The sequence below is a fragment of the Apis cerana genome, linkage group LG6 (genome assembly GCF_029169275.1).
Source record: "Apis cerana isolate GH-2021 linkage group LG6, AcerK_1.0, whole genome shotgun sequence".
Taxonomy (NCBI): Eukaryota; Metazoa; Arthropoda; class Insecta; order Hymenoptera; family Apidae; genus Apis; species Apis cerana.
Window position 1 is genome coordinate 5,923,055 of NC_083857.1, and position 1,153,433 is coordinate 7,076,487.

Genomic DNA, 1,153,433 nt, shown 5'->3' on the forward strand with positions numbered 1-1,153,433 from the left:
ATATTGTATTATATTTTCACCCTATCAATTATGCATTTTTATATAATTAGAACATGAGAAGGATAACAATAAGAAAAATCAATAAGATATCAAAGAAAAATTCCTAATTCAACTAGCACAAATATATATAAAGATGTCAAATCTATCTTTTAAAATCGTTACAGGAAATCATTAATTAAAATATCTTCTCCAATCACGTGTAAACACTCTTGCTAACAGCTGACGAGCAAAAAACTTCTCTCTTTTACGACCCTGATCAACCGGCGCACTTTTTGCTCGCTTCTATCACCGAGTCGATCGGCATTGTCTTCTTCAAACAGTCGCTCTATATTTAATCTTCTTCGTAAAGAGCCATCAGATGCGCTTTCTCACGACCTTTTCATCGCGCGTACTAAATGCACACGTACTAGTTATGAAACACGATGAACTTTGCCGCGAAACTTGAATGATCGATGAATGACACTGATCGCGTCAATAAGTTTCCAGAATGACGTCACGATGGAGAAACGATTCCACGTAACGAGGATGACGTCGTGGAATCTGGAAGAGTAAATGTTATCCAGAAAATGATGGCAAACGAACGAGAAAGTACGAAGCGCGTAAATCTATATTGAATGGGTTGAAATCATTCGTGAGAAGAATACTCGCGATTCTAAAACTACTTTAATTCTATGAAAATTAGAAAGAACTTCGAAGATAATGACTTCCGGTTTACAAATATTTCTCGATATTGTTTAAAGATATTAAATGTGCTTTTGATAAAATATTGTGTAAGAATCATTCTTCTTAACTTAATAAGATGGAGAATAATTCAATATTTTTATACGTATCATTTATTATACAAATGATAAGGAACTTGTCACACGGGTATATGAAATAAATAGCACATACGAATCCATCGTTTATTAAAGCAAAACTTTATTATAGCAATAGTGAACAATGGATAACTATTAAAGATTTTTAACATGTTTTTTTTTTTTTTTTGATAAAAATAGCGATTGGATGTTTAGGTTTAGGTATTAGGTGAATATCTAAAGGGTCTCTTACCGTACGAAGTTGTTTCCAACTAAAAAAGAGTGTCTACAGTCGTGTGTTCAACTTGATGATAATCGCGCGGACGCGTAGATACGTGTGAATTATTCATAGGTGGCGCAAGTGCAGCGTGAATCCAAAGAAAATAAGAAAATTAGAAAAAAGAATCAACAAATTCAAATAAACTATCCTAATAAAATCATAAGGGAGCGACGTCGATTAATAAAAGATTATCCAAATCGATACAATTAAAATTAGCGTAAAAATTCGGGGGAAGGGGGAAAAAAAATGAACGAAAAGGGATAAAATTCCTCGATACTCGCTCGCACGTGAAATTTTCCTCGTTTCCGAGCGCGTCAATTCGACTGAATTGGCACGAAAACGGTAGCAAATTTAATCGATAACAGAGCGCGTGTAACGTTTCTTTTTCTCCAACGAGAAAAAGAAGGAGGGGGAGGGAAAAAAACGAATATAAGCTTAATCGCGTTACATGCATCATTGCCATTCGAACAGAACGTTTCGAGCGAGTATCAACGGAAGAATACTCGTACTCCGACGATCGGAGGAGAAGGCGAAAGAAGTTTCGAAACGAGCCACGCCTCTTTTGATTTGAAATAAATTTCTTCCTCTCGTGAAAATAAAAAGGGAATTCTCGGATTCACGATGTACTTTCGTCCAACTCTATTTTCTACCCTTGATCGCTGTAGTCGAGAGGGACGAGTACAATATAAAAAAGTACGAAAAAAAGGGGAAAAAAGACAAACAAAAGGCAAAGGAGAGGATAAAAGACGAAACTGAATATGGCAAGGACGGTAAAAATAATAACTCGATGATGACGTGAAACGAATTCTATGGAATACGAAAATGATTAATCTCACGCAGCATTCTCTTTCTCTCTCTCACTCTTGTTCGTTCTCTCGCGGAATTTCTCTATCATGATCGATGGAGATTGTCGTTACGAAACGACGTTAAAATCGAAATGTATTTTTTTTTTACAGAGAAGACAGTATTAATATTGCGCAAAATATAAAAAAAAAACGTAATGTGAAAAGAAAAGGAGAAGAAAAGAACACTAAAATTCAACGAGGTGAATTCAACGTGGTCACGTTTACAAAAGATGGCGGAGAGACGACGAAAGAAGCGTGTTTTAAAAAGAAAAAACAAAAATTCGGTAAATCACCCTCCCATCCCCTCCCACGTTCACCAGAAAATAAAAATCGATTCCGTACAGAAATCTAGAGAACCTAAGACAGTCGTCGGCTAGTCCTAATGATATATTTGAATTAGTCGTTACCGGCTACCCTACTCTCCTCCTTGTATCGTAGTAATAAGTCATCATAGTTAAGTGTTTCATTTAGAGCATTCTCGCTTTTCTTTCTTTCTCTCTCTCTCTCTCACTCTCCCTATATATATATATTTTTTATTCTCTCGCACTTTCTTACTCTCTTTCATATATCTCAAGTAACTGTCGTCACAAAGACGCCATTTTTTTTCGCACAGCGTACACTAAATCGAGCTATTACCTATCTTCGTGTTGGCACGAACGTGACTGTTAGATCGAATCGAGAGAGTTCCTCAAACGCGATGGTCCCCAAGCCGGTTTTCAGATGTTCACTCTCACACCTTACGTAGCCTAACTTCGCCTCTACTTGTAATCATCTTTCATCCGAATCTATTTACGAGAATTCTCGTCATTCTAACTCCCTCCGTGATCCAACAGCAACGATCCTGTCCACGCAATATACAGTACTCCGATAATATTACAAATAATATATCTAACAACGTTAAGTTCATCTTAGATTGCTTTCCGTGATCACGCCGACTCGTAATCCAGAGTCTGAACGCGCATTCGTCGAGATCCGCGTCATTTTCAATTGTTCGATTTGCTTTTAATCCCCTTTGCCATTCGAATATTTGTCATTTGATCGTATTTCCCCCATCAATCTTCGACGAATACACGCGAGATTCTTGGTATAAGATATATACATTGTATATCTTAGTAATTCTCTGCGTTTATTTATTTTTTTCTTTTTGTTTCTCGTTCTCGCTATTTACTTTTTCTCACCGGCTCTCTCTATCATTCATCTTCCATATCCTCCCTTCTCTTCGTATAATTTTCCACAGACGATACGACACATCGCTATTATATACGTATATCGCTTCGTCACGACACACTCTATACAGCCTCATTCCCTTTCATTCTCTCTTCGTCATTTAGATTCTCGTTATTCGCATCCACGTCACGCTGATTGCTCCGTGTGCTCGAACGCATATAACAAATCCCCTCCCCCCCTCCCCTCCCCTAGAACACGTTTCTGTGTGGATCGAAACCAAAGGAAAAGAAACTGTTTTCTCTCCGATCGTCTTGAAGGCAACTCTTGAACTTATCGATCATAGGACACACAGTCTAAAGTATTCCCCTTCAAGATTCATCTTCTTATTTCGCTCGAAAATTACTCCTTAATCTTACGACATAATACTATCCAATACTTGTTTGAAGCTCATAATAAGTACATATTCGAGGATTAATTTACCGATTATTGTGTTTAACCTTACGTCCCTACGATCTTTCATTTCTCTTTTTTCCTTTTCATATATATATATATATATTTATATATCTCTTCATTCTTTCTCTCTCTCTCTCTCTCTCGCGCGTCAAGCTATCGTTCACTCTATCTCTTTCATCTCTTACTATCTGACAGTGTATCTTTGTATGCCGGCGACGAGATGATAGATACAGAACAGAAAATCGTCGAACGCGGCGGTTCCAAATCTCTGTACAAGAATAACTAAATGGTTCGCTCGCATTCCACGGTCTCGATTAGTCCACGGTCCTCGTACTTCCGGTCCGAACAGAGGAAGGAGGACTGACTCGCGGACCTCTGGCGGCCGCGACGCGAACCACGCAACAATACGAACGAGTTTTATGTACAAACTTAAGGGCAAGAGCGAAACTATCACCGACGACACCGTGCCGTCGGTGTTTTCCTTTTTTATTATTATTATTATTATTAATATTATTATTCGTTTATCTCTTTCTCTTTATTCACCTTATTATATTTACCTCTTCTTTTTTCTCTCTCTTTTCCTTTTATATTTTCGTCGTATCTCGTTTTGCTTCATCCTGATCGTCGTTCTTCGCCTTTGAGGGAACTTAAATCCGTACGTACACGCACACAAGTAATACACTCATGTCCACGCACACGCATACACACACACACACACACACACACACAAAACCAAAGATGCGTCATCACCTTGCTACGGTCTATGTTTTATAGCCTACACGTATGTATACTAACGATGGCGAACTGGGTCTTCAGGAAACAGCGACCGTTCCACGAATTGTTTAATACAGCACCGGTTAGCATCCATCTCTGTTGGTAGAGGCGATCGTGCGAGGGGATATATATTATATCCCCCCGACGATCCCCGTGTCCCTATGTTTAAAATATAAGGTATAAACTAATTCTACGTGTAAATATACGATACGATTTCGTAAAAAAGATTTAAAATACTAAAAGTGTCGTTTTGGGAAAAGAGTGGGGGAAGGAAGAGGGAGACGGAGGGGGGAGGGGAGGGGGGTCTGTGATAAGATAAAAAATAGAGAAGGTGAAAGGAAATTATCTCGCGCGAAGAATGGGGAACGCTAATATATTCCTCGCGGTCTACGATTGCGTCGTTCCGATCAGAATTTTTATAAAAATACCATACGCTATTATGACGATCCTATGTACACACAGACGTCCTCGGGCCGGAAGAGAAACGACTCTAATACGTTTAATCGAGCGTTGGAAACGCTGATACGCGTTATTATAGATATACAAAGGGAGAATAAGATCGGTGGATCGTGTTATTTCAACCCTTTGCGATTCGTTTTCGAACCGAATTCGATAGATTTTGGGTACACATGGGCCCAATTTGTTATTTTAAAAAATGTCTTAAAAGAAAAAAAATTCGTTATAAACTTTTATAAATTTTGTATCATTTCATTATAAAATATAATTGCTTGTTTATTTATTTATTTGCGATTAATTAGAGAATCAAGTTCACTACGATACAAGAGATTAATATTCAAGAGAAAATGATGTAAAAAAACGTATCTCGATTATGGATAACTTTCAAACGAAGAATTTTATCCTATTAGCGTGAAAATATTGAAATCTCAAAGGGTTAATCGAACGACACGATCGAATAAAGGAACGAAAAGAAACGTGTGCCCGCCGACATTTTTCATCTTGTCGAAGCTGCACATTGCTCGAGACGAGACATCCGAGCATCGATCCGCGATGATTTCGAAACTGTCTCGAATTTGTTTAACGATTTCTTGCTCGATCGAGATCCGATTCGATCTGGCAAAAATCGTCGAGCAGGATTACTCTATTCTCTAGGCTCAGAGGTATATACGAAGATATTTTTCTTTTTTTCTTTTTCTTCATTCGAATCTTTGGCATCCGAGACGACACTCGTGCAAAAACTCGAGCAAATGTAAAAATCGGATGCTGAATAGATTCGTACGAGAAATTTGTGTATATTTCTTCTATTTGTATTCTAAATGTATAAGAGTATTTTTTTTTTCTTTTTCTTTTTTTGTATATACGTGTTTGTGTTCTATGTATCTCTGTATAAGTTTCGATGAGTGTATAAAGGATATAAGGATGACAGGCCTTAAAGATCTCCATCACGCACCTGCGTAGCACCTTTAGAATTCTCGATGATGATTATGGTAACAGTTGGTATCGTTGGATGATCTAGTAAATGTCTGTAAATTCGAGTTTTATTATAGCGATTCTGGTGAAATTGAATCTTGTCCAGTTTCTAAAATTATCTAAATATTTAAAATAATTATTCGTAAATAAAATAATCAAATTTTGTTACATATTCATAAATATTCCTAATTTTCTAAGTTTTCCAATATTCTTGCAGGTGTTTAGAAACGAAATAAAAGAAAATGTTTAAAAAAATTTACCACTTACCATTTTATAAACCAGAATCAAGAAATTCTCTCTATATCATCCTCGAAAAATAATAACGACGTCCAATAATAAAACTAAATTCAACGTTAAACTTTCGAGACATTCCATCAGAGTCGCTGAAATATAACTGCAATTCTATAATCTATGGAGCGAGGAACAAAAGCGCATCGATCGATCGACGCATTTATCCTAAAGAAAAAAAAATGATAAAAATAAGATAAAATAATAATAATAATAAAAAGAGGAAACACAGAAAACACAGTTGACGAGGTTAAAAAAAAACGAAGTCACGTCGAGTCAAGGCGAAGAAAGGAATCGTGCGGATCCGAAGACAGAGACGGCGGTGCACAACGCGAATTTGTTGATATGAAAAGCTGACAAGCTAATCCAGCAGCAGCCGTTAAATAATCTCATGTGTAACCTGCGTGACGTTTTTCTTCAAAAAAAAAAAAACGCGTCCCACTCTCTCTCTCTCTCTCTCTCCTCTCTCAACTCTTTCTCTCCTTCTCCATCATATCGAATCGATACAACATAACTCGCACAATACAAGATCTTATCAATCTTGACTCGGTTAAAACTACGTTGAAGCTCGAGCTTACGGTATATCTTATCCCTCTTCTCGTCGCCTCTTGTATTTCGCTCCTGTATTAGTAACCTCGCAAGTTAACCCGGCAAAGCGACCAACCGAACCCGTTCGCTCGTTCGAGAAGCCTCTCCTCTCTTTCTCTCGTTTCGTCTCGTTCGTATCACAGATCTAAGGAAACAGGAGGATTGATTTCCGGTTTCTAAACGGGTTACTTTGCGGACGGACGCCACGATTCGAGCCTTATTTCAACCGAACAGCCTTCCGATCACCACGGCCGATCTCTTAATTTTCTTCCCCGATCTCTCGTTCTTCCCTCTTCATCTCGGACAATCTTACACGAAATCACGTGAGAAACGAAACTTTTAGGAACCGTGTGTGTATAATATACATATATATATATATATATATGCATGTGTGTATTATGGGCGAGCACAGTCCACGATTGTTTCCTCTTCCGGTCCGAGGCGCGTCTCCATTCCTTCGTTCGCACTTTAAGCGCACTTCTCTCGAGACGATCCACGTCCTGGAATCGTATTCTCACTTCCTTTCACCGTGTCTTTCTATTTACACACGAATGAGGAGAAAATGTTCGATCCATCCGAAAAAAGAAAACGGAAAAACGGATTTTATCCAGGAATGCTCGGCCCTGCATGGGTATGTATTACACCGGGATTGTTTAATAATGGGTTTTCGTGAATACCGCGCGTTTGGACAAAACAACCTCGTTGTACTGACAGAATTCAGATTGCGAGTAATCTCTGTTGTGAGTATTCTCGGGTAATCCGGTTCGATTGGGTCGAAAAGGAGTGTCCATCGAAAGAAACGTTCCAGGTGAGGGGATGTGAACAGTTGGAACGAGGCTCGTCCAACCGATCGAGGATGGACGTCGCAGTGATCGAGCTGTTTTCGGACATTCGACTGCTTGATTCTCTTTTTTTTTTCTTTTTTTCTTTTTTCTGTCTTCTTCACGACATTTCATTGGGACGAAAAATCGTCAGCGGCAAAAAGTACAAAGGCAGTGGTGTAACCGGTCAGAAGGAGAGTGAGGCTCGTCCAACTGATCGTGGATGGACCGCGATTCCTCGGCAGGACGCTCGTGCGTGGCAGTGTGTCCGGATCTCGGCTCGAAGAGGGCTCCAACGATCGGCTCCATCAGACCAAGGGGGTGCCGTACACCTCGTTCGTGTGGAGATTTTGATTGCTGTCGTTTTGCCTCGATGCGCATTGCTGGAACAGAGAAATGGACGGTGGTTCCTCAAGCAGGCGATCGAGGACGTAATTTTTGGAGCAATTTAAAAATGCTTTTGATTTAAGGTATTTTTAAAATTCTTCTCCCTTCAGTGAACTATTGTATATATGATTCTTAATAATTTACAAATTGAGAATTTTAGAGAGGAACAAAATATTTTTACGGATTTAAGGAAATTTATTTAACATCGACGATATTCGGCTAATTCGATTTTAATTCGATTGCACGAGAGCTTGTTTTATTCTATCAAAATTTACATGGTTGTTTGTGTATAAATATTGACTTCCACTTGATTCGTTACAATCACCTGTTGAGCTATAAATATATGGACATTTGATAAAATTGATAGAGAATATTTCATACAATATTTTGACGATATCGAATGATTAATAACCAGCGATACTAATAGCGATTATATCTGTATGTAATTTCATTGAAGGAAAACGATGCACGTGTTTTTCGCGTACAATCTGAAAAGTTTATTTTTGAAAAATAAATAAACTACTCTCAAAAGAAATTTTTATTTCCTTTAACTGCAATAATAATTAAAAGTTTTTCAATTGCTCATTTTATTTAAAATGAATACTTACACATACTTAATGCTACTTTCTCATACGTGATTCATACGTTTAATTAATAGATTGAATAAACTATATAATAAGCTATTTCGCTTTAGATATGATTATGCTCCACGTATGGTATCTGAGTTCATATTTATGCAGAAACATAGAAGAAACTCGATTATTATATCTCTTTTTTAAATGGAAAAGATATACAGAATGGTGGGGATCTTTGACGGCTTTTATTTTCAATTTATATTTCGTTATATTAATCCTTTTGGATCGTAACCATCTGTAGTAAGGGAAAAGAATTTTTCATGTAGGAAGTAAATATTAGCTAGCTACGAAGCTTTTGTATTTTTATAAACATAAAGGATGAATTCAATTTTGAAAGGTACGTTGCATTCAGAGTCAAATTACGTATTTACCAACGTTTATTTCTTCCTCAAACGAGTTTCCATCTTTTCTCGTGGTGCCTTCTTTTATAGGTTCTTTTTTTCTTTCAAAATCTTTAATAAAAAAAAGGAAATCGCAGGAAGAAAATCGAACCATTATTTTAAACGCTAACGCGACATTTGCTTTAAACAAAATTGATAGATATCGAAAAAGAAAAAAACGAGATTTTATTTTCCACCGAATAAAAACAGATCAATAAACTGAGGTTATATTTAATTTAACTGTAAATAATATTAAATGTACATGAAAATAAAAACGAGATCGATGATTATATTCGACACGTTTTAACGAATCGAGCAAATTTGATTTTCCAAACTATTGAAATGTTTATCCCGAAAAATAATATCTTCCCTTAAATTAATAAAACAAATTCGAAAAACCTGTTCATTTCGTTTTCGAAAAATCAAAATCACACGCTTCTAAAAATATTTACAAACGAAGGGAAACGTGTACTCACCGCTTGCTTCCTCTCCCAACTCTTCATTGCCGACTTGTATTTCTCGAACTCGTGGCACCAATCCGAGTATATCTTCTGATAGTCGTTAGACTTTGCTGGCGCCGAGCACCTATGCGCGTCCACGGTGATGTTGTAAGAGCACAGTAGCGAACCACCTAGCCAACAATCGTATCTTCCGGCGTCCTGTTCGTTCACGCCGACGATCACCAGGCCCTTCTCGGACGTCTCGATGAACTTGTCCCCTCCGGCACCGTACTTGTAAGCTATCTGATACCTCCCTTTCTCCTTGCTGTAGTGGTACCATCTGACTTCCTGATTCGCCAACACTTCCGGCATCTTCACGAAGCAACCGAGATGCACCGACTGGCCCCAGGTGACTACCAGCTTCCGTTTGCCCACGCTACTGTCGCAAACGTCCGCCGTGCTGTTCGACACGTCTTGAAGGAGCCTGAAAGAAAGAATAGAGGCAACATTTAAGTGAGTATGATTCTTCTTGGTATTTTTTGTTTGAATATAATCGATGATTTTTTTGTTGATTAGTAATAATAATTAACGATTACTATGGATTTGAATAATTTCATTAGGTGTTTTAATTCGAAGATACCAAAAGTTCTTGATTGGGTTCTTTCAGAATTAAAATCCATGTTTTATCATTATTATTGAGTGATTTTATTGTACTGCATATGTATATCGACGAAACGAAAAATTACAATTCTTTTTTTTCATTCATAATTATATGTTATTTTATTAACTTTAATTCTATTAAATTTCCTCAAAAAGTTTTAATAATAAAAATTCGAGGAATATTCATTTAAAGCGGTAATGGAATAAATTGAATCTTTGATTATTTGCAAGCACAGCACGTATAAATCCAGGCCATTCGTTGGACTATGGAATAGATATAATTATAGAAGAGAAATTTGTCTTTTGTATTATATCAGGAGGATGAATTGAATTGAATTAAATGAATATGTATTTAAATATTCTATAAATAATACGTAATATAATTGGATAAATGAAATACAGATATATTCGAAAGAATTTTAAGCGATTTATGAAAATTTGAAGAAGAAGAACAGAAATAGATACCTCGAGTAAATCTCTCGAATTAAATCGGATTAACCTAAGTGGGCCATTCGAGGCATTAAATTTCATCCAATGTGAAATATGAAATATTAAAAAAGAAGATAATATTAAATTTATAAAAGTTTTAATTGTATTAAATTTTATTCATTAACGTTTTATCATTCTATCATTCGGAATGTATAAATGAAGTAATAATTTCAGGGGAGGAGGGGAAATATATAAAAGATTCTTAAGATAATAAACTCGACAAATAAAATTTCGTAATATTCTTCGTGAGCATTCATGAAGAGCTAAGCCTCTCGTAATTCATACAATTTTCACGTAAAAAAAACGAGCATTATCATTGAGCTTAATACTTTAATTCTAGAAGAATTACGACCTTCTCCAGATTCTTATTTTTACGTTATAATATTGGACGATTTTTCCTTTGTACGACAATTCAACGCATCATGATTACTTATTATTACTTAAATTGATCCAATTACCATTATCAAAAAAGAATTAATTTCCAATTTTAATTTAATGATTAAACTTTAAAATTAAATTAACCCAATTTGCAAATGATCCAAATTACTTAATTGAGAGTTAATTTCTCTGATAGCTTTTTAACCTAACGTTGTATGAATGGAATTATTGATCGTTGAAGTTAAAAGTATCATCACATTTTGAATATTATATTTATGTACACATTATAATAGTGTTTTAAGGAAGAGGAAAAAAGGAAAAATGAAAATGTATAACTTACCCAGGCTCGTAAGGTTTACACGTGTTCGTGTCCTTGTCCCATCCACAGTAAGGATCGTGAACGCAACGAAGGCAATTGTCGTATCTTCGTGTGCACATCACCAAGTCTATCTGCTTTATTCGATGGTCAGAAGCTACGTAAAGAGCCTTGTGCTCCTTCGAGATTTCCATCGCCTGGATCGGCTCGCCTGGTGTCACGTCAAAAACGTCCAACAAGATAGACTGGGACTCCCCATTATTGTCTATCCATTGAACAACTTTGTGCACGCGTCCATCACCTGCAACACACAAAAGAAATGGATTTAATTTAAATAGAGACAATTTATTTGTTATTAGATTCATTCGTGGAAATTAAGCTTAATAGAAAATTGTTCTATTAATAGAATTAAGAGAATAATTGACAGATAACGCAAAACTTTTATTTTTAAATGAAATTACTTTGTATTTCATGTTGATATAATTTAAGAATTAATTTTATGCAAATTAATAATTTTGGGAATGTATTTGAAAAAAAGAAGATCCATATTTTCTAATGGATTCCATAAAAAATTCATTATTTAAGCAAGATGAATTTAAAAGAAGATGAAAGTGTTAAAAATTAGATATAATCCTTATTTTTTCGTAATTAAGTATGCCAACGAAACTTTTTCTTTTCGTTATAAAGTTCCATTAAAATTCAATCTTCGTACGAAACGTGTTAAATAGTTTGACGTAACTTTTTCACTCGGAAGTAAAACTAAAAACTGAATACTTTATCTTTTCCCTTAACACTGTATCAAGATAATTTTTTACAGATTTTTTTCATACCATTGTACAGATTTTTCCGTACAAATTTTTCTTAATGATAAATAAAATAAAATTAAGGCTAAAATGTCATTTCATATCGGGGAAACAAGCGTCATTCGCAACCAGAAAAGAACAAAACATATATTTTTAAGATGTAAGATGTTGCAAAATTCTATCATATACATTTTCATAAATTTTATATTTTTTCTATGAAGCATTTATTGACTTCTCATCGAACTACATTTTTAATTTTATTTTCACCTGTAAAACTTAACTTCGCAAAGTTTTCAAGGGAAAAAATTGAGATACCCTGAAAATAAAAGAGAGCGATTACGCACAGTTCGTACAATTAGAAGATTGTATCTGCTATTGATCGATAACGAAAGTTTCAAAGTGTAGTTAGTCTCAGAGTTGTGACGTGTTTTCGCAACTCATTTCTTGTAGCTCATAGTTGTACAGGGGACTTCTGATTATATTAGTTTTTAGCGGTAATAGACACTCGACAGTTGGCCGGGAGACGAAAGCAGCGATTGCAATAGCAGATTGTACGAGTCAACTGCAAGAACTTTGAAATTCGCCCGTGATTATCTTGCCAAGTTTCACGACGACAAATCGACTGGCGGAGCGCAAAACGCATTCCAACATTGGTACGCGTCCCGAATTAAATTTCTTATCATAATTTCCCGGCTTAACGTGTACTTCTAACGTAATATTATCGAGTCAGTCTCAAAAAAAAAGAAAAATTAAAAAGTTGTACAAGGCAAGAAGTAAAAATAATCTACAATAACTGGAAAAACGAATCTTCTTGCGAGTGAAAAATTTAAATTACAGTAATAAAATTAATTCAATAGTTGGCAATAGTTCTTTCCACGTTTTTTTCCTTTTTCAAATTTAAAAATCATCTCTATTATTTTCTAGCTCAACTTACTTGATCCAGCATAGTAGACAGTGTAATCCAAATCGAGGCCGACGAAATCGATACGCAGTTTATCCACGACCAATCGTGTGAGCATCACGTCCCGTTTATAAAAGACGGGTTTTTCATTCTCGTGCGATATCGCCGAATCCATGAGGGGATGGGATCGAATGAAGTTGAGGACCGTGTCCGGGAACGTTTCAGTGTCGTTCACACATTGACCGGGCCGCGGTTCAGGAACTTTGTTGGAGAGCACCGGAAGCCAGGCGCTGCTGCTCGTCGCCTGTTCTTTGAATTTTCCACGGAACGCCTCTTGAATCGCGTCGATATGGAACGAGCAAATCGCCGAGCCCATCAATCCGTTCGTCGACGTGGTAAAAGTACCGTAAAAGTGAGTGTCATCGCCTGGCACCTTGTAAATACTCTCTGAAAATAGACGTACACTCATTTGTCTTTCGAAAGCCGAAATTCGAAGTAAGGAAATTAGATATTGAGATATTAAAAAAAAAAATAGAATCGAAATAAAGATACGATTATTGAAAAATCGAGATTTAGATATTTTAATTCGATTAGACTTACGTATTTCGTTGAAGTAGAATGGAAATTCGCCTGGTATCGAGCAATTCAACCTTGCCTTCAGATAAGTCGACCAATTTTGCGAGAGAATATTTTTGCCGCCTGTGTCCCTTTTGCAAACTCTCGCCACGCGGGAATACACACTTTTCCCGCAATTTATGTATTCCACGGCCGTCTCGCGGAAAAAGAAGAATACGTGGCTGCCGATGTCGTAAGATCCCACGAAATTAGGTTCTGAAACAGTCACAAAGAATAAGAGTTATTCGATCAAGGAAACACTGTTATCCGAGAATTCTCGGGGAAAGTTCAACCAAGTGATATCGAAGAGACGACGTTCCAAAATTGAATTGCAATTTCTTCATTATTCCTTATACGAAAATCTTTATTGTATTTCCATTTATTTTGTCTCAATTCTTTGAATTTTTAAGAAAAACGATTCTCGTGTCGTTATGTCAATATATCACAAGAATATTATAGATATACCGTGAAAATTTTAGGCACGATATGTAGTATTTATCGATATAAAATAAAATAATTAATTTAAAAAATATGATTTACGGACAAGTCATTTCAAATAAATCAAGATACTTTTAAAAATTATAATCAGCTTCAAGAATCTAACTACATCAAAATATGTTAACAGAGGAAGGAAATATAAAAGAAAGATACTTGTTGTTAATTTATATTAAAATCAAGTGCATAAAATAGTGAAATAAATATATATTTATAACGTTGAAATATAAGGATGAACGCGAAATTATGTTTAACGTTCGGTAAGTATATCTTGACAAATCTAATTCGAGTTTGAACATCGGTTTCCGGTCGGGGAAATTTATGGAAATACCAAGCGGGGCGTAAAAACGAAACTGAATTCCGTGTCAGATCCAGAGAAACAGTAATTTCGACGGAGACTACCGCTGCTAGGATTCTACCCTTGATGAAATTCCGCGAGAAGATTTCCTTCGAACGATTTCCTCTTTAAACACCGGCCAAATAAGGATACAGATATTCAACGATGATCATCCCTTTGATTTTGCTAACAAATCAACATCAACGTATCGTTGAAAATCAAGAGAAAATTTTTCATCGGTTTGAAAATAAAGAAAAATTATCCGTATAATTTGAATAGAAATATTAATTAGAATTTTAAAAATGAATAAATAAATGAAACTCAAATAGAAATTTGTTGTTTCATCTATCAGTATTATTAATAGAATATTCAGATATATTTCTTTTAATTATTTTATATATTTAATAATACGCGAAACTTTTTATTTTCTAGATCCATAAATTTGTATAAATAAAAGAAACCGCAAATTTGGTCATATAAGTGGAAAATATGAAATATTCCAAAAGAGGAAAAAGAAACTGATTCATTATGTAGTATTTCATATATACATTAACAAGTGACATACCACACGTTTTTTTTTTCCCGTGAATTTTCATTCAATCTACATGTATCATCGGTGGAACATGCCATCGCTTGTTTTACATCCGCTGGAAATTTCAATAGTTTGAATAGAAATTTCAACATTCACTGGAAACGGTACACGTTGTTGAATAAAGTCAATCATCTCGCTTAAACTATTGAATTTCGGCTCATGACAGATCGAAAGATATTTTGCAATAAAATAGAAATTGAAAATTTTTAAAATAACATAAAAAAAAAATCGAAAGATGTATAAAAATAAAATAGAGAACGTAATGGAAGGTAAATTGAAAATAGTCATCATCCTGTTTCAACCGTTGAATTTCAATTTGTCATATTATTTTCCATCCACAGATTAAATGATATTTCGTATGAAATAATAAAATGAAAATTCTTAACTTGCATACATTTTCCAAAGAAGCGTATAATACATAATATGTACTTAAGCGTCAATGTTTAGTTTCGATATTTTTACACGAGATGGCGCGTCGAGTATCTTATGTCGATGCCCCATTCGAGATCGAGGCGCTGGTTAGAGAAACAAAAGTTCAACAGCCGAAGAAATTATTGCGAAAGGGTTACGATACGGCCAGAGCTCTCGAAGAACTTTGAAATTTCGAGGAACCAACGAAGAGAAAAACTATAAAACAGACGTACGAATGAAAAAGTTACGACGCGGCAAGTTTTACATTCGAAGAGGGAACGAGTTTTCTAGTTTTCACTTAACATTTCGTGACGAAGCTCTTCCAACTCATTTTTAACGAGCATCCATTTGTCGCTTTTATAATTTGTTACCGTAAAAAAATCCCTTAACGATTCGCTCGTTACTGTTGGAGTATCGATAATTTTATAGATTATGCTGGTTAATGAAGATTAAAATAGAGGAAACAAGATTTCTTTGTAACTTAGAGAATAGTTAAATCATTTTAAATATTCTGACGAAAAAAAGAACAACTAAACACTATCGTATTACACATCAAATATAAGATTTAATTTTCTCCTCCAACCCCTTCACTTAGCATAACATCTATTCCTCCTCCTCCCCACCAAAAAGAACGTCCAACGTGAAATACCTGGCCATAAATCCCCTGAAAAATATCCGCCCACGCGTCCGATTTTTATTCCTCCGATCAATTAGCCATGCATTCGAGTCACGCCTTCCTAATTGCCCCGTTCACGATCCCGATACGCCGAGCAAGTAGTTTACCACGGACGTTTTTCGTCTAAAAACAACGATGCTCCCTTGCCGGAAATCGAATTTTTCCTTCCCCTCCGTGCTTAAATCGCGCCGCTCTCTTCCTCTCTCTCTCTCTCTTTCCCGTCGATTTTACATTATGCGACCGTGAGGGGGTGGAGGCCACAATCTCTTTCACAGTTCACCGATTAAATCGATTGTCTGACGCTTCGCCCGCTCCAAGTTTGATATATCGAGGAAGTCGAAAGAGGGGGAGAGAGGGGCAGGGTGGAAGAGAAACGAAGCAGAGAAGGAAAAAGGAAATGTCTGGATTCAGAGAGAAACACGAGCGAGTTTTGATTGGACTACTCACCTCGTGGAGAGGGTGTATTGTACGGTGAGAGCGGAAACGGAACGCTGTTCCGGCGGCGTTCTCACTCTCGATTTCGCGCGCCGCGCGAGGAATAATGAAATCACCCTTGGGGCCAGTTTCATAAAGTTTACAAGTGGCGAGGAGACGCGCGGGCAAATACGAAATTCTATTTTCCGCGGGTCTCTCGCTACCCATTAAGGACGACGCCTCGTTAATAAATATGCCAAATTACCCGCGACCGGTTAATTTTCGGAAATGCTCGCTATCTCCGTCCTATTTTCAATCCTAGCCCGAAGACGGAAAATCTACTTTACGCGGACGTTTATATAGGGAAAATTTGGTAAGTTTTCACTTCCTGCGACTCGTTTTGACAATCCGTGTTCCCAAGTTTCGGGACAAGTTTGTGGTAGTTGGACAGGTTTCGACGAAGACAAATGGGAAAGGGGGAAGAGAATTTGATAGGGTTAATTGGACGTGATATTTCGTCTCGATTTGATTGATAAGAATGATGAGATTTTGTGAGATTTCTTTCCTCTAATCGTCCGCGTAATCCTATTTACCGCGCTACGATCAAGGAAAATATTAAACACTCGCGAAATACTCGTACTAAAACGCAAATCCACCTCGTTCATTTTACATCGTGCATCTAAAACCCAGCAAACCAAATGGCGGCTCTCAAACACTTTATACAACGAATTAAACGAACGGTATAAAACCGCTGATCGCCGATTAAGCTGAATTTATCGCATAATTTGAAATTACGAATGAGAGCCAACCTACCGTTTCCATTTAATTGTAAACAATCCTCGCGTAACGATCGGATTAACAAATCCAACGAACTAATCTTCTCGGGATAAACAAACAAGGAACCGAAAGGAACTCTTCTCAGAATTGTTGAAGCACAACGAAAGCAAAACAAACGATCGACGAGCATCGTCGTTCGTGAAACTGGTCCGCTTATTCAAAAGCCTCGTTTAAAGGTCTCCGTCCACACTTTTTCCTTCGATCCCTGTTTACGTTCTCCACGCGATTTCCTTCATCTCCCCGACCGCGAATCGCATCGATCTTCATTCCGCACACTTTGCTGCGTACGCGTGGAACGAGAGACGCTCGAGAGGGAATCGAGAGAGAGAGAAAGGATTACTGGAAACAGAGAGGAACAACGAGCACGTGAACCTATCCGTCTCTCTGCTCTCTCTCCTGCATTTAATCAACGCCTCTGTTAATAGACAAACTCGATGCGGGGAAATGGCTCTTGATGGCAGCGTCCCGCCCTTGGAAGCGGTGGTAAAAGAGCGCGAGGGGGCGAGGGAAGAGGCTGAAAGGGGTGGCTGGTTCAAATTAAACGATGAAACAAACGGCTAATCATGCATCTCGCCTCAGCTGATGGGGAAGTTCTCCTTCACCTTGTTTCACTTCCCCTTCTCGAGACCTTGAGCGACCTTGGAGATGGGGAAAGGTCGAATTTTACTCGCTGCCACCCTTGGCAAGATGGGGGCGGGAGGCAGGCGTCTCTAATGAGAAATATAAGGCAACTAGCAACTAGCCGAGATGCTATTATTTCCCGGCTCGCCGCGAGAGACAAGATACACGGGGGTTGAAGTTGAAATTAATTGATAAGTTCGCGCGGGGATTTATGATTCGAGTCAACCGCGGCAAGGAGCGACACTCGGCGCAAATGAAATTGTTTCCGAATAATACGTGACTGAATTATTCTTAGCGGAACAATTGTTCGCTTTCACTTTCGAGCGAATGCATCCTTTGCAGATTGAATGCACAACGATTTCGTGAAAATATTTGAATAATTATGTCAAACTATATATATATAATACGATTTTATAACGTTCATGAATATTTGTTCGTATTTTATTAATATTCATTGACGATGTTAATCGTATCTCACTCGGAAATAATTATTAAAATGAAAGTTAAAGTTGATTCTGTAGATACATTTGTCGATTGAAGTAACCCTTGATATTTAAGTTATTAATTGCTTTTTAAAAAATATTCCCTTCCCAGAATTACTAATAAATTGCCTATTTCCTTCCTTTGTAGTATTATATCAGTTTAAAAATATAGAATGAAACGGGGAAAAAATTAAATCAAGAGGTTAATGACGAGAACATACGCGTCAATGGAGAGGTTGACGACAGCTTAAAACCAGTATCGAGTAACCCTTGGAGGGGAGGATGAGTCCAAATTGAGGCGAAGTATTTCGCCATACCTTTGTACCTTTGCACGAGCCCCATACCTTCGTTAAATATAACGTCGTCATTACTACACACTTTCACGATTACCCCGTGGTGGTGTTCCCCGGCATTGGAGAAACGTAATTCACAATCAAACGAGGCAAACAAACGTAATCCAAACAAATCAAAGCTGTTCAGACGCGTTTGAATCTGATTACCGCATTCCACGATCCGATACACGGAACACGTTCTAATCTACATTTTCCAATTTCCCCCGCCCGCTTTCGAATTCCAGCCGGTGTTCCGTTCGGTAACGAAAAAATCCAACGAATCGCAATAATCCACCCTCGCCGATCCAACGACCTGGCTGAAAACTGATTAAAGATCGGAATACACACAGGGCCGCGTAAAGGGTCGTTCCATCCGGCCAACAGTGCTCCTCTTTTCGTTCCACCCTGGGTAAAAGACGGCCACGAACGAGAATTTTTCTCGGGTCGGGTGTTATTTTATCGCTATCTCGATTCTTAGAACCGAGACACCCTTGAACCCACACCACCGATCGTGTTACCCTTCGAATCCGTATCCTTCATCCCGTATAACCCGTCCTCTTTATCACGTGAGCGGTATGAAAAGACCGTTTCCGGAGAACAGAGACGCCGTATCGGCTGGCTTTATACGCTTACTATTTAACCGAGGTACACGTGTATTGCACGCGTTTCTTGCAACGTTCTTGAGTCTCAAAGAGTCATCTCCCTGTAACGAAGCCACTCTCTCTCTTCTTCCTTCTTCGTGCATTTCCAACACGGGAAATCCGTATTCAGATTTTAATGAAAGTTTCTTTGTTGATGGGGCGAGCTGTAACAAGCGGCTTTAAGCGGTGAACGCTGACTTCTTTGCCGTCACACGATCGATGAATATTCAACACGGGTGAGGAAGAATCGGTGGTGTTTTCAATTTTACGGTTTTGTGCAGTTGATGGAATTTAAGAGAGATTTGCTGGTAAGATCGGTTGAAGGTAAGAATTTTAAACGGGAATTATAGATCGTAATGAAGATTGTATTTACGATGAATCAATCGATTTCGATTTTTCTTCTTCCTCGTCAAAAAAATATACTTTCTATACGATAGACGCATATATAGAAATTAATTCAACGAGTTAAAAAGGAAAAGAAACTCAAAATTCGTATCATAATATTATGTAATACTTTAAAAATTCAAATAATAATAATTAGAATGGACCTGTTGCTTGTTACGTAAGTAACAATTTTTCGAGACAGATATAAAAGTTGCTCTCCCAATTGCGATATTTCAGAGTCTCGCGCAGAAGTGAACCTACTTACTGCTAAGCTAAATATGGCTCCGCCAACTTTTCTCAATAACATTTTCCCCTAACCACCTCTACTCCAAAGAAAATCTCGTTCTTCCTCAACTTCGCAACCTTTCTCGCGAAAATACCAATACCTTCGAATATCGTAGCCGGATGGAAAACACGGTCAAATTTAAAGCGTTGTTACAACGATTCCGTCTAGTTAGGTCGGTATAAAAAGTTTCCAAGTGGACGAAGCACTAATTCTCCGGGGATATTGCCCCTCAGACTTAAAGTAGAGGAAGAAAGGGAAAGAAATTGCCGTGCACTTACTGTCCAACCATTTCGAGTCGTACTTCAACGTCCTCTTGAAGCTGAACGCCTTCCGACCGGTCGTTAAATTGTACAGATCCGTGCGGAAGATTACGGTATCGGCTTTCGTGAATTCGGCGTTGGTTCCGGAATAAAGAGCTGGCAGGTCCCCAGGATTTCCCTTTTCCACCCACACGGCCGTCGAATTGTCCGCAGGATCGTAAGGACACTTAGCTATGCCCATTCCCACGCCTGGGACGAACTCGTGGCGAGGTAAATGGGTCAGATTGCTCTGTAACCAAGGTTCGATAAACATATAAAGGCTCGTAAACGATCACAGTTCGGTTATTTTTATTATTCGCCGTGTCGATTGGAACTTTAAAAGTGTTTCGTGGGATCCGTAAAATGATAACAGTGTGAATTCAACGATTTTATTTTCTTTCGTTTTGTTTCTTCTTGGATATTATCAACTCGTAACTTGGTGGTGTGTATATATTTTTCGTAATTTTCTATCTTCTTGTTAAAATATTTTCAAGTTTAGTTCAGAAAAATTATCAATAACATTTGAATATATTGAATAAAATTAAATAAAACACAAATTTAATTCAGACTATTGTGATCTCTTATAACTGAATAATAATAAGTTATAAATTAAATTATAAATCACGTTGAAAAATAAATATAGTTATATAATTTGGATAATTGTGGAAAATTAAAATTACATTAAATTTTGTCATACTGTCCTTTCGTGATAAAAATTGTAAAAAAAAATTTGTACAACATTAAATTCTAAAATTAAAAATTTAATATGCTTATAAAAAGGACACGTTGCTTGCACATGCATGGCAGGAAATTTGAGGTTAGAGTAGCACGTTTCTACGCAAAAGCTACACATTACCGAAACTCTATTACACGCACGGGAGTCGTAATCTTCGACAAAGCGAGACCAATATATTCTTTGACTTCATTACACGGGTACTTGAACGCACGATTCATTTACCTTGTTGCGTAACTGCACCACCGGTAAAATTGTGTTAGATTTCACGAGAGGAATTGATACCTAAATTGCACGAAGCACCAACGATACGGAGATTAAAGGCATTAAATGTTATTATCTACTTTGTACAATTTTGTCTTTCGACTTTTTATCTATAAATTTATAAATTTATTTCTTACATGAAATTTAATGAAAAGAGTCCGTAAACATTTTTAAAATTACATTTCAATTTTGTGTATCCATCATTTTTTCTCTCTCAAATTAGCTGAAACAATCGAAAAAAACATTGGAAATTTCGAAAACTCGCTTATGCAAAGATTGGACGAGCCCTTCCAAAGTTTCCCTCGTGTGTTTACCAAAGGGCATACGGATTCGAAACACTAAAAAAATCCCTCGACACGGAAACCAGCGAGGTTCGATTCGTGAAACAAACGGGGGAAATGAAGAACAAACACACGGATACTTACATAAATCACCCAATCCTTAGGCGAGTGGGCGTTCGTGCCGCACATGTACAGCCGATTTCCATCCCCCATTGGCTGGATCACCCTTATGTGATTCCGGCAGTCGAAGTGCTGCGAAAGAAGGGGAAAGAAAATTGAATTTCCCACGGATACGTGCGAAGAAACGTGGCCACGGTCGCGTGGAAGGGAGAAGGGCAAGTGTTCCGATGCGTGGACACGGATTTTTCAGAAAATTATACAGAACGGGATCGCGAGGCAAAGGGTTCCACCGTGGCCGATCACGTCGCGCCTCGCGTATTTCGCTGCGAATTGGCGCGCGGGAAATAAATTGGTTTTGTCGTCACGTAGAGAGTATTTGCGTGGACCTTACACCTCGCCGATGCGTGCGCGATGAATACCGAATGAAGCCGCGATAAACGGCGGCGAATTGTCCGCCTTAAAATGCGATCGTTACGTCTGCAAGATGAAGCGATAAAATGTGAAGGAATATTATCGAATTAGGGATTCGAATTTCCGATAATTCCTTCCGCTTATCATTTTTAAGAAAGAGAGGAAAAGAGCGTAATAACTCTTTCGAATTATTATCCTTTATTTAATTATTTATTATATAAGAATGATTTTGAGTAGAAGGAAATAACTTGTAAATGATGTACGCACGAGAAACGTATACAAGACTTTATGAAACGGAGCATGGAAAGAAAAAATAAAAACAAACAGAAGATGATCGATATTTTAGCTTATGGTTTCTAAGAGATGTCGCCACCGTTAACAAACGACGGCTAAACGGTGAATTTGCCGCAGTTTATCTTTCGAACTTTCTCGTCCGCATTACGAATTGTATAAAATAAACGATGTCATGCGCGTAAATATCGCGCGAAAAATTGCCAATTAGCGGGAGTGGGTGTTTCCCTCCCCAGCTTGAAAATTATCGCTATATGGAAACATTATCACCGCCAAATTGGAAACGTCATCAGACGAACGAATCCGTTCTCAATTAAGGGAACGTCAACGCGGCCCGATCGATACTCCATAAAACGAATTCCTCTCGCGTGTGGAAATATTTTGATCTAAAGTTGTTTCCCATTATTATTCCGTTATGGTAAAAGTTGCGCAACGTCGTTGACAGGTTTTAACGAATTTGTTCGATATCAAGTTTCGTTTAGATACGATTCCATAGAATTGAAACCCGATTAAACCCGGGATTTCTACCTCCATTCATTCCTCTTCATTTTATTTAACCGCAATCCATTTATTTTTACACGCAATAAGGACGAGAATACTCGAGTAACTCGTGTGCGAGATCATTCTTTTATTTTTCTACTCTGTGTATTATTTTTTATTCTTTTTTTTTTTTTTTTTTTTTTTAATCTAAGGAAAGCTTAATTTGCTTCCGTTTTTTCCGGATCGAGGCCGTTTTATCATAACGAAATTTTATTCTTTCTCTCCCTATATGACGTCCCTATACTTGAGGTAATTACCATCTCCGCAGTTCCATTTTAAGTGACGCTTTAATTAGATTGCGCCGTTATTAAAATTCCGTTGAAAAGCGGCGCGAACCCGGCCCGGTAAATGCGATAATGAAATAAAGAAGTAATTCACCTCTGATTTCCCTTTGGACACACAATTTGCCACGTTGCTCGGCTCCAGATGAAGCGCGTCCCTCTGCAAAAAAAAAAGGAAAGGGTTATTTCTTGCAATGCGCCTCAACGTGTCAAGTATTGTAGACAAATTAACAAATTTGCGTAATTGTGAATTATACACTTTGTTCTATTTTTTTTTAAGCTTAGATCAAAATATTAATTGTTACGTTACGTTGTATTACATTAAATCGAAAATCATTCGAGACGTTGAAATTGTTGGAAACCTCGTGTCGATAAAAAGTTTAGAATACTTTTTAAAATATTCAGATCAACAATTAAACGTTGCAACATTTAATTTGAATGATTAAAATCATACCAGATTAAAACTCGCGATGTGGTGGAAAATGGGACACGATCATTAAGAAACACAAACGACTCTCGTGAAGTACGATTAACAACGAATATTCGATGTTTCTTCCTTCATTTTCGATCAAGAAACAGATGAAACAACTTTTCCAAAGCTTAATTTCAATAGGAGCAAAGCTTCAAAAGTTATCTAAACTTCAACGATATATTTCATTTCTATAAAAAAATAATGAAAACGAAATATAACTATCCCTATTAGAAGAATGATCGATAATGGAGCTGGAATCATTTTCACGATTCCTTTTTTTTATTTACACTACTTACAAACTTACATCCAACAAATTGAAAATCTCAAGGAAGAAACACGATCGATAAGATATTCACTGATTGGAATATAGATCGAAATTAATCCTTCTGAATGACTCGTCATCGTCGCGAGAGAATTCTATTTCGAAGACGGCCGCCATAATTACGAGTCATTCTGGGACTGGGGCTCGAGATCTCTTTGGGTGGTGGCTCGAGTTCGTTCGTTTCACGTTCATTCGCCCTCAGCCACCGTCTCTCCTACTTTCCATACCTTTTCCTCACCTACGACGTTCTTGGTCCCGACCTTACACAACATGGAGAGGCGTTACGAGTGCATGCTCGACGTTTCGCGAGCGTGAAGAAGAGGCTGCACACTCGTGTCATTGTGCGGGTCGCGACGCCATGGCAGACGAACGCCTCGAGCTTTTCCAAAGCTCAACCCTTGCGAATGTGTCGGCCGGAATGGGGTCAACAGACGGAATTGAAAAAAAAGGGGAGGGAGCACGGTATCAAGTCTCGTGTCTTCACTTTTGAGAAGAGGGTGGTGGCGCTCTTTGATGACTCGGCCGATGGATGGCAACGTTTCTTCACTCGTTTCTGATTGAATACGGTAATACAGGTTCAAACAGTGATTCTGATTCGTCGACCCAGTTTTGTAATAAGTGGTCTCGGAGAGGAAAAAGTAAAAGGATTATCCAGTTTACGTATAATCGAGGTTTCGATATCGTGAGTTTGAGTAAAATTCATCTCTTGAAAAATATTGGGATAAGGTAAGGTGTTTATTTATAATTAATTTTTAATTATTGAATGAAAAGAAGCTATTGACAATTTGAAGAAAATTGAAAACTAATTATTGGTTTCATTCCGTGTTAAAAAAAGAAAGTCAGTAATTGAAATTTTTGTTAATGAGAAATAATGTAACGTATAATTTAATTTATTTTGTCGATTAAAAATGTTTTCTGCGTGTGAAAGAAGATAGGATCAAATTTGCATAAATTATATGCATAAACTATATTTCCCTTTTACTATCTCTTGTACAATTATAAATTATATTTAATTTTTTCATTGGACAAACAAATAATTTAAATATAATTTGTTGAACGAGATTTTCATTTCTCTAATTCACTTTATCGTAAGAATAGTAATAGCAGATATAGAAAGTAATATAATATAGATTAATCAGATTTATATCTCTACGTAACCAAAATTCTAACTTATTAAATTTTAAAATTGGATTTCGAAATTAAGTCTTGAAACAAAATTATTAACACATTCCGTTTGCACAATTTATTATAGCTAATGAATATCTAATAATAATTAAATAAGGCAAGATAATCCAGACACTTGGCAATTAGAGTAATTAGGTATCACGAAGATATGGAAGAGACCTTTAAGAACATCGCATTATCTTTGAAAGGTTGAGATTTTAGATGTCTATGTGTACATTGGAAAGACTAAGTACTGTCTGCGAATTTCTATGTGTGCGCGTGTCGGTGACGATGAATCTTCTTCAAGACGAAAAGTACATAGTCTACCGAGTTTAGAAAGAGCAAGTTTTAGCAAAGATCTTTTTCAAATTATTCTTACGTTCGTCCACCCCCACCAATTCCCTCTTTGCAATGATGAGCCATAGACGAATTATTTATTTCTATATTTTAATACCCATACCGCGAAAGAGTTACGTCAAATAATTATAAACATATGATTTAACGTGCAATCAAGTAAAAGTAAAGTAATAAAAAAGAACGAAACATCGAAATATTCGATATTCTTTCGCGATCGGAACGTTTTTCATGAAAGAAAGAGAAAAACGGATAAATCGTGATCCCTCCGCCATAGATTTCGACGCCTTGAAGGAATACAACCCCTATTGAACTGAAGCTGGTTCGTGCGCCAGAGGTCGTAGACACGATCCGGAAAAGGAAGTGGTTCGTTTGCACGGTCAATCGTCCGAAACGCGTTGCCCTTAACGATCGATCTCCTGCGGACGTCGCGTGCCGTTCCCCGCTCCGGTGTCACGGCCAGAAACCGCGTTGATCCTCGAAATTGTCCTGGCCCAGGGACCCGGGGAGGGGGGAAAGCCGAAACGCCGGCCGGCTGACAGTGATCTACGGCTAATAAATTAACGAAAGAATTGTTTTTGCTCGCGCACGCGACTGACCGTGCCGTGATATTTATTCGGACAATGCGGAGGACAGTAGCGGGGGCGTACTCTCGAAAATCGGGGAAATTATACGCCTGATATTTTTAAAATCGCGGATGATCAATTTTTTCCCCAGATATTTTGCATCGATCCTTCCTTTGGATCAACGATGTAAATATATATATATAAGAGAGGAGAGAGTATTGAGGGGATTGATTGTCTAGAGAAATACAACATCATTTTCAGTCACTGAATAATTCTAAAATCTAAAAAAAAAGGGGGAAAATTCTCTTCCATTAACGTTGGTTTAATATTATACGGAGGAAACTAAACGGTGGTGCATTGAAAGCAGGGAAAGCGTGGGAAAGAAAATTATTTCGGTCAGAAAAATTACACGTTCCCGAAGTACACGCGATAAATTGCGTTTTTGCGAGCTCACATATGTTAGAGACAATATGTGGTATTTGATCTCGCGATAGGTTTTCGGCGAGCGTGGAAAATTATTTGTTCGGGGCGAAGGTAGAATGAATCGCCTCGAACCGAATCGAATCGTCTGGCTCGCGGCAATGCCCGCGTAAAATGGAATTCCTGCGAGGAATTCTATTCTATGAGCTTTTGACCCCTCCAACTTTACGTATCCCGCGAGCGGGGCAGCGCGAATCTCGATTTTACGCGTCTCGATTCTCGAACCTCTCGATATTCACCGCGATTGCAAGCGATAGCGGGAGCATGGCTGGGGAAAATTTTCGAAGCGAAGACCAACTTGACGTTCTTCCGATCAAAAGTAAAGGAAAATAATCTGGGAAAATTTATCTCGTTCGATTCATCGTGCAATTTTCCCATTGATGAATTTGCATTTGTCTGAAATCTTGTTTAAGGGGTTTGATATATACGTACTTTTTAATTTTTCTTTTCTTTTTTTATCTTTAATTTTTTAATTCTCGTAATATCCTTTGATCTTTGAGCTTAGCTTTTTTAATAAGGGGATAATGGGTGAAAGTGTAATAGGTGTATAACCATTAACTGCTACGTTAGCTTTATTATTGAACTTTCCGCGAATGAAACGAGGTCGATTCAGGGTAGTTGAAAAAGCAAATTTACTTTTGATTTATGGGTGAGCTTTTTATATTCATGGCGTAATTTGGCGATTATTACGTTCGCGGAAATGAGGTGAATTAAATATCTTTTAGCTTCCTATTTTTACAAGATCTTTGAATTTTTTTACACGCCCTTCGCGTGGAATTTACGCTTCAATATCAAAAAAAAAATATCGTTCCTCGCGTAACTGAATTTGAATTGTGAAAAAATAAATTTCTTAAAGTGAAAATAAAAGTTTATGGATAATTAATACTCTCTCTCCGTTTTCCTTGACCAGCAATTGTTAAACGTACAATTCCTAAATATATCGTGAACATGCAATGCTTTCTGTCATATTTCTATTACTATAGAATGGAATACATTAATTGAAACAGAGAACTTTTACCGTGTAATTTTTATTTTCATGTCTGATAAAACCGTCCCTCTTTCCACTTAATTGTAAAGATTTTATCGTAGCGTCTTTGTAATAATTGTTTTGAAAAGAGGTTACAAAAGTAGTTCAAATTGTATCGTTTGAAAAATAATAATTAACAAATATTCGAATAAAAGAGGAACGAGCACGATAATTGAATGCTTTGACAAGAAAATACTTCTTTTAAAGAAAAAACGTATAAAACTATTAAAATTAACTCCCTCGATTATCGTTCGATCGTGATAAATTATCAAATGGATTAAACTAATATCAAACGTGTATATATTACGTATCATAAAGGGACCAATTCCTATCAACAATCACCGATCCAGCATATTCGTACAATCACGAGAACGTTCGATCTCAGCCGAACATCCACGACATCGAGTAATCACACGCGTACGTCCACAAACACGTTTGTCTGCAAATATTCGCACGCGTCTCTGTAACATATACACGTGGTATCCTCACGCGTATGCGTGTGAATATATAATCGTGCACAAATACGAGCGTGCCATTATGCTAGGGATCACGCACGTGCATGTGGAACAAGACTCATGAACGAGCACGCACACGAATGCTTAATTAACCTGCAAACCTGTCCTGTTTAAATAGAGGAGCAAGAAGGAGGATTGAGCTACGAACGAGTGTGGAATAGTTGGATGATCTTTGTCTTCGAATTTCGAATCGATAATTAACGAAATATGTTTGTAGAAAGATGTGTAACAATTCGAATATTTCGAATAAGTGGAAAAGTGGAATTAGTTAATGGTCACGTGGCGCTAGTGTCGCGTCGTTGATCGCCATAGTGTTCACAATTAGGCGGCACTTTTGAATTTTTTCCAGATGGAATGCAGACGATGATCGTTTCCTATAATTCTAACGAATTATTTGCAATAATAGAGATAGGAATCGAAAGATAAGTCCACTGGCTTTGATCGTGGCTCATTGATTAGAATGTTGATTGCATTTAAACGCGACTTGATATGAAAATGATAGTAGATATATGCTTATAATTGGTTTTTATGGAGTTGGATTAATGATAAAAGGTGTATAATACTCAGTGTTTTAATATTTTTTTTCTTCTTCTACTTTTTTTATATCGATAATTTATTTTTATATAATTAGCAAACAATAACTTAATCAATTTGTGTTATAGAAAAACTGTTAATTCTTCGTGCAATATCGATTTATCAACGACGATTCGGCAGGTTTATATTTCTAATGATGAAATGCATATGAACGTGTAATAACTGAATCGCATAGTATTCATTGCATCATTAGAAATCTATATAAACCTTCCAAATCATGCAATATTACTGGATTTGCAACAGCACTGATCTTCTATTCGATCATTAATCAATGTTACCGAAATTATAAGAAATAAATGATCGAACATCTTGCATTTCTATATTCATTCTCTGTACAATCATCTCGTCAAAGACATTCCAAATTTATTTCTACTAATTTTAATCACCTCATTTCTTTGATAAACTTTCTAATCTAAATCTTTTGATTTCATTGATACATTTTTCATTTGCAAAGAATAATTACAGAAAATTGAAAGAAAGAAATCGAATAATTCTTCTTTCTATAAAATAACTAAAAGACAAACTATGAGACTGGAAAAAATAATAAAAATAAGCATGAAAATTTTATTACAGATGAAATTTCCTGAAAATTTATACTGCAAAACAGTAACATTAAACGAAGATAAGGAAGACTAATCTACACAGCTTCGAGAAACTTAACGTTTACGAAAATATTTGTTAAAGGAGGAACGTTAGCAAGATGATAATTTTCAGATCTGACCACGTATAAAGATAATCTACTTGCGAACTATGTACATATATATATATATATGTATACGTAACATTCCCTCGCTCTGTACAATTATTCTCGAAATACCAAGCACGTGGTTTGAGAACTAGTTCATCTCAAAGTCGGTGATATACGCCTCGCATTTCCTATGCAAAGCGACCGCTAAGTAATAACCGAATAGACATTGTCTTCTCGTTTGACATTTTCAAGTTTCCCTCAATTTAAATACTGTTCCCAACATTGATTTTCATCTACTATCCATTATGCTCTCGTTCGATATTCATCCTCAACATTTTTTTTCCAGATTCTTAAAAATCGATTTCATCGCGTGAATTCGAAAAATACGTTTCAAAAATTCAATACCCCTCGCAAGAAAAATATACTAACCATAAATATAATTAATTTTCAGGACCAACACAGGACCCTTCTTTACCTCCCCTCGCGAGATGTGTACACCCACGTTCCTCGAGGGATGAAAATCGTTTGCCTGCGTAAATCCACCTTAGTGTCTCGTGAGCGTAACTATAACCGCACACCCGCTCTCCTAACTCCTAAAATATCCGTCTTTACCCCGGTGTCATCCACCTGCAAGTGAAGTTAAGCGTGTGCCTAGCCGATCAGAAGGAGGGAGAGGGGGATGGAAACGAAAATCGTTTGCCTCGCGTAAATTCCACCGGTTTGCCCCCGTTAAAATAATTTAACGATCCCAGCTTCGCAGGGGTACAGCTGCGCGTAGCCATTGATAACGACGTATTACTCGTTAAGCAGACGGGTACATTAAGGCCGCGATGTATACACACACACACACGTACACGCACACAGGCCCGTCTGTAATTAAAAGCGGAGCCATTCCCAGTATCCGCACTTAACTACAACTTAGCCAAGGATCTCCTCGTTACACTAATCATTACTATCCGTACCTGTGTACGCGAGTTAGAAATACCGATGGGCTGTTGGAAAATGGAGGCAAGGGATCGAGGGATATGGAAGTATCTTTGAAAGGAAGAAGATAGAGAGGTTGGAGAGGTTCTTCCTCCATTGCCCCTCTTTTTCTTCTTTCTTTCCTTCTTGCTTCCTTTTTTCTTCTTCTTTCTTTCTTTCTTCTCTTTTTTTATACACGGCGAAGGGTCGGGTGAAGCGAAACATGTTAATGGTATTGGCTACATGGAAGGGGCGCGACTAAGGGGAGTCCATGCACCTAGTCCGGGCCAAGGAAGCCTGAATTAAAGTCATTAATCCATCGAAGGGTTCATTTTGTAGACTGTTTGTGTTTCTTCTTTCGGATGAGGATGAGAAAAATCTCTTTGTAATTAATATTGTGTATAATGGATTAATGAACGTGATTTGAAAGTATTCCCTGATCGATCTATAATAAGTAATTAGATTCGTCGAATGTAATGTGAGTTTAATACCGGATCTGATAATCTTCCCTCAATGAAGAATTCTAGAAAGCTATCAAAATTGAAGAGAAGAATCACTCTTAGTTAGCAATGATAAGTCAATAGATATCTTCGAATGGATTACCGTTCTTTGAGCTATAATTAAGGTATAATTTAAGTGAATTAAAGTGAAATAGGAATAGGGGATAAAAATCAATGACGGGAATTAGTATTCGTTCGGTATCGATCTCGATCCTGGTGGTCACGTAAGCAGAGAAAAAAGTCCACGCAAGCGAGGCCGACGATTCGTCTAACGGTTCAATTTCAGATTACAACCCCGATATCAGACCTCCTTCTACGTCGTTTTTCTAACGAACCTCTCGTATTACCACGGACCCGTTAACGAGCTCGCGAAATGGGAACGCACCTTAATCTCGCTCGGTTTCTGATTAAAGGCTATGTTCTCCAGTCCTTAATTCACTAAAGAGCAGCAGAAAGTTCTCGAGCAAGCAGACGGAGACCAGGAGACGCGGAGAACTTCAGACTAAGAAAGAGGAAGGGAAACAGGAAAGATAGAGATAAAGAGAGGGAGGGGATGGAGAGAACAGGTGCAAGTTACCAGGATAGTACGTATTACGGCTGTCTGTATGTCCGACCTAAAATGTATAGTTGCCTGGATCGGAAAAGGGAATGCGATAGTGGAATTAATGTTTTTGTCCTTTTTAAAATGTTGCTTTCAACGATTTTAAATAATTCCCTTAATAATTTTCATAACGCGTGACAGCAGGATATACGAATTTTTGTCTACCAAGAACGCAAATTACAGTTTACTCGCGCAATAATATTAAAGATGATCAGAAATTTGTAAAGATCTAGAAACGATCTAATTTATTCATTCCTAAGAAGAATGATGGAACAAAGGATATTATATTTTTTTCGTAAGGTTAAGTCGTAATTAAGCCTATCTCAAGGAGCAGCGCATGCGCAACAACAATATCAACCGGTCAGATTGCATCGTTTTATAGCATTGGGTACGATGTCATTAACTTGGCAGCACCGGTGTGCCTGGCGGCGTGCAAACGTCTCGACTTCCATTACCGGCCACGATTATTAAACAGAAATATCTGCCGTCTCTCCGCGCGTCTGACCCAACCCTAAACTCTACAGAGGGTACCCAGTTTTCGCGAATTCGCTGCAGGCAGGAAAGTCGATGGGGATCGAGAGCTGAGCCACGGGGGTTCCCCAGCCACGTTTACACGCTCGGTAAGCAGTCTGCGAGGAAGCAGTCTGCCTGCCAGTCATCTTACAGACGATGAAAGTCGTTGACGCTTGCATTTTGAGTCGGCGCAACCACCCTCCATCGTGGCTCTATGCCGAAATGATGCGACACAGGCAAACGATTTGCAAAGGCGCCAAATCTCGAGTTTAGGGATTTACGAGTGGAGGATATTCAGGCGAAAGATTCAAAGAATATTTGGTTGAGAATCGCATGGATTGTTACTAGAAGGTAAATAAATGAGGATTCGAGTTTTATTAAATGTTTTGTTAAAAGGTTGATGTAGAATTGTGCTCTAATACATAGATAAATTAATAATTAAGCTTCGAATTTCATGTAATTGTAAAACTGTAGATTGTAGAATTCTTAGGTATTTTTAAAAAAGAAATCCAAAAATTATTCGTTTGTTAATGTTTAATTATTTCGAATGATGATGCAAGGAACTAATAATATTCCTTTGGGTGAAAAAAGTAGCAAGAGAAATACATCCAGATATAAAAGTCAGAAATATCCTTTTAGAAGAAATAGAATTTCCATGTAAAAAAAAAACCATTACGTTGTCATTAAAAATGGAATTAAGTAACAAATCCTCAAATACCAGAAATAAAATTAAAAAAAAAGAACATTGAAACAAAATCATTCATCAAAAAACCATTTGTTCAACAAAACCACCTTTTAAAAATCAAATAACCCAAATTCAAACCCTATCTATTCAAATCGACAATGCTCCAAAAACGAGTCAATCCTATATTTCCAACTCTCAACGATTCATCGTCAGCCAAATTTAAAAAAAAAAAAAGAATCTCTCTTGAATCTGGGGGAAACCAAGTCACACTGGCGTCGAAGGCGATCGAAAAATCGGTCGTGGAATTTCGTTTCGTTGGACTAGTTTTCGCGCAATCACGATCAGAATGGCGGATTGCGTCTTCTCTGGCCGTGTGTGGAGAGGATTGTCTCCAAAAAGATGCAAGAAAAGCGGTCTGATTATGTAACAAAGACATGCGACGAGTTCGAAAGAATGTCCACACGACCGCCCCAATTCGGACCGAAATCTCGCTGCTTCCAAAGTCTTCGAATCAACCTTCGAATCGTTTCTTCTATTCAAGGGATGGGCGCATCACAGGCTGGCTTTAGACTTTCGGCATCCGGCTTGATTAAGCTCCTGGCGAGGCGATGATGTCGCAGAGCAGAATCCAGAAGTTGTCATCTCGTCGTTAAACTACGAGGAACTCGTTTCTGCTCGTCTTCTTCGCCCTCTGCTTTCTCTTTCTCTTTCTCTTTCTCTTGTTTCGACGGTTTAATCATCGTCGCGACAGTGTCGTGTCGTGTCGCGCATCTGCAAATTTCAGCAGGCCTAATAGAGAGTCGAGAATCGTTGGTGAAAATCCTAAGACGCGTGGTGGCTTTTTGATTAATCTCGGTGAAACCGGGTTCAGGTTGGTCTCTTTACCAGCCGAAATATCCCTTGATTGGCTTCCTTTTCAGAGAGGAAATTGATCGTAACGAGATCATCGCTCGAGAGACTGTTTTGCGTTTTGAAGTTTTGATGAGAGAGCGAATAATGGGTTGGTTGGACGGTAACGAGTGGATTAAATTTTCAGACGGTTTGGGGTTTATAGTTGCGACGTTTTCTGTTTTTGAGAGTGTTGGATAAGGAGATGGCGAATGAAAGTTGAACGCATTGATCTTACATTTATGATCTCAATGCTTTGTACATTATTTTTGTCATAACAATTTTGAAAAAATCTGACTTCTCGTAGAGAAATTTATCTAATACTAAATTTCAGAATTTCGTTAGGATTTTGCTTTCCTAATACTGTGATTTAATATAAATTTATCATCGTGAATTGCTCGATTTATATCACGTATATGTATGAGCTAATTAAAAATCAAACTGATGATTCTTAAAAAATTTGCAATTCTGTTAAAAAAAGTGTACGATATTGATACTCTCTGCGTGTTTCTCTTTTCGTTGAATTTACACCGGAGAGAATGGAAAATTGAAGATAAATTCATCGATAAAATTCAACCCCAACTATATATATATATATATCGAAAAAAACCAGAATTCAATTCTGTTCACGAAGAAGTGTGGCCGTCGTGAAATCGTAATGCCCTTTCCCTCGTCTTGATAAATCATTCCACGGTTCGGGACGAGGTCATTTACACTCGAAACAGGTTACGATTCCATATAAAAGTGAAATCGAACTACATTTATGGTCAAGGATGGGATGAAATATTTACGGTGGGCCGTCGCCTTTTACGAAATGACATTTCGAACGGAAGTAAAAGAAAGTGGAGCATCAGTCTGTATACGGGGACCGGTACAATTTACCGTGTTAAATTATTGAAACGGCCAAGACCTCGTCGGTATCCTCAGGGGTATCGACACCCCCTAACCTTCGAAATTCGAGGCCTGTAATGGTACCTGGGAGGCATGGTTAAAAATTCATCGGGCCGAGCCACCGCGCCGCTTTTTATCTCATCAAATATTAATACGCGGCAGTGAGCCGTTAGAAGATAGAATCGTTCCTTGCTCCCACGTACATATCCTATATATGCTAATAACCATTTCCGTGGGGAGATGGTAGTTAATACCGGGTGGTTCCAACAATTTTTCGACTATTCCTTTATTCTTGACATTCGTCTTCTCAATTGCGAGCGTGATCTTTATAAGTGAGAGCGAAGAAATGCGATATTATTTCAATATTTTCCTCGTGAAAGAATGAATATCAGAGAAATTGATAAGTAAAAGTACCTATTTATTTTTCCTCTTTCTCGAGAGAACGTCTATCATGAAACATCCGTTAACAGAAATCGTTAATCGTTATTCTATCTCTCTCCTTTGTCAATATAAAAATAAAATTTTGAAATTAAATAATCTCCTGGGCATTTTCTTTCATCCTCGGGCAAACAATACTCGTATATATCCTATAACTAAACATTCCCTGGATCCCGTCATACGTAACTAGATCATAGAATCTGGAAGAATTTTTACGAGCACGACGAAACCGAAAAGTGCCTTTCGTTGTCGATCAACGCCGTAAGTCACTTTTTCTTAATGGAACCCGTCAAACTCGCGCGCCCCCCTGCCGCTGATCCAGCGCGAAAGATAGAGATAGAAAGGAAGTGTATCAGGAAGAGGTGGAAAATGGAGAAACAGAGTGGATGAGTACACGCACATCGTGTGCGCACACCGAAGGGAGAAACAGGATAAGAGAATGGGTGTGATGGCAAGGGGGAGGGGATGGTGGTAAAAGGAGCGAAAAACCGGGATTCAATCTGCATTCAATATTGATTTCAATCCGATATCGTGGATTCCAATTTTTGTGATTTACTTCTTACAACGCAGGAGCGAAAACTATCTGCGTACGTGAAAAAGGACGAGGCTTTTCGAAAGTCAACCCCAATGCATACCGATGTCATCCCCGTCATCGATCAAACGCTGATCCGTGAATAGATTCGGAGCATCGTGAGGGAATAGAATAGGGATGTTAGTTAACGATCGCATTGAGTATGAACCAAGTCGGTGGATAATTTTTTGCGAAAAGATAAAGCAAAATTAAGGATATGTCCGTGATGCAATAGTGAAATAGATATATATTTTTAAAGATATTAGAATAAATATAGGAAAAATTAAGATGTAGTAAGAATTATTGTTTGTATACGATCATTTCAATTGATGAAATTTTATTTCGTTGATACATAAATTGATACTATCGAAGAGATTACGATTTTAATAGTTTTAGTATATACGGTATGGATTAAATTTATATTAAGATGAAAATGAAGTTTAAGGAATATAGGAAATGGCATACTAAATTATTTATATTCATTAATAAAAAGAGAAATAAAAATTGCACTTAACAAAAATACTTATTCTACGTTCTACATTCATTGTGCAAATATTAAGACTTTATATTTTATGATGATGGAATTAAGAAGATTGTAAGTTCAGATTATAAGTAATAAAATTAAAAAAAATTCAATTTTATCAAATTATTAAATCGACTTTCCAAGTCTGAAACTGAAAAGAAAATTGTAATTTCTTCAACGAGATTCCCTTTATCGTTATAGTTCAACAATCTATGAAGCATATTTCAACTTCGTAATTTTGTTCTTATAAAACTACGTACTTTTCAAGCCAAACCGAATAATCTCGTGCAAGAGTTTTTCAATAGGATCTTTAGAATATGCTTTTCCCTCCGTTGAAATCCACGTCACTGTTACCATTCATCTAGTGTGATAATTTATCGAGATATATCGCGCGGACGGGTTCGTCATTGGCAAAATCAAGCTCGATAATTCGTTATCTATCTCCCCTCCACGAACTTTAATGTTCTGGAACTTTGGTCGTTAGACGTTTCTTCTACCTCATTGACTTCCTATAATTGGTAGATGACACGAAGAATTCATCCGCCTTTTGCGCCTTTCGATCACGAAACATCAATCCTGAGAATGGTCATACGCCGGATAACAAAGATTAAAATCTCATAAAAATAATTATAATTCAACCGCGAATAAGACAACTCCAATCTCGATAAGATAATACAATCAGGCGACGTAACATCGTAAACGTAGATCCCCGTTTTAAAATTCTAAAAAGAAATTTAACGAGAAACAGATCGAAATATTATTATTCCCTCGAAATTCCATCACACTCTTCCATCTCCTTATCATATACGTGAAAAATATTAAATATCGAGACGGTGTGAATTTCCCAGAGAGCTCGATCCCGCCCGTCAATAACCGCGGAACAATTACGGATTATCACGCTTCGGATGGCGCTTAAGCGGGCCGCTGTCGTATGCGTCTTTTTTCCCCCTTCTCCTTCCCTTCCACCCCCTCCCCCTGCGACTTTCGCGGTTTAGTAGCGGTCTGAAGCGGTGGCATTTTGCGCGGCGACGAGAGCGACAGCGGGGCGACGTCGAGGAGGAAAAGGACGGAGGCAGGTTGCGACGCGAGCAAGGGGTTGTATGGCTATTTGAACACTTTCGCCATAAATTCGCGCGAGAGGGTACTCGAGGCTCGTTCGCGGCCGCGCAATGCACCGATCCTTCTACCTTTCCTATTCTCGTTTTGTCCTCGCCTCTCCTCTCCCTCTCCTCCTCGCGCTGACTGTTTGTACTTATGGTGGCGTGTCGCGCCTTTCGGCCGATTCGAGGCTCGTTAGCACGGCTCGAGTGCCCGTGGAGTTTGCTGCCGGTCTTCGAAAACGCGACGGAGCAATAATCTGGTGAACGGCGGCGACCGAGACGGGAAGAGAGAGAGAGAGAAAGAGAAAGAAATCGAGATGGAAGGAGAGGACGAGAGACGAGATAAACGAGAGAAATAGAGGAGGGTGGAGGGGGGAGGTTGACGGTGGTAATTAAAAAAGTTAAGCTGTTAAGTAGCGATAGAATCGGGAAGTAGTGGCGCAAAGTGAAGGGCAAACACGGAAGGAGAAGGAAGTTGACTCGAGAAATAGCTGTAGATGTTGGACCAGAATGGAACAATTGCGGGGGCATGGGGATATAAGGAGCGTGGAGCTGGAGGGAGAAAAAGATGGACAAACTTGACAATCACTTGTTGGGATAATAGAACCGTTTTCATAAGCTCCAATTACCGACACCGTGGAGAACTATCTTAACGCGAGCTTCAGCTAGACTAGTAGTATCACCACCACCACCACCATCTGGCATTCTTTCTTTCTGTTTACAATTTCTATGTTTGCCAGGGAAGAAGGATTTTGCTTGCCGCAAACTCGGCGTTCGTAGAAGAAATCTTGCTATTCTGCCCAGTCTTACATGCCCCTTCTCCCCCTCTTTCTTTATCTATCTCTACGATGTTTTCTCTTCCCCTTTATCTCATCTCTTTTCTTTTTTATCGTCCTGGTCGAGACCGGCAGCCGCTACTAGGATCTCAGAAAACTTTCTAGACTTCCGATTTCTCGGTGTAGCGCGCGAAGCGAGAAGAAAAATCTCCGCGAGAAAGGCAAACTGGGCGACGATCAAACGAACCTCGCCATGATTCCGTGTTTATCTTATATTTTTCCTTCCAAGAGATAGATAATATAATGAACGCGAAGAATAAAACTGTCTTGGTAAAATTTTCTTTCAATTCGAGAATACTAGAATGATGTTATAAAGGCATCTCTGCTACGAGTTTAAAAAAATTTTTATCGAATAATTATTCTATTTGTCATTTACGAATAAATTTCTCCTAATACACAGATTATTTTTGCGATACATTGAGAAATTTGAAACCACGTAAGATCGTTGCTCAAAGGATAAGGAATTAATTTCTGCGTGGAAACGAAAACAAAAAAACGGGAAATGAGAAGTGTAAATAAGTTCGTTTAAGAAAAAAGAGGGAAGCCAGGATAAAGAGGATTCCGGGAACGAAATCGTGAGAATTTTTCATCGCAACTTTCGCGAAATTTTGTTTGTCTTTTCTCTTTCGCAATGCGGCCCAGTTGCCGCTGGCTTCGCCGTGATTATCCGCGGAACGGATTTAAAACTGCGTTAGCGCCGGCTCTACGAGCACTCGTGCACCACCGTAATCCATTTATTTACAAGTTTCCGAGAACAGCGTCGCAAGCGTGTCTAAATACCGGCAAGGTAAAAGAGAGGAAAGGAAGGTTAGCGTAGGAAATCCTTCGAGGCTTCTTCTTTTTTCGAATTTATCGCTCGTGCATCTACGCGCAACACGAATGAAACGTATATCGTTGAAACTGAGACTCGTAAAGTTGAAAAGTATTTGTATACTCTAAAGATTTAGAGGTTTCAATGTTTACTACAAGTATACAGTTTTTGAGAAGAAAAAAATTCATGTTACGTGCTATATTTTCACTAATGAATAATTATTATTTATCAATTCATTATTCTTAACAAAAAATTAAATCTTTTTTGTTGTGAATTTATATTCACTATATGATTATGATTAGTAATATTAATTTAACAAATTAATTAAATTATATAAAAATTGTAAATATTTCAAATAAAGTAAATAAATAAAAATAAGAAGTAAATATTATTATTCTTGTCATTATGTTGTATTATAATTTATAGCCATATTATATATGTATATATTTAAGATGGATCAATTCAATTTGATCCATATAAATTAAATCCCTTATTAGGGATTTGTCCATAGTAACAACACAATTATAAGTCAATTGAAATTCCAACACAATTTAAAGAAAATAATATCAAATAATAATTTCCATTTAACAGAAATTATATAAGAGAGTTGCAACAATTCAATAAAAATTTCAGTGCATTTAATGCACTTTAAATATTTAGAAATTAAAACAGACTCACGTATCTCGATGGGATGATGAAGCAGGGAACCAAAAACACACAACAGATCTTTCCATTACTCACTCTCACACACGTACCAAAAATTGTTAATTTTTACTTAAATTTGTCCTCCCGATCGGCAGTTATTATATATACATGGTATCAAAATCGACAGCGAGAACCGATTACCGCCCTGCGCCACTTAGCGGTATTCGCGAGTACTACTTTTCTATCATTCATCGATTCAAAGAAAAAATTAATTTTAAAAATTTCCAATTAAATGATATCTTGAACAAATATTTATTTAAAAGAATATATAAATATATTCTTTCTAAAAACAAGAATTTTACTAAAGCTGGAAAAATAAATAAAAATTTTTTATACATGTAAGTACTATGAAGCTATTTATATTATAATTTACATGCAGAATATAAATAAAACTTTTTTATTAAAACGTATCATTACTATGTTTTATTTTTCCTTTTTTATTCTTTAGATATTGAGAATAAATTTTTTACATTTATATAATATAAAGTATTTTTTTTTACATTTTAATAAAATAATTGTATTACTATTTTCTTAACTATTTCAAAAAAATATTATTTACAAAATCCTCTAAAGGAAATTCCTGAATTTATGAAATCAATAAATGCCTGAAATCAATAAATTTCAGAAAATAAGACATAAATTCAACGAATTCGAAAGGAGAATGGACTTTTCCATCCTCGTTCGCATATTCGACAAGCAAAAGTGTCACGAAAAAGAAGAAAAAGGGAGAAGAAAAGGGACGACGTCTCGAATGCGATGACTAACGGCGGAGAAAAATCTCATCAAACTGAAATTTTGCCAGGATCTTATCCCAAATTCATCGTTGCAATAAACTCCGCGTTACACGGGCTTGTACATGACTACTTCTCCGCCAAAAGAGGGGGTTGGTCGAAAAGGTGGCAGGCGAGAAAAGGGAAAGGAGGAAAGTAGCAGGAGGGTGAGCACGAGCCGTTAGGGATAAAAATTCCGAAGGCAAAGCAGGAGTCTCGAAGTTATACAGAGTGGCCCCGGCGCGAAATGTATATTTAATGCCATCATTCTAGAAAGTAACAGACCTACCCGTTTATATTTCAGTGCTTGGCAGAATTGTTTGCTACTTCTTCTTCCTCTGCCAACCCCTCGATATATTGCTATTTCATCTTGTACACGTACGAATGTAAAGGAAAGAGGAAAGGAAAAAAAGAAAAAAAAAAAGAAAAGGAAAATATTCGCATGTATTCTTCTACGTCGATTGTATTTTTTTTTCTCTTGAATTTTTCTTTTTCTTTCTTCTTCCAATTTCTCGTATAATTACAAAAGATTTCTTTTTTTTTTTTTTGATAGTCTACACAGGCTTTTGACCTGTTGAAGAAAATTGACACTGTCCCAAAAGATCTTCGTTCTATATATTTTCCTCTTCTGGGCACGATTGAAAGAAGAGTACACGGGATGAAAAGTATGGAAGATAGTTGGGTAAGACCTCTTAATTCTGCATCGAGATAACGCTCTCGTCCTGCATCGTAATAAGGGCGGAGTAAAAATAAGAGAGGGTGAATGAGAAGTTTTTAATCATACCCCCGTATTCCCTAGTCGTTGCTCTTTCTGAACGTTATATTTCTAGGTCAACGCGAAACTCGAGGAAAGAAAATGATTATTTTGCAAACTCGTTGCCACGGTTTTCTCTTGGAAACATCGTGCCTAGAACAACTTGAACCATTTCCCTTGATTAATGCAATACCAAAACACGTTCGATGTAATCTAGTTTAGTTCATTGTAACGTTTAACTCGAAGATTTAATAAAAGACAAAGGTGCGTTGTAATGTAAAAAGGTATAAGGAAAAGAATATAAGAATATAAGAAATTAAAAATGTTGGAAGAATTAATATCGCTAAAATTGCTATAGAATATGCTATAGAAGAGATTCTTTACTGTTTCACGTGAACTCGTCAGATAAATCACGATTAACGCGTCTGGTGCCGATGATACGCGATATTCATCAGAGACACAATTTTCATTAAACGAACAAGTGTACTCTTTAGCTTAAATCTGATATAAAATCATAGAGAGAACGTAACGAACGCGAGGAGTGACGTTAAATGTAGAGGATGGACCAACTTAATTATATTCGTCATTAGTGAATCCATGAAAATTTAGTTTATCACGAATGTGTCCTTTTGTCGCTTCACAGATGAAGTTCCAAATGAATTTATATTTAAAAAAAAAAATTGTGAATCATTCTATGCAAAATGATTTTTTCATTTCTCATTTTTTAAAAATCAAAAAGAGAGAAGATTTTCATTTTACAAATTTCTCATTGAAAATTGAGATTAAATCCTCAAACTTTTAAAATTTTCGCTACAAAAAGAATCTTGTTTCAAAAAAATCAACGCAGCAATAAATTGACTTTGTTCTAAAATAAATGTACGGTTCTGAATCATGCATTGTCATTTCCACAATAAAAATAATTTTATTCTTTTAATTCCCAATAAAGATCACATATTAAATAACCATTTCGAATTTCACATTTTTCCTTACTTCAAATTTCCAATTAAACACATTTCGCAAAAATTTCATCATTAAAAAACAATCATTAAGATCGATCGATACACCCTTCTTACCCCCTTCGCTCTCTTCCATCGGCAAAATAAGTTTCGCCCGGAAACGATCCTCTTGTTGCCACGAGGAAATGAACAAATCAAATAATAGAAGACGATGAGATCGAAATAAACTCGAACCATTATTACCCGCGTTCCAGGGGCATAAAGGACGCATAAATCTGTCAGACGTGGCCAATACAATCCGGAGCCAGCGCCGGAAGCCGTACGCGGGCGCAGCATCGACAAACCGGTATCTCATCCGCGGCTTTACAACCGTGTAAATCCCACGGAGGGCTTCTTAATACTTTACTGCCGTCATGTAAACATAAAACCGCCCCCGCGTCCAATCTTCCGGAGTTGCAGTCGTCCTCGGCTGTGCACCAGTTTCCTGTGAGCTGACGCGATGCGGTTTTCACGGAACACGTTTGCCTCGATCCATCCCGATCTCCACTCGGGATTGGACGCTGTTTTATTGGGCGTACGGGTGTTTTATAGATCCCGATTTTCTCCGAATCCACTCGATCTTTCCCTTTTTTCCGTTTCCATCTGTTTTCTGGTTTTTTGTTTTTTTTTTTTTTTTGACCATCAGCACAGCTTCGCTATTTTTCGATCAACGATCGAATCTCGATCGTTTCTTCTTGAAAAGGCAGGTTTCGATAAAGGATACGATTGGCTGATTTTATCGTTCGATGTGCGTGTACGTCCGGAAACGACGATAAAGATACAAGGAGTTATCGAATCATTGGGAGCTTCCTTTGATGCATCCTCTAAATCGCGCCCACTCGATTCGTTTCAGAGAGCGAGATAAGTTTCAAAAGGTTTTCTCGATTGATTAGAGAGAGAGTCGATATTGGGAATGGTATATTTGATTTTAGAAATGATGACGTTACGATATTATTGAATAATATTATTGTTGTATATTGTTACGATAATATCAATAAATTGATATCTAATTTATATATGTATCCGGCTGTTCTTCGTGTTAAATTGTATTGGATGTTTGATGATGAAATCATAATAACATTAGAATTATTATTCAAAATATTATACGTGATACAAAATTAATTCAAAGATACGTAGTATAAAAATATCAAATATTTAAAAAAACAAAAACTATATCGTTATGAATCTCTGATACAACAGAAATAACTACCTTTCGACATCTCATAAAAAATTTACCACTCAATCTCGCACTTCACCAACACCTAAAATCGATAAGAAAAAAAGAAAAAAAGATATAAAACTTAGAGGCGAACCGTCATTATTCCACAATCACTGAAGAAAGAGGAGAGAGAGAGAGAAAGAGAAAAAAGTAAAACAACGAAAGATCGAAACTTGGACGATTCCTTTCCCAGACAATGACCCTACATCAATCTAATACCTCAATCGATTCGGTTTCCACAACACCGAACTTCAGAGTTCAGTTGTGCGCTAATGGAAAGTCCACGGCAGTACGGCCGAGTGGAGTAAGAAAATTGCCGGTTGCGGTTGATTTGTTCCACGTGTGTGTTTTTCGTAAGAGTGGCGCCAACGCTTGTGCAAGATGCACGAGCTCGAACCGGGGGTGTCCCCTGCCGTCCATTCCGAGCACCACGTGTTATAACTCGCCGTGGAACGTATGGGTCTGGCTCTCCCTCAGGACTGACGCACGGCCTCGAAACTTTTCTTCCCCCTTATGAAATTGTAACGCAGACACGGATTAGCATGGAGCCATTGTCTGGCCTTAGGGTGGAACGCGCACGTTGTTCGCGTGACGTGTCGCGGCTACGACACCATCGAATCGATCCGCGAGATGGACTCTAGCATCGAAGGTATATATATTTCCATTTACGTCATATGTAAAAGGTTTAAACAGTTTCGATCAAATCCTTCCTCGATAATTCTATTTCTACTTTGAAAGAGAAATTAATTAAATTCTATTTCCTGTAGAAATTAATTTCTACATTTCAACGTTATCCAAACAAATCGTCCCCGAGGAGCGATCAACGTCCCCAACGAAAACAAGACATCCACCCCTCATCTTCCAAACACCAATAATAAGACGTCCTACTTCAAATAGACGGGGAAACGGAAGCGGGAACTGAGAGGAGACGTCTTTGATCAATTTTCCCCGAGCAGGACGCATACTGGATCCTTCTTCCAAGACCGCGATCGCTATGCATGTATGCAAAATTGCGAAATCGCATCAGACCTTCTTATACACCCCCACGTTCCCTTTTCCCCCTTTTCTTTTTCCTTTTTTCTCGTTTCACCAGCACGGTAACGGCCCCCTTCCCTTGGTCGGCTAGCGCGAAACACCCCTGGGGGTTTTGTCACAGGGGGATGGGCCAGGTTCTGCGGCCTGGCCGAGCCTGCGCTAACGTTTTACGGCCACGTTACCACGCCACCACCGCGCGGGCAAAATCGAAATCCCATTCCCGTTAATTCTCCATGGAATCGAACTCTGCGGTGGCGACACCGGCCCCGCAATGGGATTTCATTGTAACCGGTGCCCGCCTGTTACAGCGCCTGGCCAACTTTCGCGAATTTTTCACGTTCACCCGATCCATGCCCTCGGCCAACCCTTCGGGATCGAGTTAGTTAACCCCCCTCCTTTTTACTTTCTCGTCCGAGTGTGGCGGCGAACCGTGCAAAGTAAGTTTTCGGATGGAGAGTTTCGATCTCCTCCTCCTCCTCCTCCTCCTCCGTTGTTTCGCTTCCTCCTTCGCCTCGGATCTAAGTTCGTAATGGCACAAGGGAACACGGAAGTTTCGCGGAACGGATGGACCAAAACCTCCACGGGACGGGGTAGTTTGCATTTATTAACGGGTAAAATTGAAATCGGAAATGGGAATTGGTGTAGAGCTATTCTATTGTTCGCTCGTTCTTACGTGGGGCTCGATATTGCTCGAGGAATATATATTTTTGTAATTGAACGTATCGCGCGAGGCGATGCTATGAGATGGGGAAGTTAATAAAAATTCGGGAGGATAAATGTATCTGTTATTCGCTCACGATGATTCGTGTTATTATTTCTCTATATCACGATTGAGAAATTGGATCAATTTGGGTCAAAATACTTAAAAAAAAATTGCAAAAAAGTTTGTATTATTGGATGAAAGTGAAATGGGTTTTTCGATGACATGGATCATTTCTTCGAACGAGTTTGAAGATGAAAAAAGGAAAGAGAAATAGCGTTAATGTTTGGTCACGGTGAACAAACCACATTCGCTGGGAATTCTCCATGGAGCTAAACTTTGCGGCAATGTCAACCTCCGCGATGGAATTTTATTGTTACCGGTAACAATTCACGTTCAACTTTAAACACATCACGTTCTGGTTAAAGCAAGGATCATCTTAAACATCGAGTTATCCATAACTTGTTTTTAATCGATAAATAATTCGTCATTAAAATATTTGTATCGTTAAATCGAGCTTACTCGGATCGTTCGAAGAGTCCGAATCTCTTGTATCTCAAAATTATTTTAAAATTCCGTATCAAGATCGTACAAATCGTCGTAAACTCGTTATGAAATACGAGGGTTTATCGATCACGGAGGATAAAGCGAGGGGAGGAAAATAATTTCGGTATGGCGTTATTCTTCCGCGCAATATCGCGCGAACACGCCACAATGGTGGCAAAGTGTCGGCCGGGTATCCAGACGACAAAGTGTGCAAAGGAACAAGAGGAGAAGAGCCGCAGTTATTGATGATAACTGAGAGCATGGAGCGTTATTAAATTTTGAGTGGATTGTAACCCCATAAATTGGAAAAACACCGACGAGAAAGAGAGGTGGAACGAAAAATTCTTCAAGATCGTAAAGGATTTTCGAATTCCTTGAAATTCATTGTCGCGCAAAAAAAGAAAGGGGGAAGAAGAGAAGAGAAGAGAAACTGGCTCCGATATCGAAGAAAAAAGAAAAGAGAAAGGAAAAACCGAAACGCAAAGAGGAAACGGAAATAAGGAGAGGAAAGGGGAGAAGAAAAATGAGGTAGAGGCGGAGGCGGAGGGGAGCGTTGGAGAAAACAATTTTCGAGATATCGGACTCGTAGCCTCGAGTAGTAGCTTTTCACGTATCTTTACCTTCCACAGTCCATTGAAATCGGCCATTGAATTCCACCACCGGATTCCTCCTCCTCCTCCGGGGGAGAGGAAAAGAAAAAGTCTCCTTTCTCGATACTGGTTTCCACGGGCACAAAGAACGGTGAAACGACGCTCCTCCTTCCTCTATAGGGGAGGAAACGACAATTCGAAAACGCAATTATTCGGCTAGAACGTATCGTTGCCCGTGCCACCTGTCGCGAAACCGAAAACCACCCCAAATAGAGAATCAGAAAAGAGAGAGAGGAGGGGGGAAGAAAGGAAGAAAGAAATAACGTTAAAGGATAGAAGAGAAAAAGAAAGGGAGAGAGAGGGAACCCTCCATTTTTCCCGTTCGCCTGCACGGCCAGATGTGACGATTGCGAGGACACGAAAAAATAATTTAAAAGCGGAGAACATCGGCCGATCACTGGACGGTATATACTAGGCGGAAAAAGGGTTCATCGCTCGAGTTTCGTTCTTTCGATGGAGCTGCGTGGCCATTGCCATCGCGGATCGTGTTTCCGGCACTGCCTTTTTTCTTTAATTATGATCGGCTGGCGGCCGGCCTGGTCCGCGAATGGTAAATTGAATCCACGTAAAACAGCCGCGTATCGTGTTTCTCGCGCCTGTCACACGCCGATGGTTCTTAATCCCAGCCCGCTTTGTGCGGGACGGGTTTGGAAATTGAAATTTTTCCAGGGGAAAATTGACGTGACGATTGGAACGGCGAGTGACGGGGGAAATATTGTTTTACAAGATGATTATGTTACGATGGATATATCGATCGTGGCTCGGGTGTATTTGTATTTCAATCCCGAAATGGCGGATAGAGATCTTTTCATCGGCTATAAAAGTTGTTTAACTTTTTTTCGGATACCCAACTTGGCACCTTTGATATATATGTATACACGTTCGATGAAATATCGATGAATTTTCCATTTTAGAAAATCGCGATGCTTGTATTACTGTAAGATTTAATTTAAAATCGTAGATAGAAGATGTAACGTTAACGATGCTTGCAAAGGAGCAGATAAATTATCCACGAAATCTTATTCATTTTTCCAAGAATAATTTTCAAATAATTTTTAAAATATCAAGAAGAACAGTGATACATCACGATGATAATACCGTTCACGAGATAACAATTCGACGCAACAATGGAACGAGACGCTCTTCCAAGATAATTCAATAACAGTAAACAGTCCAATATCAATAACAATCGAGATGAAACGTCGTTTTGTGAGAAATCTATTCTCGGATTTCCCATCCCTAGTCGAATCGAAAGTGAAACCGTTTGGTCGTTCGAGATAGACCCGATCCGAGTAGATGGACAAAAGGACAGGCGGAAACAGAGGAAGAGGTCGAGAAACGAGCGGAATGAGAGTTAATGGGAATCTCGATCGAGACGTTTCGACGACGGAAAGAAGGCAAAAAGACGCGCGAACGAGATTTCGGCCTTTCTAAAAACCATTGCACCCAGTGGCGCCATCTCGAGACTCGCGATCGGTTGGACAGGGTTAAAAAGCAATTTTCCTTCCCCCGGCCGACGGGATCGGACTGCAGGTGACCACGGTTACCTACCGCCTACCTCGGTTTCGACAAAGCAATTCCGATCCAATCTTCGTTGAACGGACCGACGATCGTGCTCGTGGAAAACGAGCGGCGAGGCTTGGCCGCCGCTCAACAGGAAGCGCACCTGAGCGCGCGAAAAATTGAACGAGATGCGAACGGTTCCAGCCGAACGAACGGCCGTGGACCCGATTTCAAAGCGTGTAAAGGAGATTGCGACTGTTTCATTGGTGCAATTATGCTGGTTTAGGGCGCATTATTGCATGCACTCTTCTTTATTCTTGGGCGGAGATGGGAAAATTTCAATTTCGTTAAATAGCAAGTTGGTTATTTGGAATTTATTAGTTTCAGCGAGGGAAATTTGTGAACTGGAGAAAATTTGGATTATTATGGATACGTATGGAATATGAAGATGGTAATTTCTATTTCAACAAGAGTTTATAATACAACCGCTTACGGTTAAAAAGATATTAAAAATCTTGTTTGTTTATTTACGATCTATGTCGAACACAAATACGATCCAACAACACTCAACCGAATCAACTTTGCCAAAGTATCAAAATTCCCCTAAAAAAAAATCCCTCTTCTCCCCAAACACACTAAACTTCCCTCTCATCGCACGTGATATCGGATATACAATGCAAAATCGAAAAAAAAAAAAAGAAAAAATCACGATCTCTCTGGAAAAATAAAAAAAAATTTTACAAAAATTTCATTCCATGACGTCCATTTTCCAAGCTGGCGTACATTAAACTGAATGTCGATTGTTTCGAACGTTTCGTTCGGAGACTCGCGTGTATTTATCCAACCGGAATGGAAGAAAAGAGTGGTGAAAGAGTGCGTGGAAAAATCGGGACACGCACCGTTCGTCTACAATGGATCGCTTAGAGGAGAGCGGAGTCGTCAGCTGTCGCGATGATGTAGGCGACGTTTCGACCGTTATGATTGACAGTTTTATGGGGAACACCGAAGAACGTTTTTCGGATTTACGAGCAGAACGAAGTTTTATCGTCGTACACGGGGGAGAGGAAGGGGTCAAGCGTTACACGACGTTTTTTTGATGCTAATCGAAGCGTGATGCCGCGTCAGAAGGTGGTTTCGGTACGCTTGTTCGTTGTTTGTTCGAATTAGGTAGAAATTTGATACAGGATGAATATTTTTTTAAAGAAAATAACGGAATTTTAAGTATGAATTCCAATAATGAACTTTTATCGAACGTTTGAAATAAAAATCTCTGTCTGATTCTTCTCCTCGAATAAAGTAGGAATCAAAAGATTTTTGTAATTATCGTTAAATTAATCGATAAATATAATCTTGATAAATATAAGAGATTCTAATCGAAACAGCTCTATTAGATTTGCAACAATATAAAGAGACGAATTATTAAAAAGTGTCTGAAAATACATATTCCAAAAGTATTAAAATTTATTCCTTCGAGGGGAGGCATGGTCGATTCGCGCAAAATGGCGCACGAAGAATGTTTCGAGTAAGATCCTACATGTAGATTCACTTTTATTGCGCCAACTTGAATTCGAGGCGGACGAAGGTTATAAATGTAAATTACTACTTTTGTTGCCAGCTGTGCGATCCCTGCGTGTATCCATCAGGAACAACAGGGGGTAAAATGATGAGCAGTACAAAGGGATGAAGAGTTTCGTGAAAACGAAGTTGATATCGTATTTGTTTTGAAAAATGGCGCTATTCTTTCTTTGATTGATTTTAAAAATCAATTAAATAGGATCGGTTACTTTCAATTTTTTATATCAGCATTATCAATCAATTGTATTTTTGAGATTCGTTATTTGAAAAATTTAAAGTAACGCGATATATGATAAAGTGATTATATGTTAATTATTTTTGTAAGATCATTTAATCTTCATTAATAATTGTGGTATTTAAGTATACCTTTTTGTCGAAGGGTATCATTTTCGTTCATAAGAAGAATTTTTTATAGGGATCTTTTCATTTTCATAGCTACTATAGATAATACTTGATCACTCTAAGAGTGTTTTAAAGTTTGCAACTTACTTCCTTCCATCATGAAACTTTTGAAACTGACTTTAAAAGTTATTAGACACTATGATCAGAAACTTTAATATCATATAAAATTCCAGAAATTGTCAATTATATTACCGGTAATAAACTATTCCAACGGAGGAGAGAGGATAATATTACAGTAAAAATGATCCATTTAAAAAATAATTCAACCATGAATGAATCATTTACCAATGTTATAAAAAGTAAGCAATCTTTGTGATCTATCTACTATCAAAATATGCATTAAAAATTAAATATTAATAATTTAATAAATTTAAAATTATCAATTAATATATTCACGAAATGAAAATTATGCAATGAAAATCGTAATTCATTGCATAAAAAATATGCAATGAAAATTCGTGTTCGTATAGGATAAATACATAGAGCAATTTATTTTCAACGAAAGATCTCTTTGTGGTGGTGAAATCTATCCTCAGAGTTTCAGCAGTTTTTCACGTTTTTAAATACAATTTCGCCTGAAAATATTTTTTTACAACAGAATAATAAAGAACGTTAAATTTGAACATTTTATACATTTAAAGTTTTGCTCTATTTCATACCATCATAAAGTTTATTTAATACGCATTTAAAAAACGATGAAAACCATTAAAACTTTAAATATTCATTTCGCCCTCTCAAAGTGAACAAAAATTTGCATACATAATCTCCCGTTATAATATTTTAAACAATGCTTTTAAAACTTTAATCTAATACAGATATTTTTATTGACAATTCTTTCATTCACTTTCATAATACCCTTCTTAATCAAATGTAACATTTTTTTCCAAGATTTTCCATATTGCAATATTAAAAATTCTTGTATCCTTTGAATAAAATTAATAATTCATCCTCAAATATATAAACGAAACGCAAAAACTTGTTTCAAAACAAACAGATATTATTAAAGATTCTAAGAAGAGCAGCTACAAATCAACACACATATACATATAATTACTCACCTCGCAGTTAGAATGACTGATGTTGCTCAAATTCAGCCTGAACACTTTGTCCCTGTAACAAAGAGAAAAGAAAAAAGAATGAAAATCGAACGTAAATACAAGAATTTAATTCGAAAGCCACTTATGTGGCATAAATTTTCATTCCACGAGTGAGGATACATTACACTTTACGCTCTACACTCTTATCTACACTCACGGTTATGTACGGGTTGTGCGGGGGCGTGTGCCACTTTGCTTACGGCGTTTTGCCCCATGGTGGAACGCCACGGAATTTCTACGAGCATCGAAAAAAGGGTGGAGGAACATCCTTCCCCCCCAACTCACCGATCCTTCTCCTCGTCTTACTCCCTCTCCAAGGACCCCTAACTTTCTTTCGTTCGTTTCCGTTCCATCGCTTGCTTTTTATTAGGATTTCCTCCTTTGAGGCACGATCCGGCTTGTTCGGAGGATATCGAAGGAAAAAAAAAGAAAAATACGCGTGCACGGCCGTGTAATAAAGAACGAAGGTAACGAGGGATTTCCTTGGCAACTTTTTCCCCTGTTCAGCGAATACGACTCGCCCCCTCGGCGAGATTGTGGAGTAGGGTTAGAAAGAGAGACAGAGAGAGAGAGAAGGAGAGAGAGAATCATTTCGTCGTTAGTTAGAATGTTTTGCTGATGGTATGCAACAGGCTGACGTCTGTTGAAATAGAGTGTCATAGAGTTTCGTTACTATGGATGGTTAATTATTTATTCCATTAATAATTGTGTCAATTTGTAGTAGTTTTATTTTTATCTTTAAATAACGAAACGAAATTGTTATTATATATTTCTGAAAAGCCACAATATTTATCTCCTTAGTTCTCTTCTCTTTTCAGATACTATTTGATAAATGATATTTTGCAAACTGAAGAAAGAAAAATATCAATGAAATAATGTATATTTATTTTCGTCCACAGTGCGAATTATGACATTTGTATTTCGTTCGAATTGATGAAGTAGCGGATAAATGACATTATTTTCCTCATTTCCCCTTATAGAAGGGAATAAAAATGTCACGATCTAGGATAATGACAATAAAAAAAAAAAAAAGAAAGAAAGAAACTCGTCGTCGATGATCTCACACTAACCTTTTCACATTTGTATGGGTGTGAACGATGTGTTCCTTTGAACGACTCATCGCCAGGGAATTTAGAACGATCGAAGAGCAAGCTGGTTCGATTACACAGAGCTCGTAGGCGTGTTTAATCTTCCACCACGTTTTCCTAAAGATCTTCTTCCTAAAGATCCTACGAATCATTCGAAACGAGGAAACTCTCAACCGGCTGACCCAGAAATTGAAAACACGGAAAAGCTTTGAATTTCCATGCTTCCTTTTCTCCATAACCACGATATTTCAGGGAAAAGGTTATCTCAGGAGATCGATAGTTTATCAATTTCAAAGACGAAATAATTGATAATGTAAATTGATCGATACGCTCGATCATCAAAAACGATTCCAATTTTGTTATTCAAAAATTAATATTTTTCTCATTTAAATAAAACTATATAACAAATCCTAGCAACAATCGAGGAATAAATAATTTTTTCGTCTCATATTAAAGCCATAATTCTTTTTTGAGATTAACTTGCATAAAATAACCTTACAATCGAAAAAGATACACTAAGAATATTTCATCGAAACCAACTAATCTTCACAAATGTTACACTTCGTCGAAAAGTCTCGATTCGAAACCAATACCTGTACTATTCCTGCTACATTTCCTGCTACATTTAATCGACCACGGTGAAAACAAAAGTGTTTTCGAATGGAATAGCGATGGCGGAAATCTATATTCACCCAGTTTCGAAACGTTTCGCAACATTAGCACTGGCATAACTTTATTCCAATAACCATTCATCATTGGGCTTCGATCGGAAAAGGAACGCGCGCATTCGAATGGAATGCGAGGCGAGGGGAGGGGAGGGAAAGGAAAATAAAAAAGAAAAAGGAGAAGAGAAAGGAAGAAAGGGAGAAGTAAGGGTGAGAAAGGCGAGTCGTCGGTTCACCCTTCGAGCTTTCCTTCCTCATTCATCCTGTGCACGCCGGCGTGAAAAAGTAAATAGCGACGTGGAAAAACAAATCCGCAGTTTGGAATCCCGGCCGCGTCGACTTCTTCCAGAATGGGGAGGAGAGGAAAGGAGAGGAGGAAGCTTCTCGAAGGGCTGAGGAGGAGTGGAGCAGGTGAATGGGAAAGGCGGGTCGTGAGCTCGTTGTACGTGCGAGCTCGAGGAAGGAAGGGTGGGAAAAAAATTTGTACGGGGAGCAATTTGCGGGGTTGATCGATGGCGGTGGGTGCGCGAGCGTGAAGTCATCGTGTTCTCGATTTAAAAAAAAAACCGCCCAGTCAGCTTCGAAATGCCGGACATCCACCGATCTCTTCCTCTCTCGAACAATTTCTAACTTTCCCTCCCTCTAAATTCGTCCGATTGCCGAGTTATTTTCAAGAATTTCGTAGTTGGATACGATCTTTTCGCTGGTTGAATTCTTTTTTTGGAGGGAAGGAGAAGGGGAAAGTTGTTATAGATTCATACGATTGAGTTGAATTGCACAGATGCGTACAATTAATACAATTAATTGAGATTGTTAAGAGAAATGTCAAGAGAATGTGATGGAAACATTGGTATGCATGAAATTTGTACGTCTATTTGTTGTAGGTAGCAAATATTTTCATAAGTTGTTGATTTTTAATTTTTCGAAACTGAATGGTTGGAAATAAATATCGAGAATTTTTAGAATAACGGAATAATAAAGAATTTTCTCTGGTTTTTAATGCTAAGCGAACGAAAATACGGTAGAAATGATAATTTTTAATTCGCTCGCCGCATTAGGCCGAAGCGATGGACGATAAAGGAATAAATATTTCAAGGTAGTTGGAACAGGAGGGGTAAGCAACTCGACAAACTTGGAAATCTGCTAGATAGTAAATCAGAAAAGCGTCGCTGTCTGACTTGGTGTTGCGCGTGATAGACAGCACCGAGCCACGATGCATTATCCGACGCGTCGAGATCCACTTCCCATCTTCTCCCTTAAATTTTCGATGGTGAAACGCGTGTCAAGAAAGAGGGATCGTTGCTATTAACACCGAAAATTCTGCCAAGAATAATAACGTATAATGGGTAGATTTTAATCATTTTTACGACACGAATCAGGGAAGTGTAATCGTATATCTTATGATGATGATCGTACATAGAAATGACACCAAGAATTAAGTTTTTAAGCTTTCGACGATATGTTATGTATTTTTTTTTTATATGGATTATACTTTGATAATTGTTTATTTTAATAATAAATTGAATACAAATTTAAGATTGAAGAAAGAGTTTTATTATAGAAAGGATAACAGTATGAAAATTTAAACGTAAGTTACAAGAATCTTTTAAATTTAAGAAAGAAAAAATTAAATGATAATATTTTTAGAAATGTTGCAATTTCAATTTCAGAATAAATCGTATTACGCTTCGAATCGATTGATTTCAAACAAAACTTATAAAATTGTCGTTAATTAAAGATGAAGCAAACTCTTTATTGAATTCCCCTCCATGACATTTTCCCTTTTTTTCTCCTTCCCTTTTCAAGTATACACATTGATTAATCTAATAACTTTTACTTGCTTAAAATAAGAAAGAAAAAAAGAACTTGGAATTCTCTGTTCATGACTTAAACGATCCAATATCCTTCGTAATAACTTAAAATCTATGGCGTATTAAAAGCCTCGAACTGAAAGAGTTTTATCTCACGCAATCTGTATATATACGAAAAATTTAATAAAACGAAAATCAAGTACGGAAATAAATTGATTCCGTTTCAAGTTATGAAGAATCGATAAATGTATCCATGACACGTGCGAATATTTTAAAATTTTTGTGAGTAAGTACAAAAAAGAATTTATTACAGAAGTATCATAGAAGATCCACGTTGTCTAATCAACAATGTGAAGTATCTGGAAGAAACGAAGAATATTTAATAGTTCATCAGAAACGATCATCCCTGACGTGCAACGATATATCGATTCAAATCGATTCGTAGGTGTATTACGATGTATCAATTGCTGAAACGCTCGACTCCGATCATGCATGAAATCTAATCACATCCGTCGGATTTCGATTGATTCACTAAATGCGTTTGCCGTGTTTCCAGAATCGCGCCGCGCCGTTGCCCGTTTAATTATGTAAAATATAGCAGCATCGCTTAACGTTATGTACTTCGACGACGAGAATTTTAAATCGATTAAAACGATTCTATTTATGCTCAGGTGTGCAAATATAATTAATTGTCATTTTTCTTATTAGAATTTTCATCTTCGTGATCAACTTATCCTTATAAAAAAATATATATACAATTAGTATAAATTGCAATTGAAAAATTTTTAGGAATAAAGTTTCCAAAGTATTATTTTGTTTATTGTGAAAATTGTTAAATCATTCCCCCGATGATTCTACACTATTTCGCGATAATAGACATTTTTAAAACGATCTAAGAGGATCAGAATAAATTTCCATTGTTTCAAATGTAAAATTAATTTCTACAATATTATCAAGTCTTACTTTCTATTAAGAGGTGTTCCTCGTGTACTTCTAACTCGATACACTAATAAGATATGTTGAATTAGAATAGACGAACCGTGACGAGCCGGGGTGAATTGGACTCTATTCGATGAACGAAGCGCAATGCATCTCATTATTCGAACGACAAAGGAGTTTCAAATTAGCTGTGCGAAACGGAGTTACGCGATCGTCTCACGAAGTTTTATGAACAGAATACTCGTATAAATATGTTCCTCGTTCTTAGCAATTTTTGATAATAAAATATATTTGCAACGCGTTATGCTGAATTTATAATATCGCTTGATAAATCAGAATTCCTCTCTCTTTGAACTTTAGATCCAGAAAATTAATCAACATCACTCTCTATCGATCATCTAATTTTTACGATTTCGATCTTCTAATAATGAAAATTTGCAATTATGGTAAAACGATTGTAAGCAAAATGATCTTTGAAGTGCATTAGCACCGCACCCAATGTAGAAATATCATTAGCTATCATTAACGTTTATCGTCAAGAAAAATGGAACTAATCGATATCATCTTTCCACGGCACTCCAATATCGATAGTAGAAGCACGCATATTCGCATAATTTCAACGCTATCCAATATCATCGTGTTGATGATATGCAAGAAGAACATTTAAATCTATCGCGAAATATATCTTAAAGGCGGGAAAAAGAAAATCAAAAACAAGAAATAATCAGAGACCTCGACTTTTTGCGTGTAATTAAACTCTGTTAAAAATATAATTTATATAACTTCTCATAATTTATAAATTTAAAATTTACTAACAATTCATCTTTATTTTATTAATAATAATCCAGTTAAATTTATATTTAGACTTTTGATTTATTTTATCTTTTGTACGATATGGTGATCCTTAGAAAAAATGTAAAATAAATAAAGGTGTAAAAATAAGTATTGTTATTGAAAAAAAATAAACATTGGTTCAGATTCAAGCAAGAAATAAAAAAAAAAGCAAGTGAAGAAAATCCCCAGATAATTTCCATAAAATCTCACGAAAAGTAGGTTAAGGATCCACAAGTTCTACAGGTTGCCAACACGAAAGTGATTCAAAGATTTCCGTGTCACGGCACCGTTCCGCGAAGATAAGATTCGAGTGTTTTGGATCGCGATATCCAAACCGATACTCGTCCATCTCTTCTTTTTTCTCTTCTCGGTTATCATAACTCGGCCAGAAGTCTGATAATTGGAAGCGTTCAATTAGCGTGCTTTAATTGTGGAGCGAACCTCAATGTAGACGTCGATTCTCCAACTACAATTAATGGGTATCACCTTTCTAATTAACGAGGAACGATGGCTCGAACATGATATCGATCCTGTGTCGACGATACAACCGGGCAAAAAGGGATTCATAAAGGACAAAGGGTGGGAGAAGAAACCACGATGGGATTAGAAACATGTAGCGGAGGACAACGATCCGAGCAATTTGAAGTCAATACACATTTTTCTTTTTTCATTTATCTTTTTCTTTTCTTTCCTTTCCTCTCTCTTTTTTTTTAAGCATTTTCAGCTTTATCCATTCTTCTTTGTTTATTCTTATTTTCCCTCCACATGCACGTATTACTAAAAAACTTGGATTAAAAAACTCGAGTATATATTATTCTAAAATTTTCATTATTTTTATTATTTATTAGAAGCAATGAACAATTATCAAGTTTGAAGAAAATTAAATAAATATTGGTTACTGGTTATATTATTTGCATAAAAAAGCGAAATGCTTGTGGTTCTTGCACTAGTAAGGAAAAATTTATTATCGTGGACAACCAGAAAGGGCCAGAAAGATCGAAGGCATTATCGAGCAATTTATTTTGACGTATTGATTTAACTCTATCACCCTTTAGCTCCATTATTCGGAGCGGAAATGTTTATCTCTTTTATTTTTCATTCCATCGACACGTTATGTTGCCTTGTGTTTTTACGAAATTTTGTTTTCCTTCTTCGTTTCGACCCTGAAAAGCTGATCACCTGTCATAATTCATGGAGAAAAAATTCTTCGATGGCGTCACAAAGAATTAATTGTTAGAATGATATATATATATAAAATCAATTTAAGATTTCCTTGTATATTCATTTTAATCTATCGATATAAATTAATTAATCACTTTATATTATATTAATCATTCACCTCAACATCAATAGAAACAATATTTTCTTAAATTCCAAACCGTGAAGAATTAAAAGATTCTTCAGATTCCTTCAGATCACGGTAAATCGAGTAAAAATACTCGCGATATTTAACAATAGAAGAATAATCAAAAAATGAATTTAACAACAATTTCACGACAATCTCAATTATATGAATTATAAAATAACGACCCATCGATCCAGCCCTTCGATCTATCCCCCGAAATCCAATTAACCAGCTGGCGGACGATTAACAGTATCGCTCGATCGAAACTGCGCTCAATTCACGTTTACAAAGCACGCTCTTGATTCGAATTCGCCAGGTAACGCGCCGCGTTTTATCCATGGCCTTTTAATTAAACTACTGCCTCCCTCCCCCCGGCAGGAGAGGGGGCGATCGAGCCTTCCGTCTGAAATCGAGAGTCACATCATCGAAACGGCGCGTTCTCGAGGATTATAGAGCTTAATCGTTTCGCATCATTGGAAAAGGAATGTCGGGATCGTTTTCCTTTTGCGCGAGAATTCTTATCGGAATTCGATATTGCGGAAGGGCGTTTGACTGCGTGTGCAGGTGGATATAGAAGAGAAACGGGGCCGTGGAACGTAGCCAGGAAACAGGGAAACGAATTCGAATAGAACCGTTTCGTTCCATCTTGCTCTCCCCTCGTTAGAAAATACAATTTATCGTAAGTAGCGTTTCTTTTTTTTTTATTCGTTTCTTCGTACTCTCGTTACGAAGAAATGAACGGAGGATTCGTTGTTTTAAGATTATATGACCTCTTATCCGATTTTCTCTCACCCTTATCCGATTCGTTCATACGATACGATGAATCGTAATTTTGTAATCCCCTTTCGCAATTCTGTGTGTGAAATTATTATTGCGCTCGTTTAGAGATGTTTGAATCTTTGAATTTATCGTGTTTGATCGTGGGTCATGCGTTAAATAAATAGCGTGTTATTTTTTATTACGAATTTTAAATATAAAGATCGTTTAAATAATAAGAAAAATTATGATAAAATAATAATAAAATTATAATATTATTTATTTATTCCTTTATTTTCTTCTTTCGTTAAATAAATGTAACCTTACGTATCTAATTTTTTATAATATAAAGTAGAATAGTTATATAGTTATCAGTATTCTGACAATATCATTCGCGTAAAGAAGGATTTATTGTGACATTAAATTTGATAATTCGTTCGTCAATGCGTTTTGGAATTCAATATCTACCAGTTGTCCCGGAATTACCTATTAGATTAGCATAATGCTATTTTATTGAGCATTGCCAGGATTAAACTTTCATTATCCGGACTGTTTAGCAAATGAACCACGCAAGTATCGATAAATACCTTAAATATAAACAAAATAAATTGTCTCTATCCCAACGTTTACAATTCGTATTTGTAATCCGAAACGTAACACGAATCCGATAAAATGGTTCTAATAATCATAAAATAGCAAATCCAAATCGAGAATCTTATCGATCTGTTATTGTAAAGTGAATGTCTGCCTGTTAATAAAAAAATAATAGGGTATATCATAATTATCGCATATAAAATAAATTTCAAATTATTTCTTAAAATAATTTGTCATTGATATAATTAATACAAAATAATGAATTAAAAGAAGAAATATTCTCACTAATTTTATGTAAAATATGAAAAAAACACAATCTAGGATATATTCTTGCTTTGTATGCTTTGATATCTTCACCCTTTACTTGCTATTGTAAGCTGGATAAATGTATTTTGCAATTTGTAAATTAAAAAACGAGTATTTTTCTCAAGTATTGATCTATTGCTCTTGCTTCATGCAACTTTCTATATGCATATGTATATTTATTTATATTTTTGATCACTTAAAACTTTTTCTTTAATACATCTTTTTTAAAATTAAAGCAATAAAATCATTTTTAATATGTAATTCCAAATATAATCCAGTATATTTATGCACATATATTTCATATTTTTATGAATATAAATGTAATAAGCGGATTTATACATTTATAGAAAATTTAAATGTACAAAATGTACATATCAAAAAATACAAAATATTTTCCATCAAATTCCATTTCTCTAACTATATTCATAAAACTCTTAATCTCTGCATAAATATTCTAATAATTAAAAAAAAAAAAAAATCGCAGAGTAGAGATTTTATTCAATTTTACTTTGGATATTTTTATTTCGTATTTTTAATATATATCCATTATTTCCTTCAGTATGTACAAGTAAAAGTATAGCTTACAGATACATAAATATATCCACAATCTGGAAATGACTACAATGTTTCATCCAATTGTCAGAACACAATTCACAGATATAATTTTTTCTGTCACGATAAATACGTTACACAATTCCTTACACTGTCGTCTCGTACGAAACACTCTCCTTCTCTCTCTCTTTCTCTCTCCTGTACCCAGAAACATCTCTCAGACGTTGCCCTCGTGGCCCTCTCCATTACCGGAGCCGCGTAGCATTTTGCTGGCATTTACCAAATTAAGAAGGGAGGCGCACAAAAGAAAACGTGAGTGAATAGCCGACAGGATAGTAAAGCAGGGGGGAAGAAAAGGTTGGAACCGAATCAAGAAATAATACTTGCGTAGTAATGATGCAACGTTCCCTGTCAAAACTTCTCTATCCACTGCCGAGAAAACAACCCTCTGCTCCACCCTCTCCACGATGACCTTCATTGTAAAGGAGAAACGACAGCTCACTACAAGAATATTAGATTACCACCCTAATGGGAGGGGATAATGCAAGACATTTTTATTTTGCTATTTAAATTGGCGACGAGGAAAGAGATTATGGCTGAACCAATAATAGATTTTTTTTCAAACACGTAATTTTATAACGATATCGTTTTAATATTTTCTTTTTTATTTCTTTAATCAAAATGATATAATAAGAATACTAGTTTAATTGAACAATGGTAACAGAGAGTGAAGATTAATATACAACGATATTTGATTAATGATATGATATAATGCTCATAAACCTCGAAGGATTAATCAAATAATGAAATCTCGTTGAATTAATCAATAGATGTATTAAGAGGTATCGTTCGAAGAAACAATATCTCGATTACACGTTTTTTTTTTTCATTCTCTCGATTGTCAGGATTAATCGAGAGCGTTCTTTAAAAAATTCCAAAGGAATTTAATTCGCTCCTTCGTCTCTCGTCCCATCGTTTCTATCGTGCCCCGAAGGTTTCAGTAAATTACCTTTCTGCAAATTGAAACGTTTAGCAAACGAAACCTGGTCATCCCCTTCGTGTACAGAGGAACGATTCGGTACATAAACGTGGATGTATATATATATATGTATATATGTATCATTTCAGTGCTCGAGCTAAGAGTGCATGCAAATATAACTGGTCTGATTAGCAGTACACGTGGGTGGAACTTATGCAAATATATCGTAGCAATGATACACGAAAGAAATAATTGATTAATATTTGTTTAAACAGAAATGTCTTTTCGATCGATCGAATTTTTGACGTGTTAATTAAATAATAGTAATAAGAGAAATTACGTTAGTGATGATAAAAATGTAAAAAATCGATTTATCCAATCCTTCGGATTTCACAATGAGAAATTAGAATTAATCTATATCTGTTTCTCGTTTATTATTCATTCTTTCAGTCTTTAAAAAAATCAATTTTATTCTTACTTTATTCTCATATCTTTCTTTATAAGATCCTTATAATTATTATTCCTTATTATAATTAATTCAAAAGATTTCATGATATTAATTTTTATAATTCACTAATACAACTTTTTTTTATCTCTTCATTTCAGTTAATCTTTTAATGGGAATAATATTACTAATTAATTAAAATGGAACACGTTCGTTCCGTAAAATTTTACAAAAAAAAACTCACACAGAAAAACCAAAAATTTGAAATATCTCGCCACTAATACCAAAAAAAAAAAAAATACGTACATATACACAAAAAAGACGGGCGCAATACGGGGACACGTATTTCATCCAGACAAAAATTTTTACACGATCGCAAACAACAGCCTACTTTTTCCTACCGAAAACGAGCAAACTTTGGATGAAAATAATCTAAAACAGGACACAGCCCACCCCTTCTATTATTCCTAACTCACACAGAGACAGTTGGAGCTCACGAAACATTTCACGCGTGACCCAGTTACCCCCTCGAACGTAACGTTACTTTTCATTTCAATCCAGGGATAAATAACGACGAAATTGCGCGTCGTTCCGTCCATACGTTTCCATATAGGGCCACGAATAAAAATCGATCCGATGAAATAAGAAATAAATACACGTGCAAAAGGAAATACACGAAATAGGGCGATGGTACGGAATGATAATTCGTCTGCAATCAGCGGGGACGATAATTATCATCGCGAATCTCTGTGTAATACACAGAGTGTATTTCAAAACACGGATTATCCGATCGTTCGACGTCACACCGAGAAATTTAATCAATCGACACCCTTCCACCGACCCCTCTCCCTTTCTCTCTCTCTCTCTTTCTCGCCGCGCACCGTGTAGAATTTTAATCACGAGAATCATAAAAATCCGTTTCGTGGCACGTACACACTTCGTTCCACGAGTTCCGCTTCCGCCCCCGCTTTGATGAAGCGCAACTTTTTATCGCGAGGATTTTCATCGTGCGACATTTTATTATATGAGAGAAGTGGAGGGAGAGAGAGAGAGAGAGAAAAGGGAAGAAAACGACGAATAAGAAGGAATGATACTTACATCGCGCCCACGTATAGAGCGTCCCTCTTGCTGTCCAGGTACAGGGTCCTGTAATACAGCATCCCGCAGCTGAACTCCCTCACGTGTTCTGCAAGCAAATGTAAACAAAAGGATTAAACGAAGAACGAGGAGGGGGAGGAATTCATTTCTCTTCCTGGTAGCTTGACGTGGATCGTTAGATTTTCATTATGACTTTTATAATAACGGGTGGGGCCGTTTTGCGGTTGAGGGAACAAGGGGTTCGTTTCTCTGGCAAAACCAACAGGCGACTTATATCGCCGTCGTAAAACTCGTTAGAATTACGGGACACGTAACAACGATGGGTGACGTTTCATCGGTCGGGTGCCGTTTTTATTACAGGGATCGTGTGAGCATCGACGTTCGAATGGATCTCATTGGCCGGGAGATATTACCTTCATTAGGATTATTGATCGATGATATTATCACATCAGGGAGATTATTATTTAATCTCAAAATTCGTATGTTTTAGTGATGGATCGAGAAACTTCTTTTATTGGTAAGGTTCTTGGTTGAGATATTTTCTTGGTGATGCTTCCTACGTTTATGTTTCAGAAAATATATAATGTTTTTACGATTTCTAAGGTATTTTTCTTTGTCTCGAAATAATTAAATTTTAAACTTTCGAAAAGCATGGAAGACAAGTATCGCAAAACGCGTTAATAATTAAAAAATGTTAAATATATATCCCCTTTCTTAAATAAATAAATAAAACTATTCGAAGAGGGAGCATCGCATTTTGATTTATAACAGCAAGAACCGAGAGATATTTATTCTTTTCTTACTTCAAAGAGCAATGTTACGAGACACTCGGCTCGCCCATTCCGTGATCGTAAAATCAAGACAGCATTAATTCACGAGCGGTGCAGTGTTCACCGCGCAGTGAAACTAAAAATTTCACAGGAATCCAAAAGCGAACAGCTGGAGAAGAAATCGTTTCGACCGTAAATACATCTGGGTTCAATATTTAAATACGCGTATAAATATTGAACTAATCTCGAGCGATGTAAATACATCGCGAAGAGGGGAAAAAAAATGTCTCCTTTCTTGAAACCAAGAATAGATCCCGAGACGAATAATAAATCGTGGAGAATCGCAGCCACGATTCAACCACGCGGAAAGCTTCGAATTATACGATGCTGAAAAATTGGATTCATCACTTTCCTCTCCCTCTTCTTTTTATAAAGAAAAATACCTGTAAGATTGGGCGGGAGTGCACGGCCATTTTTCACAACATTAAGTCAAGCCGGCAATCATTTAGGAGCTGCGCGCAGCGCACGATTCCAAGAGGAGGAGGGGAAATAGAAGTCGTTCGCGCCATCCTCTCCTTCTTCTCGACACCCTTTTCAACCCTCTATCTCGTAGCCAGACACTGATCTGCTTAACATATGAAAGAGAGCCGCCCTTTCCTAAATATACTCGTTCTCCACTCTAGACTAACAGAGAGCGAACAATACTATATTTTATGCGGTATCAGAAGGGGGCTGACGTCGAGCGAAAGGGGTCCAACTGTCGTTGTTGTGCACCGCGCGGCTTCTCATCTTTCTTCCGCCTGTTTGCATCGCTCTCCCGCCCTTTATCTATCTCCCTCGACGAAATACTGGCGTAACGACGCAGGCCCCCGATTAATACGAGGCTAACTCGAATCGATGTCCCATTGCTGGTCACAACGGTAACAATGGCACTTTTAATACCAGAGTAATAGGTCGCGTTATCGCGTGTCCACCACTTGCTCGATTACGATTTTTAATTCGAATCGTGAACATTCGGTTGTCACGGGGATTTGAGAGTGAATATATTGGAAATTGTACGGTTTGAAATGTTTTCATATTCGGATGATGGTTGTGTATCGATCGTATTATGAACGTAGAATTAAATCGATGAATAGAAAATTTCTCTAATTATTAATATTCTTACCTCCAATTAAAATTCATCGATCTAATTTATCACATCACATCAAGAATCGATGCTAGATAGTCCATGCGTAACAATAACAGTGATAAAATAAATAACCGCCCCTATAAAATTCTGCAAAAAAAAAAAAAAAGAACGATTCGAATCATTCGATGCAACGTTATTTGCAGTCTACGTTCGAAACGCAACATTCGAGCCAGCCCAGTTCGTTAGATCGGGAAGCGGATAAACCGCGTGGCCCAGGAGCAGACTGTCCCCCAGGGAAGACTGAAAATTTATATTCCCTCGCAAATACGGCGGTTCGTTTTTCCGGCTCGTCAGCGCGGCCCGGCGCGTTCGTCGCGCGCATTATTCTGATTTTATTGCCGCAATAAAATCGTATCGCCTCGCCCGTGTACGGAAGATGATGGCTGCACCTGCACCTCGTTCGATCAGTTGACATAACTGGCCGAGTTCGTTCGGGTGCTTACTATTTTCGGCGCGACCGTAAAATTCGTATAATCGGTGATCTTCTGCGGTGGGTCGGCAAAACTTTTCGTCGAGTTTGTCGAAGTTTCAGGTACGTGTCGTGGGTAATTGCGGTTCACTCGGAACGTGCATCGCTGTGGAAAATTAATTTTGCTCGCGCCGTGGACGGATAAGGAGAGGAGTCACGGCGGAGGACATCTATTTCCGTTCTCTCGTTCAGAAACTTTATGGACTTTATGGTCGAATGGAAAGCAGCAGAAAAATCCGAGTATTTCGTGTATTTCATTGTGATTGTGAGAGTATTGGGTGGAAATATTTGAACATATTTCAAGTCAAGGAACGTGTAAGTTATTTTTGTAATATTGGCCTCTTCGTTATTATTGTAATTTTAATACTTTCATAATGGTTTTTATGTATACAAATTTTATTTCGTAGATCATATAGTTTTTATTAAACAGTTTCTATGCTTCTCTGAAATTCACTTAACACTTTATGAAATTATTTTGAAAGTTAAAGTTATTTGTATCGATTAAATATAATCTATAATGTATGATATATGTGATGGGAAATAATATTTATTGTTCGAGAATAAAATATTCTTTTCAAAAAATTGCATTATTTTGTTAAAATCGACAATTTATATTTGTAGATGATCTCTTAGAGGTTAAATATGATCTATTCGTCGAAATAATTTAATTTTGTTAATCACGTGTCTCTTTCTCTCTCTTGAATCTTTCGTTGTTTGCGTATTTATCGAGACAATAATGCATTAAAGCGACAAATCGTTAAATCACTAATTGCCAAATATTTGCGAACGCCTTTGGTTGTTGAAATTTCTATGACTATTTAGTAGGTTAATTCACTGAATATCTCTAATCATGCAATTATAATCCAAATTCAAAGCTTTAATGATTCTGCTGTTCATTGTATACAAGTACAGTGTACAAATTGAAACAAAGCTATATTATATAGATATAGTGACAATTCAGAGAAAAATTAAAGAGAAAAAGAAAAAAAGGAAGAAAAATATCGTTCTAACTAATTGGCACCGTAAAATATAAAATGAATTTTAAAAATTCGTGGAAAATATTATTTCAAATAATTGAAATCAAAACGAGAAACTAAAATAAATGTTTGAAATTTTACCGTTTTATCTATAAAAATTATGAATTTATGAAAAAAATGAAATGAAAAATAATTCCAATCATAAAAGTCATAATTTTATAATTTAATTAGATGCAATTTTTAATTTCTGATGAAATTGTTAGAAAAAATTCAAACTTATTAAATAAGAAATTACAAATATCTTTCTTATAGGAAGAAAGCTAATAAGAATTAAAAAAAAAAAATTATTTTATTTCGACATTAAACGTAAAAATTGAATTAACCAAATATTTAATTACCCTTCTTCAAAAAATATCTTAACTAACTTTAACTGTCCACAGCTGTTGATTTATTCCTAATAAAAACCATCACTCGAGAATATAAACCGAAGTTATTAAAATATTCGCTTGCTACTTTCTCTTTCCTTTCATTGGTTCCATGCTATTTTAAGATACCAACCATCCCATTATATTTTCCAATAAACGTTCATCTTCCATAAAAGAGCAAAAATCATGAACGACAAGGGTAATTCTTTTCCTCCTCGTTTTAAATTCTCATTAATTTAATTCTCCAAGTTGCAGTTGACGATATAACCTTTTTAACCTCCTCCCAAAAAAATAACGACCAACCGTCTATACCACCACTACCTGCACAATTCCCCATTAAAAACACCGTGGACGCGATTATTTACTGTAAATTGCCTTCGAACCAGTCGAAAAAGTGCCTTTAGATATCGCGCCCAGGATAACATCGTCCCTCCTCCTGGGTTGTTAACGCGTGGAGATAACGCTAAACGAGGCCGGGGACCGGAAGCTATCCATTTGAATTCGGTGGTTCCGGCACCGGGTTAATTCGCTTAAGCTGTATTTCTCAATTAACCGAGTCGATGCCGAGTCTTCCATCCCCTACGCTTCTCTCCTCGTGTTCATTCAACCGACTCGAAAGAAAGGCTGCTCGTGTTAACCACGACAAACGAGATGGTATCGCTGGAACAATTCATCCCTCCTCGACCTCGAAACGTCGACTCGTGTAATTTTTTATCATTACTCGATCCGTTTGGACGTTCGTTACGTCCGTTGCGTACAAGAGTTCGCGTGGAGAGGGATGATAGATGCTTCTAACGAATTGTTTCCCGACGCAATGTTCCTCAACAACTACCCTCGACGGGAAAATTTTACGAGAGGTTTTATCACAAGAAATATTTATTACCGTTTGCGTTGTTAATGTTAATTAGGAATACGTGATATTTTATTATCGAATTTATTGTTCGATTTGCCATCCTTTTCGAGAAAAGTCTCTTTACTCGACGATATCTTCTTTGTACGGTTCTAATATTAATACGCTAAAATACTATTAAAATTTTCCACGATAAATTCTTCAGATTTTTGAAAAAGTTCAAAATAGTCGGGATTTATTCGAACGAAAATTTAACCGGTTGAAAAAGAAAGAAGGGGAAGGGAAAAAAAAGAAGAAGAGCGTCGAATGCAGAAGCATTCATATCCGAATGATTTCGCGCGTCAAAAAGATGGAAACTATTAAAGTCACTCGGACGTGGGGAAAAAAATTGTTTCATCGATTCATCTCTCTCTTTTCTCATCGTTAACAATACAAAAGAAAGGAAAAAAAAAGAAAAAAAGAGAGAGAGAGAGGAGTCCACGCGTGTGCGAAATTTAAACGAAAAATTAAAAAGAAAAATTGGTGCCCAGGCTGTCTGAATTCCTTTCGAAGCTTTATTTTGGTACAGACTGGTCAGACGGAACAGAGAAATCCAAGTATGAACAATCAATATCCGCGAAAGGATGGGGGGATAAGCTTTTTTTTCCATCCCCACCATTTCTCTTCAATTTCAAAAAACTCGATCCTCATGAGACGTCATCGCGCATATTTTACTTAACAATATTCAATGCGTTCGATATTGTGTGATTTGCTCGAATATCTCGAAAAAAAGATTTCAAACAATGATTTTGTTTAACGTAAAGAAATGTATATTACGAGTAATATTTTATAAATTTTAATTTTTTGAACGGAACTGCATAACTTTTATCGTATCTCGTTATTTTCTATAAAATTGCTTGTCGATCGAGAAATCTTTAGTTTGGAAGAGTTTCTATTGTAACTTTTATAAAATTTAAACTGCATAAAAGACAAGAAACACGCGATATTCCATTGTTTATGCTTTTTTTTTTCACAGATATTTGAGCGAGTCATAATAAACAGTATATATTTTCAATACAGTAGCACATGAGCACAATCGGAACAGTTTATAAATAGAGACTGATCATTGCTTGTTATCGTACAGAAATTCGAGTATTTCCTGCTTTAATTAAGAAAATCTCGGTCCTGCTTTCGATTCGAACGATTTTTCTTTATTTACAAACGAGAGAGAATTCTGTATCGAATTGTTTTCTTTTTTTTTTTTTTTTTTATCAATTCATAGTATAGATTTTATTATCGATACACACGTATTTTGATTTGTTATTCTCACAGCACTTTGATTGAAAATGGGGCATCGATAAGGAATAATCAATCACCTATATATTGCGGTTTCGTTGGTATAATTACTTAAATTTGTATTAATTATTCCATGTGGAATATTGTGCTTTCCAATCAATATGTTTTTGTTTATGAAAATAATATCAAATAAATATTTAATAAATTAAATATTGCTCTTACATATTTTTATACTTATTTAGTGATCTTTTTAAGAAACATTTTAATAATTAATAAATTATAACAATATATCAGTATACAAACTTAGTTAAAATGATCATTAATTCTTAATATATAAATTTATAGACACAGGAGATAAAATTATTGCACAACTGTCTTGAATTCTGCTTCATTTTTTTACGAATTATCCTATTCCATTCACTTCCAATTTCCTCGTATCCCATCTTTACATTTTTAAACTCAAATATAAATGAATGTGAAACAACGGGAGAAAAAATTTAGAATCGTTAAAGAATAAAACAAATCGAGCTTACGAAACAGTTTGAAGATCGTTGAAAAAAAAAAAAAAACAAAAAAAAACGCTTGATCCACTTTCGAAAACATTTTTCGAAGGAGAAAAATTATCAGCGTTTCGTGGAAAAAAGTTGTTAACGGGTGGAACGCGATCATGCGTTCGAAACGAAGTTACCACGATTTCACAGGGTGAATCTGGGTCATGCTCTTCCTTACGCGGCAGACCACGATATCGCGTTTAATTCCCGGAAGCGTCTATAAATTTCCCTCTGCACAATCTGCTGTTGCGCGCGACGCGCGCGCATTCTGGCGGCCGAAACGATTTCCGGAAAGCTTTCCTCGTGAATGATGGAAGCGAGATTGAATCTGGCAGAATTGTGGATTTTTTTTCTTTTCTGTTTTGAATGTATATCTGTACACATTTTAAATATATTAGACGCGGGGAAATTAACTCGTTTTTTAGAATTTTATTTACGAATCGGATTACGTTTAAATTTGTCCATCGTTAAGTCGTTCAAAACTTGTGAACATCGAGGATGTTTCTTTAAAATGCTGTAACAACAAACTTTCATTTTATTAAAATTTTCAATAGTTAATTATAATACTCATATCTATTTTTTATCCAATAAAAAAAAATTGAACAATAAAATTATTCAAAGTCATTATCATAGACAAGGATACATTAAAAGAGGAAATTTAAAATATCTTATCGTTCATTGAAATGTGTTACAATATTTTTAAAAAAATTGTCACTTTCGAGTATTTCTAAATGAAATATAAAATATAAATAATTATATTATATATATATGTATAATAAACAATTCTTCTTTTCCTACTTTAAAATTTTAGTTTTGTCAGGCGCATATGTATAGGCGCGGTATTAGAATAAAGGTACGATAAATCAGGAAAAAGTGAATGTGGAATTATACGTAATTCGTGAAACAATGTCGCATACCGAATTGAATTCGATGAAACGAGGGGTTGGTGATGATAAAAAAAGATAGTCTCGAGGGGTAGGTGAACCGAAGATTTTCATAAGTTTCATTTCTCCATCTAGAAACGTCGCGACGTTTCGGAACGCCTCATTTCTTCGCGAACCGTTTTGGAATAAACGTCCCCCGGGGAGTGCTTCGAATTTAATAAATCGATTCTCGTAGCCCTCGAGTTATGGTCCGCATGATATTAAAATCGGTGGGGCGATACTTCCGTTAATAACCACTGCGGCCAGAAGCCAATGGAGAACGATTTATTTCCTTAATCCGCGTAGAAATAACTCTCTCCATCGTTCAAACGTAATTAGCTTCTGTTACCACGATCGATATCGAATTATACTGTTACGAATTTGAAAATAATGCGGTTGTCTCGTGACTGAAAAATTCTAATTTAAATGAAAAGAAAGTCTCAGAGAGATCTCGATTAAGATCATTTAGCGATTACAATATTAATTTAATTAATAATATTAGATGAGGTTTAATTTGGATTTTATTACCATATTTATTGCGAAAGAAAATTGATTAGTGGTTTGTAATTTGTAATTTGTGACATTTAATGATATTAATTAAAGATTGAATTAATAATATTACCTCGTTTATACAAGAAAGTTCAAGAAAAGGATCAATTCTTAATAGTAATTTTTTTACACGATGTCTTTTATTTTTTTTACTAGTAAGACTCATAACTTGTTAAATTGAAGAATATTAGAGTAAAAAAGAATTTCAAATCAAAAAAACATACGCATGTGTTATTATTGTGATATTACTTTTCCAAAATCACCCCTGTTATTCATAAAACATTAAATCCTCTCCAACGGAATTTTAAAAAAATCTACCGCCAAAAAAAGTCGAACATATTCCCCATGATATAACCCATATTTCTCCTCGTGCTCACATTTTCCCACTGTTATAGCCACACTAACAATCATCCACTCGTTTTCACCGCGTAACCATCAAATTCCTCGACTTATACACTCCGCCAACGATATATTATTATTTCACGTTTATTCCGCTTTATTACGTTGCTTCGCCTCGAATTTCGCGGAGAAAAATTGAAACTAATGCACCTTTAAAAGCGGGCGCACATGGAAACCATGGCCTTTCACGCATGCTCGCTAGATCCCCGTCATAGAGATGCGAATGTCTGGGATACCAGAGCCCCTCTCACGTACATTATTGCTCAAAAGTATTCGAATACTCCCTTATTCTATACGAAATGTAATTTGAATTTTATATAAAAAAAAGGAGGACAATAATTTTCTTTTTTTACAATTGTTAATATTATTTATATAAAAATATCACATAAAAATTTAATCTAATTTCACAAGATGGAAGCTTTTGTGCACGAGAAAACGTGTAGAGGAATTTTTACTGTACAATAAAAAAATTGTATTTAATTACTATAATAAAAATGCATTTAGAAACGCGTATTTAATTAAATTTAATATTGGTAAATGAATAAATTGGTAATTTAAATAAATAATTTAATAAATTTTAATATAAAACTTCATCCTTAAAAAACGATTCTTTTTATATAAAAATTCTTTTTATTATTTTCTATTGAATATCGTTATATAGTTAGATATTGGATAAGTAAATGTTATATCGAAATTTTGTAAATATACTTTTGTACAATAACGTACGCGCGCGCTCCATCGTCCGTGTTTATATACACGACGCCTTATCGGCACGGAGACAGATCGCGTGTGGCGTGCGGCGAGAACGGTCGCGACGCGAAATTTCTCTCGTTCGGCACTTTGACGAGCAAAATTCGCGTGCGATTCAATACCTTTGGATATTCGATCGATATTTTCGGTGAATTAACGAACGATGGAACGGCACGACGCGTTATTTAGCCGCTGCTCTTGGTAAATGAACGTTTATTCGATTTTTTATCGTACGTGTCGATTTTGTACGCGTGGTTTAAAAATACAAAATATATTTGGAAATTACCAAGGCACGTGTAACGCTATATTTAGGTAAAATGGAATACTTTTTCCCTTATTATAGTGGAAAATTTGAATAATGGAAAGTGATTGAGATTATGGAGTGGATATCGTAAATGTTGTAGCTTCGGTTCAATGTAACGTATAAATCGATAGCATATAGCACAAATATCCGTTCTTTTTTATATGAAATTTGAATTATTCATTTCTTCGTACTGTATAAAAATTACACTCGTATCTGTCTACTTTATAAATTTGTTAAACACAAATATTGATATTTCCAAATTAATCGTAATAGATTTTAAACCCTTCTTAAAAATATCAAAAATGAATGTGCTAAAAGCTATCGATATTCATTGAATAATTAACATTATCCATTTTGAGATTATACCGGAAATTATCATTCTTTTTTTATATATTAAATACTACGCGCATCTAGTTTCATCATACGCTACGTACATACGAGCTCCACATTCATAATTAATTCCTCGACACATACACCATTAAATTCCATTAAATTCACTTTTAAAATGCAAAATTACTCTTTTCCATCGAGACCTCCTCGAATATATACCGACGAATGTATAATCGAATGCATTATCCTAAATATAAAGAAATATAATCTGATTACAATGTTTTAAATTGTAATAATTCATCGAGCGTGCCAATTGTTACGAAATAACGAACGACTTGATCATTCGTTGGCATCGAATCCACAAGAAGGAAAGTAAAAATAACATCGTAATAGAATATAAATCTCAAGATTCGTTACGGTTACACGATTACACACATCGCTTATTGTGTTGGACCCACTCGACGGCCTTTATCACCGCCATCTTATCGAGGAGTAACCGGATTTCGCGACACGTGCGTCAAGAATAACCTAACCCCATTCGAGCACCCTTCCCATTCGTCTTTCTTCAAAATTCGAGACCATAACGAACTACAGTCGCGATTGAATAAAGTTAGGCGCCCTAACCCGATCCCATAATGCCAGATTAGGTATGCGATCGTTTTTTCTTTTCCTCCTTTCTTTCTCCTTCTTTCTCGTTCGCCTGGCTTCGTTCCAGCCGGCATATGGCCACCGAAGATTACGAGGGTACCGCCGCCGTGTCCAATTTCCAACGTTATTATTATTTTAATCCCCAGAGTTCGGCAAGGTGTCTCCGTCCGATATATCTCGATATAAAAATATTATTCGAATGTACGTGTATGTAAAAATAATACTTTGAATTTTTCCAGATCAAACAAGGAATAACTTTGCGTGTTTGCGTTTGAAAAAACGATGGAAAACAAGGGAGGAACGGGTGTTAACCCGTGTTTCATTCATGCTCGTTAATAAACCAACCAATCTGGTATTATGTGTCGATGAATGATTGAAAGGTATATATTGAATTTTTTCTTGTGTATATCGGAAAAACGAACAATGGAACGTCCATCGTTGAATAATTTTATATTCGATTGTATTAGAAGGGAAATAATAAATCGTGGGTGATATTTGCTTGATTGTTGTTTAATCTTTAGTTTCTTAGCTCAATGAAATTGAGAGATTTTAAAAATATTACATTTTTACGATAACTTGGATCTATACTAATACTATTTTTTTGCTTCTTTCAGTCTTAATATTTATACGACGAGCAACGTTACTCAACTTGAAAGTACTCTTGCAATACTATTTGCAATCAGTCGCTCAGACGAATGGCCTCGTTCTTAATTCATTTTATCCGTATTTTGATAATAAATAATACAGCACGACGGAACGAGAAGAGGCAAATAAGAAAATAGGAAATAAGAATAAATTGCTCGAAAAGTTGAATGAATAATTCCAAGTTGTTTAATCCACGATACACGTATTGCAATTTCCTCTTGTTGTAAAAAAAAACTCGCACGAAATTTCGATCTATCTTTAATTTTATTCCTCTTGGAAAATGACGAGCAAGGATAGATGAGGCGCGGGTAGTTTGCGCCAAGTTCAAATTAACTGAAATCGGATGGATCGCAGGAGAACGATAAAAGATAAGGAGGAGGGGGAGAGCGGAGAAGTTCGGGCCTTCCGGTTATCTCGATCGTTCGCGTCTGAGTTTGCAAACGTTCACGGCACTGCGACACTTCCTTCTGCAACGTGTGTTCGAGATCGTATCGGTGTAAATTATTCCGACGGTCGACGGTTGGAAAAGGATCGATTGAAAGTTTCTTAAGCGAGAAACGTGGATTTTCCCTGGAAATTTCACGCCTGATTCCGATCGAATTCACTTCGAGCATAATTATTGGAATTTAAGTATGGTGCGTTATAAGAATATTTTTTTAAAAAAAGTTTCTTCGTAAATTTAGAAATCCAATTGAGAATTTATATAACATCGTATGGTAAGTATGAAAATTACCATAGTTTTCATATTTCCAATTTTTAATCAATGGCGTTCGTTTCTTTCGTCAGAGGAAAAAATTGTAAGCAATTATATGGATACTATTATTACGTACCTTTTATTATTTCGATATAGTATCTTAAAGTTTGAAAGTTTGCCCCTTAAAAGTTTGACGAAGAAATAATATCCATAAAATTCTATAAAATTCATTTCTTTTAAAAATTCCAAATAAATTCATTCCACCAATATTCCTACAATTGTACCATATATATTGCTTCGATGTAAATATTAAACTAAGTTAAATTCACCAAATTTCCATCACTCCCGATAATTAATTCTTCCAACGATCCAACTCCATTCGTTCTTCCATTCTTTATTATGAAAAGAACTCTCCATTATGAAAAGAATCTCGCACAACGTTGTCAAATAGCATCCCCCTTCGCTTTAATGAACAATCTCAGAGGCGTCCTCCATATAAGCCGATTTAAATGAAACACCATATCACTTTTTGATCGGTGATAGTTCGATTCGTGGGATCTGGCCCTGCTGACGCGTTTCTAGGAGCTTTTATCCGGTCTGAAACGCAGCCCTCCTCCTCCTCCTTTCCTATCCATCAGCAGTTCAGGATCGAGGGTGTAGATCGCCGGCCAGATGTGAATGCGTACACCCTCGCCGTCTCTCCTCTATTCACGCCTCCTCACGGAATCGACATGTTTCCAAGTTGGCTACGTTGATTGCGGATCGGCCCGACCTCGACACGACAAAACACTCTTCATCGACGTACGACGGTGGTGGTGCGCATCCTCGGGCGAAGTTTCGAGTGCTCCCGGGAATCGAGGAGGAGGAGGAGGATTTTCCTCTTTCGATTCGAATTTAAAAAAAGAAAAAGAAAAGGTAAAAAAAGTTTTAATTGGCGATGATTTATTTCGATACATTTATCCGCCGGTGGTGGAAGACGAATACAAAGCAACCGTTTCTCTTCTACGTTCGTTCGAGGAAACGAATGCATTGAATGCGCTCCATCTTCGGGACCTCGACGTTCGAGTGTCTCTAATGAGAGGGAAAGTTATTTGATTACGAATGTCTGGGGTGTACTCGAAACGATGGTGGATCGAGAGGTAAAATATCGATCCCTTCGCCCAGAGAGTTGGTGGAAACAATTTTATTGAGTTCGAATGGATGGAATTTCCAATTTTGCCATTCGTCTTCGTGGTGTTTGCTTGGTGGTGAAATATCAATCGCGCAAGATTGTTTGATCGTGCATATTCGTGGATGCGTTATATGTACAAAGATTGGAGAAAAATCGACAGTCCGTTCTTCCTCGAAATTATCAGTCGGATTTAAAAATGGGACTGGCATAATTTTAGAAACGATTATGCCTTATATTTGCCACAAGAGAACCTTAATTTGCAATTGCAATAACCATTTAACGAAATTGAAAGGTCTGGCGATTACTTTCGAGACTTGGCCATCGAGTTGATCCGATTACCTAAAGGGGAGTCTTTAAATAAATAGAAAAAAACCTCCCCAAGGATCACACCTTGGTGGAATAAATCGAGATAAGAGTAGCCCTTCGACGTATCCCTACAATAAATTCCAAGGACAAACGTTGAAAGGGGGACGCGCAATCTCGTTTTTTTTCCAAGAAAACTGGAATAAAAACAAGAATGAAACTTGCGTGGACAAGGATGTATCGATAATGACAAGTTAATTTTCAACTTGGTTTGCCTATCTGCATACGATTATTATATTGCAACACGTAAATTTCACTAAAGAGAGGAATTAAAAAAAAAAAAGGAGGAACAAAAATTTGTGAAAAAGCTTCGTTATTACAATTTGTTCTCTATGATGACGGGTCTTTCTTGACCTTAATAACAACGTTTTTATTTCTGGCTACAAAAATACTCGATGGGATTATTTTTATTTGGTGCGCTACAGGATATATGCAATTCTGCTAAAAGGTCTCACGTTTGCTCTTTAACAGCAGTTTGTCATTGATTTGCAGATCCATGATAAAAAAAGAAGCGATACACAGATACGATAGATGGATTTCTTTTTTCTTGTTATTTAGGACAAACCGTAGTTGCATGCAATTTTCTTCGTCAAATATTTTGAGAAAGTGAATGCTTGGAGCGTGTACTACTGACAATCGATAAAATTATTATAAAATGAAGATAAATCAACCAAATAACTACGTCTCCATTCTTAAATTACCATAAGATAAATTAAACTTCTGTATATGAAGAACTTTTCCAAGTCTTCCCAAAATTCATAAAAACGACGTTTCCCTAAAATTCCACTATCACGTTTATCGTACTGGTAACGGGTAACGTTTCTCGTGAAACTTAGTTGCGAATCGATACTTCCGTTATTTACACACCGACAAAAATGTTCCAGGGGGAGGAAGGAAAAAAAGCGGCACGCAGACGAAGGCGCCACGATGCCAGGCGGCGAACGGGCCGCCTTGAACAAAGGAGTCACGAAGTTAAGCGAAAAAAAGAGGGAAAGAAAAGAAAGAAAAAGGAGAAAAAGACGGAAACCTTTCGAGATAGGACGGAATTAAACAAAAGGAAAGAGAGGAAAAGCGGGGAGGGGAGGAAACAAGCTGGCAGGGTGGAGAAGAGGGAGAACGAAACAGGGTGGAAAGCAGAGATGAAATGGGGCGAAGCGTGGCTGGTGCGCGGCGTACCGCCACGTCACTCCCTTCTCATTAATCAACCCCCTACCACCCTTCACCGTTAAACTATCTTTCTCTTGCGGAACCCCCGCCCCCTTTCCCTCTTCCTTCCTCCTCTCTTTCCCTCCCCCCTCTCGGTTGCACTCTTGTTTTTCCGTCTCTCGGTTACCCTGTCGTTATCCTACCCGGATGAATTCGATTATTGGATATTTTAATCAAGGTAATAGGCTTACATCGGCCACGGGACACGGTTAAAGATTAATGGGGGAACACCTTTTTTCGCGGGGCATGTACGTACGTACGGGGCTGAACGGGGTACTGGAACTTGAACCTGTAATCTAACTACTTTCCATTAAAGTAGCGTGCAGTTTATGGCACTTGTTACTTGTGACAGAAATGAGATATCGATGGAAATGAAATCTTGTAAGTACGATTATTATCGCTGGTTTCGATAGGGGACAAATAGTTGATGAAAATTTGTATATTTTTGTTTTTGGAAATTTTAAGCAATTGTTATATTTTGAAGATTGGGGGAAGATTCTTTTCTAATTTCAATTAGAATTTGAATTATGAAAAAGTGGTATATGGAAAATCAAATATATGTGTCGTATTGTTATTTAGCATATTTTATTTGAAATTGTTTAGGGATTCTTTTACATAAAATTTATTACTTACGTTAAACTCTTCCCCCAGTCAAATTAAATTACTTTTGATCCACGTTTTAACGTTGAAAATATTTGGTGTCAAATATACGGATCAAAAGTGACCATTGTTCGGCTATTTTTCGATTCGAGAGTTCAAAACATCGCGATACATTTTCTATTTCTTTTTTTTCCAATCAAATGTTCGAAACTTTTCGAAACGAATCAAAGAAAAATTCGTTGTATTAGCCGAAGAATGCACTGTTCAACATTTCATGTTACTCGCCTCAGTTCTGTCCTACTTTCGACTTGTTCCCTCCGTTTCTAATTGTATTAGGGACTCGTTAAGTTAATGACGTGGCCACGCAAGATTTGGATCGAATTCGAATCCCTTTCTGTCGAACTTTCCCAACGAAGAAACGTTGGTTTCGGCTTCCAGTCGCCGCTGTCGACGCTGTAAACACGAGCAAACCCTTTCATAGTTTCCCACGAGCAACTATGAAACCACGGGCAAACTATTTAAGCCGGTGTCTATTATAATTTGCGAGAGCCTCGATGCGTCTAACTTTCAACAGAAAATTCATTTAGCTTTTGTTGAAAAGAGTTTGAGTCGATAATTAGAAAATCTAATAACAATCTAATAATAACGTCTGGATACTGTCCTTTTTAGGATTAAGTCTAAACGTGACGACATAGGCATTCTAGAAAATTGGTAATTGGTTTTTTTCTATATTTATGTAAATCTTTTTTACAGATATTTATACAGAATTCGAATAAACAAGGCATATGAAAAGACAATTTTCTATCGACAAATGTTTTTCTCTACTTTTAATTACATTTCTATAAATTTGATTTCCCATACAAATGTGGGAAAAGATAGAAATGAGACAGGAAGTGTACTTATGAATGAGAAGGAAATATTCGTTTTAGGATGTGCATCTCACGTTTCTAAGGGGCATGTGCACAGCTCAAAAACTGGAAGTTCCAGTTCAGGAATTGGAGATAACTCTGCAACAGTTAAACAGGCAGAAAGCGCGACAGTTAACCGGCCACTGCTGTAATTGACTGACGTGTACGCGAAGTGAGGATCATTATGGGATACAATGCACACTGTTACAGAAACTGGGTCAGACATGTACAATTAAAAGCGGTGCTAAGCACGTTCTTGAAGAACTGGCATCAAACTGGCAAGCAGAATGCTCGTGACATTTTGTTAAGCCTTCCAGAAAGTTGGTTTAACGTTGGTCCAATCTGGAATGCTGTTTGCACATCATTCTTGGACAATTTACTAATGTCGAGTATTTCGCATGATGAAAAGAAACGATCATAGTCGAGACACGAGTGCGTCGAGCATTTTGGAACGTTAGGCTGAAGATCTTGCAAATACAAAAAGTATAATGAGCTAAATACTTAATCGACAATTGTAACCTAAAAGCAATGAGACTCTTTTAAAAAATGATTTTTTAATTCGTTTCAAATTGATATTGATGCTTAACAAACGACGTTAATAAATATGTAACAATAAATAATATCAATTATTGCATTCATGTAGCGAAGAAAAGGAAGAAAAATAAGGAGCCTTCCCTCTATCCTTAAAATTCGATTCAGAATTTATATCAAAGAATTATCTAATTAAAAAAAGGGAGCAATCCTAGATAATTTTCGATGAAGCACCGTGTAATAATTCAATCGCTTTCAAAAATAATCGCGCAGTTTATGCAAATTTAATTTAACGAACTGGATCGTCAAGAAAGAGAAAAAAATTCTCAAGAAACAAAACGTGATACGAGATATCACAAATTATAAAATATTCTCGTTGCAAAGAAAAATTACAATTACATACAATGAAAAAGAAAGGGAAAAATTGATTTCGCGGTACCCGGGAAGATTTTCGAGAATAAATTTTCTTGCAAGCTGACTTGCATGAATAATTTTGCGTCCGACTGTATATGTACATTGATTCGTAACGGAACTTAGACACGCACATACATATATATATATACGGTTCCAGAAGGCAGTCAGCCCGATGACCCAAATTGCCTTCGGTTGATGCATGCGTTCCGTACACGAGGAGTTTGAACGGGTCGTGCAACTCAGACGATCTGATCCGAATAACGGGGCAACTTCTGGTATGTTAATCGTATCGCGCCCACCCTCTTGGAAAAGCGGCGAGGATAACGATGAATCGCGTGCATCGCGACACGCCAGAATTCCGGAAATGAGAACCGTGCGAATTTGGATTAGGCGCGATCGAGTTGAATTAGTCGGCCGATTTTACAGAGCGGACAACGAATGAAATTTCCGCCACTCGTCAATCTCAAAATTCGTCTTAATGGGAGGAACGATGGAGCAAGATTTCCAAGTCGGAAAGGAGAATGTAATCTTGGAACACTTTGGAACAATTTTCTTTTTCCTTTCTTAAAGAGGAATAAATTTGATTACTTTTGATTTGTATAGTCTAGAATAAATTACTAACTTTACAATTTTTGGGACAGTGACTCATACACAAAGGAAAGACTTCTGCAAAGATTTTGAAATGAGATAACGATCATACAAGGTGCTTTAAAAGCTGCCCTCTTCAAAAAAAAATCCGCGAAAAGAATCAAGAATTTAAGATCTTATCGCAGTGGTGTAGAATGGCGCGTTTAAATCCTCTACCCTATAATAATAATAAGAGTGGATCTTAAACAGTGGGGCAGGTGAGGATTAAGAGAAGGAAGCGAAAGGAGAGGAGAGAAAAAAAGTGTTCGGCTACGTTTATACATCAGTCGGCTGGTACACACGAGCCTGAAAAGGGGGAAACGAAAAGAGGATGAATAAAGGGTGAAATAAATTGCGTTATCTTTTCGTTCCACGCGTATAGCTTCCATCATAGCGTAACACGTATATAACCATGGAATCTCGACCTACCATCGCTAATACCTCGGCTGCGTGCGCTACCGCGAAAGGTGCAGTCATTTTTAGAGAGCTCTCCAACTTCTTTCCATGGCAGCATTCTTGTCGAGATCTTATATTATATATATATATATAATACACACACGAAAATACGAAATCCGCTCGGGGGATGTTCTCTCTTTCTCCTCGACTCATCCTTAAGGACCCTTCTTCCTGATTGACCCTTGGCATCTTCCTTTTTACCTTTCCTTCCCTCCCCCCATCTTTTCTCATCCTTTCTCATATTTTCAAACTTTCCAACCCTCCCCGTTCGATCCGCGTCCCTCATTTCCTGATCTCTGTTTCCTTCGCCGGCAATTTTCCACGTGTACTTTTTACACGGATATCTCTCTAACGAGCACGAGACAGGGATTGCCTTCTCGATTGCAATCGTTCGAAAGATGGCCGTCGTTGTTGCGAGAAGATCGTCGCGATGATATTTCTCCTCCTATTTGATTTATTCCCGATTTACGACCACTTTCGCGTGCAGGATGGGCGAATTTTAATGTAGCTCAACGTCACTTTCCGTTTCATTTAAGCTTCCTTCGGTAATACACAATCTTACTTTTGATACCGGCTTCCAATAAAACGATTCACACTTCTCTTCGAGCGAAACACGCAACGAAATGGTACATTTCAAGTGCCTTTATCTAGATCGTCGAAAGGAAGTCGGTGGAAGAGGGGTTATTTTCCTCGAGTCGGTGTTAAATCGTAGATCGACGTTTTCTGAGGAGACGAGCAAAAAGAGACAAGAGTCAAGGAGGAGATATAGACAAACGGAAAACGGAGAAAGAGGAATAGAGATAGGAAGAAGGGAGAGAGAGAGAGAGAGAGAGTCGAAGGGCATGATCTGCGGACCGGCGTTTATCATCGCTGGGGAATCTACTACTTCGGGGCTGTAATCACCACCTGCCCCTCTCTATCGTCTCTGTTCCTCGCTAATAACGAGTTACAACCCTTCCGCAGTCGAGAACGACGCGGAGAATGCAGGGGTGGAAGGAGGCCAGTGGCCTATCCGGGGCCCAGGGTGGGAGTAATTGCCAACGTAATCACACACGTTGCACAAACCAGCCCCTGTTTCACCCTTTCCTACGTCCACGCTGACCGAGGGTGCGGGCCACGCATCATCCCCCTTCGTTTTCGAGGATGATCGAGGATAGAACGATAGGAAATGTCCCGCGAATTCCACCCTTCTCTCATTTCTGCATATCGATATATAAAGATCATTCCAGTAATTTGTAAAGATGCAAAATATATCTGTTTCGATATTAGAATTGGTATATTTTCAAAGATGCCTCTTCGAATATATTTACATCGTAAATAGTTTAACTTTGATTTTAGTTCGGTTTGAGTTGAATTTGAAGTTCATGTATAGCGCCTAAGGGATGTGATATTGACTTAGTTCAGCGTGTACAGCGTGTTAATAAGTTATTCGAAGTTGTAATCCATCAAAGATATAAATCTATAAGTTAAATAATTTCCAATTTTGAATTAATTACGATCAATCTTTTCGTAGACCGATATTAATTATCAGATCAAATAAAAATACGATTATTCTATCTTCAGAATCGGAAATTAATATCGAAACATTTATACAATATTTCAAAAACCACTTTTGGAACACATATAAAGATCAAAATATATATATATTTCAGAAAAATCAACGAGAGGTGCGTTCTCATCAAATACAATTACCATATTCGTCTCTGGAAGGGAGAGGGGGGCGAGCAACATCGTATCGCCAGAGATATTCGCAGTTTGCCGCCCGGTATTTTTTAATGGGAATCACGGGGCGTTTTTTTTGCGTATCCCCGAGCGACGCCGTAAATCCCCGATTCCTTTCCCCTTCCCCCCAGCTGGAGCAGCTCGTCACCCCAGCCCCGTCTAGGGGGCGAGGCACTCGTTGTCGGGCATAAATTATCGTCCCATTGTAAATTCCATTCGAATACACGAACGTGGTACATGCACGGAGAGATTTCGACGGCCATATTCCGTTGCGGACCCTTCGAGCGTCGCGCGACGTTCCACGATCGACGGAGTGGCGTGCAGAAGAGAAGGAGAGAACGGAGAGGTGTCTCGCGAGGATGGTAATTAAAGATTTCGGGGGAAATTACAGGCTGGGCAGACACGATACGCGCAGCTAAGGTCTGGCTAATGCGGTCGCTTTCCACTGCCGCCCACTCACCTTATAATAAGAAGGCGTTAACGTATTACAGCTTCGGTCACGCTGCGTGTGTACGTGTATACATATCTGCCGTGTTCATAAGTCAAACTATAGGATTCGGACGGTGGTGATTGATGTATGACGAGATACCGTTGTTGTGCTCCGTGTTATGGACGCTTCGAGGCGAATTAAATCAATTTTGTCCCTGATAGGAGGAGGTGAATGTTGCGAACGAAGACGGGGCAAGAGATTTCAAGGCAATTCCCTCCTCCACGATTTTAATTGATCTTTGTGCATTGAAATTAGAAATCTACGAGAAATTATCTTACCTCGATGGTAGTTTCAAATCGATCAAAGAGCGAGATCGATTACATAAATATAGCGCTGGTAAAAAAAAATCATAACACGAGAATAGCCGAACTACTATCGCGCAAAGTCCAATTATACGAACTGTTTACCTCCCGACGGGATTCAGATAAACAGAATTCAACTATACACACACACAGGTGACATCGTGAAACGATTCAACAGCGGTCCAACACACGAATGCTCGGCGCACGTTCACCTCGACTCCTTTCCCCGTCCCCGCCGGGCAAACACGCGCGTCTCGCTACCCGGTGCGTGTGCAGCCATTACGGTATTAAATTACATTGGCACTTGCGGGACAGATCCGGTGAACTTTGTGTGTAATCGCGTCGCGGAATTGGCCCATCGACGGTTAATAGCTTTCCCTATAAAGCATATCGCGATATGATTGCCGTGGATCGGGGGAGGGGAGGGAGGAGAAGAGGGAGGGCATCGAAGTGGCGTCCCGCCAGGTGGCACTCGCGTGTTGACATGGCCGCTCGCTCGCTCTAACTAACTCGCACACGCCTGGAAAGGTAATCAAACAGTGGATGATTGTAATCCCTTTATAAAGCGGAAGCGATTCGGCCTCGGTTGATGAGAACGAGGCGATCGGTTTTGCGGCCAAGGGCCACTGGACAAACGCGGTGATTGACAATGTAATGAAACATCGGCGGGATAATACGCCTCCCGTGGTGGGGGCGATCGTACTTGTCATTTACGCTGCAATTGACAAAGCAATCTGGCTCGTGCTTGAAACGAATTTCGCCGCTTTCCTTTCTTTTTCTCGTACCTCTCTCTCGGTTCTTCGCTCGTGGATCATCTTCAAAGTATTATCTTAATTAAAAGCGTTGTTAGATGGAGTTAGATGGAGTGTGAATAGGATGGTCCGTGTTTCTTTAATTTTTTCGACGAATATTTTCATCGGATCTTAAACGGTCTTGAAATGAGTATTAGTTCAGTCTTCGAATAAGATCAAAGTATCTTTAATTCTCTTGCTTTTGCGGAACTCTTTGCATTAATTTACACCCGCTCTATTAACTGGATAATCGTTCCCTTTTATGGTAGGCAACGCCATGCTTGAATGAACGCTCTCTGCCATACGATTATTTCTGTTTCCTTTACGAACACCGCGTAATTTAACTTCATAAAAGCGCCGACGTTCGGTGTTAATTTAATTACGCTTTACAAGAGTGTTCAGACATCCACGGCACGGTGAATCATCGGGAAAGATTCGACAAAGGGTTTCGTGAACCTTGACCGCGTGCACGCGACGTCCTCGTAATCCGGATCGAGGGAATTTTAAGCGACAAAGGGTGATCGAATAATTTTAATCCCTTTCGAAAACGATCGATTTCCAGCTAATCTCTTTTGCTAGCAAAAGAAATTAATTTTAAGCCTTTGCATTTGAAATCGATCATTGTTTCTTTCCTATAAAATTAAACTACATTATTTCGCGAAACGATATTTTATCCGACTAAAGTAAAAACTTAAATTTTATTTCGAAACCGTTATCGAGCTTTCTTCGAAAGACAATTTTTGTAAATACCCCAAATGATTATCGACCAATTCCATAGCTCTAATAGAAGCAATTCTCATCGACGAATTTGCGACACGTCATCGACGAGATCGAACGCATTCCTCTCTTCACTTTTCCCACTCCCCAACCAAATTCTTCGCGGTGCTCCACGTAACGCTCGAAACAACCGATGCTTGTAATTGGCCCGAAACTTACATAATCTGGATCGTTGAAATGAAATCGCGCACAATTGTTTGCAACACGACACATAACAATCGACCACCCCCGTCGCCACACTGCGGTTCGAATTTGCGTTTCGGTCCATCACCGGTCCAGCCGCCGGCATAACTCTAAATTCGCAGTGTAAACTCGAAGAGGGGAGGGATCGACCGCGGAAATAATTGTGATCCTCTTTACAAATTGATTTCGGTGGAAGGTTTCCATTTATTTCTGAAATCTATTTAAATCTCGCCTCTGTCCAGGCCAGGAAACGATCACGTCGAGACGCGATTTAAAATGGTCAGGGGTCGGAATCGATGTGGCGATAAGTAGCGGGTGTGATCGAATATCGATTATATATACGAACGAGTTAAATTTTTGAGCGAAATTGATCTGTCTTATAATCGTGAAAATGTAAAAATAATTAATACGACCACCGACTAATTTAAAGATGATTTTCTCCGAATATTATAGAGATAAATAATTTCGAAAATAAGAGAAACACTCAATAAGTGAATAAACAAATATATGTATTTAAACTTATAATAATGAATTAATAAAATATTTTGGTTTCATAAAATGCATACGAAAATTATGGGAATATATAAATATACGTGGTCTTTCAGTTGTTTCCCCTCTCCAAAAAAAAAGAAATTTCTCAAGTAACAATAAAAACAAAGAGAAGAAAAGAAAGAAAAAAAAACAATCACGGAATGAATCGTGAATCCTGATCGGTTCTGAAAAGAATCGGCCCTTAAAACAATGAATCTCTCGAATACCATCAATCCTCAACCCTTACAACGCGTCTTCTCTTTTCGCGAGCCCACATTCACCAACCTCCTCCCGCGCAATTAAGCCCTCGAGTGCGCCCAAACCGGGAAACGGATCAACGGAGGTAATCGCGACGATCGTCGTCGTCGCCGTCCCCACGGCGAAAAGTCACCAACCCGATCAACCTAACCTAACCAAGTACCAACAAGTAGCGAACCCACACGAGTAAATCGATCCTTTCATCCCTGAACGTAGAACAAACGCGAGCCTTCACGATGCTGTGCCACTGTTCCTTGCCCTTCTCTCCTCATTACAGGAACGAGAGAGAGAGAGAGAGAGGGAGAGAAGAAGGGAGGGAGAGAAACATCGTGCATTACCTACTGCACGTAAATGCGTCTAAACAGATTGCAACCACGGAAGGGGTAATCAAACATCGGATAATTGTAATCCCCTTATAAAGCGATCCTAACAGGCCGATACTGCGGCCGGGATCGGGACGGACGTCTGGTGAAACTGAGGAGGCAGCCGCAGGCTGGAGGACTTGATTGACGGCCAGGGAGAAGCATGAACAGTCGGCTAATGAAACATCAGTATGCGCACACAATACCGTTGGAGCGGCAGGGTCGCTGCTCGCTATTACGCCACCGTGTTTACACGTTGCAGAGCAGTGGACCCGGTTTCCAAGCAAGAAGGGTTGGAAGGCCAGTGACGAATGTGACTGCCGGGACACGATTCCAGAATTCGCCATCGTCGGAAAAATTGATTTCGAGCGGTGTTACTTCGGGCAAAGCGATGCTTTAAACATTTACATTCGTTTAAATCAAGCATATGAACGAATCATTTGAATCTTTAAAAATTTTTTATCAAAATCAATCCTCCTATTCGTCATTAAATATTATTACCATTAGTAGACGCGTAACAACGTGATGCTTTTCTTTTGAATTATATCAGAATGCTTCGAGCAACAAGGAAGATGTTCCGTCTGGAATATCCCAAGATATTCGTTGTTATATTTGGCGAGGAGAGAAAGAGAGAGAGGAGGAGGTGGTCTTTTGTTGGTGGGATTGTAGAACGCGGTCTGACCGATGAAACGAAGGAATGCTTTGATTCGGGAACAGTTTCATTCGACGGCTATACAATTATAGTTCCGGTCCGGGAAACTTGGAGTTTTCGAGATAGGATTAGCGGTGGCGAGCATCGATACATACATCGGAGAGGCCTGCGGCTTCCGCGTAATTGGATTCTAGGACGAATAATAAGATCCTTGGCAGATTTCGATTTTGATAGTTTCGATATATTGTTGATCCTTGAGGAAGTAACGTAATTCAAATAGCAGAGCAACGCAAAATATCAATTTGTTCTCTATGATCGCTCATTTCCTCAGAATTTCATAGTTTCATGGAATAATTGAAATCGTTCTTTCTAATTATAAAAGGATAGTACGTGTTTCCAGAGGATTCGAGTTAAAATTTCAATTTTGACAATCGCACGAAAGCTTTATGAATAAGCTGATAAAGTTTGTCGTAGCACAATATTAGTGGCACGTACGATACTTTATTTTTCAGCTTCAATTTTCTCCAACATTTTAAAGAACGCAGTAAACAAAGGCAAATCGATTATTCAATATTTTCAATTCAACCCCGGTTACGATATCATCTCGCAATTTGTAACAAATCCTCTTGCTTTTCCAGGGATCACCAACATCGTAGCATTGACTTGATCGTCCCGCCAGGAATCGGAAGTGGTCGGTTTCGGAATTATTATCACCATTATCATATATATTGGGTGGCACGGTGCTAACGCATTTGATTTAGCGCTAATAAATAACCATTATTGTACAAGCTCGGAGTGGCGAGTGCCGTATACCGTTGCCAGCTTCCCCGGGGGAGAGAAAATAGAATCGACAACGTAGTTTCCATTATTGAGCCTGATAAGGGGATGAGCACCGCGAGGGTCGCCACGCTACGCGCGGATAGGGTTGATTGCATCGTTATAACATCCAAGTCGAAACTTGGATCCCTCTGAATTCCCCGATATGACGAATAATCAATTGATATCCCCTAGATTGTCCTCGAGAAACTTAATCGACGAAAGAGATTGGTAAAAATGCATAAATACTCCCATTCTCGATTTGAAACGGAAAAAAGAAATTGTAATAATAGTCTAATAATCGAGAAATATAATCAATCTTGCCATCCCCTTCTATCCTTCGATAAATAAAAAACAACATCCTTTCTCGATCCAAACGATGAGATTACGATGAAAACTTCCATGAATTGTTCAACCAAAACGTTGCCGATAATTAGGAAGTTGGCACGTTTCGCGGTTCCGCAGCCGCCGCAAGATGTGACGGTTAATAATCATTGACCGAGAATCTCAGGTTGGTACGACAGGTAGCCTGTCCCGTTCTTGTCAAAACCACGAATAGCCAAGCTCGTGGTGGTTCGTTCCCTGTATACTCTATATAATATGTATATATATATATATACTCGTAGAAGGCGAGTGCGGCTTTCGCCACATCTGCGGATACCCCAAAGGATCCACCGTCACGGCGGAGATGTCCCGCCACCAACTGCTGATACAATATACCACATCTGTCCTCCTGTTCTGCGGAATGTTTGCGGCGGATACGTTCGAACGCCACCACTTGGAACACCGGCCCCTTTGACCCCGTATTCCAGGACCCCTGCGAATCTCCCTTCCCATCAAACCAGACTGTTCTACGATGATGTCTCCAGTTAACCTCTCGAAAGTTACTAATCTCACGTAACCTACGTGTTTCGAACTTAAAATCGTATAAAATTCGACGAATTACTTTCTCCTTCCTCTTCCTCGAACGAAAACTTCGTCGAAATTCGTCGAAATCTGCGCCTCCAACAGCAATAATACTTGGACGGACGCGGAGAGAGCAGCAGAGGGATGATTTAAGAAGACGCCAGAGTCCGGCCGCTAGTTTTCTTTTGTTCCCCGAGCAATATCCGCCTGAGAATTTTCCTCCTTTCGGGGTTATATGATTAGTGGCCGCTCGCTTTTCTCCGACTTTCTCCGAGCATCGTGATAGCCGAGGTCAAACGCCCCTCCCGACGGCGGATAATTCAATCTGGGGACCTTCCTGCGGCTCGAAAGACCCCTATGACCGCCGCCGACCCTATATAATCCTGTCGACGTGTCGCCCTCCTTTGTCTCTCTTTCCCCGGCCCGGGCTGGGACAAGGTAGTACAGGGCCGAACGAGGTTATCGAAGGTAACCATGCAGACCAGGAGGTAACGGGACACCACGATCAGCCTGGCAGATTTCGCATCGGATGCAATATCGTGCTTGGGTTAGTAGGTGGACGCACAATGTGACCGGGGCGGGTAATGGCGGCGGAGGCCTGCCAACAAGATTGCCCCACGGGACGGTGGACAGAGGCCTGTCCGGAACACGCGTCGCTCGTGGAGAAGATGCTGCGACCGAGGCAGCGTTGCTCGTTTCAAACGGCCATTCGATAATCGACCGGTGGGTGGCGTGGGGTTAAGGGTATCCCCGTATCGGTCGTAAAACGTTCTGGGATATTCCTCCTTCCGATCGGCATCAATTCCTTATGAAGGAATATATGGAGGGAAGGAGAATAGAGGGTGTGTTTAGGGAGGAACGAATTGAAATGAGAATACGAGTCTTTATTTTTTAAAAAGTGATTAATATAAGTGATTTATTTCCTGTTTGCTTTTGCAGAGACGTGATTAGAAATTTTCACGTAGAAGAAAGAAGATGCATTGGCTTTTATTTGATATTAATTTCGGTAAGAAAATTTCGAAGGGAAGAATTGTGGCGTCTTAATTATTTGACATTAAACGTTTTCGTCTCGATAATGCGTCAATGTACAATATGAGGATATCACGAATGTTGTTCTTCCAATTGAAAAAAGGAAATGAAAAGGGGAGATTGCTTCGTTACGGGCACGACAGAGTTGATTTATTCCGGAATAAAGTCGAGGATTGTCCAGGTGGACGTCGTCGATATCACTGCAATGCCGGAATTTACGAGGCTGAGTTTCGTAGCGAGGTAAAAACTCCACGACGTTTTATGCAAAGACGTATTTTACATGCATCGTCGCGCATCGACGTATAATAAAGGTAAATCTTCGTGGATACTTTCGACAAACCTGCGCTACCCCTACCTTTTTTTTTTTTTTACGATTCCTTTCCCGTACAACCTTTACGTCGAACTCGCGCGAAACTACACGTCCATCTTCCACACGAATCGAATGAATTAAACATGAACGATGAGTTCGGAACCGAATTACCCGCTCGAACATCTCTCCTAACCCCTTTTCTCTTTAAACGTTGCACGAAACGTTGAACTTGGATCCTTGGACGATGAAACGATTCACGTGAAATTCGAATTAGATCTGAATTAAACATGATCGACTGGCATGAATTAGGGCAGGCATCTCTTAGGAAAGCAGTCTTCGCGTCGCGGCGTATCGTTCGAACTGCGAACTCTCTGGTCTGCGGTCGAATCGATTATCCCTCCGATATCAGCCACTGGAACTTGTCGATTCCAGATATGGGCAGGAAATCTATTCACCGAGAATCGCGACTGTCTGACGTGGGTCAAATGCACGAGAAAAATTACGTCGAGTTTTTGATGTCGGAAGGGAAAGATGATGGGTCTGATTAGAAATGTGTATTAATTCTTAGATAGTTCTTTCTTGAGAAGTTGTGGATGGAAGTCCTTATTTCTTGCCAGAATTATTCTAAAATGATTTTTGAAGGGAGAAAAACACGGATTTAAATTTGGAGAATTACTGTGGGATTACATTCGATCAAATTTAATTGGATAAATTATACGGAATTGTTTATGAAAGTTTTGTCGAGTTTTTATAAACGAAGAAATTTTGGTTAAATGCTGGCGAATAGAAAATTTTGATACGTTTGAGCGAAATCAGAATTACTGTTTCAACAGAATAAAAAAGAAATTAGACAGATAGATCGTCAGACTATTTAACACATATTTTAAAATACTTTCTTACCTTTTTTAGTCACCTAATTGTATATGTTCTGCTAATTAAAATTGGTCAATTTATGGTTAAAGATGTCTTATCAACTTCACTGTCTCCTTTATAGTTTTAATATCTGTCAGAAACTTTACAAACTACACGTAATTCCATCATCTTCCCGATTTAAGCATCTAAAGATAAGCACATAAATTCAGAAATCTTCTCCTAAGTTAATTGTATCCAAAGAAATGTATTAAAAGATAATAAAATACAAATTAAAGAAAAAGAATCTTCTTCTTTCAGAAATTTTGTATTGCGATATTTATTTAATATACATAACGCAGAAAATAAATAATCCTGTCCAGAAAGTGAAGAAAATGGATGAACTGGCGAAGAATAGAATTTTCTTGAAAGAAGGAAAAAGAGATATTGGAGCAGAAAGATTATTCGTATCGTGATTCGGGATGTATAGAAAACGTTTGGCGCACAGGATTTGTGGCCTTGCAAGCTTTGCAAATAATATATCGCGCCACGAATTGAAATAAAAATCCACCGGTTGCTTTCGGTTTCTCAAAAGAAACTTACGATCTATCCTATGTTCCTATGGTTTTTCGAAGAGACAGAAAACCTATGCCAAATCTTCCTTCCGATTTTCTCCTATCTCTAAGCCTGTCGTTTCATGTTTTCAATCTTTTCGAGGAATCATTTCAGAGCTGTGAGAGAATGAGTAATATTTATTTATGAATTGCGAAGAATATTATGTTTATATACGTGGGACAGTTTTTGTTCCGTGTTTGGATCGGGGAACAGATAAAACCTAAATTCTAAGAAAAACTAATTCATGGAAGTATGAAATCACGAATGAGATAACAACATATCCAGAGATAAACAAATTGTCAAGGATAATTCTACATATCTTGAATATTATACATAACGTGGTTATTAAAATTTATACGAGAGATTGAACAAAGATATAATTACCTTCTACGATGTGTGATCAAAAAACTAAAAAAGTTCTTCCACTCATCTCGTACACACCAATTCCATCTCACCATAAATTACAACAAACTCGTACACCGCACACACACAATCGACGACAAAAGAAATTTTCCACTCCCGAAATCCCATCCAATCCGACAATCGTCTTCCTTATTAATCCATCGATAACATCACACATCATATCACAATTTGTTCCCAGCATACTCCGGACGCCAATTCGATCCTTCCATCAAACAGTTTACTACATTCTTATCCATTTTCCCATTTCCAGAGGCACTCGTGAAAGGTGTGTGTGTACGAACTCCACGAATCCAATGCATTTTTATGGGATCAGGGGCACAAGTTTATTAGAGTAACAGCCGTTCGTCGGTCTCACGATGTTATCTGTAACGCGAGTGTCGCTTTACTCGGCTTCCCCGTCTAATATCTTGGCGATGCCAGTTGACGAAAAGGAGGGGGAGAACGGAGGGAGAAGAAAAAGGAAATAAAAGGAGAGCGAGAATATCAAAACACGCATAAATTGCCGAGTTTCGCGACGACTGTACGCGAGGAGTATGATGAATAGTTGGCGTATAACGTGCACGCGTTCCACGTCGCCAGATCGAGGAACGAAGCGGGACGAAGCGGAAACGTAAATCAGCCCCCTTTCGTTCCATTCCTTTCTCCTTTTTTTTCCCCTTTCCTTTCCTTTTTTTTCTTTTTCCTCGTTCTTATCGCGATGCCGTATGTTTCGGGGTCGATTGTATATGTAAATAGAAGGGTAAGTATCCGTTGAATAAATACAACGGTTCACGTGAGGGGGGTGGATTTGTTTCGAAGCATTTTGGGAAGAATTTTGGGATAATTGAAAGAGTAATAATTTTTCTGGACGAATAATTTTAAAATAGGGGGAAAAATATTCTAATTCCAATTTCATTTTAATAATTGTTTTCATTCAAACAAACTTACTTTTACCTTTTCAATTAGGAAAAATATCAATTGCATAGCTGTGCACGATCTAGACATTCTTGCACTTGAAAAGAAATTATTTTTCTATTATAAACTTACGATAATTTTGTTTTAACAGCTTACAACAAGAATGTATTGCTTATGAAACTTTGTATTTTCTATTTTGCAGAAGCGTCTTATTAAATCGAAACGAGTAAGGGACGAAATGGCACAGAAACGTTGACCGTTGTATTAAAAATATCTCGAATCTCCATGCCCGGTTTCATTCGAAACAGCGTCGTCGGCGTAGCTATCGCGTAGACATGATCTCGTAAAAACGAAACTAAAAACTTGAAGGGGGAAAAAAAGTAATACGAGGGATAATATCATTCTGACAGTCGTGAACAAGAATTTTGTTTTCTGCCACCCCTGGCTCCTCTTCATCCCCTTGATTCGCCGAACTGGATGTTCCTTGCACGCTCTATTAAGACGGTACACGTTGAAAAAGACTATCGCAGAAGCTGGTTTGCCCTTTCGAGCTCATCTTCTCCGCTTCAGCACCGAAATTCGCAACGCTTTACGCCCTGTTCGCAAAATGTAACATGGGTATAACCGTTTCTAATTCTTTTTTTCTTTGCAGTGAAATTCTTTTGAGTGACAAAGAATTCAGTATTCTTTATAATTTATTGCAAAGTTAATTTTAGAATATTTCCTTTATATTTTATTCCCATTTCGTATCCTATCCAATATTATTAAAATAAAATAATAAAACGAAAGACTTTGCGATACGTAAGTTTTAAATTTCAAATTCATGGCAATAATCTAATAATTCACACGTATACTTTCAGAACCACGGAGGTGGAAAAGTGCAAAACTTGTGTTTCACCTTATGAAATTTAAAAAAAAAACATATCTACAATTTTAAAATTTGTACGGTGCACGACAGACTCCAAAAAAGAAGAAAAGAACAAGAAAAAAAAGGTAGAATAAATCCCAAAGAGAGATTCGGTACAAATGACATCAAAACCAAACATTCTGCAACCCCCTCCCAAAATTACAACGTCCAACACTTTCATAAATACCATCCCCCCCGCCCATCATCCGCCAACTTTTCTAATAACCCGCTCGAATACATTACCTAAACAACGGTGGAGGAAAAAATTTGGCTTGGATATTGTTTCGCATAATTCACCCGTTCCTCCCTGCTCGCCCAGGGAAACGCGAATCCATCGGGACAAAACGAATCCGTGTCCGGATAAATGGCGTCTTGCGGGGACCGTTTTAAAGGGTCGCGAATTCGAGACGACGATAAATCCCGGGCAACGATTAATTAACCGGAGGCCGAAGCCCTTGGCGCGTCGCGCCCGTTAAAGTACGCTCCGTCCCACTTTTCGTAATGCCGGAAATAATTCACGGAAGGAACGGTTTGGGATTTAGTCCAAGGTATATCGGATGGATGGCGCATCGAAGAACGCCCCCGTACAATACCCGCACGTTTCGTGTATGCCCTTTTCCACTCTCTCTCTCTATCGTCTCCCTCTCTCTTTGTCTCTCCTCCACTGTTTATTCGGTTTTTAGCCAGCCATGGCTGCGAAGAGAGCCGTGGGAGAGACTGCGGATGCAGCTGCAACGGGCCACCCTCTGTCGTATATTTCAAGCTGATTCGCGCGGCCGACCGGGGACGTCGCTATTTCCCGGAGTACAAAACACAATGCAGTCGAAGACCTGCCTAATATTTCGCCAGGAGAGGCTGCTCTCTCCCCCTGTCCCTCTTCTTTTTTTATTTTTTGTTCGTTTGTTCCGTTTGCTCTCGGTAACGGGCACACACCATGCCCCTCGTTCGATACCACGTTTCGATACAACGAAATGGAGAAACAAATTTAGGAGGGTTCCATAAAGGGAATGGATGCTTCTTGGGTAATGCTCGATCGATTTATTTTGGTGTTGAATGGAGTTTTTGGAGATCGAGGTTTGATTTGGTACGGTATGAATTATAGGTTTGGAAAAAAAGGATGATTTTGTAGTACAAATTTAAAAATTGGTAACAAATTTTTATGTAGATCTCTAAATACCAAAGATTCTCCTTCCAATATATATTTCCATTTTCAAGACATTAACTTCCATTTAATTAAAATTCATCCTCTGTGTTAAAGAGAGAGAGAGAGAGAAAAAGATGTAATTTTACTTTGGATCGTGTTTCCCTCTCCCCTCCAAGAAATATCCAATATCGAGGTTGGAGAAGTGAGTGTACAAGCTCGAAGGAATAAACAGTAATTTAACCCCTTATTAAATTCAAATTAGACCGACACAGGGGCGAGGTGTAACACCGGCGGGGGTGGTTCGGTCTTCGGTTAACCCGCTTTCTCCCGGCAACGCAATCCATCAACTTCTGGCAGGTTTACGTCGCGCGTCAAGATTCCCTGGCGGCGGCTGCCAGCGTCGATCAGATAAAACGTAAGCGGCGCCCTGAATATGCATGCCCTTTTCGGCCCTTTTAATATCGTTAACCGATATATCACAAGATTGCCGGTTATCTAACTCGACCTCGAAATTTCCTATCGGACCACGACCTGTCGAAAGATCATCGATCACGCAAATCCAAATTCGATCGCGCTAGTCGAAAAATAATAAATTTAATTTTCGATCGTGAAAATATACAGCAAGATTGGGAAAGTAATCGTGATTCGAGATTGCGTTTTTTGCAAGGAAAATTGCACGTAAATCGAAGGAATTAAGAAAATTTGAATGGATTCTGAAGAATTTTTAACTTTGATTCATATAGAGCTGACCTCTCTCGAGTTTTTCTTAATTGCGTGAATTTTTACGACGAGTTGAAAAAAATATATTTTTTAAAATATCGACAGGGTGCATCCGTGTACGTATTTTGCACTCACGCGGAAAACACACCTTTGAAATTTAAGCTCCTAATTGGAAACAGAAGAATGTATTAAAGGGTTAAGATTATTTTCTATTTTTATGTTCGATTGAAAACCGTAATAGGATTAATCTTTGCATACAAAAGTTTCTTTATTACCAAAATATTATTAAGGAAAAAGTATCCATTTCTCGCGTTGGAAAAAATCGAAAAAGAATTTTCTGGATAAAAACCTACTCGATCTACCCAATCCTTGATTCTGTTCACAGAAAACTTTCCAACAACCATGGAACAAACTTCTCAAATCATAGTATCGTTTACGGGGGAATGGAGAGACGCGACACGGGCCAATAGAGTCGTGAAGTATTATCGTAAAGGAGGTTGATTGATTACACGCGACAAGGGGGCGATAATTTCGCGATAAATCTGAAATTAATCACGGTTACCAGCCGCGCATGCAACCCCGCGGAACGTATAATAATTATGTCCCGAACACGGTAATAGAATTAGCGGCGTGACTCGCGATCGTCGCGATACCAGCCTCTCTCCTCCGCGTAAGAATACCTCGCCACACTGTCAACAATCCGCTTAATCAATTACAAAACCACCATCTATACCCCCATCGTATCTGACCACTGTCAACAAAAGACTCGTTCAAACCAACCAACGAATCCACGCGGAAATACCTCCTGAAAACCTCCACCGAGCTCCGAATCCGCGAAACATCAATTTAAATAATCATCAACGCCCTCAATCTCAATAATTGCCCTAATCGTCATCATCCAACCCGATCCCCTCCTCCCTGTAAATTTTCTTCCTTCCTCCGAGCAGAATTTACATCTCGTCGTCAAGTCTGTCGAGGTTGCATCGAGCGAAAAGCCTCCCCTCCCGATTCGTACACGCACGCACGCACACCCCCGTGCAATCCCACGAGGATAACCCAGGCGCGGATGCTGCTGCAACCCTCGGCCATCTTTATTCCAGGACGGACAGGTCGAGAGGGTAGGCATCGGACCGTGGTAACTGGCAGCCCTAGAGGGAGCCGTTAAACCTCGTCCCCGGCCGGTCTACCTAGCCCACGTTTTCTCTTCTGATATACAACCAGCTCGACCGCTCCGCCGAGTTCCGACACGGAGGAGTTCGCCGGAGGAGGTGGAACGCTTGTCTCGCCGCCCCTCTCGCCTCCCCGGAAACGCGGGCGAAAACTCGAATGGGAAGTAAAGGTCGACGCAGGGGGAAGAAACTCCACCACCTGTCTTCGACGGTGAAATACGCCCGAAAATCTACTACTTTTCCAACGCGATACCTTCCAACTCGGAGGGGAGGAGATGTTCGAGGCAGAACGAACGAACGGTTTAGAGGAGCAACTGGTCTCGCTTCTCGTTTTTATTAGGCCATTTTCGGGAGACGTCGCGCGATTAATTTGGTCGTCATATTTTTCTTCTTCTCTCTCTTTTTTTCTTTCCGGCTAACAGAATTGTTTCATGCATAACTTGCGTCGATTTTTTCTGAAAAATCGTATGAATATACGAGGTGTAAGAAGCTAGAATGAGCAAGAAGTTTTTAGAAGTAAAAAGGAGTTAAAAAATGTCAGTTTTCTTTTTTTACAAAAAGAAGATAGAGATAACGATGGTCGAAAAGATTCGATCATCTGAATTCTTCGTTTTTGGACGGAGGAGGGAGTGTTGGATGTAATTTTTCTGAATAAGTCAACGTGCGGATCCAAAGTTATCCGAGCTGGCTGCCACCGTATTCGGCATTCCGTTCACAGAATCCAATAGCAGACACCTGGCTGACTCCCGAATATTCTGCGCCCGTGCACGTCCATCTAGTAGGTGAAGCCTAGATCGACCCAACTGGGACATAAATCATGGGTCAATGAACAAATATGTATGCAACACGTTCGCGTAAAAAGGAAACAGGAACAGGTGCATCACGCGCGGGGAATAGATCCAAGCGTTTCACTGTTATCGAACTATCCAAGATCCAAGTCTTTACTGAATGGTATTTAAATATATGCGCTTACTTCGAGCACGTAGAGATCGATTTAAAGCCGTGACTCGTTCAATCAATCATATCGATATTCGATTGTATCACTGATATAATTTACACAATTGTAAGATGTAATCTACGAGTTTACAATTCTCACTAGTTTACAATTCTATACGTCACTTTATTGTCACATTTTTCCAGATCTCTAGCCGTTATTAATCCTCCAATTTCCACAATACCATCTCCAAATTCAACCTCAAATAAATTCGAAAAGAATCGAATGAACCAGGGTCCAGTCGAACGTAGCATAGGAGATAAAGAGGTATGCATAGGCGAGTGGACAGATAAACGAGCGGACGGGGGTTAAAGGGGGGCTTATCTATCGAGGCAAGGATGATCTCCGGTATCCTGAAGGAAATTCGCTTCTCCTCGTCCCTCCACGACTCTCCTTAAGATCGGCCTCCCCACCGCTCGCGATATATCAAGACAGTTATCACCGAAATGAGATCATTTATTGCATTAAGACGACGTCGAGGCGTCGAGGACGAAAACGGAAAACTGGGGTCGTGGCTCGGCTATATTGGAACTCGCAGATAAGAAGAGAAAGGCCTTAGCTCCTCCTCTTTCCTCGACTACGATCGTCCACCACTTCCTCGCGACTTCATCCTCCTTCCGCTCTCACGGTTTCTTCCACCCTCTTCGAGAATCTTACGCGAAACGTCCGCGCAATTTTCGACATCCTCCCCCTTTCTTTTTTCTTTTTTTCTTTCCTCCCTCTCCATCTCTCTCGAGGCCGCGCTCTTTAAGCTTAATTGCCGGTATTTATCAAACGACGAAATAAATAAGCTGCTTACGTTTCCTTTGACGCCGAGGAGAGCTCGGCTTATTTAGACGAGGGCGATAAGTACATTAGACTTTCGTCGTTTATTAAGGATGAAGAGTGGATGGGGAGGTTAATCCGCTCCAACACCTACCTACACGAGACGCATGAGACACCCCTTGGAGGGTGGGGAGGAGGGTGGAGCGCGCGCGATACGACCGGATTTTTCTACGGTGGTTTTCGTCTTTGTGACGGTTTACGGATTATCGGAAAATTGTTAGACACGGGTGCTCGTGTTTTCCGCTGTCTTTAACGTGCTTTTTTGATGCGGTTCGGGGTGTGATCTCCGCGCAAAAAGGAGAGAGAGAGAAAAATTGAAAGGGAGTCGATAAAAGAGGCGCAAAAACGAGACGGGTTTCGAAATTTATATATATAAATTTTATCGGATAATAATAAATAATAAAATAATAAACGTCGAGAAACGATTATTATTAAACACATTAGGGATAACTTTACGATTAACGGTAAATACGAATATTCCTATCACAATTTCAATGGTAAAAATAATCTCTTCTCTGTTCATCCAAGGATCCCACCAGGATACCATGGCTTTCGCGCGCATGGTAATCGGCGCATTAAATCGCGGGGAACCGAAGAGCCGGGGTCGGTTTTCACAAAAGTCATCCCATTCGTCGAATCCCGGAGATCGAACTTTCAACCTGTTCGCGCGCCGCGAAACTTCCCCACGAGAGGAAGTTCTTGTAGACACTGGCACGCACACACGCGCGAGGAAAATCGAGCATTGTGCGCCGTAAGAAGCGGAGGATCCCAAGCATGTCCCCGTCCAATGTCCCGAAGCTGCCCCCTCCCCCTTTCCTCGAAGCAGCCGGCCCGTGAACCAACTGCAAGGGTGTAAATCTGAAAGTTGGCTAAACTGTCTACTCTCCCGGGTCGAGTCGGGTTTTGCACCCTCGTCTCTTCCTTCCTCTATTCACCACCGTTCGCCCCCGAGGCGCGATGTTTCTGCGACCACCCCTCAGCCCACTCCTCCCCCTCCCCCTCAAAGTGTGCGCAAGGATGCGAGAGAAACAACGCGAGAGTCAACCTCTCCCTTTGTCGGGGTTGGAGGGGAAATTGGAACTTTTTATTACCGGTTCGTTTCCAATTTTACACGGGATCGCGTCCGCCAAGGGTGAAACACGTGCCATTCATCGTCGTTACCTCCGTGGGGAGGAGAGGAGGGAGCCACGTAGTCGTGCATCGATGACTCGGCGTCGACCGAGCGAAATAAGCCGCGACTGGCGAGGAGAGATTGCCGGCCAGATCGGCTGGGCTCCTGGGATAACCGTTATGCGTTCTCGAGCGATCGTTTTCGAGTACGGGGATGGAGTGAGGGGAGAAATGGTTTTCAGAGACGTGGATGGAGGTTAGGTAATTGACGTTGAAATTGCGTTTCCTCGGCCTCGAGTCTTTTTGTACGTGCGACTTGGTGGTGGTAGAGAGGTATCTAAGGTGTGTTCGTAAGTGAATGTTTTCCTTTTGGGTGAAAGCGAGGATAAATGGAAATGGTATGCATTTTGTGTAATTTTATTGTGGGTAAAAATATCTTGTTTTCGATGATATCTTGTATCAAACAGTGTTCGAGATCGAGAAGTTGATTTATTTAATTTAAGAGTTACGATTCTTTCTTTTTTTTAGTCCTCTTGTCAAAATGTTGTTAAATCCAATTGATTTGTTGTTATACGTGATATTTATTAAATTTAGAAAAGAATTTGAAAGTAATAAGAGATGTTTGTCTCTACGCAAGCACAGATTCTACTTGGAAGGATTTTCTAGAGAAGAATTTTAATTAAAATTATCCTTTTGTCGTCGTTAAACGAGAGGCGAGAGTTGATATGAAATTAACATCGATATGTAATATTAATTGGATCATTTTGCGTAACAACATTACAACGGAACGAACAAGTACTCTGTTTGCAGTGTAAATATATACGATTACCGATCGATTCATTTTAATATAAAACGATTTTCATTCGTGTAATATTGCAGAAACGATAATGATATGCGTGAGCGGAATTTTCTATGGTGGCGGGAATATCATTCACAAATGGCATTATTAAAAATATCCATTTTATTTTTCTCTCACGAATTCATAATATAACGGCAAAACACGAGTTAGTTAAACATTTGAAATATCTCGTTCTCTACGACGCAATTGTACTTTCACATTATTCATTTCCAAAACTTCAAAACTGAAATTATATAGATTTATATAATACAAATCTCGATTTAATATATCTTGCATCTATCTGAATTTCTATCTTCAATTTATTTATTTTAAATTTTACCTGCAGATTTATTCGTTTCGTTTATTTTGCAATATAATCTGCAAAACGTGAATGAATTTTTCCTCTCATCTCAGAAAAGCACATATTTATATTCATTAATCCCACTAAATTAATAATATTACCAAGATATTGAAATAAATTAGCAAACGTTCTTATAATAAATATAACACAGAAGGGTTAACACACATTTCCTTTAAGTAATCTTTTCTTCAACAATTTCAAAAAAGACAATCCCACTTAACTTAATAACGCTTGTACCAACTCAAAATTTTTCAAATCGTTCTAGTATTCCCTTCACTTCCCCCCTTCGATCACGTCTATCGAAGAGAATCACGACTTCTACTTCTCCATCGCATCAGGGAAACGGAGGGGGCTGTAATGCGCCGCCGCCACGTCTGCGAAGTTTAATTATCCTGGCCGCAGGTGAGGGGTACCATGGATCCACTTACAGCACTGGCCAGGTTACGATTCAGCAATTATACTTCTCCTCTTGCGAGACGTATATCCAACCGCGCACGAAATCCAAGGGCTTCCCCTCCCCTTCATCCACACATCTACGTCATTACAGAAAATGAAAATCACGAACTGCATCGCTTTTGGAGGACGAAGACTTCGAGAGGAGGGTGGATCGTTTCCTCTCCCCCAAGGTTCGCCACCAATTCGCTTGAATTTTGATTTTCAATCAAGAGGGGAAACAGAGACCACAGAAGGTGTACGTATACATATATATATATATGTCTATCTCTCTATAGTTATGCATAGACGCGCGGGATACGCAACGGTGGCCGTCTCGCGGAAGGAGAGGGGTTGGAGGAGCGGAGACGCGCGTTGGGATTTAGCTTCCGTGTACAGCTGTACCGTGCCAGGGAGGGGGAGGGAGAAGGTTTGAATATGCATGATGCATGGGCATTAAAGCCTGCCTTCCTGCGCGTCGTCCACCACCCCCGCGCGCCACGTATGCAAATAGCGGGCCACCGACGGTACCGGTTCCGCCACCTCGAACGCCGCAGCCTGCCGATACCCGCGAAATTGCGTGCGCGTGAATTTTTTTCTCTGATTTTTCTTCCTCTCCTTTTTTTCCATTCTTTTTTTTTTTTAATTGTTGTTCTCTATCTATCCATCTATCCTTTTTTTTTCAGTCGCTTTTCCGTCGTTCAATTCTGTCCCGCGCATCGTATTCTGGCCGCGAACGCGAAGCGTGTTCGGGTGGAACAGCGATTTGGGGGGATAAGGGGTTGGGTTTTTTTCGAGCTTTCGAAAAATCCATGGGGATTGCGCGGGAAAAAAAGGGGATGCAAATTAATATTAGCATGAATTACTATACGAATTGTTCTCGTGTGAATTTCGTGCGGGTTGAACTGTAGATGGGATGTTGGCGCTGGTCGAGCAATGCACGGTTTCTACGATTTGCGGAAATGTTTGCGAAAAAATTGGAAATGTCGGGCAATGAGGAGTATATTGAAAGAAAGTTGTATCGATGATAAAGTTACGTCGATACTCGTTGCATTTTGTTGGAATTGTATTTCTTACGAGGAAATATATAATGCGTTTGGAAAAGATTATATCTCATCGATTAGAACAATTTTTCGAACTCGATGTAAAATATCTTTGTTACTTTGCTTGTTTGAATAAATAAAAGACAGTATCCTTTGCTATTCCGTTTTTCGATCGGATTGAACACTTCCCGGAGATAATAGGGAATTTATTGCAAGGGGAAACACGAATCAATAATAATTTCGCGGCATAGATGTTATTATCCGCCTTGACCAGAATTTCGTGCTAATAGATCTCCGTTAACTCGACGATCAACGTTTTCTGGGATTATACTTGAACCTGTCAAACTTTTATTGCTGATCGTCTAAGTATTTCTCATAATCAAAATATACAAGATTCAACAAAGAACGAAAGAAAAATCAAAGAGTTGAGCAGAGTGTGATTTGCAGTAATCGTACAATTTAAATTTCAAAAATAATAAAAAACTAGACAGAGAAAATTCATAAATCACAACGATATTTTATTCAATCTTTCTTTCAATACTCTCCATCTTTTAAATTTCGTATTGGAAATCTCTCAATTTCACTCACGGTTAACAAAAATGAAAAATGTTCGACCTACAACCAGATAAATGGCCGATCACTCGTGACTCAATACACTATTAAAGAAAAATGAAAAGGATCGGTTAAAAGCAATACCTTTTAATAATATTCCAATTCACATCTGGATCGGCCATCTTAGTGAGTCCTTCGTGAGTTAATTTCGGCAAAAGCAAATAAAGGGCCACGTAAGAAACGTAATTGCTTGCAATCACGCCAACTGGCCTGAGGAATTCGAATCAGTCTTTGATATATATATTGAAGTTCGAGAACCCGAAAAAGAAATCAAGAAGAGAGAAATAAAGGCAGCCAAGAATATATATATATATATATATCTCATTTGCTGGCCGGTAATTGAACAGAAGAAAGAAGAAATGGCGATCGACGTGCATCGAAACGTGCTTCCTGAAATTAATTGACGCCCACCTAAGCCTCGATAAAATAACGCCGGCCGCGGTATAATTGGAAGACTCTTTCTCTCTCTCTCTCTCTCGTTCGATTATTAATTCCGCGGCCACGGGACGGAAATGAAAACACAACTCGCGGGATACCGCGACGAATTCAAACTCTGCCATCTTTCGAAACGATCATCATGGCGGCCAGCCGGAAACGGTTGTATCGTTATGCGGCGACACGCGTTAATTGGCTCGTTACCGACATTCGCCGGCCAGAGCAAATAATTTATTACGCGTGTATGATGCGACCGTGATTGGAATATAATGTTGATAATGGACGGCCGATTATACCTATCGCGGCCGGAGGTGGTTTCGTGATTTCAAGGAGCAAATTTCGATCCGTTTTCTTGTTTACCTAGATTCCTCGTTTTTATCGTGCCTGAACTATTACTTTTCTCGAGCTATTGGAAAATAAGCTAGTAAGATAATTCCAATCGCATCCAATTTGCGTTCACTTTTATAATAATTTTTCGTTCGAAACGATCGAGATTATATAAAAGAATTATATATAAAAGAAGCCGATCGAATAGCCACGAATAAATATTATTTTAATAATTACTCGAGGTTAACTTTATTCGAAACTTTTTCCAACTTCGTATCAACGTATACACGACATCATATAATCGAAACGTGAATTAAAAAGATCCGTAGAAATTGAAGAGAGTCTTTCACGGGCGGAAACAACATTGCAAGCAGAAGTCGTGTCGTCGTTGTAAATCGTTACGCGTATAATTATCCACGTCTCCACGCGTACAGAGATTACAAAGGAGAAAAAACACCGGCGCTCTCAACGGACACGTACGCCGATCACGTACAAAACCCGGTGTTTTCTCGCGTTCTCACACCGCCCCTCGTAATATCCTCCCGGGTGGTGTACGATTATTGTTCTTCCACCGATGATGCAACGGCCGTATAGCGAAACGTCCGGCGGGAATGGGCACGCGTGTATGGATATCAGACGCACGTGTTTACCAGGGCGGCGTTTGTAATTACATTTCGGTTACACGTAGCTCGCTGATTTTCCGCTGACGCCGAACAGGCATGAACATAATTCGACAAAACGGATATTGATATCGCCGTACCACCGCTGTTCCGGACAAATGGCCGTGCCCTCGTGTTGCCCGGACGCGAGATAAATTTTCAACCCCTCCCCTCCTCCACCCCGATCCGACCAAATTGCCCTGTAACGAGCCCTGGTTGCTCGGTTTCGAGATCGAAATTTTTCTTGCACCAATTTTTTCCCCCCTCCCCCTTGGAATAATTATATCACAGTGACGAATAGGAGGGCAAAAGTTTTCGTTATTACTCGTTTAATAAGCGATCACGCGACACGCTTGTTCCTTATTTTTATCAGATTTCCGGACTTGGATTGTTAAGATTTCTTATTAAGAATTCTCATTTTCAGAGAATGGGAGAATCAATCAAATGATAAGCCTGGGTTCCGTTCACCTCTGAGTCACGAAACAGTTCGACGAATAAATTATTCGTCGGGGGGGAAGGTTGGATCGAACGAGATCACAAGGCATCGGCGATCTGGGAAAAAATTACAGGTATATATACGAGACGAGGATATTTTCCTGATTAGAGAGCGGCAGTTCGATTCGAAGAAGAAGAAGAAAAATAATAATAATCGATAGATACAAGGAAATCGTCTAATTTCACATTTAATGAAACGTGACCCCGTCTAGCGTTTCGAAAACAAAGCTGGTGGTTCCGAGCCACGCGTACAAAATATGAGTAATAGGAGAGAGAGAAAACGGGCGGTTGGGGGTGATTTAGTATTAGGATTTATTAGGGCCGCTCGCCCTCGCGGATACCCAGCGAGGGTAAGACCTTATGATTTCTCCAGGGGACCCATACACACGACTTCGACTAATGCACCTGGCTATCTTTACTTTCTAGCAATTCTTCCCTCTCCGAGTGTTGCGAGAAAAGACGTTCGTATATTTATATTTAACGGCCCCCGAACTGTTATTGAAACGGAAACAGGGAGAGTTGAAACATTTTACAGATGGCGCCGAATCTAAACGGATGTTCGTTCTTATTTCAGATACTCCTCCGTCACAATTGTTTCGCAGTTAAAGAGTTTATAGAAAATGGAAACGTGTCAAATTAAAATTGCAATACGAAGCAGTATGCATTTTAATTACCGACAAGGGGAGTCCCTTCTCTTTCTGGCCAACCATAGGACCAAAGGCAGCCGCTGTCAGGAATTGCAAACTTACCTGAAAAAAAAGAAAAATAAATAAATAAAAGATAGTTAATAATGGGATCGACGCGACAAATTCGCGTTGAACGGCAATACGAGATAAGACTGGCTGTTATCATCCGAGGATATCGTAAACAGGGGTGTTTGCCGAAGGCTCGGCGGAAAGTGATACGTGACACGCATGCCAGTGAGGAGGTAAAGGCTGGATTCACGGACGGGCTTAAATTTCCATTAGTTACACGACAATGCCGGGCCCGACTACTCCGGACACATAAATGGGATCTAATGCGCTCACTGGAATTACCAAAAATGCAATGTCGACAAGGTTATGCGCGAACATTTCACACCATTGCCATTATTCAACGACACGGAGTGTACGTGGACGAGGAGGAGAGTAGGGGGAGGGGACAGAGAGGGGAAAAAAAAGAAGTTTGATACGTATACGCGAAATTTAAATTTCGCTTTTGAAGTGATATCGAGGAAGGAAACCAGGGTGAAAAAAAAACTATTTTTCTAGTGCTTTGTTCGGTGAATAAAAGTTTTTTTTCTCTTTTTTAAAATATTTTCAGCATGAAAAAGTAGAAGTTATTTACTTGTGTATGTAGGTTTCAAATATTGAAAAAAATATAGAAAATACAGTATCGATTTTTTCTCGAGCCATCAATTTCCAATTTCTCTGGTTAATCTTTATATAAGCAAGCCTATTTCCGTTGTAATGATTCTTCGTATTCTTTACAAAAGAATATCGCGAAACTGTTCCTGGTTTAATTTTATAACAATTAATTCGTGTTACGTGATTTGTACAGATATTGTATTCGAAATTACTGGATTGCCCAAAGAGTGAATGAGTTAAAACAAAAGTATCTTGTGACGGGATATTATTCACCCGACGATCCTTTTCATTTATTCTTCGAATGTTGAATACAAAATATTCTTAATAAATTTATCAATGTTTTTTGATATATTTAATTGTAGCAAAGCTACCAGTAAACGATAGTAAGTGTCGTATATCAAGTTGCACGACTTCAAGAGTCATATTGGTTCCCATAACAACAGAGTCGTCATAATCTACCCCTACAATCCAACTGACATCGGCATTGAATTACATCGGAAGCCGTTCTATTGATTTACATCGACTTGTAGTTATCGATATTGTATCGTGCAAACATCTAGTAGCACAATCAAGTCAATAGTCAATAAGTCTTGCTACCTGTCGCATATTAATATTCAAATTTTCGTACTACCGATGATGGACACTCTTTATTCAAGAGAATTATCATATTATCAAGAAATTCATAATGTTAATATAAAGTTATATGAATTATAGAATTATTGGAATTAGTTCTTACAATATTGAGCAATGTTGAAGAATAAAGACATGTAAAAATGATATTCCAATAATAAAATATTCAATAAAATAACCATTGTTATAATATTTAAGAGATGAAAAATATATTTATTTAAATTCCGCTTCGTCAAAAGATGAAATCAATTTCTTTCTTTACGTCTCAAGATTCCAACAGCCTACGACGTTTAAAAATAATCCGTTAAAATTACCAATAAAAGAGGATATAAAAAATTCTAAGATTTCCATTTCTACGAATTAATCTCCTATAACATCCATATTTCTTATCTCGCCTCTATCGAGTAATTAAAATTTTCTATCCATCTGTTTTTAATATTTGCCAGTAATATAACTCGTATAAACGTAAAACGAGCTCGCTCGATGGAAAGCGTTACGATACGTCTCTCGGAGACCGAATAAGGAGTAACGAGTCGTTAAGTTTAATTAAAAAGAGAAATGGCGGGATAATGCGGCAAAGTGTCGCCAACGAAATGTGGCCAGTTTACGAGGTGGTTATAGCCTCAGAGATTTCATCGTGTGAACGCTTCAACCGTATACCTTCCGTATCCAGGCGACATTAATTTCGTGTATACCTTGGCCGTGTCGACTTGTTTCGAAAGTTTACATCGAGTATTACTTGTTATTACTTGTCATCGAGGCGAGCTTGACTTTGTTCAATTTCTCTGATCGGCTAACCCGCTCCTCGTTTCTAGTTACCTGCTACTACAACTTCCCGTAAAACACGACGAAAACTGGCAAAACTTTCGATTAAAACGACACGAATCGTATTGAAGAGGAGGAATAATAGGGATGATTTTTTTACACGGATTGTTGATTTTCTTTTCCTCTTTTACATTTAATCTTTTATTTTTCAGTTGACGAGTGGATTCTATTTCTGCAAAAGAAGTAACGCGTATTGATCGACGTTATTTTGGAAGATATGGAAATAAACGGGAATGAAAAAATTGTAACTCTAAATATACGAAACGGGTATAAAAGAAGAAATAACATATCTATTAGAAGAACAAATTTACTCAAATTTTTCCAAGGAATGAAAATTAATTTTCATCGAGATTCAGAGGACGTTTTCTTTTCCAACACTTCATTAGAATTGAAAGACACATACACGTAAATTATATATTTTTTAAACAAATTTAAATAACTCGAGAAATATTATATAAGTTTTTCTTTTTCTACTAAAAGTCCATTCCAGACAATGGACACGAGAAAAAGAAAACGGTCGATAGAGAATCAGAATCTCTTCAGCCGAAGGGTAGTCAAAGTCTAAGGGTCACTTACTATCGGGACCCATCAATTTTCTTCCAGAGAAAACTTCTATAACTCATCATCGACCGATGCTTCTCTCTCTCCCTTACCCTCGACAAGGCTATAAGGTATTGTTCGCCTTTTATTTCCCATAAAACTTCAAAACTCCATCCAAACATTACGACGTACGAAGAATTCGTTAGTATCCATCACTGTAGAGAGACAGAGTCTGTAAATGGCAGTCGCGCAATATCGTTCGGAAAATATCGCATGTTGAAATCGTGTGTGAACGATATTCGATCGCCAACACGTGTCGTTATGCACGAACATTATCACGCCAAGATGCAAGCACACGGTTTTGGTTGTTGCAGTCGTACATAAAGTCTTTGGAGAACCGTTCTTGCTGCAAACAGAATATCAGGGTAGCACGTGGCGAGGCACGCAACAAATAGCCTCGAAAGCACGCATCCCCCAGTTACGCCTCGAGTGTGTATTCAACCCCTCCCCAGTTGCCCTTCCATCACGAGTTGGACGTATGTTTTTGCTCTAAGAAGTAAGTTTTCCTACGATAGATAATAATAATAATAGGATTCGATATGAATATCTCTTGATCGTTTTTGAATCACGATCTTTTGTAATATTTAAGTTAATTTAAACTTTCCGTGAGATAAGGATTTAAGAAAAATTATATATAAAATTGTAGGAGTTGAAAATATAGTATACGTTTTTTAAAGAAATAGATATAGTTTAGGAATTATGATTATTTTTTTTTTCTGAATAATACATTGGATTCGAACTTAGATACGATATTCCCTTATTATATTCTAATATTGTCTTTTAAATGGAAGTAAAATTCCGTCACGAACAGGATTCCGTGTTTTATTTAAACGAGTATCTAAGGTTTATCGTTTGTCGAGTGTATCGATCCATTTGTCGAGGAGGATGATACTTTACCCCAATGTTATCGTATCTCTGTCGTTCTTTTTCATTCTCCTTTTGTCTATCTTGCTCTCTGTTCTTAGTGGAACGAAGTTAGCGATTGTTCGTTGTTGTTCTTTGATTGTAAGTTTGTTTTCCTTTTGCTGATTCGATGGAACACACGTACGTGTCCACAGAGAGAAAGAGAGAGAGAGGGAGAGATATCTTTGATACAATTTCTTCTTTTTTTTTTTGTTTTATATTTTCGTTTTGAAACGAATATTGTGTGCAGAATACATGTGTCTGTTTTCTTTTGTAATTTCAACTCGTAGCGGCTGGTAATGACTGGAAATGGAATCGGTGATTGCGTTTTGGACGTCCGTTACATTTGCCTTTACGATTGGAAAAAATCGATGATTGTTCCAGTGAACACGTTCGACGCCCCTAGGCGACTTCGTAACTGGCCAATCGAATTCGTTTGAAATAAACCTGACCTGGTTTCAAAAAACCACGTTCTTCAAAATAGTACAGGGTAAAATTTATACGAGGAAAAGGCACGAAATCATTTCTAGTACATTCGGGTCATTTAAATAATTCATTATAAAAAAAGGAAACTTCTTTAACTAATCAGTATCTTATCCTATTTTCTTCTTTCGTTCTATCCAGATTAAAAATATATACGATAACTTGAAACTTTCAAACTTATTTACTTTATCTACCTAAATCGATTTAAAATCATTAATAAACTCGTTACAAGCACTATTGTTTCAAAAATAAATATATTTATCGTAGAATGTACTTTAAAACTTAAACTCCTATTAATTAAATCCTATTAAAATTAAGAAAAATTTAAAGCGCTATAACTTCGAAGATAGTAACTTCCGGTCAATGGGTGAAGGATGGTTAGAAGCGCGGAACCTTCCTCTTTAAAACGCGCTTTCATTGATCCCGATACGATTTCCGGTTCCCGAGATATCACCGTGTAAAGAAAAGGTAATTTTTAATCATTTATTTTAAACCTAATCAAACTCTATTAAAATTAGAAAAATTTTAAAGCGCTATAACTTCCAAGATAGTAACTTCCGGTCAACGGGTGAAGAATGGTTAGAAGCGCGGAATCTTCCTCTTTAAAACGCGCTTTCATTTATCCCGATACGACTTCCGGTTCCCGAGATATCATCGTGTAAAGAAAAGGTAATTTTTAATCATTTATTTTAAACCTAATTAAACTCTATTAAAATTAGAAAAATTTTAAAGCGCTATAACTTCGAAGATAGTAACTTCCGGTCCATGGGTGAAGGATGGTTAGAAGCGCGGAATCTTCCTCTTTAAAACGCGCTTTCATTTATCCCGATACGACTTCCGGTTCCCGAGATATCGTCGTGTAAAGGAAAGGGTAATTTTTGATCGTTTATTATCTCTGTCCTTGTCACTTACTCGGATCTCTCGCTCGCGCCTCGTCTCACTGACCTATCCCAAACTCCAGACAAGCGACAGACGCGATTCTTGGAAATAGTACACACTTCCAGGAAAAAAATGTAGGTCACTGGGTCGCGGGCCCATTCATAATTTCTTTCTAATGCGTCATACTTTGACTCCTTGTATCTCGGCAACGGATCGAGATATCGCGATAAAACAAAGAGGAATTTCAATGGTATGATTTTCTCTACTTTCTAAGTGGATTGTGGTGACAAAATGTTTAATCTTTTTTTAGATTTTTTTATATGAAAAATTGAAGTTTCATTTATGACTTTGCGGGAATATAGTGATTTTATATTTGTGATATAAAGTATATAACACGAGTGAGCTTGAATACACGTTTAAACTAAATAAAAATAAAAATCTACAGTCTATTGATATAAATACTTTTAATTAAATAAAATCGATTGATTTTCTATAGCCGATATTAAATTTATTTCATCTAATTAATTTCCGACTGTGTAATAATATATCGAAATCCTTCTTTTAATTTATCAATTAAAAGAAAAAAAAATGGAAAAAAGAAACGGAACAAACCGTCATCGATATAGCTCGTTTCACATGATGTAAACCGTGAAAAATCCGTGTCCAACCTGTTCGACCTATTTCCGAGGGAATAAATTGCCGCTTTGGCGGTACACAGAGAGCTCGTTTCGAGCATTTTTCGCCAGAAAACCTGTTTATCGATTTATGCGCGCAAACGTGGCTATTAGAAATGTATTACGAGCCGGTGTTTGCAATTTTATGGCAATCAGCGATGCTACAGATCTAGGATATATTTTCCTCCCATTTATCCTCTCCCCTGTCTTCTTTTTTCTTTTTTTCTTTTTTTTCTCTCCCCGTTATACAAGATATCCGCCACCTTTTCACCAAGGCAATAAGTTTTCTCGTTGATGCATTTATGTTCGCGTGTAATACCTTAACGTTTTCTCCAACAATATCGTTCCTACTACTGGCTTCCAGTACTAATAGGAGTACAATTTCAGTGTTTCTGTGCCTGGTTATGCCAGGACTCGGTACTGGGTCGCGTTAACGAGGGTCGAAAACATGGGGATTTGGTTGCGTGGTGTCGCCCTTATCTCTCGGTCGTTGCCCTAATTTTCATGGATTAGAATAAAAAAAAATGGAGGAGAAGGACAAAGGAAGGGGAAGGAACGCGAGAGAGAAGAATGGAACAGGAAAGGAGGGTGGCTTACGTGTAACTGCACGACGTCCACGTGCTCTTTTCATCCCTTCCTTTCGGCTCGCGAGGCTTGCGAGCACAAAGGCTGCTTTCGAGGAAAAAAGCAATTTCAATATTTGGCACAAAAGAATTTTTTTTTTCCGGGAAAGGGGAATATCGATTCTTGAATATGTATTGGGAACGAGTCGAATGGGAATAAATTGGAAGACCAGCTATCCGCGGTGGAAAATAATTTTCATGAAACTCTCGAGGATAATTCTATGAGGATGAACTTCATCGAAACGTTTCGTTACGATCACGAAGAAGTAGAAAGATAGACAAATTTCAATTCTGTTTCCAAAGTTTACAACGGATTTCTAATCACGAAAATATTTTTAAATAGTTGTATTATATTACAATAATATTGTTTATTAAATTTAAATTTGTCTTGTTTATTTATAACTCTGAAAAGAGTTAGATATGTATGTGGTGATGAAAAAAATTAATAAAAAAGAATGAACATCGTCGTAACTGGGATTTGAACAGAAGAGAAAAAATTGTTTCATAACAAATTGATTTAATATATCCATTATTTTATTAATAAGAGTAAATATAATTATTATACGTATAACATTAAAGTTTCTTGCACAAGAAGGACGAATTGCACGAAGATAAACAAGAAATTGAAACGTGGTTCGTAACAAAAAGACAGGAGGAGCGAAAAACTGAAATGACGAGTACGAAACTGGGCAAAACGACAAAAGTTTACATATCTTTTTCCCGCCCGTCGAAGTCTCCCTATTTAAATAAAGTTTATTGTCAGAAAAAATTAGAATTTACATCCTAGTTTCAGTTTATAACGAAGTTATAAACTAATAAAAGCGAAGTCATGGAGATGTCCAGAAAATGGGAAAACTTTCTCGCCGAAAAATGAAATGGAAAAATTCCTTTTAGAAATGTACGATGTCCCCCCGCTCCCTTTTTTCATAACAAAAGAAAAAAAATATACACGCATCTCGAATCGAATAAAATAAAAATTTAATCGAGACGCAATTTCTCGATCTCTTCTTTCTGCCCGCAAAAAGGAAAAAAAACAATCAACACAGGAAAAAAACAAAGGTTCTCTCTTCTAGATTCCTTCAGAATTCCAGGGTAAAAAAGAATTTCATAAATTATCCAATTCCCGAGCGTAATTTCCACCGCATTCTATTACCCCGCCTTTCGCGGTAATAAAACTCGCGTTATCGAGCACACGCTTCCCGCTCCCCCTCCCTTTTTTCCCCCTTTTTAATCTCCTCTCAATAACTCTCCTCGCTACGCAGCCAGGGCAAACTTTAAAACCAATATATCGAGCGCAAGTTTTCGGAATTCCCGATCGTATCGTCGCCTTCTTCGAGTGGCCCAATTTCTCCCCGTGGAACTTTAATGAAAAGAGTTCCACTCGCTCGACAAGGAGGAAGATCTTCGACGTCAATCGAATTCTTGGCCGGATCGATATACCCGGCGATAAACCGTCGCGGTTCCCTCTCTCTCTCTCTCCCTCTCCTTGGGGATCATCGTGCAACGTGTCACGAAAGGGGTGCGCGCAACCCCTGGCAGCGGCAAGACGATGGAAGAGGTTTATCGGATGGCCGACACGCGAGGGATCCTATATCGTCCTCCTATAACGCCTTCGTATCGGTTATCGCGTTGTAAACCTTATCTACAGCGCAACAGAGTATTACTCGTACGATTGAACGCGTGAAACGCGGTATTGTTGTTGTTGTTGAGGGGTGATTGTTCGGCGAGGTGAATGGTGCAACAGCTTGTTAAGTCTGCTAGGTGAATGGGATTGAAACTGGGAAGGATGGATCCATGGTGTGTAATACAGTGTGCAAGATGGCGTATAATGGGATGATATTGGGAGGGAAGGGTTCGAAGGAATTGAGAAGCAACCTTTTTTCTTCTGTTTCAGTTCGATGGGAATTGGTATGATTCCCTCTCCAGATATATGTATCGAATAGAATCGTTCTGATGAGTAACGATCCTTCTTTGCGATATAATTGGAAATTTATTTCTCGTGAAATCTTTCCAAACCCACGGGGAAAATTAAGTTTTATTTATACAAGCGATTCGATTCACCTCCTGCTACATTCCTCGGCATTAATGCAAATCGAAGAAAGAAAACCGGCTAATTCAATAGTAGAATCGAAAAACCATTGGCGCGACATCCATCCTCTCCCTCTTTCCTGGTTTTTCGAAGTCAAGGGATTTTTCGAACAGCTTCCTGGCCCGATTACGTATCCTCTGGCCGCCGAAAATGTAAAAGTTTCGAAACGACATAAAACCGGATGGCGACAGGTTTGTAAAAACGTTCGAATGGCGTCCTCGATAAATTCTTTTTCGAAAATGTCGAATTTCGTTCGACGTTGTTCGACACGCAAATTTTTCCACGCTTGGAGCACGTGATGCTACGTGTTTACGCAAATATCCAATCCCACGTAATTTCTAACTGTATCGTATATAATGTTCGTCTATAGTTCTAGAATCTAAATTGTAAATGAGTAGAGAGAGAGGAATAAATTTCAAGAGATTTGGAAAAAATTTAAAGATATAACGACGAATTTCTGTATAGATTTCTTATAGAAGATTACATATACATATATATATGTATAACTACGCGTATAACGCACGAGTGGAAGAGGAAGAGGATTAATATTTGTCACACGAAGAAAGAGTCGATTTACTCGAAAGGTTTAATCAACCGTATGGCGTTAAATCTATCGATGAATCTGGATGCAGAAAAAAAGAAGGACGTCATCTTGCACATATGCACGCCCAGCCAGTGCAACCAGTGATTATCGTAATTATGGAACGTTTGAACAGCCGTGAGTAACGTTACCTTCATTCGCGTCGTATTCAGAATAATCGAGGTTCCCTGTTAACTGTCAACATCGTGCACACCGGTTGCACACCCGTTTCGAATAATTAGGATCCGTCTAATTAGCACTTTTCCCTTTCTTTTAACCTAAGAAATTCACTTTCCACCTCACCGCGTGTTAAGCTGTTCGAAATAATCGTCGAGATAATTGGTCAAAGACGCTTGGGTTGAGAGAGAATTTCGATATCCACGAGCTCTTGATTCGATAGCTTATAATTTTAAAATTCTTGTGCAAGAAAAATCATCGGGTTTTTAAATTGGTTCTTAAAAAATTTTTCATTTTTCTAAGTAAAATAAATATATATATATATATGTACTTGTGTTTTTGACAAATATCTTAACACGCACCAACGAGCGTGGATCGATTCGAGGCGCGTAAATCTAACACGAAAATGATCGTCTCTGTGAAAGATCTTTAATTAAACGTTTCATAAATCACGGCAGACCGCGAGGGGGCGGGGACCGTTGAAACGCGGGGACAAATTAATAAGATTAATTGGTTGCCAGTTTGGGAAATGTTCGACGCGATCCCGCTTATTTGGACGTGCAATCGTTGGAGGGATGATATTACCCGGCGAAGAATATTAATTTTTAGCCGGAGGCCCTTTGGAAAATATGTTTTCTTTTGAGCCGAACGGGGCGGACCTTGGAACGATCGGGAGGGATAAACGTCGCAGATGGGAAACACGAGAAGAGATTGATGGATTCGACCGATTTTAACGAGCGTTACGCGACGATTAAGCCCCTGTCTCCGCTTTCGAAACCGTTATATCGGATATTTGCATAGGGCGGCGTGGGTCACGAGGCACTCGTTGCTCCGAGTATTGGATTAATTAAAGATCGAGGCCGAAGCGTGCCATTACTCGGCCCATTTTCGAATGCGACGTTATTGTAAAAATTAGAAATATTTTAAATTTGGAAACAGGCTGATCAAAGAGGCTTGATGGTATTGTTTCAAAGTGACGTATGGCTTAATTATTATTTGAAAAAAACATTGTTCTCGGCCTGATATTAAATTTATCCATCAAGTTTATGTATCGAGTAATGAGTTATAGTATTAATTAATAGACGAGCATCTGAATTGGAAAAAGTGAATTCTATTTCTCTTTCAGTCGCATCGATTACAGAAGAATTACAAAACAACAATTAATTCTCTAGGAGTAGCCAATCAATTAAAAAGGAAAAAACATAAACGCTTCAATGTGAATTCACATTTATTCAAAGAATTTATGATCAAGTGAAAGGGAAACTTGAAAGAGAAACTTCTTTTCGTGTACGTGTTCCTTTTAGGCTCGATAGAAACTTAGGGTGTCGTATCTCGAGCAGTATCCTCTTATCGATCAACGACCCCATATATTCCACAGATAACGTCCCCGTATTACGACGGATGTCATTCTAAGCGTTAAACGAGTGCACGACGATTAGTAATCAGAGACAAATGATAGTTGCCCCCGGAGCTTAGATACCGATCTATCTCAGGCCGAGTCAGCTGAAACAATAATTTTCTTCTGTTTGAAGAAGAAATTTTGATTAACAGGTAACTACGCGTTTCTCGTCGAAAGATCATTTATCACTTATCTCAACCATGAAAACATTCTTACGTATTCTTGCTGTAAGAACGTTTCTTATAAAATTATTGTTTTAGTGAATATTAGTAGCTGCATCTTCAGAATCGAGTACACTTGCTTAAACACTTAAGATGCTAAACAATAACGAAAGGAAACAACTGCAAGAATAATCTGTCATCTCTTGATTAATCCTCGTGGAAAACTTAATACCATCTTTCGACCCATTATTATTACGAGAAAGGAAAAGAAATAGCCCCGAAAATTTCCATCGACGAACGAATCGACCGTTTAAAACGTAAACGATTACGAGGAAGAACAATTACGAGAAATCAAAGGGGCGGGAAAGGAAAAGCGGTCACAATAAACGATATACAGTGCATCGATTCACCAGCCCGCATGCACCGTCTCTCGCTCGATCTCTCTTCATTGTTCCTCAAAACCCGCCAACACTTTTGTCGGTCGATGTACCTTTTTAACAGGGACACGCTACAATGTGACGCGTTCAGCCCGATATGCTCCAAACAATCTATTTGCCGGACCATTGTGATCGAGCCCTCATTGTTCCTTGCAAACAGTGTTTTTCTGTACGCGCAAACGCGCCAGAAAGTCGAGGCAACAACACGCAGGATATACACAGGGATTTACACCGATCGTCCCAGCCAAAAGTGCTCCCCGATATTTCCGGTTTGTATTTCCGCTACGGATCGACACGTCACGGATCGACGATCCTTCTCTTTCTCTCTCTCTCTCGTATTTCCACTCACGCGCGGGTATAAAGGCCCGTCAAAGTCAAAACACAATTAACGTTGGAATTGAATAAAGCTTACTTAAACGAACGACACAATCGACCGTTCTATTTCGCGTAATTGGATCGATAATTGTATATCGAGCGCGAAAAAGCGGGCTCGCAACTCGTAATTATTCGCGTTCTCGAATCTCTGTGTTGTCTTGTTACGGGTTCTACCTCAAACGTGGTATCCGGACGACACCGTCCTTTAATCGAATTTTCTCACGGCTTGCGCGCAGTTACGCGCGCCTCTCGATGGCCACGCTCGCTCGCTGGAGGAGTGGATAGACGAGTGTTAATTGGTCGAATTCGAGAGGGATTCTTTTTTTTTTTTTTCAGAAATCGCCTCGTTCGAGTTTTGTGATTGACTTGATTGACGGCGAGAATCGGGAATCATTGAATAATTGACGCGAAGAAAATGTGTATCTGTTAACGGCAAGGAATAATATTCAATTGGATAATGAAAAAAATTGTAGAAAAAGAAAAGAAGAACGTGAAACAAGAGCGGAGGATGATAATAATGATTGAAAGGAATATAAATATTCTTTTTTTTTTTAGATCTCAATCAATGAGGTTTCGATGAAGTTTCGATTTTTGAATCGAACGATAACGTTGAAAAAAAAATTCCAATTTGAAATGAACGTATTAATAATGATATTTTTTAATTTAAGAACACGATTAAGAACGAAATCGAAAAAATGCAAAAGATTCGACCCTTTTGATCTAACGGTTGACAAGATTACTACGAGGATCAAAGTACCATCGTACTTTCTGCATAAATTATGCCGCATAAATGTTCTTATTATGCTCAGGAATCGGGCAATAATCGCGAATTTTGAATTGCAAACGCGAGACTCGGCGAAATTCAATTTCAAGTTGACTTCGCGAATGAATCTATAAAAAGTTTCACTCTTCTTAAAGAAACTTATCTACTCTCTTTCAAGCGTCGAGCAATAATGTCGAGAGTATGACAATTGCTGTTATTTCACCAATCTTTTCTTCTTTTTCAATAATTAATCATAATTATTTCGATTTACTTTGTTCTCTCTTAAATTTGATTAAAAAAGATATATTAATCATTTTCTATTTTTCAGGTGTATTTACTTGTAAATTCAAATCGTACCAAATTAAATAATTCATTTATATTATAAATATATCTGTCTTCTATTGTTCTAATTTATCATCTACGTGTACGAATATTTACACAATTTATATATATACCAGAGATCGGTATTCCCACTTCTAAAATATGCAGCACACATTATATTTAAGCAGCCTCTATTATTGGCTGTTCTACACGAACCATATATATTTAGTTCGTTAACATTAGCAGACGGTTATAAAGTGTACGATCTGGCGTTAGCAACAACTTGGCACATTTTCAATTTGGCAACTCGTCAAAGATATAGATTAACCATTTCCCGCAATTTATATTAATTCAGGAAAATGTTGAAATATTATTGGAGATATTGTCGTTGCCTTGAAACTTGAAACTCAACGCATATTAAACGATAAGTAAAATGCTAGGAAATGCTTGTTATTATGCCATGTCACGACAACATCATTTTTTTTTTCAAGTATGTACACCGTGTAATACTTTTTTAAATTTAAGGGAATACCGGATACGAAACCAACGCGAAGTTGCTTAAGATTTCCGACGAAATGGTGGACTTACATCTAAAAAGTTTTCAAAGCACACTTCCCAACTTTTCAGCCGTCGTATAATCGTTTCTTGTACCATAATCGTAAAAGTATGTTACATCCGCGAAAAATTCCAAACCACTTCCACCTTGTAACGTATCGTTCCCTTTTTTTTTCTTTTTGATTTATCAAAATTTTTTCGTTTGTCGAATCTTTGACTAATTGACATGATATTTATTTTTTCTTGGTTATAAATTGGCAAGTACATTTTGATATAAAATTTATTAATTGAGATTAAGAGATTCTTTAATGGCATTTTAAATATAATGTTTATTATTATGAATCTTTAATTAATTATTGAGTATTAATATTGATTAATGGATTACCATTATTGAGTATTAATATTGGACGTTTAAATTAAGCTTTGGAGCTTAAAAAACGGTTCTCTATATGACGAGGAAATTAATATTTCATTCTATATGAAAAAAAAAAAAACATAATTCATATTATGTAAATACGTTAAATATATAATACTGATAATGTTAATAAATTACAATGTTATGATATATTTTTACTCGATCTTTCCAGAGATACATACACGATTAATATTATCAATTTCGATAAGCATTGATATATAGACAAGTCCCTTAACATTGGCTATAAAAAAGATATAGTTACATCTTCTCTCAAGGTTTCTCTTTTCATCGTTGAAGAGAGATAAGATAAAAAGCAAGCCCGTGTAAATAGTCATGCTACATAATCCTCGACAGGTCAAAGTACTGAACTTACGTAGAAAGGAATGCATACAAGGCAGTAGGAATATTGGTCGTGTGCAAGCGGTTTTAATAATTCAAAGAAGCCGCGGTTAATACCTACATGACGTCACTTGGAAATCGATTCGATGAAACATGCATTACCCATGGGAGTGACGTCTGTTCAAATGAAACTTATGATAGGGCAGCGATGGCGGTCGCGCGTCGAACGGAAACACGTTCGTTAAACTGTCACCCGATCGAAATCGCGACCTAAAATAAAACTTTTACGAATGATTCGAGGAATTCTGACGGTAACGGATTGACACTCGTGGAGAAAATCGATGCAACAGTGAAATAATCATCAATCATTCGTCAAGATGGCTAACGCAAACGGTAGAAGAAAGAAGCGCGATTTAATTTTATGGAAAACATTTGATTAATTAGCATCGTTGTATTGTTCCAGAAATAAAATCCAAAATTAAAATTAAGAAAAATTCGAAGCGCTATAACTTGGAAGATAGCAACTTCCGGTCAACGAGCGAAGAATGGTTAGAAGCGCGGAACCTTGCCCTTTGAAACGCTCTTTCACTTATCTCGATACGACTTCCGGTTCCCGAGATATCGTCGTGTAAAGAAAAGGTAATTTTTAATCATTTATTTTAGATCTAATTAAACTCTATTAAAATTAGAAAAACTTTAAAGCGCTATAACTTCCAAGATAATAACTTCCGGTCAACGAGTAAAAGATCGTTAGAAGCGCGGAACCTTGCCCTTTGAAACGCTCTTTCATTCATCCCGATACGACTTCCGGTTCCCGAGATATCATCGTGTAAAGAAAAGGGTAATTTTTGATCGTTTATTATCGCCCTCTTTGTCTTTTACTCGGATCTCTCGCTCGCACCTCATCTCACTGACCTATTCCAAATTGCAGACAAGCGACAGACGCGATTCCTGGAAAAACGCAGTACACATTTCTAGGAAAAAAAGGTAGGTCATGGACTCGTTCATAATATCTGCGCCTATGTTAAGCGCTATGGAAACTTTGAATCCTTATATCTCGGCAACGGATTGAGATATCGGATTAAAACAAAAAGGGATTTCAATGGCATGGTTTTCTCTATTTTCTGAGAGAATTTTGATAACAAATTTTTTATTTTCTTTGGTATATTTTTTATAAGAAAATCGGAGATTTTGTTGCGTGAACATAATCTACTGTTGTAGGTATATAATTTAGCATGCTTTACATAATGCAATATTTTCTATATATTTATTTACTTCTTTCAGTAATGTGATGCCACTTAGGAATCCAATTTAGGAATTCAATCATTAATATATATATATATATATTTGAATAAATTATTAATTGACGCATCTATAGTTTTAAATTGCGTTAAATGTCACGTAATACGGGAGTAAATTGTTTTCAAAATTCTTAATAGCACAGCAATAATCGAATTGTAAGTTTTCGTTTTATAATACGCTAAGCCAGGAACTATCTCGTCAAACTTCAGCCTTGCTATCAAGAATGTCGAAAATTACACGGGGAACTTTCTTGGCGAACGTGTTAGACAACAAGATATTACGTGGGAGGAGCGAAGAGTAGAGGAACTAGGTGGCGAGAGAGAGCCAATTAATATGCACTGCTATTATGCTCCGGTTGTTTCGAGTATTACTCCGTTACTCGAAAATAAACGGTGGAACGCGATTGTAATTAAGAGTAAAAGTGGATAGGATTGTTGGCACCGATTAAAAGTACGAATTGGAGCTTTACGAGTACTTAAAAACTAAAGTTAGATTCATTTTAACATTGACAAACTGGGTGAAAGCCATTCATGTTTTTTTTACGTTATAGAACTTTCATCGAAATACAATATTGTAAAATTGGATCTCTCTTCATGACTTTTACCGATGTGTAAAAATTTTACTTCAAACTGTAAATTCGATATAATAATAATTGGATTGAAAAATATATATATATATATTTAACGTTTAATTGATTCCAATAAACCAAATGTGATTTATATTGGTTTATACTTAGCGAACATGATAAATTTAATTATACTTGTACAGTTACATTAATTTGTTTAGTGCATAATTTTTGTCTTACAAAAAATTATAATTAAATTTAAATCATGTAATTAAGAATAACAATCACTTTCTTAAATTAATTGTACCAAATTAAATTGTAATTTTCAATTAGTATTCAGCTTCGTCTTCGTATCGTATTTACTAAATTGGCTATTATATCCAGCAAGCGTGTTGAAAAAAGAAAAAAAAAAATCATAGCACGTCAAAACATAATGAAAAGCCAAACACGAAGATGATGTCGTAATATATAAGACAAGCCGACAGGTAAGCTTTAATCGTGGAGGCAAACATAATAAAGCCATCATAACAGGCGAAACATAAAATTGGCGGCGGCTGTAGGACGTGCAAAATATCGAGACCGGAGAAATTTATAACCGCAAAACGAACAACGTCTATTCTTCTCTTCCCCTCTCTCTCTCTAACCGTCTGTGGGTTCGTGGCCTATAGAAAATCGTTAATTGTCCGCGCGAACGCCAGCGTTAATTTGCTTTGATATACGAGCCAATTTATTTCCCGTAGACGAAAACGCAGATTTTTATGGCATTTTCTGCCCACGGTCGAGACACGTCTCCCCCTTCTCGCTTCGGGCAATTTGACGAAAATGTGTGGAAGGTATCGAAATGCTTTTAATTATATTTGCGATATAGAATGACAATTGATTTGATATTTATATCCTCTTTGCAAAAACATGGCAAAAAAGAAAATATTCTCTTGACAAACGATACAAAATAATTATAAACAACTCGGAGAGAAAGAGAGAGAGAGAATACAAATTGATTCTCCGTTACATTTATCAAAAGATCAACCACAATCATCACGAGTCGTGAATAAAGTTAGAAACGATTTACGAAAAGCATCATGGAAGGATCGTGAAAGAAAATTTCTAGCGACAGATACATACAGCGGGCGAAAACGAGCAATCCTATAAAACTGAGAAAACAAAATCAGTAACACGTGACGCGACTTTCACGTCTCAGAATTTCCACCCCCTTTTTCACAACCTCGCTTTTAAACACGTAAGGATTTATTTCCGTCGCAATGCCTTCCGTTTCCCCGGCGTAAATTTAATACACGGCCAATGGGCCGACGTAAGGCTATTATATAACGTTTCTCTAATTACTAGCATAAATCCAACGAAAGAATTTATCCCCTCCTTGTCTATATATCGGCGGGGATATAGCCGGTATATTCGGGGGTATCGCCGAGGAGAAAGTTGGTTCGATATTTTCCACGCACATGCACGAAATATTTGTGCAGGTATGCGAATTTCATCCCCTCGCCGCAACCGGCGCGCCCCTACCCTCTCTCGTTCCCCTCTCAAATCACCCCGTCTCTCTCTCTCTTTCCCTCTCACGCACTCCAGATTAACGTCGATGTTCCAGGAACGAAGTTCCAACGCGTGGTATTATCGGTTGTGCAACATGAACAATACGTAAAAGAACAAAAATAAAACAAACAAAGAGAGAGAGAGAGAGAGAGAAAAAGTGGAAAAAACTATGGAAAAAGCAAAAATTGTGCTCGATGCTTTACAAGGGGTAAAAAGTAATGGCGTGTGACGGGATTATGAGAGCGACGACGGTTTGGATTATCGACGTTTCAACTGGAAAGATTTGATATTTTTCGTGCGTTTGGAACGGTGGAATAACGCGAAACGATGGGGAAATAATAATCTTCTGGTCGGGTATCGATAATTTGGGTCTCAGACAGTGAGGCATTTCAAGTGGGCAGCCGGTCTCTGAAATTCTTCCCCCTCTGCAGACCTGCAGGGGTGGAAGCTGTCCCCCTCCCCCGTTGAGAGACACTCACCCTCGCGAGCAGGACTCTTTAAACGGAAATAATATTGCCTCGAAAGGGCGGATTTCATCGCGATTGTCTCGTGATATTGCTAATTAAACGAAAACGTGGGCATTGAAATTCGTTTATTCGCGATGATACGGAGGGAGAAGGCTGGTAGGAATTAGGAAAGAATTTCTCAAGGAACTCCGCGTTCCTGCGCTCCCTTCATTCTCGTAATTGTGAGAAGCAAGAAGTGTTTTTGGAACGTTTGAAATTTGTGATACGTATTTTTCATATCGCGATACAATATCTGTACAACGTCGTGAAGATTCTAACTGAATGAGATACGAAAGATGATATAAAAAGTGTTTTAAATGTGGATATATTTGATAGAGCGTTTGTACATTCCAGCATGAACTGCAATTGCGAAGAAATTCCACTGTTTTTCGAGATATACAGGAAACTGGGTTATGGAACAAGCTCGGTTCAACCCGAGCATAATTAGACCGGCTATTACCCCTAAATGATCATGAGATTATTTAGCCGAGAACGTTGCATGCTGAGAGAGAGCTGGAGAAGGAGAGAAAGAGGAATAGATAAGGGGAAAGAAGCGAAATGCAAAAGTTTAAAGATAATTTAAAGATAATTCTGCGTGTATTAAGGGTATATAAATATAATAATAGAGTTCAATTTTTTAAAAAATTGAAAGAATCGACACGAAATATCTAAAATTCAAGAGGAGACGTTTAATAAATTGTTTAATAATTGCAAAAAACTTTACTCGAGTTCTCGATTCAGAGAGAATCTTTCTTTAACTGCTTGGCTTGCGAAAAATGTATTAATACATCCAATATATGTGGAATATTAAAAATATTGAAAATATAAAATAGAAAAATTTTTGTTTAAATTCTATTTTATTTTAATCATACACACCATCGTGAAAGAATCAAATTATTTCTCTTTTAACAAAGATAATTCATTTATAATTAACACGTAGATAGTTCTAAATACGAAAAGGAAAGGGAAAAATCGGGAATAATCTAGCACCCAGTGAGCTTTGTAGTTAGCTAACTGTAGCCAGATATATCTGGCGGAATCAGCGGACGCAGGAAGGAAAAATATTCGCGAATCAGAGCGAATTTACAATTTTAATCAGGACGGAAGGTAAGTGAGTTTCCACCACTGGCAAAGAATGGAAACGAAATTATATTATACGAATTTGTTAACTCCTCTAGAACGAAATTATTTAATAATTAATTAATCAGGTAATTAAACTATAGCATAACTCGGAAAAATAACGCTTCGATTGAAGTGTTCGATTCTGTTTCAAATATTTCGAATTCCCATATTAATCAATCGATCCGTATTCCATTAATTCTCTTACATTCATATTTTTTTATATTCACGATTTAATTGCTTAATCTTTTATATACAACGTGAACTTTTTTTTAAATAATATTCGTAGACTTATATTTGAAAATATTAATTTATTTCCCATATTATATAATTCACTGGTGGGAATTAAGTCAATTAGCATTAGTATCAATGCTGATATATAAAAGACTGATTGATTGATATTTTATTTGTTGTGTAAGAATTTCTTGATACGTATAATTGATTTAATACCGTTAATATTTTTTCAGAACCGGGAGGACACGACCAAAAAAAATCTCAGAATCCCACGAATGCATATGTAATTAAGAGGGCATGTTTAAACCGATTCCAAGTTATTCAAGGGTACACCGACGTGTGAGAGATTGTTGCCTTTCCAAATAAGTAGAAGAGATATTCCATCCCTCTTTTGAATATAGCGGAATATAGTGGAAGATTCGAAGATTCGTGAACGTATTTGCGACATCTTTGTTCAATAAATCAGTTATCGATGGTTCACCGATATTCGACTCCTCCTTTCGATAATTCATTCGCCGGATATGGAATAAGGAAACGGAATAAAAGAAACGAAGAACGATGGAAATGATTGATCCTCGCGTTTGAAACTTATTTTTTTTCCTCTCAAATATTTTTACGCGATGAACGAAAGATTTTTTTTTAAAGAAAATTTTCACGAGATAAAAGTTTCCTCCTTTCCTTTTCCCCTGTCCCTCATTTTCATACTCGTTTCATATTCTGGACGATGGCTCGCCATCGTTGCCGAGGCTTCAAACGAAACGTTGTTAATTGATTTATTATTTAGCACAGGGATATAATACAGAGACGAGTTTAACAAACGCACATCATAATGAGGAAGTGATACATTTATTATTTACGTAGCGTGTTACGTATCGAATTACGTGAGTTACGAAATAATCGACTGATTGTAAGTTGTCGATTTAATTCATACTGTAATTGTTGTTTAAATATTTGTTTATTTTTGTTTATTATAATTTACGATTGGAGCGTTCAAATTCATCCTCGGCAAAATACGGGGAATGGAAACTAATTAAACGTGATGTTTGATTCGTTTTTTAAATATCATAGTGATTATTTTCGTGCATGATAAGTGTTCTTCAGATTTTTTTTTTTTTTAAATATCTCATATAAATGAACGTTCGCGAAGCCTGTATTATTTATATACCTCTACGATATTTTCTCAACATATTTTTTTTATTCGAAAACACGTTTCTAAATACAGAGTAATATTTCTGGAATTTTAAAACCAATCGTAAACGAATCATACTCGATCAAAAATTGTTTGTCGGGAATGTTCAATTTTAAATGATCGTTTTATTAAATCGATTTATTCTTTATTCTCGTCGATGTTTCTTTTCATTTTGCCCGACATAATATAAGTGGTAAAATATTAAAATACAAATATCAAAATATGATTAACGGTGAATTATCGAATGATTTTATAATTAACGCGTGTTAAATGTTTTCGATAAACCTCGTATCAAAATTTATAAGAATTATCCAATTTCAGGAAAAGATCGAGAGGAGAGGCTGTAATGAGTGCACAACGGTTGATAAACAAAAAAGAGCTCGTAACAATTTATCGCGGGGCATGGTAAACGCCGGTTTTATCGATGCTCACGTTCACGATGATCTTCGAGTATGGTTATACGAGTTTCCAGCTGGTGGAAAATATGATACTAATAAAAATAATGGAACGAAGGTATCGCGATCAAGAGGGAAGGAGATAAATACTTTGTCTACGAAACTGTGCGCGAACGAGAAACTGAAGCTTCCTTTTTATACATAACAATCAACAAGAAGGATACTGTTAAACGATTATTATACAGCGTGTGATATTTCAATTTTCAACATTGTCGTCAATCGATAAATTACCGAAAGAAAAAATACATTTTCGAGAAGAAACAAAAGGAATAAAAAATTACACGCGATATATTGTATCAACGAAAAGAAAATTAATTTTCCCTGCAAATACTATAATTCGCGTACAATTCAAGATGGAATTTTTTTTTAAATGAAAAATTTCCAATCAACGATTCAATCGGCAAAATACGAAGCGTTCGATGCATAAAATTAAATCCCGAAGAAGATGGATATATTAAAAACACGGAACCGGAAATTCTGTAAATTAATTGAACCGCGAATATCGAATTACAAATATCGGGATTATAAACGATATATGTAGTCGAAAGTCGGAGAAAAAAATTGTCGAATTGGCTCAGAATTCTCATAAACGGGGGACGAAATTTTTTAATTACAATCGAAACAGCGAGGGAAAGGGGAAAAATTGAATTAGCCCCCTCAGCGACCCCTCTGGTATTTGTCTCGTTTCACGAAGTCGACTCGTCGCCTGTAAAAATCCATCGTGAATACGTTAATCACGTATTCGAACATAAATCAGATTGATTGAACGCTTTCGACGCAAGCGTTTACGTGACTTCATTAATCGCTTGAACGAAACTCGAATCCTGTCTTCCTCTCCCATTTTCGAAACCCTTGCACGATAGAAAAATATTACCGAGAAATGGTCGAATTAAATTGGAGAATCAAATCGAAGGATAATTTTGAAATTGTATCAGAAGAGATTTTGATTTTCTTATAGTATAATTGATCTTTCGAGTTTTGTGAGGCAAGATGCAAGAGAAAATGTTAAAGAATTGTGTCACAGTGGGAGTTCTAGATACAACTACGACACAAGTATCGAACGAAATTCTCTTTAGTCGTTCAAGTAATAAGAATCGATCCTGGTATTCGAATATTCTCGCATATTGGACGGAAAAATATCCAGTTTTATTAGCAAAGAGAATGAAATCGGATAGAAAATTTGTGATGGAAGGAACCAAGTTCTGGGAGGGAATGAAAACTTTTCTGTGAAAAGCAAAGAAAATTTTCTAGACCCTCGTTCCATTACGAATTGTTTTTTCATTCAAAATGATATTTCCTCGATAAATTGCCTCGATTCTTGAAACGATACGTTTAGTCTCGATACGTTTAACAAACACTTGGGGAGCAGATACTTTGGAGTAGCGCAAGAGGTACGATGTTGCAAGTTTCTATAGTTTCCGTGTCGCGCAACGTATACAAGCAATGAATGTACTTATATGCAAACAAGTTTCTATGCAAAATTATAGCTTAACGAATAAGTACGTATCACCACCGATGAACATCTCGAATTGTCTAGTTACGTATAAATATGCCTCTACTTTCTTTATCCCTCCGTGGAAATCTTTCATCGATAACTCGCATGCTCGAGAATACCGCAGTCACTTTTCAAAAAAACCTGTCGTACGAAGCCATGTAACAGATAAATTGTTATAAAAAAAATGCCTCCAAAATCCAGGAAAAGGGAGATGGAAACACAACAGATCTCCTTTCCACGATAATTTTTAGACCGCGTTCGTTCCAAGATTTTTATCGAGAGAGAGGAACGATCGAGCACGAAGCAACCCCCATCTCCTCCCTCAAATGGCACAATGGCTCAATGACACGCGCGAGAGGACGATGAAAAATCGGGAAAATTTTTCGGCGCTCGATCGCCATCAAAGGGAGATCGGCACGCGAAACGGACAAGATTTCTGCGGATATCCGCCTCGACACGGATTACGCAACCGGGTTGCGCGGATCCATCCGCGCATATATCAGCCATTGTGCATAGCTGCCCTCACCTCAGTTATCTTAATTACATCTGTAATGCACACCGCATAACAGCGGCCGCCAACGCGGTTCTCGCCCTCGCGTGTTCGCCGTGGCTTATTTGCCAACGCGCCCCCGTTAATTTCGGGAGGGGAGGAGGAGGAGGAGGTCGTTGAGGATACGCTGCAACGAAATGGAAATTTCCCAACCGATTTGACGAACGCATTGCGAGAGAAGTAAGAAAGTAAGAGTAGCGAAGGAGGAAAGAATCTGGCAATCTGGTTGAGGAGAGAATTGGAATTTGGATCGACTCGATTGGAGAAGCGTTCGTGAACAGCAGAATGAACGGAATTTGGACGAGTTAACATTAATGGGATCGTTTGAAACCTAATCTGAAAGAGAAGCAAACAAATGTCCAACAATTTGGCGATCAATAGCCTCCTATTGACACTCTCCCGATCGACATTTCGATTCCCTCACTGTTCTCTTCGATCCGTTGGCCCCATCCTCGTAATTCGCAGCATTCTTTAAAATCTTAATTTGTCTTTCGTCTCTCTATTCATTGAATCCTTCATATATCATCCAATATTCTTATGGAATCGTATCGACGGATTCGAATTAAAAATCTTGCGTTCATCCTGTTGATTCATCTTCATTCGTTCCAAGAACTTGGATCTGCTTCGCGAACGATGGACAAGTATTGGAAAAGTAACGTGGATCGATCGACAGAGAAAAGTTAACAAGCGATTTCGCGCTGCGACGCGTGTCGATCGACCGTTCGCATTTTTTTTCGCGTTCTTTCCCTTGCCACCTCGAATACTGGTGGTTCTGATAAAAAAAAGAAGAGAGAGAGAGAGAGAGGGGGAGAAAAATAGAAACAGAAAGGTGTACCTCGCTCGTTATACGCTACACTTGCTCGTTTTTGTCGGACACCGCCGCGACACGTTGCAGAGAGGGCGAGAAAAAAAAGGATTTCGATGAGCAAAACAAGTCGATGCCATAGTTGAATTGGATTCATTCCATCTCTGTTCTTTCCGCGAACACGTCGGATAGATCCTGTGAAGCCTAGTTCCAAAATATCGTGTTCGAAGTTTCTTTCTTCTCTCTTCCTTTTACGGATTCGTGTAACGAGTTTGATTTATTAAATCGATTAGGAACGATCGTGGAACAAGATTTTTGAAGATGATTGGACAGTTTACGAATACAAGTTGCAATAACTTGATTATAATATAATAGACATCTGATAGGTTTTCTTTCAAAAAATTTAATTTTTTGAGGATACAGGTAAATATGAAAAGTAAGAATACGAACGATTTTTTATTCAATCTCCATATTTTCATCCTTTTCGAATATATAATATATAAGATAGAGTCACAATTAATCCAAAAAACCATCCCTGTCGATTTTTCCCTGAAACGTTTAGTTTCCAAAATCAATAAATTTACCCTCATTATAGATGCTGCCCATAAATAAATTATGGATTCGATTATTTCACGCATCAAACGATAATATATATTTTTACGAACGTGGCAAGGTTCTTAAGCTTGATCTACGACTCCCTAAATTTTATTTTCGAAACAAACATTTCGAAATCAGATAAACGAGCTCGTAGTGTACTTTCGGTCTGAATTGTCATTGTAATACGGGGGACAAAAGCGATTGTTCAACCGCATAAATTTTATCAGAACGAATGCGGCTAAAAATGATGAGAGTAGGGATAACTGGGACTGGAGAACACACCCGATTTACAAATGAAAACCTATTCCGCCTGTACTGAATTTTCAATGAACATTTATTTTCACCACGGCAGCTACGGCTCACCAGTTGTAAATACATACGTATTTTTTAATTTCGTTTACTTCTCCCGCCTGCCAATGTAAAAGTCGATACATACTCGCGCGCGAACACGCGGCAGGTTTAATTGGATATATAATTAAAAATATCGGTTACCCCGGAAAATTTGTCGGAACACGAATAAATGAATAGATTAATTTACAAACGAGAGGATTTCCCGATTTATTGTTACTTTTTTTCTTTTTTTTTTTACACGTTTTCTTTGAAACGACGAGAAGAATTAATGAAAGGAAGATTTCGAAATTGTCGTTAATTCAGTTATTATATTTCATTAAATTAATTGAAAAAACGAAAAAACTTCCTGATCTATTTTTCGCGCAATATATTATCACCCTTTGGAACTATGAATATCAACGAAAGGAAAGATTTCAAAGCAATAATTGTGACAATTAAATTTTATAAATTAATTTTACAAAATGAAATGAATTTCTCGAGAGGTATGCTCCTTTGAATCATTATAACAATTGTATAATTATTTGAAAATTTGCAATGAAAATTTAAAAAATTCTACCAAATCTTTAGAAAACCGTGTTTCATGTATATGTATACATGTAAATAGAAAAATGTCTCTAAATTTCGAATTCCAACCGCGTCAATGATTTCCGCGATATTTATTCTCGAATCGATTAAAATGATATTCTCGCCACGATATTAAACCGCACGTATTGAGAACAGTTCTCTGTCCATTATTACTTCTCTGCCGCGAAACGAGACCTCCATTCCACGCATATGTTATCGATATAATTTCTTGCAATGCGACCCGACGCAATTTCGGAAATAGAGTGCATTGCATTTGCTTCCGTAAATGTACGGAAATGCACCGTTTAGTACGAATACCTGCAGGCTGTCTGTTGTAGTCATTACAGTAGCCACTGTTTCCAAAACACAACGCGATATTATAATTGCAAAGGGAGAGGGGGAGAGAGAGAGAGAGAGAGAGAGGGGGCACGAAATACCTATGTGATTCACTACCAAAGACACCACTTCATTTAATGGAACGCGAAATTTCATCTTCCATCGATTAACTTTATGGAGAGATCGTAGGAAATTAAACAGAATTAAATGAAAAATTATTCGAGCAAAATTGGAAGCGACACGGGGGAATGGCGAGACTTTGAGAATAGAACGAGATTTTCAAGTTAAATAATATAAATTTTCTTTGTAGAGTACTTTCGTGAGTTACTTTTACTTTTATTTCTTTTTATTTCGTTCAGTTTCGCGCCAGATAATAAATAAATAAATAATAAGGAGATACAATTTTTCAAATCTTACGACTTCAAACTCGACCCTTCACGAAGACTAAATAAATCTCTGTCAAGAGAGGAGAAATAATTTAGATTCTCGTTAAAACTATATACAATTCGGTTGAACTAGTTAAAACCTTATTAGAATCGTTTCCAACAGTCAATTTTGCGATATTTTGGATATAACGACTTCCAAATTGTACGTATCTAGGAAATTAGTAATTATCAATTCGCTTATTCATCGTACGTTAAGTTTAAATCCAACTTCAGGATTTCTGAAATATGCACTCGTAGTACGAAGTAGTCCAAATAGTTATTTCAACGTTTAACTTTTCACGTTTTCGCATGTTCTACAATGTTCGAGAACAAAATTTGAAATATGGGTTAAAATTAAAGAAGAAGGAAGAAGTAATAATGATTGAGAAATTGGACGATGATAATAAAAATATTATTAACGTAGAAATTCATCTTTAAAATCTGGTATATTAATTGTAAAAAATATCATTAGACTTTTTTAACATTTTCCTCGGTTTAATTTGCATAAATATATACTTTAAAAACATTTTCTTTTTGTTTAGAACAAATAAAAGATTGGACGATTTTTCTTCCTCGTAAACAAGAAATACAGAAAATTGTACAACAACAGGATGCTCCAATATTCCAGAACTATTGGAAATCGGCCATTTGTTTTTGAACAATTAATACAACCACCGATGTCGGTTCGATTAACCAACCAGAGGTAATTATAGAGCAAAATTAATGGTAAACAAGAGTTGAATTTGTTGAGATAATCGGTATCAAAATTGTAACTCGATGGGAATATCGTTTACTCTACCAAACACTATCTATAATAACATCTAATTTCACGAAAAATTCCTCGTTATCCGAATCGCTATAATAATTTTTAATCTAATTATATTCTTCTACCTTGCTCCTATCTTTAAAATTTGAACACGACTTTCGCATTATCGCATCTCTCATCCGGAAATATCCGAGGATTAAGTAAGTATTACATTAATTAACACACAAATGAATTAAATGCCACTGTAATTGATCCCATAATCACAATCTTCGATATTTTTCTTCACGATTGTCGAGCAATATCGGCCTATTATTTCTCTTATTTGAAATGTTTAATACCAGTTCTCGCAATTTCGTGTAATTGTTCAAGGGGCGCAAGCGAAATTTGTTAGTTCACTTTCTTCTTTTCTTTTTCTTTTCTTTTTTTTTATCGAAGCTCCATTTCCTTCTTTGTACTCTCTTTAGAAGTGGAATTACGGAAGAATCAGAAGTACAGGGATGAGGATAAATTATATGCAAATAGATGGAACGGGAGCCGAAGAAGGGCTGTTTAGTTACAGTGAATATTTTACGTTTTCGTTATCACATACTCACTTTCCACTTTCTCGAGCTGCTATCTCTCAGGGCGAAAACTTACCTGAAAGAAGAGGAAAAACATTTTAATTCCTTCGTATATAATTCTAGGATTATTCTCGAGTTAAAGCAGTTTCAATTCATTCCTTTTTGCGTGTACTTTTATTTAAAAGTCTTGAGATCCTTTTAATTGCAATTATTGGAAGAATCTTTAATCTCTCTTTCTTTTTTTATTCCACGATATATAAAATACAAATCGCGGATTAATATAATTGAAAGAAAAAGGATTTCATTTTATTTATTAAATATCTTGTATTATTCCACTCAATTTTAATATATCGAATATTTATAGCTTAATTATAATCGTCATTGGAGAAATTTCTTTAAGACAATATAAATATAATTCTATTGTTCTATCTGTTGATAACTCTTTCGTTTTTTAAGTAAACAAAAAATTTTCTTATATATATATATACGTCAAATCTAGCTTATTAACGATTTCAAAACAAGTCTACGATATTTGTATATACGTTCAGCTTTAAAACGAAACGTTCTCACGGTGATATTGCAAATCGTTCCATTATAATGGAACCAAACGCAATTACCGTTATTGCCACTGTCAGATCGTGCAGAGAGAAAGATCAATGCTTCGAGAATCGTTCGAGACATGTGGCGGGGGATAATTGTCGAAAAGAGTCGGACGGATCCTGTTTCTTATATCGACCCTCCCTCTGCAAGGGACAAGCTCTGTTTAAACGATGATTAATCACTCCCAACTCAAAAGGTATTAAAATACAGACACGACGATATATTTCAATACGGAATTTATTTAAAATTACAAAATAGACAATTGAAAATTGACTGCGAAGTTTCAAGTGCAATTTTAAAGTAAAATCGATCGAGAAATTGGATTTTCTTCTTCGAGCTTGGTTCCTCACTTTTATTTATTTATTTACTTTTTTACAATCATCCCCTTTCAGCTTGCACTAACGACTTCCATTCCAACAAACGTATTCGAATGGTCGAAAATGAATGGCAGTAAATATAGTATAGTTTTCAGCTATAATACGTATTTCGTTTTCATCGCGCAGCAGCGAAACCCCATTAAAGTGAAACAAACGATAAAATCTACCTATCTGTCCGTAATGAACCCGGTATCCTGGTCATCGTTGCAGCTATTTCCCCTTCGATTACGGCCGGCTGTGACCCGTATTCAGAGTTTTGATTGCATCTCTCCAAATTACTTTTTACAACCATCACGCGATCCATCAAATTTTTAATTATCGCCTCCCCCTCTCCTTCCCCTCAACACAGCTCGTTACCGTGAAAGCGGCACACAAAGGGGGAGGGGGGTGGATGGATGAGCGACAGGGAGACGTATTAGAGGAATGGAAACAAAAACGATGCGGGGGGGGAAAAAAAGTGGAACACATCCGGAGGAAAAATTTCGGTCGGATAGGGAAGGGGGGAAAAACGAACGGATAAAAAAAAAAGGAGGGAAAAAAAGAGGACGAGCTCCATGTTATAAATGTTAATCTCACGATCCTTCAATTTCCACGGTTGATGGAACCGAAACGATAATCGGCGGGGAATCACAGTGCACGAAAACGTCGTTTCACCGCAATTACGCCGGATCGAAACCTCGTTTTGCATTAAATACCATTTTCAATGGGCCGTTGATGGATGCCACGGGTAAACACGAATTCCGCGAGCGTTTTAAATTTCGTGCCCGATTATTTTATAACCGTGGTGGCCCCGTGCATCACCGCAGAACAATTTCCATTGAAAGTTTCGTGACGGAGCGGGAATGTATCGAATTTTCCACGGAATTTTCAAGTTTCCTCGAGTATCGCGAGTAGCGTTTTCCACGAGGATTTCCACTGGTGATAATTGGTTTCATTTATCGTTTAACAACAAACAGAATTATATCTTTCTAAATGATAGACAGATCTCATTGTATGATATCTTCCAATTTTTTAAATGTTTCAATATATATTAAATAATTAAATTATTTATAATACTTTATCTATTATACATTTCACTTCAATCTATCTATTCGAGAAATATAATATTCATAGAATTTATTTTCTATTTATTATTTTCCAGTTACCGTGAGAATAAACTCCATTCGCAGAAAGTTACACAAAAAGATCCCTTTTGTGCAGGAATCCTGATCCCATCGTTCGTGAACGTGTTCCACATCCGTGGAATTGTCAAGACTGCATTCCAAATATATCCAGACCGTACAATACGTTAATAAAAGTGGCCGGTGACCGCAAGATATTTCAAAGAAATAACTGGAACGTAAGATTCCTTGGAGGTAATTTCGAACAACCTTAAATTTGATACAACATCCATTAATCATCCATCGAAATCATCCCCTCTTCTGATTCACACGCGCCACACCCGATGATATTTATAATCGACCTTGTGCGAGACGACCACTTTAACTACGAGGCAAACGGGACAATGAGGCGTTGCATAAAGGAGGTAAAAGCGCGGGAACGCTGCAATTGAAGTGAATGCGCGGCTGCATGAGATATGCGGGAGTGCGCGAGGCATCCGCACTCTAAAATATATACCGCGCCAACGATATCGAATTATATATAATTCGAATGATCCTTGTGCAAGTTTCGTCGTGCTGGCGGTTTGTCGAAATTGGAAATCGAAATTAGAGGAGGATTTGATTGGATTTGTTTACGGTTTCGAAACGGAGGATGGAAACTTGTTCCGGTAAATTTGATAATATTTGGAAAATTGCGAGAGACATTGGAATTAAATTGTCGGTCGGGCATATTTATTAAACATCGGATATAATCCGTTTTATTCGATATTATTTCGATTGTTTTAGATGTAAATATAAATCCCGTGGATTTTGTTTGTTTGAATAAAAAATTTCCGTTTAAATTTAATTGCATCGAGCCAAATTTAACTCGCATTCCAACAAATTTCTTTTTACGATTAACGTGATTTCGTGGTCGAGATATTTGCCTTTAAAGGGATTAGTCCAGATTGATAAATCGCACAAAATAAACTTGCCATCGGGATCTCTTTCGGATAAATTTCTCTTAGTTAATTATGAGAAAGTTCTCGTTTAAAGGGAAATTGTAAGATTCTTGTATATGATATAAATTGTTGAAAATTATTTACTTTGCACATTTGCAGAATTTTTAATGGAGGATAAGATGATTCTAAGAAGAATTTAAAATATTTCCCCTACGAGCGAGACACGCCTATCTATCTACATACTTCCAACGAAGTATAGCATTTCTAATGCAATTCGCATCTATGGTTTCTATCTGCTTATCAATAGCGACGTGTCTGCAACTCAAATAGTAGTTCTCATCTGAATACAATACAAAGGAATGGGATTGAATCGATCATCCGGAATTATTGATAATGCATTTAAAACAGAACGACATCGTGTTGGAACGCTTTGAATTTCATTAATTTTTCGAATCCAAAAATCATGCAGGTATGTTATTCCACTCGAAGCGTAGATACAAATTTTCCAATCCGTTTATCTCAAAAAAAAAAATAATAATAATAAATAAATAAAAATAAAAGAAAAAAATCCAAACTGTTACGGACGAAAAATATTAATCACGATTAATCGCTCCATTACACACCGAAATGATTTCAGGGTGTGAAATCACGCATTCCAGGAGGAACAGCTACAACTGCTATAAACCGACGGTAGAGTCATCGTGACGCAATTACATGTTCCTAGGCGTGGATACGGTCATTATCGCGCCCCACTTCGTCCTAAAGGAAAAGTTTAATTTCGAGTTTGCCCCGCGCCACGTGACAATGATGCATCTAATGTGCGGGCATATTGCTCTCGTTAAGTTGATACGCCCTAGAAAACGGGGCCACCGATGAAAATTGAAACGCACTCGTGGATAAAATTATTTCTGGGAACCAGGGTGTACGTGTGGCGCGAGGTCGGTATCGAATAATTGATGCTTCGTTCCTATCGTTCGAATCTATTTCCGAATGGAAACCGTGTTTTCCATACACGATTGAAACCTGTTCAAGCAACCCTTTTCTCTGAGATAAAACAACCTGTTAAATTTCTGCTTGTTAATTTTTGAGAATCTCCAGAGAGATTTATTTAAACAAGATATTAGATCTATTTTAATAGAATTGAAAAAGCAATGATGACGTCGAGTCGATGAATTTCACGTTTAAACGATCAAGTGATGATACAAATATTTTTGGCGAAATATATATTACAAGAATATCCAATGTGGAACAACTCAGAATGATTTAGAATTTTAGAATTATCCCCAATTCGTGAAAAAAATAAAGACCCATTCGACAAGATCCAGGGACTCGAAACCGTCTCCTCCACAGGCGAAAGCCTTTAATCCCGTGGAAGGGCGCGTCAGGGTGGTTGTTCCTTGAAATTTCGAACGCCGCCGTGCCTTTCCTTAATGCCGGAAGCCCGTGGCGGGCCGCTTCCTTTCACGCTCACGGGAACAATATGTAGGCAAAGTTTGGCCCAAAGTTGGACGATGCTCGGGCGTTTCTAAACAGGTGGGGGAGGAACCGAAAGAGGGCGGCTCGAGGGTACACGGCGCGGGTTTCAAGTTCTTGCCGCGGTTTAAGCAAGGCGTTAAATAGCTCGCAAGTTTGCCGCGAGCGGCAAAACAATGTGGCTCGAGAGTGTGAACCTGGCAGCCGTGCCTCGTCGAAAGTTGCTCACCTACGCGCCTCTCCTACCTACGCCAGCCTCCTCTCGAGTTCTGTCTCGTCCTCTGCGCCGTGCATATTCCAGCCGCGTAGAACGGTTGTAAAATCGGTTAACAGCTGAGATAAAGTGTGCCTTCTACTGCCTGGACGATGATGGAAGTACATTGGGAGGTAAAGTGTTGGAAAATCAATGTTGGAAAACGAGATGTTTTTGTTTTTTGTGAGTACGCTGAATTGTTTGGAAATATTAAGAGAAACAGTCTTCTGTAATGTTAGTTGTACCGATAATTTTTTAATATAATTTTCGAGGGAACTTTGCATTTATAAAAAAGAAAATATTAAAAAGTTTAACCTTACAGTTACAGTATATTTTATATTCTTCCTTAAAAATCTACAAATACTTAAAGCGGAAAACTTTGACCTATACACTTACTTCTGACTTATTGCCTTACGTAAAATCACTTTTCCTTTAGTTCTCACAGGGCACGCGAAACTCTGGATGCCTCTAGTTACGTCAACGATGACGCCATTCATATTACGTTATACCATCAGCGCAAGGCATCAACGTTTTTTTCCAAGAAAGAAGTTTCATTCGATGTATACGGATATATCGCTCGCGTGCCAGCCGCTCTTTCCTCGAACGTCGGCTCGATCGAACTACCTCGTAGTTCCATAGCCGGAAGCCGTGCCCCTTTGATTTCCCGCCGTTTTTATCCAACTCGATAGCGGATACATCGAGCTGCTCTCGATATTTCGCTTCCTCCCACGAAGTTTTCAGAAAAAGAGGCCGAAGAGTCGTTTCGAGTGGGTTTCTATACACTCGGAGATACATATCTCGAGAGCCGGGTCTTAAACGTGGTGATCGTTCCCGAAGGAAACGTAGATAAGTTTTTTCTTCCGGTTGTGTTTGATGCGGCGCGCGTGCCTCGAATTCGAATTCGAGAGATTTCGTGGTACAAGTGCCGTGGAAGATAACTGTTGCTCGGGAAAAGAGGCGCGACTGTGAGCAACGCAAGGGTGGGGGATGCATGTAATTGCAGATGGAAACTGGTTTGTATCTCGAACATCGTCCGAGTTCCGTAGGAAAACGTGATAAATTGCCACGTTTTAGCAAGTATTCTAGACGAAGGTTAATTCCTGGGCCGGAGTGATTTATAATTTGAGAAGTTTCGCGAAACTTTCGTGGCGGAAAGGACTCTAAAATCTTGGTGAAATGGATTCTAGAGACGGTTAGATTGAATGTTGAAACTGCAACTGTAATAAACTGCTTATGTTTCCGAGTATACCTCACCGAGTTTCGCGTATTTACAGACGTGTGCAGTATTTCAAGCTTCTGATAATTACATAAGAAAAAAGGTATCCAATTTAATTTTTCCATCTTTCTATCTCCAACCCCTCGCTCATTCTCGACATCTTCGAACACCCACGACGTCTCCACTGCGTCCAAGCGCGCGCATCATGTGCGATCGATCGTTTCGATCGAGCCGAAAATTCCAACGATCGCCGCCGAGTGGCGCACCCGTCGCCCCGCCTGCACACGAGCAACCCGCGCGGCGGTCGCATACGTTACGTGCGTCAAAGGAAACAGGACACTTGGCGCGTCAGCGGCACAGTCGCCGCGGCATTGCCGGCTTCTCGACAAAATTATGATCCCGTTCGGTTTGCCCCGCGGCCGTGATTGCATAACAATGAGGAGGATTCCGGGAATTGCTTTTACGTGTCTGGAATTACTGAGGGGGCCACAATAGTCCGCGAGGCTGCATACCTGTTCCAGGTTCCACGACGATGGCGGTGGGTGAAAGGATGCGCAGAGAACTGCACAGGGGGGAGAGAACGAGGATGAGGAGCTCGTGTGGCCCAAGTGCGTGTATGTGTGTCTACGTGGGGCAGCGCGAGCGGGCATTATGCGTCATTGGGTAATCTGGCGAACGATTCAATTGAAACGGGCGGCATGTCGAGCATGTGGACATAATGGAGCATCCGTCTCTGTACGATAAGCGCGTATCGAGCGTTGAAGCTCGGAGCCCTCGAGGTTCCGGCGAGAGCGTGCATATCGCGAAACCGATGATTTCGAGATCTGAGCATTTGCCGCCGATCATCATCGATCAGCCCCTTTATCCTTTCGGCTCGTTCGTGGAGCCAAATAGCTCGCGGGGTTACTTATCTCGGTCGACGGTTGACGTGAATGTGATATCGCGTGGCAATTTTAACCGAGTTATTAAGATTCTAGTTTGACGTATATTATATCTCGGGCAATTAGGTAGCTATTTCCTGGCGACTGTGCGGATAGGGATTACATTGTTTTGCTCGTGGTATGGTAATAATTAAATATGGTAATGATTCGTGTGGAAGTTGTCACCAGTAATTTTGAATTTTACCGTGTAGTTGAATATATTTTAGTTGAAATTAGAATCGATAGAATTTTGAATAGTAAAGTTTTGTAAGCAAGTGTTTCGGGTTATTCGGTTCTAGATTTATTCTTTTCAAAAGGCTGATTTCAGATTGAAAGTGCTTTCAGAGAAAATGTTTAAAAAGAAAAGCATTTGCCGGACGATTAGCTCGCTCAATGAGGGGCTAATTCCTAAGCGTAATAATTCAACGCTTGCTGCCTACAAAAACAATGTCCCATGTATGATTCAGTATGTCTCGTGATCGGTCACGAACGTAATTCGCATTGTTCAAACTCAAGCAGTCAATCTAGAGGCTTGTTTGACTAACAGATTACTGTTCTAGCTGTTCTCTATATCAATCACAGCGCAACAACTACTTATTCCAAATTATCATGACGATATACCGTTGGTGATTCTTCGAACGAATTTTTCTGAGAAAAATTAATTAAATTGGAAAAAAATTAAAAAGTTTCAAATATTCGTTCGAATAAAGTTGGAAACAATTTCTTGCAGAAAATTATAACGTAAAGACAAGTATAAGTAATTTGTTATTTTTTTATTTATTACGGAGATTTAAGATCTGCATCTAAATAAAATATGTAAATATTTTAAAAATTTTTCAATATTCAAGAAGTACTACAAGTTAATTTATTGATCTATCTCATGATTAATTCATGGATTTTATCGCGATAAAAAAACACGATAGTACTATAAAATATATTCTTCTATTCTTCCTATCTCCATTGACTTATTCCATAAAATACACAAAGAATTTATTTCTCTCTTTTCCGCTCTTCATTCTTCCGCTTTCTACATTTTTTCTATTTTTAATTCTTCAATTTCCTTTTTTATACGTTCGAAAATACACTTCTTTCAAATTTAAACTCTGAAAAATTCAAGATGTAACGGATTTCCATTCAAGAATAGATCATTTTACTTATACTCCAGAACGGTTTAAACATAGATTTTCGATTTTAAGTCTTTCTCACTTTCTCCTCTGCAACAATGTACGTTAAATTTATCGAAGAAATCGAACATCTTTGGCCTTTATACTTTATCCCTCCCTAATCAACCTATAAACCTGAAATATCCAAGACAAGGATTTAAACGCAAAATCCAAAACCACACGTTTTTCAATTTAACTCGGAGATCAAGATCTAAGAATCGACAGTCGAAATTAATTACGATTTTTCTTCGAAGTTCGATAATATTATCGCGAAACCAGTTTCCATTTTCGCAACAATCGGTCGAGCAGAGAAATAGCCGCTCGCCTGGCCAACATTTCCGGTTAAAGAAGTTCGAGAATTGGTCCAGCGATCGCTCGATTCTTGGGAACCGAGATGCGATTCGAATACATTCGTCTCGATATGGCGAATCATAAAACTTGGAGGGAAGGAGGGGGCTACTTTGGTATTCGACAAGTTGTTTCTCCTCCCGTTGGCACGTCGGCTCGATCGTAGATTTTGGCACGTCGAATATCTTGTCCATGCTTTCGCCACGGCTACGTAACGAATTTCAATTTTACTTGGAACCGCTTTATATGTCGCCAGATACGAATTTATTGCGCCAAGTGGGACGTGAATTTTCTTGTTTTTCTTGGAACGAAAACAGGAATTTTAAGCGAAATTTAATTCGCGAGTTTTGCTTAATGGACGCGGATTAATGTGGATAAAAATCGGATGTAAATCGTACCCTTTCTACATCCACAATAGAAAATCCTGAGCGAATGTACAAGATGAAAAATTCATTTATTAACAATTGAGATATCAGTAACGTTACCATCATTTATTTATTAACCAGAATAAACGATATAATAATACCATAATCGAGAAATTTGAATTTCTTCAAAGATCGTTTCACTAAAATACTTGGCTAAAACTAATTGCCAGACTTGACTTGCAATTGTCCGCGTAAAATTTCATTTTTTTTCTCCCTCGCGAGCGTGAGACGTGAAAAGTTGGAAAATTCGAGGCCGAATAAAGAGGCAGCCCCCCGAAGGTGCTCGTCGGCACGGAGTTGCGCCGTTGAAATTGAACTTCGCCGACCCTTTGGAGTGGCCGTAGTAACTATCGGAAATTGAACACGCATAGCGGCGCGTTGGTGGTGCACGTGCACGCACACACGTCGCGGGGAGAAATGACGGAAGCCCCGCCGCTGCCCACTCGTATCTAGCCGGCGGAAACGCAATTCTGCCGCGGCGTCCAGCCCGAATTCACGGCCGATCAGGCCGTTTCGTGAAATCAATAACGCTTTAAATCGCGGCGATTAAAATCTTAGCGGGGGAGAGGGGTGGGATTGGTTCCTTTCACGACGATTTTCCACCGGATGGAACTCCTCCCCCGAGAGGAAAGGGTTGTTTAATCGGTCCTTTTTCTCATCGGATCGAAATGGTTATTCGATGAAATTTATTAAACTCGGGTAAGTTTTATCACGATCTCTTTCCCTTCCTTCAGCAATTTTCCCGCTGGGATGTGTAATTGCTATTTTTGATCCTTTCTCTTTTTTCAGTCAGCTTGGAATCGTTTTCGAATCTGTGTTTTTTCGTTTGCTTTTTATATCGCTTTCTCTGATAAACTCTTTCGAAACCTTTTTGATTTCGACTTTTATAACGAGCAAGCTTTTCATAATTTCACGATGAAAGTGACAACACGAGTGAAATATATCGAAATGAAAATTTATTAAAAGTCACAGATTTCGATCTCACAAATCTTCCTGATAACCGGCCCGTCCATAAAAAAAGCAGGAAATAGTCTTGGATAAAATATGACGGATCAATAATTCTGCTATCCTGTTGCAGGAAGGTCAGAAATCAGCAAGATTTCAATCAAGAACCATTAGGGGTGGCCGGTTATGCCGGTAGGTCGAGGGGTTCGATGGGGTCAATAAAAACGAACGTCGCCCGATCTGCGACAACGTGGCCATAGGGTATGGCATATTGCCGTTGTTACTCACCGTTTCGAGGCCTGGGCAAACAGATATTTTCAAGCATTTTCGACGATCCGCGAAGAGCGGTCTTCTCAAAACAAAGATCAGTACCTCAGCGTGGAAACGTACACTTACGATGGATCGTTTCGAACCTTGGAATTCGAGTAATTTAGACGATTCGAGACTCGTTCCATTCTTAACGGAAGAATGATTCTGAGTGTTGAATGCTGCGCGATCCACGACACCTTCCCTCAAGTGCTTGTCAGAAATTTCTCACGAAGCCGTTCCTCGAGATCAATCGAAGAAAATTAGAAGAAATTTCGGTTTTAAATAAATTTCGTCGCCTAATTTTCAACACTTAATCATTGAATATTTTTGGAAAAAATTTTAAGCCTGAATCTCTACGAGGATTCTTTTGGAGAAATGAAATTTTTAACCCTTTGAATATGTTCGTATTTTCAATCACCTTCTCGTCGCACAGTACAAAATGAAATTTGAAATGAAAATGAAATATTTAGGAAATTTAAATTCGTATATATTTATTTTAAAATATTTAGTGAGCGCGTAAATATATATATATATATACGTATTTGCATATTCATTGCAACGAAACGTGAAACATTTAATTGCAAGAAAAAAAGAATACAAATACATTTACAATAATTTGTATACTATAAATAAACAATGTGCAATAATAAAATATGCAAAAGAAAATCATATTTAATTATCGTCACTGGGAAATATTCTTTAACAGAATCATTTAGAAACAGAGGAATCTTAACAACAATTTCACAAACTGAAATGAAAGAAAAAAAAAGAAGAAGTGAAAAGAATCCTTGGAATCTTATTCAACGAGAGATCAAAGGTTCCAATTCAAACTGTTTTAAAAGGAGAGCCACTTCCAGTATCCATTACAGTAAGCGGATATCGTTTGAAGGGAAGTACCGCGAGGGGACAAAACTATCAGAGGAAAAAACTCCCCAAATAATGTCCAGAGGAAGAGAAACAGAGTTCACGGTGACAAACATCTCGAAACAGTCCTATCCCGCGCCATTTTCACGATTTATGGCCAATTGAAACGTGGATCTTGGCGAATATCAGGCAAAACTGGCTGGGAATCTCGGGAGACCAGTTTACATTCTTCGTAGGAGCGTCCCTTCCTCACAATTCTGTCAAGAAACGGACACCCCCGAAGGGTGAAGTCTGACAGCCACGCACACGACACGTATCGGCCGATGTATCTATGTCGCCATTCCCTCGAGAACTAGAGCAGAATTTCTAAAAACTCTCACGTAATCGAATCGTTCAAAACATTCGAAACAATTTATTTTCGGAATATCTTTCCGGAATATGAAACTGAAGATTGAATTAAACGTGAGAATTAGAATATTCCCAGTCAGATTCGCCATAATTGTTTACCAGTGAACAAATTAATTTCCCACGTAAATCCGTACATCGTTATTCATAAATTCGCTATTTCCTATATGTTGGAGTCAATCGACAAGTTTCTTGCCCTCCCTCCATTGAAAACTCGCGCTCGAAAACAATACGCCAGAACCCGTGTGTCGATACTCCATAGTTTTAATCATTTACAGGCCAAAGAGCAGAGATAACGTTATTTCCCTTGTTAAAAAAAGGACACAAAATTTCTCCGTCAAAGCAACCTCATTTTTATACCTCTGACCTGCAAAAGATACAACAGATATTACAATTTACAACGAACGCCGGCCCATAATATGTTTCAATTTTACAAACGCGCGCCTGCTTTACGCGTTTATTTCTATTTAATCGAACGGATGGGAGCAACAAATTTGCCCGGGGGCCGATACAATTCGGGAAAAATTCGAACGAACCCTGCCGGCTATCCGTGAACGCGCGTGGGAGAGCGATTATTACAACCGATTACGAGCCGTAAGAAGAATTCTATATGTCCGGAACGAAATTAAATTACGTTTCCATTCGCGTGCCAGTCAGCACAGACTCGTTTCCACCGCCCTTCCAAGATCCCTCGAGGGGGGTGCAGCACGCTCCCTCGTTCCGCGATGCTGGTCAAAAGGTTCTGAACACGGGACAGTGGCCATAAGTCATCCACCTTCGATATTAGCGAGAAGGCGTAACCTTACGAGACCTGGTCGCTCCCCGATGTCCAGTTTCCCTATATTGATATCGACTGACCTATCCACCCTTATAGACACACACGTATACATATATATGCTTTCCCCACGATGGCAAGGGAACACGAGGCGGGGTATTAGTTGGTGTCGTCGAGGCCCTGGAGAGCCATTTATCTGGCATTTGCGAGAGACAACAACGCGAGAAGAACGTCCGGCCATTGACTTTTATGGATAGCGCGTTTACCGGATACACACCGCGTATGGACTCTCGCAGGACACCTTCCGGTGAGAATGGCCGACCAGGTAGAAAATTGCGGCCCGCTCTTTGTTTACAGTGGCGGTGTCGTTGCGCGGGGCCCGAGGGGATCGTTTCGAACACCCTTGAGGGATTTTTATCCATCGGTCTTTGCGCGCGGGGGATGAGTATTTTGGACACGATACCGGACACTGATAATTCCTTGTGCTTTCTTCGACGAGAAAGGCTCGTAAAGGTTCGGATGAGAGAATTTATGATCGGTGGATTTTGATTGGTTGGGATTTTTTTAATGAAAATCGGAAATATATCATCGTTAAATAATTATTGTGCTCGTTTCCTTAAAAAACAATTCTTTTGTACGAATTCATTTTTTAATAGTGAGCGAAAAAAAAGATTATAGTTTGTATAAATTAATAGAATATATAATATAAATTAATAGATTTATGTTATATGTGATTAATTTGATTCTTGTATCGTTTTTTTTTTTTTTTATTGTTCAGATCACGCAGAACTTTATTATTGACCTGTTGCTTTTGACCACACTTTTTAACTTGATTCAGAAGGGATCGTAAATGTTTAAAAGTATATAATATTATTACGACACCACAGTGCGAAAGGTTATACGCAACGCGGCACGAGAAATAATAATAATTAATCGACATTGGTATTCAAAATATTGATTCAACGCAATCGTTTTCCGGACACGGAGCAGAACGGACGCGTTGCTCGACGCTCCTCGCAAGAATATTATATTATTTTTAATATTATATAATATTACATATTTAATATAATATATTAATATATTAATATTATATAATATTATACAATATTACATATTTAATATAACATATTAATATATTAATATTATATAATATTATATAATATTTAATATAATATACTATAATATTACTATAATATTATATTACAATACTGCATTGTGTATTATATACCATTATATCGTTGTCCAATTGCAATATCATTATCAATATTGAATATTGTACTATTATGCAATATTACTATTATGACAGGCTATTCTATTATTGTATTATCACACGTAAACATATTGCGTGCTCTCAAATTTTTCTACGATATTTTCTACGAAAAGAAAATCGAAAGGAACAAGAAAAAGAGAGAATTAATGGTAGGACAAATTAGATTAACAAAAACACGAAATAGAAGCGGATAAATATCATTTCTCATTATTCAGGATATGAAGTTTCTCGTTGAACAAACCTCCTCCACGCGATTTGATCAATATCGACAGCCTCTCCTTTGAGAAAAGTTTTCGAGTTCGCAGAATAGACTTATGAATAATTCCACGAAAAATCTATAAACGTCCGAGTAAAAAGTTTGAAGCAGGAGGCGAATGGATAACAAGGATCGTCCATCGAGAAGTACATTGAACAGCGATTTTTAACCCTGCTATCAATACGAAAAAAAAGGAAAAAAAAAAGAAAGAAAGAAAAGAAATCATCATCAAGCTCTTGGAATAATAACCAATATGAAAAATCCTTTCAATTATCGAAATCCCGTGTATAAACTTATATTAAACGGAAGATTTCGTTCGTGTTCGAAACGATCGATCGAAAGATCGAGGTTTATTGGAAGACCATCCAACGGAAATCCAATCTTTCTATCTCTCTACTACTAGGAGAAACAGAGGTAAAAGGGGTTATTTGCTCTATAGAGATACTGTTCTCGTTCTGGGAGACTATAAAACCTAAACAGAGATTTGAAGTTTGCGCAATGCCAATAATATCAGTAAGCTTGGAACGCGGCCATTTCTCTGTTTCTCGTGTTTAACGATCTAATTTCTTTTCGTTCCGAGAATTGACGAAAAATTGAGGAGGAAGCAACGAGAATATCGAGCATGTGGATAAAAAAGTAAAACGTAATAAATATTAAAAATATTATAAAAATCCGCATGATATACATAAAGTATATATATTATTCCATTTCATTTTTTGATTCGTTAAAAATCACAAGAACCAACAATCCAATTGTTGTATAAAAATAAAAAATACTCGAAATCTTAAACGGATTTCCCAATTCGACAAATCCACAAACAAACGGAATAATCAGCAATAAAGAAAAAAGAAAAAAAATACCATCACGCGAAGATGGGTTCAATCTCGTCGACCTCGCGAAAGATATCGAGGAATCGATAATCCTTTCATGCACCGACCATGTAAACTTGTAGTTCTTCCCGTAGGAACGCGTCAAAGCGGAATTCCGGGAGGAAAACTGGCGCGTGCCGTGTCTTTGCTGGTTGAGCAAAGTCCGAGACGTGGATCCGCACACGCGGGGAAGCGCGACACGACGTCGCTTTACTCGTTCTACCGTAATAAGCTGACGGATTACGACCAGGTTTCCTTGGCACGATACCATGCCAGCTCTCGATCCCATTAATTTCACTTCGCATTAACCTGTAATGGTCTATCCACCGTCTATTCAGAACGATGGGTGATTAACTTTCGAGATAACGAGCGGTGACGTTTCGACGATCATCGCTTGCCGGGTTTGAGATAAGAAGGACAAGGGATGAATACAAAAGAAACGAGCAATTCTTGGGAGATCTTCCGGGGGAGTAAGAATCGCTCGAGGTGAGTTAAGAGTTTAAGTAATTTATGATAGGAAGATTCGTGGAATTTTGTTATTTCTTTTTTGATAGCATCTTTTCTTCGTGACAATTGGTATAGGATAGGTAGAGGATCGAAGATAATATATAATATGTTTGAAATTAATTTTGGAATATAAATATACAATCAAATACGGTTAAATTGACAGTAGCTGGTCATTCGTTTCAGTTTAAATTACCGCGATCTAGCTTACACTTGATCCTCGATCTCTCATTAATAATCATTAATAAACATCTTGGTATCTCGATATGGATCTCGAATATCTCCAATAAATCGAACTCTGAATTCAGCCTCTAAACGACGATCGTAAATAATATCCAAGAGATCAGCATTCACCAAAATAATAATAAGAAAAAAAAATAATATATAATACGCACGAAAGAATTCTAATTCGAAGAGGGAGGCATGGAGTATCGTAAATCCGCGGTTGAAATTGTACACCGGCATGGCGTAATGCGACGAAAATTAATGGTTTCTATATCTCGCTATTAAGGGAGGCACACTCTTTCCAGAGTTGTTCGTACTATCCACTCTTAATTATTGCATCCGTTCACGAAGAGAAGCTACGCTCCCTTTTCGTTGGCGCAAAAGCGAACCTCTCCCCTTTCCCTCCCTTTCCCCCATCGAGGATACGACGAGCGGATGAAAACGGATTGCCTTTCGTCCGACCAGACTCACCAAAGTGATATTAATGGACCGTAAACGGCCAAGCTCGCGAGACGTTTCCACTTCCTCGTTGCGTGCACTTGGGATGAACCGAATTTTAGAAAACGGAGTACTACTTACTCCTCGAGATTCTTGGAGTAGTAATAGGGAACACCTTTTTCTCTCCTCTCGATGGGGTTTAATATCGATTTATATCAGAAATATATAAAGCGCGATTACGAAGCCAATTTATTGTTCGAAAATACAAATATATTCCCCGACACGAGCAGAACCGATCCTCAAACTTCGAGGTGCCGGTTTCTCTGTGCGCGTGCCACACACAGAAGCCACGAAACGACAGGGAAGTGCACGGTAGTAGAACAGGAACCGACGAGTATTTCATCGTTCGCTCGAGAAATGGCGTGATAACGTTCCTATGATTTCTCTTCCTCCCTTTACATGTGTCTGCCGTCATCGTGCATGCACCTCTCTTCGTTATTTGTAGATTTCGTACGCAATACACGTCACTGTTGCTGTTACTACGCTCGATCTTATCGTTGCATTCACACGAGCGCAATATTCGAAGGAAAAGGCGCGATACGCGGCGAATGGTTGCTAACTTTCGTAATCTCGTACCCGTAAGACCTCGTTTTCGATTCTTTTCGATGGGGGATGGGGAGGAGTTGAGGGGTTGTCGAGGGGGGCGTTTGAAAGGGGACGATGGGAGAACCTTTCGAATGCACGGGCGCAAAGTCTCGACGAAACTCTTTGATCGTAACTCGACGGTTTGTGGAGGTGGAGGGATATTAGGCGCAATTTGAAGGGTCGAACGGTAATTTTAGCAACTTGGACGCGCTTGCTCTCGGGGAAAGGTAGTTTTGGAGGAGAGATAAAGCTTTCCGGGTGATTTTGTCGCGAAGGCGCGAAATTGTAGGATGAATGGCGCGTCTCTGGTTTCCCAAATGCGTGAAATTTTCGCTTTATGGTTCCTTTTGTCGAGACACTTTCAGCCACTTAAAACTGAGAAAAGTTTTCTCGGGAATGGTCCTCCGTACTTTGGTTCAAATTTGAGATTAATTTTTATGGCTCGATGTGTAAACTCTTTTTAATAAAAGATATTTATTATGAAAAATAGTGTGTCATGAGAAGAAAGGAATATTCGGGAAAAGAGTATTATAATAATTTATATTAAAATAATTTTATCCGAAAAGTATAAATTCAACTTCGAGGAGGAGCAGAGAAGTATCCTTGAAAAATCCTCCAAAAGTATTGCTCCAAGAGAAGAAAATGTCAGATAGTTTAAATTGTCCGTGACGAGGAATTATCAAAAATTAATAAAATAAAAGAAAAAAAAATAAAAAAATGAAGAATCGGGAGCCGGTTTGTTAAACTTTTCCGTGTCCGCTTCTTCTGAAACTTATTGCAAGAAAAATCAGGATTCGAGCTCTACTTTTAGTTTCGTAGAGTTATACTTTCAGGATTAATAAAGAAAAGATCCGTAGCTTCGTATAATGAGGAAACTTTCCTTTCTAAAACCTGGAATCGTCAATTTCGGAATGGAACAAGTTAACTCTATTCTTCGGGTTCGACGAAACGCTGAATTTTCGAAAGCCAAGGGATACGTAGTCACAGACAGTCCAGTTTCGAAAAGACCATGGGAAAGTTCAACTTTCCACGTTACTTTCATCTCTTTCTCCCTTTTTTCCCCCTACTCGAAAGAATCAAGATTACTTTACCTCCAACTTTCCTATTTCGGATGATAATTCAAGCGAAATGAAAAAGTTCCCGCGTGAATTTATACACCACGTGCATCTAAAATGCATCTCAATCCCTCCTTGTCCCTAATCTTTCCAAAAAATTCAAACGAATCGAGATTACCTTTCTTAATTAATTCCTTTCTTAATTAAAAATTAAGACAAATAGGACCAAATGAAACTATCTATTAAAAAGTATCATAATCGAAATTCAATTTTCAATTTAATTCAAGAGAAAAAGATCTCCCAAGCCCACCCCCTTTCGTTTAAAAATAGCAAAGCAAAGTTCCAACCGAAATCTCTCACTCCCTCCCTCTCTCTGTCCGTCTCCTACTCCTAAGACTCGAGGAAAGAAAGAAAAAATGTCCGCGCGAATCCATATTCACGCCTCTTTCTCCGCTCGATGGAGCGTGCACGGCCGGCCCATTGTCGTCCGGACACAAAAGTTAGGATCGATCGGTTCCCGATGCATGCACGCGCGCACAGACACACCGTCCAGGCACAAAAGTGGGACAATATTGGCAAATGAGACGGTACATTTGCCGGGCATTGTCGGCAGGCGTCGGGGTGACCCACGGCCGCGCCGTAATTGCGAGCATTGTTTGATGCGCGCCGGACCCGTTTCCAATCCAATCGTCTTCTTCGCGGCCCTGGAAATTCATCCACAATGTCCGACACGACACGGTTCCATCCGAAAACTCTGCGAAGCAGAGTGCATGTGCAAGAATTTTGTCGTCCAAGGGGATGGAATGGAGGGGGTAAAAGTAAGAACGAATTTATTATACATGACCACAAAATATAATTTTTAGAAGGATCGAATAAATATATGAGGTTCTAATTTAATATTCGATATATAGAATTTTAACGTTACGTTTTATTTTCGCTTTCGTTAATTTTAACAGGCTCGATTTGATAAGGTAATAAGGCTGATTGAATATAATTTGATAATCTCACATCCCCGCGTCAAAATTTTCAACGTTATTGAATATTTTAGTAATCTTCTAATAATAAAACTCGAAATTTTGAATCAATAAAAAGTTAATAGAAAGTAGAGATCTGAAAATTTCTTATTTATATAAAATAATAACGAGTTAAATTTGTAATTAAAGTTAGATTGTTTTAAAATTAATCTCAACAAGTCCCTATTTTATCGAACGATTAATTGTTGCATCTCAATGAAGCTATATCCTCCACTCAACTAGGAGCCATCAAAAAAAAGAAAAGAAAAGAAAAGAAAAACAATTGGAAGGGACGAAAGGTAAAAATAGCCATGGTCATCTAGCGAAGACAAAATTCAGGGAGTCAGGATGCAAGGCTGCTATTGTAGCATCCCATAAGCGGGGGAGGAACGATGATTTAGCTCGCTCGACGATCCGCGACGGATGAGTCACCTCGGTGGTAATGGGCTGTGAACGATTATTAGTAAGAGGCAATCTCTTCGATCCCTTCTTTCTCTCTTTTTTTCTTCTTCCTCTTCATCTTCTCCCTCTCCCTTCTTTTTCATCTTCCCCGTTCCTCGTCCCCGTCCTTTCCTTTCAACGTTACCCTTCGTCCTCTTGCTCGCGCGAGCACGTACCGGCGATTCGAGCCGGTGGAAGGAGGAACAAGGGAATTAATCTTGCTCGAATAAGATTTGCTCTGGAAGCGTCGGGAAGAGCTCTATACCAAGCGTCTCGGGACTCCCAAGTAGAGGAGCCATCACTCGGAACCCACAGACTTTATTTTTCTTTTCTTTTTTTCCCCCCTTCCCTCCACGGATCGCTCATTTTCTTTCTGTCACGTCGACGTACGCCCGATTCGTCATAATTAGCCGATCATTTTCCGAGTGTGACCGCTTTGTTCTCTCTCCGAGGGAAGGGAGATCCCTTGTATCCGTGACGATTCCGTTGGATTTGATGAGAGGAGAGATAGTTTGGAGCAGAGGAAATGAAATTTTGACAAGGATAACGTAATGGTGTGGTTGTATAATTTATAAAGAAAGGAAGAATTGAATATTCGAGCTATCGTTCAATTATTTTTTAATTTCTATTCAGATTTAGATTATAAATTTGGAATGGGATTAATATTATCTTCGACAAATTCATCGACGCGTTAAATCTTGTTTAATAACAATTTTGGTTAAAGTTTTCGTTACGAAAGAATTTCCATATGCCGAAAATAAATTTCCATGCGTCGGGGAATATTCCTTCGATCCAACGGTACAATTTATATAGCAATATCTTGAACCGTATTTTGCCACGCTCTATGTAAATTGCAAGTTTTGTTCCCTTGGATTTATCTTTTCGTGTATTATTATGTTGGCGTCACACTGTGTTTTCACGGATTAAGAATGAAACTCTTATCCTGTATACAAATAAACCCATTAAAAACAGCTGCACGATGCTCGTATTATAAGATAAAGATCAACTATAAAACTTTATTTATAAAAATACGTAAACAGAGACTTATTCTCATCTCGGAATAACAAGTATCCGATTAACAACAAACGTTATTAATTCAGCAACAAAACAGCGAGCGAAAAGAAATCAGTAAAAATGAATTAAAATTTCAAGCAAAAGTATATCGTTAATTTATTACCGAACTCTTCTTACTTAAAATACCAGAATTGTAAATTAAATCTAATTCCATTCCTATACTCATCCATCTATCATTATTCAATCACAATATCACATCGAATTCAAAAGGATTCATAGATTAATTCATATTCGAATTGGTTATCAACTTCCAAAAAATAATCGATCCTTTGAATTATAAAAAGATCCAAATTCAAGATACTCGAATAAGCCACGCTTACTATATACTTCAAACTATTTGTTCCAGATACTCGAATTCGGGTTAAAAAATTTTCCATCTTGTCGCGGCAAGGATTGCTCGACTGGAACGTTCCCCGTTCCTTTTCCCGCAACAGGAGGGCCGTGATTAACTTCGACCGTTCCTCCTGCCCGAGGTGATATAAACGCCGCGACGATATCGCACCGAGAAATGGAATTCCACGCCGCTAACCCTTTTCGACGTCATACTCGCTTGATTTACTCGCGTGGTCCGTGGTTATCAGTTTCGCCTTCTGCCATCGGAGGCCGCATTCGGCAGATTTACACGTTCAACCGAGATCACACGTGTCTCAGGATCTACCGCGCCCTAGATATCCTGATCTGGAGAGTCGATCGCGTGACTCGCCGATCTAAATCCCCATTGTGACCAGCCCCGATGCGATCCTCTGTCAGGATACAGTGACGATAGATCGGTGAATATAAAAAATATAGATACCGAAGGTATTGTCGAGCTGAAATTTTCTTGATTTCTTTTGTAATTATAAGTAAATTTATTTAAAAAGAGCACTTTTCCATCACGCTGTGTCTAACGTGACAATCGAGATGATTCTAAAGTTATTACAATCTTTTCATTCGTCCTCCTTGCCATTTTAAAATCGACAATTTCAACTGTTCTCATCTACAAATTAACGTGTATATCGTATAACGTGACAGCCTTCTACCTTTCTTCCCAATCTCGTTCATCCCAATCCTCAATAATGATTTCTGCAATAACTAAACTAACGTTTCGAACTGTGTAGTTGGGGTGCTACGCAAGGAAAAAACCGGAAGAGGACATGGTCGTGCCGAGTCACGTAGAGCAACAGAGGACCCCCTCTTATCGGACCAAGCCGTTATCACGAGGTTGTTGCTGCATTCACCGAAAGTGGAGTATATCGTAAACAGGGTCGACGGGCAAAAGCGAAGCAACCAGTGACGCGTCGTCGTGACAACGCGATACGAAGGAGGCATCCAAGGGTTCAGGCTTTCTAAAGCAAACGAGACAGACTTGTATCGGCCAGTCCATCTGTATTCACGACATTTCTGACCTTATCTCGCGTTTTCTCGGTCTTTCTTAAACGAAGGACGAAGCTTCTTCTTTTTTCCCTTCCCCCCTCTCCTCGGGAGAAGATCACTTTCCTATTCCGCTCTGCGACTGCGGCTGGCCGCACTCGGCATCTCTGTTTTCCACTCTATCACTTCGTCACATCCCTCTCTCTTTCTCTCTCGACCCTTTTATCTTTTTATCCCCTCGCTCTGTCTCCTCCTTCGCACAGACGCATCCGTCCACACTTTTACTCCCTATGGTCTCTATGGTCCGTGTGTACGCCGGGGAAAAAGAAGAAAAACGAGCACGGGATGGAAAGTCTTGCCACTCATCCACGGCTAATCCTCCTTTTCTTTCTTTCTCTCTCTCTCTCTAGGAAGTCATCGTTTGCCCTGAATCTTCTCTCGCGAATCCCAGTTTCCAAGAGAACGCGACTGGATTAAGCTCGAACTGAAGGGATAGAAGGTTTCTTTCTCTCTCTCTTCTCGAGAGTGTAGTGAAATTCGTGAGTCTTGACCAGTCACGAGATGTGACTTTTGTTCTTGTTATTCTCTTGTGTGGAAATTCTTTTTGATAATTTTGGACAACGTTCTTCAAGAGATCAAATTAATCAAATCTCTTTGGTATGGAATTTTTATCTTCTAATAAAATGTAGATAATTATATTTTTCTCTTTTTAAAAGGTGTTTGGTTAAATTAGAATTTGATATTTTTATTTTATTAATACCAAGCGTATAGGTTCAAAATTTGTATACTTTTACTTTTTATAGATTTATTTAGATGAAAGATACGAAAAAAAATTCATAAGCTAATTTTCGTTTCTACTTTCTTGTCATTTAGTAATTAAAAGAGAATTTGATAATTCAAAGTTAGGTTAGGTTAAATTTGTCTCTTTTAAATATAAATTATCTCTTTTTTATATACAAATAAGTATTCATATCACTTCACGGAATAAAAATTTGTGAAAGCGTTTATTTAGCGTCGAATTAGGTCGATTTTTTTTCCAGAAAAATTAAGTTAAAATTTCCACGAAGGCAGGAAGGGAAAAAACCAACTACTCCCTGGTTGAACGTTCTCAGAACGGTACAAGAATATTCCTACAACTTATGTAGGACAATCTGGAATATTCAGCAGCGACTGACGAGGAGTTTATTAGAGGTATACAGAAGGCGCAAGCGTCGAGCATCCTCCTTTATGGAACCAGGATTACGAGAGATTACCAGGTGGATATAATCGCTTATGTTTTTCCCGGAGACTTAAATAATACTAAGCCACCGGTTACCATCCTGAGCTTTTTAAAAATTTATCTCCGCCGGAACTTTTAGCCGACGAACAGCGCATGCAAATATTACACGATAATGGGAAAATTTTGATTTGAACAAAGTTGTTCGATCATCGTGTTAGAATTGGAAATTTTTAATGATTTACTTTGGCAAAATTTTAAGAAGAAATTGCGAGATCGGAATATAACGAAACGGATGATAACGTAAAACTTTATTCGTTTTCACGTGTAATACGCAATAATAATATGATAATATTTTTTTTTATAGAATGTAATTAAAAAGTTACGACTGAATGACAAAGGATCGTATAAAATATTACATATTGCGGAATATATCTCATTTTTGTCTCTTTTTTCACCGTTTCGAAATGTTGGTATATAGATAAATTTACTCGCCAGACTCGATAGTTAAAAATTTTAAATGACGAAAAATAGTGACGGAGAGTAAATCCAATATGAATCGCTAACGCTCCAATAATTTTCCATAAACAATTTTTCAACTCGCACATCGTCTGTCCAATTTTTTCCACATTTATTTTTTTTTTTTCAGATATCTATTTAATCCGAGCCGAAACTAATATTTTCCAATATTTCATAAAGCCATGAAAACAAACCCTCCCAAAAACAGTTAAAAAATACTCGTTACGAAAAAGAACTCAACGACCACCCTTCAATTCAAAAATTGCCACGGAGAATCCATTCTTCCCCGAAAACCCACCCCCATGATCACGAATCATCGATAGTAGACGGAACAAGAGGATCGCGAAAAGCGTTGGAATATCGAAGGGGCACGAAATTCGACCACGAACCAGGCCAATTCACCACTTGGCCAAATCTTGGTGAACGGGATGGACCACTCGTGGGATCGCGCCTCTTGGAGGATGGAAGCGAAAATCTGTTGCCCTACTTTCGCGACCGAACGCTCTCTTAGGAGGTCGAGGGACGAAATTGCCTGTTCGAATTCCGCGATTAGCCGGTTTACAGGGTTGGCCGATTCGATCCTTCTCCTCGCCGATGCTGACGATGCGACGATGCTTGAGAACCCGATCTCTTTGTTCTCGTTTCGCTTCCCCGTGGAGAGAGAAACGCGAGGCGAGCAGTGGATTCGATGGGCAACGGTGGGATAAAGGAGGGTGAGGAGGAGGGTGGGTAACGTGTACCTGTGCTCCAGACCTCCCGTAAGCGGAGGAGAGATCCGGTCTGACCGGTACGTGTATTCTTAGTCGACCACATTGTCGAATCTGGCCATCGTCTTCTCGCTGCTCGAAGAAACGGTGAATTCTCGCTACGTGATGCTCGCTGGTCTCGATCCTTTTTTTACTTTTCTCCTTTGGTTTCTTTCGAGAAAAGTTCAAAAATAATTTCGAGATTATACGTGATTTCACGTTTGTTTCGATAAATGAGTATGCAGGGTTATGTTAATAGATCCGATATTTGATTCAGAATAGTAGGAAATTTGAAAAAGACGAAGTTGATGTAGCACGTTATAGGATTATGTTGGCGAGATATTTTTCGAGGATCCATTCGAAAAATTTTATGTGATTCATTCATTTCCTTCTTTCGAAAATCGGTGTAAGATTAATACATTTTTGGGGATATTTTTGGAGCAGAAAGTTCTTTCCTTTTCTTTTCTTTTTTTTTTATAAAGGATAGAAAAACATATAATCGAGGTAAAAAATTATGGGATGCTGTTACAACGGCTGCAAATTATTTTCGAAACTTAAAATTAGGTAGTGGATTACGTATAATGGTATATTTTAGTCAGAGAAAAGTAGAAAAGAACTGGGAGAATATCCTGTATATTGCATGTTTGAAATGGAAGTTGAAAATGGAAGATAAAACTTGTAGGATATGAGCTGGTTATTTTCAAAAGAACACGGTTTTTTAAAAATTCACTTTGATAATATAAATGTCACGAAAGAGAAGATGTCATGAAGCGATAGATTATAAATAATTTAATTTTTAATACCTTTTATGATTATAAAAAATCCTCGATATTCTCGTATAAAATTGCAATCGAAAAATTAACATTTAAATTCTATTCTACGTTATATATTTTTTTCATATAAAATATATAACGCAGTTTTATAAATATATAAACTAACAATTGGAATTATTTCAAATTCCTATTTATCACTTACGCACAACCAACACCAAGTCCAAGGACAGAAACATCTCAACTTACCTGAAACAAAAAGATAAATAAAATACAATTAGTATTATCGATAAATGTCGAATAACAACGATACACTTTCGCAGAAATACGGAAAAAAAAATTTCCGTTGTGCAATTTTTCTAACAACTTATTCGTCGTATACGTCGTCGTTCAAAAGAGAACAATTTATTATATCCAAGAAGCAAAGGAAACATGTAAATTTTGTCCAAGAATTATCGTGCCTTTGCTATTAATGAATATACAACTTCGATTTGCATATCATTATCCGCCAGAAATTTCACGATCAGCATAATGCGAAGGATGTTTCTCAAAGGCGGTGATTGAGACATTTAGTCGAAAATTGGCCGGTTTCGCAATGACAATCGTGAGACGAAGATGGCGAGCGGGATAACTGGTTTTATCATTTTCTTAGACGAACACGGACGTGTCATTTTAACCGGTTATACCACTCGATATCTTTATCCGATCGCTCGATAAATGTCCTTTTTCCTTTCTCTCTCTCTCTCTCTCGCTCTTCGTCATACTAATTTTAATGCACGATTGCGAGATACACGGCGTTAAAATGCAATGGTGACATTGAATTAATTAATAACAGCTTCGTGTGAGCGTGTCAAAACGATAAATATCAGGTGTGAACTACACGTATAAGCAGCCGACCAAATGTCCATTAAATGTCTCGTTTATTACGTTTAAAGAACTTTCTAATATCGCAATAGAGCGCATAACGATTTCGCGACAAATTAAATCATCTTTAATCGGAATAGCTCGAGGATTAACGATAATGCTGCGACTCGGTTATAAAATCCTCTGTGTACTTACTAATAGCGGATAATGGTTTCGAGGAAAATAGCGGAAATAAATATTGTCCAAGTAATCTTGTTACGATGAAATAACAAATGGCGTATCCGCGCATCTCGAATCGTAAATTTAGGATCATCAAATTTAAGTTGAAACTTGTTTCTTCGCGTTCAAAATTGTTTCAATATTTTTCAAATCGTGTCTCTTATCAATATAATATAATTAATTAATTTTCTCTAATTAACAAGACATTCTCATTTTCGTCCGCATTTCCATATTCTCTTCTACGTGTCTGCATATCTTTCTACGGGCCAACTTTATTCAGGATCGTTTTCCGGCTTGAATAAATAAACCGAAATGGATCATTCATTCCAGTTATCCGTTCGACGTGTTCTCTATCGATGGCTGCATTATGAACGACCGGAGTCACGCCACTCGTCGGTTAGTAACAGATTTTACCCTCGTGCATTATCGAGTGAATACCGTTCGTGGAGGAAAGCGGAAGCGAAAAAGGGATGAGCATTGGCACAAGACACGCGGACGGTGAAAAAGATTGGGGGTTAACCTCGCGGTTGGCTTAATTATTCAGGCGAAGCATGCGGTTCGTCGATGCATCGATTCTCAACCAGATTTCGAGCCGATTTCCATTTCCTCGAACCGGTCAACGACCAGCCATATTGGAGAATGTCGTTTGAACGACAGAAAGCAAAGGTTAACGAAACGAGTCGAGGGCTGTCATTCGACTGTGCCTACCTATTTCAAGATGCCTCGCGATCGATTACGAGAGAAACGCGACAAGCTTCTGCCATTCTATTGAAATTCGTAAACGATGAAATTCGACCATTGTTTCAGATCGAATTATGGCGAAAGATTGGTTGAATGGTTTGCATTCAATGTATTTGTTCCAGAATTGGTCCCCAAAACACGTATATACATATATCAAAATAAATACACTGCTAATCGAGAATACGATATTTATTCATCAACGATCTGATCAACTTCCAGGAATTATCCACGCGAGATTAAAAGGCCAATCGTTTACCTGCCCTGGCAATACTTACACGCGACGAACAATCGATTTTCGAACGCTTGATGGGGAGGGAGGGTTGAAAGGCATCATCAGCGGTCAGAACTCGTCGCGCTTTGACGAGTTTCGAAGGAACGGAAGACGAGAGGTCGGCAATTTCGCCGCGCAAGAACGCAATTACGGATCACCCGACGAAACGTGGCTCGCAATCGGGCTGAGCTCGTACCCCGACCTGCGTCGAGCCCCACCAATTTTAACAGAGGCGCGGCCTCTCTTTTCGCCGGGTCGTAGACGACATGCGGCTGCCTCCAACGGCCTGGCGGGAGGATTTAATTAAGGCGTTAATTGGAAAATGGCGAGACTTAATCGCCCTCCCCCCACTTCCTCTTCGTGAAAAGCTACGACGATAACGACCAACTTTCCACCCGCAACTTCTGACTCCGTTCCTGATATCGCGCGTGTTATCTTTCCTATATCTTTGGCAATCTCATCTGTTCCCGCTGGTGCTAACGTATTTCGTCTGGTTTCTTTCCTTCTTTTATTAATTATATTATCGTTATCACTTTGTTAGGTAACGTCGGAATACAAATTTTCTTGCAGCATTAAGGAGAATTTATCCATTGATGGGTTCGAATAGATCGATTACGTATATAACAGATATATGTTCGAGAAAAGAATTGAGAATTTTCAAAATTTGGATACTTTGGTTTGGATCGAAATGTCGTGTATCAAGATGCACGCAACAATCGTGACTTTTTCCCCGCCCATTCCCTCTTTCAAAGCGAGAATTTTTCACGATCCTCGGGGTTTATGCTCTGCCGAATCGAGCGCGCGCACCTTTTAATCCTGCTCGAGGATTTCCTCCCCCAAAGTCGTAACCCTTGCGAGCCCTTATCTCAGTCATCCTCGTTTATATATGTATATATATCTTTTTCCAATGAGTCTGGCTGGCTCAGCTTGCGATATTTTTTTCTTTTTTTTAATCCCATTTCCTGGCAGCCAAACTGATACACCAGCATCGAAATTAATTTCCGAATTTCTTTCAGCACTTCGAAATTCAACACAGCATACTTCCATTGCTGAATTTTATTACCATCACACAATTACATATCTAAAATGCTTCCCCCTTTAACGATATATTAAGAAAGAATAAATAATAAAATCGTATCATCCCCAATTATAACCACCAAGATACACAATTTTTCCGAATCAAAAAAGAAAAAGGAAGAGAGAAGAGTAAATCCCACGAATCTCCGCCCATTCGACCCTCGGCTCCACTCGATATTCCCCGCGTATTCTCATCCCCTGTACACACGAACAGATTGGGCGAGCCTCGAACAAGATATCATATTCCGGGTGTGTACACTCGGTGATCAACGTCGCGACGCCAGGGATATATTCTATTTCTGCCTGCCGGACGAGGATTTCGCCCCTTTCTTATCTCCGATTGATAGGGTTTCCGCCGACAAAAAGGTTCGCGAGCAACCAGACACACAGTGGATATCGCCGCCACCCGATAACGTCGCCCCCTGTGATTGATACACGCGTGTTGAACGCGTCGCGTGATTGATGCCACCAATCGACGTCAATACGCTGTCGAGTTATCTCCGTTCGGCATCGTGCATCAAACTGCAGATCTACTTAGCTCGCGAGAAGAATCGAACGCTCGAGTTGCCTCCGAATCAAGGGTTTCTCGCGCCTTAAGCTTAACTTATCTGCACCGCTTTTCTTTTCTATTACCTGTGTATCGTCGAGGAAATGGGGGGAAAAAAGAAATTGGATGGCGAAGGATGCAAGAAAATGAAAGGTTAACAGGTCTTTTACACCGCGAGCGAGGTGTGCTAAGCGTTTTGACATCCAATATTTCGTGTAAACGATGGGGGCGATGAGTTTGTTGGACGATCTGACGGGAGGGTGGTTTCATCGAAATGTTTAGATACTATGTGTTGCGTGGTTTTTTTGATAATTTATATTTTTACGTAGATAAATTAGAAAATAGAAAAATATTCGTAGAGCACAATCTTTGATATTTGAGAATTAATAATAACGATATATATTTTTAAAAGTTTATTTAGCTTTATAGATTAAAGTAGAAATAATAATTCACAAACCAAGCGAGTCATTTTTAAATAATTGCATGGTCTTTGAATTCTTCTATCTATGTGCATCGATTTTTCTACGCGTTCATCGGCATTTATATTTGGTCCACGTTTCCCAACTTCATAGGTATTATATCTAAGTTGGAAGGGTTAGAAGTTAGAATATTAATTAACAATCCTAACGCGTGTAGCATAGACTATGGGCACCAACGTGACACAGTCGAATTCAGTAAGGTCTAGACATCTGTTGCCACAGAGTTTAACACGATTTATGTATTTAAAACTTTCCTCGTAACCCTGAACTTACACCCCTTTTATATCCCTCGTTTGTAATTCCACGTCAATGTAAAACGTTAGATTAAAAAATCGATTTAATTAATCGATGTTAAAGAATAAGATATTAGAATTTTTTAATATTCCAAAAACAGTGAATTTTAAATTATTCTAAAAAAAATTCGATTCTGCACAAATTGGAAAAATCATAAAACATTTACATATGCTATATAGCATATTTTATGCTATAACATTTCCTCGTGCATTCCATTTAAACTGAACAAAAAATATTTGAAAAGATGACAACCGATGAAAGCTTCCAAATAAAAAGATATGTATATCTTTCCATACATTAAATCCTCATACAATTTTTATTCTTTAGATTAATATGAATGATTGCTGTGCTTGTCTTTTCGAAAAAAATTGCACATTTATTCACAAAATATACTTTTTGAGTAGAAAAATTATTAGAATCGATACGTTAATTTACGCAATTTGATATATAACGAAATTATAAGAAACTCTTACTTCAACCTTAACGTTTCGATTTTCTTTAATCAGATTCTCTTATGACATGAAAACAATTTATATCACGTGTTTAAACTCAGTTTAATCGGTAAAATCAACAATCCATTAGCACATGAAGTGAGAATATAAATATTTATATATTCAATCTGATAAAAAAAACCGATAAAATATTATAACCACTTACCACACACAAATATTAACAAATTATCAGAATCAAAAGTTACAATTACATTCAGAAGTAAGCAATCAACGCACATAACCCGTCGCGTTACCATTCTCCCATAAACCAATCAATTCCGCCATTCAGTCACTCGAACAACTGATCACGAACTTCCTCCACCTAACTCGTTTCCTTATTTTCTTTCGAATCGTTCCCACAGGATCTCGACAGAACCTCGAACGTGTACTTCGTATCCTTGGCACGCATTTAATTGCCAATTATAATCCCCATTAATTAACCGAGTCTCGAAATGGATCCCTTCTCCCCTCTCCTCTAGTAACGAGGGCCCAATAACGGGGACTTGATTCATTTTATCCGACTGGCTACGCAATAATTCGGCCTCAGCCGCAGCAAGATTATCGCGACACGGCTATTTTCGCCTATAAACATCCTTTCCTTGGTAATTGCTTCTCTGCCTCGGAGGAACAGCTGCGCTTCCGGGGAGGAATCGACTTACGAATAGGCGCCCCTCGAAAACTCACCCCCTTTTTCGGTAAGCCTTTCGGTAAACGCGTTTGCTTTCTTTGGGACACTTCTGGCGAAGTGTTCTCGTTGTTTGGATTAATTAAAAGAGATGGAGAGTGGGGGAAGGAGGGCTTGATTTTTACGAAGATCGAATTTCGAGAGAAATTTTGAGATCTCGAAACTTATTTTTGTTGATTTTCTTCTTCTTCTTCTTGTTTTTAAGAAGGGGAGAGCCATGCTAAGAATTGGAATCTTAACAAATTTTGATTGCGTGAATATATATTCGTCATTTTATATCCGGATTCCAAAGAAATCATCTCGAAAATACTTTGATATTGCATCTATCTCGTGCTTTGTACAAACTTTTTATTCTAATTAAACGAACAGGATGATTTTATCGTTCAATTTTGAGGCAAAAGAAACAATATTCACAGACGGGGAAAAAAATGAAAATAGTCAATGTTATCCCGGAAATTTTAAAATATTTAAACACTTTAACAATATATCGTTATCAAATATTACTCAAACATCGTCGAGGCCAATGCGAATCCCTTTCGAAATAATTAAAAAGCTATCACTCGAAAAATTTCGATTTTCATTCAGCCCCCATACACGCGATATAATCCTTCTTTACCCGTTCAACAACGCACCATTTTCGATATTCGAGGGCGTTATGAGAGTGAATTTTACACAGGCATTAAAGGTTCTCAACAACATCAACATTGTTTACTTGTTGTAAACAGTCAAGCGCGTGTATATTTTTCCTCGAAAAAGATTTGAACGAAAAAAAGGGGGGATTGGATAATTCGCGCGGGCGGATCGTTGGGATTTATTAGCGTTTACCAATCTCGATCATGACACGTATTTCATTCCCTGACGGATTATCGCGCGACTTTAAATCACCAACTTAGCAGTCGGATTACATTTACGAAAGACTAATTTATCTGACTAATATAATATAGTTCCGGATTAATCATCGAATTCGAAACATTCCACTATTAATAATTGTTTAGAAAACGAACGATTCGGATTGGATTGAGTTGCAAATCATATTCAATGATGATCGAATTTAAGATTTATTAAGTTATAGGTTCATACGAATTTGTATCTTTGTATGAATGTTGATTGCGATGAAAAATTAAATACATACTATTAGATACTATTAGAATTATAAAAATGAATTGGATCAGAGGAATAATGAATACGAATTTGTTTAAGATTAAAACCATCATCTAGTGTATATGGCTTGGTTTTCATAGAATGATGTGGATTATGAATGTAACTGCAGCAAAACAAATTGCATGATTTTAAAAAGCAAAGAAACCTAACACAATAATCGTTTCTTAAAAATTAATAAACACGGAATGTTAAGCTATCGTCGCAATGCCTTACATATTTTAATATAATTCATTCGACATCCCTGAAATTTCTTCCCCCTTCGATTTCCCTCCTCCTGATAAAGGACGACGTCCATTGGAACCGGTCGATAGTCGAATTATCAAAGAAAAGGGACGAGCGAAAGACAAACGTTTCGCTCTTTCCAATTCGAATCTGCTCGCCATCGAAGATTTCAACAATTGCAGACAAAAGGGGCAACGCGATCGCCACTCTGGAAATGGGACCTTTCACGAATTTTCACGAGCGATTGATCGTTTTTATAATACGTAATCATATGGAATGCGGGGGCCTCTGGTCGTCGATGAAGCAGAACGGGGTTCGTTATCGATTCGTCTCGTCTGATGCACGGCCAACACTTTGAACCTTGCTAAAAGCGTCTCTATTAAAATACGGTGGAATTTTTTCTCTCTCAGAGGCTGCTTCAAATAAGACTATCAATTCGTTTATTTAGAACGATGCAATTTCTTGAAGAAAAAAAAAAAAATTGACGGAAAAGTAGTGCATCTATCCGATTAAGAAAAATTATGAGTATCTCTCTACTCTTTATTTTAAATTATTTAAATATTTGCAATTAGGGTATTCAATAACAAATGCAACGATGCGTTTTCCTTCATTTCTCTTATACTTTAAATAAAATATGTGAGGAGACTGAACGTAATAAGATGATCGATTAATTTTTCAACTATGGAATTACGATCGAATTATCGCTCAGTTTTAATTGCGGGAAACAATCGGACGATAACAACGTTCAAAATTGGCGCGCATGCGCGCGCATCGAGGTGGACACGTAACGGTGTAACGCGGGCGCGACGAAATTCCCCGACGATAAAAGCGAGCCGCGAAGCATCGATTTTCAAAGGCAAATTGAGCTTTGTGCAGTGCCAGTGAATCGCGCCAACGGGACAAGGGATGGAAAAACAACACGTTCTTGCGCTCTAACGAGATTTCTCGACGCGTTGTTTCAATTTTAAAATGGGAGGTTCTTTTTTTTCCTTTGTTTGTTTGCTTTTTTAAACGACGCGACTTTGATTCCTATTATTTTCTTCTTCTGTTTTTAGATTGATTGATATTTATGAGATCTTCGAAGGTAGATAACATCGATAGAGCATTTTAACGATTTTGCATCCCGATCAATTTCCACTTCTTAACGCTCTTCCAGTTCACCCTTCATCAAAAAAAAAAAAAAGGAAAAAGAAGAAGAAAAAAACAAATTCTAACCAGGGTACAGGATGATACATAGCCAAACGTCCAACCAAACGAAATCATCTTCCGCCCATAGCAGTTTTATCAGCTCGACGAACAGGAAATTTTCGATCGCTTTGTGCCCGCGTCGAACGCCGAAAGCTTCTAGAGAGTTTGCCACGTGAAAACTGACCGAACCGTTATGTGTTTAAAATAAAAATGAAAAAAAAAAAGAAGAAAAAAGAAAAAAGGAGGGGGGAATCAGAGAAGAAGAGGGGGGGAGAAAAAAAACAAACGAAAATCCCGCGATTTGTAGCGCGGCTAGTTCCGTAAAAAAAAAAAAAAAAAAAAGGTACACGCTGATCCTACAACCCCGTGTTTATCGACACCGTACAGCAGCAGAGCGCGTAACCGTTGTATAAAATGGAACACTATCAATTCGGGTATCAAGCGGCGCGATCGGCGATGACAGTGCAAATATTTAATTACACGGCCGTGTGGAGCCGCATCCTCGTCCAACCTTGTTTCAAATAACCGGCCATTCATCTCACGCCGGTCGAGATTCTCCTCTCTCTCACGGCATTCTAATGGAATATGCGAAAGTTTGTCCTCGCGCCTTTCGTTTCGCGAGTGGATTCGTCGTAAGTGGATTTCGAAACGAGTGAGAATGGTAACGGCGTTGAAAAAGCGCGGCTGAACATTTGTATCGTGGTATCCGGGAAAGTGATAATTAAATTGCTCAGCTTTTATGGCAGTTGATGGAGTATTAATTCCAGAGAAAGATTACACGATCGAGATTGTCTAGAGAGAATGCACAAAGTTGTCAAATCGAGATGAATTTTTCCATTGATCATACAATCAACAACGTCGGACGACTGGGTTAAATTAAGAACGATCAAACGATTGTTTGAATGAAAGTGAAAATGAATATTTTCGATTAAGTATTGAAAAAAAAGTGTAAGTAATTAAAATGGATTGTTTAAATTTTTGTAATTTTCTGAACCGATGATTTTTTTCTTTTAAATTAGCAAATAGTCCGTTCGTACAGAAGGATTGAATACAATATTTGCTTTTATAAATACGTAATAACGTATGAAATGCACGTATTATTAATCGATCGATGCTTCATAAATTTATTCATCGTTTATTTTATATCAACCGTTCAAAATATGTATATCGCATATTATAAGAACGTTCACATAACCGAATCGCCAATTTATAATTATTCAAACACATAATACCTGGAATTTAATTAACCAGACATTTCTAAAATTTTCTTCTGTATAAACATATTCCACCGTATCGCACGTATCATTCCTTCCTGCTTTCCACGTTAAAAAGCCCCTCTCCCTCTCTCTTTCTCTCTCCTCAATAATATTAACACGTTAATAATTTCAGGTATCGTCGATAAAGAACTCACTAGCGAAGGACGACTCGTATTAACAGCCCTACCAGCCCCACCAACCGTGCGCACGCATAGTGAATATTCGCGAATTTATGACACACATCATAAACAAAGCCGAGCTCACGACCAAACACGGACAATCGTACGCCAGACAGACGGATGGCGCACACGCGTAGATTCGTAAACCTCGAAACCAACAACTGTTGGTTCAATAAACTTCTAACAGACAATTCTGATCCCACTCGTCTCGATACAGGTAAATCTGGCTTCCGTTGATATAGAAGACCAGGGGCCCCATCAAACCCGTACAGATGACCCCGCAAGTACCCGTCAAGCGCGGGTAAGCTCGGATCCGTGTCAGTTCGGACAAAGACAACATCGAAATCTATGACGAGCGCGGTTCCATTGCTGCTCGACGCAGACGATCGTGGAACAATTCGATACGGATAACTCCGCATGTCCGTTTCGTTGAACGTACTCGATTTTTGAATCGGATAGTCTCGAGCCCATCGCGTAGTTTCGTCTAAATCTACTCCGCGAATTTAATAAGTAATTTAAAAGAAGTTTGAATACGATTGAAACTTGTTCGATATTTTTATTCAAATGTCAAACAAATAATCAATTGTTCTTCTTTGGTCGAGCGATTTTTAAGATTATTAAGTATATGTTTTATCAGAGTACGATCGAGATATTCATGATTAGAGTTTGTACTGTTATTGTTAATTCTCAAGAGTAATTTTTTAAGACTAAAGTTTTTCAAATATTTTGCTTTTAACGAGATTGGAAGTTACAACTCTATTTTTATTTTATATTGCACAACACTTTAGAATTATACTTGTTACACTTGAGAATTCTTCGACTACTGAAAATTAATTCCAAGCAACAAAATTTCAATATTTACGAAGATTAGCATAGCAGTTGAGTTTATTATTCGAAGGAGTATTCTTGTTATTTTGAAACGATTCATAAAATTGTACTTCTACTTATTATAATTCCGAGTAAAAATTCGTCCAGCTATAAATAATGAAAATGATCAATCGTTGGATTGGGCACGCAACAGGAAAGGATAGAATCTGAAAGAGCGATATGAAACATTTTCATTCGAGGTTTCGTTTTCGAGAAAATCTATCTCGAAAATTGGTGAGATACGTTTGCGGCTGACAACAACAAGTACGACTTGTCACGTCGCTCCGCCACTGATTGTTTCTGTCCAGGCTAGTGGTTGCGAACAAATTGACAGTACCATGATATTTCGAATACTTGTACGGTGTATTTAACAACTGAAAAAAGGGGGGAAAGAAAAAATAGAAAATATTGAATTTATGGAAACCGTATTCCGTTCCACGTCATTGGAAATATCACTGGAATCGAAGTAAGAAGCTATTAGCTAACAGTAAACTACATTAGAAGTAGCTTAAAAATAACTTTATCGAGTAATTCGAATCGAGATGTATTTCCAAAGATAAAAAAAAAAAACGATTGGATATCTACGTCGAAGGCAGAAATTTCGAGGTGGATTATCATTTTTGCCTGTGATGGAGTGATCGACACGATGTTTCGTACAGTTTAAAGTGGTTTGGAAACTGTGATATTTTAAGTGGAATGATAAATCGAAACAGAAAGGAATAGAGGATAGCTTGATAGATTTGATCGTATCGAGAAAGCTTTTAATGCTAAATCAGATCAAGTTTCAAACGCAAGGGAAGGTATAATCGAAATAACCTTAATATTTGATTCTATTAATATTTTCGTTCCGCTTTTTCTTATGCTTCTTCTTTTACTTTTGCGGAAAATTTTCAGAGAATTCCCTTTTTCCACGATCCATTAGGAGAGCTTGCGTGACAAGCAAGCGAAGCCCGCTACATATGTTCCTTGAACGGTATGAATATTTATATTTACAGCGCTTTTGTTGAATCGCTATAAATATTCAAGCTCGCAACCTATCGAACCCCGAAAAGCGTCCAAATGACGAATGGGACAGGAATAGCGTAATTAAAAATCAATACCGTATTACCGCCATTTCTTTTCCTACAAATATTTTCCAAAAATTACATCTTACAGGTTTAAACGAAGGTTTCGTTTAACAAATTCGATACTTTCCTCCGATAAACGAAGAACTGTTACACGTATATATCATTATCTTTCGATTAAAAAATATTCTTCGATAACGGATCGAGTTTAAATTTTTGTTCCATCATAATTGGCAAAAGTTTGCCATAATTTAAAGGTGCTTTTCACGACTCTTTAAAAAAAGAAAAGGTAAACGTCAGACGGAACAATGGGATCAAGGAAAAGCAAGGGCGGCCTATCAGCAGTGTCCAGAAGCACGGTGTCCAGGGGCGATAATATCTCGCGAGAGGGGGCAACATTTGCGCGAGATTATGACGAATTGTCGGAATTTCATCGTTGGCCCGCTCGGCGAACGATAACTAATAGGTTGTTGGCCGCGCGGCCGAACGGAATTGAAATTAATGATTTAATAATGCCGGCCGATGTAATTATTTATATGAATGCACTTTGATGGAGTGCTTGTCAGCCGGAGCTGAATAATTCGCGATTGAAATGTGGTCGGGCGGCACGGTCGCATAAATTGTCGCGGAATCAACAATATATTCATCGGAACCCGGCGCAGCTGTACTGTTTGCGCAATAACGTCAATATGTGCTCGCTAGTGAGAACTCTGTGTGCGAAGGATTGAGCGTAACAAAGAAAGGGGAGGGGGAAAAAAGAGAGGGAGGAACGTGGAAAACAGCAAAAAAAAAAATAAAAAATAAAAAGAAAGGGACAGGACAGTTGGAGAAAGAAGAGAGGAGAAGGAGAAAGTAAAGCACCAAGCCTACCAAGATCGGTATAAAGTTTTATTTACCGCATAAAACTGGTAAAATGAGAAGTTGCCCGGATGCTCTGTTCCTGCGCATTGAAATGTTTGCTCAACTTTACCGCGACAATAATTTTTCTTCCTCCTCCCCTTCCTTCGTGTTTTGCTCGTTTCCTTTTCTTTTCTACCTTCCTCCTTCTCTCTCTCCCCCTCCATCCGGCGAGGTACGTTTTTCGCGTTCGAGTTATTTGCTGCAACAACAGCTCGGGGATAGGGAATTAACTTGTTTGGGAATATTCGGCTAGTGATAGATGGAAGTGTGCAAAACGTCAATTATGGATTGTCGAATTGTTTCGAATTCGACAAACGATTCGATTAATCATCCCCCCCGTGTGATGATCCCCCGGATCGTAATGCTTCTAACGACGGATAGAATCAAGCAGATCGATGCGAAAGTTTTTTCCCTCTTCCTCTCTCTCTTTAATTTCATTTTCCCCTCTATAGTTTCATCTTATCGATTCACGATAATTGCGACTGAAATTACGATTATTTATCGAGTCAATGTATAGAAATTAATTCGTTTTATTATTCGAAAACGGGTTAAAGAAATAAATATCGCATCGCCCCTTAACTTCGTCCGCCCGATTAATAATCGCCCCCTCTCCGCCTCGCGTAACACTCGCCTGCATCCAATAAATTCAAGCCTCGAGAGGTCGACGAGGTGTATAGCTCTCGGTTGACCGATCTCGGCATAAAATCTTCGTCGAATTTGCAAGCAGTCGGCGCATCGTTGCGAGCAGGCACGAGGGGGGGACAGGTTTCCCTTAATTAATGAAATTAATGACCGTAACCGTTGCCGGCGCGTATGCACGTTGGACGTAGACTAATCTACCGGGTGGAGTACACGGGTCCGTTGATCTAGTGCGAGAGAAACCTAAGGCGTATCTGTAAGACGGACAATGAATAGACGCGGCCACGATTCGATAGCTCGACAGAGAGAGAGAGAGAGATGGTTTACGTAACTAAGGGAGTAGTCGAAGCGGTTCGATCACGTTAAGTACCGTGGATCCTGGCAACTGACGTAATAGTCACCGGAACGTTGTTACGATCTGGGTCGTTAAGATCGACGTTTCGAACCTCCTCACGACTAATCTAAGTACGATATCCACATCGGGATTAGACGGATTCGGACCGCTTTGGAATTCCCGTGCACCCTTCTTGTTGTCGTTCTTATGATTTATTTCAAGCGATAAAACGAAAGAAATTGGAATTTCTTGGAATTTCAAATTTCTTGAAATTGGATATTGGAAGATACTGTTCGCGAGTTGGACAGTTTTTTGAAGCGAGATTGGCGCTTCAATTTCCAAAAATTTCACTGTCCTTTTCACTCCTCGCTCAAGAATTGAATTTGTCAGGAATTTGTCCTTCTCGTTCCTTTTTGCGATCATTCAAATTTTCGAATAATATCAGTGAATCCCTGATATTAGCCCCTTCTCCCCGAAAACGAAATACTTGTTGACAACAGAGGGCAGAAGGTTGACCGGCAGTAACCTGGATTTGCGAAAAGATCGCGAAAAGATTGCACGGTCCACCGATCCGGAAAGAACAAACGGTGTTCGGTGAACCGTGCTTCAAACCCTTCTCTCGCGGCGCCATCTTTCCTCCTTCTTTTTTTCTCCTTCCCTCTCCCCCTTTTTCCACGATTCTCTCTCACAGAATTCTTTTTTCTCCGTTCCACGACTCGCGCTTCCAGGAAACGCGGCTCGAGAACGCAAGAACCGACTATGCCAGAGATGGATAGATGGATAGATAGAGAGAGAGAGAGCCGGGAGAGGAAGCCAGAGGGGGGGATCTGTCTGATAGCGTCGATACAATTATCGCGGTATGCACCGCCGACTACGCCACGGCCACCCCTCCACGTCCCGACGAATACGCGCTAATGACGCAATGATGATGCAAATCTCGGGAGATACGGGAGCGTGCACGGCCAAAAGCCATTGGAATCGGGTTCGTTAACGCGTCGATACGCGCGACGTTCAAGTTAATGCTATATGGTTGATAATAGTTGGGCGGGAAGTTACACCGGTTAAAGACGCTTGTGGCTCGATTGATCGCCAGAGTGTCGCTTAGAGCTGTTTCATCTTCTTAAATCTCAAGTTTATCCTCTTTATTGTAAAGGGGGATGTTCGTTGTTTCAAATATATATTTGTAGATAAATGATAGAAATATTGATTAGGTGTGTCGAAATTTGATTGGGATTAACTGTGATCATCAATTCTGGCTTCGTATCTCGTTGGAAGAAAATTAAAGTGTGATGATTGATCGTTTAATGGGATGGTATTCTATCATAGAATCGGACAAATCGATGAATTCGCAATATTATCTGTCTGTTGTTTAATGACATTTAATCTACATTGGAAATGTAACTCTCGAAAGTATTCGTCTAGTTTTTCTTTTGTTTTTTTAGAAATGAATGACGGTATTATAAACACGAATAATATTATGCTATTATCTACTGTTTCTCTTTCTCTCTCATTTTTTTCCTCGATTAAATCTATTATCGCCATAGTTATGTTTTCCATCCATTTATTTATTAGGAAAGTTATATCAAAATCGAAAGAAAATGATGATTGATCCATCATCGTACGCTATTGACAAGTAAAATCTATTACAGAGCATGACTATAAATTTAACAAATATGATTTATCAGTTGTTTGATAAATCATCCCTCTTTTTTTACCAATATTATATAATTCTTTTAATAATCAATTTTAACTAACAAATCCTCAAGCTTATCTCCTCCAATATATCTTTAAATTAATCATTAAAAACTTGTCTATATATAAGTAGAAAGTAAAACAAACAATCAAATTAAATTCATTTATTGGTCAACAAACAAGCCTCAATTTTTATATTCGTTTCAACTACTCCAGAACTCTTGGAAGGAACAAGAATTTAATTTCCCAGACGAACGCGAATTAAAAACGAGTGTGAAACGTATATAACACGTTACGTGCTTCTCATTGTTCGTAACAGTTGTGCACAGCATGTTTTTTGGAAACTGCGGAGGATGCATGTGATCGTGGCGTGGCGAACGAATATTCCCGGAGGAGTCCTTCGTCAGGACTTTCCTCTTTCGCGGTAAACCAGAGGGCTCCCTGCACGATTCCCAGATCGCATTTCAGAGGGATCCGAACGGGGCTAAGCGTAATCGATCACCGTGAGAATTCACGTTCTGTTGACCTCCCCCCCCGACGTTGAATCCACGGAATCTAAAGCTACAGAAATGCTCTGGCGTCGTACCTCCCCCCCTCGCCCGGGTGTATCGCGCGCGAAAAAGTTAAAAGCTATCCGTCAGGATACACAGGGATCGCAGACAGGCGATAAAGCCTTCGATTAACCCGGCTAATAGAAGTTTTACCCGTGTTAAGTGCAATTGGATTGCCGCGAGAACAGTCTTTTTTGCTCTTCGCTTCTTGCTTTTCGAGCAATCAGCCGAATCTAAGGTAATTAACGCGCGGATGCTCGTTGATTTCGTCGATGAGACGAATGAGTCTTGCAAGAAGCATGAAGGGAAAATGTGAAAGTGATATGATTGTCAAAATTGTTCTCGATTCTCGAAAGAAATAATATAATTCGTGCGATCTTGGGCATCGTGTAAATTCATAAAAATAGTATAATAGTAACGCCATTCGTTCCCAATTCATTTCCATCGCGTGTTTTTACGATCTCTTAAAACCGCATCGAGATGATGATTCCACGACCCTAAACCTCATAATTCATTCGTAATTCGCAACAATCCTCGAAACGGTTTACACAGAATTATGCCTGGCAAATTTCTGCCAAGCAAAAGAAAAAAAAAGGGGGGAGACTTCCATGCCTGTACACATATTTGCAAAGTGGAGCACGGCACGCGAGGTGGCCACTTCCGGTCGATGGTATCGAGAAAAGTGTTACATCGCCGAGAGAGTGATTTCCTTATCCAATCTCGTTGTTTAACGAGCATGATGCGAGAGTACTGTTAAAAAAAAATTAAAAAATACGTATATAATCTTGTCTATGTTCGAAAGAATTTCCTGTTGTAAAGAGGATCGATCGTGTAACTTGATAAAAAATATCGCGCAAAGCTTGATCGGCACGGTTTTTCAACTGCACACGCCTTTCAACCGCTTCCCTCCAACTGTTTATGCTCATTGCAAACATTTTTTACATCGTTTGCTTGCTTGTAATCACGCCACGATGAAAGAACAAGGTTTTCTTTCTTTCGCTCGTTCGCGCGTAATTATCGTCCGTTTTTATCGAGAGAAGAAAATTAAGTGTAAAAAACTGGCGAATAACTAGAGCTAAAGTAGTTTGTAGAATGATACGAGATATTAAAAACACTGTTTAATACTTCTTTCTTTAATTCGCCCAGTTCTAAGATATATTGTAATTTAAAATAATGGAGATAAATGGAGATAAACCATTTTGCTTCCGAGGAAGGTATTATTCTCTTCGTTTTATGAATATTTCTTGGGAGATTATTATTTGCGAGGGGGAAATTAAAAAGTACATTCTGATTATTCGAAACATTTTCTACAAGTATATTCCTCAGCCAATTTATTACAATACCAATAATATTCGTCCTTATTTTTTATTTAATCATCTTCGCTTAAAACAAAGATACAATCCTTCTGATTGCACATCGACGAACAAAAATATACACCGTGTGTAACGGATAGAAGCCAAGCGCGCAAGTGGCAAAAGGGCTCGAAACAACCATAAGCCTCTGTCGAAAGAGAAAAGGAGTGGGGAAAGGATAGAGAATACGGCATAAAAATCTCTAGAAAATAAAAATCGGCCCGCGTATCGAATTTTTCCTGCAAACAGGAGGGAGCAATGGCACGGAAAAGGTAATGCAATCGAAATACGCTGCAAACAGCGGCATATACACATAGACATACATACACACGGCGAGGGAGGGTTGGCATGAACCGAGAATTGGCATGGAGAGAAAGAGGGATAGGCGATCGGCCGCGCGTCGAATACAAAATCGCTATCCGCGCATACGTTATACGCACGAGTGGGTATATTTATCGCGCTACCGATCGTATGCTCGTGCAAGCTTTTCGAGATTTTCGAAAATCCCGACAACATCTACCCGCCACTCGCCTCCGATACGGCGAATTGTTCAAACGCCCAGGGCCAATCTCGATAAATGTTGTTCCACCGATTCTCGACTCGTCCAAAATCCTCTTCGTTTCTATATAAGCGAGAGGAGGAGAGGGAGAGGGAGAGAGGAGGAGAGGGAGAGGGAGAGAGGAGGAGAGAGAGGAAAAAGGGCAAACCAGGCGGGGCAAACAAAGTCGAGCTTGTCCCATTATCCGCGTGATGTATTCATTCGAAATGAACGAAATTGGAAGCGACAGCATGATCGTGTAAAAGAAATTTGATATCTTTGGAGTGGAGGAATCGTTTGCCCGCGATAAGATGGGTAAAAGTAAAGTGTTTTTTTCCTCGTTAGTTGATATACGCGCGTGCGAAGAAGATGCGAGAAGAGAAATGTTATGTACGTTATATTTTGAACAAATTAAAAATGAATATTCTTCTCTGCGCTCGGTAAATAAAGATATGGAGTTTTCCTCCCTCGTCACAATTTTTGACCTCGATTTAAAGAATCTGTTTTACATAATAACGAGCACCGTGTCCAACTTTTCGCTTCGTGAATCACGTCGGGGAAGAGAAAAAAAGGAGGAAAAAAGGAAAAGAGAAGAATCCCCGCAGAAGGATTTTCCAGTTGATCTCGATTTAGCCATTCCGAACGGGTAGAACCGCACAATCACAGGAGTCAACCTGCATTATTATTACTCGACGAATTACGAGGCATTATTTTTGGACCCGCTAAGATTCTTTCGTTGAACTTTTTCACGATCCTTCCTTTTCACCAACAGGCGAGGACGTTTTCTGGCGCTGATCCAAAAATGCTTGCCCATCCTCTAAGACCTCTGCCTTTCCTCCCCCCCTCCTTTAACTTCTCTTCACCGATCCAGGGTTTGGTTTCCTTCCTTCCTTCCCTCGTCGAGGGAGAGAAAGAGAGAGAGAGAGGAAAATAAAAAAGAAAAAGAATAGGAGAAAAAAAAAAGAAAAATCCGAGCAAGACCGAGATTCTGAAATTCGTTCGTCCATACAAACGCATCGTGGAATTCATCTTTTGAAAAGTTGCAAAGAAAAATTCCGCCCCGAGCGATGTATCGCTCGGACTGAGGCGAATAGAGAGAGGAAAAGAAGAGAGAGAGATTGCCGCTCGATTCAGAACCGCGATACGGTTCCACTCTAATCAGGATTTATTCGCAAATGAGGGCAAACACAATACGACGAGCGTGCTAAAGGAGCGCTTTCTTTCTTTCTCTCTCTTTCTTTTTTTCTTCGCGAACGCGCATTACCGCGAATGAAAAAGAGTCTCCGCGTTAATTAAGTGAATGGGGCCTGTATTAGACGAATCTCGAGGAAGCCTTTCGATTCTTTGCGATGATCGTGAGTTGATTTGCGGGCAATTTATTATTCATCTTTCTATTCCCTCCTCTTCTCTATTTTCTCTGTGCACAGTTATGCGCATAATGGTGCGGGTACGAGGGAGAAGATACCAGCATCCGGGAACGTGGTAAATTGGATTTCTGGAATAACTGTGCGTCACGCGATTTTAAACGTCGATAATCTTCCATTGAAGTCTAGATCGCGGTTTCCAATGGAAAATTATATATATATATATTTTTTTTGTCGAGAATATTAATTAAACGTGCATGATATCGATTTCGTTTAAATTTGGTTGTTAAAATTTCAATTATTCGCTTTATTGGCTATATATATATATTATTTCTGAATTATTCTCAATAATATTTACGTACGTTAAAATAAGCGTAGGTTGAAATAATAAAATATATGTCTATGTAATAATAAAACGAAAATATTATCGAGGTAATGAAAATATTATTAAATATGAATATTACGAGGTAATGAAAATATTATTTCCCCTAATGAAATATCAGAAAAGTTTAAAGGTTAAATAAAAGTTAAAAAAAAAAAAAAAAATACGCGTGTTTGACTATCGATAAGATTATTTTCAAAGATACGTAATTTATTATAATTTTAAAAGTCAAAGTGTTTAAACAATTTCAACAACTGAATTACGTATTAATAGGAATGAAAAATTTATCCCTATTAAAAGTTAGGAATAAAAAAAAAAAGAATTTCGCCTCCACGTTTCATTTACATCAACGCGAAGGATATTCAAACCCAACAAACTATCCCCCTCGCGTTATCGATCTTTAACATTGCTTTCACGCGACCATCATCTCCTAATCCCATCACTTAAAACCATTTTACCCATGAAATCGATTCGAAAACATCGTTTCGCCTCGAATCGATGGGGATACTCCATTAAAAACGTTGAAATCGCTGAACCGGAGCGGAGAACTCCGCTCTGCCCTCTGTCGGTGTAATTCCGCCTCGGATTCGGCCGGCAAATCCGTACGTGTCAATTACAAAGGGTGGAACGGGGATCGATTCCATCCTTGGAGGCGTGGAATCAAAAAAAAGATGGACGACGGTGTCAAAGAACCGTCGTTACCCTCGTTAACGGGTTAAGGAAAATTTATCCTGAGAAAATCAGCCGAAAAGGGACGAGGAACGTACTTATAACGGGACACAAAGTGGAGACCAGGTATATAAAGACTGATATCGACGGTCAGACAACGTCCACACGTTGCTGCCCGTTCTGTAACGTGTATACCCCGTTACGATATCTAATACTGGCTGGTCGACCAGTAGTCGTCAACCGTATCTCGTTTCTCGCCCCATTGCATGGAGCACGAATGTCTATGTAGAACGGTGAAAAGAGACGTGGCGCGGCAACGTGTCGTAGGTTGTCGATAACGTTGCGGGAAGAGACGAGCTGAGAATCGAGAGGAGGAAAAAAAGAAGCATTCGAAGGAGTATCTATAAACGTCCAACACATTTTTGGAAGGTATTCGACGTCTTGGTCGAAAATGTTCAAAGGGATGCTGGGAATGATTGGATGGTGTTGTTGAAAATAATATCGATATTGTTAGAAATGTGATCGATGAGGGATAAATTATTGCGGCTCTTTTTTTTTTCGACGCATGGATTCGAGGCGCAAAATACGGTTTTAATACAACTGTTGTATGCAATAACTCTTTCGAATAGATTTATGCAAATTTTAAAATTATTTGTTTTTTCACATCACGGAGAGGAAAAGTGAAACCATCGAAACTATTTATATTATTTATTCCAAACACGATGTTAATATATATGTATGCATGAATATTCATGCAGATTCGTATTATAAATTTCAATTTAGTTAAAAATATGAAATCAAAAAATAATATGACTTTTAGAAAGGTATCGGATAACAAAATTTTCACGAGATAAAATTCTACTAACCTCGAAACAAGGACAGCGTGTAATATCTCGTCTCATCGATATTATTAATAATGATATTAATAATTTAATTTAATTAATAATCATCTGAAAAAATCTTCAAGCTATCAATCCAAGTATCGAAATACTTGTAAAGGAAAATTCGATGGATACAATCTCCAACGCGCCGCACAATCACTTAACAATCCCTCTGTCTGTCTTCGATGAAACTTCATACAAATATAAATCTCCTTCTTCGGGTAAAATCATTTAATAAAGGTATCGTCGCGAATCATAAAGAGAAGAAGAAGAAAAAGAAGAAGAAGGAGAAAAAAGAAAAACAACTTTACAGTGCTGCGACGAGAAAGAGAGAGAGAGAGAAGGAACTTATCGTCCTCAAAGAGGCGAGACTCGGCTTTCTTTCACGGTAAATCACGGTACCGCGCTTTTCATCGTGTTTCCAGCACCACCACGGTAGAATAGTTAAGATTCGAAGCTCGGTTCGATGGCGAATTCATAAATCCCCGTAAATTCTCTTCGTTTCGAGTCTGCAAAAACAGGAGGATCCTCCTCTTCTCGAGACCTGGCGAAGAAGCGAGCGAGAGATGAGACGGGGAGAGATATTCCGGCGACAAATTGCGATGGGAAAAACGTGAAAGAAAATGGGAAAGGACGGAAGACGACGCGGCAGCCAACTTTTTATACGTAAACGCTCGTCCTCCTGTTATTACGTCTCCAACTTTGTGTCGCCCCACCGCAATATACAATTATACAAATAATTTGAAAGCAAAGGCCGCGTTCGGGCGTATTTCATTCTCCATGCCACTCGTCGTGGACGCGTTCCTCCCTTCCAACCCTCTTATTCTTCTCGAGGGCCTCGGTGGTCTCTCTCGAAACGAGATCCATATCTTTCTTCGAATTCCAGGAGATAAAAAAAATAGCAAGAAGCGAGGAAAGTTGGAAGGGGCGAAGCCGATGCTCTTTTATCGGACGTTGGCAACGGTTATGCAACGTTTTCGTGCCATTTCCTCGCTTCTCGCGCTCCTTAACGGCCGCAATTAGCGATATCGCTTTCCGTTTCCGTCCTTCCGCCGCCAAGTAGACGCTGGCACGCTCTTTCGACCTGGTTCTCGAGGAGCAGGAGTTAATGATCGATCGAGATCGATGAAAACGATTGGTTCAACGTGGAAAAAGAATGGAAGGGTTGAACAAGATTGGAAATCGCTCGTGTCATTTATATTCGTTTTCGTTCAAATAAAAATTTTGCAAATTTCTTTTCGTACCTAAACATCACTAAAGTTTCATTTTTTACGATCGAAATTATACTAATCCAAACGAGTCAAATTCTTGAAATGTTTGCTAACAGTATTTGAAAGAAATTTTGCAGCGATAATTGACCCGTGCATCACCAAATGCACCCCCTATACGATTCCTTTCCAAGTTAGAGATTTGGAAATTGTGCAGGAGAGAGGATAAATAGGAAAACGAAGTGTAAACACGGGATTACAATGCTGTGTATTTATCTTTCCTAGGAAAACTATCGATCCCCCTACGAAGCTGGCACACGGTCTCTTTCAATGGCAGCTCGTATCGACATCTCTGCTCCCCTGACGATGGACTCGAAACCCCCGAGTTCTACGCCATAGAAACGCAGATTAAGTATCTTCGATAAGAGGACATCGAGGGTAAAATCCGAGTATACGGGACACGTGTACAAGTGTTCTCTGTTCTGTACTGTCAATATGTAGCTTTGAAAGCTTGGTATCATATTTTATATCTTGGACGTTCCTTCCCATAAAGTTACGGTGTGAATCTGAGCGAGGTAAAATCTCTCGAGAATCCTAGTATACAGTATCCAATTGCGAAAAAATATTCTGAAGGTAGGTATTTTATTTTTTATTCCACGTTTTTTCTCACTTTTCTACGTATTATACATTTTGCAGAGATGAATCAAATGATTTGAAAATTTATCAGATGTTATTGAGATGTTCCATTGTAGGTAGGAAGATGGTCATCTATTAATGTGAAAATAAAAATAATTTTTATCATGTATCATATTCGTAAGATATAATCGATCCATAATACTCGATAAGATTTATCAATTTTTCTGATATATCCATGTATATTACGAAATAACCAGATTGTTTTTTTTTTTTTTGAAAACAACAGCCAACAGCGCAAAACGAGTTATAACTCCGAAAAACCATATCGAATATATACATTTGTTCAAAATGTTACAATTTGTTGGAAAACCCTCCCTCTATTATTTCCGCGTTCTACATTCCCTACTTTCCATGTACAATCTACAATCTAGATACGTGAGATCAAAGTTTATACGTAAAAAAAGGAGGGGAAAAAAAATGTTCACTAATCAAAATCGAACGAAAAACATATCAAATACACGGACACACACTTGTACAAACGTTCTCCATTATTTGTACGTCCTACATTTTCATACGTGCACGCTCTCCATGTGCCCAAACGAGATCAAAGTTTATAACGTAAACACATCTCTAATCGAAATCTAATGGAAAATCCTAATCGAAACAACAGATCCTTCGACCAAACAGCGATGCTCACTTTCAACTATTTTACTCCCCCTCCCAAAGTTTTCCCTTACCAACTATTTTTCCACGAAAATTTCTAACTTTACAGGTAATACTACGAGTTCCTAAACTAACTACTGCACATTTGAGAGCGAGTCGAGCGTTAAACAATACGCCACGGAAAAACGATTATCGATCGGGAAGGGGTGGAAAGGGGATGGCCGAGGAGAACGAGTGTGCCGAGTGGACCTCGAGCGAAAGGAAAGAAAATAGGTAGGAAAGGAGGCTAGCTGGAAGGCAAGGAGTACGAAGGAAGTACAAGGGAATCGTTAACCGGCGTATAATCGTTAGCTTTGAGTCGGTTCGAGTCGGTTCGGAACCGGGGTGGGTTAAAAAAGAGATTGCAGTCGGATGGTCTCTCCTGTGCGAGGCTTTCACAAAGCCTCGATACACACGATCGGCCGGCTTATCCGCAGCGTATCGATGCACCTGCAGAGGGAGAAAAATTCAATAAAGGGAGTGCAGACCATCGACCGAGGGGAGGGACGATCGAGAAGGGCGAGAAGAACGGCCGCCGAGTCGATTGGGTGCAGTTTCCGGTCGTCTTGGAGCGAGATGGGCGAGCAAAGATGGAAGATTAATGGGGGTCGTAAATGTTACGACCGATTGGAGAAAGGTGATGCGATATTAACGAGAAGATTTTTAATCGAAGAGCCAGTGGAGGACACGTTCGGATCGCTTACATTGTTAAGTAAAAGTTTGAGCGACCTACTCGAAAGAGACTCCTTTTTTCTTTTTTTATCAAATCTTAAACGAATTCACGATCGAACGGACAAAAATGACGAAAATCAGATATAATTTTACCGACAAATTAACGTCATCTCGCTTCCCTCGTATGCGTCGCAACGCGTTCAAGGGCTGAATCGATACGTGGATAAAATAACTGGATCCTTTGTCTGCCGCGCGACACGTGGGCCAGTCATTAATCGGCACGTTACTGGAACACAGTCGTGGTAATCTGTGTATTTTCTTGCTCGCAGCCACATGCCGGGCCAACACAAGCTTTAGGGGGTGTCACGCGTACGAGGTTACCCCGCAGTGACGATAATTGGCGGGGTTTGATCAGAAAAACGAAGCGCCACATCAGCCCTCCTTTGACGTGGACATATGGTTTCGGGTTTAGGAACAATAGCTCGAACGGCAATTAACGTTATTAAGGGTTACCGGAACGCAGTTGGAACGCAGAGTGCTTTGTTTCTTTTTTCTTCCCTTTTTTCTTTTTCCGTCCGTTCTTTTTGCTTCGTTCGAACGATGATCAAACAGGTTGACAGGTTTCGAAAACAGTGCAAGTATTTCAATTAAGACGCGCGCTTCGTTTCGATCGTGTTCGGATGAGATGAGATTCTTGGTGGAAGAGGATGTTCATTGTTAATTCGTTATTTAATTTTTTGCGTTTAAAAACACGTGTTATTGTTGCATTTGTTACGGGCAGGTATCGAAATTAATGGATGCAAATCAAATAAGCAGCTTTGCGCTTATTTAAAAAAAAAATATTACGGTTATTACATCTCTCAATTCGTAAAGCATTTTTGTATTTATAATTTATCTCTCTCTTCTTTCGTGATCTCATTTTACTACAAAGCGTTTATTTTTCGCTTTTTATTAAATTTATCAAATTCAGCCGCGAATATTTTTTAAAACTGGATAATAAAACATTCGAATTTATATACAATCCATTTCCCTTCCCAGGGACGGTATTTCGTTTAAAAAAATCTCGGCAAACACGTTAATATAAAAAAAATGTTCCTCTCTAGGAGGGAAAAGACGCGGTCGAACTCGAAATGGGCATCGACCCTCTTACGTACCGCCATTTCCAAGAGTCCAGAGATCTTTCCCCCGCGACTACAAAGGAAAATCTCTGAAAAGGGTTGAAATATCGCGGGCGCATACGCCATTCAAGCTGACGTAAATCCAAACGGTTTACCTTCTCCCGTGTAATGCCACCTATCGATACACGCCACTTTCGCGTGAACAGAGGGCGAGAATCAAGAGCTATGTACTCTGCCTCTTCTCTTCGAAATCTGAACAAATTGACGCGGACGCTTATTGAACTCGACCGCAGAATTGCTCGATCGCAGCTCGAAGCAACGAAAATACGCCGTCGTCGCGCACCGTCCAGTGTGTTTCTCTCTTGTCGCTACGCGTTAATTAATAAACTGACCTTTCGTTTCTAGTCGACGAGCGCTGATTGACGTTGAATAATCGCGAAACGTAATTTTTTTTTAAAAGCTTCCTCTACAGAGGAACGGGAAAGAAATTTTTTTAAAAAGATGACGAGGAATTGGATAATATTTCGAGAGTTTTATTCCGGGAGTTGATCCTACGCAAATGCAAACAAAGTGATTTTTCTATCGTCCATCATACCTTCTTAATACTTCATTGGAATCAGAGATTTGGTCTTCGAATTCTCTTGCCTAATCTAACGTGTACAAAACATCGATGATTAATGCCTTCCACGCAGAATCAGATTCTCGAAACGACGATTTCTCTGAATGAAAGAAAAAAAGGGAAGGAAGGAAGGAAGAAATACAAACAGGCACAGCGATATCTCAAACCTAGAGAGACGAGACTCTTGGATTCATTTGGAACTCGTAAATAATCCTGTCGCGGTTTAGCAACATTCTCTCGAGATCAAAGAACCTGTGCCCGTGTAACGCGAAACACGTGTTCGTAGCAGTTAACGAAGCGGCCGTGGATCGCTCGTTATTTTCTCGATCGAAGGAACACGGTTAAAAATATACAGGATGACTAGATCCTCGCGTGGGGTTTCCAAAAATTGATTGAAACTTTTAATTTCCCAGCGAATTTCCATGTGACGCGGATTTTCCACAAATTCCCCATAAACGGGCTCGATTTTAATTTGCCGATTTTCGCCGAATCGAAATCCTTTCTAGCGTGTAATAGAGTTTGGAGTATTCGCTGCTGCAGATTTCGATGGAGCGATACACGCGGATTAATTGATGTTTAAAACCGTTTCGACCGTGTCTAATAAATTGTAATAATTAAGTTTGGTATTGCACGAAACGACGTCAAACACAATCCCGCGAAATTAATAAATAACGTAAAAGCAAAGTAAACGTTCGTGTCCACTTTTCGATAAATAATGTTTATCTAAATGATAAATTTTATTTTCCAAATCGTGTAAGTAATCTATCCATCGATCGAAAAGATTTATCGCTTTTTCATTATTTTTGTCTTTGTTAAAAAAAAAAATAGAGAATTTATATTAATAAAATATTCTTTTTTTAATCAATATAGAATTTGAATATATTTCTCTCGATAAAAATTTTACGAAGATTTGAACAATATCTAAAAAAAAAAAAAAAAAAAAAACAAAAATAATACGAAAAACTTATCTCTGTTTCAAATTTCACAGAATATTCATTCAATCGAACGAATTTTCAGTAAAATTCTCACCAGCAATAATAATTTTCACGGTACATGATTGTTCCGCATAGTTTCAATTTTATTTTTGATTCAAAGAAAATTTAGCAATAAAAAAAAAATAATAAATGAAATCTCCGTTTAAATTAAAAAAAAAAAAATGTTAACAATACAAAAATTTCTAATCCAACTTCCATTCCCATCTCTAATCATACCTTGCAACGAACTCGATCAATTTCACCGACAAAAACAATTTTAATTTTTTCGATTTTCGAAAAGTGATCGAAAAATCATCCCCCCCCCCCCTCCGAATCGAGCAAATTCCTAACTCCTTTTCATCGATTCGTCAGACCACTATTATAATTAATATGCATTTTCAGAGCCACGAAGTTCAAACAAAGAGAGAGAGAGAGAGAGAGGAGGGGGTTTCCCGTCGAGCGGAAATATCGATATGACGAAGAATCTCGGATGATCGAGCAACGTAATTAAGGATTAATTGGAGTTGTTCGATATGCGATTATCCCTCGATCTTCTTAATAAACGTCATACACGTCGCGCCTTTGGCGACTTTGCAAGTTTCCCGTTGATCGGTTTTCAAGAAGTTCCGGGAACTTCTCTATTATTCACGTTCCCGCGATCCGGAAGACGAGGCGAGAATACAGGCCTCGACGTCTGTCGGCGAGTGTGTGACGCGGGCGGCATTGGGAATTAGTCGAAAATGATGACGGGCTGTTTAATTGAAATTAGAAGTATTTCGAGAGGAAGCTTAATCGAGAGATTTTTCCCCGATCCCAATTCCCAATCGCAATTTTGACATTTCTATGGACGGAACCTGGGAGAGGAATATAATTAATAAATTTGATCGTAGAGGGATTTCTTTCGTTAAAATTGAAATATCGAGGAATTATTAAGATCGCAACGGTAATATTTAACGGAACATTCTATTTCTGTAAATATCACGGAGAAAAGTTGATCGTGTAATTTTGACATTTTTACGAGATCCAAAGTAAAAGAAATTTAATATTGTAAATTTGATCGTGGATGATTCTATTGTTGGATTTGAAAGAGGCCAGAAATTAAAATGTGGCAAATTATATTCCACGAAAAAAGAAAAGAGAAAAGGAAAAGGATGCTGATATCTCGTAGGACAAATTTAATCTCAGAAATTCAAACTTATAAATTTATGAATGATTCTGTATCAAACATTTCATACCGATATCGATGGATTGAAATTCGCAATCGCAAATTCGTAACGAAATGTACTGCCCAGTATCGTCTGAAATAATAAAAATTAATTTCATTTTTCTGAAAATTAATCGAGGAACAATTTCTTCCAGAAGATAACTCCGATCGAAAGGTTGCCTAATAAATAAGCCACCGATAAATTAACCGGCGTCGCCGAATTGCCTTTCTTCCTTTCTTCCTTTCGACGAGGACCAGAGAATTTCTGATCGTAACACACGCCCTTCTCACTTTCGCGCCCCGATTGCACGCAATATTTATAGCACGCGTTCGTAATCGAGCGTTCTCGTACCGAATCCCGTGGCCTTATATTGCCGTTCGCTGATTTGTGACAGCCACGATTCTTCCGGCCAATCCGCCTCCAATATTGTGCCGGCGCCCTCTTAAATCAGACCAACTTCCCGGATATTTCGAGTGCTCTTGCTAATCATCGTCAACGACCCTTCTCGCGCGACCATTCCCCGGCGTAGGGGAAGCAATTTTTAAGGATTTTTCACGGATTTTGATTTTCACTTGGGCAGCTCATAAAGGTTGAAAAATAGAGACAATTTAAAGCTATAGTTGTGCAGAAAAATTGTATTGGAATGGTATTAAAATGTAAGGAAATTTTAGAATAATAAGAAGAAGGAGAGATGTGCATCTTTGTACGAAGCTTTCTCCGAATGATTGTACGATCTTTCAGATTTATAACGTGTGACTCATATATCTGACTAATGATTCGACTTGATAAATAATAAATAATAATCTATCGATAGCGTTCCAAGAAAATGATTTAACTTTATAAGAAGAAGCATGAATTAGTAAGAGCATAAAGTTTAAAATCGCTTCGACTCGTTTTTGATATCGTTTTCTCGATTTAATATCATATTGAAAAAAATATACGATCGATGTTAAATTATTCCAAGAGATAATTAAAACTTTTCTCTCTCCGATTTATTATTTATAAAATTAAAAAACTCTCTTTTTAATCGCTTCCTCCTTATTAGTCGTCTCTTGTTTTCTCGTTTATCCACGTTGCAAGAAGCGAAGCAATGAGATCATTAAGGCTGCGCCTCATTTTCTAGATAACTTTTTTAGGCAATCAAGCTTAACGATCCTCCAAGGCACGATTCTAAATAGAGGAAATCTATTTCCACTGGTTTTATCACGCGATTAATTGATCGGCACAGCCTCCATCTGTCCAGCATTCTGTTTGTGGCGTGCTTGATGGCAACTCTCAACACAATACAGATGACCCAATGTCTTCCCCTCAGGCTGATTCATTTGCAGCTCGAATCGTCCCTCTCCTTTCTCTTTCTTACCCATACGCATGCACACCAATTCTCCTTCCACCGTTTCATTGAATTATACTTGTTCAGATATACCGTTTGATATGCAAATTATCATCGAGATGAAGATTTGCATACGTTTAAGGAACAAGATATTGATTTTGTAGAGGAACAAAAAATGTTTTCGCTCGCTTTTAATTGGCTTTACATTAAAATCACATTCGTTCGTATCAATATTTCAACTTTTCCAAAATTCCATTTCACCTATAACCTATTTGCGAAAATTCTCAACTTTCATTTCCAATGAAAATTTCCAACTTCTATAGAAAAGAAAGAAACGATCCTCTCTTCCTCTTTCTTTTTCCCTTCGAACGCTCGAATTTAATTAACCAAGCAAACTAAACACGAACTATCAAAACATAGAAGAAAAAGAAATGGCCGGCCCCAAAAATTTTCCCCGAACTCGACGAGAGAGAGAGAAAGAGAGAAAAGAAAGGAATACAATTTCGAAACAGGAGGGAAACAGTTTCCACGCTCGCAGTGTTAATTGCGAGCGTAAATAAACTATATCAGCCGGGTCGAGGCCAGCTCCCTCCCTCGCTAGTTAACAAAAATGCAAGGCCAGCTGGTGGCGGGAGTTGAAAGAACGATGTCGAACGAACGAACCCCAACACACGGGTTGCGTGCGCGAGGTGGATCGTCGCGGGGGATAAAAGGGTATCCTCGTTACGGAAAAAACCGTGGGCGCAACCCTTCCCCATCAGAAAATTCGACGGCCCTACGGGGGTGTCGGCTACTAATTATGCGTGCGCCGATACGCGCTGTTTACTCACTGAAAATGCGGACGGGCTCGGGACGCGTGCACGATTCGCTTTGAAACTGTCTGGAGGGGTGGGCTTACCTGAAACAAAAGGAGAACAGTTTGTTAGTCAAACAGCATAATTACTAATCGAGTTCGGTGCTAAATAAAGGAGCCATGAATCTTTCAGGACACGCAAATATCCTTTCATTTCAGCTCTCTTTCTTTCTCTCTCTCTCTCTGTCTTTGGCTATTCTTTTTTTTTATTCTCGGTGCAGTATAATTCGGGGAAAGAGTTGGCGATTCAATTTTGAATCGAGATGATGGGTTTATTTTTTTAAATATGGTAATGGTGTGTGTGTGTGTGCGTGGAGGGATGAGTTTTGAAAGAAATGTGATACGTGTGTGTAACTGCACTTTTTCATCGTTCTGAATTTCTTCAGTTCTTTAAACTGGTTTCTTTTTCGAGTGAAGTGAAGTGATGATTTTTGTACGTAAATAAGTCTGCACATTTGCAACGATGCGTTCTTGCTGATTATGTAAATTGTGTTTTATCTGGTGAATGGAGACTCGTGTTTCGGAATTTGGATTGTAATCACTCGTATAAAAAAGAATAATTTTACTTTCGTGAAAAAGAATGGAAGAAAGGAATGAATGAAAGAAGATGAAAAAAAACGTTTAACGCATTCTACGTGAAAAAGTAAATTTTCAAAAATTTACTGCTTAACGCAATGACAGCGACACATTACAAACACGAACAATCAAATATTCTTTAATCAGTCACACTTATTTCACGGCAAATTGTTCCATTAACATTCAAACGAGAAATTTGAATTGCAAAATCGGCGACATCCCGCAAATCACCATACTTTAACCGACTCAAAGAGTGTAAAAATTAAAAAAAAGAGAGAGAGAGGGGGAAAAAGGAAGCTCCATTGTGGCGGACAAATAGCAGGCCTGAAAATGAAATACGTTGGATTCGGTGGATGAGGAGAAAGTCAATGCGTGTTGATTATAGTAATGGCGTGGGTGGGGGATTACACGGCGCCCAGTTATCCGGAAACGTTGGCAACCGGCTGGATCCGCGCGATTTCCGTCCCATCGTCCGTGTACGCGCAATTATGTTCATATAAATTTTAAATCAGATGCGTAACACGCCGGCTCGTGCTCCGTTATTAGGAGTCAATTTTCATGGACGCGGGCATAAATCGTGTTCACGGAGCCAGGCTGCATTCCCGATAAAAACCAAATGGAACGTCGAATCGATCGCTCCGCCTGTCTGGAACGGTTTAAACGTGCCCCTTTTACACCGATTCCTTTGTCGATGAAACGTAAAACGATCTCGACTCGGTCCATCGAGTCGAGGAGAAGTTAAATTGCGCTCGGTTATGATGATTGAAAAAAATGGGTATGTAATTTTCGAATTCTTCCTTCCTTCCGCGGATTCCATTCCGTTCCCGTTGATTTGTTTCGAACAGAAAAAATAAAGGAACTTTTCGTTTCGTTATTTTTCTTTTTCTTTTTCGAGAATTTGTACATCAAGCTAAATTGCAACGATGATAAAATTGGAAGATATCCAGCATGCTCTTTATCCAACAAAACATATCGATCGAGGGAGGATTTTTATTTTTATTAAGTAGAAAAAATAAAGGAACTTTTTCCTTATTTCCTTTTTTTTCGAAAATTTATATATCAAGGTAAGTTGAAACGATGATAAAATTGGAAGATATCCAGCATGCTCTTTATCCAACAAAACATATCGATCGAGGGAGGATTTTTATTTTTATTAAGTAAGAAAAACGATAATAATCTGAATGATCTGAAAGTACATGGATTAATTAAAAAATTGATACGTCACATATGTATATATTTCAATTTTTACTTTATTCGTTTTATCAAATTTCTCAAATAATCCCTAAATCTTCAAAAAGACTATCCTTGAACATTCGTGAAAATACGTGTTCGCTTCTTCTTCTTTTTTTTTTTTAAACTCATTTCGATTAAAATGGACTTCGATCAGAGGCAAACTCGAGTGTAATGCGGTGCAAATCTGGCGAGATAAAATGGAAGCCGAGAGTAGGTTGATGAGTTGTCGTATTAGGTCGAACGATCGCGGTTCAATCGAGAGATCTTCTTTCCATTCGCGTCCCCAGTCGTCGAGTATTAACCGAGATTGCAAAAAGAAGCAGGGCCCCGGTTCTGCCATCGACAGCAGCCATCCGTTTTAATTTTCTTTCTTAAGCAACCAGGGGGTGAACGAGGGTGAACGATCGCTCGCCACCATGCTGTATACGATGCCTTTAATTATCTTATCAATTTGTCGTGGAGGATTTTCACCGAAGCCTGCGATTTGTAATTTCTTTTTCATCCAGATGACATCAAACTTCACTTTCGTGATAATTCGATATTGCTGAACGTATGTATTTTTCGCGCATCAGTGCTTTTTCTTTTAGAAAAACTTTCTTCGGAATCAGTTTCTCCAATTTTTCTACAAAAATTCCTCGTCTAAACTTTGCCTTTAATCGAAAGGCTCTCAAACTAAGTTCCTCAACGGAATTTGTTGGCATTGGCGAGTAACAAAGTTACAAGTTATTGGTTAATTTGTCATTATTATTGCGGTCATTAGCGAAGGAGTTGTAACTAGAGATTACAAGATTTATCGAAACTATCGTAACTACAGCATCAACTATAGCATAAATAATAAGCGATAAATCTTTGGAAGAAGAAGAAGAAGAAAGGTTCGATCGATATTCAGAAGTTTGCATTAATAGTCGAATCGTGACACGCTATCCTTCCTGATTTCTTCCCTTCTCGGATATTCTGTTGTTCTTCTTCCTCCTTTCCCCTCCTCGCATCTCCTTCCAATATGCAATAATGCACGAGGAACAATTTTAATTCGCTCGTAAAGTAAACGCAACTATTTATGATTCTACGCTTTTCTCAAAAAAAAAAAAAAGAAAAGAGAGAAAAAAGAGGCGCAAGTAAAAGGTTTAATATCTCAAAATGTATTTACACCGATACACCGTGGATTGTGTGTGCGGGAAAGCGATAAAAAGCATAACAGCATCGTTCATTATAACAATCGCCTCGTGGCGATGATAATGGAAAAGCCGCGTTATTTAATTAGGTTAATGGGCACAATAGAAATAAAAAGTATCGAAATGATACCTCAACGATAAAATCCAAAATAAAAATTACGAGTCGGTCGAATAATTAATTTCTCCCCCCTCTTTTCCCGTTCTCTTTTTTAACCCTTTTTTTCTTACAACGAGACGCGTTCCTCGTACGATGTTGAAAAATGTTTCAATTTTGAATCGGTCGATCATTGAATTTTCTTCACCTCTGTGTCTACTTCCCAAATTTTCCTTCGTCATTGTACATCAGAGACAGTGGAGCAATTTTTACTTGTATCACGTTATATCGTATTCCCCCTCTCTCCCCCCAATTAAATTACAAGGGGGAGAAAGAAATTAAAAATCCCCGTTGAAAATGTAATAGAACGAACTTCGTAACTTCACAGGTGTAAATTAAACAGCATCGCACTTTAATTCCCGAAGTGTCCATTAATGTTTCATCGACGCCTCCTCTTCAGCTTTCTCTAATAATTAAACTCGTACGAAAACATTTAAGCGAATTATTCATTCGTGAAACTCGGTCCTCGGTTCAAAAACAGCGGATGACTGTTCGACTTGTTCCCTTGTTGTGTCTAGAGAGAGAGAGGGGAAAGTCTCGTTTAATTAGGTTAACACGGTGAATAATAGAACAGCTTGACTCGTCTCAAAGGATCATAAACGTTCGACGGTCGGTTGATTCGGCCAATTTATTTTCGACTTCGAACGCCCTAGTTTGCCTAGGTCCGCTTCCGCCATCGTTGTTTACCAAAGTAATCAACGGTGGCACACACAGGAGAAATTAATTTCGTGGGATTGAATCTCATATCCGTTTGGATTGTAACTTTTTTCCCGTTCTTCCTCTTTTTCTTCTTTTTAGGCAGTTAAGGAAATTGAGCGTAATTTTGCGGAAAAATTTTAATCGCGATCGAATCTTTATTTATTTTTTTCACGATATATTTTTCTTCTTAAGATTTTTAACAATAAGGAAGTTAATTTTGATTTTGAAAGCAGGGAAATTTTTAAATTAGAGGAAACTAAAGTCAAATACGTGAAAATATTATAAATAACACAATTTTGAATGGTGAAAATTTATCAAATTCGTCGTGTTTGTTAAATTTATAAACAACTTGAAAATGAAAAATGGAAAAAAGAAAAAATAAGCTTTTTATAGCACTAAAATAAATACAGTATTTAATAAATGTAGATACGAAATAAAATAAATAAAATAAAATTGTTACAGCATTTAATTACTTTTACTTTTTAATAAATATTTTTTTCAACTCGTAACTTATAAAAAAAAAAAATTGTAAAATAATCTGCATGGAATTATACGAATCAACGGAATCTGTACCATAAAAATATAATGGTATTATATCAATATTTCAAAAAAAAAAAAATATATATGAATTTACAATATAAAAACTCTTAATCGAAAATTAAATTAAATAAAAATTTTAATCGATTTAACTATCTATTTACCGATGTTTAAAAATCTACATTAATATAAAATAAATAATCGCGTGCTTTTTTAAATTTTTCCAATTTTTCTTTTTTAATTCAATTTTAATCCAATGAAAAATTGAAAGAAATTCTACACATTCTAGAACGATACGAATACAATACAAATTATCTTATGAAATCGCTGTAACACGATTACATTATACAGAATCTGAATAATCATTTTATAAGAGAAGCAAGATCATTTTATAAGAGACTCGAAACCAATCTAACTCTCCACGATATTGATAAATTTCGACATAAACGTCGATTCTCAATCTGAAATCAGTGTTGGAAAGCATGTCGCACGCGAAATTATCGTGGATCGGAGCAAAGGCAGCTAACTTGAGACTTATCCAAGGATTTCCTAGTTTACCACATACATTCGGGATCGATGCTCATGGAGCAGAACGCGCGATGTGTGTCACTGTTTCGACAACGGCGAACTAGTTAACAGCTGCGCCACGAGTATAAACATAAACCCTAGTTAACGCTCGTGCATAAGCTCTGGTTAAGCCATGGGTTGATCGTTTGTTTAGCTATGCGCAGTCTATATTTAATGCTTTGCCTTGGCGTGTCGCTCGTACGAAAACACCTCGGCATAATCAAAATGTTGGGCACCTGACCCTTACCCTACACCCCTCCTCCGTCTTGTCAGATCGGGTGAAGACGTGACATTTTCGTTCATTCGTTCGCGATTATTGCTTTTAATGAAATAAGATAAATATACGATTAAGTATAATTAAAATAATTAAAATAACATATATTATACCATCTTTCCATATTCCAACTTGATTTCGTCCTGTTTGCAAACATTTAACCCTTTAATAAACCCTTCCTTTCGATATATTTTTATCCAACTTTATCCACACACGGCCAATTTAGCGAAGAAGACACGATCGAAAGCGTAGCTGATCGAATACGTCGTTAACCGGGTACCCCGTTAACGAAGCCCGGCGGACACGAAAGAAGTCGGCTAACTAGCCGAAGAAGAGCGAACGGGGGAAGGGAAGAAAGCGCAAAACAAACTTGAAGGGAAACGACGAGCGTTGCATTTCTTCCGCGTCGAAACAATTCCTGGATTCGGTCGGACGATTGAAATCCACCGGACCGAAGATCCTTCCCTCCCCCCGGGGGAAGAAGATTTATGGATCCTGATTTCCAGCGTGACGGGCGAGAGTTGGAGCGAGAAAAATTGTCGAGATAAAAAAAAGAATAAGACACCAATGTTTAATACCTCGTTATTTAATTTCTCGTAATTAATGATTCAATTTGGAAATTGTATTTTCGAATCGATCTTGCAACCGAATTAAATTTTCCTCGAGCAAAGGAATGCGGCAAAGAAAAATTTGTCCGCGAAAACGAATCTGAAAAGGAGGCGAAGGAGACGCTAGGGCCGTGATAAGAGCCGAATATCGGCGCGTGAACATTGCTAGATGGCCCGTGAGCCATCGTGATACATACGAGCCGGGGCATACAACTACTATCGGCCCACTCCAGCCCCCTTTGCAGCGCATGCGAGCCCTCCATAAATATCCTGTTAAACGGCCTCGATTTACTGTTCAATAATGGTCGAATACCAGTCGGCTGCATGTTCGTTCGTTGATAGTCGCGCCATTATACACGCAGACCGGCCTGTTCCGCGTAAGAAGACCCTCATTGTTGGGCGCAGATAGCCGCAGCTTTACGACGTTGGAACGCGGATGTAGACGTGTCACCGGAAATGGACTCCTCGCCGTAAGCCATTTGATGGCCGGCCAAGAAACGGGGATTACTTTTCGAGATTTTAATCTGATCGTATTTGATTGATGTTGCAGTCTCGTTTTTTAGATAATATTCTTGCGAAGCTAAATTGTTGAATAATTGATAGGGCGAAGATGTTTTTCGAGGTGAGAGAAATTTCAAAGATATCGATGAATTTAATATTTTTAATTTTTTTTATAAAAAGATACCTTTATGTTCTTCGCAGTAGAGACTTGTATCCCGTTCAAGTAAATCGCGAAATAATTTGAAGTTTTTTTTTTGCAGGGGAGAAGAAAAAATTGATCGTTTGATCTAAGTAATTGAAGTACAGGAATATCGAAGAAATCTTTCGATACAATTGAACATCTAACCAACTATTGGAAAGCAATCCCAGACGCAGATATTAAACGACGATACTACTTTGGAATATATTACAATCCAGATATTTGAATAATTAGAATAGCAACTGCGTGGAAGGAATTAAATAACAATTACAAATATTCTTCGATGATTCCGCTTAAGAAATTCGCCATCACAACTTATCGAAAAATTTGAAATTCTAAGAAACCTCTCACGACTCTCTTCGAGAAGGATTAAAAATTAAAACTAAGCTGAGCTAACTAAATAATGCACAAATAACTATATAAAATACATAACGCTTCAACGTTAACTCAAATTGACTACCTAGTTCCATAAATTGTAACGAAACTTTTTCTCGATACACATATCAACTATAATCCAATTATCATTAACCGGGTAATGACAACTTTCTAAAAAAAACTCTGCTTCGCCATTCTTCTCGCGTCGATTCGAAAGAACCTGGATCATCGATACTCGTCCAACAATAAACTCCAGCTTTCTCTCGCGGTGAGAAAACCTCTTTGGGACCGCAAATAAAACCGTGTTAGCCTCACGAATAAATAAGACGTCAAACGATTCAGAGATCGGTCGTCAACAACGAGTTCCACGCTCGACCGCAACGAGATTGACGAGGCTGACGAGGTTGCGGGCGAATGCGGACGAGGCCTGGTCGTAGCCATCGACTACGGCGAGTAGGAGAGAGGCGGTTACGAGGCTTGGCAATCCGGATAAGGTAGGGAGAAGTGGCGAGAGACAGAGGAGGAGAGGAAGAGAAAGGGCCAAAGCCACCGCAGCTCACCTTGTTTTCCAAGAAGACAACAACTTAATTAGGCCGATACTCTCCGCCTGTTTCGACTCTCTATTCCACCTTCATGAATATGAATGGCGACCGCCGCGCATCTATATATATATATGTGTGGACGCCTTTCGTCATCCCTAGCGAAACATCTTCCAAAAGGGCGAGACAAAACGTGGTGGATATATAGACTGGTGATCGAATTATCGGTTAGGCCAATCCGATATTGCATGAGAAATGTGAGGAATATTTATTTCGTTTCGCAAATTCCTTTGTTGAAAGAGGCTCCAGAGTATTGGCTGGATTGTCGATGATAAATGGAAGAGGAATATTTATTTGCATCTGGTATGCACGTTTTGTTTTTCAATGTTGCGGTACATGTAAGATATTTTGAAGTATGTTTCTTTTTTCAAGATGCTTTTCAAAGATGCTGCAGTTCAAATATTATCATGTTCTCAATGATCCGAATATATCTGAAGTAGATCGGATCTAGCAGAATCTAAATACTATTGGAATTTACGTCACGTTAGATAGAATAAAATTTTTATATCCGCATAATGCATAGAAAAATTACTTTTATTTTTATTCTAAATACGCGAATATACGCATAGATTCGAAGGAATATCGAAAAATTTAATATCGACGATTCATTGACAGTCATCTGGCGGGCGAAAGATCCTCTGATCAAGCGATACAGCAACACTTTGCAAGTAAAATTACACGCATTCCCCGTTTTTCGGCGGGCTAAAAATTTACAGACGCGCAGACTTGGAAATTTTCACGATAGATTTGACGAAATAAAAAGAATTATATTTACGCAGAAACATACGTATAACGTTGAAAGAGAAAACGGGCGTTTCGACAAAAAAAAACGTAAATGCCTCGATTTCAATGGACCAACCAGGTTGCTTTTATCCATGTCAGTTTTGTATTTCCACCCGCGAGAAATGTAATCCGTGAGAACGATGTGTTGAAAACCGATTGTACACGCGAGGCACGCCATTCCACACGCGGGATTGGATGTTAATCGAGCAACAACTCGTGCATCGAAAAATTAAATTGTATATCGCGAGCAATTTTAATATCCGCGGATCTTAAAATTCTCGATTTAATGAATACACGCTTTGTACCTATCTCCGTATATACGCCTCATTTTTCCGATACTAATTACAGAGATACCGATTCGAATATACAGATTTTTTCGTCCGAAATAGAATAATTGCTTCTTTTCTTTTTTTCTGCTCCCTTTACCCTCTTATCGAGGCAAACAAGTAGTTTCTCTCGTTGTTTTAAGAAGAAGATGCAACTTGTTGTAAGTTGTCCCGTACACTTTCAATATTCACTTTTAAAATAACGCTAAACCCGTGGAGGAAGCAGTTTCGCTCTCGTTCGAGACATTGCGTCTTTTCTTTTGCCCGCATTTTCAATGATCGATGTCTGAATACCCTCTTCGCGAGAACGAGAGGGAAACAGAGAGCATTGGGAGCGTGCAGCAAGAAGACGAGAATCGATAGAGGAGTCGATAAACTCGCAGTCGAGTAACCCGTGTACCCGTGAAATCCGTGGCCCAATCGACTTGCAGAAAATTATGTTTCGCAAACTTTGCACTCAATCGATAAGCCAGAATGCTTCTAAACTAAATTCGGAATTCGAAATGCACCTCTTTCTCTCTTCTTGTCTCTCTATCGCCCTCTTTCTCTCTCCATAGATATGTGTACATATATATACACCCTCTGAGAAAGCAGGGAGTTTCTCGAAATCGTTTCTAGAGATCTATCGGCTAATCGTACTGCGATCCGTTCGTGTCACGGCTGTCTCTTCGATTCGATAAGAAACTCGGGTAAAGAGCTCTGGGCGAAATCTATCAGGATCGTTGACAGCTCTCGATTGACCCACATTCTTCCCGAGAGAAAAAAAAAGAAAAGAAAAGGCGGTGCAACACGGCGCAGCTGTGAGTATCTCCTTCCGCGTTGTGCCAACGTTTTCGATTCGATCTTGGCTTCATCGATATTGAACCCGTTGTTTCCATTGTCATCGAAAGAATTTTGGATCTTGGAACAATCGTGGTGGTGAGTTTGTGGCGAATTCCGATTATTTTATTAAGGGAAACTTTGAGATTCATTTTTAATCTCGATCCCCTTAAGAATAAGGATCGGTCCGCCGATTTGTTGAAGTTTTTCATAATTGATCGAGGAAAGAAGAATTCTTTTCCTTTCAGAGAAGTTGAGAATCGAAGGTTCCTTCGAGTTTTTTAACCCGGTGATTAATAGCTCGGCTAAGAAGTCAAGGTAACGGGGCGAACTTTGATTTCGAAAAAGCTTTCGTCTTTCACTTTGGGAGAGAAATGCGCCGTGATCTTATTATTCCCGGAAATGAAACTCGAGTTTAATCGAACTGCGCTCCAATTCTCTTTTTTAAATATTAATGCCTCGTCAATGTAACACTCAGAATAATATCAGGATTAAAAAGAAAATTCTTCTTCGTGCAATTATCAAAACGAAATAAAGTTGTGATTCTATGGACACCTAATCCTCCAAATCCAAATATAATTTTTTAACTTGAAATAAAATACAAGATTGTCTTTAGAAAAGATACTAAATTGATAAATCAAATAACGTAATCATTGCTCTACGATGTCGCTGATAAATCCTAGAAGTTGATGCCATTTTTATTAATCGAATTAATAAAAATAAAGTCGCCAATAGAATATAAGGACGCGAAACAGTGGCTACGGAACAGACTTTGTTAAGAGGACGGAAAATTTAGGCCATCGTTCGATTGGACCGCGTTTCGTAATCACGGAATTACCGATATTCCGTGGAATATCGGATCCAGGTGACTACGTTTAACGACCAAAGCCGTTACGAAGGGCAAACGGATGATAGATCGGTAGCATGTGAAGTCCATTATTCAAGAATGGAGTTTTCGACGGGGGCATTTTTGTCCCGGGGTGAAAGCTACGAGGTCTTATCGAGGGGTTCCCTAGAATTATGATCGTGCTATTATCGGGAAAATTATATGGACCGATTAAAGTCAGAATGATGTAAGTCGTGTTCCCGGAATATTTCCAGAATGGCCAACTCCTTCCTTTCTTTTCTTTTCTTTTTTTTTTTTCACGGGAAAAAAGAAATCTCGAGGAACGAATTTTTAGGTCACTCGGATCGCATCGACTCGAGAGACGAATAACGAGGTAAAAAGGTTAACCCTCCGTGCACGTGTGAATCTTCCGATGGAACAGGGATTCTCGATCTGACGATACGCGAATGATTTAAACAATGCAAACAAGAAAAGAATTCTCTATATCGATTTTTAGTTTTATTAATGCTTTCAAATCGTGAGAGCTGAGATTCGATATCTGTTGTGTTTACGTAACAATGTTGACGCGAGGATATTAAAAATATGTTTCAAGAGCGAAAAAAGGTGAACTAAATTTCGCTTTCCTTAGACTTCCATATTTTCTATTTTACTTAAAAAAGAAAGAAAGAAAGAAAAGAATCTTCGAAAAATAACACCCTTCCCTCGTTACAGAATTTCACCAAAATTTATCGCCACTAATCCAGAAATTCGAAATAACGAAGCAAGTTTACTTAAATATATTTTCGAAGGATTCGTAAACTTAAGAAATTTCATAGTTTCTCGCGAACAAATGAAATTCTCTTGAAAATCCAGCGATAAGGAGAGGCAGCTAGTAGTCCAGGACTTCCGGTAACGCTTTCGACATTACCCGTGCGAGGTTCTGTCTCGTAAAAGGATTGTTTGTAGTCGGTTGAAAGCTTTTGCATTATTATGTGAGCAAACTTAGTCGAGAGCAAGAACGTGTTTCGTTTCGAACTTCGAGTCGCGTGAACGAGAGACTTTGTGCCGTGACCGCAAAAGGGAGATTGGCTCTTAGTCTCTCTCTCTCTCTCTCTCTTTTTCTCTCTTTCTCGCTTCCGCTCGACTTCAGAAAATCGTGGCGGCTTTTGCGCCTGTATACATGCACACACACACATATATATATATATATACACGGTCCAGGAACAGATTGGAAATCTGTTAAGTGGCGAGTTTGCTTTAGAAATTAGTGGCCCATTCGTCGAGTGGAAGTCTAACGGAACCGAGTCTCCTGGCTATGGAGACTGGCAATATCAATACTTGTCGATAAACTGGATTTATGTCAGCTACGTGGAAAAAGGGGTAGAATTAACGGTCCAATCAGACTTTTACATCGTTTAAATTAAAAAAGAAAGAAGTTTTTTAGATTAAGATCAAGATTCCTCCCACGTAAACGTTCGTTCAGTTCCTTCTCATCCTCATCAACCACCGCGTGCTACTATTCATCCTCGAGTGCTCTTACTTTCGCGTACGTACTTCTCAACCACCACTCATAACAGGTATATTCCTAGAATCCTTCTTTACAGTCGCAATGTAATCGAAAAACAACTCCATTACTCGAGGTAATGTCGAGAATCTCGGTGTGTCTTTGAAAAACTGTACAACTGACTACTCGGATCGCTTTTTCAGGATTCCTCGTGGATCTGACGACGAAATGTGGATGATACTATAATTATAAAAAAAAAATAATTACAGCTTCTGTAATTTGTCTTTTTTTTCTTTTTAGTAATAACATTGGGAGAAAATGGTACGTCTTTAATATCAGATTATATACGAGGAAAATATGTAGGATTATCGGCGCTTCTCATTCGCGAGATATATTCCCAAGAAAATATCCGAAACGAAAAGACGTTCGATCGTTCGCGCTCGATATTTTCCATTCCAGGAAGGGAACTGGAAAACATCCTATTTCCGAGGATGGATACCAGACGAGTTATTATTAAAAGGGCTGCCGTTAGTATCTATCCGACGTGTGCAAGGCTATTTCTGTAAGGGAGGAGGAGGGAGTCTGGTCCTCCCCAAGAGCGAATAAACGGAAACGCCATCGGCGCATGGGATCGGTTTAAAACGAAGGAGGAGCTACGCTTTAGAAGCGCACCGTTTCGAAAAGCAAAATAGCAAGAACGAGAAGAAAGGAAAGAAAACTTCGTTGAGATTTGTATCGGACGATAATTATCTTTTTTCAATCTTGTTTCGAACAAAATTGAAAAACTTTTTTGCAACCAATCGTTTTGCAACGCGTAAAAAAATCTGCTTGCGAACAAATTTCTGCAAACAGTTGTGATCAGCGTGGGCGCTCGCCCATTACACGCCTCCGCGCCGTTCAATCTGCTCTTCCTTTTCTCCTCGCCACGGAGAATTACGGTTCGTAAATTAACGCGCCACGGGATGCCATCTCGAGGATCGATGCTAATCTTTGTCGGCGCGTTTTCACGCTCTTGATACGGCGAGAAACGTGAGAACGATTAACTGGTCGCGATTTATTCCACGTCAAACCCTTCGAGCAATGGATTTCTCTCGTTCGAGCGCGTGTATATTTTGTATCGAGAGGATTAAACGGATGGAAAAGGGCGAGAGAAACGGTGAATTTGGTAAATGATTGAATATGAGATTTGATAAGTTTCGATTCCAAAGTTAGAAATATAAGTCGATTTAATTTGGAAATCTTTTGAACGAAAGATAAATTTTTAATTTCGTGCTAATTAAAAGGCAGATCTTAATTAATTTGATAAATCAATTCTGTTCTTTTTTTGCAGAAATTTTCGCGAATTGTCGAGTATGACTAATCGAATTCTCTCCTGATACGAAATTACAAGATCTAACCGAGCGCTAACTAATTTCTTCTTCTTTCATTCTTCACTCCATAAATTTCCTTGGTAATTAAAAACGATAAGATCTGTTAGTAAAGATCTTATGGCTAGAACTCGATAAAAAAAAAAGTTCAGTTTCAGTTTCAGTTTCGGAAAGAAAACCATAAATTTCTTCCCTCTGAATCCTCGCTCGAAAAAACACGCGAATTTCTGCCTGGGCGCGATGCCAGTCGTCCCAATTTTTTTCAAAAGAAACAACCAGATTTGCAACCTACCCTCTCGTAAGAAGAACGAGAAGAGGTTCGTTTTCACCGAATTCTCGAAGGACTCACATTCATCCCTGCTAAATGCCTGCGATGCAACAACGAAAGAGGGGTTGTTTCGGGATTTAACGACGATCGCGAGGAGGAGGAGAGACTGGGTTAGCGTTGGAGGACACGAAACGTGCAAGTAATCGAAAAAAAAAAAAAAGAAAAGAAAAGAAAAGGAGAAAAAAAGGGGGAGAAAGAGAGGAAAATAGGTCGCTTTGTAGTGGGTACTTCATGTACGAGGCCAGCCATTTCAAGTGGCCGGAACGCGTTTAAAGCTTTTTACCATGTTGTTACTCGATCCCCTCTCCCTCCCCCTGTTTTTCCATAGGCAGCAACGCGAACAAGAGAAATGATTCCGCGGTATTAAAACGGTCGCCGAAAAAAAAAAAGGAGGACGAGAAGGTGTGCGCCGCTTGCCTCGACGAAATGCGCCCGTATGAGTTGGCCGAAATGATAGGCGGCCGAGGGAAATTTCGTTCGTTTCCGTCGTCGAAACGCGCGACAGAGAAAGAACGGAGGGAGAAGGACGGGAAAGAATCTCCGTATATGCCGTACAGTCGGCCGCAAAAGTTTTCGGTACACGAGTTTCGAGCACGACTCGAACGGATCCTGTCTCCAAAACGCATATTATCGTTTCGAATGTGATGTGTTCGAATCTGTTGTGTGGACGATTATTGCAATTATGTTCTTCCATTCGATGGATATATTTCGATTTTAAATTAAAAATTAAGTTAAAAAGATGATTTTATATTTGGTGCGGGAGTACGTGATGTTAAATGACGAGGAAATGGAAGAAATCATTTTATTAATAGAATATCGCAGTTTAAGAGAACGTTATGTAACTTCTTTCTTTTTAAAGAGTAATCGTTCCACGATTACAACTCTATTAATCTCGCGTGAAATTTTGTATCCGACTGTGCGTACTCGTACACCGTCTATGCATCGCATCCCTGTGCCCGGTGTCCTCTTTATATCCGTCGGTACAGTGTTAAATACGTCTATTTAATGGAATTTTAATGTTACTCGCTTTGAAGGATCCGACCACATCCGACGACGAATCGTCTATTCTATTCCTCTGTGCTCGCGGATTTTCCTTAGGCGATTGTCGCTCGCCTAAACCGAGATTTTTATTAATTAATTTTGAAAGGAAGTTTATTTGCGTGGAATATTCGTTAACGATTCGTTGGTTCTTCCTATTCTCCTCCCTTCTTCTATTTTATTATTACCACCTCCGTGTTGGATGTGTTTCAACGTTTTTAGAACTCTTTGTATTTTTTTCTTTTCCTTTTTGCTCCCTTTCTTCTTCTTCTTCTTTTTTTCTTTTAATTTTTTCGCGTGTTTGATTTTTTGCACTGTTTCCAGAGAGACGCGTAAAGGCCTTTGTAAATATAATTAATTTATATGCGTGGATGTTTCATTGTTTTTGCACGCCAACCACCGCAAGACCGATTTAATTCAAGTCCCGCGTTGTTTAGAGCCCTGTTGAATTTAATCACGCTGACGTCAACTACCTTCTTTCATTATTCCATTTTTCGGGAAATAACGCATAGGGGATCCTGCGGGAATTTCGACTCGTGTCGACCACGAATTCGTTCGAAATCCTTCTCATCGAGGAAAATTGGAATTAAAAGCCCTTTTACTTTCACGCGCGGAACACGCGATAATTATTCTTACAAAGGTATATTAAAGTGTTCTCCATTACGGTAGAATACTCGTTTTTGTTATTAGGTATAAGAGGTACACCGAGAGATATGTAATGAAATGCAAATTACGTTGTCCCTCGATGGATCGAAATAATACGTCGTAATTTTAAAAAATTAAGAAAAAAAATAGCGATATTATAATATACTTTGTATTTAATTGTGTTCATAAATTCGAAACGATTTTTTATTCCACCGATAATTTTTGAAAACGTTCATCATTTGTTTCTCCCATTACAATCCAATTTTTTAATCAGCAATAACAAAATATCCTCTTCTAAATTCTTCCATTTCACGAAACGAACGAATCGAGACAGAGTTCTAGTTCGATCCAACTTGTTTTTCAAGCTCTAAGAATAATCTACAGCCTCCAATAATTTTTACGAGCTCCCTAAATATCTCCTCTCCTCGACAACAAATTTTAATCGTATCCATTCGAGGGCAAGGTTGACGCGGAACGTCTCAATCCCCGAATATGCGCATCACTAAATTACCAGAGTCTCAGAGCCGTTTTCTTGCGGCCGTTCTTAGCGCTCGGTGGTCGTAAATCCGGGGCCGTGTCGACGATTTCGCGCTTTGCCGCAGAACGGAGGATAAAACGTTTGTAACCGTGTCTCCGCAGGGCTGACACACGGCTGCCAACATTTTCAGCCCGGCTTACACGTACTCGAGAAAACGTTATGGCAATCGCATGTAACTTGTAGCCAAGTTACACGGTTCATATATTATACGGCGGAACGGCTCACGCTCACCGTGTCACACTGGTAATTTCGCGATGTGAAAGAAAATAAAGGACGAGGATCGTATCAAACTTGTGCGGTTTTAAAGAAGAGTTTAAGATTTTTAGGGATCTCCCTTGCCCAGTTTCTCATAATTTGAAAAATAAATTTATCAAATAGCACACTTCCGTGGTTGATACAAGAAAATTATAAATCTCGAAAACAATACCCGTTTCTAAAAATAATTCTGATTTCTCAGCAAACAAACGAACGGTAAATTAAAAAAAAAATCTAATATATTTATTCACTCGGATAAATTTTTTCCAATTTATCGCTATTTTGGAAGACAATCCAAAGTCACGGGAAATTTATCGAAAAGTGCGTATATCTGGCAATGCACGGATTTGCAGCGTCGCGACGCCTCATTTGAATACGCTCGCCGGATTTCGAAACGGTTCGACTGTGTCGTACGTGCGTGGAACGGTTGCGAGCTACACGGAATATCGAGAGAAACGTCTCGAAACGGAAGCCAGCCGCCAGTCGCGATGGTTAGAGAGGGATGGAATACGATGCTCGTCACCGTTCAATGCGATATCAGGACGCCAATTCGTTTTCGAAGGTAATTTAATCCCTCGTCAATTAACTGGATATTACTCGAAAGCGTTGATTTTGCCGCTATCCCTTCCCGCTTGACGTTAATGCGAGCTCGTCATTGAGAAATTTTGGAAGTTATTATACACAGTAAAATATCTTTGTCTAATTACGCGTGAATTTTTGAACCTGTTTTGAAAAGTCTTGCAGTTTCTTGTAATCGTGTCGACTAATAATAAATATATACTCTTCTATTTATCATAGCTAACGTATTTTATCCTATATATAAATATATATAAAACCGAAGAGATCATTCACAACATCGTTAAAACGTGTGTTTTTCTCCGTAGAATAAATACGCACTTGAAATATTAAGACCGTCTTTAAACCTTTAAACGAGGATAAAACACTCGAAATTGCGCATTAACGATCTCGGATAAAATTAACATACACGGCTCTCTAACCGATTCTCATCGAACTTTCTCTTTAAAGACGATAATTATCCAAATTAATAAATATACATCGATTCTTTTAGCCTAGATATATAATCCTTGGAAAGGTTGGAAACACCTGGGAAACGAACACTCTTTTTTCTCCCCCTGTTGAGACGCGATTGTTGTTTCAAAAACTAGGCGCGCAATGATTTCTCGCGGAAAACAACGGGGCCATTGTTGAAGCCGTCGAGGCGAAACGGAATTACACCGCGGGGAAATCGATTGGAACGAAATCGAGATGGAAGCGTGCATCTTCCAGGATCGTTAAAATAATCGAACGGAGGAGGAGGAGGATCTTCCTTTCGATCGGGTTCGATAATCGCCGACCGGCCGGAAGGAAGTTATTCCTCGACCAGAGCAAAGTTTAACGAGCAATTGCTCGTTTTCACGCCTGCCAACTGCATCGGGAATTTCGCTTTTTTTTCTTTACCTGAGCTCGCGTCTTGCAATTCTGAGATAGCGATTACTATCTGCCCCTTCTCCGTAGAGAAAGGCGTTACTCTGTTTTTCCAGATCCTTAAATAACAGCCTTCCAGCAACAACAAATGAGGGAAGATAACTTGAAAATTTATAATTTTTACTCTGAAAGTGTTATTACGATCTACATCCTGGTCTATTATACGCGTATCTTTAAAAAATTGGATTAGAAATATGTCAGACGAATGATTCCAAAATCAAAGTTTTTGAGAGTTTGCGACTGTTAAATTCTAATTAAAGAATTCGATTCTTCGAAATGAAATTATCTTTTAACATATTTCATTTTTATATCATTTTGGATTGGATTGAAAAAATAGGAAACGAACCATATGCTGAGATGGTAAGAAAGTTTTCTCTCATAAATTCTTTATCTGTTATTCTTTAAATAATTTGGATTTTTATTCTAGCGCGAAGAGAAACAAGGAAGTTAATACTTGTCTTCAGGTATCCGACAAATTCGGCAAAATTGTAAATAAATCGGAACGGATTGAAGAAGTTTAAAATAAATTAAGCGGATCGGGTATAAATATTTTCATCATATTCAGGATTTTGTTACGTTTAATACAAGTTTCGTATACATATATATATACGTATTGTAGAAGGAAAAAGAGCAAAGCAGATTCGGAAACGAGTAACAACTTTTCACGGGTGGAAATGTGTGAAACAAACGTCGCGTTTGATTTTACACGGGGCCGACAAAACGGTTTCGAGATTGTGTCAGTATTTTTCGCGATATTCACAACGCCCGACTTTTGCGGAATCTGATACACAGCCACAGGAAAATGATTCGAAATTTAATTAAAACCGCTATTTACTCGCTGCATCAAGCATGAAAGGGAGAAGCGGCAGGCGGAAACGGTGAATATTGCAATAAAATTTCATCTCCTTCCTCAATTTCCTCTCTTTATCATTAGCCAAAATTAAGACTTTTAATACGTCCACCATTCTTACGTTCAATTGAATTCTTCTTATTACTATATATCAACAATTAAAGACATACTTTTAAAAATTTAAATGCTTTTCTTCTTCCGAGAGAAAATCATTATTTTCTCGAAGAAAAATTGAACAACTATTACTAACGACTATGTATCAAAAAATAGGTTGATTTTGTTAAAAATTGTATTTGATAAAAATTCAATAGCCGCTAATTTTATTCGAAAATTAGAAGATTTTTGAATGGAAGTGTACGTGAAATTTATACGAATATCTCTACGACATTGAGATTGATAATTGACAATTCTCTGTAGCGTTGTTCATTCTATGATACTCGAGTAGCATTCGTAACAGGAAATACGAGATTAACGCAACACGCTCCCCGTTTATTCGCGATGATAATCAATCTGATTGCATTAATCTATTAACCGTTTCGACGTGCGCAAATTACATGCAAACGCTTAATGCTCGCGCGAATAATGCGTTAAATTATCATAAATAAACGACCACATTTTAACGCCAGACGGCTGGCAATTTGTATCCCCCGGACAGAGAGTTTACGTGTTACAAATGTTTCGCGTAATTCCCCGCACAACGTTTTATAATTTACACGTTCCAATTTTTCCTCCGTTCGAGATTAATCTCGCCAAAAATGCTAACCTTTCGGCTCGCGTATCAGTGGATTTGGAAAAATGTTAAAAGTCATTTTATAAATTTTAGTTACCTCGAATTTATCACGCAGTCGGTCAAGTATCTATCAGGAATTCCTCGATAAGATTGTTATTTTTATTTCTTTGAAAAGAAATTGTACGATATATGTGTATTCTTTTGTTAAAATTTTATCTTGGAAGGAATGGAAGGATGAGAAAATGTCAACATGATGTTTTGCATAATCCATATCGCAATTTTTTTTTCTTTCTTTTTTTGATATCCATTTTTCATTTCAGTTGACATACTGAAAATATCATCCACCGGAATGAATGAATCGCGTTGCATTCGTGTTTAAACGGTTTAAAACGCCACACACCGCGCCAAATGGCAATACCTGTTTGTTTACTGTGCACATACCGCTCGTATAAACAGAAACATCTAAAAAATGTTACAATTTTTCCCTCGAAAGAATACCAGTGGACGCGGCTTTCATTCTCCTTCAAAAAATTGATCGCGTTTTCAATCATCGCTTGTCAATTTTATTCCAGATTCTCTTCAATAAACTTTTCCTCCCTGACGCGAATATTATCATTAACCTCTGAAAACCACGAAAAATCGTAAAAGTCATATAAACCGTCCATTTCCCTCTTAATTCCTGAATCCTCGGCCGAACCGTATATATAAAAATTCCAAGTCATAATCCCCGCCGAAATAATTAATCCACGTCTCGAAGTCCGTGAAATTTTTTCCACCATCAAATAAAAAAACCTACTCCCCTGGAACAAACTCCTCTCCCGTTATTCTCCCGTTAAACCGCTTGAACGGGCCGGCCACACAACCAACTGTTCCGTAATAACGAAACAGTTCTCATTCCCGCGGTGATATCGTTTCCAACTTGCCTTAAAACGGAGAACAAAAGAAGAATAGCGCCGATTAACACATCCACCGTTTCCAAACACCGACCACTATCCCCGGCCGAAACGAAACGAAAAGGCCGGAATAGATTCGGCCATTAAGGCCCTTTCGTCCCTTTTACCCCTTCGCTGCAGGTACGTGCCTTTTCCAGAGAAGGCGTTCCACTATACGATATAAACCCGTTTTATTCCTATGGAGTTTCGCCTATTGTGTTCGCCATCGAAGTTCACGAACGAGTGGAAAGAGAGGCAGTGGAAATCGATGGAGAGAGTAACGAAGAAATGTATATATATATGTAGAGAGAGAGTAAAAGAGGGTGGTTTAACGCGACACCACCCCCAAACAATTAAATACCAACTTGGTAGCTGCTTACCGGCCAAATTTATTTCCGTCCGTGGTGCCAGCCTGCTAATTATCCGCTGGCCTATTTCGTTTCGCGAAACGAACATCCTCCGATGCCGGATGCAATCGCTCCGAGAAAGTTTAAAACCGCTGCGTTCACGGTTTCGCTCCCTCGAAATTGTCGCCTTCCCCCTTCTTCTCCTTCTTCTCCCGCTTCTTCGTTCCCTCCGCTCTTTACTTGCGTCGACAAAAATTAATAGCGAGGATCTCTCTCTCTTTCTGTTTCTTTTCTTTCTGTTTCGAAGCAACCCTTTCGATGCTTATTTTTTTCTGGGTTTTTAAGAGAAAGGTGATAATTTTGATATTTTAGATAAGATAAGGGAAGAGAAGTGCTGAGAAGGGAAGTATTTATTAAAAGAGGGAGGAGGAACTCGCTTCGAGTAAGCTGATGAAACTTTCCTCGTTGCTTCTTTTTTTCAACCGTTTCGAGATGGAGAAAAAAAGAAGAAGGGAGAAGTGGATCTTGTTCGTTAATGATATTTCCACTCCTCCCTCGTCAATTCTAAGAATAATTACTCGTTATCTTGGAATCGTTTAACGAAGCATTTTTATCCCCAGCCAGATCAGATGCCTGGTTAATTCCATCGAAGATACAGTTTCTGTACAAATGTAAGCACTCGTAATATCCCTTCGATGCAAGAAAGGTAATAATAATTTCACTCCCTTTAGATGCATAAAATATATGTGCGTATTAAGAATATCTGTTTTCACAGAGAAAATTAACAAACGTTAGAATGCAAACGATTCCTTAAACGATTGCCCAGAATCACGATCCACGTATAAACGATTCCAACGATATCATCGCCACGTACGTTCCATCCAGAGTTAATCTACACGTAGTTTTGAATCGTTTTCATGTCTTGTTTCACAGTTCCGAAAGCAACGGTCGATCGAAATATAACCAAGAATTCCAGCTGCACGGAGGTGGAATTATTCCCACGAGTGTGTCCTATCTGGTGGATAATAGGACACCTCGTAGAAACGCTAGTTGCCAACCCGATAAAATCGTATCTATATTTGGCCTGTTGCTCATTTCCAAAGAATTTATCTATAACTATAACTCCAAGAGGCGGTAAAATTCGAGAAGATATTTTATAAGTGGAAAATCATCCCTCTTGATATTTCCTAAAATAATTTCCAATTTTAAATATTTGATGATGTTACACTAATGGAAAAATTTTATTAGGTTTTCCTTTTGACGATTCTTCCCGAAAAAGGACGTGCGATTGTTATCTAAATTCTCCGTAAATAGGACTCGATTCTTTTTTAACCCTCGACTAGATACTTTTCCAAAATTTTATCGAAATAATTTTCTCCGAGAGAAAACGTTGAAACGTTTAAACGAGGTAATCGTTTAAACATACCTCTTTGTTGCAAAACACCCGTGATCGTATCGATTTTCAACGGTGCAGAATTTTCGACCGAAATATGAATCGCGCGGAAACGATCGCTGGCAAAAATACCGTCAGAAATTTTATCATCCCGGAAAAGTGTAACGAAATTTCGTGTATATATACATAAACACGTGGCTGTAATATCGGAACGAGAGAGGAGAAATTCGAGACGCAAAATGAATACGCAACATTCGCGTCCGGCGTGGAACACATGTTTCGAGCGTGCGTAACGTGGCTAGCGATCATTAAAAAATTAATTTTTCCTGGGCCGAACTGGCAGAGCGAGGAGAATGCGAGGCACGCAGTCTCCGGGGATCCAATCTCACGGCCAATGACAGCTGCGCTCGTAGGAAGAGCGGTGTGCACATCCGGCGCGCGCTACAAACTCCATCCATTCTTTTTCTTTCTCCCTTTTTTTTTTCCGTTCGAAAAATGAATTCTCATCCTTCGTTAATTTGATCTTATCGCGAAAAAGAGAAGGAAAGCTATCGAAGGAGGAAAGGGATCGAGGATGATTACAGAGGGAGAGAAATGTTCTTGCGTTTAAGGAAACTACGATATCGTGAAAGTAACTGCAATTACTTTTTCGATATATTTATAGAATTCGCGTTAATAGCGAAATTTATTAATACAAGTATTGGAGAAATGACTCCGGCAATGAAATTATGACGTCATGTAATTAGAAAGTTCGTTTTGAAGTTTATCAAAGCAGGTTGGATTATGTATAAAGGCCTTATAAGAATTTCTGGGATATGTACGTGTTTCGTTGGTGAAATTATACAAATGCGTGTACGTCAAATATACGTGAATATACGTACGCTTGGGAAATTTCTTGCTCAAACAAGTTTCCTTCTGTACGTGTATCTAAACGTGGATCTAGAATCTATTTGAAATTGAAATGAACTCATTACAACTGTATTTTACACCGATCAATGTGACGTAACGTGTTAATAAGTTGATCAAACCTTCGCTAAGCCAATCTTACGTAATCTTACATTGATTTTTATTAAACTATTGGCTAGTGAAATAAAGTGATTGAAAAATAATAATTCTTAATTTTGAGCTCGAAGCGTACAACGTAGACGGAGACACTTCGAATCTAAGCAAGTGTAAACGATTAACATGAAGAAAACCAGGTTACGTTTAATTAAAACTAATTAAAAGTACTTTACTTTAATCTTGAATGCTCGTCTAATGTAAGTTTTCACGAAATAAAAGAAAGTCAGAGCAGGAAGCGACCGCCTGGATCGTTTCGCCGTCGTGTTTAAACGATGGCTGGCGAAATTACACGAGTAAGCAGGAAAAAATAAATAAATAAAATACGGCGAACGGGGAGCGGACAAGTGGCGCAGAGAGTAAAATTTTAAAATCGGAATTGATCAGTTTTGATATCGCTTTTCCGCGCGAACGTTGCGAAATTAACGAAATTATCGTTTCTCGGAACAATGGAATGACCGAATTAATTAATCAAATTGAATCGTTGGCGCAAACAATTAATAAATTTATCGATCGCTCGAGCCATTTACATTCGGCCTCCTACCCTTTGAATCATTCATACGGCGGAACCGTGTCCTCGCCGCAGAGCCTGCCGCGCCACGTGCGCGCGATACGCCTGTATAAATAACATCGCGAGCGTAGAAATAATTTAGCCTAAACTGCGTCGACTATTAGAGGCGCGTGTGAACGGGGGAAGGTGAGCTGTGCGTGAACAACTTTTGCACGCGCCGTTAACTCCTAATGAAATTGCAACAGTCTCCAAGAACGGTCGTCGAAAAACGCGTGACGGCACAAAGATCTTGATCAGACCGTCATTGGATGGCATTCACACATTCGAAACATCCCGCATTTGATCTTCTGCGTCGAGAAAGATTATACGTTATCGATATCAAACATGAGAACTAAATTTAAAGAGATTCTCTATTTCAATGTAAAGACCAACTTTCCCTAAATTCTGCTCCAAATCTGCCAACAGTGGACGCGATCCAAAGTGTCCAAGTATTAACGACACAATCGTTGCTCGACTAATCGCTTTGTAACGCGTTCGTAACGTCGAGGAAGCGGAAATAGGAGAACAGGCGAGGGGAAGGAAGAGATTGGTTCGTACGAGGTTTGGCCAAGGTGCGGGCGGAGGAAGAAGCGCCCTGGCGTCCCAGTGGGTCGAGAGCTCTGGAAAGAGGTGAGGCAGGCCAACAAACGGTGCCAAGTGCCAACTCCTCTTGTTAGGGAACAATTAAGAAATGCAGCACGCTGCAACTAGCGTCGCGCGAACGGTGAAAGAGGAGCAGCGAGTTTTCACGCGAGTTTCGCGCACGTACCAAGCTGCTCCCCCTTCCCTCCACCTTCTCCCACGTATTCCACGGCTCGTTCCGTTAAAAGCTGCCGGCAATTAGAACTATTAGCAGCGGGGAAGATAATGAACCGGCGGTTTTGCGGCCGAGCCGTTCCTTTCCTCCGTAAAAATTATATTCTTCCTGCGTCGCCCGATTCTATGATATTTCTATCAGTTTTAATAATCTCCCCTTCCGCACGTAACGCGAGGAGAAACGAAATTTGATCCGTCCTCGTTTATCCAGTTAGCAAACGTTTAAGGGATTCTAAGAATTTCTCTTCACAAAAATAAATACTTGGCGAATCTAATTTTTCTCTAGCAGCGTTAATCCAAGAATACAGGATCCCCTATAATATATTCTTATTCCCGACCTAATTGCCAACACGTTATTTCTGCCGATCCCCCTCGAGCTCGGCCGCCAAACACATTGTTATTATCTCCCTCCAACCCCAGCTTCGTCCCAAATTCAAGCGCCCACTTCTTCTCTCTCCTTCCCTCTCTCTATCATTAACCTCAAGTACAAATTACCTATCCTCCTGCGATATGCGCACGAAAGCAATCTGCGATGCCCGTAAAGTTTCGCACGAAGCCCCCAGAACGTGTTGTACACATTTTTTCCCCCGACTATCCAACCAGGGTTCCGGGGAGGGGGTGTCTCGACCGCGGCAAACATGTTTCCAACACGTTTCCCGCGCCGATATCAGATTTGATGGGGCCATGCGGTCGTGTTACACCGGTACACAGGTCGTTGCCGTGGGGCGATCCTGGCCCTCTTTCGTTACACCCATTACGAGGCATTAACTGGCCCTGTCCACTATTACCCCCGTTATGATGCACTTCTCCTCCGCCGATTTTTCCCGTCGATTTCTCATCTTCGAAACGAAATTTCGTTCCTGGACCTCGTACGATGAACACAACGCAAGAGCCTGGTTGTGCAACGAAATTAATCGAAGAGGGAGTGAGTTTAAACGAGGCACCCATTCGAGTAGAATCCTCGATGTTCCTCGATGTAATTTGATAAAAGAATGCACGTCGGGGAAAGGAATTGAATAACGTGTTCCAAGCGAATATATGATAAGCGTTAGGGGTCGAGGGATGACGGACACGCGGAGAAGGACGTGCCTGGAACCGGAATAATTAACCTACCACGAGTGTTTCGTGCTTAAGGAACGAGGCACCCTCCCTTTCGACGACTTCATTCCTCCATGCAGTAATAATCGACTGGAAAGTTAATATCGAGGCACGATTACAGCTTATACTAAGAGAGAATTACACCCGTTCGAGATCTTGGCGAAACTTTTCTCCCTTTCCTTTTCCTTCTCGCGCGCCAAGGGTTGAACGAACTTGTTGGAAAAACGCGAGATAGTTTCCCTTCTCCGCACACTCCATATGATTACAGCTGTCGGTACATTAAGATGTTAATAACACGTGTTACGCCCCTTTTTACGATCTCTTCTTCGTCGGGACTCGAACACGTTGTATGTTTATGTCGGAGTGAGATAATCAAAGGGATCGAGCGAGCGAGATTTAAATTCGCGATATAATTACGTGAGTTATTTCGATGGATATTTTCTTTTCTTATGCAATTGAAATAAATGTATTTTCGATTTTCTTCGTGAAAAGCGCGTATAACGGGATAATATTTGTTTCTTCTAAATCCTTTTAAAAGATCCATCCTTGAAATGAAATTTAAAGAAAGCTAACGATTTTCTCTCAAAGTTGTACAATATTACATAATTAAGCATGTCGAAAATCTCCTCTCCTCTCATTCAAAAGATATTCGATCAAGAGATATTTCGTTATTCCACGCAGCTATTAACCTTTCCAAACTCTATTAGCATGCATGCTTCTAAATCAACCTTTCACAATTTACCAGATCAAAATCTGCATAAGCTAATTGTAAGAGATGAGAAGGAAATGATACTTTCTCTTCGTAATTTTTATCAATTACATATAAAAACACGTAACAAAGAAACTGGATAGCATTGGAATATCAGCCTCGTGATTCCATATCCACATTCCTCGCAATTATCTCATCCATTATTACGCAATATGATTAAAAGTTTGAAAGAGAATTTCTCATCTTGGAATTCTCTCACACTTGGATCCACAGGAAGGCGACTCAACACCCTTTAACAAACACGCTCTCTAATCCAACCCAATTTCAAGATAAAACTCATCGATACAGCCCCTCCTCTCCCTCCTCTCCTTAGTGCCTCCTAATCGGCGCAATTTGAACGTCCAGCACGAGTAAACACGTCGTCGAAACGCACGCGATTCCCGGATAAACGCGCACGCGATTACTTAGGAATCGGTTAAACAGCTATGACGAGAACAGAAGGGTGGGAAGGAGTTGCTAGAGTGGCCGCTGAGTGTACGCGATACTTAAACTCCACCACCCTCCTTCTCTTTCTCTCGCCGATTCTGCGATAATTGCGCGCGAATTCCGCGACGTCGCCGCGTCTGCTTGCTTTTTATTGCCGGTCGTTAGTGTAATTAGGTCCCGGGCTCGTGAGCCGCCGTACGTAATCAGGGACAGACGTATACGGGAAACGGAAGCACACCCGTCGCGACAGAACGGTGAGAACGGTATATATACGTGTATATGTGTGTACACGTTCGTTACGTAAAGTTAATTTATACGAGCGCGCTGCGTGCGCTTGAAATTTTTCTGATAAGGGAAAAACCGGGAGGCCCTTTTTAATTGGCTTCTTCAGAGGCGGTGGAAATTAAGAAAGCGAATGGGGGAGTCTGGCTTCTAGAGATACACTTTTCCTTGCTCGTCGTTTAACGTACGTTGCATTATGTGAAGATTTTTTGGATGTTTGTAAACAAGTAAAAATGAATAATGAAATTTGGAAAGAAAGTATTTGGTTAGTTTTACAAAAACGAATTAAAGATCAAAAATATCGTATGTAAAGTAGTGATAACGATGATCAAATTATTGCAAAATATGTATAGAAATAGAAAAGAGAAGCTTACTTAATTCGATCTTAAATTCAATCCAGAAGGATATCCACGCAAATCTCACACTCGAAACGCTCGAACCCTCGAATGGAAACCGGCGGGCCAAAATGGAGACGAGTGGATGAACGTGTGTCGATCGAATCGGATGTGTCGATCTGAAAATACCGAGTGCGGGGACAGCCGGCAGGGGTGAGAACCGTCCGTATCGCGTGTTGATAGCGGTTGTAACAATTTATTCAGTCGAGCGACAAGCGCACGAAGGGAGCACCTGATCCCTTGCGAGGAAACCCCGCCTTCGCTCCAATATCTCCGCTCGAGATAAAGCGCAAGATTCAATTTTACCTTTCTCTTGTATTAACGCCGCGCCACGCGAGGCGAGGAAGGGCGGACAGCAAGATCTGAGATCCCTGCACCCGGCCTGATATCGGCTGTCGGAGGAAACGGAGGGACGAAACGGAGGACGCGAGATAATTTCGAATACGTGGAAAGATTTTTAAAGAGGTTTTTCGAGAAGAATTCGAAGGCAGCTGCGTGGTGATTGACTCTTTATTAAGAACGTTTCGACGTTAATCGATGATTTGAATCGTCGAGGGTTAACGCGACTCGATAAACGAAAATTGAATGGCTTTTGGTTGATGTTAAGCAGACGATGGGATCTTTATATACTGGAACATTGCTTATAACGATGTTTGAAAATTCCGTAGAAGTATACAAGTGATAATTTTCCTTTCTTGCGGAAAAGAGGGAAGAAGGAGAATTTTTTCTTCTATCGCCAAAACTGAAATATAGATTATTCGAGGTTGATTCGATTTAAATTAACCGTGCGATTTCGACGGTATCCGAAAAACTGACCGGCTTCTCCAACAGCTTCGACGAGGGAGAGCACACAATCGAAATAACGTTTCATTATTTTCCAGATCGACGAAGCCTCTATCTCCCTTCCTCCTCTCCTTTTTTCCTCGCGAAATAATAAACAGATGTGATTTGCATCGGGGAAAACTGTGTCGAGCACACCCCTCCCATTACCTATTTTCCACGGCCACGGTTCATCGAGGAACTGCGAATACAACCGGCCGATGGAATCAAAGCCCTCTCTGTGAATCGTTTCGAGAGCGAGGAGAAAGAGAAAGAGAGAGAGACAAAGAGAGAGGGATCTTCTCCCTCTTTCCCCGAGATAGCCGATGGCAGAGGCAAAAATTTCATTAAAATTCCACTCGTCCGTGGATCCTCGATGCGCGTTTTCCCTTCCGTAAAAGCCCAACTGTGGGATAGGAGGAGGAGGCAGCGAGTTACGCAATCTCCTCTTTTTTCCCCTCCCTCCCTTCCCGTCCTTTCTGCACGCTCATTACACCTTATACACCAACTGAAGTGCGATAACGCGCGTTCCGCCTAAACATCCGGAACACTAGCTCGCCACATTATATCCTCGTTATCCTTTTTATCGCCGGGACACCGCTTCTCTCGTTTCCTTTCCTTCGAGTGGCTCCTTGGCCGGGCCACTTTCGCACGTTTAATACACGCGAAAAATGTTTGCCATCGGAACAGAAGTAGGAAAAGGACGGTCGTTTCACGCGGCGAAGCGAGAAGAGAAGCTTAATCGCGGCTCGAAACGAAGGAGGAAGAAGCAAGCTGTCGTGTTCTCGGCACCGTTGTTTGGCGTTGGACGAGGTTAAGGGAGAATCGAAAGGTTTAATTCGACGGCGGCGAATACTTTAACAAAAGGGGGCGAGGTTTCTTTGTGGGTTAATTAAAATTCTCGTGCCGCTCGGTCCGGTTGAATGTTAATTAGGGGAAATTATTTTTTAATTGCGGGCCCGGCTCGAATTAGGAGGATTGCCCCGAGCAAATCTCCCGTTTAATTTATCCGGATGGTTTTTGAAACCACCGCGGCGTGAACTTTGTTTTCCACTTCGGGGGTTGTGTTTAAAATCGTTGTGGAAACGGGTGCATGTAATTTTAAGCGATATTTTCACTTTCGCATCGTTTCTACGCGGAATCTTTCCTTTTTTTCTTTCCACAAGATGAAGGAATTCGATCGTTTCTTTAAAATGTTATTTTCGATCGTATAGTTATTCGATTATCTTTCTGTTTGAAGAAGAAACGAACGCTTATTTTTCTCAAGCAAATACGAAAATAGAATAAAGATACACCACCCCCTTCTTGTCCCCGCGGATTTCGAGAACTTCCGAGAGGAACTTCGCTCGCCGCGAAAAATCGCTGCGCTGCGCGGCTAAATACGCCAAACAACCATCTATCCATCCACCCTCCGCCCTTTTTCGCCCCGTTTCTCGCTAAAACTAAAAATCTTCCTCCTCATCAACCGACCGAACGGGTCGGACGAGGAGCAAGAAAAGTTGGCTAATGATTTCTCGGATGAATACGTGTGGCCGGGCAGCCGGGTAACTCTTTCAATGGATATCTCGAAGGAGGCGGTGGCTGGAACAGGGTTTCAAAGGGGATAATTCGACCGCGATAGGGGCGGGCGGCGCCCAAAAGCTTCGACGAGGAGCCGTGTTCCAACTTCCGGCCTGCAAAGTCAATGTCTCGGCATTGACGGGGGGAGGAGAGGGAGGATCGGGGCGAGAGACCGCAGGAATGCGCGGTCTTTCGAATACCACCGCATGGCGGATGAGTCCCTGCTATCATCCTTCATTAGCAAGTCGGTCTTGAGCATTCGAGAGGGTTACGAAGACGAAGGGGATGAAGAAGGAGGGAGGGAAGGACACGGCCGATGTGCTAGCTTTTAATCTTGGAAATCTTTAGGACGTTTGACGACGGCCAAAGGGAAACTCTCTCGTCGCTCGGTTTCCCTCTTCCCAGACCTCCCCCTCCCTCCGATAATTCCGTTTCTCTCTCCTCACTCCTTGTCTCACCCTTTCTCTCTTTGCCCGGCTACTTACGCAAACATCATTCGTAGATTTCTAGGCGGAGGAAAAGAAAATATCCCGGCGAGCTCCTCGAGTTTACGGTCGAATTAAGGATTTACGCGGGGTAAAATTCAACGGTCGGGGCAAATCTTGCGCGAGTGTCGGATGAAAAGGGAGAGGAATAGAGAAGGAGAATAGGGGAGAGGGAGAAAGAGAGAGCGGCTCTCTTGCGTGGGGAGCAATTATCGAAGTCGGGGTCAGTTTTTCCGTTTATAAAATTTTTCGGGACGCCAAAGTTCGCGACACGGTTCGTTAAATGGAACGATTATGAAAATTTTCGTTCGGTCTAGCAAGTTGGCGCGGGGCGGGCTCGTTCGGATCGTTCGATTCGACGATCGAATTTATTTTCGAAAACTAAAAAACTCGAGTTTGCTTCGCAAGAATTCCACGTTGATTATAAACTAATTATAATTAGATCTGATAAATTGGTTCCATGAGTAAATTCTATTTACTCGTTTAAATTTCCTTTTGTCAAATTTGGATGAGATGAGGTAAGATAAATTTATTCGGCTTTTTCTAAATATCCTACGTACAAATACACAGATATAAAGTTTCTCATACAGTTAAAAGTCGTATCGTTCGATTACACGCATACATATTATAAATAATATTTAATCGAAAAGATAATATTGGAAAACTGGAACGATATTCTGCATTTTCTCGTCGTAGAAATAAATAAATAAATATATATATATTTCTTAACGAAAATGCTAATCAAAGAGAGAAAGGAAAAATCTTGTTCCCCGAAGTTAGACGCGTGAATTTCATTACATCTTACGTACATACATAGAACCCGTTACACGTCAAATGTGCGTGCAAATTAGATCAATGGATCAGTTTGAGAAGCTCGTCGAAATTAATATCCGTTCTGTTAGTTACCAGAGAGACACGATACCGGCGGCTTACGATTCATGATCCGTATCGTGGCGTACAGTCGCAGCCACAAGTGCGGATTAAATTAACGTACACTGGTTGGATAACGGAGAGCCGTGACCTGCGGTTTCGCGATACAGTTCCAGTTTTTCCTCGATTAAGAAAAAGTGCCGCGAATCGCCAATTTTCTGCTTAAAAAACGCTCGCGTGGGGCGCTCATAATTGTAAAAAAAAAAAAAAAACGAGGTTACGGTTTAAAAATAACTCCCCCCTACGTGTAAATTACGCGTTCCTGGCCGAACGAAAATTCTCGATACTCGTTGCGTCGCTTTTACGCACATTTCGTTATAAAATTTCGCCGATCGATCGACGCAAGCAAGTATTCGAAAAATAAAATTCGTCAAACGTTTCGAAAATACGATATATCCGCAGAGGTATACACGATATGTGCAACTGTTAACGTTATCATTATCGATTCGTCTGCGAAAATCGGCACGTAACGCTCCCCTTATCCCCTATCTCGCGTTACAATAACTCGTGTTCAGCAATACGCTTCCACGGTATTTACGCTATCTTCGGTTACGGTTTAGCAGCACGCAGCGTGTGTAACGTCATACTTCGAACGCAGGTTTCGTTCTGATTAGACTAGAAGCGTAAGTATACACGCATATATACGAGCCGCGAATCGAGCGAGAATACATCGTTGCGAGGAATGAACCTGACGTCCATTTCCTGCCTGTGTGCACCGATAATGAAACAAACCCTCCCGCGCGAGAAACAACCGTCGGCGATAAACCAAGCAGCGTGGAATCAACACAGAACAAATGGGGAACAAATGGAGGGGAGGGAGAATTTTCGTTTCGCCGGCCGTACGAACTCGCACGCGAGGGGAGGGTGCAGAGGGGCCAGAAACTCGACGAGGTTTCCCCCCCTCCTCGGCCCCGACATCAGCAATTTCCCGTGGAAACGAGATGAAAAAATGGCGCGCGAACTCGCATAACAAGGCAGACAACCGCGCAATTAAAATTACGTTCGCGCGACCAAAGAAAGCGAAACGTAACCAAAAAAGGGAGGGAAAAAAGGAGAATTTCGTGTCCCATCCTCCCCCCTTCTACGGTCACTTGGGAGCGCGCGTTGAAAAATTTCTTCTTTGCGGAAACCACCTTCGTTTCGCCGCTCCTCCCCGCCGTCTAAACCACGCATTTTCCAAACACGAGTTGTGCGTATACACGCACAAAGAGTGATATACGCACGAGGAAGAAAGAGAGAGAGAGAGAGAGAAGAAGAGTGGATCGGCGTTGGTCGGTTCTCGGAGAGGCAGCCAAGCAACCAGCTAGCCAGCCAGCCGGCTGGCCGACCAACCAACCATTCCACATTCCATTCGACGGTTCTCTCTTTCCCTCCCTGCTACGTAATGAAGTCAGTCCCGGCGTTCTAAGCCCCGGTAATATCGTGTGGCAGGGCCCTCCCCGAGATAATATTAGTGATGTATGCTAACGGGCTTTTCGGTACCGGGCTACGTCGTTTTTACGTCCCTTTCGTACCTCGGTGTCCTCCTAAATGATTTACCGCGAAAAAGAGAGCGTACGAAGGTCGGTCACTATCTCTCTTCCCCCCTCCTCTTCTTCCCACCCCCTTCCGGTTAAAAGGAAAAACTTGGTTCGCCTTTTTTAATCCCCCGTTCCGTGCGCCCCATGTGTACCGGTGGCGAAAACTGTTCCCTTTCTCTCTCCTCCCCCCATTTTTTTATCCCTTTTTTCACGCGCGAGACCACCGAGAATTCCATGAGTAAACCACCACCACTAGCTGCGGGGACTTCGTTAACCTTCAGCCACCAAGGGTGTCTGCGAGGTGGCCTTTTACAGGCGAGGGGACTCCAACCGGACTCCAACGAGGAATGTTTGAAAGTTGGCGATTTATACGGGTTGCGGGCCATATTGTTCCGCGAACCGTTGGGGCGGTTGGTATTTAGAACGGCCGACAGAGGCGAAACTCGTAATATTAATTAATGAAAGGGGTATTTACGCGGCATTTACGACACATTGTTCCGGGGAGATTTCCTCCTGACGAGTGGACCAAATCGTCGTCCCACGGTAATTAATGAAAAGTGCGTTTACGAATCGGATTTTGTTAAAATGTGAAATTAACGCTCGCCGCCGTTGAATTCTTCGACCAATTTTCGAGGCGCGTCGACGATTTTTCGAAATTCGATTTTACAGGAATTGTGGTCCTGTGGATTTGAAGGGAGGAATCGAGAAACTGTGTAGCTTACTGATGAATTCTGAACACGAGTCGGTAAACAGTGGTGCTCGAACTGAAACTTTAACTCTACTTTCTGTAGAGCCAAGGGATTTTTCCAACTTGGTGGAAAAATTACGGGTATTACGTTTCACGTTGGCGTCAAATACGACGTCGCTACGATTTTTATTATTGTACACCTCGATTGTTCCTCAAATTCAATTTTTCGTCTGTTTGCAAGGTTCCGTTTTCAAGAATCTACTTCTTCAAGGGTGGTTTAACGCGATTTAACACGTTCGACGAAGTCATAGGAAATCACGTACTATCGGTGAAGGAAGTTTCCGTCACGTGCCGATAAATTCGTTAAAACAAAGATTTGGAATTTCCAAGCCAATTGTTGGCTACGAGTTAAACATTTTTTCGAATCGATAGAAGGACTTTTTCCCAACTTTAACACGAATTGATTATTTCAGATTGAATTACGCGAGTTTTACGTCTTACGTCTTAGAGGAGAATTTAATTTTTTGTATAGTTAATTATACTGTTTTTTTATTATTATGATAGTAACCTTATTTTTAATCTTATTGTTAATCTACGACCCGCTGCGTTAGATCGTTGCATAATAAATGGCCTTTTCGAGGCCTTGTTTCAGCCATTATCAATCATAAAATACATTCAACGATTCTCTTTATAACTTTGATAATATTCTTTGAGCAACTACTTTTACTTACTTTTTTAACAAAAATGCAAATGCCAGACCATTTTTCTTTATGAATAAATTTAAAGCCAGAAATAACAGAATAAATAAAACGATGCGTCTTTACATGATTGAAATAAAAAAAAACTTAATAAGATAGAAAGCAAAGATGCATCATTTTATTTAAATTTTAATATTTTAATTATACTTAATAATAAATATAATCTATACCATCTAATAAATCTAATAAATCAATTGTATATACGATATTGTAATACGTAATATTTTAAACTATAAACGATAAACATAAGAAACGAATTCCAAGAAACTCTCCTTCTAAATATCTCGCTACACACGTGGCGAAAATTCTCAGAATTTTATGTACAAAAACGCTAAGCCTCGCAATAATATTATTCTCGCAAAACAGCTCAATACGTATTCGTTGAACTTATCGTCGTACGGGTCGCAATATACGTTTTATCCGTGTAAACACAGGATCATTTCTTCGAAAATAACTTAACCGTTATCTGAGCTAACACAAATCCTATCTCTATCTACAGGCGGCCGATAAAATGGTATGAAAAGCCATCATGGAGGATTCCTACCTTTATGATGCCTGAGGTGAGAGCGTCCGCAGCAAGGTTGCTCGTAGTACGCGTGGCCGGGATGCGCACCGGCAGGCCGACTTGCATGGCTCGATCCCAGGAACAATCCCAAGACAGCTGCTAGAACAGCTGCTCTGACCAGCACCAACATGGCATCCGGTAATCTTCGTCGTTCCATCCTCGGACACGATTCACGGTAAAGGGCACACGCAAACTCGGCACGGATCGAACGAGCTAACGCTAATCAACCAGAAACATTACACCGAAACGCGCACGTGTATCGGTTGAAAATTCTCGTGGATCGCGGGAGAGAAGCAAACAAGGTCAATGTCGATTGAAAATGTACGATTCGACCTGGCCTTGGCTAACAGCACGCCATACTCTGTGTTCACGGTGTGGTTGTTGCCCTTTGCCGTTGGCAACGCGCTGACGTTCACCGATGCTACGAGTCTCGTTTTCACTATCCGTCTCACTCTTACGCACGCCAGATATAACACGTCCGACAAGGTAGAATCTCGACCGCGTGCTGTGCTCCCTTCTCTCTTTCTCTCTTTCTCTTCCAACCACACGGTCGTTTCGTTCGCCGGTTCTCGTCCACTAGCTTCACCACTCTGCCTTTCGAGGACAAAGGAATTCTTCCTGTGCTTCTCTTTTCTTCAAAAAATAAAAAAGGCGCTCGTGTCCTTATAGTCCTCCCAGTCGCAGGTAGAGGGCCTTGAGATAGGCTCGTTCGGCAAGCACCAAATATGGCTAACAATGTCGTTAAATATAATTGCGCGATTCTTCACTTTCGCTTTTTTGTATTTTCTGTTTTTTCCTCTTCACTTTTGTGACACATACGAGCGAGATCGCGTCATAAAGGAACGAATAAAGGTCGCGAATGAAAACAGAATATAACCGAATCGACTTTCAAGGCTTTTATCTATGGCAAACGTTTAAAAATTCAACAATCCCTCTATGTCACTGACGTCCATGATACATTTTCGTTCGCGCCATATTACGTCACCGAATATACAATCGTGGCGATCGTTGAACCGACAAGAATATAAGAACGAAATACATGTACGTGAGTTACGAAGAAACAACCGAGGAAATCGTGGGCAACTAAATATAAAGAGCACGTCTCGCGACGTCACATCTGTTGCTCGGCCCACGATCGAGTTGCGAGATTTTACTCCACATTCAAGGCAATTTTTCGTTAATCCCGTGACATCACGATTGTCTGAGCAAGTATCACAACATCGTTTCGTATTCCACTGTTGAGACAAGACAGAACACGCGGTTCACAACTTTCTTATAAACGGAGCGTCGCGAAAGACACGGACTGTATAAACCTCCCTCTATGGAGGCCGCGGCACGACTGTACTCTCGTATACGAGTTGCCGCGTTCACAGGCGTCGGCAGCGCTCGGCAAACTTCGGCAATGTTCGACTGCTCGTGCTCCGCGACTCTATGATCCACGCCAGTTTCTTCCAATCGGAGTCACTCATCGTTTACTGGTTTGAACGAATGTCCGAAGAAGCGTCACCCCTGATATTTCTCTTAACCCTCACCCTAGGGATTCTTTTTATAGCTCGTATGAAAAATTTTCTACATGGAGTCAATATGGACAATGAAACGGCTGTTCAGAGTTGGATTCTCTGGAGTAGCGATTTTCACTATGAAAATTTGAATTATGAAGTGTTCCCTAGTTACTTTGGTTATCTACCTTCTGTTAGGGAATTTTTCTGTGTTAAAGATTCCGAGTCCTTGACATTCGTATTTTTAATTTTTCCTTTTCTTTTACATTCGAATAATTTGTTCAAAGGCTGAAACCATCGGACATTTGCTTACGATTAATGGTCGGTATGTAAAGACGATTGTAATCTATCGATCGTATTTTATAATATAACATGACGCAAACGCTATTATAAAGTTATTTTTATTTCTATGAAATTTGAATACTTATATAACCTTCGCTACAACAACGAAATTTATTCGTGCTATTTCTAAAGTACCTTAAAGTTTAAAGTTTAGACTGTTGACATACAATTGGAAATCACTTTATAGATAAACGAAACTTCTAGCGAGTAAAGTTTTAGGAGAATAATTAAAACTCGCTTAATTATTGACAGCATTACAATTAAATATATAAAATATACACAGTATATTCTTAGACATAGAAGTTTCCTAAAGTTAAATAAAACGTTGGTAAGTTTAAGATTAAGTTAAATAGGACGTTTTCGTGTACAATAAATTAACAATCTGTGTATTTCTTCGAATCGATTTCACTATGTTTTAGAATCATCTTATGTTTATTATTATTCAAATATTCTAATTAAGAAAGACAAAATATATATAATTGACTGAATATTAAATAAAGAATAATAAAGAAGAAGAAGAAAAGAGAATGTTTTAATTTTATTGTATAATATATTTCGTTGGTAGCAAGTGAAAAGCATTAAGAATGATACAAATAAATTCATGTAGATTTCATTTTTCTTTATTTATCAAATAATGAAATTTTGAAAGTGGAGCATAGACTGTGTAAAGGAAAGAAGAGATAATCTTGATGGTAACAAAGGAAAAGGTTTTGAATAATGCTGCTTTGTGGTTTTCTTGGAATTCTTCTGTTACGTCCATTTAAATTTCTCTAAGAAGAAAAATCTTTCGACAGACTTATTTAAAACATTAATATGCATCAATTTTTCTAATTAACACAATAAAGTTTATAAAAATTAGTAAAATCAGATCGAATACTTTTTCTACGACTCAAAATAAGACGAAAATCAAGAGTGATGAAATTGAATAACGGAATCATATTTCCGATAAACTATATTTAAACTCCACGCTATTTCAAACAATATCTTGAACAAACAAATTTTATTCTACACGTTATCTTGACATCCCGCTGATTATCTATGATTGTCAAACAATCTAAAATAATTCAACCTATAGGATCGCAAATATTAGGTCACGATAAATTTTTAATACATCGAGCAAAGAGAGCCGAATAACCGGAAATATAACTTGCCCAAATATACATAATTTCGTTCCTTAATATTACACAGTAATAACATCACAAAACCAAGATTTTTATTCATCGTAACAATTGAAATAAAATATATACATATGCAAATATATATATATAGAAGAAAAATTGAATAACGCTTTGTTTTATGTATAAAAAAAAAAAAAATATCTGATTCTCTGAACTTTGAATCAAAAATCAAAATCCTTTTGCCTCGCTCATGCCACGAACTACGCTACTGCATTGAAAACTTTAGGCTCGGGGCCGGGACTCGAGTTTAACGAAATCAATGTATCGAAACACGTCGTATTTCCCGGAGGGTCGAACAACGAAACTCAAAGCCCTTCAAAAAGCTTGGTACGCCATCGACGTCGTCATCATCGACGGCCCCGAACATATAGCCGGAAGGAGATCTCGGATTGGCGCGCGCGTGTGTTCATCCGTCACGAACGAAGAAGTAGCGGATTGTATGAATAAGTCGATATGCTAATGTAAAAACCCTCGAAGTTAGCTGAGCCAAGGCTGAGCTGACGGGGGAGGAAGAAAGTCGCAAGGCGTATCCGCTTCAGTACATGCAAAAGCGTAGCCTGCCCAAGCCAAGCGCGAAAGAGGAGACAATTTCGTATCGTCCACGGTGCCGCCATTACCGTCATACTCGATACAAGGACGCCGCTCCCTTTGTTGTTTTCGCGGAGGAGAAGAGAGCTGGCAAGGGAAGTCGTAAGAATTTTAGAACAAAGGAAGAGAGACGAGTCTCCTTGCGAGAACTCCTTGCCTTTTCTTAATTCATCTCCCTTCCCTCTTTGCCCTCTTGTCTTTTTTGGCCACGAGCGAGGAGCCCCGCACGACCAACAAATCTGCCCATCCCGTTTCATTGAAATAGTTTAGAATTGCATGAGCCACCCCTTTATCGTTTCTTACCAACGGACCAACGAATCTCACTCCTTGTACGTGGTCTCTAAACGCGAACCTTTTCGAAAGAAGCGGCAAATCGTTGGAAAAACTATAAATTGTTCGTATATATTTGGTTAGCATCTGAAATATAAATCCGTCGACATACGACACAAGCAGAATCTTGGAAAAATCGTGGCATCCTGAGTGGAATCGTGAGAAATCGTATCCAGGAAGAAACGAAAAATTTGTCTGTGAATCTTCCAAATTTTAAAGGATCGGATCAAACGTAAGAGTTTCGAAATTTTTATAACATTCCTTAATATAACATTCCTGTTATGTATATATATATATCGTCAATCGTAATATCTTTCCCTTCTCCCTTTTAATAAATCTATATAAATTTATTTTATTTATATTCTTCGTATAAAATGATATTTAATAATAAAATTCATTGTGAAATTTCGTAGGAAATTTCAACGAGATTACAAATAAAGTGACGAGCATTGTGTACAGAAACGGAATGTGAGAATACGTATGTATAATAGGTCCTGTCACGTTTACATGAGTGGCATATCCGAGATGAAAGGCATTCTAACTTGGGAACTTCTTAGAAATGGTGGAATAAGAAAGAAGGCATTATTATGTCGGCTGTTTCGCGGCATTCATTGCTGGACAGTGTTTCGTGATCGTCTGACGGGGAGAGGCCTTCGTGAATTTCCTGGCGCCTGGTTAAATTTCACCAAGTTCCCATAGAAGTTCTGACTTATGGAACGGTCTGAATGGACCTCCGTGCAAGGCAGAAACACGCGATACGGGGAATGAGGAGCTGATAAGTTTCGGTAAAGTTAAGTTACCGTTTAATGTTTCGTGTTTGATTTATAGACGTGTGAAATCCAGTTAATAGGATTTCGTCCCTATGACCGAAGAACGACATTTCATCCTTTGTACACGAGTGGGAGTATATTTACCTTTATGCCAAAGTTTTCCATATTATTCAACATCTGACTTTAGTGTTTTTCCGCAGATACAATTTTCTAAATTTGGAAAATGTGGATCGATAACGAATATATCGAGCAACGATGATTTTGTTGGATTTGAGAATAATTTGAATGTGAATTTTTAATTTTATGAAAAGATATTTTGGTATGTGGATATATTATAGAAGAATCCGTATTTAATTATTAATTAAATTTCATATTTTGTATTTTCGAATGCTAAATATTCTGATTATTTCAATGATTTTATTATAATTTTTGTTAAATATCCGTAAGCGAAGATCGACATATTGATTTATGTATTAAATTTCCTTTATTATTATCCAATTTTATATCCGAAAGCAGATTATACAAGTGAGCACAATAGACGATATTAGCACGGACAAAATTTCACGTGTACCTGTAATACGAAGTCCTGTGACACAAACTAGAAAGTACGAAATTGTGTGAAAAACTTTCATAATAAATACAAAGCAAATATACATATATACGCATGAAATTATACACGTCGAATGAAAATTATTTCTTGCTTCGTAGGAAATATGCGAAAAAGCCAATACGCAAAGTTAAACAAATTTCCATTGGGAAAAAAGAAAAACTGATACCGAGTTCATAAGTGATCGGATGAAATAATAACGGTATTACGATATTGACTTAAAAATCATAAACACACGGTTTTTAATCGAAAACCATTTTCGAAAGCAGTACAAGTAACAAGAATCACCGTTTGTGTTTGCATTTCAATTCCATCCGAGAGATTAAACGTCAAGTTTCGAGAAGAACACGAGTGAAAAGTTAACCGCGTACTCGTATAATCGTGCTCGAATAAAACGATCTCGTCCCACGGTTCGAGTCCGTATTTTCAGTGGAAATATTTTTACGTTATTTCCATATTCTTTCCCGCTCCCGTTTTCTCTCTTTTTCTTTTCTTCCTTTCTTTCTTTTTTCCTTTTTTTTTTACGATTCTTTGACAGTCGGAAGACCATAAAATCCGAGGGTATTAAACGACTTCTCGAGCATCGTGAGGACAGATCAATCGAAAGAGGAGGGTGGCCGATCGGTCGCTTATGCTTCTACGTGTTCTTCCGCGTTCGCCACAACATCCCTTCGTTTATTTCCGCTTCGACAGGAGTAAATGGTCGGTTTGTCGTAAAAAAAAGGGTGTTCGCCGCGATGAGACGATTCCTCGCGAGATATTAAATATTCAAGAACGTTAAATCGTCCAACGTTATCCTCTTATTCCTTACATTTGGCCGCGCCACGCCTCGTTGCTTTCGAAACGCGGAATCCCTTTTCAGTGCCTACGATTCGGTGACAATATTTGTCACCGTCGAAGATCAACAAAATCCAAGGCGGGAGTAAAGGGATGGAAAAATAGAAGAAGTAGATTTCTTCCTTTTAAATAATAGTAGACAGCCGAAATTTTCATACTTTCACGCTTGTTTTAAAATGCATGCTCCATCCCTTAAATGCTGGAACGTCCCCTCGTGACGCTCTAATTTCACCGGTTCCCTCAGTCCTGGGGGTGTAATATTTTTCAATGAAAATAAAAATGATTTAGCTGGGACCCGGGAAACGGATCTCTTGCCCTAATTGAACAAACAGCACGCGCAGCAGTAAAAGAGTGCGAAAAATAGAGAGAGAAAGAGAAGCGTGAGACTGTTGACTTCAAAAAATCCAACAATTACCCCCTTATTTCCTCCTCCTTTTAATCGTTGGACGTTGTTACCCGTCACGGGGATGAAATATTAACCACGTTCTCGCTCTTTCAACCGGCGCTAAGAAACGCAATTCACGGGGATCATTAGATCGTCATTACGAGAGTCTAATTGCGACAAACTAACCGTCCCAATTGCTTCTCGACATCGATCTCGACGATGGACTCGAAAGTTCCGTGCGTGCACGCTACCCATGCGACTCGCCAACTTAATTGCCCTTCGCCTCTTGCTTTTTATTATTCCTCGGATCCTCGGCCGGGAATGTATTCGCGTTTTATTCCCGGAATAATCGAGGCCCGTGATACACCTGTCACGATAACCACGAGTTTCTTTCCTTTCCCCTCCTCGAAACATCAAGAGAAGGCCCAACCCGCTAAATTATACCCAATATCCGTGTAACCCTCACTTATCCAGCAACCAGGCGAAAACACATGGTGCACGACAGCATCTCGATCTCATCATTCGAAGGAAGTCGAAGGAACAGAGAGAATTCCGACCGATTCCTCGCCTACTGGTTCCGGATAATGTCTTACTTTGCGAGGCCCGGCGCCGTGGTGTTCTTTTATTCGGCCAAATCCACTTAGATCCCCGCGCCTCCTTTCTGGTGGCGGATCAAATTAGAACATCAAAGCGAGGGACGCAATTTCGAAAAGGTACACCGAAAGGATGATCTCATTTAATTTCCTCCCTTCGAACACAACGGCTGCAAACAGAATGATATTTCCGCCCTCGCGTTTCCCCGTTTTTCTTTCTCGGATATTATCGGATCGGAAGATTTACGAGGGAGGATCGGAGGGAGGAGTGCGAATAATCTTTCGCCAGGATAATTTTGAATAATTTTCGGGCACATTTTGTTTTTAAATTGCTCCAGATTTATTTCAAATCATCTACGTGAGGGTGTATAGGAAATGAACTTTAAATTATTTTGAAGTTTGGTTTATTATTTTCTTGGAAGTTAAATTTATAGATTTCAAATAACGTAAATTTAATTAATAATTTTAGTTAATGAGTTAACAATCGATAAATCATTGACCAAAGTTACATTTACTTTACGAATTCTCACAATTATTGTAACAATCTGACTTGACATCATGTTTCAAATTACTTTAAGTGCTCTTACATAAGAAATAACCTCGAAAGTAAAGACTTTAATGACCATATATTTGTGATTCATTCTCATCCCATTCTCGTCCCATTCTCCGGACGGCCTTGAAGAGAAGCACCTTTAAAAACCTGAAGCTATTTTCAAAAGAAAAATTACGCCCGTCGCATTGAATCGTATTACAATCATATTCCTTTGTAGCAATAAAAAAAACAAAAATCGAGACTTTCAGAATGACTCAAAGAAAACGAAAACGTAAAAATCGACTCTCCCCAACATGGCCATGCCACCGAATCCATTAAATTTAAATAAACTCCGAATTCCGTTTTCCCGGACGGTGTTGCGCATCATTCAAAAGAGGAAACGTCCGATTGCCGATACATAATTGACTTTATCCTGGGGAAAAATACATTTGCCGGTTTGAATAATCGCTCCTTCCCTCTAACAGGCTGTGGCCGCCTGATATTCAAAAATCCGCGAATAATCAATCGATCAAACGATCGATCGATACCGCGAGGGAAATTACTTTCCGATACAGAGGAGGAGCCTCCCCCTCCCTCTCTCCCCATAAACGAATCACGATCAAAGGGAAGCAGTCAACAGAGGCGCACGAAATTGTGCCAAGGCTCGATGAACGAACGAGCGAGTACAGGTCCGTCGTCCAATAACGACAAAAGGATCCGCTATATCCTTCCTCGAGCACTCTCTCCGGAATCGTATCGCGTTGCGGCTTAATCCGGCGTGGAGGGCCTCGATAGTTAAGACGTCGTTGGTCGCGATCCGTGGAAGGATTCGAGGGGTGTACTGTTCGTTAGGTCGAAGAGGGCCGAAGGCGGAGCGCGGGAAGGAAAGGAGGCCGAGGGGAAGGGAGGGAGGCGCGGGAGGGGTCTGTAATCATCAAAGTGACCCACACCCCGTTAAACGGCTCACGCCTCGATCACAGACGAGGCTGTAGCCGCCGAGTGATACCAAGGCTGCCGGCCTAGGGTGTCACGGTGGATTTAATTAATGCAATTTAGCATCCATCCATCATCTCCCGCGTTTTTGCGTTAACGAGGGCTCCGCCGGTGTCGCCGTCCCGCTCCCGCCACCAATGGGAGAGCCACGGTGGGGCACTTTGACGACGGCCAAGCCTCTCGATTGTATCGACACCTGGACCACCCTCTTCTCTTCCTCCTACGCTCTCCTCCAGCGGTTACCTTCCTCCGGGGGGGCTTTACGGTCACCCGCCCGTATTAAACGTCTCTCTCTCTTTCTCTCTCTCCACGACGCAAGGCGTACGTTAACCTAGTCTCTTCTCCACGACGGCGTTTCATTGCCTCTGCAACGAGTGTGTGTATGTGTGCGTGCGCGTTAAGGAAGGAGGGGGCGACAGCTGCCGATACATCCTCTATCGACGAGATAGACGTGCAGGGATAATAAGAAAAATATCAGAAACAAGGCTTTTCCCTCTGTTCTTGCACGGATTCACGATCAGGCGCGGTCAGGATATTCGTTTATACAGGCGGATGCGGGGTGGAGAAGGGGTCTAAAGGAGATGGATCACGCGCCAACTCTCGATAAAATGAAGGACGATGAAGGGAGGGGGTTTCCCCCAGTTTTCAACAACGTTCCTTCCTGTTTGGAACGTTGTTCTCCTTCCCGGATAGCGGTTTCATAAAGCCGAGGCTCGTGTGAAAGTTTTCGCTGTGAATTTAGACGCCGGGACCGGTGTCTTGAGCGCAAAATCTGATTTATGAACGAGTTTATTGGAAAATGTAATCGATGCCGGCGACGAGGTGGCGTTTAGACCGGGCATGGATTTTTGCAGTTTCTTTAGTGGGACGTTATCGGGTTGTTGAGAAATTGATTGGAGTTTATGTGGTAGTTTTTGAAAAATTGAAAGGGATAAAGAATTATCTTCGATTTTTTTCTTTATTAGAAAAGACGTTGTCGTTTTAACAAAAATTCCTGGACGATAATTAATCTTTGATGATGAAATAAGTATTAAATTTTTGAAGATACTGAAAATAAAATGTTTTTTATTGGATAGAAGATTATAGAATGTATTTGTTATCGATCTAAAACTAAGAAAGTACTATTTTATTTGTCCCAATACTGATATAAAATAATTGTTAATTTGGATCCGGATATGTATAAAGTTTCACAACGATTCAATTTATAATTGAAAATATAATTTAAAATAAGCCACAAATGTTGAAATCTTAATCATGACGAAGTAAATAGTAAAACGATGTTCCAATATCGTTTTGATTGTTTCTTACAGACAATTAAAAAATACATAATCTCAATCTCGTAAGTATTGATTAGAATAAAAGAAATACGAATACCGTAACGTCAATCTTTCGATCGAATCCTATTTTCCTAACATAAGAAATTCAATTTCTAGAACCCAATACATTCGCGATACGAGACATGCATGTTACTCGAGCAACTACACGCTTACTATCGATCTCGAAAACAATTCGTCCAAGCGCATTTACTTTCTCCTTTCCGGAATGCCAGAAGGCAACGCAAAACGTTCAATCCGACTCATTTTGTAACCACGTCAAGAAGGAATCCTGCACGAGGCGAAGATCGATCAAAAGGCAAAACTGGGACGTAAAGCGTGGATGGATCCGCGATCCAACGATCCTATTTGTTCTTCACGGCATCGAAAAGAGTGAAATGGAAACTGAAACGATGTAATCGCAAGAAGTGGGCAGAATCGTTCTGGATAAGGCGAACGAGAGGGAATCTTCTTCTTCTCTTCTGGATCCGGCAAACCTTGGAAATGACCGCGATCTCGTGCAATAAGAGAGCTTCCAAGCTTGTGAATTACAGCAGATGAGATGTAGTTACCGTGCTCCGAAATAACGTCGACGAGGGATAGTTAATGTCATACGTTTCAACTGCAGAAACCGCGAGTTTGAAGTGATAAAGTGCAGTTTCATCCAAGAGAAATCCAATTATTTTCATCGAGTTTCTTTTCTGTTTGTAAGTTGAGATTGATAAAAATTTCGATTCCTTTTCGACTGATAACTCTCGATATTTGAGAAGTTCAAGCTAAAAATTAAAAATATAGAAATTAAATTAAAATATTCATTTCATCTCGGTTAGAGATTTAGATATAATTTGATATTATTGTAATTATTTTATCAAGAATATCAGACACACTGTTAATTTAAACATTTTTTTTCACCCAAATTTAGATTATAATTCAGAAGGAATTTATCATCATATATGCGAAGATACAAAATATTAAAACTTAACCAACATTAAAACTTTGGTTATTCGTCCGTTTACTGACACTCGTGTAATATGCTCGTAACTAAAACGAAAACCAAAACTGAACTCGGATGAAAAATTTCCATCTCGAGATTCGTAATCCGAGGATTGACAGAGGGCAAATTAACTATCCCCGTTTCATGCTGCCACAATTTCCACAGAAAATAGCTGTCACGGAATAAGTAGCGGTTGCACAGAAATCGATAATATCGCATTGAATGACAGGCTAATCGAGATTGCCTGACAAGAACGAAGAATAATCATAAATTGTTATTTTGAGAAAGATAATCATAGATTATTTTTAATGTAATTTCATGGTTAAAATTAAGAATTATTTCAAGGTTAGGATCTCGAAAAAACACATTTTTATTCTTTTTCTAGAAAAGAAAGAAAGAATTATATTATAATATAATATAAATCAATCGATATTGATTTAAATCTACACTTTGAAGCATTTATCATAATGTCGTAATAAATGATAATATTCCTTACCATAGGCAAAACAAACAAAACTCGAGTCCAGCATCGAACACCATTAAACATGCATTCAAGTTTTTTCTCTAGAAAAATTCTATTTGATGAAAACGATGTTTCATAAGAACCAGCCAAATTATTATAATTACGATCTTCGTAAAAACGAGTAGATTTACGAACGCGTCGTAGCTATCGTGACGTTTTTACCCCCACCATTTTTATCCCAATCGATAATCGCATCGATATCGACCGAATCGATACTGTCATTTTTCACGAGAATCGAATCAGTAATGGCGTCAACGACAGTGTTAAGTAACGTTTAGTGAACGTGGTGTGTACATTTTTCATGGCAATATGCTTACCGCGATGGGTTAACGATCGGTTGGAATGAATGCGGCTTAATTGGTGGGCGAGGCCTCGCTAATTATATAGCTGATTGTCGATGCGCCCATCGGCAGACCGCCATCTGCATTACCAGTGATTACAGTGAAATGTCCATTCGAAACGATCAAGCCGTTCTCCCCACCGTGTATTTCGTCTCTACCCTTGATCGTGCGAGCAATCCGGATTGATTATACATTCTGTTTCAACGGATTCGGCCAGTAGTGCATTTTTCACGAGCAGTTAACCGAAGTAATTAGTCACCGGGCCGGCAAGCAACCGGAATAAACGGCCTAACCTAAAAAGCGTTTTGCGCTGACGGGACGGATCGATGCGTGCCACTGTGATAACCACCAGGCTTTTCCGGCTCTCCAGACATCAATTACTCGAGTTTAACGAGAAAACGAAAAATCGTGAGTATAACAAAGATCGAAGAAAAGATTTATCTTATTTTTCTTTTTCTTTTCGATATATTGGGAATATGCAATAGTATATATGTAATGGCACGTATGTTTTTCGATTATAAGTAAGGAAAGGAATGAAGTGAGGTTAGAAGTGAAGTTGTTCCGTATTTCGAAATCAATTATATCGAAAGATATTCAATAAAGCTAATTATAATATAAATACGTGGAGATAATTTTCCGCTCGATGCTGTTACATCTCTGAATATCTTCAAACAAAACAAACGAAAACATTCGATTGTACGATAATCAATTTATTTACGTATCGATGACTAACGAACGGATAAAAATTAAATTTTCGTAGATAAAGTTGTTATTGAAATCCTGCAAGTCTGGGTCGTACGATCCGTTTGTTCTAATGCAGGAACATTAATTCCCAGTCGCATTGTCGCAGCCGCACGCACACACACGCTCGTAACAATTGCTTTTAATTGCATCGACCGTCCGGTTAATTGTCTAGACAACGGAGCTTGATTGAAGGCGGTACGGTAAAACGAACAGAGACGGTAATGATTCTCAAACTTTCCTTCACTCTCCACGTCCGCTGTAATATCATTAAGGACATCGATATTGAATAATTTATAACGAAAAAAATTTTTTCTTTCGTTTCCATCAATATTTCGTCGAAATAGTTCCGTTTCGTTCATTTCGTATTTTCATCCGACATACACTCAAGCTCAAAAGTCTTGAGATATCTTTTTCAAAAAAACTTTTATATATCATTATTAGATATTTTATGTAAGTTTTTATAGTATATAATTATTGTTAGATATATATTTTTTAAATTATGAATATTAAATTAGATAGAAAAAAAAATAATTATGGTATTTTGGTACATGGTATTTTTAATTAATTAAGATTAGATAATTTTTTCCAAATTTTTTCTCTTTATTAAAAGAGAAACAGTTTGTTTCAAATAGATATTCAACTAAAAATGATTACTTTTTTTTTTTAACAATTCAATCGATAAATATTCTTCCACGAAAGTTTCGTTCAATTCAACGCTTCACCGAAATCAATTTAGCTGGAGATATTCGGTATAAAATGTCTCCACCCCTCGAATCCGGAACAATAACTCGACATTATACAAATCAAACGGTGATATTCATGAGCCAGAAAGTCAGAGGGTTGAGATATAATTGCATTAGCCGTACATCCCGAACTACATCAAGGCCTTCTCCACCGAAACCCTTCGCCGTTTCGATTCCTGCCGGATAATCAGTCGCGTTTTACGCGTTTCCACCCCGGTGGCTGACGAAATTGCGTTACCTCGCGCGTCTACGGCTGAAAATTCCGCAGTAAGATGCGAAAGCGCCCCGATGTAAAACAAAAATATCGGCGGAAAGTGCTGTAAACTTCAATTTAAGTAAGCTCTCACCCCCGGTGACAAATTGAATTTCGACGGTAAAAGAGAAACTGAGTGACAGAAAAATCGATAAGTGGAAATGGAACGCGTTACCTGAAAAATGTAAGCGGAAAAATATGTAAACGTACATACGTACACAAAGAAATATCACGCAAGTTCGAAGTTATTCTCCTCTCTCTCTCTCTCTCTTTTTCTCTCTTCACTTACTTTTCGATTATCGCCAACCAATCGCTGGTTGAAATGATATTTTCCACTTGAAGTTTGCCAACGAAACTTTATATCATCGAGGAAACTATAAAAAAGTAAGTTTTTAAAAGGAACCTAACGTGAGAGGTTTCTAAAAATGGCAAAGCGATTCATAGGGAGTTCTGTCGAATCAACTGGCCATTACTTCAGCCAGACGATCGTTCCACGGGTTTCCTAGTCGAATTGCCCCTAAGCACGAACCGATAAACAGGACAGAATGCTGAAAGTCGTTCGAAATTCTTGGAAAACCGTCGACAATCGGCGAACAATCGTTCTGTACAATGAGCAAGCTCGATCAACTTGCCAAACGTATATCAACAACGCGGATATAAGCTTACAGTCGAGTCTCACGGTAATTCGGATCTCAAGCAAATCTTCGACCCGTGAATAGTTAAAGCGTTCGAATTATACAAATTTTTCTTATAATTAACATTTTTGGGATTATTAAACATACCTATAAAAGAAGCTTGGACATGGAATGAAATGATTGATAAAAGTGTATAGATTAAGAGTAACACGTATATTAGAAACACGAATGGAGGGATCGAATTTAGACTTGAAGATATCGACATATACTTTTTAACAAGTCATTTTAAACAAACACTTTACATATCACATTTTTTCGCTCGTTATTTAATCGTGCTAAGAATCAAATATTATTTACAGGAATACTTGCTTGTACATTTTCTCGTTTACTTGTCTATCGGACTATGGAAACGTTTTACGAGGGGGGTCGCGGATAGAAGATCGGATTGAGCTGGAGTTAGGGAGAGCGAAAAGTGGAAGCGTCGTGGCGGGATAGGACACGGCGGATGACGGGCACGCCTTTCAGTTTTGCGAGGCGAGGGGAAATTGAAACAGCTAACCGCGTTCGTGTCGAGGGTGGAAACAAGAGGAAGAGGGGAGGGAGGCCTGTATCGAAGAGAGACGGAGGGGAAGGATAATAGAACGGGAGGGAGGATAAAGAGACGGACAGGGTGGAAATCTGGGCGAGAAGGAGAAAGGAAACGACGCGGAGGGGGAGAGAGATTCAATCAAACGAACGCATATAAATGAGTCGTTTCAGGGTAAAACTGAATTATACGCCTACGTTGGTATAACCAACGTGCACACAATCCGTGGACGTGTACGTACAGGCAAAAGGAAGGATCGCGAGGCGACTTGTATATATATATAAAATATATATATATATATCCGCCTCTCCTGGACCCCTTACGACGAAAGATTCGTTTGGATAGCGCGTTTGAATGGGTTGACGAGAAAGAGGCGAAAAGGGGGCAGGCACGATTCTATAAAGTGGGCAAAGGGAGATCCTTATCCTTGCGTACAGAGTCGAAGAGAAGAAGCTGTTCCCCGTCCATCCGAGCGGCGCGAGTTTCGAAACGGCAAGGACTCCCCCAAGACCGGATGTATCGGTTTTTTTCTTCTTCTTCCTCTTTTTCTTCCTTTCGTATCGTCGTTTGCATGATAACGAGCGTTCAAAGGAACCGGGGCCGGTGGAAAGGGACCAGTTCCGGGAAATCGTTGCCGGCCGACTTCGGTCGCGTGCGAGCTCGCGTAATCGCGAGAAGCTGTGCGTGACGACGCGTTATTTTTTCGTAGGGTGTGTATATATATATATACATATCGTCCGATGTCGGTATCGACGTCCACCTTTTCAAACGCTATCTAGAGCCTCGTTCCAGCTGAAATATTTCTGGACGGAATTTGGAATGTGTTACTTTTCGAGGAACGTAACGCGATAACCGCCATATTTTAGTCTAATAGATCCTCACCCCTAAGATAGGATATAAAAAATCTTATCCTATTTTGTCTACAGCTAATTGGATATTTTTAATGTTCACTATTCTAATCAAAATATGAATACCTCGTACCTTAAACGATTATACTTGAACAAACAAACTTTCCGTAATATCAGAGCGAAGTGAAACGGCCGAGTTATCGATAACAAAAATTCCTCGAAATGGAAAAGTTTGAGGTGAACGATAGCGTCCCCCTCTCGAGCTGATCAATCAGCTCGCCGGTAATCTGTTCGCGGGAAGCAAAGCTCGACAGTCATCAGCGTCACGCGATAAGAGGGTTGACAAGGGAGGAAAAAAATGTTCATCCGAGATGGACGTTTCCTCGACGCGAATAAGGGGGCGGAATTCTCTGGCAGACCGCTGCTAGGAAATTAAATAACCAAACTTTTCCAGAAAAATTCCCCGACCGAGAGAACTTACCCCTCCCGTAGAGGGTAAGAGAGAGGTGGTAGAAGGTAGAGGAAAGGGGGGAAAGTGGACGACGGTGGCGGTGAAGTGACTGGAAAGAATCAAAAGAACAAACGGTGGCAACTGGGGGGGAGGAGAGGGGATGAAGCGGCATTAAGCCTCGCAAGAACTCTAAGACAAACGCGACCATGTCCGCCATTTTCTACTCTCTCGTATACGACGTCGGAGTTGGCCTCGCTTCAACGAATTTTCGAACTTTCCACGGAACGGCGTCTTTCCGTTCAACGCTCGCCATTCTTCTCCTTCTGGCGGCCTCCATCCTGAATAGTTGGGAAGAATTTTTTCCTTCCTCGCCCCTTCTCCCCTTATCCTCCCCCCCTGGAACTCGATTCTTTGTCGGCCAAGTTTCCTTCTCGTTATGCCAATGACCGGATATCGTCGCGTAGGGAAATTTAAAAGTTGCTTGGCTGACCTGGTAACGCGGTCAGTCGGGTACAACTTGGAGCGGAAATAAGATGAAAATGTGATCGAACTGGTCGATAGTCGAGTGAAATATGAATTTTTGCCGATAGGTTTTCGTTGTACTTTTTTTTTTCCCCACTGATTTCGTTGCATAGTTGAACATCGTTTAAATTTCTGGCTATGTAATTTTTACGATGCGTGTATTCAACTTGACTTGGAAAGTCAAATCGAAAATTTACGCGTATGACGGGTGTTTAACTTTTCAAAAAACGAATGATTAGTCATGGCGGAGTTTTTCGACTTCTGTTTGACCTGTGAAAAATTGTAGCATGCGTCGTTAAAAAATCAGAAGAACGGTTTTCATCAATTTTAGAATATCGATTAACTCGTCGTTGCCTTTCATTTCAAGGATCACGGGTTTCTGTCAAATGGAAATTTGAAACAGAATCCGAATTAATGAATTAAAGTTAACGATACTAGATTTGGAATACATTTATAGATTTTCATTTCTTTATATATTGCGATCTATCAGAAAGTTTGAAACTATGGTAGGATAGCATCTATAATTAAATTTGAAAATTTTTTTCTTCTACAAATTCTTTTACCATTATAAAATAACCATACATTTTTGACTCCCCATTTTAATATCAAATTCTTACGAATATAAAACGAGAGTGATCTCAAACTTAAAATTTCCAAATCCATTTACCTATCCGAAAATTCTCTTGAAAATAATTTTATTTACAACAGAAAGAAGCAGTGGCCGAGCCACGAAAGTTTTGCACGAATACATATATAACTTCGCGAGGGGTTAAACGGAATTTTGGTATTAATACAAGCAAACGGTTGTTTCTGAACAGAGGGAGGAAATTCAGATATGTTTGGATATCGAGTGCTTCCGTATAAGCGAAGCTACCTTCAGGAGCGTCGTCAGCAATCAGTAAACACAATAAAGGAACAACTGCTTTGAGCCCTGTAGACGCTGATAATTGGACGAGGCTTTTGCAATACAGGCTTTAACGGATCCCTCCTCGTTCGTTCCCCGTGTCGGCGTTGTCCGAGGTGTCCAGAATAGCTCGAGGTAACGAGGCAATCTAGAAATGCGATTTGGCTTAACGACAAAAGCGATTTCCAATCACCAGGAACAACAGGAGGGAAGGCAACTTGCATAACCTCGCACCTGGCACGATTTCCACGAATTCAGGGAAAGAGGGAGGGGAAAAAAATACACGGGAACTTCTAATCCACCAATTGAAACGCGAAACCAAATTGATTTCTTTTTTCCTCCGATAGGGGGAAGGCTCGGTTAGCCTTTGGATCGTGCGGGTCCCAGCTAGACGACTTTCTTGTTAGATAGATGGAATTTCTAGTTTCAATTCTGATCGAAAGTATCTTCGATTTCAATAATTCTTCTACGATTTTTCTCTAATAAAATTGCACGTTAAATCAATGATTCGAGTTGAGCAATTTCCTATTCTCAAGTATATATAACGATCTCGTCGCGTTGCTCTCTCCTCTCGTAAGAATTCGTACGCAATTTATTTAAATATCAGCAACAGCAAAAGATATTGCATTTCTTAATGGACCCATTTACTGGCGGAGTAGACGGTAATAAAGGAATTCCTTCGCCCTTGTATTTCTCGTGTATCGCAAAGTGCGTTATTGCGATAATTCGAGACTCTCGAGCCTTTCGTTACGTCGTATTATTATCAAGAACGAATGCACTTTACGACTGCGCCGATAAGAAGCGAGAGACCGGCGTTGGCAAGAGGATGCCCTGGCTTCTTGCCTCGCTGGCAAAAAACGACTCGGAGGACATGCACCTTGCATTTGCGCATACAATCCGCAGTTGGTTTTACGGTGTGCACTGGCCCCGTCGAATTTATGGAACTCTCCACGTCGAAATTCCCTTCCCACTGTCCTCTAACTGCACCCTCTCCCCCCTTATCTTCCTTATCGACGATAATCTATTACTATCCAACAACAATTCACGAATCCATGAAAATATATAGATGCTAATTATCATTATTTCCTTTCAATTCAGAGAAATTAAATTTTAGAAACGAATAATTAGAATGATTAAATAAATTTCACATAAGTTAATCATCGTTAGATAAATTCAAACGATTCTTCAGATAGAGAAACATGCGCATATATACAAAAGAATGGAGGACAACAATGGAACCTAGTTCTAACTTAACTTCCATTTTCCCGCTACCGGTTTAAAGCTTGCCATTAAAATTATCTTCCATCTTCGCAACTGTCTCTCCTCTCTGAATGCATCGTTCAAGCAGATATAGAGTACAAGTATCGCGGGACAAGGGTTGCTGAGATTCAGTTTTTCCGGATGATGGATGTCGATGCTTCCTGCGTGTCGAGGATTCCAAAAAGAAAAAAAAAAAAGAAAGACGAATGAAAAGACTGGGAACGAGGATAGCGGAAATACTGGTACTGGATCATGTGTTGATCGGACGCGAGGAAGAAAAGTGGCAGCGAGCGAGAAATGGGAAATGGGAACGCGAATAAGAAGCGAGATTTCATCGTGCGCTTGCATCATCGGGCGGCGTAACGCGCTTCGGCAAGCAGAGGCGGACGAGACGGCAATTTTTCACGGACGGGGCCGGCGGAAACCGGAAACGGGATTGGCCGAACACGTGGAGCGAAGCTGTACACGGACGATTGTCTCCAGAACGCGCAAAAAATTATCGGGTTAGGGACAGAAAGTGATTAGATTCGTCCCCTGTTTATATTTCGTTTCTTTTCTCTCTCTCTCTCTCTTTGTTGTCATTTTTCATTTTTAATTACGCCTCTGTCTGGGAAGATACGTTCGAGGAATCGTCGATGGAGAATTAAGACGCTAATCAAGACGTTACGATATGTACGAAGTTATGAAAAAGGTAGTTAAAATTTGACGATGAGAGAATTGATAAAAATGCACTAGGATGCAAGAGTTATTAGCAAAAATTGTTATAACGTGTAATTACATGTTGGTAGATTTTTTAAATCGAAGAAAAAATAATCAAAACGATACTCGTTTCATCTTTTGTCTAAATTGAAAGTTAAGAAAGGATGGAGTCAGTCGAAAGATCGGTAAATGTCGATATCACAATATTATGAATTCGTCATAGTGATATAATAATGGCGTCGATTTTTCTTGATCTCGTTCTTCGTGTCCACGATTAATTCCACGGAACGGTATTAAATTGTTCCGACAAGATCGAGCGAGCGATCTTCACGACAGATATCGAAAACAGGAAGGAGATTCAATTTTGAGCCATGGAAAGTTTTAATAACGCGACAACACGGAACTTCCGTGGGAAGTTTGTCTTTGATGGAGTAGAAAACAAGAGGTTCGGTATTTGTATTCCGCGAGAACCATAAGCAATGTTTCTTCTTGACACGGTAGAATTTCTATTTTCTAGTCGAGGATTGAAAGCAAATTGGTGTTTCGCGTTGAATTAAATTAACATTTTCGCGATATGTACAGCGAACTTTGATGCTTGCAATGCGCATTTTCTCACAGAAAATGGATGAAACGAGACATCTTTATTTGCTGTTCATAATTCAGTTTAGAGAATCATTAACTCTGGTAACTTGGCTCAGTAACGTCGAGTAGAATGAAGTCCATTGCTAGAAATAACATGTCGTACGTATTTCGTCGAATACGTCAAGACGAAGTTTATTATTTATAAATGCAAAATACGAAAATCGAGATTTATAATTGAACTTTCCTAAAATAAATAGAAAGTAAAAGAAATTTAGAATAATGTCGAATGATAAACAATTAAATTACCAAACTATACGTTTTGCTAAACAAATTGATTGGATCAAAAAATTTAATTTTCCATAATGACGAATCGCAGTAATCATCATCGTCTAAAGTTGATCTAAAATCTAAAATGGAATAACGAAAGGAAAAAAAAAACACATGGAAATGAAAAATTTCCATTAAAACGCACCTCCTCGTAAACTCTATCCGTTCCATTTCGAGTAATGAATCTGAAGAGTGTCGACACAATGACGATACGATAAAAAAAAACTACCATCCTTTAATTAATTTCTCCAATCCGAGATTCCTCGCGTAAAGCGGTAGTATCAAAGAGCAAAGCGTTATAAACGTCCTGTGTTTCGAAAACGAATAAAACATTAAAGAAATATCAAGGAACTATATTCACACAGGAAAGAATAAGAAGCGCACTCGACAAGCGTAACGACAAAGCGATTAACTCGCTCGATTCTCGCGGAAAAGAGTAAAAAGAAGAAAAAAAAATAAGTAAATAAAGTCAAAGGGATATCGGTTTAAGAGAAAACGCAACGTGAAAAGTTCGATGAAAGGAATATAGAGGTATTAAAAGAAGAGGATGGAGGAGGAAGAGGATGCGGCAATAATGGTAACACCGCAAAGAATAGTTTCTCTGGATCCATAAAGAAATGCAGAAGCGGGACCGGAAGAGAAAGGGAAGTATCAAAAAGGAAGTAGATATGGATGCTTGGTAACCGAGAAAAAGAGGATAGGAGAGGGAGAGAGAGAGAGAGATCGGGAGAAAGAGTGGGGAGAGCGTACGTATTACGTCAAAGGCTACATCGTCGGAAACGGAAGTGAGGTGATGCTTATTCAGTCGGAAGTTGCAACGGAGCTTGCTGGCTTTCACAGAGAGGAGGGGCTCCGCTGTGGAGAGGAGCAAAGAGACAGGAAGGAAAAGAGACGGGGGGGTATAGAGGAGGACCTATCGGCCGGAAGGCGTAGATACTCTATCTATCGTGGTCGCGATAGATAATTCTCTGGAAAACTCGATAAAACGAGTTTCGACTGTCGTTGTTCATCGAACACGAACATCGAAAACCCTCGTGTCCATGTCACACGATCCTCCTCCCAGATTTTTCTAATTATAATTGGCTACTTAACTATGTCGAGTCTCGATTTTTCAGATTCTTCATTCGATTGTATAGAAACGCTTTTATTCCAGTCTTTGATTAATCGAATTCAGTATGCAAGAATATATATAATGTTTGATTTAAGGGAGAGAGAAGATACAGTTATATAAAGTTTCAAAGATTCGCTGGGAGTGGTATCTATATTCCAATTTTGTTAGCTTTATTTAAACGACGAAAATCGGGCATCGCAAAAGGATTTTAATGCTACTATATTGGACGTGATTGACACTCCACGAATAAATATATAGTTTGTCAACATTCGACCGCCACTCGTCTCGTCGACGATTTTTATTTCTCGAGTCGATCGAATCTACACATTCGAATATACAAATAATAATTAAAAGTGGTAAGTAAATATAACTCTGAGGCTGTCTATTTCAACGATTCGTGCTCCAAATATCGACGATACTCGAATATGTTGGCTACCAACGTATGTACAGATAGATAGCATAACGTTAAACATCTCAACGGACAGACGAGCAGAGATTGAAATTTCCGATAGTCATGGAACGAAACGAGTAGACGGCGCGAAAGAGACGTTTCACTGGCTGATGGAGGCGCCAAACTTGTGTGGCGTGGCGAAGCGTGATTAATATCGAGATACGATTTATTCATGAGGGATCGTTTTGTTATGCCGATCCAATTTATGGTTAAATCGTGTCCCTCGCCGATCTCGTTGAAATCGAGAGAATATAGCTTAAAGATCGTATTGCAAACGTGAGCTTCACTTATCGCGAGAAGATAAATGTTTTATCGTGTTTTTCTTGTTTTATACATATATATTTATACATTCGATGTCTTCTTGATAATATAATTTTAGAGAACTCACGATATGAGAGTCTTGGCACGATTCATGGATTGGAAATCTGAATTTAAATGTATGTATGTACATACATTGTTTCAAAGATAACATGGTGAAAACTTTTATTGGAAAATTGTTGCAAAAAATTTTTAAAGGGAATTTGAAAATTCGTGTAACGTTTGTTGGAAAGATGTTATCGATAAAGAGTGATTTCCAGCTATTGTAGATGTAATAAATCTCACGGGTGTTCAATATATTAAACAGAAATTTATCATCGTCACTGGAACACTGTCAGTGACGCCGCCCAAAGGTACGCGTCAGAGACAGGAATGATAATGATTTTTCGCTCTATACTTTTCAGACAGGGATAATGGCGTTTCCCCGATTGTGCGATAAAAATTACGTAAATCGAGATTGTTCGAGTGTTGGGATTACATCAAATCTTTTTTAAATTAATTACGAAGTGAATATATTTTAATTGTACGCGTACAAAATAAACGAGGAGAGGAATTTGAATAAAAATTGGAAACGACTTACCTTCGTGTAATTTCTCCAGAGTTCCAGCCGAAACACCGACAAATAGGAAGACGAGCCAGAGCAGACTAGCCATTCTTCTCAGCCACGTTCGATTCCTTGACGTATCCATCGTGCTAACACTCAAACACTGAAACAGAATTGAATTTTTCCATGTAGAAAGGGGGGGATCTGATCCTTGAATCCAGTAGACATCGATAAAAAAAATTTTTCTTTAATTCGAATACTATCATCAATTTTTTAATAATAATACATCTAACGACCAAAATTCCGAGAATTCGAAGAATCGAAAAGAAGAAGAGAAAATGAAAAGTCGGCAATCGGCCAAGACCCACCCTCCTCCCCTCGAACCAGTTAAGACACTATCCGAAGGAATCACAATTCATCGGTTCCAAACGGTGTCAAAACTTACCCCTCCCCTCCCTCTTGCTCGAAACTTTTCCCTCCAGATCGAGGTAACGGCAATAATGACAAACGATACGAGCGCGAGGTTGTTAACATCGCTTGGTCCCCCGGCAAAATATGTTTTTATCGATGCCCACCACCCAACACCGGAAGGGATGCACGGGCAAACTTTCCCCTCTCCCTCTTCTTCGAACGAGTTGCGGTATCAATAACCAGTTTTCGTTTCGGCGAAAAAGCGAGCCGAGTGTCTCTCTTGAACCGCGAACCGGATATTCTTCGGGGAGGGGAGGGGAGATCCGAAGGATATTTCTTATTGGCCAACTTGCGGATGTTTCTTGCGCCGGCCACCGAAAGAAAATAACGAATGGTACTAATAGAGCCGTTCTTGGTCGCCGGCAAACTTTTCCCGCCCCGACGAACTCTCGTATCGTGGGGACGAACCGCCCCTCGTAAATCAAAACTTTCTCACCTAAACGCCGCGCCCCGCCAAAGGGGATTATTCGTGCTCGTCGAACCCAGGGGAGGAGGGTATATTTACCCCACCAACCTGAGTCCTCCTCTCTTTCTCGCTTTTATTTCCTTCGTTTTATTATTCATTCGATGAGCAGCACTTTCTTCTCAAGTTTTTTTTTCTCTTTCTTTCTTTCTTTATTTTTCCTTTTTTTCTTAATCGACAGGGCAGTTGATTGAAAATGATGACGACGATGATGATGGAAATCTGTTAGGATTCTGCGACACTTTACAGGAGAGCGGCGGTATTTATTTAATGAGCAGGGAAATTGAAGGATCGTTTCTAATTTTTATTGGTAGGGGAATGGTATGTGTGATAAATTTCTATTTTTTGGAAAATTGCATTGGTGTATAGAATGTAATGTATGTAATTATTATTTTGAAGAGAAACTTTCTGTTATTGAAGAAATATCGAATGAGAGCGAAAAAAATTGGGAAAGAAGTCAATCAATTTAATTTTATCGTAGAAATTCATAATTTATATCGATATTTTGTTAAAAATTCTCGTCGAAACAATTGTTAAAGATATTTTTAGTTGGAATATTTATTATTTCGTTGTTTCGTCGAAGCTACAAGCATGACAAAATTACGAGTTCAAACTTGGCGCGACAATGAAGCTCGTTTTTAGTCGCTCATCAGGTCTGATTCAGGTCTGAATCAGAAATCCTCTTTTCCGCCACTGGCGTTTACCTCAATTTCAAAATACACCGCTACTCGACGTGCAGTCTAAGAAGCGTCTACAGGCAAAATTCGCACGTGTAACTTGAAGGCGAGAAAATGCGCCACTTGCAAATTTTTTTACCTTCTTTACGTAGAAATAACTTTTTTTTTCAATATCAGTAATATCTTTAGATTTCACGAAATTTCGAATATCGAATAATGCAAAGCTGGATCGACGACTTGTTCGGTCAAAAAGTAGAGTAAATTAGGAGAGATTAAAGATGTTGGAGAGATAAAATTCGATTATCTTGTTCAAGGATTTTAAAAAGAAATGTTATCACAGATGAGGGCGAATAAAATTTAAAGATAAGAATAATTAAATTTTCCATTCTAAATATAACATCATTAGCAGAACCACCATTTTTTAATGTCAAAAAGTAGACGATGTCGACGACTAATGAACGTAGAAATATGGAAGAAGGGAGGAGACGGGAGTACGCATCGAATTCATTATTATTAATTATAACTGGCCCGGAGATGGTAATTACTCGTTCCTGAAGGTGAAATCGGAGTAATTGCATGCGGCGAGAGAAGAAGGTGAGTGGTGAGATAGGGGGGATAGAGGAGGGTGAAGAGAATGTCCACAGCATCGCTGAATAGATGAAGTAACGTTTCACACTCTCTCAGAATCGGCAAACTCGATTGCACTTTGGAATCCTGATGCAGACTCAGCGTGCTAAAACGATCCACGCGATCGATTCAACATCATTTATGGAATTTCTAGAACTTCGATCATTCTTACAACTGGGTTTTTGCTAACTTTCGTGAAACACCGTGTATTTTTACCGTGACAGTCATAACACTAATCTGGAGAATGAAAGAATCTTTATGTGATCTAATAAGATCGATTGATTAAGACACATTTTAAAGATTTGTTTAAAATCGTATATTATATGTATTCGTAAATTATTTCAAACGATTTATGGAAAATATAAATAATTTAATTAAACTTAATATTTTCTTATAAAAAAAAGTAAGAATTCTTTACAAGGAATTAAAATGGAGATGATTTCATTGTCGAAAATGAAAATTGAATTCTTCTCTTTACAGCAACTCCTGAAATGTCGGTATATCTTGTCGTCGTTTTATTGCATTCCAATGAGAAATATGCCATGAGTATTACATTTCTATATTTCTAATTCTATTAAAATTCTATTTAAATTCTTCTCTCAAATTTCTATAATATCCGAAAGGAATAATAAGAAGTAATATTTCTATTAGAAGAATCGATAAAATTGTTTTCTTTGTAAATGGTAAATTTTTGATAGCTTACTTTAACCGATAATTTATTACCGTATATATAAATTACAAATTTAAAGAGAAAATTTAGAAATTATTGATTACTTCGATAAATAAAGAAGTAAATTAATAATAATTGTTCTTGTAATATTTTACAAAAATTTTTATAAAAATTTCCAAGGACTATAAAGCAAAAAATTATTTTCGAATTTTTCAAGAAAGTCAGTGTCATAACGAAAAGCTGTACCGGTCACTCTGCCCTGGACTGAAAGCACATCTCTGTCGGAATGAACTTACGTTAATTGATTAATCGAATCAGTACTTTGGCGGTAGCAAAGTAATTGGAAAAGGATGCGAGCCTCGAAGGCAGAGTAGCTCGAGGCAGCAGCCACTTAGCTACATTGCAACAGGCATTAACGATAACTAAGTTAACGAGAGCTCGATTAAACCGATTTAGAGACGAAAGGACGAACGGCCTAACGTCCGCTGATCTTCGAGATCTTCTGCCTTTAATCTTGGCCTTCGCGTATAATCTCATTGCTTAATTTTTATTTGCCTCGTGAGTATTTAAAAGATAGTTGACAAAATAATACTGCTAAAAATTTCAATATATTATAGATACATCTGAATACATATATTATCTTACAGTTCTCAATCTCCTATCCTATAAATATTTACACGTTTAAATCGACTAAAACAATTGTCACATTTATACCACGATATACGATGAACGTAAACCATCGATACAATAACTGAACGTACGTATATTTACAAGATGTGTTACTTACAAGATGAAATCTATCTATATATATTTAAATTCAATTTTTAGTATATTTAGTATACCAAAGTAGATCGATCGCATCTCCCAGCGGTCCTTTTTCCGCCCTTTAACGCATCTCTTCCCCCTATAAAGAAATGCCACCCCTGGCGATTCTTCCTTATAACGTAGGACTAGATGATCCGTGACCGTTGGCACGGCCATCAAAGGCCAGTTGTCCACGGGCATGCCCTACAATTTTAATTTGCCCGAGCGACTTTGACTCTCTTTCTGGCGGAAGGAACGGGCAAGAGGGACCTCTCGGATTTCAATTTCGCCACGAAGAATCCCCCTCGACCCTCTACCGGCCCGGGATAGTATAGAAATGCGGGACAAGAGGGACTCCTCGAGTGCACTCAAAGTTGAAGGACGCTCAGGATCAATATTTATAATCTCGATTCTGGACCGGCCCAGGATCCGTGTCTGAGAAGACGAGATTCATTCGTCTCCTTCTGGCCAACGTTTTAGCTCTGTCCATCCAACGGTTAAATTATTGCATGGAAAAACTATTTATTACCCGCGACAGTCTCCCTTTTGTGGCTAATGAAGAGATTTGCAGGGGGGGAAATGGTTAATTACCGTTTTATCAAAGAAACAGTTTTCATTTCGTGATTTTCCAACCAGGGTTTAAAATGGGGAGGATTTCTGCTGATATTTAAGAAATTAATTAGCGGAAAAATGCTAGCTTCGTCGACGAATTCTTAAATTAATATCTGGCGCGAATTTTAGTTGAGGAATTTTTTAGAGGGGGAGTTTTTATGATGTTTGTTTAATCCATGATGCTTAGTATCTCGTGTCAAAGAAATAAAGAAGTTGTGCGATGCTCTTTGTTGAATTAAAAACGCGTCTTTAGAGGTAAAACTTTTAATATTTAAATTATTTTTGCAACATACGAGAGCGACATACGAAATATGATAATCGTAATGCTCGTTAAATAGAGAATTATGGTTACTTTATACCATAAACGACGTTATAATCTTTTCTATTTTTGTTGTTCTATTCTTTGTTCCAACCATCGATAATTGTTCTCGTTGAAGTCTAATAAAAAAAAAAGCGCTGCATTTCTTCAACCGCTCGTGTTACAATTTAATTTAGAGGCGTGCAAGAAATTTCTACATCGATCAAATAAATAGCTTCGTTTTAATAAATTTTCCGTAAGAATAAAATTTCCATTCACAATAAAAAAGAATTTGGTACAACCCGATTACTTCAACTTTTGCAAACACGAAAAATTACCAACAACGATGAAATTTATTAAAAAGATAAATTCACTCGCGAAATTCCTCTCTATCCTATATTATTCCAACTATTTATTCCAGCAAAATGCCATTTCCATCCTGGCTTATTAACCCCAACATCCAAATTCTGTTTTTCGCATCAAGGTCCCGCCTCGTTAGCGCAATTGCATCAAGTGGCCGGGGCTGGGGAGCGTCAGAAATCAACGTCTCCACGGCCGAATTCGTCCTTTGTGCAATTCTCCGATTGTCGAGTAAGACGTTCTAGCCCAATCGGTGGATTGCAATCAGTATGTTGGACGGGTTGCGGTTCCAGCGGTTCCACCTTGGACCCACGTAGTACTCGGTTGGAAGTGGAGGTAGCAGCGCGCGCGCCACGTTTAAAAGAACGTAAAAGGACAAGGCTGGCAGTTGAGTGACTCTTTGAAGTTTCTGAAAGCTGTGCGGTTACGCTCGACGTACACGGACTTTCATGGGGCGTGAGGTGAAAAGTGCATAAAAAGCAAAGTGGAAAAGCATCTCCTTGAGGATAGACAATTTGCCGTCCTGTTACGATTTTATCGTGCATCGAAGCCAGCAACCATTTTGTACAGGTATTGTGTCTTTCGGAATTTTTGTCTCTCTTTCCTTCGATGGAAATTTCCTCGAGGTGAATTCTTTTTTATCGTACCTCATCATTCTTGCTTGCGATCAACTCGATGAGGAAATTCATTTATTCGAATTATTTTATCAAGCTTTTTTTTTTTGAAATGAAATTATTTTATTCATATTTCGTTTGAAACGAACGAAATGGAATGGAAATTTTATTTTATATATATATAGGCGGATATAGTATTTATTTTTTATTTTCTGTTACTGATAATTGGAAAACTTTTCGTGTAATGATATTATTTTATTGTATCGAATCTTTGAAACGAATCTATAATAATTTTCTTTCGTAGGTAAATATCTTTCGGTTTGAATTTTTGTCGGTAAATAATGATTAGCGTGTCTTGGGTTAATTAACTGTTAATGACGAGTATGACGGGCGCAAACATAACTGTGGGGATGCACGTATATAACGTAAACATGCCGCAAAGGATGAAATACAGTTATGTTGAAATAAATTATTTATCTGCAGCCTGGCTGAGGTTTATTAGCTTAATACAAGATTAATGAAAGTTATCTATACGTGCTATTAATAATATCCCGAATTTATTGCTAATGATTGCTAATCTTCATTATGGTTATCGTGCATAAACTAAATATATATGTAAATATAATAATATATACTATATTATTACGGTAAAAAAACACAGAGAAAAAAATATTAAAATAACAAGACATTTACTTTAATCTAATTTCGAACCACTCGTCTTAAATTCGTTAAATTCAATCACTAGATAAGAGCAATTAAGATCTTCCTAAAAAGGAAGAGAGGAAAAAGAAAAAGAGAAAGAGAAATTACATCGAGAGATTTGATACAATACCGAGATTTTATCTTCTAAGTATTGTCCCATGTCATTATCGAATCTCTTTACAAGGGATTTCTTACGAAGCGGGAGCATCGAGGAAAGGTCTCGGATTTCGAGCAAACAAAAAAGAACTTTGTTTGTAAGGATTTTGAAGCACGTGATTCGTCATTAAATGGGAACGAAGGGTCTTTTTTCCTGAAATCACAACGAAGCAGCTCTCTTTATTATAACGATTCGAGGGTGCGGTTGAAATCTCGAGGAACACAAGGGTTCCTTTCTTCGATCTGTCCCTTGACTTCGACGCAGACAAATACAGGATCTCGCTGACACGTTCAAATGCAAATTATTTCCCTGCAACAAGAACCCTATATAACAAATTCAACAAATACAATCATTTACCAAACTCGTTTACCCGATTTGAAGAAACGAACGGTAGAAAGAAACACAAAACCGATGTAATAATATCTAACCTCGCTCGACGAGCTAAAATTCATTACCAAAAACAGGCGTAACAGGTGAGAAACGATCTCTGCCTCCTCCTCGAAACGTGGAGGATCGATCAGGACCCCCTCCCCTCCCCCACGGCTACGGGACAACTCGCGCTGGCTTCGACAAGTTGGGGGTAAGGCTGTTAGCGGTGAATTTTCACTCGGCGTGGCTAATGCCGGGTACGGCGGTGCTCTTACACTGTCAAAGGCCCACGGCATTTTCAGTTTTCAGCCACGCGCGACGACGTGATAATCGAGTGTGCTACGCTTTTAGCCATAATGGGCAGGTACACGCGCCCCCAGCACCGCGCTGCAAAGAGAGCGGCGGCCCTCGAGAGAGGGAGAGAGGGGAGGGAGAGGGTGGAGGCGCGTTGGTGGGACGAGGAAGCGGCGATGGGGAGCCGAGGTTGGTGTACAAGTGCGCGGTAACCGAGTTAGTTACTCGGTAGATTGCGTTCACCGGTTTGGTGACGAGATTTTATGACGATCCAACGTGGCAACCGTCACCTTCGAGACGCCGCCACGACGCCTCGAGGCCGCGCGAGCCTCGCGCTTGAGTCGATGGTGGCGGAGGGATGGAATTAATTTTGGAATGGGATCGATCTGTCTGGCTGATTATTCCTTGCGGATAATGCGATCGGTGTTTTATATTGGATCGCGGCGGAGGAGAGTTTGCAGTTGGGGAACTTAATTTTAACGGTCCACGGCGATAATGCAAAAGCGTAAGCGATAATTGCGCGGAACGAGTTGGGGGAGTTGTTCTGTTGTAACTAAAATAGTTTCGAGAGGAACATTTTATGCGTTGTGAATATTTCGCGAAAGTTGACGATGTCAAAGTAATGTAGTTCCGGTGACGTGGCAAATTTTAAGTAGTTGTCGTTATAATATTCTGCTCCGATATTTTGGTTATCAGGTATTTTATTAAGTGTAGATATACTGCGTTAAGCGTCTTTCTGAGATATAGACTTTTAAATTACCAACACATTTTCAGATAGCTAGGTTGAAATGTACTTATTGGATAAAATAATCGATCTAATTATGCTAATATTCGTGAATATATTCTCGATTTAAACCTTCTTTCGAACAACTTTTTTAATAACCTTTGATTTACAGTAAATTTGACACGTTAGAAATCAAGTTAATCTTTCTCTAAATTGCAATTCTCTTCTCATTTCCTCAATCGTTTACGATACTATTATTAGAAAAAAAAAATACTAATTTCCATCCATGAAAGTTGAGAAACACGAGAACTATCGAAAACGCGGACGAGCAACGCGTATTTATCCACGTCGTAACTTCACAATCCATTTATATAACGAACATGGCCAATTTAATGACTCGCAGCGACGTTTACGTTTATTAAAAGCCAGAGAAGAGATGATAAACCATTAATTTCAATTTATAGGAAGTTTCGCTTCCATTTGTCTGGTAACATCTGTCGTTTCTCTCGAAAATACTACTAATCCGCAGACATTTCTGAACATCTGCTACGGACACGAAGACTTTTGAACTATTGAAAATGCTCTTCAACTTGCAATCGTTAATCTCCACTCTATCATCGTACCTAAATGGCGCGAACTTTAAACTCGATGTCGCTCCACTGTTTTGTTATTGTGTTGGAAAAAGTACATGGCGAGGTCGAAAGGGATTCGAGGAGAGGAATATTTGGGAGAAAAAGGCGTCCATTCGTAATGATTTATGATATCAGGAAGATGGCAAAAGAGAAGAGAGATTTCCTCCGCCAACTTTGCACGCAGTTGTTTCTTAACTCTGACTTGTTATGATATTAATAACAATTCTAAATTGTAATCATGAGCAATATTTAGAGACGTAGATCTTTTGAATTACTTTTCTATTGGTAATACTTGCACAAGTATAATATCAACAAGCGTAATATAAATGAAAAAAATAATGTTTTCATAAAAATTTCGTTCAACCGTATCCACTTTGCCCGATAAGAAATGAAACAGAAGGATCGGTTCTTTTCATTAAATCAACGAGGAATCTGAAGGAGACGGGCAATATAAAAAATAATTATACTCGTAATCCTTCCCTCCCTCCCCCATTCCTCAAGAAATGCAGGAGAAGAAAGAAGGAACAGAGATATCGTATTTCATCAACAAACAATTAAAGAATTTAATATCGAGAATGGTGGATGACCGATCGAGGGAGATCGCAAATGAGTTTCCGCTCCTTCGAGTGGTTTCTCCCCTGGAACGAGGCAACGAAATTACAATACGCAAATAGTCACGCGTAATTGCCAATACCGGCCAGCCAGCCCCGGTATTTTTTAAATGGAAAAATATTACGATAGCCTTTTATAATTGAATATCCCGCGATGTTCGAGAATCAATCGATGGAATACATTTTCGAGCAACGAGTAACAATTGAATTTAGAATTTTCCCTCTCCTCCGTTTCCTTTCCTCTTCCACTCGTACGCGTCAACGATTATTAAATTCTCTTAAACAATTCTCGGATTCCCTCGAATATTCACAACGCACACACACATACACGTGCGTTCTTTTCTTTTTCGTACCATTCGTTTTATTTTCTTTTCTTCTTCTTCTTTTTCGTTTCCTGTCGACTCTCCCTTTTTCTTTTTCCTTTTTTTTTCGTCAGACTGATTTCACTGACAATATAATTTGATTGCTTCCGCGCAAAAGGGTTAATCCTCGCGGGTTAATGAAAAAGTATTATTGGCTGTACTTATTCGAGCGGTTTAATCCGCTGGTGTCCAAAATTGCACGATAAAGATACAACGGAGGAGGGAGAATGAAAGGGGAGAAAAGGGAGAGGGATGATGGACAATGCTGATCGAGAGCGAATCCCAAGCTGGTGTTTCAAAAATCCTGAAACCTGATGGGATGTATTATTCGATTTGAGAAAACAGAGAACATTTTCGTGGCAAACAGTGAGAGAAGCAAGATCCAATGAAATAAATTTCCGTCAGATTTTTATCGTATTGTTTATCCCTTTCTTAAAAAAAGAAAGAAATCGTTTGTATTGCTATAACGTTTAAGGAAAAAATTTTCTATGAAATTTTAATAAGAAGTCTCTCGATTTATATGATAAATTTTTAGTCACTATCTAAATAAATAAATTTTATTCGATTAACAATATCTTCATACCTCGAAATTATCATCACTTTGTATGATACGATCCTGCATTAAACTGTTACTCTTAATTCTATCATAATCTCGCCTGCAACTTTACATAATTCAATCATCGTGTTCTAAATAAATCAACTTGGAAAGTCATACGCACTATATAATCTGATACGTGCATTAACCCGATTTACACGTCTCACGTGCGATTTATAGTAGCCAGTAGTTTTACTCCCAACAACGCGAGCCGGTTCGCGTGATCTAATTATGCAATCATCACCTATAAACAAATTTCTCGAGCGAGCCGTTCCACTCGGGGCAATACGCGCAACAAGGCGAAACTTCATCCCGATAACTCACTTATGGAAACGGACAGCAACGTTATTAAAAGTTCGGACGAGTTGTCGGAAGTCGCGAATAAACGCGACCACGCTCGTCCCAGGATTTATTATTATTCGAAATCTATTCCAACCCCGAATCACGAACGAAGAAATGTTTAAATGATAGAAAGAGAGAAGAGAAAATTTATTTTGATCCTCTTATCCGAGAAGAAGCTTTTTCTTTCGGCTAGTCTATTAGAAACAGTTCATTTATAACTATTAATTAAGGAAAATTTTTAAGTTAACACGGTTTCTTGTACTCTTGTAAAATATTTATATATATATATATGAACAAAATTTGTCTCTCGACCCAATAAGTGTACCGGTGTAATCCTCAGAGATAATAAAACAAAAAGAAGAAAATCCATCTCGTCACAAGAATCTCCATGGAAAATGGACGGAGGGGGGGACAAAGGGTGTTCGAACGATGGTGAACCTTCTCAAAGGAGCGAGACCCATCTCTCAAAGGGTTGTTCGGGATAACAGGATAACGGAGTAAAGGTATGTATCGAGGTAAAGGCGTCGTAGGTTCCAGCCTAGTAGGTACCCTCCCCTCCCCGATTACGATGTCAGACGGTGCATTAACGCGATTAATTTGCAAAAACTCGATTCCTTCGATTCCTTTTCCTCCCCCGCGATCCAACCCCGAAGACTCTCTTCTTTCAGTTTCTACCTTGCCTTACGACCTACCCTCTTTCTTCGCAACCCCTTCCATTTTCCGGCTCGTCGCTTCGATTCTGCTTCGTTAGCGGAAGACCCTTCATAGAGGATCGAACGTACTTTAAAAATATTAAAAGTGCACGCTCGCTGCTTGAACGGCCTGCTTGTCCTTTGTTGCTCGCTGATAAGCAGCTCTTCCATCCCTGGGAGTTTTCCTCCTCTTTCCCTTCTTTTTCGTTTCGTTCCTTTTTCTTTTAACGATCGAACTGTACATCTTCGTAGCCCCCTCGAATCTTTCCTTTTAATTCATTCGGAAAAAATATTATTTTTAAATGGCTACGATTAAAAAATTGTTAATTAATCTGGCATTGCCTGAGATGATCGATGATCAGGAACATGGGATACGATATCATTTCGGCTCGAGATCATTTCTGGGTTGAATTGGAACAGGGGGAGAAAAAATACATTGGTCGAATATTGGAGATTGATTATCACGGACAATCGAACAGCGCGCGCCGATCGAATTAGCTTCTTCGGGTTGCCGCTTGGGATTAGGGCAGGGAGGCGTTTTGCCTCGTGGCCACGGTGGAGGATATTCGTTTATCATTCATGGAAGGCCTCCCGACCCGTGTACATATTTGATCGGGTCGAAGAACGCCCGTCAAAATTGCCGTCTAATTTCGGTCGGTTAGCTAATAGGTGTTTAAACATTCATGGAGGAATTTTGATGCGGCATTTCGGTTGTTACACGAAACATATCCCAGGGTTTTCAACGTGGAATTGCCAGGTGAAATTGAATTTCAATATTCTATGAAACCGATCGCGCAGAGATCGGTTGAATAATACCTGGGACCGTTTATCGCCAGCTCGATCGACTGCTGATGATTATTTTCCAAAACGTTCCACCACGATGCGTGACAAGTTTTAGAGTTGCGAGTTAATTGATCGCTTGGATTGGGCAGAGATAGGGGATGGTTGGAGAATCGGGTCAATATTGTGACTAACAATCAGGCTTGAAATTGTTAAGAAGGTTAACGCGCCAGCAAAGGAGATTAACTATTAAAAGCATAATTGGTAATTATTAGTAAGGTTGTTATTAGTAAGGCTTGGTAATATGAATTAACGATGGATGTTTGTTTTAACAGGAAAATTAGGATTATCGTTTATCCTAATGCGCATAAAGTTGGAATATTATTAAATTATCGTGCTCTAAAGTTTTCTTAATCCGAGCTTAATCTATAATGCATTCTGCCATATTATAATGCAATATTAATTCTTACGATGCGTATTATTTCTTCCATTCTCCGCTAATAATTCTTTCTATGCGCCACGCTGCATTTTAAAATAACGTCGAGCAAACCGTTTTATCATCGAAAATTATTTCCACGCGACAAGAAACTTCTACATTGAAATCGAATTACCTTAAATTACCTCAAAAAACTTGTATAGGATACCGGAAAGAATTTGTTTAATTTAACAAATCCAAAGATATTTCGATACCTCGAATCTCTTTCACCGGATCACCTTATCCTGATTAATAACTTGCATTTTTCTCCAAAGGAAAAAGAAGAAGAAGGAAAAAAAAGAAATTCAACGCGTTACCACGCCTAAATTATATTCAACGCGGAGGGTGGCGATCCCTCGTCGGAAAAATAATACGGACGGCACAAAAGCTGCGGAGGACCAGAGCCGAACGAGAGCGCATAAAAAAAAAGGAAAAAAGAACGAACGAACGAACGAGGCGGATCTCGATTCGACCCCGTCGTGTCATCCCCATTATTCCTTTCCGGCGGGAAAATAATTCCGCATTAATTTATGAAAACGAGTCGACGCGCGTCAGTCCGCCGACACCCAATATTCCTCTCTCGCGCCCTCTCCCATTTTATCTCCAATTTCACTCCGGCTTCGAGTGGGCGGCTTCGTATCGCGGCTTCAACGTCGACGCCTCCGCCTGTTCACAAAAAGGTGAAGCAACCGAGGACGATTCCGGTAACTGGGTCGTTACCGCGGCATCTCCGCGCCCGATTTATGCCCTGTTACGTTTAAACTTTATGCCGGCGATAACGTTGCTACGTGGAGAGCGGAAGTAGGGCGATACCGGAAACGATCTCGGGAGGGAAGGGAGGCGGCGAGCAGCGCGATGCCGCGGTGATGCGCTTTTGAAAATTGGATTCTATCGGTATGAATTGTAACGACGCTTTTCGTCGGCGTTACAGTGAAGTGAAAAGGAAAAAAAAGAAAGCAGTTTTACGTAAGCTGAAGAATTTTATTCCACCAAGTGAAAAATAATTTTTTTCTTTTGAATGAACGATGAGAACGAAATATATTTTTGTTTATTTATTTAATTTAGTTTTCTTGAGGAATGAGAAGGAATAAATTGCGAGATTGTGATATGATTTTTTTTAAATTTTAGATTTCATAAAATGGTTTAATAATTTTTAATCTATATTTCGTGCCATTAAACATCTTTATGAATTTCCATAACGATGTAAAACTTAATGGCGTCGTACATACAGCATATAAAGTTCAAACACGATTTCGAACCGTCTCTGCACCTCCACCCTCTTTCTCTCAAACAGCCCAAACGCTTTGCACCACGCAATTCCGCGACATCTGTAACACTCGTTGTGCTGCAGTCTCGAGCGGCTATTGTCGCCAATAGTCGGATAATACCGCAACGACGTCATCGCGAGCGTTTCGTGTATACGAGAAAAGAAATCCTTCGGATTTTAAACGGCGCGATAACGGAAGGGAACGACGATCTCTGGAAAGTTTACGTCTGGGATGGTAACGTGGACGGTTTCGTTCCGGAAGTCGGTGGAAAGAGGGGCGCGCAGTCAACAGGGCTGTAAACTTGGCGTTGTTGTCTGACCGAAAAATTACATTTCTCCTTAAGAGTTTATTGAAAATTTATTTAACAGGGAAAGAATTATTTATCGAATAATCCAAAGAAAATAATATGACTTTTGTAATAAATTTTATAGTACAGGCATCATATAATTTATAAATGTTAATATCATCGTTGATGGGAAGAGAAATTCAATCGTAAATTTTATAAATTTGATTAAATATAATTCTTTATAATAATTATTAATTTATCGATGAAGAATTGAATTGATTCTACGATATTTTCTTTTAAAAAAGGGAAATTGATGGTTCTCGTTTCGATATAAATAATATAATAATTTTTTAATTATTTGAAGATAATGAAAAGTCAAATTTCTCCTTTCACTTCCGGCCACCCAATCCCGTCCGCGCATAGTACAACACGCGCAAGCCTCGTAAATCTTTTTACACCGGTAAGCTTTATTTCGCATTTATCCTTGCCTCGTATAATTCGTCAATGATGCAGTAAACTGAGAACGAAATAAAATGGCCAGCCACTTCTTTCTATCGTCGTTCGAAACTATCGAACATTTTCGATATGTCGATTGTAGAGTTACGTACAGGATGGCTTGAAAATATAAGATTCATGAATTATTTTTTTCATTTCAAAGAAAAAGACAAGCAAAAACTAATATTTCAAACTGCTTTTTCAGAAGTAAAATACAATCGAACGTTCCTCCACTTATCAAAAATCGTTCAAATATCACTGCAAACACCCTAAAGTGATACACGAAACTCCCTCCTCAAAAGATATCCACCCCTTAAAGCAGAAAAACGTTTCGTACATATAAATATGCAACTATAACTGACTGATGGTAGAAAAATCTCTTTCATAAAATATCCATCGTGTCCATTCGCTGTTGATCGGTTCAGGGTTTCTGAATAGCCCAACCCCTCACGTGCCCAGCGGCAGTCAAATCTGATGGCATGATTCATCCCTCGACTTGTTATTTTCGCATTACTTTGTCGTCCCATCCTTCAGATTTCTTCTCGTATTGTATGATACGACGAATAAATGGAATATCAAGATATTCGCGTGATAATGTCTTGTTTATGAACGACCAGAAAACTATCGATCAATTTGTGTGGTGACTTAATTTGACGGAGTGCTATCCAACGAATTTTTGCATTTCTCTCGTAAACAAGCTAGTGATAGATAGACTTGACGATATTGTTTCGCCCTGAAATTTTCGCCGCCGACTCTTGTTCGATTCATCATTTAATCGCGTGCGTCACCGTGTGTTTCGTTTTCTCTTCAGTAGATTGTATCGTTTCGACTGTGTACGTTTCGAGATATCAGTTTTATAAATTTTCTACGGAATGGAAAATCTTCCGCTTTTTAAAATTTCATGTATCTGATACGTGATTTATAATATTTGAAAATTATAAATGGAGAATAAAATAAAATACTCGACAATTTATGAAGCATAAAAGTAAAATGTTATAAAATTTTGGAATTTTTATCGAACTGATCTCTCGAAAATTAAAAATTTCAAATATATATTTATCAACGTTTAGAATTACAAATTCAATACGATTTCTTCATAGGAGTTTTGTTTGCACAAAGTTTTTTTTTAATGATTTTTAAATTTTGTAGTAAATAAAAGAAATGGAACGGAATATAATCTCAAATTCAGAGGAAAGAAGGAATAAAATTATTAAAAATTTACACATAGTTAAAAGCGTATTATTAAATGGATAGAAATTTTTCTTATCGCACAATCTGGAAAGAGTAACAGATTAAAATATAATTTCCAACGTTGTCAATCGAACGTCAACTGACATCCAAGAATTTTTCTCTTTCTATTAAAACGATCCATTGCACGCGCGCATAATGGATGCTTCTCAAAAGGATCATCCTCGAGCTAGGATCGAGATAGTGATAAAAACTTGAGGGAAAAGTCTTTTGTAAACCAAGCCCGCCTCTTTTTCGCGATTAAAAGAAACAATGAAACGATTGAAGGGAAGGAAACCACCCTGTCCCTTTCACGGGAGACATTTCAAACGAAAGGTAAATCGACCTCTTCTTTCCCCCCACTCTTTTCGAAAAAAAAACTCTTCTCTTTCGCACATCTCATTTCCCTCGCGTCGACTTTTACACGCGTCACCCCCTAATTGCGCCATCCTATCCTATCCTCCCTCAAATTACCCCTCCTCACCAAATCCATTAGACGATAAAACGGACAATACATTTTTAATTAGCCGGCCCATCCTTGTCCAACTTCTATCCCTCTTGGATCTTATTATTCAATGAATTGTTAATTCGACGTCTGTTACGTCGAAAGAATAATTCGTTAAGGGCGGCGGGAATCACGAGCGTCCTCCTCCAAAGTTCGAGGAGGAGGGAGGGAAGCGCGGAAAATAGTTCTTCCCGGGGTGAAAATGAAGTTCAAAGGCTTTAACGCCAGCCCTCCGGAACTTCTTCCCTTCCGCGAGTTTTCGTTTTGTCTTCGTTTCCTTTCGTCGGGATACTTCTTCTCCCAACCTCAACTTCGCCCGTCGTTACGAACTTTTTCCTTACGATCTTCTCCCCAAAAAATGGGAAACGCGAAACGTGCGTTCTTCCATCGATGAAATATGCACTCCCCTTAACCCCGAGCCGAGGTAAGAAAAGGTATTCTTTTATGTCTCCGAGTGTCGAGTACGGCAGGTGTTCGATCCAAGTTATCCAAAGTTAATTACGTTGGTGAAATTGAAGTTTCTTAAAGATATGTTGAAGAAAAAAATATCCTTCTTTCCGAAATTTCTCTTCTACACTCTTTGATGTATTGCACGTACAATCTTTGTTTATTTTAAATTATCATCGTCACACTGCACTCCATCCGATCTCATCGTAACGAAGAGAAGATCGGCGCGAATCCATTATCGATTTCTCGCGTCGAGAAAGCAGCACGGAGGATTCCCGTGGATCGCAATCTCGTCTTATTTCTCCATGGAGAAGAAGAGTTGGAAGAAGAGGGAGAAGACGCCCGCTGGAGGGTCCAATAAAAGCGCATAATTTTCAGAATAATTGAAAATACGGGGGCAGGCCTGATCGCAAACAGGATTCGAAGCCTGATTCGAAGGCATAAGTTTCTCCATTTCCGTTTTATCGGCGCGTGTGCGACAGAGAGAGCGAAGTGACAGCGGATCGAGTTATGGATTTTGATTTCGATGTTGGGTAATCGCAAACACGATTTCTCCTCGAGGATAACGCGTCACTCGACCGGCTGGTGATCCGTGTAAACTGTTTAGATAAACGTTAGAGCTGGCCACTATCGATTCTTGCGCCGTAATTCGTATCGTATTTGGAATGCTCGTGGAATGGGATTGTGGAATGGCGAGAAAAATGAAAGGTACGATTCTCTCTACTCTTTTTCTTTTTTTAACTTAAACGTGGAAATTTGAATGCGAATGGATGTTGCAGTAATTTGTATCCCTGTCGTTTGGAATTTGCAAAAGCGAGATGTTAAAGAGACGTAAAAGTGTTTTAACTTCTTTTAAATCAAGCAAGAGAAGAATTTTATCAAAGACAAATATAATATATCGAAGTTTAATTGCTCTCTATAACAGATCTAAGCTATCCAACGAGTCACAGCGAGGGGAATAATTCATTCTTTGATCGAAAATTCCTGAATTCCGACATTTCAAATTTATGCTGTTCATCAGTATAAGAGCGGAGTTTAATAACCAGCCAGTAATTCACGATAATTTTCAGTTCACCTCGGATGAAGTTTAACCGAGACTCCGCGCTCGAATTTTCTCTCCTTCCTGCGGCCAGAGATAACAATCGGGTCATTACACGGTGTAAGATCCTTCTCTAAGAGAGTCTCGGAAACCTTAACCGCGGAAAAATTCTCGGGACGATTGCTAATCAGGAAGCAGAAGGGTGGAAAGCGGACAAGGAGAGGAGGAGGAGCAGCTTGCTCGCTTAGATACCCCCGTGAAATCCCAACGGGGCGTAAAGTAAGCCGGAACAGCGCGCAGCTTCCCAAGATCTCACCTAGAATCGCCCCTTGGACGCTTGCTTTGCTTATTAATTGTAATTAAATTCAGAGAACCGTGCTAGCGCGGCTTTGATTATTTCTTTAAATAATATTCATCCAGAAATTTTGAGGTTCGAGACAGTGGTGCTGATGAAGCAAACACACTGTTGGAGATCGAGTGAAAATTAATTATTTAGCAAATTTCCTCGATCGTCGAAGGTTAAGTGAAAAATTTTCTATTTTAAAGAAAATAAGAAAAATTAATTTGATTTTTTTGCAGTCGAAAAATTGTCTCCCCTCTCCTGAAATTAGAAATCTGATTCAAATTACTCTAATAAATTAACTTGATGGCGAATCGTTTCATCGAATCATCGAGTTCAAGAGGTTTTTTCCTCTCGCCATTTCCCCCTTCCAGTCTCGCCAATTTCGTAGCGACCGCGATACGCAGGTAGCCTAAACCCATCCAAAACAAGCGGCAATCACGATTGCGGTTAATAATTCGAGGCCGCAAACGGTGGAAGCGAGATCGAGGCGAGCGTGGTCGCGACGTAAAACCGCGGACCCGGTAAAATCCGGACGTTTCCAACCAGCGAAATATCTTCCAGTGAAATGGCTCACGTGAAAATAACTTTCGACGAATTAATTCTGTTCTCGGCTCGATCGAAGTTCCTTTCTTTCTTTTTTTCCTCCCGCAGATCTTGATCCCTCATCTCTTAAGGGACTGAGAATTACGATTATTTCGATTCGTGGTAATATTGGAGAGGATAATTATTTTCGATAAATATCAAAATATTTATCGTAGATAAATACATTCGAAGAAGAAATTTTAATTATATCTAAAAAATAATAAATCGGTGGTGGTATTAAATCTGATTTAATCGGTCAGAGAGTTGAATATCGTTGACTGGGCGGTGCAGCGTATCGTAATAAAAAATTTCGAGAGGAAGATAAATTCTCGTTGTCTGTCGATAGTTGAAAGTTGAAATTCGTTCCCGATAAAGGAAACAAATGTGGCAATCTGGAAATGCAAGCCCCCATTTGTATTATTTAAAGGGATGAATTTTTCATCCGCAAAGAAATATGGACGTTTAAGCAACTTTATCGAACGGATATTATTAAGTTCAATGTTGAATCGATTTTCGTGCTTCTCCCAACCAAAACTTTCACCGTTATAGCAGAGTTATAGTCAATTCCATTATTGCTGTTATATTATTCAGCCGGTGAACGTTTCCCCGATACTTCGATACATTAGTAACTTCTTCTCACGGGATATTATATTTATTAAAGCAACTAAAACTGTTAGATTTTTTTTTCCTTTTTTTTTTTGTAAGAAGAAATCTTATTGATTTTAAACAATTCGAAACGTGCAGGATAAAATGAATCGTACAGATAATATTAACTCAAATTTGAATCCTCGGACAAATGAATCCTGCAATCGATCTCAGAAACGTGTGAATCGGAAATAATCATTTTTTCTCCTCGCCTAAATACTTCAATCAGAAGCATTGAGCGCGGTTTGAAATTCCTCTCTCGAGAAAAGTCTGGTTGTAATATAACGAGGAGCGAGGAGGGGAAGGAATTGAACACGGAGCGCGCAAACGCCGTCTCTCCAACGGGCTTACGATAATGCACGATTCGTATAAATAAAAGTTTGAATTAAAACTTGGGCGGGCAAGTTTTGGGGCGCGGGTGTGAAGCACGCGAGCCGACCCTCGTCCTCCTGGCTTCGGTTTGCGGTTTCATACTCCGCGGCCGCTGGCTGGATTATCGTGAGTAATGTACCAGACACACGGACGCTTTATGAAAATTCGAGATTGTCCCGGCCGAGGGACCCATCCCCCCGTTCGAAACTTGTTCCACGGTCGCTTTCTTCTCGCTAAATAACAGCCGCGTGGCTTCGGCTACGTTGATTGTTTTTCACGATTACGTTTTCGCCGATTCGAAAAAAATTCGAGATTAATATTTGCTCGCGTTGTTTCGGCTATCGTTAATTCTAGCAGATGATTCTATAGTTGAAATATTTCTCTGTGCTGGCATTAAGAAATGGGCACGAAGAATGGAGAATTTAATTGATTTATTTCCAAGAAACACGACGGGATCGGAGAAGATGTCGCTCCTTATTCCTCTTCAATTAAAACCCTTCTGCTATCCCGAAGATAGTGTTATCCAGGCTTGAAAAAAGAAACACGATAAGAAGGAAAGGTGCATCAAATGGCGGAGGCACGAAAATCGGATTTGAGATTCGCTTAGTGCCAGTGTTCAAAATCATTGAACGTAATTAACAGGGCGGTCGAAGAGAAGCGGCCGCCTGAGTGGTACAGGATTCTCTCCCGGCCTGCTCCGTTGCTCTGTCTGCACCTCTCAATGGGGTGGCAGAAAGGTTAATGCAGTTACCCGGTCCCCCTTTTGGTGGCCCTTGGTTTCGCACGGGAGGACGTTAGCGCTCCTCCTCCCGACGAGACAGGCGCCAGGGCCGAGCGTTTTAGTAAAATGGCCTGAAAATGCAATTATCGGCTATAGGTGCGCGGTAATGAATTGCCGACGTTATCCATATAGACGCCTCCTCCTCCTGGAAAGGCTGGAAAGGCGGGCTGATCGCGATCGAAGGAGGTGCCAATCGTTTCTCCCAGTTTGGGATTCTTTCGTGGCGAGTGGACGGCCTGAAAATGTATTTCTGATCGATCGAAATCGCGAATGCTTCTAAATCATGGATTACTTCTTACCGTTTTATACGTGAAGAAATGACGTTGGATACGATTATTGTATCTTGTTGCTTGTTTGGAATTTATTTCGAAGTGTCTGTGAGTGAATTTCATTGAAAGACACTTCATCTTTTTTATTTTATTCGTATAAAAGATTACGAATTAAAAAGAAGGTATTATTAGATTAGGAAGAGGAAAATAGATTTTGTGAAATTATATGAAATCGTTAGTGATGACGAGGAATTTATTCAGAATTGAAATAAAAAGGTTCAACCGGATGGATCCGGTAGATTTCATTCTGAATTTCCAATATTAGATAAAAAAGGATCCAGGCGGTGATAGGATATTAGATTCGTCAGAGATGATCCAGAATTTGTGAAATTCTATAGAGATAACTTCGGTCTCGAGGAATTCGATAGAGATTATTCTGAACTCTTGAAACTCGAAAGAGACTAGTCCGAATTCGAGGAACTTGATAGAAGTGACTTTGATCCCACACAATTGAACAGAAATCATCTTGGACGCGAGGAATTCGATAGAGAAGACTTTGAGCGTGCAAGATGTGATAGATTTGATCTTGAACTCGGTACTCGATTCAGAGAATCCTGAATCGGATCACAGAATCCTGTGAAACTTAGATTTTTAAAATCAAACTTTTAAACTTTATATTCACGTTCGAAAATTTTTAATTTTTTCGAAACTCAAAATATCAAGGATATTAGATTCGGGATACTAGAATATTCCAATGGGTTTCAAAAAATTCTAAAAAAAAAAAAAACAATTATTTGAAAAGAATCGAGATATATTTAAATATTGAATATGAATCTTTGATATTCTTGAAAAATTCAAACCGTTATAACTCCGAAGATATTAATTTCCTATCAACGAATCGAAGACTGTTGGAAGCACAAAATCCTGTCCTTTAAAACATGCTTTTATCTATCTCGATACGACTTCCGGTTTCCGAGATATCATCGTCTAAAGAAAAGAGTAATTTTTTAATCATTTACCTTAACCTAATCAAACTCTATTGAAATTAGAAAAACTTTGAACCGTTATAACTCCCATAATAGTTACTTCCGGTTAACGAGCAAGGATCGTTAGAAGCGCGAGACCTTGCCCTTTAAAACGCGCTTTCATTTATCCCGATACGACTTCCGGTTCCCGAGATATCGTCGTGTAAAGGAAAAGGTAATTTTTCATCGTTTATTATTTGCGTCCTTGTCACTTACTCGGATCTCTCTCTCGCGCTCGTCTCACTGACCTATCCCAAATTGCAGACAAGCGACAGACGCGATTCCTGGAAAAACTCAGTACGCATTTCCAGGAAAAAAAGGTAGGTCATGGACTCGTTCATATCTGCGCAATGTTAAGCGCTATTGAAACTTTGAATCCTTATATCTCGGCAACGGATTGAGATATCGAAATAAAACAAAAAGGGATTTCAATGGCATGGTTTTCTCTATTTTCTGAGAGGGTTTCGATGACAATATTTTTAATTTCTTTGCATGTTTTTTTACATGAGAAATCGGAGTTTTATTCGTGATTTTACGCGAGTAAATGATTCGTTCCTGTTTTAGGGTATGTTTTACATATTATGACATATATTCTGTAAATATTGTTTGGAATTTTCCATTCGTGTTACGTTACTTTATAAATCCCTTATGCTTTCGTAACTTTTATACATATAATTTATATCGGAGAATTTACGTGAAAAATTTCGACAACGCGAAAGAACGTTCAAGATTGATGAGTTCCCTCGAAAATTGTGTTTGGCCCGCTTAATAAGCGAAAATGTGAAATCGCAAGGGGTACCACGGGCGACGAGGCAAGCGGTTATAATACTGTGTAGTTTCGGGGAATTAATTTACGGATTAATAAGGAACTCCAGGGACGTTAGGCATTTACGTTGATAATTTGGGTAGCATCTGGCTCCGACAACTCCAAGAATTCTGGACTTCGCCTCCCTAAAGGCATCGCTGATACTTTCGGATTAAAAAGATCTTTTCCTGCTTTCCCTTTGCTGTTAATCGACCCATCTGAATTGTTTAATAAGCCCAAAATGTTCGCAATTATATTTATTCTTCTGTGTACTCAGAAAACGCGTTTGAATCGTCAAACAGATTTCTGAAGAAGTTGGAACCTAAATTGTCTACATAAATTTATAACTTTACGATTTTTCGTGACATTGAATTATGATTTGAGATACTTTCGCTCACTCAATTTATAATTCTTTTTTGAGAAGATGTTTATTAACAGAACAGAAACAGAATAACATCTTTAATATGAGAAATATCGTTAAATCGTTATAATGAAAATCAATTAACAAAATTAAATTATGAATCATTACGATTCATCATCTCTCATGGAAAAATTCAAAACTTTTTTTCACTTCAAAGCATCCAAACGTTACGAAACTCGATTTTCATTCACTATATGTTGGACGTTTCATTTTCTTTCTTTCCACAACTTTCTTTTCATTGTATAAATCAACGAAAACTTTCGTCTTTAACGAATCATCAATCAAGCGAATATTTATTGCAACAATTAGAAAAGTCGAAGCGGAAACGAATAAAGTTAACAAGAAGAACAAATCGAAGAACGAACTCTGGGAGAGAGAAACTGACTTAATATCAACAAATCTCTCGTTTCCCGAGAAGCCCACAACGAAACGATTCTCGTCACAGAGAGCGAGTTGGTTGAATCCACATCCGATCTTGACGGCCGTTTCCGTTCGTGTAAATGGAGAGCACTGTTTACGTTTCGACGTTTTCATAATAATCCATCATGCAACGTCTTAACGAACTAACGAGGGTACAAAAGCTCGGGTATCCGACCTCGTTTACCCGGATTTGTTGCTTGATCTCCGTATCTCTCCCGGCCTCTCTTGCGGAATCACAGCGTGAAAGCTCGGTGAATAGAAGGAGCATCTCCTATACCCGAGGCAGAGGATGAAATTTGAATAGGGGGAGGAAGGTGAAGACTTGTTGAGAGATTTCTGGCATGGTCTGCTACTTGCTTTGTTACTTTGGATATAGAGATAGGATTCTCTTGCGCAATTGAATTAATATTATTATTGAATGTCGTGAGTTTGAAATGCACACCACGGTTTCTTTTCATCAATTAATTTTGCAAAATACACCTTCGTCAATTCTCGACACGATTAATATTTTATTGGCCAATCTTGAGAGGGCAAAAAGCGTCTCTTCCTCGATCCAATCCACTTTTCGAGTTATCTCCCCTCGTCATCCCTTAATTTCACGTTATATCATCGTGTCACGCGTTCGATAACTGCGTATGACCGAACACGGTGCCATATTATCTCTCCTATATTTCACCCTTGTTATCCAGGAACGGTATCGCGCCATTGGCCCTTGAAATATTTCGTCCACGCTCGTAATCTCCTCCTCGAAGTAAAGACTCTCTCCTCTCTTTCATAGGTACCCTTTAATTAAACCATCCCAACCGAAGCATCCTGTTTATACCTCGAGCTTAAAGACTCGGGAAATCACGTTATAAGAATTCATAGGGCAATCGCGGTTTCGTCGATCGAGTTATCAGGGAAAGTTTCGGTCCACGTGTAATCGGCGAAGAAAATGTTGCCAGGTCCACGGAGAGAAATGAATTTGTCCCCTCCCTACTCCCCGCTAATAACGCAGATTTACGGGATAGAAACTTCGTCGATAACTTTACGCGGTTGGAATAAATTCTCGCGTGTCCTCGTGATTCACGGCACGATTCTCAATCGGGATTAACTTTGCAAATGTTCACGACTATTGCCGGCCGAATTTTTACAACTTTCCATCCAGATATTTGCCGATGGAAGATCGTCCGATGAAACGGAGGATGTTCTTGACGGAACTAGGCGATTCCGACTGGCTCGTTTATTATTTAAATCGAGGCTGTTACATCGGATGAAATTATGAATTCCATGTGCATTCGAATATATTGGATTTTTGCTTCGACGCTATGAAATTAATAATTCCCTTCGATCCTTTTTTATACCGTTGAGTGGAGAATAAGAATAAAAGTCACCCTGTAAAAGAAAAATATGATGTCTGCGAGATTAGATGATCTAATAATCACAATGTGAATAATAACCAAAACCTTTCTAAGATTAATCGAGATAATACAATGCTAATAACCATTAATTACTTTTTAGGTGTCTATCTATCGATGTGACCTACGAGATCCGCCATTTTCTTCAACGTAAATTCGAAAACGTACATCGCGCGCCATCTAGCGTCGAATCTGTGGTCAGGAGTCACGTGATCCCTAATGACGCCCGATTCACGGCACGGTTAAATCGTTTAACGCGGCTTTACATCATAATGGTGGGATAACTGGCGGCACAGTTGCGCGACAACCGTCCCGGGGATTAAAACAGCGTGATATCCGCGGAAATCAACAAGCTGTCGGGCACAGGTGACAATACGAGTGGCTCGTTCATTGTTAGAACTGAACACGATAAAAATCGTGCCGGCAAAAAACGCGGGCACGGCGAGACAATAGCACGAAAATTCAGCTTCCCTCCTGTGTAATAAACCCGGTTACAATTCTGCGTGAACTCGTGACTTTTTCCACCGCCTGTGTTGACCATCTAGCGCGATCATTTTTATGCCTGTTCAAATTGCATTTTTTATCCTAGCTCGTGAAGGGAACCACGTGGCCGTGTAACAATTTTGCCGGAAATTTCAATCGGCGAAAACAACCAGTTTTTGGGAAGAATTGGGAAGAATTTCGAAATTACGCTGGTTAAATTATTTATCTTCTATTTTCACGTTTATCACGTGGAGATTGCGGCCGCTTGTTCCAACATGTTTTTTTTTCTTTTTTTATATTAATTTGCAATTTCGTGGAAATTTATTGGAACACAACGTTGATTTTAATGGCACGATTATAGCGTGGAAATGCGCAATTTCTTTTGGATTTTTTTATTTAATTCTTTCGCAAAATTGCGTCAAGTACAAATTGCTCGCTGATTGAAAACATTTTATGATTTTGATCGTGGTCACAGATTACACAATATCGATAATGATCGATCGTTCGAACAAGTGAAATTAAATTTAAAAAATCCTAGATCGCGCGAAAAGATCAATTACTATAATAATCGACACTCGACTATGACAATTTATTTTATAAATAATAAGAAATTTGAAAAACCAAACGAAGAGACGAGATCTTCCAGATTCAATGTGAATTGAGGAAAAAAAGGAGGGGGTTTATCGTTCCTGAGATTAAAATAAACTTTATTTAACGTTATGTTATATCCATTCACGGGGAAGCGGGCTTACACCGGAACTGTCTTCGCGTTGGATAAAACTTGTTAGAAGGGAATGAAAGAGCGACAAAATAAAACCAATTATTTTGAAAATGCGCCAGCCTCGTTGGGACACTGTTATTTCGCTCGGAGCGTATCTGCATAAATGCATAATGATTCTATTATTTTATAATTTCCCGGTCCTCGGCCTGCTGCACAGCGAGAAACTCAATTTGTAGAATTATATGTAAATTGCGTATGAAGTTATATTGTTCGCGCATTCGCAAGTCGAAGCATGATTACTTTTAACTTTGGCGTTCCTTCCTGCACGATGGGGAACGTTAAGTACAAAGTGTTATATATACGTCGTTCACTGCGAGTTGAAAAGTATGATCGGTTCTAAATGATCTATTTAAATTGGTGAAATTGATCAGTGTCAGTTTTTGATAGGATAAGCTAAGAGTTATTCGACGAAAGAATAGACAAGGGATATTATTTTGTATTTTTGGTTTGTTTTTCTTCGCATTATTTATCGTGATATTAAATTAAACATAGAAAAGAAATGTAATAATGTTAAAATGGAATTGTATATACATTAGGGTTGGAAAAACTTGGTATTCAAATTTTTAAATTTTCTAGATATGATTTAATTCTACATCTTTTACAGTTAGATTTATCTTGCCTCTTTCACGACTATATTCTTTTAATTTATCGTCTTCCTAAAATAAAATATGTTAATCAATGGAAGTAAAGCTTTCTTCCAATTTTCAAAATAATCCCAATTTTTGTCATAGAACAATTAGCTGGAATATAACAATATACAAACTGACGTCGACGAAAGATTCATAGCCGTATCTTTGCACCTTACATTGTTTTCCTCAACCTGTCGCAGTAAACGTCACTCTCTATTTCAGTCAAAACAATGAATCGTGCCCATAGAACAAAAACACACGGCCCATTGAACACGTCCTAGTACTGTCGGCGAATACGAATTCTAGAAGGAAAAAATGGCGGTTGGGGGCACGGTTGTACATTTTACTGCGGTCAAGTCAGTCATTCATTCATTTGCACCCCTCGAGTTTCCATCCCTTCGTCGACCCCCATTCATCTTTCGCAACCACGCGTCTATGCACACTGTCCTCGGTTCCTTCCTCCATCTTAATTTCCTTCCATTATCCTCTCGAGTATTTCAATTTATTTTTTTCTCCTCTTCGCAATTTCTTTCAAAGAATGAAGGATGCGACGAAAAAACGCGGAACATAGATTCTTTTCGAGTGATATATCAAATTGTGTTATTTTTTAATAGGCTGTTCCACGTAATTTTTCGAGTGACTTTCTTCATAAATTTATCAAAAGAGGAAATTTCAAAAAAATGAAACGAAATATTTCAAATGTTAAACAGAGCGCGCAACAAGATAGATCTACTTTCGTGAAAAGGATACAGAAACGGTTTCTCGATAATTCGATCCTGCCTTGGTATAATAAATTTAACCAAACACCATGCAAAACTGTGCCCATTTCCCAGTCGTGCCGTGTATCATTTCGCTGTACCTTTCCTTTCCCCACGCGCAATTTGCATTCGACGGTTCCCTCTTTTTTCGAATTCTTATTCGCGACGAATGGACCCCCAGATCTCTTCGAGATCCTTATCGACCCCTTTGTCCGTTCGAAGATGTCTGTAGTTGCTCTTATATAAATTCTGCGCTAATGGTCGAACCTTTCTGTTCCTTCAAGGTATGTTGAAGCAACCGATTGTCAAAGTGCGAGCTAACAAGACTCCTTAACCATAATTTCGAATAATAGGGGCGAATGTGTAAGATAGGTTTCTCGAGAATTTTAATAAAGACTTGAGATAACAGTGTCTTTCTGATATAGGATAATAATTATAATACGATAAAAATTATTCTAATGCTCTCAGTTTTCGGATCTTTTTTCTCGCTATTAGGAAACAATCGTGATTTCTATTAACTCTCACGCGGTGTATCTTCAATTTTAATTTTTCACAGTGTCCTCGGTATTAAAGATGAAATAAAGCCGTTCTACACGCGTCAGGTTTGAAATCTTCTTCCGTTAAATCCTGTTGGATCCGTTCCAATCCCCAGCGACCCTCTTCAACCCAGCCTCCAATCCTGGTCCTATTATTAATAAAACATCGACACACGTTTTGCTTCTTCACGCGTTAGCACTCGTAGAAATTCACGATCCGATCGAATCGGAACGATGAACGAGGATGGGCAACGTTTAATCATTGGATTGTTAAAATTATCTCGAGCTCCCGTTCCAACGGCCCTTTCAAGCTGTTTCAAGCGGTCGAGATCTCTCGTCCGGGGATAGTTTCTCTGATTTTAATTCGATATCGATACAACACTCGATGATAATTGATAACTACTGAGGTATCCTGGAGAAGTGGTCTTCGCCCGATTTGTTTCGTTTCAAGATTTGTTTTGGTTGTTTATTTCAACTCCTTCCCTTCTGAACTTCGCTCGTTCCTCGTAACTTAATTGTTGTCCGCGGAAGAGGGAACTACTTCTCGAGAATGGATGTTCGATTCTTTTCTTCTTGTTTTCCTGGAGATGAAATTCGATCCGAGAACGAATCTATGAATATCTGTATGGGTAATTAACCGGTTATCGTTCTGTATCGATAATAGATGTCCATGTTTTGAATAATAAATTGAGAAGGAAAAAAAAGAGGCTTGAAGATTGTTGTCTTGTTATTCGAAAAACGGATTCAATAGATTACTTTCTTGATATAATTGAATGGGGATTAATTAATATCAGAGTTAAATTGAAATTCTGATTTCGAAGAATTTTTGTTTCCACAATTGGCACAAAATTCTGTGAAAATTCTGGCGCGGAAAGTTTTTATTTTTGCAGTTGTAGGTAGAAGGAGCTTTTAAAAAAAATTAATATTGATATTTATTCAGACATAAACGTAATCATACGCATTTTCGGTCTGAAAAAAAGTCTCAACTAACTAATTGTACAATTAAAGTCAACAAAAATTCCATTTTTAATTAAATTTTCTGAGTATGTACAGTATACGTATGGAACAATTTTTTTTAACGGAATATCATTTCGAGGAGATGAAATGAATGTTTAAAATTTCAGTATTTTTTTCTTTTCGTTTTTTAAAACTGTAACTTTGTAATGATACGAGATAGAGAAAAATTTTAAATATAATCAAATGCTCTCTCTGTCATCTTGTTATAAAAAATATTTCCAGATAAAAATAAATATTTATTTAAAGCACGAAAGAAACATCGAAGGTGGATTTCACCCTCTCAAAGAGTTCTCTGAAAAAAAAAAAATTTTTCTTCACATATATTCCATTATACTTTATATACAGGGAAACTTTTATTAAAATCAGAATTTTCGGGTTAAGTGAATTTCCTTGTAAGATAATGTACGAAGACTTTTATAACTGATAAAGGAAATGCCTTAACTCGTAAAAATTACGAAACTTTGAGAATATAAAGGAAGGTATATAACATAATTTTTATCCAAATTCAAGATATGGATCCTTGAAAATTTTATTACCTTCCAATTATATTTTTAAATTACGCCCACCAAATCATAAAAGATTTAAAAAATTTTTAAAAATTTCTTCTTTAAATTTCAAACGATTCCTCTTGCGACTGTATTTAAATATTTTCACAATTACTTTCATTCCAGTTATTAATATATTCCATTTCTCTCGAAAAATCACTTCTCCATCCGTTCATTTAACAAGAAAAATCCAAAGCATCCGAAATTTTAAGCAAATTTTCAATTAATACAAATCGCACGCGTACAAGAACAACGCGTAGCGAAAGCCAAGACACGAAACTCCAACAAAGAGCAGACAAGTCAATTATAACAAATCTCCAAATCTCGCCACCAGTCCCGATACGTACACCACGTTTAAGACAATCCGCGCATCGTGGCACGAAGTTCGTCGTGTCTGCTGCTAATTGGCATAATTCCGCGCCGACGTCGATGAATCATGTTCGCGAGGGGGTGACGACTATGCCGCCTCGAAATGGTAATGCACCACAACTTCTATTTCCGATATAGGGAGCCAGACACTTTGTGGCAAGTCGACGTGGATGACACATTTACCTGCTGTTCCACGTGTGCAGATTCACGCACGAATGAATTCACGATGCAACACATCCGTCTCCATAACTCATCCTGCGTTTCTGATACGTATATTGCGTATTTTGGGGAAGAAGTGTTTTGAAGAAAGAGAAGGGTTGATTCATTCGAGATATTAATCGATATTAATATAAATCTTTTTTTCGAATGTATAATTACGCGAATCTTCATTTATTTTCTTTTAGCATTGCTTGGTAACGTGGTGATAATAATTCCATTGATTATCCTTCACCCAGAGATTTATGGAATATTGTAATTTGAGTTTACGATTTATATTAAAATAATACAGTTGTAACTTAATAATACCATTACGTCAGAGATTGTCTCGAGAAGCGTACGTTACATTAACAGTGTAAGAGGTTACACATGGGAAATGCTGTTGCGTTATGCTGCTACTAAGTGCCGTAACACCTAATATACAACAAAGAGAAATTCTAATAAGGCCTCGCGTCACCGTTAAAGCGAATGCCATTTACACTGTGCGAAAGGTAGCAGACCGGAAATTCCTATTGCGTTTATTAGAAAATGGAATTATTTCTGTAATAATAATCTGTAATAAAAATGAATTGTTGTAATAAGTGAAAATGGAAATAGAAAAACGGAGGTGGGAACGTTATTGAGATAATTATAATAATTATATGCATCGAAAATAATAACATTCAGATATTTGATATTCCAAGATTTCTGCTTGGCAATTCGTGAATTAAAAATTAATTGCAAGTTCTTTATACACATCGTTTAATTTCGATATCGTTCCCACACAATTATGTACCTCGTGTCTTTCAAGCTTAAATTTAAACCTCCGATACTTGATTAAAATAATATCTCTGTCGATTTCATGCGAACGATGTTCAATTTAAGCTTGATTGATCGCTAACTTTTCAAATATTGAGAACAAATAATCTGTAGAATATTTTAAATGAATTTCTTGTCGTACGTATACAATGTCTACGAATATCTCGATCTATCGACACGTATAGACGTTTTCACATTCGACATTTGCCTTCCTCGGGGAAAAGACAATTTTGGCGATGACGTGTTTGCTCAAACTTTAAGCCTTCCCACATCGGTGCGGAACTGGGCCAATAACCGGTGATTGGTAAATTTTAAAATAGAAATCGGCCACCGTGACATTGTTGACAGACAGGCTGAGCGGGCATACGTTGAAAAATAAAATCTTAGAAATCGTGGATCTATCGATGGCGTGATGTCGCGCCAAGTTATTTGTGCGTGTTACTGAAAATAAATATTTATCGGCACATGGAATTACTGATAACGTACGATATGTTGCGTCGTGTATATACAGAATACAATTTATTCTCCACTTCTCGAGTTAATTTCATAGAATAGAAATACGTGAAATAATATAGTATTATCATTGTAGCTATCATAAATTCGTCACGAGCAATCAAAGCCTTCGACGAAACGAGATATTTTATATTTTTAATTTTTAAAATCGGCATCGATCTTCGTAATAAAATTATAAATCTATACAAATACGACGCATCTTCCTTTTCACGAAAGAAGCACATTCGCAAACTTTGCGGATCGTAATTTAAAATCGTTTAAAATCATCCGATTCGTTCGATATCTCCATCGATTTTCGATCGCGGCGAAATTCAATAGATTTCAATAGATTTTCCTATCATAGCCATCCGAATCTCCAATATTCCATTCGAGCAAGATTACTCGAGGCAATTTAAAATGAAATGCCGCGAATTTATGGACTCGTGAATCCGGCGGGATCTCCCTCGCGGATTTCCACACCTCGGGGGCCGATTCGCTGACACCGTGAAGAGGGTGGAGAAGGCGTCCGTGTCCCGCAAATGCCGGAATTCACTTCGAGGGGGCATAATACCCGAAATTTCGGAATTAGCACTGGCGGCTGCGTTACCGCACAATGGAATACATTAAACGGTATGCGCGCACCGAAAGCTAATAAAGTCTGTTACCGCTTATTACACCTCGGGATACGCGTGCCCCGATCGATACACGCGTGCAACTCATTCCACTTTCCAATTTCCACCTGATCTGTATCGTTTTCCAACTTTTATTCCGACGATCCATTGATTTTTAGGGGAACTATGGGGATGAAAATGTAGATTATGTTAGATGAAGCGAGATGGAGACAATATTTTCATAATTCCACTAATTTCTTATTATTTGCTAGATACAATCTTAATATTATGTACATAATTTATTTCAAATTATATCCAGAATTAAGTAAGAAAAAAGAGAAATTAAACACGCTCATCCAGAGATACGAATAATTCCAAAATAATTTTCCAAGAATCGGAAGAAAATTTCCCTTCGAAAAATATCAAAAGGTCTCGGATCATCGTTCGATTGAATATAAGAAAAAAGAAAAATTGATCCCTCGAACGCACTCATCCGAAATAATTTTTCAAGAATCAGAAGAAAATTTCTTTGAGAAGAAGAGGCCTCGGATCATCGTTCGATTGAAAATAAGAGAAAAGAAAGGGAAAAAAAATCGGCGTCGTCCCGTAACCCGGCTTATCGTAACAATTTGTCGATAATCAGCGCCGCTCTAGCGTGATATCGAAAATCCCATCGCCGCCCTGTTCTTCACCCATAAGAAGGTATTTCCGATAAAGCTTGGCCAACCGTTTCCTCGCCAACCCCCTGCCACCCCCTGTACTCGTCCTCCTCGCCGGTCACGCCCATGTACACGTGTCTAGGCTGCGAAAGGAGCGGAGACGGATACTCCTGGATGGAAAAGAAGGAGGGAGGCGGAGAGGAAGGCAAAAGGAACCGGAGGAGGAGGGGTGGGTGGATTCTTGTGAGAGCAAATCTTTGTCGTAGGAAATCGAGCGTCATGCTCGACCGAAAGCTTTCGAGCACGTCGCCACCGGCTGATTCCGGTCGATCCGTGTCAAACACTAAGTGCGGTCCCTCTGTTGGAAACGATTTAAGGTTATCGTCCCTTGGCCAACGGGCTGCCGACCGTATCACGTCCTCCCCCTGTCTCGTAACCGGCATAATAACGAGCTTTGTAAATGTTGTACAGTCAAGGTGATATCGATATTACGTGGAAGATGAAGGGTGGGAAAGGTTTGCAGTTTTATCAGCTCGTCTGTTGTTCGAGGATTTTATATTGTTAAAAAGAAATTATTCGTTTGTTGGGAGGTGTTTGGAAGAAGCTTTGTGAGATTGATAACTTTTTGAACGTCGATTCGTCTACTATTTTCAGATAAATTGATATACGTAGGGAGAGAGTTAAAGTGTATATTGCAAACTTAGAATTAAATTTGCCACGAAGCAATAGAACGAAACAGGGTATCATACTCGTTAAAAGGTATGCAAAAGATGTATTAAAAACCTATAAATTAAAGTGTATATACAATTAACGAATTAACAAGATAGATAATTCATCGGTGAAAACGTTTGCACCTTGGTTTTTGGCCGTTCCTCTTATTTCCTCCCGTGGCTCTTTTGCCACCAGACGTAGGCAAAGGAAAAAAAGATTAAGCGGTCTGGGATACGCAAACAAATCGTGTGTATGCGCGCGTGTGTGTGTGTCAGGAGCGCGCACGTTGCTCGATGCGCCGCATCCGGCACCCTGGAATTAACGCACCGAGTGCTTTTACAAATCCCGACAAAGAGGGCTGCGGTAACAATAAGCCGCGGGGTAAGTGCTTACAAACACCGGGAAGGGAAGTCGAGCTCTTCCCACCTCTTTCTCTGACCCTCTTTCTCTCTCTCGTCCTGTCCTCTCGATCCTTGTTCGTCTCTCTCTCTCTTTCTTTCTCTTTCTCTTCATCCGGTTCTTGCCGACCCTCACCTGAGACGGAAACTTTGCGTCGTGCGAGCACCCATTTCCTTTTAATTTTTACCATCAAACGTTTCTTGCTTTTTTTTATAAAGGAGAGCATATTCAGCATAAATAGTTCACGCAAATTTTTAATCAATTCGTTGGAAATTCGTTGAAATGTTGTTCGAAGAAGTGGGTGTACGGTTTATAATGTGAATTGTTTGATCGTTGTGCATAAAATTTTCAGCAAATGTCTATAATCTTTCAAAGAAACTTGTCACAATGATGATTTGTACAAGAATTGAAGTAATTATAAAAGCAATTATACTCGCTGATTAATATTTTGATTTCTGTTAATGCGAATATGAATATATATTATATATCATTGTAATTTACATGTTTTACACATGTAATAATACAATGTAATATCATGAAATAAATTATCATTATAAATGTTGGAAGATATTGTTATCGAGTTATTCGTTTGTATAAATACTGAATTAAAATGTTAATATGATTACATTGTACATTACCATTATGAATAATAAAATGAGATTTCCTAGAAACGCATTCGCGTTGCGCATTCGGTTTTCAGAAATGAGATAAATTATTCGAATTGCCATTAATAAATATCTTGCAAATTGTGGGTCTACGTCGAGACGAAAAGTTGTTTGAATAATTGCGAGTTATCCCTGTGTTTTGACTATTTATAAGCAAACTCGATTTCCGAAACAAAACATCGGATTAGCTGTCTATCAAACATGTTTGTATATACACGTTATGTCAAGCAATATAGTATCAAATCGATACCACGTTTAATTCTGAATTTTTAAAAGCGTAACAAAGATCGAAAGCAAAGCAGTTATCTTTTAATATAAATTGTCCCAAATTTTATTAGAAATTCTATTAAATCGATCTTTCTAAATTTGAAAATTTAGTAATAAAAAGTAAGTAAGTCAAGTGACCGATACGGGTGATTATATTCATATTACTCAAAGTTTAAAGATAGAAAATTGAAGCGTAACTTGATTAGTAAGATCAAGAAGCTCAGAGATAAAAACTTAAATTAATTTAAATATCTCTAAAAAGACCGTTTTAAAAATTTTCTAAAAATCGTATTTAAATTCTAGGGGGAATATTTTCTAAAGAAAGATATCTATGGATAATAATAAAAAAAAAGAACTCTTTGTAAAAATAGAAACTTTCCAAGTACAAACAAAAGTTATACATAAATACAATATTAATCTTAAGCTAAAACTAAGAGCAACAAATATGAGATAAAACAAATATTCCTTCTTTTTTTTAAAAAAATCCAATATCGCAAACAATATTCAGCATTCGAATCATCGCCCAAATAAATTACAGCCGCAAAAACTCCACCTTCGTCTTATCCTCCCTCTTTTATTCGCGCAAGACAACGATCCAGTTCAATTACACAATAATTTTTCGCTCTCGCATCCGGTTCTCACTGTCCAGTCACGTCGAGTCCGATAATTATTCCCTCACCAGTGATCTGACCGGTCTGTCCATTTCCCTCGATCCTCGCCTCCGCCACCAAGAACCGAGGAATTAATTTAAAGCGCATTAAAGCGAGAAAAGGTGAGAGTATCCTGCACGAGGATATCAGGCGAATTCGAACAGTGTTCGCATTATGAACAGGCAGTGTTCATTAAAGGATAACTCGCAACGATATTTCTCCGCGCGATATAATACATTGGACATTGGAGCAATTGGTTAGAAAGGGAGAGGAGGAAGGAGACCATCGATCTGTCGTTGAACGGCGTGGAGTAACGCGGGACAAGAGCGGGATCATGGGTGATGCTCCCTTTCTTCGCTCTTCTATTTGGGGAACATCTGCTCGATGATAAATTCCTCGGTCTCCCAGGTTTGCCAGGTTGAAAATATGACCTACTTAATTCACAGGGCATGCAAAGCAGGAATTCATGCGTGTATCTGGAGTTTCTGGAGAGGATGGCGAATATCGGCGAATATCGGCGAGCGAATGATGTTTTCGAGGAAAGAGAGTTGGGACGATAGAAATTGAGAACGGTTGATTGTTAATTTGCAGGAAGTATCAATGTTTCCTTTTTTTACGTGCTACGACGAGGGAGTTGGTATTTCGTCACGCTAGTTCTTAATGCTTTTAACCTTATTATTTTATAAACGGAGAGAATTAAGTTTAAAGTTGGTTAAACTTTAATGCTATAACAGCAGAAAGTTGTGAAATAATCATAATTATTCTCCACGGCAGGTTCATACTTCTTTATATATATAGTCACGTGACTTTATGAAGCAATATCATTAGCATTTCGGAGATACGATTATTATGAGAATAAATATGGAAATTTTTCCTCGAAAGTTTCGCGTTGATTGGCGCTAAATTCTTAGAAGACTCGCAGATTGTTAAGAGAGACTCTCTAATATTATGGAAAGAAAATATAAAAATTGCGCGATCATTTACCTTTTAAATCTTTCAATTTTAGCGCGTAAAAGGTAGTTTTTTTTACGAAATTAAAATTATCGTGCTTTTAAGATATCTTTGAATATCCAACGATCAGAAAAATAGAATAAAGGAAGCAACGATAATGTTCGATTTTATATATAAATTTCAATTGTACTTTGTCTCATCCCTTTGTAGATAAATCGAAAAAATAAACATGCTCGAACAGCACATTTAATTAAAATTCTGAATTATTTCTGAATTTATAGTTGGGATGCGCTTGAAATTACCCGGGCACGTGGCTTATTAATGGTCTCGATGAAAAACGTTTTAATATATGCCAGTGAAGGCTGGCTTTTCTGTATATTAATTTTTAGTTAGCATCTTTTTTTCTTGATACTAGATGTTCTGAGATGCTCTGTATTTATCAAGTCAAGCAAAATATTGCCAGGTAACTAATCACGTTGAGCGACGTATTAAATTTCGATGTCTAAAAAAAAAGAAAAAATTTAGTAAACAGACTTTTCTCGTCAAATATGTTTCGTAAACTTACTTAACTTCTTTTTTCTATTCTTTCTTTACGTTAAAAATATCCGAGAAAAACAAACCAATGTTTAATCTAATTTTAATAAAATACAAGATCACAATTATATCCATATTAACCAGAAACCCGTTCTTGAAAGAATGGATACGAATTAAAATAATTGTCAGAAGAAAACGACTAATTCATTAGAGATCGTACAACAAATTCACGCTTCATCCCTCTCGGTTGTATATCAGATTAATCGCGTCTTATCAGATTAATTCAGCAACAGGGACGAAAACATTCTTGCCCGATAGGCAATTAGGAAGAGTATTCCGATGCTTTCGAGCGGAACGTTGTAACGATAGTCGGAGGCAGGCTCGACGGGTGTCATTAATCCCCCTGGTGGCTCGTCCGTCTTAATTAGCACATCGACCAGCCGCTGGAACGACACGCGAGCACCGCTTTTCCGGGGATGCGCGTGCACAATTTTCGCCTCCTCCCCCGCGAAAAGACAAAAGCTTTGTTTCTCTTTTTTCCCTTTTCTTTTCCCTTTTTCCATCTCTGCTACCCCTCCCCACGCCGTTTCACCCTCTAATGACTGGCCTTGTTATCGCGAGCTCGCGTCCACTTTGCTCAGGTTCGACGTTGTATTTGTGAAAAATATAAAATTCCTCACTAAATTACTTCATCGGCCGCGGTGGCAACGAGTTTAAGGAAAGAGGGATTAAGAGGAAACGGTACGATTTTGTGTTGAAACTTTATGAAAATTTTTGTGCTAAGAAAGGTAAGGATTTTTGAAAGAAAAAATTCTTATTTCTTGAATTAAACGTTAGTGTGATGATTAAATTTAGATTGCGTGAACTGTTTATAACAGTTGTTTATTAACTGTTATTCGAAGGTATAAATATATTTTCACGTGTATCATATGTTCATCTCTCTATTATTAGCGCTACGTTTATTTTAAATTAACGGAAACAAGCAACGCAACGTAATGAAAATATAATTGTTAATCATGTATAATTCCTTTCGATAAAATAATCACGAAGAGGAAACTAAATGCATCTCTAAGCATTATAAAATTAAACGATTCATATATATTGCATTTATTCGCTAAATTAGTTTCACGAAATTGCCGATCTATATTTGTTCCATATCTCTATTTTCAATTAATTAGATATATCGAGTTGATCGTTAATTATTAAACAAATTCTATTCGTGTCACGTCTCGAAATTTTCGACAGCTATTTATTTTTTCTCGTAAATATTATTCTTAATCTTTGAATTATATTATATTTATTTTGCAAAAATGTTGCGAAAATCGAGTCAAAAATTTTAAAATATCCAATTATTGTCGTAAAACAAAGAAGCCACATACAAATACATAATATATTCGTAGAACACTTTTAAAGGATCGATACATAAACATACCGATTAAGATTTATTCATTAAGTTATAAATTATTGAAACAGAAGTAAGAGAGAGAAGTAGAGCAGAGATATGATGGAGATATCTCACTTTACGAATGAGAATATACATTCTATACTTTCACGAATATAATACTCTAAATATAATATTCCACCATGTATTATATTTCATTACGTGTAACGATATATTTCGCTATAAATTATTCTTGTTAGCCTCTCTGAAAGACTCATGTTATACACGTCATCTTATAAATATTATACAATTACGTTATTTACAATATTCGTAACTATTTTACAAACTTATACAACACATAAAAACTCGATATAAAAAGAACGTTCTATTAGGAATAATTTTACAATTACACAAATCGTTACGAGCGCGACACAAAAAGTCGCGAACGAATAATTAATCACATCGATCCCTTTCAAACCGCGGAAAAAAAAAGTTAAAAAAGAAAGAAATCCCCATCAATCGATCGTTACGTAAGACAGGAAGAGATATACACCGACACGAGAAATATTCCATTATCGAATTCGCACGCAGCAAAGCTCGTTGAAGCGTGACGGGGCGTGCAACCGCGCGGATTTACTTGCGGCCGAGTTGTTACGCCGACCGGAAACCCGGGAGCCGGGCCTTCGAAATTGCACGCGCGCCCATTTTCGATCCTTTTCGAAAGAATATGGCCCGGTTGTGCGCGGTGCCCCGAAAACCGGTGTCGCGAGTGGACCAGCGAACCTAAGCGGTTTTGCATCGTTCGAGCGTAGCCGCGCGTGAAAACGCGAGCCCCGCCAATTAGGCCGCGTTTTCAATCGGCCGCGTGCGTTTATTAAAACCCAACGTTCAATTAGATTGAAAATCTAGTGAAGTGGCGAACATGGAGATCATGTTAATCTTTTCTTCGCGATGAAGTCGATCGAATATACGCGATCGATCGTCGATTTTGGTCCATAATTATGGAATAGATATTATTAGTCGTCGATTTTAGTCAACCAGCCACCGAATATACGCCGATTTTAATAGAAGATCGTCGAATACACACGATCGATCGTCGATTTTGACCAATAGCCATGGAATATACGCGATTGATCATCGATTTTGGTCCATAATTATGGAATAGATATTATTAGTCGTCGATTTTAGTCAACCAGCCACCGAATATACGCCGATTTTAGTAGAAGATCGTCGAATACACACGATCGATTGTCGATTTTGGTCCATAATTATGGAATAGATATTATTAGTCGTCGATTTTAGTCAACCAGCCACCGAATATACGCCGATTTTAGTAAAAGATCATCGAATACACACGATCGATCATTGATTTTGACCAATAGCCATGGAATATACGCGATTGATCATCGATTTTGGTCCATAATTATGGAATAGATATTATTAGTCATCGATTTTAATCAACCAGCCACCGAATATACGCCGATTTTAGTAGAAGATCGTCGAATACACACGATCGATCGTTGATTTTGACCAATAGCCATGGAATATACGTGATTGATCATCGATTTTGGTCCATAATTATGGAATAGATATTATTAGTCGTCGATTTTAATCAACCAGCCACCGAATATACGCCGATTTTAATAGAAGATCGTCGAATACACACGATCGATCGTCGATTTTGACCAATAGCCATGGAATGTATGCGATTGATCATCGATTTTGGTCCATAATTATGGAATAGATATTATTAGTCGTCGATTTTAATCAACCAGCCACCGAATATACGCCGATTTTAGTAAAAGATCGTCGAACACACACGAACGATCGTCGATTTTGGTCCATAATTATGGAATAGATATTATTAATCGACGATTTTAGTCAACAGCCATCGAATATACACGACCGATCGCCGATTTTAGTCGACAGTCATCGAATACACCGTGATTAATCACCGATTTCAATCCATAATTATCGAGTACGCATTATCAATCGCCGATTTTAATCGATAGTTACCGGATACACGTGATTAATCATCGATTTCAATCCGTAACTATCGAGTACGCATTATCAATCGCCGATTTCAGTCGATAGTTAACGGATAACCGCGATTAATCATCCATTTCAGTCTATAATTATCGAGTACGCGTTATCAATCGCCGATTTCGGTCGAGAACGACCGTATATACACGACCGATTGTCGACTTTGTATTATAGTTCGTAACTTCCAAATAAACACACGAGCGATCGTCGATTCAGTATACGTACGAACGTCGAAGCGAGCAGGTTAAATATATAAATTGTTTGTCGGATCGATGTTGATTTGTTCACGGTTTGCATTGTGAAGCGTTCTTAAATGAGAAACGAGCCTCCCGCGTTAATTGGTACAGGCGAGCGTTTCCGGTCGATAACGTATCGCGATTGGGCCGAGTCGCATCTATGAAAATTCGTGTTCTTTTTTTCTCTCTCTCTCTCTCTCTACTTTCGATTGCTTTTCTCTTCGTGTAGCGAGGGCACGTTTGATAATTCACTCGTTAACGATGAAAAAAAAAAGAAAAAACGATTGTTCCAGGGCGAAAATGGGTTAGAACGAGCAAATAGTTCGCGGGGGAGTGAGCGAGGATTTCAATTGTTTGACGCGATTCCGCGTTTCGAATAAATTGACGGATTTTTCTGTAAGTGTTGTTACGAAAACGCGAATTTTGATTGCTCGAGCTTGCTTTAACGAACCGGGACCACTGACCCAGTCGGAATTTCGTGAGCACCAATTGGGATGAAAGTTTGACGTTGGAATTATATAATTAATTTATCGATTTTTAAGAAATTTTTGAGGAAAGAATTTTTATATACCTTATATTGCACTGGTGCTCGTCGATAAATTACGGTTCACAAATAAGGATATCCATCAAATGATATGGTGAGTTCACTGGAATTTTGTAAATTTGCCAAACCGCAGAAATGTAGGTCGCTTAACTCGATAAATTAACTTCAATATTTTCTCAATCAATATTTTCTCGAAACAGTGCAAACTATTATTCAAAATTATTTTTTCCCATTATCTTCATTACAAATCTTCATTAAATATTATCTTCATATTGGATTAGTTTTTACAAAGAATCGAGTTTGAAATTACACGTGATTTTATTCATAAGCTTGTTTCGAATTAAACTTTGATTCGAGATAATTTATTTATTTTACAATGTTCGGTATATTAATAATTTTCAATGAATTTTTTTTACAGTGAAACAGAAACAAAGGTTCTTCATCAGTGGTATTCGACCGTAGACTATTATTTCTTTGACCGTGTACACGACTGGATTACTTACTTTCATTTCATTCCAACTAATAAGAATAAATAATAATCAATTTCCGGTATTAACAGGAATAGGAACAGGAATGACCTACTAAATCCCTTTCCTTTGTACAACCATGTAACAAATTAAACAAGTTAGCTGTAACAGGCAATGTTCGAGATATCCTGCCCGAGGCAAGTTACATTTCTTGTATAATTCTAACAACTTGAATCTCAACTTGTGCCAACAATATAATACAATTATTTAATTACAGTAAAAAGTATATTCCTGAGAAAAAAGGAAATAGAAGAGTTTAAGCGATTTTCTAAATTATAAACGAAAGTAGCGGATAAATAATTGTTTCTAAACTGTAACAAAACGATATTATAATATTATTTAAGAGACTCGATGAAAAAGTTACACCCTATATTTCTTATTTAAAACACGACGTGGAAATAAAAATTGATATTTAATTTAATTACACCTTTAATTATTACAGTATTCGACGTTCTACCAAACACAAATCCACGAAGGAGAAAATAATAATAAGTTCAAGCATCATCGAACTACCCTAATTCGTGTCAGAATATTTACTCACTAAGACACTTAAATAATCAATAACTGAAAAAAAAGAAGGAAACAAAGGAAAGCAAATCTTTCTCGCCTATTTTCCATTTTATTTCGAACAATCTTCCCTTGAATCGAAACGTTCTACATACGGTATGACGTTACTAATAATTATTCATATTAAATTGCTTTTACATCTCGTTCAACCATTTCTCGAATGTCAATGCACTCTCGAATCTTCTAGGAACGCGAGTATCATCAAGAGACGCGGGATTCTTGTTCTTTTTCTTCTTTTTTCTTTTTTATCTTCGTTATAATCAGTCGGCTCGCTTTCAAAGTCGATACCAAACTATGGAAGAACGATTCCAAGAAGCGGCATAATCGCACGCGAGCCGTGCGTGCACGAGTGCAAAACGACTCGCGATATCGGTAGATGGCCGGCAATCGGAAGGGAGGCCTCTCGTCGAGTCACGATAGAAGCCACGACTTTTTCCGCGTTCATTTTGAGTATTTCGATCGAGAATTCCAGACCATGTGTAATAATAATAATAATAATAATAATAATAATAATAATAATAATAATAATAATAATAATAGTAAGCTTTATGAATACGATAACAATCGGCGGATAAAGTCACGCGAGACGCTGTCTGTAAAACGATGCAAAATTATTTTCAATCGCGTGAAGGGAATATGACGAATGTATCGATGAAAAGAGGAAGAGGGAGGGGGAGACGAAATAGGAAAGCTCGTAATTTTCTCTTCTCTTCCGGCGTGAAAATTGGCAAAAAACTAACGGTACTTGTGTTGCTCTTTTACAACGCGCTTTTTTTTCTTTCTTTCCCTTCCCTTTTTTCGAGAAACGTTGACGTTGACCGGTGTAAAAATTGAAACGAAAAAACCGACCAAGAAATATGTTTCTTTTTTTCGTAAGTTAACGAACGAAAGTTACGTAACGAGGCGTACAGCTGGCCACGGCTCGGCCGAATTTAACTTTATTAGCGAATATTACTCCCCCACCCTCTGTACACTCGTTGTATTCTTGTTGTCCGTGTATTAAACCTTTATCAGTCGATTGAACCACTGTTTTACAGACGCACGCCGTGATGAATGAACGCAACACGTTCGCCGATACATCGATTTACGGATGTGGCTGTGTTATTAACAATTTCGAGTTGCCTCGCCTGGCCAAGCGTTCGAGTATTATTCAATTATCAAATTCGAGGATGAAAGAATGAATTTTCCATTCCGCGTGTTTGAATAACGAGCATATGATGTAATAATAGTGAAATTAACATTATTTGTACGATAAAATCGAGAGTTCGATACGTTCAAGCGACGCCTTGCGCTCGATTCCAACGTTATGATGTACGCAATTTTATTGCAACTTTATACCGTTTGCACGACAAAAAGAAATGAAAAAGAAAATACGAGAGGAAGAATCCTCGTTGATTTTTTCCACCCCATCCATCGAAGCGAATCTTATTGGACGCCCTGTGCCAATAACAATATGTCCAAGATATATCGTAATTATGGCAAAGGTCCGGATAAAGGGGTCCGGTATTCGAGATGGATGAGAATCAGAGGCACGCCGGGGCGCAAAGACGGCGTTTAATTTCCGAGGGTTGCGCGTGTTGCACACCAACCGCCGAGAATTAATATAGATGGATATGAGTTATCTGCGAAACGGACCAGGCCCGGTGTATGCCGGTGACGTGTATGACTCTCGTGATGGGGATCACAAAGTCCTGACAGGAGATTCGGCTGGCCAGGACGATAGATATCAACCGGTTTTAACGTAACTGTCGAGTGGACGCTTTCAGATCTCTGAAACTGACACTGATGGCTTATCCGTCCTCGTCGAACCGCGGTTAACGCGCATCCTCCAAGATGCGCCCCCCTCCCCTCCCCTCCTGCACGTGTTCCCCGATACTTGGCGAAAACTTGGAGGCTTCCAATTCGTTTTCCAAATTTTTGTATTGATTATCGATCGGTGTATAAGGTGTCGTGAAGACGTGGGAAATATTTGATGTTCGATATGAGGGAGGATATGAATGGGATATATGGATGAAATGGATGAAATGGGATAGGAATTCCATTCAATTTTCATTTGATAAAATGATTGTAAATCACGACGGCCTAGTTTTGTTGCAGAGAAATTCTTGGATTCAGAAATTTAAAGACACAAGGTGAGAACAAATGTATTGATACTTTATTCGAGATACGGTAGAAATCACACATTTCTACGAAGCCCGGACGAATTTCTTACAGATCATCTGAAACTGATGTCGTTACATTATCCCTCCCCCCTCGACTCGAGGTTTCGCAGATCCGTAAATAGAAGCTGGCAAATATAAACCGTTCTCCCGTTTACCAGCCGATAACCCGTGCAGTCTAAGATTAACTACCCATCCTCGCCAATCCCATCCCTCCCCATTACTTCCCAATAAACTTCCTCCACCGTTGGTATTCATATATGCAGCCAGGCCGCGAGTGCACAGACCTCAGATTGCCTCCGCATCTTCTCTGATCCGGGGGGTTGTGCACGCGGGGGAGGAGGTGGTTGATCGCAATATCGTCAGGGTCAATCTGCGGATCTCCGTCAAACGGAAAGCAAATCAAATTCCCCGGGCAAAGCATGCACGCGCCAATTAGAGTATTTCGCCGGGAATCCCCCGCTTTGATCAACCGGCCACCTGAGTAATCCCCTCTGTAACCGACGAATTCGGCCCGACGAGCCCGCTTGATTATTATCAATCATCGGCGCGTACGAAAATCGCGAGACATTTCGGGACGCGCCTAGCCGAGTTTCCTCTGTCTCTTCTCGAGCTGTGAGAATGTTTACACGCGTGGTTGATGACGATTTATCGAGATGGAGTACGCCGCAGACGGAGAGAATCGATAACCGGAGGTGGAAGGAGAGGAAGGGGGTGGAAAAAGATTAAGATTATTCTTCACTATTGATTTTTGCATTTTCTACATATTTGGATATAGATGTAATATATAGGTAAACAATTATTAATTTTTACTAAGTTTCGTGTAAGTAAGAACACATCTGTATTATTATTTATTTTCAGGAGAAAGTGAAAACTTGTAGAAAAGATGATTTGAGGCTTAATTAATCCTTCCAAAGAACAGAATTAGAAACTCGACTCCTTCCATTCCTGTAAAGATAAATTTACGATTTAAAATTAATATTTCTTTTTTTTCCAATCCAAATGATATAGTTTTTTCTTTTGTAATTTGAGAGGAAAGGAAGTAAGTTACAGGTATGTAGTATATGCTGCTATTGATATAACATGTCTATTAATATCACTCATGATCAATCCATTTATCGATATTGTTACGTAAAATATATCGAGACGATATTTGCGAAACATATTGAGCAATACATTAATTTCCATCGATCAATTTAATTGTATTTCTTTGGTTAATTCATTTAAAACGATCGATATATCGTAATTATCAAAGGTTGTAACCGCCGTGAACGCATGCATTGTTCTGGTCAGTGTATCGTGTTACGGTGGTCACTAGCCGCACTGAGTTATGTTGATCAGATAACCGAGGGGAACGTAATACCATTTGTTAGGGGTTCAACGCGTCCCTGATAAAATTCATTTCTGCGGACGGTATTTGAAAAGTTAATCTTCGACGGCCTCGATAACCTATTCATCGGTGAAAACTAAAGTGGAAAATTTCGTTTCGTGATAACGTTTACCTGAACATTGTAATTCTCCTGTGAAATCACGGAATCGCGTCATTTACTATTACTGCATCTCGAATACTCACCATCTGAAACATACAAAATGATCGTAAATTTTAACGGATCCAAATTAATCGTTATTGGAATTCGTAGATAACGTGGAGATAGATTATGGAGGAATCATGTGAAATTGAGTGTAGGATAACCAAAGATTTAATTATATATTTATTCTCATATTTTTATAATCAATTAATTAGATTCGTACGAAGTCACGGTGGAAATTATTTTTAGAGAAATTCATATGTACTTATTTATAACATTCTTCTTACTTTCCAGATTTCTGGATGGGATTGGATATCATCGTTATACTTTATTGTCATTTACAAACAAACCTCGGTATAATTTTCCCACTGTTTTATTTATTCCTACAAGATATTAAGATCCAAAAACATCTCTCTGAACAATAAAGACCTCAAATCGATTCGAGAATTTCACAGCTGTCGTCCGATCCACGGAGTCAATCGTCTATTATCTCATCTGGCACGATCTTGAGACGCACGGAAATAAAAAGCAGGAGGATCCGGGAGTTGATTCGCCACGTTAAGGGAGGAAAGAGCTGGCTCTAATAGAGACAGAAAGCCAATCTACCCTCTCGAAGCACATATACCGCGGCCTCCTCTAATCTACAGGAGAACCCTTTCAGGTTTTTGGATAGAGGAGCGCAAACATCGTCCCTCGGCGTCCCCTCCCCCCCGTTATCCGGCGGGGATCGTTCGTCGTCGGCGAATGGGCCAATGGCGGCGCGTTCCGCTCGATCTCGCGCGGCCGGAAAGTTTCGCCTTGTAGCCGAAATTAAACCGCGACGATGAAGGCCCCGCCGAGACTTTAACGACGGGTGAAAGCGGTGTACTCGAGCGGACCGGAATTTTCACGCTGAGGGCGAGCCGACCGCGGTGTTATCCACCCTCCACGACTCCTCGTTGGATCCGGTTATTTTGCTTACGACGAGGCTGCTTGCATTCGTGAATACGTGGTGAGTGGTAGAGGTAAGGTTGGCAAGTATGTTTGGAATACTGGAGTTGTTTGATCGAGTTCTTTTTTTATTTTGGAGAAGGGTTAGAGATTTTGTCCGCGAGGATTGTGTGTACTTTGTGGATGATTCTTTTGGATGAGCAGTGTTTTTTTTCTTTTTTTTGGAGAATTTGGAATTGAGAATCGATGATATTGATAAGATGTTATTCGAAAACGGTGAAAATTATTTTTGAAAGCTTCCATAAGCTTCTTCCTTTTTTCATAATTCGCCCCGTTTCATAATTCAGTTTGTGTTATCGAAAACGAGATCAACGCGATGGAAATAGTTTTATCTTTATTTTTCCAAACTTATAAATTGCTTGTAATTTAATAAATAATCTTTTATATTTGTCTCGGGCTCTGGAATCAAAGATATTTCATGAATAAATTAATCTAATATTTCAAAGTAAATAAAATTACCAAAATTCAGTGCGAAAATTTAATCTGAAAATATCAAGTTATCCGAGAATTAAATTTCTTATTGGAAATAACTTCGAAAATATTATCATGATAAATAATAAACAAATAATCTTAAATAACAATATCATCATTTCGTTACATTACTTTTTTTTATTATTCCTCCAACGAAGTTTCTTTAAAGGCCAAAATAATTTCTTAATCATCCCTCGATGCACGCCGTTAATCCCAACCCTTCTCTTTATTTCACGTCCCATCAAACATTTCCATCAACGGCCTCCGCAAGATGAACTTCGGCCTCGAGTTCTGCTCTATTCCCCGTTACTCCTTTAACGCCGATAGAACGCGTCGCTCAACCACTTCCGATTAAACACAAAATCGACGAGAACGAAAGACGTAACGAAACAATAATATCTCCCTCCTCCTTCGAAGGGAGGAGGTTCGAGTCTGGGCCGCCAGCAACGACAAGAAATTCTTTCTCCTCCTCTGCAGAAACGCTCTTATCGTTATTACGTCGTTTGACGGCTGCAATACCGCCTCACAGAGAGAAAGAGAGAGAGAGAGAGAAAGAGGCGAACACAGATCGTAGACGGGGAAGCGCGATGGAAGATAAAAAGAGGAAGGAAAGAGAAAGAGGAATTGCATTCTTGAACACTAGATATAACGGGAAGCAAAAGTGTGCGAGAGAACGAGTCCTTTTTCGCAGTTTATTCTTCTCGAAAGGGGGGTACCATCGCGAGTACCATCGAGTCAATAGATAGAGGACCTCTCTCGTTATTCCTCTCGTGGCGTGTTTCTCGAAGGGCGAGGCGTGGCATAAAGGCAACGATGAATAATTATCGCGAGTGCTTCGAGCAAAACAAACAACTAACCGCGCTCGACTTCACGGCTAAGTGGCGTATTTAACAAACAACCGGCCCCCTCCCCTCCTGAATAGGCTTTGGAAGCCACGGTGTGTGTGTGTGTGTGTGTGTGTGTGCACGCACGGACCGAAAACGGAAAGGGGGTCTTTCCTTCCTCCACCTTCTCCTCCTTCTCGCGTGTACCCACCTGATTAACGGATACTCCCAGGGGGACGAAATAAAGATGAGGGGCCGTTTGATTCGCTTACCATTGTTTTCGAACAAACGCTTGTCGGAAGACGCTTGACGTTTTGGATCGCATTGTCGATGCCGCATTGTGCAGGACGGAACGATCCTGCCAGTAATGCAGGCCAGTTTTGGTTCACTGGCGTAAAGAGGAAATGGGAGGAGAGGAGTGATGCGTGCGTCATTACGATTTCCTGTTCTATAAACGTATGTATAAACGTCACAGGTTTTTCTTTTTTTAAAGAAAGAAAATTATCTGAACTTTGCTTTGTGTATATGTATATATATATATATATATGCGTGTGTGTTGTTTTTGAATTTTGAATTCCATTTTGCATATTTCATTGCACTGGTATTTTTGTATTCATTGAAAATCAATATCAGTTACCGAAGAGTTGAAATGAATTAAAATTTATACAAGTGTTAAAAAAGCTTCTTAAGATTTCCGTTGTTAGTGAAATTTAAAATATTATAATCATTTTATGAAAATATTCAAATTCAATATTAATTACTACATGGATAAATTGTTTTCAATGATTTTAATTATAAGTGAGTGAAATAATGCAACTTATCGATATTATTTTTATTATTGAATAGATTGAGATGATTTTTAAAAGAATTTTACAAGCAATTGAAAAATATTTCTAGATCGGAGATTAAAGAAAAATCTTTGTGGAAAAATTCAATTATTCAATCCATTAAGGGGAAACCGAGTGAAATCCAATCCGTTATTCGGTAATTTTTCTAAATCTATCTAAAAAAAAAAAAAAAGAAGAAAACAAACGTTCTTTTAATCGATTTAACGCGCTAACCCGAAAATTAAATCCACAACTCAATTTACCACTCGATTTGACCTAAATTTGAAAATACACACTCGCATTAGAAATGTAAATGGGACGGAAAACGTACGACCTCTTGAACCATCGGCACACGCAAACAGCCAAAAGTTACATAAAATATCGTAGTTCAATATAAGTCGGTCAATTTCCCGCCTTCCCTGAAAATTTGAAGAACTATCCTCCATTGAATATAAATCACATGTTGCCCCCCCCTCTCCGCCCCCTCGATTTTCGTATTCTCCTCCAGGATATTCCAATTTTTACTGTCGGATATGCATTCGACGAGCATAGTCCCCATCTATATGTACTGCCACTTCTACGTACCATTTACATCGCGGCCTACATCCATTGTCAATTGTGACCAACAGGCAATTTCGAATAGGAAAGTTTGCGGAAAGTTTGAAGTGCTCCCTTTCTCGAAGAAATGAATATTTGTATCTTGAATGATTTCAAAATGTGTAAACAGCGGTATAAATTATTCCGATAACTATTATATTGAAAGTATATTTAAATATTTCAACGGTATTTCAATTTTGAATATTGTACCATTTCGCTAATAGATTATAGATTCGCTAATAGATATTTGGAAGGATGTTTAATTATATATCGATAAATTATATTGTATATTGCGGTTAATTGGATACGATATATTTTATTAAATCGTTTAACGATCAATGTTATCAATGATTTTAATGAAAAGGAATCAAATATAAAAAAAATAAGACCCCGAGAAATCAATATCGCCATATAATTATATCTTTTAATCAAGAAAAAATCTCAAGTACGTTCTCAGCTATAAATACAAATAGGGCGGTGTTCAACACCCTTCTCCGAAGGATGAAAATAACCTTACTATAAAAGTAACTTCTTGCCCAACAAACTCGAACCATTGATTAACGAGAAACATTATTTCCAAGTATAAAATATCGATGAATCCGTGACAAACATTTACTCGAAAAATCTTTCCAACAATTAACCAATCTCCTATTATATTATATTAAATCCCAAATTCCTTTGGAACTTTTCTTTTAAAGGAGCACACATACTACTTCACTCAGGGAAAAGCAAAAGATCATAAAAACGTGGATCCTGCTCCGTCTCAGCCCCCATATCCCCATAAAATTTTATTCGACCTGCCTACACCGCACCTCCATTAGCCACCGCCAGGTTCGCACCCCCTGTACGCAGTGCACCCTTTCACGCTTTTCCCACCTGTCTCTGCAATACGAGGCACGAACAAAGGGATGGCCACCGAAGGGTAGGTGGTCGCTATTTTTTCCCTTAAACCGTGATACATTGTATTCCCACATTACGCGGCCCACGGGATAATACCTGAAGGGGGAGTTCGACCCCCCTGGTGTAATGCGTGTTTTAAAACGCGCGCCCTGTAGAAGAAGGAAAGGCTCGAGAGGGAGGAAACGGACAGGGTGAAGATGGGCTCTGGAAGGAAAGGGTGAGCTGGATAGAAAGGGGCTGGATGTTAAGGGCGCGACCCGACCTGACTCTGAACCTTGTGCATCCCCTTTTATGTCGTTCGGATGAAATACGGAGGTGGAGGGGGAAGGGAATGTTCTGATAAGGCTCTATGGGTTCGTTTGCGATAGAAATCTTATAAATATTACAATATAATATTAAATTATATGGTTTGTAGATATATCATCGCGTAATCGATGAAGGTATAAATTAAAATGGATAATATTTTCCGATATTAATTCAGTAAAAATGTACGCGCTTTGAACAACGTTTATTTCTGGTATCATATACTGATAGATGCTGTAATGCTTTCAATTTCAACGGATCGATTGTTCATCGAGGTGTCTGATGACCGTACGCAATAATACATTTCTTCGGATTCTTTTTTAGCCTAAACTGGAGCATCAACTGGAAATACGTGTGATCTATTATTATTCGTGGATTATTCGTGTTCGAAGGAGGCTCGTTATTTTTGCGCATGTCGATAATGTCTGCGCATCGAGCAACTCGACACCACCCAAGTTTTCCATGTAGTATATAATCTAGCTTTATTTTATAATGTCGAAGTTACACTCATGTTTAAAATCCAATTGTAGTCGAACATAATATATTTATATTATTGGAAAGTAGATCAAATGTTATATTTAGATTCTAGCAATAGTTTAAATATCTATAAAAGAAAGATGTAAAAATGAAATATTTGAAAATTAATTACACACGAATAATCGAGTCATTTTATATCTTAAAACTGTGGAATAAAATTTTCTCCTCGAAACTTTTGAAAGAAATTAAATATACACGTGCCTGATCAATCGTTGACTATTCTACTATATAAATATCCAATTAAATATTAATTATTCAACGTGCTCGATATATTCCGATCTGATAGATGACTATCTCTATTAGTATTCAATAACCAAATTTATATATTTCATAAATTTTCAAAATTGATTTTTCAAGATCCAAATTCATCCTCCAAAAATAATCTAGTTAATTCCTCAAGAACAAAATCCCTATAATTTTATATATTATCACGTAAGAGATAATTCAACTCTTTTCACGTTTCAAATCAATCTTTGGTTGCAGCGTGTTGGTGCAGCGGCCGAAAAGTGGCAAGTGCCGAAATTACAAGCGATGAGGAGGGCCAGTTTGCAAGAAGGGTGGCTCGAGAGGAGCGAAAGTTAGCGACACGTCCAAACTTATCTCTCCCTCTGTTTAATTTAACGTAGCTTCGAGTTAGCCGTTAACGCGGATCCGATGAAACTCGGCCGACAAGCGCAGTTTCCTGAACCATTCCATCTCTCCTTTCCATTTCCTCTTCTTCTTCTTCTTCTTCTTCTTACATCCTTGTCGTCGCCAACGATACGAGCTTCGCGAGTTGGTTCGCGTTACAGTAATGCGATACATCGCTGCAATATCCTATCCTGGAATACAACGTAAGGCAAGTCGTTTCGCGCCATTTACCCTCTAATTTGTAGCTGGTACGGCTCCGAGCGTGTCGACTAAAAAGGGGAGCACGAAATTTAAATGGAAAGGTGTTCTTTTTTTTATTTAAGAAAGCAGATTTTTAAAGTATTCGACAATATTGAAGAATTAATTGTGCATAATAAATATTGCGGGAATGAGTTAGTTAATAATAATACGTAAAGAGAAACGTTAGATTTAAATTCTGTTTGTCGTTAATTAATATGCATTGAGATAGATCGAGGGTTTCTTTTTTTGTAATTTGGTAAAATAATATATAAGATTTTTAGATTTTCACGCTCTATTACGCTTTTATAAAATATTATCAACGGAGATTATATTCAAAATATGAAAAAATGAATGTTTGAGAGTGGAAAAAATTAATCATCGAAAAAAATTCTTTCACGTGTTATACATACACGTAAACTTTTATTAAAACCTGAATTTTCATATAAGGTGATGTACAAATACTCTTGTGACCTATATATATATATATTTGAATCTAATTAAAATTTCAAAATTTTCAGAAAGTTCTATCGTACGAAGAATTTAAGAAGAAAAAGAAACAGGTTAACAAATTACATGATCTCTTGTTGGCAGTCCAAGGAAAACGCAAAAAAATCACGTAAAAATTAAAAATTTTGATTATAATTTCTCAGAAGATGTGTTCCATATGTGATACGACGAGGCGAATTTCCATATTCGCGTGCAAGCACGAACTTGCGTTTTGCGTCTGCATAAATTTATTTAAGGGGAAAACGGCGTAGAATATTTGATACAGGGTGTATAATGCTGCCATAATTACTACTTTCCGATCTCGGTTGATCGAGCCAGGTGTATCTTTCTCTTGTACACTCTCTCTCTTGTAATTTAACTGATAATATTGGCAAATATAACAAATTATAGATTTTTAAATAGGTCAAGTTTACTCGTAAAATTTCATTAACAATATTATTTCAATTTCATTAAAATTTTATACAAATTTCAAACGTGTTAAAATATTTTTATACAATAATAAAAACTCAGTACAAAATTACCTGATTTCTCGATCTCATTTCCAATGCATCATTCACTACATATTTCCTCCAATACTATTTTTGCCCAATTTTACAATTTCCTGCCAATTTCAATTACACAGGTAAAGCATCGAGATATTCGGCCTCGAATAAAGAAAAGCGGATCGCGCAGTCAACGATATCCGCAACGATCGAATAAAATCGACAAAATTTGCCTGGTAAAGAGAGAGAGAAAGAGAAAAACTATAAAAATGCTCTTTGAAGACACGCGTACACGAAGCGGTGTTCCGCTGATTTCATGGACTACGAAAACACGTCTCCTCGGCCTGCTACAACCGATTCCACTTGAACGATCGCTTGTGAACACCATACCGTGTCTGTACATCATTTCACTCGTGATTTTACAAACGTTGTAAGCTGTAAAATGGTTTAGAACGGCGCAACGAGGGAAAGAGAGAACGAAACGGGGGGAAAAATTAAATAGAAAAAGGAAAAAAAAAAAAGAGAAATCGCAGGTAACCGATTCGCATTCTCTGTGGAGCCAAATAGCGTCAAACCAACGCAGCCTCACGCGTTTTCCATCCATCCATTTTTCTTGTTTCCTGGAAACTTTCACGCGCGAGGATTTTATGTACATTTGACGCGCGAGAGGAAATACTCTCGATGGTCTTGGTTGAAAGGTACGTGTAGGGAAATGTACGTAATGTTCTGCATACCGTTCCTCGATTAAATTAACGGATTATTTCATTCCAGGAGGGTGGAACGATTCAGTACACGCGTATACGTGGATATCGTTCTTGCGCGGGCCGAGGATCGCGTTTCGACGCTTCGTTATCGCGAATTCTCTCGGATCTCGATGTCCTCCATTGCTTGGGGAGAGGAGGGGGACTCCTATTACCTGTTATTGTAATCGCGATTTGCCGATCGTTGCCCCGCCACTCGGTGATTAAGTTAGAGAGGATTGATTCCTTTGTCGATGGATTCTATTGCTTGAGGTTTAATGATCAAAGCGGGGGCGGCCTTTCGTTTGGAAAACGCATTCCTGTTTGAGGTTGAGCGTATATATATATATATATATATATATATACACACGTCTTCATTGGGGAATGATCGAGTTACGATTTAGTTAGCCATTACGGATATTAAGCATCCTTCGATCGATATTGGTGAGTAATTCGATAACGAAAAGAATAATTTCCTTTCATTTATAATTTGTAAAAATCATTTGCAAAATCATATCCAAAGGGGAAGAGGAAAAATGATTCTCAAATAGCGGGTTCAAACAACTTACGAGAAATATGTCGAGTGATGAAAGATGCCCTTGTGTAAACTGGGCAAAACATTTTAAGACCGACTTGCACGAGGATGGGCGGAAAGTCGACGAAAGAGGCAGAACGAGAGAGGGAGGGATTGGTTCGAGTAAAGCAGAAGTGGAAGGTCTTAAGAAAACTCGCAATATTTATCCAACGGAAATCAGGCACGACGTAAAAATACAAATCGCCCTAATCATTATTTACTTTGCTTTACCGACCACCCCCAATCCGATCCCGTCTCGACTCGCTTCCCCAACGCAAAAAGGAAATTTTCGACCTTCGTTGCGTCGATTCGGAAAATCTGACTATTAGTAGTATCGAGAAGCTTGATTGAAAGGGAATTACAGTGTCGGTTTTATATATCTAGAATATTAGTACGTGGAATATTAGTAGATAGTCATATCTGTGCACAGATGTCAGAAAAGATAATTTAAAAAAAAGGGGGGGAAGGAAGAGATAAAGAATTTTAAATAACTTCCTCTTCATCGATCATTTGAGTTTACTCGACAGGATCAAAATAAACAATTTCCAAAATTATCGAAATATTTCGTTTCTGTGCAAGTGTTTTGGATATAAATATTCGATCGCAACTAAAATTAAGATGACGGATCCCTATTTAAATTTCGATTACTATTAAACGCTGATCTTTAACTTTTTTATTCCAGACAATTCATCAATTTTTCATTACCTCGGACGGCATAAATTATAATTTCCGGGATATTAATTATTCGTATCGATCCAATATTTATCAGCCATTAACGAACGATGGAATTCTCCGCTTCGACGTCCTCTTTCCCGATAAATTAAGCTTTCATAATACTTATCTGAGACGGAAATTCCGGTCTGATAAGCATGGTCGGCATCGACCACGGTAAAAGAAATTCAATTAGGTCTACATATCTCGATATGTCCTTCTTTCTCTTCGATCCTGGAGATCTTCGGGCTCCAGAGCCTTCGCTTAATCTAAGATAATCGGAGAAAAGAGCAAATCTCGATGGTAACTGGTCGAGAGACAAAATCTCGGCAAAGTGGAGAAGAGAAAAGGATGAATCGAGCAGAGATAATCGGTTGGTCTTCAAAAAATATAAGATTTTTTTTCTTGAAAAGAGAATTAATAGAACACATAATTTACAATCAGTATACAATATGTATAGAAATAAATTAGGAATCGATGACAATTTGTCCAAAAATATTATACAATTAATTCACAGAAAAATTTAAATTTGCATAAGAGTGTTGACTGGACACAATGTAATGTACGGATTTAACTTTAATATTTAATCATACGTAATTGCGCGTATCTGTTTACAAAAACATTTGCAGTATGTGAAGTATCGAAGGAAAACAAATAGGTACCAACTATAATAAATAATACTATTGCTGCTCGTAACATTCAATAATAAAACACAAATAAAATTTCAGTGAACTTTCTTAAATTCTATAACAAAAAATCAACAACTTGTTTAACAAATCCGCTTATTATTCTAATCTCAAAATTTTTTCAAATTTCCAGAAATTCAATATTCAACAACAACAATACACGCACACACGCGCCTCTTAATTCAATCACATCTGAATCACACTGAAGCTCACACGTCGCGATGATTAATAAAAAGATTGCCATTACCATTACCGTCTCATCATTAACATCCACGATCGAAACGAAAACGGAGGGCAGCCTGTGTTCCGACGGAGGAGAGAAGGAAAAATAAAGAGGGGTTGGAGAGCGAATGGCTCATTGGCCACGCGTTCGCCTGACTACGTTACTCGCGGCGAGGGCCATTTCTTCTCGCTTCGACCCCTGGAACGAGGGTGGAATTCACGGCTTGCAATCACGGCACAGCGGTGTCGGATCGGATGGGGCGGAACGAGGGGGTGGAGAAAGGAAATTTCGAAAGAAAAAACGCGAGGATATCGAAAGAGAAGAAATATCTCGATGTCCCTTAGCCGCGATATCCGGGAAATTGAATAGTGTCCGCGAGATTGAAAGAGGAAATTCGACGAGTTTCGTCACCCCCTCGATACGAATTTTATTTCCCTTTCCTCTCGTGATCGTGACTCGCTCTTCCGTCGTTTCGACTTTCTTATTCCCGCGATGTATTGTCGATGGGTACGTAGAGATTTGAGATGGAAGGAGAGGGAAAATTTTGCGCAAAGAATCGGTGAATCTTTGATGAGAAATCGTGTTTTCATCGGTGTTGGGGATTAATCGGAGAATTTAAGGGTAAGCTTTATTCGATTTTATTAATATATATATATATATATATATAGGAAATGTAATTTTGCGTGTTCGTGGATGCATTCGAGGTTGCGTTGAAAGTTCTCTCCTTTTCCCTTCCTTTTTTTATTATAGAAGAATATTCTTCCGTCTCTTTGAAAGTAGTAAAAATTTATAATTCTCCTTTGACCTACTTGCATATTACAGATTAAGCTTATTTTAGATTCCATTTTAAGAAACTAAATTTTTCAAAGGTAGAAATAAGTTACAAACGGGAAAGATATGCTTCGAAGAAGAGGGAGAAGAAGAAAAATAAGACGAACCGGAAATTTTTCTTCTGCTTTATTTTTTCTTTTCTATTTCAAAATGCAATTACAATCGAATATACGCAAATTTTAAAATATATGAAAATACACAATTTTTCGATATAAAAATTTCTAATAAACTGAAATATCGTTTCGAAAAATTATCAACAAACAAATTCGTCCATCGATAGATTACAAACTACCGAGAAAATTTTCGAGAATTATCGAGAAATCCGTTTGAAAATGACGAGGGCGCATTGTCCCGACTGTCACTAATTATCCGCATTATCTATGCACGGCCAGCAAACGTCGAAAGCATATGTGACTGGTACTTCACGTGCCATCCACTCGACGTGTCGCTGGTTGTTCACGCAACCATCATTGCACAGAAGTTTCCAAAGTATGCACGACCATAACCGCCGGCTATCGTCTCCGATTGTCATCGAGAGTTTGATATACAATTATGTACACGTTTGCTCGAGGATGATGATTTAATCGACCGTCGCTTCTTCTCCCTTTTTGTTACGAGGAACTATGGACGAGGTATTTCACCTATCTTTTTTATTTATTACGCGATAAAACATTGTGGTTTGAGTACTAACATTGAATTTCTTTTCGTAGATCGTTCTCTTCCTTCCCGAGGATGTCGTTTCGCTCGAGGAACAAGTAGATAATTTCTGGATAAATTATTTAAAAACTAAAAGAAATTGCAACAACTATTGCACATACTCAATGAGACTTTTAAAATAAGACACATCTAATTTAATCATTTCCAAGAGATAATCGTCCAATAACGGAGAACTTGACATTACTTAATCTCTAAAAATAATTTAATCACTCCACGTTCCTTTCTCCAATTTTCAAGAAATTAATTAATCATCCACGACTCGTGAAACACTACGTAACAAGACCGTTTACTATCTCGTTTCCGGACAAAACGTTAATCGGAGGAGTGGAATGGAGCGAGGAATGTTCGCGGGTGGATGTAGCACGATGTTGGGCCGGTCGTCGATCGGCAATAAAAAGGATGTATCGTTCGTGTAATCGTAACGAACGAGGGCAATTAAGAGGCGGGACGGTTGCTGAGGCAGCGGACCATTCGAGAAACCGCCATGGAAACGGCATGGAAGGAAACTGCACCGTTATCGGGGAACAGGATTATTCGACAGTTCTGATTACGTAGCCGAGTCCTACGTCCGTTCCACCTCTAAATGTAATTAGCTGTGGACCGCGAAAATTATCTCAAAGTTATCGGATCGTGTTAAGTTTCGCCCTTCGAAACTCGCAGGATCGAAAGTAAAAGGGAGAAAGAAAGAATAAATCGATCGATTAATTTTTTTTTTCGTCTTTCGTTCAAGATTTTTCCCTTCTTTTCTTTTTCTCGTCGGAATTTCGTTAAAAAGTACGGAGCGAAGAGATTTTTTTTGATAAAAGCGACACAATCTAAAAATCCTTTATCGCGCTATTCCCCGAATTTCGATGAAACGACCTGATAAATCGCATTATCGAATACATTCGTGTATTCATATCAAAAGTACGAGAAGAAGGAGGGAGAAAAACAACGGGCCGAATCCTTGAGCGGTTCGAAGGACGTGGGTAACGAACGGCTCGCTGCTCGTTGCTCATATTTTATCGGAATGGGAGTATAATTAGTTGGAATAACCGAAGATATAGCGACACCATTACGCAAGCGGCGCAATAAATGTAAATCAGGCGTCCGCGGAACCGGCAATAATTCCCGGCCCAAAAACAGTGGCGCGTCAACCGGCTCTCTATTATCGTGCTGCTTCCTCGGGGAAAAGGATATAAACCTCCAAGGGCCCGGAAATAATCGGTAGACTCGTCTGCGGTTAAACCCAACAACCCTGAGATGCTGATGCGAAAAATGAGCTACGATCCTTTCTTTTTTTTTACGCGGTGGAAAAGAGAAGAATTTCACGAATTAATTTCGTCAAAATAGCACATACCGGTGATCGATTGGAAAGTTGACGCGAAAAAGTATTATATAAGATGGTAAAATGCGAAAGTTTAAACTTGACAATTTATAACAATTTGGAAATGATGGATTGCGAGTATAAATAACACGTTATGGAAGGAACAGTGAATTAAAACTCAAAACTTCTCGATGCGTACGTATGCAATTCCTCTGAAAAACGCTTTCCTTTCCGTTTACCTTTCACCCTGCGAAAAGGAAACACCCAACACGTTTCTCACCGCAAAGAGAAAGAGAGAGCCCTCTCGTCAAACAGCGCCACATCAAAACGGAGCAGGGACGACTTTCTTAAAAAAAAAAAAAAAAAAGAGAAAAACGCGAAACGATTTAAATGTTAATCGAGCCAATTCAACATCCCCTCGAATTTTCGAGCTTCGAAATGCCTTCCTCGTGAGAGGAATTCCGGACATCCTTCGACTTCTTCCGTGATGGAGGATCATTTCAGCCAGGAGGTTGGCAACATTGGTGACATTCGCGTTCCCTTTGTCATCGTGGACATTAGAACGTGGTGACGCGAGGAGGGGAGAAGAAGAGAGGCCTCTCTCGCGCGAGATTTCGGTGCCAGGATCGGGCTGTTTAAGGTTCAACCGCTTTATATACCCGTGCCACAATGCAATGGTCGTCGTTATGGCCGAGCACCATGGCCATAAAGCGAGCGAGACGTTGATCGCACACAAAGAGGAACGCTATTTCGCCACCCTTAACCCCCTGTTGCTTACTTTTTCCCCAGGCTGTACACCACGGTAACGTGCTCCTTTTTACGTGTTTCCATCTCACTTCGACTCAAGTGTCTCTCCTTCTTTTCTCCTTTTGTCCGCACAACGCATCGGCCTTCGTGTTTGCGTGCGTTTAGTTGATTCTGTTTTATGCTTTGCAATCTCGACATCTTGAAAAGTGTCGAGATTGACAGAAGATCTATTTAGTTTATCGGAACTTGGTAGTCTGATAATAGTATTTAAAGAAAGAAATTGTGAAATGCTTATCAAGGCTGTACTTGTTCATGGCTCATTAATTGCATTACTCTTTTGGCTGGCGACACGAAGAGATTCACAAATAGAGCAATGGAGTATGGGAGGTAGAAGGAAACGACGTGGCAGTCGTAGACGTATAAAATCTTTGGCTTGGATCTTTTATGAATCTCATATAAAGGGTCTGACTGTTTGTTCCATGAACTATTATTATAATGTACTACTATTATAACGATGCTTCTCTTCTTCGTGGTATAAAATTAATGTATGATTACGTCCAAATGACGTAATATTACTTTTTCTTACTGATTTTGTAATATAACGCGGTGAATAGTGAAAGAGAAATAGAAATCTATTCGCTCCTACATTTTTTTATAATTGATTCTTTAAAACATGGATCGTATATATATTTGTAGATTAATATATCAATTATTCCACACTTTTAAAAGTGTGTATAGAATATAACAAGAAGATAGAAATGACTCAAAACAATATTTTTCCAAGAAACGTATTCTCCCCTTTAATTTGGACCACTCGTCGCTCTTCCACCAACTTTCGAATCACCTTACCTTCAAAATTTCTATCTTCTATCTATTTGAAGAGTAAAGTTTCCAGAGACGAGTGATGGTAATATTCAAGCCAAGATAAAGAGAATTTTTCCTCCAACTCACTTTTGACCCACATCTGACCCGAGTAGATACTATAAATACGTCAGAATCGTAGATCAAAAGTTGACCCCACCAGCTTCACTGGCCGAAGATTTAAGAGAAAAAGAAGAAAAAAAAAAAAGGAAAATACCTCATTCCTCGCAAATTCCAAATCCCATTGCACTTTCACGACCGCCATCATTCGATAATCCCGAGGCAAATAAAATTTTCCACGACCGAAAGGAGAAGAGGAAGTGGATCGGCGCGGATCCGATCGACGTCCCGCTCAAGGATGAAACAGGAAGTGCGGCGCGCCGTTACACATGAAATACGATATTCATCGTGGTTTCATCGTGAAACCTATTCGACTGCACGGGATCCCGCGTAAGCCGCGTGTCGGTGGGGGCGAGATTTCGCGTAACAGCGCGGAAATATAACACCTTCATCGTCGGTGACGCGGTAATGCTTGCACCGTAACGTTCACCCATATTTCAGGCTCGAGCGCATTGAATGCAGTTACACGGAAGGCCGGAACACTGCGTGAACGTGCAGGTTTATTCGCCGCTGTAAATCTTGGCAAATCCTCGAAGAATATGGCCGAATTCTATCCGCGATTTCGGGGGAAGGGGGACGTTTGACGTTTCTATTTTGGAAGGGAGGGAGGGAGGAAATCGCAGAGGCGATTTTTTTTAATGGAGTTTCTGGATTTCTGGAAATAAAACCAGGACATGCGAAATGGAAAATGGACACGTTGGGAATTCTTTAATGATATTCAGGTACATTCAACAGGCAGTTGATATTTTATTTGTATTTTTTTTTTTTTATGAAGAATTCTTTAACTTTAGGATGTTTAATATTGATTACGATTTCCAGGCGATTTTTCATAGTGATAATAAAGTAAAATTGATTTTTTTTCTATGTAAATTTAATATTCTTGTGTTAGCTTAAAAATTATTCCGTATATTTTTGCGATATGCATATCAAATAAGCTAAAGATACAAGTGCAACAATATCTTCGGGCTCATAAATTTCTCAACGTCACGATGTGTAACGCGTATACACATGTACACACCTACCACGTATATAGATCGTCCATAATGTAATCAAGCATAATTCACCCGCAGAGTGTCAAGATCTCGACCAAGATGTTGAGCTTTTGCAACACTCGCGACCACAATCCCTGGCAAACGAAATTTCGAAAACTGAAAAACTGAAAATCTTGAAAAAAATTAATCGAAGCACCGCCACATCCCAACGAAAATCCCTAAAAAATCGAAAGAAGAAAGAATTTCACATTAAAATCCTGTGGAATCCTAAAAAAGACGAGGAGGAGGAAGTTTTATACAGCCCCATAATGGCGGCCGTTTTGTCACAATCATCGAGCCGCGACACTGCATGCGACAAGCCGTCGTCACACCCCCATCCTTTCACCGCTAAGCCACCCCACAGGCCTCGCCCACCCCTCTGCCCGACAATCATCGCCACCCCTTCTTCCGTGGTATCGAGAATCCCTCGTGACTGCCACTTGACACTAGACGCTCTTCTGTCTAGTGGGGTGGCTGCATCCGCAACGTTCAAAAAAACCTCCCGGTGTTGCTCCCGCAGTGCACGATGCACCACACAACATCGTGACACGTCGAACCAGACGACGCTTCAGACACCTTTGACCCTGGCTGTCTACGGCTGTCGAACGCTTTGATCGCTTGTCCTTGGATCTGAGAAAGGGGCGTCGAAGGGGGTGGAGAATCGAGGATGAAGGTGAAGGGCGTAGGATTATCGTGATTATCTGGGATTGGTGTTTTAATCTTTTCTTGATTTCTGTCTGTATAAATATTCTTCTTCGCACGATTTGTTAGACAAGCTGTTGCCGATTGGACGAAACAGTTAATCAATAGCAGTATATAAATTCTTTTAACATTCGTGGACGAGAATATATTAAATGAAATTCCGTATGAACGAATTTCCCTGCGATCCATACATAATTCCCCCTCCCCTGGATGATTTATCCCGATGAATGATGCACGCGAATCGCATTCCAAATAAAAATCGTTCAAGATACAATAATTTCTGGAGGGGAATAGGCCACGAAGCGATTTAATAGTCGAATATCGAAAAACGTGGAATAAAGGAGGAGTGCACGCATATCACGTGAGAGGGAAAGAAAAAACTTTTTCTTCTTTTTTTTTCCAGAGAAGACCTCTTACCCTCGATTTTCCTATCCGTAGACGATCGTCGATCGAGGAATTCCCTATTCCTGGGTGAGGCGAGAGCTGGATATATAGGATTCGAGACGTAAAAGCGTCTCTCTTCTCTCCTCCTCTCCCTTCCTCCATTAATAGTATGCATTTATTCGGAGACGCGGAATTAGACCAGGGATTGCGGCCGCAAGCACAAGTGGGCGCTCGCCGTTTGAAAATCGCTGGGCAAGACGCTTTTGAATTATTCAATCTTCCATCGATGGAAAGGCGTCGCCATCTACTTCGCTCTCTTCCTTCTTTTCCTTCTCGCCCTTCCCATCCATGACCGCTTTCTCGCCCTCCTTCAACCCCTCCTCCCCTTGGTGTTGCCAAGCCCGGTTGCTCGACTCTCTTGCGGAAACGATGAACCTAATATTCGAGGAAACTGTCCTTTCTTTTTTCCCGAAAGGATACTTTTGTCGGAAGTTCTTTTAATAAGAGTTAAACTTCTTAAAGATCGAATTCGTATCCTCGATCGAAACCGTGTCGATATGATTCATCGAGGAATTTTTAAAATTTCGTTTCAATTATAATAAATCACAAGAATATGTAGTTAAAGTTGCAATAAAAGTGCAACGTGGAAAATTGTATCATAACTTTCTATTGCATTCCGTTCCCGATTGGACTTAAATTTAAAAAGTGTATTCAAAAGTTTGCACGGATGCAAAATACAGGGCAAATGCATCCATGTTTTAAAAAATAAGAACGCTGTTAAGTAGACAAACATATATATTTTTCATGAAATCATAATTTAATAGATGTATATAGATCTTTTGACAATTTTTTTTTTGAATTTAACTTTAGAAATGGATAACTTTTGTAATCTGTTGTATTTTTAACCGAGCACAAAATTATATTCCACGTTTCCTCAGAATTTTCAACGAGTCATGCTCTCGCATTTATATGTATTTGAATAAATGCTAACGTTGAAAGCTCTTTAAGAAGAAAGTTAGGATTACTGGGGAAACGGTTTTCAAAGCGGCATCAAATTTTAGAATAAACTCTCGTTTGTTTACGTGCTCGGCACGTTTAAGAAAATTTCAAATGTGGTAAGTGAAAGAACATTTGTACGCGCATAAATCATGCACGTAATCGTATTAGGCAAATTTTTTGAATTCGTAATTTTCCGAGCATTCATGCACACGTACCACGAGACACCGAAACGATCTCAGTAATTCATAAAATATTTTGCAACTCCAACCAGTGAAACAACAGTCTTGGAAGAGACTGGCCAACGTGACGTTCATACTAATGCTCCTCTCCCCTTCCCCCACGTTAGAGTGAAATGTATTAAATCTCTCGTGCACGAACTTGTATCGAGACAATCTTTTTTTTTTTTTTGAATTCTAAAAAATTTTAAATTCTACAATCTTATGTCTAAAGTTCTATTGTTTTTACATTTGAATAAATTTATATTAAGTTGAAAGATTTATAACAGAATACAAGATTCGCAATTTGGTGTACATCTTATATGTAAAATTTTAATAAAAGCACGTTAGAATATTTTTCTTTTCTTGGAAAAAGACTAAAATTGACAAGGATCATTTTTTATAACGAATCTCGAATCATTTTTAAATAATTCAACGTGGACTAAAATGAAACTGGTATTCTGAGATATCTGAGGTTAGCTGCGCTTTTAATATTAAGTTTCTCATCCCCCAAAGGAGCACAAAGCTTCCTTGACTTCGTGCGTTAAAGGTCAGATTTTTAACTTTATGGATCGTAAAAGTCAAAACTTCTTTTACATCGAGTTTTCAAGATTCAAATCCAAGTTTAAAGCTTTTAACAAATATTACTTTTTTTTTTCGGTTTTCCATTCGTCTTCTGAACCACCATTTCCCTTTTTTTCGACTTACAACCCCTTCCTTTGTAATATCCGAATCATTTATAAAACTTCGAAGCAATTATCTCACGTTAGAGAAAAATTAATCGAAAAATATAATTTTATAGGAAACTCCTATTCTTCTCTGAAATATAATTGGACGATTTTTCTCCATTCTCCATTACGGAAGCATGCAGAGCGTCCGTAAAAAAAAAAAAGAAAAAAGAAAAAAAAAGCCATCGACCGAGGTGAAACGCCGAGGAGAGATACGAGTCTATCGATTCTACATGTGCAGACGCAGGAAAGAGGAATAAACCCTTCCACGTGTAAATTACAGAACGACAGACTCCACGTCTGCGGGACTATTCTTGTCCACCATGAGGAAGATGCTTCAATAACATATTTCACGGTGACTAGCTCGATAAATGCCGCATCCTCGTCGCTCCCGATATTTACTCGTTACTCGATATAAATCACCATTGTGCAAGAAGTTGATGAAGATTCACACCGATAATATTGGCGCGTCGGTGATTCTACCTTTCGAATTTTTTCCTATCCATCTGTACGAGTATTCATCTTGCCTCCACTTGTCTTTTTTCAAACACGATATAAATAGAATAAAATTAGAATTAATTTTCATAGGAAGGGAAAAAATTATCGATTCGAGTTTTGAAACAACCGAGAATTTAATCCGCCATACGGTTTCTAAACAAAAGTTTTTTGTCGCGATACGACGCTTTAAACCATTCGTATTACGATTAAAATTTATATCTCTTATCTCCATCCTTTCTCGCGTCATAACCACCACCCTTCCCTTAATAAAGTCGTCATTTTTTTTTTCCATCGCTAGATTCTTCCAAGCAAATGCGCATCGCGCCTATAGCTGCGTATCTAACACGCGTGTATGGGGGCAGAAGCGTGCACGGGGGGGTATCAACGGGTCCCATCTATGCGTGAAAAATGACGGTGATATATCAAACCGACGTCATTAATCATCGGCCGTGAGCGGTGTCGTTCCGCGAAATCCTTCGAGCGGAACCGGCGATGCGATGGGAAAAATCATATCCACACCGATCTTCGCGAAAAACCGTCAGATTTCCTCAACGGAGAAAGAACGCCGGGATAGGCGGATGTTAAACGCGAATCGACGCGAGTTTCTCTGCGCGAGAACGCGATAATCGAATCGTAACAAGGGGTGGAAAAGGTATGTTCGAAGGGTGGAGTTGGTGGCGATCGATGAGATTTTTCAGAACCGAAAATGGTTCCTTTATTCGAAATCGTGGAAATGTTTTTTAAAAACAAAGATGATAAATTTCGAGATTTGAAAGTTTCAGCCCTTTCCAGAGATTGATGTTGGATTTTATGGCATTATGGACAGTATACGGGAGGCGAATAGGGATGAACATACCGGGGGATGATTTGAGGTGTTCTTTTAGGGATATTTTCGAGAACGATTTGCGTAATTCTTTCGAATTGAAAGAACGAAAATTTAACAAGTTGTACTATATACTTTTATTCTCTGTGTTTCAAGGATATTTTACTTGAATGAGGTATCAGGGGACGAAGAGATAGACGAGATATATTTTTAAATGCATTTTAAAGAAATTGGAAATATCGCACATTTTAATTGAAATTAATATAATATTTTAAAAGATTATTTGATAGATTTTTAGGGATTTGAAAAAGCTGGATATTTTTTTTTTTTTCGAATTTAAATAGTTCGAAGAACGTTTCATCAACGTGTATCTGCGTTTCATATAGATATTTTTTTCGAGAGTTTCGCGCACCAACGCACAAAATCAATTTCACAAGATTATCTTCGGTTTTTATTAATGTCCCAACGCGGACATTGGTTTTCCAAGGGGTGGAGATATCAGTTGACCAGGGAAAATGGGAAACTATTCTATTAATTTTTCTACATCCACTGAAACAATTTCATTTCCAATTTCAATTCCATTTGGAAAACCGTATGCTATTTTCCGCTCGTTATAAAAACATGCTCAGCCCGCTGCAATTTATATAATAAATATATTGGTACACACTTACTAGTCGCAGATCGAGTCTGCTATCGAGGATGGAACACGTCACTGGTTATCTCACTCGTTCTCACATTTTGAACGAGTTGGAAATGGGAATAAGAAATAATCATTTGCTTGCGTCATTTGCTTGGAAATTAAATTCTTTTGTAATTAGTTTAATTACGTTTCGATGAAATCGCATAAGTACTGCACAAAAATATATTCAATTGCATGATTTTTCATCCTTTATTATTATAGCTTATTATTTCATTACCATTTAAATAAAGAGTGTTTTCGATCATTCGCATTACAGTGTAATAAAACGCGTATATAAAACTAATACGAAGACCAGTGTTACTTCGCGACTCGTTAATATCTATTTATCGTTATCACCAATACTGTGCTAATGTAACTCCGATAATAAAACGGACATCGCTGTATTTTTCGATTTACAAAAGGCAAAAACACAAATCGATTTAATGAATAAACGGTGGTACGCCATCCTATCCCGTTAAAAGGATAAATATTTATTCCAAACAAGAGCCACACAAGCGCGTGGTAATAATAAACAATTAAGCGTAACATTTATAACTGTTTGCGAGCGTTAAATATACAGTCGCGACGTCTATTGAAATCTCGTTACGAACTTTTGTTAAGCGCTGTCAAGCGTTTCCGGCCAAGCTCGGATATCTCGTCGAGAGCGAGATGACGCGCCGCGTGAAATTGTCAAACGAAAACGCCACATTCGCGCGCTGTACATTTCATTAACCGCAATGCATCGCAATTAATGCCGGGCGCTTAACTATTAACGAGACTTGCTTTCGAGTATTAATACAAATTACGCGAAATAATCTCCTCCGTCGATAAACCGGGGCGCGAGAGTTATCGACCGCGTTCTGCGCGTGCGCCGTGAATCGGCGCGCGCCTCGAACGATCAATTCGGCGAGATAATTTGTCCGCGGGCCTCGTTAAAATCCCCACGAGGCGAGGCGCGGCAAATTACGCACGATTTTCCGGCGATCGAACGTGAAAACGGAAACAATGCAATGCAATGCAATGAGAGAATTGTTGGTAGCCGACGTCTCGACGCGGTTTCGTTGAAGGAAAGAGTAACGAGTGAAAACAACCGCGATGGAGAAACGTATTATCCATGTGAAAGACAAACGTGCTATGACGTTTCACGATTTTATTGTACGTCGTTAATGATACCGACGATACGATGCGTGTTCAAAGTACGCGTTGCGGAAGGTTGCACGCGCGATCGTTCGTGCATACACGAGAGAAGCTGTGAAAGAGAAGAAACAAAAAAAAAGGAGATGGGAGAATGGGAAAATCGAGGAGAAAAGGGTGGAGGCGTGAAATCAAAGCGAAACGAGATCGAACAACGAAAAGAGGGAAGAAAGAGGAAGATGGAGAATAATAGAGGAGCGTGGAGAAGGGAGGATAGACAGACGCGTTGATATCATTATAAACGAGCAGACAACCGGATCTCCACTCAATTTGTTTGAGACTCCCTACCATGTAGGATGGGAAACCCCCAAAAAACCCTGGTTTCTCTCCTCCCTTTTTCGACCCAGCTCATTTTGTCATCGTAACACGTTCTCTGGAATCCTTTCGATCACTCCTGAGCGGACGGCCAATATAATAAGGACTGCTGCTTCCCTAACAGATCGAAAGATCTTTCTTAGATCGCGAATTCTTTGATGTCTATTTGGAGTTTGGGTGGTTTGAGAAACGTGATTCTCGTCGCCACTTAAAAATCGTGATTTGCACATTCGACCCTCGATACCAGCTGCCGATCTTGCGATCTTTTCCTTCCTACTGTCACTGGTCTCGAGGATATTTAAAGGCATCATTCGTCGCGCTGTGGGATCTTTTTATCCGGAAACTGATAATGAATAATCCTGTTTGATATCGTGTTTTCAAATGATGACGTTGAAAATAAGATTATTGCATTATCATTATATCAGAGTAAGAGTGAAAGAAAACATTTTAAGTACAATAATTGCAAGGCAATATTCTACATTAATTTAAATCAATTGCCAAATTGAATTGCTTGAAGAATATAATATAAATCTCATATCAATTCTTATCTTTATTCCGTATAATTTAAAATCGAGATACTCTGTGTACGTTTTTTTAACATCTACATACTATCCCCTTAAAACTCCTCTTTTATTACTCAATTCAACATGTCCACGTTGCGCTTGAAATGCATCACGCGCATAAAATATACTCACTCGATGATCACGCGAAACTAACGAATTCCCTTTTCGTATGAACCATCCATACACGCTTGACGCACGTTAAACTACACTCTTTGCTCGAGTTTCACGAAAGCGACTTTAAAAACGATTAGAAAGGCAAACCGTACCACGAATTCATCACGATTAGAGAAATGGATTCCATCCCTCAAGAATTCCATCAACGATCCAAGGGGAACTAGGGCTATTTCGAAGACAACACGCCACGATAATGATCGGCATGCACCTTCTCCCGCGCGCGGATACAACACCCCCTCGGCCAGGAAAAAGAGTAAGGTGGAACGGGATGGGCGGTGTAAAAACGGAGTAAATAAGGGGTATCCCGGCCGTTGTTATCAGATGCCGGTCATGTAAACCGATTCTGGAGATAAAAGTGCGGCGTCCACCAGGCCGGCGTCGTTCAAAGTCCGCGCGGACACGGTGTTGCACACGTACAGAGGGGGAGGTGTAACTGCAGGTGCACAAACACCGACACGTAACGTCAGCTCGCGTAACACGAAATGAATGATGACTCATGCGGCACGCGAGCGATTTCACGTCGTGTTCCCGTATTCTTTGCCAACGGGAGGGGTAAGTGGGGAATAATACGCCGTCATTTGGCCTACGTGCAACAGGGATCTGTACCCCAATCGATACGTTCTCGCGTGTACAAGCAGAAGTCATCTAACTGTCGGCTATTCGTGGGGATTTTACGTTAGAATGAACAATGTTTTCCGATGTAATTCTATATTCAGTAAGATTATAGAAAATGATAGAATATTTAAACTATCGGAGATAACTATCCGTATTTTATTTTTGACTTTTCCGATCGATTGGATCATCCATGTTAATGATTCCATCTATATAGAAAGTGAGATTATTTTATATTTTCGGTAAGTTGTCAAAAATTCGAGATATCGAACACTGAGGTCAGGCATCGTTTTTAAAATTAATACCCATCGTTTTTCATTTCCATTTTTCCCTCCTCTCTTACTTTCCCTCTTGTTCCTCTCCTATCTTCATCATCTTGATCGATCGTTTTCTTCCTTTCCATGGAACGAGATCGTCCAGGCTCACGGTTTTCCACGAAACCATCGGTCTACGTCGCTCGTCACGTGAACATACCGCAACGCGGCCACGCCGATTGTAATTATCACGTTTAATACCTGATTTCTGACTCGACACGGAGGTCGGTCGAGGCCCGCGCCACAACCATCACGAAGAGACGCGCATGATTGACGCGCCAACGCTATATACCCCCGTGGATCGCGTTACACCTACACCCGTTGCTCGAGAGTTTCGACGCATCTTCGTGGGATTTGTGGCAAGCCAGCGAGTAATCTGTCATTCAAAGTATTTGTAGAAACGCCGGCGCCGGTATTCTCGCCACACCGTTGTCTACAGCGTAGCGCGTGCATTGCGCGGATCGTTAAATCGTCGAGATCTGACGTTGTAGGTGTTCGGTAAGGGCGATTTAATCGACTGATATATTTCAAGCTTTAAAATTCGTTCGAATATCGTTTAAATGTAGCAATAATCCGTTTAGTTTCGAGTCAAGTTTCAAGAAATGGAAATAAGTGAACGAGTTATGCAAGTTATGAAATTGTATTCGAATGACGTTTCACGAGGAAAGGAGAGAAAATGTATACTCGTGATACAATTTAATCTCGTGCAGCTAAAAAGCGCCACTCTCTTGCATATCGGAATAACCTGTGACATTCAAAGACGGACGAGAATATATTATTTTTGACGTTTCGACATTTTCTGACAAATGTTCGATCTTGGTGAGTATTTTCCATTTTTTCAGATTTCGTTCCATAAACTCGAACACGACCTCCAGAATTACCATCCCCAATCCAAAAATTTCAGCGAATCGCAAACGGATATAAATATCGACGAAATCCTTTGTCAACGAATAATTAAATCGATGGAAGATGACTAACTCCCTCCCCTTACGAAGAAAGGATCCTGTTCACCGATCCCGTTACAAGACGGAGGCGCGTTACACCCGGGTTTTACCGATAATCTTTCGCCATCTTCGCGCGCATGTCGCCGCGTAATGTCATCACGGCGTATAGCCGACACCGAGGGGTAATTAATTACGAGAACGTTGCCCGACACCGCAACCCAATTAACGTGGCTTCGAGGAAAGTGCTCGTGAGCGAAGCACAATGTAAAAAAAGAAAAAAGAAAGAAAAAAATGGCATAGAAAATGCCTAATGAATGGACGAACGACAATGTACGCTCACTCTAAATTGCAACTCGTTGTGCATTGATCAACGGCGTTAACCCCGAAAACGGAACGTGGGGGATCAATTGGCTATCTTTCTTCCCCGTTCCAGATTTCCTCCCCTCCCTGATTTCACTTTCTGCTCGATGGAAAAATTTTTCGAATAATGGATGGAAGAAAATGTTGTCTTCGAGTTTCGAAGATCCAATTTTAACGAATTGAGAGACGGATCGTGGCAAATATATGAAATAAGTAAGACTCGAGAATATATATGAAGTGAAGGAATTTCTCTATCGAGAAATGATGGTGTGGAAATATTTTGCTGAGATTTTAGATTCTCCCGATTCTGGTTTGCAATATTTTCGTCCTCTGTTAACTAATATCTAAACGCTGTAAAAAAACAAATATCAAATATTATTTAAATCAGGAATTTTATAAAATTTTCAACGAAAAGAAGATTTACAAATGAGTCAAAATAATAATAATAATGAAAATCTGCAGAACAATGCGTTTTTTTATCTCAATTAAATAACGAAAGATCGCCAAAAGGAACGGTTGCAGCTCGAACAAACGATTAAAAGCGGAAAGGGAAGGATCATAGTTCCGATATAGGGGAGAGGCCTTCTTATTGCTATTAACGGAGGAAAGGATCAAAAGGAAGGAGGAGTCGTTTGATGTCGCTATCGGATAAAGGATGAAAAAAAAAGGCGTTCTTTTGATACGGCGTCGCTTAATTACTCGCTCGAAATAATAACTTGACCAATTAAGCGAGAAATGAGGAGGAGAGTGCGTCCTTCAAGAATTTATCGCTCGACGACAAATTTTAAACCGCGCATTCGTAATCGATCGTACGAAATACGCACGTTTCTTTGTTTCGTGAGAAAAAAGAAATTTAGGAAATTTATTTCTCTTTATTTCCCCCATCCAATCGAGAACACGAGTCGTTTCTTTCGCCGCAAGTTCCAACAAGATTTTTCGCGTAAAAGATATGGCAAAGTGTATCCAACTCCGAGGATCGGACTCCGCGCCGGTTAAATAATAATTGGCCGCCGCTGTCAGTCGTCTCACGTGCTAAACTTTATTGGAATTGGATCCGTAATCTCGGCACATTTCCCCAGATGCGGAGAGGGCTCTCTGTCCTCCGCCTAGACAGCTTCTCCTCCACCTTCTCTTGTCCCGGGATAATGCAGCATTACTCGAGAGAGAAACGAATGGCAGGATAGATCCTAATCCTAGACGGCCTATCCTTGGACCTATCCGCGATACCTTTGCCCACGTCTCCGAGGAACAGTTGCTGTTCGAGCTCACTTGCGATAGCAAGAGGGGAAGTTGCTCGATTTCGACTTAACGTCACGTTACCTGTCGCATTAATCTTTCCTTTCGTACGGGATGGCCGCCCCTTCCCATCATCGATTGTTTCGCAGTTTGTAGCTCCCTTTTAGCCGTTTTACGGAAGGGAAAAGGGGGGTTAAATCGCATGAAACGAGATTTTACAAGGTGTCGCGAGAGGATTTTTTTTTCTAAACTTTGGAGGATTATTAGAAGGTTTATTATCGTGCAATAAGGAGGTGGAAAGGGACGCTGTTTCAGATTCTTTTTTTTTACCAGGAGAAAAGAATTTGGTTTGTGGAGTTAATTTAATTTTATAAAGTTAGTTTTGAAGTTGCAGCGGCAAGCATGCTCCTCTCCTTGCAAGGATGGGAAAGGAGCAACAGGTTTATTTGGACGTAAAAATTTAATTTTTATTATATTAAGTATACAACGTAATCTCTGTACAGGGTGTTTTGCAGTCAAAGAGAATAATGGAACGCGTTTCCCTCATAAGCGCGTTTATACAATATATGAATAATAAATACAGTAATTATTTATTGTTACTTCCCCCACGTTTCTCCCACAAATACGAATCCCTCTTCGTCGCGATAATTAAATAATTTTATCAAGTGAGCATTCGTTCATTCCACGATCTGCATATTCACCATAAATTTACATCTATCGTTCTCTATCCTCCAAACTCTTCACTGCCAGATCCGTTGGATTTTCGAAAGGAACGAAAAATCAAAAAGGGGAAGGGTATATAATTTCGCCTGTCCCTTTCCGCCAAATTCATCATCGATCCGAAAGTGTCCGTGGCACACGTGGTTGCGCGAAGGAACACGTCCGACAAGGTTCGGTTAATGGGGATTTGCCCGAGCAAATTGCTAGCAGCAATTACCGAATACCGACTCGGATAATCCCTTCCTAGAACGCCTTGGGCCCCTGACCCCCGCCCCCTTCACTCGATACTACTCGCTCTGTACTTAGTTTACAGGGAAAACCACCCTTCCTTGATCCCGTCCCTCGCGTGTCACGTGCACGCGCTCGCATGACGCACGTGCGCTTTCCTCTGTTACCAGAAGAAAGCTCTCGATTGTCGAGAGGGCCCTATCGTCATCGATTGATGGAATTAATGGAAGAATGATTGCCACCTCACAATTTCTGACCGGCGTTAAACGGATGTCGCGATGTTGTTTTTTTTCTTTTTAAATTGGATATTTTGCTGCTTGGAAATAAATTTCTCTCAAGTTTTTCTAATTCGTTTGTTTGATTTTATGGAAGATTGAAAATATTATTGGCAAAGGAAATCTAATAATAATCTTCGAACTGGTGTACGTATTTGAAACATTACTCATTCGTTATTTACAATTTCAGATAGACGAGGAAAATTCAAGCGTATAAATATTTTCATGCGAATATGTGTCCAGGAAAGAGAGAGAGCGCACGAACAAAACAGACTTATTCCCCTTCCGAGCCTTTCTCAGAACGGTATAAAAACTTTAGAAGCTGACGTACACCAGACCTTATTGTACACCAGTCTGACACGTATCGTCGAAGGGAACGGAAGAGAATATATCTCCTCCTCTCCACCAGAAGAAGGAGAAATAAAATTTCCCTCGTGCCTATCCCGCGAGGAACAACTCGAGGAAATTTGGATATTCGACGGGAGAAAATCGTCGTCGTCGGCCAACTTTGATATCACGATGGAAACTAGCAGGGTCCAGGAAATCTTGTCCCCGGATATAATTTAGCGGGTTGCCGTCTGTCCAAACAAACCGCTAGCCCACCGAGTTTGCTCAGTGTCCACGCTCTGTAATTCGAAACGAGGAGGGGAGGGAGAGGAAGGGGTTGTTGGAGACGTTCAATTTTCGCAAAGGAGGCCGGCCAAGTTGTTCTCGCGGCCGAGATCAACGTCTTGATACGTAATATCAAGGTGGGGAGGGGGATGTTGGAAAGAGGAGACCGCGCCGCTACCAGTGTATTTCCTGCGCCAAAGCCTCGAAGGAGAGCCGGGTAATAAACGATGCACTGTGCACAGCTTAAACGGGGCTTTATGAAATCCCAAGCCGTGATTAATAATTTTCCTCGCGTCCTTCCCCCCTCCATCGAACCACCCCTTGCCCAGTACCCTCGTTAGGCACATATCTCCCATCCTTAAAGCCTCGCCGTTGGCTTATGCATCGAGGTCTCCACGGTGACTAGCTGCCTACCTTTCTCCTTCCATCATTCATCTTCCTCCTTATCGCTCCCGTTCTCCTCCCGTCCTCGTCCTGCGGATCCACGTTGCAACGTTCCATGCAACGATCCTCGGATTATTAATCTCCGCGCCCTCTTTTTGCCGTGACACCTTTTTTCCCCCCGGCTATGAAACCGGAGGAATTAGGCGTGGGATTGATTGAGAAGCCAGTGATTCCGGTGAATTAAACGGGAAACGAGTCGTGATTTGTGGAAAATTTTTGCGTGGCAATTTTTATGAATACGATTTCGATAGGTGGGAAAGTTTTAACGTCGTGTGAATTCTTTTCAGAAATCAGCGGGGGAGAGGATCAATCCCAATGGTGGAGAATTGCGAAGAAGAAATTGTAAAGGAAATTATCTACTTCTTAATTATAAATTTAATCTATCAATCTTGGATACCATCCAAATCATTCGTGAGTAATTGTCGAATTCTTTAAAATCCTTTCTCGTAAGTTTTAAAGATGGAACGTAGGTATTTTACATTATTCAATTGTTACGAATTGGACAACAGGAAACCGCGTTAAGAATGAATCGATGATAATGTTTTATCGAAACTGGTGATCACGAAATCCACGTAACGCGTTTCTAACGATCACGAACGAACGGTGAAACGTCGGTAAGAAAAAGACAAATGCGACGAAGAACCGTAGGTAACGTCATTACTGCAACCCTTCACGCGTGAAACAGGATTATTCTCGTTTGCAAGCTCATTAGGGCGATGTTCCGGGGCCACGACGCATTAAACAGATAATACACTAGACGCGTTTCTATGTTTTATTATCCCGTAACGCGGATCCAATAAGAATAGCAGGACGTTTTTAGCGGCAATAGAGATTAATCAGGACAGAAGTGACAAGCGAGGCAAGGTAAGATAAATATTTTTGTATATCCGGTGGAATTTATATTGGATCGGATTTTCGGAGTTTTTTTTTTTAACAACGTAGCTATTCTTGAATAATCGTATATTATTATTCGTGATATATTATTCGTGAATATCGGTAAAATTTGGAAATTATAAATGATAATTGTAACGAAAGGGTTTCTATTCAACGGTACATTATATTTTAAATTTTATATAACAAGCATTAATCCGTTAATTGTTAAAACGACGAGATTTTTCTTTGTCAGAGAATCAACTAACGCGTTCCAAGAATATCTATCCACTATTGAAAAAAAAAAAAGTCACGATTAAATTATTCCCCTTTTTTATCGAACAACCTGTCACTTCTTTTTTTCTTTTTTAATTAACCCGTATTTCCCGAGACGAATTTAGTCAGTAACAAAAACTAGCGCAAATATAGCCAGTTTACCGATACCGATATTTTCATACAAAAACTTTTATCGCGGTTAAACGTCAAACGATACGCCTCGTTCTTCTCGTTCTCGTTTACAAGCCGAATCGATAGCGCTAACTGTTTTAAACGCGGACATAGACTTGCCGGCTGACTTCACGTTGGCTGTTTTCTATGTCAACACGGCAATATTGAAGCAGGTCGTTCCCGCTGTTGCCACACACGTCAGTCACAGCTCCACCGGCGGATAATTAACCCTGCGGTTTACATTACGACACCTCTATCGTCTCGCGTCACCCTTCTTCGCCATCCAGTTTTTCAGGGATCGAGAACGGGCGTGCATCTACGAGGTCGAGGTAATAATAATTCGTTCCGTGAATGAATATAATCTCATTTCGATTCTCGATCACGTTAATTGGAATTGGATTCTTTTTCCTTGGAGAAATTAAATGGAGAACGACAGAGATTTTTCTGATAATTTTGTATTTTGTTTCAATCAACATTGAATTAATGTGATCGAAGAGTTGCTAACAAATATATACTATTGCAAGATTCTTCTTCCGTTTAAGACTAATAATAATAACAAAAAAGGGGGAGAGAAGGGAGAAAGCCAATTTCAAGAATCCTCTACTTATCTCCGCCACGGTTGACACGGTTTCAATCTAAAATTCTCCCAACTCCCACCCGTCCACGATTTAATCTCAACAGCCGAGAGATTCGAGGCACCAAAAACTCCCGAGTGCCGTTCAACTTTCTCCTAAATCCTTCCACCGCCGCCTACTAATTTCCAACTCGTTCGAACACGTGGCGAACTGTCGTACACCGACAGTTAGCTAAAACAGTTGTCGTCCGTTCCCATCCGATGATCCGCATCTGCATCTGACTGCCGCCTATTGCCGCCTCTGTTCCCGCGAAACAAAGAAAGGAAAAAAAAAAGAAAAAGAAAATCGCGGTTGCGCATAGCGTACAGCGAAACTTTGCTCGCTTCGAAGTTGGGGGATGAAAGTCTGCCAATGGCAGACGACACCGACGCCACGCGGTGGCTCTTGCTGATGGATTCTCTCTCCCTCTCTCTCTCTCTCTTTCCTCCACGCCCTCTGATTACCCTCGTATCCTGTCTCGGTCCCCTTGGTCCGATCCAACCCCCGATCGGAGGAAAAAAGTGGGATCGGGTGAAGCGATCTCTCTCTCACACACAAAATTCAACAATGGCGAATTCATTCGCGATTCTCGAGGAGGGGAGAAGGAAGGGGCAAGACTAAGGCAGAAGCGAGAAACGGAATTGAAGAGATTCAGAGTTAAGTGAAAATCTCGTAAATCTTTTGATTCGAGATAATGGAGGAAATGGAATACATGGAAACATTGCGAGTTTATTATCAAAGGTTTAAAGATGAAGAAGAGGGAGGTAAGATTACATTAAAATTATATTCTCTTATAGATACGCGTCGATAATGGATGTACCCTTCGAAACGAGACGAGGCATTATTACGAATTAGAAAACTGGATACATTGAATTTCACTGTTTTCGAAACATCGATCCTCTTGTATAAGGCTACACGCAAGGCTAATTTATACCGAATTCCATTACGAATCCGTGTTTCGATATTCCGTTCCACGCGATATAAAACTGCCCTCGTATAAAGATACGAAAAAAAAAAAAAGAAAAGGGAAAAAAAGAAAGCAGCGTGGATGTAATTGGCAACGCGGATACGAATACGAAACACGGAGGAGAAGAGGTGAAAAGAGCAACGCGCACGAACTTTTCAAAGGGCAGGCCGATAAATTATCCGCGCGCAAATTGGATCCGCGCGCGGCCAATCTTTTCGGCTGCGTATCGAGCGCAGGATCAACTTTTAATTAAAGCCAGGATCAAGCCGGATTTAAGATATTTATTTTATATTTCAACATCCCTCCCCTCTTGTCGCCGACTCCATGAAACCCGTCGTCGTCGTCGTCGTCGCCGTCGCTAGCCCAATTTTCGACCGACCCCTCTCTTCCCGTTTTCCACCACCACCCTCTCCCTCGTCGCGCGGATTCAACCCTTTACAACCTGATTCTTCAATCTCGCAGAGCAGTAAAGGGTGCGGATTTTACGAGCCACGCGCCCGGACGATTTCACACACGATCCAACGGAATGCCGAGCGAGGCCTTGCTCTGCCTACTTCGGAGTCCTGGCAATATTCAACACGGCGCGCGGGAAAGTTTCCACTCCAATCTTACGGGAATGCACGTCTGCACTTGTCGCGAATATAAAGCGTGCGAGAATTTGTCCCTCGTCGCGCTCGCTTCCGCAATATATAAGGCTTCGATGGCCTCCCGAAACCCGGCCGAGGGATTTTTCCGGGGGAAGTGGAAGGCAATAAGGGAGGTGAGCGTACTCGTTGAGGCTTTTTTCTACTTGTATTAATGCTTATGAAACGTATAATGAAAAGGATTGAAATGATTGCTCAATTTTTGAACTTTAATAAAAAGGTGTTTCGAAAAATCGAGCGCTTTCGAGGAGGCTGTGTGTGTTCAATAATCGAAGATTTTCGAATATTTCGGGGAATAGATGAAAAGATAACTATTCTCAAGTTTTTGATTCGCGGCATTGAATATCCGGCTAGACTTGCTTCAACAGGTATCCATATTCTCCTCGAATCTCTCGAGTTGGCCGAGCAGAAGGGCGACGCCATCATCCCTCCTTTCCAATTCTCCACGGAGCACACTTTCCAATCCGACTCGACGCGACGCGCGGGAGAGAGGAGGGGTGGCGGCAGGGAAAAGAGTTAGATGGAGTTAGAGAAAGGATGTGGCAGGACGAAAGGAGAGAGAGAGAAAGAGAGATTTCCTTATATAACGCGACCAGATTGAAGGAATGGAACAGAGGCTGGATGAACGTAATGGCGGAACGGGGAATACGATTGTCGGGCCAGCGTTCCGGAAGAAAAGTGCCTTACAAAAGTAAGAGCGGGAGGGCAGGGGTTCGAGCTTCCAGGTCGTGAGTTCCTTCTGGAAGCGGGACGATAGACGAAAGGAAGCGAGCATTCGTACTGCGACGGAGAGAAGAGGAGAACGACGTCGTCGTCGATGACGAAGGTCCACTTCCATCGCGCCTCTCGACCACTTCCTCTTTCCTTTTCCTTCTTTTTCCCTCCTTCGATTTCCCTCCACACTACGTATTCCTCCCTCCGCATCGAGAGGATCGCAAACGAATGGAAAATACATGTAGATGCCCAGGATTCTTCCTTCCTTCGAACGAGCAAACACGTCCCTCTCCGTGCATCTCCTCCTTCCCTCTCCCCTTTGTCCCTCGACCCCCCAGGATCCACGCCCTTTTGTATTCCTGGCGCATATCACTTAAGGGTCAGGCACCCTCGAAATAGATCCGTTTCACGAAATAACACGCGTCGCCACGGACACCCTTCCACGCATACCAAATGCCCTCCTCTCGTTTCGACCGATCAGAAACCGTGGATAGAATCCACGTTCTCGAAATATCCGATCGGAAAATCGGGGAGGCGAGGAGAGGCGGAAGGCGGAAGCCACCTATTTCGAGTCACCTATTTTATGTGTATCTCTTTCTTTTTCCTTTCCCGATCTCGGCAAATGCAGAACCTCTTCTTCCATTAGACCGTCATTCGTGTATATAAAGGTACGCTAGCCGGCTTCCTCCTCGTTTTCCACCACGGTTACCGTGGAATTTTTATATCGACAATGAAGGATCGTGCGCGTAGTACATACACCCTTGGACGGACGGTGGATAAGATGGAGGGTTATGAGTAAGGTTTCAATTGCTGGATAAGATGTTGGGTGAATGGAAGTAGTCGTTTTCGAAGTGGAAAGAATACGAATTTCTATATTTGCGTTTTGGAAATGAAATTTCTTTCTTTCGTGGGAGTGGAGATAGATTTTCGCGATATTGGAAACATCGTACAATAGAATGCATTCCCAATCATTTGAATATATGCGTGTATGATCCTTCTCGAAACTAATCTAAATCGTCAATTCAGGTATGCAGATCGACATTAACGTTGATCATAGCCACAGTAGTCATAATCGAGAAGCGGTGCTCGCTCATGACAAATAAGCTCTGATTTAATTTTCGCTCGAACTCGTTGTTGCAGATTAGCCTTAATGGGAAGGGGGGAAAGGAAGGAAGGAAGAAAAAAAAGAAAGAAATGGAAAAGAAGAGGGACAAAGAGGTAGAAAAACAAAGGAGAAACGACAGAGGAGACGTAGAATGTGGGAAGGGAAGGGAAAAAAGTGAGAAAGAGAGAGACAGAGAAATAGAGCGGAAATAAGGGCGGGAAGACAAGAAGATCGAAAAGAGAGAGAGAGAGAGAACGAATGGGGTAGGTATGGTTATTAATTAATCCCGACTCTCTCTCTGCTCCAGATGCCCGGCACGGCAGCCGCAAAATAAAGCTCCCAGCATAAAGAGCTTTACTTCCTGCGGGCATGAAACAATTATCGCCATCCGCCGTGGGCACAAAGAAGAAGCAGAAGAAGGAAAAGGGACGAGGCAAAGGGGTGGCAGCGTGATTACACGGGGAGTCCGGCTTCGCGGCGATCAAAGGGGATCCCGGGACCGGTGTGGTCGTCGCTAATCGTAAGCTTTTACGTAATAGCCACCCCCTTCTTCTCCTCCTACACCAACCCCTGGAAGCCACCGTCGATCGGTTTCGTCTAGTTTTTACAAGGGGGTGACGAGCGTTACCTCGTCGAAAAAGATAAATTTGAAACTCCCTCTTTTGTGAAACTCTTCTCTCCTCTCTTACCACCCACTCATCCACCCTCGTCGAGGATGATTAAGGATTTTAAAGCTGGGACGTGAACAGCAACGTTCCTCGATCGAATAAATTCTGCCTCCACTTACATTCTTTAAATATCTTCGATTGAATTCCTTGGATATATAGTTTCCTTTTTTGGAAATTGCCTGAGTTGATATTTTAAAAAATTCGAGGAGTTTTATATATCTTATTGTTTGAGAATTAGGAGAAAGAAAATTTGAAAGGTAAAGTATCGATCATTGTTTTTTTTTTTTTTTTATTATGAAAATATCAAATAACGTTTTATTTTTATCGTAGAGATATATAAATTGCACTGAATCGAAGAAAATTTCTACTAATTTAGCGGAAATGGGGGTGAGAATGTTATTGGATACGTTTTGGCGCCATCTAAATTCGTAAGGGTGTATTTTTCCGCACTGTACCCAAATCGATTAATCTTCCTTTCCAACAGATGGCGCTGTTAAGAGCGACCCCTAACAGCCGCTAACAGGCAAGGGATGAAGAAAACTAACCGACGGAAAGTGATTTTACCGACGCTTTTATCTAACCAGGATTAAACCCCAACTATGTCTGGCTTGTCATAATCTCTTTCTACTTGTCCAATTACACTAATCTAATTGTACCAATGTTTCTCTCGCATGCATTTTGATTTTCGAATTGCAATTGGTTTAAAAAAAAAAATGCAAAGAATGGTACATATTTTATCATTTCTTTTCTATTTTCCATTCGATATTAACGATATTGATTCATAAATTAGTATATTTGTACAGAAAGTATAAATTACTAAATTACTAAATTTGCATCGTACATACGTATTCGAATTATCTTTATATTTATCAATTGAAATCGATATAATCATATTATGACACGTTAGTTTCAGTACGATTTCGATATTTGAGGCTAATCTCGGAAAAGGAAGTAAGAGACTTGTATCTTTCCATTCCGAAATAGGACACGCGTCCGTTAAACCATCCCCTGGGAGAACTACTGCAATCTGAGACGTGACCCTCTAAAACTGACATTTCTTCAGACCACTTTAAAACATCCATTCCACGTTGTATTGTATTTTTAAAAGTTAAAATATTCGTGGAATCTGTTTTTGTTATGGGGAATATATCGTGAAAAGTATTCAGACACGTATCTTATCATAGCACGTTTTTATTTATTATATTTCATTTATATTCAATTCTACTCGTAAAATGAAATGGTTGCAAAAATTGCACAAACTCGAAACGATATTAAAAGTATTGTATTATGATAAACACATAAAAGAAGAGTGAATGTTTTCAGAAAAATGAAAAAAAAATAAACATATATATATATATATTTTTTAAATCGACTCGATGTTATTAAAATTTATTTCCTTGGTTCGAAATGTGTTTATAAAAATAAGCAAATAATGCGAACAAAACATGCATGCAAATATAAATAAAACGTGCAAAAAAAATCATATAACTATGAGTAAAATGTATTATAAAACTTTGTAACTGTGTATCGTGTAAAAAAAATATCGTGCAAAAACCCACTAAATGAAAATAATTTTACTAAATCAAGCATCGTAAAAAAAAAAAAATCATTATTTCTCCATTTCCTCGTGTTATTTCCATTTCCATAATTACAATCGTCAAATTTGTCATAAACCAACATCGCCAATCATAAAGAAAAACCCAAACAGACCCAGTTATTTCTTGATCTTCTTCGCAATTTCCGTTTCCATTAATTATCAATTAATAATCAACACTGCCAAGCAAACGATTTCTTCGATATCGTCAAAGAATCGTTTATCCCCCCCGGATTTCCTTCCATACAATTTCCATTTCCATAATTTACAGCGATCAATCGATCGACAAATTTATCATAAACACCAATATACAATCCTTTATTCATGATCGAGTAAGAAAGAGAAGAGAATCGTTTCGTTTCACGATCTTCGTAATTACGAATCGTGATGATGAAAAACATTTTAATTACATTACTTATATTGGAGAAACGACAGGTTGAGATCCAGGTTGAGGTCCAACCGATGATGCATCCATTGGACACGGTTGGTGGTTCCAGAACGAGGCGCGACGGTGTAGGGAACAACGTTAATCAGGCCGAGTAAACAGCTGGCGCTGATTGTGCCACACACGTAGTATATGGGAAATAGGCGGCGGCACACAAAGCGTGAGGAATCTACGAGGGTGGGCCATCGATCGTCCCAAAAGCTGGTGTTATTCGGCCAGGAGGAAAGTGCTCGTTCAAGACCGCAAACCGAGCCCAGGGACCCTTGGCGCGGACAACGAATCACGCGTCGAGGGTAAATTCAACCCCTCCCTCCTCCCCTCGAATTCAGGTAAAATCGATGCCGCCGTTACCTTAACCCCTTGTTTCAATTATTTCCCATTGATCGCCCGCCACACGCGAAGCTTTAAGTTAGGGTGGATCGATGGCGAGCTTTGCTTCATTTTTTGACTCGATTCTGATCCTTTCTTTTTTTTTTTAGATATATATATGAAGAATTTATCAAGGTAAGCAAGGAAGCAATTCTTTAGACGATAGAAAAACGATGAAAAATGAAGTGAAAGGTGCAATGCGAATTCGTTGTTATTCTTGTAAAATTGACTCGCGAATGAAATATGGAATTTTTATAAATAATCTATTTTAAGATAATTAGGATTGACATAATGATTTATAGCTACGCCTATATAATTTAGATATGTAATGTTAAAGAAACATATATTCATGGAAACATATTGCACTTAATTCGTAGAATCTATTTGAATAGAAGTTAATCTTAATTTTTAACTTTTTTTTTTTAGAATTACGCTACTCGTCACGGTTCAACAGATGTATATAAGCAGTTACATAAAATATATACACAGAGTTTGTATAAGCAAATTAAAGGTAAAGGAAAAGGATCGGTATTTTTGTTTCGCAAGATACACAGTTGAAATCTTCTTTCGACCGTGCTTATTCACGTTCTCAAGTTAAGAGAAACTTGCTTAAATTCAATTCGAAACATTTCAAAGCAAATCCTCCTTGGTAATTCTAGTGAAAAGTACCAGTACGAGGGGTAGATACCTGTAACCGTGGCTTCGATTCATCTCGAATAAACTGAGAAAGCCCCATCCTTGACCCTTGGAAGGCGTTCGTTAATATCGAATTATTTCCCCACCCCCTCCTTAAAATAAAGAAACTTTATCAAATTTAATTGCGGATACTTTGCTCTCCACTCGACCTTTGAGCGATTAAAAAAAAAAAAAAAAAAGGAAAGAAAGAAAAAGGAAGGAGAGAAAAAAGTACGAAGAATCCTCCTCCTTATATATATAGCACTGTCGAGGCCTTAATAAATTGCGAAGACTTCTCCAACGGTATTTACCTTCCCACTAATCCCTCGAACGTTGTCACTTCTTAAAGGATCCAGGGAAATCTCTTAAATGCTTTAAATGGGTGCAAAGAGAGGGCGGAATAAGGAAGTTATCGGCTTAAGGCGAGTAGCGAGCGAACGACAGCCAACAGGCGAATAAAACCGATAGAGCTGACCACACCGCTGCCATTTCCCCACTTCATTTTCGTCGATTGCTTTTTTCCTTTTTTCCTTTTCCTTTTTTTTTTATTATCGCGACATCGAGATGGAGTTTGTTTTTCTTCGTGAATTTCAATTTCAACATTCTCCTCCCCCTGTTCAACTTTCGAAATGGAGAGAGAGAGAGAGAGAAAGAGAGAGAGTACACGGCTGTCCGAATTTTCGTTACAACGCAAACGTTTAAACTTCTCGAACGGTATTCCAATTCGGAACGTGAATTGAGAATTTCAATTGGCCGAGAAGTCAATGAAGTGTGTTTCTATTTTCCGCCATTTATTTTATAATACGTACAATATATTTTAATTCGAGTGGAATGAAGGTTTATTTTACTTTTTTTTTAGGAAATATTTTATTAGTTTGATTGTTCAAAGTTGGAAAAGTTAAATTGCGAATTTGGATCGATTGAAAGAGTCAATGGTATTATTATTATTATTATTATTGCCATTATTAATGTTATCATTGCGCTCATTAACGTCTCTTTCTCTCTCTTTGCTATCCATTTGGTCGTGAAATATCGATAATAATAGTTGGCATGGGGAAGAAAAGAGAAGAATTTTAAAAAGGAGGTTCCATTCGGAATAGTGCTGGCTCATTTTGAGATCAAAGATATGCCAGACAATAGAGAACTACTGTATATGTACTGGATGGGTCATTTGAACTATATTGCCTGATGGGGAGAGTAGCTTTGTTGCGTATTCAGAAAAATAAAGGAATATCTGCTCTTAATGAGTCCCTTTGAATAAAGAACATAGAGATTAAATTCAAAACCTATTATTCTCTCAAGAAGGAATATCATATTCTAAATCTTTCGTTTAAATTTTATACGAATTATTGGAGCAACAAGAATTTTGTCGTATCTGTTACTTCATAGAAAGAAACCATCCCCTTCATTTATGACAAATGAATAAAAATATCAGAGAAATAAGGAAATAATTATAGTTTTATATTATTTGGAAGAAGTGAAAATTATCAAAATCATACACTCGAATATCTAAAATCGATGGCGAATGGAGCTCATTTCAATTAGGAAGGCAATAAACTAACAGATGTAGAAATTAGGGAATTCGGTGTAATGGGTTATCGAGCTAATATGTCTGGAATAATGTTCGTTTTTATAGGTTGATGGAGACTAGGCGTGGCTCCCTGACGATCCTCGTTAATCTTTCACGTGAAGCTTCTTCGATTTTGCGTTAGAAAATCTTATTACGAACATCGAGACATCGTTTATGTATTTATGTATTTATCTACGTTCTGAATAATGAATTATTTTTGATGAGATCAAAAGTTTAATACTCATATAACATGAAACAATTTGTAAATGTGGATACAATTCTCTTTCAGAGTATTCGATTTAAGAGAATTTTGAAATTATTTTCTTCTAAAATCTTCAATGCTACATAAAAATATATAAAATTGGAGTTAAAAATACTTGAGAATAATTAAAAATTTTTGTCTAACGATACCAATATTAATTTAACAATCGTTAACAACTCGCCAAAAAATCTCTTCTCCAGAATACGAAATGTTTCCGTGGAATTTTGTGCAAGAGTACCGTCAAATAATGCGGTCGTCCAAAGGATTTGCGTTTGAGTTTCACGAGAGACGCGACAAGAGACGGAGAAAGAGGCGTCCAGGTACAGTTCCAACCTGGTTGTTTTTCAGCCTCGCATTTCCATACCGTCTGCAGGAGGCCTGTATGGAAATTCGACGCGGCGGGCACGCCTTCCGCGTACCAATATTGAGTTCGAACGAATACTGATGGCCGCATGCATTATCCTTCACCGATGGATAAACGGGGGTACAAGGAAACGAGGACCGTTGAAGCGAGGCTGTCTAGCGCGTGATCTGCTACGAATTAATACGATTAAAGTTTGCCCATTTGCTGGAGAATTCGAACGTAGCCGAATTTTTTCCAGGTGAAATGAAGAGAAGGTGGATGGAAGAAGAAGAATTTGTCGAAAAGGTAAAACGATAAGGAAAGGAACGAAGGCGAAATTTTATTTTTAACTTATTTGTATAGAGAAATATGAATGACTTTTAAAGTTTCCAAAATTAGAATTCTCAGGTGTAAGTTGTATATTCATTATTTTTGCACATGAAATAGTATTCAAGTAATATATTGATATTGTGTAGGAAAGAGGTCCCTAAAAAATCTTGGAAAGATTAAAAGGGCAATATTATAGGATAGTATCTTTTTTTTTTTTTTTAATATTTACCAAGTAAAAGCAAAGTCGAATCAAAATCATAAAAATCCGCTGACAGAAAGGAACAAACGAGACTTCATAAGTCATTCAAAACGCAATTTCGCTTGATGTAACGCAATTTCCAATAGTAATTTATCATGCAAATAGCAATACACACGCTTGTTTCCAGCTTGTTTTCAAGTCTAAACAATCGTGTTTCATCGATTCGCGATAAACGTCTACGCGTTACAAGATGAATGCATCTGTTTTCATCGAGAGAGTGGTATAGAGTGGCGATGAAAACAAATTGTTACACGCTTTTCCTCACGGGAAGAAAATCTATTGACAGTGGTGTATCGTTTATCTATGTATTCTCGACGAGGTGAGACGAGAGATGATAGAGAGAGAGAGAGAGTGGAGAAATTTTTGAGATAAATTGTGATCGACTGCTGCCATTCCCGTTTATTCCCGCCTCATTTTTTGCTCTTCTCTTCTATTTTTTCTCTTTTTCTTCCTTTCTATCTTTCTTTTTTTTTTTTTTCGTTTTTTCATCGAAAACAGCGTTATGGTAAACATCGAGAGGATGAGAAAGTTAATTTCTCGTTTGCACGGAGGAAAAATGAAATACAAAATGGGACCGCTTCGAAGCCAACTATTACAACTCGACGAAAAGGTAATCATCACGTTAATCGTACAGAGGGGAAACAAATAGCTAAAGGCAGTTTTGGCAATTTTTTTTTGTTGTTGTTGCATTTTTACGCGTACAGTTACACGACAGAACGTGTGTATTAAAAAAAAAAAAAAAAAGAAAAAAAAGAAAAAAAATTGATGATACGAGATATACGGGAAATATCGTTCAAATTTAATACTTTATATTCTTTTCCTCTCTTCTATTTTAATTACAAATTTTTTGACCCATCTCTCTCTTTAACCTTTTGCTTTTTCTCTCTTCAAACAAGCTTTGTAGATGTATTCAAAAGTGATACGCGTTACACGTTCTTTGCAAATGTAGATATAAATCCAATATGTACATGACTTTCTTGTTTCAAAATGTAATATGCGATATATATAAATATATATATATACATCAGATTCTTCGTGATATTCTCTGTTATAGATTTCTTTTGTGTGTTTTGTTTCGTATTTTTTATTTGCGTTCAGTTTTGCAGTTTCACGTATATTTCCTTTTATCAAGAATTTCAGATATATTTTCGTAAAATTTATTCAAACATGTTTTTCGCTTGATCCTTTCTATGTTCAAAATCATCGTAACAATAGGTGAAACAGGCTTCGAAAACAGAGGCAATTTGATTAAATTAAAGAATTGTACAGATAAAAATAAAAATGCCTTTAGAAATTATTCATAAATCGGAAATTTTGCGATTCATTAAAGCTTTTATATCATTCTTAAAATGAACGATGAATATTACAACATTATTGTATCTTGGAATGTTGTAATTAGTTTGTTTTTTAAAATATTCCAAGCTTTCAAAAATAGTTTACTCGTTCAATGAATTCTAAACGCGGATTAAATAAAATATAGAATTACTTTAAATAAATCGAGCAGTTTCGAAATAATTTCTGATTCCACGCGTTCTAAATTAAATTCTTAACTCGCAACAACGATATAATATATAATATCTAGTCGTGTATCCATATATGCTCACGTAAAACGCTATAATTACAGGTGCTTTTCATAAATCATCCTCGGCTCCGTGAAGGATCAGAATGATAGGTCGTGCGCAAATGATCCTCGTGCTGAGCGGAGGTTTCGCACAATGGCCGACGAATGTCTAAAAAGCGGCCTGTTAATGGTCAAAGGTGCTCCGATGGTCGGAAAGGGTTGGTCTCGAGGACGTTTTCACCGGTCTGCCGACGCATAGGCACGCTAACAAAAGTCGAAAAGGTGAGTGGAAGATTCCCTTCTCCGCGCTCTGTTCTCAGGTCTCTTCCGCCCCCTCCTTTTTTCTTTCCGGTTCCTACATTGCTCTCTTCTCGGGGATTTCCCTCTTCCGAACCGAGGCTGCGCTGCGAGTCTCGCTCAACTGCAATGGAATTTGCTTAAGGGTTGAGAGGAGGAGGGTTCGAGGAGTAAGGAAAAAAAGAGTGGAAACGTCGGTGGAAACTGAAAGGGAAGTAGAAGTGGGTGCAAGGTAAAATAATGAGCGATTAAGAGGGAAAAGCATGGAAAAGAAGCATTGCGATTGCGTAGAAAGGATATATCTGGTAGCAATGGAACGAAATATGTCGATTTGAATTAAATCGATACCAAGATTGGAATAATATTTATTTAAATGGAAGCCGTATTTTTAATTCTTTTTATTTTTAATCCGTAGTGTTGATAGATCCTTTCTATGAAACGAATCTCTATATCTTAAATCAGTAACGAATCATTTACTCGCGTAAAATCACGAATAGAACTCCGATTTCTCAAGTAAAAAGCATGCAAAGAAATTAAAAATATTGTCATCGAAACCTTCTCAGAAAATAGAGAAAACCATGCCATTGAAATCCCTTTTTGTTTTATCCCGATATCTCAATCCGTTGCCGAGATATAAAGATTCAAAGTTTCCATAGCGCTTAACGTAGGCGCAGATATTATGAATGAGTCCATGACCTACCTTTTTTCCTAGAAATGCGTACTACGTTTTTCCAGGAATCGCGTCTGTCGCTTGTCTGCAATTTGGGATAGGTCAGTGAGACGAGCGCGAGAGAGAGATCCGAGTAAGTGACAAGGACGCAAATAATAAACGATGAAAAATTACCTTTTCCTTTACACGACGATATCTCCGGAACCGGAAGTCGTATCGGGATAAATGAAAGCGCGTTTTAAAGGGCAAGGTCTCGCGCTTCTAACGATCCCTTGCTCGTTAACCGGAAGTAACTATCTTGGGAGTTATAGCGGTTCAAAGTTTTCCTAATTTCAATAGAGTTTGATTAGGTTAAGGTGAATGATTAAAAAATTACTCTTTTCTTTAGACGATGATATCTCGGGAACCGGAAGTCGTATCGAGATAAATAAAAGCGCGTTTTAAAGTGAAAGATTTCACGCTTCCAATGGTCTCCGATCCATTCATCTGTGATCACTATCTCCGAAGTTATAGCGATGTAAATATTTCCTAATTTCACACATAATAAGTAATTGAATACACATACGTGATGAATCTCGAAAAACTGGAATGAAATGCGCAAGTGCAACATATTAAATACGATTCCGGTGCTAATATCGAACGAAAACCTCCACAAAGGATACAGATGCGGCGGAGCCAACGATAAACTCGTGGGCAAGATAGAAGAGAGGCACGTAGGATACAATTAGAGCGGATAACAAAGGAAGTAAGATTAATGGGCGGGTAAAAGGGCGTGCAGGAGAGCAGGACACACGCGGTCGCGAGGAATAAAAAGAAAAGACGCGCGAGGAGGGGGAGGGCACGGAATGAGCCGATACAGAGAGAAAACTTTTCAGTGTGTGTGTGTCCGGGATCCGATGTGTGCCTCCACTCCGCGGTGAGATGAAAGCAAACGGAAGGGCGTAAATGTAAATTGGTACATTCCTACGGCGTTCTTAATTAACTTCTTTGCAATTATCATGACGGGGTGTTCCGCGCCGCGTGAGCGTGTCTGCAGTCCGCTTCGTGCTTGTCTCTCGGCGTGGAATACATGAGAAAGAGAGAGAGAAAGAGAGAGAGAGAGATGTAAAAAGAAAAAAAGAAGGAAAAGTAGATTCTTCCTTGTTCGGGCGAGCCAGAGAATTCCCTCAAAGGCGTGCTTTTCTCTCTCACGAGCCACGAGCGCCCTTTACAGGGGGTGTTTAAAAACCGCGTGTACTTTGTACGCAAGAATTGCATTCATTCGGCACTTCTCAAACGCTACCTGACTACGGATACGTGGTGAAGTGGGAACCGGGCTCTTAATGCAATTTTGGAAAGCGTTTGTTGCCACGACTTTGAACGGTCTCACGCACGAGTGCGTAAGGCCCGTGCTCCACGCGTTTCCGCGTCTGCTCACCCTCGCGCCCCTAGAACAACTTGATTTTCTTGGCAGGCAAGCGGACAAAAGTAAGCCGGCTATTTACAACTCGTGGAGAAGGACCGTACAGGAGGATTTTCGGGGAAATTTTTATTTTCATCTTAATTCGGCTTGAATTTTTTTTTTTGTTAGACTATTCTAATGGATGTCATTTGACTAAATAGTGTCTTGAGAAATATTATCTTTTAACGGTATAATATTTTTCTAGAACGATACATTAATATGATTAATATTAGTTATTCTGAAATTATTTATATAACAAGGATATATCTAACTTTTGTGCGAAATCATGTAATATTGTTATCATTTTATCATTTTTATTTCTTTTAATTTTTTAAATGTATTCATTGTTCAATCAGAAAGAGAGAGAGAGAAATTCAATTATTAAGCAATCAAATTCGAATTCAACGATTTTCAATATGTTTATCAGATTGATTACCAAAATTATCGTCCAAAATCCATGACGCTCGATCAATATCAACGAGGACAGATCAAAGGATACAATGTGCTAGGTTCAACCAATAATCGTCACCTCCGATGGATATCGGATTTACGGCAATGTTCTCAGCCCGCCCACACTTCTCAGTACCAACACGCAACGTGCATTAGTACGCAAGTGCGTTATGCTCTTGACATGTTCATTTGGGCGGTGTGCATATGCATATGTGTACGGATGCATCCACCCTTTAACGATGGGAATGGTGAATGCATAAACAAGAGGAAATTTAGGATATTACTTGCACTTCAAAGTGCAACCCAACCTCGAGTAATACATTTCCATTTGTACAGTAATATCGATGATCATGATTATCGCGTGTCATTACTATCGATTAAAATTATCTTCCCATTCACCTTGTGCACGCCCGATATCGGATTAAATTTCCACTACAGAGGGAGGAGGGGCTGCTATCCAAATCGAAATAAAGTTATAATTATACGTATCTATCCCAATGAGATGCGAATATTGCATCAGATACACCTTTGTAAAGTTTCGTTTGATCGTTAATGAGATATTTTTTGCGCATCCTCGTATCGATCGTCGTATCATTCACGTTCTATACTCGATAAATTTCTCTCGACAAATCTCAAAATTGCGCACGACATTTTTCACGACACGGATCATTTCAAACGGACGGGTAACGACAACAAGACACCCTTAATTATCACTCGCAACCCCTCGTGTGGGACCTAAAGGTGTGAATACCTTTATCGGGACGTATTCGCGCAAAAATTAATTGTGGAGCAATGCGGATACGAATATTTTACCAAGCTTTCAACGCGCGTAGGAAGCGTAGGTAGAAAAGCCATTATCGTCTACCCTCTAGCACGAGTTAATGAACGAACCGGGGTCCAGTGCAAAATTCAAAGGTTCTCGCTCGCAAACTCCAATATACCGTAACGTGTTTCTATGCGTCTGTTGTGTTTTTATTGGGCGAGGGAGGGAGGGGAGGGAGGTCGCGCGGTCGAACGTCTAACTACGAGCGAAAAGATTTAAATGGCTGTGGATAACGCGATACACTGTGATTTTAATTTAAAAAAGAGGAAAAGAAAGGAAGGAGGGATATTCGAAAATTCAGAAAAATATGGGAAAGAAGAAACTGTGCAGAGAAATTTGAAGATGAACGAATCTTTGCATCATCATAAATATTTATGAAAATTTTCAATAAGATTTTTAAAATTTAAGATTTCATTTCGACTCTTCACGATCATGTATACGAGTATATATTTGGATCGAAAAATTTTGCAATTAATGAAGCGAAGAAATGACGCATTTAAAAAAAATATATAGGAATAATTTTAATTTTAGAATTTTAGAATTTTTCTTAAAGATGATTAATCATTTAATTCTTTCTATTGCATTTCTAATTTATAATTAAGCCAGAAATTTAATAAATTTACGTTTATTCGTACCCATCAAAAATCTTCAAAAAGTGTGCAAGATTCGCGAGTGTTCGAGGTTTCAACGATCACGTGGGAATCGTTTCGGTCCGATAGATAGGGTTCAAGGCTTAAAATGCAGCATTTGTAAGAGGCAAACAAACGTCTCTGTGAGCCGGGCGATGCTTATCAGTCCGACGTACCGGACGTATTTATTAGCGAACGTGGGCAAACAGGAGGGTTTCCGCAATCTTGGAGTTTGTTTTACGTGGACAGGGCAAATAATTCATTAGGAGCATAAACCTCGCATCAGGCTGCAATTCAATTTACGACGAGACCTTGTCCAACTGCACATCCACTCTACACATGATATTGACCACGGACAAGGTGGGCTACGACACACGCGCGCGAGGGGGATTTCAAAATTAACATTCTCTGTGGACACGTCGAAACGGATTAAAATACCTTCCCGTATCCTGGTATCCCCGGGAAAAATGGAATTATTATTGAATCGTGATAACGAATTTTATTATCTGGGGAATTTGAAAGCATTTCATCGCGCGATACTGTTTATTTTTTCATACTTTCAGACAGGGTTTTTAATTCGTTTTCGCGTGTAAAATTACTCGAATAATTATTAACAATGATATAAATATAATATATTACTTATATTATTATTATTATTATTATTATTATTTATATTATTTATATTACTTATTAATAATATAAATATATCTGTATTAGAATGTTTGTCAACCTCCATCACCTTGATAACGTAAAAAATTAAAAATTGCGTTCGTTGACGATTCTTCATTCGAAAATCATCAAAGATTTCCTTCCAAGATAATAAAGAAACATGGAAGAAGAAAAAATTTTTCTCCTCTTTTTCGAAAACCGATGGTCGCGCAACAAAGGAAGCACAAGCTCTCCTCTCCCCTTCTTTCCCAACTGATTCGCTGTTTCCCAGCCAAGTTATCGAAAAAGGCAAAGAAAGGGCAGTTGGACAAACGACTGAAACAATCAGGCTGATCAAATTCCACGGTCTACCCCGTATTGACCAGTGTCGAAGTGCATGCGTGCACAGGTGTGTCGTCGAGGGTTTGGGGGAGGGACAGTTCGCCAAATATACGCGGGTCTGTGCGTATATGCGGGGAGGGGGAGGGGTGTGCGCGTCTGCAGATTAATGGATAGCGGTGCGGGGGCGCGCGATTGGTTACAATGCCGATCTCGTGCCCTCTGTGCCGATGCACAGAGAGTGCACAGGCCGCGTAACATAATATCGGCGGATTGGCATTTTGCTTTCGCCACGATTAACATTGCGCCACGGCCGAGGAATTTCGAATTTTACAGGGACGATTTCGTGCGGTTTCCTCGCCGCTATGAGCTATATATATATATATATATATATATATATATATATATATATATATAAAATACGGTTTGCCCGGTCCCGATTTGCGGCACGAAATTTACCGCATCGTGTGACAATATTATCGAATCGTGTGTTAAAGAGGGAGGACGATATCGCTTGGATTATCGAGATTGTGGGAATAGTGCAAATAGATACGATTGTCTCGATAAGGGTATCGATATTTTCGGAATAACGAGAGGGTTGATGGATGGATGGACGATGGAAACAGGGCAATGAGAAAATTTGTAGGATTGTCCTCGATAATTTCCCTTCTAAAGTTTTCTTCGTTCAAAATTCACCGAGAAGGAAGGAGTTAATTTTTAATTTAAAACGGAAAGGGGGGAAGTTTTTAATTTTCTTTTCGGTAAGTAAGAATTTGTAAGCATGTGATTCAGATATATATTAAAGGAAATTCAGGTTTTAAACTTAACCTCGTTTTAAACTTTCAGAGAAATCTTGCGGATTGAACTGCGAGTAGCAGAAATTTCAGTGCGGCGGAGTTTGATCAACGACACGGAAAATTCAATTCTGTAACGATATTTGAATTTTGGAAAATACGAGGCGACTCTACATTCATTTCGTGAAATAATGTTTCGTTAATTTCGTTAGAACGTTTATTGTATAACCTTTGGTCGTCCCATCGGTGGTGTAGTTAACAGAGAGACGAAACTCGAGGCAAAATAAGTAAATCAGGGTAAATCAGGGAGGATCAAAGAGTCGAAATCTTTCTACTCGAATTTAACACTGAAACGTTTCCATTTCTCTCGATATGGATATTCATTCGTTTTGATAAATTAATCGGGTAGATTTATAGTAATTCTTTGGAAATAGAGGAAGATGGCGCGAGATACATAACAATGTAACAAATTATAAATATTAATTTTTGTAAATATTACGATTTTAAAAAGTGAAAATCTTTTCTATTTTTAAGATTGTATCTAATTAAAAACATATACAAACGTATACAAATTCTACGTTTATACATCTAGCTGTACACGTGCCAAGTTTTATAAACACTTACTTTTTTATTATTATTCTATTTTTCATGATAAAAGAAACGACAAAGCTTTCTTAATTCTTAATTCTTACTCAAGGAAAGGAATTCTTTTAACAAAGTGCAACGTCGTTCAATAAAGGACACCTTGTGCAGAAGATTAATTAAGCAATGAAATTCATAAATTTTACTCGTGATCAAGAAATATCTTCCCTCCCTTAACAAGACTTGTAATTCTTGAATTACGATGTAAGTCGAGGAGAAATGAGCACGTGCACACCGTGACGTATTATCTTATGGCTTATTGAAACTTTGCTAGTAATCGTGTTACAAAGTTGGATCCCCAAGTATCAGTAAGTTCAAGTTTATAATATCATAAATATAATAGAAATATGAGAAAAATTCTTACAAAGATTTGGCTTGTTTTATCAAAATACTTTTTTCCACAGATAGATTAACGATCAAAATTCGTTACAAGTTCATCTTTCCCATAAATATTTAAAATTTACGTTTTCGCAATATAAGCGAAAATTAAACAAAAAACCTGTCTATCCCACCAAAAATAAATTTCGAGCAGTGAAAAATTTAATCAATTCCTAATCAATTCATCCTTCGCAATCTACCATAAAAACACTTCAATTAAAAAACATTTCAAAGACTGTTTATCTTACCGTAAGGAAAATCTGTCGAAACTGTCGCAACATTATCAATAACATAACACGCCGCTGAAAACAAACAAATATGAATCTCATTTATCCGAAACGTTTTCAGTCAAGCTTCATCGACGAGTCGATCATCCAACAGCTCCGAAAATTAAAACAATACCTACTTCACGACAACCCGTTTCACATCACGCGTGCATTTATCCATTGTCCGTTCACGCCGAGGTTAGTTTGAATACGATACCGGTTGCACGACATATCAGGTGAAACCGCGCCACGTTCCAACTAGGTAATTCGACAGACATTCGAGTCCGGCCGCATCTCACGTTACCCGCTACGCTTGAACGACCAATCATATAGAACGCTGACTGACACCTCCATGCGATAACTTTCCCCTACTATGTTAAATAACTGATGCCCTCCTTGCATATTTTACGCTCTCCACGAAGAGCCGAACTGGCCGGTGTACGATCGCTTTTCGATAAACGTGCCTTGCTAATATTATTGCGAGCTACGTAGTTCGACAGTATATCGCGTCCAACGATTTAATAATTTCGGGTGGAGAAGAAAAAAAAAAGAAAAAAAGCGATTTGGTTCTCCGTGCTTGGAATCGGATCATTACGTTCCTCCTTCGATTTTTATCTCATCTCTTTTTCAGATATGTGAAGATGCGTGACGAATATTTCCTTCCCTCCTTTTTTATAAAAATTGTCTCGATCGAAAATTTAATAACGAGAAATGTAATAAAATTTTGTACGGGATGACAAAACTTTAAATTTACGCAAAATAAGAATAAAAATAAAATTCTGTTTTATTTTATCGTAGAATAAAAACGAAATTTGTATTCTTATCTATCCAAAAAGTTTATATAAAATAGCTATTACAAGTATATATATTTTTTTGGAACGAATCTTTCCCGTTCGTGGTATGGAGGGTCATTATAAGTCTGAAGTTTTATCTTCTTTGATAAATTTTTTTCCCCTCCCCGTCGAGTAATAGAACGCGTTTTTAACGTTTGAAGTTTCGTAAACGATCCCGCGCCGATCGCGGGCGGAATTGAAATTCAAATTAGACCTATGACGCAGAACGGCAGGGACTTGGGAACGAAATTTACGACGCTTCGTCCCGACTATTTTTTTTCTCTCTCTCTCTCTCTCTCCTCTCTCTTTCCCTTTACATTAGGCCGGCCAAGCGTGATAATAATTCAGGACCGAGGCGAAGTTCCCGCGTGAAAACTCGATATTCGCGCCACGATTCCGCGACGAGTTTCCGCGAAAACTTTTTCCGTCGAAGGTGTCTTCGACCGGAAGTGGGGGGAGGGAGATCCGGCTTCTTTACCTCCCCATTCACCTGAAATAATGATTTTGTCCATAATAAGTCTGTATAGGATATATATATATATATGTATATTGGAAAGAAGAAAAGAAGAAAAGAAATAGTGAGGCGAGGAAATTTTCATTTCTTTCAATCCTGCAATCCCAGCAAGAATTTATTTCGATTTGAGTAAGCAGGCGAATTTTTGTTTAAAAATGATTTATGAGCATAATACTACGAGGAAAATGCAGCAGGATTCCATTAGAATAATACATTTAATTCCAGAGTGTATACGTAGCTTAATATTGTTTTTCTTGTATCTGGAGATACAATTTGTCACTATGAAAAACAATCTTCGTCATCAATTAATCGAATGGAAGAGCTTTTGCCGCACAGCATGTAATTATCATTTAAAAAAATATTCGAAATCGTATCATATTTTTCCTATCTATCTACAATCCACGATTAACATTATAAGAAAAAAAGGAAAACGTTATCGACATTTTCATTCATTGGCCTCGCGCGTTGCTTCATACTAAAATACTAAAATTCACAGGGCAACGTTCACTCTGTGTCCAAAACGCAGCCGTGACAAATGCGATTCACATCACGAAGAACGCGATTCGTACATAAAGGGAATAATTTATATGGACGATCATCATCGACGAAACACACTTCTGCTTCCCGTTTCACGGTAATTTCGAAATCATAATCGGACGAGGAGGTCCGATATCGAGTCGACGAGCGAGGGAGAAGGAGGAGGAGGAGGAGGAGGAGGAGGTGGAGGGCGACGAGGTTGGTAAGGGCGAGAGAGCGAGCGCGATTATTATTCATAGGTCGCATTAAAGGTAAATAATTCGCAGCGACGGATTACAAATAAAATTCATTTCCCTGTTAAATCCACTGTACTAAATCAATTATGTCGTCCGCCCGATGAGAGAGCGAGCAACGATCGGTGGCGCATTAACCAAATGAAAATTCAAACCGTGCCCCGCCTGGGATAAAATTTAATTCTTTCCGTTCTTTATCCCATTCGTGGCTGTAATGATACGAATGCAAGACAGAGAGAGAGAGAGAGAGAGAGATGATGACAGAATTTGTAAATTATGGAATAATTCGTTGTTTTATCAACGAACGAGTTTACGAGGTCGAAAAATGTGCATTTTGTTGTATTTTCAAAAATCTAGAGAAGGTAGAAGTATATTGTTATAAATTTTTGTTAATTATTTGTTATTGGAAGATATCGGGATTAGAGATTTTAATTTTTTCATTTGAATTAAATTGCTTAATTCTATCGAGAATGATCTTGTTGGGGAAATTGTTGGTTTATTGATGTTTCTGATTGTTTAAGAGAGGATTAATTTACAAGATCGTGAGAAATAAGATACAAATTAAATTAAGATGACAAATTAGAAAATTCTATTGTAGGAAGAACGATCTTTTCTACGGCATAATAATAATTTTCAATTTTTTAAGCATTGGTAAATTTTAAAATATATCATTTTCTTCTTGCGATCCGATCTTTCAAAATATTTATTCGAAATGATCGTTCGAGCAAGTTATCGATGCTAATTTTTTTCAGATTTCCAAGAAAACGCGAAATTTTAAAAATATGGGCGATATTTTGAACGAAGAGAGAAAATTGTTCGCTTCGCTCGTTTCTCGGATCTCGAATGTAATAAAAATTTGTTTACTTTCATTCCAGAATATGCGTGGCAGTATTAGTTCTTTTGTGTATTGATCCTCTATCGATCGAAGTAATTCATATTAATATATTTGCTTGAAATTTTCCAATAGAGTTGTTTACAAAAAAAAAAAAACATCTATTATTCGTTCACTTAATGAAATGCGCTACAATAATTTTATTTTGACCAATTTAATTTATTAATCATAAGAATAATTTATTAGCATAAATATTCATTCCCACTCTTGGCCGTTTCAATTTCGATATACATTTCAATATACATTTAAAATACATTCAAAATAGAAATTCAAGTAAACAAAAAAAGTATTTATTTTGCGCAGAAAACAACAACAGAAAACGATTTTCTTAATCACCACAGACAAATTCTATTTAGTGACTAGAGTAGAAAAATACGATTTTACAACTCTGTTGCAAAAGAGGAAGTTTGCGACAATATGCGACGCGTAAACGATGAATTAGAGGGGATGAGAGGTTTATTCATTTTCTCTGATGAATTCTGCATGCACGATGAAGTTCTCCCCGATAAACTTCCTACGTGACTGAATGCAAGTTGATGGGCGCGTAAGGTTTCCCGGGGGGAGTCTCTGGCATGACAGAGATTGTCATACAAATTAATTCAAATATTTGAGGTTGCCTGCTTTAATTCTTTGCTTTACCTTGTTCCTACGATCCCCCTGTATTCAAACCTATGGGAAAACGAATCACAAAACTCTCTTGATTCAGCTTCATATATATATATATTGACACGGCGAAGAGGAATATTTGTTAATCTTTGATGATTTATGGAAATTTATTTCATTTAGAGACTTGTAGAACGATAGATTTGATTAACTAAAATCTTACATTTCGAATAATTTATACGTGTATCTTTTGCATATTTATTCCACGTATAACAACAACAATAATAATAATAATAAAAGACAGGAAACATTCCTTCGAAGAAAAATGTCGATGCACAAGCTTCTTCTTGCGCGCGAAAAGAACATGTCAAAGTTGTTTCACGTATCAATGCGTAACACGAAGGAGAATGAAAACACGTCGGTGCTTGACAAAGTTTCGAAAGGAAAAATAGTTGGAGGGATTCGAGAGATTCAGCAATTTTTTTCCTCGTGAAGAGGAGAACTGTGACGTGAAGGATGGCGTTTTGTTACTCGATTCACGCTGTCACGAATTATGGAAAAAAAAGAAGGAAGAAAAAAAGCTTGGTGGTTTCCATCCTGAAAAAAGAAGATGAAGAAAAAAAAGGAGCAAAGGATAATAAAGGCACGAAGCGTTCCCGCCATGATTTTCATAGCATTATGCTCTTATTCTGCTGGAGGGGGGAAAAAAAGTGAATAAAGCCTTGGATATCCCCTTGCTCATTGGAACCGAAGTCGGATTCTACTTATTAAAAAATAATATTCCCGAGACTTATTTCGGGGAGAGGAAGTCTGGCTGGGGTGGCGTTTATAAAGCACGTACAGAAGAATTCGATAATTAACATCGTCGTCGTCGTCGTCGTCGTCTCTTGGCAACTCGAAAGATTCGAAACCGCAACTGATGGATTTAGAAATGGACGAATAAGAACGAGATTAGCGTTGCTATTAAAAGGATGTATAATTGACTTGATAATCTTAATAATCGTCTGTCTGACGAAAATTAGTATTTTTGAGTTTTATAAATATATATAGGATGAATCTCGAGAATAACTGTTTGAAACGGAGTAAGTTATTTAGTCGATGAAAAGTAAAATTTTTAAAAATAGGAAAGCTCAGGATTTTATCTGTATTATTACTTCACAGTTTTCAACGCTTCATCAAAGCAGTTTTTACGAGATAAGTTTCATAACCATAACGACTATATTAAACCGACGACACTGGATCGACTGTGACGTGCATCATCACCTGGCCAGACAAGTTGTGGTCCAACGACCATGAAGTTGGCCGAGGCACACTGACTTCCGCTTGTTTCCATGTTGCCTCGGCGAAAGTGACCACCGACTAACCACAGAACGGGTGGACACGCGGTTCAGGAAGCTACTTCCTCGCAAAACCTCTCCGAGCACATCTATGTGCGCTTCGAGGAAGTCGAGGAGTCGAAAATAATTAAACTGCAGTGAAGAGTCATCCATGTTTGCGATATACGCGACGAAGTGAATATGTTTTATATTTTACATATCGTTGGAGATCAACTTTAAATTGGAAATAATTAATTTTTTCAGATATTCAAAGGAGATTGTAATCAAAAAATTGAAAAAAATTCAATTCATCCTGAAAAATATTACGAGTGCTTCGGTTTCATATAATATTATTTATAATATTATTATTACAACTTCAGAATGAAGAATAAATAGATAAATAAATTAAAGAGAAAAAAAAATTCATTATTTTCCCTCGAAAGCGGAAACGTGAATTGTATTCGAAACAGAAAAATTCAGGAAACCTTAAGAAATTCTATCGAGGGGGCTTCTATCGTCGTACCTTGCGCCGTCTCGCAAGTAGAAAGGGTCTGTGTTTAGCCAGACGTCTGGCTAGTATACATTATTACCGACCTTTCTTTCACGCGCGAGGGTGGTCGAATCGAACCTTTATCAGTATCATTTCCATCCACCTCGATCGCTCCTCAACGAAATTTCCATCGTCCCGCTCCTTGTTGAAATTTCCATCAACGAGGCCAACAAACGACCTTTCAAAGTCCAAGAGAATTAAAAATTAAAAGAAAAAACCAAACTATCCTAAAAAAAAAAGAGAGAAGAAAGAAGAACGAAGAGAATACTCCGCTTCGAGTATCGCAGCAGCTTGGCTGGAATGGAGGGAATGGAAAGAAAAGATCGCGCGACTTTCACGAAACGATGCATTCTCGCGCACGCCTCCTCGCGGATGAGCAACGTTGATAGGTTGATGGAATTCCACGATGATTTGAAATACCGATAAAAGGGAGCGCAAATGCGCGCCAGCGTAGAGTGGGTGGCAAAGTAGAATGGAGGCAGCGAGAATAAAGAAAGAGGTGGGTGGAAGAGAGAGAGAGAGAGAGCTCGGAAAATTCCTCCGCTCGCAATTTTGCCAGGCGATGCAGTTATGTATTCGCACAGTCATCCACCGGCACAACAATGAACGTCGCCTCGAAACGTCTATCTCGAACTAGCCCAGCCATGGTCGCGAAGATGTACGAGGCGTTGAGGGTAAAATCGACATTTTAAAAACTGGGATGGGAATATCTCGATAGATTTCCTCTTGTTGGAGAAACGGAACTTTGGACGAAAATTGATGAGGGCGGACGTGGAATAATTGCAAGGGGGTGAGAAAAATAGTGGAACGATGTATCTGGGTTACGTAAAGAAAGAAAGAAAAAAAAAGAACGTGGGAAAACGAGCTACCCCCGGCGGAAAAAAAATGTTAAGGACGATAATTAGTGTAATTATTACGTGGAGTAATATTCCTGTAATTTTAACGAGACCAATTGACTGGGATGTTAAAGAGGGCGGGGGAGGAGGAGTGTTCTCGACGTAACGGCGCAATGAAATCACCGGCATCGAATCGGTCGAGGATTTTTTAAAGGGTGAAGGGAAAAATTGCTGCGAAATTGTATAATTCCAGAGCAATTTCCTGGCACGATAATTACAAATGCATCGTGCCCTCCCCTTGGTGGCGATCCTTACGGTAATGGCCACGGAACGGTATAAAATTGTAAAATTGCGTCGAGGATGAAATGTATGCAACTTGGGGAAAAAATGCTCGTTTTGTCGATCATCAAACCATTTATTCCATTATAAAAAGTTCGTTTGACGTTGATAATAATTCGAGTAAAAAGAAGGTATCAAAATTATTTTCACTTCTTCCTCCTTTCTTATACAATTAAATATCGTAATTTATATAGTACCATCATCGTCGTCGATGAATGCAATGGATGTTTAAAAAGAGGAGAAGTTTTAAAAAAACCGAAATAAAATATTTACTCCTCCTTTGAATGAACAAACCTTTTAGAGATGGACGTGTAAAAATACACGGGTACAGAAAGAACTAAAAAAAAAAAAAAAAAGAAAGAGGGAGAATGAGACGTATCGAGAATATTTCACGACGCGTAAAAATCTCTTTCTACGGTTTATTAATTTGCGAATACTTTCACAAAGGAGGAATCGTTAATCGCATAATTTGCGATCACGCGTTAAACGATCGAGATCGATAATTACGATAGAAAGCAAACAGGACGAGTTAACGAGGGTGGAAAGGCGGCCATAATGGGTCGTCGTTCAAAGGGGCGGCGGGCACGGATGAAAAATATTGAAACGCCGCGTAAAAAACACGCGGGAAAGGGCTTCGAAAAAACGATGGAACAAACGGTGATGGTGGTGGTGGTGGAAGGAGAGAGAAAAATCCGTCGTACGAGGCGAAAATATTTGTCGGCGGCGCTAATAAGTCTTCGTAAAATGGATCCTACTTAATGTACCCCTCACCCGCACGTATCTCGCATCCTTCTTCCTCCTCCCTAAGCATGCTCTCATCATTTCTGCTCGTTCAACGTTCATTCGACGCCACGCGTTTAAATAAATAAGAGAGATTCTCTCCTCCGCAACCGAAGAAAAGGGATAAACTTTCTTCCTCGGGAATTTTTCTGATTTACTTTCTTTTGCAAGGGAGGAGAATTATGTTGGATTCGAAGTGAGTACGAGAGAGTTTGTAAATTACTTGTAAAACTTTCGCTATTATCTTAAAGGATAAGTATATGAAGTATATCTTCTGTCGTAAAATATCGAATTGTTGAAAATTGGAAGAAAATCCTTTCTTGCTTCTCATTTCTGCTTAATTACATAACGTAATGATTTCCGAATGGAGAAGTTGCAATCAGACATGATTAATTAACAATTATCCCCCCCGAAAAACACGTTATGAAATCATTATTGAATTCAATACAGTAACAATAAATAAATATAAAGGCTGTTATTTCACAAATAATAACGTTTCGCTCGTTCATAAAAATTCAAGTATTTCCTTCTCCTCCTATTTTTACACGTAAATCTTCGCTTGAATCGCACGCGCTGAAAAGCAACGATAAGAATTAAATTCCAATCGATCGATGCCAGGTCAATTATTATCAAGCAAACAATTTCACGATCGAGAATCACCTAAGTGAACGTAATGGCCTCCGAATATCGATTTACAACACCGCGCACGATGCCTCCCCCACTCATAACTTACTCGGCCCGCGAGAGGTCGTCGTAATTAATTCGAATTCCACAATGTGCAAAGCCGCGGCTTCCGCTTTCCACGGAACAACGGGGGACCACGTTTGCGCATCCGAGAATCGCGTTTAATCGCGACCCGTTGCCGGATCTTCGTTCTACTTTTCCGACTCGGCCGCGTAAAAAACGATCGGCCCGAGATCTGGCCGCAATCGCGCACGAGTCATTGAAATTCCCAATTTCCGAGCCGCAACGCATCGCTGCCCACTACTCGCCAGCCCCGTTTCATGCTTCACACGCGCTCTCATCAAATATAAAATCCCCCGAATCCATGCCGCGCAGCCAGCCGTAGACGGGTGGCTATTTGACGGCGGAAAAGAGAGGATGGGAATAAAGGCCGATTCTCTGAATGGCGCTTCGAGGTATGCGACGCTCAGGTGACGATCGCGATACACGTCATAAAAGATGTACATTAACAGCGTTCGAATCCATCGTTCGGTTGGATCCATTTAATCTTCTTTTTCAAAGGCGATTTAAAGCGAGATGCGAGATTTTTTTCAATGTTTGGACAACTCGGTGCGTACAATGGAAAATTTATTGTAATCGTTGTTACAAAATTTAGGATAAGAGGGCAATTAATGCGTAATTAATTGTTCTTTCAAAAAGGGTAGAAATGAGCGGGATGAAAAAGAGAATGTATCAAACATCGCATCTGTGCACGATCAATGATATTACATTATTCTCTTCTTATCCAGGATATTTTTATTTCTAATTTATATCTGTTATTATTACAGATTCTATCAACACGAAAGCATAAATTTAAAGCAGTTACCAAGTTTCTCTCGGTCCTTAATTTCGACCAATCATTCCAATTCAACACCTCGTCGCCAGATTTGAAGGAAACGTTTCCAAAGTCCTCAATCCCGAGGATTATTACGTTACATTTGAAACATAAACTTCCGCGAGTTATCGAACATCGCGAGCATTCGATGGTAAACCACAGGTCCAGGGCCTCGAGATCCAGTTTCGACCGATCAAAAATTCAACGGTGATTCAACTTTCACCGCATAGGAGATGGAGACTTTGCTTTAAACCGACCCCTTATGCAATTTGCAGGGACCGGTCCACGAGAGGGTTCACGAGCTCCCCGGCAAATCGACTTTTGGCAACGGCGGAAGGAAGAGGAAGAATCGTGGGCCGAGAAGAAAGAAGAAGCAAGGGTGGGCGGGCGGGGGTAAATAAAGAAAGAGGGAAATCGGCAAACAAGGGAATCTGTAGTTGGAAAAGTGTCAGCTTGTTGATCTTGACGGGAACGTGTTCCAGGAGAGTAGCAAGGCTTAATTGGTGACTTGGGAGATCGCTGGGGGGAGGGAGTACGCTCCTCGAGGCTGAAAATATTGTCTCTCAGTTTTCTCCCGGTTTGTTTAAATTAACGACACCTTTCTATTACGGGGGCTATTAAGCAACCCGTCGCCTTTCATTAGCCGCCAAAGTATAGATTATATAGCGAATACAAATTTACTTTTTTGAATCAAAGATCGTTCAGTTGAAAACGAATTTATATTTATATTTATTCTCATTCGTTCGAAGATGTAAAATGTATGGCAGTTTCTTGATACATCTGTTACATACATTTAAAAAAATATTCCTATAACAATCCCTTGGAGCCAAATTTCAAGAAATCTCCCACAGATTTACTTATCACGAGTTCCTTAACGCCATTTCTTTTTTTAGATATTAACGTTTCCCTGCTCCGCGAAAAGGAGGTTATGATATCAGCTATCCAAGGTCCAAATTTCAACAGAGACCTGCCACATTTATTTATCCGTTCGTTCGTTAACGCCGAGTCCTTCCCATTTTTTATTCCGCGCCGATGCTTCATGGAAGTGTCGTTACCCCGAACAATTCACCGAAACGATATTTCAACCTCGCGATATAACGCTGAGCGTACACTTTGTCACCCCTTTGAAACGCGACTAGCCGGTGAAACGGCAGGGGGAACGTGGAGAAAAAAAAAGGAAAAAAAAAAAAAAGTTATCAGCCCCCACCGAATTACCAATGATCCAGGGGACCCTTTTCCTTCGACAACGGTTATTTATCATTCGGCAACGTTTCGAAAACGTTTCCGCGCGCGTCGTTCCCTCGATTATTTTAAACACGCGTGGAGCACGCGTACGAAATGCGTGAACTCGCGGTGTGCCCTGTCCCGGAACAAAGCATTGATTTATCGACGCGTTTATTCGCGGGGAACGCGGCGCGAATAAATCGGCGGGTGCATATTATTTTCGAAAGTCAATCGATCGAGAGCGTGGCCGATTGGTGGAGAATGGATTCCGCAAATTTATTTTCCAGTTTTTTTCGTGTTTTTTTCTCTCTCTCTCTCGAAGAGCAAAAACACGCGCCGCAAAAATGATATCGGATCGAGCGAATCGAAAGTAATTTTTGCTGAAGCTTTAAGTAACTAGTGTTCCCAATTATTGTTTCAAATTATTATTTACGCGCTAATTGTTATTATTCACGGTATATTAGTATAATTATAATTTCCAAAGAATTATATCCAACTTGAAAATACTATTTCGAAAAGTATTCGAGAGAGAAAACTCTTTTATAACTCTCTTATATAAATTATTAAACTATTAAAATAATTTTGCTGGAAATGTTAATTAATGCTCGAGATGGATAGGAACGAGTGGATATTCGGCATTTCCCTCCGGCTATGAGTATTCGAAGATTATTTTTCCAAACCGATAATAAGGGGTGGGCGAAAAGAGAGGGGGAGACTGGGGAAGGGATTTGAGCGGAGGTGGCAGTGAGGCGTGATATTGATACTACTCCGTCTCTTGAAGGGTGACGTCTCGTCCCTTTTCTCCACGCTTCGTCCCTTCCTTTCCCTCCCCAACGCCCCCAACGATTGCGGTGCTCGTGTCTCATACAGCGGATATCCCTCCTCTCTATACCTTTAAAGCCGGTGGCGCGCAGCAGTGAGCGGGCAGGATTTTTACGATAACAGATTACAGGATCCGGACCGGGTGGCGTGAGTGAAAGGAATCTAGGAGCTATCGTTCCGAAAGTCACTCGAACCAGACCCCTTATTTTCACTGGACTGGCTTATTTTCGAATGGAGGGATCGATACCGCGATCCACGCGGTATCCAATTGGATTCTCTTGCATTGATTTTGTAATTAGAAAGAAATTTAATGTTTGAATAAATTCTGAGATAAATGTCACTGGTGAGAAATAGTGGATATCTAAGCTTGCAGAAAAATTCGTAGATCATAATTTTACCTTCTTTGTTTATTGAGAAAATTATTTAAATTGTACCAACCTTTAATTAAACTGCGGAATCCACTCGTTATTAAAGTCTGATTAATTTCATTTCAATAATAGTACAATATAAATAACACGAATATATGTATTTTAACTTTTCAGAAAAATCAAATACGATCCCTCGACTGATTTGCAAACAAACGATGGCAAAATCCTTCGTCCCCAAAATCGGACCGCTTAGATATAGATTCGCAGAGTAATTAACTGTCTCGTCATCTGACAAAGCCGATCGTCGAAATCACGAGGTATCACTCAAATCTCACCGTTTCACCTTTCAGTTGCAGCTGGTACAGGGTAGGAAAAGAAAGAAAGAAAGGAAAAAAAAAGAAACGAAAGCCAAACAAAGTCTGTTATGGATTTAATTTTGAATCCCGTCGAATCGTACACCGTGCAACGCCGGGCCAAACAGAAAGAGGAAGAAAGACTGAGAGCGAGCATGAAAGAGAGAGAGAGAGAAAGAGAGAAAGGGGTGGAAAACTTTCATAATCGCGGTTCGCTTTATCGGACTTCAAAACTTTCAGAGCTGTTTCTGGATTACGGAAGCCTGATAAAGGGCCGTAGAGGAGAGAAGGAAACAGATCATCTTTACTCCCTCCCCTCCCCCCATGGAATTCGGATTTGCGGCGAAGTTGTATTTGCCAGTCGACGACCCTGAAGAAAATTCATGTGGAAAAGCGCGTTGATTGGAGAATCCTGGGAACAAAGGTGTATTCTCTGAAGGCTTCAACTTCTGAATGACGATCCCTGATGAAGTTTGAGGTAATATTATATCACAGACAGATATCGTATGTCGTAAACTTTGATGTGTACAATAATACAGTAGTTTTGTCTGGATCTTTAACACAACTTTTTCTCTACTCTTGTAGAGGCGTATATATCCTTGGCTGTTTGAATCGAGATTGCTAACAAATTTTCAATGTGTTTTGTTTCTTTAATAAAACTGAAAATGATTGGTATTCACAATTTTCAAAAAGTAAAGGTAAAAGTAAATTTTCGAAAATTATTTTAATTCTATCATTAATACATCTTCTTTTTTCTTTTTTTTTTAGAAATTAGGAGTTAACGAGGAAGATTTTCCATCGTAATTGTCCCATCTAGATGATATAACATTATTATTCATCGTGTCAAAACACTTAATTTTAAGTATTCAAAGGATGAATTATTATTACAAATTTATACGTGTATATATTATATATTTTGATACGATGATAAATTTAGAACTAATTCATATTAGTTTTGATTACAATTTCGAAGATTAACGCAACATCGTTTAATGTAATTTATGCGAGGATAAAATAAACTAAGCTTCTGCAAACAGCTTACAAAGTATCAAATTCAGAGAAACAGGTACTTGAATAAGATTCTAAATGTAACTACCTTGAGGAAGATCAAAGCAAAACGGTACGCAATCGAAATTACTTACTCGTGTCTACGGATTTTATTAAATGAATAATTCAATAAGAGATGCAAATATGAAGTACATATATTTATACAGGCTTCCTTTCAATAGTATCAGCATTTTGCAAATTCCAGAAAATTCAAATTACATAAAATATCAAAAAAAAAGAAAAAATGAAACCTTATTTTAATCAAATATAATTATTCATAAATCTTAGAAAATTCAAATTAAGTAATATATCAATCTTCAAAGCGAAGCCTATATAAAATTTGCTCGGAGTGAAATTTCCTCTATTTTAATTTTTTTTGAAGAGTTGAAAGAATTCACCCCAGTCAATATGTAATAATGTATAAATGCATTTCCAGAATTTATCCCAAACTACGCAGAAATATACGATTTTTCCAACTAACGAAAAATTAAATCATCTACTTTAACCGATCAAATATATTTTCCAAGTCTTTCAGAAACATTATCCATCCTAATCAACTCATTAATAAGAATATCCCACTTATCCATAAATATCTAAATAACACGTTCTCCTTAAACAACGAGTGAAAAACGATGATCTCCTGCAGAATTTTAGGATGAAACGCGTACAATTTCCCCCACGTTTCGAAAATTCAATTACACGATGGGGCTCGATGCAATAAAGTAGAATCTTCCCTCGCAGGACAGCGAGTACGTCTTTGCTCGTTTACATGTGCTTTCTCGCAGCCGTGGTCCGTCCACATGGGGCTGCACTGATATACGGCTAGAAAATGCGGCTCTGAATGTTATTTACGGCTTCGTAGGCGCGTTAAGGCGTCCGTGTACACCCCCACGCTCGCGTTTAATAAGTTAATTTAGAGGCTCGCGTCTCTACGACTTAATTGCACGCACGTACGAGCTACGCCCTCTGCCCGCCTGTAATCTCCGTAAGAAAAGAAGCCCTTGGTGTATCGTTGCATCCAGAGGTATTCTCTTCTCTGTCAGTTGTTGGCAGAGATTCGATAGGAAAATAAGATTAAAATTTTCGATCGTTTTATCGAATACAAATTGAAACATTGAGCTCGAATTTGACGTGTGTTTTTTTTTTTTAAATGGAAGAAATGTTATATTAGAATTTGTAATATAATGTAAACGGAATAATAGTTTTATTATTCCAAGATGTAATTTTTAATTCGAGGATTTGAAAAACATTGGAGGAAATATTGGAGGATACTTGTTATTTCAAAACGATGAAATAGATGATGATACAATTAAATGTAATATATATTTTAGTATTTGAAAAATGTGGAGATTATCAGTTTTGTCAAATTTCCTCTGAGCTTCTCAATAAAGCAAATACGAATTGAACATTTGCGGTATAGAAATACGAAGCATACGTTACATAATACATATTAAATGTTAAATTACTGATTCTTTTACATCGCATATGTAACCGATCCGATATAAATTCGATATAATATAACTCGTAAAATATTCACAATTAATTTGTCACGACGATTAGAGGTACAATGTACCAGATATTTAATACGGCTCGAAATGACGAAGATAATCGAATCTGTTTGCATAAATTACCAACGAGCTTAATAATCGAGTTCGATGCACCGGTACATATAATTAACATATTCCAGCGAAATTAAAAAAAAAAAAAGAATATCATTTCTTCATTTTTACACGAACGATATTTACAGTGATATATCGATATTCGATACCAACTGTCAAACGTGGAACGATCACAATTTCACGTGACTTGAACGAAGAGAGAACTGGAGCAATCCCTTCTTCCATGAAGAAATTACTACAACGAAGAAATATTAGGTTGTCCCAAATATTCTTTTTATTTTTACCTTTTTATTTTACACACTTGTTTCTTCAAGATCACTCGACTTTATCATTTATAAGATATACACACGATAATTTAAACAAAAGACGTCCAAAGCATCAGAGTTTCGTCTCTTTGGAATATCCACACTATTCTATTTTTCTTCTCAAAGTGACGAAAGATACGTCGCTGAAGAAACCGATTTTCTTTTTATGGAGACACACCAAATCATTCAATTATTCAATGTTGATTAGTTACAAAATAAAAATAGTTTCTAATCAACTTAAAATTCCTCATATATTATTATTAATTAATAAATTAAATAATCCAACCTGATCTAATCTACTTAATGTACGTTGAATATTTTAATAGCTGTAAAAATAAATCAGATTGTGTGTTACGTTCTCGAATCACGATCACTAAAGTAAACCGCACGTGCAAGTAAACGAAACATTTTTCGGGACAAGGAAAATATTGCAATAAACAACCGGCAAAGCTGTCTAACGCGCATTCTTCGGATTCCCGAAATTGCAATTCCATGATAGAATTTCGGGCGTTTTCGTCGACCAGTTGGTAAACTGGGTTCGGAAATACGCGAACCGAGGTTTGGGGTTGTATTGATCGGTGCTGGCTGCGCGGGCTAGTGACTGAAACAGTGGGCACCTCTAGTCACCGAACTTGTTACTTTGTAAACGAAATTTCGACAGTACGCATAATCGACCATTGGATTTTCATAACGTATCAATATCTTTTCCGGGTTTTTTCTTTCTTTTTTTTTTTTTTTTTTCTAATGAAAACGACGGGAGATCGTTATAATTATCGGTACGATGAATTTGTGGCACGAAAAATTTGTAATTTAAATCTTCCATAGACCGTTTTCGAAGGAAAATTCAAAGATTTTTATTTTTTTAAAACATTTGACGAGTGTATGGTGAGGCAGAACCTTTCATATTGATATCTTTTTATTGAATTTTTCTAGATTTTATTGAAAAACTGTAAGAAGAATAATAGTAATAAACAAGTATGGATTGAGATCGCTCTTGAAGGAGTTAATTAATTAATTAATTATATCATTATCATTATCTATTAAAAAAGAGAATTAAATTGAAAAACTTGGTGTATCTATCGAAATAAATATTACACACAAGTCGCAACATTTAGAAAAAAGACATTTAATAAAAAGACTTAATGGATAGACAATATTGTATCTTTATGAATCAAAAAAAAAAAAAAAACATAGAATTCAAAGACAACATTGATAAATCTATCTTTCTCATTTTTCACTACGATTTCAACAACGATTTAAAAAAGGTTTGAAGAGACAATTTTTCCACGATATAACAACGTTATTTTGCGCTGTCCTTTGCACAAAGGATTATCTCGACGTATTGAATTTTAAAATCGCTATTCTTATCAATTCTTCCCAATTCTCTTCTCTTCCACAAACACTTGAAACTCGCAAAATCACGCAAACAGCTTCAAAGCTTCCCCGCAAAAAAAAAAAAGGGAACTCTTAACGTGCCATTACCAGGATTCAAAAAACAACGATAAGATAAAATTTTCCAAACTGCTGCCAAAGATGAAATGCAAGCGATTCAAAACGAAATCGACAAATCGACGAATAGGAAACCAGAGATATCACTGCGAAGATCATACCGTGCGATTAAGTAATCTGTAACAGTTTACCCTGCTCGTGTCACGTCCGCCTGTAATCGAATTAAAACCTGGAATCGAAACGAGGAACATAAAGAGAAAAAGAGAAAGGGAGAGAGAGAGAGAGAGAGAGAGAGAGACAGGGGGAAGAAACCGCGAACGGAGAAATACGGTGTCGGTGAAAGATTACACGTTCCATGATAGTCTGGCGAGGGTGGAAATGGGGAAGGCGGGTGGCGCGATAACCCGTGATTACCAGAAACGCGAGGGTAGAAAAGAATCGATGCTCGTCGTCGTCGTCGTCGGTTGAGCCAATTAATCTGTGAAGTTCGCGCAAGATTGCTCCATTCAGGTTTACATCTGGATGGAGAGAAAAGAAGAGGATGCTTTGCTCCCTCGTTTTCTTCGTCCAAGTTTTCGTGTGTATCATAGTTACATTATAGGGAGATATTTCAAAAGGTGCGATTTATTTTCCTCTTTTTCTTTTTCTTCTTTGAGTATCGTGCATCGTTTTTTGGAGAATTTTATATGGATTCGATTATGAATGAGATCGCTGGATATCGCGCACGCGAGAGTTGAATTTATAATAAAACGAGTTTATAATGGATCATCCTTTGAATGAAAAATCATAAAGGTAAGGACATATTTATGCAAAAAGCTTCTCCATAATAAAGATACCGCTCCCCTTTATTTTTATGCGTGCAAGCTTCGTGAAAGATACATACAATTTTCGTTATTTATTTTATTGCATCACTTTGGCGTAATTCAAAAATTTTCCAGAGAATGGATCTCGATATAAAATTCTTTGCAACAAGAAAATAGGAGTTCTATTTTTACGCGATAGATTATTAAATTTTTTAAGATTGCAACTACTTCTTTCCTTGCTTTAACAATTGAATCTTAAATAATGAAACAATAATTATGTAGAATATTTAATTAAAAAAACGATTTAAAACGACTTGTACATTTATAAAAAAAAAAGAACTTAGATTTGTAGACATTTTATGTCTTCGAAACTTGCCGCAATTTCTTTAAAACTCCAATTCCGCGATCCCTTATTTATCAAAAACTCGTGTCACGTTGAATATTTGATTTCCTTACACGTTGCGAAGTAGAAAAGTCTGAAAAGGATCGAGTAAAAGAAGAAACGGAACGAAATGCAGAGAGAGAGAGAGAGAAAGAGAGAGCGAATCGACAGGATTGCAGCCCGATGCATTGCCTGCAGTGCAGATAAGGGCCTCTGGTCCCTCGAGAATATCACGTCAGTGTCTCCTGTATGCACTCATACTTTTGCGCCAATAAAACAATAATATATCGTGCGAGGTTCAACTTACACATACGTGATTCGTAATAAAGGCACTTATAAACAGTTGATAGTCCTTCATAAATATTCCATTTATTATAATGCGAAAATCATGAATTTTTCATCATACCTTTTAAAAGATATATTTCTATTTTTTTCGCGACATCTAATTTCTATATAATCACGCGAAAAGTGGTATCAACCGGTGGTATGGAATATTATAATTAATCAATATTTAAATTCTTACAGGAGAATGGCGTTGCAATGGCGTGAGAACATTTTCTATCCCCGCACTTACTTACTATTTTCGAAGCAAAGGTAAATCTATTTGTGCCATGAATATTTAAAACAAACGGGGCGAGGATAAAATAACATCATTTAAAAGTTTAATAAACCAATTGTGTTTTAATTTCAATTGATTTTTGGATTAAACTGGGAATGCAACTCGAACACAATACCGATAACGTGCAATTTGTTCGAATTAATTTTCTCTCCCGATATTACCAACAGAACCGGCCAATTATGCGCTATCATTTCAATTAATCACAAATTCGATTTCATTCGTTCGTTGTGCAAAAATAAAAAAAAAAAAAAAAAGGATAATTTTTTCGCCAAACGATGAATACTTTTCAGAAAATACACACGTTACGATTCACACGCGCCAATAATAATATACACACAAAAACATATTTCGAAACGTATCGTTCGTAATTCGTACATCGACGAATTCCCAAATTAAATCCGAAAATATAAACACACGTTATCGCTCGTAGAGCGATGAGTCACGTAAACAAAGCGCGTCGTTGATAATTTCCAAAACACAATTTCTCAATCGTCGTTCGACGAGCTTCGAGTCAAGACCTAAAACTTCCAAGACCACGACTAATTTCGTCGTTTCACCAAAAATCGATCCCCCGAAGATAATTCCTCCCCCGTGCGAGCATCTAATGGCAACAATAATTTCTCGGCCGAGGAATCGAATCACCCCGTTTTTCCATCCGGCTCGGAACGCCTCGAACGTCCCCCTCTTACTCGGTGTTAAAATACTCGACACTAAGGATCTTTAATCCAGCTTTTATCGTGGATACGTGATCACGGACAAAGATTTACCTTCTCCGTACGTGGAAATCCGTGACGATGATGGTGATAGTGGTGGTGGTAGCTAACCCCTATTCCGTGGAATCGGTAAGCTTTGGAACATCGGCGCAGTTACTTTTACCGCCACGGTCAACGAACGGTTAAGGTGGTTTTAAAGGAACGCCACGAGTCGCGTTACAACACGAGCCGGTTCAGTGTTCGAAAGCTGAAAGAGGAGGCAATGAAAGCGGAAGCGATGTCACCGAGGAAGAGGAGACGCGCACACGACGTCGTCGAAATAATGGCTCCTTTGAAACACGATTGCCTTTTCCCTTTAACGACGCCTACGTGTCAATGGGTCGGTCATGCTGCACCTGAGACCGATTACGACTTCTCTTTCGCGTGTGTATACATCGTGTGTGTGTGTGTGTTTACGAGTGTATTGGGCCGTCATAGAGGACGTAATGCAACACCGGGGCACACGAATGCGTTTACAACGACAGGTATGCGATATCGGTATCGATTTGCTCGAAATCAAAGACTCGGGAACGAGGATTCGGTGGGGTTGAGAGAAATGATTCAGAAAGTTAGAAATAGTTTAGAGTATTAGGCTATTTTATTTCTTTAATTTTTTTTTTTTTTTTTTTTTTTTGCGAATGGAAAATGATTGGACGACACTGATGATTCTTCTTGAAATATAATGGATCTATTTGTAATCCAATCAATCTTTTGGAAAAACGATAGAAATTTTAGAGAGATGGAATTGCGAACGTCTAGGATATAAAATTTTATAGGTAATAAATAATCGTAGGTCGTTTTAAAGGAATTTTTGAACTCGATATCAAAATTTTATTTTTGTATTGGACCCATATTGACAACAGCTTGGAAACTTTAACATCGTATGGATATCGTTTCAATATAAGGATGGTAGTTGGCCTAAATCGACTGCTAGAATCGTGTGGGTCTATGTCTTTGGACTCGTACACCAGCAAGATTCTATAGACTCGAAGTGATTCAATATAAATTCCATCACAATTGAGCTAAGGCAGTCTTGATCACGAATCTTGGCAATAATGGTTCAGAATCGTAGTTGCACAAATCGCAAGTCTCGATGTTAAAAATTCCACACAAGAAAGAACGTATTCACAACGTACAAACATAACTTGCAAAACTGGCATAAGTTACAAGTCTTTATATAAACTTTAAATATTCAAAATTAAATTTTTACGAATATAAACAGAACATTCGTCTCATTCAAATATTGTACTCGTTTCTCGAAAAACTGTTGAAAAAGAATGAAAAATTTACATTTGCCAGAAGCGTGGAGACGTCCTTCACGGATGTTAGATGAGCCGAGAAAAAGGACGACGAGATGGAATGGCGAGGAATAAAGTATTGATAGAGAACGTTCCAAGAATTGCAGACGGCAAAGAAAAAAAAGAAAATCGTATATACTGTGTGCAAATTGAACGTGGCTACTCTGGCGGAAAATAAATCCTTTCGATGTCCAAAATGAAGAAGACACGCATACCTAATAATAAAAAATCAAACCTTATCTCAAGCGAAAGTACATCCTATTTATATAATCTCCAACCAGGATTTATTTTATTATATAAGAAAAACAATAATGATAATATCCTCGCCAATTTTTCCCCAATTGATTCCAATTTTCTTCATATTTATTGCATCGAAAAATCTCACAGAGTATACCTTCCTTTACAACTTCCTTACTCAATAGATCTCCATAGATCTCTCCTCTCGTTACTTTCCTCTCTTTCCATTCCAACACGCGAATTCCACATTTCCACTCCTCCAAAATTTCACAAAGATGTAAAAGTATTCGTCTGAGTGTCTCAAGTCAACCGCCATTCGCCATTCTTCCTTCGCTCTCCAGCCAGGGAACGGCGGACAAGATACGCAACAACGAGCATCGGCGGGCTGCGTCGCGGATTAAGGGCACGCGTCAGGGTTAAATATAAAGCGCAAACGACACGAGAGACCGGCGGAAAACTCTGGCAAGTGGGGCGTAACGGCGAGGACAAGTTTCGTAGCCTCCTCTCGTACGGATAAATATTAAATCTGCGCCTTGGGGATATTCGCCAAAGTCTGCCAAGTGGCCTGGCCCTCCGTTTTCCCTGCTTCCTCCCTGTTTCCTCCTTCCTGTTGCGAGGAACGCAGAGAAAAAGGAAGAAGAAGAAGAAGAAGAAGAAGAGGAAGAAGAAAAAAACACGCAACTCGACGCTCATATGCAAAAAGCAGAACAGTGTCTGGGATAACGGGGGAACATTAAAGTGGGCAGGGCAGAGCCGCTACACGGAATGAATATTTAAAGGAAACCTCAGTTCTAGCAAGGTTCTCTGCAAAGACCTGGGAGACATCGTGGTCTGCGCACGTGAGGCGCAGCCAGAGGAAGAAGGTTGGTGGAAGAAGTTGGTTGGTGGTGGTCGTGTTACGTACAATTTTCATGTCCATCGAGAAGGCGCCGAGTTCCTCGAGTTCCTGGGCCTCGAGTTGGTCGTCGTTCACGGCGACGGTGCCTCGCCACGTTAATCGACTAACCTCCTCTTCCCTCCCCCCGGTCTGAAAAAGTTCCCAACTCGGCCCACAAGTTTTTCCGGTCCCTCGTGATCCCCTCGACCCCCCTTATCGAATTTCACCCACGTGATATATGTAAAACCATTTCTGCCGCCAACTATAAAGCGGCGAGGGTGCGTAGAAGTTATCGAGGCCTGGCCAGGAGGGGGAGGGGGATGTATTTCTCTCTCTCTCACTAAGTTGGCCCGGTTTCGGTATGTTCGAGCACTGTGACAATGCTTAACGTATGGCCGGGGAGGGAAGATGTATTGCCGGGGTGGGGAAAGCGGATGCGTTTCGAGCTTGGATGTTGAGGGTATTCGGTGGAACAGTGGGAAGGGAACTTTCCGTGTGATAATCATTACGAAATTAAGATCGATCTCTAGTCAAAATATTTTCCAAATATTAACCAGTTTCGAGTTTTTAAACGAGTTGCTTATCTTTCGCGTGATAATCTTTACGAAATTTCAAAATATCTTCACCGAATAATATTCCAATCGGATATTGGAGCAGAAACGGGGAACAGTCTCCACATATATTACACAAAATTGCCAATGTTAGCCCAGTTACCTTCATTTCTCAAAAGGAGAAAAAGAAGGGGGAGGAAAAAAGAAGCACGTCATAAACAACCGAGCTAACAACCGAGCGCCAACACCGTTTCAACTTTGCAGAATTCAGGCCGACGACCCGCCACGGCCTCGCGTTATCGCGTCGATATTGCCGATCATTTCCCGGGAATTAATGCAGCGCTATCGTCCCTTCCCTCCCCTTTCCTCCCCCGTAATAATGGTAATGAGCGCGCTCTATGTCTCCGCGCGAGCATTCGTAGAAACCGTGGAAAAAGGCAGACAGCAATTGGGTCTCGCGGAACGGCCAGACCAGGCCGATTACCCTGGAAATAGGTAGTTCGGTTTTGTAACGCGAGGCTGTTCGTTGTCCACGTGGAAAATCGCCATCTTTTTTCCACCCCGATACGGAGAAACGTTCTTCAGACGCTCCTTCCAATTGGGCAATCTCTTTTCTTCTTGGCTGCTTGACGACCACGATGATGACGATGATGACGACGACGGGTGAATAGCGGCAGTTTTCGAGTCGTTCCATCGCGTGCCTCTTTTCAACCCGACCCATTCCCCCAAAAGCTTGGTTACAAGCTTTGATGTCGTCGGCTGGAAACGATATCGGGATCGCCACGGACGTCTCTGAGAGTGGAAATTCAGACAGACGGTTTGGCTACGAATATCATGCAAGGAAAGGAAATGATTAAATGAAATTAGAAGATGGTGTCTCTCGAGTAAAAGAAGTTTTCCATCCCTTTCTTAAATTGTTCAAGGATCGACTATCTTTCTCCTGAAAAATATATCGAAAATAATAAACCGATTCACAAGGTGTATCATACGCGATTGAAAGTAGGTTGTTAAGCCGTTGTTGTTGGCCGAGAATGCTACGAATTGCCAGGAGAAATTCAAGTTTACGATGGAGCGTAAACTTGAAAACTTGTTTAGATTAATGCCGCAAGTTTGTATCGCGGAATGTAATTTGATGGACGAAAAGTATTTCATATTGGATGCACGCGAAGAGGGAATATGCTCGCGGCAGTGCATGAAAAGGGTTGGTTCGGGGAGAGGAAGGAGGAGGAGGGAAGGAGGAATGGGATGGGGGAGAAAGTTTTCGTTCGGTGAAAAGCCAGTGAGATTAAAAGGGCGAAAAGTTGAGGAAGCCGAAGAAACGAATAAAGAAAGAAAAGGAGGGGGGGAGAGGGAGAAGCGGGCGGAACAGGCCATACATGGTTGCAAATGAGGCCGCAGATGCTCAGAGTGATAACGGATGATGGAAAGCAGTTCGTGAAAAGAGCCATCACGGTGCCTATTCACAATACCGAAGAATACCGGTGATGTTGAAGCAGCGAGAAGCCGCTACTTATGGCGAATAAACATCTTGCCGGGAGATAAAAGAAGAAATACGTCGAAAAGAAGAATCGGGGGATCGCTTCGATTCGATCGGAATCAAATTAGATTTCTAATATATATACTCTTCGAGTTTCTCTTCCCTTTTCTCTTCCATATTCGATAAAGAAGTTTCAAAAAATACTTGTACACTTTGATTCAGAGATGCACAAAATATCATCAGACTTAAAGTCGAACGCGTTTAAAATTTATCGCTATTTATATAAATCAGATACACAGTTAACATAAAGAAATGGAAAGTATCGAATCCATTCAGGTTTTATATATTTTCTAACTTCATGTCTACGAAATTTTTGGACAGTGAAGCTTAGCTTGTATCACGGTATTAAATTGTGCTTTCGAATCTCATTTGGATATTTGAGTTTTCGAGGGAGATAAGACAGATTCCATGGATTTTATCTTTCACGAATGATATGTCGTAGTATCGGAGTAATTTCGAACAATCTTTTTACTTTCCCAATTGATACTACTCGTGGTCGTCTTACGATTTCACGGTAATTCGCGATAGATTTCAAATTCGCAAGGTTTTTGTTGGCGACGGTTCTACAATCCCTGAGTAATCCCTGGCGATCCTGTGTCTCGAACCCTAGCTCCACTGGTTAGTGGTCGAAGTATCCGATCCTTGGGGGTAGTTTGAGCCAGGTTCTACGCATCGAGGGTCTTAGTGGTCGAGACGTAGGACTAGGCGTATTCCAAAGGTTTTATCGAACAAGGTCTCACGATCTTAGGGTAAGCAGTGGTAAGTTTCACGGTTTCGAGGATTTACCGAGGTTCTCGGTCCAACAACGGGGGGAGGGAGAGGGTGTTTCGAGGCACGTGTATCCGTATATTGATCGAGTCTGGTGGAGTCTCTTTGTATCTAGAAAAAAATAAACATTCCAATGTGTATTGTGATTCAAAGCAGTGCTCGTCGAGCCATTACAACAAGTCAGCGTATTTGTATTGTATCGGCATAACATCGATCGAGTCTTGTTTTTATTATATGAAAGGATATAATCAAAAGAATATATAATCAAGTTTCCGTTATCACGTATATGTTGTTTTGAATCTAATTTTTTCGATCCACGGGGATCGATCATGGGACGTGAATTTCGTTTGCTCGTTATTCAAATCGATTTATGTAATCGTTGTTTATTAAAATTTTACGAACAGATAATAGAATTATCAGATATAGAATCCATAGAATCGGGGAGCGATTCGTTTGTTCGATCCGCGAAAACAAAATGAAACGAAAGTCGATTCCTTTTTTAAATCGTGTTTTACACAGGAAATTTTACCACAGGCGTTCGTTTCATCATCGTATAAACACGATCCCTATAATATAAAAGCAAAGATTAAATCGTACCACGAAGGAAGCTATAATACGAACTGTAACCGAACCGCGACTGCAAACACTGCCTCGCCTTCTTTTCGCGAACGAGGTGAAAAGATCATATTGACGATTTTCGATCGAGACCGCTTTGTAATCACGACCCTTTAATGACTGAAAAGCAGAAGCAAACGAAATTATATGTAAATAAATACAATAAATAAATACCGTGTATATTCAATAAATATTTTCACCATTCTGATCCATATTGGGACACTAAAATAGGAAATATTTCTTTTATCACGGGAGAGGATACATTGGAAAGAATTTGACGAGCAAACACTCGTGGAAGGATATCCCGAAGCTCGACAGTACACGTTTCATCACGTCCTAAAATGTCCATCCGGACAACGATCGTTCGTGGATTAGCAATAAGGGAGAGAGAGTGAATTGGAGGATTTGCCGTTCGAGTCGTAATTGAAAGCTGGCGTGAGCCTCAAGGCGCGGAACGTTTAATAGGCAAAGTTAGTCGCGTTTCTATGCAAATTAAATGCTTATAGCTATCGAGAGGTAGGCCGTGCGGAGGGAGAGAGGACGACGGCGACGACGACGATGGTGGCGGTCCCCTCCCTGTTGTTTATCTACGGGGGGTGGTTCTTGGTCGACTCGTAACGCGAGTAGTTAGTGCCTGTGGGCTGCGACGAACGGCCAACGTGTGCGGAATAACGATAAGCTCCTAATGCCGCCGAACAGGGGCCATATTTATGTGTCTCGCATGTTCCACGTTTTTCTTCGTCCCGTTATTGCCACTGAAAGCGATCCACAGTTTCGGGAACAGGGAGAAGGATCCCCGCCGCTTTAACATGCGCGTCACAACCTTGAAAATATCGAATAGAATCTAACAAACTGGGATCAGCCTCCCAGATAAGGAGGCTTACACGCATTCGTGATTTGTATTTTATTAACACGCACGGATGAATTTCGAACGCCCATCCACTCTCCGTCATTAATCCGACCATGTGCACCTCCAGAGGGAACATTCTATCCCCGAGTTTCCCTCGTTATGTTCGAGATGAATCCACGAAGAGCAAAATAAACGATCGTATCGAATCTTATACGCGTAATAAAAAAAATGAATTGAATTAGATCTCGCGGCAAGAACAAAGGGTCGACGCATTCCTGCGCCATTCGTATCACGGATCACGAGCGTTATATTTCTTGGCGAAGATATCTCGCCTCTGTCGTTCGAGGAAAAAGAAAGAAAGAGAGAGAGTTGCACGCGTGCAGTCGCCCCGTATCTGCAAATCCAAGGAGCCCCCGCGTTAGTCACGATTAACGCATGAACACCCCCAGACACGCGTGTCACACGACACCGGAGAACGGAGGACGACGAAGAAGACACGAGAGAAAGGCGTAACCCCATCCGGCGGAGGGGTCGTCTGTGCAGAGGCCGCTGTGTTTACACTTAACTTTATTGCTTTCCGGCCAAATGCGTGCGGCTGAGTCAGCTTGGAATTAAAACCCTCCTCCCACCCTTTCGTGAGGCGCGGCTATCAGTTGTCGTCGATCAGCTCGGATGCGGATGAAGGAGAGGAACCTTGGAAGGTGCAACCGAGGGAAGGGGCTGAAGAAAGGGATGGCGCGGAAGAAGCTAAGGAGCTGGCTGCGACTTGTTTAAGGGTCGTATAGCCAGCTCGATATCTCGAACGTGTTGGTCGGCGAGATATCCCCCGTGGAAAGGATAAGAATCTCGTCCGAGTTCCGCTCTTTCGATCGATAGACACCATCGAGTGTGCACGTGCGAACAACGCGTAGGCGAATGATCTTCAAACTTCTTAGAAGATTTGAAGAGAGGGACTGAGAGTATGAATTATTCTAAATTTTTCTACGTTCATCTTAAATTCGTGGAGATGTGAATATGACGGGAAATGCGAGTCGGATCTGTGTAACGTGAGTTAGGAAAGGGGATGACCACGGCGGAGAAACTTCTGCAATTGTTAGAATCCAGACGCGCGGCTGTTGGGAATGCAGGGTGACGGTAAACTGCGTTTTATACATATATGTAGCCAATTCGCAGGCCATTACGACCGAAATTTCTGTTTGATGCGGGGAAAATTTGTTAAGTTGTAAGGGGATTCTAATCGATTACGAGTTCAACGATGTTGAGAAGTAGAAGTAGCAGTGGTAATAATTAAACCCTCTCGTGGTTTATACCGTGAGAAACTCGGATAATTCTTCGTGGATAAATCGAATACAAATATTCCTCATATATATATAAATTTTATCGTAAAAATATTATTGATATTCAATAAAATAGGAGAAGCTATGTATTTACGTTTAATATTTGATATCGCACGAACGGATATATCCAGTTAGAAGTGTTGAACACGTACTACTACAATATTCCATTCGAAAACAGGAAACCTGTGTAATAATCTCGAGGTTTATGCGAGCCAGATTGCCCGTTTCGTCACGTCGATGACGCGAATGCAAGACGGTCCTTCTATTATTGATAGCTGGCAGATGATAACGCGCACGTCTAACCCCAGCCTGCCATAAACGGCTGTGATAACCGTGCAACCTGCAAATCCCATGGAACGATCGCTCTCGTTCTATTGCCGACAATTACACAATCACATTACATAGGAGGGAATTACAGTACAGAAACCTGTGTTATCCTTTCATTATCCTCGTTTCGTTTCTAATTTTCCTCCCATTTAAATCGATTGATCATCGATCATTTGGTTAAAAATTATACGAAATGAAGAGACGAGCAGTAAAAGTGAGATGAGATTTAAATTCTCCATAATTCTTCTCTAAAATATCGATCAAAAAGGTTCACGATCGTAGCACCACAAATAATTTCTCGCAGAATATGGATTTTACATAGTTCCCGTTGCAAAATTAAAGCGCTTATTTAATCCTTGATTTCAACCATAACCGTTAACGCGATAGAATGAAATAAATTCGTGCTAATTGTAAGTTAAATTGCGCGTAAATTATCGAGAGCCGCTTTACACGTGATACAATTTGGCGGAAAATGGATATTATTATATCCATTGCAAATTTTCCAAATATGCAGCAACTATCGTTCACAGAATTTCCAACTTTCTTCACCGCGAAAAAAAAAATAATATCCGTTGTATCTTTTGGCGGTTGAATTGTAAATTCATCGCGGAATGAAAAAAAGAAAAAAAGAAAAAAAATATGCATTCCACTTTCGCCACGTCTCCTTGTTTCTTTCCATCCTCGTCATACCTTTTCACGCTCAACCCTTTATAATCCTTGTCGTTGCTTTTTCTTCCTCAGGCTACAAGTTCTCTTTCCCTTTTACTTTTGTTTCTCTCCTTTAATTTTCTTTCCCGTTTCCTTTCGCGATAACTAACCAAGTCTCTCAGTGGTTCCGCTTTTTTATTCATAGAATTTATCCGTTAACTTTTTTTCTTACTAAACATCGATTCATTGTTGCGCGATATATTTATATTTATTCACGGGGAACAAAAGATAATCGTCCACTTTCAATCGTTTCAATAATATCGTCTAAAAAGTTAGCTGGTAACTTTTATCGAAAGATTTATACGATCTTCGATGGCTTTAATTCGTTTTATCCATCGATATTAATGTATTGATACGAATCTCAGGTATTAAAAAAATACAAGGCTTATATATTTTATTAAAAATTATTAAATCTTATCGCCTCATTCGTTAAAATTACAATATTTTATAGAGAAAAAAGTACAATTTCTAAATTGTCGACTCATTACTAACTAATGAATCATTATTATTATTTTCTGTTAATGTAAAAAATATACATATAAAATTAATAAAAAGGCGGGCGATCTCTTTTTTTCTCACCTTCTAATAAACGTAGCTCACTGTAAACTTGGGAAATTCTAAGACCAGCGGCAGACGCACGAAATAAAAGTTCCAGTCCAGTTTCTTTTTAAAGAAAATCGGCAGGATGGAAGGCAGCGAGGCGGTGCGTATAATAATGAAGAAATAAATTGGTAAAAGTGCGTGCAACAGCGGCCAGTTACGAAGAGGGAGGGTCGATGGAAAAAAAAGAAGAAGAAGAAGAAGAAGAAAAAAGGAGGAATTGGAAGAGGAGGAGGGGAAACATGCAAAAAGAAGGAAAAGCACGCGGAAAAGGATAGACGGAACAGCCGAGGCTGGGAAAATGCACGCGTGTTTCCACGCGCCTGGATATATATAGAGAGACGGGGAATCTCATTTAGGCTTTTTTACCGGCGATCGGTTAAACAGCGCGTTCGAGACCGTTCGATCGAACAGGATCGGGGAAGTTTCAACGGCTGTGGCCACCACGCGAAAAATACTTTCTCCCGCGAGCGTTCTCTCTTTTCTATGCAGCCTCGAAACGATTGCTTTCATCGGCCGATTTCATCGTTAAAGCGGCGGGGGGCGAATGTATCGAAGCCAAGGGGATGAGGATCGGTCAGCGAGCGTAATTTTCCTCGGCAGCGTATCTAAATTGAAATCGTTGTCGAAATTATTATTCGTCGAGAATTTGATCCCCTTTCTCGCCGATCGGCCGTCACTAATTATGTTTTTATTACGGGTTTGTTATTTTATTGATAATAATCGGGGAGGATGACGATGATAATGATGATGAAGAGACGTATACGAAAGGAAAAATTAGTAGAAAAGGAAGGAATAAAAGCTTTTCAATATTTTCGATAGAGATGGAATTGCTTTCATCATTCATCGATGGAAAGAACGCATTTTAACGCAGTAAGTTATCGAGAATGTAATCTTGAAAAAATTGCCCAACACTATCTACACTCTTTCGCAAATTTTAATCTCTGCAATTCCTCGAATCAAAGATCTGGCCATCCACGTCGCTTTCCCCTCCCCAGAATTTCTTCAATATATCGGGGTGAAATAATTTAAAGATCGAGTGAAATTTTCCTGGCAACCTTTTACATTTCGAAACTTTATTTCTCGTTCTCCCTCTTATCCACCCAACAATATTTTTTCGCGGTAAATATTGCGCGCATATATTTTCTCGGGGAAAACCCGGGTTTGTTAGCACAGCTACCGAGGATACCTGAGATAACGTACCTATATCTCGCGAAGCATACATAAAGAATTACTTGATTCTCACGGCGAGCGACTTTTTCCCTGCTCCTCTTTTTATTTCCCTATCTGACACGCGTTTCACGGAGGCAGGTCAGGAATCGCTATTTTTAAAACGACGGGCAAACAGGGTTAACGGCGTGGTGAATGAGAAAAACTTTAAAAAAAAAATCTTAACGTGTATCTTTTAGTATCTGACAAGCCCAGAAATCATTCAAATTACGTTAAATGAGAAAAGAAGAAGGGAGGAGAAGGAAGAATGACGAACAGCAGGGAATTACGCAAACGTCGAATGATGAAACATTTGATATTTATTAAGAAGATATTATGAAGTTTATTCATATTGCGAAAGAATTTTTTTTTATTACTAAAAAAGTGTGTGAAGTTTTATTAATTACAGTTTCAAGAAGAGAGTTTTATATTAAAAGAAGAAGTTGAAATTTATTATAACGCTTCGATCACTCTTCTTTGTAATTGTCGAGAGTATAATTTAGCAATGACGCGTAATAGATAAAAATCATTGGAATCGTTGCAAATAAAAGAAAATTATATATAATTTGAAAATCGTGAAACTATTAAAATGTATAATTAAAATATAAGTATCGAGCGCGAAACTTAATCAAACTAACTTTTCAAATCGATCATTGGCAAACTTATCAATCGCGATCACGATTAACGAGGGAAATTTAATCGAAACGGTTCGTAATTACAAACTTCGGATCAAATCAAAGAGAAAATTTTCGCATTAACCTATATATATATATATATCATATTATATATAAAACTGTATCGATCGAAAAGTGTTTCGATATTAATGTAAAACTTAATAACTCGTGAAGCTAAAGAATTCGAATTTAATACAAAGTTGTGTCTGAAGCGAGGATCAATAGATCTTTCAACAGCGTTTCCAATTCATCTTGACAAGGAGAACGAGGAACGATATTTCCTCGCTCTTCCGTATCGCGTAAAGGAAGCATCTTCACTCGATCGGGAAATACTAAGTAACAGTAATGCTACGAAACGTAAAGGAAGCCCTTTTGTATGCAAATACACGCGACTACAACTGGTAACAAGAGGTTGGGGGAGGGAAGGGGGATGCGTAATGCGGCCCGTTGCATTTCTCTCGTATCCTCCTCCTCCTCTTCCTCCTCCTCCCCTTCTTGTTCACTTTCCACCACCACCCTCTCGATCTCGTCATCCAACGATCTCGATTCAATTCGCCTCGCGATAAAATCGTTCGTTTTTCTAAACGTCCGTTTTCGTGAGGGACCCGGGGGCTTGGTTCTCGAGATCTCTGTGGAAAAAGGGGCTAGGCTATAAGGGACGTCAAGCACCCTTGAAAATCCTTCGAGAGGTCTATTTTGTTGAATTTAATAATCCAGTTTTTTCTTTCTTTTTCCTTTTCTCTTTCTTCCTTCGAACGGAGGATGGAAGAGACGAATCGAGTTACGAAAGAAAATTACGAGGGGGTGGAAAAATAAGTGTGTTGTTAATACGAGATGTAAATTAGAATTGGCATTGTCCGATCGATTCATCAACGATACGAGGAATTAGATATGCCGCGAAGTTAAAAATGCGATAAAATGTAATTAAAAAATATATCGAGATAGGTAGTTTAAAAATTGAAATTGACGATTTAATTTTACTTCGGTTGAACGATTCAATTTTTTTTTTTCGATATAATTTTTCCTCTGAATCGAATTTCGTCGGAATCTCTCGATTTCGTTTATTTTTATGCGAATTTTTCATTCAACTTGTCGAATATAATGAGATCTCTACTATATTTATATTTAATTAATCTTATTATACTCCATTTTCGATTAAAAATTATCTATTTTCCATCAAGTATTCAAGAATTATATCGAGTGGAAATTGTTTAAAAATTAAATATCGATGGAAAATAGTGAAATATGAAATAAGTATGAAACAGTTCCAAAAACTGTTTAAAATCCTTCTTCTTAAAATTATGAATGAATTATGAAAATCATATGGAATTAAATATTAGTAGTGCGCAAAACAGTAGACACGTTCATTGTGAAGGAAAGCAACGCTACATATCCATAGAGTCGCTAAAAACTGTGTCAGCAAACAACAAGGAGAAATTGTGTGCGGAACAAGAAGGAACAAACATTTCAACGAGCATAGCTTGAAAACCACCCCTTTTAGAAGCATCAACCCCTTTTAATCCGAATAAAAACGCCGTGTTGTTCGACCTAAAAACCAATAGCTACGCGACATAGGCGAAACATGTTAGGGAAGCCCGAAATTAAACGAGTTTCGGAAAGATGCTGAAACTGTGCGAAAACGAGAGACGATGCTTAATTAAAAATGCGACGATTTTTTAAACGAAAATTCCTCGAATAATAATTTTTGTATCATAATGACAATATAGTCATGGTACATAAAAAAAATTTTTTAAATAAACTTGTTCGTTACAGTGAATACAAAAATATTTGCACAATTCTTGTAATCGTATAAAAATATTATTAAAGAAAATAAAATATTTAATTAACTAATGTATAAACTTTTTATTTCCATTCTATTAGAATGATAATATTAAGAGATACGCAATTGAAATGAATTCACTGTAATTCAATTTATCTTATGATTCATATTAATTTAAAATGTTGTCTCTGAATTTAATTCATCGATACCTTCTTTTCTTTTTTTCTCGGGTGTTTAAAATTTTACATTTGCTGATTTGTATACCAATATAAATTTTTTCAATTTTATATTTCATTTACTTCAATTTCAAAATTTACGACCTCTCACCCTAGACTTTGTACATAATCATTTTACACATACATTGCGATAAACTGTGCTACTCTCAATGCTACAAAAACGAAAAAATCGAATATATCAAATTTAAAGAGAGGGGAGCAAAGATTAAAAGTCCTATTATAGATATTTACATAAATGATTAATGCTGTTCGATAAATTAGATATGTGCCCGATATTCGCCTATACATCGATATATTTCCATTCACACAGTGAAACAGAATAAGCGTTTCGAACATAAACCTAATCGATACCGATAAATGTGAGATTCACTGAAAATTCAGATTTCGAAATCGTTTCGTAAAAAAAAAGTTTTATCGCGCGGCTGGAGGACAGGATATTTTTTTTTTTTTCCGAACAGGAAAAATAGTTTCCATTGAGTGGACGGGGAAGAGATTAAAACCGCAGGCTTTAATATTCATCAATTCGAAAATATAAAAATCGGTGAAACGATGGAAGTAATATCGGGGCGTGTATAACGCGATAAACGACGCACCAACTATTCCACGAGCGGGAACGGAAATGAAATTTCAAGGGGGAGTGAGGGGGGGCATGAGGGAGAGTCGAGAAGTTGGAGACTCCGGGCTGGATTTTAGCTTTTTCCAACATCCTGTCCCGGGTTTTCGGAACAGCTGGAGAAACTTGTGTCAAAACATAGGTATTGTAAAGGTTCTAAGTATATAACATATCAGTGAGGAGAAAATTGTACATAACATTATTGATTTAATTTCCAAACGTGTGCCAACGTGATTTATTAAATAAATTTCTCGATATGTATACTCACGTTTCAGATTATATCTTAGCATAATACGTTTCCATTCAGGGATTTAACAACACCGCCTAACAGATTACAAAATAGTTTCGTTTCGATTCCAATACACATAGAATATACAAATCGAAACCACATCTAAAATCTATGACGTTATATATATACAAGTAAATGGGTTAATTTTAATCAAAACCGGTTCGCAAGAGAAATTTATAGGAAACCGATAAATTCCTTCCAAAAAAAAAAAAAAAAAGAAGAAGAAACGAGATCGATCGATTTAACAACGGCACTCATGTCTCGCACATCGTGTAAAAACGAAAGAGGAAAAAGAAAGAGAGAGAGAAAGACGTAAATTGAAACGAAAGAAGGGATCCCTCCTGTAGAGACCTGTGCTCGTTCCATGATTTATAACCGATTGGCCGTCGCCAATCGGAGGAATTCGTTTTTCGGAGGATCCACACACACTTTCGAGACTCGTCGAGGAGGTGGTATCAATTAAAATTGGTCACGGAACGAAAGAGAGAGAGAGAGAGATCCGGTTGTCATCGAGAAAGAAGGGGGCCATCGATCGGGTGGATCGGTCGTAAAATAAAGATTTGGCCAAGAGGGTGGCTCGTGGTCTTTACGGAGGGGTTACTTCGCCCCCAATGCTAACCCTGCGGCGTGTGTGTGAGTGTGTATCCGCACGCTTCCACTCGGTGCACACAGGCATACCGGTTTCGATACCGTAGGGGCGGATCGGCCGTACTCGGCCTGAATACTGATTCTCCACGGGCGCATACATTACCGGGCGCGGATAAAAGATATTTGCATTTTGATGGACCGTGCCGAGTGCATTTGACGTTTCATATATGCATTCCGTCGAGTACGCGCAACACATCCGTGTCTGGGAGGCGGAGAGTGTGAAAAAAAAAAAAGAAGAAAAAAGAAACCACCCTTGCCCTCGATCATCACCGAGGGGTATATTTATATTATTTATTTCATCGGGACTTGGTGAATGCTCGTTTTCGAGGATCTCTTTTGAATATCTTTCGTAATAAAGAAGCGCGGTGTTCTTAACGCTCAAGATCCGAGAACTAGTTCGAATAAATCGACTAGGATCAATTTAAACGAATATATGTACAAGATGGAAAAGAAACTTGGACGCAGGATGCAAGATCTCTCGTTGTAAAGGTTTATTTAACGACAAAACGTTGCGGAAAAGAGAATGAAGAATATGAAGAAGTTAATATAATTAACGGGTTCTCCACTCTCAACGGGTTTCTACTCTTCTTTCCATTCTTTAAAGCGTGCGACAGACACGGACGAAATTTATTTAAAATTTATTTCAAATTATTATTTGACAAAGAAATAACAAATTTCCATCGGGATTATATTATTCATCATCGATTAATTAGCGTTAGTATTTCGCGAAATAAATTATCCAATTGAACAATCGATCCTACCGATTTATTTTTTTCAATTTCAAAATTGAAACTTCGAAATCGAAACAAATTACTGAATTATATTTATAAACCATTATAAATTTCCACAGGACGTTCCATACGAAACCGTATGAACCATAAATCGAAGCGAAACGTCGAATTAACGAAATTAAGAGGAGAAGGGGGATCGAAAATCAAAGATGCACAATTTTTCTCTCTCCTCTTCGAGTGAACGTTTCCATAACGTTATTGTATCGGTTTACAATATTCCCCAGGATGGTGCGCCCAGCATAGCTCGCCGATGGGATTCGTTTCGTTTCGTATCTCGTTGATCGTCAACTTTCGCCGCGTATAAACACACAGGTCTGTGTACTACAAATGGCGGGGGTGATGAATGTTTGCCATGAGCATCGGAATACGAATGTTGCCTAGAAATTATTCATGGTCGCCGATATTAAAAGCTGGCTCGGTGGGAATCAATTGCAAAGGATAGTGGGGGGAGGGGACGTCGATATTCATTCCGGCTTGATACAGGAATAAACGGCGAGACTGTGGTCACAATGGGACGAAGAATGTGGGAAATTGAAAAATCGATCATCGATAAACGTAACGTAAACGCAGTCGTCCGGGTATGAATGAAAAAGCACGAGCTTTTTTTCACTTTTTTCCCTTTCTTTTTTTTTTTTTGGTTTTCCGATGAAATCTTCGATATCGAATGAAGGTCCGAATTTGTTCAATTTCTCCGGAAATAAAGGTGACGCGCGCCATGAAACTTTCTGCGAACTTATCATATCGAGAGATAAAGTTACTTTTCAACCTTCTAACTTTAATGTGTTTGAATTAAATTTCTTCGAGAATCACTTTTCCGTTGGTAGATAGTAGAGTAACGATTATGATATTTTCTAAGAAAGTTGAAGAAATATATTCAAACCGCTTCTAAAATCGTTTAAAAAAAATCTTTCGTGTGCAAACTATCCATTTTTTTAAAATTGAAGCTTTAATCGACAATTCCCAAAATGTACGATTTTTTATCGTCACTTTATCAGAGCATTTGATATCTGTTTCTACCAAAATATTATGCTTCTCGTTTAAATAATAATTGGAATAATTTATACGCCTGCGTGATTTATTCGAGAACGAGATAAATATTTCGAGAAATATGAACGTTATATCTCGTTGCTGTGATTATTTTTTACTATAACCAAGTATTACCATAAACATAACCGATATTTCGTTAATTCGGGGATCATTAGTGTTGCGATAGAATCTTCCTTAAGAGCCAATTATCGTTAAGAGGGTAGCACGCGTCTTTAAAAAATTTAAAACTTCACTCACCGTAAACAGTTGCACTACTCGGGTCGACCACGCGGACAAATTTCGAAATCTTGCTTCTTTGCGGTGGCCTTCCAGGATTTTACACAGTCTCTTTAAACGGCCCGTTCCTTCACTTCATGTCACGGTAATTGCTGTCACAGAACACTCTTATAACCGAGTTGCATCTTCCTGACTTCCGACCGGCGACCTCGGTCCAGGGTTATCATTTCTGCAAATAAGATAAGATAAGAATATCTGAAGATTCCATTACAACGAATTAAAAGGAAGCAATTAAAAGGAAAAGGTAAACGGATCACTGAATCTAATTGAAAAATGAAGTTCGTAAGTTAGATTATAAGTTTTAAAATATCATTCGTCGTATTAACGTGAATTTTAAACTTTACATCTTCCAAAAAAATATATTAAAGACGAGAATACAAATCGATTAAACAATTTTAAAATAAATTCCAATCAGATTATATATCTCTTACTACACATTCAATGGGACAAGAATCGAAGAGAAGTCAATATTTCTATAAGTATGAAGAATAACGAAATACAAATATGCATATTAATGATGATACTCGTGCTGAGCTGGCTAAAAGAAAAATTGGACATTTGAAAAAAATCCTATGTCATTTCTTAGAAAAGTTCACGACACGTACATTCATCCATATTAAAAGAGAAAGAGAATCGTTCCGTGTAAACTACGCAAATAACAATTTCACAACAACTTTTTGCATAAAGCTAACCACAACTTTTTTCACAGGTGCTCGAAGTGCATACGCGTTATCAACCATTTATGAGCGAGTCGAATCGAAACTTTGGCCACGAGAATTACTTCTTCGACGTGTTGCGAGGTGGAGGGGGATCGGGAGAAGGAGGGCAAATTCGAGTAAAAGTTGGGAACGCTTGAAAAGCTTTATAACTCTGACAATCTTAAATCGACAGAAATATCGTGTCCAGAGACGGTGAAGAGTAGTTGGAGGATATAAGGAAATACGAAGAAAACGTGCGGAAGAGGATGGCCGAAGGGATGGACGAGGGAAGTAGTTAAGTATATTACCGTGGGCGACTACGCTTTGACACTATCCATTGTCTTTTTTCATGAGTTCGCATGCCCTCCCCCCAGTGAATCGATTTCGTGAGGGAAAGGGACAGACGCTAGGATAAAGGGATAGACGAGAATTACGTGGGGTGGACCACGTAACGCGGCAACTTTGTTTATTTTCGTAAAAAGTTAGGTGGATTGAATTTTAAAAAAAATGGACTGCTGGAAGTTATGATATTTTTATCATATGTAACGAGGTGGATAAATTGGACGGGATAAATGTTTGTTTTTGATGTTTCTGTAATCGATACAAATTAAATAATTAAAGTAATAGAATAGAAATAATAAAAGAAGAGACGTTAATCTGATAATAATTGAAATAATTCTTTTGATTAACTTTATAATATATATAAATTTTTGAATACGATAAAATATGAATATATTTTACGATAATCTCGATTACATTTGATAGAAAAATGTTTCGATTTAAACGAAACCTGTGGTGGAACGGTTCCAGAGATTATAGGAAGAATTATTTCCAATTGGATGATAATATACAAAAGCATGCTGTTTTGATGATTTTATAGATATCGATAATTCACGATATTTATACGATCATGGGGATACAGAAGAAATCAAATATAAAAATATCCAAAGCTTTCCAATCGTATCCAACGAAAACCAGTTATTAACAATACAGAATATGTCCTCCCACAGAGAGATAACCTCTATTCTATTAAAACGATTCTCATTATCCTTCCTTACATTAAAAATTCCATCTCTAAAATAACAATGAACAATTAACGTCTCGATTACGAGGCCAGACGATATTTCTCTTTTTTTCTCGCCGTCAAAAGAGCACACACACCCTCGCGAGAAAGTTTCTCTGCGCGACCGGTTTGGGAACCTCTGCCCTGTCTGCCGCCCTCGTGCTCACGCCATTAAAACTGTACGTGCGAGCACACGCGTCCGTCTGAAACGCTCCAAAATAATGAATACTTAAACGCGCGAGAGATGTCCCTTCCTCTCTCTCGTTTCTCGTCGCGAAGAACTAACTTTTTATCCGGGGAGGAGAACAAGAGGGGGCACGATCACCAGTCCGAAATCTGTCTGCCAAAAGAATCGACAGGCCGCGTTAATTTAATGAAAAATTCACGATCGAGCGACGATCAGCGACGCGATCCGCGAGGAAGAAGCGGCGAAAAAAAAAAGAAGAAGGAAGAGTGGGGGAGGGGGAAAAAAGAGAGGAGAAAAGCAACGTGTAGAATTAATGACGGCGTTCTACATCCCTTTCGTCGTCTACATCCCTCCACCCTCTTTCTGTGCGAACCCTTCGGCCAGTATTCCGCCGAAGGCGCAACGTATCGGTAGACAAAGGGACCTGTCTCGAATAACGTTAAAACAGTGCAAGCAACCTGGGTGTAGGTAACAATCGGAAAGGAGGAGAGAGCGTCGCGGGTCCTCAGGGGGTGGAAAATACCTACGCACAGCCAGCCTGCCTGTTTCTCGCCTGTCTCGAATCGAAGAGTCGCGTCGGGGGTCGCGATGCTGCCACCCCTCTCCTCGTTTCCCTCTCTCTCTCTCTCACGCACGAGACTCGTCCGTTCTCCCTCTCCGTCCCGCCAATCGAGTTCTACCAGGCTTCCACCCCTCGAAAAAAAAAGAAAGAAAGAAAAAAAACTCGGCTTGCATTTCAGTAAAGAGCCAACCCATCCGCGTGCATGGACAATGGGACGAGACGCCCCGCTAGACGGTCGACAACGCCCTTTCTTTTTTCGACACACGCGTTCGTCTGCGTGAACGTGTGCGTCGCCGACGGGGGAGTGTACAGTGTCTTCTTTTTTTCTCTCTCTCTTTCCCCCCTCCTCGACTCCCTTCCAACGTGAGTTCTCCTCACGTGTGTCTGACTTCCTTTTTAAGAGAGCTACAACGACGTCTCGCCCCCTTCCCCTATTCGCGTGCTTTCCGGCACAGAAAACAATTTTCTGCGCGCCACCCTACCGCGCGGGGGCGGGTGTACTCCCCGCTACTCCCGCCACTACCGTAACTACACAACATCGTCCGTGTAAATTATACACGGAGCCACCGATTTCTGACTTAATGACGCGAGCTGTCGCTCCCCTCCTCCCTCCCCCCCACTCCTCGTTTACTTCTAATTACCGGCAATTAGTCTCCCCTTGGCGTGACGCGGGGATCATCGGGAAATTCGAAGCGATATCGTTCTTTTTCTTCTTCTTTTTTAAAAATCTGGCGATAGGAGAAACGCGCGTTTCGTTTCGCGTCGAGTCATTATTATGAATTATTTATTTATTTATTTATAAGAAGAGATGGAACGAAATCTCTCTCGACGCGTGTCCAATAATTCAGATCGTGATTTCGTGTTTCAGCAAACTGGTACTCGAGTCGATTCTTTGATTCGCGATGAACAAAGGGGAAGAAAAGGGGCGAGAGTGCGACGAGTTCTCGTCCGAAGGAATTGAAATGGAAAATCACGAAGCCGTGCACCGCCGTTATACAAATTATGAGCTCACCGTCCAACAATGGAGGAACGTTACACTCCCTCGCTGCTCTCGAATTTCACGCTCAGCTCGGCTGTTTCTTATTCTTCGCGCCACGTCTCGAGACATTCGAAGGCCTTGCTCGAGCACATTTACCGAGAGTGCCCGTGTACTTCACAGCTTCCGCGTGACGGCGGTGAGCAGCCGCGGAGGGAAGCCTCTGAATTTCTTTTGTTTCCGTGGCGCAACTCCTTCCTTCCCCTCCTTCTTGGAAGGGTGGTGGTTGCTCGTTAAAAAACGAAAGGGGCCCGCTCGTTTGTCCATGCTTTATTTTCATTTCATTCCTTTCCCCCCGTTTTCTCGCGCCCTTCGAAAATAATATGCCACCGTTTACCGACAATATTATGTCTGGATACGCGGACACGTGGGAGGAAGGGGAAATGTTGGGCGGAGGTAAAGAGGTAAACAACGTAACGGACGTCCAGGATTTCACTGTGAAATTTTTCCTTTCCTTCAGTGTCTGCCGACGAAACAAAACTGTCGCTGGGGTTGAGGAGGCAGAGGGCTACCGAGTTCTCTTATCGCCCGTTCCTCCAGCTTTTCCGCTCTGCGAATTTTCGCTGCCAAAACGGCCTTCGATTGAATGAAGTCTGGTCGACTCGCGAGATTATTTTGCGAGAGAGAGAGGATTTCGAATTTCTAACAATGTAATGTTTCGAGATGGCGGTGTTTTGAAATATCTTTGCCTCGATGATTAAACAGGACAAGAATATCGAGATATTTATTATTTTTTAGAAATTGGGAAGTTATGGATTTGGTTTTAATTATCATATTCGAAAAATATTTTCTTATTTATCAAAATAACATTTGATAAAATGAAATTCTCGTTAAGAAAAATTATGAAATACCGCCGTGTTAAAACTGTGAAAAATTATTAAAAATAAAATCTTCCATGTATAAAAAAATGGCGAAAATTAAATATTCAACGAGTAGAATACTTCTATTGCGATTAAACAAAATCACGCGACATTTAATCTCACTCGAGACGTTTCGATATTAATCCATTAAGCTAAGCAAAAAATTTCCGTTCATTATAAATCGAATTCGCTTCTATTCAAAATCCATTGAGCGCGGTAATAATTGCTCCGAAATGAAATCGATATAACGCGAAAGAGACGGTATGAGAACGGTCTCGATAAAGAAAATATCCAAGAGTATGAATGATCGAATGTGGATTCGAAGATCGAGTGGAAGGTCGTATAAGTACGACGAATACCCCATTCATCGGTTTCTTCTCGCAATAGAGCGGGTCTTTTCGCTTTATGAATGGCGCGGTATAAGAGGAGAGGCCGCCATTGTCGACGGGTCCCACAATGTAAAGTAATGAGTTGCTTGATTCAACACAAAAAGAGGGGAAGAGTGGAGAGACGTATCAAGGGTAAATATAATCTCAAAGAACTGTACGCAATCATCCTTCTTTCGAATATAACGATATTACATGCGCGTTCTGTTTGAAGATTACGATTGATTTCGTTATCAACGAATATGGTTCTATCAGCGATTACGTAGCGTGGAAATTAACTCGACATTTTCGTGAGAAGAAGAAGATGGACAAAAGATGATCGATTTCTACGATATATTTAAAAAAATCATGGATGAGGATAAAACTGGGAATGAAGAAAGAAAGAAATGCCTTTGTTCGCTTTCTTGCAAATTAATTCATATCGATGTGAAATTTGAATTTTCTGAAATATCGACATTTAATTCTTACGAGTCTGAAAGTCTTTTAGCAACGCCTTGTTTAATTAATGTGTCAATTATCACATATGATTGTCAGTTTTCACGATTCCTGACCTCGATATCCACTTCCTTAGTTCCGATCTTCTCGATTATAACTTCTAGGATACAAGTACACCCATATTGGATCTCACGATTCCGATATTGTCGGTATAGTTTCCTCTCACGCCCTGGAGAGTTTTCGATATTGAGTGCCACGACATAGATGTCTTCAATTTGGACTTTACACGAACAATGTAGAATCTTGAATACAGTTTCTACAGTATTCCACCATTATTTGTTCTCATAATTTTGACATTACTCGATCCCAATACTGTTCCCAATACTATCCACGTGATTGTTCCCATAATCAATAGGATATTGCCAATCTAAACCGTTAAATACGAAATGATAAATCTTCACAGTAGATAGTTCTATGATATTAGATTTCGAAGATATCAGTATACTCTCTTCCATAAATAATAACAACATTGCACAAATCGGTGGAATACGATTAAATTTAAATCCGTGAAATATTTAATTAAATAAATAAATAATATTATAATTAAAAAAAGAAAAAATAAAAAAAATCCTCCAATCATTATCATCGCTTTTTAACATCAACTTCTTCGATCAATCGTGAAATTGTACCAGGATGTATTAACGATTCCGCCGTTGAAACGCCATTGTTCGCGTGGATCTATCACCGGGGATTTGGTGGTTCTCGGTCAGGGTATCGCTATAATACCCAAGCCACATCGCCCTCGCGTTCGCCTCCTGCTGCCCCTTAACAACAGTTCAATTAGTTCCGACTTAACGGCTCTCAGTTCCGGTGACTCGTGACTGGAATCTTGGACAATTATTCGTTGGGCGGAAACTGTGTAGCACGAATTTTCACCCCTCGGTGTATAAATCTTCCGCGCGCCCGAGGAGTCTTTTCCTCGGACGTGAAATTGTCTCTAGGTAGGCTTCGCCCACCTAGGATGGCTTCGCACCATAATTTTCCTCCTATGATTCACGGTTCGTCGTATCAGCATATTGATCTATTTTATTCTTTATTTTAATCGTCTTTTGTATTTTATACAGGATTTTTGCCAACACAATCACCCTGTGTGATCGTCGCCAATGCCTCGAATAGTTTTTAAACGCCCACAGCGAAATAAATATCGACAATGGCAGCAAGTTACTGCTCTATATTAGTCAGAAATTCTATATTATTATAGGAACTTGAACCCCCTTTCTATAGAGTATTTACTATTTTCGTAATTTGTATTAGTTTCCACACGAATTACGATCGACTTCGAAACTTTGGAGATTTCGAACGAGCAGAGATCGAAAATCGAAGTGGAAGTGAAATGAAGGATCCGGGAGGCGATGGGTAATGTGTTTTGCGGGGGCAGAGGCAGCTTTATACGGAAGTGTCTAGGAAATGAAATACGTTGCGTGCGTAAACGAGCTGTCAGAGCTTCTCTCGAGTAAATAACTAACTTTCTTGGCTCGGCTCTTGGTGCCGTCTTAAACCATCGTCACGAGAGGGGAGGGTAACGTGCTCTCGATGCCCTCTCCCCCCGCTAAGAAAGCTAACTGCGCTGATTACGAAGCGTCTACGACTTTGCTGATTAGAATCGTCGAGCAAAGTTATAATCGGCACGCGATATTTGCACAATCGGATTTACAAACAACGGTAATTACAAACGAGTGAAGAGGGGGCTAGATGGAGATGTAACTAGCCGGGTTCTGTTCTATTCTAACAAGGGAAGGGAAAATTTATATATACGGAAATTGTTATACGAACACGATGTCCGATCCCATTCGAAGGAATTTAGATAATTTCGAAGGAATTCCCTGAAATGCGAATAATTGGATAATATTTAACGGATCGATGAATGGGGATGGCTCGTGTTCGAGGTTAGTTAGAACGGAATAGAATTATCGATCCCGTCGAAAAAGGAATGTTTCTCTGTCAATTTTGATCAAAACGAAAAGTTGATTATGAATTTTCTATCAGGTAATTATCTATATTTATAATGAAATATCTAAAGATAAATTAGATGAGATTCTTTTTTTTTAAATGAAATAAACGATTAGATAATTAAAATAATTCGTACCGTGTTTCACATAATTAAACGCGATTTGATACATTCATTTTCAGGCAAAATAAGATGCAACGTCGTTTTTATGGAGAGAATATTTCTGACAGAATGAGTATTTTATGAAGAAACTCGGAAAAGCGGGAGAAGAGTCAACGATTTTTCTAGTGGCAATAAAGGGACTCTCTGAGTCAAGCAAGACAAAGATTTATGACGAGAACGTGATCTTATTTTGCCCGAGTCTCGGCGAAAATTGTCCATAATGGGGAAAATGAAACGCGAGTGGGAAAGCTTGTTATCGAGCTTAATCAATCGAAATATCGCTCGCTTTGACCAATTCAAATTAACAGCCCCTCCCCTTCAATCCGGATAATGAAGGAGAGACACGTGTCTCACGTTTCATACTTTTAAATGCTTTTCGATGTAAATAGAAAATTCGAGATCGATCGAACTTTTCTAAGTAAAGATTTCGATATAATTTTATTTATTTTTTTTTTCTCCTCATTGGTTATTGTCCACTTGAAAATAATAGATTAAAATAACTTTTGTGTCGTATACGCGAGATGTATCGTAAAATTAAAATATCATTAAGTATTGATAATTAGAAAAATACATAGTGTTGCTTAAAAGAGAAATAAACAGGGATTCTTTGTATATTTTTTCCGAATCAACGTGTCATGGAATACTATTAGAAAATAATATCGAATAATAATCCTTTCTCGTTCTCGATCAATCGATCATCCAAGAATCAATCAATTCCAAACAATCGTTTAGAAATAATTTTTATTTTTATTAAATCATATCAATATATATGTATAGATATTTATCAATATATTCTAATATTTTCGATATTTCCAGGTCTTCAGATTAGAAAAGAGAATCGAACGAGAGATCCAGAACACTGGAGCAGATCAATAAGTGGATATTAACACACTTTGATGAATATGGATTTTAGGATATGGTAATCTCCGGAATGGCGTTCGATTCGATCATATACGTAACGTTGGATTGCCATGACTTAAACGTACAAAAAAGAATAATTAATATCGCGTCCACATTATTATCAAAAGCTTTGTAGAAGCTTCTATTTTTTCCCCTATTGGAGCGGTTTTAATAACTGCTTTTGAGGGTACGCCATGTCCCACGGCTACGGATAAACGTATTTTAATACACTTTTATGTTTCAATATGTGGATAAAGTCGAGGGCAGAGGTTCGCAACCTGTAATTCTTGGTATTCTGAAATGGAGAACTTGTTCTTATCCGATCCTCTAAAATGAGTACAATGTTATGATAGCATTGGGATAACAACTTGCGATTAAACGAACTAATTCTCGAAACGTAATTTTAAAAATTACTTGGAAACACGTTCGAAACAATTCTTCCTTCCATCTTATCAATCTTAGACTCCTCTTTATCTTCTTTGCATCGACGAAATAACTTATCCGTTATTTCGTAATAATCCGAATCCAACGAATATAATAATATTGTTAAACGTTATTTCAAGATGCTCAAGTAAAATAATGGATATCGGTTCAAGACAATTATTCTTCGAATACTTCGTCTCAACAACTTGGAACTTCTTTCCACGACCCGACAAAAACGGATTCTTCCTCTTCGACCCGAAGAGCTTTTATATATCCAAGCTGGCCGGTGGTAATCCATTCCAGGACGCTTGATACCAGGAATCATAAGTTTGAAACCTCTCTTAATTCGTCGCTTTGCTCCCTATCGCGGCCCCCTCCCCTTATTTTCGAACGTCGGGATTACCCGACGGATCCCCAAACTTTGCCCGACTCAATGAAAAGAAATTGTCCGGCGCGCGCGTGGCGAAAGGATTTGTTAATTTAATGATTCCGCCTCGAGTGACGGCGGCAGACGGCGAAAGTTTCCTCGAAGGAATCTCGTGCCAAAAGTTTCGTCGGTCCGGCACCGATAAGAAGCAGCCGAAGCTAAAATTGGATTCATAGTTTACAGAGACCGCGTTTCCTTCGAACTTAACTTTTCCATTTAAAGGTCGCCCCCTCCTTTTCCTTTCACGAGCTAATTCCTTTCTAAAAAAAAAAAAGAAAAACGTCAATCTCCTTCGTCGAGCTTAACTCGATCTCGTCGAATTGCTTAGAGAATTAACCTCTCTCTCTTTCTCTCTTTCGAAAGGGACTTGGCGAGACGTTACGAAATTCGAATGGCGAGGTAGATTCGTGTAATTCACAAATCTGTTTTAATTTTTCGAAAAGGAAAAGAAACTTGAGTAAATAAAAATCGCGATTTTTTGGATGTTGCTCTATTCGTAGAATGAATCTTCAAAAGAAAGAAACATCGACAACTTTGAAAATTTATGGCAGACATTCTTTTACTTTCGATAGAGCGAACGACACTTTTAATTAAAAAAAGAAGAGAAAGGATACTTGATATATAATTAATCTGATCACAATTATCAAATGGAACTGTACTCTAGAAAATTTCGAATTCCATGAGCGTCGCAAATTTTTTAATTTCCCTCGAGCATCCTGAAGTTAATAATTCTACGAAAAATCGCACGAGGAGAAAAAATTCGATCTAAAAAATTTTCCCTATAAATCCCGCCACCAACTAACGTTGGACTAACAGTTCTACCGATCTATAAGCTCCCCTCCACTGTTCCGATACTACTAACTCGTAACACCCTCTGTTGCACATCTGACAGACCAATCAATAACGATGAAAAATTCAGAGGAGATTCCGTTCTCCCTGTCATTACGTTTCACGCATAATATATATTCCAGCAATAAGAATCCACAAAGGAGTTCACCCCTTTTTAAAAGAGGATGAAACGAGCGAGTAATGAAATGACACACGGCACGATGAAGATGAAAGTTGATATCTTCCTGGTGAATATCTGTCTCTTCGAGACAAAAATAAAAAAAAAGAGGAAAGTAGAAGGAGAGGAAGTCGATACGCGATAAGAGATTGGACGTAGATTTAGCAGACGCGAGATTGTAAGCGCACGGTGGAAGGGGAAGGAAGAGAAGGTGGCAGAAGAGTCTATGCGGTGGGGCGCGTTTATGGGGGGTGGAAGACGATGGAGGACGAGGGCCGAGGATGGAAGGGCGGCTTATGGATTCTCCCCCTTCCCTTTGGTCCGAACTTTTGCGCGGTAACCCTCGGTATAAAAGGCTGGATGGTGTCAGGACAGTTAGGTCGTCGACGTGACCCGAGAGTTCGCCTGGAACAACCTCCATTTGTACGGGGAATTACATCCGCGTATATGAAGAAACTCGTATCTTTATATACCGTCGACCCAAGGAAGGAAGTTGGCGAGGGATGGCCTCGAGATAAGCGAGATCAAAGATAAGGGACAAAAAATTGAAGCGATGGATTTAATAAGAGATTTCTTCCGCGAAATTGTTAACAGAGTTAACAATTTTGTGACTGATAATTCAATGATTAATCACGTATGATAATTGTTATTGAATTCAATGTAGATAAAAAGGAACGTCGTGGAACGCGGATTTGATCGGAATGATATGATAGAGAAAAAAAAGAAATGTAAAAAGAAGAGTTGTGAAGTTGTTACCATGCAATGTAGAGATAGATTACGCGAGATTTATCTATATGAAAAATTGTGCACAATAAAGTGCGTATCTGTACAACGCGACAACTTACTAATCGTTCCGGCAAAATTTAAGATGTTTAACGCGTTATATGTGTAGATAAGACATCAATCGCTTTATTTCCAAGATTATAAAAATTTGTGAAATTATTAATTGATTATCAATTGGGCGAAAAGATGGAGACAAGTTGCGATTAGCGCAAAAGATCAATTTGTCTTCAATCCCCAAAACAATGGGAGGAAAAACCGCGTTCGAAACATACGCGGATAAATTAAATAAACACGAACAAACTGGGTTAAAAATTCAATCGGGGAGGTTGCAAAATTTTTTACCCCGAAAATTTTTATCCATTCAAATCAAATATTTTAAAAAACATGCAGTTAGATAGAGATATGTTTTAAAAAAAGAAAATCGATCGCGTATCGCGTTTTATATTGGCCACTAGCTTTTGCTATTTCGATTAAATAATTGTTTAATTTGACATTTTATCGCATCACACTTTTATGTAACCGAACCGCAACACGTGAAAACACGCGTCCCGCGGTATTTTTGTCGTCACGCTGATTTTATATAAACGAGATTGCGCGATCTCTTTCCCGTTTCAAATAGAGGAAGCCTTTGAAAAATATTTTAAACGCTCGAGTTTTTAAAATACAATCGCACGAGAGTTGTGAGAGTAAAAATCCTTAAAAACAAGCGAGGCTGTGAAATATTATAATATCCAAACTAACAATGAATCTCGAATTATTGATAAGCGGTGTTTAACGTAGTGTTATATTAAAGTATGCAGAGCCAGCTTGACGCGCAATATCGTCGAAATAATTCAAAACGGTACGGTGGAAAATGATGTCCATAATCAGAGAATAGAGCGATCCGCCGGCGTTACGTAGGATTGATCACTTGCAGCGTGATATTGCGCGCTTATTTAGCATCCATCACCATTTGTTTTCTTTCGGTATAATTCAACAAACTGCCGTGTAGCTTGATAATAGTTACCAAATCGATGCACGTTATGCACGTTATCGTCCATTTGCACGAATGCCTGTTAACGCAGATTCTATTAGTTTGGCAGCTGGAAATTGTCCCCCATTACCGATCCTGCAAACGTTTTATTGTTAAATTTATTCAAGAATAATATAATACAAATTCTCATCCATGAAACGCACGCGTTTGAGAAAGAAAATACGTCGACGTTTATAGAAATTTTTGAAGGAATATCTGAAAAATGATGTGTAAACAAAACAAAAAAGCATCGTTTGATTATTACATCGATTACAACATTATTGAAAAGTTCTATCTCCCTATTTACCCAAGATTCTCGCATTTCGAAGGAACACAACCCTTCCACCGGTTTCGAATGGGAAAAAAATACGTACATCCCCTCTATCGAAGTTCAACAGGCTCGAAAAACGTCGATGTGTATACGGTTTGATCGATGGTCACGAGGATTGATCCAAGGTGGCCACGTGATGTATAAAAGGACGGATAAAAAGAGAATTGCCTACGCGGCTTCCTGAACCGGGCTTAACCCTTACAACCCTTGTATCCAGCGTGATTTTTAACGACCGCCGTTGTACGGCGACCTTTGTCTTCCCGCGCGAAAGTGGCGGTGAAAATATAAACGATTTATGAACGAGAAAGAGGGAAATATTGTAAAAAACGGGCGAGAGAGATCTGCACGGATATATAAAACATTTATTTGCATGGACAATACGTATGGCAAACAAACACGAGCCTTCGATAAACTTGGTTGCGCGTTATCCGGCCATCGAGCATATAACTATGGCTGCTGTCCATCACGGTTGACAGCATTATTCGCTCGTCTCCCGATACAACCGATATCGCTTCCATCTTTCGCGCCGCAATCGTCACCACCCATTGTTAATTATCAATCTATCATCGATCGTGCGAGACTCGAAGAATACCCGGAGGGGGGAATCGAACGACTGAGAGCTGTGGATAGTTTTGGTGGTGGTGTAAAAGGTGGCGAGAATGACGGAGAGGTAAACAAAAGGGGAGAGGAGCGTGGAGGGGGTGGTTGGTCGAGTGACGAGGAAAACTTCCATCGATTCGAATTCGGGAAAAGGAAAAGAAAGAAAGGGAAAAAAAGGAGATCAAAAAATAGAATCGGATAAACGCAATAAGAAGGATCGAGCGTGGAAATAAAATCTCCAACCCCGGTCCAATTTTCCATTGTGAGCCCTTCAGAGCTCACCAACCAGCACATGGCGTTGACATACGCTCGTAAACAATATCGGCTCCCGTCGCCGCCCCCATTCATCTTTCCAAACACAATTAGATCCTTTTCGGCCCGGTCAAAAACTTCGATCTTCATATATGAAGTGATATATGAAGCCTTTGTTGCGTGTGCCGGCATTAACCGTCTAATATACCGTTCGATATTGTTTCGTGGTGTTGAAATATAGGGCGAAGGGAAAGAAAGAAAGAAAGAAAGGGTAGAAGAGTTCCTTTATATTTCTTCGTAAAATTCCTCTAATGTCGAATTGAAAATCTTTAAGAGTTTCGTAGATCACCACGATCATTGTCCATCTACTTTTACTTTTATTTTCCAGAAGAAAAAAAGAAACATATTCATGATACTAAAATATTTGTCTTGAGACATCTGTGGCTACGAACCCCTAAAATGCATCTTGAAAGTTGACCTACATCCCCCTAAGATGTTTGTAAGTCGACCAAGATTTATCCAAGATATTTCCACGACGACACAGATCTGGAAACGCCATTATTTTACAGTATCAATCATAGAGAGCAATAAACGGGTCCAGGAAGATGGGGATCTGTACAGGTTGCTAAGATACAGAGGCGGTTAATGGCACTATTACGTCTAGGCTGGCCAAACTCGAACGAAGCGGGGGCCCCCAAGGGGGCGGGCTATAGAAGGGTGGCAAAAGGGGTGGATGATGTCGTCGCAACGTGCTACCAGCTGTGACTTATGACGTATCACGGCGAACGAACAACGTGCACCCCGTTGCTCCGCTTCAAAACTGAGCCTCGCGCGTTCAATAAGCCATGATTTATCGAGATAAGCATTACGCGAAGCCTTTAAAACCTTTTTGCCGTGATAATGCGCCTATCAAACGGTACGAAACGTCGCGATAAAGTTGCGAACAGAGAAAATTATCCGAAACACAACCATGTCTTGTTGGATCTTGTACAACGAGTTCTGGATTTCAATTGTATTCGATTGTATTTATCCTCTCGTGTCTCGTCGAAATGGCTACCATTATATTCCTCGAATTTATGGCGAATCTTGCTCGATCTTGGAATAGATCAAAGAGAAATTATTTCATCCAGACTGAAATTATACATTTATGGACGAACAACGAAATATTGATCGTATTAATTAAATGAAAAGTTTCCCAGAAAGTTTCGATTTTTTGAGGCGACCCCATTGTTTCCATGTTCGTTATAGGAATACCTCGTGCAACGAGAGATTAATTCAAGGTGTGTCGCGAGTAGTTCGAGAAATTAGTTTCTAAATCAACTTCATTTTCGATCGAACGCGATAAATTCTAATGGGACACGATGAACGATAGGATTACATGAATCTGGTCAACGAGATTTTGGACTTCGAAGAATTCGTCGCGCAAATGTTAATGCACATACTTTAATTATGAGATGTATGTATATATATGAGAGGGTTGAGAAACGTTGTGACGATTAAGCATCCAGTATTTCATTATTACGATCCTAATGCGAAGAAACGTAGCGAGTTATACGAGTTGCATTACGTGAATATCATGCGATGAACTATGATAATAGGCAAGATTAATTATCATCCACTGCCCCTTTATGGTGAAATAAATGTCACGTGTGCGCATTTGATCAAATGATATTAATTTTCAAAAACGAGGGAATACATTTAATTCTAAAGAGAAACAAGTCGATAAATATTTCATAATTTAGACGACCGATCTAAATGTAAAAGGATTCATCTCGATCGTGGAGGAAATCTCTTTGACAAGTCACGAAGTTTGAAGTTGGAATGAAGTTGAGATTAAATATTCGTGAAATGCTAATGCAACGTTATTTATTTTTAATGATATTTTTTATGCAACTTTCCTATACTTTTGTGATAATTCCAAAAATTTTTTATTTAAAAGGATCATGTATTTAAATGATGCACACGTTGTATCGAAAATGGATATATTGGATGATAGAATAAAATTTGGACGACTAATTCAGATCACTAAAAGATGCAGATTTCATATGCAAAATCACATTCGCCATAAAATTAAATTTCGAAATACGATCGACGTAGCTTTAAATCGTTTAATTTTTGAAAGAAGATAAAATAAATTACTGAACAAAAGTCGTCTATAAAGAAAAACCCTCGAAATTTTGAAATTTTAAAAAATTATCTGCAAGCAGCATCGTGAAAAATTTATCGATCGAATAAATCAGCTTAAATAATACGAGGAAAGAATTACTCGGAACTAGTAAATTGCGAAAAAGAATTTTCTCCCTATATTTCGTTCCATCCTAATAGGCATACACGTTCAAGACGGATAGCCTTGCACAGAGTAGTCGAGAGACATTTTCATTACGCCATATCATCTGGCGGCGCTCCCTGATCCGATTATACCAGTTCTCGCAGACGAATCGAATCACGAACAGAAATAAATTCGAGCGATCGTTACGATCGTCTTTGCGAAGAAGCGGGCGAAGAACGATGAAATGAAAAAAAGAAAGAGAAAAAATAAAAAAAAAAAAACGGCAGCGAATATTATCGGCAGATTAAATCGCCGTTCATTTGCACGTCTGCTACTTGAAAAGTAATTACCTCGTTGTCATCGACAGACCACCATTGAGCCACGGGGAGGCTCAACAGCTGCGAGGGTGAACCTCTTCATTATTTTCCAATACCTCTGCACTCGAGCCCGTTATCTCCGTGGACATAAGTGGCGGCTTTATGTACGGACGAATGGGTAAGAGTTTCGAGAAATTAGCCGGACAATTATCTATTATATTCCCGTGAAGCTGAGACTCCATTCACCCACGACTCCTCAACTTCGACGTCTCTATCGTGTGATTATCAAAATAAGTTTTTGGGATAACGTATCGTTTATAGGTTTAACATCAGAATTGGACGAATTTTGTTCGACGAATGGATCATCTCAGGACGCCTTAATTTTAGATCAAAATCAAAGTCCTAATCCTTTAGTTTAACCTAAGTTGATCTTTGATAATTTTTAAAATAGTAAGTTTTTATCGAAATTAATCAAAGTTCGATAAATTCAATATATACTTTGTCATAATTACAATTAAAAATTTATTTTTATTAATTTTTGATGTTTGGATTCTTCCTATTTATTAGAGGATTATTCGTTTATCTAATCTTTTCAGAAACCTCAATTTTAAATTAACTAGTTAATCCGTGCATTTCGTCGTTAAATATCCCCAAACAAACCCACAACAACTTTTACCGAATAATTCTAAGCATGATTATGAAGAAGGCGATATTACGAGAAACATACACCCAATGGAATTTTAATATAAACCTACCGGTAACACGGGTATAAACTATAACTTGGGATTATCATCCGACCCGTTAATTCGAAAATATGGGGCGAACGGATGGAGGGGATACGAGCTCCTTCGTACGAGCTCCTCTCGTTTTTCGCCTACGCTCGCAATAATCCCTCAGCAGGGATTATACGCGATACGTCCGTGTAAATCGCAACGTTTCTACTGTTCCCAAACGGCTCGTACCTTACTTACTCGCCATCCTTCGTCTTCTCGTTGCGTTTTATCCCGCTCCCTCTCGCTTCTTTACCCAGCCCTAGTGTCCCTTCCCTCTCTCTCCATCTCCCTTTGCCCTTCCTCTTATTTAGCAAAGCTCGTCGAGCTTTCTCCCGTTGCTGAGTAAACGCTTCAAACATGCACACTTTGAAGTCGCTTGCCGGTTAAATAGCCCAACGGCCAAAGCGGCCGCGCGCACACCACCATGTTTTGATTCGAAACACCCTCGAACTGTATTTAGAAGTGATTGCGTGTTTGAGCGCCTCAGATTGCCGACTTCCCGATTATTATTACCACGTTTAAATAGAACACCAATACGCGTGGGAGGTGTAGGAAGTGAAAGGGTAAACGTGACCTATCGACTTAGTGTTGCTATTACTCAACTACTGGAACGAAATAATGCAATTTCAAGAGAATTGAGAGAGAATTGTTACAATGTCGATTGGGTTTTCAAATGCAATGTAAAAAATACTGGACACTTTCTTTCGTCTTTATTTTCGTCGAAATTAATATATAGCAGAGAGAGAGAAATATTAAATGAAATTGATTTGTTGAAGAGAGAGGTAATGCAATTTAGAAAATGGTATTGAATTTAAAAGAAGGAGAAAGAATTGAAAAATCAAGAATAGTGTTATTTTTTCGTAATCTATGAATAGAAGAATGTTGAGATGAAAATGATGATTAAGAAGAAAAAGAAATCTCTATCGAATCGAATATAGTTAAGTAACTAATGCAGCGGATAGAAGGGTGAACTGGTTTTCGTGCAATCACCAAAGTTAAGCTACAGTGAGCATGGTTTAGTTTACGTGCTATAGAATTACATGGGTGACTATTTGGAAACTCTGTGTACCATTTAGTGGGCGGATCGAGATCCACCGTAAACTGTATTCTCGACTAAAACATCAAAGATAATTGATATCGATTTATTCAACGTAGGAGGAAAATATGTTTCGAACGGTAGAAGTTTCACGAAAACGTAAAGATTGCTAAAAAAGATATCGAAAACTTGGATAAATTTTAAAATGGACTAATCTCCTCTATTTCGAATCGTGCATAAATTTTAAATAAGAAAAGGTAATAATTTTTTGCGATAATAATTCATAGATATAGATCAATTTTTAAATATCTTGAGAAAATCTCAAGATACCCTATAAATAAACATATAAAACTTCATCAAATTTCATCATTCAATTGTGAAAAATAATTATCGTTAACGAAGAGCAATAAAATATTAATCCATACACTTAACGATATAACGAATGATGAATTGTTATATACAAACAATTTCGCGAAACATCAAATGATCTATCGATCTGATAATATAAAATAATATTTACCTTTTTTAATTGCACGAGTTTCTAATTTAATTCGATAAAAATATCATTTATTTTTGCGAATGATTGTACATTGTACAATCATACGTACAAGAGATTAAATCATTTCCATAACACATTTTTCGAAATCCTCGTTATACATCAATATACTGCGAAGATAATGAAGTGCATCGTGAGATAACATGGAATGACGATGATGCATCCCACTATTGCATTCGAATGCAATCACTAGCCCTTTATGCGTCCACTGATGCGATTAGATGAGGAGGAATAAAGTTGTTTTGCATATTTCAATTGCGAGGGGCGAACCTCTTTGTGGGGAAGTTTATCGTGTAACCGCAGAACGAGATGGCATTGCGAGTTTTATGAACACTGAAATTTCAGCATTCGTGCTCAAAGTACAATTGTATTTCGAGATAGGTGCGTATTCCGAAATAAGTAAACATAAAGGACATTTAGATTATTGAATTGTATTAATTATTCACATCCTGTATAACTGAAATTGCGTTATAATTAATTTATAATTCAGATATCATTTAATTGATATTCGCAGTAAACAATCATTTCCATTTACTGCGTGTAAATGAATTTGTTATTAAATAATACGGTGTAGAAAATTCAGCATTTCCGGTAACTGATTTGTTTGACAGATAAATTTATCTTACTCTTGACCATTGTAACTACATCATAAGTACAGAAAAATTTGTGTACAAATTGCAGGAAAATTTCTTTTGTGGATAAAAGAAATATTAAAAAGAGGTGCTCGAAGATCACCTTTCTGTTCAATGAAACAGGCTGTATTAACCCTTTTCTGCCATATTATCACTTGACCTCGTTTGGTGGTGCAGAGAAGAAAATCAATGACGCTGAAAACAGATAATTTTCGTTCTTCCGTTTAAAATGGGAGTTGGAGCGCGTTCAACGCCATTTAATTCGTATTTATTACGATTTATCGAGCATATTTTCTTCTTGTGTATTTATCACTCGTCTGTCTATATAATCGCGAGTAAAAAATTTTTTCGTTTGATTCATTCGTCTTTTATTATAACCCATTGAAGCGTGATTGCAACGAAAGTTGTATGTATTTGATATGAAAGTTATACATATGTATATATATAATGAATTAAATAATTCAAAACTTGTATTTCCAATATTTCAATGCATAAAGTATCCAAATGTTTCTCGTGGAAAATGTTATCAGAGTATAAACACAGGTGCTAATAAATATTTTAAACATCATTAAAATGTGAAACAGTCCTGGAGGAGATGCAATTTATTAAAAACTTTTTCTTTATTATATATATATTATGCATGAATCGAAATTATCATGAATTTGCGAAGATTATGAAATTTATTTTCGAAAGATAATTATATTTAACAAAATAACTTACATCCTCGAATTCGGTAGCGCGTGTACACGTATAATAACTACAGTATAATCAATACGATGAGAAACAAAGTTCCGCTAAGAGCATTAAATATCCAATCGCCAACTTCTAAAATCTGTTTCCACTTGATCGAATTAGTTGTCTCGTTACGTGCAAATGTAATTTCCCTGGCCGAAGTTTCGCACGATACAGTGAAATGAAAAGTCGGATACTTATTTTTACTTTACTGCAAAATAACAAACTGATTGTAATTTAATACTATGCGAAACAATTATTATTATTTAAATATTCGCAGAATATATAATTTGCGATGAGAACGAAATATGAAACAAAGATAATAATAGGAAATATTACTCGTTCAATTAAATTAAAATATTTGCAGCAAGAATCATGAATTTATTACAAATTTCTAAGATGCACAGACATACATGCAATACATAAAAGCATTGCAAATATTATCCTATCTAACATTGTTTTTAGCTTTTTGTACAGATTATCGCTTATAACTTTTATATAAATTTAAAAATCCCTGTGAAAAGATATATCCACGGTTCCTCGAATTTATTTTCACTAACAAGAACATCATTAAAAAAAAAGCGTTATAAATAATTTCAATAAATCTATATCCTCGCAAAAAGCCTTAAAGAAGAGCTCACATCTTTCCCCGAGACATGATCGCCAGAATTTGTAGAAACGAATACGCGAAAAGTTGGCCTTTTCTCGATCTGAGGAAGACACGAAAAGCAATTTGAAACGAGATCGAAACGAAGCCTTGATTACCAGCTTGACTAACGAGACTTCGTCCTTACTGGGAACGGTTCGTTCGTTCGTACCTACCATCTCCAGAGAATCGATTTAGCAAGGCAATGCTGCTCCGCCGATTCTTCGACAACGAGAGATCGATTTCGCGTTAGAAAATCGATTTCACATTTATCCAGAATAATCGAATTCTATACCGAGATCCCAAAATTAATAGCTTCTTTGTTTTTTTTTCTAGGAACAATTTTCTCCGGCGTGAAAACTTTTATCTTCCGTTTGACAGAAACTTCTTGCAATTGTGACATTAAAAAAAAAAATATGGAACAATCATACCAAGTCTCGAGGAAGGTTCCATATTGGGATAATCGAAAAATAAAATCGAATGTACGATTGTATTGTTGTTTATTGCCATCAGTTGTTGGGGTCGATTACACATTGTCCATAATGTCTCAAGATAATCCAGAGTTGAAATGTTTCCGGCCACTTGCAAGATGATCTCGCTTCTATTCTTTGACGATGAATGCTACTTTTCTTCTGATCGATTTGATTCTTCGACCCTTTGTTCGCGTAAAAAAATTTTAAAATAGATGTTCATTAAGAGTTTCTAAAAAATTGTCAACAAAAAAATAACTTTATTGCTGTTATAAACCAAATATTATTTTTGAAATATTGGTAAAAAGTGGTTTCCAACAGTTCTCTTGATTGGCAATTAACTGGCATCAGAAAATCCATGATTTCTTGAGCATCAACCATCATCTTGAAAAAAATCAAAAAAAAAAAAAAAGGAAAAAAGAAAGAAAGAGAAAATTAAAAAATAAAAATTAAAAAAAAATAAATAAAGGAAATACGGAGAAGTTAATAACAAACCCCATTGTCGACTTTCGTGTAATCGGCGAAGCGGAAATTCGTTTCGAGAATTCGACGGCGAGGTTATCGATACCAATCGATACGTTTCCACCACCCAGCCACGAGGAGAGAACAACTCGAGAGGAGAAACACTTGAAGATTTTCAAACGAATTCGCCCGACTCCCGTAACTCACTTACGAAGTCCAGGGTTCGATTAAACGAAATATCAAGGAACGTTTGCACGAGTATGCGTTTGAGTTACGGAATTGGGGAAAAATTCCCCTTCCCTATTAGAAAACTAACGAATATGATTCCCCCCTCCTCCTCGAATAGAGTTTCCTCCGCTCTATGAAAAGTTTCGTTCGACTCTTAATTGAATTCGTTTCACGGATTCGTATAAATATTGTTCCCCCGATCTCGAACACGAGAAATATTTTCATACCTCGGATGGTTATTCGCATATCTCGTGGCCACGTTTTTTTCTTTCTCGAAATGACACGTTCTCGTTAAACGTTGTTACAAAAACCACAGGAGAAAGAGAGAGAGAAAGAGAGATTTCCGGTTTGACGAGGGAGGGGAAAAAGTTTGTAACTTTTTGTCGTTAGTTGGCTCGTACGCGCCATCGTAATGTACATTGATATTGCATGTATAATGCAACGTGCATGGCAGGTGTGTGTATCGATTACTTCGAACACTCGGCCCCCGCGATATTGAAGTAAAAGGATTATGCATATCAATGGCGCCAATATTCGGTTAGCCGGGTATTCTGACCTATGCGCGGGTCCGAATTCATGGACGAATCGGAAAGGGCTGTGAAAGGTACAAAATAGAGCAAAATTTCGGATTCTCTGATTATACGATGAACGGTTTGAAAACGAGATCCACTATTTCGACTATATTCGAATATGGTATATGCGTTATCGTAATGCGTTTTGTAGCCGACTTGTTACGCTCAATACTGTGAATCATGGGTAGCACCATTGATACGTTCTACTACTTGCAGTTAAATATTTTGATTATGGATGCAATATTATTCTTAGAATCTTGTAAAAAATTAATTACTAATTCTCTGATTATATAATTTATAAAAAAATGAAAAGATTTTTTTGAACGCGTATATATTACTACTAATCAGTTATTACCAAGAATAACAGAAGGGCACGCAACTTTTTCTTAAGAAAATCTCTCAGATAATTCTTAATAATATTATAATTCCTAATATTCCAAATCTGCAACATTGTAGAAAATTGTAAACTGTTAATCTCCTTCTCAAAAAAAGGAAATCACTAGACTATCTGAATGCAAATTAGAAAAAAAAAAGAAAAAAAAGAGAGGAGGTAGGAAAGGGTGGAAGAAGAATAAGAGAAAATACACGAAGCAAAACAGTGATTAAATAGCGAATGGAGGGAACAGAGGGAGCCCCGTTTAAAGGATGTTGCGCCGAATAATGGAAAGTCTGTCGACGTTAAAGCGATCGACGGAATAAATAACTGATGGTGAACGTACAAAGCGGGTTGCTGCGCGACTTCACATGTCCTGTGTAAAGGTATACGCGGTCGCGCAAGGACGCGAGGCTAAAAGGTAGTCACCGTCGGGATATATTCTTCTTTCCCCTCCCCCAACTTTTCGTATTCCATTCTCGGCGCAGGTTGTATGAAAAGGTTCGATGCACGGGATGGTGGGGCCATTTAATACATAGGTACATATGTCAAGCAATAAGCGAAGTAGATACACTGAAATCTCATATTCGCCCCGGAGCATCTCCACCCTTTCCGTTACTAGAAAGGATATCATTTCAATAGATGCTACTCGCCGCTCTGTTCACTCCCTGACAATCTCGTCCACGAATATCGCCCCGTTACTACGTAAAATCAAACGAGAAACCTAGGCCACGTTTTATATTCCAGGCCCATGTTGATGAATCATCCCTCTCCTTTTGTTATAGGTATAGGTATAATATTGTCCGATAATATTCATTGGAATTTCATAGGATCGTTGATCATGGGAATTTTAAATGGGTGGATTATCGAGCGGTAAAAGAAAATGTAAATAATTTATCGAGAAAAAAAGAAATGCACCAAAAAATATTAAACTCTTCTTATAAATATATATAAAAAATGCAATAACATATAATTTAATATCTTCATATAAATAACGTGAGTTTTAAATAATCGTTTCGTATATAAAATAAGAAATAATATGATGTATAAATATATTAATACGATATATTATAGAAAAATGACATAATGAGATAAAAATAAATCTTTTTTATTTCTTAGCTCCGGTTAATGTTTCCAATATGATTAAATGCTAGAAAATTTTGAAGGAATAAATAATTAAAATCTAATTTCAGAGTCGCGAGAGTTTATGAAATTATTTATACAAATAGCCCCATAAATATGTGCATAACTTGTAACATAATCATGTAATACAAAGATAAAATAATGCATATGAAACGATTTAAAAGAATGCCACGCTTATTCATTTCACGTGAAATAAATATTCAAAGGAACACTTTCCTTTTCATCATCCGCTCACAAAAGAATCTCAGTCTGTTCCAGTTTTCAAAATCGCTCTTCACTAAAATCTAATCCACTCTGTCCGTAAGCGATGGAGATTCGAGATACAAAGATACAAAAGAAGAATGCAGAAATGAAAAAGACAAAAGGAAAGAAAAATGAAAAAAACGGTACACATCGGAGAAGTAAACCAGAAGAGACTAATTCTGGTGGAAAAAAGTGAGAAATGCAAACGTGTCGCCGTAGGCGCACTGCGACAATCTTGAGTAAACACGCTGGTTATAGATAAAAGCTTTCAGTTTCCCGGATGTTTTTAAATATGGGTTAGTCTCAAGCACACGTCACAGGAATAAAAGGCAAGAGACACGTCGTCCTTGTTATATTCGTGAATATATTGCTCGAGACAGATCAGACATGAAAGATCACGTGTCTGGGAAAATTAGATTTTCCGAAAATAAATTACTGTTTTCAGTATGAAACTTTATATTTATTATTTCTATTTATTATATCTATTTAAGTCAAATCGTATGATTAAATATTATGGTGCAAAGATCTTAATTTTCAGACAGCTTAATAAAAACTGAATAATATCTAATAATTAAATAATAATATGGAAATATTATTATAATATGGAATATTAAAATATTTGTACAAGATACTTTGGAGCTAAATTTTCACCAGGAAATTTGTAAATATATATAAATAAATATATTCATTTGTGGAATTTAATTAAAAAAATTCTATGAGCAATGAAAAATAATTTTAACATTAAATAATAATTTTAAAAAATTCAATAAATCTGCTGCAATGAAAATTTTTGTTTAAAATTATAACACATTCCTTTAATAATTAAAATCCATTTTATACGGTAAAAGATTATATATCAAATGTAGTGTTGGAAATCCTAAATGTGTGATCTCTTAATTATCTCTAGTATTCTGTACTTTGCGCGTTAAAATGTTTCTCATTTAACCTCGTACAGAAGAATTATTCGAGCTAAATCTCTCCAACTTGTTTCACGAAGAAACGAAAGTGGACGTTAAAAGGGACTAACGCTTAATTAGAAATTTCCATACCTTGAAGATGTGGTATTCAGTAACGTGTCCCGACTTCTGATGGCTTCACTTAATTATATAACGTTTGTGAACTACTGACGGTGGTATGATTAATTAATTATGTAACGTAATCAAGAGAACGCGTTTACGCGCCAAAGCCTACTTCACTCGTGTACACTATCGATACCGTATCGGATACACCGTCAATGTTTTCGATATATCGATGCCATACTAGCATAACGTCGCGAGCCACGTTGCATCATTAAGAAACTAGACGTTCGAAATTCCCGCCACGCTCTCACGCGGTTGTTTCTAACCGGCTGTCACGTAAACATCACACTCTTTATTCAACACATTCACACTTAAATTAATGCAACCTCATTTCAATATCACGCGACACGCATCCTATGCAAGTACGAAAAGGAAAAAATCCTTCTAGTCGATAGCGACACTCGATCGATAGTCAATATCACGAATCAGCAGCGATCCTCGTAAAGAACGTCAATTTTATGTCTGTTCCGTATTCGCTGCACATCAGATTCATACTCCATCCACGACTTTTTCTACAGATCTGCAATTTTCGTTCACACAGGACGTCATAAATCTTCTAGCTAAACTGCTTTAAAACCGTAATAACGTCGAAACAGTAGCTTGCACGAGTACCGCGAACCACACTGAACTTAACCTCAATTCGGATTCGTTCGAGAACACACATTCGATGTTCAGCAAATCTACTAGCTATAATGTCGCGAATATTCTCATGCCGATGATATTTCGCGATGACACGATGTACACATGTGACCGTATCGAAAGTGGGCCACTCGTCAGATTTGATCGGAAAACGATACACATAAACTCGCGCACTGTTACTCGTTTCTTGATAAATCTTTTTCAATCGTTGTCTAAACGCAGATGTAAAAATTTCACGACTTCCGCACAACTCGTCGAACGAGGAAAGAGCAAAAGACACGGAGAGAAAAGGCGCGGAAACTCTCCTCTCGCGAAACGGCCCGGTGACTGAATCGAGCAGTGGACGAGGGACGAGCGACGAGGAAAACAGGCGAGTCCGTTGGACGGGTGGGGGTAACTGGAAAGGGTAGTTGAAGATACACCCATGCTGCGCGCATGCGCATCGCGTTTCGTATCTTCTTTCCTTGTCTACCTTGTCCTTTATATTCTCGTTCTCGCTCCGATTTACGCAGTTTCGTTCGTTTCCTCGCTCGCACTTTTATCGTCGTTTCTTTCCCGGATGATCTTTTCTCTCTCTCTCTCTCTAACTCTCTTCGTAGGTACATAGGAGTTCCTTAGGCTTGCTACGTGCCTTTATTACTGGCCATTATTTCTCCAGAATGTTGTTAACCGTAACACTACGAAATGATAAATTAATTTGTTCTCTTACCGGTCGAGGCGGGAAAGTGTATCACGCCAATGAGGGCTCTGCGCACGTTTTCATAGACAGGGAAAGTTATAAGATGTGCGGGAAGATGCAGTCGCGAGAAGGCTCGATATTGTCTGGTTAAGAATGAAATATTCTGTACCCCGTGGATAGGTCGATTTTTTACCTTTATAGATGAAAATTCTACTGATAAATCTCGATTATATGTTTTCGTTTATGGACAAAAAGCGGGAAATTTGAAAATAAAGATTTGTCGTGTCGAATCGATATCCTTAACTTTTTAAACTATACATATGAATCAATGGCTATACATTCAAGATTAATTAACGTATACACGGGACTATTAAAAACGTTCTGAAAAAGTAAAAAAGTTTTGCCTGCAAGAAAATAGGTTATTTAAACGAACTACCGCTTTTTTCCAAGGTAAATAAAGATAAGCAAACTTGAAACAAAATAACTAAAGAAAAATGAAAATACCTACCTTCCTATCTACCGCTCTTGTTTATTAAAAATGAAAACTAGAACTAATTAAATTAAATTATACAATATAAAAATAATATAGTATAATTAATAATTATATTTGCAACGTAATGCATTTTATTTAATCATAATATATTTAATATCTATATATAATAAATTAATAAGGATAATAAAATAATATTTTATAATATTAGAGAATAAGTATTATAAGTATAAAAATATAAAAAAAATATTCTTTCGGTTATATAACGATTAATGGTTATATAACGAAGTTAAATAATTTCCACGCGATTAATCAACAAAGAAAGTATTTTAATATCTATTTTCTACAACACGTATTTACAACGAAGTCTCTACTATCACAAGACCAACGATTACTACCATAAAATCTCCGACAAAATACAAATACTATCCGGTGATAAAATCCTAATTGATTCGACGTTGGTACATCCCCTTCCAATATTTTTTTCAACATAAAAATACACATTTAATATCACATTCGATATATCCCCCGTTAATGCACGAGCTTATTAAAACGTTAGCAGCGTGTTAATAACGAAATAAACTCGACTCGCGTAATCTTTATTACGCTCGATTAAATCGCACTTTCTATCAATAAATGAACCCGATCAGATCAATTCATTTGCCTCATCCCCCGTGATATCGATCAGTTTGTGACTCGGTAAATTGCACGGTACACCCGTGATCCCCGTATATAACGCGCCCAGTTTGTAGCAACAACCGGCTCGTTACCAACATGTCGAGCCAAAGCCCCGACAATAGGGCCTCATCCGACTGCGCCTCTCTATGCTACACCCGAGGCTCTTGTCCGCCTCGTATATATGAGCGTGATAATCGTAATACAACGGATGAAAGACCGGACGCATAATAGCGACAGGGCTGAGAGCGTTAGTCGCGGTTGACGGAACGTTATAGCGCGCCGAACGTTTCCGTCCCATCCTTGGTTGTAATCGATGGCTCGTGACACGATCGCGTTATCCCTTTTTCGTATATCGCGTAATCTGCACACACCGCAAATGTAGGAAATCGGTGTCGAGAGATTTTATTGCGGTACACCCGGTACACAGTTTCGAGCGGAAGGTAAATTCGTATTTTCGGCGACCTCGACCGCGTACGCTGTGTTTCACCGCGAATCGTTCGATTCGTCGTAGGATAAATCCGACTCCCCGCTGGATATAACAACGCTCCCCGACGCATTTGGTTATATTTACACCACGCGTGTCCCGCGTTTCGGGGCGAGTACTCGCTCTCGTTATTATTGGCCCGACAAGGGAACGAGCGATGTCTTTGGGGCAAGTGGTTAGAAAATCATTTACGTTAATGAGGTGGTTCGGCCACAGTACACATCTGACCGGGGCTGCACGTGTAGGGTCGTGCAGGTAATTCGCGATTCAAACGGCAATCTATCCTGTGACGGGGGATTTGGAATGGCGCTCGCGTAAACATTTCGCGGATTCGCTAGCTTTTGTTGGATAAATTAGTTCTCTTCTGTCTTTTTTTGGAATTAGATGTTTTTAAATCGTCTCTACGTGATTTTATTCCGGATTTAAATGATGAATGACGACGATTACTTCGTGATTATTAATTTAACGTTTCGTAGAAATTTGATTCCATCGTTAAATGTAAATAATAAACTTGGAGTAATATACTGTGTTTGATAAGTTTTTTAATCTCTTCGATAAAAATGAGCCTATCATCTCTATGTATCGTAATTCGATTTTAGAAATATTCTCGTTCTTTTATCTTATTCGTTTATTCTCCACAATTTCGTGTTTCTTCTATAATATTTACCGTATATACCGAAAGGTATACGATATTTTACCATACATCGGCCAAAAAATAAATTTCTCCTTCGTCCATAGAAACGAGGACAGAGTTCCATTTTGTGGCAGGAAGTATTTTGGATTTTATTTTCGTCTTTTCAATTTCTATTCCCTCCTCCTCTCCTACAAATCCATCGTGGCGCACAGCCAGTCCAACGATGAATTCTCCTATCAGAGATAAAACCATTCCCATCCGGTCTTTGTCCCGATACAAACGACATACGTGTACAGTTTCGATGGAATATAACGTGCAAAACGAAGAAACTCGACTTTCAATTAAACTCCAGTTCAATTACACTTGTCCTACACGGATCCCTCTATCTCTGATTGCCCGTTCGCGCGAGCACCGCAAGCGCTTTTCATCGTTCTTCAATGAAATAATGCGGTTAACCCCTTCCTTCGTGCGATCCATCTATATATAATGGCCGTGTACCGTGTTCCTTATGGATCCGAGCACTCCGTGTAACGTGTTATCACTCGACGATTCCGTGAAATTTCCATTTAAAACAGTATCGAATTATCGTTTCACGCACCCACACGAACGAATCGTTTATTCAACACTTTCGCATCTATTTCCTCGAATTTATACACAAGAATTTATCTATTTTAATCCGAATGACTAATCGAGCTGTAATCTTCGATATATCGTGCTATAAAATTTTTGATTGAAGTTCGAAACTTAAATTTCTGTAATAAAAAGAATTGTATCGAGATAATACCTGTCCTACCCAAATTTATGCAGCGTAAAAAATGGAAACGAAATTGCAATCGAAGCGGAGGAGCGCACCCTTTGCACATCCTCCCATAGCAGCTGTACCGGACCCACAAACCGCAAACCTATCTGGATTCTGCACGATTTAATGCCGCTTGTCAGGAGTTTACGACTTCTGCCGGCCTCCACGGACGAATGCCCCTTTTCCGTGCCTTAACCCCTCGATCTTACCCCTTGGTCGCTGATTAGGTAAATAGCCCGAAGGTTCGACCCTTGGACCGCCGTATCCGTCACGATGGGTCACGAAGAGGAATATGATTGCATATGTATTGGCGGTGAATCTGGTAAACCGATAGCCTCTTCCTCCTTAGGGACGTATCAGAATGGGAGAAAAAAAAAAAAAAAAGGAATGAGCATGGGATCTGAAATAACGATTTCCAATTTTTCCGACACAAACCTCTTTACCCCCCAGAACCTTCGTGAAATATGAACTGAAACGGTACGTAAAACGATTTTGCTTTTATCGTTTGATCGAATCGAATCTTATTTATTCGGATTGTAAAGAGATGCTTATTTTTTTATGAACGAGATAAAGCGTACGTCAATCGTAACTAAAATTTGGTAATTCTTTGAGAGTAAAAAAATCGGTTTGATAACAAGATTATTAGATATTCGAGAATACGTTTCTTCTAGATACGAATAAATGTATTTATTACAATTATAATAAGATATTAAATAAATATATAAATGTTTACAATAATGATATTAAGAAAAATTGAGAAATTAATGCGTTGGATTAAAACACGATACAAAAGTCTATCATTTATTCAACAACGAAACAACAGGGAAAAAAAATTGATCTTCGAACGCTTCCTGCACAACATCTGGTAATTTTTAACTCGAAGAAAAGCGTACCAGGTCGGACAAACGCAATTACCCACAACGAAAGGCTATAAGAATGTTGGCTTCACAGCTCATGAAACTCCATTTTTCTAATAAAAAAAAAAAGGAAGGGATAAAAAAACCAGGTTCTCGTCCAGGAGACGGTCCGACATCTTTCTTTCCTCCGTCTTTTTCTTCGGTCAAGCACCGGCTCCTTCCGCATCCCCTTTTTCCTAGCCGCCAACCCTCGGCGGTGTCGGTATTTATAGCGCGGAGGAACCGCAGAACACCGAGAAAGCAGCTCAACGGGGTAGAAACCACCCCAAAATCCATGAGCCATTTCTTCTCGGCAACGTACAATGTAGTTCAGTTTCTGTCGAGCGTGGCGCGTATTATTGTGGAACTGGACACGCGGTATAGCCGCGGCTAAAAGCCTTAATCGTGGTCATTGTTTCTGTTCTCCATCAAAAAAAAAAAAAGAAAAAAAAAAAAAGAAGAGAAGAGAATCGTCCCTCGTAACTCTGCAATATCGCAGACAAGAAGATAACAATAGCCACGCACGTTAAAAGAAACAAGATTTGATTGTATAATCAATATGGTTTGAGAGATTAAAAATAATTATAAAAATAGGATGATCATTTACTTAAATAAATAATCAGTGAGATTTTTGGAGAGGAAATTATTGATGAAGAATATTTGGTAAGTGTTCGATTGAAAACGATATTTTCAATATTCTAAAATAGAGATGAAAATTATTATACATACTTTCTGTTATTTCTAAAATCAATTGTACAATTTTTACGTACGTGCAATGACCATTTCTTTATCTTCTTAAAGACATCGATGAAAAAAGAAATGAATTAATAAAATTAAACAAAATTATAATTAAAATACTTACAATTTGTTTCTTTCCAGAAAAAAGTTCACTCAACCCAAGGATTAATATCATCTTTAAGCATAATAATCATTGAACCACTAGTTTCCTTTTGAATATTATTTCAAACAAGGAACGTGGAACGCGAATATCGAACTTAATTCCATCCACTGAAACAAATCTCTCGTTTCCTGCTAAACTTCTTTTCGCCTGCCACGTCTTCTTGTCTCCGTCGTCGTAACCCTTTAACCGGTAAAGGGCGTCGTGTCGATGCCCCACGACGCGTTAGGTCGCCCCAAAGTCGTAGATCATCCAAGGGGGCCACCAACTTTCTACCGTTAAAAACTTTCACGCAGCTCGAGCTAAACTCTTGGAAACTCTTGCAGCTTCGAAAGTCTCTATCTTTGATAAATGTTCGAGCGTGGTTTACATGCTTTGTATCCTGCGTTTGCAACGGAACGCTGTTTAGATACAGAGAACAGGGTTTTTGTTTTTGGCAGGAAAACCGGAAAAAGGAAAGAAAAAAGAAAGATAAAAAAAAAATTACCACGAAATCGTCTCAGTTTTACACACGTGCAAACGAAACCCCCTCGAGCCACGAATTTCGTTTACACGTTAACCCGGAAACGGATGACGGCGATAGTTTTCGAAGAGATTTTTCGGATTGGTTTTCAGGTTGCCTCGCGGTCGAAATTATTTTGCGTTCACCGTGTAAAACTCGTGTTTCCTTTCCCCCGTCCATTTTCCCCTATGTTTATCCCACACTTTTTCCCTCACTTCTTCTCTCCGACGTACGATGGAATTTTATCGATACACCATGGGTATAGAACTGGTATTCGTCCCTCTTTAATCCGAAATATCGAATTTTCTCGGTCGTCGGAGAAGCGCCATTTCCTTTTCCATTATTTTCGCGGGCATACCACCGGTTAATATTGGAATCCTTCCAAGTATTTCACAATTCAAATGGCATCTTAGGCCCTCTACTTTCCTGCGTCCTATATAAATGGTGTTTTGCATATCTCTAATTGCACTTTCATTTACAGGGAAACGTTGGAATGCCTTAATGAATTAGTCCATCCATTGTAGAAAACGAAAACGAGCAAAAATAATTTTTGTCGCGATCTTTTGTGAAAGATAACTAGAAAATAAACGACGCGGGAATGCAAACATATTAAAGACTTACTTTAATTCACTTTACTTCATCTCGAACTTTTCTTTCAAAGAGAAAAGGTAAGTCAATCCTTCCTTAATTATCAAATTTTTAATTTTTATCGTAACATTATACGCAACGTTATTCGAAATGGTAATGCGATAATAAATATTTTTCAGTCAATATATAAATCCGAATCAAATGAATACCGCTACCAACAACAGCCAGCCTATTAAATCTGTCAAATCGTTCAAAATAATCAAAGAATATTTTTCTACCGCAAATCCTTCGACAAGTTCCCCAAAAATTTCCTACGCTGTACGAAGATCGAAACGTCGCCCTCGAGTTTCGAGGAAATATGTTCGTCGTCAATACACTCGTCGTGCCACTCCTCCCTCCCCCATTTTTAAAATAGATTTGCATAAACGCAATAAAAAGCGGTCGTGAAAAACGGGCAAATAAATATGAACGAAGGAAACGTTGGAGAGACGCATGCCCTGAAATTATGCAGAAGCAACGAAAAATCGTTCCTAGCCAAGTATACCTATTTTCGTGCCACTTTTTTCTTTTTACCAACCGATATTGCCCCCTGGAGGAGGCGAGTTTGTCATAAGTAATAACTCCACTCCCTGTACACGTCTTTTTTAACGAGCAGAAAGTAACCAAGATACGACGTCACGATACGCCTGGCCACGTATTGTGCCCCGATATTCATTCGGGGTGGACGTGTAACACACGTGAATCCAAGGGCGCGCGACAGTGGTGGGATGGTTCCAGACCACGTTTTCTCTTTCGTGCATGGTACATGATCCCGTGGCCGGAGGAGTAGGTTGGCCGAACTAACAGGCCCTGGGCTATCGTACCAGCCAGCCACTCGAGACGGCTGTTAGCATGTTGGCTTAAGTGCCTACAAGGATTAACAAGCCAGCCAGTTTTTGTCCGGCTACTTATTATTTTTCTCCGCCCGCGCACTGTTCCAGGGATGAATCTTAATTATGGCCGGCCGTCTTTGTACACGCCCGTGGGATCGTTTGAATACGAGGAGAATCAGTCGAAACGATTTTCTTCGTCGTTTGATGAACTCGTGATCATTCGAATGATGGCAATATAAATAGGAGGCTGATTATTATTAGAATATATAACAATCTTGAGCGAGGAATTGTTGATCACGACTACGTCGATTCGAATAATACATTATTCAAGCAATTTATTGAAAATTTTCAATATATATAATTATTCCACACATTGCGAATACAAGAAAGCATTGGACCAATTCCCCAATCTCCATCATTTATCTCTCAATCTATCTCTCAATCTCTCCTCCCTCCCCTAACATAACATCACGAAACTTTTCCACTTAAGAAAGTTGGTTGATAGTTAGAAGACAAAACGCCATTTAGGACAGCTTTTTTTTACACTGAAGAAGAGTGAAGACAAGAGACGAGGATCGAGGAAGAAGAAGAAGAAGAAGATAAAGAAAAAGGAAGAGAAAGCGTTGTTCAGGAGTACGATCGTTCAGGCGACACGCGAAAAATGTAGAAACTGGAGTGGATGGGCTGTCGGGTTACCGATGTTCCCTCCGGGACTCGTCAAACGTACGGAAAGATGGCAAACCTACTTTTCCACAGCCCCGTGGATGTGGATGTCTCCACGTTCCCCCTAGGGCCAGTGATAAAAACCGAGACCAGTCAGCATTCGACAATGAACGCGCCTTACCTCCCGACCCGCCCCTCTGTCCGAGTGAAAGGGCCCGTGGAGGGGGTGAGGGGGTGGAAGCCGGCGACAACTCGTAAACTCCCGTCAATTGTCGTCGATTCGTGAAACAAGGGATAGGAGGGAGGGAGGGGGAGGAGAGGGAAATGACAAAATCGAAAGTTAGGACCTCGACGATTTGCCAGGGATCGCCGATGCAGCGAGAAGGGTGGGACGCATAAAGCGAGTGAATGGGTGGGGGGAGGGAAATTCTTGCCGGATCCCGGTTCCCAGGGATCCCGGCGGTTCACCCTTTCATACACCCGACGCGACTACTTCCCAAAGATTTCAGCCCACAAAAGATTCCGCTCTCCCATTCAAACGTTACAAAAGACGATTCGCGACCATCCCCTCCCCTGTTAGCTTCGTTCCAAAACGAAACGCAAATCGTCGTCGAATTAGAAAATATTGTACGTTTTAGATGGTGTCCAATTGTGAAATCGAAAATGATGTGTAGAGCTGTTAGATATATATATATATCAATAGATATTTTGCATCCTGCGATGTATTTTAGAATTTAAGGGATTTAAGACACGTTTTGAAGAGAAGTTAATTTTATTCTTAACGAAAATAGTACTTTATATTAGAAATTTTAAAGAGTTTGTGTGATTCAGAGACATACATATAAAAAAAATTATCCAACAACGTTTCCAATTATCAATTCAAACGTAGAAAGATGCGAGCATCGTTTCGATAAAAAGTATATAGAATAGAAACACATGGCGCCAACATCGGTGAAAGAAACATAACTTTCCACGAGATCGAATCGTTAGACATGTTCGCGTTTTTTCCGCTGACGATTCGTCCCACTCCCACCTTCGTCTATCACAATTCGTTTAATCAACGAACAATGGAGATTCGAAAACGAATTGTCATGCAGGCGAAAGCGTCCGTTTGACGCTATCGAAACATTTCAGAACGGTAGCAGCAACAATCGTGTACTCAGCGGCAGAGCAAACATGACGGATTAGAGAGGCATTGTTGTAAGGAATTCGGGGATGAGATCGCCTCGTTCACTCCGCTCCAAAGATGGGATGGGAATCAAAGGTAGAGAGAGAAAGAGAGAGAGAGAGGGGGAGAGAGAGAGAGAAAGGAAGAGTTAGTCCAAAGAGAAGCGGATGGGAAGGCAGTTTGGGATTTTGATTGAGGTCGGAAGTGCGTCGAAGGGATGAACCAATATCCATTGTTGGGATTGTGGAAGTTCGATACCGTAGGTTTGCTGATCACAGGTTGCTTTGCGCATACAACCGAAAACCTGCAGAAAACGTATTTACTTCGCGCATTTATTTGTCGTAGAAAATTACGTAAAAAGAATGACGGTGGATTATCGATCGCGAAACGACCAAGCTTTTACGAGTAAAATAATAATACGCCGTATATTTACGTCGATATACAAACATGTTACAGGATGGACGCGAAAGAGTAAATGGAAATTCTCCGCTTCGAAAAACCGGTTTCGGTTAAACAATCGTATCGGCCGGGAACAATATTTAATTAATACCGCATTCCTCCCCGCCATCGATTTTTTTTTCTTCCCTTTTGTGTTTACATTAAATCGCCAGTCGTTTTATGTGAAAGAATATAAATGACGTAAATCATGTTAAAATAAGATTATTGTTTTATATCGATACAATTTTCATCGATTCTAGGTTTCTTTATTTTTCTTGTTGTAACACTGAACTGGTGTTCCGATAAGAAATATCTGTAATTTACGAACAGTAAATTAATTTTATAGCTCGTTCATTCATTTATTCATATTGAAATGAAACGAAGTAAAAAAAAAAAAAAAAAATTAATGATTCTTTTAATATAACGTCAAAAAGATTAAATTTGATTGTCATAGGGATAAAATCTTCTTAATATTTATTACCAGAAATTATAATATATTTTAATTATTCAATTTATTTTTCCACGCAAATTCACCGACTTTTAATTCTATTAACGCGATTAGATTCGACTAATCTATACATTATTCAGCTTTTTCTCCGTACTTTTAAAATCTTTATCGCCGATTTCTCTTTCTTCTTTTCCATTCTGTAGGAATTTATTCCGAATACTCTACTCTACGCGAGCTAATCCACGATACTCCGTTATCCACGGTAAGGGTAATTAAAACGTTATACGATCACGGTCTCGATGGTAAGATTAAAAGCACAAAATCCTGGAGCGAAGATACCACGGTATCTTACACTAATGCGTCCCGAAACTCACGCTACGCTAATATTCTTGTACGCCATACATTTCACCGTACACCGATAATCCTCAAGATAAATAGGTAATTAATCGAGGTTGCCTTCTATCACGCGACGTAGCGTTGCGCACGCTTAATGCCTCGGGTCAAAGCACGCCGATCGACGCCCACTGCTAACGTATTCACCCTATAAATAGCAACGCGAAAAGTGTTTCTCTCGAAACGATATTAACAACACTGTGGAATCTCTCTTTCGAGTACACTCTTCGTAAAAGTTTGCATCCCCCGCTCGAGGAAAAATCTTTATTCATTTGTATATCGTGAGTATTGAGTGTTTATTGAAAAAAATGTAATCGATTATTATTTTTTTTTTTTTTGTATTTCTGTATTCTGGATTAAATAACCAAAGGAAACTACAAATGTTGCTTCGATGTTAACAGAGTAAATGGTAAATAGTCGTAGAATGATACGAGAAGATTGAGATTGAAAATTTATAAAATATAATTTTGCGAATCATGGTTGAATACGAGTTGAATATTGATAGAGCATTGCATCGATATTTAATAAAGTCGATCATCGATAAATAATTTATAGATTGAATTAAAATCCGTATCTTCAACTTGAACGCAATAAAGAAGGATATGTAATATGAATTTCACAATTTTCAGATGATGATTTAAGAGATTGAATTTTTTAAAGGAATCTTAGAATTTTCAAATATCGATTGTATCGCTCTCGCACAATTATACGGCTGCTTAAAGAAGTACAAATACCGTGAAGAGTAATTGTGATTATTTCTTATTACTACTTAACATTAAACTTACTTATTTTAATTAAATATTAAACTTAATAAATTACAAACTCAGTTTCCCAGGTTTATAAAATAACCAAGTTAAAACTGTCAAGAATTAGGACGACAAATTTAATATTCGTTGGACACTTTTCAAAGCAACACTGGCCAACTACGAAGTAAATCACTATATCTATAAACGAAGAATCCATTCGCAAACGAGACGATAATATAAATCTCGATAGCTTTGATCATTTCACCGAACTAATATTTTATAATGCAGACACCGTTTTTCTCGTTTCTCTTTTATTATACATTTATACTCGATAATAAATATTCCATCAATTTTCTTTCAAGCAATCATACTTAAAAAAAAAAGAAAAAAAAAAGTAAAAACTCATTCTTACGTTTTTCTCTCGTTAACTAAATACCTTCCTTCGTTCCTTCCTTCTCTCTCTCGCTTAAGCGAGGACACACCTTTATCCAAAGCCAACGCCTTCTCGCCGTTCCAAAGGCCATCGCCATCGAAGAGCAAAACAAAAACACGATTTAAAATTGCGACACGACTTCCTTCCAACCGGCTTCCCTTTCCCAACATAAACGCAATGCCGATACATCACGCTTAAATTAAATTCGCTTTTTCCCCCCTTTTCGAGGGGAAAAAAAAAGGAAACGAGACGAAGGAGAACGAAGCACGCTTCTCCCTCCGGATACGCGGCCTCATCGGTGGCGCGACTGCGTGCTAATCGCGCGATTGGATCCGAATCTCTGTGGGGGTGGAGGGGGAGGACGAACGAAATGGGGCGTTAAACCGACCGTAAGTTAGCACCGTCTCGGCAGAAATTCGGAAATAAATCGTGACCCGATTTAATTAAGTTGGACCGTGTAAGGAGAGCGCCTCTTCCTGGACAAAAAGCCAAGGAAGAGGAGTGACCGTGAGAAGGAAGACGAAAGGTTATCGAAACTCGTGGAGGACTCTTGGAAACTTTCTCGATCGATTTTGCTGAAACTCCGTTTCCGTATTCCTCTTCGTGGACGGATGAGCCTGAAGGGGGAGAGCTTGTATCGAGAAAGCTTCCCTTGTTTCTCGCGATGTTTTCGTTTGAAAAACGAAATGATCGGATGTGATAAGTAAGGGAGATGAAGAGGAAAAAAAAAAGAAGTTGAAGAATGAAAAGAGAATCGCATCTTAGTTATAATTTATTTAAATAGAATATTAATTCTATAAATATTAATCATTGTGGAAAAGTAAGATTCGTTTCAAATGTCTGACGAGTTTATATTCTAATAATATGTCAGTAAGGTTAATTAGTTAAGATGTTGAACGTAGAAACGATGATTTGAAGAAATTATATCGTTATGCGAAATATTCGAGCATTGGTTCGTTAGTGACTTTCATTCCACGAATACAAGGGACAAGAGGTAGGAGTTTTTAATTAGAAATGAAGAAAGGTTTGATGGCATGCGGCATAGATTTTGAAACAGTGGCTAGTAGGTCGATAATATTCAACGCGAGAAAGTGAGCAGACAGATTTCAAGTCTCGATAAACAACTATCAAGTGCTTAGCATCAAACTGGTAATTTATTACAAACTACGGTATAATGTTCGTGCAGAGGTTAAAGTAAGTCTATAACGTGCCGCCACTTATTCATTATCAGCAATTTCGAGATTTATGCGAACTAATAACATGCGTGCTCGGAGCACTTAATTTGGAGCCAATTTATACGTCTTTTTTCTTTTCTTTCTTTTTTTTTTAAACAATTAAATTAATACCAATTAAAAATATTCGCTCGTTAAATACTTTAAGTTAAACACAAGCATGGTTACTCGATGAATTAACTGTTAAAAATTCTACTAAACTTTTCATCGAATGGTTGTACCCTGCGAATAAAATATTCGCTTTCGAAATTGAACCATTTAAAAATATAAAGAACTCGAGAGATAAAATCAAAAAATTCGAATTTTAAATTCGAACGAATTACAATAATATTTGGAAGAATAAAAAATCGAAAACCAATATATATGCCAATGGAAATTTCTCATCTCCCAAGAAGACGGTCGATGGTCGAGAAATTACAGCTCCTCGATCAGGTGATAAGCGGTGGAAAACTCAGCGAAATATGAAAATTACAGTAAAATCGATTCGCTCTTTCTTTCGGAAGGGGCGCGAAAAATTACAATGGAACAATGAGCGGGGAAAGGAGGTGTTGCGACGAGGCCCGAGATTCACGGCGCGCCTTCATCATTCCGCTCAATGACGCGTCAAACGCAATCAGAGTGGAGATTACCCGGACGAGGCCTGGGGCTTCGCACTTCCCATAACCATATCCTACCGATAATCCAACCAATTATTGTAGTTCGTGCGAGAGCGCGAAGGAAGGTTGGATAGACAACGTCTGAGGCATTATTTCCGCTTTGTCGGGCACGCTGGTGTCTTCCTTTCGTGGCACTTAACGCGAAATCTCGTTGGTAAGTAGATCTCTCCCTCTTCGTCTCCCCGCCCTCATTGTCTCTGTCTGCCTTCCCGTCTTCCCTTGCGAAATACGTCCGCGAAAGGGAAGACGCACGAATCTCCTATCGATCCAACGTGTATACCGTATTAACCAATTTATACAGTTCGTTAAGACGAGTGTCGTATCCTAGATTGAGTGGGTAACAGGCTTATTGCCAGTTCCGTTAACTGTTAAACGTGACGAATGGAAAAGAAGCGGATATAGAACATTGATTATTTTTTTTTAAAGATATTTATGTTTTCTTTCCAGTCCAGGCTCCTATCTTCGTTTCAATTGCAATCTATGTAACTCGATGGAAGAGCGTTAATCAACGATTCTGCATTTCGTATCCCTAAAATATTCCACGAATATATTAACTTGTACATATTCGTATTCGATTAACGTCTGAAACGAAATTAAAACGTACTTCTTTTAATCAAGTCGTTTCGAAATGTAACTTCTTTCCTTCGTTCTCTCATAACGAGGTTATATCATTACGCTCTGCTCTATTTTAGCTGGAGAATTCATCAGATGGATAGAAATTTCTTTTTTGCGAAAATTTTGACCGGAGAGAGAAAAAAAAATAGGGTAATCGTCCCTCAATATACCTAATTTCACGGCTCAAAAATCCATCGCCTCTTCTCCCGAGTGGAAAATTCAAACGAATAAAAAACGATCCCGCCAAATTTCGTAAAATTTTTTTTAAAAATTCCGACCTCGATGATGACCGTCCAATAATAGCCATTTGATATCCCGGCCGAAAATCCTTTTATCCCTCCCCCTTTTTCTTTTTTCTTTCTCGCGACTCTAATATAAATGTAGGAAATTAGATTTATCGACGAAGTCATGTGATCATTTCGTCGAGCTGTTTTCAATCCCGACCAGAAACCGACGTAACCGTGTTAGCCAAGCTGATTTCTCTTCTTCTCTGGGGGCCTAATTGACCAACCCCCGCCGGTTGATTGTGCTCTTCTTCCTTGCTCGATGTGTTGCCGCACACCACTAGTTTCTCATTTTCAGGATCCACTTTCCATCCTTCCGTTATGTTTTTATTCCACCTCGCTAATTTCACCGGAAATTATTCGCCTCTCCTCTACGCCTTTCTCGTGATTTCCATTTAATCCTTCACGTAGATACAATGATTATCGTACGTTGAAACGAATAATTTAATTTTTTTTTAATTCAACGATTTTTTTTATCTTCTTCTTAATATTCCTAAGATAGATAATAAGAACAGTGAGTGAGTAAATTTTGAATGTTTAGAATTCTTCATTTTAAGGATAAGTTTTGAAATATGATTAAAGGAGAGGAGCTCGTGTTGTTCAGGATTTTCAGAACAGAGCCAGTTATTTCATCTCGAATTTGTGCCCGAGAAGGAGCAATTAATTTCAGAGAAATTCTATTAACGATGTTATTATATAGAATAGAAGAACTCTCTATATCTTCTCGCACGTTCTTCTATTCGTCTTCTGGATACTAGAAATTGGATATTGGATACAAGAAATGCTCGAAAGTTTAACCGACTCCTCGACTACGATGTTATCTCGACAGTAAAAATTTTCCAATTTCATTCCAACTTCTTCAGGGCAAAAAAGAAAAAGAAAACATCTGTACTGTATGTGTCATTTAACTTTAAAATTACATGCTTTAACAGGTGACAAAAGGATGAGGCGGTATCAAACGGATTCGTTAGAGAAACTTGGCCTCGGCCAGGTGAAGCTCGATGATTCGAGGCGGGCAAATCGTAGCGGTGTGAAAGAAGAAAGCCTCTACTAGCTTTGGAAGGTTAGTGGAAACTAACTCTCGTGGACAACCGAGCCAGCTCGAATTCAATCGTGGCCGGATTCGGGCGGGTAATATCGTTGCGGAGTTCGGAATCGCGTTAACGATCGGCCTCCTTGTCGTTTCTTGCTGGTAACGACCGGATTGTTAGACCGAATGGGATCGATCGACAGGATCGGCTAATTAAATTGAACCTTTCCCTTCGTCCCACCCCTTTTTTCCTCGACATCCCGTGCTCCACCTATCGCGGTAATTAAAAGGAACTTCCTATAATTTCCATCGTAACCCCATCCGACGCCCCAGACGTCCGATTTCGCCCGAGCCCTGTCTCGCCCCTCCTCCCAGTTTGTTCTTTCGTGATCCTTCAACTTGCTAAAATTCACAAAAGGCGCAGGCCAGAGAAATTCTCATCTTTGCTAATGAGTTGAAATTTTCTTTTTTCAGGAGGGAGATAAATAGGGAGAATAGGTGAACTTGCTTTATGTGATATCCTGATGTACAGTTTGGTTAATTGAAATTCCTTCTATGAGAAGAATGAGGAGAACGTAGTCTACGTGAAAAAAGATATTAATCGTGAAATAAGAGAAATAAGTGAATAAGAAATAATCGTGACTCGAGAAGTAAGCAAATTAAAAATTTTTCTGGCCAATCTTCGCTATAAAACTGTTCGACTTGCGTTTCGCAAGAACTCGTCCGCAGGATGAACTTGTTTCGTGTGTCCTGGTTCGCGTGCAGGCGTTCAATCTGTCACGTAATACAATATATATTTGGGCAAAACCTCGAGAAACCTTTTGCTTGCTTGGAATGTATCGTGTTGCACACTCCTCTAAAATCTCTCGAGATCTGGTCTGATGTTTTTTAAGGGATTTCGTATACGATTACTTTCATATAAAAATTTCGTTGCGACAGACATGGAATAAATGGGATTTTTCTTTCCTTTTTCATCTTATTCAGAAGTAGTTACTTTTGTTAACTACTCTGAAGTTCATCGATATTCTCGATTTTAGTCATTTTAATAATCAAACGATATGGAGTGGATTATTAATTTCTGAGAAGATGAAGAGCATTGGGGTCAGAGAGACATGTGCGTATAAATCTTGCTATACTATATTCTAGCTAGTACATAACATAATAATAATACAATATTATATTTATATCATTTATTTATAACGATATTATTATTTATAAATATATTTTTATTATATTGTCTCTTCATTATTTCAAGTGAAATTTTTATTCGACGATATTAGAAAGAAACCAATGGGAAGAGAGGGAAGAAAGATAGAGGAGAGAGAGAAAAAGAAAGGAAGCCATTAGAAGTACTACCCTACCTTTTCTCCCGTTCATTACCGAGTTCAAGAGTTATTAAGCTAGAGCAGAAATGAGCTCGCCTAACATAAAATTTTTATGCTCCACTTTCTTACTTTTCCGGCTCTTCTGTAACTTCAATCAAAGCTCTTAACTGTAAATTGTTCCTTCATCTTAACTACTTGCAAATTTTTACAAATATTAAAATACATCAAAATCCTTCCTCCAAACAGTAACTGTTATACTCATTATACGAATGTAACTGTATATACCACATTGAATAATTATTGAAACTCTACTTTAAATGGAAAATCGAATGGAATACCTGGTATGCCTTTAAGAGAAACTTAATGCATTCTGTCAAGCACGTGGACTGTAACGTTTTGCCGTCGTATTGCGAATGATCTGTAGGGTGTTACACCTAGCAAGCATTGTTGGAAACTAAGGGTTATAACTCGGAACTGGTGGTTATGTGCGCCACGTCAAGGGTTTATGACATATCACCGCTGTTGATAACATCAAGCGAGAAGCACTTGCAACGTTACGTTAAACAATTTCCGAATCAAAATTCTTTTTTCTTTATTTCTTTACTCCGTGCTTTATTTTGAAATTGTCTGTAATAATTTTGGAAATCGATAAGGATAAGCAATAACAAATCTAAGAAGAAGAATATCTATTCAATAACAATGTAATAATTTAAAACTTCTGGAAAGCTGGAAAATTAACACATGTTATCGTTCTCAAGTCGCGTAAAAACTGTCATTTGACAGCCAATACACACCTGCACACCTCGTTCGTCAAAATCAACGCAGACAATCGTAGAAAAAATTGCGAAACAATCATTCGATTCATCACAAACGAAACCATCCGATGAACGAGAAACAGTTTACAAGCGTTCGCAATCACGATTTCCATGGCGAAATTTAGGGACGATTCTAATGTCCGCGTGGCCTGGCTAATGTGTAATAGCCGTCTTTGATAATCGTTGCCACAGAAACGATCGTGTACGATTTCGTCCGTCGAGACAAGAAAATTAATTATTCATCGGATCTAATTTCCCTCTATGGAGGCAAATGGAGCCGATCGTGCGGATTTGAGAAATCGATTCCCTGAAATACATCCACCGTCGTTTCATAATATCACTGGCAACGGCCGAGATGCAAAGCTTACTAAGCAGATTTTCCTGTCTGAGCCACGGACTAGTATTGTTAACATTATGAGGGCCACAGTCGTTTCGCCTGTTTTCTAGACATCAGGTGGACTTCTCTCTTTCTCTGTATCTCTCCTTATCGCGTACAACAAATTTCTTTTTCGTATTCCTATCGAAAATATACACGTTTTTCCACGTTTCGATAGTTTGAAGCAAGATTACGAAAAGGAGTTGTGCAAAATAATTATTTTTTTCTGGATAGTTTCATTGAGTTAGATCGAGTTTGCGTGTTGGAGATATTTTTATAAATATATATATCTTATTGTTATTTTTCTTTTAGACCAACAAGATTCATTATATCGTACATGTAAATTTGAGACGAAGTGTTCGACACGTAATAATATTTTGTTGTCACAAATATAAATGAGTTGATGTAATCAATGGCATGAAAAAATTAATACAATTAATAGCAAGTTTAATTTTTTTCATGAATCCGAAGCTGTCGATCTCCAATGCGATTCTTTCGAAAGCAATAATTTCAATTGTATGATTTTGATTCGATCAAATTTTATATTTCAAGATAAATACAATTAAAAATTGAAATCGCTCTATTACTATTGTTATACAATTTAAACTGTTTAAGAAAAAAAAATGATCGAAATAAAAATACTTCTTTAATGGTGTTCATCGTTGACCATAGCGATTCATTTAACGATAATATCACGTAATTAAATTCGTAAGTGGAAACGTTCTATAGAGGAACAGTCTGTCGGTAGAATTATACGTTTATAAAGGGATTCATAAGAGAAATGGTTTTTTTAAAAAAAAAAAGGATTTATTAACTCTTCCAAATTAAGCTCTTCCGTGTAAAACATCGTTTTTTTTTTTTCACGTTTCGTCGTAATAAAGTCTGAAAATTCGCGCAATAATTCCTTCGTTGATATACGTATATTTATTTTATTCAAATATTTCACATATTTAAATCTGAAAAGAGTTATTACTTCGTTTATAAAAAAAAAAAGAAAAAAACGGGATTTCATTATGGCTTGATGAAAAAAAAAAGAGAGAGAGAAAAGACATACAATAGTGGCTTTCATAAAGTCTTTAATTAAGATTCACGTTTAATAATAATAAATAAAAAAAAACCTTTCAATTTATTATTACAATATCAGTTACATAAAAAAAAACTCATTCTTCCAGACACGTTATTTTTCTCGGTTACAAATTTAATCCCCGCCACGCATACTCCATTATTCACAGTCGAAGAAAGGGGAACGATCCATCTCCGAGTCCTTTTTATCAACTTTCATTTTACAATTCCGCTTTTATTCTCCCTCTCCCTCATGATCTCTCTCTCTCTCTCTCTCTCTCGTCAGCCGCTTTTCTCCACGTTCCGCGCATGGAGCAAAATCTCGTCGAGCATAATCACGTATAATCGTTCACGTGTGAAGTCCACGGGAGTGCAACATGTACGCATCGATGCTCGACTGCGTGGAACTCCCAATAGATATGCGGCCCGGTATCCGAGACGCTACTCGAAAATGCTATTCCATTCGAAGGTTATTCATGCGCTGCTAAATCAGTAATCGAGCGTGCACTAGAGAATTGAAATATGAGAGCGTAATGCGCGTAAAGAGGAATAGACCATGCGCGATTTAATACCAACTTGCTGCACCATTCGTTGTAGCTTAGAGTTCTTCTACACGGGACGGGAGAATACGATTATTCTGCTAATTGTGGTGAAAATTGGAAATTTTTACGTTGAGAATTTTCATGTCCACTCTGATTGACGATCTATTATTATCCGTTGTATACGTGAATTTAATTAATTGTATCTTGTTTCAAAGATTCATGTAATTCTTAAGATAATTAGATTCTGAAGATCATCTAGGGTTCACTAGGAATCCCCTAGAATCGAATTAGATAGACTTTGCCTGGCGTATCTGAATATGATCAACATTAAGAGCAATTTTATTGATTGCAATACATCGAAACAGAGTTTAAACAATATTTAAATAATTTAGAAGAGGTGGATTTTTGATAGATTCATTGACTTTTGCAAATAAACAATGCACATATATAAGGCAGAATGTTACACATATATCTGGATTATTAACGTGTATATTTATCTTACAAGTAAGAGAATACTATCTACTAAGTAAGAGACACAGAGAAGCTCATTTTAACGTGTAGAAACTTTATAACTATGTTATAACGACCACGATTAAGAGGCACAGATTGTAGAACACAAGTTCCATATATGCGATCATCACAGAAACCTTGGACAGTAGAACTAGCCGCAGACTATGGTGTCGTGGGACAAGTCGCGGCATGCCACAATGCCGTGAGACCTAGATCAATACGACTTAACAGACACAAGACCCATCCTGAACCACAACAAGATCGTGGGACGATCTCGATCGAATTTACAGCTGTGAAGATTCAGAGGGAAATTATGAGACTTACATGTTCAGAGTTCCTCCTTAAAGTATAATACAACGAACAAACTCTTGAGACGAATCCAGAATTATAAAAAAACTCGTCTCAAAAAATTGTACGATTTTGATTCATTCGTTGTGACGTTATCCTTCCTTGATTTTTATATTGGGATCTTGACTGACAATGGATCAATCCAGAATCCTGAATACCTCGTGATCTTTTTTTTTCCTCGTTTCCTCATTTATAATTTTATTCCATCTAAAAAATAAAATTCCTTTACAATAAATAGTTACAACTTCGTATACATTCGCAACTCAACGCGATTCATCTAATCATAGATGAAAAGAATGATTCTTTTCAATCTTTACTGAAATAAAAATAGTCTCACACTTTCGATCCTTTCTTATATTCATCCCACATCATCAAAGGGATTTTGAAAAGACAGATTCAATGATTTGAGAAGAGGGAAAGAGAAAGAGGAGGCGTCGAAACAGAGGCGAAAGTTCGATGACTTCTAAACTAAGCGATTATATGTGGAGCCGCGTGTATAACTATAGCAAACGTTGGAGTGTAAACTCTTGATGACTTTGGGCGCACGCTCGCGACGTGATTACATTTTACACGAGTGGAGTGCACGTGAAACGTGATTAAATTCATCGTTACCTCCTTCGCGGATTCCTTACCAACTTACGTTTAATCGATTTCGAGTATAATTAGCGAAAGGACGCGTCTATGCCTGATGATAATAATAATAATAATGGGAGGAGGAATTGTAATACCCCCTCCCTTTAAGGGGGTTGGAAACGGGGTTGGAACAATAACAAAGACGCGATAGACAGGTTCTAACGAGGAAATCTGGTAACGTGGGCGATGTTAATTAGCATGCCCGAGTGTCGTCTCATTCTACACGTCGCTGTTTCCACAATTCCTAATTCCATCTGCACTAATCCTCCGACGCGTAACCCACATCCAATTAGTTTGAGATTTGTGCGGCGCCAGATTTGAATATATATTACGTGTGTGGAAAAATAATGGCACCGAGATGGCACTGATTACTTTATTCGTTTTTCCTTGATTTGAAAATTATTTATTTCGAGAATAACGATTGAATAATTTCTTAAATCGATCGATGTAAGTTTTGTTTATTTCGTGAAAATATCGTTCTATCTTTTGGATTATTCGTATTGTAGTTGCTGAATACTTAAACGAATTTATAAATAATTAATCTTAAGATCGTCGAGATTTATACTATTCGAGGGTAAGCGCTTGAAAATTTCCAGGAATTTCGAGATTTCGCTATTAATAGTTCAAGCTAAACTTTTAGTAATTAAACAGCTATTAAGCTTTTAACATGCGTCATAAGAGTCTTTTTTCCGATATTGTTTCCCTTCCTTAAAGTCAAATTTATCGTACAATTAGCTAAACTATCCTTCTGCTATTATTATGCATTTAATCTAAGTTAATTAAAATTAATTTATCACGCGCTGAAGGTAACTCCATGAGACTACATTTATTACGAAGCACGTAAGTATACACACACACGAATACTTTATGCGTCATGCGATTAGTATCGCGTTTTTTTAAAAAATTTACATCGTGGAATGATTATAAAAAAATTCATATAATTATTCTTACGATCAGTGACTTAATATATTAGAAATCAATGTACTTCTGAGAAACTGTTATAATTTATATTTTGATAATTTTTTATCATACCTTTTCAACTATAATACGAGACTTAGGTAGTAGCATTGATCTGCGCCTAGAAATGATACAATCATTGTGTCCTCAACTGGCAAGTGGTATAGCTCAATGAATAGGTCATCGATCTCGAATGTATTAAGACACAAGCTTGCTAGGCAACCCTAGTAACAAAATTTTCACTCGTTTTTATATTTTCTTTTTCTTTTATATCTACATAATATTTAAACATATTATTCTAACATTTTTAATATTGAAATGAAAAAAAAGGAAAAAATTGATCTATAACATTTTTTCTTCTTTTCTTTTATTTTAGAATTACAGCATATTTCATATATACATTTTGTCTCAACATAATAGTTACTCTATCCTGTATAGTCCTCAATCCCTTAGAATTAAATTGTTAAAAAATGATAATTGACTGAAAATATGATTGATTTGTAAGGTAAATATAAAAGGTAAGTATAAAAGGTATGTATAAAAGGAAAATATAAAAATAAGTACTATAAATTATATACGCCATCTCTTTCGCGATTATATTATCCTAATAAAAATAATATTGGGAAAAATATCAGCCTTGAAATTCTAGGAAAAATATGTGCGACCTTCTATAAAATTATATTCTCTTAATATAAGACTAAATATTCGGATAAAAATTTTTGCTTCTCAAAATTTAGATTTTGTATTAGGAGAACATAACTCGATGGAGGTCGCTTAAAAAATTTTTCCAAGAATCTTCACAGTTCTAGGAAATGACGTAATATTCCTCGAATTTCTAAAATTCTTGGAAATGACGTCACATCCTTGGAATTATCGAAATATTTAAGCGAACGAAATTTACAATTAATTTTTCGATTTTGTCTTAGGAGAATATAAGTTGATAGAACACTACTCAGAAATCAATCACCGTGAAAACAAGATCGATCAGCACACACATGATTCTCAAGTTGACACATTCATCAGGAGCCCTTACTTCGCTACCATAACTTCAACGAGATGCAGCATCTTTAAATTGAAACTGAAGCATCAAGATAACATATAATCAGAAATATTTCAACATATATATAATATAATATGCAGTGTAATATTATATATGTAAAGTTATGATGTAACATTAATTAATCTATATAAAATATAATAGTATAATATGTAATATAGTCATATATGTATAAATTATATGTAATGTAATTTTAACATTTAATAAACAAACATATATTGTATATATTTTCTATTTACTTTTTATTTCATCCTTCACCTACCTTTCCTAAAAATATATCCATCTTAAAAAAAAATCTGAGTTAATAAAAGGTAAGTATAATTGCAAATCGAAAAAATTTTATAATTAATATTAAGTCAAATGATGAAAAAATGTCCATTTTGAAAATATAACATCTAAAAAGGTAAGTATAAAAAAGGTAAGTATAAAAAAGGTAAGTATAAAAAATAAATACATACATGGAAAAAAATTAAAATATTAGAAAATGTAAAATAAGCAATCAAATTCATAAAATAATCGAAACATATAAAACAAATAAAATATTTGTAATATTTCGATTTTGTATTAGGAGCACATAAGCATACAGAAGGTCGATCACGAAATTCTTCCGAGAATTTTAGCAGTTCTTGGAAATGACGTCAAATTCTAGGAAATTCTAAAATTCTAAGAATTATCGAAACACTTGAGCGACCAAAAACTTTTGTCCGAAAATTCGAAATTTGTATTAGGAGAACATGATACGATAGGAGGTCTTACGGTTTAAATTTTATTGAATATCTCGTAAACTAATCGTTTTTCGCTATATATGGCCTAGTACTTTTTTATAGAGAATTCAGTGCTGCATCGATTGATGCATTAAAAAATACACGATGACATTTAAGCAAATACAATTGACGTTGATAACTTTTTTATGGGTCCACCTACGAAAAAACTGAGGTCACCAGAATGTAGCCCTTTCGAAGCCATTCAACTTTTATTCGAAGCATTTTTTGATATTACGAAGAATAAAGGAGATATTTAATAAAAAAGATTCAGATCGAAATTCCGGGAGCGATAGAAAAATTTTTGTCGAAAAATTCGATTTTGTATTAGGAGAACATGATACGATAGGAGGTCTTACGGTTTAAATTTTATTGAATATCTCGTAAACTAATCGTTTTTCGCTATATATGGCCTAGTACTTTTTTATAGAGAATTCAGTGCTGCATCGATTGATGCATTAAAAAATACACGATGACATTTAAGCAAATACAATTGACGTTGATAACTTTTTTATGGGTCCACCTACGAAAAAACTGAGGTCACCAGAATGTAGCCCTTTCGAAGCCATTCAACTTTTATTCGAAGCATTTTTTGATATTACGAAGAATAAAGGAGATATTTAATAAAAAAGATTCAGATCGAAATTCCGGGAGCGATAGAAAAATTTTTGTCGAAAAATTCGATTTTGTATTAGGAGAACATGATACGATAGGAGGTCTTACGGTTTAAATTTTATTGAATATCTCGTAAACTAATCGTTTTTCGCTATATATGGCCTAGTACTTTTTTATAGAGAATTCAGTGCTGCATCGATTGATGCATTAAAAAATACACGATGACATTTAAGCAAATACAATTGACGTTGATAACTTTTTTATGGGTCCACCTACGAAAAGCTGAGATCACCAGAATGTAGCCCTTTCGAAGCCATTCAACTTTTATTCGAAGCATTTTTGATATTACGAAGAATAAAGGAGATATTTAATAAAAAAGATTCAGATCGAAATTCCGGGAGCGATAGAAAAATTTTTGTCGAAAAATTCGATTTTGTATTAGGAGAACATGATACGATAGGAGGTCTTACGGTTTAAATTTTATTGAATATCTCGTAAACTAATCGTTTTTCGCTATATATGGCCTAGTACTTTTTTATAGAGAATTCAGTGCTGCATCGATTGATGCATTAAAAAATACACGATGACATTTAAGCAAATACAATTGACGTTGATAACTTTTTATGGGTCCACCTACGAAAAAACTGAGGTCACCAGAATGTAGCCCTTTCGAAGCCATTCAACTTTTATTCGAAGCATTTTTGATATTACGAAGAATAAAGGAGATATTTAATAAAAAGATTCAGGTCGAAATTCCGGGAGCGATAGAAAAATTTTTGTCGAAAAATTCGATTTTGTATTAGGAGAACATGATACGATAGGAGGTCTTACGGTTTAAATTTTATTGAATATCTCGTAAACTAATCGTTTTTCGCTATATATGGCCTAGTACTTTTTTATAGAGAATTCAGTGCTGCATCGATTGATGCATTAAAAAATACACGATGACATTTAAGCAAATACAATTGACGTTGATAACTTTTTATGGGTCCACCTACGAAAAAACTGAGGTCACCAGAATGTAGCCCTTTCGAAGCCATTCAACTTTTATTCGAAGCATTTTTTGATATTACGAAGAATAAAGGAGATATTTAATAAAAAAGATTCAGGTCGAAATTCCGGGAGCGATAGAAAAATTTTTGTCGAAAAATTCGATTTTGTATTAGGAGAACATGATACGATAGGAGGTCTTACGGTTTAAATTTTATTGAATATCTCGTAAACTAATCGTTTTTCGCTATATATGGCCTAGTACTTTTTTATAGAGAATTCAGTGCTGCATCGATTGATGCATTAAAAAATACACGATGACATTTAAGCAAATACAATTGACGTTGATAACTTTTTTATGGGTCCACCTACGAAAAAACTGAGGTCACCAGAATGTAGCCCTTTCGAAGCCATTCAACTTTTATTCGAAGCATTTTTGATATTACGAAGAATAAAGGAGATATTTAATAAAAAGATTCAGGTCGAAATTCCGGGAGCGATAGAAAAATTTTTGTCGAAAAATTCGATTTTGTATTAGGAGAACATGATACGATAGGAGGTCTTACGGTTTAAATTTTATTGAATATCTCGTAAACTAATCGTTTTTCGCTATATATGGCCTAGTACTTTTTTATAGAGAATTCAGTGCTGCATCGATTGATGCATTAAAAATACACGATGACATTTAAGCAAATACAATTGACGTTGATAACTTTTTTATGGGTCCACCTACGAAAAAACTGAGGTCACCAGAATGTAGCCCTTTCGAAGCCATTCAACTTTTATTCGAAGCATTTTTTGATATTAAGAAGAATAAAGGAGATATTTAGTAAAAATATTCAGATCGAAATTCCGGGAGCGATAGAAAAATTTTTGTCGAAAAATTCGATTTTGTATTAGGAGAACATGATACGATAGGAGGTCTTACGGTTTAAATTTTATTGAATATCTCGTAAACTAATCGTTTTTCGCTATATATGGCCTAGTACTTTTTTATAGAGAATTCAGTGCTGCATCGATTGATGCATTAAAAAATACACGATGACATTTAAGCAAATACAATTGACGTTGATAACTTTTTTATGGGTCCACCTACGAAAAGCTGAGGTCACCAGAATGTAGCCCTTTCGAAGCCATTCAACTTTTATTCGAAGCATTTTTTGATATTACGAAGAATAAAGGAGATATTTAATAAAAAAGATTCAGATCGAAATTCCGGGAGCGATAGAAAAATTTTTGTCGAAAAATTCGATTTTGTATTAGGAGAACATGATACGATAGGAGGTCTTACGGTTTAAATTTTATTGAATATCTCGTAAACTAATCGTTTTTCGCTATATATGGCCTAGTACTTTTTTATAGAGAATTCAGTGCTGCATCGATTGATGCATTAAAAAATACACGATGACATTTAAGCAAATACAATTGACGTTGATAACTTTTTATGGGTCCACCTACGAAAAACTGAGGTCACCAGAATGTAGCCCTTTCGAAGCCATTCAACTTTTATTCGAAGCATTTTTTGATATTACGAAGAATAAAGGAGATATTTAATAAAAAAGATTCAGATCGAAATTCCGGGAGCGATAGAAAAATTTTTGTCGAAAAATTCGATTTTGTATTAGGAGAACATGATACGATAGGAGGTCTTACGGTTTAAATTTTATTGAATATCTCGTAAACTAATCGTTTTTCGCTATATATGGCCTAGTACTTTTTTATAGAGAATTCAGTGCTGCATCGATTGATGCATTAAAAAATACACGATGACATTTAAGCAAATACAATTGACGTTGATAACTTTTTTATGGGTCCACCTACGAAAAAACTGAGGTCACCAGAATGTAGCCCTTTCGAAGCCATTCAACTTTTATTCGAAGCATTTTTTGATATTACGAAGAATAAAGGAGATATTTAATAAGAAGATTCAGGTCGAAATTCCGGGAGCGATAGAAAAATTTTTGTCGAAAAATTCGATTTTGTATTAGGAGAACATGATACGATAGGAGGTCTTACGGTTTAAATTTTATTGAATATCTCGTAAACTAATCGTTTTTCGCTATATATGGCCTAGTACTTTTTTATAGAGAATTCAGTGCTGCATCGATTGATGCATTAAAAATACACGATGACATTTAAGCAAATACAATTGACGTTGATAACTTTTTTATGGGTCCACCTACGAAAAAACTGAGGTCACCAGAATGTAGCCCTTTCGAAGCCATTCAACTTTTATTCGAAGCATTTTTTGATATTACGAAGAATAAAGGAGATATTTAATAAAAAAGATTCAGATCGAAATTCCGGGAGCGATAGAAAAATTTTTGTCGAAAAATTCGATTTTGTATTAGGAGAACATGATACGATAGGAGGTCTTACGGTTTAAATTTTATTGAATATCTCGTAAACTAATCGTTTTTCGCTATATATGGCCTAGTACTTTTTTATAGAGAATTCAGTGCTGCATCGATTGATGCATTAAAAAATACACGATGACATTTAAGCAAATACAATTGACGTTGATAACTTTTTTATGGGTCCACCTACGAAAAAACTGAGGTCACCAGAATGTAGCCCTTTCGAAGCCATTCAACTTTTATTCGAAGCATTTTTTGATATTACGAAGAATAAAGGAGATATTTAATAAAAAAGATTCAGATCGAAATTCCGGGAGCGATAGAAAAATTTTTGTCGAAAAATTCGATTTTGTATTAGGAGAACATGATACGATAGGAGGTCTTACGGTTTAAATTTTATTGAATATCTCGTAAACTAATCGTTTTTCGCTATATATGGCCTAGTACTTTTTTATAGAGAATTCAGTGCTGCATCGATTGATGCATTAAAAATACACGATGACATTTAAGCAAATACAATTGACGTTGATAACTTTTTTATGGGTCCACCTACGAAAAAACTGAGGTCACCAGAATGTAGCCCTTTCGAAGCCATTCAACTTTTATTCGAAGCATTTTTTGATATTACGAAGAATAAAGGAGATATTTAATAAAAAAGATTCAGATCGAAATTCCGGGAGCGATAGAAAAATTTTTGTCGAAAAATTCGATTTTGTATTAGGAGAACATGATACGATAGGAGGTCTTACGGTTTAAATTTTATTGAATATCTCGTAAACTAATCGTTTTTCGCTATATATGGCCTAGTACTTTTTTATAGAGAATTCAGTGCTGCATCGATTGATGCATTAAAAAATACACGATGACATTTAAGCAAATACAATTGACGTTGATAACTTTTTTATGGGTCCACCTACGAAAAGCTGAGATCACCAGAATGTAGCCCTTTCGAAGCCATTCAACTTTTATTCGAAGCATTTTTGATATTACGAAGAATAAAGGAGATATTTAATAAAAAGATTCAGGTCGAAATTCCGGGAGCGATAGAAAAATTTTTGTCGAAAAATTCGATTTTGTATTAGGAGAACATGATACGATAGGAGGTCTTACGGTTTAAATTTTATTGAATATCTCGTAAACTAATCGTTTTTCGCTATATATGGCCTAGTACTTTTTTATAGAGAATTCAGTGCTGCATCGATTGATGCATTAAAAATACACGATGACATTTAAGCAAATACAATTGACGTTGATAACTTTTTATGGGTCCACCTACGAAAAACTGAGGTCACCAGAATGTAGCCCTTTCGAAGCCATTCAACTTTTATTCGAAGCATTTTTTGATATTACGAAGAATAAAGGAGATATTTAATAAAAAAGATTCAGATCGAAATTCCGGGAGCGATAGAAAAATTTTTGTCGAAAAATTCGATTTTGTATTAGGAGAACATGATACGATAGGAGGTCTTACGGTTTAAATTTTATTGAATATCTCGTAAACTAATCGTTTTTCGCTATATATGGCCTAGTACTTTTTTATAGAGAATTCAGTGCTGCATCGATTGATGCATTAAAAATACACGATGACATTTAAGCAAATACAATTGACGTTGATAACTTTTTTATGGGTCCACCTACGAAAAGCTGAGATCACCAGAATGTAGCCCTTTCGAAGCCATTCAACTTTTATTCGAAGCATTTTAGAATAAAGGAGATATTTAATAAAAAGATTCAGGTCGAAATTCCGGGAGCGATAGAAAAATTTTTGTCGAAAAATTCGATTTTGTATTAGGAGAACATGATACGATAGGAGGTCTTACGGTTTAAATTTTATTGAATATCTCGTAAACTAATCGTTTTTCGCTATATATGGCCTAGTACTTTTTTATAGAGAATTCAGTGCTGCATCGATTGATGCATTAAAAAATACACGATGACATTTAAGCAAATACAATTGACGTTGATAACTTTTTTATGGGTCCACCTACGAAAAAACTGAGGTCACCAGAATGTAGCCCTTTCGAAGCCATTCAACTTTTATTCGAAGCATTTTTGATATTACGAAGAATAAAGGAGATATTTAGTAAAAAGATTCAGATCGAAATTCCGGGAGCGATAGAAAAATTTTTGTCGAAAAATTCGATTTTGTATTAGGAGAACATGATACGATAGGAGGTCTTACGGTTTAAATTTTATTGAATATCTCGTAAACTAATCGTTTTTCGCTATATATGGCCTAGTACTTTTTTATAGAGAATTCAGTGCTGCATCGATTGATGCATTAAAAAATACACGATGACATTTAAGCAAATACAATTGACGTTGATAACTTTTTTATGGGTCCACCTACGAAAAAACTGAGGTCACCAGAATGTAGCCCTTTCGAAGCCATTCAACTTTTATTCGAAGCATTTTTGATATTACGAAGAATAAAGGAGATATTTAATAAAAAAGATTCAGATCGAAATTCCGGGAGCGATAGAAAAATTTTTGTCGAAAAATTCGATTTTGTATTAGGAGAACATGATACGATAGGAGGTCTTACGGTTTAAATTTTATTGAATATCTCGTAAACTAATCGTTTTTCGCTATATATGGCCTAGTACTTTTTTATAGAGAATTCAGTGCTGCATCGATTGATGCATTAAAAATACACGATGACATTTAAGCAAATACAATTGACGTTGATAACTTTTTATGGGTCCACCTACGAAAAAACTGAGGTCACCAGAATGTAGCCCTTTCGAAGCCATTCAACTTTTATTCGAAGCATTTTTTGATATTACGAAGAATAAAGGAGATATTTAATAAAAATATTCAGATCGAAATTCCCGGAGCGATAGAAAAATTTTGTCGAAAAATTCGATTTTGTATTAGGAGAACATGATACGATAGGAGGTCTTACGGTTTAAATTTTATTGAATATCTCGTAAACTAATCGTTTTTCGCTATATATGGCCTAGTACTTTTTTATAGAGAATTCAGTGCTGCATCGATTGATGCATTAAAAAATACACGATGACATTTAAGCAAATACAATTGACGTTGATAACTTTTTTATGGGTCCACCTACGAAAAAACTGAGGTCACCAGAATGTAGCCCTTTCGAAGCCATTCAACTTTTATTCGAAGCATTTTTTGATATTACGAAGAATAAAGGAGATATTTAATAAAAAAGATTCAGATCGAAATTCCGGGAGCGATAGAAAAATTTTTGTCGAAAAATTCGATTTTGTATTAGGAGAACATGATACGATAGGAGGTCTTACGGTTTAAATTTTATTGAATATCTCGTAAACTAATCGTTTTTCGCTATATATGGCCTAGTACTTTTTTATAGAGAATTCAGTGCTGCATCGATTGATGCATTAAAAATACACGATGACATTTAAGCAAATACAATTGACGTTGATAACTTTTTATGGGTCCACCTACGAAAAAACTGAGGTCACCAGAATGTAGCCCTTTCGAAGCCATTCAACTTTTATTCGAAGCATTTTTTGATATTACGAAGAATAAAGGAGATATTTAATAAAAAAGATTCAGATCGAAATTCCGGGAGCGATAGAAAAATTTTTGTCGAAAAATTCGATTTTGTATTAGGAGAACATGATACGATAGGAGGTCTTACGGTTTAAATTTTATTGAATATCTCGTAAACTAATCGTTTTTCGCTATATATGGCCTAGTACTTTTTTATAGAGAATTCAGTGCTGCATCGATTGATGCATTAAAAAATACACGATGACATTTAAGCAAATACAATTGACGTTGATAACTTTTATGGGTCCACCTACGAAAAAACTGAGGTCACCAGAATGTAGCCCTTTCGAAGCCATTCAACTTTTATTCGAAGCATTTTTGATATTACGAAGAATAAAGGAGATATTTAATAAAAAGATTCAGGTCGAAATTCCGGGAGCGATAGAAAAATTTTTGTCGAAAAATTCGATTTTGTATTAGGAGAACATGATACGATAGGAGGTCTTACGGTTTAAATTTTATTGAATATCTCGTAAACTAATCGTTTTTCGCTATATATGGCCTAGTACTTTTTTATAGAGAATTCAGTGCTGCATCGATTGATGCATTAAAAAATACACGATGACATTTAAGCAAATACAATTGACGTTGATAACTTTTTTATGGGTCCACCTACGAAAAAACTGAGGTCACCAGAATGTAGCCCTTTCGAAGCCATTCAACTTTTATTCGAAGCATTTTTGATATTACGAAGAATAAAGGAGATATTTAATAAAAAGATTCAGGTCGAAATTCCGGGAGCGATAGAAAAATTTTTGTCGAAAAATTCGATTTTGTATTAGGAGAACATGATACGATAGGAGGTCTTACGGTTTAAATTTTATTGAATATCTCGTAAACTAATCGTTTTTCGCTATATATGGCCTAGTACTTTTTTATAGAGAATTCAGTGCTGCATCGATTGATGCATTAAAAATACACGATGACATTTAAGCAAATACAATTGACGTTGATAACTTTTTTATGGGTCCACCTACGAAAAGCTGAGATCACCAGAATGTAGCCCTTTCGAAGCCATTCAACTTTTATTCGAAGCATTTTTGATATTACGAAGAATAAAGGAGATATTTAATAAAAAAGATTCAGATCGAAATTCCGGGAGCGATAGAAAAATTTTTGTCGAAAAATTCGATTTTGTATTAGGAGAACATGATACGATAGGAGGTCTTACGGTTTAAATTTTATTGAATATCTCGTAAACTAATCGTTTTTCGCTATATATGGCCTAGTACTTTTTATAGAGAATTCAGTGCTGCATCGATTGATGCATTAAAAATACACGATGACATTTAAGCAAATACAATTGACGTTGATAACTTTTTTATGGGTCCACCTACGAAAAGCTGAGGTCACCAGAATGTAGCCCTTTCGAAGCCATTCAACTTTTATTCGAAGCATTTTTTGATATTACGAAGAATAAAGGAGATATTTAATAAAAATATTCAGATCGAAATTCCGGGAGCGATAGAAAAATTTTTGTCGAAAAATTCGATTTTGTATTAGGAGAACATGATACGATAGGAGGTCTTACGGTTTAAATTTTATTGAATATCTCGTAAACTAATCGTTTTTCGCTATATATGGCCTAGTACTTTTTATAGAGAATTCAGTGCTGCATCGATTGATGCATTAAAAATACACGATGACATTTAAGCAAATACAATTGACGTTGATAACTTTTTTATGGGTCCACCTACGAAAAGCTGAGATCACCAGAATGTAGCCCTTTCGAAGCCATTCAACTTTTATTCGAAGCATTTTTTGATATTAAGAAGAATAAAGGAGATATTTAGTAAAAATATTCAGATCGAAATTCCGGGAGCGATAGAAAAATTTTTGTCGAAAAATTCGATTTTGTATTAGGAGAACATGATACGATAGGAGGTCTTACGGTTTAAATTTTATTGAATATCTCGTAAACTAATCGTTTTTCGCTATATATGGCCTAGTACTTTTTTATAGAGAATTCAGTGCTGCATCGATTGATGCATTAAAAAATACACGATGACATTTAAGCAAATACAATTGACGTTGATAACTTTTTTATGGGTCCACCTACGAAAAGCTGAGATCACCAGAATGTAGCCCTTTCGAAGCCATTCAACTTTTATTCGAAGCATTTTTTGATATTAAGAAGAATAAAGGAGATATTTAGTAAAAATATTCAGATCGAAATTCCCGGAGCGATAGAAAAATTTTTGTCGAAAAATTCGATTTTGTATTAGGAGAACATGATACGATAGGAGGTCTTACGGTTTAAATTTTATTGAATATCTCGTAAACTAATCGTTTTTCGCTATATATGGCCTAGTACTTTTTTATAGAGAATTCAGTGCTGCATCGATTGATGCATTAAAAAATACACGATGACATTTAAGCAAATACAATTGACGTTGATAACTTTTTTATGGGTCCACCTACGAAAAAACTGAGGTCACCAGAATGTAGCCCTTTCGAAGCCATTCAACTTTTATTCGAAGCATTTTTTGATATTAAGAAGAATAAAGGAGATATTTAGTAAAAAGATTCAGATCGAAATTCCGGGAGCGATAGAAAAATTTTTGTCGAAAAATTCGATTTTGTATTAGGAGAACATGATACGATAGGAGGTCTTACGGTTTAAATTTTATTGAATATCTCGTAAACTAATCGTTTTTCGCTATATATGGCCTAGTACTTTTTTATAGAGAATTCAGTGCTGCATCGATTGATGCATTAAAAAATACACGATGACATTTAAGCAAATACAATTGACGTTGATAACTTTTTTATGGGTCCACCTACGAAAAGCTGAGATCACCAGAATGTAGCCCTTTCGAAGCCATTCAACTTTTATTCGAAGCATTTTTGATATTAAGAAGAATAAAGGAGATATTTAGTAAAAAAGATTCAGATCGAAATTCCGGGAGCGATAGAAAAATTTTTGTCGAAAAATTCGATTTTGTATTAGGAGAACATGATACGATAGGAGGTCTTACGGTTTAAATTTTATTGAATATCTCGTAAACTAATCGTTTTTCGCTATATATGGCCTAGTACTTTTTTATAGAGAATTCAGTGCTGCATCGATTGATGCATTAAAAAATACACGATGACATTTAAGCAAATACAATTGACGTTGATAACTTTTTTATGGGTCCACCTACGAAAAAACTGAGGTCACCAGAATGTAGCCCTTTCGAAGCCATTCAACTTTTATTCGAAGCATTTTTGATATTACGAAGAATAAAGGAGATATTTAATAAAAAGATTCAGGTCGAAATTCCGGGAGCGATAGAAAAATTTTTGTCGAAAAATTCGATTTTGTATTAGGAGAACATGATACGATAGGAGGTCTTACGGTTTAAATTTTATTGAATATCTCGTAAACTAATCGTTTTTCGCTATATATGGCCTAGTACTTTTTTATAGAGAATTCAGTGCTGCATCGATTGATGCATTAAAAATACACGATGACATTTAAGCAAATACAATTGACGTTGATAACTTTTTATGGGTCCACCTACGAAAAACTGAGGTCACCAGAATGTAGCCCTTTCGAAGCCATTCAACTTTTATTCGAAGCATTTTTGATATTACGAAGAATAAAGGAGATATTTAATAAAAAGATTCAGGTCGAAATTCCGGGAGCGATAGAAAAATTTTTGTCGAAAAATTCGATTTTGTATTAGGAGAACATGATACGATAGGAGGTCTTACGGTTTAAATTTTATTGAATATCTCGTAAACTAATCGTTTTTCGCTATATATGGCCTAGTACTTTTTTATAGAGAATTCAGTGCTGCATCGATTGATGCATTAAAAAATACACGATGACATTTAAGCAAATACAATTGACGTTGATAACTTTTTTATGGGTCCACCTACGAAAAAACTGAGGTCACCAGAATGTAGCCCTTTCGAAGCCATTCAACTTTTATTCGAAGCATTTTTGATATTACGAAGAATAAAGGAGATATTTAATAAAAAAGATTCAGGTCGAAATTCCGGGAGCGATAGAAAAATTTTTGTCGAAAAATTCGATTTTGTATTAGGAGAACATGATACGATAGGAGGTCTTACGGTTTAAATTTTATTGAATATCTCGTAAACTAATCGTTTTTCGCTATATATGGCCTAGTACTTTTTTATAGAGAATTCAGTGCTGCATCGATTGATGCATTAAAAAATACACGATGACATTTAAGCAAATACAATTGACGTTGATAACTTTCTTATGGGTCCACCTACGAAAAAACTGAGGTCACCAGAATGTAGCCCTTTCGAAGCCATTCAACTTTTATTCGAAGCATTTTTGATATTACGAAGAATAAAGGAGATATTTAATAAAAAGATTCAGGTCGAAATTCCGGGAGCGATAGAAAAATTTTTGTCGAAAAATTCGATTTTGTATTAGGAGAACATGATACGATAGGAGGTCTTACGGTTTAAATTTTATTGAATATCTCGTAAACTAATCGTTTTTCGCTATATATGGCCTAGTACTTTTTATAGAGAATTCAGTGCTGCATCGATTGATGCATTAAAAATACACGATGACATTTAAGCAAATACAATTGACGTTGATAACTTTTTTATGGGTCCACCTACGAAAAAACTGAGGTCACCAGAATGTAGCCCTTTCGAAGCCATTCAACTTTTATTCGAAGCATTTTTGATATTACGAAGAATAAAGGAGATATTTAATAAAAAAGATTCAGGTCGAAATTCCGGGAGCGATAGAAAAATTTTTGTCGAAAAATTCGATTTTGTATTAGGAGAACATGATACGATAGGAGGTCTTACGGTTTAAATTTTATTGAATATCTCGTAAACTAATCGTTTTTCGCTATATATGGCCTAGTACTTTTTTATAGAGAATTCAGTGCTGCATCGATTGATGCATTAAAAATACACGATGACATTTAAGCAAATACAATTGACGTTGATAACTTTTTATGGGTCCACCTACGAAAAAACTGAGGTCACCAGAATGTAGCCCTTTCGAAGCCATTCAACTTTTATTCGAAGCATTTTTGATATTACGAAGAATAAAGGAGATATTTAATAAAAAAGATTCAGATCGAAATTCCGGGAGCGATAGAAAAATTTTTGTCGAAAAATTCGATTTTGTATTAGGAGAACATGATACGATAGGAGGTCTTACGGTTTAAATTTTATTGAATATCTCGTAAACTAATCGTTTTTCGCTATATATGGCCTAGTACTTTTTTATAGAGAATTCAGTGCTGCATCGATTGATGCATTAAAAATACACGATGACATTTAAGCAAATACAATTGACGTTGATAACTTTTTTATGGGTCCACCTACGAAAAAACTGAGGTCACCAGAATGTAGCCCTTTCGAAGCCATTCAACTTTTATTCGAAGCATTTTTGATATTACGAAGAATAAAGGAGATATTTAGTAAAAAGATTCAGATCGAAATTCCGGGAGCGATAGAAAAATTTTTGTCGAAAAATTCGATTTTGTATTAGGAGAACATGATACGATAGGAGGTCTTACGGTTTAAATTTTATTGAATATCTCGTAAACTAATCGTTTTTCGCTATATATGGCCTAGTACTTTTTATAGAGAATTCAGTGCTGCATCGATTGATGCATTAAAAAATACACGATGACATTTAAGCAAATACAATTGACGTTGATAACTTTTTTATGGGTCCACCTACGAAAAAACTGAGGTCACCAGAATGTAGCCCTTTCGAAGCCATTCAACTTTTATTCGAAGCATTTTTGATATTACGAAGAATAAAGGAGATATTTAATAAAAAAGATTCAGATCGAAATTCCGGGAGCGATAGAAAAATTTTTGTCGAAAAATTCGATTTTGTATTAGGAGAACATGATACGATAGGAGGTCTTACGGTTTAAATTTTATTGAATATCTCGTAAACTAATCGTTTTTCGCTATATATGGCCTAGTACTTTTTTATAGAGAATTCAGTGCTGCATCGATTGATGCATTAAAAATACACGATGACATTTAAGCAAATACAATTGACGTTGATAACTTTTTATGGGTCCACCTACGAAAAAACTGAGGTCACCAGAATGTAGCCCTTTCGAAGCCATTCAACTTTTATTCGAAGCATTTTTTGATATTACGAAGAATAAAGGAGATATTTAATAAAAAAATTCAGATCGAAATTCCGGGAGCGATAGAAAAATTTTTGTCGAAAAATTCGATTTTGTATTAGGAGAACATGATACGATAGGAGGTCTTACGGTTTAAATTTTATTGAATATCTCGTAAACTAATCGTTTTTCGCTATATATGGCCTAGTACTTTTTTATAGAGAATTCAGTGCTGCATCGATTGATGCATTAAAAAATACACGATGACATTTAAGCAAATACAATTGACGTTGATAACTTTTTTATGGGTCCACCTACGAAAAAACTGAGGTCACCAGAATGTAGCCCTTTCGAAGCCATTCAACTTTTATTCGAAGCATTTTTTGATATTACGAAGAATAAAGGAGATATTTAGTAAAAAGATTCAGATCGAAATTCCGGGAGCGATAGAAAAATTTTTGTCGAAAAATTCGATTTTGTATTAGGAGAACATGATACGATAGGAGGTCTTACGGTTTAAATTTTATTGAATATCTCGTAAACTAATCGTTTTTCGCTATATATGGCCTAGTACTTTTTTATAGAGAATTCAGTGCTGCATCGATTGATGCATTAAAAAATACACGATGACATTTAAGCAAATACAATTGACGTTGATAACTTTTTATGGGTCCACCTACGAAAAAACTGAGGTCACCAGAATGTAGCCCTTTCGAAGCCATTCAACTTTTATTCGAAGCATTTTTTGATATTACGAAGAATAAAGGAGATATTTAATAAAAAGATTCAGGTCGAAATTCCGGGAGCGATAGAAAAATTTTTGTCGAAAAATTCGATTTTGTATTAGGAGAACATGATACGATAGGAGGTCTTACGGTTTAAATTTTATTGAATATCTCGTAAACTAATCGTTTTTCGCTATATATGGCCTAGTACTTTTTTATAGAGAATTCAGTGCTGCATCGATTGATGCATTAAAAAATACACGATGACATTTAAGCAAATACAATTGACGTTGATAACTTTTTATGGGTCCACCTACGAAAAGCTGAGATCACCAGAATGTAGCCCTTTCGAAGCCATTCAACTTTTATTCGAAGCATTTTTTGATATTACGAAGAATAAAGGAGATATTTAATAAAAAAGATTCAGATCGAAATTCCGGGAGCGATAGAAAAATTTTTGTCGAAAAATTCGATTTTGTATTAGGAGAACATGATACGATAGGAGGTCTTACGGTTTAAATTTTATTGAATATCTCGTAAACTAATCGTTTTTCGCTATATATGGCCTAGTACTTTTTTATAGAGAATTCAGTGCTGCATCGATTGATGCATTAAAAAATACACGATGACATTTAAGCAAATACAATTGACGTTGATAACTTTTTTATGGGTCCACCTACGAAAAAACTGAGGTCACCAGAATGTAGCCCTTTCGAAGCCATTCAACTTTTATTCGAAGCATTTTTTGATATTACGAAGAATAAAGGAGATATTTAATAAAAAAGATTCAGATCGAAATTCCGGGAGCGATAGAAAAATTTTTGTCGAAAAATTCGATTTTGTATTAGGAGAACATGATACGATAGGAGGTCTTACGGTTTAAATTTTATTGAATATCTCGTAAACTAATCGTTTTTCGCTATATATGGCCTAGTACTTTTTTATAGAGAATTCAGTGCTGCATCGATTGATGCATTAAAAAATACACGATGACATTTAAGCAAATACAATTGACGTTGATAACTTTTTTATGGGTCCACCTACGAAAAAACTGAGGTCACCAGAATGTAGCCCTTTCGAAGCCATTCAACTTTTATTCGAAGCATTTTTTGATATTACGAAGAATAAAGGAGATATTTAATAAAAAAATTCAGATCGAAATTCCGGGAGCGATAGAAAAATTTTTGTCGAAAAATTCGATTTTGTATTAGGAGAACATGATACGATAGGAGGTCTTACGGTTTAAATTTTATTGAATATCTCGTAAACTAATCGTTTTTCGCTATATATGGCCTAGTACTTTTTTATAGAGAATTCAGTGCTGCATCGATTGATGCATTAAAAAATACACGATGACATTTAAGCAAATACAATTGACGTTGATAACTTTTTTATGGGTCCACCTACGAAAAAACTGAGATCACCAGAATGTAGCCCTTTCGAAACCATTCAACTTTTATTCGAAGCATTTTTTGATATTACGAAGAATAAAGGAGATATTTAATAAAAAAGATTCAGATCGAAATTCCGGGAGCGATAGAAAAATTTTTGTCGAAAAATTCGATTTTGTATTAGGAGAACATGATACGATAGGAGGTCTTACGGTTTAAATTTTATTGAATATCTCGTAAACTAATCGTTTTTCGCTATATATGGCCTAGTACTTTTTTATAGAGAATTCAGTGCTGCATCGATTGATGCATTAAAAAATACACGATGACATTTAAGCAAATAAAATTGACGTTGATAACTTTTTTATGGGTCCACCTACGAAAAAACTGAGGTCATCAGAATGTAGCCCTTTCGAAGCCATTCAACTTTTATTCGAAGCATTTTTTGATATTAAGAAGAATAAAGGAGATATTTAATAAAAAAGATTCAGATCGAAATTCCGGGAGCGATAGAAAAATTTTTGTCGAAAAATTCGATTTTGTATTAGGAGAACATGATACGATAGGAGGTCTTACGGTTTAAATTTTATTGAATATCTCGTAAACTAATCGTTTTTCGCTATATATGGCCTAGTACTTTTTTATAGAGAATTCAGTGCTGCATCGATTGATGCATTAAAAAATACACGATGACATTTAAGCAAATACAATTGACGTTGATAACTTTTTTATGGGTCCACCTACGAAAAGCTGAGGTCACCAGAATGTAGCCCTTTCGAAGCCATTCAACTTTTATTCGAAGCATTTTTTGATATTACGAAGAATAAAGGAGATATTTAATAAAAAAGATTCAGATCGAAATTCCGGGAGCGATAGAAAAATTTTTGTCGAAAAATTCGATTTTGTATTAGGAGAACATGATACGATAGGAGGTCTTACGGTTTAAATTTTATTGAATATCTCGTAAACTAATCGTTTTTCGCTATATATGGCCTAGTACTTTTTTATAGAGAATTCAGTGCTGCATCGATTGATGCATTAAAAAATACACGATGACATTTAAGCAAATACAATTGACGTTGATAACTTTTTTATGGGTCCACCTACGAAAAAACTGAGGTCACCAGAATGTAGCCCTTTCGAAGCCATTCAACTTTTATTCGAAGCATTTTTTGATATTACGAAGAATAAAGGAGATATTTAATAAAAAAGATTCAGATCGAAATTCCGGGAGCGATAGAAAAATTTTTGTCGAAAAATTCGATTTTGTATTAGGAGAACATGATACGATAGGAGGTCTTACGGTTTAAATTTTATTGAATATCTCGTAAACTAATCGTTTTTCGCTATATATGGCCTAGTACTTTTTTATAGAGAATTCAGTGCTGCATCGATTGATGCATTAAAAAATACACGATGACATTTAAGCAAATACAATTGACGTTGATAACTTTTTTATGGGTCCACCTACGAAAAAACTGAGGTCACCAGAATGTAGCCCTTTCGAAGCCATTCAACTTTTATTCGAAGCATTTTTTGATATTACGAAGAATAAAGGAGATATTTAATAAAAAAGATTCAGATCGAAATTCCGGGAGCGATAGAAAAATTTTTGTCGAAAAATTCGATTTTGTATTAGGAGAACATGATACGATAGGAGGTCTATCGAAAAATTTTTCCGAGAAATGACGTCAAATTCTCGGAATGTCTAAAATTCTTGGAAATGACGTCAAATTCGGAGAATTTTAGAAATTCTTGGAAATTTTCAAATATTGGAACGAAAGAAACTATGAATTAAACGAACTAAATTTTTGTCCAATTTTTCGATTTTGTAACAGGAGATTATAATTTAAAAATAACTTGTACTTATTATTTTTATTTTTATTTATCATATTTTTATTTTTTGCTTACTTACCTTTTTATGAATTTTTGCCAAAACTATTTAGATTATATCACACGATACTTCTTTTCCTCTTAACGAGAAACTGCTTAAATTCTTCCCTCCTCTCCTCTTGCCAGATGGCACAAAGGATAAAACTCGACCGATATGCAAATCGAATGTCAAGCAACGATCCCTCTCAAGTTAATTTTCGAGATGTATACATCGAGGTTTGCCGATTAAAACCACTTGTCGATGCGAAAAGTACATCGGCACGGAACGTGCGGATGCGTACGAATGCAAGAGAAACCAACCCTTCTCGAGAAGAAGGGTGATGGAGTAGGGATGCAAGGAGGCCGATGTACCCTCGATGGAAAACGTGGACCACTTAGCAGACTGGCTATGGGCCAGCTGCAATCCTTGCACAGCCGAAGAGCGAGCTTCCTGCATTTTAAACGCACCTCGCCGACTCCGCCATTAATAGATTATGGAGGACGTATTCGTCTTCTCAGTCCGCTGCTGACTCGTGTTTCGTTCCAACCCGTGCGATTCCAAGTATCGGGGAGAGATTTGTCGAAGCTGGAGAGATACGAATGATTTTTGCTAATTATTTATTATCGCATTAGGAAAGGGTGAATTAGCTTAATGTCCCTTCAAATTGTAATCATTAAAAATAAAATGATTTTCAAGCGAATATCTTGGTTGGCTGGGATTCAGATTAGATTAGATTCCTTGATATTTCTTATTTCTTAAAAGTTATTATAACTAAAAATGGAATACTTTTCAAGGGAATTATAGGGATTATAGGGATTGGAATAAAGTTTAGGTTAGATTAAAAATTGATAGAACAACGTGATGATATATAAAAACGTTTTATTGCGATATATATATATTTACAATAAAAATAACAAAAATATTCTTAATCTTCGATACAAACATTTTCTTTCGCGTGGAAATAATAAATCTCTTAAAACTTTTATTCATCGATACATACACTTGTCTTACATATTAATCCTTAATCCTATTTTTCGCCTCTCGAATCTACTTCTCCATGACGCTCCATGGTTTATTTATGCAGTCTCGTAGGCAGAGGATATAGTTAATGCAATATTAAAGGGTGGGAATAACGCGGCCGTTATTCGCATCGAGAGGAGCGGTTAGTTTTTTCCACTTCCAAGGGTCCTATAAATTTTCGATGAACGGCCTCGCAACACATGCTTAATGTCCGCTAAAAAAATGACACACCGCCTCACCTGTTGCGCACCGGAATAGGAACCGTCCACCATTTTACTTAATCCTACGGCTAAAGAGCTCGAGGGAAGACCTTCGTGTTCGGGAACGCGGCCCATTTAATAATATTCCACGGCAATCTGCGGTGCAATGTATCACGGGCTTTGTCCTTCGCGATCTGATTAGCAGGATAAACGTCTCCCTATGTTCCTGCTGGTTCTAGGTGGCGCAGTTTATCATGGTGGTGCTGCGATAAAAAAAAAGGGGAAAAAAGATAATTTGGCGATCTTTTTCTTTTTTCATTTTAATTTCAATTAAAGAAGGAATTGGAGAATCGAAGGGAGAGGGGTTATGTTGTTGAAAAGGAATGGGGAGGAAGAGTGGAATTTTATTGTTGCTTTTAAGAGGTTACTGTTCGAAGAGCTTCCTTATCATGATAAATTTAATCATGATACAATATCCGCTCGTATCGTTAGTTAATTGATAGCGTTATTCCAATTTTCCTGTCGTGTATTAAACAATTGTATTTGTACTATATTAATCGAATGTTATATCGTGCTCGTATAAATTATACTCGTTCATTAGTATAATAGCCCAAATTTCCATGCATGGGAACAAAATTAATCGTCATGTTCGTAAAGCGATTATGGCATTTATTAATTATATCACTGTTAAGGAAGCTCGCGCATATTTTCACGATATTTAAATAAAATCTTATTTAAATATCATCTTATTTATGATTTTTCCCCAGTGGAGCGAAATAAAAAGCGAAAAATCTTTTTTGCGAGAATAAATTAAAATCCAATTAATTATACCATCTAGGAGAAAGCTTAGATGGAAAAGAGAAAATGAGAAATAACTCGCAGAAAGATAATATTTTTCGTATATATCTTTCTGTCCAAAAAAATGAAGAGTCCACGATCGAATCACAATCTACGACGCAGGTTCTGATTCGTCGCGTGAGCAGCTTTTATTAAAACAGACGTTCGACGTTAAAGAGGCGAATCTTCCCGTTGAATAAACTTAAACCACGCCTATTACGTGACAATCGTGCACCACCTGGTCCCAATCGGACCGAGCTTCACCGATCCCTCCGCTCGTTTTTTTCAGCTCGAGACGGAGCCGAAGGGTGGATAAGAAAAAAAGAAAAGAGGGAAGAAAAGAGAAGTGAAGGGAAGAAGGGAGAAGGTCTGCTTCATCGCGGTTCCGCGTTTTCCCTTCCATCATCCTCTTTTCCATCCTGCTTCCCTTTGAGTCAACACGCGCCACGAGATCCCCTCCCCCTTCAATCAGCCTCTTCCATATTTATGCCTCGGATGGCATTCCTCGCGGAAAATTTTCCTCCATAGTTCAAAACGGACTACATTATCATAATCTGTCGGATGGCACACCGACACTGCCTCGAGGACTCGGTGGCTTTAACGTAATTATTAATCAGAATCCAAGATGATGACGCTGCGGGGAGTATCTCCTCTACCCCATCCAATCTCTCCTCCTTCTATCTCCGCTGATAATTCGTGATTTCGATTACATATTTCGAGGTATTAGTTTCTATTACCAGTGTGTTTTATGTGCGTGTTACCTTCTTCTTTTTCTTTTCTGAAAGAGATAATTGAATTAAATGTTGGTTTGTTTAAAATTACTTCGATACGTTAGTTGAATTGGATACGATTCGGATTTGATCTTCAATCTTTTTTCTTCTTTTTTCTTTTTAATTGTGAATATTTATACATGCAGCTACGCGATTCCTAGGACGAGGAAAAGTTCGATCGAATCCAGGTAAAATGTTTAACTTGAACTTGTAAGTTTAGACAGCTCGACCAAATAATTCAGTAGTTTCACTGGAAGAATCGAGCAATCTTCCATTTACGATACTCGAGTAGAATAAGTTTTGGTTAAGTAGATATTCGAGCGGATTTGTTTAACGATTTGTTTATAAAATTTTCGGTGGGAAAATTCGGGTTCGTTTGTTCGTTCAATTTACGATTTTATGAAATTTCACCACTTATAAAATTTTATCTCCCTCCGCGCGCGCAGACTTTTCACAGTTTTCCTCGCCTCGCTTCCACCACAACCACTTTTGCACACCGGCCGCGCTTTCTTTCGTATCTCATAGCCACGTTCCTTCTGCTTACATTCCGCAAAAACTTTTCAGAATGCAATTACGCCGTCCATCCTCTAACGCTCTTATCGGACAACATATTTCCCCAAAACAAAGGGAATTCTTTCGTATTATAAAGTTCCGCAGTTTTGCATAGCGGTGGCAAGCAAATAGAAAAACGCGCGCGAAAATCAGAGTTGAAAATGAAACGATCAAGACATACGAGAATTTAACACCAGAATAATCTGATCTTGCAAAAATTCTTTTACAAATTATACAAATTTCCTCCAATTTTCCAAAAAAAAAAACGAATAAAAGCAAATTTTCTTTCTCTAAAATTCTTCCTTCTTTGATTCTTTCCTCGAACAAATTGTATAACGGACAAAAACAAAGGAATGGGCGATTTATCTCGCTGTATGCTTGAAATAAAAATCAAGAAAACAACAAAATCCATAAACAGAGCGTAGGTGAGACGACTTATTATCGGATATACGAGACGTTTACCCGTGTACCTAACACGGCAAGGCAAGGGGGCACGAGATTACGCTGGTTGAGCTAATAACGCGACCACGTCGTCCGATGCGTCGCGTTCAACCCCCCTCTTTCATTGTTATTATCTTAATACGATAGTGTAAGGACTAAAGCACCGTCTGACCTGCTCTCAGTTTAACGAGATTAGCATAATACCGCGAAGCCCTTCTCAGAAGTCTGGGGGGCCCCTCGAACCTGCCTCTCCCTCCAATCGCCCCCTTCCACCACCGTGGCGAACTTGCTACCGTGACTCCACCACTCCAGAAGGGTTGCGCTCAACGTTTCTGTTTCACCTGGTGCTCGTTGAAGTTGCAGCGACGCGGATAGACGGATGGATGGGCGGCGGTCGGGCTTCATCGCGGCAAGAGATATTCGCGGGGCGACGAGAGGAGAGAGAGGGCACGAACTGACATTAAACACTCCGCCCGTTTTTACGCAGACGAGAGAGAGAGACTAACGGTTAAACCGGTGCTCGGTATTTAATTGCAGTTCTCAACTGTCGCTGCTAAGTTTACACCCTCGAGCTAGACGTGGATTGGGAGGAGGTTAGGTGAGGTTAGGTTAGGTTAAGTTAGATTCTTTTCTTTTTGTGGATCCGTACAGTAGTTAAGGAGGAATGGGATTAAAATTGAGAATCTTGTTGTTGATTTTCGTGCAATCATTTTAAAGGAGGTCTGGTGTTGCAATGGATGATTGTGGTTTACGTGGGTGGAGTGTCGTTCGATACATTCGGTTTTGGAAATAGAAATTTTTGTTAGCTATATTTTACAGACAAGTATTTATAATGAAAGTAGAATCGGAACCTTTTAATTCCTTATTTTCGTCGTTTTGCAGAAATAGTTTCTTAAAGGAAAATTCAGTTATTTTTCAGTGACACGTACAGATATACGTATCAGAGGTAATTAAATTTGAGATATATTTAATATTTAGGAGACGAGTTCGATTACCATTTGGAACTGCACGCGATCCAATTTGGGTTACCTTCGTCACGTGTCATCTTAATTCCCTCTGATCTATTCTAATCCTTCCAGAGATGCTGCTCGTATCGATCCGCTAATCTCGACAAGTCGAAAAACACGATACGGCTTTCTAGAAATCGAATCGAATCTCTATCGTCGATCAACAGTGAAGGAAAGAAGATTATCGCGAATTTTCGAACACGATCTCGAATTTTAATAGAAGTAAGAGACAAAGAAAGAGACGAAGAAAATTAAATCGAAGGAATCAAACAGCTAGAGTCGAACTAAATTTATCGTCGAGCCGGAGAACGAAGTTGAAAGGAAATTTAATCATCGAAAGTGCATATCATTACAAGATTCTCCGTTAATTCCATTAATCCGAATAGATAGAGCATGATGGAGGGGGAGGATGCTCGTTTGAAGTCGTTACATCAACCGATTCTGGACGAAGCATCGACTGGCATGGTCCCTGGACAAGCGTATTTAAGCGGATACGCGGAAATAATGCATGGAAACGGTGCGCGAGGCAGAAATTCTGTGGAGCCTGGTCATGAAATATATTCTCCGAGTGGCAGACCATTCCATTGTCTAAATTATTCATGGCTTGTGGGACACTTTCCTGAAATTAGCATGCCCGCCCCATAATGTTAATGAATTTTTCAAAATAGGGAGGGAGAAAGAGTGGAGTAGAACTAATTTCGAGAGGGGGAGGGATGGTTGTACCACGCAGGCGCGGGTAATTATAACATCCCCATGGCGCCACTATGGGGAAGGTGGATATAAACTTTACGAGATTTCTTAAGATTAACTCCAACTTTTCATCAAGGATCTGACGTTTCCGTATTGGTCGGTTAATAATTAACCGGCGTTGTTCCAGAGTATTTCGTTCGGGGATAATAAAGAGGATCTCCCCTCCCCCCATTTTATGGCTTTCACGGCAGCGGGGGAGATAGTAAGGTAGCGTCGTTGATTAAAAGGTGTAAAAATGTATACATCTGTGCGTGCCTTTCCCTTCTCCCTCGAAAAGAAGCGATGAAAGTTTGATTATCAAAAATTACGATTTTACTCAGGATAAAGGATATAAAAAAAAAGAAAGGAATAAAACGAAGAGAGATTTCAATGTGCAAATAGAATGGAACGAAACGACCGAAAAACCTCGAATTTTTCAGATTTAATAACTGCCAAACACGTATAATTTCCGAGGCGAAATTAATTTTTCAGTTTTCGCTGTAACTATTCGTTTTAAAATATCTACGATATGATTCAATGTAATACTGTTTCTTTACCTCGATTATTCGATGTATAAAAATAACTGAAAAAAAATAAATTCCAATCCGTTCATCGATCCAAGACACTTTCCCCCTCGCCGCAAATATATCACTCGCAATTACTCGAAACAACTTGTTAACCCTTATAAATTCCATAATCCAATTAACGTCTTTGAGAGTCTCGGCACAAAGGCTCTTTTCACGGCGGCGGCCGCACAATTAGAACTCGTGCGCGTTAACGAAAAGGATGCACGGGGCCATTCATCAAGGAGCCACGTTGAACGGGATTTCTGGGATAACGCATCGCGAAATAAAGGAGGGAGGAGGGCAGAGGTGAAATTTTCATCGTCGACTTAGAGGGAACCACCGGGCTTACGAGCGCCCTCCCTGAAACTTTTAGCGGCCGTGAACAAGTTGCACGGTATTATCTTCCCCACCCTGAAAAACCCGCTTCTTACACGTCCGCCGTAATCTAACGCCGTAATAATTGATCGCCGTCGAGGATAATCGAGGTGAGTTGAACAAAAGCGACGCGGATTCCCCCGTCGGGGAATCTCGGCCACGGTAAAAAACCATGTAACACGGGTGAACCTCGTTCGTCGAGGGGAGGGAGGGGGTAAATGGGACGGCAATTTATTCTCGAACGTTCTAGTCATTAACCTCGAGAGCACGAGCAACCTTCCTTCATTCGCGTGGTATTAATATTTTTGTCGGACTTGGAACGAAGGAAGAAAGTATTCGTTTCGATCCGTGTAATTGGATTATCGATTTGGTGGTGTCCCTCTTTTCAAGCTTTTATTATACTCGTGCACACGATTGTACTTGTTGATTATTCTCTCTCTCTTTTTTCTTGTAAATTCTTTCTGCGTTGGTGGTATTAATAATTTATCAGCCTTGCTTCCATGAAGTGCATAACTGTAGTATGCGTGTATTCGTACCATTTTTGCGAAGACACGAACATGGGTATAATAATAGATATATTAATTGGTGAAAGTACGTGATTCTATAAATCTGTCACGTTTCGTTGAACAATAATCACATCTTCGAGATCTTACAATGCACGTGCTCGAAATTGCATCGGCTTAATTACGTATACGCTCGTTTTCCAAAATGTATCCCAGACTCGCGGCCAACAGAAGGAAAAGGAGAGTCTCGAAAGTTTCGAGCCCACTTGTAATGTATGTAAACTGCAGCCGCGCAGTTTGTTAACTTAATGGTGGAACGGCGACAACTTCCAACGATTTAACCCACTATTAGTCTGTTTACGAGAAACCAGCCCTGTAATTCCAAATCCGAAAAATCCCTCTCCCCGTTTTTCTCCTTTATTTCTCTCTCTCCCCCTTTTCTTCTTTTCTTTTTTTCTTTTTCTATCTTTCCAGAATCATCCTCGGCCCAGATGCAGAGTCCTGGTGATTAAGGGATACGCCTCCGGGATACGCGTATTCGAAGAGGAAGCGAATAATAAATGCGAGCAGATGAAAGGCGACCGAGGGTGAAAAAAGAAAAGAAAGAAAGAAAGAAAACGAGAAACGCTGTTAATTACTGCTCACGTTCGTTACGCGCTCTTCTCTCTTCCTCTAATCCCTCAAATTCCCTATTTACGAATTTTTGCCCGCGAATCAGTAACGCGTTTTCTTCTTACTTATCTCTCCTTCGAATCGCAATAATTTTGCCAATTAACCCGCCAAGGGAGGAGACAGGGAAAGAAGGATCGAGAGGATGTTTCTCTGAGGAGGGTAGGATGATTTTATTCGTTTCTTTTCTTTTTTTTCTCTCTCTTCTTTTTTTTTTTTTCTATTAAGGGCGCCGTACTAATCTAAATCGTCCCTCGTTCTCGAGAGCGAGATTAAATTTCCGGGGTTAATCGTCTCGACGGACTCTTAATTCGTCGCCTTGATTCGTCGTTCGTCCAGAACGCGTTTCCAAGAAGATCTTGGCGGCGAATCTCTTTCCCTCCTTGTTTAGTAACGAGCGAGCGAACTAGGACGTAAATAATTGTGTAAAAGTCGCGAGAGGGACTTGGCTCCGTCGACTGGATCGTTTAGCAGGGATCTGAGAAAAACAGAAGGATCGGTTATATCGTTTCGAGGAAGTCTGAACAGAAGGAGGCAATAATATTGGCAAAAGTATTAAGATTTATGATTTTGTTCGTTGTTTCACCGTCTTCTTTCCCGATTTTCATTGGATGATTTCGATCATTGCCCGTAATAATAATAATTTTCAATTATTTTTATCAGTGCATCATCGATCGTGTGCGACGAACTCTTTTAGAAAACGTTTAGTTCGAAGAGAATTGAAGAGAGAATGAAATTAATGGTTGTGTTGAACTATTGAGGTTGAAATATCGAGGAAGTGGATTGGATTGATCGGGAAATTTCTGTCTTTTCTCTCGAAAGAAAGAAATCAATTGAAGAAATCTTTATCTATCTATCTCAGTTCTTCGTTCTTTCCCTGTTAATTAAACAAGATACAAAATTCCTGGAATAAAAATACAGAACAATACATTTCAATGCGTATAATCGTTATAACAATTAAAAATAATATCGTTTTCATATAAATTCTAAGCTTGATACATACGTACGTGTTCGATTAATCTCCGTGACAAGTTTCGTCACAATAATTTTTCAAACAGATTTCCAATTATATCGTATCTTTCCCATCGACCAAAAAAATTTATATTCCAACAATGTCACAATGTCTATAATGTAACATTTCTAATTTCGTTCAAATACTTGCATAAAACTGTTCTCTGTGGAAAGGAGAAGAAAAAAGGAATTTTTCACGAGACGAGTCGACTTCGTACGATTCGCCATCTCTTTCCACGAGGTCCTCATCCTCCCCCTCGAGGAAAAATTTCATTCAACGTCCTCGAATAACATGTTTCCTCCCGTTCGTCCCTCCTCTTTCATTCTAGGCATACAATACAACCAAGAAGATAGATACTTCGCGAACACACGCGGGAACCCCGTGGAAATTTACTGATTTTTCCAACGGTCGAAAATCTTTTGAGCCCCATTTCGATATCCCATTTCCCTCCCTCGCCCGAGAAATTTAACGCATCATTTCACGTACGAGCATCGCTGTGAATAAAGATTGTGCCAAGGGAAAGAATATTCCCCTCTCTTTGACAGTGACAGTCGATTTAAGGATTTGCCTTGTGGACGCAGACGCGCAAGGGGACAAGGGGAGAAGAAACTTATCGAAGAAGAAACAGATACTCTCGAGAGGAGGGAAGAGAGAAAGAGAAAGAGAGAGAGAGTAGAACAGAGAGTTTCTTCCCTTTCTTCCATTAGAGGGAGAGGAGGATACACTTGATTTCAAGTGCCATTCAGGACTAACAAAAGCCGTTTCACGTAAAGTTTTCCCAAACGAGTGGGCTAAGGTCACTTTACCTGTCTTCTTCAAGTGTCTAATATCGAATGATTCTCGTGATTGCTTCGGTGTTTACGTTGGGATATCGCGTATTCGTGATAAATATACGAGTGAACGCGCGAAAGGAATTGTGTATTATTAATTCGCAGGAAATTATATGTTAAGATGAGGCAAAATTGTAACGAGAAGCAAATTTAAAATTTTATTTCATAAAAGAAGAATTAATGTATTGAGAGGAAGATTAAAATTGTTGGAAATATATTTGCAAATGTAAATAAAATGTTAAAAAATGATGTAACTGGACACTACAAGAAATAAAAATATTTTATTATATCGAATTACAATTAAATAATATAAAATTCGTCGCATTTATAATTTTCGAAATTAGAATTCTAAGAGAGAAATTGTTACATTACAAAATGATACAACGAGATAATTATGAAAGTATTAAATTGATTAATAAAGTAATCGATTAATGATAGATAGAAAAAAATCGAAGCTAAAAATATTACATTAATTATATCTTATACACTCGTTCAGAAATAACGAATCCAATATTGTACTGCACGCAATCTATATCCACACTCGTATCTTTAATACTTTCGAGAGAATAAAAATCATCAAAATTCGTATATACCACTCGAGAATAAATTAAAAAAAAAAAAGAAAGAAGAAAGAACTATTCAGAAAAAAGGAGCAACAACACCGTAAGCTTCGACTACGAAATTTCCTCGAGTATCTAACGCCCGACACTTGTATAAACGTTCATAAAACGTGCCATCGTCGCGACAATAGCAGCACGCTCGAGCTTACGCGTCAACTAGAAAATCGTTTCTCGTTCAATCGTTTCTCGTTTCCCTCCTCGGTGAAAAATGTAAAAACCTTCGATGGAATGAACGAGCGGGAAGTTACTGTATATACGGCCGCCCGATATACTTCACTTCTGCATTACGGGGTAGTTTCTGGCGAGTGTTCCACCAAGTGGCGCGACACCGACTCCCACTTTCTATTCATCAATTATTTATCCCGAAAAGGGCGGCGGCAACGTCTCTCGAGCGACGTCTGCGAACGGCCGCGCGACATATGACACATAGTCGAGAACGACGAGGACGAGTTCAGTTTCATCATTTCCATCCCGTCTTCTGAACACGAAAACAACCTTCGTAACACGACCACCGACAACGTTTAACCCATTTCCTCGCTCTCTGTTTCGCGAACAGCTGCCAAATCTTCGGAAAAAAAAATCGAATGCACGAAGAGGGGGAGGAAGAAGGCGATTTCAATCGGAATTTTAAATACAGAATTTTATATAATATGGAAAGCAAATAAAATAAATTGGTCAAAATCTTTTCAGATATTTCGATTATATTAATATATATGCAATTTTATGTAGATTAAGTAGACTCGTGTTTTTGTATTATAAGAAATGATAAAGAAAAAAACATCCGGAGGAATAAAATATTGTATCGTTTTTCCAGTCGTATCATATTTCTTTGCAACATGATAAACACGATCTTCGATATCAAATTACTATATCAAGGATCGCATAAACGTAGTATCCTGTATCGTTTAAATCTACAAATTTTTAAATTACTTTTAAACTTCAAATAACTCCTCCATAAAGATGAAAAAATGATAAACATCTAGACTTGTAATAAGTATCGTATTTATTTTTCGAATAATATCATGTTTCCTTCCCGACAACACAATAATAATTCAACATATTCGTGCTATCAAATAATCAAAAAAATAACTAATCGCTACTAAATCCACCCACAATCCAAATTAAATCCTCAAATTAAATTTGAATTTAAATAATCCACTTTTTCTCTTTTTTTGAAACAAAAAAGAGAGAGAGAACGAAAACGATACACTGTCTAGCTACTCAGAAAGACGAATGTGCATACGTTTACCCATCCAAACGATCCGCCCCAAAACGATCCGCACCCTCCGCAAGGTAGACGACACACACCCCCGTGATTTCCGGGAACGAAAGTGAAAATCGATCGGCATCCGCCACGCGTCTGCGTGTTTATTGGCCCACTTTCCTCTTTTCTTTCCTCTTTCTTCTCGTTTCTATCTTCTTTTTTTTTCTTTCCCCATCCCTTTCGGTTTTTTTCAAACCCTCGTCGAGGCGAGGATGACGTATCACGTGCCCCGGATAATCGACAAGGTGGCAACTCCAGGCGAAAACTCGAGTTCTCCTCTCCCCAAATCTTCAAATCATCCCCCGGAAAAACGCGATTCGCTTCGAAACCCGTGATTCTCTGATTTTTTTTCGAACAAACTTAGGGATTTAAGCTTTGTAGATTTCTTTTCAGAATATTACAACCATTTCCAATATTTTTCGTGTTTCTGTTTCTTATTTTTGTATCAACTGTACAAACATTCGTCGAGCGAAACATATGAATTCTTAATTTCGCGAGATATATTATCGTTAAAATTTAAATTTCTTTAAATTTTTGTTTTAAAAAATGCGAAGAAAAAAAAGAAAATGTTGAAAAGTGTTACTTAATTTTTTGATCCGCGATAACGAAGACCGATGGCTTGGCCCGGAATCGAGTGAAACGAGGGGGGTTGGAAGAGTGTGTAAGTCGAGCTAGGCCATTCATCCTGATTAGATGCGGTCTCCCACGGGGACAGGCGAATCTCTGGGCGAACGTGCGCCGAGTTATTTGCAGACTGGTGGAAAAAAGAAGAAAAGGGTAACAACCTCTGATGCACTCTCTCTTTGCCGTGCACAAAGAGGGGGGGCCCCGTCCAGTTTTTCGGCAGCGATCAAACAAAATGGACAAGGTAATATTCGCTGGATTGTGCGTGTACCATGGTTCTTTCCCTTTCTTTTTTTCTTTTTTTTTTTTTCTCGTGTGCGACGTCGGTCGCTTCGAGAGATCGCGAGCGTAGATTTGTTCGGTAGATGGTCAAACTGGGGACGAGGGCGGATATCATTTCAGGAGGTTGGACCCAATTTAACGTTGAATGTAACTCGGTTGTTTGGACTATACTCGGAGATCGTAATTGTTGTAAGTGTTATGAATGCATGGAATATACAATTGAACGCGAGGGCGCTTGGATATGGATATTAGACTAATCTAAATCATTATGGTATCTTGGTAATTGGACATTTTGAATTCACAAAGAGAGAAACCTTACTTTCGTAAGAATCAAAAATCCGTTCAAACACTTTGCCATTTTTATATTATTTTCGCACACAGATATAATGGACATCGATGAAGCACGAACGAATTTTACGAACGTTATTGATTTCGTAAATAAAAGATTGATTGAAACCGTTTTCCAGCCAACGAATCGTTAAAAATTCCTCGACCAAGGATTCGATTGATCATTCTCTGAACCTCCAACTCGCAATAAAAGCAACAAGCAAAAGATTCGTAGCGAATATCGAAGGAAAAGAAAGAATCTTCAAGAAAACGTAGATTCATCGATATCAACAGCTTCGAACAGTTTCATTTCCCTTCATTTTCTCGTCTCGTCGTATGGTCAAAGCGTCCATACACGTTGGCTGGCATCAATTTTCGATTCGATTCAACAAGCGAACGTATTTGCAACAAAGCCTCGGCCCATTACGGCCGTAATTAAATATCTGGCGGCGCCTCGCCCGATCCCTTCGCTTCCAAAAGCGCGATAGGAAGTAACGACGTTTCGCCGCGACAAAGATGTCTCAAAGTAACCTCGGCCCGACTTGTTACCTCGACCAAGGTACAAAAGGGTTCCTCCAACTCCTTCCCTCCCCCTCCTCTTGTTTCCAGAATCCCTGTGCTCGCCCCTCCCCCCCGTCTCGCTCATACCGGAAACTCTTGAAAAACAATAACGCTGTCGTTGACTCTGAATTTTCCGCGGTAGCGATTCCCCGTTATTTCGTCCCCGCGAGCGTCACCGGGGTGGTTAGGTGGGTAGATTTTCGACCGTATTATTTCCCCTGCGGCACTTTTCCCTTCCACCCCTCCTCCCCTACTATCACATCGCCTGTGGCCGCATCATGGAACTCGGAGAGAAAGAAGGGTGCGTGGGAGGGGGATTTTTGCCTTCGAAAAGTTGGGGCGAAAAGTCTGTTTGGAAAAAATTGTCGTTACTTTGTTTGGAGTAAGCGATATCGAACCGATGATGATGACCAAGCAACTCCTTTTCCAGTCTAGTTCAAAAACAGCGTGTTTAAGATTTAAAAGATCTAAGAAGGGAATAAGAAATCGATAAATAAGAAGATTAATTAAGATTAATTATGCAACTGTATCCTGAAAATGAACGTAAATGATCTTTGTTTTCTTAATAATAAGATAGATTGTGCAACGAACCGTTTAACATTCTCACTTGAAACGTCTCGATGTTTATTTTTAATAAAAAAAATGACAAAAGTTTTCTTCCCTGGTTCGTCCGCCTCGTTTGAGTAAGAGGCGCGAATGTCTGGAAAGAAAGAAGAAAGAACGAAACCTGGCCGCCCAATTCGAGCAACGTTAACTTTTGGCACTTTCAACTTTGATAGGATTCCCCTTCTTTCTTCTTGCACACGATCTTCCTGGATATTGTATTCCATGTGCCAGGCGAAAATTGCGTCTTACCACCGTCCCTCTACACTCCGTTCAACCAGACCTCCACACATATAACTCACAGTGTAGAACTTTCGATACTTCCGCGCGGAGATAATCCGCGTATAAGTGAATTTTCCATAATTGTGAGATATTACTCGCCACGATCGTGGGTGACTACGCGGCGTTAAGAAGGTACTTGCGATGGATAAGTTTCGAGAGGAGAGAGGGAGGGGTTGGTTATTGTATTTTCGCGCTGTGATTGTTTAATTTACCTCGCGTTTTCGAAAATTCGAATGTTGATTTTGCAAGTTTGAAAATTATCGAGGGACGCGGAAGCGGGGTCGAAGTTGAGTGAAATTGCGCGAAGAATAGGGGCTAATGGCAAATAGGAGATTCATAAGGTGAGATCTCCTCGAATTTGATGAAATTTGGCTGCGATTTATTATGTGGATTGCTTGCTTCGTTTCGTTAGAATTATGTACGTATTCTCGAAGAAGTTTGGTGAATTTCTAAAGGGGGAAAATTATAAGGGTTTGTGATGGAGAAGAAGAGAAGAATTGGGGATTTGATTTGCATCAATGTTAATACAATAAATGAAATAACGATAATATGTGAAAACTGAGAAAAAAGTGATGATAAATATGATAAATATGCTAATAGTATATGATAATGATATATGATATATGAAATATAACACACGAAAAGCTATACGTCCAAATAATTATTTAATTGTTTGAAAAGTTGTGAATAAAAGTTACAATAATCGTATGTTCTGATAAAATCACGATCAATGATTTCTGAAAAGCTTATAATCCTTTATTAAAAAAGAGAGAAAGAGAGAGAGAGGGAGAATCAACAAATTAAATAAAACAAGGATATATGATTTTAAATGAAATTCGAACGCATAATGGAGCTATTTGAATAATTGGCGGGCATATCTGTAAAAGTTTCGTGTTTAACATTTATAACTCGAAAGTATTTGAAATCACGCGAAATGAAAATTTTCGAATTACTCATTGATTACAAGTATATCATTTGCAAAAATGTGATTCATGAATGCTAATTAAAAGTGTACACGAGTATACGTACTTGATCCATAAATGTGTCCGCCGCTTAATTTGCCAGAAACGAATCGCAACGATATTCGCGCACACCGATTCCACCCGATATAATCCTAATTTGCATATATAAATTCGTAACATCGAACGATGTAGTTTCATTTTAATCAAAGAATCGCGATTCGACAGGGGGCTGCTGGATTGCACCAACTGCAACCCGATAACCATCAAACTTTTATACGCGTTCCGTAATTCAATTAATCCGAATATTTGCGATTAAGATTATTCATAATTTAAATTAATTAATCGTAAAAGAGACAAACTTTTTAGAAAAGTAAACTTTCTTCTATTTAAATTCTTTTTTTTTCACTCTCTTTCTCATTTTACGAAATTCGAGTTAAAATATCTTCTAAATTGTTTTTATACGAACACTACTATCATTATTCTATTCTACATTATGTATTATCAGTTTCAGAATCACGATTCATCCATCGTCCACGAATTCAGCCAACTGTTCAAACGCATAAATACTTCGAGAGACCGTAGCTAATGCCTGTCTGAACGATGCAAAATTTTGCTCCAACGCAAAAGCGAAACACTGTGGTACTAAAAGCCATGAAAAGCCACCAGAGATGGGATCAAGTTCAATACGAATCAAAGTCAATTTCGAATATGGAAACGTGAAATTTCGAATATTGCTTAGAAATAATAACTTTTTAATAATTTTTATATATAAAAAAATCATGATTTGCAAATTTGCAAGTTTCCAGAAAATATTTTTCGAGAAGAACGAGAAAAAGATATTTTAAACTAATTCTTAAGTAAAATTGTAATATCCGACACTTCGATGCAATTTCAATTGCGAAAATTAATGAAAAATTGAAATTTACAAAAATCTACGAAATCCACACATAATACTTGATTCCATTCTCTTTCTTATTTCATCGATAATATACTATCCTATTCTTTATACAGCAGATTAAGTATCATACAAGAAAAGAATTGTAAAAACGAATAATCACGAATAACGTATAAACTATTATTATCTACGTAAAAGTCTCAAATACTCTACTTCCGAACAAACATCCTTCCCAAATTGCTCATACAAACATATTTGAACGTACTCGCGAATCGCTCGATCCCATCGCTACGCGCCGTCCCCGCACCATCGACTCGCTTTCGTATTTTACATATCAGCCTGGCATTTTCTCGAATATTTAATATCAACCGTGTCCCCGGTACGCGTGCACGTACTCGGATAATATGCGCACCGGTAGTAAATCGCCAGGAACGAGCTTATCACGCTCAAATCGGGCGTAACTTTCCCCGGTAAATTCCAACGCCGATTCCAACGTGGAACCGGTGACGTGACGACGCGACCGGTCGTCTCTCTCTTTCTCTCTCTCTTGCTTTCCCGTCCACCTTAAATCCGGTTTAAGAGCTTCCGGAAACTCGAGACTCGTTCACAGAAACTTTCATCATTAAGTAAACGGTGGGACTGGGATTTTCATGCCGATTCCCTTCCTCCGCCCCGACGAACCTCCATCCGTCCATCCACTACCGTGTTCGCGTCTCGCTTCCGTGGCGTCGTTCAGATATCCTTCATCCGGCAAATCGTCCTTGCTAACTGGTCTTCTCGCGCGTTTATCTCGACGAAGAGGATCTCGCGAGTTAGACACGTAACATTAAATTTAAATTTCGTTCGACGAATTTTTCATCGTCGAATATATAAAATGTTCGTCGAGATTCAGTCTCGAATTAAGAAAAAAAGGAAAATAATAATCCATATAAAATTGAGAAGCTCTCAATTTCTCGACAAATCTTCCAAGACTTTTCTCCGTTCGCGAAACAAACGTTAAATAAAAGTTCACCGAGTGAACGTCGCGTCAAACCAACTGTCGCACACCGATAAACAGAGCCAACCCGTCGTCGATCGTGAACGAGCGCAGTACCCGCTGTTAATCGGATCATCGTTTCATCCCTGGCCCGGACAGGTGGAGAGTCGGCTTTTCGGTTTTTTCGCGCCGGCCAAAAAATTTGCCTCCCCCGATTATACACGTGCTCTCTCTCTTTCTCTCCCTCACCCTCTCTCCTCGGATTACACCCGCCACCGGTGACAGGGACGGCTAATGTTTCCCGTTGCGCCGACGAAACGGGTTTAAAAATGCAGTGGGACGTACTCGTGGATGTCCAGACTACACCTGGCGATGGAACAGAGGACGCGGCTGTACAGAGAAGTTCGGTTCGAGGGGGAGAGGGAGGGTGGAGGATGGTTGGTCCTGTTCTGTGTTCGCGGCGGACCCCGTGCGCGCAATAAATTTGTTTCAAAAAGCGCTTTTGCGCTTCGTGTGGGTGGCACGCGCGGTAAAAAACGAGCGGCGCGCTAAATCTCGGCGTAAAAAAATAGGAAAACCGAGGGAGAGACAGAGATAGAGAGGAGACCGTATGGGAATTTTCGGCCAATATCGAAATTAATATTTCCCTCTCCCTATGAAAGGGAGGAATTCTTGAAGGACCATAACCATAACCATAATTCCCTGACCTAATCAACTTCGACAAATTCCCAAATTAACAATCAGCTGACGATTCTCCTATCATATTCTCTCACGAGAACGCAGTACATTTTCAAAAAAAAAGAAGAATCAGTTCTCGACAAGCTTCCACGTAACGCACAACGTTGTCTCGAGAACGTTTAATAAACGTTTTCCGCCTGTTCCGCGGATGTTCCTCCCCCTACCACCCCCTTGGTAGGTGTAGCCGCGATCGTTGCGGTGAAAAATGCGCTCGTGCTCGTCATCGTGCACGAACGCTCGTTACCCGTACGTCTGGCTTCGTCTGGGAGAGGGCCGCAAGCACAAATTGCGGAAACGGGTAGAGACACGTTTGCAGGCTTGAGGCGGACGCTCCGTGCGAGCTCACCTTCCGGTCGACTGGACTCTCGTTTGTACCAGGGTGGCCGGGGCAACGATGTGCAAGCAAAAGGACACGTATACACCGTCCAGCCTCCCTTTGTATATATATATATACATAGAGACGTGAAATACGTGGATTCTAACTGTCGCTTTGGGCACGAAGGAAAAGGGGTATTAAGGTGCACCCCGCATAGCAGCCCTTTCCAAGACCTTTGCGCACAGCGACGGGGAATTAGAGCGTGAACGTATCGTCTGTCTTGAGAGCGGGAACGTTGATGAGCGTGGGATAAGCAGTCTGAAAACTGGAAACTGTCGATTTGGTGGAAATTTGATTAAAATCGAAAGTCGAAAGTGTTTATCGAGACACCATTATCGTTCTTTTGGGAAGAGAAGGAGTAATTAATTAATTTAAATGACTGGTACTAGCGGTGAAAATCGATATGTACGCATGTAGGATTACTCGTTTAGAGCTTGACTTGCATTATAACTGTGTTAATCTCGAGTCACTATGATAGATAAACGTTTAAATATTGTATGGGCTGCGCAGAAGAAGAATAAACACAATCGTTTTCGATTAACATCTTGGAGAGATTGTCAGACGAATTTATTTTAAAATATCTTCTAGATTAAACGTGTCTTTCATTTGTCAAAATAAACTTTTACTCCTTCTTTTACTATTAACACGCTCATACGAAGAAGAGATTAATAATAAAAAATAGTAAAGAAAAATTTTGGAGAATTTTAGAATCGAACCGTGAATATTTCATACGTATGTTTCATGATAATTGAATCGAAAGAATAACTCTTGTTCTTGTATTCGCACAATAGAAGGGAAAGAAATATAATTAAGTCGAGAATAAAAGCTGAAACGAGATTCGTATTCCGTTTAACTCGGTACGCAGAGGGATGGAATGAAAGTCGTCGGCCGTACACGCGTATACAACACGTAACGTTTGCATTTCAATATGGGAGCGCAGCTTAAGAAGAATATTCGAAATTTCTGTGTAAAAAGGATGCGAACAAAGCAACTTTATGCATGCACATCGTTACGATATTTCTGATATTCCTTTCGCCTCGATCCTGATAGAAACTGGGAATTGGGGCGTGAACACGTTTGCACGCCCTCCAAGAATAAGGGAGAGAATATGACGAAGACGAAGGAATGGGTTAGGCGGTAATCTAGCTAGGTTTCAACTCAGTGACACAGAGCCGGAGAGAAAACGTGGAATTGTCTCTTTTGAAAAATACCCCTTTCCCGGAGAGATATTTCAGAGTAGAGTTTCCGGCCGACCGACTCGATTATGAAGTGGATATGATATCGTTTTCGATCGGACACATCAATGCGCAGAAGATTGCTACGCGTTTTAAATAAAGCGAATTATTTTAGAGCGAATGGAGAGAAAAGAAGAAAAGTAACGTGTATGCATTCCGATGAGTGAGAGAGAATAATGAAATAATAATAAAAACTGAGAATAAAAACTGGTTTCGGATGATTTATAATTTTTTTCAAATGTGACAGGAATAGCAGAAAGGAAATTGGATTGGTTTAATATATTCCTTGCCTTTCTATAAATTACTAACACCTTATCCTAAAAACCGATCATTACATTAATTTATGTACTACGATATTAAGAGATTATGAAAAGAAGAAGAAAGAAAGAAGAATAAAACGATAAAGAAACAAACTGTTAAAATTATATCTCTTCAGTCTACTTGTATACGACTTTTAATTCAACGATTCAATATCCGCGACATTCCGATTGGATAAACCCGGTGTGAAAATTTTGCTAGCTCCGTGTTTTCATATACTATCTACGAGCCGCTTCTACAGCTTCCAGTTTTCTGAACCGAAAGAAATTGGATCGAACAACTGCCATATGTTGTTCGGGGCAAGAAATCGGGAAATTGGAGGGAGCGAAAGACAATACGGTGGCAGAACGGTGGGTGGCTCGTCGCGCCACCGTTAAAAGATAGAACTGGAAAGGAAAAATAAGGCGAGGAGGTCGTGGAAAGCAAAAAGGGGGAGGGAATCTTCGCTCGTACGTGCCTCGCGTCCATCCATCACGGGCTGACAACTCGCCTAGTCTGACCTGCCACTTCTCCATCACCTCGCGTTTAGATTATCTCTGCACACACCTCGTTCTTTCCCGAGTCCAAGCAACTCATTTTTCCACCTTCTGTTATTTCGAGAGCAAAGAAGATTTCGAATTCGACACGGGGATATGCTTATTGAAGGGTGAATCGTCGTTCGATAAATTTAAAGAAAAAAATTTGTACACGATAATGAAATATTAAAATATTATAGCGTATAAAGATATATAATTATTTAAGCAGAAAGTTTATAGTAGAATATTAAAAATAATCAATATTTATCTGATTTTAAATATTTATTGCTCTGATTTTAAATATTTGCTCAAAAATAGAGATATAAAACGTATAACTTGATTACGCGAAACAAGAGAAACAAATTTCAGCCGAATGCAAATAGAATTATGAACGTAATTCATTTGTACGGTATAAATAGCGGAATGAAAGCGTTAGGAAGCCCAATGGGGACGACACGAGTCCAAACTTTTCTGTTTCCAAGTGGGAAGGGATTTAGCTCGTAAATACGGCTTACGAGCTCAAAATGTGAGATAATAAGATGTCCTAGTTAATTCTTCGAAATAAATAGACACAAACGCTTCTCGAACTTTTCAAAGTCGGCCTTCCTGAATTTTAATATCTGACTAATTGTAAGCTACGATGCCTCACACCGTGTTCAATATTATTTGGAACGTTTAAAATTAATACGAGATTATCTTTCGATTCATTTGATATGTTTTAAATTTCACAGAACCATCTCTTCTTCTAATTCAAAAAAAAAAAAAATAACACGGATTACAACGAATTCATCTTAAAACAAATTACGTTTATTGGAACTTTTTGGAAACGGAGAATATGTTCTCAAAAAAAAAAAAAAATTGAAGAATGATTAACAGGTTCAGTTTCAGAAATGAGAAAGATATTAAACGTTTACTCATATAACAGATGGAAAAGACGTAACAGATATTCAGTTGCGAGAAATAAAAGAGGAAGTAACGAGCGGTGATAGCCGAGAAAGAGCAAAGGGAAGAGGTTATCGTCTGGTATTCCAAACAGTCGAGAGGAAAGGAAATTATACTTTTATTGGCCGCGATTAAAATAGAATTTTCTTGGTCTTAGAATGGAACCAAACGGGGGGAGGGGAGGAGGGTGAGCGAGGCGGATGTTGTTTGTAAATATATAAAGGAATGGGTACGGTTAATAACGTTTCCTCGGTTTGAAAGGGCGATTATTAAAAATGCAATTTCACGTCGGAGGTGGATGCTCGTTAATCGCCTTCCCAACAATTTTCCAGATTTAAGTCGCCGGTTTACTTTAACAGCCGTTTGCTTTAAAAGCGAATTTTAATTAATTCCGCCGGTTCCATCGCCGTATCACGATCCCTGGGATTCATTATTATTTGGATTGTTTCGATTAAAATGCTTCTTTTGATACAACAAGTACAGTCGATTGCAAAAATATATATATATATATTGCGAAGCAAATATATGTTGCAAAATTTTCTAAACTTTGAATAAAATTTTCACAATGCAAGCGTTTTTTTTATTTTAAAAAATATAATATAAGCTTTATATTACCATCGATATTATTTTCATATTTTCACGACTGTAAACCGTAAACTGTTTTACATCCCGACTTAATCGCGTGCTTTATACGGCCATGTTTATCATTCCATCCATCTACCCCCCATAATAACGCAAGAAAAGGCACGAGAGAAATTCGATTCACGTGGTTACGAAGAGCGGAGCAGTCAAGCTCTGGCTTTGAGATTGTTTGTACCTACATACGCGGAGAATCCGTGTTTTCTGCACGGAGCCAAGCTTGTACAGAACCTTACAAATAGGGTAGAATGATGAATATGATAAACCGTCCAGATAGCGGACGAGGGTTGTTTTCGATACATCAACCCTGGTTAATAGGTCGATACATTAACCCTTCGCGATTTGCTTGAGAAGAGTTTATATAAGAAAGGTGTATGTGAGAAGAAAGAGATGTTCGATTAAATAGTTCCATTATAATTAAGAATTTTGAATCACTATAAACTTCGAAGATTTTCTTCGAAGGACAACGAACGAAGGATCATTAGAGGATTTTCTTCTTTGAAACGATTTCTTAAGATATCATCGTGTAAAGAAATGAACTCACAGGAAAATATGTAGGTCACTAGATCACTAGGGCTCTACTATGAAAACTTTGAACTATTACATCTCGGTAACTGGTTAAAGAGAAAACGAAAAAAAAGGACTCGAATAGCAAATTTTTGTTAATTTAATTTCCTATTTTCACTGTGAAACGTCAAATATTTTACGTGAATACAACGTATATATCAGCTTTAATATATATTCAACATAATACGTTTTACTTATAAAAAAAAAAAATTGCAATATTATACTATTCTTACCATCTTTAACATATATACTGAATTCAAATGTCTTTGAAATCTTTACCACACAATTTCGAAAGGGAAATTCATATATCCTAATAAAAGGTACGTGAAATGTATGCTGCATGTAAAAAAAATTATAACGCGAGATATCTCATTCATACCAATTCACCTACATCATGAAATGGAAATATCTCGTTCATAATTACGAAAATAGTTGACCTACATTCGATCTTCCTCGAAACTTCATAAGATGAACCGATAAGCGAGAATCGAATCCGTTTAAGGAAGATCGCGCTTAAAAAATGGGAAGAGAATTTAAATTAAATTCTTTTTTTCTCTCTCTCTCTTTCCCATTTCAATCAACCACTTCTTTCAACTTCTTTACACACGTTTCTCTCGCGCGCACGCACGTGCTAAATTGAATTTGCGACCGCAAAAGCGCGACGAGGTTTTCCACCGATATTCGCGCCAATTCAAAGAAAGTACACGAGGAAAGGGACGTGATCGAAATTCGATAACTCGCGACCCCGTGTCGCGTTTCTTTGTCAAGTTCCGCCAAGGGGCTGGCCTCCCCCCTTTTCCAAGAAGTACGAAAGTGGAACGACAAGCGTTTACCAAGAAACGAAATAAACATTTCAAAGAAATTTCACTCCGCCCGAGCTTTTGTGAAAAAAACGTGAAATTGTCTCTGCTCCACCCTTTCGTCTTAATCGTGAACATTAATCAAATATCGATAATTGGGAACCGATGATAATTATTCGTAAGATGCTTTCTCATTTTAGTGTAAAAATTTCGATAATTCACAATCAAAGAATTAAATTTCACAATTTTAAAGAATTTATACCTTCGATCGATCTTCTAGTATCTAATAATTCGTTACACTACGAATTCGCCACGACACTCAGACCAATCCTCCAAGGAAAGATCGAGGGAAATCTTTCTTTCCAAGAATGTGATCAACGAATTTTCGATTACACAGTCCCCTCCCTCCCCCCTGTTGTCGATCCAACGTGGAATAAAATTCCAGGAGGCATTCATACTTTCGGGATATTCTCTCGCGTCCAACCATTTTTCTCGGATCCCCTCGAAAAAGAGGGGAGAGGGGGCAGTGTATGCAAATCCCCCCATGTCAAGATGCGCGCGGTTGTGCTCTGGCGACGGACACAAACAAAGACAATGCACACCATCACCCTGGTCTGGTGGTGTAAAGAATTTCCACCCTCCCTCCGTCTTATCGTTGCTCTACCTTTCACTCTTCCCCTCCGTCTCCCCCTTCCCCCTCGCCCCCGATACTCCACACCTCGAAGATTCTCCGGGCCGCCGGAAGAAGACAGACACGTCAAGAAGAAAGTCAGAATCTTATTTCCCGGGATGCTTCTTCTCCAAGCTCCTTTTCTTCTTAGCCTCCTCCTCCTCCTCCTCCTATCTCGCATCACCGGCGTATCAAAACTGCAAGGAGAGGTGAGGAGAGGGGAGGAGAAGGAGGGAGGTCTTGACAGTCTGCGGCGTGGGAGGATCACGCGTGGCCAGGATGGCAGACGTCTCGTGAGAATCCTGTTTCCGAAATGCGGCTAGGATCGTTTCTCATCCGTGGAAGTGGAGTGGAAGCGGAAACGAGGGGATACGATGCCGTATAAAACCCGTCCACCACCTATTACGAGTGGAATTGGTTTGCTCGATCGAATGTGTGTTACTACATCTGCTGAAACGAATATGGGAAATATTGGAGCGAAGGTCTTCTGGATTTTGAAGATTTAAAGATAAAAAATTATTTACAACATCTGTTTCTTCGAGGTGTTGCAGATTCGTATTTAGTTGGGGGTAATGTATTATAATCGAGATGTGTATTGTTTTCAATGTGATTCTTGGAAAGAGAAAAGATTGAATAATATCTTATTGTATGTCTCGTAGTTGCTCTTGTTGTGTAATTACGTTCGTTTTTAAGAGAATTGACGAGTTAAGGTGGAATATATTGTGTATCGATCGATAAAAATTTGATATATACAATGGGATTTTAATATCAAATATATTTTCTCGGATATACTTAAAAAATTAGGATTTTATTACACGACGAAATAAATATAATATATATAAATTTAGATTAATTTTATATCATATAATACCAATTAATAATTATCTACAGTAACAATTTAAAATAGATTAATTAATTAAATTTCAAATTAAATAAATATTTCATAAATCTCGCAATTTTTTTCTTCCATTTAATTTTTAAGATTAATCTCCTTCGTAATTTTCCTGCAGCAACACGATACAAAGATAAAAATAATAAAACTGGAGAGAAAATTCGTCGTGAACTCGATAATTGCAGCCCTTAAAAAAATCCTTGAGGAGCGATTTTATACTTGCACAAGATTTAATTAACCGGAATATTAAGGTTCTCTACTCATAGCGAGCGGGAGTGTATTAAAGAAAATTATATCTCTTAGTCGCCGTGCATAAAGCGTTTTAAGTAAGCCCTCTCGTATTAAAGAATGGCTTCTGTATTTCTTTCTAACCGGCCATGGAACACATCGTAAACGTAATTTAATTTTCTCGTGAAATTCCACCGTCGCCGGCTGGTGAAAATCGAAACCGCGCATTTTCAGCCGCATAAGTATAGCGTTTTCATAATTAAGAAACATGATCAAGAGATATTATATTTGTGACAGTTCATCAGTTTCCATTTTTAAAAAGCTTTTAATGATCTATCTTGATCTTTCTAAATATTGAATGCGATGTTACATTAGAAAATGAGAAATGAAATAAATTTAATCTATTAATTCGTTAACGAAAAGTTCTATTTTTCTTTGTATTTGTACTTTAAACAATTTATTTTTTTTTTGCGATGATTTTTTATCAATGATTCGATAATTACGAATTATTAATAATTCATTAATAAATATTAGTTTGATAATAACTTATTTGGACTTAGTCAAATTTTGGTAATTGTTTAGAAATTATTTTGTAGCGAATTAATACATTAATGATTAAAATATTAAAAATTAATATATGTAATAACGTATTAATTATATAATATTCACGATATAATAAATTTATGAATCATCGTTACAAAATAATTCATAAACGATTAACGAATTTCTAGGATATTCAAATACATTATTACAAAATTAATATTTAATAGATTATAAATGCATATTATTAAATCATAAAATTACTAATAGAGGATATAATTGTTTCGTTGTTAAAATAACAACGTTACAATGGTTCGTATATATTCTTCTTTTTGTCAAATTTCGATCGTAACTAAGATTTTTAACGCTCCAATGAACGTCACGATCTCCATCGAATATTAATTGCCAATTAAATGGGACCATTAAGTAACGCAATTATATGATAATATAATAACGATAAGTTCTCTCTCTGTAACACTAATTAGTTTTAATTAACTTCCATTTAATTTATTCGTTCGACTTTTGATATCATGATTTCGACATCATCAGGAGAATAACTTTCGAATCGAATATATATCTAATTTTAATCAAATATTCATACCTTATCTTTTGTAAAATATTAATCTCAATATATATATTCGATTAGTACAAATTCTTCGATTAAATATTTTTTATTAAATATCAATACGTATAAAATTACCAAATGATTTTTCCAACATCATTATTTAAACAGATCTTTTTGAAAAAAAAAAAATTTCTCATTCATCTGAGCACTGCTCTATATCACGCACAATTGTATTTCTGATAACAACAACAATAATAATAATTTATTAAAATAGACATTAAAGTTCCACCAGATTCATAAACCACGTATAAATATAAATTCAATCAATCTATCCCATAAACTGTTTGATCACAAGGAATTGTCCGCAAATTAAACGATGTTCAATCATTGAATGAATCGTCGAAGCTGATTAATAGAGCGAATTTACCGTAGATCGGGGCTGCACGAGCAACGGCGTAACACATTTCACGAAGGCCTCCCGTAGGCAAGACGTTGCCCTCGGTGTATCTGATCACACATTAATCCAGGACAAGCCGCGAGAGAGGCAGCAATTCGGCAAGTTAATTAAACCAATTAATATTCCGAGTTACCGGAATGACGACCGATCGCTATCGGCCAACCGTTTCCGATATCTCAGACCAATCGTGTCGTGTAGGTTTCCCGAATGAGGACTGTCTTTAAATAATTATTACTCGTATAATAAGTGGAAATATACGAACAATCCATTCCCTCTTTTAAAAAGAATGAAATTTTAATCAATAACAATTTTCCTCATCAGAATATTTTAAGAATATTATCTTTCTTCAATGATGATCAATCCATCGAGGAATTTTAAAATTAAAAATGAATCAATTATATATAAAATATATTTATTCGATGTGATATTAACCAGGTTCTCATAAATTTCGCATAGATTAATATTATGACGGAATAAAGAAGTTAGTTTCACGCTCCATCATCTAGCATTTATCATCCGTCATCACACCCAACGACCGAAACAGTATCGTAACAATTGTATCGTATTAAAAATCAATGTATAACCCATAAAGAACGATTTGCCATCTTTGGGCGAGGAGAAAAACGATGTAACGATTATCGAGGAGCCGCGGTATCGATCGCGATAGCCTTTTCTCTGGACAGATCAAACGGGCAGGCAACAACTAGAAAGGGGGGAGGTTTTAATTGCATTCGAGTCTGGATACCACCGTTCACCAATTGCCGGTTTTGCACGGGTCAGATAAAATCCCTCTCGTTTTAATTATTTTTCGCTAACGATTTGCGCCCCGGTAATACACCGTACGCTCGCACGAAACCGCTAATAAATTAATAATAATCCACGAGACAGAACCGCGCAAACGAGATTAACCCGCCTTTTTCCCCTCCAACGATCTTTCCCTCTCCCTCTTTCTCTCTCTTCTTTTTTCTTTCCTTCTTTTTTTTTTCTTTTTCATCTCGTGGGTCGATTTCAGCAGCGCGAGAGAATCAGCCATTAGTACGAGATTTCGTTACTCAACCTCGCTCGCCGATATTAAACTACGCGTGTACTTTAATAGAGTTGGAGGAGAGGTTGAATTATCGAGCTTGCCAAACGATTGATTAACTTTGCACGATTCCTGCTAAAGCGTTTAGCAGACCAATTCATTTCTTCCTTGGCAATTATCGAGTGGGTCGATGCATAATCCCGTGTGTCGAGGTTCTTGCATCGAAGCGGCGCAAACAAACCAGCTCGGCAATTCGTCGAAAATTATGGTAGATGGTGTGCTGATAACGACGATTGTAATCGATTATTCTGTTTCTACGGTTGGCACTGTCGGTGAAGAGAGAAAGAGAGAAATAGACAGACAAAGAGATAGAGAGAGAGAGAGAGAGGAAGAGAAAGAGAATTTTTGGATTTATCATTCCAGGAACATAGGAAACGAAAAATGTTGAAACTCGATCGGGAAAAATAAAATAGCGGCACGTTATGGACGTGGGCAGAAACATCGATACACCGATCGTATAAACCGCTATGCAGTCATGGAAATTCAGCGCATCTTTCAATATCCGGATCTATTTAACTTCGACCATTCCTATCCGAGCTAACATAAATTTGGAATTATCGGCCACCGCTTTCTGCGACCAGTTCAAACTGGCGAGCCTTAAATATACGTTTGAATTGGAGGAGGAGGAGGTGAGGGGGATGCAATAACGGCCAGAATGAGAGGAACGCAAATAAAATTTTGTTATGGAATCGTGGCTGAAGGCATTAGCTTAAAATATCTGAAATATCCGAAGAAAAAAAATTTTGGCTTCCTTCTTTTTTCTTTCTTTTCTTTTTTTTTTTTTTTTTTTACGATAAAGTATAGATCCGATATTTGAATAAAATGTATTTTCAATATTATCATAAATCACAATTTCTCTCATCTTGTTTTTCGCATGTATCTAAATTGCTCAAACGTATAACAATATACGTAGTTAAATTTATTTAAAAACATTACTTTAATGAATATTCTTGAATTTAAAATCGCCATCGAATCAATTATTCTCACCCATTTAAGACAATAATTTATCCTTCAGATCGGAGGACTTCCTGTAGCTTTGAGACCCATAATAAATAAATAAGAACGATAACAATTCTCTTCTCCTTGTTTTTAAGAAATCAAACATTTAATTATATCGTAAGCGAAATAAACACCTCTATCGACGAGTGATATAACAATAAAAAAGAAAAAGAAAGGAATAACAGGATAAAACGAAATTAAAAGAGACCCAATTCGACTCTCGGTTATTCAAGGCCCTCGTTAAGCTCCTCCATGTATATGATAAAATTAATTCGGAAAAGTTGACGGACCCCCGGACGTTTTGCAATTTCGTCTGTTTGCCCGGCAAACGCAATAAGCCCCGTTTCGGGGTCCGCGACTCGGAAACGGCCGATTAATAAATATCCCCGCGTAATTAATTGGATTGCAATCAGACAGGACGAACGTGCGTTATTAAATTTTCACCGGCCATATATACCACCTCCTCGTGGATCGTTCTCCCGCAATTTCGTCGGACGTTTGCACGCTTAATAATTTACGAGCCTCAACGTCCTATTAATGTATTTCTTTCATGACACGGCATACCCGGGGCGCACACAGGCTATAATTGCGCGGCTAACGTTAACGGCCGTCTCGTTGTTGCACAAAGGGCCGTTGCACACCGTGCAGGGCAAACAGTACGAGCAACCGTTTTCCACCGAACCTCTCTCTCTCTCTCCATTCCAAATCCAGGCAATTAAGTACACGTTCGATCCAACTCCTCCACCGAAATTCGAAAGAAAATCGTCCATTTTCAACCTTGGTTCACACGCTTGGGATTATATAATCGAATAATTGTTCGATGATTGTTTATTTTTAGAAATTATGAGAAGATTGAATTAATTCTTGAATTAAAGTAAGGCAGAGTTCGGTGAACGGAGTGAATTATTTAGTTCTTCGAATTATGCATTTCTGGAAAATCGGAAAACCTAGGATTATTTCAGAAGAATTACGAATTAAATTCTCAAAAATAATAGAATCCTTTTACAAATCGAGACACACGGAAGAAAGGATAAATTCAAAATCAACAATCACCTCGTCTCACATTCTTCATTATTGGAACAACATAAGATGACTGTGGAATTGTTCCACTGCCCTGCGCTCGTTAAAATATCGAACGAGGAAAAGAATAAAGGATCTCCACCTTTTTCCAATTTGGTATTGCGTGTCGCTAAAAAAAACTTCGTGCATCTAACTAATTATCCGTGAGGAAGGCGGTTTAATCGATATTCGTGGAAGTGAATTGCGAACGATACTTCGAGAACCTCTGCCATGTATCCGCCATTGTTGTGCGAATAAGAATTTCTCGTCGAGCCTCGTATAACGAGGAAACAAATGGAGAAAATGGAGAATTTTTGCAATTTCGATGTCGACGTTACATGGCAACCATCGTGAAGGGGACGACAAGTGCAGGTAACGGCCTCTCCAGCGCCCTCTACTTTCCTCGTATTTCCTTTCTAATCGGCGGATGGCCGCCATGGCTCACGCTAAACGTTCCGTTCCGGATTCAGCGCTTAATTGGCCGGAAAATTAATTGGCTGAAATTTGAATGCTTATAAAAGTAGCTTAAGCTAACGTGTTTATTTAAAATTATTTTAATTAGAATACAATATCGTTCGATAATTAATTGAAATATAATTTTAACATCTATTATTTTCATTTATTTTTAGAAATGAATATTCTCGGGACATCCATGATGAAATCTCGAACACGATCATGCAGCTATAATCTTCGACAAAATATATTGAAATTAAGGAATTTCGCTACGACGTAAAGTTAAAAATTGGTAAAAAGCAAAAGGGAAGTAGTATCCGATTCATTGAAGCGACAAATCGAACTTTCCTGAGTAGTTGCAAACTTGAACCATTTGTAAACGTCGAAGAACAAAAGGAAGAAGAAGGGAAAAAAGGAAGAAAAAATGAGCGGAGCGTAAAACGCAAAGGAGAGGGAGCTTCGAAAACCGATAAAAGGGGGGACGATAAAACACGATGGATCGAAATCGCGATAAATTAACTTCCACCGGTTAAAATGCTTTCACGATCGAACGCAACAGATAACGAGCAATCGAAACTTTTCATCGTCAAACAATTGACAAAAGGCTTCCGTTACAGCCAATCGAGGACCATCCGAATCAAATCTTCCGAGATGAGTAAATTTCTCGCCGAGGCTCGTGGTCCATCCTCATCCCCTAATAACAATCCCTCTCGTCGTAATTTAACACTCGGACGGATCGATTAAGTTCGATATAAGGAAGAATAAAAAAAAATAGAATTCCATTCCTGAGTCACTTCTGTTCTATCAGGGAAGATTTAATCGAGTTATCGATATTTCCATCAATTTTAGCGTCAGTGATTAATAAACAAACATATATCTAGCACTTTAATGCGACTTATCTGACAAAAATAATATTTTACAATATCCCATGCGAGTATTGAACGGAGAGTACATTTTTTTTTATATTTAATTCTTTAGAAAAATATAAAATGAAAGAATCTTTTCTGAAGTAAATATAGAAATATTCAAATTCCTAATGATTTAAGCAATTATATTTAGAATGACAAGATAAATATCTATCTGCATTGTTAAAAAATACTACTCTTTACCGATTGATTCAAGCATAAGGATACATTCTCGTAATCAAAGAGTAATAAAACGAATAATAAAATGAAGAATGAAGAAGAAAAGAAAAAAAAACTAACCTACAACGGAAACAGGTAAAGACATGCCAGGGAGGAGAAAGAGAAACGAGGGGGTAAACGGTGGAATTGCTCGATTCCCGTATAATTTCCATATATCTTTCGCCGATAAACGTCAAGCCATCGGGACAAACGAGGCCTAGGCTTTCTTTATCTGGGCCAATGAAAGGGAGGGTTACTCTTTGGAAGGAAAAGCCGATAGTTCGATAAGTCTCACGGCAACGAACGCGCTTTAACGAAACCTTGGCACGCAATCATAAGCTCTCGCTTTCTCTCTCCTCCTTTTTTCTTCTTCTTCCTCCTATACGGCTCTCGTGAATCTATCCTTCTCGCTGGCCGAACTTTTATGAGGTTCGATCGGGCGAACCCAATCGGTGCGCACCGTTTGATTTAGTGCCGTCCCATTTATGCAGGTATTAAAGTGGCGTAGCACTCGATCGATGTACCCTCCACACATCGTGATAACACTACTCGCGTATCATTTCCAAATAAATAGACGTTCCTCCAATGTCGATATTTTCGGCGTATTTTTTTCTTTCATCTAAAGATATGTTGCTCGCCCAAAATCGAAGGATATTATTGTTGTGGAAAAGGAATAAAAATTGCTATATGATGGAATGTGTAAATAGGAATGTTTCAAATTGGAATATTCGAATAGCGATGGCTATCGAGAAATGTATCGTTAGAAAGTTATATTACTGATAAAGTTATGAAGTGGTGGCTGTATTTTATTGTGGAAAAATATCGTGGAAAATTTCGTTGTTGAAACGAAGCGTCGTGCGAAGAAATTTATCGTATTTATCGTTAAATGGATAAAGGGGTGAGCGAGGGGAATTTTTTGATTAAAATTCTTTCGTTTCCCTCGTTTATAAATATTTTCGTTCGTCTTTCGTCGTGCACGATTTGTAAAAAAAAAATGTTTAAAAAAAAAATGAAATTTTAACCGATGAAACGATGCACTCGGGCGCGAAACTGTGAATACGGCACTTTCATGGAAAAATAATCAGAAGAATTTTTCAGCTTCGACGTGGAAAAACAGTGGAGTGGACTGTCAGAACGAATAACGAATATTTTTGGACGGTGGTACAAGCTTTTGCACATTTTACCTGTTTGGTTTGGTATATTCGTAATGCAGTTACACTTATTCGCTCGAGAATTGATTTGAATTTGGAAATAAATAAGCATTTCTATTTTTTTTTGTTTAATTTATTATACGTGTCATTTAGAAATATATATACTTGTATATTTAAATAAAATTATTATGTGTAAAATTTTTTCTAAAATTCTATACGCATGTACATATCCTATTAATTTAAAAATAATTCAAAAAATGCATTCTAATATGAATGAAGTATGATTGAAAAATAATACTGATGAACAGGCATGAATCATAAACGCCACGTCAGTGGTAATAACCCGCATTGGACCGGCGTGTGATTCAGGGAAAATATACTGTCAGACTAATCAGACCAAATCTCGATATCATTCAAAATGTTGAAATTTATGGTTATGAAGTTAAAAAACATTTTTTATAACATATAATCGTATAAAAACAGTACAGTTTTAAGTAAAATGAGTGGATTGCAAATATTCATATTCCTGTTTTTAACATAATAAAATGTAAAATGCTTTTTTCGATAATTCAAAACTTTTTGATAATATTAATATCAATACACGTCATTTCCATTTAATATTGCAACTGAAAAGAATTAACATTTCTTTTTTTCTTTTTTTTTTTTTATCAATCCCGTTTTTATCGTTAAAATGCTCGTTGTTAAATTTTAAAATACACGAGATATTTCATCATCGTTACAACTTGACGTATTCTTCGCAAAAATTAATAATAATTTTCAATATATATATAAATGATGCACGAAGAAAACAAGAAAGCTGTTGATTACAATTAAAACTTAATTCTAAGAAAATAATATTTTGATATTCCAATAAACGAAACGAAAAAAAGTCATTCACCCCGCACCATTTGATTTACAAGGATTTACAGAATTATTGACAAAATAGTGAAAAATCAAGCGTCGAGTTATATTGATACAACTAGATACAACGATCCTAGTACCATCTTCCATTTTATCGCGATCCATCAAAACTAACGATTAATTTCTCGCTCCGTGACAAACTGCGATCGTTCAATTTCAAAACGCACGAAATCGCGACACCGGTCATTTTTTTTTTCTTTCTTTCTTTTTCCATCCCCTCCTGGGATGAAATAGAACCGATAGCAAAGGTAGGAGGAAAAGTTGCACGAGGGCGTAATAATGCCATCAATCAGAAAAGTGATCCTTCCGAGCAAATGGTTCCACGTGGCGGGGAGGGGAGGGGAAGAGGATGCATTTAAAGGCGCATAATCCTGTGATTAACGTCGGCCATTTCGCGCACCAGCCAAGAACGATAAAGTTTCGCGAAAACATCGAGGCGTAATTTCGAAGCGTTATTCCATTCGGGCCGGAAGCGAAATACGAATTAAACGGCGCGCGCCACGGATGAACTCGTAAAACGGCGGAGCTTGTTCCACGCTGAAGAAACATCTCCTTCGAATAAATTTGAATCTCGTTCGAAATGCCATTCGGTATCGGATCTGTAACTGTCATAGAGCAGCGATGGAATCGAGTTTTGCGATTGAATTTAATTCGAATCGAAATGGAAAAAAATTTATTTGACAAGCCCCTGTTTTTCCTTCCATTCGAGGCTGGGATTTTAAACGAACGATTTAATTTCGTTGTGATTCTACGCTTTTGTACGACAGAATATCGAATTATCAAATCAGATTTGTATCATGAAAGAGTACAATATTTGGAAATATGTATATACAATTGGAAAATTTTATAAAAATCGATTAGGAAAAATATTAAATTATTTTACGAGACTCACATCGTATATATTATGAGAATTAGAATAGTTACTTTCAAGAGATAACCAAGAAAATTTAATTCTAAACGAACGAAGAATTTCTAGCGAAGTATTCGAGTTTCGATCAATATTGGAAAGTTCAAGTTTTCGGATCGTCTGTCTTCTTCATTCTTCATCTTTACGTCAATTTACTCTTATTACATTCGAAAGCATCACTTTTCTTTTCTTTTTCGAGGTACAAAGGATTGAAATTTGATCAGTGAATATTCGAATCCACTCGCGGCTTAATCCCATCACTAATCGAATACATTTATGCCAACAGAAGCGATCGAACAACTGCAGTCGAATTCGATAGTCGACAGTTTCCGCACTTTTCGAGTGGAATGCGAGTCGATAGGGCGCCAAAAATGTATCGTGCACACTAAACGGAACAAACTGGTCGCGTGTTTACGCGAAGCTTTAGTAGAAAATTTAATATTTTTTTTCTTCTTTTTTTTTTTTCATTGAATGATAACACGGCAGCTAGCGACAACTTCAATGCGCTCGTGAAACGTGCGAAATAAACGGACAAAATACAAGCTCTGAGGCAGTGGTAAAACGATGTAAACAATTTTTGGAGGCAAGCATAAAAAGGCAATATGAAAAGAAGTTCCGAGATGATTTAAAATCGGAGATTTTTTATCACACTCGCTTTAGAATTTATGTTCGATCATCGAATTTATATGTAATATATACACTACTATTTTTTTATTTTTATCTTTGAAATTAACGAATACGAATTTTCAATAATACATCATTTACACGAAATCAAAAGTTTTATTACTTTAATAGGATAAATTTATTTGTGTGTAACATCTACTATTTTTTAAAATCATATTTAAAAAGTATTCCAACTTTAATGTCCAAATCTAAATAATAAAAGAAAAAAAATTGCGACGATTAGAAATGATACAATTTCACGCTCAACGAAAATCTTTCACCCTCATCTTTCTCCATTTCACTTTTGATTACATTCCATGAAAGTTCAAATCTCGATCCCTTGATGAAATAAGAATTAAACGAAAAAAGAAAAAAAGAGAAAAATTACGTTTCCATCGCACGATTTGAATAAAACAGAGGTCGAGCGAGCGATGAAAACGTTAACAGGTGATTATTCGAGCCGATATATCCAGGAATTTGTTATTAATATCCGTTATGCAAGACGGCTCGAGTGCTTCGAGTTCGATTAAATTACATTTGACGGCGAATAATGAACACGCATCGATTCATTTTATCTTCCACACACATACACACGCATACGATGACCCAAATAACACGCGTAACGATCCACGTTTGCATCGTGGATATCGGTGTGTCCGTTCGTATGACACGTATCGGGGGAGAGAGAAAAAAAAAAAGAAATTAAAAAATCGCGTAGGTGAAAGAAAAGGAGAAAGAGAGAGAGATCGATAACGAGAGAGCGATCAACGTTGGAACGTGCCACGGTAAACACATCTGAAAGCTTGAAAAATTCACGTCCCAGTTACGAACGGGTCCGCGAGATCGTTTAGAAGCCTCGTTGCTCACGCATTGTTTGCAATGGCGCATCGCGAATTTAACCGCGAGAACGTTGTGTACACAGGAGGCTCGGCGCTCGAAAACAGCACGCGCCTCGAATATCCACGCTTGAAATATTCAGCCGTAAAACTCGCCGCGAATGCTTCTGACGATTACATTCACCGATCATCGCTTTTATACGGCACGGAGTACAAACCGGATGAAAACCTGCGTGCCCGGGCTTAAATTATTTCGTCTTTGTCGCGTACGCGTGGCGATATATCTTTTTTTTTCTGATCCCACGATTTTCTCGCCTCGTTATTCCACGGATTGATTAATTGGAAATTATATCCCGTCGAATCATATTCAGGTATTTTTGTACCATTGTTATACATCAAAAGGAATTGAATCTTCGCGACGTCTTCATGAATTTTTGTCTTATTCGCGTACACCAATAGTTTTATCAAGTTTCGATCCATCCACAGATCGAGGGATATATACATTTCTCCACTATTTTAAAAAATACACAACTCACTATGATCCCTCATCGTATCCCTCAAATGCCTCGACTCGTTTCCCTTGCTCCCTAGAACCAGAAACCCTGGAAAGCAAAGACCATGTACCGAGACAGCAGTGGAATAAGAGGAAGAAACGAAAATAAAGGAAAAAATACAGGATATCTCGTCATTAAATTCGAATGTTCCCCTTCCTTCCCTTTTCCCCTGTACTCGTGGTACGGACCAAGTTCAAGCTTGGATGCAGCCGCTTGGTCGGGAATTAACTTCGTCCTCTGAAGTGTTATCGAGCGTCGCGTGCGCACCACGCCATCTCTCAAAAGCGAGGGGGTTTCCCCGCTCGCTGCTTTTTATCCGCGGTAATGGTAGTGGAGAGTTGCGGCGGGAATGATGATGGCGGTAGCGGCGTTCGACGGTGGCGACGATGGGCGGCGGTGAGGAAGGCTGATATCGGCGGTGAATGCTGGCGGCGTTGGAATTTTTTCTTGCCCCCTCCTCCTCCCCATCACCGTGGGAAAAAGTAAAGAGCAAAAGCAAACAGGGCCACAGTCTACCCCACTCCCTATGCGCCACCCCCTCCTCCGCCGCGTGAAGAGAATGATAGAAAGAGAGAGAAAGAAGGAAAGGAGAAGCGGGCGAGATCCCTTCGCCCCCTCCAACCCCTGCTCTCCCGCCCCCGGCGCATCGGAATCTGTGCCAATGGATGCTGCTGCCCCGTCTAGCTGGTCTTATTTCGCCGGGAACGGGCGGAAAATGCGAAAAATTCCTATTAAAGGATTCCAATAGGGTGGCGCGGGTGGCCGGCGCATAAAACATAATATTATTTTCGGAAGGGCGGGGGCGCGAGAATTCAATTTAGCCGCACGATACGTAATATAATGCTCGCCTGGCCAGCTGCTGTGTCCCTTCGTACGTCTTCATTTCGGATTCTTGGTCCCCAATACAGTCAAATAGTTGAATTTTTTTTCGAAAAACTCCGGGGCTTTTAATTTTTAATCAGGAGGGAACGAGAGAGTGCTTCGCTTTTACCAAGTATTTGATATTTCGTTCGTCGATTATTCCTTTCATTCCGTATCGGTGATTGAAGCGGTGAACGCTCAGAGAAGAGAACAAATTTTTCTTTACTTGTAGAAAAGCGGATTGAATTGAATACATATTTTCTCAGAAGAGCAATTTTAATCGGATGAGTTTACAGCAAATTACCTCTACCTTCGATCATTATTGCTCCGTTAATCCGAGCGCGAATTATTGAAAACTTCAAAAAGTGGAAAGAAGAAACGATTATACGGAGTAAGTTTAAACTTGTATCTTTGAATAAATTTGTAACGGAACAACAGGATTTAATCCGGATTAATTCAAATCTCTCTCGCGCGAAAAGAGCGTGTAAAGAGAAGCAATCACGTTGAGCAATCACATTGCACGCGGCGATGAATCCACTTAGATAGACGATAGATCGCCATCGATGAGGAGCTCGAGAACTCCAAAGAAGAATCGGCCCTGCTTTAATCCAGAAAGGATTCAATCGAGGTTCGAGGGTAAACGCCAACAGAGCGAAAGGGCCGTTTAATGCTAACCCAGCCTCTCGATTACTCTCCCTTCTTCTTCGCCTCTTTCTCTCTTTCGCTTCATTCCAATGTCCTTCGAAATTGCCCAATTCTTCTTTTTCGCGAGAATTTCCCAACGTTTCGACGAGGCGAGATAAAAATTTGATCAAAAAGTTATTCGCACTTGTATGGCTTCTTGCGAAGATGTTATAATTATACCTTTCGAGCAGGATATCATAAATTATTTACCACCATCATTGATATCCAAGCCAAAGAATGAACGAATGAAAAGCTTAATATTTTTCTGCAATGTCATGTCCATGAATCGATTCGAAACGATAGTACAGTTGACAAACTCGCCATAGGTTGGCCGTTTCGTGGAAAGCCTGATATCCGGCTCAGTTATACCTGTGACTGTACACGCGTGCCTTTAACGTGACGTTCGCCCGGAGCAAGAGAGGTGGATTTGACGTTTAGCGACCGAACGACCACCATCTGTGGTCGCTGTGGCGTATACGGCCACGAACTGGCGCACTCCGCTTAAATAACGCCCGCCTAATAATTTCGAAATTATCTAATGCGCGTTGTCCAATCAGTCGCTGCTGTTGGAATTGGTACGCGAACCGTCCATAGATTCCGTTATCGGAATCGTTGCTACAACAGTGTTTGCACGACTACCGTGTTCAAACGTTTATTTCCAACGTTTATCGCGACTCTAATTCGGTAATCGTTACTCGAATAATAATTCGCAATGTATAATTACCGATTGGACAAAATACATTATTCAAAAATTGAATAATTCTCGATCGAAAACATCAAGGATGAGGAAGAAAATTTCACGAGTTCGAGTTCGAATTTGAGGATAGAATATAAAAGAGAATACTCGTGCATTAGCTTATGAAACCTTAAGTATTTGTCGATGAGAGCTACATAGGAGATTCCTTGTTTCGAATTCTATCGAGACCTCGACATCAAGAGGACTAAGGGAAGCTTAAACGTCCGATAGGGCATTAATAACGCGTTCTATCGCAACGCATCGTAAATTTCGATACGGAGTCATAAAGTCTGAAGCGGCTTAACTTGCACGGATACCGCATTATGTATTATTTACACGATTCTGGGCCAGGAAGCGAGACGAAGTAACGGCAAGTTCGAGGGCCGGGCAAACGTACTACTGGGAATCGAAGCCATTAAACCTTCCAACCGACCCTGTGGCTTACGCACCACTAAATAATTCCGGAGAACATCTAAAGACTCCCCGGATCGAGAGCGGCTCGTGTTATCAAGACGAGGATCTTTGAAGCGTTTCAAGGCCGCTCTTCCTTTTGGGGGATATTGTCGCACCCTCGCGGCTAATCTTTCATTTTCCCGTCCCATTTGCTCGGCCAATTCTCCTTGGGAACGTCGGGCGTAAACGAATTCGACGAAAGCCGACCAAATATCGAGAAAGCGATAAGCTCCGCTTTCATATTTCAATCCGCTCCGATAATTCGATATCTCGCGATATGCGTTCACGTTATATAGTATAGATAGGCAAGAATTTTGTCGAGGGAATGATTGGTCATTTCTTTCGGAATCGTTTCTTTCATTCATTTTTCTCTCGAACGATTAATTAGTTTGCAATTGTCGCCGAGAAAGATCTCCAAGGGAAAGCTAGCTTCGTGAATTATAATTTCAAATGCGTGTCAAAAATAATCGTCCATTTTGGACGAATAATAAAAACTCTACAAAAACACCTCGTCTATCGATAATCTCGGTTAGAAATATATCACGCGAATCAGAGCGATAATCCATCAAAACACACGGCTGTAATGGTTAAAAGGTTAATTTCTCACGGGTAATTGGCGCCGAGACAGGCGCAAACAGGCAAACATTTAATTTCGCGTCGACCCCGATTCCGAGTCCATTAAAATGCCTTTATCGAGACCAGGCCTCGGCGCTGTTATCGAATAAACGTTCAACTCGTGCAGAAACGTGAAATTGTCTACAGACAGTATGCAGGCCAAGTGCCAAGACTGCTGTGATTCGGAGGAGATGATGCTGGTGATCGCGAGGTGTAGGAAAACTGGTCCCAAGTGGTGGATGCTGGATACAGGGGAAGGAAGGTAAGGATGTATCACGACGAAAGACGTATCCAAGTCTATTATTTTCAATGGCGAGCTCATTTCTCCCTAGCTTCCCTTTGTATCGCCCTGCCTCTTTTTTTCCTTCCCTTTTTTGGAACAAGACCTCCTTTTTCTGATTCGATTTTTCCACCATTTCTCCTCCTCACTGTCTACGTTTCCTTTCCTACCAAATTATTCCTTTCGAATCGTGTAAATCAATTCCACGACGAAAAGTTCTTCTGCCAACCGTTTTCGTTCTACCTGACAGAAATGCGTATAATATAAATTATCCTTTCACTCGTCTAATTGATACATCTAGAAAAAATTTCACAAGATTCCTGCTAGACTTCGTCTACGATTTTTGTTCGTATCCAGAAAGTATTTTAAAATTTCTGAAATGAAAATATTCTACAGTAAATGAAATTTAAATTGAAAAATTGGAATAAAATAAAACAAGATATCAGAGTTCTATTTACATTCTCTGTTATCTCATCAACAGAATTAACTCGCCATATAATAACTTCTCCCTTCTAACTTTCTAACACGGTTCCTATCATAAAAGATGTAACGAATATAGAACTTTTACTCGTAAGAATTTCTTTCCACTTTTGATATTAAACAGATGCAATAAGAGAGAGGAGGAAGTAAGTTGAGCAAGTAATTTGACATGAGATTCGTTGGACCAATTGGCCGAAAAATGGCAAATGTGGCCAAACTTGTAACGAAGTTTTTAAATTTCGTTACACTATCAAGCACTTTCGAGCACGGTGGTATATATTGGCGAGAAGGTTAACTAAATCGATGTAGTTCATCCCTGGGATGGAAAAAAAAGGAGAGGGAGGGAATGGAACACGGAAGAAGTCGATTTAAGTTACCAAAGTTCGCCTCAATTACCAAAGAGTAAAGCTCGATGAAACATAATTTCCTGAGACTCGATGGTTTACGACAAAAAAGAAAAAATTAGCGGATAAAGTGTTCGTATCGTGAAATAAAATATAAGACGGAATAAATTTTTATCATATATCCTTCCCCATCTTGTAGCTGTGCTATGCGTTATTAAATTTATATCGTGTCATAAGAAAATATCTTTTCCTCGAATAATAATTCTCGTAATAATTCGGCTTAAAAGAGTCCATCTCTTCCATTGGAATTACTCCACGTAATATAAAAGCAGTGCAAGAATGGAAACAGTGATGGAATGGATCATTGTTTGAAATATTCATATTCGCGAGAAGCATCCCCGGAATGATTCCTTTGAGAATAATCGTGCAACCGCGTGAAAAAGAGAATATCGTCTTTTTAAACCCCCTCCCTCCCTTTAAACGTTCTCTGACCGTGAAATGCCCCTTACACTTTGTGCGGATAAGCGAGAAGAAGACTAACGAGAAATTCCTGCCAACAGTTTTTACCGTTACGCCCGTGAAAAACTTATCTGTGAATATTCATATGAAATTTTTTTGGAATATCCACTCCTCCATCCATAGTTGGGATCGTTTAAAAATCTTCTTAAATGTCATTTCATTCACGCAAAGAGGGGCGGCGGTTCACAATCCTGTTGCACTTTAACAGTTATTTTGCTCCTCAATTTCGACTGAATATCCTTTATGCACCGTTTCAACGGGCATCGACGCGAACGAATCCAGAACTTCCGCCTCTATGCGATACTTTTATGCAAGATTTTGCTATACATAGCTCACTATACGAAGCCCATAGAGCTTCCTCTTCGCATCTGCTAACCGTGAATTTTTCAAAACGGTTTCGCCCATCTTTGTGAACGCGAATCCAGTTTTCAAATATCGTCAAGTATCTTTTAACAAAAAAAGAAAAAATGGTACAGCTTTTATAACATGGTTTACATAATACGATTGAAAATTGAGCAAGTTGAGTATTATTTCGAATAAGTTATACGATTTTTATTTCATTTTATCGATTTATTATTATTATTATTATTATTTATTTATGGTATAGACAAGGATGTGGCGTGGAATTTGAATTTTTAAACGTATTTGGAAGTAGGCTGGCGTATAATTGATATAATGTAACGATAGGCGAGAAATTATAAACCGATGTTTTCGATTATCCGATTCGGTTTACTGTTCTCTAATCGAATTAGATTTTAAGTAGATTAAAGGATAATCGATAATAATGCCAGCCTGTAGAATTTAATTATCGATGATTGTAATTCTCAATACTAATTTATAGTTGACATAATTTAATATTAACGCATGTTAAAATCAGAATTAACTATTACGATGTGAACCACGTGATTAGATAAAAATTATATTGATATTCTTATTCAACGATTTTTTTATCCATAACTTCTCTATCTATAAAATAATTTTTGATGAAAAAGTATGGAGCAGGTTCTTGAATTAGTTCAACCGATAATATAATAAAAATAAGAATCAAAAAGACGAATAGTATATAAAAGAAAACAGAAAATTAAAACTTTAACTAAAAATTAATCATTTCCAAATTTCTTTCTACTTTTTATCTTTACTTATTCTCATTGATCTCTTATCTCCTGCATGTATTAGTTTTAATTCATCTCAGGGAATGAAGGATATAAATAAATTCGCAAAAGATTAATTTATTCCCCAACTTTTGTAAGTAAATGCGCATCTTTTATCGTTTAGATAAGAATTAATATACATGTACATCCATGGCAAAACAATGCCTTGTACGTGTTTTGTATAAATGGAAAATGCTTCGAGATAAGAGTAAATCGAGGAAAAACTGGGAGGACATTAGCGACGACGAGCAAAGGATACGAATATTGGTTCCTTTCCAGATTTGGAGAAATCGGCGAGATGCAGCTTTTACTTGACCGGAAAGGAATATCGACTTCCGATAAAAGGAAATCGTGCTTTGAGAGTCTTTCGCCTCGACGTAAACGATTCCAACTATCACCATTGAAGCAAGCTTTTTCCCGAAATATTCTTGTCTGTTTTCCTCGGATACAAATGTAACTATAAATGTAATTTGACTATTACAGTTTTATAGGAATTGCACGTTATCTCGCTTGTAATTTAATTTATCGCGTGTCCAGAATTATTCCAACATCTTTCTTTAAAGTTATCATTTATTTTAAAAAAAAACCTAATTTTTATTCTTTGAATATCTGCCATTATTTTTGTCTCTGATAATTTTGAAATTTTTTAATAAGAAGAATGGTGGTTTTCAATGTTTGAGAATTTGTGATATTTTTGTGAAATAAAGTAAAATAAATAATAATAATAGTCAAATAATCAGTTTACAGGAATATCCTTATAGGAGGATTTCTTGGATCAAATTCATCACTATTACCAATCACATGGTTGATAGCGATGACATTTTGCATTGATAGTTCAAGAATCGAAATTACTTCCTTCGGATCTCCAAACCAGAAATCCACCAAAGCAGAATTACAAGTGAGCATTGAATGAAATTCTAATAAAATTCTTTCCAGAGGAAATCGATAATTTCGATTTCGTTTTTAATTAAATATCATCAAAGTCTATATCAGAAAGATTTGTTTCCCTTCCAAAAAAAAAAAAAAAAACAAAATTTTCCCAACATTCATTCATAACATAATTTCGATCTCGATAGGAAGTTAGAGTTTAACGATTTCAACAAGTGAAATACATCACAATTTGAGCCTCGTGGCATACGTTGGCCACCCACCGCTTTTCGTCTCCGCCTCCGCCCTTTCGTGTTTTACAATTACGGTAGTTTTATGAGTTTCAGCCGCACCCGTTCCCAGTAGACTTCTGCCAACTTGTGATTGCGCAAGTTTCTGGTTTACGAGTACGGGCTTATCTCTCCGTGATTCTCCTTTCGAAATCATTATTGCACGTGCGTGAGTGCACGTTCATCGTTTTATGTAAATCAGAAATCCCCCTCCCCTCCGCTGGACTTTATTATTATTATTTTTTTAAATTTTCAAACATACTTCCAATGTTTTTTCTTTTTTTCTTCTTAGTTTAGTACGCCACGATTGAAATTGTATATTTATCTTTCGTGATGAAATTTTTAATTAAAAAAATTTTAATTTTAATAACGTTCGTATCAATGATAATATTGAAATTTTTCATAATTCTTCACAGTTTCCTTTTCTCGGCCTGTTCAAATATCATAATGTCGACGTACTCGTTAATCTTGCTCGAAACACGACAGTGTACCTCTCCCGTGTACGGAAACTTTTATTATTAAGGTGAGTCATCTAAGTTATTTGTAAACGGTCTTCGTTACAGAGATATTAATATTTAAATGATTTTATGATAGTTCACTAGATTAACTGTACAATTTCCTTAAGTAAAAGAAAATAATTTTTATACATTTAGTTACTATAGACAAGAGAACTAATGAAACGTAAGCTTCCTATTAGAAATGAGAAAAACTAAATTTATTTCACTACTCTAAATAGTTAATTTTTTATATAAATATCCTCCAACAATCTATTAAATCGAGTTTCCAAAAATTCTCTCCACTATCATACTACATACTCCAACACAATACATATATCGAGTACAGAGGAACATATCCACCTTTCCAAGAACTTCCAAGCCTCGAAAACCGAGAATTAAATTTCAATCTCGATCCCGACAATTTCTCTCATCGACGTCTAGACCTGTCGTCATTGGTGCTCGAACACGATTGTTATATCGCGACTTCCTCCCTCCCTCTTTCACGCCATCGTCCGGAAGCAAGGTATATATACACGAGAACGTGACGAGGGCGGAGAGAAAGAGAGAGCTTTGTTCGAGAGGAGCCGAATCTTTCGTGCCTCGCCGACAAATTACTCGGGCGTCGATCGCTCGGTTCTTTGTTCCCACGTCGATGATCCCGACGTCGGCCACCGACTAACGAAGCACCAGCGGCATAATGAGGTGTGACACGAGAAGGTGGTGGTGGTGGTACAGGCATATACAGGCATCCCGGAAGGGAGAGAAAGTGGAGGGCCGCTCTCAGACACCCCACGGCAGACGTCTGACGGGGGTGGCTTCGACGGGGGCGGATTTCCATTCTGGCGCAGCCAGACCGCCGCCTCTCCCTCCCCTCGAGGCCGCAACAAGGCAAAACACACCGGGCCGGCGTGTTACTCGCCGCGTGCTCGCGTAAACAAGATTGCGCGCTCGTACACGCGCGCAAAATCCCGGATCGAATTAGCCCGCTGGATTTCCCCGTCGAAGAGAAGTGAGAAAGAAGGTTAAAAAATTCAAGGTTATCGAATAACGAGGAGGAGGAGGATGATCCTCTCGTGGCGATTATTATGATTTTGAGGTATCGATGAGGTAACGGTATTCGATTAATACGCGAGGATAATTCGGAGGAAGGGATTGTTAAATTTTAATATCGGGAATTTCGTGCGAGGTTAAATATAGGGAGGAGGGGGTAATTATAAAAATCGAGGGATTAAATATCGGGGTGGTTATCACATTTTGTTTCAAAGTGTGTGTTTATTTTTTTAGTAATTTCATCTCTTTGATAAAGATAAAGATGAGATTTTTATCTTGGTGTTATTTAAATTGTTTTCACGATAAATTTTCAATTCGTTTCATTGTTGAGGCAATTACTATTTAACGATTAATATATTCGCGATGGCCAAACATGTGGCCAGAAATTACTCTTTCTATCCATTATCGTGCCCCGAACTGATGATTAGTTTATTTGGGCAGGTAATTATTAATTATTAGAGGTAATTAATTTTCAACGTGCGAGCGTGGATTAACGTATTTGTGTAACATAAATCCACCCCCGACGAAACGATTTTTGTTTCCGCTTTCAAAATTTTTTGCTTCGTTTGTACACGTATGCAAAATTTGAAAAAAAAACTGAATTTTCCATACATCATCCAACGAACTCTATATAACTCTGAAAAAAAAACAACAAACGATTTTTTAGCATTTGCAAATCGCTCGAAACTCACACTCTCGAAAAAATATACAAAACGCAAAACTCTCCAACACGAGAAATATTCTCAAGAACAGGATGATCTTTCAACCATCGAAACAACTTGTCCCCCCTTGTCGCTATGTAAAATTCCCAAAAGAGAGGGAGAGCCAGGCGAGCCTCTCAAGGAAGAGAAAGAGAAAGAGAGAGGGTGAGATTCTTAAACAAGTCGTTCGTGTGGAGAAACGAGGAACAGGCTGTTCGACCGTTCCAGACTTGGTGGCACACTGGGAAGCCCCGAGGGTACGAAACGACTCGACACATACACACACACACACATACACACAGCTTTAACACACTCTGCATCGATACCTTTCGATAACATCAACCTTCCGCCACCCTCGGCGTTACTCACCGGTGCCACTTGTCTCGCCCTCCCTTCCCCACCCCCAATTCTCGCAAATCCTTTATCCCTGTGTCGTCGCAATTCCCCGCTGTCGATAAGGACGACCGATACTTGATCGATGCGATCGTTTGTCGGGGCGTTTAATTAAGCGAACGGAATTTTCGAAGAGGGAGGATTTACGGGGAGTTTTTATATAATAATTGCGACGAAAGTATACTTACATAAGATTATCTTCTATCTATTCCACACGATAAACAAATCTGAATTTGCAAAATATACAATTATGTGCGATATTTTAGAAACATGTCCCGTTTGGTTAAGATGTTTATTCGGACGAAGAAGGAGTTTCTTTTGTGAAATTTCTGTACACCAATCGTGCCAACATCTATATATATAAGGAACAACGAGCATCAACCCCGGTTAGCAATGAAAGTTTGAGCAAGAAACTTCCGTAGCTTCCGCCGCATCGAGCTGCAAACATTTTCTCGTCAAATGGAATTATCCGCCGCATCCGGACAGTTTCTCGATTTGCGTTGCTCCCAGACTTGGCTCCGGACACCTGAGACAAGGACGCACCTCGAGAAAATGCCAAGATACCTTTTCATTCCGCTAATGTATCCGCACGGACGCCGTAAACTCGATTTCATGTTTGCAATGGACACGGAGAAACGAATGCTTTCCTCGAATGCTTGTAACCGAAACGAAACGCGAACTTTTATCGGTCGAAGCGAATTAATCGGTGAAGAGAATTTTTCATGGAACTTGTACATGGGGGTGGATATTCGTTTGAAAGAAAAGATATAAATAAAGAACATTTATCGATTCCTTTTGTCAAAATCTCGAGACAGAATCTACTGCTACGAAGAATATTTTCCTTTTCCCTCTCCCCTCTTCCAAAAAATTTTTAATTCCCGAAGATCGTTTACCGAATTCAATAACACGAAAATTGGATAAATTCGAAAGAGAGCTAGTTTTCAATTTCTTTTTCAGGATAAACGCAAAAATTGGAGGGGAGGGAGAGTCGGGCGGGGTGAGAGTCGAAAAAAAAGCCAGGCAGACGCGATTAATAAAAGTGGAAAGCTATTGCGGGCTCGGTCGGAAATACACGGGATCCAATCCTTCCGGTTTACCACGTTTCCACGTGGCGCAAAACAAGGACTTTGAATTGCAGGCTGTGCACCGGGGGCAGCTGAGCGTGACAAGAGCGAGAGTTTGCATTTGTCCCGCGGAATCGTGGACACGGGGCTGGAAAGAGGGAGAAAGGGAGGGGAGGGGGTCGAATTGTCTATCGATTGCTAGTAAAATTGACGACATCGCATCTCGTAAAATCAAGCCTGCGAGAGTTTTACGAGCGGACAAAATAATTGGGAACTGTGAAGGGTGAGATCGATGGCGATACGAAGGGAGGAGGAAGAGGGAGGGGCCTATAACGAGGACCGCTTCATGGAATCCCATGCTCGATCTGTTACACTGTATCCACAGCGTGTAACGCCTCGTGTATCTGTATCGCGATCCCACACGACGACTGTTCCGAATGAACGACGAATATTTGTACATACAATCCTCGCGCGTCACTTGCCAGCTCTATGCACCGCATGTATGCAGAAGCGAATCGCGCGTTAATTGAAAAACTTTTCTGGAATAATTGCGTTTCTTCAAATATGTTTCGTCGAACGTAATCTTTCCGTAATCTTTCCCCGGCTTTAGAATATTGTAGAATTTTCTACACGTGCCACGAATTATAATCGCAGAACAATCCATGTCTGACTGAGAAATCAATTCTTTCTATTAAAAAAAAAAAAAGAAATCGAGGAAAGGAATCTCGAAATTCTATCTCCAATTTCTTTCTTTTTCGAGAAACAATTTTAATCGTCTTCGAGCGAAATAATTAACCCGAGTTTAAACAACTCCGAGTAAAATTAAATCGAGGAGGAATGCGTGTGCGCGCGTGTTTCGACGAAACACGTTAAATCGATCAATATCGGCATCGAGAAGTTGTTTCAAACAGTACCAACAACGCTTTACCCACCAATCGCGAATTTTTTTTTTGTTGCAAATGGAAAGAGCGATTCCTCCCCCTCGTCCCGTAATTACACCACGAAAATTAGAAATATTATATTTTCCGTCCCTCCCCCATTTCTACTTTTCTCGTTCGTAACTCGTTCATTGCGAGGCCAAGTGGCGAAAGGTTGGCTTTAGTTTTGTACGTCGTTTGCTGCGTGTTAATTAAAAACTTCCGACTATCTGAACTTCCCTCGTCCCTCCCCCTCCACTTTTGTTCCCTTTCTCTCCGCTTCCTTTCGCCGTTATTTGTCAAATTGCGAGGAGGCGACATTTATAAATCGGTAATTTAATTCATCGACCAAGGATGGCTGGCGTAGGAAGAGGAGGAGAGAACGATGCACCTGAGAAGAGGCTGCAGTAATGAGACACTTTAATTAACGCACCTTTGCACGATTGCACGATTGTCGCGACGCGCTTTATCCCAGAAATAGACTTTTGATCGATCGAACGCGTATCGATCTTCGTCGATTAATTCTCGAAATCCGTCTTTTCTTTCAAAAAGGGAGGAGGGAGGGGGGAATAAACTTTAATTCACGCCGTTTCGATTAATGGAGAGTTTAAACGAACGATCCGAATTCGATTGAATGGGGAATTTCAATGGTTGAACAAGAGGGTTCGAATAAGAGGGTTGAATTTGGTTTGCGAAATAATTTCTAAAACAAAAAGTTTAAATATGTGCACGTGGTGTGGTTTTGTGATTAATTATGATAGATGATCTATTTAAGGGAAAAGATCGTTGCGATAATTTATAGAGGCGAATATTCTTTATTATAAATCCTGTTAAATATATTCATACGATTTATAGGAAATTTCTTCTTCTTTAATAATATGACGTAATTAATATAATTATAATTACTCTCTAATATATAATAATATAATTAATTAATAATAATTGACGGGACAGAATTTCACGAGTTAAAATTAACTCGTTAAACTCAAAGTTGAGAGGAATAATTTCATATTTACATATATATATCATATATAATAATACATAAACGATATAAATTAACTAAGAATGCATATTTTTTTATACAAATTGCCTTTTTTTTCTCTTATATTCGAATACAAGCTCGAGAATAATTCGATAAAACTGCCCTGTAAAAATCACAGAAATATTCCTATTATTAAATTAGACGAATTTCTCTTCTCTGGCGAATAAAAGAAAAAACGCGAAACACAGATGGAATTTTCATTGAACGAGACATCCCCCTTCCCTCCTCCCTCTAGACTATCGGTGGAGTACGCGGAAACGAAGTAAAACGAAGTATTCGTGACACAATGGGAGCCAACAGGTGTTAAACGTCAGAAACGAAGAGAGCTAATTTTTTAAAGCTGTTCACACAATAAATTTCGCATTACGAGTCTCGTTATGACGGCTGACGACGCCGAGTCGTTACGAGCGGCTTTCCAGGGGCAACGAGGGGCTGTGAGACAGTGCATTCTACAGGTAGACAGACTTGTTCACGCGACACATGTCGGCCATAACACCGGGAACGATGGCATTACGATAACGCGTGTACGTCCGCGTATCTGCCGCGCAGAATCGGCCATTGTCGTCGTTTTTACTATCTTTTCACGACTGCACGGTACAAGAGGTAAAGTTTAAAGGAACGAAGAAAGAAACGAGGAATATACGGTCGGATTATCTACGTGACGTGTATTCGACTTTTCCTTTTATTTCCCGAATTATATTTCGTTTTTATTTATACTTTATCTTCGTTCCAACATATATTCTTGTAACTCTAAGAGAACCGCGTTCGATAAGAGAATTTTTATTTTACTATCTCCGAGAATGTATAATATATATATATATTTAAAAATTTGAAGTTTTTTCAATCGGGACAATATCTATCTTATTTGCGTTTAAAAAAATTGAGGAATAAATAAGAGTATAATTCGTTGAAACAATAATTTATATTCCAAATGTGTCCGGGGAACGAATTGGAGGAGCAAAGAACGATTCGTTTTCATATATGGCCACCGCTGAAGGCAGCTGACGCCTAGGTACGGACATCGTTATCTGCCACTACGTTATTAGCTAACTCCAAATTAGTACATAATTAGTAGTTACAGGCCGGCGATATTAAACTGCAATCTACTTGGTGAAGTAAATTCGCTGATGCCGGCAGTGCTCTGTTTAAACATGATCACATAATTACGGGTACACAACGGTTGAAATTGAGTCGTTAAACAAGCTACGCTCCACGGCCGCTCGATGCGCAAGAAGGAAATTGTAAAATTAAGAATATTATCTCTCGGTGTTTATGATTCGATCCCATTTCTCTACTCATCTCATTTTATATTTTGATAAGAAGAAAGAGATGGAGAAAGAATGGGAAAAAATTAATTAACCAAAAATCAAGATCACTGAAATTCTGAACGATCTCTTTCTCCCTCTATCCATCTCTTCCTCGCTCGCCCGCTTTCAATTGCCTCTCGATTCGAGAGCACGGTAATCCTACCCTTGCGAAAACTATTCAAACATTCAATGAATAACGCGCCCGTATCGCTTTTGAACATGCACACGCCTCTAATAAGGGTGAATCCGGTGAAATCTCTCTCCAAAAACAAAACTCGGTCATTGGGGATTTTGATGGATTCGAAGGTGAGCGGACGAGGAGATTCGTTCTCTCTGATGGCTCGGTTTAACCACAGCCAAGAATTCGCAGGAAGAATCGAAGATCGAAGAATTCTTCTTCCTCGCCCTCTTTCGCCACGACGTTTTTAAAAGTCGCTACTCGCTCCAACTTTAAGGAATCCTCCTTTTCATTTCTAGGAACGATGGCAACAAAAGATCCGGGTCGCGCGTAAATTTCCGGAATCTTAGCTGATTTATTGCCGTTTGAAATATAGGTTGGCAGGGAGAGAGAGGGGGGAGAGACGATGCCAGTTTGCTATCGCGTCGAGGTCGTGGCACAGTTTACTCAGTATCAGTGGCATTGCCCGATTGGGGAACTGGTTATTTCTCGAAACGTTTTCGTTGGCGTTTTCGTTGCAAATGTTTGAGCAACGAATAGTTTCGATCACGCTATTTAAAATTTTACACGTGGATGCGGCATTAATTTTCGGATCGGATCGACGAGTTTTAATTGTGTTTGATCAACAGATTTGAAAATATATTTATCAGAAGCTTCTGAAATTGGAAATTTTAATTCGATCCTGTCAAAACTTGTAGAAAGAGACTTTTATTGAAATATGCATGATTTTTAGAATCCAAAATACGAAACAATTTCTCAAATTTATAGAAACATCGAACCCTAAATTTTCGATTTTAAATCAAAATCCTCAGATCCTAGATTTCAGATACGAATGATAGATTCCTGGATCATTAATCCTAAATCCTGAATTCCAAATTTAAAATTCTAATTATAATTTCTTCTTGAAATTCGATGAACAGATTTCTACCAGATGTCAATCGATGGCCAATTTACGTCTACTCAAATCACTACTGAAATCCTTCTGAAAAAGGATTCGAAACCGAGGTAATGTAATTTTCAAGTCCAAGATGATTCAGATACCTGGATTGATCGAATTGCAAGGTCTTCCATTGTTGCAGGGAAGAGAGCATCATGGTCCAAGTTTCCAAACTTCGAACTGATCCACACTATCTTTCACAGTTTCGGTTTAACCTTCCAGATCTTGTGTGATGTGTGATTGTTTCTGCAGTCTTAACGCTGTCACTGATCATCGATTCAGAATGGATCGAAAGGTTTTAATAACAATTTTAACAAGAATCTCTTTATCTTGTTTATAAAATAATTCGATAAAGCAATTTATTGTAATCGAAACAGAAAGAAGAAAGAGCATAAACGCTTCCCGTTTTCCTCTTGACGAAGATTAGATAATTTTTTTAACGCAGAAATAACATTTTCATTGTATATACAGGAAGAGATGCGATTAATTTCTATCCCTAATCCCGTCGAAAACATCGCCACGGATCGTTATTGATCATTTTAGCAATCCGTTGAGGGGGATAAAACGATGCAGCTGATTTCTATCCAAGATTCGCTCGGTGTTTTTGCAAGGGGTGAAATCTCATGCCCGAAGCTGCGCTGTAGGTGTAAAGAGGAAGTCTACGAGGCGTAGACCTGGCTAAGGATTTGTTACGCAAACATCATCGTGACGTTACGATAACAAATCACTACGTGTTGACTTCCACCACCATCGAATCCTGTGGCGTTGAGCCCCTTGTTTCTGTTTTCCCTACGAATCAGATTTCCAGGATTCCGGATAAAGCTTTTCGACGGTGTGCGGATAACTTTTTCTATTTTTTTTTTTTTTTTTTTACTTTTCTTTTTTTTTTTTTTCTCTTTTCTTCTCTGCCCCCGTTGTAAAGAGGTTTTCCACTTTTTCCTTTTCGGTTTCTGTTTTTACAGTCCAGTCTTTCATTTTTCTTTCCTCCATCCGCATTCAGGTTTTTTCTTTTCCCTTCATTGTTTTTTCAATACTCTTTTGCCATACGTTTCTCCGTTAGTTTCTCGTTTTCAAAACTCGTTCTCATATTTCCTCCCTTGTTGAGTTACGCGCAATATTATACAAAATTTCTATCTTAAAATTACACGATAATAATAATAATATTTACGTAGCGATCATTTCGTCGCTCGTAAATCTCGGAGAAAAATTTTTGGAAAATTTCTGGATAGATTAAAAGAATTAAAAGAAATAAATTCCTTGTTTGGAAAATTTTCGTTTTCTCAATTTTTTTTAAAAATAAATCTGTGATCGTAAAAATCGCACGAATTTGAGAAAAATTTCCAAAGACAAAGAAGAATTCTTGAAACAATTTACGATATCGCCGCTACATCGTGTTTTTCCCGGGATCGAACCGGATAATTGGGAAAAATGGAGGAAATATCTCTCATCCTTATGCATTATTTTTTCCTTAATACCTACTTGCTTGTCTCTTGGTAATTGAAACGACTAAAGAAGCTTAACAGCGCGCTCAATATCCGCTTCGATCATTTTAATATCCAATTACAAACGCTCGGCGAGCTTATAATAACTCCAATCCAATAATAAGGATAAACAATCGATCGTTCGAGAAATTCTTTCTTTCTTTCGTATACAATACTTGTATCCCTCACCTTTCTCTTTTTCAAATTGACAAATTTCTGCGAAGGCAAGAGAAAGAGATACGTGTCGATCACGTGAAAACGAGGACGACGCATCGTCCAACGAATTCGATTTTTTGACGGTGACACTGATCGAGGCCGAGAGGTGGAAAGTTTGTGTCGTCCTTATATAAAAAAGGAAGAAGAAAAAAGAAAAAAGGCCAGAAAAATTCCCGCAACTGGAAAGCACGGAGTAGTCAACGCACGTATTCCATCAAGAGGCGAAGGCCGGAAGAAGGTGGCTCGCATTGGGTCAAGATAAATGTACTTTGACTCGGATAAGCTCTTATTCCTTATATCGAAAAAAGGCCACCACTATACGTGTTACTATCCCCTAACCTCGATCGAGGTTATTCGATCGCGGTTTAGATCGATGCCTCTCCCTGATAATGTCCCGGGGATTTGCCTCGAAAGAATCGATTCAAGACTCCTTAAGGGGAGTTATGGGGTATTGAAAAGCTGTGCCTATACCCCGGCTAAGGTAATTCTATTTGCATAACGGGAGCCGAATAAGCGAATCTGATCATCGAATTTCGTTGAATTTTTAGCGCAATGTTATCGGCGTTTTGACCGGGTCGAGACGAGGGAAATATTTTGGGAAATTTATATTAGATTCTTTAGAATCAGCGATATTGTTAAAGCGTTGACGTGTGTCCAGAGCTCGATTTTTTTTTTAAATTAATTTACTCTATTTAAATATTTAAATATCGCACACATATACAACATTATGTGACGTTAAACATTTCTAGAGAATATAATATTTATTCTAATGACTTTTTTGAATCTCATCGCAAACAGGAATGAAAATCCAAAATGCAATTATCATAAATGGAATTCTGTTCTATTTAAATTTGATTCTTAGTTGTCATTTTGTATGAAAATTATTAGTAGAATGTCGTTCGCAAATTAAATATCTCGTGACGCGTAATAAATTTTATAAAATGTCCGTGTTAATGTCGAAATTCTCTCATCTTCCATTACACGAAAAATATATTACATCGGATGCCGTCGATTATTAAACAATGCAAAATTTTCTCCCTTCTTCTTTCGATCTCGACCGAAACGAAATTTATATAACTTAAACGACTTTCATTTACACTTTTATTCGTTTACTTTACTTTACCTTACAAATTTATATTGCAAAATCAGATACGAATTCGAGTATGTTTAGCGTCACACAACGATATCGTGTTGATTGTTCCGTGTTTCGAGCGACAATATTATCGCATTTGAATGTAATAATTTATAAGAGCTGGCTGGTGTACGAATTCACGTATGAGTAATACGTGTATTTCGTCGAATTACGAAAACAAATGCGGAACAATTCCTATCTGCCTGCATACGTGAAGGATATGAGTGTTATACTGTAACACGACAAAGGAATATATCTCGCAAATAATAATTCATAATAATTCATTATTTTAGTGGACGATGAAATGACGATGATAACGACGCACTCTCGTCTTTATTCTCAAATAAAAATTAAATTTGGCGAGAAACGGACGAAGAGGAAAGAAACAACGCCTTTTGGAAGCGAGAAAAAAAATTTTACGTAAGAAAACTTCGAGCTGTATAGCAAGAAACAAAGCATTGACTCGACCTACTCTCGTCTCTGAAAACAGAACTGGCAGTTTCCAATCGATCCTCGACTTTGATCGATCACCAGTAACGCGACTACTGTATGTATTCGCGCTATTAAATCCTTATAATTCTGTCTCTTGCTAACGACAATCGTGTTAATCGTCGTGTAGATTGGCAAAAATAATGCACGCGACGGAATATCCACGATTATTTCGAAAAGTTTGATGAAAATGTTACTCGTATCGTGCATCTGCTGCTTATATTTTGTCACACGCGCTAATTTATTAATTAATTATCAGCGAGATGAAGATAAATTATAAACTTGCCTTTCATGAATTTAAAATTTTAACCGTGTAAAATTCTACGCGCTCGAAATCGATCGAATTAATTATTTATTTTCTCGTCGACATTGTAATTTAGTATTTGAAAAAAAAGAAGTATTTATTATCCGGATATAAGTGTCTAGATTCAGAAATTAAGATTAAAAATATTTAATAAAGACGATATATACGAATAACTTTTAACCAAAATTTTGTAACAAATTCATAATTGCGACGAAAGAAAGATGCGCGCGTCTCATTCTTTTTCTTTCATATATATATATATATATTTCGTTAAATAAAATTATTAATTAAATCTCCATCAGCCACGTCGACGTGCAATTATAATTTCAGAATATGAATTGCGACCCGTTATCCGAGAGATAAAACACACCCTCGCCACGAACAACACACACAGACACACACAGTTTCGGTATTTTCCAAGCATTATCGAGTGAAAGAAATGTAAAGTAATATGTACAAGATAAAGTCCTGGTGGACTGATTGCATATCGTTAGCCTGTGTCACGCCACATCGCGTTAACTCTAACATTTTGCACGAGTTTCCGTGTCCGGCGTCCCTGTATCGATATCTCGTTCGTCACATCTCGATTTATCAGCTTCGCGCGAGATCGATATTAACACAATAAGATCGGAGAAGAGCCGTTTAATCATCGACGTCATCGAGAATCAACTGATCCAATTTCACAGCATCCAATTTTCACAAAAAAGAGTCCAATTCCGCACGCATCGATGAATCCTCGACGTGTATATTCATCATATATAATATATATATTTTGATCCTCGAAACGTGACTGCCAGCTATAGTTATCGTTTTCAATGATCACGAGAGACGACTCTCGATATATTCTTCCCGGCGACACAAGAGAAACTGCCGCTACAACGGTTGCCCATTTTCCTTATTCATCCGGCAACAGAAATATTTCTCATGTAGCTCACCGTGCGAGAACAGGTCCCCAACGATCGTGGAAGTCAATAAGGAACAATGCAACCTCGTTTTTCTTGGGATTTCGCGCCCTTTCTTGCCGCCAAATAGAGGGGACAGAGATGTTTCTCTCTCTCGCTCGCGATTACCTGGGCGGACAGGTGGAATCGCACGTGCCGAGCCAACTGTATTTAATCATCCTTCTTCTTTTTTTTTCTTCTTTCAAGATTTTCTTCCGCTACGTTGCGCAGCGTGCTCTTTTGATTGTCAACATCGTTGACAAATGTTTCGAGGCTTTTCAAGAAGACAACGGATGATTAATAGTAAATTGGATTGAATCGAATCGATCAAGAGATGGGAATTCGTGAGTTTATAAAAAAAATAAGCATCCTCCTCCCTTGGTTGAATCGTTCGTGAAGATCAAGTTCGATCCGATATCGGGTTAGTTAACGTGTATCACTCGCTCTGGCGTTCATTGCTGCTCGGGATTGAGTTGTTTGCCTTGCATCTGACGTTGCGTCTTACTCGGCGAAGATAGGAGGAGGACCTAGGTGGAGCACTCGAGGTGGAGGTTTGCCAGCTCCGCGCTGCATGTGACGTCTAACGTAACGCCAATAACTCACCTACCGCACGCCGGCTTCTCCCTTCAACCGCCTCTCTTTCCCACCAATTTTCCACCCTTTTACCCCCTCCTCCACTTCCGGGACTCCTTCGCCGCCAGCCAGCCCCTCATCCACCACCGTCACCTCGAGACTCCTTCAGAATAACCCTAGGCACCGTCAAGTTTGCGAAGGGATGAACGAGAAATTACGAGGGAGAGAGGTTCGCTCGAATTCCTTCTTCCTTGCTTTCTCTTCCTCCGTTGTCCGTCTGTCTGTCTGTTCGTCTGTCTGTCTGCCTCCTCTTCGTTTCTCCTTTTTCGTCTTCTCTTAAGAGGAACACCCCCTCCCAACGGGATCGGTAATTACTGGTGGACGACTCGTTGCGATCATTAATTTACCTTCAATTCCAGTGGCTTATACTCGAGTGCAGGATGGTTGAATCTTATGGATTCGTGGACGCATTATCTCTGGAGGGTGGAGGAGGAGGGGCTGGACCGAGACGGGTCGAGGAGGCTTCTTATCTCGTACTTACGATTATTTCGATTACGATTGACGATCGGCTCTCGTCTGTCTCCAAGTTTCGAAAGTGAAATATTCGCGATTACCGGGGGATGCCGATTCGAATGGCCGCAGGGTGAATATCGATGAGGCATCGATCTCGACGTGTTCGCGTTCACGCGGTGTATGTATGGGGGATGGGTGACTTTTAATTTAAAATCAGCGGATCGACCTCATTTCCTAAAAAAAATCTCGGATCGTGTTATCCTGAGAGGAACTAATAACCAACTTTCCTTCCCCCTCCCTCTCTCCCCTCTTTCTTTGACAACGTGGAGAATAAATTACGGTTTAAGGTACGAGATTTACCGAATTTACGAGATTTTTTTTTTCTTTTTCTGCCGAAAGTTTTTCATCAAAGTTCGAAATGCAATTTTTGTTGAAGAATATTCTTCTTCCCCCTCTTTTTTTTTTTTTTTTTACTTTTCTCTGTGTTAATGTCTACGCGATGTGAAGATTTTGATGGACGAAGCGTAATGTACGCGAACTATAAATATCGATCAATTAATAGATTGGCCAATAACAGATAAATTTTAACGAGTATAAATAATTTTCGTGTTAAAGATGTCGATAATGAAAACGATTATAGGTAAGAAAAATTTCAAATATTGGCAAGCTTTTATAATCTATCTTAATTTATTCGAGATCAAATGGATTGGATGGAAATGGATACAGCGTGAAAGCTGAATAATTCTTCATCTTACAAAATTATTCTATATCTACAAAACATTTTAAACGGTATTTTCGAACAATGAAAGAGACAAAAATCAAGAAAATGAAGCGACTCGCTCCGTTCATCTTTTCAGAGCGTATCATTTAACGAGGTCAAAGAAAGTCTCCTTCATTTTCTTTGCCTCGCTCTTTTACAGACCCACCACCTCTTTCTAAGACGCGCTCGTCGATTTCTCAGGTAATGACCAGTTCTTCCGTGTACTTTCACGGACGAGCAAAGTTTCTTTACTCCTCGTTGAATTCTCGGCGAGAGATAGGAAAGGAAAATATCTTGTTGTGCCTCGACTATCCTTCTAGAAATCGGTGGATCAAGTAACTTTGAGGAGTGAGAAGCGTTCAACTGCTACGATCAAAAGAGGGTACAACGATTTAATTTCGTCGATCGCGACAATCATTCGAGATATCGTGAAAAAAGTATCGGCATATCGTTATAATTTATCGTGAACATATAGAATTATAATTGAAGACTAGCAATGAGATGTTAAATGGTAGCAAGGCAACATCTAATATCAAGTAGCACGACATAGCATCTCGAATTGAGGAATAAAATAGAGAACAAAAATTATAATTCAAAAGTTATCAAGAATATAATATTTAAAATACCATGAATGATGAAATCGCATTTCCAAGTCGTATTAATTTTCCGATAGAGAAATTAATTGATAAGATATTTCTACGTAAAATCCAATTATTCTTTATATAGAAATATGAATATAGAAACAGAACACTTTGCCAGCAAAAATAAATACAAATAAACGAGTGGCGAAGTGAATCAAAATGAATGGGTACGTCCAATAAATTCTTTGAATGAAATTTTCTCCCCTCCATCATCATCATCATCATCATCATCACATTCCCTCGAATTCGCATTTCGATTCATAAATTTATCATCAACGAGGAAATAAAATCTGAATTAGAGGAAAGAATCGTAAAAATGGCTGGAAACGGGGAAATTTCGATTAAACGAGACGTGGTGGAAACGCGATTCAAAAAAGAAAAAGAAAAAGAAAGGAAAAAAAAGACATTACACCCCTGTCTCGACTGAATTTCCATCCACATCGAATTGTACATTTCAGAGAGGGAAAAAAAAAAAAATATCCCCGCTAATTACCGATCCGGCAACTGCTCAAATGCGCCGTTAACTAATCGACGTTCCAGGGAATTCACGCATTCGTGGAGATTGTCCGCCCATTTTCGTCAGTTTTTACAAGTGTCTGGAACAGATGCTCTTGCGGCGTAATTATTCACGTGCAAACATTCGAGAGCCGGTTCTCGCCCAACTGACAGTCGCTTTATTTCATCCACCGCTTCGACAAATCGAGTTAATCCCGTTCCCGTTGAGCCACCGTTGTACGGCGGGAAAACAACAACTGGATATCCCGTAAAACGCGCGTTTTCAACTGCAATGTAAGAACACTCGTCGCTGGGAACGGGATTAAACGAAGTGGAGACATTCTTTTGGAATGTCGTACAGCGATTCCAATATTTCAATTATTCGCGTCTTGTTAATAATTGTCTGATAATTTCTCGATTAATAATAATAATAATACTTTAAAATATAAGATAAAAGTATTATATATATATAGTTCGAGAGATATAAAAATTATATTTTTTTTTAAAAAAATAGAATCCAAGTCGTTAAATTTTACAAGTAATCGTACAAGAAATATGAACGCTGAATTCTCGCAAACAAATGACAATTTTAAAAAATTTATTACTATTATCGCTATTGGGTGTCGTTCATCTCCTGTTATTTATTTCGAAAATAAAAAAGAAATATAGCAATATAAAAAAAAAAGGAGGGAGGGAAAAAAAATATAAAAATCCACGAGCAATATTCTTCGCGAGCGAATAATTTGAAAATTTACCATTATTGCTACTGTGATAACCATCACATTTATTAACCCCCCCGTTATTTATTCCAAAGATTAAAAAGAGGAATTTACCAGAAATGAAAAACGCTGAATTACAAAAATCGGGAAGTGTATGGTGGTGGAAAATCGTGGAAATGGAACCATGGTGATGTAAATTCGAAACGCCGTTGAAAAATGGACGCCACGAGGCATGTTTTCGCGCGCGCGCGTGTGTGTGTATGCGTGTGTACGCGTGGTTCGGGACCACGAGGAATACGAGGGAACAGAGGACGAGCGGGGGGATAGAAAAATGGTAGCGCGAAAGGAGGCGAGAGCTTAATTCTCCTCGGTTCTTGCCCCGAAGCACCGACCTACTTCTTCCTTCACGGCAGGCATCAAAGATTTTTTTAAACGAGCTCTACGTATTTCCTCGCGCGACGACGAAGCGCAAATTGTTAACTCGTTCTAAAGTGGAGCACTTTCATTTCCATTTTCTTCTTCTTTTTTTTTTTTACTCGATTTATCCGCGACGTCGCGTTAATCTTCGCTTCATCCACCCGCCCTTCTCTCTCTCTCTCTGTATCGCTTCTCATTAAAGGGAAACTGAAATTGGAGCGACGTTGTTTAACGTCGGATCAAACGAGTGCGAGGATAATTTTCAGGCGAATCGAATTACGAAACGATTGGAAAAATAATACGCGGCGTATGATGATTTAAGAATAAGTTGGACGCTTTCTAAATTTGTATTTTAAACGAAGAAAGGAATTTGGTAAATTTATTTTTATTTTTAATTTTCTTTAGAATGGGAACAAGATATCGAGTAGTGTAGATATTTCGTTGAAACGATTTTATTTTTACACTTTTCATTTTGTTTAAATGATACTTATTCACTTATTTCATTCGTTCTTTAATTCTAAAAATAAAAAATCAAGCCAATCTAAAAAAGATTAAAGAATCGATGATATTTTTAACTGATCAATAACAGTTAAGAGAATCAACTGACTCACAGGTCATCGATCTGATCGCGAGTACGAAATATAGAGAGAAAGATATAACGATTAGCGAGCTTTAATCTAACGAGGAAACAATCCAGGAAGTAGAAAGGCGTGGCCAGATAAAATGACCTCGATTCTCAGTTTTACACACAACCTTCTCTCGTTATCACTCGCCGCTCTTAATACCATCGATTAACAGAAACCAACTGATATTTATCTTTGTTACGATGTTATTTTTATTCGAAGAGAGAGAGAATCATGTTTAAAATTATTCGAATTTTCACGACACGTCGTAATTCACAACACTTTATGTATCATCGTTATCAAAAATATCGATAACGATCGATTAACCATATGAATACTATTTATAAATATTAACAAGTATCGAGTATCGGTATAATTTCAATAAAAAATTTTAATAAAATCTCCGACGACACGTTAATCAACGATACATCCATTATTACTCTAATATATTTCACATAAGGGGATACATTCTTAATTTTAACTTGGAAATCAAACTTAACTTTGCAAACCTCAAACTATATCCACCTATCCTAAACATTAAACATATCAACTAAATTGAAACTTGCTAACGAACCGGCAATATACACCCGCTTAAATTTCTATTAATTATTTACATGTGAATAATAACAAAGGGGAGAGGGATGGAAACTCATTTCCCTTCGTCTTAAATCGCTACACGGGAATTACACCATCCATTCGCTAATTCCGTTTCAATTACTTCCCCCTTTTTCCCCATCCAAACAAATTTTCCAACGATGCCAAACTTATAAAACGTGAACCACTTCAAACGTGTTCGAAACAATAATTCCCTCCATATGAAATCCCAATTGCGAGGAAAACCTCCTCGAGAAATGTATTCGTGAAATTTCTTTGGATCGGTTATGGAAATGAAACGTCGAGAAACGGTGTCGTTTTTATTCGCGCTTTCGAAAATTCCCCCGGAATCGGAATTATTGGCCGGAATGTCGAGGCCACGTCACGTTGGATCGCTTTAATCACACGCGACGGCTCACAAAGGATCTTCTCCCTTGTAAGCCTCTCTTTGATCACGAGCATCGAGCCCTTGAATCATCGAGGAAATACGTGGAAAGGATACGTGTAATGTTCTTCTCTGCTACGCGTACAGACATGCCAACAGGGTGGAATTAATACGTGGAAAGGAAAACGATACTGCTAATTTGATCAATTCTAGTCGGCGAGTTGATCGATGTGTACAAGGATAATTTGGACGATTGAATATATTAGATACAGAGGTTGATTCGATATTCTTATTTGAAATAAGATTTTATTCAGGAATCTTAGAATATCTGCACCGGACAGATACGCACGTAGAAAGATCACTTTTACGAATCAGTTATGAATTCAGTTTAAATGTAAAGAGTTTGAAGAATGTTTGAATTACTTTCAATTACATTTCATCCATATTTGCAATCTCGTAAGAGGGGCACGAATTGAAAACAACGATAGAAATTTCATGATACTTTATCACTGCACTACGAATACCGTAAACGTGTCGCACGCGATAAAAGTTTCTCGTGGAGGAATTATGTGTATAAGAAATAAGATCATAAAGCAGAATTTAAGTCGCGGAAAAACGTATATATAAAAGTGGAGAGGGAAAAAGTAAGAAAAATGTGCAACAGAGTGGAAGCTAAATTGGCGACATACATTTTCTTCAACCTGTGAAACGAAATTCTCGTCGTCGTCGGCCCAGGATTTATGACTCGTATGACAGCCTATGACCCCCTTTGATCAAATCTGATCCGTTGAGCAATTTTATCCTCGTGGCGTGGCCGAAAATCGGTCAAAGAGGAATCGATTATACACGAAGGAAGAATCTTTCATTCCGTTTGAAAGAATGAGAATGAAAAGGCGAGATCCGAAATTGTACGACGATTCAAACTTATCGGCCTTCGAGAAAGATATTAATAATCCGGAAGAAGCCGAGAGCAATGATCGTTGCATCAAGCGGCGTCCATCCCTCCATCCGACTATTAAGAAGGGCAAATAACAATGGCACGAAGTGGAAGATCCTTGGATAGATCGGAGATAAAGATCCTGGGGCATCGAGATATGGAGGGAAAGTCTCTTCTATATCCTATAAATATAATGTTCTTTTCGAAACGGCGTGTCGAGGGTGGATTAAACTAATAATCGATCGTTAAAGTCGATGAGAAGAAATTGAAACGCGGGTGAGAAAAAGAAAAAAACAAAATTGTGAAACAATCACGTTCCACGTCAGAACTGTTCCAAATCATTGAAATAATTTTTACTTGAAACAACCATTTTAAAAGATGATATATTCAATTTGTGAAAGCATTAATTATCAATTCAGATAGAACTTGCTAATTTTAATATTTCAAAATTGCACAAGTGATATTATATCAAATGATTTATACATCCCTATATAATTAGCATATTTCGAACATATCCGATTTGTAAAACTATTTATCCTTCGATAATAAGCTACTTCGTTGATAAAAAGAAGAGACGACGAGAGAATCCAAAGCGAGGATCGCCACCATAACGTCGAGGAAACGCGAAACACTTTGAATGATGGCGCCGATAACTCAGAAACCGGGTCAAATCTCGAGACCCTGTATGCGTCTGACATTAATGCGTGGTACAGAGATCCGTTAGGAAGATTCATAGTGCGAGTCGAAAGGGGGGAAGGCGAAAAAGAACGGTGGAACTCGATCGCGTTTCGGGGTCAAAATCGATAAGAATTGGACTGGCAGGCTCGTTGGGGGTGGATGAGAGAGATGAGAAAGGAAAGGGGACGAGAAGGGTGGTGGAGGATCAAGGATATTCCCTCGAGTTAGCCACACACCGAAATACGATAACATCTTAACTGCCTTAGCTCCACGCATTGGTTTTTCGTTCAGCCCCCACTGGTCGGCCAAGAAATTGTTGCTCCGCAATCGAATTTTCCTCCCTTTACACGGGGAAAAATTAACGGAAAAAGAAAACGATCGGGGAATAGGATAGGGAGAGAAAATATCGAGAAATATTGAGAATGTATTTAAAAAGAAATTATTAATTATCCTTGTGGTTTGTACGAGAGAAATTAGCCAAAATGGGGAATTTTTTATTATTTTTGATTGTGATTTTTTTTTCAATTATATCATTAAATATTGACCAAACATTCCAATTTCCTATTCACGTTTCTCGAATAAAATTTTGAAGATCATTCGAACATTTAAATATTTTTTAAAAATTATATTTTTATTTCGATGTAACGAAATTATCTAATCAAATATATAATTTTCAAGATACTATAGATCTATATATTAGAACAAAAATCCGATTGCCTTGAACAATTGCTTTCAGTTAGTTATTATTCTCGATGCAAAGGAAGAAATTTTAAAGCAGATACGATTAAAAACAGAAATTTCATTGTACGTATTTCTCCTTGGCTTATCCAGATTTATGTTTCAACCCAACCAACTCGCGCAAAATAGCCAGAGGAACGGAATGAAATTAGCGCAGAGAGTTTTCTCCTAATTCAACAACTTTCTACCTACTCCACGGTATTTTCGATCATCGTAAATTCGTCGTTTCGCCGAAAATACAACACGTATCCCCTCTGTTGAACTTGCTTCAAAGAAAGTGTATATATAAAGGTATCGAGAGACCGTCACGTATCTTTCTGTCACGAAAACTTGTCCATCCGGCGACACGAAGGCAAGAAACGAGAGAAAGAAAAAAGAATTTATCGCGGAGGGATACGTCTATGCATCCGTTTCCCTCCACAAAGAAGATTGTCAAACGTGGAGAGGAAGGGTTGGCACGTTTCTCGACGTGAAAGACGAGACGGATCCGCACGCGTTTCCGACTTCCGGTTTCCGATGGTGGAAATAAAAGAAGCTCGTTCGAGAAGCAGAAAAGCAGGATCCTCGCGGATCGCAAAGTACAAGAATTGGTTTCTTTCTTCGCGGAGGAAAGAAAAGGAAAGGAAAGGAAATTGTGAGAGAATCGAAGGAGCAAAGGGAAGATGTAATTGATGGGAAAATTTATATGAAATATTGGATCGGTGCAGGTGTCTCGTATTTCTTAAATAAGAAAATTCAACTTACTCGCGAATCACGACGTTTCTTTGAAATATATTTTAATATATCGAGGGATGAAAAATATTATTTTAATGCAATCGAATATAAGATATTAAATACCGATTTAACTTACACGAATTTAAATATTGCGATTAAAACTTTTTGATTTTGATCTCACGCGGATATTCTTGTTTAATATTATTCGCGATTATTTGCGATTATTTGTGGAAATTCTAAAAATAAATATCATGAATATTATTGATATTCGATAGGAACAAAAGTAACAAATGATAATAATTAAATTGTTCAAAAGTTGAGTGTATATTTTGATTTTAAAATAGAAAGAAAAACAGATTGAAAGAGCACGCATCATTGACATTGTTTTCTTTGTGTTCTAGAGACTTGGGAAAAAAAATTAAAGAAGCTTCCAACAACTGTACTTCCAAGAACTCTCATTGGATATTTCTGATCAAATCTATCGAGAGAAAATTGGAAGAAAAAGTACGGATGTTCAGAGAAAGAGAGAGAAAAATAGAGAAGAGATAGAGATCCATTAAAAAGAGCGAATAAAGTAAATTAGTACGGTTAAAAGAGACCTAAAATGTTGAGAAAATATTTCATTAAATAACTCAATTTACTAATGAAATTTATATTTCATTGGACAAGAATACCCTTCTTTTAATTCAATTTCTTCCATTTTTTTCATTCTTCCTTTTTTGTTTTCAACGAAACGAAGAAAAAAAAAGAGAAGATAGAACATAACCATTCTTTCAACGAAATGAGATTTATTATATATAATGGACTAAGATTTACGAATCCCAAGAAAGAGAGTTAATGCAGGTGATCCATATTCTTCCTCGTCTCAAGAAAATAAAGAAATCAACCGGCAGATGGAAAAGAAATGGTGTTAAATCACTCGTATCTATCTAATAGATCTCCGAGAAAAGAGATTTCGTAACAAAAAATATCTATAAGAGGGGGGAAAAAAAAAGATATCTTCTAAATCTATTTATAGAATTGATCGAATAAATCTGATCTGCTCTCATTTCCTTCACTCGATAAAAATTATTTATCCACTCCTCAATTTCCTTTCGACGAATTACTATTTCTCAACCCTCGATATCAATCCTTTTCGTTTTAACCAAATTATCACGTGCCTATCGTCACAGAATTTCTTCGAATCTTTCAACACATTTCAAACATTCAAAACCGCGTTAGATGCAATGAAATCTATCTCGATTCCGTAGAATTTTATCGACTGGGATCTTAAGGAAGATTTCTTGAATTAAAGCCGAACAAAATAATGAAATTCGTAACGAAGGATTAAGAAAAAAAAGCGCCTAAAGAAAGCTGCTAAATCCTCGCGATTTGGACGAAAAAAAATATCAATGCAGCAACAACGCGTTGCAGCGAAAGTCCGCGCATCCGGATGCAACAAAGCGGAAGTGTAGAATGGAAAAAATGGCGGAGAACGGGAGAGTTACAACGCATTCCGTACGCAGCAACGCTCCTATAGGTCGTGTCTCTTTTGAAAGTTTCATGAGGTTCGCGCCAATTGGGGGGGAGGGAAGCTTTTTATTCGCGAGAGGAACGCCTTTGCATTTTTACGACGGGGGGAGTAAGGTTACGTGTAAGGGTCCTGCGAGAGCTCTCCTTGCTTCGCCACAAGAAACCGAATGGAGGGAGGGGGAACATCTCTCGTGTCAATATTCCCCGATGATACGCTCACTGGACATATCCTCCAGAAATGAAGTCTGGAAAACTCTATCCACGTGGAAAATTTCGCGTGAAATATTCAATTGGAATGGATGAGGTGTGTGTACAGTGTTGAGATAAGAGAATGCAAAATTGACAAGCTATTAAGAAGAAATCTTTCACGATTTCTACCACGATATCTAACGTGGAAGAAATAATTGTACTATAAATATTAGGATAAAAATATCGATGAATAATTAAATTTTATTCTATTGTACGTTACATTTCACTATTAATATACTTGTATTTCACTAGTAAAAAATACAAGTATAATCTTTTCCTGTATCTATACATTTAGTATATAAATAATACTAAAAATTTAATTTAAATATTGTATATACAAATTCCATTGATAATGAATTTATCTTTTTTTTTTAATTATCCCTGGATTATTCGTGAAACGAGTAAAATATAAATTATTTGTGAATTCAATTTGTGGATGTGGTGAAATGGATATATATTAAAAAATTGTATTAATAATGGAAAATTCGCGTATGATGATTACTGTGTTATTCGTGCTATAATTTTAGAATCCTTTTGTTCCTATGATTATAAAACAGATGTACTGAAAACACAAGCAAATTTTTTTAATCATACGTGTCCATCAGATCCGTTCGTGCCTCTTGAGGATAAAACCTGTTGAAGCATACATCGTGGACATCTCTTTCAAAATTGTACAAGTTTTTCAATTAACCAATTCAAATATTAGCACGTTTGCTTCGTTTTATCAACATCGTGTTACAAATTTATAAATGCAATTTCGCAAACCAATTATTTAACTCGGCGATTCTAATTTCTTCCACTTATTCCTTCCGTTACGTTAATTTATTATTAAAAAATTTTTGATTATACATTCAATTCACGATTCATATACAACAATATCGAATCCGATATATAATATATAAAATATATTCCTAAAAAAAAAAAACTTTCCAAACAGACATCGTTCGAATAATTAAGCTGTTCGAGTTTCAATTTTCCAAAAGACTCGAGGAGCCACACCAACTTCCCAGATAACTGACTTCCTCCACTTTTCTTTTTCTTTTCTATAACCGATATCTATATAGTTATATGGAGAGGGATAGTTGAATATTTAATAAAAACCTGGAGATCCTCTTCGCGGCTCTTCTTTAATCTTTAATCTATTCGGCCGCACCGGTAGCCAGGGGCCTCAGTCGTATTCCTGGAATTCTTCCAATCTCACCGGAATATTTCTCTCTTTCTCCAAGCTTTCTAACTAACTTTATTTCCCATCCTTACCCCCTCGAGCCGACCTTGAGTATCCGGATCTCCTATTCTTACCTCGAAGAATTCGTATTCCACGAGACTCTCCTCCTCCCCTCTCTCGCATCCCAGCTCCCCCATCACCCCTCCTTCCTCCTTTTCTCATCCACGTTGAAAGAAACGAGAAGGAGAACGAGATGGAAACTTGCGATAAGTCGATCCGTCAGGTGCGACCCCGAAAAGAAAGCTTTCAATGGAAAACGGTCTCGGCTAAGAACGCAGATTCCCGGACCTCTCCGGGAATCGGCCAAGTTTTCGCTAACTTTTTCGCGGAGAGGAAGAGGAGGAGGACGAGGAGGAGGCCGTGCCGCCCTCTAAGAGTTCTCGAAACTCGTTCCCCTTCAAACCAGTCACCCGCAAACACGAGCAACCGTCTGCCTCCTCTCGTTGCCTGTTCCTCCTCCACGTGGAAGAAGAACGTGGAGGAAGAGGCTTGGGGAAAGTAGGCGATTCTTCGACGGGAGTTTCACATTTGATAACTGTGTATTACTACTGTAGTAAGAAACTCTTAACCCCGATCGAAAAAGCCGAATTTGTTTGCAAGAAGGAGGAGGGAAAGGGGAGGGTGGAAGAAGAACGCGTTTGTTCCAGTGCACAGGGCGCAGCAAAAATGTAAGGAAATGATGAAAATATTGCTCAAGAGAAGCTACTTTTCTTTCAATCTCGCTTATCTCTTCCGTAATTAAAAATGGAACTTTAATAAGGTAAAATATAATGATACGCAGCGATCCCAAAAATTGTACGATCTCATTCGTTTGATTCTTGGCTTAATTGTAATTACGTTACTTTTTAATCGAAATCTAAGCTAACGATTTTCTTCGAATTCTAAGAATCACGAATTTCTTTTAAATTTGACGTTCGAAAAATTTCGCGATCACGAGTAACCCACCTCGAGAGTAAAAATTAAGCGCGCCATTATCGCAGAATTAAATGTATATCCAGTTATAAATTTATTTAAAATTGCGCGAATTCACCACCGTTCGCCACCACGATCCATCCTCCCTCCCTCTCCCCATCCCCAACCTCCCTTTTGAAAGCAAAGAAAGGTCAGTCGCGGAATTATATTCGCGCGGTGTATCTCGGCACATAGTGGTGAAAAGCAAATTTTCGCGCTACAAAGGAACATTTCACGTCAAAAGGAAAGTAAGCGATCAAATAAGCCCGTGAATTTCAGCAGGCGTCTATGCAACCGTGGAACCAGTTATATCGAGAGTTGAAAAGGTACAAAGAGGAAGGTGAAGTGGCGAGAAAGAATGGTCGGGGTGAGAGAGGAAAAGAGAGAGAGAGAGAGAGAGAGAAGGATTCATCGATTCTCAAAACGTGCATCGATATATCTTGGATCTCCTGGAAGATGTTTTCCCCGCTTATAAACGGCTTCTCTTTCGCGGATCCACTTTTTTCGGGGTTGCTCGTAAAACAGTGAAAAATTTATCGTTCCGTAAAACGACGCTGTTCGAAAAACTCGATGGAGAAACGATCGATGCATATTTAAAGGCTCGATCATCCCTTCGATTTGAATTCTGACAGAACGATCGAGATAAATTTTTGAATATATAAGGTGAAGCATCTCTCTGGAGGGAAAGGTACCGTGACGAGAGGTATACGTGCGTGTGTACATAAACCACGCGTACTTGTCGATCGAATACGATGTTCAAATATTTTGGGTGTATCTTTATATCCTAGCGGAATTTATTTTGGATATAGATTTTGCTGGATTTCGTAGAAATTTAATTCGGCGTAACGAAGTCAATATTTACTTTGTTCTGTAATAACTTAAACACGAGTCGATACTTTGTGTTCTCCGTAAGGAAAAAAAAAAAAAAGGAAAACACGAATATTTGAACGAGAATGTAATCACGTTATATTCGCTCGATTCGGGCGAAAATAATTCGATCTTTCGAGAAAAGAAAATTATATCATTCGAAGGATACGATTTCAATTATGCCTCCTCATTTGGTCTCGAGAAATTAGATCTACAGATTTAAAATTTTCACTTTCGTACGATATTATATTATAGATAAGAAACTATGTTCGATCGATCGAATTATATGCAGGCATAGATGATCGTGTATACATAGCAATTAATTTAGTACTACCTTTGACGTAGTTAACTCTTACCTCAAAGACAACTCTCTACTGCTACATTATGTATACGTGTGTATACCGGTCATTTTAATCAATCTCGAACCAAATTAAATTGAAAATAAATGGGTAAGCAGTGACAGGATTTAATTACAATAAATCCTCTTTCGTAATTCGTCGATACTTAAATATTTCCATGTATATATTAAAAATTTTCAATCAATCGTTTCAATTCGAATCGTTCGATCAAAATGAAGAGTGAAAACACGAATTATTCGCACGTATGATACTTTAACAATAAATTAATTTTTGTTATTCCAGCTTATATCGAAAACACAAAATTCAAAAGTTAAAGAAACGATATGTACTACCAATAAGAATTTTTATTTAACCAATTGAATTTCTATTGTAAATGATTTATAAAATTATTAAATAAAAATTTAATATTTAATATTTCTTCACAAACTTTCGAAGAATCGCACACGAGAGAATTAAACAACGGACACCTTCTTAAAAAAGCATAAAATTAAAAGAAAGAATAAAATTAAGCTTAATTCGTCTCTTCAATATTTTCAACAAGATTTCCAACAGAACGCTATGATAGAAAAATTATCCATACCACCAAGTACGTAATAACATCCGTTGCACGCCCTCCCAATCGTTCGATCTTCCTACGAATCATCATGAATCGTTAATCATGAATTCCCATCCCGTATGAATATTTGCTTCTAATTACGAAGGGGGTGTGTGTATCTATTGAAAACGGGTCGGGTATCTCGCGGAACGATTCACTTCGAACGTTCTACACAATCGAGGCGGTGGTCCTCTCCCATTCGAATACCGTGCACGCACGTGGGGACGATGATGATGATGCCCGATGGAAAACAATAAAGATGCCATACACCGAAGGGTAGCATAGAAGAGGAAGCGGGTTCCCAGAAGCCTCCCAGCATTCGTAATTTCCGATGACGCGATAATGCTGACCACCATGCCGGCTAAAACAATTTATAAGTCCCTATCTCGACAGGTCACTTTAAATTATGAACCTCTTTATTACCCTGGAAGACGGTGTAAACGCGCTGAGTCGTTGTTGTAAAATCCTCTCCTACTCCCCCTCCGAGCTTTTGCTCGCGTATGCACGAATTTCGCATGAGCGCGAAATTCCGGGGATTAATATACGTTATAAATCGTTAACGCGTTGTTAGTTTGGGCAAAATCAAATTTCGATCGAAAGTGGGAATGATGTTCGATGACTTATGCACAGGGTTGAGTTTCCTCTTTGGAAATTGTGTATGAATTGTGCGGTTATATCATGATTAAGTAAGATCTTGTGGAGCGCGATATTGTGAAAGTAAATTTAGTTGGATTTAGCCTTCTTCGTCCGTCCTGCACGCTACGTGTTGAAATCGACGATTATTCGATAAAAGTGGAGGAGGAACGATAGTGGATCTGTTTTACTTATCGATGATTTTTAATATCTATCGTTTAATTTCGCGATTATTATATTAATATTGTAGTACGATTTCTATAAATTGTTTAAAAAAAATGTTAGTAGAAAGATATCCTATTTTCTACTTAGAATCGAAGCTCTTCTAAATTTGATTAGTTTTGAACATTGGGACGAGAATGTTGATTCGTGACGAAGAGGCAGCGTTAGAAAATTATTACATATTTGTCTGACCGCATAATAGAGCAATATTATTTAGACTGTCAATTTAATTAATGAACTTGATGTTATTGGTATTGATCTTGGGATAGGAATATTGGAAACATATACAATACGAATGATAATTTCACATTGTGCCAAATATAATAACAATAATTTTCATTTCCTATTGCTAATCGTGTAAATACATTATTGAATACGTGATTAAATACAATTGCTCGTAATACTAAGTAATTATAATAATCACGTGACGAGTAGATTTTAGAAATTCTCCACGGGAAACGATAAACATCTCGCGAGTTTCGACTCTCGAGCGAAACGACACTCGAAAATAATTCAGATAATAGAAGCTCAATTAGATTCAATCGGATAATTAGCCACTAGAAAAATCTTGTTAATATTAATAAAATTCATTTAAAATGGAATATTTTACCGTCCCATTTTCTTTCTCTCTATTTTACCCCTATTAATCCCATTTCAAAAGTACACGTCCACGTTACAGAATCGTCCTCGCAACCATGAGAATGACGTTCGTTTCTTTTCATCAATCAACAAACTTTTATTACCCCTAAAACCGAGAAAAACTTGCCATTTCTTATAACCAGTACAATAAGCTAATGAACGGATTAAACGAGATTACGGATCGGATTGAACGATACAAATATTATTATCCATGAACTCGATGGCTCCTTTAATCCGCAGCATGGTGAGAGCGGTAACGAGAGCCACAAGACATGATCGAGCCTCGGAAACGATCTTGCCCGTTTAATAGGCCAATTAACCCCCTCTTAGTGAACGCTCGCCAATCACTGTCAATGAACACCGATTAAGGGTTAAATCTAATAATTATTATATTTCGATATTTGACGAAATTAAACGGGCAACACCCGTTGATTCCAACGAACGCGTTATCGCCCACGGGCAAGCCGATAGAAAGACTATGGCGAATCGATGTATACGGAGTGTCGTGGTAACATTAGCGAGGCATGAAAATTAAATTCCGCGTAACGATGTCGACAAAAACAGCGTTTTCAGCCCGAAGCAACAGTAGCCGTTCATCGATTCGTCCATTATCCGAATTTCAATTAGCCCGTCTCCCTCTCCGTGTCGGGGTACGATAATAACGCTGCTACCTGCGTGTCCCGAAGGTATGGGGGGGAAAAAATGAAAAAAGAAAAAATTGCTCCGCATGTCGTTGAAAAAACAAATGCTTCGTGTGGGTGGACTCGTTAATATCTTCGTGAAAAAGAAAAAAAAATGTGTGGAGGTATATCTATTTTTATGAAATTGCAAACGTTGTTCGATTAATCGAAGAGATAATTATAAAAAAAAAATATATAATGGTAATAAAGGCGAGGGTGGATCGAGAAAGTCGAGGTGGAAAGGTGTTTGAAAAGTGTTCGAAGAGAAAGCGCGATCGCAGAAAGTTATGAATAACAATTTCTTTCTATGGGCTTTATTGGCAAATAGAATATTTTTCGATGGAGCCAATATTTTTCGATCGAATATTCCTTGGATATTCGTTAATTAAAAATATGTCATTATGGTACACGCGATGTTTTTCAGAAGTTTTATTTGTATATTGGCAAATATTTTATCAAGGCGCCCTATTTTTTCTTTAAAATAGTAAGAGGATACGACAAGAGAGAAGATACTTTCATTAAAATGCAAATTTTTCAAATACGCACAATTATGTTTTAACGAATAAAAAAGTTTCTTGCGACGAAATATAAATATTGCAAATTCAGATCTAATATAGATATTTTAACGTAACTTCGACTCACCACTGATGCGTTGAACAGCGGTTCCGGACACAATGATCCTTGTAATCCTTTCGCGTTGTACTAATCTTTAGAGTTTCCACTGGTAGTTTGACATTACACGCAAAGTTTCGTCAATTCACACGCGTTTCGCGATATATTATCGAATCGGAGTTAACGAGTTTCTCTAAACCAACGTAACAAATTACATTTCTGCGTTTTCCAATACAATGAACTAACTCTTTAATGATATGTTATCCACGAGAGAGAGAAAGAGAGAAAGAGAGAGAGAGAAAGATTATTCATAAGCAACTACGATTTTACGACTTTAACTTGAAAAAATCTGCAAAGAAATTGTCAATATTTACTTCTACTACGACTAAGTTATCAAATACATGTGGAAACTCTGATCGTATTTCTAGACTCGGGATAACTAAATATTTTGCCACATAAATTTTCGATCACATCCTTACACATTTCACGTACTTCGTTCCCCTAATTCACCAACAGCGCCAATATCGTTGGCCCTTTTTTCAGGTTATTCGGAGCGTTCGATTCGCGCCAAAACGAGAGTCACTCGTGATTTTCGTCGAAGAAAAACTTCGCGCGACCACGAACGACGAACACACTTTTTTTTCCCCCTCCCCTTGCCTCGAACGAATGGCAAGGAAACGATAAATCACAAGTAGAATGAATATTGCCGATAATACAGCCGATACTCCAACTTTCAACAACGAACGAGTCACAAGAGATCCAAAACATCCGCACGCTTCCCGTCGACTGAAAGAGTGGCGAACCGTCTACGGCTCTTGAGGCAAATAGTGCGCATGCGACATAAACAAACCGTAAAGGAAAACTTGGCACAGCGGGTGGGAGTTGCGGGCGACATATCTAACGAGACAATTGTGAAATGTGATAATAATGTGCACAGAATTGGACAATATTATATTATGTAATCGTATATCCATTATCTCCTATTATATATTATATATGCATATATGTATATGTATATATGTATTATAATAGGAATTTGTGTTTTCTCGTCGCGAATACGGGATTCCAGCGTGAAACATTAATGAACGTAGGAATAAAAGATACGGGCGATATTTAACGATGAAAATATAAAGTGTATTAATAAAGGAGGGAATTAAATATTCGGGCTGAGAAATTGAAGGTAAAATTTAATCGTGGAACGTTATAAACATGGGCGTGCAATTGAACGCCAAATTTAATTAGCGTTAATTTAAATAGCATAATCATATTAATTACGTATATAGTAACTATGGAATCAGAAATTACGCTCTTATCGTGATTACGGGCTATAAGAGTTTACCGTGTTCGTAAATCATCGTAAAATTAATTACTGAAAAACATATTAATGTAAATATTTTGTTGGTTAATTAACGAATGAAATATGGGGGAATAAGAATGATTTTTTATCACGCGTTTAATTTAGAAACGCGTAATCATCTCCATGTTTTTGCATTTTAATAATACCACGATACGTGATATTTGTTTGTTAAACAATTTATTAAATGCATCGATACGGGGGCGATGATTATTTTCAACGATTTTTAATTTTACGTATATTAAACTTTACGCTTTTCACTTCTTCCATAAACGTGTCATTATTGTATTTTATCCTTGCGCATATACAGTATGCGTTTAGCATATATTTAACATAATAAATGCGAGCATATAAATTGTTAATACACTGAATCGATATATTAAACAAGATATTCAACGGAATAAAGAGGATTTAAATATTAATTTTAGCAACCTACCTTGTAATACGTATTGTCTGATATAACTCTTTCCTATACTACTGAGAAATCCCGATACACCCGCATCTCCCGGATATCTATCTCCGTTTAACAATCACTTTTTATCCCAATTAAAACGTATCGTATTTAATGTTGCATAATATTAGATACGCGTAATACGATGAATAAATAAAACGTCAAACGCGAAGATACACAAGATTACTATCATCGAACATATAATTATTTCCATTACTATTTTACAAAGATACCACAAATTTTATACTTATATAATTTTTTCAATCTGATATAAATCTGTTATAGATATTTGAATTAAAAATTAAAAATTCGCATCGAGTAACTCGAAAATAAAATAACTATTAAAATTATAAAATATAAATCAATACATATCGATTCTTACATCAATTTAAAATCGTAAAAAAAAAAAATGTAATTTTGTTTCAATCTCTGATATATCTCCCCTATATATTCCAACGTCTACCCATTTCTCTAAGCCTTTCCTTTGTATTTCCCCCGTTTCTTTTCCCCCGTTCTGCCGTTTCTTTTCAATTTTTCACCTTAAATGTCCTCCCGTAGATCTCACTTGGCATTTTCATTTCTTCTTTCGTCAACGCTTACCCCCTTCCTCCCCCCCTCTCAGCCACCAATTGCCGAAGCGATTCGGTGAAAAGAGCTATGTCTCTGACCGACATAAATCCGAAATAATTTAACTTGCAAGTGGCTGGCAACGTACAACGGCTTGACAGCCTCGTAAAAAATGGAACGCGCGAATGGTAATGACTCGCCCTGTGATTGGCCATTAAGCTTAACATCATTACGCGACACGTATTTCCACGCTCGTTCCCCAGGACCGCCATTGTAGAATATAAAGGGGAGGGTATTTCAATATACATTTTCACGATTTTATTCTCAAAGAGTGAAATTTCTAATTTTTTTTCCTTTTTCTTTATAATTTTGTAACGCGTGTATATTAATTTGTAATTGGTCACTAGATTAAGAGAGCAAAATTCTACAAGAATAATAGTTCTAGAAATATTCGTATTATACATGGGGAGACGTGAATACAAAATACAATAAGAGCAAAAGGGATTTTATACAACGAATGAAAAAGGTAAAGACTCACTAAACAAATTACGCGTGTAGAAACAGAAGCCAAAAATATATAGAGGTGAAATTCGTTTCGTCTAACGTTTCATTTTTAATTTACGTCCCTCCACTTATCACATCCTCCTCGTTATATTTCTCTTTTATTTATTCACGTTTTCATATATACCTTTTTTTATATTTTAATCGTATCCTTTATACCCCCTCCTGCTCGCGAATTACATTCGTGTTTTAAATACGAAATCAAACAACTCGATTCTTCGAATTTTCCGCTGCGAAACTAAAGAAAGGATTGCAAACAATTTCGAATATTTTGCAAGGCGTGCGAAACATTCGGTAACGCATTCTGCTTGCAAACGGCGGCGCATACTTGGCGTCTGCATTTCGCGACGGCCGTGAAATCGTTGAAATATTTTGCGCGATAGACACTTCTTGCTTTCCCTTTTTCCCTTTTTTTTTCATTCTGCATCAAAAAAAAAAAAAAAACAAAAACAAACGGATAAAGAACAAAAGAAAAATCGAATCAATCCCCTCCATCGATATTTCTCCCGCCGCGGAGATTGCACAACAGTGTTGAAATTATTCATCCGTTATCTAAATTTATTTATTAAAAACGCTATTTGCAATTCTTACGATTGCTTATCGGTCTACACGCGACGTACTGGAAAATATAATTCGGCCAGCTATCTCGCTCTACCACCGGTTTAAATGGAATTCAGTCGGTTATATCATATGGCCTGGGTTAACCTGCCTGCTGGGATGAGTTTTATCGTTCCAATATAGCTATAATAAGAGCGTGGCGTGATAGATGAATCATCGCAATTGTTAACTCGTTGCTCTCGGCTGCCACGCATCGCCCCCCGCCCGTCCCGGACCTGGCATCGATCCCTCATTTTTCCCGACCGATCTCTCTCGGGGGTATCCCGAATTCGATCGAAAATCCCAAATATCGCGCAACACAGCGGTGATAGCTTCGCTAGTTATTTGGAAATAAATCCTCTGGTTACTTGAAAATTTGCTATATCGAGTTCTGATGGCCTTTTTTTCTTTTTTTTTTTTTTTTTTGAATATTCTACCACGCGAATTTATATATAGAGAGATTATAAAATAATATCGATATAACACATTCTGATTTTTATATATATATCTTTCGATGCGTGTTTTCTCCCCTGCAAATCGTATCAATAATTTTAACGTCATTCGCTCGTGCGTTATTCTTTTTTTTCTCTCTTTTAAATGAAATTCTTGATACTATATGTTTTTTTTTTATACACCGATCAATTTGTCTCGTTATTCGAAATTCGTCGAGATTAGTTCGAGATTTAAAGTTTCTCTTCAAATAATTTATTGAAAATATTTTCTGAGCGAAATAAAAAAAGATGCCTCCTCTTTAAGTTCTCGATAATTTTTTCTCAAAATTCATAGCTACCGTTTAATATAATATAATGTTATTCAGATTATATAGCTAGGAAACGAATTATACTTATATCGAAATAATCTTCGAACATTTTACTCGTCGATATTCGTAAAATCGTGCACGGAACGAATCAATGTGTAATTTTATATCCGTTAATATGTCGATAGGGGAACAAGCAGTTTGATTGAACCCGCTAAACGAACCCCCTTACAGAGAAATGAACATATGATCATCATGATTTGTTTATCTCATCTCGAATTTACGTAATTAAATATCGATTCGTTAGCCCGTGATTGGCCGTTTAACAAACACAAGCGATAAAACGGTTGTTCAGGCGCGAATGAAGTTAAATAAATGTGAAAACACTTCTAACAGCGGGGGAAGGGGAGGGATGGGCAACGCAACGAAGGTAAACACGAAGAAAATCCATCGGAAAAATCAACGTAACGTCGTCGATGCAGGATTGCTCGTTACCCTCCTACTACAGAATTGTTTATATTCCATAACTAGGGACGAGATTCCTCGACAAGAAATGTTAGCGTAGAACTTCGATAAACATAGTTGTTCCTGAATTATAATTGAATAGTTTGAAGTTTGATACCTTTTTTCTCTCCTTGATATCAGCATCTGCTTCCTTCCACTATTATTATCTCTTTTTTTTTTCCTACACCCCCTTTTATTTTCCTAAATTTCTCCTTGTTTTTCTTTCTCCGTCACAAAAATTGATCCATCTTTCTCTCGTTAATAGTAGAAAAAAGAAATTCTTATACAGCAATCAGAAAACTGTACCGACAATCTGAAGATCTAACAATTATTTTATTTAATTACTTCTTAAAAAATCCTACTACTCTATCCTACTACACAAAAGTAAAAATAATACAAATTACACACACGGAAAAAGAAAAAAGGATGAATATCTGAATACTATTTATAACTTGATTTACGATGAATCCCACTTAGAAATATTTAGTTGTCCACTATCGATACACGAAGGAGGATATATCGATTTGACACAATTTGAAAAGGGAAAAATTATTGTTTATCCGTCTGCGCCTGTTATCCTGCGTATATCGAATACGAATCCGCGCGGTGTGTACACACACAGGTTGTTAAAGTCGTTAGCTACGCGTCTTAATCGAGTTATTCGGTTACATTGGGCAACGTTGGTGTCTTCATTCAATTACAACTTAGACGGATCCGCGCGATCTATACATGCCTAGTTTACGACAGGCGGATTAGCATGCAAATTCGATGCATTGAATTTCATAGTTTCGACAGCTGTAACAACCGAATAGATTCGTTGTGACGTGCCGAGGTCGTGGCCTCGACTCGTCGTCGTCGTCATCGCTCCTCTCTCTTTCTCCCACTCTCTCTCCCTCTCAACCACCGTCTGTTCCTGATAAGCGAATTGTTTAGTCGGTCCAAAGCCGCTACTAAGTAAGGGATTAATCAAATTCAGCTGCAATACCGGTGTCGGGATTGCTTCGCGGTTTCCAACAAAAGCAAGAATTACGGAAGACGCCATGACGAGGATTCGTAACTTTTAACTTGGTTTACGTGATCGTGAATTTAACGTTTTATTGAAAGAGCAGGGGGCAATAGTTGAAGTACTAACGTCAGATATATATATATATAAAATATAATTTCGAGATTTAAATGGGACGATTATCAAAAGTTTTTACTAAACTAACTTGCATTCTTATCCTCATATACGAGTACATAAAATAAGTTACAATCTCACGATAACCTGAAACTTATATTCCTGCTGATAAGAGTAAAATAATAATTTTTCCGAAGAATCAAAATAATCATTAATCTCGCAATTCTATTAAAAAAAAAAAAAAAAGAAGAAGAAAAAAAGTCATTAAAAACCACTACAAGTGTAACGTATATTCGAAACAAAATCGCATCACGAAACATGGCATGTATCTAAAGCCGGCGATCAATTTAGAGCGCTAAACCGGTTCATAACATTAGCATTCGCAGCCAGAAGTTCAGCTACCGTTTCCTGGCGTTCTGGCTACGTGTAACCGTGTGAAAATTGATATCGGCCACAACTAACTTGGGTATCTTACATGCGTTCAACTAGGCGTATGCATGTTCTCGTGCCAGCCTCGTCAGTATATAAACGTCTCTAAGCAGGTATTATCGCTTCCATGACGGCGCCTAGCATGTCGCAATTTTTTCCTTCCCTTCCAGTTTGCAGCACGAGTACCTGCAATCTTCACACGCTGTCGAGCACCTATCTTTTGCACGAATCTACGATGTTCTCGTTGCAATTGCGTGATTATCGTGCTTCCTCCAAAAATTCGATTACACACACGGAAGAATGGTATAAAAAAAAACAACACGTATCGGAACGAAGAGGTGAGAAAATAATTTTAATCTTCGTGAAGAAGTCACCCGTTATTTTTTTTTACAACGTCGATAACGAAAACGAGGATAACGAAACAAATAATTAAATAGTCTCCCATATATTTTCCTGTTTTCTTGATAATTATAAAAACTTTTTCATGATCATGAGCAACTAGACAGCTCATATTTTTTGCTATATAATTGCAATCCACGAATCGGTCGTTTCTCGATCAAAAAGGCGGTGGCGTTACAAGCTTAAGAACGGGTATTAAAGCCCGATTTTCGCGGCACGCGGCACGAGTTATGCTCACGTTCACGTGGCGGCCCTTGGCATGCAAGGGTGGCCGCTCGTATATTTTGCCAGCTTTCGTGCCGTTACATTCGTGCTCGGCCGTGGTTGCGAAGCTGGATAGCTGCTGCTTCCAGAGAAAATAGCCGCTTGCCTGTCTCTGACCGGACGGAATACACACGGGGCTCTCCGCTTCTTATCCGAGCCGCAATCTATTCGCGCCGTGCCCCACTTTCTTACACGTCCTTCGCTATCTCCCTTCCACCCCTTTATCTTCGTTTCCCAACTAATTCTCTCCTCCTCCCCGGCCGTTCTTTCATTTTATACGCTTTATTATTATATCGCCTTTTGTTTCACCGCTAAACTGAACTGGATGGTAGCGATATTTGCTTGTTGGCGATATTGATTCTCGATCCCTCGCGTAGTTTGTAATAGTGGTTTTTCCTAGATTCTGCTTTGAATCGTTTCGCTTTGGAAATTTGAAACTAGCGAAATATTTATATGATATTTATGAAAAGAAATTTATGTATAAATGAAATTGTCAAGAAATGGTGCGCTCATATATGATAGAACGAGCGGAGAAGTAGGTATCGATCTGAGAAGATTGTATCTTGACTATGTATAACTTAATTCATCTCGCTATTCTTTCTGTGGAACGGTATTGGTGTCGTAACGAAGCTATGCAGATTGCATCGAGCGTGATTCCTAGAAGAAATGACAAAGAGCAATATCTGCCGGTGACTATGCTTTCAGCCCCAAAGGACAAAGGATTGTTCTCCGTGCTTGAAATTCAAATTTTAATAGGGTTCCAAACCGTGGTGGTGATGTAAGGGAAGATAAGGAAGCGCAATCATTATTTCTCGAAAGAATTCCGTTTTAAGGGATGGATAAGTTGAAACTGCAATGGGGAGGAATAAACACGGCAAAACGTTTCATTTCCATCGACGATGAAAATTCCTTGCTTCCATAAACATTACTCTTACTCTACCGTTCTCTCGGATAGTTCGAAATCCTTGTTCCGTGCACAAGTTTCAAGTTTTTTTCTAGAGATACTGCGAAGATCTCGTTTTTTTTTACGTTTCTTTATTAATTTCAGAGCAAACAACAGAGCGAAATAATTCTCGTATTTTACAATATCGTATTATATTAACCAAAAAATTCTCTGTCGAATGCAACACGACATTTTCTAAATATAACTTTTTAATTTCATTTACAATTCGATTCGCGTTCGATATTTAAAAATTTAATAATTTCGTAGAAATGAGGAATAAGAAAAAAATATATCTTGAAAGATAATACGCAAAATATTAACGGAAATTTTATACATGAAATTCACAGAGCGCATCAAAATTCTAATGGCTTGTAAATTCTTATCAAGAGCCATGTTCTTATCAAGAGTACCATTTATTCACCCTGGCCCACTTTCGCCTCCTATTGTCTTGACGTTCCTCTTCGTGTAAATACCTGTATAATTCCTGTATCTAACAAATTTGAGTTCACACCTTTTACAGAATAATACGAATCGTTTTTAAATTATGTAAAAGCAATATCATTAGAATAATGAAAAAAATTGATGCTTGAATTTTACGTGATAATATTATTCTTCCTTCGTACTTTAAATTTGTAAGTTTAATGATTTTCATATTCACAAACTCAGAATTCTTTTCTTTTGCATAACTTTTGAAAGATGTGTTGATGCCAGATTCATGAGATGGATGGATTATCAGATATTCTGCATCGAAGCATCAATCAATTATTGATCGAAACTAAATGTGTTCGAGATTAAAAAATGAATTTCAATGTTTAGCATCTACTTTATATTCCATTCAATTTTGAACTGGGAGTAAGAATCAGGGAGCAGAGGCACGTATATTTTTACGTGTTGTATTTTACAAATATTAGCCTGGAAACTTGTCAGACTTCCAGCTGTGTCTAACCGGTCAGGCTGTACGCAGCCAACGCTCTTCTTGCTGGAGGCGCAATTTATTCACGCTGGCCCAGTTCTTCTTCTTCCATTTTCTCCTATTTCTCCCTGGAAGCAGTTCTGCGGAGTCTATACATTCTACGTCACTCCTCTTCCACCCCCTGGCACTTTGTTTTTCACATCTACCATACTTAGACGCAATCTTTCGGTTGAAACGATTCATAATACACAAGCGAACGATCATTAGACTAACGAGAGCGAATCAGCGTAATTTTTTAAGCGAAATATTCGATCCATGGAGAGAAAAGAATGTATAATTTCACTACGTTATATTTTAGAATTAATAGAATTGTTAAAGAAAAATTTAGATATTATCTACATCGAATGTTATAAAAATATTATAAAAATCTAAATATATTAAATATATACCGATTATACCGATTTTTCTCAAGTATTCAGAATATTGAAACTCCTAATATTAATAAGTAATACTCTTCTGTACTGGCTACAAGAGTTAATCCGAATAAAATATTAAAAACATCGAGGAATCAAATAGCAAAAAAAAAATCAAATTTAAATATTATATTAAAAATAATATATTCCAATTTCGCGTCATCTTTCCTTTACGTATTCCTTGCTCGAAAATGCGAACGTTTGTGGAAGAAAATACTAAAAACTGTGAAAGAGTCATGCAAAAATGCCTGCATTCTATATGGCCGCACGAAATTACAAAATAAAGTAATTATAAAAAGTTGGCAGACAAAAGAATTGTACGGAGTTTCGTTCTGCTTGACGAACTGCAATCTATTTATATGATTATCTTCTTTCGTCTCTTCCTCGTTTCCATCCCTACCTATTTCTTCATTTGTAATTCCAGCCGTCCACAGCACGAGGCAATGCATGCAACGCAAAATGTAATTTCCAGGTAAACTAGCCGGAAAGCTCCCTCCCCCCTCGCGAATGACCACGGTTTTAATATGTAGAATATAAAGTTCCAATGAGAAGTTAAGAATACGAAGGAGATTAATTTGAAATTTTATGTTTTCAAGCAAAATTATTACAAGATTATTCGCGCTGTTCTCCGTTTTCTCTTGTTGATAATGCCTCGCTTGACGTAGTATTTGTTATCACTATCATTAAAAATTAAATATCGAACAATCGAAATATTATTCGTGTATAATATTTTTTATGAAAAAAAAGAAAATGATTATAAAACGATCGAAAGATGTTAAAGTATATCTACTACTAGATATCGCAATAAAAATTATAAGAAAAGCTTAAGTGCGAAAAAAAAAATATATATATATAGAATGAAAGTAATAGCTTTCCATTAAAATTCGCTTTAAAAATGATTATGCAAGGGAAGCGCACTTAATGAACGAAAAATTAAATAGCAACCAACCTAACTCTACTTTTCGTTACAACATTATAATGAATTTTGAATGTTTGGAGACCATTTATTTAATTAAAAACTTTACGCATTCTCCCCCCTTGTTAATTTTTAATTCAATTTTAAACCGTACACTCGATAAAATATATAACATTTATGTAACAAAAAGAAAAAAGAAAATCTCGATTCAATGAAGAGAATTAATTTTTAACGCGTTAAAAAAATTATTCACCATCGTTGGATATTATTTATCGCGAAAATTTTACTTTTAACCTACGAACTGAAATTCTCCATTGACTCGCAGACTTTGTCCTCCGAATTTTTTTTTGCTTTCTTTTTTTCCTTTTTTTTTTCCTGTCAAACTTTTGCGCGCCGGTAAAAATCGTTTCTCGTACTTGTCAAATCCAAGTCTCCCTGGAATATTGCGGGGCCGGGATAAACGAAAGGAAGACGATCAAAGTCGTGTCTGTTAAGTTTCACGATGGAGTCAATTAAAAGTTGGGAAAACTTGGAGTCTTCTCTCGTCGTGCATACGAATCCTCGTCAGCGTAACACGCGGGAATTTTTCACTCTACCGGATATTACATCCGTCCGTGAATCGAAAAATTCTTACGAACTACAAATCGCGATATTAAACGTTTGCTATTTCACAAAATATATCCAAATACAACGGTTAATAAGTCGAAATTATCATCCGTTACGAATCAATATGTCGATATATCATGTTATGATCGTAGTAGTGTCATCATATTACGATACTTTAACGAAAATGAAAATTGTTATAATATAGTGAAATATTATATCAATATATAGAAATTGTTACTTTGTCCAATTTCGAATCACGTTTCTTTTCACAATGAATATTTTGAGAGCGACAAAATATTAATATGAGATAAATCTACTTTTTTTGCACTCAAAATATGCACAATTTCTTATAATGACTGAATATTACATAATAAATTATGGATTTCAGAAACAAAAAAAGGAAACAAGTGTAATTTTGAAAAATATCCCTCCCTTTCTACGATAAATTACAACGAATCTTTACTCTGGTAAATTTATTAATTTTTATTAAAACTATTCGCGAGAATTTTCAATACACGAATAAAATTAAAATAGAATACGATTCCTGAGGAGACGAGGAAAAGGCCGAAAGAATATTTAAGCCGGTAAGACCCACACCCTCGCCATCCTATCATCCATCCGACTGAAACCCGACTCTATATCCACTCACCGTCTGGGAATTTCATCTTAACCGGGAAATGCAGTTGCAGATGCAGGAAAAGACCGATCCTCGAAGAAAGACACCGATACTCTAAGGGGAGAGGAGAGCGAAACGAGCGTAAGAGTCAGTCCTCCGAAGAGGAGGACGTTGAAAAGGGACCAAAACGAGATATCCGACGAATTTAATAATTTTCCCATCCACGTCCCGTCTCTGGCTATCCGTTTTTACCTCCGCCAAACCCCCTTCCCCTCCTCCCACCCCATTCACCCACACTGGACAAGCTTTCACTCGCCAAAACGAGCATCATACGTGCAAATTGCAATACGCCCCGGTGCTCTTTATTAAGTTCCTCTCAGTCGAGCTGATATACGAGGATATACACAAGGGCCTCCCCCCAATACTGAGCCCCAATGCTAACCGTACGTGTCCATACGGATTTCGCGACGAAAACAACGCTCTCAACGTTACTCCAAACCCTTTAACGTCAACTAACGGCTCCAAGATTGTAACTTGGCTACCTACCATGGTGTGCGTGCACGACGGGTAAAAGGGGGGTGAAACCAGGTTTCGTTGAACGACGTTTTAAGGGTTTATATATATATATATATTTATATAGGTATCCTCGAGAGAACGTACAGGATGTATCAAGCGCGGCAATCTCATTACTTGCCCTTATGCGTATTATAATTAAGCGGAGAGGGTCGATTCGTTAAAATTATTCGCCGTTTTATTATACGGGCCGGTGAAAAGTGGCCGGCTTCGAGTGGAACAGGTAAACGAGGCGAATTTACTCTCGCCAGCGCGACGGTGTGTCGTCAATTATGCAACGAACCGCTAACGGATGAAGATTTTCGTGCCTTTGTGAAAGCCGCGGTTATTAGAGAGAGGCGAATAATGAGTCCGGTACGTGTCGATGCCGGTTTATTTGATAACGACGTTTTCTTGCCTTATGCTCACGTTAATTCCATTTCTGGGAATTCAATTTCGTGCTCTTTTTAACGTTTCTACTTTCTTCTTTCCTTTTCCTTTTTTTTTCAAGCTTTCAAAATTTCAAAAGAAATTTTTCGAAATTAATACGATACCAGCGCGACTTCGAATCGTAACTTTTGCGCGCCAATTATTCACATGTACCCGGGGCCAAGAGAGCTTCCCCTCTCGGCCTCAATTAATACAAGCCCATTCCATTATTCAATTCGTAAGAATGCAATTGAGCTAATGAGCGCGGGGAAATCGGATTTCGGACGGTTTGGCGGCTATCATTTGTTCAATTATGCATCCGGCCTTATCTTTCTCTTATCCGATAAAATAGTGGGAGTGGACAATTTCGTCTTTGGGGGAGGGAAGAGAAGGTCGTGGAGATCTGTGTGTATACGCACACGTCGACTACCTGGTAAAGTCCTTAATTAAAGCTTTCCCCGGTGGGCGAAATCGCTCAAGAGTCGGATTAGTCCCGCGAAATCCCCATTAAACTTAAAATGAATTTCCACTCGTGGCTCGTGGATACGCGGAGGCCAACTATATACCACGGCTGTACATGTGTACGCGCACCAGGACACTTGCACCCTGTATACCTGTATAAACCAGCTTATCCAACATCTATACATATATATATCCATATATAACCCTTTCGTCGTATTCCACTCTACGAGGCCGTGTTTGTACTTGTCTATACCTTCTAACCGAAAGCCCTAAATAAAACCGTGGATATCTGTATGCGGTGAACGTTGCTACTGTCGTTCGCGCTGATTGCTGTGTCCCGTTCAACAGTCCAAGGGGTCCAGGGGGAGGTGGGTTGCAGGGACTCGCGACTGGACTCGACTGTTTTCCATGGATGGGGGAGGGCAATGGTTTGTATGTTCCTGCTAGCCGTTCGGGGGTGGCTTGCAAACAAACCGCGTTCTGTTATTTGATTCTGCCCGGCCGGCGCCATTTCGGGAGCTGGGACCAACTTTTCCAAACCGGGTGTATACCGACCGCGAATAACGACAAATCCACGCCTATTCCGCGTTCATTCCTCGATCGCAGGGAGACGGATCGGTGATCGCGATGGCAATCGTGTTTTGACGACACATTCTCGGAGGTAATCTTATTTATATTCGGTTATCACGTACTCGATTTCGACCTCGCGATAAACTGAAATAAGTTGGGTATTTTCGTTGCGCGTAAATAATAATTTTTTCAAAAAAAAACGCGTGAAACGATAATTAATATAGTTTTAATACCGCGTGTCGAAGATGATCGCGTATAGAGAGGCGGTTGTAATAAAGGGTAGCAGAATATATTTGGAGAGCATTGAAATGTAATTAGTTTTTCATTTTAGAAGAAGAGGGATGTTAAATTTTTCGTACTTGAGAAAAATTGTACGAGATGCAAGAATGTTCTGAATATCTGATTTTGTCCAATTAAGAATTAATTCTGCCAAAAATATTCCGCTTCGAAATGAGATAAATACGAGTTGAATAACAGGAGATGATTTTTTTTAATGTTGAAGTAATAAATCTATGTCGATCGTTGACGATTTTAACAAGTCAATTAGTTTAAATGTAACGAACTCTATTTTCATTAATTGGAAAATTTTATGTAAATAGATTTTGAATCATCGTGATATTAAATGGACAACAAAATTCATAACGTTCGTTTAATCGCGACTCTCAATCGCTATATAGATATGATAGTTTGAATTTATTAGTTCTAAAATGGATTTCATAACCTGATACGATAAACTTGAATTAATAGTGACAAGCGTATGCTTACTGATGGCGTAGAATTTAATATACGAAACTGGATGGTTCTAATCGTAAAACCAAGCATTAAACCAGCACGCGACAAAATTGTGCCTTTCATGACTGTCGGTGTATAAATTTTATATTTTTTGCACACGCTCGTAAAAGCTTCGTAAAGTTCTATTCTGTATCGGTTATATGCTGTCCTTTTTATGCTGCTCGTAAATTCGCTAAGATTTCACGCATGCATACGCATCCACACGTGTGTACAATTGTGAGTTGAAATCACGAAAATTTTCAATATTTTCTTTAATTCAATATATTTTCTAATTTAAAAAAATTGAAACAAATTCTTTCCAAATTTTAAACCGTTGACTTGACATTGCAAAATTTGAAAACGTTCTTTATAATTAATTAAAAAAACATTCACCGATTTAGCTCATCTTTTGCCAAAAAGATCTAATTACATGTATTATTTTTACACGACAAAAATTGCGATTCTACAATTTTATTTTAACACACGAAATTTTCTTTATCAATCATTTATTCTTTATGAAGAATGTGCTAAGAGTGTAAAAATATCAAAAAAAATATCTAATATTACGTCTAAAAAACATCGCGATTAAAATTAAAAAAAAAAGCAATACTACGAATAATTTATACTACAATCTTGATGACACGAGCAAATAGTTTTTGGTGGAGTCTAACTACATTCCCATTTATCCTCGAGCAATATACGAATTGTGTCTAGAGATAATAAGGTATTATTAATGTCGTCACGCCACAGCTCTCTAATAACTTTGCAAACTTTGCAAACTATTCTATTTCTTGTCATATATATTCCTATGCTATTTGTCCGATTTCGAAATGATAATTATTTTCGTATGGTATATCTTGCACAAACTACATCGCAATCGAATATTTTAAAAATTATTTTTTAATTTAACGCGGAAACAATAACTCGCTTATTTTCGAATATAAAAATATTCTAAACTTTTAGAGAATGAAAATTTTCGCGGCGAGAATATCGTAATTTCTACGTTAACTCGATATATTAACAAGAATGAATGGATCTTTTTTAAATAAAAAATAATTGGAACACATTCAATTAAGACGATGCTCGTGCATTTTATTAGTACGCTTTACGAATAAGAAAAAAAAAAAAAAAAAAAAGAAGAAGTTAAAACTCGTTTTGTCCTATATACGCAATTTTACACGAAAAAAATCAGTTCGTGGATTACGTAAATGTCAAGTGATACTTTTCCCTTTGACGCGGTCATAAGCAGCGTAAGATACGTTTATGAGAAGAGGAACGCTTTAAGTAACTCGATAACTGGTTGCACCTGACAGATGAAGAGACTTAGTCTCTCTCATCCTACGAACAACCTCTGAAAGGCAAACTTAAGTTCCAAGAATGAGAAACTTTCGAGAGACGTCGCTTTGACTCGTTCCTCACTTTCTTCCGTTACCCCTTTCTCGCTATCCACGCATAAGTGCCGTTTCGAAACTTTTGCTTTTAATTGCCAATTTATATTCGCGAGAGATATATTTCGAGTTATAACAGCTATTAGCTAACGATAAAAAGTTTCGCGCGATAAAAATGTATCGCGTGATAAAATTATAGGTTAGGTTTTCGGCGGATTATAAAAATATTTTTTTTGGAATAAATGATCCAGTTATTAAAATAAACGAATAAAAAATAAGTAATTTAGACTCGAAAGATTGTCAATTATATAATAAACATACATATTAATCGAATAATATGTATATATATAGCTATGAAAAGAAATATGTAAATGAATAAAAAACAAATAATTTAGACTCGAAAGATTATCAATTATATAATATAAACGTACGTATTAATCGAATAATAAATATATTACACGAATAATAAATAATATATAGCTATAAAAAGAAATATGTACTCACATTTTACGCAGCAACAAACAAACGCACCTCAAAGAAAAATGGCTTCCTAAACACTACCATTATCGATAATTACGCGTCATAATTTCGATTATCGAATAACGCCTGAGCAAAAAGAAATGCGCAGTAGCTCGGAGAAATAGAAATACATCGAAACGATATAATATGACACGATATAATATGACGATATAATATGACGCATATTTCTAATTTTTTAGAAAGATTATATTATGAAAAAATAAAAAAATACGTATATATACAGCAAATAAATCACGTATCTCAAAGAAAAATACTAAATTTCTAAACACGAATATCGATAGCTGCTACGTCACTATTTCGATTATCGAAATAACGAAGGGAAAAGAAATGCGCAGTTCGGCAACGAGTCGAAACATGTCGAAACATGCCGAGCATAACACGAACGCGTAGTTTCAATTTTTTTGGAAAGGTTACAACGAAAATGAAACGAATGTCACGTACTTCGAGCAAAACATTGAACGAGAAAGAGAAATATATATAAATATTACTAATAGACGCAGTATCGAAATATGTAGGTCGAAATACATATTAGATCGAAATACGTATTAGATCGAAATACGTATTAGATCGAAATACGTATTATTAATGTAACTTAATTTAATAAAATCAAATTGACATCGTTCATTTCAATATGGATAAAAAGATTATAAAAATCTATTCTAAGCAAAATTTTTGTTAAACTGACCTTATCTTGAAGAAAAGCTACGTCATCAGCTACGAATTGTCGTGGCACGTGCATGCTATAAATCATTTTCTTTCGATGTTATTCCAACAATCTGCACAAATGAAAATCAAAATCGTAAAATAAATGTATAAAAAGAACTAAATTAAGATAAAGCAACAAGTGAATTCGAACCTAGATTCAATAAAGCTACTACGAAGTATCGATAACCTCACAATCAAATACACAAATGACAAGAAAAGAACACAAAAAACTCAAAGCACTAATTAATTTCACTATTACAATAATATAAATGGATTATTAAATAAACAAAACTGATTAATTTATAAAATTTGGTAACAAAATATGAATAAAATTATTTGATTCACCGAAGCCGATGCGGTACACGTCCTCTCACGATGATTTTCCACAGGAGAATGACGTCGCGCATCACAGTTTACTTAGAAGCTTTCTGATTGGTCGACATTATAAGCCAATTCTTGAGTAAAAATCGCGCGAAAAATTAAAATGTTATATAATATATTTTAAATATTTTAATTAAAAATATATTAAAAATAGATTATTAAAATTTATAAAATAATAATAAATAAAATAATAATTTCATTCTTGCATTAAATATTTAATATTTATTACCAATAATAAATAAATAATTCCAAATTTTTAATAATATCTTATTTAAAAATTACTAAATATTTTCTTTATAACTTTATAAAATTATAATTTTTAGAAAAATAATTTCTTGCATTATTCATTGTTCAGAATACAATAAAATTGCAAAAATAAAAAAGCATAATAAATTATCGTAACAATCATATTATATCTCGTAATATCAATATTCAACAAACAGATCTATAATTAACACCATTCAAAAAATTTAAAAGCGATTAATTCGTGAAAAATATAGAATAAACTTCGATAAAATAGTATTTCACGAGCACAAAATTTTTTTTAATTACAAAATTATCCGAGGCATGTACTTTTCTAATTAGAAAAATTGCAAAATTCAACATATGACCTTATTTCAAGTAAACCTAATTAAAGAATTCGTACACTATACGCGAATATTCGTCATGTGCTTTGAACCCCTCTTAGATCTGGCTAGTATTATTACCGCCCTTTCTTCTATAGGAGCATAAGTCGTCCAGTAAATTCCTTTTTACGACACCATCCTCGATTTTCTTCGTATAGGGGAAGGATGTACTATTCTCAGGGGCGATTTCGAGTCCTTCGTCCTTCGTTCCTCTTACAACTGACGTTGTAAAAGTGGCCCGGCCCACATTCAGCGTTGGAACACGTTGAGAAGTTGGCTGGAGAAAAATATCGTGCCAGAGGCATCGCTGACGAGTTATTACATATTAGGCAATAGAACCTTATTTCTTTAAGAAATATTTGTAGTGGCGCCACGTCGTCACCTTGTCTCGACATATTACGTAATATGATTCAAGTTATAATTCAAAAAGATTCGTCGACATATATAGCAAGATGAGAATCATTGTGGCGTAAGTAAGTCACGTACGAAACATTTTTAGAAACTTATACGTATAAGTTGATATTTTTAAAATGGATCTACTTTTTGTATCTATTCTCCGATTTTGGTGATGTTGAGGATTTTTATCCTATTTTGTACGTTGAAATAAAAAATATAATACGAGCAATTTAAATTAAAGTGAAATTCTTAATAATTAATGAAGCATATTTTATTTTTTTGTTAATCGAAGTTATTCAAATACGATATTCAACTCTGTATGTGATAAATCTGTTTAACGTGTTATAATTTAATACAAATAATGTAGTATCGTTCGAGCATAATGAAGTTCATCCAAATATTTATTTCATTTATACATTTTGCTCAATATCGAACGATCAATGTTCAACAATCAATTAAAATTTATTTAATTCTATAAATGAAATATTGCCAATATTAAAAAGTTTGTTTATCACTTTTGTTTTAAGCAAAAAATATGCTTAACAGAAACGAGATGATTGTCGTTTTTTTAAATATTTCAATATTAAATTATTTTATTTCATTAATAATTTACCTATTTATCCAATGAATGTTATAAATTACAAATTCATAATATGACCATGAAATTATTATTTAAAACTTTTAAGAATTAATTACTATTTAACTAACTTAATAAACATTCACTTTTTCACAAGTATATATTCATTTATTATTCACATATGCATGTAATTGTGCATTGCAACAAATATGGATATCTTGATCCTTTCAAGTTTACCATATAAATTATGTTAATTTACATTAATTTACACGATATAATATTGATTTATATCGATGATTTATTAATTCTGCTACCCTTATACGAGCATTTTCTCTTCATCTCACGATTCTCACAGTGATAAAATGAAATCACAAGGATTCATGGCATTGATTAGACGATGAACATGCCGATAAGCCCCGAAAACACACAGAACCACGGTTCAAATTCACCTAATTATGGTAATGAACTAAATGGATATGTCGACAACCCTGCTCTCATGAAATGATTATGTAGATTCGACACAACTGTTAATCATAATTATACGTCCTGTAAGTATTTTTACATTTTTTATTATAAAACCTATTTCACGAAACGTAAAAAGAACTTTTTAACGAAAGAAGAATTTTTATAGAAAATAAAATATAAATGAAAGCAAAATTGCTTCTTAAACATTTTCAACGATATTAAAAATTGAAAAATTATTAATTACTTCGAATGAGACAATTCTGTGTGCAAAAAAAAAGTTGATATTCATATCAAAGTCTTATTTTTCAAAAGACAATAATCAGAAATACGTACAGTAAACGATATTTAACAACGTATGTAAATTTTAATAATCGTATCTGTTATATACTATAAATTATAGTAGCGTAAAGTTATTATTTATAGTCTCTGTTTATTACAATATATCATTGAACCAACTTTAAATAACTTATGGATCCAATTATTTTGAAAATAGATTATTCGACACGATCCCCTCCATTATTTCATCATATCTCCAATAACCAATAAAATATCAAAATATCACAGCTTCATTTCCAATGGGGGTCAACTTGTTGAATACAATAAACGTTCCATAAACATTCTAGAATCCGCCCACCATCCTGAAACCTTCTCTTCTCAAAATAATACAGCAAGGAGCGGCATTAACCCGGCCTGGCAATCGTTCAGCCAGTTCAATTCGAAAAACCGGGGCTCCAAGATATCCCAAGATGCTCGGGAGAGATTCGAAGGGTTGCTCGCAACGTGGCCAATTAAACGAGAAAACAATCGGAGGGAAAGACTTTCCTCCCGATCCCGACCCACCTTTATCCACGATCCTGGAATGGACTTCCTGGACTCTCTGCCGGTTCCATGGCGCGCACAACCCGCCCATAAAATACATCTCTGGAGCGCGGCCGTCGGTGGAATCCAAACGGCGCATTTGCGCAATGGAACGTGCAACCAGTGCACGACGACGAGTGTTCCCTCGTATATACACAATGGGCGAGAGGGAGAGGGGGCGAGCGGAGCTATTCGAGCAGAAGCGAGACGACCGCACGAGGCCAAATGTTTCCGCAGTGCGTACCGGCCGTGCCGCGGGTTCCATTTATGGGATTGCATGAAAAATTCCGCACGCATATTCCGCGATGTTTCGTTTCCTTTTTTTACCGGGCCCCAGCCTTGTTATCGTCGGTCGGCCGTCTCTAAACCGATTGCGCATTCAACCGTGCGCACACAGCTCTCTGTACACTTACTATACACAACCCAGTGTCTAAACTTCCATCCATCTTCCACACGGGGATATAACACGAACCATTCCACTTGAAATGATATAGAAAACGCGTCTGAATCCGGATTTCTTCCTTCCTTCCTTCCTTTGATGTTCCGAGGATTCTTTAATGATATGGGGAGAATTTGATTCCAAGGCAAGGATTTCTGATTTTACGGTATGAAATTTCCTCGGGACCAAGGGATGATGGTAGAGATGATTCCGGCTAGATTTAACGCTATAGGATTTTCCCTCCTTTTCAAGGAGAATGGTTGATAAAGTATTAACGGTGCGTAATTCAGCGTGGTTTATGGAATGTTAATAATAATTCATCGTCGGTCCCTTTCTAGTCTGTTAGTAAATTTTAATTCGCATAAAATGATCGTACATTTTTCTCGCGTTTATTCGAAGAAAGAAAAATAATATTTACTCCATAAAGTAGCTTCGTTATATCTCGGACGAAATTGTAAGAAATTTGTATCGAACGCTTTCGATATTGCAATTCTCCTCGAGTAGAATTTGAGCTACAACCTCGACGCACTTTGCCGTCATCCCTTGAATTGTCCTCCAGTTTTATATTCCCATCCCTCGCGTACAACCCCTCTGCCGAACTCTGCATTCCATCCAGGCTTGGTTTCACGCGCAAGTACCACAGCCTTCCTTCCCTTTAGTAACATCCAACTAATTTAGTCGTACAAATAGCGTCGCCGCGGCATCGTTTGATCAAACGCGCCATTAAGCGAAATAATGAAGCTAATACCACGTAAGGGGGTAAGCGTCGAATCTAAGCTTTCTTCGTATGAGAGCTTACAGGTATATGTATATATATATATATTTTTTTTAATAATTTTAACAATATCTTCAACATACGCGTTTTATATCGATTTTCGAAACGCTGTGGAAAATTGAAATGATCCAGGATTAAATTAAGGATAACAGGCTATTCAGCGTAATGTAATAACCCGGGTGTCATACGTATTATAATATTGCAGTGGCGATAATCTGCATTAAAATATCTTGTTAATAAATTATATTGTGGATTAAAATCTCATCGTTACACGCCGGTTTGATTTATCGCGTGATATTAAATCGACCGATAAATTTATTCGAAACACGCGTGTTTGTACGCAGAAATTTGATCCCGATACGAAAATTTAACAATCGGGCAGGTTTCATTTATTTGTTTTATTTTATTTTATTTTATTTTTAGACAGCCGTATATTTGAACGTTTGTAGGAGAAAAAAGGGAGAGAAATAAATAAAAAAACAACTAAAAAAAGAGCATTAAAAAGATACACATATGATAACTAAAAAATATTCGAATGTCATGTTGCAAGGAAATTTCTTAATGAAAGTAATTATTTCGTCTTGATAAGAAATCATCCATCGAAAATTACTTTTGAAATTACTTGTATAAATAAATTGATATTCTAAATATTAAATTTTTCTTTTATCTAAATTAATTATCGATTCTTCGTTTCGTGCGATGTAAAATTATTTAATCTTTCTGAATAACAATTTTATTTACCGGGGATGGAATTTCCCGAGCCATTGCACAAATCATATCATACGTTTCATTATTACGTATCATCAGCGAATTGGCAACTGCGTTGCAGTTAGCCCACTAACTTCCGCAATTCTGGCTATTCAAAACGATCGTTCACGTTTATAGGAATACCGCTGATGTAAAATGTCGATGGTGTCACTTTGGGATTGGCGTTGAATGGACTAAAGCTACACAAACGAGCTGGAATCCATGCATCTCATGGATTCAACGATCCACGAATCCCTTTGTCCCTGATTGATAGACGAAGGTAACGCAAATAGGGTTGCTGGTAATGTTGTCGCTACTCACCACACTGCACTTGAAAGTGCTATTTCAATTTCATACCCACACCATCGTCGATCGTTCAAAGTGACCGACCAATCCGATGTGCAAAGCGGATACGAACGTCCTGCTTTCCCTTGTTCTCGAATCGGGTCTTGCTGAAATTTGATTAAAATCTGTTGATTTAACGCGGAAGATTACGTCGAAGGAACGAAATATTAAATACACACGTTGTGTTTACGGAATAATACAATTGAAATTAGTAGATCTACATGTAGACAATTAGGCTGTACTCGTTATAGAGAATCAAAAACTTTATTGATCAAAGTTAGAGGGCAACAAAAGATTAATAACGCGTGTTATACTATTGATAACCAAATATAAAATGAATATCTGATATTACAACTACGAAAATACTCTTCAACCATCACTTTGTACGCGATTCATAAAAGAGGGGCGAAGGCAAAATGATCAAATCGCATCACGATTCCATGTATGATGCTTCCTACACGAGTACAATAATATCGGAAGACCGTATGCCGTGTTCTCTCGTATTGTACCGTTCCACCCCCTCGCCGGTTATACTCGACGAATAATCCTCAACAACGTAATCCCATTAATAACCGCCATAAATATTCATTCGTTCGTTGATTTACGAGTTGACTGGAGGTACACGCACGATAATGTAGCGTTCCTCCTACCAAAAAATTGTTAATATCGCCCACCCTCCTGGTGTAATTACTATACTTTACTTTCTTGAGAAGAAACGAAAAAAAAAAGAAAGGAGGGTTCGCCCGCGACCCTCCAATAATCGTGGATCGTGGACCCATTTTTTAATAACCCATTTTCGGGGAATAAGACCTTTTAAAGAGGGATGAAAGTTCGGTTGCAATATCTTTTGCGAGCTTTCTACCAATCCTCTGTTATATACGAAGCCTCATTTACAACCCCCTTAAATCTTAATTACGACTAAGTTTAATACCGGCCTAATTTTTAATACGACTTCACGCTTTTGGTATAATAAAGGGAGGCGTTCAATTTTTGTTTATTGTATATCATGCGTCGAAATTAAATCAAACGTTCACTGTCGTTTTATAAATGAAAATTTGAACGGAACGAGGGAGAATTAATTTCAAATTGTGCGAGAATATATAAATTTAATGTAATGATATTTTAATTTTAGCGTCCAGTTTGTGTAAATATTTTTGGGGATTATTTTATATTTTTTTTTATTAAATCTAGATTTGTAAAAAATTGTTGAAACGATGAATAACGTATTAATAAATATTAGATATTTTTATACACGGTAAAATTTTCACATCTGTGACACTTGAAATATTCTCGTGACACGTCGTTGTATCGTGATATGTAGATTGACAAACACTGATTTAAAAGATTGAAATGAAAAAATTTTCGAACGAAATTTTGTTACGATTCGTGACTCGATATCATCGAGATAAAATAAAAAATAAAAGATAAGAGAAAAGAAATCCCAAGAAGGATCATTTTTTATTAAAAAAAAATATGTTAAAAATTACATAAATTTTGTTAAAAATGATTCTAGAAACCCGCTCCGTATTAGTTTCAAATTTTGACGAAACGAAATTTCACACGATCCAATGTAAACACGCGCGATACGATCGACAATAGACGACATTTACGATCGAATAGAAACAAAAACAAAGTAAGTACGATCGATATAATAACAAACCTCGTGCGAGAAACTCTTGTTATGAAATTTTCATTGTGTCGTCCCGTCGAATTCGTGTCATTATTTATTAATCGATACACGCTCGTAACGTTCGTCCCGAGTCGAAATGATAATAATCGTTGTGTAACCCGATTATTCGAACGAAAACACAGGGGAGGGGATAATAAGCCGGAATCGTGTATTCAATCTCGAAATAGAAATAGTCCATTAATTGACGGTAATCGAAGCGGTCGCAATCGAAAGCAGTGCCATTTTCGCCATTTTCGGAATTTCGTTGTGTATTTGAACCATCCATCAAACACGAACAAAGCGACTGATGAATTGTTCGATCCGGGAAATTTTTAGTCCATGGCTGTGCACTCGACGCAGCTCGTTATTCTTCCATCCACCAAACCGTATTGTTATTAATGTCGTCCGCGTCGTGTCTGCCCCCTGCCCCCCACCCATGCAAATTACAATCATGGATCATCATTGCGTACGCGCGGGAGAAGGTCGAAACCTCGTCGATGGGATCGAGGTCGGTCGATGTTTCGAGATGGAAATTTTTAACGATTGTGGCCAACGTTGCTTAGAGGAGAGTAGTTCAGGGAGATGATACGAAAGTTGCGTTGAAAAATGGAAGAGTGAATTGCAGCGTAAAAGGCAGGGGTCACGGGGTGCGACGTGAAATAGATTAATGCTTGGTATAATATGAAATAGATTGATGCTTCGAAAAAAAATAAACGTAAGTAATATACTTTATGTTTAAAAATGTAAGTTGCGCTGTGAGTTTATTCGTCGTTCGTGCTCAAACATTAATGACAAATCCTAACGATTCATTGTATAACGATAATTTGTTCGTATGTTCGTATAAACAGATGGTAATTCGAAACGGTGTGAAATGATCAATTAATCAAAATATGTAAATTCAACTATCAGATTTAACACCCACGATAAATAATATATACACACGTATATATAAAAGAGATAATAAATTCAATATACGTAACCAAAAAAATAAAAGGAATAAAACACAGCGAGCACAAAATCACATTACTCTTTTACTTAACTTTTCTACTCTCGTTGAAAAAAAAATTCGTAAGTCGTTGATCATTCGACCATCTCTTTCCAACCTGATACATACCTCTCCTCCCACGATATCCACAACTTCCCATATCGCTCACGAGCATCAATTTATCAAGTTTATGCAAGAGCCTTAAGATAGAGCCTTAACAAGTTGACTGCGCCTAATATGAACTTAGACGAGGCGCCTAAGTGCACTCTCCCCGCTTCTCCCAAATTCGAAGCAATATGAAAGTCATCCCCTAATCGAATCACTCGTGTAACCAAATATACCGATATTCATCCGACCGAACCCGATTCCTTTTAATCCTCGAACCTCTTCCTCCCACCCCTTTCAGCCTCATACCCCCAATCTCTCCACGCGAAAAGACCTTTAAAGATTAATTTTCTCCAGGCGTCGTCGCGTGCACGCGAACAAACACAAACGCGACGTGAACAAACTTCCGTTGACCACGCGCAGAAACGCACACGCGCACGCACAGAGGGAGCGATCTCATTTCACGGAACGATCGACGAGAAATTTATCCGTGGGCGGAGAGGAATAAATTGCGCCTGCGAAACGAACACGGACAATTTTTCCGAGATGGATGCGGGATGGAAACGAGGTTGGTTGTACGGTGTTACGGTTATACGTATTAAAAGTGTCAGACACCCTCTGTGGAGCCAGGGTCGTGGAGGGAGGGGGGATAAAAAATGGGAAGGCGGAATCAGAAAGGAGTCCATAACTCGAAATATCTAGGCTGGCTAGGCATAACGGAAATTTAAAGCCACTTTCGAGGCCGCGAACGTGTCGTCGTATATTTTAAATTTTATCGTGGCCGGCTCCCCTCCAATGTATATACGCCCACCCCGTCAAACGCGACGCGCGTCGAAAAATTGTTCCAACTTTGACAGGGCGTCCTGTCCAGCGGTTCGAAAAAAAAAAGGAGGTGAAAAATTTCTTCGTAAAAGTGTGAAACCTTTGATTTCGAGCGGAAAAATCGGAATAAGGCAACGAGTCGAGAAGAACGAATGATCGTTGTTTATGCTTTTTCCTTTTTTCGAGAACATTCGATTTCGATGTAGAAATTTGATTATATCACTTTCATTGTTCCATCCATTCTTTGCTCTTTAAGAATTTAAATAACAGGAAGAAAGGATAAGTAAAATCAACAAGTTGTCGGTCGAGAGACAAGAATGAAAAGAAAAGTAGAAAATTGAAAGGAAGAAAGTAAAATTCCATCGGTATATGCTCGATTAACGTCGATTCACCGAAGACATCGAGTTGGAGCGGTTAACAAGGAACAGGAAATAATCAGGGTTAATGCAGTTTCTACGGTCAGATTATGTCGTAGTTATATTCACAAATAGGTCGGGTACATAACGTCGTTGTTCGGCTAAGTGGATAGAAGATCTTGATGCGGAGATCGTAACGGAAGACAGATAATCTGTGGCGCCCTTCGTTAACCCAGTACGTCGTAATAGGACGCTTCGAGTAATGAGAGCCTAAGTACCGTTACTCGATAGTTCAGACGAGCGTCGTTTGCCATAAGGGTTGTTAGCATCGTTTGATTATCGCCCTTCAGCACGACGAGATATTCGTTTGTCGAAAACGAAGTTTTCAATATAAAAATTCGTAATGGAAACAGTGAATAGATTGTCGCAAAAATTAATACAACTGTGATTTCTAAAACAGTCACGGAATATTATTACATCCTAATATAATAATGAATAATAAAATAGTGAAAACTTTCGATCCTCGTCCCAAGCGATTGGTGAAGAGACAAATTAGAGGATGGAAAAAACTAAACAAATGTATTAACAATTTATCAACAAGGGCGCGCAAGCGTGTGGGAAAGCAAGCCCCGATTCGAAATTAATTACACAGCCCGAGGCGATTTTCTTTGCGCCACTAATAGGGGAAGAGGCGGGGAGAGGGTTGGCAATTTGACGTGATGAGAGCGGCAGGATTCCTTTCTTCTTGGATTCCTTTGAAGGAAGGACGCAGGACGAAGTCCTTTAACGGTTGCCCTAACAGGTGATTCCGCCTCCTCGAAGGATTCAATCTCTTTCAACCACGGAGCCGCGTTAACGCTCATTTCCCCTGGATCTTTACGACTTCTCCCTTTATACCTCTTTCACCGCTCCTCTCCCCTCCTCCTCCTAACTTTTATTAATTATATAACGATGGAATCGTTGGTAAAACGATGGCGTGGCCAAAACTCCATTATTCCAACCGATGAATACCAGACAGCAAACGGCCGATCTTAAAGAAATTAAGGAGGATATACAACTCGTTTAATATTGCCACGTAAAAATACTCCAAAAATTCGAATTACAATTGTCTCTTGAAAAAAAAAAGAAATTCCTCCGACGTATTTCTATATCACACGCACAACATGCATCCAAGAGTACGGGAACGCAGACAAAAGTACAGGCTTCTTTCCGGACTAGTCGAGTCCGCAATTACAACCCCTGGATGGGTTATTCACTGCGGCTGTGCACACTCTATATACACTTATCGCATCGTGGCGTGGTCATGAAGCGCTGGAAGCAGTGTCCAATCGCGTCGCCTGTCGTTTTCCCCCCCGAATTCAAAGACGGCGAGGCTCCTCAGACAGGGCTTGGAGAAAATTTCCGTGGTGGGGGAGGGGATTTGAAAAAGAGTTGTCGGGCGAAAGGGATGCCCTCTCCTATCCTTGATGATGAGGGTGTGAATAAGTATGTCTCGAGTGGCTCGAGTATCAGTCCGGTTTAGCGCCATGGGCGAAAATTAATCTCCTGTGCGTGTATCTCTTTCGTGGCCATGTATCTCTTCCTCTTCCTAGGAACGCGCGCACACGCTGGATATATATATGTATACGGGCGTGCAGTGGATCGTTGGAGGCGTACGTGTTTCCGGGCGTATAAGCGGTCTCGTCGAAGCAGAAGATCACAGAGATCGGGGGGAGGCATGGTGGTGGAAAATAGTGGAATAAGTGGGTGAATTGGTTGGCTTCGAATTTTCACGAGACGAGGTATTTCGAGAGAGTTTTTGAGATATATATATGTATATATGAAAAAATATTATTTGTGAATGTGTTAAATGATCGTGAAGGATTTTAATGTGGGTTGAATATAAAATATAAAATGTAATTCAAATGTATTGTGATATTTGAGGGATCATAAAAATTTGAATCTTTTTGTTCGTATAATCAACTGGTTCAAAAGAGTTGTTGAAAATTAATCTAATTTTACTTTCGAGTTTTTGTGACAAAATTGAGTAGTTTGGATATACAATTCTTGAGTACTATATTTTTAGAATATGGAAAAATGTTTCACGTGGAAATAAAGTTTTATTAAATATTTATTTATAAAATACAAACAGCACAAGTCGTATCGTGTGTGCGAGTTAAATAAATTGATATAACTTGATAAATTTATTTTATATTCCATATAATAAATAAAGGAAAATAAAATACAATAAATTTATGCGCGTAATTTGTTTGTCATCTTTTCTCCGAGAAAGTATACTATTTTTTTCAAGAAATATAGAATAATCATAAGAACAAATATTTTTTTATGTTTTCGTTTTGTTATTTTTATGCACCAACTCTCCGAATATTGAATAGAGAAATATTTGTTAAAAAATATATATATATATAAAAGGAAAAAGAGTGATTATTTGGGATCGAGGCACGGTTGCAAGTGAAATATTTGTATAAATGAATTCTAGGAATGTTGGCGGAATTTTGGGCGCAAAGAGATGCACGTGTGTATGGAATACCTTTAAAGACGTAACGTGATAAAGGAATTAAAGCCGAGAACTAGATGGAAATATAAAAATTTTAAATGGAATGAAAATTCACATTTATTTATTATTTTGCGTATACAATATATCTCATTTCATCAAATTTATCTTCAAAGAATATGCGTTTTCTTTTTTTTTCTTTCCAGCGATAGAACGAAACAATTTACGAAATTATCGTTGCAAAGATATCTCGTGTTAAATAAACCCGTCCATGCAAAGAAAAAAGCAAATAAATTTAAAAATCAAATGAGATTAAAATACATATTATTTACGAAATATATTTAACAGTTTCAAAAATACATTTATAAATCGTATGTAACCTTTAACATCAAAAAACAAATTTTCCTATTACCATAAAACGCATCCATTTTTCGAAATTTATATACCCCCGTTTATAAATTATAACGATAAATATGCGTGCAAGAATGCAAAATAGATCGACAAATTTTCAAAATAATGTAAAACGCAACGTAATATATTCGTAAAATACATTGGATATTTCTAAAAAGTAACGTTATTATAACAAAATTATAATATTCGAAGAACGAATTTTTCGATTGTAATAAAATATCTAGCTCGAAATGATTCGTGAATATCATCAAGTGGATCAAGTATCGAGTTTATAAATGCAGATGCAAATGATTTACCGGGAATGGGAATTTTAAAATATTGTAAATTACAATAAATCCGTGGTAGGCTTAGATAAAGGGCTAATTATTTCTCGCTCAATGGGACCGTCAAGTAGTACAAACCTGTGATCTACAAGCCAGTGGACAGATCCGGGATCCTATTACACGGCAGGCCTCTAATTGTCCTCGCAATTCAAATGGACTGATGTACGTACCCTAAAATAGGAGTACAGGACGTGAAATTGATTAACCGGTTAGACAAGGCACACCGTACCATGCTAAAACGTACGTAAAGCTGTGTTCCTATATTCCTTCCATTCGACGACCTTCTGTTTGTCTCTTCCCTCGTTCCAATTGTATCGAAATCATGGTTGAATCGATAAGACTCTTTCCGTTTCTAATGATAAAAAAAAAGTATGCGTTTGAAAAAAGAAAAAAACAAAAAAAGTGAAACAATTACGATTAATTAAAGCATTTTATCTTATCGTAGCTGGTCGGAACTGATCATAAAAAATATAGCTTCTCTTCGTGATATTAATTTATAAGGAAAAATTGTACAATCGCAAGGAAAGTTATTAATCTTTAGTAACGATTTAAATAAAGGAAATCAAAGAGACAATTTAAAGAAATTACAACGATATATTAAGATGAGAAAATGTGATTGGAAAATTGGCGCGTCGAACTCTGTCACAGGTAATTGCAAAAATGATTAAAATACAAATTCATTTTCAATCAATTTTCATCCACTACTTGCAACTACTTATTTGCTACGTAAACACAAATAAAACACGTACCAAAATTTTCTGCGAGGTAAAATTTTAATCACGGAGAAATTTTCACACGACATTTATTCCCAAGATGAAGATCCTATTTCGAGATCTCGCGTTCACGCACAATGCCCGATACACGCTTATAACTCGAGGATAATCTTATCGATCCGAAAAGGACATCCGCTTTGAACCGCTTTCTAATTCAAATTTCGATCAGCACATTTCAGGATTACGGATCCCCTTGCCGAAATGAAATATTCGGATTCGATTTTGCGAAATCTCCCCCTTCCCCCTCCCCTCCTCCTCAACCATTCTCGAGATTGCTCGAGATACCGAGATGTGTATTCTTAGAGGAGGCGTCGTAAACGGTGGCGTAAACGGGCCAGAAAGCCGGTGTCAACATACACACAGCGCGAAGGAAAGCCGCTGGGTCGGCTGTTGATTTAGGACCGGTAGACGACAAACTTCCAGCAAGGGAGGGGAGGGAGAGAGGGTTGACCCTTGCCATGTGTTATGTAAGATCAATATTTTTTTCCCTTCTTTCTTTTTTTTTTCTTTTCTTTTCTTTTTTTCATTTCGATAGCAATGTTTTTCCACGCGTCAAGGGGTTAGCGGTTGCACGAAGGAGGGGAGAGGAGGGGTTGTTTCGAATCGGAGCAAGGATTTAACGGTGTAAAACCTTTGTGCGAAGGGGTGGGGAAGGGGGAGTAATCGTCTCCGCCCGCTCTGCGTTTGTTCCACGTTTGTTGCACAGGATGGATCCGCGCTTCGCCATCGGCGAAAAGTTTTTTGACCGAACGCGACACCAAGTATCGTCGAAATGTTGTATAATAATTTTTGAAATGTAAAAAGGTACGGTGTGGTAAAATTTATCGTCGAAAAAAGGAAAGGAAATATTTTGAAGAAGATATTGTTGGAAAATGTTAAATGTAATTGGACGTAGGTTTAACGTAATTAAGATTTATTATCGGGCCAGTTTAATTCACTTTTAGTCCTGAATGGGGGTAAAAATTTGAATAAGAACAATTTGATTACTTGATAAAAATTATTAAAAATAATAAAAATGAGTTTTGAGTTTATTATTTATGTTAGACCGGGAATAAGTATTTACAGAAAGGCTATTTGTAGTTCGGTATTTCATTTCGATATAAAAATAAATTCCACGATAAATTCTACATCTTCTCGATATTTTCCATTTTCAGAAAGAGATTGATTTCCCTGTAGTATATTCTGTTTTAACTTCGATATGACTCTTGGGTCATTTTTGTCCCGATCGTGTCCCATTTCTTCCCTTTTTTTTTCTTTTTAATAGTTTTCTAATTTTTCGGTGGATGCGAGTAAATTTTTTATTATTATTAATACGCATCATTTTTCGAAGGATTCGTTCTTTTGAAAATTGGAAAACTTTGGAATAGAATAAAAGCGTAGTCCGATTGAGAAGAAAAAAAAACCGATTTTAATTTCCCTACAGTGTCGTAGATATTTAATATTCAGAACTTGATTTTCCTCTTTGGATTCGTCCGTCGTATAGGAATCAATCGATGGAATCTTGATTAACTTTAGCTTTTTCCGACATTCGAATGATACGATGTTAATGCGAAAATACGAGCTTTAATCGAAATATGATCCAAATAGCAAAAATAATTCTGCAATCGTATTAATTATAATATTCTTAAAACTTGGACAAACGATTTTGACGTTTAACCTATTCCATAACTCTGCCAATTAAATATCATATAATTGTAATATAACTTTTATAATTAAACGTGAAACCTTAATAGAAGAATTTCCACATTTATACATATCGAATATATAAACTGTTAAATAAAACTTTCACCGACGAGTTTAAAAAGGTTAAACTATTAAATTTGAAGCGTTATACGGAATTGTACACTTATAATCCACAGGTCATAGGAAGTTTCAGGAAAGCTTGGAAGGCCCGCGGGATTCGAACTTCCGGATGGGTGGAAAGGTGATGGAATCCGCTACACTTCTATCTCTCATAGGACTGGAGGATGATGTCTACGGTTCAAAGGTTATTGGTCCAACCCCGAACTCGATGGATCATTTACCAAACGAATCATCGGAGAATACCACGGACATACGCTTAAACCGCCCTCGAGTCGAGGGATCGACTACTTGATAATCATGAAATTACATTTCGACCAGTTAGTCTAATAGTTATATTCGAATTCGACGTATCGATAACACGTTAAACTTTTCTCTAGATATTATCAATATTCTCGATACGCTCGAAAGATTTAGGAAATAATATCTAAATTGAACAATTTTGTCGAAATTCGATGCCGCTTCGATTAAAATTAATCGAAACAACTAAATCATTCGTTAATCGGAATCTTAAGACTTGAAATTGAATCGAGCTTTGAATTTTCGATAATGCATTTCTTCTGCTTGTTTATGAATAACAAAATTTAATTCCCCCATAAAAACTGACAGTGAGAATAAAAAAATATTGACCGAGTGAGGACAAATCGTGAAGAGGGGTGAATTCGAACGGAGTGGATGGAGGAGACGTTAGGAATTTTTTAAACTTCCCGTCGGAACTGTTGTATTTTCAAAGAAAAGCAACGTTGAGGAACTAAAGAGGAACCGCCTGGTTCTTTGCATTTTTCAATTTCCATCAGGCCCAAGGCTGCTTTATCGCCGGTTAAGCTTCTCTCCTTCTTCTTTTCCTTCCTTTCTTTTTTTTTTTTTTCTTTTTTTCTCCCTTTTTATGGAGGACAATCACCGCGAAACATCTGCGGCACAACAGGCGGCGGGGCACGAAGGATTTATGCACGGTTGTGCAATTTGATTCATCCCACGTTTAAGTAGCGCACGGAAATAGATGTCATTCTTGTCGATATGAGGTGTCGTCCTTGTCGATCAATAACGTTATTCCCGATGGAGGGTGTACGCGCGTTCAATTCGAGATACAGCGCATCGGGGACTATGTAATTCGGCATTGGTTGCCGATCGAAATCGTGTAAACGTCGATCACCAATTTTCGCTAAATCTTGGGGCGAATTAGAATTTTTATTTCAATTCGATTATTGTTGCAGTTTATATACATGTATTATATTAGAAAGTCTCGATAGTAGATTGATTGGATCGATATTATTAATGATTCATCTCTTTAATTAGGTGATTATTATCGATTGCTAGATGATATAAAATAAAAAATTAATAGAAGTGATTCCATTGGAGAATTTACGTTGCAAACATTACGCAAAAATCTATGAGCAGAGAGATACAATAGCAAACAATATCATTGGAATCTCGACTATTTTCTATCGACTCTTGCTCGAAAAAATATTCAATTTCATCCCCTTAAACAGATTTCAAACTCGTTATATCCCTCCTACACATAAAAATTCCCATTATTATTTCCCATAAGATAACACGTTCTTATAAAATTTCTCAAATTCTCTCCCTCCCCCCGTGTCATAATCATTATCAATACAATAATTAACTCGATGAAATATTCAAAAAAGCAAAAAAAACCAAGAACCAAACCGATCGCTTCGAAATGAATAAAAAACATCCCCCTTTCCATTCCCCTTTGAACCGTAAACGAGCGTATAATCCCGGTCTCGAATTAATTAATCCCCTCTCCTTCTCTGTTAAGAAGCTTCATTATCGGCGAACAATCACCCTCCTCCCCCTCGTCTGGAACCGTCTCGCGCAGATACGCGATGCATTAAGCAATTTGGCTACACTCGCCTCGAAGGAGCCGCGGAACCTCGAGCACCCTTGTCCCGATTTCCGTGGGGTTGCTTGATTCCTTCCCTCTTCTCGGTGCAAGCCGCGTTGCGCAACGCGTGGTGGATGGATTGTCAAAATTTTGGCCGGGCGACAGGTGGAAAAGGGCGGTCGAAGGGAGAAAAGCGCCTCGAAATCTTTGCACACGCTGGTACAAAGGGGGAGGGGGTTTAAACCTGCTGCTGGCATTTAATGGCGTCTGTAAGTTATACGTCGATGTTGGGGAAGGGAGGGAGAGAAGGAGAAAAGGGAGGAAGGAATTGTAAGGGTGGAGTGGATGCGAAGATTGTAAAGATAGACGAAAGGGTGGGAAGAAAGAGGGAGGACAAGGAGGGAGAATGGATGGTAAGAAGAAGGGAGGAAGAGACACAGTTGGCGGCTCCCACACAAATTACCTAAGAAAGCGCCTCTTCGAGTATCAGTTAGAGTTTAGTCCTCAATCTCTAGACCGTGGCGCAAGGTTCCTTTCCTCGGAAAAGGGATAAATTTCGTAACCTGTCGGGTTAAATCTTCCGGCCGAACCGCAAACCTTGGAACACTTGCCACGTTCTATCACCGATACCTCCCTGTTTCCTTCTGTTCCTTCTTCTTCTTCTTCTTCTTCTTCTTCACTTTTTTTTCTTTCTTTTCCAGAATCTTCGAATCGAAATCTCCCTGATCGAATTACGAGCGAGGAAGGGGAAAAGAGGGGTCCACTAACCCTCCCCTGCTGGTTTGACCCTCCTGGTCATCGAGAAATGAACGGTATTTCATTAGAAAGGTTAGAATCCAGAGGTCCAATCTTGTTACGATTCTTGGGATTGATCCTCTTGACATCTGAATCAAAGAAAAAATGACAAAGCGATCTTGAGATTAAATTTTGGAGGAGCTAAATTTGTAATCTTTTTTATTTAAAAGTGACGTGATTCTATTGAACGAGAAAGCAATTTCAGAGAGATGCGTTGTAAAAGTATACGATTAAATTATTTCGAAATACATCATTGGCCAGTAGAATGCCTGTAAATTGTATGGAAAAATTCATTCCTCTTTTTCAAAATACATAATTCTTATACAAAATATAAAATTCTTTTGCTCGAGAATGCGAAATATTATTCGAGATCGCATAACAATTCCCCCTTTCGATTTACAATCTCTTATCCTGGTATAACGCATCTTCTTCTCTCTGCCGATCAAATAAAGAAATAATACGTAACAACTGTCACGTTATCTTGAACGATTTCATTGATTTGTCACCACTCGAATCCAGTGGCAATCCAAAGGCAAGCAAGAAGGATCCTTGGATGATCACGTCCGGCTCGAATTTCGAGCTTTCTCCACTCGAGGGATGGGCCGCCGCTGATCAGCGGGATAAAGGACGTCCAAGTAAACAGGAAGAAAGTGCTTTTGTAGAGGCGAATAAAAGCACCACGCCGCTCCCATTCTTTCCTCTCCTGTCTGGAAGATGCACAACCATGGAGATTACCAGTTTTATTTCAGATATATAATGCCACGTATGCGAGTGATCCATACGTGGTTCCCTCTCCCAAAGGCATGTACGAGTGTCCTTTTTCAGATCGATCAACCACGCTTTGAGCATCTTCTTCTTCTGCAGAGAGCGTGAGCTTGATGCACGTGAAAGGAATTCCTGGTTAAAGGCTACTTTTCATAGTTTTTTTCTTCTTTTAAGACAGAAGCGAAATTTGAAATGAAATTAATCTTTACTACATTGTGATGTTTTTCCAATATTGTGAATTTTTTTAATTTAAATTCTAATCGTTTTAACATGAAGGAATTTTTTTTATTTTTAAAAATTTGAGAACAGTGGTAAGTGATATAAATTTATCTGTACTTATATATTTCTATATATCTATTTACGAAGATCTAATTGATTTCTGAAATATTCGAAATATGTTCGGACACAGACTTTTACTTCGATCTTGAGAGAATTCAGGAAAAATTCTCCGCCAGAAAATCGAAAATCACAATAATAAAACCAATAACTCTGGTCCATCTAACGCGGGAAAGGTCATTCTCGATCCACTCCTCCGATTCCCTGAATCTCTCCCGTTTTATCACCATTTGGTTTTATCGTTCTCGTGCCTTTAAGCTCATCTGGTAAGTGGCGGGCAGGCCACTCTACCGTAGGACGTGAAAAACGTCGTCGAACGAGGCTTTCTATTCGGTTCGATCAACAAGCTCGACCGTCAACCTCGTCCCTTTTACGACAAAAGGACGGAAAAGGACGCGTGGCAGGAGAGGGAAACTCTGACTTCCGGTTCCCTTCCTATTCCCCTCCCATCCCTCTCCCCGTGTTCGCCACCACCGTCTCCTTTTGTTCCCCGAATTTCATGATTTTCGAAACACGACGTTTCGAAAACGAATTGCCAAACAATCTTGGACAAAGATGACGCCTCCAGAACTGTTTAGAATGGAAAATTGAAACGTGCTATCGATTAAGATGATTTGTATTTGGATTAGAAAGAAAGAAGGTAAATCGATAGGTTTATTTTGGTACAAAATTGTTGTACTCTGAGAATAATCAATGTCGAGAGCGAGATCCCGAAAAGGAGAATTTTTTTGAGGATGGAATGATTCTCGAAATAATTATCCAAAAGAGTGGCGAGCGATTATTAACCGAATTATCAGGTCGAATTATCGAATTACCGGAGCGGAGAGGAATGCAATTTAAAACGTCAATAATTAACGGCCACGTTCTGGACGGGTTTTTCGAGAGATTTCGTTGGAAATGAAGGAAACGTGACCCTTCAACCCCTTGCGTACGAGTGTCGAAATAAAATTACGAAATAAAAAGAAAGAAAAAGGAAGAAGAAGAGGAAAAAGAGAAACAGAAATAGAGGCGGAAACGTCGCGTCATCGACGTGGCGTCTTTTAACCACGGTTAAAACCCGTTAGCAAACACCGTTAATCATTCCCAACATGGTTCCACGAGCGGAGGAGAACGGCATATCGTCGTATTAACACCGTAATTGAATTAAAAAAATTTTAAATAACACCAGACGAGGGAAATCTTGCGCCACTTCCCTCAAACGATTCAAGTCTCTTCTTTTTTTTCCCTCCTTCTCTCCTCAACCCCTGCTTCGATCCTCAACGTTTCAACGACCAATCCGCTCGAAAAGGAAAGAGAGGAACGCAATCATTTCGTCCCGCGTTTGCTGAACCGACATCAAGTTGGTGAGAAAAGGGTAACACTACGAGGAGTAATCGTACTCCCTTCCTACGAGGAGTAATGAAGCGGATATGCAAAACTACGTTTGGACTTTCCTCGTCCACGTCCATCCCTCACCTTGTTTTTCCCTTTATCCAACTGTCTCTTTCGCTTCCCCGTTTCATCCACCAACTCTCAAGACCAACTCTCGGCCTTTTCGAGGAAGAGAGGCAGGGAGAGAGTTTTCTTCGTCTCGCGCGAACAAGACGAAGAATTGCAGAGGCTTCCTCCCGGCCCTTTTCGCCTCTCCACGGCCGGAACACCGGGATAAAAGAGGCGTAATGCCTCGCTATTTGCATATTAAATTTGCCCCTTCATCCGTGCCGCTCTATTCAAATGATTATTCTTCATCGTTCGCTCTGGACTCTGGAGAGGGACGCGAGGAAGGCGAGAGGATGCCAATCTCTCTCTCTCTCTCTCTCTTAGTCTCTCTCTGGTAGATTTTAACGTTACGATCAGAGACAGCGAGCTCGACACCTCGACCTCTCATCGAGTAATCGCGCGGAAAGGGAAAATTTTACGTCCGATTTACGGGGGAAATTCGCAATAAAATGGGAATCCGAACACGGGAGGCTCTTACGTTCCGGTTGTATTAAACCGTATTCGACTAACATTTGCACAGATCCTCTGTTTCCTGCGGAGAATCTGGATCTCGTTCTTGTGCAAATTTGCTCCTGGACGGAAGATTAAATGATCTTGGATAATTTATATGCAAAAACAATATGCAAATACTGCTTCATCGAGTAACCCGATATTTCTTGGATATTTTAATTTCAATGATTTTTATGTATAGAACAGATTAATGTATGTTAACTTTCGATTGTATATCATACCAATATTTCGAACCATTATTCTAAAATTTATAATGAAAGTACAAAAATTCTGATTTAATAATTTTCAGGGATCATCCGATAATTTTCGGCAAATTGATCCACGTTTAACTACGTTAAAATACATCGAAACGTAAACGTGACATTGGCATTCATCTATTAAAACGTTACATATTGCAAAAGGAACAATGCTGCAAATGGTCGAATTTGAAAATCAAAATTGAGGGATAAAAAGGAACGGCTTGGTACATACGAATCGGGGAAACTTTTGCTACAAAATGGGTTAGATATTTATGCAAATTGTCGTCACAAGCTATGAAAGTGGCGCTGCTTTTGCCGACGGAATCTAGGTTAACGACAGTGGTATTAGACCGCGCGAGTCAGACGCGATATCCGGTTAATCTCGTGTCGTTGCCCCCATTGTGCTTACGAGTCGTATTTACATTACACCCATGTGTTATTAAATATCGTGTGTAAATTCTGCCGGCGTAAACAAGTTTTCGTGACTTGACGCCTTCACGCTCTTGTACGTATTTCGAATTTATTATTTCCAGAATTTGTATCTGCACGCGATAATTGCCCGACAATTATTCGAATTCAAAAACAAAAGGATATCTTCCCGATTTGATGCTCGTCTCAATTTAAATAGATATACGTAGCTTGAAATTTAATTCAACGGAATGTGTCGACGTTTAAATTATTACAAAATTATCGTTAAATGGATTTTACCATATTGACAATAAAAAATGAGAAAAAAAATGAGACGAAATTTATAATAATATTTTTCAGATTCGAATATTTTCAAGGAAAAACACGAATCTTCCTTCTCTTTCCCCCAAAACCCTCCGATCTTCGATTAAAAATCGCAGAAAACTGTGAAATCTCGACGAAAATGTGACGCGTTTCCTCTCGTTTTTCGCGCAACTTTCGAATTACCGCGCACTTGTCAAAACGCGAGACGACGAGAAAGGGGTTTGAGGAGGGAAAATGGGGAGGAAAGGAGGGAAAACGGAGGATGTTAAGTCGTTCCAGTGTTCGTGCGGTCGAGTAATGCGATAAGATCACGCGATAACGTTGCAGCCATTCTTCTTTCGACCATCGTCTTCCAACCTTCTTAGATAGGTAGACGTTGTCGACGACGTCATCGTTCTCCGCGATGAACAACCCCTTCTTGTCCTCAAGAAAGAACAAAGGTTACCATTGGCTACCACACAAGATCACAGAACTGCAATGAAATCCTGAAAATCCCACTGATCGACCTATCTAAATAGCTTAGTCGAGCTTCGTGTTTTCGGTGTTGATCTCCTCTCCCTTTCTCTTTTCCTGTGGGTAGGAATGGTCCTGGGAAAAATGGTCGGCACGTTGCTTAAGTGATTTCCGATTTGGGAATGGAAAAGTGTTTCCGCACGATCTCGGTTTTATTTGATTTTTATCGAGTGTGTTGCATAGATAAATTTGATTTTTATGGGTGGGTGAGGGTTCGTTTTAGCTCGAGGGAAGGTTTAAATAGTTTCATATTTGTGATGTAATTTGGTTTGGAATTTTACAAATTATTGAGTCATTCTGTGAGCTACGCCGTTTTGAAAACGTTTGATCGAAATGATAATAGTATGCTCACATATGGTGTCGGTGATTAGTCTCTCTTTTTGTAAGAAAGTTTTTAATTTCTATTTGAAAAGAAAATATATTTTTTTTTATATTTTTTAAGAATTTATAAACGAATTTTAGCAACGATGATCTTTGATTTCGATTTAAATTTTAAATTATTTATAAAACCACGGCGAATTATCATTGTACACGTTATAAAATTCTAAATATTTTCAGTAAACTTATTGGTTTCATCGACTTATTCATTTTTAGCCGGTCACAATTTTTATCAATTGTATTTTTCAATTGTATTTCGTGTTCTGGGAAAATAAATCAATCGATCCCTGTCCTCCCCCCCTTTCAAAATATGCAAATTTCATTATCAAACACGAGAGAGTGTACGAGAATAAGTTTAAATTCATTTATAAAAAAAAAATCTAATTCGAAAGCAATAATCCAACCATCGAAACTCATAATCCAATAAATTCATCGAGTTGTTCAAAAAACGAATTTCAATCAAATCCGAATCATTCCGTTATCGCGTAAAAATACACCATAAAAATACACCCATTTTTCCCCAATTAACAAATCAATCAAATAAATATATCGCCAAAAGACTCGTATTTTATCCTTTTTTTCTCGCGGATTGAAATAACCAGATAACCTCTTGCGTCTCGAAATCAGGCAGCCGGCGGCAAGAAGCGTCGATATAAATTTCAAAGCGTGTGCAACGACCTCGCCCTCTGTAATCCTATTGCACAATCCTGGCAATACCTTCTTCTTAGGACAAGAAAGCGTGGTGTGGTACCTATTGGTCGACCACCCACAAACTGCATCCTATGAAATGTAACAACCGTGAACCGTTGTGCGGTTAACGGTATTAAATTTCCAGAGATTTCATTTATCAGTGTACGAGGAGGATAATAGGAAGTGTAACGAACTGGACCATTGCACATTGTCCCTGCTTATAATAATCGGGGATGCGTTAAGAAAGTCGGCCATTTTGAATAAGTGTATCGGTCGATCGATCGAGGGATCTCGTGCGCGATTCAATAAATATTTAATTCGATCATGAACATGCCTCTGTATTATGATAATTCGAGTATAAATATTATTACACGTTATTGTTTATGCGTCAGAGATAATAAGAAGAAATTGATATCAATAATAGCAATCTGTGCATCTGAGAAATTCATCTTTTTAATATTAATTATTTAATATCCAATACACGTTAAATTTTTTTATATGAAATGAATTATTGGATCGTGAAATAATAATAAATGTGATGAGTTAAATCGTTCGATACAAAATAATTTTAAGTTCCATAAAGCTTTTTATGTAAGCTATTATCTTCGAAACTGTTACAGATATTAATTCTTTTTTTTTTTAAATCGTTTAAAATGAAAAAGAAATTGTTGGAATAGGTTTCACGGATGAAAAGGATTATTTGTTCATTTATTTATTATTTTTTTCCTTTGATATTCGATAGTCTGAATAGTGTTTATACAGAAAGATCGTGTTTAAAATATCGCCAACTTCCTCCTTGCCTTCCTTTCTATTTTTTTTATCATTCGTCACAATTGTTCATAATTGTTCATACCGTAAAACGATACTTTTTACATCGTTTTTACATCGAGAGTCCCCTCGTATTTTTTCACGAAACGGTACTTTATGCGTCGTTCGCGTGCAGACCGCGTAAGAAGATTGAAATCGCCCCGATAAATCAGCCGCTTTACTCGAAGGATTACGCTGAATTTCACTGGAAAAACGATAGGAAAGTTTTAAAATGCTCGTATCGCAATTGGGAAAAGGCCAAATTGTATCCGAGGTTAGCCCACAGGAAATTGTCCAATAGTTACAGCCCTCTCGATGCCAAACACCGAGCTACCGATCCGCTACACGCTAATTGAATGTACGTGTTACATCTGGGAGGGATTGCATTTTCTCGCATCAGCGCGAGAAAAAAAGGATCAATTTTTATTCCATTCCTTCGCCTTTCCCAATTGCAACCAATTCTTCCTTTATACTCGTCGATAAAACGCAACGAATCTACGATTACATCTTTTAAACTTTATAACTTCTCGAAAAAAAAAAAAAGAAACAAAAGGAATGCCAGAACCGATGACAGACGTCTTCGTCTCCGATCTTCGATCCGTGGAACGACGAAGGGGGAAAGGTGGGACGACGGATGGCGATACGTGGCGCACGTGTCCCTCGGATAAAATCTGCCCGATCCAGGCGGACCGCTTTTCGCAGCGAGCATCGATCACGTGCACGCCTAATAGCAGCACGTGTTGGTGATTACGCTCGAGGGACCGTGGGCTAGATCGGGTCTAGGTAATTGCCTGAGCATCGACCCCCGCCACCACCCACCTCTCCGTACCAACAAACCCCCGGTACACACCAGAATCAACCCCGCGATGTACCATCGACCATCGATGGGTACAGGGCCGGTACGCGATTGATTGGTTAACATGTCCGGCCTGCCCCCCGGTCTGCCCTTGATTATCTATCTCTCCACCCTGTCTGCACCCTTACTCACCTCGGTCCATCCTTTCTCCCCCTTTGCCCTTCCTGCAACGCAACGTATCATTCAAATTGCGGTATTAAATCCCATCCCTCGATCAACCCTCCCCTCCCTTCGACTCTTTTTGCCCAAAAACTGGTTCCTGGCCGGGAGCTAGCGGATGAAAATTGCACGTGCATTTCGTTGTAGAGAGAACCCTTTCCAAGAATTCCTCCTCCTCTCTCTCGATCCGTTTTAATCATTCATGAAGAAGGATGCAATGAAGAATTTTTGTGGAATTTTTGTTGACAGGATAGGATATAGGATACAACCTGTTACGTGAAAATAAATATAGCAAATGACGGATATTAATTATTAACGAGTGATAAATCTATCTTACTTATCTAGAACTGAAAAAAAACTAACAGAAATAAGCGATAGAGGCGTTGCCTATCGTTCGAGCCTACGAATTGAGAAATAAAATAGATTTTACAAACAAAATTTCAAACGACACATAACAAATATTACACATAAATTGACGTGAAACGATTACGATCTCTTTCTCGAAAAAAGAAAAGAAAAACAAGACTAAACGCGTTCCAACCTGTGCGTAAAAGTTGAATACCCTGAAATTGTTTGCCGGCGGCTAAGACCTATCCTTTCCAATGGTGGTTCAACGTGATGGTGAGCGTGAAACGAAGAGCGGCCCCCAAAGAAAGAAATGGAAAAAAAAGAAAGGAGGAAGAAGAACCACTGTAGACAGACTTACGTGTCCCCAGGTGTGCGCCCATGCTGAAAACCGTTATGCGAAAGGTAACTGAAAACGGCACGCAGGGGCCCCCTTGTGGTCTTTTTTTTTTTTTCACGAAAGAAAGGAGGCGCGACACCCTCCTCCCTCGCCTCTCCACCCCGTTTTATTTTTTCGGCTCGCAAAGGGAAGCATTTTTGCACGCAGCCTGAACACGTAGGCGTAGGGTAGGTGTCTATTAAGGCACAAGAGTGACATAATACTCGCCACTTAAAAAAGGGTTGCCGTGTGACCAGACAGCGAGAGGGTGTCTGGTGTCTCAAGAGCCCCACTCCTATCTACCGTGTATCCATCCTCCCTTACGGGTTGCGCTAAGACAAATGCGTACCCTCCGGCGTATCCACCCACACGAGCACGTATCCACGCGTGTATCGGCACGTACGAGATACGTTGATTTGATCGGGGTTTAATCTGGAACCTGTTTCGATAAACTCTTTTCGTTCATATTGTTGAAAATGAGATTCTTTTTTTTTTTCTTTTTTGAAGTTTGAAGTCGATTCGTGGATTTGTTTGACGTCGACTTTTTTCCAAAATTTATGTGCATTGGAAAAAGATGGAGAAATGAAAGGTGCGATTATATTTTTATATATATTTTGTTTCTCATAATAATATCGAATCGAGGTTTGAGATTGAGAAAGAGAGATTGTGGAACTGGGATTATTAATGTTAGAAAATTATGAATTTTAGTCTTAAAATATGATAGTTTGTCGATGAATGGAAAGAAGGGAGGAAGAATAAAATAAAACGAAATACGAGCATCGATTGCAATTATTGTTTTAACACTGACCTTGGAATGAACGTAATATTCGAAAAAATTCTCCATTATATTGCTTCGTTTTATATTAATAATCATGAATATATTAATTCGTTCGTTTCAAAGGAATACATTTTCGCGTCAGGGTTGACGAGTTTGAATAAAATATCAGTAAATTTCGTGTTTATTTCACAGCGTGTATTTATTTCACAAATTTTAGGATGTGATGTAAAAGCATTAATAACACCTTTCTCGTGTAACATTAACATATCACTTTCAAATGGTAGAATTTCTCTCCAGTTTTTGGTTCGGCATTAATGGGCTCCTCTGTGTTCCAGAGAAAAATTACACTTTTTCAACATAATTAAACTCATAAATAATCGTTTGCATAAAATATTTCAAAAAGTTTAGAGATACTTGAAAATCGAGATACTAATGAAATCATAATTGTTTTTTAAAAAACAAAAAAAAAATTTACATTTAAATATTCGTATTTTCCACTCAATCCAAATACATAAAATCACCATTTTACCCATTCGACACACGCGATCCAAAATTCTACAACTACTCCATTCCAATTCCGGTTGAATTACACGCATTACACCCATTATACCCTTCATAAAAATATATAAGCAAGGATTCTCACGTTTCAGATGCAAAATTTTCGTGCAACGGGGGGATGAAATTTAGCCGGATGCTGCCCCGCCCACTCGAGACGTTTCATTCCGTGGATGAAAAGCGGCCACGGATTACCTTTACAAAATACATTCGAGGGATTCTCAACGTTTTCGTTGGAAGGTTGCTCGATCCTTTTTTTCCCGAGGAATACAATTTTATGGCTCGTCTTTTGAAAAAAAAAAAAAAGGGAGTCTCTAACCCTCCCACCCTTTCTCGTTGTCGAGAAGGACAAGCGAAGGCGCGGATCAAAAGGGGCGAGCAAGACGATCGAAGGGAAGGGAAGGGAAGGTGGAAAAGAAAATGAAGAAGGGGAGGCAAGAAATCTGCTTCTTTCCACGATGCGTGAAACGCATCCTCCTCCCTCGAAGACTAACCAACCCTGAGTTAGCCCATCTCGAAGGGTGTAAATGTAGCGGCGGATAGATTCGCAAATATTACGAGAGAGATAGAGAGGGCAGACGGAAAGGGCGGAGACGGGGAGAAATTTCTACGAAATTTTTAACCTCCAGACATCCATCACTATATACGCGACAGCTAACCACCTCAACCCCTGGCCGGATCCGCCAGACTGCACCGAGCTTTTCTACGTACGTTTCGAGCCACGATTCGTCAAGTGATGATCCGTCATACGGATACTCGTCTCGTATCGTGCGATGCATCAAATTATTGTACACGTTATATACGCAGGAGCGAGTCTGGAAAAGTTTTCAATTCGTAAGAGAAATAATAACGATAGTTGGTAGAAAATTTGAAAATTTTATTTAATACAACAGAAAATTTTAATCGAAAAAATAAATAATACAGGAGGAGGAGATTAATGAAATCAAAGTAAAAACAAGGTAGAATTAAATGATTGCACGCGTGCAAGAATCGCGATAAGAACAAAAGAGAGGAGAACAAAATATAGAGAAGAAAAAAAAAAGAAGAAAAGAAAAACTCCTGAACGACGGCTAATTCGAATTCACGCGTCCTCTCGTCCTTCCCTCCCCCCGGAACCACGATCCCAGAGAGAGCGGAAAGAGTCGCAGTTTCAATTTCTCTATTAAAAGGGTAACTCACTTTCGCGCAGGCACGGGAGGGGAGGGGAAAAAACGAGCAACGAACGAGCAACACGAGGAAAACACGAACGGGCAACTGTTAGGACGCAGCGGCGTCGAATTAAACGTGAAAAGCCGTAAATTATAATCCGGCTGGCTCTGCCTGAGAGCGGCGAGCCGCCTGTGTTTTTCATCGGGGTCGGATTATCCGCGGGGTAAACAATGCAAAATTATAACGAACGTGAACCAAAAAAAAAAAAGAAAGAAAGAAAGGAAGGAAGGAAGAAAAAAGGAAAGAAAAAGAACGAAATGTTTCTCGATACTGGAAAAAAGCGTGGAAACAACGCTTTGCAAGAGCAGACGTCTATGCATGCCCTCTTCGTTCGCATATTCGGATGGTATTGTTGGACGACAACGAGGAAGAGGAGAGCTTCGTTTTCGATGTAAATTTTTTAAATCGGTTTAATTAGAGGACGCCACTATTATTTTCCCGCGCGCAGAGAGCGAAAACGGTAAACGGTCTCGAGCCGCGAACCGTTTAAGTTCCCTTCAATGATTTATTTCCTTTTCCAATTTGCGCGACAATGGCCGCGCGCGCGCGCGCATTGTGAAGCTCGCGCCCTTTGTGCCGCGAGAAATTGCGGCCACGTAACGTCGAAAAGGGGCGGGGAAGAAAAATTTACAATGCAAACGACGAAGGAGGGGAGGGAAAGAAACGACGACGCGTGGAGAAAATGTAAACGGACCAAGTGTTCAAAACCCGCTCGTTTCGATTGCAAGAAGATATCTTTCTCGTGAATCGAGATTAATTAAGGAAGGATTCTTTCATTGGATCGAAATGAATGGAGAATGCTCGGAATTTATTGAATTTTGTTGCGTATTATCTCCGTTACGAGCGTTTTGAAACGATGAAATAATCGTTGAACAGCGTTATATTTTCCATTCACGAACGAATGTTACGTTATGTATTCGTGTCGACGTTGTTGGCGGAAGTTGTAGATTTATTTTTTAATATTAAAAATGCGAGGGAGGGAAAAATGTGTAGTTTCTGTGTTGGGGAAATGTTGCTCGAAATATATAGAAATATCGGTATCGATGTAACGGTGCATATTTGCGGGAAATACGAGATCGCGAGAGGGATGCATTACTCGAGGAAACCAAGTTGCGTTTGAGGAATCGCGAACTTGAGGTCTCTTGCCTGTTGCGTTCCTCTTGGAAAATTTTCCTCTGGAAATTATTCTTCGAGCTATCGTGTCGTGCGCTTTTCGTGCATCGATCCATCAAGATTCTACCCCATTTTCTTCAAGAATTTATTTAAGAGTTAAATTATTATAAAAAAGAGAGGGAGGGAAAATGCATCAAAAATTCTAAAAGAACGAACTATTAAAATCGAGAAATATATTTCAACAAGTTTATAAAAAGAATGTTTATTATAATTTATTACAGAATAATCTGAAACAAACAACGTGTAACATACTTTATTTTCCATCGAGTATAACGTCCAATTGTAGAATAACCAATTAGAATAATTCAATTTTTTCGTTATCGTCACAATCTACCTCGATTTTCATCCAAATCTCCTTTCGTTCCATTCTAGAAACGAATCGTTTCATCCCCTTCTCCCTCCAATCGCGAATTGGCAAAATGGTGGGGAGGGAAATCGGTATCGCGAAGCATTAATCCGTCGCGGAGACGGTAATTTCCATGCTAATTCGAGCGTTTTTTTTCGAACGTAACGTATTCGTATCACGTACCACCACGTACATCGAGCCATCACGGTCATCAGCACTCTCCCCTCCCCCGATATTTGCCAAATATTCATAGAATTCTCTCTTTTAAGCCCACGAACGGATAAACATTCGTATGTAATATTTGCCGAACGTGTTACGAAAATATGCAATATATATATATATATATATATACACATACATACATACATGATTTTTGGCGGCGCGCGTTTGTGTTCGTGGCGGACAAGCGGCCACGATCATGCTCGTACACGCGCGCTCGCGAGCGTAAAAATACACCGCGCGATAACTGCGCCACACGATAACAGTCGCGAATGTTTCTCTCATAACCAAACTTTCGGCCTCCCCTCGACTCGGCAATGACAACTAACCCCGGAAATTTCCAAATTTCACAAGTTCCAAACTAAAAACCTTCGACATCCAGACCTCCCACCCTCGAAAATGTGACTTACTTGACGGCCATCGTCGCGAACTGTCCATGTGAATCACGCCAACTAGCCATTCCTCGATCACCGTCCTACGCAGAGGATCGTGGACATTTGTGTAAATTTCGATCCATGGTTAAACGCGGTATTTTCGTGGGTTTTTCTTTTCTTCCTCCTCCTCTTCCTCTTCATTCATCGCGATAACATATTCGATCCGTCCCGTCCGCTTTCTCTCGTTCGGGAGAAAGTTTGTTTGAAACAATAGGGAAACAAAAAAATGGGCTTAAGTAAAGTAAGATAATATATTTTCGTAGGAGGGGGGAAAAAGTGGTGAGAATTTGCGAGGATCGAAAAAGAAGTTTCGAGCAGAGGGAGGACAATTTTTTTCGATAAAAAGGAAAAAAGATTTGTCCCCTTTGTCCCCATATAGATTGCGTTTGATCATTAACGCAATTTTTACGCCGAATTTCAAACGTGCAATCCGTTCGTTGCCTGTGTCATCCCGTTGAAATTATGGAATTTGATTCAATCTTTCTCAATGATCTCGGATGATCGTGCATAATACTGCATAAAAAGGAAAGAAAAGAAGCTGATTGCAGATTGGAATTCGCGACAAAAATACGAAATAAGAATATTCTGCGCAACGAAAAAAATCATAATTTGCACAATCATTCTCGATAACAACAGGACTCGTTTAAACGATCATTTCGGGATCCCCCACTCGTATCGGAATCACCATCTCTAACCGAATTACACACCGCATAAACATTTGCAGAGCATGCTACCCATTTTACTGGACGCAATATGAGTTCGCACAAGGACAGTATAATCGTCGTAAATTGATAATATAATGCGCTAAAAAGCGAGGCAACGATATCCGACAATCAAAGCGATCCAATCCATTGAACATTCTCCAGTACCGATTCATTCTCGATCGTCCATCGATTAATTTATTTACCAAATTATCGGAATCTGTTCGTGTCCCTTGGCCCGGTAATATTGGTAATACGCCAATAATATTGGTAATAATATTGGTATAATCCTCCGTCCATTCCAATAATCGTGCCCCACCACGTTCCACGAATAAAATGTAAACTTGTGTATTGGCGTGTAGATTTGAGCTCTCCTGTTGCCTGATGGATTCCAGTGGAATTCAAAGTAAGAAAGAATCGGAGGAATCGCAACAGATCGTTTCGAACAACGTAGAAAACAATAAAAACGAGAAGAGCCAAGACGTTGACACGACGTTGAAACCGAAGGAGATCACCAATCCGAAGATTTTCAACAATCCAGGACATCAATACAAGAAGAGCGTCCAGCTGAGGGAGTGCGTAACGTCCGAGCGTATGAGAGACTCGACTTATAAGCCCTGCTATCCCGAGAGAAACCCGAAAGAATTCACGGACAACAGCGAGAACAGAGATAATAGAGATCCGCTTTATGATAATTATGGTGGGAATGGTGTGACTCACATCGATACGCACAAGAACTGCAAAAGTGGAATAAATATCAACATCGTCTCTCAACAACCCTGCGAGAACATCAAGTTGGAAAAACCCTTGTACACTGTTTCGTTTAAAAAGTGTTACGATAAGTTAGTACCTGCTTTATTTTTATTACACACGAATAATATATCGGAGCAGAATCTTGGAAGGATTGGAAGAAAAATTTTGAGACGAATTTCCTGGGTGTATTTAATATTTATTCCGTTCTTCTTAGAGAGAAACTTGGCAATAACTAATAAGGAGAAATATAGTGAGTGCATGGCTAATAGTAAAATAATGAAAATTAAAATATATAATACTCGTTATTAATGGATTTTTCTGTAAATATTGCTTTTCTTAGTTGAGTAGCATAAATGCATAAATACTTTACCGTACATAAAATTCCTTTTCTTCCAGTTCTTTCGATTCCGTCTGGAACATAAATTATTTTTATTGAAATTATTTTCACTTGATTTTTTTTTTTTTTTTGTTTTTTGATAAATTGTTTCAAATTGTTTCTAATAACATTTGTCCGAACGTTTTAACGCGTACGAGATCGATGACCGAAAAGTAGAATCATGCGATACCTCCTCGCAATAGCTGAAGGCCTAGTATCTGGGTCATCAACTGAAATCAATGGTATCAGGCAATTCTCGAATTGTTATAAAAAAAAATCATTGCTCAGAGAAATGCGTCGTGATATAAGCGTTTAAAAAACGTACAAAACGATCGTACGTTTTAAAAAATAAGGAAAGAAATTAATAATTTGCTGTATAAAAATATGTTGAAACAATTTAGATTCTCCTAGATACAAACATTTTTTGAAGGATATGAAAAAAAGCACAAGAAAAAATTAACTAGCCCATTTTTATTAATTTTTTCATTAATCAGTTAAAAGATATCGCTATAAAAGATTTAACAAGATAACTATTTTAATTATAAATATACGACTCTTTAAATCCATTTTTATTTTCATTTCCATTATCATATCACGATTGATCTGATTCTTCAGAAACTTGGAAACAATAAAAATTATTCTAATCTTATAATAATCAGAAATTAAAACTATACGTCACAAAGATTAGAAAAGATATAAATTAAAAATCTGATCTTGTCCATCCCTTTCGAACAAACTTGTCCAATTACGACAATTTTCTAATCTTTGTATACGTCGTAAAACGAAAAAGGATAGAAAAAAATTACTTACAAACTTTCATTCTTATCTTATCCCGTGATCGTCACGTTCGTGACAGGGAACCGGAATTAAAATCGGGGAACAAACGAAGAGTGATTCACGCCATGTGCGGGGGCAAAGCGAAAAACTGTGGCAACAGGATGGAGGGGAAGAATTTCCGGTGCACCTTCGAGAACTGTTGCGGCAAGTGCGAGTCGTACATCATGGAGATGCAAAACAACGATTGCAACTCGTGCAACTCGTGCAACGACTGCAACTCGGCGTGGCAAAACAACGAGGAGGACTGTTGCTGCCCCCGCGAGATGGAGGTGGTCGAGGACTACCAAAACCCAAGTAAACAATGCCTGCAACACGTCCATTTCGGAAGCTGCCCGAAAGCGCAGAATTGCGCTAGATCGGACCACTCCACGTGCTCGTTCTGCTCGAGGAAGTGCACGCCGTCCAAGGCGAGTTTGTTCGTCGAGATCGGGGAGAGCGTGGGGAACGTGTGCAATCTAAACTCCGCCCAGGCGTTCCGCTGCGACTCGATGGAATTGATCGACGATTGCATGAGGAACGAGCATTGTTCCGTGAAGAGGAACAAGTCGGATTGTTTCAGGAGCAAGCACAAGTGTAAGAAGAACGAGGCCAAGTTCAATCCGAATTGCCAGGGTCGGCCTGGCGCCATGGAGCGCAGCTACTCGGATGGTATGCCGCGTATGAATCTGTACGTCGACAATTGCACGGTCGAAACCCAGGAAGGCTGGACCGAGATGAGGAACACACGCTCCATCACCTTCGAGGAGACGCCTGTGCGCAAGTGAGTCGGATTATCGATTCTCGAATAAAAGTTTATGTATCCGCGCGAACACGTTTTTCCTTTTCTTTCTTTCTTTTTTTTTTTTCTGTGATACTTTGAATACGTATATATTCCTTTTATTTTAATGTATTTTAAGACGTAGAGAAATATTGTTATTCCGTGGAAATAATTTATTGGTATTCCGTAAGGTTTACTTAATAATGCTACAAGTGCAGAATTATCTCAAAATATTCCGTTGTATTCATCGTTTGCTTTTCAATTTGAAAGAATATATTAATAATTCGTGCACGATATCGATGTACGTACACAATAGATAACATGACGTAAAAAAAAAAAAAGAATCGTGTAAAAGAAAAATTAACGTTGGCAAGCGGTTGTCTCTCCGTTCCTTCGAAACTTATTTGAAATGTTAAATTAATAAGAAAAAAAGAAATAATTAAAACGAATAACGTTACGAAAAACTTTGTAGAATATCGACGGGAAGCGATCCGTACTTGAGGAAGCAAGAGCAATGTAGCAAGCATTGCGAGCACAGAGAGCATAGTTCGTTAACGGGGGACTCACGAAAGGGAAAGATTTGGACGCATCTGCACGACACGTACAAGTCTTTTGTGAATAAGGCGACGACGGGTATCGGTCAGATCGTAAAACAAACTTCCAACAAATTCAAACGATCGAAGACATTGCCGAAGGATAATCATTTGTGCAGTAAATGCGCGAGCAATATTATATACATGGACCAATTCAGTCAGTCGGAAAAATGCAATAAATGCGCGTACGATTCTTGTTGGCAAGACGTAGATATAGGCCAGGATTCGAACAAGTGCGAGCATTGCTGTAGAAACATGTGTTGCGATGGACTTCCCGATTGTCAAACGCCCATGTGCCAAAGTACGTTTCCATTTTAATATCAAAGATAATTGAAAGATATGTGTATTAGGGGTACCCATAAGCGTATAAGAAAATTAACCGTTTTCGTGCGATCCTATTATCTTGGTTTATCCACGATCTTTCGCCGTGTGTGTATATTTCTTTGTATTCCTTTTTCCATTAAAAATGTGCTAGGTGTACGAGGGAAAGTATGAAGCGAGCGTGAATTTATTTATTTTCAAAGTTTTTATTTTCCTCGATCTTTTAAACCATCCTTCCTTGGATATCGTAAATTTCCTTTGTCGAACTTCGATCGACGGTATGCCTTCTTCGGAGGATTAATAGTTCATCATTTTGTTTTGAAATGACAGACAAAGCTTCTTCTTCTTCTTCTTTCTTCTTTTTTTTTCTTTTTTTGTTCGAAACACAGGTAAGAATAATAATAATAATAATAATAAGTTAATAATAATAATAATAAATGGATAACGAGAAGAATGAAAAAAAAAGGACAATTATGGGTACCCTTAATATTTTGCAACACCCTCACACTGCATGTGCAAGAATATTCCGTGACGGTTTTTCTGTTAATCCTGTTTATTTTTAAATATTTTACATATGAATTGTTGTGAAACACCTCGCAGTTTCCTTAGTTTTGGAAAATTTTTTTTTTAGGATACACGTAAAGAAAGGAATTTGTAACCACTCGTTGCAGTTCCAAGAGAAAGGAAGGAATCACATGGAATCGCCCAGGGTTGCAGTGTGGGGGTTTAATTAACGCCTAAAATGCGGTGAAATATATAACAAATATATATATAAATATATATAGATATATATATATATGAATATACATCAAAATATTTTGTAACTTTATGACATGAAATAAATACTTTCCTTTCCAACGTATAAATTTTTAAATATCTCGCATCTTTTCAATATCCCTCGTGGCATAGCGTAAAATGGCCAATCCCGATAGGACCCCCTCTTATTTCGTGAATAGAATCACCGACAGATCGCTCATTAATCGAATCATCGTTCGATGATATAAAGATCGAGACTTGTTTTCCAGATAATTATTCCAAGCCTGAATGCGACACGCGGGAACAGATACAGCCTAACACAGATAATTACCTATGCGGAGGGGTGCGAGACAATTTCTACAATTGCAACAACGACCCGCTTGCCGAGCAACTGTTGAGCTTGCTCAAATGCAACAGATCCCGCACGAAGGGGGGCGGGGATTCGTTCAATCAGAGGAAGAAGCAATCGAGCTGTAACCCGAGATCGTCCAACAACCGCGGCAACACCGTGCAGAAAAATCCAACGAAACAGATCGTGGTTAGAAGATCGAACCCGCCCCAGACCAATCCGCCCCAGACGAACGCGCCCCAGACGAACGCGCCCCAGACGAACGCGCCCCAAACGAACGCGCCCCAACCGCCCGCCAGGCCCATCACGCGCGTGGACGTGAGCGTGCAGACGAGTTTCGTCGACACCACGATCGACCCCCTCGAGCCGTACACCACCATCTACCCACCCTCGTTGGAAACTACGTACCACAGGGTAACGATAAGCCCGGACCAAACGGGGATATCTATCACGACGAGCGCGATAGACAAAAGCCAAGAGATAGAGTCGATCGAGGACATATCGGACGAGTATCACAGGCCCCCGTTCGTGAGGAGGCCTGTCGAGATGGCTTCGATCGAGGAGATCGAGGACGTCGACGAGTCCACCATTTACCGCCCGTTACCCGATCCAAGGAGGAGGATGTTGCCGTCCGAGATAGAGCCGGTCGACGACACGACCGTGTACCGCACCCTGCCGCCCAGGGAGGAGCCCCCCGTCACGCCCGAGCCGAGGCCGGTGAGAAGAAGAGTGGTGCCCAGTCCCCCGAGCCTGCCTAGCCCCGAGAGGGCAGAGTGGACGCCGAGGTACGTGTCTACGCCTGTGCGCGCCCCAACCCCCCGCAGAGTGGTCCCGAGCCCCCCCACGGAGTGGACGCCGCCCAGGTACCCACCGCGCACGCCGCCCAGGCCCGCCAGGCCCCCCGACGTCAGAACCCCGCCACCGCCTCCGAGGAGGCCCGTGGCAAGGCCGGAAACGCCGAGGACCCCTCCGGAACCGACGCCTCCCCCGCCTGCCAGGGCCATTCAGTGCGCCCTGGTCAAAGAGATACGAGTGATATGCACCCCGAGCCTGAGGGACGTGACAGGTAGGATAGGGGACGTGTGCGCCTGCCCCTCGAAAGAGAAGGTGCCCCCCCCGCCGCCAGTGTTGCCCAAGGTGGTCACGAAAGAGCCTGGCCCGCCGCCCAAACCTGAAAAGCCTCCACCGCCCAAACCCGAAACACCTCCACCGCCCAAACCCGAGACGCCTCCACCGCCCAAACCCGAGACACCTCCACCGGCCGAGGTGGCTGCGCCCGAAGTAACCCCGGAGGTGGTGGCCGCCGAGGAGGCGCCGGAAGCAGCGGAGCCCCCTGCGGAGGAGGCGCCCGCTGCCGAGGAGGCGCCCGAGGCGGCGCCTGCGGCCGAAGAAACGCCTGAGGCGGAGGCGGAAACGCCGGCCGAGGAGAAGGAGGCTTCTCCCGCGGAGGAGAAGGAAGAGGAGAGGGTGGAAGGGGGCGAGGGGATGCACGTAGAATCGGGCGAGGAGAGCCCTATAACGGATACACCGGAGGAAGTGGCCACGGCCACGACGGAGGAGGATTTGATCGAGTCGAGCGATGCGAAGGAGGAGGAAGAGAGAAAGGCGGAGAAAAGGGAGCTGGCCGCGACCCCGAGGAAGGAGGTCACCTCTGCTTCGCCGGAGGAGGTTAGAACGGAGGTGACGGAGCCTCCACCGTTGGACATGTCGAGGCTGCCGAGGATCCAGGTGCACACGAAAATACCAATTGAATTGGCGAGAAAGTTGGAGGGGGCCCGGACGCACGTGAACGTGCAGATGCAAACGTCGAACACGATCCTGACCCAGATTTTGTCCGAGTTTCAAACGGGGACCCAAAAGAAGCAGCTCATGATGAGCATCAAGTTGCACTCGGACGTAGATGAGGACGAGGACGAGGATGATTTCGATATCGAAGTAAGAGGAAATGGTTTACCGATCGAATTATTTAAATCAGGCCTGACCAACTATAATAATAATAATAATAATAATAATTAAAATCATCGTTCCCTGCTATCTCGCATTTGCTCGACGCTTCGAGCGATCGTTGCCTGGTTTTTTAAATTCATCGAGAGTATTCGATTACGCGGAAAGGAGAAACGGATAAAAATGATTTGGCGAAATCGAATATTCCAGGAGCTGCCCGTTCGAAGACAGTTGTTCGTAGATGACGAAGACGATGACGATGAAGATCTTGAACATATGAGAGATATAGAGCATCAACCAGTGAGGCGACCGTATCCCTATCCACCGTCGGAAAGGGTTTATACACCTCGATACGATGTTTCCACGAACACGAGTAAGGGACATGTCTAGAGAAATGTATTTTGCGTTCGAAAGTTCTTTCATTCTTCTCTTTTTCGTGAAGCCAATCCTATCCTCCCCATCGAGAGAATCGAGCTTTCTTTTAGGTATCCTAATATCATGTTCGTCCACCAAACTCTCTGTCACGATAGCTCTGTACCGTATGAGAGCGGAGAGAATCATGTTTCATATGTTTATTCCATTGATATTATATATGTAAATAACAAAAGTTAGTTTGTTCATCGTGGAAGGGTTGGTTAAGGCTTGTAGAGGGAATGGAGTTAATGGAGAGTTAATAGGAATTAATTATTGAAGAAAATTTTTAATTCTCTAAAGAGAATGTACGTTTAATAATAAAATAAATGGAAATGAGAATCCGTCGCGAGAAAGAGCGAAGAAATACTTGATTAAAGATTTCTTTTTATTTTTTTGTCACTTTGAGTTACGTTTGAAGATATTATGTTTATACTTCCTTGTAAATGTACCAAAATTTGGTGAATTATTGGACAATGTTATCAGTATTTTTTCATTTTTTCAAGGGAGAAAGATTGCAAGTTGTCGTTGTCGTAAAAAGGAGTCATATGTCGAGGAAAGTTTCATAATACTTGAAAATTCTCTAACGCTAGAATTTTAATAAAGCTTGTTAAAAATAATAATTGGGAATGATAATGAGTTTCTAATTTTCAGATGCAAGTTATACATTTTGCAGACCTTGCGGAAAATGGAAATGATGTCTTCGATAATGGTAAGAAATATATATATAGCATGTAATATAAAATATATAAATTTTAATTTTAACATAAAGACAATATATATTTTCTATATATACGTTCGCTTAATTATTTTTTAATTTTTTTTTTTTCATGAATTATAAATATACCCTCTCATTATTTATTCATCTTTAAGATCATTTACGATCATTCATCACAATAACACACAATCATATACGATATACAACTATACAATTATTTAATGGAAAAAGCTGTAATAATATCCTATGTTCACTTCATAAAAACGAAACAATATTCCATATGAAACATATTTCAGTTCGTTATTGATAAATGACATAAACACCCATAACCTGTAAACACAATGTAACACATTTCCAAATTAAAAGTGCGATCCCTCATTTCCACTCAACATTCTCACGAAACCACATTACACGAACAGGAAAAAAAGAAAAGGGACCATCATCGTTACCGTTAAAACCGACACGAATCAATCATAAAATGGTTACTTAACCAAACATGCATCCCAATAAATTCTTCATTCTCTCAAAGAAACTTTTCTATATGAAAAACAACCTGTGCTTATAATTTTCACTCTTCCTATTCTCCAGCGATAGATCGACACCTGTAAACAGTTATCATAACAGAGAGGATAAGGGCTTGGCAACGAAGTCGCGATGGAGTTACACGTTAACCCCTTCGACAATCCGACAACCGTCATATCTCTGAAGAAGGCAGGCAAGATTCCAATCGTGATAAACTCGGATAAGGATGATTGCTCGGAACCGTATTGCGTGATAACGGTGCCCGACAACAAAAATGCCTTGATCCAGTCAATCGTGAAAACGGACAACGTGCACATCACCACGGAAATATACTCGAAGACGAAGCTACCCTCGATCTTCGCTCACTGCAAATTACCGAAACCACAGCTAGAGGTGCGCGACGACGAATGCGTGATACTTCACGCGGCAAGATCGAAGGCCGTCAATATACCGAGCGATTCCGAGCTGGTCAATAACTCTGGCTGCGACGACGACGGAAAACAATACCACAAGATCGCTTGCATCGCCCCTCAGATCTATAAAATCATGTGTAAAAATTCCTGTCCCAACTTGATATTGACACAATTTTCCCAATCTTCGCAAACCGTGAGGAGGACCAGGTCGATGAACGACAAATTCGACGACTCGGACAACGAAGTAATCCCGGTAAAAAAATCGGAATCGGAAATCTCGATAACCGAGGAAGTGTTGGCGAAGAACGAAGTATCGCCTAGGAACGAAGTATCGCCTAGGAATGAAGTATCGCCTAGGAATGAAGTATCGCCTAGGAATGAAGTATCGCCTAGGAATGAAGTATCGCCGAGGAATGAAGTATCGCCGAAGAATGAAGTACCGCCGAGGAATGAGGTGGTGGGGAGGAATGAAGTGTCGGGGAGAAACGAGGTGCCGCCGAAAAACGAAATATCACCGAGAAATGAAGTACCGCCGAGGAACGACGTGGCGCATAGGAATGAAATACCGTTGAAAAACGACGTATCGCCGAAAAATGAATTAGTGGCGAAAAATGAGATAGTGGCGAAAAACGAGATATTGCTGAAGGATAAAATGGTGATTAACGATGAAACTCTTATAAGGAAGAACACGACTGTAAAGTTGGTGAACGGTAACGATACAGCGCCAATGATAATTACGAACGACGAGGACGCAAAATTGATCGACGAGGACGAGGACGAAGCGATAGAAGAGTACCCAGATGTGATAGAAGAGGTGGTAGAGGAGCGGGTCGAGAGCACGCAGACCGAACCTATCCCGACCAAGGACATAGCCATCGACTCGAGGGAGATGAGGAACGATATAGAGAAATACGTAACGAAGTACAAACACTACAGGGATATATTCGAGATGGGTACGATGGGTACGGGGCATTCGTTAATGTGGCTGGAGAAACCTAAGAGACCTCCTAAGGAATGCAGATTGCTTTGCCCGCAACCGGGCAGATACATCTGCTCGGGGATAAGCGATATGGCCCTCTCTTGCGAGATGTGCGATCAACGGAATCGTTGCTATCGCAACGATTTGGAACAATTTGGAAGAACCGGGAACGAATATTGGTCGACCAGCGCTTACTCGTTTCAATTCGAGCATTACCTGCGGAGCTGCTACTATCGTAACAATATATACAATTGTTACAATAAAGCGATCAACTGCTACAGGTCTTACAACAATATGCACTGCTGTGCCAGGACTCATTCGAACCATTTATCCAATTATTGTTACTCTTACAACTCTTGGGGATACTCTTGACATATATGATACATTCAGATTAAATCGTTGTAATATTTTGGTATTAAAGCTAATCTTAAACTTACGTCAAGGCCTTCTGTTGTACATAACGTTTCAAAATATATTAAAGAAATGCGACATTAAATAAAGGAATTATTCATTTTAAATAAAGGAAAGTATAAATATGCAAAATCGTTTTTACTCTAAATTCTTTTTTTCCTCTTTTATGTATATTTTTCTTATCATTTTTATAGTTTAGTAAAAGTATAGTGTAATTTTAGTAAAAGTCGACAGGATATATATAGACGTATATCGCAAGATTCGAAAGATCTCGAATAATAAAAAATTATTCTCTATAGATTTATTTTAAAAAAAAATTGAGGATAAATCATTCGTGGATAAAAAATAAATTTGTAATAACGATTGCTCGATACAGTTAAAAAAAGTAATTACAATAGTACAATCAAACGACGGTTAATAAATATGTCACTTGTTAATATTTTTATTTACAATAGTCGTCTACTTTCATGGTTAAAAATTCTTGGTGCAAAAATGGGCGTAATTTTTGCGTGACACGAGCCTAAAATCATCTTTTATTCAAAATTTCACAAGATAAAACAATAAAACGAGAGGAACGATAAAAGGATCTAAACTAGATCTGTTTTAAATTATTCAGTAACTGTTATAGTATACGTTAATGTAAAATTAAAAAAATCATAACGAATGTATAATTTCAAGGATCTCGTTATAACGATATAAAATGATTTTACAATCCGAATTACCTTTTTATTTTGTATTCTTGATTGTGCAGAGGAAAAGATGGTATTTCGATCCCTTGTTGGTAAGTTGGCTCTTGTAATTTTAATATTTATAACAAAGACATCTAATTGCAAATGGTGTAACGTGGTTGATCTATTAATTATTTAAAGAAAAAATAAAAAATAATTAATACTCGTACACGTTACAAGTAAATTCGCCTATTGTTACAAATTTATAAATTATTTAATCGTATATATTTTTTAATTGATTATCGATATTTACAAATTTACTTGATATTTTTCAATTAAAAATTATATACTGATCCCCGTAAAATAACCTCATATCAAAACATAGAAACTATTCGATATGTCTCGTATTAAAATATAAATTAAATAATCTCTAATTTACGACGATTGTGCAAATCACGTGCGAGAAAAACAGTGAATCATCCGATATACGATTCTTGTTTCTTCGCAAATAATAAAAATTTAAGGATTATTTGGTGATAATTTTTATTAAAACAATTTCTCTAAAATATTTTCACAATTAAATTAAATTCGATCGTTTCCTTCCATCCTTCGTGCCCGTAACCTCTCAAATTGATTTACCAAAATCCTATTCCAGGCAAAAATTTCGAACAATTTAAATTACTTGAGGAACCGGATTTTGGATCGGGCCCTCTTCTTCTTCTAATAATCCTCGAAATCGAGTGGACGGAAGGGGCTGGAAGTTAAAAGTTGGCCGAACAAATTTCTTCGCCGCGGGCGGCGTATCATCATCAAGTGGCCCTGGTGGTCAAGCCTCAACCTTGCTCGACCGGTGTCGAGAGAAAGAGCGTGGAAGTTCGTCGCGAAGTTCGCCGTCGCCGGCCAACCAGAAGCTCGAGTTGGAGCATCCCCCTTCGAGCTAAAAACCTGCGTACGACGTGTAATTACTGTGGTGGGTGGCTCGTTGTCATGTCGTACTTTAAAAAATTTTAGGGAAATACAATTATCGTGTCCCAAGCGTTGCCAAGCCTTAACAAGGCAGTTTTAAACCGTTTGCCGTTGCATATGCATGAAATTTAGAAAATTGCTAAAGGAAACCGGGAAAACTTGTAGGAAGAGTGAAGTTCGAAAGGAAAAGAAAAAGGAAAGGAGAAAATGATGCGCGTGTATTTATTCGAGCAACCCCTGTTAAACGAGTAATTATAATTACAGAGGATAACTTTAATGTATGGTGTATTATTGTATTATGTTTGTAGATATGATACAAACTTTAAATATATAACTTTTGTTCTATATTTTGAATATGAAAATGGATAATAAATCTCTGATTCGAAGTTGAATTAAAAGGTATATTATCGTTACAAAGGTACATGAATTTTATTTAAACTTTTTCAATGTTGAATAATATCCACTTTGACACTGATTTTCACGAAATTTGTGGGAAAGGTAAAAAAAAATATTTGATACTTCTTTTTTGAAATCAGCCTTGAAACAATCTAATCAATAACACAACAATTTTTCCTTTTTTTGAATTTTTTCTCAACTTAATATTAATTAGAAACAACTTAATATCGAGTGATTCGATTATCTCACGAATATTTACAGATACGAAAGGGAGAAATAATCGCACAAAGAAATCTCTCTTACCTTCAGCGATATATCATCTCAGCTCATACATGAATCCAACGGACGGTACGAATTTGAGCAAAAGTTCCAAACAGCAAGTGTTCGCCCGTGGCTCGTAAAATATAAAATCGCTCGGATATTTCGCGACAACGGGTCTTAAGAGAACATTTCGCTATCGTAAATGGCTTTCACCGGTCAGTTATCCACGAGACGGAAAACTTTCACCACGAGTTTACCACGAGCTTCTTCTTCTATCCTCTCTTCTTCAATTGCAAACCTTGTACAAAATGCGCCATCGAGAAATACCCTTATACAATTTCTCTCTCTCTCTCTTTCTTCCCTTTTTCTTTATATCATTTTCCAAAACGGCACGTGGCTGACGCGGTGAACAACGTATGAATATCCATTTGAGGGGAGAGGAAGGGGAAAAAAATGTCACGAAGCTGTAATAAAAAACGATGGCTTTCAAGGAAACTCGAGAACTCTTCGAGATCCCCCTTCTCCTCCTCCTGCTCCCCCTCTTCCTCGGCTAAAATCTCTGGTGGTTGTTGTCAAGAATATTTCGTGGCCGAGGAGACATCCCTCGTACGAGCGAGCTTAAGGGAAGATCGTGATACCTTAAGTGGCTTTAATGGTCAGTGTCCATTGAGACGAAAATTTCGCGGAACTTTGGTCCCCAAGTTTGCCGGAAGCCAGGGCGCAAGACACAGAGGCCTGGTGCCTCTTGGTTACCGGCCTCTGAGTGCCAAGTATCGCTCAGGACACGTGAGTAATCCTGAAGAACACGTTTCCCTGATGCAACCTCGTCGCCAGTTTTAGATGCCTCTGTTCTCTGGCTGCCAAGTTGCGAAGCCGCAGGGACGAGATGCGATTTGCGAAGTTGAGACGAGGAAGCGAGGATGTTGTTGTTTGAAAAGTTGTTGAAAAATATAATTTGGAGGGAATTGTGAAAATTTTTGGATTGTTTATTATGCTGCGATGTATATTTAGAATAGAATTATTATTATTATTAATAGCTCAATAATGGAGTTATTTTATGATTAAAAAATGATTGTTTTGGAATATCAGAAAGTATGAATTTATGGAGCTTTTCTATTCTCGATGTCGAGAATGATGAGAAAATAAGTTTAAACGGTAAACTTTCTCCTTCGATTTTATTTCGATCTAGATGGCGTAAAGTAAATTAAGAAAAATAGATCTATCAAATTTTCCCTTTCGTAAATCTTGGTTTGGAGATATTAAATGAAATTTTAATGTCATAATTATACGCGGATATTATCCGTGAATCATCGAAATTAAAATAATCGCGTTCGAAAAAAGGATATACAGTATAAATATACAAATTGTGCAAATTAATCATCCTCGATCCCATCAAATCGAATTACATTATCAAAATATAAATCTTCGGGGAGCAATAAACCGCTATCTCGCGGATTAATCGAGTAATAATTATAGAACGATTTGGAACGAAAATTTCCAAGTTAATAAACAAGGGGGGAAGGGAACTCGTTAACAATTCGTTAAAATAAAGTGAAACTTGGACGGTGTTTAAATATTACACGATACGCCGGGGTGTTTGGTTTGAAAGCAACGAGAACCGAACAATCTCTTGGTTCAATATTTAATATCATAACGAAACCAAACTAATTTCCCTCGTTTAATTAGTATTGATCCGAAGTGACTGAGCCGCGCAACGCTCCTACAATCCTTTTTTTTCACCCCTCCCCTCCCGAATAGTATAACCCCCAAATTATCGTCTAACCTTAAAACCATTTCGAGAACATTTTTTTCGTTTTCCCTCTTTTTTTTTTCTTCGAACACTCTCCTCGCGTTTATTATTAATCATCATGAGATTCTTAAATTACCTGAACAATACTTATCGGCCTCGAAAGATCTTGTGCGTGTCCAAATTGACCTCGTTGGAGTACCTGCGATCCCAGAATTCCGATCTGAACGTGGATCAAATATTGTCGAAGATGAAGGGAGAGGGCCAGAATCCGGATGATATCCTCGCCGAGCATCAACGACAGATTGCTTGCGAGCAAAATCTGATATCGGTCCTCAACAAGCTCGACATCAGTTTTCGTATCACGAAAAGGTATCGGCAAGAGTTATTACGTAATATACTTTAATGCCCGATGAAACAGCTGCGCTTGTGTAGCAACAAACGTAAGAAGAGAGAAAGAGGAAGGATATATAAGATGGAACTTACCTCCAGAAATGTTCTTTCCCCTCCCCCTCTCGTCCCGTTCATACACGTTCTCCATCTTTTTATTTTATATCTTCTTTTCGGTGAAATTAATCTCGGGTGTTAATTAAGGATAACCATGCTTGAGTGGATTTGTTATCTCTCTGTAAAATAACAGTGATAATTAAAAAGGGATGTAATTGGGAAAATATTCACGTTTCTTGGCCTATCTCTCTCTTTTACCGTCTTTGCTAAAATTAATTCGATAATTAACGCGTTGTTAACTGCTCGAGGTGAACTCTGTGGCAATTAATTAAGTCTAAAAATTAGAAAAGAAACGCAAAGTTAAAGATTAAATATATACGTATTTCTTTTTAAGATAAAATTTTAATCTTTACTCGCCTTAAAATTTTCGAATTCGACGTATTATTCTCAATTAATTAAATAAGCTTCTAAAAAGTATATATAAAGACACTAATAATAATCCTTTAAAACGATAATCCGTTAAAAATATCGATTTAAATCATCGACAAGCACTATAACAAATTCTTTTCTTCTTCTTCTTCTTCTTCTTCTTCTTTAAATTCACAACAAAACTCATTCTTTATTATTTCTTTATTCTAACATTTGTATCTTTTACCTTTTCCAGATTGGGAATCGCGTCGAGATTCATGAATTGGGCAGACTTGGTGGTCACGATAGGCGGGGACGGCATGTTCCTTCTAGCCTCGAAATTAATTACGAACAACACGAAGCCCGTATGCGGGATTAATCCAAATATCTCGAAGAAGAACACTTTCACGCTCCCTTCGAAGTACGTGACAGATATCGAGAGCATATTCGAGAAACTGTACAGAGGAGACTACGATACATTGATGAGGAGTCGTATAAAAACGATAATGGTCGGGGAGGGACTTTTTAGACGACCCTTTCATATACACGAGAAGAGCCGCGAGTTCGGGGAGAAAAGACACAAGTAGGTTGCTCGTGGAGGGAAGAGAAAAACTTATTCCCACCGATCTAAGTTTGTCCTTGATCAAAAATCAATATGCGCATTTTTATTGTTCGTCGTTGATAGGAAAATTTCCCTTATCAACCTTCACCCTTTTTCCTGATATTCCTTTTCGCTTGAGACAATTTCAGAGATTCGAATTCGTCCAATTGAATCAACATATTAAAATCACAGATCTATATTTCGACGAACAATTAAAGATGTTCCGTATTGATCCACCGTTTCGTCCAAATCAAACGTTAAAACGAAAAAAAGAAAAGAATGGAATCTGTCTAGATACTTGTTTCTCTCCTCCAGTCCAACGATAAAATTATAATTTCATGATGTTATTAGCGAGAGAGAGAGAGAGAGAATTTAATATATTTTCTTATTTTCATTGACTCAGCTCACATTTCGAGTTTCTACTTCCGGTTCCATTTCAAAGATTAAACTTTACGTTGCTTCAGCGGTTCTCCAAGACTTTAAATTACATCGGTAAAAACGATAAAATTCCCCGGGCAAAGTATCTTCCCTCCCTTTCTATCCCGAACGACGAATCGCATAACGGGGCAATCTATTCTCTTAAGTTTTAAGCAGAGGTGTACGTATCGCCGATTCTGAATTTTCATAAAGGCCGTAATGCGTCTTCATTTCACAGCCCGGTCCTCTCCAACGAGTAGTTTCGAGTTATAACCTCTTGCACGCCCGGAACTTCGGCAGTTATAACTTGTAAATTACAATAACCGTGTAGTTACGACTCGTGCAAAGAAGTCTTAACTTTTTAATTATATATTAAGGAAATTTTACGAGAAACCGTAATTTATATATATATATATACATATATATAAAAGAAAAAAAAAGAAGGGAAGGGGAATTGGATATCTTTTTGTTTGGAGAATGAAAATGGGGGAAGAAGAGGGGCGAATTGTATATCAGTTTTATTTTGTTATACTATTTTGCTTGTTTAATGATTTTTTTGAACCTTGCTCGAGGAATGGTAATTTACAGAAGAAGAGAAAAAAGTATATTTCTTAATTGATGTAAACAAATATTGTTCGAAGAATGTGGAAGTTTTAAATTGAGTAGTATATAAAGAAATCGTAATTTACAAAGATTAAAAGAAAAAGGAAGAAGTTAGTTATTTTTTTAAGTTTTGTTAAGTTTAAAATTATAATCATATTAATATTTGAAGTAAAGTTTGTAAATTACAATCTATAGAAAAATCAGCATTACACGAAAAGAAAAAGAAAAGGACCAAGTGGTTTGGTTTTTATTTAAATAATTTATAGAAAGAAAAACAATTTTCAATCATACTTTCCATTGTGATTTTGATATTCGTTATATATATTTCATAATTGAATTTATCTATTTTAAAACATAAATTACAAATATAACGACTTACTTACTACGTGCAATGACAGATAATTTACGAGGAACCATGATTTATAGGAAAACAAATTTATCAAAGAAAAATTGCGCGCGATTGTTACTGTGATAAATGCGTATATCAAAACATAGTTATCGATTGGCCAAAAAAATCTTCTGGCTTTATTCTATAGCCTAACTTGTACAAATATACATATAATATCCAATACTTGGTTTGAATATTGATTACTCGTGCGTTATCTTAATCGAATTATTTCCGGTCAAAGCTTTTATTTGATTATCATTCATTATGTATTTAATCTAGCAGAACATTGGTCATACCTTTGATAGAAAATTTTACGAAATTTAGCGAATAAATATTAATAATAATTTATTATGGAATTTTCATTATATGCATATATATTTTTTTTCAATTTTCACTACCAATTTTTTCATTCTTCCTTTTATTTTTACATCTTTAATAATATAATATCTTTCCTTTTGTAAAACGTGTTGAAATAATAAGCTTAAAATTATTTATTTAAAGAAAAATTTCATAAAATGAAAATGTCATTAATCTCATTCACTTACAAAAACGAGAAAATCGATCTCAAAATATATACAATATCCTCTCTGTCAATATCAACGTTATTATTATTATCAATTAATATTATCATCAATTATCAATTATTCATTTTACACAGGTCAAACCATTTATATCGATATTAATATAATTATATCATTGGTGCAATTTCGTTACTCCTTTGTTGTTCTTCGTTACCTTCCATTCCTCCTCTTTCCCTTTTCCTCCTTCATTCTTTCTCGTTAATGTCATTAAAATTAAATACTCATTTCTCTCGAGCACAGTTGCTTCGCGTATTCTTATTCCTTGAACGAAACTCATTCTCTTCGCCACCTTCGTTTCCACGGTAAATGGAAGAAAAAAAAAAAAAAAAAAGAAAAAAGGAACGAATGTAAAACATCTCGAACCATTGATCAATCTCATTAATTGCTTTAATTAAAGTTAATTGAATTCTCAGAGTTCTTACACGATCGATACAAAGGAAAATAGAGGACTCCCTTCAACCCCGTGAGAGGACCTTACCTTGGCTGGCGTTAAACGAAGTTAGTTTCACGATAAATTTAAAAAGAAAATATGTACGGTATATAAATATTGAACAATTTTTTCGATTAATGCTCTTGGTGTAATTTAGGTGTTTATAGGGGAATTTTTGGCAGCAAGGCCAATTACATTGCTCCTTGATATCGAGGAACAAAAATCGTACAAAATTCGATGTTCAGGTACGTAAATGAAGTAAAATTATATTGTAAATTATTTAATGAACTTTTGATTTTTTTTTCTTTTTGTGTTTTTTTAATTTAGATTTTGTTTTGTCAAAAATTTTGAAGGATCGAATATTTGTTAAAAAGGGTAAAAAATAAAAATTAAAGCAGGATAAACATAGATGTATGTACAAATATAACTTCTTTGAACGATTTTATTGATATAAAATTGTCTTTCTAATTGAATTTTCTTTTATTTCTGGTTATTTTTATTTTTTAAGTGATAAAAATTTTTAACATCCATTCGAATTCCTCCTCGTTTAGGTATGTGCATTTGCACAGGCACGGGTTCCCGATTTTGGTATAAAGCTATAAACATACAGTCGCCTGAAACTGTTGAAAAAATCGTGGAAATTGCAACCGGCCAAAAGCTAAGCCGCCGGGAAATTTACAAAATACTGAACAAATATCATCGAGCTCTCATCTATTCTGAAGGTAATATTGAATTGTTAATATATAATAACTATCGTAATAAATCAAATTTTGTTGATTTATCAAAATGATCAATTTAAGCAACATGTATATGAAATATATATATTCAAATGGGTTTTACTGTAATTTTTTAATTCTAAAAATTTTTTTATATCGTAAAAAATATCGAACAATCGAATTTTAACAAGATTTATCAATCAAAATATATCTTTGATCGTAATCCTTTTTCCGTGCATAATGGAAATAATTGAATTTAATATACGAAATATTTACTAAACATTTAATTTCATTAAAATTGAAATATTTAATTAAATGAAATATCCTGTACAGAAAGAAGAGTTATTTTAATGGAGTTTCTATAATTTGCAATGTTTTCATTTATTTCCATTTTAATTAACTCGAGAATCCAATTAAAAGTATTTATAAAATTGAATTATGGGAACATAAAACAATATTGCACGATATTTATAGAAATTTGAGAATTGTGTTTGTTTTAGAGAAAATTTTGCGCCTTAATTCGAGAAAACGTAAGAAAAATTTAAAGGGAAAAATTTAATCGCTAAATTAAAAAATAAAAAAAAATATATAGACCAAGATATCGAGAAAAATAATTTCAACAATGCTTTTCAGAGGATTTAAACATGACGTACATGATCCGCGAGATGTATCACAATTCACGTTGCGAGAGAAACAATTGCCCGAGCAAACAAAAATGCAACAAACTTTCCGTGAAGTCTTCTGGCTTTGATGCTGGCATCATGATAGACGGAAGCATCTCTATGCCTTTCAACGATGGGGTTGTCGCCACTTTCGAAATCAAACCTGAATATTCGTTGAAAACCATCATTCTCACATGATTCAGTTACCATAACCCTTAATTAATCGAACATAATCGAACGAAGTGCAGATATTTGTAGAAAAGTTATTTAAAATTGCAATAATCTTGCAAAAATTAACGTTATTAATGAAATTTAAAAAAAAAAAGAATGTTCATCAAATATTCGCATAATGCACAAAATTACAATTGGCATATTTGTAAAAATTTTTAAATCTACGATTATTATAGCGATAATAAATTCTTTTTGCTCCATCTTCCACGTTTTTATCATTCACTTTATCTCGCACAAATTATATTAATCTACAATTCTTCTTTTCGTAAAGAGAAACGGAGCAAAAAAAAAGAGGGACCTTTTTCTTTTTTTTTTTTACGATCTTCTGGTTCACCCGTTAATGCAGCCCGATTTCTTATTTATCTCTAATGAAGGAGGCGTAGGGCAAAGTAACAAGTAATTGCGCGCATTTGTTCCGAAAATGAAGGAAGTCTGAGGGCGAAAGATAGGAAGAGCCGGTTATTTTCCACGGCAAAGGGCAACCTGCTCTTTTTCTTTTTACAACAAGAGGGAGAGTGAAAATACCTTTCCAGCTCCGTTTTCCGTTTCCTTGGAAGGAAGGCAGCCACGTCCAGACTTCCATTAACCCCGTAATTTCGGTTTCGGCTGAACCGCAGACACCCCCCTTCAACCTTCGAGATCAGGTGTTCATACTTGGCGCCTGTGTGTGCGAGTAAACATGCAGAGATACTTACACAATCCGCAAGGTATACAAGGATGGTTTACTTGCTGCTACTCGTCCAATATATGTGTTCTTCGGTTTCGGTATTTACCATTAAATTAATGATATTGGATTAACGCGAAATTGTGAAATTTTGGGGGTGGGTTTGAATTCGACGAGCTCGTTCGTTTCTTTGAATTATGTTAAATTGAAATTTGATCTCTTTAGAAAATGAATGCTTCTCAAGGAAAGAAGGAAAAAGTATTTGAAAAATTTCGAGGCTCGTTGAAAGATTCTAAAATTCTAAACAGCAGAAATTACAAAATGGAAAAGGAAGGCGTATAAGAAAGATGTATCTAACGGAAATAAAAAGATACGTGGCTCTGTTCCAAACTCCAGTGTAATACAGTATACGTTTCAGTAATACAATTCCAAGAGCACAGAAGAGGACGACGATATTAACGTGATAAAAATAATTGAAGAGATTACAAAAGTATGAGAATAAAATCATTTTATTCTTTCGAAGTTTAATCTAATTTTTTCAAATTTTTTATTGCGTGTTTCAATCACATATTCGTCTATGATATCAAGTTAATAATAATTAACAGAGATCAAAATAAATTTAATAAATCCTGCGTTTTAAAATGAGTCTTTCCTGAAATTATATGTGGCTGAGACACAGGATACTGAATAAAGTAACCTACCACGGACATTTTCGGGATGGGCACGTAAAGCAAGCGTTGTAAAAGAGTGGAAAGGGTGTAAAAGTAGGCTTTTATGCGTATGCGGACAGAGTGTGCCAAGAACTTTACCGTTATTAAAATTGAACATCCAAAAAATTGCCATTCTGCACAACTTGCGACGATAAATTCTTTGCGATATTAAAGTGCACACGTGCTCGTGCACGGGATATTTCGCTGGAGTGATTGGATAACCCAATTAAAAAATCTATTTTAATTACATCTAAACTATAGAAAATTGTGTACAATCGATATTGAAAGGAATCAAGAAATTTTTCTCAATTTGATATATCCAATTTGAAAACGCAAAATTACTCTTCATACGCAATATCCACACTCGTTAGTTTCAAGATTGATTTGATGATCTAAAACCTGATCACGATCTCATAATTTCAGTTCTAGAAAAGCGAGAATGAAGATGAAAGAGGCATAAGAAAGTGTTGAGGATGTAATTAGGATAAATTTCGAAAAAAGGAAAAATTCGTATGATCGTTAAGTTATTGAAATAGATTCTCAATCGGGTGTCTGAGGGGCCAAGAGCCAGTCTCATTAATCCCTACGAAAGACCCAATCCGTAAGAACAATGGAGATCCGCCCCAGACGGACTCATCGAGGACAAACAAACGTACAGCCGACCAAGAACAACGAACGACATCGGCCAACCCTTTGTACTTCGTAATTGAACGCCGTTGTCTTCTCGGCAGAAGTTTTAGACGCTTCCAATCCTGTAAAGATTCGGCTAAGGGGAGGATCTCGACATTTTACGAACTAGAGTGAAATTTTATATCGTTGAAAGGATATTCGTAATCCTTTCTTTCTTTTCTTTCTTTTTTTTTTCTTTTTAGTACACGTTTATAACGTTTTAATGTATTATAATATTTAGAAGGATTAAGAAACAGATCAATCTCCCTTTTCTAATCTCTTTTTTGCTTTCAGGTGAAGGGAAAGCTCAGTAAGATCCTTGAAGAAAAAAAGGAAACTAGTTCGTTTGAAAGTGAGGTTTTAAACGAGATGTGAAGAAAACTGATGGGAAGACGTTATTTTCTTACGGTTCGAATATATATTTAATTGGGAACACATAATATAATGTCCAAAGTTTGTCGAAGAAAGGACGAAAATGGTCTTAAAGTGCACTCGTTGATCGCCCTCTCGACATTCCTGCACCGCATTAATGAAGCAGTATCGTATCTCGAGCATTTCGAGAAACTTTCTGGAAACTCTAATAACTGAAACGGAATTTAATAAAGCACAGTGCGAACGGCGTAATTGACATTTCGCATTCTATTTGCGTACGTCGGGCGGAACATTCGACCCGAATGAACTGTACCCTCACCTACTGCAAATTCTCCGTTTTATCTTTGTTTTGTCTTTCCCTCGAATTTATCTCTTTCTCTTTCTCTCTTCCCCTCCATTATAATCGTCAAATTTGATATTGTGGACGTTCACCAATATGAATAGTAAATTAAATTAGGAAGAATAATCTGTGAAAAATAAATAAAATTTCGCTTCTTTTAAAATAAATAAAAGTACGATTAGCTTTCGTTAGTCAACAGATACGTCGAAATTTTTCTTACTGTTACAGATAATGCAAAAGATCTTTGGAAGAAGATGATGAGTAAATTGTGCGTGGCTAAAACGTAAATATTGTAGAGATATTTTTTATTTATCTATTCTATTCGAATCTCGATAGAATTCAATGGAAATTATAAATTTAATTGGACAACTAATGAAATCTCTGAGTTCCATTGAATTTTTGAATCTCTAATTAGAGATCCAATCGAAATCTTGATGATCTCAAATCCTTGAGCCCGTTCAAACTTTCTTTTGAATACAGAAAAACTCTCGTGCGACCCTTAAAATCTTCGATCTTTGTTAGAAAATGATCTGGTACATCATCCATTCGTACATATACATTTGATAGACAAAGGAACTTTTCAACGTTTCAACGTGAAAAATATTGAACACGATCTCTATATTTCGAACAGAGTTTAGCTAACAGTGCACTTTATAAAGTTATGAAAAAAGCCCGTTCAACTCGAAAATTAAAAGGATCAATCTAAAATTCATAATCAAAAAATTCTCCATCTTTGAACTTTAAAAAATATCGTATAACAATCGATCTTGCCTCGGATTAAAGGATAAATTTTATTTTCGCGCATCTACCTTGAATTCTCCTGATATACTTTCTTTTCCCCAAAGTGCGTTACATCACCAATCAATCCTTCACTAACCCTTTAATTTGTACCCTCTAAACGTCAAAAAAAATAAGAAATAGATCCTTTATAACAAGATTTATAAATCTGCTCACAGAGACGAAATATCTCCAGCTCAGAGCTCGATTCCTCGACCCCTCCTTGTTTCAAGAACAATTGATCAACTCTTGATCCAGTTACGCCTTGATTTCAATTTCTATTTCCTCGGTTAACCTGTCCACCGATACCGATACCTTCGAGAACCGGTTAATGGACGTTCGAAACCACATAAATTCTTCTTCAATGATAACCAACCGGTTGGCCCGAGTTCTCTTATCCGGAGATTTACTTCCTTTCCCTCCCCCTCCTTCGGATAGGTAATAGTGGCCCCGCGAAATTTATTTGCGGATTCGTGGTGAAACGTTAATTCGAAAGGGTCGGAAGGAGGGGGTGGAACTCGAGTCGAACTCGAGAGGGAGGGGAAATGAGAATGACGGAGGAGAAGAGAGAAGGGAAGGGAAGGACAGAAACAAAGAATGGTAAAAAAAAACGGAAAGGACCGACGGGAGATTTCGCTAATGTCATTTTTTTCAGGGCAATGGAAAATTCTTTCCTCTTTAGCGTTTTAATCCGCCTGCGTGCCTGTGTAATTTGATTCATTCTCCGTTCCGCTTCTTCTTCTTCTTCTCCTCTTCTTTTCCACGGATGAAGGCTTCGCACGAAAATTTGATGGTTACGGTAATCGGCGGGAGAGGAGGAGGAGGAGGAGGAGGAGGAGGAGGATGGATAAAGGGAAATTGGAGCCGTCGCTGTTGGCAAGGAAACAAAAGCTAAACGAATCCCGATACTTGCTACAACGCCTCCCCTTCACGTCTGAAAACGGCATTCGATGATGCTCTGATGCCACTTATTTGGAGGATTATGTATTTTAATGATCGGAATTTCGTTTCGACATTGGGGAAAAACGAGCGAAAAATGTTTATTCCAGTTTCTTAAGATGGAGAAATTTTTTTTAGATGAAATATAGCAAATTAGAAGTTGTATTTAATAATCCTCTTTAAAATTCTTTCTCCTACAAACGATGCTTTTTATCACTGTTCGTGTATGATTCTTTAATTCAAGATTATTTATCGCTTAACAGGCGTGTATATACATTTCGTTTATCCAATAATTTAGATACGTTTCAGGTGATCTGAAATCTCACGAGACAGATACATATAATCCTCTCGCTTTGCAAGTCTCAGTGATTACACAGCAAAGGAGGATACGAGGTTAACAGTCTGAAGAGATAGCTGCGAGAAGGGAGATTGGGAAAAAGATACGGTAGGTAAAGAGGAAAGAAAGAGAAAGGGAGGTTCATTTCCCTTTCGCCGCGATCGATGAATTTTGAAGGCAAATCGTGGAGAACGAAGCGCAAGAGATCGAAAGAGGTCAAACGATATCCATCTCTCGTTTCTTTCTCAACCGCCGCCATTACCATTACGCGTTTTACCATTTCTCGATCTCCCCCTCCCCCGTATTAGTATCGGCCCTCCGATTTTCGAATAGTAGACGACGAACTCTCGAGATTTTATCGAGGCGGAGACGTTCGATCGGGCGGAAGGAACCGGAGATTGTCACGCAAATGAATTTGAAGTATTGCCATTTTACATTTCCACCTGTCTCTCTCTCTCTCTCTCCCCTCCTTCTTTCTGATTTTCCATTATCTTACCTTTCGTTTCGCCATCGCTCGTCCACCACCACCATCTTCTCCATAAACGATCACCCTCCCAATCTCTCTCTCTCTCAAACACGCATCCTCTCCCTTGCACCGTCATTTGTTTCTCGTTCCCTTTCTTTTTATCAAATCCCCTATCTTCGCCCCTACCAACCAAAGCAGGTGTATCCCCTTCTCGCCCATTTCTCTTTCGTTCTCGCCCATCATTTCACCCCCACCCCCAAACGTTTCCCCAACGTTTTCCTCGCTCGTTTTCGCCGCCTCGTACAGGTGCGCCACCCTCCCGTTGCACACCCTCGTGTCGCCTCTACCCTCTCCGTGGCCCACGATCGATGCACCTGGCCGCATTTGCAAGTTTCAGCGACTGAACGGAATCGGTGGAGACGACAAATCGAATGGAAATCGGAAATCGCAATAAGAAAAGGACGAAAGTGACGCGATTCTTAGGGGTAGAGGGGTGGAGATAGACCATTTTGTTTTGCTGCCTTATCGAAGTGACGGGGTATTCGGTTTGCCGACGAGCAGCAGCGGGAATATGGATCGCGTCAACCTTCTTCTTTCTTCTTTTCTTTTTTTTTTTTATTATTTTTTTTTTTCCTTTTTCGAGAGACAGAGACGGAGAAGGAATATCGGGTGACCGAGTTTGAAAATAAAATCGCGCGGAACGGTGGTTTTGGCGTGAAAATGATATGAAATCGAGGGAACTGAGAATCGTTTCTTTGATTCGATTAATGAAAAAGCGTGAAGCTGAAACTAGGGTTTTTTAGGATAGATTGTTTTTTAGGATAATTTAATATAGGGAGTGTAAATTTTTAACAAATATATCAAAGGACAATCGGATTAAAAAATATCTGTAAGAATTTTAAATTTAATTATGTAAGAGATTACGTGTTAATCTTCTTCGTTTCGATTAACTTTTATTTCTATTATTATCGTTATTCGATAACATTTTAACCTACAAATCATTTCCAAACTAATTATATCGAAAAAAGAAAGTTCGAATTTCTCGGCACTTGTACGTAATAATAACGGAAACAAGAATGACGTTCAAGCGTCCTCGAGAAATCAATTTATAAGCGGTTACCATCTTCGTGGCGGCCTTGCCTCTCCCTTGAAATAACTCGATTCATTTCAGACTTGCGTATTAAAACTTCTTTCGATTCTACGGAGTACAATAATATTATCAGTTAAGTCACCTTCCTGTCCACGCAGAAAATTTCCAGTAAAAGATTTCAAAAGATAAAGGAGATAGTTTTTCTAGAGAGAGAACGATTGGAAGAATATGATCGTTTTTAAATTATTGAGAAAGATATTTTTCTTCCAGATCTTAGATGTCTTTTCTATCTCTTGATCTGTTTGCTTATAAAGATTCATAAAAGGTTTATCGATGAAAGAAATATAAGATTATCTTAGACGATAAAGTTATCATAATTTTATTACCCGAATAATAAATTTCTTGTTTTAATACAATTTTAGAATCGAGAAAGAACCCAAGAGAAATATTTAAAATAAATTCGAAAACTGAACTATCCTAAAACATCGTCTTTCTTTTACTAAGGAAAATTCTCAACCTATTCGATTTATTCATATCTTTTCTTTTTCTTCAGAAGAAAACTGATGCTTTCCATCGTTTTATTTCAATTTCATAAACATATATCGAAAATTCAAATCTTTCTTCGTAACCAATATATACATATATACCTCTGCAACTTTTTCCAAACAATTTCATTTGCAAATAAAATCTAACAAAACTATATAGAGCAATAATGTAATAATTATATATCGATTATAACACGATACTAAAAATATCCCAGATTAGTACATTTTCCAACCTTCTACTCCTTTCTTAAATAAAACACCAACTGATTTTAATTTTCCAATCCACACTGTCCAAAAATTCTCTCCAAATCTCCAAATTCTCTTCAATACATTCGCTAGTCTCGTTACTCATTGCCAAATACCCAAATACATTCTCTCTTATTTCTCCCTCCCTCCGCATAAACCATACGAAAATATAAATCATAGACAAATTCTACCCGCAAAATCGTCGTCACGCTTCGTCGCGAAGGTAGCTAACTTCTCGAAACACCAGCGGTGGCCGAGCAATCGTTCCAACACCCAACCACATAAATATTATATTCCCCGATAATACCGGCCGCTATAAAACTCGGCATTAATCACCGAACAAGAAATACCACCCTCCGGCCGGCGTAGACACAAAACGACCACTTATCCCCGCCGGGTTTTCTACGTTTTCGAAGCCTGCGGCTGTTCCGCAACCTCGTAAATCGTCGTTGCACGAGAGACGAACGGGGTGGAAAGAAAAGGAGAAAAACTGGGGCCAGGAATAAAAGGGAGGGGGGAGCACTGGAGAACAAATAAAAAAGGGAAAGCCGAAGATAGGGAGCGAAGGGGGAGGTTTGATAAAGGGAGGTGAAGTGGTCGAGGGATGTGAAAACGTAAAAGAGAGAGAGAGGACGTAAGTACCTTGAAGCTCTTTCGAAAAACGGGAAACGAAATGGGAGGAAGATCGCGGAAACGGGTCAAAGGAGGAAGAGGAGGAGCTCCTTCGAGAAAATGGGGAATCGTGGAAGTGCAAAAGGTAATGGGGGATTGGAGGGGGAGGGGGAGGCTAGCCCTGTTTTGAAAAAGAAACGTTCACCCCGGCGAAATAAATTGACGGGGGTCTGTTTACACTCTCGGGGGGAGAGAGGGATGTTTTAAAAATTCGTGGAGTACGGGGAAATGGGTCGGAAAAATGGTGAATGGCGAAAATAAAAGGAGGAGAGGAGGGGGGTTAGGTGTAACAAGGGTTAAGTTGTGTTTAATTAATGACTGATTGAAAGCACAAAGAAAAATATTGCCACGCGCCTGCCAAACTGTTGATATAAAAGAACTCTCGTTTTGAGCTCTCATAAAGAATGGTAAGAATGGAGTTTTATGTCGTTGATTAACTTTTTAACTTGTCATCTTTTTTTTAATTGGATTTAAAAAAAATTACAAATTACTCGTTGTTTCGAATAGAAGATGATTGATTTTTGATTTTTGATATTTTATACGATTTAATTGTTATTATGAAATATATATGATAAAAGGGAATTTATAATCTTCGATATATCATTAGTACGATCGTAGTAAATAATATTCTTTCAAAAATAAACATATTTATAATTTAACTTAAAAAAAAACTCGATTAAACTCTATTAAAATTAATCAAACTTTAAACCTCTATAACTCCGAAGATAATAACTTCCGGTCAACGAGTAAACGATCGTTAGAAGCGTGGATTCTTTCCCTTTAAAACGCCTTTTCATTTATCTCGATACGACTTCCGGTTCCCGAGATATGATCGTGTAAAGAAAAGTTAATTTTTAATCATTTACCTTAAATCTAATCAAATTCTATTAAAATTAGGAAAACTTTGAACTGTTATAACTTCGAGGATAATGACTTCCGGTCAATGAGTGAAAGATCATTAGAAGCGCGGAATCTTCCTCTTTAAGACGCTTTTTCATTTATCCCGATACGACTTCCGGTTCCCGAGATATCGTCGTCTAAAGAAAAGAGTAATTTTCGATCGTTTATTGTTCGCATCCTTGTCGCTTACTCGGACCTCTCGCTCGCGCCTCGTCTCACTGACCTATCCCAAATTCCAGACAAGCGACAGACGCGATTCTTGGAAATAGTACGCACTTCCAGAAAAAAAATGTAGGTCACTGGGCCGCGGACTCATTCATAATCTTAGCATTGTATTCAGCATAGACACTTTAAACGCTTATATCTCAGCAACGAATCGAGATATCGGGATAAAACAAAAAAGGATTTCAATGGGACGCTTTCCTCAATTTCTTGAATGGGTTTTGATCACAAAATTGTTTAATTCTTTCCGTGAAAAATTGAAGAATTTTACATGAATGTGTAATACAATATAATCTGTTTTTATGATATTAGATATATAGATACATAATTTAATTATATTTTACATAATATAGTATTTCTTTTTATATATTAATTGATTTTTTTATATATATATATTATTTGAATTCCATACTTGTCTTGATTCTCAAATTCGATCCTCCAAAAGTGTTCCACGAATATATTAACAATCGGTATATTTTTCTTTTATATTTTCTTCATTTCCAATTGAAGAAAAATATATTAAAGAGTGTATGAAGAGTTTTGATGTAGAAAACACATAGTTCGGGACAGTGTAGAAAAATAGAATAACAAACATTAAAGTTTCAAAAGGAAATACTAACAGAGGTATACTTTGCGTCTCGAGGAATAAAAGTTACTTTCCATTTGTTGGTCTTACTTCCTTCAATAATGTACCTAAAGATTACGAAACCAAGAAAATCTAGAATATCCTTTATTTCCTCTTTACATAAACACGAAAGAATTTTTATTTTTCCGTAAAAATTTTCGATAAAAACAATTTAAATTTTGAATTTTAATAAGAAACGACTTGTATATGTTCCACTTGTACTTTACTTACACAATATCTTTTATTACAGATATGTTAAACGTTACAAATATATAACGTTTGATTAAATATTTACAGTCAAATAAAGACAACTGTAAAGATCCTTCTTTATCTCGATATTATTATCGAATTTAGATAATAAGGTAACCCTTTATCACTGTAATTTTTGTAGTGTGTTCATCATATTGACTATCAAACTTTTAGTTGCCTCATAGGATGCGCTCATAATACTGCCAATCCTGTGAGAAATGCCTTCTGTTAGTGTGCTGTAAGTCTGTGAAATAAATCGTTCACCTTTATAAGAAAACCTTCGACATAAAGGAAAACCTTCGCTATTAATCTACGATCTCAACATCTAAAGTGCCGATCGAGTACGTGTCACCCGTTTTTATTACGTAATAAATTATCAAGGCGTAATCTGTCACACTTACTTCTTCTCGACGGAGAAAGAAAGATTCCTCGATTCTGTTACACCTAAAACATCGAGAACATCGAAGATCGACCAGATTGCCAACAAGCCGAAAAATATTTTCATTTCGTTTTGCATATTGTATGTATTTTGATTACACTTGCCATAAAGTTGTAAAATACGAATTGGATTGCACTAAAATTTTTTTTTTAAATTTAAAATATAATGAATTCTGTTCAAATATTTGATTTAATAATTCAAATAATTGAAGTAAATGTAACAACGCTGTAATTTGGTCTGAACATCGAAATTAATCATTCGTAGTCTTTTATTTCAAAATAGTGATTCCTCGAATTTTTTGTTCATTTTTCTTTTTTTTTTTTTTTTTCTAAATCGATACACGATATTGCTATAATATATTGCGTGAAGGATGCGAAGGAAACGATTTTTCCTTTTCATCTTTTACTATTTATGATTGTTTGCACATTAATTAAAAAAAATTAAATTTAATCAATTAGACGTATATCTAATTGTTATTTCTATTCGTTATTTATTTTTTTAATTCTTTTTATTCGTATGCTCGAAAAATTTATAACATTTTTATGCTTTTTCCATTAAGCCTCTTACATAACAATAATTTCAATCATTCGTCAAATATTAAAATATCTCATCTCGTTCACGAAGATTACCATTCACGCAAACTTTGACCTACTATTGTTGATTTGTTACAATTTAAATGTATGAACAATCAACATGAAAATTTCCCCAGACCGCGTATGAATTAAAAAAAAAAAAAGTAAAATAAAATAAAATAAATCGCTTTTATTTGCAATATTTTTATTCGTGTTATCCATAAAACGCACAAAGTTTTAAACATCGAGTATCAATTTTATCAAACAATCCATCTACCGTTTTAGTATTGGATGGATATAGTAAGCCTTCACAAATAGGCAAACACGTGTTAGCCATAAACGTATGAATACACAAAGCAAACGTCAATTGCTTGCAAACATATACCAGGCCATATGAGATATATTCATTCGACATACGATAATTGCAAGCTAGCTAATCAAATAATAATAATAATTATTATATTAAGTGTTAATGCAAATGGAACAAATTTCCCGTGGAACTTGCAATCGAATTTTCATTACATCAAATTTAATTTTGCGTAATTTTGTCCTTTTTTCCATCGATCCTCTATATCAAATAATATTCTCACACGATAGTAATTTTATCTCATTTTGTTTCGTCAATCATTTTTATAATTATTGATATAAACTTTCGTGCGTTAAAGAGGAATGATGATCGCATTGACGAAGAAAAAATTCAGTTCAATTTCAGAAGAAGAAATTAATCGAAGACATCACCAAGATCCATACCATTTAATTTCTTTTTTTAAAAAATAAGTTTCAAAAATAAGCTAAAAAAAATAATAATGAAATGGAGCAAAATCACAGCGTCGTTGAAATAATATTCTATCCCATAATTAATAAAAAAAACTTGTAATATCTCGAATAATCTAAAGACCCAACATCTAATTTGCACGATTCCACGCATAATTAACCTTCATTAAATTTGATTAAGCGATAAAAATTGCAAATCCAAAAGCGATCAAATTTTTAAAAGATCAAAGATCCTCGGCCTTAAATAAAATTTATATTAACACTTAAATAAAAGAAAGGTGTATCAATGATAAACACGTTCTGCAGTTCAATTTATCTCCTTCGTGGGAACGGTGAAGGCCTGTAAAATAAAAAAAGTCGGCGTGGATTACGGGTGCAGAACATCGTCGTAGATAATCTCGACACGGGTTAGGAAATTCCTACGGGAAATACAATGCATTGGGTGAAAAAAAAAGAAAAAAAGGAAAGTTCACGTCATGAATAACGGAGTCGCGATATAAATAACGAGGCAGTGCTAATTTAGATCCCTGAAGCGGATAGAGCCGATATCAAAGGTATTTGCTTGGTTGGAGGCGGGACGTGCCGTTTCAGCCATCGTGCTTTTGTCGTAGATCAAACAGGATTTTGCTTCCTCTCTTTTTCTCTTTCTTTCTTTCTTTCTTTTGGCGAATCATCGAAATCGTCTTTGTGTGTTGCATCGTCGTTGGACGTGGAACGTTTATCGCGGCTGGATATGCCGCATTCCCTCCTCGACCAGGGGAGGGAAAGAAGTAAAATCGTGGGTTGTGTAAAATCGTGCTCCTGGAAAACTGAAACTTACGATTTATTACGATCGAGATTAACTGGTATGCGGCAACCGTGATTAACGCGAGAGAGATTTGTTGGCCGTGTGAATTTGGAAATTTCGAATAATGGATTTTGTTCAATCGTTGGATCCATTTGTATATCGTTATTGGAAGAATTATTGGAATGAACGATTTGTAAATATTTTAAAATTGTAGATGGGAAATATCTCATTTAACGATGTATTATTTTGAGTCTGAAAGTTTTAGGTTCAAGGATAAGGTAAAAATTTTGAATATTTTGGTTTGGATGAATGAATTTTAACTTAATAAAAATATGCGTTGTAGATTAATTATTTTTGTAATATAATAATGTAATTGTTAATTATTAATCTTGAAATTTATGGAAATAACTATACGTTTTTATTTTCGCTTAATTCTCAGATAGACATCCGCTCCATTACGATCTTTTGTTAATTTAATAATTATGTTTAATATATATCAACGTAATTATTTGAAAATTTATCAAAATATATCCATTATTTTATTCTATTCTCGGAAAATGCTGTAAAAGTAAATCGAATTTTATTTATTAATTTAATAAAGAACAATATCAATAATTAAATTGTTAAATGTTTATCAAAATAATAAATATTCTTACTCAAGATGATTTGTCCAATTTTTATTTTAATTATTTCATATATGTTTAATCGAGCAGCACAGAACTTGTCAGAAATAATGTATCCTTAATTAAAATTATCAGATTGACATTGACTATATGGAATAGATGAAATGATTTCCTGCTTGAAAGATCCTCGATCGTTTTAGCTCAGCCAGACCTGCAATAGAAAATCAATGTTAATATCATTTATTATCCACAAATGTGAGAGACATTCTCTTGGCAAAATGTAAATTAAAAAAAAATTGAAATATCAAAAAGGAGGAGGGATAGATTAATTGCTGGGATAGAACAACGTCGCTGCGAATTAATTACGGAAATATAATCCGGCGTGACTTAATTAGCCAGCTGAAACCAGTCACGGAGAAGGAAATGAAAGTAAAAAGACCGGAAATCTGGTGAGAAAGCAGCGTTCCAACGATGCAGCTGTGCGACAGCTGAAATTAATCAATGTAATACGTTGCGTCCAATCATTCGATATTTCTAATTGGAGAGCTCGGTGGAAAAATGAGACGATGATTTCTCAAACATAATAGAGTAGACAAATATACATATTTCATTCATTCGACTTTATTACAATAGATTTTCTATTCATAATAACTCACAATTTTTTTTCTGAAATTAATCATAAATCTTAAATTAATTAAAGAAAATTAAACACTTTACTTATTTTATAACAGGAAACTTCTAAATTCCGACTCAGAAATTCGTTTATAAATATTTAACATTGCAGTAGAAGAATAACGATAAAATAATTCAGAATTATAAAATTGAAACGTTTGGAAATCTTCCAATACATTCTTTATTAATTTATTAATTATTAATAACAAAATGATCTTACCTTTCCAATATTTCCTTACCGAACAAGAGTTATCCATGAAGATCGATACCAAAAAGGGCTCGAAAGGAGAAGGGCAATGTCTTGGGAAGGGAGAATTCGCTCCTAAACATCGGCAACGAGATATTGGCCAGCATCGATTTTTGCGCGTAATTCTCCGCGTTCCAATCGCGATAACGTTTGCCCACAGCGTACTTCGATTTGTCTTCCACTTTGTTGTAAACCTCGTTGCAGAAACAGTGGGCGGCTATCGAAGCAACGTTTGCTTTCCTTTATCTCCGATTTCGATCGATGGAACCCGTGGATATTATTACATAGGAATGATCATTCGTTTGACGATGAAAGTGAAATGCGAAATGTGCAGCTGTAATTGGACGAGCAATGGATGTTAAAAATATTATTAGCGCGTTGAAATTGAGGGGTGGAAGATAGGAGGCGAAAGTTGATAATATTTTTCTTTAAATATCTTGCTTAATATTTGAAATAAGAGATAATTATTTTTCTCTGACGTTGTGATAAATGATACGTTTTAAGTCTGAGTGATAGTGGAAGAAGGATGAATGGAAATATCTTTTGGATGAAACAGTGAAACGATTATGAAACTTTTTAAGAATAATAAAAATAATAAATCTTTGAAATCTCCCCCGTAAAGCCACTCCAACATTCGCTTTATTACGAAAAATGGGGAAAAAGGAACAACGAATCGTTAAAGGGATTTATGAAATGCAACAGTCGGACAAGTTCGCGTGACTCGAAAGCAAAAATTAATTTTCTCGAACGAAATTACCTGATACGACTAAATTGTTGCTTATGTGAGAGCGCCTCCACAAATTTCCTCGTGCTCCTCTTTTTTCCTTCTGTAAATACCAACGTGCCACGGAAATACTCCAAATTCTGCGTCGAATCCGTTCACGAACAGCGTGTTGCCTCGTGAAATGAGTATTCCGCATTCTGAAGCCAATAATGAAATAAATTAGAACAAAAAGTGAAAAAAATAAAACAAACGATATTAAATGAAAGGAACGTTAATTTATGAATCGTGTAATTCTACGTAATATCTTAAACGATATTCTATATTTAAAAAATTTAATCTATCTAAAAAAATATATATATCTATATTTCTTTGAAAATTTTAATTTATTCGAGAAAAGAAACTGTTGGAAATAAAAAATATTTGATAGATGTTTATATATTTTAAAATTTATATTTTTAATAATTAGTTTTTGTTTAAGTTAAAAAAATAAAGTACGTAAAAATCGATATTACATGGAGGAAATTGGAAGAAACGATGGTCCACATGATCCATCTTCGAGACAAGTGATTGCACGAAATGCTGGATCACCCATCACAGGCAATTTGTAAGACGATTTGCACGACAAATTCGCTATCGTTCCAAGTTTCATTCGATTGGATCGAGATACATTGTTACCTTGCATAAATAAAATATTCACAGTACTATTGTTTTTTGGATCGCGTGTTTCTGTTTTAAAATTATGAATGAAAAGTGCGAAAAAAGCATCATTAAACTGGCATATAATACGTATAATATAACTGGCGATATTTAAAATTTTATTAATTTAAACTACAGTCAAATATAATATTGGATTATTCATATATAAGGAGAGCAGAAAAATTGAACGAATAATCCAAATAATATATCGAGGGATATAATAATTAATCAATTAATTTATGAAATACTAGTGAATTATATATATTTAATCCTGTTTAATTAATTACATTTTAATTTCGATGAAGCGAACAAATATTCCCGAATTTAAAATCAATTTTACGAAAATCTATGCTATTATTTGAGTCAGAAATTATTGGTAAACGGTAGAATCGGTATATATTCGATATTGTATATTGAATTGATCGATCCCATTTGTATTGTAATACATTTCATTAAATGAATTTCTCTGTATTTCATAAAAAATTCAGTTTCAATAAATGAATTCATGAGTTCGATATTCGTGAAGAAATACACATTATTAAATAAATTATATATCGTCAAGTAATCTTTAATCCTCTAATACAAATATATTTACTTATTTTTAATTCTTTAGATTTAAATCATCTAACAGACCAATTTATATTTTCGCATTAAATCTTTAATTAATTTCTGTTAAATCTTGATTTAACGAAAGACAAATTACATAGCTTATAATTGCTCAAAAATATAAACTTGCACGAAAACGTGCAATTCTTACGTATATACGTATATCGAAACAAACCAAGTTATTTCTCGTAAAATAATAAAGAAACATAGATGATTTCTCAATTCTTTATCATTAATAGAACGAAAGGAAACGCTTAATTCTTCGTTAATAAAAATAAAAATAAATTATTGTTAATTATTTTTTCTTTTTTTCAACAATTCAAGGATCGTCGATTCGAAACTTTTATCCGTACCAATTTTTCATTGATCCGATTCAATCTCCAACAACAATAAACTCACCTGAGACACCTATCGCGTACCATTTCATCATCGAACGCAAACGGGAAGGCCAGTTCCGTTCAAAACGTAATTTTCCCGACAGGTGTAAGTCAGAATGCTGCTGTTTCTAGAAACTTTATCCCCGTGACGCTTGGAGCAACCACAACCATCCAGTTTGTAACTTCCACCTTCAGGCTGCTCGCAGGAAGGACGCAGCCGTTTTCCGGTCCCCTACGATGTCCGGCCACGAATAATTAACGGTGTCGTAATTAAACGAGCGCAAATAAGAGAATAATTGAATTCGTTACGGTCGGTGATTGTTTCCTTAACCGTTTTCTTACTTAAGTTTCGCAATTGCCTCGTTTTCCACCTCGTGATTTTTTTCCATACCTCGAGGGATATTTCACGAAGGGATCTCGCGTAATATATTTTTTCTTTTCTTCTTTCGTTAAATATTTTCTTCCGCGATTTCTTGCGTTGTATATTTTTGCGTTGAATTAACTTACTTTTTCACAGTCGTGCTCGTCACTCGAAACATCGCTACAATCGAATTTATCGTCGCACCTCTTCGTCTCCGGTAAACATTTTCTGTTTCCACGACGGAAAACTTGGTTTCTCCTGTTTTTTTTCTTTTTTTTGAAATGACAACAAACGTTGATTACATGTTTGAAGACATGTACGTTTCCGTAATATTGGTGTATTTCGTCTCGAACCTCGTGGAAAGGTTTGAACAATTTTGTTGGAAAATTTCTTATCTTACGAGAAAAGTTCTCGTTATTGAATAATTTTTCGATATTTGAAAAAACATATTTTAATAATTTCGATCATTGAAATATCTCGTCTAAATAAACTTTTTATTTTCTGACAATAATTTACAATATCACTTTCTGTGTTAAAATTTCAGGTTAAAATTTAAAATAAATAATTATAATAAAAAAAAAGTTTTAAAAATAATACTCATAATTCGAATAAAACAAATTTTTCCAAATTTTAAAATTTCCTATAATAAAAATTAAGAAGAGAGATATTTCACGTGACGGAAACGAAACTAACGGATTCGTGGTCAAATTGCAAGCGTGCACTTGGAGCTTCGTGTTCGTTGCAGAGTAGAGTTTCCCGTCGGTAATCTTGGCCGAGCACGTTTGTCACTTTTAATTAACTGAAATTCATTTGGACAATTTGTATCGTCGAATATATTTCATATAGGCGGAAACTAACGCCTCGATCCTTGGGAATCGGGTTTCCCAAAACGCCATTGATACCGTATCGCATTTTGCGTTTAATCGTAACCCGTTTTATTGTTCATCTATTTACCGTACTCTGCGCCACGTTCATTACGCGATCCCTTTCAGTGACAGACGATTCATTTAATGCAAAAATTGCTTCGATCGTTATCCGCGCATTTGCGGCGAGATTGCTTTTACGATTGATTTTATTTGAAATTAAAAATCATGGATGGAATTTTCCGTGAAATGAATATTAGGATAATTATTATTTCCGTGAGGAGCGTCATCGAGAAATTAGAGAAAAATTGATAGGAAAAGAGTAGTATATTTTTGTATGATTCGAATAGGATAGAAATTGTGCAATGATTTTACAACCTTGTCTCTGTTTTAATAATTTTTTCTGAAAGATTCTGCTGCGATTATCAAAATTCAAAATGAAAGGAAGATATAGAAATGTTGAAATACATCTTCATTGGTAAGATAAAATGTTCAAGACATTGACGCAATATCCAATATTCATTTCATGCAAATTATAGAATATATATATATGTATATAGTACATCCGGATAGATACGCGGCCATTTATTATACTTGAATATTCAGACAGACTTATCAACCTGTCAAACTATAGACCAACCACATTTTTCATTTTACGCTTAATCAGAAATTAAAATCTATCATTCCTCTTGGCACATCTTTTTTCTTCGATTCGATAATTTCATTTTCATACGAAATAAAATTTAACGTATTTACTAATCATATTAATAAGAAAAGAACTTTCTTAAGAAATATAATAGCTTTTCTTTTTTTTTTTTTTTTTCCTTTCACGAAGAATACATCTTAATACACGATATTAAATAACCAATAAAATACGAAGAAAAAAAAATCCTCTTCAAACGAAACAAACACTTCAATACGTGTTTTCATATATTCATGGTGTAATGGTATGTCAAACAGTCGTTCGTCTTCAAGAATAGGAACTAAAGAGGATCGCTATCGATGTTTCATCCCATTTCTGCAAGAGATAATATAACACCGATTGCGGAGGATTCATCTACGATATGGAAACAGATGTTTATCGCAATGTTCCAGCATTTCCAGGGAAGTTATTAATTCTGAATGAAATTGTTTGACGATAATACGAAATTTGTTGCGCAAGACAGATTGCGATTGCGTAATTCTCCACGCAAATCTCTATCTCCATTACATCACGTGTGTACTTGTGTCTATCTATGAAGGGATTTGCGTTCATTGTGTTTGTTTGCCATAATGATTGCCATAAGCTTGAATACACGATCATCATAATGATTGTATATTCTTGTACGTTATTACATGGATAGAATGTTTCAATGTTTCTCTTTTATAAAAAATGGATATTAGTTAAAAAGAAATTATAAAGGGAAAGAAAATTTAATCTTTTCAGAATTGAAGATATTTTTTTTAGAAATATTTCATCAATTATTCGTTATAGAAACGTATTATTTCATAAAGTTTTCTTGATATAATGTATTAAAATTTTAGGGCATATTTTCATCTTGAATATATTTATTTATTATTATTTATTTAATAAGTAATTAAAGTATTATCATATATGCATATATACATTGAACGTCGAGATTTTTAGAATACTGGGGTACCGTATTATTTTTTAAAAATCTAATTTGTCATTTTAAATCAAATAATTGGATAATAGGCTTCAAGAAATTAATTAACACGATACCAAGATTTTGCAAGATTGAACATAATTGTTTTTCTCGATTTAATAAAGCCAAGCTAACGTAACGTTAATATAAAAATTTCCCTAGATATTTGAGGCACGAATTGAATGCAGTCACAATGCAGTGTATTTTACGAAACAAAAGAGAATTTTATTTTGCTTAACAAGCAACGATTAAAAAATAAAAAACGTTTAAAAAGTTGTAAATGACAGAAAGTCCTATTTTTTGGTTTCTAAATTTAATTAGTGAATAATAATTAAAAAAAAAAATGGACCCGACACTTCAAAAGCACGGAGCTAAGCACATATACAAAGTACCGGAAGGACTACGAGAATTGTGTAGCGACATTTCACGGGAAGTAAGTAATATTTTATTGCCAAATGTTAAAGTTGTCACAGTGCCTTCGCGCGCCCTTTGTCACAATTCAAGAATTCAATTCAAAAATTTATGCAAAAATTTCTCAAATTATATATTAACACATCTTGCCTGGACCTAACCTTCCAAAACATCCATTTTAACTATCCATGCAATAAATTCCAATTCTTAAAATAATTTCAATAATTTCACGTTTCTGATCCTCAATTTCCTATTAATTTCTCTATGTTTAAAACAGGTTCTTCGCTCGCAACCGACCAACATTCTCGCCTTTATCGCCGAATACGTGGACACTCTTCTGATCACGCGCGAGAATACAAAAAGTACGGCTTCGTTTTGCTCAGAAATTTCCTTCACCCTTCTTTTTTTTTTTTTTAAATATTCAACACAACAGAACGAGTTATTAAATTCGCTCCATTCCTTTCAGTTGCAGTCAAAGTCGTAAACAATATTCTACTGGGAAGCGAGGCAATTCTGAGCATACTTTACAGGGCTGGTTTCAGTTTGGAGCAAGTCGCGGTCGCCGCTCCACGGATTCAAGTAAATTTTATTTTTCTCGCGTCTATATATAAATTTTTCCCGCCTCTTCTAATTCTCTTCACATTTTTCAGAAAGTATTCCGCTCGTACCTGGACGCGATGGATTTGCGACCATTGATATGCGAGGGTAAGAAAGGGAGGGGAGGTCGTAAATGAATCGTAAAAATAAAAAAAAGGAAGTGGCAAGCGTTATTATTTTTAAAATGCTGCTTTTACGACCTCGTGCCGGGGAAAAATTATAAAATAAGAGGCGATACGAGTTGTTATCGATGGAAATTATTCTTCAACGTGGTTTTAGCCGAGATGATTAATGAGAATAGGCGCGTGTGCGCAAGTTGAAATAAGTTGGCAATTGATCTTGGCAAAAATTATTTTGCTATTACGTATTGATATTATCCGTGCATTTGGGAAAAATTAAATGATTATTTCTTTTTATAAAATTAATTTCTAATTTGAGTTTTTTTTAGGAAGAGAATTTAGATATATTTCTCAATTTGAAATAAATGCTTGTAACACAATTCTTTCGATTCGTTAGAAAGAAATATTATTTCTTAAATTACTTTTATAATTGTTACAAAAGATTGTATCAAGTATAATGAATGAAACACGCGATTTATAGAAAGATAATCTTTGTAAGTATTTTAATCGTTTCGATTGTTTAGAGGCAATTTGCGAAGAGAAATCCAAGATATCGATTCGAAATATTTTAGAAGCAACAGGAGCAACGCCCGAAGAAGCAGAGCAAGCTTCCATAATAATACAAGTCAGTATTTCAAATTAAAAAAAAAAGAAAAAAAATATTTCTATATAACAAAATTACTTAAATCTCTTAAATCCTCGTATAATTCTCAAATGTTGAATACAAATCATCAGGCTGCGTTCCGTGGTCACTACGAAAGGATGTCTTTAAGCGAGGCTCAAGGAAAAATTCAATGGCAAAGAGCGGTGGTGAACACTCTGGATATTCTGAAGAAGGCTGGTGCAACGCAAGCGGAAATTGCTAAAGCCGCGAGACACGTGAAAGTAATGACTTCTTTACTTAAACATCGTGTTAGTGACGATCATTTAATTGCTAAAACACGCGTTATTAATTAGTTTGCCTATCGAGGATACTACAACAGAAGGAATCAGAAGATCGACCCTCGTAAGACGTGAATTGCGTGGTATAAATTTTGGAAGATTCATTGATAAGAAAGTTTGAGATGGCTGTTGATGTTCGCAGTGGAAGACGAGCCTCTCAAGAAGGATGAACGTATCCTGGAGCCCGTGGAGGCTTTCCAAGCGGTTGCTTGGATGGACGTGATGTACGAGGATTCCGGATTAGAAATGCAAAAGGCCCACGAAGCTGCTACAATTATTCAAGTAATGCTAACGATCGTTCGTACTTTAGATTATAGAAATTCGTGGAAACGAAAAATTTTTATCTTTTTTTCAACGATCTTCAAAAAAAAAATATGCAATTGCGTTCTAAAAGTTAATTGTAAAATGATTTCTCTAATCTCGTAAAAACAATTAATCGAATGGATTTAATCCCTTCCTCTTTTCTTTCTTTTTCTTTTTTTTTTTTTTTTTAAGACAAGATTTGTTTTCATAGAAAGCTTATAAAAAATATCGTGCAAAAAAACAAAAGTACGATTTGCAACAATTGGAGACAACGTCAACAATGGTCGCTGATGCCGTTGTCGATAAAGTGCATCAGAAGATTTTTGAAAAGATAACCTCCCGCAAAGATATCCCCGAAGAGTATGGCACTCGGGAGGAAATGATGTATATGAGTTCGAAATTTCAAGTAGCTTTCAAAGAGCAAATGAAGATGTCACGTTTAGTAAAAAGTATTATAATATTTGATATGTAAATTTTTAAAAAATCTTAACGCGTATTTAACGGTTCATTTTTTTTAATAATAATTCGATCGCTTCTTACTTCGTCATTTTTAGATAAATAATTTAAATAACTATTACAAGTCACAATTTTAAAAAAAAAACCTATATAAAAGCTACGTAATTTCAATTATTAAAATTAAATGACCACGTGAAAAGGACAAAAATTATATCTGATTGATTAATGTATAAGATAATGATAATATATATTTTCTTACTCTTAATTAGAACTCCCGGATGACGAAGAGGAGGAGGAAGAAGAAGTGGAAGAAGAAGAGGGTGGGTGTAGTTACTACAAAACTTTTCGAAAAATAAATATTCCGATAAATAATATTCAAAATCGTTATTTTAAAACAAAATATAGAGAAAATTAAACCTAAATATCGTCCAAACCCAACGCAACCGAAGATGGAAATCAAAAATCCCCCGATTTACATGGAAGAATCTTTGACGGAGGATGAGGATATAGCGCCGTCAGAGATCACCGAAAAATCAACCACGGAACCTTTGACCACGAGTCCGGAATTGCAATCGGAATTGGAAACGGATCGTCCAGATTTAGCCGAGGATGAGAAAAGTATTGATAATAATTTCTCATTATTATTATTATTAACATCACGATGAGATGTTATATAATAGTGTCCGAGCTGGAAGAGGATGAAAAGGAAAAAGAAGGTAAGAAAGAGGAGGAAGAGGAGGAAGGAAAGCAGAGTGGCAAAGGAGGGAAGACGGGGGGAGGGGAAACGGAGGATGAAACGGAGGATGAAACGGAGGATGAAACGGAGGAAAAGGAGCAATACGACGAGGCGAAAGACGAATAGAAAGAGATGGAAAAGGAGCCAAATGATGCCCAAGAGGATGGCGGTACACGTTAGCGAGCGTTCTAGCTAGGAATGATATAAATGCGCTCGTTTATTAACTTTATTAAAGCAATATACTTCCAAAATAAGTTTATCAAGTTTATTAGCGCAATATACTTTAAAAAATAAGCTTTCGGCGCGCGAAGCTTGAAATTAAACTTCTCCTTTTTTTTTTTTTAATCCGAATTATTCTGTCCACGCTGTCTTTTCTTAAAAAAAAAAAAAAAAAAAAAAAGAACGATAATAAAATAAGAATTAAAACGGAAATTCGTTTTGCTGAAAACATTTATAGCAGTTTTTAAGAAAAATTTTTTTTCACATATACAAAGCGTCTATGTATAAAGACGTGAATAATATAATTATATAATTTTTGTGCCTCTTCCACTCGAATTTTTTCGTCTACTTTCCCCCCCCCCCCTCTGTCTTTTCTTTTTCTCAAAAATCGTAATCAATAAAAAAAATGCTATAAATTCATCTATAACTAGGTAATTGCGTATGAAAAAAAAGAATATATAATAAACATGTGAACTAAAACAATATAAATACAAAAACTTAGTAATGTAGATATTTTCTCGAATTTAAAATGTATGTCTCCAAGGTGTACCTTTCGCTGAACAATAATTACCACTTTTTATCAAACGGGACTTCAAGTTTTTAAATTGATTGGTGTCCCCTTCCTTGAACATCTGCCCGCAATCACCGTATCTGCACGGCGGTTTCCTAATCGGTGCACCCCGATTGTCCCGAAAACGGGAATTATCGTAGCCCGAGTATTTGTTCCCTCCTTGTTTCCCGTTCTCATCGAGTTGACACGTTTCCGAGCTGAATGATTTATCGCATTCATCTTTCCGTTCGTCCGTGAATTCAACCCCGTTGAAATACGCCTTGTGCTTGCACTTTTTATTGGTCTTGTACTTCTCCACCAAAATGCACAAGGAATCCTTGTGATTGATCGTTGCCACGGAATCGTCCAGCTCCTCGTCGTTCTGCTCCTGCATCGTCAACGCCTTCTCCGAATCTTTTCCATGACAGTTATTGCAAGTCGATTCCCGAATAACAGTGTGATCATTGCGATTGCAACTTCTCAAGTTGCTCGAGTTATTTGAGGAACAGAGGCAGGTGTCCGACGCGAGACGTTTTTCTTTCGAGGAATGTCTATATTTGGGAAAAACAGATATCGAAGTAAGAATTTTCATTCTAATTGTTTGTTCTATAGATAATATAAATGTGTTAGTTTTACAAATGATGCGAATACCTGTTGTACTCGTCGCAACGATGATGACAGTGGTCGTGAGAATGGCAACAATGACGATTCTGGCGACAACAATCTCGATGAGGCTGTAGAAGATTTAGAGTCGAATGTTTCTCGCAATTGCAAGCGTGAGAAATACTTGATGACGATGGGTTGTTCTTCTGTGGAGTGAACGTGCATCGCAAATTTCGATGGAACCCTTTGCAACCCCTCCCCTCGCCGTTACAATCGTGCTCGTCCCGGTTGCAATCTGAAAAATATGCGCGAGAAACGATGGCTTATAAAATTCGCGAGGATAATTTAATCAACATCGAGGAAGGACTCACTTCGTTTCTCTTCTTTGGGCGGACCATTAGCTTTAACGTTGTTCGTTTCGTTTTGATCTCGATCGTAAAGAAGATTAACAGAATCCAATTTGGATGGGATTTCTTTCGAGTTTCGTTTTTGCAAATAGGAAAATGCACCATGAAAGTGATTAGAATTTCGAGATTCTGTTACGGGATTTTTCATTGGCTTCGAGTCGCAACTAAAAATAAATATAATGGTACGTAATAATAAATCGATATCGTATTATTATATAATGGTTTTAATGGTGTCATATAAAGGAAACGATTAATAACAAGAAAAAGAGCAAGATTTAACATTTGCTCTCGTATTATTATTATTATTGTTGTTATTATATTATTAAATCAATGAATATTAAACTTCTTGCGAGTGGATATTATCGTATAATAATTTTCAACTTAATTTAACTTAATAATATTTATGAATACATAGTTTTTAATGTTTCAAAAAATGGTTTAAAATTTTTGAAAGAACACGAGATGAAATTACGATTAATTTAATGTATTATTACTTAAAGTTTTGAACGTAGATATTTCGAAGGAAACCTTTATCTCTAATTATTCCAAATTATGAACATATTCATGAAACCATTGTAATTTATTTCAGGATATCTCTCTAAATGCGTATGCATATAACCAAATACTGAAATTCAATTTAAATTCCATTTTCTCGATATAATTGCGATATGTTTTTCCATAATTCTTGTTGTAATTGCCAATATCCTTTTAAATTAAACACGTGTGTATACGATAATCAATTTTCTTGTGCAAAATCTGTCATACCTTTCCACTTGTTCCAATTTGGAGAATTCGTTTTTCTGCGTGATTTCGTTATGCTCTTTACTTGGAACGATGTCGAGAGTGTCTCCAACATTACACTGCTCGTTACGTTTACGACAACAACTGCATATTATTGGCTTTTGGAATAAATTTTCCTTCGTCGAGCCATTTTCCCCACACTCATCGTTCCAATACGTTTTTACTTGATTCGGCCTTGATTTTGCAGAATTCCTCGTCAACAGTAAATTCTCTTGATCATTTGAATCCTCATTTCCGCTAAGACTTTCAGTCTGATTACACATATTGATAGAAATTTTAATAAATAGACATTATTGACAACGCTTTTAAAAAATACATTATTTATTACTTATTTAATACAGTTCCAAATTCAATCATTTTTGTTTCAATCTATTTCGTTGAAAAAAAATATCTCATTTTTGAGAAAAATAAATAGAGAAATTACTATTCAATAAAAACAATTGCATAATTGTTTTTAAAATAAAGTTCGGGAACTTTTAGCAAAATTGAAATCAAGAAAATCACTGTATGTTTATCGTGTTATTAATAACGAACGAAATACAATTAGAAACGTTAATGTCAAAAAACGTTACATGCAACAGATACACTTCGATAGATTTTTACTGATCTATCAAAATTAAATTTGATACTTATATATAAATTTATAAATTTATTATAAATCCATCTGATATGAGATAAATATTTTTTAGAAAATAGATGATAAAATATGTTAATGGAACCATTACCTTATCGAACTTCGTTGCTTCTTCCGAGTTGCAATACAGGCCAAAATTTTTCGGAAATTTACGCCGAGCTCGACGAAAAGCCATCGCGGCTGCGACCAACTGATGAGACGAAGACGGACAAACCTGAGACATGGCTAAGAAGTCGTATAAATCGAGTCGAATATTCTCCGGATTTAAAAATAATTCAATTTGTCATTCGGAGTGATTGGTTAAGTTTCCTATAGGTAAAGGGCAATTGAACGTTGAAGTGAGCTACACTCTTTCACTAATAATTTACGAAGAAATCGAATTCGATTCTCCTATCGATGCTATTGATTCGAAACTAGTAAAAAATACAATAACAAGTAACAAGTAATAACTAACGATAGTCTTCGCTTTAAAATGGAAACATAGAACATTGTGAATGATATCTTACAATTAAGCTTTTGTTATAGATTAAATATATTTTGTATTTAATTCGTTCGATTAAATGTTGAAATTAAATTTTCAATTAAAATTTCTCGAAAATTTTAAACAATTGTATTGAATTTTTCCTCTCTGAAGTTAAATCTTACGTAAATTTAAATAAACGTGTATCCTATTATTCTTATAAAAGAATAAAGTTTAGAGTTTTCTGTGTTAATTGGCTATTTTACGATATTCGATTCTATTATAATCTTCAGCGCATTGTTCTTATATAACGATATACAATTCAGATACCGTACAAATTCATTGGATTTGTATCACAGAACAGAATTTCGTTTAGCATGGAAATTTAAGCCGACATCCTTCGTATCGAAATCGTTTAACTTTAATTAGATAATAACAAATGTTTTAATAATATTCATATTCGATTGTATTTAACAATAAATTTAATTTTTATTAAACTATATATATATATATATTCTTTAAATTATATAAATGAATAATCGTAAAACAAGCTTATATTTCTTCAAAATATAATATCGAATAATTATTAATTTTTTAATTATGAAATAAATTTGAAATAAATATAATTAAAGTATTCTCTGATATTGGTAGTCTTAGAAAAAAAATTTATAATTAATTACATAAACCGCAATAAAAATGGGGAAAAAATATAATAAGAAGGAATCTTGAAATCGTTAATTAACAGTTTTTCATTATCAGAATTTTAATTAATGTTGAAATAATTGGAAAATATTTTGTCATCGTAAAAGTTAGTCAAAGTTTTTTAAGGATTTAAAAAACGATTTAATACGATTGAATGAAATAATTTTAAATTGGTTATCGATATATAAAAACAGATAAATACACAAATAATTACACATCCTATGATATAAATATTAATATGTTATATAAATAGACAGAGAAAAATGTTAAAGATATTATTGATATTATGATCAAATTGATGATTGAATTAAATTAATGCCCGAGATATCATCGAAGTTAAATTAATTTATTCAAAAAATTGTTCCATCGGAAAATATATTTCTATAACTAAACCATAAAAATAATAATTTAACCCAAAGAGAAAGATTCCATACATCAGTCAAAATTCAACAGATTCGAGTTTAACTCGTTCTTTTATCGTAACAATAAAATATCGTACTGTATCAAGAATCATCTCTTCGTGAAAATTAATCCTAGTAACTTATTCATTAAATCAAAAATATTACATTATAACAACGATTAATTAATTTACACTTTTCACAGATATATATGAGAATCACGACAATTTTTTACACGGAAAAATCCGAGATTTTGATATTAACGTTTCATAAAATTATAGGTGACGATTTAATCACCTTAATTTAAACAGTTTGTATACAAACTTGCATACATTATATGTATACTATTCGTACATATGAATATACAATACGGATAAAGTATGCCGATAACAAAAAAAAAAAAAAATAGACGTCTATATGATAAGTTCGGATTATATACTATGGATATAAAATATTATATTTCTAAATCTTCGTATGATTATATGTGCGTGAATACTAAAAGCATTTCTTGGAACTAATTAGAATCATTTTTCGTTATATGCACCAGCATCGCACCTGATATATATTGTTTTTCACAAATTGTGATTTTTTGCATTATGTAATTATGTATTACCGAAATTTTATCTTACGTATCTTACGTATCTTACGCGCAGTACTCACTCATAACACAGCATTTATAAATTTATTATTATTCGCTATCTTTGAGACGTTCATTATAAATAATTCGTAACATATACACAATTTTTACAAAACAGCATCTTCGCAGCGACACATTTGCAACAAATAGTTAAATTATAATTAATTGTATCACAAGGAACAATTCAATGAAGATAACATAATGCAATACCATCCATTTCCTTATGTTCTTTAGAATTTAACATTCGCAATAAATGGATTAGTTAAAATCGGTGTAAAATCGGACGGACTGCATCAGCCATCTTTAAGGTACTAACGTAAGAACTTCAGTTTCATCATATCATATTAATTCATCCATGGTGGACAAGAAGTTGGTGGTTGATATGTTTGAGAAATTGGCACCTGATAATGCTGTACTGTTTGAGGTGGATGCTGCGGTCGCTGCTGATGATGCGGCGGTGGTGGTGGCGGTGGATTGCAAATGGATTGCATCAATGGGTGTGAATTATAAGGAGGAGGTTTTGTCGTATATGGTGGCATTTGATTATATTCGATATTCAATGGATGTTCCAATATCGCATTTTGTACGGGTGAACGATTACCTTCAACGTGCCCTAAATAATTCAATATAAAAATTCATTATGTTATATTTATATTCATATTTACAATTAACTTATAAAAATCCAAAGTTTGAGCAAAATTGCAAATTAATAAAAAATTACTTAAAAATTGGAAAATATATAATTACATTAAATAGTATATAATTTCGATTACAACAAATATTTTATTTAAAAATCTTTATTTTTTTTCAAACAATATATACTAAAAATCTTTCTAAATATTTATTAGAAATAATCTTATATTCTATATTTTATTATTTATATTAAAATTAATTATATAAATTTTATTTCTAAATATATATAACTATATACAATTATCGATATTCATTATGAATACCTCTAGGTCTAATTTGTGGTGGTGGCATATTTGTTGGAGGTAATGTAGGACACATTCCTTGATGCTCTCCATCCCTTGGCATTGGTGGTGGTCTACCCCATGGAATTCTAACATGATGTGTTTGCCAAGGTGCTTGTGGTAAAAGTGAAGGGGGTAAAGGTGGACCACCTCCAGGATGTATATTTACTGAATCTCCCATTGGATTCTGCTCATTTCCTATTACACAAACATATACACATAATGTAATCTGTTTCTCAATTTATAAGAAAACATAAAAACAACTGCATCAGAACAAATTTTTAATATACCTGTATTCATGGCAGCACTTTTTTGATCCAAGTTGCGTTTTTCACCTAAATAATGAAAATTCATGAAATGAAATAAAGTATATAAAATAGTATAAAACAACTATATGTAAAATGTATTATAAAATTAAATATGGCAAATAACATAATGAAATATTGTAGTATAATTATTCATCAAATTAAAAAAAAATCAATAAACAAAATAGAAATAAAATTGTAATTTTTTTATATAAAATTTATAATAAATATTTTTAAATATTTAAATTAAAATATTATTTATGTTATTCAAAATATTATTATAGTTTTCTAATTAACATTATTTTAATCAATACAACATAATAATTTTTTAAATATATATTATAAAGTTATAAAATAACAACAATATTTCATGTCATTGACCGTTTCTTATTAAAAAGAAAAAATAATAATTATAATGCTAAATGCATCTGAAAACATGTAATAAATATATATTCATTAAATCAGCTATCATATCACGATTAATATAACATTTCTTCAGTTAATATTTGTTTAATCTGTAAAATAAAATGTTATTAAAAATTGATTTTTATTTATTATTCAAACTCCAATTTCTTGTCAGAATATTACTGGATTCACTGCAAAATAAATAATAAAATTAATCATATATAGTTATTTAGCAAATCCCAAAATTGATTTCATTGGATTGATTTCATTGGATTGTTTTGATTCTGTAAATTTTATATAATTTTATATATTATATATATAATATAAAAGAAACTACATTAAATAATTCATAAATTATGAATCATCAATGTCAATATAACATTATGCTGGTACTCCATGTATTCACATGTTCAGCTTCAGAGATCTGATTCCAAGATACATATCTTTGACATTTCGTTTTATTAAACTTAAAATACTAATATTAAAACATAGAACGCATTTCAACGGAATACGAACGATAATAATTATAGTTAATATTCATTAAAAGTAATCACTGAAATATAAAATCACATTATTATAGATATCTGAAAATACAAAAATATATTTTAATTCAATAATAAAAACATATGAAGAAGCATTAAAATTAGGATGCTTAAGTTAACTATTTTAATTATGTAATACAATATAGCGAAAATCTTGTTAATTCTAAATAATAACAAATAAAGACAAATAGAAAGCAATCTAGCTGTGATATCACGTAAACGTTGTGGATAATTCTGGACATCTGCAAAGTATCTGAATGAGTACATGAAGAAGCAAGTTGCTAACAATAAAACATGGATTAAGAATAAAGAGAAATTTGTACTGTTTAGTAAAAAATATATTTACAATAAATAATGTACTACAAGCTAAGAGTATTGAGAAACAATGCTAGATACCCATCTGAAATAAAAATATATATAGTATTGAATATTTATATATATATAGTATTGAATTGTAAATATATTATGATTAAATAGCATATTTTAAATTAAAAATAAATATCTTTTCCATTACATAAAAAAAATAATTGTTTAATTAATTTTCATATTTATTAATATATATTATATTTGTATTAATTTTCAAAAGGTATCCAGCACTCTTTCATCATAAATACTCTTAGTTACAGACCTGGATGTGGAGGTGGCATTAGCAGCTTGTTTCGATCTCCATGAGGTAGACCCGCAGCTGTTGATGATGGACCATGTAAGACTTGCTGCTGTCGATCACCTTCTCTGCTTAAACAATTCAGTTTCAAATTATTAATTCACAATCAATGATTGTAAAGTAAACATTTCAAAACTTAAGCAAATATCACCTGATGCTCAGCCATGGATATTTCTGAAATGTTAAAAGCATCTAATATCTCCAGGTATCACCAATATTACCAAACTTTTGTATAAAAAGAACTTATAATAATTGAGTTATAATGTAATAATACAGAATATTATAATATTATAATTAAGTCCAATTATATTTTATGTATAATATATATAATATATAATTATATTTTTTAATTTTATTTTATTTTAATTAGAATTAATAATAGTCATCGATAACGAAAATAATGATATACAATTTTTAATAATTATACACATAATGATAATAAAAAATTTTAATTTTTTTTATAAAAAAAAATTTATCTAATGAAATGAATAAATATATAAATATTTTTTTTCAATATAATATTCCGTGAAAAAATTATTTATATATTCACAATCATTTACTTTAAACATCCTGATTATTCAAACATATTATTTTAATTTCATTATATTAATTCTTATTATTTTAATTTTATATTTTTCTATATAAATAAAACAGATATTTCAAAATAGTTTGATTGTGAATATGTAAAATTTTAATTACTACATTATAACTTGCAAGAATTGAAATTGATGTTCCTTACTTTATAAAGTCAAATGTTTTTTTTATTTTTTTTTTTTTAATAATAATAAATTGATAAGTAAGGAACAGCTAAAAAAATTCCTGCTTATTTGATTGAATTTGATACATCTTGATCAAAGCAGGTTTCTGAAAAAAATTTTGTTTTATTGAAATGCACGTATTTAAGCTCACTATAATATAAAATAAATTGACTAAAATTTATAATTTTCATATCTAAGCAATGAGAAAAATTATTAGGCAGCTTTCACAAAATAAAAGATTCTGTCACAGTTAGTAATAACATACAATTGCAAACATTAGCAATTGTATATATAGTATACGCGTATACTTATATATATTTTAACATTATATTTTTTTTTAAGCTTTAATATCAATTATAGACACTATAAATAAATATATTTATTTTGTATTTTAAATATCAAGGTTCATTAAACCTGCTTTATTCACCTAATAAATTTTAATTTTCTCACATATTGCAAGAAAATTTTACTTCATGCATATAGAAAAACTATATTAATAAAAATAAATAATGATTTTACTTACCCTGTTCCATGACGTTGAGCAGGCAGAGGACCACACTGATAAGGTGATGACTCCTATTATTCATAAGAGAATTTATTTAAATTTGTAATATTTTATATATAATAGCAAATATAAAAAATATATTTTAAAAACTAACCGGATTTGTTTCAACATCTGAAAATCTTCTTTTTACACCATGAGATTTTTGTTCAGGAGAATCAGGCTTTTGCTCAAATTGTTGAGGTGGTGATTGAACTGTATAATGTACTTGTGGGGGCATATGACCATTCTGATATTGCATATGCTGAGCATGATATTGTATCTGTGCTTGAACTTGTGGTGGAGGTACATTATGTAAAGGTATATTTGGTGGCATCTGAACCTGTAATATTTTTATGTTACTATCAAATTATATTTCAATTTATAAAAAATATATAAATATTCTCATGTCACCTGCAATTGACCCTGAGATTGCAACATCTGTTGCGGTTGTTGTGCCTGATATAACCATGGAGCATTCTGTGAAGGAGGTGCTTGCGTCGGCGGCGGAATACTGGTAAGAACGTTCATAGAACTTGGTATTTGAGCAGCAGGTGGTGGTACAATTTGTGGAGGTGGTACTGGTTGAGGTTGTGATCCTTGATCCACTGGTCCTTCTTGTTGATGTTGAACTTCACCTCCAGGAGGAAGAGGATGTTGTTGAGGATGTTGAGGCGATTGAGCATTAGGGACTAAAAAAGTTTGTGTAGACGGAGGAGGTACTTGTAAATGAAATTGAGGAGCATGACCTTCAAATTGTGGAGGTAACATATGCTGAGCCACAGCTTGAGACTGTTCATGGTTTTGTTGTAACTGTGGTGGAACAATGTGCTCTCCAGGTTGTAACACAAATTGTGTTTGAGATTGTGATGCAGGTGCCTGCACTTGCTGATATTGTATTTGATAAGTTTGTGGTACTGGAGGTGGTGGTTGATTCGGAGGAAAGTTTGGCGGAGGAAAATGAAGATGCAATAACGGTGGAGGTGGTTGTTGAGTTATATTAATTGGTGTTGCTGGAGGTGGTTGTTGTAAATTCACGTTGACGGCTTCGATTATTCCTTGTGGTGGTGTAGAAGGCCTTTGTACATTTGGTTGTGTATAAACATAAGAAACTGCACCACTAACTGGTGCACTACTACTTGTAATAAAGTTTTGTTGAGCTGGACTCTGTGGTGGTGGCTGACTCATAACATACATTTGGGCTACAGGTTGCGGTGATGATTGTGATCCAGGTTGAATTCCTTGAATTTGTAGTGGTTGTCCTGGATGAATTTGATATTGTACTTGACTTACTGTCGATGGAGGACCAATTAATTGCACTTGACCAACAGGTGGAGGTGGCATAAATGTTTGTATCTCCTTCATACAAAACATTTAATTATAGAAAAAGTATTATATTTAATTAAAATTAATTTAATTAAATAATTATTGAATTACATTTATAAATTTATTTTACCTGTGCTTGAGGTGGTGGTACCAATGGTCCTGAATGAGGAGGTATATGTACTCCAGGTGGAGGAACTGTTATTCCAGATCCTGGTGCACCAGTTACTGTAGCAGTGAGAATGGTTGCTGGCAATGTTACTACATTACTTTGAGGATGTTGTATGATATCTGTTAAGAATGATTTGTAACAGTTACAGACAGAATTTCTAACAGCCATGAACTATTAGTGTATGTGCTCTACCTTGATGTTGTATAGTAACAACATTAGGCTGTCCCAAAGTACCAATGTTCATGGTTTGAAATTGTGCTATAAAAGATGAAAGTGGTAACAAATGAAAGTATATAATTAGACTTAATATTTATGAAATGTAATTAATTCATACTTTGTGGTATTTGCGACTGTTCTATAACTTGCTGTGATTGTACTGGTGGTGGCTGTTGCTGTATATATGATTGTAATTCAGATTGCATTGTCTGAATTAAATTAATTGCTAACTGTTTTGCATTTTGTAATGCTTCTGGTTTTGGGTGCCTATATAAAACATATAATAATATTGTATTATAAAAAACTGTATTATAAAAATTCTCAATAAAAAAATATATATATCTTACTCTATGTACAAATGCAATGGTTCTGGAGATTCAGTGCCTAAAATGGGATCAATGAATTGTGATCCTCTACCTTTTAAAGTTATATTTGCACCTGTTTCACTCCTAATATATAATAAATTTGCTCCACCTGCACCTATGATTCTGCCTCTTAAATCAAATCCTTCTGGAGCATTTTCTATTCCAACACAAATTTTTTCCTGTAGAAATTATTGATACAATAAAAAATATAAATTATAGTATGTATAGTTTTAAACAAAAATATTACATACCACAGATGTAATATTGGAATGTAAACTCATAAGAGGTGGTGGTGCATTAGTAAATCTACTTGGTCTATTTAAAGAACTTTGATGTTCTGTTTTAATAATTTCATTAATTTTTTGTATAGCAGCTGTAAAAAAATTAAAATAAATATTCTTTAATACTTACAAATTTATAAAAAAACAATATAAAAAAAAAAGAACAACATACAATCCACATTATGTTTTGCATGTCCCTGTATATAAAGATATAAAGGTCGTTCATTAGGACAACGTAATTTTTCCTGCTCTGTCATAAAACGTCCACGTGTTGAAACAGTAGCACCTAAAATATATGGAATATGCTGATGTAAATAATTGTTATATAAATACAAATAATATATATTAAATTAAAAAAGAATTATAGAAAATATAACAAAATATTATGAAAACATACCTGAATAAGAATTAATTTCATCTTGTATGTAACCCTTTGTAAGCAATGTACGGGCACTAGGTGGTATTTCATTAATTTCAAATTCTGATGTATATGTTTCTCCATTTTTAAAAGTTGCATTTGAAGCTGTTAACTATTTTTTATAAAGCATTAAAAAAAGAATATATAAATATATATTAACATTAAATTATTTCATAAATATACCTTATTATTTGAATCTGAACCTCTCAATTTTCCTTTAGCCATGGAGATGAAATATATAGATCTTTGACAAATATATTTTTTTTCATAACGTCAAAGTATATACACGATTAACACTATTCGAATATTTTTTCGCTATATTAAGAAAAAAAAATTAATATAATTTTATTATAATACTTTACTTTCTATCTACAATATATCATAAATTTTAGGTTATAACTAATAGTAATAAATCTCCAATTAAGCGACAATGACATGAACTTTATTCCTATACATACCTAATTATTTAATAAATTAATAATGAATTACAATTTCAATCACAATAAATACACAATCGAAATTAATAATATATTAAATAGTTAATATTTAAAGATTTCACAAAAATTATTAATCGGTATTATAAATCATTTACTACCATTTTTTAAGACTATCGTTGTGTGTGACGCTCTGACAGTGACAGACTTGCGCGTATTAGATGAAGATGCCATGTTAATTTTACATATATAAAAAAACAAAAGATTATATAACGAAACAAGTAATGATTTTGATTTTTTCGCACTTTTTGATTTCAATATTTATTTTCATTTTTATACATTGTTTTATATATACATATATATGTGTATATACATAATACATACAATATCATAAAATTATCGCTATAAAATTTTAATTATGTTATGCAACATTTGAAAAAATTTTATAATAAATTATTTTTTGTCGCGTATATAATTGAAGTTATATACGCGAAATAAACTAATCTTTTTTATATTACATTAAAAAATTTTTAAATTACTGAAAATTAAAATTGAATTACAATTAAAAATTTTTTAAAAATAGTACGTATACTTATTATTATTAAAAAAAAATAATGACGTAAAAAATTTTTAAATTTTTAAAATTCATTTATTTAATTTCTTACTAATAATATATGCATCTTTTTGTTTTATAATTAAAATATAAATCATTAATAATTAATAAAAATATCAAGTCAACATGCATATTTTCTTTATTGTGCAAATATAAATAAATCATATTTGACTAGTTTGCGCAATTAATCAATACATAAAACAAATTTGAAAAATTTACCATTAATATTGTAACAAAAAGTCTCTTAATATTATGTTTATAGTTTACAACTTCTAAATTTGAATAATTCTAGAAAAATAATGATATATTGCTATTGTATAGATGTATACATAATATATAATATGTAAATATGTAGTTTTCTACCAAAATTTATAGATATTTTACAATAATTTTTCTAAAAAATATTTGTTAAGCTTTCAATTGTATTATATTATTTCTCATGCAGAATATTAACAATTTTGAAATATTTAATTTTACTTTTTAATATTTTATATATCAGGAAGAAAATTATTAGAATAATTTTTTATAAACAGTGACAATGAGACCACTATTTTTTCACGCAGATTTGTAAATATTATATGTAAATATACCACTCATGTACATATTTTTTTAAGAAATAGAAAAATAGATTGTCCTTAGTCATAAATATTAATATTTTTAACTTATTCAATATATGATTACCTTCTTCAAGCTTCTTTAAAACTTATTTGTCTTTAAAATTTTTAAAATCCTTATTTATGCTAAGGTTTGATAGGAAATTAAGTTTTACTTTTGAAGAAATTGATCATTAAAAATAACTAAAAATAAGTAATTCATTTTAATTTTAATTTTACATCAGTAATACGAATCAGTCTCTTCTCCTAATAAGGCCTTTGAAATCTTTTCAATACTTTCAAGTAGATACAAGATATAAAAGATTTTTCATTTATAATACAAACAAAGTTTAAAACTTTTTCAAATATGCTCAGTTTTTAAAGTATTAATAAGATATACATAATTAACAAAGAAACTGATGTAACATTTACATTATGTTATGTAATATAATTTAATATAACAAATTTTGAAAGACAATGAAACTGATAAATGGAATGTCATCATTATGTACATGAGTTCTTAAGTATAAAATATAAGCTCAGGAATTTGCCCTTCATCAGAAGACGTCCCATTATTATCTCCTGTTTCAATACTAAATTCAAATTTAACTTTCCCGTTTCCTGAATCACTATCTACCATAGCTGTTTTTAAGCCCTTACTTCCATAATGTGAATAAGGACCCTAAAACAAGTATAAAATAATAACAAAAATTGAATATATAAATAAACTAAAATCATATAATAACACAAACCTTAAAAGTTGCTGATGCAGTATAAATCGTATTTGGTAGAATTTCCGCTAATTCTTTAAACATTAAGCGATAAGTATATTTTGAACCATCACAACTAAAATTTGTTGAATTTGTAGCAATTACTTTTCCAGAAGCAGTATGTATTAATTCAATTAATACTTCATATATTGCTGGGCCATGTATGCTACCATAGACTCCATAGCCAATAAGAAATATACGTCGATCAACACTAAATCTAATAAAAAAGAATAAATTATATTATATAAAATATTATAACCATGGAACTTTTTATATTTTATCTTCACAATCACCTTATACGGTCACTTGTTCCATTATATCCCCATCCACTTTTAGTATGTTGAAATCTGCATACAGTTTGTTCTTTGCCAGTCATGCAACAGCGTGGCATTGTTTGAAATCCTACTACTGGTTTTGGATTTAATATAAAGTATGAAAACAAAGAAAGAACCTAAAACATATGATTTCTGAATAAATAATTTTATAAATATATATATAAAATATATACTGAATAATACAATTAATACTAAAACCTCTGAATAATTAAGAAGTCCAGATTGTGCTGGACCAGCTGTAAATTCTTCCTTTGACATCAAAGGAAAACGAATTAATGAAAAAGCATTACCCAAGACAAAACGTTGGTTTTCTGGAGTAACTGGTAAACGATGTCTTACACATTCTGCTTCTGACCATCTGTTTAATATGAAAAATGAATTACACATATATAAATTAAATATTATATATTTTTTATACATATTTTCATCATATATTCATATATTTGATGTATATTATATGAAAAATAATATCATACTAAAATATTATATTTATATTATATTATATACCTTAGAACTGCTTGAAATATTTTAGATTCTCTAACACGAAGAGTGTCTCTTTCCAAAACAATTTTCAATGTATCAATATCAATATCTGTGAATCCATCAGCATTCAAAGCTTCTGTAGTAAATCTGTCTATAGTATCCAAACATACTGCAGCCAATTGTGGCTCATCAAAAAGACGAGCTTGTGTTAGAAGAAGAAAGGCATTATCACTGGTTAAATTATTTTTCAAATAATCCACACAATGTTTTTCTAAAGCAGACACTGCATATTTTTTAGCTGTATATAATGTTGTCATTACAGTTTCTGGATCTATTTGTATTTCATCTGTATATAAAAAAAGGAGTACTGCCAAAAAAGCAGCAGGTTCTACATCAGGTACTTCTATTTCTGAAGAAGCTGTAGCAAGTGTTCCATTAAACATTGCATCAAAAACTGCACTTCCAGAAGACAAGACTAGTTTATGAGCTGGTATACGCTGCTTTTGTGCTCCTCTTCCTACTATAAAGCTCACATCTGATAATATTTCATTATTGAAAAGAAAAACAATTCTTTCACGCATTGTTGCCTTTGTACCTTGCCAATTATAAGCTACTGTTGCTTGACCATTTGTGGATGTATTTTCCAAAGCAACAGTATCTTGAGATCTTCCTTCTAAATGTAATGTATTTGCTACATTTGTTGGAGGCCTACTAAAAAATTTATTAAAAATATATCAATAGAATTATAAAAATAATATATACATAAACATGTATTTTAATTGTAATTATAATCAAAAACTTATTATTTTTTTTTTACTTTTATTAAATATACAATTAATAAACAGTTATTAAAATAATAATAGCAGTTATTAATAACATTAATATATAATTTAAATACTTACTTATCACCATTTGAAGGTGAAGATTCTCCTCTTGCTGTTGATGAAGTTGGTTGATCTTCATCGCAAACAAAATTGAGCGCACGTCTGGCACGTGAAAGAATAACATTGCTAATGGGTTGAATATTTCGTACAGGTTCTGAAGACGAATCTCCAGATATAGTAAAATTCACATTTTGCTGCGGTTCATCACCATCTTCTTGACCTAAGCGTAAATTATGCAGTCTCGACACAACAGTTGGCACATCGCTCAAGGAAGCTTCCGAAGACATTTTTACACAATCAAATATAATATTTTTTGACGTATTGCTCTTTTTCATTAAATTATTGCAAATCGTGTCAACAAAAGCGGCACGATTGCTTGCATTACTTTATTCGTTTTGTTGAGTTCATTTAATATTCCGCACGTACGAATATTAAACAATTCAACGTAGTAAAACTAAAATAAATTGATGAAAAATAGAAATTTCATTTTAAAAGGAATCTTTTCACCTGTTTTAGCAGCAGGTGCCACCCGAAATATCTACATGCGTGTATTTTCGTAAATGGCACTCAAAATGTTTTCTGAAATTAATTGTTCTTGCCATAGAGTATATATATTGTAGTTATTACCATAGACAAGAAATAAAATACAATACATTAATATATGATTTTGTATCACAAAATTTAATTAAATTTTGATTTAAAATACTAAAAATTTTTAATTTTCTTATGCTTTTGTATTCTATAAAATCTAAAAATGATATTATTGAAATTTAAAAATTATATGTTTCACGTTTTTTCATGAATTATAAACACCATATTGGATTTTCCTAACTCAATTAAATGGTAGTCATCAATGCGCGCTAAATTTAAATTAATTTTCGATTAAAAAATTATTAGATAATAATCATTTTACAAATGGAATATAATAGGATAGATTTGAATATCATTCAGTATTTGCATCTACAAATAAGGTAAAACAATCTTTTCATTTTGTAGGACTTTGTATTAATTAATTAAAATGATATATCGATTGTTTAAAAAAATATAGACTTTATAATGTAAAATTAATAAACGTAAAAAGATCATTTCGTTTTCTAAGAACGATTATTATTGTTTTTTGCATGTTATTCAAAATTCTTTCATTATATATCTTTGTTCATTTTGCATATATTCTACAATGCACATTACAATTTTATTCGTAAAAAAGCTTTTCATAAGAAAGTCTTCTCATATTCAATACATGATATATTAGTGATCACTATTTATATAGTTTTTTGATCACTTTTTAATTTATCATACTGGACAAATTTTCTGACATTGTTTTTCTGTAATTTTGTAAAAATCATTTGTTTAAATTTTATTGTCGACTGATGTTTTGTATCGAAACAATCATCATACATTAGATTTTACGAAATTATTATCCTTGAAATATTTATAAAAAAATGTTTAAATTTTTTTTATCAAAAATTAAAACATATTATAGTTTTGAAGTGAAAATATGTTCATTCAGTATTTCATCTGTGATCATGGGCAAATAGATGAATAAAATTAGAAGACGAATAAGTAACGAGAAGTAACAGAAATAAAATAAAAATTTGGAAATTAATAACCATTTCTTTAATAGATGAAACATATATAAAAAAAAATAAATAGTAAAAATAAGGAATTTGTCATGTATACTATCTTATCAAAAATTAACAATTATCATTTCATTTAAAAAGAAAATAGATAATGAAGAATTCTTAAGTGTTTTTAGAAACATGTGTTTGATTTTTATATTTAAAAAATAATATTCAATTTTTTTCTTTTATTTTATTATTTTTGGCATTTGAGAGATAGTACTGATAATTCATTCTCACTCTATTATCTTTTATTTATTATTCTTTTAAATCTGTTTTATTTGTGATTCTGAAGATAGCATTGATTCAATAATTTTTCTCTATCTCTATTCTTCTTCTGTTTATTTGTTTTCCTTCTTAAAGTCCATATTCTCATATATATAATATATATAATATATATTGTAAAATAAAATTTATTTATTTATTTTAATAAAATTATAAATTTCTTATTCTTATAATAAAGTTATAAATGCAAATTTAATGTTCTTATATATATATATATATAAGAAAATACTTCACAATAAAGAAATTTTTTCTAAAAATATTTTAAGAAATTTTTCTTGATAGAATTATTCAAAGATTTAAATAATTAGTTTTTTTTTAATTCTAAATTGTATTCAAAAGTGTAAATTTGTTTTTTCTTTGTCTGTAATTATTTATATTGAAATAATTTTAGCAATATCATTAATATAATTTTTAATTTTATATAATTTTTAATAAATATTTTATTGATATAACTATATTTTATGTTTATGTTTTTATTTGTATTTTATGTTTAAATTCATGTATGTGCTTAGGAACTATTATTACAAATAATAACACTATAGTATTTTGTATCATATTTTATATTTAATTTTATAAATAAAAAATAATAAAATATTTTTAATATTTTTAAAATTATTAAAATAAATAAAATATTTTTACAATTATTATTATTAATTTTTTTCTAATTTTTTAAAAATATTCTTATCTAAAATTAAGTATTGTTAATTATTATTTGTTTTAATTATATATGTATATAATTTAATAATTATATATTATTATATAAATTACATTACAATATATATATTATAATGTACAATAAATATACATATATATTTCATCTTAGATTCAAACTTTTCAAACTTTTTAAATTAGGCCATATAGATATGAGAATTTCATACAACTTATGTACCATCAATTACGTCTGACTTAGGATATACTAAAAATTGTTGAGACGTAATTCATAAACAGCAAGTTTATTAAACATTTTGTAAGTATACAAAACACTTACATATAATATAATTTTTGTGAAAAAGCAGAGTATGGACATAAAGAATTTATATATATATAACAAAATAAGTATCTAATATTAAAAGAATGATATTTTTAGAACTGAGTTTTAGACATTATGATTTATTTTATTTGTATTTATTAATCCCAACTTTTTACACGCAATTCAGGATCTAAAATGCTCCAATTTGGTGAATGCTTTTCATTAGATAACCAATTAAAATCATCAACACAATTCCAATTATTTATTTTTGGATCAAGTCCAGCTAAATTAAAGTGATTTGCTTGATCTTCATAAGACCAATTATAAGGTGCTACACGTATTTTTGTACAATCTTCTATAATTGACCTACTTGTAACATGTATATAAATAGTACAATCTATTGAAGAATGTAATCGAAGTTGTTGACATGCAAAAGCAAATACACATTCATTACAATCATGTGCAAATACAGATGATGTTACTGGTCCAACTAATACAGTACACTGTTTTAAGTTTACCATATGTAAAGTACTAGGTGTACCATAAATTCGTATTGTACATCGAATTAAATCAGAAAGTAAAATATCATTTTTATTCACATTTTCAGCATCCAAAACTAATTGTTCATTAACTTTTCCCAATAACATACAAGCACTATCTCCATATTTACTTGATAATTTATGATTCTGCTTTGCAGAACCATTTACAATTCCTTCTGAAATTTTTAAATCTTTTAAACCATCTGTCATATCATGTGTTTTGTCAGATGTCTTTTTCACAACTCTCCGATTTTTAAAACCAAATTTTTTCTTAGGTAATAATTTTATTTCTAAATCAGAAGCTTCATTTTCTAATAATTGTAAGTTTTCTTGTGCTCTTCTAATATCATAAACTTTTAAAAACATTTTTGATTGAGATAAATAATTCTTAAGCATTTGAATTTCCTTATTTATTTTATCAAATATTCCAGGAAGAGCTGATGTGGGAGCATTAGATGCATCATCTAACATATCTTTAATTTGTTTACATGATGAATAAAATGTATCTTTAAAATAACTGCTTTGTTCAGATTCAACAGCTAAAGATTGCCTTTCTTCTCTTCGTCTTTCAATAACATTTTTTCTTTCACGATCTCTTTTAGTAATACGATCTGGTAAACTACCTTCTATTAGAGGAGGAGAATCCATATTGCACTTTCAATATTGTTTTTTCTTTTTTAAATTATATTTTGTATAACATTCAACTTTGAATATTTATTATTTTCAATGAAAAATTTATCTTCATTAATAGGTTATTTTAATAAATTTAAAATATTTAAAGTCTTTTACATAAAAACTGAAAAATATAAAAAAATATTCACAATTAATTTATGTTAATAAATATACAATTGTCATATAAAACAACATTTAACATATATTTAATATTTATTTAACATATTAAATTAATAGAATGTAAATACAAATAAAAATTATTTACATAATTTCAATATATTTTATTAAATAATTTATTAAAATAATATACAACTTTTTAAAAAATATAAAAATAATAAATTTAAAAATAATTTCATAAAATGTTAAGCATGAACAAATATAAAATTAAGCATGAACAAACCTGTTAAATACATTCTATATATAATATTTATATCATATTATATCAAAGTATACAAATACCTGTCTTTAAGAATCAATCTGTGAAGAATATGTTAAACCATCACTACCTATTAAAATTGATGAAAGTTTTACAAACTTCATAAAATTTAACTTTCATTTTGTTGCTGCCACAGTGTGAGATCCGTTAATTTGATGTTTTTGTTATATATTTTTTCTTCCAGTTTATAATAACCTTCTAGTAGCATTGGAAATTTTTTATGAACATAATATCTGCAATCTAATATTTATGACATTCATTTCAATAATTTTCTAAAGATATTTATAAAAATTTAATCAATTGTAAATTGTTGTATAATATAATACATTATTTTATAATAGTATGAATAAAGTTTCAATAAAATGCACAAAAATTATATTATGATCATTCATAATGTTTTTCGTATGTCTTTTTTATATGTTTTCTTATGTTTTTTTATAATAGTTGTTATTACTTGTTACAATATCTAATTGTATTTCAAGTGTAAATAACCTATAGTGTGAAAATATTACAAAATATATAGCTTATTTACCGGTAACATATAACTTACCTTGAAACGTATATAAAAATTGCCAAACTATTGAAAATCCAAAGAAACATACAATTTCAGCACAAATAATTATTTTTATTATATTTTTCTTCTTTGGAAGTATCTTTGGATACTTGTGAAGCATACTAGCTAACTATACGATTTCCTAAAATGGAAATTATCAATACGGCAAAGAACGATGTATTTCTCGAGGTATCGAGGGATAGTTACTTCGATAGGAACAAGTAAAGCAATCTTACATGTTTTACCCTCGTTATGCAACACTCGAAAGAACAATTATTCTATTCGATATATTTTTTCGATATAAATAGCGGAAAATTTAAAGATACACAAATACCTATATAATATATAGATAATAGTAAAATAAATGTTAATAAATAATTATTTATAAGAAAATTATTTTTTATAATAACTTTTTTTTATTATGCGATAGGTATAAAGCTATATGCCAATTTTATATTGATATATTAAAGAATTTTATTATAATCAAATATACAGCAAGAGACATATAAGATCGCAATCTAAAATATCTCCATTATTTTTAGTGGCATGAAAAATATTTAAAGGAGGAATGTTTAATTTAAAGAGACAAATAATACAATAATTAGTTTTTGATGTCATAGGAGATAGGTTTAATTATAAATAAAATATACTTAGGACGGAAAAATTTAAAATATAATATAGTTTTTGTCTTATAAATACAACTTTATATATATTTGAACTTTAAAATATACGAATTTATTTTAAAATATTTAAATTTGAAAAATAAAGAAAAATACAAATATATAATTTTTATGATTATTTGCTCCTTGTTTGATTATCGATTAAAATTTCTTCAAATCCTCCTTTAAAAATTTTTGTTCATTACCAAAAAATAGTGTTCCTATCTTAAGTGACTTGTCTTATTTAACTAATAGTAATAATATTCTACTTATTTTTTATATTTGCTTGTCTAATAATAACGATATCATCAAATCGACCGTAAACTTATCAACAAAGGATAATTTACAATATAAAATATTAATTCTTATATTTGTAATTAAATAAATATAATAGGGAAATTGACAGTATGTAAAATTTATTTCGCCTTATTTAGGCCTTTTAAAAAAAAATGTTTTATTTTAAACGGATATTAAATATATGTATATGGTATATTTTTAAATTTAATATCGTGTATCATACATAGTTTATTCTTTTATATTTCACTATGAAAATATATAAATAAATTTGAAAACATTAATTGAGAATAATATATTATAATAAACTTTTTTCATAACATAACATTTTATGTATAAAATAGCGATATAATTTAATAGTGTACAGATTATGTTTGAAAGTGCAGAGCATTGTATCTATGGAAATAGCCTAATTTAAAGACTGTAGAAGAATATTTATTGTACAGCTTTTCATATATAAGCATAGACAAAGTAGTGGGAAATGTGTTTTTAAAAAATCATTAAAAGTGCACCTGCAATTAGTATTTGTTATATATATAGCAATAAAAAAATAATTGTCAAGATAACTTTTCTTATGATTTGTACAGGAAATGATGTAATTTCTTTTTATTTAATCCTCTTATATATCAAGTATTCAAAGTTAAGCACAAATTCTGTATCAAAATTTTGTTTACTTTTAACATTATTAATGCAAAATTATGATATTAACCTATTATTAAATTTATTACAATTTTTTAAATCTATAATAGTAATTAATAGAGTAATATCTTAGTAAAATAACTTGTTATACGATGTAGGTTATATTTTAAAAGATTATGAAGTACATATTCGTTTCTAAAAATAAGAAATGTCTGTTATTCGAAAAATAGAAAATATTCGTTATTATACATACTATGCATAAACAAATTCTTATTCACATATCTATCCGACTCTTTAAAGTCTAGTTTATTTAAAATACTTTGGATAAATTATAAGTAACACAAACAATTAATTCACACATTATTGGTCTCAAATCATACAATTAACATCTAATATTACGCACTTTAATATAACATATCTATATTAGATATTTTAAGAACAAACACACACTGCTATTATAACAAACGGCAGTTTTTTGCATAAAACCATATATTTATCATTTTATATACATACGAAATAAGAAACTAAAATCTAAAAATTTAAGAAATATAGGATAATAATGTACATAAAGTTTTGTCAACAAGTTTTCTTGATAAAATAAATTGATTGTAAATCTAAATGTAATAGCTGTTTTAACAAACAATTTCCATTGCACTGCAAAAACGCAAATTTGTATGAAGATATTAGTTTATACTTATATGTTATTATACTTTACTTAATTTTGTTAAAATTTCAATACCTGGTCCAACACAAGATAATACTATTCAAAAAATAGTTATTTTGAATTATTCATTTTATATTTTCTATTATAAATTAAATCTTAAAAAAAATTTTTTTTTACATTGCAAGATTCTATGAAACATTTTTGCCCCTTATTTACATAAAATAATTTAAATGATTAACTTTTTATACAAATTTCTATATTTAATTTGTCAAACATGACATATCTGGTATATCAAGTGTCATAAATATAGAAAAGAAGAATTTTAATAACTTCTTTATTGTTTAGAAAAGCTATATTTATAGAAATATTTGACAACAAATATAAAAATATTTAATTATTAGAGACAATTTATTATCACTTTATAAATATTGCAAATAACTGAAAAGAAAAAATATTATTTATGACTGAGATTTATATTAAATTTGAATGTTATTTATAATTAATTTTTAAGTGAAATCAATTATTATTTGTTTCATATTGCAAATTATATCAAATTATAAAAAAATTTTGAAAACTTTCAATTAGTGCTTATAAAGTGCTAAGGCACCACAGGTAAATGCAAATGATAATAGTGATTAGTATTACATTATCTTACTACAATTTTAGGGGCGTAAACTACAGACATTTCCTTCGCATGTAAACTTTTCTTGTAATGTAAACATTTTTATATTATCTGTTATGAATGCATTTGTACGCATATACTCTACATCTTCTGATACTGTGAGACCTCCAGTTTGGTTTTTATTATTTATCAAATTTATATTTATTCAACAAAGGAAAAACAAAAAAAAAATATAATTTGTATTTCATACATTTTTTTTTTTTATATTTATTCATGAAGAAGTCACTTAAGAAAAATAACCAGTACAATTTGCTATGAATAAAACAAAAATTTACATGTCATGTAAAAGCATAAAAACATAAAAGATAATAAAAATGCTATAATGTTTAATATGTTCGAAACAACAATTATTCATAGCAATTTAGTTTTGATTTTTGATTATAATTTAAAAACATTATTTTAACTATAAAAAACAATTATCATTTCTTTGCAATAATAAAATTTAAAATACTAGTAATGAATGAAATGCGGCATATAGAGATACTTGAGCTATATTAAGGAACTAATGCTTTAAAATAAATGTTCAAAATTTATGTATACCGATGTTATATTAAAATTTTTATGAACGTGAAAATATTAAGGCAAATGTAATATTTATAAATTTTTTGATACTCAGTACATATATTTTAATAATATAAAATCACAGTACTGAATAAAGGTACTAATATCAGGATTCATGCTCAACTTTCAAATCCAGTTTATTTTATTTATATTAAAATCGTTAAATTTGTGAATTTCCGATTAATCTCGCATCAAACTGTACGTCTCATAACAGAGTTCAAATTGTTTATAAACTTTATAATTTATCTCACTTAGTCTCATTAAATTATTTACTGAAATTAAATTTCTCTTCATATATTTATATAATTTCTACATTTTTTTATCATGTTTTACGACATCTGTATACAATTTGAAACATACAATATTAATGTAAGATGGCAGTTACATATATAGTGAAAAACGAGAATAGTATCACCTTCATCAATGATTAAAAAAATTAATTAGAAATTCATTAAGCATGAAATCGTTATTTACAACTTTTTTATTTTTAGAAAGATTAAATTTGACACAGTTCTGTCAAAACAAGATTTTTTTATAATGATCTCGCAAAATCACAAATTTTATCTTGTTGCAACGTTTTTTACTTTGTTTAATGCTTGTTATTGCACGTTAATTTTTCTTTTTACATCAATGCTACGACGGAATTTGATGAATTTCTATTTTGTCATAACTTATATTTATACCAAGATATTATGCTGTTCTTTTTAAGAGTTTACATTATTATTTTATATTGATAAATCGTTCAAATTTAATTTTGACAAACAAATAAATCATAAGATTTCATATAAAATTTGTTAATAAAGAAAAAATTGATTTTCAAATAACACCTGATCATTAGTTGTTTAATCAATCAGCAGATGATGCTAACACATCTCTCATTTACTCTCAATAGTAGTCATTTACGCAGACTTACAGTAATGAGGCATAAAGAGATAGCTGCTGGGGGCAGGAAAGAGTCAATATGACGATCAATATGACAGTCTTTTGAACACCATGAGGTCATGGGAACACTGATATACTGTAGTACGCTACGATACCATTTCATGCCATCCACTACCATTTGAGGAGTTGCTTTCTAATGGAACTAAAATTTAAATAAACAATTTATATAAATTCATAAAATATTTGATGACATTTAAGAAAATTATTGATATTTTTATATTTATAAAAATTTTATTAAGTTTATATATTTTTATATATTTTTGTATATTTAAAAAAGTTTAATAAACTTACCAGTCTTGTCACTATCAACTTTTTCTGGAGATGATGATCTCGGTCCCCATATTCTCACTGTACAGTCATCTGATACTGAAGCCATCATTTGATGATATACAGGATTCCATGAAACACAATTTACTGTTCTACTATGTCCTGTTAGAATTGCTATAGGTAATTCTCTTTTGATATGCCACACATATACTTTAGTATCTATAATAGAATTTAATATAATTATAAATTTGTTTATAACATTTAATTTCAAAAATGAAATATTTTTGTCAAACAAATTACCTTCACTACCAGATGCAATAAAATCTTGATTTACACCACCAAAACAACTATGGATTGTGAAATGTCCTTGAGTAACTCCTTGAAAACGTCTTACTAAACATCTATCTTGTAAATCCCAAAGATGTACACCTTGATTGGCTACATTAAGAAGCGCAAGTCGATCTGCTTTATTTACACTAAAGGACATCAGAGGATGATCTTCTTGTAATCTATAATATTAAATAATTTATTGAATATAATATGATTTTCATATTATATAAAAAAATTATATATAATTATAATTTTACATTGTAAAGTCACATAATTCGTCAAAATTATATCCCCGAATTCGATGATGTGAATCAGCAGCAAGAACCGTTTTTCCATCATTTTTACACCATAAACATTTTACTCTAACTCCTTCCCATGATTCTGAGACATTTCCTTCTATATCCTAAAATTTTATATTCAAATATTTAATATTCTATTTATTTCATTATATTGAAAACTATTATATTAAAAAATGATATGTTACAAATTGATAAAACTGCCCGCGAAGTCCTCCTGCTACAAATTTACGTGAATCAGGATACCAAGCACAAGCTGTAAGTGAATCATCAGTACTTTGAGTTACTGTTGCACGTAGTTCATAATCAGGTGGATCAATACTCCAAAGCCAAAGCTCTGGGCAATCTTCAGGACCACATGCAATTAAAAGACTACTATCGGGACTCCAAGCAATTAATGCTACTCCATAAGTATGGCCTTCTAATGTTTTTCTATGAGTTACTCTTAATGTTTCCTGTCATTAATAGAAAATTATTAGTTATCTAATAAAAAATTATTATTTCATTATAATTAATAATTTACATACTGGATCAACATCCCAAATAATTACTGTCATATCCTTAGAACCTGTAGCAAGTTTACGACCATCAGGAGAAAATTTACAATACCACACTTCATCACAATGATTATTGAGCACCTGTATAGTATGGCACGGGAATTGTTCTTTACTACAGCTGTGATCCACAAGCAGCGACACATTTTCTAAACTTGTCTAATTTATAACAGACATTGATCATAATTATATTAGATAATAGAATAGTTGACTATATAATATAAATTTAATAATAATTTTAAAAAATTAATAAAATAGTTTATTTATAGTTTTATTAATATTCAAAAATATTTAATTAATATATAAATATATAGAAATATATTTATATATTCAAACATCTTTAGAATGTTTATAACTTAATAAATAAATCTCAATTTTTGTTTGTCAATTTTTATATTTACTTTAAATTAGTCTTGATTTTTTAAAAGTGTGCAATGAATATATCAATATTTTGTATATATTTTTATACAATATTATATCTCTTTATTACTTAAATATGTATATATTATAAATAATATAAAGTATATAATAACAAATATAAAGTAATGTAATTAAAATAATAAAATGATATAATATTATGTAAATTTATTATGTATATAAAGGAAATTTTAGAAGTTATAATACAAATATTTTTACCTGAGTATGTGTTACATGGTATGTACACTGTTGATTTTGCATTTCCACAGCTTGGCACAAAAGAGAATGAAGGCGTCGTGGTGGTAACATAATGGAGGGTGGCAGATATTTCTGTAGTCTGTCCATTAAAGCAGCCCTCGAGACTGCGCCTTTGCCATCCCAGCCTGCACGTGTCTGTTAACAAGTGTCTATTTGCTAGTGATCAAATTTTCAGTAACAGGTTAGTTTCAGAATATTTTTATATCTATACAAAATTCAATATCTTTGAATGTTTATTAGTATATAAATAATATTGCAATAAAATATTTAATATCTATTTTATTATGTATATGTTTAGATTGGAATATTATTAAAAAAAATGTATAATAAAATGTATATAATATATATACATGTATATATGTATATACATGTATATATATATATACATATATATATATGTAAATATATATAATACCTGTAATTCATCACGCCCACTGCACATCATAAATGCAGACAACTGATGCACACGACCTGTATTATGTCCTAAAGGTGTGAGTTCGTTGCGTAAAACATGCAATGCTTCCATTACTAGTCCTTCTTCCAAATATTCTAAATATTTTTGTTCCAGTAATAAGAATTTCATCTCCTATAAATGAAAAGTATTATATATATATTAATATAATTATATATATAATTAATAATTAATTAATAATTAATAATATAATTTTATATATATATATAAAATTACACTTAAAAAACTTAATTTGATATTTACTATTAAACTTTGATTAGCTCCATTTAAAAATGTTTTAAGTTCACTAAGGTCGTGTTCTGCCTTTGTCCAGTCTCCATCCATAACATGTTGTCTAAATTTTGCAGCAGCTGGATGATCTAGACGACAACCTGATTCTTGCATGAGAAGATCAGCTGTACGACTGAAAAAGATGTTTCATATTTTTAATTCAATAGAGAATATAGAGAAAGATTATTTAATTTTATTAATTTTATTTAAAATTTAAGAAAACTTTGTAAATATTTATAATTTTTTATATATAATCTGAATTAAACATAATAAAAGAATAAAGATAATGATGATGCTAATAACAATAATCTCTATTATAATATAAGTTTAGGGATAAACTTATGTTCATCATGATGTATTTGCTTCTTTTTTAATGCCTACATTATAAAGCAAATATAACTTGCAGATACTGCTGACTATATTTCAAGGTTCTATAATTAGCTTTCTCCCACCACAGAGTATGCAGTCCAGATAGGTTGTGATACAATACTTCTGATAAATGCATGCATACAAAGAAAATTGAACAAACAAAGAAAATCTTCAAGATCTATTATAATAAAAGAAGAAATCTACTAAATTTAATCATTTTAACATAAATTTAACTTTTGATATTCACTTGATATTCAGCATAGGAACTTTATAAATCTTAATCATAATATACAAAAAATATATACTTTGTTTCTTTAAAATGATTCTTTATTACTAAAATTCAGCTAAATAAAAATCAAATTATGAGATACATACTTAAGTCCAACCGTCTTCAAATGTTGTCCAATGAGTCTCACAATATCTTGATTGGTTTTGTCCATTATTTTCGGCGGTCCCAAATTCTGATTTGTTTCCCCATTAACACCATTGATGTCATTATCCGATTCTGGTATCATGTTGCCATTTGCATGAGGTCCACCAGAGTCAGCTGTAGAGCCATTCTGCTGTAGCCCGGAGGAAATGCCACCGTTTGATGTCTGCTGTTGCATTATGCTGTCATGCACACGGAAATGTTACCCGTGATGGCAATAGTAGTCCAGAATATTAACAAGCATGTGTACTAATTGGTACATTCTATCTTGACTTAAGTATCTCTTCTTTTTTTTATTGCAAAAACTTTAAAATGCTATGTTTGTGTATAAAAGATCTATGACTATTCGATGGAAGGATTTCAAGAAATAAGAAAACCGCTTGATAGACAGCACATATGAAAGGAATCCGACGTCGATACGTCTTGAGATTCTGCAAGGAAGAAGATACACGTGAGAGCGTCATTACGAAGGGGGTAAGCCCCTTCGTTTGTTGACTACGCGCTCGCGATGATCTAGGGCCCTGATTGCGTTACCGATAGTTTTCCATCTCAGGATCGGTGTGGTGCTCGTCCGCTGGTCGTAGAGTAGTCGGGAGAGAACTACGAGACCTTTTGCACGGTGGCGGAGCGAGTCCACCGTCGTCTGACTCGCTGCTCGAGGCCAGGCTTATGCGCGTACCGCCCCGTTTTTCACACGATTATTGTCCCTAAGATCGTTGGTGGGGCTGGGGCTGGAGCACGCACGCAGCCACGGTTGCGTTGTACAGAAAACTCGTAGCCTCCCCCCTTTTTTTCCGCTTGTCTTCCTGACTAATACGTATGCCGTTTATCCCGTCGGACTTGCTGCCCGACGATGAGAAAACGAAGAAAAACAGAATTCTTGCACGCCTGCCAAAACGGATACGAACAATGACTGCTACACAGCTGATACTTGTTTAGATCGTCGTTTACGTCACACTGTGATCTTTGCAGATAGTTCCGCTGACCATGGCGCCCGCTATGTCCGCTCAGAAACGTTGATTTCCTAAGCTTATAAAATCTTTACTTACAATCATTACTGTAAGATGGCAGCACATACCTGTTAAAATATTATGTAGCGGGTAATTTAATTTATTTTTAAAAAATTTTATTCGAAAAAAATTTTGATTATCAATTTAATTATTTATACATGGAAAAAACTAAAAGTATTAATCATTTGCTATTGTTTAATTTTATTAATTCATTGCATATTGTAATCCTTTTTTTATTTAGCTAAATAAAGATAAATATATATATTTATTTTTATTTTTTAGTAGAGATTAAAAAAAAATTTTATAATTTATTTGAATAACTTAAAAATCTTTAAAGTTATTGATTATCAAAATGAATCCATTATTAATTTATTATTAAACAAATATATTATAATAAATTTCAAATTAATTAATTATAATAATAGAAAATTGCATAAAGAGATTTCAATTATGTTTCTTTTTTACTAATATAAATACAATATATATATATAATAAAAAATAAATACAATAAAACATATAATAAAACATTTATACAAAAATATTATTAATTATTTATATTAAATGTTCTAATTTACTTGGCAATAAAAAAGATTTAATCCAATTATAAAATGTTATAAATATTTAAAATAAATTTTATATATATATATATTTATAAGAATTTTAACTAATTTATTTAAAAAAAATTATTTTTACAATAAATTTAATCTATGCATATAAAAAAATTATATAAATCTTCGAAATTTAAGTACGATTTTTATATAATTTTTATTATATATTATATTATCGGCAAATTTCAATAATTTATATAATTCGCGAGTTTTATAAGTTGATTCCATTGTGAGGTTAGTTTGTCGAATATGGGAAGTCGGCGTGTGCCGCCAGTCAGTCAGTCGCCGGCCGCCGGTGCAGTATGTTGTGTTGGTGTTTTACTGCATCTTGTAAGTTTCGTATCACAAAACTGTGTCCTAAATTTCTGTAAGGTTACATCTATCATAATTACCAATAAAGTTAACAAATTTTATAGGAATTAAAATGTAGTAACGTTAGAATGGTTTTTCTGCGATTCGATTAACGTGTGAAAAAGAAATAAGAATTCGTTTTATTCGCATCGAAGTTCACGTGAGATTACTGAATTTCGTGTATGCGGCGGCAAACGTGCGATTTGTGTTGTGCTGTGCATTTTATAGTATCTTTACACAAAAGTGTTTATTCATTACGACCACCTGTTACGCGTCTAAAACAGGCTTCTTTGTGTTACGTTGGATTAACCGGATTACGTGCATCATCGGAATGTTCTTTATGCTCAGATAAATCATTAGGAACGGAAAGAAGAGGTAATCATTTTCTCATATTTTATGTTTAAATCATAAAATTAAATGTTTTGTAATTTTTATTATGATATAATCTCATATTTAAATATTTAAATATATAATGATCTTTTCGAATCCTTAATTGGCAACATGTTTAAATATTAGGACGCCATTTCAAAAGCGCGGGTAATGAAACTGGAATAATTTTAAAACATAATTTGTATAGGACATATGTCGATATATATATAATATATATAATTTCGATATATGTTTCTTGTTTATTAATGAAATACTCATAATTAAATAATTATTTTCTAAATTTGAATATTTGAATATATACAATATTTGCAAATATTATGTAATCCTTTTTATATTTATTTATAAAATTTGATCATTATTTTATTTGTTTTTATAATTAGCAAAAATATTTTATAATTAATATTTTATAATTAAGCAAAAATTTATTTGATCATATTAGCAGATTTTGAAATAATAATTTTATTGTAAAACAAATTGTAAAAAGTATACACACGTGTGATATTCATAAAGAGTTTTCTATAACCGACATGTATTTATAAATGTATAAGTCTATATATGCACATTTCGATGATTGCGACGATATTACCATTCAATAAAATGAATAGAACAATTGTAATGCAAAAAAGATTTACAAGAATTGACAAGATGAGATTGAAGAAAAAGATATATAATAATGACAATTGTTTCTGAAAATTCAAACAATTAATAATGTAAAAATTCAAATTGCTAAATATTCGAATTTAAAAATATAAAAATTTTGAATTATATTTAAAAAATTAAAGTATTCATAAATGTCGTATCTAAAAAATGATTTAAATTATTAAAGGAAAAAAATTCTAAATCATTAATTCTTAAAATTAAATGGATAAAAATATATAGTAAAATTTAAAAATTTATATTAATTACCGATATCAGAAATTTATATATATAATTTTAATTATCTAATTAGTATAATTAGCTAATCGTTAAGATAACTAAATCAAAAATGATCTAGCTATTGGATTGCAAGTGTTAATTACAATATTTTTTTAATTAATAATATACATTAAAATTATCAAATTTTTGTAATTCAAATAATATTCGAAATACTTTAAAACATCTTGAACCTATCGCTAGTTTACGGGACGGGAAGAGGTTGTTCATGGGAGAGGGCACATTCCACTGTGAATGCGCATGCGCATATTCCGACTCGCGGCACCCGCGCATTCGACCGCGTGTAGCCAGTCATATTGTTGAGGTTAACTTCTTCTAGTTTATATCTGGAAAAAGTAATTTCACAAAACGTGAATTGTATCTGAACATATCTTTGGGAAATTAGGTAAGCGTATTTCGTTAATAATTTTCACGAAATGAAACTTATAAATTTCTTATTTTTGAATTTTAGTATTAAGTCTATAATATCATGCATTTATTGCAATTAAAAATAAATCATTTTTTTCTTATTGAAAAATGAACGATATATATATATATTATTCATGAATGCGTATCTTTATTTTATTTTTAATTTTTAAAATAAATTATTTTCATAATTTTAAATAATAATTAACATTGATGAAATACAATATAAAATAAATTTAATATTAAAAAATATTATATTGAATATGATTTTGATTACAATTTTTTTTATTATATATATAATAATTCTTTTATGTTTTCAAAATTATTAATTATTTTTTTTTTTATTTTTTATATTAATTAACTTCGCTTTCAAATAGTAGTTTCAAAACTGATTTTATTTTATTTTTCATGCTATATACAAATTATATGTACAAGTTAAAAATGTTTATCTTTTTTATGATTTGAATCTCTTTGTATATATATATACTCGTATATATACTCGTTATAGTAAAATACTTGATTGTAGACATAGAACGGTTTTTCAATGCGGCATTCTTTTCAACTTTGGCTCGCCATATTGAATGTTAATACGTAGGAAACGGTAGCCGTGACTATCACCATAAATTATATATAGTTGAAAGTAGTTTAAACGCAATAAAATTCATCATTAATCCATTTTAATAAAATATTATATATATTACATATTTATTTATTTAATATTATATATTTTTGATTAGAATAAAGATAATAATTGTAATCAACAATATTTATTACTATTGTCGAATCGTTATTCGTAACATTTCAACTATTACATTCCATATCGTTATTTCTTTCATATATCGATATAGATACGTAAGAAAAAAGGGAAACGTGAATATATATATTCCTTTCGTTTAATGCAAAACCGCAGAACGCGGTATGTGTTGACCAAGTGTTCACGATATCGTAATTCACGTTATTATACTACCCATGTCGAGCAACCACGTTAGTTTTGTATCTTTCGCACCATTCTCTTCTTGTTGCTTTGTGCCTTTTATGTGTTTATCCTGCGTAAATATTACCCGTGCAAAATATTTTTCGAGGCTACGTTGGAGGCCGTTGTGTGCTAGGGCAAATAATATTCAGGCACCTCTTTAGCCGACATTCGAGAGGTCGTCCAAACACTTTTTCATCTCGTACCAAAGCTGTTCGAACTATTCCAAGTATTCACGAGCTCGAAATCTTAACTTCGAAACGCATTTTATTGAATTCAAGGATAATTTTTATTATTTCAAAAAAAAAATTTCTCTAAATTTAAATAATCTAATATATTTTTTTTAATTATTTGAACGAATTCGATTTTTTTATAAGTTTTAGATTAGATTATTTATAATTTTGTATAAGGAAGAAAATTTTGTTATGCTTATATAAATTTAAAGAATTTTAGACTTGTATTTAAAATTGTATCGACAATTTATATATGTAATTTCATATAGAAATAATTGAATAAATTTCAAATTAATTTGTAATATAATCATAGTGACACAATTTTTTTAGAATCAAGTCGCGAGAATAAAAAAGTTAATTTAAATTTTGTAATATAAATATAAATATATTTTTGTGTATTAATTTTTGTAGACATGTATAGATATATATATATACATATCAATTAGTTTAAAAAACAAAAATTATATATAGAATTAATCAGATATAGTAATTAATGATAAATATCAAAAATGAATGAATGAAAAATTCGGATAATATTCAAAATATAATCAGAAAATATTTTTTTTTCCATTTCTTCTTGGAAAAGTAACAATTTTGTCTAATATAGCAACTCGTTGAAATCTCATCTTGATTTTACGAGCAGTTTAGCCTGGAATTTATCATTTCTAGGATCCACTTAAAGTTCCAATCTGACGATGTTTCCTGGAACGTGTGTATAATAATCATGTCTGTGATATTCTTTCAACATATTTTCACTTCTTCCAATTCTATTCGAAAAGAAAGTAATGATACGCTAGTCGATACTATGGTCGAAGAACAAGAGAAATTCTTTGTCCCGGAAAAAATTAGCTTGTCCATCGAGATCATAAATTTCTTCGAAACCAAACGATAATGATCATCATTCGAGAAAGCCTCGAAGGAAAATGGAATGATTCTTTTTTCTTTTGGTTTCTAAATTTTTCTTTCTTTCTTTCTTTCTTTCTTTCTTTTTTTAAAATTATTAGAATGGTATGGAAAGGCCGAACGTACCGAAAGTGGCCAAGAATTCCGAGCTATTTTTCTCGAGGAAATCACAAAGAATGTGGCCGAAGGTAAAACGCGCAGGTGCTCGAGGTTCTCATCTCTCTTTCTCTTCTGTTCAGGTCAATTCTCCTTCATTCCTTTCATTTTCTTTCTTCTTCTTTCTTCCACGCAACCTTCCCTTCGGTTGTAAAAATTGTCTACGAAGGTCTAAATATTCGGAGGATACCGTGGGGTGATTATAATTCTTGGGCTGAAGTTGCCTCGGAACAGAGGAATGCCGAGGGGCGGCTAAGACAAAGCGCCATCTTTTGCTTCGCCCTTTATCTCTTCAGCACTGAAGATTAGTATCTATAGTCGGACGACAGATGGTGGTCGGTAGCTACACAATCCAGATTCTATATAAAGTCTGAAACCAGCGGAGAACTTCTTATTCTCTTTCTTCCTTCCTTCCTTCCTTCTTTCCCTTTTCTTCATTGTCTACCTATGCTTTTTCTCTTTCTCTCTTTTCTTTATATATTTTTTTCCTTCTCTTATATTTTAATAATCGAAGATACGGAACAATCATCGAACGTATCACTCGATCAATACGAATTCACGAATCGAAACGCGAAATGGAAATCTAATTATGTCCAAATTACGAATACCAAATTTTTATTACCATACAATATTATCCCGTGTACCCATGATGCCGATTATTATTGCGATTTATTCGTATTACGCGGATAAACGATACTACAGGACTAGTGATCCGAAAAAAAGAAGAGAGAAAAAGGTTCGTCCGAAAATTTATGAGAGACCGCCGTGAGCTATTATTGCTCAATAAGACGCTTAAATATCTGATAACAGTACCGGTAATCAGTGTCGAAGGGAACGGAATCGGGGCGATGTTTTCGAGTTTCGTAAGATTGCAAGCAGGCAAAGCAGAAGGGCATTTTTAGTGGTAACGGCTTTTGCGAATTTTCGGCACGGGACAGCTGATGTATTCTGGCTTAACACATGCTTTCGTCCTCTGGGAGGCAGTTTGGAGGGGGCTCGATCGGGAAACGTAATCATCGAGGGGAATATTGGCCCGGGCTAATCGGCCTGGACCGATCCAACCTCCTCTCTTCCCGTATAAACTCCATTCTCGAGAAATTCGCGATGGCTACGAAAGGCGCGCGCGTATCGGGGTGTCTGCGATTATCATAATTATATCTCGATGCGATGAGTCATACTCGTATAGGTGTGCTCGTAACACACGGACGGAGAAAGAGAGTGAAGAACGAAGGATCGTTTCGTATCCGATGTCCGATGCTGTTGCTTGCACCGTTTCGAATCGCTTACACGAAACCAGTACGATCGTTCGTGCATTCTTTCATTCTCTCGCTGGCTGCCAGTATAGGAAACGCGATCACGTACTACACCTTACTACACACAAGGTGATACAATAGAATTTTGATCATTCGTCTTCTCTGGATATTGGATGAAAATTACTGTTATTGGATGGAATAGAATAGAAGTGGTTAAAATTAAAAATCAACTTTTTAAAGGTAAATATTTTATGAAAAATTCGAAATTGAGTTAGGAAAAAATTTTGTCTACCTCCAAAAAGATTGTTATACATGAAAGAAGTAGAGTTCGTGCTTGGAAAGCATCTTATCTCGTACGACGAGTTAGATTTATTTTAGAAATTTCTTTATCGCGGCTGAAAAATGTGGAATCTCGTCTCGAAAAGAAGAAAGATTCCGTATTGATAATTTCATAGAACGAAACGAGATATTTAGTTAATTGAAATTATTTTCGAAGAAGCGAAGAGAGAAAAAACTTTATATTCGTGTAAATATTCCTCTTGAGTTTAAAAATTTTTTGAATATAGTCATATTTCGAAAATCACGAAATAAACGAAGGTAAACACACGGAATACTTTATTATCTGATACTGAGCAATGAAATGTTAATTTACAAGCTTAACATTTCGGCTAAAAAAAAAATGACGATGTCTGCTTTTTCATTATTTGACTCATTAATGACGTTCCTAAATTCCTATTTATAAATGTAAATATTAATAAATAAATATTTCATACTTTTGTAAAAAAAACTCGATCGTTTTAAATGAAAATTAAATGACAAAATAATAAAAAGGAACATTACATGTACAATTTTTACCTTTCGTATCTTTTTTCCCGCTATGAAACGATCGACAATCGTTTGATATTCATGATGAAATGTAAAACAGCATTACACGTAGTACGTTCTACGTACGGAGTAGAATTTACAGATCGCCGTGTTCGACCTGCATAATCCTTGTGCACGATCCATAATGCATCGATGAGCACCGCCTGCCTGATCACAATTTATAATTTATTGCCAAGTTACGAACCATCTCCTGCAGCTTTTTCTCTCTTGCCTTCCCGGGCACGTTGATTGTTGTTGGAAGTCTGGTAGTTAGCAGCTTCTCTCTCGCAGAGCATGTTGTGGAATTCCGTTGATTTAAATGGCGCTCAAGGTAACCGCTTCGATTGAATTTACGTCCGTGGCTTTTCTCCACGTCTTGTTATTTACACGAGAATATTACGAACGCGGAATTTCTTCGCGCTTCTCGTTTAACATAGAAACCGAGACGAGCATAATTCTTTGTCGTTTTAAAAACAGTTAGAGAGATTAGAGCGCTTTATATAATGACGATTTTGATCGATATTCCATTTTAACATTATATTCGATTTTTAATACATCGAACGTATCATTTTACATTTGTGATATCGCAAATATAAAAATAATCAGAACCAATAATGAGAGAACCATTTGGATTAAAATTTTTAAATAGATATTCCGATCGTTGAATAGTTTTTAAATTTTAAAATCGAGTACATAAACTAATACTTGAATTTCCAAATGACAAATAGCAGGCTAAGAAATCGGATCGATCTGAGTCGAAATAAGTTTAAATACGTTTCAGATTGATCGAAAATCTTCTCTCTCTCTCTCTCTATATATATATATATATATATATATACTCCGAGTCGAATTAAAATTCTCCTACTCAGCTCTCGAATAACTCTCGCATCTATCATATACGCGCGCAAGGTAAATTATAATTTACGTTCCCATCGAGCAACTTTTTCACTTTTTATTATCGAATAATTTACATAATCCGAAATGCATCGAATAATAACTCGGTATATCCCGCATATATAATGCGATATTCGATCGTATAAAATCCATTCAAAGTTACACGTTTCGGGTGCCGGGGTGAACTTTACGCGGCAAGAAACCTTCGGTATCCCAATCCAATATTTTTCGGTACCCGCATGGAGCCCGGCATAGCGCACGCCATCGCGTCCGCCACAGCGCTCGCTGCGTTTGTCGCGCATAAATATCGAACGGCGTCGAGTAAAAAAATAGCGCTTTACGCACCATGTGAATACGCTTCGCGGAAAGTTCACGCGGAATAATTGGTCGTACACGCGGTGGAATAACTTACAAACACCACCACCTCTTTCCCCTCCCCGCTTCCCTCCTCCTCCTCCTCCCCTCCCCTTTGATAAGGCGATTTCTCAGGAGCCCATCGCGAAGGCATCTCTCAATTTATGTGGTACCATCATTGATATTCCGTGGAGAGCACGACTCCTCTCGGGTAAAGTTAGGGGAGAACGTGCCATAGAAAGGAATTTATGCGAAGGGCTTGCGGTGTTCCGACCTTCACGGTCACGTTGCAGCCGGACCTCAAACCGCACGAAGGTTATTCCGAACAATTCCACGTCTTGTCTCCGAGTCGCAAGGACCGGGTCACATATAGAATAGAACAAACACTATTGTGAACCCGCCTTTCGAGCACGCGCGCGTGCGGTGCGATTTTTATCGCGGTTCGGCGATACAAAAATTCCAATGGCTATTTAAAGCCTCTCTCTCTTTCTCTCTCTCTGCTCTATTGTTCGAAATAATTTCCTTTTTTTTTTCGAATAGAAAAAGTCTTTTATAGATCATAAATCGAAAGGAGGAGGGGAAAAAAGAGATCTTCGAGTATGATCCTTCGTAGATAGATAGATCAAATTCAAGTTACAAGATATGTGTAATTAAATTTATTCAACAACTAAGGTACGCTTTGAATCTACTAATCTTTTAAAAAGAATAGAAAGATGTGTCGGTTCGGCTGGCTCGCTCGAAAATCGAACCCCTCTTCCCCCACTCCCCCTTCCTTTTCTTGTCTCTCCTCTCTCGATTACAATTTCAGATCGATTCATACATCAATGAGCGGACATAAATCGCTTTTACCGTAAACAGTGAACAATGGGCATCGCGATAAAAATAATTCTGGAGAAGCTTGGAGGCAGAGAGCGGTCCGTTGTGCTCGCGCGTTCGTATCCATGCACATGCGCGCATGTACACACACACACACACACACGTGCGTACATACACAAAAGCTAAGGCATCTCCTCTGAAAGGTATACGCGTCTTTCTCGGTAGAAATGGCAAGGAACGCGAGAACTACTCGTTATGCATCCGAGTAGTGTGGATAGGGGAGGGCTCGTACGATCGGGCCTCGGAATCGTCGTGGATTCTGTTTCTTCGTTCTGCTCTCGACGGAGGAAAAGAAACCCGCTGGCAAGCCCGATCGTGGCTCGAACGGGTGTGAATGCCCGTACGTGCCAGAAACGAATAATGAAGCCGCGGTACGATCCACGATAAAACCTGATGCCGTTGGAACGCCACTCACGTACGAATCCTTTACCTTGTACCCGATTTGCGAGCGAGCTGGTCAACATTGCCGTGCCTACGAGCCACGTTGCCCCGAGACTCGGATCGTTCCTGCTCCCCTTCGTGCGTATCGTGTGTGTCTCTTCGTAGACCGGCTACGATAAACTTTCACGCGTATACAGGATGTTTCAGTTTATTTTTTCCTTTTTTTTTTTTTCTCTCCTCCTTTTTTGGTTTAGGTTTCGTTAGAGATTGTACTCTGCGAGATGCGAGAGAATTTTGAAATAAAATATTAAAATTAAGAGTGGAGTAATTGATTAAAAAAGAAGTTAATTGAAATTTTGTAGGATAATCATATATTGATTGGTAATTTATTTTTAGCATATTATGGTAATCTTGAATTACTATGTTCTTTTTGCTTTTGTTGTGACTTTTTAATAAAGTTAAGAAGGAAAAGTCTGTATTTAAATCTTTTTATATTTACGTAATATTTTTTTGTTTATATCTATAGAACATACGAAATTTGGGAAAAAATTATGAACAACATTCTATATGTATATACATGATATGTTGAATTGTACAATTTTTTTCCATTAAAAGTGATTCAATCCTCCTTACGTAATACATTTTGTCAAATTTGTTTTCATAGCTATTCTTTTTTCCTTTGAAGAAATTTTCATTTTTTTATTTATACATCGTAATTATTCGATATTTCCTATTCTGTTCTTATAAAATAAGATAGTCTCTTAAGAAATAAATAATAATAGTATATCTTTTTAACATTTTATCGTAATAACTTCGGTATTATTGAAATCAACTTTATTCTTACGTCTTACGTGGAATCGTTTGTTAAATAAGGAGAGAAATCGTATATAATGTTTGGTAAGGAATTAAAGGAAAAAAGGAAAAAAAAATCAGTAGAATTTTACGCGAAGAAACCTTGAATAATATGGCTTGTAATATTTCGCGGAGATTCGAAGAAGCAAATTGATCGAGAATTGAAAATTTGAGAACTGGAAGAATATTGAGAATTTTAATCTTATACGATATCTATATGACAAGTATGTATAATATTTACAATGGTAAGAAAGGTGTGACACCCTGGTATTTTTTTTTTTTTTTTTTTGAGGTTATCGACTCTTATCGAGTCGTATATGGGACTTTACGACTAATGGTTCTAAAACGGTTCTAAAATATAGCAATAGTGAAACTCCTTTGCAATTCAAAGAAGAAAAATTTGTTTATTTTTAAAAGAAACGAGAAAATACGACAACAATTTATTTCTAATTTTCTTGAAAAATTTGTTTGATCTCTATAATGGCTTCAATCATTTATTTACCCATAGAAGATTAGTTTAATAAATCTCAATTGGACATATAAAAAAGAAGATTTAATATTTTCGGATAATAATATTCTGTTTATTTCAATATCGAATCTCGAGGACCTAGAACATTTGAATTTTATATTTATGCATTTGTTGTAGTATCGAGAACATCAAGATTTCAAGAACGAGTTAATATGTATCCAATTATGCTCTCGTTCGTTCCCTTTCTCAAACACGATCGCCAGATACGGTTCGTAAAATGTTAAAATTGCTTCAAAATTAGCCAACTAACGCCCAAGTTTGGCTTGACAAACGTGAGATACGATCGCGTGGCGTTAAGCCGCGTATTCACGGGTCGCACAACTGGTTCATGAATGTTTACGAGCTACTTGATCGGTCGATGGAGACGCGAACGATGCAACGCTGGCAAATGATCGTCAACATTTGTACGTGTTTCCAAATGGTGTCCACATACTCCTCCACGACATTACATGAATCAAAACATGAAATTTCTTATTTGTGTGCGCTCGAATGAAGACGAAATAAATGAAAAAAAACTTTCTTCGTCAGAAGAAATAAAGAAAAGTAGATCAGAAGATTTTTTTCTCGTGCAATTTCTCACTTCACTATTCCACGCTTCTTCGCATTGTCAGGAGGAAAGAATGATTTATCGAATAAATTTCCACACGTTACATTTCCGTTACGTTTCCGCTTTGCTTTCTCCTGTGGCCTTTTTTTTTTTCTTTCAAAAAATATCCTCGTCCCTCTACGTGGAATTCGAGCATCCGGCAATACCGGATCGGCTCCCTCGTGGCCGATACGGGCCTGTCTTCGAATTCAAGCAACGTAGACCGGCCACGTCCGCAATGTCCACCCACGTAGCGGCCGAACAGCAGAAAAGAAGGGAGGAGAAAGGGAGAGGGGGTTGATTGTGCGTCTCCTATCTGCCCCTGAAAATTCATTGCTTCTTGCGCCGTTTTCCACCCGGCGGGGTTATTAACGGCGCACTCGGAGCGCCCTACGGAGTCGCGAGTTATACGATGGAATTTATACGTACTTAAACGCGCTATTATCGTCCTTTGCACGAGATCGCGTGGGCGCGCGTGACAGTAACTGCTGGACTTGCGGGGAAGACGTAACACACTGTGCATTCGAAAGTCCATGCCATCCTCGAGTCTCGAGACTCCTCTTTTCTTTTCTTTTTTTTCTCTCTCTCTCTCTCTTCCCCCGTTTCGCGCGAAAACCTCGCGTGCACCGATAAAACTAACGAGATTCGAGAAGAATCTTGGATGCTCGCGAAATTAATATGTACCTTTGAATAAATTGTAAATTTTAATCGTGATATTAATCTTTTAATTCGTACTTAAAAATATTGGGAATTTTTTTCTTTGAAATATTTTCCTCTCAGAGATGGTAATATTGAAATAAATCAAGAAAATATTGGATGTCTTTTTTATTACGTATGATTAATAACGTGTGGTTAATAGCAGTGTACACTGAGCTCTTGCTTTGATCGTAATCATAGGTATATCCATTTTTTTTTTTCGTTTTTATTCGATCAACATCGATAATGTTGCCAGTTTGAAGCTTTTTATCGGTATTTTATTAAAATGAGATGAATTTTTTTTAATTTTTACGATCGGTAAATGATGGAACAGGAGAGTTTTAAAATTGTTCCAAATATAGATAGACGGCGCCAGAAACGCTATTAGAAAATTAAAAGATCTCGGCTATAAGATCCATGAAATATTCATGCGTGATATTCGTAACGTATCGTGAGTATCGAGAAACTTGGGTAGCCGGTGAAAGTACAGAGACTCCAACATGCCATTCTATACATGTATACATATATCCTTTAAAATAATAATATGACATATAGTGTGTCAATGCACCGCAGAATATCTTTTGCGTGCCAAGTGAAAAATTGGCGTAAATGCCAAACATCTTTCGTTCTTTTATAAATATCTTCTTTTCCATTAGAAACACAATCGAGAGATAAATTCAAGTGGTTAGGAAAAATAACATTTGTGATGAATAATTTCTAGGTGTGAAGATTACAATTACGCAATTTGCAATGAAGAAACAACGTTGTATATTTATTTCTTTACAAAATACACATATATATTCGTAATAAATTGCGTAAAAAAATTTTACGCTTCGTTCTGGATTTTGTAACGAAATATCCGGGAAACGTCGGGTCTTTCGGTGTATTAATCCGAACCTGGGTGCAGGGTGCAGTATGCACTCGGAATGCAGCTCTCAAAGTGGGCTGCTCTTGGCTATCGGCGTGCATCGTGGAACTTGGCTACCTGGTGAAAGTACCTCCACCTTCGCAGCGTCTGCATGCATGTACATCGATGCACGTACAAGAATTGCTCGCACACATTGAACGCGGCTCGTACGTATACTTGCTTGCGTGTACGAGCATGAGGTGAGATACTGCCAGATAGCGTGGCACGTAGTGTCAATGTACTCCATTGTGTCATCCGTCACGGCCTGTGAGATAACGTGGTTCCGTAGCGATGGCTATGACCCGACCTACGAAATAAACAATCTTCCCACGAATTAGGGAAGAAATGCTTGAGCCATTCGTTCTTGAATGTTGAAGTTTTTATAAAGAGAGACCGATAACTGAAGCATAACCGATTCTATGTAATTATAAGCGAAATTCCAGTTTCTACGTACAGATTAAATTTCTATAAATTCACGACTGCTCGTTCGTAACATCATGCTGTGCACGAAGCGATCAAGTATCGACGAATGTTACATTCCCGTACAAATTTTTCGCTCTCGCGTTATTATCGAGATTAGGAACGATTACACGTCGAAATTTATTACACCGGGATTCCACGGACGTTCTTTTAACCAGGTTGACCGATTAATGCGCGCATTAACAGGCGTCTATGGTCTAATTAACATCGTGCTTGAAGGCGCGATTATCTCGCACCATCCACGATAGGTTATATCTATCTGTCGATTTATCGGCATCTACTTAACGCGCCTGCGCGTGCACGTCCCTGTGTGCACGTGTACGACGCCTACGCATACAACCTTTCGCCGGTAATGTACGCGTATGCGCGCCACTTATACGCCCGGCGAAGCATAATCGAGCATAACTCCCTTATATTTTATACGACAGGCGTGTACACCACAACTGTGGTCATTACGTGACTTATGCAATTTCTTGATCTTTAGTTATCTTTACGCATTCCAGCTTCCTAGGCGTGGACCGAGTTGTCCGCGTCTCCTACGCTTTTGTTCCATCATTTATCGCGGTGTGCACCTTATTGGCGCCATTACTCTGTAATTAGCGTTCCTTAACGTTGCACGTTAAAGGTATACATCTTTTTGTTTATACAGGCCCGGCTTTGATTAACTTGCTCGCGGGTTATAATGGACGTTTACCATTCACTACCACTTATGGAATCCTCCCATTTATTTACAGAACCATTTTACGAAGCTTCTGTAACTCGTCGTTCTATTTTCTCTTTCTTTGTTTTTAATTAACGTTGGTAAACGTTAACCCTAATGGCGGCATGCGTCGATAGCAGCATAGTGTAACGAATACCGCCGCTTTAAACTTTTCCATATTTTTCCACCCTTATTTTAAATCCCATTTATACTTCTTTTCGAGCAAATCACAGGCAGAACTCTGTTTTATGCCGGCTCGAGTTTTTACCTCGGACCAAATACGTGGAACGTGTATCGTTGAATTAACAGATCGTTTCGTTTCACTAATGCGCTATAATGGTGGTTCGTCGTCGTATCTTTTGGTCGTGATTGAAAGAATAGAATAGCGGGGAAGGGAGGGATGTGCGCCAGGACGGAGGAATACGTTTCTCTGACCGAAAGCACGTAACGCTGGCCGGCCGAGGGGGCAAGGCGACACGACCCCGGGCCCCGAGGAATTCGGCCCTTGTATCGAATTGACCTGCGTGCCTGCGGTTTCTTCCTGGCGTCGCGCTGTCGTCTGGCTCATTTTTTCATGTTCGTGCTTTCGCATCTCTGTTATTATAACTCGAATGGCACGAACGTCGTTATACGTTAACCGTATGGCTGCCGTATCCGGGAACTATCAAACTAACGACGCCTCGCCTGCGGCCGACCGGCCCAAAAATAGTCGGGGCCCCGCCGTATAATTACGATCACGGACTCCAGGATGTAGCCAGGCCGATTTAATTCGACTCTCTTCTCTCTGTTCTCGCCCGCGGGACACCAATCGATATATATATATATATACGTGCGTACAGATATATATCCCGTGCACAACAACACGTTCAACAATTGCTGTGGGTTCGTTTAATTCGTAATCTGAACTTCTCGTAAACTCGTTCGTTGCGTATTTCTCCTCTTCTTCCCTGAAATCTGGTACGCGCGGTATTCTTTTTAATGGGGATGGGAGAATTCTAGGCAGGTTTTCGCTTAGAATCTTGACTGACAATCACGTTTAATTGTACGTTCGCGCGATTGTACTTCGATAAAACGTGTCGATGGAAATTGTTTTCTAGGAAACCGATTCGTTAGTTTAACAATGCCAGGTGAGCTATCGGTAATTCATGGTAATCGAGGGTAACAAGATGTATACAAAATAACCATTATTTATACCGTTAAATTAAAGCGAATGGAAGAAATCGAAATATCCACAGTTGAATTCTATTATGTATTTCAACAGATGAACGTATCCAAGCTTCCATCCATGTCGTCGTTGCTCATCATGCCAATTTTAGTTCCAAATTTTAAAAGTAAATTTATTTTATTTATAACAAAATTCAAAATTGCATCGTTAACCATCACACACGTATATACAATATATAAAATACAGATATAACGAGGAAGGATTCACCGTTGATAGAAACATTTTATTTATTTATGAAGCAATTTCTCGAGTAACAAAACGAATGAACTTGGCGAAATTTTATAACCTCGACAGGTAATCGCATCTTCGGTCATTGTCTCGTCGAGATTCCTCTCCGATGAAATACGGTTATCGTACTGTCACGTGGCGTGAAGACGTTCCATCCGTTTAACCGTAAATTTCGAACGAGTGTTACCAAGCCAGCCATTTAAAATATTATCGCAACTATGCATGCCGGCAGATTCCCGGTAATTAAGACGCACGCACTCCATGTCCGTTAATTTTCCTATTAGACGTGCATTACGCCGGCTAATTGAAGTATTACATCTCTGGAATTCGATGCGTGCATCTTCTCTTCTCGTTCTCGGTTTAATTGCCGCGATAAAATTTCGTTTTCCCGCGACGTTTAAAACCACGTCCCAATAGGTCGAGGAGAGAGTAGTTTACCTCTCCCCTCGTGTACTTTTGATACACGAGCCTGGCCGTGTTTTACGTCTTTCAAAGGTTTTAACGATGAATGGCCCTACCCCGCTTTGAGGCTCACGATTCCCGAGGCTGCATTAGGCTCGCCGAATACCATTCGCCTCGAGTCGCAGATTACGCAGAGTCCATTTGTGCGTCGCGAGTTTAACACGACGCTGTTACTAAATTCCTGCTGATGTGTCTGATCACCGTATATGGCGTACATATGCGCCGTGGAAAATGGATGAAGTAACCGTTGCTTTCACGCTTTCTTTTTGTCGCGATATCCTTTGATTCACGTCCCCTCCTCCCCTATGTTCTCTCCATTAGGAGCACGATAGGAGCACGGTATAAAGTATGGCCGACATTAAGTAGTAAACGAATCACTTATCAATTGTACTCGTTATCATTTCTTTCTGACGTGAATTATTTTCTGCCTCCTCGGAATCTATGCATTCTTCTTTTTTTTCTTCTATGTTAGAAAGCATAAGATAAGCGTGTTTTTTTTTTTGTTTATTTCGTTTGGTTAATCTTCACAACAACATCCAACGTATATTTTATTCCTCACTTTTTCGTGAAAAATAGTAAACGTTGAATATCGTTTCATATTTTAGCCTTCGTATTTAACGCTTCTATTAAATAATTAGTTATTGGTAGAAATATTTGCAGTATGTTTATATTTATAAACTAAACGGATATATTACGGATAGGAAAAATCTTTGATCGTACATTTACATTTAAAAGCGGTTATCGATAAAGTGGTATGCAAAATTATTTAGATATTTCTAAATATTTTCTATGCATTAAAGTTATTAATATCGAACATTCTACCGTGGAATACCTCCTCTTTCCTCCTCCTTCCTCCACGTATTAAATAGCGTTTAAACAGTTTTTAACGAGTGCATTCTGCAATCCGTGCATTCGCGTGCATCCGCACCATTAGGGAAGCCTGTCCGTTGCCCTTTCTTTTTTTCTTCCTCCGATGCTCTTAAATATTTATCCAACGTTAATTACATTATCGTATAGCTTAATAAATTTGGAAAGACGTTAATATATTTCTTCTCGAACTTAAATTCTTTTTTAAATTCATATTTGGTTTTTCTTCTCTCTCTCTCTCTCTTTAACTTAACTAATATTTAAATGTAATTTTCATTTAAAAAGTAAAACCTCTATTTCATTGCACATTTGCACGTTCCATAAGACGGAGTGAATGTTTTCTATTGTCATAAATGAGTGGCGCCTGTGGCAATAACTATGGCCGATTACGGCAACAGTTATCAGTTTGTGCTTGTTAGCAATACCGTAGGTTTAATGATACTTTACGTCGTGATGACGTGTTTCTGATTTGTCCTTGATATCCAAGCTTGTACAACTCTTCTTGCGATAGGAAAAAAATTGTAGGTGCAACTTCCCCATTGCGCTTTCTATTTACAAATTATTATTATTATTATTCGCATATTTTCTTTTATTTTCTTATATATATATATATATAAAAGGAGTAGATTTTTTTTTTAATTATATTAGAGTTTTATATTGTTTTGGCATTTGTTTTCAAGTATTGGCTATTAACATTTCATACACATACGAGGATATCGCGCGGTTACACGCATGGTACCGTTAACAGCAAGCGTTCTAAAACATATTTGATTTCATTACACGTTCTTTTCACTTCTGATCACAAAAAGTAAAGCGTGAATTATAACGAAATACTTTTTTTCTCTGCGTAGATATAATTGCGCGCTCGACAACCAGATTTAAATAACGCGCGCCCGGAAGTCATTAAGTTCATTCCATTTATTTTTATATACCGTGTACATAGTTTTAAGTGTTTTATTAAATAAAGATAGTTTAAATATCTTTTAGAAGATAAACAATTTTTTCGAGGAAACTTTCAAGCTTCGATTATAATTCTTTTTTTTTTTTTTTTTACAAACTTCGAGAGATAAAAGTCGTCTGAAAGAATGGAATAATTATATAATTTCAACAATTTTTCAGATATCTATTCCAAATTCGAAAAAATACGATCTAACCATGTCATTAAACTATGTCGATTTAATTAATCTGGCAATTAGAAGGAAAGAAACTCGATAAAATAAATTTTCCAAATTGTGATTGATTTTCCTCGAATAGATCGCTTCGTATTCTCTCGCAATAGCATTTTCCTACCGTTATACAAGTGAAACACGTCCGTGGAATATAAATGAGCCTAGCGATCATGTGGCAAACAGCGTACGATTGGTACACGAAATTCTTTGGACTTCGAAATTCTTGAGGAAACGCCTTTACGGGTACGCTCGTGAATGCTCTTACATAATGTCTTATGTACTCCTCTGGCACGATCGAATCGAATGGTCTACTACGGAATGGAATGGAATGGAATGAAATGAAATGAAATGAAATCGCTTGGAATGGGGCCACTCACTCTCGGCTCTAAGCCATTCGATCACCCGTATCGCTAGAAAAGGACTGGTAAGTGCTCCCTAAAAGGGAGAGAGAGAGAGAAAAAAAAGCAAAAAGGGAGGGGAAAAAATGAGAGAAAGAAAAAAAAAAAATCTCTTCTTACGACCATTTGGTGAACCGTGTAATTTGGCTACACGAAGTGATTGGATCGTCGACCACGCTCGATTTCTCGAGTTCAAACAATTTATGCGTTATTTAAATGTGTTAGATAATCATTTTTAACCGATCCATGCGAATGTTTCTCTCTTAATTGGAACTTACCAACGTGTAATTTCCTTTTTGCCAATCGAATATTGCGCCAGTCCGTTTCTGAATGAATCGATACGTTTCTCATTGATTTCTTGCATGCGATAAGAACGTCAAATAAAATTTTATCTACACTACTGTAAATACAATTTTTACTCCACGTACCTTTTCCAGTTTCACTTTCTAATTTCATCTTTTATATCTTTTATATCTTTTAACGGATCTGTTGAATTATACTGTGTGTGTGTATATATATACATAAATTATTCTTATTTATCCAATTTAACAATAAGATTTAATGTTACTATTCAAGATTGGTAAACACAAATATCATGTTAATAATTGTTAAATATCGACAAAGAAGCGAAGACTATCGAAAAGAAGTTCCTTCGTTTTCTCATTTCGTTTCACCCTCTTCCAACAGCCTTCACCTTTAACGATCAATGCAACTCTGTGCCCACTCTGTTGGCACGATTTTTCAAATCGACATTTCAAGTCGACAAACGTCCCTGAAAACGATTGAATGAAAGAGAAGTTATCGCTGGTCCGCGACAGGCAGAAAGCGCTGCCCCTGCGTGTAAATGGAGAAAGATGGAAACGTACTTGTTACGTAGCGATGATAAATCAGCGTTTGCCGCGTTTACCGTGCATCGCGGGCACAGGGATGAAAAGAGCAACAAACGGCTGTGTTGAAAGTATGGCCAAACCGGCTCGCGTGACACGATGAATCGTGTGCCTACTTGAATCTACGATGACAGTAAACGTCCCGCCATTTACTAGCGCATTGGCGCGAATACGAAATGCTGATGATAGGATCTGTGCGTATTAACGTTAATTTACGTATATTTAATCCGAATAAAAATAATCTGCATTTATTAATTCGATGGCTTTATATTAAATTATTTATAATACAAATATTTGCAATTTGCGAGCAAAGATATATTATTTTTTTCTCCTTGAATGAAGTATCGTTTATTCAACGTCAAATATTGGCACTTTGAGAAAGATACAAAAAAAAAGTATCGATGACTTGGTTACATCAAAACAGCCATCCTTTTTTTTTTGTTAAAGGATTATCCGAGAGATAGAATCAAATAAGGTAGAAGCAATGAAGAAATATTCTTAGGGAATGTAAGTATTGCGTGGTTTCACATTTTGAATCAAGTATTCCTTACACCATCAAGAAACATCTCGGAGTAATCTCCACGGATTCTCACAAATGTGGCAACCAACTCGCGCGATATCCAATGGGTACGCGGCTTAAAGTTCGGCACGCATCGCTGTACCCAACAAATTGACGGACAAAATGAAGCGTGCGTTTGACGGTGATTTATCGTGCCATTGTGAGAACGTCGAACGCTTCGAACATTGGATGACGTCGTAACTTATTCTATCGGAGCGAGCGAATGCGTCTAAGGCGTGTACGCGTTGATTCTTGAATCGCGAACGGGGTGAAGCGCAAAAAGTGCGACGAGGGAGATTATAAATCGAGCGTGGGTCACGTGGAAAAAGTAAATCGACCGGGTAAAATGAAGGGAGAAGCAGCGAGGAGGGCGCGCGTTGCTTGATAAGTTCATCCTGCGCGCTTTTCTTCGACGAAAAGTGGGCAGGTATTGAATTTTCTTCACCATGAAGGGGGCGATAAGTTTTATCGAACGATAAGAATTCGAATCGGGGAGAACGCGTCGAGAACAAGATGAATTACGTTCTTCGGTTTTGTAATTATTATTATTTCTAAAGTGTAAAGGATAATTGTGTTGATATCAGAAACACGAATTCAATGTGGATAAGAATTAATCATGAATATTTTGAAAAATGAAATTGAACATTTATAAGACTTTTATTTAAAAAAGTGAGGAAAATGTTCTAGGTTTCGATCAAGTTTTCAATTATATTGGAAAATTGTAAACTCACTGTTGAACTTAGTGAAAGGCTCGTTGGATAAACTATTTCAAAATAAATAAGCACCCACTATAATAAGGAATTTTAAACTTTCCTCCGAATAAAAATAATGTCACGTGCCATGCGATATGTACCTTTAGATTTATATTAATTTTTAAACGAAGCCCAACATTTCAAGGCTGAGGTATAAATAGGCAAATAATTTAATTACTGTACACGGTGAGAGTAAATATAGCAATGAGATTGGGAGCATCACGATTGCACGCGAACTTGCGTTCGAGATGTAATTAAGCATAAAACACGCGAGACTGTGAATGTGTCAAGTTTGTGGAGAATAATTTATCGTGGCTGTCCCGTTTCCTTTGCCAGGGCATAAAACGCGATCGAAGACGTATTTCTTAATTTGGTTTGTAATTTGCGATTTAAAATTCCCCGGCGCTCGGCCGGGATATTATAAATACCAATAAACGTGTGTTTCGAATTACGTCATAGGGTCGATCGATGGAAAAAAGAAGGAAGTATCGAGAGTCGCCGCAGGTGATCGTCGCCTCGAACACGAGAGAAATTGCGTAATCGACGAGTTTTCATTCTCGTGTGCGTCAAACATTCTTTGCTTACGCGATAATACCGATCTACTTATAGTGTTTTTCTTTGAATCCGATTTAATTTTGCCGAAAATTTCTTCAAGTATTATTTAAATACGATTAAATTGATTGCTATCGATCGACGAATGCCTCATTATTATAACTCGATGTTAAATCAATAATTTAAAAATGAATTGAAGTATATTTTAATGATTAAATAAAAAATAAATTGTGATATCAAAATCGAGAACATAACTATCTAAAAATATTTTGTGTTATCAACAATAAGTAGTATTATCAATAATAATTTCGTCTCATGTTATTTTCTTTTTCCAATAAAAAAAAGTATGGATGTTTTAAAAATGTAGTTTTTTAAACCTCGATTTCTATACGACAGATTTTTGTAATCATAATTGTAACATTAGTATCCTTTGAGCAACGGAAGCAGGTTTGACCAGTTTGACTATCTAGAACTCATCACACTTTCATTCTCTTCTTCTCTTTTTTTTTTGTCCCTCTTTCCCCCTTGAACGTTTCGCAGCGGCGACTTAAGCTCCAGAAAATCGTCGAAATAGTCGATTAAACTTTCAGACAGCGAAGAAGGGTTTTCGAAGGAAGGTTAAGGTATACCGCAGGAGTGGGAGATGAAAGGGTTGCGTAGCGCGGAAGCTCGCCATTATATTCACATTATAATCCCATCAGGGGACTCCTCTGCCTAACTGGACAGCTACGAATAATACGACGTACACGCCTCTACCTTCCACGTCTATTCGACTGTCCTCAGCTTTCTCCATTCCGCTGGCTCATCTATCCCTTACGAGCTTCGTTATTAATTTCGTATTAAACGAAATTTCATACCGATCGTAAAAAATATGTACGCCAACATGCACTGAATTTAATCTTGTGAGGAAGGCGTTGAGAAATTTCTAATATTTACTATATTTATTATATTATATTACGTTATATTGCATTTGTCATATTTATTTTTCAATTTCGCGACAAATTGGAATAAGAAAATGAAATTGTATTACTGCTTAAGTTATTTTATCATATTAAAATCTTTTGTTTCCAAAGATATAAGAAGATACAAGGTATATAAAGGAAAAAGAAAGTCGAGGCCAATTTATTTATAAATTTTTAATCACGAAATATCTGCTTTGCTCTTTACATCATTAAGTTCTTTTCATTTTTTTACAACAATCTATATTTTTCCGCAGATTTAATTCATAAGTGTCAGATAGACCCACGAAATAATTATCGAGTAAATAATTATTCATATATGGAAAACAAATATTTTGTGAAATATTTTTATGTAAATTTTACGAAAGCTTTACGAGAGTTTAAAATATTGGTATAACAATTCTACGGGTCGAGGCAAGCGAGTTGTGTTAAAGCCCCAGCAGGCATCGAAATTCCACACCGCTTATCTAATCCGAAATCACGGGCAATCAGGGGGAAAGAAACGGTGGAGGGCCCGTGTAACCTTCCGTTTCTCTTGTCATCGTGACTGTCGGCGCGCGAGAACGCGACGTGGCCGGCAAAGTGGTGAAAGCCACGACTCACGACGGCGATAACCTACTCCAGTGCGGCTACCCAGTTGCAGCTGCCTGCTCGCAAAACGAGGAATCCCAGTTACGCGCTTTCATACGAAGGAAGGAACGCCGCCTGAAACTGTATAGAATGCTCTTGTGGAGATACCAGCGTGTGCACGGTGGTTTACTTCCGCTGGAGGCACGCGGTTCAACCGAGTCCATACACGTACACGCACGCATACACGTGGGCAAAGAAAGAAGAACGAGGACAAAGAAACGAGAGGACGAGGAAGAAAAAGATGAAAGTGGAGAGCGAACGAGAAGAAGAGATAGAGATGGATAAAAAGAGGAGTAATAAAGAGTAAGAGATAAAGAAGAAACTAACGAACACGAAGAAGAGTATGTAGAAGTATCGTATAGAGAAACTAGAATGAAACGAATAAGGAGATAAAGGAATGGAATGGTGGAGTATGATTACGAGGGGAAAGCAGATGAAAGAGAAAAGGGAGAGAGAAAGAGAAGAATGATGCAGACTCCTTACCTCTCCTTGGTTGCTTCACTGTGATTCCTTCTCTTTTTCTATGTACGTCTCCCTCTTTCATCTTTCCTCGTCTTCCTCTTCCTCTTTGTCTCGCTTGTGATCCGTTCGTCTTCTTTCTCTGACGGAGAAAAAGCCCGTTCTTAGCCTCTCTGTCCCTCTCTTGTTCTGTTCGGCCAATTCCTCGTATTATACCAGGTTGCGGCGTGGAATGCGGGCGTCCTTCGTTCGCTTCGAGCAGCGTCCAACCGATGAGCCCCGCTAGCGTTATCCTTCGCCGGTCCTTCGCATGCGCTCCTTAGGGCTCGGTAAAATTAACCTGGAATACTCGACCGAGACGCCCGCCTCACTCTCTTCTCTCTCTGCTTCAGATTCGTTAAACTCGCTCACGCGGCTTGCACCAACGGCATGCCATACTGCGCGTGTGTGCCCTCCGTCTATGTAAGTTGTATACGCGCACACAAGCGCATGCACAGCGGTCGCGTAACAGAGTCACGGTGTATAGAGACGGCGATCGGCATACTTGGTGCGGGTTTCTCGGGCTTATTGACGATGAAATTAAGGCGATTTGTCGAAGTAGAGCGGTTTTATTGAGAGTTCGCGCTCCTTTCAGATTGTGGATACAGTGGGAGAGCAAGCGCGAACACATGCACATACACAGTTCTTCTTCGTTCACCGATGCCGATATCACGGCAATTCATTTTTCTACATATACGTGAAACTTTATATACCTATCGAGAGAACTTGTGTATGCCGTTTCTGCTATTATTTCTAATAATTCTTGCCGCTAATGATAGTTTTGCAGAATATTTTTTGTACTCGCGGAAGATCGTAGCGCAATTCGCGCGAAAAATTATCGTCTTCTTCGTTGGGGATATTGCGGCAAAATTCAATGTTGCGGAAAGCAACATGCTTTTGTACGATCTTACCGCGTCCATCTTATTTGAATGCGACTACTTATTCTTTTCAATTTTTTATATCATTCTTTTGTATCTATACATTTAGAAGTATTCGCGTTCGATTCTCGGTATTTGGTGCGGAATCAAGCCGCTCGCACAGGTAGAATACTATAATCTAAAGGTTTATTTGTGTTGTTGCAGGTGCACCTGTGTGAAGCCGGAGGCGGAGGATTCGGAGAACGGGAGAATCTAGGTATGATTGCTTTGTGGAATTTCAAGCTCAAGAATGTGGCTTTGAATGTATCTATGTAAATCATGTTCTCGGTCACATTCGAAGAATTGATTGATTATTTTAATGCTAAAAAAAAAAACAAATTTTATTTTAAGGAAATCTGAGTAGCTTCGCATAATAAAATATTGGTAAATACATCTTTTTTGATCTGAATTTAAAATGAGAATCGTTTAAATAAGAATAACAATGATAATGTATAAAATGATCGTAGGAAATCGAATAAGTTAATAAAAACATTATTTATTAAAGAATATGATAAAGTGAATTATTTGGTTAAAATAATTAATCAATATTTTTAACATAGTTCAAACATAAAAAGTAATTGGCGCCAACTTTCAATAATAAACTATATTTATTTATCAGTGTATCCACAACAATTGCTTCAGATTTTTTTTTTCAAATACCCGTTTCCTCATATTAATAATAATTCACGATGGTATTACTATGACACATCGATCACGCTTTAATAATACTTACTTGCCTATCTTTATCAAATGACAGAATATCGTTTGAATAAAAATACATTGAATGTATTCGATCCTTCGTGTTTTTAACATGAGACTTACATTCCTTAAAGTCTCTAGAAACGCATATATTTTCAAACGAACAGGTTTTATCTATATAGAGAATGTTGCATCGAATGATTGAAATACATGAATCACGTCTTCATTCGAATTCAGATCAACGAACCTGCATCATTCGTCGATGGGGAAAATTGTACGGTGGAAGATATTTCTTACTTTCGCGTGATCGTTCCGTACCGCTTGATCGATGGTATCTATAATAAGAACATAAGATACAGCAGCCAAGTTTTACCGATGTTAAATGGTTAGTTTCGCCGATCATTTTGTTTCTTTGTTTCCATCCATTATACGGCGTAAAGTTTAAGTTTCAATTACGAAGTCGCGATCTGCACGCATAGTTATATACACGAGATGCATCGTAATTGGCTCGTAAATTCCACGTATACAAAATGTAGACGTGTACAAAATTGAGCAACTGATATTTATGCAATTAAAGATGTCTTTTAAGTATGCTATATATAATTGAGAAAGTCAATCATGAATATTTCAAGTTTTTAGTTTTTTATATTTGTTCGAGAAGGAACAAGTATTTTCATCTAGAAAAATCTAAAGATATAAGTTACTATTTTCACTTACTATTTATTGTAGAGTTTCTCAAGCTGAAGATAATTTTTTTTTTTTGCTTTTGCTCATTCTTTCTTTTTACTGTAACATTGTACAATGAACTTTAGCGTTTCACTGCTATAATCATTATCATCGATAATTAAGAATAATCATGGGAACCACTGTTGTGCATATTTATGAATCTTCCATAATATTACCTGCTCTATATAGCAATTATCACAGGTTGATTTACTTTATTACTTCATTGTTATGCTAATATCGCCTATAATAACCGTGTTCATTATTTGATAATCATATAAGGAGGAGTAGTTAGAAGTATATAATATACATATATGTACATACATTTATTTGATGATATCTGGGTCATTTATTTTTAAATTAATTGAATGAACTGGCATTAATAAAAAATTAATTAACAACTAATTAATTAATATAGTTGAATGACTTAATATTAACAAACTCTTATTATAACCTCCAAATATAAGGATCATCTTATTTTATCTTAATTTTGATTCATATTTAACAATTTACTTTAAAAAATATCTCATTATTAAGATATTTTATATTTTTGTAAAATATATTAATAATTTATTATTATTATGTTTAAATTTATTGTGTACATATAATTGTATTAATGACGATATATGTATACATCGAATAAAACAAAAAATTTCAAAAATTCAATTAATAGGTAGGTATAAGTCTATAATCTATGTCAATAAAATAAATTTATTTTTATCGATTATTCAATATTTGTAAATTTATCGTAATATTATAACTTACATAAAAAACACAGATTATGAGGCTCCATAAACCATAAAAACTAGGCTTCAACCATTCAAAGTACAGAAGTATTTTCAAGTAAGCAAATTGTCACGTGTACGCACATGCGAAAAATGCATATATGTATAAATGCATGTGTTTATCTCATCGTTGATAAAAAATACGGTTTAGCATAAATTTTGTAAAGAATACTTCCATCTTCCGATTCGATGTATTCATGTAAAAGAAAATACATTAAAAGCGCGTGCGCATGAGCATGCGCACGAAATAAAACTGCGCACAAAACTGCGCACAAACTACACGTTCCTTTAGTTAACGCGCGCGCGTGAATAAACAAGTACGAAGTTTATTTTAATGGTGTTATGTACATTATATTACGTTGTTTGTTAGGTATGTTATGGTTTGTATGTATGGTATGAGGAAACGAAACGATCGTATGTTGTTCGAAACTATGTACGAGTTCTGGCGAGGTCGAAAATATGCCCAGTGGCTATCACCCACGTTTACACCATAGCTATAAAAGATTTCTGTATAATGTGGTTACAGTCGTCGATCAGTGTTTAACGATACGATCAAGATACCAATGAGGTATATTATAATTAAGAAATTTATCTTGGCAACTTGAAATAAAAAGATAATCACGCAATATGTCTTCATTATAATTAATATTCGATGTTATTTCTACACGAAAGAAAAAAAAAATAGAACTTGTTATATTTGTATTATATGTCAAATTTTTATATTTTATGAATTTATTTATATAAAATTGTGATTTGTCTTTTTATTTTTTTTTTGTTGAGGAAATAACTAACTTTGATTAATCTTTTATTTTTTGGAATTCACTATAGAATGTGTAATTGAAATTTTTCCAGAATATAATTCTCTGAAATAATTAAAATATTTCCACTATTTTAAATAGCATATTATTGAATGAATTTTATTTTAGTATTTTAAATATATTATACATTAAATATATTAATATTGTTTGATAATTAGGAAATATAAAGGTTTTCAATATTAAATTAGATAAAACATTTAAAGTTTAGACGACCATGACAATAAAATATATTCTGATGTTTTTTATAAGATTAATACTGTACATATTCATCAATACTTTAATTATATACCTTTTACATAAATTATTTATAAATACTTTTATAAAAAGAAACAAAAAAGAAATGATATAATCACTATTTCCTATGTAACTTATTAATGTGAATAAAAAAAAATATTTACATATTTAAATCTCTAATGATCGTTTAATTCTCTCAAATAAAAACAATCACAAGAAAATATTTCTAGTATTATTAGGAATGCGTTTGCGTAATCAAAATTCGAAAGTTTCCTTATATGTCTCATATTTCTTTGAAATTTTTGTTTTATCGTTTCTCTTCTATCTTCTCTTCTTTTATATCTGCTAAAACATCATTGGCTTCTCTTAATAACGATAGTTTTTTGTTTTTTTGTTCGAATCATATATACACTGCATTAAAACCCGATAATTGAAATAATTAAAATGGAACGGTAGTGCGCGAACAGGAACGTAATACGAAGCGCGAATTCACGTATAATCCATCATTCGTGTATTCCGTATTCCACGTAGATGGTGTACGTGCTGAGAGAAAGACTCGTTTCGTCTGAGGAATGCACGGCATTATAATGAGAACGCGGCAAGACCACGGTGCAACTCCGCGACTCGATTATTTTGTTTAATTACAGGGAACATTAGACAAGTCACATCCGCGGCGTTACATGCTCCTCGGAATTCTTCTGTGAAAAAAAGTATCGCGGCTCTATTGTTCGTCTATTGCCACATACATAACTATGTAATTATTCATACTATTCATAATTATTCACACAATAATTTTTTATATTGCATCCTGATTATATTACAAAGGATATATAAATGTCTTGTGTATTATCATTAATACGGATGACTATTAGATTCTGATTAACTGCTATTTGTCGTTTAGTGATTATAATTGTATATTCATTAAGTTATAATCATCCAATAATGACGTTCATGACTTCTGAATTTGTTTGAATAATTATGAATAGTTTAATATGTTCATAATTCATAAAAACAGTATAAATCACAAAATTTTTAATTTAATAGAAAAATTATTTGAGTTACAAAAGAAAATACATTTGTATCATATCTTCTTTCTTTTTCTTTTCTATTTATTCGAAGATATAACAATTATGGCGAATAAATTATGTGATGAAACATTATTTAATAGAAAAATACGCACATTAAAGAAATTTTAAAATTTTAATTTTAATTTTTTCGGAAAAAACTTTATATTATTGTAATATAAAAAATTACATCTTATCTTGCATTCTGTACAAATAAAAATAAAAAAAAAATTTGTTTCGTATATTTTGAATGCAAATATAATACCTTGCTATCATGAGTATTGTGGATAGTCGTTATAATTTTACGATTCTCAATAGCTTTTTCAACTGATATGCTTATCTTAATTTTTCCTAGAATAGTTCAGTTTTTTAGAGTAGTTATCTAAGCTTCGAGAAGGCGAGAGAAGAAAGGGGAAGAAACAAAAAAAAAATTAACTGCATTCCTTATGAGCTCAATTAGCGGAAATTTCTAACTTTATGACAGAAAATACTACTCGTTCCTTCATTTAAAAGCCCAATATATAGATAGATTATCGCTGGATGATAACAGTGCAGAGCATAGATTCCATAAAATAATAGTGGTTGCCTCGATTGTTGATTCGATTAATATTTGCCGCATATTCATACTATAGTTACATGGCTAAATGTATATTTAAATATTAAATATTATTCAAGAATAATTGATTTAGAATCCTATTATTTGTAATTGTTTTAAGTGCTTACATAAATTCAGAAATGAATTTCATTATCTATAGCTATAATATATAATTTAATTAAAAATATATATAATTATATATATTATATATATTATATATATAATATAATATAATATAATGATATTTAATCTTTTGATACTTAATTTTTAAAATATTAATTCAGAAAGGGATAGAATTAATTATTTCTGTAGTATTTATTTATACATTATTTATTGTATGTTGAACATAAAATTTATTTATGTAACATTAATAATAAATTAAAATCATGATTGATTATGATGTTTTTTAATCAAACTTTGATACATTTTATGATATTTTTTTTTAAAAAAACATTTATTAAATTTTTATATATTTTAAACAAAAAATAAATTATATTATTTCATTATATTAAGTACGCATTTAGTTAATAGATTAATTTCTTTAATACTAAAAAATAGGTATTCTAATGATTTAAAAAAAAATTAATTTATTTTTTGTATATATTTTTTATATCATACATGTTATCATACATGTAATATTTTTTAGTTCAATTTATTATATATAATTAATAATCATTTACAATGTTCTCATTATTCTGTGTAACTTTCCACTTCAAAATCGTCTTTACAGTTCACTTACATAATTCTCTCAATGTTCCACGTTAAATTAGTGGTGAACAAGCAAAGCATATGAGAGATGCGCGAATTGCGCAATGTAATTACACGGTCGGACGAAAGACAGTAGTGGTTGCTCAACATGGATGGCGGCGACCATAAAGACTCCGTTTCAACAAAAGTTCAACGAAATTCGAATGCCGCAAATATTCAAAATAGTGACAATCGCGCGTTCAGACTCAATTTATTTAACTGCGTATCTATTCATTTGCGAGTTTCTTGATTGATTAATAAAAATGTACAAAATTTTAATCATTAGTAAACCACACGTTAACATTTACGAAGTGTTTCCATGTCGATTCCTACGCGTTTAACGTAAACGAACGACTACTGTCTTTAAGAACTGGCCCTATCAATGCATCAACGACAAGTGCTCATAAACAAGCCCTTGTTTGCTAACATTTGTTTAGTGGAAGTGCTTGACAAATGTTTGTCACGGATTGCCTGCTATTAACATTTCAAAAAGCTCACAAACATTTGCAAGCATTCTACGTGACCGGTGAATACGCGGCTTTAGTAGTCGAAACAAAGCTCGAGGTGGTCCACTCGGTCTCTCCGTACCGCGTTATTTCCTTACGTAAGCGCTGCACAGTGCACGGGTCGTTGCTTCGTTCTGTATGTCACCGTGTGCCGCGCACGGGAACACCAGTCTGACGGCATTCCATCGTGATTTGCGAACGTTTCGGTAAACGTTCAGCACACCCGTGGTTCGCGCGGTGTTTACGTCTGCTCCTCGTTGCAGAGGAGGAGAAGAGGTTGGCCGCCTCGTGGCGATAATCGGAATTCCGAAAGGAAAGCAAGTTACTTACGCGTAATATCGGCCACGATTTCATCGAATCGTATTTCTCGGGAGATCTTCGATTACAATTTTTTCCTCTTCTTTTTTTATTACTTTTTTTATTTTAACAACAGAGTTGTTCAGTGTAAACGTCGTTCTGGCTGGTTTACGCGACACGTGTCTTGTTCAACGGATTTGGACTCTGCTCCGCTTGTTTTTAGGTTAAGGCCAATTACGAGAATTCTTCGAGTGGCGCGTCTAACCGTTGTAAATAAACGATCGATAGGTTAGGTCTGTTTCCTTTTACGATTGGACATTAAAAATATGGTGATGGTGATGTTGGAAATCATGCGATGATGAAATAATACTACGAGAACCAACGTTTAGTTCAAAATTGCATAATGGAATTGTAACTTGTTAATCGTTAAGAAACAATTTGAGTGTTCGTTATTTTAAAATTATGTATGAGTATAAAAAATTCCTTTAACATATTTATTATATCATTCATGACATGAATTAATTAATTAATATCAAGAAATCGTATCCAACATTACCGTGCTATGATATTCGTTTGAATTTTTTAATCGTTCTTTGTGTAATTTTGATGCCAAAATCGGCGTGAAGAGATCAGGATCTATATCCTGTGGTTCTTCATTTAGAATTAGGTTTGAAATCCAACTGAAAATCCAACCTACTCCGAAACTTAAGACACTTCCCAAGGGACAGTACCACATATATGAAATGCGATACAGGTAGAAGTATGAGTCATTGTTACTTTGCCTGTAACAGAAAAACCGCATATGTAATTTATTGCCTCTTAGAAACCAATTATGTTAAATTGTACTACGTAAAACAAGTATTAATTTTATGATTAAGGAAAGCATTAGTAATCTGATATAATAGATATGTATGTAGTATTATAGTAAGAACATAATACCATCTTTTTTAAAATATAATTGTGATTTGGAATATATATTTATTTATATATATATTTTTTATCGTATATTTATTTGATATATATGTTTGATAATTGGTATAATTCTTTTTTATATTAAAATATATCTATATATCTAATATATATAATAAAACCGTTATTCATTTTTTGAGAATTATTATTTTGATATTAATAATTTGATATTAAATTAAAATAAATTACTAAATTATTGAACAATAATAATCATACAATATATATATATAACAAATAAATAAATATTAGTTCTTTGTAAAAAAAATAAATTATATATTAAAAATATCACAAATAAAAAATAAACTTATGTTATTAAAAAATTGATATTAATAATTCTTATAATATTATATCGCTATGAAAACGATATATACAACTTTCTAAATGCTATTTTTCATCGATTAAAAAAGATCTTCAATGATAAAAACTAAAAAACAGTTGCGTGTATCAGAGAATATGCGTGAACAGGGACTGAAAATGTGCATGGTCAATAAACAGCAGGCGAATTCCTTACTGATATTCAAAATGCAAATTCGACGATTCTTCGTAATCATAATGCGTGGCATTGCTACAGTTAGACGTGACATCCACCTTGTTCGGAATTGGTGGTTTTGGCTGACCAAAACCAATCCACAGGGAGAAAATGAGGCTAGTTAGTAGACCAACGATCGCTCCTCTCTGATTTCCCAATTTTGTAAACATGCCTAAAGTGAACATGCCGAATACAGGACCGCCCACTACACCAAAAATTGTGAGAGCTGCCTGAAGGAGTCCACCAAGAAAATGTCCCATAAATGCCAATCCTATACAACTAATACCAACTATAACAGCCAGAATCTTGCTGATAATGATTGATCCCGTTGCGGTAACCTCTTTATTCCTGAAATAATATTAATTATATCAGTTGATTATATAAATCTTATGCATTTAAATAATTAATTAATATGTAATGAAATAACCAATGGTAGATATTCTAATTAGACAGATCTATAAAGCTTTCTTTCGTAAAGCTTAACAAGTTACAAATTATAGGTTATGTTAATAAATTCGTCTGTGTAATAATATCAAATTTTATGTTAACAAAAATTCTATCGTAACGATCATTGCAATCAATAATATTTATATGATTTCTGGATATAAATCCTAATATTATCACTAAAAATCTTTTAAATACATACAATTGTAAATTCTACAGCAAGAAGGATCCGCTTTTTATATTACAAGTAATAATTAAAAAATTCGAGAATTTATTCCTCTATTCCTTTCGCTGTAGGATTCTCAATTACAGTACTACTTTCTATTCAAATTTTTTGTCGAGAGCATCATTCAAGATAATTAAAAGTTTAAACTAATCGAACCAAAGAATTTCTCCTTGGTCACCGTATAATAATATTAGAAATCTAAAATATATAATGACACGTTGCTTGACGAAACATTTATTAAATTCTACGAGGCTTACCAAAGACGACATATAGGTTTGATAAAATCTTCTAATATAACGGCGGCCAAGGAATTCACCGTGGCAGAGATGGTGCTAAGTCCGGCGCTGAAGATGCCTGCTATAAAAAGGCCGGGCACACCTGGATACGCGGAAAGCATGTCCATCACGTAAAGCGGCATTAATTGATCGTAGGATCCAATCCTTCCGCTCTCGAGGGGGTCGCAGTTACGATACCGGGTGTATATCGCCAATCCAGTGAAACAGAGGCCCAAGGACATGAGGGAAGATAATGGCCAGCTTATCCAAATGGCAGATTGCGCGTGTTTCACGTTTCTGTGAAAAGCATGAAAGTCGAGAGAGATGATTTTACAGACGATTATTATTAAAGTCGAATCGGCAGCCGTGGCGGACGAGGAACGATTTATCGAACGATCGCTACCGGCGGTATGCATGCGAGATGCGTGGCTGAGATAAAGTCCGGAGGAAAATTCCTCCGTCTCTCTGTCGTCACGCTACGAAGAAGAGAATCACGATAATGCGCCTCGAGATGAATACAATGCCGCGGGATCGGGATACGCAATATTCGAGCCATCTAGAGAAATTTCATTCGAATGCTGGTGGCCGTATCGTCGATTTATCGAACGTTGATTTACGATTCAAGACCTGGGGAAGAAAGATCGGCCGATTCCACGATCGGTGCATGCCTATTTGCTCGTTTTAGCAATGCTTTTGCTACTATAAAATGGATTAGTAGAACAGTAGGTTGAAGATACTTGAACATGATTAAATTTAAATAAGAGTAATCTGGTTTTCTTTTTTAGATTACATGATTAATAACATTGGTTATGATAGATTTATGTACTTGTATACGTACTAAAGAAAATTAATACGTTTGGCACTAATTTTTAATAAATTTTTTTTATACGAAATAATTTTCATAATAGATTTATCTAAGATAATTATTAAATTATGCATGATTTTCTACAACCAATAATTAATAGCGTAACTATGTATTTTAATTTATATTTTCTTTTTTCCTTTTATGAATAATTCTTTTAAATCGTGAAACCAGTTTACGTTATTCAAATTCATAAGCGCCGAGATTAAATTCCTGATGTTTTTTTAATATTTGGAAACGTGTCAGCAAGATGTTAGTTAATTATGAAATGCGTGGATGTGTATAATTCGCGATATCACGGGATACGTATGTATCGTGTAGAAAGTCGGCGTATACTCACTTGATGGTTAACATTCTCTGAACTTGAACTTGGTTGGTTCCGTACAAGGAGAGGTAGGTGAAGAAACCGCCAAATGTCAAGCTCCACCAGGTGTGTCGCACAGTTGGGTCCATTGAAATGCTGAATGAATGCACATGCCATTGTCAGTATCGATACCGGGCCTGAATTCCTCGTAAAATAAACGTTTCATGCCTGGCATGATATTTGAAAGTGTGTTAACTGCTCATGGCAATTTACAATATAATGCCAAAGAGAAAATTTAAGTAGTTGCTAGCACACTATTACTCGTGTTATACAACGTAACGGTTCATATTATAATGATAGTTAAAGAACCATGCTCTGATTGTTTCTCTGCCCTAAACAATTCATAAAACATAATAATATCGTAATATGTACCAGTCATTGATAAATCGAGAATTTAAGTGATAATTTATTCAGAGCTTTTAACATTTATTTAATAACGAAAATTGGCAGAAATAATATTGATCAGTAGAATAATTCCTCCTGGATAAATAGATCTAGAAGATCCAGTTGCTCTATTTCTTTATATATATATTCAAATTCAAATTATTATTTTCTTTTATCCATTCATTAATATTATTAATATAGTAGCCTTCACGATATAATAGGATCATAAAGTACATCATTAGAAAGCAGCATCGATTGACGCAATGACATTGCATCGTCATATTTAGCTGGAATATTCTATCTGGTCAAAGCTAATGTATATTTCATGTAGATTTTAAGGTTCCGGGCCCTTATGTAAAATTTGACCTCTGACCAGATTGCTCTGATTCAGTGAAACCTACTGTATGATTAATATGGTCATGACTGGACTTTTTTCTTTTTTTCCAAGAAAATGAACGTTCACCTATCAAATTCTATCCGTGATCCTTGTCGAGCAATCTCCCAAATTTTGTCAAGGCCTCCGACGTTCATGGCTGCGGTGATGATTACCATGATAATAGCTATCAGCATCAACAGACTCTGAAATACATCGGTAATGAGAACCGCCTTGATACCGCCGATGGTCGAATAAAACGTGCAGACCAATCCTATGCCGATTACACTTGCGGTCGTCGAGATACCTGTGGTTGCTTCCAGGGCAAGTGCCGGTGCGTACAGTACTACGCCGCTGTACAGAAGCAGTTGAAGTGTGAAAGCGAAGCTTCCTGCCATTCTTGCCGCTTTTCCGAAACGTTTGTGCAAATACTGAAAGTTATATTCGCATACAATAATTCTTGTCAATTATTTTTTTTTTTGCTTTCAATTAATATTGAATATTTTTTTTTCTTTTATCAATTAACATGTGAAGCGAGCATTGTCTCGTAACTCACTTACCTCGAAGGCGCTGGCTTTTCCAATTTTAAAGAACACCGGCATGTATAAATAAACAACGAACGGTGTAGCAAGTCCATAAGAAATATTGATCACGGCGTATTGGGTACCATAAACGTAATTTTCTGAGCTCACTCCTAGCAAACTGACCGCGGATATATACGAAACCGTTAAGCCTATCGCGACCGGTAACATTTGCATCGATCTGTCTGCCATGAAATATTCCTGTTGTGAACCATGTCGAAATTACATGAAATTATTGGGCTATATAATACTTTCATCTTTTATTTCATTTTTCTCAGTCAATTTTTAATAGAAATTTATTTATTAATAAATTTTAATATTCAATTTATCGTTAGCATCTTATAAGGATATTCGATTTAAAGTGATATATTTAATAAAGATAAATTTTTATAATTTCAAAAAGCTCTATAAGAGTAAAATTTTGTTGCTCGAATATCCCTAAAGAGATGTACGGATTTTTCTTTCTTTGAGATGCTTGCAATTGGAAAAAAATGTTGTACAAAGTCAAACTTCGACAAAAGATGAAATCTTTATAATTTTAATTCATTGACTATATACTCTATATTATTTCTAAAAAAAAAAAAGGAAAGGATCATTTAAATTGACCTACCTCCATTGATTTCTGTTTTCCTCCGCTAAGCCAGTAATATACACCAATTCCTGAACTAATGATCATCGTTATTACGATTACCGCATAATCTGCAGCTACCAGGTTAGCCATGTTCCACTTTTAAACGATATTGTCAGGCTGAATTCGACAGGCACACTAATGCTTGGCCGCGATCGTGCTCGATCGCGGCAGTTTATTTATTTAATGTATCGCTTAGTCGACAAACGTTGCCTCTTTAATCATTGTTGGCTTCAACACATTTAACATTGATGCCATTTACGTAATGATTCAAACAGCCATCTGTCTGGCGAATTATATTAGCATTCTTTTTCCCTTTCTTTTTTTTAATCGTATTCTGTTACAATTAATAAGTCTAGTTATAATTGAATGTTTTCTTTTTGAATTTTGACAATCGTTAAATTCATTATGAAATTTGATTTCTACTCATTCTTCGTTTGTAAACATCACTTGTGATAAATACGCATTTATGTCCATACATCTCTGTTGATTTATTAATCATCACCTGTAATTGGATTTTTATTTCCTTATGTGATTATTAATGCGAAAAATAGGAATTGATATATTTGTCATAAATATAAGCTGTTAATGATAAAATGGTACTATAAATGGTGCAGTGATATTTGAATAAAGGATACTTAATTTTCAAATGATTCTTTTGTGATTGTTAATCACAAGTTTTGGTAATTTTACATATGTAAAAATAAAGAATATTATAATTTTTAATAAAGATGTTTAAGATAAATGAATTTAAAGATTAGATTATACTCAAATAGTAATACTCACATTAGCTTTTGTATGTATATACAAATTCACTTATATTGGTAATTGCATTTTATTTTGTATATATTTATATTTTTAATGTAAGTGATGACTTAAAATATAAATTTATAGTATAACTCTTAAGAATTTATAGAGAATTTTAATTATAAAAAAAACATATTGAAATTAATACATATTGAATATTTGATCACTTATTTCATTTTTTATTTATCTATTAAAAAACCTATCACTGTAACAAAATCACGCAAGGAAACGAACATTTTAAATACTGTACGCGACAATTGTATGTACTGATGGACGTCGTGATAGTAACTAACGGAGATCTATTAATAATTGTTTCAATTGTTACGATTAAAGAAATACCAACACTGAAATAAAGCTGAATCCTTACCAGTGCAAATTACCAGTGCAAGTTTATATTATTTGTTCACGAGTGCAAACGTTATTTTTGATTTTATATGAAATGTCATGTTTCTTATTATCACTAAAAAAGTTATAATTCTTAAGTTATAATTTTATCTGGGATGTGAAACTCGCATTAAAGTCCCAGAACGACTAAATATTACAAGAAAGAGTTTGAGTATTTAGGATTAAGAGGCAGATAAGAATGATAAGTGTGATAAGTTAAAGAACAAAAAAATTTTTATCGTTCAATTTCAATTCTTTAATTATACATATTTAAGAAATATTATATAAATAATGGTACTTGTCGATTATAATCGCGTGACTATTATTAAAACAGTCAATGATGTCTACACATTTCAACCATTAAAAAGTAGAATTTTTAGAAAAATCTAATATTTATAAAAAAATAAATATTAATAAAATAATTATCATTAGATTAACGAAATTCAATATATAGAAAAAAAATATTTTAATAAAAACTAAATCATATATATTATTATTAATTTTTCATTTTAGAATTTTGTTAATAATCTCATATCCTCGTGCATTCAAACATTATGCTCTTGCAACTTAATTTTTCTACGAGCTTCATCCCTGATATCATTTTCTCTCATCGTTATCAATTTCTTTTCAAAACATATGTAATTATCGATTATCTCGATGATATCATACATAATTTTAATTACTTTGCAATTTTTTAAATTAGAACTATATAAAATCCAAATAAAAATCTTTTTTAAACTGAATCAATTTCTATTTTGAAATTACAAATCAATAAAATACCTCTATTCTTTTATTAATCAATATATTAAACTTTTTGACGAGATCTCTCTTTTTCAATATCCTCCAATATATCGTCCCGTTATAGAACTTTTCTTTGCACAATGTGAAGGTGTACGAAAAGTTTCTAACTATAAACGCATAGTTACATTATAAAGATTACAGTTATAAAGTATACATCAAATATTAAGTGAAAGACCATAGATATCGGATCTCGTATAGGTCTGTGACAGTGTTTACGGTACTGGCGACAAGCGTTTCCTGCGTACTATCATAGAACGCGTTGTTTGCACGACAAGCGCTTCTTACGGAGCTACGGTTTATGCACGTTCGCGGCTATACAAACCTACGCGTTGAACGTGCACGTACGCACTTCCGCGTTCTCGTATCCTACCTGAGAGAGCGCGGGTGTCTCTTACGATTATCATCGAAATAAATTCCGCGGTAATCTATGGGTCTTCTTCTTCTTCGTGATCTCGCTTCCCTATTCGCATTAGAATATGCACAACATATGGGAAGGAGAAAGAAACAATCTGTATACATATATATATAAAACGTGTTCATCCATCTAAATAGATCTATTTACATAATTCGATGGAATGTATCAAATGTCTGTAAAAAAATATTATTTTTTTTAGAAATATAATAAAGTTTTTTGTAAATTATATTTTTTAAATATTTTTGTATTAAATACATAAATAGATATTCTAAGATGATGAGAAATATTTCTAAATGAAAGATTAAAAATGAAACGATAAATTTACAAGAAAAAGCACTTGATCAAATATATAATTCAACTTTTAACATTTTCTCAATTCAACTATCAGTAGAATTATTTTAATATTCCATTGTAAGATAGAAATGATAGGCAATTCTAAGTTAATTGAATTGATAATTATGCTTTTAGAGAGAAAAAGTAATTCGAGATATCGCGTTCAATTCAGTCGCTGAGCAAACTTGTTTGTTCGACTAAACAATTTACCTACACATTAGCAATTCTACGGTGGTGCCTGTTAGCGCCAGCTCTTCGTCACGAGCTGCTCGTGTAATGCGTTAATGTGTGTAGAACGTATGCGTTACTGGCAAGATGCTAAACAATTACACGAAGTCCGATGGATTATTGTTGCCCAAGCTATGAAACAGGTTGCACCTTTTTGGTCTTGTATCGAAATGAAATTGATATACAATTTTTATTCCAGTTTTACTATATAAAACATATTTAATAATTATTTAAATATATTAATTTAATATTACTAGCTATTATGATTATTTATACTACTAATATTTAATTGTATCAGCATTTATTCGTCAGCAAAAATATGTGCGAACATGTTTATAGTATTGTTTTTGATTTTCAAGGAATAAATATGTAAACATTTATATAATCTCAATTTCTAAATTAATTCAAATAACATAGTTTAATTTAGTCCATTCGAATTTAATCTTTGTTCTAATTTTAAAAAAGTCAATTTAGTTAAATTAATTGAATATTCGAAGAGGTTAGGTTTGATTCCATTAGTACAATGAAATTAATACAATTAATTTAATCATGTTGAATCGCAAATATTTCAATCATTATTGACGAAAAATTATAAATACTTATTATAATTTTTATTATAATAATAAATTAAATTCTCATTTAAAAGATAAGACTTCTATATAAATAATCTCATTTAAAAATATCAGTTAAATAGTACCTATTTTAAAATTGTAGTCCTTAACCTATGTACACATATACATGCATCAAATGTTTTTACGTTACAGTCTTTAAGAAGTTGGCAATAATCCTCGGGTGATTTTAACATACAAATCAGCGCGGAAGATAGATTGCATTATCATTGCGTCTAGTGAAGAGAACGTGCAACCATTTCGGCAAATATTCATTCCACGGCAGTATTTTATTGGTCATGGACGAGGTGCGCCCGTGCTGCGCGTTTCTCGTGCGCATTCTTCGTTCCGTCAGAGGCGTCAGTGTCGCGGATCTACGCTTCGAATGGCGGGTTTGTTGCCGCGATCCCCGTCACGGCGATAATAAATTTTCCGTATCAAAGCGTCGTTAAGTGGGAATTATTTTGCAATTAAGAACAGGTTGTTCCACGGATCGAATCGATTACGATCTAATCATCCACCGTTGCCGTTGCAATTTGCCTCTGGGATTTATTCATAAAATCGTCGATTTATTCGTAAACGCGTAAGAAAGGCATTCCAGCGCGGCTTAACGAGAATGTTAAACCGCAAGGGCAGGAGATCAGGGACTTTACTAGAATGCGCGGCGAACTGCATGCACGCATGATGCATTTGTTGAATCGTGGGTGGAAGAAGAAGAAAAGAAAGGAGGAGTGAGAGAAAGAAAGATGAAGGCGCGTAGGACGAATACGGTGCATTCTTGATGTATTTTTTAACACATTAACTGCCGGGTGAGTTTCATATATTTTGTTTACGACATAATTATCTATATTATTAAACATCTATATTAATAAAAAATTCATTGTTCAATATTAGAAAAATCAGTCAAAATGATAAGAAATTTTATTCGATATTCCTATTTATTTTTTGATATTCCTATGTACTTTAAAAGGATACTATAAATATTTTTCTTATATTTAAGATATAATCAATATAAATAATAAAATATCAAATAGTATTAATGTTTTAAAAGTGTAAAAAAAATATAAAAAAGTTAAATAGAATATTAATGTTACTTTATAGAAGAGGTTAAATAGAATAATTCTATTGATACATTATCTATTGTATATATTATTATGTACATATTATAATACAATATAAATAATATATTAATTATATTTTATGAATAATAATTTATTCAAATATTTTAATTAATTCTTGCATCATAGGTAATTTTTTATTTTAACGATACTTATTAATTTCCAAAGGAATAGTCATTTACATGATTTTGTCCCCCTCTATGTATTATCGTTACAAACGAAAAGAGTTCAGAAAAAAACCAATAGATTGCGCGTATGTAGTCAAGAATATAATCAAGAAAAATAAGAACAGGGCTTAAGGTTGCTTAAATATCGCCATTTCAATTAATGGCTAATATTCATATTTGCGACTGTTCTTAAAATTTGTTTTGTTTTATTCTCTGTTCTGTTTTTCGATTTTATTTTGTAAGAATAGCAAATGATTGATCAAGCAGAAAAAAATAAAAATGGGAAAGCCAGCATTTCTTTTTTAACTTTAATTATTAACTTCTGTAGATTCAAATAACATAAAATATGTACTGGTTCTTGTACTTGAGATATTAACCGCGAGATCGCGCATCACTTCATTATGTATTTCCCGCGCATTTTAGTAGTTTGCTAAGATACGAACGAATTTGCACGTGACGTGAAAATTAATTTGCAATGAATGTTATGGTAAATTTTGTGTTTTGTGATTTTTATGAGCATTGTGACATTTAAACCAATAGTCGTTGTGAAATGTCTATGCGATAAAACCCGTTTGCGTGTAGGCTGCGTTACAAAATATGATAGCAGTGTTCTGTGTGAAGCGTGCTTCAGTTTGCTATGTGGAATGAAGAAAAAAAGATGGAGGCAAAGAAAAAAAAAAGAAAGGAAAGAAAAATGAGAAATGAGGTTTTAAGTAAGTACGATAGCGTAACATACTGACCTTACATTTTCATTAGCATACAATCAAGTCTAGATAAAGGAATACGTATATATACCAGCATATCGGAAATACATATAGCTACGCGATCAAATCGTTGATAAATGCGAATAACGGTCCATTAGAAGATGCTTCCGGAAAGCTATGCAACAAATAGAACGAAATGATCAATTGACTAATATTTATCTTCAATCGATGACTGTTTTCTGTTACACGTTACTAAGAGATTATTAAAATATAAAAAGTCATATATTTTTAAAATTTAGGGAAAAAAAAAGAAATAGAAATTTAAAAATTCTTATATCGATATAGAATATTAGAATATTTGAACAATCAGATTTATTCATATACTTATACATAATTGACAAATATGATTAAAAATGACAGTCTGTTTGTTCTTTCGTTATCTTTTCGTCGGCCATTTTTAGAGATTCGTTCTCTTTACCTCCAGATAGGTAGGTTGCTAGGTAATTAGATTTGTACGCGCGGGCAACATCGGCGCTTGAGAAAAGGACGAGAAGTGGCGAGAGTGCGCAAGACACGGTTACTCATGCCACTGGAATGTAGTTCACATTGTTTATATACCGCCTCCTACGTGCATGCACGTCGCACTTCGTCGAACGATAAAACCAGTCGCCGGCGCTCCTGTCGTGTGGATATCGGTCTCCATGCGTGTGCACACGCTTCGTCGATCGCCACTTTCATCCCTGCCGATCCGTGGAATCCTCGTTCTGTTTTCGAATTCGCTACGAGTGGCTGTGATGCCGATCGGGAGAAAAGACATCCACCCGCCATTCAAGTATGTTCTTTCGATCCGATCGAGATCTGCATACTGATGATCGAGGATGGGCTAATTGTCGGAGATCGGTACCGGCACAAAGGTCGCCGGTGTCGCTTGTAAAACATCCTAGATCGTTTGACGAGGCGGTAATAAAAGACTGGTAACGCGGATGGCATTCGTTATGGGTGGTTATTCCGAATGGAGGATTCTTACGAGTATTCGTCACCCAAGGCTGAGGAAAATAAATTTTTGAAATAGATAAATAGAAATAAATATTTTTTTTTCTTTTAATGATACAGGCTTTCACAAATAAATTTTTTTTTTAAAGAAATACTATCCTAAATGTATATTTTAGAATCAATTAGTACAAATACTGTTTTGAAATGGATATTTCGTTGAAATACGCAGTCATCTTCGTTCGCATTTATTACATTTCGATTAAACGAAAAATAAATATTCTATCTATATCGGATTTCATCAATTTAAAATTTATAAAAATATTTATCTACAACGTTCACAATACTTCTTGTTCAAGATCATTTCAAACGAATTCTCTTATCCCTTGAAGTATTCCACCATAAAAAGAATCCTTTTATATCGGAATAGCATCGAGTCTTTCGTCGTATCCACAAATAACATACCTCGACGGTTCATCCCCTATCGTCCTCCGCTCTCCACGAGCCAAGTACCTATCGAGATCCGCGCGCAAAAATTGATCCTCCGTGATTTTCCTTCGAAGTCTGTACACTTGGGGTCGGTGATCGCGAAGAGAATGCTATAGGGACACAGGTTGAACGGCTGCGAAATGCATTGGCTATCGGGGTCCAAGAAGGGACGAGAGATAGAGAATGAGAGAAAAAGAGGGATAAAGAGGGATGGTAGAGAGGAGGGTAAGAGAGAAAAAGGAGGTTGGATCGGGGGGAGGTAGGGAGAGGGCGGCAAGAGGGGGAGGGAGGAGAGACCGGCTTTTATAATGGCGCGGCAGTTATACCGGTAAGCGAGTAAATGCATCAACGTGCTGCAAACCGAGAGGCACCTGAGAAAGAGAAATAGACAACACTGGGTACGAGTGCATGTACGGGAGAAAGAAGGGATCACGGTAAGAGGGTGGGTGTACGGAGGGATGGAGGAGAGAAGGGAAGAAGAGGATCGAGGAAAAGGGACAGAGAAAAGAGCCAGGCTCCTCGGGGTGTGGGCGGATTGCACGCGTCTCTCGGTAATGGATCCCATCGATCATCCCTTCGCGGGTAGATGGTTTCTCTTCCTTTCTGCTCTCTCGTGAATCGTCCATTAGTCAATTTTGTCGATTACCGTGGCGACTTCGTCGAATCATGGGACGACCCCAAAATAGTCGTGTCGAGGACGTGGAGGAGAAAAGAAAACGCCGCCACGATGGCAAAAAGCCACTTCATTGCGCAGACATGGTGCAAAGTATGTCAAGAATCATTTATGTCCTTGATGATACGTATATGTATTATATAAAAGAGTAAATTATTAGCGCAAGGTACGAGGTTCTTGCTCGCTACGAAAGATTGAAATTTTTTCTCCGAACGTAAAGTACAGACAAGTCTTCGAATTTTTCACTAACATTTCCAATAACATTTAACGGAGAATATAATACAATATAATAACAAAGATTCGATAATAAATTCTCATACAAAGGATATATATATACGAAGAAAATTCGGTAGAAATCGATACAATTAATCGGTTCCAGCGGGTTTGAAATTCCACGGTGGATCTGATGCTCTCCGCGTTGCATTTTTCTTTTCTTTTGAAGAACTTATTGTCCGGCCGATTTACGAGCGGTTGGCTGGCTCGGCGCGAGCGAGAACCATCCCGTTTCTCCATCCACGCGACCGCCTCTTGTTCCACAGAGATGAAAATGGAGTAATGCCGGGAGCGATTCTGTGATTTACCGTGGACCAACATCCAGAAAGAGATTCAACACACGTATTGTGAACCGTGTGTGCAGAGGCCTCCCTCTTCTTATTCCTCCTCTTCTTCCTTCTTCTCCTCCCTTTCTTCTTCTTCTTCTTCTTCTTTCTGCCGTTCCTACCGGTTGGGATCTCTGGAAATGCCAGTGTGATTTGTGCGACCGGTTACCGTTTTCATTTGCATATCCCTATCGGCTCTTTCGTACATTGTTATCTTCGTTGCCACGTGATTCTCTGGTCTAATAGCCTGACATGAAGTAATCCCGGTAGTCCTCTCCTCTCTATTTCGAGGAACGTTATGCGAACGTGTTGGGTCATCGGTCATTATTTGGATACTCAATAGATTTTTTGTCCTCTTTTGTTTTTTTTTTTAAAGATGAAATTCGTAAGTTCCTACCCTTTGAAATATAGAAGATAGGAAAATGATATTTCAAACGAAAAATCGAAGCATGATCTATATTATCGATATATAGTATAAATTCATTACGCATTATCTTTTCCATTGGCTTACAATTATAAGGCAATCACACGTCTCAAATTTCGCAGGATATTTTTCGAAACATCCGTTGGAGAGTTTATTTTTCAAACTTTCGTATTTCAATTATAGTTTATGATACAAACGGTGTTCACGTTGAACCAGCTTTTCTTTCTTTTTCCACTGGTATGATTGCAGTGAGGACGCTGGGCGTAGCGGCGACGAAATGAAGCATGCAGCATGCGTGGTAGCGGTGTCACGGCTGCGCGGTCCTGCCTTCAACCCCTGGTGTCCGCCAGCCGCTACCTCGCCGTTCAAGCCCTTCCTGGTGATCCTCTTTACTTCGTCGTTGAGGTGAGTACGCAGACATTTACGTTATTAAACGGGGTAGGGGGAGGGAGGAGGAGGAGAATAATTCATGACGACAATGCATATTCAACTTGTCGCAACGTGCATCATAATCGTTTTCATCTTGTTCCGTTACACACATGGTAATTCCGGATCGTCTATTTTCCATACAACGCCATTCTTTCCATGGAATTATCTTTTAATGAAAAAGCAACAACGTCGAAACCTTGGTATATGCTTAAAGACGATCGAGTAATTTTTTCTCATACTTCGGAACGATTCGCATAATCGCCACTATCATTTTATAGAGAATGTCTTTGAATCTTATCTTTTATGAATATTATTAATTCTTGTTCGAAGCGTTTATAGTGTACGAATTGCCGTTTAAATTACCGCTAAGCCACTTCACGACTGAAGATATGAGGGAAAATGAGACGGAATATAAAACGATATACGATATAATGATAAGAAACTTATTATTGATAATAATTAAATATAAAAATATTTCGATGGAATAATTCGAAATATCTATGCTGGATTGACCGCGCATGTTCGTAAATAAATAAATTTTTATTCTTAATATTCTTAATAAAAAAAAAAAAGCTACGTAAAATATTATGAAAATACACGCATCGTGTATTAAAAAAAAAATCCGATCCGATTATTTCTTCCTTTTTTTTTTTTTTCGACATGTAACATGTACCATCATCCGGTTGAAACGGAAACGCGCAACATGGCCGCGAAATACCATACTTTATCGGGACATGTGCATCGCGATGTCGAGGGCACGCCTGGATTTTCTAATCGTGGAATGCGATTAGTTACATCCGTGGCGCGCGTGGGCGTGCGAGCGTGGAATAACCGATGCGAGAGAAACCCGCGTATAGTATAGTCGATATATTAAGGCGTGCGAAGGTACATGCACCTGCCTTGTCCTCCCTAAGAGTCATTTACAACCGGCAGACCGCGGGAGTGAAGAGGAACGCCCGATACTATGTAGAATGGCTAATTGAAAAAGTTCCTGCCTCGGTTATTTTGTAACACCGTGTTCTACAGAATTATGTTTCACGCGCGAAACGTAATTTTATTTCATTATATTCTTTGACAGTGTCAACAATCCTGAATGGAATATACGATCAATTCATCTTTTATTTCATTTTATTTCTTCGAAAATCTCTTGATGCTGGAACGATGCTTAATGAAATTGAGGTAAAAAAAAGAACGGAATATTCTTGTTGAAAACAATGTTTATATCAAAATATGATTTTTTTTTTAGTAGAATATCAGAGCAATCTTGTTATTCAAATTTTGTCTCGCATGTCCAAGCTTTAGGTGTACATTCGACAGAAAAGTTATATCAAATGCAGTGTACAATTATATTAAAAAATTGTTTACGCGATCTCACCGAAGAATTCACTTGAGAACTGGTTGGGAGAAAGAACTCGTTTAGTTTTGCGTGGCACGATATTTTTCGTCGATTCACGGTAGAACGCGTGCCCTCGTAAATTTTTCAATGCTTCGCGGTGAAAAATGAGTGATCTCGTTTTTGAGGCCCGCGTTTACACGAATTATACACGCGCGATTCATCATCGTTTCAACGCAGTTATGATTGCTATTAAAACAGTTGTTGCCGATTAAATCTGTCGGAATAAAAGCTCGTTTGATGGTGGATTTTAACTCAACGATTCGTAAGATACAAGATTATATCGCCGTGTTTAAGCGTCGACATGACTAATGCTTGTCGCATATAAAACTACAAGTGTAAATTTCATTTTTATCTGTGTTCATTTTTTTTTTTTTTTATTTATCGTTGTATCAATCAATCGTCGATCGAATAAATATCGAAAAGTAACTACTCATTGTGGTTAAATTACACGGTTTTTGCAACGATATTATTGGTTGAATTATGTCTGTTAATGGTAATTTTTTTTTTTTAAAAAGAAAATACGGACTTCATTGGTTAAATCTTGACCATGTTTTCAAAAGCAGTGATGCTTCTGCAATCATTAATGTATAAGTCCATTTCTCTTCACGACACTTCCATGCAACTATGTAAAAATATATTTATCGATTCCTATCTTTTCTTCTTTATAATATCACTCTTTTCCTAATGCATAATATATTTATAAAAATTTTTCGATAACAAACTTATAAGAATACTCGTTCCTTCGATTGTTGTTCTCGCAATTTCACAATCCAAGACGCCATATATTCTTTCGTAATTCTTTCTCTCTCGACTCCAATCAATTTCTTAAATCTCAATCACACAAATTTCATAATCGAAAATACCAAACGTATATTTTCCCCTACTTTTGTTCAACAAAAGAGAATTGTAAGGGGAAAAAAAACAAAAAAAGTAAAATTAGAATAAAATTTTAACCTTTTCCTTTAAAAGGATGATCGAAAAATTTTATTTCACACTTTTTTATTTATCTTCGTACCAATTATTCATTTCTAAAATTCACTTGTACTTTCTAAAATTTTCAACTTGATTTCCTCCATAGAAGAACAAGGTGTGAAATGAAACAGTTTCATTCCACGTTATCGACATATTTCTTTTTTCACGTAATCACACTGTGAACGTGAAAAGAGATTTTTCCCGATAAGGAAAAATATTGGGAAACACTGGGATAGGGAGAATGCGTGGCGAAGGCGGTAGTAAGCGTTTCAATGGCAAGGTTTTTCCGCAGCAACGTCGATTTGCCCGTTCGAGGCTATTGCCTTCTCGCGTCGTTAGACAAACCATCTACACAGAGCGTTACACACGCTCATATACACGGCCGGTAGTGTTCTGGCGCACCTTCTCACACGATACTATCTACCTAATTATAGCCAGGTTCATTTGTAACGACGAATCTGAATTCCCGGTTGCCAAGGAAATTCCTCGTTCTGCCTGCGTGGCCCCGTGTTGGCCTGCTGTGAAATCAACGGGGCTGGCATTCTGGCTTCATTATACCGAATCGAAGTGAGAATGTTACTCGCGTGCAAGTTATCAAGTTTGTTCTATGGAGGGAGGATGCAGTAATATATCTGTTAAGTGGGCATGGATAATATCTAATTAATAACTCGTGGTCGTTTTAGAAAAATTTAGAGAACGGATGTTACAAATTATTTTATCGTTCAACATAGCGATGATGATAAACGTAAATGGTTTAATGCGGATACGTAAAATATAAGAAACAAGTAATTGCAATGTATAGTATCCGTGAAAAATAAAGGGCTCTTTTTGTAATATTTCCTGCAAAATTAGGGCATTTCTGCAACTATTGATAGAAACGCGTTAAAAAAATGTAGGAGTAAATAAAACGTATGAAAATTAACGATATAAAAGAAAGGATACATTTTGGATGTTTTGGATATATTTTTGTATAAATTTTATAATTTTTTGTCGCATTTGAATTTCTTTATAAGAGAAAAAAATGTTATTTGCAGTTGATTCTTACCAAAAACAAAATTGTATAATATATAATATATAATAATAACTCTGTTGCATCGTTATAGATTTTTTTTTTCGTACAAATCGTACGATTTATAAAACAGAAAAATCTGAAGGATAATTAAAAACGTGAGAAGAGGAAAACAATAAGAAGAAGAAAGAAAGATATTAGTTTTTTCTCCTCTTCTTTGTAATTAATCTATTAACTCTGAAGGAAAATGAGTAAATTCATTATCTCCAGATCGCCGGTAATTTGGATGTATTTCCGCCTCGTAATTTCCTGGCAACAACAGGGAACGAAAGGAAGAATAAACATTTTTCCGATCTGAAACGCTTACGTGTTCCTGAAATAGACTCATTGTTACAAAATACGATAAGAGATACACGAATTAAAAACGTTTCATTCTTCGTTATATTTCCTGGCTTTAACACTCGTGTTTTCTACGGCATATTTCTCAAATGACCGTGTCGATTCCTATCTGGTCCCGGTTACGTTTGTACCGATACTAATTTATTACAATGGCAGAACGGTAGCATAATAATTATGTAGATAATTGAAATGCCGATTAGAAAAGTGGAATGGCCAGGTTTCTTTTCAAATGGAAAAATACGTCCATTGTTCATTTCATCCGTAAGATTTGTAGAATGTCTATGAGAAATATTGTTATTCGAGTTTATGGTCTTTTTTATTTCCCTTTTGATTTATTTTCTTCTTTTATTTCTTTCTTTTCTTCAAGATAGAATTTGAATTTTCAACTTAATCCAAAATGGACTGTAAATATATATTCTTGCATTCCTTGATTCTTTCCATGTATCAAATTATCAATATTAAAATTTCACGAATTTTAAATTATTCAATGTTATTATCAACGTGCAACTGTTACTTATAAAAAAAACAAATTTAAAAATATTTTAAAATTAAAACCAACGTCCTTGTTTCCATAATTATATTTCGTATACTTTTTTCACAAAAATTAGCGATGGCCAAGTATTTACGATGATGTAAAAATGACGTAAAAATCTCCAAAAAAAAAAGAAAGAAAGAAAGAAAAGGAGGAAGATCCATTTGGACAGATATTTTTGTCAATCTCGCGAATCTATCGCGTGGCCGTGTCTTGGCCATGGACAGAATCGTGAAACGCGGGCCCGATAGGATCGACCGTAAATCTGAGCCGACAGGCTGTTCCAGGGGATATTTTATGGTGGCCCGTAGAGATTTGGTGCGGACAAGATCGGCGCTGGAATGCGTCGAGCGACTCGAAATATTCGATACGGGGCGATAAATTGTTCCTCTACCTCGGCGCGTGCATTCCATGCCGAGCATTTATGAGGGACCTTTCCCTTCGGGGCATCGCTTAAAATGCTACACAATTGTAATAACATTTCCGCGTACGGTTTCTCGATGCACCCCTGTGAAATTTCTTCCGAGATAAAAATATACGGCGAAACTATAATTTCCCACGAACGAGGAATAGGAATATCGTATCGATATTTTAAAAATTGAGAAAAGTTAAATTAAGGTTTATTTTTATTGTAATCATTATAAATCTTATTAATTATTGGTTTTTTTTTAATAATATATTTCATTATCAAAATTTTATTACTTCTTTTTTTTATTATTTAAAAAGATCAAGATCTTTTACTGTAGCGGATCTTCAACCGGTTTCCCCGAAGCTGGATAGCTCACGTTACATCAGATAACTTTCTAATCGTGTAAAATAATATAAGCTTTTATATATTAGATGCATCGGGAATTCTTTCGACGTAATTAATGGAGGAAGAGGAATATCGTGGATAGAAGAAAAACGTCTCGATGGTTGTGTAATACGTGGATACGTTTATCAATGGGAAATGATTCCGCGTTACGATAGGCTGGAATAATTAAATAAATAATTTATAAAAAACCGTTTAAGTTTTTAAGTGATCGTATACCACGAAATTATATTCATTATAATAATACCGCTTCGAACGCTGTTCCAAATTAACTATTTAAATTTATAACTCGAATCTGTGTAATTTGAAAATTTTGATGGTGCTTTCATCACTTGTGGAGTGAAATGTTCTCTGATGACATACATCTTCTTCGTCTCTGCTCCGTTAAACGGCGCAAATTTTCGTTCAAACAATTTACTCTTTGATGCTTTCAACGAAAAAAAAAAAAAGAAAAAGAAAAAAAAGAGAAAAAAAGGAACCAAAAGAAAGGAGCAATTTTCATTCAAATGATTCGTTCTTTGATGCTTTCAACGAAAAACAAAAGGAAAAGAAAAAGAGGATCACCTCGTAAATACGAAACCAAAAGCGTCAAGACTCGATTCAGCTATAAAAGTGGCGAGATTTCAATAAACATCCTCGACGTTGAGCATTTGCAATTTATGCAAATCGTGACGACAGCGAATCCGTCGATGCTTTGTCTCGCGAACGAGGCAAGAATCGGTCCTGGATCCGCACGTCCATTCATTCTAAAAAGCCACGAGACCGGTGAAGTCATGGGGCTACGGTAGGAAGCGAAGGCAATGCCAGATGCGATTTGAATATCCGTGGGTGTCTCTCCTTCTCTATTTCTCTCTTTTTCTCTTTCCACATCCTCCATCGCGCGAATTCGCGCTCACGCCTGTTACCATTTACCATCTCCGTATATGTAATTCATTGAGCGAAGAAGGAACAATAGGAACGGTTGCGCCGAGGACTTTTCATGATTATACGGTGCTCAAGCTGTGATTACCGTGTACCGATCCTTGTAGTGTACCTCGTCACCACTCGGCTGCCACGCCGATCCTTTTTTTCGCAACGGTAGAAAAGAATTGCCGTTCCTCCACGCATGCGCAACAAGTCTTATCATCATAACGCCACAGTTGGGAAGCAGTTGGCTCTATTTCGAGCGGCAAATTATCCCGATCTCTCGTGACGGTAATTGGCCTAATACCACCTTTGTTTCTGATCATCGCGTGATAACGAACCTTGTCGCGGCTCGGTGTAAAAATGTAGGAGAATACGGTCGGATTTTCAATTACATGTATTATTTCCCCTCCGTGACGAACTTGGACTTTAGTTCAAGTATATCTTTCAGATTTTTAATGATTTGAAGTGACTCGGGATGGGCGGAAGAGGGTAAAAATGAACAAAAGTTGGGCCTTTTTTTTTTAATTTTAATAGAATTAAAATCTAAATTTAAAACTTGAAAATTGATTCTTCTTAAAATTCATTTCGATCGCGTGCCATTTTCGCATCTCTCGTAAACTCTGCAATTTGCGATAATTTTAATAATCATACCGCCGTCTCGTTTCTGCTATCCCTCTTTGCTCAACTCAAATTGCCCGGTGACTCGCTATTAAATAAGCGTTGCGACATTTTTGTGTTTGTCTCTCGTGAAATAGATTCTGAAAAGTCTCTCTCACGAGCGTATCAACATGTTGTGTAACGTAATAATCGTAACACGGTTCCGCGATTCTGGCATAATTAACTCAAAATAATTTTATTCTTGCTTGCTGCGCGAGCGAGATAATTTTCTTACGTATTAAAAAAAAATATTTAGGAAGCTCTCATTAAACAATGTTGCATGCTCGATGCGTTTGTGGGGAAGCAAAGGAAAAGCGCCGCGATACGAAACGTTCGCGCATTCCTATACGCTTTGAAGCGTTAAAACACGTCGGATAAATTCCAACGTTTCCTTATACCACACGTATATATGCACGAATATAATTGGTTGCCTTTGGAAATTCTTCTAAAAGTTACGGAAATAATTCCTTTAACGAGGATGCATTAGATTGAAGATAGGTAGAAAGGATTGGCCGAATAATATTAATTAACCAGATTTGCCGGCGGGCTGATTTTATTCCTATGTAAGTGGAGAAAAATTGAAGTATATTTCGCGTATTTATTTTAAACCTGCCCGTAACCGTGGTTTGGCAAAGTATTTTGATTAAGTTCCGCGAGAAGATCGAATAAACTATGCATTATTAGCAATATGGTGGAAATATCAGATGAGAAATTAAATGCATACATCATATGAATTATTATACCGTGGTATAATTGGAAATTCTTGCACGTGTGGCCAACTTCGATACAGAGTAGTTTCCAAGTCGCGTTCGTTAACTCGTTAATAACTCGTTCGAGGATATCTGCTATTTTCCATATTTTTCGATCAATGCGTATATATATATTCAGATAATCGTATTTCCATTCCTCACTGTTTTTTCCTTCATTTTTAATTTTACAATATACTTAATATTACGTAACGACTTTGCACTATTTAAATACATTACGATATTTTTTTAAATTATAATTTTATCGATTACCGAAAAATTACAAATTCTCAGACGTTTCAACGTAATAGAATCTAAGTCGTAATTGAATATGTGATAAATATGATCGAGAAGAAGAAATTCTTCTTAAATCTTAAGTCTCCCTCCGCAAAAGTATCCACAAGGACAGTGATCAAGGGATATGCTGTCATCATATTCGCTGTAGCAAGGTGTATCACGTCAATCTGATCACGTACATTCTTTGGTATGGCACCACCGTGTATAGCCACGTCTGCGAGCTACCACGGTTGTAACGAGTCTGGTATGTGGTACGCTTTCACCGTTTGCAATATTCATACATCCACGCATTGTTATTACATGCTACGCGCGATGCAGAATGCCTGCATGTCGCGAATCCAAGTGATAAAATTACCGAGTGATGATGATTCTTTTTTTCCTTTTTATTTTCGAAACCCAATCGTCCTCATCCAACCGCGAAAACGTGTCCAACTTCTCGATGCTAACTCCGACCAAGAATCGCGCATTCGAATCATAATGGCATAAAAGTGTCTTGAATAAAGCGCATAAGTAGGATATTCAAACTTGCTTAGATTTCTTGTGCTATTGGGATTTATATCGTTGCCAGTATCGTTTGGATATTTTTATTATTATTATTTTTTTTTTCGTCGCATGGGAATGCTGTTAAGCAAATTCATTGCGAGGATTATGATTCTCTTCTCATTTTTATTTCAGAAAATTTGTAATTCGATCTACACATTGTTGTTTCATTGTTATGAAGTAATATCGTATTTTGATTTTTATCATGTAAGTTATCGTTATCAATTCGTCCATTTGGAAAAGAAAATAAGATCGAAGGATCAAATTTTTAATTACATGCATACCTATCTAAGAATTAATTATTGACGAAAGAATTTCATATCTGAATTCAAGAGGAATTCGCATACATGTGCTAATATTTAAGATTAATTTTACGTCTTTCTCTCTCGTTTTGATTATAGTTTCTCTATTTTAAATAGAATCGTTCCAAACATAGATGAACGTAAACGTCTCTGAAAAAGACGCATAAAATGGGTTAACGTTAATGTCGTTTACGCAAGGGATTCCGGTTTCTCTAGAATGTGGGTTACCGCAAGTTTAAATCTATCCGTGTATAAACGGTACATAAATTTCCATCTCGTTCCATTGCTCGATCTAACCATGAATCGCAACGATTCGCGCAATGATACTAATTGATCTCTTGAAATTTGCGGATCGTTTGTGAGAGTGCCTCGATAGGATTGATAGATAGAAAACTGTTCTTACTTCGATATTTTAATCGGGAATATCAATGAAAATATTTCAAAATGTGTTTAATTTTCTTTTTAAAAATGGAATTCGGAAATTTAATCTTACTCTCTCCTTCTTTCCTACTTCTGCTCTACTCGTTCTCCTTTTTCCTTCCTTTCCTTTATTTTAAACGCGATATCTCTCGCACGCTGATACACGTTGGCGTCCACAAGTCCACCTTGAAACGAAATCATTTGTGCACAACCGTTTCACCGATGTAAATTTGTAATTACATAAAGGGGTCGGTGTCGGACAAGGGTTTCGAGAACGATACAATCTCATTATGCGTGCTCTATTACCAGTCACGTGCGTGGCGACGTCTCTTCGACGAAGGGGAGTCCTTTCCGTTTCGCGGTGAACGCACAAGCGTTGATTGCTCGCACGGTAGATCCCCTCGATCGATAGTTGGATGTGTTTTCGTTCGAAATCGTTTATCGATAATCGCATGATCGTTTCATACGACGTTTATGCGCGCATATTCGATTTTATCGATTTAGATATCTGATGAAATTATAACGAAATAAAGGAACGCTCGGTGAACGTTATCGATGCTCTCTTCAATAATTTAGGAGGAAAAACGAGTATTACAATGGAACTCTATTAATCTGATTGTTCCATTTATCGAGATATCGGTTCGATTGCACGAATTTCTGCTACTGATAAGTAAGAAAAAATATTAATTGCCAAATTTATCGTCCCTTAAAACTCTTCGGCATCTATCTCCCCCTTTAAATATACTTTTCACTACAATTTTTCTCGAAATTTAATATCTCGTTACATCATTTTATTTTAGGCGAAGTCGAGAGTGAAGGAGGTGTACGCGCAGACATGCATGCTTCTCGGCCAGCAGGGCATGCGAGACTGCGAACTGTTCGGCCTGGCAATATTGTCCGGTGAGTAAACAATGGGCCCTCTTAGGCCCCCTTTCTTCTGTGTTTATAAAGAAGCGTCGAAAGTAGGTAGAAAATTTAAAGAAAAATTCTAAAGTAGAATAGAAAACCTGCTGCTGATCCCCATTGAAATCACGAATCTTTCGCAAACTTTTCTACCTGCCTCTTCGTTTCTGAATCGCTTTCTAAATTTTCTACCCACTTTGTTTCGAACACCCTGTATACCTCTGCTCCCGTTTCCGCCGTTCTATCGTTTAACGGACGAAATGCGGTCGGACGGGACCGGTGAGCATCGTGAATGACTTGCGGGGTAGCTGTATCCGCCTCGAATTACGGCACGCCACTTTTTAACCTCCTACAGAGTAGATCGAATTACCGAAGCTCACGCGAGTCATTAGGTGTTGCGTTTCGCGAGAGAGCGCGAACCTTCTCCCGAATCACGATCCACGTTTCTGCTCACCTTCGAGATCAATTGTCTCTGTCGTCCACCGTTTCGACGAATGCTCTTGATCTCGTTTTTTTCTCTTTTTTTGAGAGTTTTCAGAGAGAAAATTGTAAAAGTTTGGTTAACTCGGTTTTTCCTGTATCTTCTTCTCGTCGCGTGCATAAACGATTCGAGGGAGTATTTGGAAGAATTAAAGAACCCGATTCGACGCGAAAAGGATAACGATAAGAAGGATACTTTCACTAACCGTTCTGTTGGATAACTCCGAGCGACACTCTATCCGATGAGAATCCAAAAGACTGTCCCGACCGAGATTCACTCGACCGAGGAGAAAGTATTCTAGACGCACTATCGATAGTTCTTGTAGAGAGAATCGCGTTTCAGAGAATTAAGTGGAAAATAAACGAAGCAACGAATAAATAAAATGAACGAGAAAGAATATTTTATAAATATTTATCCCTTTTCAAGTATCGTTTGGGACAAAACGAATGAGTTGGAATAATTTTAAATTCTAATTGTACGTTTAAATATTTTATCCCAATTATTTCTAATATCGTTAAAAATTGTTGGTATAATTTAGATATATTTTTATATTTTTTCTTACGATTGATAATTAATAATTGATAATGGATCGGTTCTATAATTACGATGTATTTTTGATGAAAATTTCTCTATTAAAGAATTTTTATAAATAATATCGTAAAAAAAAAATATGTCGTTTTATACGGCAAAAGTGAAAGGAACCGAATGAAATGGAATGTGGAACCAGGCTCGATGCTGGGCCGCAGAGGGTTAAAATTTATTACGTGCGAATAGTTGAAATTACCTGCTTTTTTAGTATCTAGATAAATATCGCCCCAGCTCGAGCTTCTCCTTTTTATCGAGAAGAAACGATACAACCTCGACTACCTTAACACATCGATACTGTGCAAGATTTAAAAAAAAACTTCCCAAACAATTATACGTTCGAAATTTAATAAAAAAACTCTTCTTTATTTAGAACAAAGTTAAAAACAATAAAGTTTCTCTCGCTTCGGTCGAAATGACCAATGATACTTTCCAAAAATTCTATCCTATTATTTTCTTCACGGCGTGACCCGAACTTGTAAAAAAGAATCGGGAAATTTGAAACAAATTTCTACAAGAAAAGAGAGAAAAAATTGGCATTCGCGAGAAATGTTCTAGGTCTCGGAATAGCAGCTTAATATCGCGCAAAGAGAGTCCTTGCCGAGTAGTCCGTTGACTAATCTTGAGATCTTTCTGCATATAGCCGTGGTCTTCTTGCTCTCCCTCGCCCTCTGGCCCCGGACACCATCCTCGGAGCTCCTTCCCTTCCCTTCACCGAATATACTCGGCTCCGCAGCGCTACCCTCTCGCTCTACTCTCTTGCCTTTCCACCAGTCATGACAAGCCGGTCCGACTGGTACCCCCACCAACGCGGCCGGACCCTTCTTGGGCCTCGCAAGGGCCCTGCGGGACCCCTCCCTCCTACATTCCAGCGGGGCCCCATCACGGCGAGGCTGAGCTGGCGGGTTTTGAGGCGCGCGAGCCATGCCACGACAGGAAAAAAATGCATCTGAAAAACGAAAACAAGTAGAAAAAGGTGGCTCACACCCCTGCATGCGTGCGTCGGTTTGCGTGAACGTTGCCCGGACCCCGTACCGAGGCCTCCTCCTTTCTCCTCCTTTCTTTCTTCCTTTCTTTTCGCTCCTCTACCTCCTCTGCGCGCCTCTTTACGCTCCTCTTCTTGCTCTACGCTCGCGTACGTGCTCGCAAACGGCTGCCTGCCTGTTCAACGCTTCTTCGTTTCCTTCTTCTTCTTCGTCCTTGCGTTTCTCTCCATTCGCATCACATCTCCGCTCCCCCAAATACGTTTCCTTTCTAAGATGTTTCCTCGAGCATGGCCCTTCGTTCCCCTTTTCTCTCCACGTGAGTTTCCGCGTCGTTTCTTATGGTTTCTGCAATCAACATTTTTTTCCACATTTTTCGAGTCCTCCTTTTTCTTCGAGTTTGCTCGCTCCTCTTCTTCTCTTCTTCTCGTTCCTCTCCGCTGCTGCTGCTGTTGCTCCTCCTCCTCCTCCTCCTCCTCCTCCGTCTTTTCCTTTTTGTACCGGTTATTTCGTCTTCGTCTTGTCCCTCTATCCCGACCCCCCATGCCCCTGGCGGTAAAATGACACGGACCAATCGCTGCTGCAATTTTGTAATCACCACCGTCTGCTCTTCGACGCTTCTTACTAAAAATAGATATCGAGAAAGATCGCTCCGGGCGAGCCGAGCGCAACCAGCCGCCGAAAAATTCTTTGGTTACAACCCCTCCGCCTGGCGAACGTGATCGAGCGGAGGTCCAAGGCTTTTTCGTATCTTCAAGGTCTTGCCAAGGATGTTTCTTCCAATTTTTTTACTGTGCTCTTTTCCTCTTTCGTGATAGAATAGTTGTGCGATTATTATAATAAAATTATTACGCTGGTATAATTACGTATTATCAAGATATTTCTTTTACCGTTATTTTTATCGTTCATTTCTCTTTCCCCTCGTAGAGAAAACGATTTAAAGTTTATAACGGAATTATTACGTAATAATTAAACTTCCCAAATCATTGAACCCAATCCTTCCATTCGACCGAGAGTCAAGGTCTCGTCAAGGCCTTCCCAAACGTATTTATTTCTTTTCCTTCTTAAAATTTTAAGAAGGTATAATCATAAGCTGAAATGCTCGGGCAAGGAATCGAATATTTTATGATCTTCGCCAGGTATATATCTATAAAGCAATCCTGGCAATTATGGATTTTCGCGAATTTACATCGAACGATTCGCAACATGAATGCGATATTTAATTGAAAAAATATTCTCCACCGATAAAGAGAAAGATCGGATGTGGAAGATCGGTCGCGGAGGCCGCGATGCGTCGCGACTAATTTATTTGAAAGGTCAAATTTTTTGGGCGTCAACGCGTGGTACGTGTGCGTGACCGAGGGTCGAGGTGCGTGTTGTTCGCAACAGGAGAAAAAAAGGAACCGACGAAAAGGGACATGAAAGTGCACGAGGAGGGGTGAGAGGGGGAAGAGCGAAGGAAGACAGGATGGTGAAACGAAAAGGGCGAGAGAGATATATATATATATATATACAACCCCCTGTCTCTTTTATTATATAAAAGAAAAAAGAAGAAGAAGAACGGAGGGAATGAATAACGAGATGAAGGAGAGGGCGCGTAGGAAACAGGCGTCGAACGTGCTACGATCTACGCCAAAATTCAAAGACGAACGAAGGGAAGGAGGGAAAAAGCGATAAATGAAAGAGATATAACAAGAGTTGGCTTTGCGATTGAGAAGGACAGAGGCGAGGGATATAAAAAAGGAAGAAGAAACGCGAGGGGGGACAAAAGGCGAAGAAAAAGAAGTGGCGGAGGATGAGACCGGGAAGGTGGAGGAAGAGTGACAGAGAGGGAGGGAGGTAGGAGGAGGGAGAAGGGGAGAGAAAGAATGAGCCCGGGTAAGACGGTAGCCCGGTGATTTGTATAGGGCCTCTCGTATTCCACCTCCCGCCCAAGCGTCTCCGCCGCACGGCGACTTGGGACCCAGGAATGTGGAAGGAGGACTCCGAGGACAGGAATCGTCGACGCTGGCGCGCGCGCGCGCGAGCGAGCGCGATGGGCCCTGGGGAGGAAGGGGAGGGGGAGGGGGAGCGAGTGGAAGCGAAGGATGGAGGGAGGCCGGCAAGGGCCAGGCGCGGAGGACCCGGCAAAGAGGGATTCAGAGGCGGAAGGGCGGAGGGGAGGGTAGGCAGAGAATGGGCCTTAGCAGGTCCGTTGGATATATACCTCGATGAAGCTAAGGCTGCGTCACAACAGGGCTTCAACGTCCTTCCTTCCCCTCCATTACACATGCCGATCTTTCTCCTTCGCCGGTCTCCTCTCGTAAGCAGCACCTCCTGTGCACCATTTGCCGAACGTTAGCGGACCCCTTTTTACTCTTAGTTTTTTTTTTTTCGTTTCCTTCTCTTTTCTCCTCCTCCCTTCCCCTTTGTTTCGTTCTTTTTCGAATTCTTTTCCTTTTTTTTTCTGTCTTTTTTTTCCTTTTTGCATCGATTTACGTTGTTCCGTTTATTTATATATATTCACTTTCATCGTCTTTCTTCCTTTTTTTATCGTCTCGTTCGAATCTATATCTATTCGAGTATCGAAATAGGGAAATGCTTTATTCGGAGGGAAAAGGGGAAATTCCTGTTCTCCCCTTCCGCCCGTTTCCTTCCTGAACGCCCTTCCATCCTCGTCGTACTTTCCTTCTTTTTGCATTTCTTACTCGGCCCGACCCCCTGCCATTCCTCTCTCTCTCTCTCTCTTTCTCTTTCTTTCCCTCTCCCGCCCGATCCATCCGTCTCGCTCCATCTCCCTGGTCTCCCTTCGGCTCTCCCTTTCTGCCACTCGTGGTCGTAACAACGGGGACACGTGTCCACGAAGCGAAGCCTCTCACATGAATGGGTCATTCATAAGGTGTAATGGCGTTTTATAAATTAAAACGCGTCGTCGTTTGATTTATATTACGCGATCCCTAATGAAGCCCCGTGCATGTCGAACGATCGAGGGCGAGGAGGGGAGGAGGATGGGGGAGGAGGAGATGGCGTGGTACGGGAGGCAAGGGACGAGGAAGATTGTGGAACCCATCCAGGAAGATGCCTCGCGATTTTAGAAGGGGGTTCCTCGCGATGCATCGCGTTATCCAGCCGGCGATCTTCTTAGCTAAACTCCTTCCTCCGCGTTTTATCTCTCCTTTCGATCGAAGAATTCATTCCCGCTACCGATCAATCGCGTTTCTCTCTCCCCTCTCTCCCCCCCTTTTCACTTTCTCGTTCTTTCTCTTCAACTTCGCCCTCTCGCTCTGCTTTCTTTTTTTCTTTCTTTTTTCTTTTTCCCTCCCCCTCTCTTACTTTCTTCGCGGCAATCGACCGTCCTCGTGCTCTTTTTCTTCCTCTTCTCCTCCCTTCCTCCTTTCCTCCACCGTCTCCCTTCTTCTCTCTCGCGGGCTGCCGAAAGGCGCACACACACCGCCGTCCTTCTCACTCGTACGTGGCGTGTTTTGTTCGTCGGAATAATTTGATCGGGATGAAATATGCGATGAGCTCCAGATAGTGGCCTCCGGTGGAGGAGTGGTGGCGTTGGTTGGTACAGTGTGGCCGGTGTTGGTAGTGATGGTGGTGCTAGTGGAAGCCACATTTTATCCCCCTCGGTCTGCGTTCAACGGAACTCCATCTATCTTCCGTAATGCAACGCGAGGCCCGCTTCGTTACCGGCCACGAACGATGTAATAACCTTAAGAAAACTCTGGATACGATTTCGATGCCTATCGAGAGAGACCCGTGTTACTCGATGGTAGCCCTCCCCTCGAACGGATCTGGCAATCCAAGTCTTTCTTTTCGTGACAATTCGAGGATTTTTTCAATGCTCTATTCGTTCCATGGATTCTCGATTTTTTCGAGAAATTGTTATTTCCTTTCCGTCATCAATGTCATGAGAATCGATGCTTGAAGTAAATTTTACGAGATGTCTTTTAAGATTAGTAGAAAATATAAAATTAAGATTAGGGAAATATTATTATTGAATTTAACTACGTGAAATGAAATATATTTCGATGAAACTTGGCAAGTTTTCGGTAAGGATGAGGTAATAATATTGCCCAAGGTATGAATAAATATTTTTTTCAGTATGACGCTATAATAATCCGTAATATATTCTTCGTTCCTATATCGAATATTTTATGGACCTGTGTAACTTGGGATTTATGTAGCGCATTCCTTTTGAAAGATGACGCGTCGTTTGACGATGGAATGCCACGATTAACGTCGAATACCACTCGTATGACTGTCTATACTGTCGAAACTCAAGTTGTTCAATCATCACAAAGAATGAAGAGGAGGGGGGGAAAAAAAGAGAAAGAAAAAGGAAAGGCTGCTCGTCTATCAGATTTGAGAACATTATTCCCCCCAAAGAACCACGTACAATATATGAATCTTTATCGCGCAAGGAAAACGATCCATCAAATGGATATTGTATAGATTACACATCTGTGCATTCCTTTAAAAGTCTTTGTACAGTTTTGATCTTCAAGGCTGAAAAAAAAATTTCAATGCGATTATGTATGGCGAAAGGCGTACAATAATATCTTTGATCTGAATGATGATCGCGCATAACGGCGCGTGTCATTCTTTTTATCATTTTAAAAATGACACGAAGTGGGCGAGATTTGTACAACGTTGAAAAATATCTGTTTAATAGTTCTACGAAGCCATTTTTCGAAGCCAAGGCGCGCAATATTATTTTAAGTATACGCTTCTCCCGCGAAAGATTTATGATATTTACGTCTTAATTAAATCGTTAGGCTTGCTCGTTAACTGGCAAGAGTGCACGATTTAATTATACAAATTTTGTAATCGCCTTGTAAGAAAAAGAGAAAATGTTTAATTCAGAAAAATAGAATCGATACATCTACATTTTAAATTTATGGTACATAAATATTTCCATTTATATATTTCGTACATTCCTTTTGAAACAAAAAAGTGTTCTTACTTCAATTAAAGTCATCCACGTAACTTGAATTCGATTTTTTAAAAGATTTATTTCTTACCGTTCATCCTGCTCAATTCGCTACGATCTTCCTAGATCAACGAACGATCTGCTTGGATCCAGATTCCGTGAAAAAAGGTTGGCGTTTCGCCGGACAGGCCGGCAGAAGCGGCCACTACTATATATACATCGTGGAAGAGAGTTGCTCGTGTAAAATATAGCGAGTGCGAAGGTAGTGAGGAGGCCGGGGTCCTCTCTCGGCAATCAGGGGTGATTACGGGTGTAATTACGGTTACGGCGCATTGCTGCGCCACGAAAAGAGAGAGGGAACATTGTTTCTTTCTGGGAAACCGACAGGTTTATGGGGATCGTTCCTTCGCCGTTTTTTCTTGTCGTGATGCGCGCGCTCGCGAATCGTTGCCACGACCGAACAACCGCTCTTTTCCATCGCTCTCTTTTTTCTTTTCCCTCTCGTTTCTCCCTTCAAGCCGGAGAATCTCACCCTTGGAAAACCGCGCGTCTTCTCTTTTATCGATCGGTGACGCGTTGTGATCTATTTTCGTCATTATAGACAATAATGAATTTTAGAAAGCATTTTCGATATGTACAGTTCGATAACTTTTGACTTTTTGTTCTTGCGATTGTTAAAATTAGTGTAATGTTTGTTCGAGAAGAAATATGTAATTATTTAATATTATTTACAGGAAAGTGTCTCGATAAGAAAAACTCGGATCAATCGTAAAAACGACGAGTAACAATTCTGACAATTGTGTCGTTACATCCATCCGTTCGTCGTGAAAGAATTCAATCCCATTTTCCACCGATTGGTTCGTCCACGGATAGTACGTAGACAATTTACACGATTTCACCCTCAAACGATCACGAGTGGTGAGATTCGAAAGCTTAAGCGGGACAACGTCCCCCTCTCTCCTCGTAACCCTCTTTCCCTCGCATCTCGATCGTAAAAAAGTAACAACGTTGCCTATGCTCGTTCTGGGCGTGGCGGTCGGGCAAAAAGGAAAGATGGAGAAAGGAGAGTAGTGAGGAGAGGGTAGAGAAAAATAGGAAGGAAGAGGAGGAAAAGAGGAAAGGGAGATGTGCGCGCGGAAGGGGAGGGGGGGACGAAGGAAGGGGAGAAAGATGGAAGGAATGGGTTCGAGGATGGAGAGAAAAAAAGGAGGAGAGACGGAGGAGGATAGTGAGATCTCCGTCCTCGTGACTAGAGGGAATTTCTAGTGGGATAAGGTTGGTCGGCGGACCCCATGGGCCCCGATCGTTGGTTACACGAGGGCCAGGGTTAGCCCTCGGGCAACATTCCCCGGTAATGGTCGGGTTATACCTCGGGTAACACAGGTGCCCTCGGCTACGGAGGGAGAGATCGCGCAACGAAAGAACTTCGGGGCTGACTTACGACTCTCTCGGTCTTCCCCCCTCCCCCGGCTACGCCGATACATCCATCTATCTGTTCGCCCGGTGCCGATTCCGGCCATCAAAAACGGGGAATGCTACTAGTAGCCGTTCGAAAGAAAGAGGGGGAAGGAGAGAAGGTGGAACGGGATTTCTCTGCTTTCTCGGCAGATGATAGATATGGAAGAAAGAAAGATGGAATGAAGGAAGCGTCGAAGATTTTTGTTTTCATTTTTTATACGCGTCAATGGAAACGTGTAAGATCGTGAATCCGGAAAGAAAATGATTAGAGAAGAAAGAAGATGATGTAATCGGAGGGAATGTTGCAATTACGATTAAGAAAGGTATGCTTGTTATCTTCAATCTTGGGAACAGAAGAAAAATCCTTTTTTAAAAGACATCTGTATTATGGAATAGTACATTACGTAAATGCCGCGGCATTCTTATGCCGTAAAATAAAGAAAAATCGGGGAGGGAGGGGGGAGGAGGAGGAAGGAACGCAAACGCCTTTTGTTGTTGGCAGAGGTTGGCATCCTCGTAATAAAAGTGGTATTCGCAGTATTGTCGAAAGGCCTGGAACGACGATAATTCGAGGTACATTTTTCATGGGTTTCGGGCCGCCTTACAATGCCCGCTCGAACTTTTCTTTTTAATGACGCTGCTTTCTCTCTCTCTCTCTCTGCCGGCCGCAAGAAATACGATGTTCTGACCTTCTTAGGTCGCCACCCCCAACCTTCCTCCTCTCCTTCCTCTTTTCTTCGTCCTTCGATTCCTTCTCTTCCTTCTTCCCTCCTCTTTCACCTTCCCCTTTCCGCCTTCTTCTTTCTCGTCCCTTGTACTCTATTCTCCTTGCTGTTTTCCTTCCCTCTGTCTTTCCCCTTTCTTTCTCCTCCTCCTCCTCCTCCTCCTCCTCTTCTTCTTTTATCGTTCGAGGGAAGGCAACGGAAAGGAAAGCGGGAGAGACGTCGGGGCCCGGGTTGGGCCTCTTCACCGCGGAGAGTGCATTACATCCCCCCGGCTCCTTCTTCTTTCATCCTTGGCCGGCTCCACCGCGGAATGTGGCTCGATCCGCTCCTTCGTGTCTGAAAGGCAGCATGCCACACGTGGCACCGGACGTCGACGAGGTGGACGGCTCGGTGTATCTCGGGCAAATCGAAATATGCTAAATACAGGGTGTCCGAGAATCCTCGACTTTCTACTCGCTCCGCTGTAGGGAAAGAGAGGAGGAAGAAGGAAGAGAGGGAGAGAGGATAAAGAGGAGAGCGAAAGAGAACGCTCGTTGCACGGTGGATGTAGAAAGAGGAGGAAGGAGAGAAAGAGACGGGGAAGGGGTAAGAGAAGGGTGGGGAGAAAGAGAGGGAGAACCGAGGGAAGAATCGAGGCGCGGCTGTTCGAACACGAACGACACTACCCGGACCGGCTTCACGACGTGGAGTTTTATTGAGGAGCAGATGTTTGAAACGTAACCTATAATGATTCCACACTGTATATACGTACGAAACGCTGCTTCAGGTATATATATATATATGTATATATATACGCTCTCTCGTACGGTTTATGGTTTTACCGATGAACCAACATCACGATAACGTATTTTATTGCGGCTCCGCCGATAATGGTAGTCGGGATCATCTAAACGGGATGAACACTTTCGGTCACTGACATCCCCCTGGCGGTATCCTTTTATAGGTCGCGTGAAAATTTGTTTCTTTGTGCGAATCGTTTGTTCGAATGACGAAATGACGTTTAGATCGTCGAGCTTCTTCGTATCTAGGTTAGGTTTCGCGCGTTAAATCTTTAATTCAACATAGCATCACGCGTAGTGTGTCGACTCAACGAGGTTAACCTTCACGTTAGCACATTCCATCCCACGTGCGCCACAATATATCTATAAGCTAAGATCTTTAATGTCTATAGTTATAATACAAAGATTTCGATACGTTCTTCGATACATGAACGATGGAAAAAAGTTATTTCTACGGAAATCTTGTATCTATGATTATACGATTTCCTGTAATCCCTCAACTCTATCGTTCTTCCTCTCTCGACGACGTTTCTCTCGTAGTAAAGCAAGGGTTGGCAATGCACCTACTAGCGCGGATCGTGGGGCCCAGTTCCAGGTTCCAGATCGAGTTCCAGTTCGGAAAGCGCGTCGCGTTGTCGCGCCATGAGGGTCTGGGAGCCGAGTGTCTGGCCCCATGTGGGCAGGACAGGTTTGGTTGGGGGCCCTCTCATTCACGAACATCTCCTCTCCGCCGACAATCTCTTTCATTGTTTCGCTCGTTTAGGGGTATCGGCATTTCGGACCATCAGCCGTGCAAAAAGTCGAGCGAGGAGAATGAGTCCCCGGGCTCCACGCAACGACCATATCAGGGCACCGTGGACGCGTATGTGCGGCCCTTGTACGGGCCCATTTGGCCCGATCCCAAGTCCCAGAATGTCGCGGCCCATCCCACCCTTGTGGCGGTCCAACCTTGTATTCGCTCCGCGATTATAATAAAGGAACACCGTCGCTACCGATAAAATTAATTTGTCACTCGACCAGCCATGCCACCGGCCATTGCCATTTCGAGAAACTCCTAGGGAGAAAATTTTAAGGGGATTTTATTTCCAGGATTGTTCTTTTTTTTTTTTGTATTTAATTGCGTCCTGGATTACGTATTTATATTATACGAAATTAATTAATAATGATTAATTAAGAACGTGTAAATAGAATTGATGCTTTGCATTAATCTTGGAATTGGAAATAATTGGAAAGTATTTGGATGGAAATATAAGTTTTCATCTGGTCGAGTATGAAATGATATCGCTAATAAGAGGAGAAAAAAAATCACATGAAAGATAAAATACTCGATTTAATTATCACGGATTGTTAATAATTATTATTACTTGTGTGTTTCAGACGGCGAGTACCTGTTCGTCGATCCCGAGAATAAATTAAGCAAATACGCGCCGAAAAACTGGCGAAGCTCTCATACATACGTAAGTAGCGGATTTCTTAAAATATTTTCGTCGTTTAAAGAAAAACAACTTTTTCAAAAACCATTCTTAAATGGATCGTGAAAATATTCAAACTCGCTGTTGCATTTTTCTGACGAAATGCAATACGGGAGGAAGCGTGAATTACAGAAAAATTCGATTATCACTTGGCCGAGGCCTGTTGTATAACGCATACTTAAGGAATTCAAAGATAGATTTAGATGATTCAGATGTGTATTGGGCGTATCGTCGACTAAATGTGATACGTTCTTACGGAGGAATTATGCGCCAGCGTTTCAAAAACCAGACCAAGGTTTCACGAAAGAAAAAGAAGCTTATCGTAGAATGTTGTTCCGTTTAATTCCTCATTCTATGGAATTACCCCCATATCATTCGATAAAAATCATCGTTATTTAATTCTTCTTATTAATCCTAGTGTCATCTGCACGAGTAATATTTTTCTTTTTCATTGTAACGTTTGATAACGTTTTTATAGTCATCGTTAATGTTTCCACCCGTATCAAAATAATGTAACCTCGTAGTCTCTTCTAAACGAGTTTCTTATCGTACTCATCATTTTTTATTACGAGTCGAAACGGGGCAGTCAAATACAATTTTAAAGATAGGGGACACGGTCGACGCGTTAGATAACGTGAATTGCATTAACATAAAGAGTTTTTTTTTTTTTTTTCTTTTCTTTTCTCTTTTTCTTTTACTCTCCCATCAATAGTTCAATCGATTAAATATCACGCCGTAATAAATAAATGCCGCATTACGAATTGTATCGAAATTTAGAGGCAACAATTTATGAAATTCCGATATCAACCTCTTAAAAAGTTTAACTTATTTGATCCTTACTAATACATATTTTCGTGTATATGCTCGTTGCTTTTTATTGGTATTGGAAAAAAAATAATCGAAACTCGTAGTCATTAACCGAATAAAATACCGCCATAAAGTTTCATCAATCACAACAGACCAGAACATATATATATATATATATACATATGCGAAAAGAAAATATTTCTTAAATTACCGAGTAACAAACAAGAACATTTAATTTCCATTTTACATACCGTGATATTTACGAAATACCGAATCCCAAGACCCGCAGTGTTTACACAGGCTCCTTAAATAATTTCCACCAATTCGTACGATTGTTCTCTGCAAGAAAAAAGAGAGAGAGCGAGAATAACACATAAAAATATATATATCGGTTTCACCAAAAGGAGAGTAATAATCCCTTCCCCACGAGACGCGAAACCTTGGAATATCATAATAATTTCTGAATTTATATTACGCAACCAGCTGTGTGCGGATACGCACATACGCCGTGTGACTGGGTCGAGAGCTTGGAACGGTACGTCTCGCCACAAGGAGTCGAAGAAAAAGACAAATTCGAGAGCAAAAAAAGCGAGCACGCTCGCGGCGAAGGGGGAAGGGGCCTCTCTTCGGTCAAATTAGCATTTCCATCCGCGGGTGCACGATGGCGGCCCTGCTGGTTTTGCCCTGAGGATAGCGCTAAACGAGCGTACAACGGCAGTCCTCCTCAAGACGGGTAGCCTCGCAATATACACTCGTCGCTGCCACGGTGTGGCTGCTTTTCCACCTCCTCCCCAGAGTGTTAATACACTCGTGGTGTCGATTCGAACAAAAATTCTTATGCAAAAATGTCGAGGCTTGTTTTGCGTTTATACCGAATCTTATCTACGATCCTGTGATGATTATTTAAAACTCCGTTTATACGCGGTCGAGATCGCACCGTGACATTCCGTAGTGGGAAGTCCGTCTTCCTTTCAGAACCGCAGGAATTTGTCAACAACGCGTGCAACGCGTTCGATCGGTGAACAGCGGGGAGTTTGGAAATTACGGATCGAAGGGTTCTTTCGAGGGAGGTGGGAGAGGGAAAGAGACAGAGCGTGCCGCCTCGTGCGATATCTTCGTATCTGCTCGGAGCGGTGGGACCCCCGTTTCGCTAATGACGGTCCACACCAATAACCAATAAATACTGGCCCGGTAAAACCGGGCTACCGGACTACGTGCTTATCTCGAAGGAATATCGGCTGCAAGGATTTTTCTGCAGCCGTGCGAGAGAGGTCCTCGGCTATTAAAACTGGGCCCCTCCTCTATCGCCGCTTTCTGCCTTCCAACTTTGTACACGTGTACGTATTTCCTCCTCTTTCTTACCGTGACAGGAGTTCTCGTTGGGGGATCGAGAAAAATTATATATACAATTGTTACGATGATTGAAATAGTTTGATAAATTTTTTACGAATTTTTCGAATAAAATTGAATTCCATTGTAATTTGGTTGATAATAACGCGAATAAAAGTAGGAAATTTATTTAAAACCATTTCGGTATATGTTTATATAGTATTTGGCGTTGTTCAATCGTACATTCGTATAAAAACAGATTTATAAATCGTGTGACTCGTATATTCTCATGCATTTGTCGGATCTTGCAAAACAAGATTTTACAAATAAATAATTTTACGAAATCAATATTCACAATGGAATTGAATCAAACGATGCTCATTTTTGGGTCGTGCGACTGTTGGAATGTGATGTGTACGTAGCTGACCGTGTCACACTTTCGATTTTCATCGTCGATGGCCGGCGACGTTCATTGGTGCTTTCACGAGTCACTTGTCTCCACGCTCAGGATATGTTTAATATGATGATTAGCTGAAAAATAATGAAGTACGGATATTTCTGTTTACTACTTCTCAATATAAAATATTTAAATCTACTTAAAATAATCCTCGAGCTTTTCATCTTTTTCTAAGATATTATTTCTACATGTTTCTCGAAAGAAAAAAAAAAAAAGAAAAGAAAAGGAAGGAAATTGAGATATTCCTTGAAATGGACGATTGGCGATGATTGATTATTAATGGACGAAAGATTTATCGATTATGCACGTGTGTGTGTGACGCGTGATGCATAGAAATACATACTTAAGTACTTACAAGTGGGCAATTATCTTTCCTCTCCGATGGCAGCACACAAAGTGGTAATAAGTGGCTAGGCGCCAAGTAACGGCAGTAGTCAACATCAACAATAAGTCCCGAGTAACTACTGGACCATGTTAAATGCGACTATATAATCAATTTCATGCTGTCTGTTAGCGCAAAATTGCTGTTGCGTTATCTATGAGCGTTCATTTCGAACGCCAATCCATCGCAACCGTTCAATTCCGTCACGGTGGAATCCAGCCCTCGAAACGAAAGAAAAATCGGCCAGTTTTAAGACGATTTTTCACGTTTCGACCGAGAAAAACACATAAAAAATAGAAACATCTCTCTTACGAAACTCTGAAAACGAGTTTTATTCCCCCGCAAGATATACAATAAAAGCATATCCCACTCTCGAATCTCGTTCCAATAATCATCGCACCTGCCACGTACGAGTTTCAATGTTTATCATCCACGTACACGAGTCTATACGTAACCTCTCTCTCTCTACGCCATATGTAAATCGTGTGTTTGTCCCGAACTCTCGATTTTAGCGGCGACTGTACCCGCGGGCCATCCACCGGAACGTCTGTGTGGTGGCGTTGAAGAGGGATTACGGAGGGGGAGGAAGGAGAGGCAAAAGACGTGGAACAGAAGTGGAAAGATGGAGAGGCATACACCTGAGTGAGGTGGATTAATATTTATGGTTCGTAAAATATGCGGATGGAGCCGACGGTATAATTTGCTACGATTTGACCGGAGGGTCTAGGTCTAGACATAACCGAGAAACCCTTCTCGGTTTAATTTTCGGCTACCGAATTTGGACCGGGTTTCGTTATTGGTACCTGTCTCCCTCCCTTCCCTTTCGTCCTTCCTCTCATCCTCGTCCTCTGTCATCCTCTTCTTCTTTTTCTCATCTCTTTTTTACTCTCCCCAACCCCCTTCACTCCCTATTTCTGCCTCGGATGATGCATCGGTCATCCCGGCAACGCTACTTTTGAACAAGTAGGGGGAAGAGGCGATGGGGCTCTCCTTAATTTCTATCGGTGAAACCCACGAAATTCTTCCGATTGTTGAATTTCAATGGCAGCCATCTACCGTTATGCGATGGATCGAATAGGTGTGGGCGAAGGGAAATTAGGATCGGATCGATGATTCGTTCCCGGTATAATGAACTGTGGTTTACCCGTGTATTATAGAGAAATGGGAGGCTACCGTGGCGCGGTTTTATGGTTATTCTCCGTTTTTTTTTTCCTTTCTTTTTTTTTTTTTTTACGATGGAATAGCCGGGGGAGGAGGGGGGATTTCATCATCGAAACGATTCTCGGAAATAGATCATTTTGTATTGTTGGACAGCATCGAAAGAATACGAATGACTACACTGTTCGTGTATCTCTATTTTTGTTTACTTTTTTATTATTTCTTTTCGATATCAATATATAGGATTATTTGATTTGATTTCCGTTTTTCTCTTCTCTGTATTTTCAACGGATTTGACGAAAATCAGACAGATATTTGTATAAATTTATATCTGATGATTTTGGTAGAACGGAATATAGGTGGCTACCTTGCTTGAAAACGCGTGGGCTCGCTGAAGGCACGCGTGGGCATATTCGCGCTTTTAGTGGTTTCCGCCCACGTGGTATGGTTTTCTTTCGCCGCCAAAGTTCGATTCCTACTACTAGTTGACAAGATGAATAATGATTACATCTCTAATCAAAAGTTTCTTTTTTAAAATCTCGAAATTTTTTCGCTACTCCTTCAAACTCTAATTTTTCGTCCCCTAGGGACATTCTAGGGAATATACTCAGGAATTACCAAAAAGATTCTGAACCATCGCTTGGTGGTGATCACCGGATTCTCGATATCTTCGAATTTCTATACACCTGTGATCTTGTAACGGACAAACGTTAGCTGGAAACGGGTAAAATCCGAGAAGCGTCGCGGTGATGATTTACACCACGACTCGTAATCTGAATGAACACAATTAACGTTAAATTACGTCGTGAACAAAACGTACCCAACGATATCGAGTGTTATCGATTCAACGAGCGGATAATACGAGCGGTTTCTTTTGTTTGATTTAGTTGATGGACGCGTCGTGTCACGTTACTTATTCTAGTTCGCGCGGAAACAATTCAATTAACAAAACAGGTCATTGTCTTGCTTACCTGTACGGCCTAGAAGGTGTAGGACTTGGATTATGACTAATAGGATGTATTCTGTTCTTGATTTAACGTATTGATGTCAGAATCTTTTCTAGGATATGCGATCGGTAAATTATAACGATACAGAATCAAAATACCATTTGTGTTTATGGATTATTGGATACTTTGCATATTCGATATAAGGATGATGTTATCGTTAAATGATCTAGATTTGATAATTAAAAAATTTTCTATCGTATGATAATATTCCAATGAATATGCAAATTGATATTTAAGATTCTGCGTTAAAAATTTATCGAGCTCGATATTTGTATCGTATTTACGTGTTTTGTACAAAGCTAATAAATAATTTAATTGGAATAAATTTTTAATTCGATTTTTTGACACGATCAGTAATTTCGCGAAGCATGTGCCGAGCATTTCTTTAAGATATTATTTTATATTTTATAAATTTAACGTAACGTTAAGTAACATCGGATTAAAAAGTTTTAAAATATTCCAATAAAATCCGTGTGCAAAAAAAAAAATCTACCTGAAACGTGTCTTTTATATTAGTCAACCGATTAAAAATTCATTTGCATAGTTAATTAATGGAGTAGAATAATGTCGACATAGCAGAAAAAAAAAGTATCAGTTTGTATATCAGTTTGATCGAATTCCAATAAAGTTGGTCGTATATTTATAGGCGACAGCGTATAAATAAAATATTTCTGCAAAATATTTTTGAATACAATTATCAGCATTATATATTTTATCTGCCTTAATTTCATCCAATCATTTTATCTTTTTACACCGTTTCATATTCTATCCTACGCGTAATCTCCTTTTATTGATTATCAGATAAGATTAATCGATATTTATATTTCCAATATTCGATATCTCGTATCAAGAATTAATCAATTAATTAGAACATAATTAATCAATCAATTTTTTTATACGATCCCATAATCTAATAACAATAATAAATAAAATTTTTCTCTCTTCGTAAAGGATAATAAGTTTAATCAATATCGATTGATAATATCTTTTATTGCACAACTTTCAGGGCTTGGACAGCAGCGGAAGGCCAGCTTTCGTCCTCTACTTTCGCGTCCGCTACTACGTCGACACACCGTTGCTCCTAAGGTAACAAGATTTCTTAATAGGCAGTAGTCACATTTCTGCCTCATTACATAATTCCACGATTCGTTTACTATCGATACTAACCTCACCTTTATATCCATTGCCCAATCACCTAACTCTAACACGTTTTAACCGAGGGGGAACCGAGAGAGAGAGTCGTCGGATCGAGAGAGGATCCGGTAAGGAATAAAAACTCCGGTAGTCGGTTCGAGGCTGACAAATTATTCCCTCGAAAGAGGTTGGCCAGTCGTAGGAAGCTAAATTAGCCGAGGACGCTCCGGCCATCGGACAGGCCCCCAAATGGATCGCACAATTAATCGGAGTAATTAGCGTTCCCCTTCAAATACTACCCCTGGTGCCACCGTACCCTGGTGGCCAAACCTGCGTAGCCTATTACCGATCTTCTGTGTCTACCGTTTGCTCCCTTTTTCTCTAGCTACGAGATTATAAGGGTTCCTCGCTTTGTTGAGGATCGATAAAGAGCGAAGGAAACGATTTAAATTGGAAAACAGGCAAGAGGAAGGGGAAAGAAAGAAAGAATTTGACAATGTATATGTTTATTAAAAAAATAAAGATTAATTTCGCAGGAGGTAACGGATTTTTCTAACAAAATACTTTGTATAAAATTTTATATATTCATTAATTAAAAAGAATATCTTATACTTATCGTAAATCGTCGTTCTAGAATACCTTCAGAGAAAGAGCAAGATAGACAGGTGGTAAATAAAGAATAAAAAAGAAAATAGAAAGGGGTGGCTCGCTGGAAAGGTCTCACGAAACGAAATCTCGACTCCTGTCCGGTAGCTAAGTGCTACCTACTCTTGTAATTATAAATTATTACGTGGCGCGTGATAGATAGACCGTATGCATTAAATGAAAACACTCGTCCGTAATTATACTGATCCGTAGTTGCTTTCTGATTTCCACCTGAAACCCGTGATTTACATCCAACCACGCCGTATTCACCGCACGTCCACGTCGACGAGGGTTTAATTCGTGAAAGGACCAGGACTCGAATCGATCTTTCGTTAATTCCTCTACACAATTTTCATTCATTTTTAATCTTGTCACCTACGTTATCTTCCATTTGATCCATCTTTAACTTCTTCAGGAATAAATTTATCGAAAAAGAATAATTATTACTTTATTTTTTTTTACATTTATAGAAATGTTGATTATATCTCTTGTGTTGAAAAAAGACTATACATGTTAATTATAGTTCGTTTTTTTTCGTTCACGATATTTCCAACACTTCTTAATATTATTTAGATTATTTATGAACATCGCTCCAGTTTCTTGTAAAGTCCAGACGAAAGCATTGTATGAAGATAAATCGTGCAAAGTTACTCTACTCTTATTCATGTCATCAATTTGTTAAAATTATAAACGTCAATTTAAACATGCGAGTATGATTAAGTTATTCAAAAATGTAAACCTTTTTCTCCTGTTTTATTCTTCGATATTCTTTTAATAAAATTTCCTTAAAAAATTTTCCTTAGACTCGTTATAATAGTCGCTTTATATGCAAGACTTTATACAACTTTTTACCCCATGTTTACGCATCGTATAACTAGAACATCTTCGACCGTACAAATTAACAGGGAGAAACTTGTTCTCAATGTATGGGTCCTCGTGCAAAAACTTGCTCGATATAACCTAACTTAATCGCGTAAAACGAAAAGGAAACTAACCATTTGATTACCATTTTAGCGATGAAACGACGCGTCACCACTATTACCTGCAACTGCGCGACAATGTCGTCAGGCATGGCGGTGGGGTGGAGAGCCTCCATCCTCACCATCCCTTGCACGAACCTTCTATCGTTACGCCCCTGCTCACACTCGCGGGTCTTGCCCTACAAGCCGATCTTGGGGACTATTCCGAGGAACGACACAGACCACACGCAGGACCTGTGGGATATTGCAAACCTACGGATTACCTTCCGCCTCACGTGAGTTTTTAATCAGATTTTAATATTGAACAATATCAAATTGAACGTCTGTGTAAGCATATCCGTCCACCTTAATCAAAATTTTTCATCTAACATTTTGAAATATATACATATCCGAGAAAATTCAAGTTTTCATTTTCGTATTATCCATCTTGGGATGAGTAAATTAATCTGTTCTCAAATCTCTGCAAAATGAATGAGGTTGAAAGTGAAGTGCGAACTTTTTAATTTTAAAACTTGAAGTATTTTATATATTTGGAAAATGAGGAAATTCTAAATTTTAGTTGAGGAGAGTATTAACAGTTTGTACAACGTGTTGCATATTAATTAGCTTTAAATTATATATATATACAGGATGTTTATTAAAAAAATAAAGATTTCAAAATTTTAAAATTCACCGGAATGCAGGTTTCTCGATGTTGATATTAAGGTAAAATAAAATATTACAAACGCTTCAATTCCTAAATACACGTCTATGATCGTACGTGCGATCGAGGAACGCAATTTGATCATAAATCGTATATATTTAACGCAATCAATAATTATGTTTACCAGATGTGTCTCGAGTCGAATGTGCTCGCCGTGCTCGCGGCACAGCACAGGGACAATCGGGGCCTCTCGAGGGAGGAGGCAGAGTTGCAATACATCCGGGAGGCGGTGCTGCTGGAGGCGCCGCTCAACGCTCACCTCTATCGGTTACGAAGAAGCAAGAACGAGGCAGGTCCTGGACGTATACTCCTCGCGATTTGCGCTCGTGGGGTGCGAGTCTACGCCGAGGAGGAGACACCGCGTGTCTTTGCCTGGAACAATATCGGCAAACTTTGCTTCGACGTTAGTTTTCTTAAATATTATAGCTGATATTGTTTTTTGCAATTTTTGTTATTATACGAATTGGTTTATGAAGAAATTCTTCTGATTTATCGCGTTTATACACAGCGCAAGAAGTTTGAGATACGCGCAGTCGACCAGCCGGACAAGCTCACCCTCTATAGTGGGTGCGATGACAAAAGCAAATTGCTTCTGGGACTCTGTCGAGACACCCATCAGTTCTCTATGGCCATAGCACCTAGAGTAAATGAAGCGAAGAGGCGAGAAGAGGAAGGTTGGTTGAAATTTATTTATTTATTAAAACGAGTAATTTTTTAATAATTTATAATACGATTTTTCTTTTTATATTTATCATATCATTTTTGTACCCTATTTATGTTCAAATTCTCGTTTCTTCTTTACTTAATGTTAAAAATGAAATACGTTCAACATTCTATCCAGAAAATAAATTTTCTGTTTTCATCTTCAGAGAGAAAAGTACTTCGCGACTGTTATATGTATCCTGCGCGATGCAAGCTGAGTTTAACAGCACGAGGGGCGCGCGGTGACCAACGAATTTCTGTTATCTCGAGCACATCGTCTAACACAACTTCTGGAATTGTTAGCGATCGAGTTCATAGCGAGGACGAGCCAGATACGGCGCCCGCTTCGACCGAATGTCTGCCACGTCTTACTGAAAATACTTCACACTCCGGTGTTCAGTGCGGTGTAAATGGATCGAATGCGGACGTCGAGGATCGTTCCATGCCGTCATCCCCAGTCTCCACTGTGGATGGTAAACTTATTTCTATTCTGAAAATAATAGTATTATTTCTGTATTTGTCGTGTAATTATTGATTAAAGTTATTGATTATTAAAATTTTAACCAAATCTTGGAAACTAAAAAATTGATAATAAAATAACAATATTTTATTTACCGTTAATATAAAATAAGCACAAAACCATGACTTTTAGTCATGTATAATCTTATAAATAATCGTATAATTTTTAGAAGTTGATGGTACGGATAGCACTCCTACAACGGTTGCGTTACGATTAGCATCGAGTGCAGCTACGGCGGCTGAAGGGTCACAATGTAGCAGCAGCTGCAGTACGGTCGTGGTTGTGAATACACCTGCTGGTGGACCGCCGCGAATGCGGCGCACATCCGCGACTTCCAGTTTGGAGCTTGGTTATTCGCATACGGCACAGAATTCAGCAGTTTCGTCAGAAACTGCTAGCTTTCCTGGCGCCATTTACGACAGGTGCAAGAAAGGTGGTAAATACGCAGGTAAGTTAATGAGTTTTCTGCTTTTGTTGAAAAAAAAAATAATATACAATTTAAGATGGATATAATGAAATCTTAAAAATCTTAAATTAAAAGGATTAAAAAAGAAATAAAAAAATGATATATTTATAATTGCAATATTTTACTGATTTTTTATATCTCGTTTAAAAATATAAATAATCTTTGATTCTTGGTTTAATAATTCTGTTTTATAAAAAAAAATTTAGCAAGATTATCTTTAAAATCTGATTCTTACTTTTATTATAAAATATAGAAAAAGAAAAATATGAAATAGTCTATTGTTGAATTAAATTTAAATATATATATATATTAAAATATACTTGTTATGTATTATGAATTCACTTTTAATTAATATTACTTATATGAAATTCTTTTTAGGCACTGATATTGCGAGTGAAACTAGTGGAGTCTATACACTCAGGAGTAGTGAAATGCAAGATGAAAGAATGGGAGATCTATATTCACCTACCGGTGATGTCAATGGATCTTCCACAGCGAGTGATGTATGTGCCTTAAGTTCCGTACAGTCTACAACCGATGAAGCTTCCGTAACATCCGGTTTTTATACCATACACAGTGGTCTTAGATCTGAAACTAGCGACGTTTACACGGAAGATGTGGGTACAGAAGATCAAGAACCTATTTACAGCGTCTGTAAAGGTGATGAAGATGTCAATAACATGATGTCTACAATCTCGGCGGTCCCTTTGGATCAACAACTTGAAGATTCTAGATCACGTAGCAATAGTATACTTAGTGCAGGAAGCTTCAGAGGTGACGGCAGTGATCCTTCCAGTGTTGGACCTCTGTTATCAGCCGATGAACTTTCTGACTTGATTGTTGGACGTTATCCCCCTCGAAAAACTATTAGCAATTCTATGGACTCTGATTGCGATTACGTTACTATGCCTCCACCACCTCCACCACCTAGGACCGATAGCGACAGACAACTTCCTCCACCTCCTCCTTACCCAGTGAACATGGATTATGCAACAATAAATTCACCACGGTCGAACATACCCGATATTGAAAGAGAACCTCCGCCTCCACCTCCATATAACGCTACTCGCGGTGAATTTATACCTTTGCCACCACGAAGAACTGATCCACCACCACCGCCACCATATACTTCACCAAGAGAAAGAATTCAAATACCACCGCCTACACCTCCAAGAAACGATGCGGTGACACCTAGAGAACCTCCACCTCCACCACCTTATCCTGAAGTTTCGGAGATCACTCGACAAGAAGCAATTTCCAAATTATATCCAAGCGAAGAAATCGTGTCAAGGGTAACTTCGACGAAAATACAAACGGGTCTAACAAATACCAAAATGAATGCCACTTTGACAGCTTCAAAGACTACCAACACCACTCAAACGAACGACATTGCGTCAATCGCTCCGAAACCACCACCCAGAATTCAGCCACCCACCTATCCTGGTGACAAAATGAAACCCACGCCGGTTCATGCTCCCGTCGCAGCTCTTGTTGTTGGACCAAACAATTATTTGGATGTTCACGCTTCACGAGGTGGTCCAGTTTTGTTACCTTATTTAACACCACCGCCACCTCCACCACCTCCTCCACCACCCATGATACATCCTAGACAACCCCCACCTCCACCACCCAGCTTAGCTACGGTTTACACGAGTCAGGTAGCGAGATCGCAGATCGAACAATATAAACAACAACTATATTCAGACGTTGATTACGTAATGTTTCCTTTAAAAGATCCCGCAGTATCGAAACAAGAGTACATCGACGCAAAGCAAGGATCACTTTTGGCAGCCATGGCTGCTTATCCTCCCCCTCCTTATCCTTCGTTTAATAATAAATCATTGGTAATGTATCGTAGCACACCATACCTTCCTGGTTCCTCGTTTTCATCACCCACAAAATACGCTTCAAATCAAAATCTCAGTAGCAGCGACACGAGCTCTAATAATTATTTACCGCATAGTAACCTGAGTAGCCACTATGCTGCTAGTACAAGTTCGTTATATAGTGGAGCTACTTGTTCATCGGCAGGAAGTCAAAGTCTTAGACGTGAACCATCAGCTGCAGCTCATACCCATACGCTCCACGCTTTCTCCAGAACAAGAAGCGACGAGAACATATTAAAGTGTTTCGATTCATCTACTAATACAAAGCTGCAGTCTCTGCCACAATTGAAACATCGTAGACTTCCGCCACCTCCACCGCCACCACCTTACGAAATTCAGGTAAACTAAACATCATATACTAATATATAAAAATTATATAAAAGAATGTTGCTATACATTATATCTGCATAACGCCATGTGTAACATAAATTTTCAATATTAATTATTAAAAATATATCATTATATGTATACAAATTTATAATATACATACAAATTCTTTAATCAAGTATTTAAACCAAGTATTTTATTTTTATTTGTTTTCAGAATCTTGAAAAGAATCAACCACTTCCGTCCTCTTCTTCGTCATCTTCTTCACCGAAGAAGACGTTAAAAACAAATACTGTGGAGGAACGTGAAGAAGGGAAAGAAGACGGAATGTTGGATATTCGAACACTTCGCGAGAAAAGCCGTAATTTAGATTTGCCACTAATATCAGCGTTATGTAATGATCGATATCTATTAAAACAAACGAAAGCATTCGTTATGCCCAAGCATCCTGCTGAGCCGACTTCCTCGACGTCTTCAAAGAACGGCACGCGAAGCAGCAATGGCGGAACATCTAGTAGAAATAAATATCCAGTTAGCGGTCTTTCTACGACACAAATCACTAAACCTCCGAGGAAATCATCGACGAGTACTCACAAACACCCCGCAGAGGTGAAGGGCAATGCTTATAAGATCACGAATTCGACAGGTGTGTCGGCTGTTAAAAAGGATCCGACAAGGGCGTCACATTCGTAACAGACAATAGAGAAAAAGAAATAGAGTTTATCAGTCTTGCGACGCTATGAAAATTTTATACCTCGATCAAAGTACATTCCACAAAGCTGTTCAAACGATTCCATAACTGTTATACTCTATCCATAAAATAACAGACAGCAGCGAAGAAAAGGTCTTAACACCTTAAGTACTTAAATAGCGTTTCTAAATAAACCGTGCTTCTTCAACTCAGGGTGCCATTTTATCGTTTACAATTCTTTTGCTCGTCGCAAATACTCAAGGAAGAAAAAGAAGTTCGATGATAAATTAAACCTTCACAAAGTTTAAAACAGCAACGAAGGTGACTGTTACGTAATATCTTTTTTCTTAAATAATTTCGTTCTTATGATCTCTCTGATACTTCTGAAAATTGTATTTCTTCTTTGCAAACAAAGCTTTTCTTTCGTACGTAGAATAGTTGAAATACACCGATAATAAAAATGTTTATTAACTTTTTTATTTTTGCTCAAGTAAGCGATTAGCGCGAAGTGAAAAAATTGAATGCGAAGTTTTGTAAATCTTGATAACGACAAAGCGTGACAAACGCACTTGCGTTATATATAGTTATTGATATTAGGACAACAATTTGTGTAAGTACTAATTACACAGATATTTTTATACTTTGAATGAAAGCAAGTATGAGTATTGTAACTATTGAAATAGTACCTTTTTTGATGTCTACGAAAATAATATTTATTACAATCCAGAAGATTCTTGTCTTTGTTTTTTGTCTATATTTTCTTTTTTTTTGTTTTTTGTTTTTTTGTTTTTTTGTTTTTTTTTTTTTTTTTTTTTTAATTCAATCAATGCTCGCTTTATGATACTTTTTCTATCAAAGCGTTTTTTAAGCATTTGCGTGTACGTAACTGTAAGTGTAGTCGTTTATTTAGAAAAGTTTAAGCATTAAATATATTCGGTAAAAAAAATTTTATTTTTTTTTTCAGTGATTAAACATTGTTAAGAGAGAAATATTATACGAATTCTCGAATTTTGATAATTGAATATCACGAGAAATCTTTCTTACTAAAGTTTATACTGCACTACAGAACACGTACTAGAAAATAACATGTGACAATTAAAATGATATAAGATTTGCGCGAAAATGAATCTTTTGAATATTAATATTATAGATCTTAATGTAATGAATAATAATTTAGTTGTAACGTTGAATTATGTTAATTAATATTACATTAATATTACAACATGACCCATGTCTGTAAATAGTAAAATCATAGGACTTGTTGTAGTTGAAAACCTCATGTATGTACTACGCGTCACCTCAGCTACGAATAATAAACTTTTTTTATAATGAAGATCGTTACGAAAAAATATTTTTTGTTGACTACATGAAACCAAATAAATTTAAGATATTACATTTTCATATAATTTAAAAAACTGACCTGAAACAATCCTAATATTCAAGAAATGAAAACATAAATGAAAATATAAAAGATTGTATATATCATTATGCTCATAGTATAATTTTTAATAAATATATATATATATATACATATTCTTTATCTAATATTAGCAAAACTTATGTTTAAAGTATCTTATGTATGATTCAAATATTGTCATAGATTAGATATATAATTGATTCGACATCTAGTAGATATTTTGTTTCACGTTTAGAAAACATAATTCCCTAGTAATTACTATTTTAGTAAATTTTTACTATTTTTAACGTTACTGATTCAAAATATGTGAGATTGCAACATTATAGTTAAAATAGTTGAAATATAAATTATAGAATAAATTTTTTTATAATTTTATATTATTAATATTTTAATATAATCAAAAAGTCGGTATTTCAGAACATATAATATATTTTATAAGATATCATGTCTATTTTGTATTTTGTTTAGGGTGAAAGTGAATTGCTTCTGAATTAACTGAGCTTTAACCGATTTCATAATTTTGTTCTTTGTTCATAGATAGCGTTGTAAGTTTATTTCTGCAATGTCAGCACAAAATTTCAAACATTCGATTGACTTTCGTCCAAGATGTATTCTTCAGTTGATGAATCGTTGCCTTGAAGCGTACAAAGAAAATTATAACAAATGTGTTATTTTTAACTTAAAAAATTTACGAAAAACTAACGTGTTATTTACTGAAGAAAGCACATGCGCGGTAGTAGTTATAAATGGCCCTGCATGTTGGAACATGTTCGTGCTGAAAGATTAAATCAAATAATATTTCAAACGATAACAATAAAGTAAACGTTTTACCTTGATCAATACCGTACGCCAGTCAACGAACGCGCGACGAAGTATATATAACTGTTTGTAGCTTTTACTCGTTCTTCAGTTGGCAAAACGCTACTCACACAGTGTAACGCGGAAAATTTGGATGTCGGGTAGTGTTTCGAAACTATTGGACAACGTTATTCATTGAACAGACTTCGTGGTATTACCAAACGTTAGTTTATTGTGAGTACTATGTTATTTAATTGTTTAATTTTTTAACATAATATTGATATTAATTTTAATCTTTTGTATTATATTCGTAAAATTTAATACTTATTATAAATTAAAAATAATGTTGCATTATATGTAATGTTATGAATTTAATATTTAATATATACACTTTCAAGTAATTAAATTATCTAAATCATCAAGTGAATAACTAACCTAGTATACGATTGACACAATTTTCTCAATAGCGTTGGTATATAAATCTAATGCATCAATTATTTTATGTCAATGATTTCTTAACCCTTTCAATATTACGTAAATTATATATTTAATAGATTTTGCATATACAATTAATTTACAAAATTTTTATTTACAACTTTTAAAATAATATTGCATATAATTTAGAAATTATATAAAGTTAAATATGTTATCCATAATTATAAAAGTATATTGAAATTAATTGTATTTCTTAATTACTTTGCTTTAACATTTAATTTTTTATTTGCAAATACATATATTTTATGTTTATATGTTTAGTATTATATTTATTTTATATAAAATTCATATTAAGAACAAATAAAAGAAAAAAATATGATTTGTCTATTAACCCTCATTTAAACGATAATTGAAAGTGTCAAATATAACAATTTATTGCTTTGAGAAAAAATATGTTCAACAAATATTTCGATATAATTTCCTAACATTTTCATAATAGTTTCATAGTAGTTTAAAATTACGAAAAATCATTATAAAACGCATAAATTATAATAATATTTCCAGGAAAAAAGTTAGATACTTTGTACATATTTTGAAAATAGTTAAAAGATCAATTCTTAAATGGTTTTTGTTCCTCATTTATTTTGCCTATTTTTATTAATTTAAAATTATGTACAAACAAAAGAATTTTTCAAAAACAAGCTTTTCATATAATTAATTATAATCAAAAATTTTAAATTAATTACGTAATACTATCATCTATTCTGCTTGCATGCTCGAATGAATACAAAGGACAAAGAAAAAGAGAAATTGAATTGCTTAGTTGGAGTATTCACTCTATCTTTTAATATCCTTGAAACTTCTACATATGGAGTTTAAAGATATTCCTTATTTATGTTTCATACATATTTTATTAATCAAATGTGTCTGATATTAATACATTTATATACATATTTTTTTTATAAAAAAAATTATAAATTCTATATATTGTTATAAAAAATTGTTTATAAAAAATAATTCTTCTTGAACTCAATTTTTTTTTCTGCTACTTGCTATTTAATTTTTATGCAGTTTTCTTCAGTAAATCAATAATACATACTATATATTTATGATTATTTTTATTCTATTGCAATTTTAATATTTATATTTAATGAGTTGAAACATAGAATGCATTATATATATAGATTAATTATACATTAAAGTTAATAATAAAAGAAAAATGCAAAATATGATAATATAAAAAAAATTAAAAAAAAAAATAATATATATAGTTATAACTCAGTAATATTGTAAGCATGTAATATTGTTTCACGATAACATACTTTGCAATAGTGATTCAATTTAAACAAAACAATGTGTTGATACTTTAAATAACGTATAATTTTTATTGATTTTTTAAAATCGATATCGATCTCAGATTCAGACAGGTTCTTAAATCTGATCACAGATTAAATATTTTCGCATATCATTATAATCTAATAATGGAGATAGCATACTAATTTGGATGTTCCGAAATTATTTGGTAACGGTACACGAAGTACGTTTTCTTTTTCTTAAGAAAAACAATTTCTTCAAATATGATTTCTTCCTATTTGACAATATCTTTTTCTTCTTTTCAATGAAAATTTTTATTATTTCACAAAGAATAAACATTTGAATTTTAAATTAAATTTCTTAATTTAAAAATTAGAAATTTATATTATTTATAAAATTATGTATATTATTATGTATGTTATATATATATATTATCTTTTAAAAATTTTTTCGCTTCGTAATAATTGTTAATATAATTGTTAATATATACAAACATTATATAATTATACAAACATTATTATTAGTGCAGACAATGTAGATAATAATATATGTTTGCATTTACTTAGAAAATCATGAAGAAAGAAAAATAATTGTAGAGATAACACAAAGTAGCAGCGTTTATATAATAGCAATGTAGTCTATTTTATATTTTATATATTATTTAAAAAAAATTTTTTAAAAATAAGAAATGAATTTATTTGATGAAACAATTATACATAATTATATCATACACAATTTTAAAAAAATATTACAAAATATTAAAATAAAATATTATAAAAAACTAATTTATTATTGAGTATAAAAATGTTACTTATATTTTTTTCTTAAAAAAGAAAAAAAAATTTTTTTTATTTAAAATTTTTCATTATCTTTTCCTTTAATTATAATAATTTAACTATTTTTTCATTTTTAAAATAGATTATTTATAAAATTAATTTTTGTTTATATGTATTATGTATATATTTATCTATCTTCTTACCAATTCACTTCTATGCAATTTTCTATGTCGTAACTTTATAAATTGCAGTTCCCTTTCACGTGGAGACATCAAGTGAAACATTATGAAATGATTACAAGAAAATAATTTGTTTTACTAATCAAATTGTTGGTCTGAGGGAAAAGATATTAGGATTGGTAAAATTTTTGCAAAAATAACTAATATTTATTTATACTAAAGAAAAATTCACAATACATAATAGATATCTATATAAGGATCAATTTACAACAGGATTACAATTAAGATCATTATTTTAAAGATAGATTTTCTATTGCATTTATCGATTGTTTTGCAATATCTCAATAAGTCATCAAATATTTTTTGAATATTAGTGTAATTTTTGCATTATATGGTTTGTAAATTAGTAAAATACTTAATATAATTAATTAAAGCAAAATCCTGAAATAAATTAAAAGACGATTTATTAATATAATCGATTGAGTTGAATTTCTTAAAATTTTATATAGTTTTATAATTTTGAATATAATTTTGATAGATTTATTAGAATAATTAATTTGAATTATTTATAATCAATTTGAATAATTGATTATTTTTTCTTGTTATTTAGATAACATTTAGAAATAATTTAGAAATGAAAAAATTGCTCAATAAATTATAGAGAAAAATTTTTTCATATTTTTATGCAAATAAGATGTATATATTTGAATATATTTAATAATTTATAACATATTTTATTTTTAAAAAAGAAAGGAAAGAAGAAATAATTGAATATAAAAAATTTTTTATTCTTTTATCATGTTACTCATCGAGTTCAAGATATATAGTTTACGTACAAGATTCTAAAAAATTCAGAGCTAAAATTAGTGGAGCTCTCTCCGTGAAGTTCAGTTTCTTCAAACTAAAATTAGTTAATTTTTACGCGAAATAATTCACAGTAAAAAAAAATTTTCTTAAAAAAACGTTTTTATTTTTTAAAAAATGAATCATATTATTCAATGAAATGAATCGATAGAAACAAATACTTTTATCAAAGGAACTATGTTAAAATGTATAAAATATAATGGAAAAAAAAAGTTAAGAAAATTCTAATAGATGAATGCTTCTAATACAGAATCTTTTTAATATTCTTCAAATTTTAAATCTTTATTTTAAATTTATCATAATTCCCAGAATTTGACTTCCTATGTTATAGTTATCGCAAATGTTAAATCACTGCATCCGTATTTATCGATAAGAAAGAAACAATACAGTTTAAAGAGTGATATTCTCTTGTCTGTTTACGATGTGTAAACTATATATTTTTGCGACACTGTTGATCGAAGAATCGGTAAAGACTCGTTGATATTTGCTTAGATATTCATCTACAGTAAAAGTGCGTTGACATGAGTTTCATTTGAAGCATACGCTATAAATCTATCTTGCAATAAACACTGATAAAATTTCAATTAACCACTTGACGATGGGGTCTGTCTCGGATCATATGTATATTTATATATATGTCACATGATGTTGGCATCCAAAAAAAAAAAAATGTGAATCAATATTGTTTTTCAATTTTTACTCAGTAATACAATATTTCGACCATTATTCGCCTTTATTTATGACAATTAATAATTCATCGATAATTTTCATATTACAAATGACGCCATATTATAAGAAGATATTTTTAATATATTAAGTTATCATTCTTTGTTATAATTGATTATATATTCTTTGTTATATTCGTTTTGTGAATTTAGAATACGAAATATAGAAAAAGAACGACTCGATCTTTAACCATTACGAATCGATGACGCGCCATCTAAAGAGTTTAAATTAAAGAGATGATAGGAAATGAAAAAACAAACGGAGATGTATCAAATTTCATTTTATCAACAGAAATATTGAATCATTTGATAAGCTTTCGATTTCTGTTAATTGTTCGTAGAATATTCCTATCTCTTTACGATATAAAAGTTGAATTAATTTTATTATATCATTTAAAACATGATACTTTATTTCCTCCTTAAGTATTTTAAATGAATTGATATCTTTATTACTAATTTTTATCTATTTAAAATAGCAAAATGCGATATACTTTTTTATATTAAAAAGATTATTTTCCAGACTCGTTATTGGACTATTTACCCTGTGTGTCAAAAATTCTTTAAAAAACAAGAAACGATACATTTTGATAAAATTGATATTTCTCTATTTGAATAGGGGAACGTAAATGAAAATTCTTCGAAATATGCACTTTGCTATCGCTTCCTTCGAGAGAATCACAAAGGGGTTGTGAATCCTACTTGAATTAAAAATTAAAAATTTTTCTTCCCATGTTGTTTATAACGATTTAAGATTCGAGAGATCGTTTATTCTCTTAAATGGTGTTAATAAAGCGAATGATATCTTAGATTCGACGCTCGGTCACTCAATCGAGTTGCAATCTTGCGATGGTAATTTCCAGTGCAATGCTGTTTCATACAGAGCAATCGATAAGCGGTAATCTTATATGAAAATTGATCACGGACACACGTGCCCCATTACAGTTTTGTTCAATTATTATCTTACGACTAGCACCAGTAACTGCGTTTAGTGCAATTTTGTTAGTAAAAATTGCCTTGTTCATCATTTCAACGAATATATATTTTAATTGATACTTTTGTTTTTTTCGTTTTTTTTTTTTTTTTCTTCCTTTGTATTTTCTTCTTGCGAACTCCGACTTTTATATTTCGATGCATTAATATGTTTAAGCGAGATAATGTCGGTTGTAAAATCTTTTGGCATTGTAGATGCACTTATTTTTAACGGAACAGGTTTTTTTTTACAAGGCCATTTAATGCACGATACTTGTTACTTTGTACTTAAATATTTAAATGGTGAAATATTTTCAAATGTTTTAAATATATAAATTATAATTATTTTGTAAGAAGGATATAAAGGTATCTCTCTCTTTCTTGCATTTAATAGGATATTTTTTATTAATGAAATAATAATAATTCAATAAATTGTATTTGTTTTATTGTTTATTAATTAACAATTTTGTTTATTATATAAATCAGGAGAAGATATAAATTTGAATAATTACACAATATTATATATATTTTTTAAAATTTTTCTAAATTTGTTACAAATGGATTTATTCCCCTTTTACTGCAAGATCTTCAATTTTTATATATAATCTTCAATTATTACAGCATACTCTATCTATTACACAACAAACATATCTTTTTATTTAAAGGGTTAATAAAAAAAGAAAGAAATTGTTGAAGTTCAAATTATTCTTTCCACTCTTCATCTTTTTATAGGGCACATTGACGATTGATATGTTGGAGTTATATACCTATATTTATTGGGGTAATAGAGCGTGCATGAGCCTCCAATCGAGTGGAATTTACCGTATGGAGTCACGTTTAAAGCGAATAAAAACTTGTATCGAAATTTATAGTTATTGATTACAGTTGACCCTTGAACAGCATGGGTCCACTTACACGCTCGCAATCTTTTCTTTGCGAAATTTCAACAGTCGGTTATATGATTTTATAAATTAATCTATTCGTCACATTCTATATGGGTCAGCCGTTCATATGTTAGGTATACGATACTAAAGTGTGGCTTGTAGTAACGTAATCAGAGATTTAAAAGTTTCAGATAATCGTCAGAATTTATATGAGCTTTTTCTGTAAGAATTAACCCCAATTATTTATCGATCACTGAAATGATACATTCTCTAAAAAAAAAGCACAATTTTCACCTGGAAGTTTCAAAATGAGTACACTGATATTGACACTGATATTATATTGCGTAATGTTGGAATATTCCAACAAGAAAGATTCGGTTTATATTCAGGAAATATCTCAATTTTCAATTTCTAGCTAGTCATAAAAATCTTCATGGGACTTCTTATCTATATACAAGTCATCTAATCCAAAAATTCTAATTTTTACGAAATTATGTTTATGTTTATGACATATTATAGCAATTTCCTGTGGATTTTAAATTTAAAAAAAAAATTAAATACGAAGTAAATTTACATAATCGATAATTTATATTTTAATAAAATAATGGCAATCAATTTCACATTATTGATGAATTAGGGATTTAGAATAAATATTCTAATATTATTTCATGGCGTTGAAAATTGCATCAATGTGTGGATATATATTCTTCTCTTTTTACTTCAAAATCAAAAAGCTCGCAATAGAGAGACGTATCCAAACGAGGTTTTTGTAATCTGTTATAACAAAATAACATTGTATTCGTTCATATCGTTTTTTTCTTAGGGTTGTTGAAAATAAGGTAGTTGAAAATAAAACAGTCAATATTTATTCGTTCATCTTATCACGGCATCGGGTATATATTAAATTGAATATTTACTCACATCGATAAAACCATATAATGAGAAGGTATAAAATTTTCCAGATGTAACGTGGAAAGTTCGTTGTACACGCATGATCATGAGGAATAATTTTTGATTGATGGATCGATAGATTATCCCAATCGGTGGTATAAAACGCTTCGCTCACTTTCGTGGATTAAACATAACTTTATTCATAGTTTGCGCGCCTTTTGTACCGTATCATTACTTACTTCGTTCGACAATCGTTCACCTATGAAGGAGTACAGATACAACATCGACATGACTATCGAAGTGTATAAGCCGTAAGTCAAAGTGTTCACTAAATTTCTTGAAGGAAAATCACTATAATTCGTAGATCGAATATTTCTTCTATTGTATTAAATTCTATTTGAAAATTTTAAATTTAATCGAGAATGATAAATATACCAGAAATATCGTTTATATGAGAAAAGCTAATCTAATGCAAGAGTCTAACACAAGAAGAAATATTTGTAATGCTGAATCGATGGAGTTCTATGAAAGAATTATATTTTAAGTAATCATTTAAAAATTTTATATTTATTTATAAATATAAAATATATATAAGAGATTAATTAGAATTAATTAATAAATACAAAGTGTTATATGTTATTTGGAAGACATAAAAAAATTCATGGTGCAAAATCAAATATTGGATCAATTACATGATGTAGGGTACGTAATGTGTAATGTTGAAAGATATTTTAAAGATTTAAAGATTTTTTATTTGTTTAAATAGAATTGGACATTTTACAATTTTACCAATAAATAATCTTTTCATTTTCTATAAAAAAATATCAATATACTTAATATTAATTTAAAAGGCATTTTATTTCTTTTTTTCATATCAAAATATAATAATGTAAAGAAAGTGATAAATTAAAAGGAAAAAATATCAATTACGCAATTAATTTTGTATGAACGAATTTTTAGATCGTATTTTCTAAATTAACACTTAATTTCGATATTTTGTATGTGACACGACAAAATGGATAATTGGTCACAAGTTAACTAATAAACTGACAGAACTTATAACGCTATAAACATGAGTGGAAACTGGTACACGTACATGACAATGAAGTTTTGAAAGTAGTCTTGATAATCGATAAATGCATGAACTCGAAATGGCAAAGTATAAGCTTTCGATGATTCATTAACTTGTGTTGAAATGACATTACATAGATACAAAATGACTTCCTTTTTCCTTAAAACGCATTCATCAATGCATTTTTGGAATACATTAATTTATTCAAGCACACTTTTTTATCTTAATAATGAATTTGTCTACTTCTTAATTTTATCTTAATTTTATTTAACGATTATATTTAATTAAGATGTTATAACAAATGAATTAAATCAATGTACGTAATATGCAAAATTTCAATTGAACAATATTAAATTATTAAATTATTCTATAAATACATAATGAAAAAGAAAAACTCATAGTCAAAAGCTATATTTAATGAATATTCCTTAGTTATCGAAAATAAAATATTCAATATTGATGATTATTTTCCAATAGCAGAAAAGATTTGCAAGAATTAGATGTCTATTTTTTTACTGCAACATTAAAATAAATTTCTTAAAATGGATATTTATTTTTTTTTGTTGTCTTTATGTTTATAGCATGTTTCTTAATATCTCATATAATGGCTTCAATATTATATCTATTTCATTATAATTATAATATCACTATTAAATCTCTATTTTGTAATTGAAAACAAAAAAGAAAATATATATATTACATATATAACACACAATCAATTCTTCAAATTGATAGAATGATCAATGATAGAAAAAAAAAGTATGATTAGTTTCAAATGAGTCAAAGATATTAGAAAGAGATTTACAAAAATTTTGTAAAAATAAAATTCAAATTACTTTCAAAATTCTATGAATTTTTTCCAAGCAACGTGATATTACTCTTTATCATTGTATCCTTATACACACTACAATATTATCACAAATCAAACAATCAATTTGTCAACATCCAAATTTTGCTACCACATATCTGTACCACCTTGAACAATTACAATAGGTGTCAAATACTAGAGAATTGCTATCATCGTTGAAATGGCGTATTTGCCAAACTTGTTCGAAATATTATGATATGCAAGATATAAATTCATTCCACATTCTCACGTTCGATCAATTTGTTGAATCGAAGTAGAAACAGTATGCGATAAGAGACTACTGTTGTGTCTATGATATTTTCCACCATGGCTTCGAAATTTGAGATTTATAAATATCATAGAGTTATTATTTTTTAGAATGAAAATCGTATCCTTGAGAAAGAAAATTGTCAAAAGAAGAATGTCTCTATAATATTTGCGATTAGATATGCATGGCATGGTTGCCTGCGTACAGGTTGTTATAGTATATTTTTGATTATTATTTATAAGTTTAATTCGTATACATAAACTCTTTCAATTCTTTTAAATGTATTAAATATAAATTCCAAATCGAATATATTTTTTAACAGATTTAAATCGTTATCTTTTTCTTGGATGTGATATGAACAAATTTTTTTATTTTCGATGACTATCAAATTTTCGTCTAGTAAAAATCTATTATGACTTTAATAATAGTACACCATATATTTTCCTATGTATTAATACATAGACAAACAATTTGTTGTTATCTATATTCAACTATGTATGTTTTTTGATATATCGAGCACATCTGTACAAATAGACATCACTATTATTAGAAAATTATTCTGTATCTATTAAAGAATCTATTAAAATGAAATAAATCTTGTAAATTTTGTAACAAATTAGACAAGCTGGAATATTAATTAAAAAATAATTATAGTATCTATCTTTAAACACACAATTTTTATGAAGAATATTTTCATTTACTTTCAATTTCATTTTTGTTTGTACTTAAAATAAGATTTAATTTTAATAAATTTCAATAACATTAAAAATAATTTCTCAAGAGAATTATTAAATTTTTTGATCAATTATTGAATTGTTATACTTTAACTATCTTTCACAATATTCGAAAGATCGTTATCTCGCGATATGATATTAAAAATTATTAGAAGTATTTTTTAAAAAAGTAAAAATTGGTAAAAAAATCATAACAATGACGCGTCTTACGTTTATCGTAGTACTTTCTCGTTTAATCAAGTTATGATTTTATAATCACCGTGTCATAACGTGTTTCATACCAGTGATCAATTAACGATTATTTCGTTGTATAATTGATGCTTGCCTGGGACATCAGTTTATCTTACAACTGACAATTTCCCATTCGATGCAATTTAAACTGCCCGATTACTCTGTAATTCGATTAATTGCATGCGTTATTCTTTTCAAAGTATTCATTCACGACATTTTGTTTTTCCTCAAGAAGCTATATTAAGCCATAAATAGATTTAAACGCACAAAGTTCTGTTGTTCCTGTGGTATGAAGCGATTAACAGTAAATTTGATATTCGTTTCGTGATACGTATTAAAGAAGAGAAACTTTGTTCTCACAATGAGCGGTGAATAGGAAAATTGGATTTATTTAGATTAGTCTCGGTCGTTCGAATTCGAAGGAAATTGAGGAAAGAGAATCTGTGATGAAAAGGCATTAAACGTGTAATAAAACTTGTTATTCTGTGATCCATGATACATATAAATAGAAAATTTTATTACTATTTAAGAATAAAAATTTGGAAATTGCAAAATTATATTGCGAAGTATTAATTGTTAGAGATAAAAATAAAATTGAAATATAAAATAAAAATCTTGTATTAATTATAAATATTTTAAATTTCGTTTTATTTATTTTTTTTCTTTTTTTTTGCTATAATCTTATTCAAACAAAAGAATCCATGATTCTTACAAATTATCTCTGAAAAAATATGAAATACTTCGAATCATCTAATTATTTATCTATTTTATTTCATTTTTTAATTCATCAAGAAAAAATTCAATTGCATTTTCTATTAAATTCCTTTTGAAGAAGTTAAATGAAGTTAATATAATATTTTTCTTAATAAATCAAAATTAATTATATCCATATATGTATTTAAAATATCTTTAAAAGAAAAATTTCTCAGAATAATTTGATTTGATGAACAGTCAAGGTTTCAAATGTTATCGTCATACAACTTCAACTTCCTCGTTCCCAATCAAAATTTCTTAATGCTTTGTTTCCAACGACAAGAAATAACATAATGTGATACGTTTGATTAGTAGTTCAAACGTTTAACTCTTGGATTCAGGTAATACTTTTTCAATGTCGAATATGATTCACCATTTGTATCATTGTCTTTTTAAAAACATTAAAAGACATAGACTTCTGTAATTTCAAGATAAATCCTCGATTATCTTGTGCTTGGAAAAAACAATTATGTAACAAATTCGATAATTTGGTTGTAAAATGATTATTATCGATATGTAATAGATGAGTTTAAATTTACATTATTTTATGCTAATTTTCTTTACTTTACTTTAAATAATCGTCTTATAATTTTAACAATAAACTATAATCATAGAATTATGAACAAATAAATAATATACACTTTAGAAATTGCTTGTTTCTTAAAATATGAAAATTGATAATTAAGATGTTTCTGATTATTAAATATTCATAACTTTCTTTTCACTATATTATATTTTAGCATCTTCAAAGATTTTAATTCAAGATATTTAAAATGTCCTGTCAATTCGTATGAATTCGCAATTAGAAAATGCAAAAAATAATCCTATAGGCGGAAGTGTAAAATTATCATTTCAGACGAAGAATTCGTTGGTATCGAGCTCGAAACTAGTCATAAATATTGTCTTATGATTCGTGTGTACTGATATATGAGAATAAGTAATGATGATAGATGAATTGTGCAATTGTCACTATGATATATGATCCCATGGTTACATATACATGTGAAAAAATTGAAGTTGTTCTCTGGACAAGAAAAAAAGGAAAATCAAAGTAAACATATGTCGAAAATTTGTGATAAAACTTATCTATATATCATTATCATGATTATGTTTCATTATAATTCTTTTTTGCGTTATTTTTCTTCTATTACATATTAATGGCAAATAATTAAAAAAAAATTATAATTTATTAAAATACTTCTTTCCTTTTCTATTCTACAGCAATGTTCAATAATCGATTTTCAAATTTATAATGTTTTTTGATAAGAATCCGTAAGATACCCGTAATAAAGAAAACGAATCAGTTTCCAACATCACTCTAAAAATAGTATACACGTTTCTTATTCATAAAACACTTTGTTACACGTCAACGAGTTCTGTGTATTTAATAGTCTTATTTTCCTCTTTTAGTCTTATTTTCTTTATTTTAACATAGGATAAATCCAAGTTGTTCAAATATAATTATTGAATAGTATCGATGAAACGTTATGAGAAATTAAAAAATTGATATAATATACAATAAATATATAGAATATATATAAAATTTATATAAGCATAACTTTTGAATAATTTCTTATATTAAAATATTTTTAGATTTTATAAGTTATATAAATATTATTAAAAAATATAGAGACAAAAATTGTTTTATTATCTGATATTAATATGTCTATATTTTTTTTATTTTGTATCAAAAATTATCACGTATAAAATATATGTAGGAATAAATTAATATCTATAATATGAAAATATATTGATCATGAATAAAAAAATTTTTTACGTTAAATTATAATAAAAATTATGCTAATATAGTAAAATATGTATAAATATTTGATTCTTTTGATTTGATATTTGATTTTTCATTTCAGGAAATGAAATAAATACGATAAACGTAATATTTTCCATAATAGTCTGAGATGACCAAAAACGGTTGCACTTGCGAAAATGGATAAAAATCAGAGGAAAGAAGTGAATAATCCGCGTCAAAATGCCAACCCACTGTCCATTCTTACATTTTGGTAAGATAGATCAATATGTAAATATATAAACATGTATAAATCATATGTTATATATTATAAATTATTAATTATATCAATTTTAATTTATTTGAATTAATTATAATTTATTTTATATTTTTACATTTATCATTACATCTATAATTATATTTTATTAATGTATTTTACTTTTCAATTTATTTCTAATTGGATTATTATTATAATCTTAATTAATATATAGGTGGATCCTCAAGCTGTTCATTATTGGTTATAAAAAAGAATTGGAAGAAGATGATCTGTATTCGCCATTACGAGAAGACAGGAGTAATTATTTGGGGCAACGAATCGTGAAAAATTGGGAAAATGAGGTGAAACGATGTGAGAAGAAGAAAGACAATTCAAAACCGAGCTTATTTAGGGTACTCTACAAGTGCTTTGGTAGACTAGTCATGAACACTGGACTAGTGCTATTTGTTCTAGAATTCGGCATACGGTATAGTAACAAATATAACAATTTAATGGTAATTTGATGCATTGTGCAAAATAAAAAATATAAATCGTCTAATTATTTTGGATATTATAAACTTTTTTCTTTGAAAAAAAAAATTGGAAAGATCATATATTTTATAATATTGAAAACATAAGAAAAACTAGAAAGAAAAAATTAAATTGTATTTTATTTCAGACTCGTGCACCCGTTTTTACTCGCTAGATTATTACGTTACTTCTCAGGGAACAGAAAAGACTGGAGCAACGACATACAATATTATGCCGCGGGTTTTTGTATTTTACCTTTAATAGATATTATAATTCTTCATTGGGCCTTACAAAATCTTATGCATGTAGGAATGAAAGTCAGAGTGGCATGTTGTACTTTAATTTACAGAAAGATACTTAAACTATCCAATTCTGTTCTCGAAAATGAAACATCTGCTGGACAGGTACAAATTATTTAAAGTTTAATGCATAATTCTATTTATAATATATTACTTTTAATTTAATTTTTAGATGGTTAATTTCTTAAGCAATGATGTTAATAGGCTCGATTATTTCGTATTTGGTATTCATTATTTATGGATTGGTCCACTTCAAATCTTTGTAATAGCGTATCTTATTTTTCGTGAAATTGGATGGGGAGCTATTACAGGAATGACGACATTTTTATTATGCATACCATTACAGAGTTAGTATTTAAAATAACTAATTATTAAAATATTTTAAAATATATAATTATAATTATTTTTAGCTTTTATGTGAATATTAACCTTATGTTAAAAATTGAGTTAACAAGTAAAGTATATAAATTTATAAGCACAGTCAAATTAATTTATCATTTTTATAGTTTATATTTGTTTTTATAGTTTTGCAATTATTTTTTTTTTATTCTTTACTTTTTCAGTGTATCTTGGAAAGAAAGTATCGCGTTTAACTCTTGTAACAGCTCAAAAGATTGATAATAGATTAAGCTTGATGAATCAAATTATAGCTGGAGTAGAAATAATTAAGATGTATGTTTGGGAAATACCATACTCGCTTCTTGTGGAAAAAGCTAGAAAGTAAGAAATAATTCTCATTTATCATGTTTCATAAAATAAAATTAATAAATAATTAATCAATTATGTTGTTTTAGGAAAGAAGTGGATGTAATGAAAAAATATTCGATCGTTGAACAAATTGGTTTAACGTTCGATATCTATGTTCCTCGAGTCTGTTTATTTATTACTATATTAACATATGTTTTACTTGGAAACAATATTGATGCTGAAAAAGTATTTATGACTTCGGCATTTTATACTGTTTTAAAAAGTTCTATGACTATTGGTTTTGCTTTAAGTAAGTTATTTTTTGATTGAAATATATTTTAATAAATAAATTACAAAAAATACAATTAATTGCTTCGTTCGAAAAAGATAATCATAATATTTTGAACTTTATGCAGGTGTTCATCAATTAGCGGAAGCATTAGTATCTATCAAGCGTTTGGAGAAATTCATGATGCATCCCGAAATTTCTAAATCACAGAAAATTCAGAACCAAGTGGCCTCACAATCTATTCCCATTTACTTAAAAAACGTCACTGCCAAATGGGACGAATCTAGGGAATATGATACTTTACGAAATATTGATCTATCCGTACAAGCTGGTAGTTTCATAGCTGTTATTGGTCAGATAGGTTCAGGAAAAAGTAGTTTATTACAAATTATACTTCGTGAATTGGCATTAAAAGACGGAGTTCTAGAAACCAATGGAAAAATAAGTTTCGCTGATCAACGACCATGGATTTTCGCTTCCTCCATCAGACAGAACATTCTATTTGGACAACCGTGGAACGAAACCCGTTACAACGAAGTAATTCGTGTTTGTCAATTAAAACGCGATATAGATTTGTTTACGCATAAAGATAGAACTATGGTTGGAGAAAGGGGAATCAATCTAAGCGGTGGTCAAAGAGCTAGAATTAATTTAGCACGGGCATTATATGCTGATGCCGATATTTATCTTCTAGATGATCCTTTATCAGCGGTCGACACACATGTCGGTAGTCGCATTGTGGACGAATGTATATGTGGTTTTCTTAAAGACAAAACTCGAATCCTAGTCACTCATCAGATACAGTATTTGAAAGTTGCCGATCAAATAATTGTAATGAACAATGGTAATATTCAAGCAAAAGGTAGCTTTGAGGAGCTACAAAATATGAATCTAGATTTTATAAAGATCTTCCAAGAGGTTGAAGATAAGCAAGAATCTAACGAAGCTGAAATTAAAATTGAAAAAAGGAAAACAATGGAGGAAATAAAGAAAAGAGAAAATACAGATGTGACAGACGAACCGGTTGAAGTGTTGGAGATGAGAACGGTGGGAAAAATTTCTAGTAAAATTTTTTTTGCCTACTGGAAGGCTAGCAAAAATCCATTTTTACTTTTTTTAATGATAATTTTATTTATATTAAGTCAAATAATGGCTAGCGGTAGTGATTATTTGCTCGCGTTTTGGGTAAATTCAGAGGTGGAATCGCGAATTTTAAAGGATAATGGTACGACGGTTTTCAAATGGGTTGGTCCATTGTCTCGTGATGGAATTATTTATCTTTATAGTGGTTTAACCGTGGGCATCGTTTGTATCTATGTGGTTCAAACGTTCACTTATTATGGAGTTTGTATGCGATCTTCAAAAAATCTGCATGCACAAATGTTTCGTAGTATTGTACGTGCTGCAATGTATTTTTACAACACGAATCCTGCTGGTCGAATATTAAATAGGTATAAATTTTATCATTTAATTTTATCTTATTTACGATAATATCATTGATAATATCGTTTCTGTACTAAGGTTTTCCAAAGACATTGGTATTATTGATAAAAAACTACCTTTTACCATGTTCGATGTTATCATAATGTTCTTAAATTTTATTGGAACCATAGTAATCCTTGGTGAAGTAAATGCTTGGTTATTAATACCCACGGGCATCATTATACTTCTTTTCTACTATATGCGAGTTGTGTATATTTCAACTAGTCGTGCTGTTAAACGTATGGAGGGTATAAGTAAGTAATTAAGTAATTGCATTATTAATTTGATTTTCCATAAATTGTATTTTTTTTATTGTATAATTATATTATCAATTATAAATTCATATGTATTTTACTTTATTTAAGTATTATTTTATTATTCTACTTAATTTTATTTATATATAAATAATTTATTAATTAATTACATTCAATATTTACTTGAATATAATATTTAAAATAATAGGGATATTTTTCAGCTCGATCACCAGTATTTGATCATGTGGGAGCAACTTTACAAGGTTTAACTACAATTAGAGCGTTCAAAGCTGAAAAAATAGTAACAACGGACTTTGATAATCATCAGGATCTTCATAGTTCCACGTGGTACATATTCATCTCTATTTCACGAGCTTTCGGTCTTTATATCGAAACATTTTGTTTGATTTACGTAGCAGTGATCACAATCATGTTTTTGATATTTGATGATCTTGCCACTGCTGGAAATATTGGTTTAGTAATCACACAAATTTCTTCAATCACTGGAATGTTACAATGGGGTATGAGACAAACCGCTGAATTGGAAAATCAAATTACTTCTGTCGAAAGAGTATTAGAATACAGTAATTTAGAAGAAGAACCATTTTTGGATAGTATACCGGAAAAGAAACCACCGGAAGAATGGCCTACGAAAGGTCTAGTTGAATTCAAAAATGTCAGATTAAAATATGGACCTAAAAGTCCTTATGTTTTAAATGGTATCAATTTTGTGATTAATCCCAAAGAAAAAGTAGGAGTTGTTGGAAGAACTGGTGCTGGAAAGACATCTTTAATTAGTGCTCTCTTTCGATTAGCATATATAGAAGGAGAAATTATTATAGATGGTGTGCCTACAGATACAATTGCGTTGCATGACTTCCGTTCGAAAATCAGTATTATACCTCAAGAACCAGTTTTGTTTGGAGGCAGTCTTCGACGAAATTTAGATCCTTTTGATGAATATTCCGATAATACTTTATGGGAAGCTTTACAAGAAGTAGAATTAAAAGAAACAATTTCAGAAATGGCGGCAGGTTTAAACAGCAAAGTATCGGAAGAAGGATCAAATTTCAGTGTTGGACAACGTCAATTATTATGCCTTGTTCGAGCACTCGTTAGAAATAATAAAATTATGGTCCTTGATGAAGCTACTGCTAATGTTGATCCCCAAACTGATTCCTTGATTCAACAAACTGTCAGAAAAAAATTTATAGATTGTACTGTCTTCACTATAGCGCATAGATTAAATACTATAATGGATAGTGATAAAATACTTGTGATGAATCAAGGTTATTTAGTAGTAAGTCTTATTTTATTTGAAATTTTATATGTATATATAATATTATAAAAATAACATTATATTATAAAATATTATTATAAATATTATATTATTTAAATAATTTTAATTTTTTATGAAAAAATATATTTAAATATATTAGATATGCTATTTGATATCATTTTTTTAGGAATTTGATCATCCATATATTTTACTGCAAAAGAAAGGATATTTTTACGATATGGTACAACAAACGGGTACTTCAATGGCAAATAGTTTAACAGAAATAGCAAAGAACGTAAGTGATAAAAATATTCCTCATATAAGAAACAAAATTAAAGTAAATTAAATAAAAAATATGTTTTTATATTGATATTTCAGTGTTTTTACAAGAACAAAGAAGCGTCGTCTTGATGATGGCCCAAATTTTAGCAACGTTCAAGTTAAATAATATTTAAGCAAAAGTCTTTTTGTACGTCCAATTTATATTTTACTATTTCGACCTAATAGCTTTTGCTAAATATATTAAATGTTTTCGACGACACAAATTTTGAACGTATGGTGCTTATAAAGGTATTATCTAAATTAGTTTATTATAATGAAAATAATAATGATCTTTTATAACAAAAATATAATTTCAATAAAATTCTACGATAATTTTCTTTTTTTTTTATTTTCACAAATTCGAATTTGGCATCCTTATAAATTATTATATAATAAATTATATAAAAAATATTATATAATAAAATATATACATAAATACGTATCATATTTTCCATATATATGTTATACAATTATATATGTTTTATACAATCAATTCTTAATATTTAAAATTTAATTTTTATAAAAGAAAATAAAAAAAGGAGAAGTCTCCTCGTAATGAGCCCTGTTTAGTTAGACAAATTCTTATCCTTTTCTCCTCTCCGAAGAAAGGATTACAAGGAAAGAATTTTAAATGCCTCAAACACATGACTTTTCTTTGACCAATACACTCTCGTCCTAACTCGAAAAGGATCTGCCGAAGCTTCTTCTCCCTAAAAATCGAGAAAGATGACGAGAGGCTAGTAACAATTACGTTACGACACTTTCTGCCCAAATGTCCAGGGACTTTCCTCAGAGCAATATGAGAGTCACTGACGGACTCCGATTGTGGCTCCGCGGTGTTGCACGAGGGAACTCCTCGAGGAACTACGGTATAGGAGTCTCTTATAAATGAACGAAGGCAGAAACGACCACTTGCGAGAAAGGTATCAGTGGTACTCAACTATATATCTCAAATTAAATTCTTTGTTAATTTTATTTTCTTATTTTCTATTATTTTTATCATTATATAATAATGATAAAAAGATAAGTAAATAAGAACAAATAAAAATTATAAAATTTTCAAATAACATTTCTTTTATTTTCGAATATTAATATTCACATCAAAATTGAACTTTGTTAAAGTAAAAATTTTAATACATTAAATATTTGTTATATAGATAATAAATATTATAATTCTTGTTTAATACTATTAAGAAATTTGTACCAAAAGTTCGACCAAATGTATAATTAAGTCACATATAACATATAAAATTGGCGCCATAACACACAACGTATCATATTGAATAAGAATAGAAAAAAGATATTTTTGTCTAAGCACCATTTAATTCACACATCAGTAAAATATCACTCGATTAGTACCAAAATGATTACAAAAGAAGTAAAAAATGACACGTTGCGAACAGTTATTTTTACGTGATAAAATTTATTATAAAAATATTTGCTATATATTTCAAATTGATTTGAATTTTAAAATCGTAACCAATGACGTTCTCTTGTCATTCTATAAAATATGAAAAATATTTTTGACTTTTATATTGAATTTCTATTATGATTGAGAATAATCGAACATGATTTTGTTATTAAAATGATTAAAAGATATACAAAATAGTTAAACAATCTCTCATTCTAAACTTTGATTATTAAAATGAACACAGGCAAACGTGAAATGATTTGTCTTTTCTTGGAATGTGAAATGCGCGATCGTTCGTTGTGCTCTTTCATTATTATCATCTTATTAAGAGATTAAAATTAATAATATAGAGTTTGATCTCTTCATGAGCTTTTGATTTTATTTCTAAACACATTTTACCCGTGTATATGAAAATCGTTGAGACCGCACAAATTTTTGCTTTCTTTTCTGTTTCTTTTTATCATATGTATCATTTTTTATAAATATAATAATAAATTCGTTCTTTTGGACATTATGGTTCCTCATTGATTTATAGTTAATAGGAACTTTTATATCTAAACATTCGTTGTACAATGTTCGCAACGATATTTGTCAAATAAAATATCACAAATTCACGCCGAACATATTAATCAAAGACATCTTGATCGTATATATAAAATGAATGTTATGTAAATCTTTAAATTCATAACATATTTTCATTTATCAAGTTTTATGACAAAAGCCTCTCCCGGAGGTATAGTAAGTTCCTTGAAATATACGTCTTTATTTAATCTGTATGATGGCCCAACTACAACTTGACCACCGTAATAAAGAAAGGATAAATCCTTCATTTGTGACTTGTTACCTAGATTCGCTAAAAAGACATAAGAATTCCGTCTTGGATACCATCTTTCTATTACAATTATTTCATCATCTGCATACCTAAAAAAAAAAAAATAGTTAGTAAAAATTTTATTTTATTAAATTTTTCTCTTTTAATAATAATAATATATAAATAAAAATCTCAAATGTAGAATTATAAAAAATTTTTAAAATTTCATTGTAATATTTAATTTTTATAAATTATTAATTACCTAATATCACAGTTCGCCAGCACCTGATTTTCTTTTAGCACCGCTTTTACATAAATTGGTGTTGTTTCTGATCTAAGAGTAATCATTTCAGCAATAGTTCCGAACAAACTTGTCTCTAATGGTTTTGTAGATTCCGGAAGCCAAGCCGTAACACCAATGGACGCAAATTTAATATCGGAATCGCCGATTCCATCCCAATACATGGGAGGCAAATTATGCACGTGAGCAAGATCTTTATGATCCTCGCATTCGCAATCCATAATACCTATCTAAATAGTAATCAATTAAAATCTATAAAATATTATTAAGTAAATTTTATCATAATACATATATACATATAATAAACCATATTCCATACTATTATTCCTAAAATAACATACGCTTCTAAATTCCTGGGATCCTTATGACATTTTATATATTATAGTAGTAGATATATTCGTGTTATATTCTATTTGTATACCTCATCACCGTAGAATATATTTGGTGTTCCCGGAAGCATCAACCCTAACAATGTAGCTGATAAAGTAGCATTCTTCACGCTAATGGTAGAAGCAATCCTTTTAGAATCCACGCTACCTATGGACCAGTGTACCCAGGAATAATCAGGTTTCTCGAACAATATACCTTTCGTGACATCCTCTATTTGTTTTTTTATCTCCTTCGTACCATTTGCGATATTTAACGGAATATCTACGAGATCTACTTTCATTAAAATGGAATCTTTTGCCGTAATTGTTTTGGCAGCATTCAAAGCATCTATATGACAAATAAATATTCTTTCAGACCCTAGAATTGATTTCCAATGCTTCAAGATGTCTGTAAAGGATTCTTCGTTGACATAATGTTCCAGTCCTTTTAAGTAGAAGCCATCGACTCCTCTTTTCAGCCAAACATTAATGGCTGTTGTAATAGAATTATCCGATACATTATTATAATTCTGATATGTATTAGATCTCTCAAACATTTGGATATTCTGTATTGCTTGTTGCGGCATCGAGGGTATCGTTGGTATTATTTCCTGCAGAATTACGGTATCGGTAACATTTCTTCTTTCATGCACAGCTTTGTCTGTTTTATTTTGTTTTTCAAATGGCGTACTTTCGCTATATAGAGTCTTTATGAAGGGATACAACGGCAAATCTAATATCAGACTCATATTTTGACGATGAATCTCGTGCACAAGCTTAGAAAAATCATCCAATGTTCCTAATTGTTTGTTAAGATCTGTCAAATTTTCTATGTTCCTGTAGTATTCGGGATAATGGGCTGCTGGGAAAATAGAATTTAGACGAATTCCACGCACGCCTAATTTCTTTAAATAACCCAAACGCATCGTTATGCCTCGAAGATCGCCTATACCATCCCCACCTTTCGAGGAATCTTGAAAAGATGCTGGAAATATTTCGTAGAAGACACTGCCTTGCCACCATTGAACTGCAGGATCACATCTGTTGAGATAAATATGAATTATTGTAAAAAATATATTGATTTTTTGAATTTTATTTAGATATTCAATTCATAAAAAAATCTAATGATTAAATATTAAGAATGTTTGAACATAATTTTCAATAGATCTGATATTTTAAAAATAAAAATACTTACTTTCTTGGCATTGTAGCGATTACACCAATAACCAATGCTGTGCAACCAGCGAGAACTGACATTAGAGACCAGAAACAAGTCTTCCTAATGAGCGGCCAATTCCATTTCATAAAACGATAATCCTTCGATGGTTTTGGTACCATCAATTGAATCCCAACCAAAGGTGGTTTTCCGCCATTCTCCTGATTGTAAAACTAAACAGTTACAGTTTATGTTCATAATGATGTTAGAAAGCAGGCAAGCGATTAGTAACATAACATAAAATGGTCGGTTTCCTTCACCATGATCAAAACGCCCAATTATGCGATACCAGTCTTTTTCTGGTTTGTAATATTGCCATTAGCATGATTGTGCATTGATATTGAAATACAACAGATATAAATCATAGTAGCATAATTATCTAGGTCATTCTAAAGAGTACTTTCAATACTCCATGTCGTATCAACGATTTCTTTGTTTCAAATTTTCATTTTACCGAGATATAAATTTCAAAATTATTATTATTGTTAAGGGAAATGCGATATTGATGAATGTGTACATGTGCAAATAAAAAATATAGATGGTAATAGTGATTAAATATATAAACTTTCTTGCTTATAAATAATCCACCTAACATAATTTATGTTAATATATATTAACCTATTTATACAAAACTGTTGAAATACTATGATTTATGTTAACATATTACCCTATTCATACGAAACTGTTGAGGGTTTTAAATTTTTAATAATACCGACAAATGTCGTAAATGGTTTCTAAATAGTTTGTTTCTATGATTCAAAGTTTCTATGATTAAATAACATTAAACATGCCAAAACTAATGCAATATCTGAATAGTTTATTTCATAATCAAAAATGAAGTAATTAAGACATTAAGAAATTTTTAAATTCATTACAAAAAAAATGATAGAATTTAAATCTCATTATATTCAAATTGAGTGAAACTATCATTTATTAAAAGATATTAATGATGATCTCTAAATGTACAATTACGTCATTTATTTTTTATTACTTTAAAGATTTATTAAACACGAATGGATATATTGCGACAAGAATATTGCGCTAGCGACGTTTGGCAAAGAATTCTTCTTATGTGCCAAACTGATCAAAATATTTTAAATATTAAAAGAACCTATATGTATGTTTAATTTTCAAATAATTTATTTTTATTTAATTATAATAAATAAAATAAAGATAGATTTAATTGATTTTAAATATTAAAAAAGTTTTTTTTAAATTTAATTATAATATTTTTATTATTTTTTTTTTATATCAGAAATAGTAAAATAATTAAATATAATAGAGTATAAGATAGGTAAGTAATAAAAGTAAACTTGAATAAAAAATCTAAGAGAGTAAGTTCCTCTTCTTTCATGAGTAAGCTATCATATTCAGTAAAGAAGAGTATCAATTTTCATATCACTTAAGCATATTAAAGGGCTTACAGTATTAATTTCGCTAACCATACTAATTTATGATATCTATAATCCTACAACAGAAGCCAATATTTTTAAAATTACTTTATAAAATAATTCTATAAATTAATTTTTTAATTTTGAAAATTATATAATAATGAAAATGAATGATAAAAATAATATTTTATGATTATACTCATATATTATTCACATTTGTAATTTATTGAATAAATTTTAATTCTTTATTTTAATCATGAAAGATTGATAAAAATCATTATTCAAAAAATTTTATCAATATTAATATATGTAATAAATTCCTTTAAAATCGTTAAAAATAAAAATAAAAATAAAAGTTATGAGAGGAAATTAATAACTTCATTATTCTAATACACTACACGTCGTCAAAATATTATAGAATTTTTTTAAGTTTAAAAAATCATAAAAATCATTCTTATATAAAATATAAATAAAATCTCTTTTATTTCATTCTTTAGTTCTTTTTTTTATTTATATATTATTTCATATATTTATATATTATAGATTATATATATTATAGATAATTCAATAAATCTATTATTAATTTGTACTATTATTATCTTCTCGATAGTGGATTAATAATTGATGTTGAATGAATGAAACATGCTTAATCACGATAATATTTCGTAATTAAAGATATATAGAATGACATATGTCAAAAATAAAAGTATGAAATGCGTAGATGCAATTGAACTTAACATAATTAGAACGAAGATAGAACAGGTGATCGGCCGTGATCAAAACAAAGCGTGCATTAGCAAACAAATTGCAATAGTGAAGATAATTATCAACGAATATACAATATACACAATTCTTTTATTATTTGGACATTATAAAATATAATAAGCTAATAATATAATCTCATCATTTTTATTATTTTCTATTAAATTTTTTTATTAAAAAACATATATGTTATCCATATTATTCATAAACAGAATATACAGGAACTCAAAATTTTAACATATTTTAAGAATATATAATCCATAAATATGCAAAAAGCGTAATGGTAGCTATTTGCTATTTGCAACATATACTCAAATAATATAATTAACTCTGCTGGCTCGATGTCGTATTTTATCACGTTCATCTTTCCATGTATTGAGTGGCACGTGAGAATTTGTTAGATCCTTTTATGTAATTAAGAAACTTTCGAAAACGTCAAAACTTAGATAATATATGTTTATATGTGAAATTTTTTTTTTTATAAATCAATGTGAATTATTAAAGTGAATATTTACATGAAAAAATTTAAATCGAGCCATAGAGGGTTAAAAAAAAACAATTTCATAAATAGTTATTTGTGATGTAATCAAAGTTATTGTTGGTGAAACAAATGCAGTGAGATGTGCATAAAACTAAAAATTCACTAGATGTAAGATCTTACAATAATTGCAACACATATTTATTTGCTTAATAAAAACCTATAACTTTTTTAAATTTACGCATTAATATTTTAAAAAAAACTTCATATAAAATTTAATAAAATCAAATTATTCATTAAAAATTATAATCATTAAATCATCCAAAATATAGCGAATGATAAAAAAAGAAATTTTTAATTATAAAAATAGATAATATTCAAAAAATAAAATATAATAATCAAATAAAAAATTCTAATAAATATAAATCGAAAAATTAATATTCAAGATTATAAAGAATATTTTATTTTAATTAAAGTCAAAAATTTATTAGTTTGAGTAATACATAATAAAAACAATAAATTTACTCAAATTTATTCAAAAAACAGAATTAACTTGTCATTATTTTGCACGATGAGAACTATTTTAATAAATATATCTCTAATATTTACAGTTTAAAGAATTTGCACTCATGCTTAATTTGTTTCGCATAATCTCACTATATCTGTTCCATCAGGTTCATCTTATCATTTCCCAGTATCACTACAAAAAAATTACAAATTAATGACAAAAATTTATCGAATATACTTACCAATGCTTGAGCATCAGGAGCAAGGTGTTGATAGGCTGTGTTTAATTGAGTCAGTAATTGTGCACAAACAGGTCCATTTGTGTCGCTACTACTTCCACTGGTCGTCGATTCCACCATCGGATCCCGTGAACTTGGTTCTGCAATTAATTAACAATCAAATAAAATAATATATGTGTTTTTCAATTGGGTGTTGTTTGGATCGCGTATCAAAATTAAAAAGCTTCTCTCTTTGCACTTGTTTCGCAATTGTTCGAGCCTATCAAGCCATCAACAATAAGCATTCATTTTACTCTGAGCACGAGATATGCTTCGAGGATCGAGACATCGTTAAGATCAATAAAATTCGTCACTCCAATTGAAGCCGGAACCCATTAAGGCATTTTATCGTTTAAGTGCCGTGCATATTAACGCGACGCCATTATGTAAGAGTTGATGATGATTGAAGTACTATGCGATTCGCGCCACTTGATGAAAAGGAGTGTGAATTTGTGTTGTTTTATTGCGTGCACAGTCACAGAGTTAAATATTATTATTTTTAATTGAGAGAGAAACAGTAGTGAATTTTAGTTTGCTGATATAACTCGTAATTCTTATTATTACATCTCTAGCGATCAAATTAATACCATCTATCTAAAAACTTTAATATTTTAATTATATAGAATTTATATTGTATAAAAAAGAAATCGTATTTAATTACTTTAAATTGTACATTATATAAACGAACATGTGTATTATTAATTTATTAATGGATATTTATCTTTAAAAAATGCAAAAATTTATTAATAATTATAATTAGATAGTTATGCAATTGATAATAATATTTTAACTCTTATCTCATAGAAATAAAAAAAAAAATTAATTTAAATATCAATCATAATATTATATTTGATAAAAATTTTTTTCTTTCTAAATAGTAAAGATAAATAATCTTTCGGAAAATTCAATATTTATTATATGTATATTTATTCAATATAAATTGAAAATCAATATATCTACTAATTCTTTTCAAATCAGCAAAAAGGATCAATTAAATTTTTTTCATTTAATTAAATTAAATATATATTTAATTATATTATTTTAATTATTGAAGAAAAAAAATTAAGTTCATAAAATTAATAAAATTTGAAACTGCAAATAAAATAGGTATACATTTGTAGGAACATCTGTTCTAAATTAAACATTCTAGAAAGATACACATATTATGAACTTTATAACCAAAATAGCTATCTCTCACATTATCACTTTATATATAATCATTTTTTAAACAATTTTTTAAAAGAAATACACATTGATTTCATTTTTCTATTTTATTAATATGTATTATTTTAAATATTAAAAATAAGTTTCAATTTTAGAAAATGAATTTTTCAATTTTATTAATTTTAATTAAAATATATTAATTTGAATGTTAAAATTAATTCTAATTCTTTACATAGATATGAATTATTCATAAAACATGTGAATAGTATAATAATTTGTTATGTAGATATATTATTTTCAGTAAATAATACATATTAGTAATTTTTTATAGAAATAAAAAATATATATCCTTTTTAAATTCAAAATAATATAAAATTTCTTAAATCATAATATTTAAAAATTTCATCAATTTAATTTAAGTTTTCATTTATCATTATGCTAAATTCTTGAATGTAATCATTTTGATCATTCACTCTTATGATAATTTTTATTATAGTATTTTTAATCTTTAAACTCTGATGCTAAATAACTCTTCGTATTTTTCTTGTATTATTGTATACACAAAAGTTATGACTCATGAATTATTATACATGAATTTTAATTCGTATGAAATAAGATAGAATATAAAGAAGATATAAAGAAGATCAGTATATTTTATTATGATGAATCCTTCATAATGCTTAAAATCATTGTTCAAATCTCTTATAAATCAATATTAGTTCACCAAAAAATTTTAAATAAATAAAATATTTCTTGTAAATTCACCCATTTCTTATATAATATTATATATTTATATAATTAGATTTTTATATATTTATATAATCAATATATATATATATCAATATTATATATATTAATACAAAGTAACATTAAAAAAAAATTAAATAATTTAACATTAAAAAATAAAAAAATTATTAATATATATAATTAAATAAAACGATGCTTAACAATTCCTTAATTAATAAAACATAAAATTAAAAATATATTTAGGACATAGAATTATAATTTAATAAAAAAGACAAGATCTTAAAAAAACAATATGCATATGATTAACTTAAAATATACCAAATATTGAAGGAAACCTACCATCATTTAGCGTTCTGCTTGAGCTGTTCACTATGTTCATGAACTCATTAAGGCCATCTTCTTTATTAATGTTTTCAAGTGTTGGCGGTGGAATTGATTCCACGGGATTTCCTTCCAGAGAGACGAAGATCGCGCTTGATTCCAAAGCATTGTTCACTTGAGTGGTCGGCGGACTAGGAGTTAAAAGTGGACAATCCGACGCCTCTTCATCCTGGTAAACGACGTATCCAACTTGCATTATATCATTATTTTTTTTTTCTGATTTTCTTCATTTTACGTATTCTTTTTTGAAAAATAAAACAACAAAATAAATATATTTAATTTAATATATGAAACGGAGGAGCGATAAAAATAATTATATTGAATGTGTAATCAAAAGAATAAAATAAATACAATTAATTAAATTATGTATAAGTTTAAATAAGTTTTAAATTTGTATTTAATAAATTATAAGATATAAAATGTTTATTCAGAAATAATTTTTTTAATGTTTATGTATTTTGTGATTGTAATTTTTTTAATATTTCTTTTTAGATTGACTAGATTAATAATTGTGTTATATAAATAAATATAAGTAAATAAGTATTAAATAAATATGATGATAATGAAAATGACACAATAAAATAATGAATAGCTTGTTTATCTGTTATATTATCTGTTTTATCTTTATTTTGTTTAGTATTATTCATAATTTATAGTTCATAATTTAAAGATAATTTATTTTTATTTTTATCATTTTATTATATTATTTAAGTAATTTAAATTGCCTTATAATTTATAATTTTATAATTTAATTAATCATGTTATTATTTACAAGTTGTATACATATTTATATTTTTTAAATTGAAATTTAGATTGAGATTAGATTGAGAAACATAAGTAAATGATTCTGAGAATTATCTGAAGAAATGAGTTTATAATTTAATATTTACATAAAGAAAAATTGAAATTATTCAAGCTATAAAAATTACATGCATTATTTTAAAAATTTTAAGCAACATTAGTAAAAATGTTTTAAATTTCATTATTAATCTCCAGTATAAAGCAGAATTGATTCATTTTTTCGAATTTATTTTTTATTAATAGATAAATGATTCGTTTGCTCATTTTTATATAAATAAAAATTTGAATTTTATAAATCCGATTATTAAATGAAAAATATTTTATATATAACTATTTACAAATTATATTCAATTGTATATATTTTTTAACTCAATTTAAAATAACTAATATTATAATTCAATACTATTTATTTTATTATCACTTCTATCGCTTATCTGAAATCAATACCAATATCTAAACATATCTTTTATGAAAAAAAATAAAAAAACATTATAAATTATTAAGTTATAAATTTATGTTACATATTATAAAGTTTTAGAAAAGCATATATAGTTTTAAAAAAGCATCTGAATTATCTTATCTTATCAAGATTAATGTAAATATTATATATAAATTATTTGTAATTACGTAGCATTAAGAGAAGTTTATATTTCATGATTTATATGATGATATTAAAAAATATTAAAAAAATTTTGAAAACTGTTAGAATATTAACATTACATGCTATTAAATGTATGAGAAAAGACAAAAAAAAACAAAAGAATGAAAGACAAAAGCTACGTTATTTATATCGAACACACCTGTTGGTCTTGATTTATAATGAGTTGTCGCGAACTCGGTGAAGACGCAAGTTCAGTTGGTAAAACCACAGATAGAAGACCCTCAGGCTTCTGGATATTCATCTCTGTTGAACAAATATAGAAAAATTTAATTGCTTCGTCACGTCGATTATTTTAAACACCAAAGTAGGCGAATTTACATCAGACTTCGTTAAATTTGTGAAAAAAAAGAAAAAAATATCAAAATACTTTAATTTCGCTCATCAGAAATTTTATTCACTTCGATTCAATACTTTACCATTCAATAATTCATAACTTTTTTTTTACATAATTTTATTCACGGTTTTACCTCTATTTAAATTTTTTCCTTATTGAATATTCGTACTAAGACCGGATTAAAATAGGTATATGAAAAGATTGAAAACAAAAAAATAGCCACGTGGCATTATTATTTGCTCGAGTTTTTGCCCGACTGCATTTAATGAGCGAAATTATGACTAAACGTTCTCTGCTGAAATACGATCTTATGGATGTATTCATGAGAATGGCGTACGAGTTGCACACAGGTTAGTATATGTCATATAATACGTTCGAACAAAACGCAATCCAAACGGTCGTCATATTTACGAACTGTAAGCCGATTGTAAGTACGACGACGACTATTGATCGAAAAATTCTATGAACTACGCGTTTGGCCAAGCTGCGATTTTCTCCCCTAATCCATTAAATGGGATCGTTGAAAAGGGCTGTCCAAATGATTCTTAGGATTCGTCATTGTTTCGTTCCCGCGTTATCCGAATGGACAATTCGTTATTACGTCACATCTCAACGATGCATTAGATCAGGTTAGATCACCAAGAAAAAATTTATGATTATACTTATATTATTACACGATTGAATTTATGTATATAAACGCGATATCAAATGCACAAATTAATTATAATTGAATAATTTTATGAAATATGTTATAAGAATATAAGCACAAATATTTAGAAATTTTTGATGAATTGAAGAAATTGAGGAAAAATATGTGCGCACGTCTCAATTATCACTTTTCTGCGCATAAAAATGTACCTAGCAAATAAAAGTGAAAAAATGAAAAAATCTATTAAAACAAGATGCAATTGATTGTATAATATTTGTATATATTTGTATATATTTATATATTATTAATTTAAACATTTATATTTTTGAATAAAAGAAATAAATAAAGAATTGTCGATTTTGCGCTAATTTAATTTAAAACAGATATACTATAATTGTAAAATGAATATTTATATACACATAGAAGGCTAACATTTGTTTTGTAAATAAATTATTATTACGAATAAATTCTAATATTTATGAATAAATCTCAAAGAACTTCTTATAGTAGTTATATTGTTATATAAATAATATAATAATTAAAAAGACAAAAAAACAAAAAATGAATATATAAATTTCAATGAAATATTATCATTTATATTTATCATTTAGAAATGATTACAGTTAAGTTTAGAAAAGAAAAAAAATTATTATTCTATCACACATATTTTACACCAATCATGACTATATTTGCCATAATGAGGTCATTTAAAATATCATTAAGTTAACGATTAATTTTACATTACTTAATTAAATAAATTATGATTTATTCGAAACAATAGCTTACCTATAATTCGGTTGGTTATCACGTGACAAAGACGACATCGGCAAAAAACCTAAAACACATAGATATAAGAACCGTTCTCAAGAAAGCTTAACCCCTAAAAAAATCACAAAACTAACAAGAGATTTTCTTTAAAACAAGTTGTATCTTAATTTATTTGTTTCGTCACAACTGTTCACTTTTCTATATTGCGATTTCCGTTGTAAAGAACCTACCAATAAAACAACAATAATAATAAAATCACTATCGAGGACAATGTTTGTGCTTTTGAATGTTGAAGACCATCTTGCAGTCTCCAGCCGTAAGAGAATCGCGTACCTTCGCGTATTATATTTAGCAACTCCGTTTCGTTCCGTTTTATCCCGTTGTGTCTCGCCTTTCTGATCGAGACGTTCGCGCCCTCCTCGAGTCTGCGCGCTTGCGATGTAATCCATCATATCAACTGTGACGATTAGAAGCTCAATAACCTTGATAATCCTAATTATATCGATATTAATAACAATAATTATTATTATAAGATTATTTCAAAGTATTAATTTAAGTAAAAAGCAAATATTGCTTAAAATATTAAAAACAATTATTTGAAATATTATATCATCATAAAAAGTTAAACTATAAACTAAGCTATAAAAACCATGCTATTATATTATAATAATCATAATAATAATAATCAAACAAAATTAATAATAATCATAATCATTACAATATTATACATATATATTGTAATAATTGTATTAACATTTCTTTTTATAGCCCCTTTCAGGATGTTAACATTCATTCACATGTGTTGAATGCTTAATACGATGGTAATATCATATTTGATAATATCGATTGAATTTTATCTATGATGGCAGCACAAACAATATACAAAATAGACTTAATAATATAATGATTAAAAGTGAAATTAAATTTCAATAACAAAAACATATACTATTATAAAATATCTTATATTTATATAGATATTCATCATTATATTTATATATATTTTACAAATTTTTCATTTTATTATATATTTTTTATTTTAATTATAAGAATATTTCTATTAAGCAAGAATTAAAAATAAACTTTTATTTTACAATAATTTTAATAAAATATTTTTAAAAAATTAAAAAGAATTATTATTTACATTATATATAATTTATTTTTCATTTTATCATATTTTTATTTATAATTTATTTTATAATCGATACTCATTTCGAATTGCTTGTACGATATTAATTCATAAATTAATTGAAAATTAATTAATATATTATAGATTATATTTTTAATAATAAAATTTCTTTGAAAATTTTAATTTAATAATTCCTAAATTAGAGAAAGAATAAATTTAATAAATGAATCTTTTTAATATTATTATTTTTTGATAAAAAATTCTAAAATTCCTTTTTATTCTCTTTTGCTAAGAAGCTTTCGTATATTTAAATCTCTTTATTATTACTAAGCGGACAATTAACATGCAATATTGTCTGTAGTTATACATAAGAGCAAGTATAGATAAAAAAAGTACATAGCGGAAAAAAAATAAATATAGAGTAAAAATTATTAAATAAACGCCATTTTTAAATGAAATAAAATAGGGAAGAAAAACATAACATGAAAAAAGACTAAAGATAAGAACGAATTAACTATCAGTTCCATTTTTTAAATAAATTTTTTCAAAAGTAAAATAAAATAAAATAAGAATTGAATATTAACGCCATCTTTTAAATGCATCTTTCTAAAAATATTTAAGAAATGGCGCTGATTCTCAATTCTTATTCTACTTTATCTTGTCTTTGAAGAAATGTCTGATATTTAAAAGATGGCACTAGTGGTTAATTTTTATTCTATTTCTATTTCTATCCTTTTTTCTATGATTATATTTTTCTCTTTGTCTATTTTGTTTTATTTGCGACACTCTAGAGATGGCGTTGATTTAGTAATTTTTACTCTATCTCTTTTTTGTACATTTTGATTTTATTTATATTTGCAAAATATATATTCTCATGACGCCAATATCTTATTAATTATATTCATAGTAGAATATAATTTAATACGTATAAAGCCTTTTAATGAATTTTATGAAAGAATATACTAAAGAATTTATTTTTAAAATGTTAATTGATTCTAAATTCTTGACTCTGCCAACTTTAGTGATTAAATATAATTTCTGCACTCACCACTTTATTTTAAGTCGTAAACTATAGAGGGCACACGAAGCATTCTAATTTTTTACTCGATTGATATTTCAGAACATTGAATACAAGTTGAGATATAAGATGTAAGTTTTGTCATTTATTTATTATATTTCTTATCAATGATAATCTTTATGTAATTTTATGTTTTATAATTTTCCTTATATTATTATTGTATTATTTTTTATTATTTCTGCATTAGATTAATAATATTGCAAAAAATACGGAAAAAAATTACATGTCATGTGTATATCTTCTGTACAACCTCCTTTTGCTAAAAAATAGATAGAAATAAAAAGTGCTCTATTTCAAATTTAAATTATATTTTACAGTCTCTCAAGTTTATAGTTCATCTTATAGTTTATATTTCATCTGTAAATTTATTCTGTAATATACACTCATATATTTCTGATATAAAAGCAATAATTACATAATTTTACATCCATATTTTTCAATTGCTTGGTATTAATTTAATCTAATTCTTGGTATAATCTAATTCTAGATTAAATCCACGACTAAATCGATAGTATAATATACTAAAATGATAATGAAACTTGATAAAGCTTAATAAAGTACTCACATGGTATCTATACTTTTGTTTTTGTAGAATATATAATTCTATGTACTTCTATATATTTTTTTATAAAACATTTAATTCAATATTATAACAATATATTTACATATTAAATAAAGAAAAAATTATTGAAATATAATTTATAATTTTTCAATTCAAATAAAAAAATTAAATAATATTATTAAATTTATAATTATTATTTATTATTTTTGAATAAATTATTTATTATATATTTCATAATAATTATTGTTATTAAAATCGCAAAAATAATAATAATAATGCTTTGTATGAATTTTTGTAAACAAAAAACACGTATAATGTTTAATTAATATATATATTATTTTTTTAATTATTATATTTATTTAAATATATTTGAATTCTTAAATAATCCATAAACGTTGCTTTTAATATTGTGATAACAAGCTTATCTTTAAATTTGTTATATAAAATATGTATTGTATAGAATTTGCTATAGTAATCTATATATATCTATATATATCTTGTATATAAATCTTTAATCAATACATGGAAATTTTGAATAGTAAAGTTTTAAAATCACAATTATTAATGATATTTATTTATTTATTAAGTAATAATTTTATAATTTTTTTTCAGTATCTACTTTTTGATATGTAATTTATTTTAATTTAAAAATATTTTATAATAAAATATAATTATACATCAATTCTTACATTAAATTATGTATAAACAGAATAATATATATATATATATATATATATATTATGTATAAACAGAAGTATAATAGAATTTTTTATTGAAAATATTATTTGAAAATAAAATTTTGTAATAAAATTCAATTGAAAATAATATTTAACAATTTTTTTTAATACATCATACCAAAAAATTAAATAAATTCATATTTTATAATAAATATTTAATAAATTTTATTAAATATTACTATATTACATTATTTAAGTAAAAAAAATATTAAATATTAACAGCATTATAGATTGGGAAATAACGTATCATATCTAATTTAGATATAAAAGGAAGTTAATTTCGATCAATTTTTGCATTGTCATTCAGATATTACTGAATTGCTATTATTGATTTGCTAAAAATACAGATTTTTATGAAATACAAATCTGTATTTAAACATAATAATATTTCGAAAGGAATTAACAATGCATTTATAATTTATTTGAAAATGTCATTGTTAGAGGAAATATGATATCATTTGAATGTTATTGCTTTTTATAAATGAAATCATCTGGTATATTTATACATTATGTCATTTTTAAAGTAAAAAATAATAGTTTATAAAAATGAAATTATTTTTTTTATTTTTTATTATTTTACATTACAAATATTTTATATAGTTAGTCTAAGAGAATAATAAAAACTAATATAAATGTATTAATCGATTTCTTTGAGACAGTATTCTATGTACTATAATATATAATAGCTAAGGTTACTTGTTTATAAGAATATTACTGAGAAAGCTTTCTAATACTATTCATTCCATGAATGTGATCAATGTTTTATAATGTTTCAAAATTATAAAAATATAAAATATATCTTTATATATCTTTAAATAAAATATTTTAATTTAAAAAATTTTTTTTATAATTTACAAAATATTAAATTAATTATTTATTGCGTAAATATTATTCTATAATGTCGAAATATATGTAATATCTTATCATTAATAAAAAAAATTATTATTTAATGCTATTGTGTCGCAATAAGATATAAGTGTTTAACAAAATAAAAAATATGAAAAATATATTTAATTGCGTAATATTTTGCAATTTTATGTATATATATCTATAACTTTAAAAAATGAATATACATACATGAAAACAAATATCCTTCGAATGTGCACTATGTCATTATGATATAGTAATTAGGAAATACAGTACAATCTAAGCATTCGGAAATGTTCGAAAATGGATCTTTGAAAGTTTTTCGATGAACCGCGAATAAAATAAATACGTATGTCTAGTATACACCTCACTTTACCTTCGCCATACTTGTATCGAGTGACATCATTCTATGGAACCCAAATTTAAGAAAGAGAAAGAAAGTAAACGTGAAGGAGAACACGTTCACTACGTGAAACGTAAGTCAGAGAAGGAAGAATAGAACTACTGAGGATTCAGAGCACAGCGCTCAGTCGTTAACGAAGCATCGAAATTGTTGGTTCGGTAGTACTTGTGGACAAGCTTAGAACGTAATTCCTAGAATAAATAAAAATGGTTTACCAAATTAAGAATGCCGTAAGTAATTAATAATATATTTATTATAAAGTTTCATTGTATTTATAAATAAAAAAAATATGCGTACATATTTGATTCATATATGTTGAATAATCATATTAATTTTTTAAATAAAAAAAGAGTTAAAATTATATTTTTTGTTTAAAATAGAATTTATTTAAATTTATTATATTTTTTACGAAATAATTGACCTTGAAATAATCGATTTCATCTTGCTTAATTTAGTAACGAAATTTTCTCATAATGTGACGAAAAAATTTCGATCCGAAGCATGAACTATTGCATGAAGTACTTGCAATCGTAGAATTGTTTCGATATTCATTTATTTATTTTAAATATATAAAATACACATATGTGATAAATATTTTCGAACATAGTGTTCATTTAATATTACATTAATCACAATTCCACATAATATAGTTTGTAATATTGAATTCATTATATCTATAAGGTATGCGATTTAAGCATGCTTCCATGATAGATAAATTTTATGAGCGGGACAATTTAATATGACAATAATTTGTTTATTAATTTTAAATTATTTAATTGATTTTTATAAATTATTTCATATCGAATTATATTAAATAAATATTACTTTTTTTATTAATTTTTATATTTTTGAGAAAAATTTATAATAAGTTTAAAAAATCATGAATTAATAAAAAATATATATTTTTAAATTTTTCTTATTCTAAATAATTTAGTTTATATTTTTATAATTTTAATAATATATACTTTTATTATAAAATATCTGTTTTTTTACTTTACTAATATCAAATAAATGATAACCAGAAGTAGATAATTATATTTAGGACAAATATAAAACTGATATAAAATCATTATATAACAATATAATTTATTATATTTAATTACTTTCATCAGGTAATAAAACATACTAAAACATAATTTTATTTCAAAATTTAATCAATATTTAATATTTATATTTACATGAATATTATACAATTAATAATATTAGTTAATATTATATATTATTAATGTATAATATATAATGTATAATATAATGTATAAATAATATTATACATTAATAATATTAGTATTAATATTTATTTATATTATTTTTACAGAGTGATTTAAAAAATCAGCTTGAAAAAGCTGGAGACCAATTGGTTGTAATTGATTTCTTTGCTATGTGGTGTGGTCCTTGTAAAATGATTGGACCTAAAGTAGAAGAGTTATCAATGGTTAAATATTATTTTATTTTACATAAAAAAGATTTCTATTAAATAATTTTTTATAATAATTTTTATTAAATTTCTATTAAATAATTTTTTATCTTTTTATAATAGGAAATGGAAGATGTTATTTTTTTGAAAGTTGATGTAGATGAATGCGAAGATATTGCTGGTGAATATGAAATTACCAGTATGCCTACCTTTGTTTTTATCAAAAATAACAAAGTGGTATGTATCATTTTAAATTAATATAAATTTCATACAAGTAAAAAAAGTAATTAAAAATTAATAATTCAAATATTCTATGTTTTAGCTGGAAAACTTTTCTGGTGCTAATTATGATAAACTTAAAAGCACAATTCAGAAGCACAAATAAATAAATAATTTTAATAATAAAAATATTTTTAAACAGAATTATCTATTAATTAATATTAATCAACAAAAATGATTAGCAGAAACTTCTTATACTCTTATACTCTTACCTCTCTTATTAAAAAATAAAGCCATTTATTATTTGCAAAATAAAGGTAAAAAGATACATAAATTTGTGTTAATACATTGTCAATTTTATTATACATATTTTGTTTGCAAAATAAAGTATAATCAGCTTATAAAAATATGCATCAACATTTTTTATCTTATTATTTAATAATGTAAAAAATTAATTACTAAATTTATTTATATAATTGAATATAATTAGTACATTATTAAATATAACACTATTGATATTTAATATACATTTATACAATTGCATTGTTTTCCGATTGTTTATGTATTTTTACTAATAATGAACATATTCCAGTACCAGATTTGCAAGGTTGACCTAACATTAATCGACTAGAAGGAGATTCCAAATTATCTCGTTTTCCTATAAAAAATAAAAATAAATATTAAATATGTAATTTTCTAATCAATAAATAATTTCAACAATTTATTTTCTTTTTTACCTTGTAAAGCTGCATTTTTTAAGAAATTAAGTGAACTTTCAAAACTCATTTGTTGTAAAGGAGATGCTGATTCTTCCATTCCTTTACGACTAAGAGGTTGAAATCTACCATCAAAAGTCATATAATCTGCAATTAAAGACAGATGTCTAGAATCAACTGTAATTCCATACATCTTGAATACATCTCTCACTTCTTTTATAATAACTCTGTTAGCAGCTTCAATACCATATGTTTGAGAAATACTATAAATATCATTAGAATATAATTGATTCAAATTTAAAGATTTATCATATTTAAACATTTCCTATATTAAAAAAATATATATAAGTAAAAATAATAAATAATACAAAATTATGATCAATATAAAAATTTTTTACTTACTATAATATTAATACCATCAGTTTTAAGAATTGTTTCTCCATTATTATTTTGAAATGTAAAAGCACGTTTTATACAAGGTACTTCCCATAAAATAACTCTATTTGCAACATTTTTAATTATTGTTGGTAAGTCTAATTTTAACATTTTAAGAGGTAACTGAAAAATTATTATTATTATAAGTATTAATATAATTATTTATATTATAATTTAAGAAAATATATATTAGATTAAATTTAAATAATTATAAATTTAAATATATATAAATATGTAGTTTCTTATTTATTACCCAAAATGTTAATTTACACCATGTAAATTTTTTCTCATCATAATCATATTCTAATGCATTAACATACATATTTTTAATATTTTTTTTTCTATGTATATTATATATTTCATTTGTAATATATTCTGATTTCTCATTCTCTATGTCATCATCATCTTCATCTTCATTTTGTTCTTGGACTTCAATTCTTAACTTTTCTGTTTCGTTTTCTATAATATCATCTTCTTTTTCATTTATGTCTTCCATTTCCTCTTCTTCTGGATCTTCATATTCTTGATTTTCTCTATGACGTGAAATTGTTCGTATTAAAGTTGCATCTGCATCCTCTGCTGCTGCTTCTTCATCTGAAGATTCATGCATTTCTCCTAAATTTGTTTGTGGTTTCAATATAGAATCTGTTTCTTGATCAGGTTCTATTTGATCTAATAAAACATCATCTTCATATATAGATTTTTTTTCCTCTTCAACATGTAATAAAGCACCTGTTATTTTAGCAACTTTTTTAATTTCTTTAAATATTTCTCTGAAAAAAACTTCTTCAGTTTTTTTTAATATCTCATGTGGTTGAACACAAAATTCTCCTTTATAAGATTTATGTGGAAGATAATTAAGAGTTATACTATATACTAATTGTCTATTAGGCCATTGCTCCATTTTTCTATTAACAATAATATTATCTAAAACATTTGATAAAATACATTTAGTCAATTTTAATTTTAATTTATTTGATCGTTTTATTACATTTTTTAAATCTTTTCGAAATGGTATTTCCATGCTAGGTGTTTTAATATTTTTCGATGCCATCATTAATATTTCTCGTAATCTAGGTATACCTAAAGTAACATTCATTTCTCCACGACCGGCGAAATGAAAAGTATTCAAAGTCATTTGTGTTGATGGCTCTCCTACTGATTGTGCTGCTAATAAACCTACTGGTTCACCAGGTGGACAAACAACTTTCATTACTTTCATAGATAAAAGATCTCTTAAATCTTTTTTCTTTATAATAAAATTTTTAGATTTATTAGTTAAATATTCATCTATTAAATTTTCTAATCGTTCAGAAAGTACACCAAAATCTATATCTTGCCTATATTTTGACATTACTGGATCAGGACATCTAATACATTCATTATATATCCATTTTTTATCTTCTTCAGTGGTTCTTATCCATTTTCTCATATATGAAACAGCAGCTTTGCTTCTTCCACTTTGTTTATCGATTTCTTTATACTTTGAACTCTTAATATTCATATTTTCCATTGAAAATCTTGTAAATGGACTAATTCTTTTCTTTTGTAATATATTTCCGTTTTTACTTTCCCATTTTTTAATTTTTTTCACCAATTTTAAAATTTTATCTGTATCTGAGTCTTCTTTTAATTTTTCTATCATTTCTTCATTTATAATCGCATTTTTATTATCTATCAAAAAATTTAATTGTTCCTTTTTTAAAAATCGTGAACCCGGTATATCTAGTCCATCTTCTCCATAATAAATCTGTACTAAACTACCATCTGAATCTCGTACTGTTGAATCATAATTAATAACTAATCCTTCAAGATGTTTAATAAGACATCTTTGTAAATATCCTGATCTACTAGTTTTTACAGCAGTATCAATGAGACCTTCACGACCAGCCATGCAATGGAAAAAAAATTCTTGAGGTTTAATTCCTGTCATAAATCTACCATCAATAAAACCACCTGCTCTTGGTGTTGGATCATATGCAGGAAAACTTGGAAGACTTTTTCCACTGATCATTAAAGGTGGTCTTTTCCCTTCTAATTCAATTTGTCCAAGTAAACAAGATATTTGCATAGTATTTACAGTGGAACCTTTTGCACCAGATTGAACCATTAATTGTAAATTATTATCTGGAAATTTTTTCAAAAGACCAGCTGGTAAACATATTTTATTTATATTATTAGTATAAATATCTAATGTACTTTTATATTTTCGATCGACTTGAGCGCGAAATTTAGGATCATTCCAATAAGATTCTTCCATTTTAGATGTAACTATATCCATTGGTGTATCATTAGGTAATTCCAACACAGATTTTTGAATATTTTCACCAATTTTTCTACAGTTAAAAATAATTTCTTTGCGTTTTTTATCTGCTTTTTTTAATAATAAAATATCTTCAATGCCAAGTGTAAATCCATTTCTTTGTAAAGCTGCTTGAAACAATTTACCAAAAGCACTTAATAATTTTGCAGAACATGTTCCTCCATATAATTCAAAAATGCAATGTACAAGACCAAATGGAGTTGCACCATAATGTGTTTTATCAAGTACACCACACAATAGTTCTCCATTTCGTATTATTACCTCAGCTTCTGACATTGTATTGGGATTTGAAAATTCACTACCACATTTCCAATGTCTTGTTTTTTCAATTTGCCATTGTTTTACATTGATCTTGGCATTTGCTGCTAAATTAATACGGGCTTGATTTGGTGGAATAATATTAATGATAACAGTTGATATAATTTGTTTACCAGACCATAAAGCTATTGGTTTTATAATACTAGGAGGAAGAAGAATTATATTATCTTGTATTGTAGATAAAGCAGCATAAACTAATTGCATATAATCTTCGCGTGAAAAAAATGTTCCTCTTACTGTTAAGCGGACACCAGAAATTATATGATCTTGAATAAGGCCACTTAATGGAGTACCATCTTTAGGTACAAGATATTGATTAGATACATTTGCTATATTGTAACCTTCACTTCTGGCTAGTTCATTTTGAGGATGATGAGCATTGATCTCATCACCATCAAAATCTGCATTATAACTTTTACAATTAGCATAATGTAAACGTAAAGTTTTTTCCCCTTTTAAAATACGTGCTTTGTGAGCCATAATACTAGGTTTATGCAAAGTTGGTTGACGATTTAATAACAGAATATCTCCATTTTGTAAATGTCTATGTACAATTTTAATGCCTTTAAAAAATTTGTTTGCTTTATCACTTGTTGTTAAAAGACGTTTTGCAATAGCTTCTCTTTGAATAGCATCTGAAATAGAAATACGTTGTATACTTCCATCTTCATTTTCAATCATTACTGCTCCAGGATGAATATTAGGGCCATTCAAAACTAATTGTCTTAATTGTACAACATTCCAAGGTGTAACTGGTGTTGGATATGTTAGTTTCAATGCAAAAGCTTCAGGAATACCAATTTCATCTATGTTCAAATTAGGATCTGGAGTAATAACTGATCGAGCAGCAAAATTAACTCTTTTACCCATCATATGCATTCTAATAATTCCCTCTTTTTTTTCTATAACTTGTTTAAGTCCCTGACAATTTGCAGAATCTGCAGTTCTATTCATATCACGATCCATTAAATGATCTACATTTATTTGCAAATTTTGCCAAGCATTATGCAATTTTTCAATTGCGGTATTACCTTTTATATGATCATAAACAATTTTTCCTTCTTCTGGTAATTGTTCTGTATCACCATCTTGAATTGTTTGAATGATATTTCGAAGTACAAGACAATCTTGAATGATACTCTTATAAACTTGAGATTGGGGATGTTCTATCATTTGTCCATTAATAAAATTAACTGGTCTTACTATAGGTGGTAGAACTGGTATTACTTCAAAAAAAAATATATCAGTTGGATATTCAATATCTACCATTCCAAAGCAAGGTATAATAACCTTTAAAAAATTTTTTTCATTTTGCCAAAGTTTTCTAAGATAATCTTTAGATTGATCAGGCATTATCATTATAGTATCCAATTTATGTATTACACCACGTGATTGTATTGTTTCATTGGATAGATTAGATGCTTTAGTTGTCATTATTTTATTTTTTAATGTTGTGATTTTTGATATAGGTTCTTCACAATATACACAAATTTTTGGTGTTGTATATTGTTTAAGAACATTTTCAACACAAGTATGCCATTGTGTATTAATATTTTTGGTATTTATGTCAGTTTCATTGTACTGTACAAAAGACTGATTAAATCTTTGCTTATTAAGAAGATTTTCAATGTAATTATCAATAACATTTTGAACAGATTGTATATCAACATTATATGGATTATCTGAGTTAAAGACAACAATCATTACTTCTTGTTCTAAACTTTCAAGATCACTGAGATATCCTTGTTGAAGTAATTTCAATTTTGCAGAGAGTAATAATTTTACATAAGATGGAATTTGTAAATTGAAACAATTTAAACATGTTAATTTAATTAACATACATAATCCTTTATGAAATAATGGATTTATAACTGGCATAGGTAATTCTATATGTCCAAAATGACCTGGACATTTGAATACATTGCATCCACATGTTCCACATGGATCTGAACTTTCTGAAAGAGGACCTAAATTAACAAAAATAAATATATATTAATGTATTAATTCTTTCTTTTTTATTTTATATATATATAACATATATATAATATTTATTGAATTATTTATTGAATATTTATTGAATTACCTAATGCTGGATCATATAAACCACCTTTTAATGGATGTCCCAAAATATTAAATGATAAAGGTGTTCTTATTTTAGCAACACTTAAGTTTCTTATATCATTTGCAGTAAACATAGAAAACATTAAGCATTTTGGATCTAAATGTTTTGGAGTTAAACGTGGAGTATGATATTTATGCTGTACCATTTTGATAAATGTATTTTTATATTTTTTTTTCTAAAACACAAATCTTTTTAATTTTTCTTTAAATTTCATAGAAATTTCATTAATTTTTTTTATTAAAAAAGAGATTTTATATTTCGCGTACAATAATTTTTCTTAAAAAAGATGATTTAATAATCTATCTATTTTTCATTTTTTTATATTTTTTTATTTTTTTAATTATATTAATATTGAATATTTTTTAAAAAAGTTCACTCAATGTAATTATTTATAAATTATTTATAAATAAGTTATAGGTTATAAAATTTTTGTCACATGGTCATCAATTCGCAATAGTTAAATATATGTACAATTGTCAAAAAAATTCCCTACATAAATAAAAAATGAGTTGCATATATCAATGCGACTCGAAAACACTATGCGAGAAATAATGATATTAATATCTTTACAAATTACAGGTTTACAAATTATTTACAGTATAACACAGTATATACTAATATAAAAGTATCGTGTTGTTACATTATCTGTTATATCTCATAATTATTAATCAAATCCAAGTCCTCATTAATAATTTCAATTTATTCATCCCTTGTTATTTTTTTCTTTATTATGTAAAAATACATATATATTTATATATGTATCGTTATATTCTATAAAATTGTTTTTCCTGTTTCTAACATAAAAAATATATTGAAACATTTATTTGACTAATTCTCGATTCTCGACTAATTAAAAATCGATACATATATCGATATTTTAACTATCGTTTATAAAAGCAATCTAAACTATTGTATGTATATGAGTTTATTTGGAACATCGATGAAATAACGAGTGAATTTCAATAAAAAAAAATTTTATATAAAATTATATATTAAAATCTTTAGAAAATCAATTTAATTCTTATAATGCAATTATAAATATAAATCTTTTATACTACATAAATAACTGTGATATATAAAAAAGCATTTATTAATATAAATATGTATGTTTATTTTTATAATTATATTAATATTATCTAATTTTATAATTTTACAAAAATACAAAAAATATTATTAAGTGAACAAAAGACAAAAATTTCTAAGTAATATATATTTTCTGTTGCATTGCAAATAGGTTAACTCCACGATTTGAAATAAGTCAAACTGATACAGAAGTTGCAATAACTATTCATGCTCCATATGCCAATATTAAAGATACAGAAGTTTATGTTGATGCAACAGATTTTAGATTTTATTCCACACCATATTATTTAAGGTTAGTATTAATGTTTAATAATTATATTTATTTTTTAATAAAATAATTTTTTTCAGGTTAAAATTACCAGGTGAAATAGAAGAAAATGATTCATCATTTGGTTCATATGATTGTGAGAAAGGAGATTTTACCTTAAAATTTACAAAAGTAGTAAAAGGAGAATATTTTGAAAATTTAGATATGATAAGTACATTGTTAGCTCCACCAAAGAAGAAAGGTACAATTCTACCTAATATTGAAGTAATTGGAAATCCATCAGCAAATTCTGAAGATATTAATGATATATCAAATGAACCTGATTTATCAAATGATGAAAACATTAATGGAGATGAATGGTATATGCATCAAAATAATGTACAAACTGTATCTCTTTTGCCAACTTCTCCTAAATATGGATTTGCAAATAAAATATCTGGAGCATTAGCTGCTTTTGAGGTAATAATAATAAGAATTAAATATATATATATATATTTATTTATTTATTTATTTATTTTTTTTAATTTTAGTCAGCATGGATTAAAGAAATAATAGATCTTCCAATGCCAGATACAACACCTCAATCTGAGAGAAAAAAATTACGAGAAAAACGTGAAATTTCAGATTTTAATGAAGAACATTATTTGGCAGATCTTATGCAACCAGATTGTATAGAACCATATATCTCATTTATTACAGAATGGGATACTTTAAAAAAAGAGAATGTTTCTTTCAATGAAACTGAAGTAGATCTATTAAAAGAACTTCCAAATAAAGAATATTTATTAAATAATGAAGAAACACATAAATTGCTTTTAAGTTTAGTGGATATTTTATTTGCTAGCTGTTACAATCATAGAACAACATTGGGTGAAAATACTGTTGAAAGTAGTTGGACTATTAATAAATTAAGTTCTACTTTATCTTGGTTTGATGTATGTAAAATTTAAAAAAAAAATCTTAATTTCTTTATATAGATTATTTTATATATCCATATTTTTAGGATTTTTCTGATTCAGAAGAAGTTATAAAAACTTGTTTTAGAAGATCTATATGTTATCCACTTTTTAGAAATTGGAAACTATCTATAAAAATTTTTGAAGATATAAAAAAAGTAATTAAGTTAGGTAAGTAAAAAAATAAATATAGATTTATATAAGAATATAGATTATGTAAATTATATTTTCTTTTTTATGTCTAATTTTGTATCATTAAATTAAATTTGTAGGTAAAAAATATATCATAAAATGTTTTTGTGAAATACATAATTTATTTAACAATTCATGTGAACCACGATATATATTAAATCAACTCTATATAAAAGATTACCTAATTTGGTTACAACAAATTAATGAATCTTTGATAGAATCATTAGAGTCTCTTATTATATTTTTACCTTCTAAAGAAGATATGCAACTTGATTTAGCAGAATTAGAACAAGCAGCTTATTCTGTCCAAGAAGAAGATCTTATTATAGAAAATTCAATTCATGAAGTAGTGGACCAAATGGATGAATTAACAGTTAATGACAATAACGAAGATAAGTAAGTGTAATATACAAAAATATCTTATAACTTTTATAAAATTTAAGGTTTTATTGAAAAATTTTATATGTTTCTATGTTATATGATTTTATTTTAAAGGCCAAAGACTATATACTACATTAAAGACAAACATTCTTTAAAGTATTTGTAAGTATTTTATTCGAATTGCTTTGAATATTGATGATTTTATTCCCTAATAAAGCTTTTTCATTTAAATCTTTCAATAAATGATATAAATATTTGTATATATTATATACATTTTTATCCGAAATATGCTAATGTAATACACTAATTAAAATGCACTTTCCTTTGGTAAATCACATAAATATGTTCAATAAATGTTGAACTGTTAACTTATCATCAATGATATGTAGCAGTAACAAATTGTCATATTTGCACATTGCGCATGGATGATATGCACAGTAAAAAATATTTGAAATTTACTAATTTTTCTTTTTTTTAATAATGAATATGTAAATTATGTTTTATATAGATTATCGAGTTCAAGCGACAGCAGCGATACCGATTCTGAAACCGATTCAGAAAGTAGCACTTCGAGTACCACTACCACAAGCAATAGTAATAGTTTAGATTCAGACGATGTAAGTGAATCAGAAGAAATTGTAAATGAGTGTACTTAACAGTACCATGTAAAATATTATCATATGTCTATCTTAAAAGATCTGTTACAAAAATCTTTGTAAAAATAATGTTTTTGAATATTTTTATTTTACTTATAATATATAAGTAAAATTTAAAAATTTTATAATTCTGTATCTTTTATGTCTTCGTAAAAATATTTATATGGAAAATTCTTTATAAGATATAAATAAGACTTCGTTTCGTCTCTATCTTATAATTATTATGTAATTATCTGTATAGACATGTACATACTATTTATGCAGTATTCGTGTAAATGTAATTGACTTATTAAAGAATATAATAAATCCATGTTAATAATTTATTATAATGTTCGATTAATCTTCGTTGTATAAAATCATCTAAATCATCGTTATTTTTAATACTCATATTTGAATCAATTATATTGCTTGGTCTTAATAAGGTGCTTTCATTATCAAAAGTATTATTAACATTGTTTTCTGTATCCTCTGCCTAGAATATTTTTAAAAAACTTATTAATTGTAAATGAAAATTATCAATAAAAAGTAATTAAATTAAATTAAATTTTCAAGTTACCGTAACATAATCATAATCTGTAAATTCAATATTTTCATTTTTATTATTGAATTCATCGTCGTCAATAGTTTGCCAATAATCTGCAATTTCTCCATATACTCCTGGACTTTCATTTACGTTACTTACGTATTCAGCTAATTTTTTATCATCTAACATCATTGAATCTGACGTTTTCAATACTGTTGGCTTATCGTTTTTAAAATTAAAAAAAGTCTAATGTGTCATTAGAAAAAATTTATTATATATATATATATCTTATTATCCATACTGTACCTTTTGATTAGAAGTCTTACTGTTAAAATGATCATGATAATCAGGACTTTCTGTTTTCAAAATTAAATGTGTATATTTTTTAAATGTTCCATTTTCTTCATGCAAATGCGGAGAGTACAATATGATACGTAAAGGTAAACTTTCGTCTTTTTGAATTTGTAACTCTTCGTACTTAGTACTTTTGTTTGCTATTTAGTGAAAAATAAATATTTGTTAAAAAAAAATAAATTATATATATTCGTATATTTTAATATGCAAAAAATATTTTTTAATCAATATATTAATATTTGATATTTAATGAAATACCTTCTTGTTTTTCTATTTTTGTATCTCTTAATATATTTTCCGATTCAATTTGATGTTCTTCAAGATGTCTTGATAAATCAGTATTTAAATCGTTCGTTGTGGGATACGAATGATTATTCCCATTTATATGTTTATTTGAAAAATTGCAATCTTGTGTTTCTTTATAGGCTTCTGTCGTTTCGAAGTTCGATGTTATATGTGTAGTTGATATCTGAGTTTGTTTTTGTTCATACGATACTTCAGAAGTTATTTTAATATTCTTATCTATTAAAAAATTGTTTTTTGCTACATTGTCATTTTTTTTCATATTTTCTGAAGTTTCTGTCGTTTGAATTACTGGAACTTTAGTTGTAATATCGTAAGTTGTAATTTTATAATTATTTACATTGAAAGGAATGACAGTGCTCGTGGATTTATCATTTTCAATTCTTGTTGATTCTTCGATAGACATAGTTACGTCAGTAAATATTTCTGGTCGTACATCAAGATTTTTATTTTTTTTTTTTTTTTCTGAATTTATAGTTTTTAAAAGATAATCTCTGTAATCTATCGATTCGCGTATTATTGATGATTGTTCCTATCATCAGCAAACAAATATAAGATTTTCTTAAATATATTTACATATTTCTTTTTATATACAATTAAATTAAAAATATGTATATACATTATAGAAATAAATATATTTAAATTATCTACTTACATAACAAGGACCACATGGATCATCTTTATATGTAGAAAGTATGGCTGCTTTAACATAAGGAAAGTATAGTATACTCCAAGGTACAATAATCTGATAAGTTATTTTTCCGCAACTGTGATAACAATAATTCATATTTTAATAAAACTATAAATATCATATAAATATATGTAAAGTATATAATTATTTTATAAGAGAAAAAATTTCTTAGTTTTTAAATATATATATAAAACACATATATAAAATTCGTATAAATTTATTTGTAGATTAATTATATTTCACGATTCGATACAATTTGAATTAAACGATTAAATGCTCACCGATCAATAATTATTACTTCATCTTTCGAAGCACGAAAACTTTTCCAAATACCCAATTCGAAAGTATCTTGAAGAAAAATAATGCCTTTCTTTTCTTTTGCAACATCACTAAATATCATTTTATCCAAGCTTAAAAAGTGTTCGGATTCCTGTATATTTTTAGATATTTCCAACCACGCTTTTATCTCCATACTATTTTCTGTGTCATCTTCCGGCAAATCTGACGGCCGCGCAACCATGAAGAGCAAAATATTTGAAAATCCAGACTTTTCTAACTGCTTCTTTAATAATTCCAACCTTGTATCAAATGATATCATATCAAAAAATATTATTTTCTATTCCAATATTAAATTATTTTTTATTTGTTTTATTTTAATTTTTAATTACTTCTCTATCCCTCTTTGTTTTTCTTATAAATATTTAAAGTATTTGATTTAATAGAAACATAAAAAATAAAAAAATAAAAATAATAAAAGTTATTAGATTAAAATTTGATGAGTAAATATTAATAAGTAGCATTATGTTCCACATTAGAATGTATTATTTAATTGTTATTAAATGTACCAATGAAAAATATTGATCATTATTTTAACGACTTACATGACGGCTTGTCTATAACTGTAATTCCACGAGGGATCCAAAAACGCGAACACATTAACGTGCTCCAATTGATCTTTTCGTAAATTCGTGGCACGGCATTGCTCGATATATCCTCGATTCTCTTGGGATTCCTTCGATTGTCGGAAATGACGAAAAACATCGAGCAATCGCGGCATCCTTTCGTAATCTTTCCCATAAGTTTCGCAATTTCCAATTATTATCATCATCGCTATTATCATCGTTGTTGTTATCGTAATTACAATCGAAATCCACATAATTCGTTCACTTTCTCCGAATCGTTGGATCAAAAATCAATTGGAGAAATGATCGTTCTATCAGCCGCTAAATATAAAATGTTTGCATGAGCAACAAAATTGAAATATCGATAATTATTTCGTAACACTTCAAAATCCGTGTAAACAACATAAAATTGTTAACCGGTCGTGAAACTTGGCACGTCACGCCGATTTTTGGAAGATGTTTATTATCTGAGTGTGGGGGCCGATAAATCGTGAAAAATCGTGACAATTAAGTTGTGAAAATACCGAGAATTCTAAATCATTGTGCGATCATTGACGGTCGATGTGTGCGCGTGGCTTCTCGCGATATTATTAGCCAGAAAAATTAATTTACGTAGCATTGATGCGATATGTATGCGGGTCACACGGAAACTGTAAGCCTTTTTCTGACCTCACATGCTGCTGCCGCGTACCACGGTTCAACATTTCTCCTACACGTGACATAAACATGACACCCTTCCTCAAACATTATCATAGAGACACATGGAGACTGATTTGTATAAAAAAACAGGCTGAAAATTTTATTTAATATTTAAATATACAATGAATACTTTTTACCATAAAAACATTTGTCCACCTCTGTATTTATTACAATAGTTATTAATTAGTTATTATATATTGTATTGTATAATATATTGTATCAAAATGAATTATTGAATTTGATTAAAAAAATGCTTTATATTTTTAATTAATATATTCTATCTTGTATCCTATATATTGTATGCTATATTAATAATTTCTTCTGTAAGAGATTATCTTTTCTATTTTTTTGATGTATCAATTATTTGTTAAAAGGAAAATTATTAAAATGACCAATGTTAAGAAATGTTTAATAAATGTTAATAAGTGCTTAAAATACATTATGATTTATAATTATTCACAAAGCAGAGGAAGTTTTGTGTCGAATTTATAAAATTGCAATCAATAGCATTCACAGTATTCAGTTTAATTCACTATCGTGATCTATTTTCTAATTTTTTCATTATTTAATATTTTCAATGTGAAACTGGTATATGAAGCAATTCAATTGAATTTGTTAATAAATCAGTCGAGATCGGTAGATATGAGAGTGTGAACACGTGTGCATAGTACAACTTGAACAGAGAGTCCCTTGTTCTCAACTTTTCAAAGCTCGGACACGATTTAGACAGTTTACACGATATTCCTCGAAGCAGTAACAGTACAGTTCAAAGTACCGACAGTCGATCTTTCGATCTTTTCATACAGTGTGTTTTAATAATAAAATTATTAATAAAAAACAAAATAAAATAGTAATTTTTTATTGTGTTTCGTAAAATTTTTTGTATTTGAAACATTTTTACTAGTTGTAAGTCCTGTTACCATTACAATTAATATTTAATACATTAAGAAAAAAATATATTTTTATGATATGTGCAAACGTCGAAGAAAAAGACTCTACAGAAAAATTAAGAGTAAGTTTAAAATATTATTGACATAAAAAAAATTAATATTTTGGAACTGAAGCATATTTGTGAAACATGTCTCGAAAGCATCGGCAAATATAAATCCTACATTACGTGACAAGTTTTATATGAACGTTAATTGCAAACATGATGAGTTTAATCGCGAGAATATATACGCTAATTTGCTTGTTGATATATTTATTGACTACGATTGCATTTTTTGATGGAATTAACCAACTTGATAAGTTGAAAGAAACGTATTTTGAAGCGACTGAAGAGAATGAATGGACATCACTTCTTAGCTTCATTAACAAAAGAAGTGTAGATCGGCATAAATTAAATGCCAGCTTGGAGAATGTTGAGAATAAATTCAGGAAAAAAGCCGACACTTTATCGCGTATTTTAAAAACTCACATCGATCTTTTAAGGAATGAAACTGATGAGGTAATACTTTTTAATAGAACATTAAATTCATAAAACTTTTATCTTTATAAATTGAAAATAATAAATAGATATTTTTATAAATGTAAAATTTTATAAATGAGAATAACAATATATATTTAAAAATAATAAAAATTTGTATAAATAAATTTTGAATGTTTTTGTTATGAATTATATATATAAGTAAAAATTTATTAAATTTTTAATATTATATTAAATATGTACTTGAATATTAATATTTAAACATTTTTCTTCGTGATATTATTATTATATTTTCACACAATAAAGATTATTTGTTATTTAATTTAAAATTTTCCCTAGGTGGAATTAGTGTTTTTGGTCGATTCTTCAGGATCAGTTGGATCAAAGAATTTCCACAGTGAATTAAATTTCGTAAAACATGTTTTATCTGATTTTCCTGTGATTCCTTCTGCAACGAGAATCGCGATCGTGACGTTTGGTGGAAGAAGACACATCAGACGCAATGTCGATCAAATATCTCGCACTAATGAAAATGATAACAAATGTTATTTGTTGAATAAGCAATTAACTAACATTAGTTACACTGGTGGTGGAACATACACGCGTGGCGCGCTTCTAGAAGCTTATGTAAGCGTTTTAAATTTCATTTTTTCTTCAAAATTTAGATTTTACATGAATTATAAAGAAATAATATAATATTATAGTAATAAAAATAAAAAAATATATGAAATAAATATTTATTCATTAAAATGTAATGATATTATTTATACTATTATTTTTATTTAAAAAATAAAAGAAACATAACATAAAAAGAGCTAAATTCAAAATTACATTAAAACAAAATTCAAACTATCACTTTTTTTACATTTTGAAATTTTAATTTGAACTTTTAAATGTTTGATAAAATTATATTAGAGAATTCTCGAGAAAGCCCGATCGAATGCAAAAAAAGCAGTGTTTCTTATAACCGATGGATTTAGCAACGGTGGTGATCCACGACCTGCGGCGAATCTTTTAAAAGGTGCTGGTGCAACGATATTTACTTTTGGAATAAGAACAGGAAACGTCGATGAATTGCATGACATAGCCAGTTCTCCTAAAGACACGTATAGTTATTTTCTCGATAGTTTCATGGAATTCGAGGCATTGATACGACGAGCTTTACATCGTGGTAAGAAGAATCGTATCAAGAATTGTATAAACAATTTAAGCAGATATTTATCGAAATATATTTATAAATCAATAAATAATAAATAAATTTTTATATATATATATAATTGTCAATTCCTTTTAAAGGATTAATTTATTATTTTTTTTTCCATCATAATAAACAAATGACTCGACTGTTTATATAAATGTATTTATTTATGCAAATGAAATAAATTTCGTACTATTTCCGCTGTTACAGATTTAAAAACGGGAAAGTACGTACCAGTGACGTTTCCAGATAATTGTAATCTTTTATGCAGGAATATCAGTGATGTCGGGAACGAAAAGTGTTGCGATAATTTCGCGACTTGCGCCTGCGGTACCGTAACCGGTCATTACGCTTGCATTTGCCCCACAGGCTATTTTGGTTCCGGTTTCAAAGATTCTTGTCATCGTGAGTTTACTCAAAACATTTTTCTATTGACTTTTAATCAATTTTCTATCTTTTTATGTGAAACTCAAAGAAATTTTGTTTAATAATGAATTTATTTTAAGAACTATAAAATCTTATATATTTAATAAAAATACAAATAATAATATTGCAACAATAAACTAATACAATAATTGTATTAAAAATGTATTAAAAATTTTATTATTATTATAAATTTTTTATTATTTATAAAACAAATAAATATTATTTATAAAATTTAATATTATTTTTAAAAAAATTAATAAAATATCAAAATAAATTTGTTTATCTAAGATGAATTACTGTTTTCTGAAGAAACCATTATTAAATCGATTATCTTGAATTCTATTCTAAATAGAATTTACTACTCTGGTTGCGTAACTTATAACTTATAAAATTATCATAAATGCATAATTAATTTTTTTTTTAGCTTGCCCAAATGGTACGTACGCATCTGGAGAAATTTCTGGTGATTTTACGTCAATGTGCATATCGTGCCCTGACGTAAATCACGTGACTATAAAAGTACCTGCAACTTCAGTCGAACATTGTGTTTGTGCTTCCGGATTCACCACAGAAGGAAATAAGTGCGAGGGTAATTATAAAATAAAATCCAATCATTAGGAAATTCATTATTTCATTTATTAATTCTATATTTTACCAAAAGTATCCTATACCCGCACCAAGAGTAGGCATATTTTTGGTTAATGGCGTTACATCCTTAAGAGGATCAGGATACTGTGATATATAAGTTCCATATTTTTCTAATTGGAATTTTGGTTTTATTACAAGCCAACCATACTAAAAGAATATTTTATTTATTGATAGAAAATCAATCATAAATTAAAAATTATGATATTATATTTTAGCAACAAAAGATTAGATAGAGAACATTTTGTTGTTCCTTTTATGACGATGCATAATGAAATAAAAAAAAATGTATTTACAAAATCTGTGTAAATAATTTTGTTCAACAAAGATATTATGTAAATGAATATTAAATATTTAATGTTATTATAATTTTTTCTCTTATTAAGAATTATAATTATTTTAACGAATAATAATTTATTTTCTAGTTCTATTATTATTTCTTTTCTTTCCATCATAAAAAAAAAGACAAGATTTTCTTGGTTACTTATTAATTTTATAATTTAATGAAAATTATATTGAAATATAATTGTTAATACCTCGCCATTTGTAGTAATTGGAACTGGTAGGCATGTTTTTCCCTCTTCTGACACGAATGGTTCTGCAGCGATAATTATCTGCTTTTCTTCGCATAATTTCTCTATTTCTTTCTTTAGTTTTCTATAAAATCGATTATTAATAAGAATTTATTGAATTATTATTTAGAAATTTTATTAAACTATTTTCATGTACGTACAGTTTTTCATCCAATAACCATTCGTATTTCTGATACCATTTCATTCGTAAATGCCTTACTTTTTCTACTTCTTCGGTTAAATTTTTATAACTAGCTACAAAATCATAAGGTTTGTTGCTTCGCGGATCCATCGTTTTCTTTTTATATCTTAAATAAACAATTAAATTCTTTAAAAAGTATAAAAAAATATTTAATTCGTTTGCAATGAAGTTGAAAATGATAAAATTATCGAATACTAAATTGTATTTTAAAAACAAAAACGAAGCAATTAGATTTTATAATATTGATATTCCTTAATATTGCATTAATATTGTAATATACATAATATATTATATCATATTAATTTTTTTTAACAATTTTAATATTTATAAACATTAAAATATATATTAAAAGATTAATTAAAATATCAATGATAAAATTTAATTTTTCTTTTACATTGAGGTAATTAGACCTCATAGAGATATCGCTATTTAATATTTATATAATTCTATGATGTTAAAATTGTACCTGCGTTTAGCTTATATTTTTGTTCTTTGATTTTATCTCTTATTTTTAAAATTTTTATTATTATTCAAATTAATATTTCAAAAATTATTTTATATTTTAAAGATTGATAACTTATCTTTCTTATTCTTTCACAGTTGTAACATGCCCCAAATTGAGACTTCCTGAAAACGGATATTTGGTGAAAGCAAGCGCGTGCGGTAATGTTATCCACGCCGCTTGCGGTATAAGATGCAGAATTGGTTTCTATCTCACAGGTGATAGTATCCGCCTTTGCGGAAAGGATGGTAATTGGTCTGGAAACGAACCGAAATGTTTGCGTGAGTTTTCAAAATTATTTTTCTTTAAATAATTTGTTTATATTAATAATTATTTGTTTATTTACTTAAATAATTATTTGTTACTTGAAAAAAAATAAATATACATTACGTTTGAATAGCCAAGACTTGTCCAGCACTTCGAGTCCCTGCACATGGACGGATACGTTGTCAAAACGATGAAGATCATCACTTGATCAAAGAAGATACGACAACGTATCCAATCGATACACGTTGCCAATTCAAATGTGAAACTGGTTATCAACTTCGCGGAAGTAAAATCCGCAATTGCTTACCTCTGTCTCAATGGGATGGTCTTAAGGCCACATGTAAAGGTATATTCTTGCACAGAAATATAGAGAAAGTAAAATACACAAATAATGTAAATGTTCATGATTCATGTTTCAGAATGTTTGAATTTAAGATTCTTCAAAATTTCAAAATTCACACTCCAATGTTCTTTGAAATTCCTTTGAAAATTTTTCAAGATTTAATAAGATTCAATTTCAAAATTTTTATAGTCTTAACAAACTAAGGTTTCATAATTCTAAAATTATAATTTATCAATATCCAACAATTAAATTAAAAATTTTATATCTCAAATGTTCTATCCTTACTTATATTGTATATATACTTATATTTATGTATATAACTCGTAGCAATAAAATGCGAACCTTTGAAGCAAGTTACAAATGGAAAAATTTTGCCCGAAAATTGTTCTGGTCCAGAAAAGGTTGCATTTGCAACAAATTGTACCATAACATGCAAGAAAGGTTTCGTGCTCGAGGGTCCACATTCTAGATATTGCGGTGGTCGTTCTGGAGTCTGGACACAACGCAGAACTGTTAATCGTTGCGTAGGTAATATAATACATTCATTTATTATCTTAATTTGATTAAATTTTTTTTAAATATTTGTACATACACATTGATTTATGATTACAATTTTTTTTTCTTTTTTCAAGATAAAATACCACCTTCGATAACTTGTCCATCCGACATTATCGTTGAAAATGTCTCAGGGAAGAAATACGCTTATGTAAATTGGACAACGCCAAATGTAACCGATAATGTGGATAAAACACCTACATTATGGAGCAAACCATACATTACTTTTCCCTGGAGAGTAAAAATTGGAATACGTACAGTAGTATACATGGCGCAAGATTCATCCGGAAATAAAGCAAAATGTAAATTTAAAGTTAAAGTTCTTGGTAAGTTGAATATCCTATAAAACAAAATTTCTTTTATGAGCGATTTTTATAAAATCTCAGCAAGATTTCAATTATAATATGAATATTTCTGTAAATATAAGAGTATTATACGTAAATTTTTTCAGATACTGAACCACCAATGATCGAGAATTGCGTAGATCCTCCGATTTTATTTACGGACAATGGAATTGGAATAAATAACGTAAGTTGGGATGAGCCTGGTTTTCACGATAATTCCAAAACACCCGTACAAGTAGAGCAAAATTATCTTCCTGGTGAAAATATGTTTCCAATTGGTGTAACACAAGTGGTGTACAATGCTATTGATAAGTATGAGAATAAAGCATCTTGCGTGTTAAACATTACTATAAAAGGTATTATATTAAATTCAATTATTTTAAATGTATTTTATGTGTAGAAAATTTGATTTGAATAATATTAAAAATTGATGTTATATTTATATTTGTATGTATATAAAAAATTATAGAAAAATAATAAAATAAGAAGAATAATAATTTTCTGTTCTTTCAGATGCCTGCGAAGAAATTCCAAAAGTGTTAAATGGTCATTCAAAATGTCATTCGTCATCGATAAATGAAACCAATGAGTGCTCTATAATTTGCAATGAGGGATATGGATTCGCAACTGAGGAATCGAATCTCAGCGTTGTAGAAGATATATTATTATTAAAATGTAATAGAAGTACATCAAATTGGTTTGAAGATATTCCTGATTGTTCAGGTATATGATTATTCTTTATCATATTAATTTATTTATTCAAAAACTAACTAATATTTTATTTTTTCTTTTTATTTTTTGTGTTATTAGAATCGACAATTCCTAAAACTGTATCCCAAGAAGGAAGTATTATATTAGAAGGAAATGAAACTAATGTTTGCGATAATTTAACAACCCTTCGTGAAGTAAGTACTAATTCTTTATTAGCACAATTATATATTTGATCGTATAAAATATCGGTTTTTATCGTTATTTAAATTAGCTGAGTGAATATATTACTGCCGATTTAAGATCAATCTTACTCGATATTTGTGGAAATGATATTGAATGCAATCTCGTTACGTTTGATCCTGAATGCGAAGGAAATATTCCATCATCGAGTACAGTTTATTCCAATATGTTAAGAAAACGAAGAGGATTTAATTATGACGATATTAACAAAAAATCAAAGCGAGATGCCAAAATGAAAAACAAAACGAAAATGAGAAAGAAAAAAGAGAAAATTGAGATTAAATTCAAATTTTTAGGTAAGTTGTCTTTTAAATAATATATTAATGAAAAGTATCGTTATAAAAGAAATTTTTGATAAAAATTTGAAGCATTTCCGCATTGATAATCTTTGAACTTAATATATCGTTTAATATAGGAAAAATAATCGACGAATATTTGGATAAACCACGAGAAGGTATACAGAAATTGAAGGAAAAACTCGAGTCGTTGTCAAAATCTGGAAAATTAAACTTGTTAAATAATAAAACCAACGAAGAAATTGCGAAACTTGCGTTAAATTTACATGTGATTTTTAAAAATTTTGAAGAAGTTTGTGATCCAGGAAGCGTCTTAAGAAAACACAATTGTGGTGAACATGAATTAAAATTTTCTTCATATTTGAAATTATTGAAATCGTTCTTATCATATTTATTTAAATTTTAGTAAAATGTCCATTGGGTACATTTTTTTCTTCCTCGAATAAACGATGCCAATCATGTTCTTTTGGAGAATATCAAAATTTAACTGGATCTTTAAAATGTAAACGTTGTCCCAAACATACTTCGACAAAAAAGATTCATTCAAAATACTTACGAGATTGTATAAGTAAGTAATTAATTTACTTTCATTTTTTGCAGATATTTTTTCTTCTCATTTGTTACAAAAATTATTTTTCATTAATTCAAATCTATTATAATTTTTTTTATTATATAAATTTATTCACACAAATATTCATATTATTTCCATTTAGATTTATGCAGGCCAGGATTTTATTCTCGAAAGAAACGTTATCTAAATATAGGATTGGCTCTTGAACCTTGCCTTATGTGCGAAATTGGATTTTATCAACCAGAATATGGACAAACACACTGTCTATCATGTCCATCTGATACCACTACCAAAAATCGTGGAACTAAAAGTATAAATGATTGTCTACCGTTTTACAAAATCGAAACTAATATTTGCGACTCAGAATCGTGTTTAAATGGTGGAAAATGTGTACAAGAAGAGGACAGCTTTAGTTGCGAATGTCCTGACTATTATGTTGGTAATTATTTAATTTTGTACATTACTTATTAAAAAATAGTTTAAAATATTATAATTATATATAAAATTGTGAATATTAAATATTAAAATTATTATAGGTTCTAAGTGCGAAACATTTCAAAATCCGTGTGACTCTTGGCCTTGTTTGAACGAAGGTATATGTAACGTGGAAATTTATACAAATAGCACAATATTGTATACTTGTACATGCAAAAATGGATATTCAGGTAGCAATTGCGAGGTAAAGCAATTATTATTTATTAAAAATAAAAATAGTCTGGATAGAAATAAATTAATAGAATCTAAAATATAGCTATACATTGATGAATGTATCATTAATCCTTGCCAAAATAATGGCACATGTATAAGCACAGAAAATGATTACACATGCGAATGTAAGAATGGTTTTGAAGGTATATTTAAAAATTATTTTATATGTGTTAGTAAATAATTAATTTTTAAAAAAACAGAATTTTTTACGAAGAAATGTATTTTTCAGGAGAATTTTGCGAAATTGTTGTCGATTATTGTGACCCTTTACCATGTATGGAAGGATCTACTTGTCGCAATGTTAACGAAACCTGGCAATGTTTTTGTAAACCTGGTTTTCTTGGTCGTTATTGTGATCTACTGCCTTGTGATTGGCTACCATGCAATGAAAATTCATATTGTGTGAATATCGAGGAAGAAAATGCAACGAGAATGAGTTACAGGTGACTACAGATAATAGATTGTTTATTATTATTAAAAAAAAATTAATAATTTCTTCATCATTAGATGTGAATGTATTGATGGTTACACTGGAGAAAATTGTACTACAAAAATTGATCATTGTCAGAATCACTCGTGTTTAAACAATGGAAAATGTATTAATAATATTTTAAATTATACATGCACGTGTCCTATTTTATTCACAGGACGTCATTGCGAGATCGGAAAGTAGTCTTAATGAATATTCTTTACTACTTCATCTTTTTGCATAGATTTTAAAGATATTTAACAATTAAAAAACATTTTATGTTGATTAATAATTTTTTCTTAAATAACTTGCCGTTTCTTTATAGAATTGTCATCCGATTATGTGATACATTTCACCAAATCGGGAACTACAGATTATGTCAGTATGAAAGGTCCTATAAAAAATTTGTTGAAGGTAATAATCAACATTAGATGATAATATAAATAGGATTAATAAATATAAATAAATTTATTTGTATTTTATTAGTTAACTGCATGTTTGTGGCTGCAATCCAAGAATACATTCAATTATGGCACTGTGTTATCATATGCTACATATTATTATGATAATGCATTCACTTTGATCGACTATAATGGGTAATAAAATATCTTTTTAATATATATTAAAATATCCTTGATTCATATAATAAAGTATTATTATTTTGACTTTTTAGATTAGTAATATATCTCAATGGCGAGAAAATAATAACTGATATTAAAGTAAATGATGGCCATTGGCATTTTGTTTGTTTCACTTGGGAAGCAGAAAATGGTTCTTGGAATATATTTATCGATGGCATTTTAAGAGACAATGGCATTTATTTAGCGAAAGAAACTTCTATCGAAGGTATTAAACATTTTTCATTTTAAAAAATAATATTTTATTATTTAAAAATTGATATATATTTTTTTATATTGTTATGTTCATTTTATTAATATTAGCAATATATCATATTAAAATAACAAAAAAGAAGTTTTTAAATTACATAGGTAATGGAACTTTTGTGATTGGACAAGAGCAAGATCGTATTGGTGGAGGATTTTCAGAGTTAGAATCCTTTTTGGGAAAATTGACGTTACTAGATATTTGGAGTACAGTTTTGGCAGCAAAAGATATCAAACATTTGCTTAATACCTGCAAAAAATATCATGGTGACATAATTGCGTGGGCACAAGTGCAACAACACATTCATGGTGATGTTACAGTAATTATATTTATATTTTTTTTAAAAATAAATGCTTTATATTTTAATCAAAATTCTATGATAAATTTCATATTTTTTCTAATATTCTTAGATATTAAACAGTCCATTTTGTCGTGGCTGTCCTTTACCAGTTGTACCGTTTAAAGGTAATATAAATATTAGTGAAAACGCATCGAATATCACTTATTATTGCGATAATGGTTACGTAGTTCGATATCATGGTAAAGAATACCGATCTTTGAAAGTAAAATGTCTCAAGCAAGGACAATGGGAAGGATATTATACACCCATTTGTACTAGTAAGTTGATTAATATAATCTTTATAATTAATGATTTTTCTTTATCATATGTAACAATAACTCAAGATATACAAAGATATACTTTTTCAAGTATATGATATTAAGAAAAAATATTTCTTCATTAAAATAGACTTATACATACATTTAGAAATTTTATGCCAAAATAAATTATGCTAATTAAATATAAAAAAAATCTTTATTTTATTTTGTATTTTGTATTTTATTGATTTTTAAATTAATTATTAAATTAATAAATTTAAATATTTTAAAATCTTGATCGATTCATATTTAAGAAAGAAAATGCGGATTTCCGGGATACTTTCCACGAGGTCGCATACATGGTAAATCATATTTATTCGGAGATGAAATACATTATTCTTGTTTAATTGGTTATGAACTTCGAGGAAATCCTCGTAGAATCTGTAACGCTGATGGAAAATGGAGTGGCTTACCGCCAGTTTGCATAGGTAAAGATTGCGGCCTTATAATTAAATGTAAAAAATATTAATGTTTTAATAATATTATATAATAATAACTAATATCTTGATTTAATTATCTGTAACAGGAAAAACATGTAAAAATTTACTGGCTCCAGAACACGGAGATATCGATTATGTGATAGAAGAATACGAAAGAGATGATCTTTCTATATTACAGGTATGATTTATTTGTAATACTGTGAGAATAAACAATTTTTATTAAATATTATTTACACAAATAGGTAGGGCAACAAATCGAATTTAAATGCGATCTTGGGTATCGCTTAATAGGTGAAAAATTTTTAACATGTTTGGAATCTGGAGTATGGGATCATGAAAGACCTACTTGTGTGACTTATGGATGTCCAATACCAAAAAAGTAAGAAATATACTCTTTTACAAATTATTATAATTTTAATAAATAAATGATCTATATTATTTATATAGGATTAAAAATGGTTATATAATTTCTGAAAATTCGATTAATCTACATGAAACTTTTATTACAAAACTTAATTTACAGTCGATAAATGATACATTCAAGAAAAATTATGATTTTAATGATATCGTTAGTTATTCTTGCCATCATGGATATAAATTTCAGGATAATCATAATTTGTTAAATGAATTTAAACTTCAATGTTCAGAAAATGGTACATGGATTGGATTTGTTCCTGATTGTGTGCCTTTAAATTGTCCTTGGCCCAAGAATATGAATAATGGTAAATTATTATTTAGAGCACGAAATAACGAAACTATTGAACTTTTAGAAAGAAAAACAGTATCTACTAATACGAATGCAGAAATATCATTAGAAGATGATATTAAAGAAAACCGAAATTTGATAAAACAATTTGTCATTGGTTCTGAAATATTAATAAAATGTGATGTAGGATATAAATTAATCGGTAATAGATCTAAAATTTGCACAGATAATGAAGAATGGTCATCTACGTTATCGTATTGTGAACTTCAAGAATGTCCATTTTTAAATCATCCACTTTTTCAAATGCTCAATAAAGAAATAGATTCAAATAATCATACTATTTGGAAAAATGGCCAAAATAAAAAATTATATAATGATACTCATGAAAACTTCGAGGTCTTTGTGGAGGGCCATACTTATATGAAAAAAATTGTTCTTAGTTGTAATAACAATGGAAAAATTAAATTTAATAATAAAAATATTCACAACTCTATTTCTAATTTAACTTGGATTTGTAATGAACATGCTAAATGGCAAATCATTGATACAGAATTAAATGATACTATTATTAAAATTTTATTTAATAATGGAATAGATAATATTTGTCAAACATTTATGTGTGCTTTAGTTACAGTAAGTAATGCAATTATTTTCTGAATTTAAATAAATTTGAATCATAAAATTAATATTAACTTATTATTAGATTCCAGAATATAGTTATATAGTTGAGACAAATTATACAAGAACTGTTAATAGTACAATTACATTCAAATGTCATCAAGGCTATATTCTTGAAGGCAATGAAAAATCAATTTGCTTTCCAAATAATACATGGTCTTCTACTCCTTTTTGTAAACGTAAATTATTCTAATTTTATTGCAAAATAATTATTTTTAAGAATTATTATTAATCAATAAACAAATATTTATTTTAGCTGTAATATGTGGTAAACCTCCGAAAATTGCAAATGCAGTGTTAATAGAAGATAATATTAAAATAAAAAATTTTACTTTTGGTAATATAATTACATATAAATGTTTACCTGGATATTTAATGTTTGGTCAATCTAATGTGAAATGTCTTGCAAATGGAAAATGGTCTAGAATATATAGCAGATGTTCAAGTTAGTATTAGCATATAATATTATATATATTATTTTTTTTTTTTTTATTTGTTAATATTTATAGAACTTTCATGTAACAAACCAAAACTCCCATTTGGTGCAACAATTCGTGGTCGTTCTTATTTGTATCAAGATCAATTGACATATGTGTGTCCTGGTGGTAAAAAATTGGGATTAATCACATGTCAGGCCAATGGATATTGGAGTGATCCACCAAATTGCAATGATAATTAACAAAAGAACATATTAATAAAAGTAATTATACATATAAATTTAATAACCATCATAGCAAATTTATTTGATCATTTTTTTATTAAATAACCACAATTATTAAATTTTTCAGATTTTATAATTCTATTTCGATTTACGCTTAAGTATGTTTCCACAAAATAATGTTATTGTACAAGTGAAATTGTTCTACTAATGATGAATTTGAATATTATATATAATATATTTTATATGTACTTAAATATAATTTCAGATCAAATTAAAACTAACTTTAATTAATTATTATTAATAACTCTTTAATACTGAACATGTATGTTTTCTTAATAAGAAAAAACAATATATTATAATGCTTAAAAAATATTGAGAATGTTATAGAATTAATAGCAAATTTTTTTTCAATATAATACAATACATAAAAAAAAAATATAAATACATATAACACATTGATATATTGATAATTTATCACAAATACATATGTGATTATATAGTACACGGCTTCTTGATATAAATAGGATTTATACATGTATAAACGCACTGTATCAGAATAGTTGAGGAAGAGCAATGAAAGATAAAAACATGAAAATAATTTATTATATGAAAAATTTGAGTTATTTATATTTGTCTAATATTAGTATGATAAAAACGGAGCACCTTTATGATATTTAATTTAATTTAATATTAGCATGGCTACATTAAAAGGAATTATCCTTTTTTAACAAATTTTCATTGCTCAACATTAATTTTAAATTTATATCTAACATATTGCATAATTAACATAAAAAATTTAATTCACTGAAATTTAAATGTTTATACTGGCTTTTAAAAATTTGATAAAACTAATTGTACAAAATTATTGATGTATATTCATTTAGAAGGAAAAAATATAAATACTATTAATTATTTAAAAAAAAAAAAAATACCTGAAAGCTTAGCCATACTAACGTAATAATTTATCTATATTTTTGAACATTTTTCAGAGTTCTGATTTTGCACTATGAGAATATTTAGGTTTTAGTTCTTCAATTCGTTTTATAAAATCCGTTTTTTCTATGCAACCATCACATGTTTCATCCCAGTCACTTAAAATCTTCCTTAAATCACGTACTTTAAGTTTTTTCAAATCAACAGTATTAATATCAATTTGTTTTTCTAAAATTAAATAATAATATTAGAATTTTAAATATTAGAAAAACAATTCAATTCAATAACATGAATATTTAAACATAAAATTAATTAAAAATAAACATACCATATCTCAAATCACATATTTGAGAATCTTTTTTTTTCAATTTTTCACATATTTTATTTGCAGGCATGGACCAAGATATAGGTTTACTCAATTCACTTAAAATACCTGTAGCAGATTCTTCTAATCCACCTAAATAATAACACTAAATAAAAACAAAAATTTAATTCATTTAAACATATATTATATCATAATATATTATATTAAATATTGGTTCATTGATTTATTATATTAATTATAAAATACTTACAAATCTATTTTCCTTAGATTTAGTACCTTTACAAAATTCTTTAAATGCTGCTTCTATTTTTTTTGTATCTATTTTCACATCTTCACTTAAAGTATTGACAAACCTTTCCACAGTATTTATACATACTAAAATATTATGAAATTTAGAAAATCAATTAACTCATATTAATTAAAAAATTAAAAAATACGATAAAAAAAATATCAATTTACCTTCACATTCATCATTTTTCAAAGCTATGACAGTATATATTAATCCAATAACAATAGAAAGAGTTAATAACACTGAACTATTCATTTTATTTATTTTCTGTAAAATAATAATTTTTCAATTTTATTTTTTAATTTCGTAAAAGAATCTGCCTTATATAATTTAATAAAAAAGAGCTTATAAATATTTATTATCAAATAAAGTAAATTTTTTCTTACAAAATAATTACATATACAGATTAAAAAAATTAGTTAAATGTTTTTTTTTATTTAGATTTAATTATATAATCTTTCAAAAACAAATATTAATATAAAACTATTTTTATTTAAAAAATTTATTAATTTAGGAATGAAAAAATAATAGGAATATAAAAAAAAATAATACTATTTTTAATAGGTTAAAACATATAATAACGAAATGCAACTTACGTATTATTGTGCTAATAAAGTAATTTTTTAAATATCACGTATAATATATTCTTAAGTTGTAAAATAAACACACTAAAACTTTTAATTCATTGACTTTTTATTATAATGAAATTCTTAATTTAACTACATAAATTTAATCCACGCTTTACTTTATACACGTTGGATTCTGTCAAAAGCCCGGAATCCCAGCTGGCGCATTCTGATTGGTTCTAATATACCATGACTCACATTTAATATCGTGCTTTGTGATTGGTTGATATGATTGTTAAAAAATAAAAAGGGGGATTGACCGATAGAGAATATACACATAAAAAACATATATACATGCAAAAACGAAACTAAAGAAACATGTGTATGCAATATGGCGCCACGTAAAGAATTTCGATTTAACCTCAACTCAATTAAAATATCAAAGAAAAATACTAAAAATTGGTACGAAAATTATTTAGATTGGCGAAAATTCATTTTCTTATTCACAGATCCAAAAAAATTATTTTTGATCGGAAGAATATTTATTATTTTGGAAATTATTGTGAATATATTAGTTATCGAAAAAGTACCATATACAGAAATCGACTGGAAAGCTTATATGCAAGAAGTTGAGGGCTTTTTGAATGGAACATTGGATTATTCAAAATTGAAAGGTGATACAGGACCATTAGTCTATCCTGCAGGATTTGTTTATATATTTTCTATATTATACTTTATTACGGATCATGGAACAAAGATAAAAATAGCACAATATTTCTTTGCAATTCTTTATATTGTGCTACTTATGTTGGTTTTCCGAATTTACGCGAAAACTAAAAAAGTTCCTCCATATATTTTGATAATTATGTGTTGTACATCTTATAGAATTCATTCTATATTTGTTTTAAGACTTTTTAATGATCCATTTGCAATGATATTGTTATTTGCTAGTCTTAATGCATTTTTAGATGATCAATGGTATTTAGGTAGTATTTTTTACAGCATGGCTGTGTCTATAAAAATGAATATTTTGTTATTTGCACCAGCACTTTTCATAGCTTATATATGTAATTTAGGAATGATCAAAACAATAATGCATTTATTTATATGTGCCTTAATTCAATTAATTTTAGGTTTTCCTTTTCTCTTTCATAATCCATTTGCATATATAAAAGGTGCTTTTAATTTTGGAAGAATTTTTGAGTTTAAATGGACTGTAAATTGGAGATTCTTACCAGAACATGTTTTTATTCATCCATATTTTCATATATCATTGTTAATCTTACATATATTAACTTTAATGTATTGTATACCAACATGGATAAAATATATGAAATCCTATGCAAAATTAAAGTATATGGAGAAAAACCTAAAATCTCAACTAAAAAAGAAAGAAAAAATAGATATGTCTACAGTGAGTCAGTTGTTCATTTTTCCAATATTTGCTGCAAATTTTATTGGTATGACATTTAGTAGATCATTGCATTATCAATTTTATATATGGTATTATCATACATTACCATATATTGCATGGTGTACAGATTACAAGACTGTAATAAAATTAACTATTTTGGGCATAATAGAATTATGTTGGAATATTTATCCGAGTACCATTTTTAGCAGTATTTCATTACATATATGTCATTTGATATTATTATTTGGTTTTATGAATAAGAAATGTACTAATGAAAAAAGAAAATAAAGCTTTTGATATAATATACTTTTATATACTTTCTTTTTCATTTTTCCTAATATTGATTTAATTTAAAAATTAAACAGTTTTTACTTTGAACTTAAATTTAAAAAAAAAAAATGTTTTTATTTTATTAAAATTTCATTATTGTAATTCTTAATTTAAAGAATTATTTTAATCACTATATTATTGTTAATTGCAAAACGATAATAATATATATATATGAATTAAAATATAAAAATTTTTTTTAATAAATATATTAATTATATTAATTAATGAAAAAAAAGACGTACTTATTATAAATTATATATATGATTAATCAAATATTACAATTTTTATAATTAAACTATTTATCTTCATATATCTTTATATATAAAAATGAGATCTTATATTTAATAAATTATGAAAATATAGATGCATTTATTTCTTATTTAATTAATGCTCTAACAAAAAATAAAGTTCTAATTTTATTCAATAGAAACTTTTCATTTTGACAGAACGATGAAGACGTGATTTAAAAACATAAATTTAAAAAAAAACAATATTTTTCATTAATAAATAATGATATTCATTACTTCTTTGAAATTAATTCACTGAAAATATTAAATTTATTTAAAAATTTTAATGAAAGACAATAAAATTCCTATTTTTATGATTGTATATTAAATCAATGCCTATAACCTATTATAAAGATACTTTTCGAAATAATCAAATTTCATAAATTTATATATTTAAACATTTTTTTATTACATTTTATAATTGAAATAATTATGAATACTGAAGGTATGAATTATACATATTTATATTTCATCTTTTATAAAAAATTAGGCATATATGAAAATTATTTACAAATAATTGTATAATATTATATTATAGAGAAATATAAAGATTTATTGTCTACGAATAATATTTTTAATAAAAATTACACTGCATATAAGTCTCAATTTATAGGGATTGATGATAAACCTTATGAAACAAAATGTGTTCTGTGTGATATAAAATTTATACTTCCTAAAAATGAAAAAGAATTCTTGACTCATTTATTTAAAAAACATCGACTTGTAATAGCAGATGTTTGGAATATTGCAAGTCTGAAAAGGTTTTATTTTATTATTATTATTATTATTTAATTTATATATAAAATAATATATTTAATTTTTGTTAATAATTAAGTTTTTATAAAAAATTTTAATGATTTTCAGCTATATACATTATTGGGGTGTTAAATTTAAAGAAGAGCCTTTGACTAAATTCTGTACAACAATGTTAATGGATTGCACTCCAGATGGAAAACCAAGCAAAAATGAAAGATATTTTTTACTTTCTGATTGTATATCAGAAGATAAAATTTTAAGAGATGAAATACATCAAGCAAAATTGGTATTAATCATCTATATTTTATGTCAATTTTATTATAGATAATCATGAAATATTAATTTTAATTTTAAGGAATGGATTTTATCAGAACAAACAAGAGAAAGAACAGATACTAATTTTAAACGTGGTTGTATTTTTTGTCGAATGGAATTTTCAGGATTACGTATTACATATATAAAACATTTAGCTCAAAAACATAATTTATATCTTGGTAAACCAGATAATTTGGTACTTATAGATGAATTTTTGGATAAAATTCAAACAACTATTGATAAGTGAGATATATAAATATATTTTATATATTATATTCATCTTATTAAATAAACTATAATACCAAACTTTTTTTTTTCAGTTTGATATGTATATATTGTGAAAAATTATTTAAAGATCGAACAGTTTTAAAAGAACATATGCGAAAAAAACTACATAAAAGAATAAATCCTAATAATAAGGAATATGATAAATTTTATATAAATAATTATTTAGAACCTGGAAAATCATTAAAATCTAAACAAGTATTTTAAATATATTCCTATATTATATATATATATAAAATATAATATAATATATTAATATAGTCGCAATTTTGATTAAAATCGATTTTTCAATGCAGAATTCAACGTAATTCGGCTATATTATATATATTATAAATATATTAAAACAAATTAATAAATTCTTTAATAGTAAATTTCTAGAAAATGCATAAATATTTTAATTTTTTTTTTTTATACTTAGAGTAATTATAAAGAAAATAATGTAGGAGATGACAGTAGTGAAAATGAAGATGAAGATACATGGTCAGATTGGAAAGATGAAGACATTGGTATATCATGTTTGTTTTGTAATCACAGTGATAAGCATTTTCATCTTATTCTTGCACACATGAAAACAGAACATGATTTTGATTTTGAAATTGCATCAAAAGATTTAACATTTTATCAGAAAGTATGATATATTATGTATATATATATATATAATTACAAAATGTTAAAAAAAATTCAAATTCTTAAATTATTCTTAAATTATTCTTAGGTGAAAGTAGTTAATTATATCAAAAGGCAAATTTATTTACAAAAATGTGTTTTTTGTGAAATGAAAGTAGATAATATTTTAGAACATATGAAAAAAGAAAATCATTTTAAAATACCTTCTCCAAAAACGTGGGATCAACCAGAGTTAGTACTTTATATAAAAATATAAAAAAATATAAATATATAAATCATAATTCATTAAATAAGTTCTTTTTATATTAATAATATAAAATTTCAGGTTTTATTTTCCTATGCATGAGAATGAGTCCTTTTTGTATAATTTAGACATAAGTAGTACTAGCGATGAAGAAAATGATTTTGAAAATATTACAGAAGCAACATATGAAACAGTAATAAAAACTAAGTAATAAAAACTTTCCAAAATATAAAAAAATATTACAGATTTTGTTATCTGTATTAAAGGATGAATTTAGTAATAATTGTAAACATTAATTGAATTACATCTTGAAGTATCCTTTTGTAAAAAAAATTAATACTTATTTATATCTAAATATTGATAAATATATTGGTAGATATATAAAATTCCATTTACATTATAATATATATTATAATATTAACTATATATTATATAAAATAAAAGTAAATAAAATACTATAAGAAAAATATAAGCATTATAAGAAAAACAATTTTTTGTTTCATTTTGATTATCAAACATTTTAAAATATTAGAATAAAATGTTAGAATAATCAAAATTTTAAAATAGATAATACTAATCATCTAAAAGAATCTGAATAGTCTCAAGTACTTGTAAATTAGTTTCAAAATCAAGTTTGGATTGGTTTATATATTTTATAAAGATTTAATCTAGCATTTGTCAAACATTTGGAATAATAATAAAATATAATAATATTAGTAAAAACTTCGAGAAAACTTACGTTACTTTTATAATTAGAAATATTAAATTTACATACATACATTAACTAGTAATTAAGGAACGTCCATTTATTCTATTTGTAATCCATAATAACAATTCCTCATTAAAATATTTTAATTTTTCCGCTAGCACTGAAGATATTCATGAAAATTCAGTTCTAATACGAAATTAATTTTGTTGTAAGTTTCGAATTGTAAATATAAATAAAAATGAATTCTTCATTAAATTTAAATGTGCTTTTCATTTTTTTATATTAACTTTGCATACTTCAGTTAAGAAATACTATAATATATACATAATTTCATTATACAATAACAGGAGAAAACTCAAATTATAATTTAAATATATTCATTTTTATATTTTTTACCAATTTAATTTTAATTATTCTAATTTGAAATAATTTATTTAGTAGAAATTAAAATTTAATCATATAATGATGCAGTATGAAAACAAAAAAAAATTATCAAACAAATATTTTTTAAACTCTTTTAATAATGGTATTAAAATTAAAGTAATAGGCATTATAAATACTATTGCTTTTCAAAAGGCACGAATATGTGCAGAAAAATTATATCAACACTTATCATTTAAATTTTCTGTACCACAAATTATAGAAATGTTTCAAGTAGAATGGCATGAATATATTCATAAATTAAAAAGAGTAATAATAAACTACTATTAAAAATATTTATTATATTATAATAATTTAATTATATTTTATATATGTGTACATATTTTTAGCAAATTGGAGGTAAAATATGGTCATTAACACATACTGTTGCTGTTTTTATAAATGACGAATATCTTGGTAATGAAGTAGAATTTTTTTATTATATAAGTCAAGATTATATCTTTAGTTTACCTTTTGAAATAGAATATTATGAAAATCTTGCTATTGAATGCTGTAAACGATTTATGGAAAAATCTAAAGTAAATTGCTCATTATTAATTATAAAGAATTTTATTTGTTTATTTTGTATGATTGAATTTAATGATATAAATTGTATTCTAATATAATAATATTAAACTTTAGAGGAAATATGTTTATTTCACGTTTTCTATGAATAATTCACCTATTGGTTCATTCTTATTTATGGTGAGAAAGTCTGTATAATTTCTATAATTTGATCTTATAGAAAATTACAAAATAATCTTACAAAATAAATGTATTAAATATATCATTCTAGCTATATTCTGATTTGTTACCATTAACTTGTCAACATTTTTTAAATCTTTGTACTGGATATGATGAATTGAAAGAATGTTATAAAGATGCTTATTATATAAATATGCATTTACATCGTATAGTAAAAAATGGATGGATTCAATGTGGAGGTATAATCAAATCTAATTTAAATTATTCTTTACTTTGTTTAAATATTTGTTAAATATTGCTTTTTAGGATGTGGAGATACTGAAATTAATGAAAATACAGAAAGTGTTAAAATACCCGATGAATCTTATTGTATTCCTCATGATCGCAGAGGAGTTCTTTCATTGGCAAATAATGGAAAACATTGTAATGAATCACAATTTATTGTATGTTTAAAATCAAATCCTTGGATGGATCATTTTTATGTTGCTTTTGGGTAATTATATATTTATATGTATATGTATTATAAATTTAATTTTAAATATTCCTAATATAATTAAAATATAATTTAATGTTTATAATATTTATTAAAATGTAAATGTAAAATAATTTATGATTTGTACAAAGACAACTTATAGATGGTATTGGAACTTTAAAAACATTAGAAAATATATCAACATATTATGAACGTCCTATTGAACAAATAATAATTTCACAATGTGGAGAATATATTTTTGGTGATGAAATTAAAATGGAGACAGAATCAAAGATTTTCCTTGTTAGTATTATTATAAAATCAGTAAATTTATAAATATGTTAATATCATTGTATTTTAGTCCAATTTAACTTTTATTTTAGGAACATCAACCAGTATGCATGGAAGGAGAATATGTAATCAATGACAATATGTTTGATTATTATTCTATTACACCATGGTTTGATAATATTGTAGATAGGATAGATGTTCGTGATACTGCATCACTTTTGATAGCTGAACGATATTTAAATGGCCTTTATTGTCTTACAACTGATTATGAACCAGGTATTTATAGATAAAAAATTCTATATACATATGAATATAAATATTTAATATATGTTATATAATTTTTTATAGGGATGGATATGCATATTTATGAAAAAATTTATTTAACTGATATGGCAAGATATGATACAATAAAAGTCAAGCTTCATGATTTATTATTGAATTTTCAACCAGAAACAATGACAGAACAGGAAAAAATAATATTTGTTTCAGAAATTTCTAAAATTATTTTAGCTTATATTTTTCGTTATGAATATAATGAAGTAAATTAATTTTAATTAAATATTAAAATTTTAATTTATTTTAATCAAAATTTATTATTATATAATAAAATATATTTATAATTTATTTTAGTTTTGCCTGCAACATATTTCATTGAATAGTCAGGAAACAATACATAAAATATTAAAAATTGCGCATGACATAGCATTGAAGGCTATTAAAAAGGCTGAAGCAAAATCTATCATTTCTTTGGAATGTCATAGTTCAAAAATTACGAAGTACGTAATTTAATTTTTTATAATTTATTTTAAGAAATATCAATTTTTATTCTAAACTATATTTTTATATTTTATGATTATAGGATATTTGAAGCAAAACATGTTACTAACATATTAGTCTCAGAAAATTGTATAACAATATTAGAAAAAATAATAAATAAAGCTATACTATGTTTAATAAGAACTTTCGAAATACAAGAATAAAAAACAAATATTTTTATTTAAATTTATTATATTTATAATAAATTTAAAATAGAAATTCAAAGATATAATTAAAAATTGTATTTTTAATACAAAAAAATAATTTTTTATTTTTTAAAAAATTTATACGTAATTTTTTTATATCATATTTTTTATATAATTATACACAGTACATGCAAATTTTAAATATAATAAACAACTAATATTTTATAAAAAATGTATAATAATGAAATATTAGTTTAAAATATTACTGTTTGATTTTAGTAAATAATTTTTTTCCGCGACCTTTAGATCCAGATTTTTTACTATTTGTACTTGATTTTTCTTCAAATAGAGAAATTTTTTCATGAAATGCATTATATAACATTTGTGCTTCATTTTTATTTCCAAGTAATTCAGTAAATTCTTCCTAAAATATTAAAATATATTATTTTGTATTTTTAATTTACATTCTCAATAAATTTAAATTATGAATTTATACGACATACTTTAGAAAGTTTATTAAGATGATCTAATGATTGCCCTTTACTTAGTATTAAATGTAAATTTTTAGTAGTAACTCCAGGTAATTTTGAAACAAAATCTTGAATACGAGAATTATATTTATCTACTGGTATTTCTTTATTTTCTTCAACTCCAATTTGTGCAGCTTTTATTGGATCTGGTTGATCTTTTCCCCCCTACAAATTTATATTTAAGGCAAAATAAATTTAATGTATTATTTAAAATCTTTAAATTTTATTTTATTACCTTTAATTCCTCGAATAATTGAGCTGTTGCATGAGGGCCAGGTGACCATACAAGTTTTAAACGAGGAAAATGTAAAGTCAAAAGTTGAAGTTTTGAAATAATGAACATATTTTGAACATCTTTGCTAGCATAGTAATAACCCTATAATTAAAAATTTTAAATGAATTTCATAAAAATTATTTAATAAATTAGAAAATTTTAATAATTAGCATTTTATGGTGTATAAAAATATATGTACTTGAAAACAGAATGGTTTATTTGGATCAAATTCTATTAGAAGCATTGGTTTGTTATAATAGCGTGTCATAGCAATAGCTTGATTATACAATCTTCCACTATTTAAAGAACCAATTAAATCAGAGACACTTTTTCTCTCGACGCAAATGTCTGGCGATAAAATATAATCTCCCACCTAAAAAATCTAATTGTTATTTGAAGTAGTTAAGACTACATTCTTTAAATCGTTTAAATATTTAAATTTTTTTTATACTTGTAAAGTTACTGGTTCAATTTTCATGCCTCGTGTATATAGTATAGCGGGTAGTTCACTTCGAAATTCTCTCATATCAACTATGATAGTATTAGGAACTTCAGATATTTTTGATAATCCACCTTTACGTGTATTCACTTCACTGTCTATATCCGATTGTATTGCAAGACTTAAACAATCTTCAGTTTTTCCATCTTGATCTTCAGGAATAACCATTGTCTGAAATAAAAAAAAATATTATAATATAATTCATATGAGAATTCATTTGAAATATAGTACACATACAGTTTTACTATTAATTAATGCATGAAATGCTTCTTTTTCCCGCCTTAACGAGGTAAGGTATTCTTGTTCTTCCACAGAGCCTCCATAAATTAAGAAATATACCTTTAAATCTATTGATGGATTGTTATTTTGATAAACCTATTAACAGAATATAAATTTATGTAAATATAAATTCTTAATAATTATAATTTTTTTTAATTTTATACATACTTCAATTTGTCGTATAGCAGACAGATCTGCTACATACATAATAATGTTACTTGGCATATGTTCTATTAAAGCACGTTGCAATGCCATTGGATCACCATTTTTTTTTAAAGATTGTATCAAAATAATAGGCATATTTTCATTTATATTTGTTAAATCTAAATCTGCAATCTAATAATAATAATTTATATTGAATTGCATTAATTTCGTGTATATAATAAAGTAATATAATATATAATAAAATTTTACTTGTGAGCATTCTTCAAATAAAGTTTGATGTTTGATTTCTTCTTTAATTACTGGATCAGATTGATTTTCCTCTTTAACTTTTTGAGATAATGTTAATACATAAGTATCTTGTTCTTCATTATCTTCAAGAGATGTAGATGTACTTTCTTTTTCTACACTTGTTTCACTTTTTTTAAAATAAAAAAAATTATAAGAATTAAAATGTTTTTCCATATATTTATATTTATTTCTTTTGAATAAAAGATTTTATTTTTAATATACCTTATGTTTTGCATTTCTTTATGAGAAAGTTTTTTCATTGCTTCATAAAGTAAATATTCATTGGCACCCATAGTTAAGTAGTTCCTTAGTTGATAACAAATATTACGATCATGTACCAAAATAAGGATTTTTTCAGAATTATTTTTTTTTTTATAATCATTCTGAATTTCAAGTAATACTTCTGTTAGTGCTATCCATTTTGGAGTACTTTCAGGCTTCAATTCTATATAAAAATCAATTTTTACATTATAAAATTTCAAATATATGTATCATAAATAAATATATATATATATATGTATTATAAATATATATTATATGTATGTATTATAATCATAAATCTTTTTTAACAAGAATTCATGCAAATGAACTCACCATTTTTTTCATTATAAACTCTTTCTTTTGCATTTTTAAATAAAGCATCTACAGAATCCAACATTAACCAACCACTATTTTTTATAGCATATTCCATAGTACGTAAGCGATTTAACATTGAATAAAATGACACACTATCTTCATATGTTAAAGACCTTAAAAAATTATATTTTTATTTTTTTGTGTAAAAAATAAATAAATTATTTATATTTACTTTTTGATTTCTGAAATACTTACGTAAGAAGAGCACGTAATGTTTTTAAATCAGATAACAATTGCTTTGAAGTAGAACTAAGTTGATGCCAAATAGGATCTAATTGCAATTGTAATTGTTTATGAAACTTTTTTGTTATTGCATTTTCAACATTTAAATCATCTAAATCTAACTATAAAAATAAGATGTAAATGAATTTTTATCCTTTTTTTTTTTAATTGAACATTTTTAATAAAACATACTCACATATTTATTAAGTCTTTTTAATTCTTTTACAATATAATTCATTATATCAAGTAAAGAAATTTGAATGTTTAACATTTTAGGTGTGATTTTTACATGTAGTTCGATAACATCAGGCTAAAAAAATTTGTTGACATAATTCTTTATAGTATAATTTATAATATATTATAATATTAATAATTTTTGAAATATTATTACCTTATGTTTTTCTAAACTACTATTTATAAGGGTATGAAAACGTGGCCATAAATATAATTTTTTAACAAACAAAGCTTTCATTACTCGTTCTACTTGCATAAATCCAACAGTAAATGCCAATGCTGAATTAGTGAAGGCTTTGATAAAACCAGTCTATAAGAATTTATGAAATTAAAAAGAAATATTTTTTGTAATAAGAATTCATTTTTATTTTTATATTTACTTTATTATTTTGTCTATATAAACGAAGAGCAAATGCTTCTTGATATGAATTTAAAATATTATGTGCTCTATATACAAGAATTCCAGTAACTAAATGTAATGGAATTCTTTTTTTTAATAAATCTACTACAAGAATTGGACCCGACATAAATAATACACCACCTTCCAGATACATTACTTCCCTACAAATATTAAGAAATAATAAAATAAAAATTATATTAAAATTTTGATCCAAACAGAAAATATTGTATACCTTTCATCAGAAGAACATTCAGAAGTTACAACACGAGGTAATTGTTTTAGTCCATAATTTTTTAAAAGATCAATAAAATATTGTTCATCATGATTTGTAGTTCCTAAAACTATAATTAAGTTTCCAGGATCTATATAAGCTCTTAATATATTTGCAAATATTGTTTCTATACCAAGTCCTCTAAAATATAAGAAATATAAATAAAATATATTTTATATGTATAATAAATAAATAATACAATAATTACTTTGCTATAATAACTAAGCCATCTTCATGAAGTATTTCTAAAAATATTTGGTTTTCGTATTCCAACATGATTAATTAAAGAAATTATTATATCATTATATCAAAACACATATATTAAAATAATATATGAAAAAGTAAATCTAACAAATACCAAGTAATGTATGCAGAGAATGATGATTCTTGTTCCTGAAATAATAAAATTAATTATTTCAAAAAGTTATATAAATTATTGTTTTTAATATTTCTATATTTTAATATGTACCTTATTATTATGAATTTCTGAATCTTTATTATATGATATGTTTTCTGTATCTATTGTTTGATATACTAAAAGAATATATTTACTATTTTCATGTGATGGATGTCCATAAATTCCTATACTAACTGGTCTTTTAAAACTTAAAAAAAATATTGTTATTAAGATTTATGTGTAGATTAATTTGTTCATACAAATTTATGTTTAATATACCTATCTGGAATAAGAATAGTATCTTCTCCACATGTAGCAGATTGAAGACAATATTGATCTGGTTCATAAGTTGGTTTTGTTATTGTTTGTGAAGCATATAAATCTGCATCTCCAATGCTATGAAGTATAAAATAAAATTAAAAATTACATCAATAAAAAATTATATTTCTTTTTTTTATTTATAGTATATTAGATTTTATACAAGATATAAATGATTAATTAATATTATTTTAATAGTTTACTTACTCAGATTTTAATATTATTTTAATAAAACCTTCATAAGCTAAACTATAATATTTATATGAACCTCCTGGAACTTCATCAATTATATAATGTAATAATTTATCTTCATGTGATAATACATAGGATATTTGCTAAAATAAAATAAATTTATTATTTTAAAGAATTCTAAATTATATATATATTAAACAAACATGCTTACCAAAATAAGAAAAATAAAAATATTCCTCATAGTATAATGAATTTTAACATGATCAACATGTAATAACTATAAACTTTATATTAATCTGTAAAAATTTCATGAACATTTTATTTAAATAATCTTTTTCGCATATAATATTTGTATAAAATTAAAAATAATAGTTAATAAAGTTATAATTTATAATTAGATTTTATAAAATCACATAATATATATCATATCAATAATCATATATCAATCACATAATTATATTAAAAAAATTATAATTTATATAATTTATATTTTAAATATTTTAAATTAATTTTCTTTTGTAAATTTTATGTTATATACCTTTGGTTCTGTAAAAGATATTTGAGGTTAAAATATTTCAAAATGATTTTTTTTAAATATTTATATTTTTTGTAAAAATAACATTATGTATATCTTTCTAAATAAATTATAGAATATTTTATAAGTAATAAAAAATTTATTTATGTTATATATACAATTTTGTAATTAAAATTTCATAAAATTGCATTTATCAAATAAAGTTTAACAGATGTCACTTAAAATATTCACGTAAGTGAATTTTTTAATTTTTTTTATTTAAATTTAAATAACAACATATGCTATTTAAATTTGCTTAAATTAAACTATGCATATATTGATTGTCATATATATTTTTCATTATTTTTATTATTTTTCTTTTTCTTAAAAAAATATAATGTTTTTATATATTGAATAAAATAATTTCAAATATTTTTATATATTAATAATATATTTTTTTATATTTTTTATAAGATATAAAATTAAAAACAAACATTGATATACAATATAAGACATAAAAAAAGAATTTTTGTTTAAAATTAAATAATAAATTAACGTAATTTTTATGTAATATAATATTTATAACTTTAAAAGCTTTAGATTATTCTATAAAAAAAAATTTTCTTAAATTTAAAAATTTGTTAAAGTTAAGTAAATCTAGCAATTCTATATCATGTATATAGAAAACAGTAATTAATACATTCAATATTAAATTAATATATTAAATTAATAATTACAAATTTTTTAAAATAATTTTATAAGGAATTAAAAGTACACGTAATACACGTAATACACGTAAAATACACGTAATCAAACATGATATCCGGTATATTAGGAAATAAGGTTTAATAATTATTACTTTATAATAAAAATTATTAATTTTAATTAATTTTTAAAAAAAAATGATTCGTTTATTTAAATGAAAGAAAATATATTGTGTTTTCTAATGAAATTCTTCTTTTTTATAATTTATCATTTAAATATATATAGTATATACTATTGATATATTTTTTATGTTATTTTAGTAAAAGTAATTGTAAAGTATAGTAATAATAACATAATGAATATTTGTACAATGAATAAAATTTTATAATTTATTATTGTATCAATCAAAAAATTAAATAATAATCTTATGCTTAGTTTCGTTACTATTTAGTAAGTAAAATAATTTGTACAGTTTTCATGGAAAAAATTCATATTTTAAATGCATTTTCTATTGCATAAGTAATATGTTATCAGAAGATATTAAAAGATTGTTATCATATATATGTTTTTTATTACTAATGGTCCGTCGAAATACAATGCGGTTACTTCAATTTTGCCAGTGCAATAGGATCGGCCGGTATATACTTTTTCCTACGTCGATATAAGCTACCAGACCGGTAATAGTCTCTCTTTCTCACAGGGTGTAAACAGGCCTATGACGAGTCTGCAGGAAGGAAAAAGAGGGGGTGAGGTAACGCGAGTGAGAGTGTCGACTAAGGACTCCTGGGTAGTGATGTGTATGGCGCCTTATTATATAGCGATGAGAGCAATATCCTCTTGATCCATTTTCAATACTTTGATGATTTAAGATCAATTATGAATATAAATAATAATATTTTATAATAATAATAATAACATTTTAGGAATTCTTCATATCTTAATAAATCACTTGAGAATCATATTATTATATTTAAGTTATTTTGTAATATAAAAGTCAATTTATAAAATAAATATAATTATATAATAGATATATAAATAAATGTATATATTATATATATAGAAATATATATATATATATAGAAATATATATATATATATATATATATAATAGCAAATAAAGCTATTTTGATAATTATATGTGTAATAGTCATTTATATCTATCATACATTGAATATTATAACTGTTTCAAATTCTTACTAAATATTATTAATAATATATTTAAATTTCGCAAAAAATAAAATTTGGTTAACAAATACCTTGAAAATACAAATTCCTCCTGCATCAACCCTATCACTAGGCAGTATGCCTGTGTGTACGAATAAAGAAACTTAGGTACGCGGTGAATCGAGCCTAAGCATGCTGGAGTGGGGACAAGAGGGAAGGGAGAATGGCGGAGGGTCAAAAAATGTGTAGGTGCGCGCGCAGCTGCTTTGTCTCTGTATCGTTGTATGGTGGGGAGTTGGCCGGACCACGAGGGGCCACAGGGGTCCGTGAGCGGACCATGGCGGACCAAAGGCGACTGCATCCTTTCAGTCGGCCGCTGAACCCGCGCGCCGTGCGGTTGTTCGTGTGTGTATTGCACTTGACTTCGATTTATCGTGTAATATTCTTTTTTTATTCTCTACCGCAGGACTACGCGTGTGAGGTTTTTCTATTTTCCGGTTATCTATCCATATCTAAGGTAACCAGACAAAGAGAAACGACAAAGTTTCGTTTCAAAGACCTTTCCTGATAAACAGGATCACGGACACACGCTTACGGATTTTTTGGTGTACATCTCTAGATTGTTTTCGTGCGCGGGCGTAACGCCGACGTGAAGTTCTTCTGCATGGTAAGTAAAAAGTGTTTTATTTTATAAAATTTATCACATACGAATATATTGTGTTTCTTTTACCGATTTTGAAATGTCATAACTTCTTATTTGCTAAAAAGAGTATATAGTTCTCTCCCGCGTTTCTTTTGTTTTACTTTATAAAAGAATATTTTATTTTGCTTAGAAAATTCAATTCAATTAGATATTGCCAACGAATTCGTTTAAAATAAAAAGAACGAACATTGGGCAAGGTTTTCACACGTGTATGCAAGTATATAGCTTCGGGATATGATAAAGTGACGTAATGATGAGGAAAAAAGAGAATTCGAGGTAGGTTAGGATTTCGATTGAAAAATACTGTACTACTTTTACCGCGAAGATACAGTATATTTTTGATTTCGCATATTTGTCGTGAAAATAACATAACGAAACTAACAAAAGTGATATCAAGATGAAATAATGTCGTATATTCTTTGTTTCAGTTTCTGTTCTGTTATATATTTCTAGTTCATTATAATAAATATTATAATAAAAATAGTCAGTTTTATAACAAAAATAATTAAAAAAAATTATTAAAAATATAAACTCTGAAAAAATATTAAATAATTTTACATAATTTACTAATAGAAAATAGAGGAAAAAAATCATATTATACAAAAGAATAAAATGCAAACTAAACGACTTATAAAAAAAGATATCTATTTCAAACTAACATGTGTATTTAATAATAATGTAATGATTTTGTTTTTGTTCCTATGTAAGTGTGTGACTTTATATATACACTACCGAAAGTGAATTTTGTTATACATATATTTGAAAGATGGATATACATTTAGTACGTTTGCGTGTATGCATAATATTGGTAGTACTTTTAGCAACAAAAGAGTGTGAAACTATATTATATCATAATTATATCATATAATTATATTATATAATATAAGATACTTGGCATGGTATTTTGGAATACAAATGTGTCTCCAATGCAATAAATATCCGTTTCTTTATCCGTTATTTTTTTCATGTTATTTTTTATTCATGCTATTTTCTATAGACAAAAATTATATAAAAAAAATTTTTTTTCGTTGACTTAGATATGGAGAAGAGATAATTTGAAATTTGAAAAAAATTATAAATTATATTTAATTTTAGTTACCAATAAAAATATTGAGATTTTATTGATAAATTAAATATGAAACATTGGAATATTTCCGATAAAAAAAAATATATTATTTTTTTATATTTCTTTTTCTTGATTGATAATTTAGAATAAAGATAAAATAATAAGGAAGAAAAAACTATTGTATTAAAAATTGTAGATATTTTTATGATAAAGTAATAAAAATTATAGAATTTTATAAAATTGATGAAAAGTTTTCATTAATATTAGACAATGTTTAATATTAAACATTCAATTATTTAATGTCTTCGTTTATCTCTAATTTTATTCGGAAGAGCAAATGTTCGCTATAGTGAATTTTCAGGAAAAAATTTTCATTAGTTAGTAAACTAAATAACTATATTGAATATGATTGAATTCATCTTGTGTATCTTTTTATATTGCATTTTATTTATTTTAAAATGTAATTAAAAAAATAAAAAACAATTTTCAATAATTTTATTCATATAGAGTCTTATATAGAATCGATCTAGTCTCGTGATACTCACAATTGTACATTAGATAAAAAATGAATTTTATCGTAATTTAGTTCTTTTTTTTTAACAGATCGCGGCAGAAATTTAAAAATATAGCAGAGAATAAAGAAAAAAATAATTATAAATTATCGAATCTTAAATTTTTAATTAAAAAACGTAATGGAATAATTATATATTTTCTTTATGAATTATTTGAAAAATTCATAAGGTTTTTACTATTGATAAATTGATATAAATATAAAAAATAAATATAAAAAACATAATTATAAATATTAAGATAAATTTATAATAATAATTTAAAAAATTATTTAACAAATGTTTTTATTTAACAAAAGTACAATAAATTTCATGTAATAATGAAAATGTTAATAAATTTCTATTGTTTTCACTTGAATGAGAATACTTGGAGTAATTTTAAATATCCTTTTCAATTTTATTTTAATAAAACATTATTGTAATTATTTGAACGTTAACATCGATTTTACTACGACAAATAAAAATGTTTGAATAGTACAAATTTTAGTAGTGTACATAAATTCTTTTTTAAATTATTTAATGAAAGAAATAAACAATGATAAAATGCTATGCAACTATTTATATTTTAAAATACTTATTATATATATATTTGTATGAATGAACAGAATGATAGAATGACAGAGACAATCTTGAATTTAAATGCAATTCGAGTAGAAATATTTTTATTACTTAACATTTATTTGAATATCGATTTATCCCTTTAATTTTTTCACTTTCATAATATTCTTTTTATTTTTTTTTTAAACTTAATTTTAATAGAATAAAAATTATATTTACAATAGAATACAATAATAAAAATTTTTATTATTAATAAAAAGACGAATGATATGAAATATCGTCGTTCACTCTTGTGAAGAGATTTAATAGAATTAATTTTCACATTTTTTTACGTTGTCGTATACAAGAATATTAATTGCGAGTAATTTAGAAGAGCGCGAATGGTACACGCGATCTAAATTTAATGAAACTGCTCTCGAACGAGAAGGATCTTGGAAGATCTCGATAGTGGTCCGGAGTTTGATCTCAGGGCTAGCCATGAACAGCAACTCTCGAGTTGTGCCAACTCTCCAACACTAGTGTCGCAGTACGACAATCGATCTCTCGGCTAGAACACGTATACGGAACGCATTTTCAGGTCTCGTTAATCTTATCCGTCGCGTTCGATGGATCGGTAAATTTCTACATCGTTTTACACGGGGGTAGAAACGAATAATTGGTGTTATTAACTGCGGAGATTTATTGAAGCTGATAAGTAAAAGAGCAAACAATCGAACCTTCTAATATTAGAATATAGAATATTAATACAATAAAATATAATATTATTTCTTTTTCTTCTTCCCTTTTTTTCTTCCTAATATAATTTATAATTCTCATTTTTCCATCGTTTATTGAAATTAAATCATAAGAAGAGATTATTTTAATTTTGATTATCAAAAAATTTAAATACCAGCTTTGATCATGAATCATCTCATATGTATATCATATAAATTCTTTTCTATTTTAAAGATTTAATCTTCCAATTAAATAGCACAAAAAAATATATATAAAATCTCATTTATTAGTTCACGGTACTATAAAGAGATTTTATCAATAAATTGAAATGGAAACAATTTTTACTTTGATATTTCTCACGATAAAAATAATCGATTTCACAAAGATATGAAAGATTTAAAAATTCATCTTAACCGATAATTCTTAACTTTTTTATAATATTTTTCATACATACCATTAAAATTTAGAAATTCCAATATCATTAAAATATCTTGTATCTTAGGGATTTTGTAGGAATTAAGTTTAAAAGTCTTTTTTTCCCCTTAAAAGATTAATTTTCTTCTAGTATTTAATTGAATATTAATCATTATATTGTTATTAAAATTTCCATTTTTTTTTTAAATCATAGGATTTGCAAGGGTGACTGCACCGATGACCTTATTTCCCGCCATCTCAGTTTTATGACTTTTCCTGTGTATACATAAGATATACGGAGAATTACGATCGGTCGGGTACTTTACTACTTTCAGGATTGTGCACGCTGATAAAAGACAAAGCCAATATTTAGATTCGTTATCGATTGAACCTTAAAACTTGCAGGATTCATAATCAGACCAACGCCATAGGCTTGTTTTTCGATCAGTTTTCTTATGTTCGAGCACGATCCTATTGAATCTTTCGAAAATTTTTCACCAAATAATAAATTTCGATCGTATTCGTATTTTTCACAATTGTATTTATCTATTGTATTTATTGTATTTATTTATCATATAGATAAGAAAATGCTAAAGATATATTTTAGGTTAAAATATTATAAATAATTCATTCTCCGATCATCTAATAGCCAATACTTTGTTGGATGACCAACTATCATCACCTTTGAACTGCAGAGAAAGTAGGAAGACAAGGAATCCTGTAAATCATGTTATTTATATAGATAACAAGTTATGAAAAATATTTATTTAGTAGTTAGTTAATAAAGTACTGAAAATATTAAGCCTGAATTTAATATTTTAATTCTTATTTAAGAGTTATTCAATTTCAAATTGGCAATAAATAAAAAAAAATAATAAACTTCAGTATAACGAATCCTTTTATCATTTACATCCCTTCTTTTCTAAATATTTCATATATTTCTTTTTAATATAATCATATTAAAAATAATGTACATTATTGTACATTATTTTGAATATATATTAATATCTATTTTGCTAATTTTAGTCAAAGTGCATTTTTATTCTTGAATTACATTTAATATTCTTCAATTAAAATATTACCAAGAATTCAGAGAAGTAACGATGTAAAATGCAGGACTTCTTTTTGATCAAGAAGTTTATCTTCTTCCTCAGACTTGTTTTTCAACTTTCAACCGCGTACTTTTTCTTTTTTTCTTCCTACCAGTTCGTGTCAAGTCCTGCAACACTTTGCAAAAATAAATTATGTTCGTAACGCAACGCGACTAGATCTTAAATCTTCGAAACCGGCCTTAAATCTCGATCGTCCCACATGTTTTGTTGTGTGCGTATATGCAGATGCCCACGGAGGACCGGAACATGAACGAAAACTGGTGCTCGAATGAAAAAGGAATCAGTCGCTGGACAGGTCAGAAAAATTCGTCTCTTTGAATAATTTATTTGGGTTAAAAACGAAAATACTGGCGATATTCAAATTAACGTGAAAAAAAAGCTGACACATCTCTTTGTATACATAAAGAAATTAGCTCAGAGAAGGATGCTGCGAATAAAAAGATTTATTTTTAAATTAATTTATTGTTATTTTTATCATTTTAGTATTATTTTTGTAGTATAATACTATAAAAATCATATCGATTTTTTATTGTTTTTATTTTAAATATATAACTGACATTCTTTGTTAATGTTATCAGAGAGTTATTTAAAGTTGTTTCATTTAGTTATCATTTACTTTTAATTTCTATAACTCTTCTTTTATTAACTTAAGAGATAACAATTTCATTATTATTAAAGTATCATTAAAATATTGTAGAATATATTTTTATTAATTGAAGATTAATTTTTATGTTAATCTTTAATTTCTTTTATATAAATTATATATAAATGGATCTTTGATATAAATGGAAAATATTTTAAATTCATACAAAGGGTAATCTGATAAATCTTTTAAAGAAATAAAAAAAGAAGAGCAGATGAAGAGAAATAAATTACAAAGATATTTCGTATTCAGAAGGAAACAAATGGGGAAAGTCGACGGGCCTGTTCCATCTCGGATTTGTCAAGCCACAATACGTTGGCCCTTGCATTCAGCTTTGTGTGGGTCTTTAATTGGCCATATTTTTAACTCCGAGCTGGGACTGGCTCACAGCGATAATTTTTTCTTTCGTTCCCTGCACTTACTACGCGTTTCTGTTTCTTCATCGTGAAATTTACTGCCTCGCCTTGCATGCTTAAGATCATAATAAACTGCGAAACAGCTGGAAATTTGTATAAATGGAAATCGATAGAAAAATATCTCGAGATAATATTAATTTTTTTCTAAATTTGCATATTTCTTTTTCTTCTTTTTTTTGTATCATGATTAATCTTAAAGAATCTCATAATTTAAAAGATTTTTAAAGATTAGATCATAATACAAAAAAAAAAGAAAAGATCATTTTTCCAATCGACATTTTTATTAATTATTTTGTTATGTTTTATAATATAGAAGAATACAATTCATTAGATAATTGTACCCAATTTTTTTATAATTATTCTATAGTATCATTTCTGGGTCGGCCTATACTTAAAAGAAATCATTCACGGAGATCAAGCTCGATATAACAAAGAGGAAGAAAAGAGAAATGAAAATAGCAGAAAACCGTGTTTGTCATTGAAAAGGTATAGGAACCGTGCCAAAAATTCTGAAACGGCGTGGCGTCTACTTAACCGCAGGCAGACAAGAGGGGCATTGTTCCCGCTTCGGTGAAATCAGTTCCGAGTACCGGTGTATCATTGTCAATTGTAAGAGGGTTTCTTTTTCGCATGAATCCACCACAGTACGGAAATCCATCTCCTATGATTTATCCCAGTTTCTCGTTAATCGTCAACCAGCCTGATAAAAATCCTTGCCAAATATTTCAATACGTACTTCATTTCGATCTATTTGTCCGCATCCTTTTCATCTTACACTATCGGTGCGCATCGCTTCTATGTGACGTCATATAGTGGAGTCAATGACAGTTAGGACTCCTATTGGCTTATCGGTGGTGTACGTATGGCGTTTTATACGTCTCGTTACCTCGTACCCTCGCAACACGGGAATCAGAACAGGATCGACACGATGGTAAATGGAGGGAAAGATGCATGGTTGAGTAGTGGTGGGAGGACGAAGCGGGATATTGTCGAGGCGTAACAGATCAGAGTGAAAGTTGAGGCACGACTCGTAAGGAACGGAACGGCGGCTGCTCATCGACTCTTTCGTCTCTTTCTCTTTCGTTTGTTCTTTCCTCATTGCGATGTACAATGGAAGAAGGAGGGAAGAAGAGCCGGAATCACGAGTTGAACCGGAGCCCGAAACGATCGTGTGCATGCTTCGTGCCTTTGACTTCTCTCGACGCAACGATTATATCACGGCGTGTCCCGTTTCTTTTAAAAAGGAAAACCTCCCCCTTCTCTCTGGCCCTCCCTAGTCTGTATGCAATATCGAGAGCTTGTCTTTCTCGTTCTCTTTCTATGGCTCGCTCTTTTGGCGCGCTTTCTCCCTCCCTCTCTCTCTCCCTCAATCGACGTTACATCCTTTCGTCACGATTCGTGCTGACGTCCCATCGAGCGGGTAGTGTGCACTTCCGACCAACTGGTCAACCACTCCACACGCCACTTACGCACTTAGACCCGACGAAAGGGTCCTCACGGCTGTTTGAGTCTATTTTTATCATCGGGATTTCTCCCCGTCTATGTATCTCGATGGCTCGATATATGTATATCATTTCAGTTTTTGCTCATTTCAGATTCAGGATCAAGGCGTGAAACTTTGGGTCTCTTTTTCATTTATGCATCTGTTAAATGAATTAATTGAACTTTGATCTTGATTTAATATAGGCAAGAATTTTTGTATAAACATCTTTCAAGTGATATTAATCAGAAATATCATTTCCTACCTTCAGTTTCACAATAATTAAACAAATTTTTTACAATACATATTTTAAGGTATAGAAATAGGTTATTTTTATTCTTCGAAAAATCACATTTTAAACGGGAAAATCTAAAAATTCAAAATCTGAATATAATAATATAATCAAATTAACATTAATCAAAAAAAATTTCATAAAACTTGATAAATTAAAAATATTTATGAGAAGACTATTAATAAAAAAATGACCTTAACCTCAATTTTTGCGTTGAAAAAAGAAAGAAAAAGGAAACATAGCTAAATGTTTAGTAAAGAATCAAATTTCACAACGTATATAATTGCTGAATCAGAAATTGTACAGCTGTTAAAGTCAATGACTCACTATAACTACATTCAAATTTGACAGTGACGCGACGCTGGTTTCGTCTATATCAAATTGGATCCATTTATAGGTTAGGGAAAAGACAAGATTTATTCGAACATTTTCAGAATGTTGTGAATTTTGTGTTTGAACAGATGTCACATAAGCGATGTAAAATATTAGGTAAAAATATTTTTATCAAAATCAAGTAACCGTGAATTATTCACGGTTATATATCTTGCAAATTGATTAAAAATTAAAAAATTAATTAATATGGTAAGTTAATTTATGATATAACTAATTTATTAAGATATTTTTACATATACAATGTTCAGTTTTTCTATAAAAAATTATATTCAAGAGTTTGTTTAAAAAAAAAAATAATTTAATGATAAATTAATATTATTTTTTCAATAAATATTAAATTATTAAAAATGTATACTTTTTAAAAAATTAGTACTAATTTTGTCAAATAGAATTATTTTTATAATATAAAGATTTTAATTTCAATCGTATATGTAAATTCTATTGTTAAAAAAATTTAAAAAATTAAAGATAAAATATAATTTAAAAAAAATATATCAATTAATAATATAAAAGAAATATATTTTTTTTACATATATTCATAATCTTAAAGTTTTTGAAATGTCTACTTCCGGAACAAACACGTGCACCGTACTATTCGAAACCATCTCAGTTTAATTGATGTATCGAAGTTTTAATTTTTTTTCAAGCATATTTTTGAATATATCTTTCGAAAATTTTTCATAAATAATTATGTGAATAAAAATAACTCTCCAAAACTTTGTGGTTTTTGTTAAAAGCTGCGTCCTATAAATTAAAAATTCATATTTTAATTTAAAATTGTTTAATATTTAATAATGCAATTTCTATATAATACCATAGATGATACGTATTACGAATCAAAAATAGCAACGTCAAACACATTTCTAAAGAAAGGGATAATGTTTTATTTTATTACAGGAACACGGAACATTTAATCGTATAAAAGTTCTCATAAGTAAGTCGTGTTGCAGAGTGAAACAATGGTTGGTATTCGGAACGCGTGCATTTATTTAAATCGCGGAGAGCAAGTGTTGCTCCTTACGTACGGTCTGCGCAGCGAAGAGGTTAAATATATCTGGCCTGGCCTAACCGTTCCTTCTATCCTCATTCCTTTCGAATGGTCAACTTGCTGCTATGGTACTACGTACATACTCGTATCGAAATGGATTTTGGTATATACGTACTTTACGATTTACAACTAAAGTTGCTCCACGAATAAAACGTCGACGAAGAATAAACGAACGATCATTCGATTGGATGCACAGTTGTTAAAACACCAATCATTTTCTTTTTTGGAAGATTACAGTAACAAAATTTCTTCGATTCATTCACAATTTTTCGTGTTACAATTACGACTTTCTGTTAAGCGGCCATTTGTAAAAACTTCTCTCTAATATCGATCGCTCGACTGAGATTAAAAAGAAATTGTATCGATTCTGATCGATTCTCGAGAAAAAAGCTACACGACATCTCGCGTCACTGTTTTGAGTGAAGTTTGGCAATAATCGAATTGACGAAAGCGTGAATCGATTGTAAAATTTGTCGATTTCTCGATAAAGTATAAAAGTTTATTTCGATTCACGTTTCGTATAGGTTAGTTAGTAATTAATAAGAAAATGTGAATAAGTAAATCGAAAATTTGCAAGAAATGATTATTTGGAATTTGGTAAGAATTATATCATTAGAATATATGAAAAAGATTGAAAATATTCAGTTAAATATTAGAAAAAATGTATTAAATATTTTGTTTTAGTTAGTTTAATTTTCAAGTCTTGAAATCTGCAATAATATAAACTCATCGAGTTAACCTAACTTTACAAAAAATAAATCATGCATCGCTTGAGAGTTCAGTTTACAAATTCATTATCAGTGTAAACAAATGTTTTTAAATAGAATTATCGGCATTTTATAAAAATTACATTGAAAATCAAAAATGAAATATCAAATATCGAATGGAATATTCATTAAAAGAAAATACTTTCACTTATGAGACAGCTTTAATGATATCATAAATTTATAGGGAATTTCACTTTTCATTGCCACTGTGATCGCGTTAATCGAGATTTATTAGACGCCTTTTATAGTTAGATCTTCTCCACCATAGCCTGAAAAAATCAAAGTGATTAACGTGTATAGCATCGTTCATTAAATATCGAGTTAACCACGACGCGCTTGTCGATCGATTTAACAAGGCATAAATAAGATTAATCCACCGATTTGACGGATGCGTTGTTAATTCGTTTAATTGCCATTTATATCACGGTATAATATGTCCTTTTGACGTTCAAATATTTAGGTTGAGAGATTACGACCAATATTTTTATGGCTGGTCAATAAACTAAGAAAAAAGAAGCCATCAATAGACATTTTACATACAAACGTATAATGGCCAATAAATTGGCTCTGATACTTCGTTCATGATATTATACATAATTTCATTTCGCAATTTCGTGCCTCGTCTTTGTCTTAATTCGAACAGATCGAGAAAATGTTTTCTTCCAAGACGAATGGATTCGTCATTGGAGAAATAGGGCCACCGATTGCTGCCGGATATCTAACCATAAGCATTTGCGAATCGCTTGGAAGTTATTAATAAATACATGTCGATATTGTATCTTTATGTAGAGGGTGTTGCAGAAACTGAGATTTCAAATTGGAGATTGGAGACAAGTTAAATGACATGGAATATTTTCTTAAGTTACGTACAGTATATATTTATGGATTATATTCTCCAAAGAAATCGAAGATTTACCATTATTGTCAGTTAATGTGATTTAATATTTATGCATTCTAATTACATTCTTTCAATTTTCTTATTTTCTATTTTATTTTCAGTTGATATTTCTACAATTTCCAATGCTTATTTATTTTAATAATTGATATATTACATTACATTCCCATGTTATGCAAAATGATCATTTCAATTTTAAAATGGACACGTTATTTGGAATATTAATCAATGGGGACAATTGTTATCAAGGTAATACCAATTTACTGTACAGATATACTTATTATCGACTCTCTTAATAAACGGTGTGAACATTGCCTTAAGTAACTTCGCGTTACGCAAACGACTTGCACTTTCGTATTGCTTTTTTCTTCCCACATCTCTCGTATACGAATACACCCACTAGTGTCTACTCACATCTCACTTTCTTGCTTTATAATACATTTCTCCTCGCCACTTTCCGCAAATCGACATTTGCGTTACTTATACCTACGCGAAAAGTTATTCTCGGCACGACTTTCTGAGTATTGATATGTAATATCACTGGTTGTACATAATAAATTTCTCAGAATTTGCAAATATCGAATTAATCGAAGAAAGATTTATAATAATATCTACAATGTTGTTTAATTGTCTTCAATTGTTTTAAAGAAAAAAGATTATATAAGATTAGTTTGTTATATGATAATACATTTCATTAAATCTAGAAAAATTATACATAATATATATATATATATGATGATATTGAAATATTTTCATAAATATGTTGAAAATTTTATTTTATTTAATAGTTAAATCATAAAAAGGAATCATATATGTTATACTCGGATTTGATATAAATAAAATATTTTTTTCTCTATTCTATTTAATCAACAAGATATCTCATCTGTTTAACGCGATAGATAAATCTCTCCAATTCTATTTCAAGTCGGATGAATGAAAGTGCAGCTAGTAGTGAAATCAATATTCCTCTTTCTCGACCAACACACTCTTGCGTTATACCTCAATACACTTTCGTCGAATCTCGTGTCGAGGAATGGTTGATTAGAATAGCATCTGCGTTTGCCTGAAACCGCGTGAAACGCGTTTCATTAAACCATCACGATCCTCTCGTTAACCTCTCCCATAAACGATCGACGTTATCGCGCAGACCTCGAGAACGGGATTCGAGATAGGCACAAAAGAAACGGATGTCTCATCGGTATTTTCACAGGAAAAGGATTTTTTAACGGAAAGAAGTACAGTAACGGCTTTTCCCCTTACACTAAATGTCTTCCAATCTAATTTTTAAGTTAAAAAACTTTTTTCGATAAAAAAATTTTATTTTTTCCTCAATTAATTAGAGATTTCTATCGGTCATACTCAATATTTTGATTAATTTTTATCATTAAATAAACGAATAATATCATCTGGTAAACAAAATATTTATAATTAAATTCGAAAGAAATCGAATGATGCTTCTTTAATTTTTCCAAGGCAGCTCTCGGTATCGTTTTACGATATAATTTCGTGGATGAAGGGTTGCGTCGACACGAAGAATTTTTTTCGATTGGTATCGTTTACTTCCCACGATTCCCCGCGACAGTCAGATATCTTCTATTCCCAGGTGGAAAGCTGGGAAGAGGCCAAATAAGTGCCAGGATCCGTTTCCAAAGGAGCGAGAAGCAATTCAAGTGTTGAACTCAATTTTACCAGGTTCAGACTTTGAACTGACTGTACGCTATCTCTTGTTTCATTTTGGACATTTTGATAATATCGTTAATTCGCTTTTCGGATCGCGTGTACGTTTTTTTGCACGTCACTCGTGCACGATGGACGTGTCGAGAGTAACAAGTCTTGTTCGTTTTCTCGAATGACTGTACATTTCGCGCGAACGTGCTCGATGAAATAACAAGGAAGTAAAAGATGGAGGGATGATAATTCGTGGTATAAGAGATGATGATTTTGATGAAGAAGAATAAAAAAAAAATTAGTAATTTATAAACAAACAGTAACGACGTCTACAGAATACATTTTTTTTTCCTTATTTATCTTTCTCTTTCATTTATTTTATTTTCAATCACATTCTTCGTCATATTTATTTTCGATATAATTGTTTTCAATTATAATATAACTGTTCAAATGTTGCAATCCGATGTTAGCTGAATGATAATTCGTTTATTTTCGATAAAACTTGTTTTAATTTTTACCTCATTATATCTTGCTCACCGAAGATTATTCCGAGGTAAATTTTTCTCTTGAATTTCAATGAATATTACAATTATATGGAATATAATATATAATATATATATAAAAATTACATAGACTAATTTATTTTTCATTTTCATAATATACTTACTTTGGATATTTTATATCTTTTTGATCATGTGCATACTATAAATTTTGTATCACGTTTAAAATTTCCATAGATGCATAAATTGCAATCTTTAATAATAAAAATATTTAATTTAACTTCTCGTGGCTATGCTCTAATAGGTTTTTTTTTTTATCAATAATAACAGAATTCTATTTCATTGTTATGTCAGAATTGCAAATGATTCAGAGTCATAACTTTATCAAAGTAAGAAAGAGAGATGGAAAATCAGGAAAGGTGTGAGTCACTTGCAACAACCTTCGCTGGTTACCGTTAACTTTTAGCACTGATGACGCGGTATCCGTGAACACGTGAGAAAACATTCTTTTCCGCGGTGAACCGCCATCGTCGGCACGTCGACCTGACTTTTTTTTCGTGGACGCGAGCCACGACTAATTTGCGCGCCTCTAATTAAATCGGCTGCATGACCGTGGACGAATCAATCAAACCTTACCGGGATAACGATGAAACCGAATTAAGGAGAATACCAGTTTCTCAGAGTGAACGGGAATTGTTTGCGATTGACAGACCGATGAAATTCATTTGTTTTCTGCGTGGCATTCGTCGAAGAAAAATTGCTAATTGTGTGATATTAATTGGATATATAGGAAAGGATTGTGCAGAACATTTGGAAATAGTTGATCGAATTTTGATATTATATATTCTATTCTTCTCTAAGAATGAAAGATAAATTTGGATTAAATAAATTTGGAAACTTATTTTCTGAGATACAATGAATATTGGATAATAGATGGAAAGATTTAAGCCAGCAGAAGGAGAATTATTATTATGTTGTGAAAATGAAGGAGATGAGAATTAATGCACGAGGTAAAATTTTTTAAAGAATGTAATAAATTAATTATATATAAATATTAATTATCTGTATAAGATTCGAAACTTAAAAATGCAGAAGAAAAATTATTTTTAAAGTTTTAAATTTGATCAACGCTTTATTTTATTTTAATATAATAAATATTTTGTTAAAATTAATCTATGAAATAAAAAATGCAAAAAATGTATGATCAATGCTATAAATATTTCTGAAATAATAAATTTTTAATATTTTCGATTTTACATTTTTTCAATGCTTTCAGAATAACTTTTTGGTCAGAAAAATGAGCTTAACTTATTATAAAAGAAAACTTAAAGAAAGAAATAAAAAAATTCAGAATGCAAGATTATAAATAATAATAATAATACACGAGCATTCCTTAGAGAAGAAGCTATCTCGCATCCAATGTGCGTGTCATAATCAGGAAGAGTAACGCCTTGTATTGACAATCGTCGCGGCAGAGGCTACTTACTACTACGGAGGAGTAAATTGCGTAGGACGTGAGACACTCGTGGAAATAATTGAGTGCGTGTCGCTGGGCTTGATGAGCAATTACGAGGATCTCCGTGAATGAATCGTTCCCCATAAAAATGTTTCTCTCGTGGCCGGTTCAGTTTCAGATCGACAACAGAAGAAAAGATAAAAAAAATTGAACAAAAGAAAAGAGATGAAGAAAAGATCGAAGATACAAGGAGAAGATAGAAGATATTCAAGAGATGATGTTATCTTGACATCCAAGAAAAAAAGAAAAGAGTAGGAATGAAATAAGAAAAGAAGAAGAGAAAAGATCAAAGAAGAAAAGAGAAAAGACAAAGGCAATGAAGAAAATATAAAAGATAAGAGAAAGAAAAAAAAGGAAGAGAATTGAAAAAAAAAAAGATATTAACACAACGTCGTATCGTGTATCACGCTGGTTAACGCTGAACGAAACCAGAAGAAATTACATGATCGTTTCACTTTCGCACGCGGAAGCCAATCTTGACGACGCGACACGGCGTCGCGACGTCCATGAACAAGAATATGCGACCGAAACAGCACGGATCGGTTAACGGTAATGTTCGTTCATGCTGTTTCATCGTGACGTTGAGAAGTTGTGAATATCTTTTAATGAGAAATTTTTTGTACATCTTTTTTTACTTTTATATTTTTTTGAAGTTTGTTCAAGCGTGAAGTGTGCTGGGATTTTATTTTTTGAATATTATTTAACTTTTTCATTAAAGTAACATAAGTTAAAATTTAAATTAAAGATTGAAATGAGATAATTGTTTGAATATGTGATTTTATTTAAATTGAACTATATAGATTGAATTAATTTCTCACGTTATTTCATTGCATCATGGAATTAATCATTTATTGTATATAAGTTATATTTATTGCGATAATAATAAATATTATTATTCAATAGTAAGTGTGTTCTTTTTTTTTTAAATAGTTTCTAATATATAATGTTTTTTGTCAATTAAATAATAAAATTTTCATTTTCAACAATATGTAAAATTTTTTAAAACGAATTCGTCGAAATAAATCATTATTTTATTGTTATTTACTAAACATCAGATAGAAAAAAAATATTATTAACTAGAAAGAAAATTATATATGCATCTCCTTAAAAAATAGTCGAATTATTGATATGTAAGAAATAATTTTTGCAGTAGTTGTTCCTGCAACCGAATCTTTCTTGCGGATTTATAATGATTTCATGGTGAAAGAGGAAACACGAGCTTGCTTTCGCGAGCCAAAAGAGGATTTATAATAATTGCAAATGCGCGGCGAAAAAGCTCGAACGCCTACGCATGCGTGCAATGAACATGCTGCGCGACTTATATGCGCACGACAGAGATCGGAACGCGTTCCGCAACACGTGCACATCATCCCGGTGTCGTTGATTAATATTCGTTCGTTAAGAATTTTTCTTCCTTTTTACTTAATTCTTTCGTTTTCTTCCCGCATAATTTTAAACTATGTATCCACGGTAGTTTGTGAATATTTGTGTTTCTCTGCTAGTGGATGGAAACATGTGATAAACGCATGCTCGTGAATGTTCGTCAAAACCGTTGATAATTTGAAATTTGTGTTCATGTATAATATTCAATGAAGAAGAAAGAATATAATCTTCAAAATTGTCATTCTGCTGAATCAACGATAGGTATTTACAGATATGCCCAGATTTGATGTGGTGAGTAATTTTTTGCAGAATCGATTATATTATATTAATTGAAATTCTAGAACGATACTTTCTTTCTTTGTATTATATTTCACTTATTATTCTTATAATAAAAATGCATTATATTGATACTTTTTTCAAAATATTTATATTACACATTGTATTTTTTAAATGAAATCAAGTTTTGTAAACATTTTATAAAATTATATTGGTTTAAAGATATATATCGTATAGGAAGAGGAAAAAGAAAAGTAAAAAGAAAGTTAGGTTAGGTGAACAATATTCTGGCCGTGAAGCGTATATCAATTTAATTAATATCATGTTTGAATTATAAATGAATAGCTTCTTTGTTTTACGTTTTTCACAAACTCATAATCTATAATACTTAATTAAAATAATATTCAAATGTGGGAGTTATTCGAAAAATAAAGAATTTTTATTTTTTTATTTTTTTTCGTTTAATAAATTCATCGAATGTTTGAAATTTTTTGTTAGCGCAATTAATTTCTTTATTAAATTTTTTATAATCAAATTAGAAGAAATTATTTTAATTATATGTGAAAATATATTTTCACATATTAAACTCTAATTATTAAATATTCAAAAAATAAAATATATAAAAAAAATATATAAATTTGAAACTTTTTTTTTTATACATTTAGTTAACGAAAAACGAGACTGGTTTCAATAAATGATTTTAATATTAGAGTTTTATGAATGATAGTTAATTTTATAGGCTTCTGTCATAGAATACGTATATATTACTTGTCCTGTGAGTAGGTTTAATTCATTCTACTTTAAATTCCAGTCATAGGTCAGAGTTCAGTCGATTACAGTTCCTTTGATCATTGCGTCTACTGCGGAAAATGTTCTCACGAAACTGGTTCTATATATTTTATACACCAGACTCCATTTTGATTTTTAAATATTTTGCTTTAGTTCATCTAATTCAACGTATATATTTTTTATGCTTTTATAATCATAAAAATAAATTTACTAGTGATTTTCTATGATATATATAGTTTTCTAAAAGATTATTTTCGGTTCAAAAATAAATTTGCAAATTATTGCGTTTTTATTATATATATTATTCTTAAAAGAGTTTCTTTAGAAAATTAATATATGGCACGTATTATCAAGATACCAGGTGTTATTGTCCTTAATTTATTGTGAGGGGTTTCCGTCAGGTTGTAATTATCTGCATTTCAGACACACGTGCCATGTACTTGATGTTTCAGATATGTGTGCTATTAAAAATTCACTGTTTATTTGTAAAAGTCGACATTCTTTAAATCTTTTATAAATTTGGACCTGTCTTGAATATCATTTCACAACAAATTAAAATTCTAAAGTAAAACATCTCTCTTCTTGAATTTTTATTTCATTTCAATGATCAAGAAAACTAAATAATATTCATGGAAAAACATATTTGATGTATATATATATATATTATTCAATGAAAGATTTCATAACTTCATTTATCAATGATTGGCAATTAAAATCATAGATTTTTTCAATTTCAATTAAATGACAAATCATTTTTCTTCAATAATTCTAAACAAAATTTCTCTCAAAATGCAAATAGCAAATTTATAAATGCATAATAATTATCAATTGCTTATTAACTTAACCTAACATTAATATAGTCTCATCATTCAAGCTAAAACATACAAAAGTTATAATATCATCTTTAATTCCTATGAAATGAGAGTCCATCTAGTTGCTTCATCACAAAAGGAATGGAAATATTTGACTTCTGCCCTCGGTGTACAGCGAGAGACTGAGAACACCGAATAAGATAGAATGAGATAACGATAGGGGGCAGGATCCTCTGGTCGCCGTAGCTCGCGATATATTCACCGTGTGGACTCCCTCAAACACGTAACACAGATGAACAAATACTTATGCGGGAACACAGGTATTGGAACTCACACCAGATTGTCCAGTCGATGCCCGGTCGATGGTGGTAGTTCAGTCGTGCACGCACGTATATACCTGTGGCTCGCACGTGTTGTGCCAGGGCTTGACTTATGTGTGCAGCAGCTGCAACGCAGCAGTGTCATTGACATCACGCGACGCACACTAGTTTCCACAAGGCAGGCGCGCTCGCTCACGAAGAAACTCACTGGCTCTTGTCCTCCTACCGATCGTACATTACACGCGAGGACGATTATAGCCCCGGCACGCCAACCGACCATGTGTGATGTTCGCTGTTCGCGCGAGAAGGATTCCCCTTTCTCTCCCCGAACAACCTCCGTTTCCCGATAGCGCGATAGAGACAGACTGAGAATCCTGCGTGGCGAATTAAGCCCATTACGGCCCCTGGTGACAAAAATGAGAAATAAGGCGGAGGCCAAGGAGGGGAACATCGTCTCGAACCGTTTCTCCATCCAATGCATATTCAAAGGGATACGTTTGGTCAAGCGTGTATTCGTTCCACGAATCTGTCTTGTCGATTCTTTTCCACCTGTACTCTTTCTATAGAGACGAAATATCCGGATGACTGACTGGTTGAACCAGTAGCTACCGATAATTCCACACGTCGCGTCGTTCGAAAACTTGTAGTTAACTCGGTGTGTCGGCGCGGCCAATTTTCGAGCAACGAAAATTGGAGCTCGCAGGGCCGATAAAGGCAAGCGCGTGCTCGAAACGACGCCGGCGCACGTGCTCGTTGAACTTAACGAGGGAGGAAGCTTGTTTTCGTGTTGTGTGCTTAAAAAATACACGATGGGAAAATTTGATTTTTCGTGAAATGGGACGTCGTATCGTTAGATATATTCAACAAAATATCGTAGATTATTACGATTGTACTTTAAGATAAGATATGCATTTGATTGCAAATAGGTAGTTTTTTAAAAATAAATAGGAAGATTTTCCGTTTTTACGATCACAAAATCTAGTAAAACTTATGAATTTATGCATCGTATGAAGAAACACATATGTTCTCTAAGGATGCGAGAACGCGTAACCGATTTCGAAAAAATTCCACGCATTTCGATTCACGGTATTGGCTCGAGCTAAAGAATTTATAGACAGTAATTTTTCAACTTGTTCCGCAGCGTTACTCTCGCGATTGTATTTCTCTTCCATTTGTTTGAAATTTAGTTGCGTCTACTTGCTTTTTACACCTCTTGCCTGTCTCCTCTTTCAAACTATCCTTCTGCTCACTTTCTTTCCTCTTACGTTGCCTGTCTTTTTCATTCGCCGCTTCTCTTTACATTTATCTTGGCTTTCTTCTTTCCTTCTTCCACTTTCGTGAATAATCTCTTCGTTTTCCTCTTTCGTTCTTTTTGCTCCTTTATCTTTCTCGCTTCGCCTTCCTCTTTCCTCCTTCCAATTCCTCGTATAGCGTAATCTCCATCCTCTTTTCCTTTCTTGTTCCTACTTTCATCTTTCCTTTTTTCTTTCTGTCTCTCCTTTTTCCTCTGACCCTCTATCTTCTTCTTTATGTGTATCTCATGCAATCCTCCTCGTCTATCGCAGTGGCACTCTCCCCCTACTTCCAGCCTATTCCTCTTATTCTTATTCTTAAGCGGACCCTCATCTTTCTCCGTTCGTCGTCCCTCTCCTAACCTTGCTCCTGTTTTATCCTCTACCCGTGCACGCGGCCTCTCGTTCGCCTTCACCCTCTACTTCTCGCCATCTCGTCGTCTTCTATCTTCTTCCCAAGTCTATTCCCATTCGCCAACGGCTGCACAGCGGCGGCAGCACTGCCGGAACTGGTCCATCGAGGAAAGATTCTTTGAAGAGGCAGCCAACACCAGCAACACCAATGCCAGTGGCTGCTGCCGCTGTTACTGCCATCGCCATCGACCTCCAACTTTGCTTTAATCTTGCCGGGTATACTCTGAATTCCAGTTGACTCTCTAATAGCCTATAATGTCCAGGACCAGGGTCTTTGACTTTGCGAACTTTGGGACATAAACGTACGGCGCCGTAAAGAAAATTAGCAATGGATCGTGAGAGGGCGTTCCTCTTGCTTTCTTATAGCATCTAAAGAGGTTAAAACACGTAAGAGGTTAACACGTTTCATGCTTAAAAGAGATTTTGAATTCGAACGAAAATAAAGTTTTATTAGATATATATTTATTCAGTAAAAAGTTTCACTTTTATTTAATCATGGAGAGAGTGGAGAGATGGTGGCAATTGCGTCGTTTAACCGTCTATTGTTATAAGAGAGAGAAGGAATAACTAAATTGTCGCACGAGACACGAAATGTCCTGGAGAAAGTGTGAATTGTCAGTAAAGGTTGTTTGTCTGCGATTTCCCATCAAGCCTTTCGACTATTGGGTTAATCGAAGGTTAAGTCTCGTAATCTAGTTAATTAGATACAATTATGTGGCGGGGTGAAAACGAGCGAGGCGCATAAACACGTATTACCGTCGCCTTTGTTTCGTCCACGGTTTATCGATTCAGCCGCGATGGTATCGCTATATGGTTATTCATTTGAAAATTATAGAACCGGTTCCTCCGTACTTTTCTGTTTGCCATTGAAAGTTTATCGAATCCTTGATGCACGGTGCATTGTCAGGTGGGCCAATGGCATCGTATCTTTGTCCAACGAGAGGCCGTTCGCCTGAGCCGACGAGTGCAGGTCATCTTTGGCACTATTTACGGGGGCCAATTTTGGATTATCGTTCCGATTATGCGCAGCCAAGCGGGTCATTGTGCTGTTTCTAATCGAAAAAATGTTGGCTACATGTAGTAATTGTATTACGAATACTCTGTTCTCTGTTCTATTTCCGATGTGTCGATGATAAGTAATGAGTGGAAGTGATGAATTGGTAACATCATTGACCAAAGTGACATGTAGAGTAGCATTCTGTGTTTCAATGATCAAAATAAAGTTAAGAGATTATTTATATGTAGCGTGTTCATATTAAAAATATCTCAGAAGTAATGAATTTTCGAGAAAAATATAAAAGTTTCGTGGTTTCCTTAAGGAAATACAGTTATCCTATTTATTTTTTTATCCGTAGAATGTTTTCAAGCTTATTCGAAGATCAATTTCCCTTTTTTAAATGGAAATCTATATCGTTCTTATTCTATGGGGAAAAAGAAGAAAGAATAAATAAAAAGAATTTTTATATTAAATATTTTTCTCGAAAATATACTTTAGATATTCGAAACATTACAAAACAAGAATTACATTTGACAAATTATACATTACGAGATCTTCGTTTGAGGTTAGGTTGCCGGATTTTTATCTTTTCACGTTTTTGCAAATTCCGGTATAGAGCAGTTTGAATACCTAACCTATTTTACAACCTGTATATTTCTTCCATCGATTATACACGTACATATGATGATACATTTGCGTTTCTTGGTTATGTGTATAATTGCTGGGAACGACAAAATGGTTGCGACGGATGCTATCGAAGTACTGTCTTACCACTGTCATTATGGCACTCTTTCGCACAACTCTTCGGCTTCTCATTGCCCTGAATATCGTATCAAGGCGTTACAATTGGATCTAACACAAACGCGACTCGTGACTATGAATTTTAAGTCTTTTTCACGAATTTTTGAATACGGTATCGCGTTGTCGCGATTGTCCCCTGTGCGCCTGCGCGTTATCGTGCAAAAAAGCGTTCGTATTCCATATACGACGGTTAAAAGTAATCGTCGATCGATCTATCGCATCCGAATGATCAGCATTACTGCTAATGGTCCATTAAATGCGTTCGAACATCGAGGAAGAAAGAAGAAAGGATGCCGCAAACGTACAAACCGAATGTATAAGAGAAAAACTTATTCATTCGGGGAAATAGAAACTTGACAAGAATTCTTAATATTATAGTGCGTGGTTATAGGATCAGCTGATCTGATTTGATTGGTATTGTTACTAAACGCATTCAGGGTTTATATATACATATATATTCATGTATACAGTTTTAAAAGTTAATAATTTAATAATACACGGAAATTAAAAATTTATTCAGCGATACGTACACAACAATTATACTTCAATTCTGAAGCGTCCTTTCCCTGCATAATTTATTCATAATTCTATTTTCCATTGTATCGTATTTTCAATTGTTCTCTTCGTTTTAATTTTCTTTCTTTCCTTTTTTTTTTTTTTTCAAAAAATTTCCTTTCTATATCACGGTTTTCCAGAATATTTTTCTCAATTCTTTCTGACGGTTCACCGATCGCGATTTTTCTTCAGACTCGCGCAACGGAACACGGTTATGCTCTGACGGAAATAACTTTCCACGCTAACTAAACCCGCATACGAAATTCTTGCCTAAATCTGCCGCGGGGTAACACGTCCCTTTCACATTTTTTTTCTCTCTCTTCCCAATTTTTCTTTTTTTTTTCCCCCGTTATTCCAATCGTGTTACTTTCAAGCGAAGAACTACGTTTCCAGCGGTGCAGGTTTATGCAACTTTTTCCATTGATTCTTCAGCGTACGTATTAAATGAGAGTCGTGGTTGAACGTTGGCAATAAAAATAGCAAATCCCTCAATGAGTACCGTAGGGCGCCAGACGAATCATGATTAATAATCGTCGAGAATTTGAGCGATATTATTCACAGAGAGAGCATAAATCATATTTTTTTTCTGTTTTTTATTTCGTTTTTTTTCTTCATCCCCTCGAACAACCATCGTCAACTTTTTAATATGTAATTGTTGTTAAAAAAAATTATATCTTTATTACTCGATTCGATTGCAATTATCCATCTATTCGATCCCGAATTTTTTTCTTTTAATCATTATTCCTCGATTCACTCGAAAATTTTGATCCATTCGATTCGAATTAACTTTATACTTTGACTTTATACTTCATATAATGGATTCGAAAAACATCTCTGGCCCAAGAAGAAATTCGTTTTTGCTTTACGACGACAGTGGAATTTCACGGGATGTTTATTGCATGTTCACCCTGAAGACAGTCGTAAACCTTATCCTCGGCATTTTGATTGATAATAACCTCGAGTAATGTATTGTAAGGGATAGATGTCTTCACGGTGTATCTGTTTCTCGATTCAATGTAAAATAGCTAAAAATATCGATGATAAGTGTTCCCTTGGACGGTTGGATGTTTCTATTAGAAATTAATGGAGGATCCTGCCGGTAGATCAAACAGAAATAATGATGTTACTACCAGATGTTTGAGGTACAAGTTAAATAATTGAGAATTTCCAGAAAGCCAATTTGAAGTTTTCCAAGACACTCGAAAGCAGCAGAGTTGGCTAAAATTTATCTCGAATAATTATTTCAATATAACTATACTATAAATTATTGATATAATATATATATTTATTCTAATGCATTAAAACTCGTTTTAACTAAAAATTTCCTCTCCACTTTTTTATTCGCAACATCTTTTTTTTATCATATCATATTTTGCAATAGCAATAATTTTTCTCATCGAATAAACCTTTTCGATAAATAATATATTGTGCAAATAAATACGCAGTTAATATCTCTAGTAGTGAATTATTTTTTTTGTACCACTTTTATTGACACCTTTCCTCTATCGAGTTTTGTCATCTTGACAACTTATTTAGACCCTGCGGCTCCAATTCCATCTTCACTCTCTCTCGGTGTGTCAACACAGGGGAAGACCGTGGAAAGTGTATACAAGAATAGGGGCGATCAAATTTCGGAAGCAGGTGGTTAAAACGTTTTCAACCGGTAAGGGAATCTGGCTTCTCCACCTTCAAGCTCGTTCACTCAGCCAAGAACAGTCAACACAAAGGCTTCTGGCCGGATTTGCCGAGGTTTACACCGTCGCTTCGCTTTCTTTAGGCTCGTTTCACACCACGAATAAATCTACCCTCTTCCTCGCTTATTCCCTTTCGTTGATTTTCTTTTTCTTTTTTTTTAACGCGTTTCTCTGCCATCTTCCTTAATTACTTTGGATTTATAACGCTTATTGGAGATTATCTGCTTGAATTATTAAAAAAAAAATATATTTTACCTTGACATAGAAAAGCAACGGTTTATTATCGGAACGATTGTAACATTGTAAACAAGCCATATATTTCTATACGTTGAGGTAGCAACCTATATATTCATTTCACCGTGAACAATCGGAGATAATGATAGAAAAAGAGAAAAATGATTTAATAATAGCGATAACATGTTAATATAAATAATATAATTTCTAATATGATAATTGAATGATAATTAATTATTGTTCTAAATTTAATTCCAACACAGATATAGATAACAGCTTGATTTTAACAAATCAAAGTAAGCAACTGAACACTAAGAATCGGGTCGAATATTTCCATTATTTTACTCGTTATCGCATTTTATTTTCACAAAAATTAGAAAGAAAGAATATTATCGAATAAGCCCAGAGATAATTTTCCATCCGCGTCGAAAAACTGGAAGAATGATGGAGAAATGGCGTTGAAATGAATGGAGGATATACGAGATTGAAAAAGTGAAGGATGAAAGGAAAAAAAAAATTTGGAAAACTGACTCTCGTATCTCGCCAGGATCGACCTACATGGAATTTAGAAAAATCCCTTCCACTCGTTAATTATACCTATCCTATAATAACCCCCCTCCTCCATATTATAAAAGGCAGAAACATTTCAACTATTCCCTGAAAAAAGGTCGACGATTCCTTTCTTTCGTTCGAATGATTATATCCCGATGTACATCGAGAAATCGAAGTGGAATTCGATGGGATCAATCGTACCGTCTCCTCGATCGATTTTATCATCGTTTCGAAAGAGAGAATTCACAGAATCCTCATCGAGGATATTTTAATTCCATCGAGATTGAAAGAAGGAGAGACTGTAAACCTCTCGGTTATTGGCCCATTGTCGAGTAGGCCCTTGGTTCCCAAAGGTAGCGTGAGCGTGATCTATAACTGTGGACAGTGGTTGGAGAAACGCACGAAGGATGAAACTGTCTGAGGCCGAAGGAAAGGCTACACTATACCGTTCACGAAGGTCAACTTCTGTCAGAGCTGAGGCAACCGCCGGCGTTACCTCTGTGTCTGCGGTTACACACAATGCAGATGCTGGCGTTGAGAGCCAATGTTAAAACGTGTCCCAACAGATCGATTCAGCGTAATATCGTAGAAATTTATTTTACGACCCCTGATTCGATGTTTCGGTTTTCGGCGATATCTTCTCGAAACGTAGCGAAGTCTTTAATTAGCGCTGAAAGTTGCGATATTCGTTGATATATACATAGCAAGTTCGAAAGTTGGTAGAACAGTTTACCCTCTTAATGGAAATTGTGCCAAAGCTATGGTTTAGTTCCTCTCGTTGTTCTCGTCTCGTTTTTCCCTTATTTCGAATAGTATAAATTTTCATAAGTAAGCAATTTATAATCTTGCATCTGTTCTGTGAAAGTTATATATTATGATATATAGACATGTACAGGTTTAAACGGGATGGGAGATAAATATTTATAATATCTAATTTCCACGTAGGATTCAATGTTTGTTTAAATGTTATATATTTGATTAATATATTTGATAACGAAATTATATTATATTTCAAGGTTGATCGTATTTTGTTTTATAGGAATTTATATTTACGCATCTTCGTGATAGATATTCGGATTGAAGTACAAGCTTCGCGAGCGAGATAATCAGTTTTAAGATATTTTATAAGATGCAAAGTGATCGACACCTAATGTTGTACGACGTGTTTTTCAATGTAGGATAATAACAGGTATCCATCGTTTTAGGGAAACGAAAAATTCAAATATTTTTAATGTAGATAAGATGTCGGATAAATGTAGCGAAGAAATTTATACCTATACGTGAAATTAACGAGATCATAATTATATTATGATCGTAATTAAGGAATTTTATTTTGATACTTTGTCAAAATATTTTTAAAAAATCAATTTTTATCTGTCTATATGGCTGTTTATAATACCACGCAATATTATTAAGATACCATGATATCTTTATGCCTCATTATTTCTTGTCCCGATATGAATGATAATAGTTAACTTATTGCGCATCGTGACTGTTTTTTAAACAGTAAATCTGGATCGAACGGTAAAGTATTGCGCGCAACAACATGGCCAAGATGATGATCGATGGCCGATGGTCTGTAATTTCAAAATGAAATCAAATTACCCGCGTTTTTTTTCCCCTACCGGATCGGCAATATATTCCGTTTGCACCGAACCAGTTTGCGTCGGGACATCGTAACTCGAAGTCGTTTCGTTTTGTCACGTAATCGTTATTGATTAATGAAAATTATAAGATCACGTATTATTTAAAATATACATCAGAGTTAAATTAAGTGACAACAAAGTCTAATTTCGATGAATTTTATTTTTTTCGCTTGCTCGATATTATATTTTTACATATATTTTAATTTTTATTTCAATTCGAAATATCGAGCATCTTCGGTTAAAATCGGGTAATGTCGGTTAAAGTCGGATCGAGATAGTACATATACTCGTGGCATTAAGATTACCAATTTAATTTCATATATTCTAAAACAAATTTTGTTGGTATTTTATTAAATTGAAAATATTTATTTAATAAAAATTTATATCTGTTTAATTCGTTGATGCAAATAAATAAAAAGATAGAAAATTCTAATTTGCAATCATAATAAATCATCGTAATATTTATTTTAAAAATTTTCAATTTAGTAATCTTCATATTTTCATATTTCATTATCGTACTTCAAAAGGGAAAGAGGTTATGAAGTGTTAGTTATAATGGAATAATATTTACCTTGCGTCGATTATGTAAGTGGAAGCACGTAATCGTCGTGTAGGTGACTAGAGATTGAAAGTTCCTTGTCGTGGGTCAGTAGAGGAAAATCCATTGATACCTTTCACCAGTCATTGACACACTCGCATCGGATGTCGCACGTTCGTCGAATGAGCGTTGGGCACGCGATCGCGTCAAGAAAGTAATCATCGAGGCGAAAGACAATTCGATATGGAAACCGTACCGTGAGAGGTCGCGAAGTGCGTATCTAGCATCGAGTCGCGTGTTTGAACCTGTCTTAACGAGACGTAAGAAGCGAAACAAGTTCTAAAATGGAACTGCATCTCAGAGTCAAGTTTTGTACGGTGCCGACAATTCAAAAAAGGGTAGCTATGTTTAGCACCCTATATTTTCTCTGCCTAGATTCTCATGTTGTCTCTTCTGTTTTTATAAAGGCGAAAGTGAAGTTGAAAGCATGGAAGCTAATATTACTAGTTTTAAATATAGTCTAAAATATAATTCTACGCATAAACGATCGAACGAATATAAAAATAGAACGAAAGTGTATTTGTTCTCTCAAAGATGAAAACCTAAAATTCATCGTTTTGAGGTTGGTACGAGTTCCGGTATTAGAGGTTATGTCGATACACTGTACTTTTCCACGTTAATGATACAAAGTAAAATTAATTCACCGTGAATAGAGTGAAATCTGGGATCGTGAAAATTGAACGACAGGTTACAAAGATGAATAGTCACGTAAAGAGCGTGGGCGACGAATATAAGCGATGATCAACGATCGTCCTAGCGATTCAACGCGGTTAGAAAAGAAAGTTATAACCTAACCTTAATAACGGTTGTTATAAAAATAAAACGGCTGAAAGGCCGTTGACACCATGATTAGTGTGACGAATTGAATGTTGGTAATCTTGAATTTTGGCAAAATAATAGATCAAATTTGTCGCTCCCGTGAATTTAATTCCAGTTTCTGAACAAAAATTTTTGATTTTACAACCGTACAAGATATTTATATATTTATTAAAACAAAAAGTTATACGATTTTCTTTTCAACATCCTTGTTAAAAGTTAAAGATTAATCGCTGATTATATTTATCAAATATAACAATTATTCGATACAAACTCAAAAACAATTTGATACAAACTCATTCTTTTTACTTCCAATATAATTCATATTTTAAGAAATTAAAAAATGAATTTTAAATATCTCGCTTATATAATTCTAGGGACTTTTCGTTTTAACACCATAATTTTCATTTCTATTAAAAAATACGAACTAAAATATGAAGAATGAAGAGTGAATTGCGGAAGAATGAATGCGTGTATACATTTTTTTCTTGTTGCATGAAAAAAATATCGCACGACAAAAGTTGCATGCTATAGAAATCAATAATTTGGTGTTATTAATTTTTTTTTACATATTAAAAAGTACACAATTCCCTTTTTTAAAAAACAAATGTGGCCTTCGTGTCTTTCGACTCTCAAAAGAAATTAATAACACTAAATTACATCTGTTTTTCCACCATGCAACTTTTGCATGGCACAACCAACAACAATAATTGTTGCATGATTCATCCCGTATAACTTGCAATGTCCATTATCGAGTATCCTCATCTGTGTGATGCTGAAGATATCATCAAGAGAATGCGCGTCTCGTAGATTGTGTCACGGTGACACGAGGATACACAAGTCGACCAATAATCAATCAGTCAATCAGCCAGTCACTCGGTTGGATCATTGGTATGCGCCCGTTTGAGACTCGTTCAGCATTCACCGCGCGTAATTCACGGCGCCGAGAGACGCGCGATCACTTAATGTCCAAGTATGTTAATGGAGTGCGTTTCGAGTTCTCCTACGCTATGTTGGCAGATTAGAGATGAATTGCTGTAATATGCTCTATTATATGATACACGTACGTTTTCTATGATCGCAGACATACAATATTTAAAGCTGACACAATTTCTAACACGATAATCGTTCCTTTAAGTCGTATTTACTTTAACGCCTAATTAAAATTTCCGACCGCGTTCTCGGCATTCCTCGCAATCTCTTTGCACCGGAAACGCTATTCGCGAAAGAGAACCCCCCGATTTCTTCAGCCTTTAGACCATCATCTCACTGTATCAAGTACAATTCTGCTCAAAAGCGGAGTCATATTCCGAAGAGATTCGAGTGCGCTTTACAAGATTTTATTTAAGATTTCTAACATGATTGATTAATATAGAGAAAAAGAATAAGGATGTAACAAGAAATTTTTACAATACTTATCACGTGCAAGTTAATAACTACAATTTACAACTTGTCGAGTTCTTCGAGAACGAAAACCAATAATCAAAAAAAGAGAAAACATCAAATGATAAATAGAATCGCTGTAATAACAATCCAATATTAAGAAGTATAAATTTAAGATACTACTCAAAGTGTATTAAGCAATATATCTTGTGATCATTGCGGCTAACTATCCGCGTTTGTTTTCATTTGCATGATGTTTCACAAGATGCCTATTAATAGGTGAGCGAGCAGTACAGTGACTTTGTCTAAACGGGATCATCGACCAAGTTCCCTCCGTACAAATGATGTCAGTAGAAAAAGATTTCATTGTTCCGTTTAAATTGGCTCCTCTCGATTCTAGTTCGGATACAGTTGATGTATTTACAGGTGGATCACAGGTGTTGCAATTGCCTGTTTATATATAAAATTGACCACTTGCATAACGTGCATACGTGTACACAATATATGACGTAATTTATCAGTAGAGCAAGTTATCCAAATCGTAATTCGGGTTAAGTAATATCGCGGCTCGTTTCACAATTATCGTGGATCCTGCTCCCGTTGGGAACTGCATCAAAACGGCCACGTATCGACGTATCGTCGTCCTCGTGGCGTGAAACTTCTCTATAAATTTCCCTTTCGCAAGTGTGCACACTGTGGAGAGCAACAGGTACGGGGTTAACACGCAATATCGTTGATAATTACTCGAACGGGTCGGTATACGTGGTTTCTTTTACTGTTTAACATCGTGAAATCGTAATAAATATTCTGATTCGTTAGCACTTTCCTCGAAACAATTATCGAAGATAGGAATTATCGTTTCAATTTTGTATATTAGCAGTGCGATTGGATTAAATTGGAAAAGAAAGGGAATAGTATGAGGATTGGATACTTTTGTTATTTTTTATTTAAAATTAAAACAGGAATATAGAACGCGTTTTCAGATAATTCTAACAGATTATCTTCAAGTTTGTTCGTTGAGTATTTTATTATTTTAAGATAGTAAGAGAAAATAAGAGATAACGATTAATTAAGGTGATGAAAGTTTCTTTAAAATACCTCTAAAAGTAGCTAGTAAATAGTCTCTAAAGAAGATATGCAAGATGATTGAAGTCCATTCAGTATACATAGAATAATTGGAAAGTAAACTTTGTAACTAAAATGAGCTTTAATGGATATTTAATGGATATTTGCCAATTCTGCATGCTCTCGGAGTTATATTCTATTTCGCCATAAATTCTCCTCTTATGAATGCAACAGTGTTATACGGTTAAAGAAATGAAATCAACGCAGCTATTCGAAATGTGGCATCTTATTGTAGCGATGAATATCATTAAACAGTCTTTAGGTTTATGGTCGCAATTACACGGGATAACTCTCGCATCCTCCGGCGTCCAATCTTGAAACAAACTGATGCCTGGAGCTCGAATAACCTGGATCCCTCGGATAAAAAGCAGATATCGTTGCTATAAATCATTCATTGACTGTATATTAAACTGTTGATTCATTGGCAATCATATTTACATATTTTTCTATTTTATTTTCTTCGCTCTTTAAAGCTTCTTCCATTTTTATCATTGATTTTTTTTCTTCTAAATAAAAATTGTTATTTATCTCTTATTCCTTAGAAATATTTTTTCTTGATTTGATTTTTTTGTTATCGGATAAAATAATGGAAGAAAATTCTATTATTTCTTTTTTGATTATTTTATAATTTGGCGAATATAATGATTCATCTCGAATTATAAAATTAGGAGTAGAATTTCTTTTTTCCTACTTTCTAATTAAAAATTTACAACACGTTATTATTTCTTAATGGAAATATTTAATATAATAACGAGTCATATTTTTATTTTTCGAATCTATCGATCAGATTTTCGATCAACTTTGAGTATTTTTTAATTGTAATTTCTTTCACATATGAAATTTAGAAAGGCGATTTCTCTGCTTTCTTCAATTAAAAACAAATATATTATTTTAGAAAATTATTTAAACGCTGGAACAAATGGCGGTAACTGCATCAGATGGAATTTCATCCTCGAGGTCACTCGGTTTTCATAACATGGAATTGTAACCAAATGTCATCATGAAAAGTGATGCGCTTTCTGACAATTAATTCTGAAAAAATAATGGAGATCTACGAAATAATCTTACGAAATATAATAACAGTTTATAATTTTTTTAAAGTAAATTTCTACTTATAATTTTTCTATCTATAAAATGAGAACGTTAATCGAAATTTAATAAGAAAGTCGTAAAAAAAATTATCAAGATTGTCAGAAATTATAAATTAATTGATTATAACAAAGTATACTTGATTCAATTCCATTGAGGTTAATTGCTTAATATATTCGAAAACTTAAAAAAAGTTTTTAAATTTTGAGAAAATAAAGAAATTTTCAAAGAAGATGGAGCCGAGTTTATTTTCTGAATAGCTCGTATCTCATCACATGAAAGAGTAGACACGAAAGAGTTAAGAAACGGAAGTCAAACTGCAATTTAACGCGTCGAGAATGAAACATTGTGCGCGGCACAAACAGGATCCCTCACGCACGCGGGCAAACGTGTCCATTTGCGAACGGATATTTCCTTCAATTTGCAACCCGTATTATTATCTGGTTGCATCGCGTTTCGGATCTCTTCGCCTCTAGAATAATTCCGAAATCCCATAAAATATCCGGCTTGGGAAATCTTACGTCCATCGCTGTTCAAATTTGCAATCTTACTACACGTGGCCATGCCATGGACGTTCAGATAGTCCGCAATTACGTCGCCGGTACACAACGCCGGTTAGCTGCGGGGTTAATTGTGCGATCGAGATAAATATCGCGATCTTATCGCTTAACGATTAAGCCTCAAACAGACTTTAAGCTTTTTCCCGATACGCAATCTCTCGTTGGCAAAATGGCCACTTAAACACAGTTTCCCTTTCCCCGCTTCTATGAACTCTCCTTTACCCCCTGTTGCTTCTTCTTTAATCCATTCCAGCCCTCGTTTTGGTCGCGCGCATTCTCTTTCTTCACGAGATCGCTTAAGAATTCACGGCGCGTGCGCGCGCAGTCACGAGAGTTGCTTCGACACAATGACTACGGCGACGAAGTTCGAGCTCGTATTTTCAGCCTCGGCAACAAGAGGAGAAACGGATAGTTGGGGGGGAAGAAGACGAGAAGGGAAAGAGGAACAAGAGGGTGAAAAATAGAGTTAACCGAGAAGACGGAGTCGGAGAAACAAAATGTGGAGAAAAATAAGCAGGCAGCACACGTTGAGGTTAGCAAGGGGGACGATGAGAAATGCGCGGTAGAACGAAGATGGGAAAAAAGGAGAGACGGACGGCGTGTGAAAGACGCAGAACACGCGTATGCGCAAACGAACGTGGTGGGGGAAGGGAGAAACGAGACTTGGTGGGGGTAGGGTGCGCGAAGGATATAGCCGAATGCATCTGACTAATCAGGGGCTAACGGCCGGCACGAGCAAATGGAAAAGCGGCCGTTGCCCCCTCCCCCCAACGAAACGCGACAGTGATTTACAGGCCGGAAAATTAAAAGAAACGCGGCGTGAAGCGGGACAATTTAAACTCGTTTTAGACACGTTCCTCTCGCGTCCTCTGTGCGTCGCCAGGAATGTAGATGCGCTTTTACGAAATTTCGTTATTTATAGCCCGGCTACATACTTGGTCATCAACTTTCGTTGTCGGTTCACAATGCAGCTGCTCTGGTAGTATAATGACATTACCGAGATTGGTCAAGTTTATGAGGATGATTCAATTGTTTTGAATGCCAGGCAGACTGCATAATTTGGAAGTTGTTCTATCGAGGGGGGATGGTGCAAATTCTTTATTATTTTTTTACGACGCGCGAAAATTTAATTTGTAAATATTTATTTCTAAAAAAAAAGAATTAATATTTTTGGAAAGATAGTTTGAATATTTTAAAAAAGTTTTGTGTTAATAGTGAAAAATGTTAGTTAAAACATTTTTCGCAAATGATAATAAGAACGAAGATAAGTATCATATAGATATAGTTTCCCTCGAGTACTTTCAGCCTGAATATCGTAACAGAGTTTCGTAAGAGCGAAATGATACGAAGTATGAAACGTGCAGACGTGACTAACGTTGTTTCATTAACGTTTGTGGGTCCCTTTCTTTCTCTCACGTTGTCGTTTGATATAGTAATTCCTCCCTGATGCCACGAGGACGTGGGAGTCGTGGTTGGGGAACGGGCGTCGTCCTCTGCAACGTGTACCAGGTTACGACTACCCTATCTAGTTGTTGGCCAGTCATGGGTCAGTGAATCTCAATTCCTAGTCACGAATCTGAATACCAGTGGGCGTGAGCGCTCCTTTAAGGCCGACTTGCTTGTTTATACTAACAGGAAGTTCCAGCGTTTAAAATGCATTCAAGGGGTGGAAAATCTTCAGAAAATGCAACAAGTTTTTCAATTAACGAGAACCGCGTTCAATCTCCTTCCTTCCGTTCCACTTGTTAATCACGTATCCTGTTTTCTAGATAAAGAGTACAATATATATATATTTTTTTAACCAACTTTTATTATTAAAAAAATATTAACAAAGAGTTGGTTACTATATCGAATAAAAATCATAAGTTACATCAATTTCAATTTTTATTTTAATAAAATTCTTAAAAGATAGATCGTTAAATAAGCGTTACAAATTTGCATTATAAAAAATAATATCGAAATAATGGGATTCACTCGCCAATCTCGACCTTCATATCTCAATTTTTATTTCCTTCGTATCGCATAATAATCCAAGGAGAATCTGACAGAATTTTTCTCCCTCTGGATCAGTAACTACTTCCGAGTTCGATTCTACCATGTGGTTAGAACCAATTATAACGAACGATTCCCTCTAAAATGCACGTTGAATGTTGCATCCGCTCTGCACGCAACAGTTCTCGCGTTTTACTTACCGGACCATGCAGAACCCGACGTTTACGTCTTCAAGAGTAATTGTTGAAACTGGTGGATTATTGAGCGTTAGAGCGTGTTTCCAACTACGCAGTGATCAAATGTATAAGTACGTATTTTACAAAGATTCTCTTCATGCTATCGGTATGAAGAGAAAAGTGAAACGAAAAAGAGAAATGTAATGAGCAAATGTCATAATTAAATCGTGCGTTGTAAAATCTTGCGAGCCTCTTGTGAACTTCTTAATTCGTTTAATGGATACGAGAATAATTTTACACGTTCAGTTGAAGTATAAACTAAGAGAACATATTATTATGAGTATATAATAATTTTAATTAAAAATCGTATTATATTTTGTTAATTAATTATCGAGATTGTAATGTAACATGACATCTATGTTGTTGTTTGTTTAATTATTTAAAAATGAGTAATATTAAATACAATGATCTAATTCTTTTCTCAATCATTTTTTACTTTATATCAAATATTTAAATTTTAAAGTAAAACTTGCGATAAAATATTAATCGAAAAGCTTGATTTAAATCGATTAATAATTCTGAGAGAAGATTACTTAAATTGCTTAAATTCGATTCATTGCCTTTCGCGGGAAATTAGGTTTGATTCCTCTTTGGATATTAATTGCAATTCGCTTTAATCAAGTATTTCTTAAAAAAATCAAAAAGCCTCTTTACATTTTGATTGTTCCATATTTATTCCTTCCTTTTGTTTCCATTATTATTTTAATAACGATTCATTAAAAATATGAAATAAATCCTCATTTTCAAACTTGGTACATTATAATATATCTCCATAAATCTACGTTCAATCTGCATGAAAAGAATCGTGAAAACTCATTAATAATCGTTTCTAACGAATGTTATTAGTCTCGGCAAAAGGGAAACGTTAATAAAAACGTACCTTTCCTTTTTACTTTTCTATAGCGTGTTATATTTTCCAATGCAAGAAAGAAAACCCACTGTTGGTTTTAATAACATTTCTTTTTTACCCATTTTATTTCACAAACTTTGTTGCGCTTTTGTGAAACGTGTTCGTGGCACTATGCGTGAACAAGAGTGGTTTCTCGATCTCGTTACGGATCAGCGTGATCCATGTGTAACGAGCTCTCCGCATGGAAAAGTCAGGAAAGAGTCAGAGACCAAGCAGCCGCTCAAGGGAAAGATCTTGATATTAGATTCGCGTTTCTGTGTGCTCGTTAGATGCGGCATACGCATGCTGCGTGTCTCCTCCTTGAATTCCGCCTCAACGCTCGCGCGAGCGTGTATATTCTCTAACGATTTCTACGATTTTGAATTGTTAGAAATTAGGATCGTGTAAGAAATCTCTCGAATACCAAAAATTGCTTAATTTTTTCCCCATTAATTGGATTTATTTTAAGATAAAAATGAGAATATTTTTTTTTTTTTTGACATTATTAAAGATTTAATTGCGTGTGATATAATTGCATTTTTTTTATTAAAGATATATATAATTATTTGTATTCATGGATTATATGGAAAGATGTATTTTACATTTTAATAAAAAAAATATGTAAGTAATAGCAAGGAAATTTGGTTGGTTGAACTTGAAATGGTATTTATATTCGAGTGAATGCCACAATGAAGTAAGGATCCAGGGAAAATGTTCTATATATTGTGAGAAAGGAAATTGTTCATCCTTCTCTGAAACATGTTGAATTCGTGTGAGGTTATTATGACGTATTGTGTCATACATTGAGATAAATAACCTCTTTGCATGATATTAGTATCCAGATATTAATTCATGTGGAAAGTTTTTATTGCTTTTTAATAGATAATGTTTGAATAATGTAATTGATAAATTTTATACGCATTTTTTATAATAAATTCTTTTTAATTAATAAGTTTTTTTTTGAAATTGTGCAATTTTAAGTACATAAACAAATCAAAATATTTTCCATACTTAATATATTTCCTGGATAACTTAATGAAAAAGAAGAATAATTATAGTAATAATATTTCACGCCAAATAAAAGAATACCATTCAACATAATATATGTTCCATAAAACAATCTTACGAAAATTAATCTGTAAGATAAAATCGTTAAAATACCATAAATGCAAAATATTCAAAGGTACATTCATCTTCTTCTCTAGTCTTAATTTGTTTCACAAACGCACTAGTCGTTAACATATTTATGTACTAGCCAATATATCACTATTCCTTTACGCTTTCCACGTTCCGCAATTAGTATTCACTTTTAGACGTATAGTAAAATCGCCCAAGACTCCTCGAAGGCAAGTGAATAGCTGAAAAACAAAGAAGACATGCAACGCATTACGGAAGTGCTTAACATCGCGAGTATCCTGTTATAGGGGTACACGTTTTTCCTTCCTTCGTAATCCACGTGTCACGGTCACGCACGTCTTCGACATCGTTCGAAGATTTTCCTTGCAACAAGGTTTTATAGCAATAATGGAAAACATATTTTTCTCCGTGCTTAATCGTTTCACCTAAGAATCTTCTGTGCGCTTGCGCAAGCGCATGCGCCCTATTAACGTTCTCTTTGAACGATCTATTACAGTAATATCGGTAATTCGATAGGATGAACCATAAAATCACAAGTAAATTGAATAGTGTATACATGGGTATGGGACTCGAATAATATCTCATATCTTACGTTTTCACTGTCAAGAATAACCGGATACTCGATAGAACCGATTAATTTTTCTGAATTCTGAAAATAACCTATAAGGATAACCAAGATCTCTCTTCGTCTATCTTACGAAATGTTCCAACGCTTTTTACCTTATAAACGACTGCATAATTTTTACTTCCTCGAGCTTAATATCCTTTTTCAAGCGGTTTTTCCTTCTCTTGCAAAATGCGAGGGATAGCAATTTTACTGGGCAACTCGGGTCACGCTTGACCAGCCTCGCGTCGGTTAGCTAGGCAGACTATATACCGCCATAATACTCGCCACTCTTCCAGCTCGGACAAGACTTCATAACCTCTATAACCAGCATAACCATCACGAGCATCGTGCTAAGGAATACCAGTATAGGAGTCAGTTTCGTATTATATAATATATATAAAAACTCAACAACAACAGATACGATGGATCCAAAATGATGTATCACGAGCAGGTGTTGCCCTCGGGATGTATCATCAAGGGTTATCCGCAAAAATTTTTATATCGATCATCCGATCGAAAGTGAATCTCGCACTTAACCTAAAAACCGCGATTAAATCGCAATGATGTTCGGTTATACAAAATCACTGTTCGACCTATTCATATTTTCTCACTTATCGTTCAATTAACGTCGAACGTGGTAACGCGATACAAACTAAATAGCACTATACGGTTCCCAAGATGTTCACAAAATTCGAGTATATCGGTGGATAAGGATACGGTGGACGGAGAGCGCGGTATAAATCTATAGTGTAATGTGGATCCGGAATGGAAAAAGGGCGGTTGTTGGCAAGTGTACCGGGATCGTATCGCGGTATAAGCACGATGAACACACGATGGAAAAGAAGGAAACGTGAGTGAGAAAGAGGGGAAGAGCGGTGGAGACGAAGGTAGGGAGAGGAAAAAGGAGGAATAAGATAGCGGTCGGAGCGAAAGAGACGGGGAAACGGGTAATCCGGGCAAGAAAGAGAGAAATAATAAAATGGTGGAGCATACACCCTGGCGGGAACTGGTAAAGACTCCTACGCGACAACGTGGACAAGACCGGGTTCACAATATATCGCACCTTCCAACGAGATAGCATATAAGGCGCTATTTCACGTACAAATACCCGCGGTGCACTTAGTACGGCTTCGAACACTAACACCCACGCCTTTAGTTCGGTCACCGAGCCATATGTAGTAACTATCTTTGCGCTCTCTAATGTATCCTCCAGAAATCCTCCGATTCTATGATACACTGTTTTTTATAGATCCTTTATTTATTTTACGGAAATTCGAATTCTGTATACCACAGTGTTGGAGAATAATGCTTTCTTTTTACGTCGTATTCCAATTAATTCTTTCGCTTTTATTCAAATGGCTTTCATGGAATTAGCTTTAAGAGGAAATTTTCTAGTTTTTTTACGATCTATCAGAAACAAAATCAGGAGTAATCTCAGAAAGCGGATAGACGAGAGATAGAGAGCAGTGGACTGGATAAACGGTGCAGTAGTGGGAGATTGCTCGTCAATAGCCTTGAACGGTCAATTGATTCCGGATAGAATTTCTACATGGAACAGAAAGCTTCTATATCTTTCGTATTGTCTCGACTATGCGAAAGTCCTTCCCTCAGATAAGGGGGATTGAAATTCTTTAAATATAACGATGAAATTTTATTAAAAATTATCGAATTATTTTGTCTCTATTTTACGATATATAGAGAAGAAATAAATGGAGTGATCTAATGATCTCAAGATTGATATTAATTGCGAAATGCCGTCAGATCACCCGGTACATAACGATAGAGAAGACTCTTAAGTATACCGATCGCTGGTACACATAGTGGATGGACAGTAGATGTGGATGTTCAATGTACAGACATAGAGAAGTTATGTGAGGACGAAGGCTCGCATGACGGCAATGACCCAGGACTGGCCTTGCGTTTCTTTCATCTTTCCGCCTTCTCTGAATTACATTCGATTAAACCGTCACGTTACGACGTGTTCCGCTATAAAGCCATTATATTCTACAACTGTTAGAATAACCTTTTCTAATCGGTCTATCCTCAACCTCGTAAATATCTTTTACATCGTTACGACAAAATTACCCCTTGAATCAAATATTTTAATTACACTGAATAAATAAGAGGCTAGGATGCCATTATATTTTGCCATTTATCAGGGCGATTGTCGTTATCTCCGAGCATTTATAAATTTCCTTTCCGTTTTAAGTTTGTGCCTGCAAAAATTTCATTTCAGTTTTTTCCCCGTCATCTTTAATGATAAATGACGATCCCCGCAAAACCATTTCACAACCATCTTTAAAACATCTCGACTATCTACAGATAGGGGGAACCCGTGGTGTATAATAATCATATTCCATAAATTTTATTTTAAATTAATAAACCGTTCAAGAAATATTATTACGTAATATTATTATCGAAAAAGCAAATCTTTTGCTGCCCTTTTATTTGACGATGAATTCAATATTGCTTATCAGTCGAGGTCGTAAAGAAACGATAGATCTAAAAGTTTTTATTGAATTCAATAATGTCAACAGGCTTCCATACGCTTATCGTGAGCATTAATCGTATTCGGCCCAAACGAATATGGATGATGTATAATCAGACAAGAGCCAATGTGCTTTCCACATGGCACAACGATCGACAAGAAATTTCCATTGTCCGGTTCTGAATACACATGATTTTCGATCGCGATCGAAGCTGCGTGACGTCATCAAAAGATAATCGCCAATGCTCGAAGAAAGAGGGCGCATAAGTTTCGATCAGTTTTTTCTTATTTTTGTCCTGTTATGAATTACAATTTAATGGAGGCAATGGCGTGCCGTGCTCCCTTCTAAAGGATTAGCTAAATGAACCGCTGCCTTTCGGATCGTCGGGTCAACCAGATACCGATCTCGACTTTATGACTATAGTATAATAAACCACTGCGACAGATCATAGAATAAGATTGCGCGGGTACTCAAGGTACTCGAGGCTGGTGCATTCATACAATATGTAACTAATTACCAGTGCGCATAGTGGTACCTGACAGCTCTATAGAACTCTTCCATTCCTGGGTAATTATTTTCACGTTTATCTTGAATTCGTGCACGTTTGTTCCATACGTATTAATCTGCCTTTTGGGAGAACTGTTTCGTCTTCTAATTGATTATAGATACGTATACAGGGTGGTACAAGAAATATTTAAGAAATATTTTTTTACTCGATCGTAAGGATTGGAGTCGAGGGAATTGAATACATGTAATATATATTCGCAAATTTGAAATAAAAATTAATTTAGAATTTATGTATAATGTGATCGCTTAAGAGAGTTTAAATCCATAGAAATTTTGTGCAATAATACGTCGATATAAGAATTGAATAAATTTGGAACATTGATAGAGCTTTATTTCGGCTATACATTTGAAAGCGGGTCCTTCCCCATCCTACATGATTCTGCTTTCATTCATTCGCTCGTCCTCGTGCCACTTCTCTCGAAAGAACGAAAAGAAACCGTTGTAATTATGCGTAGAACAATGATCGACTCTCCACGCTGCCGCCGGTTCGAACGATTTGCAAACGTTTTGAAAAGCAACGATCTGTACCCCAACCTGGATTTCTTTTTGTTCTTTGAGAACACTCTTATACATAGAATGTTCCAGAATTAAGAATACGGAATAAACAAATAGAAATTTATAATAGAAATTCGAAAAAATTTTTCTTATTTCTCTTTTTATTTAAACATAAAAACGTGTTTGATGAATATCAAAATTATATCATCAAAATCTGTCAAAAGGGATTCTATTTATTTTCATTCCGCAATCTTACACGAGCAATGAAACGTTTCCATTCTTTTCCGTTCTCTTTTTGCTTTATCTGTACTACTAACGCACGTTCTACTCCGCCAGAAATAAGCTGACACAACGTCACCAAGTGTCGTAAACGAGAGCAACGTCTCTCTGGATGTAGATTAAAATTGATCGATCAAAATCTGTAAGCAGACAGAGAGGAGGCTCGTAAGGAAAAAAAAAGAGAAGGAAAACGCAGATAGAAAAAGAGGGACGGAGATGGTTGGCCAAGAGTATGGACGATTTAACCGAGTAATTTGCGCTCCCGAGGTCGATGAAACCTTCGACCCCGCTTAAACGTTTCTCGGCCACTGAATGGAAGCTCCCGTTCATTACTGGTGTCGCTATTGCTATTGCTTAGGCGAGCGTAGGCCGATAGATCCGAGCAGACAATAGCTAATCCATTCGTGTTTCGCTCTCTCGCGTACACGAAGTTGCAAAGGATCGTGTCAGTTTTGTAACTTGTTCCTTTCGAATTAATAGGCGGCGTCATTTCTATTTGAGGAACAGGATACGAAAGGATGCGTAATACACGGATTATTATAACCAGATTATTGCAGATTAAATCATTGATTAATTTGAATCAATGGATTTTTTTTAAAAATCTTTTCATACAGTTAAATTTGTTATTTGAAGTTAAGATGCTCCATTTAAATCGTGTCTCGTAATTTTCTAGGTGATATATTTTTAATTTAACTTGAAAACATTTATTTTTGGTTCTTAAGCGTAGGCGAACATTGATATAAAGGTATTTTTGACTAGGTAAAGTTTCGTTGAAAATGATGTATGTCACATTTAGGTGACTTCGTTTTTAATAGAATATTGTGTAATATTATTAATTGGGAGAAACTTGAAACAGTCTGTTTATAAAACATAAATTCAAATTGTGAGGGAATATGATACGCAAAATTGTCTGAATAATAGGTTCTAGAAGTAGATAAAAAATATATTTCGTGAATAGTTGAAGTTTTTTGCAAAATTATTTCAAAAATATTGTGGTACGGAATAAGAAAGTAATAAAAACAGTACAAATACTTGTGCATCTGGTCTGCCCACGCTTGTCATCCGTGCACACCTGCGGTGCATTTTCTCCTGATATAATATTATCCATTAATATAAAACACTTCTATACATTACTTTCTACTTATAAAATTCGAAATCACAATTTCAAATATTACGATTAAAATCAATATTGTTTGAGATTTTGGATATTTTAATCTTTGATATAATATAATTAAATTAATTAAAAACAAATACTTTATAAATTTAATATCACAGAAGTCAATCGTTTTTAAACCTAAATATTAATCACCAATCGAAACGCTGTTATATCCGACATATGTTATTGGTACTATAAATTTCTCTAGGATACGGGTCACGTAGTAACAATTGAGTTTTGCGATGTTGGCCGACCTGTAAAGTCATTTCGGTGTCGCAGCACGTGGATTAGGTTATTTTCACGTAGGTGGCGCGCCAGATGAATACAATGGCAGTGCATTACAACGTGATTATCTAATCGTCTGATCGTTTGTCATACAAAATGTAGCGTATATAACCAAGATGTGCTTCTTCGATTGGATCGTTTTATCGTACGAATTATTAAGATCGATGTTCTCATTTCAATGGTGATAATTCTTTTAGATCACCGCGGATCATCGTTCTTGATCATGGTTCAATATCATCCGGAACAAATTGTGTAACCGTTGCCGGCAATTCGCAGCCGTTACTCTTAGAAAAATGATGCGTAATTCCTTGCATTCTTGGATTCTTGATGTAATGTCTCTGAGACACGAGCAATTGTAACGTGTTTATAATGGCGAATAAATGTGTAATAAATGTAGCTTTAATATAAATGTCATATTTCTCATGAAATGTTATATTATATGTCCATAATGTGTAATTCGTAATTTGTTGAATGAAGTGATATGGACTTTTTGCCTTTATTCGTGAGAATAAATCAAGAATCTTTCTGGTGAATCTTTAACATAGAAATTTTATATATTCTAGTAATTTTACCATATTACGATAGTCGCTTTTTCCTCGTTTCTTTATTTTTTAAACGTTTCTAAAATTACGAATTCTTATAATTTGAACTTATTTCTATACTGATTTTTTCTTTACAAAGAAGCCGTCAATTTTCAACGGCGTGATGAGATCGTCAGTCACGATTCTCTCTACATTACCTGTGTCAGAATCGGCAGCAATATAATTAACACGCCAATCAGTAACAAAGGGTCAGCGTGCATGCACGCTAATGATCTTGGAAACCACATCAACCGGTAATTAATCACAATCCATAAAATCCTTAATTATATAAAATTTTACGCTTTTGTTTATTCCTGGCACGCGTCCCTTCTTCCGTTTCTTTTCCTCCTTCCGTTCTCCTTTTCTCCATTTTGTCCACCTTATCTTCCCTCCCAATCTTATACTGCCTTCCTCCTCCTCTTCCTTTCAATAAATACATTCAACAGCGAAACGTATTCCTCTATAATTCCTCTCGAAAATATCTCCAAATGAGACTATTCGAATAATCGTCCCCACTCTCTTTTTCGAGATAGTTTTACCCTCGAGAATGCATTCGTATAACAAGCTCCACTTTCCTGTCCTCACCCTTCGAAGTTTCTTCTTCGTTCCGCTCGTTTCTCATCGTAGCCAACCCGTGAAGAATCGGCACACGTAATTGGCTTCACTGGCCGGCATATTTGGGCTTGGTTGCGTGTTCGTTTTAAAAGCATCTCGCGGAATATCGCGACGATGCATCATTATCGGCTAGAAAGGTAGATGCTGCGTCCACGATACACGGAGCCGATTCCTTTGAACGTATCGCGGATCATCGTGCAGTGGAAACGCGCTTTCTTATCCCGATTTATACACGATCTGAAGGGAGAAACGTTCGGGAAGAAATTATTATCGGAAGATTTTTAAACTGTGGATTGTTTTGTATCAACGAGGTTTTATCCATATTATAATATTTATATATTTAATCAGTTAAGTGTAAATTTAATCTTGATGTTATTACTATTTGATTTAATATTACTTTCGTCAAAAAAAAATTGCTTGGAAAATAAATATATACACGTTCTCTTCCACTGCTTATTATTACACTGACGCGTTTTATTTTTGTTAGAAATACGTAGACCGAGATAAAATGCTGAAAATAAAAATCTGCAAGAATCAAATTTTGCTCCAGACATAAACGACTCAGGTTGCTAAGAATAAAAAGCCGCGCAATATTTTATAATCATCTTACGCTGTCCAAGATTTAACGTGATCTCGATGGAACAAGGAAGAGCTCTCCTGATGTTGGAAGCTATCTTGTAACCAAGTACTTTGGTTGTTTCCAGTTACAATGTCTCTTCTGCATCTTTGGATTAGATAGATTAGACGCTGTTTACATATATTTGTATCAATTTTATCGCAAGTGAAACCGTGTTATCTTCTTCCTGGTCCGTACGGTGGTTTCGCCAACCCATAGTTAATCTCTATATTTATTTGGAAAGATGTAAAAGGGATAAGCAAACGAATAATTATCTGCGATATCGTGTTTCCAATGTTTGCAATATATCCACGAAGATGAGGAGGAACCGCCTACACAACCGTTACGTGATCGCAAGGAAAACAAGTTGAAAGGAAACGATTGGCAAAAGAAGTTGTTGAAGGCAAATGTTGGCAAATGGCGATCTGTTACGAATTATGGAATTTGAATTTATGATTAGAGATCGAAAAATTAAAAAGATCTTAAGCGGAAGTAAAGTTTGAGACAATTTTAATTTAAAAGAGATTCTCCATCTGGAAAACTTCACAGTCGCAAATAATCTTACGATTTGATCCAAATAATAAATTAATTTAAGATAGATTTGAATTTAAGAATCCGAGTTTAAAAACTCGAGTTCCATGTTGATTGAAATTAAAGAAAAGAAAAACTTGAAAAAGTATCGAGGGAAACGATCATCCTCTCCGAAGAAGAAGGAAATATTTAGATTCTTTTGAAATATCACTCTCTCCGCAGCTCTCGAAAAATTGTCTTCCTGATGTAATTAACGGAACATTATATTGAAAGGACGAAGAAAAAATGGACTAAGCGTGCCACTTTTGCCTCTGCGTCGTCCCACTAGACCAACTTTCCAGTTCTACGCGATACACGAGTATGCTTCAGCCTCAAACACGAGGACGCATCAAAGAAGATGTAACGCAGATCTGCCAGTTTCGCCGGCTGACTTTCGCAACTTGCTGATCTTCTTACGTTACTTCCGTTTCAACCGTATTTACATTATGCTTTGTTCGAGAAACCTAAACTCCATAAGCAAGCCGCGTTAACCATGACGTTTTCACCAGGCAACAAACTCATATACGTCCCTCTTACAAAACGTTCTACCATTTTTCAGCCTCTAACGGCTACATACACGCTCTGCTTAACGAAGAAGTATCTCTACCGTATCATGCCTTGCTGCCTTCGAATTACAATTCTGTGTTAACATTTTCCTCAAAGAGAGCCTGGCAAATTAAAAATAATTCAAAGTTCGCAAATTGGAGGGGCCCAGACCAGGAGAGAGTTGACGTATCTAATTCTTACTCCTTACCTATAATATACAAGAACCGTGTGTTTTCTCAAGTAAATAATTATACGAATTACTCCGCAATAACAGCTTAACAGCTTCTCTTTCTTCTTATCCAATTGTCTTCATATCGACGTTAAAAAAAAATTGCAAACCTTAATTAATTTCTACTTTCCACGATCCGGGCACGAGTGTACGTAGAAAATTTTCTACCGTTGTTCAACAGCCGATGTATCCATAGCGCTCGTTTCCGGCAAACGATCGGTCAAGTTCGGTCACGGGCGACGGCGAGGGGGAGTTGGCTCGCCTCTCTAAGTTATTGATTAGCGGATACATGGTTGCAAATTCTGGCCGGCACCCCGCATAATAATCGCTGCGGCGTCTGGTCGCGATCATTCGTATGCGATAACGTTTCCAGGCTTGGACGCGCGTTAAAACGGGGCTGAAAATTAGAGCAGGTTGTAACCACGAATTTTCGGTTAACGATCGGTTTCGTGTACGCTCTGGATGGTTACCGATCACGAAGCGTAACATTATGGACCCGTTTCGATCGCGGGGGGTTTATTTTAGACAACTTTTGGGGACTTGTTTTTTTTAAACGAAGGGGTTCTAATATCCGTGATTATTTCTGAATCCATTGAAAGGAAATTTAAAATCTCGTTTGATCCGTTTCCCAAATCGAGATTTGGGATCTATTGTTGATTATTCTTTTTCAGGGGGGAAAGAGATAAGGTTGATTTGTAATTGAATTTTATTGAATTGTATCGTGATTGGATTCAATTAAAAATTTAGCGTGGAAAAGGGTTAAATAAATTACGACGATTTGCCAACTGGTCGTTCAATCCACGTCAATTCTAAGAAGTAAACGATACCCAGTACACGGTCAGCATCTTTATATTCGATTGGTATATCCATCCCATGGAATAGAGAAGAGATTTCCTGGAGATGCATCTTATAGAGATTTGATGTAATTCCAATTATGATCGTTTAACGCTTGTTACAATATAATTTAAATTACTTAATCTCGTTTGAATCGAAACAGTCTGACTAATATTCGTCCTACATTTAACAAAATCGACCAATTTAATAATAATATTTAACTCGTAATAAATAATTCCAAGAAATCTCAATTTTACATCAATTTACGGAAAATTAACTTGCAAAGCGTAATTGTATCTTGATACGAGATTAAATTCGTATTAATTCGATTTATAAACACACTTCTGTGAACTATTAATCGATTTCCAAGCCGAATTTCGGCGCACGATTCTATTTCAGATTACACGATCGATGATCGTGTGTATCGCATAGACAAATACTGGCAAGCGATAAAATACACGGAGAAGGTTTAATCTTTGATCAGACTGCGTCATGCGAACCCATAGAACCCGTTAGAATCCCGCTAATAACGAATCGGCCGAGCACACACGTGATGTGCACGTGCATGCACCGAGTAAGCCGAGTATCGATTTCGCGAATTATTTTCTCCTTTTCGTCGAGGACGTTTACCTCCCCCGAGAGAAAGGGAAAGAAGGGGTTTCTCCAGGGTGAGAAGGGGTGGGATTCTCAGGCGTTGAAGCGAGAAACGGGTGGTGGAAGGCAAGTGCGGGGTCAAAGTACGTTTCGCTGGTGAAAATCCATTAACCTGGCTCGGTTAAGTGAAAAAAATATTCGTGTTGGACGTCGAATCCCCCGCAATTACATTGTAATTACGTTATTACATCGTGTCCTCGAGAGTGTTGAACTCAAATAGCCATACTCTGCATCGTTTCGGATCGATGGTGAAGAGTGCCATTCGAGGGTGAATTGTGCAAAGCACGATTTGATGAAATATCGTTGATACGAAAGTAGATCCATTTAGCGTTACAATTTTTAAATATATATATAATGGCTTCAATTCCGAGAACAAAGGGCGATAAAAGGTAACTTTACGAAAAATACTTGATAGAATTATCCTGTATCTTAGTCTCAAGTATTTCTATAATGTAGAATTTTAAAAAATTCTTACAAGATTCTTCTTATCATATAAATTTCCAAGATATTATTGAGATCCTTAGAAAGATACAAAACTCTCATAGTTTTATAATTCGCGATTGTTCAAAGATTCGAAACAATTTCAAGATTTAGCGCATAATCTGGAAAAGTTAAAAGTTCCTCGTAATTAACCGTATTCTCGACGTGGTTGCCCACGTTAGGATGAGACGTGCCACCTCTGTCAGGACCTTTCCCACACCGCCATTACAACCATTGTCTCTCCGCCTCATCGGGAGGTGTTTTTCAGGTGGGTGAATTAACGAGAACTGGGATAATAATATTCAACGATTTAAGCTTCGACGGAACGCTTTGCAACGATACGATAGAAGGATGCACAATGGCGAATTTTACCTGGAACCAATCTATTCTTCGTGCGATCTTCATGCCGATAAGATCGTGGCACGCTTTATTTGTATTAGTGTCTTGTTTCACCCGTATAATTTGCTCGTTTCTCCGCCTCTGCTCTGTCAATAACCGTTTATCGACAGAGTATAGAGTATAGGTTTAAACTTAGCCATATTCTTTTTTGCTACGCTTTTAACGCGATATTAGATACGATTGTGAACGTTCCTTGAACGAAAAAATGCCGTGCGATGGTTTAATGTGACTCGTTATGGGCTATTCTTAATGTAAAAGAATTGATCGAAAGAAAAGAAAATTGAACTTGCGTGATAATTGAGGAACATTTTCACAATTAGAATCGAGAGTTGTACATCCAAAGGAAGGGTCTGATCAATTTTCAATATCTAAGTATACGTGAAATTACTCCCATCGCTCAAGGGAGAGACGTATCGATCGAAAGCTCGCATATCTGGCCGCGTATTGCACATTCATAGAGGCCGGCCGAGGAATTACCTCGAAAGCGCGCGACAATATCGTGTCACGCGTTCAACATAATCAATCGAGTTCCACGAGGTTCACATCGCGTGACCCGAGTCAACCTCTGTCACAACGTGAGATAGTTGATGAGTTCCTGCCTCCGCAACAAGCTTTCGCAAACGCTGCCTCTTCTAACCCCTTCTTCTTACGTCGAGAGCTTAGTCGAGCGCTTTTACCAGTTATCTAATAATAGTCGAGTTGATTGTACAAGATGCACGAAGTACAATACCAGTTGAAATGTATACGATTTTAAATTTCCTTGAACGAAATATCATTTCTCAGATTTTTCTGATTACGATAAAATTATATTCGGACTGTAATTTAATAATAATCTCCTTTCCTTTATTTATTAAGTATATACCTATGATATAAATTATATCAACGATATTAAAAAGTGGATGAATTGAAGAGTTAATTCGTTCTCATTTATTAATTAAATTAACCGTGTTGTTTTATAATTTATAATTTATAATTTTCCAATCGAATCTTAGCGCGTACAATATTCGCAGGAGATAATTTTTTCGATAATTTGCTGGTTTAACAATCGGTGGCTGTTTCATCAAGAAAGGGAAAAATACGGTTTGTGGAACTGGTCGATTCTTGCGTGTTCATCGGCCGATTCGCTTTCCATAGGGATACACGACGCCACGGCTCGACGAGTTGGAAATTCCCTCGTTGCAGTTTACTCGAAACGAAAGCGCGACAAAGAGTTCTCGTGTTGGGTATTGAGTCACTCGTAAACCAAATTAGATTGCGGATTTTTGTGCAGTTGAGAGTTGCGTTCGAATGTTGGACCAACGTAGGAGGAAATATATTACTTGAAATGTAATTATGAGACGTCAAATATTTCGAGTAAATTGCGTTTATTTGAGAAAAATTAATTCTTGGGACAAAAGAGATGATTCAAAATGTATATCGAAAAATATGAGATGATATATAATGTGAATTTTCAAGTTTGCTTCAGTTTACTTAGTAATCGTTTAATTCAAAATATTTTAGGTTGAATAATTCGTAATTAAAAAAAAAATGTGGATGATATTGATATCTTAATGAAACATATGAAGCGTTGCAGAATACGACGTTGATCAATTTAGCAAATTATTTGAGTAAATTAATTTTAAGAAAAGGTGTCCTCTTGCGTGCTGAGTTGTCGCGCACACTTTCCAATAGCACAGCTTTCGAATTTCAATTTAATGCTTGATGAAATTTTAAGAGGGGAAGAATTACATATCGTTACTTGGAAGCTTTGTTACTAGGGACACGCTTAAATGGAATCGAACCGGGTCTGTACATCGAAGTAGAAAATTGAGTTTCTCAGTATGGTTCCACCGGCCTTGATGAAATTAAGCGGGGGCTGTTTCCACCCTTGTATTGTTGTAACGAACCTCTGCTCAGTTTCTAATTATCGTGCAAACCCCGTATAAGTTTAAAAGGAACGTACGTTCGTTATACTTGAAGAGGGATTTAGAGGGTGTAAAAAGTGTGATTATTTGCCAATTTTCGCTGCGACTATTCATGGGAGCAAAAATATTCGTGAAAGGATATTTGGAAATTTAGAAAACTATCGATTTATTGATAATATCCGTACTTTTTAATTCACTTCGTTTAAAATTCTTGGATCTAAAATTAACAACACATTATCACACTCAGAAAGGACTTCAAGAAGAAAAAGAATTCCAACTTAATATTTCTCAATATATTTCAATTCGAATAAAAAAATCCCTTTAACAGTCATCTCCATTTCCCCATTTTACTTCATCTAAACTTCAACTTAAATAACTCTCAACATTTTTATACATCTCAACCTTATTCTACTTACTTCAAGCCTCTATGATTCTCGAAGATGTGCTGCGGATATACGTGCAAATTTCTATCCAGAATTAACGAAATCGCAGTGTACGGCTATCGCTAATCCTCATCGAGCCCCTTGTTCGTGAAAGTAGGAGGAAATAAAACGGATCGCCGCCTGTTTCCGTGGTGATTGCGCGGGGAACGCCACCACTTGCGAAAAGCAGGCAAGTTTTCCTCGACCGTGTTCACGTAACTCGTCGCCTTTCAAAATTAATCAGCCCCTCTTCGAAGGAAGAGCTTTCAAATTTCTTTCGCAACCGCGGTATCGGGCGAGCGCGACGACAGGCGAGGGGAAGAGAGTTTTATATATACAGCTGCTCGTAGTTGTGCGCGCAATTAGTCACGGCCGAAGATTCTGGCCAATTACGTTAACCAGGTTGACGAGGATATATCCAGAGCGCGAATTATCGTCCGCATACCGTCGCGGATATTTCAGATTTGGTTACTGCTCGCGTTGAATATTTTGATGGTTTATCGAGAAGAAAAGAAAAAAAAATCTGAAAGATTTTCTCCAAGAGTATACAGTTAAGTATTCGAAGAATTAATGTTGGAAATTGTAATAAAATTTATCGATTTATAAGGAAGAATGGAAGGTAATAGATACGCGTGATCTTGAAGGATGAATGAACCGAGAAATTCCTTTCCAATGCAAAGAAAGGAATGGGTTCAATCTGACGTTAATATAAATTATTTCATTCAATGCAAAAACGGATTATTCCTTAAATATTTCGTAAACGGAACATTCTAAGAACAATCATTTTTATGTACTACTTATTTAAAAAAGAGAAGAAATAATTAAATTCTCTTCAAAAGAAGATTTATTTATTTAGATGACCTAATACGTATCTACGCAACTTCTATTTTTCCTCTCTTCCCCACTCCACCACCACCCACTTCGATTTTCAATCCGACGATTTTCCTCCAACTACCTCGAGCCGCAACGAGCCACACTCGAACGACCGTCGACGATGTTGTTCAACGCGTTTTCTCGCTTCTCTTTCACGCACTGAATGCTATACGGTTCTGCGGTTTCTAGGATGATCCGCATCGCGCCGCTGAAAAGAAGAAAAAAGGAAAAAAGAAAGAAAAAAAATTCGGTCAAGTCGTCGACGGATTAATTAAACGCCCGTTGCTTTACCGCCGTGAGAATGTTGATTTTTTTCTCTTTTTTTTCTTTTCGAGTGGCCACGCGGGAGCAAAGATTTCTCCGTTTAAACGGATGCCGGTTAACGACTGCATTAAAATTGCAAGCGAGATGCGGTCTCGAAGGTAGCGGATTTACTCGGAATTAAGCCGCAGAAAGTTGTGCGTGTTCGAACACGAAGCCGAGGAATTTCTCGCGAGAAATTTTCGTTGCATTTTTTCTTTTTATTTTTTCCTTTTTTTTTTAATTCTTTATAGGATCACATGATTTGGAAGTAATATTTATTATACACACTGCAAGCTTTTGGATAGTACTCTTCTTGTACAATGATTGGCAAAAAATTAATTAATCGACTTGATCAAAACTGAAGTCAAAAATCAAATTATAAATTTAATTATTTTCGCAATATACATAAATGATATATTGTACGTTCAAGAATGTATCAAAGCAACTAGTAGTTTATCTAATATGCGATCTAAATAACTTGTAAACTTTCAAGATAAAAAGGTATATTAAAGTGCTGTAAAAATAATTAAAATATTTATATATACTTACGAGTCTATCTGAATAAACACGAAAAAGCAGTTGCCTTAAATTAATTTTAATCATATTGTTTCTAAATAAATTCTAAATATTCGATCGTTATTCTAATTTCTAATCCATTGCGAATAAAAGTTTATTGCCCCATCATATTGTTCAACAGATTGCATTGAAAGCAATATTCACGTTATGCCTAATTGGCCGAGCGGCAGGGAATAAGCCTTGGAATAAGTCTCCATCCGCCTGATACATCCTTTATCCCATTAGGCGTCATTGTTGGTGCAACGGAGATACGGGTTTCGCAATAATACAGTGAACTTTTCTACGCGCGAACGGCCTTGCCTTTTTACATCGGCAACGGCTGCGTGTGGGTGTCACTTACTTTCCTGCCTTGAAAAACCTTTCACTGTTTTGCACCTACATAGACACGCGGTAGACAGCCGCGTGCCGTTGCCATAAAATCAGAGAAATCTTGGGAGCTGTGTAACTCGTTCCATATACCGTTGAGCGAATTCTATTTTGTTGCTCGACATTGCGTTTATTCCAGCTGGTATGCCGGTATTACGATCGTGGGACACGAAGGGAAAATACAATAGAAACAGTGGGAGATATTTAATTGGAGGGAACTGTGGATGATGTTAAATTTTTGTCCGTTTCATTTCAAGCGTTTGACAAAGTTGAGATATTTATGTAAATTTTGTTTAACATTTATATTAATGCTTGATTTTTGGAAATTGATGATATAGAAGAAAATTAATTATTATATATTATCTAATCTTCTTTAAGATCGTTGTGAAATTTTTCTCGGAGAAATTATTGCAAAATTCTGAAATCTAGTTACCCCTAAATTATTCCCTAGGCAACATTGCTTATTTCGAACGATTGTTTCAATTTATGTAAGAAACTTTCTGTTTCGTTGCAGAAAAGTCCGTAGAATGTATAAATGTCACGTCATTTTAAACCAAGAGGGGTACAATCGTCGTTTGTTTGAAGTTTATATGTCCCGCCCAATAAAATCTCTAAATGACACCATGTTGCTATTACATAATAGTAACCAATACAGTGTATAATGTGGTATATAATATGCAAGAACTTCGATGAAATTACAAAACGCTGATTATGCAATTTAGTGACCTTTCTCACTTTTAATTATTCAACTGCAGAATTCCAATAATTTGAAAAAAAATCTAATAAAATTGTTACTTTCTGCCATTGGAATTGTCATATAATTCAATTCACAAGTAAATATATTTTTAAACTATTTCTCTACTCTGTTTCAAAGATCCTTGGAGACCATTTATTTTTATTTTCCGTTATATATACATCGTACTCTAAAATATAACGTAAAATTTATCGCAATTAAAATCTCATTTATTCGTATATGCATATATGAAACGATAATCGCAATTATTAAATTGTTAAAATGAATTATTCATCAATCGGGATAATCGACGTTTTAATACAAACTCATCTAAAATCGGAAATTTATTAATTACCATTCGAGATACGTGACTCGAATACTGTGCTGAAAATTTCATGACCAACGTTTCTCCTATCGATATGACGTTTAACCATTAAAAGTGGCGAAATTTTTAAACAGTGTTCCGTTCGTCTCCTTTTTTAAAAGTTCTTTCAACGACGATACCATCGCATCGTTAACTCCTTGCCTTATGACGTTGATCCATACTAAATTGTGAAACTTTACGAATTAAATGCGGACGTTCCGCTTCAATTTTCGTTTTAATTTTAAAATATAATTGGTTATTAAATTTAAGAATAAAACCGAGGTATATATCAACAAGTTTTTATCTACTTTATTGAATAAATAAAACGCTTAATTCTAATTATATAATTGGTAAACAAAAATCATGATTATAAGAAATAGAGTTTCGCTCAAAAATAATTTTAATAAAAATTTCTATCTCACTTGTATATCAATTTCAATCCTTTATCATTTTTCCATATCATGAATCATCGAATTGAGTAACATTTCTTTATACTTTTACTCGATTTATTCCTTCGGAGTTGAATTTGGTGTGAACCGTCCCTCAAGATTTTTGAGCGAGGGTGTATATCTGATTTTTAAACAGACACGGTCCTTGAGCCAATATTAATCGCGTTAATTACGATCCAGACTACGGTTAAGTAGGAAACGATTATACGTTTAGATTAATATTACAAACCAATTCACCCACTGTACAGACGACCCTGATATTTTTCTTTCGTTGAGTCACTTCCCGTTTTACCCTTATGATTATTCACGAATTTGTTTTACTTTATGTCCTCCAATGCTTCTTTTTAACGTAGCTGCATTGCTCTTTTAGTTGACGAGCATGTCGCTATAAATGACACACTTTTACGATGTATATATCACTCATATCTGTCACCACGTGTAAATTACGAGTGTCTATCAATTTAGAAATCCTTCGAATATTTTTTAATAGAATATATTAATTTTTTCAATTTCTAAAAACTATAATTAAAATTTAAAATTAGAGATACGGAATAAAATTTTCAAATGGAGAACTCTCAAAGATTTTCTCCCTTTTTCAAAAAGGAAAAAAAATAGAATTTTCGAAGGACATTTAGATAGACATCCCGATGCCTGGCCTTAGGCATCGGCCACAGAACGACCTTCATCCTTCACCGATCTCCAATCTCAAATCGTCCCTTTCTCTCTTTCTCTCTCTCTCTCACTCCATTCTTCGTTCCATCTCGCTTCTCCTTTTCTCTCCTCTTGGATTTTCTCAAACCCATCGCGTATCGTTCGTGTATTTCGTCACCTCTTCCATCGAAAACCTTCGTCGTCCTTTACTCCCCCTCGTCATCGTTTCATTTTTTTTCACAGCCGTTGCTTCACGACGCTTCGTATTTGTTGTAAACTTTTTTTTTCTCTTTTCTTTGTTTCTTTGTTTTTTTTTTTTTCTTTTGAGTTGCTAGTCCCTATCCTGTTCCTACTTTCTGTTTCAGATTTCGTACGAACCGTCGTTGCACGGTACGAAAGGCACCGAGAGCGACGAGGATGATGTAGCCGTGCGGCGGCTGCCGATTCACGAGAATAGCATCGAGAGGATGTACACGAACGAACAACGTACACGAACAAACGAGAAGTTGTTTATTGCACCTCGAGGCGATTCGATTTGTAACGCGTTAGAGAATAAAAAAATCGAGACCAAACGAATTATCACTGCCGGAGCAATAACGACGCTCGATTAAAAAAATCGTTCCATCGTGAGACTGACTGAAAAAAAGTATATCTCCCTCTCTTTGTTCGATCCTGTTTCTCCGCCGCTGCTCGAGATCAAAAAGACTGAATATCAAAGAGAGGCAAGATGTTGGGCGTGAGTCAACCGGGAAACCCACCCTCGAGCCTGCGACACTCGGCGAGTTTCTCCTGTTTGCAACGCGGCACAGCGAGCGAGGGGCACAGGGCGAGGACCTCGACGCTGCTCCAACAACCGAGCCTCCAGCTGAGCAACAGCCATCACCAATACACGGCCGGCCAGGCCGCCTCGTCCCTCCTTCAACAGTCGACGGGGACCGTTCAACATCGCATCGAGGCGCTGGAAGCCGTGCAAGACGCCGGCAACGATTACGGTTTCGTGAAGTTGCGCCCACGTCTGCGTAGCACGAACGCGACGCTCCACTACGAGGAGGAGCTGGCCGCCCAGAAGAACGCCATATGGGACCGGGACGCGTCGGCATTCAGCGACCGCGAGTGCGACGGGAATTACAGGGACCCCCCTTCCCTCAAGATCAAGGACAACAGGGAGCACTCGCCCAAGGGTGCGGCGAACTCGAAGAATCAGAACCCGCTCAGAGGCGCCCTCATACTGTTCACCTCGACTTCGTCCTGGTGGAAGGCCAGGCAACGGGAGGACCAGCTGAACGCCGGGGATCACCGCGCGTTCGCCTCGACCAGCAGCGGCGTGGCGTTGCCCTCTTCCGAGCGAAAGTGGTCCAGCACCTCGATGGCGTCCCCCTCGAACGAAAGAAAGTGGCCCTCGGTGGTCACCTCGCCCACCAACGACCGCAAATGGTCCAACAATAACGCTCTGACGTCGCCGGGCAACGAGAGGAAGTGGACCAGATCGTCCGTCTCGTCGAGCACGAACTCGGGCCAGCAGGACAGGAAGTGGCGCTCGCTCGGCGCCCTGTTGAGGGCCCCGACCGCCGCGACGCCCGCCTCGCACGCCGTCCACCACTCCTTGTCCCACAACATGAGCGTCTCGATGATCGAGGGCGACCACTTCAGGGAGGACGCGCGCGGGTCAGCTTGCAAGTCGACGCGTTACCAGCAGCCCACCTCGTACTCGGCCCGCGTGTCGCGCGTGAGCCGGGACATTTACAGGGAGAACGGCGGCGCGGAATTCGGCCAGGCGGGGGGGAGGTCGAAGGTGAGCCGTAGGCTGTACCAGGAGGGCACGGACTGCTTGGACAGGGACACGGTGGAGGAGAGACACGCGAGACAGTTCGACGAGGAGTGCAGGGGCCGCGCGAATCGGGAGAGTATCTGTAAAACGGAGCAGCAACAGCAGGCCGTTAACGAGGGTACGCGTGGTTCGACGACGACGACGACGAGATCGAACCGGGCTCAGAGCTTTTACCTTCTCGACGATTTCCTGCGGCCCCAGCCCCAACAGGGCAGCAGCAACAACAATAATAACAACAACAATAACAACAAGTGTATGCTGAACGTTTATCTGTCACCGTCGCACGCCGCGTCCAAGTCCACGTCTGGCAGTAATGGTAACGATCTGCTGCACTCGGCGGCGGGTAGATCGGCCGACCAGGCGAAGCACCAGGTCTCGCAGGGGAACGCGAACGTGACGAACATCACTCCGCCGCGGCGCCATAACTCTAGCTCGGATAGCCTCGAGGTCGCGACTAGTCCGCTTCCGCCGCCTGTCCCGCCTCCGCCACCTCAGGTGACCGCAACCCGTGACAGGGAGAGGGCAGAGAATTTGAAAGAGAAGGACGTGTGCCAGTGCAAAGTGTGCTGGACCAATATGCAGCAGCAAAGATGTTTCGTAGAAGAGGTAAGTGGGGGAGAATTTCGTTCTCGGAGATATCGGTGTTCGATGTAACCGTTATAATCTTTGTGCGTCTATGTCTCGTCTATCGAAGAGAGGATAGCCGAGGAAGGTTTCATTCGTTTCTGTTTAGAAACGATTCGATGAAACGATCGTTTCTTTGGCGAGATTTGACGTAAACTCGTTTGATCCCCGATAATTCGATTGAGCGCGATACACGAAATAAATGGATTTAGGGAAGGAGATATTGCAGATCGAGGATGTTTTATGCGTTTATGGAAATTTGAAATCCGTTAAAATTTTTTCTCCATTAATTTTATACGTCAATATATACTTAAAATGTTTAGTTTCTTCGCCTATCGGCAGATGGAGCTACGTGTTTGTGAATGATATACTTTCGATCGATATGTAAATGTTTTTATTTTTTTTACGATTGTATTTCATTCATTAAAAATCAAATGCAACTTTATTACGATCTAATTGTAGATTATAAAATTGTCCCGATGACAAAGGCATTTCTCATTCTTTCAGACTTTTATTAAATGTGGTGTTATTCAAGCATTAAAAGATAATAAATAATAGCTTATTGTATTAGAATATAATATTTAGAATACGAGGTTATACAAGATGATAAAATGAACGAAATTTGATAAAATCAGCAGTATGTTTCTTTGTTATTTGAAAATTGGTATGGAAGATATTTGTTGATTCGAAATTTCGTCCACAAAAACGAAAATATTGAGATGGAACTGATAGTACGAGGCCAATACACTTCCGCTGAGAGGAAATTTCTCCTAGGAAATATTTTCAGTCAGTTTGGAATATGCGGTCGATAAATCAAGCGACCCATGCTTTTGCTTTTCAATTTTCTGCCGGCCAACGAACCTGTGTTTCGATCCCCGCGTTGCATTTACATAATTGATATCACAGTTTATCGATCTCCCCCCTTCAAATTTTATTAAGTTGATTGTCAAAGAAAATTGATATTATGGAATTGGGAAATAAACTAACTAAGAAAATTACAATTAAGGAAACAATAAAAATTTGATAATAATATTAGTAATAACGTATCGAGTTTTTTTTTATAAATCAAATTTTTGAGGAATTTGAACAGTTTATTTTTTTAATAGTTAAAATCGTAAACTATATTTTCATTTACTTTATTCTCCGATTTTTATTTCAAAAGTAATAAGTTAAATTGACAGAATGTAAAAAAAAATATTGGAATATTTAATATCATATCGGAAAATATTCTACACTATTATATTTATAACCGTAGTAGATGGAAGTAGATATCGATCTAACTCAGGTTTTTCGACTTATATGCGGAGAATATCTACCTATCCTTTTTTTTATATCAATATTATTATTTCACTTTTCTTTTATTCAAATTATTTTAATTAACACTTGTAATTTTCATACAATTACGTTACGACAAAATTATTAACAATTAAAAATAATATTTTAAAATGAAGTTCTATTTTAATTGATCGTTCGTTCGTGAAAAACATATCGTTGTTCTATTTTTTCAAAATTTTCTTCGTAAATCTCATTTCTGAAGAGATAAAAAATTATACACGCATTTCATAAATGCATCACAATATAAAATACCTCGCTTCAAATATAATTTATCGTACACTCTCACTTTTAAAATTTTCATAAATGAATAAATAATTTCGAACTCGCAATAATTATCCATTCTCCGCGCCAATATCGCATCATTAATAACGCACACCACCTGTCTAGACTCGTCATTAATTAAATTCGAATCTCGATATTTCGCAGCATTTTAACGCGAGAGAGAGAGAGAGAGAGAGGAAACTCTGAACGGCAATGATTTAACGATCGGATATATCGATGACGCCCGATTCAGCTTTGGGATCACTGATTTTACGAGTTCGCACGCTTCACGGGTCGAGCGATATCCCGTCGTTGCGCTTGTTGGACAAGATAAGGGACACGTGCAGGGTTGATTCACCGCTAATGTTCTCTAACCCAATTTACAGGCAACAGAAAGCACAATTGTTAATCGAACTGGTATCGTGGGAGGCGAAATAATTCTTTCGGTTATTCTAAATTATTTAATTTAATAAAAGGTGGCATTGTGGCGATGTTCTAATCTTTGTATTGCTTTAAAATAATTCTTTTTTTCTTTTTTTTTTTTGACAGAATATTGAAATAAATATTGAATAGAATTTATATTGTTTTCGTGGAAAGAAAAGGCGATTTTCTTGTAATATTTTTACTAAAAAAAAAAAAATTGAAATCAAAAATCACGCGTAACAAGAATTGTTGCTTTATATTTTGAATTGGAAATAAAAATGATTTAATAAATTATACAATTAATATATGTAATAAACTCGAAATCACGAAAGTTCAATCATTACTTTAAGTTTGGAAGTTATCCAATCTAGAGAATGTTTTCTCTCTGAAAGTCTATTGTGTGAAAGTGGACTGTTTCAGTATGGAATCCTAACTAGTTAGTAGGTATCTTTGATATCGAGCCTTTTAAGGAGATCCCTCGCGTTTAGGATACGCTTTCACAGTCACTCGTTCGAAACTAGAATTATCGCCGCGATTAAGTGAATGAATTTTCTGCGAAAGTGTAAACAAGTGGATTCTCACTTACTGCAAGATATATTACGAATAAAGATTAAAAAAAAAAAAAAAACAAATAGATTTAACGGCGGTTCAAAGTTCTTCGTGCGAGGAGAAAAATGACAGAGCGATATTTTAAATACACGATAAAAAATAAAATTTAATCTAACAACGAGCAAAATTATCTTCCATTTGTTCTCACGGATTTATTCCGTGAAATGAATGGATGTATTGTAAAAAAAAGAAAAAAGGGAATCTCTAAATAAATCCTGTCCTCAAGAACCTGTATCGCGTGTGCAATCGCGTGGCTTCTCGTCTCGTCGTTAACTGTATCGAATGTTTGAATTAGGTTGCCGCCCCTGACCCCTTATTTTCGCTGCTCGGTATCGAACGAGAGCCCGTTATTCTTGGGACGCAGTAGGGTACAGAGTGGCGGAGGAAGTCGTATTTCTATCCTTCCAGTATCTACTCTATTATTAGCAACCGCTGCAATGGCGGTGGACGCGGCTCGACTGGATTTCCGTTCGATTTTAAAACGCTGCCGCATCCTCGTGGCTTCTGTATCTCTCTCTCTTTCCCTCTCCCTTCCTCCATCCTTCCTTCTCTCTCTACCCGTCTCTCTCCCTTTCTTATCTTTTTCCTCTCGAACGGCCGATCCCCTCTACCTATGCCTCTCTAGGCCTTGTTGCGGATTTTCATCACGTAGCTGTGCGGTGGTGGAGTAATTTTTACCACGGCGCGTCAAACTCTCTCGAATGCACGAATTTGCACGGCTACGGTTTTATGGCTACGTATATAAGCTCGAGCGTAGGTGTGCAACACCGTGGATCGAATAAATCGATCAGCTGGAATATCTTACTTCTGTTTTCGATAGGATTGAGGGAAAAAGAAAAATGAAAGATAAATGGTTTCGAGGAGAGAGAGAGATGTAGATGTAATAGATAGTGGAATCGCGTATGATGCATGTTTGGGACATTTTTTCTTTTTTAAATTTTATATCATTATTAAACAAGAAAAATATATTCCAACGATCGAGTTTCTATGATACTTTCGTTTCAATCGGCGTTTCTTACCGGACAAACAACGGTTTTTCGTGGCACCGACATTTAAATTGCCCGCCGCGGTATTTTTATCGACTCTCCGCGTTTCCAAGTTTCCACTCGAGCAAGACGTCGTACACAGAGTATTAATATATATACGTGAAATATCTTTTGTAGATCGATTCAAACAAATGCAAAAATTGATATACAAAAAGATCGGTTAAGACTTGTTTATTAAAATATAGACAATTTTAGTTTCCTATCGAAATCATTTCTATTTCCATCTATATATTATTTATTCTTTTTCACTTACAAGCAAACATATAATTGCTTACAATTTGATAAATAACTTGATCAATCGAAGCCTCATTTTTATATATAAAACACTTTTGTGTTTGATCTGTCTCGATGAATATATAATCAGCACTCTTTATACACAAAATTCTTCAAAATTATTTTCAAATTGTTCCGAGCAACCCTTTAATCATATCTCGAATAGATTTTATGATTTTTTCCGCTAATTGCACGATCTCTCTCGTGTATTCTCGATATCTGAAAAAAAAAAAAAGGAAATTTAAATCAGCAGATATAACTTAAATTTCATTTCTCCAAGCTCTTTTGTTCTCAACTTTTGTTCGTGCTCTTTGTTCGTGACGATTTCACCGGCGATGCGTAACCACGAACCGTCTCCCCTTCGTTCCCCTTCCATTCTCGTTTACCCTCTGTTCTATTGCTCCTTCTCCTCTCCCCTCCTTCTTTCTTTCTTATATATATATATTTTTTTTTTCTCTCCCTCCTCCTTTCGGTGTAATATCAAGACATCCTAGGTCAGGGACGCATAACCTATGCGTATCCGGTTCAAGCAGCAGCCACTTCCAGCCGATGAAAGGTGCGTAGATCGGTGCTACTAATTCGCTATCCGACGCGTTCCTTTATTTTTTTTTTCTTCCCATCGTTCGTTGAGAATGCGGCGTTAAATTCGTATTTTTTCTCATGGTATGCATCGCTTGAATTCGAATTACAAAAAGTGGTATGAATCGTGAATTGATGATAAGGGAGTCGGATAGATACATTTATTATTAGATTAGAGATTTATTAGAGATTTTGGATTGTTGCAATGAGACTCGCTTTTGCATCCAGAAAAAAAATGATTTTTTTTTATTAATACAGTAATGGTAATTCTAATGTAGTGTGTATATATTATGTAGAATTTCTTTGCAAATAAATCAATTATATTTAGAAGATGAAAAAGGAGGATATTTTAGTTTCAAATTCATTTTATCAAGTGTTTTCTTATTATTATTTTATTTAATTTATTATTCATTCGTTTTGTATTTATTAAAAATATATTTTATAAGTATTTAAAAGATGTTAATAATTTGTAGAAAATAATTTTATGTAATTAAAACTGTGTTATTAATTTTGTTTTTAAGATCTTTTCACTTTCGTATCTCGATGATGAATAAAATGAAATACACGCAGAAGATATTAATAGAAGATAAATTGTACAAGACTCGGTAAGTTTCTAAATTCTAAATTCTAAATATTTATTTTGTTTGAAAACAATGTGAAATTTGGTTACGTTGCGAGAGGTATTATGGCACATCCATATTTATTTACTTTTAAGATTTAATTTATTTACTTTTTTACTACGGAAGGAGTAATAATATTCACAATAGTATATTAAAACCAATATAAAAGTTATAAATTTTTGCTAATAACAAGTGTTTTAATTTTAAAAAGAAAAAGAAAGTTAAATATCAATATAAATGCTTTGAAAAAAATTTTAAGATCTGAAATTATCTTTTATTAAAGATAATAAAATCGCCCAATAAAAGTGAAATTATTGGGCGATTATTCTATTTAGTAATGAATTAATTTTTAAAATATATTTAATCTTTATTTTTATTTTTAAAGAAGGCAATGTATTTATTTATTTAAGTAGATGTGATTGTATAAAATACGAAAAAATTTGAGAAATGATTCGTGTCAGTTGTAGTCTTGTATTATCAAATTAGGTTGAAGTGAACTTGAATTTGATATGAGGTACGGAAATATAGACGTAACTGGATCTACCAAATTACATCGAGCTCTGTTTTAGTAGGTCACTGAGAAACTTGTAACAATTTCAACAAACAAGAAAACTAACATAGATTTTGTATTATTCCAAAGAAATTATTTTTCCATAAAATAAGCTAATAAAATTTGTTCATAATTATTTAAATATTTTCATTCACATAATAAAACTTTTAACTTGCGCCATCTCTGTAAATATATATCTATTTATATGTTTTTCAGAAATTTTTATTTTTTTACTCAGTAATCTTTAATTTTTAAAGTCAGATATTATCAATAACTTTCAATTTTCATCTTTATAAACAATGAACATTTCTTTATGTCAAAATAAATTTAAATTATAAAATTGAAAAAGATAGATTAAAATATATATATTTAAATAATTATAATGGAGAACCATAAAAAATTATTCTATTAAATTTTAAATATAATAATTTTATTAATAATTCTATTATAACGATTCTCATTGAACAAATAAATTTTCTAAAACTTTTTATTCATAACTCGTTTTATCCATCGAAACACAATAAATATATATCTTCATCTTCATCCCTGCCCCATTCCTCAATTATACCTTTAAATTGCCTCAAGGGTAATTTCCATTGACCTTAAGCTATGAATACGTTTTCAAAATATTCAATTATCCTGAGCTCCAGACTAGTCTTTCATTTTCTGTTCCTATGCAAGACTTAATAATTCTGTTTCCATTGTCCTTTAATCTTCTATCTTCAGACGAAGAAAGAAATTACTCTCTTTTTCTTCCTTTCAGTGCAAAGGTAATAATTTTCTTTACATCATTCTTTAATTCTTTTCTATCTTTTCTTTCTCAATCAAAAATTATTTTCTTCTAATAATAACACTAACATAACACTTGAGACATGCTATCTTACTTGAAAATATCTCAATCTACAACGTATTATCATTGTATTTCTTTTTTATTGAATTATATCTGATTTATTTTTATATGTCACAAAAGTTATTATTTTCAATGTTTCTACTATGAACAGCATAGAAAATAAAGAATAAAAAATGAATAAAGAGAAAGAAGAAGAAAGAAATTAACCAACAGAAATTTTTAAATTAGACTTATCATTAATTTAAAACTTTAACCATGGTATTATTTATAAAAATATTCAATTATAAAATCAAACACTCAATATTTTTTTAAGTTTCATGATTAAACTTTTATTATTACAAAGTTTATGAATTGCAAAGATGACATTATAGTAATAAAACTTTAGGTATTAAAATTTTTCTTTCAAAATTAAATTTTTTAAAGATATAAAAGAAATTCCTTATTATTATAAATATACAGAATATTTATTTGCAATATATTTCATTCCATCACTAGCCACGTTTGACGATCCCGCTCAGTTGACTCACGATGACGTGCAAAAGCCAACGACAACTGAAGTCGAAGAAATGCTTGCGAGTACGAGAATGCGCTCAGGTATGCGGCAGTCGCGCGTTGAAAACATTCGCAACATGGAAGTCGACCGATTGAAGAAAGATTGTTATTTTAATCTGTTTAACTCTCTATAACGTCACTCAATTCAAAAATTACGCATATATATCGTACATTTAGACAGAGCAATAATACAATTACAAAAATATCAAAAGATGATTGGAAAATAAAAATGTTATTAATGCAATAAAAATTTTTTATTATAAAATATTATTTTTAACCATAACTATCAATAATTTCATTATATTTCTTCATTAATATTTAATCTTCCATCTAACGATACAAATCATTCACCATTAGATATTATTTTTATTTCAATAATTGCGCATAATCGCATCGAAATTAATTTAAAATCAAATCTCGCTCTTATCCGTACGACCGAAATTCCATTGGTTATCCATTGCGCATGCGTAATCGAATGCCCGCCAATATTATAGCAGTATTGCGCACTAGTTTCTAGTGACTAGAGGGACAATAACGAACGTTCCGTTGTCTTCGAGAAAAATTCCCACGGTTGCGAAAGGGAACATCGTCGTCAATCACTCAGAGTATACGCGTTTTCAATCGATCTTTGCTTTCACGATATGCTCGCAGCTGAGTAATCCCCCACGTTTCGTCCGAACATATATCAAAGCATAATATCTTCATGTAGGAGTTATCTCGCGAATATTTCTTACGCCGCAGGAGCACGTAACACGTTGCTTGGTATGAAATTGAACGTTTCTGGAAAATTATTAAAGATGATTTTTAGAAGTATGTATATATAAACTGTAGATAAAGAACAAATAAAGATGATTTCTTTATGTGCATTATTCAGTTGAATTAGTTGAAGGTACAAAACATCGATTTAATGTTGAGGTTATGTTTGTTATTTATTTGCTTAAGAAATTGATATTTTATTTTATTGTTTGTTTGTAAATGTTTGATTGTTAAATTTTTTCTGAACAATTATAATTTATTTTATTGGATTGAAATTATTAAAAAATTGATTGAATATCAAAGCTGAATTTTTAGATTATCAATCTGAAAATTTTTAGATTTATAAGTATATTTTATTCTGGAAATGTTTATTTTATAAATTTTTATTTTTTTGTGAATAATAAATGTTATTTTCTGGTTATATTAAAGAATTATTACGTAAAAATTCAACATGGAATAGATATATTCTGATGTGTTTTCGTTACTGGTTTTATCGTAGGTTATGTATTGATTGTTGAAATTTAATCGTGGATATTTTTCATCTAATTGATTTTATTTATTAATTAAATAACTAATTTAATTTTTCTTCAACAATTCTTTATTTAATAGCAATTTTATTACGTATAATAACTTTTTATTATTGTTGATCGTGAATATTTCTTGATGAATTATGAATTTATAATTAATTGTTTAATTATATTATTATCTGTAATCAGTTGTTTTAAATAATATTCCAATTTTTGGTTTTCATTTGAATAATAATAAATAAACTAAATAAATAAAATAAATTAATAAAAATAATTCATAATTAATAAAATTTTACATTGTGTTTCATTTTCATTTATCAATAAAGAAAATATTCATAATATTTACAATCTATATTCAATACATCTATCTTGCACAAACATAAATCAAATTCATTGCAAAAATTTATCCAACCTAACCTGTTAATATAGATTCATTGATATTCAAATAAAAGAATATATTCAGTTATATATTATTACTGCATCTATAAAATATTAGTCATCTAGAATATCATTAAAAATAATTTCACTTTCATTCAAATAATTATTATTGCTGTTATATTACTATTAGTATCAATAAATCATACGTCAGAAAAATATATATAATAGTAATAATTGTTTGATATATTCTATTTTTATTTTTTTTTATTTTCATAACTACATTAAAATAAATAAATGTTGAAATTTTTCATTATAAAATTTTTTAATTACACATAAATGATCCTTTCTGAATTATATATGAACTATATTTTTGAACTATATATTGCAAAAACTAGTGTCTGTTTTACAAGTTATTCGATACATGTTTAAAAGAAAGAAAAGAAAAGTAAATAATTATATTAAAAGATTATTATAGATGAGATGAATAAAGATATAAGATACATATAATTTTCCAGAAATGTATAATCGAAGGAAATGTATTCTTGAGGGACTATGAAATAACTATGAAAAAGGGATTCACGGTTGAGATGGATTTTGAAACGTTCTGTAGGGCATAAACTAAAGACGACAGGGACCATATAAGATAGAAGACATAAGATAGACCCCTGATGGCGATATCTTGCGGCGAGATCTTCAACCGGTCATGTCTGTCGTTGCGTCGAACCATGGTGATTTATCATTATTGAAATACGGACCATTTGAGCCATCGCTGCCCACTCTATGCTTATGCACTACGGTTTTCCATTTGAATAGTTCGTGGTTGGAAAGTTGACTTTGTGTTTCCGCTTTTCGTTACATTAGTTTCTTATTTTTTATTTTTAAAGAAATTAATTAAATTAAATATTATAGATCTACATAAATATTATACAATAATATATGAATATTATTTATAAGTATGATATATTAATTAAGTATATTTAAAAATGTATATAAATATTTTTAATAAAGATAAAAAATATAATTTTAAATTATATTTAAATATCATTCAACATAAATATGATATAGCATAATATAATGTAAGAAAAAAAATTTTCTTCTAAGACGTAGCATAAATTTTGATTGCATGGATCATAAATTTTTTCCTGGCCAGACAGATGGTGCTTAACCATGAATTCAATTTTGCCCAAACCGGATCTTGAGCACGTGGTAATGTTCCGCTACAAGTAGATAACACGTTGAAACGCATTTTGCTTCCTTTCGTGATCAAACCCCAATTCTTTGCTTTATATAATCAAAAAAAAATAAAAAATTTTTGCATAAAAACTTGTGTTTAAACATGTGTTTAATTTTTTATATTATTAATATCTACAGAATAATAGTGACTTCAAATAATGAAAAAGAATATAACCTAAAAAATGACGAATATTTCTAAGTAAATATGTCTAGAAAGTTTGATTTATATTAAACGAAGTTTTGTTTGAAAGTTTCTTCCTTTATCATACAAAAGTTCGAAGAAGTTTCGTTAAGATTCCAAAAGTTTAGGAAACGAATAATCTGTGAATTAATAAGTTGATGGTGTTGTGTAAAATTTATTTCGAAGCTTGTGTATGTTCTGTATGAAAATTGCGGTAATATGTGAATTTGCGATCGAAATATTCTTGAGGTTATCAGCCTGCAATGCATTGCAATGGGGTAGCGGATGTTTTTAGAAAATAGCTCAAGTAACTAAGAAATAGGAAGGAATGTGTACTACGTGAGGTAATTCTAATTTATCAAATAATTTCTGTTGCTACGGATGAAACAATTTACCAGAACAATAAAAATATAAAATTATTATAATATTATAGAAATATTGACATTTAGAAATTAATTTGAAATAAAGAACTGTTTTATATAATAAACATTGATAAAAAAAACAATTTTAAAACTTTCCTTGAAAATATTTAAGAATTAAATGTATGGATATTATAAAAGATGATGTACAATATATATAATTATATATATTATATATATTATTACATATAATAATATATAATGAAAGTAATTAAATTGAATCTTATAATATAAAATTAACAAAAAAATATTTAAAGATCTATTTAATAATTTTATAATTTATTATTTTATTTTCTTAAAAGAAAAAGATTTAGCGATTATAGTACAAATCTGATTTTCGTGTGTATAAGAAATGAAATTTGCACGCTTGTGTGAACAGTTGCTCAGTCGACAAACCATGCGGGGAAATATCCTTTTTAAGATTTTTTTAAATTGCGGTCAGTACGTTAATCATCTGATAAACGAGACTGGCCAAAGTTCCACTTGTTAAACCGCAAAAACCAGTGTCGTCCTTGTTAGACAGCAGGATCACGAAAGAAAAAAAAGATAAAAAGAAATGAGTTTAGCAGCGAGAAGGGCCACGAGTCAGGCTACGACTTGTTGAGACGTGTTTAAACTTGTCGCGAATATGTCGTATCACAGATGGTTGAAATTGTGGTTAGAAATTGTGTTAAGCATGCTATTAATATCTTGTTTTTTTAGAATTTGTTATTTTTTTTTTTATATGAACTATAAGAATATAATTTTTATATAGTTGAAATAATTTCTTGATAATTTTATGATATCAATCTGATTTAAATTATATGAATATTTGGTTAAAAAATAAAAATATTATTTTTATTGATGATAAACATTAGAAAATTAATTTAAAAATATAAAACTATTTCGAGTTTTTCTTGGAATTAATACAGAGGAATTTATAAAAGATTTTTCCTTTTCCTTAAATCGTATTTTTTTTATTTTCATTTGTATTCTAAATACAAATAATTTTTATTCATTATAACATGTGAATCATGTTATATATAATGAAATCAATATGTTGTGTTTCTTTATATATAATTATAACAATTCAACAAATTGTATACATATACATAGTATAATAGATCGTAAATTATTATAAATAATTAATTAAATAACAAAATAGAGAATAATGACATTAATCATCATAAATCAAGGAATTTTTGACTTTTTTCCAGTAACATGTATTTACTTTATCTACTTCCTTTTTCACAGCTATAGATGTTGCAGATTCCTGTAATGCGACTATATTATCGACGCACAGATTTCTGTATTACCGACGTCACATATAATTTGCTTTTTAAACCGATAAGATGACACCACAAACAAGATATAAGAATTATTATGACAAAATATACTTTTTCGTATTATGATTTAGAGGTTATCTATTTTCTGTTAATATAAAAAACAAAGCCATAATAATTAATATAATAATTGTAGCCATAATAAATAATTTAATGTTAGAATTAGAACTTAATTTTACACTAATTTCATTAATGTTAATAAATATAATAATATATTTATATATTATTAATTATAAATTAATTTTTTTATATGTGTAATTTGTATATATTTATATACTTCATTTTTTTTAAAATCATATATTTTTAAATGCATAAATAAAGTATTCTAATACATAAGAAATAAATTTCTTCTTTTAAAAGAATAAACATCTTCATTCAGTTTATTACTACCGTACTTTGACAAATTGTAAAGCCTTGTCTTTATTCCTTTAAGATTATATGTCAGGCCCACATGACCATATAAAAAATCGAACGTACAGATCATACAAGTTTATCTAAATGCAAATCGTGTGAAAACATGCAAACAATTCATGGATCATGTTTGTATGCCCGCATGTTCGTGGAATTCCTAGCACGTGGTTGGATGTTGGGAGAAAAATGCTTTGTTTGTCCCATGAAAATATAATGCTTCGTATTTATGCTGAGTATTTATGTAAATCGATGGTTCTACGTTCCAGTTGATTTGCAATTGTGTCTTAATTATGATCGTATGGCTCATATGTATATGTATTTCTCATCGATTTATATCACCTGTTGTCGAATTGATGTTCATTTAATAAATTAAATGTTTTTTTCTAATAAATTCTTGTTATTGATATTGGAAGAATCATCGAATTTGAAATACATAAATACATGAAACATATACCAATCGTATTTATCTTCTCGATTCCATCTTCATCTTTTTTTATTGTATTCCATTGACCGATAGTAATACATGGAGCTTTTACATAAATTTTCATGTATCTTACATAATACATGATACAATTTCCAAGATATCTTAAATAAACTTCCAATCTTCAAACATAATTTTAAAAATTTTATTGATCCTGATCAATTTCATGATTTCATTATATCTTTTTTCATCGAATGTAACATATATAGTGGGAATAGTGTCCCTTGAGCGCCTAACATCTCAGATTTTACCTATAACTAGAATCTTTGACCCATGTTGCATTGTGAATTGGCCTTTAATCGTTATACTTGTCACGTACAATGCGTACCACGCACACCCTCGTTGTACAAACTAATGTACACGTAAACATGAGATGCCGTGCCACTTAATCACCGTGTCAGTCTATCCACTTGTATTGGGAATGCGGGTACAAATACGCAGTTCCTCAGGTGAGTATGTGGGTATCACGGTAAGATTTAAATTTTGGTTACAATTTGCTATTAATTTCATCTTTACTCTTCCTATATTTCTCCTTTTCTATTTCTCTCCCTCTTTTTTTTTGTTTCTATTTGACGTATGTTAAATATAGCATGAAGCCACAAATAGATTAACTGTTATGAAAATTCATATTGTAGACAGAGATATTATTCATAATCAGTTATAAATTTGTGCAACATTTTGTTTTTAACAATCATATAAAATTAGAAATAATTAATAAAATATTCTTATCATTTCTGTTTATTTATAACGAATGGTTTATATAATCGTGACGATTATTCTTCCTATCTTTTCATCATTATCATGGTAATATTTTCAGACTGTCTTATCAAACACTGCATTTTAGTGCCTCGTATTATGTTGTTACAGCCCACTCGCAAAATCTCCGCCCATAAATTAAAGCATTCGTTTATGAACAATACGATACAAACGAGAAATAGGGCATTTAGTACGTAATACTCAATTTGAAATTTCGCGCGAAACATTGAATCCAATTGTGATGATGTTCATGCGTAATAAACACACTGATCGAAAGAGCATTGAAGTAACGGAATATTTGCAGCTTCGACATGGTACAATTAATTCGAATAAATTATAATTTGTGTTGCAATTACATTAATCATAATCGTCACGATAACATATTTCAATCTTCTGCATCCCATTTCATTTCGAAGAGTGCAAATTGATTTTTCTATTAATCATGATCATGATATTTTGAAACGAATATTAACTGACAGGTGAGGTTAACTTTTTTATCAATTCATTTTAAACGAAACTTGATTTTGAATTACTGTAATTGACGAATATAAATAAACTATAAAACTATATAATATATAATTTTGTAATTCTATTAAAATAAAATTAAAAGTTTCAGAGAAAAATGATAATTGAAGAAAATAATAATATGATAGCTATAAAAAAATAAAAATAGTGTTTAATTTTTTCGATATATTCTCGTGATAATTTTCAATTAATGACATATAAAATACATGAAATAGTAAAATATAAACGTGAAATTAAAATTATTATTTTGTTAATTACTTTAAATGCTATATATTATGTATCATCAATAAATATATTCTCTTTGTAATTCTTTATATTTATTTAACCTAAAAATGCACCAAATATATTAGTTTTTGTACAAATAAGATAATTCCTGAATTATTAGTGATAAGTATAAAAATTAAATTGATACTTAAGTGACCAATTTAGTTAGAAAAACGATGAACGAGATTTGTCGGATAAATGTATAACTACGTGACGACTAATATCTTGGGATTATAGTAATAATGCGATTCAAGTCGAGGTAATTTTATCTTACCTTTTCATTTCTCATTTTTTACTCGTCGTTCCTTGATAATCCTCTTATGAAAGCGTAAAAATGTTTCATGACGATCACAAATCAACGAGATTTTTTTACGTGGATTGTTACATATCATGAAATATAAGATATATAATTAATATTTAAAATTTGACTCAAAATACGTAATTATGTTTAAAATTATTTATAAATTTTGAAGAATTTATTATATAAAATTTGTTTTAATTAGAATTTATAAATAAATTCTTTTCAATAAATTTTTTATCGTTAAAAAAATACGCAGATATAATATATACATGTTATACGTATAATCATTTTAGAAAAAAAAATTTTAAAAAGATAATTTTGTTTTTAGAAATTTATTTTTAAATAAGTAGGTATGTGTATAATATATCATATATATGTATAAAATCCTAAGTGTAGTGCTGTACTATTTGCGCCACATATAACATCAAAATCTCAAACTATAGCACACTAGACGATATTTGGCAAGTTGCATGCATTAAATGTCCCTATCACATTCGATATCATGGTTTAAACTACATATATGATTATAGAACATTCAAATTATATTAACATCTTTGTTTCTTCTTATATATATATGTATTCTTGTACAAAATTGAAATTAAATTTTTCTATTGTAAAATATATTTCTACGTCAATAATATTTTAATTTTATTGCATATAATCATATCATATAATCGCAATAAAGTTTATTAAATTCATTTAATAAAAAATAAATATTTTTAACATTTTTAATGAAAAGAACATCACGTATAAACAAATTTATTTAATCGCTTTATTTTCGTGAATATATTATACATGTAATTAACTGTCATATATCACATATCAATAAACTAACCTATTAAGCTAATATTACTTCATAAAAATTAAATTCAATATATTTTTTAAATATTTAATTTATCCAGTTTAAATTTATATATATTTAGCTTGTTGCACGTAACCAGTATAAACGAATTTACATTTATTCCTATCACAATTTCCTAAATGATTAGAATTATCTTTTTCAAATTCTAATAATATAATATTAAATTGAATAATTTCATTATTGTCTAATAGACACTCTAGCCTCTAATTTAATTATAATTCTTAATTCACTTTTTGTTAATATAAAAATCTATTATTTTATACTATATTTTAACGTTTCACAAAAAACAGATAGATGCCTTCAAAAAAGCTGCACTATTCGACGTATAGCAAAGGAAACTGCTGCTTCGTATCTAACCTCACTTATCAGACAAAGCGTAAGTGACGCCATTTTCGAGATGATCTGGCCTAGAAATGTTGCTATCTCTCAGATGATAGTCCAATCCACTCCTTACATTGTAGCAGGTAACGATGTATATACACATATATGTATATATGTACTCCATATTCTATGTTCGATCGTTTATATATTTACATGCATTTATGTATATACATGTGTCAGGACGAGCCTATCTGTGATAGACATTCGATGCACCCTGCAAGTTTCTTAATTAACATTGTTTTTATGGAGTTAGGATAGAAGGTAGAAGGTAGAATGTCACAATTGTTTAAAAATTTGAATTGTTTTGGATATATATTAGAGATTAATTATAAAGAATGTAGATTACTTATGCAAATCAAGATTTTTGTGAATTCAATTAAAAAAGTGGTTATGTTTAGATTTTTGTTTTATTTTTTACTTATTATATGATTATTGTTATAATATTATATAATCACAGTACGTAATTCTGTTTTTATTCAGAGGGATATCTTTATTCGATTCGAATCGATATAATCGTAAAATTTCATTTCTTTCGTGATATCCGGTTATAAACCAGTTAATATCCATTTTCTCTTTTGCTATTGAACGATTCTTAAAAAACAAAGCAATCCGTTATCTATAAAAAATGCAAATCAATATTAATACAATTAATTAAATTAATATAAATGGAAAAAATTCATATCACTACTAAACCATGAATTTTATTTCCATGAATTAGAATTTAATGAAGAAATATCGTGAGAATTGGATAAAAATAATAAAAAAATGTTTCTTTTTTCTTTTGAATATTGATCAAGTGTATTGTAACAAGTTTTTTTTTGTAAAATTTTTTCATAAATAATGTTTTATGTTTTTCAATATTTGATACAATAATAGCAATGATTTCCAATATTTTTGCTAATATATTTATTTATAATAAATTTGTAATTTATAATAAAATACTGCCACCTAAATGTTTATAATATAAAAATTTTTAAAGACTTAATAGTTAAATGTTATTATATATGTTATAACATATCCTGAAATTTAATTATTGGATTATATATATAGATTAAAAGACTAATAACAATTCTTATTAAATTTCTTTTTCGATGGAATAGGTTTGAAATTTTAATACGTTTTATTTTTTTTTTATAAAAATATCGTAAAAAAATGCTTTTATTATAAATAATCGATGATAAATTTTTCTCTTAAGTCTTTAATTATGTCCTGAAAGAGAATATCGAACTACATAATTCCATTACTTCTTAATTTTTGCAAATTTACATTTTTCTTATTATTATTTGCGATCGAAATAATGATAACCAGACGAGGTAAATGCTCGTCCACAACCTGTTTATCAATAGTTTACTTGTTATACCGATAACAGTGTATCGGGTAATGTAAATTCATCGGTGGTCGGTGGAATTCGTACGGGTTTCAAGCATGGCACGGCCTATTCCTGTTTGCGATCATAATTACGAGGGTCGTGGTGGTGGCCACAGAGATGACGTCATTAATTTGCGTTCTTCTGGCCGGATTCCAATTCACCGCCTCGAATCTCATCGTCGCCGGCATCGTTCACGGTCCGGAAGGGCTCATTTATCCTTCGAGGAGGGTCTCACGACGAGAAAGGCTCTCTAGAGTTTGGAAAAAGTGTCTCGACCGTTGTGACTGATTGTTGACCTTTTCACGATATAATAACGACATTACGTGAAATTCAGAAGTGACAACTCAGAAAATAATTATTTTTTCATATATTGAAATATATGAAATTGGAAAGAATAATTATTTTTTTATAAAGAAATTTGTAAAAAAATTTGCTAAAAATATATTATTATTATTTTATTGTCTCTTTATTTATATTCAAATAAACGACAAATTAAAAACTTTTTATTCAATCAGGACATAATTATCATTATAAAATTTCAAGTACCATCTCTTACGAATTTTTTTAATTATTTTATGCATTTATTATATTACTACACACAACATACAATAAATATGCAGAAAATTAAGAATAAAATTACTGACCCAAATATTTTCCTAATAAAGCTTTCCAATTTCATTTATCTTCGCTCAAAAAACATGGAATAAAATTTACTCTGATTAAGTCTCGTCGTTTATTCTTCTAAAATTAGATAGATGAACTATTAATTAATTTGATTCAAAAAATTTCTCTTATTTTAATCAATAATAATAATAATATTTTACAATTCAATCAGTTCAATATCCTTCACGCTAAAGTATTTCAAATAAAAAAAAATCTGAATTATTCCAAAACAAAGATTTTATTGACACTCGCCGGAAACTGGAAAGTGGAATTCGTTTAATTCATCCAACGTGCCGAAAGGAAGAAAAATTTTTCGTCTAACCGCAGCGCTGTTCAAACATTTGTTCGCAAAATAAGTTGCAAATCGTGGCTTTAACTTGAAATTTTCACCGTTTAACAGGGAATTTTCGAGAAAAGGCATCTTCCATAAGAGCTTCTGGGTAGTAATAGCATAAACGTAATCCAACTTCAGTCGATCGTCTCTCGTTTCAGAGAGAAATTGCACACTCGAAAGGAAAAGGACACGTTGGTGAAGAGTTGCATGAAGTTCATAGTTCAAGTTAATATAGCTTGGTTGGATGAAATATTCTTCCGTTATATAAAGTCATCTCAGTTTTATCATTTATTCAGGATTTTATCCACTGTAATTTTATTCGTTCTTTTCTATAGTCCTATAATCCATTCTTTTTATTGTTAATTTCACACAAAGATCTTTTAATATTTCTCTGGTTTTACTATAATTTTTATTTCTAATCTTTGCTTGTATTTTTTTTAATATTTTATATTTATTTTAGATATACGTTTTAGATATTTTTTTGTTCAAACCAACTTTTCCTTTCGTTCTAATTTTAATCGTTAATCATTTTCCGTACACTTTGATCCTTATATTCTTTACTTTCCAATCTCATGAATGTACTTTTCTAATTATTTGTTTCATTTGAATATTTTTATTGGAATAATAATCGTTGGAACAACAATAGTTTTGGAGAATGAAACGAGGGAACACGATTGAGGAGTTAATAATTTTCGAGCTCGTTCTTCTTAGAAACAAACTTAAGAAACTTTTATAGAACTTCGTCGAAATATTCAAATATCAAGTATTTCGTGTTCTTTGAACGTTTAACAACATTCACCAAAGTTCATGACACGGGGAACGCGTAGAAATCGATTTTCTTTCTTCCTGGAATTGTATTTGCATAAAAATTGGCGAGATCAGGATCAAACAGAACCACGAATACCGATCTAACAAATTTTAATATATATTTTTTAAATAATAATTTGAAATTTGATGATAATAAAAGATATTAAATTTCACAATATTTATTCTCTTATATTATAAATTAATTTTTTGATTCTTGTTTACTCTTAATCGTTATATGAAAAATGATTTTAATAATTTTAATAATTTTTATTTTAATTTGATACAACAGAATATCAATTACCAAGAAATAAATAAAAGAAAAATGTAAAGAAACTAAAATCCATTTTCTCAGAATAAAAAAAAGTGGAACTCATACGTAATAAAATAAATCAAAAAGATCCTCGTAAAAAAGACCATTTTTCACAAAGGTCTATGCATCCTTGAAATCAATATCTACAAAATTATTCGTTCGAATCACGCAACAGATTTGCTTTCCTTTGATAACTGAGTTTTTTGTCATAAATATTTTTCCCTTCAAAGAGTCCAAATGAACGAAACATCAAACTCTCGTCAAAATCTTCTTAAAAAAAAAAAAAAAAAAGAAAAAGGACAAAAATAAAGAAATCAGTTTTATATGTCCTACCACTACAATCCGCTTTGCACTCGGGAAAATTTTAATATTTTAAAGTTTTCTTTTCTATTTCATCTTTCTAATTAAAAATAAAATAAAAATAATACTTTTTGTAATATGAAAAAACACGAGATTTTCGTCAATTTATTATTGTATATTTTACGATATATTTTTAAAATAATTCCCTATGGAACCCGAGTATTCCATAACAGATATCGTAGATACAATTTGTTTTCTTTCTTTCTTTCTGTAGAATCGTTTTATTTGAAACACACGGTATTTTTTGATATTTCCTCCGCCCAATCGAAAAATAAAATTTTTCCATATCCTCAATGTTTTTCACATATCAAAATTAATATACAACATACGAAGTTCTCCCAAATACTTCAAATACAATATTTATAAAATTTTATACACTTTCCAAAATGCTATACGTATACTTTTATCTCTCTGAAACTTCCATCATTTCAATTCCTCCAAAATGTAACATTTAAACTTTCCAGAAGAAAAATCATCGAATACGAACAATATAAAATTACAAAAGAACAGCACTAGACCCGATATAATCCAACCAATTTATCAATTTTCCAAACAATACACGCGCAATTGTAAATATAATCTCTGAAATAAAAAGAAACCAAATACATACGTACATACATACATACATACATACATTATTCCAGCGATGCAAAGTAAACGATATAGGCCACATTCCTCGAAACAAGTTCGGAACAAACGGGACAGGAAAAAAAAGAGAGAACTTTCTCGAGAGAATCCAATACGATTCGAATGCGGCACGAAGCGCAAAGGGTTTATATTACCGGCACCCGGGTCGGCCGCCGAATGTAGACCACCGCCAATGTTGTCCACGATTCGTGCGTGTAGAATCAGGTGAGGCTTAGAAACAGGGCAGCTGGTTGAGAAGAGGCGAGCAAAAGGGTGGGCTCTAGCCGCCGCCACCGCGAGGGGCGAGAGACGTGGAACGGTGGTTGCGAAAAGGAGCGGGAAAAGCGCGAGGAAGAAAGAGGGGCGGCGAGTGGTGGGAGGGAGGCGAGAGTCGGAGCTGGAAAAGGACGGGCAGAGGGTGTGGGCAGAGGACGGCGAGGAGAGTGGCGGAGGGTGGAGAAGGACCTGCGCGCGAATTTCCCGCGTTCGCTCAACCTCATATTGATCCCACCCCAGTTTAACTCCCCGCATCCTACTACCACTACCAGGCTAGAGGGTCGAGGAGGAGAGGGTGGCGGGGTGTGTGGAGGGGCAGGACAGGGTAGGAGGTGGGTGGTTTATCGGCGTATACACAGTACGAGGGAGAGGACGGCGTAGAGAATCAGAGGAACCTCGGTGGGCTCCTCCGGGTGGTCCAGCGCGAAAAAACCCCGTGCGTTTCCCTCTCGCGTCCTTATCTTTGCCGTATCGTGGTCGACTCGCGTCATACGTAACCGATCGACGAACGATCGTTGGTGCTTCGAATCCTGCTGCTGGTTAATCACTGGATACCTGTATAACGTGGTCGACGGTGTTCTCGAGAAGGCCGTGCAGAGAAAGAGTTTCCCGGGTGCTTGGTGGATTGGTGGATTCTCGATGCGGTACTCGCGACACCCTGCTCGCGTCGACCTTCGTGATTCTTGCCACTCCGACGTGTCGCCGCGTCATCGATCGTTTCGCGGCGGTGATCGAATCTCGGCATTCGAAGGATGTAAACCCTGTGATACTCGCTCTTCGACGAGAGGAATATAGAAGAGGAAGGAGCAGGGGAGGGGGAGAGGGGAGGGGGGAGGAGGAGCGAGAGGAAGAATCATTGTACAAAGGGACGGAGGATAGAGGAGGAGAAGGTGTGGAGCACAGTGTGCGCGAAACATCGGGGACTTTTCTGTGATTTTTTTTTTTTTTTCTCCAAGATTCTTCTCCTCGCGCTCGAGGGGAGTCCCGTGATCAAGAGGATCGGATCGCGGAAGCGTTATCGCGATCGTGGTGGATCGGCGATCGGAGAATAGAGCGAAGGATCACGTGAGATATCTTATTGGCCGCGCACTTTCTCTGGTTCTCACGCACCGTTGGTCTCGGGATATAATAATAAAGTAATGATCGAAGGAAATAAGAAAGAAAAGGGGGATCATGCGCGAGGCCGATGCGAATATAGGCCTGGCGGTGTTCCTTGGATCGGTGGAAAGTGCGTGAAACGTGGTCGAAACGATCTCTGAAAATTGTATATCCCTTTTTCTCCCTTAGAGAAGATTCCTCGTTTGCTCGTCCCCGTTGCAGGCTGCAAACTAATTCTTCCCAATCTTGTTGCCATTTCATATACGTGTCTGCTCTAAGTGTCAAGTGTTAAAGCTTGGCCCAGACAATTGTCCGCAGACACGTGTCCGCGATTAATATAATTCTTCCGCCGTGTTTCAATATTTGTTTAATATTTTGGAATAATCTAGAGTGAATTATATTAATACTCGGTCACCGTTGTGCGCGAGAGATTATTGTTTTATGCATTTGTTTATGGATTAATTGTTTTTTTCGGTTTTGTTCATCAGACATCAGTTGTAATAGATGTATAAATTTTATTTGTTTAACGAGCCAGTTAACTTAAATAAATTACGTAATCTTATATATATTGCTCAAAAATGTTACACAACAACGATAAAATAACATCTTTTAACGATAAATTTCGCTATTTATTTAACATACTATATATTGTGCAAAAATCTATCAATTATAACGAGCGTCTTGATCGATCAATAATCAATTTAATAATAACATTATAGTAAAGAATGTATAAATATTAGAACAATAATTTCTGTCGCTGCACAGTAAATCCATATTTTACAGATATTTCACAGAAGCGAATTAGTTTCTACGTTCGAGCCAAGTTAAACTCGTAAGGAAAATTGTGTTCATATCGATGAGGGAGAACGGTCGAATTATATTTCGTTTAGACAAAATGATCTAAGTGTTGAATTTCAGTTTTTCTATTATTAGTTTCTTTCATTAAGAAACCTAATAAGAACAAGTGGAGAGAGTAGCTACTGGATCTCTATTATCCGAACAATTTGATTATTGGAGCTATCTTATCTTCTCTAATATATTTAGATAAATGGAATCCCACTCGTTATTCTATTATAATTTAGATATTAATAAGACAATAAGTCTTAGAATAACTTTGCAAGGATTGTTGTACAATTTTTTTTTTCATATTAATGAAAATAGATCCATATTGTCCATTGAATTATGAAGAAAGAAAAGTAAGCATTGAATAAAACAGAATAAAAAAAGCTTGTTTATTTTTTTATATTTTCCAATTACTTCTTTCATAATTGGGAAATACGAATACTTCTTAGAAATAAAATCGTACGTTCCATTTTGGAAATTCTTTTCTTCAATTCATTATATTGTTGCAAATTGGATTCAAAAGAAAAATCCACTCTGATAAGAAGATAAGAGTTTGCAACGAATAAGATATCTACAGAAATAAAACCGAGGTAGAATCTCTATTCTACACAGTCAATGCTTTCCCTAAATTTACTGTTCTCGTTTTATGTTAGATATCACGCATCCAGCCAATAACGAAAATACACGTTAGCAAAGATCTCTACGTAGTTAAACATCTGCAGATAATATCTCCTAAGACTCGTCCAGATTTATCGTTAGTCAGAGACATCGGTTGCAGACATTCGGATATCCAAGGCAGAATACAGGTCTCCATGTTGCATTGTTCGATAGACACAGCGTATAAACTGTTACATTGTTTTATTATCCACCGATACGTATCTAGAAACGATCATCTACAGGCATGAATCTGTACACAAGATATCTATAACGATTCTCAGAGCCTCCTATACGATATGATACGTAACATATATGCAGAGACAGTCTATGTTCAGAAATAGATATCCTGTTTTATTATCCGTGAATATCTACAGATATCGTGTGCAGATTCGCATTGATAAGATTGCCGGATCTATCCAGGAAGAATTTCTATAAAATATAACGTAATATAGAGCACATTTTTTTCATCTCGTGTAAAATATCTTGTAATATGACGATAGAATATCGGAGAGAATTTTTGACTGAATTAATTAGATTAATTATTCGACCATGAACATTATCAATTCGATTATCAGAAAATTTAATTTCTGGACACTTAATTTTAACATTATTAGGAATTTTTATTAGAAATTTTATTACAATCTTACCAATTAATCTTTTAATTCAAAATATACTATTAACTTTAGAAATTTTTATATCAATTATTCAAAGTTACGTATATATTGACGCAATATAATGAGAATTATTTACAACGATAGAATGGATCAAAGCAAGACGATTTTTGTTAAAAAAATCACGAATTTATCATTTAATCTCCTTTACATTTAATTTATACTCCGAGTGTACGTATGATCAGACCGCATATGTTCGCAGATATCGTACGCAAACCGTTATATCATGTTTTATTATCAACAGACACGTGTCCGCGGACAATCATGAGTCCAGACAAGCCTCTACTCTTCACGATTCTCCCGTCACTCGCCTTTTCTACTCGCGTCGTCTCGTTCTGTATCTACTTAAACGCTCCTCTTTACGCCTCTTTCACGCCTCGACGTGTAAAACTACGTCGTACGAACTCGATGGAAACTCATTCGAACAATCGTCTGATGGATATCGCATACAAACTCAATAAAAAGCGATCCCGCGAACCTACAGGATACTCGGAAACTTGATAGATCATTCGAACGCAAATTCAATACAATTCGAAACGAATAGCGATCGAACCGTTATAATCTCGCGAGCAACGTTGTTCAACGTTCCTATTCTTATTTTTACGTACAATCGAGGGACAAAAAGATTCGTCGCGCGAAACAGGCTTTAGCTCTCCACGCGTGTTCACGTATGCATACCGTGATCGTGCGCGCGGCGATTTGGCTCCTCGCGTGTGAGAACTTGACTCTCCGCGTATCGGCGATCCTCCTCGATCGTTCACCAGGTGCCGGGCGTCGCGATGGACGTCGTCGTTGGAAAATGTTCGAGCGTGCTCGGTTGTTAATCTCTTTTTCCTCCCCTCCCCTTTACAGCCTATCGGCCGGGGATAATAACGGTAGACGTGATCGGTTGTCGAGATCTGTAAGATCGTTTAACGTGACTGATCCTTGTCGGACGGAAAATAGATCTTGGATGGAAATGGAGTTTGCCTTTGCGTGAGAAGTGTATACCGGGTGAACGAAATATAAATATAAATATCATTTGGCATATATGTAAGATGTTTTATTAATTAGTCTGATCTTTGTCTTTTCTTTACAAAATGGAATCGCGTAATTTTCTTTTTTTACGTTAATCAATACAGTTTCGTATTTCTTGTGGAAAAAAATATACGCTCTTGTAGAATTAGGATTAAAATTGGCCTCTGAACTAAGGATATTTTGGTATGGAAAATTGATAATATCTTCCAACCACTTTCTATCTTCTAAGCATTTATAAATATTATTAAATACGATGAACCAGGTGAGTTTAGCAAGCGAATAAGTTGTTTTGTTCGTCTGAGCATATACGCTCGAAAGAAACAATGGAGGTGTACGATGTAGGTTAGATTTAAGTGTAGAGCACAATCGCTGGTTGAATCTTTCGACTATATCGTGCTTGTTGGGGGAAAGATGGAGTGCAGGATTAGATTGTTGAAGATGGATTTGTGGAAATTAGACGAGTTGGGATCCTGGGAATAGATTTGACGTGGTTCTCGAAGGGGAGTCGATGTGTGGTATTAGATTGTCGAATTGATGGAAAAGGGTTGTGTGCGAAAGGATTTCGAGTCGGAAAAGTGTATATTACCTATTGGTCGATGGATGCGATCGCTCTAGGCTATCGAGAAAAGGGGATGCTCCTTTTGATGGATACTCGGTTTGTCAAACTTTGATTTCTGTGTCGATTTTAAAGTGTAAATCTCAGATCTTAATAAAAGTGATGATACGTGTAATTCGTTCGATGAAACTTTTATCCTGAAATATATCCAGCTTTGAAATCGTTCAATCGTTCGTTAACGATAGATTCGTATTCTATCAGAATTTCGATCAGATATAAATCAATTAATCGTGTTTCTTTCAAGTGGATAAATTTTCGTAAATTTTTATCATATCTTTTGCATCGTTATCTTCTAAAAAAGAAACGTGATTGATTAATTGAAATCCTTCATAATCAATTATCACGATTTGTTTGGGATCAATAGGAATATTAAAGTATTTATTAAAGTATACTTATTTTATTTTCGTTTTTAACTACAATTATTTTCAAGTTTAAGATAGAAATAGTTTTAGTTGGATTGTAAATCGACGTAATTAAATATTTTTGATCATTGTTATTCTTCAATTAGTTTAAAACACGCATATAGTTGAAATCTTTTATCTGATTATGATCCAAAAAAGTTTTTAAAAAAAAATGTGCACATTGGGCAACTTTTATGCGAAGTAGCGCATATTCTACACAGAACGTACAATTTCGTAATTAAGCATTTTTTTTGATGTATATAAATGGAAAATTTACATTGAAAAACGTTGTTACGACATTTCTGTGTTTATACTTTTTATTTAATTTATACTCGAGCAAATCAATTACTCCAAATTGATCAATTTTATAAAATCTGATTATTCTATTAATTTATTTCCACGAAATTAAATGCTAACACTCTTTGACGCCGAGATAAATAAAATAAATCATCACTATATTATTAAACTCGAATTGGCATGTATTTTCGTGATATCCACGTCCAAGATATCAATCTGAAGGATGTTGAAATTAAAAATAAAATAATAAAAATCTTATATATCGAAAACAAATTTACTACGAAGATTATTTATCACCATAAATATAATGTTATAAAAATATCGATAATTTTATACTTTACCATCCATCTTCTGTGAAAATTATCATAACAATGACAGAATTAACGATACGAAATTTACAAAAAAGAAAAGAAAAGTTAGAAAAAAGGGAAACTGTCATCGTAACAATAAAATTTATTTATCTTCTACGCAACAATGGTTTCATTCCACTAGTCTAGTCTCGTTGTACGGCAATGAAACGGCCATTCTCTAGATCCCTCTGCCCATGAAAGCTTGTTAAAAGCACCAGCAGCGATCCACCGTTATCGTGAAACGTTCCTTCTTTTTCTTCTCCTTTATCTAGAGAGAATATTCAACGCCACGAAGGTTTGATAAAAATTTCTGATTACGTCGAATTCCACTAAATTCCCGCGGAATCGAGTCGCGAAAGCTAGTCCAACAGATCGAGAGGGAAAATTTTTCGTCCGATTTAAAGGAAGATACGTTCGATTTAACGATCCATAACGCTGGATAATGGGAGACTCGTGAAATGGTTTTCGGTTGTTCTGACCGAATAAACTTCATCGTCGTTGCAGCGCGCAATCATGCGCTTTTACTGTCGTGTAATAATATTCTCACTTTCCATGCAATGTCGCGTGATATGTTTACTTTAGAGTTAGTCAAAGTGTCTTCTTACCACCAGCTATTTTTATGAGAAAATTGACACAAAGATCCTGTCTTTAATGAACGTTGGTGTACGTATATGTGCAGAGTAAATAGGTGTGCGTGAAATAATTTTTTTTTTTTAGCGAAAAAATTCTTTTAAGGGCTTTTAAACAAATTTCAATCTTTCATTGTTCCATTTTTTTTTCAATGCAATTTTTATGTAGAAATATTTTTTACAACAATGAGGGAATAATAAAAAATGAACATTTAAAAGTTTCACTCCATCTTGTACTGTTATAAATTTATATTCATTTAAAAAAAAAAAAAAAAAAGAAGATGAAATAAAATACTGAAACTTTAAAGATTGATTTTAAATCGGTCTGAAATTAATTATACGTAAGACATAAAGTTTCTTCGGTTTTACAATATAAGTTTTTTAATTGAACTCATTAAGTAGAAAATATTTATGAATTTATTATATGTGAAATCATATAGTGAAGTCATAAATTCAGTAAAGAGTTAATATTTACACGGGTAAATGATGTTTCAAGATATTTCTGTGTATAATGATTTATAATGCAAAGCAATAAAAGTATGAGCGCGGTATAATGCAATTCTACTAACTGACCATACGTCTGACTAATTAGCAAGAAAAGATTTATATCTGCAATATATATACAACTGTGCAGTTGTAAAAAGAAGATATTCGAAAGAACTAGTTTTTAATAGGTCTAGTGTATGAAAATAACAACAAAATCGGCGTCATTAATGGCCATACAGTAGTGGTCTGTCTCTTTTTATGATTTACGATAGAATAATCGAAAATATAAGAATAACAATACAACGATAATAATTTTACTAAAAAAAAAAAAAAGTAATGAAATTTTATAAGTAAACTTGATAAAATGTGAAAGAATGGAATTGTAAAAGAGATTCTTTAGTGTGTAAATTATAATTTATCGATTCTATTAGCGAGATAAAATTCTGTCCAGTTAACGAGATAATGTTATATCTTTTCAATATGATAGAACTGTCATGCGAACGATTTGTTTCTCGTGGATATAAAGATTTCTCTTCGAATTTAATATTAATTGTAAGAATATCTACTTGATCTTTGTTTAAACTAATCCAATAAATCTCTGATTCATTTTTGATATTATTTATTGTATGGATATTTTTTCTTTGTTTCACCATTAGATTATTCGTTCAATTTTCGTTACGAAACAAAATATTTTTTTCGAAAGAAATATGGCTTTTTTATGTCATTCTTTTTTCCTATCAAAAAATATATTTCGAACTTTCAGAATTTTATATTCGTGTAACAATAATTCTTCGTTAAAATTGGAAATATTTTTACATAACTATTTAAATTCAACCCCAATAATTTCATTGCAGTAGTAGTACATGAAATAATTTTAAATTTAAAAAATCAGATATTTCCAAAATTGGAAAAAATAGATTTTTGAAATTGATACAGAGAAACAATTATATTTTTATTTTTTTCATATAATATATTTGCAATAATTTTTTTTTTTTTAATAGTATTTCGATATTACTATTTCGAAATGAATATTTCAAATAACATGAATAAATAAAAATAGAATGATAACCTTTAATCATTACCTATCATTTATTCTGTTTATTAAATAATACAAATATCATTTAAAATATTTCAATTTTTTATCATTCGTATTATCTTGCCTCAAATTTTCATCTTGCAACATGTTGCAACATGTTACAAAACTCGAACAGGATTCTTTACAAAAAGAATAATAACGATAAGAAGAAAAGGATAGGGAGACGAATGTAATATTTAGAGCGTCTTTCTATCCACACTGATCCTCTTTTAATGAAATTCTAATGATCCCTCGACCTCTTTCGATCCTCGTAACACTGGCAAAACTCGCCTCCATTCTCCTCGAGCCATTTTCTATCAACCGTGGACTTATCAATTTATCGAAACACAAAATTTGGGTCGCGGCAAAGTGTTTCAGTGGATGTTCTTATTTCGGAACGTAGACGCAAGGTTTGCTCGATCAAATCGTTTGAGAGTTGGGGCCATTGTGCTGCTGTAAGCGGAGATCCTACCGCTTTGAAACCTCAAACGCAAACAATTCACGTGCCGCCATTTCAAAGTCGACTGGTTACTCAGAGGACTGGCTTCCGCGAGGGACGAAATTGTACTTCTTCAAAATACAAAGTCGCCCTTTGGAATTCGCAAATTTTTGCAAGTATTTTTCATGTATGATTTTTTTTCCATTTATCGATATTACATTTTTGAGTATTATTATTGTCACTTGCAATTGATATTAATTGGCATAGAGATAAGGCGAAAATAATGAATTGCGATTATCAAAAGCTCTACCGAAATCATTTAATTAGAACTTATGAATTAGAATTAGAAGCAATTTTAAGGGAAAAGTATTTGATGATAAATTCCGTCGTTGAATTTCAAAAAATTCGCTAACAAGTAGTCGATTATAATAAGCTTTGAATACGATAAAGATTAAAATTTTCACGAATGAACACGAGAATATATTCGTTTTATGGATTTTTAAAATTAGATCTCCCATATTTTCAATTTCTTCTTTTAAATCACTCGTTTCCAGTTGTATCGTATTCGATTTCTGTACCAGCTCCAGTTAAAACGTGTAAAACCTACGTGACCCAATTTTCCACGAACGTAAATTCGCTCTTAAACGCTTCTCCAACGATCGGAAAGGATTAGAAATCCTAATGGAACGTCTTCAAAAAATTGCCATTCCTCTTTCTTTTTTTTTTTAACAAAGTTGCCAGTTTATTCCCTCGCTAAAGTCGTTCTCCAAAATCGGTAAGGCCGATCGCAAGGTCCGCTGTTGCCGATCGGCGAGTCACGACCGATCGATCGCCGATCGAGATCAAGCCCATAAGCATAAATTCACCGGCAGCCCAGAGATTTGCTCGAGCATAGCCAATAAACACGCCTGTTTAATGATTTATCGCGATCTGACGCACATATGCGTTATACGTACGTTCTCTATCGATATATATATTCAGATCGTAATTTTTATCCACGTTGCCCCGCGGATCACCATAGAGAGAGAGAAAGAAAGAAAGAAAGAAAGAGAGAGAGAGAGAGAGAAAGAACTCTTTCTCTCGACGAGAGAGAATTCTCTGAGTCATAGTTGTGCACTCGAATGCACCAGGAACCGAACTCCACACCAGCTGTACACTATCAAGACCACTGATTGGAGGAATTAATTTTTTTCGCCGTCCATGCGTCTCTGCGTAGTTCGAATGTAATGCGCGTTATATAGGTCAGTGCAAAATATTCCTTTAGGCGGTGTTAATTGGTGTTGGAAATGTTCATGTGTTATATGCTTATGTCGTAAGTGATATTGAAATGCTCATTGACGAGTGAAATTACGAAGTAATTTTTTTTTCTTTTGTGGAGAAAATTGTATTTGGAAATATTTCTTTCTTTCTTTTTTTTTTTTTTTTTGAGGATCGAGAAAGATGCATCGTTTTTATCGTGAGATGTGTTTTTGAAAAAATATCAATAAAAATCGGATGGAGGATGTATGATTTATTAAAAAAATATAATCGTTTTTAAATCGTTTATCGATGTTGGAAAAAATTTTTTTCCGAAACAAAAATACTTCGAAAGTGTTTCGTGCACTTATTGGATCCTGTGCTCTACTTTGTCTTTGTCGATATTTATGATCTTTCGAATGTCACGGAGTTATTTAAGCGACTTCGTTTAAACGAGGTTGATTATTTTTGCCTATCAATGAATAAATCTCTTGGATTTCTTAGTTCTTTGAAACTTTCTCTGGTTATAATGGTCGCAAATGTTTTAAATTTCGTGCCAAGAGTAACCCACCATTACAACGCGGAAAATTATGCAGATATATCAATCTCGAATTTAATCCAAGAATAAAATTCCTCTTAATAATTCTCGAGTATCTGGAGTTAAAAATTTGCCTCATTTTTACTAGTTATTTATTACCCCTAAAATTTTCATACATTATTCATACACGATTTATTTTTATCCCATTGAAATGGTCGAATACGCGTTTCAAGAATATATGTATATATTTGCTTGAGTTTTTTGAAAATTTACCTTATAAAAAATACGTAACGTGTAATAAGAAAGAAAATTTGAGTTTTATGCTTGAAATTTTACGATCTATTTATAGCCTTAAATTTTATGATTATTTATATATATATATATTACATTTACAACAACTTGTTTTAAAATATCTGGACCAGTATACTTGATACATTTATACATATCTATAATATACGCAAGACCGATTCCTTCAATTTGCAAAAATTATTATTCACGATACACGGTTGGTAATACAAGCGTATCATAAATAAATGGACCGTAAAACCCATGAATCTATATTCCCTCAAGATCGTTGCATTTTAATGCGATCTTCGATGAATGTAGCCGAAACATTGAACTACGTAGATAGTATACTGGTTTTACGAAACAGTGGTAAAATTATTCGCGAGTTTCAAACTATTTTCATATATTTATAACAAAGAGGAAGAAAATAATTTTTTACGAAATTAATATTCCGACGAAACTAACGAAAAATCGTTCGAAGTTAATATATTTCAATCGTCAAATTTATAATTCGCGATTAAGTTTACTTCATCAAACTTCAACTTTTAAACTTGTAATTTAACAAACGAAACTCGATCGACATTTTCGTCTTTCTTTCTAGAATTGATCCTTCAAATATATTAATATATTATCGTGTACACAAACAGCCTTAAACTTGCGAATAAAATATTCTATCTCTACGATATATAAATTTATTGCTAATATCGTTAAACTTTTTATTAAAACGCGTCCAGCGTTTTTTTCGACAGACCTCAATTTCGATTTTTTCCACCAGGCGTTCCACAGGTTGCGCAATGTAAATCAGGCCAACCTGCTGTCCAATATCGAGGTTCTGTCCACAGCGGGGAACACTTCCAGGCTATCTCTATTCACTCTTGACGAGCATCCGCGATAAAGTGCACGCGATACCAGCTCTTTTCCGCGCAATAAAGCGATTTTTGCGAGAAAGGGGTGGCGGATATTTCGCGTTCCTATCAGAGAATGTGCGAAGGAATGTGTGACGGCAAAATGTGGACCGACATCGCCTTCCCTTTTCATGTTTTTTTTTTTTTTCGTTGTAACACGCCAGCATAGAACAGAATTTTGAGATTTACACGGCCACGATTCGAAATAGTTGCATTGGGCGTGATAGGCAATCAAGTTCACGGGTCAGGCAATTTGTATTTGTATCGATAGCAATGTTACTTTGGCTGATTATCTTGATACTCTGTGTCGGTGAAAGCGGTAAATCGTCCGGTTTATGGAGGTTCGATAAAGAATTTCGATGGAAAAGTAATTTCGTAAAGTAACTTCTTATGGCAGGGATTGTTGTTCGAGAGTGGTTGTACGAAATGGTGGAATCTATTTTGTTTTATTCGTATCCGATTTTCTTTGATTTGATTTTATACTTCGATTTTATAGAATCTTATTTTTAAGAAATTCAGGCTGTACATTAATATATTTGAGGGAACATCTTTGAGAAGTTTTTCAGAGACCAACAGAATGACAAAAGTTAATATATAAAAATTTTGATCGAGGCTTATTTATTAAGTTATAGGCAATTTAAGTTTGAAACGATTATCCGTGAGTATTTTTTCGAATTAAGAATAAATTAATTCTTCTTGGAAGATTAATTTTTAAAAGAAAATTCTTCGATCAAAGATCCAAACTTCTTTATTATCTATACTTTTTTCCAAATTTTTCTCATTTCTGTTATTTTAAGTTCTAATGAGCCAAGTTCTTCTTTTTCCTTCTTCTCATTTTTTTTCTCCTTTTTCTTACCATGTGGTAAAAAATGGAAATGAATATAACGCAGAAAGCTCGTGAACCAGTTTGAATATCTTTCAACTGGGTTTCAGAAAGCGTTACTAACTTTCGTACTGCAATCTTCGTTAAGCGAGCTTAATATCTCTTATGATATGTCAGCCATGTTTGAAGGAAATATCTCTGTGCTTTAATGTATACAGGGTGAATTTTAAGAAACGTGAAATTCCATAATCTATAATTTGCCATTTGTAAATTATTAGTATTATTGATAAATTTATTGTCGCACATTTATTATTGTCTTGGAGAATTCTGATCACCTATAAAAATATATTAAACAATAATAATACATTAATAAACATCAATTTATCTCGATACATATTTAATTAAAAAATTGAATGATCTTATGTAACGAAAAAATACAAAATTTTATTTAAAGAAAATGGATAACCGCATAATCCATAGATGATATAACATTTGATATATTTACCTTTCTCCTAACATTTTCGTTCAATTAGAATCAGAAAATAGTCCGTTTCAACTTGCATGCATCGTTCTGTACATATATATATATCATAATTATCATATAGTTCCATTTGAATTACCTGACCGTTTCTTTGTACTCTGAAATGCAATATTACCATTTGATTTCCTGTATCCGGTGACTCACCCTATATATACTCACATATTTACACATAGATTCTTAGACTTTTTACGCGGACTGCATGCAATCCTCTCACGTGCCGCAAATGCTACAATTTTCTCTTGCGTGTTTGTTACGGGGCTTTGCCATCTACCGATTTTTCATCGTTTTCTCTTGGTCTGTACCTTTGTCATACGTTTACGTGGACAAAATTGAGGATCCGGCACTTAAGGTACTTTCTCTCCTTTTTCATCTTTATTACTATCATTCCTTTCATTTTTTATTATTTTCCTTTCACCTTGTCTTTATTTTTCTTTGATATTTTTCATTCATTTTTTTCTTTCTTCCTTTGTTTTATTTACTTTTTTTAGTTTCTTCTTTGTTTATTTTATTTTATTAATTTTATTTTTATTTTTATCACTTTAACTGTTTCTCAATGATTTTCCGTGAAATAAAAATATAGCGTAGTAACGAAAATGTTTCGTGTAAATCTTCAAGTATTGCTGACATCCCCATCGTTGCAAGTAAAATGCATAGTTACATTGCTTGTGATTTATGATCATGCACACGTTTACACGCAGTTACATGCGACGACAACATCGTATTTCCGATAATTCGCCAAGCAGCGGATATCTTTATCGTCCGCACTCAGAATCATTTTCTTCGGGTACAGAACACGGAAGTGTTCGCATAATCGTCCAGTTTATTCAAATTTAATTGATCCTTACAGAAACTTCGATAGTGCAAAATTATTTCAGTGATTAGGTTAGAATATTCTGAAAAACATAAATAGTATCAGAATGTGTTTGAGTGTAATGCATATGTTAGTATAGATACACACGTACAATTAAAATTTAATGCTGTGGTATCAAAAGTTTTTTTACAAATAATTAAAGTCAATTAATAAAAAAATAGATTTGTTTAAAATTAAGATCATAAAATCGATGAAGAATAAGCTAATCGATAACTAATGAAAACATGTTTATATATCTATAAATATAGAAATATTACACACCAATTTACATTTATATCTTATATGTTCTATTATATATAATATTCATTTATTTATCACAATTATTTTTCTAATATTTTTCTAATTTTAAATTACACTTCAATCTTATACAATTTATTACATGGACACAAACTGTTAACCATTTCACACATAAAATTATCTTTCTAATATTAATAAATCACCCTTATTATCGCTTATAAAATCACATCAATCTCAAAAGACATTTATGCGCTTCTAACGTCTCAAAGAAATGACACCACCAAAATATCGGTTAACAACGTAATCGTATCATAGCAAAACAAAGCTCCATTGTTCGTTATCAAGAATAGTGGTTTTTCGTGTCGTTCCTACGTCGTTTCTGCCCCATTGTGCAATTTCTTTCCCTCGACCTACTCGAGAGGCTAATCGCAGCTTGAGCCGTCATTTTCAGAATCACGTTCACTCTTTTATCAGTGACCGAATCGCTCCGACTTTATCTTCACGGCATGCTTCGCCATTTTCCCGTTGGCTAGTTTTGCGAAGGCGTCCAAACACGAGAACGAACTTATGACGCTGATTAATGGCGATTATTAAATTACAAATTGCGGGGGTAATCAGAGACAAACAATGAAAGTTCACCGGTTACACTATAGAACGACGATATCGTCAGGTGGAATCGATTTTGATCCGTTGCGCGCGATTAACCTCAAATTCGAAATACGTCAGTGGTGACTTTTCTTTTTGCAATATCACTTTCGTATCGTATGACACAATAGAATTTTGATTTGTGGGATATATATTTATAAATTTTGTTGTTTAATTAGTATTTTTATTGGTTATCTTTGTATCAGTGTGTTTTATTGCTATATTAATATTAGTTGCTAATTTTTAAAATATATTGAAAAAATCAGTTTTGCAATTTCTATTCTAATAAATTTTCTAATATTCTATTTTTTAAGAATTAATTATTTATTTTTTTCTATATTAAAGATTGAAAAAATTAGTGCATTTATGGATAATTAAATAGGACGTTTTGTAAATTATCATGTATAAAGAATATTATTAAAACTTAAAATTAAATATCATGTTGATTAATTACTAACAACCGTTTTTATATAACTGAAAATTATAGTATATTTACTTTGAAATAATACTTACAAATTACTCTACTCCTACATAACCTATTTCTTAACCTTAAAATCTTGTAATAACGTAGCAACGCCCCAAAATATACTGGTTCTTCTAAAATTACTTCCAGAAACGTTTAAACTATTCCAGAATACCCATTCATCGAGTATCCATTCAAAATAACGAGTAATTTCAAAAAAGATAGATTATAACCGATGTAGTCTGAACCGTGGCGGCCTCTGATACTGATCTTGTAGAATAAGCCGCTTCCGAAATAGATGGGTATAAGAGGAAATAAGCTGGTCGACTTTGTTATTATTCGATTATTGGTGTTGTAGGTCTAATCTCGCTAGTAACCTCGCAGATCTTGTACTTAACACTTACATGGTGAAGGATATACGTTGAAAGAATACCTGACCCTCATCCGGTAACCTTTCTTAAAGTCCACAGTGAAGAGTAGCTGGTTAATTTTGTTCGAGAAAACGAAGAAAAGAAAAGAGAAAAATGAAAGTATCCGCCCGTCGTTACCGATCCAACATTCTGTAATGGCCGAATAGCCTCGATGATTGTAACTTTACCTTTTGACGTCTGGTGCACATATTCATATACACGTACAGAAAGTGAAACAAGTTTAATAGAAAATCCAGAAATTTCGTTCCCATTTCTGTTTATCGATATTGATATCAGAACAGATAGTGTCTCGATGTATGCTCGTAATTTCTCAAATAAGAAATTGGAGAAATAAAAGTTGGCGGGGAAAGAGGTTAGGAAAGATGGGAAGGTGAAATTTGCAAATAAGCAGAAGGTTGAGAATATTTGAGATGTGTTTGGGAGATGTGTTTGGGAATTCTGTTGAATTAGGTTTAGGAATATTTGAAGGGTGTTCGAAGGAAGCGTTTGTGAATTAGTTGATTAGGTTTCGTAAAGTAGGTTATGTTGACAGGAATTTTGTGATTTCGTTGATTTAGCTTGAGTATTTTGCTTTGTGTATTTTGAGAACGAAGATTAAATCGTTAAGAAATAATAAAAAATAGATATTAATGTGAATTTTAGAAAAATAATATAGATAATATTAACAATTTATGGAAAATAAATATTTTAATTGTACATATTTATTAACTTTCTTTCAATGCTATTTCAACTAATGAGAATTAAATAAAAGATTGGACGAAAGAAAAAAATGAATAAAAAAGTAAGTCCCCTTAAGTTAAGCCAATTAGTAATTGGACAAAAAGAAGTGGTGTTTATTGAATTCTTTTAAGCTTTGATTGAATAAAAGCTTTCTACAATAAACTTTTTTTCTTTTAATTGAAGAATCCCATTTAATTATTATTTAACTTAATTTTAAATTCAAAGTTGATTATAATTATAATATTAATTTACATAATATTTGTAATGCACAAAATTAAATTATCAAATTTAATTTAACTAAAATTTAATTAAATTTAATATTGATTATTTCATATGTATTTATACATATATAAATAAAAGTTTCGTTATTAAATTTCAATTAAAATCTTTGTTTTTAAATTGACATTCAATTAAAAGAGAAAAAAGTTAAGTATAATTATTCTTTTTCCATGCAATTAATTATATTTCAAGAAGAATCCTTGATTTAATTTGAAAATTCTATATTATTAAAAATGTTAATTATTAAAATTATTCTATAATTTTATTTCTACAATTTACAATGTGAAATATCATATTATACTAAAATAACATAACGATGAAAATAATAACGGAGAACTAATGTATTCTTTCATTAATTAATTTTGCATATCAAAATTAGTTATTAGAAGGGAGAGAAAGGTCTCGGCTTGTATTCTTTTGCGACATCAAGTTTCTCACTATTGAGTGAAAATTTTCTACGCTTACCATCTAGTATTATACACAGTGTAGTGTTCTTTTCAATGTGCACAATATGCGGCGCACTTTTCATCGTATCTGTGTCGAAAGAAAAAAATGGCCCGGTAGCCAAGCGCACTGCCACCTAGTTTCCACGCCCTTTAATTACCGGTACACGATTGGTCGCACTACACGAGAAAATATCATTACAGTTGCTCATCTATCGTGTTATGGTTCCTTGTTACTTTGGTTATTCGCTCTCTCTTCCTGCGACAAAGATCACTAGAAGCATCGAGAGCGAAAGAAGCCATTGTCCGGTTCGAGTTCCTTTGTTTGGAACATTCAACTTAATCTCTTCATCTTTAACGATTGATTCAGCTTCGTCATCCGGGATATCCTGTGATTTTCTTTTCCAATCGGTAATTATATTCCTCTCGAATGGAAAATATAGGCGTGTCCATCTTTAAGCGTTAATGCGAAGACAGATTGTATTTTAGTTTTTGTCTGTTCATTATTGATGAGATACTAGGTTAATTTATACTTTATGGCCGTGTAAGTTATAAATGCATGTGGTTTCATTGTGATTGTGTTTGTTTTTTCGAATTATATAAATCATTTCTGAGGTGAGAAAATAATTTGTTTAAATATTAAAATAATTTTTTGTAAAATAGTTCTCGATAACAATTTTTTCATTCTTCGAATCTATCAAACCTAACCTAAAACAAAAAAGAACATAATATTATTTTTTTTCAATCCACTTGAAAGTGAAGAATATCAATTCCATTGAAACTTTACAAAAACTACCAGATCTGTTAGATTATCGAAAATAGATGCTACTGATTCTCTGTAGGCGTTTTTCGTGTCTCCAGAATTGAACCTACCGTTTTTTAATGGTACGTTAAAACGATTTAGAAATGCGGTTGAATCGCACAAAGAAATCCATGGTGCGTTGACCGTCCTTTCGAGGTTCAGATACTAGTGCCCTTGGAATTCCTTTCACGAATACCTGCATCAAACATAAAGCAAGATAAAATTCCATAAAGCCGGTATAAAATTTGTTTGCTGCTGACTCATTCACGAATAGGTAATTCGTGGAATAGGCGCTTTTAATTGCTATTTGCTTCAAGGACAACAGTGAAGATTTTCACGGAAAATCTGGAAGCTTAAAATCGTTTGGTTCATTGGTTTTAACTTTTATTGATGTTGGTTCGAATTAAATAAAGATTTTTCTTCTCAGTTGTCCTTCACAGATGTTCATTTTATAATTTTTTTGTTACTGCATAGGTTATGTAAAAATATATTATAATTAACATATAAGTGGGAAATCACCACATTTGAATGCAAAATATAAATTTTTTTAGGTTATTTTTTTCTTATTTTTTTTCTAGTTTGTTGTAGGTTACATAAACTATCTAAGAAACATTTGTAAGTTATTATATCTTATTAAAATTAATAATAATTAAAAACTATACAGAATAGTATTTTTAATAATGTTTTTAAATTAATTTATAAATAAAATATTACAAATAATATATTATCACTTAAGATAATGGATGGATGACAAGTAATTTATATATATTGATTATATTTTTCTTTGTTATAATTATAATCTAATATAGATTTCCTCTTATATTTTATTTTAATAGCTTATGAGCATTTTGCATTCCTTTTGCCTTAATTGCTTTTTATATTTTTATAATATTATAATTTAGAAATTTATATTTTATTGAATATTTTATTATTCTCTTGATAAATTTATTTGAATACATAATTATTGCTTTTTTTGATAAACAACATTAGTTAGTTCATGCTATATAACAAATCCTCAAATTCAAAGTAAAAATTAAACCACATAAATAACTGAAAATATTAAGTTAATCCTTTTTGCTTTACATTTGCTGCTTTTGTAATTGCATTTCCAATATTATTCTAAAATTTCAAATATTAAATTTATAATATATTATAATATATTTTAAAATCAAGTATAATTAAATTATTTTAATCAGTAGTTTGAATTACCAATTGCTTGTAATTATTTTTTATATGAATTTCGTGGTTTACAATTCATAACAACATAAAGTAAGTATCGTTGCTTGTTTCGTTGACCAGTTTTATCTCTTTTTTCTTCACATATATGAATCATGTAAAATCGCTTGAATCTCCATCAATCATATATAAAAAATATCCATCAATTGAAGCTTTCCATTTCAGCTTTTCTCTCATTCACTCAGTATGATTTTACCACTTTCTCATCGATCGATCAGTGAACAGTGTCATAACTCAGAATCATCAATTTTAATTAAATAAAAAAAAGAGAAGATATTGATAATAAGAATATTAAAAAAGATTTGAATAACAATGATATATTTCATTATTCTGAAAGTCTATAGATTTGGATACAATCGCTAGGAACAGTATCGCTTAATCCAATTTGTATCCTAATTAATTAATATTGATAAGAGATAACAAACCGGTTTATTATGGAATATTAATAAGGATATTAATCTGATCAATTAATATCCTTATATCAATAATAAATATTTAAAAAAAAAATAATATTTTGAAGAAATTAAATAATTTCGAATGAAAATAATAAATGAATAATATTTTTTATCATTTTCTTTTTTATAATTTAGAAAAAAATCAAGCTTATTATGAACTATTTCTATTCACTTCAACTGAGTTGGACAATTATTTTAAATATTTGAAAATACTCTTACATTATTAATATGTAAAATAATAATATTAATTTATTTAATGAATTAATTTTAAAGTATTACAATACAACTTTTTTTGATATTATACTTGCTCATTTTAATTTTATCTTTTTATTATTATATATTGTTGTTAAGTTCTTCAAAAATTAATTTTCTATATGATTTTAAAAATATTACAAAACTGTAAGCAATTGTCTAAGATAATTGCACATATCTCGGGAAGGAGTTTGATTAATTTCTTAAAAGATTCGTACACTGATTTATCAAAACACCATAATAGAATCATTTAATGAAAATTCTTTTTCATAATTCTCTTCGGTATCCGGATTTCACGTTCAAACAAAGTCTCAAGATTTAATCGGAAGGAGGAGCACCTTAATAACGGACCGATTAAAATAGAATTTAAATTCTATCGTTTCTAGAGATTGTATCTCGGTCTGTGCGAATTTTTAGAATTTTTCAAGATTCAGTAACGAGGCTCAGGGATAGCTAGCTTTTTTTCATTTCATCCCATCTTATCTTCGAGGATAATCTTGTCCATTTCGATACGGCGTGTACGAGTATAAAACGATGAAATACAACATGGTCCCTACGTTGAATCTCGAGGATCGTTCAACGATGCGTAACGAAGCGGTCTCACGCGATCTCGCGCCAACCAGAATCATAATCGCGATGACGAGGCGGATCTTGGATGCCTACTCGAGTTGCTATTGTTCAGGATGCGTGTAAGTCGCGTGCAGCCTGCGACGAGAACGTAGAAAATGTATTTTCAAACGTCCACGACATCGGCGACGATCGATGTCACGTAAAGTCGAGGAACAAGTTATAATTTGTTCAACGAATCACGTCAGAGTTAAGATAATTGAAACATTCACGTACAAATTACGTGATATCATAGAGCCGGTTTTATTTCGAGACAAATATTAGTTAATTGAAAATCTTGATGCGGGAAAAGTACTTTTAATAATTTTTTAGTATATATAATAAATGCAAAAACAAATTCTAGATTGTGTAACATAGATGCGGGTATCGATAAAATAACAATTTCTTTATAAAAAATTTTTATCTCGCACAATTATTATCAAATTCTCGTCCAAATAATAAGAGCTACTGGATCATTTTTCCCTTCAGGAAAGATTAACTTTTTGATAAATTCTGTTTTCTTCTCCCGACAATTTGATACATCAAAACCATATATAAATTTTCTCTCGGCCCCAAATGGGACACCTACTACTATGAAGCAGCGAACTGACTACCCGTTGGACAGAATATAGCGAACCTGATTTTCTCGATTTACGTGACCGGGAACATCACGTTTCTTTCCTTGCAGACCTGTACACCTTTCGAAGTGGCGAAATCTCGTAAACCATTCGATAAATCGAAAAACGATCGCGTGAGTGATATCGCAGAAATCGTGGAGGTGAACGAAAGGGGGCGAATATTTTAAAAAATAAAGTGTCTCTCCTATCGCGAACGACAGGAGAAGGGGGATCGGGGAGAAAGGCGTGATCGTTCGACACACACAGCGTCCCAGAAACAAAATAAAAATAGCGGGCATACTTGTGTGATGATTCGTTCCACGACGGAACGAGAATTCATGGGTGAACCTACTACCACTGGGGTTCCATAATCCTGCCCCGCTTCTCGAAATATCCATGTGAAGGTAGAACGTAGGTCGCGGGTGTAGCGGTTCGTGCTAGAGGAGAGGCCGAGATAAGAGGAACGTGGCCGAGGAACGTGGATGGTTGCCGCCTCAAATGGAAGAGGCAGCGTTTTCGCTCAGCGTCACCCGTTATCTGGCCGATAAGTCAGGGAACTGAATTATCGTTCGACAGTGTTGACGGATCGACAGTTAGCCCGCCTCGACGGGATCGATTCGCACCGTTAAGATCGTTTCGAGGAGATTCGCTAGGCTGGATTGTACGCTCGCGATCAAGCGACAAGATGGATGCTCTGGAATTGCAAGCGGCCCTGGTCAAGCTGGATCCAGCGACCACGGTGACACCGATCGGCTCGAACGTGAAAATGCTGCCCGCCCGTCATCGTATCGCGTTCACGGTCGATTTGGACGAGAACGATCTGACGTTGGAGAACGCGGCCCAGAACGACGAGAAAGGGACGGGCAACGTGGTCGCCACGGCTATGGCGGCCGGGAACGCGGCTAGAAAGATGCACAACAATTGCTCGGCCCAATTGACGATGCCAAGCCATCAGAATCATCCGAACAACAGGCAGATAGAGGTGGCCAAGTGCGAGATGGCCGAGGTCAGGTGACGCCAGCCTTGCTTCGACCTCATCTTTTATCACACTTATCCACCGCACAGGGGCAGCAAGCATCATGCCAAGCATCACGCTAAGGAGAAGAGACATCATCATCATCATACTATGCATCATCAGCATCATAGATCTCATGTGGTGAGTCAGTGACGTTCTATTCGTGCCTCTGATCGTTGTCATCTGATCGTTGTTACGCGTTGTGAACGCGAGATTAGTCGGTGATGGGCGTTCGATCAATTTCGAGGTTATTCGAAAAGTTTTTTGTTTTTTCTTTCTCTTTTAACATTTGGGAAAGGATTATTCGAATCGATTTCGAACATGTCTCGATGCTTGAAACGTTTTCGAGAGGTTGATGGATATGGATCTAAAAATCTATCAAGAGGTTGCTTTCGAGAAAAATTTTAATGCTTATCTTTCGAGGGTTTTAAGTATCGAATCATGTTCAAAATTCGAAACCATTCGAAATGTTTCAGGACGCATCACTAGGTACATGTAGTTCATTTATTTTTTTTTGTTTCTTGATAGCTGTGTAGATAGATACATTATGTTCTTTGATCGAATGTTTTTTTCTTTCTTTTGCTATTGGTGTGTTCTAAGTACGATTTTTTTCGATGAGAATTTTTTTTTTTTGCATTGCTCGATAGCATAGTTGTTTGATTAAAAAAAATCACTTTATCACTTTTATATCGATTACAATTTTTTCCTTTTTTTTTTTCGTCCAATAACTGTTTCGTTTAATTAGAAAAATTTTTCGTTTCGATGCAAATTTTTTTTAAAGTAATTCATATATTGAAAAAATATTCTTGTTGAACAAATTTCATTCCGTTTAAAATTCTAAAAGCTAGATAAAAGAAATGAAGAACAAATTTCTAAAGGATGCACTTTCTCTAGGATTAAGTTCTTTTAAAAATTCTTTATTTATGAAGATGAATTGTAAATTTATTCATGAAAGATTTCAAGAAAGTAGAATTGAAATCATTTTTCAATTGATTCTTCGAAAACAATATTATCATTTTTGATAACGTGATTATTTTGCAATTCTTTGTACAATTTATATTTGTGTAAAATTGATTATGTGTTACTAAGGCATGTATAATGTACATCGTATATTGAAAAATCATGTACTTAAACAACATACAATATACTTTGAAATAGATAGAATACCGTTATCATAGCAAAACATGATAAATATCTTATCACTATTACATTATTACATAATCATAGGTTGGATATTTTACCGTACATTGTTCTCATTTTTTCATAAAAGTCTATTTCAAGAGGAAAAAAAAGAAAAAAAAAAGTGATGGGCTATTTAAAACTTAAAATTCCATTAGTATGACTCAATAGAAGTTAATATAAAAATTCTGAGAAATTAAAAATCAGAAAATTGTCGTAAATAGCTATTTTAATTTCGAATTTGAAAGATAAAATTGCATGCAATTCTAGATGTGACTGTATCAGTTGGTGGCGCCACTTGATACTTCAATTCGAGACCTCGTTAGATTTCTTCCACTGACACTACTCGAGAGTAAAGCATGTAATGGGCCTATCGCGAGTCACTTAGCCGTTTTAACATCGAACTATCGCTGATGGCAGTCAAGTCATGAGCATTAATGGACGTATTTCCGGGACACGAGGTTGGCCAACAGCGTAAATAAGATGAGATAGAATGACCGTGCACTGTGACCTGAATTTCTTTAAGGGCATTGGTTCAAATAGATAATCGTTCACGTACTAGGTGTCTTACCAAGAATAGGGACACATAACCTATTTAAGACGTTGAAAAGAAGAATTTCATGAACATATACCGCTGAAAATAGTTCCATGTCCAATTGAATTCGTTCGATATGATGTAAAAATAGTTGAAAATGACAGAATGATGAAATAAACGAGAGCGAAGAAAAAGTTAGGTTATGTTGTACTGAAATAAAATTATTCTACTGAATACCGTTGGATGAAGTTGTATTAATTGAAAATTAGTTATTTAAAGTTATGAATAAAATATTAGAATAAGATTACGAATAAAGCCCCGGTATCCAAATAAATATTTTATAACCAATCATAAACCAGAGAGATCATTTAGATCATATCGGAAGGAATAATTTACGTTTATCGCGATTTATTCACGAGAGATCATGCCACAAGTTATTAAAAAAGACTAGAAGTTCTACTCACCAGACGATCGGCTATCACGCGAAACACGTATCGGTTGAACCATGCGTACGCCGGCTCGCCTGAAATCGAAACCCAGTTCTGTTAGGTCGCAAATATTGTTGCATTCGCTTTTGACAAGCAGCACCGTTAAACCTTCGCCGCTGCAACGCCAGCCATGATTCATATCTGCTCGACATTGAACCATTGGCGTAACGTTATACTCGTATTCCGGGTGTAGCTCGCGAGTTCCATAAAATATATAGAAAGTGGAATTGCTTCTGGTTCTTATGATATAGCGGTTACAGAAAATGTTCGCGAATATCCATGATTTTCAATGAGACATTTTTCATTTCCACTTGAGATATAAGCTTGTTGAATTTTTTTTTCTTTTTTTTTTTCTGTTTTGACATAAAAATGAAAGATGTTCAAGTTATACCTTATACGTTTATTTCGTTATTTTAAAATTGTTAATTACATTCCTCATCATCCAGGAACAAAATTTAATTTCTATTCATCAAATTCTAACACAGAATTCTATTTCAAGATTTGTTTCTTATAAATATTTTAATGTAATTTCCAATGAATATTTATAATTCATAAATATATTTCTTATAACAATTGTATTAATCGTTTCCCCGTTTATCAAAAATTGGAATGCACAATATTGATGAATTTTGAAACGAATCGATGCTATTGATCGTTTCCCGTGCGTGATTAAGTAACCTGTACCGCTGTTGGCGAATGTGAAATTGTTTTTCAGTCTGTTGGCCATCGGTGGACGATATTTTATTGCTTAATGTACGAAGAAATATTTGATGCGTTAATCGAAATGTATTTCGCATTTCTAGATTTGATTTATTCGATTGAAAATTAACTTGTACGCGCGCATAAGAGGGAGGAACAACTAAAATGATTCGATTATCCTATTAAACAAAATAAAATCGGGCCGAGAACTTTTGATTGAAATTTTTTTATCAATTTATTAATTGAACTCGATCCTCCTCTTATATTATTATAATTAATAAATCTAATCTATTTCTAACGATAAAATATAACAATGTGTGAATTAACACGATCGTTCCAATAATATAAAACATTTATAAATTTCATAACGATCATAGAAGCAATCCAATCTGATCCCAGGGTGCTTGAATCGAAAATTACCAGTCAAGAATTGGATCTGGCTTGTCGTGTCTGGAAGCACATGTAGTACACGAAGAGACAATACTGCTGTCTACACTGCTACACATTTTCTCTTGTACAGCTTCGACAAATCGATAGCGTGGACCCTGGTAACCCAGCCACCCCATCTACCCTTTCATATCTATACACGAGACCATTCTTCCTTCACGACTTCCGTAATTCCAATTTCTTTAAATTCAAAAATCTACGCAAGATCAGAAATTTAGTTTCTACTTTGGTGAAACCAAGCAAAAAGATTCTTCCTCCTAATCTACAAGAATCCACTTTCCAAAAATGAAGACGAGAAAAGTTGGTGTATTTTCTCATTTGCAAGAGAATGCACTTTCTAAATGAAAACCAAAAACCGTGGACCGTAAAACGTTGCTTTAGCAAGTATATACAGAGTGTTAATATATTCATGGAATATCTTTGGAGAATCGATTCTGGAGATTGAAACAACGAACAAAACAATTTCGAAGGAGAACTTGCAACAACAACAGGTATTGCAATATAGATATAGAGGGCTAAAGGTCAATGATCGTATTGGAAAAAAATAAAAAAAAATGGATCGACTGGAAATTCGATCCGATCTTATCATTCTCTGCATCGTGCTTGTGTTTCTTTCAACGGTAACAAGTTAGTGCCCGTATCTCCTTTAAGCTCTCGATGGAATGCAAATTGATTTCTTTCCGGGTGCATCTGCTGCCGGAGATCGCGTGATCGAGTCTCTAATCATATGCACACACGCGCTGCTTCCACTCCTTCTCTCTTTCGGTCGTGCATTGTTTGCGATATAAGGTGTTCGATCGAGAGTGCGAGCCTCGTACGTGACGAGAAGTCAAAATAAGGACAGATGCGCCCTATCCGGGCATTGATGACACGATCTCGTATCTGACGATATTATCGTGGCTGTAAAATCTTTAGAGACAGTTAGGATGACAAAAATCTGGAAGTTATGTTTCGTTCGTCTTCTAATTTAATTTCGAGTCGAAATTGATGCGATGGTAAAAATAGTTAAATTGAGCAAATAATATCGTTTCGTATTTATTCTAATGCGGTTAGAATTGATATAATGGATCGATATTCAAACTTTATTGATGAGTTTAATTATAGAGTTAATATTGATTTTTCTTCAAATATAATATTAGTATCGTTATATGGTGTTTATCTCTTGGATTAATTTCACGTTTTCCAAAATCGATCACGAGAGAAGCTAAATGAACCTGAGATGCGTCTATATTCAGGCCGGAAATGAGTTTATTAGCAAATAACCACCGAAGGAAATTCGAGGCCTATCATCATCACATGTAGATCTTAATTTCCGGAAATTAGTTATCGCACAATCGATATAAGAATTAAAATAACCACTTCGGTAAATAACTTTGATAAAATAATTTTCATATTTAAATCTAAATTTATATTAAATTTATATTCAACTTCATTATTATTAACGTATAAGATAGATCGATAATTTAAAATACCATGGAATAAATGTGTATCGACTAGTTTTACGTGATTTCTTTTTTCCTTTAGTTACTAAGTAGCTCATAAAAGTGGGACTGGATTCATCTAAATAAAGAAGAAATAAGCAAGACTTCAGATTCGAGTTTTTCAAACTCAATCTATCATTTTTGTATTCTTTTTCATCTATAAAAACAATAATTCCATTAAAATCTCAATTATAAAATTCTAGAAATTATTTTTATTTCGATATTTCATTTAATCGATCATATATTTCGATCATTTACGTTATCAATAGTATAAATTATATCGATATTCTTTCCAAGAATATTTTAAACGAAATAATTAATTGATTCTGTAATAAAAAGTGAGTCAATACTAACGAATTCCTCGAATTCATTTTATTTGCGCGTTTGAACGAGAACACGATTAAACGACGGGTCATCGCATTATCGAGGAGCACGCTTGTTTCCGCATTTATACTCGACTGTTTTCGAGATTCTGAAAGTGTAGATGGGAACCGAGTTACTTTTTCCGTGTTTTATGCGAATCACGCATCACCAACACGATCACGAACTGCTAACATGTTCGTATTCCGGGTGCAACAAAAGTCCGTTTCCCTTGTTATTTGTATCCCGCGAACTAATGCGGGAAGTGCACATCGTGACGTGACGTGTGCGCATGCGCGCATATAGTTACCGACTTCGTCGTACCTGATCAGTGGCGCTGTGTTCTGCACACAACTAACCATAAATCACCATTTATTATTTTTAAAAATAAATTTATGGAGTTTATTAATAGCTAAAACATTAAATAAAAAAATGAAAACGTTATCATTTCATTGGCAAATGATAATGTAAAGTGATTCCTTTTACTTTTCAAGGAAAATGGGTATATCGTAAAGTTAAATAATTTCAAATAATTTCAGTAAATTTCACGAATATAATGGCGATCTCTATGTATTATGATATAAAAAATTATACATCAGGAATATGAAAAACAGGAATTCCATATAATGTAATTCTTTTTCAATGTACTTTGTATGAAATTTTGTGTCTCTGTTAAAAAATTTTTTGCATCGAGATTTTAGATCTTTATTAAGTATGGTATTTAAATTTTAAAAAAAATTTCTTTTTTGATTTATTATATTGTAACTTTTGATATTAGATTTTTAACTTCTCATTGTACATATTCAATAGAATATTAATATTAAACAAATATTATTTTTTGTATTACATTAACTCAAAGTAGTAGTGGTAGCAAAAGGGTTAACTGACACAATACAAACAATTCAAAACTTCAATAGAACTTCTTCCTTTACAATAGAGATATTTCTTTCTTTATAGCAAACACTCTTCTTTCTTGACAATAATGCTACTGCAATTGTTACACGTATTTCTTCAAAGCACTTCCCTTTGATTTTCTTTTTTAGTCTTACATACATACATACATACACTTCTGCTTTAGTCCCTCGTGAACAAGCATCTTGTTTTCTATAGCTTTTTATCATACCCGGAGTTTTCTGCTTGAAATACCACAATTCTTTCATCTCTTGACCAAAAGAAATATCAGCTACAAGAAGCTTATTAGTGTGAAAATAAGAAAACAATGCAATTTGCCTTTTCTTTCTACATTTTGCGGAGAATAAATTTTACATTTTTTTGCTCTCCATAATTTTTCAACATTATTCTCAATAAGATTCTTCGCAGGATATTATATTTATACTTTATCCCTCGTGTAATTAATGTATACTAAACAATGAAAGCAATAACGAAATAATCTTTATTTTTATAACATTATTAGAACCAACAAATAATACACAGCTCGCCATTTTCATAATCCATCCTTGTCATTTCCAATTTATTCTCCTATGTCGATAGATCATACTTTCGTATCAATTTATAACACAATAGAAATATGACAATGTAAATAGGTTATCAGTCACAAAAATATGAAAAATCAGTTAATCCATCATTTCTTTCTTATTCTTTCTGTACGCATAAATTTGTAACGTACTGTACAATACACTTGGAATATATCAATTCAAGCCATATTCACATTATTGCCACGCATCATTCATACATGCCCCCATAAACCCTTCTTCATCTTCTGTTCTTCATTTCCCATTCTCCTCGAGCAACGTTACCTCCGAGTCCACCCTTGACACGTGCTTTTTCACGTAATTTCGTTTCACCAGAGGTGGTATATCACCACTATATACACATGCAAACACATAAATTTCGAGGGATCCGTTCGTTACTGTTATTTTCACGCTTGGCGGTCTTGTGGCGCGGGTATAAGCAGCCACAGAGAATTTAAAACCGCATCCTTCGATTCGGATTTTAAATATAGCGACCAAACTGCCGGAATTACCATACTCATTTATCACAGGATGAATCATTCGGTTCTATTATTGAATTTTTCCTCGGCCGAGTGTATAATAAAAATTGTGTAGAAGATGGGAAAAATTGAAGAAAGGATGAAATTTTATTTTCGAATTTTTGACAGAGATAATTGGCAAAGATGAAAAAAGATTGAATTAAAAAGAAAATAGGTAAAGATTCTGTTACAATCTGGAAATTATATTTTGTCATATTCTGTAGTAATTAAAAAAAAAAGAAAAAAGGGAGATTGATGGTATGGAACAATTGAAATTTGCAAGAAGCTTTGTGCAATTTTGAGATGCAGCAATGAACTTTGCAATCGCTGTTATATTAGTCCAATTTCGAATAATTTATAATTCAAACTCTGCTTTGTTCAATCATTGATGCATTCAGCCTGTCTCTTTTATGCTTTCATTATCTTCTTTTCGTTACACAATTAATCATCTGAATGAATACTATACAATTTCAAACAATTATACTTTTAACTGCATCAGCACACCGCCACTTTTACCATTCACATTTCACCACTTCAATGATTACTTTAACGTCGTACATCCTCCGAAATAATTGCACTTCAACTTCTACGCTTAAAACATATAACATACGTGTTATATGCACTTTTGTATGCAACTCCAATTTCATTTCAACAATTATTCCAATCATTTCATTTCTTTCCATCCAATTATCTTATCGATACGATACTAAATTGCCAATAAAGATAACCCGATGAAGCATCAATTTCGCTATTGCTACTAGGATCATCACGTGAATTATTAAAACTTCCCTATAAATAATCTCACAAAGAGCTAATTTATACGTCATTCACACACACATTTTATTACTGCGTGTGAGACTGTGTATATACTCTACTCTCTTCATTATTGTTAAATCAATCGCCAAAATAATCCCTTTTGGTGACATCTTTAAAATAAAAAGACGAGCTTAGTCTTTCAATGCTGGAACAAATGATTCAATGAAATTGAAAGAGGTATAAATGGAGAATGTTAATGATTATCTAATATTTAAAAAGTATAGAATTTGAATCTGTAGTAATTTTTTCCATCTTAGACTAATGAAATTTATCAAATATTTTATTTTTGTTTTGAATAAATATATAATATATTGATTTGAAACAATATAATATTTATGTTAAGAATCTATATTTATACAGAATTTATTTAATGAATTTGATTTAATGAACTTATTATTTTGAAGAATTATTACCTAAACTTCATTTCTAATCCTCTCTCTCTTAAAGTATTAATTATAATTTTTATCCTAACTTTTTTTAAATAAATAGATGGAACAAGACTCGATGAAAGTTTGAAGAAAGCCTCTTATTTCTAATCGAACTACCCTGAATTATGAATGCCACTATGACGTTATATACTATCAAATCCGGATCAATCGACTTACGTTCGATTACGTTCGATTCCGAGATTTTCCTTGAGAAATTGGGTGAAGGGATTAAGAAGGATATTCCAAATCGATATATGGATTATCCGTGAATGTTCTTCTCATATAACATAGAATTTATATTTATAATGTAGTTCACGATAATCGTTTCTTTCCTTTTGATTGAGTTGCAATAAATAAACGATTATAATTGAAAATGATTATATATCTACTTGTATTTCCTTTTCAATTAAAGAATGATTTTAATTGATCACTCTCCCTTCTTAAGCTAGCAGTTGAGAAGAAAGTACTTAAAAATAATATTTCATCGATGTGGAATTATCGAAGATATCCAGAACTTGATTAAACAACAGAAAAAAGAAATGTTTGTTCATTATACGATGATTGAATAATTAATAACCTTTAAAGATTAAAGGATATTAAAACGACATATATTATCACCTGCAACGATATCTCGATAAAAACAAGATATTCAAAGGATCGGTGTCAAAAGAATCGACGAGTCACGTAAAAAAAGAAGAAAAAAGAAAGAAACAATCGTACCACTTTCAATCATACATCATCATTTCCATCCTCCTTTCGTCTTCCATAAATTTTCACATCCGGTTTTTACAATCGGCACAGGATGTGCACGTGATGCTGCAGGAATTCGAAACCCTTCAGATACACGGCAAAGAAATGAATCGAGCTGTAATTTCCAGCTGCAATTTCGTTCCTTCGGATCATTGGCATGCACGAAAGAGGGATTTCAAAGGAGAGGAAACGCTTGATAACATTTTCACGCGCGTGTACACGATGAGGAAGAGGGGGGAGAAGGGGGGAAAAATGGAACCTTGACCACACCGAGTTCTGCATCGATGGTTATATTTATTCGAGAAGCATAGCCAGCCTTCGAAGAGAAATTGGTATTAATAGATAGCCTGTGCTCGTAGACTTCGATTAATTTCAGGTCTCTCTCTCTCCCTCTTTCTCTCTCTCTCCTCTTTCTCTTCGTCATTTTCCAAGGCATTCGTGAGTGCTATTCGACACAGAGGGATCGAGTATCCGACCCCTTAATAAGGTGGTCCCTAATGAATATTAATTATATCTTCGTGTCGCTTATACACGTATATACACGCACGTTTAATGTGTATGCATCGTTGTAATTTGTCTTTTACGAGAGCCGTTTAATGAGATACTCGAGAAATGTTTCAGTAGGGGATGATCGGTTCGAATGATACCATGATTTTCAGCAAATATCTTCTCTATTTTCTCTCGTTTCCAACGTAGTTGTATAATAAATTTCTTCTTTTTTGAAATGAGTTTGCCGTTTGTATGTAACAATATTGCAACTGCATTTTATTTCTTCTTCTTTTTCTTTTTTTTCCTTTAGGAATAAAGAGAAAATCCTTTTCTCAATCGTTTCTTCAATTTTTTCTTTTTGTAAGCTAGAGTTCAATATTGAAAGGGTTGATATAAATGAAAATGTATTTCAATTTCAAAGAAACTAAATTAAATATAATTTTATATATATATATATACAGAGTTTTAATTAACGGAGTTAAATAACGAAATTAGTTTCAGAAATTACTACATGTGTAATTCATTGACATGTGCTTAAATTTCTAAAAGGAACAATTTTTCACACATTCGGTAAAAAAAAAGAAAAAACTATCATCCAGAACATTTCAATTAATTTTATCAATCGTCTCGCCTTTTAATTACTAACAACTCGGCATAAAACTCGTTAAAAAAAAAAACTAAACCTGTCCAGTAGTCAAAGCGTAAATAATCCTCTAACTAAAATGACAATGACAACAAATTAGAAAAGAAATTAGAAAAAAGTCACTTATTATTATTTTATCGATTCTTACGTTATTTACACGAGGCATCCTATCCCCTTGTAACGATATTTATTTCAATATTTGCTCGCCATTTTCTTTCTACGATAATAGATCCGGTGTCCAGGTGACTAACTGTAAGAGGAACGCGTTTATCAACTGAATGTACCGGTCGTACACGCTAATTCAAGAAAGTGATTTAGATTACGATATAAGACATAAAATAATGTTTCGGGCGACACACGATCAACATTCGGCCAGCCCACGCACACCTCCATGCATTTATATCGAATGCATAAAGAAGATTAAGCAAACAGGATTGCACGAAGCCCGAACGGACCACGTGTTGCGGTTCCGAATTGAGAACTTCACGATTTTATCGAGACCACGCTGTGGGAAGTACACCACAAGGATATAGAAAAGTTTGGAATTATTATTTTATTTTCGAACGTTTCTTTTTTTTAATTACAATTTTTTTATTTGAGATTTTATTTGAGAGAAAAAAAAATTCATCATGATCGAATGATTCAAAGAATGACAGAGATAGAGATTAATTACAAATTTTTAAATAAAGTATTAATACTTGATTTATTACGAAAAAAAAACTGTTGTATCTTTTGTATATGTTTAAAATTCTTTGAAATATTTTTAATCGCACAAGTGTGAGATAAAACGTTGAGATAAACGTTTGAACGGAATATAAAATCGAGTGAAGGAAAGAAATAATCGTTGAGAAATAATTTATAGGGGAAGATTTTGTTGCAAATGGCAACATTCAAAATGGCACCCGCTTGGCCTTCGTGTTTTAACTGTACAAATTAAGAGGTACACGCGATACATTTATGACCGGAGGGAATAACGATCGCTTTGAAAGCTTCATTTCCGGTGATGCGGTATAAAATTTTATTGGAATTTCCGTAAATTTTGCTAATTGAAATACGAAACGGATATATTTCGAGATTTCTCTCCAATTTTTCTCCCTCTTATTCCGATATGCGAATTTATTTATATCCTCGTAGTAAATTTGACAAATTATGAATTTAACGAATACTTGAATGTTTTTTATAACATTCGTCTTTCCTTTTTTGTAATGTAGATACGAGTATCTTTCAATTATATTATGAATTTTTTAATAGTTTAATTTTCTAATTAAATATTTTAACACATTTCTTGATAGTTAAATCTTTATTACATTCTTTTGTTTAAATAATATTAATAACGTTTATATATAAGTTGAAATTAAGCATATTAAAAGTATAAATAATTTATCACAAGATTAACTTAATTTCAAACTTGAGGCCATTTGTGGTCAATAAAATTCCAAGTTTCCAAATGATATAATGATATAAAAAAAAGTAAAACAACAAATTTTATATCTACAAGACGTTAATATATTCTTAGGATTCTTTTGATTCGTAAATGTTAAAAAAAAAAAACACAAAAATGTTTATAAACAATTAAAGTCTACATTACAGATAAAAAAAGACAGAAATACAACATTGATAAATTTCCCATCTTGCACTCGTTTCATCTCGATGCAAACTTATAATTGCTTATAATTTAATAAACGAACCTCAATCTCAATATTTTTCTACAATAATCTTTGTGTTTGTTTTGGCTTTTAGAATCAATATCTCAAAGTGATTGCCTGACAAATATATTAACACCTTGTATATGATCAAAGTAAGTAGCAGATCTGTAAGGTTTCCACGATTGGTAACAGTGTTGTTAGCACGCGCATTTGATCTTACGCGTGAGTTGTCACGTGTTTCTTCTGGATTAATTAATCCGGAAACAGAAGAAATATAAAACACGATATTTATTTTCCACTATCGACGAACGTCAGAGGTACGTACAAAGGTTTCGTAAGTCTATTTACACAATTATTACAGTTGCATTCAAGAATTTGAATAAAATTTGAAGAAAAATCATTTCTACGTGTGATACCTATTCTTACAAATAAATGGACACTTCCTCTTCTTGTTTTTGTCGTTTTTTTGCTTCTTGCAACAATGCAATCACACATTCATGAAATATAATTTCGCAACAATTTTTGAAAGGATAAAAATAATGATCTCTATTAATCGAGGTCGTCGTAGAATATACAGATACTTCTATGACTACGGTCAAGGTTGGAAACTATCAATATGGACACACTGTATATTTACCATACATTTAGCGTTGTTTACATAATTCACATTGATCTCACCAGACCTTGACTAATTCAGAACATTTTCTTTGCTTTATGAACCTATATAATTCTATTTAAATAGTTCAAAGCGTAAATTTTCAGTGACACGTGTTCAATGGTATATATTTTCAGTGGTACGTGCTTTGTATTTGCAATAATTTTCCAAATTATCAAATGATAATTATAGAAATTGCATCTCGTATAAACTAGAATAAAAATAAAATAATAAAATTACGTATCATTTTACGAATATATTAATTATATAATAATAATTGTGATAAACGCAAAATATTTGATAGACACACAAAAGGGATTTCGAACGAATGCAAGTTGATCTTCTTACAAGTAGTTCACCGTTAAAAAAGAAACTAACTTCTCAAGTAGCAATCGAGCCACGAAAATTAAAGGATACTTTCTCGTTTACTGAACTCCTGACAAGTTTAAAAAGATTATATACAATTTCGTTTCAATTTTCGCATCATTCGTGCCACTTTTTCAAATTTTTTAAAAAAATATTTCTTCGTTCAAAAGAATATTCTTTGTCAAACCTTACATTACAGAATATCGATGCACAATGGAATTATTAACGAAACTTAAACTTAATTTATATTATAAGAGGTAAACCTTGAAATCGCAATCGGCATTGTAAAAGATTAACAATTTTGGTGACTCGTGATCGCTAAAACTATTTATATTTTATGGAAACATCGTATTGGCAAAGCCTCATCTGTTCGTGTAGCCATCAAACGCTATAATAAGGCAGTTGGAGGCATTGGTGTGCAGGCGTTCTTGAACGGCGGTCTTCCGGACTTGGTCGTGAACAAAGATACTGCTCTCAGACAGTGCTCTCTACGTTTTGGACATTTATTTCCTTCCCTATTTAAATCGACATGACAGCTCTGTGTCCGCATTTCCATGCAAAATACACGGTCCTGTTTCGTGATCCGTGTTCGGGACGTTGAACGACGACGAACAAGCTTAGGAGAGCGGTCGAAGGAGGAAAAATGTGAGCGGAATAATTTCAAGGTGGCTGCTCTTAAGAGATATTTCCTCTTTTTTATTTCCCTTTTTTTTTTTTTTTTTAATATTTAAAGAACGAACCCGTGAATATCCGTCATGTACAGGAGTAAATATAACTGGATAAATAAAGATAAAGGTCGAAATGGACAAAAAAATGGTACTCTCGTGGATGGAAGAATCTTTCGGTGAAATCCTTGGGAGAATATTTGCTCTTGACGATATCGACAAATATTAATATGTGGTAAATGTTGTGAAAGATTTAAAAATCTTTTAATTATTAGATCGTTGTGTGTGATGATATTGAATTTTTAATGAAATCTTCAACGATTTATTATGTATTTCCTTATACCAGCCTTTCTCCATCAACAAAGTTTGAAATTGAATTCTACAAAGTTTGAAGTTGATTCGTTCAATTTCTCTTCGTTTCGATTCTTAATTTGTTTTTTTAATAAAATAATAAAATTGATGTGATAAATATCGTTTGAGGTTTCGCACTACTTTGATTCTATGAATGATTTTATGCAATAACTTAATATTTTTCATATTTTTCTCATCATTCTTTCACACAACATATGAAGCTATAGGTATACAACATATAAACTCTGTTGTAAAAAATAAAAAAAAATATATATATTTATAGTATCTTATCTCGATATTGTAATTTAAAAGTCAAATTTATATCTCTTTGCATATTTTTCCTCGTTTTATTTTTATTCAGCGGGATGAAGTGCGGAATTGAAACTATGTAGCTTGTTCGAATAGATAAAGCAAAAAAAGTATGTACTTAACCCGTATCGAGAAGAAATTCTGTCGCAATTTGATTTTGTGCAATTTGATTCTTATTGTTAATAAAAATTAACAATAAGAATCTATATATCTAATATTACGAAAAAAAGAGAGAGAGAGAGAGAAAAATGTTTATTAAAGCAATTTAATCTGGTTGTCGGTTAAATTGAGCTAGAGTATCACTCATTAAATTGTTTAAGTGGGAAAGAGGTAGCTAGCTGGTACTTTATAATAGCTCCAGACTGAACTTCCTACTGTGGTATAACCAATAACATTCTGTTAAAACATCATAACGCATTTATCTGGACTTCCCAATAATATTTATTAAAATATATTTGGAAGCAAATAAAAAAAGAAATACATTTACTTTCCTCGATGAAATAATGTTTTTAGCGAAAAGAAGTAAAAGTAAATTTCTACTTAAGGAATAAAAGTTTTCGATAACAATTTTATTCATTGCAGGAAGACGTTAAATTGGAAAGGAATTCACATAATTTCATAGAGATTTTCATACAAACAATAATAAACTTGCATCGATTGGAAAACAAATAAAATTACAAACAAGAAAAAAAGTATAATCATTTTTAAGATTATACATATATATATCCTACCTACTGTTACAGACACAATCATCTATATTAGCCATTCGTATAATTACACGCCCTCTTCGACAAACAAAATATTGCCAATTATTTGACGAAAGAATCGAAAAATTAAAAAATCTCGACAAACATTAATCGTAGTCGCTAATGCGAGACGAGGGTGGCGAGATCGCGGGCAGAAAATCGGAAGCCGCGAAACAATAGCATTCCAACGACGCGACTCGGTCAGAAATTATAATGCGCGGGGACCAAACGCTATGGCGCGAGACGAGACCGCCGGATGAGCGCGATATTCGAGGAGCGGGCCACGCATATGCACGAACACGCGTGAACACCTCAGAATGCTTGCACACGCGACACGCACTCGCGATCAGTGGCTGGCCGACCATCTGTCCCGAAACACGCGGGTCCTCGCGTCTCGTGGAAAGATCGACACTGCCCTCTCTTTTCGCTGGATATTCGTGTACGTTCGTGTAAGTTCGGAAACTATTCGCGTTATATTCGGTCTCTTCGGTACAGTTTATCTTTCTTTTGCACGTTTTTTCGCTAGTAGAATAGATCTGAAACCGCGATGGAAACAATCTATATCTTTTCGCCGTACAATTGTGAAGATTTGTATACTTTTATACACGACACGTTAAGTCGATACGATAGTGTTATTGGTTTTATTGTTATTGGCTAGGTGATTTCAATATGGTTTATGAGTGTTTCCTATTTATTTGTTTGTAAATGGGCATCGATATCACCTTCAACTACTCTCGTGAATATAATTCGTGCGAGTTCGTACGCGTTGGATCGATGTATCTAATATGAATTTTCGATATAGTTTATCGATGCTTTTTTTCATTTGTTTGCATATATTATGAATGGTGAATGGTGGATTTATTTATTCAGAGAGTAGCGAAATGCAATGAGGTGAATTTCTATTTATAGAGCTGTGCGTGAGGCTGAAAGGTTTCTCTTGGTCGAAAGAGCTGGGCATTTAACGCAAGTCGCACAATAAGAGTAGGTAGATGGATCAATAAATTGATGGTTGTCCATGGTCAGGTACTTTGTGCGAAAAAAAATATCCCTAAAAATAGCAATTATTTTAAACAATTTATTATTTAAATATACGAAATATATGATTGACATAAAATAGTGGATTTCTTATTTGCAACAATTAGTGATTCTAAGAGTGTTGTTTACAATGTAAATTATTTTCTTGTTGCAATTAAAAATTTAAAATTATTTGCAAAAATTATCGCATTACGATTTCTAAAAATTTAGAATCATAATTTAGTGTTTCTTTCTAACTTTAAAAATATTTTCAAATAATTCTTACTTATCAAGAAATTAAAACAACTTTTTTATCTTTTTCCTTCGTTTCAACCATTATAGCAAATTTATTAAAGAACGAATTATTCTCCTTTTAATTCTTCTTTTATCCTGTGTAAAGTTTATATTCCATTATGGGCAAAAAAGAATAAATTACAAATGTTTACGTAGCACTCAGTGATCATTAAGTAATGCTTTCGTTCTTCTTTTAAATCAAAGAAAGATATATCATACACTGTTCATAAGAATAAAGAAATGAACATATCGTGTTTGAACAGTTTATACGATTAAAACGATTTTATGTAAAGTGTATTTGGATTAACTACCAATATGTGTTCGTATCCAATTTCAAATAGAAATAATATGTTAGCTTGCAGAGACATAAACAAGATGATATCATCGAAAGAAAAAAATTCATTGTTCAATGAAATTTAATTTTTCGATTAATACGTACAATATAAACTTTTGTATTTTATAAATTGTCTTGTATCGAATAAATTGTATCAATAATATAAATTGTATATATAAAAAAATCATTATAAGTGTTAAGAAAGAAACATTAAACTATAATGATTCTAAATCTTATTTTTCTTATCTTTCTTTTAATTTTATTCAATTTTGTGGATATTCAAATTTAATAATTATTTAAAAAAATTTCTTCTCCGCCATCTTTTTCTCTTATCTACGGGTGATCTCGAGGTAATATTGTTAATAACTAATATGATACTCGAACGCCATCTTCGTCGAAGATCGCAACTTCGATAAAAAAGAGAGTTTAAGAGATATTTTTCTATATGCGAAACCGGTTGTGGAACCTCAAAGGGAATCGACTTGTTTTATTTTTCGTTCATTAGCACGCGATACTTAAACCATAAGGTTTCCTGAGCATAAAGCGGCACAGTCGATCCTAACTCAGACTAGTTACTCGTAGTTAATGATTCGCAACGTAAAATTAAGTGGTTGCAACAATGTTGCGGATCGAATTGTTTTTCTTTTTTTTTTTCTCCGACTGGTCGTAATTCCCATGATTCCACGAGAATGAAACGTATATTTAACTACGTCGTTGCATACTTTTGCGACTAAACTCGACTTTTTACAAGTGTACGACATTTAATTCGAACGATATCGCATTTCGTCGTCATTTTTCAAGTTTTTTATTTCCTTTTTTCCCTTTTCGTATTTGCTACGAGATCCATCCTTTCACTTGAAACTATTACCAACGTACGTTGTTTATTATATACGTTGTTTTATTAATTTGCAAGGAAATTCATCGATTTTTAATTAGTCGAGAAAGTTTCTTACTCTTACGAGATCCTATTTTATTCAATTTATGATAATTTTAAGATTTTATTCTTGAAAAATATAACATTTTGTTTTATTTCCATGCTCTAAAGAAACCAATTTCAATCAATTTACATTTATTTTTTAAAAAATTTTCACGAAAAAGCACGAAAAATTCCTTCATTTCCTACAAAAAGATTCACCAAACTTCACTCTTCGCAATCGATAATTTCACGACCAGGTGGTGCACATGGAAATTCCACGGCCGTTCATTAACTTCGCAACAATTTGAAAAATTCCTCTCAATATCGCCGCGATTCCATACGCACCACGACATCTTTGCATATTGGCCGCATCGTCAAGCTTAGATTAGCCTCGAAATATTGGATTATAGTATGTGCTAGTATACACAGTCGATGACTGTACCGGCTGGAAGTGTGGTTTAATTTAATATAGGGGCGAGGAAGTCTTTCGCGGAATCAGGATATACCAGTGTCGTGCCAGTCTTTCGATTGCGAGGAGATCGGCTGTTTCGTCTCTGTGAATTGGACATGTTGCGAGCATTCGCGTTCTTCGAAAACGTGTTTCACGCTCGCTCACACGATAGTGGCGATAGTTTTCCAATCCGTTTTTCTTATTGCTTCGTTATTACTTTCATCGTGATTTGTCCATAGAAAAAAATATACACGAATAATTTTTTAAAAGGAAATTTTTCAATTGTGAAAATTGAGTTGAAATATTCGTCGAAAATTGTGCGATATTAATTTTATAAATCAATTCTGAATAAAATATTTGTCGATTCAACGTTGTGTATTGAAGATAGTTTGTTTAAGTGGTTAAGCGATTTGAATTTTCAATGAGTATAGTGTAGTCAGTATTGACTTTATAAATATTGAATTGTTTTAAATGTTAGATTAAGTTCGATGGTTCTTTGAGATTAGCAATTGTTCTTGTTAATTTTGATTGTTACGGTAAAAAATCGGTTGGAAGATAGATTTGTTGGTGGAAAGCTTGAAGGAACATTTTAATAGTCATGTCGACGTGCTCACTGATGCCGGTGTCACTTCAGGACATTTTGGTAAATATCAATCATTATTTCACGCTTTCTAAATTTTTAATTAACTAATCCGAAATTTGAAAGAAAATATTTCTCAATTTTTAAGAATAAAAAAAAGAATATAAATATTCTAATCTTTAACGTTACTACTAACTTTTATAACTAACATAAGTTGAGAAAAAATTTTTTAAATATCTTTAAGAAAAAATATAAAGTGTTTAATTTAAATGGAATATTAAAATATTATTTATCACTTAATTCGTATATGAATTTATTTATCAATTATTTTGTTCGAATTTCTCTCTTAAATTTCAACAAAAATTTACTAATAAATTTCTCAATCAGAAGGAGAAAGCAGAAGTAGAAATCGAGATCTTTATATTCATTAAGGAGATTTAAAAGGAACATTTAATAATTTTTTTTACTAAAAACAACTATGATCAAAAGACATTAAGTATTCATTGAATACTACAGGAGAGTGACTAACGAATGTAATCATTAAATCTTTCTTAGCCATACTTTGTTGAAATACACGACTCTCTTATATCTAATTTTCCTTTTATATAGTTATAAAAATGTAAAAATTGGATATTTTGTAAATTAATTGTACATCAACACGATATTTCATATTGCAAAAATTTATTATGTTTTTGATAGCAATCGAGTTAGAAAGTTACTGTAAAATATTTAATCAAAAAAATTAACTACTGTATTAAATTCTTAATATAGCGAGGATCATAAAAAAAATTTTATTGAACCAATGAGTAATTCACTTTATCATAATAATGTTAAAATTAAAAATTGTTTATCCAAACTGCCCATTATTATTATTTAAAATAATACTTTCTTACATTTCAATAAAATACTCATTTCAAAAAAAGTTATTCATACGATTTCATATTAAAATATACACTTGAAATAATAAATTTCTTTAATAATTCTTCAAAAATCTATTTTTGCAATTTAAAATTTCCTCCGCTCTTGTACGATCCATACAACTTAAAAATACATTTAAAAATGCTTAATCCACCCATCAATTATCTGATTAAAGACATACTTACGTTGTCCATGCAATTATATTTCGAACGGAAGTAACCGGTTAAGACAACGTCGATGGAACTGGCCCCTAAAAGTCGTTCAACATCTATAGAAAGTTATAAGCTACTTATCGTCACCTCTCAGGTGAATTACCTGAAAGCACGCGCATATAGGCCCAAGACAGTGTGGCATATTTCACGTGAAGATTACACTGGGCTTGCAACATTGAGTGCTCGTTGAGCGTAGGATGAAAACAGGCCGCTTGCTTAAGGAGAATGTCTCTACCATTAACACCACCTGACATCCGCGGCCTTGCTGTCTCTGACATTATCAACTTCGTTCGATCCCAGTCATTAACGTCATATACCGATTACTTCAATGATGACGAACACAGTTCATGAGAATTGCGAGGAGAATGAAAAAATAGTGAGAATCTTGAATAAGTTAATCGTATACAGAAGGATATAAATGGAATATCGAGATTTTAATGATAATTTTGGAAGGATTGAAGAATTGAGAAATGGTTTGATTGGTGATATTTCAATGTTTTAGTAATCTATGAATATGGTAATTCTGAAATTTGGAATGAATTTTTAAATGTGAATAAAAATGAATAATGTTTTGTAATTGAAATGATATGTTGATTATTTTGGAAACTTTTGGTGTTAAATATCAATTGTTTCGTTTATAATAAATCATTGATTCAAATTTCGTTTAATACTTGATTCTATTTTCTCGAAAATATAAGAAAAATATCATTGAGCTCCCTTTCGAAAATTTTTCCTCTCTATATTATAAAGAATTTTGTTATATTTATTGACTTCTTCACATTTGATCGATCAAGCAAATCATCGAGCAAGTTTAATATTAATCATGAGAGAAAAAAATTGTTAATGGTCTAAATAAGTTAATTAATTAGAATGTATATATTGCATTTGCAATTTTAAATTTATGTAAAAATGATGAAAATAATTCATATACGATGAAAATTAATTAAATATTCCCGTTTTTCCACATCTTTTCCACTTTCAAAAATATCTTTTTCATTCATGCTAATATCCAACTTTTATTTGAATATTTATAATAAATGCTTCTTCGTGTCTCGTATTACTGTACTTGCTATTTATGAGCACTTTCATAACGCTTAATAAATCATTTTAATCCGTTCTCTTATATAGCAGTAGCATGCGTTGAAAATTTCTAACGATGCTTTTTCTAAAAGTAAGATAACACTTGATATAACATTGAAACAGCTGTAAGTCGTAAAAACGAGATCAGGGTAGGTCAAGCATTTATGTAAATTTTGTTATTCATGTTTTTATTATCAATTAATTTTTTATTTAATTATTATTATTTAATTCATTTTTGAACGAGTCACTTTAATAAGTTTTGTCGTATATTTTTCGAAAGTGAAAGAGAATTATTTATTATCAAGTTTTTCAAAATAATTAAATACTTATTTTATTAGTAAAATGTTAAATGTATTGGTATAATATGAAGATATTAAATTTTATTATAATTACAAGCATTTTATCCTATATCATCAAATATAATATTATTTCATTATTTATTTATTCTAGATTTTATAAAGTTTTTTAATGGTAAGAATTGATTTTAAAGTAAATAAACATTCATAATATACAATATATGAGTATTTATAATTTAAAAATCTATTGTCATTATCTCATTTTTTATTTTATTATAATATACTTCCATGATCTTCTTTGTAATTATAATTTACAACTTGTATAGTATAATTAGAGATCAGAAAAGGTCAGTTCGCCAAATTAGGTTGTTCAACCTCAATTATGCATCAATTAGTCGGTACAAAATAATATGTGCCCTTAAACTTTTTATCCATATTGTACATTTCTTATATCTTTTTGTTTCATCAATTTTGATGAATTTCCTTTACTTAAAATATCGGTAACCATAATTGGTTTTTTAAAAAAAGAAACGTAATTTCTCTAGAAGAATTCAAACTAAGAGCAAATTAATCTACAGACTAATAATACTCTATTCTTTCTTTTAATCTCATGCCTCTCTATAAGAAATTTCATTATATTTTATGTCATTGTAAGTCTAATAATTCTAACACATAATCGCTCATTTCTGCTGCGAAATACCTCGAGGTATCCACAATATTTCGATCTGCCAGCACACGATTCACTTTCTATCCCTTACAAAGAATAGAAAAATAAATAATGGAAACAGTATATCGTATAATTCATGGAAAAATGTCTTGATATTCTGCACATATTATGCGTACAAAGTATTTCAATAAAATCGTATCAAATTTTAAAAATATGTACTATTCAATAAAGTGCATCATGTTATATATAAGTAAAAATATATTTTTTGAAATATCATAAATATACCTTAAAAAGAAATTGCATCACTTTTTCCCTAGAAACATAACCTATACACTTCGTATATTACTTTCCTTCTCTTCGTTCTTTTTTCTTTCCCAAAGTGTATTACGATTTTGTGTACGCAATCATGAGATGCTTATCACGGTGTACAAACACAATTTATTTTTATGAGAGTTCAAATCGTATAATAATTGATCGCGTTCCATCATTTGTTGTTTCGCAGTCGGCAACACGTGTCCCACGGCGTATACGGTTTCGCGGTTAAAACTATTAGATCCGTGTCAAACCGGCCTCCGGATGCAAACCGGAGGCCTTCCAAGATACTAATCGAGGCTGTTTCGCGGTTAATTCTATTACATGCTTACGAACCATATAGCAACCGTAGCTTCTCGAGCCAAAGCTTTGAATCTTCTGCGACGACGCGACTGCGCATGCACTTTATTGCACTTTTATCGACCGGCCATACCGTCACACTTCAGGGGATACGCAATCTCCTTCGTGCGAAAGAAATTTTCGGCTAGTCTAACTTTTTGCTCACCCAATCGTTACAATCGTTACAATCGGTTAATGTGAGACCCAAAGGGAAAGATTACTTTTTCTTTTTACGTTTGTCAATTAAGATCGTCGGCTTTGATATTGGTTAAATAAGTTAATACGGGTTTGGAGGTTAGGTTTCTTGCCTGCATTGTGTCCCTTAATTGTCGAGATACGGTCGAGATAAAGTTCACGTGCAAGGTAATAAGTTAATTAATTTTGAAGAGTTAGGAAAGTGAACGAGAATAAAATTCTGTTTCCAGTGATATATAATATACATATAATACATATTGTAAATTTCGTGTAAAAATTTTATAAAAAATATGTTTGATAAAGTAAATTTATATAAGTAAAGTTATAAAGTAAATTGGGAAATTCGTACAATTTTTTTAAGTCACAAAAATTTCACTTTATGAAAGTATAATTCGATAAAATAATCCGATATTATACACTAATTTGAAATAAATATTCTTATGCAATAAACGAGTAACGTAATCAAACGAAAATTACATTCAGAATTAAAATTGTATCCTTAATTTAAACATTCCAGGAACTATTCATATCAGCCAACCATGTCTTCCTGATTAGTAAAATAATAAGATTTAATTTACTCTGTATTAAAATTACAGAAAAAAAAAAAAAAGACAAAAATTTCTAGAAATCAGTGAAAGCCATTATATTTCGTTCTATTTACTTTAAGTATCTAACCTAATCTTCAAACTTTCTTTTTCTTTGTACATTTTCTCTCGCTATCACTGTAACGAGGAAGCATTACGTGTGAGAATTTCACGTAATGTTAACGCATCGATCTATGTTTAGTTGGAGATCATTTATCTATACGATTATATTGCTGACTATAGATATTAATGAATATTTACAAATTTTCTTTTATAATCAATATAATATTGATACACGAGTATTTAACGTTCATTGATATATATTTAATATTCATAAATTTATTCTTTGATATATATTATTCATATTTTCATGCTTATATTCCTATGAAATAATTCGCGTAATATCGATTATATTTTGTAAGAATAATCAATTAGAATTACTATTCAAATAAATAGCATCAAAAATAGTAAAAAAAGCACAATTGATTCGATCCAATAAAGATCAACATTAATCATTTCTTTGATCATGTAGGTGTGAATATACATACGTGTCGTTTCAAACAATAGAAATGTGACTACTCACTTCAGTTCGAAGAATTTCATTGAGAATACACATTCATATATGAAAATAAATATTTTAATTTTAACTCGCTTACTTTATAAAGGATATCCAATATTTATATTCAAATAGTACACACTTTAAATTATATCCAACTCAAGATATCACTGATTTTAAACCATCGAATAGATCTGTCCGGATCCCTGATCGTAGAGATATTTTCGTTTCTGGCACGTTGCTGAGACCTACGTCGAAATTTAACGACAGCATTATGCAACCTGAGGACACAACCTCGAACGTCCTCTCTGGTTCACCATAATGTCCGATTCTTAACCTCTGGCGTCGATTATATTTAAAAAAATTCTTCCAAAAATAGTCATTAATTGTCGATCGAAGTATATAAATAACATGTAATCGTACGTTTTCTCTTTTCTCGTTAGCTTTCTTCCAATATTCAACTTTTCTCTCAATTAATCGCGCGAATATGCGACTTTTATCGCGTTCGCTCATCAAATTTAATCTTATTACAGCGAGAACTTTCTTCATGAATTTAATCCTCGGTTATAGACTAACATTGTTTTAAATAATTAGCATGTAAATTGTAATTATCTGATAAGACTAAGTCGAGGTTATATCTTTAGTGGAAGTTTAAGGAAACTTAATAGTGATTTTTTTTCCTTCTTAAGCAAGATTTATGCCACGATACGTGTAGAAGCATCGCTCGCCGACAGAGTTTCGACATTTGTAGCGAAATTCAGGTTCGCTGAGTAGTCCAAATTGGATGAGTCTACTCCACTCAGCCTAAATGAGACGAGATTGGGTCACGACGAAACGTGCACCTTTACTTTTCTCTCTATTTTCTGTATATGTGTTTTACGTTAGTCTTTTCGTCTTCCCAAAATTTTGTATATGAAAACAGAATACAAAATATTTGTCGAAACATTTGCTACAACGATTATGATAAAAATTGTAAGAAATATAAAAAAATAATTTTTTGTACTTTTTATTCAGTACCCTTAGATTACAGAACATTTTACTTTATGTAACTTATATTTTTTATCATTGAAAATTTCAGTAAATACAAATAGAAAGAACGATTTTGAATGATGACTTATTGATTTCAAACGATTAAAATAATTTCTTTGATAGAATATTGATTGATTCGTCGTTATGAAAATTTCAACGAGCAGAAGAGCTTACTTTCACTGACTTTTACTAAAAGATACATTTAACAGGTCGACGAGTTACAAATAAATCTGCCAAAAAACAGATTGCATAAGCGTGCGCATTAGAATGTGTGCAAATATTCGGTTCCTCGTAGATGAAATCGAGTCATTGCACACGAAAACACGCCCATTACATAACCGCCCAATGCACTGTAGCCGATCAGCTGTTCTTTTTTATCCATGGAACTCTATTTATACGATCGAAATTTTACTAGTTTATCGAACTATATAAAATCTTGGATCATCGCTGAATAATACTTTTTTTACATGAATCTTTATATACAAATACGAGAAGAGAATTTTATTTCAGAGAATCATTGTAATTGCAAAATATAAATAAATATATGTGATATTTGATAGAAGAAATGATGATAATTTATGGCCATCCGATTAACTCCTGTTTGATTTTTATATATAACAAAAATAAACACTTAACGACAAATGATGTTCCATCAAGAACATCAATTGCATTTTTTATTATTAAAAATTTCTACAAATCACATTTACGAATCCTAAACAATTTTTAATTAATACAAATTATCATTTGAAAAATATTTATCATTTCTGAAATATAATCCTCCAATTGTTACAATGTCTCGAGGCAAGATTAAAAAGAAAATGTTCTCCCTGAATGTTCTCTCTGAAAGAGTGAATCAATTTCTTTCCTGTTCGAAATATACCTCGATCGACCATGATTGAAGGATCGCGGTTGAAGGGGGATCGAGCGTGGCTCACTTATATGCAATTCACCAGGTAACCACTTATATGTAATTCACGACGAGACAAAGAATGACTCGTCGATTATTGGTGCGTGACGCTATTAGAGTACTACCTGTATGAGAATGGACCGTGCGAAAATACGATGAGAAAAATCGTTTTAGTCATCGCTTTCGCTCTAATCGTGCACGCTTTTGGATGAACAACGTTAAACAGTTTCCCTGAAAGTGACTTGCCTTACAAGCATGATTGAGAAATTGTACAACGAGAGAATAATTGTAAAAATAGCGTGCAATTAAAATGTTTGTTGATTTGATGAGAAACTAATCTTTTTAACATGATATACTGATTAAGAAGATAATATTATTATATTTGGGAAGATAATTCTCTTCAAATATCTATATTTAATTATTCTGGAAACGCATTCGTTCGAAACATTTTAACGAAGTATATAAATGAATTTATTTTTCTAAAATTAAAAAGAACAAATATTTTTCCCACTTATTTAAATTAATATATGAAATGATAGAAGTGACGTTATTCGAAAGCAAATATTTTAAATTCAATTCTTCGTATTAAATTGTAAAGGAATGACGAACAGCATGGAATATAATCGAAATTCACACAATATATCCATTTAAAGAACTCGAATATCTCCAATATTTTACAACTTCAAATCCCCATTTATCTTAACACCACGAGCACAATCATTTAGAACAGTCGGTCTATTCAAATTAAATTTACGCCGTATTTCAACGTCGATCGATGGCTAATCGCGAAAACAAAACTATAACACAATTCCCGCGATAAAACTCGACGATTTCGTAACTCGACGAGGAAAGAGATGATAATAAAAGGGAATACAACCTTTCCTTCCTTAGCGATTGTAATAAACGAACGTGTGTATCCTCTCTCTCTCTCTTTGTCTGTCGAACTGCGTGTAATCGAAAAAGAGGCGGACGGTGATCTTTGTATCTGCACGTGCGACGAGAAACAGGAGAAACGATTATCTCTGATTCAATGAATGTAAATTACAATTCGTTTTGGTTTTACAAGCGTGAACGAGCTCGGCTGTAACCATGTCGGCGATGATTAATCGGTTGTTCGTTTTAATTATTCGCCGAGCAGATTAATGCGCGATTTGGTCTAAAAGTCGTATGTTTTCCACTCGTAAATCAACGTTTATGCCCCCGCGAGAACGGGAAGATCTCGAACGCCCTTCGAAGTGAATAACTTTGGGATTTATTCCCGCGGTTTGACGTCAATTTGATTTAGATTTCGCGGAAACGCCGTTAGGAAAGCATTGTTTTCACTTTGGGGAACGGGTGATTTATGGTTTTTTTTTTCCCTACACAAATCACAGAAAGCGTAAGCTTAAATTTAAAAATCGATTCTTTGGTTCTTTTGTATATTTCGATTTTGTAAATATCTTTTTAATATCATTTGTCTCTTTTTCTTGTAAATTTTTAATTATGTAAAAATTACATAATTGATGAACTACGTTTTTTGTGATCTATCTTGATATAACGAAATATAAATTATTATTTTATTTACGTTTCTCAATAATATTGATCGATGATGATAAAGTAGATTTGTAAAAAGATTATAAAAATATGGTATCCAACGGGAGTTCATGATAATTTCCCATGATAATTCTCATTGCTTGTAATTGACAAAATAATTAAGATAGATTTATCACGAAATTATTATCTGCAATGATAATTTAATTTTAAAAAGATGCGATTTTTATTATGAAAAATATAATAAATATTAATGTATAATTTTTCCATGCATCATAAAAAAATATGTGTATTAATTTCACAAGAAATAACAAATTCTTTTTATTCTTAATGCAACCGAACTTATAGCACAATTTGTGTAATAAACTTATTTTATATTTTTACAAAGCAGAGATTCTAAATATATATTTCTAATGATTCCATTATTACTCACGAGGCATGCTTCGAAATAGTCTGATTTTGACAGAAAATATAATATTTCATATTATATGACAGACAATCCAATTTATGGAAACCTTCTCGATCCTATCTTACCGATGGTTTTTGGTAAAACTTCTCTTTCTACAGATTCTCTTCGATGTAAATTCAAAAAACTATTTAATGTATTTTACGTAGCCGAGATATATATTCAATCAACAGCTAAGAAGTGCTTGATCCAACAATATCGTTCACACCTTTATCATTTTGGCTCAAACACGTGCTTTTTGACGCAAACGCTGTTGATTCGCACACAAGAACGTGCTGATATCTCTAAAAATAAACGCTCAATGTCTTCATCAAATTGCATAACACACGGATGCAAGAACATTCACGCCTAGTATAATTGATATTAGGATCTGTCGGAATTATTGTTTGTGCCAACAGAACTGGTGCAAAGGGTTAATTTTGAACGAAAAGCATGAAAATCAGAAGAGATTCTATCGAGACTAATTAACAAATTTATTCAAATAAACGAAAGTATTTATACAGTGAAATATAAATAGGAAATAGTTTTAATTTTTTACTACATAAAGAAACAAAAATTTTACGATATGCCAATTAGTGAAAAAAAAACTTTCTATTTTGCTGACAGAAAGAAAAATCATCTATTTATACTATACTCCTTCTTCCTCTTCTTCCTTTATATTAAATAAAATATCTAAACTCGAAAACAAAATTAATGTATATATTTTTTCTTTCCTGATGCGATTAATATACAAATACGATTTTATAGAATCAAACCAATAGATCACTAACATGTGTAAAAAAAAACTCATTTAGATGAAGAATGATAAAAAATAACGTGTAATTAGTTGTTTACCACGAAAGCCAATCCCTACACAACAAACAAATAGGAAACGCACGCTGTATGACCGAAGCCAATCCGCACTGGATGCATAATGAAGTTCCTGGTGAAATACTACGACTTCCTAACCGTCAAGTTTTCCACGGTGAGGCTTCAATTGCAGATGAAACTGTAGATTACACTTTAGCGTTCCAGTTGTGAATTGTTGGCACAAAGTGTCGGATCAACGTGATTGTTTGATAGTTTCATGATGCCTCATGTGATTTTGAAGTATTCGTGCCTCTTAAAATGTTATTTCCTCTTATGTTGAAATATTCATTTTTGTTTTATTATAATATAAAACACTTAGTTATTTATAATGTACTTAATTTAAAATTCTCAATTGAATTAATTTTAAATCAAATTTCAGGTTTTTGTTTCAACAAATTATTAATTAAAAATATTTAATCAAGGAGCTGCGAATACTTTTCTAATCCATTAAATATGTACATAATTCATTTATATTGCATGTTGTAGAATAAATGGCATGGCTAATAACTACAAAAGAGCTTGTTCATAATTGCATTTTATGCAACAGATAGTATTTAGAATAGATTTATAAAAGAATTGATAAAAATCTGATTAAATTAATATGATGAATCATATTTTTTGAATATGAACTTTTAATCTATTTAAAATATTATTCTTAAGCACATGTTAATATAGTTCAATTTAATATTAACTTATATATAAAATTATTTTGTATATATTTATTTAGCAAAATAATTGCTTATTTATTCAAAATCGCACAGAAAATTAAATTAATGTATATCTAATATAATAAATTATTGAAATTAATTTAAAATTAAATTTAAATTAAAATAGAGAAATAATTAAAACATAACATTATTTTTCAAAAAAATCAAATCTTTTTAATTTGAAAAATTATGCTAATTATTATGTCTTATCAATAAAAATATTACTAAAACGTAAAAGAATGAAAAAACACAATAAAAAATGAGAAATGAAGTAGAATGAATTTTATTAGGAAAGAGTGACAGGCTGACATTATCGATAATTAGCCGTATAAGAAATGGCGGCTGATAAAGGAGCATTCGCAATACGCGACGACCTTTCCGATATCCCCATGAAAGAATGGCATTATGTCGGAGAGGTTAGCCGTGCGAGAACATGCGTTCATCGGCATTATCGTATGTTACCATTAAACTTTTCTTTTTCTATATTACAAATGATAATTGAACAATTCTCTGAATTGACTGAGCCATGGCATGACGCGAGGATATAAATATTGTGATATGAAACCGGAAAAATTCGTGTGTTCAATGTTTATCAGGATTGGGAAATTATTCCTCGTAAAAGCGTACAGATGCGGTAGAAGTTAAGTTAGAAAATGTTAACGAGTAATCAAAGATTGTTGCTAATTGCTACTAGTTATTTATATAATTTATGAAATAGATTACTACTTTATTCCGAGATAGATTACTATTTGCTTCCGAAGTTATTTGTTTTTTAAATAAATAATTAAGAAAATAATATATTTATAAAAAATTTAAATAAAAAACGAAATCATGTAAAATAAAATATAGTAATACGTTAATGATTATAATTAATGTAATTTTGCTAGTTTAGGTTAAATTAATATCTACATCAATATTTTAGCAAAATACAAATTATGATATAATATTTAATAGTTACAATAGTTAATATTTCTTTAATACTATTTTTTTAATAAAAAACGTGGAATTATTCTATTAATGAATATTAGCTAATAAGTTCTATATTATTATAATCATATACGTTATATGATTAATAGGTTATGAACAATTAAACACTGTATTATTTACAGTTATATAAATTTATTAATTATATCTTTTCTTTTTACGTTTTGTAATACTATTTCTCATATATTTTATTATTAACAATATGTTTATTAATATGCAATAACTTACTTGAATTTTTTTTTCCTGAAGTTTTCATTCTTCATCTTTATGATATCACTATTATCAAAACTATCTTCAATGATTATCCAATAATGAAATATAAAAAACTAATAATATTACTGTTATTAATTATCCAAAAAAAGTTTGCCAAATTTGTAGCAATCACAGTAACACTTTTCACCAATCAAACGAAATGTTAATTTTCCAATTTAACCGCCAATTTAATATGATCGTCACGTTTATTTAATTTTCACTTGAACAAGATTGTTATTTTTTATGTCTCTTTAAGCAATTATATCGGTTACAACAATATATTAAAAACAAAAAATTTTCATTAATTTTTATAAAGCGTAAAACGATAATACAAAAATGGAGAATAAATGATACAAAAGAAAAATATGGCGATTACAACGAACTGTGATGGCGCTTTAATCGACTTTCAATATTCTTCAATAAATTTTTTACATTTGCAACAATCGAAATATTTCTTACATTCTTATCAGATTCTTAATTGTTTATTCATAAATAGTAACAAGAATAAAATTTTTAAATAAAATTCATTTTTCTGATTTTTCATTATATTTACGGGTTTCTATATATAAATGCAGCTTTGATATCACAAAGAACATGGATGTTTGGTTCACTTGATCACTTCGTTTATAGATTTTTTACATAATTATAATAGATAAAAATTCTTAAAGAATAATAAATATCATTTTTTTAAGTAAGGGATTTTAAAAGCACAATCTTTTGAAAAATAAGTTTTATATTTCTAATTACGTTTATATAAGTATTTTTAATTTTTTTAAAATATAATAATAATTAAATAAAATGTAGAAAAATAAAAAATATAACGATAAGTCTATTAGAAAAAATATTTATATTCTTTATACTAGCTTTATAATAGCTTTAAATAATATAATAAATTTTAAATAAACTTTATTACCAAAAACGATCATATATATATTGATATTGCTTATTATAATATATTTATTAAATATAAATATTAAATATTATTACTAAGAATTCCATGTATAAAAATTTTATCCTATTTCCCTTCTATTATAACTATAGACTTAATGTTTATTTGACACTATATTCAGACGAATAAAATCTTGCAACTATCGATTATCATTCTAACCTCGTTTTCGCTTTCGAGTGATCACTTGTAGCTCCTTCTCTTCTTTCCAAGTTAATTAGTCGATAATCGAATAAGGTAAGAATGGTTTATGTGCTAACTTCATAATTAAAATAAACTTTCTTTGTTATCATGGTATATATCAAATATCTTTAAACATGTATCAAAGTGTTGTATATATGTTTGTTGAAAATATGCGTCAATCAGTCAGTTGATTCTAATCGTATTCTCAATTTGTTTCGCGACGGACTTTTATCGAGACGTCCATTGTTCTTCGATGACAGAAGCTCAAAAAATGGCGGAAAACGACAAAGACTCAATGAACTTTATCAAGTAAGCACGATATGAAATACAGTGACACGTCGATGCAATTTGTCAGTCGTTGCCTTGTGACCTTCTTTATGAAAATTATTCGACTGGAACATAGCCAATAAAATAGACAAGTTTCATGGCCATCAAAACAAATATCAAGCACGACTGTCGTAATTTGTGAAACAGAACGAACAATTCTTTGTTTTCTTTATTCTCGCGTGAACGTTGTCTTAGAATGGTATTTAAGTGATTGTTATAATGTCGAAAAAATATTCGTTATAATTGAACAGTTCTCTCGTCTTCAGTAAGTCGACGGTGTATTGCATAGTGAAGTTATTTTATTAGAATTTTGCTATTTAATTAGACATGTTCTTTTTAGTAGTGGTTTTTAACGATATCACGAAATTATATTATGGCGTATGTAAAATAAATTGAGGTTATTTATTTTGTAATTAATGTATTGAACATATTAAATAGTAATAATAATATAATAGTAAATAGTATATAATAATATTATATACTATTTCAATAAATTTAAATATGTTAAAAAAATATTTCAATAAATATGAGAAATTTTAATTGTAATTGCTAATGCGTTAATAGGAAGTTGAAATATTTACTTCGTAAATTTTTTTTTCTTTGAAATTTCTTTGAAATTTCATTGAAATTCTTATATATTTTTGGATTTAACGATATTGCATAAAAATAAATTTTATTTTGTTCTTTTTTACTTCGCGCTTTTTTCATCACGTATATACATAGCTATTTGCTTTTTTCTTGTTCTAAAGTTGTCACTCTTTGTGCTATAGTATTATTCATTTTCACATCATAATTTGCTAATGATTTGTCTCACAAATGTCTTTAATATAATAAAAATAAGATACACATTTATAAGCAATTAATGATGTTATATAATTATTAGATTCACGATTGGCCAATCAATTAATAGTTTTATCTTCTTTGTTTCAGGTGAGTAGGCGCTCCAAAGAACGTGCATCTCTATACCAAGAGACGGGGAGGGTGAGTTAAATTAAGTTGAAACTATAGTGACATTAATAGATGCTTTCGAATAGAAAATTTAGAGAAAGGGAATCCGCCATTTTCTTAAATTGATTTAAAATCTAAATAATTATCGAAAACAATTAATCAATCAAACTTTTCTATATTTTTTTTTCAAAGAATTCAATTCGATCAATTTTTAATTAAATAATATGTTTAAAAAATCGGATAAGAAGAAAAATAATTTTATTATATATGATCTTTGAAATTTTTATTACAATATTAAGATCTAAAAAATTTCCATTTCCATTAAAAAATTTTAATAATTATGTAATAGAGATTTTACAAATATATCACATTCATATAAATTTTCTAATATGTACTTATGAATTGGATTGTACATTTTTACACTTTTGAACTCCCCGTATAAGAAGATATGCATAAATAACTATTAATTACTTTTTTTTATCACACTCCTTTCATGATTTTCATGCAAAACAAGTATTTCCAAAGATTTTTATTTTATATAGTTATGTTATCTTTCTTCTGACATATGTGTACGTAAATATACAATGTATACTACCTACGCAAGGAAATGTCGATACGAGCCTGTTTGATTATCATGCATGTTACGTTACATGGGACAGGAAGGACCTTTTAATAATTTGTATCTTTGTGTTCATTCGACACGTATCCATTCATCGATACGGGGAAACATTTATTGAAACGTCGTGTTCGTATTTGCAAGACGAAATTGAATATAAATGGAAATACGTTATTCGATTAATTGGTTCTCTTTTTTTTTATATGATAAGATATCCTTGCAATATTCGGAAGCAACGTTTCACAGAATTAAAAGAGATAACGTTTCAATTAGAAAGCAGTGAATAATTTAAATTATGCATTTCGTTTTATTGGATATGTGGGTGATATAAATAATAATAGGAAATAATAATAATAAGCAAGATTAATTAGTTTTGAAGGATTAAATATTTTAATATATCTTTTAATGCTTCCTTCCCATTTTATTGCATTTACATTATAAAAATTTATAAAAGATACTGAATTTTTATTGAACTTTCTCTTTTAATATTATTCCATTTTTATTTATCCTAGTTTTGTTCTTTCGATTATTTTTAATTAAAAAGAAATCTATCTTTTTTCAATCCATTAACTTTTTTTTATCATTTACCACCTAACACAAACAACTTACCGATATAATAGAAAAGAGATAAAAGAAAGAGAATGAGACGAAGAAGAGGTATCGAGAAATTTCTGTCGATAAACCGAAAAGTGGAAAGAATTTTTTTTTTCTTCTCGGAAATATACCTTTCGTACGTGGATCGTTTCTCGATCATCTTCCACCACTTCAAACAATACACGCAAAGAGCGTCTCGAACGATTGCCCGATTGAACTCTGAATAACGTAGGTGAATTTTAAAATCGGCGCGTGTAATCTGTCGTCGGGTTATGGCTCGTGTTTATGGCGGTCACGTAATTTCGTTGCATCGCTCCGCCGGAACGAGAGTGCCGCGCTAACGAAGACGAATCAATTATATAAACAACTGGGTCAGAAAAGTTCACGGACAATTTCGCCCGTGGGATTGTGAGTACAGTGGGATTAGCAAGTAACTGGATCCCTGATACCGTGCTCGCGAACCTAAATGAATCCGATTCCTCGAATTCTTTCTTTCTCTCGATGAACTGTCTCTTCGGCGAAAGACGAGCTTTGATTCGTTTTATTGAAACGTCTTTGTTAATTTTTTTCTTTCTTTCTTTCTTTTCGAGGCTATTATTTTTGTATATATTTCGTGTTGATGTATAAGACAATATTTCTCAATCTTTTTTTTATTACGCGTAGCGATGGGTTTAAGTATCTGGCAAACAGAGGAAAATTTGTTTGATCGGATTCGAATTTTATATAAATATTTCTTTCTTTCTTTTTTTGGAGGCTAGGGGATATTATTTTTTTATATATTTCGTGTTGATATATAAGACAATATTTCTCGATCTTTTTTTTATTACGCGTAGCAATGGGTTTAAGTGTCTGGCAAACAGAGAAAAATTTGTTTGATCGGATTCGAATTTTATATAAATATTTCTTTCTTTCTTTTTTTGGAGGCTAGGGGATATTATTTTTTTATATATTTCGTGTTGATATATAAGACAATATTTCTCAATCTTTTTTTTATTACGCGTAGCGATGGGTTTAAGTATCTCGCAAACAGAGAAAAATTTGTTTGATCGGATTCGAATTTTATATAAATATTTTGGAAAATATGGAAGATAGAGAGAGATCTGAATCTTTTATGAATGATTTAAAAGATGAAATATTTAAAAATATTGTACTCGATAAGTTGGAAACTTTTATAAGTGTTTTATTAAAAATTCTCATAATAAATATAATTCACGCAATTAAACAACGCAATTATTTCTCGATTACTCAACTTTGGCTGTTATAAATATTTCCTCTTATTTTATCGATTTAAGTTTTGCCACTTTACTTATAGTTGCCATATAATATTCTGCTTGATATAGCATATAAGAAAAATGGTATTTCATACCTCTTCGAAATTTTCATCACGTTTTCTCCACGATCAACGAATAGTTCGTAAATCATAGATATCGATAATGGACCTCGATAAAAGCGAAAATAATTGGGTTGAAACTTCTTAATGTTTCTCTCGGGTTTGTGTCTAGCAAAGAGTACTTCCTGTTTTCAAACTTACGATAAATCCTACCACCCTCTTATCTCCCTTTTTCTGGCGATAGTTTTCTCTGTGTCTTTTGAAAATATGCGAAAGATAAAGTCAGGTAGTCGAGCTAGGCTAAAAATCTCACTGTGCTTTTCTTTGGCTCGTGACCAACTAGTGATCCATCTAATGGAAAATCTTCTACGTGCTCCAGACGTTTAACCCATTTGACCTGAAGAGGTTTTGAGAGTTATTGAGAGAAGAACTATGCTCCAAGTTTGATTAAAATTTTATTCAATTTTGCTTGGAATTGTGTTGCGTTGAGAGTAAACTATTATCCTGTCTTCCTCTTTTAGTTACCAGACATTAATCGATTATTGTTTTTAAAACTTGGAAAAGAAAAGAAACAGTGAGAAATAATTAAATTTCTATATTTTCAAGATAAAAATTTGAACTTTTTTTTTAATCATCCGTGTAAACAATTGGAATATTCTTTCTCTCAAAATATGGGAAAATTTATTCCCATATATATAATATAATAATTAGAAAAATAGAGATAATATAATTTAGATTTTTCTCAAGATATTTAATACAATTAATATTTTACTTACTTATTTGATAATTAATTAAATGATAAGCCTCATATCTCGCTTCTCCTTTCAACACTTCTACAATTATTTATTTCTGAAATATCTAATAAACGATCATAATTGAATTATTACCGTCACAAAATGTTATAAAACTAGCAAAATAACAAGATGATTAAAGTTATTTATTTTAACGAACACACGACACGATACGTCAACTCCTTACATAAATTAAAACAATGAAACTGCACGCAAGATTTTCACGCAAGGTTCCCTATATAAAATTCATTCTTTTTTTTTTCCATATCAATTAAAGAATTAACAAATTTAATCTTGTCAAAATTAATTCTTCCCCTCCGCTTGTCCAACGCTTATTTGCTTTCTTCGCGAGAAGGAGAAGGAGATTGACGCGTGATAATTTTTAAAAATTCAACAAACACGTCAGACATTCTAATGTTCGTTTGGTATACTTGCGAAGGAAGAAATGTAAAACAGGATGTGGCGAAGAATGGTATGAAGGTGGCGGTTATTGGTAAAACGAGCTCGATTTACCAATCGAAATCACGGTTTTCTTCGCGATCGATATCGTTTGTAAATAAGCTGACGCGATAGATTTAATGGCAACGGGATGCCATGCGTTTTGATCGATTGTTTTTTAAAACGCCGATAATAAGCGTGTCTGATTAAGGAACCTGTGCTGACAGTATCTCTGGCAGGCCGATGCATTCCACAGTTTATTCTCACACCTATCAAATGGTGGTGTGCGAAAACATTTACGATTCAATCGTGCAACAAAGAAAGTAGGGAGAATGTTGAGGCTTTGCGTTTCTTCGACCGGTTGACAAATGAAAAGGAGAACAATTTGGAAAATAATCGTATTATGATATTAATTCTTTAAACACCTGAGCTCTTTGTTTTCTTTAAGATTTTAACTTCAATTTGTTTGTACCTTGCGCATGATATACTCGTAACGAGAGATCAATCGTGCTTCTATTTTTCAATCTATTTTCTTTTTTTAATAATTTTTCAATTATTTAAAACTCGAAAAGAAAACTTCGATTCGTTAGAATTCTATATAATTTTGTTTAACGTTTAATGTTTAATGGATTATTATTAAATTCACTCAATCGAACTCTGAATCTCTGAATCGTTATGTGAAAATTGATAAATTTCATTTTCGGCCTTGATGCGAAATTAAATTGAAGATGGATATAAATGAACGCTCTATATTTAAGTAGAAATGTATCTACCATAATTACAGCTCTCTCTCGCGTATAAAACATTCTTCGGGTAAAAGAAACTTTTCCGCAACGCAACACCAGAATTACATTTCGTCTGTTTCACCGCGATCAAAAACACATATCTAAATCACCTAGGTAAATTCACTCTACAACTAAACAAACTTGCTTTCTACTCCAATTCCTCGTATCAAACCGACATACCGATGTCGGTTTAAAACGCTTAATAAATCCGCCTAAGTGAAACTTGAATTAAATTTTTAATCATCCGTTTCGATGTGTACGCGTTTATTCGAATTTCTATTCGATTTCCTGAAACGTAATCGAACGACAAATCCTTTAATTATATTCGACAATTCTGTCTCGAATACCACTTTCAGTTCAGTCGATATATACAATTTAAATCTTAGTTCCTCGTTTATATATCAGTATGTGAAACAATGGCCAGGGCCAGTGATGGGATCGAGTATCTCGCGAGTTGGATCAAACTTTGATTGAACTTATACATATTTGTATGCAGATATTTCCAAATACACTTAAACAGAGTGAAATAGATTCAAACACTTTTACATATATTTTGGAAAATAAAAATAATACTTTATTCGAGGCGCATTTGAAACTTTCGTACGAATTTTATCAAAAAAATTCTCTGATCTTGCTTTTAAAATTATAATTATAATTTTGTGTATAATTTAATCCTAAATTTTATATAATGATCGTATCCTCAGAAACAACGTTCTTCGAAAAGAAGAAAAATTTTAATTAAAAAAAAATTAAAAAAAAAAAAAGGGAAAGTAAAAGTAAAATATCCTATTGAATTTTTAAATAATTCGATAAGTAAATTGCAATTGTAAGAATCATATATAAGTTACACGAGATCTGTTGCACATTTTTTGATTCGAGTAGTGAAAGATTCGATTCTTTCCAAGCGCGAAATTTGCCGAAACAAAATTACTTTTATGCTAAAAGTGCAATGGATTGCCTCTGAATGATATTCGAAGATATAACATTGAGATTGTTAAAATTGCATCTTGGATGATACGAGAATCTATAGAACTCGATCCCATCCCTATCGATAAGATGGCAATCGATCGTGCGAAAAGGAGGTGTGCCTTGGCTTGATTCGACGTCAATTATTCCTCGGCGTCAACCTATTAATTAACACCGTCCTGTCCTGTAACTTTCTCCACCGTGTCGTGATTGTTCCGAGAGAGGCTCTCGAAACCACCACCTCCGCCGGTTGGATGCCTCGGATGGAAAACGGAACCCATTTCGTAGAAAATGGGTCGTTGCACACCCGCGAATTAATTAGCGCCCGAACAACGTGGACGCCTAATTTGGCGAAGACGTTTAACGAGGGCCGTTTATAATCGAGGAATTCGTGGCCCCTCGATCGAATGGCTAGAATCTAAATCACGAGGAACAGACTTGATCGATCTTTTTTCTATCGAACAATGTATCGTTTTATCTCATCGATTTTTTTTTTTTCTTCCTTTTTTAGATTTACATTTTTGTTGAACGTTTCGACTAGAGTGTGTTTTTGTCGACAGGTTATTTGTTTATATTTGTGCAAATTTATATTTTACACGAATCAACGAAATGGAAAATTTTGTTCTTTTTCTCGAATACTTGTGATACTTTATTTTTTTAGATTTTATATCTGCAACGGATCATGATGAATTGTGATGAATATATTAGAAATTAAAATTGAAATTATTTAAATTGTTCGATTATTGATCCGAAAGTTACAGAAATTTTAATTGAACATTTTTATACACTGAAAATGTTTTGTGTTTCTTTTAATTTTTAAAATGAATCCAAACATATTTTATATATACATGAAATGAATAATTTAAATAAAAATTCGACGAAACAATTTAATTTAAACAACTTAGTTGATCTTGAATTATCAAACTAGTATTTGGATAGCGTGAATTTTAGTATTTCCCAGCAACCTTTGGCAACGTCATCGGTGGCCTAGATCAGAAATTATTAGCACGACTTTAACAATGCGACCAGGTATAAAAGAATGAAGTGTTTTCAAAACCAGATGAATATCGCTGTATTCGAAAACGTATGCACAAACTCACAGTTCGTGATCATTTTCCACGTTTTTACGCGACCATTCCGTTGTCTTTCCATCGTTTGTTGCAAACTTTCGTTCCTGACTTTCGTTGGAATAATATTTTTTCGATCATCTTCACCATTTCGCTCAATAAATAATTTCGAATTAGACGATGACGTTATAAAATCAATGTTCCCAAAGACGAAACGTTTTCTTATTAAAATTAAAATTATCAAAATAGTATTATTTTTAATTAAAATAAAATAGATAAATATAAAATTATTAATCTTATTAAATTTATCGATAATAGTTTCATATTTAAATAAAGCAAAGCAGAAATCTATCCAAAATTTCTCCAGCCAGAATTTTACTTTTGCATAGCGAGTAAACATTTTCTACGAAAATTACACAAGAAATTCGTAGAATTAATGAAACGATAATTTTTATTTTGCAACAATTAATAAATTAAAAAGTTTGTTAAAATATATGAAAAAGAATTGTGTAATTAATTATTATCCAAACATTCGTTTGCCCTTATTTAATATTCGTCGCGATTAAATGCTTTAATATTCAATGGTCGAAAGTTGATTTGTGGCGTTTGGTGAATTCTAGGGGAATTGCAGCAAATCGTTAAATAGTAAATTACACCACTACTCGTTCATATAAATTCACTAGTTAACTGGGAATTCGCGTTGATTGGACGCGTGTCCCGCCGGCTTTTCGAAGCCTTGGCATTAATGGAATTTATAAGTTCAAACTGAAGATCAAGAACAAAAATGGCTCCCTTGGGTGGCTCTTAGAAATTATCGAGAAATCACCATCGATTATCGATTCCCTCGAAAACAAAATTCACCACGTCGAAATTGTTATATATTCTTTCGAAAATTAATTTGATATTGAAATCGGCAAATTTTTATATACAGATTAAAATATCATAATATAAGAAAAAAATATGCAAGTCAATAAAAACACGTTTATTAAATTATTCAATTTCGAGTTAGACGAAGTGCAATCGAGATAATATAAAAGTAATTTCGTTAAATTAAAATCTACTGTGTCTTCGATAATATATTCATAGATTAAAATTTTTTGCAATAAAAAAAAAATAAATAAAAAGAAAGTTTAACTGGAAAAAGAAAGATGGAGTCAGGCTCCGACCAGGGTTAAGAAACGAATAGAAGGCAGTTAAAGGTATTGATGATTCACGAGAATCTGTCAGTGTGCGGTGGACGAGGTCTTTGAATTCGTTGTATTATGATACAATGCCAAGCGTGGGCCGAGAAGATTCGCAAATCTAACATGCGTGGGCGGTGTGCGTGGATGCAATATTAATCACTGGTAAATGAGAATTTTGCTGGATTAGACGTTAACCTGCGAAGACTATGATCTATGAGTGTTACCGTGTTTCGTCTCTGCACAAACTGTTTGATCTCTCCATCCTTGACTCAACTTAGAGTTTCGTTCCTTCTTATTCCTTATATTTCTTCTAATTTAAAACTTCCTGCTAATTTCTCCCCCAAGATCCGTCTCAAAAGTTTCTTTCTCTGAAACCAATCTTAATTTGTCAATGTTTGTAACATCGATTCCAACGATTTATTAATATTCATTAATAATGGAATACTTGAAGTTCTCTAATACTTGAAAATATTACTATAGTTATCTGAATTCTCTTGAAGCGAATTTCAAAAATCAAAATTTATTTTAAAAATCCGATTCTTAACGATATCTCTGTAAAATAAATGAAAGCATTTTTCAAATATTCCTCGGACTTGATCAAACAGACTTGATCTTAAATTTTATTTATATAAAGTAATACTTGCTCGATCGTTAGAACAAAGAAGATAAAAGCTGAATTGACGACATTAGTCGAAAAAAGAATCGCAGCAGGAAGTAGTTGGCATTTTGCGTCGCAGATGGTAGACCGAGAGATATCTGGTGAAAAAACAGATCCGTAATCATTTCGCTTATCTTTAGCCCCGATAAAAGCTGCGAACGATCGCTCGTCTTTGGTGGTCCCAATCTAAGGCCCAAGTTCGAGAGCCAAGATTCTCTCGAGTGGGCGCTAAACGTGTTCTCTGAACACGCGTGATAGGATTCGCAAAGATAGTTGGAAAGAACTTTCGTTTCTCAGCTTAGGCACTTCGAATATTTTCACCTGGCAATCGATCGTCTAGCTCTGTTTATCGAATACTGCGCGCGATATATTCTTGATATATTGTTGAGGAAATCTTTGGTTTGGAAATTGTAGATTTTCGAAAAGAATAGAGCAAGAATCGAGAGATATTTTCGTAAATTTGGCTTGTTTGAATATTTAAAGAAGTGATGGTATTTAATTGATAAAATTTTTGTTTTTTTTTATATGTATATCTCATTCTCTTAGTTTTAATTTTAATAGTTGGTATAATAATTTTTTATGGGTCCATTTTTAATTTCAGTCACTTGATTAATAATTAATAATTCTTGCAATGGAATTAAAAATTACGAGTTTTACAAGTGTTTTATTTTTCATTTGACAAATGTATACATGTATATTTTAAACCATACGAGTTGCGATTGAACAATGATTAAGTGTTACAATCATTATTGTATCATGTGTGTATGATTGTCAGAGTCAAATTGATAATTTATCTCAGTTCTCATATCTGTTTAATAAAACATTCGGGAAAACTATCTACAGGATAATCTAATCACGTCAATGGATTGAAACAGTTTTATGCAGTTTGAATCATCGGTGATTCTAATAATATATCGACGCATTATATTTTTCCAATCTATTGTCGACGATTTAAATAAATACGTTTTTATTTCAAATATACTTTTCAATGTATCATGTAACGAATTCTCTCGATGGTCGACTCGTAACGGAACGATGGAAGGCCACTTGTCCCCGAAACTTCAAATTCCACTACGAAATCCTTCGATTCTACGGCAAGGTCTTGGAAAAATTACTTTGAAACGAGGACAAACTTCTACAAACGACGCCCGATTTCATATCTTCCCCCTAATGCCATTACTTAATACCTCGGGGATCTTTTAGACGTCCCAGTTCGTCTTTTACACCATTTTCAAAGAGAGAAAGAGAGAGGGAGAGAAAGGATCGATGCGGATTTATTAACCCCTCTAAGGGCAAATATTTGTAGTCGAGAGATGAAATATTTTTTCTTCGTGAAAATTTTATAGAAATATCGAGATTTCAATGAAATAAATAATATCTAATTTTAATTTTCTAAAATTTCTTTCGTCCCTTTTACCTATTCAAATACAAAAATTCATAGATACGTAAAAATATCAGTTTATTCATTAAATAATCCTGTTTCTTAGAAAAGCTGAACAAAGATACCCAATTTAAATTACTTAATTTAATAGAATATTAAATATAAAAAAACCTCCATTTCAATTCTAAAATAAATCCTGATCTATCCAACACGTCCCATTTTCTTTTCTTCAAAATCTCCATCCTCCGAAGGATATCCTCCCACGGATTGATGGGGGAGAGAAAAGAAAAAAAAATGATAAATGAAATATACTTCAACCAAAGTGGCCAATAAATCTGGCCGGTGTTCGTTCTCACGCAATATCATCGCGTGTTAACCCTTTGATCGAAGAAAACAGCTCCACGATTGATAGGAAGAGAGAGAGAGGGAGCACGATCGCGTGAACTTTGACCGCCCCCTACGGTCGTTGCACGACGTTCAATCCCCCTTTAATGAAAGAAGCAGTTCGCGCTCACGTGGCAAACGTCGTTCAACACGTGCCACTCGACTCGTGCGTGCATCATTCGAACACGTGTGTGCGTATGTGCATATCGTGCACACGGATCGGTTCATTCATGAAGGCGGAACTTCTTAAAGCGAGCGCGCTCCTCTCACCTGGTCGTCGTGACAACGAGTATTTTCATTCATAACGAGATCGAGATGAGTCACCTACGAGCAACAACAGCGTTTCGTCAACGAGAGGATTATCTGATGCCTGGCGCTCAAATGCAAAAGTATCTCGTATTATTACGCGTAGAGTCGAGGAGCAGTTGAAATACGCGGCGATTAGAACGAATGGCGAACGAAGGAATGCTTTGCTTTCGTCGTTTCGCTTGTTTGCGTTGTATCATTCGGAATTGAATACGGTTCCAATGGTTAAAATCGGGATACGCTATTAACACGTCGCGAATTATAATGAAAAATCTTTCAATTATTCGCGATGTTATGAGAAGAACGTCAAAAATTGTAAAGGGTCTGTTCCTTTATGAGAAGAGTAAACTGTAAACAACTTCTGTAATTTCACGAGCAGCCAACAAAGTAGATAGTTTACCTATCTGACGACGAGTTCGGTCGTCAAAGTTTGGCCGTTAATGGTCGAAACGCATTAAACGTGACTCACTTCCGCTGCAGGCTAATGCACAATTGCTAGTTTAATCGCGAGGAACGGCACGAACTGGTCATTTCTTACTAATCGGTACACGTGATCTCGTTCGTTTCCTCGACAGATTTCGATGACGTTTCAACCGGCTACTACCTTCAAACCTTATCTCTATGAACGTCCCACGCTTATCTGTCGCGCCGAGGATTACAACTGGAAATACTTCTTTTTTTTTGTGGACGTCACATATGTGGGTACAAGAAGATTTTATCGTAAATTACTTCTTAAATTATCGTTAGATAATTTACCGAACTTCTGATTTACAGCTTGTACAGGATAAAACTTGTTTGGAATAATTAAAGTTAACATTGTGATGTTATAGGAGCGTAAATAGATTCGAGGAACGTAACGAGTATATATATAACGATAATGATAATTAAACGAGAGGAGATTTATAGTGCTTGAATAGAGTAGAGATTATTATTGATATTCAGCGTATTTTAATAAAGAGATAACCGTGTATATAATGATAAATTGCGTAAAAGTGAGTCAACTTATTTCAAAAGTGAAAGCGAAAATGTATGATATGTACGAATATTGGGTTTGATAGGAATAATTTAATTTAACGAATTTGTTGGGTGCAATGGATTATTACGCAATATTCACGAAGAAAAGTACGAAATTTTATTTACGCAATTTTTAATAAATGTCAAGTCCTCGAAAGATATATCAAAATATTACTATTTTTATAAATAATAAATATTATTATTAATAAACGTTATAACTAAGTTATAAACGAGCTGTAAAAAAAAAATTTAATCCAAAGACACTTCCTTTTCGCAATAAAAATGAAAAAATAAACGACACTGTTAACTTTTTCTTACGAACCTAACCTAACCTAACCTAACCTAACCTCTCTCGTCGAAGCAAATACATTCTAAATCACTCGATTCGTCTTCGGCAAGGCTAAATCTGTGTCACTGAGCGGATGAATTGAAAAATGAAAGGAGGCAATCGTTTGTTATTACATGCCGATTCTTCTCCTCGGCCAATTTCCAGAGAATCTTGACTGGAACGTGGCGGAGGACAATTATCCCCGATATTACACGATGTTGTGGGAGCCAATATGGCGTTTGCAACATCCTGTTTTCTTTGTATTTCGCAGTCGACCCGTAGTATTTATGAAACTTTATATAGTGTAACTTCGCGGAATCTAATTTCTCCAGGCTATCGACCGTATTAACAATGGAACTCGTTCCTCATAAACTGGGCCAACGTAAGTATCGAGTGATATTCTCTCTTTCTTTTTTTTTTTATTTTTTTTTTTTTATAGAAAATTTGCAATATCCTGTCCGTTTCAACGCTACGCTCTACGAAACGATAATGCGAATTCCGCGGGTATATTAACCGTTCGGCCCCCGTGATAGGACTCGAGGAAAATGGAACACACGGTTGCTCCTTGAGAAAAGGAACTGTTGTGAAATGTCGGATTTAATGCACCGCTAATAACTCGGAATGTATGTCTACGAACGTTGATCTTAGAAAGTTGTGAAATTCTGGTTTAATATATATATATTGTTGTGTTTGTTGTTTTGCGCAATCTCGTCATTAATTTTCATTAAGAGATTTCGTAATTGTTGTTAAGATAAAAAATCTTGATAGAATTGTTTCGTTTTATGCGAATTATATATACGGATCGAAGAACGGAGATGTTCCGCTTCGAGTAACGAGTCTCTGCCGAATAATCCAATTTAATGTCCAATCTATGATGTTCCAAATAATAATAAAATACAATAATTATATAAAAAGAAATCATTGTCCAAATATTATTATCAATATTATTGCTAAATAGCATAAATTTTATTCTGCATATACACGATATGATAAATATACACTAATAATAAAATACAATAATTATATAAAAAGAAATCATTGTCCAAATATTATTATTATCATTATTATTGCTGAATAGCATAAATTTTATTCTGCATATACACGATATGATAAGTATCTACACTAAAAAGTTTTAGATCTGAAATTAGACATCTTTGTTGACTCGATCGTCGGACTTGGTTCCACGTGTTCCCGTTGAAAAACGAGGAAAAAGAGAAGAGAGAGAAAGATATCTGTATTGCGTCGAACGCACGAGTTTTTCGCGTCGAGTTGCCGTTAAAACGCGAACAAAAAAACACGTGTTTTTCCGCGTCTCATTGTTAGCCAGCCAGTTTGCACGACACCATGACGAAGCATGGCCGATGAGAGTTCCTCCTGCTTTGCTCCATTTCGCTCGCGGGCCTTTCATTTGCACGCCTCGTTTCTGCTCCTTTACACCCGGTGTTTTTACGCTTGGAACAATTTCTTTGCGCGTATCGGCACGGCCACTTCTATTTCTAAACTTCTCGCTCGGGCGATAAACCTCTCCCCCCTCCCTCGAGAGAATACATGCCACCGAAAATGGCCACGACTCGCGTGGCTTTAAAAAAAGAAAACGCGGGATCTGCACGTCTGCCCTCGTCGTTCTGTTCCTGGGATTTATCTCGTTTCAAAATAAAGCGAAAGTCTGGAGGGAATTTTGACGCGAATGGATGAAGATTTTTCAGGGAAAATCGATATTTCCCGTTAGAGAAAAATTAAAGAATCTTGGAAATGAAAAGAAATTCGAGGAAATTAAAGGATCTGTTTTGAATAAAATTTGTACAAAGAATATTTGATTTAATTTATTAGTGTAATATGTTTCCTTATATATATATATATTATATTGATTAAGTAGAAAGGGGAATGAAATTTGATTAAATTATAGAAAGAATTGTAAGGAATAATTGTAATAAGAAAATTATTCATTTTTTCCGGTACTTGACATTGAATTAAATCTATATTTCCATCTGTAGGAAATGAAATAATCGTCATAGAGATATTCCTTCTTCCTCTTCTTCCCTTCTTTTCCTGGATGATGTTATTCCCTCTGATATTACGTTATCGCGCCATGTATTCTCCACGTTTAATTTATAATTAATAAATTATCCAAGTTGATGGATATATTCGTGTTTTCGAGGCGATGGTTAAACGATAGAAGGGAATGATGTGCCGCGATGCAGAAGCATATTTTTATATTTCTTGTCTGCAAATTATAGTTTAACGGGCTGTTATACTTGGAAAAATATACCAACGATTCGTTCTACCTTCAGTCACGGGGTAATATGTTCAACTCTGTTACGCTTTTTAAATGGTAAAAGTATATTTCCCAGAATATTACGGTTCATATTTCTGAATAATGTCCTGTCTTTTGCGAACACATCAATGATTAATGTCACCTCTTTCGATCCATTTAATATCGAGCGATGTTGTACAATAATGAGGAGGAATATTTTGTAAAATAAAATTATTAATTAATTTAAATGATATTTAATTATTAATCAATTATTACCCTCGATATTCGATTTACAATTAACTTACAAATGTTTTAATATTGAAATAAATTTTCAATTAATCAAATTTTGTATTATTATCTTCCTTGTTTCAAATTTATAAGAATTTTCTCGATTCTAGAATGCAATTGCAACTTATATAATTGTAATTTTTTTCTAAAAGAAGAAAAGGAAAAAATTATTTATCAAATAAATAGTTCATTAATTAAATATTATCTTCTCTGAAGAATGAAACGCAATGAGATTAGAGTAGAAAAAATTTCGTGTATAACTAATGCGATCAAGATTATACTATCAGCTTTCGTGAATGATAAAGTTCAAATCTTTTGTAATTTGTAAGGAAAAAGAAATCTTTCGAAATTTCCTAATGGAAACGCTGTCATTTCCGTTAATCTTTTCAAACGTTTCTCAAGCTTTCTTTTTTCCGAATCGTTACTTAATAATAGATACTTAAAAAAAAAACCAAAATTTGAGATTTATACGTATAATAATCTTTAATAATTAATTAAAACATTATACGTGAAACAATTAATTAATACAAATTTACGTGTTCGAAAATTTCGCAATAATTCATCTCTCTCGTAACAACAACAAGATTATGGGAATAACAATAGAAAGCCGTCATTGGATGATAATTCTCACGATTTTAAAATAATTTTCTAAATTTATGCGCAATTAAGCGGAAATAAGTGTTCGTTATTGGATACGCTCCCATTAAAGTTATGGATGGAAACACGAAATTCTCGTTTCCATGCGTTTTCTCTCTGTCTGAATTCGTTACGAACGAGCAGTAACGACGAAATTTCTGTCATTATCATTTTACGCGAATTCGCGGAAGCGCAAGGTGTGCCAAGCATCCTTGCGCACCAGGTATATCTGCAGAGAAAAATTTCCTGTATCCTGGACAGTAATTTTCGTACCTGACGTTTCTCTTTTGAATTTTTGTCCAATTTTTTTTCTTTCTTTCTTTCTTCATCGAGAAATAATATCTCGCAAAATTTGTTGTACGTGACGTAAAAAGAAGAAGAAAAGAAGAAGATATCGGTTGTAATTATTATTTGTTCGTTTTATACGTATATACAGTGGACATAAATAAGGTATACTTGACATGATTTGAAAATTTCGAAATAATATATATAAATAGTATCTTACAATACGTCGTGATAGATATAATCACGCGTGATAAAAGTTAGATCGTGTTTGATCGAGTTTGAACAGATGGAAAATAATCAAATGAATATTTTCTGGTACTAGGATACGTAAAAGTGATATCTAAAAATATTTTACGATCAAAGGTAGAGTTATCTGTGAGTAATAATACTTTTCTTCAATTTTTTTCTTTTTTAAATTGTTCGATCGGATTTTATCTTTTATATTTATTATTATTATTATTATTATTATTATTATTTTCTAGTAATAAAAGATGATTCAGAAAGAAATAAAGTTTCGATATTAAATCTCGTATCGATGCAAGGATACGCTCGTCCAAGAATTTTTTATTTTTCCAGATAAATTTCATCATTTCAAAACAACTGATCTTTGCAAAAATAAAACTTTCGCACGAATATTCATAATTCTCTGACTTTTTCAATCCAATTTTCTCTCATCGTCGCACTATAATTTCCACTTTTATTTCCAAATAATAAAATTAACATTAGACCGTAGGAGAAAGTAATTGTTATTTAATGCAACACCTTTTTCAAGATTTCACCTTCTGTGTATTATATAATTTTTATGCTGATCGTTCCGCTTCGCGTGTGATTCAGTGAAAATAGTCATCTTATCGATCCAAACTATAATTTCGATGATTATATCTTCACTTCTTTTTCAAAGGAAAGAAAAGAGATATAATAATCAAGGATTGGCCAGGATTTTTCTTCTTCCTTTTCCTTTTTTTTTCTACTTCAAAATAACGATTATTTTTCTCCGATAATTATTTTTTTTTTTTCTCTTTCGAAAAAGAGAAGAAAAAGAAAAATCGAAGAGGAGATAAAACAGATGTCAGATCTGTTCGAAAACAAGAAAGGAACATGCATCGCTTTCTCCCATGATTTATTTACGTTTTACGCATTACTTTCGCGTGCGCGCCTTATACTTGATGCATTATTGCCATTCACCGGGTATGCATCGGCTGAGAATGCGTTTAGAAATGGCACAATCGCACAGCTGACCACGATAAAACGGTCACTTGCACTTATTGCGTTTGGAATCATTGATGCACGACTATCTTCTATATCGATATCTTCGTTTTAATTATTTTAATTAATACACGTTCGATACGAGTGCATAGGCACGAGGGGAACTTGAAGTAATCTTAGATAAAATGTTAAAAATCGAAAATATTTCGATAAGCAAATATTATTTGAGAATATTGGCTCGTTTTGTATTTCTACGATAATACGTAATCGATGTCGGATAAGAAAAGGATTTTTATTCGGAATAAGAATAAAGAAAAAAAAGAAATTCAGTTATCGAATAAAATAATTTATCTTTCAAATACATCATTATTCGAACAATAATAATAAAGCGTAAGATAGATTGAAATAAAAATTTATTTCGATTAAAATTTTAGATTGAGAATCACCGTTAATAACGCCTCGACAAAATTTACGCTCTTCGTCTCGCCTAAATCGGCAATAAAGCATAATTGATAAGAAAGGGCACTTTTTAATAAGAATAAAGAAGAAAAAGAAATTCAATTAATCGAATAAAATAACTTATCTTTATTCGAACGATGATAATAAGACTAAACTGAGATTGAAATAAATTTATTTCGATTAAAATTTTATATTGAGAACCACTGTTAATAACGCCTCGAAATTTACGCTTCGTCTCGCCTAAATCGGCAATAGAGCATAATTGATAAGAAAGGGCACTTTTTAATAAGAATAAAGATGAAAAAGAAATTCAATTAATCGAATAAAATAACTTATCTTTATTCGAACGATGATAATAAGACTAAACTGAGATTGAAATAAATTTATTTCGATTAAAATTTTAGATTGAGAATCACTGTTAACAACACGTATAAAGTTAACGCCTCGACAAAATTTGCGCTCTTCGTCTCGGTATGAAAATCGGCGATAATAAAACGATCACGCATCGCCAATCTCTTTATCCTTTCTCCAAAATTCTTATTGTTCATTGTTCCCGTTCCCGAAAATCGGCGTTTATCTGTCTCTCTACAACCTTCATCCGGTTTCTCATCCGATAAAGGAAATCGTTTTCTCCGAATGTTTTCGAAAGATCGGTTTTATCTTAATTGCGGAAAGTCGGGTGTTTTTAAAAACCACGGAAGTGTGTTTTATTGGGCATAGCGGCATCCAGAGCGGAGAAAGGTTTCCTTTCTTTCTTTCCAGGGGGACATTACATCGCGTTACATTGGCCTTAAGAGAGGTTTCCTTTCTTTTTCATCGCGCGAGAAATCACGCGGATGAATCACCCTCGTTTCGCGATTAACTCTTAAAGCGTGTTAACTGCGTTCCATTTTCAACAATCGTTCTACACAGATACGTATGCGTGTTATCTCGTTGTGCTTTTTTTCATTAAGCTGATGGGAAAGCAACGTCGATTCTGATTTTAAAAGTAAATCAATTTGTTATATTTCTAAATTGTAGGAGATACTTTTATATTTACATCTATACTTGTCGAATGAATGTTCATAATCTAGTGTTTATTTATTTTTGAGATGAATATATAATTTTCAGGTGTTTATAGCTTTAGAGATTGGAGATGGTTGTAAGTAATATAACACCACTGATCGAAGAAATTGTGTAATTTAATTTTCAAAAAATTTGGGATCCATAAGTAATAGTTGATTTCTTTAACTTTATTAAGAAGAAGAATATCGAATAATTTTTTACTTTAAAATATTAATTGTTTCGTTACGATGAAAATTTTATTAAATAAAAATTACGCTCGTTTTTATTTAAAAAAAAATATACGTTCTGATTACGAACAGAATATAAAATTCTCCTTTGGATCAGCAATTGAATTAGTCAATCTTTTGCAGAATCTCTGTTACAGGTGCTCATACGGATTTCCGACATGTGAGTGAGTCATTAATAGTAGTTGATCACGTGTGAAATTGCGTGCCAGGTGAAATCATGACTATCTATTTCACTTTGCGAACACGTACATACGTTTCTGCAATTCTTTGCGAGATCGATCCTTGTTGTTCTCGATGAAACAATTAATTCGAGAAACGTTTGATCGTCAGAGACGGGACGAAAATGACCTTTCTCTTGATCCTATGTCGTTCAATTTGTGAATATTATCGCCAATTAACCATCTCTGCCTTATTATTACGGGCCCTTACTTATTCCAAGAATGGTATCTATCAAAAGTGTCAAAGCGCCGTCTTTTCCTCGAAATAGCAATGCGAAAAAAAGATCGTACGAGTTTTTTTCTTGCCGGAAAATGTTAGCGCTGTTTCGTCTCATCCGGCGATTCAAATAAAATTGACGTGGACGTTTTTCACTTTCCTTTTTTTTTTTTTAAAGAAAAAGAAGAAGAAGAAAACGTCCAGAGAGCGAATTTGACCGATGTATTCACGCGAGAAATATTCCTTTTTTTAATCTCTTTGTATTTTTGATATTAAAAAGAAAAAAAAGAAAAAGCACAGATTCGTGAAATTCGTAGAATTCGTAGCAATTTGACGTTCGTGCATTTGGTTATATTCATGTATCACGAGGAATACAGAGGAATACGCGTGTAAACGATTAAAAAAAGCTGGAAAGTGGCTAAATGCGCACGAATATCGACTCGAAAATCGAAAAAACACCACATGGAGGCGAGATCCCCAGGTTTTTCACCCCGACCAACTCGACTCTAGTCTTTTTTCTTCTTCTTCTACTTCTTCTTCTTTTTCTTTTGAAACACAGTCGCGTTTCTCACAGTAATGCATCTGGCCAGTGACTCGTTCTTTGAAACACTCGCCCACCTTGTCATCATGATTGGAAACCCTTTCGTAGAATCAGGTCAGACAGCTGTCTGGCCAGGCAAGGAGCACACCTCTGTGCTCTCTTCCTCCACGTCGTCGTTTCCTTCTTTTTTTTTTTTTCTCCTCCCTCAACACGGTTCTCTCGCCAACAAAGACGTGCTCGAATCTCGTGCACACATTGAAACACCCACGCGGCGGCATAATAGGATCCGCGGCCCCCTTGTTGTTGTCCACTTACGTTGCCCAAAGTCTTCCAACGTAAAAAGCGACCTCTCCTCGTGAGGGAAAAATTAGAGGGAGACGCAGAGATAATACTTTCCCACTTTTTTGTATTCATATGTTTGAGGGGGATATAAAAGTATCAATTTGTATCGATTCAATATCAGAAATCTCTTATCCGAAAATTTGAAAATTAAGAATTTTAGAATTAAAAAATTATCTTTAATTATTTTTATTTTGATTGGTATATCGATCAAAATATTTTTTTACCATATATCGATACGGTATAATTATTATAAAATGATTATCCTCAAAAATGTGCAGTTCGATTTTAATATCGAATTTTTCAACTTTTATCAACTGTTCGATAAGAATTATTGTTATTGACAAATAAATCTATTTAATTCGAGTTTATTATACGAAAGCCAAATGTTTATGTTTACGTTAATGTGTGCGTTAAAGAATAAATCAATCACTCGAACAGTAATTTCTGATGAGCTGCATCCGTTGATAACGAGTGTTAAAGAGAATTTCATGTGTTACACTTTGTTCTTGTTTCACACATAAAGTGTCGATATAAGAATATTCGATAAAAAGAACGATCTCTCGGCATAATTCATACACGAGTATCACTGAAGGGTAAACATCGTTTTATCTGGAGTCAATAACTTGGTGCGCAAAAATATTATACGAATTATTATTCCTTTACGTGTAAATTTCACGAACGTAGAAAATCCAGAAACTAATGTGCAAAGTAAATATTTGTAGAAAAAATGCAAATATTCGTTAACTCGTTACAATCAATATATCACGATAGTGAACAAATATGGAATTTTCATCGAATAAATGATGTTTTGAAACGTGTCGTTTGAACGGATCGAGAAAATTGATCAGAATTCTATCAACGTTTATTTTTTCCAATTAACACGTTGTGTGAGAATTAACTGTCCACTGTTCCCATAATCGAACAAATTATCGAATAAATTTCAACGTTCGGCAATATTTCAAATAGTTTTATACTTCTCCTTCTTACACAATAATTATGCAGTCAAACAATAATGGATTAGTTTTAAATTAGAATTACATTTTATTAAATTCATATGAAATAAAGCGTAGAAAGACACGTATTTGAAAAATATTCGCGGCTTATTTGCAAATTAAAATTTGTAAATTGCGAATTTTTTTCTTTCTTTCTTCTTCTCTTTCACTCTTATCAGTGCATATGCACAAAACATAAATTTGCATTCATTACAGTATGCTCGTATTCATCCGTGTTTTCAATTGTTTGTACAAAATACTCTCCGACAATATTGCCAACAATTTGCGAACATTTTTAATTGACGTTATTGTCATCGGCAATGGTGAAACCGTGACATTTTAAAAAATTTGTGTCACTGTGAAAATGTAGGCTCGTAAAACAGATAGAAACGTTGATAAATATTTAACCGATAAGAAAGTGGATTGCAGTTTCCAATTTTTCGAACGATTCCACGATTTTATTGCTACTTTGCTCGTGCAACGTCGTTTTCCTATTTACGGGGGAATTTATTACAAGATTGGCGAGATTGGAGTTGGAAAACGAAGGTGGAAAGTTTGGAAATCCGATTTCTGCGATTTTTGGCTTTTGATGACTTTTCGGTCCGCGAGGATAAATGATAGATTAATGATGGATTATTGGGGGGTCATAATTGCGTAATCGAGGGAAAATTGAACGATTACGCGAGTCGTTATTTTCTCGAGTTGTTCGATAATTGCAAATATACGTAGGGTATAAGAGTACGTGTATGCATACTTGTTGCGTGCTCTTCTGTATTGTATGTCGCTCGTCGAGTGTCAATGTGAAAGTTGCATGTATGAAAATCGTTCTTCGATTCAAAGAATATGTAAGAATATATTGGGGATCTATTTGCAAAAAAATACTCTCAAGAACAATTTTTTATTCTTAAATATATTAGCATTCCAATGCCACCTGTCACATTAAAGAAATGGTGACACAATATTCGTTGAGTTATTATTCGTTGTAAGTTTATAAATAAAATTTGATGACGCGATTATCATATATTTCATAATGAAATAAAATAATTCTTGAAGAGACAATGAATTGATTTTCACAATAAGATTTAGAAAAATAAAAATATGTGAACAAGGATTTGAGAATGGATGAGTTAAAAAAGTGTATGTAATAAATAATTTTTTTTCTAATTTGAAAAGCTTTGCATTGCTCGTTTATTTCTTTCAAATAGAAAAAATTTACTTATTTTTCACGTATTAATACATAAATATTTTTTGTTTTTATGTATAGAAAACATTTTATAATTATAACTTTTATTATTCAAATATTCATGACGTTCTTATTAACTATTATAGCATTTATTTAAATAATCTAATTTTATGTTAATTTAATATTACTAGATATTAAATCGTTGGAGTTTTAATTTATATAGTTTTAATAAAATTGAAGGTATAGAATTGCTTATAATTCGTTTTAAATAATATCTCAGCTATTAATCTTGATTGTAATATTTTATATAAATATTAGCTAAATAATTCGATGAATTGTTGGACCAGTCGATACAGGTTCTTCGAGTTCTTATTTATAATTATAATATTTATCTATTTAATATAATATTAAATAATTGAATGTTAGAAATTAAAAGAGATTTAGATATTTATGTTAATGTACGCATTCAAATGTAGAAATTAATGTTAAGTGTTCTTTTTAAGCGTAAAGTTTTTTGAAATTCATTTGGTACGATTCGAAGCAGCATATAATTATCTAATCTAATCGCATATATTAGTAATAGCAATTAATATAAATTTCTTTCTTCTACTTTATGTGATATAAATGATTATTGAAACATAATTGAAATTTAATAATATTATATAAATTTTTTGTTACTATTATTTTAATTACATAATATTTCCATAATTTTATTTATCTTCTTTCTGCAAATATTATTATTATTAAAATTGTATATATTTGTAATCAGTTGGAATATTGGATATGCTATAAAAATATGAAAAATTAATAATTCTTTATACGTAATTTCTAAAAGATTGAAATAATTAATGCTTTACTGAAAATTTATTAAATTAATGTTAAATTATATATAAATAATAATTACAATAATTTAATACCGATTTAATTCTATTGAAAAAAATTTGTCTTAATAAAATATAATAAAAATTAAATTTTACTTTTCTTGCTTACCATTTTCTATCCTATCCGTCAAATTACAATTTACAAACAATTCGACAATAATTTTTACAATTAAAATAATTACAAATGACAAAGAATAATGAGAACACCAGACATAACAAGAAAAAAAACAAAAATAATCAAACTTATCCATATCCCGAGCTCAAGTATTAAATTCTAACCTCAAAAAAACTAAAAACATTGAAATCCATCAGAAAAATATTGTTACTTTCAATATATCGATCTCCGAATGTCGATGGTAAAAACATCGATGTTTACTGCCAATATATTTTCAAAACACGTATCGTTACTATTTCTACGCTATATCCCCGCCCAAATGAGCGATGTCGGCAAGTGCAGAGGGAAGGAAGAAAACTTCGTCACCTGTCTCGTAACTAGAATCTGCCGGGCGATCGAGTTGTCTGCGGTTTTCTCTGTGCGGTCGTTGGATAACGTCCAGCTCGTATCACCTTCGGATACGAATGCGTGGCATAACTTTGACACATTGATCTTAAGCCGATAAAACGTGGCGAAGCAGCGTAACATGCGGTCACGCTCGATCCGAGAAATAAAAAAATATGTCCGCCGTTGTTCTTCCTGTTTCATGCGCGCAGGAGGCGCATGCGCCATTTGCGCGTGATCGTACAATTATGACGCTCGAAATTTTGAAACCGAAAAATGAATCTTTGATTCCAAATTCTCTGTATTCAAAAGTAAATAATAAAGAGAACGTTGTGACAAAGTGAATTTATTTTTATTTAATTAATAAAATTGATTAATATTACGATAGTTTCTACGAATGAAAATTTAATGGAAGGCAAATATATGATTATTCTTACCATTGATCGATTACAAAAGTTTGAAGGATTTCAGAAATCGAAATTTTTGAAGATTTTATTGGAATAAGAAGTTATTGGTAAAATTAAAAATAATGTTTAAAAAATTTTGTTTCGAGAATTTCAAAAGTTTCGAAATCTTACAAAGTTTTGTATTCGAATTTTGCCAATTTAAAAATTATATAGGTTAAGTCGACCTACATCTAAACAATGTGTATTCTGTATGGATAACGCAACATAGTGACAGTTATATGTGACTTTAGACTTTCCGTTGATCGTTAAAGGAAAAAACGAGTTATCCTTTGATGCGTTATTTCCCTTTTCTTATCATGGATGTTTCACAAATGTGGCATCAGTGGAAATAACTGTTTTTGTGATAATTAATTTGGTTTTTATATTCATAGTAACATGAAAGAATAATTTTAATTTGTTGCCTTTTAAATTGTTTATTTTAATCTTTGATAACGATTGTAAATGATTATATATCTTATCTTATTATATCTTTTATATTACAAATAATTACATATTATAAGTTTGTGAATATTGACGATACCTTTATAAAGATAAATTTATTCCTATGATAAATAATAATTTCAAAATTTACTCATTGTTTCTATTAAAAAATTTATTTCTCAAGGTATTTATTAAACAAAAATTATCTTACAATAAAATATATCAAAAGAATAATTTTCAAAACTTTTTACAAGAATAAAAGAATTTTGAATCAAATATTTGAAATTTGAGGAAATCTTGAAACATAAATAAAATTAATTTATTTATTAATTTATAAATATTATTAATAATTTTTATTGAATAGGAGATAGATATATCTTTCTTGAATTTTTTAAAATTAAATTTAATATTAATTAGATTAAATATTATCAATGATTTCTTATGAATGAATGAATGAGTCATGTTTCCACGAATTTAAATACATGGTCGAATCTCGTAGTATTTCATTAGAAATGAAATTACTGATCATCATCAGTTATGAGAATTTTATATTGTTTCGTCAATAAAAATTAATCTCGTAATGCCTATAAATATACATATTTCTATTTAAAAAAATTTTTCTTAATATAAATCGAAGCAAAAGTGGATAAATAGATTGATCAGATTCGAAATTTCCTTTCATCATGTAATTAAAACCGGTAGATGACAGTGAAAGTGCATTTACTTATATTAAATGTTGCGTAATATGTAGTTTGCATACGCACATATAACGACATAATTGAGTTCTATTAATCTATTTTCTTTTGTGTTTGTCTAAAGAAAATTTATCTTTTTAATCATCTTCATAATCAATTTATTCTCAATTTAAAAATATATTTCATACTCAATTTATGTCTTTTAATTTTTACTTAATTAAAAATTTTTATTATATTTTATATTTAATTTTATCGCAAATTTTATTAATTATAATTATTTCCATAACCTAACCTCATATTTTTATAATTGAGAAATCGTTGAGAAAATGAAGAATCGAGAAAAATAATGTATCTATTAATTTATGCAAAAAATTATGTATAAATAGTAACATTGGACGAATTTAGGAAGAAACTATCAAAATATTCCACAGATTGATTCACTTTTTATCGTAAAGTGACGTCACGAAAAATCCGTTATTTTCTTCGCCTAAATCTCACAAGCAAACGCGATTCACGTCACGCTTTATTTATTTCATTTTAAATCATCTTTTTTCGACGAAATCAATTCTACCAATTTTCTTCCGTATATTCTTTCATCGTAATATTCTATACATTTGTGGAATAAAACATGCATGCACGTATACACGCAAACATGAAAATTCAGCATACATGCATCAGTGTCAGTGCACTGACACGCACTTTCGCATGTGAAGCTTTAAACGTGTGCACGCACACGTATATGCGTTCTTTGCGGCAACGATTGGCTCTGACTTCTGTGGAGGGGATAAGGAAGGGTTCACGGTGGGGAGAGATGTGGCTACAATTCCACTCGGTTTCGCGTTGTGTGAGAGTGAGTGAAAACCAGTCAGTCAGTTAGGCGAGCAGGCAAGAGCATGTTCGGTACGGGAGGAACTCTATTACGAGCACGTTTAAATGATTGTGTGATAGATGCGTGATTATAGATGTTGACGATCGAATATATTGTTAGTCCATTGAAAGAAAAAGAAAACGAAACATCGTTATATCTAAAATTTGATCGGTAACGGTGCACTGCCATTCGTTCACTGCCGCGAAAACGAGAACTCGAATTTTTATACTCGTCGAATGCTTGTGTTCCCTCGGCATTTATTGATTATCCTTTTTGAGAATCTTAACAATTTTGTGTATCTATCGTAACATTGTAATAACCGATATAACCTAGTTCTGTTTTCATTTTTTCCTTTCGTGCCTACCGGTCTGCGTTTTAAAGCTTGTGTAAGACGATATCGATAGATCATAGTCGCGGACACCAATGGACGTTTCCCACGCTAGTGTCGTGCCGCCAGTTTTGTTACACGTGACAAGTGAACAGAGGCTTGCAGAAAAATGCCCAGCCAAACTACGACTATTCTTCTTAAGTGTTCCATGGTGGATGTGCCTGCCCTTAATCACGTAAAATTGAAATCTCTGTATGGAGTAAGTACTTTTCGATATCACATTTTGATACTTAAATGTTATGCAATAACGTGCATTTGATAAGGACCAGTCTCTAGAACGAATGTAACGGTACACAGGCACCGTACACCTTGTATTTATTGGTGACCCAAGACCAGTGATATATAGTCTTTGGAAAGAAGACACGATTCAAAAGATTTCTACCTGGATATATATATATATATATATATACATATACATATATATATACATACATATATATATCGAACATTTTCGTATCGCTTTTTGTTTCGATGGTAAGGTAGGGTTTGTTTTGTTCGTTAATGGATCCTTTCAAATCTTTCATCTTAATTTCTCTGTGCAATATAGAGAAAGTTTTTGAAGCGATATTAATTATTCCTATGCAATGATTTATTACCTTGCATGTGATATGATATATTCTGATCTTCAAAATGAACATTCTTTACACGAAGGAATATTATTTATATTTAGAGGTTATGTTATTTTTGACATGCGCCATTCCGATATTGTTAACGAATCTAATAAGAATTTTTGTAATGCGTGAAATCGTAAATTATTTCTAAAATCTTTCGAAACCCTTTGTGTGTCAGAACCGGCTGTTTCCTCGCAAAGCCGCGTGCGTTGACCACGTAGTTGTAGTTCGTTGATCGAGTAGAACGAACGAATGGTCGGTTTGAAAAAATCACCTTTCAATGGTGTGCACGCGCAGTATAGCCGCAAGGGCTCGTGACAGGGTGAATAAAAGGGAAGGTCTGACTACAGTGTCTGGAGATGTTTGTGCCTCATTAACGTTAACCTCATTCGACGCAAATGCAGATGCATACACGAGCCGAGAAGCGTCTGTCCAGGAATCTCACGCTTGTCTACTCATAATAGCGTACGCACGTGTATTCATCAACATGTATATGTAAACTGTACATAAGTTAAACGTGTAATAACGAATACAGTCTTACTGATGATGCGCACAGTGCATTATTATAGTGTTTTCAGAAGCGTAAAGGTTTAGATTATTTTAGGTTAGGAGAACATTTATATTTATTCTTGAGAAAAAATTGAAAAAAAGTCGTTAAAACGTATGAGCATTTAAATTTTTTATCTTTTAAAAGAAAATAAGTATTCGGTTGACATTATTTTATTATTTGATCATAGTGAATGCGAGTCACGAGAAGGGAACCATATACGTTTGCGAGTGCATTTGTATAACGAAAGCGCAGTCTGATCGCACTGGTGCACATACGGTACCTTGTATTGACAAACGGACAATGGTCTCACATTTACAGTGCAAAACATTACCATACCGAGAAAAGTGTCAACCATGTTGTTTATCATACTTCGATAAAATATGTAAAGTACACCTTAACGGTGTACTTTTGAAGAAATGATCGGGAAGAAAATATTAGGGTTCAGGTACAAGGATTCTCAGAATTTTTGTCATAGATTATTTCAATTATTGAAAATTTTAATTAATACATTAGTCATTTTTATGTACTTCGAAAATCATTATTGTTTTTTAAAAACAAATTAACGAATTTAATTTTTCTCTGAAATATCATTCCATTTATAAACAGTCGAGGTACATAAGGTCTTTATTCGTACCAATAGACACGATAATATTGACTTTTCTACACCAGACAAAGCCGATTGTCTTCGTTTCTTATTCGTAAAAATCTTTATTTGATTCCTGCGGAAGGAATATTTTTGCTCAGAAAACATACATTCAATTTACATATTAATAACTTGCATTATTATCTGATACAAAAGTAAAAAAATAATAAGTAATCTTTATTGATACATTAGTAATAACTTTCGTTATCGGATAACAGTCTGGCGATCGATATCATGTAACGTTATAAGCAACGTGACTCCGCTCTTACCAAGTAGCCTCTTACGTTTTCTTGTGCATCCACGCTCTAAATATAAGCGGACACGAGCACACGAAGTGTTGTTTTAATTCACTGTCACTGCTGCAGGAGGGTAGAAAGACACGTGTGTGTGGGAAATAGAAACAAACGCGGCAAACTACACGAAAGTGACGAAAAATTTAACGATCGCACATGTGTGTAGAGTACGTGTCAGTTTATATACATACGTATATAACTTTAATTTTTTTTGCTTATACATTTAGAAGTTTTAACATTGTTCGATCGACAGATAAATAAATTAATCTATTATAAATAACACGATAAAGTGATCGATATTGCAGAGAAAACATAGTCATTGTGTCGTAATTGCAAATATTGAAATGATAAGATTCTTGTAGAACATTAACGTGAAAAAAAGCAATAAAGTAATGATATAAAATCAATTTACACATTTCATTGTTATATTTTTCCAACTCGTTTCTCTGTAACGCGTAATTGTGTAATTTAGTATACAATCATGATACTATATTTCGCGGTTGAACGCGTAACATAACCTTTTTCCGCGAAACGTTTACTTTTACACTATACTTTTCGCACGTGCAATCGATAAACATGTTCTTTTTTTTTTCTTTTTTTTTGAATTTTATTATTATCTAACTGAAAATCCATTGGAGTGTGTTAGAAAAGTGTATGCTCGTCACGCGTCCTAGACACTATCTTGAACATCTCCGAACCATGGCGTCGAGGTGTAATATGATCCATCCGAGTTCGTAAGTAAACGAAAACGATCTTATTGCGTAGCGAAGCATTTTTTCGCCTGGGTTTCCATGGTACTATAGTGGAAAGACGTGTCTGTAAACAAATAATATCCACCATTTTTTCATCCGCGAATACGAACGTTCGCTATATGTTTGGAATAGAAACGATAAATCGAGAATCAAAGATGGAAAATATTGAAAGATTCGCCCAAGGCGTGTACCGTTGCCCTCCAAATATTATTCTGGAATGGCCTGGGGATAGAAATTACGCGTCTCGGGACCGGTATCGCTTTAATTCGATAACCTGTTTCTTTTTTATGCGTCGATTCTGCTCTCACAGAGCCAGGCTGGGATAACCGTTGCTGTTTCTGCTTCGTTTTTTGTCCGACCTCGTATGTACTATATATGTAATATCTGTACACCTAAAACGAAGTGACCAGGTCGAGCTCGTGGCCGTGAAAGTTCTGTTTCACTTGTTTACAGGCCATCAGGGCCGTTTCTCGTAGCTTCCCCGCAACTTGGGTAGTTGTAAAGGGGTCTTTCGCTTGCCTCGAGGAAAAAGGGAGAAATTTTCGAAAGCGATGACAGATCTTTCCGAATCCATTGCACGCGCTCATCTCTGCTCTAATTTTCCAATCCGTTGTTGACGTGTTTTCTTGATCGTTTTTCTCCTTACACTGTATGCTTGATTAAAGAGCGATTTCAATTTCCTTTTATGCAAAAGTGGTAATGATAATGATGTCAACCGGTACGGCACATTATAGTTTCCTTTTTTACAAAAGGAAGAAAAATTGACCTAGAAATTAAATCGTTTCTTTATTATTATTGTGTAATATTTTAAGATTTAAAGATTTTTCTTTCGATATTTCTATAAATAACTTTCTTTACTTAATAATGCAATGATTATCTGAAATTATAGGTTAAGTTTTTATACAGTCGAAGAATATTAATTTTTTTTTTTCTTTTGATCGATTAGAATAAAAAATTAAAAGATATTTACGCAGTGTGTTAGTCATTCATCTTGAAAGTACTTCGGAGAGTCAAACTCTACAAAAGAAATCCCATCTCTTTATTTCAATCTAACCCTTACCATGATTCATTGTTTTTCTCGACCCTACGGATCACAAGTCAAGTACTCTATTTCACCACCAGAGGGATCAGTGTCTGAATTCAAATGCGCATTTCAATTTCGCGCATGTAATATTAGATGACGACGCACATAACGGTGATAAAGTTTAGTGGGTGTAATTTTCACAAATGAAAGAGTCGTGCAATCAGTAATACGATAAAGTTGTTTCAATGTTCTGGATGTGTTCTAAATGATTATGTGCTGAAAGAGAAGTAGCATCATATTAAGGTATGGGATTATACATTTCCGACTGATAACAACGGACGTTATTGCACGCTGTATACTTATAGACCAATCAGATGTTAATCAGACGAGTTAAACAATTTCCGATTAATAGTAACTAGCGGAGCAGGTTTCTCTTTGCCCTAGGCGACAGATCAGATCATCTCACAGACAGTCTTATGTGAATGTTGTTCGTGCACTTAATGTGTTTCGTTCCATTCATATCGTCTACTTATGCTATTTAATTATTTAATTTTATAATATTTCTATATAATTCTATAATCTGTATGATATTTTATATTTTTTCTTGACTCTTCAAAAATTACTATGCATGTTACTATACATGCGATCGATATGCACGCGAATTTGAAATTGCATGATTATTAAATGTTTGATTATGATAGAAAAAATTGTACTTCTTAGAACAACGATTGGTGTTATAATAATAGTCTCATTCGTGCTTCGAGTGATTCTTTTTTTTTTTTTTTAGTATTTGAAACGATAATTTTCATGTCAGAATTTTAATTTTAAATAGGAAAGGTGAAATTAGAACGTGAAAAAGTGAAATTTACATGTTTTCAATAAGCATTTATTTCTTTCATTGAATTTATAATATTAAAATATAATCTTCTCTCGATAAAATGATTATCTCTTTCAATAATAATCAACAATTATCATCAAAAGTATTCCTGATTGAAAATTTTTTTCATTTTTTTCGTGCTTTCAAGATAGATATCTAAATTTCATTAAAGCGTTGAGAAATTTTCGAACATAACCTCACTATCCTTGTTATAGTGCTATATATTTCATTGGTAACATTTCTCGCGATCTAGTCACTGTTTTTTTCGGCACGAAACAAATGTCACACTCAACGAAAAGGGATTTAAAGTCGATTCGACATAACCTTTCTCCAGTCAGCAATAAAATAATTCGCCTGGCAAGCAAACACTTGACTCCTCCCTGTCCTTTGGCCGCAACAGACGTCGCCACTTGAGCACAGCCCCTTTTTTCCTTCTGCTGCGTGCGCACGCCAGTCAAAGCAGTCAAACGACGCACTTCGTTCTCTGCGTATATCTATACTTGTCGTTTGCTTCGTGTTCTCGCCGCGTTACCCTCGCTAGAGAGAACCAGCCGGTCCTTCCTCGTTCTCTTTTCGCTCGAATTCAGCGTGTTTCTCGAGCAGGAGCACGCCTCGATACCATTGTCGGTCGATCGTGTCTCTTTTGGACCTGTTTCTGTACTTATTTCCACGATACAGAAGAGAAGAGCATCAATTGCGCACCCCGAGCACGGCATGCAATTAACTTACACAAAAATTGCGACCACTCGAGCAAAAAGGTAATACGGTTGACATTTTTTGCGAGGGGGACGCTGGTATATTGCGAAAAGCCTCCATCTTGTTTCCTTAACATTACAGGAGAAAAGGTAAATGAGCTCTTGTTTTTCAACCGAGACGAATCGCGTTCCACTTCTTTTTTTTCTCTTTTTTTCGAAAACTTATCGATTCCTAGAAGAAAAATACTATAAAATACTTTGGTAATATGTAGTTTCTTTACTATGTTTAGTTGAATTTCTTTATGGAAGTTTTTAGTGACTGGCCTGAAAGATTAGAAGAGAAGTGGTTTTGTGATTTCTTGGTTAGGTATTCCGATTTAAATTCTGTGAAGTTGGTAGCAAGAAATTCGATAGATTTGATACTTTCCAAGAGATGGTATGCAAGATTCTATTTTTCATTTTCCATTTACTTTTATAAAAATAATAAAATCATTTCGAAAACTTTTTCTTTTTTATAAAAATATTCATCAATGTAATTTACAAAATTCTTTTTCTTTTTCTATCGTTTTTTTTTCGAATCAATTATCGAGTCAAAGCACGTAAGTACATGCTGCTGGAACACGATCGTTAATTGGTCACGTGTATTAGACTCGGAAAAAATAACGTGTAGAATTTTTCGCAGCGTACCGGACGAGCCATATCATGTCGTAACATACTGAAATAGGTTAAGAGTTAACCATCTGTTGCTAATACCAGAAGCGGTTTCACCGATCAATGACCACTAGCTAATTAATACTTGTGAAAACGTCCCGACTAGGAAATCCTTCGTATACTTGCGTCAGTATTTGGCGAACATTCTGCTTAGAAACTAACTAAAGATTAAAAGATACAAAAAACTTTTACTTACTTTCAAAATATTGTTAATTCACGAACGTATATAAATTCATTTTATCGTATATTCTAATAGCATGAAAATATTTTTAATGTATTCTTAAAATTTTATTTTTTTATTTATGACATATTTTACAAAAAGATAAAAATTAGAAGAATCGTATACATTTTATGATTAAAGTTTTTTTTTATTAGATAATAGATTAAAATTTCATTTTTTGACTGAAATCCGATGAAACAATTAAGAATAATTAATTGTTTCCTGAAAATATATTTTTAAAAAAATATATTAATAGTATGCAATAATATTCAGAGTTATTATTTATCAGAGAAAATTGAATTTAAATTATTATCCATGATTATTTTGTGATGATCTGCTATTCTAAAACGTTATTCGGCAATTTAAGAATAAGATTTTTTGCGTGTTAAGCTAGATATAATATATATAATTAATAATTTGCATATCATGGTTGTCATTAAGTAATTTTGCTTAGTTCATCGACCAACAAGATAATTGACAACTGACCTCAATTTTAAGAATTATTATTCTTTCTTGAATTCTAGGATATATATCAATTTCGTGGACCACTTATGAAATACTCAGCGAATCGTGAATTTACTCTCGAATTTATAAAAAAACTTAATTTAAGAAAAGTACAAGTTTTTTAGGAAATTTTAAAAAAAGAAAAATAATTTTGTAATATTTACTCTATTAATATTTGTAAAAAATATAGATAAATTTTCTAATTGAAAAAGAAATATATATAATTAATTACAAAATTATTCATTGGCCTGAAGTTGTAAAAATATAATTTTTCATTATGCTCTATTATTATTTTATTACTATTATATAATTTTTAAAAAATAAAAAAATATTTCAAAATTAAATTTATATGTATATAAGTAATAGATTTTTTTTTATTAATTAAAAATTTTTTTTATAAAATGTATTGAATATTTTTCATGGCCAAATATTTTAATTAAAAATAACTGTAAATTAAAAGATGAACAATAAAAAATCAACGGTTTGAATAACATCGGTTATTTTTATATCAAGTCCACTTTGAAAGTCTAGAAGTTTCCTATATGAATGATGAATTCCATCACGAATCAGGTATCTAAAACCATGAATACAAAGCACGCATAAATGGCTATAAATCTTCGGGGTTTAAATTTGTTCCGATTCATTTCTTCTTAACTCGATTCGTTCTAACTGGATGTCTTGATGATCCGAATCACTTGATTCTACTTTCTTTTTTCAACTTGAATAGGTGTAACATTTTTAAAAACCGTGACCAGTGGATCTTTCATCTTAATTTATTTATGATACTTAATATTGTTTCTTTATTAATTTAAAAAATTTATGATATTTTTAATCATTTTTCATTTTTGAAATTCGATATTTTTCAATAATAAACGAAATAAAAATTCTTCTTTATATTCTTTTATTAAAAACACAATTTTTACACATCAAATTATTTATAGATATAACAAATAATCGCAAGTAAAACGATGATTTTTCATAAAGAACCAAAGTGACACAAGGTATGGGTAAAGGATTGAGTCACTTTCAAATACTCTCACGATTCATTTCCATCGACCATAATTTCTCATAAACCGATTCGTTTCGAGCCGCAAATCGTTTTCCATCCAATTTCACAACTTCATTCTCATTTACTATGCCACTGGCTTCACTTATGCTCACGCTTCAACACTTTAACGATCCAATAAAAACCTTTTTAAGGTTCCTCTATCATGTATTTCCGCGCAAAGACAATCGCACGAAACAGTTAAGAATCGCGAGACAATAACTCACGCGTTTTATGGGTAGGCCGTTCCCACTAGGGAAAGTAAGTCAATCGACTGTTGATAAGTTAGGTCTCACAACAGGTCAACTAGCGGAAATTACGATTTTCTAAAGCTGAGACTCGTGAGGATCTTGTTTGCGCATCATAATCATACATTTTTCAACCAATTTTCAACATTCACTCGAGTTAATTTCAACATTTGCCATTCGATATTTTATTACATTATATTTTGTTATTATTTTGTATAAATGCACAATAATTGTATCCTATTTATGTTAAAATATTGCAAATCATTTTAATCTAGCTACCATATCCATCTTAACCTATATTTGTCAGAAAATTAAATTAAACTACGTCAGAAAATTTAAAAATTTCCTATTTAATTGACTGGAATTAGAATCTTTTTTGATGTATGAAGTCTAGAATTTAGAATTTCCTTTCCTCTATGAAAAGTAATCATTTGCTCATAATCAATAATCTCGATTCACAGTCGGGCTCCTAACGTTATCGGAATTAATTCCGGTTAGAAAAGCGGAATATTCTTGGTTTCGAGAAAACGACGCATCCATCACAACGGGTGGTATTCTCGTATCCGCGAGATTGTAAATCGCTTTTACTCAGGCTGAAAAAGCGTCCGTTTTTGCTCGAGTTATTGGCAACTTATTATTACCTACGATGAATCGTAGCATGGACGATCCTGAAAGCGACTTTGAAATTACGCGTCTTTCGTGTAAACGTGCATGAATGTGAAATGATGGTTTCTTTTACGATTGCTTTTCTCCTTCAAAAGTGGAATTCATCGAGGTATGTCGTTTATCGAGAAATACTTGGTGAATTGTGGTATGATATGGAAGGCGCGTAATTTAAAAATGCGCTTGCGAAAGAACGTTGGAAATATAAAAGTGCGGCCAGAATTCCATTGCAATGAGTTGTGAATCGACTTGAGGAATTAGAATGAATTAATTTTAATGTATAATTTTGCGTTGTTTTTCTCCTCAGTGTCATCGTCAGCGATATGAAAACATTCTTTATTGTATTACTCGTAGATTCTATTTTTATTTTTCACTCAAGTTTATCTCTTATATCGTGTTATTCGATTTGTAATACTTATTATATTATAGGAATTTATATATAATTATTATTATTTAATTATAGTTGAAAATAACTTTATTTGATAGATAAAAAAAGAATATTACAAGAAAAACTATTTATATTTTATACTTTCTCTTTTTTTTTTATATAGGTTTTTTCATTTTTTAATGAATATGAACATAATATTTCACTTTTTCAAATTTTCGCTGCATCATCTTATAAATATTCCGCTCATAAATTTTAAAATGTTCATTATATCCATCCATTTGCTCAATCCGCTATTGGAACTAATGCAATTTTTTTTAGAATGAATGAAATTATTTTAGAAACACATATGTGAGTGGTTATCTTCTGTAACCAGGCACACAATATTCAGAAAAAACGTCGTTCCGGTTATTAATCATTTGAAGACAGGTTGATTACAAAGCATCGAATATTAACGTGTATTAAAACGAAGTATAGTACCGGTTATTAAAGTTACATGGAACTACAGTAACCGAAGATTTAGATTGTTAACCCAATCCCTCTAGTTACAGTGTGACTAATAAGTATGAAATTTGCACACAGTCAAGCCTCGGTTAAAGGCGCCAAGTTGTTTGAATAGCGTAACAACTGCTTATTTATCTCCATGCAAAAGCCATTCTTGTATTAATCGATTTTCTTATATTTTCTTTAAAAATTATTTCCACAGGAGAATACATTAACACGTTCGTTATCACGCTTCGCGCATTCAACGGTATGCATAATTTTTCTACAAATAGATAAAAGTTAAACGCGCGTTTAAAGGCTAATACATAAACATAAGAATATAATAAGATAATATTGGAAATAAACGATATTGCAATTACTAAAAACATGCAAATGTTTATAGCAAAATCACTCAAATTTATTACAGGGGAAATGGCATTTAATTTTATAATTAATGCCATATGAATATTAATCATTTTTTCCTATATTACATGCAGTTCAAATCTCAAACATGAAAATCCATTTCTTCCAATTCACTTCGTCCTACCTGTATATTTATCCCATCTCAACCATCTTCTTCTTCTTCTTCTTCTTCCATTAAGGCAATTCATTATGTCAATCTCTTATGCAAAATTTAAATTTCCAATCTTCTAATACAGATATAAATTCACTGGATATATTTCCATCTTTCATATGATTAATATCTTAAACAAAATTCGAATATCATCCTTCAAACCATTCCCTTCTTATTCCAAAAATTTATCCTCTAGCCTCTCACAAAATTCAATGTCCACATCCGTGTATGTATAAAAGTTTCAAGGAAAAGGAAAAAAGGTGGTCCTCTATTCGTGTCCAGAAAGAAAACTGCTCTGTTCCCTGACAGAGGAAATCTCGTCACACGCTCCGTTCTTGGATTTCATTTTATCGGTCCAACCACCCACCCAGAACAAAAGTAACCAGTCGAAATAAACCTCTCTCTCTCTTCTCTTAGAAGGAGATCGTTTCTCTATGCTGAATCAGTCTCGAAGGGCAGCTGTGTGCATCTCTCTTCTCTCTCTCTTTCTTTATATCTGCGCAGGTTGGCAGGTGTTGAGACGAGATACATCTGCTATCCTGCACGTGTCTCTCGAAGGGATTCCTTCTCTCTGCACGTTCAGGTATCCACGAACTTCTCCTCCTCCTTCCTCTCCCTCTCCCATTGGTCTCTTTCCTGGGAAGATCCTAGCGAGTTGCGCGCGCAGAAGTTGTGCGCGCACGTGTGCGCGCGCAAGAGCAGTGGAACCGGTGTGTGCTCTCGATCGGCAACACCGCACATGGTGTGTCGAAAAAAAAATTCCACGATTTAAATCATTGGAGCGGATTGTTTGATAAATTTATTATCGCGTGTTTATTTTCTAGAAGACTCGTTCACATTTATTCGCGCAAGATCGTGCGATGTGTTTGCAAGGTATGCGGTGAAACGTGGCCCCCAGAGATTGGATTGGGATTAATGATTGGAAAGGAGCGTAAGGGATAAGAGAATTTTTACGCGCGAATATTATGTTATAGGTTATGTTATGTTATAGGTATAAGTAAGTATATTATGTTATGTTATAGGTATAAGTAAGCGTGTATTTGGAAGATGTGTTTTTTTTTGATATTGATGACGTTTGTAATATGAAAAAATTATTTATAACATATCATGATGTAATATATGATGAACGATAAATGATTGGATAATGTTTTTATTTGTAGCTAAGATTGATTTGACTTTATTTCCTGAATACTTTTTAGAGCCTGTTTTGATAAAATGTTGCTGAGAAGCGTAGTTGAAACATATAAATCTGGATGCATTTAAATATGATAAAATGTTGTCTTGAGTTATATATTGAATTATTTCGTTTATGAGATTTATGAAATTCCGAATTAATTTCTTGCTTGCTCTTAATCGTAACCAAATCTTGATCGATCCAATATCAACGATACATTCCAAATGCCCCTTAAAGAAGTATTCTCCGCGAATATGATATTCCGAATTTTTCATCTCTTTTCATCGCCACTTGATACATTCGTGATTGCAGGAGAAATCTCAAAATCTCGTGTTTTTTCGACACACCTTGTATACCAACAAGGGAACGAATCCCCATCACCTGCTATCGCTCGTTGCGCGTGCGGCCAGGTGTCCCGAGAAAAATGGAAAAACGCAAGAGCAAGGGAGATTAAGGCCTCTCGATCCTTCGCCAGGGCTAATGATAGGGTTTGCCACGATTTCAACCTCCTTTTTTTCTCTCTCTCTCTCTTCTCCCCCTCTTTTTTCCTTTTTTCTTCTTTTATGTGTATATATATATAGACAGATATGCGCTCAATGTGTTCCATGTGTTACCTATGGGTCTTTTCACTTTTTGTCCAGTGGCTGGCCGTGCATACATTGTACAACATCGTACGCTCTGGTCGAAAGAATCTTCAACAAGAGATTGAATTCCTTTATGGTCTACTTGTAGCTTCTAGCAGTTTCACGGGTTAGAGAGAAATTATTGCTTTCGATCGAACGCATAAGTTGTTGAACGAAAAACGTGTGAGAAAGTTCTCTCTCTCTCTCTTTCTCTCTGGCGTGAAGAGTGGCTGAAAAAGTTTCTCTCGCGGGGATAATCGAGCGTGTTAAACGTTTCTGAGATTGATTATACGCGCGTTGAGTGAAATTGGACAGTTTCTTTTTTTTTCGAATTTTTAAAATTTTTTTCTCAATCGAATAGAAAATGAAATGCTTCTTCGATGAATAACGTGAATTCCATAAATAATATTTTTATTTAATTTTCCACTTTGATATTGGTTCTCTTATATTTATCGAGTTTTCTCCGAATTTTTTTTTTTTTACCTTGAATACAACCAGTGAAGTAGCATTAGAGTCAATAAATTTCAATTTACTGCATTATATTTATTGCAATTTATTTATATATATGCGGTATGTAGCAGGATAATCATCCGTATCTAAGCTGAAATTGATTATCGAGTTCAATTCAATCCAATTTAATTAAGTTAACGATGATGCGCGACTTCTTCGATCCTAATATCTTCGAGATCTATCACTCTCTCTCTTGATATTTCTCTCGATATAATAATCTCTATATATCCCCGTTATATTTCTGTGAAATATTATACGACCTCGTTCAAAAAAAAAAAAAAAAGAAAATCATAACATCTATTCAAACCTTCGTTCCAATTTTAAAATTGAAAATATTAAATCTTCTCACTGGAAAAAAAAATCTCTCCTGCTAATTACACGTTAAAAACTCGTTGAGCCGAGTGAAAAAGAGGAACAACGGCACACATAAGATTATAACACTGTTGTGTTTCACAATCCATCACGATGGGAATAAAATGTATACATTGCGAAACAAAACAAATACCGGTGTACGATCCTCTCCAAGAGACAAGAAAAAAAAAGAAGAAGAAGAAAGAAGAAGGAAAGAAAAAAAGAATCTTTCCACATTGTCCATTGAATTGTCGATCGATTATCGATTGGTAAATATATAATACTCATTTCCCCGCGCCACGTCTTCTTATTCTATTCTTATTTTTCTTTTTTATTATCCACTTCTATGCTTTACTCGCTTACATGATCTTCCACGCTTGTTATTCCCCCCTTTCCCCCTTTTTTAACGCCACTTTTACATGCACAATCCATAGAACAGATAACGACGAGCATTGAACCGATCGATAATCGATAAATAACACCCGCCAAAATTCATTTTTCAACCGAGTAATAAAAACCAGATAGAAAAAATCGAACAATGCGAAAAGGCTCCCTAACAATTAAAAGAAGAAGAAGAAAATTCAAGTACATAATACAATACAATCAAGAGAGAGAGGGAGAGAGGAAAAAAGGGAATATCCTGCGAAGTACTGTATAATCGTGTTAATAACGGCAGCAGGTGGTACGATCGATGTAATAATGGAAAAATGCAAATTAGTGTCTCACGCGACGCGAAGGTTGCATAATGCGACAAAGGTCAACGAGCGTAGCCTTGCGGTTTACATAAAACGTGTCTGAATCGGTTGGACGCTTCGAGGAAAACAAAACCCGACGACTCGTTATTCCTTCCACAATTAAGACGGTACAGTTAAAAGGATGCGACGCGGTAAAATGTTAGCTTTTCTTCTTTTTTCCCCTCCTCAAATTAACGAGGATAATCACGGGCTCGTCCCGTGAGGAAGAACAATAGCTCGTGAAAGCGATCCACGAAGGTTTGCCGAAGCGGGAACATCGATTGGGAGGGTCATTAAAGGGGGATGATGACTTTCTTCGGGTGCAGTCATCGGTGAAGCGGAGAATGTCTCGTCGTCCGACGAAACCATAAACGTTGTGTGTACTCCATCGTGATTACTCGTAAATAGATATAAATAAATACCGCTAATAAAAAGAATTATTATTTGTATGATTTATTATTAATTCCATTATTGGAAAGTTCTCGTTTAAGTGGATTTTTGAGAAAACAAATTTTACTGTTAACAAATGACGTTTTTTTAGAGAAGTGAAATAAAATATTCAGGACAGGTTTCATTCGTAGCTGGTATTTTACGTTGTTTCCTCTTCCGTGTTAATCTGAATCTCGTGTGTCTCGTTCATTAAACTTTCTTTAAAATAATTCGTGATTTTAAAAAGTTCATCGTGATTTCCAATTCGCGGGTATTGGAGAAACGTTCTCATTGTGGAATACGCATTCTCTCGAAATAAAACGTGCGTTGATCCGTGTGCAAGGTTACATTGATTCGACATTGATAATGAGGGAGGCGCAGGTACAACGAACTGTCAACCATTACCTTGCTTCCTGGCGCGCCTAAGCTTGTTTAACGAAATAATCGTGTGGAAAGTTCAACTACTGTTTCTAATTTCCATAGTACTCGATCATTCGTCGCGATTTGAACGGCATGTTTGCACGAAACAACGATATTTTACGATTTAAAAGAAGAATGATAATTTCAGAATATTATTCTTGCTCTAATTATCTCTAAGAGATATTAGCATATACTTTGTCACGCATATGATAGAATAAAATTATATTAATAATTGCGCCGTGTGCAGCAATAATTATTACACAAAGTGAAGGCAAGATTAATTAAGAACCCGAGAGGGCTTTCGTCAGACTCGCAACTTCCGACGCGCAATCGGCGGATAAACGTTTCAACAATAAACAATTAAACGATAATACCAGGCTGGAATGGTAACAGTAGCCGATCTTTTATCGTTTTGTTTGTATCCTTTCACAGTTATCTTCGTTTTATCAGACTTCTCCTATGCATAAGCCGCACCAGATAATTCATACATTCTTCGCTTACTCCTCGCTGTACGAATTTTATCGAAGCCTCGCTCCTCGATTCATTCAACGACGATAAAAATTTTTATTCCAAAATCCTTACTCTTTAAAAATTTGTATATAAAAAAATCTTTCTTTGAATCGTTTTCTAATCGAAAGGAATACTTGGCATACTTGGGCGTTCGACTGTGGAGATGCGTTTGTACGCGCACGTACGCCCGCTGCATAGATACGCGAGGAGAGTCGGATGCGAAACCATCCTCCTCCGCGTCGTCTCTTTGTCTCCTATTACTAAATCGCTCGTTTGGTATACCGCGACAAGACGCAAATGAGACGGTGGATAAATTAGAAGTGGCTGGTGGCGACCCTTAATTAACAGAAATAACAGGCCGGCCATGCTCGTATGAAATATGCGCGCGTTAATTGACGCAAAGCGAACGGTGGGATTAATGTAAATGTCGGTGGGGTATTTTCACTCGACGAATGAAGCGTTCCTCCGCGTGGATGGATCGAAGATTAAAAGAAATAGGATTTCGAGATATATGATGATTTTAAACAACTCCTTTCGACGGAGTAAATTGAGTGGAATAATAGAGTGGAAATTGTAACGTGGTAGAAAGTTTTCGAAATTGAATCCGAGAAGTGAGAGAGAATGAAAATTGTTTTACGAAAGAAAGTTGAAGATGTTTTTACAAATATGATACTTGAAATGTTGGTCTTATATCGAGTGAATTTTCGTATGAAAGTGACGATACGATGTAAAAATCGTTGTAAGAATATTTCCAGTTACCTTCTGTTCCCTCGAACAAGAGACGACTATTAATTTTTCCTCCATCTCTTCGATATTTCATCCGAGATTCAATGTCGGCAGGTTGCAACCTCATTATCATAGAACGAAAAAAAGGAAAAGGAAAGAGGAAAAAGAAAAATACGTTCGGTCTTGGGCATTGTTCTAACGCACCATCGATATTTCATTTCAGAGTCCTGGAACGCTGCACAAAGATGTCGGTGGTGCTGGTACCAAGGTCAGCGGAAAGACGGTCGGCGGTGTCGGCACTGCAACCCTTACCACGCTCTCTTCCATTAATAATACATCCAATACCAGCCGGAACAAGAACAATCCCGTATCTCAAGAGGTAAGTCGAATAGATCGTATAATTTTTAGATCGATGCCGGCGAGGATCGTATTTCCACGATTTTCTCAATCTTTTTTTTTCACGATCCATAAAATTTCGTGGAAAGATCGATCGACGACTCTCGAATGAATTTCAATCCTTGATCTTTCATTCAGGATTTAATTTTCGGGTTGATGAAAAATTTATGATATTTTATTCTGTGTCCAATTTTCCTTTTCCTCGATATCCTTTTTTAATAGTTTATTCACGATATAATCATTGCTAAACGATATCGAATATAAATTATCCGATACAACCACCGTGGAGAGGTCGTGGTTTTAATTGCAATATGTGTGATCGAAATACACAATGGCATAATTCTGAATGGTATCTTACATAATGTCACACGATATATACCGATCAAATACGAATAGATACGTTATTAAATACCAAACATTATTCGATATCTCATTAAATACCAAATATTATCAGATATTGAAAAGGCATCGCTTTAATTGGCATCCTTTGACGATGCTACACATGCACCAAACACCTCTCATTTAAGTGTTAGTTATCGACCCGTCTCTAAGAGCCGGACACATGATGGATCTATTGAGTAATTGAATACCTTGAGAATTAAATTTATGACTGCATTTGGTGAACGTCCACATTACTAATTGCATTTCCTGCTTTTTCTTCTCTCGATGTTCACAATGCCTCGTTCAATATCGTTAAAAGAAACTTTTCTCTCTCTCTCTCTTTCTCTATTAAATTTAACTCGAGACTCAGATTTATCGATTTCCTTCGTTTTTTCACACTCATTCTTCGTAAGAACACGTAAATCAATCGCTCGCCAATATTTGTCAAAGATATATACACATCACAATTGTTGCCCACATTGGTGAGCATAAATTGGTGGTATTAAATACTTACACTTACGCATAATGCGGTTATTAAAATTGATTGGCCATGAAAAAGTTGAGAGAACGTGTGCAAGTAGAACCTCGATTAATCATCTTAATCAGGGGACAGACGGCCCATATAAATGGTGATAACCAATCGAAATATAATCGAGAACATAAATTATTATTTCCTATATATACGTTTGTACATGCTTCACAATGTAATTTTATTGCATCACGAGTTAACAATACAAACCGTGTCGTGCTCTGATTTTTTTCTTTTTTTTTTTTTTTTCCCCGTGAATAATCAGTGAAAGCGTTTGCACAACTTTCCAACCTTCTAACCGAATGATTTTTTTTCATTTTTATTTTTATTTTTTTATTCCTCGTGACACAGTTTCTTCGGTAAAAGCCTCTCTCCCCGCCTATTTATTCAACCATTCAATAATATTCGGTGGCACAAGGTGATACGCGCAAAAATAATTACCCTCGACAGCAGCGGCTCTCGGCTGCCATGCACACAACACGACCACGGAATCCGAGGTAACTCGCCTTGACTTCGGCCCTCCCCACTCTCCCCTCTCGCCGCTCTCGGCTCAAAACTGGAACGAGCCAGAAATTCGACAACTTTCGATCGATCTCATCGTATTAATAATCGTCGGTTTCATCATCGATACGGGCGGCGAGGGACTTAATCGCGCGGCAATTAAGTAATATTCTCTCGTGCGATCATTTTCACACTTCCATTGTGGAGTGAAAAGATTAAAAAAAGAAAAAAAAATTAGAGAGATCGATCAAAGGCGGCGAAAAGTATAAATTTAATGTATTACATTTGACGAGAATAATTTTTATTTATTTTTTTCTTTCTTTTATTATTATTATACATTTTCAAGATACGAGTCTGTTTATCTAAATTCGAAATCTTTTTAATCGAATTTATCCGTCTATTCGAATTACCATTGTTCGTCTACTAGATTTCTAAATTTCAAAATTTTTACGATAAGATAGCGTTCCAAGTTCGCTCTCGACGAATGATCCGAATTCACGGATAATTCTTGCTTCTTTTATAAATTCGTTTTTATCCACGATAAAAATCATAGATGTAACAGAGTGAAACGTTCCACGAACTTATAACGGTTCTGCTGATAATTACAAATTTTTTATGTATAATTCGTTCATGGATGTATCTTCGTATCGAATATACAACATTTTAAGATCGTCCATCATCCCCAAATAATTCTCCTCTGCAAATAATGATAAAAATCGTGAATTCTTATTTGTTTTTACGCGAGAAAAAAATATTTATTAAAAAATTTTCTAATACTCGACGCTCTCTCCATGATAACTCGCACGTAATTACTCTTCCCTCTTCCACGAATTCGCTTGTATCCCTGATAACATTTCACCCAGTGAATCAGCGTCTTTCCTCGCGATATTTCATCCGGTTCGATCGACTAATCCTCCCGGGTCGTGCATGTCGCTACACGTTACATATTTCCACGGTGACCTCGTGCATAGAGCTATGGTTTCCAACTTCTGCTTCCGTCGCATCGCCGCCATTTTTTTTCTTCTCTTTTTCTCTCTCGCTCGCCTTATTTCCCCTCCTTCGCGTATCCTTCTCGTCCTCTTTTTTTTTATTTTTATTTCTTCTTTTTTTATATATATCGCGGCGTTATTATGCGGCAAAGATGATCGAATTTCGTTGCGTCGCGCTTGTTGCGCAATTGAAGCCGACGCACGCTGCCGCCTTCGATCCCGAAGCGTAATTTTCAAGCATTTCTTTCAAAGGCAACGTGAAATACACGATGGTTTTTTGCCAGTTGTTGCCTTTGCTCTAGGGAGAAAGAATTCGAATAGATTCTAGGGAGAAAGAGTAAATTCTAGGGATTCCTAGATTGAATATTGGCAAGGTTAGCAGAAATGACGTGATAGATATCAGTTAAACTATTGTTAATATTTGTTCCAAATTGATGTCGTATATTCCATTTTCTATGGTGCAATAGAATACGAAATTATTGAAATAAGCTGGTTCGAATAAAACGAACGAATCTAAATGTATATGCTGTTCGTTATTTAATTCCGGATAAGAAGAACGATTTCATTATAACAACGTTTAATAGATACAATTGTTCTAATTGTTCTAATTAGACTCGACGAGGAACTAATTTTTCAAACGATCGTAGAAAATTGATAAATCCAGATCTCTCTGTTCGTTGTTGTAAAATGTAAATAAATTAATTATCACCTTCCGTTTCCTTCGGATATTAATTATTTTGTATATTTCGTTCTCGTGTATCGCGTATCTCGCGAACAAAGAGATTAAGACGCAGAGAGAGAGTTGGATACGTTACGTGGGTAAATATCCAAGTATGGAGCTCGCAGTGTGCGGTTTAATCGGGCCTCTCGGACTAATTCATACGTGAATTTAGAAAGTCCATTGCCGGGATTTGCATCTAATTGTTTCGCAGCTTGCGCAACTGCCGCGCGAAAGTCCCTAGTGTTCCTGTACCACTCTTTCTCTCTTCCTCCCCTAGTTGTCGCTCTCTCGAGGGGAGAGGTGAAAAAGCTCACTACTCGTAATGGAGAAATAAATAAGGAAGGTATCGTAATAATAAGTGAGCGAGATGTTGTTGGTGGGATTAGATAACTGTGGTTAGTTTTTGATTTATTTTACTACGTTATTATAGAGTTTACAGTTTACGATGATCGTAATAGAGGAACTGTAATGGAAGATATAAATTGTTAAAATTGTGAATTTACTTAAATTCATTGCGACCAATGAATTTGTGAAACGAGTTTAGGATTAATTACTGCTAGTTACTTTTTTTTTTTATCACTACGTTCCATTGTTTATTTATTTAAGTAGCTTTCCTTTCTTGATATTATATTAATATTCAAGGAGCAACAAAAGCATTCAAGCATGCGTGGCCATATTAATAACGGTGAAAGACAAACATCCTTTTGCGTATGTGAACTATATATTATATATAGATTGTAAAAGAGATCGTGACGAGTTTTATCTTTATTATCCCAAGGAAAAGAATATATATGTACGTATCTTCCCTAGATTATCTTCAAGTTCAACTAAGAGTTTAAAAAAAATTGATCTATCTCCATGGTATATAAAAAATACGTACATACTGATTTCTCACTTCTCGATATGGATTGAACGAGATTAAACAAATTTCTTAGTAAGTCGTTTTTCTTTTTTTCTTCTTTTGATATCGAGAATTGTGCAGCGTGACGATGATAAGAACCCCGCATTGGCCACCGCAGATTGAGCAGATTACGTCGACGATGGAGAGGAATTAATCGGAAAGTTGTCTCCTTGAAACGTCGGATTGATCCGTCATGCGATTCTCTTTTGTCTATTCGTGACCGTGTAGTTAGATCGTACTTATATAAACGAGCAGAGATATTTTGTTTCTCGAGATAATGCAGCAGAGGTATATTTGTAAGTTTACAATTCAATGTTTTTTTTTTCTTTTCTTTTCTTTTTCTTTTTTCTTTTTCTTTTTTTTTTTTTAAAGTGCTTCGTGGCCTATATCAATGGGGGAAAAGCGGATTTTTTTAAAAGAATTCTACTTTTGCCGACCGAGCCTGGGGCTTTAATAGTTTTGTAAACAGAATTAACATACATATTTATGCGCTTTCTACGTGCCATAGAGTTCAGACAGGCAGGCACAATTCGATTATTTTACGAGGCATGTGAATTAAAAGAAGGAAAAAGAAAGGAAAGAAAAAAAGTGGAGAATGTTCTCCTTTATTTTCGATCTGTTCGAAAATCGCATCGATTCTCAGTTTTATATCATAAATCGTATATCACTCGGCCGTAAACGTGTGATCGATGCATCCACTTTCCAAACTTTCCAAACGAACGTCGAAACACCACTCGCCATTTTGTTTTGTCTTGTTTTATCCGACTTTGGTAATTCAAATAACAATAGACCACAAAATAATGGAATTTTTAACACGTTTTGATTTTATTTTCACTTAATTAATTATTAATTTGCCCCATCTATAGGATTTATAAAAGAATTATATCTCTTTTATTATAACCTTGATAAAAGAACCTCGTCATTGATCGAATCATTATAACTAAAAAAGGAAATACGGAAGAAAAGATGGCAAAACGTCGATAACAAATTGTATCCTCTACTTTGATATAATGATAATGCAGAAAAAAATTATCAATATTTTTAACATATGCATCGTATATGAAAGTATTATAAAATACTTTCTCGGAGATAAAACGCAGGGAAGAGCTAATATTTCGATATTTGGCAACAAATTCTTCGAAACGTAATACCAATGCAATGATAATGTAATTTTTTTAACTGCATGTTACACATTTACGAAAGATGGTTGAGAACCGCTGCGTTAGATAATGAACGATACAATATATGCAACAAATGGATAATTCGATTCAACGCCCGATTAGCTCGAATCGATGAATCATTGTGGAATTTTTATCCGGGTTTCGAAATCTGTCGATCGAAGAAAGAGTGCAATATTCATTCTTAACGACAAAGGATATTATGCAACGACGAAATATCTTGTTTAGCGTGTCAATGAACGATCGTTATAATCTCTGGATTTAATCGATTTTACTGGCACGCGTATAATATACAGACTAATTTAATTTTAGTATAATAACGTAATATCATGAATATAATAGATTGTAAACATTCCAGAGACGTTTCTTAAGTAAATAATACTAATAATAGACCGATAATGAATGAAATTAATCTTGTGATATGGATAAAAATAAACTGTCGATTATAAATATAAATATGCATATAACGTCGTTTTTTTTATTCAACAGTTACAGCAGAGTTAAAGAAGTTTCATTGTCTATTTATAATAATGGTTCGATGAAATATTAATGAAATTAATCGCTTTTCGATAAAATTGATAGAAATAATTTTCCAAATAATTGTTCGAGTATCAATAGTGATTGATCCATTTTTGAGCGTATATTAAAATTTAATCATCCAATTTTCTCGAAATTTTAAAGTTATTTAAATATGATTTCTTCAAAAAAAAAATATAAAAACATATCTGTTCCGCACAAAAATTACAGAAAAATAACTTATTTCTCTTTTATTTCTTTTCAAGATCGTTCAATCATTCGACTAATTATCAACAAATTAAGAACTATTAATCATTTCAAAATATTAAAACCTAACCATATAATTTTTTAAAAAATTCCATTTTTGTACCTTCGTATTATATAATTCAATTGATTCACTTAAACAAGAGGAAATCGTCGTAAAATTCTTTTCTTCACTCTAAAAGCCACCAAATGACTGCAACGAAACTACTTTTCTTCTTCTTTTTTTTTTTAACCGACATTTATCGAGAAACACGGTTACGCTGGAATACGTAGACTGGTGAACAATTGTCGCGTTAATAGACTTGTTGTGTTACACGCAGTGTGTCATGAGCGTCATGCAAGCATAAAGAAGGCTTCGCGCAAAGTATAAACGTGCTTGCGTTGTAACTCGATCGGTTGGCATTGTATCTCGGATTTCGCGATAGTATAAATATGCTACCTGCGGAGCAGGGCCGATGTTAACGATCCCGGGGAAAAGTAACATAACGCCGAGCAATTCAGCGCCCCCGTAAATCTCAACTGAGGCGAGAATTTTTCGACGCGACGAGATATAAAAATTACATGGTAGAATAATAATTTTACCGATTCGACGATTACGAAATTTACAACGGCCTTATTAACAGATATAATAACGCGTGTTATATAATTTATAAAAGGGGGGAGGGGGAATACATTTGCAAGTAAATTTTCGTCGAGGTGCAAAGGTTGTTGTGTCGTGAATAAAAATGAAAGCCGTGGAATCGCGTTAACCCCACGTGTATATGGTAATTGCACGTCAAAATCCATTTCCTTTCGTTTTACGAATTTAAGAGTGTTTCCTTTTTCTTTTTATCTATCTATTCTTTTCGAAATAGAGAAATTTTACAAGTCCTCTAGTTCGTCGAACTTTTTATTTATTTTTCTGCAAATAATGTTACACGAGCATTGCGAACGATTACGAAAATCATTGGCTAATAATTTACCGCTTGCGCTTCGGTTGGATTTCTCTTTAAAGTAGTGCATAACTTTGAATACCGTTGAATAATCATGGCGTTAAAATTATATTGCGTCGTTATACCTACGGACGAGATACGACGACATACTTTTCGTTTGTTAAAACAAAAGGTTTCTCTCCGCGAACATAACCTAAAACCTCTCCGTGTATTATTCATTAGACGAAGTTTGTAACGCGTGTAATCATAGTTTGCAATACAGTGAGGATACGTCACGGGAAATTATTATACGAAGAGAAACGCACGTCACAATTAATCCTCGCCTGCATCGTGAATATCGATACAGGTATTAATCACGAAGCTTATATAGACGTCGTAAAAATTTTGCAATATTACTTTTCTTTTTTTCCTTCCTCTCCCCGCGTGGTTCTAATGTGTGTAAGCTGTCAAGTAGTGCGTTAAAAATTATAGGGTCTCGCGTTAAAAAATGCTTCGTAATTGCTCATATGAAAGTATAATACTGACATAGAAAGTTAGAGCGCATATAGCACTCGGTTATAATCGGCCGTCTAACTTTTCCTCTTTGTCTCGAGAGTCTCAAGGATTTTACGAGTTCCATTTCCTTCCGTTTTAAACCGTTTGATTTATATTCGATCCATGTTTGCTTCGAGGAAAAAAGTAGTTCTAGATCGATCGCGTCTCGAGTTTTTTCAATCGATTAATTGTGCATAATTGATTATGCTCGTAACGTGAAGATTTTGGAAACGATATTAAATATTAATATAATACACGGATTTTTCAATTTTTTTTTTCCTCTACGGAATTTATGATAAGATAGATTAAAATGATTCAGAAATGGGTATAATAGAATGTATAATGGAAAGACTTGGTGTACAAAGACTTTATATCGAATCTGTTCTCAATGTGCGAAAATTGATGCTATAAATATTCTAAAGTTCCATCAACACTGCGCGAAAATATATATCACGACATCGTTTCAATTACTATGGTATACTACAGCCGACCCTGAATGTCATAACATTCATCGAAACCATTAAGAACTACCACTCTACGACCACGCTATATTTCTTCCACTTACAATAAATCACACTGTGTAGAATCGTACAAGGTTTTAAGGTTAATTTCCAATGTAAGAGATGTCGCAGACTCGACACAGATACGGCAATTCTGTTTTCAAGCAGCGAGATTTCAACGAATAAGTAAATTACACACGGAGCGTTATACGTGTGGTAAACCGTATGCTTGACCGATAGACATTTCCTGCGGCAATGTTTGAAAATCACGGCCAACCGTTGCTGTTGATTAGCCATTTTACCGTCCAATTTCTAGGACCCTGAAAACGCATAGCTCGCACAGGCGTTTTCTCCTAACCTATACACGCGACGTGTATGTACTTACGTGTAACATCGCCGTGCCACGCCACTGTACCGTTATCTCCATACGCACTTTGACTTTATGCGCCCGTGCATATGTGGGTCTCTCGCGCTTATAGCTATGCTAATGGAGATATCCATTTGTCCAACCGATTATAAGGCCGCGTACACAAATCGTCGGGCGAAAGTCTCGGCACCTCCATTTAACAGACTTCGTATCTTGATTTCTGGTGTAAGTACATAGTTCGAATGGATCGTTCAATTTGCGGTTTCCTTTATTTTATTTGACGGTTAGTTAAGCGTCAGTTGTTCGCGTGTCGCGGCGACAAATCGAGTGAGAGGCTTTCTTCAAGCGTAAATAGTTTCTGCGCATGCGTGATACCTTGTCACGTGATATACAATATTTCGAATATTATGGCGAATTAACATCGAGCAGAATGGTCATATAATTATAATATTTCAAAACTTTATTTCATTTTTTTTTACACCTTCTGCCTTTTATAGTGGTGTAATATTTTGTTTTTTTTTTTATGTCCAAATTATAATATTCGTTGTGCAATGTAATGGAATTATGCAGATTGAATTCGATTCTTGAAATTAATTGTTGTTTAATTATATAGCGTGATTCTTTGCATAGCAACAGTAAACCTACGAAATAAAATTATACAACATAGAAACTCTGTTATTAAACTTGGTAATCAAATATTGATCTTCTGTTTCGATTTAAACAAGTCTTGAATTAGATACGAAGCTGTGTAATCATCGTCGAACATTTGTTCGATCATTGGTAAATAATAAAATTGGGTTATTGTTAAATCGATAATGATTTATCGATACGTTTATCTTTATTATCCGATAAATTCAACATGGAGATCATTTCGATAATAATTTGGCATTGAGAAGTTTTTCTTTTTCTTTTTTTTTTTTCTTTACGAAGGAAGAAAAATCTTAATCTTAAAGAAAATTCAAAATAGTCACAACGTAAGTATGATGACCAAGAATTGTAGTCATACAGAAGACACGTGTGTCACGTAGTTTGTGATTCACTTAGACGGAAATAGGTTTTGAAAGGGTCTTCGAAAGTTGATTTGTAGTTATGCATCATTGACTTCACTTAAATATGCATTACGTTGATTCGAATTATATCCTTTTCACTCTTTTGAATTAACGTTTGAATAGATTTCTTTATTATCCCCGTGAATACACGTGAATAATGATAAACTCTATTTGAAATGGAGAATTTTTGAGAGATTATCGAGAAATGTGCGACATTTCTTCGTTGACTTTCCTTTTTTTCTTTTTTTATAACATAGAAATTTTAAGATCTATATGTATCTCAATGTAATCATAATTTATATTTAAAATAGAAAAATCGCGAATATTTCTTATGAATTGAACAAAATAAATAAATGAAATGAAATTAAAAATAATTTTAAACGTATCGGTTACAAAAAAATATTAAACATCTTCGTCTTTGATAACGAGTCCAATCAACTAATAAGATTTGGTTATGTATAGCATGTTCCATTACAAAAAAAAAAAAGGAAAAACAAGAACGAAACGAAAGCAAGCGTCTAACAAAGTCGATCCTGCGAGCACACACGCCCACTTGTAATTGCCTCGCAACAGTGTACTTGAAATCGAACGTACACATCTCGAGATTACCTTGGGATGTTGAAACTGGTTGCGTTTAGATACACGGCGGGGGGAGAAGGATTATTAATCGCGCGAACGATCGAAAATTATTAATTCGATAGAGACGTTTATCAGGAAATGCAATCACGGGGAGGTTCAGTTGTAATTGCGTGCACGATGGACGTCATGCGGGATACGTAGATACAAATCACAATTACGCCTTTGTAAACGTCGTTGATGCCGGTAAGTGGCGGTAGGCATGTGTGGTCTGACTGACAAAAGGACAATGAACCGTGTTAGTAGCTCCGTGGCCGTCCGGTGCGCCGAGATAACCAGTTTTGGTTATCAACGAAATTATCCGTATTTCACGCAACTTTATTTTCAGAGAGTGTCTTTGAACTTTATGAGTGAGACAGGAAATTTGTTAATCGCGTGGAGGATAACGTATTTTTTCGTACAATTTTTCTTTTATTCTTAAATTTGATAGGAATCACGGTGGTCTTTCTTTGAACAGTATTCAAATATAATAGGAAATATTCTTATAAGGTGAAAGATATAAAAGTAAATAGGTGTGCATTTTATCTTTAAAGAATATAAAATTTTGTATTATACAAAATAACGTATAGTATAAAAGATAGGGTAAAATTACAATGTGTGCAATTCTTTCAATTCGTATTATAGGAGTATTCGAAACGTTGCTTGTAGTGGTTCGATCGAAAAAAATTTACTTACAAAGTGTTAATGCATTATTCACGATATACACCACCACCAGTTTCATTACACGACGATTTTCTTCTCAAACAATATTCCATCCGCTCGAATCGAGAGTACATCCGCAGAGTACTCTATTCCATTAAACGAAGTAACATCACAGAAATAAAAGATGCATGAATCCTATCCCTTTTCTCTCGAAAGCAAGCCTTCTTATCCGATCAATTCGAGGCAAAGATTAAACCCGCGTTCGCCTCTGAAATCCTTCCACAACCGTCCACCTCGCTCCTCACCTTCTCTTCCAGTTTAAAAAAGGAACGAGAGAAACAGAGACAACCGGAAGAGTCAAAGAACCTTCAGGTTTTCGCATTTAATGAACGCCAAGTGCTCGAATAAATGACATCGATTCTCGTTCAACGTGCGCACACCGGGTCAAGTGGTTCACAGTCCGAGAAAAGAAAGGAGAAGAGTGGTCCGCTAATTAAAGGCGAGGAGGACTCTGGTCCACGACCGTAATGCCATCTATCGACCGATACGGCTGAACGCCTCTCGAAATTGCATCTTCCTATATCCACTTCCCTATCGTGTCGTTATTAAAACTTGTCCCATAAATCTTCACCAGTTTGAACGTTCCTTCAGCTCTCGTCATTATTCGATAATTGCAGTTTTTGCGCGAATCTTGGCTATGAGAAAGGCCTCACGTAGCTGGCTGTTCTTTCGTGATCGGAACAAGTACGACTTGGAAACGACGATAAAAGAAAAGTCGCGTATTAATTTCGCCCCACCTAGATCGGTCGCTAGGGCCACGCATGCGTCCCGTTACTCTTCGTTCACAGGATTAATAGATGTATTTCGATAATTCTATGCCTGATCGTGAAGGCAGATAATCCTGGAAACATGAAATTAATACTTTCTTCGTGTTTTGCCTGGGTATGAATAAGGGAAACATGGCGTTTGTTTGTGTACAATATTACAAACTACATTTGTACGAATACAACGGAGGATAAATGGTTGTGTATTCGAGTAGATTCATATAATAAAAGTTCACCGATTATAATTGATTATATTCAAGTTATTATTCGAATAAATGGATTTAATTATGCATATAGTTAATTTTTTTAGTGGATGTTAAAATTTATTTGATTAAATATTAATGAAAATTTTGATTCCACTGTGCAGTGATCCTTTCATATTCGTTATTGAGGGAAATAGAATATTAGAAATTGCTGTTTTCGTTTCATTTTTTAAATGCATCGCAAATGAAAATAAATCGTATCGAGCGTGAATGAAATTGAGAGGATAGAAATTGATTAGATAAATGCAGCGAAATGTTTTTATTGTTGGTTTTTTGTTGATGAAAGTATCGTGTCGGTACGTATCGGTCATATTTCTGATTAAAATGAGAGAAAGCATAACATAGATTGGATCGTATTTACTTATTTCATAAGTAAAGTATAGTATAAGATTATTATTACTTGCTCGAATAATTAAATATTATTAAAATAAAATCGTATTTAATATCCTTATCGAAAAAATTGATTAGCAATTTGATTAGAATCTTATAAAACAAAAATATTAATTAATTTAATATTAACCTTACGACTTGTTGAAAATGATATATTTTATTGTTTACGAATTTCTAAATTTCTTCGTCAAATTTTTAACTAGAACTTCGTTAAGATCTTCTTCCCTCTTATTGAAAAATCAACTATGCTTCTTCTTATGTAACGATGCGTAGAAACTGCGCCAACGCTCGTTTCGTATCGACGCCACTTCCGGTAGCTTGTATTGGAAAAAGAAAGAATGAACGAAGAAAGGCCGTCACGTGACTTCCGTCGACTCGTTTGCGCGTTTACACGGCAAACAATGCGCATTTCTATACGCACATCTCGATGCATACGAAAGATATGTTTACGGTCTGCTCGTCTAGGCGATCGTGTTTGTGTTCGGTCCGATGAAAACATCGTAATTTTCATGTTTTTTTGATGGATATCGACGCGCAATAAATTATTTATTAATTTTACGATCAATAAATTATTTCGACTTCAATATATCATTTTCGTAAATAAATTGCAATAGGTTTTTCTTTGAAAACTTCAGGCAAATCGAAAGTGCGATTTTTGTTTAAATTTTTTATGATTTTGAACTATCGATATAATCTATGAGAGAATTTAATAATAGAATTTAATTTAACGTAATGTTCAATAATGTTTCATTAATCTTTAATCTCGTCGATTTATTTACAAATTATAGATAAATATCCAATATTTTAGAACGAAATATTTCCAAAAAATGCAAAATTTACGAAAAAACACTGTTATCATTATCGTTTTTCAACTGACCTCGATTCTTTTGAAGATTGACATTTTTCTAATCAAAATGTAAACGAGAAAGAAAAAGAAAATGGTGTGTAGATAATTTATTGTTATTTCTGAGAGCTCTGATAAAATATATTAATTTCGAAGAATTTCATTTACTCGTGTACTTTTAAAAAATTTTCAATCAGATTCAATACTCACAATTACGAAGTGCTACACGATATTATATGGTATCATTAATTGAATTTAACGATGTCTCGATCGAAACGATTTAGTGATTTGACAAACCTCCATATCGCTTTAATTTTATCGGCTAATTATCGACGAGCAAGAAGCGAAAAGTAAACGATAATCAAATTTGCGTTCCTTTTATCCTTAAATTCAAGCACCTTGAAATACCCACGTGGCAATTAAAAGTCATATTCTCTCGTCGAACAATTTATTAAATGCTCGGGTAATAAATATTGCTTTCAGATAAACAATATTCATCGACTATAAATCATTTTAAAATGAATACATATTTTCAATTAGAGATAAAAAAAATTTAAATAGCCACATTTTTGTGGAATCGTATCAGTATATAAAACATGAATATAAATTCGTGATAAATTTATCAAATTAAGAAGCATTTTAATGTACCACTTTCATCGACGTCAAATACAATTTTTCTATATTCACATATATAGAGTTACACCTTAATGTTATTTAAAAAATTTCAATTCAATGTTCCTCGATTTGGAAAATTAAGAAGTAAAGTTCAAGTTGGAATTGAGCACAATTTAGAAACAAAGGGTTGATCGTGCTAAGTAAAGTCAAAGACGACGACGATCTCGAGAGAATTGTTCAGTAGTAAGCACGATTAACATTTTCCGGCTTGGAACAGCACAAACGTCTTCTGTGTCAAGGTGATCAGCCTTGGTAATATATTTTTTTCCAAAAATCGGCGACTCAGCGTTTCGAGACACCGATGAAGACACGTCGTGTCGTCCGAAACTGTGTTTTCTGCAACGTCGCGATGCACGGAAGTGGGTCAGTCAGCGAATTTCTTATCACTTTGCCGATTGTATTGTGAATTTCATTATTGTACGACATACGACACAATTTGGCATGTTCACCTCGATATTTTATAAATTGACAAATTATTATTATAATAAAGTATTAAAATATCGGTGATATATTTTGAAATTAATTTTTTTTTTAATTATAACATTATTTAAAATACTATTTTGAATTTTAATATAAATGGCTGGCATGTGTTGGTATTTTATGGCTCTATCTATATCATTGATGAAAAGAAAATTACCATTATTCTTTACAGCGTTGGCACACATATCATTATATAACATATACATGTATTGCTAATGATGAAATTAATTAAGAAACGTTCATTAATTTAATAATCATTTCTATATATATATTATAATCACAGTTGTTTGTTATAACAACTCTTGCTTTAATGTTCATGCGAAATATTGGTTTAAAACCTGAACACAGGTCATTCTCTACATATATTATCACAGTCTGCATATATTATTGTCCAGGAAGTAAGACTGGACAAGCCTTAAGAGAAAGAAAGAACGTTCGTTCGTCGATTGTTACACGTGTCAACAGCGAGTAATATGGGGAGCCAACACGTTGTAACACGTGTTCACAGACACGTGTGTTAAATGACTGTGTTAGAAGAAATCCTCGTGCGATTTTTTTCACCACGAGAACGCATCCGGTTGCCTCTCGAAATCCGCACCCTTTGAAATTAAACTTGAAAGAAGTTTCTACTGGATCATTGGAGACATTGTACGTGCATTATGTAAAACATTATGGGATATTTTTTTTTCTTCCCTTTTCTTTGTTCGATCGAAAGGGATTGTGGGAAATTTTGTAGTTCTGGGGTGAGTCACGTGGCGCTAGTGTACGATTCTCGAACAATGGAGAAGAAAGGGAAAGTTATGATCTATGTATGGTTTATGTTATTTACGTATGTTTGCATAAAATCTTCGTGTGAAATTTTTTGATTACTTAAATAATATTGAATGAATAAAAAAAGGATATTGAACAAGGATAAGGGAATAAAACTGTTGCGAAAATCTATTGTGTTTGCCTACGTATGAGTAATACAGAAATAATCATGCTTAATCACATCTCCATATTTGCAAATAATCTTTAATGATTATGATGCAAACGAAAATAATGTAGAAAATACATGTATGTCTTTATGCGGACGATTTGCATAAATTTTCGCAAAATGTGATTTCAATAGCAATTCTTTATTAGGTTAAGAAATGATTTCGTGGAGAGATTAATGTTTCCTCTCGTCGTCTTGAAAACGTAACGTCAGAATTTAAAGTTTGATAAAATATTTCATAAAATTTTACACGAGAATTTCATTTACGTAATCGATTTTAAAACGAATTCTTCGAGCTTTTTTTATTTTTAAATCAATCCGAAAAAAAGTTTGTTTGTTTATTGAAATATGCCAATTTACGAGATCATTAGCGAGTATATTACGAATGCTTCTCGTGTCTCGGAATACTCGTGGAATTTTCAAATGTGCACTACGCCGGTCAACGAGAGAGAATTTGTATTGGCAAGGTTCACGTACCGTTATTCGAGAAGGCCGTTGTAAAATTTTGAAGGGTCTTGCACGAAGGGGGATATACGCTTGCATACTTCATTGAGATATTTCTGAAGCATATTCTTCTTCAAACATAATACAATTCTTGCAAACAGGAAAAAACTTTCTATCTAATGAATATCTCAAATATTCAACAGGTTTTGTAATAACAGGAACTTAAAAACGAAATTATTTCGACAAACTACTCATTGTATTTACTATGAATTTTCGTATCTATTAAAAATAAATCTCACTTATGATTAATGTTGGAAATAGTTCTACAGTAATTATTTGCGAGATTGTGCAACTCTCTATTGCAATAATCTCTATTTATTATATCTTATATTTTATCTATATACAGATTTATAGATATCATAACTTCCATGATAATGAATTTAATATTAATCGCTTAAGATATTATAAAAAGAAATTCAAACTATATCGATTTTTATTTTAGCTTAAAATACGCGAAAAATTTTAATCGTGTCATAAAAACAATAAATAAATTGTTAATTGAATTTCATCAATAAAATAATAAAAATATGATATTTGAGTATGCACTTAAGTGCAGACAACTTTTTAATTTAGCAACTTAAATTAAACAATTTTGACAATTTTATATTACAGATTACTTTCCTAATTCATACAATTTTTCTTACTGTTCATCATCGAACATTTGTATTATTCATCAGCATTGATAATTTTTCTAATAACATTCAATTGTACAAATGGAATTCAAGATAGGGAATATTCCCTAGATGGACATCGAGATTCCCTCGATCTCGTTTCCTAGAAATTCCAAGAGGAGAGACGCACAGAAAGGGCGGAAATTAATGAGTAATTAACGGAAATCGATCACATAGGAGGGGAGAGGAGAGTGAAAAGATTGATGCGAAACATAATCTCATTTTCTGATCCGATACAATTTTTCTCATGTTCCACGCGTTTGATGGATCGAAAGGATTCGCGTTTATAACAATTAACCACGATCCGATTATCGGTTAAAGGCGTGTCTTCAAGTGAAAGTTCGATCGGCCGATAATTATAAATTCGGTCGGTAAAACTGCTTTCGTTAATAATTATTTGCTCGCGAGATCGATTAATATGTTCTTCGTAATGGTCGGGTTCATTAAATTTAATCGCTCTCTTCTTTTTTTTCTTCGCTATTCAGTCCAGAAAGAAAAGTTTACGATATCTGATCGCACGAGATTTAAATAATATCTCTTGATTCCAGCATATAATACCCGAGGAAAAAAATTATATGCGTAGATAAAGAAATGAAAATTATTATTTTTCTTTGAATAAACATTGTAATGATATATGAAAATTAAAAGTTTCTTACTCTCTAGCGATGAAAATGTAAATGTTTTTTTAAATAATTAGACTTTTCTCATAAATATCACTACAGTAATCGTTGTGAATTTAATGAGATAGTTTTAAGAGATCTTAGATAGGTTAATTCAAAAGTTTGAAGAAACGTGTTCAATAATAGAATTCATACAACTCGGTTAAAACCGGTGTATTTGCAATCGCTTCAAAACCGCAGACAGACAGCTGTATTATTCCCAATTAAACCTTTCGTCGCTCCATCGTGTCTCCAAACACTTAATGCACGAGACATACAAGCGAAACCCGTATAATCTAGCGTGTTATCGACTCTTCGATACGCCATCATGTGTATTACTTTATTTTTCTCTCTTCTTTCAATGTAACCAAAAAAAAAAAAAAGAAAACTAAAATTCGAGGATATATTACTTTTAAAAAGAAATTATAAACAAAATCACGTATTGAAATACAACCAAAATTTAATCCTATAATAAAATACAAATGTGAAACGAGAAGAAGATACTAATTTTTCCCTGTCTAATTGCCATTAAAAATTGATCATAAGCTATTATCTTCGCTATTCACGATAAATGATTTTTTATTTATTCAAACTTCTTCAAACGTTGGACCCTTTTTCAACGAGATCTCAACAGTTAGCAGCATAACGCACGATGATTAAAAGAAAGATCCGTTCAGATAAAACAAGCACGCGTTTCGATATTTAAAAGATCGTTTCCGAAAGAAACGAAAAGAAACCGATTTTTCACGGTTGGGCGAGAAACGAAGATCTCTCGATAGCGATTCCACGACACGACGATAATTGCTCCGGTGATTTGCGAGCTCTCCAACGTGGCGTGGATCGTGGAAACGAGCGGGAAACTCGGCATTCGAATTCTCGTCGACGAAACGGAAATTGTGTCGGCGGCGGCCTACGACGTGGACGACAAAGGCATCCGAGATGCGGCAGCCCGATTGAATTTCAATACGGTGGGTTTCTCGTGTGTGAACGTGTGTGCGTTGGGCAATGAAAGGCTTCCACGGGCTTGACGTTCGATTGTCTTTCCAGTTTCCATTGTCTTTGATCGGGCAACGCTTACGCGGATAGGAAGAAGGAGAGGGGAGGGCATCGCGACGAACCGTGCAGGATTTTTCTTGCCTTCTTCTTGTCTTACTTTTCCTCTGGACAACTGTGTGTTTGCTCGTTCTCCTTCTTTCTTTCGTGTTCGATCGGCCGTTGCGTGTGATGAAGAAACGTGTAACGGAATTTTAATGCGTCACTCGATATGCATGTATAGATAAAATTGATGTTTAGAGAGAGGTAGGGGTTTCGTGGGTTTGATGGGAACGATAGCCTGTTGTTGGATGATGGAACATTCTTGGAAAGATGATAATGACGATGATGATGATGATGTGCGCGCATTCGTGCGCATTAAGTCGGTATCGGAGCGCTCCTTGTCATGGAGTTTTTTTTTTTTTTCTATCGATGATGGTACGAGTATAATGTGGTTTGTAAGTATTGGCATTAAATTGTTGGTAATTGATAATGCGATACTTGGATTTTGTAAAAATTTGTCAGAGCAATTTTGTTGGAAATATTCTTGGCAGAGTGACGATGTACACGCATGTGCACTAGTTTGATATTTCTAACTCTTCTTGCCATGGAGTATTAATTTTTATCGTGATGGTAATAAATAGTACAGATTCGTAAGTATTGGTTTACACAGAAACTGTAAATCATTTTGGAAATATATTCTCACAACATGATCTCGTAATATTTACTTTTAGAAAATCCCTAGCATATTTCTTCTTTTTATCTAGGGACATTCGCGTAGATATTTATTACCTTGATGATAATAAATTGTGATTCATAAGTATTGATTTACACAGAAATTGTAAACCGTTTTGGAAAGTATTCTCACAATATGATCTCGCAATATTTACTTTTACAATTTTTTAATATAATTTTATTTAAAGTTCCTAGAAAATTCCTAGCAGTGAATTCCTCCTTTTTATCTAGGGACATTCGTGTAGATACTTGACGCGAGATCTTACAGCTGATATCACTAATTCTAAGAACAGGTGAGGTTAACGACGATCACTTGACGAAGCATTGACCACGGCTATTAAATCCTACAATGTAAACTCAACGTAATACACTTGCGTATTTAACCTACAAAAGGTCGGTTCGAAGATCTAGCCAACGGTTTATATATACGTGCAGAGGAGGATGCCCGTCATCGTACGATTCAGACTGATCGATATCGTCGAATAGGTCTCCCTCGATCGATCCCTCGCGCTTATACTGGAAAAGGAGAAGAAGATGCTTCTTCCACGTTGGAATGTATGCTAGAGGGATAGATAGAGAAGAGAATACCGGTTGCCTCCTAGTCTCGCCATGTATGAGCATAAAGGTTTCGTTGCCTTATTAAGGTTTGCGCACGCGCGATTCTTTGGTCCGGACCGGAGTATTGAAACGAAGAAAGATGGAAAACCGGAACTTCGAAACCAGTTTATTATTCGAAACGTGGGTTAGTCCTGCACAGTGCGGCCCAGCAGGAGAAAGAAACCGGCCAGGCCAGCGTATTTTCTACCGTCTTTTATGCGGGTCCAGAATGGATAATGCGGATCCCGCTTTTATCGGCCACTTGATGTGCGATACGTATACCTCGATGATGGAGAGATATATATCTTTTCGGAAATCGATCGTTCCAATTTTCGACGTTTTGTCATTTGTCCCGAGACAGATATTATTCTGCATTCTAAATCTCAATGCACGTTCTAATTTCCGAAACAAGGACTGCTCCTTATTCTTATTTACAATAATTTATACTTCTGTCAAATTCTTGGACTTGTTCCAAAAATTTCAAATTCTAAATAATACATTGAATGTAATATATACAGGGATATATATTGCAGTAAATTCAAAGCAAAAATGAAAAAAAAATGTTTAATAATTATATATATATATATATGAAGATAATTTTACATTCGTATTCTTCTTTTAATTTTAAAAGAGAAAAATTAAAATTGATCGTTTAATTGGAAACTATTTAACCGTCAACATTAATAAAATATAAAAATTATCTCGAAAAGGTTAACTCGTTGTCTTCCAGCCAACAAACTGGAATAAGAAGCGACCGTACGATTGACGCATGAGGGCCAGTTCCGTTTTTGCATCGCGGCTGTTTAATATTTAACATGTGTTCGCACGCGCCACTATTTTCGTCTCGAATCCTTCGAATCGGTGTTTGTGTGCCTCGTTCACCACGCAGTGGACACAGGAAAATCGTTTCTGTCTGCGTCGTTCGACCGTTGAGCAATCTGCATAATTTGCCGGAGCGTTGGCAAACAGAGCGAGCAACAATGCAAGATTAAGGTACGACAGGATGAGCCGCCTGACTGTCTAGCTGGCCGATTCACGCTTCGTCGTTTACCATTGTAACCTCCTAACAATTTCACGCACTTGTTGCTCTCCTCTCTGTGTCCTGGCTACTTCGTTCAATTACTGCTTTGCGCAGTTCGTTTAACTATTCACTCGGGTTATTGAGTCGCGTATTACGCGAAGATAGATCACTAATATGTGACACGTTTTTGTTAGTAAGTTATTTATTAGTGAAATTGATTACTTGATATATTTTTCTAAATTATTTTCAACTGTAATATTTATAAAATATAAATATTTCTGTTATTTATGATTTTTATTAGGTTATATTAAGTACAGTCGATAAGGTAGGCTAACAAGTATATTACTTATTCTAGTAACATTGTTCCTAGGGAGCACTAATAAACAGGAGAATGTATATTTTGAATAAAAAAATGATTTTACAGTAAAATTATTGAAATTCAACCTTAATAACGTTAAGTAGTGTATGAAATCTTTCATTATTCCAATAGCACGCGTATTATATTTTTATTACATTCAATTCTATATCTCTAAAGTACGTCAGATGTTTGAAAGTATATCGATGAATTTTTTTCGAATCTTTTATGCGATTTCAACGTGCTAAAGATGCAAATAAAATAAGTTTAGAATATCTTCTAGTGAAATATTCTCGGTTTAAACAGGAAATAAATATGTATTTTTAGATTTTTTTTTTCCTATATTGTTATTACTATCGTGTCACGTTTTCGCAAACAAATCACAAGCATGTAAAAACAATATATATATGGAACACCGTTCTCGAAACTCAGAAACGTACATTGTTGGAAAGCATAATTTCACACTATTTTTTCCAATGGTCACGCACCAAGTAGCGCGCGGAACACTTTACCTCAATCTTGTCTACAACTTGTATTTCCTCATGGAACAGGAGGCGCGCTTTCTATTACCGCAAACCCATCATGGAATACTTCCTTTCAATTACGATACATCCGACGTGCCGATTCGCGAAGCCTCAGGATTCACACTGAATCAAATATCGATAACTCGGTGTGAAATGAAACTCTCTCTCCATTTAGCCTTGCTTCGTTCGTGTATCATAATTGGAAGGGTTCACCGTGTAATCGACGTTTATATGTCCTTTTAACTGAAATGTGTTGAAACACTCGAGACAATCGTGAATTATACGGTCGAATCTTGGTAATTCGAGCCTCTCAAAAGAAGAGTCGAGTTATGAAGATTTCTTTTTTTTTTTTTTGTTAAAATTTTCGAGTAAAGGGGATTAATAAAACTTAATATATACTAAACTTTGTATCAAGCTTTATATTTTTTTCAATTGTAAGAGATATTCGAGACAATATTGTAGAAATTGAAAGATAAAAGACATGAACATATATTTAAGAATCATCAATATATTAATTTTTCAAATTGTAAAGATATTACAATAAAAATTATAAATTTCAATTTATAAATCTTAATTTGTAAAAGAAGAATTGAATAAAGTATATATATAAAATAAATAACAAACATTTATATTTGGATTTGTACAGGTTTATAATGTGATTATTATAGTTATTTCTGGTTATTTGTTGAGATCTTACAAGGTTGATCTCAAACTGTTCCTAAAACAAGCGTCCTCGACGAATTCTAGTGGTCCCTAACAGTTTAGAATAATTAATCAGACTAGCATTAAGTTGATGCATGGCCAAACTAAACTGTATGCATTCTCTTGAATAATTCTCTCGTTGGCCAGTCTTTGACAAACTGCGTCCCTTTTATGACCCATTTTGCAGCTTTATTTTGGAATTAATCCGAAGTCACCTCGGTGGTCTGGCTTAATTTTAACCTTTTAATGAAAATAATGTTCTAGCAAGCTTTGTACGTGTCGCGACTAAAATTCCTAGTATTTTTGTTAGTACGTGAGTTTGAGGATGGCGAATTCGATATTGGTGAGCTTTTCTCAATTATTATTACACAAATAGTTGTTTAATTATTAGAGAAGATGTTAAGTAACAATCTAGAAATTTTTAATAATTACTCTCGAGAATTGCTTTGCTTAAGTAGACACTGTGTCGAAAGTGAAAATTATTATTGGATAATTAATTTCAAAATAATTTTTTAGACGAATCCTCGAGTATTTTATCGTCAAATGTATCGTCGTATGTAAATGGAAATAACTGTGTTGGTTGAGAATTACTTTTTGTGCAGTAATGAATAATAATTCATAGACTGTTGGACGATAAATTTCACTCTCAAAACATAGTGTCCACGACATATGAAAGATATTATTTCCAATGATTTATTCTCAAATATATCCACGTTTGAATGAAATGGATATTTTTCACAAAGATACCGCATTAAAAGTAAATTATCCAGTAATTTTTATCTTCAACGCAAGTAAACTCCATTAAATAGTCAAAAGTACCGTTCAAAAGCAATAATTTCCTTGATAATTTTCTATTCTGAGATATATTAGCACTTTTACATAGAATATTCCTTGATAATATTCGAGAATATAATAAATAACGAAAAATAGTAAAGACAAATTCGCAAGACGAGTCAAATTTAAATCGAATTAACGTGTATCAGGAAAACTCGAAAGTTAGTCCACTAAAAAAAAATGTCCCTTGCGCGAAGAATTTTGAAAACGTTTTTAAAGTTAAAGGAACGTGGATTGTGTCCGGGGAATACAAGAGTTATTGTTCAGGAAACAGGGAAAAGGAAGCAAGAAAAAGATTGAAAAAATTTTATAAAATCTTTTTTCATCCGTGATGAAGAAACTAAATTGCTTGTATTTGTGATGGATCGATTAACGATTTTAATCGTGGAATTTAGTTCTTTGATATATCAAAAAATGTATTTCTTTATTTTTAATTGATTATCGATAAATTGCTCGTCGAAAATGAAGGGGTAAAGTCTCGTTTGATAAAATTGCTAATTTATATCGATAAGTAAAGTCTCTTGTAATTGATATAAAATTGATATAAAATTTGTGTCATTCGTAATTTAATGCTATGTGCTAAATAAGGTGATCGATAATGTTAGCTATTATGATATAATTTATCCTGCTTGTTGTCATCCATCATGATGAGAGGGATGGTTCATTGATTTTGAGATATAAGGAAAAGTCTCTCTTATTCGTATTAATCTATGATAAATTTCTTATTTTATATTCGTATAATTTAATTAGATTTTTAAAAAATTATTTGCACGAGGAGTTACATAAATATTTAGCCTATTTAGCTTTTAAACGAAGTTCGATTTAATTTTTTTTTATTTGCTTCAAATAATTAAATAAAAATATATTTCGATTGTTATTTTAATATTCATTTAACGTCTTGTAATATATTAACAAATACTTTTGTAAAATTTAAATATCCTCACGAACAGATGAAATTTCAATTTAACACCTTTCAAATCCATTTCAATGGAATATCGATTCGTTTTGCATATTGTTAACACCTTATTTTATGAAGTTACGCGATTAAAGTTTATAGTTTCGATTCAATGAACACGGATAGATTGTGATTTGCATAAATAATTCATTTAATTTCAACTCTAGCCTCTTAACTTCGATACTAGCGAGAATTATTCTATATATAAAATATAATATTTCTCATACGATGTTATAAAAGTGAATAGCTAGTGACGCCCACTCAAATAGTTTTCTAGAAAAAGAATCTCTCTCAATGAAAAGTCTTTATAACTCGACAGGATATTATGTTTTTTTTTTTTTTTTGTTTGAAAATATACATAATATTACGCAAGAAATGAATAAGTTTGAAAAACAAGACTGTAGAAAAATAGATTTCTAAAATAAACGAATAGAAATAAACATTTTTTCTTCGAGCAACATTCGAGATTTTATAAATAAATTTTCCCTTTAAATTCTACTTTTAATTGGTTACTTTTAATTTAACTTTTTAATAAAGAAGTTAATATTTTAAATATAAATATTAAAATCAAATCATTTTTTAATAACATGTATAAAAATTCCCTCTATTATTACTGTGCAAGGAATAAAAAAATGAAAAAAATAAAGTACATAATTATTTTCAATTTGTTAAATTGCGTTTCATTTAAACGGAAAATAAATATTTTATTTGTATCAAAATCGACAAATAATAAACAGTAAAATATTAAATGAAACAATATTCTCAAATAATATTTGCTTATAAAAATATTTCAATTGTTCTTCTTTATATCTATTTGTTTTATCTTATGGAAATATTTAAATTTTCTATCATTTCATATTCTCTCTGACATTTCCTAAAAGTTCATAGGATGAAAAAAAAATGATGATTCAACTTATTTCGAATAATATTTATCCCACTTTTGCCTTATGAAAATATTAAAATTTTCTCTCATTTCATATTTCAAATTTTCTCTGGCATCTGGCAAGAGTTTTTCATAGGATCAAAAAAAAAAAAAAGGAAGGATTGATAATATGTCGAAACACATGCGTTCACTCGATGCATCGTGTTATTTTTCTAATTACCGCATATCGTCCCACCTGGCCAACTGTGTGGTGCACACAGGTTAATGAGCCTCTGCTCTTAGCTAGGTGACGTTTCTAATACGCTTCCGAGATACCTTGCACGCCCACGTGTCTCTAATCCCACGTAACTACGTGGGTTATACACCTATCTGGTGTTCGAGAAATAACTTTTTCTTTTCTTTATTTGCTTATTTCACTTTCACGCAATGAATGGGTTGAAGTGAAAAGAATTTAAAAGGCTTTTATGGTCGATTAGGATGCACACTGTTGTTCTTTTAAATTGATTATTTTTCCTGACTGTATATTTAATGATAGAAATAATAAAAATATACGAAAAGTTAAGATAATTTTTTTTAATTGTTTTAAAGTCAAAAAATGTAATATTTATTTTTTTAATTAATCAGTTAAAATTATTTAGATTTAATCTAGAAATAATTTTCTACAATAATATATAGTATTAGAAAATATACATTGTCAGAATTCTAAATAGAAAGTTCAAGGATAGTTTTAATCTTATTTTTTTCATTAGAAAAATAGGTATCTAAATATTTCTTTGTATGACAATTATTATAATATAATTGAGAATTGAATTATCAATAGATTTAGAATGTTCATATACTTTAATATCAATGAAGAATATTTCAATTCTAACATCTCATTAGCATTCTATAAAGAAGTTTCACCAAACGAGGGTGAAAGCTAGCACCAAAGTCTCTGCTTTCAAACTGTTGTGTGATTCGAATCCTTGAATAATTCTGCAATTAGCATAAGTTCATGAAGTACAAAAATCTATATTTAGATCGTATTTGTTACATCAAGAAAAGATATATATTCCATTCAGTTTCTTCATATTTCCTTTGAGAGATTTTTTCTAATCTGAGATTTCCGTGTTTCACTTATCGACATGTGTGAGAGAACATTTGAATATGTTAATTTTCTATGATTAGAGATCATAATTTTTTGCGTTGGTGTACTTTTATTAACAAAAAGATAAATAAGATAGAGATGCCTCTTTTTTTGACTTAATTAAAAATAATTTATAAATTTATATTAAGCTTATAATATAAGCTATGAATTATAGATTGTCTGATAATTTGTGAAAGTGAAATTTATGGAATATTAAACTTGTAGTAATAGCAGTTAGATAAATCTTGAATTATAATATAAAACTATTTATAAAATAATATAAAGAAAAATTATTATTCTGATAAATTGATATTATTTTTGTGCAAAAATAGTAAATACATGTTAATATTTCTATGCTAATATTTTACAAATGACATATTTCAAGTAATTATTACCAATAAATTCTTTTTATAATAGTAACAAAAAAGATTTTCTAAATTTTCTAAATTAAATCATCTGATTGTAGGAAATATAAAATTTAATCTATAATTTATCAATCTTAGCATTAATAAATTATTATCACGCAAGGAAATATTAAAATAGATTAATAAATCATGATCTTGGATTTTAATAGATAGCAATGACTCAAAATGTAAAAAAATGATTTATCCTTAGCATAAATTAATATATTATTAGTAATTTTAATTACATGTTCAAACTCTACAATTTCTAAGATATAATATTTACAACACAAATGTATAAGAAAAACATAAAATTCAAAATAAATACAAATGAATTAATTTTTCATCTTAAAGAGGTTTAACATATAATTTCAATGATATGAATTTTAACATTTAATAAATAGAGATTATCGTATGATAACAAGTGATAAATTTATCACGAAAAATTTGAAAGGTTACGTTTAGAACACCCTGTAGATAGATAAGTCGAGGCAGTTACGTCGTGTTCGAGATTCGCATTAGAAAGGCGCGTGGCTGCAGCCAAGAGATGTCACAAGGTAAACCGCATGCATAACTTGGATATAGGGAATTATTGTACGTAAGTACCTATCTCTTGAAGATCGAAACACACCGGTATCGTACCATTTGCAACCTTGAGAAAAATCTGAGCTTGCAATCTTTTCTTCTTCCAAACTTCTTTCTATTAATATTCGTTTCCATTGTATCATCTTTGATATATGCTTTTCTATTTGTTCCTTGAAAAGAAAATGAAGATAGATTATAATTAAATATTAAAATGAATTATTATATACAATATCAATATTTTAAATTTATGAAAAAATTAATTCTTTTTTTTAATCCTCAAAAAATATGAAGATAGAAAAAAAAAGTATCTACATTTTTCATAATTTATATAGCTTATATTAGTTACAAATAATATGTAAGATTGTATAATTTTCAGAAATTAAATATTTTCAATATAGCTAAAATAATAATTAAAAATTGTGGAAAATGAGGATCAAGTATTTTTCAGTTTTCCGAAACAATTTCATCTTGAAAAAAATATGTTTAATTAAAATATGATAATCTTGCTCATCAGGTGAAAACAAATAATATCTTGATACTTTTAATTTTCGAATTCGCTCGTTTCTGCTGTCGTTCGAGCTGTTTGGTACCGACTGGCAAAGATCTGGACCGAGGAGAAAAGAGATGAAAAAAAGAAGGTAGGAGGAGAGCACATGAATTACAATTTATATGAGCAATAGTCGGAAGAGATTACTCGTCTCTGGTTATTCTACACGCCTGCTTTTTATTTATGCCGATGCAGCGACGCGAATCGTGCGATTGCCGATAATAATTTTTCATTATACGAGATTGATCGAGCGTGGCACCATTGTAAAACGTGAAAAATGTTAACTGTTTTTATTTATTTATGATATTATTTCATTGGTAAAACGTTAAAGATTATCTTTCACGTGGAATGATCCTTTCAGAGTTCTGATATTTTATTTTATTATTATTATTATTATTATTATATTTATCATATATTTCGATATTTATTCAATGAAAAAAAATGAAATTTCATTAAACACGACTAGTACTTAAATCGGTAACTATTTATGTTGGTAGCAGTAACTCGTAATTTACCCAAACCAGTAGTAACTCTTGGGCCAATGACCACTAGTTAGTTGCTTCCTATTAACACAAACGAGGAAACGCGGACAAGTCTAATCGAGCAACTCGAATTCCTTTAAATTACTCAAACACATCCTAAAAATTAAAATTACAGTTTCCAAGTATGTTTGATTAAGTTCCTGGTTCCCAACCACAGTGAGTCTCCTTAAGGATTATTTAAGTTTATTTTTCCCGTTATTTTTTTAATATTTTAAATCACTTTTACCGTTTATTTATTGTTTCAAATATTATAATTAATATTAATTTGTTGTCCTATTATTGATATAATACTGATTTTTTATAAAGAGGAAAAATATATTAAATGATTCTCTCTTTAAAACAACTTAATCTATTGATTATAATTTATCAATTGCGTTTTTAAATGTTTTTTTTATTAATCTCATTAAATTTATCTTTATATAAGAATCATAAAATCATTATAAAGAAAAATCAATTCAAAGAAGGTTGAGAAACACTGATCTAAGTAAACCGTATATCGTAATTTATTAAAGAACCATAAAAAAGATCGAGCTTGGAACCTTAAACTGAATATAATCCAACAGGAATGCTTCTTGGCGACGGCAGTTACACACGGTCCCATGACCCTTTAATAGAAATTTATGTCAACATTTTGCCTTCTCTTAATCGTCGTTAAGTTTAATCAATTGGCGGCGAATCGTTATGTCATGTCGAGTTGAATTCGAGCGCACGCTCGATTAACCGACGAACTGTCTCTTGGAAATAGGAGCTCTCCTCTTTTCTTTGGACTTTCAATACGATACCACGAACATAATAATTTCTACGTTTCGATTCGCTCGCGTGATCGTAAATATGATTGAGATTGCATGTTGTGCGAGTTACGTTGAATTATTTACTATATATTTGTGGAACTGAAGGATGAACTGAAACAGAATAAATTTTTATAACTTTAGAAACGTTTCTTAAGAAATTCACAAATGAATTAGTTTTTGATTTAGAAATTTTAAGATTGTTATCAATTTTTAAAAAAGAATTTATTGCAGATGTTTTTTCCTCTTAATTGTGAATATTTTTTAATAATGAAATTTCAACACTATTATTAATTCAATTTTTTTTTATTAATTTCATGGAATTCATTTTGTTCATTTTAAATATTTTCAATATTTTAAATATTAAAAAGTTCTAAAAAAAATTTATCAACATCTATGCGCATTTTTTTTTATGTTTAAATAAGCATAATGATGTATGCAATTAATTCCACACATTATTAATTGCTTGCAAGTTATAAACTGTTTATAGTATCCTATGAGTAATACCATAAATGAAGAAGAAGCTTCTTGTTCTTCCATGAATAAACTTCCTGGTCTCCCCAGAAATCAATAGTCAGTCTTCGACTTCCGATAATCTATTTCTCTTCGTTTCACTTTGATTTATGCTTCATTCATCGTGTCTATCGAGCTAGTTAATGCGCAGAGAAGTCATTTTGATATTATCTTAGAACCGACTTCAGTTTAGCCTGATTTAATTGGTAGCGCACGTATTCCTCCAAGGCAAATGAGCACACACGATTCTGCGATTACAGGTTGCATCGATGAACTAGTTGTGAACAACAGAAGTTTATAAGATGCGATTAATGTAATGAAAAAGAAGAAAACTTCTCGTTCTTCTATGAATATTGCATTATGATTTATGAAAAACGATGCACTTTCGAACTTTTATATCTTGTTTTCACTTAACTCGGTTGAAAGTATAATGGATTCAACTCGATATCGTTCGTAATTAATATATTCACTGCCTTAATCATGTGCGATTAACATGCTTTCCACGAATTCTTCATAAAATTTATCTGAAAATTGATACGTAGTAATTGTGTATCTATCTATATGTATTATTAATTAAATATACCCATATATAATGCATAGGCGATAGAAATTATTTTGAATAAAAATAAATAAAATCCATTTTATCTTACTATCTAATTAGTCTAAAGTAATCTAAATCAAATCTAAAGTAAGTGTCTAGTAAAATAGGCAATAATATTTGATATTTTTTCAATAATTGAAATATAACCTCAAATCAAACTTTGCAAATTTGTAAAAGCCTTGATAATTATTGTACTCACGTAAGCAATTAGCATTTCGATTACATTGAAAATAATAATTTTATCTATGGCAATTTTATAGAATAAATTTAATGTGAATTAATATAACATAAAATAGAGAAGATTTTTATTGCAAGACAAATACGAAATTAATTTTCGTTTATATTATATGAATCGCTATGTATTTTAATATATACAATAATTTGTATGTATTATGTTCTTAAAATCTCAACTTTCGTAAATTTCAGATAATTACAAATAAAAATTATAAATGGCGATCCTTATACGAAACTTTTTTTGAAGAACTTTCATTAAGAGATTTTCAGTATTTGCTTATTTCAATATAATTATATTATGATATTTGATTATCGATTGAAATAGTATTTTTCAATTAAGGTTACAAATTATTTTAAATTTTTAAGTACGAGCATTAAAATAAACAAAAAAGTAATTCGATTAATAAATTAGAACAAAATGGAAATACTCTAAACATGACCACCATTCCATTTAACCTCCATTCCTCGTCAATATCTCCATAACACGATTGAACGATCCATCATATCGTTCGAGCTCGCAAATCAATCAATCAAGATTATAAAATCACTCTGAACCCACATATGTTTCTTTTTTTTTTCACATATGTATGAAGCAACACCTTGACTACGTTCTCGTGCTCGCCAGAGCGTGCAAAGAAACGAATTCGATTCCCAGGCTCGATCGATCGCGAGCGATTTACGAACTCCTAACACGGGCGAGAAGCAATTCGAGAAAAGAGTACGAACTTACTAGTCGATTTTGCTTAAGGCGAACGCGAAATTCAGGACTCGTGAGGACAACGTTCGCAGAGAATTAATGGAAACGCACCCGTAGGTCGCGTGACTGTGCCCTATCCCCACCACTCGCCATTGTAATGGCGCGAAGAACGAACGAGACAAAGACAGCTGATTATCATTCAAACGGCACAAGCGAACGGTGACTGCCCTTGGCCATACGGAAAGGCGACGCTTCGCAAACGAAACGTTTTAATGCCTGAAAAAGGAGACATAATTGTCGGCTCGCTTCTCGCGGTGTCGTTAAACTCGTTGAACGTTGTTAAGGGTCAATAATCCAACGTTCACTGCTGTCTAACTTTGCATGTTTGTTCATTCTTATTTTCAAATAGGTTATGTTAGTTACTTTTTCATCGTTTTTCTTTTTATTATATTGTTATCATTTACTATTTTTATGTGAACAATGATATTTGAGCAACTTAGATGTTTTTTTAAAAATTTAGTGACTTTTATTGATAAATATTTGAAGAGAAGAAGGGATAAGAAGAGGGAAAAAAAACTATTTTTTTGTTCATTATTTTTTATGTAGTATATATGAGATTTATTGATCGTTAAATACTATTTAGTATGTACTTTATGGCGAAGGTCGAATATGATTTCTTTTTAAAAGAAAGAGAGAGAAGATTGTATGAATGTGTACATATGTATAGTTACTATTATCTTTCCGAGATAATGAGAAAATAAATTTCTAACGGTATTCCATATTTCATTTTGACATTAAAATGTATATTTTTATGCAAAAGAAATTTGATGACTAATTAATAATTTTATGATTGATTTATTATGATTCACGAAATTTCATGATTTGTAAATTATTATACGTATTATACCATGTATGGTATTTTTTTATGTTTACAAACACATTTAACTTGAAAGTATGTGTCCCTTATTTTTGTGAGTAATATTTTTTCATTTACATTTTTGATTTTAAATAGAACAAGTCAACTAAATATTTTATTCTTCAAAGTGTAAAATATGGATTTTTTTTATCAAGAAAAATAACAGGAAAAAATAGTGTTGAAGTTTTTTTTTTCATATCGAAGATAATCTAAATTCTTTTAAAAAAGAATAATTTTTTTCTTTAAATTATTTCAATTAATGATTGCACATAACGAGTTTGCATGCGAATATTGTATTACGATCACGGGAACGGGGCAGTGGAACGTAATCACCGACCTGATCCTCGTTGTCGTCGACGGCCACCGGTGGAATTTATTGCAGCCACCCCGTTACCCCACTTTCCCTCGAGAAACTCGGTGATTGTAAAATACTGCGACGAAAACGCGGCTTTCTTTGTCCCAGCTTGGATAAATAAATTTGAAAGTTGCGAATGGACCGATGTGGAAAAACATGTTCTTTTCCCTTTTTCCTTTTTTTTACGACGCGATGATGGAAAAATTCCGATTCTGATTCGGTTGAAAAGTTTCAGAATATAAATTATAATTATGATTCAGAAATGGATTTCAGCGAAAAAAAATTTTTATTAATCGATTGATATGTTGATCGAACACGAATATATCGCAACTAATTAAATTTAGGAAAACAGCTTAAAAAAAAGTTCTACATTCTTTTCAAAATGATATTTTGTAAATTATTATTATTATTTCAAATAGCAATTACATCTTATTTTGATTCAATACAAATAAATTTTTGTCACTTTGAAACAACCGAATCAACAATATAATATGTATAAGTATTTTTGTTATTATTATTATTATTATTATTATATCGCGATTATATCCATACGTTTGGAAATATTAACATTCAAAAATACATAAAATGCATGTATATGCACAATAATATGCAAAAATATATAAATTATTCAAAATAAAATATTAAGCTTCGTAAAAATATCTGCAATTTAATTATTATATCGTGTAATATATATATTTTTAAGTATTACTATCGAGTTAAATCCTTAAGAGCTTTTATAATTTTTCTTTTTTTCAGAAATTACTGTCATTCTTTCATCCCAAAACGACGCGAGTGGACAAGTCTGACAACAACAACACAACCAACTCCACCACCAACAATATTCACAACAACCTGCCGATACACGAGCCTATCAACGCCACATCTCACGATGTATATCGTATGTACAATTTCGCATTTGCATGAAATTGAAGTGCTGCTATTTCACTTAACGATAGGGTGCCTGGAGGCGAATAATAAATGATTCTCGAGCCCTCGGCTCACTCTCTCTTGTTCTTACAAATATCAATCCTGATATATCCTGTATATCGTGTTGGCAAAGTCAGTCAAGTTTGCACTTTACGAGGTTATGATGTGATTTACATGAATCGCTTATATCGATTATATGAATAATATTCTTTTTTATTTATTTATTTATTTATTATTGATGAGAACCTTGACACAGTTTCGTAGATGGCGTGTGTAAATATGATTCCTGAAATGTTCAAGGAAAATATTTTCCCATTATCTTTTCACCACTCCAAATTTTAACAATGAAAAGTTACAATAATTATTTATGAGGAATAAATTAATATTAATTGAATTTTTTCTTTAGAAAATGATTTCTAAATTCATAAAAATATGTTATACTTTTTACTAATTTATTCTAAAGAAAAAAATTAAAAAAAGAAACGAAAAAAAAAACTATAAATAAAATTTCTTTTTTTATATTACTCTTATTTTTTTTTTTTTTTATTGTACTTATTTCATATTTATGAAACAGCTGGGAGATTGCCAATGACAGCTCCAGAAGCTCTCAAGTATTATGGTTCGAGGCTCACCGAATTTGAGCGCAACGAAATCGAAAAATACTCAGAGATTTGGTACCTTGGTCTGTCGGCCACAAAAATTCACGGCGAGGAGGGCTCATCCCAAAATGGTGGATACGACGACGAAAACGGTAGTTACAACAAGGTCTTCCACGATCATATCTCGTACAGGTGAGTTTTTCTCTTTACTCTTTTATTTCATAGTTTACTCATTCTTTAAAAGACTTTCCTCTTTAATAGCTTAACGCTTAATCTACGGTTTATTCTTCCCGATTTCACGATTTCCTATTATCGTTGCAATTCAATCAAATTTAGGAGCTATAAATATTTAATGAGTTTTGCATTCTATTCTTATTTATTAATTGAACAAAGAAATAAAATATTATGTACATATTTTTTGTCGAAATTTTCATTCTCTATCTCCATTCAAAAATAAACATTTTTCTAAATTTTTCGCAAGATTTCTCTTTTGATTAATTCTATGGAGACGTATTAACATTATAGAAAACTAAAGAAGTCTTTCCTAACTTAAATTTCTTTATATGTATTTTTTAAGAAATATATAATATATATTTGAATATATGTTATATTTTATAAGAAAAATGTTTATATCATTTTGCATTGAATTTTATTTTATTTACATGCATTATAGAATAAAATAATATAATTAATCTAAGAGTAAAAAATCTTTTTCGCGTTAAATAAGATAAGATTATTTATCGAATATTTTTTTATATATCTTTGCATTTATTTCTATTTAATTCCATCCTCCTGAAATATGTTGCAAATGTTTTTAAATATCTTAAAAATAAAATTCAGATATATATTTCTATCTCTATACCTTTTGAATAGTCACATTTGAATTATCTTATAGCTGCTTATAGCTGTTGTGAGTTTAGTGAAAACTTTTCAAGTAATATTCTTAGAGTTAATCAAATAACTTGAATCTTGCGATGAAATTCGTTCGTGATGGTCGAAATATAAATTAAATCAGTTTTGTATATAATTAAATCTTCCACTTAATCTTTGTGTACGTTCAAGGTTGCACAACCAACTTTATGTTATAAATTGCAAGATAATACCTCAAAGCGAAGAGAAAAGCTTAAGACGATTCAACTAAAAATGGTAAATATTGCCTTTTAGTCATGTTTGTAGCACGCAATCGCGTTCACGTTGCTTTCGGCACGTTTGTTAATCAGAATGTAGAGTATCGGGGAGCATTCGTTCCACGCGAAACGAGATACGCCGTTTGAAAGAAACAAGCTTACAGGATTCAGCCATTTTGCAAGCAGAATGAACGCGCTCTCGTGGGAACGTCGACTAAAAATTGAAATCTGTGATTCTCCAATGTAAAGTACGTTTCGATGTATTTGATTATTGTTAAAAAATGCGAAATTTTATGCAACTTATATACCATAAAACACAATCACTATCGAAACAATAATATATTCACTAATAATAATTACACGACATTTTGCAATATTCATTTTTTCAAAATGACACGGTTTGCAACGATACATTGTGATATACAATTTTAATAATTATAGGAAAATCAATATTAATTTTTCTTAAATTAAATCAAAAATGAACGTAGAATCTTTGTTAAAGAAGATTTGAACTTTTATAAATTTTGTATTTATTATTTTTAAATTTATTAATTTTCATAGAAATTTGAACAAATTTCCTATTTTATTTCCTATCTTAATTACGATCATCCAATGTGATCATTCGAGAATTTATAATAACAATAACAATTATAAAAAAAATACCAATACATTGCAGAGATATGAAACAAATAAAAAAGAAGAGAATAATCCAAAAAGATCTGAATCCTTAAATCGTTAAACTCGCAGAAATTCATGGTCGAAAACCGATAATTTTCTGTTCAGATACGAGATACTGGAGGTGATCGGGAAAGGAAGCTTCGGACAAGTGATCAGAGCGTTGGATCACAAGACAGGACAGTACATTGCCATCAAGATCATCAGGTAATCGAACGTTTGAACGAGTATCCCTCCATTGAATCACTTTAAATTACCATACAAACTCGCGTTTCGTGATCATGGCGTGATCAGTTTTTATCGTCGCGCATCCTCCGCTTCCTTTCATGCGTATCCGGCTTTCTTCGTTCGTTTTTAAACCATGATTAAGTCACGTTTGCACCAAACGAACAAGAAGGAAAAGGGAATGTTCAATGTCATTCGAATAAATTTTTATTGTGAATCTTTGATGACAACTTGTAAATGGATGTATTCCTGATTAAATTCGTAACTAAATATGGTAAACGATCGTTTCGCGTGAGATTTGACAAATGAAATATTGTTCGTATGAATTTGCATTTAAATTGATTTTGCAACTTATCGATTATTTTAACCGCTTTAAACCGATGGCGTTTTTATTATTTTTACAGAAATAAAAAGAGATTCCATCATCAAGCGCTCGTCGAAGTGGAGATTTTGGAACATCTCAGGAAAAAAGATTTAGAAGCGAATGCGTCGCACAATGTGATACACATGCTAGAATACTTTTACTTCAGGAACCATTTGTGCATCACCTTTGAGTTAATGAGGTATATGCTCTTCTTTAATCTTCTGTATGTATTTTCTTCTCTGTTAAAGACTATTCTAGACACTATTTTGGAAATGACAAATAGATAGATAGATAATCTTGCGGCGAATAATTGATACGAAACTCTTCCTATCTTTTTTTAAAGAGAAAAAACAATTTTTGTATTATAATTTATAATATTTATTTTGAAATTTTGAATTTTCTGTAATTATATTTATCGTTTCTGCTTTCAGTTTGAATTTATACGAGCTAATCAAAAAGAATAACTATAAGGGATTTAGTCTGAGCCTAATACGACGATTCGCCAATTCGTTAATTAGCTGTCTGAGACTGCTGTATCGAGAGAAGATAATTCATTGCGATTTGAAACCTGTAAGTATATTTGTATGAATAAAAATTGATAATAATCTTGGAAAAAAAAAAGAAAAAAAAAAAATAACGACGAAACAATTTCTTCAATCCTCCAGTAAGTAATGAATTAAACTTAAATAGTGATGTGAACAACGAAGAATGCAAAGGGTTAACAAGAATGAACTCCCCTTGAACTTAACTCCATTTTTTAATCCATCCTCGTATTTGCAGGAAAACGTGCTTCTGAAACAGCGGGGAAGCAGCTCGATTAAGGTGATAGACTTCGGATCCTCGTGTTACAGCCATCAGCGTGTATATACATACCTTCAGTCCAGATTTTATCGAAGCCCAGAAGTGATTCTGGGTCTTCCATACGGTACCCCGATCGATATGTGGAGTTTGGGTTGTATTCTAGCCGAGCTCTATACCGGTTGTCCTTTGTTCCCGGGCGAGGATGAAATCGAACAACTTGCCTGCATTATGGAAGTTCTTGGCCTGCCACCGGAACATATTATTAATCACGCATCCCGTCGCAGGCTTTTCTTCGGTGAGTAGAAGCGTGAAATTGATATACTTTTGTGGTGTGCGGCGTATTATTGGAGAGTTGATAAATTATAGGGGTGCGGAGGAAGATTTTTTTAACAAAGAGGGTTATCGATAGGGTGGTGTAGGTATTATTCCGGTGAAATAAAAGAAATCGGTTACAGATCCGAAGGGAAGTCCTCGATGCGTGACAAACAGTAAGGGCAAGAAGAGATGGGCTGGTAGCAGGAATCTTGCCATAGCTCTTCGTTGCACCGATACACTTTTCGTCGACTTTGTCCGCAGATGTCTCGAGTAAGTATCCTGTGAACCTCAACAAACGTTTTTCCATGAAGAGAGAAAAGAAACATTAAATTACATAATCCGAATTACAACATATTTATTCCAATTGTTTCACTTAATCGATCTAATTCTAGCGTTAAAATTGAAAAGAATTGAAAGGAACCCAACGTCGAATCCAATTTATCGAAGATTGGCGAGGAAAAGCGTTAAAGATGAAAAGAGAAATCCCCCGTTTTCGCAGCACTAACGCAAAAGTTACTCGAAAATGCATACAAAGCGGCCCGTTCAAACATCATCAACCCTACAGAGAAACGTCTCTAAAGTGTATTCTTCTTCTCCGGCAGGTGGGATCCAAAGAAACGCATGACCCCCGACGAGGCGATGCGTCACGAGTGGCTGAACTCGTCCTCCTTTCACGTGAGCTCCTCGACGTCGACGATAGCCGCGTCGACGGTGAACGCGAACACGAACGCGAACGCGAACACAACGAGCATGGAAACGTCGTCGCAATCCGCCCACGCTCAAACAGTTAGCGTGACAGTAAGCGCGCCCAGGCAACGGGCGACCACTGTCGAGGATCCCCCCTACACGATGTATCGTTTGTGCAAAGGTCGTAAGTACGTGCAGAGGATCAGCACGACCGAAAACACCGACAACGCAGGCCTCGTAGTGAAGAGTAAGCTGAACGGAAGCGCGAGCAGCCACGCGCTCGCGAGTAGCACGCAGACTACTACCTCGAGGCACGCCTCGACCGGCGATATCGTCGCGAGTCTGGACCCAAATCTCGACGATTCCGGTACGTTTTTACCGCCGATATTGTGAAATCGGTTTTGCGCTACCCACTTCTAGATGCTTTCGCGCGTACCGTGTCGCGATCGAACAGCACTCGCTCTCCGATCTACACCGAGATGATATATATATATATATGATATATATAAATATATATATCCTATATATTACATATATATATATTTATATATATACATATAAGAAGGAAAGAAATTGTTTATACGTAATTAAGAATGACAAGCGTATATTGGCCCTTTTTTTTTGTGGAACGAATAACAAGATTGGACGGTTGATTTGATTATACGACAATAAAAGCAAATCATGTACACACAAATGCACGGCCAATCGTGCCAGGTTAAACAAGACCAAAATATAAATAAATTCGGCTTATCCATTATGAAACGATGATGGTTTTCTCGTTGAAGTAGTTAATCAAGCCAATTCATTGAGTAGGAATTTTTTATTTTCGATATCCGGTGTGCTCGAAGAGTGAGAGGAATCACTCTTGGGACATGATACATGACATCGAGGCATGTAGAATTGGCTGGCTGTGGATCTGGCCCGATCGTTGTCGACGCCAAAAGGCTAGTCTAGTGTTTTCCCTTGCTAGTCTCTCAGCGTGTATCGAGCTACATATACGAGGCCGAAACAAATTTTTGACGAAGACGCGCGCGTGTCACGAACACAACGAGCATGATTTTTAATTATAGTAAAAAACGGGGAACGCGGTTGTTTCAATCCGTTTCTAGCCGCGACTGACGAAAAAAAGAAAGAAAAGAAAGATACGATCCCAGCGGCCCGACGTCACTCAGGTAATATCGTAAACGACGCGCGTGCACCGATATCGTAGAAATCGATCGGAAATAGAATTTTGCTCCCTAATCCGTTTGTCCATAAGACACTCGTCCCTTAATCTAAACACTTTCAAGTGTTAGCGAGAATTTTACAACTTTAGTCGACGATGCGTTTTTTGCAAATCGCGTTTTGAAGAAAGAAGAGATCGTTTGCAAAAAAGAAAAAAAAAAAAGAGAGAGAAACACTTCTTCCAACGATAAGAAAGATCATTCAGTATATTGTTCACCGAAACTTTTAATATGGACGAAACTCCTCAGTCGCGCACAGTTGCCCTGTGTTAAAACAATATTCATAGAACGTATATATAATTGCATTAGGCGCATACGATCGTCGCGATTAGTAACGTTGTAAGAAAAGTTCGATTCGCTATCGACAGGCGCAAATTAATGTTAACGATATATATATTATATATATATATGTATACTATATGTATACGAAGAAATATGTACGAGGAGAGAAGAATAGCGAGAAGGTGAATGCGTTCTTAACAACGATATTTCCGCGCGATTTTTCATCGAGCATATTATTCAGCATCGAATCGCGGTTGAAACGGGAAAGAAGTAGGAAAAGAAAATAAAAGGAAAAAAAAAATAGGTAAAACCTGAGTCGTCTGAAACCCCGTGACAACAGGGTACCGATTAATAATGAAACGTCAAGGCAAACCTCGGTGAGAGAGGGAGAGTGTGTGAGAAAGGGAGAAAGAGAGAGAGAGAGAGAGAGAGAGAGAGAGAGAGAGAGAGAGAGAGAGACGATGCTCCTGGAAATGAAGCGTGTGCCCCAGTTTCACGAGGCCTGAGTAGTCTTATTGTGATATTAATCTACCACTGTCTTTTACGTAGATCTCTGATATTAAGAAGTAAATGATCGCTATATAATTAATGATTATCTTTTTTCATTCTATACTATCAATCATTATTTTCTTAATATTGATTTATCGCTCTCACTATTATAGCAAGATTATATAATTATGATATTAACGAAGTTATCCAATGAGTAATAACAGAGATAACTATTATTATTATTATTATTAATATTATTATTATTATTATTAATATTATTAATATTATTATTATTATTATTAATATTATTATTATTATTGTTGTTGTTATTATCATAAGGATTGTACAGATTTAACGAAGCCTTTGAAAATCCAACACAGCATACATTCGCTTTTAACATTTTTATTTTTTTTCATTTTTTTTTTTTTTTCTATTACAATAGACGAATAAAAAAAAAATTGTCAAATGCTTGAAAATTCTTTATCACAATTGTTTTCGCATAATTTTCGCTATTAATGTAATGCATAACATCTGAAACAGAATTTTATCTTTCTTTTTCTATTAACCATTTTAATTTTTCCCAATTTATTATCTTGTTGTTATATTGACTAAATCTTAATTAAAAATTACATCTCTTCACTCATTGGTCGATTATAGGTTATAAAAAAATATTAAGATCGAAGATTCGTATTATTTTTTAGTGTAAATGCGAAGGATTTGAAAGGAAGACTTCTGTACCGTGTAATATACGTTGCCTCGATACACATACACACACATACACGCGCGAAGGAAAGGGAGAAGAAAAGAGTTTTCCCGCTCGGTGTTCAAAAATCACAATGAAAGTTCAACTAAACGAGAAAGATATACATTAATAGTTATGATAAATATCATTAGTATTATTCATAACTGTTCGTTATTAGTGATTTTCGACCCATTCTTCCACGTATTACTATTTTTATTAATAATAATATTATTATTATTATTATATTATTATTTTTCGTTTGGAAATCAAGATGTGGTCAACTTAAAAGATATAACGAGGTTATAAAATTAAGTAGACAGAAAATTGCAAATGTTTGAAACTTTCGAAACAGAATTTCAAATATTCAGGAGAGATAAAGAATTTGAAATGGTTAAAAATAATTAGATTTTTTTAAATATTTAAAACAAAGAATTAAAAAACAAAGAAATAATTGGTAATAAGTGAAGCAAATTACAATTAAAAGTTGATTGACAAATTTTTCTATATTGATATTTTTCAATAATCATAATTTTGATTTTGATTACAGCTGATGCATTAATTTATATCCTCGATATATCTATCTGGATGAACTATATTGCCATTTAGTAAAGATCGCTTTTTATGGGAATATAAGCGTAAGTTGTCTTCGTAAGTATTTCATCGAAAGGCAACGATTTGGTAATCGTGTACAAAAAATGCATGTACAGAATAATTAAAAAAGAAAAAAAAAGAAAGAAAGAAATAAAGGCAAACGAAAAATATTCAATTGATGATAAATAAGTGATAAAGACTGAAGTAATAAAAAGTTATTTTTAAAATTTTATTTAAAAGCATATAAATTCGATCATTCATAAAATGTATTCATAAGATACATTTTTCTTGCATTGTACTTTTCTTTTTATATTTCGTTGACTAAACAATCACAGCCTGAAATGCATTTTTTTATTTTTCCCGCGTTTTTTTCTTGCATTCAAAAAAAAAGAATGATTCGATAATCGATCAACTGATCGCAATAAGACGAGATGATATTTCGATAATCGATCAACTGATCGTAATAAAGCGATGACATTGATTTTTTTTTTTATAAATAAAAAAAATTTGCATATTTTTTGTGTAATTTTCATATGTTTAAATAATCAAAGTATATCTTTTATTCATTCAAACATGTCTAATATTTTTAAGCATTTGTTTATTAGACTTGAGTTAAAATCTTATACGTGTCACATAATGGAAGACAACTTACACTATGCAAAGAATAAATAGAATATATTATGAAAAATGTTAAAAAAAATAATATAGGATAAGATATTTGAAAAATATGTGAATATTTTTATTGTTCTCTAATGTAGAATGGTGAAAATAATTTTTTCAATCAAAATATATTTTATATGAAATAAAAAATAAAAATTTCTAGAATGTTTAAATTACAAATTTAAAAATAAATCATAATTGAATACGAGCTATAATGTATTATAAACAAATGTTAAAAAATCAAGAGAAAATTTATAGTGGTAATTTTAGAGGTTAAAAGTATTCAAATATTTCTTACATACCTTATCCTATAGAAACAGAAGCTCGTATTACATAATAAATGATATGTAATAAAATAGCATTAATTTTTTAATATATTTACTATGTCGAAAATATATTTTAAATATTTCGTAAATTCCGAAATTTTAAATTGATCAGAGCGCGTAACGAACGGTTCTAAATTCACAGGCGCCACCGGCACGAGAAAAAGAGAGAGCTGCCCACAGAAGCACTTTGTTCGACTATAGTCAGAGCGACGAGTCCAACATTTAACGAGTGTAGTATCTAAACCACGTACATAGGTCACACATAACCTCAAACACATACAGACACAGAACAAATTTATAGCGAAACAAGAAATATCAAATTGTGTATAATAATTAACATTAATAAAACTCGTGTGCGTTCGTATGCATAGTGCGTGAGAACGAAAGAAGAAAAAGAAACAGAAATATCAGAAAGGAACACAGAGGGAAGATATATTAGATATGTCAGAGAGAATGTGTCCAGCGAGAATGCGTTACATTATCGCATATACATATATACATATACAATTTTACGTGTTAAGTAACCCACGCGGAAGCGAAAAAACGAGTTAAATATAGGATATTCATTTAGAAAATAGAGAAGACCGTTCGAACAACGTAGCTCCGATACATGGAGTCCCCTGTTTCCCTTACTCTTCCCTTTGGTACTGTTCTATTGTGTAAAGTCGTGTCGATTAAATCGTTTATAAAACTTTCAATTGAAAAATATTTAGAAAACTATCAGAAGAAATATTTTCCTTGATATAGATTTATAATTAAAGTCTTATATATATATAATAGTGACGATCTGGTCATTTGATCTGTTCGACGAATTTATTATTCAAATGTGATGAATGCAAATAGACATTCGATAAACATTGTTACGCTATAACTACTGCTATTTAATAAGCAAGAATATATATACATATAGATGTCAAATATCTAAAGTGTCTTAGAAGCAAAAAAATTATAAGTGCTTAAATGAAGCTTAATTTTACATCCAATATCAAACATTTAATTGAGAAAGACTTTATGAGAAATACTTGTTTTATATCGGTTTTTAAACGATTTAATCGAATCGATTGAACACATTTGACGCGAAAAATTTACGAGCACGAAAAACGTGAAATTGAATCGATAAATCTTTTTCTCTTTCATTATGGTTTTTCGTTCTCACGAGTTATTCACGTCAATTGTACAATCCTCAAACTTTTTAGTTGTGTTCACTATATTATATACAGTGGGATCAAATTACACGCGTTAGGATCGACTAATCTACGTAAACTGATCGTCTCACGTTTAATATGTCGCCGTGTATTCGCGCATGCGTACATGTCTTTCGTGAGATGAAATTTGCCTAAAAAATTTAAATAAAAATTATTGAAGTATACTTTCTTTAGAAATAAACAAAAATTAAAAAAAGAAAAAAAAAGAAAGATATGGGACAAAGTGATGTTTAAATAATCAATTCATGTATCTTCTAAAACAAAATTTCTTATGTCAAATTCAATTGGATTGAGAAAGAATCATTACCGTCTCGTAATCCAAGTTTATCGGTTAATAATAGCCGGAATAGCATGGACATACAAGACAGTTACTTTCTAGTCCAAAAATATGTTACGAAAAAAGGGGGATGGTCTAAAAAGGTCTAAACTCTACTAAAGAATGAAAAGGGAAGGCTCTCTTTCAGGCTTCAGCGTGGAATGCTCTTAGTGTATATCTGTTAGGACAACGTGTAACTAATTATCGAGTTAATGACGTGATTAGATTTATTAAATTCAATTAGATAGTAACTGTGCATAAATGGCGAGATCGTTGCCATAGCCATGACCGCGACCGTCCCTTTTCCCCCTCCCTTCTGGACATAATATCGATCCATAATGTTCGATTAATTCACAAAATTATCCTTGTGACTATTAATTGTTCTTGCTTAGTGTATCTCAATAGGACAATCACAAATAATAATTTTGTATTAGTGTATTACCAAAATTATAATTAAGCATTTATGAAATTTCAAATAGCAAATACTATTTTTTTTTTGTCAAAATCCAAACATTGAGGTTCTGTGCGCTGTTGCCGATTGAGAGACTATAACGGAATTTGTAAATTTTCTTCACATTGTATGTTTCTGTCATTGTCAAGTTCTCTTTATATAATTAAATTTCATGTGGTTAATATAGATCGTATTTCTCAAAATAAAAGCATGTACAAAATGTAATAAGAAATATATCTTTGGTAATGACACAGATTTTTGCATGTTTGAGACAAAAATCGATAGCATAAATTCTAATCGTGATTTTCTTCATTAGCAATATATTAGCATATATTATTTTGAGTTATTATACTAATTAAACATATAAATATATGCATATTACATATATGAGAATTTTTTATTCGAAATGTAATGATGAGCTTCGCAAAATAAAAAATAAATAAAATGGAATAAAATCGGGAGGGGGAAAGGATATCTCACAGAATATAGAAGAAATATGGAAAGAAATGAGAGGAAGAGAGAGGAGAGAGAGAATGAGAGTGAGAGAGCAGGAATTGATAATAGTGGTCGATGTTGAATAGCAGGAAAGACCTTGTTATTATCGTGCAGTGTGAGTTCGTCAATTTCTGCTCAACTTAATTATAGTGAACGAAAAGAATTGCTAATAATAAATGATTATAATAATGACATTAGTATATGTAACGATACAATACTGAAGCATCATCATCTTTTGTATCATTTGTTCGTTTGTTTTTATCTTACTGCGTTTGTCTTTCATTATTAATGCAATACCAAGATGACTCGGTTTCGACACGGTATCTTGTGTGTAAATATATACTAATAAAAAATACAAACATATAAAAATGACTTTATATTATATTGTAATCTATCCCATATAATATTTCTGAAATATAATAATAATTAAAAATCTGTGAAAATTATTTAAATATATTATTAGAATGATTTAAATGGTTTTATTTGATTTTTATTAATATTAAATACATAATTTACATAATAAAAAGAAATATATATATTTAGCATAATAATAAGTACAAATCATTTATATTTAGGATCATTGCTTTACTCTGATTAGTATAATACCATTCTATATTGAAAAAAAATGATTTAATGTAAATAAAACTAATATGATTATGATTTGAATGAAGATTACACAGAATCCACTCAATTTTAATTTAAAAAAAAAGAATAAAAAAAGAATAAAAAAAAAAGAAATAGAAAATTATTTTCGAAAAAATTTCATTGCTTCACAGAGATTTTCAACAGATAGAAGGCACAAGATGCAATGTTACATACATATACATACAATATTATTAACATTATTACAATTATACATACAATTAACTTCTTTTAGCAATACACATATATTGTGATATTGTGTTTTTGTAAGATATGCATTCTACAGAGATAAATTTCTAATAAAGTATTAATAAATGATTTAAATAGATATTAGAATACATGCATAAGAATAAACTAAATGTATATGTATGTTGATTTGCATTTGATTATTTTAAATCTTGTGATAAAACTTAAAATCTTATAGTCCCAATGCTACCTTCTTCGTTCTCCCTTCTGTGTTTTTCGTTTTTCCTTCTTTTCCTCTCTTAATTGTTTCTGTTTTTCTCTAAAACAATATATTTATTAATAACATATACATAAAGTCTTTTTATATAAACATTATTTTATTGAAAACACACCGATCTTCTTTATCTTTCTCTTTTTTTCTTTGACTTTCCAATTTAGCTTTTTCCCTTTTTTCTTTTTCTTGTTGTATTATTGCAGCTGCATTTGTATTTTTCTCTATTCCACAATCTCCACCACTTGCTCCATCTTCTTCTCCATCTCCTTCACTATTCTCTTCTTCTGACATTTGACTATATTGTGCAAGAATAGCTTCTCTTATTTTTTTTTCTTCATCTGTATAACTTCTTTGTGTTGTAGTTGGAAGAGATTGAGACTCCAACAATCGCGCTAATCTGACGTCTACATCTTCTAGTGGTACTTTTGGACCAGCCTTCTCTTTATTGGGAAAGTTTTCTTCCCAAACTTTTAAAATTTCTGTTACATGATTATTGATGTCATCTTCCTAAAAATAAACAAGATAAAAAATTATTATTTTAAAACGATAAGTAGTATTTTCATTCGATGACATTCGATAACGTATTATACGACATTGCAAGGATGTTAAAGAATATAAAAAACAATAATATTATTTAAACATGCACACATTACAACGAAATGCACAATATATCAAGTTTGAGTAGATACATGCAAATTAATGAGAGAAAGAATAATAATAATTCTGCTGTTATTTTTGACCGGTTAATAAACATCGGCTACAAACAGCAAGCATATTCTAACCTCACAATCCCTGTGCTCCTCACCGTTATGCCCGTAAGTATGCTTTCAAGGGCTTCAATCTTCTCATCCTCCGTTTCATCACCTTGTAAAATTCCTTTGATGTATGAGCCAAATATACATTCATCAGTTTTTAAATCTTGTAATTTCTTGCTAAGCCAATCATCGAAAGAACTCGTTGCAACTGCCATGTCCGGCTTTTTCAATTTTATAAATCTTTCAGTTGGTAACACGATCAAAATTCGAATGATTCTAACAGAATTTACAAATGATGTATAAATTTATAGATTCACTATTTTATAGAATTTAATCCTGTTCTGAATTACCGATTAAGAAATCGAAAGTTTGATGCGCTCTCTGTGATTTACAATGATAAATTTAAGAATTCTATAACTTAATCATAGAATAAATATAGACTAGATTTGTCACATACGTGATTTTAAATTTTTGCATCATATAGTTCAAGGATTACGTACAATAAAATTTAAAATATTTTAAATTGTGTATTTTGGATTTTTTTTATTAGAAAAACATAATTAAATAAAAAGTGGCATGTGAAATTTTTCTAATTTTCAAAAACAAGAATTTTTATGAATATTTATCTATAAAATATTTATCATTTGCATACTTATCTGTTTGAACTGTCATATTATTTGAATTTTAAATTGTTTTTTCACTTTTCTTAATTCTATAGACTTATCATTTGCATATTACTGCTTTTGTTAATTTCTCGCTATAGTATCGTAGATGAAGTAAAATAAAAAAGAAAGAAAGTATTAGAAAAGCAGAAAAATAATATAAAATTGATCATTAGTATTATTTAATCAAATGTTAAAAATATTTCTTTAAAAGATAGAAAAAAATTGAAAATTAATGCCATCTCTTGAATATTTTTAAAATTTATCGTTTAAAAATATATCATTGGTATTCAAAAGATGGCGCTAATAGTCAATTTTATTTCTATTTTCTCTTACTATTTGCTCTTCTAGTTTATATTTATGTTTTATTTATGGTATTCTACAGATGGCGCTGATTTAAATATTTTTAACTTCTGTCTTTCTTTCATTATTTGCTTTCCTTCTCTGTTTTATTCTAAAAAAATTCAAACGCTCATGAAACGGTTTCGATATTTTAAAATCCTAATTATTTGAAATGGAAAACTAAAAATTATTATATATTGAATAAATAAAAAAAATGAAACTAATTATTAAATTGAAATATATTATTATATTACATTATATCATATTAAATAAAAAAAGAAAAATAACAAATGTGTTTCATAACAATTGTATTATTATTTATGTACAATGTATACATGGCATTACAGAAAATAAATTTATTAACCTAATATGTGATTATAATACACGAGTGTTATCAAGTTGAAACCGCTTGTTAAAATATTAATATGATAACTACAATGATAGAAAAAGAATTACTTATTGGAAAAGTTCTTTAATTAATTAATTAAACATAGGACGCAATTTACTATAATACATTCATAAATACATTAAATTGAAAAACTGATATTATAATTCGTTCATTTATGTTGTCAATGTATACATGTAACTAATATAATTTCAGCTATTTAAGTACAATATTTTTTTCTTGAATATTTCTAATCTTAAATATAAAAATTATTGATTATAATTTACATTAAATTAATATAAAGCATAAAAATATATTTGTTAATGTTTATATACTTTCTTGTATGTATCTTTATATATATATATATACAAAGCGATAGCGATTAATTAATAAAATTCTATTAAAATATTAGTGATTTCATATTTGTAATGTGTTAAATTAATATAAATTTATATGTATATACGTGTATGCGCGCGCGCGCGCGCAAGTTTAAAAATTATTTTTTCATATGAAGATATTTATACGTTTGTAAATAAAATAAACTCTATATATTATAACTTGTATTAGATTATTACAATAAATTTTTATTTCGTTATTTCTTATGATATACTCAGATTTATTAATAATTGTCATGGTTACTAGTTAATGCAACGTTTTATCTGTTGCACTTTTTAATTCTTCTAGTCAGTGCTTTAAAAGATAAAACAGACCTAATATTAGTTAAATAGAATTTTAATATTTTAAATAAATTTAAGTAGCTTTCTATTTGGTTGTCGTTATCTATATATAACGAATTATACGCAGATCTATAAAACGCAATACATTATAAAATATTATTAATGATAAAATCTATTTTTGATCTCTAACTTACAAATAGGAATAATTTTAAAATATATTATAGGAGCATATGATAACTGGCCGCAGATGAAAATGAAAATATACTTTAAATGTTAATACAAATCTGATCGAGACGTTCATTTACTGCTAATATAATAATGTAAACACGCATTCTTATCATATGATTATTTTTTCTGACAATAATGATAATTTAGAAAACCTAAATACATAATATTTCACATTCCACTCTTTGAATTGTAATATCAGTCTATCCAATATTTTTTCATGTGAAGGAGATTCTACTAACTTTGTTGTATTATAATTACAATTATTTCATCTTCATTTAAAATATCAATCTTTATAAAAAATAAACAAAATATGAAGTTTGGCGGAACCTCCTCTTAGAGTTTTAACATGTATTAATAATATCTTATCATATTTTCAAATCATACATCTATATAATTTGTATTATCTATATATATAATAAATACGATAATAAAAATCGTCGTAAAATAATTACTGTTGTCGATAATGTATTGCTAGAAACAATATAAGTTTTTGAGTACTTTTAATAATAATATTAACATTTCAACCTTTGCTAGAAAGATAATTCTTTCTATTGGTAACATTTTAATCGATCCGAGAAACGAATATATATTTCGTTTCTTTTTTTTATTAGATTTTTCATCGATTCAAAATCGATCGGACGATAAAATATAATTTTTTTTAATAATGATATCGCGTACTCGGAGGTAGAAGAATCTGTCCTGATTCTATGGAAATCTCAAGTCTCCGGATCTAAGTCTTGATCTCTTGGCTTGCTTTTCTTGTATTTTTTCTTTTTTTTTAGTTTCGGCATGATCTCGCAGCTGCAGCCACTTCGTACTTTGATGTAGTCTAATGTCCACATCGATCCACCCACCGTGTTTCCAGCAAATGTAGGAATCATGCGTTCTCTGTGCCGATGCCTTCCGTGTTCCTCCTTTCCACCCTGATATAATAAAATAAATATTTAAAATATTTAGTTAAAAATCTTGATAACGTGTTTTATAATATATCAAAATATAATTTTAATAATATTCCTATATTTTTTATGATATCAAAATCGTTTCATAATTGAATACAGTAAGGTTATGTTTAATTATTTAATTTTTAATTAATCATGTTTAATTAAAGTTTTAAAAAAATTTTAAAAGATTAATAGATCATCTGAGAAAATAACTAATCCTATGTATATATTTTACAATTTATTTAAAAAAAAATAGAAAATTTTTAAATTATTTTATTATATTTATTATATACATTTATTATATACATAATTTCTATGATATAGAACTATAGTTTCTAAAACAAGTAAGTCTGTGGCTAATTTTTTTGCATTCTATTTAAATTTTCTTATAATTTATAGTCCTTTATATATTGTTGAAATATATAAGTATCATTTACTTCGATTATTTTTCTAAGAAAACAAAATCATAAAAATTTCGTACAATCTAAAATGTTCTTTATCATATGACAATTAATAACTAATTAATAACAAATTAATAACTATATCAACAATTATCTAATTTTGTCGTAATTTTCTCATAAACATACATTTCGAAACTTTTGATCACGAGCCTATTAAACTTGATACCATTTCTAATTATCACATTTAACGAACACATTACACTATATAGATTAAAGAGACGTGATCATGAGAGGCGAATGGAAACTAAATATGATTCACATCGCACCACGTACCGTCGATCCAGAATTTTCAATGATAGCATAAGTGTACGAGAACTTCTGCACACATCTGGACTGGTTGGTGAACTTCCGGTCGATGAACCTGCACGGCTTGTCGAGGACGTCTGGCCTGCAGGAGTACTCGAAGAACCTCTGGGCGTTCTGGCCATCCCGATACAGTTGAACATACATGTTTTCCCGATTTCGACCGCCGACCGGTTCCACCATTTCCTCTACCGTAGGACAGCAATCGACTGGAAGCCCGTCCTCGCCTCCTTCGTGTCGCAGAATCATGTTCATCTCTCGATAAGTCATCCGCTTGGTAGTATCCTCCAAAGTCTGTGTCCTGGAATGTTTAAGAGTGAAATTGAAACAATCATGAAATATATCGTATTGAATATATCGATATATATTCAATGTATCGAAATGTATCGCCGAACAATTCATGATGTAGAAAATATAGGTTATCAAAAACAAATTGAAGAATATCAAAGAAAAGAAAAAATGAAATAAAATAAAAGAAATAAAAGAAATTGAGGAAATGAAAAATAGAAATAATTAGAAAATTGATTTGAGAAAAAGAATATATTTCAAGGTAAGATCATAACGTAATAGTACATCTATAGATCAAAAAATATTTATCGTGATCAGTTTGAAAGTTGCTTCTATAGTAATTATGAATAAAAAAAGAATCTCATTAAAGTTTAGTTTGCAAAATATTAATTTGTTCGTTCATCAAAAAAATGCGTGTCTACATTAAACAGAAATGTTCTTGTGCAGAAGCAGCATCACGTTCATTGAAACTTGTGAATAGCTTGCGGGTAGCTCGTGAGGAATTATAGAGTTGTTCGTTTACCAAAAGAATGTTATGCTACATCCACACTGTTTTTGCTTCATTAACTATAATAAACTATGATGAATAGCAATTATTCTTTCAAAAAATAATAGATTAAAGATTAGTTATAGGTTAAAGTGTTTCTAGATTATATACATTAAAACATTTCTATATTTCTGTGGATTGTAATATTTCTAATGAATACTGTTTTTGTTCATGGAATGACTAAATAGCTTGTCAATTGCTTGTGAACTATCAATTAATTATTATCAATATAGATATTCAGAAATATAGCAAAGAAATAAAATTAGTCAATTATATGTGAAAAATGATTTTATTTAAATTGCATATTCAATTTAAATATCTTATTTCATTATTAGAGTATCATTATTATTATTATTTCATATTTATTTATATTAAATAAATTGTAAAAGTGGTTTACCAAGAACTCACTAGATGGAATCATAAACATTATTGTGGACGCAGCATAAGTGACTCGTGTCTGAATCACATGCGCGATAGAATACAGTCGTAATGTCGCGAAAAATTGGTTCTCCCGATAATTCGTCCTTAATTCTATATTCACTTGGTAAACCTCATACGAATTCATACGAAGTCATTAATAATAATTAAGATAGTTCGACAGACAGAATAAATAATGGCGTAACGTCGAGGTGTGCAAAGGAAATATATGATCGCCACGGTTGCTGATTGAAAATTGAAATTCATCCATGTAAAATAATGTCATTGGCATATCGGTATAATTTGCGAACACTGATACTAAACTTGAACGATGTCAAGGTATTTGTCGGTCATGAATTTTGATCGTGTTAGAATATGTATATGGATAAATAATGTAATAGTATTTTGTTAAGTGAATGTAAAAAAACAATATTTGTTAATTTGTTTATTATTAATTTATAGCAATGACATTTATTACTTTTTTATAAAATTAATTAATGCAAGTAATAAAACACATTATAAAATTTACCAATTGATATCTAGAAATTAACTGATATGCATCTTTCGATTTTATATATATTTACTATTGATAGATTAATTTAAGACGAATTTAAAAATTTTTTTTATTCGATAATTAGATAGTTTTAAAAATTGTTTATTTAATTCATTGAAATCGTTTCAGAAATCATTATCAAAATATAAAGTAATATGAAGTAAAAAAAATATAAGTAATTTAAAAAAACTTCTTTCACTTTTTTTTAAATTTGTCATTGAAATATTACTGGAAAGTTAATAGTATGACCATATCATATTATAAATTTATAATTAATAAATTTAACAAAAATTCCGTAAAAGAAAATAAAAAAATTCTTTTCATCATCACATGGTAAATAAATTTTTATATGATTTAACAATATTTCATATATTTCACAAATTTATACTAATTGTAAGAATTTAATCATTGCAGATGTGTTTATACATAATTTTGAAATTAAAATACATACTGTTAAAAAACATGAAACTGGAGAGAAAAGATTAAGAAAGAAAGTGAAAACAGAAAACTCACCAGCGAGAGATATGTCCCCTGAAAGGATGTTCCCTGGTCTTACGAGAGGAAAAGGATAAAGTCAAGTTGTTGGCGGCAGCAAGCCGCGGGCACAGGACTGCGGTCAGCCAAACCACCTGTAACAGAGAAGAAAAAACTCTAATTTATCGTCAATTTAATGGAAACATTTAGTGAAAATATTTTAAACTTATTTACAGACAAAATATTTGCATTTAACTTTTGATTTGTTTGAATTCGTCGTTATACAAATTGTTGCTTATTTTAATTTCATTACCATCAAAGATTTAAAGCGATACGATTGTCTTTCAAATATATTTTTATAATTCTTATAATTATATCAAATTATTTATTTATGCTATAAATTATCAAGCAACTTATAAATCAAAAAAGAAAGCAACTAAGCTCTTTCTCTTGTAACACTTTGATAAAATTGAATTAAACTGTTTAATATGTATAACGAATCAAGTATGGATTCGGCTTCTAATTCTTCAAGATAAGATATATATATATGTATATTCATATATTTCGCAATTAAAGTCACGGCGAAAAGAGAAAGAAAGAGAGAAAAGAAGGGCGAATGGAGCAAAGCTGAATGCCGAGAGGCCTGTTTTGCATAAAAATTATAAGTCGAATTAATGTTTTCACCTCCATGGCTTGTGTGCACCGCATTTCGTGTCCGATGCGTGACTAACACAGTGGTTTATTGCATGTTAATACGAATCCGGTACCACCAGTATTTTTTCATGAGATAATCTTGACTCACCCTTATAAACAGGATATGTATATTGAAAGAACGAAGGATTTTAGGAAATTTGGTTAAAAATAAGGAAGAATTTTAATAAATAATTTTCAATGATGAAATGGATGAAAAATATTGATTTTTGCTATATTTAGAAGAATATTTTTTTAATGTTATTATTAATTATATTATATGTACATAATTTATTTACGTACATATTATAAGTTGGTATCTGAATCATGATTTTAATTAATTTAAATTAAATTAAATAAAAAAAAAACGGAATTTATAAAGAAAAATGAATAACACGACGAATAAATGAATATAAAAAAATAGCAATTTGTTATCAAAAATTCTATCCCATATAAAGTTTCATATATTTAATTATTATATTAAAATATAAAATTAAATATTAAAATATTCACATAATCCAACACTAAGACTAAATAAAACTATTCTAAATGCTTTTTACAATTTCATACGAATCAATTATCAAAATTTGACAAAAATCTATAAATTCTCTATTTCCATTTAACTTTAAAACTCGCGCTATATTTCAAATTCCTATTCCCACACAAGTTTCAATTATTGCGCATGTCTTTGAGTACTATCCATGCGCAACAATTATTCCTGTCTTGTGGTGTAGCCGGCAATTAACGATAAATATCATTAAGACGTCGTCGCCATTGTGTATGATGCATTTCATATAAGGAGGATTGATTAAAATCGCGTTGGCAGAAGAGGCCGGCCGACGATGAGGCAACAAACCGATAAGGATCCAAGAACTCTGTGTGTGGTCTGTTCTGTGTGAAGACAGATCGGATCTGAGTGGCTCCATCGGTAATATCGAGATCCTTTATATCATACGAGAGGCGCCAGTTGTTTAAACGTTCAACCCCGATGGCTTAATTAAATGACACAGTCGTTTAACTATCTTATTGTTCCATTTCTATAAATTTCTAGAAACTGAGATGTCTTCGCTATTTTAGATACTGTTCGAGTCGTGTATGAGATAGAGAAGTCAATCTCTGTATATACAATGTTGAAATTCTAATTAATCGAATATTGAGGAAAAGACGTGGATATAAAATATATAGATGGGCATAATTATACAGTCATCAGAAAATTAGTTTGAAATATTGATTATTTTCTATTATTTATTTATTTAAATAATTAAATTCTAAAGTATATTCATTAATATAAGATCTCTTCTATAACATTAACTTTAATTTTTTTGTGTCCAATATAATTTAATTACAATTTGAAAAAAATTACAATAAAATTGAAGAGAAATGTGCACTTAATCCTTAATTATGCATGCAATGAATTTATAATACAAGAAAATTCCACTTTTTCTATATATGCACAAATTAAAATAAATTTATAGAGTAAAACTTCTATATCAATTTGTCAAAGGACAAGCAAATTTTCATTCAGTTGATAAAATTTATAATTCATATAAAAATATTGTGTACAACATTTTCTCTTAAATCCATAACAATGTATCAAAGAAACATCAACGAAATTTTTCCCACGTTCTTAATACCACTGTACATATTATCCACTATGCCATCATACGATGAACAATTTCGACAAACTCGTTTCAAAATGAAAACCGTTCATTCAGGTCCATAAAACACATTGTACCGTAACATCGTCGCAGTTGTCATACATATATTCACATTTAAAGATTCCATTGCGATGCACCGGTGGCCAAGTTTTAGCCACGGCTTGAAAGACGCTAATTAGCATCTCGAATTCGTTGCGGAGTTGTCTCTCGCTTTAATAACGAAATGTCCAATTAATTGGACGAAACCTATTTTCGAAACTCGAAATTAGACAGTGAGATATTTCATCGAGAAATATGTTTTCGTTGCAATGTATATCTTCATCGTTTTGAATCTGGTAAAAGTTTTACTCTTTTGATCACGTTATCAAATTAACTTCTAATGTATTAACTATAATAATATTTATATGTTACGTTATTTTCTTTTGTTATGTAAAAGATATTATAATTAAATTATACAATACTTTTGTTATGGATTTACACTTAAAATTCAAACTTTTATTAAATTCTGTGAAATCAATAAAAGTATCGTCGAGAGTTTTTGATGTTAATATTTGTAAAATTAAATTATTACGATACGATTGAAAGTGAAAGAAATATTTCGATACGAAAATTCGATTAATTAAATGGATTTTAAGAATATTAAATCCAATATTATTTATCTTCGATATATTAAAATACATCAAAAATTTCGTGAATTATTTATTTCTAACAAAAAATATTTAATTCGTTAAAATACACGAGGCGAAATTTTATTTTAACAAATTCACCACGACACCTTTCAAACACAATAAAGGAATAACGAGAAGAAATCGCGACTTTATGACGACACTTTATTCGAATCTCGATATTTTCCTCTACACCCTGGTATTAAAGGGTTAATTTGAAAGTACACGTCCAATAAATCTACCCACCGAAAAATCCCACGTGTCACACGTAAAAACTACCGGTTACATTCAACCTCTCGTATCTTGACTTATGGCGTATCGGCTCGTAATTTTTCTCGTGCAAGAAATCGCATCCCTTAGGCAGGCGAGGATCAGGAAACGAGTTTGCAATCCGAACGCCATACTTCAGCAGCTTTTTTACATATTTTGCACGGATAAATTTAAATCTTTTAATATATTTCCGATCGTTTCTTTTTACTTAGGAATAGAATATTCGAAATTTGGAAATGTTCAAATATTTTGGAATAGGAAAAGTTTCGAAAAGTTTTCTGATATTTCGAAATCTAGATAATAATAATTTTACAATCGTATAAATTTATTTTTATTTAATAATAGTAATTCAATCGGTTTTATTTCTTCAACAAATACCTATATCTATTTACCTATTCTTTGAAAAAAGCTTTAATATGATAAATCAAGTTTCGATTCTCAATAAATTAAAATTAATAACCATTAAACATAAAGTTTATTTTTACGAATGAATAATAATATGAATAAACACAATATATATGTAATAGCAAAATTATTCATTTTTATTCGTTAAATCTAACCAGTATATCTCACACATTTATTCTTCATGAGATAAAAATATAATATTACGATCACAATTCATGATCGATGACGGGCAAAATTTAAAATTCCAGCCATGGCTGAATTGAAATCAGCATCTTGTATACTTATAAACCAGGTTACGAGCTCTGCTTCCGATATACATCTCGATATATGAACCCTGGAGCATGGTAAACCGATAACATTCAAAGAGGCAACAGACGTATCGAAACGACAGAAGTCCTATCGACACGTTTCTTTATGTCTGTTCACGCGTGTGCACCCGCGTAGGATCTCTCTCTTTGTACTTTCGGTCACCAAAATCACGGTATGTGCATGGTATGTGCACGGATTATCTCTTACGACCACAGTTTATGCGTTTCTGTTTTCCGTTTAAGGCAGTGTTTCCCAACCTTTTACAATATTTCGAATAATTTAAAGTTTTTATAAAAATTAGTCTTAATTATTGTTAGTTATATTTAAATAGATAGGTGATAATAATTTTTTTAATAAAATTTTTTCTAAGTATAATTTAAATTATAAGTAATCTTGAAGTAGCATGTTGAATCTATATTGAAAAAAAAAAAAGTAAAAAAATTATTGAAATATCGAATACAAATATTCGTGATGATTTATAAATAATAAAAATATTGGAATATGATTTATGTGTAATGAAATTTTTAAAATTAATGAAAAATGATCTCAACGATCTTCTTTGAAAATTCTTTGAAAACACGTGTTAAGAATCTATACAAATATGAATACTTTTTTCAATTAAAAATAATTGCGATGAATAAATTCTTAAGAATTTAAAAAATTAGAAATTCGTGGTAGAATGCAAGAAGAAAGTGTCTCAACATCATATTTTCACACGAAATTTACATTGGAAGAACTTGATACATAAACTGCGATGGAATACGAGCGAAAGTTATGCCTAATGATCCATTAACTCGAAATACGACTCCATGATGAGTTAATTTAATCCTTAACGTATATGATATACTTAACATGATTAGATAAGATGATTGAGAACTTAACTTGGTTAATTGATTTTATCCTAAAGTGGTAAGAAATTTATAAAATTGTAACCTAAATATTTGGAAATAATTTGTTTTAATTATTAATATTTTTAAATGATATCAAAATTTTTATACTAGTAATTAATTATAAAAAATAGTAATTGCAAAAGGAATGCAGGATTTTCACTTGGAGGATTAAAGAATCGAAAAATCTCATTAATATTTTCTAATCTTTTTTTCAGTTTTTATTAATTGCATGATTATATTAATTTTCAAAATTATTTCTATCGTATTATTTATATATAGGATAGATTCAATAATCTGCTTATAAAAATTCCTATTATAGACATATTAAAGTACAATATGATTTTCAATTTTACATTTTCAATAAAATATCAGAGTTGCAAACTTGAAAAAAAAAATAACTTTAAATAAACTGAAATTAAAATGCAACCAACTTATTTATCGCGTTTCTCGATGCAATTCGAAATAAAGCTCGATAACATGCCACCTCGCCTTTAAACACCTTTTATATCTAAAAACACTTTTGTATGCAATAAATTATCTCGCGGGATTAAAGAAAATAAAATCTCATAATCCGTAAACAGTAACGTTTCTCTTTAAGCGTTCCAACCAATCGAATCGCACCTAAGCTTTATCAACCATCAAAATGGCCGCCGCCTACAATTTTTGCCCCGAACATCCTTGGCATCCTTTCTCAACGCACGACAGAACAACGAATTTCCAGGTCAGGGAATGGAATCTGGGATGATGGATCGCCTCGATATCCGTACCGTGATTATCATACAATGTGATATGTTCGTTGATCGACGGATAAGTTGACAGTGATATTTCCGATTTTACTGCGCCACGCTTTCCTCGGTCGAAGGCGGTAGTTACGACTCGTGGACATTCTCCACGATCATTGGTCGTGATTCTTTTTAACCGAGTAGCCGGTCGAGTCGCGATTGGATAAACTTACGGCAATAATTTATAGGTTTTCTCTGGTTTACTACCGAGAGCGCTGCTCTCTCAAACTGTGGAAAATAAACGAGTGTTTTATATCTAGAGATCGAATAAAATTGTAAAATTTGTAATTATGTAATGATATATTGGATTGCTAAGTTCTAAGAATTCTTATCTTGTGAAATTTATTAATAACAGTACCGTTAGAACTTTTTATTTTAATAGAGATAATATGTTAGTAGTCGTAGTTCGAATAACTTACATAATTTACTATATTAGGTACAGTTAAGTGTAATTTTATACATTTAATCTAATAGTTTTTTATATCAATTTTATTTGAAACTTTGAAAAATCTTGAATATTGTGCCCTAACCACTGTATATCATATTAGATACTGTTATGCTTCGTACTGCTTATAAAGTAAGGTTATGTTTTATCCAAAGATCGTGACCCACAAAAAGATAGTGACAGGCAAAGTGTCGAACAAATTTACGATGTTTCATGGTCTATTGGCTATGAATCAAGATTGTGAAAAAAAGAAGATCGCATTTCCGGGATTACTGACCAAAAGAAAGATCTGCAAAGTCATATCCGTAATTGTATACACTTACATCGATATTATAATTTATAAATCTCGTAAAAAAAAAAAAGCAAAATGCAATAAATTAGTGCAAGTCATTATAATATTTATGATTTTATTAAAAAGCATATACAATTTAACATTTCATTCGATCTATAATCTCACGTGAGTATTCCTGAATATCGTATTTTATGCAAAATCAAATTTTTATGAAGACGTTTATAGACATAGAGATTATAAAACTTATATACTGATTCGATTTTTTTAAATATATATTGTATATTTTAAATATTTTGTCAAATCAAATCATTTTTTCAAAATATATGCATATTTTGTAAATTTTTTATAAATGCATTACATCCAGTAAACGTATTATCCTTATCCTAGCGAGGTGGTGATTTGAATACACATTTATGCGCATTTTAAAATATGCAGAAAAATTTTTACGCAATTCTCGTCGTCCCTGTTCCCTGTTTTGCTTTCCCCGATGCATGGAACGTGAGAAAATCATAGGCACGCCTAATTATCGTCGCCATCGAGATAGTAGCGTCAGTGATGTATTGTTAAATTAATTTTCCCTCTTTTATCTTTCTTTGCTGCGTAATTTATTGGACAAATGTCTGACTATTTTATTTGTTTTATACTGATTATTATCTCGTCAACCCTTTTTGTTTTATTATTTTTTTATTTTGCGAATATTCAAGTATCAAGTATATATATATTTATTGCATACTTAATAAAATGTTAAAGATGAACGATATAATGTAATCAATTTACATAATATGCGGATAATGTGATGCTACTTTGAGTAATCTTTATGTTAATGCTGTAAAAATAAGCAATTTCTTTTTTTATACAATTTTTATATCAAAATTCATAGATAAGATTTAATAAATATAAAAAGATATTTAATATGGTCACTTCAAATTAAAAAAAAAGAAATTTTATTTAATAATTATATATCTAATGATATAAATATATGCAAAAAGTATCAATATCAATTTGTAAAATTGATTTTAACTTAAAGACATGTTCAAATAATTTCTGACATAGTTATAAATTTTTTTTCTAATACAAAAAAAGAGAATTAAAATTTTTTTACAGAATATACAATTGTTTGCAAATTTTAAGTTTAATTTATTTTTGTAAAAATATGACATTGCCACTTTTTGCACCACACAAATATTATGTAATATGACATAAATAAATAATTATATGTATAATCATGTTAATAGAAAAATTCGTGTCTTCGTGTATCTTCAATAATAAATTATAATACTAAATTTAACATATTACTTCATATTAACACATAATTTATCATTATATCTCTTCCATGATCCACCTTAGAATAAATTTCAACTCTATAATCCTTTTTAAGGATTATATCTATCTTACAACACTGTTGAATCCAGCAAAGTTGAAAATGTCAGTGGCAGAACTTCTTATTAACATTTATCTAAGGATGATCATGCGATGAATCGTTGACAAGGCTTGATAGGCCTGTACCTGTCTCACGTTTCATAAAGTTTCACAAAAGTCGTCAATTATACCTGTAATCCGTTGTGTATAACTTTCTCCAGCCAAGAATGCATACATTACCGTAAAATTATTATTGGGAAAATAAAAACGAAGGTGCAAATTAACGGCAGTAAAAGCGTAAGAATATAGAAAGGAATTAAGTTAATAAGAACAGTGAAGTAAATTCGAATGCAAAATGTGAAGAAAATCATAAAATAGGATAAATTTTTCAAGCACATTAATTCATAATTAACTTTAGCTCGAGTTTATTTTAACTGATCGAATATGAGATAAAATAAATTTTCAATAAGAATACCAAAAAATATTCTTCCTAGAATTTAATAAAAAAAATTATTAAATCATAAAAAAAAATTCAAAAGATAAACCAATATAAAAGTTATCCTCTTATTAGATATATCAAATTACTTTGACTGACCAAAATTTTTATTTTTTTCCACACATTTGAATCAACAACGCATTTTGATATTTACAATGCAATTAAAAAATCCTATTTTTGACCGATCGATAAATACCAACGAAACGCAAAGATATTTTGAAATATTTCTTTTAAAAAATTTGAAACAAAATTCTCACATCACGTTATAACAAAAAAAATAATATATAAAGAAGTTGCACAAACCTCTTCCCTCACAAATCTCCCCAAATTGCTCAAAACGCTTGAAATTACACACCGAATCTATAACCATACCCCCAACTCCAACTTTTTTATCCTTGAACGTAGGGATAATAACTCATTGCGTGCACAATCGTTACGTGTAACTATTATAGATAACAAGGAAAATAAAAATAATAGCCCATCCCATAACTCGTTCCTAGCGATCAGTTTCTACCGAGTTCCAATGCAATTTAAACATCGGCCAACACGAAAATTGAAAGGTCTTGCGTATCGACGGCCTATGATTTTCTCCCGTGAGTAAGCAAACACGACTTGGAGCGCATGACAAACGGTAACTATCGAGAGGCTTGTTAAAGATAGAGCAACCGGGGAAATTCAGAGATCCTTGGTGAACGCTACTGGAAGGCATGCACGATGCCCCCGAAGGCCTGTTTAGACAGCGAACGTTTCGTCGTCTCTCACGATTGACATGTATAAATATTTGCTTAGTCGCCTAGCCAACGTTTCGTACGTGGATCGTACACGCGTGAATCCTGCGTATCCTGAACACGATATACACAAGTAAGGTCGTTCATGGAGAAGGAGAGAGGTTATAATAGAATTTGTAGCATGTAGGAAATTAATTCTTGCATGCAGATCTTTCCTGTGATTCTTTTTTTTTTTTTTGATGATGGAAGGATTTAAGTTGTTACGTTTTTCAAGTTTCTTAATTTTTGTTTTTAATCGATATAATTATTTTTCTTGATTTAATTTAACTTTTGGATGGAGGACTTTTGGAGGAAAAATTAGCTCAGGGAAAATTGGTATATTAGGAAATATAATTTCGAATGTTCATTTGAGAATATTACTTGTGTCTATCTAACATGAAAAGTGAAAAGAAAAAGATTTTTCAGGTTAATCTGCGTTTCAAAATTGTAGAGAAAAATCTGAAATATGTATTCGATACTTGGGGATACATAACTTGGAGAACCTTGAAATAAATTCGTTTGCTTTCTTTCTAGAAACTAATAGTTACATAAAATAGAATTTTTATTACACATCGTAAAAATAGCCTTTGATTTTACAACTCTTTCATTTACTCTTTCATTTACGAATTAAGAATGTTCTAAACAAAATTAAACTTAAAGAATAAATTAACGTAATCGATAAATCAATTATCTAAAAATTACTATTAAAAATATTTTTTTAAAACTACTAATAAAAAGTCTTTATTTTTATATGGCTATAAAAATAAAAAGAGGCCATTAAATACAAATAAGATAATAATTTTTCAATCGCATTATCAACAATTGCATTTCCAAATTAATGTTTCTCTTAAATTATTTTATTTCCAAACGCTGTAAATAGAGAAACAAAAGCCTTTTTTACCTTTCATTCCATTTGCGAATTGATTCGTATCGGAAGATTTGGATTCTTGCCAAAAGGTTTTTAAGAGGATAAACCGGAGGCCGAAATCCACCCACGACATACTAAATCACAGGAAGGCAGCAAGGAATAAAGCGTGCACGAAGTCCACAAATCCTCTTTCGTATTCTCAACTTACCATTCATAATATATTATTTGAAAATTGTTTTAAATTACAGTCTCGATCGTCGTGATACGTCTCAAAGATAATTGAAAACGAATCTACGAAATGAACAAGCTTCGTAAGACTCCTTATATCTTTGCATTAATTATAAGAATTAAATTAAAAAGAATAAAAAGTAACAAATTTATGAATATCAAAAACTTTTTCCATTCTTTCTTTCTCTGTCAGATTAATCTTCTCATAACGCAATTAGTTGAATTAATCGAATTTAACGAATCATACTACGAAATAACTCGTCGATCAAATTGACACGTGTATTTGTTCATTTTAAAGTAGTTGGATTAATTATTAAATGAAATGTAATTCTTTGAAAAATATTGTAATAATACTTTCTAGAAATTTTCTTTATTTTTTTGCAATATATCAGGCAATAATAATTGACACAACACGACGAACAACAAATTGAACGACATCGAATCGGTGATCGTGAATAGTGTGCGGCGTGGGTGGATGATTCAGCTCGAGAAGAGTAGATCGGTTGCTTTGAAATCGATACAAAACGTCTACGCACGATTGCTAACAGGATCGAGTGGTATTTCAATCGTGCACGCTTCGAAACGCTTGAAAGATGATCTGTCACTCTTTTATTCTGTCGCAGGTGTATACAGATCGATCGCAGATACGCGTAGAATAGATTCGATCGATGAAACAAGATAATCTTTCGATTCAAGAGATCTCCGATCTTCGACTTGCATTTAAATAACAACCTATATTATCTATCATTCTCAATAACGATTAATTAAACGTAACCATTAAAAGTGATCCAATTATTCGCAATTGTAATTTATTTCTCTTCTTTTTTTTTCGCTCCGAATTTTTCTAAGAATATTTAATTCGAAAAATATTTAATATTTAATGCAGGCGTGTGTATCGGAATAAGTAAATGGAGTTTAGAAAGTATTATCAGATAATAAAGGATTTAATTGGCTCGATTATACACTTTCGAAACCATAACCTCTATTCCCACTTTTCAACAAAGTGGCGCGCGCACATACCGCTATTAACAGGCGCGATATTCAAAGTATCATTATCGGGAGACACGCGATAATGATTTAATCGTGAATTTATTTGCAGCCAATTAATTAGCCGGTCGTTGCAATGGCAAATTGTACCTGCGAAACGAAGAAATCGTATACAGATAAATTTAATTCGCGATTTAATTCTCCTATCTAAGTTGACGCGTGCCTTCATTTTTATTTATGAACTTATTCTAAATAAGTTTGCCTTCCATCTTTCGACGATATACGTATACAGATATAGACGTATAAAAAGAGTTTACTTTCGAAGGATAATATATACACGATTATTTTTATAAAAAAAGGAGCGTTCTTTTTTTCTCTAATATTTTCTCGATCAATGCGAAAGTTTACAGTGGAAGTTTCAGTAGCGAGTTGAAGCGCGATTTTTTTTGTAATGTGATCTCATAATTGATCGGTTTTTCTTAGTCTTTGTTGTTCGTCCGTTAGTCATATTAATCCATTGTCTTCTAATATCGAATCACGTTCAAGATACTATTATACACGAGGCGTTATAAAAATGTCGAACACGAGTCGCGTTTATAACACAAGTATGAGGCGTTGTATTTCGATTATGAGGCCACTTATTGAGCTCGAGGAAGTTTTGCGGAAAAATCGTCAATGAGACAAAAATCGAGTTGTAAAAAAATCTGTTTAAATAACTCTTTAAATTTCCATTACCTAAATATCATGTAATAGTTTAACTTTATACTCCTCCTTTCCAAATTAAACATATATACGTTGAGATTAAAGAACATTCTTATTTAACGCGCGAAAATCTTCTGCATACAATCTTAACTTCCATTCAAAGTATTCTAATCCCTCCAATAAAAAAGATCCAAGAGAATCATAAAAATCATTGTCGGTTTTGCTTAATACCAAGCATGTTGCTTGTAGCTCCAATGTTTACTCGTTTCGCTTCAAGCAGGAGATCTTTTAACCGTGGCGTACAGAATAATCCCGAATCTCTATAATGATACACGAGGGACGAGCCGAGTGAAATATCGCAAAGAGCGCAAAGCCGTGTAATTTATAGCGCAAAGTTAAACAGATAATCCTGTGTGTTTTTTCCTTCATTATCGGATCACGATAAATCCAGAAAATTATTCAGAGAAGACAATGATTAATATTGAAAAATTTAACGTTTAAATACTATCACATTTACAAATGTAAATATCATTTTACGTTATTCACTTTGAAATATCATTATAGATTGTGGATTTTATAATATATAAATTGTATATCATACAATGTATATGCTTAAATTTTATCCCTAATATTAGAAAAAATTGAAAATATTATCGTCAAAATTTATTCGAGGAATGGAGGAAACTATGCTATTGAAGTCTCTCTTTGATTCATCCCGATATCTTAATCGGTTGCCGAGATATAACTAGTCAAAGTTTCTTAACGCAATGGAGAAATTATGAATGGGGGATCCGTGACCTATATTTTTTCCTGGAAATGTGTACTACGTTCTTCCAAGAATCGTATTATGCTTTTTCACCACTTGTCTGAAGTTTGGGATAGGTCAGTGAGACGAGAGCGCGAGCGAGAGATTCGAGTAAGCGATAAGAGATAGTAAACGATTAAAAATTACCCTTTTCTTTAAACAACGATATCTCGAGAACCGGAAATCGTATCGAGATAAATCAAAAAGGATTTTATAGAGCAAGGTTTTGCGCTTCTAATCATCGTTCATTTGTTCGCCGGAAGTCATTATCCTCGAAGTTATACGCGTTCAAATTTTTCCTAATTTTAATAGGCTAATCGCGTTTAGGTAAACGATCAATAAAATTACTTTCTCTTTCCAAAACGATATCTCGAGAACCGGAAGTCGTATCAAGATAAATGAAAAGCCATTTTAAAGAGCAAAATTTCACGCTTCTTTCGATCGTTCATTAGTTAACCGGAGGTGACAATCTTCGAAGTTATAACGGTTTAAATTTTTCCTAATTTTAATAGAAATTTAATCGAGTTTTACGCGATAAATATACATTTAATTCAGGAAAAACGTAATACACAACGATTTCATATTATAATCTACACCGAATTAAAAAGTCCTTTAATAATTGCATTCTTATTTAATCGACCGATTCGAGTTTAAATAATTACTGGCCTCAATGCGCTGACATTTGCAGCGTTAATTTCGAATTGGGTAATGATAAAACTGAGCAAAACGATCCAACCAAAAAAAAAAAAAAAAAAGAAAAAAAAAACCTTCCATCCTCCTGGATATTAGTGGGCGAGAAAGTCGGTCTTTCGATAAAAATTTTCCTTTTTTTTCCCCCATTTGGAGCACTTTGTGATGTCGCGGTTGCAGCTTACAGGGGATGAACGGTACCAGAGACGAAGCGGGCAGGGTTGTCGTCTGACGGCGCGTTAAGAGAATTATTTATTGGCACGATTGGCGCCTGGGGAACGATTAGCATACTAATATGCCCGGTAACAATTTTCCTCGCGTCGTTCCCCACAATCTCTCCCGTTCCTGCTAATCTGCCATTATTAAATTATCGCGCATAGGAGAACTTTGTGGCGCTGAGACGATTATCATTTATCAATATCACGGGGACAGCTATGGCGGCATTAATCGGCCGTGAATATTCGTACGTCGGCACGTAATGCTGGTGCAAGATAAAACTGGTATGTTATCGGCCCGTTTTAATAAGTACAGCGAATTCTTGGGTGCAGAAACCGTGGCGATGATCGGGATCAACCGCTTCCGGTCAGAAATTGATCCTCCCCCCTCCCCCTCCCCCGTGTAGCGGTATAGATCATTTCGAGGTGAGAAACAGGAGGCGTTTTAGAACCAATTAAGTAGAAACGGATATGTAATGAGATTGAAAAGTACGACCCACTTCGATGGTTTTTAGAATCGAGGAAGAAAAGATGAGTGAAAAGTTTGAGCGCCGTGAATGGATTATCGTCAAATTGAAATCTGTTCTGTTCTATTTCTTCCAATTTATCGCGATATTCCCAAAGAATGGCTGTATAATCTCTATAAAAGAAGAGAGAGAGTACATCGAGCATGAATAATAAAAGAGCAATTAGGTAAGAAGGTTTATTAAATCAGCTTCCTACGTATTTACATACCAACACGAAAACTTGGGCGTTCCTAAACACGGCCAACTTCCGCATAGTTTGCCACAATTATCTCGACGAGACAGGTACACGTGGTTAATGCTCGCATAAGTGATAAATTAAATTTTTTTTCGAAAATCACTCGCGAAATCTTCAATTCGAGCTCGAAATGAAATCGAGATACGATTTCAAACGAGAAATGGATGATTTACGCCCCGCTTTAATATATCCGATTTGCTACGAATGCAATACCATGGATTTGCACGAGTTCTATCTCGAGATTACGGTGAGATTGAACTTCCTCGAACAATTCTAACTTACTTTTTAAAAATCTAATACAATCTTAAGTAATCTTAAGTAATTATTCCAACATTCTATTTTCTATTTTTACGCGTATTAGAAAGGAACGTATCAATTACAATTACTTAAAAATTATTCAATTATAATAAATATAAATTGTAATATAATTTATCTCCTTACTGAACATCAACGACGATTAAATTCTTCTTTTCGATCAAGAAAGATGAAACTCTCTTCCAATTTCTTCTAAGGGATGGCATGAGGGCGGGTCGAAAGAGGCGATCTCGATCGCAATCGTGCGTCGGATAGGCGCCGATTCCTCGCATTGTCGCGTTCTTACACCTTGTTGTTCGCAACTTGTTCTGATATTATGATATACACGCGGCAGGAGACCTGTACGCGAATCGCCTTGGAAAATCTCGCGGTGAAAGGCAGTATTATTAATTTGCACGGATCGGTAATCGATCTTCGCCGCAAAAATCAATGGCGTTCCGATATTCTCGCAACGCCGCATAACCGAATAACCGTGTCATTAAAACGAGCTTACGAGCGCAGTCCAACGTGTCTCGATCTCGACAGTTAAGAGACAGAGTTACGCGTTGTAATCGCGTTAAAAATCTCGCCACTTGGAACGTGGAAAAGATCGCAGGTGCGATATGTCGGGTATTTCTTCTTTTTTTTTCTTTTCTGAATTCTAAACGGATAATGTCCAACTTGCGTATCCATTGTTTAAGCTCTGTTAAGCTCTGATAAATAATGTAACGATATTATAAGCATAATTTGTATCCTATCGTAATAATAGAAAAGAAAAGAAACTTCTTCCTCTTTTATTCAAGATCATGACAATTTTTGTTAAATGAATCAAGTTTAAAATTTGCATTAAAAATAATCCGCTTGGCAATATTACAGAAAATATTATAGAAAAGCATCATAATTATAAATTATAATCAAAAATTTGCTTTATTTATTTGTTTGTTCTTTGAAAAATTTCAACGAATGAAAGATTTCACAATATACTGAAATATTTTCTCGTTCATCAATCATTAGTCCGAACGTGAAAAAAAGATCAGATAAAACGATAAACTAAACCTGAGATATGGAAAACTTGGGAGAGGAGAAAAGAAGAAATAATAATGATAATAAACGAATGAAAAAGGATTCGAATTGTGAAATTTCTCTCGGTGGGTTGTATATTCGCGGTTATCACGTGAGAATGGTGCGGTAATTACACCCACAATGCTCATAGGCGATGATTTAAATCAGCGGATAGTTATCACGATCATTGTGTTGTGCACGAGTTATACGACACGTGGAAAGAATTACTTATTGTCGGGGTAAGCTGTATTTATGAGAACATTATTTTAACACCTGCTGGGCGAGCAAACGGTGACATTGTTTCGCCAAAGAAATTAGATTTAAATCGCACAAGAATTTTAAGAAAAGGATTTTTCAAAGAGAAATATCAGAAAGAAATATCAAATTTCTGACCGATTACTTACTCGAAGAAAAGATAATATATATATATATCGATTTTTCAAATACGAATTGAAAATAAACATCAATGTTCAATCATATTTTATAATCACATATATTGAAATTCTGAAAAATTATTTCCATTTATTCTATTTCCTTTCATTTTATCCCCAAACACGAGTAAAATAGAAAAGATTATCATATAATAAATTACCATATACTTGCACATGTATTCCCCTCATATTCCCCACCATATTCAAATTCATCGATGAAATATCACGCTAATGACCACCTTCTTTCACGCAACTTCACCCACGTTCAAACCAGTGAAATATCACACGTGTCATTATTACTTTGTCACCTTTCCGTTTACTCTACAAGCGCCATGAACAAATTAATCACCAAGTTGATCAATATATATACACAATTCTCCAATCGATCGATCAAAGGAGTCGAGGGGAGATAAATGGTATTTAAAAGGTTTGAAAAAAGAGAAAAGAAGGCGAACTCACCGCGACGAGGGTGCTGAGAGCTTCAATTCGCATAGTAGCTGGCCAGGCCAGCGGGGAGGCCGTAGGTTCCAAGCTGTTGGACCGATCACGTTCGTCGATCCACGATTATTGCACGGCGATCTTCCGTTTTCACTCGAGCCAGGTATTCGACAGGTGATCCGATTCTCCCGGTTCTACGTCGATTTCTCGCGATCCGTTCTGCAGTTCCGGTGACATGGCTCCTCCGCCGATCTGTTGAAAATATTTTACATTGTATATATATGTGTATTCTTTTGGGAATATATTTTATTAACGGTAGTACTGTTAATTGTAATTGAATATTGTTAATATTGATTGTTATTCAATTATTAAATGAAATTTAATAAAAATTTGTAAATAATCCGTTTAATTAAAGTAATATCTCAGAGGGGACTTTTTTTGTTCTTAATTATTTCAATCATTATATTCATCATCTTTTAAAACAATGTCATATCAAAAATTGTCTATATTTGAGTATTGAATGAGATATAAATGATTTGATTTTAATTGATTTTAATTCATAACACGTATAAAGATTAATTAATGTATTGTTCACGTGTTATTATTAAATTAACCATCGATGAAAATATTATGACTTTATCAAAAATTTTTTCGCTAAGAATTATGTTTTAACGTTTTGGATCAATTTTTTATCTTACTTTCCTTCTTAAATTCGTATTATCTATATTTTATTATAATTTGAATAATTCGATCCGTTGCATTTCTCTATTTCATTTGCTACTTCTCATCTATTTTTTATTACTATTAAAATAAAAAAAAAAGATACATACGAATCTGGAAGAAATTCAAGAATGTACAACAATTGAAAACTGATAAAACGTTCGAAATTTCAAATTCAAATTACAATACATTCCAATAGTATCTAAATATTTTTTTCATTTTCACAGAACACCATACTTCACGTGTCTAATCTAATCCGACATCGAATCTCGATCTATCATTCAACTTCATCCAATCCGTTACAGATTCATATCAAATATAATTTAACAGAGGGATTAAATTCCTCTCTCGCGAATGGAATCGAATTAAAATTAAATTATTAATTTTGATATTAATTTTACTAATGCCAAATTTATAATTGGAATAATTTTTGCACGATGATTTAAAATTACGTATATCACTGTAACACCTATAATAACACGACACGATCGCGACGACACGTTGCGCTAGACTGGATCGATCTTTAAGATTTATCGATAAAAGTAACGAGGGTACAGTTAAACGCCGGCGTTTCGGATAAAAAAAAGAAAAGAAAAAAAAAAGAAAAGAAAAAAGAAAAAAGATTAACACACGTTTCGTCACGAGTCGATATCTTATCTCAACGCGATTGATATCAATTACGTTCTTGTGCATGAACTGACCTACCAAAGCGATCCGTTCACCTTTCGAATATAGCATCATTGATAATCTTCCTTCGAACAAAGATTCCTGGCTCTTACCATTCTTTGTACTTGTACATACTTGTTATCTACGGTAGGTAATTTAGGTCATCTCAAAATTTTGAAAGCGTAATAAGAAGGATTATTTCTTGAGATGACTTTTTAATTCTCTTTTCAAATATACATCTATAACTCGAATATATCTACGTTTAAACTTGCTAATTTTAAGTTATTTTTAAATAAAGATTGAATGTCTTTAATATTATTCTCTTAAAATAGTTTATAAAAGACAATTTTCGTATTGATTTTTAATCTGGCATGTCGCTATTGACACAAGTAGGCTATTTATGCTAATGGTTATACATTATTATTACACTTAATGCACAACTGTTGATATTTAAACAAAAGCGATTCATAGAATTGGCCGGCAGTTTTGAGATCACGAAGGTAGTATCTACGATTTCTCTCTACGATTGCCGGTGTTGATAAGCTTATGCACCTATAGAATGGCGAGTATTAGATGCTGGTAAACGCTGCCGCTCCCAGTATCATTCGTTATATGAGTTAATGACTCTCGAGAAATCATCGATTGGTCCGTCTTGAAGCCGCGACGCCTCTCATACCGTGTAAACACGCCTTCTCACGTAATATAATGGACGAGAGTTAAATTTCGATCGTGGCGAATCTGAATTAGTAGAATTAATAACGATAAGAATTACCACTTCGATATCAAATATACTCATTGTAATAAACATCACCTGGCTATCTGAATCTTGAATATCTGAATATCAATCTGAATACTCGAATATTTGAATTCGAGTACTTTTTGAATTCGAAATAATTGGACTTGAATCTCGAATATTTGAATCTGAATCCGAGCATTCGAGTATTCGAACTTTTTGAATCTGAATACTGAAAGATCTGTACGTGAAAATTCAAGTATTTATATCCGAATATTCAAATTCAGATACAAAGATCAAATCTGAAAAGAAGGAAAACTTGTGAAGCGAATTTTATTTCAATATTCGAATACAATATTACGAACATCGAAGAGATTAATTTCAACTACGTAGATGAATAAACTACGTAGATCTATTAAATGTGGAATAAGGAAGATAAAATAATAATTGCGATGAAGAAAATGAAGATTTATTGCGCGATTCCCGTGGAACCAGTTTCAGCTCAATGACAAAAAGCTGGACGTAACTCGGAGGACTTCCATATGGACAGACTTTACAATGAAATATTATATTCAAGAATTATTGAAATCTGGTTATAGATCATGAAAATGGATTATTAATTTTCTACTTTATCGAGGCGAAGGTATTTAACGAGTCAATGCTATCGATAGATCGATTAATAAATCCGTGTTACAAGAGTAAATTATTCGATAAGAAAGAAACAGGATGAATAAATCATGGAATTTTTATCCTGTTTATATTATAATTATAGGCTTAATTATAGGCTGTGAGGTTATAATCGAATAATAGAGATATTTCCTTGGCATTTTTGTGACACGAGGTGAGAGATATTGCGAAATTATGAAACAAGATCGTGAAACAGAGAAAGGTTTCAACGATCATTTTCAAATATCATCGTGGACACGAAATTCTTATTAGAATGCTTCTTGTTTTTGCATAATCTCGTAATTTGCATCATTTTCTCGCGAAAAAATATTCCATGCCAATCCATCATTACTCTCCGATTGGGGTCTACTTTTTAAATCCAGGGATCCACACCATTTCGAAACGATTGATTAAATATTTATTACCCTAATTATTTTCTATATTTTCAATGTTAAATAAATTAAAGGAAAATTATTCAAACAGCTATTACTCGATGTAGAACAAAAATTTCATCGTTGTTGAAAAAAAAAAAAATAATGATCGACACATCACTCCACGTATTTCCTCCTATATTCGTTCTATATTATCGTGTTAAACTCAGAATCAGTACAAATCAGTGTAAACAAAAACTACATACGTGATACAGCAAATATTCCTTCTATGAAGGTTGTAATTAAGTTTTCACGGTCGATTACCGCGTTACAAGAAGATTGAGCAAACAATCTTACTCAAAATAACGCGACAAATAACAAATAATCTCATTCATTCGAACTCAAATTTTCTCGAATCAAGAGGAATTTAATCAACTTCGATCCAACCAGTTTCTGTCATCGATTGAACGTCTCTGTTTCAATCGATACCATAAGAATCGATTATTTCCCTCCTCCGATAATAATCGTTCCGTGAATCAATGAACGCGCGTAATCGTCAAGGGGAATATAATTTTGGATTGTGACGTTGGAAACACGTAATCGATGTAAGTCATGGATCATCGTCGATAAAAGCAGATAACATTTGCAGGCAGACGATCCCTTATCTAGCTTTACTCCATCGATGATAATTATAATTCGAGATATAATCTTTTTTACGCACGAATATTCTTTCGTGAGACGATTCATTGACGAGTGATTGAATCACTTTTTTTTTTACAATGATTAAGTGAATTAAAGTAAAAAGTGTAATTGAATCTGTGAATTTTCCATGTGGATACTTTATATCGTTTTATAAAAGAGAAAGGAATCGAAGATGTTTCGAATGTTATTAGTGAACGAGAGATGCTTTTCTATCGGCTGCTGAAAGGAGGCTTTTTTCTACGATTGAATTCGCAATAGAACACGGTCGAAAATTAACTTTCATGCAATTTTCTATGCTTCAATTGCAAGAAACGATTGATCAATCGAAGGTTATCGGAATTCCGAATCTCATTTTTCTTCTGAACGCCTCCACGAATCCGAATACACGCAACCATGATGCGTGATCGATGAATCGCTCTATGAAAAATGACTGATCGATCGAGAATAGATAAATAAAAATCGCAATTCTATTTACTTATTTTCTCTTATCTTTCTTCTAAATCTTTTCGCAAGGTGTATGATCGATAATTCATCATACGCGACTTCCCCATTCGGTCATCGTTCATGCGAAAGAGGATAAAAAGAAGTTTAAAAAGAAAAATAAAAAGGCGAGACCCTCGGATATTTCTCGTATCTCCTTCGCAACGATATTTCGACGATTTATTATCGTCACCTCGAAGATACGAATCGTCGTGGGATATCTGTTTTTACACATCGCCATACAAACTTTTATTCTTGCACGAAAATATCAGAAAAGTTGTTAGAGAATATTTAAAATATTTAAATATATATTTTATTCTTTCTTTAATTCATTTATTATTTTAAAAGCGACAAGGGAATATCTTGTTTCAAGAATCGAAATGGCGCGTAATCCACTTTTTATCTATTTAAAAGCTTTGAAATAGTTTGGAATATTGGATGGTGAGCAACGAATGGTGAAGCAAGGAGAAACGCGCATAATTCACGGAGAAAGATAAACCGGGGAATTTCGCCTCGTAAAATATTTCGTCATAAATGCGGAGGCAGGAAGCGAGCTTTCGGTAGAAAGTGAAATCGTATCCACCTACGATCGAAAATCGAGCAACTTTCTCCTCTCCTCGACGAACAACCCCTTTGTACGGTTCATACATATATATATATATTAATTGTGAAAAAATACTTTCCTTCCGATATTTAATTTTATTCGTGGTAATGGAATACCACGAATTCAATCGTATCATATTCCGAATCCAATTTTTGAATAGCTTTGAAAAATTCTGAAATGTTTGTTGCCTGTATTCCTTTCTGAAGTCAAATTTTAATTGAATAATTTCGCACAACAACACCATATAATTTGACAAATGAGCACATGAATATTTTCTATCGTTCAAATATCTGCACTTTTCTTAATATTCTTAATAATATTCCTCCTATCGTCAAAATATTTTTACTATCTTCTCGCGTACGTGTATACGTATATACATCCGTTTATCGATCCGATGTATACTACGAAGTGAGCGTTACATGTCAATCGATATATATCGATACTCGCTTTGCGAGAAAAAAGATGGCGGACCGAGCGAAACCATCCCGTTTACAATATAAAAAGTTTATTGTATCATTATTACGTTATACGAAATCCAATTAAAATCTATACATATATATACATATATGCACCAATATTTATACGTATAGAGGAAGCGGAATAGCAACAATTAGCGAGATATCGATTCGCGGCAAAACTCGTGTACCTCGCGATCTCAAGGATCAGATAGAAAGGCTGCGCTTTAATCGCGCGATATTTGCAAGAACGACTGCGAACTTGTAACCGGAGGGGAAAACTTTATGGTATACGGGTTTCAGATAGGGATTACGGGTAAATTGGATCTCGTTGTAATCGTTCCCGCCATTTTTATCAAACACATCGCGTTCCAACCATTATGTAACCGCTCACTTTTAATTGGCCGCGATATAACGTTCGCTATTATCGCTAATTACACGGGTAAATGAATATATGAGCATAATGGTGAGATCGCGAGTGTGGTCATTGATCGATGACGATAATTCGTCGGTGACATGGAAATAATTTTTCATAGCGCGCGATAAACGCGCGATAAAACGCGAAACCTTGCCACGCAACGTGGATAATACAATGAGAGAAATGTAATATGTAATGCGCGATAGATAATGAAATAAATTTAATAATAACGAATCGAGATCCCCATCTCGGGAAAAAATATGAGCTGTTTGATTTATTTTTGCACATGAGCGTATTGTTGGTATCGATGTTTTCTCTTTCAAAATATATATACACGTGCAGAGCTTAATTATAAGCCATGGATAGACGGAAAAAGTTTAAAAATTCTAATCTCGTTTGTGTTACGGTATTCTATTGTGTATATATATATATATAATTCGATCGTGCGATTAATTTGAATTTAACGTGTCGGATTATAGAAATTGTGTCTAGATGGAGAACATCGATCGCATTTGTGGAAAAAATTGGAGGACTCCTAACGAGCTTCGAAAAGATTTCAATTCGGAAACAATGTATCGCGATTGAGCAATGAGAGATCGTATCTCGAGCATCGATGATTTACGCAGGTTGGATTTAGGATCAGACAGGTAGACATACGAGATAGCGCTAAATGGTGATCCAGATCGAAGTTGAAGATCATCTGTGAGAGGTCAACAGAGTGGAAATTTATATTAGATCGAATTTATATTAGAAGAGAATTGTATTGTCAGATTTGAATTGCAGCATTTTTCTGCAGATTTTAAATTGAGAAAATTTAAAATTAAATTAGTATAATTAACTTTGGAATCAGGATCAAATCATCAATCCAAAACAGGTGTAAATCTCAGATTCTTAAATCCACGAACCAAGCTTTAGATTTCAAAATGAAAAATCACTATATATCACAAGACCAAGATTATTTCATCGTGTTAAATGCTATTCAAATTCAAATTTTTATCAATAATAATAATTTAAATTATAATTGAAAAACTAAACAGAATATTGAAAATTGATTTCACTAATAAATTCATAGAATACATAGAGAGATTGCCTTTTACCATTCAACTTTACAAAATTTATTCTAATGTCAGTTAAGAATGTGAAAACCTAATTAAATTCTATACAATTTTGCATAAAGCTAATAAAAAGCTGGTATTTAAGAAAATTTGTATTTAAATGGTTTTTGAATTTTAAGATTTTCTGAGATCAATAGATAGGAACGAAGATACAATAATAAGATCGAGCAAAATTCTAGCTCCGTTCGACGAGATTAAGCAAAGTCTTTTGCAAATTTTGAAATTCTTCCAAAGATTTCAAGAATTCCAATCCAATCCAATGTAATCTAATCAAGAACATATCTCTAATCAAGAATCGATAACTAAAAATAAAATTGATCAAACGCGTTGAAAATCTTCATATTTAATAAAAATTCCATCGAATATCATCAATGAATTTTATAATCACATAAAATTTCACCAAGTTCGACTTATCTAACGATTAAACAGTATAAATGAAATATTTGATTCTAAACGTCACAATGTCTGCTGTACGCTTTGAATAATTCGTAGAAACATTTTCTAGATTTTAATATATATCTAAATTTTGCATAATCGAATGTATAATCGTTCGCAATAATCTAACAATAAATTGTAATCGTAATTCGATCGAGAAATATCTCGATCTCTACAAATTTGATCGATCAATATCGTGCTAATGTTCAATTGAATGTTTCTTGAACTCTGGGAATGCTTAATCGAATTCGAGGAAGTCGAGTAACGTTATATTGCCGTTTAATGGGCTCTAATGAATCTAGTAATTTCCTATCTGGAGTTGGATTCGATCGAGTCTGTAAAACGCTGACCCCTAATCTTATGAGATTAATGGCAATCGAGCAATGTGACAGTTATAATAAACCTCGGTTGATGCCCGATGTAATTTGATTATTTCCAATAAAGTTTGACAGAAATTACTATCTATTATTTTCTTCGTTACTTGTGTTCAGTAACAGATCTGATAATGCTCGTTTCAAAAATTACAGAAAGTTTGGTTATACATTTTTCAAATTTCGTTAACATACGATAATCGTGCAACATTTAAGATCAATGATTTAAACCTTATCTTATTCTTTAAGAATCTGACGATACATGAAAGACAAAAAAAAAGAAAAAATTCCTTCGTCCATTTTCTCCAATTAAAATTAAAAAATACTTCTCTTTTTAACATATCTTTTGACGAAGATACAAAAGAATGCATGGAAAAGATAGATACAAAATAGATGTCAAAATGAAACGTCCTGTATTTCGTGCATACACACATTCGAAATCTGATAAAGACGCGAACATAAATTTGAATATGGTCGAATGTAATTCGTGCTAATGTATAACAAAGGATAAATAACGCAATATCTATAACAATATAAAAATCACATAGGAAATTAAGCTTCGAAAACCGGCTTATACGAATAATGATTCATCGAGAAATGTATATGACTTGTACCTTTGAACAATGAATCCATAATGTGACTCGTGTTATCGAGAATCGTGGACAGAGATAGTCTACTCGAAAGAAGGGAAATTGAACTTTACTTTGAATCATACAAGTGAATGAGAATCGGTACGAACTGATAATCATGGATGAGTGTGCGTTATTACACTTACTTGCAATTTTTTCACGATAGCGCCGGCGCTTCTTAATCTAAAGAAGAGGAGGAAGAAGAAAAAAGAAAAAAACCTGTCACAATTTTATCATCTTTTATTTTTAACTTTATATTATATAAACACGTTTTAGCAAAGTATTTTATAATAACACGTTAGTGAAACGAAAACAGGTTTTCAGATTTTTGTGGTTCTTGTTAATTAATAAAGTCGCGCGAACGTTGCTTTATTATAAAAATATAGGTTATACGGTGTGTCTAATTATTTTCTTTATTGCCGTGTTGATTCTGATCGTGTGATACGTTTAAACGGGTATTATTAGAGTTCAGTATTAGAATAATTAAGTTAAATTAGAATTATTATTAAAAAAAACGTTGTTATATAAACGTATCGATAGTTTTACGTTATTTATTCCTGTGAGTTATGTATAATATTTGAAAGCACGTATCACATAGATTCGTACATTTCCACGGTTCAAAAAGAAAGTGGAAATTTGAATGATTTAGATTTAGAAATGCGCGATGTCGTACGTCGCTCGTCGATTGATCGAAGTGAATACGAATACTTTCAATACACCTTATTTATTATGTTTTTATCGTTACTTTATTAGCAATACCGTGAATCAATGAACCATCGATGATAACGAAAGCCTCTTGCAACATGCTAAACAATAATCAAACAGCGCGTTAACGATGTTGTATCTCGATAACGCGATAAATCCTCTCCGTGTATAGGGGGACATGTTTTCATAGGACTTACTGCACATTGGCGAACGTTTCTTTTATATCAAAGGGAAAAAGGAAAAGCTGGTTTCGCCTGGTCGGTTTAATAAATGCAAAACGGCGACCGCGAGATCTGGTTTCGAATTACGATAAAGATTCGAAAGAAACGTCGGTCACACAATGTTCACATTTTCTACAGGGTGATTCACATCGAGGCTCTATTCTATTTTCTTCGTGCATGGCTCGAGTTCGACCTTTGGAAAGGATTGGGAAATCACTTGGACTCGTTTGCGATAGATTTAATCCGATTGAAATTTATATTTGTAATTTTCATTCGAATCAGTAATCAGTACATGCTGGATGCTTATGAAACGTGTTTAAATCCACGGAATGGACGACACGAAAAGAGGTACGATTTTAAATATTTTTAAACGAGAATTCGTGGTAAATAAAATCAAAATATAAATTTCTTCGTTGCTCCAACGCGTTCGCTGTAATAATTGAACCGAAAAATTATTCAAATATCGTCTTCATAGATTTCTTCAAAATCCTTACTGAATTCAATTGGAAATGATATGGAATAACGCTTAAAAATATCCTCGGCGAGGCATAGACAGAGAAATAGTAGGAAGAGCGAGCGGTTGCGTCGTGACGATTTTACGATCCTTTTGACGTCGCAATTACTCCTGGTTAGACGACGCGTTTTAATGACCGTGCAACCGTTCATTTGCATCGCCGCTTACGGTGTTCGGTAACGAGGAAGCGTAGTAAAACAAACAGCGTTCATAGCGATTGCCGTGAATTTTACGTCGTTGGCGAGGTTCTCATCCGTATACAATACGTGAACACGTTTAAACACAGGAGCACGGATAACGTTACAAAATGTGATTCATGCGGCTCCCCCATTTTCACTCTGTGCAACCCGCAATTTTGCAATTCTCTCTGACCGCTGATAGATAAGCTAAGCGATGCTTTGTCTTTCTTCTTCTACTTTTTGTTTTTTAGGTTAGATTTTTAAGTTGGACAAGATTTTGTTAGTAGATAGGGATAGGTTGAAAATTTCGTTTGTTTCGAGGAATGAAATTCCGTTGATTCGATTGATTTTTTTAATTGGCATTGGTTATTTCTTATTTCTTCTTATATATTTTGAGATTGTTGCATTCTTTTAGATTTCAAATTGCTTTTATTTCAAGATGGAAGCAAAACTTTGGCGCCAAATTCGAATATAATCGTATAATAATAAGGCTAAATTGGATAAATTATGGGATCGGCAGAATGATGATTATTTCTTTTTTATTATTCTTAAATTCTTTTAATTTCAAGATGGAAGCAAAATCAAATTCAAATACGATCATACAATAATAAAGCTAAAAAAGACAAATTATCAAGATAATATGATAAAATATTGAATGTTATATGCGCCAACTTTTGAACCAACTGATCGAAAACTGATATTTTGTTCAAGCTGAACAATTTTTAGTAAAACTGTTTAATCCTTTTTTCATTTTCGTGCAAACTTAATACGAAATGATCATTTTAAAGAATAAAGGTGATCTCTGTCCCTGGATGATCGTGTATTAACGAGGAACTAGTCGAAAGAATTTTTATAACAGGTCGAGATGTACAGCGAACATAACCTAAAAGTATTTATCTTTTAACCGATAAATAATCACGCGAGACTCGTTTAAATTATTCGATAAATATTTCTCTTTCTTCGTCCTCACGGCATTTCCTTTATCCTTTATCCACCTCCTCGCCTCACCCGACCATCTCCTTTTCTTCTTACTCTTTCAATATTCCAATCGATTTCGTATAATTTACATAAAATAACGATTAATGCATACGAGTCAGCCGAACCTGATCTCGCTTCCACGTACATAAAACTCTCCCTGCTCGAGCTGCCCCCGAGGGGACAAACGATGCTCGAAGTTACCAAGAAGTAACGTTACTCCCTTTCTTGTAAATTATACCGTAACACCTGGATACTTGGGATGCCCGAAGAAGTTGTCCTATTATCAACCATGTGCCAACTTCTTTTCCTGCTCCTGTGCAGATTACAGTCCAAGGATTTGTGTCCCTCTTCCATTGGACAAAAAATCGCATAACACATCACGCTGCACTCGTAAGAGAAATTTCGTTTAGAAAAATAGAAAAAGATAATCTCGAAGTCGCGGTCAATTCATCGGTCCTCGAAGAGATTTTCATTTCATATCACCTTAGTTTTATTATATTTAATTATTATAAATTAAATAAATCATAAAGTTAATGATAAAGCTATATTTAATAATAAATGTCTAGTTAATGTAAAAATATAAGGTATTAATCTAAAAATATTTACAATTATAATGTATATTATTAATCTGATAAAAATAATAATATTTGATTGATATTTTGATTTTGAAATAATTTTAAATTCATTATATATAAAATTTAAAAGTAATTTAATAATATATAAAGTAGTACCAAGCTCGAAATTAAATCATTTAATTCCAATTAACGAACGTGATATATCTTAACCAATATTTGTTTCTCTAAAATCTTTCTCCAATAATACACTCGTTATCTCTATAATGTATACACGGCTAATTAAAAGGAGTGAATTTTTCGTCAAATTCTGGAAGCAAGAAGTGGACAAGTGCTCGCCACGCTTAATCAATCGTACAAGAGCCAGAGGATAACCGTTTGACAACTACCGGGTGTAAACGCCCACAGACAAGACCGTCGAGCAAGAGCAACAACGGTTGTCAAATCCGTTAGACGACGTTAGTCGTGTCATTCGACTTGTACAGCCACGCGACGCTTGGTACTTTGGTAATTCACTTCCTCAACTTTGGCTCGTCCGGTTGATTTATACGCGGATATCCTGGACACGCCTCGGCACTTTTCGAATTGAGCCGCCCTTTTAGACGAGACAGGCTCCATTACGGCTAGTGATGTCGGCTATTTCGCGTCTCGACACCCCGTGGAGAAACGAGGGGCGTCGATGAGCCCAATCGAGGAAACTCGTCTCTTTGGAAATTTATCTACTGGAGGAGAAAATTATCCAAGTGTGACTGCTTCGAGTTTTCTCTTAAAAAAATTTTGTTTTTATTATTTTACGTTAAGAAAGGAAGAATAGAACTAGCGAAATTAATATTTGTATGCGTATCGTTTTTATTATTTTACTTAAAATTAAAATTGAAATAGGATATTGAATAATATATGTATATTCTTCTTTCATAATCGGATAATTTTAACTTGTAGAAACTTTGATGGAAATTAAAAAAGTATAGTATATATTTATTAGAAAGTAGCAGAGAGGTATGTTTAATCGATTATATCGTGATACATGTACACCAATATAGGGGGAATTTCTTCCTACATTCAAATATAAATAAGTCAATAAAACGTTTGACGAGGCTAATAAGAGACGATTTAACATCTATTCGTTGCTCGTTCGTTTTAATATGCAATACACGATCCTTCGATCCTTCCCACCTCGCTGTGTACGAACGCAATTCTACAACGTTTTATTACCAGAGGGATCGTCTCTTTCCCGAGCTTTTATCACAATCGGACGTAATAAACCGACCGCGTAAAGTTCATTTTACTTTTGCCCAACTTCTTTTATCGCGCTTTAATCCCTGTACAATGCAATGCAATATTAAAGAATAACAGTGAAGGATAATGCGAATCGTTAAAATAGACACGCTACCCAGTAAAGTAGCCTTAAGCATTAAACCAAGGATTAGGATCGTAAAACGCAATCAAGCTTCGCAAGAGAAGTATAATTTATACAAGTGTGAACAAATAGACCAAGCGACCTGTACAGTTATATTATTATTACTGAAAAAGATCAGAAAGTATCACTAGTATTCTTTTTAATTTCTAATAAATTTCTAAAACCTTACAGACGAAACGAATTCGAGAAATAAATTAAATCATTAATTTTTAAATTCTCGAGTTTCTTACGTTTAAAAAAAATTACTCAAAAATTATGAGAAATATTTTGCATAAAAAAAAAATCATCAACGATTTTTATTGGTTAGAAGAACTTTTTTATTGAAATATTCTCTGCTATTTTTAAAACTGCGATTTCTTCTCCTTGTAAAAATATTGAATTTAGATTCCATTTCGAATATATACATATATATATTTCTCGACATCGCCAAAAATAACCGAAGGCACGACCAAAGACAAATTTGTGTCGTGTATATCGAACTGTATTATGTGCGTATCGTCAAACAAGAAAAGATAACGAGAGAGGAAGAAAGAGAGAAAAAAGAAATGTTCCTCGACAAGAGTGAGAAATTCATTCATGACGTTGTTCGTGAATGGTTGAGGTGGAGCTGGTGTAAGATCGTCGAAGGCCCACGAGGGAGAGGACTGGTTTCCGAAACCAGTCGCCAATTAAAACGACACGAAAAGACACGATGGGCCGAGTTTATTACGCATTAACCATTCTAATATATTTTTTTGGAAATAGAAAAACCTGAATTTCGTGTTCGTTGCACCGTCTACACGCTGTTCGTCACATCTTCTGACCTCGATATTTCTCAGCTTGAATTGTTTCTGATAGCCCAATGTTCCCTGATCTTTTTTTTACAAAATTAGGGGATTAATCCGAGAGCAATTATTATTCTTACGTTTTATTTTTTGATCGATGAGATTGTTATTCGGTTTTGGAAAAGTAGCTCACTCACTATTCGTTATTTCATATTCATTTGATTAAAAAATTCTGATTTGAAGGAGAATTTGTATGTATAATAGAATATTAGAATATAATGCATTATTATTTTTTCAGTGGAAAATCTCTTAAGGAAAATTTTCAGAGGTTTAACGTGTCTTTCGAATAAAATTATAGTATTTTTAGAACGTTGAAATCTGAATATTTTATAATTTAAAATTTTGCATTGTCTTGAATTTTAGAAAGAATTGCGTTTAAAAAGAACGAATATCGAAACTTCACTTCGTTCTTTCCCTTCAAAATGATGATATTAGTTTCAAATGGTTATCATAGCGGGATACGTGTATACAGAAGATAATACGCGGGTTTTTTAAAATTATTCGTCCGCGGAGATTGATTTAAATGAGTGGAAAAACTGGTTAAAACCTAGGTATTTCAACATTTTATACACGCGCCACTTGAGAAATGATTAATTGATCGATACGAAATACAAGTGAATGTCATGAGCATGAGCAATTGCTCGAGCAATATTTAATGAAATTAATAAGATTGAGAGGAAATGAGAGGAAATGGAGGAAAATAGGAAAAGTAACCGGAGAATAAACAATATGGTTGTTCTAGTTATCTTGATATTAATTTTAAAAATTTCTTAAATTTGTTCCTACTGATAAATAGGTGTGGAGATGAATAACGAGAGTTTATTCAGATATTGATTTTAATATAACTATTTATCTTTTTATTTTTTATTTTTCTTTTCACAATATTTTCATTTTTTATGAATATCAATATTTGCACAATTTTGCAAACGAATGATTTCGCCAATATTGTTTCTCAATTAGAAAACGTTGGTGGAAATAATGTGGAAATTTTGAAATGAGAAATAATTTTAATTTCAAAAGTTGACATTACCTATTGACATTATCGATAATTAAAACGCTTCATTCTCATTCAACTCGTTATTTCTAGTCACATAGAATATCAGACGATCTCAACAAAGTTTCCATCCTTAAAATGTTAAAATATTCCAAAAATTTAATTACATAATCAATTCAAAATATTCAGAATTCTTTCACATTGCATCCAAGATAAATTGCAGAATTCTAAAAAGATAAATGGCAGAATTCTATATCGCGCCAAAGATAAAGCCGCGGAGAATATTCCAATATCAAAATTCTATATTCCACTAAACGTAAATCTACGGGATTCCACGACAGAATTCTCCGTTGCATCAAAGATAAATCGCCGGAATATCTTCGAAATTTTATTTCTCGCCCGTTTCTCGCCGTTATCGTGAGAAAAAAGCAAGCACCCTCTTTCCATAAACCAGCCACTCGCGGCCACCATGGTCATATGAATCATTCGGCCGCAATTCGCTTTCCTGTTGCAGACCTTGCAAGAGCAAAATCAACGAGAGAAAGAAAGAAAGCGAGAGCAGGAGAAAGAGGAACGCGTGTAGTTGCGGGTGGGTAGCCGGCGAGAAAAGAAACACATCTCAATGCGTGTTTTCGCCCACGTCATCCAGCCGCTTGTGTTTCTCCATCGCACACATTCGTGGATATAAGCACCGGCGAATCGGTGCTCGTGCACACGTTAATGTCTTACTCCTACGAGGGCGACACGGTGAATAAGCGAATGAATTGCCTTCATTACCGCGATGTATGCGGCGCCGCGAATCATGAAAATCGAGGTAGCGAGGCCACGAGTATTGTTTAATAATAATAAACCGGCCAGAGACGATTCTAATTAATCGTGAAAAATTTTCTCCTATACTTTTTTCTTATTCCGTATTCCGTCTGTGGGTAATTTTTTTGTTTTTAAATCCAATCAATTTCGCCAACGATACTTTCGCAGTTTCACGATCAATTATTAATCATTAGAATTTGTACAACGATATATACGATGACGTACATGGATAAAAAAAGAATGATTCGACGCAAGTTCGACATCCACCGGATGGAGGAGAATCTGTGAGAGTGGTTTGTTCGTTTAAAAATTGCTCGAGAAGAAAATGAGGATTGACGTTAACGTTGCCTGAAAAAATAAAAGGGGGAATTTACTTTGTGAAAGTTCGTGCAAACAATGCCTCGACCGTTAAACGTCGTCGTTCCTCGGGGGAAGAGAGCAGACTGATGTAAATCTTTGAACCGCGAAACGTGCTAAAAAAAAAAAAAGACCCACCCCCGCGACATTTACAGGTAATACGGAATAAGTAACAATGCGAAGAAACCGCAACCAGGACATTTACAAGATTTGTTTAAATGGTTCCTCTTTGTCATTTTGAAGACAGATCATGTCTAATATATTTTTTAATAATATTTAAAAAAGGAAATTAAAGTCTCTTATTAAAAAATAACATTACACTCGCATTATATTATTGTTATTGTTGAAAAGTAAAATTAAAATATATTTTTTTTTTGATAGATCAATGTATTTATTCATTTTTATATGAATTTTTTATAAATTCTTAATTTTGTATCAACTATAAAAATTTCATTTCGTCAATTTGGAAAATTAATCTACTTAAATATTTTAATTTTATCAATAATAGCATTGTTAATTTCAATAATTTTATAATTATTAGTATCTAAATAAATAAGTTTTATAATTATAGTTTAAGATTTTTTAAATTTCAAACATTAATTTTATATTATCATAAAATTAAATTAGCTCAAGAACGATAACAATTTAATTTTACAATTTCCTAATTTCATTTTCAAAAACCTTTAAAATAAAGTATTGAAAATTGTTAAAGAGATATCTGTTAATTAAAATTATCATAAAATTACGAGAATTAATCAATTTATCGTATCAAAAACTTTTATAGAAATATCGAATATATGTACCTAAAGTTTCATATAAAACAGAATTATTATTATATTATTTCGACAATACAAGTTTATCAATTGAATATAAGTTGAATGAAAACTTTTGCGACTAACTATACCTCTCAGCTGATCTACAAGGTTAACGTAATGTTCGATATTATTAAGTAAACATTGGATGTACACCGGTTATCATTACACGTGATTGGCAAAAAAAGAAGAGTAAAAAAATATGAGAACAAGACTCGTGGAATTGGACGAATTTGCATACAGTTGTAACCGTCCTTTACGATCAATTATCGTCTAACATGCTATCGATGCATTTAAAATGATGAAAGGAGGGAGGGGAGACACGTATGCAAAGCGCAAGCGCAACTTTCGAACCGATTGTCATTAGTTCACGGTGGTCCCGCGGGATAAAAAGATGCACGAGGTAACTCTACCTCGTGTTCACTCGTTGTGGCGGCATGCTTTCTTCCACGGGTTGGCATATTAGCATAAATGCAGCCGTTAAAATCCGGATTCAAGGTTAACGGCACGTGAAACTCGGCCACCAGCAATGTGGCAGGTAGAAGCCGAAAACGAGAGGAGGTAATTGAACGAAAGGAAAGAGAAACGAAAATTATTGATATATATTTTTTTCTAACCGTGCTGATAAATATTTTGTAAATGGAATAATTTAAACAAAGTGAAATGAATTATATTATAATAACTGAATTAAAATATTTTATGTTCATGTAATATATAATAATAAAGTATCTATGATAATCTAACCTAATTTAACCTCTTACAACTATATTCAAAATTTTTTACATCGATCGATCCTTAATTTCAATAATTCTCTATAATTATTGTCAATAAATAAAATTATTATATAATAAAATTTAAATCAATAGTGAATATAATAAATAGATATGATAAAAATGATGATTCATTCGAATTTGAAAATCTTTTAATGAGAAAATAAGACAGTTTCGATCTAAAATAAAAGGATATCTGATATTTGTATATTGATATATTTTAGAATATTAATATTCTACAAACGTTTTTTGAATATATCATAAGTAAAAAATAAAAAATGAAGAAATTTAATGATAATTATAAATTTTCGTAAAAATTCGTTTCAATATTGTTGTACGTTGAAATAATGTTACATGCAGAAAAAATATTTCTATAATCATATATAATAATTTTTAAGAATATATAAAAAGAAAACCACAATTTATAAATTATATTTCTTAATTATATTTAAAAATCAAAGAAAACTCGAATAATTGTTTCTTCGTACAAAATAGAGGTTAAGAATCAAAATACACACCTTCGTGTCGTGACAGTTCTATTCACATCTACATATTCCAATACTACTTTATTCAAGATTTATGTTATATCACAGATTTTACGATCTTATTTCTATATATATTTCCAACATAATGAAAAAACAATGTAATTATTATTATAATTGATAGATAAATCATAAATATTAAATAAGAAAAAAACTAGAAAATTAAAAAGAAAATTTTTTTAAAAAGAAAATCCTAAATATTCTTTAATTCATTAAATTTTTAATATGTTTTATAATTATTATATATATAGATATGTTTTGTATTACATCAAAAATATTTTATGCAAAATATTTCAATGCAAATATTAGATTACATAAACTTTCGTAAACAGATAATATTATACACTTATTATTAATATTGTTATGAATATTGCATAAATATTGCATAAAAAAAGTCTGAAACACATATTTGGAAAAATATTTTCATTAAAATAAATTCTATAAAATTTCATTGTATTCAAAAAACTATAACCTAACCTATTACTTCAAGAAGATTACTTTATTATTAAATGCTTTTTATTTTATATATTAATAGAATTTTTTTTATAGAAATATAATTATCTCTATTAAATGAATTAAATTTCAGAAATAAACAATAGATAAAAACGATAATTAGGAGAATAAATTTAGTAAAAATATAAAATATACTATTATCAACAAAAATTTTTAATGGATTATGTAAATTTTTAATGTAATATAAATTAAAATGTGTTATTAAACAAATTAATGATGTATAATTTTGAAACTAATTGTAATTACATTATATATTTTAATAAAAATAATCTGCTTACAATATAAAGACTTTATACATAATTTTACGTTGCTAGAATGCTAATTAATGTGCAATATAAACTGGATAATGTATTATTCTATCTATCTATCACTCATAATCACATATAGATGTATAATCACGAATAAGTAATTAAACAATAAAAAAAGAAACTATTACGAAATCAGAAGAAATTCCTTTGTATCTCCTAACCTATAAGAATAACGAGAAAGTAAAGTTCGGTTAACGTATCACCAATAGAATGCACTTTCTAAACGAAAACCAAAAGCACCAGACATAAACAAAACTGTTTTACTGTACACAGAATGTTAATATATTCATTAGATACTTTTGAAGAATCGATTTCACAGATTAAACACAAAAGTTAATATGCAAAGATGTCGATTGAGACATATATTAAGTTACAAACAAGACAAGGTGAGAAAACAAAGATAAAACTATCTTATTTCTATCTTGTTTCATTTAGCGCAAAATTCAATTACGTTACAACTTAATAAATAAGTTAATCGATATTTTTGCATATTAACTTTTGTATTGATCCTTTTCAGAATTCAAAGATGTTCCACGAATGCATTAGCACTCTGTATACGTTTCAAAGTATTCTTCCTTTAAAAGGCTAATATAAGAACTAGCTGTTTTCTACTTTTGAAAATACATACCCACTGAAAATTATCGGTATGGGCCAAATGTGAAAAAATTTCGCTTCTCACAGAGTCGTCCTGGCTGCGAATGGCCGGTTATACGCAGTCTGTTAACACCAGACAACCGAGTTGCGGCTTCATTTGCATCACTATACTGCGGTATCGATGTCAACGTCTCGGTAAACTTCAAAGTTAAATAGAATTTCCGTCATTTCGCTCGTGAAACGAGCATTTCCTAGTTTTGTTTTTTTGTATCTTTTATTAGTATCTATAGTTAACCTGATACATTGTTTCTTTTCTTCTTTTTTCTTGACTATTTTCCTTGATTTTTGATTTATTTCAGATTAACGTTTATAAAATTTTGTAAAATTTTCGTACATATTATTAATGTTTGAATATTTTTCAACTGCATAAAAATTTAACTTAAATATTATTAAAGAATAAAATGATTAATATTTATTATATGAAAATGATTTGTAATTTGTAATGCATTATTGCAAATGCCTTAACGCAAATAATTTATTTATTCATTATTTATATTATTTTTTTTATTATATTTTTATTATATTATTAATCTTTTAATCAAAGATATTTTTAAATTATATAATTAATAATTCTTATGAATTTGGAATAGATTATTTGAATCATTAAAAGAAGTATATAAATTATTATATTTAATTGTTCATATTAGAAAATTGTTTTGATTAAATACAGTGCAATATTTTGAAGAAAACATATAAATGTATAATTATTTCATTTCACAAACAAAAATGTTATGTCAACCTAATTTATTCAGTAGTCGTTCAGAGAAGAATTGGTTCATATAAACCATTCCAGGTCCGATTTAAATGACAATCAATATGAAATATGCATAACTTTATTGTACAGAAGCAGAACACGTGTGGGAATAATTATATATTGCTTTAGGTAATTAGCGTCATTGTTTCGCCGTTTCTATGGAATTTATGACTAGTTTGTCGAGCAGGGTTGTACATTATCTGGCGTGTCTGATCATATGGTGTAAAATAATGTTTGACATGTTCACTATTACTGAGTGTGATTCACGTCCAACTTTTCTCATTTTAATGATTTTTAACGAAGTACAAGATAAAAATGTAATTTTACATATTTCGATCGAATAAATTTATCATTTGTTTAACATGATTTTATTCGATTATTAAATTTATGAAATAAATTTAACATAATTACGATATCATATGTTAAAAATCACATAAATTAAACTGATTAATTATTTATTTTTATAATAAAATGAAATAATAAAATGAATAATATTAACTTTAATGAAATTCTGAGTTATCTTAACATGTTTAAATGAAGTTGGTATATCGTAGAATATATCGTGGAGAAAATATTTCTGAACGATGAAGTTAATACATGTATCAAATGATTTTCGATCATGCTTTAAATATAAATAGAAATCACTTAATTAAATACAAATTAAGTGAATTTATAACTGTTTTACAAAGAAAGTGAGGAGATAATATTTATTTAGATTTAATTTCATTCCTTCGAGGATGGAATTAGAATACCTATATACCACATAGATCCATATTGAATATGTTAATAAAAAATTTTATTTTGTCAGAACTTTCTACAATTTATGTATCAAAAAATTGAATTCTAATTTTAACGGACTCAATGTATTTATTACTTCTATTAGATTAATGAAACAATAAATATCAAATATTAAATTATTTAAAGAAAAAATTATATATATATAACATTTAATATACTTTTCCAATAACAATTAAAAAAAAAGAACTCGTACTTTACAATCCATCTTTCTTCCTTTCTCCGCGAAACATTAATAATTCTCAAATAAATCTCTCTCCGTTCGATCCGGATCGACTCGATTTAACGGAATGAAACGTGACTTCATGGATCTTGAATTATATCTTCTGTTGTAATTTTGCGTCCCCGAAGAAATATTCGGTCTAAACACACGTTGGAGAACGAACGTTTCGCTCATCGCCTTCGGCACGTGCCGAACAAGATGGATTGTACATGAGCTCAGTAAACCAAGGAAAGAAGAATGAGAACGAAGAATGAAAATGACTTGAGAGTATGGCCATGGATGTTACGCTTTATATCGCAAAAATATTATCAATATTTACAAATTGGTGAATTATACTATGAATTCTACTATGAATAATTACACGAAAAAATGTTTAAAATATGAATAAATTGTAACATGATTATTTATTTATATACTAGACTATTAGAATAAGATATTTAAATAAGTTTTAAATAAAGTTTTAAATAACGATAGCATAATCAATTTTGAAATTATCGCCAATGAAACTATCGAAATGTTAGATAAGCAAAAAAGTTCTATTATTTTTTTTATGATAGAAAATTATAAAATTATTTATAAAATATAGAATTAAATATGATAAATTATATGAATTAGGTGGAATAAATTTTTATTAATTAATATAACGATGAAGGAAAAATAATTAAAGGAAATATGAAGAATATTCATCGTGAAATGAGTCACTTAATTATACTTCTTAATTATGACGATGCAAAAAATTGTATGTTCTTAATTTAGATCGATTTTATTTCAAGGAAAACGTGTTTCATTTAATTAATTGCATATGCGATATTTAATTTTATTTATTTTAATTGATGAACTTCAAAATAACAATTACTTCAAAAATAATATAATATTATAACTACTTCACATAATATAACATATTGATAGATGATATTTATAAATTGATAATACAACTAATAAATATATTGATATAATTATTGAAATACGTACATTGATATATGATATATATCGACACAGCCATTGATATAATTCACAAAAATGAACTATAAAAATCGTCTTCACGTTACAAATCATCGTTTAATACCAACCATTCCGACATTAATATATCGAGAATATTTATCGATTTAGCATCGATCCAAATTACACGCAACTTGGAAACCCGTCCACCACTTTCTGGAAACCAGTGAAAACGAGCAAAAAAAATAAGATTTATTGCCAATAAATTTACAATTTCTCGTTACGTGACAATTAATCTAAATTCCCGTCAATTAATGCAATGTCACGATCTCGATTGCGGTTGTCCACGCCTTGATCGATCGAAACTATAGATTAAAAAATTATTTCGTTCGTATTCTGAGCAGAAAAATTGACATGACATCGGACATTTTAGGATACTCGTATCCTTCTGTTACGCGACACAAATCGATACAATCTTTATAGCTGTCGTTCAATAAATCGATTTCTCGATGCGATCTCGAATCAACAAATATGTCTGACATCGCGTGACAGTGACAATGGAAATGGCCGCATATAACTGTTCGAAACCAGAATATTCTACGCAATTTAATTAATAATATTATTAAAGAAATTAGGAGTTACAAATAGAAAATGCTAATAAATTTTGCGTAATAACAGTAAATTTGATAATAAGGCAAGTAATATTTTATAAATAAATTTAATAAATTATAAATCATACGTGAATAAAAATATTTTGTTGTATTGTTTCAATATTGTGAAGTATCATGAGAAAATTTTATAAATATATCAATTTAGTAAAATTACATATTTAACGAAATAACATTCTAATAAATAGGTTATACTAATGGAATTTGGAATAAATTCTATAAATTTTTCATGAAATGCTAATTAATTGTGTTTATCTAATTATTTTTGAAGTGAAAAGATTCAAAGTAAAATCGAATGTTGATTTGAAATTTGATGAATATATATTTATTAGAAGTTTCATGTTTAATCAATAGTTATAGATAGTTCTCAATAAAAATAAAATACATTTTTTTAACTCTGACAATTCGATCATTATTTATAAGAAAAATTTTTATAATATTGAAAAAAATATAATTAAATTTCTCAAAACTAATAAATAGTCATTCTAAAATTCGAAACTACCAACTTTGCATCAGAATGAACATCTGTTAAATTCATTTCTTTCTAATAACTTGATTTCTATAAAAAAAAGTCTTTTACATTAAATTTGACTAGATTTATAAATATTATACACATAACTCGATTTCATCGAAATTAAACCATTCGAAAACTTTACAATAAACAATTGGCACACGACAATCGTTGATTTCGACTTTTTCGACAACTTAACCTCAAATCCGGATCAGATAATCGATAGTCGTTTTCTTTATTTGGTAAACTATTTGAACGACAACGATTCATTGTTCGTCTTAGAGATCCTATGTTCATTTAACAAAGGTTTAGCAACAGTTTCTCGTTTGGTGAAAATATAAAACCGGTCATGAGGTAGGACGAGTGAATGAATCGATTTCGCAATTGTACCAGATGCTGAACTCTCTCGTGTCACGTTGGATATTCGAAACCTTGTTATCGGGTCGGATCAATTAGATTTGCGATTATTACACTGAGATTAATCGTGGATATATCGATGTTTATAGGAAAAAAATATTGTTTAGAATTGTTTATCGTGAACGCGATAATGAAGAGAGATAAATAGAACAGATGATATAAAGAAATGAATGTTTGTAGGTGTAATTTAAGAGTGACTAATGGAAAAGAAAAGAAATTTATGTTCCATTTTTTTGTTTTTGTTGAAGTTTTGAAGCATATTTCACTAGATTTAGTTTAATGATCTATTAATTAATAATAATGATTTTTGACAATCGAAAAAAAATTGTTAAATAATTAAAATTGTAATGTCAAATGATATAATATATTGAAATATTTCTAACGAAAATAAATAAGATATCATTCATTCATCTTAGAAAAAATTGAAATATGATATAAATCACACACATGTAATGTATTAATATTGTATGTTTTTTTTTAATACATTTATATATAATTTGTTATATTAAAGACAATTTTATGATAATTATTGACGTAATTTCTACGTCAATTAATAATTTGTAATGATAATTAGAATCCTGTAGATTGAATATAAACTTTTATTATTCTAAAATAATATATAATAATGGATAAGTTTCTATTTATATATAATTATTTTCCTTCTATTCAGGAATATATTTTAAATTACGTGGAAAATCAAGAGATAATGATAATAAATTTCGAAACACATAAACATATGGATTCATAATCTATTCAAGTGTTCTGAATCTACTGTGAGATACTTGATCCCATCGCTACAATGATAACTCGAATAGGAGGAAACAGAGGGGAGAAGAGTCAGTCAGTTCTCCCTGTGCCGGTGTTCGCGCCACAGATTGCATCAGCACGCCCTTAATCCTATTATGACTAAGTAATGACTCCTTAGTATGCCGACTCGAGAACCGTAAAAATGTTGTGTCAGATGCTATCTGACTGGTTGTCGTTTGGTAATTTACCATACGTCCAGCATCGGCTAAAGGTCAGACCGCTTTTACGCTTGATTCACGGCTTCCGAAGAAGTCTTCTCTCCTTCTATGGCGGTCGTAACTAAGGAAAGATTAGCGTAGTGAGATTATGATTTATGATTTTCAGGCAGTTCATAAGAATTAAAAGAGTAGAAAGTCCAAGTTGATATATATTATGATATTGAACTGCATTGATATCACTATAATGTTAAAAATAATAAAATTATTCAAATTAGTATTAAAGTTTCGAATATTTAGTGAATATCTAGAAATCGAAAAGAACGTAGGAATAAATATTTGAAAATTACGCTGATACTTTCAGAATAATAAGAAAATTGAAAATGTATCGATATTATAATAATTTATGTATAAAAATTCAAAATAATAGAATAAATATTATTTACAGGTCCAGTTCATCTTGTTAACCACATTTGTTGAAAAAGTGACATGACTCAAAATTTACATTTATCGAATTAATTCTTTGTCACGAAGAATGAACATTTCTTAAGAAACATCAAGCAATCACTACTGAAGAGAAACAGAAAAAGAGAGAGAGAAGGAACGATGGTATTTATAGCTCGTTCGAATTCTATGGATCTCGAAGGGAACACGACAAGTAATAAGTTTCGTTTAAGTCTGAGCAATCAGATAACGATCGGAATTTTGCGGCGAGAAGAAAGAGAGAATCGAGGGAGAAGGAAAGATTGTATCCAATCTACTTGTAATTATATGCGATGGAATCTGGTATGTAAGGATTGTTTAACGGTAAACGATGAATTGGTGCAAATAGCAGGACTGAACAGTTATTTAACGAAATTGCCATCTGATTAAGGGGATTGCTTTAAAGTATACGTATTGTGAAATAACTGATGAACAGGAGAATATATTCACCAGATATTGAACAAGTTCCTTGAACAAATTGTGCATAGATGAATGAATGGAGATGAATTTTATGGATGATTCTTCAAAAAGCATTATTGTAGAGAGTAACACAGTGTTGAGGAGACATTGTGAGGATGAAATTTTTTTTATTTTTTTAAGTTCTATTGTGGAATATTTAATTTATTTAACGCGTATCTAAATTGCAGGAATAGTAAAATGAAGAAGTGTGAAGTAAATAATTGAATAAAATAAAGATATAATTATAATCAAGTAAGAATTTTTGAAAAATGTTTAAAGAAAGAGAGGAGTTAAAAAAATTGAACGAAAGAATGTTTTTATTAAGTCAATCAATATTTAAATAAAGTTGATATAAAAGTATTGATGAAAAAGAAAATGATTATAATTAAGGTAACATAATGAAAATTAACAGGTTTAATATAGTTACATTTTTAACATATTTTGTATTATCACATATATAATCATATTAAACATTTATATTAAAATAAAAAATTATTTATCATTTTAACAAATTTCTATTATGATACAATTTATATTTTTCGACAATCAAATATCTGCTAAATTAAATAATAATAAATTTTTACTAACTTTAACCAAATATGGAATTATCTTGTCGACAGAAATAAGAAAACAACATCAAAGCCGCAATGAGAATCGTAAAGACGAGCCAACAGAACCATAAAAGCAACGCAGAACAATAAATCTAATATCTCGTAAAACTCTGGTTCCCTCTTCCATCATCAACGATTAGGAATGATTCTCGAGAGATTCTTAATAACGAATGATCCCAAATCCATCAAAACTCGGAACAACGAAAATATCCTATCCTATCTGTGAAGAAAGGAGTCTTCGAAAAAAATATGTAAAAGGGTCCACCAGAAACCAGTTCAGATTTATCGCTTCCGCTATAGTGAAAAATATGAAGCAAATTAACATGCCCAAGTAATATTGTTACGATGATTTATGGTATGTAAAACGATGTTCAAAAGGGTAAAGAACGAGGGAAGCTCGTGTATCAGTGAAGATGGTCAACGACGTCTGCTTGGAACAACCATTAAGCTGCTTATCCACTGGTCTTCATGAATGGTTTTTAAACGATTCACTCATTGAACGATATATAAAAATATTTTGATTATGCGATTTCTATAATGAAATTCAATATTTAATTTTCCAAATTTAATGTGAAACTAATTCTTGAATCTTTTCATTTTTTGTTTTATTTTTAATTATACATTACAAATTTATTTATATTTTAAAATGAACATATATGATTATTCTTTTGAAATGATAATTTTCTTTAATCTACTTCAAATCTGGTTCACATTTTTTTTCTTTCTTAAAATTATTTTTAAATAATGATATCATTTTTAGATAATAGTGTCAATTAAAGACTGCATACAACAAACAACTAACAATAACTTTTTAACATTTTAAATAAAAATTCCAATTCACGAATCAGAATCATCACAATTCTCTATTATCTCTTATCGAAATTTAACAGTGGATACAAGGCTTTAAGTGTTTCAAATGACGATTAAACCTGTATTATTGACCGCCCTCTCATTATCTCGTTTCTCTGCCCTTCTCACCTTCTCTTTTTCACGTCCTGGTTTCATGCTTGCATAATGCATAAACAGGGTGAAAACACGAGGAAGCTGTCCAACGTCATTTCAAGCGGCAAAGAGAATGCGAATTTGCAAGAAACTAAACCGACTGCATACCAACGAGCCTGAAACCCAAGAAAGCCGACCTTTCCGCGATATCTTCACCGCCTTAATTCCCTGCGAATCTCATGAAAAAAAGGCGTGAACATCGTCCAAAGGGATTTAAACGGCTACTTATCCTCGTTCGGTTTGGTTTGGTAAGTGGGAAACGAGTTTTCGATAGGTCGTTTTCGATGTTCGAGCGCCATGAATCCTTGACTAAAGTTAAGTGGAGAATCGAAGATTAAGGCGTTTAAGAATTTTTATATTGTTTTGTTTAATTTTTGCTTCGATACTGAAATTTGTTTTATTTAATTTTTATTAAAACGTTATATTTTTTTAGTGATAAACCAGGAAAGAAAATACAAAGATAAAAATGGATGTGATAATATGTGTAAGTTTATATGTTTACGTATTTTGGCATAGGTAAGATTAATTTAATTTTTGAATAATAAATATTTAATATAAATAAATTAAAAGTTGTGTGATAAAATTGTCATGGTCCAATGAATCTTTACATTTAATAAAATTAAAGTATTTATACTTTCATATGATTTCTTCAATTTCAGAGATAGAACATCTCGAGTGACATAAGTATTTGAATGATTTTAAAATTCATTCAACTTAAAAAAACATTTTGATAAAAAAGAATTGTCACAAAAACTTATTTTCTTCAGTTTTAATCACGCAAACACATTGCAATTAATTGCTAATACAAAAAATAATTGGAGACAACATACAGAACCGCTGTGTTACAATACTTGTCACTGAAACGAGTTCAAATCACGTTGCTCTAAGGATGCTTTTAATTTGAAAGCAAATTCTCTAAGATAATGTATGAACTTGGCAATGGTAAGGTTGAAAGGATAATGCATCAACTTTGTCTACTCTTTAAAAAACGTTGAGAAGAAAGATGTTCGAATGATGGACGTTCAACTCGAATAGTTTTCCAGATGTCATCTCTTTCTCGAGATTCACAACGAGGATAAAGTTGTAAGAACTCGTATCTACGAGGCGAATTGTCAGCTTTGCGAAACGAAAAAAAAAAAGAACAAAAAGAAAGAAAGAAAAAATAAATATTACGACTGTGTTACGAACGTGGTTTACCGGTAGCCAACACGTAGAAGCTACTCTTTGTACGTGGAATAGTTACGAGTTCTTCGGGTTTTGTTTAATATGCATGGAAACGCGCCTGTTAGAGCATATGCTTTCATATGTTTACCGCTTCCAATTTCTCATTGTTATCAGAACTACTGACTTAAACGATATTCTTGTATAGAGAAAGAATGAAAGAACGAATTCGAAAGTTTTAGAGAAAATAATAATGAATTAAATAAAAAAAAAACTCGAATCTTTCTAAAGGGTAGGTAATTTATTCAATTTATTAAGAAGTTTGATGAATTTTTATTTTGAAAATTTTTTATTTTTAAATTATGTTAATATCTAAAATTTAATATATAAATTTAAATTATGTTAATATCTAAAATTAAAAAAAAGAATTTTTAAATAATGAAATATGAGTAACCAATCTTATATGTTTTCAGTATTTTTCAAAGCAAGAAGACTGACAAAAATCTAAAATGGACAGGATAGGATCCAAGTACATTTAAAAAACAAAATACTACTAAATAATCTTAACTCGAAATTTTCTACAAATTCTTAAATAACATAAATCCATTCATAAATAAGATCACTTATTTAACTACAAATCTCAGTTTGTTTGTTTCACGATTTTTCAAGAAAAAAATGTTCAAGATCGATCATTTGTTCAATTCACGTTCAATTGTCTTTCTAAAGATAAGGAAACTGAGCAACCCAAAGATGTCGCATACTCTCAAATCATTTTATCCATTCAAAGCTTATTATTCACACGTTTTAAACGACGTCTAAAGTGCAGTGACATCTTTTTTCGACTGTCACGCCTTTATCGTGTTCACTTTTACGCGGCCACTCGTATCGATCTGACAGTGGCGTAAAAGCCGTGACAGAATGCCTTCACCGACCGTCTTCGCGGAATCCTAAGAAACTTAGTCAGGAACTCTCTGTGTTGCATATCGGAAGTCAGCAGCCCATTGCTGGATGACAAATCGTTGGTTGGCCGAGCTGACAGCTAACATCCATTGACCGTTTTACAACTTGATAAATTGTAACATGGAGGATCTTCTCGTTATAACAGATGGTGTACGCGTTAAGCACCCATTTTTTAAAATTACTTCTTTATTTAAGGATCTTTATTTTTTTGATCTTGTTCAAATCATTGGAACATGATGAAATAATGCAATATATACTACAATACGCCAAAAATTAAAATTTTCTGATAACAGTTGAATTTAATCTTCTTTTTCTCGATTCAAGTCGCACAAGATTTTCTCCATGCTGGTCTGATTTATTCATACATTCATTTACTCTGTAATTTAGTAAATTCATCATTTGATTCATTCGTAATCGCTAATGTCTCTATAATATTCTCGGTTAATAATCAATTAAGACTTGATTGAAAAGTAGCAACGTTAATGTAAGATGAATTGCCGAATTGATGTCGTAATATCGAATGATTAATGGAATGATAAATCGTTGAAAGAATGATCGCCTACTCGAAAACGATCGAGGAAGGTGGAGTGGGTCGTTTAATGATTCGAATACGTGATTGTAACGTTGCAGTTGATTATTAACCGTACAATTTATTGTATCATAAATGTCTACTTTCATGTCTAATTTTTTACCGTCTCGTGATATATACCTTATTGTGAACAAACCTACGAGTTCGCTATAAAGCTTAATTACTTAACCTCAATATTAACGAGAATAGGAAAGAGTATCGATGAAACATTTTACCGGGACGATACATATTGTAAAACGAGATAATTCGATTCTAAATAATCAAATATTTCTAATCCTGTATCGTAAGATTTAATTTATTATTAATTTATGTAGATCGAAATAAAAGCATAAATCGAAATTATCCGGAAAAAAAAAATATTCGAGAAAAATATCGTGATTATTTGCAACATCATAAATATAAGATCTCCTGTAATATTCTGATTTAAAGCAAAAGGCACACTAGAGATCATTATGGAAATCGCTAAATCTAATTTCCATAATAGATAAGTTGTATAAATTATTTCAACAAGATTTTAATGCAGCTAGGTTAGAAATTTATTATAATATTGTTACAATATTGTTAATATTTTTATGTTAATGCATGTCGGTGCAATCATAATGTAGTTTTAATTAAATGTAAATAAAATGTAACGAAATCGAAAACTATGGTGTCCTAAAAATGTATCAATTATCGATTAATTGGAAATCGAATGCTTATACAAATAGAAAACTAGATATTTGAAAACTTTTTTATACTTTTTATAAATTTTTTTTCTTTGTTTAATACTGCATTGATTTATCTGATAAGTAATTAATGATTTTATTATCTACATAAGATATGATGATAATACAGATACGATGTTGATTCGATTCAAGTAATATCAAGGTTAAAAAGCAGCACAGTCGAGGAATGTTAATTTCAATCAGTGTTCTGTATCGATAATATTCTGCTTATCTTAGATGTTATTTAATGATTTTTCATACATTATCTTTTAATTTCGCTATGTCTAATACAATTTATATAAGGGGAACTGTGTTAAACATAATAAAATCTAGCAATGAATTATTTATTATCACTCGCAATTACAACAAGTGAAGGGTTATCGTTGGAACCAGTTTGAAAAACGAGGATCGTTTAATAATTACGATGTAGACGATGTAAAATTAAAATTGGAATTTAATTACAATGTAATCATCTAAAATATATACGCGTTTGATCGAATAATAATAAATAATCGAAACGAGACCCTCCTAATAAGGAAATTATCATTTGCCTGTGTGTTTTCCACTTCTTAGACATTCGACGAGCCTTCGTTAAAATTATTACGATTGTAATTACGAGTTAAAATATTATTGTATTGGATATATCAATCATGATACAATTTTATCATACGATGGTATGATATAAATATTATTCGTATATATCATCTTGAAAGAATTTATAATATTTTTTAAAACAGATAAATAGCAATGACTATTTCAAAATTCCCGCGAAATTCTTTCCACTCTTCAATCTTTACTCCATTTATATTATTTCAATTGCACGAGTTTTTTTGAAAAGGAATAAAACGTAAGACAAGATGAGACAATTAAAATGTTTTATTGAATTATTGGATATAATTTCTCGTTTTCCACATGAAGGATTAAAATGGAGAAAAAAAAAGAAATGAGAATAGTTTTTGACTTAAAAATTCGCCATTCGATTTCTTCTTTTTAATTCGCGACAGGATCTTGCGAATTCACGTCACATCTTGGCTAAAAAGTAACGCAGTATTATTACAAGTAATATGTATATTTAGAAATGGAAAAGATATTCACGGTTTGGCCAGCCATAAATCGACAGCCTGGCAGTTTGTTTAGAATGTAAGCAATGGTAAGTTGGTTTTATTAACTAGATGGATGATGTAGCAACGTGATAATTAAGTCGAACTAATGCATTTTGGATGATAAACGTGAATAGAATCGATATCAAATTAATTGATATATCAAATTAATTGTTAAATTAATTGGATCGAGAAAGAACGGATGTTATATCAATTTGTAATTGATGTTAATTGTAAATTAATGATAATATTAATATTACAATAACATTATACATATTTTAGAGTTAGAAGAATAGTTGAATAAATTTTTACAAAAAACTTTTTATAGAAACAGTGATAGAAATTATTATTGATTGATTAATATTTGACGAGTAATTTTATATCGAAGAATTTAATTTTGCGTTAAATAAGATAACGTCGAATTAATTAAAGTGAATTAATTCCATAATAAAGAAAACTCGAAAGATTGTTAAAAATTGAATTTTTCGTTTAAAGTAATTCTAAAATTTTTGATACATTTTTCAAATTTGATGGAAAATCTAAAATATCGATAAAATATTACGTATCTTCTAATATTAACAATACGACAATAGGTTTATTTTTAAAATTCCTTCGATGTAATGTAAACAGAGAGCAAAGAAACGAACTCAATACTCGATGGAATACAGTTTATCTGAAAGCACTGCTGAAAATAATATCGTTCGAAAGTTAATTCTGTCGATATCAACAAACGACACGTGATTCATAACCTAGAAATTTTCAACGCGAACCTATTTCTATATCGTTACGAAATACATAGCACCTTAAAATTAGCAACGTTACACTTCGACTTATTGGGAGAAAGTAATATCGATAATATTCTTAAAACTGGTATTTAATATTTTATTATCGAATAATCGAATAATCGAAGAATAATCGTCTCGGCATTAATATTTTCGATACTTCGTATCGCAAAATTGTATTGCAAACGTAAGTATATCAATGAATTTTTCTCTTCTGCTAATACTAACTAATTTATTATTTAAACAACGTTATTATTGTAACTCTGTTCGTTCTTACATTCACTCATAACATTAATTTCAAACTATATATATATCTATCTTTCTCTTTCAGAATCCTTGCATTTATAACCTCTCCTCTTTCAAATCCATCTGTAATTGAAATATTCGAATATTCTTTTACATCTAATGTAATTTGATTTAATTAACTTAGAATATATATACGGATAAAACAAGGGATATTATATCGTTACAAAACGAATCCATCAATTGAAAATTCTTTATTTGACGAGGTTTAAAAAGTGACACGCAACTTTCCCTTCGATCTAATACGAAACGGATTCGATGTATATATATTCGAGCGTTGTCAACTCGAGAGAGCGATAAGTAAAAAAAAAAAAAAAAGAAAAAAGAAATCGAGTGGTCTCGAAGATCGTATCTACGCGAAATATGAAATAATAAAGGTAAATCGATTCTGGATACGTTAATATAACTCTGAAATTCGAACATCTGATTCTATCTTATCTTGTGGAATATTGGCCAATATTCGATCCAAGTGAAAACCGGAAAACTCATATTTTTCCACGGACGACAAATATTTTATATTTTATATTAATAAATATTATATATTTTAAATCGAGTAATAAGTGACACTTTGAGCGAGCGTTAATCGAGATCGCGATAATAGAAATATATATTTTTTTTTTTCAGGATCGGAATATGGAAAGTAATTAGGTTGCAAGTTATAGTCTCAAAAGTATTTAAATGTATGCGTTTTGTGAAAAATTAGATTGGAATTGAAATAGTTGTCTGAAACGCAGCATGCGTTATTGAAACCGGCTTGTATATTGTTAAATAATTTCTCGAAGTAAAGTACATTTAAAATTGAATACGCGTTGACAAAAACTTGATCCGTTCTCTTTATTCGTTTTATGGAAATTTATATGTTGGAAATATCGAGCGCGTAGAGATAAATTATCCTGAAAATAAATCTTTCATTGTCCATTGGATGGGTTCAAAGGTGAGATAAATCTATCTTTTCAAGTTCCATGTTTTTTTTTAGTTACATCGATAAAAAAAAATGAATTTGCATAAACGTTCGCGGTAGAAATAATATAAAAGGAAAAGAAATTTTTTTTTATTTTTTTTAATTTTTAAATATCGATAGATATTTATGGATATTTATTGCTTCATTTTAGAATCACGACCTAAATATTTAAAGAAGGAAATAAAAAAAAACTCACGTGTCAAAGATCAAAGTGTTAAACAGCCAGAAGATTTTTAAAATATTTTTGAAATTAACTGTATATACTGTCGATTGATTAGTCTTAAAACACGTTTTCAAATGTTTGAATATATTCTACCAAACTTTGAAATCACTTGGCATATCTGATTGGATCGCGAGCGAAATGAAATCGGCCTCTCGACGTAATTAGAAGCTATTAGACACACATGGTGATCGCGTGAAATCTACAAATCGTTCGATTTTATTCCAAGTTCGATACGGAGAATAATTTAAATAAAAAAATCAGCATGGTAGAGTTATCTTTAGATGTTTTTCGTGATGATTTTTCTCGAATGACTGAAAATGATACGTATACTTTTATTTTTTTCTCTCTTTTATCGAAATCTAATTTTTCGATTCACAAAATGTAATTGTGAAACTACATTCGATACGAGATGTAACGATTTTAGTTTGAAAAATATGATACACTTTCATTAATCGTTTTCGAATTTATTTCTCATTCTCTTCACGAGTAAATTGGAAATAGAAAGAAAATAACGCGTTCTTTTTCGAATTTGCTTGCGTAAAATCGAAAAGTAAAAAATATAAAGAAATTTACGAATAAAATTTCTTATCGACGGATGATAAGATTATAAGTAACTAGATTAACGAAAAGTAACTAGCAATGAAAATATGTAGTATAATGTAAGTTACTACATAAAGAAAAGAATCCTCATGATTATTTTAGCCTTTAAAAAACGTATGCAACGGCAAACAATTAATTTTATTCTCGCGTGATTATCGAGTGACAATTAAGTAACGACCGCACATTGTCACGCCTATAAAACGACGGCGCCACTATATAAAATTGAGACTTAACGCGTGCCGTGCAAATGAAGAATAGGTTAATACGATTTGACAGCAAGTGATTCGATTGAAACGTTCCTTCGAAGAAACATTTCTAATGTTATCTAACGCTGGAGAAAAAAATCCAATCGATTAAAGGCACGCGATTTATTATTAAATAAATCTCTAACTGATCAATCGATCTAATGGATTCGATGCTTTTGAAAACGTCATTGTGAAACAATCGTCCACGTAATTTTTACATTTATATTTACATTATCTCCATATTAAATAATGGGTTTCAAAAGACACTAAGAAACACTATTTCTTTTTTTTTTGAAAAGAAAAATTGTTCAAGTCGCTGCTCACCAGGCATGATTGAAATGTTAAAGATTGGTTCGCGCGATTGTGAACAGAAGTTCACATTGAATTACAAATAAAATATAATTAATCTCAAATGTATTGCGCGTAAAATTTATTATTTATATCGATCGATTTGACAGAAGAAAAAATTAGATTTTCTCGAAAAGTAATATAATATTTCGCTATAATATTACACACTTTCTCCACGAATTTTTTTTATTACAGCCAAAAAGAAAAAGGAAAGGAAAAGTCGTCAAGGGGGTTAAATACAAATTGCCATTAGACGGCACAAGACGAGGCCGTCACCGTGTCACGAGATATATTTGTATCGAGCCCACCGCGTGGCAATGCATTACGGCTTATCGCGCGGCAGTGACAGTCGAAGTAAATCAATAAGCGAGACAGGGGGATGCCGGCTAATAATAAGAATCGTTTCTTCGACCACTGTCACACGTTCCTGTCACACTTGACACTCCGCGCCATAAACCGGCTCTCCTCGCGACCCGTGCCTTTAATCCGTTCATTTACTTCAATCCTGCATTTACACCACGTGGTGGCATCGACGAATCGTTTAACAAGACGACGAATTCGCGATCATTAAAATTTAACAGATTTTTCGATCGCTCTTAAAACTTGTTCTTTTTTTTGAAGTAATAACTTTTATCATTTAGTAGTCGTAATTTTTAATTCCAAGGGAATAAAATTTGGGAGTTTCCTTTTGAGAGATACGAAGAAAGAAATGTGCCAAGCCAGCTGTATACCAAATAATACCAACAGCAAATTTACTCTCCTTTCGTAAACTTTTAAAACGAGAAAAAAAAAGGAGGAGCATCCTTGAAAACTCACCGTTTCGCAAAGAATCGATCGGCAGGATCCCTTTTCGAATCCTCTTTCTTCTCCCTCCTCGATCCACCCGATCAATCCAACAAGTTTCCACGGTTTCGATCTAGCAGATTATCGCTCGGCCGAGCCGCTCTCGAGATAATGCGGCCCGCTCTCGCCAGATTACACCGCACTTGAACGTCACCAGCAAAGTGTTGTTATTACGTATCGATGACGTGCGTCATCGCCACCTACGAATCCTTGGTGATTCGTGGTAAAACGGCGGCGAGGAAAAAAAGAAAATATAGAGAAACTCGAGCGATCTGCGGAGCGTCACGGCGCTGTTTCAATAATATTTATCGAAAGCCACCCCCGCCGTCCCGAGGAGGCCGAGGAAGAATGTTATTTTTCTTATGCGTGGGCGGGAGTGGAAGGGGTACAAGCGGATGGAATTGGATTTCGGTTGATTGACATTCATCTAATCTAATCTAAGTCTAGGATTCGTTTGTGTATAATAAAGAGTTCGCGAGAGATGTTTCCAGTTGCTCGTCGCCGAGTTCGTTTCGATTCGGCCCAAGTTTGAAGCTCAAACTTTAATTTTTCTGTTCCCATTCTCGTTTTAATGTCTTCCCACTCGATTTAATTCAAGGAATTAAAAACAGGGGATGGAAGCAATGAAAAGGCAAGGAGAATTTTGATTCTTCTCCGACAAAGTCTACGGAAGAAACCAGACTGATCGCAGATAATAATCGACTTAATTTTATTCGTGCTTTATAAGCCTTGCAGGAGCAGAATGCAATGTATTGAATAATCCATTCCACGATCCATTCTTCTCTTTCTGAAAAGCCTTCTGAAATCTCCGAATCGAATCTTACTCCTATCTCCTCTCGCCTCGATTATTTATCGTTCTCACGTTTCGATAACCCCATAGAACAAGGAATTCCACCTTCGTGTATCCTTTCGAGCGGATGATCGAGGGAAGCACACATCTTCGGCAAGATAAGAACGCATCCCTCCTAAGACGAGAGAGGCACGAAGAAACAAAAGATCGGCCGCCTAAGCAAACTCGACGCAACCCTTGGAAAGGGTTGAGAGATATCTCTGGAGGGGGGAGGGTCCTCGAGTGGCGCTAACCGCCGCGGTGGTCGGGACAGGCTTCTCTGGCACAGTAATTATGTAGATTCTTTTCTCGAGGAGGAGGAGTAGGGCTCGGCCAAACAAAGATTCGGGACAGGGAAACGTTCGTGTTTACCTTCCAGGCCCATTGTTTCGAGTTAGTGAACCCGCCGGCTAACTCTCCCCCCTCTCGAGGATTAGCTTTTCGTGTTGGACCACGGACGAATAATAATTTCTTGAAAGGAGGATCGATTTAATTGCGGGGGATAAGATGGATAAAATTTGTCGTAGAATTTTGTCGCGATTTGTGGATGGCTTTTTGGACAAGAGGGGAAATTTATTAAACGTAGGATTGGAGAGGAGAGATTGAAATAGAATGCGAGTTTGTAGGAGCGAGGAAGAAAATTCGATATCTTTATCTTTCTTTGTTTTTTAAAATGTTAAATGCACACGTGAGAAATGTGAACGTTAAACATTTTTAATATTCCTTGCAGCAAATGAATTATTCATCCTTTGCCGGCTTACTTAATTAAAATAATTATCAGCAATTCATACGTGATAATTATTCGACGATTAAAAAAGAAAAAGAAAAGTTTCGTTTAGATTGCCTCGATTCGCTTCGATTATTCATTTCGATCGAGAGATAACGTCGAGATTCGAGGAGTGTTGACCCGAAGAAAAGAGGAAAGAAAAGAAAGAAAAAGAATCGTGGATATATATATCTCGTGAAAACCGTCGAAATGAGATCCGAGATTATTTAAAAAGAATGCGTGGGCCGAGATATACAAGAGTAAAGAGCATCTAAGAGGGAAGGTAAAAGTAAGGATTGAATTCGTTCCGTAATTTTCTGAAATGTGAATCGCCTAAATAGAAAGCGTCCCGACTCACCTTTCGAGGAAACCTTCGAGTAAATCCGTGTTGAATGCGGTTTAAACGAAGAAGCCAGTTTATAACATTGTCAAACGGTGCGTTAAAACGAAAGGAATACACGGAAATTTGCGCAAGTGGCACACGAGCAGCATGTAAAACGTGTTCAAGTTTGAATACCCTCCGACCGTTTCATTCCTTGAAACAATACCCGGACGATACTTCGAATTTTTAATTAAGAAAGAGGAATATACTTTTTACGATTCTTTTACGGCCATATATATAGCGTAGAAGCATATGGAAATTGCTTGTATTTGTAAATTGTATATTTTACGATTTAATTATTACGACGTTGAAAAAGGGAACGCCGAGGATGTTGAAAAGAACGGATTAACTTCCGTTCCGTGCACGTTGGAGAATTATTATTGGTATAGAATTGATGAAAGTCGGCGTTAAATTTAAATTTAAATGATTTTTTAATCGCTATTTCTAAGTACCAAAAACTTTAAAAACTGGCATTAAAAATATATATATATATATGAAAAATTGAATTAAATTAGAATTTTTCAAATTCTCCAAATTTTCTCTTTCTCATTTATAATAACAATGAACTCGTGACGTTAATTGCCGCGAATATAAAAGGATCCGCGCTAATTTCACAGGGAACGTACTAATTACTTCCATCAAAAAACCCACCAGGGAAGGTGAAAAAATGCGAGTAGGAAAGAAAAAAAGGGGAGAGTGAAGGGGGAACGAAGAGGAGGAGGAGGAGGAGGCTGGTGATTAAAACAAGCATGCCGACCGACACACGAAACACTGACAGTTCTGACAGTCGACAGGATTGTGGGCGGTGAGAGGCGTGAGCCCCCCTTCTGGCGCAATGGCGAAATTCGCAAGGGGATAAAATAAAAGAAGAAGAAGGAAAAAATAACCGCCCCCTTTGTATCTGGCGGGAAGAAGCGTCCCTAATTGATCCCATTTCGTGTCACGATTCGCGCTGCTGCCATGTGCTTTCGCACAGGGAAATTTCTGAGACTTGCGTGTCTCGTCTTCGAGGTAAACAGCCGTCGTTTTAAAAAACTATTAAAGAAGATTTATGCGGTTTAGCCCTTTGTTCTATGCGAATAAATAACGGCCGTGTTATTTGCGCGCGTGATGTGAATTCGTTGGAATGGAAATAATTTTTCCCCTTCGCGACAAAAGAATCATTTGGATTATTTCGATTCGTCTTTCTTATTAATGTCGAGATACTTTTGGATCCGTTTCACACGATTGGTTTCCAGCTCTTCGAAAATTCATCTCGTTATTCAGTTCTTTTTAAAAAGAAAAAGAGGATCCAACGATGATGCTAAGAAATGTGAATTAAATAGTTGCAAGTTCTTTTTCGAATTAAGCATTCTCTCCGTTTGTAAAACTTTCTTAATATTCAATGTTCGAACGTTTTATAACCCGCGTAAGAAACAATGGCAATAATGTTTATATGCATATATTGATAAATGCGTCGTGATGTGGAGAAAAGATGTCTGTAAAAAAAAAAAAGAAAAAACAACGCGCAGAACGATAAATTACAAAAACAATAGAGTCTGGAATAAATCGCGAGAAGAAGAAAGTTTTCTTGGAAAGTATATTATCCATTTTGATCGTAGAAAATAGAAAATTTCTTACTGCTCTTCAACTCTTTTATTTATCCCTTGGCAAGAATTTGACACGGTAATTTGAATAATCGTGATCGAAAGTGGTTTTTTCGAGTGCAGAAATCTTGAAACGATCTCGAACCCGTTTCGAAAATCGGCGTCTCGCGCGCTGCCAAGAATTTCTCGGAATCAAAGCCAAACTGGAACTAATTTTGATCGTAGATCATGCCCTTGTTTCGATTTGCAACGCGATCGAAGACGCCGTTTTGACGTCCGACTCGAGGAATAATAAATTATTAAAACGAATTTACGACGCGTATAAATTTCGGAATCGCACAGATATTGCAGAAGCAAAGGAAAGGATCGATTAAAAATCAAATTAAGATAAAATATAAAAATTCACAAAATCTGTAATACGTAAACCGTCCCTTTTTTATCTGCATCGCGCGAAAACATTAATTGAAAAATTTGTCGAAAAAGCGAAAAGGCTCTTTCGAAACTGTTCCGACTCGCCTCCGATTTTCAAAGAGGAAAAAAAGATGGAAAAGGAGAAAAATCGTGACATCTTATTCGGGGGAGAAGTTGGAAAAAGGGGAACAGAAAAAAGCGTCCACACCGGTCGTTCTCGGCCAGGTTCATTAAGGGAATTTATTATAAATCACCGGTGTGGGGCTCGACTTATGAAAATGTGTGTTAAGTGGCAACACCGTCACGCGTTATTCACGTGTGTCTGTGCGCGATGCACGGTGTTGGTAAGTTTAGAATGACATGCAGACATCACACGTGTGGGCCCTTGAAAAAGAAAAAAAAAAGAAAGAAAAAAGGAAAAAAATTCCAACGATTTTCAAATGTTTACCCTTAATTTGCCTACTTAATTAATGGACCGGTTAATATTATATTACGATATCCCTCGACAAAAATGCTGCTTTCACTTTTCACGAGAAAAAGGAATATGTACTCGTCAAAAAGAAAGAAAAAATAAAAAATCTGCTTTCGTGTCATCGCGTGTACTTTTTTTTAATCGAACGTTGTTCGATCAATCCACTCGTTGCGAAATGTTAAAATTCTTCTTTTCTCGGAATTTGTTAAACAACATGTTTACGCAAATCACTTTATATTTTTATGAATGAAGAAACGAAACATAAATGGATTCATTCTTGAAATATTTGAACAGGTATTTTTGGATATATTTTTTTTTAATGAAAATCCTTCTCCCGGCGTTAACAATTTTTGAATGCTAATAGTTGGGAAAGTAAACAGTTGCCAACTATTTATACAAGAAAAATTCGAATTGATATTCATACATAAGTGTTTAAGTATTGAGAAATACAGGTATACTTACGTGATACCTCCAAGTATGATCGAACTTTGACCAAGTGAGTCGCCACCTGAAACATTCGATTCTTTTTTAAAAATAATTCAAAAATTTTCTATCGCATCTAGCATTTAATTTACTTTCACGAAATTTTATTCTCTCGAACACGAACCATTTACAATTATCGAATTACAATTATCGTGATTCTTAAGCAATTTTCGTAAATGGAATACGTTTTGTTATTACAAAAAATTAAATACAAGCGATATTCGTAATAAACGATATTAATAAAATTCATAATCTGTTCATTGAATAATAATTATGGATAGTTATATCGGTGTAACGATAGTATTTATGGGTAATAATATTATTCATAACGATATATCTTATTAATAAATTTGCCTCGATTTCCCACGAATCTAATATTAAAACGATTATTAAATAATATAGATTTTTTTCAATGAGAAAGAATATCATTTCTGATGCTTGATGTTAATAACAATCAAAATGGAAACGTAATAAATAATCTTTACTTTTAAATATTTTCCAAACGGTAGCTCGGTAGGTAGAAAACCACGTGTTCCGTTTCTCGAGAATGAAAGAAATGTGGCGCTTATGGGGATTACAATCTTACGGGCTATGGGTGCTATGTAAATCAGTCGACGAGACAAAAAAAAAGAGAGAGAGAAAGAAGAACGTTTGAATGCAATCCACGCGCAGTATTTTGAAAACTAAGGTTTAACACCGTCTTAATCTCAAGTGGTTCCTCAAACAGTGGAACGCATTGGATGTATAAGGAATTCGAGTCACGTTGCGTTATGCAACAGTGTTACACACTCTCGAAATTCGCCGTTCTCAAAACAAACAAACGAAACAATCTCTCACTCTTGGTAAGTTTCGTGTAATAAATTATTCCGAATGTGTAAATATTAGCCGGTGAAATTAGCCGGTTTGATGTTTTAAAAAAAAAAAACGTTTGAGAAAAACTTGTGTACGAAAAAGGATCCGAAAGAAAAACAAAAAGAAAAAAGAAAAAAAATATTTCCACGAAGATGAATGATTAATTTATTAATGGAACGAGAACGATGATCGTTGTTACGAGTTTCGACGAGGCGCAAAGCGTAAATGTATATAAACGGCGGCACGAAAGGCGGAAAACGAAAACACCGATTGTCATTGATAATCAAAATATTGGATTTAAGTCGAGTCGAGCGCCAGACACGAAGCAGAACGGACGTGTTCCTCTCCGTTCCTTGTAAGAATATCGTATTGTTTAATACATTAATTAATAATTAGAAATTAATTAATTATTGTTATTAATTATTATCGTGAAAATTCTTCGCGATATTTTTTTTTATTAGATATTAAGAAAATATAGAAAGAATTTTACAATTTTTAATTTATTTCGAATAATTAGAAAATAACGAGATTTTCCTTTGCAAAAATTATTAATTTTTTAAAGAGTTGTTAACAAACACTCGATAATAATTTATTTCTTTTATCTAAATTTTTAGAAATATATCTTATTTTCGTTAATTCTCCGAATTTTTAAAAATTTCTACCGAACTTTATATATATATATATTCGTTAAATTAATCCTGAATCAATTGCTCGTTTCTTATCTTACAGATCTAGAAAAATTCTTCATTTAGATGGATCGACAATAGACTATCACTTACGTTATATTATTGTAGTGACAGAAATCGTTGCACAGAAATTGTGACTAAATCGAGCGGTGCAAAATGTCGTTTATTAATGCATTATGATTGCCTGTCAAATTATTTCACGCTCGTGCAGAGCAATAAGCGGGTACTCAACGTTCCAACATATCGTAATACTTGAAACTTATTCAAGCAATATCGATTATTTCGTATCGAGCGAAACGTTTCAACGTGGATCGAACTCTCCATTTTCCCTCCTCCTCTTTCATTATCAATAAGCGTTGTTCGTGTTTCCATAATACATACCACACGAATAATATATATTATGCAACGACACATTCGCGATATCCGTACGACGGAATTGTTAAAGAGAAGAATAAAAATTATTGCATTATACATGGTAATTTTTGGAGATGAAAAAAAAACTCCTCTTCGATATTTTCTACTTTTAATCTATTTTTGTCCATTTAAAATTAATTTCAATCGGATCAGATACCTCGTTCTCCTAAATTTTTTAATCCGATAATTCATCGACGCAACTTGTAGTTAATTAGTTGTAGTTGAATTTAAAAGCGTATACATAACAACGTCTTCTTCGGGATAAAACCTTACCCAATAGCCTATGTAAATACTTCTAAACAATGAAACCGTGAGAAACACATGCAATCGTAAATATTATCACAAATACCGCAAACGTTTTTGAAACGTCGTTCAATTTCTCGCGAAATTTATAAATCGCCGCAACTACGTATTGGCATTTGAAATATCGAGGGAGTATCTGTATATCGAAGTGATGTACAGCGATTTTATCCGTGATTTTATTTGTGTGCAGGGTACGCACGTGGTGGACACACAGGGTGCTGACCCCTCGCAACGGGGTGCTGCACAGCGGGGCCTTGTTCCGCGTTTCCAACCCGACAAATTCAGTTTTCTAGGCGGTGCTCTAGGTCGCGCGAGGTTGGCGCGTCAACGCACCGTGAAGGACGACTTCTTTGAACCGTTCCGCTGCTTTAAATCTCTCCTCTCTTCCTCCGGGGAGGGGAGGGGAGGGGAGAGGCCGGGTCGCGTGCTTCCAAACCCGCGTCGAAATTCTTCCAATCTCGTTTGTTATTACTCTGTGTGTAATTTTAATCGTTCAGGCTTATTTGGTTATTTATGCTCCTCCAATTATTTGAAAAGGCTTGATAAATATTGAAAGAAAATTTAATTGTTTGGAGTAAAGTTAGTTAATTTATTCAAAAAGTGATAACAATGATTGTAACAGTGTTATAGGAAAAGAGAATCGGTTATAGTTGGAATAAATTATCATAACAAATCATTGATAATTGTTCGAGCGAGGAATGGATGGTAGGTCTGTTAGGCTTAAAACATTTCAATTCGTAGATTAAGTAGTTTAAGATTAATTGAGTTAAATTACGTGAAATTAATTATATAAAAATATCGAAAATGAATAAATAAAAAAGAAGAAACGAAATGCGTGCATTGGAAGCGCGCAAGCCGGGTTTCAAGTTTGTAATGCCATTAAATGGCACTCACAGCCAATGCATAAGTACCGGACATGGGTATTTGCATACCCAGTTAGCGACATTCCAACCAAAGTTACGAACGTACTTACATGGTAGACTGTTGGATTGTCACAAAATTCATCGAATGGTAGACGACAATATCGTGCCTCGAACGAATCAATCGATTTTACCTCGCGAAAACAACTTCTCTTTTAACTGAGATCCATATCTTCTCTTTAAAATTACTAGTTTAAATTCCAACCAAGATTGGTATCCGTTTTATCCAAAATATTCATCGTCAATGATACGTTGATTATTCTTTCTTTAATCGTGGATTTTCATTCTTATCAGATTTTACAAATTTTCCTAACTGCTACATGGATTTATCCAAGATCGGCGAATTTTAAAAAAAAATCTTTGAATCGATTAATTTAAACCTTTTGTTTCTTCTTTCAATAACAATAATCGCGTCGACACGTTTAAATTAATTAAACGACATTCTACACATTTCTCCTTTAATTTCACTCGTGATTACGTATGTAACACCCATTCCTTCGTCTCGATACGTCCGTGATAAGAAGGAGAGGGAGGGGGGGTTGTCAGGTGAAATTAAGCGGTAGATTTAATCAATAGCCTTTATAGCCGACTCGTTGCCTTTGTTCCATCTTAAGCAGAGTCGACGTACCCTTCGTAATTCGAAGACAAGGCCGGCATTTATGGTGACGCACAATTTCCAAACCAGTTCGACTGAGGTAATAAATTGCGCCAGAAGGAATTAAAAGATACGTCAAATCGATGACGCTTCGATTATTTCTTCCTTTCTTTTTCCCTCTTATTTTTTTTCTCGGGTCGACGAGAACGTTTTTATCGTTGAGAGGAAAGTTTTGTTTTTGCAGAAGCATTGTGTCTTACGCGGGTCGATTATTTTTAGATTGACGTAATGCGAGCACGTTTTCACTTAAAAGGGAACGTTATTCTTTTGTGGTGCCAGTGAATCGTGTCAAGCAACGAGAGGACACGGCCGACGATTCACTTGGATTCGTTTTCAATTACAGTTCGATCTTGCGAATCTCGTTGCTTTCTTTGCTATCGAGTCGAGATAGTTAAATGAATTTTTCATTCATCGATCAAATTTTAAACTTAATTCTTCGGATGAAAAATTTCTTTTTTCTTATCGTTCCAAATCCCGCTCTTTGCATCGTTTTCTAGACTAGTGATATTGAAAGAATGACTGGACAGTAGTTATAGATAAAAGATAGAGGCGAACACGAAATCCTGGTCGTAATTGCATAATTTATTCGCATGAATGCCGGAAAAAAAAAGAACGCTCGAAGAGACAATATTACACAATGACACGAAAGATATAGAAAGTTCAACGCGATTGCTAAATTACGTAATTATATATATAACTGAAAATTACACCTTTCGGTGAAAATATTATCGTAATTAATGGAAAAAAGAAATGTAATTGAAGAATAAACGTTCATTTTTTCCTAAACAAGTTAGGATGTACATCTTGTTCGATAGCTTATAATTTTCTTTAAAGATAACAGTTTTCAAACCAAGTTCCTCAATTACCCTTCAATTTTCTAAATTAAATACAACAGAGAAATATATATATACAAATAACTTTTATGAAACTATAACGAAACTTTTATTCTATCAACCATTGTTTCTGATTAAGCTACACTGTGTCTATTTCCTTTTCTTTTTTCCTTTCTTGTTGTTCTAGTAAGGAATAACTGGACCATTTACCCTGATAAAATAATGGCTCCCCTCGATGGAGGACGTGCGAGGAAACACAGTATCGTAAGATGTATTCAAGTGTGACCGTTTCGCGCGGTATTTCTGGCGCCATTAAAATGGTCAGACTAGTCAATAGCCGTTCCTCAGGTCTGCCGCGTGTTTGCACGACAGGTTAGCGAAATTCCACGAGAAAGAAACGCGCGTCGCCGCCCTATCCCGTTCACAGTTTGTACGGCCGATGCATTGGCCACATTTTCGTTCCGCTTCTTATTTAATCGATCAACCGGTACAGAGCCAATCCAACGTTGCTCTCGTGTTCTCCACATTTCTCTTCCTTCTTTTTCCCCTTCTCTGTCGAGAAATCTGTCGTTTTTTCCTTTTTGCAATGAAAAATGAATCGTGTATTTTTAATTTCGAAGATAATCGTCCAGAAGAGTGAGAGATCGTATACGACATAACCTCGAAGGGAATTAAAAATGTTTGCTATAATTACGTTTGAATTATTATTTTATACTTGATAATTTTAATTATAATCTATTTCAAAACAGTTCAAAGAACAGCTGTTTGTTCGGATATTCATTTTTCTCGAAGGAAAATTTCTTTGATAAATATCTTCTTCTTTCATTCTCTCTCTCTCTCTCTCTCTCTCTCTCCTTTTTCTACCTGCGCGCGCACACGTATCCGATTCGAGGCGCGAAATTGATTAATACCGGCACGCTCCGCTTTCAATTTCGATTTCGAGTCGGTCCTGTCTGAAGACGGGACGGGAACTCGAGTTCCCGGAACACGAAACACGACCTCCGATCGAGATTCAATATCTCGAATCTCGATTGGACGCGTTTCGATCCGCTATTTTCGAGTTTTACGAGCTCGGTCGATAACCGATCGTACCGACCGAACGTGCGTAACGCGACGAACAAATGCATAATGTTTCACCTATTCGAAAGTATTGTCCGCTTGTGGCCAGGAATGTAACGAGGCTTAATTTAATAAGAATTATGCTCGTCGTAAATGTTCGTCCGCCATTGGAGCGTGCGATCGTATTTTTTTTTTTTTATATCGATTCGATATACGAGCGAGAAACAGTAGGGAAAATGGCGGATTTTCCAATAGTTTTTTCTCCTCCTGATGCCAATTATCCCGATGCGATTTATATTTAGAAAACGTCGTTTCGGTCTCTTTAATTTATCGATTAGAATCTCTTAAGAAACGCGTCGTATGCGAATCTGGCATACAGTTTTATCTTTGCTTAAAATATTGCTAAAAGTATTGGTTAAATCGGATTAACCTGAATTATCCCCTCTTTCCTATTACAATATCTAAATTATTCAATAGGGTTATTGAATTAGAATATTCAAATAAACGTATCCCAGATTCTCAATGTTGTTAAGTCTTCGTGTCGTTGCGGAAAGGGTGTGGACATCGCCGTATACGTGCGCATAAAAATCGATATATGTCGAAATAATGTTTGTAAGTCGTTGATTTACAATCGATTTATCGACAATGCGTGGCTGCAAATGTTGTGTAAACCGTGTTAAATTTCTAAACATTCATAAAAAAAAAAGAAAAAGAAAAGAAAAGAAAAAGAAAATCGAGAAATTCCCATTACCCTATATTTATTTCAAGTCTAAAAAGGGTAAGGTGATTCGAATGTTCAACAATTGGAACGATTCCATCGTTTTATATCCCTCCTCGAGCTTGTTTGTATAATAATCAAACAGCGACGACGTGGATCGTGCACGCATGCATATCCGCCTATATACTTTCTCCCGTATTATTAAGAAATAAAAGAATATCGCGAACTGCACGAAACGTATGCAAATGAAGACCGTATAAGGAGCTTATTATCGATTCTTGGCCTGTTTGAACGAAATCGATCAGGTTAGTGGCTCTGCATAATCTGTATTTACCAGCCGTAAATCTCGTAATTTTTATCGAGCCTGGTTCTCTAAATTCACGCTGCAAAATGAAATTAGCGATAAAGTCTCAAGAATTTGATAATATTTATTTAAGAAAAAATATAATTATCCTCGATTTTTGCTTCGATGGTATTCGAATACCGTGTCTTGCAGCGAAATCTTCCTCGTTTTAATAAAATATTCGTGTACAGAATTTCGCCGTTTCGTTTCCTGTTTCGAGTACAATTTTTCCTCGAAAGAGGATTAAAATCGAAGATAAAAAAAAGATAAAAACGATAAATTATTCGAGTCGAGAAAGCAATTTGAGCAAGAATCATCGGGCATTACTGTCGTCAACTGGGAATTAAGTTCGTCTAATCTCGATGCGAGGATCGACGTGCGACATGATTCATTCCGTTCGATTTATATATATATATATATATACATAAATGAAAATATCCGATTTGCCAATCAGTGAATCGGATTAATGAAACGAAAGTTCATTTTTCCACCGTGCTGAAACACGGTCGATCTCGTTATATTCCAACAATTTGTCTTGCGTTGTGTCCGGCCAGTGATTGCCTCCTACGGATTAAGCGACGTGACTGGTCGGATTTTCTCCTCTCGTGGAATTCGAACGATCTTCCCCGAGCTCGATCTAGGATCCTCGTGTCTCGCCCTCGTTGCGTTGTAATCTCGAGATTAATACGTATTTATGTTGGGAAAGTCTGTTACCGGTGACAGTTCACCGGTGAATAAAAGGTACGGATAATAAAAGACCGAAAAGAGAGACTGGTATTTATAATCGCTGTTTGTTGTACGCGCTCAATGGGAGATTTAAAGATTGAATTGGCGATGGAAAAGTTTCGAAATCATTTTCGATCGTAAACGATAGTAATAGAATTTTTCCTTAATTTATTATTACGTTATTCTCAATCTGAAACAGTTGTGAAGATGAATGAAATATTATTGGAAAATTGTACGGTTTAATCATTTCCGATCAATGGTAGACTAAGAATTATACGTAAAATTTGAATATAAATACGTCCTCTGGCGATCGAGAATTTATTAAAGAGGGGTATTTATACATCGGAGACGGCATTCGTAAAGAATCGTCAGAGAAATTATTTTAAGCGTCAGGGATCGGTGCTAGTTAAGGGAACCGAGACAAATATTTTCTTTTCGTCGGGTAAACGCGACAAATCGTGCGTGCTGCGTTCGAGTGTGAACGCATGTGTCAAGTCTCGCTCGTTCACACGGTTGCGCGCATGCGCGCGTGCCTGGAAATCGGAGAATTTTTCATGAAATATTGTCACCCGTAAATTATCCCGATCCTCTTCGTGAAACGCGTATTTGTTGTGGAACCTTTGGCGCACAAGAGGTTCGAGGAAACAGAAGCATATGGTCAACACTGCTGCTTTCCCTTCGATGAGACTCTGTCGATCGCCGTTTCGTTGAATCTTTGGATATTCGTCGGTGTGTAGAGACAAGCATATTGAACCGAAAGTCCGAATCGAAGGTAACGCGTTGCAATTTCTTTGTTTAAATAATATCGATCAATGGGATCTTTTAATCTTTTATATCTTATAACTCTCAAAGTTATCACAAAAACTGTTATAAAGATAATAGAATTGGAAGAAAACTTTGTTGGTGAGAAATTTGTTAAACTGTTAAATTATTTAATGCCTTAATGATCAATTCAATGTCCAAAATATGTATTCGATTTTAATTATATTTTATTAATTGAGTTAAATTATCTTATACAAAGAATCGAGCAAAATCTTGTCAAATCCCTAAACACCTTGAAATACGCGTTGTTGGCCGATTTCAAATCCCTTTATTTTTCTCTATGACCACGAGGGACCGATAAAACCACGACGATCTCGTTGCACGCACGGCGGCCGTATCATAACCGTAACAAGGACGTAAAATAGGGAAATGGGAGGAAAAGTCAGGTACAGACGATCGACTGAATAAAGAGCCGGCGCCACGTATCGTTCGGCGCCTCCTTTCATCCCGCCCCAGGAATTTATCGCTGCGTCACAATAAGATAGGGAATTTATTAGCCGCAACACTGCCCCCTTTCCCTCCGGCCCCCTTTCTTAAAGTTCGGATTCCATCCATGTGGGACGGATACACAACACAATTTGTACACACGTGAATCTAGCCGCTCGTTTGAATACGAAATTTATCTACCGTCCAGAGGAGGATAATGGTGGAGTTTAAACGGGAGAGGTGGAGGGTTTACTTTACGAGACGTGGAAAATCGTATCCCTCCTCTCCCACGAAGTAATCCAAGTAATCGACAGAGTACGAATATTGAAAGGGAAAAGGCGGAGAAAATCGTATTAAACGTCGTTTTTAATATCGTACAATTTGTCGACTTTCTCAATTTGTTGATCGGTGGAACGAGGTTTAATTTAAATCGCGTCTCGTTTGATTTTCGCATTAAAATTCGGCCCGCCGCCGACGTAATCGACGTGAAATCGGGTGCGTGTATATAAATCGTATCGGGAATCGAATAAATCGTTTTCGATAATTCGATCTTGACGCTGCTTTCTCCTTTCGATCAAAACGAGGCAAATGTCGGTAAAATATCGGACAACACATCGAAGCTTATGCGCGTGTACAGTCTTTATAAAACGTGTTTAATAATTATTGCGCTATTGGAAACAAATTAAAATGAACGCTGGACGAAAAAAAATGTTTTTTCACTCGTTATTATCCTCGATAGAAGGATCAAGTGACTTTATTTAATTTTCTTGCGACCTGAAATTTATAATTTTCGTCGAATAATCGTAGTTTTGTAATGAATAATTCCGTTTGTAAGATTTGTAAGATACTTTAATTTAACTGAAAAGAAGGAAGGAATTATAAAAAGATTCGAGAAATTCAAATTCTCGTTGAAAAATTTCTGATAAATTTACGTTTCAAATTAACGAATTCGTTGGTTGGATGACTTGTGGACGGGACTGTACGTAAGAGAGAATGCGTTTGATGGAATGATCACGAAAAACATAGTAATCATATCAATTTCGTAACGCGTTAACAGTGTGGAGATATAAAGACATAAATTTTCATAAATATCCAGTCCTTGTGAATAATATTTCCTACTAACATTCGTATGATAATCACCAAATTTTATTACCCCAATGAAACGAGAAATGCGTAAATGTATTGCGTATACGCGTGCTGTAGAAACGAAATATACATCTCTATCAATTGGAATATTCCTTCCAATATGTTAGAAAGCAATCAACCATATATTCCTCATAATCGACAAATTGTTCTTATCGAATAAAAACTTGTACACTTGATATATCCCGAACAAATATCCACGAAACGTAACGTCAGATTTCACAAAAGTGATCGAGTCAAGAAATTTATCCATCATGCTGTTATTATCATTATCATTATTATTCAATAAATTTTTAACGCTTCTCGATATTCGTAGCCGTTTCATACGTTTTTACATCTCAAAATTTACCTATTTAAATTACAAGTTTAATGCAACCATTCCCAAAAAGAAATAAAAATAAAAACTCAAATTAACAGGAAACATTGTATCAATACTCGAGCTCTTTCGACGAAGAGTACCTCCTAATCCATAGCGAAGCGCGCAGCATTCCACAAGAATTTCCATCGAGGGGACAAACACGTACGAAGGTTGACCAAATTAGTACATATTTACGTAGACACGCCATCTCATTCGAATTCTTTGAAATTGGCAGAGCGAAGAAAGCGGTATAATACTCGGAACGTAAAGCGAGATCTCGTTTGCGATGAATGACGGGGACGATAACGAGCAACGTTGTTCTCGATCCGGCGTTAATCCCTCGATCGTTTTGACACGCGCAGGCGACTCGCGTTATTACAAGATGTTACCAAAAGCAGGGAACGAGATAGATATAACGAGCCGGAACTCGGAGGGTCGGTTCACCAAACGGCTTATACACGTATCTGGAGTAATTTACCTGTCGGATTATCGCTGAGAAATCGCGTCTCAATTACCGCACTGTCAACCGGGATGACGGGGCGGCGAGACGACATTTTATCGGCGAAAGAGCGTTATAATCGAACCATTTTCTCTTTCCTTCTTCTCCCTTTTCCCTCTCATCGAACAGGAAACGACAATGGAGCGTCGAACCGTCGGGATGGGTGGATGATTTTTGGATTAATTGCCCTCGCCAGAGATTTATATTAATATTCGGTATAATAACGAAAGTAGTCTTGGGATACTTGAATCCATTGATACGTAAAATATTCTAGAAATTACGTCAATTTTGGTATTTTACAGGGATCGTTGTAACTTACTACGACATGTAAAAAGATAAGACAATAAGTTAAAATGAAAAATTCTCTGTCTGTGCAAACATCCGCAATCTATTACGCACACATACGTTTGATTATTGGTTTCATAATTATTGCTCACGCTCGCACGCTCCTCTACACATCCCCCAATACACCGAGAGTGAAGCGCATAAACGCGTATACTCGTATAAGCGTCCTTTCGAATGATTTATGCCTTATGCGGCACGACTCGAGCAACGTTTATACCTACTCAAGGGACGTAGACAAAATATCAGCAGTAAACGGATGATACTTGGAACCCATTGTTTGACTCGTGGAAATTCAAGCTGATAACTACACCGTTTTACGCTGGTCATTCGTATATACCGTAACGGAAGTATTCATTTATAAAACATTCCGGTTCCCAGAGAAAATTTAAAAAGTCACGGATTCGCTTTTATTTTTCTTATTTTAAATTATTAATAGCTGGATAGATATATAAATATACATACACGTATCCATTAGATGAAAGAAATATAAATAATTAAAAATATTGCCATCTTAAGTTGACCTTCTGTTAAGAAATTAATTATCGAAACGACTTCCTCTCGTCGACATCAACCCTTCGAGTCACAATCGGTCACAATTATTTATCGATACGAAACGAATATAGAGATAAGGAAGAGATAACGACCCGATACGATAATAATTAACCGGACGTGAAACCAATAAATCAATCGGTTCTCGTCGGCCAAGGCGGAAGTGGATTTGAGGAAAACCGCGAGCCTTCCACCGCCCCCGGCTCCAATTATGCAAGGTGACCGCGTTGTTTGTGTAACGATCCGGCGATAAATACGGCCTCCGTTCCAACTACCAATCACTCGTGGCCGTGTCGCTGTGAAATAACGCGGGGAACGATCGTAGCCGATCGTTTATTGGCTCGATCGGCGCCCCATGATAGACGGATACCTATATTGGCGCCGATTGGCGGGTGTAAAAAGAAGGAAAAAAAGCTCAATTGCACACCCGCTCCAACGACAGATCGTACGTTATCAGCTGGTTTACTGGTTCGATCGAATTCGATAAATATCCAAGAGATAGATATACGTGTACAGGGATCAGGCAGATAATGGTATTTCGAGGAAGAGAAAAATAATATTGGTCGTTAATAAAGTAGCCGATTCTTGGATGAAAAATTGCTTCGTGTTTATTCGAATAATTTTTCGAGTTCCAAAGTTTCTTGGTGCAGATAAACAAAAGCTCGAGAATTTATTTAATATCGATGTTTGCTGTACACTCGATCTCGTTGAATGGAAGAATTCAAGATCCGTTTCGAGGGTGGTGAATAAAGTGGACGCGCTTTGGATCACTTTGTTTGCCGATTAGCTTGGAAAATACGCCGGGGAGGAACTGGAAATACGTACACTGATCGGTTTCTAATGACTCGTGACTGATGGTTATTCGAAAGATCGGGCGACAACAACGAATCGAACGCGTGATTGGATTTTATTGCGGTCCCGGTCTCGATTTACTTGTACCTCGTTCCTTCGTGGAAGTCGATCTTTGTTCTTTCGTAGGAAAGGCTCATTTCCTGAGGCGGGAGAAGTAACGAGGTGCAAACTGAACGATCGGCGGAACGTAAAATTAAATTAGAGAGGAAGAAATAACACAGCGATACACGGTGGAAAGTTGTTCTCGCACAATGTAATATCGTTAGTGAAATTTTAATGCAAATTGATATATTTAATTTTCTTTTCGCGCGACGGTGATTGGACAGGTCTCGCATCGAAACGATTGAAATTTTGAAAGCAAGTAATATCAATAATGAAAATAATCGTGCAACAAGCGCAATATATTATCGTTATTATTAAACTTGAAGGCTATAACGCTTTACGATATTTCCATTTTTTCCGTCCAACCTGTCATTCATACGCTATATATTTATCTATAAATTTATCTATCACGTTTATCTGTCCAACTTATATTCACGCAATCTCCCAGTACGTTTCCTCGTCTACGAAGCATTCTAAAATAATCTATAATTCACTAAAATTTCCTCCAAAGAAAAGAGTATAAAATAACATTCAAGTAGCCGAACATTCTAACGAGATCTCTTATCATCATCTCGCAGGATTACGCGTTAATCTTTCAATTTTTTCACGAAGATTAAGGGTCAACTTCCCTCCTATAATAATAATAAATAATTGGCGCGTAACGTGTGGCTGGGAAGCAGAAGCGAAACGTCGAAACGAAACGGTTTTCACACGCGGGCCAGGGAACAATGGGCCACGTTGTTCACGAACCGTGGCCACTAATCGCGTCAAAACACGCGTTAAGGATCATCCCGGCCGACAGCCGACAAACGGTCGGCCAGGACCAACGACGAAACCAGCCGACGAAACCGGACAGACGAACAAACGGAGAGAGGCAACTCTTGATGCCTGCCGGCCTCGGATCAGGTCGAGTGAGTTGTTTCCAGACCACCCCCTCCTCTTGTACGTGCCTGTCTGCTCGTGTAAGATAATGCTCCCACAGCTACTACTCCGGATATCCTCTTCCTCCAGAGGAGCTTCGCTATTCAAGGGAGGATTTACCGGCAGTAGGTTCTCTGGATCCGTGTTCACCGTGTTTGACACGGATGATCACTTGCTGCCATCGCCGATCAACTTTTCACGCTTGAAACAGTGTTCGAGTTATTTCGCAGAGATGATCGTACGTGTGCGAAGAAGGTTAAATGGCGATTTTCTCCATCGATTGGTCAATTTTTATTGCGTTTACTTTAATGGAATCCTCGATGATTTTGTTCGTATCGAAGTAGTTGGGAGAATCGGTAGACTTTTTGTTCTAGGAGAAGAAAGAAAAATGGAAGAATCGAGAAAATTATCTTCTCTTCGATTCAATAAACACGCGATTCGAATGAATCGATAAACAGGCGATGAAGATGTTAAAGACAATGGTCATAAATGAATGTTGTTATAATCGCACGGTATTACTTTCCCCGATTCCATTGTCTTTTTCGACTCGCACGTTTAATATACTCATATACTCGCTACTTAAACCTGCCATTAGTATTCCATTACGATTTTCACTGTTACTCCTTTGCAACACTCGAATCACATTGTGTGCGCGCAAATAACGTTAACACAGTGTTGCTCGAAACGTATCAATAATACTTTCATTCAGAGAGTGGTCCCAAACGACTAGAAATTATTGAAACTTATTTGCCATCGTAAATGTCAATTTTTTGAAGTTCGAATGTACAACACCTCCGCGTGCATATTTACATAAAAATGAAGGAAGCTTTCGAAGATGGAGACGCGTTTCGACACGACTTTTATATAATTTTCCAGAACGTCGACTTCCATTATTACATCCCTCTCTCTATTACATCCAATCGTGTGGAAAATTATCGAAGGTATTGGTCGCACGAAGAGAGAGAAAAAGAAAAGGAGAAGAAATTGAAGGGTGGAGCGCGAAAGGGCGACTGGCAGCCGGGTGTCGGTATCGCGTCCATTAGCGACACGAGGATAAAAGAAGAATTTATTCATGATCCCGGGCCAAGCCAGCCGAGGGCCAATTTCGTGTTGGCCGATGCACCGAGGCGTCCGGTAACTCATTCACGAAACGTATCCTTTGGTCTTGTTGGCCGCGAGATTTACGAGCGACAAGGACTCGGACGAAGAGCTGCCACCGTGAGTCTCTCTGATACGGTTGGTGGATCGCCAACCGAGCGGAAATAAACGTCTCGTAAACCTGCTTGGCGCTTAAGAAACCGGCCATTTTTTCGACATCGCCTTCCCCCCTCCTCTGGGGCCAACAACGACAACCCCATCGAGGATCCGTGAAACCAGCTTTCCACGATTTCACGCTCTATGCCAGATGAAGACAGCCGTGAGTTTCTTCTGAGAGATAATTGTAGAAAGGATGGGATGATTGAATCGGAAGAGATGTTCTTCTTTTCTTTCTTTCAATCAAATTTCGGACCGTTATTCTCCTTTCGCTTGGAGAATACTTTTAGAAGTGAGACAGGATCTCGTGTATTTTTATGTACGTTTTATTATTATTATTATTCTCGAAACTTTTTAGAAATTAATTTGATAATAATTTATTTCTATTCAATTTAATTGTAATTATGAACGATAATTTAAAATAGGATTTGTTGATTAATCTTATATGCGAAAAATTTGATTAAAAAGATTGAAAAGAACCTGTAGATTTATCTCATTCGAAATTTATCTCATCTCGAGCAATAAAAATGAGACGAGGCAGTATCAAGCCGGCGAGAGAAAGAGAGAGAGTAAAAAATGTTTCGTGTACCCGTTTATTTTTATCGTCCAACGTTAGATATAATTCTCGAAAAGAGAGAACGTAGAAACGGATTGAAACCGATTGAACCAGTTTTTCCCGAATAAATATTCATACTTATCAAACTCATCGACTAAGAGATCCAGTTTGTAAACCGATAACGCGATCAATAATTCAAAAAAATAACAATCTTCCGTAACAACGACGGGAGAGAAAAGAAAACCACGTGGAGCCTCGACAACCAGCGTAACGAAGCAACCCGTCAATTAAGAATCTGCCCGCGTTAAATAATCCTACGCGTTCTTCGACGAATTCTTTACATACAGTCGTGTTCGTTTCTCGGCTTCCTTAACACCGAGACCAACCTACGAGACGATTCCCTCCGCGCATCGTGCGCGGAATATCAAATCAGCCGACAAGTCGACGATTAGGAATTTCGATCACGCAACGCCTCTTCCATCGCCGCTACTTGTCCACGATATCCTCGAAGACGAGTCGTGGATCGTTCCCCTATCCCGGGAACGTGATAGCCGATCCAGTCCAACGCGAGCCTCGATATCGAGAGCAAGTCGTACATAAAGCAACAAATTACGAGAATCTCATCATACTTACGAGGAACGTGTCCAATGTGACGATATAAAATATTATTTTTTACACGGGTGGAAAGTACGCTAAAATATCGATAAAAAGAAAAAGGGACTTTTGCACTCGTTAAATAATCCCCAGCATAAAATCACATGGAAAATAAATCGAATCGTCCCTTCGTTACAAGTTGTAACATCTCGGACACCCTGTACATGTACACGTCGGTTAACGAAGCGCGTAACCGCTTTTCAATATGCGTTTACACGGGGCGAGATAATATCTGGACGTTTGTTACAGCTGTGGGCCGACTGGTCGACGATCGCGCCTTGTACTTTTTTTTTTTTACAACGTTTTAACTTTTAGATGGGTCCGAGCGGCAGAATACGGGACTACCTTTCGCGACTTTTCTCTCGCTTCATTGATAACCAGTGTTGTCGGACAAGGACAGCACGCTGCTGTCGTTAAAACTAACGCGATTCCCCTGCGGCGGGAGAACAATATATGACGTCACATTATCCCCACTCCCCTTTATATATCAGAGACGCGTCACGTGACTCGACGCTCGGTGAAAGTTTGCTCACGTGACCTCTGCCTAATATCCAATGAGGAGTGGGGGTAACGCGACGTCACGTATGACGTACGCTTAGTTTTGGCGGAGAGCCCGATCACGCGACGTAACCTCGATCGTCGTTCAATTTAAATAAGTGCAAGTAGAGAATAACGTGACGTTATAAATTTCCCCTCGTATGGAAATTCGAACGAAGGGGATATCATTCTCGTTCGACACTCGATCCAATCTTTTCAATCGAGCGCCTTTCAAAATTAGTATTCTCTTTCATCACACTCTTTTTTTTTCGTCTTTATTCTCATTTCCGACCGATCGGATACGCCAGATATCGGCGCTGAATAATTCGCGTTACGACATTCCGCTGTCACGATAGTATTGTTCGCATTTTTGGATCATCGATATGAAACGTAGCTCGGTAAATGGATGTTTATCGATTTATGGATAAAAGTTGTTGACGGGTTACACGGGTGTTTCACGAGTTGTGAACTTTTGCGTAACGGGTAACCAAGTTTCGGTAGAAACGTATTTGCGTAATGTGAATCGAGAACAATGGAAGAATAATCGATCACGATTTTGATAGACAATCCGTTAACCTTTGATATTCGACATAGATATATATATATATTCTTATCCATAGCACGAGGGAGAAGATGATGTATTAGCGTAATTATCGAACAATCATAATTAATATTTCACGTGTATTATATATCCTGGGATACAATAATTAACTGTACAAACTATAGCCGCTCAACGAAATCGTTTCAGCATCGAATCGTATCGTTCATCGTGGTGGACAATCTTCCCACAGGGGCTGCTCCTGGAAGACGAATCCCGCGATAATTGTACTAAATGCGACCTGTTTGCCGACTTCGTTCCCTAACCACGTTTTCTAAGGTCGCTTCGACGGATTTTTCGTGACTTTCGGTCGAAGAGAAGACTCGAAGGAGGGGATGGCCATCCGCATAGGGCCTCGAAGCCGCAAAGGGGATTTTATTTTTACAAAAGGAAGAGCGATGGAGGTTTAATTAAGATAAAAGGGAATCTGTGCAGGCGTCAAAATGAAACATCTTTACGTTTCATCGTTCCGTGTTATTTCTTTCGTTATCTCTACATAGCGCAGCCCATAAGGTGTGGGAATTTCCCATAATTAGATGTTTGAACGGGGCCGATAACTATACTAATTCGGCCCCTTTGGCTATTAGATTTTGGGAAGGGAATACCAGCTTTGAAGTGGAGGCGACGCTCGCTGGAACGTGGTTGGATAAAAGGGAAAGGAGAGAGAGAGAGAGATCGATAATCAGTGTCTCTTATTTCGTCTCAAATTGTTTCGTCAAGTATTTATGCTTGCAGTACGAATACTCGAGATTATTGATGTACGCGTGTGTTTTAACAGCGAATTGTTAAAAAGAGAGTTAGCCATATTGACACGACACTTATCTTAATCAGAGTTCTAGGAGTTCTTAGGAGAACTCTAACGCGCGAGGATGTCGTCTGGTAAATAATTGAATTTTCACTTGTATATTATGGATTAATAATTCTGGTTAAAGAGAATCCGATTCGTTTCTCCTCGATGAAATTTTCCTTCGTCGAATTTCAAGAAATGGAATCCTATAATTGCTTTCAATGTTTGTTTTATCCCAAACAAAATTTGCACGATAATAAGGCGAATGTAAAGCGTCGTTTATATGTGTATATATATAGTTTTAAATCCCAATTTATGATAGTTCGCATTAGACAGCGCGTTAATGGAGAGAGACGGGTTTGTTAACAATCAACCGCATCAGGTTGCTAGATCTGAAATGTCAAACAGCTCAGTCACGGTTCAGGAGAAATATACACACTGTTTATGGGAGAGAAATGTAGCGGTATTAATGAGTCATAAGCTATAATGAATTCTGGCGCCAGCATTAATTTACAACTAATCTGGCCGCGCTCTTTTAACATTTCTCGTTCCCGTAAAAATCTTATTCGGGTCATAAAGCATCGGAATTGCTCTTATTCCTTTGCAACACCCCGATACATTTATTACAAACTGCGAAAATAATCGCAACAACAATTATCACTCGACCAATACATTTTCACGTGGGTCGTTGATACGGTTGCTATTCAACACGGTTGTGGCTGCGTAACGTCTCTGAATTTTTCTCAAAGAACACGTTTCATTGGGAATGATATCGAACGAAAATGTTTCCCAACTACGAATAAGAATTTTGTTGGGAGGAAAAAATATGTAATATGAATAAAATAAAATATTTTGCGCGGTTAATAATACCGTTTCATTTGCGCAAGTAGATATTTAAAATCGAAACATTTTAACAAACGCCGAAGTAAAAGTATGAAAATTTTCAAGGTTGAGTCGATATTTTTATGAATTACTGTCAGCAATAATGTCTTTCATATTTTTCTTTTATAGAGAATCCTCGCAGAACCAGGAAAAATGTTTCTTTCTCCACAAATCGTGGAACATTAATGCTTTGGTACTTTGTCTTCAAATGTTACGTCAAAGCTTGACATATATGCATACATTAAAGATTTACCTTTCGTGGATCGAGTTATTTAGATTCAAAACAAAATTCCAATCTTTTATTTTGATTAAGTCTTTTAAATAAATTTATACGAATGAGAAGTGAGAATAACAGTGGTATAAATCGCGTGGAAATTATTTTGAAAAAGGAAATAACTTTTATATGCATATTGAAATAACTCGTACCAGCATATTTACATTACAGTTTCATATTTTATCAATTGAACGTGCACTATGATTTTCAACCCTCCAATTCTAAAACAAACTTTTGTATAAATATTCGAAGACTCGTCAATTCCTCTTTTCCCTTTTCGAGAAGTTGAAGTATGAAAAAAAAAAAATGTTAATATAAACGAGATCACATAATGTTTTTGCGACGTAATAATAAATTTAACGTATCAAGATGTTGAAAATTAAAATTCACGAAGAATATCGTTCATCGTTTGGCTAGTTAATAACTAGCTGAAGTAGGAAGGCGTGAAAGGGTGAAATTCATGGAGAGGCATTTATTTTAAGCCGTATCGATCTCACGCCCCTTGGACTTATGTTCTTAACCCCTTCTTTCTTCTTGAGCATTCCTCGGAGTCGAGGGGCTCGAAATAAACATCGACTCTTTCGGGTGAACGTTGTATCAGATGGGAATACAGCGGCCTGGTAATTTTTGACTCTGATCTTGCATCAGGAATAAGCCAAGATAAACGTTTTCTCAGAGGACACGTGACAATTAATTCAAAGTAACGAGAATTTGAATAAACAAGGGGAAATTAGTCGTGACGATAGATCGTTGTGACAAATGGTCCGCTGGATGGGCAGAGAGACGTAAAAAAATTTTTATTTATGATCAACGATTATTCAATATTATACGAGCGATAATAATTATCGTATTTGCGAAATATTTAAAAGAAATAATTTCAAAGTTACGCGATGTTGTAGTATATATCTTTATTTCAATTTCATTTCTGAGTAAAATTTCATATTAAAATCTAAATTTGTATAAATATTTACGATATAATAACAGTAAATATAGCGGATATCTAACTCTAATTCCTTCGTTTTCCTTATATACAGCAAAATTGTTAAAATTTGCGTAATATCTGAAAACGTACAATTTCAATTTTTGCATAATACAAATAATAAAATTATATATCCCTAACAATCTTTAATTTTCAACTAAAATCTAAAAGATCCATTGAGATCCAAAATATCCCATCCCGTTACGAAATATTGCAAAAGAAGTGAGCCTCGAATTCGCGAATTTTAACGAATTCTAAACACGAATGAAATATAAACCTCGAGATGAAGCAACCTATCCTCATTCACCGAATAAATCATTCGTGGCCTTCCATTATCTCACGTTTATCGCAAAATATCTTCAACAACCGCGTCATCCACGCTTGATTATAATTATCGACGATCATTACGAGCAATAAAACGCGTATGAATTTCAGCCAGGAGAAGAGGTGAAAGGTGTCCACCAACCCGTCAAACGTTTATCTAATAAACGTTCGTAAATCGATCCGGGCCGCCATTACACCGCGGCTAAAAGCTTTTCAATGGCCGATCGGCCCTCAGATAGCCACGAAACAATTGATTCGTTCAATTAGTAATCTGAACTCACCAACGATTTTAACGATTCATCTCTCCCCTCCCCCTGTCCGTGCTCGACCAAATCTCTCTCCCTTCCATTTCTTATTCTTATCATTGCCTCGGAACCTGGGATTAAAAAAAAAAGGAAAAAAATGTCGGAAATGTGTGACATTCCAACACACTTTGACTTCTTGGAAGTGTTTCGATGCTTCGTAACAAAATGCTATGCATGCGAACGTGCTACGGATATAGTGAGTGCAGTTATTGTTAGTGTGGAGAAGTGTGGAGAAATCCAAACTTAGTTGAGGAAACCGCGTAAGAATATCCCTTTTCCGCACGCACAGTTTAAAGATGGCTGCCGCGCTTACGTGCTTAAACGCGAAAAACACTTCAACCGAAAGTTTTAGAATAAATTGTGGCGGAAATTTTATTTTTCCCGACCGAATATTTTCTGGACGCCATATCTTTTCGTTGGTGTAAATTAATATCGAAAGTCGAACGTATTTCGATCACTTGTCTGATTTATCCAGAATGAGGATCGGAATAACATATGCCAAAGTTTTCGAAAATTACAACTTTTTACCGTACGTTTCGCTTTTTCGAGATTATCTTAATATAACTTAATAAATTTATAAATATAATTCGTACGATTATACATAAAAATGATTTACGCGCTTGTTCTTCAACGTAATTAGAGCCATTTCATTGTGGAATAATCATGCACTTATCACTTAGATACGTCAATGGAAATTCAAAGCAGAATTTCAACGCTATTTTTATCACCTTTAATTATCGTTGAGAGAATTTTTCGCAAAGGTTTAAATCGTCTGTTGATCGTTTTTTTAGAATCAAGGTATCGATGAAATGGGCAGGTAAAAAGCGTTCGAAACGCTTTGAAACGATTTCGTCTAAATTACAGGCAGGCCGGCTGTGCAGCGACGCGATGACAAATTTCTACAAGGCGAGGTCGGCTGCCCAGTCGTTTACCATTTGCTAATTTTACGACGGTAATTTGGAGGTCTTTGGGGTACTTATTGTTAGGCATGGCGACGCCGTGGCCACGCGGAAAACTCACGAATTTCACGCGAGAGAGATGGCAAAACAAGAGGAGGAGGAGGGGAAAAATTCGATTTTACGAGCGAGAAGAACTACCTTGGACGTTTATAGGTTTCGTGAAAGCGGTTGGAATTCGCCTTCCGTGAATTTTTTTACATGTTCCAGAGTAAAAGGGAAGACGTGAAAAAAGGAAAGACGTAAGAAGAAGAGTTATTTTACGAAAGAATCGCTCGTTGAAATTGATGGCATCGATTATTGGATCGCGATTCTTTTTTAACTTTTCAACTGATCGTCTCGTTATCAAGAATGGCAAATATATTTTCATCGAATACTTGTATCATTCTTTTACACGGGAGCAATATAATATAATATTTTTATAGACTTTTTTCATAGAGCTTTATACATTTTTATAGAGTTTCCAGAACGACAAAGAAGATTCTAGAGGAAAAATGTTCCAATAATTTCATCGACGAATGTGCCATCATTTAAATTAAACCATCGTGTGTAATATATTTAAAAAAGAAATGTAGAACCATCTCTCCCTTTCTCCCACATATTTCCAAACCGATAAACCAAAGGAAAAAGAACATTATGCAATTTGAACAACTCCTTCCTCCTGAATCTCTTCCTTTTCTCCAGGTTTTCCCGCAAAAATGAGAAAATACCATTCGCGGAGGAGTTGTTCTTCGGAGAAACAGTTCCGAAAATGGGATAAATCACCGGCCTTGCGTCCTCTGTCCGCGCCAAACCGAGATCACGAAGAGAAATCTCGGCCAAGTTTCCTCCCTTTTTTCTCCTCTCCCGCGGCGACATTGTCCTTGAAAGGAAAAGGAGAGTGTGGCGAGTCGTCGTTGAAGTTCATTCAGCTCGATGTTTTCGCTAATGACTCTCGATGCGAGTATTGATCTTCGTCGGCCAATTAACTTACACGTTGAACGCTCGAAACAAAAACAAGATTTCGCCAATTTCTTTCCTTCTTTTCGAGTCACGAATAATTAATCACGCGGGATATTCGTTTAATTAATGGATCGCGAGGTGATTTTCGCTTCTTAAAAAGAGAGGACGAGTTGCATTTATATCGGTCTCGATATCGATCTGAATTATTTAGGTTTTACTTTCCATTCCACCTCGGAAAGATATGCGTACGATTAAACGAGAAAATGCGTGAAACGCTGTTTGTTGCGAAAGAAAGATGGCGGCTCGCCAACTATCATCTCCTTTCGTGCGATTCCGCCTACACGCGGAGTGGATCGATTAGCATCGCGCAATAAGTCACCCGAATCCCTTTGTGCTCGAAGCTATACGCGTTCCAACATTATCGGCTCATTTCATTCCCACTGTCCTGTAATTTTCGAAGAATAATGGGACAATCCTCGAGATTCTCACCCGAGGCTACCGAAATCGAGCCTCGAACGGACCCTCCACTCTCCTAAATCACCTTTTGGACGCACCTGCCAAATTTACGCGACACTCCACCCCAGAAATTTCCTATCCTTCGATATTTTCGAGAAAAAAGAAAAGAAGGAGTTGATTTAAATCAGAGAATAGTTCTGGCGATGTTATTCCAATTCATAGATACATAAGAAAATATAAAATATCCAACTACATTAATATCCACTAATTACAAAATACCCATCGGTAAGGTATCATTTGTAGACAACAGGCAAAAACAAATATGACAAGCGTGAGTGGAATAGCTGGTTCGTATCGATACGTTCGTAGAGAATTTATATTTCTTTGTATTTTTTCAATCGTGACCACGTCCCACTTTCGCGCCAAGGATAGAAGAAATTCGTTTGCTCGTAATTCAGTATCGAAACTGTCTAGGGAAACTGGATAGGGAACTGGTATCTGCTAATTACGCGTCTATCAAGCATCGTACATGTGTTTAATCGATCGCTGCTCGCATCAAAGTTATTCGCCCAATGAGGGATTATATCCGTGGTACGGAAAAATTGGCTGTACACGCATGTCTAATCAACCCCACGGCCAATTTTCTCATTTCCATATACACGTTGATGCCACACCGTCCACGCTATCGCCAACGTGATTTAAAACCTTCCAACGAATCGTCGTCGAACGGAATTTCGTTATCAATAACTGGAAATAATAAAGACGTTCTTATTTATGCGTTTCCTGCTCGCTGAACTTGTTCTCGGGCCCGATAATAAATGAAGCAGGGACCAGGTCGTCTGTAAAAGTATCGACTTTGATTTCAAAAAGGTGGAAAAGAAAAAAGGACTTGCTTCTCCTCGATTGTTTTTTTTTTTATTCGACGTGACAGCTCGATATTTCCTTCGCAAAAATTTTATATATATATACATATTATTAGATTCTTTTTAAATTAAATAAAAATATAAAAAGATGAATCGTGATCGAATATTTCCAGCTTTTACAAACCTCTGTGATTAATTATTAACTATTTATTAATTATCACATCGCCATAATTATACTCGAAGCTTCGTTACACATTTTCGACGAGAAGAAAGATGATCGATAACTTTGGAATTATGGAAGGAAACGCGGCCTGGTTCAATTAATTTAGTACGAGCTTCCGGTGGTTAATAAATGACAACAGGCATCACCCTTGATCCGATATTGAAGAGCGAAACGACGGTGGCGAGCAAGCCGGTGCCCGCATAAAATGGCGAGTAATTTTTCCTCGTCAAAACGGTGTAACGCGCGAGCGGTTAAACAAGGCGTGCCAAAACATCATATTGTGCCGAGCCGTGGTAAATCGTATTTACGACGCTGCTTATCGTGCTTGCCACGTAAACGCTCGTAACCCTTCGATCATTTCGATCGTAAAATCCTTGCTAATTTACCTTCCAGCTTTCCGGCAATACACACCGAAAAACGGCCCGCGAGCGACCGTTTGCACGGCCAGTGTGTGATTTAACGCGTTCCATGACACCGACACACGATTTCCACGGGAATTAATTCTCAACGCGACACGATACGCGAGACTTATGCGAAAACGGATATTAACGCGAGATGCAGCACGCGATGTTAATTATTCACCCGGCTCAGAATTTACGAATGCGCTCGTATTAATTGATTAATTGGTTAATTAATTAACGTGTGCGCCGCACGCGTGTTATTTTCCTTTCTTTTTAAACGTATTATACAGAGTGGAGGGAGAATGTTGGAATAAGGTGTTGTTTATAGAATATAATATTTTATCTGTACGATTAAACTTTTCATGTGAAGATTATCGTTTAGGGGAGGAAGAGCACGGATATATCTTCGTGGTGATAGTTGTTGCGAAGTGTAGTAATTTTTCAAGACGATGTAATGTTGGGAATGTAATTTAAGTAAGTCGTTCGTGCTGTATTATTCACTTTTAATTATCCATGTGTTTAAGAAATCTTTTAAGAATTAGTTCAAAAACTCATAAGTATTCGATATTTCGAGGAAACATGTTTTAAGAATTAGCCGAAGAATCTATCAACCCTTTACGCTCTGGATACCCAAAACTTCGTCTTCAATCTATCCGTGTCGATATTTCGATTTCGATATTTCGAAGAAATATTTTAAACATTCCAAAAAACGATCTTATCATTTTTTGGAAAACGGACACGAAAATACTAAAAATAATCTGTATACTTATTCGTAAGAAAAAAAATATTAACAGATATTAAATATCCATGAAAGGAAAAAAGGAGCAGAGTGATTTTCAGAATAAAGTTTACGAGAATTTTATTCTCCTCGAGCAGCGATTCGAGTTTTCCAAGACGGTTCTCTCCCTTCTCTCCCGATATCTCTAGCTGCGATCTTCCGAATAGCTATCGCATCGCAGTCTATCCTCCACGGGGTGTTATTTAATGCTCGAAAAATTGTCTACATAGCTGGGCCGATAACTAGTTACTGCAGAAGGCTGCACGTAACGTGTACTATCGGTCAAGCTGCTTAATGGCATCCCCGTTTAAGGATGAAACTCGTAAACTTACCATGAACGTCTTCATAATAATCGCCTCTTCTAAGTTTCCCACGCGTGTGTATCTACTTAACATGGCGTAATTTAAATTATTCGACGCTTGATTCGATCGTTGCGCGATTACGATCCACGGGATAACGCGAAATTGAAAAAGGGGAATTTTTCCTAAAAATAAATGTTCACCAAGATGTACTCGAAAATTATGCGATACATAAGTTTTAAACGAAAGTATCGTTAGCTTTTGAATGACGAATTTTTGTGATTGAAAAGATTTTTTCGCAATTTGTGCAAAAACTCTACGCGATTAGGATTGGAATTGTGTCAAGATTAGTTGTTTACAAAGATATTTGGATATTAAAATGTTATAATAAATATTTCGTAGCCAATGTAACGTTTTCTATTATATAGATAATCGCAACATGTTAACTCTATGTATTTTCAATTAAATATCAGTTAATAATCTCTTTTATTTTCCACTGTCAATCCCTCTCTTATCTTCTCAGATATTAATCGGAAAAATAACTTTTCAGATATTGATATTAATCGATTAATAAAAATCTTAGGTTTTTATCGATTAATAAATATATCTTTTCTTTACATTCCTGCAAAGATAAACGCGGAAAAAGAAGAAGAAAGAAAAAAAAACATCTTTTAAATTACGTCCTTTAATATCCCAATCATTTGTTATTAAAAAGTCGCACCTTTAAATTTAATTTAAATTTAATTAATTATTTTAAAAATTGTTGCTTGCACTTTCAAAAAAAAAAAAAGAAATACTACGCGTATGCGTGAAATGCGACTTGCAGCCAGACACAAAGGATCTCTCTCCCTCGAATTTTCCCCAAGAAAGTTGAAACCGTGAGCGTGCAAAACGCTTGGTCTTCGAATTCAAATGAATTCCCGGTATCGACGACGCCGGTAACAAATTCATTACGCGAACCTGACGGTGTTTCCACGCCTGGAACTAAAATACGACGAAGGTTAAAGTCGCGTAAATTCGCATAAAGAGGCACGTGTCGACGCTCCGCGGACTGTCGCCTGCCCTTAAACGTCCCTTTCACGAGCTTTTATCCTTTAAATTACAGGAATCGATACGTGTCATCGATAAAAATTCAAATTCGATTGCGAATATCTTGATCAGTCTCGATAATCGAAAGAGACGGTGGAAGACGCGTGTTCCTCAACGTTGGAATCGTATCGAACGAGCCATATTTTTTCTTTTCGAGAAATATTGCTGGAATCTTTGCATTTACGTTAAATAAATAGTTTTAATATTATTTCTTTTATTGTTGTATCTCTATTAAATATCGCTTGGATACGCGAATTATTTATACGAAAATATAAGCAGCTAACTTATTGTTAGTTTGTGAACGCGCGAAAACAATTTTCAATAGGGAACGATAGTTATTAGTATAACAGGATTTCGTTGCAAGTTTGGCACGTACAAGCTGTAAATAACTGTAAACGAGGCCATCGTTTTATTTAATTAAATAGATCGAAATATATTATCGTTTTATATCACCCTTTACCGTTAATTAAACCGATAATTAGGAAGGCTAGGCCTGTTTCACACGGCAATCGCAAGTAACGTCATCCTTGCATGGCGAGTATCGATATATATACAAACCCAATAGGACGATCACTGTGTAAAAGAAGCCTTACCGAGCGTATCTCCTATTCGATATATTTATAAAGCGAATAAAAACTCATTATACTCGAGACGAGACTTTATAAATCATTCAAGTGGGTCACAGATCGACATCGATAAGATTATCGGGCTACCTCGAGGAGATATTTGTACACGTTTTCCAAGCCACGATATCGATAGACGATTATACAACGTCATCCATTACGAATATATTTGTTTATTTATATTTCACGATGTACCGGATTGAAAGGATTGGAAAGGATTGGAGAAATGATTCTCAAAATTTACCTCTTATAATTATCTTGCACGAGATTTAAAGAAAATTATAAAATTATATATATGTAGTAAAAAAAAGAAAAATACGAAATATTTATTGTACGAACTTGTCGAGAGACAAGCATACGTTACAATTATGATTTTTCACTCACAGTTGAATTCGCATTAATTTCGTAAAATATTTTTTTCAAGATGCGTAATAACTATGAATCAAATATTACAAATTCGGAAACATCTTCGTAATAGCTTCTTATTATTCATATTACATCACGAAGACACTTGGTGTAAGTGAAATATCTATCGACGATAGTTCAAATAATAGAAGATAGAATTCAAATAATGAGTTCATATAAACGGATTTCCACTGTATCGCAACGTATCGTGACGAAATAATCACCGCTATGGCGCCATCAACAAGATATACAAAAGTCGTCTATCATTCAACGTGTTATTAAACCGCATTAACTGCACTATCTATACATCGTTTTTTCAATCATTTCTCTCGTATTAATAGCACAAAGTAATAATTTAACCGACACGTCCCAAATGTATCAGATTACCGTAATTCTACTACAGTTAATATTTTTAATGAGAGAACCGGTGCTCGCGAAAATAGCGATTTCGTTATTACGTTGCACAAGAGAAATAACATTATTTTTAAAAAGTATCGATCGGTAATCCACCCGATCGGCTAATTACACTTAATCGACACTGTGAACCCAGTCAACGTGTCAAGAACCGATTAATTATAAACGTTCAATTAAATTCATCGTGGTGGCCAATCCCGCATAAAGAACCATTTAATCGCGATCAAGTGTGGATAAAAATAATACCAGTTTTAATACGCATACCTTGGCACGTTTCGAAACAAATTACGACCTTAACGCCCGCAACGATGACTGATTTCACACCGTTTTCTTTGAGGAATGAAATACGTAGCTTTCATACCGTATTTCCTGCTGATGCATTCGTCTGTGTTTTTCCATGTCAAACTATATTATTAATGGGTAAAGATCGTTGCACAAGTCGATCAAAAGTATTGCAAAAGTATGATATTCTATCGCGATTTTATTCTTTCTAATAACGAGTCGAAGACGTTAATGTTATGAAATTAAGATTTATTGTACTCGTATAGTATTGGAATAATATATCAATCTCGAGGAGCAATTACAATAAAAAATTCAAAATTTAAAATTTCAAAACGTAAAATTAACAAATTTTCAACCCAATTGAATATTTGAAAGATAAAAAATTAAAAATTCAAAGTTGAAGATTTGAAATTTAATATTCAATAGTGGAAAAATTTAAATAATAAAATTCGAGGCCTCTCAAATATTATTTAATCAAATATCTTGAACAAAATACACGAGTATTTAAAACGAATCACAACTTATTGCTACATAATTAAAAAGTAAGTAAAATTCAATGTTCACGTTTAGAAGAAACATCCGAAGAATCCGTCTCAGAATCTCGAATTTCATCGTATGTGATTTTGACACAGATTCCATGAATAAGGTGTCGCGCTTCGAATTCCCGAACGAATTTACAGGGGAAAGATATATCGTGAAGAGAAAGTGTCCACAAACGAAAATGTAATGTCTAGTGTACCTATGTCATTTACATCCTCTCTTTCTTAAGCACTAGGTACTTAAATCCGAGTACCGTCGTGTCATCGAGTGCTTCTTCGTCGTTGCTCACAACTCGTGGCATTTATTCTTTTTTAATTACAATTAACATCGTATTCCATTTAAAAGGTATGTGAGAATATACATATACATATTCTATATAAATATTCATACACTATTTTTCAAGTCCAAAGTTTTAATTTTAATAACAATTTCTATGCATGCATGGATTTTTCGTCGAGAAGAAATTTATTTGAAAAGATGAGATTAATTTCAAAAATTTTACGATTTTTCCATAATTCGAATTCATCTAGGAATATTTCGATTATAATCTTAATATTTTACTATCTAGTACTTTTATAAAATTAACTATATTTAAAAAATTGAAAAAACAATAAAAATATAAGGATTTCGTTCCAGTGTATTACGTTTTTACAGATAAAATCGAAGAAACCCAAATACTTTGCATTGCCAAATGGCAAACGTCGCAGCTAAAGTACTCATAATCTATCCATACACGACATTAAGAACGAACTTATAAATCATTCGTCCACTTATTCACGATCACACCACCGAAACACGAATAATCTTTATAGGCAGCAATAAATAGATTTAGGATGATCATGACCGAAATTCCCACGTGTTACGACGCTATTCCTTGAAACGTATGCCTCGTCGGCGAATAAAAAGGGATACCGTCTCGCGCGTGTATCGCGAATATACGCAGTTCGGGGAGAGAGGTTTTAGTCCGTGGCGCGTAAAACTCACGGCTGTCGGCTTAAAACGTTAAGGCCGATAAACAGGCGCGACCAAACGGAGGGAATTTCGCGACGCTTAACCGTATGCACGAGAGACAAACCGTCATGCCGGTTCCGCGCATCACCGGCCCATAACTAATTAATTCCGACGTTCTACAATTTCAGTCGATCGGTAAATGTGATCGACTTACCGACGCGTGCAATTATCTCTGCGTCGCAAAGACGATTTACCGGCTCGAATCGTCGGAAAAATCCGTGACGAGATCGAGGGACAGCCACTTCACCAGGTTAATTTATCTTGTTAATTGCCGTTGTATTCGACCAATCGGAACGCGTCTTCGCGTCGAACGAAAATTACCATTGGTCCGTCGTGGACACGGTATATAACGGTAGACGGAACTGGTATAGTAACATCGATGCACCGACGCGAAGTTTGTCGATAATATGGCGAATCCGAGCGATATTAATCGTTCCTGTTCCACCGTTCCTTTTATTCTGTCTACACGGAAATGGGACGAGACCACGCGTGTTACACACGCGTTCCCCTTAACGCGATTATCAATTCGCGGACGCGCGAGTTTGTTTCGTTTCTTAATTAACTGTCGCTCTGACGCGGAGGGATATAAGCGAATCGATTTATTCGTATTACGAGATGATAATTTGATTCGTTTTATGAAGGGGCTAGTTGTTACGTGTAAACATATCGATCGGTTAGATTTACGGGAATTTACACGGGAGATATCGATCATTTTATTACGTTGTATTGGAAATACAACTCAAAATTGGAATTTTGAGTTGTTTGCTTCAATTTAAATTGGTACAAAAGAAAATGAGGATAAATCCAATCTATAATTATTATAAAACTAAAGCTAAAGAAAACGTACCTGTTTATTTGAGGTTATATTCAAAGTACACAGTATCATTTTGTTTTATTTCGTTTTATTTACATCGAATCTTGTTATTTCTTGATAAACTAATAACAACGAATGCACCAAAAACTTCAATCAATGCGTTTTACATCACAAGTAATCGAATTTCTTTCTTCAAAATTGTCAATCGCGAAAAGATCCTTTACCTTCGAACCATGGCGACGCCATATTGTTATTTATATCATCGAGATATCGATGCACGCATCTCGTACGATCGATTTTCGCGATAGAAAAAAAAGATGAAAATCGTCGAGACGTTCGAAATATTAGATGATGTTTCATCATTCCAAGTGAAAAAACAAATGATTTCCCAAAATTACAGCCTATCGTTGATCAATACATTTATATCGAGGCAAACGAAAATCGCACGATATCTTGAAAAGATCGATATGGTGTCTTGATTCACGAATTCGCCGATAAACGATAGGGTTATGGAAGCACCGTTACGATCGATTCGATAAAGCTCGAACTTTTTACCTTATGGCAAAAATAGCAGAATACCGAGAAACATTATCGGCCAACTCTTTATCGAACATTCCTCAGATAAGACGACCCCTCTATTGGTTCTTTGCACCGTATGGCGCCTATGTAGATTTAAACGAACGACCGTTTTACAGTAACGCAGGTGTGTCGAGCATCCTTGTACAAACGATGCCTCTTATCTCACGTGAAAATTTCGATAAATACCAATGTTTTCGTATTGCTGTCAAATAGAGCATAAGAATATATATATATATAGCACGAAAGGAAAATTGAATAGTTACGATATCGGTTGTATCAGTGCATCCATTGTCTTTCGTTTCTTCTAAATTCCAATCTTTTGTATTGCTCTTCGATAAGAATGGCGTTATCGTTAGAATGAATTTCAAATTGTTCGTGTCTTTTCTCATTAAAAATTTTTTCTAAGTCCTGTTATCAAGCAGATAAAATAAACCTTTGCGAACATTTTTATTTATCTTAAAATATTGATTGACACTTGGAAAAATAGATAACCTCCTTGGAAAATTCTCGTTTTACAAACGAGAATTATAATTGTGAGTTTTATAAAAAAATAGAAAGGAAAAAAAAATAAATTTCCTCAATATATAAAGTACGTTAGACAGAGTTTATATGAATAGTGCTCTGTACTGTTATGCAATTCAAATTTTACGATCACTTGTGATTTCATATGCAGCAACAGTTTACCGAACACTTATTTCTAGCCGTTCTTGAAAGTAAAACATATTTCGCGATCTCTCGAAGTAGCAATGAATTAACGTCAAATTATAAGTGGCTACTAAAATTGTCGCTACGTGAATCGTAAATCATATGATCATAAAATTTCAATGAATAATAAACGATACTATCGATTAAGATTCAACAGAAGAAATTATCCCAGTGTTTTCAATATAAGAGGACAGCATTATATTCTTATCCATACCTTATACGTATTAAAATAGCACGATATATAATTGTTGCGTAAAAAAGATTCATGACTGTGTCTTAACATAAGTTTTCATACAATTTAAATTATCGAATCCAACGACTTAAACCTAGATAAAGGGCATTAATCATTCAATTTATCTACGTATATACAAAGCGTGTGTCGCGAAACCAGAGACACTAATTAGTCGTAACTCGGATTTTTTTCAAACGAACCGCGACAAACGAAACAATGTCGAGTAATAATCCTTTCCTATCTATTTGAGATATCACGCGACACAATGTTAATACAACAATTTCTATCCCTCAATAAAAAAGAAAAAAACTCGTGAGATATCTCCGCACATAGGATTACAGTAATCAATTTTTTGATGAGTTATCTTCTGACGAGACTTTCCATTTCATTACAATTAAAAGACATACACATTGTAATTCTCCAAACTTTTATGAATCGAAATCCCGCTTTCAAAAACTTTTTATTTCCCACGATTCTCTCGTGTAAAAAAATAAATAAAAATCATCGCACAATTACCTCAATTTTTCACTCAATTATTAACACGCGTAAATATTTATAAGGATCTTAATACTCTTTGGGAATCTAACAAAAAAAAATTCGCCTACAACCATTCAATAATCCACCAATAACCAATATCCAAACAACGACAGCGAACGGGCAGAGTTCTCGTTCCGATTTTTCCTCGCGCGCCCGTAACCTCGAATGAATATCCGTTGCACCCTTGGACGATCCCTAGGACTGAAGAGGTTCTGCTACGTTTCAAATGTCCCGGGCTCCTCGGGCGCATATTCCTGTATAAACACGAACGGAAATACACCGAGAGATCCACCGAGTGTGGCTTCGCCTCCATTCAGAGGCGCGTGGTTAGCTTCATTCACAGTTACCCCCACCCCTCGACAGTCTCTCTCGCTTCTCTATATACCGCTACTATGTGTAGTTGCCAGACGCGCGTCGTTCCTAAACAACCGGCGCGCTTAGATCACTCGAAATTAGATGGACAGTAGTCCGGAGGGTGCCGTCGCTGTATCCACGCTGGCGGAAGTGGGTGTAAACGCTGATTTCCCTTACAGTCGAGCCAATTTCGACTGTATAGTTCGTTCAACTATAACCAAATCACCGTGCGTGACTTAACGCCCGCCCGGCTTCATTTCGCGACGATCGATTTTACTTCTTTTTTTTCTCTTCCCTGCCGTTATAGCTTGCTTCCTTCGATGACGTCGTGTAGATCGATTGTTGTAATTCAATGTTGTGAATCGAATATTTCGGCAGGGGAGTTTAATTTGAGGGGAGTTTTAAATATCGATTAATGGGCACGGGAGAGAGGTTAGGAACGTTTATGGGTGAGGAGTCACGTATCCGGTGGGAGGGTAAAGGTAATGCCGCGTGTAGGAAATTGTTTCTTCAAATTTTGCTCCTGCGATGTTGAATTATTTGTGAATAATTTAAATTAAATTTAAGACGAGGAACATTGAAACATACGCGAAGAAATTTGTATTTCTATTTAGTATAAACTTGTTAGAATCTGATATTTAAAAAAGAAATTGACGGGAAATATAACTTAGGTATCAAAAATATGAAAGCAATTACACAAACTGCGATCTCCTATTAGTGAAATTATCCCAAAACTCTTCGATATATTTAAGAATAGTTATCGAATAGGCACAGGAGTGAACCTAACCTCTCAACGTATATGTACGTTACATATATACTTTCTCTCGCAAAAAGATTCCGTCACAATCTCGACAAAGCCTCGTTATATATTCGTTATTTTCGATTATCAGAAAAATTTCTTTTCGACGATGATTAAATCTTACTCTTTGAGATGGAATCTGCCAAAACGTCGGCGCAGCATCGTTGTATACCGTTGCGCCGCGTCTGGTTGATGAGCGCCACTTCAAACGGCCACGAAAGTAAACCATACGAAGCTTTGGAAGTTTTAGAACTTACTAAGCCTACGGTTTCCTACGGTCATTCGTGGCTTTGAACTTTTTTAAAAATAAAAGGAATCCGGGAGAGCGGAGAGATATCTAGTTCCGTGACCGGAACTAGTTACTAAGAATAAGTGGATAACCAACCGTTAAATGAACGATCGTTAGGCACGACATTTAGTGTCCAGTAAACGACGGCCAATGATGCGCGTGTTAATCGTCAAGTCCAATTCGGTTTCCCATTTAAATAGCAAATTTGAAGAGACGCGCCCGCGCAAAGGAGAAATAAAAACGTTTATATAAATATGCATTAAAACGGTGAAGCATTTTACGTAATATTTACAAAAATCGTGTGTTCAAGGTTCGAAACGGATTATATATGTAATATAATACGAATTTCCGTCACAAAATCATTTTTACGAATGAACGAGTAAATATTTGCGACAAATATTTATAATATTATATCAATGTCTTTCTTCGTTCACGAAAGAATTAATTATAGAAAGAATTGCATAATTATTGAACAAGATTTATAAGAAATGTATATTGCATTTTTTTTTAAATTTGTCAAATAGAGTGAGAACAAATATTCGGTTGCATAAGTATTTTACGAAAAAAATTTTACGAAATGAGGAAAAAAATAAAAATAGAAAAAGTAGGATCGATAGACATCAGTTTTGTGAAATATTATCGAATACTTCGACTAGTAAATAATCGCAAGAATAAAAAATAAAAGTACTACTATTCTTCAATTAATTAAAAACGATCCACGAATGTAATTCTACCTTTGTTACTTTAAACGTCTTAATCTAATCTCTTTTCATTTTTTAAAATATTTCAACAATCACAGTTTAAAATAAAAGAAAATGTCTTATTCCTCGTAAACATTTTAAAAACAATTTTACTGGACAACGATAACGCAAAGAAAAACAGCACATTTTAACGAAAAAAAAAAAGCAGAATTGACGACGAAAAACTCATCGAAAGCCAAAATACGAGATTGCTTATCGATCAAAGGGATGAATGAAATCAATTCTTGAGTTGAACATACACCGTATAAAAATTCCATACGCTATTTTCACGCCGTTTCTTTATTTCAAACCACTTCGACGTCGAAAAAAGTTCTTTTTTTTCTTTTCTTTCTTTTTTTTTTTCGAGCATAAACCCATCGATTATCGCGTTTTCCACATTAGCATTACTCACCGAACCTCAACGTCTAGACGCACGCTTGTCGGATGTGCACTTCATTGAACCCCCGGGTACTCTCGCGTGTACACGCTTGTCTCTGGCAAGGATCGCGGCGCAAACATCGAACGAACAAAACGATGAAAGCACGTCGAGGTGGATATACTCGTGTAGGGTGAACCGAGTGGCTCGTTCAGGTAACAGGCCCCTTGTATCTATAAAGTTTCTAATAAAATTACGGACCCGTGGATTAATAAGAGACGGCACCAATTTGCTCTGGACATAATCGATTAATTAAGCTAAATCTCAGACTTTCGCGACTGCTCGTCGCCAAGGTAATAATATGTATGTACATATAGGGGAAGAATTACAGAATATTTTCGTTTCAATTTGTTTAAGTGACGTCAACCTCAGAAAGTCAAATTATGCGTGGAAAGTTGGTAAGTATTTTGGAACTGTCGTTTAAGAAACATTAAAATCGTGTAATCGATTTGATATCCAAGATTACAAGCTTTCTTGGGTAAAAATGTGAATGAAAAATAAGCGAAACCTTGAAAATAACATGGCGGAGGATCATTTGGCAATTCATTAAGAATCAGTATCGAAATCGAATTAACAATACGAACCATAAAATATTTTAATATTCATTTGACTTTCTACCGAATGTGATGGCCGCTGACGTGTTGACATCGATCAGAATATGTTAAATTACACGAATACTTCAACAAATAAACTCAGTTAGTTACATCTTTCACAGTTTTCATAAATTTCAATAAATTAATACAATATGAAATTTTATAGCTATGTAAAGATGAAATTTTCATATTACGAATTTAAATTTTAAACGATAATTAATTAAAAACCGTCGAGATCCGATAAGGGTTGATTTATAAATCTATGTTAATAAGATTTTTATTTTACTCTACATCCTTCCAAAATATTCCATTCTTTCAATCTTTAATACCAAACGTACGATTTCAAACAAACGAACCGTTCGATAACAGTTAATTCACGAATCCTGTATCAATAAGACATCTTTTTTATCTTTTATTTTTCTTTTACTTCGATAATTACTACACCTCCTAAAATTACACCGTCCGTTTTTTTTTTTCGTATTCGCTCTATAGTACCCCCGGTCCATCAAGCGAACGAGGAAAAAAAAAGGAATTGCGAAAAAATTGCTCCTTCCAATCCTTGGCAATCACAAAGCAAATTCAGCAAGGGGACCGTAGCGGAGGAGAAGGAGCCGGTGTCGATCGAGGAGCAGCACGAGTGGGCCGAGTTTCCGTAATAAATCGCGGTCGCGCGAAGAAGCCGCGCCATGCAATCAACCAACGACGCGTCTGCAATCTGAACACTTGCGCGTACGTCGTGGTACCACGTTTCACATCGACGAGGACCCGCCGAAATTACAGCTATTATCGCGATAAAGGTGAGAACCAGTCGCTGTTTGCTTAACCCGATCGAAAATCGAGAGAGGAGAGGTCGTGCACGTACCTGTTCTCCATCTCTGTCGCGTGGACGAGGCAAAGGCGCGAGAGGAAAAGGGAAGAGACGGGCCGGTAAAAGGAGAGACAAAAATCTGGCTGCTCACCCCAAAAATGGGCGTGGTTTAATGTTTAACCCACGAGTTAACGGGGCGTGTCTCGGTGAAACGGTAAGACTACGATTTACACTCTCGCTCCTTCTATCTCCCATTTACGATACTCCGTACGCGCCTCAATTTATTGTTCCTTCTTCCGATATTAAAGAACGATCATTATCCCGAAAACGCGCGCGAACGTAGCCTCGCACGTGCACCGATCGTTTCCTTCCTCCGTTTATTCCTCTGTGTTTTCCCTAGCTAAGTTTCGGAGGATACGAACGTTCGAATCATCTTCGAATGTAACTCGAAACTTTTGATAAATGAATAATTATAACAGACGAAAGAAAGAATACCGAACGATTATTAATGTATAATTAATTATATATATAATAGTAAATTTATAGTTTTTAGGTTTTCTGAATTCGAGATGAAAGGCATCGAAAATATTGCATTAACATTGTCGATTATGCGTGATTAGATTAGGTTAGGTTATGACGTTCGAAGATTTGAGATTATCACCGTATTAAGTGTGAATTATTAAATCTATATTGAACTACGTTGTTGTTAATTTGAAATTATATCTGGTTTTATTAAATTGAATTTTCAGTTCAAACGATGCGAGGATACATAAATACTATCTTGATCAATTAAAATCATTTTACGGGCGGTTAGTATCTTATCGTGTCGAATATGCGGGATAAATGATAAAATTAAAATGTTGTAAAAACATTATTTCGGAATTATTTTCATTTTTGTCAAAATATTGTTGTATATATTTATTCAAAAATTTTTCTTCCTATATATATGTATATCTTGAGACAAATATTTAATTTATCGGTATATGAATTTAAATCAAAGTATCCCACGCGACCGTTACAATTTCGCAATAATAACGATTGAATATCTTTTGGATATGTTTGAGGTAGATTGCCAACGTCATTCTTATCGTATATGTTAATTCATGGTAATTTCATTGCGCGGCGGTATCGTAAGTAGAGTAATGGTTAATCAACAAAGAATCGCGTGAATGTTTGTGTTTCGTAAAAGGGTACTTATCTTGATAAATAATCATAGAAAATATGAGATTTCGAAGAATTTATTCCGAAAAAAAAAAAGGGAAACTATGCTTTGCCATAACAAATTGAACGTATTCGTCGTTAAGAAAAATATTTTAAGACAAATATTGATTGATCTAAATTTGTGTAAAAATTGAATTATGATAGATGAATTTTGAAATTATTTCAAATATATTATTAAACTTAAAACTTAAAATACATTAAAATCTTATAAAAAAAGATGTGTTTCGGTACTGAAAAAAAGTATCTAATTAAAAATTTAATAATAAAAATTTTCATTTTTCAGTTGATATTAAATCATTGAAAGTTTCATTGACGCCAACAGGAAGTCTAACTGCTGAGTCATTAGAGTCGCGACGAAATAATAGTTAAAAGTACATTGTGTTCTAATTATGGTACGTTATAATATGTTTCTAAGGTATAGAGATTCTTACAATTGCGTTCCACGAAATTCGTTACGAAATGCATTATATCGTGAAACAATACGGAACAGATTCGCCGAAATTTGAATAGAATCAACGAATGGATGCATGTATTCGCGTATCGAAAATTTTTATTAAATATTTTTATATTATTAAATTCTTTTTATTTTTTTTATGCTTTTTTAAGACATAATTTGTAATTAATCGTGAAATAATAATTAATTTCAACAATAAAATTTCGAATTAAAATATTTCAATATTGAGATTTCGATAATAATCGATCTTTTATTTTTAGAATTTATTATTTTTGACATAAATTGGATTAATTTAAATAATTTCTCAATTTTCGATAAGAAAAATGTATTTAAATGTATCCGTTAAAAAATATACGATTATTATAAACAAAGAACAAAGAAATGAATTTGAATATTTGTGCATTTTATATGTTCATGAATATTTAAAAATAAGATATTTAATGAAATGTTTTAATTAAAATCATTGAATAAACTTTTATGTAAATATTCTATAAATTATATGTTTAATTTATAATAAATAAATAAATTATAATTTTAACAATATTCGATCAATTTCATTTTGTACGATTTAATATCCATATACGCTAATTTGCATATTTATGCAAATCAGTGAAATATAATTTTTTTTAATTTTATCGAAACATTAGCTATCTATTGATCCATATTTGTAATTCAATTTAAAACATTAACATTATCATAAAAAAATTTTTAAAAATCTCGAATATATTTTTCAAATTCGAAGAAAATATAATACGCATTTGAAAATGTATTTTTTAGAGTACTCACCAAACCGAATGTCGCATAAAATTCTGTAGATACCATTCGTGATAAATGTCATCACTCAAAGGCACAGATGTTATCCTGATATGCACGTGGAGATTTTTTCTCGGCGACGATAATTTTTAAAGACGAATCGAAATTATCCTTCTCTTTAACAATTCTTCATTGAACAATTTCACTAGTGATCCACGTTTTATTTATACGTATTTCATTTTATCTCAATTCAATTGTTATCGTGAGAAATATCGTGTGAAAAATATAAAATATAATTGGTGCAATTAGAGAGATATGCGAATATTTGATACTGATATGTTTGGACGTAATATCGATTTCGTAATATTTAAGAATATTCAGGGTCAAACTGATGTGCGCACTATAATCTTCGAAATCCAAAATAATTGCACTTTCCACACGTGCCTGTTCACTTTCGAGATCCAGGTAAACGAATGATTGCTTGCTAGAATACTACATAACGGTATATTCTATGTTTCCTATTTTCACTAACAGCTGTGTGACAGTGTCACAAGAATTCCTTCGATACTTGTCAGTTAAAATAATCTCATTTCTATCTGAATCTTTCACTTTACAATGTTATGATCTCTTCAATTTAGAATAAATACTCTTATACACTTTTTCATTGCACTATGATAATTTTAAATTTCAAGTTTTTAAACAGAGTCGTTACTGCATTCAAAATTTTCACTAACTTCTCGATCTTTTAATTTTTTCAAAAATATTCGTATGTTTTCACTTTTTTCTAATATCTCAATTGTTTTTGTTAAAGTATCATTACATGCTAATTGTAAAAAACTTCGATAAATACTCAAACTGGTTATTTTTTATGCAAAAACGTTTCCATTCATAAATAAAAATTGATAATCCACTTTCTAATTTCGTTGTCACTATGGCGTGCAAACTTGCCAAATAACGACGATCACGAAACAGACTTCCTCGAATAACGAAAATGTTAGGAACACCAATCACATGTGCGTGCACCTTTTGTTTGGCTGCAAGGACGGCATCAAGACACAACACGTCACGTAGATGAAAAATGTATCTCGTGTTCCACAAAGACGTTAATATCGAAACAGAGTGTACGAATTTCAGGAATAAACAACGTCAAAAGCAGCGAAACATGGCCGAAAAAAGCGTAAAAAGAATAAACGGGAAGCAAGAAAGGCAAAGGAATCGATGGATGCCGGATTATCCGCAAGTGTAAACGTGCAACTGTTGCTCGCTTCTTAGTGGCCGTTGCTCCGTGGAGGCACGAGACGCATAATTTGTGCGCATTACTGCCAAGATATATGAGGTTCCAAGATGCTAACGACGAGGACTATACGTTACTTCCTTCCGATCCTATACGGCTCGAAATTTGCCTTCCAGCGATAATAGAATTACCGGCAGAAAGTACTTCGGATCTCCTATAATTTTCGTTTCTCGAGATCGATCGCAATCTGATCTGCTCGGTTGGTTTCTCGACCGCGTTATCTCGTCGCTGTCGACCGTTCCTGATAATAACGATTATTCTACGCGTCTAAGACGACGACTGGGACGAATCATTTGGACGGTGTGCGAGGGGTGTGATGGCCGGTACGAAGAGATTACGTAGAATGTTTGTCATCCATCGATTCGAAGCTTTAGTTTATATTTTGATCCATCTCGAGAAGTTCCTTGAATCTTCTTGTAAAATCAGTTTTTCTTTTTGTATCCATAAAATACCCGTCTTTCGATAAATTTCAGAATTTATCAATTGATTTTTCTTGTTTATTATTCTTTTATTATTCTTCGACGGATATATTGCATATCATGTGTTCAAATTCAGACAATTCCAACGTTACGTTATGTTTATATTAAGAATGGTAATTTCTGACTGTTATGCAACGTATATCGATTCTTCGCTAAGATTGCTATGAATAATTACGACGATATCGACACTGCACCATATATCAAAAGAAATTAATACTGGCGCCACTAATAATATTTTCACTTTCTTCTATGAGAAATCACTATTCTTCGGTTCAATGCATAATGACAATCGTTGATTATCTACGTAACCATTCCAAATGTTTTTTTCATTTCATGATTTTCGCACCAGACTACATCACATTAACACGAAATGTATACGAAACGAACACTGATTTCAATTCACGGACGCGTTCGATACTTCTCATGGAAAACAACATAGATAATTGTTTGAAACGACATATATCTTTGATAAGAAACGTAAAGAAATATAAAACTCACGGATAATTTAATTTCTTCTCAGACATGAAAATAACGAAAGAATTACATTTATCGAATCGATACAAATCGCAGTACACATACTTAGATAACGGTTTATCTTGTGTATATGTCGTTAGACGATTTGTGGTTTAATAAGAAGCGAACACTTTAATCTAGTTCAACGACAAAGTTTTTAAAATGTCATTTATAAAAAATTTATTTTTCTTTGACGAATAACCGTGTCACCAAATTCACTTGATCACTTGATTTGAAACTCAACACTTCGTGTAACGTTCAATTTTTATCGTCTATTTACATGTGATTCGATCTAAAAATTACTATTTTTAATATATTCACCGAATAATTTTGAATAATTACAATAGACGTTTTCGAAATTTTTCAGAATATTTTTCCGATATGAATATATAATTATCGAAAAAAAAACTCCATAAATTTGCGACACTGAACATTTTCTCAATGTTCCTTCACACGACGCGAACGTTCCACTGTAAAGTTGGCAACTCGTATCGATTACGCGTCGATTTTAAGGAAAATTCACTTCGATCGATTTCTCGATAGTCGGCTCGAAAGGTCCGAACGCGAAACGACAGAAATGCCGAGAATCGTCGAAAATGAATAAAGTAGAACGTTGGTATCGTCCCCGGTAAGCCGGGACCGGCGCTCGCGTGGAAATCAAGAGTAACACTGACTCGATCGTCGAGTTGTGGAGCGATAGGTGGACCGTACGTGCGAGTTGGTCCTCCCGCATGCGAAACGTGGCAAGTTCGGGGTGCGTATGCGATTGCAATGTGCACGCCGGTCGCTGTGAAGCCGCTAATATAAACAATGAAGAGAACGTCAATAGCTACAATGTGTTCAATGTTTTCGATAAATATGGTATCTTTGCTTTTTCTTTCGATGAAATATGCGACTTCGTTATTAAGAATATCTCGCTTCGGTTTAACAACACCGCTCGAGAACTTCAAATCGTTTATAATTTCACCAATATCGTCCTCTTTATGTTGACACTTTTTGGATAAAACGATATTATCGAAAAAAATATTCTCGATATTCCAATCGAGAACGATGGTAAGTTTGTTTTTTATACGCCACTTTCGCGAAAGTTTGTCGCTATTGAATAAGGTTATGTTTCTCTCGTTGAAGAATTTCTTCAAGCAAGCATTAATGAATAACGCAGAGTTCGTTACGATTTCATTAATCGTATCTTTTTCTATCTTCTCATCACCGCGTATATCAAAAGCGATCAACTTTCCGATAAAAATGTCTCTTAATCGTCGAACGACGATCTCTAGTCTGGAAGCGGAATCCCGTTCTCCAGTATTCTTTCGATGATATACTTCGAATCTCGGTTTCAAAGTGTCCTCGGTTATGTTGCAGGCGATGGAATTTTGCGCAGGGTCGATGATAAATTTTGACGTAGTGTCAGAAAAGTTGGAACGACGCATGGCCATACGGAACACCGTGAGGGCCGATGATCGCTGCAGACTGCTCTGTCCGAGAGCAGCGAGGCTTCTCCGCAACGGCGAAACCGTGTACGCTGGTGCTGCTGTCGGTTGCTTCTCCACCACGGCACGAGTACCGTGCTGTCGTGGCTCCTCACCACCACGTAGAACCCTAAATCCTGCGTAACGCACGCCCCCACTCTCCCTGAAACGTTTCCCCACCAACATGCTTCTATCCAACATCCCCGTTGCCGAAGATCGACCGTCACGCAACCAATTCCTGTATTTTAGAAAAGTTGCTTGTGCGCTTCGATTCAGTCGTGAATGAACTTGCTCTTCAACCTGCTGTTCTATAATCATTATAAGACTATTGTATGCGAATTTAAAGATAATATGTTTATTTATTATTCAATCACGATTTATCTCAAAATTTTTACACAACACTATTAATTAATTTTTTTGTATATTTTCAGGAATCATCCGAGATAAATATATTTTTATATTTAACACTTCATCGAAGTAATTACACGATTTATCATTTGATGCATTTACGAATCCAAAATTGAAAGTATTTGACAAATCATCGTGATTTTGCGGCCACCTCTTCAATTGGATGTAATCAATATTTTACTATTGGAAACACACTTCATCGATCGAGCGTAACAACATGTCCTTTGCACAGAGCCAGAGTTCGACGGGTTCTGTTCGAGATGCACCTGGAATGATGCATAACGCGGGGTCCATGCATAAAACATCCCCACTTCTCGGTTCCATGACGACGTCAGACCAATCTCCGGCCACGCGAACAGGCTTAAACTACTTATTTCTTCGCAAGCTGCTTATCTCAATCTTGGAACCGATCGCGAGGTTCGATGCACCAGGCGCGGAGATACTGGTCGCACTACACAGGGCGCCGCTCTAAAAATAGCAGGAAAAAAATTTTAACGCAGAGTCACGCGAATTACCGGATTCCTTTTAATTCCGTAGATATTAACACCGTCCTGGTTTTTTCAGAATATTATTTTCGTTTCGCGAAAACGTTTTAAAAACATATGTCAGATTTAAAAGTGTGGCTTTAAGCCCGCATGTACAATTATGTTTGAAAATTATTAAAAGGAAGAAACTTAATTTAAATCTTGGAATTTTTATCTAAAGAAATATTATATCCATTTTAATCTCTTAAAAATAATCTTTCAATTCAGATTTTTCGTTGTAGATGTGATTGTGATAAATCAAATCAAGGGAACATAATTCTTTTTTAAGTAGAATAAAAGTAGAATTTCTAAATAGAAACATAATTTATATTTTAAATTTATAAATTACATTAATTTATGTATGAGTTTCAAATTACATAAATATGCATAAAAAATTAATTTCACTATGTTATGGAATATTCTATTTAAAAAACAAAATATATATATTTTTATATAATATCGAATAGAAATTAGTAAAAAGCAAAGATTTATTGAAGTTAAAATTTCGGAACCTTATAAAGTTTCGAAACTTTGGAAAATCATTAAAATCGATTTAAAATAAATATAATATTTTTTATAAACTCATTTGAATAATTTCATCGTTTGAATATCTTCATGTATTATTTATATAAATTTGATATTTTTTTATTTTTAATTACAAAAATAGCAAAAACTTTCAAAGAACTTGAAAACTTTATGAAAGATTTCAAAATCCTAAGATTTGTAATATTCTATCTCTAGTGAAAGGTCAATCATTAAAAAAAAGTTATATTTATTTGTAGTATATTTGACAAGACATTTATCTTTTTGTTACATATCTCTAGTAAAATAACTAGTCTTGGATATTTAAAAGTCAACAAGGATAGATGTCAATGAATAATAAAGAGTAACAAAATGAGCCATAAAATGTGACGAACATTCGAGGTTTCACACTTCATATATGGTACGATTCATCTTGCCAAGCATTATGGAGTCTTTATCTTTCGAACTCGTTTAAGACCCGTTTCGGCACTCGATTCTCGTGATTGCATCCGCTTCAATTATCCGTGCTCTTGTTCTAAGAATAGTTTTAAGCATGTTTTAAGGAAACATCCACCCTAGAATTTACTTGCCACTTGTAAATTTTCTTCTCGAGAAGGAACGTAGAAACTGGTAGAACAGTGTTATCTCAAGAAAGATTTAACACCGATATAAAGCAAAGAACGAGAGACTTTTAGCTAGTACTTACATCAGACTTAGAGTTCGATTAAAACATGTAGTTCCTTCCATTCGCTCACTCTTTCAAGATAAAGTTCTTAAGAACTATGCCGACCGGATTTATAGAGGCAGATTATAATTTTTGTTAAATTTAACAACTGTTCACAGTAACAGAAAGATAATAGATCATTCTTCTTACGTAATTACACTTGCATTTGTATCAGATTTTTATCAATGGACCATTATTAAACATGTAAGTATGACTAATTTTGTAAAATCTACGATTAGGATAAAGGATACTTTGTCAAGTTTGACTGTACTTCAACTCGTTCGTTAATTTTTAAACATATTTAAACTATGTGTACGTTTGATTCGTTTAAAAATGAATAAGTTAAATTATTTGATTCGTTTATATTTAAAATATAAAATTTTCAAAAAGTTTCAGGGAACTATAGAAATTTTATAGATTTTTGAAATATGAATTATTTTTAGATTTAACATATTCTATGTTTAAAGATTAATTATTTAAGTTCTGAAGATTAGATCTTTAAATGTAATTTTTTTGTTCCAGACAATTCATTTTTACATTTTCAATGATAATCTGATTCTTCATAATGGAACTTTTTTATTTTTATTAAACGTATAAGCTAATGTGATTAAATTATTAATGTTTTCTTGAATATCATCAATATTCAAACATACAACAAGCATAGATGTTGAGAAATAATACATTAACTATCCATACAATTTGTAAATAAATGATATCATTATTCTAATTTTTTATCTCTTTCTTTTTTTATTAAACTTGTTTTATATTTGCAATATATATTCAGCATATATTCAAATGCCATATGTATCTAATTTTCATTTAATTCGAATTTTCTATAAATATCTAAATGAATAGATAGATAAATATCTATAAAAATAAAAACAAATCATTAATTAAAATACAAAAAACTTAACAATATTTTATCCTTTTTATAACTTACAATTGAATAAATTCGTTGAATTTTTAAAGGAATAGATACTCGTTTCTCAAGGCTTACAAAAACTCGATTATATATTCGATGCACGATCGTCGGCACGCTTCACACTTCGATCGCTGCAAGTCGATATAATTCGGTGATTCTGCACGCAACTGCGATATCAAAGTTATATCTCATACGTGCGGCCACTGTTAAATATACCGAACTTTCAGCGGTGCGATGTTTCATAGTACATCCTCTGATATATAATTATACCTCCGGTTATTTGCCAATAATCATTTCTGTAAATATTCCTTATAGCCGCTCGTTCTTTCTATTTCGAGAAATTGATCTATGGAAATGCTGAAAAAGTTTTTGTATATTACGATATTGTATCTTTAGGATCTTTTTACAAATATTATTTATATATTTTTATCTGATTATCTGATTAGATTTATATCTGTATCAAATATAATTGTCTATCGATAAAGTTACTTGTTTATAAACATGAATTTGTGAATGTTAGATAAATGGCGTTAATTCATAAATTAAGATAATAAAACTTTAATCATGTTTCTTTATTTTCAAAATTGATAAAATTGATTCTTTGATAATCGAATTTTTATTGACTTTTTTTTAATTCTATATATCTAGTTTAATATTAAAATTGATCTATAATAATATCTATTTAAATGTTATATAAAAACAAAAAATTTGAAAAAAAATTAATTTTTAATGTTAATTTTAATTGAATAGAATATATAACATTTAAATAGTGTAATTATGCATGTAATTTAAAATATCTATGTCATATTATGATTGCAATTTTACTTTTTCTAAATCAATACTTTATACAATAAATAGAAATATAAATAATTCTAAGAATAAATAAAGTTTTAATAATAATAGATAGATTGATTATAGATTAAAACTATTTATTACTTAAATTGTTAAAAAACTATCATTTAAAGTTTAGATAAGAAAAATTAGATTAAATATTTTTTTCTAGACGACTAATTATTATCAATTGTATTTAAAAAATGTAGATATGCAATCATAATGAAAATTATTGGAAAATATGTGGATTTTTGCAAAAAAAAACATTAGCTTCTTCTTTTTCTTCGAGAATCACGAATTAAAATCAGAAATGATCAATTCAAAGTTTCATTTACGTTGGCAAATATCAATTCTTGCTTGCAGCAAGAAAGAAATATATGCAAATATCATAATCGTATTATATGATTTCATCCGTAGATAAAAAATCAGCGCCTCGATAACTCAGGTATGATTTCTGTTTTGTTTTAGTTGTAGTATTTATGCAAATTACTTTAACATTCGTCTTTTTTTAATTTGAAGAAATCTGAAACGTAAAATTATTTTTTTTATTATTAAAATCGTTTATGTAAAAACAAGTAAAAATTAATACGAAAGTTAATATTTATTTTTTACTTTAGAAAAATTTTCAATAAAATTATTTTTATTTATTTATTGATTGTATTAAAGTATTTATTAATGTTTACAAATTATAATTTAATAATATTCACAAGAATAAACAATAAGTTTAGAAAAAATTAAGTGAGAAATATGTAATAAATTTTTTATGGATGAAATTTAAAAAAAAATGTAAAATTTACAAGTTCTCACTTTTGTTTTTTTTTTATTTGAAGTTGATTTTTCATCAGGATAGCTGCACTTTCTCTGTCACCTTGCATATTTTATGCACGTATTCCGTTAAAAATTTCTCTTCTATTTACAAAACCTATTTCTGTATTTTATCACCGCATGTATTTTACATTTCTATTTAACTTGTGCCTCAATTTATACTGTAACTTATAAAATATTATACGAAAGTAATAAATTTAACCTAAAAATATTATCAAACATATTTTTTCGATATATATTTAAAAAACGAAAATTTAAAACTGAATATTGAGTTCTCGAATCTCAAAATATTTTACTATTTTCACAAATTTCTTCCATTTATCATATTTCCATACTTTTCGATATAATTTTCTATACAAATAATAATCTTTCCAAATCTGTTCACCTGATCTTTTTAAGAATCACGATCCACAAGTTGAGAAACACTGGTTCAGAGAACCATCATTGGCAAAGGCATTGAACCGATTCGCACAATTCCAAAGAACAGGATACCCATTCGACGTATTGCCTAGCAACCCCGAGTCACCGACGATTTCCCCGATGGGCCACGATGATTCGAGACGGGGCTAATTCGCGAAACAGTGTCGGATGCATCCTAGAGGCTCGTCTCGAACCAACGGACACGCCCTCCTCGTTACCCACTGCTTCTCTCCTTTCCCTTTTTCACGATAATATCTTGGCAAATACCGAGGCAGAGGTACCCTTTAGCCTCGACCAGGCTGCCGCCTGCACGCGTAATACCCTAAAATTAAACAGGCCACGGCGCCAGGGGCGAGCTCACAGTCAACGTTCCCCTGAATCATCCAACTACCATGAATTGGCTGGAAATCGACTAGATATCGACTAGATATCGGACAGGAATCGCCGCTGTTCGATACTGACGTCTCGCGATGGACCGCGTCGACTAATCGATAAGCCTATCGACTCGTCTTGCATCGTTGGTCAAGCAAGACGCCGCGTATCGACGTGCATTCACACACTTTGCTGGTGGTTATACTTTGCATAGACGAACTGTAAATTATTTTATACGACATTCGAGCACCCTCGTTCGAGTTATCTTGATACCGTTCTTTTTACGATAATTTTGATTTTATTCGGAAGAAATATTTATAGTGAATAGTTAACGTTAATGACTGATCGACGAGAAGTGATCCGAATTTAACATCGATAGTTTGTCGATAAAACGATATTTGAATGTGATTTGCTATTGGTCGAAAATTATTAACTTTTGGGAAGATTTTTATCGGTGCTGATTTTTAAGGTTAGATTTTTACATTTATGAAGTTGATTCATTTATTGGATTAAAATAAAACTTTGGAATTGTGCGATGCAAAATATGATTGATCAATAATATTGGATAATTTGTCGATTAAGTGATATCTCATTGATTGATGTGATTTCGTACGGTTTTGTTGGTGTGATTTGATCGAAGTGCTTGCTATTTAAAATTTAGCGGAAATTTGTCACAGATAATTTTTAAATTTAGGTTTGACTAGTTAGACTTTTGTGTTTTTGGTTTCATTTATTGGATTAATTTTAAAATTGTGTGTATAAAATATGATTGATCGGTAATATCGAATGATTCGTCGATTAAGTTTGATTTTGAATAAAATGCTTGCTATTTAAGAAGAAATTTATCGGAGACAATTTTTAATATTTGATTGGTTAAGTTTTTACATTTATGGAGATCATATATCAAATTAATTATGACCATTGGTTAGCAATGAAATCAATAAAGTAGAAACACATAATTCAAGATAAAATCTTTGCAACATAACCTGTCTATTAGATTGTACGGTAGGTGCAGAAATTTTCTCTATAATTTTCTTGTCTCGATTTATTATAGTAAATCATTCAACACATTCTTCCTTCTTTCAATTCTGAATAAAATTATCTGAATAGTCGATTTTTAATAAAAATCTTTAATAATAATGCATAATAATTTAATGAAAGTATATTTAAAGAATTTCGAAATTTATTATAAATTGTATTCTCATTATACTTAACCTATATAATCAAATTGTCTAATTTAATTTTTTGTTGAATTATTTCTTATTCTTATTATTTTATTTATTATTCTTATCTTATTTTTATCTTATTTTTATTAAAATTATCTTCTTGTTTCTATCATGGTATGAAACATTCTCATTAATTTTAATCAATTAATTTTATGTAAATTTTACGTACATTTTAAAGTATTAACTCTTTCATTTAATATTATTTAATATTATTTATATGCAATAGTACTTTAATTATTTATTAATTAAGCGATAAATAATATCACAAGAAAACACTTTTTCATTATCAATAATTAATTAAAAATAATTGTTTCTCCTTTAAAAATTTTGATTCTAAAAGAAATCAAATTATTCTTTAATTAAATCTATATATCATAACAGATTCACAAAATAATAAAATAAACAATAAATGAAACAAGATAAAATAATCTGCTCTATATAAAGTTTATCAAGAAAGTAAAAATTTTAACAAGACCTTGTAGAAAAAAAAAAAAAGAAAAATAGAAAACACAGCAAATACCTCACGTTGTCCAACAACACCATGTAACATCAGTTCTCTCGGTTCGTATGTTCTGTCGGTCTGTTCTTCTGCCATCAAGTCGATGCACAACTCGTTTCGCCTGTCGGATTCAATAGTGGAGCATCTAAAACATGTAGGATGAAAATAGATACGGCAATGTAGCCGGGACATTTTGCGCTTTCCTATCCGTCTGTGACGACGAATTCCGTTTTGCCGTTCCGTGTGAAGTACCGTTTGCTATGAGACGTGAATTCCTCGTATGTTACGAAATTTTCCAGAGAAGAGAACTTTTATCTTTCACTCGTTGTGTGTTCCACGGGTGAGGTTCGAAATTTTGTGTCGTAGCGATCTTGGATATACGTAATACACAATTTTATACCGTATACGTGGTGGAGAAACCGATTATTAATATTATACAGCGTTAAATATTCAACGTACACTTAAATATTCATAAATTGATCTTTTTATCACGTATAATGAGATTTCCATAAAACGTTCGTGCACATGGATTTAAATTAACGTCATAAAATCACGAAATTGATTTCTAAATTATGGAAAAGCAAAATCTCGACGGCGAAAGAGATGTTCAAAATCGTATCTCCATATCGTATTTATCATAACGGATAAGGTATAATGAAAATGTTTTTGTAAATAGACAAATTCGATTGTTTCGTTTATAAAATTGATTAAATCTTCGTTCATTTACTTTGAATTATTAATTACGATCAATTATCATTGAATATAATTTATGAGCATGCAGTTCTCGATAATTTATACGTAAATAGCGATAATAATAATTAATTTAAGTATTAATTTCAATAATTAATCCATTGATGTTGATCAAGAACACGAGAAAGCAATATTTTGGCAGATTTATGCGAATCTTTTGATTGCTTTTCGTTTCAATGGCGATGTCATCGGTGTAGAAAATCCTCGAGGTGCATGGACGCCCACTTAATAACATGTTATCTGGCTTAGTGACGGATTATTAGTCTAGTCCTGTCCATTAGTGCGGATTTTCACAATGAGTCAAAGCTATTCTCCTTAAAAATCTCTTTTGGAGATAACATCTTCTCCGATGCATATTTTTCATTTATTTCTTCTCGTCTCGTGGCAGATTTATATTCCAAAATAAAATACTTAGATGATGATTATACTATATTTATATCTTTATCACGATTCGGTACATTCCATGATCCAATCGTTCATTGGATTTGTATCAAATTATTTTATAAATATAAAAACAGTGATATTAAATATTTATTTTATGTTAGATAGTTATCATAAAATAATAGCAATTGGTTGCAATAATATTATTTATTGTTTTTCATCATTGAAATTAAGATTTATTCAAAAAGGTAGAAATAAATAAAAGAAATTAGAAAAGTTAGATTACATTATATTTGAAAAGAAATATTTTAATTCAAATATTGAATTATATATTGTATGATATAACTCTGCAAAAATTTATATTTTAAACGTGAAGTATAGATAATAATTAATATATAAAATAAGATAATTATTTAGATCAACGGTTACTTGAATAATATAATAAATAATGATACTTATCTCACATAGTTGGTCAAAAATAAACTTTACTTATTTGTTAACTCTAATATAAAGAAAGAAGATATAATTACAATATTGTTTTATACTATATGTATTATGTACATAAATTTTCTATAAATACACATTAATTGCACGATGTATACAAATATTTAATTTGTTTAATATTAATCTTTTCACACTTAATATGCAACGATTAAAGACTTTCCTGTTAGGATGTTTGCATTAATTATAACGTGAACGAATTGTCTCCTATATGTAACCTAGCTTTTAAACAATTCAAGGATGTTTCCATTGAATACGATCATCATTCAAGTGTCACATTTCTTCAGTGTTTGAAAGAATCAATTTTATTGATCTTAAAGAACGTATAAGTCTTTCCAGTTCACTATTTCCTTTTGTAAAAGCTTTTAGTTAGGTCGTTAAATTGATTATCAATAAAGAAATGAACAGTAACAGATTATAAAGATTGAATATAAGAAAAAGAGAGAGAGAGAGAGAGAGAGAAAGAGAAGCGTTTCTTGCTTAATTTATTGTGGAAAGTAAATAGTAATAAAATGTTTATTTTGACCGGAACGTGGCGTGGAAATAATCATGTCTGTTTGATCGTTTATGCTCGTAGCAACAACTGCTGCTTTCTCTCTGAGAAAATTCTTTTTATCGCACGTGTCAATTTGTCACCGGTTTTATTTGATTGCAAGGATCTAACTGTTTCAAAAGGCTCGTCACTCAGCTCTTTCTCCTCGAACGAATCACATCACAGTTTTGTACTTGGTTAATAGATTTGAACAGACGTTTGAAATGGTTATCGACGTTGTATAGGATTCAATTCAGAAATTGGGACGAAACTGGATAGCTTTCTAAGAGTTAAGATTTAAGAAGTTAGAGAGAAAAATTAGGATATCGAGATATATCTAATTAATTAATTTTTAGTTTACAAGTTGAAATCGTAGCAAAATTTGTCGTAAATCTTAAAATTAATCAAGCATTTTTAAAAAAGTGAACGCGCCAGAAATCTGACGAAATTTGATCATTCGATTTCTACAATAACGTAAAATTATTACCGTTATCACTAAAATTTATCCTAAACTTCAAAAGCATTGATTTATTGTCTGTATAAAAAAAATAACAGGCATAATCCGACGACTAATGAAAAAATATTATTTGGCGCACAGAAGAATCTTACGAAACACGATCATTTAATGGGCATAAAAAGCTTCACTATTATATCTAATCATTAAAATTTCTCGTAAATTTTAAAATTAAGTAAGGAAAACAACATAAAAAAGAAAAAAATCTTATATATCTTTAACCTAGAAGCGTAAAAAAATGAGATTCGGCGCAGAGAGAAGGCGCACGAAACACGACTACTCGACGTGTTACACAAGAAGAACCGATGCTTCTCGATGTTCGACAATCGCGTGAGACCTCGAGTTGCATGGTATAATGAGTTACCGGAACAAACCGTTGGTGATAAATCAGAACCATTAGGGAATTGGCTTTCACGATTTCTGGTCGCTTCTTGCATCCGTTGCAAGATTTACGCCGCCCATAAAAATCTTTATCATGGCGTCCTGTACTGGCCTCCTGTTCGACCTAGAACGAGTCCCTGAACGAAACGGGGCTAATATGAATTATACGAAGGCCGTCGATCGAAAAGAAACGTCTTCCTCCCTTTCAACTCTTCTAAACTCTCGTTTTCAGAAGATTACTCTTCACCCACGCTTCGTTTCACGATGATAGGTGATTTTCTTTCTTTCTTTCTTTTTTTTTTTTTTTTTATATAGTTTCCACCCCCTCTAATGAACGGCTCGCGGAGCGGATGGACGTTTAGTGTTCATTCACGCTATCTTCCACCGTTAAAGCGTACTTTCAGTCGCGTAAATAAGGAGAGGTAATTGCGTTGTCCATTGAGATGGACGTTTACGAGATGATCAGGATTGCTTAGGGAATTTTTCTTATGGAGGAGGATGATGGATTTCGTGCGGTAAGAAGAAGAAAATCAAAGGTGGAAGAAATATTATTTTTTAATAGATGACTAAAAATATCTTCTTCTTTGAGTGATGAAGATAAGAACAATTCAGGAAAATAAATTGTATTAGTCATTGAAATAAATATTCTTAGTATTTGACTTTGTTATAAATATCACAGTTTCGAGAAGCGAAGAGGTTTTCTTTAATTTTATTTTCTATTTTGTTGATAAATATGCAATATAAAGTATAAATACTTTTTGTAACCATTGTGTACATTTCATTCGTTTTTTTTTTTTTTTTTGCTTTTTGATTTGCGATCCTTTCTGATCTTCTAATGTAAATTTTTGATAAAATTAATAATTTGGTAAGATCATTTTCTCTTTGTATTTTTACTGCTTTCACTATTGTTGGTACATTTAAAAAATTCTTGACAAATGAATTGTTAAATTCGTTCACCAGCAACGCTTTATACGTTTAACATTTATTAGCATTAAACATTTTTATAAATAAAACGAGTTACTTTAAAGTCAATTCGATTCTTTTTATACGATTCATTTTTACCTGAAAGCAGTGATAAAGAACATGGAAAGATGAAATGATTGCAATTAATCATGTTTAAATAGTGATGGACGATCCGTGATTCAAAAAATATTAAGAAAAAAGAAAAAGAAAAAATAATCCAAAGATATATGAGGAAGATCATATCATCACAAGATCAAACAGGAAACTACCATTAGATCTGATTACAAATAGAAATATGCAGATTTTAACGATTAATACTTTTATGAAGATTGTAAATCACGTGTTACTACCCAATCAACGTAGACAAAATAAAAAAATACTTTGAATAATTTAAAATCGAGATTTATGTTATGGCATGGAAAAAAATTTTTAATTTTTTAATTTTTAGAAAATGAATTTATATAATTTGAATATTTGAATACACGTGGAAAATATTTAATTTAATTAACCTATATAAATAATAGAATCATAATCGACAGAACTCAATATTACTTATATCGAATGAACGATATATTTGCACAAACAAGACGATTCTCCAAGTGGCAATTATAATTAATCGATCAAATTTCAACCAATATTTTTCTCCTCAAAACGAATTTTCGATAAAATAATCTCAAAACGGATAATTTCGAGTAAAAGATCGCCGAACAAACAACACACTACGAAAACATTACAACACCATTACAACAAAGTAAGAAAGCCTGTTACTATTTCTCTTATTGAAAAACTCCTGTTTGGAGAGGGGTTCGTTCATCCGATTTGAGCGTCGCTCGTGCCAATAAAAAGCGCGTAAAAAAAATATAAGTCGATGTGGCAAGAATGTTGGCATAGTGGGAACGCGATACGCATAATTCCTGCCGGTTGACGAGCGGCCATGGGCCGCGTTGAATGAAAATGGAGAGAGAGTCCTCACCCCCCGCGTTTTTCCTCCGCGTATCTATATTCGTTAAAGATGAACACCGCATCCGGGCGGGATAACGAGAAAACTTTACGACTCTTGAAACACCGATGCTTTACGTCCTGGATTTCTTTTTTCTTTTTTTTCTTCCCCTCCTTCTTTTTCCTTCCTTCTATCTTTCTCCCTTTTATTACGCGCGTGGACCAGCTAGCTTCCCGGAAATGCAACGCTGTAAGCAACGTGTTCAGTCGTGGCTTTAGAAGAAACGCGTACACCATTTGTAATAAAATATTCCGGTTTCTATGGAATGGAGTGGCTTCTATTCGGCCGATGAAAGTTAATTTGAATTTAATGAAACGCGTCGCTCTCGTGCGGATGAAGACGGATTCGTTTACGAGACGATTATTTTTGAGAAGGGGAGAAGGGAAGTAACTTTCTTATAACCGTCTTTCCATGACGGTTTAAATGATTAATTTATTAATTTTCTGTGATTTTGTATAAATGCAGATATATATATTGGGATACAAGTGAAAAATATTTTTATAAGTTAAACAGATAGGAGAAGATGAATTAAAAGATTCGATGAAAATGTAATTTCCAGAATGCATAAAATAAAAAACGATAAATAAAAGAAAAAAATAACAATAAGCAAGACGATAAAAATAGGAAAAATTTTATCTTGACATATCTATAATCTTCTTAACTCGGCTATTGAATTATTCTCAATTATCTCGAATTATCTCTTAATTATCTTAAATTTATAAAAAAAAAAGAAAAATTGTAAACAAGAATCTATACAAGTTTCGTGTATATCATGTAATTCGATAAGTTCCTCTAATCCTTACATAAACTTTCTTATCAAAAGAAAGAGCAAGTTGGAAACAACGAAACAATAAAGCATTACATCATTCGAGATCCAATTCCGATTAAACAGAATCAACCTCGAAGATCACGATACCTGTCTTCTCGTCAAAAAAAATCTCGTTTGATCTGAAAAAAAAAAAAAGAAGAAGAAGAACATCGTGGAAGGCATTATCTTCGTCGACTTTCTTAAACCGTATCAGATCCACTTAGCCAATCCTCTGGAATTAACGCAGTCTCGCCGTCGTGAGAAGCTGTAACGCAGCTCATCCTCGTAGGGAACGTGGCGGCATCCTCGAAACCGGCCCTAGCCCGAAAGAAGGGGCTCGAAATTTTTCTCACGATACCTGTGGATCGTTCAGCTCGGTAGTTTCCTTTCGTATTTACTTTCGAGGCACGGGCATAAATTAGTGGTACGTGCCACGCGTGTAACGTACACCCCCTTGTCCCCTGATTCCAGAGATTAGAACAGATTATAAAAGGTCCGCGCTTTTTTCGATCGATTTTCTTTAATATCCGTGAACGCAACTAAACGAGTTGAACGATCGTATATTTTGAGGGAGAATTTTATGTAAGTTTTAGTATTCAGAATTTAAATACATAAAGTGTACGCATTATAAGCGGTGTGTGCTATCGTTAAAAGCGATTGGATTCCTGTAGGGGTAATTTTTGCGGGAGGAGATATATGTGAATCGTAACATTATCCCATACTACTTCTGTATTCAGTAATAGAGAAAATTTAATGGCTGAAGTTATACGTAAAGTTACTTTATTGTTGATAATTTATTGTTCAAAATAAATAATAATAATTGCCAATAATAATCGCAAATGGCCGAGGTGATGCGAAAATCTGATTGATTGTAATAGCTAGGAATAAATATTATTTTAATAAGTAATTTAAATCAAAATTTTTAACCAATTACTTTTTCACTCAATGTTCAGCTATATCACGATGCGATTTCTCCTCTTACAGAAATTGCCCAATTGAGCCAGTTGAATGAGTAAGGTGGCAACTATAAAACAACATCCCACTTTCTTGAATGTTCGAATATTAAAAAAAGAAATCGATTTGTCCCAGACGATGCAACGAATATCGGTGAATATTTTTAAATGGTGTATACCAGATAAACAACGAGATAACTAAAAAAAATATACCGATATCGCAATCCCATATCGGATAATAAATAACATTACATCGATTGACGGCTCGGCTTCTCCACGGTTTCTGTGTCACGTGTGCTCGATTGCTCGAAAATCACGTATGCGTGCAAACGTTACGCACAATTGTCCGTCCGTTTGCAGGGAATCCCGCCCTCGGCAAGGTTGACAGCCACACGAAAAGTCGGTTTTCTTTTTCCATCGGTGCCGTACGATGAGAATCTTAATGTTATAAATACTAGCCGTACCCATCGGCGCGTACGTGTCCTCCCCCCCTCTGGATGCAAATCCGCCGATAAATAACGATTTTTAATGTGTTATTCGTTCCACGCACCGGCTATCGTATTCACGTGTCTCGTCGATCTACCACCTATCTAAGATGCCACGAGGAGATGGAACCTTAGAGCGAGGGGGATCGTCACTTGTCGGAGAGGAGACGTCCGGTATCCGTTCCTTTTTTTTCTTTTCCTTTCTTTTATAACTCGACATTGTTATTCCACGGTTCGCGCGAGAGATCGTGTTGCTCGCGCCGACTGATCGATTCGATCGGAATGATTGAAAATGACGTTAATTAACTATTTGGATTACGCGCACGTGCGCGTATTCGGGTTTTCTATAATACGTTTCTTGTCAGGAGGGGGGTAAATTTGCTGTGCCGTTATATTTTTTAGATATGCGGAAAAATTGACGTGGATAAATTAATACTAATGGGTAGAAGTGGAATAGAGTGGGAAATTAAATTCTTTGTAAGAAATCTTAATCAACATTTTTGTGAAACGAAGAATATTATGTATATTATGAGATAGTTAAGAAAGAATTTTATTTATTCGTACGGAAAGTTTATCGAGTGGTAACAATAATGATTTTTTTCAGGAAGAACTTGGAAAAGGTAAAGGATGGAATTAGAAAGATAATTAAGATAACTCCTTTAAAAACAAATATCGCGTTATAATTACGTTTAAAAGTTGGAGTTCATCTCTCAATGAGAGAAGAATCAGGAAAAGTGATCGTAAACGAAACCGCAAGGCTGACGCGCATTTGCAATTCAAATCCCTTGTAAGTAAAAACGCATTCTTACTTTCAATTTCAACGCCACCGAGTTTACGAGCGCCGGCAACCACATCGTTCACAAATCCGATCATCGAACTCTTCCCCCCCTCCCCTTCACCGCAAAGCTTCGAGCTGTCATCGCGATGTCGTTTGCCCCTTTTTTCCCCCTTTTTACAGCCGCGGTGGAAAAGCACGCCATATTTCGCTCGGGCGAAAACCACGAGATAAACCGCGAATAACCGTGAAAACGAAAATAAAATGGACCGATCTAGAATCGTTCTTCCTGGTTCACCGGAAACGGATGATGAGTCGGGGATGAGTCAAGCCACGTCCCTCTCAACGCGGCGGCCGGGGCTAATCGAGAAATGGAACAAATCGGATCCAACCGGATGAATAATTGTTTACACGAGTTCGTTTAGCGTGTCGGCTGTGCTCTGCGCAGTGTATCCATCGCGCCTACTCATCCGTATCCCCTAGGATGAGAGATCGGGCCGTGTTTCGTGCACCGAGATGTGCTCGATAGCCTTGTTCGGATGCGCAAGGATGATTCGAATGCGAGAAACGTGACCGGCTGATCAATCGAACTTTTCCTTTCCTTTATTCAAATTTATATATGGGCGATGCCTCGTGCTATGCTTATGCAACGTGATTATAGGTCGGTATCGTAAATTCTACCGATTTCTGTGTAAATTCGAAATGATACGTATCGTTTGACGTGCAAGGTTGAATGCTATTTTCGAAATACAATGAAAATAGAAAGATAGAAAGGAAAGAATAAGATCGAGTTTTGTTTTTCAGTAAATTATTTAAATTATCACTTTACGTTCTATGAATTCTTCGCTTTATGATATTTGTTAACTCGATGGTTTTTCGCTCCATCAAATTATATACTGGAATCTTTCAGGTTAGATCTGTTTTACATCGTGCAAAAAATTTTGAAAATATTCGTTGGTATATTTTCAAATATCTAGTTTTAGTCTATGCAATCGTAAGTTTAAAAAGAATGTTACGTTACATATGAAATTTTATGATACAGGAACGAAAACAGATGGATAGCGAAAAATATTCGTATCGCACGGTTAAAATAATATTGTTAAAATTTTTCATCTTAATTGAAATAATACCTATTGATTTATCCAATGATTTATCCGAATAATTTCAAAAATTTCGCTCGCTAATATCAATTTCGCGAACAATGGTACCGTTATCAAATTCTCTCGATAAAATTTCTCGTAACCCTATTAACCACCAATAATCCGGCAACAGTACCTTAGTGAAACGATGAAATATCGTTCTCGAGAGCGTAAAATATCAAGTATAACTTACTTTACACGTGCCTCTCGTATTGTATTCCATTATCGCTCGTGTCTTTAACAAGCACGGCTCTTTACGTATCATAATTTACACACACGGTTATACATAACCCCGCGCTACCGCGTAATCTCATTCCATAACGTATTAAACCGTATTCAACTTCGGTCAATATACGCATGCGCAGAATCTATTATCTATTCCTCGAATCTCGTCTGAACTCGGCCAACAACGAGGAATTAACTCGGTTAATCGGTACAAGCAAACCCTACTTGACCCACAGGGCTTAATCGAGATAATCGATCGAGAACCTTGTTATTCTAACCGCGATAATCGATTCTTGAATACATTACCGTAAAACGTCATCCGACATCGTACGCGAAATCTATTAACCGTAGCACGCGAATCCAGTGATTCTTAATAACGGTCGCATTAGCATAATGCTATTAAACTTCGATCGTATCTCGCCGATATCATTGAGACGCGTTTAATGCTATTGCGGGTCGGTCCACGGGTAATAGAAGTGCATTAACTACGGATTTGCGATCAACAAAAGGACATATATTAACACTCGTGGGGCATTAAATCGTATCTCGTGGCGGAAGATATACGATAAGATACTTGGCGCAGGGCGTGTACGTATATAATTCATCTATTCTATTTGTTTCGGTAATTAGTAGAACACGGAGGCAGGTCACGGTATATCGAATCGTAAAAAAAAAGAATTCCAAGTTGGCCGGCGGGCATGAAAGACTCGTGGCGCCTTGACAAAGTAGATTTTCACGAGGAATCCGTTCCTCGGGGCATAAAGGTGCGAAGGTGAGCCGTGGGATGCATCCACAAATTTATATAATGTTGCGATATAGATATTTATTGTTGTAAAAGAAGAATGATTATTTTTGAAGTGTCTAGGCTCAGAATAGATAGAAAAGAAAGTTAAATATCTTTTTTTTTAAAAAGATGTTAATGTTTTTTTAATTTAAGGGGGAATAAGACTACTCCAATAAATTTGAGAATTTATTTTTAGTTTTTTTGTAGTAAATATGCGCGATTGTATAACGTTTCATTCTTCCAAATCGATTGATAGATACAAATGTTTCTTATATGCAGAAACAGGGAGATAAAAGAAAGGAGATCTAATGATTTTATATATCGATGCTCGTACGGCAAGTATAATTTTAAATCTTCATTTTGTTGTATCCTGTTTTCTCTCCAAATATGGAATTCTTCTTGTGAATTTTGAACGACATTTTATAAATACATCGTACGAGTGTCACACGTTATATACTTATACGCAACATGCCTATAATTTCTTTAATTAAATTACATCACAGTTCATTAATACATTTGTCATTCATCTTACATCATCGATACGAAGTAATTCCGAACGAAGAAAGAGATCGATCAAATTTCGAATTCTTATGATAATTCTTATTCCAATTCTCTTCCATTTTTCTTTTCACTTTTAAAAAAATCGACAATAAATAAAACTTTTATTCGTGAAACAATTATTATCGCTTCGAATTTTTGTGCATATATGCAAAAAAATATTCGATGGAACAGAATCCGAGAAAGTAATTTATTTACTACGCAAGAGTGAAAAAGGATCGATTCAAAGACGTTCACTCGTTTCGTAAGACTCAATAACCTCGAACTGTTTCACCATTGTTTTCTCGAAATCAGCATCACTCGATCTACGTTCCAATTCCGAATTTAAGCGCGCTTTCGTTTCGTTTGGACCAACGATACCGAGGACAACGTGTACAAATGCATTGGTTCGAGACACACACGCGTGAAATCTGTCACGTCGTGTCACGAAAGAACGCCGCTCGCTCGTTGAGATCGACGAAGACGAGGCTTGGTACACCGTTTCTTGGCCCGAACCGTGATCGAGGGCCTCTTCTAGTTGACAACTGTCGTTGTCGAGCACAAACTCGCCGTCAGTGGTGATATTAGTTGCGTTACTCCACCACGTTTTTGTCACCGTTCTTGCGCCGAATCGCGTCACGAATATTATTCCCCTTGGAACAAGCTACGTTTCGAGTGTCGTCAGCAGATTTTGTGAAAAGGAGACCGTACCACTCGCTCCTCGATTTTACACCACGAGTTGATAAGAGAAAGTAGTGACACTAATAAAAGCACGGGATATTATGTAAATATGTGAGATTGTAAATTTTTTTATCTTTATTTGTTTTCGTTTTCTTTTTTTTTCATAATAATTCTTGAAGAATTCGATACAACGGTATTCGAAGATTGTTTATTTTAATCGTTTAGAAAAGTTTAAAGATCATTTTGCTTGATTGTGATCGATTATCTTGTCACGTTTATTAACTTATTCGGATTGGAAACGTTTATTTTTTAATTTCAATGTTGATCCTTTGTTCAAACAACTTCAAGATGTTTTTTATATATATAAGTAAAAAAGTATGATTATAATAAACATCTTAGAAAGAAGCACATAGTTGATCTTAAAATTTTAATATTTTAACACCAAGAATCTTTCGTTATAATTCTCATAAGTTATCTTTCAACCTCATCGAACTTATTCTCATAAACGACACATATTTCGCCAAAATTTCCAACGATCTTCCCTCACGATCTTTCTAACAAATCTAACAATACCCAAACAATACCTGTTCAAATTTCAACGAAGCAGCAATCCCACCACAATTTTTCCACAAAAGCACAAAAAACCCACACCCCATGCCGCACCCACAACGAGTTAATCGTCCGAGTCCTCCAGTACCAACAGGTTCATCTAGAGAAAAACCAACATTTTTCCACCGACAATCTTTCATGTTTAATGCATCATCGGGAAGGAAAGAATTGTTGTGCACAGAGAGAGAGAGAGAGATCTCGAATATTCTCGATACCGGCGCGATCCCAGAAGAGAGGGAGTCGCGATCGCGAGCTACGCCCACGCGATCGAAGCGAGAGATCCGATCCGAGCGGCGGATCCTTTCGTTTAATCCGTTTAAACCCGTCGCCATCCGTGTGTGTTGTCGCATTAAGGAGGGGGCGCCCCGTTTCTCGATTCCAAACAACACGAAACGGGTTACGAAGAGGACACGACTATTAAAAGAAGAAAAGAAGGGGAAAAAACCATGCTACCAGGAACCGGGTGAAAAGGAGAACGGTATACCTGGATGGGTTTAAGGGCCATTTTCGTGAGGCGGATAGATAAGGCTGGCCAGCGCGTGATCCTCCTCCCTTTCCTCGGTTAGATCGGTGTCTTAAAAGGGAAGATCGATCGATGTTCGCGGGAGAGGAAGAGATGCGTATCGGGGATGAGAAGAGATAATTTTTGTATTGTGGGAAGGATGTGTTGCGTTTGCGTTTGGGGAATTTTAAGTCGGTTCGGTTGGCACGCTTGTCGGAGGAAGAGAGTTAAGTATAGCCGATCCGTGCCAAAGATATTTAAAAGGATAATTGGAAGAAGAAAAGAACGATTAGAATAATTAAAATGATTTATCCTTCGTTGTTTAATTAACATAATAACGCAAATGGAAGAACAAACGTGACAATAATTCCAGGATATATAACCTCCTTCCCTTCGAAACCTATTTTCGTCACGTTGAAACAAATACGTTTTCCAAATGAGTCTCTCTCGCGCGTGTAACGGGTAATCGTTATCTTTATTCAGGTAGCTCGTTTATTTCGTTTAATTTATCGGGCGAACGTCATCGACGAATAGATTTTAGATACCGAAAAGCCCGGATCGGCCAAATCGTGGCAACGAGATTTCGTCTCGTGTTCTCTGTGATAACGGGCGAGCCAACACCGTTTTCCGAAAGGCGCATACGTAATGACCGGTTCCCAACCGACGGATTTTCGAACAACTGTCCGCCCGACAGGTGAATGTTTGACATTCCTCTCCTGGTCCTCGCTTTTTAGCGTTCCAGACTTTTAATTGTCGTGTCGACGATCCACGCGGCGATCCAAGAAACGGCGGCGTGGAATAAATTGTAGCCCGAACGGGACCACGAAAATCAAATCGACAATGAGGAGGAGGGATGAAACGTGAAGGAACAATGGGGAAAGTTGGCTTCTATGGTAATAATATTTAATCTGTTGAATATTATAATTGGAATTTGAGCAAGAAATCGTTCGAGAATTATCACGTTTCTTTAATTTTATAAAGTTTTCTTCTTCTGAATCATTTTCCTCGAGGATAATTTTTGATTATTTAGAATAAATTGAAAAAGAAAAGAAAAGATTATACTTAATTTGCCTCTATCAATGTTATCTTACGTAATTCTTTCAAAATCTTTTTGTCGCCATTAAAGAATAATTGTACAAACAAGTTTTTGTTTCTTCGTATACAGCTCGAAAATTAAAATACTTGTGAAAAGAAAAAAGTTTTCTCATAAGAAGAAGTTTGTTTAATTTAGATTTTTTCCTTGTTAGAGTAAATCTAAAAAACGAATCAAATTTAATTTTGCATGTATTTCTCTAATAATTGTCAGAAAGATTAAGAAAATTTTCAGACGTCACGTCCTTTGTACGTGTAATTTATCATATCTGACAAAGTTCTGTCTCGAAAATAAAAGAAACCTGTGGAATAGGATGGAATAGGATTGCGAAAAGCGCGAATTTATGACGTGTTCCGTAATCGCTTTGGTTAAGCCCAAATGGACAAATTGGGGACATAGAGATTACCGATTACCATGCCTTTAGATCGATTCCAATGACGAAGCTGTTCTCCTCCACCGTTTAATGCAATTGTCCCGATGTGTTACCGATTACCATGTAATATGTAAATCGTGTTGTAAATGCAATTTCGTATGACGTTGCGAAAAACGATACACGATATGATTTGTTGTTGTCGTAATAAAAGGAAAAAAAATGGAAAGTAAATATGTTTGTGTTGTGTTGTACCTTGTTATCTATGGAAATGTACGTCGTATTAAATTAAAAATACGAAAGTTTAAAGTAATCACGATTCTTATTCTCGTTGCTTTTGGTTGGATTATATTGGAAGATCATTGGATCCATCGTTGATTTATTTTTCGTATTTATCTTTCGTATTTTTGATATTTTTCTATACAGTGTCTTATGTACATCGAAATATTAATAAATATTGGTGAATCTCAGTAGAAACGGATTAAAATAACAGAAATAGATTTAAATTGTGTAAAAAATATTCGGGGAATATAACGATACGTTGTAATTGATTTACAGATGATAACGATTATAATTACAATTGCAAGGGGAGGGAATGTCGGTAAAAGATATATGCGTAGAATTGTTCACACATCTCTTTCAATATTTAATCAAATTCTTATTATTAGAATTGTAAAGAAAATCTTATTGTCGGAAGTATATTTTTTAGAATAATTCTCACTTTTACGCGATTTACGATTATTTAATCTTAGCGACGTGACGCGTGTATGAAGAATTTTGAAGTCACCTCGTACATAACAAGAGGACAGCAAGGAATTTTTAAGCGAGATCACTGGACGAGGAGGATAGCAGTGAAAGTCGATTATCATAGCGAGTTCGAATAAATACCGATCGGATCCCATTGTGATAACGACCGACATCGAAATTTAATTAAACGCTCAGATTGACTAATTTACTCTTTCAACTGGAGTCCGTAAGACCGTTACGTTTCTCTGCCGGATTTAGATCTGTTAAATTAAACGGATATCGCCTTGTTAAAAAAAAAGAAAAGAAGAGTCAAAATTATTTCAACTCCGAAGAAGAAAAGAATTAGAATATCATTCCTCCACTCTCTATTGCATTCCGTTTGAATATTGAATATTTCTTTCTTCCAGCTTATTTTTATTAATATTAATCAATATTTCAAACGGTATAAAATGAAACACATAAAAATACATAAAAATCTTTCGAATCGCTTTTCAAACGATTATTCGCAGAAAATGTGTGGAAAGATACGTCATTCTCTCGATGCTTAATATCGATCAACATGCCTTCACGAACGAACAAAAGTGTCGAAACGAGGAATTCTCTCTCGTTAAGAGGATAAACTTAAGAGGAAGAAGATTAATGACCAGATCCGAAAAATGTCTGCATAAACAAAAATATTGTCGACAATCGCGGCCTAATTGGAAACCAGCGCTCTATTAGCGCGCGTTCCATCCACTTTCCATTAATTTCCACGACGCGTACACAAATGATTTTCGTGTTGTTCGTTGAGATCGGAGGGGAGATCTTACTTCGCGTATTTCGGTGACCGGAGAGATACGGCCATTGGTCACCATAAAATAATATTGTCCGACCAAATGCCTTGCCACGCCTCGGACAAACTATTTTAAGTTCAAGTCCGTTCACTCTCTTTGTTTATTTATGGGGCGTACTGGTTCGAGGAGGAAGATGTTATTACAAGGACCTTCTTGCGCCGGCAATGGAAAACGATTAGGAAAACGGAGGAAGACGCGCGCCATTATACCGGTTCCAACAATCACGGCCCCTTTGGTCCACACCGTTCGTTCGAGAGTTAAAACAGGCGGGAAAGTTTTCGTCCTCGCAGAAGAGCAAGCGTGTAATCGCGTTGTTCCGTCCGAATATTCATTTAGAATTTGGAAAATTTCTAAAAACGATGTTCTTATACCGATGTTAAATTTTCTCTCGCGTCGTATAAATTAAGATGGAAAAAGTTTCCAAGGAAATTAATCGATGAATTTATATCTGAAAAATTTATAAAATAAACAGGTATCCTTCATAGTTTCACATTGAAATGTCTTCTAAAATAATTTTTTTTACTATAATTTAAAAAGCATCTTCGTAATCTCTGAATTTTATAAAATATTTAACAATACGAAACGAAAATTCGTGAAAACGGATAATTCTTGATCAATCGCAGAATATTTGAAGAAGCAACTAGTAAAAGTATTCGTCCTTTTTGCGGCTAATTTATTTACACTGTCCCAAAGAGACGAGAGAGTTTAGGAATGGAATGCGTGTGAGACAATTGTTTCTCCTTAAGATTCAAGAAGATCGATCGATCACTGCTCCTTTATACGAATGTGGTAACACGATGTATTTTCGGCACGCAAAAAGAAGAAATCGCGGAGACGACCGAGCGACGACGAATAGTTTCACCCCTTAAAAATTAATTGCGATTCGTGGCGCGTGCAACTTGTACTCCGACCACCGTGTCATGTGTTTCCTCAGCAAACACGGCCACACAATATTGCGTGTGGTCGAAAACACTTTTTCGCGCGCGAAACGGGCGGCCAATCGAGGCAGAGGACCCTCCAAGAATTCTTCGAAGACCATTGTCGCCCTGTTACGCGCTCCTTCTCAATTTTATTCACCTGTTGTTGCAAACTTTTAAGGGGATCGTTATGTTATATCGGACAGAAAGTTTTTTTCTCTTCGGATATCGTCATTGTAATTAATAACCGAAGAAAGAACGAATGGAATTCGTATACACGTTCTATAGTGACGCAACGGGTCGAGCACTTCTGGTGCTCGAAAAAAATGATTAATCACTTTATGTGACGAGTCGAACGTGATAAAAAGAGATGTGAAGTCATGGAACATTTCGTCGTGAATCAAACACGCAAAACACGGTGCTTGTTTTTTTTAAATATTCCTTTTTTCCTTCTTTCGTCGCATTCTTCGTTCTTGATAATTGAAATCTTGGAGTACTGGTATTCTTAAGTATGCGTCTAATTTTTCTTCTTCTTCTTCTTCTTCCAAAAAAATCCGTTTAAAATATAAAAAGAATTCATACAATGTATTTTCTAAACTGTTCGAAAGTTTTGATACTCCAGTTTGTTCGTCCGAATATGAAATCGTTGTATCAACCTCTGATTAATATTAAATAATTGAACAACATGTTTCAAAAATTTTCCTTGAAACGATTGTAACCGATCGACGTTCCATTAACAAGAAATTTTCAAGTTTACGTTGGCCGTGGTTAAAACAAATATAGTCGGCACGAATCAAAGGGTAGACCACCGAAAAGATTGGCCACGGTAGATTCTCTGGGCGGAATAAAAATCTGCAAGATCATGCCCTTGAAAATCTTTTCTTGCCGCTAGTAACTCGAGCCCTGTATCCCGCTCTCAACTTCGCGCACTCCTCGCAACATGTACCGCCGCACTTCTGTTGTTGTAACACATTTCATCCGCGGCAAACAACACACCGCGGTTTACCTGGTAATTGCTGGAAACACCGGCCAAGAGTGTTTACAGTGTCATCGAGGTGCGGTCGTCACACCTTGCCGCTTACGACCACTTGGAAAGCACGTTTTCTTCACCTGGGACCTGCCACGGTCGAACACCTTCTCGAGGGTCAGCAAACTGTTCGAAAGCTCGTTGGGACGGCTCACTGTGAAGCATTTGCTCTGGAAACGCGGTAGTCTTTTCGTAAATGTATTTATCCACTGCTTATCAAAAAATTATACGTGAAATTATTAGTCGATCATTCGATCTATTCGTATTTATTTGCTGCGATAATGGTATGATTCAATAATTATAATTTTTTATTGTTAACGTAATAAATAATCGTCTTTTCTGTATTTTTTATCGATTAGAGTTTTACAAGTGAGCATTCCAATATTGAGTTGATGCGATATTCTTTATGCTTTTTTATAGGGAGTGAAAACGCTCGGATTCGAGTTTTCAGATTAAATAAAGAAGGCTATTAATAAAGT

At 34.9% G+C, this 1,153,433-nt stretch overlaps 27 protein-coding genes, 21 long non-coding RNA genes and 1 pseudogene across 98 annotated transcripts; 21 read left to right on the forward strand and 28 right to left on the reverse strand.

Annotated features, from left to right (window-relative positions):
* Window positions 1-898: 898 nt before the first annotated feature.
* Window positions 899-516,373, reverse strand: LOC107998319 (semaphorin-2A). 4 transcript variants are annotated; one of them, XM_062076129.1, is made up of 13 exons: window positions 515,616-516,373; window positions 375,260-375,467; window positions 243,930-244,056; window positions 62,036-62,123; window positions 50,585-50,636; window positions 23,268-23,330; window positions 21,672-21,779; window positions 20,229-20,499; window positions 13,428-13,658; window positions 12,861-13,274; window positions 11,148-11,424; window positions 9,317-9,764; window positions 899-7,821 (listed from the first exon to the last, which is right to left on the reverse strand). In XM_062076129.1, the coding sequence occupies exons 3-13, from the start codon at window positions 244,036-244,038 to the stop codon at window positions 7,747-7,749; spliced, it is 2,136 nt and encodes a 711-aa protein (XP_061932113.1). In that variant the 5' UTR covers window positions 244,039-244,056; window positions 375,260-375,467; window positions 515,616-516,373; the 3' UTR covers window positions 899-7,746. The 4 variants fall into 4 exon arrangements, with proteins under 4 accessions (XP_061932113.1, XP_061932114.1, XP_016913010.1 ...); XM_062076130.1 differs by lacking the exon at window positions 515,616-516,373 and adding an exon at window positions 399,931-400,926; XM_017057521.3 differs by lacking the exons at window positions 243,930-244,056; window positions 375,260-375,467; window positions 515,616-516,373 and adding an exon at window positions 221,070-222,439.
* On the forward strand, window positions 71,187-73,264 carry LOC107998321 (uncharacterized). The gene is made up of 3 exons (XR_001766163.3): window positions 71,187-71,474; window positions 72,684-72,824; window positions 73,059-73,264. It is a non-coding gene; the product is annotated as an uncharacterized LOC107998321 (long non-coding RNA).
* Window positions 232,811-296,954, forward strand: LOC107998320 (uncharacterized). The gene is made up of 3 exons (XR_003697808.2): window positions 232,811-233,323; window positions 249,000-249,445; window positions 295,541-296,954. It is a non-coding gene; the product is annotated as an uncharacterized LOC107998320 (long non-coding RNA).
* Window positions 270,376-273,778, reverse strand: LOC133666366 (uncharacterized). The gene is made up of 2 exons (XR_009830457.1): window positions 273,292-273,778; window positions 270,376-273,047 (listed from the first exon to the last, which is right to left on the reverse strand). It is a non-coding gene; the product is annotated as an uncharacterized LOC133666366 (long non-coding RNA).
* Window positions 317,361-336,833, forward strand: LOC114577615 (uncharacterized). Of its 3 annotated transcripts, XR_009830056.1 has the most exons (6): window positions 317,361-318,255; window positions 318,770-318,893; window positions 324,151-324,768; window positions 324,842-325,236; window positions 325,419-330,075; window positions 331,983-336,833. It is a non-coding gene; the product is annotated as an uncharacterized LOC114577615 (long non-coding RNA). The 3 variants fall into 3 exon arrangements; XR_009830054.1 differs by having other exon boundaries at window positions 324,842-330,075; XR_009830055.1 differs by having other exon boundaries at window positions 324,151-324,363; window positions 324,996-330,075.
* Window positions 481,827-571,136, forward strand: LOC107994357 (uncharacterized). The gene is made up of 6 exons (XM_062075868.1): window positions 481,827-481,936; window positions 564,423-564,902; window positions 565,980-566,786; window positions 567,256-567,686; window positions 568,723-570,737; window positions 570,957-571,136. Exons 1-6 carry the CDS (start codon window positions 481,827-481,829, stop codon window positions 571,134-571,136), a joined length of 4,023 nt encoding a protein of 1,340 aa, XP_061931852.1.
* Window positions 571,137-578,359: 7,223 nt separating this feature from the next.
* LOC107994071 (NAD kinase 2, mitochondrial-like) lies at window positions 578,360-583,689 on the forward strand. Its single transcript, XM_017050835.3, has 6 exons — window positions 578,360-578,610; window positions 579,350-579,676; window positions 582,097-582,181; window positions 582,271-582,358; window positions 582,665-582,835; window positions 583,463-583,689. Exons 1-6 carry the CDS (start codon window positions 578,360-578,362, stop codon window positions 583,687-583,689), a joined length of 1,149 nt encoding a protein of 382 aa, XP_016906324.2.
* A 13,090-nt stretch (window positions 583,690-596,779) lies between these two features.
* Window positions 596,780-599,204, reverse strand: LOC107994061 (uncharacterized). The gene is made up of 3 exons (XM_062076902.1): window positions 598,896-599,204; window positions 598,417-598,580; window positions 596,780-597,876 (listed from the first exon to the last, which is right to left on the reverse strand). The coding sequence occupies exons 1-3, from the start codon at window positions 599,063-599,065 to the stop codon at window positions 597,662-597,664; spliced, it is 549 nt and encodes a 182-aa protein (XP_061932886.1). The 5' UTR covers window positions 599,066-599,204; the 3' UTR covers window positions 596,780-597,661.
* Window positions 599,205-606,708: 7,504 nt separating this feature from the next.
* LOC108001546 (uncharacterized) lies at window positions 606,709-610,614 on the reverse strand. Its single transcript, XM_017062585.3, has 5 exons — window positions 609,802-610,614; window positions 609,041-609,327; window positions 608,240-608,439; window positions 607,917-608,163; window positions 606,709-607,816 (listed from the first exon to the last, which is right to left on the reverse strand). The coding sequence occupies exons 1-5, from the start codon at window positions 609,931-609,933 to the stop codon at window positions 607,240-607,242; spliced, it is 1,443 nt and encodes a 480-aa protein (XP_016918074.1). The 5' UTR covers window positions 609,934-610,614; the 3' UTR covers window positions 606,709-607,239.
* A 583-nt stretch (window positions 610,615-611,197) lies between these two features.
* On the reverse strand, window positions 611,198-619,647 carry LOC107996384 (uncharacterized). Of its 4 annotated transcripts, none has more exons than XM_062076899.1 (16): window positions 619,467-619,647; window positions 619,055-619,186; window positions 618,851-618,983; window positions 618,626-618,739; window positions 618,424-618,545; window positions 618,155-618,351; window positions 617,926-618,074; window positions 617,784-617,849; window positions 617,553-617,710; window positions 616,511-617,455; window positions 616,215-616,439; window positions 616,079-616,131; window positions 614,762-614,865; window positions 613,172-613,216; window positions 612,864-613,079; window positions 611,198-612,520 (listed from the first exon to the last, which is right to left on the reverse strand). In XM_062076899.1, exons 2-16 carry the CDS (start codon window positions 619,094-619,096, stop codon window positions 612,252-612,254), a joined length of 2,838 nt encoding a protein of 945 aa, XP_061932883.1. In that variant the 5' UTR covers window positions 619,097-619,186; window positions 619,467-619,647; the 3' UTR covers window positions 611,198-612,251. The 4 variants fall into 4 exon arrangements, with proteins under 4 accessions (XP_061932883.1, XP_061932882.1, XP_061932885.1 ...); XM_062076898.1 differs by having other exon boundaries at window positions 619,330-619,623; XM_062076901.1 differs by lacking the exon at window positions 617,784-617,849 and having other exon boundaries at window positions 617,553-617,647; window positions 619,330-619,541.
* Window positions 619,648-620,712: 1,065 nt separating this feature from the next.
* Window positions 620,713-623,797, reverse strand: LOC107996308 (BTB/POZ domain-containing protein 1). Of its 2 annotated transcripts, none has more exons than XM_028665308.2 (6): window positions 623,002-623,797; window positions 622,124-622,807; window positions 621,815-621,974; window positions 621,575-621,732; window positions 621,264-621,498; window positions 620,713-621,193 (listed from the first exon to the last, which is right to left on the reverse strand). In XM_028665308.2, the coding sequence occupies exons 1-6, from the start codon at window positions 623,316-623,318 to the stop codon at window positions 621,032-621,034; spliced, it is 1,716 nt and encodes a 571-aa protein (XP_028521109.2). In that variant the 5' UTR covers window positions 623,319-623,797; the 3' UTR covers window positions 620,713-621,031. The 2 variants fall into 2 exon arrangements, with proteins under 2 accessions (XP_028521109.2, XP_016909779.2); XM_017054290.2 differs by having other exon boundaries at window positions 622,124-622,810.
* A 2,027-nt stretch (window positions 623,798-625,824) lies between these two features.
* On the reverse strand, window positions 625,825-628,341 carry LOC107994117 (tubulin-specific chaperone C). The gene is made up of 3 exons (XM_017050892.3): window positions 628,055-628,341; window positions 627,528-627,744; window positions 625,825-627,192 (listed from the first exon to the last, which is right to left on the reverse strand). The coding sequence occupies exon 3, from the start codon at window positions 627,042-627,044 to the stop codon at window positions 626,016-626,018; it is 1,029 nt and encodes a 342-aa protein (XP_016906381.1). The 5' UTR covers window positions 627,045-627,192; window positions 627,528-627,744; window positions 628,055-628,341; the 3' UTR covers window positions 625,825-626,015.
* Window positions 628,342-631,171: 2,830 nt separating this feature from the next.
* LOC107996038 (WD repeat-containing protein 26) lies at window positions 631,172-637,167 on the reverse strand. Its single transcript, XM_017053906.3, has 11 exons — window positions 636,696-637,167; window positions 636,107-636,343; window positions 635,336-635,495; window positions 635,036-635,206; window positions 634,582-634,755; window positions 633,919-634,104; window positions 633,580-633,846; window positions 633,353-633,498; window positions 633,066-633,274; window positions 632,790-632,984; window positions 631,172-632,640 (listed from the first exon to the last, which is right to left on the reverse strand). The coding sequence occupies exons 1-11, from the start codon at window positions 636,707-636,709 to the stop codon at window positions 632,585-632,587; spliced, it is 1,815 nt and encodes a 604-aa protein (XP_016909395.1). The 5' UTR covers window positions 636,710-637,167; the 3' UTR covers window positions 631,172-632,584.
* Window positions 637,168-638,061: 894 nt separating this feature from the next.
* On the forward strand, window positions 638,062-718,685 carry LOC107995206 (protein expanded-like). Of its 7 annotated transcripts, none has more exons than XM_017052565.3 (13): window positions 638,062-638,505; window positions 661,764-661,815; window positions 682,691-682,846; window positions 692,658-692,757; window positions 704,064-704,143; window positions 710,305-710,384; window positions 712,092-712,332; window positions 712,888-713,163; window positions 713,269-713,434; window positions 713,630-713,935; window positions 714,152-714,430; window positions 714,827-716,673; window positions 716,878-718,685. In XM_017052565.3, the coding sequence occupies exons 3-13, from the start codon at window positions 682,733-682,735 to the stop codon at window positions 717,352-717,354; spliced, it is 3,966 nt and encodes a 1,321-aa protein (XP_016908054.1). In that variant the 5' UTR covers window positions 638,062-638,505; window positions 661,764-661,815; window positions 682,691-682,732; the 3' UTR covers window positions 717,355-718,685. The 7 variants fall into 7 exon arrangements, with proteins under 7 accessions (XP_016908054.1, XP_016908072.1, XP_061932124.1 ...); XM_017052583.3 differs by lacking the exon at window positions 638,062-638,505 and adding an exon at window positions 639,742-639,838; XM_062076140.1 differs by lacking the exons at window positions 638,062-638,505; window positions 661,764-661,815 and adding an exon at window positions 663,731-664,373.
* Window positions 659,691-663,943, reverse strand: LOC133666228 (uncharacterized). 2 transcript variants are annotated; one of them, XR_009830061.1, is made up of 5 exons: window positions 663,786-663,943; window positions 663,015-663,264; window positions 662,332-662,632; window positions 660,667-661,920; window positions 659,691-660,264 (listed from the first exon to the last, which is right to left on the reverse strand). It is a non-coding gene; the product is annotated as an uncharacterized LOC133666228 (long non-coding RNA). The 2 variants fall into 2 exon arrangements; XR_009830060.1 differs by lacking the exon at window positions 663,786-663,943 and having other exon boundaries at window positions 663,015-663,690.
* Window positions 667,103-677,595, reverse strand: LOC107995235 (putative sodium-dependent multivitamin transporter). 5 transcript variants are annotated; one of them, XM_062076143.1, is made up of 11 exons: window positions 677,367-677,595; window positions 676,656-676,828; window positions 674,876-676,281; window positions 673,684-674,206; window positions 673,053-673,274; window positions 672,583-672,923; window positions 671,712-671,831; window positions 670,492-670,806; window positions 669,547-669,912; window positions 668,623-668,848; window positions 667,103-668,326 (listed from the first exon to the last, which is right to left on the reverse strand). In XM_062076143.1, exons 4-11 carry the CDS (start codon window positions 673,792-673,794, stop codon window positions 668,291-668,293), a joined length of 1,737 nt encoding a protein of 578 aa, XP_061932127.1. In that variant the 5' UTR covers window positions 673,795-674,206; window positions 674,876-676,281; window positions 676,656-676,828; window positions 677,367-677,595; the 3' UTR covers window positions 667,103-668,290. The 5 variants fall into 5 exon arrangements, with proteins under 5 accessions (XP_061932127.1, XP_016908105.1, XP_016908122.1 ...); XM_017052616.3 differs by having other exon boundaries at window positions 676,656-676,873; window positions 677,367-677,507; XM_017052633.3 differs by having other exon boundaries at window positions 674,488-676,281; window positions 676,656-676,873; window positions 677,367-677,507.
* Window positions 718,686-718,836: 151 nt separating the features above from the next.
* On the reverse strand, window positions 718,837-719,739 carry LOC114577263 (uncharacterized). The gene is made up of 2 exons (XR_003697202.2): window positions 719,601-719,739; window positions 718,837-719,544 (listed from the first exon to the last, which is right to left on the reverse strand). It is a non-coding gene; the product is annotated as an uncharacterized LOC114577263 (long non-coding RNA).
* On the forward strand, window positions 719,662-737,982 carry LOC107996097 (probable multidrug resistance-associated protein lethal(2)03659). Of its 3 annotated transcripts, none has more exons than XM_017053983.3 (12): window positions 719,662-719,801; window positions 732,375-732,524; window positions 732,742-732,993; window positions 733,186-733,441; window positions 733,509-733,683; window positions 733,900-734,056; window positions 734,131-734,333; window positions 734,440-735,763; window positions 735,834-736,048; window positions 736,270-737,348; window positions 737,515-737,622; window positions 737,706-737,982. In XM_017053983.3, the coding sequence occupies exons 2-12, from the start codon at window positions 732,451-732,453 to the stop codon at window positions 737,736-737,738; spliced, it is 3,876 nt and encodes a 1,291-aa protein (XP_016909472.1). In that variant the 5' UTR covers window positions 719,662-719,801; window positions 732,375-732,450; the 3' UTR covers window positions 737,739-737,982. The 3 variants fall into 3 exon arrangements, with proteins under 3 accessions (XP_016909472.1, XP_028521491.1, XP_061932126.1); XM_028665690.2 differs by lacking the exon at window positions 719,662-719,801 and adding an exon at window positions 726,643-726,915; XM_062076142.1 differs by lacking the exons at window positions 719,662-719,801; window positions 732,375-732,524 and having other exon boundaries at window positions 732,879-733,021.
* Window positions 726,499-729,329, reverse strand: LOC133666191 (uncharacterized; annotated as a pseudogene).
* A 722-nt stretch (window positions 737,983-738,704) lies between the features above and the next one.
* LOC107995143 (maltase A2) lies at window positions 738,705-751,143 on the reverse strand. Of its 5 annotated transcripts, none has more exons than XM_017052475.2 (9): window positions 750,907-751,143; window positions 750,695-750,743; window positions 749,065-749,168; window positions 747,422-747,632; window positions 745,136-745,272; window positions 741,735-741,928; window positions 740,593-741,580; window positions 740,133-740,401; window positions 738,705-739,980 (listed from the first exon to the last, which is right to left on the reverse strand). In XM_017052475.2, exons 1-9 carry the CDS (start codon window positions 751,126-751,128, stop codon window positions 739,755-739,757), a joined length of 2,400 nt encoding a protein of 799 aa, XP_016907964.1. In that variant the 5' UTR covers window positions 751,129-751,143; the 3' UTR covers window positions 738,705-739,754. The 5 variants fall into 5 exon arrangements, with proteins under 5 accessions (XP_016907964.1, XP_016907973.1, XP_016908000.1 ...); XM_017052484.2 differs by having other exon boundaries at window positions 741,735-741,916; window positions 750,907-751,140; XM_017052511.3 differs by having other exon boundaries at window positions 751,010-751,100.
* A 1,713-nt stretch (window positions 751,144-752,856) lies between these two features.
* Window positions 752,857-757,806, forward strand: LOC107995175 (thioredoxin-2). 2 transcript variants are annotated; one of them, XR_009830059.1, is made up of 6 exons: window positions 752,860-752,951; window positions 755,406-755,679; window positions 756,765-756,881; window positions 756,987-757,100; window positions 757,186-757,399; window positions 757,675-757,806. XR_009830059.1 is itself a non-coding variant. In XM_017052528.3 (5 exons), exons 2-5 carry the CDS (start codon window positions 755,656-755,658, stop codon window positions 757,246-757,248), a joined length of 318 nt encoding a protein of 105 aa, XP_016908017.1. In that variant the 5' UTR covers window positions 752,857-752,951; window positions 755,406-755,655; the 3' UTR covers window positions 757,249-757,489. The 2 variants fall into 2 exon arrangements, 1 of the variants encoding a protein (XP_016908017.1); XM_017052528.3 differs by lacking the exon at window positions 757,675-757,806 and having other exon boundaries at window positions 752,857-752,951; window positions 757,186-757,489.
* LOC107995136 (DNA-directed RNA polymerase I subunit RPA1) lies at window positions 757,417-763,835 on the reverse strand. Of its 2 annotated transcripts, XM_017052464.3 has the most exons (5): window positions 762,958-763,835; window positions 758,487-762,841; window positions 758,201-758,356; window positions 757,820-758,123; window positions 757,417-757,740 (listed from the first exon to the last, which is right to left on the reverse strand). In XM_017052464.3, exons 1-5 carry the CDS (start codon window positions 763,139-763,141, stop codon window positions 757,613-757,615), a joined length of 5,127 nt encoding a protein of 1,708 aa, XP_016907953.1. In that variant the 5' UTR covers window positions 763,142-763,835; the 3' UTR covers window positions 757,417-757,612. The 2 variants fall into 2 exon arrangements, with proteins under 2 accessions (XP_016907953.1, XP_061932120.1); XM_062076136.1 differs by lacking the exon at window positions 757,417-757,740 and having other exon boundaries at window positions 757,820-757,945.
* Window positions 763,836-763,875: 40 nt separating this feature from the next.
* On the forward strand, window positions 763,876-766,855 carry LOC107996207 (protein SHQ1 homolog). 2 transcript variants are annotated; one of them, XM_017054162.2, is made up of 8 exons: window positions 763,876-764,099; window positions 764,231-764,371; window positions 764,428-764,806; window positions 764,878-765,282; window positions 765,351-765,474; window positions 765,576-765,891; window positions 765,991-766,038; window positions 766,385-766,855. In XM_017054162.2, coding segments are annotated over exons 1-8 (1,563 nt in total). In that variant the 5' UTR covers window positions 763,876-764,097; the 3' UTR covers window positions 766,533-766,855. The 2 variants fall into 2 exon arrangements, with proteins under 2 accessions (XP_016909651.1, XP_016909658.1); XM_017054169.2 differs by lacking the exon at window positions 765,991-766,038 and having other exon boundaries at window positions 763,878-764,099.
* Window positions 765,598-770,045, reverse strand: LOC107996197 (putative uncharacterized protein DDB_G0282129). 2 transcript variants are annotated; one of them, XM_017054148.3, is made up of 7 exons: window positions 769,285-770,045; window positions 768,685-768,981; window positions 768,368-768,479; window positions 767,668-768,244; window positions 767,362-767,549; window positions 767,089-767,301; window positions 765,598-767,004 (listed from the first exon to the last, which is right to left on the reverse strand). In XM_017054148.3, the coding sequence occupies exons 1-7, from the start codon at window positions 769,557-769,559 to the stop codon at window positions 766,822-766,824; spliced, it is 1,845 nt and encodes a 614-aa protein (XP_016909637.1). In that variant the 5' UTR covers window positions 769,560-770,045; the 3' UTR covers window positions 765,598-766,821. The 2 variants fall into 2 exon arrangements, with proteins under 2 accessions (XP_016909637.1, XP_016909642.1); XM_017054153.3 differs by having other exon boundaries at window positions 767,089-767,274; window positions 769,285-770,035.
* Window positions 770,046-770,699: 654 nt separating this feature from the next.
* LOC107995874 (sushi, von Willebrand factor type A, EGF and pentraxin domain-containing protein 1-like) lies at window positions 770,700-784,273 on the forward strand. Of its 4 annotated transcripts, XM_062076135.1 has the most exons (34): window positions 770,700-771,451; window positions 771,770-772,057; window positions 772,346-772,601; window positions 772,839-773,033; window positions 773,479-773,643; window positions 775,074-775,256; window positions 775,376-775,588; window positions 775,913-776,113; window positions 776,218-776,466; window positions 776,592-776,840; window positions 776,998-777,207; window positions 777,295-777,389; window positions 777,467-777,731; window positions 777,851-778,063; window positions 778,138-778,299; window positions 778,445-778,741; window positions 778,839-778,981; window positions 779,054-779,153; window positions 779,240-779,453; window positions 779,518-779,674; window positions 779,804-779,893; window positions 779,966-780,075; window positions 780,153-780,325; window positions 780,469-780,683; window positions 780,775-780,982; window positions 781,276-781,449; window positions 781,548-781,639; window positions 781,704-781,840; window positions 781,909-782,183; window positions 782,394-782,800; window positions 782,871-783,024; window positions 783,102-783,290; window positions 783,355-783,545; window positions 783,634-784,273. In XM_062076135.1, the coding sequence occupies exons 1-33, from the start codon at window positions 771,155-771,157 to the stop codon at window positions 783,522-783,524; spliced, it is 6,546 nt and encodes a 2,181-aa protein (XP_061932119.1). In that variant the 5' UTR covers window positions 770,700-771,154; the 3' UTR covers window positions 783,525-783,545; window positions 783,634-784,273. The 4 variants fall into 4 exon arrangements, with proteins under 4 accessions (XP_061932119.1, XP_061932117.1, XP_061932116.1 ...); XM_062076133.1 differs by having other exon boundaries at window positions 781,909-782,800; window positions 783,424-783,545; XM_062076132.1 differs by having other exon boundaries at window positions 770,701-771,451; window positions 781,909-782,800.
* LOC107995908 (uncharacterized) lies at window positions 773,669-775,079 on the reverse strand. Its single transcript, XM_017053655.3, has 3 exons — window positions 774,433-775,079; window positions 774,236-774,356; window positions 773,669-773,849 (listed from the first exon to the last, which is right to left on the reverse strand). Exons 1-3 carry the CDS (start codon window positions 774,561-774,563, stop codon window positions 773,706-773,708), a joined length of 396 nt encoding a protein of 131 aa, XP_016909144.3. The 5' UTR covers window positions 774,564-775,079; the 3' UTR covers window positions 773,669-773,705.
* Window positions 781,939-785,845, reverse strand: LOC107995898 (mesencephalic astrocyte-derived neurotrophic factor homolog). Of its 2 annotated transcripts, XR_009830058.1 has the most exons (6): window positions 785,650-785,845; window positions 785,224-785,320; window positions 785,015-785,139; window positions 784,768-784,909; window positions 784,439-784,667; window positions 781,939-783,444 (listed from the first exon to the last, which is right to left on the reverse strand). XR_009830058.1 is itself a non-coding variant. In XM_017053639.3 (5 exons), the coding sequence occupies exons 2-5, from the start codon at window positions 785,306-785,308 to the stop codon at window positions 784,492-784,494; spliced, it is 528 nt and encodes a 175-aa protein (XP_016909128.1). In that variant the 5' UTR covers window positions 785,309-785,320; window positions 785,650-785,845; the 3' UTR covers window positions 784,093-784,491. The 2 variants fall into 2 exon arrangements, 1 of the variants encoding a protein (XP_016909128.1); XM_017053639.3 differs by lacking the exon at window positions 781,939-783,444 and having other exon boundaries at window positions 784,093-784,667.
* A 107-nt stretch (window positions 785,846-785,952) lies between these two features.
* LOC107995893 (lethal(2)neighbour of Tid protein) lies at window positions 785,953-787,345 on the forward strand. Its single transcript, XM_017053626.3, has one exon. It carries the CDS (start codon window positions 786,011-786,013, stop codon window positions 787,319-787,321), a length of 1,311 nt encoding a protein of 436 aa, XP_016909115.2. The 5' UTR covers window positions 785,953-786,010; the 3' UTR covers window positions 787,322-787,345.
* Window positions 787,346-787,775: 430 nt separating this feature from the next.
* Window positions 787,776-790,848, forward strand: LOC107994295 (zinc finger protein 277). Of its 2 annotated transcripts, none has more exons than XM_017051131.3 (8): window positions 787,776-788,095; window positions 788,189-788,411; window positions 788,515-788,692; window positions 788,762-788,964; window positions 789,042-789,204; window positions 789,425-789,634; window positions 789,722-789,864; window positions 789,959-790,848. In XM_017051131.3, the coding sequence occupies exons 1-8, from the start codon at window positions 788,083-788,085 to the stop codon at window positions 790,086-790,088; spliced, it is 1,263 nt and encodes a 420-aa protein (XP_016906620.1). In that variant the 5' UTR covers window positions 787,776-788,082; the 3' UTR covers window positions 790,089-790,848. The 2 variants fall into 2 exon arrangements, with proteins under 2 accessions (XP_016906620.1, XP_016906629.1); XM_017051140.3 differs by having other exon boundaries at window positions 787,777-788,095; window positions 788,264-788,411.
* A 147-nt stretch (window positions 790,849-790,995) lies between these two features.
* LOC107994053 (uncharacterized) lies at window positions 790,996-793,654 on the forward strand. The gene is made up of 8 exons (XM_062076147.1): window positions 790,996-791,711; window positions 791,803-791,950; window positions 792,018-792,204; window positions 792,336-792,486; window positions 792,567-792,750; window positions 792,823-793,013; window positions 793,105-793,250; window positions 793,334-793,654. Exons 1-8 carry the CDS (start codon window positions 791,676-791,678, stop codon window positions 793,452-793,454), a joined length of 1,164 nt encoding a protein of 387 aa, XP_061932131.1. The 5' UTR covers window positions 790,996-791,675; the 3' UTR covers window positions 793,455-793,654.
* Window positions 793,463-797,819, reverse strand: LOC107994547 (DNA repair endonuclease XPF). Its single transcript, XM_028665068.2, has 17 exons — window positions 797,704-797,819; window positions 797,443-797,627; window positions 797,196-797,375; window positions 796,944-797,124; window positions 796,721-796,873; window positions 796,526-796,639; window positions 796,303-796,451; window positions 796,066-796,220; window positions 795,694-795,916; window positions 795,433-795,598; window positions 795,187-795,354; window positions 794,977-795,114; window positions 794,692-794,910; window positions 794,440-794,613; window positions 794,202-794,342; window positions 793,940-794,131; window positions 793,463-793,860 (listed from the first exon to the last, which is right to left on the reverse strand). Exons 2-17 carry the CDS (start codon window positions 797,508-797,510, stop codon window positions 793,699-793,701), a joined length of 2,583 nt encoding a protein of 860 aa, XP_028520869.2. The 5' UTR covers window positions 797,511-797,627; window positions 797,704-797,819; the 3' UTR covers window positions 793,463-793,698.
* A 1,725-nt stretch (window positions 797,820-799,544) lies between these two features.
* Window positions 799,545-801,358, reverse strand: LOC107994602 (uncharacterized). The gene is made up of 2 exons (XR_009830078.1): window positions 800,617-801,358; window positions 799,545-800,084 (listed from the first exon to the last, which is right to left on the reverse strand). It is a non-coding gene; the product is annotated as an uncharacterized LOC107994602 (long non-coding RNA).
* Window positions 801,359-801,370: 12 nt separating this feature from the next.
* On the forward strand, window positions 801,371-802,181 carry LOC133666234 (uncharacterized). The gene is made up of 2 exons (XR_009830076.1): window positions 801,371-801,503; window positions 801,656-802,181. It is a non-coding gene; the product is annotated as an uncharacterized LOC133666234 (long non-coding RNA).
* A 947-nt stretch (window positions 802,182-803,128) lies between these two features.
* On the reverse strand, window positions 803,129-810,398 carry LOC107994637 (uncharacterized). The gene is made up of 4 exons (XR_009830069.1): window positions 810,048-810,398; window positions 805,631-809,628; window positions 804,589-805,266; window positions 803,129-803,967 (listed from the first exon to the last, which is right to left on the reverse strand). It is a non-coding gene; the product is annotated as an uncharacterized LOC107994637 (long non-coding RNA).
* Window positions 810,399-810,428: 30 nt separating this feature from the next.
* On the forward strand, window positions 810,429-816,184 carry LOC133666229 (uncharacterized). Its single transcript, XR_009830072.1, has 5 exons — window positions 810,429-810,529; window positions 811,489-811,622; window positions 811,699-811,843; window positions 814,553-814,772; window positions 815,039-816,184. It is a non-coding gene; the product is annotated as an uncharacterized LOC133666229 (long non-coding RNA).
* LOC133666232 (uncharacterized) lies at window positions 810,606-828,735 on the reverse strand. The gene is made up of 2 exons (XR_009830074.1): window positions 827,615-828,735; window positions 810,606-810,968 (listed from the first exon to the last, which is right to left on the reverse strand). It is a non-coding gene; the product is annotated as an uncharacterized LOC133666232 (long non-coding RNA).
* LOC107992577 (probable serine/threonine-protein kinase dyrk2) lies at window positions 816,646-1,019,764 on the forward strand. The gene is given in 14 exon segments (XM_062076146.1): window positions 816,646-816,952; window positions 855,277-857,345; window positions 932,885-932,935; window positions 974,854-975,009; window positions 1,007,652-1,007,793; window positions 1,008,397-1,008,613; window positions 1,010,332-1,010,430; window positions 1,010,853-1,011,011; window positions 1,011,244-1,011,382; window positions 1,011,593-1,011,908; window positions 1,012,069-1,012,198; window positions 1,012,531-1,012,982; window positions 1,017,071-1,017,089; window positions 1,017,091-1,019,764. Coding segments are annotated over 13 exon segments (3,651 nt in total). The 5' UTR covers window positions 816,646-816,952; window positions 855,277-855,638; the 3' UTR covers window positions 1,017,155-1,019,764.
* LOC133666233 (uncharacterized) lies at window positions 836,653-838,414 on the reverse strand. Its single transcript, XR_009830075.1, has 2 exons — window positions 837,589-838,414; window positions 836,653-837,089 (listed from the first exon to the last, which is right to left on the reverse strand). It is a non-coding gene; the product is annotated as an uncharacterized LOC133666233 (long non-coding RNA).
* On the reverse strand, window positions 890,278-932,012 carry LOC107994650 (uncharacterized). Of its 6 annotated transcripts, none has more exons than XR_009830064.1 (7): window positions 930,475-930,905; window positions 902,162-902,220; window positions 895,874-895,998; window positions 893,178-895,708; window positions 891,071-891,804; window positions 890,876-891,009; window positions 890,278-890,705 (listed from the first exon to the last, which is right to left on the reverse strand). It is a non-coding gene; the product is annotated as an uncharacterized LOC107994650 (long non-coding RNA). The 6 variants fall into 6 exon arrangements; XR_009830065.1 differs by lacking the exon at window positions 930,475-930,905 and adding an exon at window positions 923,875-925,363; XR_009830067.1 differs by lacking the exon at window positions 902,162-902,220 and having other exon boundaries at window positions 930,475-932,012.
* Window positions 915,337-920,403, forward strand: LOC107994646 (uncharacterized). Its single transcript, XR_009830070.1, has 2 exons — window positions 915,337-918,678; window positions 919,709-920,403. It is a non-coding gene; the product is annotated as an uncharacterized LOC107994646 (long non-coding RNA).
* On the forward strand, window positions 936,182-944,711 carry LOC133666231 (uncharacterized). The gene is made up of 2 exons (XR_009830073.1): window positions 936,182-944,100; window positions 944,177-944,711. It is a non-coding gene; the product is annotated as an uncharacterized LOC133666231 (long non-coding RNA).
* On the reverse strand, window positions 961,555-965,011 carry LOC107994656 (uncharacterized). Of its 2 annotated transcripts, XR_001765364.3 has the most exons (3): window positions 962,695-964,955; window positions 961,916-962,490; window positions 961,555-961,788 (listed from the first exon to the last, which is right to left on the reverse strand). It is a non-coding gene; the product is annotated as an uncharacterized LOC107994656 (long non-coding RNA). The 2 variants fall into 2 exon arrangements; XR_009830071.1 differs by having other exon boundaries at window positions 961,555-962,490; window positions 962,695-965,011.
* LOC107994625 (uncharacterized) lies at window positions 1,001,328-1,005,672 on the reverse strand. Of its 4 annotated transcripts, none has more exons than XR_001765354.3 (4): window positions 1,005,371-1,005,662; window positions 1,004,087-1,004,616; window positions 1,003,331-1,003,693; window positions 1,001,328-1,001,872 (listed from the first exon to the last, which is right to left on the reverse strand). It is a non-coding gene; the product is annotated as an uncharacterized LOC107994625 (long non-coding RNA). The 4 variants fall into 4 exon arrangements; XR_001765351.3 differs by having other exon boundaries at window positions 1,005,356-1,005,662; XR_009830063.1 differs by having other exon boundaries at window positions 1,004,893-1,005,662.
* A 99-nt stretch (window positions 1,019,765-1,019,863) lies between the features above and the next one.
* Window positions 1,019,864-1,021,818, reverse strand: LOC107994261 (coiled-coil domain-containing protein 43). Its single transcript, XM_017051077.3, has 3 exons — window positions 1,021,303-1,021,818; window positions 1,020,616-1,021,004; window positions 1,019,864-1,020,542 (listed from the first exon to the last, which is right to left on the reverse strand). Exons 1-3 carry the CDS (start codon window positions 1,021,465-1,021,467, stop codon window positions 1,020,470-1,020,472), a joined length of 627 nt encoding a protein of 208 aa, XP_016906566.1. The 5' UTR covers window positions 1,021,468-1,021,818; the 3' UTR covers window positions 1,019,864-1,020,469.
* A 1,386-nt stretch (window positions 1,021,819-1,023,204) lies between these two features.
* LOC107996139 (uncharacterized) lies at window positions 1,023,205-1,124,591 on the reverse strand. Of its 4 annotated transcripts, none has more exons than XM_017054056.3 (6): window positions 1,124,453-1,124,591; window positions 1,085,127-1,085,172; window positions 1,044,062-1,044,292; window positions 1,027,570-1,027,685; window positions 1,025,222-1,025,552; window positions 1,023,205-1,024,469 (listed from the first exon to the last, which is right to left on the reverse strand). In XM_017054056.3, exons 3-6 carry the CDS (start codon window positions 1,044,092-1,044,094, stop codon window positions 1,024,263-1,024,265), a joined length of 687 nt encoding a protein of 228 aa, XP_016909545.1. In that variant the 5' UTR covers window positions 1,044,095-1,044,292; window positions 1,085,127-1,085,172; window positions 1,124,453-1,124,591; the 3' UTR covers window positions 1,023,205-1,024,262. The 4 variants fall into 4 exon arrangements, with proteins under 4 accessions (XP_016909545.1, XP_028520853.1, XP_061932134.1 ...); XM_028665052.2 differs by lacking the exon at window positions 1,124,453-1,124,591 and adding an exon at window positions 1,115,953-1,116,473; XM_062076150.1 differs by lacking the exons at window positions 1,085,127-1,085,172; window positions 1,124,453-1,124,591 and adding an exon at window positions 1,063,550-1,063,726.
* Window positions 1,025,826-1,028,643, forward strand: LOC114577045 (uncharacterized). The gene is made up of 3 exons (XR_003696781.2): window positions 1,025,826-1,026,842; window positions 1,027,186-1,027,389; window positions 1,027,471-1,028,643. It is a non-coding gene; the product is annotated as an uncharacterized LOC114577045 (long non-coding RNA).
* Window positions 1,068,565-1,074,753, forward strand: LOC107996150 (uncharacterized). 3 transcript variants are annotated; one of them, XR_009830428.1, is made up of 10 exons: window positions 1,068,565-1,068,900; window positions 1,069,293-1,069,630; window positions 1,069,719-1,069,896; window positions 1,069,975-1,070,176; window positions 1,070,407-1,070,752; window positions 1,071,424-1,071,647; window positions 1,071,833-1,071,883; window positions 1,072,059-1,072,341; window positions 1,072,435-1,072,852; window positions 1,073,034-1,074,753. It is a non-coding gene; the product is annotated as an uncharacterized LOC107996150 (long non-coding RNA). The 3 variants fall into 3 exon arrangements; XR_001765732.3 differs by having other exon boundaries at window positions 1,069,293-1,069,896; window positions 1,071,833-1,071,915; XR_003696787.2 differs by having other exon boundaries at window positions 1,069,293-1,069,896.
* Window positions 1,076,582-1,078,636, forward strand: LOC107996155 (uncharacterized). The gene is made up of 4 exons (XR_001765739.3): window positions 1,076,582-1,076,882; window positions 1,077,027-1,077,375; window positions 1,077,623-1,077,932; window positions 1,078,111-1,078,636. It is a non-coding gene; the product is annotated as an uncharacterized LOC107996155 (long non-coding RNA).
* A 5,281-nt stretch (window positions 1,124,592-1,129,872) lies between the features above and the next one.
* LOC114577136 (uncharacterized) lies at window positions 1,129,873-1,134,473 on the reverse strand. Of its 2 annotated transcripts, none has more exons than XR_003696949.2 (5): window positions 1,133,316-1,134,473; window positions 1,132,913-1,133,091; window positions 1,132,441-1,132,628; window positions 1,131,293-1,131,631; window positions 1,129,873-1,131,219 (listed from the first exon to the last, which is right to left on the reverse strand). It is a non-coding gene; the product is annotated as an uncharacterized LOC114577136 (long non-coding RNA). The 2 variants fall into 2 exon arrangements; XR_003696947.2 differs by having other exon boundaries at window positions 1,132,913-1,133,097.
* Between the last annotated feature and the right edge of the window lie 18,960 nt (window positions 1,134,474-1,153,433).

What these genes read in the sequence shown, in the direction of transcription:
- LOC107994117 (XM_017050892.3), bottom strand. Translation starts at nt 627,044, where the DNA reads ATGGATTCTCCTCCTCTAATAGAAGGTAGTTTACCAGATCGTATTACT.
- LOC107996384 (XM_062076899.1), bottom strand. Translation starts at nt 619,096, where the DNA reads ATGGCTAAAGGAAAATTGAGAGGTTCAGATTCAAATAATAAG. An exon ending in TGTTACTATACAACATCAAG is followed by an intron (nt 617,711 to 617,783) that starts GTAGAGCACATA and finishes CATTCTTAACAG; the next exon opens with ATATCATACAACATCCTCAA. An exon ending in TACCACCACCTCAAGCACAG is followed by an intron (nt 617,456 to 617,552) that starts GTAAAATAAATT and finishes TTTTGTATGAAG; the next exon opens with GAGATACAAACATTTATGCC.
- LOC107996308 (XM_017054290.2), bottom strand. Translation starts at nt 623,318, where the DNA reads ATGAAAAAGAGCAATACGTCAAAAAATATTATATTTGATTGTGTAAAA. An exon ending in TCACCTTCAAATGGTGATAA is followed by an intron (nt 622,811 to 623,001) that starts GTAAGTATTTAA and finishes TAAATTTTTTAG; the next exon opens with TAGGCCTCCAACAAATGTAG. An exon ending in CTGCATCAGCAACTTTTAAG is followed by an intron (nt 621,194 to 621,263) that starts GTTTGTGTTATT and finishes TACTTGTTTTAG; the next exon opens with GGTCCTTATTCACATTATGG.
- LOC107996197 (XM_017054148.3), bottom strand. Translation starts at nt 769,559, where the DNA reads ATGTGGATTTCGATTGTAATTACGATAACAACAACGATGATAATAGCG. An exon ending in AGTTATAGACAAGCCGTCAT is followed by an intron (nt 768,982 to 769,284) that starts GTAAGTCGTTAA and finishes ATTTGATACAAG; the next exon opens with GTTGGAATTATTAAAGAAGC. An exon ending in GAAGTAATAATTATTGATCG is followed by an intron (nt 768,480 to 768,684) that starts GTGAGCATTTAA and finishes TTGTTATCACAG; the next exon opens with TTGCGGAAAAATAACTTATC.
- LOC107995235 (XM_062076143.1), bottom strand. Translation starts at nt 673,794, where the DNA reads ATGGCTAACCTGGTAGCTGCAGATTATGCGGTAATCGTAATAACGATG. An exon ending in TCACGGATAGAATTTGATAG is followed by an intron (nt 671,832 to 672,582) that starts GTGAACGTTCAT and finishes GCATTCATTCAG; the next exon opens with CATTTCAATGGACCCAACTG. An exon ending in AAACCTATATGTCGTCTTTG is followed by an intron (nt 669,913 to 670,491) that starts GTAAGCCTCGTA and finishes ATATTATTTCAG; the next exon opens with GAATAAAGAGGTTACCGCAA.
- LOC107995893 (XM_017053626.3), top strand. Translation starts at nt 786,011, where the DNA reads ATGGCGCCACGTAAAGAATTTCGATTTAACCTCAACTCAATTAAAATA.
- LOC107994053 (XM_062076147.1), top strand. Translation starts at nt 791,676, where the DNA reads ATGAATAATTCACCTATTGGTTCATTCTTATTTATG. An exon ending in CATTTTTATGTTGCTTTTGG is followed by an intron (nt 792,205 to 792,335) that starts GTAATTATATAT and finishes ATTTGTACAAAG; the next exon opens with ACAACTTATAGATGGTATTG. An exon ending in TACAACTGATTATGAACCAG is followed by an intron (nt 792,751 to 792,822) that starts GTATTTATAGAT and finishes AATTTTTTATAG; the next exon opens with GGATGGATATGCATATTTAT.
- LOC107995874 (XM_062076132.1), top strand. Translation starts at nt 771,155, where the DNA reads ATGATGAGTTTAATCGCGAGAATATATACGCTAATTTGCTTGTTGATA. An exon ending in GTTAAACATTACTATAAAAG is followed by an intron (nt 776,841 to 776,997) that starts GTATTATATTAA and finishes CTGTTCTTTCAG; the next exon opens with ATGCCTGCGAAGAAATTCCA. An exon ending in CTATAAAAAATTTGTTGAAG is followed by an intron (nt 779,894 to 779,965) that starts GTAATAATCAAC and finishes GTATTTTATTAG; the next exon opens with TTAACTGCATGTTTGTGGCT.
- LOC107994071 (XM_017050835.3), top strand. Translation starts at nt 578,360, where the DNA reads ATGAGATTCTTAAATTACCTGAACAATACTTATCGGCCTCGAAAGATC. An exon ending in TTCGGGGAGAAAAGACACAA is followed by an intron (nt 579,677 to 582,096) that starts GTAGGTTGCTCG and finishes TTGAATTCTCAG; the next exon opens with AGTTCTTACACGATCGATAC. An exon ending in CTTGGCTGGCGTTAAACGAA is followed by an intron (nt 582,182 to 582,270) that starts GTTAGTTTCACG and finishes GGTGTAATTTAG; the next exon opens with GTGTTTATAGGGGAATTTTT.
- LOC107995136 (XM_017052464.3), bottom strand. Translation starts at nt 763,141, where the DNA reads ATGGTACAGCATAAATATCATACTCCACGTTTAACTCCAAAACATTTA. An exon ending in GGTGTAAATTAACATTTTGG is followed by an intron (nt 758,357 to 758,486) that starts GTAATAAATAAG and finishes ATAATTTTTCAG; the next exon opens with TTACCTCTTAAAATGTTAAA. An exon ending in CTGATGGTATTAATATTATA is followed by an intron (nt 758,124 to 758,200) that starts GTAAGTAAAAAA and finishes TTTTTAATATAG; the next exon opens with GAAATGTTTAAATATGATAA.
- LOC107996139 (XM_017054056.3), bottom strand. Translation starts at nt 1,044,094, where the DNA reads ATGCGAATTGAAGCTCTCAGCACCCTCGTCGCG. An exon ending in CTCTCAGCACCCTCGTCGCG is followed by an intron (nt 1,027,686 to 1,044,061) that starts GTGAGTTCGCCT and finishes TCTCTGTTACAG; the next exon opens with GTGGTTTGGCTGACCGCAGT. An exon ending in TTGAAAATTCTGGATCGACG is followed by an intron (nt 1,024,470 to 1,025,221) that starts GTACGTGGTGCG and finishes TTATTATATCAG; the next exon opens with GGTGGAAAGGAGGAACACGG.
- LOC107996097 (XM_017053983.3), top strand. Translation starts at nt 732,451, where the DNA reads ATGGATAAAAATCAGAGGAAAGAAGTGAATAATCCGCGTCAAAATGCC. An exon ending in CTTGTGGAAAAAGCTAGAAA is followed by an intron (nt 734,057 to 734,130) that starts GTAAGAAATAAT and finishes ATGTTGTTTTAG; the next exon opens with GAAAGAAGTGGATGTAATGA. An exon ending in GACTATTGGTTTTGCTTTAA is followed by an intron (nt 734,334 to 734,439) that starts GTAAGTTATTTT and finishes AACTTTATGCAG; the next exon opens with GTGTTCATCAATTAGCGGAA.
- LOC107996207 (XM_017054162.2), top strand. An exon ending in CTACTTTATCTTGGTTTGAT is followed by an intron (nt 765,283 to 765,350) that starts GTATGTAAAATT and finishes CCATATTTTTAG; the next exon opens with GATTTTTCTGATTCAGAAGA. An exon ending in AAACATTCTTTAAAGTATTT is followed by an intron (nt 766,039 to 766,384) that starts GTAAGTATTTTA and finishes TGTTTTATATAG; the next exon opens with ATTATCGAGTTCAAGCGACA.
- LOC107995908 (XM_017053655.3), bottom strand. Translation starts at nt 774,563, where the DNA reads ATGGATCCGCGAAGCAACAAACCTTATGATTTTGTAGCTAGTTATAAA. An exon ending in TGGTTATTGGATGAAAAACT is followed by an intron (nt 774,357 to 774,432) that starts GTACGTACATGA and finishes TCGATTTTATAG; the next exon opens with AAAACTAAAGAAAGAAATAG. An exon ending in CAATTACTACAAATGGCGAG is followed by an intron (nt 773,850 to 774,235) that starts GTATTAACAATT and finishes ATATTCTTTTAG; the next exon opens with TATGGTTGGCTTGTAATAAA.
- LOC107995143 (XM_017052475.2), bottom strand. Translation starts at nt 751,128, where the DNA reads ATGATGGATTACATCGCAAGCGCGCAGACTCGAGGAGGGCGCGAACGT. An exon ending in AAGCAGAACGCTAAATGATG is followed by an intron (nt 745,273 to 747,421) that starts GTAGGTTTCCTT and finishes AATTAATTGCAG; the next exon opens with AACCAAGTTCACGGGATCCG. An exon ending in CTGGCGAACTGTGATATTAG is followed by an intron (nt 739,981 to 740,132) that starts GTAATTAATAAT and finishes TTTTTTTTTTAG; the next exon opens with GTATGCAGATGATGAAATAA.
- LOC107998319 (XM_017057521.3), bottom strand. Translation starts at nt 221,247, where the DNA reads ATGGAACGACGAAGATTACCGGATGCCATGTTGGTGCTGGTCAGAGCA. An exon ending in GCTCTATACGTGGGCGCGAT is followed by an intron (nt 50,637 to 62,035) that starts GTAAGTATCATT and finishes TCTTTGTTACAG; the next exon opens with GGACAAAGTGTTCAGGCTGA. An exon ending in CTAAGGATTGGGTGATTTAT is followed by an intron (nt 20,500 to 21,671) that starts GTAAGTATCCGT and finishes CCTTGGTTACAG; the next exon opens with AGCAATCTGACCCATTTACC.
- LOC107995206 (XM_017052565.3), top strand. Translation starts at nt 682,733, where the DNA reads ATGCGTGGTAGCGGTGTCACGGCTGCGCGGTCCTGCCTTCAACCCCTG. An exon ending in TCGGCAAACTTTGCTTCGAC is followed by an intron (nt 713,164 to 713,268) that starts GTTAGTTTTCTT and finishes GTTTATACACAG; the next exon opens with CGCAAGAAGTTTGAGATACG. An exon ending in GAAAGGTGGTAAATACGCAG is followed by an intron (nt 714,431 to 714,826) that starts GTAAGTTAATGA and finishes AATTCTTTTTAG; the next exon opens with GCACTGATATTGCGAGTGAA.
- LOC107994295 (XM_017051131.3), top strand. An exon ending in AATATTGCAAGTCTGAAAAG is followed by an intron (nt 788,412 to 788,514) that starts GTTTTATTTTAT and finishes AATGATTTTCAG; the next exon opens with CTATATACATTATTGGGGTG. An exon ending in ATTTAACATTTTATCAGAAA is followed by an intron (nt 789,635 to 789,721) that starts GTATGATATATT and finishes AATTATTCTTAG; the next exon opens with GTGAAAGTAGTTAATTATAT.
- LOC107994061 (XM_062076902.1), bottom strand. Translation starts at nt 599,065, where the DNA reads ATGCAAGGTAACAATGTATCTCGATCCAATCGAATGAAACTTGGAACG. An exon ending in TTTCTTCCAATTTCCTCCAT is followed by an intron (nt 598,581 to 598,895) that starts GTAATATCGATT and finishes TATTGGCTTCAG; the next exon opens with AATGCGGAATACTCATTTCA. An exon ending in CAACAATTTAGTCGTATCAG is followed by an intron (nt 597,877 to 598,416) that starts GTAATTTCGTTC and finishes TTGCTTCGATAG; the next exon opens with CCGCCCACTGTTTCTGCAAC.
- LOC108001546 (XM_017062585.3), bottom strand. Translation starts at nt 609,933, where the DNA reads ATGTCTCAGGTTTGTCCGTCTTCGTCTCATCAGTTGGTCGCAGCCGCG. An exon ending in GCCCAAAGAAGAGAAACGAA is followed by an intron (nt 608,164 to 608,239) that starts GTGAGTCCTTCC and finishes CATATTTTTCAG; the next exon opens with ATTGCAACCGGGACGAGCAC. An exon ending in CGTTGCGACGAGTACAACAG is followed by an intron (nt 607,817 to 607,916) that starts GTATTCGCATCA and finishes TCCCAAATATAG; the next exon opens with ACATTCCTCGAAAGAAAAAC.
- LOC107996038 (XM_017053906.3), bottom strand. An exon ending in GAGCTAATCAAAGTTTAATA is followed by an intron (nt 635,207 to 635,335) that starts GTAAATATCAAA and finishes TTTCATTTATAG; the next exon opens with GAGATGAAATTCTTATTACT. An exon ending in TATTGCATCTGGTAGTGAAG is followed by an intron (nt 632,985 to 633,065) that starts GTAATTTGTTTG and finishes ATTCTATTATAG; the next exon opens with ATACTAAAGTATATGTGTGG.
- LOC107994261 (XM_017051077.3), bottom strand. Translation starts at nt 1,021,467, where the DNA reads ATGGCAGTTGCAACGAGTTCTTTCGATGATTGGCTTAGCAAGAAATTA. An exon ending in GCATACTTACGGGCATAACG is followed by an intron (nt 1,021,005 to 1,021,302) that starts GTGAGGAGCACA and finishes GTTTATTTTTAG; the next exon opens with GAAGATGACATCAATAATCA. An exon ending in GAGAAAGATAAAGAAGATCG is followed by an intron (nt 1,020,543 to 1,020,615) that starts GTGTGTTTTCAA and finishes ATATTGTTTTAG; the next exon opens with AGAAAAACAGAAACAATTAA.
- LOC107994547 (XM_028665068.2), bottom strand. Translation starts at nt 797,510, where the DNA reads ATGTTGGAATACGAAAACCAAATATTTTTAGAAATACTTCATGAAGAT. An exon ending in TAAAAAGACTTAATAAATAT is followed by an intron (nt 796,452 to 796,525) that starts GTGAGTATGTTT and finishes TTATTTTTATAG; the next exon opens with TTAGATTTAGATGATTTAAA. An exon ending in AAAGAAATGCAAAACATAAG is followed by an intron (nt 795,599 to 795,693) that starts GTATATTAAAAA and finishes TTTTAAAAAAAG; the next exon opens with TGAAACAAGTGTAGAAAAAG.
- LOC107995175 (XM_017052528.3), top strand. Translation starts at nt 755,656, where the DNA reads ATGGTTTACCAAATTAAGAATGCC. An exon ending in TTTACCAAATTAAGAATGCC is followed by an intron (nt 755,680 to 756,764) that starts GTAAGTAATTAA and finishes TTATTTTTACAG; the next exon opens with AGTGATTTAAAAAATCAGCT. An exon ending in AAGTAGAAGAGTTATCAATG is followed by an intron (nt 756,882 to 756,986) that starts GTTAAATATTAT and finishes TTTTTATAATAG; the next exon opens with GAAATGGAAGATGTTATTTT.
- LOC107994357 (XM_062075868.1), top strand. Translation starts at nt 481,827, where the DNA reads ATGCAGGCCAAGTGCCAAGACTGCTGTGATTCGGAGGAGATGATGCTG. An exon ending in GAGGAGACGCCTGTGCGCAA is followed by an intron (nt 566,787 to 567,255) that starts GTGAGTCGGATT and finishes AAAACTTTGTAG; the next exon opens with AATATCGACGGGAAGCGATC. An exon ending in CATGTGCCAAAGTACGTTTC is followed by an intron (nt 567,687 to 568,722) that starts CATTTTAATATC and finishes CTTGTTTTCCAG; the next exon opens with ATAATTATTCCAAGCCTGAA.
- LOC107995898 (XM_017053639.3), bottom strand. Translation starts at nt 785,308, where the DNA reads ATGAATAGTTCAGTGTTATTAACTCTTTCTATTGTTATTGGATTAATA. An exon ending in GAAAAATGATGAATGTGAAG is followed by an intron (nt 785,140 to 785,223) that starts GTAAATTGATAT and finishes ATAATATTTTAG; the next exon opens with TATGTATAAATACTGTGGAA. An exon ending in AATATGTGATTTGAGATATG is followed by an intron (nt 784,668 to 784,767) that starts GTATGTTTATTT and finishes ATTTAATTTTAG; the next exon opens with AAAAACAAATTGATATTAAT.